Source organism: Phyllobates terribilis, unplaced genomic scaffold (assembly GCF_046119375.1).
Source record: "Phyllobates terribilis strain yellow unplaced genomic scaffold, ASM4611937v1 Scaffold_7__3_contigs__length_470593459, whole genome shotgun sequence".
NCBI classification, from domain to species: domain Eukaryota; kingdom Metazoa; phylum Chordata; class Amphibia; order Anura; family Dendrobatidae; genus Phyllobates; species Phyllobates terribilis.
Genome location: NW_027362767.1, coordinates 185,835,227 through 186,988,659, shown reverse-complemented (window position 1 = coordinate 186,988,659; position 1,153,433 = coordinate 185,835,227). Strand labels below are relative to the sequence as shown.

The following is a 1,153,433-nucleotide window of genomic DNA, read 5'->3' as shown; positions in this document are numbered from 1 at the left end:
AAAAAAACAGAAAAAACTCTGGCCCACTGCCCAAAAGAAAAAAGTAGGCCATCCGGCCAAAAATAACACCACACAAGGAGCCTTTCTTGTTTTGTTTTTTTATAAACTTTTTTTTTTTTTTTTTTTATTCTCCACACCTAGACTAATTTTATCCCACACACCTCACCACAAGGTCCATGAGCGTTTATGGCCTTTTCCCTGCACCGCACCACAAGATCCATGAAAGTTTATAGCCTTTTCTTCTCGCACACTGCACCACAAGGTCCATGAGAGTTTATGGCCTTCATTTGTCTCCCGTAGGACATCCATTTTTCTGCTGTTTTTTTTTTTTTTTTATAGCAAATCCCATCCCACCCCCCCCATGCCCACCACCCAACCTAAAGCTAAACCCACCCAAAAAACACTATTACACACGAATAACAATAACAACAATAAAAACCTTACAATACTAGCAACAATAACAACAAACCAATCCTATTACAGAAATAACACCATAACCTACAACCTTTATCCAGACCCAACTTCAGTGCCTGCAAGCCCTATATCCAAAACTTTGATATTCTTTTCAAAACAAAAAGCTATACGTGAGGATAACAGCCCACCACCAGAAACTGGAGATCAAAAAGGCCCTTGCCCTAACTTACCTATCATCCTGTCCCTCTCTAACAAAGAAAGAAAACAAAAGGTCTGTCCCTAAGGGCCTACCAACCTATCCCTATCTCTCCCTATCCTATCTGCCCCTCACTAACAAACCTAATACTAACTGCCTATCCCTAAAGCTGTCCCTACCCATCTACCTGGCCCTACCAAAACAAACAAAATAATAAAATAAAAAAAATAAATAAAAAAGGCTAGACTCTCCCTATCCCACCTGTACAGAAACTAACTCTCCCTAGGGTACATTAAAAGAGAACCCCCTCCATAGAAGGGAGGCTCTCCCTGCACCCAGACTCTCAAACTCCAAAGAGCGCACTTTTGCCAGGTCACTCAGGATGTTCCTAATCACCTCTTCCCGGGGGAGGGCTTTCTGCTGCGTGGACACTAGACACCGTGTGTTCCAAGTGTAGAACCTAGTGACTAAACTAACTAGAAAAACAGTGCCCCGGTCTCAGCCACCAAGGGACCTGAATGCCCCATAGGCCCACTCCGCATAGGAGAGGCCTGCCAGCCTATGGAAGCACCCACCTCACTGTAGACCCCTGTATTAAAAGGACACCAAAGCAGGAAGTGCTCCATGCTTTCAAGCATGCCACCACACTCCTCGCGGGGACAATCCCGGTCATCAGAGTTCCTGTACTTCAGGTTGTCCCTCACATACAGTCTCCCATGGAAACAGCGCCAAGCCAAGTCCCAAAACTTCAAGGGGGATCAGTTTAGAGTTTAATAACCCGAGCCCCACCTCCAGATCCCAGCTTGGGCAATCTTTGAGCGCCAGAGGCTTCTGAAAGTGGGTCAACAGGACACTATTGTCAAGAAACTTCCTCGACATGGTCCTGATCTCCCACACTCCCAGACCCCACCGGTGGATCACCTTCAAAACAGGGATAGCATAAGCCGGAAGATGTCCATGAGGTGTACAAAGATCCTTCACCTACCCTCCTGTCTCCCATTCCTGGAAGAAAGGCCGAAACTACCCCCTGCAAGAGAATACTCACGGAGGAGCCCTTTCTAAACAGAGGTTAGCGATGTTTGCTTTAAGAAAGGTGTTCACTAAGAACACCACGGGGTTGACCATACCCAACCCCCCTAGTCTAATCGTGTGGTACGTGACCTCCCTCTTGATTAGGTTCAGCCTATTCCCCCATAATAATTGAAAAAACAGGCTGTAGACCCGTGTCCAAAGAGGTTCTGGCAAGATGCAGACACTGCCCAAGTATATTAACAAAGGGAGCAAATACCCCTTGGCCAGGTTAACCCTTTCCCTCAGGGTCAAGGACCAACCCTTCCACTGATCCACTTTCTGGGCGTCGATCTTAAGTCTGTCTTCCCAATTTTGCTTGAGATAGTCCCCCGGGCCGAAACTGATGCCTAAAATTTTTGCTGAGGCCTGAAGCCCTGAAAGGGTGTCCGGGAGATCAAAACTTGGATCTCCCCTTCCCAGCCAGAGACGCTCACACTTATCCTGGTTGATCATGGACCCAGATGCCACAGAGTAGCGCTCGACCTCAGACATGACCCAATCTGCTTCCTCCCTCGAGGATACAAAGAGGGAAACATCATCGGCGTATGCCACTACCCTCAATGTGGCTCCTGACTCCGCCTGGTCCATCCCGACTCCCACCAACGGTCCGTGTTCCATCCTCCTTAAAAGAGGTTCGATCGCGAACACGTATAACAGCGGGCTCAGAGGACTGGTTGGTGAGGGTGATCAGAGGGGAGCCGGTGAGCCCTTCCGTAGGCACCTCAACGGCCGGGGGAGGGGGGGGGGGGGGAGATTTCTCAACCCCCTTTTTGGTACCCGTGCCCCCCTTTTTTTTAGGCTGCTCCATTACCTCCTTACCCAAACTGCCACCTTGAGAGGAAACCTTGGAGACAGCAGACTCCTCCTTCTCCATCCTCCTGATCTCCTCGCACACCGCTTCCTCCCCCAGGGCCTCAGAGACACCAGTCACCGCCACCAGAGGGGTGACAGACATCACCCCAGTTTCCCGAGGTTCTCCCTGCCCCCCGCCCCTGCGGCGCCTCAACTCCTGCCACTGGTGATTGGTGTTCCTAGCCATGTCACTCCTCACTGGCCCCTCAGCTCCTCTCCCGCCCCCACCTTCAGCAGAGGACACACCAGCGTGGGTTGCCTCCCCACGGTTCACCCCCACCTGGCCAGAGGCAGCGTTGGAAAAGGATCAGGGGCAGCAGCTGTACGAGTGACCTAATTCACCACACAGGTGACACCTAATGTCACCATAGGACGCAGGGAGATGACACACCCCGCCACACAAGGCACATTTCTGCACCTTGCAGCCCGCACTGAAGTAGCGGGGATCACCGCACCTGTGGCAGACCTTTGGCTGTCCCTGGTAGAAGATCAGGATCCTATCCCTTCCCCAGGAACGCCGAGGAAGGGATGTGGGTGACCATACCAACTGAACACTTCAGTTTTACCATGAAGGTCCAGCCCCCTGACCAAATGCCAAACTCGTCCCGTTTTTTTTGGGGACCTCCATGACTTCCCCATACCGGGAAAGCCACGTCAAAATGTCAACCCCAGAAAGTGACTCGTTGCTTGTTAGGACTGTCACCTTCTTGATACCATTCTGGCGAGATATCGCCTGCACGGCAAAATCTCGCAAGCCAGGTTCTCCTTTCGCCAGCTCATAGTTCGACCAGAAGAGCTCCAAGCCCTCTGGCTGAACAAAGCTGACGTCGAAAAACGGGGTGCCAAAAGGATGTATCAGGGCAAAGATGTCAGTTGCCCTGAAGTCCATTTTCAGGAGGAGCTCCACCACCCTAGTTCTTGGCAGGCATGCTTCACTGCCCCTCCATCGAAGGCGGATCACATTCCTCCTAGCTACTCCCTGGCCCGGCTGGCGGGAGGGACCATGTGGTTTCCCCCCCCTCTTTTCTCTTGGAAGGCGACCAGGCCATGCCTGTCTATCCAGAAGGATAGATCCACCTCCCTGCCCTCTACATTGATCGACCTCTCTCCTTTCCTCAGGGCCTCCAGGAGACGAAGGTGCAAAACGCCGTCCCCGGAGTCCAGAGACGAGGAAGCCCCCAGAGAACCCCCCCGAAGCCCCAGCCACTACCTCCAAAAAGTTCCGGGTTCTTACGGCTGGGGGGTGAGATGGGCCAGCCCCCTCCCCTACACCACCACCACTACACACTTCCATGCCACCCTCATCCAAGCCACCAGCATCCACTCCACTCACCCCACTCTCCCCACCATTCACCCCATTCATGCTCCCACCACCACTTGCACTCACATTTTTATTAACATTATTATTATTTTTATTAACATTTTTATTACCAGCCACTGGTCGGTCTAGACCTTTACTTGCCCGGAGCGCTGCTGTCCCTTTAAGGGAGATGCCACACTGCTTCAGCAGCACGCCCCTCGCCAGGGAGGCAGCGCCCAGTTTATTAGCTCTGGAGCCAGGAGCAGAGGCAGATGTGCCTCCAGCTTCTGCTCCTCCCTCTGCCACCACCGCAGTATCTTCAGCTGCTGGGGCCCCTGCAGCCACCGACACAGGTAAGCACACAGATGCAGGGGACATCAGCAGCCCGGCTCCATCTTCGCTCCCTGCCACTGAAGCAAGTGGGGACACATCGATAGGGGCCGCCGCTGGCATTTTTTAAACAGTCACGCCCACCGGGGCGGACTGCACAGAGGCCACGTCCTCTGCAGCCGGCAGCGCCAGGGCCCCCCCGACTCTGACCCAGAGCTGGATCTGCACCTGGGGGCACCTGATGCAGCCACACTAGCCGCAGAGGACATTGCCCCATTCTTTGCCTGCGGGCCATCCACCACCGCAGCAACCTACACTGGTCCCACAAAGGCAGTCACGCCCGACCAGGCGGACTGTTCCGAGGCCACACCCCCCCGCCGGCAGCCCCCCAGGACCCCCGGCGCCGACCCAGAACTGGATGAGCGTCCAGGGGCCCCAGAGGCCGCCGCGAACCCGGCTCCCTCCATGTGGGAGCCAGACACACACAGCTGCAGCCGGCCCTAGGATCTGCACATAGGGGGCCACGAACTGGCCGCGGACCCCGCCAGGGGAGCAATCCCAGCCTTAGTAGCAAGTTCCGCTCCCTTGCTTCGCTTAGGTGCCTGTGCCCTCAAAGGTGATCCAGCCTTTTTAGCGGATCTGTGAGTGGGGGACCCAGGCACCGCAGAACTCACCGCTGGAGATGTGGCCCCGGCTGTCTGTGCCCCGCCGGCAGTGCAGGAGGCAGCGGCAGTCACGCACGCCGATCCCTGCATACCAGCGGTCACACTGTTGTTAACACCTGTACCACCCGAGCCGCACTCCATATCGCTACCAGAATCCTGTGCCATTTTTCTGTGCCTGCCACCACCCTCTCTGCTACTGCCAGCAGAGACGAGGCCCTGCACCTGATAGCCAACACTCTCCACGCTCCCTTGCTGCGGACCCACCACAGAGCCCGAGCTGGGGAGGGCAGCCGGTGTCACACCGCGGGACCGGGGGGCCTCAGGAAGGGGGACATACGCAAGTTTTTCAACTGCTGATGTTTTACTTCTCTTGTGAGTCCTTTTTGACCTCTTTCTGGTTGCCTCATCCACGCAGACCTCGTCCCCGAACGTACGCTGGTCAAAACGTACCGTGAACTCGATCTGCTGGATCTGCTTCAGGATGAGGCAGCCCCCCTGACTGCTGCTGCCACCACCCTCCTCCTCGCTCCCGCTACCCTCAGAGGGGCTGGAATCTGGCGGGAGAGCCACTTGCTCGGGGGCTATCCCGCTGTGCGACGCCGGGAGATCTCTTACCAGCCCACCAGGTGGAGAGGGTGCATCCTCCTCCTCCACCTGGACGGGGCTCCCTGACCCCCCAGGAGTCTCACTGGTCATGGCTCTGTATCGGTCACTGTTCTCCAACTTTTCCCGAAAAGGGCCACTACCAGCGAGGATGTCACATCTTCTGGCCTCCAGTGCCTGGATGGACCCCTTCAGCTTCCTAACCACGGCAGAGAGAGCGGCCCTCATGTTAGAGGCCCTGTTGGTTCTAGCCCTCGCTACCGTCAACTCCCCCCAGAGGGTCCTTAGCTGTTTAGAGTCTTCCTCATACTCGCAGAGGTGCGCATGTATGCGGGAGCCATAGCTGACAATAGACTCCTTCGCAACCTTAGTGCCCCAGTCAAGGGGCACGGATGCTGCACCCCTGCTCGTACTCCACCTCCCCCCGGGGAGAGGAGCTGTCGTGGCCATGGCCTCGGGGGTCTTGCGGGTCCTCGCATCAGAGCCATGGCCTGACCTGGTGGTCACCCTAGCCGGATTCGGAGCCCTCCCACCCCCTGCCAGCTTAGACCGGGAGGTGGGAGCCGGAGCCGGAGGCACAGCCCCGGAAGCCAGTACCAGGCTCACCTCGCTGTAGCTGGGAAGGGGTCAGATGAAAAAGTCCTGGAAATGTTTATCCCTCCTTCCCAGCTCCTACAGCAGCACACTCTCCTAGCGCCAACAGGCTCCTCCTCTTCCTGTCTGAAGCTGCAGCAGAAAGAACTGGAACTCTTTTTTATTATAAAAATACAAAACATAAACACGAACATCACAGAGAAACTGAACCACAGCAAAAAAGCAACCCACAAACTCCGAAAGTCCAAAATCTAGCCCCTTTCCCCCCACCCCAGCAAGGTAAGAAACCTTTCCATCATATTGTCAATATGCCCAAAAAAATCAACATCCACACACATTCATGCCCTCACATTCACACCTGAACCCCTTGATATATACTTAAAGGAAAACCAAAATCTGGCCCATTGCCCAAAACAAAAGGGAAAATTAGGCCACCTGGCCAAAACCTACCATTAACACATATATATATTTTTATTTTATTATTTTCCTCCCCACCTATACTAAACCCTTATACCAACACCCAAAGGTCCCATGAAAGTTTGTGGCCTATCACACCCCGCATACCACACCAAGGTCCACGAAAGTTTATGGCCTCTCCTCCACAAGCAGGACGTCCATTTTTCCGACAAACCGCCCTCTCCCCCAGAACCCCCCCACCACACCTAAACTGAACCCCCCACAAGCATCACAGTACACACATATACAAAAAGAAAACAATATGCACAAACTTTACAATAGTAATCCTTACAATAACAAACCTAACAAATGACCAAGAACATGACAAACTTACCATAAACCACAAAACTTATCCAGACCCAAGTTTGGTGCTTGCAAGCCCTATACTCAGGATTCCGATATTACAAAACAAAAAGCTATAAGTGAGGGTAACAGCCCACCACCAGGAACTGGAGACCAAAGAGGCTCTCACCCTAATCTACTGCACATCACCCTGTCCCTCTCTAACAAAGAAAAATAAAAACGGTCCCTACTGCCCTACCAACCTATCCCTAACTTTCCCTATTTGGCCCTCACTACCAAACCTAATACTAACTACCTGTCCCTAGAGACTATCCTTATCTGTCCTTACACATCTATCTGACCCTACCAAAATAAAGACCAAAAAGTCTAAACTCAGCCTATCTCAAGCACCCGGAAACCTAACTCTCCTTAGGGCACATTAAAAGAGAACCCCCTCCATAGGAGGGAGGCCCTCCCTGCACCCAGCCTCTCAAACTCCAAAAACCGCACTTTTGCCAGGTCACCCAGGATGTTCCTAATCACCTCTTCCCGTGCGTTCCAAGTGTAGAACCTAGTCACTAAACTAACTAACTAAACTAAACCAGACCTGAACCCAATCGAGATGGTTTGGGGTGAGCTGGACCACAGAGTGAAGGCAAAAGGGCCAACAAGTGCTAAGCATCTCTGGGAACTCCTTCAAGATTTTTGGAAGACCATTTCCGGTGACTACCTCTTGAAGCTCATCAAGAGAATGCCAAGAGTGTGCAAAGCAGTCATCAAAGCAAAAGGTGGCTACTTTGAAGAACCTAGAATATAAGACATATTTTCAGTTGTTTCACACTTTTTTGTTAAGCATATAATTCCACATGTGGTAATTCATAGTTTTGATGCCTTCAGTGTGAATGTACAATTTTCATAGTCATGAAAATACAGAAAAATCTTTAAATGAGAAGGTGTGTCCAAACTTTTGGTCTGTACTGTATATCCTTTTTTTTTTTTTTTTTTTTTTGTATCCCTCCCTTCAGGGACGCCGCCACGGTTAATACCACACTTACAATTAGATGCACAAGACTGGACTTCTGGGTCCTGGTCACGTGACCGCCCCGTGGCGTGATGACGTCATTGGGCCGCGACTCACAGGAGGCGGTCGGAAGTGCGTGCCCGCACGAGCCTCGCGCCGGGAATTTCCACCCGCCGCCGCTCCAGGTAGGCTCTGCTAAACCGACGGGCCTGCTACCCCAGATCGGGGCGCAGCCTCCCAGATAATTCAGCGAGACAACCTCGGCCAGGTGTCGATGGGGACGGCGTCCCACATAATCTTCAGGCTGATGGTGGGCCTGCCACCCCAGATAGGGGCACAGTCCCCACTGCAGTCCAGGGGCAGACCCCCCCCCCCCCCCTACAGAAAGGGGCGCAAACCTGGCTGAAGCAGATGATGAAAGGGCTGTCACCCCAGATAGGGGCGCAGCCCACTGCTTATCCCAGATAGGAGCACTGCTCGACAGCTGTCGCCATCCAGTTCTTCCACGAGCCTGCTATAGGTTCCCTCCATCAAGGACAGGAAACCAAACTGAGGCGAGAGAGAGGGCCACCCCTTTTAAGCCTGTAGGTGTCCTGTCCTTGGTGGGTGGATCCCCTCTCTCGTGGTGCTGTCCTGGTCGACCGATAAATGATGTATTCTTTGATTTTGACTTACAGAAAATCTGAGGAACTTCCTGTAAGAAGAATGAATTGGCACATGGTAGTACACCTCTTGCAGGTCTATTGTTGCCATCACAAAATCTTACCCAATGAGTGGAATTGTGGACTTTAAAGATTCCATCTTGAACCTTCTGTATTTTACATATTGGTTGAGATGTTTCAGATTGAGAATTATCCTGTAGGCACCAGATGCCTTTTTTAACAAAAATATTCGAGAATAGTGACCTTCTCCTCGTTCTCTGCTAGGAACAGTTGATATTACTCCTGCATTTTGTAAATCCTGAAGACCTGATATTAGGACTTTCTGCAATCTTGAGGCAGTCAAGGTTGTTATCTCTACTTGGTGGGTAAGCACCGAAGTCGATTTTGACTCGTTTCCACTATCTTTCTATCTGTTGATATTAGCCGCCAATGTGGAAGGAAACTTGCAATCCTGCCTCCTACCTTCCTGGCGTCATTGTCTTTCTTGTCTTGAGTTTTGAAAAATATTCTTCCCTCTTCCACCTTTGGGGTAAGACCAGCGACCAGATTTTCCTTTGCCTCTATAATGAAACGATTGATGTTGCGGAGATGGAAGAAATGGTCTCTTCCTAAAGTTCTTTTGAACTTTTGGCTCTGGTAACGATTTTTTCTTGTAAGATGCTTTTTCTAATAGCTCATCCAAGGCCGAACCAAACATATATTCTCCTTTAAACGGGATGGAACAAAGCTTTGATTTTGACACATTATCTCCGCTCCACATTTTCAGCCATAAAGCCCTTCTTGTGGAATTGGATAGTACTGCCGATCTTGCTGCAATTCTAACAGACTCTGCAGAGGCATCCGCTAAAAATCCTGTAGCTTTCTGCAGTAAGGGAAGAGATGCAAGAAGGTCCTTCCTAGGAGAACATTTCCAGAGATGATCCTCTAATTGCTGTAACCAGAGGAACATGGATCGTGCTACACAAGTCAAGGCAATATTTGTCCTCAGGGAAGCTGCAGAGGTTTCCCATGTCTTCCTCAACAGGCTGTTCAACTTCCTCTCCATTGGATCCTTTAGTTGGGAAGAGTCTTAGAATGGAATGGTCGTCTTTTTCACCACCCTTGCAACTTGAACATCTACTTTTGGAATCTCTGACCATTCTTACTGGGGCTGGGTTCGCGCCGGGCTCTGCAGATGCAGGCTTGGAGACAACACCTTCCATAGATACAGACATTTTCTATCCTACCTTATCGGTGTCTTCTAATCTTGGCCTTTTATAGAAGGAACAGAGATCCAGCGCCGACTCCCACCAATCAGGTGGAAGTTTTCCTCCATTTTAGGGAAAAACCGCGGTTTTGATTTCAAATTTCCCGACGCAGCCCCATGCGTTCCACTGTGGAACACCGCCGTAAGTGACGTTGCGGGCCGAACACCACGTATTTCCGGTGCGTCCTGCATACGCGCCGGACGCTGCCATGGTGGACGGAGGATCAACCTACAGGCTGGGGAGCTACAGGAGGCCCCCACTCAGCTTTACCCGAAGGCGCAGGAGAGTGAGGAGGTCCCGCTCTGGAGGGAACAGGAGCTAAAAGGGGAGGAAGGCCAGAGGAGCTCAATTCCTGCAGCCCGGCTCAGGTATGCTAATAGGGCAGTGCTCGCCGGCCACAGCTACCCTAGGAAACCTCTTCATCCCATAGACAGGAAAACACTGGGGATAGTATAGAGGAGGGGCTATTTAACCTCTTGTGCTTCCTGTCCCTAATTAGGATGGGGAGGCAACCTCCAGGCGGTGCTGTCGTGGAGGGGATTGGAGAAAAGCAGGAGTTTTCTATAAATCCCATCTACTTTGCTGGAATTGTAAAAAGCTGCACAGCAAAAACATGCAGAGTCAAAAACTCATTGTGGGAACTTAACCCGATAATAACTATGAAAGACGTCTTTACAGCAGAGCCCCAGTGATATATAAAATAGTGTAACGGCGGGCACGAGGCGCCTTTCCTACATAGGGGTTGTAAAGAAAGCAGTCACAGCGGCTCTGGAGTGAATTACACGATTGCCCACATGACACCACACAATGGGGCACTTGCATGTGGACAAACAGACTAACAATTGTAGGAAATATTTCACTTTATTTTGTGTAATAAATGGATAACTTTAAAAAAAACCAACACAATGTAACAGCTTCACTTGACAATTCTTCCTCTAACAATGCTTAGTACACATTACCATGGCCCCTTTAAATCACTCCAAAGATGTTAAAGGGATCCATTCATGTCCCCCAATGCCATTAACCTGCAGGTATATATGGTTAACCTGCAGGTTAATGGCATTACAAAGCTGCCCGACAGCCTTTCTTAAAGCACGGTTAATAGGAAAAAAATTTACTTTGCTCCTTCCAGAAGCCGCCAGCTTTCAGTCAGTCATCGGTGACAGGGGTGGTGCAGGGAGCAGCTCTATTCACAGCAATGAGAGGGGCGGCTGTAGGCATGCCTCGGCATTTTGATTGACAGCCTGCTCTAGAGTCCATCTGCACAGAGACGTGTCAATCTAAGTGCCGCAATGTGCTTACAGCTGCCCCTCGCATTGCTGTGATCGGTGACTGGAGCTGCTCCCTGCACCGCCGCTATGACTGAAAGCCGGCAGCTTTTATTTTCTCCTTTAGCCGTGTTTTCAGTGCGGCTGCCGTACAGCATTGTAACGCTATTAACTTTCAGATTAACCTTGTATCTGCAGGTTAATAAACTCCCTTTAGTTAAGTTTATTAGTTAAGATGGACTGAATGGGCTTTTTCTGGAGGAGTATTTTTGCAGGTCACTAAAAAGGCAGATAAGTGTTTGATGAGCATCGGGGTAAGCCATTAAAAATGGAACCACAGAAGAGCCAGCTTTATTAAATAACAAACACATCAAATAGTCATATTGAAACCTTCATGCACAAGGCGGCAATTATTAACCAAGTTCATTAAAATCCGCAACACAAATAAAAACGACAGATGATCTTCAGTCTCCCGGTGCAGCCCCCCTTGGGTCTCGTCAGCAGAACGAACACTTCACATTTCTTTTCTTGCATATTAGGTATGGAAATGAGAGAAGAACCCGCAGACTACACCCTGCAAGGGGCACGTAAGGTTACATAAAAAACCATTGCAGAGTGAAGACGCTATAAGGGAACGTGGCTGAACAGGTAAGAGACAGACTCCCCGTTGTGTGTTCGGCGAATGGCTTCTGCCAGTATCATAGAGATATCGATGACCTGTTCATAAAAGCACAGAAAAAAGATGATGGTCGTCAGCCATAGAGACAACTCACGTCGTCATATTACTAAAAACAAGAAACAGAGCATTAAGGAAGAGGAGGACAAGTGACGACACGACCGCCGGGGACTTCTGCTATATAGTGAGGGCCGAAGCACAAAGCTTTTCTGTGCACATAGGGCGCGACCTAGGACCCTAATAATCAATCCCAACATGCACTTGACACTTTCTACATAATGCCTGAGTTTTCGATTCTCTTGGGCTTGTAGATTACTGATATAGGTCCCATTTGTATATATTGTCATTAACAGGGAGGGACAGCCGACGGTGAGCGGGGAGGGACAGCCGACGGTGAGCGGGGAGGGACAGCCGACGGTGAGCGGGGAGGGACAGCCGACGGTGAGCGGGGAGGGACAGCCGACGGTGAGCGGGGAGGGACAGCCGACGGTGAGCGGGGAGGGACAGCCGACAGTGAGCGGGGAGGGACAGCCGACGGTGAGCGGGGAGGGACAGCCGACGGTGAGCGGAGAGGGACAGCCGACGGTGAGCGGGGAGGGACAGCCGACGGTGAGCGGGGAGGGACAGCCGACGGTGAGCGGGGAGGGACAGCCGACGGTGAGCGGGGAGGGACAGCCGACCTCCGCAGCAAGGTAGGGAAATTACAGTTTTTCATTAGGGATAACCTTCTTTCCCTTTGTGAATTGGAGACAGATCTAGTTCTTTCTTTAGGCCTAATTTGTTGATTTTTTTTTTTTTTTTTTTAACACATATGGTAATAATAAAAGGTGTATTTTAATATTATTTAATCTTTGATTTGTACTTGAGTCGGTGAATTAATTTAATTTGTTTCTGGTCTTTCCTATGCAATATACGGTGAGATAATTCTGTGAGAACTGCTAGTAACCAGACAAAAGCTGCTAGTAACCACTACTAACTAATTTCTAGTAACCAGGCCAAGATGTCTGCAAACACTGAATATATGGAATTCAGCCGCATTACTGATCTATACGGTACTTAGAAAATGAAGGTTCATGGCACATCAATCGGCCAATTCAAGAGAGCCCACCAGCCACAACAAGGCAAGCACTATGGCAGGACCCTAATATTTATCATACGTGCATCTCCGGGGTTAAAAGCTACAAATACTCCAGGAGACAATGTGTAATGAGTATTAGGCTTAGGCTGGGGTCACATCGGCATATGGCATTGGATGTGAGAGCGAATGACACTCGGCTCCTGCTCTTCTGGGAGCGTGATCCAAGTGTCAGTGCTCTGTGCTCCTGTGCTCTCACATGAGGGAATCACAGCTCAGGTGCGGAGGAGACGGTGCAATCAGATTCTCGCACCATGCTGCCAAATCAGCATGAGAAAATAATCGCAGATGTGAGCTGCTCCATAGAATAACATTTAGGGCGAGAGCAATCCGATAACATCACAAGTGTGAGCGAGTCCTTAGAGAGTGATCGCCTTGGAACAGCGGATATACCAGAAGAGCGGGTATGGTAAATCTAGCCGTTTAATTTTCTACACGTCTCAGGTTATAAGGTCTCTTCCTCCGGATAACCACAATACACAGTACTGTGGTATATAGTAGAAGTGATCAGGCAATCGCAGGTTTCCTATTGTGGACTAAAAAAAAAATTTCTATAAAAAAAATCTAAAATATCTCTCTCTAGAACTGAAATCTCTCTCTCTAGAACTGAAATCTCTCTCTCTAGAACTGAAATCTCTCTACCTACCTATATACACACATCTATCTCTATATTTACACACACATACACAAACTAGATCTGTCTATATCTCCACCCATCGAATCACGACACTTCTCTTTATTTTCAATTTGGGGAAATTAAAAATATACACAAGGTATCGTCATTTTCACAAAAGACTGATCAAAAATATAGAATTTACCGCTCAGGTTAATTAATTTTATAATTATGATTTTTTTTTATTTTTTTAAAAAGCCAGAAATGTGTTTTGGTTACTACTCCTCTAAAAATGCAATAAAAACTAGATCAAAAAGTCATATAACAAAAAAGATGAAAAAAAACCTGTAATTCAGAACTATAACTAGTCCTGCAAAAAACAAGCAGTACAGATATGTGAACGGAAAAATAAAAAAAGTGCAAACCTGAAAATTAGTGTTGGAGGGAGAAGGTTAGAGAAGAGTTTTCAGCAGGCACCTCATCTTAGGAGGTAGGATTACAGGGGCAGGTGACACCTCTATACACAGCTGATAACACCAGATCCACCCATCACAGGATGCGATGTCACAGCTCACCTGCTCCTCCCCCCGTCACAATGTTTACACACCCTCATTAAATACTTCAATACAAAAGATAAGGTCGGGATCTGACCACTGTCTCTATGGACATGTGTTGTTTCCTGAAACAGCAAGAAGAGTCTAAAAATGCCCCAGTGACCAGAGCGAAAGCTACAAGAGATTATTATTTTTTTTAATATAGAATGTGATCTAAAAAAAAAAATATAAAAAAAAAACCTTCCAAAAAATGTGTAAGAATTACATTGAATGAAAAACTAGATGAAATAGGAGGCCTTTTTATGACGATAGCTTGCCATTTAGGGCAATGTTTTTGTGGAGCACCCAAGTCCGTCTACACCAGAGCCTGGACTTCAACCTTATCAAAAACCTTTGAGGTGATCTTTAATGGAGGTTATGAGCCCGGCGTTTCCTCCATCATGGTCTGCCCTCACAAATGCTCTAGGAGAGGAAAGAGCAAAAAGTCTAACAGACTCCTCCAAAATCGTGTAAGAAACCATCCTAGAAAAAACAGGGAACTGGTTCTACCTGCAGAGGGGGCCGTACACCATATATAATAGGACGTCACGAAAGCTCCTGTAGAAGGCATACTAGAAGGACAAAAGTACTAGGGCAGCTACACAATGATGGCACATCCCAGGGACAGGCCGGACGGGTAGACAATGTGACAACCCATGGAAAGTGAAGGACGTTTCTGGATTGGTAGTTTTCTGTACAATGGAATTTGACATTTTGATCTGAATACCTGGATTTTCGAACAATGCCTGATCTTCTCCTCTTGTGGTATAGTATTCGTCACTACCACAGCTTCAAAACACGCATTATTAATCCGAGATATGGCAGGACCAGAGAAGATCCCGTGAGTCAGGATGGCATACACTTTGACGGCTCCAGCAGATAGAAGTCTACAAGGGAAGAGAACCACAAATGCCAGCGTAAAGAAGCTGGAAACCGGAGCAAAAAAGTCCATTCATACAAGAAATAAAGCAGAGTTGATCACAATGGCAGCTTGTATGTGGAAAGCAGCACATTGGTCATAAAGAGTATACACATGACTATGTAAGTAGAGCACCAGATAGAGCGCCCCCCACAGGCCGCCCCGGAGGACATCATTATCTCCAAACTGAAAGTAAAGATTACTCAAGAAGCACAGGACGGATTTCATCACCAGGTATCATATTAATCAGTGTAACGTCGCCCACCTGACAGTGTGTGGTTACTGAGCACCATCCTGCTGACAGCTGCGCTCTAACCAGTCCCAGCATGTCATCAAGAATCTGAACATGGCTGGAACTGAAGCCAGGTGACAACCTTCATGTTGCCCTTTACAAAATGCTGATTTCCCCTCTTCTTCCCCATTCAGCGCTGCTTTGCTCCATTGCAGAGACATTCACATTTGTTTCTTCTGGAGCGCAGTATGTGACATCTCCACCTGCAGTCTAATGGGGCGTTTCTTCAGTCTTCTCCATAGACATGTGCTCTCACCCAGCCCTCCTAGAGGATGCCAGTCACAACTCGCTGTCTCATCTGGGGGCGGGAGGGTGAAGGCACGCAGCTCCGGAGGAGATTACTGCATGGTCCACCTGGGCATTTCTTCAGAGATTTCACATACTGAGATCCAGAAGACATGTTAATATCTGCAATGGGACGACGCAGAGCAAAATGGAAAAAAGCAGCAGAATCAGAGTATCTCAGGGATTTTTAGAAGGTTTTTTTGAGCAAGTAAACTGATCCTCTATAAAAGGTCAATCCTGACACTTGAGATCGCTGCTTCCAATAGGGGGCATTGGAGCTCTTGTCCTTTTCCTCTCTGAATAGGCTATTTGCATAGTCACATTCCCAGGGGAGCATTACACAGCCTATAGGGGTCTGTGCACACAGGAAGCCTTGGCAGCAGAGCCTTCTGAACAAAAACCCTGTCTCTTGGCAGGAAAAATATGGCAAAAAATACATGCTTTTTAGAAGAGTCTCCTGGGTGAAAAACACTGCATGAGACTTCAGGAATCGCCTTCACTTTGCTGGTACTCTAAAATGCTGTTTTTTTTTCTTCTCACAGAAAAAAATGCAATGTGTGAACAAGACCCAAGTCTCTTTAGTAAACGTGATTCTTTACGAGGAGAAAACGTAGACAAAAAAATATACATAAACTTTAAACTTTTGTGAACCGTTCTGAGAATGAGCGGCTTCCAGCCAGGTCCAGTGACCCTCAGCAGCTGTGATCGCGCCCACCGGGGCCTGACGGATGGACGGCTGCTGATCGGAGCGAATAGTCAGCGTCCCGTCCATCCAGTAGTCTCCCTGGGGGCAATCACAAGCTGGAGTGGTCCGGGATCCCATTACATAACCGCTTTATAAGTGCTTCTTTCTACCATGTGCAGGAGCGTTCACCATTAGGGCACCATGCTGGGGGTGCAGCGGATTCACCACTTCTGATACTAGCGAGGATTCTGGGCTTTGTAGCTTGACATAATTGTGTGTCCCTAATTACAAAGCTATTGCACTCACTTATCTGCGGCATGACAAATGGTCCCGCAGGTGTCAGCCATGTCGTCCACCAGGATGGCCACTTTATCCTTCACGTCTCCCACAAGGACCATGCGGTCCACCTCGTTGGCTTTTTTCCTTTCTTTGTGTATTAAAGCAAAGTCCACATTCAGTCTGTCGGCGATTGACGTGACTCTAATTGGATAAAAGGAAAAAACAGACAGACAGTAATTGACCATCAGCAAATGTCCGCGCACAGACGAGACGGTCAGATTCCTAGAGATTCCTTCATGGAAGTCAGATTTATTACAGATTTTATCAAATTGTGCAGATTTCCCCTAATATGGGGCAAGTAGCATCGGCCCATGGGGCTCGCCTTCCTCTGGACCAGCCTCCTCCAGCAGATCATGTTTTCAGGATTTCCTTGGTGCTGCCCTGGTGATGGGGGAACGTTGCTCTAGATCAGGGGTCCTCAAACTACGGCCCGCGGGCCACATGCGGCCCGCTGAGTACTTTTATCCGGCCCGCCGGGCTGTGGGCGGAGGAGAGCGGTGTCAGCGCCCGCTCTCCCTCCGCTTTCTCAGAGCCCCGGCAGCCCGATACTTACCTCTCCCCGTGCCTCCGCAGATCTGCTGTCTTCCTGGTGCGCGTTCCCTGTGACGTCTCAGGTCAGAGGGTGCGGTGACGTCTTTACACCGCGTCCTCCCCTGAGCCGTCACAGGGAGCGCAGTGCGGGACGACGCTGCCGCGACACTGGAGTCCAGACCTGAGCAGCGGCAGCAGGCAAGGAGGGAGGTGAGTATTGGATTTTTTTTTTTTTTTTTTTTTTTAATGTATGGAGACATGGGACATAATATTAGGGGTGACATCCTGAATGGGGCATTATATGGGGGGGGGGGGGGGGGGAGGGGTGACATCCTGAATGGGGCATTATATGGGGGGGGGGGGGGGGAGGGGTGACATCCTGAATGGGGCATTATATGGGGGGTGGACATCCTGCATGTGGCATTATATGGGGGGGGGGTGACATCCTGAATGGGGCATTATATGGGGGGGGGGGGGGGGGGGGGGGGGGAGGGGTGACATCCTGAATGGGGCATTATATGGGGGGTGGACATCCTGCATGGGGCATTATATGGGGGGGGTGACATGCTGCATGGGGCATTATATGGGGGGGGGGTGACATGCTGCATGGGGCATTATATGGGGGGGGGGGTGACATGCTGCATGGGGCATTATAAAGACAGGGGTGTGATATCCTGCATGGATTATATGGGGGGGGGGGGGGGGGTGACATCCTGAATGGGGCATTATATGGGGGGGGGGGGGGGGGGGAGGGGTGACATCCTGAATGGGGCATTATATGGGGGGTGGACATCCTGCATGGGGCATTATATGGGGGGGGGTGACATGCTGCATGGGGCATTATAAAGACAGGGGTGTGATATCCTGCATGGATTATATGGGGGGGGGGTGACATCCTGAATGGGGCATTATATGGGGGGGGGGGGGGGGGGGGAGGGGTGACATCCTGAATGGGGCATTATATGGGGGGGGGGGAGGGGTGACATCCTGAATGGGGCATTATATGGGGGGTGGACATCCTGCATGGGGCATTATATGGGGGGGACGACATGCTGCATGGGGCATTATAAAGACAGGGGTGTGATATCCTGCATGGGGCATTATATGGGGGGGGGGGGGGTGACATCCTGAATGGGGCATTATATGGGGGGGGACGGGGACATCCTGAATGGGGCATTATATGGGGGGGGGGGACGGACATCCTGCATGGGGCATTATATGGGGGGGGGGGGGGGGGACATCCTGCATGGGGCATTATATGGGGGGGGGGGACATCCTGCATGGGGCATTATATGGGGGGGGGGGGACATCCTCCATGGGGCATTATATGGGGGGGGGGGGGGGGGGGACATCCTCCATGGGGCATTATATGGGGGGGGTGACATGCTCCATGGGGCATTATATGGGGGGGGGTGACATACTCCATTATATGGGGGGGGGGGGTGACATGCTCCATGGGGCATTATATGGGGGGGGGGTGACATGCTCCATGGGGCATTATATGGGGGGGGGTGACATGCTCCATTATATGGGGGGGGGCGACATGCTCCATTATATGGGGGGGGGCGACATGCTCCATGGGGCATTATATGGGGGGGGTGACATGCTCCATGGGGCATTATATGGGGGGGGTGACATGCTCCATGGGGCATTATATGGGGGGGGGGACATCCTGCATGGGGCATTATATGGGGGGGGGGGGGACATCCTCCATGGGGCATTATATGGGGGGGGTGACATCCTCCATGGGGCATTATATGGGGGGGGTGACATGCTCCATGGGGCATTATATGGGGGGGGGGTGACATACTCCATTATATGGGGGGGGGGTGACATGCTCCATGGGGCATTATATGGGGGGGGGGGTGACATGCTCCATTATATGGGGGGGGGCGACATGCTCCATGGGGCATTATATGGGGGGGGTGACATGCTCCATGGGGCATTATATGGGGGGGTGACATGCTCCATGGGGCATTATATGGGGGGGTGACATGCTCCATGGGGCATTATATGGGGGGGTGACATGCTCCATGGGGCATTATATGGGGGGGGTGACATGCTCCATGGGGCATTATATGGGGGGGGTGACATGCTCCATGGGGCATTATATGGGGGGGTGACATGCTCCATGGGGCATTATATGGGGGGGTGACATGCTCCATGGGGCATTATATGGGGGGGTGACATGCTCCATGGGGCATTATATGGGGGGGTGACATGCTCCACGGGGCATTATATGGGGGGGTGACATGCTCCACGGGGCATTATATGGGGGGGGTGACATGCTCCACGGGGCATTATATGGGGGGGGTGACATGCTCCACGGGGCATTATATGGGGGGGGTGACATGCTCCACGGGGCATTATATGGGGGGGGTGACATGTTCCACGGGGCATTATATGGGGGGGGTGACATGCTCCACGGGGCATTATATGGGGGGGTGACATGCTCCACGGGGCATTATATGGGGGGGGTGACATGCTCCATGGGGCATTATATGGGGGGGGTGACATGCTCCATGGGGCATTATATGGGGGGGGGGGGGGTGACATGCTGCATTATATGGGGGGGTGACATGCTGCATGGGGCATTATATGGGGGGGGGGGGTGACATGCTCCATGGGGCATTATATGGGGGGGGGGTGACATGCTCCATGGGGCATTATATGGGGGGGGGGTGACATGCTCCATGGGGCATTATATGGGGGGGGGGTGACATGCTCCATGGGGCATTATATGGGGGGGGGGGTGACATGCTCCATGGGGCATTATATGGGGGGGGGTGACATGCTCCATGGGGCATTATATGGGGGGGGGGGGTGACATGCTGCATGGGGCATTATATGGGGGGAGAAAGGGAAATCCTGCATAGGGCATTATAAGCGGTAAACAGCCTGCCTATTGAGGACCTATGCTGCCTATTGGGGACATTTACCTGCCTATTGGGGACCTATGCTGCCTATTGGGGACATTTACCTGCCTATTGGGGACCTATGCTGCCTATTGGGGATATTTACCTGCCTATTGGGGACATTTACCTGCCTATTGGGGACCTATGCTGCCTATTGGGGACATTTACCTGCCTATTGGGGACATTTACCTGCCTATTGGGGACCTATGCTGCCTATTGGGGACATTTACCTGCCTATTGGGGACCTATGCTGCCTATTGGGTACATTTACCTGCCTATTGAGGACCTATGCTACCTATTGGGGACCTTTACCTGCCTATTGGGGACATTTACCTGCCTATTGGGGACATTTACCTGCCTATTGGGGATATTTACCTGCCTATTGGGGACATTTACCTGCCTATTGGGGACATTTACCTGCCTATTGGGGACCTATGCTGCCTATTGGGGATATTTACCTGCCTATTGGGGACATTTACCTGCCTATTGGGGACCTATGCTGCCTATTTGGGACATTTACCTGCCTATTGGGGACCTATACTGCCTATTGGGGACCTATGCTGCCTATTGGGGACCTATGCTGCCTATTGGGGACATTTACCTGCCTATTGAGGACCTATGCTGCCTATTGGGTACAGTTACCTACCTATTGAAATACCGGTTGATTTAACTTTACTTGTTCTTCATTTTAAATATTGTATTTATTCCTGTATTGTTTTTTTTACTACAAAATAAGATATGTGCAGTGTGTATAGGAATTTGTTCATAGTTTTTTTAAAAAAAACTATATTCCGGCCCTCCAATGGTCTGAGGGACCGTGAACTGGCCCCCTGTTTAAAAAGTTTGAGGACCCCTGCCCTGGATCATCACACTGTGGCTTGATGGACTTACATCTGACACAAACCATTGATAATGGCGCCTCCGGGCCGGCGCCTCACCTCTTGGCACCCCCGGCAGCTGGTTTATCTGACAAACCACTGATAATGGCATCTAGGTGTAGGTACCTAGGACAGGCATCTCACCTCTTGGCACCCGGCAAACCACTGATAATGGCATCTAGGTGTAGGTATCTAGGACAGGCATCTCACCTCTTTGCACCCCCGGCGTCTGGCGATACTATGGTGCAGGTTTTCCATTCTGCTATGTTTTCCCGAATCCATTTCAAGACGGCAGGTTCAGCATATAAATTATCCACAGGAATATCAAAGAAACCCTGAAGAAGAAGCATTTACTTATCAACTAAGAAGGTGAGATCCACATCTATGTGAAACGTACGACCGGTGGAAATGCCACAGATGTTTGGGAGTGGAATCAGCCCGTCTGACCTGCGGCCGTAAAACACTGATCGGCTACGTAAAAACAACATTGTTCAGTAAGAGAATTCAGCATCCACATTTCTGCGTCATCAGTGAAGCATTTCGGGAAGCCGACACCATACAGGTACCAGACTGCGGCCACGTCGTCAGGACTTTACTGTGAACACCGCACCCCACATACCAAATCAGTAGCAGGTGAAGAATTGGTTTTATTTATTTTTTACGCCGTTCCTCGTGTGATATAACTGATTAGATTACTTTATTCTTCGGGTCGGTGCAATTACAGAGATACCAGATTTATATCGGGTTTTTATGACTGACAGCTGTCACACACTAAAAGACGCTTTTTTTTTTGCAAAATCTAGTTTTTGCATCGCCATATTTTGAGAGCTATAATTTTTCCATATTTCGGCCGACAGAGTCATGTGGGGGCTTGTTTTTTGCGGGACGAGTTGACATTTTTATTGGTACCATTTTTGGGTACCTGACATTTTTTGATCGCTTTCTATTCCGTTTTTTGGGAGACAGAATAAACAAAAACCAACAATTCAGGAATTGTTTTTTGAGGTTTTTTTTATGCCGTTCTGCGTGTGGTAAAAGTGATCAGGCAGCTTTATTCTTCGGGTCAGTACATTTACAGAGATACTACACTTACTGTATATTTTTTTATGTTTTGGCGCTTTTACACAATAAAACAATTTTATATAAAAAATATATTTTTTTACATCGCTTTATTCTGAGCGCTATAACTTTTTTATTTTTCGGCTGATGGGAGTTGTATGGCGGCTTTTTTTTTTGAGGAACAAGATGACGTTTTCAGCGGTAACATTTTCATTTCTATTTTGCTTTTTGATTACATTTTTTTCCACTTTTTGTTTGGCAATATGATGAAAAAGCATATTTTTGCTCCGTGTTTTATTTATTTTTATTACAGTGTGCACAGAAGGAGTTAATTAGTGACAGTTTTATAAATCGGGTTGTTTCGGAAGCGGCGATACCAAATATGTGTACTTTTTTGTTTTTGCATAAATATACAGATTTATTGGTTTAATATTTTATTTATTTATTTTTAGTTATTTTGTGATTTTTTTTTTTATTTTATTTTTTTTAACAGTTTGAAAACATTTTTTAGACTTTTTTTTACATTTTTACTTAGGCCTGTATGGGACATTAATTTTTATTTCTCTAATCACTGTTCTCATGCAATGCAATAGACATGTATTGCATTGCATGAGAGCTCTGCTGACAGTTTCACACTGAGCCTAGCAGGACACAGTACATGGCAGACCCGGAGGCGGTCATGTGACCTCCGGCTGCCATGATAACGCCAGGTCCTCTCAGACATCAGGGGGGCAGTCGGAGAGGTAAGTGGACAACCCACTCTCCTCTCACTATATTCTAAATGCCGCGATCGCTATAGATCGTGGCATCTAGAAGATAGAAAAGGGTTAACATCATTGGGACCTGATCTAATCAGGTCCCAAAGATGTCCCCCGTCAGAGCTGTCGCTCTGCACCGCACCCGTAGCGCTTGCAGGACCTTGGGGTCCTGAGCGCTGTGGGACCACAGACCGTTTATAAACGTCGGCGCTGCACAGAGCCCAGCAAGCGCTGACGTTTATGTACAGTGGGCGGTCGGGAAGCGGTTAATGTCGATGATTATGGCTAACAGCCAATGAAAACACCAAGGTTACTTACCGGTAGCCGGTTTTTCCTGAGCCCATGACAGCACACCTTGAGAGAGAGGATCCGCCCCACCAAGGACAGGAAACCGTCTGAAATAAAAGGGCGGTACCTCTCCCTCGCTTCAGTTGTTTACAGAGCATTGAGAGGACCTCCCTAAACAGGTTAGGCACATAACCAACACCACAATATACATATACACACCACCCCAAACAGTGCACACCAGGGTGTGAGAAACATAGAAAAAATAAAGGGGGGAAACTACGGGTGCTGTCATGGGCTCAGGAAAAACCGCCTACCGGTAAGTAACCTTGGTGTTTTCCCCTCCCCCATGACAGCACACCTTGAGAGAATTTTGGAGAATTTATGAGCACCCTAGGGAGGGACCACCGCCTGAAGTACCCTTCTCCCAAAGGTGAGATCAGAAGAGGATAGATCCAACCGATAGTGCTTAAAGAAGGTGGATGGTGTAGACCAAGTAGCAGCCCTACATATCTGCTCGATCGAGACGTCTGCTCTCTCTGCCCAGGAGGTTGCAACGGCTCTGGTGGAATGAGCCCTCACATTGTCCGGGGCTGGAACCCCTGTGGACGTATAGGCTAAGCAAATGGCCTCCCTGAGCCACCTAGAGATGGTACCCTTGGACACCCCGTGACCTTTCCTACACCCTTGAAAGGCCAGGAACAGAGAACCGTCTTTCCTCCACAGACTAGTCATGTGAATGTACTGTAGCAGGGACCTCCTAACATCTAGGCTATGGAACCTGACTTCCCCTGGGTTCTTGGGATTGCTGCAGAATGAGGGTAGCACAATCTCCTGACTACGGTGAAATCTAGATACCACCTTGGGAAGGTATGCTGGATCTGGCCGCAAGGTGACCCTATCCTCAAAGATTTGTGTGTAAGGAGGATTAACCGAAAGGGCCTGCAGATCACCCACCCTACGGGCTGACGTTAAGGCCACTAGGAGGATGGTCTTAAGGGTGAGAATTTTTGGAGAAACCTTGTGTAGAGGTTCAAATGGTTCACTAGTAAGAGCGTTCAAGACTAAGTTCAGGTCCCAAGGAGGAACACCCAAGGATCTAACCGGTCCTGCTCTGGCACAGGACTTGATAAACCTCGAGATCCACCTATTCCCAGCCAGATTACAATTGTAGAGTGCTCCCAAAGCTGAAACTTGAACCTTAAGGGTCCCTGTAGCTAGACCCAGGTCCCGCCCCTTTTGCAGAAATTCCAGGATCCCTCTGATCGGAGGTTTGCTCGATAGCGGGATATCTATAAACTCTAGGAATTTACCCCAAACCCTGCTATAAATCTTAGTTGTAATTGGTTTTCTGCTCCCCAATAAAGTAGAAACTAAGCCTGGTGAAAACCCCTTGCTACTCAATAGCGACCTCTCAAATTCCATGCCGAAAGATGGAACCCCCTGGCCTGGGCATGGAATACTGGTCCCTGCATGAGAAGGTCCGGCCTCTCTGGTAGAATCCAGGGATCTGACACCGACATTAGCCGAAGCAGAGAGAACCAAGGCCTCTTGGGCCAAAAAGGGGCTATCAAAATCACCCTGGCGCCTTCCTCCCGGATCTTCCTCACCACTACTGGAATCATCACTAATGGCGGAAAGGCATAGGCCTTCCTGAACCCCCAAGGAATCTGGAGGGCATCTACGGCATGGGGATTTTCTGCACCTTTCTGTTTGCCCTTGTGGCGAATAGGTCTATGTCTGGCTGCCCCCATAACTGGACAATCTGATGGAAGACCTCCGGGTTCAACCCCCACTCCCCCTGTCTTAGGGTATGGCGGCTTAGAAAATCTGCTTTCACGTTTTCGATCCCCTTTATGTGAAGGGCGCTGAGGGATAGGAGGTTTCGCTCTGCTAGACCAAGGATCCTGTCTGCCACCACCATCAGAGGGTGTGACCTTGTCCCTCCTTGGTGATTCACATAGGCTACTGCTGTCCGGTTGTCGGACCTGACCTGGACATGGTGATTTTGGATGTGAGGGAGGAAGGCCCTGAGGGATCTTTCTACGGCCCAAAGCTCCTTTAAGTTTGAGGATGCTCCCCCCTCGTGGTAAGCCCAGTGACCCTGTATTGCGAGTTCTGCCAGATGACCCCCCCATCCGGAACTGCTTGCGTCGGTCGTAATTACCCGATCTACTGGTCTGGACCATTGAACGCCTGCGGTTAGATTTCCCCTGACTGTCCACCACGAAAGGGAATCTACTACTTGTGGGGAGAGAGAGAGCCTGCCTTCTAAATGCCCGTTGCAGGACCTCTGTGCTGACAGGACCTCCCACTGAAGCAGCCTCATATGCCCCTGGGCCCACATTACTGCTGGGAGACAGGCCGTCATAGAACCCAGGAGGGACATTGCCTCTCTCAGAGACATCTCTGGAGCTTGAATGTCCTTCGAGACTAATGCAATCAACCTGCAGATTTTGTCCTCTGGGAGGAAGCAGGTTTGGCGACGAGAGTCTAGGATTAGACCCAGAAAGGTCTGAGTCCTGGAGGGGATTAGTCTTGATTTTTGGAAATTTACTAACCACCCCAGCTGATGCAACACTTCCGTGACCACTAGGAGCTGACTGGAGCAGTGGGCTTGTTTTCCCTATTATCAAGAAGTCGTCTAAATATGGCACGATCACTACATTCTTGATCCGTAGGAAGGCTGTCACTTCTGCTATTAGTTTCGTAAATATTCTCGGGGCAATGGAGAGGCCAAAGGGTAGGGCAGCAAACTGAAAATGCCTCAGCTTCCCCTGAATAAACAGGGCTACTCTCAGATACTTCTGATACTCCGGATGGATTGGGACGAGATAATATGCGTCCTTCAAGTCTATTACAGCCATAAAGCAGTTGCGATGTAAGAGCTTCACTGCCGAGCTTACTGACTCCATCTTGAAAGTCTGGTTTTCTACTACTTGGTTCAGACTCCTGAGGTTGATGATGGTCCTTAAGGACCCGTTTGTTTTTTTTTATCATGAATAGTGGGGAATAGAACCCCCTCCCTCTCTGTGTTGCTGGTACTTCGAGAAGGACCTGCTTTCCTACTAACTCTAACACTTCCGTTTCCAGGGCTAATTGTTCTTCCTGGACCTTTCGTAGGGGGGTAACCACAAAGGTCCGCCAGGGGGTCTGGCTGAACCGGATCTTCAGGCCCCCACTGATAATTTTCAGAATCCAGGGGTTTGCTGTTATCGCATCCCAAGCTGGAAGAAAGTGGGAAAGCCTTCCACCCACTTCCAGCCTGGCGTCATTGGGAGGATCTCTTCGAACTCGAGGATGGTCCTCCAAACATGTAGCCCGATTCTTTTTTGGACTTGGCTTCCCATTTCTTTTTGTCTCCCGGAGGACGACCCCGGTTAAATTTTCTCCTCCGAAAACTAAATCTTCTTGGTTCCCCCGAAAATCCCGGGAACCCTTTGGTTTTATCGCCTGCTTTTTCCAACAGGTCTAACTTTTGGCCAAACAGGAGTCTACCATCACATGGGTGGGAGCACAGTTTCTGTTTCGAAGGTAGGTCGTCTGGGCAACCTTTGAGCCACAAGGCCCGCCTGGCTGCGTTGGATAGTCCCGCTGCCCTAGCTGACAGTCTGACCGAGTCAGCTGAAGAGTCGGCCAGGAAGGCCGATGCTGTTTGTATTAGAGGTAGCTCTGCAAGTATTGCCTGTCTGGAGACCTTTTTATCTTTAAGCTGGTCTTCCAGCTGTTGGAGCCACACCATCAAGGACCTCGCCACACAGGTGCTAGCCACCGCTGGTTTTAGGCCACCTGCCGCCGCCTCCCACGTGTGGCGCAGGAAGGAGTCAGCTCTTTTATCCAGGGCATCTTTTAGGACGCCAGAGTCCTCCAAGGGCAGGGAAGATCTTTTCGATGACCTTGCCACAGTCCCGTCCACCTTGGGGATCTTATCCCAAGGTTCCGCATCCTTCTCTTCGAAGGGGTACCTTCTTTTGGAGAAGGAGGGTAAAGCCCCTGATCTCTCAGGTCTCCTCCACTCCCGGTCAATGAGGCCCTGAATCTTACTGTTAACCGGAAATGAGCGTCTCTTCTTCTCTCCCAAGCCCGCAAACATGATGTCCTCCCGGGATTTAGATGCTCTCTCTTCCTCCAGACCCATGGTTGATCTTACTGCCCTAACCAGTCTGTCTGTATTCTCAATGGGGAAGCAGGGTCTACCGCCCCCCGATGAGGAAGAGGACGATGAATCCCACTGCTCCTCGGACTGGGAGGAATCAGAGACAGGGGAAACCTTTCTACGGGGCCTTTTCTTCCCTCTAAGGAACCCTTTCAGGGACCCCTGAACTTCTGCATGTACTATGGACTTTAAATCTGCAGCAAAATCCCAGGAATTCTCAGCTATGGTTTTGGTCACACAGCCCTGGCAAAGTGGTTTCTGCCACTCTACTGAGAGAGAAGCTTGGCAAAGGGCACACATTCTATGCTTTTGCTTGGCACTACTCTTCTTAGGCTCCTAAAAAAAGGAAGCACATAAGAGACTTCCCGTTATTAACCAGTGACATTCACGAAGCTCACTCACCCTCGGAGGTCACAAACGGGTACCGTATTCGGAGGCTGTCGCGGAACCGATGATTCCATTCTGGATGGTCCCGAGGCACTCGAAGCCTTACTCCTGCGGCTGCCACTACGATTACTCGAGCGGCTGTCTGTATATGATGCATCCCTCTGCTTTTTCTGTTGCTGAGGTGGGGGGGTAAGCTGCTGCTGCTCCTGGCTATCTGGATCAGCCATGTCTCAGAAGCGCACCACGCTTCCAGGATAGCTCCCCCCCCTTAAATATAGGGCCATCCAGCCTCCTCCGGTCTGTGGGCCCTCCCCCCTTCCTCAGGCCGGAGCTCCGTTGAAAAAAAAAAAAAAATAAATAAAAAAACGGCCTGGGACGCTCCGATGGGCGCCGCCATCTTGGATCGGCGCCGCCTCCTGACGTCACCCAGCGCGCCGCTCCCAGCGTGCCCTGCGCCGTGACGTCAGGCGCGTCACACCCGGAAGCGTTCCACACTGCAGGGGGAGGACGGCGCCGCGGTCTCCGGGAGGACAGAGCCTGCCTCACCGCGTGCGCCCCGCTCGGCGCAGAGACCCCAGGGGAAGCTGCGGACGGCGCTTCTGGGATACTGAACCCGGTGCACAGGCCAGTGCCCGCTCTTCCACACCGGGACAGCCCCAGGTAAGTCTTCTTTCTTCCAGACAGGTTCCCCATCAAGGACAGGAAACCAACTGAAGCGAGGGAGAGGTACCGCCCTTTTATTTCAGACGGTTTCCTGTCCTTGGTGGGGCGGATCCTCTCTCTCAAGGTGTGCTGTCATGGGGGAGGGGAAAACACAAAATTCATTATCTCAGTAAATTAGAATACTTTATAACAGCTCGAAAAATGATTTTAAAATACGAAATGTCCTACTGAAATGTCTGTTCAGTAAATGCCCTCAATACTTGTTCGGGCTCCTTTTGCATCAATTACTGCATCAATGCGGCATGGAGGGATCAGCCTGTGGCATGGAGGGATCAGCCTGTGGCACTGCTGAGGGGTTATGGAAGCCCAGGTGGCTTTGATAGCCGCCTTCAGCTCGTCTGCATTGTTGGCTCTGGGGTCTCATCTTCCTCTTGACAATACCCCATAGATTCTCTATAATAGATTCTCTATGGGGTTAAGGTCAGGCGAGTTTGCTGACAATCAAGCACAGTGATACTGTTGTGTGTAAACCAGGTATTGGTACTTTTGGCCGTGTGGACAGGGGCCAAGTCCTGCTGGAGAACGACATTTCCATCTCCATAAAGCTTGTCGGCAGAGGGAAGCATGAAGAGCTGTAAAATGTCCTGGTAGACGGCTGCGCTGAGTTTGGTCTTGATAAAACACAGTGGACCTCCACCAGCAGATGACATGGCCCCCCAAACCATCACGGATTGTGGAAACTTCACACTAGACCTCCAGCAGCTTGGATTGTGGCCTCTCCACTCTTCCTCCAGACTCTGGGATCTTGTGGAGTGTGTCAATGACTGCCTTCTGGACATCTGTCAAGTCAGCAGTCTTCCCCATGATTATGGAGCCTACTGAAACAGACTAAGGGAACTTTTTAAACGCTTAGGAAGCCTTTGCAGGTGTTTTCTGTTAATTATTTTAATTTACTGAGATAATGACTTTTGTATTTTCATTGGCTGTAAGCCATAATCATCAACATTAACAGAATTAAACACGTGAAATAGATCACTCTGTGTGTAATGACTCTATATAATAGATCCCTCTGCGTGTAATGACTATATAATAGATCCCTCTGCGTGTAATGACTCTATATAATAGATCCCTCTGTGTGTAATGACTCTATATAATAGATCCCTCTGTGTGTAATGACTCTATATAATAGATCCCTCTGTGTGTAATGACTCTATATAATAGATCCCTCTGTGTGTAATGACTCTATATAATAGATCCCTCTGTGTGTAATGACTCTATATAATAGATCCCTCTGTGTGTAATGACTATATAATAGATCCCTCTGTGTGTAATGACTCTATATAATAGATCCCTCTGTGTGTAATGACTCTATATAATAGATCCCTCTGTGTGTAATGACTCTATATAACATAGGAGCTTCACTTTTTGTATTGAAGAACTGAAATAAATTAACTTTTTGACGATATTCTAATTTCGTGAGATGCACCTGTATGTCCTTCGGGTCAGTTTTCTAGTGAATCCATAATGGTCCGGGAACAGGTTCCATCCTGAGCTAGTGTTGGGAATAACTGGAATCCCTTTTGTAAATGTGATAGTTTTGCAGAAGTTTGTGTCCACAGATCGAAAGCATGAACTACCTTTACGATTTCAGAAATTGATGTGCTTAAGAGTTTACAAAGGAAAAACTCTTTCTTTTTAAACCATCTACACGCACACTTAGATTTTTTTTCTTTTACGATTCTGGCTGGTAAATAGTTGGCAGTAATGTTTGGGGCTGGCAGCTCTAAAAAGGTGCCAATGTGGTTAAGAAACAGAAATGCTCCAGAGGTTCACGCTCTAATATTATCAAGAATGATTGGGGCAGAAGAGTCAAGAAGGTGGGGCACAAATTCAGAGTTAAATTCTCAAGAAGCTATTGGGAGGCAAGAGCACGGTGGCTAAAGCCTCATGTAAAGGAGGAATTTAGCAGCGCTCTTTCTCCAACAGTACCTGGTGCCATGGGGGATGCAGAAGGGAGCGTGGCACGCAGAGGGGAGCGTGGCACGCAGAGGGGGCATGCTCAGCTCATCGGATATCTAGGAGCAAGTTGCAGGCAGGAAAGATGGTTAAGCTGCAGGACCCGAGAGTAGGTTAAGTTTGGGCACTCACTGTTTGGGCGAAGTGGACAAGCTAAGCCAATAGCTGGTTACTGTCACACCCAGTGATGTATTGTTTCCTGCTGTGACCATTAGTCTCCTCCTAAGAGTATAGCCTTTGTTGAGGTTGGATAATTGAGGATCGGCGGTCTTGTTTGTCCTACACTGTGGGGGTTGGGATGGTAATCTTGCATAAAGGTCCCGGTTTGTTTTGAAGATGAGGAGGGGTGAACAGCTTTTGGTTCTAAACTGGGCCATGACAATTTGACCACTGAAGTAACCTAGCCGCTCTCGTCCTAGCTCAATGGCCTTTTGTGTTGACCAAAGTTTATTCAATTTTGAAAATACTGTTTGTGATATTTTGGTTTATATCATGAAAAGCAGGATGTTGTCCATGAGTTCCCAACCTAGGAATCAGAAAATCTATTTCTTTGGCCAATGTAAGTACACCTTTGCTCCTTTATCCCAGAATCCTTATTATCCCTTGTGCTCAGTCCTAGCTGATCCCAGTGTTTGGTAACAGTGAGATCATCTTTCTATGAGGTTTGTGTAATCACATAGCGCTCGACAGTGAGATCAGGGTGAGAGTGGACTGTCAGCCATTACATGTCTCACACTGGTAACTCCCCCAGTCATTTACTATAATCTCTGGAAGCGGAGTCTCAGTGAGATCTATATCCGGCCCAGAGATCTTAACAGGCCATTTAGATTATAAGAAAAATATGGATTTCTCTAGAATAAAAAAAAAAATAAATAAATTGGAACACATATCAAGGTATCAAGTTATTCAGCCTCCTATGACCTAACATGACCATATAGAGGGCTCAAGAGGAATGATCCTACTACTAAATGACCCTAAATTGGAAAAAGGGCCTAAAAACAAATGAGTGAAATACCTGGATCTGGGATGCGTGAAGGTCCATGGTGATGATGTGGTCAGCGCCCGCCACAGACAACATATTGGCGACAAGCTTAGCAGAGATTGGGGCTCGTGACTGGAAATAATCAAGGGGCGAGAAGATTAGATGCTTGCACCATGGCGCAGCAGACAAAGCCACGTCACTTACTGAAGATACACGAACTACATGCAGGTATGGCATCACAGCTGTACTTGTGAAGATCTGGCCCTAACACTACAGCATGCAACGGCCTCACCTTATCCTTCTTATCCTGGCGTGCATATGGGAAGCAGGGGATGACGGCGGTGACACGACAGGCGGACGCGATCTTGCAGGCGTTTATCATGATCAGAAGTTCCATTAAGTTGTCATTTATCTCCCCACAGCCGCTCTGGACAATATAGACATCCTCTCCTCGTACGCTCTCTCCAATCTCAACACTGCAAAGAAGTGGATCAATGCATTAGTGCAGAAAGCACCATCTGGTCTTTATTACTTCATGTCGAATAATCACAACATGCCGCCACTGAAAGGCCAGATGGCTAGGGTGCATGGCCACATGGTATCCCGCCAGCCAAGACAACTGCACTGTCATATATCATTGTAAAGTCATTGTGTCCATATGGTAGTCCGCCAGCCATGACAAACTAGAGTCACAAATTGTAAAGTCATTCTGTGCACAATAGTGTCGACAAAGTAGAATATACTGCTGTCTGAAGAACCTACAGGGCACGCAACAGATTAGCTAAAGCTGATAAGGAGTTAAGGCTTGCAAGGGATGTCAAAAGGAATAAGAAAGGATTTTAAGGGTATGTCAAAAGTAAAAGAAAAGTCAAAGATGCTTTAGTAAAGTGATAAGAAATTATACTGAGAAGACCGTACTTTTAAATTTCTATTTTGCTTCTGTAAATGTAACATCAACTGATGTTCTACTATTGAAGGATCCACACTATCTATAGACAGATAGTGAGGGAATACTTAGCCAACATAGTAACATAGGTTGAATAAAGACCTAGGTCCATCAAGTCAAGTCTCCAGATCCAGATGAATTACATCCTAGGGTACTGAAGGAGATAATCTTGGAGAACATGAGAAGTCCCAGAAGACTGGAGAAGAGCAAATGTTGTCCCTATCTTCAAAAAGGGGAAGAAGGTGTATCTAGGGAACTATAGGCCGGTGAGCCTTACTTCTATACCAAGAAAGATCTTTGAACAAATTATTAAAACAAGATGTATGTATGTATGTAAGTACCTGGATAAGAATGAAGTGATTAACCAGAGTCAGCATGGGTTACATGTTACAAGTTACAATTGCCGCATCTAAAAGTACCAAGGCTCCTCTTATCAAGCCATGTACCACTCTTTTTGGGGGGGGGACATATGTGCTATGCACCAGTTGATCTTTAATGGATCTACAGTACAGACCAAAAGTTTGGACACACCTTCTCATTTAAAGATTTTTCACTATTTTCATGACTATGAAAATTGTACATTCACACTGAAGGCATCAAAACTATGAATTATCACATGTGGAATTATATACTTAACAAAAAAGTGTGAAACAACTGAAAATATGTCTTATATTCTAGGTTCTTCAAAGTAGCCACGTTTTGCTTTGATGACTGCTTTGCACACTCTTGATGAGCTTCAAGAGGTAGTCACCGGAAATGGTTTTCACTTCACAGGTTTAATAAGGAAAAGGTGTACAATTTTCATAGTCATGAAAATACAGAAAAATCTTTAAATGAGGTGTGTCCAAACTTTTGGTCTGTACCTCTTCTGAATGTGATGGCAGGTGTAGCGGGAAGGAATTCACAAATCTCAGCGTCCGGTGAGGATATCCCAATACCTTCTGAATATCTCTCTAATCTCGATGGAACGGTCATCAAAATTTCCAATCACCCTCAGAAGAGGGTGCCCATTTTGATCAACCCGTGGTCTTAACAATCCAATCCATTGGATGATGCTGGGTTCTTAAAAGCATCGCTAATAGTGATGAGCAAGCACTAAAATGCTCAATAATCAATCCGAGCAACAAGCCCAATGAAAGTCCATGTTAAACTCAAGCATTTTTCGGTGGCCCTCCCTGGAGGTCTGCAGAGGGCCTAAAAATTGCCCAAATCAATGGGAACAGCATGGGGAAGACCCCTGGAAGCATCTCTGACTCCCAGGTCACTGCTGTCAACAACGTAGTCAGAGGTATTACGCCACTTTTACGGACTCACAATAAAACATACAAAAACAAAACCAAAATGGATTTTCCTGGGAAATATGTTAAGGAACATCCTTTCCAGGGTAATGACTTGTATATAAGGCAAAATAACCAAAAACAAAAATACTCAACACACCTTGGATTATGTTCACATGTAGCGTTTTTGATGTCGTTTTGCACTTTTGCATTGCTTTTAATTGGGGAAAAAAATCATTCACCAGTAAATGTAATTGTAACATTTTACTACCTTATCTGGCCATGTGGTGTGTGAGACCCGAGCAGACACATCCTGTTTCATTTATGTTTCATTCACAAAGCCTATTTTTACAAGGCGTCAGGCCAGCAGTCGTTCCTCACTATTGTTAGAGGGCCATCAGTGGGCTATGCTTTGTTGTTCCGATTATTAAAGGAGTGGGTCTCCTATACTGTTAATGCGCATGCAGTGACTGCAAAGGCTGCCAAAAATTAGGACACACTCCAATACCCCTTTGAAGAGATGTCGAGAAGGGCCTCATTAAAAAAAATTGTCACCATTGTTAAGGAGTGGGTCTCCTATACTGGTTATGCCCATGCACTAGGTGCATGGGCTGAAAAACATTTACCCCTGGGGGGGGGGTATACATGAACATACTGTATAATATACAGAATGCAAGAGATAGGCCGCAAAAAGATTTCCTACAGGCATAAACACCCTTAAAAATGATGTAGGTTTTGCATTATGTCCAACCTGGTGATATTATGGTGGGTGGGGGAGGAAGACAGCAGAAAATAGACAAAATCAGGAAGTGTATACCCATGTCTGGGTGTGAAGAGGTGCATGTGAAAAGACCCCCAAAAGAAACATTGGATTTGACTTTGTTTCGCTGCTATTATCTGGTGGTGTTGAGAAGTCTGGCCCAATTCAGCATTATTCATTTTGATAAGTCAGCCTGTCAGCTTTTTCAGTTGACAGGCGGATGCGCCCATCAGTTATAATTCCACCAGCGGCACTAAAAACCAGCTCTGATAAAACGCTGGCGGCAGGGCAGGCCAGGACCTCCAAGGCATAGAGAGCCAGTTCATGCCATGTGTCCAGCTTGGATACCCAGTAGTTATAAGGCATAGAGTAATCACGGAGGATGTTGGTACGGCCGGCAAGGTAATCCTTCAGCATCTTCCAAAACTTTTCCCTCCTTGTGAGAGTACGCCGCGCATCAGGGCCTGAGAAAACGGTCCCACACCTTTGACAGTGTTCCCCTGCCTCTGCTTCATCCTATTTGTGTCTCCCTCGCCAGTACTCCCTGGTTGTCCAAGGAACTGTGACCTCTGCCGCCACCGCATTCAGATGGGAATTTTTAAAATAATTCTGCAACAAGGGCCTACTGGTACTGCAACATTTTATTAGACCTCTCCGCCATGGGAAGGCGACACAAAGTTCTCCTTGTAGCGTGGGCCTAGAAGTGTGACCAACCAGTAATTACGGTTGTCCAAAATGCGTACAAAGCGAGGGTCACGTGAAAATGCAGTGGAACAATAAACTCAGCGGTGTGTACCAGACTGCCAACAGCCAAGACTTCCCTGTCCTGACCAAGTGGATGGCTGTCCCTGCTCTCATCCTCCTCCTCATTCTCCCTCTCCGCAGGCTATCCACGCTAAACTGACAGTATGAATGTTGCGTGGGTAGTACCTTTTGTAGCCCAGCAAACCAGCTCCTGTTCCTCCTCCTCCTATCACCCACTCCGCGTTGAGATGAGGATGGGTTGTGTGGCATCGCACTGCATAGTTCCTTGCTCCATCTCATCATGCCTCTTTAATTGTGAGCATTGAGCATTTCAGTAGACGGGAGAAGCGCTATGGTGGCGCTAATTATGGCGTCATCGCCGCTCACCATCTTGGTGGAGTCCTCAAAGTTTTGGAGGACGGCACAGATGTCTGACATCCATGCTCATTCATCAGCTCTTATGTGTGGAGCCTGACCAGAATACCGATGGGTGTGTTGAAGCTGGTACTGAACAACTGCCCTCTGCTCCTCACAAGTCCTTCCCAACATATGCAAGGTTGAGTTCCAATGCGTGGTGACATCGCACACCAGTCGGTGAGCTGGAAGCTGCAAACACTGTTGAAGCATGGCGAAGGCGGTGGAAGCTGTATGTGACTTTCTGAAATGGGCAGACATATGGCGTACTTTGACAGCCAGCTCAGTCAAATCCGGGTAGGTTGTGAAAAATCACTTAACCACCAAGTTGAGTACATGGGCCAGGCATGGTATGTTTGCGAGCTTGCCTAGCTTCAGAGAAGCTACCAGGTTCCGGCCATTGTCAAACACGACCATGCCTGGCTGTAGGTTCAGATCTGCCTGGCTGTTACAGCTGTCAACAACTGTTCAGCGGTGTGCGGTTTATCACCTAAGCACATTAGCTTCAGCACAGCCTGTTGCTGCTTGGCTGACTCACTGGTTCCAGCTTCCGACTGATGTGGTCATTTCGGAGATGGAGGCTGAAGAGAAGGTTCAGGAGCTGTAGAATGTGAGGGAGACCCTGGTTGACCCAGGGCTCGCAATCCTTGGCGTCGGGGGGACTTGTTCCGTCCCAGCTTTCACTATATTAATCCAGTGTGCTGTCTGCGAGATGTACCGTCCATGGCCACAAGCACTTGCCAATGTGTCCGTGGTTAGGTGGATCCTTCCAAGTAACTGCACTGTTGAGGGCATGTGTAATGTTCTGTGACACGCGTGTAGCGTCGGCGTCCCTGCCTCCTGCTAGGCAGGGACGCTGTTCCCCTCACCTCTCTGCTCCGTGCCCGGCGGCTTCCTCCCGCTCTGCCTGCAGCGCCCGCTCTCCCCCGGTCACTGTGCTTAGGGCGCGCTCGCTCCCCCTCTCTTAAAGGGGCCACGCGCGTCGCCCTAAGGAGTCCCCGGCCAATGGCCGGAGGATCTCTCCATATATAAGGCACCTCCTCCAAAATGGAGGTGCCCGAGCAATGTTGTTGCACTGTTCACTACTCTGCTTCAGCCCTCAGGTCCCGTTGCCAGTTACCTGCCAGTTTGCTGCCTGATTCCTGCCTGTCATCCGCTTTCCTGCTTGCTAGCCTGAGGTCCGACGGTCTGCCTTCCGACACCTGTCAGTCTGTCTATGGACCAGCTTGCCCGCTCACCTGGGAGCGCTCACCTGCTACCTGCCTGATAGCCTACCTGGAGGCTCCGCCGTCACGTGCTGTGACCACCTGCCAGTCCAGAGACTCTTGCCCGCTCACCTGGGAGCGCTCATCTGCTACCTGCCTGTTAGCCTACCTGGAGGCTCCGCCGTCACATGCTGTGACCACCTGCTTATCCTGAGACTCTCGCCTGCTCACCTGGGAGCACTCATCTGCCATCTGCTTGCTAGCCTACCTGGAGGCTCAGCCGTCACAGGTCGTACCTGCCCGTTTACCCAGAGACTGCCCCGGTCACTTGCCGTGTCCTCCTGCCTGTTTACCCAGAGACTGCCCCGGTCACTTGCCGTGACCTCCAGCCTGTTTACCCAGAGACTGCCCCGGTCACTTGCCGTGACCTCCTGCCCGTTTACCCAGAGACTGCCCCGGTCACTTGCCGTGACCTCCTGCCCGTTTACCCAGAGACTGCCCCGGTCACTTGCTGTGACCTCCTGCCCGTTTACCCAGAGACTGTCCCGGTCACTTGCTGTGACCTCCTGCCCGTTTACCCAGAGACTGTCCCGGTCACTTGCTGTGACCTCCTGCCCGTTTACCCAGAGACTGTCCCGGTCACTTGCTGTGATCTCCTGCCCGTTTACCCAGAGACTGTCCCGGTCACCTGCTGTGACCGCCTGCCTGCCTTCCCTGGTCGCCACCCGCTTCCTTACAAGGACTGCCCCCTTGTATAAGTTGCTCAGAGGTTCCGCCTCCCAGACCGTTACAACGCGCTTGTGTAAGGCTGGCACGACACCGCGAGAAATAGTTGCGGCTGGGGACCGAGTACCGAGGGACGGCCCATGCCATGAGGTTGCGGAAAGATTCCACGAGCCTGAAAGGCAACATTTCAAGTGCAAGCAGTCTAGAAATGTGGCAGTTAACCACCGTGGGTGGTTGGTTGCGTATTTGCGCTTGCATTCAAAGAATTGGGGTAGGGACAACTGAACGCTGCGCTGGAACAGCTGTAACATGGATGTTGTGGCTGATGGTGGTGGTTGCGAGTGTGCAAAGACCGGTGTAGGGCGGGAAGAATCTCCACCTGTGCAATGCAGGGGATTGGCGTGCACGCACAACAGTGGAACAGGCAGTAGTGTCTCCCGCAGGCACTGATTGTGAACCCAGGCGTTCAGCACACCTAGTTGGGTGCTTTGCTGTCATGTGCCTGAGCATGCTGGTGGTGGTAAGGCTGGTATTTTTGCTGACCTTGCTGATGCTGGAATGGCAGATGTTGGAAATGGCCTTTTTGGGGCTATCTGGACAGTCTTTAAAAAAGAGCCAGACTCTGGAACACCTAACAGTTGGACTGGCACCTTTCCTCGTGTTGGTGTTCCGGGCAACAGTTTCCCGCATTGTCTGTAGCCACCCCACTGTTTGTTCCTCCCTTTTGTGGTTCTACGCCTCCCTCGCCCCCTGTGCTGCTGTCGTCACTATGCATGCCATCTTGCCAGGTTAAGTCACTGACTTCATCGTCCACCACGTCTTCCATGTACACACCCTGGGCCTCCTCCTCCTGACTTGCTGGCAATTGTTTCTCATCATCATTATCATCCACCTCTTGCAACAGTAATTGCACTTTCCCACCATTTCCTCAGTGTGACCGTGGCTGCTCAAATATTTGGGCATTGCTACATGCGATCTCCTCTTGCCCCGTTTGAAGCAGGCCGGGTGAGAAATAAATGGAAAAATGAACAGCTCTTCGGAGTGTCCAAGTGTGGGATCAGTTATCTCCAGGCACTCTGCATGGTGGGAGGAAGGAGTAATCAGGGTGAGGAATATGTGGTCCAGACTCACGGCTACTGAGATTGGACCATGTGGAAGACAGGGTGGTGGTGGTGGTGGCAAACTGACTGGAAGAATTATCTGCTATCCAACCAACAATCTTTTCACACTGCTCTGGCTTAAAGAGTGGTCTACCCTACACTACCCTGTCTTCCCACCAGCCCAGGATCAGGTTGGCATAGGTGGGGGCACAAGCGCTCCTCATGGCTGTGCCCCTGAGCTGGAGGAAAAACTTACCATCAAATATAAAAGTAGTTGTGTTTTTTTCCACCAGCTCAGGGGCAAGGCCATGGGGAGCGCTTGTGCCCCCACCTATGCCAACTTTTTCCTGGGCTGGTGGGAAGACAGGGTAGTGTTTGGAGATGAAGAGATGTCATGGTGGAGACCCAAGATATTATTCTGGGGGAGTTACATTGTTGATGTCCTTGTACTGTTAGTGGGGGACTCCATCTTGATTTGTTAAAAAAATGAACATCAATAAGATCTGTCTAAAATTTACATCAGAAATGAATCCTGTGTCCATTAATTTCTTGGATATAAATATTGAAGGATGGGTGTGGTCGCTTGCAAGATCTTTCGAAAGCTGACAGCAACAACTTGCTCAGGTGGGACAGTCATCATTTTTCCTTCAGGAGGGTGATCCCTAAGTGACAATATTTGAGAGAAAGAAGAAACTTTTCTTCCTCACATCTATTCCATACACAATTGAGAAATAGGTTTCTGGAAAGGTGTTATCCCGAAGAGATACTTAGCGATACTTTGAAGAATGCAGCATTATCCAATGGATCGGATTGTTAAGACCACGGGTTGAACAACATGGGCACCCCTTCTGAGGGTGATTGGAAATTTTGATGACTGTTCCATCGGGATTAGAGAGATATTCAGAAAGTATTGGGATATCCTCACCGCGGACGCTGAGATTTGTGAATTCCTTCCCGCTACACCTGCCATCACATTCAGAAGAGGTAGATCCATTAAAGATCAACTGGTACATAGCACATATGTCCCCCCAAAAAGAGTGGTACATGGCTTGATAAGAGGAGCCTTGGTACTTTTAGATGAACAATTGTAACTTTTACAAATTCATCAAGGTAGGGGACCATTTTGGGAGTGCAAAGACTGGCATAACATATAAAATAGACATTTGGCTAATTGTAAAACAGTGGGCGCTGTGTATTTGTTCCAATGTTCTTGTCCATTGAATTACATTGGCAAGACAAAAAGGGAATTTAGAATAGGAGACCACATTGGGGACATTAAACATGCCATCGATGCGCCAATTTCAAGACACCTGAGAGAAAAACATCTGGGCGACCGGAATTCTTTTTTCATTTTGCGTTATAGAGGTAGTGACACCTTCAATTAGGAAAGGTAATTGGGATAGAAAAATGTTACAAAAACAATTGAAATGGATATATCGATTTAACTCCTCTGAACGAGCAGCTGCATTTTGGATGTTACAGCTAGACATCCCTTTGCGTCAAAATGTCCTGATGTGACGGTGCAGCCTGACCTTCTATATTCCCCTAATGGGTATTCTATTCTGGAAGAATATCCCGATTGTGGGGTTTTGTATCTCTTCTTAATACATCTGCTTTGACCACTTTCTCTGCACTTGTGCATTCATGCATAACCTGTATATTTTAATATCTATTTTGATGTCTGTTACTTCTGCTAAGAGCGGTGTAGCAGTGATAACGATCTTTTGTTATGCAGATTAAGCCCCGTGTGCATACTGTGAAGTTGCTGGAACGCAGCGTGACATGCACTAACTTCCGGTCGCACCGACTTCCAGTCACGTGCTTCCGGTTAACTAAGGGTATGTGCAGACTATCCTGAGCCAGCTGCGGCCCTGAGGCTGCGGAGAAGCCGCCTCCGGCTTCAGCTCATTATGCAAATGAGCACATGTCGACTTTCCTATAGAGGTTAGGTCTATGGGGAAAGCCCGCATGCGGAGCCGCAGGAGAAACTGACATGCGGCGACCTGGAAAGATGAGCCGCATGTCAGTTTCCGCGGGTGTGCCGCAGACGCATAGTAGACATGGGATTTGTATCAATCGCATCCACTATGCTGTAACACCTGGCCGCTGCGGATGCAAGTGCGCTGCTTCCAATCCGCAGCGAATACTGATCGTGTGCAAAAAAAAGGAGCATGGACCGCACCTCCAAAAATCATACATGTGATCTAATGCCTCTCGGGAAAAATATATATAACTGAACATGAGGTTCTTAGTTTAACATTCTGATCAGACTGTATGAAGCCCCCTGCCACGTCACAGCAAACCTCGTAGTGGGTCCTAACATTTCCTGCCTGAACGGGAGCGGAGCTGTGCGCCAACCACCACCACGGCGACAATGCACCAGCAGGGCGGGCGGCCTGGTGCCTCACAGCACCCATGCTGCAAGACAGAGTCTGGGAGGAGTGCTGGTCCATGCTCCTTTTTTTTTGCATTGCATATTCTTTCCCCTTTCTTGGACCAGCACTCCTCCCATTTGGCACAGGTGATTTTAATTCGCAGGAGACTGCAGACAGGGTCTAGTCTATTTTTGCTCTCACTTGAGAGCCTGAGGAAGGTGAGCTACAATGTGCCTTTCTTGTGGTGTTGGTGCAGTGTGTCGGCCATTGTTGCTGTGGTTTTGTGCTTGTGGGGCGGCGTGGCCTGGAGTCACGGGGACTCGGTCTTGCAGCATGGGTGCTATACCATTTTTATTTATATTTGTCTTATTGACTGCGTTTTATTCCACTTTTTGTTTAGCAATATGATAATTTATCGTTTATTTTTTTTACCGTATTAACAAAAGGGGTTAACTAGTGGGAAAGTTCTGTAGGTCAGGTCATTCCGGACGCGGCGATACCAAATGTGTGTACCTTTATTGTGCTTTTTTATTTCATAATATTAATTTATGGAGAATATATATATATATATATATATATATATATATATATATATATACACACACACACACACACACACACACATCTAGCTCTTTTTTTTTTTTTTTACATAGTCTCACTATGGGACTTTCACTTTCTGCAGTTTGATCGCAGCTATAAGGGAGGGATCTGGATGACGGGGCAGCGCTTCTCCCTCCATCCCCCAGAGGTGAGGGCGCCCCCTGGGCCGGATGACGGGGCAGCGCTTCTCCCTCCATCCCCCAGAGGTGAGGGCGCCCCCTGGGCCGGATGACGGGGCAGCGCTTCTCCCTCCATCCCCCAGAGGTGAGGGCGCCCCCTGGGCCGGATGACGGGGCAGCGCTTCTCCCTCCATCCCCCAGAGGTGAGGGCGCCCCCTGGGCCGGATGACGGGGCAGCGCTTCTCCCTCCATCCCCCAGAGGTGAGGGCGCCCCCTGGGCCGGATGACGGGGCAGCGCTTCTCCCTCCATCCCCCAGAGGTGAGGGCGCCCCCTGGGCCGGATGACGGGGCAGCGCTTCTCCCTCCATCCCCCAGAGGTGAGGGCGCCCCCTGGGCCGGATGACGGGGCAGCGCTTCTCCCTCCATCCCCCAGAGGTGAGGGCGCCCCCTGGGCCGGATGACGGGGCAGCGCTTCTCCCTCCATCCCCCAGAGGTGAGGGCGCCCCCTGGGCCGGATGACGGGGCAGCGCTTCTCCTTCCATCCCCCAGAGGTGAGGGCGCCCCCTGGGCCGGATGACGGGGCAGCGCTTCTCCCTCCATCCCCCAGAGGTGAGGGCGCCCCCTGGGCCGGATGACGGGGCAGCGCTTCTCCCTCCATCCCCCAGAGGTGAGGGCGCCCCCTGGGCCGGATGACGGGGCAGCGCTTCTCCCTCCATCCCCCAGAGGTGAGGGCGCCCCCTGGGCCGGATGACGGGGCAGCGCTTCTCCCTCCATCCCCCAGAGGTGAGGGCGCCCCCTGGGCCGGATGACGGGGCAGCGCTTCTCCCTCCATCCCCCAGAGGTGAGGGCGCCCCCTGGGCCGGATGACGGGGCAGCGCTTCTCCCTCCATCCCCCAGAGGTGAGGGCGCCCCCTGGGCCGGATGACGGGGCAGCGCCTCTCCCTCCATCCCCCAGAGGTGAGGGCGCCCCCTGTGCCGGATGCCGCTATGTCCGCCCCCCCGTCTCCGTTCGTTCTGGTGATGTGATCCGCACGTGTCAGGCTGGGTCTCCGCTATCCGCAGCGGTGCATGCCGGGACTGGGAGTCTCCTCGGCCGCTTCCACGCTTAGGCGCAGCACAATGAAACTACAAGTCCCATGAAGCCGTGCGCCGCAGCCCATGCTGTGTGCGGTCTCCCGGGCAGCACTGACCGCCGACACCGTGCAGGCCCCGGCAGCGCTCGGCCATCTTACCACGTCTCCTGGTTGCTGAACTTCTTGGTGACCACCCGGCCCAGCTCCAGCCCCAGGCGGTCCGCGATCTTCTGGGACAAGTCCTGGTGGGAGCTCCCGCTGAAGATCTTGATGTTCGGCATGATGTGAGCGCGGCCCCTCGGGGAGATGCGTCACCGCAGCGAGGGGAGGCGGGACCACGGCCTGTTGCTTAACGATAACGACTACCTAGCTCTGTGCCCCGCCCACTCATACAGGCAACCAATCAGAGCCTAGTTCAGACACTCCGCCGTCTAGCGGTGAACGCCCCATTGCCTGGCCGCTGAAGGACGCTGTGTCCGCCATGTTTAGTACTGGCAAGTCATATCCCATATCGGACTGCTTAGGCCGTGGAAGCGACAGATGGACCTTCCGCCTGTGCGGCCTCAGCGGCATCGTGTACGTGTGATGGGACGGACCAGGCGGGCGCTGCACAGCGGACATGTGCTCCTCCACTGCTACGTCACACTGTCTGGTGACTGCACAGCCATCTAGGAGCCGGGGTCACCATGGAGACCATCAGCACAATGCGATGGCTCTGTCCCTCTGTGATGCCCCATGATGTCCCCGTCACTATAGACAGCGGCGTCTCGGGGGTTACATGCCTGCCATGTTACTGCAGGATCCACGCTCATACACCATGTGATCACAGCATGGCAGGAAGGGGTTACACTGGATCTCCTGACAGTGATAGACCAGAAGGTGCAGAGAAGTCACTTCTTCATCATCAGTTGTGTCATCCGTGGCCGATCACACTCACAGGTCACGTCACCAGTTGTGTCATCCGTGGCCGATCGCACTCACAGGTCACGTCACCAGTTGTGTCATCCGTGGCCGATCACACAGGTCACGTCACCAGTTGTCATCCGTGGCCGATCACACTCACAGGTCACGTCACCAGTTGTGTCATCCGTGGCCGATCACACTCACAGGTCACGTCACCAGTTGTGTCATCCGTGGCCGATGACACTCACAGGTCACGTCACCAGTTGTGTCATCCGTGGCCGATCGTACTCACAGGTCACGTCACCAGTTGTGTCATCCGTGGCCGATCGTACTCACAGGTCACGTCACCAGTTGTGTCATCCGTGGCCGATCGTACTCACAGGTCACGTCACCAGTTGTGTCATCCGTGGCCGATCGTACTCACAGGTCACGTCACCAGTTGTGTCATCCGTGGCCGATCGTACTCACAGGTCACGTCACCAGTTGTGTCATCCGTGGCCGATCGTACTCACAGGTCACGTCACCAGTTGTGTCATCCGTGGCCGATCGTACTCACAGGTCACGTCACCAGTTGTGTCATCCGTGGCCGATCGTACTCACAGGTCACGTCACCAGTTGTGTCATCCGTGGCCGATGACACTCACAGGTCACGTCACCAGTTGTGTCATCCGTGGCCGATGACACTCACAGGTCACGTCACCAGTTGTGTCATCCGTGGCCGATGACACTCACAGGTCACGTCACCAGTTGTGTCATCCGTGGCCGATCACACTCACAGGTCACGTCACCAGTTGTGTCATCCGTGGCCGATCGTACTCACAGGTCACGTCACCAGTTGTGTCATCCGTGGCCGATCACACTCACAGGTCACGTCACCAGTTGTGTCATCCGTGGCCGATCGTACTCACAGGTCACGTCACCAGTTGTGTCATCCGTGGCCGATCGTACTCACAGGTCACGTCACCAGTTGTGTCATCCGTGGCCGATCGTACTCACAGGTCACGTCACCAGTTGTGTCATCCATGGCCGATCGTACTCACAGGTCACGTCACCAGTTGTGTCATCCATGGCCGATCGTACTCACAGGTCACGTCACCAGTTGTGTCATCCATGACCGATCATACTGACAGGTCACGTCACCAGTCATGTCATCCATGGCCGATCACACTCACAGGTCACATCACCAGTTATGTCATCCATGACCGATCGTACTCACAGGTCACATCACCGGTTATGTTATCCATGGCCGATCACACTCACAGGTCACGTCACCAGTTATGTCATCCATGGCCGATCACACTCACAGGTCACATCACCAGTTATGTCATCCATGGCTGATCATACTCACAGGTCACATCACCAGTTATGTCAACAGACTATAGCCCTGTAAATTAACTGCCCAGTCATGGCTCTCGTCCAGCCATGTCTCAGATATCCCCACCAGGTCATAATTATTTTTCAACAAAATTAATTCTGATTCCTCTATTTTGTTGGTGAGGCTTCTGGCATTAGTGTACTTGCATTTTATTTATCTCTCTGTACCTCTATTCCTTCTTACTTTATTGACTGTTCTAACCCCACCCCCAATTTCATTATTTTTGCCCAGGTCACTATCTGCACTATCTTCCCCACCTATAAAATGAATACCCCCCCCCAATCCCTAGTTTAAGCACTCCTCCAACCTTCTAGCCATTTCCTCCCCCAGCACAGCTGCACCCTCCCCATTGAGGTGCAGCCCATCCCTAGCGTACAGTCTGTAGCCATCTGAGAAGTCGGCCCAGTTCTCCAGGAACCCAAATCCCTCCTTCCTACACCAGTTCTTGAGCCACTTATTTATCTCCCTAATCTCCCGTTGCATCTCTGGCGTGGCACGTGGTACAGGTAGTATTTCAGAGAATACCACCTTGGAGGTCCTTGCTTTAAGCTTGCAGCCTCATTCCCTGAAATCATCTTTAAGGACCTTCCACCTACCTCTAACTTTGTCATTTGTGCCAGTGTGCACCATGACCCCTGGGTCCTCACCAGCCCTTCCCAGTAATCTGTCAACCCGATCAGCGATGTGTCGGATTCGAGCGCCAGATAGGGCAATCTGTCAGAAAGGCAGGGATCGTCGAACAGTGTGCTGCCTATCTGTTCCCCTAATAATGGAGTCCCCCACTACTAGCACCTGCCTGGCCTGCCCTGCTCTCCTATTTCCCTCTTTACTGGAGCTGACACTCCTCTGACTTTCCGAGGACATGCCTTGCTGCAGCAGTCCTACCCCTGTACCGACACCCCCATCATCTGCCGACTTTGCAAACTTATTGGCGTGTGCCAGATCAGGACTAGTCTCCCTGGCACTCTTCCCTCTACCTCCCTTTTAACTGTCACCCAGCTAGCGGCCTCACTGTCCTGCAGCTTCCTACTACCATCCTCCCCCACATCTACCCCAGTGAGCAGCAGATTCCATATTGTCAATGGATCTCAGTGTTGCCAGCTGCGCATTTAGATTCAGTACCTGGGCTTCCAAACGCACAACGTGCTCACATCTCGCACAGCAGTATGCATCCGCAACTGGCTGTTCAAGGATTGCATACGTGTGGCAAGATGTACACTGGATAGCATTGCCAATAATGGAGCTCATTTCCTAATGGGGATTGCACTAGACAGAAATGTTAAGCAAAAAGAAATGTAAAGAATTAATAAAATACAGACAGTAATTCGGTCCAAATTCCTCCCTTCAAAACTCCCTGAATCCAAAGTCACTGAACAACATGTCACATACTTACTTCCGTTTGCACTTACACTCCGGTCACACTCGCTAAGGAAGAAGATTTAAAGAGGGTTTTTTCCCTTTAGCAGCAATCCAACCTACAGCTCAATGCACTTCCAAAGGACTGGATGCCCAAACAGCAACCCCTTATAAACCCTTATTTATGACCCCTCACCCTTAATTAACCCCTTGTGAGTATAGCTACACCTTAGGATTTAAGTGCAATGTAGTTAACCTTTAAATACACAGGTAGTAAAATAAAGAGACTGTAAAACTGTAGAGAGAAAATTAGTTTTATTGGGCTTTTTAAAACCTAACAGGAAGAAAAGCACTCAGCAGCGATTCACACAGGTATTTTCTGCAGGATTCCCAATTACCTATTTACTGAAAAACAAGTCACACACTTACTTCCGTTTGCACTTACGCTCTGGTCACACTCAGCTCATTCACACTCGCTAAGGAAGAAGATTTAAAGAGGTTTTTTTTCCCCCTTTAGCAGCAATCCACCCTACCGCTCAATGCACTTCCAAAAGGGACAAAGGCGTCCAATTGGCCTATATTTAAAAACTGATTGGTGGTGGCAACTAATCTTCTCTGGGTTATCGTGAATTTGGCAGTAGTTGTACGGGGGTATATACACATATTCCATACGTTGGAATCCGGAGGTGTGTATGCCATACCCTCACTGTTGGCTTTCCAATAACTAATAAGTGAGAACAGCCTGCAGTCCCCTCGGTTGATCGTCGGCCAATCGTGTAATTGTCCGGATGATAGGGGCCAGCAGAGAGCTGTTTGCTCCAAAGATCACAGTGAGCAGTCTCTGTGATTAATCAGGATCGTATAAATCCCTGACAGATAATGTCACAGTGTTGGGGTTGCTGAAGAGCCATGGGCTGACACCAGGTTTCCATACTTTGCAGTAAACTGGGATTTGCTATATCGGGTGACTAAGATAGGGGTAGAGGTATTGGAACAACTAGGGCCCTATAGGTGTAGGGTGTTAGACTTAACCCATTGTCATATCCTGGTGGTCATCTTGATGTAGACAAGAACCAAGGGCGGATCCTTCGAAGGTTCTATTGGTCCGGATGTCACAAACCATTGTAGGTCCTGTCCCACTTTACAGCTAACCATCCCAGTCTCTCACTTCCAGAGGTTCCTAGTGCCATTACCCATTATAGAGGTCCCGTCCAGTTTGACCGCATTGCCATGGATCTAGTCGGACCCTTTTTAAAGTCCGTCCAAGGATACAAATATATCCTGCTGGTCCTGGACTACGCAATACGATACCCGGAGGCGATACCCCTCAAACTCCTCAGCCAGAAGCATAGCCTGAGAACTGGTCCATGTTTTTTCCCCAGACCAGCCTGCCAAAAGAGATCCTGACAGACCAAAGAAGTCGGTTCATGTCCTAAGTGATGAGTGAGTTGCGTAAAGCCCTACAGATTACACAACTCAGGACATAGGTGTATCATCAGCAAACGGACGGCCTGGTGGAGAGGTTTAATAAAACCCGAAGGCCATGCTCAAGAAAGTTGTGGAGAAGGATGGCCGAGACTGGGAATGCCTACTCCCATATCTGCAGTTTTCCATCAGGGAAGTTCAACAGGCCTCTATGGAGTTCTCTCCTTTTGAGCTGTTGTATGGCTGGCACCCTTGGGGTTTCCTGGATGTTGCAAAGGAAGTTACACCCCACCAGAGCATCATCGAGCATTTGGCCCAGATGCAGGAGAGAATTGCAGAGATAATGCCGATTGTGAGAGAAAGCTTCCTCCAGGCACAAGAGACCTAATCAAGGGTCTACAATCGGTTGGATAGGTTGAGACATGTTAGCCCTGGAGATTGAGTCATAGTGATGATTCTCACGATGGACAATAAATTCCTGGCTAAGTGGCAAGGGCCATACAAAGTGGTTGTAAAACTGAGAAAAATTAACTATAAGGTCCACCAGCCAGGGAGAAGAAAAACTATCAGGTCTACCACGTCAACCAGTTTGAGCCATGGCGAGATAGGGAGTCGGTGGAAGCTACGTGCCTGGGGGCCAGTCCCGGAGCCAATGTCGAGGAGCGAAACGGAGATCTGTTTTCAGAGTTGCTGGAATGCACTCAGACCATGGAGCATGAAGTTCTGATGGAACTACAAGCGCGGGTAAACCTTAAGCCATGTCAAATCACAGAAGCCCACAGCGACATGATTTCGAAGGAGGTGAGGAAAATGTTGAGACTGGATGTCATCGAAGAGTCAAAGAATGGCTGGTCCCATTGTCCTTGTGCCAAAGCTAAATGGAGAGTGGCGGTTTTGTAATGATTATCTCAAGCTGAATGAGGGGTCCACGTTTGATGCGTATCTGATGCTCTGGGTCGATGACCTCATTGAGAGGCTATCGTCAGCAAGGTACATCACTACCCTTGACCTAACGAAAGGGTACTGGCGAAATCAAACCGCAAGAGAACAAAGTGGAGGCGATCCAAAATTGGTTGTAACCAAACTCCAAGATACAGGTGAGGGCGTTTCTGGGAATTGTAGACTATGATCGGCGATTCATCTTGAATTTCGCCATGAGAGCTGCACCCCTAACCGACCTCCTTAAGGACACAAAGTCATCGAAGGCCAAGTGGACTTCCGAAGCAGAACTTCAAGGAAGAGTTTGTGGACCCTTCAGAGGTCGGGTTGGGAGCCATGTTATCACAAGAAATAAACGGGGAGGAACATACAATCCTATATCCAAGTAGGAAACACTTCTCCTGTGAAAAGAACTATGCCATCGTGGAAAAAGAATGCTTGGCCATTGAATGGGCGATTGATACTTTGAAGTACTACCTGCTAGGCTGAAATTTCAGGACAGTGTCAGACTATGCACCCCTGAGATGGATGAGGGAGAGGAACGGAAAGAATGCCAGGGTGACTAGGTGGTTTCTGGCGCTCCGGGACTTCAGCTTCCATGCGGAGCATAGGCCAGGAAAACTACACGCTAAAGCAGATGCACTGTCGCAGCTTCCCTGTCTAGTGACTGAAGGTGCCAAATTCCCCGACTTTGGGCAGAGGGGGATATGTAATATGGTCACTGATAATATACTGGAGGGGAGATATGTTTCACTGAGTTTATTAGCTTTAGTGATATCAAACTGGAAGTTTGCTCCAGCATGTTATGTGCGGAGAGGCGTTAACCAAAAAGCTGGTCCTGTCATGGCCTATTAACACCTAAAGAGCTGGGCGGGACAGCTGTTCACCATATCTCCACCCTGTGGTGTGGTCCAGGAAGTAAAAACTCAGTCTCTGGCATCCTTCAGACTTCTGTGTGTTTTGAAGGAGCCCTGACCTCCAGAGCTGTGCTCTTACTAAAAAGAGCATTATTTTCTGAGCGGGCTGACCCCGCCGTTATACGTACTGTAATGAGTGCTATTTGACTGAATATGTCCATTTTGTTTTGACCTGGTTTATGAAGCATGTTTTTAATAAACACGTTAATGATTTAAATGAAAAGCATTTCTATGACCACCTCGTTATGCAGCCGAGTGAGCCAATCTACCACACCCCATAGACCAGGGGTCTCAAACTCGGCTGGGTATAAGGGCCACACTTGGAAAAAAAATTGAATTTGGGGGGCCGCATTCTTTGCAGGACAAAAGTGACATTTTTGATTTTTTTTTATAGGGTCTATGGTGCATGCGGGCCGCGTGTTTGAGACCCCTGCCATAGATTAATACTGACACCATTGCTATCCGTGAGGACTGATTTTTCATTTTTATTATCATACTTTATTCTTTTTCCCTCTAGTTTAGCTGTGTTAGAGCCAAATCAATGGCAGAACAAGGTTTTTACATTTTAATGTTTTTATGTGAAGCACACTTGGCACGCTTAGGACATAGGAGCATACTGTCATAAAGCAGCCGGCTTTTGTTTTATTGGTTCCAGACTACACGTATGATGCGGTGTTGAGGGGTTAATCACATTCTGCTTTATGTAACGTGATGAGACCCTCAGTAGCAGGCAGCGGAGGCTAGATGGGGTTTAGGAGAAACCCCCCAGTAAACCTTCCTGAAAGTCAGCAATAGTATAACTAATACACAACACTTTTTGTATAGAATGCCATTACACTTTACGAATACAAAATACCCAATAGTTCCTCAAAATACCACCAAAATATCATCAAATACAAAGATGGCAGTAAAAAATATTAGAACTTTTTTGGTGATGGACGACAATCAAGGTCCAAGACAACGTGGTCCACATTTGGTGCGTACGATTTCACCCTCTCGATACGGACAATATTTGTGCACCATGTAATCTTATGGATTTCTTGTAAGAACGCCTGGATTTTAACTTCAGTAGACTCGGCCCACTTTCTCCAGAATATTTTCCGTGAGATTTGGTCATCCTGTGCAGTCACGCTTTTATCACCCATCTCATGTCTGCTGAGGAAACAGTCCACATTGTGGTGAATATGTAGTATACCGCCAGTGGTTTTCTTCAGAACTCTACAAGCTAGAGGATATCCTGCTTCAGAGGTCGGGATTAGGCCCAAATTCACACGGTCCGCAACACTGTGCAGCAACAGCTGAAAGAATAGAAAAAAGTGGATTACATAACAAATGTTCAGGCAACAGTCACTGTAGCGAGGTGGGTTGGAAAAAATACATAATCCATCATTTGCTCTAGATGAAGGAAACAGAAACTGAGACACAAAGGGATTGTCATCCTTGACATTGTTCCAGAAAATGAAGTATTTCTCTCAGAAAATTATTGCAATTACACACGTTTTGTTATACATGTTTATTTCCTTTGTGCGTATTGGAATACAAAAATCAGAAAAAAAAAGGCAAAACTGGACATAATTTCACACAAAACGCCAAAAATGGGCTGGACAAAATTGTTTGTTTGAAGGATGTGATGCTCGTTTAAACTCACCTGTGGCAAGTAACAAGTGTGGGCAATAGGAAAATCACACCTGAAAACAGATAAAAATAGGAGAAGTTGACTCAATCTTTGCATTGTATGTCTGTGTGTGCCACACTAAGCATGGAGAACAGAAAGAGAACTGAGGACTTGAGAACCAAAATTGTTCAAAAATATCAATCTCAAGGTTCTCCAGAGATCTTCAAGTTCCTTTGTCCACTGTGCACAACATAAATCATGAAGTTTACTACCATTGCACTGTAGCTAATCTTCCTACACGTGGATGACAGAGAAATTCATGAAAGGTTGCAACACAGGATAGTCCGGATGGTGGATAAGCAGCCCCAATCAAGTTCCAGAGATATACAAGCTGTCCTCAGGGTCAGGGTGCATCAGTGTCAGCACGAACTATCCATCGACAATTGAATGGAATGAAACGCTATGGCAGGAGACCCAGGAGAACCTCACTGCTGACACAGACATAAAAAAGCTAGAATGCAGTTTGCCAAAATGTATGCAAGTAAGCCAACATCCTTGTGGACAGATAAGACCAAGATAAAGCTTTTTGGTAAAGAACATCATTCTACTGTTTAACGAAAATGGAAAGAGGCCTATAAAGAAAAGAACACAGTACCTACAGTCAGATATGGTGGAGGGTCACAGATGTTTGGGGTTCTTTTGCTGCCTCTGGCACTGGGTGCCTTGACTGTGTGCAAAGCATCATGAAATCTGAAGATTAACAAAGGATTTTGGGTGACAATGTAGTGCCCAGTGTCAGAAAGCTGGTTTGCTTCCTTGGGCATGGGTGTTCCAGCAGGACAATGACCCCAAACATACTTCAAGAAGCCCCAGAAATGGATGGAAACAAAGCGCTGGAGAGTCCTGAAGTGGCAGCAATGAGTCCGGATCTAAATCACCTGTGGAGAGATCTTCAAATTGCTTTTGGGTGAAGACACCTTCAAATATGACCTGCCACAGTTTGTAAGAAGAGTGGTCCAAAATTCTAGTTGAGGGGTGTTAGAAGCTTGTTGATGGTTATAGGAAGCGATTGATTGCTGATATTTATTACAAAGGGTGCGTAACCAAATATTAAAGTTGAGGGTGCCAACAATTTTGTTGGGCCCATTTTTGGGGTTGTGTGTCACATGATGTCTAATTTACCTTTTTTTCTCTGTTAATTTTTAGATCACAAAAAAACTAAGGAAATAAACATATGGAATTGCACTTATTTTCAAGGAAAAATACTTCATTTTCTGGAACTATTTCAAGGGTGCCAACACTCAGCCATGACTGTATGGGGCCCACCATTGCCATTTTGAGAATCCCCTAACTAATCTGGCACATAGGAGGCCGATTCATCAAAGATTTGATACCACAAAAGTGGCGTAAAAGCTTTGAAAAGTTGCAAAGTTCTTGTGCAATGTGGATTTGCACTAAATTCTAGAAACTTTTGGAGCCAGTTTGAATCACCTCTGCAAAACTAAGTGAAGCGAAGGCAGGAAAGGGACATGTTCAGATGTCAAATTTATGAAAAGTGCTGCTTTTGTACAGCAGAAATTATATTCCAGTCTCTGAATAGAGTTGCATTTCTGGCGAAGAACATGGAGGTGCAGGACGCTTAAAACAGAAAGAGAATTAATTACATGGCACACGCACATAAGACTCATACTGAACTTAGCGCCTTCTACTCCAGATAGACCCACTTATCGCAATTGTTCGCTATACCAGGGTCGGACTGAGGTGCCTAGGGCCCACAAGGGCAATGGATCTCACAGGGCCCACAGGGGCAATGGATCCCACAGGGCCCACAGGGGCAATGGATCTCACAGGGCCCACAGGGGCAATGGATCTCACAGGGCCCACAGGGGCAATGGATCTCACAGGGCCCGCAGGGGCAATGGATCTCACAGGGCCCGCAGGGGCAATGGATCTCACAGGGCCCGCAGGGGCAATGGATCTCACAGGGCCCACAGGGGCAATGGATCTCACAGGGCCCACAGGGGCAATGGATCTCACAGGGCCCACAGGGGCAATGGATCTCACAGGGCCCACAGGGGCAATGGATCCCACAGGGCCCGCAGGGGCAATGGATCCCACAGGGCCCGCAGGGGCAATGGATCCCACAGGGCCCGCAGGGGCAATGGATCCCACAGGGCCCACCCTACGTAGACATGTTACCGGTTCATACTGCGGCCTCATGCACGAGACACAATACAGTGTGTGAACAGCGTGGGCCACCAAACCAATTTGCCACATTTTTCAGCTTCCATCAGCCACCACAAGTAATGTCCTACAGTCAGGGACCGGCTGACATTTCTATTGTATTTACACCATTTTCTGGGGGGACAGGCCAGGGTCTATTACTCCTGCCTCCTGCATAGTGACGCCCGTCCCGGTAATGTTGCGGAGGCCGGTGACCTCGTTTACAAGAGGGTCTGCGGGGATCCTCATACTACGTTAGAAGCGGGAAAAATGGGAAAAAAATACTGAATTCATAACCTTTTTTTGATACACGTGCATTTACTATATATTATATCAAGGTGCCACGGCCAAGACTGATTGGTATCTGAGGGCAAAGCACCAGCAAGTGACAGCGCAGGCACCGGTCGTGTACCTAAACCATCACTGCTCATAATAGCACTGCAGTATGTGGAGAGCGACTACAACTCCCAGCAAGTGACAGTGCAGGCACCGGGCGTGTACCTAAACCATCACTGCTCATAATAGCACTGCAGTATGTGGAGAGGGACTACAAAACCCAGCAAGTGACAGTGCTGGCACCGGTCGTGTACCTAAACCATCACTGCTCATAATAGCACTGCAGTATGTGGAGAGGGACTACAAAACCCAGCAAGTGACAGTGCTGGCACCGGTCGTGTACCTAAACCATCACTGGCCATAATAGCACTGCAGTATATGGTGAGGGACTACAACTCCCAGCAAGTGACAGCGCAGGCACCGGTCGTGTACCTAAACCATCACTGGCCATAATAGCACTGCAGTGTGTGGTGAGGGACTACAACTCCCAACAAGTGACAGCGCAGGCACCGGTCGTGTACCTAAACCATCACTGCTCAAAATAGCACTGCATTATGTGGAGAGGGACTACAACTCCCAGCAAGTGACAGTGCAGGCACTGATCGTGTACCTAAACCATCACTGGCCATAATAGCACTGCAGTGTGTGGAGAGGGACTACAACTCCAGCAAGTGACAGCGCAGGCACCGGTCGTGTACCTAAACCATCACTGCTCTTAATAGCACTGCAGTGTGTGGAGAGGGACTACAACTCCCAGCAAGTGACAGCGCAGGCACCGATCGTGTACCTAAACCATCACTGCTCATAATAGCACTGCAGTATGTGGAGAGGGACTACAACTCCCAGCAAGTGACAGCGCAGGCACCGGTCGTGTACCTAAACCATCACTGCTCATAATAGCACTGCAGTATGTGGAGAGGGACTATAACTCCCAGCAAGTGACAGCGCAGGCACCGGTCGTGTACCTAAACCATCACTGGCCATAATAGCACTGCAGTATGTTGAGAGGGACTACAACTCCCAGGAAGTGACAGCGCAGGCACCGGTCGTGTACCTAAACCATCACTGGCCATAATAGCACTGCAGTATGTGGAGAGGGACTACAACTCCCAGCAAGTGACAGCACAGGCACCGGTCGTGTACCTAAACCATCACTGCTCATAATAGCACTGCAGTGTGTGGAGAGGGACTACAACTCCCAGCAAGTGACAGCGCAGGCACCGGTCGTGTACCTAAACCATCACTGCTCTTAATAGCACTGCAGTATGTGGAGAGGGACTACAACTCCCAGCAAGTGACAGTGCAGGCACCGATCATGTAATTAAACCATCACTGCTCATAATAGCACTGCAGTGTGTGGAGAGGGACTACAACTCCCAGCAAGTGACAGTGCAGGCACCGGTCGTGTACCTAAACCATCACTGCTCATAATAGCACTGCAGTGTGTGGAGAGGGACTACAACTCCCAGCAAGTGACAGCACAGGCACCGATCATGTACCTAAACCATCACTGGCCATAATAGCACTGCAGTATGTGGAGAGGGACTACAACTCCCAGCAAGTGACAGCGCAGCCACCGGTCGTGTACCTAAACCATCACTGCTCATAATAGCACTGCAGTATGTGGAGAGGGACTACAACTCCCAGCAAGTGACAGCGCAGGCACCGATCATGTAACTAAACCATCACTGCTCATAATAGCACTGCAGTGTGTGGAGAGGGACTACAACTCCCAGGGAGTGACAGCACAGGCACCGGTCGTGTACCTAAACCATCACTGCTCATAATAGCACTGCAGTGTGTGGAGAGGGCCTACAACTCCCAACAAGTGACAGTGCAGGCACCGATCGTGTACCTAAACCATCACTGGCCGTAATAGCACTGCAGTATGTGGAGAGGGACTACAACTTCCAGCAAGGGACAGTGCAGGCAAAAGTCGTGTACCTTAACCATCACTGGCCATAGTAGCACTGCAGTATGTGGAGAGGGACTACAACTCCCAGCAAGGGACAGTGCAGGCAAAAGTCGTGTACCTAAACCATCACTGGCCACAATAGCACTGCAGTATGTGGAGAGCGACTACAACTCCCAGCAAGTGACAGCGCAGGCACCGGTCGTGTACCTAAACCATCACTGCTCATAATAGCACTTTAGTGTGTGGAGAGCGACTACAACTCCCAGCAAGTGACAGCACAGGCACGGGTCGTGTACCTAAACCATCACTGCTCATAATAGCACTGTAGTATGTGGAGAGGGACTACAACTCCCAGCAAGTGACAGCGCAGGCACCGGTCGTGTACCTAAACCATCACTGCTCATAATAGCACTGCATTATGTGGAGAGGGACTACAACTCCCAGCAAGTGACAGTGCAGGCACCGGACGTGTACCTAAACCATCACTGCTCATAATAGCACTGCAGTATGTGGAGAGGGACTACAACTCCCAGCAAGTGACAGTGCAGGCACCGGTCGTGTACCTAAACCATCACTGCTCATAATAGCACTGCAGTGTGTGGAGAGGGACTACAACTCCCAGCAAGTAACAGCGCAGGCACCGGTCGTGTAGCTAAACCATCACTGCAAATAATAGCACTGCAGTGTGTGGAGAGGGACTACAACTCCCAACAAGTGACAGTGCAGGCACCGATCGTGTACCTAAACCATCACTGCTCATAATAGCACTGCAGTATGTGGAGAGGGACTACAACTCCCAGCAAGGGACAGTGCAGGCAAAAGTCGTGTACCTTAACCATCACTGACCATAATAGCACTGCAGTATGTGGAGAGGGACTACAACTCCCAGCAAGTGACAGCGCAGGCACCGGTCGTGTACCTAAACCATCACTGGCCATAATAGCACTGCAGTATGTGGAGAGGGACTACAACTCCCAGCAAGTGACAGCGCAGGCACCCATCGTGTACCTAAACCATCACTGTCCATAATAGCACTGCAGTATGTGTAGAGGGACTACAAAACCCAGCAAATGACAGTGCAGGCACCGGTCGTGTACCTAAACCATCACTGCTCATAATAGCACTGCAGTATGTGGAGAGGGACTACAACTCCCAGCAAGTGACAGTGCAGGCACCGGTTGTGTACCTAAACCATTACTGCTCATAATAGCACTGCAGTGTGTGGAGAGGGACTACAACTCCCAGCAAGTGACAGTGCAGGCACCGGTCGTGTACCTAAACCATCACTGGCCATAATAGCACTGTGGTGTGTGGTGAGGGACTACAACTCCCAGCAATTGACAGCGCAGGCTCCGGTCGTGTACCTAAACCACCACTGACCATAATAGCACTGTAGTATGTGGAGAGGGACTACAACTCCCAGCAAGTGACAGTGCAGGCACCGGTCGTGTACATAAACCATCACTGCTCATAATAACACTGCAGTATGTGGAGAGGGACTACAAAACCCAGCAAGTGACAGTGCAGGCACCGATCATGTACCTAAACCATCACTGCCCATAATAGCACTGCAGTGTGTGGAGAGGGACTACAACTCCCAGCAAGTGACAACGCAGGCACCGATCATGTACCTAAACCATCACTGCTCATAATAGCACTGCAGTGTGTGGAGAGGGACTACAACTCCCAGCAAGTGACAGCGCAGGCACCGGTCGTGTACCTAAACCATCACTGCTCATAATAGCACTGCAGTATGTGGAGAGGGACTACAAATCCCAGCAAGTGACAGCGCAGGCACCGGTCGTGTACCTAAACCATCACTGCTCATAATAGCACTGCAGTATGTGGAGAGGGACTACAACTCCCAGCAAGTGACAGCGCAGGCACCGGTCGTGTACCTAAACCATCACTGGCCATAATAGCACTGCAGTATGTGGAGAGGGACTACAACTCCCAGCAAGTGACAGCGCAGGCACCGGTCGTGTACCTAAACCATCACTGGCCATAATAGCACTGCAGTATGTGGAGAGGGACTATAACTCCCAGCAAGTGACAGAACAGGCACCGGTCGTGTACCTAAACCATCACTGGCCATAATAGCACTGCAGTGTGTGGTGAGGGACTACAACTCCCAGCAAGTGACAGTGAAGGCACCGGTCGTGTACCTAAACCATCACTGCTCATAATAGAACTGCAGTGTGTGGAGAGGGACTACAACTCCCAGCAAGTGACAGTGCAGGCACCGGTCGTGTAACTAAACCATCACTGCTCATAATAGCACTGCAGTGTGTGGAGAGGGACTACAACTCCCAGCAAGTGACAGTGCAGACACCGGTCGTGTACCTAAACCATCACTGCTCATAATAGCACTGCAGTATGTGGTGAGGGACTACAACTCCCAGCAAGTGACAGCGCAGGCACCGGTCGTGTACCTAAACCATCACTGGCCATAATAGCACTGCAGTGTGTGGAGAGGGACTACAACTCCCAGCAAGTGACAGTGCAGGCTCCGGTCGTGTACCTAAACCATCACTGGCCATAATAGCACTGCAGTGAGTGGTGAGGGACTACAACTCCCAGCAAGTGACAGCGCAGGCACCGGTCGTGTACCTAAACCATCACTGCTCATAATAGCACTGCAGTATGTGGAGAGGGACTACAAAACCCAGCAAGTGACCGCACAGGCACCGGTCATGTACATAAACCATCACTGCTCATAATAGCACTGCAGTATGTGGAGAGGGACTACAACTCCCAGCAAGAGACAGTTCAGGCACCGATCGTCTACCTAAACCATCACTGGCCATAATAGAAATGCGGTGTGTGGTGAGGGACTACAACTCCCAGCAAGTGACAGCGCAGGCTCCAGTCGTGTACCTAAACCATCACTGGCCATAATAGCACTGCAATATGTGGAGGGGGACTACAACTCCCAGCAAGTGACAACGCAGGCACCGGTCGTGTACCTAAACCAACACTGCTCATAATAGCACTGCAGTATGTGGAGAGGGACTACAACTCCCAGCAAGTGACAGCGCAGGCACCGGTCGTGTACCTAAACCAACACTGCTCATAATAGCACTGCAGTATGTGGAGAGGGACTACAACTCCCAGCAAGTGACAGCGCAGGCACCGGTCGTGTACCTAAACCATCACTGCTCATAATAGCACTGCACTGTGTGGAGAGGGACTACAACTCCCAGCAAATGACAGCGCAGGCACCGGTCGTGTACCTAAACCATCACTACTCCTAATAGCACTGCAGTGTGTGGAGAGGGACTACAACTCCCAGCAAGTGACAGCGCAGGCACCGGTCGTGTACGTAAACCATCACTGCTCATAATAGCACTGCAGTATGTGGAGAGGGACTACAACTCCCAGCAAGTGACAGTGCAGGCACCGATCATGTAATTAAACCATCACTGCTCATAATAGCACTGCAGTGTGTGGAGAGGGACTACAACTCCCAGCAAGTGACAGTGCAGGCACCGGTCGTGTACCTAAACCATCACTGCTCATAATAGCACTGCAGTGTGTGGAGAGGGACTACAACTCCCAGCAAGTGACAGCACAGGCACCGATCATGTACCTAAACCATCACTGGCCATAATAGCACTGCAATATGTGGAGAGTGACTACAACTCCCAGCAAGTGACAGTGCAGGCTCCGGTCGTGTACCTAAACCATCACTGGCCATAATAGCACTGCAGTGTGTGGAGAGGGACTACAACTCCCAGCAAGTGACAGTGCAGGCTCCGGTCGTGTACCTAAACCATCACTGGCCATAATAGCACTGCAGTATGTGGAGAGGGACTACAACTCCCAGCAAGTGACAGTGCAGCCACCGGTCGTGTACCTAAACCATCACTGCTCATAATAGCACTGCAGTGTGTGGAGAGGGACTACAAAACCCAGCAAGTGACAGCGCATGCACCGGTCGTGTACCTAAACCATCACTGCTCATAATAGCACTGCAGTATGTGGAGAGGGACTACAAAACCCAGCAAGTGACAGCACAGGCACCGGTCATGTACATAAACCATCACTGCTCATAATAGCACTGCAGTATGTGGAGAGGGACTACAACTCCCAGCAAGAGACAGTGCAGGCACCGATCGTCTACCTAAACCATCACTGGCCATAATAGAAATGTGGTGTGTGGTGAGGGACTACAACTCCCAGCAAGTGACAGCGCAGGCTCCAGTCGTGTACCTAAACCATCACTGGCCATAATAGCACTGCAATATGTGGAGGGGGACTACAACTCCCAGCAAGTGACAGTGCAGGCACCGGTTGTGTACCTAAACCATTACTGCTCATAATAGCACTGCAGTGTGTGGAGAGGGACTACAACTCCCAGCAAGTGACAGCGCAGGCTCCGGTGGTGGACCTAAACCATCACTGGCCATAATAGCATTGCAGAATGTGGAGAGGGACTACAACTCCCAGCAAGTGACAGTGCAGGCACCGTTCGTGTACATAAACCATCACTGCTCATAATAGCACTGCAGTATGTGGAGAGGGACTACAAAACCCAGCAAGTGACAGTGCAGGCACCAATCATGTACCTAAACCATCACTGCTCATAATAGCACTGCAGTGTGTGGAGAGGGACTACAACTCCCAGCAAGTGACAGCGCAGGCACCGGTCGTGTACCTAAACCATCACTGCTCCTAATAGCACTGCAGTATGTGGAGAGGGACTACAACTCCCAGCAAGTGACAGCGCAGGCACCGGTCGTGTACCTAAACCATCACTGCTCATAATAGCACTGCAGTATGTGGAGAGGGACTACAACTCCCAGCAAGTGACAGTGCAGGCACCGATCATGTAATTAAACCATCACTGCAGTGTGTGGAGAGGGACTACAACTCCCAGCAAGTGACAGTGCAGGCACCGGTCGTGTACCTAAACCATCACTGCTCATAATAGCACTGCAGTGTGTGGAGAGGGACTACAACTCCCAGCAAGTGACAGCACAGGCACCGATCATGTACCTAAACCATCACTGGCCATAATAGCACTGCAGTATGTGGAGAGGGACTACAACTCCCAGCAAGTGACAGCGCAGCCACCGGTCGTGTACCTAAACCATCACTGCTCATAAAAGCACTGCAGTATGTGGAGAGGGACTACAACTCCCAGCAAGTGACAGCGCAGGCACCGGTCGTGTACCTAAACCATCACTGCTCATAATAGCACTGCAGTACGTGGAGAGGGACTACAACTCCCAGCAAGTGACAGCACAGGCACCGGTCGTGTACCTAAACCATCACTGCTCATAATAGCACTGCAGTGTGTGGAGAGGGACTACAACTCCCAGCAAGGGACAGCGCAGGCACCGATCATCTACCTAAACCATCACTGGCCATAATAGCACTGCAGTGTGTGGAGAGGGACTACAACTCCCAACAAGTGACAGTGCAGGCACCGATCGTGTACCTAAACCATCACTGGCCATAATAGCACTGCAGTATGTGGAGAGGGACTACAACTCCCAGCAAGGGACAGTGCAGGCAAAAGTCGTGTACCTTAACCATCACGGGCCATAATAGCACTGCAGTATGTGGAGAGGGACTACAACTCCCAGCAAGTGACAGCGCAGGCACCGGTCGTGTACCTAAACCATCACTGCTCATTATAGCACCGCAGTATGTGGAGCGGGACTACAACTCCCAGCAAGTGACAGTGCAGGCACCGGTCGTGTACCTAAACCATCACTGCTCATAATAGCACTGCAGTATGTGGAGAGGGACTACAACTCCCAGCAAGTGACAGCGCAGGCACCGATCGTATACCTAAACCATCACTGCTCATAATAGCACTGCAGTATGTGGAGAGGGACTACATCTCCCAGAAAGTGACAGTGCAGGCACCGGTTGTGTACCTAAACCATTACTGCTCATAATAGCACTGCAGTGTGTGGAGAGGGACTACAACTCCCAGCAAGTGACAGTGCAGGCACCGGTCGTGTACCTAAACCATCACTGGCCATAATAGCACTGCAGTATGTGGAGAGGGACTACAACTCCCAGCAAGTGACAGCGCAGGCTCCGGTCGTGTACCTAAACCATCACTGGCCATAATAGCACTGCAGTATGTGGAGAGGGACTACAACTCCCAGCAAGTGACAGTGCAGGTACCGGTCGTGTACATAAACCATCACTGCTCATAATAGCACTGCAGTATGTGGAGAGGGACTACAAAACCCAGCAAGTGACAGTGCAGGCACCGATCATGTACCTAAACCATCACTGCTCATAATAGCACTGCAGTGTGTGGAGAGGGACTACAACTCCCAGCAAGAGACAGTGCAGGCACCGATCATCTACCTAAACCATCACTGGCCATAATAGAAATGCGGTGTGTGGTGAGGGACTACAACTCCCAGCAAGTGACAGCGCAGGCACCGGTCGTGTACCTAAACCACCACTGCTCATAATAGCACTGCAGTATGTGGAGAGGGACTACAACTCCCAGCAAGTGACAGCGCAGGCACCGGTCGTGTACCTAAACCATCACTGCTCATAATAGCACTGCAGTATGTGGAGAGGGACTACAACTCCCAGCAAGTGACAGTGCAGGCACCGATCATGTAATTAAACCATCACTGCTCATAATAGCACTGCAGTGTGTGGAGAGGGACTACAACTCCCAGCAAGTGACAGTGCAGGCACCGGTCGTGTACCTAAACCGTCACTGCTCATAATAGCACTGCAGTGTGTGGAGAGGGACTACAACTTCCAGCAAGTGACAGCACAGGCACCGATCATGTACCTAAACCATCACTGGCCATAATAGCACTGCAGTATGTGGAGAGGGACTACAACTCCCAGCAAGGGACAGTGCAGGCAAAAGTCGTGTACCTTAACCATCACTGGCCATAATAGCACTGCAGTATGTGGAGAGGGACTACAACTCCCAGCAAGTGACAGCGCAGGCACCGGTCGTGTACCTAAACCATCACTGCTCATAATAGCACTGCAGTATGTGGAGAGGGACTACAACTCCCAGCAAGTGACAGCGCAGGCACCGGTCGTGTACCTAAACCATCACTGCTCATAATAGCACTGCAGTGTGTGGAGAGGGACTACAACTCCCAGCAAGTGACAGCACAGGCACCGGTCGTGTACCTAAACCATCACTGCTCATAATAGCACTGCAGTATGTGGAGAGGGACTACAACTCCCAGCAAGTGACAGCGCAGGCACCGGTCGTGTACCTAAACCATCACTGCTCATAATAGCACTGCAGTGTGTGGAGAGGGACTACAACTCCCAGCAAGTGACAACGCAGGCACCGATCATGTACCTAAACCATCACTGCTCATAATAGCACTGCAGTATGTGGAGAGGGACTACAACTCCCAGCAAGTGACAGTGCTGGCACCGGACGTGTACCTAAACCATCACTGCTCATAATAGCACTGCAGTATGTGGAGAGGGACTACAACTCCCAGCAAGTGACAGCGCAGGCACAGGTCGTGTACCTAAACCATCACTGCTCATAATAGCACTGCAGTGTGTGGAGAGGGACTACAACTCCCAGCAAGTGACAGCGCAGGCACCGGTCGTGTAGCTAAACCATCACTGCTCATAATAGCACTGCAGTATGTGGAGAGGGACTACAACTCCCAGCAAGTGACAGTGCAGGCACCGGTCGTGTACCTAAACCATCACTGGCCATAATAGCACTGCAGTATGTAGAGAGGGACTACAACTCCCAGCAAGGGACAGTGCAGGCAAAAGTCGTGTACCTTAACCATCACTGACCATAATAGCACTGCAGTATGTGGAGAGGGACTACAACTCCCAGCAAGTGACAGCGCAGGCACCGGTCGTGTACCTAAACCATCACTGGCCATAATAGCACTGCAGTGTGTGGAGAGGGACTACAACTCCCAGCAAGTGACAGCGCAGGCACCGGTCGTGTAGCTAAACCATCACTGCTCATAATAGCACTGCGGTGTGTGGAGAGGGACTACAACTCCCAGCAAGTGACAGCGCAGGCACCGGTCGTGTACCTAAACCATCACTGGCCATAATAGCACTGCAGTATGTGGAGAGGGACTACAACTCCCAACAAGTGACAGTGCAGGCACCGATCGTGTACCTAAACCATCACTGGCCATAATAGCACTGCAGTATGTGGAGAGGGACTACAACTCCCAGCAAGGGACAGTGCAGGCAAAAGTCGTGTACCTTAACCATCACTGACCATAATAGCACTGCAGTATGTGGAGAGGGACTACAACTCCCAGCAAGTGACAGCGCAGGCACCGGTCGTGTACCTAAACCATCACTGGCCATAATAGAACTGCAGTATGTGGAGAGGGACTACAACTCCCAGCAAGTGACAGCGCAGGCACCGGTCGTGTACCTAAACCATCACTGCTCATAATAGCACTGCAGTATGTGGAGAGGGACTACAACTCCCAGCAAGTGACAGTGCAGGCACCGGTTGTGTACCTAAACCATTACTTCTCATAATAGCACTGCAGTGTGTGGAGAGGGACTACAACTCCCAGCAAGTGACTGTGCAGGCACCGGTCGTGTACCTAAACCATCACTGGCCATAATAGCACTGTGGTGTGTGGTGAGGGACTACAACTCCCAGCAATTGACAGCGCAGGCTCCGGTCGTGTACCTAAACCATCACTGGCCATAATAGCACTGCAGTATGTGGAGAGGGACTACAACTCCCAGCAAGTGACAGTGCAGGCACCGGTCGTGTACATAAACCATCACTGCTCATAATAGCACTGCAGTGTGTGGAGAGGGACTACAACTCCCAGCAAGTGACAGCGCAGGCACCGGTCGTGTACCTAAACCATCACTGCTCATAATAGCACTGCAGTGTGTGGAGAGGGACTACAACTCCCAGCAAGTGACAGCGCAGGCACCGGTCGTGTAGCTAAACCATCACTGCTCATAATAGCACTGCAGTATGTGGAGAGGGACTACAACTCCCAGCAAGTGACAGTGCAGGCACCGGTCGTGTACCTAAACCATCACTGGCCATAATAGCACTGCAGTATGTAGAGAGGGACTACAACTCCCAGCAAGGGACAGTGCAGGCAAAAGTCGTGTACCTTAACCATCACTGACCATAATAGCACTGCAGTATGTGGAGAGGGACTACAACTCCCAGCAAGTGACAGCGCAGGCACCGGTCGTGTACCTAAACCATCACTGGCCATAATAGCACTGCAGTGTGTGGAGAGGGACTACAACTCCCAGCAAGTGACAGCGCAGGCACCGGTCGTGTAGCTAAACCATCACTGCTCATAATAGCACTGCGGTGTGTGGAGAGGGACTACAACTCCCAGCAAGTGACAGCGCAGGCACCGGTCGTGTACCTAAACCATCACTGGCCATAATAGCACTGCAGTATGTGGAGAGGGACTACAACTCCCAACAAGTGACAGTGCAGGCACCGATCGTGTACCTAAACCATCACTGGCCATAATAGCACTGCAGTATGTGGAGAGGGACTACAACTCCCAGCAAGGGACAGTGCAGGCAAAAGTCGTGTACCTTAACCATCACTGACCATAATAGCACTGCAGTATGTGGAGAGGGACTACAACTCCCAGCAAGTGACAGCGCAGGCACCGGTCGTGTACCTAAACCATCACTGGCCATAATAGCACTGCAGTATGTGGAGAGGGACTACAACTCCCAGCAAGTGACAGCGCAGGCACCCATCGTGTACCTAAACCATCACTGGCCATAATAGCACTGCAGTATGTGGAGAGGGACTACAAAACCCAGCAAATGACAGTGCAGGCACCGGTCGTGTACCTAAACCATCACTGCTCATAATAGCACTGCAGTATGTGGAGAGGGACTACAACTCCCAGCAAGTGACAGTGCAGGCACCGGTTGTGTACCTAAACCATTACTTCTCATAATAGCACTGCAGTGTGTGGAGAGGGACTACAACTCCCAGCAAGTGACTGTGCAGGCACCGGTCGTGTACCTAAACCATCACTGGCCATAATAGCACTGTGGTGTGTGGTGAGGGACTACAACTCCCAGCAATTGACAGCGCAGGCTCCGGTCGTGTACCTAAACCATCACTGGCCATAATAGCACTGCAGTATGTGGAGAGGGACTACAACTCCCAGCAAGTGACAGTGCAGGCACCGGTCGTGTACATAAACCATCACTGCTCATAATAGCACTGCAGTATGTGGAGAGGGACTACAAAACCCAGCAAGTGACAGTGCAGGCACCGATCATGTACCTAAACCATCACTGCTCATAATAGCACTGCAGTGTGTGGAGAGGGACTACAACTCCCAGCAAGTGACAGTGCAGGCACCGGTCGTGTACCTAAACCGTCACTGCTCATAATAGCACTGCAGTGTGTGGAGAGGGACTACAACTTCCAGCAAGTGACAGCACAGGCACCGATCATGTACCTAAACCATCACTGGCCATAATAGCACTGCAGTATGTGGAGAGGGACTACAACTCCCAGCAAGGGACAGTGCAGGCACCGGTCGTGTAGCTAAACCATCACTGCTCATAATAGCACTGCAGTATGTGGAGAGGGACTACAACTCCCAGCAAGTGACAGTGCAGGCACCGGTCGTGTACCTAAACCATCACTGGCCATAATAGCACTGCAGTATGTAGAGAGGGACTACAACTCCCAGCAAGGGACAGTGCAGGCAAAAGTCGTGTACCTTAACCATCACTGACCATAATAGCACTGCAGTATGTGGAGAGGGACTACAACTCCCAGCAAGTGACAGCGCAGGCACCGGTCGTGTACCTAAACCATCACTGGCCATAATAGCACTGCAGTGTGTGGAGAGGGACTACAACTCCCAGCAAGTGACAGCGCAGGCACCGGTCGTGTAGCTAAACCATCACTGCTCATAATAGCACTGCGGTGTGTGGAGAGGGACTACAACTCCCAACAAGTGACAGTGCAGGCACCGATCGTGTACCTAAACCATCACTGGCCATAATAGCACTGCAGTATGTGGAGAGGGACTACAACTCCCAGCAAGGGACAGTGCAGGCAAAAGTCGTGTACCTTAACCATCACTGACCATAATAGCACTGCAGTATGTGGAGAGGGACTACAACTCCCAGCAAGTGACAGCGCAGGCACCGGTCGTGTACCTAAACCATCACTGGCCATAATAGCACTGCAGTATGTGGAGAGGGACTACAACTCCCAGCAAGTGACAGCGCAGGCACCCATCGTGTACCTAAACCATCACTGGCCATAATAGCACTGCAGTATGTGGAGAGGGACTACAAAACCCAGCAAATGACAGTGCAGGCACCGGTCGTGTACCTAAACCATCACTGCTCATAATAGCACTGCAGTATGTGGAGAGGGACTACAACTCCCAGCAAGTGACAGTGCAGGCACCGGTTGTGTACCTAAACCATTACTTCTCATAATAGCACTGCAGTGTGTGGAGAGGGACTACAACTCCCAGCAAGTGACAGTGCAGGCACCGGTCGTGTACCTAAACCATCACTGGCCATAATAGCACTGTGGTGTGTGGTGAGGGACTACAGCTCCCAGCAATTGACAGCGCAGGCTCCGGTCGTGTACCTAAACCATCACTGGCCATAATAGCACTGCAGTATGTGGAGAGGGACTACAACTCCCAGCAAGTGACAGTGCAGGCACCAGTCGTGTACATAAACCATCACTGCTCATAATAGCACTGCAGTATGTGGAGAGGGACTACAACTCCCAGCAAGTGACAGTGCAGGCACCGGTTGTGTACCTAAACCATTACTTCTCATAATAGCACTGCAGTGTGTGGAGAGGGACTACAACTCCCAGCAAGTGACAGTGCAGGCACCGGTCGTGTACCTAAACCATCACTGGCCATAATAGCACTGTGGTGTGTGGTGAGGGACTACAGCTCCCAGCAATTGACAGCGCAGGCTCCGGTCGTGTACCTAAACCATCACTGGCCATAATAGCACTGCAGTATGTGGAGAGGGACTACAACTCCCAGCAAGTGACAGTGCAGGCACCAGTCGTGTACATAAACCATCACTGCTCATAATAGCACTGCAGTATGTGGAGAGGGACTACAACTCCCAGCAAGTGACAGTGCAGGCACCAGTCGTGTACATAAACCATCACTGCTCATAATAGCACTGCAGTATGTGGAGAGGGACTACAAAACCCAGCAAGTGACAGTGCAGGCACCGATCATGTACCTAAACCATCACTGCTCATAATAGCACTGCAGTGTGTGGAGAGGGACTACAACTCCCAGCAAGTGACAACGCAGGCACCGATCATGTACCTAAACCATCACTGCTCATAATAGCACTGCAGTGTGTGGAGAGGGACTACAACTCCCAGCAAGTGACAGCGCAGGCACCGGTCGTGTACCTAAACCAACACTGCTCATAATAGCACTGCACTGTTTGGAGAGGGACTACAACTCCCAGCAAGTGACAGCGCAGGCACCGGTCGTGTACCTAAACCATCACTGCTCATAATAGCACTGCAGTATGTGGAGAGGGACTACAACTCCCAGCAAGTGACAGCGCAGGCACCGGTCGTGTACCTAAACCATCACTGGCCATAATAGCACTGCAGTGTGTGGTGAGGGACTACAACTTCCAGGAAGTGACAGCGCAGGCACCGGTCGTGTAACTACACCATCACTGGCCATAATAGCACTGCAGTATGTGGAGAGGGACTACAACTCCCAGCAAGTGACAGTGCAGGCACCGGTCGTGTAACTAAACCATCACTGCTCATAATAGCACTGCAGTATGTGGTGAAAGACTACAACTCCCAGCAAGTGACAGCGCAGGCACCGGTCGTGTACCTAAACCATCACTGGCCATAATAGCACTGCAGTGTGTGGTGAGGGACTACAACTTCCAGGAAGTGACAGCGCAGGCACCGGTCGTGTAACTACACCATCACTGGCCATAATAGCACTGCAGTATGTGGAGAGGGACTACAACTCCCAGCAAGTGACAGTGCAGGCACCGGTCGTGTAACTAAACCATCACTGCTCATAATAGCACTGCAGTATGTGGTGAAAGACTACAACTCCCAGCAAGTGACAGCGCAGGCACCGGTCGTGTACCTAAACCATCACTGGCCATAATAGCACTGCAGTGTGTGGAGAGGGACTACAACTCCCAGCAAGTGACAGTGCAGGCTCCGGTCGTGTACCTAAACCATCACTGGCCATAATAGTACTGCAGTGAGTGGTGAGGGACTACAACTCCCAGCAAGTGACAGCGCAGGCACCGGTCGTGTACCTAAACCATCACTGCTCATAATAGCACTGCAGTGTGTGGAGAGGGACTACAAAACCCAGCAAGTGACAGCGCATGCACCGGTCGTGTACCTAAACCATCACTGCTCCTAATAGCACTGCAGTATGTGGAGAGGGACTACAACTCCCAGCAAGTGACAGCGCAGGCACCGGTCGTGTACCTAAACCATCACTGCTCATAATAGCACTGCAGTATGTGGAGAGGGACTACAACTCCCAGCAAGTGACAGTGCAGGCACCGATCATGTAATTAAACCATCACTGCAGTGTGTGGAGAGGGACTACAACTCCCAGCAAGTGACAGTGCAGGCACCGGTCGTGTACCTAAACCATCACTGCTCATAATAGCACTGCAGTGTGTGGAGAGGGACTACAACTCCCAGCAAGTGACAGCACAGGCACCGATCATGTACCTAAACCATCACTGGCCATAATAGCACTGCAGTATGTGGAGAGGGACTACAACTCCCAGCAAGTGACAGCGCAGCCACCGGTCGTGTACCTAAACCATCACTGCTCATAAAAGCACTGCAGTACGTGGAGAGGGACTACAACTCCCAGCAAGTGACAGCACAGGCACCGGTCGTGTACCTAAACCATCACTGCTCATAATAGCACTGCAGTACGTGGAGAGGGACTACAACTCCCAGCAAGTGACAGCACAGGCACCGGTCGTGTACCTAAACCATCACTGCTCATAATAGCACTGCAGTGTGTGGAGAGGGACTACAACTCCCAGCAAGGGACAGCGCAGGCACCGGTCGTGTACCTAAACCATCACTGGCCATAATAGCACTGCAGTATGTGGAGAGGGACTACAACTCCCAGCAAGTGACAGTGCAGGCACCGGTCGTGTACCTAAACCATCACTGGCCATAATAGCACTGCAGTGTGTGGAGAGGGACTACAACTCCCAGCAAGTGACAGCGCAGGCACCGGTCGTGTACCTAAACCATCACTGGCCATAATAGCACTGCAGTGTGTGGAGAGGGACTACAACTCCTAGCAAGTGACAGCGCAGGCACCGGTCGTGTACCTAAACCATCACTGGCCATAATAGCACTGCAGTATGCGGAGAGGGACTACAACTCCCAGCAACTGACAGCGCAGGCACCGGTCGTGTAGCTAAACCATCACTGCTCATAATAGCACTGCAGTGTGTGGAGAGGGACTACAACTCCCAACAAGTGACAGTGCAGGCACCGATCGTGTACCTAAACCATCACTGGCCATAATAGCACTGCAGTATGTGGAGAGGGACTACAACTCCCAGCAAGGGACAGTGCAGGCAAAAGTCGTGTACCTTAACCATCACGGGCCATAATAGCACTGCAGTATGCGGAGAGGGACTACAACTCCCAGCAAGTGACAGCGCAGGCACCGGTCGTGTAGCTAAACCATCACTGCTCATAATAGCACTGCAGTGTGTGGAGAGGGACTACAACTCCCAACAAGTGACAGTGCAGGCACCGATCGTGTACCTAAACCATCACTGGCCATAATAGCACTGCAGTATGTGGAGAGGGACTACAACTCCCAGCAAGGGACAGTGCAGGCAAAAGTCGTGTACCTTAACCATCACGGGCCATAATAGCACTGCAGTATGTGGAGAGGGACTACAACTCCCAGCAAGTGACAGCGCAGGCACCGGTCGTGTACCTAAACCATCACTGCTCATTATAGCACCGCAGTATGTGGAGCGGGACTACAACTCCCAGCAAGTGACAGTGCAGGCACCGGTCGTGTACCTAAACCATCACTGCTCATAATAGCACTGCAGTATGTGGAGAGGGACTACAAAACCCAGCAAATGACAGTGCAGGCACCGGTCGTGTACCTAAACCATCACTGCTCATAATAGCACTGCAGTATGTGGAGAGGGACTACAACTCCCAGCAAGTGACAGCGCAGGCACCGATCGTATACCTAAACCATCACTGCTCATAATAGCACTGCAGTATGTGGAGAGGGACTACATCTCCCAGAAAGTGACAGTGCAGGCACCGGTTGTGTACCTAAACCATTACTGCTCATAATAGCACTGCAGTGTGTGGAGAGGGACTACAACTCCCAGCAAGTGACAGTGCAGGCACCGGTCGTGTACCTAAACCATCACTGGCCATAATAGCACTGCAGTATGTGGAGAGGGACTACAACTCCCAGCAAGTGACAGCGCAGGCTCCGGTCGTGTACCTAAACCATCACTGGCCATAATAGCACTGCAGTATGTGGAGAGGGACTACAACTCCCAGCAAGTGACAGTGCAGGTACCGGTCGTGTACATAAACCATCACTGCTCATAATAGCACTGCAGTATGTGGAGAGGGACTACAAAACCCAGCAAGTGACAGTGCAGGCACCGATCATGTACCTAAACCATCACTGCTCATAATAGCACTGCAGTGTGTGGAGAGGGACTACAACTCCCAGCAAGAGACAGTGCAGGCACCGATCATCTACCTAAACCATCACTGGCCATAATAGAAATGCGGTGTGTGGTGAGGGACTACAACTCCCAGCAAGTGACAGCGCAGGCACCGGTCGTGTACCTAAACCACCACTGCTCATAATAGCACTGCAGTATGTGGAGAGGGACTACAACTCCCAGCAAGTGACAGCGCAGGCACCGGTCGTGTACCTAAACCATCACTGCTCATAATAGCACTGCAGTATGTGGAGAGGGACTACAACTCCCAGCAAGTGACAGTGCAGGCACCGATCATGTAATTAAACCATCACTGCTCATAATAGCACTGCAGTGTGTGGAGAGGGACTACAACTCCCAGCAAGTGACAGTGCAGGCACCGGTCGTGTACCTAAACCGTCACTGCTCATAATAGCACTGCAGTGTGTGGAGAGGGACTACAACTTCCAGCAAGTGACAGCACAGGCACCGATCATGTACCTAAACCATCACTGGCCATAATAGCACTGCAGTATGTGGAGAGGGACTACAACTCCCAGCAAGGGACAGTGCAGGCAAAAGTCGTGTACCTTAACCATCACTGGCCATAATAGCACTGCAGTATGTGGAGAGGGACTACAACTCCCAGCAAGTGACAGCGCAGGCACCGGTCGTGTACCTAAACCATCACTGCTCATAATAGCACTGCAGTATGTGGAGAGGGACTACAACTCCCAGCAAGTGACAGCGCAGGCACCGGTCGTGTACCTAAACCATCACTGCTCATAATAGCACTGCAGTGTGTGGAGAGGGACTACAACTCCCAGCAAGTGACAGCACAGGCACCGGTCGTGTACCTAAACCATCACTGCTCATAATAGCACTGCAGTATGTGGAGAGGGACTACAACTCCCAGCAAGTGACAGCGCAGGCACCGGTCGTGTACCTAAACCATCACTGCTCATAATAGCACTGCAGTGTGTGGAGAGGGACTACAACTCCCAGCAAGTGACAACGCAGGCACCGATCATGTACCTAAACCATCACTGCTCATAATAGCACTGCAGTATGTGGAGAGGGACTACAACTCCCAGCAAGTGACAGTGCTGGCACCGGACGTGTACCTAAACCATCACTGCTCATAATAGCACTGCAGTATGTGGAGAGGGACTACAACTCCCAGCAAGTGACAGCGCAGGCACCGGTCGTGTACCTAAACCATCACTGCTCATAATAGCACTGCAGTGTGTGGAGAGGGACTACAACTCCCAGCAAGTGACAGCGCAGGCACCGGTCGTGTACCTAAACCATCACTGCTCATAATAGCACTGCAGAATGTGGAGAGGGACTACAACTCCCAGCAAGTGACAGTGCAGGCACCGGTCGTGTACCTAAACCATCACTGGCCATAATAGCACTGCAGTATGTAGAGAGGGACTACAACTCCCAGCAAGGGACAGTGCAGGCAAAAGTCGTGTACCTTAACCATCACTGACCATAATAGCACTGCAGTGTGTGGAGAGGGACTACAACTCCCAGCAAGTGACAGTGCAGGCACCGGTCGTGTAGCTAAACCATCACTGCTCATAATAGCACTGCAGTATGTGGAGAGGGACTACAACTCCCAGCAAGTGACAGTGCAGGCACCGGTCGTGTACCTAAACCATCACTGGCCATAATAGCACTGCAGTATGTAGAGAGGGACTACAACTCCCAGCAAGGGACAGTGCAGGCAAAAGTCGTGTACCTTAACCATCACTGACCATAATAGCACTGCAGTATGTGGAGAGGGACTACAACTCCCAGCAAGTGACAGCGCAGGCACCGGTCGTATACCTAAACCATCACTGGCCATAATAGCACTGCAGTGTGTGGAGAGGGACTACAACTCCCAGCAAGTGACAGCGCAGGCACCGGTCGTGTAGCTAAACCATCACTGCTCATAATAGCACTGCGGTGTGTGGAGAGGGACTACAACTCCCAGCAAGTGACAGCGCAGGCACCGGTCGTGTACCTAAACCATCACTGGCCATAATAGCACTGCAGTATGTGGAGAGGGACTACAACTCCCAACAAGTGACAGTGCAGGCACCGATCGTGTACCTAAACCATCACTGGCCATAATAGCACTGCAGTATGTGGAGAGGGACTACAACTCCCAGCAAGGGACAGTGCAGGCAAAAGTCGTGTACCTAAACCATCACTGGCCATAATAGAACTGCAGTATGTGGAGAGGGACTACAACTCCCAGCAAGTGACAGCGCAGGCACCGGTCGTGTACCTAAACCATCACTGCTCATAATAGCACTGCAGTATGTGGAGAGGGACTACAACTCCCAGCAAGTGACAGTGCAGGCACCGGTTGTGTACCTAAACCATTACTTCTCATAATAGCACTGCAGTGTGTGGAGAGGGACTACAACTCCCAGCAAGTGACTGTGCAGGCACCGGTCGTGTACCTAAACCATCACTGGCCATAATAGCACTGTGGTGTGTGGTGAGGGACTACAACTCCCAGCAATTGACAGCGCAGGCTCCGGTCGTGTACCTAAACCATCACTGGCCATAATAGCACTGCAGTATGTGGAGAGGGACTACAACTCCCAGCAAGTGACAGTGCAGGCACCGGTCGTGTACATAAACCATCACTGCTCATAATAGCACTGCAGTGTGTGGAGAGGGACTACAACTCCCAGCAAGTGACAGCGCAGGCACCGGTCGTGTACCTAAACCATCACTGCTCATAATAGCACTGCAGTGTGTGGAGAGGGACTACAACTCCCAGCAAGTGACAGCGCAGGCACCGGTCGTGTAGCTAAACCATCACTGCTCATAATAGCACTGCAGTATGTGGAGAGGGACTACAACTCCCAGCAAGTGACAGTGCAGGCACCGGTCGTGTACCTAAACCATCACTGGCCATAATAGCACTGCAGTATGTAGAGAGGGACTACAACTCCCAGCAAGGGACAGTGCAGGCAAAAGTCGTGTACCTTAACCATCACTGACCATAATAGCACTGCAGTATGTGGAGAGGGACTACAACTCCCAGCAAGTGACAGCGCAGGCACCGGTCGTGTACCTAAACCATCACTGGCCATAATAGCACTGCAGTGTGTGGAGAGGGACTACAACTCCCAGCAAGTGACAGCGCAGGCACCGGTCGTGTAGCTAAACCATCACTGCTCATAATAGCACTGCGGTGTGTGGAGAGGGACTACAACTCCCAGCAAGTGACAGCGCAGGCACCGGTCGTGTACCTAAACCATCACTGGCCATAATAGCACTGCAGTATGTGGAGAGGGACTACAACTCCCAACAAGTAACAGTGCAGGCACCGATCGTGTACCTAAACCATCACTGGCCATAATAGCACGGCAGTATGTGGAGAGGGACTACAACTCCCAGCAAGGGACAGTGCAGGCAAAAGTCGTGTACCTTAACCATCACTGACCATAATAGCACTGCAGTATGTGGAGAGGGACTACAACTCCCAGCAAGTGACAGCGCAGGCACCGGTCGTGTACCTAAACCATCACTGGCCATAATAGCACTGCAGTATGTGGAGAGGGACTACAACTCCCAGCAAGTGACAGCGCAGGCACCCATCGTGTACCTAAACCATCACTGGCCATAATAGCACTGCAGTATGTGGAGAGGGACTACAAAACCCAGCAAATGACAGTGCAGGCACCGGTCGTGTACCTAAACCATCACTGCTCATAATAGCACTGCAGTATGTGGAGAGGGACTACAACTCCCAGCAAGTGACAGTGCAGGCACCGGTTGTGTACCTAAACCATTACTTCTCATAATAGCACTGCAGTGTGTGGAGAGGGACTACAACTCCCAGCAAGTGACTGTGCAGGCACCGGTCGTGTACCTAAACCATCACTGGCCATAATAGCACTGTGGTGTGTGGTGAGGGACTACAACTCCCAGCAATTGACAGCGCAGGCTCCGGTCGTGTACCTAAACCATCACTGGCCATAATAGCACTGCAGTATGTGGAGAGGGACTACAACTCCCAGCAAGTGACAGTGCAGGCACCGGTCGTGTACATAAACCATCACTGCTCATAATAGCACTGCAGTATGTGGAGAGGGACTACAAAACCCAGCAAGTGACAGTGCAGGCACCGATCATGTACCTAAACCATCACTGCTCATAATAGCACTGCAGTGTGTGGAGAGGGACTACAACTCCCAGCAAGTGACAGTGCAGGCACCGGTCGTGTACCTAAACCGTCACTGCTCATAATAGCACTGCAGTGTGTGGAGAGGGACTACAACTTCCAGCAAGTGACAGCACAGGCACCGATCATGTACCTAAACCATCACTGGCCATAATAGCACTGCAGTATGTGGAGAGGGACTACAACTCCCAGCAAGGGACAGTGCAGGCACCGGTCGTGTACCTAAACCATCACTGCTCATAATAGCACTGCAGTGTGTGGAGAGGGACTACAACTCCCAGCAAGTGACAGCGCAGGCACCGGTCGTGTAGCTAAACCATCACTGCTCATAATAGCACTGCAGTATGTGGAGAGGGACTACAACTCCCAGCAAGTGACAGTGCAGGCACCGGTCGTGTACCTAAACCATCACTGGCCATAATAGCACTGCAGTATGTAGAGAGGGACTACAACTCCCAGCAAGGGACAGTGCAGGCAAAAGTCGTGTACCTTAACCATCACTGACCATAATAGCACTGCAGTATGTGGAGAGGGACTACAACTCCCAGCAAGTGACAGCGCAGGCACCGGTCGTGTACCTAAACCATCACTGGCCATAATAGCACTGCAGTGTGTGGAGAGGGACTACAACTCCCAGCAAGTGACAGCGCAGGCACCGGTCGTGTAGCTAAACCATCACTGCTCATAATAGCACTGCGGTGTGTGGAGAGGGACTACAACTCCCAACAAGTGACAGTGCAGGCACCGATCGTGTACCTAAACCATCACTGGCCATAATAGCACTGCAGTATGTGGAGAGGGACTACAACTCCCAGCAAGGGACAGTGCAGGCAAAAGTCGTGTACCTTAACCATCACTGACCATAATAGCACTGCAGTATGTGGAGAGGGACTACAACTCCCAGCAAGTGACAGCGCAGGCACCGGTCGTGTACCTAAACCATCACTGGCCATAATAGCACTGCAGTATGTGGAGAGGGACTACAACTCCCAGCAAGTGACAGCGCAGGCACCCATCGTCTACCTAAACCATCACTGGCCATAATAGCACTGCAGTATGTGGAGAGGGACTACAAAACCCAGCAAATGACAGTGCAGGCACCGGTCGTGTACCTAAACCATCACTGCTCATAATAGCACTGCAGTATGTGGAGAGGGACTACAACTCCCAGCAAGTGACAGTGCAGGCACCGGTTGTGTACCTAAACCATTACTTCTCATAATAGCACTGCAGTGTGTGGAGAGGGACTACAACTCCCAGCAAGTGACAGTGCAGGCACCGGTCGTGTACCTAAACCATCACTGGCCATAATAGCACTGTGGTGTGTGGTGAGGGACTACAGCTCCCAGCAATTGACAGCGCAGGCTCCGGTCGTGTACCTAAACCATCACTGGCCATAAAAGCACTGCAGTATGTGGAGAGGGACTACAACTCCCAGCAAGTGACAGTGCAGGCACCGGTCGTGTACATAAACCATCACTGCTCATAATAGCACTGCAGTATGTGGAGAGGGACTACAAAACCCAGCAAGTGACAGTGCAGGCACCGATCATGTACCTAAACCATCACTGCTCATAATAGCACTGCAGTGTGTGGAGAGGGACTACAACTCCCAGCAAGTGACAACGCAGGCACCGATCATGTACCTAAACCATCACTGCTCATAATAGCACTGCAGTGTGTGGAGAGGGACTACAACTCCCAGCAAGTGACAGCGCAGGCACCGGTCGTGTACCTAAACCAACACTGCTCATAATAGCACTGCACTGTTTGGAGAGGGACTACAACTCCCAGCAAGTGACAGCGCAGGCACCGGTCGTGTACCTAAACCATCACTGCTCATAATAGCACTGCAGTATGTGGAGAGGGACTACAACTCCCAGCAAGTGACAGCGCAGGCACCGGTCGTGTACCTAAACCATCACTGCTCATAATAGCACTGCAGTATGTGGAGAGGGACTACAACTCCCAGCAAGTGACAGCGCAGGCACCGTTCGTGTACCTAAACCATCACTGGCCATAATAGCACTGCAGTGTGTGGTGAGGGACTACAACTTCCAGGAAGTGACAGCGCAGGCACCGGTCGTGTAACTACACCATCACTGGCCATAATAGCACTGCAGTATGTGGAGAGGGACTACAACTCCCAGCAAGTGACAGTGCAGGCACCGGTCGTGTAACTAAACCATCACTGCTCATAATAGCACTGCAGTATGTGGTGAAGGACTACAACTCCCAGCAAGTGACAGCGCAGGCACCGGTCGTGTACCTAAACCATCACTGGCCATAATAGCACTGCAGTGTGTGGAGAGGGACTACAACTCCCAGCAAGTGACAGTGCAGGCTCCGGTCGTGTACCTAAACCATCACTGGCCATAATAGTACTGCAGTGAGTGGTGAGGGACTACAACTCCCAGCAAGTGACAGCGCAGGCACCGGTCGTGTACCTAAACCATCACTGCTCATAATAGCACTGCAGTGTGTGGAGAGGGACTACAAAACCCAGCAAGTGACAGCGCATGCACCGGTCGTGTACCTAAACCATCACTGCTCATAATAGCACTGCAGTATGTGGAGATGGACTACAACTCCCAGCAAGTGACAGCGCAGGCACCGGTTGTGTACCTAAACCATCACTGGCCATAATAGCACTGCAGTATGTGGAGAGGGACTACAACTCCCAGCAAGTGACAGAACAGGCACCGGTCGTGTACCTAAACCATCACTGGCCATAATAGCACTGCAGTGTGTGGTGAGGGACTACAACTCCCAGCAAGTGACAGTGCAGGCTCCGGTCGTGTACCTAAACCATCACTGGCCATAATAGCACTGCAGTGAGTGGTGAGGGACTACAACTCCCAGCAAGTGACAGGGCAGGCACCGGTCGTGTACCTAAACCATCACTGCTCATAATAGCACTGCAGTATGTGGAGAGGGACTACAACTCCCAGCAAGTGACAGCGCAGGCACCGGTCGTGTACCTAAACCATCACTGCTCATAATAGCACTGCAGTGTGTGGAGAGGGACTACAAAACCCAGCAAGTGACAGCGCATGCACCGGTCGTGTACCTAAACCATCACTGCTCATAATAGCACTGCAGTATGTGGAGATGGACTACAACTCCCAGCAAGTGACAGCGCAGGCACCGGTCGTGTACCTAAACCATCACTGGCCATAATAGCACTGCAGTATGTGGAGAGGGACTACAACTCCCAGGAAGTGACAGCGCAGGCACCGGTCGTGTACCTAAACCATCACTGCTCATAATAGCACTGCAGTACGTGGAGAGGGACTACAACTCCCAGCAAGTGACAGCACAGGCACCGGTCGTGTACCTAAACCATCACTGCTCATAATAGCACTGCAGTGTGTGGAGAGGGACTACAACTCCCAGCAAGGGACAGCGCAGGCACCGGTCGTGTACCTAAACCATCACTGGCCATAATAGCACTGCAGTATGTGGAGAGGGACTACAACTCCCAGCAAGTGACAGTGCAGGCACCAGTCGTGTACCTAAACCATCACTGGCCATAATAGCACTGCAGTGTGTGGAGAGGGACTACAACTCCCAGCAAGTGACAGCGCAGGCACCGGTCGTGTACCTAAACCATCACTGGCCATAATAGCACTGCAATATGTGGAGAGGGACTACAACTCCCAGCAAGTGACAGCGCAGGCACCGGTCGTGTACCTAAACCAACACTGCTCATAATAGCACTGCACTGTGTGGAGAGGGACTACAACTCCCAGCAAGTGACAGCGCAGGCACCGGTCGTGTACCTAAACCATCACTGCTCATAATAGCACTGCAGTATGTGGAGAGGGACTACAAAACCCAGCAAATGACAGTGCAGGCACCGGTCGTGTACCTAAACCATCACTGCTCATAATAGCACTGCAGTATGTGGAGAGGGACTACAACTCCCAGCAAGTGACAGCGCAGGCACCGATCGTGTACCTAAACCATCACTGGCCATAATAGCACTGCAATATGTGGAGAGGGACTACAACTCCCAGCAAGTGACAGCGCAGGCACCGGTCGTGTACCTAAACCATCACTGGCCATAATAGCACTGCAGTATGTGGAGAGGGACTACAACTCCCACCAAGTGACAGCGCAGGCACCCATCGTGTACCTAAACCATCACTGGCCATAATAGCACTGCAGTATGTGGAGAGGGACTACAAAAACCAGCAAATGACAGTGCAGGCACCGATCGTGTACCTAAACCATCACTGCTCATAATAGCACTGAAGTATGTGGAGAGGGACTACAACTCCCAGCAAGTGACAGTGCAGGCACCGGTTGTGTACCTAAACCATTACTGCTCATAATAGCACTGCAGTGTGTGGAGAGGGACTACAACTCCCAGCAAGTGACAGCGCAGGCACCCATCGTGTACCTAAACCATCACTGGCCATAATAGCACTGCAGTATGTGGAAAGGGACTACAAAACCCAGCAAATGACAGTGCAGGCACCGGTTGTGTACCTAAACCATTACTGCTCATAATAGCACTGCACTGTGTGGAGAGGGACTACAACTCCCAGCAAGTGACAGCGCAGGCACCGGTCGTGTACCTAAACCATCACTGCTAATAATAGCACTGCAGTATGTGGAGAGGGACTACAACTCCCAGCAAGTGACAGCGCAGGCACCGGTCGTGTACCTAAACCATCACTGCTCATAATAGCACTGCAGTATGTGGAGAGGGACTACTACTCCCAGCAAGTGACAGCGCAGGCACCCATCGTGTACTTAAACCATCACTGCTCATAATAGCACTGCAGTATGTGGAGAGGGACTACAAAACCCAGCAAATGACAGTGCAGGCACCGGTCGTGTACCTAAACCAACACTGCTCATAATAGCACTGCAGTGTGTGGAGAGGGACTACAACTCCCAGCAAGTGACAGCGCAGGCACCGGTCGTGTACCTAAACCATCACTGCTCATAATAGCACTGCAGTATGTGGAGAGGGACTACAACTCCCAGCAAGTGACAGCGCAGGCACCGGTCGTGTACCTAAACCATCACTGCTCATAATAGCACTGCAGTATGTGGAGAGGGACTACAACTCCCAGCCAGTGACAGCGCAGGCACCGGTCGTGTACCTAAACCATCACTGGCCATAATAGCACTGTAGTGTGTGGTGAGGGACTACAACTCCCAGGAAGTGACAGCGCAGGCACCGGTCGTGTACCTAAACCATCACTGGCCATAATAGCACTGTAGTGTGTGGTGAGGGACTACAACTCCCAGGAAGTGACAGCGCAGGCACCGGTCGTGTACCTAAACCTTCACTGGCCATAATAGCACTGCAGTATGTGGAGAGGGACTACAACTCCCAACAAGTGACAGTGCAGGCACCGATCGTGTACCTAAACCATCACTGGCCATAATAGCACTGCAGTATGTGGAGAGGGACTACAACTCCCAGCAAGGGACAGTGCAGGCAAAAGTCGTGTACCTTAACCATCACTGGCCATAATAGCACTGCAGTATGTGGAGAGGGACTACAAATCCCAGAAAGTGACAGCGCAGGCACCGGTCGTGTACCTAAACCATCAATGCTCATTATAGCACCGCAGTATGTGGAGCGGGACTACAACTCCCAGCAAGTGACAGTGCAGGCACCGGTCGTGTACCTAAACCAACACTGCTCATAATAGCACTGCAGTATGTGGAGAGGGACTACAACTCCCAGCAACTGACAGTGCAGGCACCGGTCGTGTACCTAAACCATCACTGCTTATAATAGCACTGCAGTATGTGGAGAGGGACTACAACTCCCAGCAAGTGACAGCGCAGGCACCGATCGTGTACCTAAACCATCACTGGCCATAATAGCACTGCAATATGTGGAGAGGGACTACAACTCCCAGCAAGTGACAGCGCAGGCACCGGTCGTGTACCTAAACCATCACTGGCCATAATAGCACTGCAGTATGTGGAGAGGGACTACAACTCCCAGCAAGTGACAGCGCAGGCACCCATCGTGTACCTAAACCATCACTGGCCATAATAGCACTGTAGTATGTGGAGAGGGACTACAAAACCCAGCAAATGACAGTGCAGGCACCGGTCGTGTACCTAAACCATCACTGCTCATAATAGCACTGCAGTATGTGGAGAGGGACTACAACTCCCAGCAAGTGACAGTGCAGGCACCGGTCGTGTACCTAAAGCATCACTGGCCATAATAGCACTGCAGTATGTGGAGAGGGACTACAACTCCCAGCAAGTGACAGTGCAGGCACCGGTCGTGTACCTAAACCATCACTGCTCATAATAGCACTGCAGTATGTGGAGAGGGACTACTACTCCCAGCAAGTGACAGCGCAGGCACCCATCGTGTACCTAAACCATCACTGGCCATAATAGCACTGCAGTATGTGGAGAGGAACTACAAAACCCAGCAAATGACAGTGCAGGCACCGGTCGTGTACCTAAACCAACACTGCTCATAATAGCACTGCACTGTGTGGAGAGGGACTACAACTCCCAGCAAGTGACAGCGCAGGCACCGGTCGTGTACCTAAACCATCACTGCTCATAATAGCACTGCAGTATGTGGAGAGGGACTACAACTCCCAGCAAGTGACAGCGCAGGCACCGGTCGTGTACCTAAACCATCACTGCTCATAATAGCACTGCAGTATGTGGAGAGGGACTACAACTCCCAGCAAGTGACAGCGCAGGCACCGGTCGTGTACCTAAACCAACACTGCTCATAATAGCACTGCAGTGTGTGGAGAGGGACTACAACTCCCAGCAAGTGACAGCGCAGGCACCGGTCGTGTACCTAAACCAACACTGCTCATAATAGCACTGCACTGTGTGGAGAGGGACTACAACTCCCAGCAAGTGACAGCGCAGGCACCGGTCGTGTACCTAAACCATCACTGCTCATAATAGCACTGCAGTGTGTGGAGAGGGACTACAACTCCCAGCAAGTGACAGTGCAGGCACCGGTCGTGTAACTAAACCTTCACTGCTCATAATAGCACTGCAGTATGTGGAGAGGGACTACAACTCCCAGCAAGTGACAGTGCAGGCACCGGTCGTGTAACTAAACCTTCACTGCTCATAATAGCACTGCAGTATGTGGAGAGGGACTACAACTCCCAGCAAGGGACAGCGCAGGCACCGGTCGTGTACCTAAACCATCACTGCTCATAATAGCACTGCAGTATGTGGTGAGGGACTACAACCCCCAGCAAGTGACAGCACAGGCACCGGTCGTGTACCTAAACCATCACTGGCCATAATAGCACTGCAGTGAGTGGTGAGGGACTACAACTCCCAGCAAGTGACAGTGCAGGCTCCGGTCGTGTACCTAAACCATCACTGGCCATAATAGCACTGCAGTGAGTGGTGAGGGACTACAACTCCCAGCAAGTGACAGCGCAGGCACCGGTCGTGTACCTAAACCATCACTGCTCATAATAGCACTGCAGTGTGTGGAGAGGGACTACAAAACCCAGCAAGTGACAGCGCAGGCATCGGTCGTGTACCTAAACCATCGCTGCTCATAATAGCACTGCAGTATGTGGAGAGGGACTACAACTCCCAGCAAGTGACAGCACAGGCACCGGTCGTGTACCTAAACCATCACTGCTCATAATAGCACTGCAGTACGTGGAGAGGGACTACAACTCCCAGCAAGTGACAGCACAGGCACCGGTCGTGTACCTAAACCATCACTGCTCATAATAGCACTGCAGTATGTGGAGAGGGACTACAACTCCCAGCAAGTGACAGCACAGGCACCGGTCGTGTACCTAAACCATCATTGGCCATAATAGCACTGCAGTATGTGGAGAGGGACTACAACTCCCAGCAAGTGACAGTGCAGGCACCGGTCGTGTACCTAAACCATCACTGGCCATAATAGCACTACAGTGTGTGGAGAGGGACTACAACTCCCAGCAAGTGACAGCGCAGGCACCGGTCGTGTACCTAAACCATCACTGGCCATAATAGCACTGCAGTGTGTGGAGAGGGACTACAACTCCCAGCAAGTGACAGCGCAGGCACCGGTCGTGTACCTAAACCATCACTGGCCATAATAGCACTGCAGTATGCGGAGAGGGACTACAACTCCCAGCAAGTGACAGCGCAGGCAGCGGTCGTGTAGATAAACCATCACTGCTCATAATAGCACTGCAGTATGTGGAGAGGGACTACAACTCCCAGCAAGTGACAGTGCAGGCACCGATCGTGTACCTAAACCATCACTGGCCATAATAGCACTGCAGTATGTGGAGAGGGACTACAACTCCCAGCAAGGGACAGTGCAGGAAAAAGTCGTGTACCTAAACCATCACTGGCCATAATAGCACTGCAGTATGAGGAGAGGGACTACAACTCCCAGCAAGTGACAGCGCAGGCACCGGTCGTGTACCTAAACCATCACTGCTCATTATGGCACCGCAGTATGTGGAGCGGGACTACAACTCCCAGCAAGTGACAGTGCAGGCACCGGTCGTATACCTAAACATCACTGCTCATAATAGCACTGCAGTATGTGGAGAGGGACTACAACTCACAGCAAGGGACAGTGCAGGAAAAAGTCGTGTACCTTAACCATCACTGGCCATAATAGCACTGCAGTATGTGGAGAGGGACTACAACTCCCAGCAAGGGACAATGCAGGAAAAAGTCGTGTACCTTAACCATCACTGGCCATAATAGCACTGCAGTATGTGGAGAGGGACTACACCTCCCAGCAAGTGACAGCGCAGGCACCGGTCGTGTACCTAAACCATCACTGCTCATTATAGCACCGCAGTATGTGGAGCGGGACTACAACTCCCAGCAAGTGACAGCGCAGGCACAGGTCGTGTACCTAAACCATCACTGGCCATAATAGCACTGCAGTATGTGGAGAGGGACTACAACTCCCAGCAAGTGACAGTGCAGGCACCGGTCGTGTACCTAAACCATCACTGCTCATAATAGCACTGCAGTATGTGGTGAGGGACTACAACTCCCAGCAAGTGACAGCGCAGGCACCGGTCGTGTACCTAAACCATCACTGGCCATAATAGCACTGCAGTGTGTGGAGAGGGACTACAACTCCCAGCAAGTGACAGCGCAGGCACAGGTCGTGTACCTAAACCATCACTGGCCATAATAGCACTGCAGTATGTGGAGAGGGACTACAACTCCCAGCAAGTGACAGCGCAGGCACCGGTCGTGTACCTAAACCATCACTGGTCATAATAGCACTGCAGTATGCGGAGAGGGACTACAACTCCCAGCAAGTGACAGCGCAGGCACCGGTCGTGTAGCTAAACCATCACTGCTCATAATAGCACTGCAGTGTGTGGAGAGGGACTACAACTCCCAACAAGTGACAGTGCACGCACCGATCGTGTACCTAAACCATCACTGGCCATAATAGCACTGCAGTATGTGGAGAGGGACTACAACTCCCAGCAAGGGACAGTGCAGGCAAAAGTCGTGTACCTTAACCATCACTGGCCATAATAGCACTGCAGTATGTGGAGAGGGACTACAACTCCCAGAAAGTGACAGCGCAGGCACCGGTCGTGTACCTAAACCATCACTGCTCATTATAGCACCGCAGTATGTGGAGCGTGACTACAACTCCCAGCAAGTGACAGTGCAGGCACCGGTCGTGTAACTAAACCATCACTGCTCATATTAGCACTGCAGTATGTGTAGAGGGACTACAAGTCCCAGCAAGTGACAGTGCAGGCACCGGTCGTGTAACTAAACCATCACTGCTCATAATAGCACTGCAGTATGTGGTGAGGGACTACAACTCCCAGCAAGTGACAGCACAGGCACCGGTCGTGTACCTAAACCATCACTGGCCATAATAGCACTGCAGTGAGTGGTGAGGGACTACAACTCCCAGCAAGTGACAGTGCAGGCTCCGGTCGTGTACCTAAACCATCACTGGCCATAATAGCACTGCAGTGAGTGGTGAGGGACTACAACTCCCAGCAAGTGACAGCGCAGGCACCGGTCGTGTACCTAAACCATCACTGCTCATAATAGCACTGCAGTACGTGGAGAGGGACTACAACTCCCAGCAAGTGACAGCACAGGCACCGGTCGTGTACCTAAACCATCACTGCTCATAATAGCACTGCAGTGTGTGGAGAGGGACTACAACTCCCAGCAAGGGACAGCGCAGGCACCGGTCGTGTACCTAAACCATCACTGCTCATAATAGCACTGCAGTATGTGGAGAGGGACTACAACTCCCAGCAAGTGACAGCGCAGGCACCGGTCGTGTACCTAAACCAACACTGCTCATAATAGCACTGCACTGTTTGGAGAGGGACTACAACTCCCAGCAAGTGACAGCGCAGGCACCGGTCGTGTACCTAAACCATCACTGCTCATAATAGCACTGCAGTATGTGGAGAGGGACTACAACTCCCAGCAAGTGACAGCGCAGGCACCGGTCGTGTACCTAAACCATCACTGCTCATAATAGCACTGCAGTATGTGGAGAGGGACTACAACTCCCAGCAAGTGACAGCGCAGGCACCGGTCGTGTACCTAAACCATCACTGGCCATAATAGCACTGCAGTGTGTGGTGAGGGACTACAACTTCCAGGAAGTGACAGCGCAGGCACCGGTCGTGTAACTACACCATCACTGGCCATAATAGCACTGCAGTATGTGGAGAGGGACTACAACTCCCAGCAAGTGACAGTGCAGGCACCGGTCGTGTAACTAAACCATCACTGCTCATAATAGCACTGCAGTATGTGGTGAAGGACTACAACTCCCAGCAAGTGACAGCGCAGGCACCGGTCGTGTACCTAAACCATCACTGGCCATAATAGCACTGCAGTGTGTGGAGAGGGACTACAACTCCCAGCAAGTGACAGTGCAGGCTCCGGTCGTGTACCTAAACCATCACTGGCCATAATAGTACTGCAGTGAGTGGTGAGGGACTACAACTCCCAGCAAGTGACAGCGCAGGCACCGGTCGTGTACCTAAACCATCACTGCTCATAATAGCACTGCAGTGTGTGGAGAGGGACTACAAAACCCAGCAAGTGACAGCGCATGCACCGGTCGTGTACCTAAACCATCACTGCTCATAATAGCACTGCAGTATGTGGAGATGGACTACAACTCCCAGCAAGTGACAGCGCAGGCACCGGTTGTGTACCTAAACCATCACTGGCCATAATAGCACTGCAGTATGTGGAGAGGGACTACAACTCCCAGCAAGTGACAGAACAGGCACCGGTCGTGTACCTAAACCATCACTGGCCATAATAGCACTGCAGTGTGTGGTGAGGGACTACAACTCCCAGCAAGTGACAGTGCAGGCTCCGGTCGTGTACCTAAACCATCACTGGCCATAATAGCACTGCAGTGAGTGGTGAGGGACTACAACTCCCAGCAAGTGACAGGGCAGGCACCGGTCGTGTACCTAAACCATCACTGCTCATAATAGCACTGCAGTATGTGGAGAGGGACTACAACTCCCAGCAAGTGACAGCGCAGGCACCGGTCGTGTACCTAAACCATCACTGCTCATAATAGCACTGCAGTGTGTGGAGAGGGACTACAAAACCCAGCAAGTGACAGCGCATGCACCGGTCGTGTACCTAAACCATCACTGCTCATAATAGCACTGCAGTATGTGGAGATGGACTACAACTCCCAGCAAGTGACAGCGCAGGCACCGGTCGTGTACCTAAACCATCACTGGCCATAATAGCACTGCAGTATGTGGAGAGGGACTACAACTCCCAGGAAGTGACAGCGCAGGCACCGGTCGTGTACCTAAACCATCACTGCTCATAATAGCACTGCAGTACGTGGAGAGGGACTACAACTCCCAGCAAGTGACAGCACAGGCACCGGTCGTGTACCTAAACCATCACTGCTCATAATAGCACTGCAGTGTGTGGAGAGGGACTACAACTCCCAGCAAGGGACAGCGCAGGCACCGGTCGTGTACCTAAACCATCACTGGCCATAATAGCACTGCAGTATGTGGAGAGGGACTACAACTCCCAGCAAGTGACAGTGCAGGCACCAGTCGTGTACCTAAACCATCACTGGCCATAATAGCACTGCAGTGTGTGGAGAGGGACTACAACTCCCAGCAAGTGACAGCGCAGGCACCGGTCGTGTACCTAAACCATCACTGGCCATAATAGCACTGCAATATGTGGAGAGGGACTACAACTCCCAGCAAGTGACAGCGCAGGCACCGGTCGTGTACCTAAACCAACACTGCTCATAATAGCACTGCACTGTGTGGAGAGGGACTACAACTCCCAGCAAGTGACAGCGCAGGCACCGGTCGTGTACCTAAACCATCACTGCTCATAATAGCACTGCAGTATGTGGAGAGGGACTACAAAACCCAGCAAATGACAGTGCAGGCACCGGTCGTGTACCTAAACCATCACTGCTCATAATAGCACTGCAGTATGTGGAGAGGGACTACAACTCCCAGCAAGTGACAGCGCAGGCACCGATCGTGTACCTAAACCATCACTGGCCATAATAGCACTGCAATATGTGGAGAGGGACTACAACTCCCAGCAAGTGACAGCGCAGGCACCGGTCGTGTACCTAAACCATCACTGGCCATAATAGCACTGCAGTATGTGGAGAGGGACTACAACTCCCAGCAAGTGACAGCGCAGGCACCCATCGTGTACCTAAACCATCACTGGCCATAATAGCACTGCAGTATGTGGAAAGGGACTACAAAACCCAGCAAATGACAGTGCAGGCACCGGTTGTGTACCTAAACCATTACTGCTCATAATAGCACTGCACTGTGTGGAGAGGGACTACAACTCCCAGCAAGTGACAGCGCAGGCATCGGTCGTGTACCTAAACCATCACTGCTAATAATAGCACTGCAGTATGTGGAGAGGGACTACAACTCCCAGCAAGTGACAGCGCAGGCACCGGTCGTGTACCTAAACCATCACTGCTCATAATAGCACTGCAGTATGTGGAGAGGGACTACTACTCCCAGCAAGTGACAGCGCAGGCACCCATCGTGTACTTAAACCATCACTGCTCATAATAGCACTGCAGTATGTGGAGAGGGACTACAAAACCCAGCAAATGACAGTGCAGGCACCGGTCGTGTACCTAAACCAACACTGCTCATAATAGCACTGCAGTGTGTGGAGAGGGACTACAACTCCCAGCAAGTGACAGCGCAGGCACCGGTCGTGTACCTAAACCATCACTGCTCATAATAGCACTGCAGTATGTGGAGAGGGACTACAACTCCCAGCAAGTGACAGCGCAGGCACCGGTCGTGTACCTAAACCATCACTGCTCATAATAGCACTGCAGTATGTGGAGAGGGACTACAACTCCCAGCCAGTGACAGCGCAGGCACCGGTCGTGTACCTAAACCATCACTGGCCATAATAGCACTGTAGTGTGTGGTGAGGGACTACAACTCCCAGGAAGTGACAGCGCAGGCACCGGTCGTGTACCTAAACCATCACTGGCCATAATAGCACTGTAGTGTGTGGTGAGGGACTACAACTCCCAGGAAGTGACAGCGCAGGCACCGGTCGTGTACCTAAACCTTCACTGGCCATAATAGCACTGCAGTATGTGGAGAGGGACTACAACTCCCAACAAGTGACAGTGCAGGCACCGATCGTGTACCTAAACCATCACTGGCCATAATAGCACTGCAGTATGTGGAGAGGGACTACAACTCCCAGCAAGGGACAGTGCAGGCAAAAGTCGTGTACCTTAACCATCACTGGCCATAATAGCACTGCAGTATGTGGAGAGGGACTACAAATCCCAGAAAGTGACAGCGCAGGCACCGGTCGTGTACCTAAACCATCAATGCTCATTATAGCACCGCAGTATGTGGAGCGGGACTACAACTCCCAGCAAGTGACAGTGCAGGCACCGGTCGTGTACCTAAACCAACACTGCTCATAATAGCACTGCAGTATGTGGAGAGGGACTACAACTCCCAGCAACTGACAGTGCAGGCACCGGTCGTGTACCTAAACCATCACTGCTCATAATAGCACTGCAGTATGTGGAGAGGGACTACAACTCCCAGCAAGTGACAGCGCAGGCACCGATCGTGTACCTAAACCATCACTGGCCATAATAGCACTGCAATATGTGGAGAGGGACTACAACTCCCAGCAAGTGACAGCGCAGGCACCGGTCGTGTACCTAAACCATCACTGGCCATAATAGCACTGCAGTATGTGGAGAGGGACTACAACTCCGAGCAAGTGACAGCGCAGGCACCCATCGTGTACCTAAACCATCACTGGCCATAATAGCACTGCAGTATGTGGAGAGGGACTACAAAACCCAGCAAATGACAGTGCAGGCACCGGTCGTGTACCTAAACCATCACTGCTCATAATAGCACTGCAGTATGTGGAGAGGGACTACAACTCCCAGCAAGTGACAGTGCAGGCACCGGTCGTGTACCTAAAGCATCACTGGCCATAATAGCACTGCAGTATGTGGAGAGGGACTACAACTCCCAGCAAGTGACAGTGCAGGCACCGGTCGTGTACCTAAACCATCACTGCTCATAATAGCACTGCAGTATGTGGAGAGGGACTACTACTCCCAGCAAGTGACAGCGCAGGCACCCATCGTGTACCTAAACCATCACTGGCCATAATAGCACTGCAGTATGTGGAGAGGAACTACAAAACCCAGCAAATGACAGTGCAGGCACCGGTCGTGTACCTAAACCAACACTGCTCATAATAGCACTGCACTGTGTGGAGAGGGACTACAAGTCCCAGCAAGTGACAGCGCAGGCACCGGTCGTGTACCTAAACCATCACTGCTCATAATAGCACTGCAGTATGTGGAGAGGGACTACAACTCCCAGCAAGTGACAGCGCAGGCACCGGTCGTGTACCTAAACCATCACTGCTCATAATAGCACTGCAGTATGTAGAGAGGGACTACAACTCCCAGCAAGTGACAGCGCAGGCACCGGTCGTGTACCTAAACCAACACTGCTCATAATAGCACTGCAGTGTGTGGAGAGGGACTACAACTCCCAGCAAGTGACAGCGCAGGCACCGGTTGTGTACCTAAACCAACACTGCTCATAATAGCACTGCACTGTGTGGAGAGGGACTACAACTCCCAGCAAGTGACAGCGCAGGCACCGGTCGTGTACCTAAACCATCACTGCTCATAATAGCACTGCAGTGTGTGGAGAGGGACTACAACTCCCAGCAAGTGACAGTGCAGGCACCGGTCGTGTAACTAAACCTTCACTGCTCATAATAGCACTGCAGTATGTGGAGAGGGACTACAACTCCCAGCAAGTGACAGTGCAGGCACCGGTCGTGTAACTAAACCTTCACTGCTCATAATAGCACTGCAGTATGTGGAGAGGGACTACAACTCCCAGCAAGGGACAGCGCAGGCACCGGTCGTGTACCTAAACCATCACTGCTCATAATAGCACTGCAGTATGTGGTGAGGGACTACAACCCCCAGCAAGTGACAGCACAGGCACCGGTCGTGTACCTAAACCATCACTGGCCATAATAGCACTGCAGTGTGTGGACAGGGACTACAACTCCCAGTAAGTGACAGCGCAGGCTCCGGTCGTGTACCTAAACCATCACTGGCCATAATAGCACTGCAGTGAGTGGTGAGGGACTACAACTCCCAGCAAGTGACAGTGCAGGCTCCGGTCGTGTACCTAAACCATCACTGGCCATAATAGCACTGCAGTGAGTGGTGAGGGACTACAACTCCCAGCAAGTGACAGCGCAGGCACCGGTCGTGTACCTAAACCATCACTGCTCATAATAGCACTGCAGTGTGTGGAGAGGGACTACAACTCCCAGCAAGTGACAGCGCAGGCACCGGTCGTGTACCTAAACCATCACTGGCCATAATAGCACTGCAGTATGCGGAGAGGGACTACAACTCCCAGCAAGTGACAGCGCAGGCAGCGGTCGTGTAGCTAAACCATCACTGCTCATAATAGCACTGCAGTATGTGGAGAGGGACTACAACTCCCAGCAAGTGACAGTGCAGGCACCGATCGTGTACCTAAACCATCACTGGCCATAATAGCACTGCAGTATGTGGAGAGGGACTACAACTCCCAGCAAGGGACAGTGCAGGAAAAAGTCGTGTACCTAAACCATCACTGGCCATAATAGCACTGCAGTATGTGGAGAGGGACTACAACTCCCAGCAAGTGACAGCGCAGGCACCGGTCGTGTACCTAAACCATCACTGCTCATTATGGCACCGCAGTATGTGGAGCGGGACTACAACTCCCAGCAAGTGACAGTGCAGGCACCGGTCGTATACCTAAACATCTCTGCTCATAATAGCACTGCAGTATGTGGAGAGGGACTACAACTCCCAGCAAGGGACAGTGCAGGAAAAAGTCGTGTACCTTAACCATCACTGGCCATAATAGCACTGCAGTATGTGGAGAGGGACTACAACTCCCAGCAAGGGACAATGCAGGAAAAAGTCGTGTACCTTAACCATCACTGGCCATAATAGCACTGCAGTATGTGGAGAGGGACTACACCTCCCAGCAAGTGACAGCGCAGGCACCGGTCGTGTACCTAAACCATCACTGCTCATTATAGCACCGCAGTATGTGGAGCGGGACTACAACTCCCAGCAAGTGACAGCGCAGGCACAGGTCGTGTACCTAAACCATCACTGGCCATAATAGCACTGCAGTATGTGGAGAGGGACTACAACTCCCAGCAAGTGACAGTGCAGGCACCGGTCGTGTACCTAAACCATCACTGCTCATAATAGCACTGCAGTATGTGGTGAGGGACTACAACTCCCAGCAAGTGACAGCGCAGGCACCGGTCGTGTACCTAAACCATCACTGGCCATAATAGCACTGCAGTGTGTGGAGAGGGACTACAACTCCCAGCAAGTGACAGCGCAGGCACCGGTCGTGTACCTAAACCATCACTGGCCATAATAGCACTGCAGTATGCGGAGAGGGACTACAACTCCCAGCAAGTGACAGCGCAGGCACCGGTCGTGTAGCTAAACCATCACTGCTCATAATAGCACTGCAGTGTGTGGAGAGGGACTACAACTCCCAACAAGTGACAGTGCAGGCACGGATCGTGTACCTAAACCATCACTGGCCATAATAGCACTGCAGTATGTGGAGAGGGACTACAACTCCCAGCAAGGGACAGTGCAGGCAAAAGTCGTGTACCTTAACCATCACTGGCCATAATAGCACTGCAGTATGTGGAGAGGGACTACAACTCCCAGAAAGTGACAGCGCAGGCACCGGTCGTGTACCTAAACCATCACTGCTCATTATAGCACCGCAGTATGTGGAGCGTGACTACAACTCCCAGCAAGTGACAGTGCAGGCACCGGTCGTGTAACTAAACCATCACTGCTCATATTAGCACTGCAGTATGTGTAGAGGGACTACAAGTCCCAGCAAGTGACAGTGCAGGCACCGGTCGTGTAACTAAACCATCACTGCTCATAATAGCACTGCAGTATGTGGTGAGGGACTACAACTCCCAGCAAGTGACAGCACAGGCACCGGTCGTGTACCTAAACCATCACTGGCCATAATAGCACTGCAGTGAGTGGTGAGGGACTACAACTCCCAGCAAGTGACAGTGCAGGCTCCGGTCGTGTACCTAAACCATCACTGGCCATAATAGCACTGCAGTGAGTGGTGAGGGACTACAACTCCCAGCAAGTGACAGCGCAGGCACCGGTCGTGTACCTAAACCATCACTGCTCATAATAGCACTGCAGTACGTGGAGAGGGACTACAACTCCCAGCAAGTGACAGCACAGGCACCGGTCGTGTACCTAAACCATCACTGCTCATAATAGCACTGCAGTGTGTGGAGAGGGACTACAACTCCCAGCAAGGGACAGCGCAGGCACCGGTCGTGTACCTAAACCATCACTGGACATAATAGCACTGCAGTATGTGGAGAGGGACTACAACTCCCAGCAAGTGACAGCGCAGGCACCGGTCGTGTACCTAAACCATCACTGGCCATAATAGCACTGCAGTGTGTGGAGAGGGACTACAACTCCCAGGAAGTGACAGCGCAGGCACCGGTCGTGTACCTAAACCATCACTGGCCATAATAGCACTGCAGTATGTGGAGAGGGACTACAACTCCCAGCAAGTGACAGTGCAGGCACCGGTCGTGTACCTAAATCATCACTGGCCATAATAGCACTGCAGTGTGTGGAGAGGGACTACAACTCCCAGCAAGTGACAGCGCAGGCACCGGTCGTGTACCTAAACCATCACTGGCCATAATAGCACTGCAGTGTGTGGAGAGGGACTACAACTCCCAGGAAGTGACAGCGCAGGCACCGGTCGTGTACCTAAACCATCACTGGCCATAATAGCACTGCAGTATGCGGAGAGGGACTACAACTCCCAGCAAGTGACAGCGCAGGCACCGGTCGTGTAGCTAAACCATCACTGCTCATAATAGCACTGCAGTGTGTGGAGAGGGACTACAACTCCCAACAAGTGACAGTGCAGGCACCGATCGTGTACCTAAACCATCACTGGCCATAATAGCACTGCAGTATGTGGAGAGGGACTACAACTCCCAGCAAGGGACAGTGCAGGCAAAAGTCGTGTACCTAAACCATCACTGCTCATAATAGCACTGCAGTATGTGGAGAGGGACTACAACTCCCAGCAAGTGACAGCGCAGGCACCGGTCGTGTACCTAAACCATCACTGGCCATAATAGCACTGCAGTGTGTGGTGAGGGACTACAACTCCCAGGAAGTGACAGCGCAGGGACCGGTCGTGTACCTAAACCATCACTGGCCATAATAGCACTGCAGTATGTGGAGAGGGACTACAACTCCCAGCAAGTGACAGCGCAGGCACCGGTCGTGTACCTAAACCATCACTGGCCATAATAGCACTGCAGTATGTGGAGAGGGACTACAACTCCCAGCAAGTGACAGAACAGGCACCGGTCGTGTACCTAAACCATCACTGGCCATAATAGCACTGCAGTGTGTGGTGAGGGACTACAACTCCCAGCAAGTGACAGTGAAGGCACCGGTCGTGTACCTAAACCATCACTGCTCATAATAGCACTGCAGTGTGTGGAGAGGGACTACAACTCCCAGCAAGTGACAGCACAGGCACCGGTCGTGTACCTAAACCATCACTGGCCATAATAGCACTGCAGTGTGTGGAGAGGGACTAGAACTCCCAGCAAGTGACAGCGCAGGCTCCGGTCGTGTACATAAACCATCACTGGCCATAATAGCACTGCAGTGAGTGGTGAGGGACTACAACTCCCAGCAAGTGACAGTGCAGGCTCCGGTCGTGTACCTAAACCATCACTGGCCATAATAGCACTGCAGTGTGTGGTGAGGGACTACAACTCCCAGCAAGTGACAGCGCAGGCTCCGGTCGTGTACCTAAACCATCACTGGCCATAATAGCACTGCAGTATGTGGAGAAGGACTACAACTCCCAGCAAGTGACAGTGCAGGCACCGGTCGTGTACATAAACCATCACTGCTCATAATAGCACTGCAGTATGTGGAGAGGGACTACAACTCCCAGCAAGTGACAGCGCAGGCACCGGTCGTGTACATAAACCATCACTGCTCATAATAGCACTGCAGTGTGTGGAGAGGGACTACAACTCCCAGCAAGTGACAGCGCAGGCACCGGTCGTGTACCTAAACCATCACTGGCCATAATAGCACTGCAGTATGTGGAGAGGGACTACAACTCCCAGCAAGTGACAGCGCAGGCACCGGTCGTGTACCTAAACCATCACTGCTCATAATAGCACTGCAGTATGTGGAGAGGGACTACAACTACCAGCAAGTGACAGCGCAGGCACCGGTCGTGTACCTAAACCATCACTGGCCATAATAGCACTGCAGAGTGTGGTGAGGGACTACAACTCCCAGGAAGTGACAGCGCAGGGACCGGTCGTGTAACTAAACCATCACTGGCCATAATAGCACTGCAGTATGTGGAGAGGGACTACAACTCCCAGCAAGTGATAGCGCAGGCACCGGTCGTGTACCTAAACCATCACTGGCCATAATAGCACTGCAGTATGTGGAGAGGGACTACAACTCCCAGCAAGTGACAGAACAGGCACCGGTCGTGTACCTAAACCATCACTGCTCATAATAGCACTGCAGTGTGTGGAGAGGGACTACAACTCCCAGCAAGTGACAGTGCAGGCACCGGTCGTGTAACTAAACCATCACTGCTCATAATAGCACTGCAGTATGTGGAGAGGGACTACAACTCCCAGCAAGTGACAGTGCAGGCACCGGTCGTGTACCTAAACCATCACTGCTCATAATAGCACTGCAGTATGTGGTGAGGGACTACAACTCCCAGCAAGTGACAGCACAGGCACCGGTCGTGTACCTAAACCATCACTGGCCATAATAGCACTGCGGTGTGTGGAGAGGGACTACAACTCCCAGCAAATGACAGCGCACGCTCCGGTCGTGTACCTAAACCATCACTGGCCATAATAGCACTGCAGTGTGTGGAGAGGGACTACAACTCCCAGCAAGTGACAGCGCAGGCTCCGGTCGTGTACCTAAACCATCACTGGCCATAATAGCAATGCAGTGAGTGGTGAGGGACTACAACTCCCAGCAAGTGACAGTGCAGGCTCCGGTCGTGTACCTAAACCATCACTGGCCAAAATAGCACTGCAGTGAGTGGTGAGGGACTACAACTCCCAGCAAGTGACAGCGCAGGCACCGGTCGTGTACCTAAACCATCACTGCTCATAATAGCACTGCAGTACGTGGAGAGGGACTACAACTCCCAGCAAGTGACAGCACAGGCACCGGTCGTGTACCTAAACCATCACTGCTCATAATAGCACTGCAGTGTGTGGAGAGGGACTACAACTCCCAGCAAGTGACAGCGCAGGCACCGGTCGTGTACCTAAACCATCACTGCTCATAATAGCACTGCAGTCCGTGGAGAGGGACTACAACTCCCAGCAAGTGACAGCACAGGCACCGGTCGTGTACCTAAACCATCACTGCTCATAATAGCACTGCAGTGTGTGGAGAGGGACTACAACTCCCAGCAAGGGACAGCGCAGGCACCGGTCGTGTACCTAAACCATCACTGGCCATAATAGCACTGCAGTATGTGGAGAGGGACTACAACTCCCAGCAAGTGACAGTGCAGGCACCGGTCGTGTACCTAAACCATCACTGGCCATAATAGCACTGCAGTGTGTGGAGAGGGACTACAAATCCCAGCAAGTGACAGCGCAGGCACCGGTCGTGTACCTAAACCATCACTGGCCATAATAGCACTGCAGTGTGTGGAGAGGGACTACAACTCCCAGCAAGTGACAGCGCAGGCACCGGTCGTGTACCTAAACCATCACTGGCCATAATAGCACTGCAGTGTGTGGAGAGGGACTACAACTCCCAGCAAGTGACAGCGCAGGCACCGGTCGTGTAGCTAAACCATCACTGCTAATAATAGCAATGCAGTGTGTGGAGAGGGACTACAACTCCCAGCAAGTGACAGCGCAGGCACCGATCGCGTACCTAAACCATCACTGGCCATAATAGCACTGCAGTATGTGGAGAGGGACTACAACTCCCAACAAGTGACAGTGCAGGCACCGATCGCGTACCTAAACCATCACTGGCCATAATAGCACTGCAGTATGTGGAGAGGGACTACAACTCCCAACAAGTGACAGTGCAGGCACCGATCGCGTACCTAAACCATCACTGGCCATAATAGCACTGCAGTATGTGGAGAGGGACTACAACTCCCAGCAAGGGACAGTGCAGGAAAAAGTCGTGTACCTTAACCATCACTGGCCATAATAGCACTGCAGTATGTGGAGAGGGACTACAACTCCCAGCAAGTGACAGCGCAGGCACCGGTCGTGTACCTAAACCATCACTGCTCATTATAGCACCGCAGTATGTGGAGCGGGACTACAACACCCAGCAAGTGACAGTGCAGGCACCGGTCGTGTACCTAAACATCACTGCTCATAATAGCACTGCAGTATGTGGAGAGGGACTACAACTCCCAACAAGGGACAGTGCCGGAAAAAGTCATGTACCTTAACCATCACTGGCCATAATAGCACTGCAGTATGTGGAGAGGGACTACAACTCCCAGCAAGGGACAGTGCAGGAAAAAGTCGTGTACCTTAACCATCACTGGCCATAATAGCACTGCAGTATGTGGAGAGGGACTACAACTCCCAGCAAGTGACAGAGCAGGCACCGGTCGTGTACCTAAACCATCACTGCTCATTATAGCACCGCAGTATGTGGAGCGGGACTACAACTCCCAGCAAGTGACAGCGCAGGCACCGGTCGTGTACCTAAACCATAACTGGCCATAATAGTACTGCAGTATGTGGAGAGGGACTACAAAACCCAGCAAGTGACAGCACAGGCACCGGTCGTGTACCTAAACTATCACTGGCCATAATAGCACTGCAGTGTGTGGAGAGGGACTACAACTCCCAGCAAGTGACAGCGCAGGCACCGGTCGTGTACCTAAACCATCACTGCTCATAATAGCACTGCAGTGTGTGGAGAGGGACTACAAAACCCAGCAAGTGACAGCGCAGGCACCGGTCGTGTACCTAAACCATCACTGGCCATAATAGCACTGCAGTATGTGGAGAGGGACTACAACTCCCAGGAAGTGACAGCGCAGGCACCGGTCGTGTACCTAAACCATCACTGCTCATAATAGCACTGCAGTACGTGGAGAGGAACTACAACTCCCAGCAAGTGACAGCGCAGGCACCGGTCGGGTACCTAAACCATCACTGCTCATAATAGCACTGCAGAATGTGGAGAGGGACTACAACTCCCAGCAAGTGACAGCGCAGGCACCGGTCGTGTACCTAAACCATCACTGCTCATAATAGCACTGCAGAATGTGGAGAGGGACTACAACTCCCAGCAAGTGACAGCGCAGGCACCGGTCGTGTACCTAAACCATCACTGGCCATAATAGCAATGCAGTGAGTGGTGAGGGACTACAACTCCCAGCAAGTGACAGTGCAGGCTCCGGTCGTGTACCTAAACCATCACTGGCCAAAATAGCACTGCAGTGAGTGGTGAGGGACTACAACTCCCAGCAAGTGACAGCGCAGGCACCGGTCGTGTACCTAAACCATCACTGCTCATAATAGCACTGCAGTACGTGGAGAGGGACTACAACTCCCAGCAAGTGACAGCACAGGCACCGGTCGTGTACCTAAACCATCACTGCTCATAATAGCACTGCAGTGTGTGGAGAGGGACTACAACTCCCAGCAAGTGACAGCGCAGGCACCGGTCGTGTACCTAAACCATCACTGCTCATAATAGCACTGCAGTCCGTGGAGAGGGACTACAACTCCCAGCAAGTGACAGCACAGGCACCGGTCGTGTACCTAAACCATCACTGCTCATAATAGCACTGCAGTGTGTGGAGAGGGACTACAACTCCCAGCAAGGGACAGCGCAGGCACCGGTCGTGTACCTAAACCATCACTGGCCATAATAGCACTGCAGTATGTGGAGAGGGACTACAACTCCCAGCAAGTGACAGTGCAGGCACCGGTCGTGTACCTAAACCATCACTGGCCATAATAGCACTGCAGTGTGTGGAGAGGGACTACAAATCCCAGCAAGTGACAGCGCAGGCACCGGTCGTGTACCTAAACCATCACTGGCCATAATAGCACTGCAGTGTGTGGAGAGGGACTACAACTCCCAGCAAGTGACAGCGCAGGCACCGGTCGTGTACCTAAACCATCACTGGCCATAATAGCACTGCAGTGTGTGGAGAGGGACTACAACTCCCAGCAAGTGACAGCGCAGGCACCGGTCGTGTAGCTAAACCATCACTGCTAATAATAGCAATGCAGTGTGTGGAGAGGGACTACAACTCCCAGCAAGTGACAGCGAAGGCACCGATCGCGTACCTAAACCATCACTGGCCATAATAGCACTGCAGTATGTGGAGAGGGACTACAACTCCCAACAAGTGACAGTGCAGGCACCGATCGCGTACCTAAACCATCACTGGCCATAATAGCACTGCAGTATGTGGAGAGGGACTACAACTCCCAACAAGTGACAGTGCAGGCACCGATCGCGTACCTAAACCATCACTGGCCATAATAGCACTGCAGTATGTGGAGAGGGACTACAACTCCCAGCAAGGGACAGTGCAGGAAAAAGTCGTGTACCTTAACCATCACTGGCCATAATAGCACTGCAGTATGTGGAGAGGGACTACAACTCCCAGCAAGTGACAGCGCAGGCACCGGTCGTGTACCTAAACCATCACTGCTCATTATAGCACCGCAGTATGTGGAGCGGGACTACAACACCCAGCAAGTGACAGTGCAGGCACCGGTCGTGTACCTAAACATCACTGCTCATAATAGCACTGCAGTATGTGGAGAGGGACTACAACTCCCAGCAAGGGACAGTGCCGGAAAAAGTCATGTACCTTAACCATCACTGGCCATAATAGCACTGCAGTATGTGGAGAGGGACTACAACTCCCAGCAAGGGACAGTGCAGGAAAAAGTCGTGTACCTTAACCATCACTGGCCATAATAGCACTGCAGTATGTGGAGAGGGACTACAACTCCCAGCAAGTGACAGAGCAGGCACCGGTCGTGTACCTAAACCATCACTGCTCATTATAGCACCGCAGTATGTGGAGCGGGACTACAACTCCCAGCAAGTGACAGCGCAGGCACCGGTCGTGTACCTAAACCATAACTGGCCATAATAGTACTGCAGTATGTGGAGAGGGACTACAACTCCCAGCAAGTGACAGTGCAGGCACCGGTCGTGTACCTAAACTATCACTGGCCATAATAGCACTGCAGTGTGTGGAGAGGGACTACAACTCCCAGCAAGTGACAGCGCAGGCACCGGTCGTGTACCTAAACCATCACTGCTCATAATAGCACTGCAGTGTGTGGAGAGGGACTACAAAACCCAGCAAGTGACAGCGCAGGCACCGGTCGTGTACCTAAACCATCACTGGCCATAATAGCACTGCAGTATGTGGAGAGGGACTACAACTCCCAGGAAGTGACAGCGCAGGCACCGGTCGTGTACCTAAACCATCACTGCTCATAATAGCACTGCAGTACGTGGAGAGGGACTACAACTCCCAGCAAGTGACAGCGCAGGCACCGGTCGGGTACCTAAACCATCACTGCTCATAATAGCACTGCAGAATGTGGAGAGGGACTACAACTCCCAGCAAGTGACAGCGCAGGCACCGGTCGTGTACCTAAACCATCACTGCTCATAATAGCACTGCAGAATGTGGAGAGGGACTACAACTCCCAGCAAGTGACAGCGCAGGCACCGGTCGTGTACCTAAACCATCACTGGCCATAATAGCACTGCAGTATGTGGAGAGGGACTACAACTCCCAGGAAGTGACAGCGCAGGCACCGGTCGTGTACCTAAACCATCACTGCTCATAATAGCACTGCAGTACGTGGAGAGGGACTACAACTCCCAGCAAGTGACAGCACAGGCACCGGTCGTGTACCTAAACCATCACTGCTCATAATAGCACTGCAGTGTGTGGAGAGGGACTACAACTCCCAGCAAGGGACAGCGCAGGCACCGGTCGTGTACCTAAACCATCACTGGCCATAATAGCACTGCAGTATGTGGAGAGGGACTACAACTCCCAGCAAGTGACAGTGCAGGCACCGGTCGTGTACCTAAACCATCACTGGCCATAATAGCACTACAGTGTGTGGAGAGGGACTACAACTCCCAGCAAGTGACAGCGCAGGCACCGTTCGTGTACCTAAACCATCACTGGCCATAATAGCACTGCAGTGTGTGGAGAGGGACTACAACTCCCAGCAAGTGACAGCGCAGGCACCGGTCGTGTACCTAAACCATCACTGGCCATAATAGCACTGCAGTATGCGGAGAGGGACTACAGCTCCCAGCAAGTGACAGCGCAGGCACCGGTCGTGTAGCTAAACCATCACTGCTCATAATAACACTGCAGTATGTGGAGAGGGACTACAACTCCCAGCAAGTGACAGTGCAGGCACCGGTCGTGTACCTAAACCATCACTGGCATAATAGCACTGCGGTGTGTGGTGAGGGACTACAACTCCCAGCAAGTGACAGCGCAGGCTCAGGTCGTGTACCTAAACCATCACTGGCCATAATAGCACTGCAGTATGTGGAGAGGGACTACAACTCCCAGCAAGTGACAGTGCAGGCACCGGTCGTGTACATAAACCATCACTGCTCATAATAGCACTGCAGTATGTGGAGAGGGACTACAAAACCCAGCAAATGACAGTGCAGGCACCGATCATGTACCTAAACCATCACTGCTCATAATAGCACTGCAGTGTGTGGAGAGGGACTACAACTCCCAGCAAGTGACAACGCAGGCACCGATCATGTACCTAAACCATCACTGCTCATAATAGCACTGCAGTGTGTGGAGAGGGACTACAACTCCCAGCAAGTGACAGCGCAGGCACCAGTCGTGTACCTAAACCAACACTGCTCATAATAGCACTGCACTGTGTGGAGAGGGACTACAACTCCCAGCAAGTGACAGCGCAGGCACCGGTCATGTACCTAAACCATCACTGCTCATAATAGCACTGCAGTATGTGGAGAGGGACTACAACTCCCAGCAAGTGACAGCACAGGCACCGGTCGTGTACCTAAACCATCACTGCTCATAATAGCACTGCAGTGTGTGGAGAGGGACTACAACTCCCAGCAAGGGACAGCGCAGGCACCGGTCGTGTACCTAAACCATCACTGGCCATAATAGCACTGCAGTATGTGGAGAGGGACTACAACTCCCAGCAAGTGACAGTGCAGGCACCAGTCGTGTAGCTAAACCATCACTGCTCATAATAGCACTGCAGTGTGTGGAGAGGGACTACAACTCCCAACAAGTGACAGTGCAGGCACCGATCGTGTACCTAAACCATCACTAGCCATAATAGCACTGCAGTATGTGGAGAGGGACTACAACTCCCAGCAAGGGACAGTGCAGGCAAAAGTCGTGTACCTTAACCATCACTGCTCATAATAGCACTGCAGTATGTGGAGAGGGACTACAAAACCCAGCAAATAACACTGCAGGGACCGGTCGTGTACCTAAACCATCACTGCTCATAATAGCACTGCAGTATGTGGAGAGGGACTACAACTCCCAGCAAGTGACAGCGCAGGCACCGATCGTGTACCTAAACCATCACTGGCCATAATAGCACTGCAATCTGTGGAGAGGGACTACAACTCCCAGCAAGTGACAGCGCAGGCACCGGTCGTGTACCTAAACCATCACTGGCCATAATAGCACTGCAGTATGTGGAGAGGGACTACAACTCCCAGCAAGTGACAGCGCAGGCACCCATCGTGTACCTAAACCATCAATGGCCATAATAGCACTGCAGTATGTGGAGAGGGACTACAAAACCCAGCAAATGACAGTGCAGGCACCGGTCGTGTACCTAAACCATCACTGCTCATAATAGCACTGCAGTATGTGGAGAGGGACTACAACTCCCAGCAAGTGACAGTGCAGGCACCGGTTGTGTACCTAAACCATTACTGCTCATAATAGCACTGCAGTGTGTGGAGAGGGACTACAACTCCCAGCAAGTGACAGTGCAGGCACCGGTCGTGTACCTAAACCATCACTGGCCATAATAGCACTGCGGTGTGTGGTGAGGGACTACAACTCCCAGCAAGTGACAGCGCAGGCTCCGGTCGTGTACCTAAACCATCACTGGCCATAATAGCACTGCAGTATGTGAAGAGGGACTACAACTCCCAGCAAGCGACAGTGCAGGCACCGGTCGTGTACATAAACCATCACTGCTCATAATAGCACTGCAGTATGTGGAGAGGGACTACAAAACCCAGCAAATGACAGTGCAGGCACCGATCATGTACCTAAACCATCACTGCTCATAATAGCACTGCAGTATGTGGAGAGGGACTACAACTCCCAGCAAGTGACAGCGCAGGCACCAGTCGTGTACCTAAACCATCACTGCTCATAATAGCACTGCACTGTGTGGAGAGGGACTACAACTCCCAGCAAGTGACAGTGCAGGCACCGGTCGTGTACCTAAACCATCACTGCTCATAATAGCACTGCAGTATGTGGAGAGGGACTACAACTCCCAGCAAGTGACAGTGCAGGCACCGATCGTCTACCTAAACCATCACTGCTCATAATAGCACTGCAGTATGTGGTGAGGGACTACAACTCCCAGCAAGTGACAGCACAGGCACCGCTCGTGTACCTAAACCATCATTGGCCATAATAGCACTGCAGTGTGTGGAGAGGGACTACAACTCCCAGCAAGTGACAGAGCAGGCTCCGGTCGTGTACCTAAACCATCACTGGCCATAATAGCACTGCAGTGAGTGGTGAGGGACTACAACTCCCAGCAAGTGACAGTGCAGGCTCCGGTCGTGTACCTAAACCATCACTGGCCATAATATAACTGCAGTGAGTGGTGAGGGACTACAACTCCCAGCAAGTGACAGGGCAGGCACCGGTCGTGTACCTAAACCATCACTGCTCATAATAGCACTGCAGTACGTGGAGAGGGACTACAACTCCCAGCAAGTGACAGCACAGGCACCGGTCGTGTACCTAAACCATCACTGCTCATAATAGCACTGCAGTATGTGGAGAGGGACTACAACTCCCAGCAAGGGACAGCGCAGGCACCGGTCGTGTACCTAAACCATCACTGGCCATAATAGCACTGCAGTATGTGGAGAGGGACTACAACTCCCAGCAAGTGACAGTGCAGGCACCGGTTGTGTATCTAAACCATCACTGGCCATAATAGCACTGCAGTGTGTGGAGAGAGACTACAACTCCCAGCAAGTGACAGCGCAGGCACCGGTCGTGTACCTAAACCATCAGTGGCCATAATAGCACTGCAGTGTGTGGAGAGGGACTACAACTCCCAGCAAGTGACAGCACAGGCACCGGTCGTGTACCTAAACCATCAGTGGCCATAATAGCACTGCAGTGTGTGGAGAGGGACTACAACTCCCAGCAAGTGACAGCACAGGCACCGGTCGTGTACCTAAACCATCACTGGCCATAATAGCACTGCAGTGTGTGGAGAGGAACTACAACTCCCAGCAAGTGGCAGTGCAAGCACCGGTCGTGTAGCTAAACCATCACTGCTCATAATAGCACTGCAGTGTGTGGAGAGGAACTACAACTCCCAGCAAGTGACAGTGCAGGCACCGGTCGTGTAGCTAAACCATCACTGCTCATAATAGCACTGCAGTATGCGGAGAGGGACTACAACTCCCAGCAATTGACAGCGCAGGCACCGGTCGTGTAGCTAAACCATCACTGCTCATTATAGCACCGCAGTATGTGGAGCGGGACTACAACTCCCAGCAAGTGACAGCACAGGCACCGGTCATGTACCTAAACCATCACTGCTCATAATAGCACTGCAGTGTGTGGAGAGGGACTACAACTCCCAGCAAGTGACAGCGCAGGCACCGGTCATGTACCTAAACCATCACAGCTCATAATAGCACTGCAGTGTGTGGAGAGGGACTACAACTCCCAGCAAGTGACAGCGCAGGCACCGGTCGTGTACCTAAACCATCACTGCTCATAATAGCACTGCAGTATGTGGAGAGGGACTACAAAACCCAGCAAATGACAGTGCAGGCACCGGTCGTGTACCTAAACCATCACTGCTCATAATAGCACTGCAGTATGTGGAGAGGGACTACAAAACCCAGCAAGTGACAGTGCAGGCACCGGTTGTGTACCTAAACCATTACTGCTCATAATAGCACTGCAGTGTGTGGAGAGGGACTACAACTCCCAGCAAGTGACAGTGCAGGCACCGGTCGTGTACCTAAACCATCACTGCTCATAATAGCACTGCAGTGTGTGGAGAGGGACTACAAAACCCAACAAGTGACAGCGCAGGCACCGGTCGTGTACCTAAACCATCACTGGCCATAATAGCACTGCAGTATGCGGAGAGGGACTACAACTCACAGCAAGTGACAGTGCAGGCACCGGTCGTGTACCTAAACCATTACTGCTCATAATAGCACTGCAGTGTGTGGAGAGGGACTACAACTCCCAGCAAGTGACAGTGCAGGCACCGGTCGTGTACCTAAACCATCACTGCTCATAATAGCACTGCAATATGTGGAGAGGGACTACAACTCCCAGCAAGTGACAGCGCAGGCACCGGTCGTGTACTTAAACCATCACTGGCCATAATAGCACTGCAGTATGTGGAGAGGGACTACAACTCCCAGCAAGTGACAGCGCAGGCACCGGTCGTGTACCTAAACCACCACTGCTCATAATAGCACTGCAGTATGTGGAGAGGGACTACAACTCCCAGCAAGTGACAGTGCAGGCACCGGTTGTGTACCTAAACCATTACTGCTCATAATAGCACTGCAGTGTGTGGAGAGGGACTACAACTCCCAGCAAGTGACAGTGCAGGCACCGGTCGTGTACCTAAACCATCACTGCTCATAATAGCACTGCAGTGTGTGGAGAGGGACTACAAAACCCAACAAGTGACAGCGCAGGCACCGGTCGTGTACCTAAACCATCACTGGCCATAATAGCACTGCAGTATGCGGAGAGGGACTACAACTCCCAGCAAGTGACAGTGCAGGCACCGGTCGTGTACCTAAACCATCACTGCTCATAATAGCACTGCAGTGTGTGGAGAGGGACTACAACTCCCAACAAGTGACAGTGCAGGCACCGATCGTGTACCTAAACCATCACTGGCCATAATAGCACTGCAGTATGTGGAGAGGGACTACAACTCCCAGCAAGGGACAGTGCAGGCAAAAGTCGCGTACCTTAACCATCACTGGCCATAATAGCACTGCAGTATGTGGAGAGGGACTACAACTCCCAGCAAGTGACAGTGCAGGCACCGGTCGTGTACCTAAACCATCACTGCTCATTATAGCACAGCAGTATGTGGAGCGGGACTACAACTCCCAGCAAATGACAGTGCAGGCACCGGTCGTGTACCTAAACCATCACTGCTCATAATAGCACTGCAGTATGTGGAGAGGGACTACAACTCCCAGCAAGTGACAGCGCAGGCACCGGTCGTGTACCTAAACCATCACTGCTCATAATAGCACTGCAGTGTGTGGAGAGGGACTACAACTCCCAGCAAGTGACAGCGCAGGCACCGATCGTGTACCTAAACCATCACTGGCCATAATAGCACTGCAATATGTGGAGAGGGACTACAACTCCCAGCAAGTGACAGCGCAGGCACCGGTCGTGTACCTAAACCATCACTGGCCATAATAGCACTGCAGTATGTGGAGAGGGACTACAACTCCCAGCAAGTGACAGCGCAGGCACCCATCGTGTACCTAAACCATCACTGGCCATAATAGCACTGCAGTATGTGGAGAGGGACTACAACTCCCAGCAAGTGACAGCGCAGGCACCGGTCGTGTACCTAAACCATCACTGGCCATAATAGCACTGCAGTGTGTAGTGAGGGACTACAACTCCCAGGAAGTGACAGCGCAGGCACCGGTCGTGTACCTAAACCATCACTGGCCATAATAGCACTGCAGTATGTGGAGAGGGACAACAACTCCCAGCAAGTGACAGCGCAGGCACCGGTCGTGTACCTAAACCAACACTGCTCATAATAGCACTGCACTGTGTGGAGAGGGACTACAACTCCCAGCAAGTGACAGCGCAGGCACCGGTCGTGTACCTAAACCATCACTGCTCATAATAGCACTGCAGTATGTGGAGAGGGACTACAACTCCCAGCAAGTGACAGCGCAGGCACCGGTCGTGTACCTAAACCATCACTGCTCATAATAGCACTGCATTATGTGGAGAGGGACCTACAAAACCCAGCAAATGACAGTGCAGGCACCGGTCGTGTACCTAAACCATCACTGCTCATAATAGCACTGCAGTATGTGGAGAGGGACTACAACTCCCAGCAAGTGACAGTGCAGGCACCGGTTGTGTACCTAAACTATTACTGCTCATAATAGCACTGCAGTGTGTGGAGAGGGACTACAACTCCCAGCAAGTGACAGCGCAGGCACCGGTCGTGTACCTAAACCATCACTGCTCATAATAGCACTGCAGTATGTGGAGAGGGACTACAACTCCCAGCAATTGACAGCGCAGGCACCGGTCGTGTACCTAAACCATCACTGCTCATAATAGCACTGCAGTATGTGGAGAGGGACTACAACTCCCAGCAAGTGACAGCGCAGGCACCGGTCGTGTACCTAAACCATCACTGGCCATAATAGCACTGCAGTGTGTGGTGAGGGACTACAACTCCCAGGAAGTGACAGCGCAGGCACCGGTCGTGTACCTAAACCATCACTGGCCATAATAGCACTGCAGTATGTGGAGAGGGACAACAACTCCCAGCAAGTGACAGCGCAGGCACCGGTCGTGTACCTAAACCAACACTGCTCATAATAGCACTGCACTGTGTGGAGAGGGACTACAACTCCCAGCAAGTGACAGCGCAGGCACCGGTCGTGTACCTAAACCATCACTGCTCATAATAGCACTGCAGTATGTGGAGAGGGACTACAACTCCCAGCAAGTGACAGCGCAGGCACCGGTCGTGTACCTAAACCATCACTGCTCATAATAGCACTGCAGTATGTGGAGAGGGACTACAACTCCCAGCAAGTGACAGCGCAGGCACCGGTCGTGTACCTAAACCACCACTGGCCATAATAGCACTGCAGTGTGTGGTGAGGGACTACAACTCCCAGGAAGTGACAGCGCAGGCACCGGTCGTGTACCTAAACCATCACTGGCCATAATAGCACTGCAGTATGTGGAGAGGGACTACAACTCCCAGCAAGTGACAGCGCAGGCACCGGTCGTGTACCTAAACGATCACTGGCCATAATAGCACTGCAGTATGTGGAGAGGGACTACAACTCCCAGCAAGTGACAGAACAGGCACCGGTCGTGTACCTAAACCATCACTGGCCATAATAGCACTGCAGTGTGTGGTGAGGGACTACAACTCCCAGCAAGTGACAGTGAAGGCACCGGTCGTGTACCTAAACCATCACTGCTCATAATAGCACTGCACTGTGTGGAGAGGGACTACAACTCCCAGCAAGTGACAGTGCAGGCACCGGTCGTGTAACTAAACCATCACTGCTCATAATAGCACTGCAGTATGTGGAGAGGGACTACAACTCCCAGCAAGTGACAGTGCAGGCACCGGTTGTGTACCTAAACCATTACTGCTCATAATAGCACTGCAGTGTGTGGAGAGGGACTACAACTCCCAGCAAGTGACAGTGCAGGCACCGGTCGTGTACCTAAACCATCACTGCTCATAATAGCACTGCAGTATGTGGAGAGGGACTACAAAACCCAGCAAGTGACAGTGCAGGTACCGATCATGTACCTAAACCATCACTGCTCATAATAGCACTGCAGTGTGTGGAGAGGGACAACTCCCAGCAAGTGACAGCGCAGGCACCGGTCGTGTACCTAAACCATCACTGCTTATAATAGCACTGCAGTATGTGGAGAGGGACTACAACTCCCAGCAAGTGACACCGCAGGCACCGGTCGTGTACCTAAACCATCACTGGCCATAATAGCACTGCAGTGTGTGGTGAGGGACTACAACTCCCAGGAAGTGACAGCGCAGGCACCGGTCGTGTACCTAAACCATCACTGGCCATAATAGCACTGCAGTATGTGGAGAGGGACTACAACTCCCAGCAAGTGACAGAGCAGGCACCGGTCGTGTACCTAAACGATCACTGGCCATAATAGCACTGCAGTATGTGGAGAGGGACTACAACTCCCAGCAAGTGACAGAACAGGCACCGGTCGTGTACCTAAACCATCACTGGCCATAATAGTACTGCAGTGTGTGGTGAGGGACTACAACTCCCAGCAAGTGACAGTGAAGGCACCGGTCGTGTACCTAAACCATCACTGCTCATATTAGCACTGCAGTGTGTGGAGAGGGACTACAACTCCCAGCAAGTGACAGTGCAGGCACCGGTCGTGTAACTAAACCATCACTGCTCATAATAGCACTGCAGTATGTGGAGAGGGACTACAACTCCCAGCAAGTGAGAGTGCAGGCACCGGTTGTGTACCTAAACCATTACTGCTCATAATAGCACTGCAGTGTGTGGAGAGGGACTACAACTCCCAGCAAGTGACAGTGCAGGCACCGGTCGTGTACCTAAACCATCACTGCTCATAATAGCACTGCAGTATGTGGAGAGGGACTACAAAACCCAGCAAGTGACAGTGCAGGTACCGATCATGTACCTAAACCATCACTGCTCATAATAGCACTGCAGTGTGTGGAGAGGGACTACAACTCCCAGCAAGTGACAACGCAGGCACCGATCATGTACCTAAACCATCACAGCTCATAATAGCACTGCAGTGTGTGGAGAGGGACTACAACTCCCAGCAAGTGACAGCGCAGGCACCGGTCGTGTACCTAAACCAACACTGCTCATAATAGCACTGCACTGTGTGGAGAGGGACTACAACTCCCAGCAAGTGACAGCGCAGGCACCGGTCGTGTACCTAAACCATCACTGCTCATAATAGCACTGCAGTATGTGGAGAGGGACTACAACTCCCAGCAAGTGACAGCGCAGGCACCGGTCGTGTACCTAAACCATCACTGCTCATAATAGCACTGCAGTATGTGGAGAGGGACTACAACTCCCAGCAAGTGACAGCGCAGGCACCGGTCGTGTACCTAAACCATCTCTGGCCATAATAGCACTGCAGTATGTGGAGAGGGACTACAATTCCCAGCAAGTGACAGCGCAGGCACCGGTCGTGTACCTAATCGATCACTGGCCATAATAGCACTGCAGTATGTGGAGAGGGACTACAACTCCCAGCAAGTGACAGAACAGGCACCGGTCGTGTACCTAAACCATCACTGGCCATAATAGCACTGCAGTGTGTGGTGAGGGACTACAACTCCCAGCAAGTGACAGTGAAGGCACCGGTCGTGTACCTAAACCATCACTGCTCATAATAGCACTGCAGTGTGTGGAGAGGGACTACAACTCCCAGCAAGTGACAGTGCAGGCACCGGTCGTGTAACTAAACCATCACTGCTCATAATAGCACTGCAGTATGTGGAGAGGGACTACAACTCCCAGCAAGTGACAGTGCAGGCACCGGTCGTGTACCTAAACCATCACTGGTCATAATAGCACTGCAGTATGTGGTGAGGGACTACAACTCCCAGCAAGTGACAGCGCAGGCTCCGGTCGTGTACCTAAACCATCACTGGCCATAATAGCACTGCAGTGAGTGGTGAGGGACTACAACTCCCAGCAAGTGACAGCGCAGGCACCGGTCGTGTACCTAAACCATCACTGCTCATAATAGCACTGCAGTGTGTGGAGAGGGACTACAAAACCCAGCAAGTGACAGCGCAGGCACAGGTCGTGTACCTAAACCATCACTGCTCATAATAGCACTGCAGTATGTGGAGAGGGACTACAACTCCCAGGAAGTGACAGCGCAGGCACCGGTCGTGTACCTAAACCATCACTGCTCATAATAGTACTGCAGTATGTGGAGAGGGACTACAACTCCCAGCAAGTGACAGCACAGGCACCGGTCGTGTACCTAAACCATCACTGCTCATAATAGCACTGCAGTGTGTGGAGAGGGACTACAACTCCCAGCAAGGGACAGGGCAGGCACCGGTCGTGTACCTAAACCATCACTGGCCATAATAGCACTGCAGTATGTGGAGAGGGACTACAACTCCCAGCAAGTGACAGTGCAGGCAACGGTCGTGTACCTAAACCATCACTGGCCATAATAGCACTGCAGTGTGTGGAGAGTAACTACAACTCCCAGCAAGTGACAGCGCAGGCACCGGTCGTGTACCTAAACCATCACTGGCCATAATAGCACTGCAGTGTGTGGAGAGGGACTACAACTCCCAGCAAGTGACAGCGCAGGCACCGGTCGTGTACCTAAACCATCACTGGCCATAATAGCACTGCAGTATGCGGAGGGACTACAACTCCCAGCAAGTGACAGCGCAGGCACCGGTCGTGTAGCTAAACCATTACTGCTCATAATAGCACTGCAGTGTGTGGAGAGGGACTACAACTCCCAACAAGTGACAGTGCAGGCACCGATCGTGTACCTAAACCATCACTGGCCATAATAGCACTGCAGTATGTGGAGAGGGACTACAACTCTCAGCAAGTGACAGCGCAGGCACCGGTCGTGTACCTAGACCATCACTGCTCATTATAGCACCGCAGTATGTGGAGCGGGACTACAACTCCCAGCAAGTGACAGTGCAGGCACCGGTCGTGTACCTAAACCATCACTAGCCATAACAGCACTGCAGTATGTGGAGAGGGACTACAAAACCCAGCAAGTGACAATGCAGGCACCGATCATGTACCTAAACCATCACTGCTCATAATAGCACTGCAGTGTGTGCAGAGGGACTACAACTCCCAGCAAGTGACAATGCAGGCACCGATCATGTACCTAAACCATCACTGCAGTGTGTGAAGAGGGACTACAACTCCCAGCAAGTGACAGCGCAGGCACCGGTCGTGTACCTAAACCAACACTGCTCATAATAGCACTGCACTGTGTGGAGAGGGACTACAACTCCCAGCAAGTGACAGCGCAGGCACCGGTGGTGTACCTAAACCATCACTGCTCATAATAGCACTGCAGTATGTGGAGAGGGACTACAACTCCCAGCAAGTGACAGCGCAGGCACCGGTCGTGTACCTAAACCATGACTGGCCATAATAGCACTGCAGTGTGTGGTGAGGGACTACAACTCCCAGGAAGTGACAGCGCAGGCACCGGTCGTGTACCTAAAACATCACTGGCCATAATAGCACTGCAGTATGTGGAGAGAGACTACAACTCCCAGCAAGTGACAGCGCAGGCACCGGTCGTGTACCTAAACCATCACTGGCCATAATAGCACTGCAGTATGTGGAGAGGGACTACAACTCCCAGCAAGTGACAGAACAGGCACCGGTCGTGTACCTAAACCATCATTGGCCATAATAGCACTGCAGTGTGTGGTGAGGGACTACAACTCCCAGCAAGTGACGGTGAAGGCACCGGTTGTGTACCTAAAAAATTACTGCTCATAATAGCACTGCAGTGTGTGGAGAGGGACTACAACTCCCAGCAAGTGACAGCGCAGGCACCGGTCGTGTACCTAAACCATCACTGCTCATAATAGCACTGCAGTATGTGGAGAGGGACTACAACTCCCAGCAATTGACAGCGCAGGCACCGGTCGTGTACCTAAACCATCACTGCTCATAATAGCACTGCAGTATGTGGAGAGGGACTACAACTCCCAGCAAGTGACAGCGCAGGCACCGGTCGTGTACCTAAACCATCACTGGCCATAATAGCACTGCAGTGTGTGGTGAGGGACTACAACTCCCAAGAAGTGACAGCGCAGGCACCGGTCGTGTACCTAAACCATCACTGGCCATAATAGCACTGCAGTATGAGGAGAGGGACTGCAACTCCCAGCAAGTAACAGCGCAGGCACCGGTCGTGTACCTAAACCAACACTGCTCATAATAGCACTGCACTGTGTGGAGAGGGACTACAACTCCCAGCAAGTGACAGCGCAGGCACCGGTCGTGTACCTAAACCATCACTGCTCATAATAGCACTGCAGTATGTGGAGAGGGACTACAACTCCCAGCAAGTGACAGCGCAGGCACCGGTCGTGTACCTAAACCATCACTGCTCATAATAGCACTGCAGTATGTGGAGAGGGACTACAACTCCCAGCAAGTGACAGCGCAGGCACCGGTCGTGTACCTAAACCATCACTGGCCATAATAGCACTGCAGTGTGTGGTGAGGGACTACAACTCCCAGGAAGTGACAGCGCAGGCACCGGTCGTGTACCTAAACGATCACTGGCCATAATAGCACTGCAGTATGTGGAGAGGGACTACAACTCCCAGCAAGTGACAGAACAGGCACCGGTCGTGTACCTAAACCATCACTGGCCATAATAGCACTGCAGTGTGTGGTGAGGGACTACAACTCCCAGCAAATGACAGTGAAGGCACCGGTCGTGTACCTAAACCATCACTGCTCATAATAGCACTGCAGTGTGAGGAGAGGGACTACAACTCCCAGCAAGTGACAGTGCAGGCACCGGTCGTGTAACTAAACCATCACTGCTCATAATAGCACTGCAGTATGTGGAGAGGGACTACAACTCCCAGCAAGTGACAGTGCAGGCACCGGTTGTGTACCTAAACCATCACTGCTCATAATAGCACTGCAGTGTGTGGAGAGGGACTACAACTCCCAGCAAGTGACAACGCAGGCACCGATCATGTACCTAAACCATCACTGCTCATAATAGCACTGCAGTGTGTGGAGAGGGACTACAACTCTCAGCAAGTGACAGCGCAGGCACCGGTCGTGTACCTAAACCAACACTGCTCATAATAGCACTGCACTGTGTGGAGAGGGACTACAACTCCCAGCAAGTGACAGCGCAGGCACCGGTCGTGTACCTAAACCATCACTGCTTATAATAGCACTGCAGTATGTGGAGAGGGACTACAACTCCCAGCAAGTGACAGCGCAGGCACCGGTCGTGTACCTAAACCATCACTGCTCATAAGAGCACTGCAGTATGTGGAGAGGGACTACAACTCCCAGCAAGTGACAGTGCAGGCACCGGTTGTGTACCTAAACCATTACTGCTCATAATAGCACTGCAGTGTGTGGAGAGGGACTACAACTCCCAGCAAGTGACAACGCAGGCACCGATCATGTACCTAAACCATCACTGCTCATAATAGCACTGCAGTGTGTGAAGAGGGACTACAACTCCCAGCAAGTGACAGCGCAGGCACCGGTCGTGTACCTAAACCAACACTGCTCATAATAGCACTGCACTGTGTGGAGAGGGACTACAACTCCCAGGAAGTGACAGCGCAGGCACCGGTCGTGTACCTAAACCATCACTGGCCATAATAGCACTGCAGTATGTGGAGAGGGACTACAACTCCCAGCAAGTGACAGCGCAGGCACCGGTCGTGTAACTAATCGATCACTGGCCATAATAGCACTGCAGTATGTGGAGAGGGACTACAACTCCCAGCAAGTGACAGAACAGGCACCGGTCGTGTACCTAAACCATCACTGGCCATAATAGCACTGCAGTGTGTGGTGAGGGACTACAACTCCCAGCAAGTGACAGTGAAGGCACCGGTCGTGTACCTAAACCATCACTGCTCATAATAGCACTGCAGTGTGTGGAGAGGGACTACAACTCCCAGCAAGTGACAGTGCAGGCACCGGTCGTGTAACTAAACCATCACTGCTCATAATAGCACTGCAGTATGTGGAGAGGGACTACAACTCCCAGCAAGTGACAGTGCAGGCACCGGTCGTGTACCTAAACCATCACTGCTCATAATAGCACTGCAGTATGTGGTGAGGGACTACAACTCCCAGCAAGTGACAGCGCAGGCTCCGGTCGTGTACCTAAACCATCACTGGCCATAATAGCACTGCAGTGAGTGGTGAGGGACTACAACTCTCAGCAAGTGACAGCGCAGGCACCGGTCGTGTACCTAAACCATCACTGCTCATAATAGCACTGCAGTATGTGGAGAGGGACTACAACTCCCAGGAAGTGACAGCGCAGGCACCGGTCGTGTACCTAAACCATCACTGCTCATAATAGCACTGCAGTATGTGGAGAGGGACTACAACTCCCAGCAAGTGACAGAACAGGCACCGGTCGTGTACCTAAACCATCACTGCTCATAATAGCACTGCAGTGTGTGGAGAGGGACTACAACTCCCAGCAAGGGACAGGGCAGGCACCGGTCGTGTACCTAAACCATCACTGGCCATAATAGCACTGCAGTATGTGGAGAGGGACTACAACTCCCAGCAAGTGACAGCGCAGGCACCGGTCGTGTACCTAAACCATCACTGGCCATAATAGCACTGCAGTGTGTGGTGAGGGACTACAACTCCCAAGAAGTGACAGCGCAGGCACCGGTCGTGTACCTAAACCATCACTGGCCATAATAGCACTGCAGTATGTGGAGAGGGACTACAACTCCCAGCAAGTGACAGCGCAGGCACCGGTCGTGTACCTAAATCAACACTGCTCATAATAGCACTGCACTGTGTGGAGAGGGACTACAACTCCCAGCAAGTGACAGCGCAGGCACCGGTCGTGTACCTAAACCATCACTGCTCATAATAGCACTGCAGTATGTGGAGAGGGACTACAACTCCCAGCAAGTGACAGCGCAGGCACCGGTCGTGTACCTAAACCATCACTGCTCATAATAGCACTGCAGTATGTGGAGAGGGACTACAACTCCCAGCAAGTGACAGCGCAGGCACCGGTCGTGTACCTAAACCATCACTGGCCATAATAGCACTGCAGTGTGTGGTGAGGGACTACAACTCCCAGGAAGTGACAGCGCAGGCACCGGTCGTGTACCTAAACCATCACTGGCCATAATAGCACTGCAGTATGTGGAGAGGGACTACAGCTCCCAGCAAGTGACAGAACAGGCACCGGTCGTGTACCTAAACCATCACTGGCCATAATAGCACTGCAGTGTGTGGTGAGGGACTACAACTCCCAGCAAATGACAGTGAAGGCACCGGTCGTGTACCTAAACCATCACTGCTCATAATAGCACTGCAGTGTGAGGAGAGGGACTACAACTCCCAGCAAGTGACAGTGCAGGCACCGGTCGTGTAACTAAACCATCACTGCTCATAATAGCACTGCAGTATGTGGAGAGGGACTACAACTCCCAGCAAGTGACAGTGCAGGCACCGGTTGTGTACCTAAACCATTACTGCTCATAATAGCACTGCAGTGTGTGGAGAGGGACTACAACTCCCAGCAAGTGACAATGCAGGCACCGGTCGTGTACCTAAACCATCACTGCTCATAATAGCACTGCAGTATGTGGAGAGGGACTACAAAACCCAGCAAGTGACAGTGCAGGTACCGATCATGTACCTAAACCATCACTGCTCATAATAGCACTGCAGTATGTGGAGAGGGACTACAACTCCCAGCAAGTGACAGTGCAGGCACCGGTTGTGTACCTAAACCATCACTGCTCATAATAGCACTGCAGTGTGTGGAGAGGGACTACAACTCCCAGCAAGTGACAGCGCAGGCACCGGTCGTGTACCTAAACCAACACTGCTCATAATAGCACTGCACTGTGTGGAGAGGGACTACAACTCCCAGCAAGTGACAGCGCAGGCACCGGTCGTGTACCTAAACCATCACTGCTCATAATAGCACTGCAGTATGTGGAGAGGGACTACAACTCCCAGCAAGTGACAGCGCAGGCACCGGTCGTGTACCTAAACCATCACTGCTCATAAGAGCACTGCAGTATGTGGAGAGGGACTACAAAACCCAGCAAGTGACAGTGCAGGTACCGATCATGTACCTAAACCATTACTGCTCATAATAGCACTGCAGTGTGTGGAGAGGGACTACAACTCCCAGCAAGTGACAACGCAGGCACCGATCATGTACCTAAACCATCACTGCTCATAATAGCACTGCAGTGTGTGGAGAGGGACTACAACTCCCAGCAAGTGACAGCGCAGGCACCGGTCGTGTACCTAAACCAACACTGCTCATAATAGCACTGCACTGTGTGGAGAGGGACTACAACTCCCAGCAAGTGACAGCGCAGGCACCGGTCGTGTACCTAAACCATCACTGCTCATAATAGCACTGCAGTATGTGGAGAGGGACTACAACTCCCAGCAAGTGACAGCGCAGGCACCGGTCGTGTACCTAAACCATCACTGCTCATAAGAGCACTGCAGTATGTGGAGAGGGACTACAACTCCCAGCAAGTGACAGTGCAGGCACCGGTTGTGTACCTAAACCATTACTGCTCATAATAGCACTGCAGTGTGTGGAGAGGGACTACAACTCCCAGCAAGTGACAACGCAGGCACCGATCATGTACCTAAACCATCACTGCTCATAATAGCACTGCAGTGTGTGGAGAGGGACTACAACTCCCAGCAAGTGACAGCGCAGGCACCGGTCGTGTACCTAAACCATCACTGGCCATAATAGCACTGCAGTGTGTGGTGAGGGACTACAACTCCCAGCAAGTGACAGTGAAGGCACCGGTCGTGTACCTAAACCATCACTGCTCATAATAGCACTGCAGTGTGTGGAGAGGGACTACAACTCCCAGCAAGTGACAGTGCAGGCACCGGTCGTGTAACTAAACCATCACTGCTCATAATAGCACTGCAGTATGTGGAGAGGGACTACAACTCCCAGCAAGTGACAGTGCAGGCACCGGTCGTGTACCTAAACCATCAGTGCTCATAATAGCACTGCAGTATGTGGTGAGGGACTACAACTCCCAGCAAGTGACAGCGCAGGCTCCGGTCGTGTACCTAAACCATCACTGGCCATAATAGCACTGCAGTGAGTGGTGAGGGACTACAACTCTCAGCAAGTGACAGCGCAGGCACCGGTCGTGTACCTAAACCATCACTGCTCATAATAGCACTGCAGTATGTGGAGAGGGACTACAACTCCCAGGAAGTGACAGCGCAGGCACCGGTCGTGTACCTAAACCATCACTGCTCATAATAGCACTGCAGTGTGTGGAGAGGGACTACAACTCCCAGCAAGGGACAGGGCAGGCACCGGTCGTGTACCTAAACCATCACTGGCCATAATAGCACTGCAGTATGTGGAGAGGGACTACAACTCCCAGCAAGTGACAGTGCAGGCAACGGTCGTGTACCTAAACCATCACTGGCCATAATAGCACTGCAGTATGCGGACGGACTACAACTCCCAGCAAGTGACAGCGCAGGCACCGGTCGTGTAGCTAAACCATCACTGCTCATAATAGCACTGCAGTGTGTGGAGAGTAACTACAACTCCCAGCAAGTGACAGCGCAGGCACCGGTCGTGTACCTAAACCATCACTGGCCATAATAGCACTGCAGTATGCGGACGGACTACAACTCCCAGCAAGTGACAGCGCAGGCACCGGTCGTGTAGCTAAACCATCACTGCTCATAATAGCACTGCAGTGTGTGGAGAGGGACTACAACTCCCAACAAGTGACAGTGCAGGCACCGATCGTGTACCTAAACCATCACTGGCCATAATAGCACTGCAGTATGTGGAGAGGGACTACAACTCCCAGCAAGTGACAGCGCAGGCACCGGTCGTGTACCTAAACCATCACTGGCCATAATAGCACTGCAGTATGTGGAGAGGGACTACAACTCCCAGCAAGTGACAGCGCAGGCACCGGTCGTGTAGCTAAACCATCACTGCTCATAATAGCACTGCATTGTGTGGAGAGGGACTACAACTCCCAAAAAGTGACAGTGCAGGCACCGATCGTGTACCTAAACCATCACTGCTCATAATAGCACTGCATTGTGTGGAGAGGGACTACAACTCCCAAAAAGTGACAGTGCAGGCACCGGTCGTGTACCTAAACCATCACTGGCTATAATAGCACTGCAGTATGTGGAGAGGGACTACAACTCCCAGCAAGTGACAGCGCAGGCACCGGTCGTGTACCTAAACCATCACTGCTCATTATAGCACCGCAGTATGTGGAGCGGGACTACAACTCCCAGCAAGTGACAGTGCAGGCACCGGTCGTGTACCTAAACCATCACTAGCCATAACAGCACTGCAGTATGTGGAGAGGGACTACAAAACCCAGCAAATGACAGTGCAGGCACCGGTCGTGTACCTAAACCATCACTGCTCATAATAGCACTGCAGTATGTGGAGAGCGACTACAACTCCCAGCAAGTGACAGTGCAGGCACCGGTCGTGTACCTAAACCATTACTGCTCATAATAGCACTGCAGTATGTGGAGAGGGACTACAAAACCCAGCAAGTGACAGTGCAGGCACCGATCATGTACCTAAACCATCACTGCTCATAATAGCACTGCAGTGTGTGGAGAGGGACTACAACTCCCAGTAAGTGACAATGCAGGCACCGATCATGTACCTAAACCATCACTGCAGTGTGTGAAGAGGGACTACAACTCCCAGCAAGTGACAGCGCAGGCACCGGTCGTGTACCTAAACCAACACTGCTCATAATAGCACTGCACTGTGTGGAGAGGGACTACAACTCCCAGCAAGTGACAGCGCAGGCACCGGTGGTGTACCTAAACCATCACTGCTCATAATAGCACTGCAGTATGTGGAGAGGGACTACAACTCCCAGCAAGTGACAGCGCAGGCACCGGTCGTGTACCTAAACCATGACTGGCCATAATAGCACTGCAGTGTGTGGTGAGGGACTACAACTCCCAGGAAGTGACAGCGCAGGCACCGGTCGTGTACCTAAACCATCACTGGCCATAATAGCACTGCAGTATGTGGAGAGAGACTACAACTCCCAGCAAGTGACAGCGCAGGCACCGGTCGTGTACCTAAACCATCACTGGCCATAATAGCACTGCAGTATGTGGAGAGGGACTACAACTCCCAGCAAGTGACAGAACAGGCACCGGTCGTGTACCTAAACCATCATTGGCCATAATAGCACTGCAGTGTGTGGTGAGGGACTACAACTCCCAGCAAGTGACAGTGAAGGCACCGGTTGTGTACCTAAACCATTACTGCTCATAATAGCACTGCAGTGTGTGGAGAGGGACTACAACTCCCAGCAAGTGACAGCGCAGGCACCGGTCGTGTACCTAAAACATCACTGCTCATAATAGCACTGCAGTATGTGGAGAGGGACTACAACTCCCAGCAATTGACAGCGCAGGCACCGGTCGTGTACCTAAACCATCACTGCTCATAATAGCACTGCAGTATGTGGAGAGGGACTACAACTCCCAGCAAGTGACAGCGCAGGCACCGGTCGTGTACCTAAACCATCACTGGCCATAATAGCACTGCAGTGTGTGCTGAGGGACTACAACTCCCAGGAAGTGACAGCGCAGGCACCGGTCGTGTACCTAAACCATCACTGGCCATAATAGCACTGCAGTATGTGGAGAGGGACTACAACTCCCAGCAAGTGACAGCGCAGGCACCGGTCGTGTACCTAAACCAACACTGCTCATAATAGCACTGCACTGTGTGGAGAGGGACTACAACTCCCAGCAAGTGACAGCGCAGGCACCGGTCGTGTACCTAAACCATCACTGCTCATAATAGCACTGCAGTATGTGGAGAGGGACTACAACTCCCAGCAAGTGACAGCGCAGGCACCGGTCGTGTACATAAACCATCACTGCTCATAATAGCACTGCAGTATGTGGAGAGGGACTACAACTCCCAGCAAGTGACAGCGCAGGCACCGGTCGTGTACCTAAACCATCACTGGCCATAATAGCACTGCAGTATGTGGAGAGGGACTACAACTCCCAGCAAGTGACAGTGCAGGCACCGGTCGTGTACCTAAACGATCACTGGCCATAATAGCACTGCAGTATGTGGAGAGGGACTACAACTCCCAGCAAGTGACAGAACAGGCACCGGTCGTGTACCTAAACCATCACTGGCCATAATAGCACTGCAGTGTGTGGTGAGGGACTACAACTCCCAGCAAGTGACAGTGAAGGCACCGGTCGTGTACCTAAACCATCACTGCTCATAATAGCACTGCAGTGTGTGGAGAGGGACTACAACTCCCAGCAAGTGACAGTGCAGGCACCGGTCGTGTAACTAAACCATCACTGCTCATAATAGCACTGCAGTATGTGGAGAGGGACTACAACTCCCAGCAAGTGACAGTGCAGGCACCGGTTGTGTACCTAAACCATTACTGCTCATAATAGCACTGCAGTGTGTGGAGAGGGACTACAACTCCCAGCAAGTGACAGTGCAGGCACCGGTCGTGTACCTAAACCATCACTGCTCATAATAGCACTGCAGTATGTGGAGAGGGACTACAAAACCCAGCAAGTGACAGTGCAGGTACCGATCATGTACCTAAACCATCACTGCTCATAATAGCACTGCAGTGTGTGGAGAGGGACTACAACTCCCAGCAAGTGACAACGCAGGCACCGATCATGTACCTAAACCATCACTGCTCATAAAAGCACTGCAGTGTGTGGAGAGGGACTACAACTCCCAGCAAGTGACAGCGCAGGCACCGGTCGTGTACCTAAACCAACACTGCTCATAATAGCACTGCACTGTGTGGAGAGGGACTACAACTCCCAGCAAGTGACAGCGCAGGCACCGGTCGTGTACCTAAACCATCACTGCTCATAATAGCACTGCAGTATGTGGAGAGGGACTACAACTCCCAGCAAGTGACAGCGCAGGCACCGGTCGTGTACCTAAACCATCACTGCTCATAAGAGCACTGCAGTATGTGGAGAGGGACTACAACTCCCAGCAAGTGACAGCGCAGGCACAGGTCGTGTACCTAAACCATCACTGGCCATAATAGCACTGCAGTGTGTGGTGAGGGACTACAACTCCCAGGAAGTGACAGCGCAGGCACCGGTCGTGTACCTAAACCATCACTGGCCATAATAGCACTGCAGTATGTGGAGAGGGACTACAACTCCCAGCAAGTGACAGCGCAGGCACCGGTCGTGTAACTAATCGATCACTGGCCATAATAGCACTGCAGTATGTGGAGAGGGACTACAACTCCCAGCAAGTGACAGAACAGGCACCGGTCGTGTACCTAAACCATCACTGGCCATAATAGCACTGCAGTGTGTGGTGAGGGACTACAACTCCCAGCAAGTGACAGTGAAGGCACCGGTCGTGTACCTAAACCATCACTGCTCATAATAGCACTGCAGTGTGTGGAGAGGGACTACAACTCCCAGCAAGTGACAGTGCAGGCACCGGTCGTGTAACTAAACCATCACTGCTCATAATAGCACTGCAGTATGTGGAGAGGGACTACAACTCCCAGCAAGTGACAGTGCAGGCACCGGTCGTGTACCTAAACCATCACTGCTCATAATAGCACTGCAGTATGTGGTGAGGGACTACAACTCCCAGCAAGTGACAGCGCAGGCTCCGGTCGTGTACCTAAACCATCACTGGCCATAATAGCACTGCAGTGAGTGGTGAGGGACTACAACTCTCAGCAAGTGACAGCGCAGGCACCGGTCGTGTACCTAAACCATCACTGCTCATAATAGCACTGCAGTGTGTGGAGAGGGACTACAAAACCCAGCAAGTGACAGCGCAGGCACAGGTCGTGTACTTAAACCATCACTGCTCATAATAGCACTGCAGTATGTGGAGAGGGACTACAACTCCCAGGAAGTGACAGCGCAGGCACCGGTCGTGTACCTAAACCATCACTGCTCATAATAGCACTGCAGTGTGTGGAGAGGGACTACAACTCCCAGCAAGGGACAGGGCAGGCACCGGTCGTGTACCTACACCATCACTGGCCATAACAGCACTGCAGTATGTGGAGAGGGACTACAACTCCCAGCAAGTGACAGTGCAGGCAACGGTCGTGTACCTAAACCATCACTGGCCATAATAGCACTGCAGTGTGTGGAGAGTAACTACAACTCCCAGCAAGTGACAGCGCAGGCACCGGTCGTGTACCTAAACCATCACTGGCCATAATAGCACTGCAGTATGCGGACGGACTACAACTCCCAGCAAGTGACAGCGCAGGCACCGGTCGTGTAGCTAAACCATCACTGCTCATAATAGCACGGCAGTGTGTGGAGAGGGACTACAACTCCCAGCAAGTGACAGCGCAGGCACCGGTCGTGTACCTAAACCATCACTGGCCATAATAGCACTGCAGTATGCGGACGGACTACAACTCCCAACAAGTGACAGTGCAGGCACCGATCGTGTACCTAAACCATCACTGGCCATAATACCACTGCAGTATGTGGAGAGGGACTACAACTCCCAGCAAGTGACAGCGCAGGCACCGGTCGTGTACCTAAACCATCACTGGCCATAATAGCACTGCAGTATGTGGAGAGGGACTACAACTCCCAGCAAGTGACAGCGCTGGCACCGGTCGTGTAGCTAAACCATCACTGCTCATAATAGCACTGCATTGTGTGGAGAGGGACTACAACTCCCAACAAGTGACAGTGCAGGCACCGATCGTGTACCTAAACCATCACTGGCCATAATAGCACTGCAGTATGTGGAGAGGGACTACAACTCCCAGCAAGTGACAGCGCAGGCACCGGTCGTGTACCTAAACCATCACTGCTCATTATAGCACCGCAGTATGTTGAGCGGGACTACAACTCCCAGCAAGTGACAGGGAAGGCACCGGTCGTGTACCTAAACCATCACTAGCCATAACAGCACTGCAGTATGTGGAGAGGGACTACAACTCCCAGCAAGTGACAGTGCAGGCACCGGTTGTGTACCTAAACCATTACTGCTCATAATAGCACTGCAGTATGTGGAGAGGGACTACAAAACCCAGCAAGTGACAGTGCAGGCACCGATCATGTACCTAAACCATCACTGCTCATAATAGCACTGCAGTGTGTGGAGAGGGACTACAACTCCCAGCAAGTGACAATGCAGGCACCGATCATGTACCTAAACCATCACTGCAGTGTGTGAAGAGGGACTACAACTCCCAGCAAGTGACAGCGCAGGCACCGGTCGTGTACCTAAACCAACACTGCTCATAATAGCACTGCACTGTGTGGAGAGGGACTACAACTCCCAGCAAGTGACAGCGCAGGCACCGGTGGTGTAACTAAACCATCACTGCTCATAATAGCACTGCAGTATGTGGAGAGGGACTACAACTCCCAGCAAGTGACAGCGCAGGCACCGGTCGTGTACCTAAACCATGACTGGCCATAATAGCACTGCAGTGTGTGGTGAGGGACTACAACTCCCAGGAAGTGACAGCGCAGGTACCGGTCGTGTACCTAAACCATCACTGGCCATAATAGCACTGCAGTATGTGGAGAGAGACTACAACTCCCAGCAAGTGACAGCGCAGGCACCGGTCGTGTACCTAAACCATCACTGGCCATAATAGCACTGCAGTATGTGGAGAGGGACTACAACTCCCAGCAAGTGACAGAACAAGCACCGGTCGTGTACCTAAACCATCATTGGCCATAATAGCACTGCAGTGTGTGGTGAGGGACTACAACTCCCAGCAAGTGACAGTGAAGGCACCGGTTGTGTACCTAAACCATTACTGCTCATAATAGCACTGCAGTGTGTGGAGAGGGACTACAACTCCCAGCAAGTGACAGTGCAGGCACCGGTCGTGTACCTAAACCATCACTGCTCATAATAGCACTGCAGTATGTGGAGAGGGACTACAACTCCCAGCAAGTGACAGCGCAGGCACCGGTCGTGTACCTAAACCATCACTGGCCATAATAGCACTGCAGTGTGTGGTGAGGGACTACAACTCCCAGGAAGTGACAGCGCAGGCACCGGTCGTGTACCTAAACCATCACTGGCCATAATAGCACTGCAGTATGTGGAGAGGGACTACAACTCCCAGCAAGTGACAGCGCAGGCACCGGTCGTGTACCTAAACCATCACTGCTCATAATAGCACTGCAGTATGTGGAGAGGGACTACAACTCCCAGCAAGTGACAGCGCAGGCACCGGTCGTGTACCTAAACCATCACTGCTCATAATAGCACTGCAGTATGTGGAGAGGGACTACAACTCCCAGCAAGTGACAGCGCAGGCACCGGTCGTGTACCTAAACCATCACTGGCCATAATAGCACTGCAGTGTGTGGTGAGGGACTACAACTCCCAGGAAGTGACAGCGCAGGCACCGGTCGTGTACCTAAACCATCACTGGCCATAATAGCACTGCAGTATGTGGAGAGGGACTACAACTCCCAGCAAGTGACAGCGCAGGCACCGGTCGTGTACCTAAACGATCACTGGCCATAATAGCACTGCAGTATGTGGAGAGGGACTACAACTCCCAGCAAGTGACAGAACAGGCACCGGTCGTGTACCTAAACCATCACTGGCCATAATAGCACTGCAGTGTGTGGTGAGGGACTACAACTCCCAGCAAGTGACAGTGAAGGCACCGGTCGTGTACCTAAACCATCACTGCTCATAATAGCACTGCAGTGTGTGGAGAGGGACTACAACTCCCAGCAAGTGACAGTGCAGGCACCGGTCGTGTAACTAAACCATCACTGCTCATAATAGCACTGCAGTATGTGGAGAGGGACTACAACTCCCAGCAAGTGACAGTGCAGGCACCGGTTGTGTACCTAAACCATTACTGCTCATAATAGCACTGCAGTGTGTGGAGAGGGACTACAACTCCCAGCAAGTGACAGTGCAGGCACCGGTCGTGTACCTAAACCATCACTGCTCATAATAGCACTGCTTTATGTGGAGAGGGACTACAAAACCCAGCAAGTGACAGTGCAGGTACCGATCATGTACCTAAACCATCACTGCTCATAATAGCACTGCAGTGTGTGGAGAGGGACTACAACTCCCAGCAAGTGACAACGCAGGCACCGATCATGTACCTAAACCATCACTGCTCATAATAGCACTGCAGTGTGTGGAGAGGGACTACAACTCCCAGCAAGTGACAACGCAGGCACCGATCATGTACCTAAACCATCACTGCTCATAATAGCACTGCACTGTGTGGAGAGGGACTTCAACTCCCAGCAAGTGACAGCGCAGGCACCGGTCGTGTACCTAAACCATCACTGCTCATAATAGCACTGCAGTATGTGGAGAGGGACTACAACTCCCAGCAAGTGACAGCGCAGGCACCGGTCGTGTACCTAAACCATCACTGCTCATAATAGCACTGCAGTATGTGGAGAGGGACTACAACTCCCAGCAAGTGACAGCGCAGGCACCGGTCGTGTACCTAAACCATCACTGCTCATAAGAGCACTGCAGTATGTGGAGAGGGACTACAACTCCCAGCAAGTGACAGCGCAGGCACAGGTCGTGTACCTAAACCATCACTGGCCATAATAGCACTGCAGTGTGTGGTGAGGGACTACAACTCCCAGGAAGTGACAGCGCAGGCACCGGTCGTGTACCTAAACCATCACTGGCCATAATAGCACTGCAGTATGTGGAGAGGGACTACAACTCCCAGCAAGTGACAGCGCAGGCACCGGTCGTGTAACTAATCGATCACTGGCCATAATAGCACTGCAGTATGTGGAGAGGGACTACAACTCCCAGCAAGTGACAGAACAGGCACCGGTCGTGTACCTAAACCAACACTGCTCATAATAGCACTGCAGTGTGTGGAGAGGGACTACAACTCCCAGCAAGTGACAGTGCAGGCACCGGTCGTGTAACTAAACCATCACTGCTCATAATAGCACTGCAGTATGTGGAGAGGGACTACAACTCCCAGCAAGTGACAGTGCAGGCACCGGTCGTGTACCTAAACCATCACTGCTCATAATAGCACTGCAGTATGTGGTGAGGGACTACAACTTCCAGCAAGTGACAGCGCAGGCTCCGGTCGTGTACCTAAACCATCACTGGCCATAATAGCACTGCAGTGAGTGGTGAGGGACTACAACTCTCAGCAAGTGACAGCGCAGGCACCGGTCGTGTACCTAAACCATCACTGCTAATAATAGCACTGCAGTGTGTGGAGAGGGACTACAAAACCCAGCAAGTGACAGCGCAGGCACAGGTCGTGTACTTAAACCATCACTGCTCATAATAGCACTGCAGTATGTGGAGAGGGACTACAACTCCCAGGAAGTGACAGCGCAGGCACCGGTCGTGTACCTAAACCATCACTGCTCATAATAGCACTGCAGTATGTGGAGAGGGACTACAACTCCCAGCAAGTGACAGCACAGGCACCGGTCGTGTACCTAAACCATCACTGCTCATAATAGCACTGCAGTGTGTGGAGAGGGACTACAACTCCCAGCAAGTGACAGCGCAGGCACCGGTCGTGTACCTAAACCATCACTGGCCATAATAGCACTGCAGTATGTGGAGAGGGACTACAACTCCCAGCAAGTGACAGTGCAGGCAACGGTCGTGTACCTAAACCATCACTGGCCATAGTAGCACTGCAGTGTGTGGAGAGTAACTACAACTCCCAGCAAGTGACAGCGCAGGCACCGGTCGTGTACCTAAACCATCACTGGCCATAATAGCACTGCAGTATGCGGACGGACTACAACTCCCAGAAAGTGACAGCGCAGGCACCGGTCGTGTAGCTAAACCATCACTGCTCATAATAGCACTGCAGTGTGTGGAGAGGGACTACAACTCCCAACAAGTGACAGTGCAGGCACCGATCGTGTACCTAAACCATCACTGGCCATAATAGCACTGCAGTATGTGGAGAGGGACTACAACTCCCAGCAAGTGACAGCGCAGGCACCGGTCGTGTACCTAAACCATCACTGGCCATAATAGCACTGCAGTATGTGGAGAGGGACTACAACTCCCAGCAAGTGACAGCGCAGGCACCGGTCGTGTAGCTAAACCATCACTGCTAATAATAGCACTGCAGTGTGTGGAGAGGGACTACAAAACCCAGCAAGTGACAGCGCAGGCACAGGTCGTGTACCTAAACCATCACTGGCCATAATAGCACTGCAGTATGTGGAGAGGGACTACAACTCCCAGCAAGTGACAGTGCAGGCAACGGTCGTGTACCTAAACCATCACTGGCCATAGTAGCACTGCAGTGTGTGGAGAGTAACTACAACTCCCAGCAAGTGACAGCGCAGGCACCGGTCGTGTACCTAAACCATCACTGGCCATAATAGCACTGCAGTATGCGGACGGACTACAACTCCCAGAAAGTGACAGCGCAGGCACCGGTCGTGTAGCTAAACCATCACTGGCCATAATAGCACTGCAGTATGTGGAGAGGGACTACAACTCCCAGCAAGTGACAGCGCAGGCACCGGTCGTGTACCTAAACCATCACTGCTAATAATAGCACTGCAGTGTGTGGAGAGGGACTACAAAACCCAGCAAGTGACAGCGCAGGCACAGGTCGTGTACTTAAACCATCACTGCTCATAATAGCACTGCAGTATGTGGAGAGGGACTACAACTCCCAGGAAGTGACAGCGCAGGCACCGGTCGTGTACCTAAACCATCACTGGCCATAATAGCACTGCAGTATGTGGAGAGGGACTACAACTCCCAGCAAGTGACAGCGCAGGTACCGGTCGTGTACCTAAACCATCACTGCTCATTATAGCACCGCAGTATGTGGAGCGGGACTACAACTCCCAGCAAGTGACAGTGCAGGCACCGGTCGTGTACCTAAACCATCACTAGCCATAACAGCACTGCAGTATGTGGAGAGGGACTACAAAACCCAGCAAATGACAGTGCAGGCACCGGTCGTGTACCTAAACCATCACTGCTCATAATAGCACTGCAGCATGTGGAGAGCGACTACAACTCCCAGCAAGTGACAGTGCAGGCACCGGTTGTGTACCTAAACCATTACTGCTCATAATAGCACTGCAGTGTGTGGAGAGGGACTACAACTCCCAGCAAGTGACAGTGCAGGCACCGGTCGTGTACCTAAACCATCACTGGCCATAATAGCACTGCGGTGTGTGGTGAGGGACTACAACTCCCAGCAAGTGACAGCGCAGGCTCCGGTCGTGTACCTAAACCATCACTGGCCATAATAGCACTGCAGTATGTTGAGAGGGACTACAACTCCTAGCAAGTGACAGTGCAGGCACCGGTCGTGTACATAAACCATCACTGCTCATAATAGCACTGCAGTATGTGGAGAGGGACTACAAAACCCAGCAAGTGACAGTGCAGGCACCGATCATGTACCTAAACCATCACTGCTCATAATAGCACTGCAGTGTGTGGAGAGGGACTACAACTCCCAGCAAGTGACAATGCAGGCACCGATCATGTACCTAAACCATCACTGCAGTGTGTGAAGAGGGACTACAACTCCCAGGAAGTGACAGCGCAGGCACCGGTCGTGTACATAAACCATCACTGCTCATAATAGCACTGCAGTGTGTGGAGAGGGACTACAACTCCCAGCAAGTGACAGCGCAGGCACCAGTCGTTTACCTAAACCATCACTGCTCATAATAGCACTGCAGTGTGTGGAGAGGGACTACAACTCCCAGCAAGTGACAGCGCAGGCACCGGTCGTGTACCTAAACCATCACTGGCCATAATAGCACTGCAGTATGCGGAGAGGGACTACAACTCCCAGCAAGTGACAGTGCAGGCACCGGTCGTGTAGCTAAACCATCACTGCTCATAATAGCACTGCAGTGTGTGGAGAGGGACTACAACTCCCAACAAGTGACAGTGCAGGCACCGATCGTGTACCTAAACCATCACTGGCCATAATAGCACTGCAGTATGTGGAGAGGGACTACAACTCCCAGCAAGGGACAGTGCAGGCAAAAGTCGTGTACCTTAACCATCACTGGCCATAATAGCACTGCAGTATGTGGAGAGGGACTACAACTCCCAGCAAGTGACAGTGCAGGCACCGGTCGTGTACCTAAACCATCATTGCGTCATAATAGCACTGCAGTATGTGGAGAGGGACTACAACTCCCAGCAAGTGACAGCGCAGGCACCGGTCGTGTACCTAAACCATCACTGCTCATTATAGCACCGCAGTATGTGGAGCGGGACTACAACTCCCAGCAAGTGACAGTGCAGGCACCGGTTGTGTACCTAAACCATCACTGCTCATAATAGCATTGCAGTATGTGGAGAGGGACTACAAAACCCAGCAAATGACAGTGCGGGCACCGGTTGTGTACCTAAACCATCACTGGCCATAATAGCACTGCAGTATGTGGAGAGGGACTACAACTCCCAGCAAGTGACAGCGCAGGCACCGGTCGTGTACCTAAACCATCACTGCTCATTATAGCACCGCAGTATGTGGAGAGGGACTACAACTCCCAGCAAGTGACAGCGCAGGCACCGATCGTGTACCTAAACCATCACTGGCCATAATAGCATGGCAATATGTGGAGAGGGACTACAACTCCCAGCAAGTGACAGCGCAGGCACCGGTCGTGTACCTAAACCATCACTGGCCATAATAGCACTGCAGTATGTGGAGAGGGACTACAAAACCCAGCAAATGACAGTGCAGGCACCGGTCGTGTACCTAAACCATCACTGCTCATAATAGCACTGCAGTATGTGGAGAGGGACTACAACTCCCAGCAAGTGACAGTGCAGGCACCGGTTGTGTACCTAAACCATTACTGCTCATAATAGCACTACAGTGTGAGGAGAGGGACTACAACTCCCAGCAAGTGACAGTGCAGGCACCGGTCGTGTACCTAAACCATCACTGGCCATAATAGCACTGCGGTGTGTGGTGAGGGACTACAACTCCCAGCAAGTGACAGCGCAGGCTCCGGTCGTGTACCTAAACCATCACTGGCCATAATAGCACTGCAGTATGTGGAGAGGGACTACAACTCCCAGCAAGTGACAGTGCAGGCACCGTTCGTGTACATAAACCATCACTGCTCATAATAGCACTGCAGTATGTGGAGAGGGACTACAAAACCCAGCAAGTGACAGTGCAGGCACCGATCATGTACCTAAACCATCACTGCTCATAATAGCACTGCAGTGTGTGGAGAGGGACTACAACTCCCAGCAAGTGACAACGCAGGCACCGATCATGTACCTAAACCATCACTGCTCATAATAGCACTGCAGTGTGTGGAGAAGGACTACAACTCCCAGCAAGTGACAGCGCAGGCACCGGTCGTGTACCTAAACCAACACTGCTCATAATAGCACTGCACTGTGTGGAGAGGGACTACAACTCCCAGCAAGTGACAGCGCAGGCACCGGTCGTGTACCTAAACCATCACTGCTCATAATAGCACTGCAGTATGTTTACAGGGACTACAACTCCCAGCAAGTGACAGCGCAGGCACCGGTCGTGTACCTAAACCATCACTGCTCATAATAGCACTGCAGTATGTGGAGAGGGACTACAACTCCCAGCAAGTGACAGCGCAGGCACCGGTCGTGTACCTAAACCATCACTGGCCATAATAGCACTGCAGTGTGTGGTGAGGGACTACAACTCCCAGGAAGTGACAGCGCAGGCACCGGTCGTGTACCTAAACCATCACTGGCCATAATAGCACTGCAGTATGTGGAGAGGGACTACAACTCCCAGCAAGTGACAGCGCAGGCACCGGTCGTGTACCTAAACCATCACTGGCCATAATAGCACTGCAGTATGTGGAGAGGGACTACAACTCCCAACAAGTGACAGAACAGGCACCGGTCGTGTACCTAAACCATCACTGGCCATAATAGCACTGCAGTGTGTGGAGAGGGACTACAACTCCCAGCAAGTGACAGCGCAGGCACCGGTCGTGTACCTAAACCATCACTGCTCATAATAGCACTGCAGTGTGTGGAGAGGGACTACAACTCCCAGCAAGTGACAGTGCAGGCACCGGTCGTGTAACTAAACCATCACTGCTCATAATAGCACTGCAGTATGTGGAGAGGGACTACAACTCCCAGCAAGTGACAGCGCAGGCACCGGTCGTGTACCTAAACCATCACTGCTCATAATAGCACTGCAGTATGTGGAGAGGGACTACAAAACCCAGCAAATGACAGTGCAGGCACCGGTCATGTACCTAAACCATCACTGGCCATAATAGCACTGCAGTATGTGGAGAGGGACTACAACTCCCAGCAAGTGACAGTGCAGGCACCGGTCGTGTACCTAAACCATCACTGCTCATAATAGCACTGCAGTGTGTGGAGAGGGACTACAACTCCCAGCAAGTGACAACGCAGGCACCGATCATGTACCTAAACCATCACTGCTCATAATAGCACTGCAGTGTGTGGAGAAGGACTACAACTCCCAGCAAGTGACAGCGCAGGCATCGGTCGTGTACCTAAACCAACACTGCTCATAATAGCACTGCACTGTGTGGAGAGGGACTACAACTCCCAGCAAGTGACAGCGCAGGCACCGGTCGTGTACCTAAACCATCACTGCTCATAATAGCACTGCAGTATGTTTACAGGGACTACAACTCCCAGCAAGTGACAGCGCAGGCACCGGTCGTGTACCTAAACCATAACTGGCCATAATAGCACTGCAGTGTGTGGTGAGGGACTACAACTCCCAGGAAGTGACAGCGCAGGCACCGGTCGTGTACCTAAACCATCACTGGCCATAATAGCACTGCAGTATGTGGAGAGGGACTACAACTCCCAGCAAGTGACAGCGCAGGCACCGGTCGTGTACCTAAACCATCACTGGCCATAATAGCACTGCAGTATGTGGAGAGGGACTACAACTCCCAACAAGTGACAGAACAGGCACCGGTCGTGTACCTAAACCATCACTGGCCATAATAGCACTGCAGTGTGTGGAGAGGGACTACAACTCCCAGCAAGTGACAGCGCAGGCACCGGTCGTGTACCTAAACCATCACTGCTCATAATAGCACTGCAGTGTGTGGAGAGGGACTACAACTCCCAGCAAGTGACAGCGCAGGCACCGGTCGTGTAACTAAACCATCACTGCTCATAATAGCACTGCAGTATGTGGAGAGGGACTACAACTCCCAGCAAGTGACAGCGCAGGCACCGGTCGTGTACCTAAACCATCACTGCTCATAATAGCACTGCAGTATGTGGAGAGGGACTACAAAACCCAGCAAATGACAGTGCAGGCACCGGTCATGTACCTAAACCATCACTGGCCATAATAGCACTGCAGTATGTGGAGAGGGACTACAACTCCCAGCAAGTGACAGTGCAGGCACCGGTCGTGTACCTAAACCATCACTGCTCATAATAGCACTGCAGTATGTGGAGAGGGACTACAACTTCCTGCAAGTGACAGCACAGGCACCGGTCGTGTACCTAAACCATCACTGGCCATAATAGCACTGCAGTGTGTGGAGAGGGACTACAACTCCCAGCAAGTGACAGCGCAGGCACCGGTCGTGTACCTGAACCATCACTGCTCATATTAGCACTGCAGTATGAGGAGAGGGACTACAACTCCCAGCAAGTGACAGTGCAGGCTCCGGTTGTGTACCTAAACCATCACTGCTCATAATAGCACTGAAGTATGTGGAGAGGGACTACAACTCCCAGCAAGTGACAGTGTAGGCACCGGTCGTGTACCTAAACCATCACTGGCCATAATAGCACTGCAGTATGTGGAGAGGGACTACAACTCCCAGCAAGTGACAGTGCAGGCACCGGTCGTGTACCTAAACCATCACTGGCCATAATAGCACTGCAGTATGTGGAGAGGGACTACAACTCCCAGCAAGTGACAGTGCAGGCACCGGTCGTGTACCTAAACCATCACTGCTCATAATAGCACTGCAGTGTGTGGAGAGGGACTACAACTTCCTGCAAGTGACAGCACAGGCACCGGTCGTGTACCTAAACCATCACTGGCCATAATAGCACTGCAGTGTGTGGAGAGGGACTACAACTCCCAGCAAGTGACAGCGCAGGCACCGGTCGTGTACCTGAACCATCACTGCTCATATTAGCACTGCAGTATGAGGAGAGGGACTACAACTCCCAGCAAGTGACAGTGCAGGCTCCGGTTGTGTACCTAAACCATCACTGCTCATAATAGCACTGAAGTATGTGGAGAGGGACTACAACTCCCAGCAAGTGACAGTGTAGGCACCGGTCGTGTACCTAAACCATCACTGCTCATAATAGCACTGCAGTATGTGGAGAGGGACTACAACTCCCAGCAAGTGACAGCGCAGGCTCCAGTCGTGTACCTAAACCATCACTGGCCATAATAGCACTGCAGTGTGTGGAGAGGGACTACAACTCCCAGCAAGTGACAGCGCAGGCACCGGTCGTGTACCTAAACCATCACTGGCCATAATAGCACTGCAGTATGTGGAGAGGGACTACAACTCCCAGGAAGTGACAGTGCAGGCACCGGTCGTGTACCTAAACCATCACTGGCCATAATAGCACTGCAGTATGTGGAGAGGGACTACAACTCCCAGCAAGTGACAGCGCAGGCACCGGTCGTGTACCTGAACCATCACTGCTCATATTAGCACTGCAGTATGAGGAGAGGGACTACAACTCCCAGCAAGTGACAGTGCAGGCTCCGGTCGTGTACCTAAACCATCACTGCTCATAATAGCACTGAAGTATGTGGAGAGGGACTACAACTCCCAGCAAGTGACAGCACAGGCACCGGTCGTGTACCTAAACCATTACTGCTCATAATAGCACTGCAGTGTGTGGAGAGGGACTACAAATACCATCAATTTTTATTTTACACGCTGCTGTTTTCCAGAGTGAATTACCAGAAAGATCTGCACCAAGATCATGCAGTGCAAATTCCCCCCTCCCCCACATATAGCATACAGTATATAGACAAGTCCTTCTCCCCCACATATAGTATACAGTATATAGACAAGCCCCCCTCCCCCACATATAGTATACAGTACATAGACAAGCCCCTCTCCCCCACATATAGCATACAGTATATAGACAAGTCCTTCTCCCCCACATATAGTATACAGTATATAGACAAGCCCCCCTCCCCCACATATAGCATACAGTATATAGACAAGTCCTTCTCCCCCACATATAGTATACAGTATATAGACAAGCCCCTCTCCCCACATATAGTATACAGTATATAGACAAGCCTCCCTCCCCCACATATAGTATACAGTATATAGACAAGCCCCCCTCCCCCACATATAGTATACAGTATATAGACAAGCCCCCCTCCCCCACATATAGTATACAGATAAGCCCCTCTCCCCCACATATAGTATACAGTATAAAGACAAGCCACCCTGCCCCACATATAGCACACAGTATATAGACAAGCCCCTCTCCCCCACATATAGTATACAGTATATAGACAAGCCCCCCTCCCCCACATATAGTATACAGTATATAGACAAGCCCCTCTCCCCCACATATATTATACAGTATATAGACAAGCCCCTCTCCCCCACATATAGTATACAGTATATAGACAAGTCCTTCTCCCCCACATATAGTATACAGTATATAAACAAGCCCCCCTCCCCCACATATAGTATACAGTATATAAACAAGCCCCTCTCCCCCACATATAGTATACAGTATATAGACAAGCCCCCCTCCCCCACATATAGTATACAGTATATAGACAAGCCCCTCTCCCCCACATATAGCATACAGTATATAGACAAGCCCCTCTCCCCCACATATAGCATACAGTATATAGACAAGCCCCCCTCTCCCACATATAGTATACAGTATATAGACAAGCCCCTCTCCCCCACATATAGTATACAGTATATAGACAAGCCCCCCTCCCCCACATATAGTATACAGTATATAGACAAGCCCCTCTCCCCCACATATAGCATACAGTATATAGACAAGCCCCTCTCCCCCACATATAGTATACAGTATATAGACAAGCCCCCCTCCCCCACATATAGTATACAGTATATAGACAAGCCCCCCTCCCCCACATATAGCATACAGTATATAGACAAGCCCCCCTCCCCCACATATAGCATACAGTATATAGACAAGCCCCTCTCCCCCACATATAGCATACAGTATATAGACAAGCCCCTCTCCCCCACATATAGCATACAGTATATAGACAAGCCCCTCTCCCCCACATATAGCATACAGTATATAGACAAGCCCCTCTCCCCCACATATAGTATACAGTATATAGACAAGCCCCCCTCCCCCACATAAAGCATACAGTATATAGACAAGCCCCTCTCCCCCACATATATCATACAGTATATAGACAAGCCCCTCTCCCCCACATATAGCATACAGTATATAGACAAGCCCCCCTCCCCCACATATAGCATACAGTATATAGACAAGCCCCCCTCCCCCACATATAGCATACAGTATATAGACAAGCCCCTCTCCCCCACATATAGTATACAGTATATAGACAAGCCCCTCTCCCCCACATATAGCTCACAGTATATAGACAAGCCCCTCTCCCCCACATATAGCATACAGTATATAGACAAGCCCCCCTCCCCCACATATAGTATACAGTATATAGACAAGTCCCCCTCCCCCACATATAGTATACAGTACATAGACAAGCTCCCCTCCCCCACATATAGTATACAGTATAAAGACAAGCCCCCCTGCCCCACATATAGTATACAGTATATAAACAAGCCCCTCTCCCCCACATATAGTATACAGTATACAGACAAGCCCCCCTCCCCCACATATAATATACAGTATAAAGACAAGCCCCCCTGCCCCACATATAGTATACAGTATAAAGACAAGCCCCTCTCACCCACATATAGTATACAGTATATAGACAAGCCCCCCTCCCCCACATATAGTATACAGTATATAGACAAGCCCCCCTCCCCCACATATAGTATACAGTATATAGACAAGCCCCCTTCCCCCACATATGGTATACAGTATAAAGACAAGCCCCCCTGCCCCACATATAGCACACAGTATAGAGACAAGCCCCTCTCCCCCACATATAGTATACAGTATAGAGACAAGCCCCCCTCCCCCACATATAGTATACAGTATATAGACAAGTCCCTCTCCCCCACATATAGTATACAGTATATAGACAAGCCCCCCTCCCCCACATATAGTATACAGTATATAAACAAGCCCCTCTTCCCCACATATAGTATACAGTATATAGACAAGCCCCCCTCACCCACATATAGTATACAGTATATAGACAAGCCCCTCTCCCCCACATATAGTATACAGTATATAGACAAGCCCCTCTCCCCCACATATAGCACACAGTATATAGACAAGACCCCCTGCCCCACATATAGCACACAGTATAAAGACAAGCCCCCCTGCCCCACATATAGCATACAGTATATAGATAACCCCTCTCCCCCACATATAGTATACAGTATATAGACAAGCCCCCCTCCCCCACATATAGTATACCGTATAAAGACAAGCCCCCCTCCCCCACATATAGTATACAGTATATAGACAAGCCCCCCTCCCCCACATATAGCATACAGTATATAGACAAGCCCCCCTGCCCCACATATAGCACACAGTATATAGATAAGCCCCTCTCCCCCACATATAGTATACAGTATAAAGACAAGCCCCCCTGCCCCACATATAGTATACAGTATATAGACAAGACCCCCTCCCCCACATATAGTATACCGTATAAAGACAAGCCCCCCTCCCCCACATATAGTATACAGTATATAGATAAGCCCCTCTCCCCCACATATAGTATACAGTATAAAGACAAGCCCCCCTGCCCCACATATAGTATACAGTATATAGACAAGCCCCCCTCCCCCACATATAGTATACCGTATAAAGACAAGCCCCCCTCCCCCACATATAGTATACAGTATATAGACAAGCCCCCCTCCCCCACATATAGCATACAGTATATAGACAAGCCCCCCTGCCCCACATATAGCACACAGTATATAGACAAGCCCCCCTGCCCCACATATAGCATACAGTATATAGACAAGTCCCCCTCCCCCACATATAGTATACAGTATATAGACAAGCCCCCCTCCCCCACATATAGTATACAGTATATAGACAAGCCCCCCTCCCCCACATATAGTATACAGTATAAAGACAAGCCCCCCTGCCCCACATATAGCATACAGTATAAAGACAAGCCCCCCTGCCCCACATATAGCATACAGTATATAGATAAGCCCCTCTCCCCCACATATAGCATACAGTATAAAGACAAGCCCCCCTCCCCCACATATAGTATACAGTATATAGATAAGCCCCTCTCCCCCACATATAGCACACAGTATATAGACAAGCCGCTCTCCCCCACATATAGCACACAGTATATAGACAAGCCCCCCTGCCCCACATATAGTATACAGTATAAAGACAAGCCCCCCTGCCCCACATATAGTATACAGTATATAGACAAGCCCCCCTGCCCCACATATAGCATACAGTATATAGACAAGCCCCTCTCCCCCACATATAGCACACAGTATATAGACAAGCCCCTCTCCCCCACATATAGCATACAGTATATAGGCAAGCCCCTCTCCCCCACATATAGCATACAGTATATAGACAAGCCCCCCTCCCCCACATATAGCATACAGTATATAGACAAGCCCCTCTCCCCCACATATAGCACACAGTATATAGACAAGCCCCCCTCCCCCACATATAGCATACAGTATATAGACAAGCCCCCCTGCCCCACATATAGTATACAGTATAAAGACAAGTCCCCCTGCCCCACATATAGTATACAGTATATAGACAAGCCCCTCTCCCCCACATATAGCACACAGTATATAGACAAGCCCCCCTCCCCCACATATAGTATACAGTATATAGACAAGCCCCCCTCCCCCACATATAGTATACCGTATAAAGACAAGCCCCCCTCCCCCACATATAGTATACAGTATATAGACAAGCCCCCCTCCCCCACGTATAGCATACAGTATATAGACAAGCCCCCCTGCCCCACATATAGCACACAGTATATAGACAAGCCCCCTGCCCCACATATAGCATACAGTATATAGACAAGTCCCCCTCCCCCACATATAGTATACAGTATATAGACAAGCCCCCCTCCCCCACATATAGTATACAGTATATAGACAAGCCCCCCTCCCCCACATATAGTATACAGTATATAGACAAGTCCCCCTCCCCCACATATAGTATACAGTATAAAGACAAGCCCCCCTGCCCCACATATAGCACACAGTATATAGACAAGCCCCTCTCTCCCACATATAGTATACAGTATAGAGACAAGCCCCCCTCCCCCACATATAGTATACAGTATATAGACAAGTCCCTCTCCCCCACATATAGTATACAGTATATAGACAAGCCCCCCTCACCCACATATAGTATACCGTATAAAGAGAAGCCCCCCTCCACCACATATAGTATACAGTATATAGACAAGCCCCCCTGCCCCAAATATAGCATACAGTATATAGATAAGCCCCTCTCCCCCACATATAGCATACAGTATAAAGACAAGCCCCCCTCCCCCACATATAGCATACAGTATATAGACAAGTCCCTCTCCCCCACATATAGTATACAGTATATAGACAAGCCCCCCTCCCCCACATATAGTATACAGTATATAGACAAGCCCCCCTCCCCCACATATAGTATACAGTATATAGACAAGCCCCTCTCCCCCACATATAGCATTGAGTATAAAGACAAGCCCCTCTCTCCCACATATAGCATACAGTATATAGACAAGCCCCCCTCCCCCACATATAGCATACAGTATATAGACAAGCCCCACTCCCCCACATATAGTATACAGTATATAGACAAGCCCCTCTCCCCCACATATAGTATACAGTATATAGACAAGCCCCTCTCCCCCACATATAGCACACAGTATATAGACAAGCCCCTCTCCCCCACATATAGCACACAGTATATAGACAAGCCCCCCTGCCCCACATATAGCATACAGTATATAGACAAGCCCCCCTGCCCCACATATAGCATACAGTATAAAGACAAGCCCCCCTGCCCCACATATAGTATACAGTATATAGACAAGCCCCCCTGCCCCACATATAGCATACAGTATATAGACAAGCCCCTCTCCCCCACATATAGCACACAGTATATAGACAAGCCCCTCTCCCCCACATATAGCATACAGTATATAGACAAGCCCCTCTCCCCCACATATAGCATACAGTATATAGACAAGCCCCTCTCCCCCACATATAGCATACAGTATATAGACAAGCCCCTCTCCCCCACATATAGCATACAGTATATAGACAAGCCCCTCTCCCCCACATATAGCACACAGTATATAGACAAGCCCCTCTCCCCCACATATAGCACACAGTATATAGACAAGCCCCCCTCCCCCACATATAGCATACAGTATATAGACAAGCCCCCCTGCCCCACATATAGTATACAGTATAAAGACAAGTCCCCCTGCCCCACATATAGTATACAGTATATAGACAAGCCCCTCTCCCCCACATATAGTATACAGTATATAGACAAGCCCCCCTGCCCCACATATAGTATACAGTATATAGAAAAGCCCCTCTCCCCCACATATAGTATACAGTATATAGACAAGCCCCCCTGCCCCACATATAGTATACAGTATAAAGACAAGCCCCCCTGCCCCACATATAGTATACAGTATATAGACAAGCCCCCCTGCCCCACATATAGCATACAGTATATAGACAAGCCCCTCTCCCCCACATATAGCATACAGTATATAGATAAGCCCCTCTCCCCCACATATAGCATACAGTATAAAGACAAGACCCCCTCCCCCACATATAGCATACAGTATATAGATAAGACCCTCTCCCCCACATATAGTATACAGTATATAGACAAGCCCCCCTCCCCCACATATAGTATACAGTATATGGACAAGTCCCTCTCCCCCACATATAGTATACAGTATATAGACAAGCCCCTCTCCCCCACATATAGCATACAGTATAAAGACAAGCCCCTCTCCCCCACATATAGTATACAGTATATAGACAAGTCCCCCTCCCCCACATATAGCATACAGTATATAGACAAGCCCCCCTCCCCCACATATAGCATACAGTATAAAGACAAGCCCCCCTGCCCCACATATAGCATACAGTATATAGAGAAGCCCCTCTCCCCCACATATAGCATACAGTATATAGACAAGCCCCCCTCCCCCACATATAGCATACAGTATATAGACAAGCCCCCCTCCCCCACATATAGCATACAGTATATAGACAAGCCCCTCTCCCCCACATATAGTATACAGTATATAGACAAGCCCCCCTGCCCCACATATAGTATACAGTATAAAGACAAGCCCCCCTGCCCCACATATAGCATACAGTATATAGATAAGCCCCTCTCCCCCACATATAGCATACAGTATATAGACAAGCCCCTCTCCCCCACGTATAGTATACCGTATAAAGACAAACCCCCCTCCCCCACGTATAGCATACAGTATATAGATAAGCCCCTCTCCCCCACGTATAGCATACAGTATATAGACAAGCCCCTCTCCCCCACATACAGCATACAGTATATAGACAAGCCCCTCTCCCCCACATATAGCATACAGTATATAGAGAAGCCCCTCTCCCCCACATATAGCATACAATATATAAACAAGCCCCCCTCCCCCACATATAGCATACAGTGTATAGACAAGCCCCCCTCCCCCACATATAGTATACAGTATATAGACAAGCCCCTCTCCCCCACATATAGTATACAGTATATAGACAAGCCCCCCTCCCCCACATATAGTATACAGTATATAGACAAGCCCCTCTCCCCCACATATAGTATACAGTATATAGACAAGCCCCCCTGCCCCACATATAGTATACAGTATAAAGACAAGCCCCCCTGCCCCACATATAGCATACAGTATATAGATAAGCCCCTCTCCCCCACATATAGCATACAGTATATAGACAAGCCCCTCTCCCCCACATATAGTATACCGTATAAAGACAAGCCCCCCTCCCCCACATATAGCATACAGTATATAGACAAGCCCCTCTCCCCCACATATAGCATACAGTATAAAGACAAGCCCCTCTCCCCCACGTATAGCATACAGTATATAGACAAGCCCCTCTCCCCCACATATAGCATACAGTATAAAGACAAGCCCCCCTCCCCCACATATAGCATACAGTATATAGACAAGCCCCCCTCCCCACATATAGTATACAGTATATAGACAAGCCCCTCTCCCCCACATATAGCATACAGTATATAGACAAGCCCCCCTGCCCCACATATAGTATACAGTATAAAGACAAGCCCCCCTGCCCCACATATAGTATACAGTATATAGACAAGCCCCCCTGCCCCACATTTAGTATACAGTATATAGACAAGCCCCCATCCCCCACATATAGTATATAGTATATAGACAAGCCCCCCTCCCCCACATATAGTATACAGTATATAGACAAACCCCCCTCCCCCACATACAGTATACAGTATATAGACAAGCCCCCCTCCCCCACATATAGCATACATTATATAGACAAGCCCCCCTCCGCCACATATAGCATACAGTATATAGACAAGCCCCCCTCCGCCACATATAGTATACAGTATATAGACAAGCCCCCCTGCCCCACATATAGTATACAGTATATAGACAAGCCCCCCTCCCCTACATATAGTATACAGTATAAAGACAAGCCCCTCTCCCCCACAGATAGTATACAGTATATAGACAAGCCCCTCTCCCCCACATATAGCATACAGTATATAGATAAGCTCCTCTCCCCCACATATAGTATACAGTATATGGACAAGCCCCTCCCCCACATATAGCATACAGTATATAGACAAGCCCCCCTCCCCCACATATAGTATACAGTATATAGACAAGCCCCTCTCCCCCACATATAGCACACAGTATATAGACAAGCCCCTCTCCCCCACATATAGCATACAGTATAAAGACAAGCCCCCCTCCCCCACATATAGCATACAGTATATAGACAAGCCCCCCTCCCCCACATATAGCATACAGTATATAGACAAGCCCCCCTCCCCACATATAGCATACAGTATATAGACAAGCCCCTCTCCCCCACATATAGCATACAGTATATAGAAAAGCCCCCCTGCCCCACATATAGTATACATTATAAAGACAAGCCCCCCTGCCCCACATATAGTATACAGTATATAGACAAGCCCCCCTGCCCCACATTTAGTATACAGTATATAGACAAGCCCCCATCCCCCACATATAGTATATAGACAAGCCCCCCTCCCCCACATATAGTATACAGTATATAGACAAACCCCCCTCCCCCACATACAGTATACAGTATATAGACAAGCCCCCCTCCCCCACATATAGCATACAGTATATAGACAAGCCCCCCTCCGCCACATATAGCATACAGTATATAGACAAGCCCCCCTCCGCCACATATAGTATACAGTATATAGACAAGCCCCCCTCCGCCACATATAGTATACAGTATATAGACAAGCCCCCCTCCCCCACATATAGTATACAGTATATAGACAAGCCCCCCTCCCCCACAGATAGTATACAGTATAAAGACAAGCCCCTCTCCCCCACAGATAGTATACAGTATATAGACAAGCCCCTCTCCCCCACATGTAGCATACAGTATATAGATAAGCTCCTCTCCCCCACATATAGTATACAGTATATAGACAAGCCCCTCCCCCACATATAGTATACAGTATATAGACAAGCCCCCCTCCCCCACATATAGTATACAGTATATAGACAAGCCCCTCTCCCCCACATATAGCACACAGTATACAGACAAGCCCCTCTCCCCCACATATAGCACACAGTATACAGACAAGCCCCTCTCCCCCACATATAGCATACAGTATATAGACAAGCCCCTCTCCCCCACATATAGTATACAGTATATAGAGAAGCCCCTCTCCCCCACATATAGCATACAGTAAATAGACAAGCCCCCCTCCCCCACATATAGTATACAGTATAAAGACAAGCCCCTCTCCCCCACATATAGTATACAGTATATAGACAAGCCCCCCTCCCCCACATATAGTATACAGTATAAAGACAAGCCCCTCTCCCCCACATATAGTATACAGTATAAAGACAAGCCCCTCTCCCCCACATATAGTATACAGTATATAGACAAGCCCCCCTCCCCCACATATAGTATACAGTATATAGACAAGCCCCCCTCCCCCACATATAGTATACAGTATATAGACAAGCCCCTCTCCCCCACATACAGCATACAGTATATAGACAAGCCCCTCTCCCCCACATATAGCATACAGTATATAGACAAGCCCCCCTCCCCCACATATAGCATACAGTATATAGACAAGCCCCCCTCCCCCACATATAGTATACAGTATAAAGACAAGCCCCCCTCCCCCACATATAGTATACAGTATATAGACAAGCCCCTCTCCCCCACATATAGTATACAGTATATAGACAAGCCCCCCTCACCCACATATAGCACACAGTATATAGACAAGCCCCCCTCCCCCACATATAGTATACAGTATATAGACAAGCCCCTCTCCCCCACATATAGTATACAGTATATAGACAAGCCCCTCTCCCCCACATATAGTATACAGTATATAGACAAGCCCCCCTCCACCACATATAGCATACAGTATATAGACAAGCCCCTCTCCCCCACATAAAGTATACAGTATATAGACAAGCCCCCCTCACCCACATATAGCACACAGTATATAGACAAGCCCCCCTCCCCCACATATAGTATACAGTATATAGACAAGCCCCTCTCCCCCACATATAGTATACAGTATATAGACAAGCCCCCCTCACCCACATATAGCACACAGTATATAGACAAGCCCCCTCCCCCACATATAGTATACAGTATATAGACAAGCCCCCCTCCACCACATATAGCACACAGTATATAGACAAGCCCCCCTCCCCCACATATAGTATACAGTATATAGACAAGCCCCCCTCACCCACATATAGCACACAGTATATAGACAAGCCCCCCTCCCCCACATATAGTATACAGTATATAGACAAGCCCCCCTCCACCACATATAGCACACAGTATATAGACAAGCCCCCCTCCCCCACATATAGTATACAGTATATAGACAAGCCCCCCTCCACCACATATAGCATACAGTATATAGACAAGCCCCCCTCCCCCACATATAGTATACAGTATAAAGACAAGCCCCCCTCCCCCACATATAGTATACAGTATATAGACAAGCCCCTCTCCCCCACATATAGTATACAGTATATAGACAAGTCCCCCTCACACACATATAGCACACAGTATATAGACAAGCCCCCCTCCCCCACATATAGTATACAGTATATAGACAAGCCCCCCTCACCCACATATAGCACACAGTATATAGACAAGCCCCCCTCCCCCACATATAGTATACAGTATATAGACAAGCCCCCCTCCCCCACATATAGCATACAGTATATAGACAAGCCCCTCTCCCCCACATACAGCATACAGTATATAGACAAGCCCCCCTCCCCCACATATAGCACACAGTATATAGACAAGCCCCTCTCCCCCACATATAGCATACAGTATATAGACAAGCCCCTCTCCCCCACATATAGTATACAGTATATAGACAAGCCCCTCTCCCCCACATACAGGATACAGTATATAGACAAGCCCCTCTCCCCCACATACAGCATACAGTATATAGACAAGCCCCTCTCCCCCACATATAGCATACAGTATATAGACAAGCCCCTCTCCCCCACATATAGCATACAGTATATAGACAAGTCCCCTCTCCCCCACATATAGCATACAGTATATAGACAAGCCCCACTCCCAGACATATAGTATACAGTATATAGACAAGCCCCTCTCCCCCACATATAGTATACAGTATATAGACAAGCCCCCCTCCCCCACATATAGTATACAGTATATAGACAAGCCCCCCTCCCCCGAATATAGTATACAGTATATAGACAAGCCCCCCTCCCCCGCATATAGTATATAGACAAGCCCCTCTCCCCCGCATACAGCATACAGTATATAGACAAGCCCCTCTCCCCCACATATAGCATACAGTATATAGACAAGCCCCCCTCCCCCACATATAGTATACAGTATAAAGACAAGCCCCCCTCCCCCACATATAGTATACAGTATATAGACAAGCCCCTCTCCCCCACATATAGTATACAGTATATAGACAAGCCCACCTCACCCACATATAGCACACAGTATATAGACAAGCCCCCCTTCCCCACATATAGTATACAGTATATAGACAAGCCCCCCTCCACCACATATAGCATACAGTATATAGACAAGCCCCCCTCCCCCACATATAGCATACAGTATATAGACAAGCCCCCCTCCCCCACATATAGTATACAGTATAAAGACAAGCCCCCCTCCCCCACATATAGTATACAGTATATAGACAAGCCCCTCTCCCCCACATATAGTATACAGTATATAGACAAGCCCCCCTCACACACATATAGCACACAGTATATAGACAAGCCCCCCTCCCCCACATACAGCATACAGTATATAGACAAGCCCCCCTCACCCACATATAGCACACAGTATATAGACAAGCCCCCCTCCCCCACATATAGTATACAGTATATAGACAAGCCCCCCTCCCCCACATATAGCATACAGTATATAGACAAGCCCCTCTCCCCCACATACAGCATACAGTATATAGACAAGCCCCCCTCCCCCACATATAGCACACAGTATATAGACAAGCCCCTCTTCCCCACATATAGTATACAGTATATAGACAAGCCCCTCTCCCCCACATATAGTATACAGTATATAGACAAGCCCCTCTCCCCCACATACAGCACACAGTATATAGACAAGCCCCTCTCCCCCACATATAGTATACAGTATATAGACAAGCCCCTCTCCCCCACATATAGTATACAGTATATAGACAAGCCCCTCTCCCCCACATATAGCATACAGTATAAAGACAAGCCCCTCTCCCCCACATATAGCATACAGTATATAGACAAGTCCCCTCTCCCCCACATATAGCATACAGTATATAGACAAGCCCCCCTCCCCCACATATAGTATACAGTATATAGACAAGCCCCCCTCCCCCACATATAGTATACAGTATATAGACAAGCCCCTCTCCCCACATATAGTATACAGTATATAGACAAGCCCCCCTCCCCCACATATAGTATACAGTATATAGACAAGCCCCTCTCCCCCACATATAGTATACAGTATATAGACAAGCCCCTCCCCCACATATAGTATACAGTATATAGACAAGCCCCCCTCCCCCACAGATAGTATACAGTATAAAGACAAGCCCCTCTCCCCCACAGATAGTATACAGTATATAGACAAGCCCCTCTCCCCCACATACAGCATACAGTATATAGACAAGCCCCTCTCCCCCACATGTAGCATACAGTATATAGATAAGCTCCTCTCCCCCACATGTAGTATACAGTATATAGACAAGCCCCTCCCCCACATATAGTATACAGTATATAGACAAGCCCCCCTCCCCCACATATAGTATACAGTATATAGACAAGCCCCTCTCCCCCACATATAGCACACAGTATACAGACAAGCCCCTCTCCCCCACATATAGCACACAGTATACAGACAAGCCCCTCTCCCCCACATATAGCATACAGTATATAGACAAGCCCCTCTCCCCCACATATAGCATACAGTATATAGACAAGCCCCCCTCCCCCACATATAGTATACAGTATAAAGACAAGCCCCTCTCCCCCACATATAGTATACAGTATATAGACAAGCCCCCCTCCCCCACATATAGTATACAGTATAAAGACAAGCCCCTCTCCCCCACATATAGTATACAGTATAAAGACAAGCCCCTCTCCCCCACATATAGTATACAGTATATAGACAAGCCCCTCTCCCCCACATATAGTATACAGTATATAGACAAGCCCCCCTCCCCCACATATAGTATACAGTATATAGACAAGCCCCCCCCCCCACATATAGTATACAGTATATAGACAAGCCCCTCTCCCCCACATACAGCATACAGTATATAGACAAGCCCCTCTCCCCCAGATATAGCATACAGTATATAGACAAGCCCCCCTCCCCCACATATAGTATACAGTATAAAGACAAGCCCCCCTCCCCCACATATAGTATACAGTATATAGACAAGCCCCTCTCCCCCACATATAGTATACAGTATATAGACAAGCCCCCCTCACCCACATATAGCACACAGTATATAGACAAGCCCCCCTCCCCCACATATAGTATACAGTATATAGACAAGCCCCTCTCCCCCACATATAGTATACAGTATATAGACAAGCCCCTCTCCCCCACATATAGTATACAGTATATAGACAAGCCCCCCTCCACCACATATAGCATACAGTATATAGACAAGCCCCTCTCCCCCACATATAGTATACAGTATATAGACAAGCCCCCCTCACCCACATATAGCACACAGTATATAGACAAGCCCCCCTCCCCCACATATAGTATACAGTATATAGACAAGCCCCTCTCCCCCACATATAGTATACAGTATATAGACAAGCCCCCCTCACCCACATATAGCACACAGTATATAGACAAGCCCCCTCCCCCACATATAGTATACAGTATATAGACAAGCCCCCCTCCACCACATATAGCACACAGTATATAGACAAGCCCCCCTCCCCCACATATAGTATACAGTATATAGACAAGCCCCCCTCACCCACATATAGCACACAGTATATAGACAAGCCCCCCTCCCCCACATATAGTATACAGTATATAGACAAGCCCCCCTCCACCACATATAGCACACAGTATATAGACAAGCCCCCCTCCCCCACATATAGTATACAGTATATAGACAAGCCCCCCTCCACCACATATAGCATACAGTATATAGACAAGCCCCCCTCCCCCACATATAGCATACAGTATATAGACAAGCCCCCCTCCCCCACATATAGTATACAGTATAAAGACAAGCCCCCCTCCCCCACATATAGTATACAGTATATAGACAAGCCCCTCTCCCCCACATATAGTATACAGTATATAGACAAGTCCCCCTCACACACATATAGCACACAGTATATAGACAAGCCCCCCTCCCCCACATATAGTATACAGTATATAGACAAGCCCCCCTCACCCACATATAGCACACAGTATATAGACAAGCCCCCCTCCCCCACATATAGTATACAGTATATAGACAAGCCCCCCTCCCCCACATATAGCATACAGTATATAGACAAGCCCCTCTCCCCCACATACAGCATACAGTATATAGACAAGCCCCCCTCCCCCACATATAGCACACAGTATATAGACAAGCCCCTCTCCCCCACATATAGCATACAGTATATAGACAAGCCCCTCTCCCCCACATATAGTATACAGTATATAGACAAGCCCCTCTCCCCCACATACAGGATACAGTATATAGACAAGCCCCTCTCCCCCACATACAGCATACAGTATATAGACAAGCCCCTCTCCCCCACATATAGCATACAGTATATAGACAAGCCCCTCTCCCCCACATATAGCATACAGTATATAGACAAGTCCCCTCTCCCCCACATATAGCATACAGTATATAGACAAGCCCCACTCCCAGACATATAGTATACAGTATATAGACAAGCCCCTCTCCCCCACATATAGTATACAGTATATAGACAAGCCCCCCTCCCCCACATATAGTATACAGTATATAGACAAGCCCCCCTCCCCCGAATATAGTATACAGTATATAGACAAGCCCCCCTCCCCCGCATATAGTATATAGACAAGCCCCTCTCCCCCGCATACAGCATACAGTATATAGACAAGCCCCTCTCCCCCACATATAGCATACAGTATATAGACAAGCCCCCCTCCCCCACATATAGTATACAGTATAAAGACAAGCCCCCCTCCCCCACATATAGTATACAGTATATAGACAAGTCCCTCTCCCCCACATATAGTATACAGTATATAGACAAGCCCACCTCACCCACATATAGCACACAGTATATAGACAAGCCCCCCTTCCCCACATATAGTATACAGTATATAGACAAGCCCCCCTCCACCACATATAGCATACAGTATATAGACAAGCCCCCCTCCCCCACATATAGCATACAGTATATAGACAAGCCCCCCCTCCCCCACATATAGTATACAGTATAAAGACAAGCCCCCCTCCCCCACATATAGTATACAGTATATAGACAAGCCCCTCTCCCCCACATATAGTATACAGTATATAGACAAGCCCCCCTCACACACATATAGCACACAGTATATAGACAAGCCCCCCTCCCCCACATATAGCATACAGTATATAGACAAGCCCCCCTCACCCACATATAGCACACAGTATATAGACAAGCCCCCCTCCCCCACATATAGTATACAGTATATAGACAAGCCCCCCTCCCCCACATATAGCATACAGTATATAGACAAGCCCCTCTCCCCCACATACAGCATACAGTATATAGACAAGCCCCCCTCCCCCACATATAGCACACAGTATATAGACAAGCCCCTCTTCCCCAAATATAGTATACAGTATATAGACAAGCCCCTCTCCCCCACATATAGTATACAGTATATAGACAAGCCCCTCTCCCCCACATACAGCACACAGTATATAGACAAGCCCCTCTCCCCCACATATAGTATACAGTATATAGACAAGCCCCTCTCCCCCACATATAGTATACAGTATATAGACAAGCCCCTCTCCCCCACATATAGCATACAGTATATAGACAAGCCCCTCTCCCCCACATATAGCATACAGTATATAGACAAGTCCCCTCTCCCCCACATATAGCATACAGTATATAGACAAGCCCCCCTCCCCCACATATAGTATACAGTATATAGACAAGCCCCCCTCCCCCACATATAGTATACAGTATATAGACAAGCCCCTCTCCCCACATATAGTATACAGTATATAGACAAGCCCCCCTCCCCCACATATAGTATACAGTATATAGACAAGCCCCTCTCCCCCACATATAGTATACAGTATATAGACAAGCCCCTCTCCCCCACATATAGCATACAGTATATAGACAAGCCCCTCTCCCCCACATATAGCATACAGTATATAGACAAGCCCCTCTCCCCCACATATAGTATACAGTATATAGACAAGCCCCTCTCCCCCACATATAGTATACAGTATATAGACAAGCCCCTCTCCACCACATATAGCATACAGTATATAGACAAGCCTCTCTCCCCCACATATAGCATACAGTATACAGACAAGCCCCTCTCCCCCACATATAGTATACAGTATATAGACAAGCCCCTCTCCCCCACATACAGCATACAGTATATAGACAAGCCCCTCTCCCCCACACACAGCATACGGTATACAGACAAACCCCTCTCCCCCACATATAGTATACAGTATATAGACAAGCCCCTCTCCCCCACATATAGCATACAGTATAAAGACAAGTCCCCTCTCCCCCACATATAGCATACAGTATATAGACAAGCCCCCCTCCCCCACATATAGTATACAGTATATAGACAAGCCCCTCTCCCCCACATATAGTATACAGTATATAGACAAGCCCCTCTCCCCACATATAGTATACAGTATATAGACAAGCCCCCCTCCCCCACATATAGTGTACAGTATATAGACAAGCCCCTCTTCCCCACATATAATATACAGTATATAGACAAGCCCCTCTCCCCCACATATAGTATACAGTATATAGACAAGCCCCTCTCCCCCACATATAGTATACAGTATATAGACAAGCCCACCTCCCCCGCATACAGTATATAGACAAGCCCCCCTCCCCCACATATAGTATACAGTATAAAGACAAGCCCCTCTCCCCCACGTATAGTATACAGTATATAGACAAGCCCCCCTCCCCCACATATAGCATACAGTATATAGACAAGCCCCCCTGCCCCACATATAGCATACAGTATATAGACAAGCCCCCCTCCCCCACATATAGTATACAGTATAAAGACAAGCCCCTCTCCCCCACATATAGTATACAGTATATAGACAAGCCCCTCTCCCCCACATATAGCATACAGTATATAGACAAGCCCCCCTGCCCCACATATAGCATACAGTATATAGACAAGCCCCCCTCCCCCAAATATAGTATACAGTATAAAGACAAGCCCCTCTCCCCCACATATAGTATACAGTATATAGACAAGCCCCTCTCCCCCACATACAGTATACAGTATATAGACAAGCCCCCCTGCCCCACATATAGTATACAGTATATAGTCAAGCCCCTCTCCCCCACATATAGCATACAGTATATAGACAAGCCCCCCTCCCCCACATATAGTATACAGTATAAAGACAAGCCCCTCTCCCCCACATATAGTATACAGTATATAGACAAGCCCCCCTGCCCCACATATAGTATACAGTATATAGACAAGCCCCTCTCCCCCACATATAGTATACAGTATATAGACAAGCCCCCCTGCCCCACATATAGTATACAGTATATAGACAAGTCCCCTCTCCCCCACATATAGCATACAGTATATAGACAAGCCCCCCTCCCCCACATATAGTATAAAGTATATAGACAAGCCCCTCTCCCCCACATATAGTATACAGTATATAGACAAGCCCCCCTCCCCCACATAGTATACAGTATATAGACAAGCACCACTCCCCCACATATAGTATACAGTATATAGACAAGCTCCCCTCCCCCACATATAGTATACAGTATATAGACAAGCCCCTCTCCCCCACATATAGCATACAGTATATAGACAAGCCCCCCTCCCCCACATATAGTATACAGTATATAGACAAGCCCCTCTCCCCCACATATAGTATACAGTATATAGACAAGCTCCCCTCCCCCACATATAGTATACAGTATATAGACAAGCCCCTCTCCCCCACATATAGCATAAAGTATATAGACAAGCCCCCCTCCCCCACATATAGTATACAGTATATAGACAAGCCCCCTTCCCCCACATATAGTATACAGTATAAAGACAAGCCCCTCTCCCCCACATATAGTATACAGTATATAGACAAGCCCCCCTCCCCCACATATAGTATACAGTATAAAGACAAGCCCCCCTGCCCCACATATAGTATACAGTATATAGAGAAGCCCCTCTCCCCCACATATAGCACACAGTATATAGACAAGCCCCCCTCCCCCACATATAGCATACAGTATAAAGACAAGCCCCTCTCCCCCACATATAGTATACAGTATATAGACAAGCCCCCCTGCCCCACATATAGTATACAGTATACAGACAAGCCCCCCTCCCCCACATATAGTATACAGTATACAGACAAGCCCCCCTCCCCCAAATATAGTATACAGTATAAAGACAAGCCCCTCTCCCCCATATAGTATACAGTATATAGACAAGCCCCCCTCCCCCACATATAGTATACAGTATATAGACAAGCCCCCCTCCCCCAAATATAGTATACAGTATAAAGACAAGCCCCTCTCCCCCATATAGTATACAGTATATAGACAAGCCTCCCTCCCCCACATATAGTATACAGTATATAGACAAGCCCCTCTCCCCCACATATAGTATACAGTATAAAGACAAGCCCCTCTCCCCCATATAGTATACAGTATATAGACAAGCCCCCCTCCCCCACATATAGTATACAGTATATAGACAAGCCCCCCTCCCCCAAATATAGTATACAGTATATAGACAAGCCCCTCTCCCCCACATATAGTATATAGACAAGCCCGCCTGCCCAACATATAGTATACAGTATATAGACAAGCCCCTCTCCCCCACATAGAGTATACAGTATATAGACAAGTCCCCCTCCCCCACATATAGTATACAGTATAAAGACAAGCCCCTCTCCCCCACATATAGCATACAGTATATAGACAAGCCCCTCTCCCCCACATATAGCATACAGTATATAGACAAGCCCCTCTCCCCCACATATAGCATACAGTATAAAGAAAAGCCCCTCTCACCCACATATAGCATACAGTATATAGACAAGCCCCTCTCCCCCACATATAGTATACAGTATATAGACAAACCCCCTCCCCCACATATAGCATACAGTATATAGACAAGCCCCCCTCCCCCACATATAGTATACAGTATATAGACAAAACCCCCTCCCCCACATATAGCATACAGTATATAGACAAGCCCCCCTCCCCCACATATAGTATACAGTATATAGACAAGCCCCCCTCCCCACATATAGTATACAGTATATAGACAAGCCCCCCTGCCCCACATATAGTATACAGTATATAGACAAGTCCCTCTCCCCACATATAGTATACAGTATACAGACAAGCCCCCCTCCCCCACATATAGTATACAGTATATAGACAAGCCCCTCTCCCCACATATAGTATACAGTATACAGACAAGCCCCCCTCCCCCACATATAGTATACAGTATATAGACAAGCCCCCCTCCCCCACATATAGTATACAGTATATAGACAAGCCCCCCTCCCCCACATATAGTATACAGTATATAGACAAGCCCCCCTCCCCCACATATAGTATACAGTATATAGACAAGCCCCCCTCCCCCACATATAGTATACAGTATAAGACAAGCCCCCCTGCCCCACATATAGTATACAGTATATAGACAAGCCCCTCTCCCCCACATATAGCATACAGTATATAGACAAGTCCCCCTCCCCCACATATAGTATACAGTATATAGACAAGTCCCCCTCCCCCACATATAGTATACAATATAAAGACAAGCCCCTCTCCCCCACATATAGGATACAGTATATAGACAAGCCCCCCTGCCCCACATATAGTATACAGTATATAGACAAGCCCCTCTCCCCCACATATAGCATACAATATATAGACAAACCCCTCTCCCCCACATATAGCATACAGTATATAGACAAGTCCCCTCTCCCCCACATATAGCATACAGTAAATAGACAAGCCCCCCTGCCCCACATATAGTATACAGTAAATAGACAAGCCCCCCTCCCCCACATATAGCATACAGTAAATAGACAAGCCCCCCTGCCCCACATATAGCATACAGTAAATAGACAAGCCCCCCTCCCCCACATATAGCATACAGTAAATAGACAAGCCCCCCTCCCCCACATATAGCATACAGTAAATAGACAAGCCCCCCTCCCCCACATATAGCATACAGTAAATAGACAAGCCCCCCTGCCCCACATATAGTATACAGTATATAGACAAGCCCCTCTCCCCCACATATAGCATACAATATATAGACAAGCCCCTCTCCCCCACATATAGCATACAGTATATAGACAAGTCCCCTCTCCCCCACATATAGCGTACAGTAAATAGACAAGCCCCCCTCCCCCACATATAGCATACAGTAAATAGACAAGCCCCCCTCCCCCACATATAGTATACAGTATATAGACAAGCCCCTCTCCCCCACATATAGCATACAGTATATAGACAAGTCCCCTCTCCCCCACATATAGCATACAGTATATAGACAAGTCCCCTCTCCCCCACATATAGCATACAGTAAATAGACAAGCCCCCCTCCCCCCACATATAGTATACAGTATATAGACAAGCCCCTCTCCCCCACATATAGTATACAGTATATAGACAAGCCCCTCTCCCCCACATATAGTATACAGTATATAGACAAGCCCCCCTCCCCCACATATAGTATACAGTATATAGACAAGCCCCCCTGCCCCACATAGTATACAGTATATAGACAAGCCCCTCTCCCCCACATATAGTATACAGTATATAGACAAGCCCCTCTCCCCCACATATAGTATACAGTATATAGACAAGCCCCCCTCCCCCACATATAGTATACAGTATATAGACAAGCCCCCCTCCCCCACATATAGTATACAGTATATAGACAAGCCCCCCTGCCCCACATAGTATACAGTATATAGACAAGCCCCTCTCCCCCACATAGTATACAGTATATAGACAAGCCCCTATCCCCCACATATAGTATACAGTATATAGACAAGCCCCTCTCCCCCACATATAGTATACAGTATATAGACAAGCCCCTCTCCCCCACATATAGTATACAGTATATAGACAAGCCCCTCTCCCCCACATATAGTATACAGTATATAGACAAGATCCCCTCCCCCACATATAGTATACAGTATATAGACAAGCCCCCCTCCCCCACATATAGTATACAGTATGTAGACAAGATCCCCTCCCCCACATATAGTATACAGTATATAGACAAGCCCCCCTCCCCCACATATAGTATACAGTATATAGACAAGCCCCCCTGCCCCACATATAGTATACAGTATATAGACAAGCCCCCCTGCCCCACATATAGTATACAGTATATAGACAAGCCCCCCTCCCCCACATATAGTATACAGTATATAGACAAGATCCCCTCCCCCACATATAGCATACAGTATGTAGACAAGATCCCCTCCCCCACATATAGCATACAGTATATAGACAAGCCCCCCTCCCCCACATATAGTATACAGTATATAGACAAGCCCCTCTCCCCCACATATAGTATACAGTATATAGACAAGCCCCTCTCCCCCACATATGGTATACAGTATAAAGACAAGCCCCCCTCCCCCACATATAGTATACAGTATAAAGACAAGCCCCTCTCCCCCACATATGGTATACAGTATAAAGACAAGCCCCTCTCCCCCACATATGGTATACAGTATAAAGACAAGCCCCTCTCCCCCACATATAGTATACACTATCTAGACAAGCTCCTCTCCCCCACATATAGCATATAGCATATAGACAAGCCCCCCTCCCCCACATATAGCATACAGTAAATAGACAAGCCCCCCTGCCCCACATATAGTATACAGTATATAGACAAGCCCCCCTCCCCCACATATAGCATACAGTATATAGACAAGCCCCCCTGCCCCACATATAGTATACAGTATATAGACAAGCCCCCCTCCCCCACATATAACACACAGTATATAGACAATCCCCTCTCCCCCACATATAGTATACAGTATATAGACAAGCCCCCCTCCCCCACATATAGCATACAGTATGTAGACAAGATCCCCTCCCCCACACATAGTATACAGTATATAGACAAGCCTCTCTCCCCCACATATAGTATACAGTATATAGACAAGCCCCTCTCCCCCACATATAGTATACAGTATATAGACAAGCCCCCCTCCCCCACATATAGCATACAGTATATAGACAAGCCCCTCTCCCCCACATATAGTATACAGTATATAGACAAGCCCCCCTCCCCCACATATAGCATACAGTATGTAGACAAGATCCCCTCCCCCACATATAGTATACAGTATATAGACAAGCCCCCCTCCCCCACATATAGTATACAGTATATAGACAAGCCCCTCTCCCCCACATACAGCATACAGTATATAGACAAGCCCCCCTCCCCCACATATAGTATACAGTATATAGACAAGCCCCTCTCCCCAACATATAGTATACAGTATATAGACAAGCCCCTCTCCCCCACATATAGTATACAGTATATAGACAAGCCCCTCTCCCCCACATATAGTATACAGTATATAGACAAGCCCCTCTCCCCCACATACAGCATATAGTATATAGACAAGCCCCCCTCCCCCACATATAGTATACAGTATATAGACGAGCCCCTCTCCCCCACATATAGTATACAGTATATAGACAAGCCCCTCTCCCCCACATATAGTATACAGTATATAGACAAGCCCCTCTCCCCCACATACAGCATACAGTATATAGACAAGTCCCTCTCCCCCACATATAGTATACAGTATATAGACAAGCCCCCCTCCCCCACATATAGTATACAGTATAAAGACAAGCCCCTCTCCCCCACATATAGTATACAGTATATAGACAAGCCCCTCTCCCCCACATATAGTATACAGTATATAGACAAGCCCCCCTCCCCCACATATAGTATACAATATATAGACAAGCCCCTCTCCCCCACATACAGCATACAGTATATAGACAAGCCCCTCTCCCCCACATACAGCATACAGTATATAGACAAGCCCCCCTCCCCCACATATAGTATACAGTATATAGACAAGCCCCCCTCCCACACATATAGTATACAGTATATAGACAAGCCCCTCTCCCCCACATATAGTAAACAGTATATAGACAAGCCCCCCTCCCCCACATATAGTATACAGTATAGAGACAAGCCCCCCTCCCCCACATATAACACACAGTATAGAGACAAGCCCCCCTCCCCCACATATAACACACAGTATATAGACAAGCCCCTCTCCCCCACATATAGTATACAGTATATAGACAAGCCCCCCTCCCCCACATATAGTATACAGTAGACAAGCCCCCCTCCCCCACATATAGTATACAGTATATAGATAAGCCCCTCTCCCCCACATATAGCATACAGTATAAAGACAAGCCCCTCTCCCCCACATATAGTATACAGTATATAGACAAGCCCCTCTCCCCCACATATAGTATACAGTATATAGACAAGCCCCCCTCCCCCACATATAGTATACAGTATATAGACAAGCCCCTCTCCCCCACATATAGCATACAGTATAAAGACAAGCCCCTCTCCCCCACATATAGTATACAGTATATAGATAAGCCCCTCTCCCCCACATATAGCACACAGTATATAGACAAGCCCCTCTCCCCCACATATAGTATACAGTATATAGACAAGTCCCCTCTCCCCCACATATAGCATACAGTATATAGATAAGCCCCCCTCCCCCACATATAGCACACAGTATATAGACAAGCCCCTCTTCCCCACATATAGTAAACAGTATATAGACAAGCCCCCCTCCCCCACATATAGTATACAGTAGACAAGCCCCTCTCCCCCACATATAGTATACAGTATATAGACAAGCCCCTCTCCCCCACATATAGTATACAGTATATAGATAAGCCCCTCTCCCCCACATACAGTATACAGTATATAGACAACTCCCCCTCCCCAACATATAGTATACAGTATATAGACAAGTCCCCCTCCCCCACATATAGCATACAGTATATAGACAAGCCCCCCTCCCCCACATATAGCATACAGTATATAGACAAGCCCCTCTCCCCCACATATAGTATACAGTATATAGATAAGCCCCTCTCCCCCACATATAGCACACAGTATATAGATAAGCCCCTCTCCCCCACATATAGTATACAGTATATAGACAAGCCCCCCTCCCCCACATATAGTATATAGATAAGCCCCTCTCCCCCACATATAGTATACAGTATATAGACAACTCCCCCTCCCCCACATATAGTATACAGTATATAGACAAGTCCCCCTCCCCCACATATAGCATACAGTATATAGACAAGCCCCCCTCCCCCACATATAGAATACAGTATATAGATAAGCCCCTCTCCCCCACATATAGTATACAGTATATAGACAAGCCCCTCTCCACCACATATAGTATACAGTATATAGACAACTCCCCCTCCCCCACATATAGTATACAGTATATAGACAAGCCCCTCTCCCCCACATATAGCATACAGTATATAGACAAGATCCCCTCCCCCACATATAGCACAAAGTATATAGACAAGTCCCCCTCCCCCACATATAGTATACAGTATATAGACAAGCCCCCATCCCCCACATATAGTATACAGTATATAGACAAGTCCCCCTCCCCCACATATAGTATACAGTATTATGACAAGCCCCTCTCCCCAACATATAGCATACAGTATATAGACAAGCCCCTCTCCCCCACATATAGCACACAGTATATAGACAAGCCCCCCTCCCCCACATATAGTATACAGTATATAGACAAGTCCCCCTCCCCCACATATAGCACACAGTATATAGACAAGCCCCCCTCCCCCACATATAGTATACAGTATATAGACAAGCCCCTCTCCCCCACATATAGCACACAGTATATAGACAAGCCCCCCTCCCCCACATATAGTATACAGTATATAGACAAGTCCCCCTCCCCCACATATAGCACACAGTATATAGACAAGCCCCTCTCCCCCACATATAGTATACAGTACATAGACAAGCCCCTCTCCCCCACATATAGTATACAGTATATAGACAAGCCCCCCTCCCCCACATATAGTATACAGTATATAGACAAGCCCCTCTCCCCCACATATAGTATACAGTATATAGACAAGCCCCTCTCCCCCACATATAGCATACAGTATATAGATAAGCTCCTCTCCCCCACATATAGTATACAGTATATAGACAAGCCCCTCCCCCACATATAGCATACAGTATATAGACAAGTCCCCCTCCCCCACATATAGCATACAGTATGTAGACAAGATCCCCTCCCCCACATATAGTATACAGTATATAGACAAGCCCCCCTGCCCCACATATAGTATACAGTATATAGACAAGCCCCCCTCCCCCACATATAGCATACAGTATACAGACAAGCCCCTCTCCCCACATATAGTATACAGTATATAGACAAGCCCCCCTGCCCCACATATAGTATACAGTATATAGACAAGCCCCCCTGCCCCACATATAGTATACAGTATATAGACAAGCCCCCCTGCCCCACATATAGTATACAGTATATAGACAAGCCCCCCTCCCCCACATATAGCATACAGTATATAGACAAGCCCCCTTGCCCCACATATAGTATACAGTATATAGACAAGCCCCCCTCCCCCACATATAGCACACAGTATATAGACAAGCCCCCCTCCCCCACATATAGTATACAGTATATAGAAAAGCCCCCTGCCCCACATATAGCATACCATAGACAAGCCCCCCTCCCCCAAATATAGTATACAGTATATAGACAAGTCCACCTGCCCCACATATAGTATACAGTATATAGACAAGCCCACATGCCCCACATATGGTATACAGTATATAGACAAGCCCCCCTCCCCCACATATAGTATACAGTATATAGACAAGCCCCCTCCCCCACATATAGCATACAGTATATAGACAAGCCCCCCTCCCCCACATATAGCATACAGTATATAGACAAGCCCCTCTCCCCCACATATAGTATACAGTATATAGACAAGCCCCTCTCCCCCACATATAGTATACAGTATATAGACAAGCCCCCCTCCCCCACATATAGCATACAGTATATAGACAAGCCCCCCTCCCCCACATATAGCACACAGTATATAGACAAGCCCCTCTCCCCCACATATAGTATACAGTATATAGACAATCCCCTCTCCCCCACATATAGCATACAGTATATAGACAATCCCCTCTCCCCCACATATAGTATACAGTATATAGACAAGCCCCTCTCCCCCACATATAGCATACAGTATATAGACAAGCCCCTCTCCCCCACATATAGCATACAGTATAAAGACAAGCCCCTCTCCCCCACATATAGTATACAGTATATAGACAAGTCCCCCTCCCCCACATATAGCATACAGTATATAGACAAGCCCCTCTCCCCCACATATAGCATACAGTATATAGACAAGCCCCTCTCCCCCACATATAGTATACAGTATATAGACAAGTCCCCCTCCCCCACATATAGCATACAGTATATAGACAAGCCCCTCTCCCCCACATATAGTATACAGTATATAGACAAGCCCCTCTCCCCCACATATAGTATACAGTATATAGACAAGCCCCCCTGCCCCACATATAGCATACAGTATATAGACAAGCCCCCCTCCCCCACATATAGCATACAGTATATAGACAAGCCCCCCTCCCCCACATATAGCATACAGTATATAGACAAGCCCCCCTGCCCCACATATAGCATACAGTATATAGACAAGCCCCCTCCCCCACATATAGTATACAGTATATAGACAAGCCCCCCTCCCCCACATATAGTATACAGTATGTAGTCAAGATCCCCTCCCCCACATATAGTATACAGTATATAGACAAGCCCCCCTCCCCCACATATAGTATACAGTATATAGACAAGCCCCCCTCCCCCACATATAGCATACAGTATATAGACAAGCCCCCCTCCCCCACATATAGCATACAGTATGTAGACAAGATCCCCTCCCCCACATATAGTATACAGTATATAGACAAGCCCCCCTCCCCCACATATAGTATACAGTATATAGACAAGCCCCCCTCCCCCACATATAGTATACAGTATATAGACAACCCCCCTCCCCCACATATAGCATACAGTATGTAGACAAGATCCCCTCCCCCTCCCACACATGTATACAGTATATAGACAAGCCCCCCTCCCCCACATATAGCATACAGTATATAGACAAGCCCCCCTGCCCCACATATATTATACAGACAAGCCCCCCTGCCCCACATATAGTATACAGTATATAGACAACCCCCCTCCCCCACATATAGCATACAGTATGTAGACAAGATCCCCTCCCCCTCCCACACATGTATACAGTATATAGACAAGCCCCCCTCCCCCACATATAGCATACAGTATATAGACAAGCCCCCCTGCCCCACATATACTATACAGTATATAGACAAGCCCCCCTCCCCCACATATAGCACACAGTATATAGACAAGCCCCCCTCCCCCACATATAGTATACAGTATATAGACAAGCTCCTCTCCCCCACATATAGTATACAGTATATAGACAAGCCCCTCTCCCCCACATATAGTATATAGATAAGCCCCTCTCCCCCACATATAGTATACAGTATATAGACAAGCCCCCCTCCCCCACATATAGTATACAGTATATAGACAAGTTCTCCTCCCCCACATATAGTATACAGTATATAGACAAGTCCCCCTCCCCCACATATAGTATACAGTATATAGACAAGTCCCCCTCCCCCACATATAGCACACAGTATATAGACAAGCCCCTCTCCCCAACATATAGCATACAGTATATAGACAAGCCCCTCTCCCCCACATATAGTATACAGTATTATGACAAGCCCCTCTCCCCAACATATAGCATACAGTATATAGACAAGCCCCTCTCCCCCACATATAGCATACAGTATATAGACAAGCCCCCCTCCCCCACATATAGCATACAGTATATAGACAAGCCCCCCTCCCCCACATATAGCATACAGTATATAGACAAGCCCCCCTCCCCCACATATACTATACAGTATTATGACAAGCCCCTCTACCCAACATATAGCATACAGTATATAGACAAGCCCCTCTCCCCCACATATAGCACACAGTATATAGACAATCACCCCTCCCCCACATATAGTATACAGTATATAGACAAGTCCCCCTCCCCCACATATACTATACAGTATTATGACAAGCCCCTCTCCCCAACATATAGCATACAGTATATAGACAAGCCCCTCTCCCCCACATATAGCACACAGTATATAGACAATCACCCCTCCCCCACATATAGTATACAGTATATAGACAAGTCCCCCTCCCCCACATATAGCACACAGTATATAGACAAGTCCCCCTCCCCCACATATAGTATACAGTATATAGACATGCCCCTCTCCCCCACATATAGTATACAGTATATAGACAAGCCCCTCTCCCCCACATATAGTATACAGTATATAGACAAGCCCCTCTCCCCCACATATAGTATACAGTATATAGACAAGCCCCCCTCCCCCACATATAGTATACAGTATATAGACAAGTCCCCCTCCCCCACATATAGTATACAGTATATAGACAAGCCCCTCTCCCCCACATATAGCATACAGTATATAGACAAGCCCCTCTCCCCCACATATAGTATACAGTATATAGACAAGCCCCTCTCCCCCACATATAGCATACAGTATATAGACAAGCCCCTCTCCCCCACATATAGTATACAGTATATAGACAAGCCCCTCTCCCCCACATATAGCATACAGTATATAGACAAGCCCCTCTCCCCCACATATAGTATACAGCATATAGCCAAGCCCCCCTCCCCTACATATAGTATACAGTATATAGACAAGACCCTCTCCCCCACATATAGCATACAGTATATAGACAAGCCCCTCTCCCCCACATATAGTATACAGTATATAGATAAGCCCCCCTCCCCCACATATAGCATACAGCATATAGCCAAGCCCCCCTCCCCTACATATAGTATACAGTATATAGACAAGCCCCCCTCCCCCACATATAGTATACAGTATATAGACAAGTCCACCTGCCCCACATATAGTATACAGTATATAGACAAGTCCACCTGCCCCACATATAGTATACAGTATATAGACAAGCCCCTCTCCCCCACATGTAGTATACAGTATATAGACAAGCCCCTCTCCCCCACATATAGTATACAGTATATAGACAAGCCCCCCTCCCCCACATATAGTATACAGTATATAGACAAGCCCCTCTCCCCCACATATAGTATACAGTATATAGACAAGCCCCTCTCCCCCACATATAGCACACAGTATATAGACAAGCCCCTCTCCCCCACATATAGTATACAGTATATAGACAAGCCCCTCTCCCCCACATATAGTATACAGCATATAGCCAAGCCCCCCTCCCCTACATATAGTATACAGTATATAGACAAGCCCCCCTCCCCCACATATAGTATACAGTATATAGACAAGCCCCCCTCCCCCACATATAGTATACAGTATATAGACAAGTCCACCTGCCCCACATATAGTATACAGCATATAGCCAAGCCCCCCTCCCCTACATATAGTATACAGTATATAGACAAGCCCCCCTCCCCCACATATAGTATACAGTATATAGACAAGCCCCCTCCCCCACATATAGTATACAGTATATAGACAAGTCCACCTGCCCCACATATAGTATACAGTATATAGACAAGCCCCTCTCCCCCACATGTAGTATACAGTATATAGGCAAGCCCCCCTCCCCAACATATAGTATACAGTATATAGACAAGTCCACCTGCCCCGCATATAGTATATAGACAAGTACCATACACCGCACACTAAACCAAGCAGAGGTTTATGGGCAAAGGCCAAAGAAGAAACCATTGCTGAACAAAAGACATAAAAAGGAATGACTGATCTTTGCCAAAGAGTACCTTGACAAACCACAATCCTTCTGGGAAAAATGTTCTGTGGACAGATACAACAGTTTGTCCACAGACGGCGCAATGAAGCTTATAAGGAAAAGAACACCTTACCAACATTTAAGCATGGTGGAGGATCTAGAATGCTGTGGGGTTGGTTTGCTGTGTCTGGTACTGAAGGCCTTGATTTTTAAAGCAAAAATGTCCTACCCAGTGTACGAAAACTTGGTTAGAGTCGAAGATCATGGGTCTTCCAGCAAGACAATGACCCAAAGCACACATCCAAAAGTACACAGGAATGGTTGAAAAAGAAACAATGGACTGTTTTAAAATGGCCAGCAATGAGTCCTGACCTCAATCCCATTGAAAATCTTTGGGGTGAGCTGAAATCTGCCATTGGGAAAAAGAAACCTGCAAACATTCAAGAGCCTGAACAAACTGCAAAGGAAGATGGGAGAAAACTCCAGCTGAGAAGAGCAAGAAGCTTATAGATGGCTACAAGAAATGTGTGGAGGCTGTCAGCATTGCCAAAGGGTGGACAACCAAGTATTAATTAGGGGGGCAACTAAGTATTAATTAGGGGGCAACCAAGTATTAATTAGGGGGTCAACCAAGTATTAATTAGGGGGGCCTTTATTGCTGCACATGCTGGTTATTCTGTTTCTTCTTTGAAATTGCAACATGGAAGTTGAAAAATAATGTTTTATTGTTGTATTTCTTTGGATCACTAATTAAAAAATCCAGAGGATATAACTTTGGGACATTTCCATTTATTTCTGAAGATATTGTACAGTCCATGAAAAAAATGAAGGGGTGCCAATAATGGTGAGCAGCACTTTATGGGAGGTAAAGCCGTGAATGCAGTTTTTTCAGACTTTTCTTTTGTGGGAGTGTCTCTTCCAGTCATATACACAACTTCTACCCTGCACACAGGGCTGTGGAGTCAGTAAGCCAAACCTCCGTCTCCGATTCCTCAATTTCCATTACGCCGACTCCCTCATACACGGCTCATGTGTAAGTGATAAATTTATTTCAGCACAGATTCATCTCAGCTAAAAGTCCAGACCCTGAGATCAGGAATAGGACAGACATTTATAGGACATTTCATAACTTTCCCAAGTTCTTATGAATAAAATATTCCCCACAAACTGCACTGAACTACTGTACCCAATTTATTATATATTTTAGGAGTCGGAGTCGCTCCATTTTATACCGACTCCACCAAAATGGACACCGGCTCCACAGCCCTCCCTGCACATAAATTTTCTTCCTGTGTTATCTTCCTATTCTAGCACGTTTTCTCAGCCCACCCTGAGATACTTTTTCCTATCTATTCTGTTGGAGATCTGCACCTTAACCCCTCCCTGTTATCTGTTCAGACATTCTCCAGCAGAAAAATTGTAAAACATTTTTTAAAGCGCACCGGTCAGCTCAGTAACCACATACACTGTCAGGTGGGCGCAGTTACACTGATTAATATGATACCTGGTGATGAAATCCGTCCTGTGCTTCTTGTTAATCTTTACTTTCAGTTTGGAGATAATGATGTCCTCCGGGGCGGCCTGTGGGGGGCGCTCTATCTGGTGCTCTGATTACATATTTATCTGTATGCTCTTATGACAGATCACTGATCGGTCACTGACCTGCCTCCTATTTTACCTAACCCTACAACAGTATATGCATTATATAAAATAGGAGGCAGGTCAGTGAACAATCAGTGAGCTGTCATAAGACCATACAGATAAATATGTAATCAGAGCACCAGATAGAGCGCCCCCCACAGGCCACCCCGGAGCACGAGCATATCATTATCTCCAAACTGAAAGTAAAGATTACTCAAGAACCACAGGACGGATTTCATCATCAGGTATCATTTTAATCAGTGTAATGTCGCCCACCTGACAGTGTGTGTGGTTTATTGAGCACAATCCTGCTGACAGGTGCGCTTTAATAAAGACTATTTAGATTGTTATTTAACTTTGCATTTTTAGGAAATTAACAAAAGACATAGTTACTTACCGGTAACGGGATTTCTCGGAACCCATGACGGCACCACGGAGAGAGGGGATCCGCCCACCAAGGACAGGAAACCTACAGATAAAAAGCGCGGCACCTCTCTCCCGCATCAGTCGTTTACAGAGCACAGAGAGGACCGCTAGGTTAGTAACACAAATTTTTACATTTTCCTTAAAAAGGAGCTTGCCAGACACACCCTGTGACTAAACGTAGGTAAGAAATAAATGTGCACACCCCAGTGTGAAGAGAGGGAATGTACGGGTGCCATCATGGGTTCCGAGAAATCGCGTTACCGGTAAGTAACTACGTCTTTCTCTTTCCTCATGACGGCACCACGGAGAGATTTGCAGAGAAGTGCTGTCTAGGGAAGGACCACCGCCTCCAGAACCCTTCTGCCAAAGGTAAGGTCCAAGGAAGAGGTTAGATCCAGCCGATAGTGCTTAAAAAATGTAGAAGGGGAAGACCAGGTTGCAGCTCTACATATCTGCTCGATTGAAGCCCCAATCTTTCTCCGCCCAGGAGGCTGCCACTGCCCTAGTCGTGTGAGCCTTTAAATCCTCTGGCGCGGTTTCCCCGCTTGACGAGTAAGCCAGGGAGATGGCGTCCCTTATCCATCTTGCCAGGGTGCTCTTGGAAGCCTTCCGTCCCTTCCGAGATCCCTGGAAGCACACAAAAAGAGACCTATCCTTCCTACACTCCCGTGTGGCCTCTTAAGTACTGGATGATCATAGAATCATAGAATCATAGAATGGTTGAGTTGGAAGGGACCTCCTGGGTCATCTGGTCCAACCCCCTGCTCAAAGCAGGATTCACTAGATCATCTCAGACAGATATCTGTCCAGCCTCTGTTTGAAGACGTCCATTGAAGGGGAACTCACCACCTCTCGTGGCCGCCTGTTCCACTCATTAATCACCCTAACTGTCAAAAAGTTTTTTCTAATATCTAATCTGTGTCTCCTCCCATTTAGTTTCATCCCATTGCTTCTAGTCTTTCCTTGTGCAAATGAGAATAAAGATGATCCTTCTACAATGTGACAGCCCTTGACATATTTGTAGACAGCTATTAAGTCTCCTCTCAGTCTTCTTTTTTGCAAGCTAAACATTCCCAAATCCTGCAACCGTTCCTCATAGGACATGGTTTGCAGACCAGTCACCATTCTGGTCGCTCTTCTCTGAACTTGCTCCAGTTTGTCTATGTCTTTTTTAAAATGTGGTGCCCAAAACTGTACACAGTATTCCAGATGAGGTCTGACCAAAGAGGAGTAAAGACCGATAATGACTTCACGTGATCTAGACTGTATGCTTCTGTTAATACATCCCAGAATTGTATTTGCCTTTTTTGCTGCTGCATCACACTGTTGACTCATGTTCAGTCTATGATCTATTAGTATACCTAAGTCTTTTTCACATGTACTGTTGCTTAGCTCTATTCCTCCCATTCTGTATATGCTTTTTTCATTTTTATTGCCCAGATGTAGTACTTTGCATTTTTCCCTGTTAAAAACCATTCTGTTGGTTGCTGCCCACTGCTCCAGTTTATTTAGGTCTTTTTGAATCCTCTCTCTCTCTTCTCTAGTATTAGCTATCCCTCCTAGCTTTGTGTCATCAGCAAATTTAATCAGTTTACCCTCAATTCCTTCATCTAAATCATTGATAAAAATGTTGAACAATACAGGTCCCAGGACGGAGCCCTGTGGTACCCCACTTGAGACATTCATCCAGTTGGATGTGAAGCCATTTACAACCACCCTTTGAGTCCGATCACTAAGCCAGTTATGAATCCACCTAACAGTTGCCTGGTCCATTGCATACTTGGTCATTTTTTCAATAAGGATGATGTGAGATACTTTGTCAAATGCTTTGCTGAAGTCAAGATATACTATATCTACAGCATTTCCCTGATCCACCCAGTCAGTGATTCCGTCATAGAAGGAAATTAAGTTAGTCTGACATGACTTGATGCACCTCCTGACATCTAAGGTGTGAAGGGCTTCTTCCCCCTTGTTTTTTGGGTTTGAGCAAAAGGAAGGGAGGGTGACCTCCTGCGACCTGTGGAAAAGTGATCCCACCTTTGGAAGGTATGCTGGGTCAGTCCTAAGTGTCACCCTGTCGTCTAGAATTTATGTAAAGGGCGGCCCCGCTGATAAGGCTTGTATGTCGCTAACCCTACGAGCTGATGTGAGGGCTACTAGAAGGGACGTCTTAAGAGACAGGATTTTAAGGGATGCATCCGCTAGAGGTTCAAAGGGACGCTTGGTCAGGGCTGAAAGAACTAAATTTAAGTGCCAAGGAGGAGCATTCCGGGAGTGGATGGGCCTGGACCTATGAGATGCCCTGATGAATCTGGAGATCCACCTATCCCTGGCCAGGTCGCAGTTATATAGGGCTCCCAGTGCTGCCACCTGAACCTTTAGAGTGCTTGTGGCCAACCCCCGCTCCAACCTCTTTTGAAGGAACTCCAAGATGGCAGTAACGGGGGCCTCCCCTAATACTTTCAAACCCGTGAATGAGAGGAATTTTCCCCAGGTTTTACCGTAGAGTCTGGTGGTTACGGGTTTCCTACTCTGCAGTACGGTGGAGATTAAAATGGGGGAAAAACCTCTATCCCTTAAGAGCGCCATCTCAAACTCCAGGCTGTCAGGTGCAGGTTTGCTACCTGAGGGTGAAGGACTGGTCCCTGACACAGGAGATCCGGAACTTCCGGAAGGACCCAGGGTTCGGTGGTGGACATTATCCTCAGCCAGGAAAACCAAGGCCTCTTTGGCCAGAAGGGGGCGATCAGAATTATGTTTGCCTCATCTTCCCTGATTTTCCTCAGAACCGCCGGGATGAGAGCAATCGGATGAAAGGCATACGCTGGCTGGTGGTTCCATGGGATTGAGAAGGCATCTAGTGCTGCTGGGTTCCCCTTGGGGTCGATTGAACAGAACATGTCCACTTTTTTGTTTTGCCAGTTGGCGAATAGGTCTATGGAGGGGTTCCCCCAAGCCCTCGTGATTTGGTTGAACACTAGCTGATTCAGCTCCCACTCGCCCTGTTTCAGCTGGGTCCAGCTCAGGAAGTCTGCCGTGATATTCTCTGTCCCTTTTATGTGGAGTGCAGATAGGGACTCTAGATTGTTGTCTGCTTCCTGGAGGATGGAACTTGACACTTGTAGAAGACAATGGGACCGAGTGCCCCCCTGGCGATTTAAGTATGCCACCACTACCTTGTTGTCCGAAAAAACTCTTACATGATGCCCCCGTAGAGTGTTTAAGAATTCTAAGAGGGCATATTTTACCGCCAGGAGTTTCCTCATGTTGGAAGATACCCCTTCCGAATCCTTTGACCAGACTCCCTAAGCTACCTGGTCGTTTAGATGAGCCCCCCACCCCTTGGGGCTTGCATCTGTCGTTAGGACCTGTGACACTGATATTGTCCATGGAAGGCCTCTGGCTAAATTGTCCCCCTCCATCCACCATGTCAGGGAAAGCAAGGTTTTTGATGATAAAGTCAGCCGACCTTCTAAGGGCCCTCTTAGTGACCTTTCCGCCCCCAAGATTTCCCATTGTAAGTACCTGGTGTGCAACTGAGCCCAGCGGACCCCCGAGATGCAGGCAGTCATGGAACCTAGGAGGGACATTGCTCCCCGCAGAGTCATATAGGGATGGCTCTTTACATGGGATACTCGAGCCATCATACTCTCGATTCTCCCCGCCAGGAGACGGCATTCCTGATTCCTTGAATCTAATAGGATACCCAAGTACTCTTGCACTTGATCTGGCTCCAACCTGGATTTTTTTAGATTCAGAAGCCAGCCTAAATTCGACAAGGAACCCATGACTCTTGCTAGATGGTCCTTGCAATGGTTGAACAAGTTGCCTATTATAAGCAGATCGTCCAGGTATGGGATTATCAGGATGTTCTGCTCCCTCAGATGGGCCATAACCTCTGCCACTATCTTTGTAAAGACCCTTGTGGCTATCGCTAACCCGAAGGGAAGAGCCGGATATTGGTAGAGTTTGATTATGCCCTTCAGCGGTATCGCTACTCTCAGGAATTTCCGGTAGTCTCTGTGTATGGAGACATGATAATAGGCGTCCTTCAGATCCAGGACAGCCATAAAACAGTCTGGGAACAACAATTTCACTGATGTTTTTATTGATTCCATCTTGAACGATTGTACCTTTAGAAATCTGTTACATTTTTTTAGGTTCACAATAGTCCTGAATGTTCCGTCCGTTTTTTTTCTGAGGAACAGAGGGGAGTAGAATCCTGCGCCTTCTTCCTGAGCTAGGACTTCCTGAAGGACTGCTTTGCCTACTAGGCCTAGAACCTTCTGTTCTAGAGACAGTTGTTCTATCCCGGAAGGCCTCACGGGGGTTATGACGAAATTTGGACGGGGAATGGAGTGGAACTGGAATCTTAGTCCTGATTTTATCAGTTCTAAAATCCAACGACTGTTTGAAATTTTTTCCCAGGCCGGGAGGAAATGGAGAAGCCCCCCCCCACCTGGGGCTGCCTTTCATTGGGCGGGTTTCCTATTGTCACTGGGGGGCCTGTTAAACATAAACCCCTTGGCCTTTTTTTTGTCTCCTGTCCTCCCACCTGTCCTGGTCTTTGGGGGGGTTTTCTCCGCATGAATTTCCTGCTCCGAAAGGATTTCCTGAATGAAGTACCGGAGAAGTACAGGAGAGGACCGGGAAGTGTTTTTTATTATCCCCGGTTTTGTCCAGGATATCGTCCAGGGTAGAGCCGAATAGGGACTCCCCCTCGCAAGGGATGGAGCACAGCCTAGACTTTGTTTGGAGGTCGCCCGGCCAGCATTTGAGCCAGAGGGCAAGTCTAGCTGCGTTAGAAAAACTCCCAGCCCTGGCTGCCAGTCTGACGGAGTCAGCTGAGGTGTCAGCTAGAAAAGCTTCTGCGCCCTTCATTACTGGGATGGAGCCTATTATGTTATCCCTTGATGTTTTACTTTTTAATTGCGTTTCTAGCTGATCCAGCCAGATCATTAAAGATCTGGCGGTGCATGTGGCTGCCACTGTGGGTTTTAGCCCCCCTCCTGCCGCCTCCCAAGCTCCTTTCAGAAAGGAGTCTGCTTTCTTGTCCATTGGGTCTTTCAGCATCCCCATGTCCTCGAATGGCAGGGAAAATTTCTTAGAGGCCTTGGCTATTGCTACATCTATTTTAGGCGCCACCCCCCCTGGGTCCTCGAAGGGGTATTTCCTTTTGGGCGATAACAATCCTTTCCTTTCCGTTTTTTTCCATTCCCTCTTAATCAGAGAGTGTACTTTATCATTAAGAGGGAAGGATCTCCTTTTCTTCTGCTCCAGGCCACTAAACATTATATCCTGGACTGATTTTTTAGGGCGAAGATCTACGAACCCCATAGTGGACCTAACCGCTTTAATCAAGCTATCAGTTCCATCTATAGGGAAACAGCTACGACCCCCATCCCCCGAAGATGACGAAGACGATGAGCAGGATGAATCGGAGACTACCCCCTCCTCGTCTGAACTACTAGATTTTGACACCGGGGATAGGTGGCTGGTTTTCCCTTGTTTCCCCCCCCCCTTCTGCAGGGACTTAAAGGTATCCTCAACCTGAGACTTAATCAGGGATCTGAGTTCTGAAGCGAACTTAGGGGTCTTCTCACAGATTGTCTGTTCGATGCATGAGTTGCACAGTCTTTTTTGCCACGTAGTGGGCAGATCCTCTGCGCAAAGTGCAGGTCCTGTGCTTGGACTTGCCCGTACTCTTCCTTCCCTGAGAAGAAAAGAGAGGGGGGTCCTGGGTTACAAGTGAGCTTTCACGAAGATCACTTACCGACCCGTTGTAAGAGGGAATACCGGATTTGAACAGGAACCTGTCCCAGTAGCTGGGTCTTTCTTCGAGGTTCACACCACGCTGGAGTCCTTGCCGCGTTGTGAAGACCTGCCAGACCGTCTGCTCCCGCTGTCACCTTGGCTGTGTTGGCGTGAAGGGTCACTGGAGGGTCCTTTTGTACGCTTCCCGTGTCTCTGAGGTGATGGTGAGTTTGGGTGCAGGGGCTGCACCTCCTGTAGCTCCTGCTCACTCATACTGAAGAGTGCCAGAGTCTGCCAGGAAGCACTTTCCCTGTGCTTCCCTGGCAATTTAATCTCTATAGGGGTCCGCCCCCCCTCTGGCCTGCCACCTCTGAGCCATGAGGAGCGCCCCCCCCCTGGCTAGGCCACCGCTGTGCACCTCCAGCGTGGGGGACACCCCCCCCCCCCCCACTTCGCGCGCGCCGTCCCTCGGTTTCCCGCGCGCGCGTTCAAACGCCGCTCCCAGAGGGACCCGCGGCACTTCCGGAGCGCGTGCCCAGCTGCGTCAGAGGGGAGCGCCGAACGCGCGCGCGCACGCCCCCGGACACGCTGAATCTCTGTCCCAGGAAGGCGTCTGGCCTTCCCATCTTGCAAGAGTCAAAATTATTTTAATATCAATGACGGTATAAGGGCTTGTGTTTTTTATTTATTTATTTGCGAGACAAATTGTAGTTTCACTTTATTTTTTAGGTCCTGAAGGTGCAATAGCCGCCTGATCACTAGTTTTACACACTACAATATTATGAGGCATGTAGTGTCAGATTAAAGGGTGAAGGTGAAAGCCTTTCTTGGACATTTACCAAGGCGTTTTGTTTTTAAATAATTATGCTGAATATAAATTTTAATATTTTGCTTATGTTGAATAAACCTTGATAGATAGGCAAAGTGAAATCCAGCACTGCCATCCGTTGATAAAAAAAATATGATCTTTTATTAATAATTCATTAAAAAAAAAAACACAGAGAAAAAAAAAAAGTTTGTGAAAAGAGCTTAAAAACTGACGCGTTTCAAGCGGAAAAAAGACGCTTAATGAACAGACGGCCGTGCTGGATTTCTTTTGGCGTACTGGTTTGTGCTGATTGCCAGCTGAATACGGCACTCTCCATTTGACATAGCAAGCAGGGACAAATAGCGCTGGCTGGCTGATAGAATGTGTGTCTTACAAGGGTTTCCCACATTTATCAAATCTCACCATCGACATCATCTGACTGTTGGAGGGGTTGTGGGAAGATGGGGACCCTCTCACATATTTTCTGGGGTTATTCTAAGCTCAATAATCTTTGGACAGAGGTTAGAAACCATATTAAAAACCTCACTAGCTTACGAATTACCCTTAATCCACAATTGGTTCTTCTGCTGCTAGGTATAGATACTTTCCCCAACAATCTAAGGCATATCATTTGTCACATTTTAATAACTACTAAATTGTTGATAGCTTCATGTTGGAAACAAGTTGAAGCTCCAACCATAGCAGATGTAATAGACAGAGTTTCTATCCACAATATCTATGAATACAATATAGCCCTTAGACAGAAGGACTTGAATAAATATAACTTTAAATAGAATATTTGGTCGCAAAACTTTGTGCCAAACTTAATTTCTTGACACTCCATTAACATTGTGAAACTACGATTTCTGAAATCTGATTCAATAACGGTGTATTTATATCATTTTGTTTAATTCACTAACTGAATGTAGTTCTGAAACTTAGGCTATGATACTCTTTGTAAGAATTCGGGATGTTAAAAGTAATGTATTACCCTTTTGGTTAACCAACTTTTATGATTATGTTGTAAGTTCCTTTTATGTTGTCTGTTTTTCCCCTTTCCCCAAATTTATGTTCTTTCCTTGTAAATGTGTGATTAAAACATATTGCATAGATATATCTGTATTATATGATAATTCACATATGTTATAGCTACAATAGCCACTCTGTATAATATAATACATAAAGTATTTACAGTTTTGTTAATTGAAAACTTAATAAAAATATTTTAAAACAAGGGTTTCCCACTATGTTCAGCTATAGCTGTTAGAACAACTAAAGTACCAACAGAAATCCCATGAAAATCCTCAGATGAAGTTGTGCATTATCAAAGTCAAGTCCACCAAATAAATGCCTACAACCACAGGAAGACATAGGAACATTGTACAACATCTGTCTATAATTTTTTATAAAGGTTAAGAAGAATCTTAACTATAAACTTCAGGAGATTTCAATGTGACAAATACAGAAGTGAGGTTCCTTATGTCATCGTGTCACAATGGCGCCATTACAGGTGAGAAGCTGGAGACCCATATCATTAGTGTTTTTATTAGCTTAAGCAACTTTTTATTAGGAGAAATAGGATTTATCTTTTAACAAACATTTTTAACAATATTTACTAGCCCCAAAAGAGGACTGTTATGCACACGCCCGGGCTAAGCGGCGTGTGCGTGTGATTGGTAGTGATTCCACTGGACCGTGCCGGAGAGTGAATGCCTGGAGGGGCGTGACTAAGTATTCACCCGATCCGACCAGGGTCGCACGACGGCATACGACGCCAGTGCACCAAGGAGGAACCGAGCAGAGGGACCAGGTGCTACTCCAGGACAGACCCCGGACACGGCTGTTGACCCACACAGGGGAATACAGGAACTGGCTGGTAGGCTGGCACACAGACTGGAGGGTATAGGCAGGCACGACTGGTATGCAGGCAGGCGGGTATAGGCAAGCACAGCTAGAGTGCAGACAGGGAGGCACTAGCAGGTAGGAACACAGGCGGGATAGGACCCGGTACACACCGGGACTCAGGAACAATACAGGCAGAGGGTTACAGGCAAGCACAGCTAGAGTGCAGACAAGGCTGAGCAGGGAGGACAGGGCTCTGTTCACACGGAACAGACAGGAAGGGAAAGACAGAGCCAGATACTCACACAGTACTTGCAGAGACAACAAGCAGGAGTTAGGTACGAGTTCAGACTCTGCAGAAAAAGGAAGGGAACGGACATAGAGGCAAAACAGGTAAAGGACAGGAGAGAGTTCAGACTGGAACTGAGTGTACGGAGGAGACCGACACTGCAGAGGGATACAGGAGCGGGTCTGGGAATACGGCCCCCAGAGAGGCGGAACGAACAGGCAAGGAGCGTGTTCAGACAGGACAGACCAGACACAGGAGCGGGTCTAGGAAATCGGCCACTAGAAGGCGGAGCGAACAGGCAAGGAGCGTGTTCAGACAGGACAGACCAGACACAGGAGCGGGTCTAGGAAATCGGCCACTAAAAGGCGGAACGAACAGGCAAGGAGCGTGTTCAGACAGGACAGACCAGAGAACACAAAAAGGACACAGTTCAGACACGGGAGCTGATACCGCAAAGCAGGAGACATACAGGACTCAGTTCAGACACGGGAGCTGAAACCGCAAAGCAGGAGACATACAGGACTCAGTTCAGACACGGGAACTGAAACAAAAAGCAGGAGACAAGAGACGGGACCTGGCACCTTCAGAGTGCAAGCACACACTGAAGGAAACACTATGCTCAGGCAGGGATAGAAGGGAGCTGCTGAGCTATATACCAAGTGACAGACAGCAATAGGCTGAGGACGCACAAGGGGTGTGACCCACAGCAGGTACAAAAGGCAGGAAGTGATCGGGCGCCGCCCTTAAGCAGCAGAAACAGACACAAACAGACAGCATGGAGGGAAGCCAGAGAGACATTCTGGACAGGAGATCAAGTGCGCGCTCTTGCACAGTGGGAGATGGACCACCATGCAAGGACGCCGCCAGGTATGTTACAGTACCTCCCCCCTTACGCCCCCTCTTCTTCAGGCCTGCCAGAATCTTCCGCAGGGAATTCGAGGGCCAGTCGTTCACTGGGTTGGAGGGGGACAGAGACTTAAGGGTAATCTCTGCTTCGAGGTACATCTTGTCAAGCTCACAGGAAGAAATAGATGGGTTATCAGGTACATAATGAGGAAAAGTCACTGTCTCTTTGTTATCTGGTGATATCCCGGAGGATTCAGGAAACAACTGGAGGTCCTCCGCCGGGTCAGAAGAGTGCAGAGGCTCAGAGAAAACAACTGCTTCAGAGTACACTAGGTCGGACTCACTGGAGGAAGCAGGCGAGGTATCGGGTACCGAGTATAGGAAAGTCTCTGTCCATTCACCACCAGGTGGCACCCCGAAGGGTTCTGGAGACAGCTGGCGGACCTCCGCCTGGTCAGAGGGGTGTAGAGACTCACGGGTAACCTCTGCTTCAGAGTACACTAGGTCGGACTCACTGGAGGAAGCAGGCGAGGTATCGGGTACCGAGTATAGGAAAGTCTCTGTCCATTCACCACCAGGTGGCACCCCGAAGGGTTCTGGAGACAGCTGGCGGTCCTCCGCCTGGTCAGAGGGGTGTAGAGACTCACGGGTAACCTCTGCTTCAGAGTACACTAGGTCGGACTCACTGGACGAAGCAAGCGAGGTATCAGATCCAGGATATAGGAAAGTCTCTGTCCATTCACCACCAGGTGGCACCCCGAAGGATTCTGAACACAACTGGAGGTCCTCCGCCTGGTCGGAGGGGTGTAGAGACTCAGGAGTAACCTCTGCTTCGGAGTACACTAAGTTGGACTCACTGGACGAAGCGAGCGAGGTATCAGGTACAGAGTATAGGAGAGTCTCTGTCCTTTCGCTACCAGGTAGCACCCCGAAGGATTCTGAACACAACTGGAGGTCCTCCGCCTGGTCGGAGGGGTGTAGAGACTCAGGAGTAACCTCTGCTTCGGAGTACACTAGGTTGGACTCACTGGACGAAGCGAGCGAGGTATCAGGTACAGAGTATAGGAAAGTCTCTGTCCATTCACCACCAGGTGGCACCCCGAAGGATTCTGAACACAACTGGAGGTCCTCCGCCTGGTCGGAGGGGTGTAGAGACTCAGGAGTAACCTCTGCTTCGGAGTACACTAGGTTGGACTCACTGGACGAAGCGAGCGAGGTATCAGGTACAGAGTATAGGAGAGTCTCTGTCCTTTCGCTACCAGGTAGCACCCCGAAGGGTTCAGGAGACAACTGGAGATCCTCCGCCTGGTCGGAGGGGTGTAGAGACTCGGAGGTAACTACCACTTTGGGGTACCCATTGTCAGGCTCACAGGACGAAGCGGACAAAGTATTGTGTACCGGGTGTAGAGAAGTCTCTCTCCATTTGTCATCGAGTGGTATCCCGGAGGGTTCAGGAGGCAACAGGGGATCCTCCGCCAGGTAGTAGAGGTGCACAGACTCTGAGGTAACCACAGCTTTGGAGCATCCTTGGACATGCACACCGGTTAAAGAGAGAGAAGCATCTGATGCCGGGTGCAGGAAGTTCTCCTGTGTGGAGTCTGGATGGGCAGAAGTCTCTTCAGCCAGGAGAACTGGTGCACTACCCACGCACATTACCCATTGGGGTTTCTCCGGGATACAGGGAGATGAAGCTTCAGTAGGGACTTCAAGGTTGGGGTCAGGAGGTCTCAGGGAGGACAGACCCTGGCGTGACGGCTTGCCTCTAAGTCTAGCACGTCTGGACTGCCTCTTGAGGTTGAGAGAAGTATTCCGGAAAGCGTAGTCACCCTGTGAGGATTCTGGGTGGGCAGTAGTCTCATTGGGCTGGAGGACTATTGCGCTACCCACACACATTACCCGTCGGGGCTGCTCCGGGATATTGGGAAGTGAAGCTTCAGCAGGGGCTTCAGAGTTAGGGTCCTCGAAGACCATACGAAAGGCCACCAGGAAGGCCTGCAGGTCAAGGATGACAGGATCCCATGCTTCCCATAGGGGGGTGACCCATTTCAAGGCATCACCCGCTAGGTAGTCAATCATAAAGGCCACTTTAGCCCAATCGGAAGGAAAATAGAGAGGGTAGGCCTTAAAGTGTAGCATGCATTGCTCCACAAATGCACGACACTGTCTTGGATCCCCATAGTAACGTGGCGGATCCGCAGGAACGAGAGCTGATAGATCCATCTGGACGGGTGCGTAATTCGCCTGGAACTCAGCTAAAGGGGGGGAAAAAATTTATTTATTTATTTTAATGCATGTATTCGCTGGAAAAACTTCTCAAAGAGCGAAGGCCGTGGGGCTCAACGGGAACCATGGCCTGAGCATGCTGTTATGCACACGCCCGGGCTAAGCGGCGTGTGCGTGTGATTGGTAGTGATTCCACTGGACCGTGCCGGAGAGTGAATGCCTGGAGGGGCGTGACTAAGTATTCACCCGATCCGACCAGGGTCGCACGACGGCATACGACGCCAGTGCACCAAGGAGGAACCGAGCAGAGGGACCAGGTGCTACTCCAGGACAGACCCCGGACACGGCTGTTGACCCACACAGGGGAATACAGGAACTGGCTGGTAGGCTGGCACACAGACTGGAGGGTATAGGCAGGCACAACTGGTATGCAGGCAGGCGGGTATAGGCAAGCACAGCTAGAGTGCAGACAGGGAGGCACTAGCAGGTAGGAACACAGGCGGGATAGGACCCGGTACACACCGGGACTCAGGAACAATACAGGCAGAGGGTTACAGGCAAGCACAGCTAGAGTGCAGACAAGGCTGAGCAGGGAGGACAGGGCTCTGTTCACACGGAACAGACAGGAAGGGAAAGACAGAGCCAGATACTCACACAGTACTTGCAGAGACAACAAGCAGGAGTTAGGTACGAGTTCAGACTCTGCAGAAAAAGGAAGGGAACGGACATAGAGGCAAAACAGGTAAAGGACAGGAGAGAGTTCAGACTGGAACTGAGTGTACGGAGGAGACCGACACTGCAGAGGGATACAGGAGCGGGTCTGGGAATACGGCCCCCAGAGAGGCGGAACGAACAGGCAAGGAGCGTGTTCAGACAGGACAGACCAGACACAGGAGCGGGTCTAGGAAATCGGCCACTAGAAGGCGGAGCGAACAGGCAAGGAGCGTGTTCAGACAGGACAGACCAGACACAGGAGCGGGTCTAGGAAATCGGCCACTAGAAGGCGGAGCGAACAGGCAAGGAGCGTGTTCAGACAGGACAGACCAGACACAGGAGCGGGTCTAGGAAATCGGCCACTAAAAGGCGGAACGAACAGGCAAGGAGCGTGTTCAGACAGGACAGACCAGAGAACACAAAAAGGACACAGTTCAGACACGGGAGCTGATACCGCAAAGCAGGAGACATACAGGACTCAGTTCAGACACGGGAGCTGAAACCGCAAAGCAGGAGACATACAGGACTCAGTTCAGACACGGGAACTGATACAAAAAGCAGGAGACAAGAGACGGGACCTGGCACCTTCAGAGTGCAAGCACACACTGAAGGAAACACTATGCTCAGGCAGGGATAGAAGGGAGCTGCTGAGCTATATACCAAGTGACAGACAGCAATAGGCTGAGGACGCACAAGGGGTGTGACCCACAGCAGGTACAAAAGGCAGGAAGTGATCGGGCGCCGCCCTTAAGCAGCAGAAACAGACACAAACAGACAGCATGGAGGGAAGCCAGAGAGACATTCTGGACAGGAGATCAAGTGCGCGCTCTTGCACAGTGGGAGATGGACCACCATGCAAGGACGCCGCCAGGTATGTTACAAGGACTTAATCCTGCTATCCTTCGATCGCATAGTTAATACACTGCACTACTTAGTAGTCCAGAGTATTATCTAGCCTGTCATTGTTATACTGACAGGCGCGTAATAGATTGTGTTTCTGGACTCCTGTTTCTGCCCTCTAGCTCTATTAGGCTTTGATCTATGGAATACCGGAGGTTCCCTACAATTGTGCTGCAGGCAGCCAATGTACTGATGGAGGAAGCGATCTGCTTATATCAGTTCCCTTACATGTTGCGGTCACTATTGGCCTCTGCATGTAAGGGGTCAATTGAGCTAGAATGAAGCGCTGACAGTGCTCATTTCCCACTAATGAGCTTCTATTAGCAAGGAGAATGTGGACTGCTGGGCTGAGTACCCCCGGGATCATCATCTGGGGGCGAGGATTCACTGCCTTTTCACGTCCTAATGGAACGTGGCATGTTCATTACGATACGTAAAGGAAGTGTAGGGACATATTGTGGTTGAGAATTTATACCTGAACATACTATAAAAAAATAAAAACTATTCAAGTCCAGAGACTATCGTGTAGTGTTTTGTTTGTTAATTATATAAGGGACAAATTCCATTTTTTTTTAATGTGCTAGAGGTGGAGGATACCTCCAATATAGATATAAGACTTTAATAAATCAAACAATATCAGTATATATTATGCACGTTGAAAGCTTTTTTTTTTTTTAATTAGACTAGATTCATTAGTAGTAATACAAGAATAGCTTTAGTTACCTGTCTGTTGTCACCTTCATGAATTTGGCATTTTTGAGACACCTTGTTGAGTTCCAGGTTTCGCCTTAAAGCTGTTACAGCGTGAGGGTTCCACTCACAGGCGTGAACGAACGCTGCACCGGCGTGAACCAGGAAAGGCAGGGTGAAGTATCCAATGCCTACAATTAGAATTATGGACACATAAGTCACACAGTAATGAAAATACAGGAGCAAAGGCAATGACGACTTGGCGCCCAGGTACATAACACGAGGAAGCGAAGAGCACACCTGCGTAGAGATCCACCACAACCTCTTCTGAACACGCAAGAGCTGCTAGTCTCTGTTTTTCTACAATGTTTCCAGCTGAGAACATGCACTTGGTCAAATCAAAAGTGTACCTGCAGATTAATGTGGAAATCGTGAGGCGAGAAAAACAAAAATGACAACAGAATTTTCACTGTAGAAATACCTACCGAATGCCATTGTCCTTGTGCTCCACCCAACCATTGTCCCCAAGTAGCAACGTGACATTGGGTGATCTCAGACCGTCGCTCAGCACACGGCCTTGTAGTGCCAGGCGTTTAGCTCCAAGAGCGCGTGCTACACGGGACCAAAGCTCATCCCCTACAGAAGGGGAAGCAATACTTACTTTCCGATTCCCAAATGTAAGCTCTATTACTAAACAATAAGAACGTTACTTTGTACCTAATGGCTTCCAAATGGGGTTAGAAAAGCAGTCCTTGCCCAAAACAACCAAGTCTCCGTGTTGCTGCCAAGAGTGAGGAAGATCGCCGTCCAAACCCGGTGTCCAGGTCAGGCCATGGCTCTCCAGCAGGCTGCACAGGTCTGAGCGTAACTTCTGCGCTGGGGGTCTTACTCTGCCTCTCTTGGAGTGGACGGGATTCTGAAACATAGGCAACATGCTGAAGTATTTTTAGGGTTCTCTAGATCAGATAAAAATACATTGCAAGCTATAAGATGATTAATCACGCGTGGCAAGTGTTCTGCGTTCTGCAATTATTTCACATTGATTTTCCCCCAAACTTCTACCAAGTCCTTCATCATACGAGTTGTGTCTTAAATTATATGAGCTGCCGTCTACCACAATCTTTGACTGCCGACATATTATCCCATTAATAAAATGAAGAAATGTGTCTAACATACAAAAAAAAACCCTAACAGGTTGGATCCCCATAAATAATGAAGAGTTGCATGTGTTTTACTTATAAAACTGCCGAGTTATTCAACAAAGTTACTGAAGCATTAAAATCTGTATCGACAACTATTTGGATCATGGGGATACTGCAGACTGTTTTTTTTTTATTGAGAGTGCTTGTTAAAATATGCACTTCATGGCTGAAAGCAATTCAAAATCGTGGTGTGAACACCGCTCTACACTAGAGAGAGATATTGTAGGATTTTTAATGGCTAACAAATGTTTACCCTTTGAATTACTCCAATATTTATGATCTGCTTTCTGCAATACTAATGGGAATGGAACAATATACCATAAGACCAAGCTTTCCCATAACTGTGGTGTAGGCTGAGGGACTTAGCTGGCCCCAAGGACAATAACTTATTCAGTGTTTAATTGCTGGGTTATATGAAGCATAGATGGAACTAAAAAGTGATAATACATTGGAGCTACAGTTATGGGGCCATCAATAACAGAAATTCAATGCAAAAACACTGACTATAAACTGTAAATACCAAAGTTAGAGATGCTGGATAAAAACAAAATAGATAAGAAAGTGTGCTCAATATGCAAATACTGCCTTCAGCCAACTTGGGAGTTTCCTTTCTCTCCTCTATCACACAGTCCAATGAAAACACATTTGTATCAGAGGGGAAAAAGCAAATGCGCACAGAGAAGGTCAGAGCTGCGGCCTGGCTCAGTGCGTTTTCCTGATTCGGGGATTTGTCTCATTTTGACATGCTGAGTACTCCACAGTCCCCACATCCCTTCTTGCTATTGGTGTGCTGGAGAGCAGCAGCAGCGTTGGAGGCAACGTATTTGTCACGATTCCACCACTCACTGTGCCCCGGAGGCAGCCCTATAGGGTCAGGGTTGTGCTGAGCTGTCTGTATTGGGGGTGATAGTCTAGCCGCGAATCAGGACAGGGGCGTCCTGAGCTGTCAGTACTGTGAGTGACAGCTCAGCCGCCCTATAGAATAAGGCTTGTGCTTAGGTGACAGTATTGTGAGTGACGGTCTAGCTGCCAATCAGGGCAGGGTTGTGCTGGGTTTCTTCCAGGTGTCTCCAATTCTGGGTAATTACCTGTCAATTTAGCTGGTTGTCAGTAACTGATTCTTGCCAGTCGTAGCTTTAGCTTAGTGGTGTGTGTGTACCTTGATTTCCAGTGCTGTTTCCGATCTTTTACTGCCCGAGCTTGTCTTTGACCATCTGTTTGCCTAGCCCCTTTGTCTTGATCAGCTACCTTCCTGGAATTCTGACCTCGGACTGTGACCTGACTACGTTTTTGTCTTACCCCTCTGTTTATGACGAGTTCTCTTGATATCTGACCCCGGAGCTTTTGACTACCCAGTCTCATGGCTTGTCCATGAGTATAGACTCACCGTCACAGTTTTGTTTGCTCCAGCTCTCAAGCATTGTTGCAGCTCTCCAGCACTGCTGCTTTATTGTGCTCTGGAGATCCAAAAGCAAGATGGGATTGCGGACTTAACAGGAGAACACTGACAAGGGCGGCAGCTGTGACCGTCTCTGGGGGCATTTGTTTTTTCTCTCCAACTGTGTTTTGATTGGCCAGTGTCGGAGGAAAAAGAGCAAACCCCAATAGAAGCACTGTGGTGTTTGCCCAGTTTATTGGAGGTAAGATTTGCATATCGGGTACGTCCAATGGGAACTTTTCCTGGAGTATTACTTTGTGTAAATGGAGTAAGAAATCTGTTTCCTGGCTGATTAATCATAACTGCACATGCTCGTAACCTGTCTGCATTCTCTCTTACTGACTTATTAATCATAACTGCCCATGCTTGCGACCTGTCTGCATTCTATATTACTGACTTATTAATCATAACTGCACATGCTCGCGACCTGTCTGCATTCTCTCTTACTGACTTAATCATAATTGCACATGCTCGCGACCTGTCTGCATTCTCTCTTACTGACTTAATCATAACTGCCCATGCTTGCGACCTGTCTGCATTCTATATTACTGACTTATTAATCATAACTGCACATGCTTGCGACCTGTCTGCATTCTATATTACTGACTTATTAATCATAACTGCACATGCTCGCGACCTGTCTGCATTCGCTCTTACTGACTTAATCATAATTGCACATGCTCGCGACCTGTCTGCATTCTCTCTTACTGACTTAATCATAACTGCACATGCTCGTGACCTGTCTGCATTCTCTCTTACTGACTTATTAATCATAACTGCACATGCTCGTGACCTGTCTGCATTCTCTCTTACTGACTTATTAATCATAACTGCACATGCTCGCGACATGTCTGCATTCTTTCTTGCTGGCTCATTAATCATAACTGCACATGCTTGCGACCTGTCTGCATTCTCTCTTGCTGATTCATTAATCATAACTGCACATGCTCGCGACCTGTCTGCATTCTCTCTTGGTGGCTCATTAATCATAACTGCACATGCTCGCGACCTGTCTGCATTCTCTCTTGGTGGCTCATTAATCATAACTGCACATGCTCGTGACCTGTCTGCATCTGATGACCCCAGGTGGCCTGCTATAAGCCAGGTCTCACAGGAACAGTCACTGACAGGTCTCCGGCCCCAGGGTTCACAAGTACTGCAGTGGATGAGACAAGTGAAAAAGAAAAAAAAAAGTAAAATAAAATATTTACCCCCCCCCCCCCATCACCCCAAAGCGCACACGAATCATGAAAACCTGCTATGCTTCTGAAAATGCAGTGTTTGTGTTAAAACAATAATAAGTACACATAATTGGTACTGCTGCGTCTGGAAAAAAACTAATTTATAAAACTGTCAAGTTATTCTGTAGGGTGAACACCGTAAAATAAATAATAAAAAACACGCTAAAAATGGCACTTTTTCATCATACTGACTCAGAAAACCTGAATAAAAAGAGAAATCCATATGTAAAAAAGACAATAGTATAAATGAAAACGCTAAACTGTCCCGCAAAAAAAGTTAAAGCTCTCAGAATATGACGATGCAAAAACAAACACAGTATTTTTCGGACTATAAGACGCACATAGGTTTTAGAGGAAAATAGAAAAAAAATGTTTTTTAGCAAAAAATGTGGTCATGATGCACTGTTAAGTGGGAGGGGGTCTGCTGCTGATGTGGCGCCCCTGAGGGTTCGACCGCCACAGGGATGCTGCACTTCTCTAATGGAGTGTGGTGTTCCTCTTCTGAGGTAAGGCCAGTGTGATAGTCGTGACCCAACCATGCATACAACACCACATTTCTCCACCAGAGGGAGTAGTATGCACTAGGTGCTGCTCCCCTGGTTACAGGGAGACTGGGGAACCAAGAGTTAGGGGAACCAGTTAGTGGGTGAGGGTGGAGGACTTACAAGTTAGTTACACTTTAAATTTCATATTTAATAGAAAGCCATCTTTGATCTTGGTCCTTTGTCTAGCCTTTACTAGTCTTTCGGCTGGTCTCTGTGCTGTCAAATACTGTGTGTAATGTGACCTCCCTCCCGGAGCGCAGATCCTGTGTGGGCCTGCACCGGCAAGGGACACAGCCCTCGTACCCTGGCATTGGGACGAGAGGTAGGTCGTAGACCAGGAATGTCTCAACCCGGCCAAGGACCACGATCAAGAAGGCCCGGAGCTTAAGAGTGTGGCTCCACAGCAAATGGATCCCAGGCAGGATGCAGACGGAGCGGTGTACGCCACCTGTCCTCACCATGCTGATATATTCAGAGGTAGTCCGGCTGCAAGAGGGGTACAGGCCCCTGACACCCGACCTTGTTACTCTATGTCCTGGTCGGGAAAGCCCGGTAGGCCCAGAGGATCCCAGCGGGTATCGGATGGAGCGGAGCTGCCACCCGTACCCTTGTCCTGAGAGGAGCTCAGAGGGAGACCCGGCCTATCTACACATACGGACAGGAAAGGATTCGGTCTGTAGTTCAGGAACACTCTGGTGAAGGGTCCCGACTGAATGCTGGACTTACTCGGAGGTTGTCGGACCCCCGTCCCTGGTGACCGCAGGACTCCGCGAGGAGCAGGGAGTCGCCTTCCTTTGCCATCTATGTGAGTAAAGCCTTGGAAGTTCACCCCTATGGCCTCCGGACTGTTTATTCTGCACCACACCGCGAGACGCGGAACCCACACTCCTCTACTACTACCCCCTCCATCCTGTCCCTCTGCCCTGAGGCCTTGCTTCGCCTGTGGGGAGTAGTAAGAACTCTGGCCACCATAACACCATGCCTCAGCGGACTGTAGTGGCGCTGGTGGCCCTTCACCAGGCACCACAGGTGGTGTAGTCGTTAATTAGCCACTCAACCCGGATAAGCCCTCACCATCTCCTTTTTAATGTGACGGCCCTGAGCACGGGTTGAGTCCTGGCCACGGCTACATCCCATCTCTCCATCACAGGACCCGACACCGAGTCCCCCAACACCCAGGGTAGACTAAAGGGGCTTACAGCGGAGAGGAGCGTCACACTGACACTGTTATAAGGGTAATGTTCTCCAATTCTGTTAATATCCCCCATCCTGGTATATATAGCCCCCTTCTTCCTATTACACGTGTCCCTCATCACCATCCTGATATGCATGGCACTCCAATCCCCCATCCTGGTATGCATGGCACCCTCATCCTCATCCTGGTATACATGGCACCCCTCATCCTGGTATGCATGGCAAACCTCATCCAAGTATGCATGGTCCCCCTCATCTCTCTTCTTGGTATGCATGGCACTCGTCATCCCTCATCCTGGTATGTATGGCAAACTTTATTCCTCTTCCTGGTATGTATGGCACCCTTCATCCCTCATCCTGGTATGTATGGCACCCCTTATCCCTCTTCCTGGTATGTATGGCCCTCCTCATCCCTCTTCCTGGTATGCATGGCACCCTTCATCCCTCTTCCTGGTATGCATGGCACCCTTCATCCCTCTTCCTGGTATGCATGGCCCCCCTCATCCCTCTTCCTGGTATGCATGGCCCCCCTCATCCCTCTTCCTGGTATATATGACACCCCTCATCCTGGTATGCATGGCACCCTAATCCCTCATCCTGGTATGCATGGCCCCCCTTCATCCCTCTTCCTGGTATGTATGGCCCCTCTCATCCCTCTTCCTGGTGTATATGGTCCCCCTCATCCCTCTTCCTGGTATGCTTGGCACCCCCTGATCCCCATCACGCTGCACACAAAAAGTAAACAATTATACTCACCTCCTCTGTGCACCAGTGCTGCGTCCTGCTCTGCTGCCAACACTGGTCTCACTGTGTGAGCCGCGTATGAAGTCACTGCCATGCGCCCTCACACTGTAAGATGTTGTGCCGGAATAGTCACTTCTCCCCACGCCAGGACTATGGACGCAGTAACCATTCACTCACCTTAATAGCGTGCACACTGTACCTGCAGAGTGGCCCAGCGGTCTGTGTGCTCGCTATTAAAGAGCATGAATATTCACTACTCCCATGGGAGTGGGTTGTAGTGAATATTCATGCTCTTTAATAGCAGGCACACATGACAGCAAAGCCACAGCAAGAGCTGCACTGTGGGTACAGTGTGCGCACTATTAAGGAAAATCAATATTCACTGCTCTCCACGCCCATGGGTGTGGGGAGCAGTGAACATTCATTTTCTTTAGCAGTGGGCACAGTGTAGGATGCAGCAGTCGGCTACTGCCTCCTGTGCCCCGCTCCTCCGCCGCTGTCGCGCCCCCCACAGCCACAGTATATATGATATATATATATATATATATATATATATATATATATATATATATATATATATATATATATATATATATATATATATATATATATATATATAGATAGAGATATATATATATATATATATATATATATATATGTAGATAGAGATATATATATATATATATATATATATATATATATATATGTAGATAGAGATATATATATATATATATATATATATATATATATATATATATATATATATATTTTTTTTTTTTTTTTTCGGACAATAAGACTCCACTTTCCTCCAAAATTAGAGGGAAAAACTGCATCTTATAGTCCAAAAAATACGGTAGATTTTTGTAATATATTGTTTTCAGTCTGTAAAAATGGCAAGTCATAAAAAAGGGAATTAGACTTACCGGTAATTGGGTAAAGTCCCTCAGGACAGCACCACAGGAGGAGTCATTCCTTGACCTATCTCAGGACAGGATGATAGAGCAGTTAAAAGGCCCCTTCCACCTCCACCCTCCAGTGTTTTTCAAAGGACCACGGATGGATGGATGCAAACGGTCTATACCAAGCCACTAGAACTCATACGCAAGATAAACCCTTAATGGCCCCAGCTCGAGCCATGGCGACTTGATTAACGATCTGCAGGAAGATCGATCTTGTGCTAGCCTAAAGATAAAAATAAGGGAGGGAAAATAAGGGTGCTGTCTTGAGGGACTTCTGGAAACCGAATTACCGGTAGGTATAATTTCCTTTTTCCAGTCCATCCCTCCAGACAGCACCACAGGAGTAGTACCAGAGGAATAGCACCAGGGTGGGCACAGAAGCCGCAACGGACCGAAGTCCTGAGCAAGAACTAGGCTAGATATAGTAACTGACCTGTAAGATCAGAAGAAAATAGACATTTATAGAAATATGCAAAGATAAGTCACTGTAGCAAGTGTCAGATATGTCTATAATGCCAAATATTCTGTATAAATGTGATTAACAAATTATACAGCAGAAAGAGTAGGAGACACCCGTGTTGTACCCCAACATCAATAATGGACCATAGTGCTTGGTAGATAGATTGTGCTTCTAAACACTGCAGCCACAGAATAGACCTTAAGCACCCCTTATTGCACCAACAAAAGTATGGTGATAGCCACTGCCATAACCACCATGAGGGTTGGTGCAGACCAATAACCTTGCCTGTGCTAATAACACTGACTGTTCTTTTACTGGTCCTCCTGGGCTCAGACTACACCTTGGTTTCAGAACAGCTTACCATACCACAATGAGTCCTGTAGGACAGAGGTCCTGGATCCAACCCATCCTTCAGTATGTGGATGACTGGCAGAGCATTGGGATGCTTAAACCTTCGGCACCCAGGAGCCCACATCTATTCTGAATCCTTAAATCTCTAGGTCTCAAGCTAGGGGCTGGACACTATGGAAATATGTAGTGTGGCCGGCAACACCCCCTGTCATTACAATCACTCCTGTGGTGACGATGTTAACCACATGGAGTTTGCACTCTGGAATTGATGAAAGTGGCCTAAATAAATGCCCTTACCATCGGTCGTGTCATATACATATATACAGGAAGAAAAACATGAACTGATTTGTTATATCCATGTCTGGCTCCTAAGCCAGGACCTTGATAAAACTCAGGTTGGAAAAAAACCCTTTCCTACAATATATGGACGCCCTTCGAAACTGCCTCCATATAAGTGCTTAGTGCAGACATACCAGGTCCAAATTGCTTTGTTTTTGGTAACCAGGACAAGCAATCAACTTGTAAAAGGCCTAAAAAAGCGATCCCACTACCATGTGCAAATAAATTAGGGCAAAGTACAAGATCAATTAATCTGTACATCCGGACTGCTATGGAGACAGGACCATTCTCTATAGCCAGAGGAAAGAAAGTTCTCTTCCAGAAGGAGATTCTCTACTGTGAGGGCAGTGGAGCCAGGGGTCCTTAACTGGAAGAGCCCTAACTAGGGGTTCTTTACCGAAAGAGTAGTGAGAGTATGGGACCTTCTACCCTATAAAGCCGTAGTGTTGATTCCTGCCAAAAGTACAAAGAGAGCTTAGATGCCTTCTTTGATGAATATTGTAACAGGTTACAGGACTAGAATATGTTGAAAGGATGTTGATCGAGGAAACTAATCCGATTGCCACATATGGAGTCGGGAAGGATCTTTTCCTTAGGCTGTGCGCGCACGATCAGGGTGAAGCAGAAATTTCCTGGGCGTTTCTGCATCTCCTTGGCAGGAAAAATGGTGCGGAAAAAACACGCGTTTTTGAATGCGTTTTTTAAGCGTTTTTGTACATCAATAAATGCTTTTTGGAGCTAAATAAAGTTATTTCGTAGGACATTGCTTAAACCTTTGGATTACCGTCACAACTGGGGTGAGAATATTGGTTAATTTAAATGATTAATTGGTCAAAATCTGCAGCGGAGACTAGCGTGTCCGCTACAGAAGTTGACATGGGTACGTGGCCGCTGTAGGTTTGACGCTGCATGTTTATACAGCGTCAAACCCGCAGCGTCCAGATGTTACAGCATCGTGGATGGGATCTCTAGAAACACACAGTTTTAAAAAAAAATTTTAGTGTACGCCTTGTCCTCGAATAACATGATCTTCTGAAAAAAAAAAAGTAAAACAAAACCATATTCCTCATCTGTTAGCCGTCACGACACAGTCCACAATTACCGCCAATGATTGTTCCTCGGCAATCCGGGTCATTTCGACTGCAGTGATCACTGATGTCACTGCTGTAGAAGACAGCAATGTATACTGACAAGGAGTGTAAAATCATTCCTGTCAGTATACATGCAGCTGTAGGAGGTCACTGGAGTTCATCAGCTGAAGATCAGCTGATCAACCCCGGTGAGCTCACCACTATGGGAACATTCTTGAGAATGTTCCCACGGTGAGGTCACGTGAGCGATCAGCAGTGTGCCGCCGGCTGCCGGGAGGAGAGCATCGCTGGAACTGAGAACCAGGAGGAAACTGGGGGGGGGCGCCGGAGAGGTGAGTATAAGGTTTTCTCTTTTTTTTTTTACCGCGGGCACGCCGGCTCGGCTGTGGAGACTACTACAAGTAATTTTGCAGCGTTTCCAAAGCGGAAAAACTGCTGCGAAAACGCATGAAAAATGCTTTGTGTGTACATAGCCTTAATGAGGAAATTATCCTCTACCTCAAGGGAATTTTTCCCGGCAGTAGTATGTCATGTTATAGGATGATCTCGATAGACCTATGTCTCCCTTCCACCATAACTATGAAAGAGCGTTCCGACTTTAGCCATTAAGGGCCAAGTCTTAAACTCCTGACTAAACAGTATACTGAATTAAGACTCCTGTTCTGAAACAGAAGCAATACTAGGTCAATCCAAGCATAGTTGCTCCTTTGGCTAAGCCAAGTTACAGCTGGATCTGGGTCCAGACACAAGGACTCTCTAACCGGAGTTGAGGCTAGAGTCAAAGTGCGGAGTGCCAGACCGATTAAAAGCACGAGGCATGAAGTCAGAGGCCCCCGCCCACAGGCATGAGGCCCCAAGTCAGAGGCGCAAAGCTAGGAGATACAAGGCACCAAGCCTGAGGCCCCAAGCTAGAGGCACTATGAAGCCCTATAAAACACAGAAGAGCTATAAAGTGCCCCGAGTTGCTAGGAAGCCCAGAGGCACGGAGGTGCCATGGGGACCTATGAGGCACGGAGGTGCGACACCCGCTCTGGCACCGCCGCTGCCTACCAATACCACGGCATCCAGCCTAGGACCCCGGCTTTCTGCGCCTCCTCGTTTTGGAGGTGACCCCGTCCTATGTCGGGGCTTTGTGAACCAGTTCACACTGCACTTTGAATTTCTGCCACATCAGTTTCCCTCTGACCGGGCCAAGGTGGCGTTCGTCATGTCTCACCTCACCGGGGAAGCATTGGCATGGCTTAACCCTCTGTGGGAGAGAGGGGATTCCCTGGTGTCCGATCTTCCGGCTTTCCTCACTGCCTTCCGGAAGGTCTTCGATGAACCTGGACGAAGGATTTCTACTGCCTCTTCATTGCTCCGTCTCCGCCAAGGGAGTCTCACCGTGGCCGAGTATGCCATACGGTTCCGTACCCTCGCTTCTGAGCTTGCCTGAGACAACGAGGCCCTGGTGTCCACCTTCTGGGAGGGCCTTTCCAGTCGGATTAAGGAAGAGTTAGCCGGCCGGGACATTCCTACCACCCTGGATGACCTGGTGTCACTAGCAACCCGGATTGACATCCGCTTCCTAGAACGTGCTAAGGAGTCTACCCGGGAGAGAAGATTTCCTCGTCTTGCTCCTGTTTTCCAGAAACTGGCTTCCCAATCAGCAACTCCCCGGGCACGCTCGCCCGAACCTATGCAGATCGACCAGACCAAGATAGTCAAGTCTCACCAAGAAACACGCCGAGCCGAGAGGAGCTGCTTCTACTGTGGTAGTAAGGAGCACCTGATCCGTTCCTGCCCGGTGAAGCCGGGAAACTCCAGTTTCTAGGACCGCTCGGAGAGGTCGTCCTGGGCAAGAGTAAATCCTCTCCGTTCTTGACTTTGTCCATCTCTATCTCCTGTGGAGAGAACAGCTTCTTTGAGACCGCCCACCTGGACTCCAGAGACGCTGGGAATCTCATTTCCTAGTCCCTTGTAAAGAAGTATCAGATTCCTACCAAATCTCTGGCTGAACCATTGGCAGTCGCTTCCGTGGATGGAAGACTCCTTCCGTTTACCATCTTGCTCGTCACAGAGCCCGTAACCCTGCAGGTGGGAATGCTGCACTCAGACAGGATCTCCTTCCATGTGATTTCCGGACTCTCTCACCCTCTTTTGCTAGGTCTACCCTGGCTACAGAGACATGAACCCATTCTGAACTGGCAATCCGGTGAGGTGCTCCGTTGGGGGCAGGATTGCCTTAAGACCTGCCTGGTTCCGGTTCGCCCGGCTCGACCTCCATCTACTCCGACTAATTTACCCGGTCTACCGGCACCTTACTGGTCCTATGCTGATGTCTTCGACAAGAAGGAGGAAGAGACACTGCCACCTCATAGGCCATATGACTGCCCTATCGACCTGATACCCAGTGCCACACCACCCCGTGGGCGTATTTACCCGTTGTCGTTGGTCGAAACCCGGGTCATGTCGGAGTACATCGAAGAAAATCTGGCTAGGGGATTCATCCGGAAATCTTCCTCCCCGGCTGGAGCCAGATTTTTTTTTCGTATAAAAGAAAGACGTTTCACTACGCCCATGTATTGATTATAGAGGGCTCAACCAAATCACTATCAAAAACAAATACCCCCTGCCGCTCATCTCTGAGCTGTTCGACCGCCTTAAAGGTGCGAAGATCTTCACCAAGCTCGATGTTCGTGGGGCGTATAACTTGGTCCGGATCAGCCAAGGAGACGAGTGGAAGACGGCATTCAATACCCGGGACGGTCACTATGAATACCGTGTGATGCCCTTCGGCCTCTGTAATGCTCCCGCCGTCTTCCAAGAATTAGTTAACGACATCTTCCATGACCTCTTATATTCTTGCGTGGCGGTGTACCTGGACGACATCTTGGTCTTCTCTCCAGATCTTCCCACACACCAGAGGGATGTTCGTCAGGTCCTGCTTAGGCTCAGGCAGAATCACCTTTATGTAAAATTTGAGAAGTGCCTCTTCGAGCAGATCTCCCTTCCGTTCCTGGGCTATATTATCTCTAAGACTGGTCTACGGATGGACCCCGAGAAGGTCTCTGCAGTCTTAAAGTGGCCCCGTCCGGAGGGGTTGAAGGCGATTCAGCGATTCCCGGGCTTCGCCAACTATTACTGTCTCTTCATTCCACATTTCTCTTCCCAGACTGCTTCCATCTCTGCACTCACCCGAAAGGGAGCAAATCCTAAGGAATGGCCATCCGAAGCGGAGGAGGCCTTCCTTTCCTTAAAACAAGCCTTCTCTTCCGCCCCTGTACTGCACCATCCAGATAGCAACAAACAGTTCTTTCTGGAGGTTGATGCTTCCTCTTCCGGAGCCGGAGCGGTGCTCACCCAGAAATCTCCATCCGGGAGAATGGTAACCTGCGGCTTCTTCGCCAAGCTCATCTCCTCGTCTGAGCGCAACTACTCCATAGGAGACCGAGAACTGCTAGCCATCAAATTGGCGCTGGAGGAGTGGCGTTACCTGCTCGAGGGGACTCTGCACCCAGTGGTCATCTATACTGACCACAAAAACCTGGCTTATCTACAGAATGCCCAAAGACTCAATCCATGTCAGGCCCGGTGGTCTTTGTTCTTCGCCCGCTTCAACTTTACCCTACATTACCACCCGGCGGACAAGAACGTTAAAGCCGACGCCTTGTCCTTCCTGTAGTCCGATCAAGAGGAGGAGCGTATGCATATCATCGATCCCTCCAAAGTGAGGAATGTGGCCCCCTTGGACCTTTCTCGTCTCCCACCCGGTAAGACGTTTGTAGCGGTTCCGGATCGTAAGAAGGTTCTTCAGTGGGGTCATTCATCCAAACTAGCCGGCCATGCTGGCCAGAAGAAGACCTTCCTGCTCATTACCTGGCATTACTGGTGGCCTACCCTGCACTAGGATGTGGTAGACTTCGTCACGGCCTGTTCGTCCTGTGCTCGCAATAAAGTTTCCAGACATCTTCCAGCCGGCCGTCTCCTGCCTTTTCCCGTACCTGCTGCCCAGTGGCAACACATTGCTATGGACTTTATTACTGACCTCCCCATTTCAGCCGGTTGTATGGTCATTTGGGTGGTCGCTGACCGCTTTTCTAAAATGGCCCACTTCATCCCTCTGCCTGGTCTCCCGTCTGCATCTGTGCTGGCTAAGGATTTCATCCACCACATCTTTCGTCTCCATGGCCTACCCCTCCACATTGTGTCTGATCGAGGGGTCCAGGTCACTTCGCGCTTCTGGAGAGCTACGTGTAAACTGCTGGATGTCAACCTGGATTTCTTCTCTGCTTATCATTCGCAGTCCAAAGGCCAAGTGAAACATATCAATCAGATACGTATCAACCAGCTACCTCCGACACTTCGTCAACGCTCACCATACCGATTGGGTGGAGCTCCTACCATGGGCTGAGTTCTCCTACAACAACCAAGAGAGCGAATCTTCTTCCAAGTCCCCGTTCTTTGTGGTCTACGGTCAACATCCCTGGATTCCGTTTCCCGTTTCCGCTGCTGTGAACAACCCTGCCGCGAAGTCTCTAGTCAGCGAATTTTCTACCATTTGGGAGGACACTAGGTCCGAACTTCTTCAATCCTCCGATCGGATGAAGAAACATGCTGATAAGAGACGTCTGGATCCGCCTCAATTCCATCCGGGAGACAAGGTTTGGCTCTCCTCCAAACATGTTCATCTCAAAATACCCTCCTATAAGTTGGGTCCACGGTTCATCATCCAATTTGAAGTCCTCCAGCGAATGAACCCAGTAGCTTACAAGTTAAAACTCCCGGCCACCTTACAGATTCCCAACTCCTTCCACGTATCTCTCCTCAAACCAGTTGTGCTTAATTATTTTTCCGACAATCCAGGTACCTCCCCAGCTCCGGTCTCCGCTGAGGACGTGTATGAGGTAGAGAACATTCTGGCCACGAAGAGGGTAAGAGGAATAACCTTTTTTTCTGGTGGATTGGAAGGGGTTCGGCCCAGGGGAGAGAACATCCACGCCCCGCTTCTCTTTAAAAAATTTCTTTCAGGCTTAAAAAAAGAGGGGGCGTAAAGGGGGGTACTGTAGTATCGGCGTCTCTGCCCCCTGACAGGCAGAGACTCCGTCCCACTTACCGCCGCGCTCCCTGCCCGGCGTCTTCCGGCGCTCCTGCCTCGGTTGCTGCCGGCACGCGCAGCATCCCGGGCACTGTGCTTAGCGTGCGCGCGCTCCCTGCCTCTTAAAGGGGCTGCACGCGCCGTCCTAAAGGAGTCCCCGGCCAATGGCCGGAGGACCCCTCATATAAAAGGCACCTCCTCCAAAATGGAGGTGCCCGTGCAAGGTTGTAGCTTTGTGTGTTATACTCTGCTTCAGCCCTCAGGTCCCGCTGCTAGCCTGTCTACCAGTCCAGCCCGCCAGCCTGACTACAAGTCCAGCCCGCCAGCTTGTCTATGGGCTCTGCATGCCTGCTTACCTGGAAGCACCTGCCCGTTACCTGCCGAGCCTGCCAGCCCGCTTACCTGGAAGCACCTGCCTGTTACCTGCCGTGCCTGTCAGCCCGCTTACCTAGAAGCACCTGCCGTGCCCACCAGCCAGCCTACCTGGAGGCTCCTACTTGTTACCTGCCGTGTCTGCCAGTCCGTCTGCCCAGATCACCCGTCAGCCTGCCTGCCGGGCTCATCTGCTGTACCGGTCAGTCCCTGTGGGAGTCATTTGCTCTCATACAAGGTCGGTCCCAGAGTAGCACCTGGTCCCTCTGCTCGGTCCTTCCCTGGTCACAGAGTCGATTGAGCCACCATACGATCTTGGTTGGTCCAAGTTGAAACCTAGCTACACCCCTCTGGTCCCTCCTTGCACCGCAGCACAGAGGTTCCACCACCTGGATCCGTAACACAAACACCCTGCTGTCAGTATTGGTGATGGCGCCTGTCGTGGACATTACTGTAGCAGACACTCTGCTGTCAGGATTGGTGATGGCGCCTGTCCTGGACATTACTGTAGCAGACACCCTGCTGTCAGGATTGGTGATGGCGTTTGTCGTGGACATTACTGTAGCAGACACCCTGCTGTCAGGATTGGTGATGGCGCCTGTCGTGGACATTACTGTAGCCGACACCTTGATGTCAGGATTGGTGATGGCGCCTGTCGTGGACATTACTGTAGCAGACACCCTGCTGTCAGTATTGGTGATGGCGCCTGTCCTGGACATTACTGTAGCCGACACCCTGCTGTCAGGATTGGTGATGGCGCCTGTCGTGGTCATTACTGTAGCAGACACCCTGCTGTCAGGATTGGTGATGGCGCCTGTCATGGACATTACTGTAGCCGACACCCTGCTGTCAGGATTGGTGATGGCGCCTGTCCTGGACATTACTGTAGCAGACACCCTGCTGTCAGGATTGGTGATGGCGCCTGTCCTGGACATTACTGTAGCAGACACTCTGCTGTCAGGATTGGTGATGGCGCCTGTCCTGGACATTACTGTAGCAGAGACCCTGCTGTCAGGATTGGTGATGGCGCCTGTCCTGGACATTACTTTAGCCGATACCCTGCTGTCAGGATTGGTGATGGCGCCTGTCGTGGACATTACTGTAGCAGACACTCTGCTGTCAGGATTGGTGATGGCGCCTGTCGTGGACATTACTGTAGCAGACACCCTGCTGTCAGGATTGGTGATGGCGCCTGTCGTGGACATTACTGTAGCCGACACCCTGCTGTCAGGATTGGTGATGGCGCCTGTCCTGGACATTACTGTAGCAGACACCCTGCTGTCAAGATTGGTGATGGCGCCTGTCGTGGTCATTACTGTAGCAGACACCCTGCTGTCAGGATTGGTGATGGCGCCTGTCATGGACATTACTGTAGCAGACACCCTGCTGTCAGGATTGGTGATGGCGCCTGTCGTGGACATTACTGTTGCAGACACCCTGCTGTCAGGATTGGTGATGGCGCTGTCGTGGACATTACTGTAGCCGACACCCTGCTGTCAGGATTGGTGATGGCGCCTGTCCTGGACATTACTGTAGCAGACACCCTGCTGTCAGGATTGGTGATGGCGCCTGTCGTGGACATTACTGTAGCCGACACCCTGCTGTCAGGATTGGTGATGGCGCCTGTCGTGGACATAACTGTAGCAGACACCCTGCTGTCAGGATTGGTGATGGCGCCTGTCGTGGACATTACTGTAGCAGACACCCTGCTGTCAGGATTGGTGATGGCGCCTGTCGTGGACATTACTGTAGCAGACACCCTGCTGTCAGGATTGGTGATGGCGCTGTCGTGGACATTACTGTAGCCGACACCCTGCTGTCAGGATTGGTGATGGCGCCTGTCGTGGTCATTACTGTAGCAGACACCCTGCTGTCAGGATTGGTGATGGTGCCTGTCCTGGACATTACTGTAGCAGACACCCTGCTGTCAGGATTGGTGATGGCGCCTGTCGTGGACATTACTGTAGCCGACACCCTGCTGTCAGGATTGGTGATGGTGCCTGTCGTGGACATTACTGTAGCCGACACCCTGCTGTCAGGATTGGTGATGGTGCCTGTCGTGGACATTACTGTAGCAGACACTCTGCTGTCAGGATTGGTGATGGCGCCTGTCGTGGACATTACTGTAGCAGACACCCTGCTGTCAGGATTGGTGATGGCGCCTGTCGTGGACATTACTGTAGCAGACACCCTGCTGTCAGGATTGGTGATGGCGCCTGTCGTGGACATTACTGTAGCAGACACTCTGCTGTCAGGATTGGTGATGGCGCCTGTCCTGGACATTACTGTAGCAGACACCCTGCTGTCAGGATTGGTGATGGCGTTTGTCGTGGACATTACTGTAGCAGACACCCTGCTGTCAGGATTGGTGATGGCGCCTGTCGTGGACATTACTGTAGCCGACACCTTGATGTCAGGATTGGTGATGGCGCCTGTCGTGGACATTACTGTAGCAGACACCCTGCTGTCAGTATTGGTGATGGCGCCTGTCCTGGACATTACTGTAGCCGACACCCTGCTGTCAGGATTGGTGATGGCGCCTGTCGTGGTCATTACTGTAGCAGACACCCTGCTGTCAGGATTGGTGATGGCGCCTGTCATGGACATTACTGTAGCCGACACCCTGCTGTCAGGATTGGTGATGGCGCCTGTCCTGGACATTACTGTAGCAGACACCCTGCTGTCAGGATTGGTGATGGCGCCTGTCCTGGACATTACTTTAGCCGATACCCTGCTGTCAGGATTGGTGATGGCGCCTGTCGTGGACATTACTGTAGCAGAGACCCTGCTGTCAGGATTGGTGATGGCGCCTGTCCTGGACATTACTTTAGCCGATACCCTGCTGTCAGGATTGGTGATGGCGCCTGTCGTGGACATTACTGTAGCAGACACCCTGCTGTCAAGATTGGTGATGGCGCCTGTCGTGGTCATTACTGTAGCAGACACCCTGCTGTCAGGATTGGTGATGGCGCCTGTCGTGGTCATTACTGTAGCAGACACCCTGCTGTCAAGATTGGTGATGGCGCCTGTCGTGGTCATTACTGTAGCAGACACTCTGCTGTCAGGATTGGTGATGGCGCCTGTCGTGGTCATTACTGTAGCAGACACCCTGCTGTCAAGATTGGTGATGGCGCCTGTCGTGGACATTACTGTAGCAGACACCCTGCTGTCAGTATTGGTGATGGCGCCTGTCGTGGTCATTACTGTAGCAGACACCCTGCTGTCAGGATTGGTGATGGCGCCTGTCATGGACATTACTGTAGCAGACACCCTGCTGTCAGGATTGGTGATGGCGCCTGTCGTGGACATTACTGTAGCAGACACCCTGCTGTCAGGATTGGTGATGGCGCTGTCGTGGACATTACTGTAGCCGACACCCTGCTGTCAGGATTGGTGATGGCGCCTGTCCTGGACATTACTGTAGCAGACACCCTGCTGTCAGGATTGGTGATGGCGCCTGTCGTGGACATTACTGTAGCCGACACCCTGCTGTCAGGATTGGTGATGGCGCCTGTCGTGGACATAACTGTAGCAGACACCCTGCTGTCAGGATTGGTGATGGCGCCTGTCGTGGACATTACTGTAGCAGACACCCTGCTGTCAGGATTGGTGATGGCGCCTGTCGTGGACATTACTGTAGCAGACACCCTGCTGTCAGGATTGGTGATGGCGCTGTCGTGGACATTACTGTAGCCGACACCCTGCTGTCAGGATTGGTGATGGCGCCTGTCGTGGTCATTACTGTAGCAGACACCCTGCTGTCAGGATTGGTAATGGTGCCTGTCCTGGACATTACTGTAGCAGACACCCTGCTGTCAGGATTGGTGATGGCGCCTGTCGTGGACATTACTGTAGCCGACACCCTGCTGTCAGGATTGGTGATGGTGCCTGTCGTGGACATTACTGTAGCCGACACCCTGCTGTCAGGATTGGTGATGGCGCCTGTCGTGGACATTACTGTAGCAGACACCCTGCTGTCAGGATTGGTGATGGCGCCTGTCGTGGACATTACTGTAGCAGACACCCTGCTGTCAGGATTGGTGATGGCGCCTGTCGTGGACATTACTGTAGCAGACACCCTGCTGTCAGGATTGGTGATGGCGCCTGTCGTGGACATTACTGTAGCAGACACCCTGCTGTCAGGATTGGTGATGGCGCCTGTCGTGGACATTACTGTAGCAGACACCCTGCTGTCAGGATTGGTGATGGCGCCTGTCGTGGACATTACTGTAGCAGACACCCTGCTGTCAGGATTGGTGATGGCGCCTGTCCTGGACATTACTGTAGCAGACACCCTGCTGTCAGGATTGGTGATGGCGCCTGTCCTGGACATTACTGTAGCCGACACCCTGCTGTCAGGATTGGTGATGGCGCCTGTCGTGGACATTACTGTAGCAGACACCCTGCTGTCATGATTGGTGATGGCGCCTGTCCTGGACATTACTGTAGCAGACACCCTGCTGTCAGGATTGGTGATGGCGCCTGTCCTGGACATTACTGTAGCAGACACCCTGCTGTCAGGATTGGTGATGGCGCCTGTCCTGGACATTACTGTAGCAGACACCCTGCTGTCAGGATTGGTGATGGCGCCTGTCGTGGACATTACTGTAGCAGACACCCTGCTGTCAGGATTGGTGATGGCGCCTGTCGTGGACATTACTGTAGCCGACACCCTGCTGTCAGGATTGGTGATGGCGCCTGTCGTGGACATTACTTTAGCCGATACCCTGCTGTCAGGATTGGTGATGGCGCCTGTCGTGGACATTACTGTAGCAGACACTCTGCTGTCAGGATTGGTGATGGCGCCTGTCGTGGACATTACTGTAGCAGACACCCTGCTGTCAGGATTGGTGATGGCGCCTGTCGTGGACATTACTGTAGCCGACACCCTGCTGTCAGGATTGGTGATGGCGCCTGTCCTGGACATTACTGTAGCAGACACCCTGCTGTCAAGATTGGTGATGGCGCCTGTCGTGGTCATTACTGTAGCAGACACCCTGCTGTCAGGATTGGTGATGGCGCCTGTCATGGACATTACTGTAGCAGACACCCTGCTGTCAGGATTGGTGATGGCGCCTGTCGTGGACATTACTGTTGCAGACACCCTGCTGTCAGGATTGGTGATGGCGCTGTCGTGGACATTACTGTAGCCGACACCCTGCTGTCAGGATTGGTGATGGCGCCTGTCCTGGACATTACTGTAGCAGACACCCTGCTGTCAGGATTGGTGATGGCGCCTGTCGTGGACATTACTGTAGCCGACACCCTGCTGTCAGGATTGGTGATGGCGCCTGTCGTGGACATAACTGTAGCAGACACCCTGCTGTCAGGATTGGTGATGGCGCCTGTCGTGGACATTACTGTAGCAGACACCCTGCTGTCAGGATTGGTGATGGCGCCTGTCGTGGACATTACTGTAGCAGACACCCTGCTGTCAGGATTGGTGATGGCGCTGTCGTGGACATTACTGTAGCCGACACCCTGCTGTCAGGATTGGTGATGGCGCCTGTCGTGGTCATTACTGTAGCAGACACCCTGCTGTCAGGATTGGTGATGGTGCCTGTCCTGGACATTACTGTAGCAGACACCCTGCTGTCAGGATTGGTGATGGCGCCTGTCGTGGACATTACTGTAGCCGACACCCTGCTGTCAGGATTGGTGATGGTGCCTGTCGTGGACATTACTGTAGCCGACACCCTGCTGTCAGGATTGGTGATGGTGCCTGTCGTGGACATTACTGTAGCAGACACTCTGCTGTCAGGATTGGTGATGGCGCCTGTCGTGGACATTACTGTAGCAGACACCCTGCTGTCAGGATTGGTGATGGCGCCTGTCGTGGACATTACTGTAGCAGACACCCTGCTGTCAGGATTGGTGATGGCGCCTGTCGTGGACATTACTGTAGCAGACACTCTGCTGTCAGGATTGGTGATGGCGCCTGTCCTGGACATTACTGTAGCAGACACCCTGCTGTCAGGATTGGTGATGGCGTTTGTCGTGGACATTACTGTAGCAGACACCCTGCTGTCAGGATTGGTGATGGCGCCTGTCGTGGACATTACTGTAGCCGACACCTTGATGTCAGGATTGGTGATGGCGCCTGTCGTGGACATTACTGTAGCAGACACCCTGCTGTCAGTATTGGTGATGGCGCCTGTCCTGGACATTACTGTAGCCGACACCCTGCTGTCAGGATTGGTGATGGCGCCTGTCGTGGTCATTACTGTAGCAGACACCCTGCTGTCAGGATTGGTGATGGCGCCTGTCATGGACATTACTGTAGCCGACACCCTGCTGTCAGGATTGGTGATGGCGCCTGTCCTGGACATTACTGTAGCAGACACCCTGCTGTCAGGATTGGTGATGGCGCCTGTCCTGGACATTACTTTAGCCGATACCCTGCTGTCAGGATTGGTGATGGCGCCTGTCGTGGACATTACTGTAGCAGACACTCTGCTGTCAGGATTGGTGATGGCGCCTGTCCTGGACATTACTGTAGCAGAGACCCTGCTGTCAGGATTGGTGATGGCGCCTGTCGTGGACATTACTGTAGCCGACACCCTGCTGTCAGGATTGGTGATGGCGCCTGTCGTGGACATTACTGTAGCAGACACCCTGCTGTCAAGATTGGTGATGGCGCCTGTCGTGGTCATTACTGTAGCAGACACCCTGCTGTCAGGATTGGTGATGGCGCCTGTCGTGGTCATTACTGTAGCAGACACCCTGCTGTCAAGATTGGTGATGGCGCCTGTCGTGGTCATTACTGTAGCAGACACTCTGCTGTCAGGATTGGTGATGGCGCCTGTCGTGGTCATTACTGTAGCAGACACCCTGCTGTCAAGATTGGTGATGGCGCCTGTCGTGGACATTACTGTAGCAGACACCCTGCTGTCAGTATTGGTGATGGCGCCTGTCGTGGTCATTACTGTAGCAGACACCCTGCTGTCAGGATTGGTGATGGCGCCTGTCATGGACATTACTGTAGCAGACACCCTGCTGTCAGGATTGGTGATGGCGCCTGTCGTGGACATTACTGTAGCAGACACCCTGCTGTCAGGATTGGTGATGGCGCTGTCGTGGACATTACTGTAGCCGACACCCTGCTGTCAGGATTGGTGATGGCGCCTGTCCTGGACATTACTGTAGCAGACACCCTGCTGTCAGGATTGGTGATGGCGCCTGTCGTGGACATTACTGTAGCCGACACCCTGCTGTCAGGATTGGTGATGGCGCCTGTCGTGGACATAACTGTAGCAGACACCCTGCTGTCAGGATTGGTGATGGCGCCTGTCGTGGACATTACTGTAGCAGACACCCTGCTGTCAGGATTGGTGATGGCGCCTGTCGTGGACATTACTGTAGCAGACACCCTGCTGTCAGGATTGGTGATGGCGCTGTCGTGGACATTACTGTAGCCGACACCCTGCTGTCAGGATTGGTGATGGCGCCTGTCGTGGTCATTACTGTAGCAGACACCCTGCTGTCAGGATTGGTGATGGTGCCTGTCCTGGACATTACTGTAGCAGACACCCTGCTGTCAGGATTGGTGATGGCGCCTGTCGTGGACATTACTGTAGCCGACACCCTGCTGTCAGGATTGGTGATGGTGCCTGTCGTGGACATTACTGTAGCCGACACCCTGCTGTCAGGATTGGTGATGGCGCCTGTCGTGGACATTACTGTAGCAGACACCCTGCTGTCAGGATTGGTGATGGCGCCTGTCGTGGACATTACTGTAGCAGACACCCTGCTGTCAGGATTGGTGATGGCGCCTGTCGTGGACATTACTGTAGCAGACACCCTGCTGTCAGGATTGGTGATGGCGCCTGTCGTGGACATTACTGTAGCAGACACCCTGCTGTCAGGATTGGTGATGGCGCCTGTCGTGGACATTACTGTAGCAGACACCCTGCTGTCAGGATTGGTGATGGCGCCTGTCGTGGACATTACTGTAGCAGACACCCTGCTGTCAGGATTGGTGATGGCGCCTGTCCTGGACATTACTGTAGCAGACACCCTGCTGTCAGGATTGGTGATGGCGCCTGTCCTGGACATTACTGTAGCCGACACCCTGCTGTCAGGATTGGTGATGGCGCCTGTCGTGGACATTACTGTAGCAGACACCCTGCTGTCATGATTGGTGATGGCGCCTGTCCTGGACATTACTGTAGCAGACACCCTGCTGTCAGGATTGGTGATGGCGCCTGTCCTGGACATTACTGTAGCAGACACCCTGCTGTCAGGATTGGTGATGGCGCCTGTCCTGGACATTACTGTAGCAGACACCCTGCTGTCAGGATTGGTGATGGCGCTTGTCCTGGACATTACTGTAGCAGACACTCTGCTGTCAGGATTGGTGATGGCGCCTGTCGTGGACATTACTGTAGCAGATACCCTGCTGTCAGGATTGGTGATGGCGCCTGTCCTGGACATTACTGTAGCAGACACCCTGCTGTCAGGATTGGTGATGGCGCCTGTCGTGGACATTACTGTAGCAGACACCCTGCTGTCAGGATTGGTGATGGCGCCTGTCGTGGACATTACTGTAGCAGACACCCTGCTGTCAGGATTGGTGATGGCGCCTGTCCTGGACATTACTGTAGCAGACACTCTGCTGTCAGGATTGGTGATGGCGCCTGTCGTGGACATTACTGTAGCAGATACCCTGCTGTCAGGATTGGTGATGGCGCCTGTCCTGGACATTACTGTAGCAGACACTCTGCTGTCAGGATTGGTGATGGCGCCTGTCGTGGACATTACTGTAGCAGACACCCTGCTGTCAGGATTGGTGATGGCGCCTGTCGTGGACATTACTGTAGCAGACACCCTGCTGTCAGGATTGGTGATGGCGCCTGTCGTGGACATTACTGTAGCAGACACCCTGCTGTCAGGATTGGTGATGGCGCCTGTCGTGGACATTACTGCAGCCGACACCCTGCTGTCAGGATTGGTGATGGCGCCTGTCGTGGACATTACTGTAGCAGACACCCTGCTGTCAGGATTGGTGATGGCGCCTGTCGTGGACATTACTGTAGCAGACACTCTGCTGTCAGGATTGGTGATGGCGCCTGTCGTGGACATTACTGTAGCAGACACCCTGCTGTCAGGATTGGTGATGGCGCCTGTCGTGGACATTACTGTAGCAGACACCCTGCTGTCAGGATTGGTGATGGCGCCTGTCCTGGACATTACTGTAGCAGACACCCTGCTGTCAGGATTGGTGATGGCGCCTGTCCTGGACATTACTGTAGCAGACACCCTGCTGTCAGGATTGGTGATGGCGCCTGTCCTGGACATTACTGTAGCAGACACTCTGCTGTCAGGATTGGTGATGGCGCCTGTCCTGGACATTACTGTAGCAGACACTCTGCTGTCAGGATTGGTGATGGCGCCTGTCGTGGACATTACTGTAGCAGATACCCTGCTGTCAGGATTGGTGATGGCGCCTGTCCTGGACATTACTGTAGCAGACACTCTGCTGTCAGGATTGGTGATGGCGCCTGTCGTGGACATTACTGTAGCAGACACCCTGCTGTCAGGATTGGTGATGGCGCCTGTCGTGGACATTACTGTAGCCGACACCCTGCTGTCAGGATTGGTGATGGCGCCTGTCCTGGACATTACTGTAGCAGACACCCTGCTGTCAGTATTGGTGATGGTGCCTGTCCTGGACATTACTGTAGCAGACACCCTGCTGTCAGGATTGGTGATGGTGCCTGTTCTGGACATTACGGTAGCCGATACCCTGCTGTCAGGATTGGTGATGGCGCCTGTTGTGGACATTACTGTAGCAGACACCCTGCTGTCAGGATTGGTGATGGCGCCTGTCGTGGACATTACTGTAGCAGACACCCTGCTGTCAGGATTGGTGATGGCGCCTGTCGTGGACATTACTGTAGCAGACACCCTGCTGTCAGGATTGGTGATGGCGCCTGTCGTGGACATTACTGTAGCAGACACCCTGCTGTCAGGATTGGTGATGGCGCCTGTCGTGCACATTACTGTAGCAGACACCCTGCTGTCAGGATTGGTGATGGCGCCTGTCGTGGACATTACTGTAGCAGACACCCTGCTGTCAGGATTGGTGATGGCGCCTGTCGTGGACATTACTGTAGCAGACACCCTGCTGTCAGGATTGGTGATGGCGCCTGTCGTGGACATTACTGTAGCAGACACCCTGCTGTCAGGATTGGTGATGGCGCCTGTACTGGATATTACTGTAGCAGACACCCTGCTGTCAGGATTGGTGATGGCGCCTGTCCTGGACATTACTGTAGCAGACACCCTGCTGTCAGGATTGGTGATGGCGCCTGTCCTGGACATTACTGTAGCAGACACCCTGCTGTCAGGATTGGTGATGGCGCCTGTCCTGGACATTACTGTAGCAGACACCCTGCTGTCAGGATTGGTGATGGCGCCTGTACTGGACATTACTGTAGCAGACACCCTGCTGTCAGGATTGGTGATGGCGCCTGTCCTGGACATTACTGTAGCAGACACCCTGCTGTCAGAATTGGTGATGGCGCCTGTGCTGGACATTACTGTAGCAGACACCCTGCTGTCAGGATTGGTGATGGCGCCTGTCGTGGACATTACTGTAGCAGACACCCTGCTGTCAGGATTGGTGATGGCGCCTGTCGTGGACATTACTGTAGCAGACACCCTGCTGTCAGGATTGGTGATGGCGCCTGTCGTGGACATTACTGTAGCAGACACCCTGCTGTCAGGATTGGTGATGGCGCCTGTCATGGACATTACTGTAGCAGACACCCTGCTGTCAGGATTGGTGATGGCGCCTGTCCTGGACATTACTGTAGCAGACACCCTGCTGTCAGGATTGGTGATGGCGCCTGTCCTGGACATTACTGTAGCAGACACCCTGCTGTCAGGATTGGTGATGGTGCCTGTCCTGGACATTACTGTAGCAGACACCCTGCTGTCAGGATTGGTGATGGTGCCTGTCGTGGACATTACTGTAGCAGACACCCTGCTGTCAGGATTGGTGATGGTGCCTGTCGTGGACATTACTGTAGCAGACACCCTGCTGTCAGGATTGGTGATGGCGCCTGTCGTGGACATTACTGTAGCAGACACCCTGCTGTCAGGATTGGTGATGGCGCCTGTCGTGGACATTACTGTAGCAGACACCCTGCTGTCAGGATTGGTGATGGCGCCTGTCCTGGACATTACTGTAGCAGACACCCTGCTGTCAGGATTGGTGATGGCGCCTGTCGTGGACATTACTGTAGCAGACACCCTGCTGTCAGGATTGGTGATGGCGCCTGTCGTGGACATTACTGTAGCAGACACCCTGCTGTCAGGATTGGTGATGGCGCCTGTCGTGGACATTACTGTAGCAGACACCCTGCTGTCAGGATTGGTGATGGCGCCTGTCGTGGACATTACTGTAGCAGACACCCTGCTGTCAGGATTGGTGATGGCGCCTGTCCTGGACATTACTGTAGCAGACACCCTGCTGTCAGGATTGGTGATGGCGCCTGTCGTGGACATTACTGTAGCCGACACCCTGCTGTCAGGATTGGTGATGGCGCCTGTCCTGGACATTACTGTAGCAGACACCCTGCTGTCAGGATTGGTGATGGCGCCTGTCCTGGACATTACTGTAGCAGACACCCTGCTGTCAGGATTGGTGATGGCGCCTGTCGTGGACATTACTGTAGCAGACACCCTGATAGAACACAGACCCATTATAGTCTATGGGGCCATTCACATTTCAGTTTTGTCAGACTCCTACTTGAACAGCAGAGCTGATGGGGTCTGCGAGGACCAGCAGCCCCTGCTCCCTAATGGCGATCCTATGATTGCGGTGTTTGTCAGCTCTTCCTATACTGTATAGACAACACTTATTCCTATATACTGCCATCAGGAAGGCAGAGATGGAAATAAAACTTTCACCCTTTGGAACTCCCCTATTTCATCAGTATCATCCATGTTAAACTAAAGCTATGGTCAGGGATTCCTCAGGCAGAATTGCAGCAGACAACCTCTGTACTGTAAGATCTATGAGACAGGAGGATTCCCACTGAACCAAATGACAAACTCCGCTCTGCACCTGTATAATGCCGACCTTACTGACGCACCAGATCCTGATACAACATGGCCTCATTATACTGAATGACTGGTCTGAGAAGACGGGATACAGGAACAGGGAAAAGGAGCAGAGCGGAGTCAAGCAGCGTCAGCACGCAGGGCGGCATGGCAGAGCACAGCAGAGCGGCATGAGCAGGCAGAGCACAGCAGCATGAGCAGGCAGAGCAGAGCGGCGTGAGCAGGCAGGGCAGCATGGCATGAGCAGGCAGAGCAGAGCGGCGAGAGCAGGCAGAGCAGAGCGGCGTGAGCAGGCAGAGCAGAGCGGCGTGAGCAGGCAGAGCACAGCGGCGTGAGCAGGCAGAGCACAGCGGCGTGAGCAGGCAGAGCACAGCGGCGTGAGCAGGCAGGGCGGCATGGCATGAGCAGGCAGAGCACAGCGGCGTGAGCAGGCAGAGCACAGCGGCGTGAGCAGGCAGAGCACAGCGGCGTGAGCAGGCAGAGCACAGCGGCGTGAGCAGGCAGAGCACAGCGGCGTGAGCAGGCAGAGCACAGCGGCGTGAGCAGGCAGGGCGGCATGGCATGAGCAGGCAGAGCAGAGCGGCGTGAGCAGGCAGAGCAGAGCGGCGTGAGCAGGCAGAGCAGAGCGGCGTGAGCAGGCAGAGCAGAGCGGCGTGAGCAGGCAGGGCGGCATGGCATGAGCAGGCAGAGCAGAGCGGCGTGAGCAGGCAGAGCAGAGCGGCGTGACATTACCGCCCTCCCGATAGCATCGGGCCTCCATCTAGTAAGGACATAAGCCGCATGTTTTTTCTCCACATCTGTACGAGCCTTTCAGAGAGCCAGATAGTAGTTGCTACTGCCCCAGTGTTGTGTGATCGTTGGGAGACACCATATTGCCTATAGTGGTTTCCCTTTTAGCCACAAATTTACAACCTCCTTCCAAGATATTCCTCACATTTTAATCCGTACACAAAATAGGTAAAGTCCTCCTGACAATATCTATTATCTGGTGATAACCTGTGCTATAGTTTGTGGAGAAAATGAAAGTATTTTTTGAGAGTTTAATATTATTTTGCATTGTATCCTGTGTCAAATATTCCTCTCTAGTTTTAATATTCGCTTTCGTTTCAACCCCATTTAGTATTTGAGATGAATACCCCCTCTTTCCGAAGCGAGTGAGTGCGGAGGAGGACTTTTTCAATCCTGATAATCGAGCCCGATTAAGGAAGGCTGCAGATGTTTTCTCCATGGCCAGCAAGGATAATCCTGCAACTCAGAATGATATTAAGGATCCGTTGAAAAATCTGGAGAAACTAATGACACAAACTGAAAATAAGATGGGACTTCATAACACGAGTGTCCCACGGCGATCCGATCACCCGGCAGCACTCTATACAATGACAGCAGCACGATTGCTTCCGGCAGTGTATAGCACTGCACTGCCAGAACAGAGGTCACTGGAGTTCAATCACGCAACACTGCTGGAGTAAGTGAGGTCACCGGAGCTCTCAGCTGATCATCAGATGATTGAACAACAGTGACCTCAGTCCCAGCAGCTCAGCGCTATACACTGACAGGAGTGATAATACTCCTGTCAGTGTATACAGTGTTGTCCTCTACAACAGTGACACCAGTGATTGCTGGAGTAACTGCTGTAGAAGTGACCCGGATCGTCGTGGGACACTCTGGATTATGTCATCATGGCAGACAGGTCAGGGATATGGTTGTTTTTTTTTTTTTTTTTTTTTTTACAAGTGACAATGGCTTCAGCGAATGGGCGTTATGTGAGTATATAGTGTTTTTTATTCCTAAAAATTATTAAAAATGTGTGAAATTTTATTTCACATAAAAGACTTTATTCTGGCCGTGTCTTTCAAAAACTTTACTACGGGGTTAGTAATAGAAGCCTCTCCATTACTAACCTGGGCTTCATGTCAGCTGCCAATACAAGGCTGACATGAACCCCAACTATATTACCCCACTCGCCACCACACCAGGGCAAGTGGGAAGAGCCGATGCTAAGCGACACAGATTTGGCGTATTTTATGGATGCATCATTTCTGGGGCGGCTGAGAGCTGATACTATTAGCCTCAGAGGAGGCCAGGATCCACGGCCCCTTCCCTGGCTATCAATATCAGCCCACAGCTGTCTGCCTAGCCTTTGCTGGTTAAATTTTATAGGAGTCCTTACGTCAATTATTTTCTGGGGGCCCCCTGTAATCTAGACAGTAAGGGATAAGCAAACAGCTGTGAGTTGTTATTAATAGCCATGGAACATCTTTGGCTAATGTCCCCTTCCCTGGCTAGTAATATCAGCCTCCAGCAGTCTGCTATCCCTCTGCTGGTTATGAAAATGACAAAGGGGCCATGCAATTTTTGAAATTTAATTCTTCATTTTCTTTCATTTATAAGAAATCCCACGCCCACTGTGCTAGTTTCTGATGCTGCGTAAACTCACCCGAAGAATGTCAATTTCTGTAGCGGAGACGAAACCTTGCAGAAATTTCTGCAATCAAATACTGAACGTGCACACATACCCTAATTATTACAACCATTTCTGCTTTTTCTATGAGGAGTCTGGCTGTGTATGGCAGCCGCCTCCCTGCTTCTGCACAATCTAGTTGAGATTCTTACACTGTAATGACATTTTAGAACATCATTGCAGAGTCAAATGTGGACCATCTAGGTGGTCTTAAGGGGGGTCTGCAAGTAGTTAATGTTAACTTGTGCACCATTACATTCTGCCAATGCTTTTCAGTTAGTCTCTATAGCCATCAGTTTAAGGGAAACTTATAATGGGGTAAACAAAGAATAGTTTCGATGTAATGAAAAAAAAAAAAACACAATGTTTTTGTTTTCACCGTTTTTTTTTTTTTTTATATTGGAAACTGATACTTACAGTTATTAAAGTTTTAATGCAGGTGCTTCCAGGGGCTACATTGTTCAAGAGATTTTCTTGTACAGATTCACTAAGTTTTTCTTCAAGAACTGGAAGAGCGACCATACCATCAAGAAATTTCTGTGCACAATAACGACCATCTAGAATGTCTGCCTTCTCCAAATACTCTCTGTAATAAAAGAGAGAAATGACTGAGAACTAAGAAAATAACCAATACTAGCAGACAGGGGGAAGCTGGGGGGTGCACCCCAATAGTGGCTACAGGAGAACCTCAGGAGATGAGGTCACTTTCCCGTCTTTTCCATTTTGCTTAGATGGACATGACGACTTCCCCAGCCAGGTCTCGTCTGCAGAGATTATAGCAAACACACCTGACTTCTCACATTTCCTGCACCGTCTCCATCTATTCCCAACCTGCACAAACTCCTCATCCTGCTGTCACCCCAATACTGAGCCGCTGCTGCCATATATGTCCCTCCCTATTACTGCACCTGCTGTGTGGTACAAAACCAGTGCTCCTCTTACTGCCCCACATAATAATGCCCACCACTGTGCCCCCACATAATAATGCCACCACTGTGCCCCCACATAATAATGCCCACCACTGTGCCCCCACATAATAATGCCCACCACTGTGCCCCCACATAATAATGCCCACCACTGTGCCCCCACATAATAATGCCACCACTGTGCCCCCACATAATAATGCCCACCACTGTGCCCCCACATAATAATGCCCACCACTGTGCCCCCACATAATAATGCCCACCACTGTGCCCCCACATAATAATGTCCACCACTGTGCCCCCACATTATAATGTCCACCACTGTGCCCCCACATTATAATGCCCACCACTGTGCCCCCACATTATAATGCCCACCACTGTGCCCCCACATTATAATGCCCACCACTGTGCCCCCACATTATAATGCCCACCACTGTGCCCCCACATTATAATGCCCACCACTGTGCCCCCACATTATAATGCCCACCACTGTGCCCCCACATAATAATACCCACCACTGTGCCCCCACATAATAATGCCCACCACTGTGCCCCCACATAATAATGCCACCACTGTGCCCCCACATAATGCCACCACTGTGCCCCCACATAATAATGCCCACCACTGTGCCCCCACATAATAATGCCCACCACAGTATGACGGGCCCACACTCTCCCCTACACACAGTATGACGGGCCCACACTCTCCCCTACACACAGTATGACGGGCCCACACTCTCCCCTACACACAGTATGACGGGCCCACACTCTCCCCTACACACAGTATGACGGGCCCACACTCTCCCCTACACACAGTATGACGGGCCCACACTCTCCCCTACACACAGTATGACGGGCCCACACTCTCCCCTACACACAGTATGACGGGCCCACACTCTCCCCTACACACAGTATGACGGGCCCACACTCCCCCCTACACACAGTATGATGGGCCCACACTCTCACCTGTACAAAGTATGATGTCACCCTATGAGGCACTCACATGACCTCCACATCTCTACAAGTGTCACACTGAGGCATGTACGTGACCTCCACATCTGGGAGTAAATGGTGCTGCTCTCTGACATCCAACGTCAGTAAATGATGCTGCCCTCTGACACCCGTCAGGATAAGTGTGACGCTAGTGGTCACTGCCTGCATCTGCAACTATCGTAAGGCCAGATAGCAAAATGTATGTAGCCCTTAATATCTGAAATTGTAAAATATGGAACATATGTGACAGGCAGAAGTAGTGCTGTTGCAGAGTGTGACAGGCAGAAGTAGTGCTGTTGCAGAGTGTGACAGGCAGAAGTAGTGCTGTTGCCGAGGTGACAGGCAGAAGTAGTGCTGTTGCAGAGGTGACAGGCAGAAGTAGTGCTGTTGCAGAGTGTGACATGCAGAAGTAGTGCTGTTGCAGAGTGTGACATGCAGAAGTAGTGCTGTTGCAGAGTGTGACATGCAGAAGTAGTGCTGTTGCAGAGTGTGACATGCAGAAGTAGTGCTGTTGCAGAGTGTGACATGCAGAAGTAGTGCTGTTGCAGAGTGTGACATGCAGAAGTAGTGCTGTTGCAGAGTGTGACATGCAGAAGTAGTGCTGTTGCAGAGTGTGACATGCAGAAGTAGTGCTGTTGCAGAGTGTGACATGCAGAAGTAGTGCTGTTGCAGAGTGTGACATGCAGAAGTAGTGCTGTTGCAGAGTGTGACAGGCAGAAGTAGTGCTGTTGCAGAGTGTGACAGGCAGAAGTAGTGCTGTTGCAGAGTGTGACAGGCAGAAGTAGTGCTGTTGCAGAGTGTGACATGCAGAAGTAGTGCTGTTGCAGAGTGTGACATGCAGAAGTAGTGCTGTTGCAGAGTGTGACAGGCAGAAGTAGTGCTGTTACTTTAAAAGCATTCAGCAACTATTAGAAGTAACACAAGCACAGGAGACAGGAAGTGTTGTGCTCCAGAAGAATCCAGTAACTAGAGGGGTTAACACAGTCACAGGAGAAGGGGAGTGTTTTGACAGAGCCCCAGGGGGATTGTGGGGAAGTTGTTTACTGTCGGGCTGGAGCCCAAGAGAAAGGTGGTGTGTGTGTTCTGTATCTCACAGAAGCGCCCCTGCAAGTGAAAAGGATCCAAGTCAGGAGTGAAGCTAAGCACAGGTCAGGTAGAGTTCCTGAACTAGCAGTGCAGAGTATTGTCAGGCAGAAAGATAAGGACTGGAAGTCACAGGGATCATCTCCTTCAGCAAACCTTCTCCCCCTCCTCCATCTCACTGTGCTGTAAAGAATGCGGTGTTCATTAATGTGCCTTTGCATTAGAACTGTGCTGTCCTGTACTACTGGGAAGACTGTGAACTGCTGTGCTGCTAAGGAAACTGTACTGTTTGTCACTGGTGCCTGTTGCTCATAAGACTTAACTTGCACTGGCTGTGCGGCTTCTTATTAAATGCTACTGTTCTACCGTTTATGAGGACTCTTTTCAGGTGTGTCTGGTCAGCAAGTGAAGCAACTAGGTGTCTGTGCCTGAGGGTCAATACACCTGTGTGCCTGAGAGAAGCTGCAGCACATGGTCTATGGTCGCCCTGAGTAACGGTTTCCCCAGGATTCTAAAGAATTCATGTAACCTGTCTCGCCTCTATCTGAACCTAGCGGCGTGCACGTAACATATGTTTTAATTTTTTCATATTTAACTTTGAAAGAAATAAAAATTGTGCAAAAATATAAAGTTGTATTAATTTTCATAAAAAAAAACAAACAAATAATATAGCCAACAAACGACCATCGACAGGCAAATCCACACAGATTGCTGTCACTTAAAACTGCTGGCTGGATTGTGTAAATCTATTTTGTGCTTTCACTACATCTGCTTGTCAGAGGGAAGAGAACGCAGAAAGTGTATAGCTGCCGGTGATCAGCTGCAGCGCTCACGTGGGAGAACAACGCAGGAGGAGAGGAGTCTGCATCCTACAAGCGAACAACTTACTGTACTGACAAGGTCTCAAAACTGGACGAGCCCGGCGACCCCGGACGAGCCACGCGACCCCTGTGACCTTGAACGAGCCCGGCGACCCCAGACGAGCCCCGCGACCCCTGTCACCTCGGACGAGACCGGCGAACACGGACGAGCCCTGCAACCCCGGATGAGACAGGCGAACCCTGACGAGACCAGTGAACCCGGATGAGCCCCGCTACCCCTGACGAGCCCGGCGACCCCGGACGAGCCCCGCAACCCCGGACGAGCCCCGCAACCCCTGTGACCCCGGACGAGCCCCGCGACCCCTGTGAACTCGGACGAGCCCGACGAACCCAGATGAGTCCCGCGACCCCTGTGACCTCGGACGAGCCCGGCGAACCCAGATGAGTCCCGCGACCTCGGACGAGCCCCGCGACCCCAGACGAGCCCCACGACCCCAGACGAGCCCCACAACCCCTGTGACCTCGGACGACACCGGCCAACTCAGACGAGCCCCATAACCCCAGACAAGCCCCGCAACTCCGGACGAGACCAGCGAACCCGGAGGAGACCCGCGACCCCTGACGAGACCGATGAACCCGGATGAGCCCCGCGACCCCTGACGAGACCTGCGACCTCGGACGAGACCGGCGAACCCAGACAAGCCCCGCAACCCCAGACAAGCCCCGCAACCCGGACGAGACCGGTGAACCCTACGACCCCAGACGAGTAATGTCAGGGGTTCACCACTTTGCTATTACTGCACTGAGAGGACGAGTATGGAAGCCGTGCTCCACCGATCGCCCCACATCCAACACCTCAGAATTGATTCTACTTGTTACCTGTATGTTTGTGAAAAAGCAGCTTCTGTAAGAACAACAGGAACCGAAGGCACAGGACTGCCCCCCAACTCCATGAGAAGCCTTCAATCCCAGCGGTGACACCGGGGTCAGAGGAGACCAGAGAGGCTGCGAGGTCAGAGGAGACCAGAGAGGCTGCGAGGTCAGAGGAGACCAGAGAGGCTGCGAGGTCAGAGGAGACCAGAGAGGCTGCGAGGTCAGAGGTGACCAGAGAGGCTGCGAGGTCAGAGGTGACCAGAGAGGCTGCGAGGTCAGAGGAGACCAGAGAGGCTACGAGGTCAGAGGAGACCAGGGAGGCTGCGAGGTCAGAGGAGACCAGAGAGGCTGCGAGGTCAGAGGAGACCAGAGAGGCTGCGAGGTCAGAGGTGACCAGAGAGGCTGCGAGGTCAGAGGAGACCAGGGAGGCTGCGAGGTCAGAGGAGACCAGGGAGGCTGCGAGGTCAGAGGAGACCAGGGAGGCTGCGAGGTCAGAGGTGACCAGGGAGGCTGCAAGGTCAGAGGTGACCAGAGAGGCTGCAAGGTCAGAGGTGACCAGAGAGGCTGAGAGGTCAGAGGAGACCAGAGAGGCTGCGAGGTCAGAGGAGACCAGAGAGGCTGCGAGGTCAGAGGAGACCAGAGAGGCTGCGAGGTCAGAGGAGACCAGAGAGGCTGCGAGGTCAGAGGAGACCAGAGAGGCTGCGAGGTCAGAGGTGACCAGAGAGGCTGCGAGGTCAGAGGAGACCAGAGAGGCTGCGAGGTCAGAGGAGACCAGAGAGGCTGCGAGGTCAGAGGAGACCAGAGAGGCTGCGAGGTCAGAGGAGACCAGAGAGGCTGCGAGGTCAGATGTGACCAGAGAGGCTGCGAGGTCAGAGGAGACCAGAGAGGCTGCGAGGTCAGAGGAGACCAGAGAAGCTGCGAGGTCAGAGGTGACCAGAGAAGCTGCGAGGCCAGAGGTGACCAGAGAAGCTGCGAGGTCAGAGGTGACCAGAGAGGCTGCGAGGTCAGAGGTGACCAGAGAGGCTGCGAGGTCAGAGGTGACCAGAGAAGCTGCGAGGTCAGAGGTGACCAGAGAGGCTGCGAGGTCAGAGGAGACCAGAGAGGCTGCGAGGTCAGAGGTGACCAGAGAGGCTGCGAGGCCAGAGGTGACCAGAGAAGCTGCGAGGTCAGAGGAGACCAGAGAGGCTGCGAGGTCAGAGGTGACCAGAGAGGCTGCGAGGCCAGAGGTGACCAGAGAGGCTGCGAGGTCAGAGGTGACCAGAGAGGCTGCGAGGTCAGATGTCAGCTCTGCAAAGTTCATCTCTATCCTCGTGGTCGGTACATCTCTATAGGGTTAAAGGAGAACAGGCAGCGGTGACTCTCCCCAGCTATGAGGAAAATCCACTGCTCTACATGGAACAAATCATGTGACGGCACACACGAGACTCAGAACGGGAGTAACGCGAGCGACACCGTGCACTGCTGCCGCCCGTGATGATGTCACCGGAAAAGGCGGGGCCTCCTGCACTGCTCCGCTGACTGCAGGAAGCCCAGGAGAGAAGACGGGGCCTGCCGGGGAGAGGAGACGAGAGGGGGGTGACCGGAGAGAGGAGACGAGAGGGGAGAGGAGAGGAGACGGGGGCGGCCGGGGAGAGGAGAGGAGACGGGGGCGACCGGGGAGAGGAGAGGAGACGGGGGCGGCCGGGGAGAGGAGACGAGAGGGGGGCGACCGGGGAGGGGAGACGAGAGGGGGGCGACCGGGGAGAGGAGACGAGAGGGGGGCGGCCGGGGAGAGGAGACGAGAGGGGGGCGGCCGGGGAGAGGAGACGAGAGGGGGGCGACCGGGGAGAGGAGACGAGAGGGGGGCGACCGGGGAGAGGAGAGGAGACGGGGGCGGCCGGGGAGAGGAGACGAGAGGGGGGCGGCCGGGGAGAGGAGAGGAGACGAGAGGGGGGCGACCGGGGAGAGGAGACGAGAGGGGGGCGACCGGGGAGAGGAGAGGAGACGGGGGCGGCCGGGGAGAGGAGAGGAGACGGGGGCGACCGGGGAGAGGAGAGGAGACGAGAGGGGGGCGGCCGGGGAGAGGAGACGAGAGGGGGGCGACCGGGGAGGGGAGGGGAGAGGGGGGCGACCGGGGAGGGGAGACGAGAGGGGGGCGACCGGGGAGAGGAGACGAGAGGGGGGCGGCCGGGGAGAGGAGACGAGAGGGGGGCGGCCGGGGAGAGGAGACGAGAGGGGGGCGGCCGGGGAGAGGAGACGAGAGGGGGGCGGCCGGGGAGAGGAGACGAGAGGGGGGCGACCGGGGAGAGGAGACGAGAGGGGGGCGACCGGGGAGAGGAGAGGAGACGGGGGCGGCCGGGGAGAGGAGACGAGAGGGGGGCGGCCGGGGAGGGGAGAGGAGAGGAGAGGGGGGCGGCCGGGGAGAGGAGACGAGAGTGGGGCGACCGGGGAGAGGAGAGGAGAGGGGGGCGGCCGGGGAGAGGAGACGAGAGTGGGGCGACCGGGGAGAGGAGACGAGAGGGGGGCGGCCGGGGAGAGGAGACGAGAGGGGGGCGGCCGGGGAGAGGAGAGGAGACGGGGGGCGGCCGGGGAGAGGAGACGAGAGGGGGGCGGCCGGGGAAAGGAGACGAGAGGGGGGCGACCGGGGAGAGGAGACGAGAGGGGGGCGACCGGGGAGAGGAGACGAGAGGGGGGCGGCCGGGGAGAGGAGACGAGAGGGGGGCGACCGGGGAGAGGAGACGAGAGGGGGGCGACCGGGGAGAGGAGAGGAGAGGAGACGGGGGCGGCCGGGGAGAGGAGACGAGAGGGGGGCGGCCGGGGAGGGGAGAGGAGAGGAGAGGCGGGCGGCCGGGGAGAGGAGACGAGAGGGGGGCGGCCGGGGAGAGGAGACGAGAGGGGGGCGGCCGGGGAGGGGAGAGGAGAGGAGAGGGGGGCGGCCGGGGAGAGGAGACGAGAGGGGGGCGACCGGGGAGAGGAGATGAGAGGGGGGCGGCCGGGGAGAGGAGACGAGAGGGGGGCGGCCGGGGAGAGGAGACGAGAGGGGGGCGGCCGGGGAAAGGAGACGAGAGGGGGGCGGCCGGGGAAAGGAGACGAGAGGGGGGCGGCCGGGGAAAGGAGACGAGAGGGGGGCGACCGGGGAGAGGAGAGGAGACGGGGGCGGCCGGGGAGACGAGAGGGGGGCGGCCGGGGAGAGGAGACGAGAGGGGGGCGACCGGGGAGAGGAGAGGAGACGGGGGCGGCCGGGGAGAGGAGACGAGAGGGGGGCGACCGGGGAGAGGAGACGGGGGCGGCCGGGGAGAGGAGACGAGAGGGGGGCGACCGGGGAGAGGAGACGGGGGCGGCCGGGGAGAGGAGAGGAGAGGGGGGCGACCGGGGAGAGGAGAGGAGAGGGGGGCGGCCGGGGAGAGGAGAGGAGACGGGGGCGGCCGGGGAGAGGAGACGGGGGCGGCCGGGGAGAGGAGAGGAGACGGGGGCGGCCGGGGAGAGGAGAGGAGACGGGGGCGGCCGGGGAGAGGAGAGGAGTCCGGGGTGGCCGGGGAGAGGAGAGGAAGACGGGGGCAGCCGGGGAGAGGAGAGGAGTCCGGGGTGGCCGGGGAGAGGAGAGAAGACGGGGGCGGCCGGGGAGAGGAGAGGAGGCCGGGGAGAGGAGAGAAGACGGGGCCTGCCGGGGAGAGGAGAGGAGACGGGGGCGGCCGGGGAGAGGAGACGAGAGGGGGGCGGCCGGGGAGAGGAGAGAAGACGGGGGCGGCCGGGGAGAGGAGAGAAGACGGGGGCGGCCGGGGAGAGGAGAGAAGACGGGGGCGGCCGGGGAGAGGAGAGGAGACGGGGGCGGCCGGGGAGAGGAGAGGAGTCCGGGGCGGCCGGGGAGAGGAGAGAAGACGGGGCCTGCCGGGGAGAGGAGAGAAGACGGGGGCGGCCGGGGAGAGGAGAGAAGACGGGGCCTGCCGGGGAGAGGAGAGGAGACGGGGGCGGCCGGGGAGAGGAGAGAAGACGGGGCCTGCCGGGGAGAGGAGAGGAGACGGGGGCGGCCAGGGAGAGGATGTGGGGTGGCCGGGAAGAGAAGATGTGGCCGCCTGAGAGAGGAGACGGGGCTTGTGTGCAGGTGCGGGGTGCATCTCCTGGAGCTGTCCCTGTGAGGACCATTGTGGCCTCCACTCTGGACACCTCAGTGCTGAGGGGGCTGGAGCCGCTGCAGCAAGGTCCTTACAGGGACAGCTCCTCTGTAGCCAGGTCCTCACTGATAGGACAGCTGCTTCCAGCATCCTCAGTCTCCATTCTAGTCGCCTCCTCTGACTTTTTTATGCTTTACCAGGGACTTGCTCAGGTTTTTAATGGAGCAAACATCACAGGACAGACATGATATTTTAAGTTATATATTTTCTATATATATTAGGGCCAAATTTTTTTCATGTTTAATAAAACTTGCATTTTTATTGTCGCTTTATGTAATATAAAAAAATAACACTCAATGTATACAGAAATGTCCTGGGGCACTGGAGAACATTGCTGGCAAAAAAAAAATATATATCTATAATCTAACCGGGGATGTTTGTCTGTCTGAAGCCTCTATAGACTGCGCAAGCGTGACGCGCAGCCTGGCTCCAGACAGAAGAACACATACAGGTAAGAGGAGTGTATGGTTCTGGAGATCACGGCATGCGTAGACACTGAACGCATACCGTCATCTCCGCCGGAGACCAGGACAGGAGTGAGGCATTGGATCGGTGCATAGAGCTATTCGGCGCAATTTTACTGAAGACACATTTGCAGTGTGTCTTCAGCAAAATGGCGCCGGACAGCGCGGTGCACCGGCGCTGCACTCCTCCCCCGGCAGAACAGGACACAGTAGCGCTGGAGCACAGGGAAGGAAGGTGAGTAGAAGTGTTTATTTTTTTTGTATGTGTGTACAGTGTGAAAGGGAAGAGGGGCCACACATACCGGGATTAAGGATGAGGGGTGCCATGCATACCAGGATTGGGGGATGAGTGGGCCATGCATACCAGAATTGGGGGATGAGGGGTGCCATGCATACTAGGATTGGGGGATGAGGGGGCCACGCATACCAGGATTGGGGGATGAGGTGGCCACGCATACCAGGATTGGGGGTGAGGGGTGTCACACCTACCAGGATTGGGGATGAGGGGTACCATACATGCCAGGATGAGGGATGGGGTGCCATACATACCAGGATTGGGATGAGGGGTACTATACATACCAGGATTGGGGTTGAGGGGTGCCACGCATACCAGGATTGGGGGATGAGGGGGCCACTCATACCAGGATTGGGGGTGAGGGGTGCCATGCATGCCAGGATTGGGGGTGAGAGGTGCCATGCATATCAGGTTTGGGGGTGAGGGGTGCCATGCATACCAGGATAGGGATGAGGGGTACCATACATACCAGGATAGGGATGAGGGGGGGTACCATGCATACCAGGATATGGATGAGGGGTACCATACATACCAGGATTGGGGATAAGGGAGCAATGCATACCGGGATTGGTATGAGGGGGTGCTATGCATACCAGGATAGGATGGGGGCAGCACATAACAGGATGAGGTACCATATACCAATAAAAATTCTCGCCACTCGGGCGTAGAACAGGTTCAATACAGTTATATGAAAAAGCTTGGGCACCCCTCTTAAGCTTAATGTTTTATAAAAATTGGTGTCTTTGCAACAGCTATTTCAGTTTGATATATGTAATAACTGTTGGACACAGTAATGTTTCTGCCTTGAAATGAGGTTTATTGTACTAACAGAAAATGTGCTATCCGCATTCAAACAAAATTTGTCAGGTGCATAAGTATGGGCACCCTTATCATTTTCTTGTTTTAAATACTCCTACCTACTTTTTACTGACTTACTAAAGCACTTTTTTTGGTTTTGTAACCTCATTGAGCTTTGAACTTCATAGCCAGGTGTATGCAATCATGAGAAAAGCTACTTAAAGTGGCCACTTGCAAGTTGTTCTCCTGTTTGAATCTCCTATGAAGAGTGGCATCATGGGCTCCTCAAAACAACCGTCAAATGATCTGAAAACAAAGATTATTCAACATAGTTGTTCAGGGGAAGGATACAAATAGCTGTCTCAGAGATTTAACCTGTCAGTTTCCACTGTGAGGAACATAGTAAGGAAATGGAAGAACACAGGGACAGTTCTTGTTAAGGCCAGAAGTGGCAGGCCAAGAAAAACATCAGAAAGGCAGAGAAGAAGAATGGTGAGATCAGTCAAGGACAATCCTCAGACCACCTCCAGAGAGCTGCAGCATCAACTTGCTGCAGATGGTGTCACTGTGCATCGGTCAACTATACAACTCACTTTGCTCAAGGAGAAGCTGTATGGGAGACTGATGCGAAAGAAGCCGTTTCTGCAAGCACGCCACAAACAGAGTCGGCTGAGGTATGCAAAAGCACATTTGGAGAAGCCAATTTCTTTTTGGAAGAAGGTCCTGTGGACTGATTAAACCAAGATTGAGTTGTTTGGTCATACAAAAAGGCTTTATGCATGGCGGCAAAAAAACACAGCATTCCAAGAAAAACACTTGCTACCCACAGTAAAATTTGGTGGAGGTTCCATCATGCTTTGGGGCTGTGTGGCCAATGCCGGCATCGGGAATCTTCTTAAAGTTGAGGGACGCATGGATTCCACTCAGTATCAGTGACAGTTGAAGTTACGCAGGGGATGGATCTTTCAGCAAGACAATGATCCAAAACACCGCTCCAAATCTACTCAGGCATTCATGCAGAGGAACAATTACAATGTTCTGGAATGGCCATCCCAGTCCCCAGACCTGAATATCATTGAACATCTGTGGGATCATTTGAAGAGAGCTGTCCATGCTCGGCAACCATCAAACTTAACTGAACTGGGCCGTGGGGCACGCGGAACCGGGCAATAGGGAGACGCTGGGAGTAGTAGTGGCGGCTCGGTCCCACGGCTCAGGGCGGTCAGACCAATGGTAGTCTGCTACTGTACTTCCCCACGGGAAGAGTGCGGCCCCAGGGCAGTGTAGTGGATGGTGGGAGTGATGGTGGTGAGAGTCCCAGTACCGGTAGTGCCGGAGGAGCGAAAAAGCACACAGACAACGTACTGCAGTCCAGGGTCTTTACTCACGGTTAATATCGAAGTCACTTCTGCAGGGAATGACTGCCCGAACCGTGCTGCGTCCACCAGGCGAGGGGCTCGGTCAACTCCCAGGCAGTTCAGGAGTATGGCTCAGGACCCCCTTCAATCCTTCCTCTGGCCTGCCTCACCAGTGACCCACTTTTGTCCAGCTGCCGCGGACTTGTGCGGTTAAACGTGGGCCCCGTCCTCCGCTGTCCTATATGGTGCCTTCCTAGCAGGTTTGATGAGGTGTCGCACCAATATATGATCACGACGACCGGTCTTTGGCTGAGGGTAGTTTCTCCTCCACCAACTTGGGATCCGGCACCCTTAATCTGCCTGACCCTTCACCCTGTATTCTCGTGGGTTCTTAGGGTCCCTTCCACCTTCTTGTTCCTGAGCCCTTCTGTTTCTCTCTCTCCTCCTTCTTTCCTGTTCCTTCTTCTCCTCCTTCCCTTGGCCTCTTCTCCAAGCCCACTTCTCCTTCTCCTCTCAGGCTCCGGCCTCTTCTCTAGGCCTGCCTCTGAAGCAGCACTCAGCCTGAGCTGCTGCTCCCTGTCACCTCTCCTCACAGACTGAACTTCTCCCAGAACTAAGATGGTGCCCACCTTTTATACCTCCCTCTGACCATGAACCCAGGTGACCAGCAACCAATGGGCTCCTTCCTACGCTCAGGAACCAACCCCTATCTGCCCCTACAGCACTGGGTGTTCCACCCCCCTCCCCACTCCAGGCAGGGACATAGTCGGTCGTGCCTGCACTTCTGTCTAGTGGGAGCACCGTTGAGCTGTCCCTCGGAAATGGGGTGTGTGTGCTGTATGCAGCTAACTGAGCCCTGGTCCATACTCCATCCTTACCCGGGAGTGGAATATCACACCTCTGGCAGAGGTGCAATACCCCTGTAGCGGCCGAACCCTCGGGGCGCTACATATGCACCTGTCAAATTTTGTTTGAATGCAGATTGCACATTTTCTGTTAGTACAATAAACCTCATTTCAAGGCAGAAACATTACTGTGTCCAACAGTTATTACATATATCAAACTGAAATAGCTGTTGCAAAAACACCAATTTTTATAAAACATTAAGCTTAAGATTAATAGGAGTGCCCAAACTTTTTCATATAACTGTATCTAGTGTGTGTGTGTATGTATGTGTGTGTGTATATATATATACATATATACATATACAGAAATGTCCGGGGTCACTGGTGAACACTGCTGTTAATAAATGTGTATATATATATATATATATATATATATATATATTAGTGATGAGCGAGCACTAAAATGCTCGGGTCGAGCAAATTGGAATACTCGTGTGCTCGACTTGAGTAACGAGCCCAATGTAAGTCTATGGGAAACTCCAGCATTTTTCAGGCGGCTCCCCCCGGCGGTCTTTTGAGGGCCTAAAAATTACCCAAATCGATGGGAACAGCGCTCAAATTACATGGAAACAGCATGGGCAAGACCCCTGGAAGCATTTCTGACTCCCAGGTCACTGCAGTCAACAACATTGTCAAAGTATTACACCACTTTTACGGACTCACAATAAAACATACAAAAACAAAATGGATTTTCCTGGGAAATATGTTAAGGAACATCCCTTCCAGGATAATGACTTGTATATAAGGCAAAATAAATAACCAAAACAAAAAATACTCCTCCACACCTTGGGCTATGTTCACACGTCGCATTTCAACCAAGACAAATGCATTCACTGGGAAATGTCATTTTACCATTTTACAACCTTATCTGGCCATGTGGTGTGTGACACATCATCAGAAACATGCATACAGTGCTGAAAAGACATGGAAACAGCATGGGGAAGACCTCTGGAAGCATCTCTGACTCCCAGGTCACTGTCTAAAAGTGTGCCCATCATAAGTCATCCTTGGCGCATGCGAAGATGCTTCCCGCCATGCACCTGTCGTTGCAGACTTGCAACAATCACCGTCCACGTCCTTGTCCCAGCGCAGCGTTCAGTTGTCCCTACCCCATTCCTTGAAATGCAAGCACAAGTATGCAGCCACCCACCCACAGGCTGCAATACTATACTGCCAAATTTTTGACATCTGCTTACACTTGAAATGTGGCCTTTTGGGCTCGTGGAGGCGGAAGGTGTCGACAATCTTATGGTGGCGGCGACCAGGTATCCATACTCGGTCTCCAGCCACCACAATTTGTCCTGGTGTTGTTTCCTCCTTCCACAAGCACGGGTCCTAAAACATTACCCGTGCCCTCCTCAGTGAACTTACTGGGAAGGACCACCTATCCACAAACACATGGTCAAGTGAATGTGGCCAGGGATGGTACGAAGCCAGTCCACATTAAAAATGCAGCCATACAGTGTTCAGGAACCTTCCCACACACTTTTCTTAGCCAGGGCTGCTTCTCAGCAGGGTTGGACGGGCCCACCAGAGAATCCTCGGGTGGACCCTGGCTTCTCCATCAGGAGAGTTCATGATAGGCACACACTTTGCAGCTGCTATGGGGCTCTTTAGAGGGGGAGAAAAGTGAGCCCTCAGAATCAAATCCTCTGGTGGGCCCAATGTTTTTCAGTCTGACACTGCTTCTCAGTGAGAGTTGTATTTCACCACAGCCATACTCTTTAGCTCTGTGAAAGGACTGGCATAGAGGGAAACCGTATCTACTCTGAGTGTCATTTCTGCCAGGAAGTCCTCTAATATAGATTGTTGCAGAAGCAATAGCAGCACTTGTTGGTGGTGCTTCGACACATAAACATCTTTCTTTGCGCCTTTAATTCCATGACTACAGAGTTGGGCAATGGCCTGATCTGCAATGCGATTTGAGAAATAACATGCATAAGCATGTCCAATCCACAATACAAATGCAGCCATAGAGTGTCCGGGAACCTTCCCACACACTTTTCTTAGCCAGGGCTGCTTCTCGGCAGGGTTGGACGGGCCCACCAGAGAACCGGCGACTCTTCCGGTGGACCCTTCAGGAGAGTTCATTGTGCCGAGGTGAGGCCATGATGAGGATAGAGGCCACCATCTGCTTAGTTTTCTGTTACTTGGAATTCAAGCGCAAGGATGCAGCCAGCCAACGACCCACAGGCCGCAAAACTAAACTGCCAGATTTCTGGGCAGCTGCTTGCACTTGAAATGTGGCCTTTTAAGTTCGTGGAGGTGGAAGTTGTCCACAACCTCATGGCGGCGGCCGGGTGTCCATACTTGGTCCCAAGCCGCCTCTATTTCTCCCGGTATTGTCTCCGTCTTCTTCAAGCACGGGTCCCAGAACATTACTGCTGGTACTTTTCTGTGGGAATCTGCTTGCCTCCTACCAGCCTGGAATATTTCCAGTAAACTATGGTATGACGCCATGGTATTAGCACTGCCCCCAGTAGCAGTAGCGAAGCCATCCCCAATTTCCTTCTCAGGAATTTTATTTGGTAGACTGAGTGGCTGCCCAAATACATTTGTTTCTCACAAAGGAGCTGAAGATAGAGTGGCAGTAGGTGCAAGTTTCTCCAGCCTGTTTGATCCAATGTGCTGCCGTTCACCCTCTGATATCTGTGTTTAGCACTGAAGTCTTGCAGCGCTGGGATCCTGGGTTCAAATCCCAGCAAGGACAACATCTGCAAGGATTTTGTATGTTCTCCGGGAACCTTCCCACACACTTTTCTTAGCCAGGACTGCTTCTCGGCAGGGTTGGACGGGCCCACCAGAGAATCCTCTGGTGTGCCCTGGCTTCTACATCAGGAGAGCTCGTGGTAGCGCAAACTTTGCAGCTGCTATTGGGCTCTTGAGCAGGGGAGAAAGGTGAGCCCTCAGAATCCAATCCTCTGGTGGGCCCAATGTTTTTCAGTCTAAAACTGCTTCTCAGTGGGAGTTGTATTTCACCACAGCCATATTCTTTAGCTCCGTGAAAGGACTCGCATAGAGGGAAACCGTATCTACTCCGGCTGTCATTTCTCCGTCACCAGGTTCCGCCCATTGTCACACGACTATGTGTGGCGCCCCTGCGGGTCCAGTTGCCACAGAGGTACTGCATCTCAGCCAGACGTGTGGTACCCCACTCTCAGGTAAGGAGGGAGCACTACCCGGGACCCACACACTCATATCCAACACTACACCACTTCATAAGGGAAGGTACAGATAGCTCCTAAGAGAAAGAACACAGGCCTGGTCCCTGTCAGGAGGGTGGTACTAAGTAGAGGAGGTGGGTGGAGGAAGTAGTTTAGGGGAGCACAGACAGAACAGTATAAAAGAAAGATAGAAACATCTAGAAGGGGCCATTTCTCCTGTTCCAGTCCTTGGAGCAGGAGTATAGTTCAGTTCGGGTCCATTTTTCCTGGCTCCAGTCATTGGAGCAGGAGTTGAGTGAGGAGTAGGGCCCAGTCAGAGAGATCCAAGTTGAGAGTGAGGAGAGAAGACCGGAGCAGTGAGGAGGGCTCCAGAGACAGAAGGGATCCTAGGGGCACGGCGAGTGCAGGATGCCACCCGTGTTCCCGAGTTCACGCTGACCGTGGAGGGATCAAGGCCGCAGGAGGGGACCGGCCCCAGTCTAGTGTAGTACTTTAAGGCTCAGCTAGAAAACCATAGGTTGCGGTATCTTTATGTGCCATAGCCACAGTCCACACATAATCGCTTAAAAGGTGGCCATATAGGACCAAGGGGACAGACTGGACATCGCCAAACAAGGCCCGCGGCCACTGGCTCGGGACACTGTGTGTGAGGCGCAGGGCAGGAGGGCGAGAGCCAATGCAGAGAGAGAGACGACCTGGGAAGGTGCATAAGAAAGGGGTCCCATTCAAATGCACCCAAGTTATCTGAGAGTTGGCTGGATCACTTTCCCGGAGGACACAGGACTACATGGGTGGTTATAATCTGGCGGTTGTAACCTGGAGCAGCTTAACAACTGTGAGTAAAGCCTGAAGACTCACCTCACTGTGTCCTTGACTAATTACTGCATCACCTGCCCTGCACTACACTCTCCCTGCCGACAACATCTACCTCTTCAAATCACCATATACTGCCCTGGAGCTTAGCTCTGCCCGTGGAGAGCTGAACCAACTCTGCTGCGTCACCATCAGCAGTGGCGGCCCCATAAAGCCGCATACCACGGGTGGCGTCACAAACATTATTTCCCAAACTTTATTCCCCTTTTCTTTATTTGACCGCCCGGGACCACGGACCGGGTCACTGCCACCGTGACTACCCAGAAAAGGACCGGCCCAGCTACCGAGTACCCCACGGCCCCAGAGGGCACGTCACATGCCTGGCTGTATGTTCAGCGGTGAGAGCCACAGATCAGGCCACTGTGTTACAGCTTTCAACAACTCTGCAGTGCTGGGCGGTTTGTCAATTAAGCATTAAGAATATTATCTTCAGCACAGCCTGTTGCTGCTTGGCCAAGGCAGTGCTGCAGTGCTTTCAGCTTGTTGTGACTGATATGGTCATTTCGGAGATGGAGGAGGAGGTGCAGGAGCTGAACAATGTGATTACATTGAGGTTACATTGGCGACTCTGTTTTTTATACTAAAGAAAGATCCTACTGTTTTTTTTACGTTATTTTTTTAAGACAAATGCATTCACCGGGAAATGTCATTTTAACATTTTACAACCTTATCTGGCCATGTGGTATGTGACACATCATCAGACACATCCTGTTTCATTTATGATGGAGGGACTCTGAAAGTCACAAAGCCTATTTTTATAGGGCCATCAGGCGGCCCTAGCTATTGTTAGAGAGCCATCAGCCGTCTATGGTTTGTGTTCCCATTATTAACGAGTGGATCTCTTATACTGTTATTGCGTATGCAGTGACTGCAAGGACTGCCAAAAATTTGGACTCAACCCAATACCCCTTTCAAGAGACATAGAGGAGAGACTCAGTAAAAAAATGTTCCCACTATAAAGGAGCGTGTCTCCTATAGTGGTAATGCCCATTCTGTGACTGCAAGGGCTGCCAAAATTTGGGAAAAACCCCACTAACAATTTAAAGACACATAGAGCTGGGCACGGTAATGACATGTTTCCATTACAAAGGAGCGGGTGAGCTATACAGTTATAGTGTATGCAGTGAGTGCAACGGCTGACAAAATTTAGGAAAAAAGCCACTAAGAATTTAAAGACACATAGAGCAGGGCCACAGTAACGAGTACGACATGTTCCCATTAGAAAGGAGAGGGTCTGCTATACAGTTATAGGGTGCGCAGTGAGTCCAACGGCTGACAGAATTTAGGAAAAAACCCACTAACAATTTAAAGATACACAGAGCAGGGCCATAGTAACAAGTACGATATGTTCCCATTAGAAAGGAGAGGGTCTGCTATACAGTTATAGGGTATGCAGTGAGTCCAACGGCTGACAAAATTTAGGAAAAACCCCACTAAGAATTTAAAGACACATAGAGCAGGGCCACAGTAACGACAAATTCCCATTAGAAAGGAGAGGGTCTCCCATACTGTTTGCCTATGAGGTGAAGCAACGGCTGCCAAAAATTTGGAGGAACTCCAATGTCCCTTGGAAGAGACGTAGAGGGCCTCATGAAAAAATGTTCCCATTATTAGGAAGTGGGTCTCCCTTAGTGTTTGCCTATGCAGTGAATGCAAGGGTTGCCAAAAATTGGGAGGCACTCCAATGCCCCTTGGAAGAGACGTAGAGGGCCTCATAAAAAAATGTTCCCATTATTAGGAAGTGGGTCTCCCATAGTGTTAGGAAACAGGGGAAAAAAACAGATATCCAGCGGATCTTCGATAAAATATAGCTTTTATTTGGGACGTATAAAAGCAGCCATGTCACAAGGACAAAACACGGGATACAAATCCACAGAACATAATAGTCCCAACACGTTTCAGCTATATGTTAGCCTTAATCATGGCTGCTTTTATACGTCCCAAATAAAAGCTATATTTTATCGAAGATCCGCTGGATATCCGTTTTTTTCCCCTGTTTCCTATTTCAAGAAATTGCCTGGAACCAAGGCTACTCCGTGGTCGGATCAACCCATACAGAGCCTCCAGCTGCTAACCACCGGGTGAGCTGATTTCTCTCCCCTTCTCCCTTTCCTTTTTTCAAGACTCCCATAGTGTTGGCCTAAGCAGTGAATGCAAGGGTTGCCAAAAGTTGGGAGGCACTTCAATGTCCCTTGGAAGAGATGTGGAGGAGGACTTCATAAAAAAGTTCCCATTAGAAAGGAGCGGGTCTCATACTTGTGATGCCCATGCACTAAGTGTATGGGCTGACAAACATTTACCCCTTGGGGGTATACATGAAGGTACTGTATAAAAAATTTTTTTTACGGGCATCATAAACACCCTTTAAAAAAATGATGTGGGTGTTGCATCATGGACCACGGTCACCCTGGTGATATGGTGGTGGAGGATGAGGAGAAAGAGGAGGACAAGAGCAAATAGCCAAAATCAGGAAGCGTATGCCCATATGTGGGTTTGAAAATGTGCATGGGAATACACCTCCCAACAAAAGACACTGGATTTGAGTTTGTTACGCTTCTATCATTCGGTGGTGTTGAGAAGTCTGGCCCAATCCAGCCCTTGTTCATTTTTATAAGAGTCAGCCTGTCAGCATTTTCAGTTGACAGGCGGATGCGCTTATCAGTTATAATTCCACCAGCGGCACTAAAAACCAGCTCTGATAAAACGCTAGCAGCAGGGCAGGCCAGGACCTCCAAAGCTTAGAGAGCCAGTTCATTCCACGTATCCAGCTTGGATACCCAATAATTATAATCACGGAGGATGTTAGTACGGTCGGCAAAGTACTCCCTCAGCATTTTCCCAAACTATGCACTCCTTGTGAGAGTACCCCGTGCCTCAGGGCCTGTGCGATGGGAGGGGCTGAGAAAATTCTCCCAGAACTTTGACAGTTTTCCCCTGCCTCTGCTGGATTGGAGTTGTGTCTCTCTCCTGTAGTCCATGGTTGTCCAACGAACTATGACCTCTGCTGCCAGAGTTTTCAGATGGGAATTTTTTAATAGTTACGCAACAAGGGCCTCCTGGTACTGCCCCATTTTTGTAGACCTGTCCACCTCAGGAATAAGAGAGAGAAAGTTCCTCTTGTAGCGTGGGTCTAGAAGTGTCACCAACCAGTAATGACTGTCACCCAAAATTTTGAGAACGCGAGGGTCATGGGAAAGGCAGCGTAACATAAACTCAGCCATGCGTGCCAGACTGCTAACAGGCAAGACTTCCATGTCCTCACCAAGAGGACGAGTGACCATGCTCTCCTCCTCCTCTCTGTCCTCAGGCCATCCACGCTGAACAGACGGTATGACAGTTGTGCAGGTAGTACTGTCTATAGCGCATTAAGCTAGCTCCTGTTCCTCCTCCTCCTCCTCTTCCTCATTGTCACCCAATCCACGTTGTGATGAGATGAGGCTGGGCTGTGTGTAATCACCCTGTATGGTTCCTTGCTCCATGTCATCGTGCTCCGCCTGCAATGCATCCTCTTTGATTGTGAGCAGAGAGCGTTTCAGAAGACAGAGAAGCAGGATGGTGACGCTAATTATGGCTTCATCGCCGCTCACTATCTTGGCAGAGTCCTCAAAGTTTTGGAGGATGGTAGATATGCCTGACATCCATGTCCACTCCTGAGGTCTTATGTGTGGAGTCTGAACTGAATACCGACGACCTTGTTGATGCTGGTACTCAACAACTGCCCTCTTCTGCTCACAAATCCTTCGCAACATCTGCAGTGTAGAGTTCCAACGCGTGGGGTCATCACACACCAGTCTGTGAGCTGGAAGCTTCAAACGCTGCTGAAACACGGCAAGGGCGGCAGAAGCTGTAGGTGACTTTCCAAAATGGGCACACAGGCGGCGTACTTTAACAAGCAGATCCGGCAGCTCCGGGTAGGTTTTGAGAAATCTCTGAACCACGAGGTTAAGCACATGGGCAAGGCATGGTATGTGTGTGAGCTCGCCTCGCCTCAGAGCCGCCATCACGTTCCGGACATTGTCACACACGACCTTGCCTGGCTGTAGGTTCAGCGGTATGAGCCACAGATCTGCCTGCTCTTTCAGAGCTGTCCACAACTCTTCAGCATTGTGCAGTTTGTCACCTAAGCATATTAGCTTCAACACAGCCTGTTGCCGCTTGGCCGAGGCAGTGCTGCAGTGCTTCCAGCTTGTGACTGATGTGGTCATTTCAGAGATGGAGGCTGAAGAGGATGATGAGGTACAGGAGCTGTAGACTGTGGGGGGCAACCCTGATTGACCCCGGGCCTGCAATCCTTGGCGTCGGGAGGATGTTTTCCGTCCTAAGGTCTCACTGGGTCCCGGCTTCCACTATGTTAACCCAGTGTGCCGTCAGCGAGATGTACCATCCCTGCCCACAAGCACTTGTCCACGTGTTCGTGGTTAGGTGGACTTTCCCGGTAACTGCGTTGTTGAGAGCACAGCTAATGTTTTGTGACACGTGCTTGTGTAATGCAGGGACAGCACACCGGGAGAAATAGTGGCGGCTGGGGACCGAGTACCGAGGAACGGTCGCCGCCATCAGGTTGCGGAATGCTTCCGTCTCCACGAGCCTAAAAGGCAACATTTCGAGCGCAAGCAGTCGCGAAATGAGGTAATTTAGTAGTGTGGCCTGTGGGGTGTTGCCTTCGTATTTGCACTTGCGTATCAAGGACTGGGGTATGGACAACTGAACGCTGCGTTGTGACAAGGATGTGGACATGCTTCCTGATGCTGCTACTTGAGAGTGTGCAATGACAGGTACAGGGCAGGAGGCATCTTCGCATGCACCATGGACAGGGGATTGGCTTGTATGCACAACAGGGGAAGAAGCAGTGGTGCCACCCGCAGACACTGTTCCTGGACCCTGGAGTTCGGCCCACAAAATCGGGTGTTTTGCTGCCATGTGCCTGATCATGCTGGTGGTGGTCAGGCTGGTCGTTTTTCCATGCCTGCTGATGCTGGCCTGGCAAGTGGTGCAAATGGCCTTTTTGGGGTTATCGGCAGAGTCTTTAAAACACAACCAGACTCGGGAAGACATAACAGTTGTACTGGCAACTTCCTTCGTGTTGGTGTTACGGGGAATGGTTTCCTGCCTTCTGTCTGCGGCCACCAAACTGCTTCTTCCTGCCTGTTGGGGTGTTCTGCCTCCCTCCCCCTGTGTGCTGCTGTCCTCGCTCTGCATGTCCTCCTGCCAGGTTGGTTCAGTTCCTATATCATCCACCACCTCGTCTTCCACTTCCGCACTCTGGTCCTCCTCCTGACTTTCTGGCAATTGTGTCTCATCATTGTCCACCTCTTGTGACACTTTCCCACCGTCGCCTTCGTGTGACCGTGGTTGCTTAAATATTTGGGCATCGCTGCATGCGATCTCCTCTTGCCCCACTTCAAGTGGACCGGGCAAGAGGCCCGAATCTATAAATGGAAAAGTGAACAGCTCTTTGGAGTGTCCAAGTGTGGGATCAGTTGTCTCTGGGTACTCGGCATGGTGGGAGGAAGGATGATCAGGGTGAGGAATATGCGGTCCAGACTCACGGAGTACTGAGACTTGACCGTGTGGAAGACAGGGTGGTGGTGGTGGTGGCTAAGTGACTGGAAGCATTATCTGCTAGCCAACCAGTAACCTTTTCACACTGCTCTGTGTTCAATAGTGGTGTTCTGCGGTCTCCTATTAATTGGGACAGGAAGGTCGAGCGAGAAGATGTGGGTGTTTGTTGTGGCACAATTTCAGCTTGCCCACGGCCTCAGCCTCTGCATGCACCATCATCACCATCACTTCCAGTTCCCCATCCCTTGCCATGTGCCTTGCCCATTTTAAATGGAGGACAATATCTTCCACGCTCACTACAAATGACTGAGTTTGGATCGAACTTATATGAGATCCGTGTGACGGAGAAAACAGAGTTTTAAATACCTGGCCTGTAGGTTACTATTTTGAACAGCAATCTGGTGTCAATTGCTTCACTGACACACTGAAACAAATTTTTAATGGAGGCCAGAAATGGCAGTATTTTCTGAAAACGTATATGTGTCACGGGTGTGTCGCCACGAAGATCGTCACGATTACACAGCCTGACTTCTCGCAGCTGACTTTTTGGTGCTTTGTGTTTTTCGGCAGTGAGGGAGTTAATTCTCTCTCTCTCTGTGCTAGACGAGGTCCAGCCTCGCCCAGCTGCAATCAATGCTGCTGTAGTGAGACTCCTTCAAATGCCTGCTGGTCTGTTAGGGAAGTGTCTGTGAAAGCATTTCATGCAGACTAACAGAGCGGATCGTGGTATTTGGAGTTTCAGAGATAAGTGTATTTGGAGTGTTTTTTCCCTTCCTCGCTTTATCATTTATCTCCTTTCCCGTTGGTGTTCCCTCTGTTGTAGTTGTGTAGTTTTTGTATGCAAGGTGGTTTTGGTTTTTCCCTTGTACTGTCTCGTTCGTCTAAGTACTGTGTGTGGGCATATTATTACTTGTCCCCTTTTGTTGTGATCGGGGTCCTTCTCAGGACTAGATTACTTAGGTGCAGGGATCCTCAGGAGGTAGGGGTTACGCTGGCGGCCTGGACCTCTGTACCTTTAACAATACCTTCAGGTTGAGGGATTAGTCAGGGCCCCAGCTTAGGGTCAGCTTAGGCCCCCTACCTCCAGTACACAGAGACAGCGTGACATTTTCACTGACCACTTAGTTTTTCTCCAGCTACCATGGATCCAGTAGACGGTCTAGCTCGGCAGTTGCAGAGTTTGTCCATGGAGCTGGCGGACGTTAGGTCCAAGGTTTTGTATCCTCAGGAGCAAGCCGGACCAGAACCTAAAGTAGCTCTCCCTGACAGGTTCACTGGGGGGCGGGACAAGTTTTTTGTTTTCCGGGAGGCATGCAAGTTGTACTTTCGGCTGCGGCCTCGGTCATCGGGGAGTGAAGAACAAAGGGTGGGAATTGTCATCTCGCTCCTACAAGGGGACCCACAATCTTGGGCGTTCTCTCTTCCCCCGGGCTCCCCGGCTCTCCAGTCAGTGGATAGGTTTTTCGCTGCTCTGGGACTCGTATATGATGACCCAGATCGGATCTCCCTTGCTGAATCTAAGTTACGTAGGATCCAGCAGGGAGATCGTCCGGCGGAGGAATTCTGTTCGGAGTTCCGTAGGTGGGCCACGGACACCCAGTGGAATGACCCGGCTCTTAGGAGCCAGTTTTGTCAAGGTTTATCCGACAAATTACAGGATGTGTTGGCACAGTATGACTCTCCCGCGTCACTGGAAGCCGCTATGGCCCTTGCTATTCGCGTTGACAGACGGCTTCGGGAGAGGTGCGGGATAACTCTACCCCCTGTGATGACTCCACCTCCTACAAGGTCCCCTCATATGGTGGTTCCCCTGGTCAGTCCAGAGGAGCCTATGCAATTAGGAGGGACATCATTTCGGGGGAGGGGACCGATGGTGCGCCATAAGACAGGACGTGTGTTTCTTCTGCGGGAGAAAGGGACATTTTATTGGGGGGTGTCCATCCCGTCCCTTGCAGAGTGAAGAGTCGTCGGAAAACTGTTGATCCCAGGCTGTGTGGTGGACGGCAATCTGGGAGTAGGTATTTCGTCCCTAGGTTCGTCTCAGTTTCTCGTACCGGCGGAGGTGGTGGTGGGTACGAGAACTGAGAGGATATCTGTTCTTCTGGATAGTGGGGCCGGGGCTAATCTGGTTGATGCTCGGTTTGCCCGGGTTCAAGGTATGCGATTGAGTGAGTTGGCTAAACCCATCCCCATATTCTCGATCGATGCCAGGCCTCTCGGTCAGGGAAGTTTTTTGCAAGCTGTGCATGACGTAAAACTTCAAGTGGGGGCGATACATAAAGAACTGTTGTCTTGCTACGTGTTGGAGGGTCTTCCCACTCCTATAGTGTTGGGCCTTCCTTGGTTAACTAAACATAACCCGGTTATTAATTGGCAAACCAGAGAGATAAGCCAATGGAGTAAATTCTGTAATAAAAACTGCATGAATACGGTCATCGGTGCGGTTACTCCTTGGGTCTTACCTCCATTTCTGGCGGACTTTGAGGATGTATTCTCGGAGAAAGGGTGCCAGGAACTACCTCCTCATCGCGAGTATGACTGTTCTGTAAAACTGCTCCCTGAGGCCAAGTTACCTAAAGCTAGGTTGTATAACCTTTCTGGTCCTGAGAGGCAGGCCATGAAGGATTATATTTCAGAAAGTCTGGCTAAGGGGCATATTAGACCTTCATCTTCACCGGTGGCTGCGGGGTTCTTCTTTGTTAAGAAGAAAGATGGAGGCCTACGCCCTTGCCTGGATTTCCGTGAACTTAATCGGATTACGGTCCGAGATCCGTATCCGCTCCCACTTATTCCCGATCTCTTTAATCAGATCGTGGGCGCCAAATGGTTCTCTAAGTTGGATCTCAGGGGGGCGTACAATCTGATTAGGATGAAGGAGGGGGATGAGTGGAAGACGGCGTTTAACACTCCGGAGGGGCATTATGAGAACCTTGTCATGCCATTCGGTCTGACTAATGCCCCGGCGGTGTTCCAACACTTTGTTAATGACATTTTTCGCCGCCTGGTGGGACAGTTTGTTGTCATATATCTGGATGATATCTTAATTTACTCGCCGGATCTGGTGTCTCATCAGGAGCACGTTAGGCAGGTGTTACAGATCTTGCGGGATAATAAACTGTATGCCAAATGGGAAAAGTGTGTGTTCGCCGTACAGGAACTCCAGTTTTTAGGCTTCCTGGTTTCAGCGTCCGGTTTTCGTATGGACCCTGGGAAAGTGCGGGCAGTTCTTGAGTGGGATCGGCCTGAGAATCTTAAGGCACTACAACGTTTCCTGGGGTTTGCTAATTATTACCGGAAGTTCATTCGTAATTTCTCATCCATGGTTAAGCCTCTCACAGACATGACTAAAAGGGGACGGATTTTTCTAGGTGGTCTGACAAGGCTTGTCAAGCATTCTCCTCCTTGAAAAAATGTTTTGCCTCGGCACCCATACTCATTCAACCTGATGCGTCACAGCCATTCATTGTAGAGGTAGACGCTTCCGAGGTAGGGGTGGGAGCAGTATTGTCACAAGGTTCGTCCCCTGGTAAGTGGCATCCGTGCGCCTTTTTCTCTAAAAAATTGTCGTCCGCTGAGAGGAATTACGATGTCGGCAATAGGGAACTCTTGGCCATTAAGTTAGCTTTTGAGGAGTGGCGCCATTTTTTGGAGGGGGCAGTCCATCCGGTCACCGTCATCACTGATCACAAGAACCTGCTATATCTGGAGTCCGCGAAACGTCTGAATCCCAGACAAGCTAGGTGGTCATTGTTTCTTACCAGGTTTAATTTTGTCGTTACATATCGTCCTGGGTCAAAAAATGTAAAGGCGGATGCCTTATCTCGTAGTTTCCCTGGGGCCGGGAATACGGACGACCCGATTCCTATCCTTCAGGAGGGGGTGGTGGTTTCGGCAGTATGCTCTGAGCTGGAGGAGGAGGTATTGGAGGCTCAGGGGGACGCCCCTGTTGGACCTCCGGGGAGACTGTTTGTTCCAGATCAGTTGCGACAAAAGGTGATCGAGGCACACCATAACTCAGTTTTTGCAGGACACCCGGGGAGTAGAGCAACTGTGGATCTCCTCTCGCGTCGGTTTTGGTGGCCTAACTTACATAAGGAGGTGGTAACTTTTGTCGCGTCCTGTGGGGTTTGTGCGCGCTCTAAGACCTCACATACCCGTCCGTCTGGGGCCCTCTTACCTTTGAAGATCCCGGAGCGTCCTTGGACTCATCTGTCTATGGACTTTATTACGGACCTCCCTCCGTCTTCGGGTAAAACGGTCATACTCGTTGTAGTGGACAGGTTCAGCAAGATGGCACATTTTATCGCTCTTCCGGCTCTCCCTAATGCTAAAACTCTTGCGCAGGTGTTCATTGGGGAGATTGTGAGGCTTCACGGGGTACCCTCCGAGGTGGTGTCTGATCGGGGGTCTCAGTTTGTGTCCAAGTTCTGGAAGGCGTTTTGTGCACGGCGGGGGATGCATTTGTCGTTCTCATCGGCTTTTCATCCTCAGACCAATGGTCAGACGGAACGTATGAACCAGAGCTTGGAGACATATCTCTGGTGTTTTGTGTCGGAGAACCAGGAGGACTGGGCTTCTTTCTTACCTCTGGCAGAGTTTGCTCTTAATAATAGGCGGAGCGAGTCCACTGGTAAGTCCCCGTTTTTTGGGGCATATGGTTTTCACCCCCAGTTTTGTACTTTCAGTAGGGGGGGCTCTTCGGGGGTTCCTGAGGAGGAACGATTTTCCTCATCACTCGCTTCAGTATGGAGAGGGGTGCTGAAGAATCTGAATACTATGGGGAACCGATACAAACGTATGGCTGATAGGAGGAGAGTGTCTGGTCCGGACCTAAGTGTGAACGATCGGGTATGGTTGTCTACCAGGAATATAAAACTTAAGGTTCCCTCCTGGAAACTGGGTCCCAGGTTCATCGGGCCGTACAGAATCAGTTCTATTATTAATCCGGTGGCATTCCGTCTTGACCTCCCCCCTACGTTTAAAATTCACAACGTGTTCCACAGATCGTTGCTTAAGAGGTATGTGGCGCCGGTGGTACCGTCACCTTTACCTCCCCCTCCAGTGGTGGTCAAGGGTAACTTGGAGTTCCAGGTATCGAGGGTCATCGATTCACGCTTTAATCGCCGGTCCCTTCAGTACCTGGTTTATTGGAAAGGGTATGGTCCTGAGGAGAGGATGTGGGTTCCTGCGTCGGATATTAACGCAGACCGATTAGTTCGGGCCTTCCACACAACTCACCCGGATAAACCTGGCCCTGAGGGTCCGGAGGCCCCTCGTAGAAGGGGGGGTACTGTCACGGGTGTGTCGCCACGAAGATCGTCACGATTACACAGCCTGACTTCTCGCAGCTGACTTTTTGGTGCTTTGTGTTTTTCGGCAGTGAGGGAGTTAATTCTCTCTCTCTCTGTGCTAGACGAGGTCCAGCCTCGCCCAGCTGCAATCAATGCTGCTGTAGTGAGACTCCTTCAAATGCCTGCTGGTCTGTTAGGGAAGTGTCGGTGAAAGCATTTCATGCAGACTAACAGAGCGGATCGTGGTATTTGGAGTTTCAGAGATAAGTGTATTTGGAGTGTTTTTTCCCTTCCTCGCTTTATCATTTATCTCCTTTCCCGTTGGTGTTCCCTCTGTTGTAGTTGTGTAGTTTTTGTATGCAAGGTGGTTTTGGTTTTTCCCTTGTACTGTCTCGTTCGTCTAAGTACTGTGTGTGGGCATATTATTACTTGTCCCCTTTTGTTGTGATCGGGGTCCTTCTCAGGACTAGATTACTTAGGTGCAGGGATCCTCAGGAGGTAGGGGTTACGCTGGCGGCCTGGACCTCTGTACCTTTAACAGTACCTTCAGGTTGAGGGATTAGTCAGGGCCCCAGCTTAGGGTCAGCTTAGGCCCCCTACCTCCAGTACACAGAGACAGCGTGACAATATGTGATCCGTGTGACGGAGAAAACACGGTTTTAAATATCGGGATTTCTAGCGCTGTAATATGGAAAGGAGCTGGCTGTATTCTGCAGTGCCAACAAGCAAATGGTGGAAAAACTGTGTTCTCTGGATTGCTTTTTAAGCAAATAATGAGGATTAAGATCCAAAAAAAAATATTCCTGGCCCCTGAGACCTGGGCCTTTGTATTGAAATATCTAACAGCAGCAGAAGGCAGAACTGGAATGGAGCCTCTTGTGCTATATGCACTGCAGTCTGCTATATACCCTGCCTGCCTGCCTATATACACTGCCTGCCTGCCTATATACACTGCCTGCCTATATACACTGCCTGCCTGATATCTATGCAGATGGATTAGTCCTCAGAAGGACTGTTTGTTGAGATGGATATGTGTAATGTACGTTTTTTCTCCCTACACTACCTAATACACAAGCAAATCTCTCCCTGTCACAGTAGCAGCTCTCCCTACACTGTCTGATTCCGGAGTGACTGTGACGAGCATGGCGGCGCCAGGTCTGATATAGACCTGATGACTCTGTGCGTCCAGCCAATCACTATAATGCCACAACCAACATGGCGATGGCATTACAGTTAGTGGCAGGCAATCCCTGCATGTTCATTGACTCTGTAAAGAGTGCCAAACATGCAGAGAGGGGACCCGAGCTCCCGCCGAGCAACCCCGGAAATACTCGGCGAGCTTCGAGCATCTCGAGCAGTGAGATACTCGGTCGAGCGCCGAGCAGTAGCGAGCATGCTCCCTCATCACTAATGCTGATGCATCACACACAAATCGGATTACACAAATATTTACACGCAGGTTGTAATGTAACAAAATAGGTAAAAAGCCAAGTAGGTGAATACTTTTGCAAGCCACTGTATATCTTCTATGCCATTCTGCTGTCGCTAGTGCTGATGGCCCTTGTTCTGCTAGACATACTGTATACTCGCTGTCAATTATGCTATGTACAGTGGTGGCCAAAAGTATTGGCACCCCTGCAATTCTGTCAGATAATACTCAGTTTCTTCCTGAAAATGATTGCAATCACAAATTCTTTGGTATTATTCTCTTCATTTAATTTGTCTTCAATGAAAAAACACAAAAAGAATTGTCCTAAAGCCAAATTGGATATAATTCCACACCAAACCTAAAAAAGGGGGTGGACAAAAGTATTGGCACCCTTTGAAAAATCATGTGATGCTACTCTAATTCGTGTAATTAACAGCACCTGTAACTTACCTGTGGCACCTAACAGATGTTGGCAATAACTAAATCACACTTGCAACCAGTTAACATGGATTAAAGTTGACTCAACCTCTGTCCTGTGTCCTTGTGTGTACCACATTGAGCATGGAGAAAAGAAAGAAGACCAAAGAACTGTCTGAGGACTTGAGAAACCAAATTGTGAGGAAGCATGAGCAATCTCAAGGCTACAAGTCCATCTCCAAAGACCTGAATGTTCCCGTGTCTTCCATGCGCAGTGTCATCAAGAAGTGTAAAGCCCATGGCACTGTGGCTAACCTCCCTAGATGTGGACGGAAAAGAAAAATACACGAGAGATTTCAACGCAAGATTGTGCGGATGGTGGATAAAGAACCTCGACTAACATCCAAACAAGTTCAAGCTGCCCAGCAGTCCGAGGGTACAACAGTGTCAACCCATACTATCCGTCGGCGTCTGAATGAAAAGGGACTGTATGGTAGGATACCCAGGAAGACCCCACTTCTTACCCCGAGACATAAAAAAGCCAGGCTGGAGTTTGCCAAAACTTACCTGAGAAAGCCTAAAACATTTTGGAAGAATGTTCTCTGGTCAGGTGAGAGATGAGACAAAAGTAGAGCTTTTTGGGAAAAAGCATCAACATAGAGTGTACAGGAAAAAAAAGAGGCATTCAAAGAAAAGAACATGGTCCCTACAGTCAAACATGGTGGAGGTTCCCTGATGTTTTGGGGTTGCTTTGCTGCCTCTGGCACTGGACTGCTTGACCGTGTGCATGGCATTATGAAGTCTGAAGACTACCAACAAATTTTGCAGCATAATGTAGGGCCCAGTGTGAGAAAGCTGGGTCTCCCTCAGAGGTCATGGGTCTTCCAGCAGGACAATGACCCAAAACACACTTCCAAAAGCACTATAAAATGGTTTGAGAGAAAGCACTGGAGACTTCTAAGGTGGCCAGCAATGAGTCCACCTGAATCCCATAGAACACCTGTGGAGAGATCTCAAAATGGCAGTTTGGAGAAGGCACCCTTCAAATATCAGGGACCTGGAGCAGTTTGCCAAAGACGAATGGTCTACAATTCCCGCAGAGCATTGTAAGAAACTCATTGATGGTTACCGGAAGCGGTTGTCCGCAGTTATTTTGGCTAAAGGTTGTGCAACCAAGTATTAGGCTGAGGGTGCCAATACTTTTGTCTGGTCCATTTTTGGAGTTTTGTGTGAAATGATCAATGATTTGATTTTTGCTTCATTCTCTTTTGTGTTTTTTCCTTGCAAGTGACTCACCCCCTGGGCCGTGGGGCACTCGGGACCGGGCTTCGGGGCAATGCTGGCATCCAGGCCAGGGTGACACACAAGCAAATTAAATGAAGAGAATAATACCAAAGAATTGGTGATTGCAATCATTTTCAGGAAGAAACTGAGTATTATCTGACAGAATTGCAGCGGTGCCAATACTTTTGGCCACCACTGTGTACTGTTGTTCTGCTGCTTGTTTCCCAGGCTGTCATTGCTGGCTCTACACTGCACTCTGCACTACACTCTCTTTACCTTTCTCGTCATAATTCTCTGGCACATTATCCACATATCTCCTGCTTGCCCATTGTACTTTATAATGCTATTCTGTAGTGCCTAGAAAACATTTCCTTCCTGCACCATCCTATTTTTCTACTGCTGGAAATGTACTCACTTGAGGTCACACAATAATGAGGCAACTCCCAAAATAGGACTAATTTTAGGCATGACTTTTTCCTGCTACTTGAATGAAGGGGATAGTTTTTGGGTGGCTCAATAGCATTCCTCACATGTATTAAATCTGTCAAACAGTTGAAAATCATGTTCACGGAGCAATGAAAACTTAAAGCCTGAGCACGCTATAAATACTCGGTGCTCGGCCGAGTATACTCGGCGAAAGGGTTAACCGAACATACTCGCTCAACACTACTCCTTATATATGTTAATCCTGGTGTTCCAGATTCTTTCAGACACTTATTTTTGACGTTTGTGAGCGCGGTAGTATATACTCCATTTACTACATTTGTTTCAACAATTTGATGAGTCCAAAATGTCAGATACTGCAGTGTGTTGTTAAACAGGGTGTTGGTTACTTCTAGTTGCCATCAATTTTCCCCTAGCCAAATAGGATGAGGTCACATGGACATCAATAAGGCTGTGTTCTCATTCAAGCTCGTACTAAAAGTCCTCTGCGCGTTACATATGTAATTTCCGGGCTATTGGAGACTTGGCAGAATGAAGTGAAGCAGTCACACTCAAGGTTAAAGTGCTTTGCTCATCTCTTCAATAATTAATTGGTGATATTTTATTATAATTTAGGATGTAAGTGCTATGCAGTTAGCACAAAGTATTGCAGACAAGGTGAATCACCATGTAATAGAACAAATATGGATTGGGTCCCAGAACACAGTGAAAAAAAGAAACAAAAAAGAAAAGCAGAGTGTTCTCAAGGTGCCATTACGGGGTTAAAACACTTGAAATGCATGATCTATTTTAGCAATATTTCCAAACACTGAAAAAAAAAATATTTGTAAAAGAGCCCATAATTACATATTTATAAAGGCTGCAAATCACTCTGTAGTCTTCAATAATGTCACTAGAAAAGTCTGTATTTTTATAGACTGATATTACCTTTATTTTAAATATATAATAAGTGTGAAAGGGGATCAATATAGACAGATATGTTACAGAAACTTAGTTTTCGTGCAATATTTAAATATTTTTCTGTAGTGCATAGGGCTGAAATGTATAGAGATGAAAGGATTATTATGTGCAAAATACATGAATAAGAAAGACGTGGATCTTTGTCACGGGTGTGTCAGAGGTGACAGACAGTCGCCCTGCAGTTGGTTGCAGGAGATCGCTACATTTGGCATTACAGACATCTTCTTAGAGGCTGGCTGGCTCTAGGACCCAGCAGCTATCTCCCTCTGGCTAATTAGCTCCCTGGCCTGAGTGTATAAATGCCTGCTGTGTCGGCGATATTCATTACTACTTGTGAGGCTTCATCAAGAATAGTACTTCCTCCTCTCTGGAGCTTGAGGCCATGTGCGCATTTGTCTGGAGACGTCTAAAGCTAAGCAATCTTCCCCTGTTTGTCTACCCTTGTTGTCTATAGAGTTTAGTGGAGATCGACTAGTGCTTATCTCCTCCCATCCCTAGCCTTAGCCATACGCCAGGGAATGTCAGGGCGATGTACGTGTGCGGCGATTGGTGAAGAGCCAATACAGGGACGGTAGTTGAGACAGGGTGACGCTAGACCAGACTAGGAGGTCTCCCCTTCCCCCTTTCCCTAGAGTCTGTGCTCCCTTTTCCCTTTGTGTTGCACTAAGTCTTTCCCACAACTGGCGTGACAATCTTAGTAGTAACTGTATACTTTTAAAGGTAAATATTAATATTTAAATTGGGCAAAACTTCTTGAATGAGAGAGAAAAAAATATTTATATGTTGATGGTTAGGAAGACAAATATATTTCAGTTCTTAATTGGAAATTTTCAATGAGATCAACCCCAAACTCTAATTATGGACTTACATGTCTTTGTAAATCTCTAAACACTTTTATATCTTGTATCTGTTGCTGTATTCCAGAGAAATAAGTGTTTTTATTCATATGCAAATGAGGTGACCTAGATGTTAAAGAGCACTTAGCAAGTGTCTGTCTCCTGATGTTGTTTCTCTGCCCGACACCGGCTTCTTTAGCTTCTTGGAAAAACTCAGGGAACATGGCATCAGTCTTCGGCGGATATGAGCTACTCACAAATGGCACCTTACAAAATCCAGCTGCTGCAGCATCAGAACGAGGATGACCCAGATCGGCGCACTGAATTTGCAGAATTGGCAAAACAAAAATTGGAACAGGACCCTCAGTTTACACAGAACATTATGTTCAGTGATGAGGCAAACTTTTTTGTGAATGGTGAAGTTAACAAACAAAACCACCGCTATTGGTCTGACACTAACCCACAGTGGATAGATCCTCCTAATTGGAACACAAAAATTGATGGAATGGTGTGGTATATGGGGTACAAAGATAGTGGGGCCATTGTTCATCAATGGAAACTTCAATGCCACTGGATATCTGAAATTGCTCCATGATGATGTGTTGCCCTCTTTATACACTGAAGATGGCACGTTCCCTGAGTTCTTCCAACAAGATGGTCACCACCACATTATGGGTGTCAGGTCCGAGCATTCCTACATGAACAGTTTCCTGGGAAGTGGATTGGTCGTCGTGGGCCAGTTGAATGGCCACCAAGGTCTCCCGATCTGACCCCCTTAGATTTTTATCTTTGGGGTCATCTGAAGGCAATTGTCTATGCTGTGAAGATACGAGATGTGCAGCATCTGAAACAACGGATACTGGAAGCCTGTGCTAGCATTTCTTCTGCGGTGTTGCTGTCAGTCTGTCCAGAGTGGGAGAAGAGGGCGGAATTGACAATCCAACACAATGTGCAGCTCTGTGAACACATTTTATAAGTGGTCATAAACTTGTAAAAAACTCATGAAAGAATAAAGTTTTGTTGAAACCAAACACACCATAGTTTTTCTTATGAAATTCTCAATAAGTCTGATGTGTCACATGACCCTCTTCCCATTGCAAAAAATAAAGTTGGATCCAAAATGGCCAACTTCAAAATGGCCGCCACGGTCACCACCCATCTGGAAAAGCTTTCCCCCTCCCATATACTAATGTGCCACAAACAGGAAGTTGATATCACCAACTATTCCCATTTTATTTAGGTGTATCCATATAAATGGCCCACCCTGTAGAAGATACGCTGTCAATTGATTACATGTCAAAGACCAGCAATACCGGTTTAGGGGCGTTGATGTTATTGAGAGATTCCATTTAACTTTATATAATTGATAAAAAATGGAAATAAAATTGTACAGCGAGCGCTGTCAAAAACAGCCCTCTTTTATGTCAGAATAGGAAAAATATACATTAAACACTAGAGTATAATGGCATAGCAGCTGTTAGCATGAAGTTATAGGGGGTATCTGGGACTCAGCAGCCATCTTCTGTCAGTGTGAGGGGTGCAGGGTGGTAGTGGTGGCGAGGAGCTGCTGTTGCTGTGTTTCCTCACCCTGACTGCCCACAAATAAAAAATAATGTCCCGTTTGCCTAGTGGTCTGCGTGTCTTGCACAACACTCACGGTTTTCCTGGAGGTCTCCATCTTCTTCAGTATTCCAGATATTGTAGGCAAACAATCACTTCCAGACTCAGATTCTTTTCCATAAAGATCAACTTTACTTAACTCTTGTAACAGTTCAGTTTTGGTCACAGATACCGTCTTTTGGGACACCACCGTTACAGTCTCAGTTCCCTCTTCGGTCCCTTCCTTGTTCTCCTCATCCATCACATGTAGCTCACCCGGTACCGCAGTTTCCAGGAACACGACCCTACTCTCCACAGGTATATCTCTTTCCGTTCTTACTTCCTTGGGAGTAGTGAGCGCTGGCTCCTTTAGTCCTTCTGCAGGCCATAGGCCCCGGTCGTTTCGGGAAAATTCCTCAGAGTTGTACACTTTCTCATTCCCCATGCTGCCCAACTCTCCTTTCCTCCTCCTGCTGTATGTCCGCTGACCTTCAGTCCCCAGGGCCCTGAACTCTTCCTCCTTCTTTCTAAAACGTAACTCCAGCACAGACTGGAACGTTGCAAACTTCACAATGCTATTACCCTGTCTGAACTAGATCAGGAAGTACTCCCACTATATATCAGTTTTACTACTCCCAAAACCTAAGGCCCCTGTCACTTCAGTACCTCCCTATTGCAAACCTTGTTTTCTAATTCTCAAATTTTACCCTTTCTTTCCCTATATTATTTTGTCACAAACATTAACACACATACAGTCATATGAAAAAGTTTGGGCACCCCTATTAATCTTAAGCTTAATGTTCTATAAAAATTGGTGTTTTTGCAACAGCTATTTCAGTTTGATATATGTAATAACTGTTGGATACAGTAATGTTTCTGCCTTGAAATGAGGTTCATTGTACTAACAGAAAATGTGCAATCTGCATTCAAACAAAATTTGACAGGTGCATAAGTATGGGCACCTCACCAGAAAAGTGACATTAATAGTTAGTAGATCCTCCTTTTGCAAAAATAACAGCCTCTAGTCGCTTCCTGTAGCTTTTAATGAGTTCCTGGATCCTGGATGAAGGTATTTTTGACCATTCCTCTTTACAAAACAATTCCAGTTCAGTTAAGTTTGATGGTCGTCGAGCATGGACAGCCCTCTTCAAATGATCCCACAGATGTTCAATGATATTCAGGTCTGGGGACTGGGATGGCCATTCCAGAACATTTTGGTTGTTCCTCTGCATGAATGCCTGAGTAGATTTGGAGCGGTGTTTTGGATCATTGTCTTGCTGAAAGATCCATCCACTTTGTAACTTCATATTTATCACTGATTCTTGAACACTATTGTCAAGAATCTGCTGATACTGAGTGGAATCCATGCGTCCCTCAACTTTAACAAGATTCCCAGTGCCAGCATTGACCACACAGCCCCAAAGCATGATGGAACCTCCACCAAATTTTACTGTGGGTAGCAAGTGTTTTTCTTGGAATGCTATGTTTTTTTGCCACCATGCATAACGCCTTTTTGTATGACCAAATAACTCAATCTTGATTTCATCAGTCCACAGGACCTTCTTCCAAAAAGAAATTGGCTTCTCCAAATGTGCTTTTGCATACCTCAGCCAACTCTGTTTGTGGCGTGCTTGCAGAAACGGCTTCTTTCGCATCACTCTCCCATACAGCTTCTCCTTGTGCAAAGTGCCTTGTATAGTTGACCGATGCACAGTGACACCATCTGCAGCAAGTTGATGCTGCAGCTCTCTGGAGGTGGTCTGAGGATTGTCCTTGACTGATCTCACCATTCTTCTTCTCTGCCTTTCTGATGTTTTTCTTGGCCTGCCACTTCTGGCCTTAACAAGAACTGTCCCTGTGTTCTTCCATTTCCTTACTATGTTCCTCACAGTGGAAACTGACAGGTTAAATCTCTGAGACAGCTTTTTGTATGCTTCCCCTGAACAACTATGTTGAATAATCTTTGTTTTCAGATCATTTGACAGTTGTTTTGAGGAGCAAATGATGCCACTCTTCAGAGGAGATTCAAACAAGAGAACAACTTGCAAGTGGCCACTTTAAGTAGCTTTTCTCATGATTGCATACACCTGGCTATAAAGTTCAAAGCTCCATGAGGTTACAAAACCAAAAAAAGTGCTTTAGTAAGTCAGTAAAAAGTAGGTAGGAGTATTTAAAACAAGAAAATGATAAGGGTGCCCATACTTATGCACCTTTCAAATTTTGTTTGAATGCAAATTGCACATTTTCTGTTAGTACAATAAACCTCATTTCAAGGCAGAAACATTACTGTGTCCAACAGTTATTACATATATCAAACTGAAATAGCTGTTGCAAAAACACCAATTTTTATAAAACATTAAGCTTAAGATTAATAGGGGTGCCCAAACTTTTTCATATGACTGTATCTCAGTATTTCACAATTATACACATACTATACATTACACATGTAACTGTTTTACCAAGGGACAATGCAGAGCATGTGCAGGCACTCACACACCCTTACATCAGCATGAAGTTATAGGGGATATCCGGGACTCAGCAGCTATCTTCTGTCAGCATGAAGTTATAGGATGTATCCGGGACTCAGCAGCCATCTTCTGTCAGCATGAAGTTATGGGGGTATCCGGGGCTCAGCAGCCATCTTCTGTCAGCATGAAGTTATAGGGGGTATCCAGGACTCAGCAGCTATCTTCTGTCAGCATGAAGTTATAGGGGTATTCGGGACTCAGCAACTATCTTCTGTCAGCATGAAGTTATAGGGGGTATCTGGGACTTAGCAGCTATCTTCTGTCAGCATGAAGTTATGGGGGTATCCGGGAATCAGCAGCCATCTTCTGGCAGCATGAAGTTATAGGGGGTATCCGGGACTCAGCAGCTATTATCTGTTAGCATGAAGTTATGGGGTTATCCGGGACTCAGCAGCTATCTTCTGATAAAATGAAATTATAGGGGGTATCCGGGACTTAGCAGCTATCTTCTGTCAGCAGGAAGTTATGGGGGTATCTGGGACTCAGCAGCTATCTTCTGTTACTATGAATTTATAGGGGTATCCGGGACTCAGCAGCTATCTTCTGTTAGTATGAAGTTATAGGGGTATCCGGGACTCAGCAGCTATTATCTGTTAGCATTAAGTTATGGGGGTATCCGGGACTCAGCAGCTATCTTCTGTTAGTATGAAATTATAGGGGGTATCCGGGACTCAGCAGCTATCTTCTGATAAAATGAAATTATAGGGGGTATCCGGGACTCAGCAGCTATCTTCTGTCAGCAGGAAGTTATGGGGGTATCTGGGACTCAGCAGCTATCTTCTGTTACTATGAATTTATGGGGGTATCCGGGACTCAGCAGCTATCTTCTGTTAGTATGAAGTTATAGGGGTATCCGGGACTCAGCAGCTATCTTCTGTTACTATGAAGTTATGGTGGTATCAGGGACTCAGCAGCTATCTTCTGTTAGTAAGAAGTTATAGGGGTATCAGGGACTCAGCAGCCATCTTCTGTTAGTAAAAAGTTATAGGGGGTTATCAGGGACTCAGCAGCTATCTTCTGTTACTATGAAGTTATGGGGGTATCAGGGACTCAGCAGCTATCTTCTGTTAGTATGAAGTTATAGGGTATCAGGGACTCTGCAGCCATCTTCTGTTAGTATGAAGTTATAGGGGTATCAGGGACTCAGCAGCTGTCTTCTGTTTCTATGAATTTATGGGGGTATCCGGGACTCAGCAGCTATCTTCTGTTACTATGAAGTTATGGGGGTATCAGGGACTCAGCAGCCATCTTCTGTTAGTATGAAGTTATAGGGGTATCAGGGACTCAGCAGACATTTTCTGTTAGTAAGAAGTTATAGGGGGTATCAGGGACTCAGCAGCTATCTTCTGTTACTATGAAGTTATGGGGGTATCAGGGACTCAGCAGCTATCTTCTGTTACTATGAAGTTAGGGGGGTATCAGGGACTCAGCAGCTATCTTCTGTTAGTATGAAGTTATAGGGGTATCAGGGACTCAGCAGCCTTCTTCTGTTAATATGAAGTTATAGGGTTATCAGGGACTCAGCAGCTATCTTCTGTTAGCATGAAGTTATGGGGGTATCAGGGACTCAGCAGCTATCTTCTGTTACTATGAAGTTATGGGGGTATCAGGGACTCAGCAGCTATCTTCTGTTAGTATGAAGTTATAGGGGTATCAGGGACTCAGCAGCCTTCTCCTGTTAATATGAAGTTATAGGGTTATCAGGGACTCAGCAGCTATCTTCTGTTAGCATGAAGTTATAGGTGTATCAGGGGCTCAGCAGCTATCTTCTGTTACTATGAAGTTATGGGGGTATCAGGGACTCAGCAACCATCTTCTGTTAATATGAAGTTATAGGGTTATCAGGGACTCAGCAGCTATCTTCTGTTAATAAGAAGTTATAGGGGGTATCAGGGACTCAGCAGCTATCTTCTGTTAATAAGAAGTTATAGGGGGCATCCAGGACTCAGCAGCTATCTTCTGTCAGCATGAAGCTATAGGGGTATCCGGGACTCAGCAGCTACCTTCTGTCAGCATGAAGCTATAGGGGTATCCGAGACTCAGCAGCTATTTTCTGTCACCATGAAGCTATAGGGGCATCCGGGACTCAGCAGCTATCTTCTGTCAGCATGAAGTTATAGGGGGCATCCAGGACTCAGCAGCTATCATCTGTTAGCATGAAGTTATGGGGGTATCAGGGACTCAGCAGCTATCTTCTGTTAGTATGAAGTTATAGGGGTATATGGGACTCAGCAGCTATCTTCTGTTATTATGAAATTATAGGGGGTATCCGGGACTCAGCAGCTATCATCTGTTAGCATGAAGTTATGGGGGTATCTGGGACTCAGCAGCTACCTTCTGTTAGTATGAAATTATAGGGGGTATCCGGGACTCAGCAGCTATCTTCTGTTAAAATGAAGTTATAGGGTTATTCAGGACTCATCAGCTATCTTCTGTCAGCATGAAGTTATAGGGGGGTATCCGGGACTCAGCAGCTATCTTCTGTCAGCATGAAGTTATAGGGGGTATCTGGGACTCAGCAGCTATCTTCTGTCAGCATGAAGTTATGGGGGTATCCGGGAGATATGGCATGGCAATGATGATGGAGGAAGTGGGGGAAGATATGGCAACGATGATGGAAGAGGTGGGGGGAGATATGGCAATGATGGAGGAGATATGACAATGATGGAGGAGATATGACAATGATGGAGAAGGTGCGGGAGAGCAATGATGGGGATGGGAGAGAGCAAAGATGGAGGAGGTGGGGGAGAGCAATGATGGGGATGGTGGAGAACAATGATGGGGAATTATTTGGACGCTATATGCTATTAATATCTGTTCTGGTCACGGTGTGGTGGTATTTCTCCCTTGAGTGTAGTATTATTTGGTCACTATGTGGTGGTAATATCTGGTATGGTCACGGTATGATGGTATTTCTCCCTTGTGTGTGGTATTATTTGGTCATTATGTGGTGGTAATATCTGGTCTGGTCATGGTGTGGCAGTATTTCTCCCTTGTATGCGGTACTATTGGTGTTGGTATAGTGGATTGTGTTGTGTATGGCGGTCATTTGTTCTCTCTGATATTAATTAGGAGAAGATTCTTTATTTCCATTAGTGATTAAATACTTGGAACAAGAGGCACTTACAGGGGTTCTCCAGGGAAAACAAGTAATCACCTCTCCTCAGGATAAGTGATAAATTATTGATTAGTGGGGGTCTGAATGCTGGGGCCTGCACTGATTGGTAGAATGTGGAGCTTTTATCCCCATTAGACTGGAGCTCATGTGCGACTTGACCACTGATCCATTCATTCCCCCAGTGACTGTTCTTGTTTTTTTCTGGAAGCCCCAAAGAGAATGAATGGAGCTGCGGTCAGACGTCCCAGCTGTCGCTGCATTTTAAAATGGGGATAAGTGTCCTGACAGGGATAAAACTTCCCCATTCTTCCGATAGATGCGTTTTCCAATATATGGATGCAAACGATCAATAAGTTATCGCCTATCCTGTGGATCCCATGGATCGGTGATAACTTGTTTTTAACCAAAGAACCGCTTTAATGCAAATTACCGTAATTGTACATCCCAGTTATGGTGGCGCACAGTAGATGTGCAGGAGCCGCCTGTGATTTACAGTCGACGCTCCACTATAACAAGGATACCGGCTAACAGGTATTTGCATATAGCTGTAGGGTGGGCCCCGAGGATCAATTCCTCCTGTGGGCCCCAAACACCTCAGTCCGATACTGGTTGTGACCAAGGGGCACGGAGAGCTGACACTGAATGGCAGATTGGGGGATATGGAGCCGATTCCAGGGCTCATCGCAGCCATACTGCAGGACAGAAGCCCCCCTGACACTGGTTACAGCAGCGTGCAGCTACAAGGCTCATACTGCCCTGGAAGTTGTCTCCTCACACCGCTAGCTACTTCCGGGCCACAATTTCGTACCTGCACAGTCCTGATAGAAGAAGCCACATTGCCTTGTGTCTACAGGTCACTAGCAGAGGCCCCAGCAATATGGCTGCAGTGTGGTCATGTATAGTGATAGGCTCTGTGCTGGGGAATTGCATATGTGACAATTCCGTAATGTATGAGTATCCTGCCATGTTGTATTTTATGGTCTGCTGGCTACAATCTGCAGGAATGCATTCTGTGCAGTGCACCAGTTACCCATCACCTACTTTTGTCTTGTTGGCAGCAATGTTTCTGATATTTTCTATTTTTCTGCTGTAGAAATGATTATGTTTTGGACGCGCTGAAGACGTTACTACTTTTCTTTTTGTTTCTCTTTCAGGAAAATGCATGAAGACCCTTATTGACCCGTGTTCTGCCGCTCACTCCTTCTTGAAGACATTAAATACAGAAGTGACAACACTAGATACAATGCTCTGTGCGTATCCTCATCAGCCGGGCTCTCAGAAGCCTTATCTGGTATATGGTAAAATGGCTTGATAAAGGGTGTGTAACATCTATAGCAGGGGTGGGGAATATTTGGGCCGTGGGCCATTTAGGTGTATCACTATTAGAGATGAGCGTTGTTCTACTCGAACTGTTCGCCAATCTCAAATTCGAGCTGTTTTGGGCGGTGTTCGAGCCGTTCGGCGAACACGAACAATTTGAGAAAAATTCGGCTGTTCGAGGTTATGTTCGATAACTGTTCGTGCACCAAAATCATAACTGGATTTTTTCTCAGTAATGATGAAAATTAATGTTAATACGCAGTTTGAGTGTACAGCGGGGTGGGGGGAGGGGCAGGGGATGGATCTCTGCAGGAACAATGAAGATCTCCATTTTTTTTTCTCTTTCCCGCATTTGCAGTGGGGAGGTGCAATCTGTCAGCCTATCAGCAGCGCACACACGGAGCGAAGTGCTTTTTTTCACACAAGCAAGGGCATGTGCCATTGGCAGTGTATGTCACATGTCCTTGCCCTATAAGACCAAGCCATTTTCCCCGTCGCCACCATTTTCTCACTGCTGCAGCTGCGTGTTAGACGGCACCGCTGTTGCTGTGTGCGCTATACCTTGTTAATTTCAAGCCAATTTTCGCACAAATATACAGATAGCTTGGGAGTAGGGAATAGTTGTGATTGCAGTCCTTTTAAGGACTAGGTTACAGCATTTCCTACGACTTTTATCAGGCAGGTCTGTGCTCTTAAATAGATAGATTGTGGGAGTAAAGACTAATTGTAATTGGAGTCCTTTTCAGGACTAGGTTACATCAGTTCCTATCAGTTTTTGCCAGGCAGGTCTGTGCCAGTGCTGTGCAAGTTTTTTTCACAGCATTTGGCTGAATCTAGCAAAGCTAATCCTTTTTGGCCTATTGCAGAGTGTGTTAGTCAGTGGAGTAGCCTATCTGTGTTGCAAGATATACCACCTGTGTATAGAATACCAATTTTTTTACTGCACCTAGTGAAGTAAAATCTTTTGGGCATAGCATCATTCTATTAGTCCATCTATACTGACCTCCATCAGGTTGCAAACTGAATATAATTTTTTTCTGCATCTAGCTCTGAAAAAATATTTGGGCTTCTAGCTGTGTGTGGGACTTGGTCTATTAGTCCATCTATACTGACCTCCATCAGGTTGCAAACTGAATATAATTTTTTTCTGCATCTAGCTCTGAAAAAATATTTGGGCTTCTAGCGGTGTGTGGGACTTTCTCTATTAGTCCATCTATACTGACCTCCATCAGGTTGCAAATTAAAAATAATTTTTTTCTTCATTTAGCTCTGAAAAAATATTTGGGCTTCTAGCAGTGTATGGGACTTGTTCTATTAGTCCTTCTATACTGACCTCCAGCAGGTTGCAAATTGAATATAATTTTTTTCTGCATCTAGCTCTGAAAAAATATTTGGGCTTCTAGCGGTGTGTGGGACTTGGTCTATTAGTCCATCTATACTGACCTCCATCAGGTTGCAAATTAAAAATAATTTTTTTCTGCATCTAGCTCTGAAAAAATATTTGGCCTTCTAGCAGTGTGTGGGACTTGGTCTATTAGTCCATCTATACTGACCTCCAGCAGGTTGCAAATTAAAAATAATTTTTTTCTTCATTTAGCTCTGAAAAAATATTTGGGCTTCTAGCAGTGTGTGGGACTTGGTCTATTAGTCCATCTATACTGACCTCCATCAGGTTGCAAATTAAAAATAATTTTTTTCTGCATCTAGCTCTGAAAAAATATTTGGGCTTCTAGCAGTGTGTGGGACTTGGTCTGTTAGTCCATCTATACTGACCTCCATCAGGTTGCAAATTAAAAATAATTTTTTTCTTCATTTAGCTCTGAAAAAATATTTGGGCTTCTAGCAGTGTGTGGGACTTGGTCTATTAGTCCATCTATACTGACCTCCATCAGGTTGCAAATTAAAAATATTTTTTTTCTTCATTTAGCTCTGAAAAAATATTTGGGCTTCTAGCAGTGTGTGGGACTTGTTCTATTAGTCCTTCTATACTGACCTCCAGCAGGTTGCAAATTGAATATAATTTTTTTCTGCATCTAGCTCTGAAAAAATATTTGGGCTTCTAGCAGTGTGTGGGACTTGGTCTATTAGTCCATCTATACTGACCTCCATCAGGTTGCAAATTAAAAATAATTTTTTTCTGCATCTAGCTCTGAAAAAATATTTGGGCTTCTAGCAGTGTGTGGGACTTGGTCTATTAGTCCATCTATACTGACCTCCATCAGGTTGCAAATTAAAAATAATTTTTTTCTTCATTTAGCTCTGAAAAAATATTTGGGCTTCTAGCAGTGTGTGGGACTTGGTCTATTAGTCCATCTATACTGACCTCCATCAGGTTGCAAATTAAAAATATTTTTTTTCTGCATCTAGCTCTGAAAAAATATTTGGGCTTCTAGCAGTGTGTAGGACTTGGTCTGTTAGTCCATCTATACTGACCTCCATCAGGTTGCAAATTAAAAATAATTTTTTTCTTCATTTAGCTCTGAAAAAATATTTGGGCTTCTAGCAGTGTGTGGGACTTGGTCTATTAGTCCATCTATACTGACCTCCATCAGGTTGCAAATTAAAAATAATTTTTTTCTTCATTTAGCTCTGAAAAAATATTTGGGCTTCTAGCAGTGTGTGGGACTTGTTCTATTAGTCCTTCTATACTGACCTCCAGCAGGTTGCAAATTGAATATAATTTTTTTCTGCATCTAGCTCTGAAAAAATATTTGGGCTTCTAGCAGTGTGTGGGACTTGGTCTATTAGTCCATCTATACTGACCTCCATCAGGTTGCAAATTAAAAATAATTTTTTTCTGCATCTAGCTCTGAAAAAATATTTGGGCTTCTAGCAGTGTGTGGGACTTGGTCTATTAGTCCATCTATACTGACCTCCATCAGGTTGCAAATTAAAAATAATTTTTTTCTTCATTTAGCTCTGAAAAAATATTTGGGCTTCTAGCAGTGTGTGGGACTTGGTCTATTAGTCCATCTATACTGACCTCCATCAGGTTGCAAATTAAAAATAATGTTTTTCTTCATTTAGCTCTGAAAAAATATTTGGGCTTCTAGCAGTGTGTGGGACTTGGTCTATTAGTCCATCTATACTGACCTCCATCAGGTTGCAAATTAAAAATAATTTTTTTCTTCATTTAGCTCTGAAAAAATATTTGGGCTTCTAGCAGTGTGTGGGACTTGTTCTATTAGTCCTTCTATACTGACCTCCAGCAGGTTGCAAATTGAATATAATTTTTTTCTGCATCTAGCTCTGAAAAAATATTTGGGCTTCTAGCGGTGTGTGGGACTTGGTCTATTAGTCCATCTATACTGACCTCCATCAGGTTGCAAATTAAAAATAATTTTTTTCTGCATCTAGCTCTGAAAAAATATTTGGGCTTCTAGCAGTGTGTGGGACTTGGTCTATTAGTCCATCTATACTGACCTCCATCAGGTTGCAAATTAAAAATAATTTTTTTCTTCATTTATCTCTGAAAAAATATTTGGGCTTCTAGCAGCGTGTGGGACTTGTTCTATTAGTCCATCTATACTGACCTCCATCAGGTTGCAAATTAAAAATAATTTTTTTCTGCATCTAGCTCTGAAAAAATATTTGGGCTTCTAGCAGTGTGTGGGACTTGGTCTATTAGTCCATCTATACTGACCTCCATCAGGTTGCAAATTAAAAATAATTTTTTTCTGCATCTAGCTCTGAAAAAATATTTGGGCTTCTAGCAGTGTGTGGGACTTGGTCTATTAGTCCATCTATACTGACCTCCATCAGGTTGCAAATTGAATAAAAAAATTTTCTGCATCTAGCTCTGAAAAAATATTTGGGCTTCTAGCGGTGTGTGGGACTTGGTCTATTAGTCCATCTATACTGACCTCCATCAGGTTGCAAATTAAAAATAATTTTTTTCTGCATCTAGCTCTGAAAAAATATTTGGGCTTCTAGCAGTGTGTGGGACTTGGTCTATTAGTCCATCTATACTGACCTCCATCAGGTTGCAAATTAAAAATAATTTTTTTCTTCATTTAGCTCTGAAAAAATATTTGGGCTTCTAGCAGTGTGTGGGACTTGGTCTATTAGTCCATCTATACTGACCTCCATCAGGTTGCAAATTAAAAATAATTTTTTTCTTCATTTAGCTCTGAAAAAATATTTGGGCTTCTAGCAGTGTGTGGGACTTGTTCTATTAGTCCTTCTATACTGACGTCCAGCAGGTTGCAAATTGAATATAATTTTTTTCTGCATCTAGCTCTGAAAAAATATTTGGGCTTCTAGCGGTGTGTGGGACTTGGTCTATTAGTCCATCTATACTGACCTCCATCAGGTTGCAAATTAAAAATAATTTTTTTCTGCATCTAGCTCTGAAAAAATATTTGGGCTTTTAGCAGTGTGTGGGACTTGGTCTATTAGTCCATCTATACTGACCTCCATCAGGTTGCAAATTAAAAATAATTTTTTTCTTCATTTAGCTCTGAAAAAATATTTGGGCTTCTAGCAGTGTGTGGGACTTGGTCTATTAGTCCATCTATACTGACCTCCATCAGGTTGCAAATTAAAAATAATTTTTTTCTTCATTTAGCTCTGAAAAAATATTTGGGCTTCTAGCAGTGTGTGGGACTTGGTCTATTAGTCCATCTATACTGACCTCCATCAGGTTGCAAATTAAAAATAATTTTTTTCTTCATTTAGCTCTGAAAAAATATTTGGGCTTCTAGCAGTGTGTGGGACTTGTTCTATTAGTCCTTCTATACTGACGTCCAGCAGGTTGCAAATTGAATATAATTTTTTTCTGCATCTAGCTCTGAAAAAATATTTGGGCTTCTAGCGGTGTGTGGGACTTGGTCTATTAGTCCATCTATACTGACCTCCATCAGGTTGCAAATTAAAAATAATTTTTTTCTTCATTTAGCTCTGAAAAAATATTTGGGCTTCTAGCAGTGTGTGGGACTTGGTCTATTAGTCCATCTATACTGACCTCCATCAGGTTGCAAATTAAAAATAATTTTTTTCTGCATCTAGCTCTGAAAAAATATTTGGGCTTCTAGCAGTGTGTGGGACTTGGTCTATTAGTCCATCTATACTGACCTCCATCAGGTTGCAAATTAAAAATAATTTTTTTCTTCATTTAGCTCTGAAAAAATATTTGGGCTTCTAGCAGTGTGTGGGACTTGGTCTATTAGTCCATCTATACTGACCTCCATCAGGTTGCAAATTAAAAATAATTTTTTTCTTCATTTAGCTCTGAAAAAATATTTGGGCTTCTAGCAGTGTGTGGGACTTGTTCTATTAGTCCTTCTATACTGACGTCCAGCAGGTTGCAAATTGAATATAATTTTTTTCTGCATCTAGCTCTGAAAAAATATTTGGGCTTCTAGCGGTGTGTGGGACTTGGTCTATTAGTCCATCTATACTGACCTCCATCAGGTTGCAAATTAAAAATAATTTTTTTCTGCATCTAGCTCTGAAAAAATATTTGGGCTTTTAGCAGTGTGTGGGACTTGGTCTATTAGTCCATCTATACTGACCTCCATCAGGTTGCAAATTAAAAATAATTTTTTTCTTCATTTAGCTCTGAAAAAATATTTGGGCTTCTAGCAGTGTGTGGGACTTGGTCTATTAGTCCATCTATACTGACCTCCATCAGGTTGCAAATTAAAAATAATTTTTTTCTGCATCTAGCTCTGAAAAAATATTTGGGCTTTTAGCAGTGTGTGGGACTTGGTCTATTAGTCCATCTATACTGACCTCCATCAGGTTGCAAATTAAAAATAATTTTTTTCTTCATTTAGCTCTGAAAAAATATTTGGGCTTCTAGCAGTGTGTGGGACTTGGTCTATTAGTCCATCTATACTGACCTCCATCAGGTTGCAAATTAAAAATAATTTTTTTCTTCATTTAGCTCTGAAAAAATATTTGGGCTTCTAGCAGTGTGTGGGACTTGTTCTATTAGTCCTTCTATACTGACCTCCAGCAGGTTGCAAATTGAATATAATTTTTTTCTGCATCTAGCTCTGAAAAAATATTTGGGCTTCTAGCGGTGTGTGGGACTTGGTCTATTAGTCCATCTATACTGACCTCCATCAGGTTGCAAATTAAAAATAATTTTTTTCTGCATCTAGCTCTGAAAAAATATTTGGGCTTCTAGCAGTGTGTGGGACTTGTTCTATTAGTCCTTCTATACTGACGTCCAGCAGGTTGCAAATTGAATATAATTTTTTTCTGCATCTAGCTCTGAAAAAATATTTGGGCTTCTAGCGGTGTGTGGGACTTGGTCTATTAGTCCATCTATACTGACCTCCATCAGGTTGCAAATTAAAAATAATTTTTTTCTGCATCTAGCTCTGAAAAAATATTTGGGCTTTTAGCAGTGTGTGGGACTTGGTCTATTAGTCCATCTATACTGACCTCCATCAGGTTGCAAATTAAAAATAATTTTTTTCTTCATTTAGCTCTGAAAAAATATTTGGGCTTCTAGCAGTGTGTGGGACTTGGTCTATTAGTCCATCTATACTGACCTCCATCAGGTTGCAAATTAAAAATAATTTTTTTCTTCATTTAGCTCTGAAAAAATATTTGGGCTTCTAGCAGTGTGTGGGACTTGTTCTATTAGTCCTTCTATACTGACCTCCAGCAGGTTGCAAATTGAATATAATTTTTTTCTGCATCTAGCTCTGAAAAAATATTTGGGCTTCTAGCGGTGTGTGGGACTTGGTCTATTAGTCCATCTATACTGACCTCCATCAGGTTGCAAATTAAAAATAATTTTTTTCTGCATCTAGCTCTGAAAAAATATTTGGGCTTCTAGCAGTGTGTGGGACTTGGTCTATTAGTCCATCTATACTGACCTCCATCAGGTTGCAAATTAAAAATAATTTTTTTCTTCATTTATCTCTGAAAAAATATTTGGGCTTCTAGCAGCGTGTGGGACTTGTTCTATTAGTCCATCTATACTGACCTCCATCAGGTTGCAAATTAAAAATAATTTTTTTCTGCATCTAGCTCTGAAAAAATATTTGGGCTTCTAGCAGTGTGTGGGACTTGGTCTATTAGTCCATCTATACTGACCTCCATCAGGTTGCAAATTAAAAATAATTTTTTTCTGCATCTAGCTCTGAAAAAATATTTGGGCTTCTAGCAGTGTGTGGGACTTGGTCTATTAGTCCATCTATACTGACCTCCATCAGGTTGCAAATTGAATAAAAAAATTTTCTGCATCTAGCTCTGAAAAAATATTTGGGCTTCTAGCGGTGTGTGGGACTTGGTCTATTAGTCCATCTATACTGACCTCCATCAGGTTGCAAATTAAAAATAATTTTTTTCTGCATCTAGCTCTGAAAAAATATTTGGGCTTCTAGCTGTGTGTGGGACTTGGTCTATTAGTCCATCTATACTGACCTCCATCAGGTTGCAAATTAAAAATAATTTTTTTCTTCATTTAGCTCTGAAAAAATATTTGGGCTTCTAGCAGTGTGTGGGACTTGGTCTATTAGTCCATCTATACTGACCTCCATCAGGTTGCAAATTAAAAATAATTTTTTTCTGCATCTAGCTCTGAAAAAATAGTTGGGCTTCTAGCAGTGTGTGGGACTTGGTCTATTAGTCCATCTATACTGACCTCCATCAGGTTGCAAATTAAAAATAATTTTTTTCTTCATTTAGCTCTGAAAAAATATTTGGGCTTCTAGCAGTGTGTGGGACTTGTTCTATTAGTCCTTCTATACTGACGTCCAGCAGGTTGCAAATTGAATATAATTTTTTTCTGCATCTAGCTCTGAAAAAATATTTGGGCTTCTAGCGGTGTGTGGGACTTGGTCTATTAGTCCATCTATACTGACCTCCATCAGGTTGCAAATTAAAAATATTTTTTTTCTGCATCTAACCCAGCCAATAGTTTTGGCCTAATACCACAGTTTGGCCACTCAGCTCTGCTCGGTTACCATCCATTGTTTTTTTGTGCAAACAACTCCAGAGTTGTGAATTAGTTAACCACCAAAATGAGTGGAAAAAGGCCTGCTGCTGGTGGAAAGGGGAATAGGCGTGTTGGGAAGGGGAAAAAAGGTTGTGTCCGTGGGGTAGGTGCAGAAGGAAGACCATCTTCCAGCCAAACTAAAATGTCTACTTCTTTTAGCGGACAATGTGATAAGATCCCTTTCTTACGGCCACGCCAATCGCTACAAATTCCAGATGAGGCACAAAAACAGCAGGTGCTTCAACGGATATCAAGTGCTCCTTTAAGTGGGCTCTCCTCCACATCAACTTCAACATCACAAATACTCCAGTCCTCAAAGGTGTCACCCAAATCGCACTTGCTTCCTCACAGCTCCCAAATCTCCAGCTGCCCGTCTGAGTATGAGGTAGAACAGATGGTTGAGTCTGCAGAGCTGTTTACTCATACTATAGCCTGGGAATCAGAGGTCGACTCCAGCGCTTCTGTGAATCCAGACGAGGAAATGATCTGCACTGATGCCCAGAATCTTTATGAGTCGGATCCAGGACCAGACGCAGAAGGTTCTGACCATAATGTAGACCCTCATTCCCAAACTGTAACTCCTGTTGGTGGAGACAATGAGGAAGACGATGATAAGACTCAAATACCTGATTGGAGCGACAACTTTAGTTTTTTGTCAGGGCAGGAACAGGTTGGCTCTGAGGACGACGGGTGTGATAACGCACAGGGTGATGATGATGAGGTCGGAGATCCCACTTACTGTCAACCCACAGTCAGCCAAGAGATGAGGTCAGCAGAGGAGGTGGAGGAAGATGCTAGTGACGACGAGGTCAGGTTGCGCCTTCCTGGACAGAGACGTAGTACTGGAAGCACGTCAACAACTGCATCCTCAAACACAACTCTGCCTCTCACCACAAGTCGTGGTGGCTCTTCAGGTCGCCGGGATAATCCGCTGACTAGCAGACACTGCTACTAGGCACAAAGTATTTCCTGGGCTAGATGCAGTTAAAAATTTGTAAGTAGATACTCTCGTTGGATGCTGAGAAAGCATTCCATAGAGTCTCCTGGTACGCCATATATGATTCTCTTAAAAAGCTTGGGGTAGGGGTCTAGGGGACCCTTTTATAGCCAAAATCACGGCCCTGTATCGCAATACGTCACCTAGGCTGAAGATAAATGGAACTGTAGCACCCTGAGGGCTCGGTTGCTACAGACGTATTGCACCTCACCCAGAGGTGTGATATCTCACTCTCAGATAAGGATGGAGTGTGGATCAGGACCCGACACCTGCATGCATTACACCACATTGCCGTGGCGCAGGGCGACCAATATGCCCCTGAGATGGGCACGACAGTCCCTGTCCCTGGCTGGAGTGGGGGGAGGGAACACTGAGGAAGGGGAACCCTGCAGTGCAGGAGCAGGGAGGAAGCAGTTCCTGGGTGCATTGAGAAGGGAGTATAAAAGGTGGGCACCATCTTAGTTCAGTGCAGAGAAGTCTGAGCAGAAGTGGCAGGGAGCAGGGGCTCTGCATGAGCTCTGCTCCGGAGGCGGGCCTAGTAACAGAGGCCCAGGCCTGCAAGAGGGAGAAGGAAGGAAGAGGAGCGGAGAAGGCTCCAGGAACGAGGAATGAAGGGATCCCAGGGGTGCGGACGGGCGAGTCGCCACCGCACGCCCGAATCCACCTGCGTGGAGGGGTCAGGCCAAAGGGGGAGACCGGTCCCCGAACTAGTGGAGGCAGGAAACGACCCTCAGCTAGAAACCGGAGGCTCTGACATTTTATGTGGCGCAGCCCCTTGCTCCACCCGCTAGGAAGGCACCACATAGGGTCAGGGAAACTGGCGCCAAGTTTACCAAGAGGAGGCCCGAGGCAGCCGGACAGAAGTGTTGGTAAGAAAGGCCAGACAAAGGACACACAAAGGGGGTCCTGTGAAGCGCTCCAAAGTTATCTGGGAGTTGTCTGAGCCCCTCACCTGGTGAGCACAGTACGACGTGGGCAGCCGTTACCTGCAGACGTGGTCTGGATAATAAGAACTGTGAGTAAAGGCCCTGGACTGCATCACTGACTCCGTGTCGTTACTGCTGCTGCCCTGCACCATCACCCCCATCCTCCGCATACACTGCCCTGAGGTTATACTCCTCCCGTGGGGAGTTATGCTACGCTCTGCTGCACCCACAACACCAGCCTCAGCGGTCTGCCCTGCAGCGGCGGTTCACTCTGACCGCAATCCACGGGTGGCGTAGTCGGACATTTAAACATCAAAACCACATAAATAGTTCCGCCACTGGTTTGACCGCCCTGAGCCACGGAACCGGATCGCCGCCACGAAGACTACAACCACCAGCATCCACCAAAAAGGGTCCGGCTCCGGGTGTCCCAAGGCCCAGGGGGTGCGTCAGAACATTTTCATCACCTTTCACAATCACCAATGGGACAAGGCAGGGATGTCCTCTGTCCCCTCTCTTATACATCCTAGTGACGGAGCACCTGCTCTCATCAATTCGCCATAACCCCAATATTAGGTGGATTGAGGTGGGAGGCACCGAGTACAAGTGCTCTCTATTTGCTGATGATGTCCTAGTATATATCACTCAATCACATATATCCATCCATGCTGTTATGGCTGAAATAGATCACTTTGTTACATGGTAAAATTTTAAAATCAATGCAGCGAAGTCTGAGGCCCTCGATGTCTCCCTCCCCAAATCCATATAGGATTCCATCCAGTCCAACTTTCCCTTTGCCTGGCCCTCACAGGGTATCAAATACTTAGGAATTCCTATTCATAGAGACCTCTCCCATCTATGTTATCTTAATTTTGGGCCCTTTATTGAACAATTCCATACAGACCACGGTTGGCAAGTTAGAACTGTAAGATTCACTACGTGAACCACTGGTGTTTTGTGGAAAAGCACATGTACACTGCGTTCCAAATTATTATGCAAAAAGTGTTTAGGAGTGATAAGGGAAGAATTTGTTTGTTTGTCAGTTAAACTCATTGATGGTGATGTGTGTCAGGGCTCTTTATATCACTGTAAGCAATTGCAGACACCTGTGCTAATTAGTTTGGCAGGTGTGTCCAATGAAAGGCAAGACTACTTAAGAAGGCTGTCTCACATTATTAAGCAGCCTACATTTTCTGCCAAAATGGGAAAGAAAAAGGATGTGTCGGCTGCTGAGAAGCAACAAATTGTGGAGTGTTTAGGTCAAGGCATGACTACAATCAACATTGTGCGATGATCAGGATGAAGTGTCTTGGCAATCAAGAAGTATGTAGCTGATTCACAGTACACACGTGTGCGTGCTGATAAGGGCAAATTGAGGACTCTTTCCTACAGGCAATTACGTCAGGTTAAAAGAGCAGCGGCAAGAAAGCCTTGTCATAGCAGCAGACAAGTTTTTGAAGCTGCTGGTGCCTCCAACGTCCCCCGAACAACAAGATGCAGGGTCCTTCAGAGGTTTGCAGCTGTGCATACGCCATCCTGTCGACCTCCTCTATCCACTTCACACAAGCAGAAACGGCTCCAGTGGGCCAAACAATACATGAAGACTGATTTCAAAACTGTTTTGTTCACGGATGAGTGCCGTGCAGCGCTCGATGGTCCAGATGGATGGAGTGGAGGATGGCTGGTTGATGGACACCCCACGCAAACACGGCTACAGCGCCAACAAGGAGGAAGTGGAGTAATGTTTTGGGCTGGAATCATGGGGAGAGAGATTGTCGGCCCCTTTAGGATCCCTGAAGGCGCTAAAGATGAACTCCATAATGTATGTGGATTTTCTCAAACAGCACTTCCTGCCATGGTTCAAGAAGAAGAACCGTGTATTTCACAGCAAGATCATTTTTCTGCATGATAATGCACCATCTCATGCTGCACATAAAACATCTGCATCTCTGGCTGATATGGGCATAAAAGGGGACAAACTTATGGTGTGACCCCCATGCTCCCCTGACCTCTACCCCATTCAGAACCTTTGGAGCATCATTAAAAGGAGTGTCTATGATGGCGGGAGGCAGTTCACATCTAAGCAACAGCTCTGGGAGGGTATTCTGTCCTCATGCAAAACAATTGAAGCAGAAACCATCCAAAACCTGACAAATTCAATGGACGAGAGAGTTCAGAAGCTCCTTTCGAACAAGGGGTCCTATGTGAAAATGTAACATCACCTACAATAAAGTTTTGAGTTGAAAACTGTTTGATTTCAGTTTCTAACAACCTGCTAATGCTTATAATTTCAAAAATGACCATTTTTTTGGTCTTTATTAAAATGAAAAGGTTGATCGAAAAGTTTGGGGGATCTAAGAGTGTGGCAACCCAGTAGTCATGATTACTTCGAATTCTGACAATATGAGGGTCATGCTGCAGGTAGTGCAGCAAGAAGGCACTTATGTGTCTTGCGCATCTCGGAGCCCCAAAATTATTTTCCGGGCTAGATGCAGCTAAAAATTATTATTAATTTTAAATCTGGTGAAGCTTTAGTATAGATGGCCTAATAGGATCAGTGCTGCACACTGCTACAAAGCCCAAATTATTTTCCAGTCAAGATACAGATAAACATGATTAGTAATTTTAAATCTGGTGGAGCTTATTATAGATGGCCTAATAGAATCAGTGCTGCACACTGCTACAAAGCCCAAATTATTTTCCAGCCAAGATACAGATAAACATGATTAGTAATTTGAAAGCTTAAAACGGTTGGTAGGGTGATTTTAACCAATCATCAAGCTTTTACTCTCCCCAGGATGACACAGGGGTAGAAAAGTCGTTTCGGATCCATGATTTGTTCATCTTTATGAACGTGAGTCTGTCTACATTATCAGTGGAGAGCCGCGTGCGCTTATCTGTCAGCACACCACCAGCAGCGCTGAACACACGTTCAGACAGAACGCTGGCTGCGGGGCATGACAAGATCTCCAAGGCGTAAGTGGCGAGCTCCGGCCATTTATCCAGATTGGAAGCCCAAAAAGAGCAAGGGTCCAGTGACACAGTCGTGGCTTCAATGTTTACTTGGAGATACTCCTGTACCATCGTCTCTAGGCGTTGACTATGTGTCAGACTTCTTGTCTCCTGTGGCCTTGCAAAGGATGGGCTAAAAAAGTGGTGAAATGATTCCGCAAAATTGATGTTACCAGCAGATACTGTGGTTCTGTTACGGTTTGAGTGCTGAACACTTGACGGTCCCACGGTTGGCAAGTTGGAACTGTGAGATTCACTACGTGCACCACTGGTATTTTGTGGAAAAGCACATGTAAGATTCTGCAACAGTCTCTGCTGATACTCCTGCATGCGTGCATCCCTTTCTATGGCAGGAATAATTTCTGCAAATTTACTTTTGTACCGGGGATCTAACAGTGTGGCAACCCAGTAGTCAGGATTATTTCTAATTCTCACAATTCGAGGGTCATGTTGCAGGTAGTGCAGCAAGAAGGCACTCATGTGTGTTGCGCATCCAGGAGCACCAAGTCCCTGTTGTGTTGGTGGCGAGGTAACAATCATGCTTCCTTCCTCTGTCCTCTCCCCCCAACCTCGCACAACAGAAATGTGATCAAGGTCTCCCTCATCTGATGAGTCTTCCATCAGTTCGTCCTCCACTTCTTCCTGGGCTCCTGCACCTTCCTCACTAGTTTGGCTGCTACCATGCGCCCTGGTAAAACCATCTCCCCCACCCTCACATGCCTGCCGCCTTGGTGCTGCCGACCGTCTGGACCTTGCAGATGTTAGCCCTTCCGCATACAACTCCTCCTCCTCTACTTCCTCCACCTCCTCTTGTGCCACCACCTGACTCCGAATTCTGTTTAACATGTGCTCCAGCATGTAAATCACCGGAATAGTCATGCTGATAATGGCATCGTCAGCACTAAACATCTTCGTCGCCATTTCAAAACTGTGCAGAAGGGTGCATAGGTCCCTGATCTGAGACCACTCCTCCAGCGTGATTTGCCCCACCTCTGGATCTCGTTGGCCCAGGATATACGTCAGAACGTATTGCACCAGGGCTTGTCGGTGCTGCCACAGTCGCTGCAACATGTGCAGAGTTGAATTCCACCGGGTAGGCACATCGCATTTTAGCCGGTGAAGTGGCAGGCCCAACGACTTCTGTAGAGATGTAAGTCGCTGAGCTGCGGGATGCGAACGGCGGAAGTGAGCACACAGCGACCGTGCCCTCTGCAGAAGGCCATCTAGTCTGGGATAGTGGGCTAAAAATTGCTGGACAACCAGGTTCAACACGTGAGCCATACAAGGCACGTGTGTGACATTGCCCCGGCGAAGGGCCGCACCCAGGTTTGCAGCATTGTCGCACACGGCCTTCCCTGGTTTCAGGTCCAGTGGAGACAACCATTCATGAAATTGGTTCTCCAGAGCTGACCACAACTCCTCAGCTGTGTGACTCACATTTCCCAGACATTTCAAAGTAAAAACCGCCTGATGACGTTGAGCCCTGCTGCCAGCATAGTAAGGAGGTGTGCAGGATCCCTTCTGCGCAGTTAGAAAGCTTGTGGCATGACCAGACAGGCTTTGGGTGCAGGTGGAAGACCGAGAGGAGGTTGAGGAGGCAGAAGCAGTGGAGGAACTTTGACATAAAGAGGATTGACGCACAACTCGTGGGGACGGCAAGACTTGGACAGCAGCCCCTTGTCCTGCTGTCACCATAGTTACCCAGTGCCCAGTCAGCGACATGTAACGCCCCTGTCCATGCCTACTCGTCCAAGTGTCTGTGGTGAAATGCACCCTGTCACACACAGAGTTTCTCAAAGAAGCGGTGATGTTGTGTGCGACATGCTGGTGGAGCGCAGGCACACCTTTCTTTGAGAAGTAGTGCCGACTGGGCATCTGGTACTGGGGCACTGCGACGGACATAAGGTCTCGAAAATCCTCTGTGTCCACCAGGCGGAAAGGCAGCATTTCTGTAGCCAAGAGCTTGCAGATGGTGAAATTCAACCTCTTAGCTTTCTCATGGCTAGGAGGAAATGGTCTTTTACTTGTCCACATCTGAGGGACCGAGGGCTGGCTATTGTGCTTAGACGGGGTTGATAAGGGTGTCCCCGGCAAACTGCCGGTCTGTGAGGAAGATGCAGGCGGACATGTTAGGTTGCCTTGATCCAAAGGTGGTGCTATCGATGTCGGACAGCGCTCAACACCAGCTGGTGTTACCACCTCCAAAGAAAATGATGACCTGCCAATCACGCTGGCTGTTGCGGGTAAAGAGGTGGCAGGTCTGCGCCCCAAAACAGGTGTGACTGCTGTCCCCCCAGTCACAGAGGATGAAGAGGCCGCGGATGCACAAGATATGGTAGACGGCGGTTGGCCCGGCCGGCTAGGCCGCATTGTAGCACACTGAGCTTCCCACTGCAACTTATGCTTCATGTCCATGTGCCGGTTCATGCATGAAGTACTCAAACTATGTATTTTTTGGCCTCTACTTAGCTTTTGCTGACAAATGTTACAGATAACACGAGTTGGGTCATCTTTATCGATCTGAAAAAATGCCCAGGCTATGCAAGGCTTAGCACCCATGCGACCTGAAGAGCCACCACGACTTGTGGTGAGAGGCAGAGTTGTGTTTGAGGATGCAGTTGTTGACGTGCTTCCAGTACTACGTCTCTGTCCAGGAAGGCGCAACCTGACCTCGTCGTCACTAGCATCTTCCTCCACCTCCTCTGCTGACCTCATCTCTTGGCTGACTGTGGGTTGACAGTAAGTGGGATCTCCAACCTCATCATCATCACCCTGTGTGTTATCACACCCGTCGTCCTCAGAGCCAACCTGTTCCTGCCCTGACAAAAAACTAAAGTTGTCGCTCCAATCAGGTATTTGAGTCTTATCATCGTCTTCCTCATTGTCTCCACCAACAGGAGTTACAGTTTGGGAATGAGGGTCTACATTATGGTCAGAACCTTCTGCGTCTGGTCCTGGATCCGACTCATAAAGATTCTGGGCATCAGTGCAGATCATTTCCTCGTCTGGATTCACAGAAGCGCTGGAGTCGACCTCTGATTCCCAGGCTATAGTATGAGTAAACAGCTCTGCAGACTCAACCATCTGTTCTACCTCATACTCAGACGGGCAGCTGGAGATTTGGGAGCTGTGAGGAAGCAAGTGCGATTTGGGTGACACCTTTGAGGACTGGAGTATTTGTGATGTTGAAGTTGATGTGGAGGAGAGCCCACTTAAAGGAGCACTTGATATCCGTTGAAGCACCTGCTGTTTTTGTGCCTCATCTGGAATTTGTAGCGATTGGCGGGCCGTAAGAAAGGGATCTTATCACATTGTCCGCTAAAAGAAGTAGACATTTTAGTTTGGCTGGAAGATGGTCTTTCTTCTGCAGATGTTACTGTTGCTTTAACACCTACCCCACGGACACAACCTTTTTTCCCCTTCCCAACACGCCTATTCCCCTTTCCACCAGCAGCAGGCCTTTTTCCACTCATTTTGGTGGTTAACTAATTCACAACTCTGGAGTTGTTTGCACAAAAAAACAATGGATGGGAACCGAGCAGAGCTGAGTGGCCAAACTGTGGTATTAGGCCAAAACTATTGGCTGGGTTAGATGCAGAAAAAAATTATATTCAATTTGCAACCTGATGGAGGTCAGTATAGATGGACTAATACAACAAGTCCCACACACAGCTAGAAGCCCAATATTTTTTCAGAGGTAGATGCAGAAAAAAATATATTCAGTTTGCAACCTGATGGAGGTCAGTATAGATGGATTAATAGAACAAGTCCCACACACTGCTAGAAGCCCAAATATTTTTTCAGAGGTACTGTAGATGCAGATAAAAATTATTTTGAATTTGCAACCTGATGGAGGTCAGTATAGATGGACTAATAGAGAAAGTCTGACACACTGCTAGAAGGCCAAATATTTTTTCAGAGCTAGATGCAGAAAAAAATTAGATTCAGTTTGCAACCTGATGGAGGTCAGTATAGATGGACTAATAGAATGATGCTATGCCCAAAAGATTTTACTTCACTAGGTGCAGTAAAAAAATTGGTATTCTATACACAGGTGGTATATCTTGCAACACAGATAGGCTACTCCACTGACTAACACACTCTGCAATATGCCAAAAAGGATTAGCTTTGCTAGATTCAGCCAAATGCTGTGAAAAAAACTTGCACAGCACTGGCACAGACCTGCCTGGCAAAAACTGATAGGAACTGATGTAACCTAGTCCTGAAAAGGACTCCAATTACAATTAGTCTTTACTCCCACAATCTATCTATTTAAGAGCACAGACCTGCCTGATAAAAGTCGTAGGAAATGCTGTAACCTAGTCCTTAAAAGGACTGCAATCACAACTATTCCCTACTCCCAAGCTATCTGTAGATTTGTGCGAAAATTGGCTTGAAATTAACAAGGTATAGCGCACACAGCAACAGCGGTGCCGTCTAACACGCAGCTGCAGCAGTGAGAAAATGGTGGCGACGGGGAAAATGGCTTGGTCTTATAGGGCAAGGACATGTGACATACACTGCCAATCACACATGCCCTTGCTTGTGTGAAAAAAAGCACTTCGCTCCGTGTGTGCGCTGCTGATAGGCTGACAGATTGCACCTCCCCACTGTAAATGCGGGAAAGAGAAAAAAAAATGGAGATCTTCATTGTTCCTGCAGAGATCCATCCCCTGCCCCTCCCCCCGCCCCGCTGTACACTCAAACTGCGGATTAACATTAATTTTCATCTTTACTGAGAAAAAATCCAGTTATGATTTTGGGGCACGAACAGTTATCGAACATAACCTCGAACAGCCGAATATTTCTCAAATTGTTCGTGTTCGCCGAACGGCTCGAACACCGCCCAAAACAGCTCGAATTTGAGATTGGCGAACAGTTCGAGTAGAACAACGCTCATCTCTAATCACTATGTCCCATTTTTAAAGCCACACCCTTTTACACACACCTTTTCCTCAAGCAAATACAAGTAGGGGCGCTCGGAACTGTCTGACTGCGCCCCTACTTGTATATGTTTGAGGAGAAGGTGTGTGTAAATGAGTGTGGCTTTAAAAATGGGTGTGGCTTTAAAAATGGGTGTGGTTTTTCTACACACAAATACAGAACCTGTTGTTAAAAATTTGAATCCCACCCCTGGGCTGGGGTGACACTTGGCTCCTGCTCTGCTCTGAACGTGAGCCAAGTGTCAGTGCTCTGTGCTCTTATCTCGCATGAGAGAATCACAGCTGCCCCATAAGGAAACATTGGGTTGAGTGCAATCCGAATTTTTATCGGATTGCATTTGTCCGATTGCATCGGAAGTGGGAGCGAGACCTTACTTTGAAAATCACTCATTCTTCATATAGTGAACAGGGTCATACTTTCACTTTGGAATCTGCAGATACTCATCAGGTTCTGACAAGCGTTTTGAAAAGACGTCTGATTCTCATAAAAAAAATGACTTTTTTACCCATGTTGCATCAGTATGTATGCTTTTATATATCAACTGCAGTTAAAAACTTTACAAGACCAAAATTAGTTTCCCATTTTAATAATTGTAATGTATCTGTAAAAAATTGTGCACATGTTGGTTTGGAAAATGGATTAGTCTACTGCATGCCGCGGCATGTTACATGCAGACCCTGGGCTCATTGGTAAAACCATTCACGTGACCTACCCCACTGACTTCCATTGGTTTCTGTGCTGCCTGTACTCTTGGCGTTTTGGACATGGATGCCACACGGGTGGCTACAGATTGAGCTGCAGGGTTAGCTGCAGTATGTGGCACTATCCTACCCTTGTCAATCAATGAAATCAATCATCACAATTAGTGAAGTCCAGTTGAATATTCAGAATGCCACATTCACTGTAACATATAAATGTGTAAAATAGCTATAATATTACACATGGTGCTAAACATTAGAGGTTTCAATCAACATTTTCCAGTTATAAGCATAGCTAACAAATAAAGAGAAAGAAAGACACTTGTCTGAAGCACTAAGGTTTGCTACATAGGTTTGCAAGGAGCAGTCTAAAGATCCAGTTACAGGAATCCATGAAGGAATCAGATATTTCTTTGAATGGCTAGTGTTAAAAATGAAACCTGTATGAGTCCGAACAGTTATCCTTCATAATAATAAAGTATACCAGAGAGTTGGGTTCCATTCCAAACCGTCTCTGATAAGAATGATACATTGATATAAAATGTGACGCTACTTCTACAACTTAATTTCATTGTGAAATAATTTACAGACTTTCCCGCAGACATCTCAGCTGTTCTTCCCCCAAACGGATCTTATCTTCCAGCTCTCGTTGCTCCACAATGAGCGCGGAGGTCATCTTGACATAGTGGAGATAGTCCTGAAGCTGCTCATCATTCAGGTACTTGGATATTGTCTCTAAAACAACTTGCTCTCTCCGAGTGACGTGGACCTTGAGTTCTTGGGCATCCTCCAGTTGGTCAGTCAGTTGTTTTTTCTTGTCCAGGAGATTCATCTGTACATGGCAGAAAACATATACTCTTAGATAAAGTACATATCCGTTACTCCTACAGTATATGTTGCTACAAGTTTCCTTTTATTTTGCGCTCCTGGTCAGCGAGACACTGTTTATAATGGAGTTATATATTATGGAGCACCCTGAAGTCAGATCCTGCTAAGTTGTGAACTTGAACTTGACTTATGCCCAAGTTCACAAAATGAGCAGGAACTCAACCTCACCGGGTCTAACACTGGCTCTCTGTCGCTGACCTGGTCTCTGTACCTTGGCTGTAGAGATGATGTCACATCACTGTTACAGCCAATCAGTGGGATTAAAAACAGAAAATATTAACACTTTTATACATCATAGGTGGTGTCCCTGCAGCTATTAACATGTCACCCGCAGCTATTAACATGTTAAATGCCACTGTCAATCACTGAGAGTGGCATTTAACTCGCTTTCACCGGAAGAGTGTCATGAGACCCACCCATCAGTGATCCTGTCACGATTGCGGGAGGTGAATGAGTTGGCATAACAGCCGGGGGTTTGCACAAAACCCCCGTGCTTGTCATTGCAGATCCCCTATGAATGCCGGCACGTGGCTGGCATTCACAGGAGATGATGATTTCTGCTACACATAGCAGGGCTAAAGCACGGATATAATGTACAGACCAAAAGTTTGGACACACCTTCTCATTTAAAGATTTTTCTGTATTTTCATGACTATGAAAATTGTACATTCACACTGAAGGCATCAAAACTATGAATTAACACATGTGGAATTATATACTTAACAAAAAAGTGTGAAACAACTGACAATATGTCTTATATTCTAGGTTCTTCAAAGTAGCCACCTTTTGCTTTGATGACTGCTTTGCACACTCTTGGCATTCTCTTGATGAGCTTCAAGAGGTAGTCACCGGAAATGGTTTTCACTTCACAGGTGTGCCCTGTCAGGTTTAATAAGTGGGATTTCTTGCCTCATAAATCGGATTGGGACCATCAGTTGTGTTGTGCAGAAGTCTGGTGGATACACAGCTGATAGGCCTACTGAATAGACTGTTAGAATTTGTATTATGGCAAGAAAAAAGCAGCTATGGAAGGAAAAACAAGTGGCCATCATTACTTTAAGAAATTAAGGTCAGTCAGTGCGAAAAATTGGGAAAACTTTGAAAGTGTCCCCAAGTGCAGATGCAAAAACCATCAAGCGCTACAAAGAAACTGGCACACATGAGGACCGCCCCAGGAAAGGAAGACCAAGAGTCACCTCTGCTTCTGAGGATAAGTTTATCCGAGTCACCAGCCTCAGAAATCGCAGGTTAACAACAGCTCAGATTAGAGACCGGGTCAATGCCACACAGAGTTCTAGCAGCAGACACATCTCTACAACAACTGTTAAGAGGAGACTTTGTGCAGCAGGCCTTCATGGTAAAATAGCTGCTAGGAAACCACTGCTAAGGACAGGCAATAAGCAGAAGAGACTTGTTTGGGCTAAAGAACACAAGGAATGGACATTAGACCAGTGGAAATCTGTGCTTTGGTCTGATGAGTCCAAATTTGAGATCTTTGGTTCCAACCACCGTGTCTTTGTGCGATGCAGAAAAGGTGAACGGATGGACTCTACATGCCTGGTTCCCACCGTGAAGCATGGAGGAGGAGGTGCGATGGTATGGGGGTGCTTTGATGGTGACACTGTTGGGGATTTATTCAAAATTGAAGGCATACTGAACCAGCATGGCTACCACAGCATCTTGCAGCGGCATGCTATTCCATCCGGTTTGCGTTTAGTTGGGCCATCATTTCTTTTTCAACAGGACAATGACCCCAAACACACCACCAGGCTGTGTAAGGGCTATTTGACCAAGAAGGAGAGTGATGGGGTGCTACGCCAGGTGACCTGGCCTCCACAGTCACCATAGTCATGAAAATACAGAGAAATCTTTAAATCAGAAGGTGTGTCCAAACTTTTGGTCTGTACTGTATATAGCACAGGCGATCGGATGATCGAAGCTTAAAGTCTTTTACGGAGATTATTGAAGCAAGTAAAAAGCAAAAAAAAGGTTTTAAAAAATATTTTAAAAATTAAATAAATACTGTATAACAGTTTAGTGATGGGCGAGCACTAAAATGCTCGGGTACTCGTTGCTCGGGTCGAGCACATTGGAATACTCGGGTCCTCGACCCAAGCAACGAGCCCAATGTAAGTCTATGGGAAACTCGAGCATTTTTCAGGAGGCTCCCCCCGGCGTTCTGCAGAGGGCCTAAAAATTGCCCAAATTGATGGGAACAGTGCTCAAATGACATGGGAACAGCATGCGGAAGACCCCTGGAAGCATTTCTGACTCCCAGGTCACAGCTGTCAACAACGCTGTCAGAGTATTACGCCACTTTTACGGACTCACAATAAAACATACAAAAACAAAACCAAAATGGATTTTCCTGGGAAATATGTTAAGGAACATCCTTTCCAGGGTAATGACTTGTATATAAGGCAAAATAAATATACAAAAACAAAAATGCTCCTCCACACCTTGGACTATGTTGACACGTAGCGTTTTTGATGCGTTTTTGCACTTTTGCATTGCTTTCAACCAAGACAAATGCATTCACTGGGAAATGTAATTTTAACATTTTACAACCTTATCTGGCCATGTGGTGTGTGACACATCATCAGACACATGCATACAGTGCTGAAAAGACATGGGAACAGCATGGGGAAGACCCCTGGAAGCATCTCTGACTCCCAGGTCACTGCCTAAAAGTGTGCCCATCATAAGTGATCCTTGGCGCATAGGAAGATGCCTCCCGCCATGCACCTGTCATTGCAGACTTGCAACAATCACCGTCCACGTCCTTGTCCCAGTGCAGCGTTCAGTTGTCCCTACCCCATTCCTTGGAATGCAAACGCAAGTCTGCAGCCAGCCACTCACCCACCCACAGGTCCCCAGCCGCCTCTATTTGTCCCGGTATCGTCTTCGCCTTCCACAAGCACGGGTCTCACAACATTACCCGTGCCCTCCCCAGTGAACTTACTGCGAAGGACCACCTGACCACAAACACGTAGTCAAGTGAATGTGGCCAGGGACGGTACGGAGCCAGTCCACAGCTTGTTGGTGAGTTGTATTTCACCACAGCCATATTCTTTAGCTTGGTGAAAGGACTTGGGAAACCATATCTACTCCAGCTGTCATTTCTCCCAGGAAGTCCTTTAAAGCTGCTTGCACTTGAAATGTGGCCTTTTAGGCTGGTGGAGGTGGTGTCCATACTCGGTCCCCTGCCGCCACTATTTTTCCCGATATTGTCTCCGCCTTCCACAAGCATGGGTCTCACAACATTACCCGTGCCCTCCCCAGTGCACTTTCTGGGAAGGACTACCTAACCACAAACATGTGGTCAAGTAAATATGGCCAGGGACGGTACGGAGCCAGTCCACAGCTTTTTTTGCTGAGAGTTGTATTTCACCACAGCCATATTCTTTAGCTTGGTGAAAGGACTTGGGAAACCATATCTACTCAAGCTTTCATTTCTCCCAGGAAGACCTCTAAAGCTGCTTGCATGATATCAGTATCTTTATAAAGTATAATCTTCTAATTAAGAAGGCTTACGAAAAGGGGATACTCAATAAAAAAGAAAAGAACTTTTTAGATATTGCGCAATATAGAATACCTTTTTTCTATTTTCTGCCCAAACTGCATAAAGATCCAAAAAATCCTCCTGGATGCCCAATAATATCAGGGATCCAATCCATTACAAGTAATCTATCGCATTATGTAGATTTATTTTTGCAGACATATGTGCTGAGATTAACATCATATCTAAAGGACTCGTCACAATTAATTAAAGAATTAAGGGCTCTACCACCCATGGAGGGATGCATTTTTCTCTCTCTGGATGTAGTGGCCCTCTATAATAATATTTCACATACGTTGGGAATAAAGGTCATCAAAGAGGTTTTAACTGGAGACCCTAATATGCCTATAGACCAAAGAGAATTCATTCTGAGCGCAATAGCGTTCATATTGGAGAACAATGTGTTTTCCTTTCAGGATGGATTATATAAACAGATCAAGGGCTGCGCGATGGGGACGAGATTCGCACCAAGCTATGTTAACCTTTTTATGGGTGCGGTGGAATCCGTCCTCATCGCGCAGCCAGGATCATCCACGAGTGGAGTACTTTTCTATAGGCGCTTTATAGATGATTTATTCATTATTTGGCATGGATCAATGGAGGAGGCATTGAGCTTTGCGGACAAACTAAATCACAATGATTGGGGGTTAAAATTCACGGCCACAGCATCATCCACTTCTCTCCAATTCTTGGATCTATGGGTGCAGTTCGACCACCTGGGGAGAATATTCACATCCACGTTTTTTAAACCAGTAGATGTGAATAGCTACCTCAAATTCAACAGTGGACACCTTCCTGGATGGATCAAAAATGTGCCTTATGGGCAGTATTGGAGAGTCAGGAAAAACTGTACTCTGGATTCTGACTTTAAGGTGGAATCCAAGATTCTCAAAAAGAGATTCTTGGAAAAAGGCTATCCAAAAAAACTTTTAAAAGATGCATATAAAAGAACATGCACCCTATCACAGGACTCGTGCTTGGACAGAAGGGAGAATCCGGATAGGGCTTCTGTAAGGACAGAGGAAAAGACAAAGTGGAGTTTAATTACTACATTTTGCCAATCCAGGTCAGTAGTACGGGAGTTATTACAGAAACATTGGTTTATTTTAAAAGGTGACCCCATTCTCTCCAAAAGCATTCCAGAGAAACCAAATATTATCTTCAGGAAGAATAGAAGTTTAAAAACCTTGCTTGCTCCCAGCAACACGAATAGAAAAAAGAAAAAAATAAGGGATGTGACGACTAATCCTAACACAGGAGGCTGCTTCACATGCAATACACCTAAATGTATGTGTTGTGGCGTTATAACCAATAATGCAAAAACCTTTAACTCTAATACCACTAATGAGGTTTTCCAGATCAAGCAGAGATTAACATGCCAATCCACCTATGTAGTGTACCTGCTGGAATGCCATTGTGGCTTGCAATACATCGGCCGGACAATTCAGACCGCCCATGCCCGATTAAATAAACATAGATCTAATATAAGGGCAGGATATCAATTACATAGGGTCTCCAGACACCGTGCAAACCATCACCACAAAGACCCGAGTAAGATGAAAATAACCATTATTGACCACATTGTGGATAATGGACCAGAACGATTGAGTACACTTATAAAGAAAGAAAGTTTTTGGATATACAAAATGAGTACTTTGTACCCTGAGGGTTTGAACCTTTCGATTGAAAACACATCAAACCATTAAATCTGAGGTTTAATGTTGTCCCTCTCATATCTTTCCCGGGTTGTCATCAGCCGTTTAATGATGGCTTGCGGGGTTACCTGCACAGGATTAAAGGTATGGTATGACGTAGCATAGCAGGAGATTTGCTTGCCCTTTCGGGTTGGTATTTAGTTCATTTTTCCTATTGTCGTCAGTTACTTAGTTTACTGGAAGCATAGGTTCCGATCATGTTAATGGATAGCATTGGGTTTTATGAGCTTTATAATAGTAGTGGGCAATTGTACAAGGTTATTTTCGGCCATTTTATATGAAAGTGTACTGTCTCTTTAAGAAACTTAACTTTTGAATTGGGGGTTGGTAATCGTAGTATAGCATTGTCAGGACACCCTGGTAAGGTTCCCAGGGTGTTTTTAAACACTTATGGGGTTTATAATCGCAGTGGGTAATGGTACAAGGTTATTTTCGGCCATTTTATATGAAAGTGTACTGTCTCTTTAAGAAACTCAACTTTTGAATTGGGGGCTGGAAACTGCAGTATAGCACTGTCAAGACACCCCAAGAAGGTCCCCAGGGTGATTTTAATAATTTTTAATAGTTGGTAATAAATATAAAAAAAAAAATGTTATTTATTTTTTTAAACACAAATAGGAAGTTTTTACTAAGAATTGTGATTTTATGAATCCATGTAGGGATTTTTTAGTGCACAATGCTGTTTCCAGGGGAAATAAGAGGTTAATTGGTTAAGAATGCATTATATGGAGTTTTTCAATGAAAGGGTTAATTGATTACAACACGTGGTCTAAATTATGTAAAATACCACCCCTTTATAAAGCTGTCATTGTAACATTCTCCTTTACCCCACCTGATGAAGACGACTTAGACCGTGGAAACGCGTTGTGGCAGTGGTATTGGAGGAAGAATAAAAGTCGGTTGACATCTATTAAATTGTCCAGTATTCCTTTGGCGCTCCCTGAGACCGCTGCACCATTGTTTACTTGTGATATATCTCCATACGGAGCCAAAGCGGCAGGAGCAGCCTGGTCTATTTGGATATGTGAGGACCTGCGGTTATCCAGCCACCGGGTTAAACTACTGAGGACCTGCGGTGACGTGGTATCTGGTCCGGCAGGATCGTGTGACCACTTGAGGAGCACGGAGTTGCGAGGCAAACACCGACAGGACGGTACTACAAATAGAGGCGACCCGGAGCCTCATTAATCACACGCTTAATCTTGGTTGTGTAGACGTACACAACCATCACAGGTGAGTGCACTGGCACTTTTTAAATTATTTAAATAGCCCTGTGAGTCTACACATGCGCCCTTTCTTTTCTTTTCACATGCACTTGAAATGTGGCCTTTTAGGCTTGTGGAGGCAGAAGCTTTTCACAACCTCATGCCGGCAGCGGCCGGGTGTCCATACTCGGTCCCCGGCAGCCACTATTTCTCCTGATATTGTCTCCGCCTTCTACAAGCGCGGGTACCTGAACATTACTGCTGGTACTTTTCTGTGGGAATCTGCTTGCCTCCTACCAGCCTGGAATATTTCCAGTAAACTATGGTACGACGCCATGGTATTAGCACTGCCCCCAGTACCACTAGCGAAGCCATCCCCAATTTCCTTCTCGGGAATTTTATTTGGTAGACTGAGTGGCTCAAATACATTAGTTTCTCACAAAGGAGCTGAAGATAGAGTGGCAGTAGGTGCAAGTTTTTCCAGCCTGTTAGATATCAGAGGGTGAACGGCAGCACATTGGATCCGTGGTTAGCACTGAAGCCTTGCAGTGCTGGGATCCTGGGTTCAAATCTAAGCAAGGACAACATCTGCAAGGATGTTCTCCCCGTGTTTGCGTGGGTTTCCACTTCAGTAAAAAAAGCAGCCATAGAGTGTCTGGGAACCTTCCCACACACTTTTCTTAGCCAGGACTGCTTCTCGGCAGGGTTGGACGGTCCCACCACAGAATCCTTTGGTGGGCCCTGGCTTCTCCGTCAGGAGAGTTCATGATAGCGCAAACTTTGTAGCTGCTATGTGGCTCTTGAGCGGGGGAGAAAGGTGAGCGCCTAGAATCCAATCCTCTGGTGGGCCCAATGTTTTTCAGTCTAAAACTGCTTCTCAGTGGGAGTTGTATTTCACCACAGCCATACTCTTTAGCTCGGCAGAGTTGGCATAGAGGAAAGCCGTATCTACTCCGGCTGTCATTTCTCCGTCACCAGGTTCCGCCCCCATTGTCACACACGACCATGCCTGGCTGTATGTTCAGCGGTGAGAGCCAGGCTGCTGTGTTACAGCTTTCAACAACTCTGCAGCGCTGGCGGTTTGTCACCTAAGCGTTAAGCATGCTATCTTCATCATAGTCTGTTGCAGCTTGTCCAAGGCAGTGCTGCAGTGCTTTCAGCTTGTGACTGATGTGGTCATTTTGGAGATGGAGGCCGAACTGGAGGAGGAGGAGGTGCAGGAGCTGAACAATGTGATTACATTGCGGTTACATTGGCGAGTCTTTTTTATACTAAAGATCCTACTGTGTTTTTATTTATTTATTTTTTACAGTATTATTTAAGACAAATGCATTCACACGGAAATGTCATTTTAACATTTTACAACCTTATCTGGCCATGTAGTGTGTGACACATCATCAGACATATCCTGTTTCATTTATGATAGAGGGACTCTGAAAGTCACAAAGCCTATTTTTATAGGCCATCAGGCGGCTCTTACTATTCTTAAAGGGCCAGCTGTCAGCCCTCGCTGTTGTTGGAGAGCCATCAGCCGGCTATGCTTTGTTGTTCCCACGAGTGGGTCTCCTATACTGTTATTGCGTATGCAGTGACTGCAAGGGCTGCCAAAAATTTAGACGCAACCCAATACCGCTTTGAAGAGACATAGAGGAGAGTCTCAGTAAAAAAAAAATGTTCCCATTATAAAGGAGTGGGTCTCCTATAGTGGTAATGCCCATGCTGTGACTGCAAGGGCTGACAAAATTTGGAAAAAAAACCACTAACAATTTAAAGACACTTAGAGCTGGGCACAGTAACGAGTATGACATGTTCCCATTAGAAAGGAGAGGGTCTGCTATTCAGTTATAGTGTATGCAGTGAGTGCAACGGCTGGCAAAATTTAGGAAAAACCCTACTAACAATTTAAAGACACATAGAGCAGGGCCACAGTAACGAGTAAGACATGTTCCCATTAGAAAGGACAGGGTCTGCTATACAGTTAAAGGATATGCAGTGAATGCAACGGCTGCCAAAAATTTGGAGGAACTCCAATGCCCCTTGCAAGAGACGTAGAGGTCGGAGGCCCTCCTGCGAAAAATGCTCCCATTATTAGGAAGTGGGTCTCCCATACAGTTTGCCTATGCAGTGAAGCAATGGCTGCCAAAAATTTGGAGGAACTCCAATGTCCCTTGCAAGGTACATATGGTGGTGATACGGTGGTGGAGGATGAGGATGAGGACAAGAGCAAATAGACAAAATCAGGAAGCGTATACCCATGTCTGGGTGTGAAGGCAGAGGTGCATGGGAATAGAGTTAGACCTCCCAAAAAAAAGACACTGTATTTGAGTTTATGTTACGCTGCTATCATTCGGTGGTGTTGAGAAATCTGGCCCAATCCAGCCCTTGTTCATTTTTATAAGAGTCAGCCTGTCAGCATTTTCAGTTGACAGGTGGATGCGCCTATTGGTTATAATTCCACCGGCGGCACTAAAAACTCGCTCTGACAAAACGCTAGCGTCCGGGGAGGTCAGGACCTCCAAGGAGTAGACAGCCAGTTCATACCACATGTCCAGCTTGGATACCCAATAATTATAAGGCACAGAGGAATCACTGAGGATGTTGGTACGGTCGGCAAGGTACTCCCTCACCATCCTCCAAAATGTTTCATTCCTTGAAAGAGTACCCCGCGCATCAGGGCTTGTGCGATGGGAGGGTCTGAGAAAACAGTCCCAGAACTTTGACAGTGTTCTTCTGCCTATGCTGGATTGCATTTGTGTCTCTCGCCTGTACTCCTTGGTTGTCCAACAAACTGTGACCTCTGCTGCCAGCGTTTTCAGATGGGAAATTTTTAATAATTCCGCAACATGGGCCTTCTCGTACTACACCATTTTATTAGGCCTGTCCTGCCCAGGAATAAGAGACAGAAAGTTCTCCTTGTAGCTTGGGTCTAGAAGTGTCACCAACCGATAATGACTGTCACACAAAATTTGGACAACGCGAGGGTCACGGGAAAGGCAGCATAACAAACTCAGCCATGTGTGCCAGACTTCAAAGAGTCAAGACTTCCGTGTCCTCACCAAGAGGACGACTGACCATGCTCTCCACCTCATCCTCCTCCTCCCTGTCCTCAGGCCATCCACACTGAACAGATGGTATGACAGTTGTGCAAGTAGTACCTTCTATAGCACAAGAAACTAGCTCCTGTTCTTCCTCCTCCTCCTCTTCCTCATTGTCACCCAATCCACGTTGGGATGAGATGAGGCTGGGCTGTGTATAATCACCCTGTATGGCTCCTTGCGCCATCTCATCATGCTCCGCCTGTAATGCATTCTCTTTATTTGTGAGCAGAGAGCATTTCAGAAGACAGAGAAGCGGGATGGTGACGCTAATTATGGCGTCATCGTCGCTCACCATCTTGGCGGAGTCCTCAAAGTTTTGGAGGATGGTACATATGTCTGACAACTGACGCACCCCCTAGGACCATGCGGTACTCGCCACCGGGTCGGTCGGTTCCTTGGGATTGTCACGGGGGCGTGACCCGGTCCAGGGCCTTAGGCGGTCAATAAAAAGGACAAGAGCAGTTTGTTTAGGAGAAAAGTTTTGTGACGCCACTCGTGGTATGCGGCTATAGGGAGGCCGCCGCTGCTATTTAGATCCACTGGGGCTGATGGTGACGCAGCTGAGATAGTGCAGTTCTCCACAGGCAGAGCTAGGCCCCAGGGCAGTATATTGGATGGATGTTGGGGTGCAGGACTGAGGGTGCCGATAATGAGCAGACGACACAAGAATGGCGGTTTCCTCTACCTTTACTTGAGGTTTGCTGGAGCAGACCGGGGCACTGATCACAGAAAGTAATGGAGATCCGGGCAGCCTAGAAGCAATTTGGGGATCCACCTCGCCAGGTGGAGTTGTAGGCCTTCCTTCTGTGCTGTCCTCTTTGGCCCTGCTGCCTAAAGCTATGCTGTGGCCCTCTTTCCTGAGCAATCATTAAATCCTCACCCGTATGGCAGGCAGCTCGAGCCCTTTTCAGGTGTCGCTCCTTCGTGGCGGCTCCGGGCTCTAGTATGCTGCTGAGCCACCGGGTGTTTGGTGGGGCCAGGAGACCTGCAGTCTCCTGCCCTCCGGATTTAGCTGCTGGGACTTCAGTACCCAAACAACCACGGACTCCGGTGTCCGGTTTCTGGTGCGTTTCTCTGGGGCGAGCTTGGTCATAGCTCCACTCCCCAGGTTCTCTCTAGTCTTTCTCCTGTCTCCAACTGACTTTTCTCACTCCAACTGACTTTTCTAAACCCCACCTCCAGGCCCCAATTTAAAGGGGAAGCTCCCCTGAAACCGAGTTAGAGCTCCCCCTTCTGGTCTGGAGCCAGGAAAAGTGTTGGATGCTGGTATTACCTGATAAGGGGACCCCTCCTTGCTTCTAGGCATGGAATCACCCCCTGTGAGGGAAGCAATGGCAATGTGGCAACCTGACTCCTTGGGTGCCACACATCCATGTCCACTCCTGAGGTCTTATGTGTGGAATCTGACCTGAATACTGACGGCCTTGTTGATGCTGGTAGTCAACAACTGCCCTCTTCTCACAAATCCTTCCCAACATCTTAAATGTAGAATTCCAATGCGTGGGGACATCGCAGATTAGTCGGTGAGCTGGAAGCGCAAATGCTGCTGAAGCACAGCAAGGGCGACGGAAGCTGTAGCTGACTTTCTAAAATGGGCACACAGGCGGCGTATTTTGACAAGCAGATCCGACTGATCCGAGTATGGTTTGATAAACCAATGATGCTGGCTGCATTTTCTGGTGACAGGCGTGTGTGCCTATCAGTTATGATTGCACCGGCCGAACTAAAAACTCGCTCAGACAATACACTTGCCGCAGGGCATGGCAGCACCTCCGAGTCGTACAAGGAGAGGTCGGGCCAAGTGTGCAGCTTGCACAACAACCAATAGTTAAAGGGCACTGAAGAATCAGGAAGGACGCTGGTATGGTCACTTATGTACTCCACCATCTTGGTCAACTTTTCCCTCCTTGTCATAGTTAGACCCACAGATAGTCCTTGCTGATGTGACGGTTTCATGAAAATGGCCCAGTTGGTGGACATTCCCTCCCACCTGAGTTGCACCTGCTGTGCGTGTCCCTCCCCTGTAATCCTTGTAGGTGAAAAGAGCCGATACCTATGCCAGCAGCGTTGTCTGAGGGTAATCTTTTCAGCAACTCTTCAACAACGGCCCTCTGGCATGCATGCACGGGAAATCGCACTTCTGCCTCCGAAATGAGAGAAGGAAATTTCTCCTTGTACCATGGGTCAAGAAAGGTGCACAGCCAGTATTTAATGGTGGACAAAATGTCTTTCACGTGAGGGTTTTGGGAAAGGCATCTGGACATGAACCGTGCCATGTGTGGCCGACTACAAAGAGTCAAATGTTCAGTGTCCCAACCAGGACGAACACTAACCATCCTCTCCTTCTCACGACGCATCGCCTCCTCCTCCTCTTCAGGCCATCCATGCTGGACAGGCATGAAGCTGGGATTGTGAGTCCCCTCTGTTGCGCAGACCAAAAACTCCTGTTCCTCCTCATCCTCCTCCTGTTCCTTGTCATCACCCAATGTGGCCTGAGAATATTGTAGGAGTGAGAGCTCTCGCAAATGTATGATATAGGGCCACCTGAGGGCCCTTCCCAAACTCAAGTTTCACAGCACCTGCTGGCCCTCTGAAAATGTGAAGCGAGGGCAGCATAATGACACGGCGGTGGATGTGGTGGTGGTGGTGGCAGGCAAAGCCCAAAATTAAAGTGGGCATGTTTTAGCTGGCATTGTAAAGTGCTAGGGAATATGTACTCCACTATCTAGCTAACAATTTTGAATGAGGAAGGGACCTCCCAAATGTTGGAGTGAGAACCCTCACAAATATAAAAGGAAAAACTAAAGCCAAAACTTGACCTGTTTGTTGGGTCAAGCAAAAAAATATTTGGCTTTCCCATTGACTTGCATAGGATTCGTTATTCGGTACGAATACACGGATATTAGAAATTATTCGTGCCGATTTTCCCGAATATTTCACTATTCGCTCATCACTAGTCCATAAACTTTGTCCTCCATACATCTCCGAACTAATATTCCGATATCTTCTCTCGCGTGATCTCTGGTCCTCCCAAGACCTTCTTCTCTCCTCCATACTTATTCATTCCTCGCCCAATCAGCTCCAAGACTTCTCCCGAATATTCCCCAACCTCTGGAATTCTGTGCCCCAACACGCCCGACTAGCCACCACATTCGGATCCTTCAGAGGGAACCTGAAAACCCATCTTTTCAAGAAAGCTTACAACCTGCAATGACTATGCTACCACCTCAACACCATCGGAGCTACTGCAACCCCCCAACCTACTGTCTCTTTCCCCATCATCCTGTAGAATGTAAACCCTCACGGGCAGGGTCCTCCTCCCTCTGTACCAGTCTATCTTTGTTATTTTGTTTACTGTAAGTGATATCTGTATCTGGTATGTAACCCCTTCTCATGCACAATGGAATCAATGGCGCTATATAAATAAATAATAATGTCATCATCACATTTACCGTACGGTGAACAGCATAAAACATAAGAAAAAAGATAAAGACAATTCCTGAATTGCTTTTTATTTGCTCATTCTGCTGCCCAAAAATTGGAATAAAAAGCAAATTAAAAATGTTGTGTACACCATATGGCACTGTAGCACCCCGAGGGCTCGGTCGCTACAGAGGTATTGCATCTCATCCAGATGTGCGATATCTCATTCTCAGGTAAGGATGGAGTGTGGATCAGGACCCCGACACCTGCATGCATTACACCACATTTCCGGGGGGCAGGGCGACCGATATGCTCCAAGTAGAGCACAACGGTCCCTGTCCTTGGCTGGAGTGGGGGGAGGGAACACCGAGGAAGGGGGAACCCTGTAGTGCATAGGAGGGAGAGGGCAGTTCCTGGGTGCACCTAGAGGGAGGTATAAAAGGTGGGCACCATCTTAGATCAGGGTTCAGTTCAGTTCAGACAGAGAAGAAGAGGGAGCAGGAGGTGAGAGCAGAGGCTCTGCATGGGCTCTGCTCCGCAGGCAGGCCTGAGAGTAGGCCGGGGCCTGGAGGAGGAAGAAGGAAGAAAGAGGAGTGGAGGAGGCTCCAGGAACAAGGAACGAAGGGACCCCAGGGGTGCGGACCGGCGAGTCGCCACCGCACGCCCGAATCTACCTGCATAGAAGGGTCAGGCCAAAGGGGGAGACCGGTCCCCGAAACTAGTGGAGGCGGGGAACTACCCTCAGCTAGAAACCGGAGGCTGTGACATTTCACGTGGCGCAGCCCCTCGCTACACCCACTAGGAAGGCACCATATAGGGTCAGGGAAACTGGCGCCAAAGTTTACCAGAGAAGGCCCGAGGCAGCCGCCGGACAGAAGCGAGGTCACTGGTGGGGTATGACAGGCCAGAGAAAGGACACGTAACGGGGGTCCTGTGAAAAGTTCCAAAGTTATCTGGGAGTAGGCTGAGCCCCTCACCTGGTGAACACAGTGCGACGAGGGACGTTATGACCAGCTGTATTAACGTGGATAAAGAACTGTGAGTAAATACTCTGGACTGCATTACAGAGACTCTGTGTCGTTACTGTTGCTCCCGCGCACCATCACCCCCAACATCTCCACTTGCTGCCCTGAGGCTATACTCCTCCCGTGGGGAGTTATACTATTTCCTGCTGCACTCACAACACCAGCCTCAGCGGTCTGCCCTGCAGCGGCGGTTCACTCTGACTGCAATCCACGGGTGGCGTAGTCGGACATTTAATATCCCAAAACCCTATAAATAGACCGCCATTTGGGTTGACCACCCTGAGCCACGGGACCAGGTCCCCACCACACGAGGACTACAGCCCCCAGCATCCGCAACGGGTCCGGTTCCGGGTATCCCCACACACACGCGGCCAAGGGGGCGCGTCAGCACCAATAAAAACGTCATCACATCTCTCAAAAAAACAAACCCCTATTCAGATATATTGTCTGCCTACAGAAAAATGGCAGTCACTAGTATCTCAAAGGAGTTGAAAATGCAACTTGGCTCCCAAAAATGATTCCATGCTTCTGAAGTCAAATGGCTCCCTCTTCTGAGCCCTGCAACTTGCCCAAACCAAGTCATCATCAACATGCATGGCATTCCTGAAAAAGGGGGAGCCCACTTAAGGCTGTGTTCACACGATGCGTATTTCATGCGTTTCCGCGGCGTTTTTGCAGTTGCGGAAACGCCGCGGAAACGCATGAAAAACGCATGGTAGAAGGGAAGCAATGTTCCCCAATGGAAATCCGCATGTGCTGTGCCCATGATGCGGATTTTTCCGCAGCGTTAACGCTGCGGTCAAAAATCCGCAGCATGTCAATTAATTTTGCGGAAACGCGGCGATTTCGCCGCCATTGACTTGCATTAGAACGCGCCAATTCCGCAAGACAGCATTTGTACTTGCGTAATTGGCGCGTTCTAATGTGCGGATGGTACCCGGGTGTGGAGGACAGGAGAGTCTCATCCACACCCAGGTACCATTAAAAAAGCTGTAAAAAAAGAATAAAATAAAAAATAAATGTATTCTTACCTTCTGTCGGCCCGCGCAGCGCTCCCGCTTGGTTCCCGGCACTTGCAGTGAGTTGTAGGACCTGCGGTGACGTCAGAGTCATGTGACGGGTCACGTGACGCTGACGTCGGCAGGTCTTTCAATTCAAAGTTGCCGGCGAGGGAGAACAGATTGAGCAGGACAGCGCGGGCCATCGGAGGTAAGTATATACACTCTCTCGGTTCACACTGTATAAATCCATGCTGTTTGCATGGATTTATATAGTGTGACCTAGTTATCAAGCACTTTCCAGGTGATGCTAACATCGCCTGGAAAGCGCTTGTCAATCTGCATGCGGAAACGCATGTGGATCCGCATGTATTCTGCAGGAAAAACGCATGCACAATCTGCATGTACAATCTGCATGCGTTTTTTCTGCCAGGGAGATGCAGAAATGATGCAGAAATTTTCTGCTTCATTTCTGCATCGTGTGCACATACCCTAAATATGTTTTCTGTGTCTAATCATTCATGACCTTTCCACCTGATACGTGATCACTATAAGATTGGTGTGGTCCAACTCACCCATGGATCAGCTAAAAACTGCTCTGGCAGCGGCCACATAAGAATTCTGCAGTACTCGACAGCAGCCACCAAGCAATGGACGGGGCTACTGTATTCAGCCGATACTTCGCTAAGTTTGGGTCGCAGTCTTCAGCTGATCATGGGAGAGTCAGACCCCCACCAATCTTGTATTGAGACGAGTCATTAATTTTTAGGCTTTGAACAACCCTTTTAGCAATCTATGTGGCACATGTCTCTAGAAGCTTTAGCGTAGCAAGTCTATGTATTGGGCAAAAAAATTAATATTTGCAAGTTTCACTCTGCGACATCCACTGCACTGTAATTTTTGGAAAACAGTTGTGGGATCAAATAGTCAAAACACCCATAGATTATTTCCTTGGATGTAATTTGCATTATGCTGTTTTGAAAGTTTGAGGGATCTGCAAATTGTGCCAAGATATTACTCCAGGAAACTGTACCCCAAAGGCCAAATGGCGCTCCCTTTTCTTCTCTGTCCCTCCGTGTGCCCAAACAGAAATGTATGACCACATATGGGGTACTGCTTGACTTGGGAATAATAGTTTACACAATTACAGGGTACAATTTTTCTTATTAGCTCAGGTAAGAGTGAAACATTCTAAGGCTGTGTGCCCACGTAGCGTTTTTCAAGCGTTTTTGATGCGGAATTTCCGCAGCGGAAACGCTTGTAAAACGCTTGGTAACCCGCACCCCATGGTCCCCAATGGGATTCCGCAAGTTCTATGCACATGCTGCGGATTTTTCCGGAGCGTTTATGCTGCGTTCAAAAATCCGCAGCATGTCAATTAATTTTGCGTTTCCGCAAGCAGAATTGCCTTTGTCCAATGCATAAAAAACGCAAGGCAATTCCGCATGTGGAAAACGCGTGATAAACGCGCGAAAAACGCGCAATAAACGCGTGCGGAATTCCGCATGCGTTTTTCCGGGAGAGGACTTGCAGAAATGAAGCAGAAATTTTCTGCTTCATTTATGCAACGTGGGCACATAGCCTAGATCTACTTATTATTGTAAGTAATGGAATGTTCATTTTCACACAGCCCAATGGTAAAGAAATCTATGAAACACATGTGGGATAAGTCATTGTTACAGCAATATACAACTGATCAATCAATTCTCAGTCAATTCCCAAGCCCCACAGGTCCAGTCCCCCTTATCATGTGATTCTTTGAATTATTCTTCATAGGGCTTGCGCACACGAGCTTATAACACGGCTATGTGATTTTTTATTGGATACCACTCAGCCCAATGTAATACTATGGGGCAGTGCAGATCTGCAATTATTCGACATGATAAAAGAATGGAAGCATGCTGCAAGTAGCTCCGGAGTTCGGGTCACGTGCACGCATACAAGTCTATGGGTGATTGTGAAACATTGGACATTTTTTTTCACGTCATTCCAGAAGTGCTAATATTCTGTCAAAAATATTAATATAAGAAAATAATGTTTTTTAAAAAGCGGTGATACCTTTGCCTCCATGGATGGCATTGGGTCTTCACAGTTCAAGGCGCTCTCCACTCTACTCAGTCGTCCAGACAGGGACAAAAGTAAGCTGACCACCTTGTCCAGGTCCCCAATAAAGATACGAAACTTATCATACTCATTAGGTTTGCAAATGTTTTTTAATAGATTCTTCAGTTCCTGGCCAAGAGTTTCATTTGCGTTAATGTCTTCTTGTAGTCCTTGCTGAGCTTCGTGGAGGACAGAAAGCTTCTTGCTAATGCTTTCTATTAGCTGTAGCTGTTGTTTAAAAAAAAAAAGAAGAAACTAGTAGATAAATGTTATTAAACTACTTTTATGTTGAGATTTTCAAGGTAGAGTTGACATATCTGTCAAAAATGCTACAGGAAAATGCATGTACATTGTTTACATTGATTGCTTATTTTTAAAGACCACATGGTATTTGCACAATTGTGTAGCCATTAACAATATGTAATCTAACAAATTTCCCTATAATCTATCTGTCTGCTGCAAGAACTGCCTGGGATTGCACAGACACAGTACCTTGGTCAAATGTGAACTGCCTGGGATTACACAGACACAGTACCTTGGCCAAATGTGAACTGCCTGGGATTACACAGACACAGTACTTTGGCCAAATGTGAACTGCCTGGGATTACATAGACACAGTACCTTGGCCAAATGTGAACTGCCTGGGATTACACAGACACAGTACCTTGGCCAAAAGTGAACTGCCTGGGATTACACAGACACAGTACCTTTGCCAAGTGCTGCGTCTTACTCTACTCACAAATATATAAAATTGCTGGAATAAAGCATAAAATTTTAAAACTGAGTGAAATATCTTCTCCTAGTTTTGCATGTGATGTTTCAAACATGTTCAAACCATCTTAATTTGAAGTGAATGGCCACTCTTAGATGCATTTTGTAATCTTAATATGAGCAGGTTCAATGTTTTGTGCTGATGTTTTTTTATTTTTTACACAACAAGATCCTTAGTTTCCAGTGATTGTATATATTAGATACATTGATGGAAAGAAACTTTTGCCCACTCTTGGAGTTTCATGGTGTCTACTTACTTACTGGTTGTCTCTGAAGATACTTGAACTCTACAAAATTTTTATACAAAAAACTACAAAATTTAATGAGGGGCACATCTAGGAAAAATGTTATGGTAACATATACTTATTTAAATTTTTGGGTGCTTTTCTGGTTTTGTCCATCCAAACTTTCTCAAGGAACCTTTAAATTAGCAGGCAGGCAACACAAGCAACACATTTCGTCCAGGTGACGTCACTTTGCTGCGCCCCATGGGCGTGTGCTGGTCTGTGACAAGCCTGTGAGCTACTCTGTTTGGCCTTGTTTTTAGCTTTCACACTTAACCATGCAATTATAGAATGATTTTAAGTTGAAGTCATGCTGGAAGAGAAAAGGGCCTTTCACAAACTGTTCCCATTAAAGAAGTCCTTCTCCTCCCATCAAAATTTTTGTGCTCTTAATATATTGCAGTAATCATATTATATATCACTGTGTAATTAAAACTGCCCATTTTTCCCTTCTACCCAGCTAATTCTTCTGTTTTCCATAAGATCTATGACATCACATGATTAAAAATTGATTAGTTGAATCCCCCTAAGCTCTATGTAGAAACAGGAGGTCAATTTTTCCTGTATGAGTTATAAGTCACTGCAAAAGTCCCTGGCAGGGAGGAGGAGGGAGCAGCTGGGTCAGGAGGAGGAGTGAGCAGCTGGGTCAGGAGGAGGAGGGAGCAGCTGGGTCAGGAGGAGGAGGGAGCAGCTGGGTCAGGAGGAGGAGGGAGCAGCTGGGTCAGGAGGAGGTGGGAGCAGCTGGGTCAGGAGGAGGAGGGAGCAGCTGGGTCAGGAGGAGGTGGGAGCAGCTGGGTCAGGAGGAGGAGGGAGCAGCTGGGTCAGGAGGGGGAGGGAGCAGCTGGGTCAGGAGGAGGAGGGAGCAGCTGGATCAGGAGGAGGAGGGAGCAGCTGGGTCAGGAGGAGGAAGGAGCAGCTGGGTCAGGAGGGGGAGGGAGCAGCTGGGTCAGGAGGAGGAGGGAGCAGCTGGGTCAGAAGGAGGAGGGAGCAGCTGGGTCAGGAGGAGGAGGGAGCAGCTGGGTCAGGAGGGGGAGGGAGCAGCTGGGTCAGGAGGAGGTGGGAGCAGCTGGGTCAGGAGGAGGTGGGAGCAGCTGGGTCAGGAGGAGGAGAGAGCAGTTGGGTCAGGAGGAGGAGGGAGCAGCTGGGTCAGGAGGGAGGAGGGGGCAGCTGGGTCAGGAGGAGGAGGGAGCAGTTGGGTCAGGAGGAGGAGGGAGCAGCTGGGTCAGGAGGGAGGAGGGGGCAGCTGGGTCAGGAGGAGGAGGGAGCAGCTGGATCAGGAGGAGGCGGGAGCAGCTGGGTCAGGAGGGAGGAGGGGGGCAGCTGGGTCAGGAGGAGGTGGGAGCAGCTGGGTCAGGAGGAGGAGGGATCAGTTGGGTCAGGAGGAGGAGGGAGCAGCTGGGTCAGGAGGGAGGAGGGGGCAGCTGGGTCAGGAGGAGGAGGGAGCAGCTGGGTCAGGAGGAGGAGGGAGCAGCTGGGTCAGGAGGGAGGAGGGGGCAGCTGGGTCAGGAGGAGGAGGGAGCAGCTGGGTCAGGAGGAGGAGGGAGCAGCTGGGTCAGGAGTTGGATAGGGGAATGATTTCTATAGAGAAAAGAGACTTCCTGTTGCTACACAGAGCGGAGAAAAGAGAAGAATTAGCTAGGAAGAAAGGAAAAATGAGAAAGTGTAAGTACACAGTGCCATATAATACGATGACTGCAATATATTAAGAGGATAAAAACTTTGATAGGAGGAGGAGTGTTTCGTTAAGTTGGAAGCTACAATTGTCCAAAATGTCTATATATGCTGAGGTATTATTTCTCCTCATTGAAAATAAGGTGCCTAAGACAACCCCGAAAAAAAAAAAACATAACATTATCCCTTCTCCACCAAACTTAAAGAGGATATCCGGGACTTTATAAAAAATGAAAAATGCACCTAAGCACTAACAGGCAGGTAATGGCTACTTACCTGCCTGTTGTTCACGGCGCCATTCTTCCCCGGCACAGAGCGGTCACAGACCGCTCCTGCCATGATTCTGAAGCCTCTGCTGATGTCACGACTACAGAGCGGAGGCTCCTTTTCCGCTCGACGGGGCAGGACTTCCGTCATCATTCTGACTGACAGCTGGATCTGCGCTGTCTAACTGAGTGAGTCGGCGGTCAATCAGAATGACGTCAGGAGTCACGACCAGTCACGTCGCAAATGCAGCTGAATTCCAGGCAGGAGTGGGATTTCCAATCCATTTTTTTCTGATTTTTCAAAATGTATGACTTACTGAGAAACAGAGTACAACCTGCACTATCTGCTGGCAAAAGACGTAGTTAAACAGTAACGGGATTTCTCAGAGCCCATGACGGCACCATGGAGAGAGGGGATCCGCCCTTCAAGGACAGGAAACCTACAGATAAAAAGGGCGGCACCTCTCTCCCGCATCAGTTGTTTACAGAGCATGAGAGGACCACCAGGTTAATAACACGAAATTTTACAATTTAAGAACTCGTCAGAGTCACCACGTGACTACAATAAGTAACTAATAAGTGTGCGCACCCACACATGAAGGGAGGGAATGTACGTGCGCCGTCATGGGCTCTGAGAAATCCCATTACCAGTAAGTAACTACGTCTTTCTCCTTCCCCCATGACGGCACCACGGAGAGAATTACAGAGAAGTGACTCATTAGGGGGGACCACAGCTTCCAGAACCCTTCTCCCGAAAGTAAGGTCCGAAGAAGAGGTTAAGTCTAGCCAGTAGTGATTAAAGAAGGTAGAGGGGGAAGACCAGGTTGCCGCTCTACATATCTGCTCTGTCGTAGCACTGGCCTTCTCCGCCCAGGAGACTGCCACCGCTCTTCTTGAGTGGGCCTTCAGTTTCTCCGGGGCAGCTTCTCCACATGAGGAGTACGATAGTGTGATGGCCTCCCTTATCCATCTGGCCAGCGCGCCCTTAGAGGCTTTTTTCCCCTTACGAGGGCCCTGAAAGCAAACAAAGAGAGAACTATCCTGCCTACACTCTTGTGTCGCCTCTAGATATTGGATTAGGCACCTTCTGACATCTAGTGTATGCAAGACCTTCTCTTTCGTGTTCCTAGGGTTAGGGCAGAAAGAAGGAAGGGTGATTTCCTGGGACCTGTGAAATCTTGATGCCACTTTTGGTAGATAGGCAGGATCGGTTCTCAGAGTAACCCTATCCTCCGAGATTTGTGTTAAGGGGGGGCCTGCCGATAGGGCCTGAATATCACTAACCCTACTTGCGGATGTGAGAGCTACCAAGAGTGCTGTTTTTAGGGACAGAATTTTTAGGGATGCTTCTGACGCACCCCCTGTGCCGTGGGAGGTACTCGGCAGTCGGGCCTATGGATGCTGGGGGGGATATCACGGTGGCTGGCCCGGTCCGTGACCCAGGGCGGTCAATAAAAAGGGGGGTTGTCTATTTATAAGGGATTTAGAAAGTTCGTGACGCCACCTGTGGAATGCAGCTAAAGGGAGCCGCCGCTGCGGAGCAGTCCTCTGAAGCTGATGTTACTGCAGCAGGGATGGTGTGGCTCTCCACAGGTAGAGCTAGCTCCAGGGCAGTGTAGATATTGTTGGTTGTGCTGGACGTTGTAGTGCAGGGAGAAAGATGGCGCAGCTGAAATAATGGACGGAGGCAGTGCGGTGCAGTCATCCGAGTATTTACTCACAGTTCTCATGGACGTTCCACTGATACACTGCGCGGGTGCCAGCCTCCCACGTCGCGCTGCGGTCACCAGAACAGGGGTTCAGCTCTTCATCAGGTAGGTTAGGAGCACCTGACGGAACCCCGCTTTATGTTCCTCTCTAGACCGACATCACGCTGGGTCTTCTCCCTCCTGCTCTGCGCTTCCCCACTCACAGTCCCACTCGGGTGCTCTGAAGTCCCTCCTGTCTAACTGGAGTTCCCGGACCTGCTTGACCCTCATGGTGATTAGAATGAGGCTTTGGCAACTGATCTATAAAAGTCAGAAGCCTCCGTTTTTTCCAGCCGAGACCTGGAGTGACACGGCCGGTCCCCTTCTTGCGGCCTGATCCCTCTGTCTTCTGACAGATTTGGGGCGTACGGGTGTGTAGCGCCCCGAGGGTTCGGTTGCTACAGAGGTATTGCCAATTCTGTCGCTCACTCAGCAGCATCTCTCCCTACTCTGCCTGTTTCCGGGGTAGATTGTGATGAACATAGTGTCACCAGGTCTTATATAGACCTGATGACGCTATGCGGCCAGCCAATCACGAATGCTACAACCAACATTTCTATGCCATTACAATGAGGGCAGGAAATCCCCGCATGTTAATTGGCTGTCTAAAGAGTGCCAAACATGTGGGGCGGGGACCTGAGCTCCCGCCCGAGCATTCCGGAAGCACTGGCCGAGCGTCAAGCTACTCGAGCATTGAGATGCTGGGGCAAGTACTGAGCAGTGGTGACCACACTAGCTCATCACTACTGAAGACTCCTGGTTGGGTCTCCATCTCCATATGCTGGGTTGGCTGTAGTGGAAGAGGTGTCGGACTCCATTATACTAGTTCTACGCTACTGAAATTGATGCCACTTCAGTGGTGTCAGCCCCTAATTTAGGGAAATGTGAACACTCCTAGTTGGTTCTCCATCTGCTGGGTTGGCTGTAGTGGAAAAAGTGTCGGTCCCCATTATACCAGTTCTACTCTACTAAAATGGATGTCACTTTGGTGGTGTCAGCCCCTAATTTAGTGACATGTGAACACTCCTGGTTGGGTTTCCATCTGCTGGGTTGGCTGTAAAGGAATAAGTGTCGGTCCCCATTATACTAGTTCTACTCTAGGGAAATTGATGCCATTTTGGTGGTGTCTGCCACTAATCTTTGGAAATATGAACATCCGCTGGGTTGGCTGTAGTGGAAAAGGTGTCGTCCTAATTATACTATTTATACTCTGGTGAAATTGATGCCACTTTGGTGGTGTCAGCCCCTAATTTTTGGTAATGTGGAGACTCCTGGTTGGGACTCCATCTGCTGGGTTGGCTGTAGTGGAAGAAGTGTCGGTCCCTATTATACTAGTTCTACTCTACTGAAATTGATGCCACTGAAATTGATGCCACATTCTCCTCTTTTTTCCTCTATACCCCTTTCCCTTATTTAGTTCTGATGAGTTAAGACCGAAAATGTTTAACCACTGAGTGAATGCAAAAACAAAAACTGAATTTTATTCAATATTGAGTGCCAAGTTACTTCTTCTATATCACGTATGGGTTGGAATGCCCTACTTGTGCACCAAGAAAAGTTATTACAGGAGTGCTGTATACTATCTTCCTGTAGTGGAAGAGGTGTCGTTCCCCATTATACTAGTTTTACTCTATTGAAAACGATACCACTTTGGTGATGTAAGCCCCTAATATAGGGAAATGTGAACACTACTGGTTGGGTCTCCATCTGCAGAGTTGGCTGTAGTGGAAGAAGTGTCGGTCTCCATTATATTATTTCTACTGTGGTGAAATTGATGCCACTTTGGTGATGTCAGCCCCTAATTTTTTGAAATGTGGAGACTCGTGGATGGGGCTCCTTCATGTGTGTTGCCTGTAGCAGTAGGGCTCTGAGACTGGCAGGCCTCCACTTACTTTCAGTCAACTACCCATGTTACTATCCTTAAATTTTTGTACCAATACTATGCTATGAAACAGATTTTTCAGCCATCTGAGTGCGGCTGAGCATAAAAGCAGCTTGTTGCTTTGGGTATCAGGGCTCCCAGCACTGCAGGTCTACACCGATCCCTCACCTCCCATTGAATCCAGTGGGGTTTGGATATGTTCGGCGAATGTTTGACGAATTATTCAACGAATATTGCAAATTTGGCAATCGGAAACCAAATATAATGATGAACGCTTCTCTCATCTCTACTCTTCAGTAACACCACTCACAATAATGAAATATGCCAAAAGGAAGAAATGTCATGAACTGACTTGTTGCAATGGTGGCTCCTATTATAGTTATTAGGTTCTAACTCTGAGCTCTTTAGTGGCCCGTTCTTTCACAAATGTTTATAAAGGCTACAAGGCTGGGATCTCTAAACTGTGGCAACTGAAGTACATGAAAGCCTGAAGTCCTGAATTATGGTTTGTCCCAGCACTCGTTTCCAAGCATATAGTGCATGAAAGGATGCAAATCTAACTGAGATTGGGAACCCAAGACATCCACAGAAGAACCGTGCCCTCAATGTTCTCACCTTCTTAGAAGTCAACTCATTCTCTTCGTCCTCTTCTTCTGTAACGTATCCAGCTTTGTCTTTCATTCTGTTGAGCAGATCAGCCTTTGCAGCAGATAAATTATAGTAAGTAGCACCTGTAGTAGGGCTAACAGTTCCACACAAAGGTGTTAAAGAAATTGGTTGGAATTCTTCATCCCTACAGAAGAGACACAAAAATAATAATAATTTATAAACCTTACGAAAACTACAAATATTCTATCTGTAGCACAAATTTTACCCTAGTTAAGGACTAGTGAAATTGTCAAAATTCAAATTCAGCAGATTTGCTCAAATTTTCCTGAGTCGATGCAAATCAAAAATGCCCCTTTCCAATATGGGAAAAAAACAAACAAAAGGAATCAAAATGATATAAAAATTAGGCCCCATGTGTAACAAAATAATCAAAAAGTAAAATTGCTCTTAAAAAGGTATGTGCGAGAAAAACAAAAATGTGCCATGAAAATGTGATCGTGAATGGGGGCAAGGGGTTGTTGCCTATTCTTGAGCTGATTAAAGGGGAGAAGTAGCTGTGGCACCCCAGGGGTCTGGTTTTCCACAGTAATGTAATGTTATGTCTGAGAGCAGGTGGGAGGTCCTTTGGTCAGGGATCCTGTGCATGCCACACCTCCTGCCCAGTCTTGGGAGGGGAAGAACTTCCCCTGTATAAACCTGGGGCTGAGGCAGGGTGAGTCAGACAAGGAGAGTGGAGAAGAGAAGCAGCATAGGAAACAGCAGAGTTACAAGGAGTCAGGGGCTGGCAGCTACAGAGCTCGCCCTGACTAAGAAGATTCTTTACCGGACCCGGAGTCCGAGGCTGTGGGGACTAACTCCTACCCAGCAGCAGAATCCGTCGGGCAGGGGATTTCAGGTCCTCTGGCCCAGAAGCCCGAAGGCACGGTCACACGCGTGGGACCAGCACCGCCATCGTGGAGCGGAAGCCATTAGAAGGCCCCGAGTCACCGGCCATACGGGTGAGCACCACACGGTACACTCAGGGACGTGGGCTACTTACATCAGCTTCTAGCAAGGTAGCCAGAAGAGTACAGTCAGTTTGGGAGGCCTACAACTACGCCTGGCCAGGGGAGATCCCATCTGCTCAAAGACTGACCAGGCCCCGTTTGCTAGCAAGTACTCCGGGAGGGTCTGTCGTTGTTACCAGTAAAGACCCTGAACTACACCGTACCGTCTCTGAGTGGTTCCTGCTACCCCCATCATCCACGTCGGCTGCCCTGAGGCCATACCCCTCCCGTTGGGGGTTATACTATCACGCTGCACAATCCTACCACCGGCCTCAGCGGTCTGCCCTGCAGCAGCAGCTTCCTGGCTGCACTCAACGGGTGGCGTAGTCATCAACTATTTACTACTAATAGACTGCCGTCTAGTTTGACTCCCTGGGCACGGACCGGGTCACCGCCACGAGATTACAACCCTCCACGGATCCGGCTCCGGGTAAGCTCCCGCGTGCGCACCGCAGCGCGACACAGGCCCAGGGGCGCGTCAACTTTGGCGTAGTCGGCAGGATTTCGTGCCCGCAACCACCGGGTACTGCGTGCCTGAAAAGCAAAGACTGTTCAAACTTACCAGTGGTGAAGGTTTCCCGCCATCCGGCGCCATCTTCTACCTTCTTCCCGCCATCCGCGAAGTTTTCCCGCCATCCGGCGCCATCTTCGACCTTCTTCCCGCCATCCGTGGAGTTTTCCCGCCATTGGACGCCATCTTGAGGACGCCGCGCGGGAAGAAGAGGGGCGTGGACTCCGAAAGCGCGCGAGAACTGAAGCCCCGCCTCACGTCCGGACGTTGCGTAAGGTCCTGGAAGGAGCCCAGCAGACGCCGACGTCACAGGAGCGCGACGGAAGGTCCTCAACCCTGACGATCCACTGCGGAGCCGCGGCCTACGGAAGAGGATCATCGCAAGGTAGGCCACGGTCCACTAGGGGGGAGGAAGATGTCGGATACGGAGGAGAGCTTCACTGCCTCAACCCCCGCCAGCGCTACCGCTGCTGCAGTTATGCCCTTCACCATGCCCTATATCCCGGGAGCAGCTTGGCTACCCCAGTACTCAGGGGAGTCACATACCCTGCATGACTTTAGAGAAAAGCTGGATAGCCTCTTCCAGGTGTACCCCCTCACAGAAGAGCAAAAAGTGAGCATCCTGGTGGCCCAACTAACCGGGGCAGCCAAAAGGGAAGTAAAATCCTGGCCACCTGGGAGGAAGACTGTCGCAGGGATACTAACCCGGCTGAAGGACACCTTTGATACCCGCACCTCAGCCGAGATTAAGCTTAGATTCTACGGGTGCAAGCAGCGAGCGCATGAGAGTATAAGGGACTATGCACTAAACCTACAAGAGGCCCTGAGGGCCATAAAGCAGACCGACCCTGATGGGGTGGGAAACGAGGACAGGCTGTTGACTGAACAATTTATAGAGGGTTTATATTGCAATGCCCACCGAACCCAGTTGCGGGCAATGGCCTTACAGGATCCCCATCTGGACTTTGCACAGTTCAAGGACAGAGCCATCCGGGTGCTCCGAGAACCGGCACCAGGTGGCGTTGTAACCCACAGACGCCCCACTACCACTTACTACCAGGAGGCGGCGCCCTTGTCAGCCGGGCCTGTGGGAGCTGATGCGCAGGCTTTGGACAATGACCCGGCTCCAGACCTACACCATCAGGTCCAAGAGCTAGCTAAGAGCGTTGCTGCGCTAACCCGAACTGTGCAGTCTTTACAGGTTTCCACCCCAGGGAAGATCCAGCTGGCATCCGGACCGGAGGACATCCCGTGGCGTCGACCAAGGAGGACCCCACCGGCCAGAGGAAGACCCAGTGACCGATACAGCGAGGACGGACGACCCATCTGCCGCCGCTGCAATCAACCCGGACATATGGAAAGGTACTGTTCTTTAAACGGGCACAACCTGGGGTAGAGGGCCAACCCCCAGGAAAAAGATCACCAGGCCCATCGAACTGGCGCGACAGATATGTGGGAGGACGTCCAGTCTTGCCTGTGGTACTGGATGGCATTCCCATGAGTGCCCTACTGGATACCGGGTCACAGGTCACCACCATCCCGTACGTGCTCTTCAAGCAGTACTGGAATGACTCGGATATTACCCACTACCCTGACGACGACTTGAGTATCATCGCCAGCAATGGCCAGCCCGTGCCACAGATCGGATTTAAGGAGGTGGCCCTCAAAATCGGTAGAGTCGAACTGGCCGCACAGGGACTGATCATTGTAGATATTGATAAATATGAGAGTCACCCAAAAATAACTCTAGGAACTAACGTAATTGAAAATTGTCTTGCAGAGGTGATTTTCCTTTTACAGCAGGTTGCCAAGAACGCCAGCTCCGGCGAGCAGCGGGTGCTCCAGAAAGAGATCCGGGCACTGATGCAACGGCAACAAGTGGAACTCTCCGGCGGTGAGATTGGTAGCGTAAGAATGTGTGACCCTTTTCCTATTGCCATGCCCCCAAAAAGTGAAATGATGATTTGGTGCCGGGCAGCTATTGGTCTGAGAGGAAGAGATTACCAGGCAATGGTAGAACCAGTTTACTCAGACAGTAGGCCCACCATTTTGACAGCACGGGGGGTGGTCAATGTACGCCATGGGAGGGTGCCCATTCGCATAATAAATATCGGGGAGAGGGAAGTGTACCTGCCCCGGTATGCCACGCTAGCCAAATTATATACCACTAATCAAAATTCTATACAATCTGTGGAACCCTTGCCTCCATCTCACCCGGAGGAAGGTAACGGCTCTAAGAAAGACATGGAGGACTGGTGTCAGCAACTACATTTGGGTACTGATTCCACTCCCTCACATCAGAGACAAGGAGTCTATCGGGTGGTTCAAGAGTATGAGAGAGTGTTTAGTAAACACCCGTTAGACTTCGGGCGAGTCAAGGGGGTAGAACACCGCATCCCCACGGGAGATCATCCTCCCATAAAAGAGAGGTATCGACCCGTACCCCCTGCACATTACCAACACGCCAAGGGGATGCTTAGAGACATGAAGGAGGCTGGGGTAATCCGGGATAGCTGTAGCCCCTGGGCAGCCCCACTAGTTTTAGTCAAAAAGAAAGACAACACCATGAGGATGTGTGTAGATTACCGGAAAATCAACCGTATCACACACAAGGATGCGTACCCCTTACCAAGGATAGAGGAGTCATTGGCTGCTTTAAGATCTGCTAACTTCTTCTCTACCTTGGATCTCACTAGCGGGTACTGGCAGGTTCCTGTAGCAGAGGCGGACCGGGAGAAGACCGCATTCACCACCCCGATGGGACTTAGCGAGTTCACCTGCATGCCGTTCGGACTCTGCAACGCCCCAGGAACCTTCCAACGATTAATGGAGTGCTGTCTGGGCCACAGAAACTTCGAGACGGTCCTGTTGTACCTGGACGATGTCATCGTATACTCCAAAACTTATGAGGACCACCTGAAACACCTGGCGGAGGTGTTCGAAGCTCTGGCGAGTTACGGCCTAAAGGTGAAACCCTCCAAGTGTCACCTCCTGAAACCAAAGGTGCAATACCTGGGACACGTGGTGAGCGCTGACGGAGTGGCTCCCGACCCCGATAAGATCACCGCAATTAAGGGATGGCCAAGCCCCTCCAGCGTAAAAGAAGTGCGGCAGTTCCTAGGGTTGGTAGGCTACTACCGAAGGTTTATTCCCGGTTTCACCAAAAAGGCAGCGCCTATGCAGGACCTCCTGATAGGCCAGTCCCGGAAGGCCAAGAACCAGAAGCCGCCCTTCAAATGGGAAGAGCTAGAAGAAGAGTCCTTCCGCCAGCTGAAGATGGCCCTCACGGGGGATGAAATCTTGGCGTACCCAGACTATAGCCAGCCCTTCATCCTCTACACCGACGCCAGTAACATCGGGCTAGGAGCCGTACTGTCCCAGATTCAGCAGGGGAGAGAACGAGTGATCTCCTATGCCAGCCGAAAACTGCGACCCACCGAAAGGAACCCCGAGAATTACAGCTCATTTAAGCTAGAGTTCCTGGCCGTGGTATGGGCAGTCACCGAGCGCTTTAGGCATTACCTCGCTTCTTTCCGGTTCACCGTATACACGGATAACAACCCATTGATACACCTGGACACGGCAAGACTCGGTGCCCTGGAGCAGAGGTGGATGGCCCGTCTGTCCAACTACGAGTTCACAATCAAATACCGGGCAGGACGCTCCAATACTAACGCGGATGCCCTGTCCAGGATGCCCAACCTGCCGGACGAAGGAGAAGATCCGGAGGGACTGGAAGAAGTTGAACTCCCTGCGTTCCACCGTCATGGGACTATCCAGTATTCCCACCGGGTAAGGGGTAAACAGGCTGCTACGTTGAACCCCTTACCCCACTACAACTGGGCGGAAACGCAAGACAGCGACCCTGCCGTCCGACTGGTGAAGGAGATGCTGACTCGGCCGGAGGCTCGACTTGAACCAGACGCTCCGGAGGAAGCCAAACAACTATGGGCGGAGAAGAGTCGACTATTCCTTTACAAGGGGAAGTTGTGCCGCAGAATGGTCAACTCCCGGACGCATGAACTACTCTGGCAAGTAGTGGTGCCACGAAGAGACGCAGCCATGGTGATGGAGGCATACCACGACGGAGCTGGACACTTCGGGTGGAAAAAGCTGGAGTTCCTGCTGCGCGAGCGGTTCCACTGGGTAGGCATGAGGGGAACCATCGAGAAGTGGTGCAGAGACTGTGGCCCGTGCAATCTGAGAAGGAAGGACCGGGCCAGCCAGAAGACTCCCCTGCAGTCCATCGTCACCCGGCAACCGTTGGAACTGGTAGCCTTGGATCATGTAAAACTGACCCCAAGCAGAAGTGGCTACGTCTACGCGTTAACCATCGTGGATCATTACTCCCGGTTCTTGGTTGTCGTCCCCGTCAAGGACTTAACGGCTCAAACAGCAGCTAGAGCCTTCCAGCAGCACTTCTGCCGTCCACACGGGTACCCGGACCAAGTGCTGACGGACCAGGGACCTGCCTTTGAAGCGGAGGTCTTCCAGGAATTCTGCAATCTGTATGGCTGCCGGAAGATAAGGACGACACCCTACCATCCGCAAACTAATGGACTTTGTGAAAAAATGAACCAGGTGGTAATGGATCTTCTAAAAACATTGCCCCTGGAAGAACGCAGTCTGTGGCCTGAGAAGTTGCCCGATCTGGTGGACCTATACAACCACATCCCGGTAGGTTCCACCAACTGTACCCCGGCTTACCTAATGAGGGCGAGACCTGGTAAGTTACCTGTTGACCTGGAAATGGGAGTCCTGACACCTGAGGACACTTCACCAGAAACAGACTGGGACACAGAGAGGCAGCAGCAGTACCGGAGAGTACAAGAGAGCGTGGAGCGAAGTCTCTGTCAGGCTAGGGAAAGACAAGAGAAGACTTACAACCAGTATGCTCCCGCTGTTCCCCTGGTACCCGGAGAGCAGGTCTTGAAGAGGAAGAGACGGCTCCACAAGTTGGACGACCAGTGGGAGAAGGACCCGTACACCGTACTGCCCTCAAGCCACGAGAACCCGAAGGTCTGTACCATCAGTAAAGACGGAGGGGAAACCACAGCCATTGTATCCCGGGACCACCTGAAGAAGTGTCCCGAACAACTGAGGAACCCTGAAGAGGAACAAGAAGACCATCGACCCGTGGAAGAAAGGGAAGATATGGTTAGTACCGTGCTCGGGGACTTCCCTCAGTCTTGGACTCAAGTCAATGGTGCAGTTGTGGTACCCGTACTCACCTTCCTCCAACCATCATCCCAAGAACCTACGGAGCAACGGGTAGAGCTGGAAGAACGGCCGGTCCAGGAGGCAGAAGACTCCACACAAGCAGAACAGGAGAATCAACCCTCTGCTTATAGTGAGCCTGCCGTACCCCTAGTGAGACAAAGAGCCGGTAGACAGCTGCCCAGTTTACCCTTGACAGCTCCTACACCCTGTAGTTCAGGGCCAGACAGTCAGCTCCGTAGGTCCACTCGGGCCACTAGAGGCCAGTTACCCGCACGCTGGAGAATTTAAAGTGTATAAATTGTTTTATTTATGTTTTTCTGTGTCTTGTTGCTTGTGTATAATTTTGTGTTTCTAGTTATTTTTAGGAATCCTTGGTGGATTTACCGGGAATCCTTGTATATAGTTGGAGCGTAACCCAGGATGGACTAGAGACTGTTAAGGACTCGGGGTAGGACAGACCCCTACCTGGTTACGTCTCCCTGTGTTGGTGAAATGGACACCTTTGCTTTTCTTCAAAGACTGCACCCGGTTGCGGACACGCCGTAACCATCTTATGTGTTTTTCTTATTGTGTTGTTATTGTTATACTTTGTTATGTTTTTCTAAATGTGTTTAGTCCCGGAGTACTAAATTTCACTAGGGGGGAATGTGGCACCCCAGGGGTCTTGTTTTCCACAGTAATGTAATGTTATGTCTGAGAGCAGGTGGGAGGTCCTTTGGTCAGGGATCCTGTGCATGCCACACCTCCTGCCCAGTCTTGGGAGGGGAAGAACTTCCCCTGTATAAACCTGGGGCTGAGGCAGGGTGAGTCAGACAAGGAGAGTGGAGAAGAGAAGCAGCATAGGAAACAGCAGAGTTACAAGGAGTCAGGGGCTGGCAGCTACAGAGCTCGCCCTGACTAAGAAGATTCTTTACCGGACCCGGAGTCCGAGGCTGTGGGGACTAACTCCTACCCAGCAGCAGAATCCGTCGGGCAGGGGATTTCAGGTCCTCTGGCCCAGAAGCCCGAAGGCACGGTCACACGCGTGGGACCAGCACCGCCATCGTGGAGCGGAAGCCATTAGAAGGCCCCGAGTCACCGGCCATACGGGTGAGCACCACACGGTACACTCAGGGACGTGGGCTACTTACATCAGCTTCTAGCAAGGTAGCCAGAAGAGTACAGTCAGTTTGGGAGGCCTACAACTACGCCTGGCCAGGGGAGATCCCATCTGCTCAAAGACTGACCAGGCCCCGTTTGCTAGCAAGTACTCCGGGAGGGTCTGTCGTTGTTACCAGTAAAGACCCTGAACTACACCGTACCGTCTCTGAGTGGTTCCTGCTACCCCCATCATCCACGTCGGCTGCCCTGAGGCCATACCCCTCCCGTTGGGGGTTATACTATCACGCTGCACAATCCTACCACCGGCCTCAGCGGTCTGCCCTGCAGCAGCAGCTTCCTGGCTGCACTCAACGGGTGGCGTAGTCATCAACTATTTACTACTAATAGACTGCCGTCTAGTTTGACTCCCTGGGCACGGACCGGGTCACCGCCACGAGATTACAACCCTCCACGGATCCGGCTCCGGGTAAGCTCCCGCGTGCGCACCGCAGCGCGACACAGGCCCAGGGGCGCGTCATAGCCAATTAGGCTTCACCCACATTTGCGTATAAAATTGGCAAGTGCAATGTGAGAAAAAATTGAAATGCTCTCGCAATAATGTTATTCAATGAGGCAGTGTTCATCTGTGAATTTTACCTAACTTGGAATTGGGGTGAGGAAAAATCGCAGCATGCTGCTTATGGTGGCGTAAAACTGCCGAGACTCACAAATGCAAGTCAAGGGGTGTGAGAAAAAAAAATTGCATGGCCCATGCGTGTTTTGTCCGATTTTTACACCCACATTTCATAGGAAACCTGACATTTCATCAGCTAAGTACAGTAAATTCACAGCGTGAACCATCAGAATAGATAGAAAGATGTCAGTGAGATATATCATTAGTGCAGTGCGTAGTTTACTGTGTGTAGTGTGTAGTTTACTGAACATGTATTTAGCTAATAAATATAAAATTAAATTTAAAAAATTGCATGGGGTCCCCCTTATTTTTAATGCCCAGCTGAGAGAAAGCAGACAGCCAGGGGCTGGTGTTATTATTTTGGAGAAAAGGACAATATCCATGAAGCTTACCAGCCTATTAATACCAGCTTACAGCTGTCTGTGTAGCCTTTACTAGTTATTAGTGATGAGTGAGTGTGCTTGTGGTGCCCAGCTGCGCTTGGTACCATAGATCCTAGAAGGGTGTATTAATGGAATCCTCCACAAGAGGCCCCCATAAACATTCACACATCTTCACCTTCCACCTCAGACCAGCAGAGAGAGCCCGTTAGGGATATAAATAGGGAAGGTGGAGCTAGGCAGTTAGTTAGTCCGAGTTTACTCACAGTTCTGTTCAAGTTCCTCAGGTATACTGTACGGGTGTCAGCCTCCCGCGTCGCACTGCGTCTACCAGACAAGAGGTCCAGCACTTTCTCGAGTATATCAGGCGCGCTTGATGGAACCCTGCTTTCTTTATGTTCCTTACTAGACCGACTTCCCGCGCTGGGTCTTCTCCCTTCTGCCCTGCGCTCCCCACACATAGTCCCAATCGGGTGCTCTGAAGTCCCTCTGGGCAACCTGGGGTTCCCGGACCTACTTGATGCCTTTCACGGTGACTTGGGTGAGACTGTGGCAACTGCATCATGGAAGTGCAGAAGCCTCCGGTTTTCTAGCCGAGACCTGGAGTAACACGGCTGGTCCAGGGACCGGTTCCCTTCTTGCGGCCTGATCCCTCTGACACTTGGCAGATTCAGGAGTACGGGTGCTGTCCTGCACTCACCGTACCCCCTGGGATCCCTTATGTTACCGGAGCCTTTCTCCTCTGCTCTCCTCCTGGGCCTCTCTTACTAGGCCCCACTTATGGAGCAGAGCTCCTGAAGAGACTCTGCTCCCCTTCTCTCCTCACTGACTGTCTGACCTCTGTCCTATCCTGCCATCCTAAGATGGCTTCCCTTTATATATCTACTATTATGGTGCTCCCCTAGTCTAAATCCTCCACCCACACCCACTACTGGTTCCCCCTCTCTTTTGTTCCCCCCACCCCAGTCAGGGACAGGGCTCAGCAGAAACACAGTGCATCTTGCCCTTCCAGCCGGCCTTGAGTAGTGTAGTGTTGAATGCGGGTATTGGGGTCCCAGGCAGCACTCCCTCCTTACCTGAGAGAAGGAGACACCACACCTCTGGGTGAGGCGCAGTACCTCTGTGGCGACTGAACCCTTAGGGGCGCCACAACATGACCAGCCTGTGCTCTCGAGCTTCGTGGAGACGGAGAAACAGCTCTCTCCAGCTCTCATACTCATCTGGAATCTCATTTCTGAAATCTATTTGACAGTGATTTCTCCAGAGTTGATCCGAGTCCTCAATCAGTACATGATTACAATCTTCTATTCAGTACAACTGCTCTGGTGTGCATTTCTCCAAAACTGGCTCAAGCATTTAATTAGGTACACCTCCTACCTCATAGATCGAGTCTATGTTGTTAGCCAGGACTCGAATGCACTGCTTGTAGAGGGACATCATCTTTGGCAAGTAAGGGGATTTAGATCCAGAATACACCTGCATCTTGGAATTTAATCTGCATCCAGTAAATCCGTTACCATCATCCTCCTCTTGAGAGTACAGTGGAGCTTTCCTCTTATGAGGCATGGAGGGAACAGTGTCAATAGATGGAAGAGGTCGATAATTTGGCTGAATAGTTAGCAATGGTATTTCAGGTAGAATAGGGACTTGGTCTATCTTGGACTTTTTCTTTTCCTTTTTTTCAGGCATTTGCCGTTTCGCTTTGCTTTTCTCTGTACGATCAACTTTGCTCTCACTCTGTTTCTTGTTGCTCTTTTCAGGTGGAGAAGTCGATGTAGATGTTGGTTTTACAGTAGGTTTCTTCTTTTTCTTATGGTTCTGGGGCTAGGCATAGCTGAGATAGGACTCAAAAGACATTCTTGGCTGCTCAAATTCATCTCCATCAGGTTCAGTTTCTGGAGGTGGCAGAGAGATCTTAATAGATTTCTTATCTCGTGTTCCTGAGTCATTTGAATGAGTTTTGCTCTTAACTTTTTCTGATTTTTCCTTGGTTACCAGATTTTTTTCAGATACTTTTCCCTTCTCAACAGGATCCAAGCCTATTTTATGTTTGTCAGGTTTTGATTTCTAACTACTATTTGTGATTGGAGGCCCTTGGGATGGTGGCTTTCTGCTTCAACCATGATTCAACCCAGAGGGCTAATTTTTAGAAACCCTATGCACATTGTGCACTGGACAAATCTGAAATGTACAGTGGTCCTACCAAACTAATATTTGTCATTGGAGGCCCTTGTCACAGGTTGTGCCACATTGTGACTGAGATAGGGGATACATATTCAATGGAAATTTACACTCACTGTTGATGACCGACTGATGGCCCTCTGAAAACTTGAACTGAGGGCCACAACTACAACAGTACTTCATCGTACATAATGTTTGACAAGGGAGGCCCTTGTCATGGAATCTCCCTGCACATATGACACAGCCCCCTGGAGTATTTTTGGGAAATACGATGCTGCACATTCTGCACTGGACCAAGTAGTACAGTATCAAGAAGTCTTCTCTTCCTATATAATCGGTGGAATATTGACAATCAAAATCTCTGAGCCATTTGGAGAAGCTTCTCCAACCCATCCTGGAGTGGGGGCACCATATATCCTTTGTCCTTTGACTTGCACAAGTGATATATTTAATATTGCATTTTTGGCCTGTTACATGTAATTTAGGTTAGGCTTGGTAGTTGTTCTTGTGTGTCTGTAAATGTGGCATAACACTGCGACAAACTTATTGCCAGAAACCATATGTGAGTCAGAAGTGCATGCAGGCACATTCTCCAGGCTCTTCCCATTCTGTTTCATCACTTTCCCATCCATTTCAGCCTTTTCCTCAGGCCCCCAGACACCTTTGTAGGGTCCAGCAGAAAATTACTCACATTTCCCATTGACTTAATTTGTACTCACTATTCGAAACGAATACGTGATTATTACAAAGTACTCGTTATGAGTATAGCGATTACGAATATTACGGTACTCGCTCATCACTAATTATAACTGATAAGCGCATCCGCCTGTCAACTGAAAATGCCGACAGGCTGACTCTTATAAAAATGAACAAGGGCTGGATTGGGTCAGACTTCTCAACACCACCGAATGATAGAAGCGTAACATAAACTCAAATCCAGTGTCTTTTTTTTGGGAGGTGTATTCCCATGCACCTCTTTACACCCAGACATGGGTATATGCCTCCTGATTTTGTCTATTTGCTCTTGTCCTCCTCCTTCTCATCCTCCACCACCATATCTCCAGGGTGACCGTGATACAACAGCCGCATCATTTTTTTTAAGGGTGTTTATGATGCCCGTAGGAAATGTTTGTTATACAGTATGTTCATGTATACCCCCAGGGGTAAATGTTTTTCAGCCCATGCACTTAGTGTAGGAGACCTGCTCCTTTATAATGGGAAAACATTTTTTATGAGGCCCTCCTCTATGTCTCTTCCAAGGGGCATTAGAGTGCATCCAATTTTTTGGCAGCCTTTGCATTCAGTGCATAGGTAATAACAGTATAAAAGACCCGCTCCATTATAATGGGAACATTTTGTTACTGAGGCCCACCTCTACGTGTCTTTAAATTGGTATTGGGGTTTTTCCTACCATTAGGCATCCATTGCAGTCACTGCATATGCAATAACTGTATAGCAGAACCGCTCATTTATAATGGGAACATTTTGCTACTGAGGCCACCTCTATGTGTCTTTAAAGGGGTATTGGAGTGCGTCAAATTTTTTGGCAGCCCTGCCACTCACTGCATATGCTAAAACAGTATAGGAGACCCGCTCCTTAATAATAGGAACAATAAAGCATAGCCCGCTGATGGGCCTCTGATAATGTCTCACACACCATATGGCCAGATAAGGTAGTAAAATGTTAAAATGACATTTACAAGTGAAGGTATTTTTCACTGTTGAAAGCAATGCAAAAGTGCAAAAAAGCATCAAAAACACTACTTCTGAACATAGCCCAAGGTGTGGAGGAGCATTTTTGTTTTTGGTTATTTATTTTGCTTTATATACAAGTCATTACCCTGGAAAGGATGTTCCTTAACATTTTTCCCAGGAAAATCCATTTTGGTTTCGTTTTTGTATGTTTTATTGTGAGTCCGTAAAAGTGGCGTAATACTCTGACAACGTTGTTCACAGCAGTGACCTGGGAGTCAGAAATGCTTCCAGGGGTCTTCCCCATGCTGTTCCCATGTCATTTCAGTACTGTTACCATCGATTTGACTAATTTTTAGACCCCCTCCAGACCTCTGGGGGGGGGGGGAGGCGCCGGAAAAATGCTTGAGTTTCCTATAGACTTACATTGGGCTTGTTGCTCGAGTCAAGTACTCGAGCGACTAATACCACCAGTCCTCAGGAGGCATGAGCAAACATTTCAATGTTCAGTTGGGAAAAGTTCGCCAAACAAATTGATATTCGCCGAATTTATTCGAATGTTCGTCGAACATTTCTGAATCCCATAGGAGCCAATGAGGGGACCAAAAAAATGCATAGACAACACCTAGAAACGGGACCAAAAGCTGCCAAAACACATCAAATTAGGTGTAGACACCAGGGAAGTGCCATCAATTGACCCAGAGTACAAGTACTATAATTATTATTGCTCTGACAGCGACATTTATTCAGTTGCGCTTTACATGTCAAAAGGGGTCACAGACTGGTACAACAGGAGAGAGGACCCTGCCTGCGAGGGAGAACTGTCACGGATGTGGTTTGTGGAACCACTGTGCCAGAGACCCCCGAGAGCCTGGAGGGGCGCGACTAAGCGAGCACTGGACTGTTCACTAGCGCGTCTGATGGTGAGGTTAGTCTTGGCTCCTGATGAGCATCAGGTGCCACTCCAGGACAGACCAACAGACGCGCAGCCGCTGGACCCAGTAGGACAGACTAGATGGCTCAGCAGATAGGGTCTGTATCAGGAGTGCAGCAGGCAGAGTCTGTATCAGGAGTGCAGCAGGCAGAGTCTGTATCAGGAGTGCAGCAGGCAGAGTCTGTATCAGGAGTGCAGCAAGCAGAGTCTGTATCAGGAGAGCAGCAGGCAGAGTCTGTATCAGGAGTGCAGCAGGCAGAGTCTGTATCAGGAGTGCAGCAGGCAGAGTCTGTATCAGGAGTGCAGCAGGCACAGTCTGTATCAGGAGTGCAGCAGGCAGAGTCTGTATCAGGAGTGCAGCAGGCAGAGTCTGTATCAGGAGTGCAGCAGGCAGAGTCTGTATCAGGAGTGCAGCAGGCAGAGTCTGTATCAGGAGTGCAGCAGGCACAGTCTGTATCAGGAGTGCAGCAGGCAGAGTCTGTATCAGGAGTGCAGCAGGCAGAGTCTGTATCAGGAGTGCAGCAGGCAGAGTCTGTATCAGGAGTGCAGCAGACAGAGTCTGTATCAGGAGTGCAGCAGGCAGAGTCTGTATCAGGAGTGCAGCAGGCAGAGTCTGTATCAGGAGTGCAGCAGACAGAGTCTGTATCAGGAGTGCAGCAGGCAGAGTCTGAATCAGGAGTGCAGCAGGCAGAGTCAGTATCAGGAGTGCAGCAGGCAGAGTCTGTATCAGAGTGCAGCAGGCAGAGTCTGTATCAGAGTGCAACAGGCAGAGTCTGTATCAGGAGTGCAGCAGGCAGAGTCTGAATCAGGAGAGCAGAAGGCAGAGTCTGTATCAGGAGTGCAGCAGGCAGAGTCTGTATCAGAGTGCAGCAGGCAGAGTCTGTATCAGAGTGCAGCAGGCAGAGTCTGTATCAGGAGTGCAGTAGGCAGAGTCTGTATCAGGAGTGCAGCAGGCAGAGTCTGTGTCAGAGTGCAGCAGGCAGAGTCTGTATCAGAGTGCAGCAGGCAGAGTCTGAATCAGAGTGCATCAGGCAGAGTCTGTATCAGAGTGCATCAGGCAGAGTCTGTATCAGAGTGCATCAGGCAGAGTCTGTATCAGAGTGCAGCAGGCAGAGTCTGTATCAGGAGTGCAGCAGGCAGAGTCTGTATCAGGAGTGCAGCAGGCAGAGTCTATATCAGGAGTGCAGCAGGCAGAGTCTGTATCAGGAGTGCAGCAGGCAGAGTCTATATCAGGAGTGCAGCAGGCAGAGTCTATATCAGGAGTGCAGCAGGCAGAGTCTGTATCAGGAGTGCAGCAGGCAGAGTCTGAATCAGGAGTGCAGCAGGCAGAGTCTGTATCAGGAGTGCAGCAGGCAGAGTCTGTATCAGGAGTGCAGCAGGCAGAGTCTATATCAGGAGTGCAGCAGGCAGAGTCTGTATCAGAGTGCAGCAGGCAGAGTCTATATCAAGAGTGCAGCAGGCAGAGTCTATATCAGGAGTGCAGCAGGCAGAGTCTGTATCAGGAGTGCAGCAGGCAGAGTCTGAATCAGGAGTGCAGCAGGCAGAGTCTGTATCAGAGTGCAGCAGGCAGAGTCTGTATCAGAGTGCAGCAGACAGAGTCTGTATCAGGAGTGCAGCAGGCAGAGTCTGTATCAGGAGTGCAGCAGGCAGAGTCTGTATCAGAGTGCAGCAGACAGAGTCTGTATCAGGAGTGCAGCAGGCAGAGTCTGTATCAGGAGTGCAGCAGGCAGTGTCTGTATCAGGAGTGCAGCAGGCACAGTGTGTATCAGAGTGCAGCAGGCAGAGTCTGTATCAGGAGTGCAGTTGGCAGAGTCTGTATCAGGAGTGCAGAAGGCAGAGTCTATATCAGAGTGCAGCAGGCAGAGTCTGTATCAGAGTGCAGCAGGCAGAGTCTGTATCAGAGTGCAGCAGGCAGAGTCTGTATCAGAGTGCAGCAGGCAGAGTCTGTATCAGGAGTGCAGCAGGCAGAGTCTGTATCAGGAGTGCAGCAGGCAGAGTCTGTATCAGGAGTGCAGCAGGCAGTGTCTGTATCAGGAGTGCAGCAGGCACAGTCGGTATCAGGAGTGCAGCAGGCAGAGTCTGTATCAGGAGTGCAGCAGGCAGTGTCTGTATCAGGAGTGCAGCAGGCAGAGTCTGTATCAGGAGTGCAGCAGGCAGAGTCTGTATCAGAGTGCAGCAGGCTGAGCCTGTATCAGTAGTGCAGCAGGCAGAGTCTGTATCAGGAGTGCAGCAGGCAGAGTCTGTATCAGGAGTGCAGCAGGCAGAGTCTGTATCAGGAGTGCAGCAGGCACAGTCGGTATCAGGAGTGCAGCAGGCAGAGTCTGTATCAGGAGTGCAGCAGGCAGTGTCTGTATCAGGAGTGCAGCAGGCAGAGTCTGTATCAGGAGTGCAGCAGGCAGAGTCTGTATCAGAGTGCAGCAGGCTGAGCCTGTATCAGGAGTGCAGCAGGCAGAGTCTGTATCAGGAGTGCAGCAGGCAGAGTCTGTATCAGAGTGCAGCAGGCTGAGCCTGTATCAGGAGTGCAGCAGGCAGAGTCTGTATCAGGAGTGCAGCAGGCAGAGTCTGTATCAGGAGTGCAGCAGGCAGAGTCTGAATCAGGAGTGCAGCAGGCACAGTCTGTATCAGGAGTGCAGCAGGGACTGGTACCCAACCTTACACAACTTAGACTGCAGAACAGGAAGGTTCCTCTACAGCAAACTCAATAGATGGAGACCCAATCAGGATTCCCCATATTTAAAAAAATTAGTGGCAGACGCCAGCAAAGTGGCATCAATTTCACTACTGTAGAAATAGTGTAAATAAGACCCACACCTCTTCCAGTACAGACAACCCATGAGATGGAGACCTAACCAGGAGTGTTCACACCACCGAAGTGGCACCAATGTCAACAGACTACAAGTAGTTTAACGCAGACCCAAACCTGTCCCGCTACAGCCAACCCAGGAGATGCAGACTCAATTGGAAGTGTTTATTTAAAAAAAATTACAGCCTAAGACCACCATTTCCGTGGCCAACAGATTCGAGATGATGGAGTTCAACCTCTTAGCTTTGTCATGTGTAGGATGAAACAATCTTTTACGTGACCACAACTGCGGGCTCGAGAGCTGGCTAAGGTGCTGAGAGAGGGCGGAGTACGGTGAACCGAAAAAACTGGTGGAGCGTGAGTGAGGTGCAGATGTTATGGTGGATTGAGAAACATGCGGTGTGCTCAGTGAAACAAACACAGCAGGCGTATCCGCTTCCGTTACAGCTGACGGGCTGTCACTCAGCCTGACTGGAGCAGGTAAAGAACTGGAGTTTCTGTGATGGTAGACCTGTGTGACAATACTTGGCACGGTAACAGAGGAGGAGGAAGAAGCAGCGGATGCGTTTGTTGGGGCAGCTGATGGTTGTTGAGGTGTGCTGGTCCGCATTTCAACACGGTAAGATTCCTAGCGTAAAGAATGTTATTTGAGCATGTGAAAGTTCATGCATGTACTAGTCAAATTATTGCAGTTTTTCCCTCTACTGAGTTTGTTATCGCAAAGTTTGCAAATAACGTGAGTTGGCTCATCCTTTGCAGTGACAAAAAAAAGGCCCATGCTAGGCAACCCTTGCTGCCCCTGCGAGCTGCAGACCAATGACCGCTGCTGGCCACAGCCACGGTTGTGGCTAAGGATGCAGTGCTCCTCATACTTGCATCACTCCGTGTCTGCACCGTAGGGCGAAATGTAACCTCCTCGTCTTCTTCCTCTACCTCCTCAGATGAGCTGCTCGGCTACGTGACTCTGGGTTCACACCAAGTAGGATCTTCAACCTCGTCATCATCCAACCAATCCCATTCCTCGCCCTCAGGCTGTGTGACCACTATGCGTTTTTTAAGCGTTTCCGCAGCGGCAATTCCGCCACGGAAATGCTTAAAAAATGCTTTTAGAAGGTCTGCAATGTTCCCCAAAGATAATTGCCGCCATTGACTTGCATTGAATCGCTTAATATCCGTATCACTACATGTGCACATGCGGATATTAAGCGATTCAATGTGCTGATAGTACCCAGGTCTGAGAAGAGAAGACTCTCCTCAAGACCCAGGTACCATAGTACCTGTAATAAAAAAAAGATTTGATTTTTTATTCTAAACATTATACTCACCTTCTGATGGCCCCCGGTCTCCTTAGTGATGCGTCCTGGCTCCCCGGCGGCTCGCGATGGTCTAAAAGCACCTTCCATGACGTAATTTAGTCATGTGACAGGTCACGCGGGGCCTCTGACGTCGGCGGTTGCGTGACCTGTCACATGACTAAATGATGTCATGGAAGGTCCCTTTAGACCACCGCGAGCCACCCAACACACCGGACTCACCAGAGCAGGAGACCAGGGGCTATCAGAAGGTGAGTATAATGTTTATTTTTTGACATTCTTTTACTATTAACTTGGTCACACTATATAAATCTGTGGAACCCCAGGGGTCTGGTTACCACAGTAATAGCAATATTACGTCTGTGAGCAGGTGGGAGGTCTCCTGGTCAGGAATCCTAAGCATGCCACACCTCCTGCCCAGTACTGGGAGGGGAAGAACTTCCCCTATATAAACTGGGGCTGAGGTGGGGTTAAAAAGAACACAGACAGAGACAGAGACACAGTCTGGTCTGGTGTGGATCAGTTACAGGGAAAATAAGAACAGGAGCTCTGTGGGAGCAGTGATAAAAGGAGTCCGGGACTGGAAGCTGTAGAGCTCGTCCGGACTGAAGAGATCTCACCGGACACGGAGTCCGAGGCTGTGGGGACTGTTCCATACCCAGCAGCAGAAACCGACCGGCAGGGGATTTCAGGTCCTCTGGCCAAGAAACCCGAAGGCACGGTCACACGCAAGGGACCAGCACCGCCGTCGTGGAGCGGAGGCTACCAGAAGGCCCCGAGTCACCGGCCATACGGGTGAGCACCACACGGTACACTCAGGGACGTGGGCTACTTTTACCCGCTTCTAGCAAGGTAGCCAAGAAGAGTACAGTTAGTTGGGGAGGCCTACAACTCCGCCTGGCCAGGGGAGATCCTGTCTGCTCACGGACTGACCAGACCCCGACCGCTAGCCAGTACTCCGGGGAGGGTCTATCTTTGTCACCAGTAAAGACCCTGAACTACACCGCACCGTCTCTGAGTGGTTCCTGGTGCCTGCGTGCAATTCTACCATCCCCATCATCCACGTCCGCTGCCCTGAGGCCATACCCCTCCCGTTGGGGGTTATACTACCCACGCTGCACAACTGTACCACCGGCCTCAGCGGTCTGCCCTGCAGCGGCGGTTTCGTAACCGCATTCAACGGGTGGCGTAGTCGAACAATATCACATCTGCCACTAAAAACATCGCCACTTAGTTTGACACCCTGGGCACGGACCGGGTCACCGCCACGAGGACTACCACCCCCAACAGATCCGGCTCCGGGTATTCCCCAAACATGGCCCAGGGGGCGCGTCAACTTTTGGCGTAGTCGGCAGGATTTCGTGCCCGCAACCACCGGGTACTGCGTGCCTGAAAAAGACTGTTAAACTTACCTGTGGTGAAGATTCCCGCCATCCGACGCCATCTTTTGCCTTCTTCCCGCCATCCGTGGAGTTTTCCCGCCATCCGACGCCATCTTTTGCCTTCTTCCCGCCATCCGTGGAGTTTTCCCGCCGTTGGACGCCATCTCGAGGACGCCGCGCGGGAAGAAGAGGGGCGTGGACTCCGAAAGCGCGCGAGAACTGAAGCCCCGCCTCACGTCCGGACGTTGCGTAAGGTCCTGGAAGGAACCCAGCAGATGCCGACGTCACAGGAGCGCGACGGAAGGTCCTCAACCCTGACGATCCACTGCGGAGCCGCGGCCTACGGAAGAGGATCATCGCAAGGTAGGCCACGGTCCACTAGGGGGGAGGAGGATGTCGGATATGGAGGAGAGCTTCACTGCCACAGCCACCGCCAGCACCACCGCTGCTGCGGTCATGCCTTTCACCATGCCCTACATCCCGGGGGCAGCCTGGCTACCCCAGTACTCAGGGGAGTCACATACCCTAAATGACTTCAGAGAAAGGCTGGATAGCCTCTTCCAGGTGTACCCCCTCACAGAAGAGCAAAAAGTGAGCATCCTGGTGGCTCAATTAACGGGGGCAGCCCAAAGGGAGGTAAAGTCCTGGCCACTCGGGAGGAGGAGGACTGTCGCAGAGATACTAGCCCGGCTGAAGGACACCTTTGATACCCGTACCTCAGCCGAGATCAAGCTTAGATTCTACGGGTGCAAGCAGCGAGCACATGAGAATATAAGGGACTATGCGCTAAACCTACAAGAGGCCCTGAGAGCCATTAAGCAGGCCGACCCTGACGGCGTGGGAAACGAAGACAAACTGTTGACTGAACAATTTATAGAGGGTCTACATTGCAATGCCCACCGAACCCAGTTGCGAGCAATGGCCTTACAGAACCCTCATCTGGACTTTGCACAGTTCAAGGACAGAGCCATCCGGGTGCTCCGAGAACCGGCACCAGGTGGCGCTGTGACCCACAAACGCCCTGCTACCATTTACCACCAGGAGACGGCGCCCTTGTCGGCAGGGCCTGTGGGAGCTGATGCGCAGGCTTTAAACAATGACCCGGCTACAGACCTGCACCATCAGGTCCAAGAGCTAACTAAAAGCGTTGCCGCGCTAACCCGAACTGTGCAGTCTTTACAGGTTTCTACTCCAAGGAAGATCCAGCTGGCATCCGGACCGGAGGATATCCCGTGGCGCCGACCAAGGAGGACCCCACCGGCCAGAGGAAGACCCAGCGACCGATACAACGAGGACGGACAACCCATCTGCCGCCGCTGCAATCAACCCGGACATATGGCAAGGTACTGTCCTTTTAAACTGGCACAACCTGGGGTAGAGGGCCAACCACTAGGAATAATATCACCAGGCCCATCGAACTGGCGTGACAAATACGTGGGAGGACGTCCAATCTTACCTGTAGTACTGGATGGCATTCCTATGAGTGCCCTACTTGACACCGGGTCACAGGTCACCACCATCCCATACGTGCTCTTCAAGCAGTACTGGAATGACTCGGATATAACCCGCTACCCAGACGACGACTTGAGTATCATCGCCAGCAATGGTCAGCCCGTGCCACAGATCGGATTTAAAGAGATGACCATTAAAATCGGTAAAGTCGAACTGGCAGCACAGGGACTGATCATTGTGGACATTGACAAGCGCGAGAGTCACCCAAAGATAACTCTAGGAACTAATGTGATTGAAAATTGTCTTGCAGAGGTGATTTTTATTTTACAGCAGGTTGCCAAGAACGCCAGCTCCGGCGAGCAGCGAGTGCTCCAGAAAGAGATCCGGGCACTGATGCGACGGCAACAGGTGGAACTCTCCGGTGGTGAGATTGGTAGCGTGAGGATGTGTGACCCTTTCCCTATTGCCATGCCCCCGAAAAGTGAAATGATGATTTGGTGCCGGGCAGCTATTGGTCTCAGAGGTAGAGACTACCAAGCAATGGTAGAACCCGTCTACTCAGACAGTAGGCCCACCATTTTGACAGCACGGGGGGTGGTTGATGTACGCCATGGGAGGGTGCCCGTTCGCATAATAAATATCGGGAAGAGGGAAGTGTACCTGCCCCGGTATGCTACGCTAGCCAAATTGTATACCATCAACCAAAATTCTGTACAGTCCGTGGAACCCTTGCCTCCATCTCATCCAGAGGAAGGTAACGGCTCTAAGCAACAAATGGAGGACTGGTGTCAGCAACTGCATTTGGGTACTGAATCCACTCCCTCACACTAGAAACAGGGAGTCTATCGGGTGGTTCGAGAGTACGAGAGAGTGTTTAGTAAACACCCGCTAGACTTCGGGCGAGTAAAGGGGGTAGAACACCACATCCCCACGGGAGACCATCCTCCCATAAAGGAGAGATACCGACCCGTACCCCCTGCACACTACCAACACGCCAAGGGGATGCTTAGAGACATGAAGGAGGCTGGGGTAATCAGGGATAGTTGTAGCCCCTGGGCAGCTCCACTAGTCTTGGTTAAAAAGAAAGACAACACTATGAGAATGTGTGTAGATTACCGGAAAATCAACCGTATCACACACAAAGATGCGTACCCCTTACCAAGGATAGAGGAGTCTTTGGCTGCTTTAAAATCTGCTAACTTCTTCTCCACTTTGGATCTCACTAGCGGGTACTGGCAGGTTCCTGTCGCAGAGGCGGACCGGGAGAAGACCGCAATCACTACCCCGATGGGACTTAGCGAGTTTACCTGCATGCCGTTCGGACTCTGCAACGCACCAGGAACCTTCCAACGATTGATGGAATGCTGTCTGGGACACCGGAACTTTGAGACGGTCCTGCTGTACCTGGACGATGTTATAGTTTATTCCAAAACCTACGAGGACCACCTGAAACACCTGGCGGAGGTGTTTGAAGCCCTGGCAAACTACGGTCTGAAGGTGAAACCGGCGAAGTGTCACCTGCTAAAACCAAAAGTGCAGTACCTGGGACACGTGGTGAGTGCTGACGGAGTGGCCCCCGACCCTGATAAGATCACCGCGATTAAGGAATGGCCAAGACCCTCCAGCGTAAAGGAAGTGCGGCAGTTCCTCGGGTTGGTAGGCTACTACCGAAGATTCATTCCCGGTTTCACCAAAAAGGCAGCTCCTATGCAGGACCTCCTGATAGGCCAGTCCAGGAAGGCCAAGAACCAGAAGCCGCCCTTCAGATGGGAGAAGCTGGAAGAAGAGTCCTTCCGCCAGCTGAAGATGGCCCTCACGGGGGATGAAATCCTGGCGTACCCTGATTACAGCCAGCCCTTTATCCTCTACACCGACGCAAGTAACATCGGGCTGGGAGCCGTACTGTCCCAGATCCAGCAGGGGAGAGAACGGGTAATTGCTTACGCCAGCCGAAAACTGCGACCCACCGAAAGAAACCCTGAGAATTACAGCTCATTCAAGCTAGAGTTCCTGGCAGTGGTGTGGGCAGTCACCGAACGCTTTAAGCACTACCTCGCCTCTTCCCGGTTCACCGTGTACACGGATAACAACCCGTTGACACACCTGGACACTGCAAGACTCGGTGCCCTGGAGCAGAGATGGATGGCCCGCCTGTCCAACTATGAGTTCACGATCAAATACCGGGCAGGACGCTCCAATACCAACGCGGATGCCTTGTCCAGAATGCCAAACCTACCGGACGTAGGGGAAGATCCAGGGGAACTGGAAGAAGTTGAACTCCCCGCGTTTCACCGTCATGGGACTACCCAGTATTCCCACCGTGTAAGGGGTAAGCAATCCGCTACGTTCAACCCCTTACCTCATTACAACTGGGCAGAAACGCAAGACAGTGACCCCGCCGTCCGACTGGTGAAGGAGATGCTGACTCAGCCAGATGCCCGCCTTGACCCAGACGCTCCGGAGGAGACCAAGCAACTGTGGGCTGAGAAGGGTCGACTGTTCCTTTACAAGGGGAAGTTGTGCCGCAGAATGGTTAACTCCCGGACGCATGAACTGGTCTGGCAAGTAGTGGTGCCAAGAAGAGACGCGGCTATGGTCCTGGAGGCATACCACGACGGAGCTGGGCACTTCGGATGGAAGAAGCTGGAGTTCCTGCTGCGCGGGCGGTTCCACTGGGTAGGCATGAGAGGAACCATCGAGAGGTGGTGCAGAGACTGTGGCCCATGCAACCTAAGAAGGAAGGACCGTGCCAGCCAGAAGACTCCCCTGCAGTCCATCGTCACCAGGCAGCCGTTGGAACTGGTAGCCTTGGACCATGTAAAACTGACCCCCAGCAGAAGTGGCTACGTCTATGCGTTAACCATCGTGGATCACTACTCCCGGTTCTTGGTTGTAGTCCCCGTCAAGGACTTAACGGCTCAAACAGCAGCTAGAGCCTTCCAGCAGCACTTCTGCCGTCCACACGGATACCCAGAGCAGGTGCTGACGGACCAAGGACCTGCCTTTGAAGCGGAAGTCTTCCAGGAGTTCTGCACCCTGTATGGCTGCCGGAAGATAAGAACAACACCCTATCATCCGCAAACCAATGGACTCTGCGAGAAGATGAACCAGGTGGTGATAGACCTTCTGAAAACATTGCCCCTGGAAGAACGCAGTCTGTGGCCTGAGAAACTGCCTGATCTGGTGGACCTATACAACCACATCCCTGTAGGTTCTACCAACTGTACCCCGGCTTACCTAATGAGAGCAAGACCTGGTAAGCTGCCTGTTGATCTGGATATGGGAGTCCTGACACCCGAGGACACTTCACCAGAAGCAGACTGGGACACAGAGAGGCAGCAGCAGTACCGGAAAGTACAGGAGAGCGTTGAGCGAAGTCTCCGTCAAGCAAGAGAAAGACAGGAGAAGACTTACAACCAGTATGCTCCCGCTGTTCCCCTGGTACCTGGAGAGCAGGTCTTGAAGAGGAAAAGACGGCTCCACAAGTTGGACGACCAGTGGGAAAAGGACCCGTACACCGTACTGCCATCAAGCCATGAAAACCCGAAAGTCTGCACAATCAGTAAGGATGGAGGAGAAACCACAGCCATTGTCTCCCGAGATCACCTGAAGAAGTGTCCCGAGCAACTACGAAACCCTGAAGAAGATCACGAAAACCCTCGACCCGCAGAGGAAAGGGAAGAGATGGTCAGTACTGTACTCGGAGACTTCCCTCGGTCTTGGACACAAGTAAATGGCGCTGTTGTAGTACCCGTCCTCACCTTCCTCCAGCCAGCATCCCAAGTGCCTACGGAAAAACAGGTAGAGCTGGAAGAGCAGCCGGTCCAGGAGGCAGAAGACCCCACACAAGCAGACCAGGAGAATCGACCCTCTGCTTATAGTGAGCCTGCCGTGCCCCTAGTGAGCCAAAGAGTCCGTAGACAGCTGCCCAGCATACCTTTGACAGCTCCTACACCCTGTAGCTCAGGACCAGTTAGTGAGCTCCGTAGGTCCACTAGAGCCACTAGAGGCCAGTTGCCCGTACGTTGGAGGATCTAAAGTGTTTAGACTGTTTTATTAATATTTACCTGTTTACTGTTGCTTGTAAATAATTATGTTTTTCCAGTTATTTTATAGGTATCTTTTGTGGATTTACTAGAACTCTATTGTATATATGTTTGGAGCGTAACCCAGGAATGGACTAAGACTGTTAAAGACTCGGGGCAGGACAGACCCCTACCTGGTTACGGCTGCCTGTTCTTTGGTGAAATGGACACCCTTTTTGTTTCAAAAATTGCACCCGGTTGCGGACACGCCGTGACCACTTTAACATGTTTTTCTTTATTGTATTGTTCCTGTTTATACCCTGTTATGTTTTAAAAAAAAATATGTTTAGTCCCGGAGTACTAAATTTTACTAGGGGGGAATGTGGAACCCCAGGGGTCTGGTTACCACAGTAATAGCAATATTACGTCTGTGAGCAGGTGGGAGGTCTCCTGGTCAGGAATCCTAAGCATGCCACACCTCCTGCCCAGTCCTGGGAGAGGAAGAACTTCCCCTATATAAACTGGGGCTGAGGTGGGGTTAAAAAGAACACAGACAGAGACAGAGACACAGTCTGGTCTGGTGTGGATCAGTTACAGGGAAAATAAGAACAGGAGCTCTGTGGGAGCAGTGATAAAAGGAGTCCGGGACTGGAAGCTGTAGAGCTCGTCCGGACTGAAGAGATCTCACCGGACACGGAGTCCGAGGCTGTGGGGACTGTTCCATACCCAGCAGCAGAAACCGACCGGCAGGGGATTTCAGGTCCTCTGGCCAAGAAACCCGAAGGCACGGTCACACGCAAGGGACCAGCACCGCCGTCGTGGAGCGGAGGCTACCAGAAGGCCCCGAGTCACCGGCCATACGGGTGAGCACCACACGGTACACTCAGGGACGTGGGCTACTTTTACCCGCTTCTAGCAAGGTAGCCAAGAAGAGTACAGTTAGTTGGGGAGGCCTACAACTCCGCCTGGCCAGGGGAGATCCTGTCTGCTCACGGACTGACCAGACCCCGACCGCTAGCCAGTACTCCGGGGAGGGTCTATCTTTGTCACCAGTAAAGACCCTGAACTACACCGCACCGTCTCTGAGTGGTTCCTGGTGCCTGCGTGCAATTCTACCATCCCCATCATCCACGTCCGCTGCCCTGAGGCCATACCCCTCCCGTTGGGGGTTATACTACCCACGCTGCACAACTGTACCACCGGCCTCAGCGGTCTGCCCTGCAGCGGCGGTTTCGTAACCGCATTCAACGGGTGGCGTAGTCGAACAATATCACATCTGCCACTAAAAACATCGCCACTTAGTTTGACACCCTGGGCACGGACCGGGTCACCGCCACGAGGACTACCACCCCCAACAGATCCGGCTCCGGGTATTCCCCAAACATGGCCCAGGGGGCGCGTCAACTTTTGGCGTAGTCGGCAGGATTTCGTGCCCGCAACCACCGGGTACTGCGTGCCTGAAAAAGACTGTTAAACTTACCTGTGGTGAAGATTCCCGCCATCCGACGCCATCTTTTGCCTTCTTCCCGCCATCCGTGGAGTTTTCCCGCCATCCGACGCCATCTTTTGCCTTCTTCCCGCCATCCGTGGAGTTTTCCCGCCGTTGGACGCCATCTCGAGGACGCCGCGCGGGAAGAAGAGGGGCGTGGACTCCGAAAGCGCGCGAGAACTGAAGCCCCGCCTCACGTCCGGACGTTGCGTAAGGTCCTGGAAGGAACCCAGCAGATGCCGACGTCACAGGAGCGCGACGGAAGGTCCTCAACCCTGACGATCCACTGCGGAGCCGCGGCCTACGGAAGAGGATCATCGCAAGGTAGGCCACGGTCCACTAGGGGGGAGGAGGATGTCGGATATGGAGGAGAGCTTCACTGCCACAGCCACCGCCAGCACCACCGCTGCTGCGGTCATGCCTTTCACCATGCCCTACATCCCGGGGGCAGCCTGGCTACCCCAGTACTCAGGGGAGTCACATACCCTAAATGACTTCAGAGAAAGGCTGGATAGCCTCTTCCAGGTGTACCCCCTCACAGAAGAGCAAAAAGTGAGCATCCTGGTGGCTCAATTAACGGGGGCAGCCCAAAGGGAGGTAAAGTCCTGGCCACTCGGGAGGAGGAGGACTGTCGCAGAGATACTAGCCCGGCTGAAGGACACCTTTGATACCCGTACCTCAGCCGAGATCAAGCTTAGATTCTACGGGTGCAAGCAGCGAGCACATGAGAATATAAGGGACTATGCGCTAAACCTACAAGAGGCCCTGAGAGCCATTAAGCAGGCCGACCCTGACGGCGTGGGAAACGAAGACAAACTGTTGACTGAACAATTTATAGAGGGTCTACATTGCAATGCCCACCGAACCCAGTTGCGAGCAATGGCCTTACAGAACCCTCATCTGGACTTTGCACAGTTCAAGGACAGAGCCATCCGGGTGCTCCGAGAACCGGCACCAGGTGGCGCTGTGACCCACAAACGCCCTGCTACCATTTACCACCAGGAGACGGCGCCCTTGTCGGGAGGGCCTGTGGGAGCTGATGCGCAGGCTTTAAACAATGACCCGGCTACAGACCTGCACCATCAGGTCCAAGAGCTAACTAAAAGCGTTGCCGCGCTAACCCGAACTGTGCAGTCTTTACAGGTTTCTACTCCAAGGAAGATCCAGCTGGCATCCGGACCGGAGGATATCCCGTGGCGCCGACCAAGGAGGACCCCACCGGCCAGAGGAAGACCCAGCGACCGATACAACGAGGACGGACAACCCATCTGCCGCCGCTGCAATCAACCCGGACATATGGCAAGGTACTGTCCTTTTAAACTGGCACAACCTGGGGTAGAGGGCCAACCACTAGGAATAAGATCACCAGGCCCATCGAACTGGCGTGACAAATACGTGGGAGGACGTCCAATCTTACCTGTAGTACTGGATGGCATTCCTATGAGTGCCCTACTTGACACCGGGTCACAGGTCACCACCATCCCATACGTGCTCTTCAAGCAGTACTGGAATGACTCGGATATAACCCGCTACCCAGACGACGACTTGAGTATCATCGCCAGCAATGGTCAGCCCGTGCCACAGATCGGATTTAAAGAGATGACCATTAAAATCGGTAAAGTCGAACTGGCAGCACAGGGACTGATCATTGTGGACATTGACAAGCGCGAGAGTCACCCAAAGATAACTCTAGGAACTAATGTGATTGAAAATTGTCTTGCAGAGGTGATTTTTATTTTACAGCAGGTTGCCAAGAACGCCAGCTCCGGCGAGCAGCGAGTGCTCCAGAAAGAGATCCGGGCACTGATGCGACGGCAACAGGTGGAACTCTCCGGTGGTGAGATTGGTAGCGTGAGGATGTGTGACCCTTTCCCTATTGCCATGCCCCCGAAAAGTGAAATGATGATTTGGTGCCGGGCAGCTATTGGTCTCAGAGGTAGAGACTACCAAGCAATGGTAGAACCCGTCTACTCAGACAGTAGGCCCACCATTTTGACAGCACGGGGGGTGGTTGATGTACGCCATGGGAGGGTGCCCGTTCGCATAATAAATATCGGGAAGAGGGAAGTGTACCTGCCCCGGTATGCTACGCTAGCCAAATTGTATACCATCAACCAAAATTCTGTACAGTCCGTGGAACCCTTGCCTCCATCTCATCCAGAGGAAGGTAACGGCTCTAAGCAACAAATGGAGGACTGGTGTCAGCAACTGCATTTGGGTACTGAATCCACTCCCTCACACCAGAAACAGGGAGTCTATCGGGTGGTTCGAGAGTACGAGAGAGTGTTTAGTAAACACCCGCTAGACTTCGGGCGAGTAAAGGGGGTAGAACACCACATCCCCACGGGAGACCATCCTCCCATAAAGGAGAGATACCGACCCGTACCCCCTGCACACTACCAACACGCCAAGGGGATGCTTAGAGACATGAAGGAGGCTGGGGTAATCAGGGATAGTTGTAGCCCCTGGGCAGCTCCACTAGTCTTGGTTAAAAAGAAAGACAACACTATGAGAATGTGTGTAGATTACCGGAAAATCAACCGTATCACACACAAAGATGCGTACCCCTTACCAAGGATAGAGGAGTCTTTGGCTGCTTTAAAATCTGCTAACTTCTTCTCCACTTTGGATCTCACTAGCGGGTACTGGCAGGTTCCTGTCGCAGAGGCGGACCGGGAGAAGACCGCAATCACTACCCCGATGGGACTTAGCGAGTTTACCTGCATGCCGTTCGGACTCTGCAACGCACCAGGAACCTTCCAACGATTGATGGAATGCTGTCTGGGACACCGGAACTTTGAGACGGTCCTGCTGTACCTGGACGATGTTATAGTTTATTCCAAAACCTACGAGGACCACCTGAAACACCTGGCGGAGGTGTTTGAAGCCCTGGCAAACTACGGTCTGAAGGTGAAACCGGCGAAGTGTCACCTGCTAAAACCAAAAGTGCAGTACCTGGGACACGTGGTGAGTGCTGACGGAGTGGCCCCCGACCCTGATAAGATCACCGCGATTAAGGAATGGCCAAGACCCTCCAGCGTAAAGGAAGTGCGGCAGTTCCTCGGGTTGGTAGGCTACTACCGAAGATTCATTCCCGGTTTCACCAAAAAGGCAGCTCCTATGCAGGACCTCCTGATAGGCCAGTCCAGGAAGGCCAAGAACCAGAAGCCGCCCTTCAGATGGGAGAAGCTGGAAGAAGAGTCCTTCCGCCAGCTGAAGATGGCCCTCACGGGGGATGAAATCCTGGCGTACCCTGATTACAGCCAGCCCTTTATCCTCTACACCGACGCAAGTAACATCGGGCTGGGAGCCGTACTGTCCCAGATCCAGCAGGGGAGAGAACGGGTAATTGCTTACGCCAGCCGAAAACTGCGACCCACCGAAAGAAACCCTGAGAATTACAGCTCATTCAAGCTAGAGTTCCTGGCAGTGGTGTGGGCAGTCACCGAACGCTTTAAGCACTACCTCGCCTCTTCCCGGTTCACCGTGTACACGGATAACAACCCGTTGACACACCTGGACACTGCAAGACTCGGTGCCCTGGAGCAGAGATGGATGGCCCGCCTGTCCAACTATGAGTTCACGATCAAATACCGGGCAGGACGCTCCAATACCAACGCGGATGCCTTGTCCAGAATGCCAAACCTACCGGACGTAGGGGAAGATCCAGGGGAACTGGAAGAAGTTGAACTCCCCGCGTTTCACCGTCATGGGACTACCCAGTATTCCCACCGTGTAAGGGGTAAGCAATCCGCTACGTTCAACCCCTTACCTCATTACAACTGGGCAGAAACGCAAGACAGTGACCCCGCCGTCCGACTGGTGAAGGAGATGCTGACTCAGCCAGATGCCCGCCTTGACCCAGACGCTCCGGAGGAGACCAAGCAACTGTGGGCTGAGAAGAGTCGACTGTTCCTTTACAAGGGGAAGTTGTGCCGCAGAATGGTTAACTCCCGGACGCATGAACTGGTCTGGCAAGTAGTGGTGCCAAGAAGAGACGCGGCTATGGTCCTGGAGGCATACCACGACGGAGCTGGGCACTTCGGATGGAAGAAGCTGGAGTTCCTGCTGCGCGGGCGGTTCCACTGGGTAGGCATGAGAGGAACCATCGAGAGGTGGTGCAGAGACTGTGGCCCATGCAACCTAAGAAGGAAGGACCGTGCCAGCCAGAAGACTCCCCTGCAGTCCATCGTCACCAGGCAGCCGTTGGAACTGGTAGCCTTGGACCATGTAAAACTGACCCCCAGCAGAAGTGGCTACGTCTATGCGTTAACCATCGTGGATCACTACTCCCGGTTCTTGGTTGTAGTCCCCGTCAAGGACTTAACGGCTCAAACAGCAGCTAGAGCCTTCCAGCAGCACTTCTGCCGTCCACACGGATACCCAGAGCAGGTGCTGACGGACCAAGGACCTGCCTTTGAAGCGGAAGTCTTCCAGGAGTTCTGCACCCTGTATGGCTGCCGGAAGATAAGAACAACACCCTATCATCCGCAAACCAATGGACTCTGCGAGAAGATGAACCAGGTGGTGATAGACCTTCTGAAAACATTGCCCCTGGAAGAACGCAGTCTGTGGCCTGAGAAACTGCCTGATCTGGTGGACCTATACAACCACATCCCTGTAGGTTCTACCAACTGTACCCCGGCTTACCTAATGAGAGCAAGACCTGGTAAGCTGCCTGTTGATCTGGATATGGGAGTCCTGACACCCGAGGACACTTCACCAGAAGCAGACTGGGACACAGAGAGGCAGCAGCAGTACCGGAAAGTACAGGAGAGCGTTGAGCGAAGTCTCCGTCAAGCAAGAGAAAGACAGGAGAAGACTTACAACCAGTATGCTCCCGCTGTTCCCCTGGTACCTGGAGAGCAGGTCTTGAAGAGGAAAAGACGGCTCCACAAGTTGGACGACCAGTGGGAAAAGGACCCGTACACCGTACTGCCATCAAGCCATGAAAACCCGAAAGTCTGCACAATCAGTAAGGATGGAGGAGAAACCACAGCCATTGTCTCCCGAGATCACCTGAAGAAGTGTCCCGAGCAACTACGAAACCCTGAAGAAGATCACGAAAACCCTCGACCCGCAGAGGAAAGGGAAGAGATGGTCAGTACTGTACTCGGAGACTTCCCTCGGTCTTGGACACAAGTAAATGGCGCTGTTGTAGTACCCGTCCTCACCTTCCTCCAGCCAGCATCCCAAGTGCCTACGGAAAAACAGGTAGAGCTGGAAGAGCAGCCGGTCCAGGAGGCAGAAGACCCCACACAAGCAGACCAGGAGAATCGACCCTCTGCTTATAGTGAGCCTGCCGTGCCCCTAGTGAGCCAAAGAGTCCGTAGACAGCTGCCCAGCATACCTTTGACAGCTCCTACACCCTGTAGCTCAGGACCAGTTAGTGAGCTCCGTAGGTCCACTAGAGCCACTAGAGGCCAGTTGCCCGTACGTTGGAGGATCTAAAGTGTTTAGACTGTTTTATTAATATTTACCTGTTTACTGTTGCTTGTAAATAATTATGTTTTTCCAGTTATTTTATAGGTATCTTTTGTGGATTTACTAGAACTCTATTGTATATATGTTTGGAGCGTAACCCAGGAATGGACTAAGACTGTTAAAGACTCGGGGCAGGACAGACCCCTACCTGGTTACGGCTGCCTGTTCTTTGGTGAAATGGACACCCTTTTTGTTTCAAAAATTGCACCCGGTTGCGGACACGCCGTGACCACTTTAACATGTTTTTCTTTATTGTATTGTTCCTGTTTATACCCTGTTATGTTTTAAAAAAAAATATGTTTAGTCCCGGAGTACTAAATTTTACTAGGGGGGAATGTGGAACCCCAGGGGTCTGGTTACCACAGTAATAGCAATATTACGTCTGTGAGCAGGTGGGAGGTCTCCTGGTCAGGAATCCTAAGCATGCCACACCTCCTGCCCAGTCCTGGGAGAGGAAGAACTTCCCCTATATAAACTGGGGCTGAGGTGGGGTTAAAAAGAACACAGACAGAGACAGAGACACAGTCTGGTCTGGTGTGGATCAGTTACAGGGAAAATAAGAACAGGAGCTCTGTGGGAGCAGTGATAAAAGGAGTCCGGGACTGGAAGCTGTAGAGCTCGTCCGGACTGAAGAGATCTCACCGGACACGGAGTCCGAGGCTGTGGGGACTGTTCCATACCCAGCAGCAGAAACCGACCGGCAGGGGATTTCAGGTCCTCTGGCCAAGAAACCCGAAGGCACGGTCACACGCAAGGGACCAGCACCGCCGTCGTGGAGCGGAGGCTACCAGAAGGCCCCGAGTCACCGGCCATACGGGTGAGCACCACACGGTACACTCAGGGACGTGGGCTACTTTTACCCGCTTCTAGCAAGGTAGCCAAGAAGAGTACAGTTAGTTGGGGAGGCCTACAACTCCGCCTGGCCAGGGGAGATCCTGTCTGCTCACGGACTGACCAGACCCCGACCGCTAGCCAGTACTCCCGGGAGGGTCTATCTTTGTCACCAGTAAAGACCCTGAACTACACCGCACCGTCTCTGAGTGGTTCCTGGTGCCTGCGTGCAATTCTACCATCCCCATCATCCACGTCCGCTGCCCTGAGGCCATACCCCTCCCGTTGGGGGTTATACTACCCATGCTGCACAACTGTACCACCGGCCTCAGCGGTCTGCCCTGCAGCGGCGGTTTCGTAACCGCATTCAACGGGTGGCGTAGTCGAACAATATCACATCTGCCACTAAAAACATCGCCACTTAGTTTGACACCCTGGGCACGGACCGGGTCACCGCCACGAGGACTACCACCCCCAACAGATCCGGCTCCGGGTATTCCCCAAACATGGCCCAGGGGGCGCGTCAAATCCACGCCGGTTGCATGGATTTATATAGTGTAACCAAGTTGTCAAGCACTTTTCCAAGTGATGCTAAAATCGCTTGGAAAAGCGCTTGACAACCCTTGAAATTGCATGTTAAAAACGCTCGACTTACGCTTCTACCTGGCAGAAAAAACGCATGTAAAATCCGCATGCGTTTTTTCTGCCAGGGAGATGCAGAAACGCTCAGGAAAAATCCAGAGCATTTCTGCATCGTTGGCCCATAGCCTCAGAGTTACCCTTCTCCTCTTGTTGCCCTGACAGCACAGTACAGTCGGCATGAGCCTCAGGTATCTGAGTCTCATCGGGATCACCTCCCTCCCCTGCAGTTAACGTCTGATGACGAGGGTTAGGAACCTGTTCGGACCCTACTTCGTCCTGCCCCGAATTCAAGCTAAAAAAATTTTGCCCATCAGTCCAGATGCTTTATTCCTCCCCTTGACTCTGTGACTGTTTGGAGTACACTTCTGATGCCCATGGTATAGAATGGGTGAAGAGTTCTACAGACTCGCCCATCTGTGGTTCGCTACAGTCAGTTGGGCATTAGTGACGTGGGGGAAAGCATGGGTAATTGGGATGCCACCTCTGTACTGCATGTGATGTTGAGGTGGAGGAAGAAGAGGAGAGGGCACTGGAAGCAGAGCTTGCCATCGACTGGAGCACCTGCTCTTTCTGGGACTTATCAACAAGGCGTATCGCTGTGCGGCTGCCAAAAGGAAGGGAGTGCAGTAGGCCGTCCACTAACATAAGTAGTCCGTTGTCTTTGGATGGGACCTGTTTGTGTTGGTTCACTAGTGCTTTCATTAACATTACCACGTACCCCACGTACACCTTGAACACCAAGCCTATTCCCCCTTCCACCGCGCCCTCTCTTTTTCTCACTCATGTTGGTTAGATACAGTAGTAGGAGCACGCAATTAAATAAAGAAAAATATTTTTTTTCCTGTGCAATAGCTCAGCACACACCTGAATTTCAGCGGCACTAAATGACAAGGTAAGATATGGCCTGCCGAATAACATTACTAATTGACAAAAGAAATTTGTTAGTGTGCATGATGCCGATAAAATCTACGAGCTATTCTCCAAACAATTTCAAACTGAGATGTCCCCTGCTGTATTACTTTAGGAACAGAATAATTTTTTTTTATGTGGATGAGGCCTGTATGACAGAATATATGCTCCAAAATATTTCAAACTCAGATCTAGCCGGCTGTATCACTTTACTCAGAGCAAAAAGTATTTTTGGGTTACTCTGCATAAGCTCTGCGTCCAGCTGACTCTGATCGCCGCTGACGTAGTAGCTGGCTTATAGCACTGTATGACTTTTGGCACAGGAAAAAATATTTTTTTTGGACTGGGCGTAGCAAGAGAAGAAATGTATTTTTTTCTCTGAAACCACCTGAAGTTCAACTCCACTAAAATAGTATCTGACACCAAAAAAAACTTTAGTGCCCACAGCTTTCAATATCACAATAGCAACAGAAAAGAAAAACAGATTTTGTGCTCTGCAATAAGAAGCTCTGCAGACTGTGCAGAGCACAATGTCAACCCCACTAAATGGAAAGGTGCACTGCATTTGCTTGATCACATTAGCAAGTGCAAAAAAAGATTCAAGGTATCCTGAGACATGGAGCTCTATACCAGCGGTGCACAGCACTATTGTATGGCATGGGCCCTCTGTTTCTGTCAGAATCTCAGTACTTGCACAAGAACACCAAAAATGTGCTGCACCAGCGGTTGCAGAGGTACACAGGCCAGGAATTATCTACACTATCTGACTAACACACTAGCGACCATCTATCTCATATCTCTCATTACACAGGAGAACACTGAGCTGCGTCTGTCTCCAGCAGTCTTTTCGGTTGAGCACAGCCTTCGTTCTCTATATATGTCTCCAGCAGTGACATGGATATAATGGCGCTGAGGGAACATGGCCACTTTTTATATTGAGAGGATATGTGATTTCTGCAGCCAATTATAGAAGCCCTTATGTCTGGACAATGTAGATGTTTCCTGCGCTATGATTGGCTGGCCGTGCTTTCCTCAGTTAAAGTTACCGCCCACAGGTAAAAAAAAACCAGTGCGCGGCTGATCTGACCTGTTGTAAGCTCTCCACAGCCCCCACACTCAACTGGCACATGTCACCGCTCATCATACACTGATCTGACCTGTTCTAAGCTCTCCACAGCCCCCTCACTCACCTGGCACATGTCACCGCTCATCATACACTGATCTGACCTGTTCTATACTCTCCACAGCCCCCACACTCACCTGGCACATGTCACCGCTCATCATACACTGATCTGACCTGTTGTAAGCTCTCCACAGCCCCCACACTCACCTGGCACATGTCACCGCTCATCATACACTGATCTGACCTGTTGTAAGCTCTCCACAGCCCCCACACTCACCTGGCACATGTCACCGCTCATCATACACTGATCTGACCTGTTGTAAGCTTTCCACAGCCCCCACACTCACCTGGCACATGTCACCGCTCATCATACACTGATCTGACCTGTTGTAAGCTCTCCACAGCCCCCACACTCACCTGGCACATGTCACCGCTCATCATACACTGATCTGACCTGTTGTAAGCTCTCCACAGCCCCCTCACTCACCTGGCACATGTCACCGCTCATCATACACTGATCTGACCTGTTCTAAGCTCTCCACAGCCCCCTCACTCACCTGGCACATGTCACCGCTCATCATACACTGATCTGACCTGTTCTATACTCTCCACAGCCCCCACACTCACCTGGCACATGTCACCGCTCATCATACACTGATCTGACCTGTTCTAAGCTCTCCACAGCCCCAACACTCACCTGGCACATGTCACCGCTCATCATACACTGATCTGACCTGTTCTATACTCTCCACAGCCCCCACACTCACCTGGCACATGTCACCGCTCATCATACACTGATCTGACCTGTTCTATACTCTCCACAGCCCCCACACTCACCTGGCACATGTCACCGCTCATCATACACTGATCTGACCTGTTGTAAGCTCTCCACAGCCCCCTCACTCACCTGGCACATGTCACCGCTCATCATACACTGATCTGACCTGTTCTAAGCTTTCCACAGCCCCCACACTCACCTGGCACATGTCACCGCTCATCATACACTGATCTGACCTGTTCTATACTCTCCACAGCCCCCACACTCACCTGGCACATGTCACCGCTCATCATACACTGATCTGACCTGTTCTATACTCTCCACAGCCCCCACACTCACCTGGCACATGTCACCGCTCATCATACACTGATCTGACCTGTTCTAAGCTTTCCACAGCCCCCACACTCACCTGGCATATGTCACCGCTCATCATACACTGATCTGACCTGTTCTATACTCTCCACAGCCCCCACACTCACCTGGCACATGTCACCGCTCATCATACACTGATCTGACCTGTTCTATACTCTCCACAGCCCCCACACTCACCTGGCACATGTCACCGCTCATCATACACTGATCTGACCTGTTCTAAGCTCTCCACAGCCCCCACACTCACCTGGCACATGTCACCGCTCATCATACACTGATCTGACCTGTTCTATACTCTCCACAGCCCCCACACTCACCTGGCACATGTCACCGCTCATCATACACTGATCTGACCTGTTCTAAGCTCTCCACAGCCCCCACACTCACCTGGCACATGTCACCGCTCATCATACACTGATCTGACCTGTTCTATACTCTCCACAGCCCCCACACTCACCTGGCACATGTCACCGCTCATCATACACTGATCTGACCTGTTCTATACTCTCCACAGCCCCCACACTCACCTGGCACATGTCACCGCTCATCATACACTTGCACTATGCTAACAAAACTGTTCAAAACACCGTGGTTGCCCTGTATTCGCGGGCCCGCACAAATTCGTCAAACTTTTCAGATTTTAAGAAAATATGCTCGCCTTTGCGATTACGAATCCAAATGTGCCATATTTGTGCCGAATTTGAAACTTTCGAACATTTGCCAAACAAATTTTCTCAACACTAGTCCTCAGCTATTAGAAGGACCAATTCTGGAAACTTAGCCTCAGCTCTGCCCTATTTGCCCTGGTGCGTTGATTGCCCTGGTGCGTTGGCAGAGTAATAGGTTTGGGGGATTGATGTGAGCTGTATAATGTCCTCTGACATAAAAGCCCAGGGGTCAGCAATGGAAAGGTATCTGTCAGACACTCCCATTACTAACCCTGTAGTCAAAAGAAAGAAACACATAGAAAAGTCCTTTAATTGTAAAAGCATTCCATGACCCTCTTTTATCCATTTTTTACCCTTAAAAATAAAATAATCCAAAGAGGTCTGCCATAAAACCATCCAACATCTCACGACTATCCCAGACTCTGCTACATCCGGATGCAGTACTGAGTGGTGAAATCAGTAATGTGACCGCTCCGCACGGCCACCAGAACACAATGACAATAGCGTGTGAATCCGGCTACTGTGATGAGCACTGACGTCAGTAAAGTTATCACAATTCACAGTCAATGAACTGTGGTAACTTTACTGACGTGACTACTCGCTGCATGAGAAATAAAGAATATCATCTTTATGACCACCTACAGTAAATTGCCACACTGATTTAAGCAACATTCCTTCAAAGTATTAGTGTATGTTATCTCTGTGATCCACACTTGAAACACCTTCTTCCTCAAGAGCTTTGCTGACATTTGGACACTCAAACACATTAAGAAACCTAGCAAACGGCCACCTTGGGGTCCCTTGGTCCAGGCATAGCAAGCTCTGCCCCACCATGGAAGGGGCTCACAAGTGCGGCTTATGATTTAATAATCTAATCCACAGAGCAAATACTTTTTTTTTTTACTTATTACTCATGAAAATGAACATCAGCAGGCAGAACTCCAGATGACAGAACATCAGCAGGTAGACTATCAGCAGGTAGAACTCCAGCAAGCTGGACACCAGTAGGCAAAACACCAGAAGGCATGTAGGGGGTCAGATCCTGCCAAGAACTCAATTACACAGTGACTTTAAGAGACAATGCTCCCCTCTGATTTGTGTGCACTTGGACTAGTCCCCCCTCCTTCAGCTTGCTGTGTGTTAGTTTGAGCAAGAAGCAGCAAGTGTCTGATCCGGAAGTGGAGACAGAGTGATACTCGTGCCTGTGTCAGAAAGGCAGAACAATAAGGGTGTCTGAACATTGAGAGACTGTTAAACGAATTAGTGGCTTTAAGGGAGAAGATAATGCCCAGTTACCGGAGGATCGACTAGCGGGACCGTGTAAGAAAGAAAGAGTCGCATAACACAGCCGAAGCAGTTTTCCCCTAGCACATGTAACTTGGAGAGAGAAAACAACACCGTGGTACCAGTGACCGCTCATCATTGAAAGTGGGATGAGGCTTGCCCTGATTTAGAAGAAGGAGGAGTGCAACACAGCAAACTCGGCTCCACAACATCGGGACCAAGCAGAAGTTAGCAGACTTTCTCCTCAGCGCTGCAGAACTGTGAGTGTAACACCAGTGTTCAACTGTGTTAGGGTATAGAGCAGGTTTCTCTAGTTAGGGCGCTGTAGCAACGCGGTCCGATTATCGGAAGCCAGGTTGGAATTTAAAAGAGAGTAGTCTGCAGAAATTGTTTATACTCTTTGTATTGTACTTTGTATTGCAATTACTGGAGCACAGCTTGTGTGGCACGTTCCAGCTATCTCTCCTTGTATTTATTATTGCTGTTATCATTACAAGAACAATTAATCTTATTTTCCGGCATAAAATCCTCTGTTTTTCAATAAAGTCAGTGTGTTGTTTCTGCCTCGTCTACTGTACCGTATTTGAGTCCTGGCTGTCGGTCTCGTTCAGTTACTGCTTCAAGTGGCACTGCGAGCAGGGTACGGTCACAGAGATGAAGGTGGCCGACTGCAATGGTAGTAATGCTAATGTGAGTACCGTAGGCAAGGGTGGAACCCCTGAAAGGGCCCTCCGTATGGACACATTGTTTGACAGCCAGACTTTGCCATTGTCCGAGTCAGTGACCACATTGCATAGCTATGCTAAGATTTATAATATCAGCCCAGAGCTACAAATGCAGATCACTTTGGCCGCCAAGGGGGATGAAAACATCTTCCTGCAATTAGAAACCATGTATAACACCTTGAAAGAGATAGTGAAATTTTAGGTGGAGATATACAGTGAAACAGTTAGTGCAGGGCATCACCGGGACAAAGTTCTTCTATCTGCTGCAGTGGGAAGTGGAAAGAGTCTCCCAATATGCCACAGTGGTACAGGAAGTACTAGCAGAGGTACAAAAGAAAGAGGCAGACGGTGTAGGCGGCATGAGATCTGTGGAACGGATACCACAATAGCAATTTATCCTGGGACTCTACAATACGCCCCTGAGGCAAGTCCTGCGTGAGCAAGTTAGAGTGGACCCTGCCTTAAACTTTCGGCAAATATTGGTGGAGGCATTGGCTTAAATCAAAGAAAAAAGCTATATTTCCGAAGTGGTATGGACCCAGACCGTCATGACCCTTGGGGGAGCAAATAATCAAAAGGCTTTGATCAGAGTAGTACAAGATCTGCAAAGCTCCCTGAATATTATGCAAGAGAAGCTGACTCAAATGGAAAAGCAGATGGGAACCGGCTCAGCCCCTAACCCGCCTATCCGGCTCTACAATATCCCTATTGGGCCTTCCCCCAGGCTCCCGAACCTGAGCCTCCCTTTGCAAGTCTTCAAAACCCATACAGTCCTCCACCTACTATTCCTGTATGTGGACCGTTCCACCAAGTTCCACAATATCTCCAACTGGAGAGCCCTTGCACTGAGCTGATCTATGCAGGACCCAGAGTCTTCCAACAATGCCAGCTAGTGAGGTTCTAAGGGTGCAGCCCGCACCGAGGTGAAAAGAGGACAGTCAGGAAGCACAGTGTTGGTGGTGTGGAAGTAAAGGACACTTCTCTAGAGGGTGTCGGAGTGATTTGCAAGGACACACAGAACTGCCATTAAACTTCCGGCACAACTCCGAACATCTGGTGGCAGGGTGTCCCATCCTGCAAGCTGAGTATGAAGGCATCCCAGTGGACTGCTTAGTGCATACCGGATCACAGGTAACAACCATGCCAAGTTGTACTTCAACCATTAATTTCAAGCGATGGTCAAGCCATTGCGGGAGACTCTGACCTGGGTAACAGCAGCTAATCAGCAACCGATCCCCATCACAGGGGTCATGAGGATGAATGTGCGGATAGGTGGACAAGATGTAGGAAGAAAAGACATCCTGATGGTTCCAGAGCCATTCAAAGAAGATGTATCAGTGATAATAGGGATGAATAACCTGAGAGAGTTGGACTAGATTATGTTCACTAAACAGGGGCCGGGCTACTGGAAACAGACCACTCCACACAAACCCACCGAGAAAGCATTCCAACAACTGATCTGCATCTGGGGGACATAGAAGAGCGTCTTGGTATATCTGTGGGACTTATCCGAGTAACAGGAAGGGATTCTCTCACCCTCCCTCCTTGTCAGGAGAACATCCTGCCACTGCCTGTGGAAACCTTCAGCAACTTTTAAGGTATGGAGGTGGTCATCGAATCGGTGGGCCTAGAAGAGGTAGGCCAGAATGCCCTGGTAGCCCATACACTGGCAGTCGTGCATAATGGAAGAGAACACATCAGAGCGGTAAATGTGGACCAGAGAGAAGTCTGCTTAAGGCCAGGAGTGGAGCTGGGTCATGTGTACCTACTTCGAGGCGAAGTGCTGAGTCAGAAAGAAGTGACCCTAACTCCGGTAGGTGTTGTCGTCTGGACCCTGGCAGTCACAGCCGAAACAAAAGAGGCCCTGACCCCAGAATGGAATGGGTGAGCCATCTTTGGCCCAAATAGAATGTGAGGATGTGAAGACTCTTGATCCAAATGGTCTACAAGCAGTTGAAGCAATGCTGCGGGAGAAAAGCCCGCATTTGGCTGCCATGCCCACGACTTTGGCTGCACAGATGTCATCACCCATGAGATACCTACTGGGGACATTTCTCTGATCTGAGAAAGATATCGACAAATACCTCCCAAGCTGTACAGGAGGTGAAGACGTTGAAACAGGTGTTGGACTTGGGAGGGGTGCAGAGTACCCAGAGTCCATGGGCCATTAGTGCTTGTCAAGAAGAAGGACGGAACCATTTGTTTTTGTGTGGACTATGAGTGGTTGAATGAATACACTGTGCGAGACTCATATCCCCTGCCTGGCATCGAGGTGTCCTTGACGGCCCTAGGGAAGGCAAAATACTTCTCCAATCCGGATCTAGCTAGCGTGTACTGGCAGGTACAGGTGGCAGAAAAAGACAAGGCAAAGACAGCGTTCATACTCCCCATGGGACTATTTGAACTTATGAGAATGCCATTCAGACTATCCAATTCACCAGGTATGCTGATAGAGAAGTGCCTGGGTGACCTGAACTTTGAAGCCACTCTGATATACCTGGATGATATCATTGTGTACTTTACTACCTTTCAAGAACACTTAAACAGGCTTGGGTAGGTACTCAAGCGATTGCGGGCCCATGGCCTGAAGGTAAAGCCAAAGAATTGTTATCTTTTCAAGAAGGAGATCTTGAAAAGAACTTCTGGGCCATAAGGTGTCTCAGGAAGGAGTTCTGCCGTCTCAAGACGAAGAAGGTATGGTACAGCAATGGCCAGCGTCCAGAACCCTGTGGGAGTTGAAAACCTTCCCTGTATTGGCCGGGTACTATGGACAGTTCATCAAGGACAATGCGAAAATAGTGAGCCCTGTGAACGAACTGGGGGACAGCTGGAGTACCCAAGAATCAAAGCATACCCTGGGAACAGAAGCAGGAGGAGGTCTTCTAGACCCTGAAAGAAGCCTTGACATCAGCCCCCATTCTGGCTTATGCAGACTTCGATAATCTGTTCTGCTTATACACTGATGGCAGTCTCTATGGACTCTAGGCAGTCTTATCGCAAATGTAAGTTGGGCACGAAAGGGTTACCTATGCCAGTAGGTCCCTATGGGATGCAGAGCGAAACCCCCACAACTGCAGTTCCTTACAGCTGGAACTCCTTGCCCTAGTGTGGGCCATGACAGAGAAGTTTGTGGAATACCTGACAGGGGCAAAGTTCCTTGTATGAACTGAAAACAATCCACTGGCCCATCTGGACACTGTCAAACTGGGAACCCTGGAGCAGCGTTGGGTAGCTCGCCTTGCAAAATATGATTTCTCGATCTGTTACCGTTCCACCATGGAGAAAAATCATACTGAAGTTCTGTCAAGGGTAACCTTTGAAAGTCCAGAAAAGGACCTTGATGAATACCTGGAAGAAGAGAAAACTCAGGACTTCCGCAAATTCACACCCGCACCAGTAGCGGCAAAGTCAAGTGGGAAGGCCTGCACTCTACCCAAGACACTAGGGAGAATTGGGACTAGTACAAGATGAAGATGCATCGTCGCAGCAAATGAAAGGCTGGGTAACCCAGCGAAAGATACCCGACAAGGAAGAAAGGGCTTACTTAGATGCTTAGATAAATTCATGCTGCGCCAGTGGGACAGGTTGGATGTTCAAGGAGCCGTTCTTTACCTCAAATGGCAGCAGCCTGCTGACTTAGAGGCAAGGTGGCAAGTAGTAATCCCCAGAAGCGTGGCACGAGAAATTGCCAAAGAAACTCATGAGTTCGAAGCCCACATCGGACCTAGAAAGACCTATCAGTTGCTGCAGCATTACATAAATTGCCCATGGCTGGAGTCATGGTTGAAGAAGTTTGCCGACAGTGATGAGAGTGAGACCTCACCAAAAGCACGGAACAAAGGGCACCTGTACAGACCATACAGACCACGCAACCACTTGAAGTGTTAATGATAGGTAATTTTTGTGTCTATCAGTATCACACTTATTCCCCAAGGATGCAATTCAGTGTCATGCAACAAGTAATGGACTTATAGTACAGAGAAAATATGTTACAGCAAAGCCACTGGGGATGGAGTTTCACAAAAATTTTGCAACTTTTGGCATTTTAATGGCAGTTTGAAACAGCGCAGAGCTGGGGAGGTACTTGGGTAGGACGGGGTGAGACCATGCTCACCCCTCCAATTCATTAAAAACACATTTGTCTGCCAGTAATGCTAGTCCAGTCTCTGGCAAGGCACACAGACGATACATCAAATGTATTAAGTGGCGTTGGCCTGTTAATGACTTCAGCCCTCTGTACTCCTGCAGTACTGGCATAGTGCAAGAGTGCATTACATCAATCTGAATGAATCAGCCCCACTGAATATTTCCTTTTCTGACACCAATTTGTTTAAAAAATTGATAAAAGTAATATGGAGCTACAGTTTGTAAATCAAGTCTATACACATCACATAATATGATACACAAGAATATAAAACAACTGACCTTTCTGGAATAGAAACTTCAGATTCGATGTCTATTGACCAATCATCTTCTGAATGTCTAAATTCTTCTTTAAAAATGTCCTCCAATGCAGGAAAGTGCTGTCCACCACGGACCCCTGTAGACAATGGTGCTGATGCCATAGACTCCGAGCAGAATAACTCATCGAGATTGTTCCATCCATCGGTTTCTCTGAATTTAGATGTACTGCTAGGAAAAGAAGGAGGCTCTGAGGATCAAAGTATGAAATGACTCCCTCATTGTAAGTCCCGTAGCATTCAATGGGACTAAAGCCTTGCAGTAAATTAATATATATATATATATATATATATATATATATATATATATATATATATATACAGTGGGTAAAATCAGTATTTGATACACTGCCAATTTTTCATGTTTTCTCACCTACAAAGCATGGAGAAATCTGTAATTTTTATCATAGGAACATTTCAACTGTGAGAGACAGAATCTTAAAAGATATCCAGAAAATCACATTGTATGATTTTTACATAATTCATTTGCATTTTACTGCATGAAATAAGTATTTTATACAAAAGAAAAACAGAACTTCATATTTGGTCCAGAAACCTTTGTTTGAAATTACAGAGGTCAGACGTTTCCTGTAGTTCTTCACTAGCGATGAGCAAACTTTTCAATGTTCGGTTGATTCCCAATCGCCGGATTTGCAATGTTCGTCCAACATATCTGAACCCCATTGGATTCAATGGGAGGCAACACCGTACACAACACCTTCAAATGGGCCAAAAAGCTGCCAAAACAGATCACATTAGGGACAGACACCAGGAAAGTGGCATCAATTGACCCACAGTACAAGTAGTATAATTATTATTATTTTTTATTATTATAGTGCCATTTATTCCATGGCGCTTTACATGTAAGAAGGGGTCACCAACTGGTAAAGGAGGAGAGAGGACCCTGCCTGTAAGGGCTCACAAACAATTTACAAGGGATGGATGAGGATACAGTAGGTGAGCGCATAGCTGGTCGTGCAGTGATATGGTGGAGCAAGGGTTATTGCAGGTTGTATGGTTGTTGGAAGAGGTGGGTTTTCAGCTTCCATTTGAAGGTTTCCATGGTAGGCGAGAGTCGGATGTGTTAGGGTAGAGAGTTCCACAGTAGGGGACATGCATGGGACAAATATTGCATACGACTGTGGCAAGAAGAGATAAGAGGGAAGTAGAGAAGGAGAACTTGTGAGGATGGGAGGTTGCGCGCAGGTAAGTACAGGGTTACAAGGTCACAGATGTATTGAGGAGACAGGTTTTGGATGGCTTTGTATGCAAAAGTTAGGGTTTTCAACTGGAGTCTCTTGGCATGGGGAGCTAGCACATGGATTGACATTGGGGAGAAGCCGGGGAATAGTGGGGCTGACAGGTGGATTAATCGGCCATCACTGTTTAGGATAGATTGGAGGGGTGCGAGAGTGGTAGAAGGGAGGCCACAGAGGAGGAAGTTGCAGTAGTTGAGGCGGGAGATGATGAGGGCATGCACTGGTGTTTTTGTAGATTCATAGTTGAGAAATGTGTGGATCCCCGAGTTATTTTGGAGTTGGAGTCGGCAACAAGTGGAAAGGGCTTGCATCTGACATTTGAAGGAGAGATCAGAGTCAAGCTTGCGGGACTGGGGAGAGTGAGCAGCCATTGACTTTGATGGATAGGTCAGTTGAGGGGGATGAATGAGATGGTAGAAAGATGATGAATTCGGTTTTATCCATGTTAAGTTTTACAAATCTAGCAGAGAAGAAAGAGGAAATAGCGGACAGACATTGTGGGATTCTGGTTAGTAACGTGGTGATATCAGGTCCAGAGAGGTAGATCTGTGTGTCATCAGCATAGAGGTGATACTGAAAATTGTGAGACTTTATGAGCAGTCCCTGGCCGAAAGTGTAGATAGAGAAGAGCAGGGGTCCTAGAACTGGACTTTGGGGACACCGACATATAGGGGGCAAGATGAGGAGGTGGTGTGTGAGTGGGAGACCCTGAATGTCCTGTCTGTTATATATGCACAGATTTAAGATACTGCAAGATAAAACAAAGGGCCAAGTCTGTAATGCCAAGAAATCAGAAAGTCTGTAGTAAGAGGGAATGGTCAACTGTGTCAAAGGCAGATTTCAGGTTCAGGAGGAGGAGGACAACCTAGTGTCGCTTGAATTTGGCGGTTAGTAGGTCAGTGGTGACTTTAGTCAGGGCAGTTTCAGTGGAATGGTGCAGTCAGAAACCAGATTGCAAGCGGTCAAAGAGCGAGCAGGAGGAGAGGTGGGAGGTCAGTTCAAAATGGATGTGTTGTTCCAGTATTTTGGAGACATAGGGGAGAAGTGAGATGGAGCAGTAGCTAGACACAGATGATGGGTCAAGGGAGGGCGTTTTGAGGTTGGGTGTGATTGAGGTATGTTTGAATCATGAGGGGAAACCACCAGTTGTTAGTGACAGGTTGAAGAGGTGGGTTAGGCTTGGGATGAAGACTGTGTTAAGGTTTGGAATGAGAAGAGAGATGAGAAGTAGGTTTGTTTTGCTGCAGTGAGCAATTGCACAGCATTTTGACAACTTCTGTTACTGGATGGGCTACTCCACTCCTTTTCTTTGGCAGCCGCACAGCAGTATGCTTTGTAGATGAGGGCCAGAAAAAAACATGTGCTCCCTCCAGTAGATGACAAGCACTGCATCAAGTGGCTTCTGATCCTCTTCCTCCACCATAACATCACACACAGTACAGTCCTCAGATATTGCACCCCAATTACCCTTGCTTTTCCCCTGAATCACAACTCTCCAACCGTCCAACTGACTGTGAGGAACCACATATGGGCAAGTCTGCAGAGCTGTTCACACATTCTGTTCCAAGGCATCAATGGTCTGATCCAAAGATTCAAAGACTCAAGAGGAGGAAAGCATGTGCATCGATGCCAAATTTTTTTTTCAGTTTGATCCATGGCCGGATGAACTAGGTTCCAATCAGAATCCAAACCCTCGTCACCAGACATTAACCCTTGGGGGTGTAGGTGATCTTGATGAGACTCAGAAATTTGAGGCGCATGTAGACTGTACTGTGCTATCAGGGCAGGAAGAGGAGGAGGGTGACTCTCAGTGCGAGGAGTAGGAGAACAGAGAGGTTTCCCGCACAGACACAGAGTTATGCAACCACGACAAGCACTGCATCATCAGCCCCAACTCTGGCAGTGGCCAGCAGCGTTCGTGGGTCTGCAGTTGCCTAGCCTGGGTCTTTTTTGAGATTGCAAAAAATGACAACTCAGGTTATCTGCCAACTTCAGGCCGCCCCATCAACCGCATCTTGTGCTTCGTCCTCCTCCATCACCGTGGCAAGTGTTCTCACACAGGTTTTTGGCCGCAGAACCTCCATTTGTTTACCCGCTACAGTTGGGGTGAATGAGAGCCCGTCATCTGTTACGGAAGTGGACATGCCTGCAGTTTTTGACTGATCTTAGACACAGATGACACCCCATCTTTCTCCATCCACCATAACATCTCCTTCTGCACCCCTCACATAGTCCAGCAGCGTGTCGTGTTCACCCTACTCCACCCTTTTTCAGCACAGCAGCCGGCCCTCAATCCCATAGTTCTGGTCACATAAAAGATTGTTTCCTCCTACACATGCCAAAGCAAAGAGCTTGAACTTCACCATCTCCAATCTGTTGGACAAAGAAATGCTGCCTTTCTGCCTGGTGAATACAGACTGTTTCCGAAAGCTGATGGCTGTCGCAGTCCCCCAGTACCAGTTGCCCAGTTGCCATTACTTCTCTAAGAAAGATGTGCCTGCTCTACACCAGCATGTCGCAGACAATATCACATGTTCCTTGAAAAACTCTAGGTCTGACAGGGTGCATTTCACCACTGACACTTGGACAAGCAAGTATGGCCAGGGGCATTATATCTCGCTGACTGGGCACTGGGTGACTTTGGTGGCTGTGGGGGCAGGCGGGGAATGGGCTGCTCCACAAGCCTTGGAATCCTCAATGCTTGCAGGGTGCTTGGGGATGGAGAATTAAACCACTACCCACTAAAAGATGGAGAACTAAACTACTAGACAACAGGGGTTGGAGAATGAAACAAATACACACCAGAACATGGAGAACCAAACTAATTGACAACAGGGGTTGGAGAACTAAACTACTAAACAGGTAGGGTGGGAGACAAAACAAATACGCATCTGTCATGCTAGGTATGGGAAGAACCCAGCATACGACGATGGGAAAAGGGGGGAAGCCCAGCAACTAGGCAAAGGGGGAGTGGAGACCCCTAAACAGATCTAACAACACCCTGACTCCCCTATCCTCCCTAAATAGGTTCCGCACCTATCGCCGAGCAGGATATCTTATCCATGGCTAACCCTAGAGTTAGGCACTAGGTAGGGAGGGGTGAGCACTAATCAGCCCCACTGCAATTAACGACAAACAAGGGAAACAGACAAGGGGATACACTTAGCTTTGAGAAGACATCAGAGAGATCATGACTACAATTCACAATGGAACTCCAAGAAGAATTTAGCTGACTGCTAGATTTCCAGACCTAAGCAGAGGAATTTACCCTATCACCAGAAATTCGTTGGAGAAACTGAGTGTATTTAAAGACCCAGCAAGGGCGTGTCAAATAGCAGCAGAAGGAGGAGATCACCACTGGGTCCTAGAGAGGGAGGAATGATGAAAGGATCAAGAAGGTGTCTGCAAGGCCAAGCGCAGTGACCTTCTACAGCTGGATCCAGAATGACTGTCTATCAAACCTGACACAGCCGTGACAGCACAAGAACATGGAAAACAGGGGTTGGAGAACTAATCTACTAAACAGCTAGGGTTGGAGAGCTAAACTACTACACACCAAGGGGTGGAGAACTAAACCACTAGACACCAAGGTGTCCCTAGACACCAAGTCTTGGAATCCCAAAGGCTTGTGTCACAGACCTCTGTATCTTACACTTCCTCTAGTGCTTCTGCCTCCTCCACCTCCTCTAGGGCCTCCACCTGCACCCTCAACCTCTGCCTTAATGAAACACATGTTCCAACAGTGCAGAGAGAATCCCCCCACCTTTGTACTGCCTTGGATATTGCATTCATTCAAATCAAGAGTTGTGGACAGCTATCCATGCCGAGTTTGTGCAATGGCTGTCTCCTCTGAATCTGGAGTCAGGGAAGGCCGTGTGTGATGATGATGCGCCCCCTTGGCCGTTGGGTACTTGGTGCCGGGCCGGTCGTCGCTAGGGGTGATGTCACGGTGGCGGTCACCCGGTACCCAGGGCGGTCAGTAAAAAGGGGATATTTACAGGGAATTTATAGTTTTTATAATAAGTTCGTGACGCCACCTGTGGTATGCGGCTAAAGGGAGCCGCCGCTGCGGAGCAGAACCTCTGGAGCCATTGTTAGTGCAGCAGAGTTGGTTCAGCTCTCCACAGGCAGAGCTTAGCTCCAGGGCAGGGAGTGGTGATGTGATAGATGTTGCTGTGCAGTGTAGTGCAGGGGATGGCACAGTTAATAATCAGTCCACAACTTAATGGCGGTTTCCTCTTATCTTTACTTGCGGTGGTGAGGCAGACCGGAGCACGGGTACTAGCTGGTAGTAGAGGTCCGGGCGGCCTGGAAGCAAGTTGGGAATCCACCTCGTCAGGTGAAGTTGTAGGCCTTCTCTTTGCGCTAATCTCTTTGGCCCTGCTGCTTATAGCTGTGCTGCGGCCCTCGTCCCTGAGTAAAACGTCTTTGTGCTCACCCATATGGCAGGCAGCTCGGACCTTCCTGGAGTGTCGCTCCCACGTGGCGGTGCTGGGCTCTATGTGCTGCTGAGCCTCCGGGTGTCTGATGGGGCCAGGAGACCTGCAGTCTCCTGCCCTCCTGTTTCTTCTGCTGGGCCTTCAGTGCCCCACAACCTCGGACTCCGGTGTCTGGTTCTTCTATTCTTCTCTGGGGTGAACTGCCATGCAGCTCCACTCCCCAGGTCTTTCCTCGTCGCTGTCCTGTATGCAACTCCTCTCTGCTCTCCTCACACTAACTAACCCCGCCTCCAGATCCCAGTTGCTAAGGGGAGGAGCTCCCCTTGCTGGTCTGGAGCCAACAAAGTGTTGCATGCTAGCAAAACCTGATTAGGGGACCCCTCCTTGCTTCCAGGCATGGCATCACCCCCTTGTGAGGGAGGCAATGCCACTGTGACAACCGGACTCCTGGGGTGCCACAATGACGGTGCAAACCTTGTGGCAGCCCTACGCTGGGGCAACCTCACAGACGTGCCTTGCATGGCTCGCATCCTCAACTTGATGGTACAGCAATTTCTCCGCCAGTATCCCGACTTGGATGCGCTGCTGCAGAAACCACGGTCTCCGTGTGTTCACTTCCACTGTTCACAACCCGCGGGTCATCGACTTGCGACGCTACAGAAATTTTTCGGCCAACCAGTTAACCGGTTAATATGCAATGTGCCAACATGGTGTAATTCAACTCTGCACATGTTGCAGCGACTGTGGCAGCAGTGACAAACCCTGACGCAGTATCTCATGTCGTATAACCTGAGAAATGCAGTACGGACGTGGTGCAAATCACACTTGCAGAGTGGACACAGATGAAGGACCTCTGCACACTTCTGCACATTTTCGAAATGGCTACTAAGATGGTTAGCGCTGACGATGTCGTCATCAGCATCACTATTCCGGTCATCTACATGCTGGAGCACACTTTGAATAGTCTGCTGGAGGAGGTGGTGGTAGCAAGGGAAGAGGAGGAACAGGATGAAGCAAAGGAGAATACAGAAAGGTTAACAATATCTCTAAGTTCCGGTCTGTCGTCTCTCAGGCGATTGTCATGGGAGGAACAAATGGAGAAGGACGAGGAGGAAAAGGTGATGTATGTGCAACAGTTAGTAGATGAAGAGGATAATGATTCCCTCTCTGTTATCCGTGGTTGCCAGGAGGGGATGGAAGAAGCAAACTTGAGTGTTATCTCGCCACCAACACACTATGGACTTGGACCTCATGAGAGAGACCGACCCATGAGCGACTTCTTGCAGCACTATCTGCAACATGATTGTTGCCCGTGTTGTTAGGATTAGAAATAGTGCTGACTACTGGGTTGCCATGGTGTTTGATCCATGGTACAAAAGTATATTTTGCCAGTTGCTTCCCTCCCTGGAAAGTGACACGCCCATACTGCAGTATCAAAACAGACAATCTTGAGAGTGGTTTTCCCCAAGACAGCAGTGAGGCACACAGTGTGCATTGCAGTGATAGACTTACAACCCCAGGAACATTGATTCGTCAATGCAAAAACATTAGCAGCCTTGCAGAGCTGAGGTTCTGGGTTCCAACGACACCAAGGACAACATCTGCAAGGAATTTGTATGTTCTCCCTGGGTTTGCGAGGGTTTCCTCCGGGTACTCATTTTTCCTCCTACACTCCAAAGACATACTGATAGGAAATTTAGATTGTGAGACCCTATGGGGACAGTGACACTAATGTCTGTAAAGCGCTGTAGAATTATTGGCGCTATATAAGTGAGTAAAATAAATAAATAATTAAAAATTGATGCCACTTTAGTGATAATTATTGGAAATGTTTGGTCTCCTTCATTTGTGTTGCCTGAAGTTGGCGGAGCTCTCAGAACATCAGGCCTACACATGTCACAAATACACCAGTCACTGATCAAAGGTTAAGCTAGAAATACTGCTCCAAGCCCAGTCCAATGCTTAAATGTGGCATGGTTTTAGGAACATGCTATTAGTACAAAGAATTTATATTGTGAAATGTGGACTCCTGGCTGGAGCACAATACCAGCACAAAATAATTAAAAGATAAAATGTGGCCTGCTTTGTGTAGCATTGTAGTAACAGATAAAAATAGATGTATGACTGTGGACGAGCCTTGGATACAGCAGAATCTCAGTGCAAAAGAATTACCGCCTCAGATGTGGCCTACTTTTTATAGCACGGTAGTAACAGAACAATTTTATTTTATAATGTCAACCCCTGTATAGAGAAGAATATCAGCACCAAAGAATTAAAAGATGAAATGTAGCCTGCTGCTACATACAGACACGCACCCACCATTATTATAGCATTAGTTATCATGCAACCCACCATTCCAAATATAAATCGTAATCCACCACTGTGCCCTCAATAACTATAAATAGCCACTTTCGCCATCTAATATATAAATTAGTTAGCACCCATACTCTTTCCGCCAATTCAATCAGTCACACTCCTGCAACCTCAACGCCCCCACTCTGTACTTCATCATTTGCAGTTCCCCCTCACTCCATCATTTGCAGCTCCCCCTCACTCCATCATTTGCAGCTCCCCCCTCACTCCATCATTTGCAGCTCCCCCCTCACTCCATCATTTGCAGCACCCTCGCTCCATTTGCAGCCCCCTTAACTCTATTATTTTAAGTCCCCTCCCCTCACTCCATCACTTGCAGTCCTCTCTCACTCCATCACTTGCAGTCCCCCTCCCCTCACTCGATCACTTGCAGTCCCCCTCCCCTCACTCGATCACTTGCAGCCCCCCTCACTCGATCACTTGCAGCCCACCTCACTCCATCACTTGCAGCCCCCCCCACTCCATCACTTGCAGCCCCCCTCACTCCATCACTTGCAGCCCCCCTCACTCCATCACTTGCAGCCCCCTCTCACTTCATTATTCACAGCCCCCCCTCACTCCATCACTTGCAGCCCCCCTCACTCCATCACTTGCAGCTCCCCTCACTCCATCACTTGCAGCCCCCCCTCACTCCATCACTTGCAGCCCCCCTCACTCCATCACTTGCAGCCCCCTCTCACTTCATTATTCACAGCCCCCCCTCACTCCATGACTTGCAGCCCCCCTCACTCCATCACTTGCAGCTCCCCTCACTCCATCACTTGCAGCCCCCCTCACTCCATCACTTGCAGCCCCCTCTCACTTCATTATTCACAGCCCCCCCTCACTCCATCACTTGCAGCCCCCCTCACTCCATCACTTGCAGCTCCCCTCACTCCATCACTTGCAGCCCCCCTCACTCCATCACTTGCAGCCCCCTCTCACTTCATTATTCACAGCCCCCCCTCACTCCATCACTTGCAGCCCCCCTCACTCCATCACTTGCAGCCCCCCTCACTCCATCACTTGCAGCTCCCCTCACTCCATCACTTGCAGCCCCCCCTCACTCCATCACTTGCAGCCCCCCTCACTCCATCACTTGCAGTCCCCTCTCACTTCATTATTCACAGCCCCCCCTCACTCCATGACTTGCAGTCCCACTCCCCTCACCTATTTAATTAATTTTGGAAAGAAAAATGAAAAAAAAAGTTTGATCATACTTACCATCACCTGCAGGCGCATTTTTGCCTCTGGTGTCCTGGCAATGGCGCTGGGTGCTTTCCCGGAGCTCCGCAGCCACGCAGCTCCTACTCCCTCATACTTGTCCGGACTTCTGGTCAGGAGACGGCGTGTACACAATGACGTCATCACGATTCGCGTACGCACCGTTACATGACCAGAAGTCCTGGAGAAGTTCGTATAAGGGAGGCGAAGCTCAGAGAACGGACCCAGCGCCGATGTGTGCACAGCCTTTGGCGGTGCACGCCCCGGGGCTCAGCACTTTGTTACACCAGGGGGGCCCTCTATACTGTTGCTCACCAAGCCCCATACAGCAGCAAGGGCAGTAATGCCCTGATGGCGGCCCTGCTGACAGTCACTAATTCACTGCTTGTAATCACTGACCCCAGACACCTCCTGTCACTACTGCTGTAATAACTCCAGTCTTTTAGTGGTACCTGACCCCAGCCTTCTTCCAGTGCAGCATTTGTATTGCTGCAGATAATATATATAATCATGTATAGTATATACACATATATAGTACATAGGTGTGTATTATATACCAGTATATTCCACCTTTGTGCTGTGCATGTCGGTATATACTGTATTTGTGTATACATGGGTATATACTGGCTCATTGATAAAGGCAGCTACTGTATGTCACTTTTGCCTTGCGCTAGTCTCAAAAAATCTCTCCACAGTGTCTACAGCCCCCCTAATTTATGTATGGAGTCACTGTACCCAATTTATCAGTATATGTTAGGGTGCAGTCCAACAACTGTATAAATCAATAAATCAGACCGCAGTGTACGGACTGGCCGGCAGTTTTCCTGACCCCAGCATGACAGCTTCATATATTTCTATGCAGCGGTCACGCTCAGGTTGGGAAAGCCACCTGCCGGTCCGATCTTGGTCTGACTGTTAGTGTTGAGCATTCCGATACTGAAATATCGGGTATCGGCCAATATTCGCGGTATCGGAATTCCGATACTTAATTCCGATAGTTTTAGAATATCGTATACCGGAATCGGAAGTTCCCATAATGCAATGAGCCAGTTTCATTTTATTCAGCCAATGAGGATCCTAAGAAGTGTGGGCACATCCTGTTAGGCATGTAGGCATCTTAACTAATGGCATGGCTGTGATTGGCTGCTGAAATGATGTCATGATGCACTATAAAAGCCGCCGCCGCCATTTTGAGCTCACTCTGCTGTAGTGTGTGCTTCAGCCACGTCTGGTTGTAGTGCGCTTAGCGTGCGTCACTGCCTTATACATTGTCCTTTTTTGCTAATTGATCATTTTTCCTGATTTCTCCTATTAGTGTGGTGGTTCCATCCATATTCAGCTACATTGGTTCCAAACACACTATATAGGAGTAGATAGAGGAGCCTTTCTGCAGCATTGTGCCCTGCAGCCCCAGCCAGATTAGTATTAGCCTATTTTTTGTAGCCTCATCTATTGCATTGTAGGTTACCTTCCTGCATTGTAATAGCTACAAAAAGTTTGTGATACTATCGGTATTACATCTTTAGGCACATCCAGTGTCTTTTTGTGACAAAAAAAAACTAAATAAAGTTCACCAAACACTCCACTTTACAGTTGTGTAGGCCACATTAGCTCATATTAAAGTCTAGTCCACACTTTATAAAATTAGTGTTTCTTATACCTGTTAGCAGCTGTTCAGGAATAAGCACACTAAGCCCTTAGTACTTTTCTGCCTATCTTTATCAGTCTACCAAGATGAAGAAGGCAGGGAGTAAGGCATGTGGTCGTAGTCATGGGCGTGGGCGTGGAGTTTCTGCAGGGAGAGGACGTGGGGATTCTGTGCCTGCTGCGGGCACCAGTGACTCAGCATCCCCCAGTTTTACCAGGGAACAGTCCTTTATGTGCAGCTTTGTAGGAGCTAGCCGTACCCCACTGCTGCGGGAGGACCAAATTGAAGCCGTTGTCGGATGGATGGCAGCTAACGCATCGACTTCAATTAGTTCCAGATCCTCTCAGGTCCTGAGAACTGAAGAGCACCCATCTGTCTCTTCACCACCTGCCAAATTGCCCAGGCAGTCAGAGAGCCCTGGACAGGAGCCATCTCTACTTCTGTTCTCTGAATCTCTTGGCTTGGAAAGAGGGGGCCAGCCAAGCAGAATTCGAGAATTTGAAGAAGAGGTAGTATGCAGTGATGCGTAACCGTTTTGTCTCTCTGAATCTGAAGAGGCGGGTGGGCCAGTGCCTATGGTCAGCAGCACACCTCAGTACGCATCTGATGATGGGACTCAGGTGCCACTTTCTGGTGCGTAATGTGCTGTCGAGACTACCCAGGAGAAGCAATTGTTTGAAGAGGGTGGTGTAGATGATGAGGTCCTTGACCCATCATGGCGTGAGGGACAGGAAGGTGGTGGGAGCAGCTCTGAGGAAGAGATTCCCCAAACGGCCCAAAAAGGAGGGAGAGGGAGGGGGCAGACTTGGTTGCCTGTAGCCTCCACTTCGGCACCCATTAGGAGCATGGCTCTTCCAAAATCCAAAGCGGGCGCTCCCAAGACTTGCAGTGCCTGGTCCTTTTTTGACACAGTTGCAGATGACATTTGCTTTGTCAAATGCAAGCTATGTAATCAGAAGGTGAAAAGAGGGAAAAGTGTCAGCAACCTCAATATCACAAATATGTGGAAACATGTGTGGACCAAGCACGTGGTGGAGTTACAAAAACACACTGAAGACCTAGGCCAACCTACAGCGCCACCTACCACCTCTTCAGCTCATGTTGTGGCCTCTTCCTCCAGCTCACACACAGTTGGTTCAGCTTCCTCACAGGATCGCCATGGAAGAACCTCTGGCACTGTTGTACAGAGACACAGTGTAATTCCACCCACAGCACCACTTTCCCTGTCATCCTCACAATCCCAGGCCAGTCTACAGCCATCGTTAGCACAGGCATGGGAGAAAAGGCGCCCATACTCGGCAAACCACCCCCGAGCACAGGCTCTGAATGCTGGCATTGCTAAACTACTGGCCCTTGAAATGCTATCATTCAGGCTGGTGGAGACTGGCACCTTCCGTAACTTTATGGCATTGGCAGTCCCACAATACAACATGCCCAGCCGCTTTTATTTCAGCAGGCAAGCCGTCCCTGCCCTGCAACAGGATGTGGAGGGAAAAATTAAACATGCGCTACAAAACGCCATCAGTAGCAAGGTCCACCTGACCACCGATGCGTGGACCAGTAAGCACGGACAGGGACGATACCTTTCCCTCACTGCCCATTGGGTAAATGTTGTGGAGCTGGGTACAGATCTTGAGAGTGGCGCTGTACATGTTCTGCCAACTCCAAGGATTGCAGGAATCCAGTCTGTACACATTGACTCCTCCTCATACTCCAGTTCCTCTGAATCAGCGCAGCAGGAGCCGTCACGGTCTACCTCCACATCGACCCGTCAACGGTTGGTTACCTGTTATGATGACCGATATGAGCACAGCCGTGGCCAAACGTAAACAGGCCGTATTAAAATTAATTTCTTTGGGGAATCGAAGCCACACAGCGCAGGAGCTCTGGAATGCCATCAAGCAGCAGAGCGACGTGTGGTTTTGCCAGCGAATCTCCAGCCAGGCATTGTAGTGTGTGACAATGGCCGAAATCTGGTGGCAGCTCTGGGCCTAGGCAACCTCACTCACATCCCATGTCTGGCACATGTGCTCAACTTGGTCGTGCAGAGTTTTTTGAGGGGCTATCCGGATCTTGATGCACTGCTTCACAAGGTCCGCATAGAGTGCGCTCACTTGCGGCGTTCCAGCAACGCAGGATCGCGCATTGCAGCTCTGCAGCGCCGATTACGTCTTCCGGAACATCGCATCATATGTGACCTACCCACCAGGTGGAATTCAACGTTACATATGTTGGAGAGGTTGTGTGAGCAGCAGGCAGCAGTAATGGAGTACCAGCTGCAGCAGGCGCAAACAAGTCACAGTGCGCGCCGTTCACACTTCACCACCACTGAGTGGGCCTCTATGAAGGACATTTGCCACGTTTTGCGTGCCTTCGATTATTCCACGCGGATGGCGAGTGCAGATGATACACTAGTCAGCATGACTATCCCCCTTATCTGCCTGCTTGAAAAAACACTGCAAGCACTAAGGGAGGAGGTTTTGGAAGAGGTGGAGGATGAGGAGTCACAAATGCCATCTGCTTCTGTACAGTCTGCGCAATGTGGTTCCTCACAAAGGCCTAGGCAGGGGACACTTTGTGAGGAGGATGAGGAGGAGTCAATGGAGGAGGAAGACATCTGTCCAGAGGAGGGAGGTACACAATGCTCTAGTAGTCAGTATCTAGAGCGAGGGTGGGGTGATGCAGAGCAGGCAGAGATCACGCCTCAAGCAGGGGACAGCGTTTCTTGGCCAGTTGGCAGTCTGCAGCACATGGTTGATTTCATGCCGCAGTGCCTGAGAAATGACTGCCGCATCGCCCACATTCTCAACACGGCTGATTATTGGGTGTCCACCCTCCTAGATCTTCGCTACCGAGACAACTTACAAAGCCTCATAACACTGTTGAACCGGGAGCGTAAAATGCGGGAGTACCAAGACGCACTGGTGCATTCCATCATGTTCTCCATTCCAACCGAGAACAGTGCTGCTAGTGCTTTACAAAGAAGCTCAGTGCGTCGAGGCAGTGGAGGAAGCTCTGCACAAAGAGGGAGCAGAAGCAGCGCCTTAGCACAAGGTTAGACCCGTATGGCCCAAATGTGGCAAAGTTTTGTGTCCCCGCCGCCACAAATATCTACACCATCACAGACGGCTCCAGTCAACAGGAGGCAACGTTTCCGTCAGATGGTGACAGACTACTTGTCTTGCCCTCTCAGTGTACTCCCAGACGGCTCTTCCCCCTTCAAGTTTTGGGTCTCTAAGCTGGATACATGGCCAGAGCTTAGCCAGTATGCATTGGAGGTGCTAGCTTGCCCTGCTGCTAGTGTATTATCGGAATGCGTCTTTAGTGTCGCAGGTGGTGTACTAACAGACCGTCGCATGCGACTATCCTCTGATAACGTTGACCGGCTTAGTTTTCTGAAAATGAACAAGGCCTGGATCTCGCATGAATTTGCCAGTCCTCTTCCAGAATAAATAATTGGTTGGCAACAGTATCCAGGTCTCCTGTTGTGTTCATGTTTCTACCACCTGAACTGTAATCCCTGAGCTCCAACACCGCCAGTTGCTGCTCAGAAGTGCTGTCTGCACAGTCAATGTTTGCTGCCGTGTTATTGGGGTTCAGTAACATCAGCTGATCCCCTGCTGTGTGTCCGGAAAATTTTCCTGCTCTGTCCACATCCACTGTACTACAGATTTAAAACTTGCTCCAATTACACCTCTGGCTCCTCTGTTTTTAGTATTTACCCTGGGCTCCAACACCGCTAGTTGCTGCACAGAAGTGCCGTCTGCAGAGTCAACGCTTGCTCCAGTGTTATTGGGGTTCAGTAACGTCAGCTGATCCCCAGCTGTGTGTCCAGAAAATTCTCCTGCTCTGTCCACATCCACTGTACTACAGATTTAAAACTTGCTCCAATTACACCTCTGGCTCCTCTGCTTTTAGTATTTACCCTGGGCTCCAACACCGCCAGTTGCTGCTCAGAAGTGCCATCTGCACAGTCAACGCTTGCTCCAGTGTTATTGGGGTTCAGTAACGTCAGCTGATCCCCAGCTGTGTGTCCGGCAAATTCTCCTTGTTACAACTCTCCTGTTAGGTTTTTTTTAGTTTGCTGGTCACATGGCCATTTTGCCTATTTAATCCGGCTCCGCCCTCCTGGCTTTGCTGGACTTCATTTGTATTTACTACTGTTGAGCTAGCTTGTTGCTCTGTTGCCGTTCTCTGTTAGTTTTGCTAGGTCTTCTTACCCCTATGCCTTTTTGTTGTGTGTTTGTCTTTGACTGCTACTATTTCTGCTAGGAGGTGTCCAACTTTTCCCAGTCCCTAGATCTTGTAGGGATCCCTTCCTCACATCTATAGGTCTGCGTTCAGACTAGCCGAGGACTTTAGCGGGTCTGATCGCAGGATCAGGTTCCCCGTTACATCGTAGGGATCTAGTTTAGTTCTATTGTAGGGACAGATCTCCTCTCTTTCCTTAGTCTCTGTAGCAGATCATAACAGTAAGTCCAGCCATAAAAAAAAAAAAATTTCTCTAAGGAAAGACCTCCAGTTTTCCATCATGGTCTCGGTGCAAGATTTGGCTCAACGCTTGCAGGGACTCTCTCTGGAGGTGACCAAGCTCCAACAACACGTGAGTAGCTGTTCTGGAGCGCATTTTGTGGAACCTAAGGTACGTCTGCCTGATCTATTTTTTGGCGAACAACAAGATTTTTTTTCTTTTAAAAATGCTTGTCTATTATATTTTCGTTTGAGACCCGGATCCTCTGGTGATGAATCACAGCGCATAGGGATCATAATGTCACTTTTGCGCAAAGATCCTCAGGGATGGGCCTTCTCTCTCCAACCTAGTGATCCGTGCTTTAGATCAGTGGATAGTTTTTTTTCTGCTTTGAGTTTGTTGTACGATGATCCTGATCGTGTCTCATCTGCTGAGTCTGAATTAAGACGTTTGAGGCAGGGATCAGGTAATGTGGAAAAATATTGTTCTCACTTCCGTCGGTGGTCTGCCCAGGTGGGGTGGAACGATTCTGCTTTGAAAAGCTTGTTTCTTGCAGGGCTATGTGAAAGGGTAAAGGATTTACTGATTGCTTATCCCACACCTGGAAACTTGCAGGAGGCAATGCAATTAGCTATACGGGTGGACAGGAGACTGCGTGAAAGGGTTAATGAGAGCAAATCCTCTGCTATGTCAGCTTCGAGTCCTGAGAGGTTCTGTGCTGACAATGGAGAGCCGATGGAAATTGGGGCGATGGCACCCCGCTCTCAGGAAAAAGACCGCCGACTTTCTGAAGGCTTGTGTTTCTATTGCGGAAATTCTGGTCATTTTATTAAGAGCTGTGTGCTTCGTAAGAAGAAAGAAAAAAAAATGGTCAGTCATGCTCGTATTGCCTGTTTAAATTCTAAGGGAGTATTCCTATCTGCCACTACTGCTGCTCAGGATGAATTAATTGAATTTCGGGTATTTGTGGATTGTGGATCTAATGTGATTGATGGGGGATTCTTGGAAAAACTTAGATTAGAACCTAAAACTTTGTCATCCCCTATTGCTGTGGTTTCTGTCGATGGCTCTCCCTTGAAGAGTGTTACTCACAAGGTCTGTGAATTTCCCCTCACTATTAATGGTATTCATCAAGAGAATTTGGATTTGGTGGTATTGGATAATTTGCCTTCTCCAGTAATATTGGGGTTACCCTGGTTAAAATTGCACAATCCTGTACTGGATTGGTCTACCAATGAAATTAAGTCCTGGAGCCCTAAGTGTTATCACAAGTGTTGTAACGGGCGCATTGCTGCTGTGGATAGAGGGGAATTGCCTGTACCTATTCAGGATTTTTGGAGAGTTTTTTCTGAGGAGGAGTCGCAGGTTTTGCCTCCCCATAGAGACTATGATAGTACCATTGAATTTGTCCCTTGCGCGACTCTTCCTAAGAGTCGTTTATTTAATCTTACTATTCCTGAAAGAAAGGCTTTGGAGGAATACATACAGACAAGCTTGGCCGCCGGTCACATTAGGCCTTCCAAGTCTCCTGTGGCTGTTGGATTTTTTTTTGTAAAAAAAAAAGATGGCGGTTTACGTCCTTGTCTGGACTTTCGTGAGATTAATAAAATTACTGTACGCAATCCTTACCCACTGCCATTGATTCCTGATTTATTTAACCAGTTAGTGGGGGCCAAGTGGTTCTCTAAAATTGATCTCCGGGGGGCATACAATTTGTTGCGCATGAAGGAGGGTGATGAATGGAAGACTGCTTTTAACACTTCTGTGGGTCATTTTGAGAATCTGGTTATGCCTTTTGGTCTTACTAATGCTCCTGCATTTTTTCAGAATCTGATTAATGACATCCTTAGACCTTTAATCGGCAAAAATGTGGTTGTGTATTTGGATGACATTTTGATTTATTCGCCGGATCTGGAGTCTCATTGGCGGAGCGTATTTGAGGTATTACAGTTATTAATGGACAATTCGCTTTTTGCTAAGCTAGAGAAATGTGAGTTCGCTGTACAGAGAATTAGTTTTTTGGGCTACATTATCTCCAGTGAAGGTTTTGAGATGGACCCGGTTAAAGTTCAAGCTGTGCAGGAATGGCCTAGGCCTATTGGTTTTAAATCGATACAAAGGTTTTTGGGTTTCGCCAATTATTACAGAAAATTCATAAAAAAAATTTCTATTATTGTCAAACCGCTGATCGATCTCACCAGGAAAGGTGCTAATGCGGTTCAGTGGACTTCTGAGGCCATTGAAGCTTTTGTGTTTCTAAAGGAGAGGTTCACCTCTGCTCCCATCCTTATGCAGCCTGATGTGACTAAGCCGTTTTTGGTTGAGGTTGATGCTTCTTCGGTGGGGGTTGGTGCGGTGTTGTCTCAGGAAAACAAGGATGGAGTACATCCCTGTGCCTTTTTTTTCAAAAAAAATTTCCGAGACTGAACTTAATTACGATATTGGTAATCGGGAATTGCTGGCGATTAAACTCGCATTTGAACACTGGCGTCATCTCTTGGAAGGTGCTGAATTTCCCATTCAGGTTTTCACTGATCATAAAAATCTGATCTATCTTGATGCTGCCAAGCGCTTGAATGCCCGTCAGGCTAGGTGGGCACTTTTTTTCTCGCGGTTTAATTTTTCCGTTACTTACATCCCGGGTACCAAGAATGTTAAAGCGGATGCTTTGTCTCGCAGCTTTTCTCCCATGGTCGGTCTTGAGGAGGAAGAGGAGACCATTTTACAAGAAGGTGTTGTGATTGCTGCTTTGGACTCCGTTTTGGAGGATGAGATTCTTAAAGCACAGGAGAATGCCCCATCTAACACTCCCCATGGGAGGTTGTTTGTGCCTAGGACCTTTAGGAGAGATTTGTTTGTTGAGTGTCATGAGTCTCGGTTGGCAGGTCATCCAGGAATTTCTGAGACCAAGAGACTTGTGGGTCGCAGTTTTTGGTGGCCTGGATGGCAGAAGGAAGTCATTAAGTGGGTGCGCCAATGTACTGTGTGTGCAAGATCCAAGTCTTCGCATGCTCCTGCTGCGGGGTTGCTTTGCCCTCTGGAGGTTCCTAGTGCACCTTGGACACATCTGGCTATGGACTTTTTTACTGACCTTCCTCCCTCTGAAGGTTTCACGGTCATCTGGGTGGTCGTGGACCGTTTTAGCAAGATGTGTCACTTGGTTCCCTTCATCAAACTGCCTTGCGCTAAGACACTCGCCAAGACCTTTGTCAAGGAAATTGTCAGACTACATGGTGTTCCTACTGACATTGTTTCTGATAGGGGACCTCAGTTCGTGGCTCGTTTTTGGCGTGCCTTTTGTGACAGGTTGGGAGTTCATTTGTCGTTTTCATCCGGATATCATCCTGAGTCTAATGGCAAGACAGAAAGGAAGAACCAGGATGTTGAGCAGTTCTTGCGTTGTTTTGTGGCAGACAATCAAGAGGGGTGGTCTGAGTTTCTGCCACTTGCTGAATTTGCTCTTAACAACCATACATCCTCTTCTGCTGGTTGTTCGCCTTTTTTTTGTTGTTCTGGGAGACATCCGTCTTTTGGGTCATTTTCCAAATTGGTTTCGGCTGTGCCCGAGGAGGAGAGTTTTTCCGGTGATTTGGAGAGAGTTTGGACGGATGTGCGTGGTAATCTTCAGGAGGCTAACAAGAAATCTAAGAGGTACTTTGATAGGAAACGGCAAGAGGTTTTGTTTGCTGTTGGTGACATGGTTTGGTTGTCCTCTAAGAATCTGCGATTGAGGATTCCTTCTAAAAAATTGGGTCCCAAGTTCGTAGGGCCCTTTAAGGTACTTCAGATAGTTAACCAATCTGCTGTTATGCTGGAGGTTCCTACGTCCTGGAGGATTAATCTGGTGTTTCATGTTTCTCTGTTGAAAAAAGCTGATGTGTCGGATGGTGACGCCTCTGCCACTGTTCCTCCGGTGGTGGAGGACGGGGAATATGAAATTTCCCGCATCCTAAATTCTAGACGGTATAGAGGGAGTTTGCAGTATCTCGTCGCTTGGAAGGGTTTCGGACCTGAGGATAACTCATGGGTGAGGGCGGATGATGTTTCTGCTCCCAGACTTGTCCGAGCGTTTCACAGGAGGTTTCCTGGTAAGCCTGGGCCTAGGGGATCCGGAGGATCCTCTTAGAAGAGGGGGTACTGTTACAACTCTCCTGTTAGGTTTTTTTTAGTTTGCTGGTCACATGACCATTTTGCCTATTTAATCCGGCTCCGCCCTCCTGGCTTTGCTGGACTTCATTTGTATTTACTACTGTTGAGCTAGCTTGTTGCTCTGTTGCCGTTCTCTGTTAGTTTTGCTAGGTCTTCTTACCCCTATGCCTTTTTGTTGTGTGTTTGTCTTTGACTGCTACTATTTCTGCTAGGAGGTGTCCAACTTTTCCCAGTCCCTAGATCTTGTAGGGATCCCTTCCTCACATCTATAGGTCTGCGTTCAGACTAGCCGAGGACTTTAGCGGGTCTGATCGCAGGATCAGGTTCCCCGTTACATCGTAGGGATCTAGTTTAGTTCTATTGTAGGGACAGATCTCCTCTCTTTCCTTAGTCTCTGTAGCAGATCATAAAACTCCTGCTCTGTCCACATCCACTGTACTACAGATTTAAAACTTGCTCCAATTACACCTCTGGCTCCTCTGCTTTTAGTATTTACCATGGGCTCCAACACCGCTAGTTGCTGCTCAGAAGTGCCGTCTGCACAGTCAACGCTTGCTCCAGTGTTATTGTGTTTAGTAATGTCAGCTGATCCCCAGCTGTTGTCCAGCAAATTCTCCTGCTCTGTCCACATCCACTGTACTACAAATTTAAAACTTGCTCCAATTACACCTCTGGCTCCTCTGCTTTTAGTATTTACCCTGGGCTCCAACAGCAATAATTGCTGCTCAGAAGTGCCGTCTGCACAGTGAACGCTTGCTCCAGTGTCATTGGGGTTCAGTAATGTCAGCTGTTCCCCTGCTGTGTGTACGGCAATTTCTCCTGCTCTGTCCACATTCACACTACTACAGATTTTAAAGTTGCTCCAATTACACCTCTGGCTCCTCTGTTTTCAGTATTATCCCTGAGCTCCAACACCGCCAGTTGGCGCTCAGAAGTGCCGTCTGCACAGTCAACACTTGCTGCCGTGTTATTGGGGTTCAGTAACGTCAGCTGTTCTCCTGCTGTGTGTACGGCAATTTCTCCTGCTCTGTCCACATTCACACTACTACAGATTTTAAACTTGCTCCAATTAGGCCTCTGGCTCCACTTTGTTTTTAGTATTATCCCTGAGCTCCAACACCGCCAGTTGGCGCTCAGAAGTGCCGTCTGCACAGTCAACACTTGCTGCCGTGTTATTGGGGTTCAGTAACTTCAGCTGTTCCCCTGCTGTGTGTACGGCAATTTCTCCTGCTCTGTCCACATTCACACTACTACAGATTTTAAAGTTGCTCCAATTACACCTCTGGCTCCTCTGTTTTCAGTATTATCCCTGAGCTCCAACACCGCCAGTTGGCGCTCAGAAGTGCCGTCTGCACAGTCAATGCTTGCTCCAGTGTTATTGGGGTTCAGTAACGTCAGCTGTTCCCCTGCTGTGTGTACGGCAATTTCTCCTGCTCTGCTCACATTCACACTACTACAGATTTTAAACTTGCTCCAATTAGGCCTCTGGCTCCACTCTGTTTTTAGTATTATCCCTGGGTTCCAGCACAGCCAGCTGTTTCCCAGCAGTGTCTTTGGCAGGGGTACTCCCTCCTGCCCAGCCTGGTTCCAGCACGCCAGCTGTTTCCGGGTAGTATCAACGTCACTTTGCCTCCAATGTGTTGTCCTGTCGTGTTGCGGTCGGGTTAGCCGACTCTATGGTGCCTGCAGTTTAGGTGACTCCTATGTGGGCTGCGGGATCTGGCAATGAAGGCTGGTTCCATAGTGCCAATAAGACAAGCACCCCCTGTAGGACTGTGGGTTTCGGTAACTGCGGCCGGCTCGCGGCCTTGCAACTTTTTTTTTCATGGGTACCTTCTGCTACCCATCCGGGTTCCAGTACTGTCAGCTGGTTCTCGGCAGTGCCTTTGGCTTAGGTGCCTCCTTCTCGGTATCCAAGTTCCACCAACATCTGCTGGCCCTTGGTAGTGCTTTCTGGCACAGGTACCTCCTGCTGAGTAACCGGGTTCCAGTACTGTCAGCTGGTCCTCAGTAGTTCCATTGGCTCTTGTATCTTCTGCTACCCATCCGGGTTCCAGTACCGTCAGCTGGTCCTCGGTAGTTCCATTTGCTCTTGTACCTTCTGCAACCCATCCGGGTTCCAGTACCGTCAGCTGGTTCTTCGCAGTGCCTTTGGCTTAGGTGCCTCCTTCTCGGTATCCAAGTTCCACCAACGTCTGCTGGTCCTTGGTAGTGCTTTCTGGCACAGGTACCTCCTGCTTAGTAACCGGGTTCCAGTACCGTCAGCTGGTCCTCAGTAGTTCCATTGGCTCTTGTACCTTCTGCTACCCATCCGGGTTCCAGTACCATCAGCTGGTTCTCGGCAGTTCCTCAGCCTTCTTGTACCTTCTGCTACATTTCCAAGTTCAAGCTTTTTGAAATGGTTCTTGGTAATCACTCTGGATCTCCCTGACGAGGACCGTGAAGACGAGGACCCTGAAGACCACCCCGAAGAAGACGAGGACCCCGAAGACAACAACCCTGAAGACGACGACCCTGAAGACCACCCCGAAGAAGACGAGGACACCGATGACAAGGACCCTGAAGACCACCCCGAAGAAGACGAGGACACCGAAGACGAGGACCCTGAAGACGAGGACCCTGAAGACCACCCCGAAGAAGACGAGGACACCGAAGACGAGGACCCTGAAGACGAGGACCCTGAAGACCACCCCGAAGAAGACGAGGACCCCGAAGACGATGACCCTGAAGACGACGACCCTGAAGACCACCCCGAAGAAGACCAAGAAGATGACCCTGAATAAGATGACCAAGAGGACAAGAAACAAGAAGACAACCACCAAGATACAGAAGAACAAGAGAAAGAAAACCAAGAAGCAGAAGTACAAGAAGCTGCAGAACAAAAAGCGGAAGAACATTAAGCATAAGACTAAAAATCAGAGCAAAAGATATTATCTAAATTATAAGCAAAAGATGACTAAGCAGTGTATGGGGGTGAGTCCGTTCCTCCTCGTGGTGCTCCTGGAAAAGACCTGCTGCTGCAGGCCAAACTGAACGCGGACAAATCCTGTAGTAAATCTTTTGTGACGGGCAGAACGAAAGGTGTAATGTTCAAACTTTTATAGATAACAACTACAGGAATGCCTGTCACAAGAATATGATGAAGAAGAAGAATATGAAGAAGATGAAGAAGAATAATAGTTGAATAAGAAGAATATGAAGAATGTAAAAAAAAGAATAATACGAAGAAGGTGAAGAAGAAGAAGATGAAGAAGGTGAAGAAGAAGTTGATGAAAAAGATGCTGATGCTGAGGATGATGAAGGAGAAAGTGTGGGAGAAGTAAAAAAGAAGGTGAAGAGCATGGAAGTAGTGAAACATAAATATCTGACAAAATATAAAAAAACTTAACATAGTCAATATTTCCGTAACTCAGAACGTCTTAAAAAATATATTAATTCCTGCTATTCCATTTGATTGGGCTAAACCTCTATGCCTTTATTGTCTCCCCCACCTCCCCCAATACATTCTACATTATTCTTAGTTGTTTTCCTTCATGTAGAATTAACCTACAAGGAAAGAAAGGGTTTATTTTCATTCCGATATTTGTGTCCCATTGACTTGCATTGGTTTCCGGTATCGGAATCGGCGATATCCGATATTTTTTGGGTATCGGTCCGATCCAATCCGATCCGATATTTCCCGATATCGGAAGGTATCGCTCACTACTAGTCAAGAGTAAAAGAGGTGTGGGGGGGGGGAACACCCTATTTGTCAACTATTCATGTTCCTACCTTCTGGTTGGCACCTTCTTGAAACGCAATCCTCATCATCCTTGTCCTCAGCAGGGCGCGGCACCTCCTCAGCAGGGCCAGGCAACTCCTCAGCAGAGCCAGGCACCCCCTCACCAAGCAGGGCCAGGCATCCCCTCACCAAGCATGGCCAGGCACCCCCTCACCAAGCATGGCCAGGCACCCCCTCACCAAGCAGGGCCAGGCACCCCCTCACCAAGCAAGGCCAGGCATCCCCTCACCAAGCAGGGCCAGGCACCCCCTCACCAAGCAGGGCCAGGCATCCCCTCACCAAGCATGGCCAGGCACCCCCTCACCAAGCAGGGCCAGGCACCCCCTCACCAAGCAAGGCCAGGCATCCCCTCACCAAGCAGGGCCAGGCATCCCCTCACCAAGCAGGGCCAGGCACCCCCTCAACTTTTCCCCATACGATGTCCGCTGCTGCAGTGCCGCGGCCTCCTCAACACACAGGAATCCCACTGCTGCCGCCATCTGCTTGTGCCTGCCTGCCTCCGGTCCCAGTCCCAATCCAGCAGATGCACCGTGCATGTGTTGCACACATGCTGCTCTGCTTCAAAAGGAAAGTGAGTGTGCAGCATGCGTGCGTGTCACATAACCGGCGTCATTGTGTCAGGACCATGATGCACCTGGCGGCGGTTTAAAGATATAGCGCATATTTCCGGCCGTCGGGTGCATTTATAGTTTGAACCGTGCCCCTGACAGACTTACTGAGGCCCGGTGAGTAGAAGCAGAGAGAGGGGGTCCTGGCTGGCCAGGGGCATGGGGCCCATGGGCCCAGCAACACAGGCTGGCGGGACCCCCTCTTTTTCCTTCTGTTAACCGGGCCCCATACAGGAGTAAGGGCAGTAATGCCCTGATGGCGGCCCTGGTAAGCACCTAGCATGGAGCTGCACTGTACATCTGCTTGGTATTACTGAACAATTCCTACAAGTGCTATTGGCAAATGGAGAATAAAAGTTGTTCTGCAGCACCCGGCAGTGGCCGCTACACATTGAATGGAGCTGGGCCATGCAGCTTTGTTCCATGTGTTTACATATGGTTTCCACCGCAGAACATAACCGCTGACCAGGGGGCAGCAGAGTGTCGGACTTGCCCAATATATTAATGACCTGTCCTAAAAAATAGGTAATATCAAATGACCAAACAACCTCTTTCAAGGGTTTTATTTAAAATAGTAAGTTATGCTGTCACTCTTGCATATGGGATATCGTACTGGTGGCTGGTGGAGTCCCATGAGGTCTGAGTATGAGTCATAGCCATAGGCGGATTATAATGAGGACGATCTGGGCTACCGTCCGGGGCCCCGAACCTCCGGGTGGCCCGGGGCTCCGGGGTGTCTATGGCCAGATTACAGGGGGGGAGGGGGGGTAAGTATAATGTATATTTTTTATTTTATTCTTTTTTTACAGGTTCTATGGTACCCGGGTCCAGAGGAGAGTCTCCTCTTCTCCAAACCCTGGTACCATCCGCACATTGAAACGCATGGATTCTGCATGTACAGATGCAGTGATGCAGATTCCATGCGTTCCAATGAAAGTCAATGGCGGCGAAAGCGCTGCGCTTCCGCAAAATAATTGGTAGTGCTGTGGATTTTTCCGCAATGATAATCCGCAGCGGAAATTTCCGCAGCATGTGCACAGCACATGCGGATTATCATTGGGGATCATGGCAGACCTTCTACCAAGCGTTTTTAAGAGTTTCTGCAGCGGAATTGCCGCTGTGGAAACGCTTAAAAAACGCATAGTGGGCACACAGCCTAAAAAAAAAATATTATAATTAATATTGTGCCGAATTAATTAACGTGAACTATCACATGATCTATCACAGGGGATCATGTGACATGTCACGTGAGACATCAGGTATGTGTGTGTGTGTGTGTGGGGGAAGGGGGGGCGCGACTTCTAAACTGCCCGGGGTCCTTGCTACTCTTAATTCACCCCTGGTCATAGCACTACTTTTATCAGAATGAAGGTGCATATATTCGGCCTCTGATCCATTCATTCTCTATGGGTTTACTGGAGAAAATAGTCAAGTGCTTTCCTTATTTTCTGCAGTCCAATAGACAATGATTCGTTTCCAAACCAGAGACTTACAGTGGTGGCCAAAAGTATTGGGACCCCTGCAATTCTGTCAGATAATACTCAGTTTCTTCCTGAAAATGATTGCAATCACAAATTCTTTGGTATTATTATCTTCATTTAATTTGTCTTCAATGAAAAAACAAAAAAAGAATTGTCCTAAAGCCAAATTGGATATAATTCCACACCAAACCTAAAAAAGGGGGTGGACAAAAGTATTGGCACCCTATGAAAAATCATGTGATGCTTCTCTAATTGGTGTAATTAACAGCACCTGTAACTTACCTGTGGCACCTAACAGATGTTGGCAATAACTAAATCACACTTGCAGCCAGTTAACATGGATTAAAGTTGACTCAACCTCTGTCCTGTGTCCTTGTGTGACCACATTGAGCATGGAGAAAAGAAAGAAGACCAAAGAACTGTCTGAGGACTTGAGAAACCAAATTGTGAGGAAGCATGAGCAATCTCAAGGCAACAAGTCCATCTCCAAAGACCTGAATGTTCCTGTGTCTTCCGTGCGCAGTGTCATCAAGAAGTTTAAAGCCCCTGGCACTGTGGCTAACCTCCCTAGATGTGGACGGAAAAGAAAAATTGACGAGAGATTTCAACGCAAGATTGTGCGGATGGTGGATAAAGAACCTCGACTAACATCCAAACAAGTTCAAGCTGCCCTGCAGTCCGAGGGTACAACAGTGTCAACCCGTACTATCCGTCGGCGCCTGAATGAAAAGGGACTGTATGGTAGGATACCCAGGAAGACCCCACTTCTTACCCCTAGACATAAAAAAGCCAGGCTGGAGTTTGCCAAAACTTACCTGAGAAAGCCTAAAACGTTTTGGAAGAATGTTCTCTGGTCAGATGAGACAAAAGTAGAGCTTTTTGGCAAAAAGCATCAACATAGAGTGTACAGGAAAAAAAAAGAGGCATTCAAAGAAAAGAACACGGTCCCTACAGTCAAACATGGCGGAGGTTCCCTGATGTTTTGGGGTTGCTTTGCTGCCTCTGGCACTGGACTGCCTGACCGTGTGCATGGCATTATGAAGTCTGAAGACTACCAACAAATTTTGCAGCATAATGTAGGGCCCAGTGTGAGAAAGCTGGGTCTCCCTCAGAGGTCATGGGTCTTCCAGCAGGACAATGACCCAAAACACACTTCCAAAAGCACTATAAAATGGTTTTAGAGAAAGCACTGGAGACTTCTAAGGTGGCCAGCAATGAGTCCAGACCTGAATCCCATAGAACACCTGTGGAGAGATCTCAAAATGGCAGTTTGGAGAAGGCACCCTTCAAATATCAGGGACCTGGAGCAGTTTGCCAAAGAAGAATGGTCTACAATTCCAGCAGAGCATTGTAAGAAACTCATTGATGGTTACCGGAAGCGGTTGTTCACAGTTATTTTGGCTAAAGGTTGTGCAACCAAGTATTAGGCTGAGGGTGCCAATACTTTTTTCTGGCCAATTTTTGGAGTTTTGTGTGAAATGATCAATGATTTGATTTTTGCTTCATTCTCTTTTGTGTTTTTTCCTTGCGAGCAAATTAAATGAAGATAATAAGACCAAAGAATTTGTGATTGCAATCATTTTCAGGAAGAAACTGAGTATTATCTGACAGAATTGCAGGGGTGCCAATACTTTTGGCCACCACTGTAACTGTGTACTGTGCATCAATATACAGTGTCCTATTAAAGCAGTTATCCAGGACCTTTTTTTTTCTCTTTTTAGAGGCTAAGCACTCATCAGCCGTGCACCGATCTATCCTGGTCACAGCCCACTCCTGCCTGTGAATCTCCTGCATTACAAGCTGATCTAATTTTGGGGAAAAATTCATCAAAGCTAGCAAAATCGAAATTCCAAGTCTAGTACTTCTGGTAGTAGAGTAGGTAGAGTTGGTGCAAATTGATATAGAAGATGCACAAGATCCAGGACATTGCTAATCTGTGGTCACTGGACAGGAGCCCGGGGCATCGGTTGTTACCTGACAGCATCTTTTGATTATCCAGCTGGTGTTATGTCATATGTTTGTCACACTGCAATGATGACATCATGCCATGACTGCTAATCAAAAGAGGATGCCATAAGGTAAGAGGTTCTTCAACAAATTACCGATATTGCAGATGGACCAGATCAAGCAAATCAATTCGCATCAACTCACAGGAGAATGTAAAATTCAACAAAATGTTTTTCCATGAAATAAATTATGTAACCACAGGCCAATAACTTGTAGTCTTGTACACACGTGGTCAAAATTGTTGGTACCCCTCGTTTAAATGATAGAAAAACCCACAATGGTCACAGAAATAACTTGAATCTGACAAAAGTAATAATAAATTACAAATCTATGAAAATGAGCAAATGAAAGTCAGACATTGCTTTTCTGCTTCCACGGAATTTAAAAAAAAATGAAACTCATGAAATAGACCTGGACAGAAATGATGGTACCCCTGAAAATAATGTGACAAAGGGACATGTTAAATCAAGTTGTGTCCACTAATCAGCATCACAGGTGTCTACAATCTTGTAATCAGTCAGTGGGCCTGTATATAGGGCTGCAGATACTCACTGTGCCTGTATATAGGACTACAGATACTCACTGTGCTGTATATAGGGCTACAGATACTCACTGTGCTGTATATAGGACTACAGATACTCACTGTGCTGTATATAGAGCTACAGATACTCACTGTGCCTGTATATAGAGCTACAGATACTCACTGTGCCTGTATATAGAGCTACAGATACTCACTGTGCTGTATATAGGGCTGCAGATACTCACTGTGCTGTTTGGTGACATGGTGTGTACCACACACAACATGGACCAGAGGAAGCAAAGGAAAGAGTTGTCTCAGGAGATTAGAAAGAAAATTATAGACAAGCATGTTAAAGGTAAAGGTTATAAGATCATCTCTAAGCAGCTTGATGTTCCTGTGACTACAGTTGCACATATTATTCAGAAATTTAAGATCCATGGGACTCTAGCCAACCTCCCTGGACGTGGCCGCAGGAGGAAAATTGATGACAAATCAAAGAGACGGATAATATGAATGGTAACAAAAGAGCCCAGGAAAACTTTTAAAGAGATTAAAGGTGAACTTCAAGCTCAAGGAACATCAGTGTCAGATCGCACCATCCATCGTTGTTTGATCCAAAGTGGACTTCATGCGAGACGACCAAGGAGAACACCATTGTTGAAAAAAAATCATAAAAAAAGGCAGAATGGAATTTGCCAAACTACATGTTGACAAGCAACAAAGCTTCTGGGAGAATGTACTAGGGACAGAGGAGACAAAAAATGGAAGTTTTTGGCAAGGCACATCAGCTCTATGTTCACAGACGGAAAAATGAAGCATATCATGAAAAGAACACTGTCCCTACTGTGAAACATGGAGGAGGCTCTGTTATGTTCTGGGGCTGCTTTGCTACATTTGGCACAGGGTGTCTTGAATCTGTGCAGGGTACAATGACATCTCAAGACTATCAAGGGATTCTAGAGAGAAATGTGCTGCCCAGTGTCAGAAAGCTTGGTCTCAGTCGCAGGTCATGGGTCTTGCAACAAGATAATGACCCAAAACACAGCTAAAAACACCCAAGAATGGCTAAGAGGAAAACATTAGACTATTCTGAAGTGGCTTCTATGAGCCCTGACCTAAATCCTATTGAGCATCTTTGGAAAGAGCTGAAACATGGAGTCTGGAAAAGGCAACCTTCAAACACAAGACAACTGGAGCAGTTTGCTCATGAGGAGTGGCCAAAATACCTGTGGAGAGGTGCAGAAGTCTCATTGACAGCTACAGGAATCGTGTGATTGCAGTGATTGCCTCAAAAGGTTCAACAAAATATTAAGGAAAGAAGAACCATCATTTCTGTCCAGGCCGATTTCATCAGTTTAATTTTTTTTTTAAATTCTGTGGAAGCAGAAAAGCAATGTCTGACTTTCATTTGTTCATTTTCAAAGATTTTAAATTTATTATTACTTTTGTCAGATTCAAGTAGTTTCTGTGACCATTGTGGGTTTTTCTTTCATAAACGAGGGGGACCAACAATTTTGACAACGTGTGTATGTCTGAAAATGGCTTGTTTTATAAGATTACAATTCTTAATGCTATTGCCAGGCAGTAAACTGTCCAAAATCTTATGGAGGACTATATGCGAGGCCTTTTTCAGACGTTAGTGATTTTTCATATATGCAAAAAAAGGTCATCAGTGTTTTTGATCTGATTTTCAACTGATGATATCCATGCGCTGTCCATGACATGGACCTATAGAATTGAATGAGTGATTTTCATCTGTGATGCCAATAAAAAATGGACATGACTCCATGATTTTGTTCTTATACATGTGAACAACCCCATAGACTATAATGGACTCATTTTCAAAACCACAATTAGAACATGTAGGTGGAATGGATGGAAATAGGACATCTGCATGAGGGCACTCTTTTGATAATATAAAGGTTACAGTAGATTAAAATATGCTGGTTTTGCCTGAGCAGTACCACAATAACTATTATCTTGTAATTGAAATATAACAAAGTAAAAAATAATAGAAAGACTATACAAATATACTTACGCTAAAGCATTCTGGTTCGGAGAAGCAGAGGGTGAAGACTCTTGAGACCTTTGTGAAGCACTGCTTATCTCAGATAGTTCTTTAATATGATTTATCCCATGAAATGGAGAAGGAGACAAATTAGAAGCTACTTTAGGAGATGTCCTGTCAACAGGAAGACTTTGGGAATGTTGTCTAGGAACTGTGCTAAATTCTGACTCAGATCTTTCTTTGCAGTAGAAGAATTCAGACTCTGCAAGTTGATTAGTTGCCTGGTGCTCTTTGTACTTTTCCCAGTTAGGAGGTGGTGGGCGAGGAGGCTTTTGCTTTTTTGATCGAGTAGATGGCTTTCTTTCTTCGAGTTTGGTTGTAGGAAACTCAATCTTGTCACGTAAGGCAAGATATTCAAGGTCAAGATGACTTACGGAGTAAGTTCGATTTCGTGATGGCTCTAAATGCCCAGCCTGAAAAAATACAAAATCTTTAGGCCTGATGAGATTTTCACGGGAAAGGTCATATGTTGATGTCGCCTTGTAACATTCAGACCGTTCATGACTGTTCTCCTTGCAGCATTGTTTTGTTGAGCCAGGGTGTTGAATGCCCGGTGGAAAATTACATAAGTCACTGTAAGATAAATTATGATAATACATATTTTAATGCTTTTTGTTCACATTTTCAATCGAACTTTATACAATATCTTTCCATAGATTTTTAACAGAACAAGTGTATTTCTAATTTCACCAAATTTTTCATTTTAAAGAAGCATTCCTCCTCCAATCAAAATTTTTATCCTCTTATTATAATGCAATCATCATATTATATATGATTACATCATTATTATTAGTGATGGGCGAGCACTAAAATGCTCGGGTACTCGTTGCTCGGGTGCTCGAGCACATTGGAATACTCGGATGCTCGACCCGAGTAACGAGCCCAATGTAAGTCTATGGGAAACTCGAGCATTTTTTAGGCGGCTCCCCCCGGGAGTCTGCAGAGGGCCTAAAAATTGCCCAAATCGATGGGAACAGTGCTCAAATGACATGGGAACAGCGTGGGGAAGACCCCTGGAAGCATCTCTGACTCCCAGGTCGCTGCTTTCAACAATGTTGTCAGAGTATTACGCCACTTTTACGGACTCACAATAAAACATACAAGAACGAAACCAAAATAAATTTTTCTGGGAAATATGTTAAGGAACATCCTTTCCAGGGTAATGACTTGTATATAAGGCAAAATAAATAATCAAGAACAAAAATACTCCTCCACACCATAGGCTATGATCACACGTGGCGTTTTTGATGCGTTTTTGCACTTTTGTATTGCTTTCAACCGTGACAAATGCATTCACCTGGAAATGAAATTTTAACATTTTACAACCTTATCTGGCCATGTGGTGTGTGACATATCATTAGACACATCATGTTTCATTTATGATGGAGGGACTCTGAAAGTCACAAAGCCTATTTTTATAGGGCCATCAGGCGGCCTTTACTATTCTTAAAGGGCCAGCAGTCGGCCCTCACTATTCTTAGAGAGCCATCAGGGGGCTACTCTTTGTTGTTCCCAATACTAATGAGTGGGTCTCCTATACTGTTATTGTGCATGCAGTGAGTGGCAAGGCTGCCCAAAATTTGGACGCACCCCAATACCCCTTTGAAAATTTGGACGCACCCCAATGCCCCTTTGAAGAGACTTGAGGAGGACCTCCTGAAAACACTGTTCTCATTATTAGGAAGGGAATCTTCTATTGTGTTTTCCTATGCAGTGAATGCAAGGGTTGCCAAAAATTTGAAGGCACTCCAATGCCCCTTGAAAGAGACGTGGAGGTCAGAGAGTCTCCTGAAAATAATGTTCCCATTATTAGGAAGTGGGTCTCCCATTGTGTTTGACTATGCAGTGAATGCAAGGGTTGCCAAAAATTTGGAGGCACTCCAATGCCCCTTGGAAGAGACATGGGGATCAGAGGTCCTCCTGAAAACAATGTTCCCATTATTAGGAAGTGGGTCTCCCATTGTGTTTGCCTATGCAGTGAATGCTAGGGTTGCCAAAAATTTGGAGGCACTCTAATGCCCCTTGGAAGAGACATGGGGATCAGAGGTCCTCCTGAAAACAATGTTCCCATTATTAGGAAGTGGGTCTCCCATTGTGTTTGTCTATGCAGTGAATGCAAGGGTTGCCAAAAATTTGGAGGCACTCCAATGCCCCTTGGAAGAGACGTGGAGGTCAGAGGGCCTCCTGAAAACAATGTTCGCATTATTAGGAAGTGGGTCTCCCATTGTGTTTGCCTATGCAGTGAATGCAAGGGTTGGCAAAAATTGGGAGGCACTCCAATGCCCCTTGGAAGAGATGTGGAGGTCAGAGGGCCTCCTGAAAACAATGTTCCCATTATTAGGAAGTGGGTCTCCCATTGTGTTTGCCTATGCAGTGAATGCAAGGGTTGCCAAAAATTTGGAGGCACTCCAATGCTCTTTGGAAGAGACGTGGAGGTCAGAGGGCCTCCTGAAAACAATGTTCACATTATTAGGAAGTGGGTCTCCCATTGTGTTTGCCTATGCAGTGAATGAAAGGGTTGCCAAAAATTGGGAGGCACTCTAATGCCCCTTGGAAAAGACATGGAGGTCAGAGGGCCTCCTGAAAACAATGTTCCCATTATTAGGAAGTGGGTCTCCCATTGTGTTTGCCTATTCAGTGAATGCAAGGATTGCCAAAAATTGGGAGGCACTCCAATGCCCCTTGGAAGAGATGTAGAGGGCCTCATGAAAAAATGTTCCCATTATTAGGAAGTGGGTTTCCCATAGTGTTGGCTTAAGCAGTGAATGCAAGTGTGGCGCCCCTGCGGGTCCATTCGCCACAGAGGTACTGCATCTCACCCAGAGGTGTGGTACCCCACTCTCAGGTAAGGAGGGAGCACTACCCGGGACCCACCCACCTACATCCAACACTACACCACTCCAGACCAGCAGGCGGGGCAAGATCCATTTGTCCACTCCTGAGCCCTGCCCCTGGCTGGAAGGGGGGGAGCCCCCATAATGCCACTGTCTATGCCATACATTCCAGGAGCGGCATGGTTACCACAATATTCAGGGGAGAGGGGGTGGTACGCGCATGATGTGCGGAAGGCGAGCGCGGAGGACATGCCCCTGACTTCTGGTGTCGCTGACCCTGGCCGTCCACAAGCAGCTTCTGCTCCGGCTGCAGCTAAGTACCCTGGAGACAAGGTCACCTTCATCCGTCACCATGGAGAACGTGGGTGGTATGTTCACTTGAAAATTAAGGACTGTAAATAGTTACCCGGGAGGGTATTGATATAATCTGTGTTTAAAAAGTTTTTGTTTATTTGTTTAGCGTACCCAGTTAAGGTACAAGGATGTATAGGTTGTGGACGTTGAGCAGCCAAAAAACTTTATTTGTAAATAGTTAGCACTTCTTAAGGTGCTTCTTGTTGGTTTTATCAAGACCACCGAACAAAAACCCGTTTGGCATGGCCGAAGACGTGGTCCAACAGGTGGATCACCTATGCCCTGCAGCCACGTCCAGGGCCTACGTTGGGAGTTTGTTGTGGACGGGTCCCCCCACTTTGCACCTTCTCCATTGAGATGGACACCCGGTTAGGGATCTCACTGTAGCCTGCTGAAAAATGTTTTATATGTGTGAAGAAAAATGTTATTTAAAGTAGTTTTGTTATGGATCCGGATGGTGGAACCTCTGTGCTGCGGTGCAAGGAGGGACCCAGAGGGGCGTAACTCAGTATCTACTCGGACCGACCTGGGTCGTACGGCGGCTATCGACTCCGTGACCAAGGAGGGACCGAGCAGAGGGACCAGGTGCTACTCTGGGGACTACCTTGTAAGGGAGCAGGTGACTCCCATGGGTCAGATAGCTGGGACTGACCGATACAGCAGATGGGCACAGCAACAGACGGGAGCCTCTAGGTAGGCTGTCAGGTGGTCACAGCAAGTGACAAGAAGGAGACTCCAGGTAGGCTGACAGGTGGTCACGGCAAGTGACGGGCAGGAGCCTCCAGGTAGGCTGACAGGTGGTCACGGCAAGTGACGAGAAGGAGCCTCCAGGTAGGCTAACAGGTGGTCAGGGCAAGTGATGGGCAGGAGCCTCCAGGTAGGCTGACAGGTGGTCACGGCAAGTGACAGGCAGGAGCCTCTAGGTAGGCTGACAGTTGGTCAAGGCAAGTGACAGGCAGGAGCCTCTAGGTAGGCTGTCAGGTGGTCACGACAGGTGATGGGCAGGTAGCAAGCAGGGGCCTCCAGGTAGGCACGGCAGGTAACAGGCAGGTGCTTCCAGGTAAGCAGGCGGGCGAAGCCCATAGACAGACTGGCGGACTGAACGGAAATCAGACTGTCGGGCTGGAGAGTAGTCAGGCTGGCGGACTGGACTGATAGTCAGGCTGGCGGGCAGGACTAGTAGTCAGGCTAGCAGCGGGACCCGAGGCCTGAAGCAGAGGTAAGTACACTGTGCATCAACTATTGCTCGGGCACCTCCATATTGGAGGAGGTGCTTTATATATGGGAGGACCTCCGGCAATTGGCCGGGGACTCCTCAGGGCGGCGCGCGTGGCCCCTTTAAGAGGGAGGGAGTGCACGCCCTAAGCACAGTGCCTGGGAAGCTGCGCGCGCCAGCAGAAGCAGGAAGAGGAGCGCTGGAGGACGCTGGGTGGGGAGCGCGGCTGTGAGAGGGACGGCGTCTCTGCCTGGCAGGGGGCAGAGACGCCGATGCTATTATATAATGATAGTAACTTGAAATGCTCAAGAAAAGTTCCTCCCATAAAGGGAAGAAAAGTTATGATTGTTCTTCTATGAGAATGCATTCCAAAATTTTTTGTATGTCTAAACACCTGTGTTTTTACTCTGTTCCAGCCCGCGGACGTGCTGTGTTTAACGGGGGGGTATGTGGCGCCCCTACGGGTCCAGTCACCACGGAGTTACTGCATCTCACCCAGAGGTGTGGTACCACACTCTCAGGTAAGGGGGGGAGCACTACCCGGGACCCACCCACCTACATCCAGCACTACACCACTCCAGACCAGCAGGCGGGGCAAGATCCATTTGTCCACTGCTGAGCCCTGCCCCTGACTGGAAGGGGGGGGGACCCATGTAGTGGGTGTGGGTGGATGAAGAGGATAAGTGGAGCACAGAGGGTAGGAGTATAAATGAGAGGGTGGAAGGTTCTAGAGGGAGTCTGGTCAGAGTTCAGAGCCGAGTTGGGAGCAGGAGCTCAGTAGGAGCTCTGCTCAGGGGAGTGGAGAGAAGACTTTGGCCTAGTGAGAGAGGCCCAGGAGGAGAGTTGAGAGAGGAGAGAGGAGCAGTGAGGAGGGCTCCAGGAAGACAGAGGGGATCCCAGGGGACGGCGAGTGCAGAGGCCACCCGTGCGTCCAAATTCATGCTGACGTGGAGGGATCAGGCCGCAGAAGGGGATCGGCCCCAAAACTAGTGGAGAACAACCAGGCTCCGCTAGCAAACCAGAGGCTGCAGCATTTTCAAGGTGTTGCAGCCAAAATCCACAATTATATCGCCGAAAAGGTGGCCGCATAGGGTCCAGGGGACTGAGAGTACGTCGCCCGACAAGGCCCGAGGCCGCTGGCTTGGGACACTGATTGTGAGGTGCAGGGCAGGAGGGCGAGAGCCAGCGCAGTGAGACGACCGGAAAAGGTACACAGAACGGGGTCCCTTTTAAGTGCTCCTGAGGTACCTGAGAGATTACTGGATTACTGCTAGCAGGCAAGACTTTCGTGTCCTTACCAAGAGGACGGCTGACCATGCTTTCCTCCTCCTCCTCCTCTCTGTCCTCAGGCCATCCACGCTGAACAGACGGTATGACAGTTGTGCAGGTAGAACCGTCTATAGCACGTGAAATTAGCTCCTGTTCTTCCTCCTCCTCCTCTTCCTCATTGTCACCCAATCCACGTTGGGATGAGATGAGGCTGGGCTGTGTGTAATCACCCTGTATAGTTCCTTGCTCCATCTTATCGTGTTCTGCCTGCAATGCATCCTCTTTGATTGTGAGCAGAGAGCATTTCAGAAGACAGAGAAGCAGGATGGTGACGCTAATTATGGCGTCATCGACGCTCACCATCTTGGTGGAGTCCTCAAAGTTTTGGAGGATGGTACATAACTATGTTACTATATTACTATATGTCTGACATCCATGTCCACTCCTGATGTCTTATGTGTAGAGTCTGAACTGAATACCGACAGCCTTGTTGATGCTGGTACTCAACTGCCCTCTTCTGCTCACAAATCCTTCCCAACATCTGCAGTGTAGCGTTCCAACGTGTGGGGACATCACACACCAACCAGAAGTTGCAAACGCTGCTGAAACACGGCAAGGGCGGCGGAAGCTGTAGGTGACTTTCTAAAATGGGCACACAGACGGCGTACTTTAACAAGCAGATCCGGCAGCTCTGGGTAGGATTTGAGAAACCGCTGAACCACGAGGTTAAGCACATGGGCCAGGCATGGTACGTGTGTGAGCTCGCCTCGCCTCAGAGCCGCCACCAGGCTCCAGCCATTGTCATACAAGACCATGCCTGGCTGTAGGTTCAGCAGTGTGAGCCACAGATCTGCCTGCTCTTTCAGAGCTGTCCACAACTCTTCAGCATTGTGCGGTTTGTCACCTAAGCATATTAGCTTCAGCACAGCCTGTTGCCGCTTGGCCGAGACAGTGCTGCAGTGCTTCCAGCTTGTGACTGATGTGGTCATTTCGGAGATGGCGACTGAAGAGGAGGAGGAGGCTGAGGAGGTTAAGGTGCAGGAGCTGTAGACTGTGGGGGCAACCCTGATTGACCTAGGGCCCGCAATCCATGATGTCGGGAGGATGTGCTCCATCCCAAGGACCAACTGGGTCCCGGTTTCCACTATGTTAACCCAGTGTGCCGTCAGTGAGATGTACCGTCCCTGCCCACAAGCACTTGTCCACGTGTCCGTGGTTAGGTGGACTTTCCCGGTAACTGTGTTGTTGAGGGCACGGCTAATGTTTTGGGACACGTACTTGTGTAATGCTGGAATGGCACACCGGGAGAAATAGTGGTGGCTGGGGACCGAGTACCGAGGTATGGCCACACCACCATCAGGTTGCGGAATGCTTTTGTCTCCATGAGCCTAAAAGGAAACATTTCGAGCTCAAGCAGTCGAGAAATGTGGGAATTTAGCAGTGTGGCCTGTGGGGTGTTGGCTGCGTATTTGCGCTTGCGTTCCAAGGACTGGGGTATGGACAACTGAAGGCTGGTGGTAGCGGCAAAGTGACTGGAAGCATTATCCGCTATCCAACCAACAACCTTTTGACACTGCTCTGGGTTCAATAGTGGTGTGCTGCGGTCCCCTAGAAATTGGGACAGGAAAGTCTAGCGAGAATATGTGGGTCTTTGTTGTGGCACAATTTCACCTTGCCCACGGCCTCGGCCTCTGCATGCACCATCACGTCCAGTTCCCCATCCCTTGCCACGTGCCTTGCCCATTTTAAATGGAGGACAATATCTTCCACTCTCACTACAAATGGCTGAATTTGGAGTGAAGTTATATGTGATCCGTGTGACAGACAAACCACAGTTTTAAATACCTGGCCTGTAGGTAACTATTTTGAACAGCAAACCAGTGTCAAAAACTTCGCTGACACACTGAAACAAATTTTTAATGGAGGCCAGAAATGGCAGAATTTTCTGAACACATATATGTGATCAGTGTGATGGAGAAACTACAGTTTCAAATAGCTGGATTTTTAGCGCTGTAATATGGAAAGGACCTGGCTGTATTCTGCAGTGCCAACAAGCAAATGGCGCAGAAAAACGGTGTTCTCTGGATTGCTTTTTAAGCAAGGAATAAGGAATAAGATCCCAAAAAAATTATTCGTGGCCCCTGAGACCTGAGCCTATGTTTAGAAATGTTAAGGAGCTGAAACTCCTAAACCCTTCATCCAATTTTAATGTGGATACCCTCAAATGAAAGCTGAAAGTCTGAACTTCAACTGCATCTGAATTGTTTTGTTTAAAATTCATTGTGGTAATGTCTAAAATCAAAATTAGAAAAATGTTGTCTCTGTCCAAATATATATGGACCTAACTGTAGGGAAAGACTAGGGTCAAGTGCAGGACATAGGCATAGCATAGGGCTCATAGTTTAGGTTAGTAATGGGAAAGGTGCTGTTGTGGGCACACTAGGTACGGGAAGTGAATTGCATAGGATAGAAACAGTTAATGTGTTAAGGGAACTCACTCCAGTTGGGAGGGTAGAAGTAGATATAACAGAGGAACAGTTCCTGGTTAGTGCAGACAGAATTAGTTATAGAGATAGAGTTTGATGCAGAGTAAGATAGTGTGATCAGAAGAAAAGCAGATTAAGCTAAGGGGCTGGATATCACTGAAAAGGACTGGACTGAAAGAGAAGCAGCATGCGAGTGGTAGATTCTAACTTTAGCAGACCTTCCCTGGATATCCAGGGCCTACGGTCCGAATTAGGTACGGAAGCGGGTACCTTATTCACCTTACATAAGGGGAAGCCAGAAGGGAAACCAGGTCAGAAGAGTGGGCCCAAATGCATGGAATCTGCAGGGGTGGAAAAAGCGTTTCCGGGGCCAGTGGTGCCAGAAAGTGAAGGGAGAGCTCAGAATGAACAAGTGAACATGTACTGTGCTGTATCTTTGATTGACCATCTGAAGATAAGTAAAATTGAGTTATTGAAAAAGGAAACAGAGTCTGTCGTTGCATGTGTGGTCACTGCCGGATCCGGGATCATAGGACAAGAGGGATCTCCAAGCTCAAACGTGAGTGTTATACAGTACACACAAACCAGATAGACAGGACATTATCTTTTATTTGTGGGAATCTATGGTGGGGGAGAAGAGCAGACACGCACCACAACTACCACCCTGTGCCCCTCACACATCTACCTTACCATGACATCAAAACAGTGTCTTTACAAACTTGGCTTGTTCTACACAGTCAGTGATATGGTCAGTATTTTACATCAGTATTTGTAAGGTAAAATCAGTAATGCGACCTACAGTAAAACACAGGAGAGATGCAAATCTGTGCTTTATAGTGTTTCTCTCTGCATATTCCACACTGTATTGGGGCAGTCACATTGCGTAAATTGCATATGAATGTTCTTTACTATATCTTTACTGAAAGAAAATACTCATCCAAATACTGCTATATGAATAGGTCCGTTTATGCTTAATTGTTTTATTGCAGTAAATAACAAGACCAGAAGCTATACAAATAATGGCAGTGCACACTAGTAAGCCTCACGCAAAATGCAATTTCATTAAAGGCGTTGGCAATTTTCTCTCATTAGTGCAGCTTTCCTCACAAACCAACCAGCACTTCTGTCCATATAATTAATGGAGAGACATGTGACCAGACTTATCCATCAGTCTTCTCCAATTGTAAAACAAATCATATGGGAAAGCTGCTTTTCTATTGGAGGAAGCTGATGGCTGGTCTGGTCACAAACTCCACCAACAGCAGCCGTTGGAGGAAGCAGATGGACAGGTCCGGTCACAAACTCCACCAACAGCATCGTTGGAGGAAGCAGATGGACAGGTCTGGTCACAAACTCCACCAACAGCAGCGTTGGAGGAAGCAGATGGACAGGTCTGGTCACATAATCCTCCGCCAGCAGCCATTGGAGGAGGCAGATGGACAGGTCTGGTCACTGCTCTTCCATCAGCAGCCATTGAAGGAGGCAGATGGACAGGTCTGGTCACTGCTCCTCCACCAGCAGCCATTGGAGGAGGCAGATGGACAGGTCTGGTCACTGCTCCTCCACCAGCAGCCATTGGAGGAGGCAGATGGACAGGTCTGGTCACATACTCCTCCACCAGCAGCCACTGGAGGAGGCAGATGGACAGGTCTGGTCACTGCTCCTCCACCAGCAGCCATTGGAGGAGGCAGATGGACAGGTCTGGTCACTGCTCCTCTACCAGCAGGCATTGGAGGAGGCAGATGGACAGGTCTGGTCACTGCTCCTCCTCCACCAGCAGCCATTGGAGGAGGCAGATGGACAGGTCTGGTCACTGCTCTTCCACCAGCAACCATTGGAGGAGGCAGATGGACAGGTCTGGTCACTGCTCTTCCACCAGCAGCCATTGGAGGAGGCAGATGTACAGGTCTGTATTTGGTATGTAACCGCTTCTTATGTACAGCGCCATGGAATCAATGGCGCTATATAAATTAATAATAATAATAATAACTAGTGATGAGCGAGCACTGACATGCTTGGGTACTCGTTGCTCGGGTCAAGCAAATTGGAATGATCGAGTGCTCGGTCCGAGTAACGAGCCCAATGTAAGTCTATGGGAAACTCGAGCATTTTTCAGGAGGCTCCCCCCGGCGGTCTGCAGAGGGCCTAAAAATTGCCCAAATCTATGGGAACAGTGCTCAAATGACGTGGGAACAGCATGGGGAAGACCTCTGGAAGCATTTCTGACTCCCAGGTCGCTGCTTTCAACAATGTTGTCAGAGTATTACGCCACTTTTACGACTCACAATAAAACAGACAAAAATGAAACCTAAATGGATTTTCCTGGGAAATATGTTAAGGAACATCCTTTCCAGGAAAATGACTTGTATATAAGACAAAATAAATAACCAAAAACAAAAATGCTCCTTCACACCTTGGGCTATGTTCACATGTAGCGTTTTTGATGTGTTTTTGCACTTTTGCATTGCTTTCAACCAAGACAAATGTATTCACTGGGAAATGTCATCTAAACATTTTACAACCTTTTCTGGCCATGTGGTGTGTGAGATGGGAACAGCATGGGGAAGACCCCTGGGGCTGCAATCATCTCTGACTCCCAGGTCACTGCCTAAAACTGTGGTAATCTCATCAGACGTGATCCTATATTACTGCGGTAATAATACAGACATTTTTGGCAACGTGACAAATCTTAAACTCCATTTAAAATCGGCAAGGTGTGTGTCAAGGGACGGGAAAGTGGATGTTATGGTGATGGAGATAGTGCACGCAGAGGCCGTGGGCAAGATGAAACTGTGCCTGCTGAGGGAGCACAATAAACACCCACGTCATGTCGAACTACCTTCCTGTCCCAATTTCTAGGGGGCCGCAGAACACAACTATTGAAGCCAGAGCAGTGTGAAAAGGCTGTTGGTTGGATAGCAGATAATGCTTCCAGTCACTTTGCCACCACCACCCTGTGTTCCACATGGTCCAGTCTCAGTAGATGTGAGTCTGGATCACATTATTATTACTTTATCGCCATTTACTCCATGGCACTTTACATGTGAAAAAGGGGTATACATCGCAAAAACAATTACAATAATCTTGAACAAAAATGTGACAGCGACTGTTACAGGAGAGGAGAGGTGAGGACCTTGCCCGCGAGGGCTCAGTCTACAAGGCATGGGTGAGGATACAGTAGGTGAAGATAGAGCTCTTTGTTATGCTCGCGCCCGGACTGACTGGCGTGAGCGTGATTAGTGATCCTACTGTACCATGAACGATGAGTGCCTGGAGGGGCGTAACTAAGTATCAACCCGATCCAACCAAGGTCGCACGGCGGCTCAGTCGACTCCGTGAACCAGGGAGTAATCGGGCAGAGGGACCAGGTGCTACTCCAGGTCAGACTCCGGTCACAGCTGTTGACCCACACCGGGGAATGCAGGAACAGGCAGGTTAGACTGGCATGTAGACAGGTGGGTACTGGCAAACACGGCTGGTATGCAGACAGGTGGATATTGACAGGCACAGCTGGTATGCAGACAGGTTGGCACAGACAGGCACGGTTGACATGCAGAGAAGCGGGTACTGGCAGGTAGAAATGCAGGCAGGATAGGGACCAGTATAGACTGGGATACAGGAACGGAGCCGCAGGTGCGGTAGACAAGCAGAGCGGAGCAAAACCCGCAGATGCGGTGAACAAGCAAAGCAGAGCAAAACCCGCAGATGCGGTAGACAAGCAAAGCAGAGCAAAACCGCAGGTGCGGTAGACAAGCGAAGCAGAGCAAAACCAGCAGATGCAGTGAACAAGCAAAGCAGAGCAAAACCCGCAGATGCGGTGAACAAGCAAAGCAGAGCAAGACCCGCAGATGCGGTAGACAAGCAAAGCAAAGCAAAACCCACAGATGCGGTGAACAAGCAAAGCAGAGCAAAACCGCAGGTGCGGTGAGCAAGCAGAGCAAAGCAAAACCCGCAGATGTGGTAGACAGGACAGGGCTCTGTTCACATGGAACAGACTGGAGAACACAAGAAGATAGCTGGAACACAGGAGTTAGATACAGAGGCAGGGAAACAGAACGAGCAGAACCAGATACACACAAAGTACTTGCAATGAAGTAGCGAGTGGACACAAAACTCACAAACAGAAGTACAGAGAAAACGAGTTGGAGTTAGGTGCAGGTTCAGATACTGCAGGAAAAGGGAAAGGTACAGACATAGAGACAAACAGGTAACGGACTAGGACACTATTCAGATAGGGCCTGAACCAGGAACAAGATACAGGAACAAGCCTGGGAACTCAGCCCCCAGGGTGGCAGAACTGACTAGATACAGGACAGGACCTGGCAACTCAGTTGCAAAGACAAACTGAGTGAATGTGTTGCTGTAGCGCCGGCGTCCCTGCCCTCTGCTAGGCAGGGACGCTGTTCCCCTCACCTCTCTGCTCCGTGCCCGGCGTCCTCCTCCCGCTCTGCTGCAGCGCGCGCTCCTTCCCGGCCACTGTGCTTAGGGCGCGCGCGCTCTCCCTCCCTCTTAAAGGGGCCGCGCGCGCCGTCCTAAGGAGTCCCCGGCCAATGGCCGGAGGTCTTCACCATATATAAGGCACCTCCTCCAAAATGGAGGTGCCCGAGCAATGTTGTTGCACTGTTCACTACTCTGCTTCAGCCCTGAGGTCCCGTTGCCAGTTACCTGCCAGATAGCTGCCAGATTCCTGCCAGCTTGCTGTCTTATTCCTGCCTGATTATCTGCTACCTGCCTGCTAGTCTGAGGTCCGACGGTCTGCCTTACTACTCCTGTCAGTCTGTCTAAGGACCAGCCAGCCCGCTCACCTGGGAGCGCACTTCAGACACCTGCCTGCTTGCCTGAGGTCCGACGGTCTGCCTTCCAACTCCTGTCAGTCTGTCTATGGACCAGCTTGCCTGCTCACCTGGGAGCCCACATCTGCTACCTGCCTGCTAGCCTACCTGGAGGCTCCGCCGTCACGTGCTGTGACCACCTGCCTGTCCAGTGACTCCTGCCCGCTCACCTGGGAGCGCTCATCTGCTGCCTGTCTGCTAGCCTACCTGGAGGCTCTGCCGTCACGTGCTGTGACCACCCGCCTGTCCAGAGACTTCTGCCCGCTCACCTGGGAGCGCTCATCTGCCGCCTGTCTGTTGGTCTTCCTGGAGGCTCCGCCGTCACATGCTGTGACCACCCGTTCATCCAGAGACTCTCGCCTGCTCACCTGGGAGCTCACGTCTATCATCAGCCGCCACAGGTCGTACCAACCCTTTACCCAGAGACTGCCCCGGTCACTTGCCGTGACCATCTGCCCGTTCATCCAGAGACTGCCCCGGTCACTTGCCGTGACCATCTGCCCGTTCATTCAGAGACTGCCCCGGTCACTTGCCGTGACCATCTGCCCGTTCATCCAGAGACTGCCCCGGTCACTTGCCGTGACCATCTGCCCGTTCATCCAGAGACTGCCCCGGTCACTTGCCGTGACCTCCAGCCCGTTCACTCAGAGACTGTCCCGGTCACCTGCTGTGACTTCCTGCCCGTCTTCCCTGGTCGCCACCCGCTCCCTTACAAGGACCGCCCCCTTGTATAGTAGCTCAGAGGTTCCGCCTCCCAGACCCGTTACAGTTTGCTCGGGCCCATGGAACCCGGTGGCACCCAAGCTCCCTCGCTCTCGGACCTGTGTCATGAACTGTCCCGTCAAAGGTCCCAACAGGAGTCCATCCTGGGTCACCTGCGGAATGTCAATACTCGTCTGGACACTCTGACTGCTCCACCAGCAACCTCCGCCAGTGCCATGACTCGCAATCCGGCAGCTCCGCTGCCCACTAATACCATGGTATCCTACCCCGGACCCCGGCTTTCTGCACCTCCTCGCTTCGGAGGCGACTCCGCCCAGGCTCGGGGCTTCATAAATCAGTGCACCCTGCACTTTGAACTATTGTCCCACCAGTTTAACTCCGACCGAGCCAAAATTGCATTCATCATGTCCCATCTCACCGGGGAGGCCCTGGCCTGGCTAAATCCTCTATGGGAGATAGGAGCCCCCTGGTGTCCAACTTGCCTGCTTTTCTCACGGCTTTCCGGAAAGTCTTCGACGAACCCGGACGGAAGACCTCATCCGCATCATCACTGCTACGCCTCCGTCAGGGAAGTCTCACCGTGGGCCAATATGCCATACGGTTCCGTACCCTTGCCTCGGAGCTGACCTGGGATAACGACGCTCTGGTATCCGTCTTCTGGGAGGGTCTGTCCGGCCGTATTAAAGATGAACTTGCCGGTCGGGACATCCCTACCACTCTCGATGACCTAATAACTCTTGCCACCCGGATTGACCTACGGTTCCAGGAGCGTGCCAAAGAGGTCACCCGTGAGAGGAGGTTACCACGTCTAGCTCCTACTTTTCAGAAACCCGTCACTCCCTCCGTCTCTACCCAGGTACACTCTCCTGAGCCTATGCAGGTCGACCAGACCAAGATGGTCAAAACCCGTCAGGACTTACGCCGTGCCGAGGGGAGCGGCTTCTACTGTGGCAGTAAGGAGCACCGGATCCGTACCTGCCCGGAGAGGTCGGGAAACGCCTGTGTCTAGGTTCGCTCAGAGAGGTCGACCTAGACAAGAATAAATCCTCTCCATCTCTGCTGCTGTCAGTCTCAATCGTCTGCGGGGAGAACCGTTATTTCGAACTAGCCCAACTTGACTCTGGAGCAGCCGGGAATCTTATTTCACAGTCCCTGGTAGAGAAATACCGCATCCCCACCAAACCTCTGGCTGTACCCTTGTCTGTTGCTGCCGTGGATGGGGGTCTCTTACCACGCCCCATCCAACTCATCACCGAATCCATTACTCTGCAGGTGGGAATGCTGCATTCTGAGAGCATCTCTTTTCACGTTCTGCCTGGACTCTCTCACGCCCTCTTGCTAGGCCTACCTTGGCTCCAGAGACATGCACCTGTGCTTGACTGGCAGACCGGAGAAGTCCTTCGCTGGGGACAGGACTGCCATAAGACCTGTCTGGTTCCCGTCCATCCCGTCCGTCCTTCTCTTACCCCAGCTAATCTACCTGGACTTCCGATTCCTTTTTGGTCTTATGCTGATGTCTTTAATAAAAAGGAAGCAGAGACACTACCCCCTCATAGACCATACACTGCCCTATCGACCTGTTACCCGGTACTACTCCTCCCCGTGGGCGTATTTATCCATTATCCGCTGCTGAGACCCGGTCGATGTCCGAATATATTGAGGAGAATCTGGCCAGGGGATTCATCCGGAAATCTACCTCCCCGGCGGGAGCAGGCTTCTTTTTCGTCAAAAAGAAGGACGGCTCTCTCCGTCCCTGTATAGACTATAGAGGCCTTAACCAGATCACGGTGAAGAATAAGTACCCCCTTCCGCTCATTCCGGAGTTATTTGATCGTCTGAGGGGGGCTAGAATCTTCACCAAACTGGACCTCCGTGGGGCGTACAACCTGGTCCGTATCCGTCAGGGGGATGAATGGAAGACGGCATTCAACACCCGGGACGGCCACTATGAATATCTGGTAATGCCCTTTGGTCTCTGTAATGCTCCTGCCGTCTTTCAAGAGTTGGTCAATGACATCTTCTGGGACCTTCTCTACTCCTGCGTAGTGGTGTACCTGGACGACATCTTGGTCTTCTCTCCGGATCTCCAGACTCACCGGAGGGACGTTCGTCAGGTTCTGCTCAGGCTCAGGCAGAATCACCTCTTCGCTAAATACGAGAAGTGCCTCTTTGAGCAGACCTCGCTTCCGTTTTTGGGCTACATTATTTCTCAGACCGGCCTACGAATGGATCCAGAGAAACTGTCTGCCATCGAGAAATGGCCTCGACCGGAGGGGTTGAAGGCCATTCAGCGATTCCTGGGCTTCGCTAACTACTACCGCCTCTTCATACCACACTTCTCTTCCCGGACTGCCCCAATTTCCGCGCTCACCCGTAAGGGTACTAATCCCAAAGAGTGGCCGCCCGAAGCAGAGGAGGCCTTTCTTTCCCTAAAACAGGCCTTCTCTTCCGCCCCGGTGCTGCATCGCCCGGACGGCAACAAGCAGTTCTTCCTGGAAGTTGACGCCTCCTCCTCTGGAGCCGGAGCGGTACTTACTCAAAAATCATCTTCCGGGAGAATGGTAACTTGTGGCTTCTTCTCCAAACTCTTCTCCTCTTCTGAGCGCAACTATTCCATAGGAGACCGAGAGTTATTGGCCATCAAGCTGGCGTTGGAGGAGTGGCGCTACCTACTCGAGGGGGCTCTTCACCCGGTAATAATTTACACTGACCACAAGAACTTGGCTTACCTCCAGCATGCCCAGAGACTTAACCCGCGCCAAGCCCGGTGGTCCTTGTTTTTTGCTCGCTTTGATTTTGTTCTTCATTTTCGCCCGGCTGACAAAAACGTCAAAGCAGACGCCTTGTCCCGATCCTTTCTGGTGTCCGATCTCGAGGAAGAACCTAAACATATCATCGATCCCGCCAGAGTAATGCAGGTGGCTCCCGTGAGTCTAAATCGTCTCCCTCCCGGTAAGACGTTTGTTTCAGTACCTGATCGGAAGAAGATCCTACACTGGGGCCATTCGTCTAAACTAGCTGGCCACGCCGGTCAGAAAAAGACCCTCCAGCTTATTGCCCGGCACTACTGGTGGCCTACCCTGCACAAGGACGTAATAGACTTTGTTTCTGCCTGTGTGTCCTGCGCCCGCAACAAAGTCCCGAGACACCTGCCAGCCGGTCGCCTCCTTCCGCTTCCTGTGCCTGCTGCCCCCTGGCAGCATATTGCTATGGACTTCATAACTGATCTCCACGTCTCCGCCGGTTGTACGGTCATTTGGGTGGTCGCTGATCGCTTTTCCAAGATGGCTCACTTTATTCCCCTGCCAGCCCTCCCGTCTGCACCCGAGCTGGCTAAAGACTTTATCCGCCACATCTTCCGTCTTCATGGCCTGCCCCTCCACATCGTGTCGGATCGTGGGGTACAGTTCACCTCACGTTTCTGGAGAGCCACTTGTAAACTGCTAGACGTCACCCTGGACTTCTCTTCTGCTTACCACCCACAGTCCAATGGTCAAGTGGAGCGGATCAATCAGAACCTGACCAGTTACCTCCGGCACTTCGTTAATGCCCATCATTCAGACTGGGTGGATCTCCTACCATGGGCCGAGTTTTCTTATAACAATCACGAGAGCGAATCCTCCTCCAAATCCCCGTTTTTTGTAGTCTTCGGTCAGCATCCTCGGATTCCTTTTCCTGTCTCCACCTCTGTGGACAACCCGGCTGCGGAATATCTCGTTAGCAAATTTTCCTCCATTTGGGAGAGTACCCGATCCGCACTCCTTCAGTCGTCCGAACGGATGAAAAGACATGCTGACAAAAAACGCCTGGATCCTCCACAATTTCGTCCTGGAGATAAAGTCTGGCTCTCATCTAAATATGTCCGACTCAAGATACCTTCTTACAAGTTAGGGCCTCGGTTCATCGGTCCTCTGGAGGTCATCAGTCAGATCAACCCGGTGGCCTATAAATTGAAACTCCCGGCCAACTTACGGATCCCTAACTCCTTCCATGTATCTCTCCTCAAACCTGTGGTACTTAACTCTTTTTCCAAGTCTACAGGTACGCCTCCTGCTCCGGTTTCTGCTGAGGACGAGTTTGAGGTAGAGAACATTCTTGCCACCAAAAGGGTAAGAGGAAAGACCTTTTTTCTAGTAGATTGGAAGGGGTTTGGTCCTGAGGAGAGAACGTGGGAGCCCCGGGAGAACATCCATGCCCCTCTTATCCTAGCTAAATTTCTGTCTGGCCTAAAAAAAGGGGGGGCCTAAAGGGGGGGGTACTGTAGCGCCGGCATCCCTGCCCTCTGCTAGGCAGGGACGCTGTTCCCCTCACCTCTCTGCTCCGTGCCCGGCGTCCTCCTCCCGCTCTGCTGCAGCGCGCGCTCCTTCCCGGCCACTGTGCTTAGGGCGCGCGCGCGCGCTCTCCCTCCCTCTTAAAGGGGCCGCGCGCGCCGTCCTAAGGAGTCCCCGGCCAATGGCCGGAGGACTTCACCATATATAAGGCACCTCCTCCAAAATGGAGGTGCCCGAGCAATGTTGTTGCACTGTTCACTACTCTGCTTCAGCCCTCAGGTCCCGTTGCCAGTTACCTGCCAGATACCTGCCAGATTCCTGCCAGCTTGCTGTCTTATTCCTGCCTGATTATCTGCTACCTGCCTGCTAGTCTGAGGTCCGACGGTCTGCCTTACTACTCCTGTCAGTCTGTCTAAGGACCAGCCAGCCCGCTCACCTGGGAGCGCACTTCAGCCACCTGCCTGCTTGCCTGAGGTCCGACGGTCTGCCTTCCAACTCCTGTCAGTCTGTCTATGGACCAGCTTGCCTGCTCACCTGGGAGCACACATCTGCTACCTGCCTGCTAGCCTACCTGGAGGCTCCGCCGTCACGTGCTGTGACCACCTGCCTGTCCAGTGACTCCTGCCCGCTCACCTGGGAGCGCTCATCTGCTGCCTGTCTGCTAGCCTACCTGGAGGCTCTGCCGTCACGTGCTGTGACCACCCGCCTGTCCAGAGACTTCTGCCCGCTCACCTGGGAGCGCTCATCTGCCGCCTGTCTGTTGGTCTTCCTGGAGGCTCCGCCGTCACATGCTGTGACCACCCGTTCATCCAGAGACTCTCGCCTGCTCACCTGGGAGCTCACGTCTATCATCAGCCGCCACAGGTCGTACCAACCCTTTGCCCAGAGACTGCCCCGGTCACTTGCCGTGACCATCTGCCCGTTCATCCAGAGACTGCCCCGGTCACTTGCCGTGACCATCTGCCCGTTCATTCAGAGACTGCCCCGGTCACTTGCCGTGACCATCTGCCCGTTCATCCAGAGACTGCCCCGGTCACTTGCCGTGACCATCTGCCCGTTCATCCAGAGACTGCCCCGGTCACTTGCCGTGACCTCCAGCCCGTTCACTTAGAGACTGTCCCGGTCACCTGCTGTGACTTCCTGCCCGTCTTCCCTGGTCGCCACCCGCTCCCTTACAAGGACCGCCCCCTTGTATAGTAGCTCAGAGGTTCCGCCTCCCAGACCCGTTACAGTTGCTCAGGCACCTCCTACTGGGTGGAGGGAGTTTAAGTATCCATTGACTCACAGCAATAGACTGGGGACGCATTAGGACTGTGCACACAGTAGCTATAAGAAACAAGCAGAAAGCTGCGCCGATGCCCTAAGCAATCAGACAAGAGAAATGGACACAGCAGGAACTGAAACAAAGAGTGCAGCATGGACTGACAGGTAAGATTGCGGTCTTGCATGGTGGGAGGTGGTGCACCATGCAAGCACGCCGCCAGGAATGTTACACTCCTCTTGCAGCTGTATCGTGGAGTGAGGGTTACTGCAGGTTGTACGCATGTCGCAAGAAGTGGGTCTTCAGCATCCTTTTAAAGGTTTCAACAGTAGGCGAGAGTCAGAAATGGTGGGGTAGAGAGTTCCAGAGAAGGGGGGATGCACGGGAGAAATCTTGTATGCGATTGTGGGAAGAGGAGATAAGAGGGGAGTAGAGAAGGAGATCTTGTGAGGATTGGAGGCTGCATGCAGGTAAGTACCGGGAGACTGGTTCACAGATGTATGGAGGAGACAGGTTGCAGATAGTTTTGCATTTCAAGGTTAGGGTTTTGAACTGGAGTCTCTGGGTAATGGGGAGCCAGTGAAGGGATTGACAGAGAGGAGAGGCCAGGGAATAGCGAGGGGACAGGTGGATTAGTCGGGCAACAAAGTTTAGGATAGATTGGCGGAATGTGAGTGTTAGAAGGGAGGCCACAGAGCAGGAGGTTGCAGTTGTCGAGAAGGGAGATGATGAGCGCATGCACTAGTGTTTTTGTAGATTTGTGGTTGAGGAATGTGCGGATCTGGGAGATTTTTTTTACCTGGAGTTAACATCTTCCTCACCCTGATCCTCATTCCTCCCACCATTCCAAGTGCCCTGAGACAATTGATCCCACACTTGGACACTTAGAAGAGCTGTTTTGTTCATCTTTCCATTTATACATTCTGGCCTCTCGCTCGGTCCACTTGGAAGTGGAAAGAGCTTGGATATGTGGTTTGAAGGAGAGATTAGAGCTATTCACTTTTCCATCGATAAATTTGGGCCTCTCGACCGGCCAGTTTCGAGCAAGGCAACAGAAAATCACATGTAGCGATTTGAAGAGCCATGGTCAGCTGAAGGTGATGGTGGGAAAGTGTAAATACTGTCGCAAAAGGTGGATAATGATGAGACACAATGGACAGAAAGTCAGGAGGAGGACTAGGGTGCGGAAGTGTAAAACGAAGCGGTGGACAATGAAGTCACTAACCCAACCTGGCAAGGGGACATGTAGAGCGAGGACAGAAGCACACAGGGGGAGGGAGGCATAGCACCACAACAGGCAGGAACAAGCAGTGTGGTGGCCACAGACACAAGGCGGGCAACTGCTCCCCGGAACACCAACACAACGAAAGTTGCCAGTACAACTGTTAGGTCTTCTCGAGTCTGGATCTTTTTTAAAGACTGTTTAGATAACCCCAAAAAGGCCATTTGCAACATCTGCCAGGCCAGCATCAGCATGAGCACCAAAACTACGAGCATGACCACCACCAGCATGCTCAGGCACATGACAGCAAAAGCACCTGAAAAGCTGGGCCAAACACCAAGTTCCAGAAACAGTGTCTGCGGGTGACACCACTGCCTCTTCCGCTGTTGTGCATGCATGCTAATCCCCTGTCAATGGTGCATGCGGAGATGCCTCCCGCCCTGCACCTGTCATTGCAGACTTGCAACCATCACCGTCCACATCCTTGTCCCTTTGCCGCGTTCAACTGTCCCTACCACAGTTCTTGGAATGCAAGTGTAAGTATCGCAGCCAGCCACCCACCCAAAGGCCGGAAAACTAAACTGCCACATTTCTGGACTGCTTGCACTTGAAATGTTGCCTTTTAGGCTTGTGGAGGCTGAAGCTTTCCACAACCTCATGGTGGTGTCCATACTCGGTCCCCAGCCACCACTATTTCTCATGGTATCGTCTCCGCCTTCCAAAAGAGCAGGTCCCAGAAAATTACCCGTGCCATCCCCAGTGCACTTACTGGGAAGGACCGTCTAACCACAAACACGATGACAGGTGAATGTGGCCAGGGATGGTACATCTCAAGGACGCATGTCACTGGGTTAATATTGTGCTCGGTCTCCTAGACAACGACCAAATTATTCATGATGGTTGGATCATCCATCTCCTTAGCTTTGTTACTTGTAATGCAAGCGCAAGTATGCAGCCAACCACCCACCCACAGGCTGCAATCCTAAACTGCCACATTTCTGGACTGCTTGCACTTGAAATGTTGGCTTTTAGGCTCGTGGAGGCGGAAGCTTTCCACAACCTCATGGCGGCGGCAGCCGGGTGTCCATACTCGGTCCCCAGACTCCACTATTTCTCCCGGTATGGTCTCCGCCTTCCACAAGTGTGGCACCCCATGGGTCTGGTTGCTACAGTGGCATTGCTTCCCTCAAAAGAGGTAATGCCATACCTGGAAGCAAACAGGAGTTCTTTTAGCCAGGTACACAATACATGCAACACTTCCTGGCTCTAGACCAGCAAGGGGAGGACCCTCCCCTTGGCAACTGGATCTGGAGGCGGGGTTAGTTTAGCTTAGTGCAGAGGAGTTGAGTTTAGGACATCGAAGAGAGAGGAGCTAGGGACTGTAGCTGGAGATAGCTCATCCTAGCTGGACTACACCAAGAACCGGACACCGAAGTCCGAGGCTGTGGGACCCTTCAGGCCCAGCAGCAGATACCGCAAGGCAGGAGATTGCAGGTCTCCTGGCCCCCATCAGACGCCCGGAGGCTCAGTAGCACAGAGGGACTAGTACCGCCACAGAGGAGCGAAGCATCCACAAGGCCCGCGCTACCAGTCATACGGGTGAGCACAGCATGTTACACTCAGGGACGTGGGCTACAACGCAGCTACAAGCAGGGAGGCCAAAGAGTATAGAAAGAACGGCAGGCCTACAACTCCACCTGGCAAGGAGGACTCTATGCTTGCTTCCAGGCTGACCGGACTCTTTTCACTAGCCAGTACTCCAGTCCAGGCCTGTCTAAAGTGTCATCAGTAAAGACCCTGGGACTGCCTCACACTGACTCCGTGTTTATTATTGACTTCCTGCACAATAACCACCATCATCCACACACACTGCCCTAAAGCTACACTCTTCCTGTGGGGAGTTACACCACCCTTGCTGCCAAACCATCAGCTTCAGAGGACTGTTAGCCGCACTCCACAGGTGGCATGGTCGGACATTATAAAACCTATATATACAAATTACCCTTGGATTGACCGCCCTGGGTCACGGACAGGGTCACCACCACAGTGACTACAATCCCCCAGCATCTACAGGCCCGGCATCGGGTACCCCACAGCCCAGGAGCGCATCACAAGCACGAGTCCCAGAACATTACCCGTTCTCTCCCCAGTGCACTTAAGTGGGAAGGACCACCTAACCACAAAAACGTGGACAAGTGAATGTGGCCAGGGACAGTTCATCTCACTGACGCATTCTACTGGGTTAATATTGTGGAAGCCGGAATCCAGTGGGACCCTGGGACGGAACACATCCTCCCGATGCAGAGGATTGCAGGCTCCTCAGAGTTACCCCTACATTCTACAGCTCCTGCACCACCTCCTCTTCAGCCTCCATCTCCATCACTTGATTAATTTTTCCAGGACATATTCCAGATAATTTACTTAAACTTTGTGTGTGGCAATAACAATAAGCAGGACTGTATGCTTAGGCGACAAAAAGCACACCATTGCAGAGTTGTTGAAAGCTGTATCACACAACCTGGTGTCTGCTCTGAAGCTAGACAAGCTCGTACATGTACCATGCCTGGCCCATGTGCTCAACTTAGTGGTTCTACAGTTTCTGAAAATCTACACGAATCTGCCAGATATGCTTGTGAAAGTACGTCGCGCGTGTGCCCATTTCAGAAAGTCAGTTACAGCTTCTGCCACCCTGGCAGGCTTCAGCAGAGTTTGCAGTTTCCAGCTCACCGACTGGTGTGCGATGTGACTACGAGTTGGAAATCAATGTTACAGATGTTTAGAATGATTTTGAGCAGCAGAGAGCAGTTGTTGAGTACCAGCTTAAACACGTCCATTGGCATTCAGGTCAGCCTCCGCACATAAGAGCTGATGAGTAGGCATGGATGTCTGACATCTGTGTCCTCCTCCAAAACTTTGAGGACTCCACCAAGATGATGAGCAGCGATGACGCCATAATTAGCGTCAACGTCCTGCTCCTCTGTCTTTTGAAATGCTCACTGCTCACAATTAAATAGGAGGCATTGCAGGCGGAACAAGGAACTGTACAGGTTGATGCTACCCATCCCAGCCTCACCTCAGCGCAGATTGGGTGATAATGAGAAGGAGGAGGAAGAGAACATAGACAGTAATACTCTTGGTGAGAACAGGAAAGTTTTGGCTGTTGGCAGTCTGGCACACAAGGCCAACTTTATGTTCCCCTGCCTTTACCGTGACCATCGCGTTGAATGCATTTTGGGCATTACAGAAAACTGGCACGGCACGAGAGAATTCTTGGAGACGGAGGTGTGAGGTTCTGATTAAGGAGGATGTCTGTCTTAGATCAGTTGCAGAACGGAGGACATAGGAGGGGTGATACATAGAAATGAGGGAAGAGATATAGGCTGGTGCAGAACTGTGGGCAGCTTGGTGGGTGAGAGAGATGAGTTTGTATTGTATTCTGTAGTGATTGCTTAACCTAACCAGTGCAATGACTGGCACAGGGTACAGGCGTCGGTGAAGCGGCTTGATAGAAATACGACCCTGGTTGCTGTATTCAGAAGGGATTGGAGAGGAGACAGTTTGTTTAGAGGGAGACCGATTAGAAGAGAGTTGTACTAGTGAATAAGAGTGACAGTAAGAGTTTTTGCAGTATCAAAGGTGATAAAAGGTCGACTTCTGGAGAAGTTTTTAAGGTGCAGGTGATATTAGCGAGTGAGTGATTTTCCAAGTTGAATAAAGGAAAGTTGTGTGTCAAATATGACTCCAAGATAGCAGGCGTGCCGAGTGGGAGTTATGGTGGCACCACCTAAAGGAAATTGCCAAGTCAGGTATAGGTAGGTTAGTAGAGGGAGGAAAATGAAGGAGTTCATTTTGAGAGATATTAAAATCAGGCTCTTGTTGAAGAATTATAACAAAAAAAAATCACATCTGACAACGCTGGCGGCAGAGGTCACAGTCAGACAGTTCATTGGACAACCAAGGAGTACAAGCAAGGGAGACACAAACCAGATGCGGCAGAGGCAGGAAAACGCTGTCAAAGGTCTGGGACAGTTTTCTCAGATCCTACCAGTGCCCAGGCCCAGATACAAGGGGTACTCTGACAAAGAGGGAAAAGGTTTGAAAGATGCAAGCTGGACACGTGACATGAACTGTCTTCCTACACCTTGGAGGTCCTGGCCGCTAGCATTTTGTCAGAGATAGTTTTTAGTGCTGTCGGGGGCATTATAACTGATAAAACTGATAGGCGCATCCGCCTGTCAACTGAAAATGCTGACAGGCTGACTCTTAAAAAAGGAACAAGGGCTGAATTGGGCCAGACTTCTCAACACCACCAGATGATAGGATCAAGCATAAACTCAAATCCAGTGGTTATATTTTGGAGAGTTTATTCCCATGCACCCCTTCACACCCAGACATGGGTATACCCTTCAGGAATTGTTCCATTTTATGTTGCCCTCCTCCTTCTCCTCATCCTCCACCACCATATCACCAGGCAGACCGTGATGCAACACCTACATAATTTTTTTAAGGATGTTTCTGATTAGAGACGAGCAAATATTTCAATATTCGTTTTGGATTACAATCGCCGTTTTTGCAATGTTCGCCAATGTAATTGTCGAATATTCACTGAACATTGCCAAACGCCATTGGATTCAATGGGTGCCAAAACCAAACACATACACAACGCCTTCAAATGGGCCCAAAAGCTGCCAAAACACATCAATTTAGGGGCAGTCACCAGGAAAGTGCTATCAATTGACCCAGAGTGCAAGTAGTATAATTATTATTATTCATTATTATAGCACCATTTATTCCATTGCGCTTTACATGTGAAAAGAAGTCACTGACTGGTACAAGAGCAGAGAGGACCCTGCCCGTGAGGGCGCACAGGCTATAAGGGATGGGGGAGTACACAGTAAGTGAGGGTACAGCTGGTCGTGCAGCGGTATGGTGGAACGTGGGTTACTGCAGGTTGTAGGCTTGTCGGAAGAGGTGGGTCTTCAGCTTACTTTTAAAGGTTTCAACAGTAGGTGAGAGTCTGATATGTTGGGGTACACAGTTCAAGAGTAGAAGGGATGCACAGGAAAAATCTTGTATGCGATTGTGGAAAGAGGAGAGAAGACGAGAGTAGAGAAGGAGATCTTGTCAGGATCGGAGGTTGTGTGCTGGTATGTACTGAGAGACTAGGTCACAGATATATGGAGGAGACAGGTTGTGAATGGCTTTACATGTCATGGTTATGGTTTTGAACTGAAGTCTCTGGCCAATGGGGAGCCAGTGAAGGGATCATAGATTGCAATCTTATAGATTGCTGGAGCCAGTCCACATTAAAAAAAGCAGCCATAGAGTGTCCGGGAACCTTCCCACACACTTTTCTTAGCCAGGACTGCTTCTCGGCAGAGTTGGACTTTCCCACCAGAGAATAATCGGGTGGGCCCTGGCTTCTCCATTAGTAGAGTTCATGATAGCGCAAACTTTGCAGCAGCTATGGGTCTCTTGAGCGGGGGAGAAAGGTGAACCCTCAGAATCAAATCCTCTGGTGGGCCCAATGTTTTTCAGTCTGAAACTGCTTCTCAGTGGGTGTTGTATTTCACCACAGCCATATTCTTTAGCTCAGTGAAAGGACTAGCATAGAGGGAAACTGTATCTACTCCGGCTGTCATTTCTCCGTCACCAGGTTCCGCCCTTTGTCACACACGACCATGCCTGGCTGTATGTTCAGCGGTGAGAGCCACAGATCAGGCTGCTGTGTTACAGCTTTTAACAACTCGGCAGCGCTGGGTGGTTTGTCACCTAAGCATTAAGCATGTTATCTTCAGCACAGCCTGTTGCCGCTTGGCCAAGGCAGTGCTGCAGTGCTTTCAGCCTGTGACTGATGTGGACATTTCGGAGATGGAGGCCGAACTGGAGGAGGAGGTGCAGGAGCTGAACAATGTGATTACATTGAGGTACATTGGCGAGTCTGGTTTTTATACTAAAGAAAGTTCCTACTGTGTTTTTATTTATTTTTTACATCTCTTCAAATGTGTATTGGAGTGCGTCCTAATTTTTGGCAGCCCTTGAAATTGTTGCATATGCAATTACAGTATAGGAGACCCACTCCTTAATAATGGGAAGGACAATTCAAATAGATTCTATGTTCTAGAATATTAACTGTCTTATCCAAAATTGTTTTACGGGTGAGGTATCGCAGTATGGATAGCGTATTACACCGACACAGCCAAGTATTATTGCCTTATACTGCATTCTGCTGTTGATGCCCAAAAAAAAATAAAATCTATTCTATTCCCTATCGATAATGCTGTCAGATGCATTTACAATAGGAACAGTTGCTGCTGCTAGGTGGTATCATCACCATCTACACATGAGTGTTCATTCTGGTCAAATAAATGTCTTCCACAGTCCATAACTTTATTTTTTTTAATTTCTTTGGCCTTATAAACAAGTCATTACCCTGGAAAGAATGTTTCTTAACATCTTTTCCACCTTAGCTTGTTTTTTGTATGATTTTTTTTTGTCAGTCCGCAAAAGTGGCGTAATACTCTGACAACATTGTTCACAGATTTGCTATTTGTTAGCGGCCAACTGAGAATAGGTTTGAACCCTTAACTGCAATACTTTAAATAGAGTATAATATTTGACACGCTCACAATAATTGCTGGATTATTAGTCATGTGGGATAACGTCTGATGGCCATGGTTTCAGGCAGTTGCCTAACAGAATGGTATTTGTCAGCAACCAATTGGGGCAGAACGGTGGCTCAGAGGTTAGCGCTGCAAGGCTGCAGTGCTGGGGTCCTGGGTTCAAATCCCACCAAGAACAACATCTGCAAGGAGTTTGTCTGTTCTCCCCATGTTTGCATGGGTTTCCTCTGGGTACTCCAGTTTCCTCCCACACTCCAAAGACATAATGATAGGGAATTTAGATTGTGAGCCCCAATGGGGATAGTGCCCATAATGTCTGTAAAGCACTGTGGAATAAATGGTGCTATATATATGAGTAAAATAAATAAATAAATAAATAAATTAATAAATAGTCAATTGGTTCAACAAAACACAGGTGGCAGTATTCTGCAATCAAGCAAATGGAGCTGTAAAATGGTGTACACTGCCACACTGCTACAATCTATAAATGAAGGACAATATTTTCCACGTTCACTACAAATGGCTGGATTTGAACTGCAGTTATATGTGATACTTCTGACAGAGAACCACGGTTTTAAATAGCAGGCCTGCAATTTACTAATACTATTCTTCACAGACACCTAGTGTGAATAGCTTGACCGACACTGCAACAGAATGGAAAAGGAGGCCAATACTTTCCATATTCAGTTTAAATTTCTGGATTTTTATCGCTGAAATATGGAACAGATATGGCTTTATTCTGCAGTGAGAACAAGCAAATAGAGCAGAAAAATGGTGTACTCTGGATTGCTTTTAAGCAAATAACCAAGATTAAGATGAACATTTTTTTTTCCCTGCCCCCTGATATCTGGGGCTATGTCTACAAATATCAGTAAGAACAGCAGCAGCAGGAACGTTCAATGGACCCGCTTGCACTATATGCACTGCAGTCTGCCACATACACTGCCTGCCTGCCTAACTCCTGCTATCACCACTGAATATAGGCATCTGGATTAGTCCATATATATATAAAAATAAATATATATTGTAAGGCGGCAGTGACCCAAGCAAGTCCAACATAAACAGCTTTTATTTCAGCAACTCTAGGATTGACAGAAAGCCCTCTGCTTCGCAGCCAGGTTAACAGAAGTCCATACACAATGGATGCCAGGGGCAACGGCCGCGCCGGGCCGCTCAGAGCCTGATGGGTGCAGAGCCTTCCCAGGCGTGGGTTCAGCTATACAGAGTCCCGCTGAGCTTTCCTGCTATCCTCCTAGCAGGTTCCAACACAGAACAACACTAATCCTTAGTGCAGGGTTTTTAAAGGACCTGTGGCAAGAGCCACTGGAAAACCCGGGTTGGAGGGAGGAGGCTGCTCCACTGCCTTCCAGTAGCCTCCTCCAAGAAATGAAGGCCATGCCTGGTTTTACATAATCTGCCTTAGCCAGATAGCCTGACCAGGTCAATGCTCACCTTCATTCCTACATTGCAGTCGCAGGTGAGTTTGTGACTGCAATGCACTCCAATGGGTTTAATAGTAGTGTTGAGCCACCCCCGTAGTGTTCGAGTTCGGTTTGGTTCGTCGAACACCCGTGTGTTCGCCGAACTGTTCGTCGAACTGTTCGTCGAACACCTTCGAACACCGTTAAAACCAATGGCAGGCAAACAAAAACACATAGAAACACACAGAAAACACCTTCAAAGGTGTCCAAAAGCTGACAAACTGCTCAGAAGACACAACTAACACATGGAAAAGTGACAAGTACATATAGTCATGCGAAAATAAAAGAGGTGGAGGAGTAAAAGGAGGGGGAGACACAGATATAGGCATGTCATGCCCTTCTAAAATCCAAAAAGTGAGAAGCCAACACGGCCAGTCCGTTCCTGCCCGTGCCACCTCCGTGTCGCCGGGTTTGTGCCAGAGCCGCGGTGAACCCTGACGGCCAGCCCCCCTCTCCCAATACTGGTGCCTGTCCGCTGGTGGGTCGAGCGAGCCCCCCTGTGGTGGAGGCAGCTCTAAGCTTTTTAATTTAAATTGTCTCTCTAATTTGAATGAATACACTTTAAATCCATTTACAAGGATCTATTGGAGGGCAAGTCTCATGCCAGCAGCCGCGTAATTCCAGCTCCAGTAGCGTCCACTAAAGCTGCTGCAGTTAAAAAGCTTTTATAAGGATCGAGCTCGGCTGTCCACCGCAAGGCATCCTGCTGCCAGTCCCAGCCCCTATGCCTTGGGGTGCCTCCTGATGCTCTTCACTGAGTATCCCGTGGTCCCGAAGCATTTCCTTTGAAAAAATTAAGTGTCTAAACTACAGGTGGTGTAGCTTGCTTAACAGCCGGGATAATCCGCTGACTAGCAGACACTGCTACTAGGCACAAAGTATTTCCTGGGATAGATGCAGTTAAAAATTTGTAATTAGATACTCTCGTTGGATGCTGAGAAAGCATTCCATAGAGTCTCCAGGCACGCCATATATTATTCTCTTAAAAAGCTTGGGGTAGGGGTCTAGGGGACCCTTTTATAGCCAAAATCACGGCCCTGTATCGCAATACGTCACCTAGGCTGAAGATAAATGGAACTGTAGCACCCTGAGGGCTCGGTTGCTACAGACGTATTGCACCTCACCCAGAGGTGTGATATCTCACTCTCAGGTAAGGATGGAGTGTGGATCAGGACCCGACACCTGCATGCATTACACCACATTGCCGTGGGGCAGGGCGACCAATATGCCCCTGAGATGGGCACTACAGTCCTTTTCCCTGGCTGGAGTGGGGGAAGGGAACACTGAGGAAGGGGAACCCTGTAGTGCAGGAGCAGGGAGGAAGCAGTTCCTGGGTGCATTGAGAAGGGAGTATAAAAGGTGGGCACCATCTTAGTTCAGTGCAGAGAAGTCTGAGCAGAAGTGACAAGGAGCAGGGGCCCTGCATGAGCTCTGCTCTGGAGGCGGGCCTAGTAACAGAGGCCCAGGCCTGGAAGAGGGAGAAGGAAGGAAGAGGAGCGGAGAAGGCTCCAGGAATGAGGAACGAAGGGATCCCAGGGGTGCGGACGGGCGAGTAGCCACCGCACGCCCGAATCCACCTGCGTTTAGGGGTCAGGCCAAAGGGGGAGACCGGTCCCCGAAACTAGTGGAGGCGGGAAACGACCCTCAGCTAGAAACCGGAGGCTGTGACATTTTATGTGGTGCAGCCCCCCCCTACACCCGCTAGGAAGGCACCACATAGGGTCAGGGAAACTGGCGCCAAGTTTACCAAGAGGAGGCCCGAGGCAGCCGGACAGAAGGGTTGGTAAGAAAGGCCAGACAAAGGACACACAAAGGGGGTCCTGTGAAGCGCTCCAAAGTTATCTGGGAGTTGTCTGAGCCCCTCACCTGGTGAGCACAGTACGACGTCGGCAGCCGTTACCTGCAGAAGTGGCCTGGATAATAAGAACTGTGAGTAAAGGCCCTGGACTGCATCACTGACTCCGTGTCGTTACTGCTGCTGCCCTGCACCATCACCCCTATCCTTCGCATACACTGCCCTGAGGCTATACTCCTCCCGTGGGGAGTTATGCTACGCTCTGCTGCACCCACAACACCAGCCTCAGCGGTCTGCCCTGCAGCGGCGCTTCACTCTGACCGCAATCCACGGGTGGCGTAGTCGGACATTTAAACATCAAAACCACATAAATAGTTCCTCCACTGGTTTGACCGCCCTGAGCCACGGAACCGGGTCGCCGCCACGGAGACTACAACCACCAGCATCCATCAAAAAGGGTCCGGCTCCGGGTGTCTCAAGGCCCAAGGGGCGCGTCAGAACATTTTCATCACCTTTCATAATCACCAATGGGACAAGGCAGGGATGTCCTCTGTCCCCTCTCTTATACATCCTAGTGACGGAGCACCTGCTCTCATCAATTCGCCATAACCCCAATATTAGGTGGATTGAGGTGGGAGGCACCGAGTACAAGTGCTCTCTATTTGCTGATGATGTTCTAGTATATATCACTCACATATATCCATCCCTGCTGTTATGGCTGAAATAGATCACTTTGTTACATGGTCAAATTTTAAAATCAATGCAGCGAAGTCTGAGGCCCTCGATGTCTCCCTCCCCAAATCCATACAGGATTCCATCCAGTCCAACTTTCCCTTTGCCTGGCCCTCACAGGGTATCAAATACTTAGGAATTCCTATTCATAGAGACCTCTCCCGTCTATGTTATCTTAATTTTGGGCCCTTTATTGAACAACTCCATACAGACCACGGTTGGCAAGTTAGAACTGTAAGATTCACTACGTGAACCACTGGTGTTTTGTGGAAAAGCACATGTACACTGCGTTCCAAATTATTATGCAAAAAGTGTTTAGGAGTGATAAGGGAAGAATTTGTTTGTTTGTCAGTTAAACTCATTGATGGTGATGTGTGTCAAGGCTCTTTATATCACTGTAAGCAATTGCAGACACCTGTGCTAATTAGTTTGGCAGGTGTGTCCAATGAAAGGCAAGACTACTTAAGAAGGCTCTCCCACATTATTAAGCAGCCTACATTTTCTGCCAAAATGGGAAAGAAAAAGGATGTGTCGGCTGCTGAGAAGCAACAAATTGTGGAGTGTTTAGGTCAAGGCATGACTACAATCAACATTGTGCGATGATCAGGATGAAGTGTCTTGGCAATCAAGAAGTATGTAGCTGATTCACAGTACACACGTGTGTGTGCTGATAAGGGCAAATTGAGGACTCTTTCCTACAGGCAATTACGTCAGGTTAAAAGAGCAGCGGCAAAAAAGCCTTGTCATAGCAGCAGACAAGTTTTTGAAGCTGCTGGTGCCTCCAACGTCCCCCGAACAACAAGATGCAGGGTCCTTCAGAAGTTTGCAGCTGTGCGTACGCCATCCTGTCGACCTCCTCTATCCACTGCACACAAGCAGAAACGGCTCCATTGGGCCAAACAATACATGAAGACTGACTTCAAAACTGTTTTGTTCAAGGATGAGTGCCGTGCAACGCTCAATGGTCCAGATGGATGGAGTGGAGGATGGCTGGTTGATGGACACCCACACGCAAACACGGCTACAACGCCAACAAGGAGGAGGTGAAGTAATGTTTTGGGCTGGAATCATGGGGAGAGAGATTGTCGGCCCCTTTAGGATCCCTGAAGGGGTAAAGATGAACTCCATAATGTATGTGCAGTTTCTCAAACAGCACTTCCTGCGATGGTTCAAGAAGAAGAACCGTGTATTCCACAGCAACATCATTTTCATGCATGATAATGCACCGTCTCATGCTGCACATAACACATCTGCATCTCTGGCTGATATGGGCATAAAAGGGGACAAACTTATGGTGTGACCCCCATGCTCCCCTGACCTCTACCCCATTCAGAACCTTTGGAGCATCATCAAAAGGAGTGTCTATGATGGCGGGAGGCAGTTCACATCTAAGCAACAGCTCTGGGAGGGTATTCTGTCCTCATGCAAAACAATTGAAGCAGAAACCATCCAAAACCTGACAAATTCAATGGACGAGAGAGTACAGAAGCTCCTTTCGAACAAGGGGTCCTATGTGCAAATGTAACATAACCTAGAATAAAGTTTTGAGTTGAAAACTGTTTGATTTCAGTTTCTAATAACCTGCTAATGCTTATAATTTCAAAAATGACCATTTTTTTGGTCTTTATTAAAATGAAAAGGTTGATCGAAGAGTGTGGGGGATCTAAGAGTGTGGCAACCCAGTAGTCAGGATTACTTCGAATTCTGACAATCTGAGGGTCATGTTGCAGGTAGTGCAGCAAGAAGGCACTTATGTGTCTTGCGCATCTCGGAGCCCCAAAATTATTTTCCGGGCTAGATGCAGCTAAAAATTATTATTAATTTGAAAGCTGGTGGAGCTTAGTATAGATGGCCTAATAGAATCAGTACTGCACACTGCTACAAAGCCCAAATTATTTTCCAGCCAAGATACAGATAAACATGATTAGTAATTTGAAAGCTTAAAACGGTTGGTGAGGTGATTTTAACCAATCATCAAGCTTTTACTCTCCCCAGGATGACACAGGGGTAGAAAAGTCATTTCGGATCCATGATTTGTTCATCTTTATGAACGTGAGTCTGTCTACATTATCAGTGGAGAGCCGCGTGCGCTTATCTGTCAGCACACCACCAGCAGCGCTGAACACACGTTCAGACAGAACGCTGGCTGCGGGGCATGACAAGATCTCCAAGGCGTAAGTGGCGAGCTCCGGCCATTTATCCAGATTGGAAGCCCAAAAAGAGCAAGGGTCCAGTGACACAGTCATGGCTTCAATGTTTACTTGGAGATACTCCTGTACCATCGTCTCTAGGCGTTGACTATTTGTCAGACTTCTTGACTCCTGTGGCCTTGCAAAGGATGGGCTAAAAAAGTGGTGAAATGATTCCGCAAAATTGATGTTACCAGCAGATACTGTGTTTCTGTTACGATTTGAGTGCTGAACACTCGATGGTCCCACGGTTGGCAAGTTGGAACTGTGAGATTCACTACATGCACCACTGGTGTTTTGTGGAAAAGCACATGTAAGATTCTGCAACAGTCTCTGCTGATACTCCTGCATGCGTGCATCCCTTTCTATGGCAGGAATAATTTCTGCAAATTTACTTTTGTACCGGGGATCTAACAGTGTGGCAACCCAGTAGTCAGGATTATTTCTAATTCTCACAATTCGAGGGTCATGTTGCAGGTAGTGCAGCAAGAAGGCACTCATGTGTCTTGCGCATCCAGGAGCACCAAGTCCCTGTTGTGTTGGTGGCGAGGTAACAATCATGCTTCCCTCCTCTGTCCTCTCCCCCCAACCTCGCACAACAGAAATGTGATCAAGGTCTCCCTCATCTGATGAGTCTTCCATCAGTTCGTCCTCCACTTCTTCCTGGGCTCCTGCACCTTCCTCACTAGTTTGGCTGCTACCATGCGCCCTGGTAAAACCATCTCCCCCACCCTCACATGCCTGCCGCCTTGGTGATGCCGACCGTCTGGACCTTGCAGATGTTAGCCCTTCCGCATACAACTCCTCCTCCTCTACTTCCTCCACCTCCTCTTGTGCCACCACCTGACTCCGAATTCTGTTTAACATGTGCTCCAGCATGTAAATCACCGGATTAGTCATGCTGACTCAGTCAGCGTGATTTGCCCCACCTCTGGATCTCGTTGGCCCAGGCTATACGTCAGAACGTATTGCACCAGGGCTTGTCGGTGCTGCCACAGTCGCTGCAACATGTGCAGAGTTGAATTCCACCGGATAGGCACATCGCATTTTAGCCGGTGAAGTGGCAGGCCCAACGACTTCTGTAGAGATGTAAGTCGCTGAGCTGCGGGATGCGAACGGCGGAAGTGAGCACACAGCGACCGTGCCCTCTGCAGAAGGCCATCTAGTCCGGGATAGTGGGCTAAAAATTGCTGGACAACCAGGTTCAACACGTGAGCTATACAAGGCACGTGTGTGACATTGCCCCGGCGAAGGGCCGCACCCAGGTTTGCAGCATTGTCGCACACGGCCTTCCCTGGTTTCAGGTCCAGTGGAGACAACCATTCATGAAATTGGTTCTCCAGAGCTGACCACAACTCCTCAGCTGTGTGACTCACATTTCCCAGACATTTCAAAGTAAAAACCGCCTGATGACGTTGAGCCCTACTGCCAGCATTGTAAGGAGGTGTGCAGGATCCCTTCTGCGCAGTTAGAAAGCTTGTGGCATGACCAGACAGGCTTTGGGTGCAGGTGGAGGACCGAGAGGTGGTTGAGGAGGCAGAAGCAGTGGAGGAACTTTGAGATAAAGATTATTGACGCACAACTGGTGGGGACGGCAAGATTTGGACAGCAGCCCCTTGTCCTGCTGTCACCATAGTTACCCAGTGCCCAGTCAGCGACATGTAACGCCCCTGTCCATGCCTACTTGTCCAAGTGTCTGTGGTGAAATGTACCCTGTCACACACAGAGTTTCTCAAAGAAGCGGTGATGTTGTGTGCGACATGCTGGTGGAGCGCAGGCACACCTTTCTTTGAGAAGTAGTGCCGACTGGGCATCTGGTACTGGGGCACTGCGACGGACATAAGGTCTCGAAAATCCTCTGTGTCCACCAGGCGGAAAGGCAGCATTTCTGTAGCCAAGAGCTTGCAGATGGTGAAATTCAACCTCTTAGCTTTCTCATGGCTAGGAGGAAATGGTCTTTTACTTGTCCACATCTGAGGGACCGAGGGCTGGCTGTTGTGCTTAGACGGGGTTGATAAGGGTGTCCCCGGCAAACTGCCGGTCTGTGAGGAAGATGCAGGCGGACATGTTAGGTTGCCTTGATCCAAAGGTGGTGCTATCAATGTCAGACAGCGCTCAACACCAGTTGGTGTTACCACCTCCAAAGAAAATGATGACCTGCCAATCACGCTGGCTGTTGCAGGTAAAGAGGTGGCAGGTCTGCGTCCCAAAACAGGTGTGACTGCTGTCCCCCCAGTCACAGAGGATGAAGAGGCCGCAGATGCACAAGATGGGGCAGACGGTGGTTGGCCCGGCCGGCTAGGCCGCATTGTAGCACAGTGAGCTTCCCACTGCAACTTATGCTTCATGTCCATGTGACGGTACATGCATGAAGTACTCAAACTATGTATTTTTTGGCCTCTACTTAGCTTTTGTTGACAAATGTTACAGATAACACGAGTTGGGTCATCTTTATCGATCTGAAAAAATGCCCAGGCTATGCAAGGCTTAGCACCCATGCGACCTGAAGAGCCACCACGACTTGTGGTGAGAGGCAGAGTTGTGTTTGAGGATGCAGTTGTTGACGTGCTTCCAGTACTACGTCTCTGTCCAGGAAGGCGCAACCTGTCCTCGTCGTCACTAGCCTCCTCCTCCACCTCCTCTGCTGACCTCATCGACTGGCTGACTGTGGGTTGACAGTAAGTGGGATCTCCAACCTCGTCATCATCACCCTGTGTGTTATCACACCCGTCGTCCTCAGAGCCAACCTGTTTCTGCCCTGACAAAAAACTAAAGTTGTCGCTCCAATCCGGTATTTAAGTCTCATCATCGTCTTCCTCATTGTCTCCACCAACAGGAGTTACAGTTTGGGAATGAGGGTCTACATTATGGTCAGAACCTTCTGCGTCTGGTCCTGGATCCGACTCATAAAGATTCTGGGCATCAGTGCAGATCATTTCCTCGTCTGGATTCACAGAAGCTCTGGAGCCGACCTCTGATTCCCAGGCTATAGTATGAGTAAACAGCTCTGCTGACTCAACCATCTGTTCTACCTCATACTCAGACGGGCAGCTGGAGATTTGGGAGCTGTGAGGAAGCAAGTGCGATTGGGGTGACACCTCTGAGGACTGGAGTATTTGTGATGTTGAAGTTGATGTGGAGGAGAGCCCACTTAAAGGAGCACTTGATATCCGTTGAAGCACCTGCTGTTTTTGTGCCTCATCTGGAATTTGTAGCGATGGGCGTGGCCGTAAGAAAGGGATCTTATCACATTGTCCGCTAAAAGAAGTAGACATTTTAGTTTGGCTGGAAGATGGTCTTTCTTCTGCAGATGTTACTGTTGCTTTAACACCTACCCCACGGACACAACCTTTTTTCCCTTCCCAACACGCCTATTCCCCTTTCCACCAGCAGCAGGCCTTTTTCCACTCATTTTGGTGGTTAACTAAGTCACAACTCTGGAGTTGTTTGCACAAAAAAACAATGGATGGGAACCGAGCAGAGCTGAGTGGCCAAACTGTGGTATTAGGCCAAAACTATTGTCTGGGTTAGATGCAGAAAAAAATTATATTCAATTTGCAACCTGATGGAGGTCAGTATAGATGGACTAATAGAACAAGTCCCACACACTGCTAGAAGGCCAAATATTTTTTCAGAGCTAGATGTGACGCGCCCCCTGGGCCTGTGTTGTGCAGGGGATACCCGGAGCCGGATCGCTGGGGGTTGTAGTCTCCGTGGCGCTGACCCGGTCCGTGCCCAGGGTGGTCAATTCAGTGGCAGCCTTAGTGTAATAACAAATGTCCGACTACGCCACCCATGGATTGCGGTCAGTGGGGACCGCCGCTGCGCTGCAGACCGCTGAGGCTGATGTTGTTTGCGCAGCCGAGTATGGGATAACTCCCCACGGGAGAAGTATTGCCTCAGGGCAGCTAGTGTGGAAGATGGGAGTGATGGTGTGAGCGTCCCAGTACTAATGGTGCTGGTGCGGCCATGAAACTCAGAGACGTGTGGTGCAGTTTCCAATGCTTTACTCACAGTTCTCATCCAGGTCACTTGTACACATGAAGGACCGCCTGAGCCGTGCTGCGTTCACCAGGCAAGGGGCTCGACCAACTCCCAGGCAATTCCACAGCGTGGCACAGGGCTCCCTTCTCTTCCCTTCTCTGGCCGTCCTCACCAGTGACCCACCTTTGTCCAGCTTCCTCGGGCCTTCTCTTGGCGAAACCTATCTCCGGTTTCCCTGACCCTACGTGGTATGCTTTTCTGGTTGATGCAGTGAGGGGTCGCACCAAGATGTGGTCACAACCTCCGGTCCTTGGCTGAGGAATCTGTTGCCTCCACCAATTTGGGTCCCGATACCCTGCTCTGCCAACCCTTCACCCGCAATCTCCTGGGCCTTTGAGGTTCCTTCTGCCTTCGTGTCTCTGGGCCTTTCTCTGTGTTCCAGTTCCTTATTTCCTTTCTTACTTCCATTGCTGTTCCTTCTCCTCTCTCTCTCTCTCAGGCCCCGGCCTCCTGACAAGGCCTGCCCGTGGAGCAGAGCCCATGCAGCAGCTCTACTCCCTGTTACTTCTCTTCAGACTCAACTTCTTCTTCTTTCTCCCTGAGCTAAGATGGTGCCCACCTTATTTACCTCCTTCTAACACCCGAGCCCAGGTGTCTAGCAACCAATGGGCTCCTACCTATGCCCAGAGACCCATCCCTATCTGCTCCTATACCACTGGGTTTTCCTCCGCCTCCCCACTCCAGCCAGGGACAGAAGCTGTCGTGCCTGCACTTCTGTGGGAGCACCGTTGAGCTGTCCCTCGGAAATGGGGTGTGTGTGGTGCATGCAGCCTAACTAGCCCTAGTCCACACTCCATCCTTACCCGGGAGTGGAATATCACACCTCTGGTTTGAGGTGCAATAACCCTGTAGCAGCCGAACCCTCGGGGCGCTACAGATGCAGATAAAAATTATTTTTAATTTGCAACCTGATGGAGGTCAGTATAGATGGACTAATAGAACAAGTCCCACACACTGCTAGAAGCCCAAATATTTTTTCAGCGCTAGATGCAGATAAAAATTATATTGAATTTGCAACCTGGTGGAGGTTAGTATAGATGGACTAATAGAATGATGCTATGCCCAAAAGATTTTACTTCACTAGGTGCAGTAAAAAATTGGTATTCTATACACAGGTGGTATATCTTGCAACACAGATAGGCTACTCCACTGACTAACACACTCTGCAATAGGCCAAAAAGGATTAGCTTTGCTAGATTCAGCCAAATGCTGTGAAAAAAACTTGCACAGCACTGGCACAGACCTGCCTGGCAAAAACTGATAGGAACTGATGTAACCTAGTCCTGAAAAGGACTGCAATTACAATTAGTCTTTACTCCCACAATCTATCTATTTAAGAGCACAGACCTCCCTGATAAAAGTCGTAGGAAATGCTGTAACCTAGTCCTTAAAAGGACTGCAATCACAACTATTCCCTACTCCCAAGCTATCTGTAGATTTGTGCGAAAATTGGCTTGAAATTAACAAGGTATAGCGCACACAGCAACAGCGGTGCCGTCTAACACGCAGCTGCAGCAGTGAGAAAATGGTGGCGACGGGGAAAATGGCTTGGTCTTATAGGGCAAGGACATGTGACATACACTGCCAATGACACATGCCCTTGCTTGTGTGAAAAAAAGCACTTCGCTGCGTGTGTGCGCTGCTGATAGGCTGACAGATTGCACCTCCCCACTGCAAATGCGGGAAAGAGAAAAAAAAATGGAGATCTTCATTGTTCCTGCAGAGATCCATCCCCTGCCCCTCCCCCCGCCCCGCTGTACACTCAAACTGCGTATTAACATTAATTTTCATCATTACTGAGAAAAAATCCAGTTATGATTTTGGTGCACGAACAGTTATCGAACATAACCTCGAACAGCCGAATTTTTCTCAAATTGTTCGTGTTCGCCGAACGGCTCGAACACCGCCCAAAACAGCTCGAATTTGAGATTGGCGAACAGTTCGAGTTGAACACCGCTCATCTCTATTTAATAGGTCTCTGTACATATTCTGGGGATATATAACATCCCTTGTATACGATCCCGGTCACTGCCTCACAATATATATATATATTACACGGCTCAAAAAAATAAAGGGAACACTCAAATAACCCATCCTAGATCAGAATGAATGAAATCTTCTCATTGAATACTTTGTTCTGTACAAAGCTGAATGTGCTGACAACAAAATCACACAAAAATCATCAATAGAAATCAGATTTATTAACCAATGGAGGCCTGGATTTGGAGTCACCCCCAAAATTAAAGTGGAAAAACACACTACAGGCTGATCCAACTTTGATGTAATGTCCTTAAAACCAGTCAAAATGAGGCTCAGTATTGTGTGTGGCCTCCACGTGCCTGTATGACCTCCCTACACCGCCTGGGCATGCTCCTGATGAGGCTGAGTATTGTGTGTGACCTCCATGTGCCTGTATGACCTCCCTACACCGCCTGGGCATGCTCCTGATGAGGCTCAGTATTGTGTGTGGCCTCCATGTGCCTGTATGACCTCCCTACAACGCCTGGGCATGCTCCTGATGAGGCTGAGTATTGTGTGTGGCCTCCACGTGCCTGTATGACCTCCCTACAACGCCTGGGCATGCTCCTGATGAGGCTGAGTATTGTGTGTGGCTTCCACGTGCCTGTATGACCTCCCTACAACGCCTGGGCATGCTCCTGATGAGGCTGAGTATTGTGTGTGGCCTCCACGTGCCTATATGACCTCCTTACAACGCCTGGGCATGCTCCTGATGAGGCTGAGTATTGTGTGTGGCCTCCACGTGCCTGTATCACCTCCCTACAACGCCTGGGCATGCTCCTGATGAGGCTGAGTATTGTGTGTGGCCTCCACGTGCCTGTATGACCTCCCTACAACGCCTGGGCATGCTCCTGATGAGGCTGAGTATTGTGTGTGGTCTCCACATTCCAGTATGACCTCTCTATAACGCCTGGGCATGCTCCTGATGAGGCTCAGTATTGTGTGTGGCCTCCACTTGCCAGTATGACCTCCCTACAACGCTTGGGCATGCTCCTGATGAGGCTGAGTATTGTGTGTGGCCTCCACGTGCCTGTATGACCTCCCTACAACACCTGGGCATGCTCCTGATGAGGCTCAGTATTGTGTGTGGCCTCCACGTGCCTGTATAACCTCCCTACAATGCCTGGGCATGCTCCTGAAGAGATTGCGGATGGTCTCCTGCGGGATCTCCCAGACCTGGACTAAAGCATCCGACAACTCCTGGACAGTCTGTGGTGTAATGTGACGTTGGTGAATGGAGCGAGACATGATGTCCCAGATGTGCTCAATCGGATTCAGGTCTGGGGAACGGGTGGGCCAGTCCATAGCTTCAATGCCTTCATCTTGCAGGAACTGCTGACACACTCCAGCCACATGAGGTCTGGCATTTTCCTGCATTAGGAGGAACCCAGGGCCAACCGCACCAGCATATGGTCTCACAAGGGGTCTGAGGATCTCATCTTGGTACCTAATGGCAGTCAGGCTACCTCTGGCGAGCACATACAGGGCTGTGCGGCCCTCCAAAAAATGCCACCCCACACCATTAACGACCCACTGCCAAACTGGTCATGCTGACTGAGTGTGTGTGAGTGTGTGAGAGTGTGTGTGTGAGTGATTGAGTGTGTGCAGGCAGATATCATTGTGTGGTGTCTGTTTATATGTATTTTTGTGTTTCAAATGTGTTTATGCGTGTATGTATATGTCTGTATATGTTTGTGTTTGTGCGTAACGGAGTGTGGCCTCCCGCTGTCTCTGGGGGGGGCGCCGTGCGGCCTCTCGCTGTGTATAGATGGCGCCGTGTGGCCTCCCACTGTGTATAGATGGCTACATGCGGCCTCCTGCTGTGTATAGATGGCTACGTGTGGTCTCCCGATGTGTATAGATGGCTACATGTGGCCTCCCGCTGTGTATAGGTGGCGCCGTGCGGCCTCCCGCTGTGCATAGATGGCTACGTGCCGCCTCCTGCTGTGTATAGATGGCTACATGCGGCCTCCTGCTGTGTATAGATGGCTACGTGTGGTCTCCCGATGTGTATAGATGGCTACATGTGGCCTCCCGCTGTGTATAGGTGGCGCCGTGCGGCCTCCCGCTGTGCATAGATGGCTACGTGCTGCCTCCTGCTGTGTATAGATGGCTACGTGCGGCCTTAGTCTGTATCTGGTGGGCACCGTGTGGCCTCCTGCTGTGTATACATGGCTACGTGCGGCCTCCTGCTGTGTATAGATGGCTACGTGCGGCCTCCTGCTGTGTATAGATGGCTACGTGCGGTCTCCCGCTGTGTATAGATGGCTACGTGCGGCCTCCTGCTGTGTATAGATGGCTGCGTGCGGCCTCCCGCTGTGTATGGATGGCTACGTGCGGCCTCTCGCTGTGTATAGATGGCGCCATGCGGCATCCCGCTGTGTATACATGGCTACGTGCGGCCTCCTGCTGTGTATAGATGGCTACGTGCGGCCTCCCACTGTGTATAGATGGCTACGTGTGGCCTCCTGCTGTGTAAAGATGGCTACATGCGGCCTCCTGCTGTGTACAGATGGAGCCGTGCGGCCTCCCGCTGTATCTGGGGGGCGCCGTGTGGCCTCCCGCTGTGTATAGATGGCTACGTGTGGCCTCCTGCTGTATATAGATGGCGCCGTGTGGCCTCCAGCTGTGTATAGATGGCTACGTGCGGCTTCCCGCTGTGTATAGAAGACTACGTGTGGCCTCCCGCTGTGTATAGATGGCGCCGTGCAGCATTCTGCTCTGTATAGAGGACTACGTGTGGCCTACCGCTGGTAATAGATGGCGCAGTGAGGCCTCCCGCTGTGTATAGATGGGTACGTGCGGCCTCCTGCTGTGTATAGATGGCGCCCTGTGGCCTCCTGCCATGTATAGATGGGTACGTGCGGCCCCCTGCTGTGTATAAATGGCTACGTGCGGCCTCCCACTGTGTATAGATGGCTACGTGCGGCCTCCTGTTGTGTACAGATGGCTACGTGCGGGCTCCAGCTGTGTATAGATGGCGCCATGCAGCCTCCTGCTGTGTATAGATGGCTACATGCGGCCTCCTGCTGTGTATAGATGGCTACGTGCGGCCTCCTGCTGTGTATAGATGGCGCCGTGTGGCCTCCTGCTGTGTATAGATGGCTACGTGCGGCCTCCTGCCGTGTATAGATGGTGCCGTACGGCCTCCTGCTGTGTATAGATAGCTACGTGCGGCCTCCTGCGGTGTATAGATGGCGCCGTGCGGCATCCTGCTGTGAATGAAAGACTACGTGTGGCCTCCCGCTGTGTATAGATGGTGCCGTGCGGCCTCCTGCTGTGTATAGATGGCTACGTGTGCTCAATATTAAGTCATACAATTAATGAAAGGCTATGTGCCCACGATGCAGAAATGGTCCGGATTTTTTATGAGCGTTTCCGCATCTCCCTGGCAGAAAAAACGCATGCGGATTGTACATGCGGATAGTACATGCGGATTGCACATGCGGATTGTACATGCGGATTATACATGCGGATTGTACATGCGGATTGTACATGCTTTTTTCCTGCCATGGACAAGCGGATGTGAAGCGTTCTTCACATGCATTTTCGCATGCTGGTTGACAAGCGCTTTCTAAGTGATTTTAGCATCACCTGGAAAAGTACTTGACAACTTGGTCACACTATATAAATCCATGCAACCGGCATATATAGTGTGACCGTAAAAGAATGTTAAAAAATAAAAAATAAATATATACTTACCTTCTGATGGTCTGCCGAAGTCAGTGGTCGCGTGACCCGTCACATGACCAAATGACGTCACCACAGGTCCTTTAGTCTACCGCGAGCTGCCGGAAAGCCAGGACGCATCGAATGAAGACACAGGGGGCCATCAGAAGGTAAGTATAATGTATATTTTTTATTTTTTTACAGGTTCTATGGTACCCAGGTCCAGAGGAGAGTTGAAATGCATGGAATCCGCATGTACAGATGCAGTGATGCGGATTCCATGCGTTCCAATGCAAGTCAATGGTGGCGAAAATGCCGCACTTCCGCAAAATAATTGGTAGTGCTGCGTTTTTTTCCGCAATGATAATCCGCAGCGGAAATTTCCGCAGCATGTGCACAGCAGATGCCGATTATCATTGGGGAACATGGCAGACCTTCTACCAAGCGTTTTTTAAGCGTTTCTGCAGCGGAATTGCCTTAAAAAACGCATAGTGGGCACACAGCCTAAAAAAAATTATTATAATTAATATATTAATATTGTGCCAAATTAATTTCACGTGAACTATCACATGATCTATCACAGGGGATGTGATACATCAGGTGTGTGTGTGTGGCGGGGGAGGGGGGCGCGCCTTCTAAACTGCCCGGGGCCCTTGCTACTCTTAATCCACCCCTGATCACGCTGCACATAAAAAAATAAACACTCCTACTCACGTTTCTTCTCTCTCCTCCAGCGCTGCGTCCTGTCTACCCACACTGATCTCGCCATGTGAGCAGCGTATGGCGTCACTGCCATGCACGGCTCACAAAAAGAGATCAGCTGCTGGAAATCACTGCTCCCCATGCCTGGACTGTGTGCATGGGGAGCAGTGACTTCATGCTCCTCAATAGCCGGCACACAGCGTAGCAGCAGCGCGGCTCATGCTGCTGCCGGGCGATCACGTGTGCCCGCTATTAAAGGGCATGAAAACGCCTATGGGCATGGGGAGCAGTGAATATTCATTTTCTTTAGCAGCGGGGACAGTGTAGGCTGCAGCAGGCGGCTGCTACCTTCTGTGCCCCGCTCCTCCACTGCAACCGCTCCCCCCACATCCCACACAGTATATATATATATATATATATATATATATATATATATATATATATATATATATGCCACCCCAACATTCGGACTATAAGACGCACCCCCCATTTTCCTACAAAATTTTGGAGGAAAAAAGTGCGTCTTATAGTCCGAAAAATACGGTACATAAAGATTTTTTTTTCTCAAGAAATTTTTTTTTCCAATAATTTTTTTTCTTTTACATTTTCTTAAATGTTTTTTTTTTTAATTCATATTTTTTCTATTATTCAATATTATTTAACACAAAAAGAACAGATGTGTATATTTATGTTGAAGTGATACTTTTTAGCTTTTTTCTTTCTAGATAATGGGATTTTAATCAGATTGGCATGTTTCTTACAAAAAAAGTTTATCTTTTATTTTATATTAATGTTTATATGTTTTTATGCTTTTTTATATATATGAAAAAAGCTGAGAACAATGCAGGATGAAGCACTCCTCCTCTTCCTCTTATGTAACCCTTCCCTCTCTCACTCTGGCTAAGGGCTATAAAAGAAGGGTCAAATTCATTTTTTCCATACACTTGAAGAAGACAGCATACAGCCGAAACACGTTGTGTATATAGTTTTTATTCGTTTTATATTAGTGTGAATAAAACAATTTTACTTACGAGCAACCTGAAGTTCCTGCACCTGGATCACACTTGGGGCAAAGACAGCGCCATCACCTGGTTCTCCTTTCTGGCATCCTCGTTGTGGGATACTCCTGTCTCAGGGTTCAATCCCACCTCACCAGGTCGGCCACAGTCTTTTGCAAATTCATCTATACTTCAAGCCGGAGTTGTGCCTCTGTTTGCACAACCACATCAGGTGAGAAATTTCCTATAGATACTCACCCTTTCAATTGATAAAATCTTACTACGCTTAGATAGCACCATGTTTTTTCTCCTTTATGAAATCTATTATTATCAATTCATTGGATATCTTTTTGTATCCCTTTCCTGTGTTATACAGTTCAACTACCTTCTCCCGTAGATCCGTTGACAATTCTTTTGCTTTCCCCATGACTCACAATCCAGAAACGTCAGTGGCTGGATGAAAGATGCAAGAATCTGTCTGGATCCCAGAAACTCACTCAGCTTTTATGCACACACACTGATTACCAGCAAACAGGTCACAGGTGAGGATGTTACCTTTAGTAGCCATTCAAACCCATTTGTATCAAATTCTGAGCAAGTTATCAGGCCAAAATTACTAGGGTATGTGAACTTTTGATCAGGGTCATTTGGATGTTTTTAGTTGTCTTTAAGATTAAAAAGAAAAAACACAGTAGTTTGACAATAAATGGCTTCACCTAACTAATAACCATGAGTGGAGAAAACGTTTTTTGTTATAATTCATATTCTCTGAAACAAGGCTAAGAAAGAAAAAATTCTGCCGGGGTATGTAAACTTTTGAGCAGAACTGTAAGGCCTACAAATAAAAGAACACGGTACTTACAGTCAAATATGGTGGAGGTTCAAAGATATTTAGGGGTTGTTTTGCTGCCTCTGGCACAGGGTGGCTTGACTGTGTGCAATACATCATGAAATGTGAAGATTTCCAAAGGATTGTGGGTCACAATGTAGTGACCAGAGTCATAAAGCTGGGTTTGCATTCTAGGTCATGGGTCTTCCAGAAGGACAATGATCCCAAAAATACTTCAAGAAGCACCCAGAAATGGATGGAAACAAAACACTGGAGAATTCTGAATTGGTAATTGCAGCTCCAGTAGTGTTACATCTCCCACCATTACCTCTTACATATAGAAGCTACAAAGAAACTGCAAATGACAAATTAAATCAGTACAGTTTGTTAACTTTGATGAATTTCTGTTAAATTTGAAAAATTTCTGCCAACTTTGATGAATTTCTGTCATCTATGATAAATTTCTGTCAACATTGATTCATTTCTGAGTGCAGATCATTGTAAAAATTATGAATCGGTCAATGAGTGCATGGAAAAAATTAATCAAATTATGCACTGTGGAAGATATGTATGTGACCAGAGTGAGCACTTATTTCCAGCTGATGACACCTAGCACCTGTCCCTATTGTAAATGAAGCTAACAGCGGTATCAATAGGGAATAAAAAAGTTTTTTTGCAGAAACAGCAGCACGGAGTATAAGGCATAATCCCTGGCTGGATCCGTGTAATATGCTATCCATACTGCGATAGCTCATCCATACATGAATCACAGATAACAGTGGTAATATTGTAGAATCTAAAATAGATTTTAACAGGCCCTGAAAGTTTTTTTTGGTACATGGCAGCACCAAACTGTGAACAAACTCAAGCAACTTTCCAACTGTTGAGAAATCTTACCACCTACTCCTATTTAGTAACTCGGAATGTTTGTAAGCGGACACTGTATGACCCCTGCTCACCACTTTTTTTATGTTTTTACTTTAAGACTCTCTCAAAGAAGAAAAAAACAATGAAAAACCACTCAATCATTTTAAAATTATTCATTTAATAAATTTATATAAAAAATATACACATATAAATCAAAAAACATAATTACAGGAAGACCGACTCAGGGATATATAGTAAATACCCAATAGTTCATTTGTTGTGAGACATAGATCAATGTAGGGAGAAATAGCAGATCCAAACTATGTGTTAAGGTGCATAGTGCAAACAAATACATTATAATAGCAGACCAGAAATAAATAAATCAAATAACAGTGGATATATATATATATATATAAATATATATATATATATATATATATATATATATATTAGAGTACTAAAAAATGCACTAAAGGTGCTCAATTAAACACATGGAAGGGAATAACTTCAATATAAATACCATATGGCTAGGCCCCACCACCACATAGTTTGGATCTGCTATTTCTCCCTACATTGATCTATGCCTCACAACAAATTAACTATTGGGTATTTACTATATATCCCTGAGTCTGTCTTCCTGTAATTATGTTTTTTGATTTATATGTGTATATTTTTATATAAATTTATTAAATGAATAATTTTAAAATGATTGAGTGGTTTTTCATTGTTTTTTTTTATTTTTTTTTTTTAGAGAGTCTTACATTGAAGATTGATGAATTACCTGGTGCAATATATTGTGCCATTCTTCTTCGACCACTTCACTACCTAGCTACTTCACTTTCTTTCCGCTGACATCCCCACTATCATCAAGGGTGACTTCAACATCCCCATCTACGCCTCCCTCTCAGCTCTCTCTAAGCTCCTATCCCTCACTTCCTCCTTCGGCCTCGCTCAATGGTCTTCCGCAGCCACTCACAAAGATGGCCACACACTGAACCGCATCTTCACCTGCCTCGGTTCCCTCTCTCTCTATAACCTCTCGAACTCACCTCTCCCTCTTTCTGACCACAACCTACTTACATTCTCTATCCTCTCCTCTCCAGGGCCACAATCCCCACTTCACAAAATTGCACACCCTCGCACACCACCCACACTGACCTACGCTCACTCTCCGAATCCCTTCTCCCTCTTACAGACATTAGTTCCTTACATGATGCAGATGTTGCTGCCACTTTTATATAACACCACAACACCTTCACCTAATTCGGTCGCCCCACTTACACAAACCAAAGCTTGCACAATCAACAGGCAACCCTGGCACACAAAACCTGACTAAGAAATTGAGATGGGCTTCCAGGGTTGCTAAGCAGAGATGGAAAAGGTCCCACTCCAACGAGCACTTCATCACATTCAAACAGTCCCTCACTACTTACAAGTCCACACTCACTGCAGCAAAACAAACATACTTCTCATCTCTCATATCCTACCTGTCTCACAACCCTAAACAGCTATTCATCACTTTCAATTCTCCCCTCCGTCCCCCAGCACCTCCTCCCTCTCCTCTCATCTCAGCCGAAGACTTTGCCTCATTCTTGAAACAGAAGATTGACACCATCAGACAAAGCTTTGTCCTAAAGTTCCCACAGCCCCTCCTCATATCTACTCAACTCTCCTTCTCCAAAACAGCTTCTTCACCATTATGGAAGATTAACTTTCCTCTTTACTCTCCAAATCACACCTCACCACCTGTGATCTTGACCCAATCCCCTTCCACCTCATCCCTAACCTTACCACAGTCTTCATCTCAACCCTAACCTACCTCTTCAACCTGTCACTAACAACTTGTGTCTTACCCTCATGCTTTAAACATGCCTCAATCACATCCATCCTCAAAAAGCCCTCTCTTGACCCATCCTCTCTGACTAGCTATTGCCCCATATCACTTCTCCCATATGCCTGAAAACTACTAGAACAACACATCCATTTTGAGCTGTCCTCCCACCTCTCCTCCTGCTCCCTCTTTGACCGCTTACAATCTGGTTTTCGACCGCTCCATTCCATTGAAACTGCCCTGACTTAAGTCACCAATGACCTACTAACTTCCAAATCCAAGTGGCACTACTCTGTCCTCCTCCTCCTGTACCTGTCATCTGCCTTCGACACAGTGGACCATTCCCTCTTACTACAGACTCTCTCCTCTCTTGGCATCACAGACTTGGGCTCATCTTGGATCTCCTCATACCTAACAGACAGGACATTCAGTGTCTCCCACTTACACACCACCTCCTCATCTCACCTCCTATCTGTCGGTGTCCCCCAAGGTTTAATCCTAGGGCCCCTGCTCTTCTCCATTTACAGCCTGGGACAGCTCATAGAGTCTCACGGCTTTCAGTATCACCTCTATGCTGATGACACACACAGATCTACCTCTCTGGACCTGATATCACCTCCTTACTAAACAGAATCCCACAATGTGTGTCCGCTTATTTCATCCTTCTTCTCTGCTAGATTTTTATCCATCTGCTAGATGGATAAAACCAAATTCATCATCCTTCCACCATCTCACTCAACCTTCCCATCTTACCTATCTATCAAAGTCAATGGCTGTCCACTCTCCCCAGTCCCGCAAGCTCGCTGCCTCGGGATAACCCTGGACTGTAATAATTTCCTTCAAACCACATATTCAAACCCTTTCGTCTTCCAGCCGAGTTCAATTCAAAAATATCTACTGGATCCGGACATTCCTAAACTACACATCCGCAAAAACACTAGTGCTTGCCCTCATCATCTCCCGCCTCGACTGTAGCAACCTCCTGCTCTGTGGTCTCTTGCACCCCTCCAATCTATCCTAAACTCTGCTGCCCGACTAATCCACCTGTCACCCCGCTACTCTCCGGCCTCTCCTCTCTGTTAATTTCTTCACTGGCACTGGCTTCAGAGACTCCAGTTCAAAACCTTAACCATGACATACAAAGCCATCCACAACCTGTCTACTCCATACATTTGTGACCTAGTCTTCTGGTACATATCTGCACGCAACCTCCGATCCTCACAAGATCTCCTTTTCTACTACCCTCTTATCTCCTCTTCCTACAATCGCATACAAGATTTCTCCCGTGCATCCCTCTTACTCTGGAACTCTCTACGCCAAAATATCAGACTCTCGCCTACCGTGGAAACCTTCAAAAGGGACCTGAAGACCCACCTCTTTCAACAATCCTACAACCTGCAGTAACCCTTGCTCCTCCATACCTCTGCACGACCAGCTGTACCCTCACCTACTGTATCCTCACCCATCCCTTGTAGACTCTCGGGCAGGGTCCTCACTCCTCCTGTACCAGTCGCAGTCGCGTTTTTGTTCAAGATTATTGTAATTGTTTTTGCTATGTACACACGTGGGCAAAATTGTTGGTACCCCTCGTTTAATGAAAGAAAAAAACACAATGGTCACAGAAATAACTTGAATCTGACAAAAGTAATAATAAATTAAAAATCTATGAAAATGAATAAATGAAAGTGAGACACTGGTTTTCAACCCTGCTTCCATAGAATTGAAACAAAAAATGAAACTCATGAAACAGGCCTGGACAGAAATGATGGTTCTTCTTAACTTAATATTTTGTTGAACAACCTTTTGAGGCAATCACTGCAATCAAACGATTCCTGTAACTGTCAATGAGACTTCTGCACCTCTCGACAGGTATTTTGGCCACTCCTCATGAGCAAACTGCTCCAGTTGTCTTGTGTTTGAAGGTTGCCTTTTCCAGACGCCATGTTTCAGCTCTTTCCAAAGATGCTCAATAGGATTTAGGTCAGGGCTCATAGAAGCCACTTTAGAATAGTCCAATGTTTTCCTCTTAGCCATTCTTAGGTGTTTTTAGCTGTGTTTTGGGTCATTATCCTGTTGCAAGACCCATGACCTGTGAATGAGACCAAGCTTTCTGACACTGGGCAGCACATTTCTCTCTAGAATCCCTTGATAGTCTTGAAATTTCATTGTACCCTGCACAGATTCAAAACACCCTGTGCCAGATGCAGCAAAGCAGCCCCAGAACATAACAGCCTCCCCCATGTTTCACAGTAGGGACAGTGTTCTTTTCTTGATATGCTTTATTTTTCCGTCTGTGAACATAGAGCTGATGTGCCTCTTCCATTTTTGTCTCATCTGTCCATAGGACATTCTCCCAGAAGCTTTTTGGCTTGTCAACATGTAGTTTGGCAAATTCCAGTCTGGCTTTTTTATGATTTTTTTTCAACAATGGTGTTGCCTTTTTTGCAGTGTGATGCAGCAGCAAAAAAGGCAAATACAATTCTGGGATGTATTAACAGAAGCATACAGTCTAGATCACGTGAAGTCATTATCGGTCTTTACTCCTCTTTGGTCAGACCTCATCTGGAATACTATGTACAGTTTTGGGCACCACATTTTAAAAAAGACATAGACAAACTGGAGCAAGTTCAGAGAAGAGCGACCAGAATGGTGACTGGTCTGCAAACCATGTCCTATGAGGAACGGTTGCAGGATTTGGGAATGTTTAGCTTGCAAAAAAGAAGACTGAGAGGAGACTTAATAGCTGTATACAAATATGTCAAGGGCTGTCACATTGTAGAAGGATCATCTTTATTCTCATTTGCACAAGGAAAGACTAGAAGCAATGGGATGAAACTAAATGGGAGGAGACACAGATTAGATATTAGAAAAAACTTTTTGACAGTTAGGGTGATTAATGAGTGGAACAAGCTGCCATGAGAGGTGGTGAGTTCCCCTTCAATGGACGTCTTCAAACAGAGGCTGGACAGACATCTGTCTGAGATGATTTAGTGAATCCTGCTTTGAGCAGGGGGTTGGAACAGATGACCCTGGAGGTCCCTTCCAACTCTACCATTCCATGATTCTATGATTCTATGATTCTCCTTGGTCGTCTCCCATGAAGGCCACTTTGGATCAAACAACAATGGATGGTGCAATCTGACACTGATGTTTCTTGAGCTTGAAGTTCACCTTTAATCTCTTTAGAAGTTATCCTGGGCTCTTTTGGTACCATTCGTATTATCCGTCTCTTTGATTTGTCATCAATTTTCCTCCTGCGGCCACGTCCAGGGAGGTTTGCTACAGTCCCATGGATCTTAAATTTCTGAATAATATGTGCAACTGTAGTCATAGGAACATCAGTCTGCTTGGAGATGGTCTCATAACCTTTACCTTTAACATGCTTGCCTATAATTTCCTTTCTAATCTCCTGAGTAGTGTTGAGCATTCCGATACTGAAATATCGGGTATCGACCGATATTCGCGGTATAGGAATTCCGATACTTAATTCCTATAGTTTTAGAATATCGTATACCGGAATCGGAAGTTCCCATAATGCAATGAGCCAGTTTCATTTTATTCAGCCAATGAGGATCCTAAGAAGTGTGGGCACATCCTGTTAGGCATGTAGGCATGTTAACTAATGGCATGGCTGTGATTGGCTGCTGAAATCATGTCATGATGCACTATAAAAGCAGCCGCCGCCATTTTGAGCTCACTCTGCTGTGAATTCAGTTAGGGATAGGACGCTGTTGTTCTGAGGGACAGTTTTAGCTACCTATTTGGTCTATTCTGCTTTACCCAAGCTACTTTATAAATTGCTGTGCCTTGCAGTGCTAGTGCACAGTTCTCTGTGCTGTTCACCGCTGTCTGCAAGGTCTGTGTGTGTGAGTGCAGCTCACCCTGTAGTGTGTGCTTCAGCCACGTCTGGTTGTAGTGCGCTTAGCGTGCGTCACTGCCTCATACATTGTCCTTTTTTGCTAATTGATCATTTTTCCTGATTTCTCCTATTAGTGTGGTGGTTCCATCCGTATTCAGCTAAATTGGTTCCAAACACACTATATAGGAGTAGATAGAGAAATTTTTTTGGTCTTGCAGCGCTAGTGCACAGTTCTCTGCTGTTCACGCCTGTCTACAAGGTCTCTGTGTGTGAGTGCAGCTCACCCTGTAGTGTGTGCTTCAACCACGTCTGGTTGTAGTGCGCTCAGCGTGCGTCACTGCCTCATACATTGTCCTTTTTTGCTAATTGATCATTTTTCCTGATTTCTCCTATTAGTGTGGTGGTTCCATCCGTATTCAGCTACATTGGTTCCAAACACACTATATAGGAGTAGATAGAGGAGCCTTTCTGCAGCATTGTGCCCTGCAGCCCAAGCCAGATTAGTATTAGCCTATTTTTTGCAGCCTCATCTATTGCATTGTAGGTTACCTTCCTGCATTGTAATAGCTACAAAAAGTTTGTGATACTATCGTTATTACATCTTTAGGCACATCCAGTGTCTTTTTGTGACAAAAAAAAAAAACTAAATAAAGTTCACCAAACACTCCACTTTACAGTTGTGTAGGCCACATTAGCTCATATTAAAGTCTAGTCCACACTTTATAAAATTTGTGTTTCTTATACCTGTTAGCAGCTGTTCAGGAATAAGCACACTAAGCCCTTAGTACTTTTCTGCCTATCTTTATCAGTCTACCAAGATGAAGAAGGCAGGGAGTAAGGCATGTGGTCGTGGGCGTGGGCGTGGGCGTGGAGTTTCTGCAGGGAGAGGACGTGAGGATTCTGTGCCTGCAGGGAGAGGACGTGGGGATTCTGTGCCTGCTACGGGCACAAGTGACTCAGCATCCCCCAGTTTTACCAGGGAACAGTTCTTTATGCGCAGCTTTGTAGGAGCTAGCCGTACCCCACTGCTGCGGGAGGACCAAATTGAAGCCGTTGTCGGATGGATGGCAGCTAATGCATCGACTTCAATTAGTTCCAGATCCTGTCAGGTCCTGAGCACTGAAGAGCACCCATCTGTCTCTTCACCACCTGCCAAATTGCCCAGGCAGTCAGAGAGCCCTGGACAGGAGCCATCTCTACTTCTGTTCTCTGAATCTCTTGGCTTGGAAAGAGGGGGCCAGCCAAGCAGAATTCGAGAATTGGAAGAAGAGGTAGTATGCAGTGATGCGCAACCGTTTTGTCTCTCTGAATCTGAAGAGGCGGGTGGGCCAGTGCCTATGATCAGCAGCACACCTCAGTATGCATCTGATGATGAGACTCAGGTGCCACTTTCTGGTGCGTACTGTGCTGTCGAGACTACCCAGGAGAAGCAGTTGTTTGAAGAGGGTGGTGTAGATGATGAGGTCCTTGACCCATCATGGCGTGAGGGACAGGAAGGTGGTGGGAGCAGCTCTGAGGAAGAGATTCCCCGAACGGCCCAAAAAGGAGGGAGAGGGAGGGGGCAGACTTGGTTGCCTGTAGCCTCCACTTCGGCACCCATTAGGAGCATGGCCCTTCCAAAATCCAAAGCGGGCGCTCCCAAGACTTGCAGTGCCTGGTCCTTTTTTGACACAGTTGCAGATGACATTTGCTTTGTCAAATGCAAGCTGTGTAATCAGAAGGTGAAAAGAGGGAAAAGTGTCAGCAACCTCAATACCACAAATATGTGGAAACATGTGCGGACCAAGCACGTGGTGGAGTTACAAAAACACACTGAAGACCTAGGCCAACCTACAGCGCCACCTACCACCTCTTCAGCTCGTGTTGTAGCCTCTTCCTCCAGCTCACACAAAGCTGGTTCAGCTTCCTCACAGGATCGCCATGAAAGAATCTCTGGCACTGTTGTACAAAGACACAGTGTAATTCCACCCACAGCACCACTTTCCCTGTCATCCTCACACTCCCAGGCCAGTCTACAGCCATCGTTAGCACAGGCATGGGAGAAAAGGCGCCAATACTCGGCAAACTACCCCCGAGCACAGGCTCTGAATACTGGCATTGCTAAAACTACTGGCCCTTGAAATGCTATCATTCAGGCTGGTGGAGACTGACACATTCCGTAACTTTATGGCATTGGCAGTCCCACAATACAACGTGCCCAGCCGCTTTTATTTCAGCAGGCAAGCCGTCCCTGCCCTGCAACAGCACGTGGAGGGAAAAATTAAACATGCGCTACAAAACGCCGTCAGTAGCAAGGTCCACCTGACCACCGATGCGTGGACCAGTAAGCATGGACAGGGACGATACCTTTCCCTCACTGCCCATTGGATAAATGTTGTGGAGCCGGGTACAGATCTTGAGAGTGGCGCTGTACGTGTTCTGCCAACTCCAAGGATTGCAGGAATCCAGTCTGTACACATTGACTGCTCCTCATACTCCAGTTCCCCTGAATCAGCGCTGCAGGAGCCGTCACGGTCTACCTCCACATCGATCCGTGAACGGTTACCTGTTATGATGACCGATATGAGCACAGCCGTGGCCAAACGTCAACAAGCCGTATTAAAATTAATTTCTTTGGGGAATCGAAGCCACACAGCGCAGGAGCTCTGGAATGCCATCAAGCAGCAGAGCGACGTGTGGTTTGTGCCAGCGAATCTCCAGCCAGGCATGGTAGTGTGTGACAATGGCCGAAATCTGGTGGCAGCTCTGGGCCTAGGCAACCTCACTCACATCCTATGTCTGGCACATGTGCTCAACTTGGTCGTGCAGAGTTTTTTGAGGGACTATCCGGATCTTGATGCACTGCCTCACAAGGTCCGCATAGAGTGCGCTCACTTGCGGCGTTCCAGCAACGCAAGATCACGCATTGCAGCTCTACAGCGCCGATTACGTCTTCCGTAACATCGCATCATATGTGACCTACCCACCAGGTGGAATTCAACGTTACATATGTTGTAGAGGTTGTGTGAGCAGCAGGCAGCAGTAATGGAGTACCAGCTGCAGCAGGCGCAAACAGTCGCAGTGCGTGCCGTTCACACTTCACCACCACTGAGTGGGCCTCTATGAAGGACATTTGCCATGTTTTGCGTGCCTTTGATTATTCCACGCGGATGGCGAGTGCAGATGATGCACTAGTCAGCATGACTATCCCCCTTATCTGCCTGCTTGAAAAAACACTGCAAGCACTAAGGGACAAGGTTTTGGAAGCGGTGGAGGATGACGAGTCACAAATACCATCTGCTTCTGTACAGTCTGTGCAATGTGGTTCCTCACAAAGGCCTAGGCAGGGGACACTTTGTGAGGAGGATGAGGAGGAGTCAATGGAGGTGGAAGACATCTGTCCAGAGGAGGGAGGTACACAATGCTCTAGTAGTCAGTATCTAGAGCGAGGGTGGGGTGATGTAGAGCAGGCAGAGATCACGCCTCAAGCAGCGGACAGCGTTTCTTGGCCAGTTGGCAGTCTGCAGCACATGTTGATTTCATGCTGCAGTGCCTGAGAAACGACCGCCGAATCGCCCACATTCTCAACAGCTGATTTTTGGGTGTCCACCCTCCTAGATCCTCGCTACTGGGACAACTTACAAAGCCTCATAACACCGTTGAACCGGGAGCGTAAAATGCGGGAGTACCAAGACGCACTGGTGCATTCCATCATGTTCTCCATTCCAACCGAGAGCAGTGCTGCTAGTGCTTTACAAAGCAGCTCAGTGCGTCGAGGCAGTGGAGGAAGCTCTGCACAAAGAGGGAGCAGAAGCAGCACCTCAGCACAAGGCAAGACGAGTATGGCCCAAATGTGGCAAAGTTTTGTGTCCCCGCCGCCACAAATGTCTACACCATCACAGACGGCTCCAGTCAGCAGGAGGCAACGTTTCCGTCAGATGGTGACAGACTACATGTCTTGCCCTCTCAGTGTACTCCCAGATGGCTCTTCTCCCTTCAAGTTTTGGGTCTCTAAGCTGGATACATGGCCAGAGCTTAGCCAGTATGCACTGGAGGTGCTAGCTTGCCCTGCTGCTAGTGTATTATCGGAACGCGTATTTAGTGTCGCAGGTGGTGTACTAACAGACCGTCGCATGCGACTATCCTCCGATAACGTTGACCGGCTTACTTTTCTCAAAATGAACAAGGCCTGGATCTCGCATGAATTTGCCAGTCCTCTTCCAGAATAAATAATTGGTTGGCAACAGTATCCAGGTCTCCTGTTGTGTTCATGTTTCCACCACCTGAACTCTTAATCCCTGAGCTCCAACACCGCCAGTTGCTGCTCAGAAGTGCCGTCTGCACAGTCAACGCTTGCGGCCGTGTTATTGGGGTTCAGTAACGTCAGCTGATCCCCAGCTGTGTGTCTGGCAAATTCTCCTGCTCTGTCCACATCCACTGTATTTAAGATTTAAAACTTGCTCCAATTACACCTCTGGCTCCTCTGTTTTTAGTATTTACCCTGGGCTCCAACACCACTAGTTGCTGCTCAGAAGTGCCATCTGCACAGTCAATGCTTACTCCAGTGTTATTGGGGTTCAGTAACGTCAGCTGATCCCCTGCTGTGTGTCCGGAAAATTCTCCTGCTCTGTCCACATCCACTGTACTACAGATTTAAAACTGGCTCCAATTACACCTCTGGCTCCTCTGTTTTTAGTATTTACCCTGTGCTCCAACACCGCTAGTTGCTGCTCAGAAGTGCTGTCTGCACAGTCAACACTTGCTGCCGTGTTATTGGGGTTCAGTAACGTCAGCTGTTCCCCTGCTGTGTGTACGGCAATTTCTCCTGCTCTTTCCACATTCACACTACTACAGATTTTAAACTTGCTCCAATTAGGCCTCTGGCTCCTCTATTTTCAGTATTATCCCTGAGCTCCAACACCGCCAGTTGGCGCTCAGAAGTCCCGTCTGCCCAGTCAACACTTGCTGCCATGTTATTGGGGTTCAGTAACGTCAGCTATTCCCCTGCTGTGTGTACGGCAATTTCTCCTGCTCTGTCCACATTCACACTACTATAGATTTTAAAGTTGCTCCAATTACACCTCTGGCTCCTCTGTTTTCAGTATTATCCCTGAGCTCCAACACCGCCAGTTGGCACTCAGAAGTGCTGTTTGCACAGTCAACACTCACTGCCATGTTATTGGGGTTCAGTAACGTCAGCTGTTCCCCTGCTGTGTGTACGGCAATTTCTCCTGCTCTGTCCACATTCACACTACTATAGATTTTAAAGTTGCTCCAATTACACCTCTGGCTCCTCTGTTTTCAGTATTATCCCTGAGCTCCAACACCTCCAGTTGGCACTCAGAAGTGCTGTTTGCACAGTCAACACTCGCTGCCATGTTATTGGGGTTCAGTAACGTCAGCTGTTCCCCTGCTGTGTGTACGGCAATTTCTCCTGCTCTGTCCACATTCACACTACTACAGATTTTAAACTTGCTCCAATTAGTCCTCTGGCTCCACTCTGTTTTTAGTATTATCCCTGAGCTCCAACACCGCCAGTTGGCGCTCAGAAGTGCCTTCTGCACAGTCAACACTTGCTGCCGTGTTATTGGGGTTCAGTAACATCAGCTGTTCCCCTGCTGAGTCTACGGCAATTTCTCCTGCTCTTTCCACATTCACACTACTACAGATTTTAAACTTGCTCCAATTAGGCCTCTGGCTCCACTCTGTTTTTAGTATTTACCCTGGGTTCCAGCACCGCCAGCTGTTTCCCAGCAGTGTCTTTGGCATGGGTACTCCCTCCTGCCAAGCCTGGTTCCAGCACGTCAGCTGTTTCCAGGTAGTGTCAACGTCACTTTGCCTCCAATACGTTGTCCTGTTCTGTTGTGGTCGGGTTAGCCGACTCTCTGGTGTCAGCAGTTTAGGTGACTCCTATGTGGGCTGCGGGATCTGGCAATGAAGGCTGGTTCCATAGTGTCAATAAAACAAGCACCCCCTGTAGGACTGTGGGTTTCGGTAACTGCGGCCCGCTCGCGGCCTTGCAACTTTTTTTTTCATGGGTACCTTCTGCTACCCATCCGGGTTCCAGTACCGTCAGCTGGTTCTCGGCAGTGCCTTTGGCTTAGGTGCCTCCTTCTCGGTATCCAAGTTCCACCAACGTCTGCTGGTCCTTGGTAGTGCTTTCTGGCACAGGTACCTCCTGCTTAGTAACTGAGTTCCAGTACCGTCAGCTGGTCCTCGGTAGTTCCATTGGCTCTTGTACCTTCTGCTACCCATCCGGGTTCCAGTACCGTCAGCTGGTCCTCGGTAGTTCCATTTGCTCTTGTACCTTCTGCTACCCATCCGGGTTCCAGTACCGTCAGCTGGTCCTCGGTAGTTCCATTTGCTCTTGTACCTTCTGCTACCCATCCGGGTTCCAGTACCACCAGCTGGTTCTCGGCAGTGTCTTTGGCTTAGGTGCCTCCTTCTCGGTATCCAAGTTCCACCAAAGTCTGCTGGTCCTTGGTAGTGCTTTCTGGCACATTTACCTCCTGATTAGTAACTGAGTTCCAGTACCGTCAGCTGGTCCTCGGTAGTTCCATTGGCTCTTGTACCTTCTGCTACCCATCCGGGTTCCAGTACCGTCAGCTGGTTCCCGGCAGTGTCTTTGGCACGGGTACTCCCTCCTGCCCAGCCTGGTTCCAGCACGCCAGCTGTTTCCGGGTAGTGTCAACGTCACTTTGCCTCCAATACGTTGTCCTGTCGTGTTGCGGTCGGGTTAGCCGACTCTATGGTGCCTGCAGTTTAGGTGACTCCTATGTGGGCTGCGGGATCTGGCAATGAAGGCTGGTTCCATAGTGCCAATAAGACAAGCACCCCCTGTAGGACTGTGGGTTTCGGTAACTGCGGCCCGCTCGCGGCCTTGCAACTTTTTTTTTCATGGGTACCTTCTGCTACCCATCCGGGTTCCAGTACCATCAGCCGGTTCTCGGCAGTGCCTTTGGCTTAGGTGCCTCCTTCTCGGTATCCAAGTTCCACCAACGTCTGCTGGTCCTCGGTAGTGCTTTCTGGCACAGGTACCTCCTGCTTAGTAACCGAGTTCCAGTACCGTCAGCTGGTCCTCGGTAGTTCTATTGGCTCTTGTACCTTCTGCTACCCATCCGGGTTCCAGTACCGTCAGCTGGTCCTTGGTAGTTCCATTTGCTCTTGTACCCTCTGCTACCCATCCGGGTTCCAGTACCGTCAGCTGGTTCTCGGCAGTGCCTTTGGCTTAGGTGCCTCCTTCTCAGTATCCAAGTTCCACCAACGTCTGCTGGTCCTTGGTAGTGCTTTCTGGCACAGGTACCTCCTGCTTAGTAACCGGGTTCCAGTACCGTCAGCTGGTGCTCGGTAGTTCCATTGGCTCTTGTACCTTCTGCTACCCATCCGGGTTCCAGTACCATCAGCTGGTTCTCGGCAGTTCCTCAGCCTTCTTGTACCTTCTGCTACATTTCCAAGTTCAAGCTTTTTGAAATGGTGCTTGGTAATCACTCTGGATCTCCCTGACGAGGACCCTGAAGACGATGACCCTGAAGACCACCCCGAAGAAGACGAGGACCCTGAAGACAACGGCACTGAAGACGAGGACCCTGAAGACCACCCCGAAGAAGACGAGGACACCGAAGACGAGGACCCTGAAGACCACCCTGAAGAAGACGAGGACACCGAAGACGAGGACCCTGAAGACGAGGACCCTGAAGACCACCCCGAAGAAGACGAGGACCCTGAAGACGAGGACCCTGAAGACGAGGACCCTGAAGACCACCCCGAAGAAGACGAGGACACTGAAGACGAGGACCCTGAAGACGAGGACCCTGAAGACCACCCCGAAGAAGACGAGGACCCCGAAGACGAGGACCCTGAAGACCACCCCGAAGATGATGACCCTGAAGACGAGGACCCTGAAGACCACCCCAAAGAAGACGAGGACCCCGAAGACGACGACCCTGAAGACGACGACCCTGAAGACCACCCCGAAGAAGACCAAGAAGATGACCCTGAAGAAGATGACCAAGAGGACAAAGAACAAGAAGACAACCACCAAGATACAGAAGAACAAGAGACAGAAAACCAAGAAGCAGAAGTACAAGAAGCTGCAGAACAAAAAGCGGAAGAACATTAAGCATAAGACTAAAAATCAGAGCAAAAGATAACATCTAAATTATAAGCAGAAGATGACTAAGCAGTGTATGGGGGTGAGTCCGTTCCTCCTCGTGGTGCCCCTGGAAAAGACCTGCTGCTGCAGGCCAAACTGAACGCGGACAAATCCTGTTGTAAATCTTTTGTGACGGGCAGAACAAAAGGTGTAATGTTCAAACTTTTATAGATAACAACTACAGGAATGCCTGTCACAAGAATATGAGGAAGAAGAAGAATATGAAGAAGATGAAGAAGAATAATAGTTGAATAAGAAGAATATGAAGAATGTAAAAAAAAGAATAATACGAAGAAGGTGAAGAAGAAGAAGGTGAAGAAGAAGAAGATGAAGAAGGTGAAGAAGAAGTTGATGAAAAAGATGCTGATGCTGAGGATGATGGAGAAAGTGTGGGAGAAGTAAAAAAGAAGGTGACGAGCATGGAAGTAGTGAAACATAAATATCTGACAAAATATAAAAAAACTTAACATAGTCAACATTTCCGTAACTCAGAACGTCTTAAAAAAAATATTAATTCCTGCTATTCCATTTGATTGGGCTAAACCTCTATGCCTTTATTGTCTCCCCCACCTCCCCCAATACATTCTACATTATTCTTAGTTGTTTTCCTTCATGTAGAATTAACCTACAAGGAAAGAAAGGGTTTATTTTCATTCCGATATTTGTGTCCCATTGACTTGCATTGGTTTCCGGTATCGGAATCGGTGATATCCGATACTTTTTGAGTATCGGCCCGATCCAATCCGATCCGATATTTCCTGATATCGGAAGGTATCGCTCAACACTAGTCCTGACCTCAATTCCATTGAAAATCTTTGGATCTTTGGGATGAGCTGAAATCTGCCATTGGGAAAAAGAACCTGCAAACATTGAAGAGCCTGAACAAACTGCAAAGGAAGATGGGAGAAAACTCCAGCTGAGAAGTGCAAGAAGCTTATAGATGGCTACAAGAAACGTGTGGAGGCCGTCAGCAATGCCAAAGAGTGTGCAACCAAGTATTAATTAGAGGGGCAACCAACTATTAATTAGGGGGCAACCAACTATTAATTAGGGGGCAACCAACTATTAATTAGGTGGGCCTTTATTGCTGCACATGCTGGTTATTCTGTTTCTTCTTTGAAATTGCAACATGAAAGTTGAAAAACAATGTTTTATTGTTGTATTACTTTGAATCACTAATTAAAAAATCCTGAGGATATAACTTTGGTACATTTCCATTTATTTCTGAAAATATTGTATAGTCTATGAAGAAAATTAAGGGGTGCCAATAAAGGTGATCAGCACTGTATATATATATGTATATACACTGCTCAAAAAATAAAGGGAACACTTAAACAACAGAATATAACTCCAAGTAAATCAAACTTCTGTGAAATCAAACTGTCCACTTAGGAAGCAACACTGATTGACAATCAATTTCACATGCTGTTGTGCAAATGGAATAGACAATAGATGGAAATTATTGGCAATTATCAAGACACCCTCAATAAAGGAGTGGTTCTGCAGGTGGGGACCACAGACCCCATTTCAGTACCAATGCTTTCTGGCTGATGTTTTGGTCACTTTTGAATGTTGGTTGTGCTTTCACACTCGTGGTAGCATGAGACGGACTCTACAACCCACAGAAGTTGTTCAGGTAGTGCAGCTCATCCAGGATGGCACATCAATGCGAGCTGTGGCAAGAAGGTTTGCTGTGTCTGTCAGCACAGTGTCCAGAGGCTGGAGGCGCTACCAGGAGACAGGCCAGTACACCAGGAGACGTGGCGGGGGCCGTAGGCGGGCAACAAAGCAGCAGCAGGACCGCTACCTCTGCCTTTGTGCAAGGAGGAACAGGAGGAGTACTGCCAGAGCCCTGGAAAATGTCCTCCAGCAGGCCACAAATGTGCATACCTGCACAAACGGTTATAAACCGACTCCATGAGGGTAGTATGAGGGCCCAACGTCCACAGATGGGGGTTGTGCTCACAGCCCAACACCGTGCAGGACGCTTGGCATTTGCCACGGAACACCAGGATTGGCAAAGTCGCCACTGGCGCCCTGTGCTCTTCACAGATGAAAGCAGGTTCACACTGAGCACATGTGACAGATGTGACAGAGTCTGGAGACGCCGTGGAGAGCGATCTGCTGCCTGCAACATCCTTCAGCATGACCGGTTTGGCAGTGGGTCAGTAATGGTGTGGGATGGCATTTCTTTTGAGGGCCGCACAGCCCTCCATGTGCTCGCCAGAGGTAGCCTGACTGCCATTAGGTACCAAGATGAGATCCTCAGACCCCTTGTGAGACCATATGCTGGTGCGGTTGGCCCTGGGTTCCTCCTAATGCAGGACAATGCCAGACCTCATGTGGCTGGAGTGTGTCAGCAGTTCCTGCAAGATGAAGGCATTGAAGCTATGGACTGGCCCGCCCGTTCCCCAGACCTGAATCCAATTGAGCACATCTGGGACATCATGTCTCGCTCCATCCACCAACGTCACGTTGCACCACAGACTGTCCAGGAGTTGGCGGATGCTTTAGTCCAGGTCTGGGAGGAGATTCTACAGGAGACCATCCGCAACCTCATCAGGAGCATGCCCAGGTGTTGTAGGGAGGTCATACAGGCACGTGGAGGCCACACACAATACTCAGCCTCATCAGGAGCATGCCCAGGCGTTGTAGGGAGGTCATACAGGCACGTGGAGGCCACACACAATACTCAGCCTCATCAGGAGCATGCCCAGGCGTTGTAGGGAGGTAATACAGGCACGTGGAGACCACACACAATACTCAGCCTCATCAGGAGCATGCCCAGGCGTTGTAGGGAGGTCATACAGGCACGTGGAGGCCACACACAATACTGAGCCTCATTGTGACTTGTTTTAAGGACATTACATCAAAGTTGGATCAGCCTGTAGTGTGATTTTCCTCTTTAATTTTGGGGGTGACTCCAAATCCAGGCCTCCATTGGTTAATAAATGTGATTTCCATTGATGATTTTTGTGTGATTTTGTTGTCAGCACATTCAACTTTGTACAGAACAAAGTATTCAATGAGAAGATTTCATCCATTCAGATCTAGGATGGGGGATTTCAGTGGTCCCTTTATTTTTTTGAGCAGTGTGTATTCAGCGTCGGACTGGGGTGCCTTGGGTCCACCAGCGAAAATCATTCCTGGGGCCCACTATGTAGCTAAATAGAAATAATAAAAGCTATACAATAATACAATAATGTATTTGTGTATGGTAAAACATGCTAATATTGTGGTGTAAAATAAAAACACAATGGCTCACATTTATCAAAAATGGTGTAATTGGAGCCAAATCTTGTGTATTCACTTGAACTCCACTATTCCACATTTATCAAATTCTGCCCCTAATGATAAATTTGGTGCAAATTATTTAAGCACATCATTTTAAGCAAGGTAGTACACTTCTGAATGTTAAAAAAAGAGCTGGCGTCCAGTGTGTCAAATGTTGCATAGTTACCGTATTTTTCGGACTATAGGACGCACTTTTTTACTCCAAAATTTTGGAGGAAAATGGGGGGTGAGTCTTATAATCCGAATGTTGGGGGGGGTGTATATATATGTGGAGTGTGGGGGGAGCGGTAGCGGTGGAAGAGCGGGGCACAGGAGGCAGCAGCCGCCCCCTGCAGGCTACACTGTTCCCGCTGCTAAAGAAAATGAATATTCACTGCTCCCCACGCCCATGTAGTCTGGGGAGCACTGAATATTCATGCTCCTTAATAGCGGCACACAGTGTAGCCACGCTGCGGCTCCTGCTGCTGCTGTAATCGCCTGTGCCCGTTGTTAAAGGGCATGAATATTCAATGGGTCTGGGGAGGGTGTGAATATTCATGCCCTTTAATAAGCGGGCACACGTGATAGCCAGCAGCAGCAGGAGCCGCAGCGCGGCTACACTGTGTGCCGGCTATGAAGGAGAGTGAAGTCACTGCTCCCCGCGCACACAGTTCCGGCGTGCGGAGCAGTGACTTCCGGCAGCTGATCTCTCCTTGTGAGCCGCGCATGGCAGTGACGTTATGCGTGGCTCACATGGAGAGATCAGTGCGGGCAGACAGGACGTAGCACTGGAGGAGAGAGAAGGAAGGTGAGTAGGAGTGTTTATTTTGTTTTATGTGCAGCATGATGGGGATTAGGGGGACCATGCATACCAGGATAGGGATTAGGGGTGCCATGCATACCAGGATAGGGATTAGGGGTACCATGCATACCAGGATAGGGATTAGGGGTGCCATGCATACCAGGATGGAGATTAGGGGTGCCATGCATACCAGGATAGGGATGAGGGGTGCCATGCATACCAGGACAGGGATGAGGGGTGCCATGCATATCAGGATAGGGATGAGGGGTGCCATGCATACCAGAATGGGGATTGCTGTGCCATGCATATGACGCGCCCCCTGGGCCAGTGTTGTTGGGGATACCCGGAGCCGGATCAGATGGGGGTTGTAGTCTCCGAGTGGCTGTGACCCGGTCCGTGCCCAGGGTGTCAAGCTCAGTGTGTGGCAGTCCTTATGATGTTACTAGATGTTCTTTTGTGTCAACTATGCCACCCGTTGATTTGCGGTCAATACGGCTGCCGCTGCAGCAGAGTCCACTGAGGCTGATGATGTGAGTGCAGCTTTGGTAGTATAACCCCCAACGGGAGGGGTATAGCCTCAGGGGGTCAGCCGTGGAGGATGGTGGTTGTGAAGGTGCAGCAAGGAGACTCAGAGACATAAAATGCAGTTCCAGGGTTTTACTTACTGGTGTTGCTCGGGTCACTGTGTACAGCAGTGACCACCCAAGCCGTGCTGCGTCCACCAGGTCCTGGACTCGGTCAACTCCCAGGCAACTCCGGAGTGTGGTCCTGAGCTCCTTTCTGTCTCTCCCTTCTTCTGGCCGTTCCCACCAGGGATCCACCTAAGTCCGGCTCCCTCGGGCCTCTTGTTGGTCAAGCCTCCTCTGGGCTCCCTGACCCTATTCTTGGTCTGCCTTCCGGGTGGATTTAGTGGGTGATCGTGGCAGATCCTGCCCACGACCTCCGGTTCCTGGCTAAGGTGTGCTGTAGCCTCTGCCAGCTTGGGATCCGGTACCCTGTTGCCGACCCTTCACCCTATTAGCTCTCTTATGGGCTCTTGGGGTCCCCTCTGCGCCTCTGGGTCTCTCTCTCTTCTCCTCTGCTCTGCTTCTCAGGTTACACTCTGTCAACTGACTGACTGACTGACTGACCCTGATCTAAGATGGTTCCCACATTATATACTCCCTCTATGTGTGAGCTCAGGTGACCAGCACCCAATGAGCTCCTAGCTTTACCCAGGCTGCTCCCCCTATCTGCCCCTACACTACTGGGATGTTCCACCCCCCTCCCACTCCAGCCAGGAACAGACACTGTCGTACCTGCACATTTCTCTAGTGGGAGTACCATCGGTCTGTTCCCCGGAAATGGGATGTGTGTAGTGCATGCAGCCTACTAGCTCAGTTCCACACTCCATCCTTACCCGGGAGTGGAATATCACACCTCTGGGTTGAGGTGCAATACCCCTGTAGCAGCCGAATCCTCAGGGTGCTACATTCCCCCCTGGTAAATCACAGCACGTCCTCGGGCTGTAAAATATAAACATCCAAAACATACAAATTTTTTTTCATAACATAAACATATAAAACATATAAACATTATCAGCAGCATAAACTTTTCATATAAATAACATTCTTGTTTCTGGTTCCTCCGGTCACTGTGCAACTTGTGACCGGGTAAAGTGCGACAGTCTCTTTTGGAATAAAACAGTTCCCTATAAAACCGGTAGGGGGCGCTTTAGGAAGCGCAACTATATACAAGGGGATATGGCCGCTCTCAGTCCTCGGCCAGGTATTAGGAACTAGGGACACACGGGCATCAGTTCAATTGGCTGGTCCCAACGGGGACTATATTTTAACTAGAACAGTTCTTATACCCTGACGGGTAACTATGTACAGTCTCTCTCTACCGTACTTCAATGACGGCGTCCTCCTGCTCCTTCTTTAGATTCTTCAGACCCGTCCGGGTCCTCTTGCTCCTCCTCACACCGCAGCTCCTCCTCCGTCAGGCGATGCACATGGAGGGCGTAGGGTCCTTTGGCACACTTGTGCCGGGTGAAGGTGACCTCGTCCCCTACATACAGGTCACGACCTCTGTGTCCCTCCGGCAGATGGCTTTCTATGTCTCTGCGGGTTACAAAGACGTCGCCGGGGGTCTGATGGTCTCTGATAAAGCCCCATCCGTGCTGCATGTTGAATTTTATCACAGTCCCGGTGGAAGGGGGACCATGTGCTGCACGGGGATTCCTCCTGGTCCGGCTCTTCTGCTCCGCGCTCCTTATCTGCGCTTGCTGTTCCCGGACCCGCCTCTCTCTCCGCTCCCTCTCGAAGACCTCGAGCTGCTGCCGGCAGCACTCTGCACGCTCTGCTGCGGCCGCCCGAGTCTCCTGAGTGAACCCCATGAGGTCTTCTCCAGTGGGGTCCCACTCGAACTGTGCCTCCTCCAGCGGGGGCGAGGTCCTCTTTACAGGCTTCGGAGCCGGAATCAGGGGCTCGTCTAGGGGTCTCTCTTTCCGGAGTCGGGGATGGTGAAACTCCGGTGGCCATATAAAGGGCTGCCCATCCGGGCACGTATGCTGGGCAAATAGATTTTCACCCGGGTGCGGCACTCTAGATGTTGAGGGCGCGTTGATGGTAGTGGCGCCCGGGTCGACCAGGCCTTGCGACCAGGCTTGGGGCACGCTAAAGGAAAAGGGCACCGTAAGAACGGCGGCGCCCGTGGTTACTCGGCCCTGCGGCCAGGCCGGTGGCTCCGCGGAGGTAGGGGGCGCTGTTGGTATTGCGGCGCCCGGAGGTACTAGGCCTTGCGACCAGGCCGGTGGTATTTCCTGCTTGGCCACGCTCGAGGTCGAGGCGTGTGACGTCACAGGGGTCGCGGCCGCGGTTTCCGGTTGAGGCCTAGTCGGTGGCGGTGACGATGCAGCGACGGGCACGGCAGGGGGAACTTCGGGCTCTGCGACGGGGAGCTGGGGCAGGCACGCGGTTTCCCGGCTCGGGGTAGAGACGTCCCCTTTACCTGCCTCCATCCGTTCAGCTCCCTTCTCGGCGCCGTCTCCGGCCTTGAGTCCTCCTGCACCATCCTCAGAGGCGGTCTGTCTCCTCGTCTCGGGTGGCGTGCTCCGCTGACGGATTTCGGTCTGCTGGGCCATCTCTCGGCTCCACTCCACCAACGTCTCTCGCTGCACCCGGGCCATCCTCCGTGCGAGGCCCTCCAACGCGGTCTGTGCACACTCCCGGTCTCGGGGGAGCTGTGCTAGGATCTCCAGCAGGCCTTCTGGAGTGGCGACCTGCAACAGGCTCCTGACCACTGGGTCGGTGCTGCCTGACTCTCCCTCCATCTCCGGGTAGGCTCTCTCTGGACTCTCTTCCAGACGTCTTGTCTCCGGGTGCGCTCTCTCCAGACTGCTCCAGGCTGCACCCATCTTCGTTCTCTTGTTCTGTCTCCGCCCACATCGAGGGTGGTCCCGGGGCAACTTTGTGATTGTCAGTTCCAGGGGCAGTTCTCTCACGCTGATAGACACTTCCAGCATCACAGTCTCTGTTGGTGGGCGCGGTTTCCGCTTTTGGCGCCATTCTTCGACCTGGCCCACGATGGGAGGTGGCCTCTTGCCACCCTCTGGCACGCCCATAATGGCGTCCGCTCTTCCAAGGCGGGAAATCTTCGGAAATGGCGGGAATCGTCTCCCAGTGGCGGGAAACTCCATGGATGGCGGGAAAAAGCTGTAAATGGCGGACAACCGGCGGGAAACGACCTGTGATGGGGTCCGTTGGCGGGGACCCTCCGGAACCGGCGGGAGACTTCTTTTTAAGGTAACGGTGTACTTTTCTTCAGGCACGCAGTACCCGGTTGTTGCGGGCACGTTATCCTGCCGACTACGCCAAAGTTGACGCGCCCCCTGGGCCAGTGTTGTTGGGGATACCCGGAGCCGGATCAGATGGGGGTTGTAGTCTCCGAGTGGCTGTGACCCGGTCCGTGCCCAGGGTGTCAAGCTCAGTGTGTGGCAGTCCTTATGATGTTACTAGATGTTCTTTTGTGTCGACTACGCCACCCGTTGATTTGCGGTCAATACGGCCGCCGCTGCAGCAGAGTCCACTGAGGCTGATGATGTGAGTGCAGCTTTGGTAGTATAACCCCCAACGGGAGGGGTATAGCCTCAGGGGGTCAGCCGTGGAGGATGGTGGTTGTGAAGGTGCAGCAAGGAGACTCAGAGACATAAAATGCAGTTCCAGGGTTTTACTTACTGGTGTTGCTCGGGTCACTGTGTACAGCAGTGACCACCCAAGCCGTGCTGCGTCCACCAGGTCCTGGACTCGGTCAACTCCCAGGCAACTCCGGAGTGTGGTCCTGAGCTCCTTTCTGTCTCTCCCTTCTTCTGGCCGTTCCCACCAGGGATCCACCTAAGTCCGGCTCCCTCGGGCCTCTTGTTGGTCAAGCCTCCTCTGGGCTCCCTGACCCTATTCTTGGTCTGCCTTCCGGGTGGATTTAGTGGGTGATCGTGGCAGATCCTGCCCACGACCTCCGGTTCCTGGCTAAGGTGTGCTGTAGCCTCTGCCAGCTTGGGATCCGGTACCCTGTTGCCGACCCTTCACCCTATTAGCTCTCTTATGGGCTCTTGGGGTCCCCTCTGCGCCTCTGGGTCTCTCTCTCTTCTCCTCTGCTCTGCTTCTCAGGTTACACTCTGTCAACTGACTGACTGACTGACTGACCCTGATCTAAGATGGTTCCCACCTTATATACTCCCTCTATGTGTGAGCTCAGGTGACCAGCACCCAATGAGCTCCTAGCTTTACCCAGGCTGCTCCCCCTATCTGCCCCTACACTACTGGGATGTTCCACCCCCCTCCCACTCCAGCCAGGAACAGACACTGTCGTACCTGCACATTTCTCTAGTGGGAGTACCATCGGTCTGTTCCCCGGAAATGGGATGTGTGTAGTGCATGCAGCCTACTAGCTCAGTTCCACACTCCATCCTTACCCGGGAGTGGAATATCACACCTCTGGGTTGAGGTGCAATACCCCTGTAGCAGCCGAATCCTCAGGGTGCTACACATACCAGGAAGGGGATTGCTGTGCCCTGCATACCAGCATGGGAATGAGGGGTTCCATACATACCAGGATGGGGATGAGGGGTGCCATGCATACCAGGATGGGGATGAGGGGTGCCATGCATTCCAGGACAGGGATGAGGGGTGCCATGCATACCAAAATAGGGATGAGGGGTGCCATGCATACCAGGATATGGATGAAGGGTGCCATGCATACCAGCATGGAGGGGTTCCATGCATACCAGGATGGAGGGATGCCAGGCATACCAGGATGGGGATGGGGACCACGTATAAAAGGAAGGGGGGCTTATATACCAGGATGGGGGATATTGTCAGAATTGGGGGACATTACCCATATACCAGTGTCAGCAGAAGACCCCCTCCCCCTTAAAAGTGCATCATGACCACATTTTTTGCATAATTTTTTTTTTATTTTCCTCCTCTAAAACCTAGGTGCGTCTTATGGTCCGGTGCATCTTATAGTCCGAAAAATACATTATATATTTTTTGTACAAGTTGCGACTTTTTATGCATATAAAAAAGATTGCAATATAAATGCATTTGTTCCATGCCTTTTTAAGACAGCCAGTGCCGGGATAAGGGCACTCCTCTCTCCCCATGCAAGTACATAAAATCAATTTAAAACATTAATCCATTGGCACAGATGATTGTATAGTACCAGTATGTCCAGAGCAGGGTCCGCGTGTGTGGAGTTGCCTCAGGAGCGGCGCTCGCTTCATAAGCAACATATGACAACTGTGTTATACACTGGGCATGTGTCTGTATGGTGACCATTCAGCTGGGCGCCCCCATCTTGATACTCCTGTGAAGTCCAGCATTAGGCTGGATTCATATAAGATCATTATTTCCACTATTTACTGCAATACTGGTATATTGAAACATACAAATCAAGCAGCGGCTTAATGATCGAGGTCATAGAGGGTGCAAACGTGACCAGGCCCGTGCTGGAGTGTGGACCGCCGACACCAATTTCACCTGGATGTGCGTCCTCTGATGAACATTCTGCAACACCGGCTCCCTGCACTGCAATACTCGCTGTCAGCCAATCAGAGGCTGGCTGCAGATGTCGGCTGGCCAATGATGGGCTGCATATGGCAGAGATGTCGTGCGCTGTCCTTGCTGGCACTCTGAAGTCAGCTCCCGGATCCTGCGCCTGCTATTGAAGAACGCCGCATGGCATGGGAGCGGAGCAAGGTAAGAATGATCATTTTTTTCTGTTTAAAATGTGCTGGAGAAGAACGGAAGGGGCCCAGGATGTGAAAATTATTACAAAATGGGAACATTATACTAGGGTGAGGGTCATTATATCAGGATGGGTGACATATCAGAATGGGGGACATTATATCAGGAAGGGTGACATTATATCAGGATGGAGGACATTATATCAGGATGGGGGACATTATATCAGGATGAGGGACATTGTGTCAGGATGGGTGACATTATATCAGGATCGGGGACATTATACCAGGATGTCGGATATTATATCAAGATGGAGGACATTATATCAGGATGGGTGACATTATACCAGGATGGGTGACATTATACCAGGATGGGTGACATTATATCAGGATGTCGGATATTATATCAAGATGGAGGACATTATACCAGTGGGGCGGACATTATACCAGTGGGGAGGACATTATACCAGTGGGGAGGACATTATACCAGTGGGGCGGACATTATATCAGATGGCGGACATTATACCAGAAGGGGGACATTATACCAGAAGGGGGACATTGTTATAGCATGGGGCCCATGATGGGGGACATTGTACCATAATGGGGACATTATATCAGTCAGTGGTGGTACAGGGGGGCTTAGTAAATCAGGGGTGATATAGGGGGGGGGTCAGACAGTAATGGGTGATACAAGGGAGTTTAAGTCAGTCAGGGGTGAAACAATAAGTGAGGTAGGAGGGTCCTTACTCATCCCTTACTGATTGAGCCTGCTCACCCTATATCACCAATGAGTAAAGCCTCCCATTGACACTCATTGTTGGTGTTCATCTCAGTTATGGGTGATAATCCTGCTCATCTACATAAATGGAGAGTGATGTAGTAGGGAGCCGTCCTTCTCCCTGTGCTTCTTACTGTCAGCCTGTGACAGCAGGGATGGGAGGAGCACTTTACTAACCACAGCATTGCTCACTAACGGAGCTGTTCTCTCAGCGCGGGGAAGAGACCAAGAACAAAACTAACACTGATTGCATGTGATGCAGCCAATCAGTGTTAGGCTTACCAACAGTTATTGTAAGTGCGGTATCAGAGTGATCAGGATCCAGCAGGAATGATCAGCGTTCTGGTCAGTGTGAGGAGTGAGCGGCTGTCTGCAGCAGAAGAGATTCAGTGACCCGTGCACCGCTCTCCCGGGATGTCTAATGCTGGGAGGAGCGGTGAACAGTAATTGGTAGCACTAACACGTGTGAGCTGCCTTGCTTGCAACATGTCATGTGCTAGTGACACTGAGTACTGCTGACTGCTCCTCCCAGCATTAGACATCCCCGAAGAGCAGAGCATGAGTCCCAGAATCTCTTCTTAGTTAGGTCCAGAAATATTAAGACAATGACACAAGTTTTGCCATTTTATATGTTTATCAAACATATTCCAGATCCTGTTCTATAATCAATAATCTATCTGGGCTTAAAGTGCTTTGAGGAGATTCACACCCTAATTGCAGTAGGGGTTAAGGGTATATGGGATATACCCTCATTAAACCCTCATTAATTCATCATCAATTAAAAGCAGGTAAAAGGTCTGGGGCTGATTCAATGTGTGGCATTTGCAAAGATTGAGTCAACTTCTCCCCTTTTTATCTGGTATCAGGTGTGCTTTTCATATTGCCCACACCTCTTACTTGCCACAAGTACGTTTGAACGAGCATCACATGCTTGAAACAAAATTGTTTACCCACATTTTTATCCGGCCCATTTTTGAGGATAGTGGGACATTATGTCCAATTTGCCTTTTTTCAGTTTTTTTCTGTTGTTCCAATACAAACAAAAGAAATAAACATGTGCATAACAAAACATGTGTAATTACAATAATTTTCTGGGAGAAATACTTAATTTTCTGGAACAATTTCAAGGGTGTCAACACTTTCGGCCATAAAATCATAGAATGTTAGAATTGGAAGGGACCTTCAGGGTCCATGTGTCCAACCCCCTGCTCAATGCAGGATTCACTAAACCATCTCCGACAGATGTCTGTCCAGCCTCTGACTGTACATAAACAAATTGACACAAATTGATACAAATGTAACACCTACATGAATGTTTGTAAAATTCAACATTAAAAATACAGCTGATAAAAAAGACCTTATATAGCAAAGAATACGTAAAAAAAAGTTTGGGCTGTTACGATTATGAATAAATGAATGAATAAATAGTTTAGTCGTTTGCACATGTGCATCACAATATGTGTTATCTGTACATGCTTATTATATAACCATACGTACATGTATGTACCATGTATACCATACATAATGTGTGAATGCCAGAGTAGTGTATTAGTATGTGCACATGTTATATACAGTGAGGAACATAAGTATTTGATACACTGCTGATTTTGCAATGACCCAAAACACACAGCAACTAAGGGCAACTAAGGATCACAAGGTAAGAAGCATTTCAAAGTCCTGGAGTGGCCTAGCCAAAGTGGCGTGCCGCCAATGGCTCGGTGGCGCCAATGGATCGGTGGTGGCAGCGAATAATGATAATTGGGCTATCGTGAAGCTGGCAGTAACCGTACGGGGGTGTATACACATATTCCATGCGTTGGAATCTGGAGGTGTGATGCCATATGCTTTCTGCTCGCTTGCCGATAGTTACGTAGTGAGTAATGGGGATAGTGTGCTTGCGAATCCCTACTCAATGCTGTTAATTCCTGACAGACTGATGGCAGCGGTGGGATATTGTGTGATCTCCCCAGTGTTGTCGGTCCCGTTCCTGACAAGGTATAATAGAAAAGTCACCAATTGTGCATTTATCACCCACTCCTGGTTTTGGCTCCCACTCCTGAGAACGAATACTGACCACACACTGATAGTGGAGCCGTGGCCTTAATGATAAACACAAAAAAAATTACGGTTTTCAGGATTTTTGTGTAGTAATTTATAGAAATGTAAATGATATGAAGGGATTATATATAAAATACTGAGAAATCAGAGTATTCTTTCAGCTTTGAAGCATGCAGACGTCTCACCTCACAGACTGGCTGTTCTTCTTGCAGATGTCCAGATGACGCTGGTTACTCTCCGTCAATGGTGCATCCTGTTTTCAACATTCCATGGTACAATAAAAAAAAAAAAAAAAAGGAAATTCAGCCAAAACAAAGACTTGAAGTCATTTAATAAGCCTTTCCTGACTAAAACCAGAAATGTTCATCCTTCATGAATATTTCACAAAATATGAGTAAGAAAGCAACCGATGAACACTTTATACATCATTTCATCAGATCCATCAATACAGGCACTCTGCCTGCCAGTGTCATGGAGTGGAGTACTCCGCTGTCATAATCTATGCCAACTGGGTGCTAGAAATGATGATAATTTGTCTACAGTTATTAACTGTAATACATTCATCCACAATATATCTGATGACTGGAAAACCAATCTAGGTGGAAATAAAAGTCATTTTCATTTTTATTGTTATGTATTGATAAATAAGGACACCATCAATATGAGATAAGTGGTTCCTGAAAGTTCACACTGTACAAAGCTGGAACAGCACAGCTTCATTAATCGTGCAGCTCAGCTCCTATTAAAGTGAATTAGATGTAAGGTGCAGTATTGGAGACGGGTCATTACACCATGTAAGGAGCTCTGTGCTCCTTCTCCATACACTGATCATCCAGTAGACATTGCTTGAGTGATCAGCTGAGACGTAGCATAGTAGCATAGTCTTCCTTCAACCTTAAAAACTAAGTCCATCTAGTTCAACCCATAGCATAACATCCAGAGGAAGGCAAAAAAAAACCCCATGTGGCAAACACCAAGCTCCACATTGAGGAAAAAATTCCTTCCTGACTCCATACGGCAATCAGACTAGATCCCTGGATCAACGCCCTATCAAGGAATCTAGTATATATAACCTGCAATATTATACTTTTCAGGAAAGGCATCCATGCCCTTCTTAAATGTTAGTAGTAGTGTTGAGACACCCCCGTAGTGTTCGAGTTCGGTTCGGTTCGTCGAACACCCGTATGTTCGACGAACTGTTCGTCAAATTGTTCGACGAACACCTTCGAACACGGTTAAAACCAATGGCAGGCAAACAAAAACACATAGAAACACATAGAAAACACCTTCAAAGGTGTCCAAAAGCTGACAAACTGCTCAGAAGACACAACTAACACATGGAAAAGTGACAAGTACATATAGTCATGCGAAAAGAAAAGAGGTGGAGGAGTAAAAGGAGGTGGAGACACAGATATAGGCATGTCATGCCCTTCTAAAATCCAAAAAGTGAGAAGCCGACACGGCCAGTCCGTTCCTGCCCGTGCCACCTCCGTGTCGCCGGGTTTGTGCCAGAGCCGCGGTGGACCCTGACGGCCAGCCCCCCTCTCCCAATACTGGTGCCTGTCGCTGGTGGGTCGAGCGAGCCCCCCTGTGGTGGAGGCAGCTCTAAGCTTTTTAATTTAAATTGTCTCTCTAATTTGAATGAATACACTTTAAATCCTTTTACAAGGATCTATTCGAGGGCAAGTCTCATGCCAGCAGCCGCGTAATTCCAGCTCCAGTAGCGTTCACTAAAGCTGCTGCAGTTAAAAAGCTTTTATAAGGATCGAGCTTGGCGGTCTACCACAAGGCATCCTACCGCCAGTCCCAGTCCCTGTGCCTTGGGGTGCCTCCCGATGCTCTTCACTGAGTATCCCGGGGGCCCGAAGCATTTCCTTTGAAAAAATTAAGTGTCCAAACTACAGGTGGTGTAGCTTGCTTAACAGCTGGGATAATCCGCTGACTAGCAGACACTGCTACTAGGCACAAAGTATTTCCTGGGCTAGATGCAGTTAAAAATTTGTAATTAGATACTCTCGTTGGATGCTGAGAAAGCATTCTATAGAGTCTTCTGGCAAGCCATATATTATTCTCTTAAAAAGCTTGGGGTAGGGGTCTAGGGGACCCTTTTATAGCCAAAATCACGGCCCTGTATCGCAATACGTCACCTAGGCTGAAGATAAATGGAACTGTAGCACCCCGAGGGCTCGGTTGCTACAGAGGTATTGCACCTCACCCAGAGGTGTGATATCTCACTCTCAGGTAAGGATGGAGTGTGGATCAGGACCCCGACACCTGCATGCATTACAACACATTGCCGTGGGGCAGGGCGACCAATATGCCCCTGAGATGGGCACGACAGTCCCTGTCCCTGGCTGGAGTGGGGGGAGGGAACACCGAGGAAGGGGAACCCTGTAGTGCAGGAGCAGGGAGGAAGCAGTTCCTGGGTGCATTGAGAAGGGAGTATGAAAGGTGGGCACCATCTTAGTTCAGTGCAGAGAAGTCTGAGCAGAAGTGACAGGGAGCAGGGGCTCTGCATGAGCACTGCTCCGGAGGCAGGCCTAGTAACAGAGGCCCAGGCCTGGAAGAGGGAAAAGGAAGGAAGAGGAGTGAAGAAGGCTCCAGGAACGAGGAATGAAGGGATCCCAGGGGTGCGGACGGGCGAGTCGCCACCGCACGCCCGAATCCACCTGCGTGGAGGGGTCAGGCCAAAGGGGGAGACCGGTCCCCGAAACTAGTGGAGGCGGGAAACGACCGTCAGCTAGAAACCGGAGGCTGTGACATTTTATGTGGCGCAGCCCCTCGCTACACCTGCTAGGAAGGCACCACATAGGGTCAGGGAAACTGGCGCCAAGTTTACCAAGAGGAGGCCCGAGGCAGCCGGACAGAAGCGTGGTCACTGGTGGGGTAAGAAAGGCCAGAGAAAGGACACACAAAGGGGGTCCTGTGAAGTGCTCCAAAGTTATCTGAGAGTTGGCCGAGCCCCTCACCTGGTGAGCACAGTACGACGTGTGCAGCCGTTACCTGCAGAAGTGGTCTGGATAATAAGAACTGTGAGTAAAGGCCCTGGACTGCATCACTGACTCTGTGTCGTTACTGCTGCTGCCCTGCACCATCACCCCCATCCTCCGCATACACTGCCCTGAGGCTATACTCCTCCCGTGGGGAGTTATACTACGCTCTGCTGCACCCACAACACCAGCCTCAGCGGTCTGCCCTGCAGCGGCGGTTCACTGTGACCGCAATACACGGGTGGCGTAGTCGGACATTTAAACATCCAAACCACATAAATAGTTCCGCCACTGGTTTGACCGCCCTGAGCCACGGAACCGGGTCGACGCCACGGAGACTACAACCCCCAGCATCCACCGAAAAGGGTCCGGCTCCGGGTGTCCCAAGACCCAGGGGGTGCGTCAGAACATTTTCATCACCTTTCATAATCACCAATGGGACAAGGCAGGGATGTCCTTTGTCCCCTCTCTTATACATCCTAGTGACGGAGCACCTGCTCTCATCAATTCGCCATAACCCCAATATTAGGTGGATTGAGGTGGGAGGCACCGAGTACAAGTGCTCTGCATTTGCTGATGATGTCCTAGTATATATCACTCAATCACATATATCCATCCATGCTGTTATGGCTGAAATAGATCACTTTGTTACATGGTCGAATTTTAAAATCAATGCAGCGAAGTCTGAGGCCCTCGATGTCTCTCTCCCCAAATCCATACAGGATTCCATCCAGTCAAACTTTCCCTTTGCCTGGCCCTCACAGGGTATCAAATACTTAGGAATTCGTATTCATAGAGACCTCTTCCGTCTATGTTATCTTAATTTTGGGTCCTTTATTGAACAACTCCTTACAGACCATGGTTGGCAAGTTAGAACTGTAAGATTCACCACGTGAACCACTAGTGTTTTGTGGAAAAGCACATGTACACTGTGTTCCAAATTATTATGCAAAAAGTGTTTAGGCGTCATAAGGGAAGAATTTTTTTGTTTGTCAGTTAAACTCATTGATGGTGATGTGTGTCAGGGCTCTTTATATCACTGTAAGCAATTGCAGACACCTGTGCTAATTAGTTTGGCAGGTGTGTCCAATGAAAGGCAAGACTACTTAAGAAGGCTGTCCCACATTATTAAGCAGCCTACATTTTCTGCCAAAATGGGAAAGAAAAAGGATGTGTCGGCTGCTGAGAAGCAACAAATTGTGGAGTGTTTAGGTCAAGGCATGACTACAATCAACATTGCCAAGACACTTCATCCTGATCATCGCACAATCAAGAAGTATGTAGCTGATTCACAGTACACACGTGTGCGTGCTGATAAGGGAAAATTGAGGACTCTTTCCTACAGGCAATTACATCAGGTTAAAAGAGTAGCGGCAAAAAAGCCTTGTCATAGCAGCAGACAAGTTTTTGAAGCTGCTGGTGCCTCCAACGTCCCCCCCAACCTCGCACAACAGAAATGTGATCAAGGTCTCCCTCATCTGATGAGTCTTCCATCAGTTCGTCCTCCACTTCTTCCTTTGCTCCTGCACCTTCCTCACTAGTTTGGCTGCTACCATGCGCCCTGGTAAAACCATCTCCCCCACCCTCACATGCCTGCCGCCTTGGTGCTGCCGACCGTCTGGACCTTGCAGATGTTAGCCCTTCCGCATACAACTCCTCCTCCTCTACTTTCTCCACCTTCTCTTGTGCCACCACCTGACTCCGAATTCTGTTTAACATGTGCTCCAGCAAGTAAATCACCGGAATAGTCATGCTGATAATGGCATCATCAGCACTAAACATCTTCGTCGCCATTTCAAAACTGTGCAGAAGGGTGCATAGGTCCCTGATCTGAGACCACTCCTCCAGCGTGATTTGCCCCACCTCTGGATCTCGTTGGCCCAGGCTATACGTCAGAACGTATTGCACCAGGGCTTGTCGGTGCTGCCACAGTTGCTGCAACATGTGCAGAGTTGAATTCCACTGGGTAGGCACATCGCATTTTAGCCGGTGAAGTGGCAGGCCCAACGACTTCTGTAGAGATGTAAGTCGCTGAGCTGCGGGATGCGAACGGCGGAAGTGAGCACACAGCGACTGTGCCCTCTGCAGAAGGCCATCTAGTCCGGGATAGTGGGCTAAAAATTGCTGGACAACCAGGTTCAACACGTGAGCCATACAAGGCACGTGTGTGACATTGCCCCGGCGAAGGGCCGCACCCAGGTTTGCAGCATTGTCGCACACGGCTTCCCTGGTTTCAGGTCCAGTGGAGACAACCATTCATGAAACTGGTTCTCCAGAGCTGACCACAACTCCTCAGCTGTGTGACTCACATTTCCCAGACATTTCAAAGTAAAAACCGCCTGATGACGTTGAGCCCTGCTGCCAGCATAGTAAGAAGGTGTGCAGGATCCCTTCTGCGCAGTTAGAAAGCTTGTGGCATGACCAGACAGGCTTTGGGTGCAGGTGGAAGACCGAGAGGAGGTTGAGGAGGCAGAAGCAGTGGAGGAACTTTGAGATAAAGAGGATTGACGCACAACTCATGGGGACGGCAAGACTTGGACAGCAGCCCCTTGACCTGCTGTCACCATAGTTACCCAGTGCCCAGTCAGCGACATGTAACGCCCCTGTCCATGCCTACTCGTCAAAGTGTCTGTTTTGAAATGCACCCTGTCACACACACAGTTTCTCAAAGAAGCGGTGATGTTGTGTGCGACATGCTGGTGGAGCGCAGGCAAACCTTTCTTTGAGAGGTAGTGCCGACAGGGTATCTGGTACTGGGGCACTGCGACGGACATAAGGTCTCGAAAATCCTCTGTATCCACCAGGTGGAAAGGCAGCATTTCTGTAGCCAAGAGCTTGCAGATGGTGAAATTCAACCTCTTAGCTTTCTTATGGCTAGGAGGAAATGGTCTTTTACTTTTCCACATCTGAGGGACCGAGGGCTGGCTGTTGTGCTTAGACGGGGTTGAGAAGGGTGTCCCCGGCAAACTGCCGGTCTGTGAGGAAAATGTGTCACCCTGGCCTGGATGCCACAAATGTATAATAAAGCTGTGTCTCAGAGCAAGGGGGAGGTTCTGTGGTCAGGGACCATTAGCATGCAGCACCTCCTGTCCCAGGCCAGTTGGGGGAGCAGGCTGCCCCTATAAAAGCTGGAACGGGGGGCAGGGTTAGAGAGTTCTGGACGACCTGTCTGGAGTGAGAGGTGTCCCAGAGAAGGGAGAGTCAGTTCAGCTGAAGCTGAGGAGGTCGTGTGGCAGTAGAGGAGTCACGAGCCAGGGACGGAAGGCGAGGAGAGCCTGTCCTGGCTGAGAGAGAAACTGATTTACCGGACTTGGTGTCCGAGGCTGTTAGGATTCCAAGTTCTACAGCAAATAACCAGTCTGCAAGGGATTGTATGTCCCTTGGCCTAAGAAGCCTGGAGATTCCACCACAGCAGAAAGGACCAGCAAAGCTGCACCAGGCCAAGAATAGAAAGGAACCCAAGTTGCAAACCATACGGGCGAGAAGACACGGTGAGCTCAGGAACGTGGGCTGTTACACTACAAGGAGGGAAATAGCCAGAAAGAGTGCAGAGAATACGGTAGGCCTTCACCCTCACCCTGACCAGGGCCAGATTCCCACTTGTTCTCAGACATCCAGGCCCCCTCCTAGCTGGGACTGTTTTTGGGTCATCTCACCTGTTCTAATAAAGACCCTGAACTGTTTAAGAGGCCTCCGTTTCCTGGCTTTTGCGATCGGAATCATCCCCTCCACCATCCACACTCCTCCCGTGGGGAGTTATACTATTTAGTGCTGCACACCTACATCTGCTCCAGCGGTCTGCAGTGCAGCGGCGGTTAACCCTGACTGCAATCCACGGGTGGCGTAGTCGGACATTTAAAACCCTACAAATAGACTGCCACAACGTTTGGTCTGACCACCCTGAGCCACGGACCGGGTTGCCACTACTACTCCCATTATTGCCCTGTTGTCCGGTTCTGAGTGCCCCACGGCCCAGGGGGCGAGTCAGTTTTGGCGTAGTCGGCAGGATTCTGACCAACACGCCACAAACGGGTACTGCGTGCCTGAAAAGACTGTCTGATTACCTTGAGAGGGAGGTTTCCCGTCACCCAGAGCCGTTTCCCACCATTTTCAGCCGTCTCCTGCCATCTTCAGCAGTTTCCCGCCATCCTCAGCTGCTTTCCCGCCATCCACAGCCGTCTTCCCGCCATCTTCAGCAGTTTTCCCGCCATCGGACGCCATCTGCAGGACGCCGCACGGGAAGAAGAGGGTCGTGGACGTCCAAACCGCGCGAGACCTGAAGCCCCGCCCTATGCACCGACGCTGCGCAAGGTCCTGGAAGGGAGAGAGAGCGACGCTGACGTCACCAGGACGCGACGCAAGGTCCTCGCATGGAGCAGCACCAGCGGAGCCGCGGCCTACAGAAGAGGATTAACGGAAGGTAGGCCACGGTTAACTAGGGGGGGAAGAAGATGACGGACACGGAGGGACCCTCGACCAGCAGTGTGGCTGCAGCAGCGGTGATGCCGTTCTCCATGCCCTACATCCCCGGAGCAGCCTGGCTGCCCCAATACTCAGGGGAAACCCATACATTGACTGATTTTAAAGAAAGACTGCACAGTCTGTTTAAAGTTTATCCCCTGACAGAGGAACAGAAAGTAAGCATTCTGATGGGGCAGCTCACCGATGCAGCACAGCGGGAGGTGAAATCATGGTCAGATGAGGAGAAAAGGACAGTAAAGGACATTCTGACCCGGCTGCGGAGTACCTTTGATACCCGTACCTCAGCAGAAATTAAAATGCGGTTCTATGGCTGTAAGCAGCGAGCCCAGGATAGTATCAGAGACTATGCCTTGAACCTGCAAGAAGCCCTGAGAGCTATCAAACAAGCTGACCCTGGTAGCGTGCAGGACACCGATAAACTGTTGACTGACCAGTTCATAGAAGGTCTGCTGTCCAGCACCCACAGGACCCAGCTGCGCCTCATGGCGATACAAAACCCCCATTTGACTTTTGCGCAGTTCAAGGATAGGGCCATCCGGGTGCTCCGAGAACCCCCACCAAGTGGCACTGTAGCTTCCCGGCGCACTGCCATTACTTACCACCAGGGGGCGACGCCCTACCCTGCAGACCTTCTGGGGGCTGATGCGCAGGTCTCAAGCCCATCCCCGCCTGCAGACCTCCACCATCAGGTCCAGGAACTAACCAGAAGTGTTGGTGCATTGACCAGGACCGTACAATCGTTACAGGTGGACCCGTCAGGACCCATCAAGCTGGCTTCCAGTCCGGAGGATGTCCCATGACATCGACAGAGGAGGATCCCGAGGTTCAGAGGGAGGCCCGCCGACCGCTACACTGAGGATGGACAGCCGATTTGCCGCCGTTGCAGCCAGCCAGGACACCTAGCAAGGTACTGTACTTTAAATGGGCCCGACCTGGGGCAGAGGGCCAACCCCCAGGCATAAGGTCACCAGGCCCATCTAACTGGCGTGATAAGTACGTGGGGGGACGCCCGGTCTTACCCGTAGTGCTGGACGGTATCCCCATGAGTGCACTGCTGGACACCGGGTCTCAAGTGACTACCATCCCCTACGTACTTTTCAAGCGGTACTGGAGTGACGCGGATATAACCCGTTATCCAGACGATGACTTAAGCATTATTGCCAGTAATGGCCAACCCTTGCCGCAGGTGGGGTTCAGAGAGATGACCATCAAGATTGGTAAGGTCGAACTGCCGGCACAGGGAGTGATCATTGTGGACATTGACCGTCGTGAAAGTCACCCTAAAATAACTGTGGGTACTAACGTGATTGAAAACTGTCTTTCAGAAGTAATTATGATTTTGCAGCAGGTGGCGATGAATGCGAGCTCCAGCCAACAGAGGGTCCTCCAGAAAGAGAAAAGAGCCTTGATGAGACGGCAACAGGTAGAACTGTCTGGTGGTGAGATCGGTAGCGTGAGAGTGAGCGACCCGTTCCCCATTGCCATGCCTCCCAAAAGTGAAATGATGATCTGGTGTCGGACTGCAATCGGGTTAAAAGGGAGAGACTACCAAGCCATGGTAGAACCCGTGTACTCAGACAGCAGGCCCACCATTTTGACAGCCAGGGGGGTGGTTGATGTCCACCATGGAAGGGTGCCCGTCAGGATCTTAAACATCAGGGAAAGGGAGGTATACTTGCCCCGGTACGCTATACTAGCCAAATTGTTTGCCGTCCAACACAATGATATCAGTGTCGTGGAACCCATTGCCTCCATCTTCCCCAGTGGAGAGTAATGGCTCACAGAAACACAAGGAGGACTGATGCCAGGAACTCCATGTGGGTGCTGACTCCACTCCCCTGCACCAAAAACAAGGAGACTACTGGGTGGTACAGGAGTACGAGAGAATCTTTAGTAAGCAGCCGCTAGACTTCAGCAGAGTAAGAGGGATAGAACACCACATCCCCACGGGGAGCCACCCACCAATAAAAGAGAGACACAGACCTGTACCCCCTGCACATTATCAGAATGCAAAGGGCATGCTGAGAGAAATGAAAGAAGCTGGGGTCATTAGAGATAGCTGTAGCCCCTGGGCAGCTCCCTTAGTTTTGGTAAAAAAGAAAGACGGTACCATGAGAATGTGCGTGGACTATAGAAAGGTCAATCGTATCACCCATAAAGACGTGTATCCGCTACCTAGGATAGAGGAGTCTTTAGCCGCACTAAAATCAGCTAACTTCTTCTCTACTTTGGATCTTACTAGCGGGTACTGGCAGGTTCCTGTGGCAGAGGCTGACAAAGAGAAGACCACGTTCACCACCCCGATGGGACTGAGCGAATTCAACTGTATGCCATTCGGGCTCTGCAACGCACCTGGGACCTTCCAGAGGCTGATGGAATGCTGTCTAGGGCACCGACACTTCGAGACAGTCCTACTGTACCTGGACGACGTAATTGTCTATTCGAAGACTTACGAGGACCATCTAAAGCACCTGGCCGAGGTGTTCGAAGCCCTGGCAGGCTATGGCCTGAAGGTGAAACCCTCAAAGTGTCACCTGTTGAAACCGAAGGTACAGTACCTAGGGCATGTGGTGAGTGCTGAGGGAGTAGCCCCCGACCCCGACAAAGTTCCGGCCATCAAGAGCTGGCCAAGCCCCTCTAACATCAAAGAAGTGAGGCAATTCCTCGGGTTGGTAGGCTACTGCCGAAGGTTCATCCCCGGGTTCACTAAGATGGCAGCCCCTATGCAGGACCTCCTGATAGGACAGTCTAAGTCCAGAAGCCAGAAGCCACCCTTCAAGTGGGACAAGCCGGAAGAGGAGTCCTTCCGCCAGTTGAAGATGGCCCTCACGGGGGATGAGATCCTGGCCTACCCCGATTATGGCCAGCCTTTTATCCTCCACACAGACGCCAGTAATGTGGGGCTGGGAGTCGTACTGTCACAAAATCAACAGGGCAGAGAAAGGGTGATCGCGTACGCCAGCCGGAAGCTGAGGCCCACTGAAAGAAACCCGGAGAATTACAGCTCCTTCAAGCTAGAATTCTTGGCAGTGGTGTGGGCCGTCACTGAACGGTTTAAGCATTACCTGGCCTCCGCAAAGTTCACTGTGTACACGGACAACAACCCGCTGACACACCTGGACAATGCAAGACTTGGTGCCCTGGAACAGCGGTGGATGGCCCGGCTATCAAATTATGACTTCACAATCAAATACCGGGCAGGCAGAACCAATGCCAATGCAAACGCCCTATCAAGAAGGCCCCACCTACCTGAAGGAGAAGAAGACTCGGAAGAGCTGGAGGAAGTAGAGCTCCCTGCGTTCCACCGGTATGGGGCCACTCAGTACTCTCACCGGGTAAGAGACAATGAATTAACCACCGTCATGTTCAACCCCTTACCCCACCACGGCTGGGCTGAAACGCAAGATATCGACCCTGCAATACGCCTGGTGAAAGAGATGTTAACCCAGGAAGACGCTAGCCCTGGCCCGGACGCTCCAGAGGAAGCCAAGCAGATATGGAAGGAGAAAAGCAGGCTATTCCTCTACGAGGGTAAGCTGTGCAGAAGGCTTGTCAACCACCGGACGCAAAAGCTGACCTGGCAGATAGTGGTCCCAAGGCGAGATGCAGCAATGGCATGACAGAGTGGGACACTTCGGGTGGAAGAAACTGGAGTTCCTACTGAGAGAGCGGTTCTACTGGGTCGGCATGAGAAGGGCCATCGAGAAGTGGAGCAGGGACTGCGGCCCATGTCACCTCAGAAGGAAGGACCGTACCAGCCAGCAGACACCCTTGAGGCCCATCGTCACCAGGCAGCCTCTTGAGCTGGTAGCTCTGGACCATGTGAAGTTGGCTCCAAGCCGGTCCGGCTACGTCTATGCCCTGACAATTGTGGACCATTACTCCCGGTTCCTGGTGGTGGTTCCTGTTAAAGACCTGACAGCCCAAACAGCGGCCAGAGCCTTCCAGCAACACTTCTGCCGTCCACACGGGTATCCGGAACAGGTCTTGACAGATCAAGGTCCGGCGTTTGAGGCTGAAGTATTCCAGGAGTTCTGCAACCTCTATGGCTGTAGGAAGATTCGGACAACGCCTTACCACCCGCAAACCAACGGGCTGTGTGAGAAAATGAATAATATCGTCATTGATCTCCTCAAGATGTTGCCCCTGGAAGAATGCAGCCTGTGGCTGGAGAAGCTGCTAGACCTGATTGACTTGTACAACCACATCCCAGTGAATGCTACAAATTGCACCCTGGCTTACCTGATGCAAGTAAGACCAGGTAAGCTGCCGATCGACCGGGAAATGGGAGTCCTGACACCTGAGGACACCTCCCCAGACGCGGACTGGGATACGGAACGGCGGCTACAGTACAAGAAGGTACAGGAGAGTGTGGAGAGGAGTCTGGCTCAAGCGAGAGAAAAGCAAGAGAGGCTCTTCAACCAACACGCCCCTGCTGGTCCCCTGGAACCTGGTGAGCAGGTCCTGAAGTGGAAGAGAAGGCTTCACAAGCTGGACGACCAGTGGGAGAGAGACCCGTACACAGTACTGCAGTCCGACCACAACAACCCAAAGGTATGTGTGATTACCAAGGATGGATGAGAAACCACTAGCACCGTCTCCAGAGACCACCTAAAACAGTGCCCCGAGCAACTGCAGAGTCCAAGTTAAGATCAAGATGACCTTGAACCCGCAGAGGACAAGGAAGAAATGATCAGCACCGTTCTCGGAGAGTTCCCCCGCACCTGGACTCGGATAAATGACGCGATAGTGGTACCCGTCCTGCACTTCCTTCAACCTACCCAGCAGGAGCCTACAAGAGAGCAGGAAGATCAAGAAGAACAAGCAGCCCCAGAGGCAGAAGAACCCACGCCAGCAACCCAGGAGAGTCAACCCTCTGCTGACAGTGAGCCTGCCAAGCCTGCAGTAAGTGAAAGAACACGCAGACAGCTGCCTGCCCTGCCTGTGAACCCAGCTAGTAGCTGTACCCTAAATGATAGTGGGGAAAGCCAGGTTAGACCACCACCAGACAGTGAGTTAAGGAGGTCAACCCGGAGCACTAGGGGTCAAATGCCAGCTCGCTGGAAGATCTAAATGGATAATGTATATATTTAATGTGTTATGCTGTACCCTGGTTATTAATAATGTTTTTCTAGTTTTTCTAGTTCATGGACTAACAGGTCATGGACACTGAATGGCCGGAACTGTCTTGTAAATAGTTGCACTTGGTGCCTCTTGCGAAGACGGCCACGGAAGAAAAACCTGTCTGGCGTGGCCCCGAGTGGTCCAAAGTAGTTTGTTTCGCCTTGCAGCCACGCCCAGGGCGAACATTTGGGGTTTGCTTTGGACAGGTCCCCACATCGCTCAAAGACTTCGCCTTGTTGGGTGAAATGGACACCCGGTCACGGAAGCGCCGTGGCCTTAAGGACAAAATGCACTTGTAAATATGTTATTGTTTATACCCTGCATTTGTGTTTCTTGTTTAGTCCCAGAGTACTAAATTTTACTAGGGGGGAATGTGTCACCCTAGGTCTGGATGCCACAAACATTAAAGGCTGTGTCTGAGAGCAGGAGGGAGGTTCTCTGGTCAGGGACCATTAGCATGCAGCACCTCCTGTCCCAGGCCAGTAGGGGGAGAAGGCTGCCCCTATAAAAGCTGGTACTGAGGGCAGGGTTAGAGAGACCAGGACCCACTTCTGAAGGATCCAGAAGGGTTCCCAGAGGAGAAGGACAGGTCAGCCGCAGCTGAGGAGTCCGGGAGGCATAGGAGGAGCAGCAAGCCAGGGACAGTGGTGACGAGAGCCGCTCCTGACTGTGAGAGAGAGAACTACATAACCGGACACTGGGATCCGAGGCTGTCAGGGTTGCAAGTCCTGCAGCAGATCACCTACCTGCGAGGGATTTTAGGTCCCTTGGCCTGAGAAGCCTGGAGGCTCCGCCACACAGAGGGACCGGTACAGCACGGAGAAGCAACAGGTACCTAAGGCCCGAGTCGCAATCCATACAGGCATAGTACACGGCCAGCTCAGGGATGTGGGCTATCACACCAATAAAGGGGGAGATAGCAAGGGCAGAGAGAGAACAGTAGGCCTACCCGCTCACCCTGACCAGTGGGGCTCGCCCGAATGTTCTCAGACACCCAGGCCCATTCCTACCCTGTACTCCTGTTGGGTCATTAGTACCACCTACAATAAAGACCCTGGACTGCTTGACGTAGACTTTGGACCTTCATTATTGCGGCCTGCATCATCACCCCCAGCATCCTATTACACTACCCTGAGGCTACACTCTTCCACGGGTGGCGTAGTCGGACATTCAAAACCATACAAATAGATTGCCACAGCACTTGGTCTGACCACTCTGAGCCACGGGATTGGGTTGCCACTACTACCCCCAACATTGCACTGAAGCCCTGTTCCGAGTGCCCCACGGCCCAGGGGGCGAGTCAATTGCACTAGACAGAATGTTAAGTAAAAATAAATGTAAAGAATTAATAAAATACAGACAGTAATTCAGTCCAAATTCCTCCCTTCCAAACTCCCTGAATCCAAAGTCACTGAAAAACAAGTCACACACTTCCGTTTGCACTTACACTCCGGTCACACTCAGCTCGTTCACACTCGCTAAGGAAGAAGATTTAAAGAGTTTTATTTATTTTTCCCCCTTTACCCCTTTAGCAGCAATGCACCCTACAGCTCAAGCACTTCCAAAGGACCAGGGCTGCTGGGTTAGCTCTATCTGATACTGATAATCCAATCATCGACCCCTTTATATATCTCAAACCTAAAAGTAAATCTAACAATAGAGAAAGAGACTCAGCACTAAATATTGCAGTGAGTGAACAAAATGGCAATTCCAAACAATATTTAATAGTGAACATATGCATACACATGCGCAGTGCAAGTGCGACCTTTGAGAGAGCGCTATTTCAAAGCGCCTAAGTTCACACTTGTACTTCGCGGCTACCCTGCTTATATCCATTTACACTATGGCAAGTCCGAATTTAGGGACCGAAATGTTAAATATTGTTTTGGATTGCTATTAAAACTTGTGTTCAATATTGAGGGCCGAGTCTCTTTCAATATACCTATGGTCTGGAACCGAGTCATATATTTCTACAGTACGAATCTCACAATACGTCATTTTTTTGGTGACACATTCGCTTTAAGTTTAAAAAACTGTATATATATGTATAATATAACGGCAGATGCGTGTCTCTGTCCGAAGTCACGATAGACTGCGCATGCGTGACGCGCAGTCTGGCTCCAGACAGAAGACCCGCATCCAGCCATTACAGGTAAGACAGCCACTGCTATGGGGCCCGGGCCCGTGGCCGGAGGGGGCCCGTGAGGGCCCCAAGAAGCGTGGGAACGAGGAGGATAGGTGAGTAGGAGGTGGCGGCGGCAGAGGAGCAGGTTGCGGCAGTGGAGAAGCGGAGCACACTACCACGTGTGCCCGCTGCTAAAGGGACGTGAATATTCCCTCTGAGGCCACTCGCATGGGCGTGGAGAAGAGGGAATATTCATTCTCTTTAGCAGCGGGCACGGAGGAGCGCTGAGCCCCGGCTCCTGCTGTCAGTGGCCGCCGCTAAAGAGAAAGCATATTCACGCTTCTCCACGCCCATAGTCCCGGCGTGGAGAGGAGTGAATGTGCCGGCAGCAGCTCATCTCGGCTTCTGAGAGCGCGTGCTGCTCAGATGCCGACATGAGCTGCAGCAGACAGGACTCAGCGCTGGAGCAGAGGTGAGCAAGGAAGGTGAGTATTAGTGTTTATTGTTTTATGTGTGCAGTGATTGGGGGATTGAGGAGGCCACACATACCAGGATGCATCGACAACATGGAGCGGAGTTTGCTGCTCACCGAGCAGACACTCAATGGGTCAATACTGGGGGTGGAGCATAGAGGGGAAGTGCAGGCTGAACAGGCAGGGAGCTGGATAACAGTTAGGAGGGATAGAGGGAAGAAGTACAGGAAGGCTGGTTCAGAACCGGCATTATTGGAGCACGACAGATCCTCTGACCGCCGGGGGAGTGTATGCTCCAGTAATGAGGGGGAGGGGGGAAGTGTAGGGCAAGCAAGACAGGTTCTGGTAGTGGGTGACTCTATTATTAGGGGGACAGACAGGGCAATCTGTCACAAAGACCGGGATCGCCGAATGGTGTGCTGCCTCCCTGGCGCTCGAGTCCGGCACATCGCGGATCGGGTTGACAGGTTACTGGGTGGGGCTGGCGAAGACCCAGCGGTCATGGTCCACATCGGCACCAATGACAAAGTGAGTGGTAGATGGAGGGTCCTTAAAAATGATTTCAGGGACCTAGGTAGGAAGCTTAGGGCAAGGACCTCCAAGGTAGTTTTCTCAGAAATACTACCAATCCCGCGAGCCACACAGGAGCGCCAACGGGAAGTTAGGGAGGTGAATAAGTGGCTAAAGAGTTGGTGCAAGGCAGAAGGGTTTGGGTTCATGGAGAACTGGGCCGACTTCGCGGTCGGCTACAGGCTCTACCGTAGGGACGGGCTGCACCTCAATGGGGAGGGTGCAGCGGTGCTGGGGAAGAAGATGGCTAATAGGTTGGAGGAGTTTTTAAACTAGAGACGGGGGGGGGAAACCAAGGAAATAGGTGGGATGTGAGGCAAGCAAGGGGGAAGGGGAGAAGTGAATATAATGAGGCTGGAGAGGGGGGTACAGTTAGATCGTTAGAGAAGAATAGGATGCTAAATAACCCCAAAGTTTTATCTTGCATGCTGACCAACGCAAGAAGCCTGACCAATAAGGCGGATGAGCTGCAGGTGCTTATATCGGAGGAGAGGTATGACATGGTAGGTATAACAGAGACTTGGTTAGACGATAGCTACGACTGGGCGGTAAATTTATTAGATTATAGTTTATTTAGAAGGGACCGGAAACAGGGGAAAGGCGGAGGAGTCTGCTTATATGTAAAGTCATGTCTAAAACCCAGACTAAGGGAAGATATAGGAGAGGGAGAAGAGGGGGTCGAGTCCATGTGGGTAGAGATAGAGGGGGCAAAAAATAATAATAAAATATTACTGGGGGTCTGCTATAAGCCACCCAATATAACAGAGGAGAATGAGAATCTGCTATTAGGACAAATAGACAAAGTAGCAAAACATAATGAGGTGATTGTAATGGGGGATTTCAACTACCCGGATATTGACTGGGAAACAGAAACCTGTAGATCTCAGAAAGGAAAAAGGTTCTTGACAAATATTAAGGATAATTATCTCTCCCAACTAGTGCAGGAACCAACGAGAGGGAAGGCCGTGTTGGACTTAATATTGACTAATAGGCCTGATAGAATAACTGAGGTACAGATAGGGGGGCACCTAGGTAATAGTGATCATAATATTATCGACTTCAAAATGCCCTTCAGTAGGGTTATCAATAAGGGAACAACTAAAACATTAAACTTTAGGAGGGCGAAGTTTGATCAGCTGAAAGAAAGCCTTCAACTTATTGACTGGGACAAAGTTCTTAATCAAAGGAATACGAATAGTAAATGGGAAACCTTCAAAAGAATTCTGAATACTCAGTGCGAGAGGTATATACCGTATGGGAATAAAAGGGCCAGAAATAAGAGGAAACCAATATGGTTGAATAAGAACGTAAAAGGGGCGTTAAATAGCAAAAAAGAGGCATTCAAGAGATTAAAACAGGAAAACAGTAAGGAGGCACTAATGTGTTACAAGGAAAAAACGAGAACCTGCAAAAAACAAATAAAAATAGCGAAGGAGGAAACAGAGAGACGTATTGCTAGGGAAAGTAGATCAAATCCCAAACTGTTCTTTACGTATATAAATAGTAAAAGGATTAAATCGAATAATATTGGACCGATAAAAAGTGAGGAAGGCAAAATCATAGAGAAAGATGAGGATAAAGCTAATCTATTAAATAAATTTTTTTCGTCAACTTTCACAAAGGAAAAAGAACTAACAGGCGAAATGAGAAGTGACAAACTTAATCCTCCACTAAGTATGACTAATCTAACCCAAGCTGGGGTACAGAAACGCCTCAGTAACATTAAAATAAACAAATCACCAGGACCTGATGGCATACACCCACGGGTACTAAGGGAACTAAGTAATGTGATAGACAGACCCTTATATCTTATATTTAAGGACTCTGTTGAGACTGGGTCTGTGCCACTTGATTGGCGACAGGCGAATGTAGTGCCAATATTCAAAAAGGGAGCGAAAAGTGACGCCGGAAACTATCGGCCGGTGAGTCTGACGTCCGTTGTGGGAAAAATTTTTGAAAGCTTCATTAAAGAGGCAATCATGGAGCATCTTGATGCTAATAATCTTTTAATCCCGAACCAACATGGATTCATGAGGAATCGCTCCTGCCAAACAAACCTGATTGACTTCTACGAGGAGGTGAGCTCTCGAGTAGATCAGGGGGAACCAGTGGATGTCGTGTATCTCGACTTCTCAAAAGCGTTCGATAGCGTGCCACATAATAGGTTGGTATACAAAATGAGAATGATGGGGCTGGGGGAAAATGTCTGCAAGTGGGTAGCTAACTGGCTAAAGGATAGAAGGCAGAGGGTGGTTATAAATGGAATATACTCAGATTGGGTAAGCGTCACTAGTGGGGTACCACAGGGGTCTGTACTAGGCCCAATGTTATTTAATATCTTTATTAACGACATAGTCAACGGGATAAATAGTAAAATATCAATATTTGCAGATGACACAAAGTTATGTAAAACAATTAATACAAAAGAGGACAGTGCAGACCTACAGAGGGATTTGGATAAGCTGGGTAGGTGGAGCATTAAATGGCAAATGAGGTTTAACGAGGAGAAATGTAAGGTCATACATATGGGAAGGAAAAATGGAAGTCACCAGTACTCACTGAATGGGAAATCATTGGGGAATTCAGAGATGGAGAAGGACTTGGGCATCTTGATTGATAGCAAACTAAATTGGAGTGCCCAAAGTCAGGCGGCTGCTGTAAGGGCAAACAGGGTAATGGGATGTATCAGAAGAGGTATAGCTGCAAAGGAGGAGAACATCGTTCTTCCACTGTACAAAGCTCTGGTCAGACCACACTTGGAATACTGTGCTCAGTTATGGGCCCCAATATATAGAAAGGATAGAAATGAGCTTGAAAAGGTACAAAGGAGGGCAACAAAATTAATAAAGGGAATGGAGGGACTGCAATACCCAGAGAGGTTGGCAAAACTAGAACTATTCAGCCTGGAAAAGAGAAGGTTGAGGGGGGACATAATAAATGTGTACAAATATGTTAGGGGACAGTATAGAGACCTTGGCCGGGATTTGATCAAAAGGAGGGATATTACGGTAACAAGAGGGCATTCACTAAGACTGGAAGAGAAAAGGTTTCAGCACCAGCATAGGAAGGGGTTCTTTACGGTAAGAGCAGTGAGAATATGGAATTCACTGAGTGAGGAGACGGTAATGTCGGATTCACTACACCAGTTCAAGCGGGGACTGGATGCATTTCTAGATACCAGGCAGATTTCAGCATATACTTAAAAATAATATAAAATAGTAGGTTGATACAGGGATTTATTCTGACTGCTGGTTTCAGAGTCGGGAGGGAATTTTTCCTCAGGTGAAGATTGGCTAAATCATTTGGGGTTTTTGCCCTCCTCTGGATCAACTTTAGCAATTACAGAACTAACAGGTCGAACTTGATGGACGCAAGTCTTTATTCGGCTTTACAAACTATGTTACTATGTTACTTGGATTGAGGAGGCCACACATACCAGGAATGGGGGATTGAGGAGGCCACACATACCAGGATACTTGGATTGAGGAGGCTACACATACCAGGGATGGGGGATTGAGGAGGCCACACATACCAGGAATGGGGGATTGAGGAGGCCACACATACCAGGAAAGGGGGATTGAGGAGGCCACACATACCAGGGATTAGGGAATTGAGGAGGCCACACATACCAGGAATGAGGGATTGAGGAAGCCACACATACCAGGGATTAGGGGATTGAGGAGGCCACACATACCAGGGATTAGGGGATTGGGGAGGCCACACATACCAGGGATTAGGGGATTGAGGAGGCCACACATACCAGGGATTAGGGGATTGAGGAGGCCACACATACCAGGGACTAGGGGATTGAGGAGGCCACACATACCAGCGATTAGGGAATTGAGGAGGCCACACATACCAGGGATTAGGGGATTGAGGAGGCCACACATACCAGGGATGGGGGATTGAGGAGGTCACACATACCAGGGATGGGGGATTGAGGAGGCCACACATACCAGGGATTAGGGGATTGAGGGGGCCACACATACCAGGGATGGGGGATTGAGGAGGCCACACATACCAGGGATGGGGGATTGAGGAGGCCACACATACCAGGAATGGGGGATTGAGGAGGCCACACATACCAGGGATTAGGGGATTGAGGAGGCCACACATACCAGGATACTTGGATTGAGGAGGCCACACATACCAGGATACTTGGATTGAGGAGGCCACACATACCAGGAATGGGGGATTGAGGAGGCCACACATACCAGGAATGGGGGATTGAGGAGGCCACACATACCAGGAATGGGGGATTGAGGAGGCCACACATACCAGGAATGGGGGATTGAGGAGGCCACACATACCAGGAATGGGGGATTGAGGAGGCCACACATACCAGGATTGGGGGGTTGAGGCCACCCATACCAGGAATGGGGGATTGAGGAGGCCACACATACCAGGATTTGGGGATTGAGGAGGCCACACATACCAGGGATTAGGGGATTGAGGGGGCCACACATACCAGGGATGGGGGATTGAGGAGGCCACACATACCAGGAATGGGGGATTGAGGAGGCCACACATACCAGGAATGGGGGATGGAGGAGGCCACACATACCAGGATTTGGGGATTGAGGAGGCCACACATACCAGGAATGAGGGATTGAGGAAGCCACACATACCAGGGATTAGGGGATTGAGGGGGCCACACATACCAGGGATGGGGGATTGAGGAGGCCACACATACCAGGATACTTGGATTGAGGAGGCCACACATACCAGGAATGGGGGATTGAGGAGGCCACACATACCAGGAATGGGGGATTGAGGAGGCCACACATACCAGGATTGGGGGGTTGAGGCCACCCATACCAGGAATGGGGGATTGAGGAGGCCACACATACCAGGATTTGGGGATTGAGGAGGCCACACATACCAGGGATTAGGGGATTGAGGGGGCCACACATACCAGGGATGGGGGATTGAGGAGGCCACACATACCAGGGATGGGGGATTGAGGAGGCCACACATACCAGGAATGGGGGATTGAGGAGGCCACACATACCAGGAATGGGGGATGGAGGAGGCCACACATACCAGGATTTGGGGATTGAGGAGGCCACACATACCAGGAATGAGGGATTGAGGAAGCCACACATACCAGGGATTAGGGGATTGAGGGGGCCACACATACCATGGATGGGGGATTGAGGAGGCCACACATACCAGGATACTTGGATTGAGGAGGCCACACATACCAGGAATGGGGGATTGAGGAGGCCACACATACCAGGAATGGGGGATTGAGGAGGCCACACATACCAGGATTGGGGGGTTGAGGCCACCCATACCAGGAATGGGGGATTGAGGAGGCCACACATACCAGGATTTGGGGATTGAGGAGGCCACACATACCAGAAATGGGAGATTGAGGAGGCCACACATACCAGGATTGGGGGGTTGAGGAGGCCACACATACCAGGGATGGGGGATTGAGGAGGCCACACATACCAGGATTTGGGGATTGAGGAGACCACACATACCAGGATTTGGGGATTGAGGAGGCCACACATACCAGGATTGGGGGGTTGAGGAGGCCACACATACCAGGAATGGGGGATTGAGGAGGTCACACATACCAGGAATGGGGGATTGAGGAGGCCACACATACCAGGGATTAGGGGATTGAGGAGGCCACACATACCAGGAATGGGGGTTGAGGAGGCCACACATACCAGGAATGGGGGATTGAGGAGGCCACACATACCAGGAATGGGGGATTGAGGAGGCCACACATACCAGGAATGGGGGATTGAGGAGGCCACACATACCAGGGATTGGGGGGTTGAGGAGGCCACACATACCAGGATTGGGGGATTGAGGAGGCCACACATACCAGGATTGGGGGGTTGAGGAGGTCACACATACCAGGATTGAGGGGTGCCACGCATACCAGGATTTGGGCGGTGAGGGGTGCCACGCATACCAGGATTTGGGGGTGAGGGGTGCCACGCATACCGGGATTGGGGGTGAGTCGTGCCACCCATACCGGGATTGGGAGTGAGGGATAGGGTGCCATGCATACCAGGATGAGGGATACCATACACACCAGGATAGGGATGAGGGGTGCCACGTATACCAGGATTGGGGATGAGGGAAGCCACGCATACCGGGATTGGGGATGAGGGGAGCCACGCATACCGGAAATGGGAATGAGGGGAGCCACGCATACCAGAAATGGGGATGAGGGGAGCCACGCATACCGGAAATGGGGATGAGGGGAGCCACGCATACCGGAAATGGGGATGAGGGGAGCCACGCATACCGGAAATGGGGATGAGGGGAGCCACGCATACCGGAAATGGGGATGAGGGGAGCCACGCATACCGGAAATGGGGATGAGGGGAGCCACGCATACCGGAAATGGGGATGAGGGGAGCCACGCATACCGGAAATGGGAATGAGGGGAGCCACGCATACCAGAAATGGGGATGAGGGGAGCCACGCATACCGGAAATGGGGATGAGGGGAGCCACGCATACCGGAAATGGGGATGAGGGGAGCCACGCATACCGGAAATGGGGATGAGGGGAGCCACGCATACCGGAAATGGGGATGAGGGGAGCCACGCATACCAGAAATGGGGATGAGGGGAGCCACGCATACCGTAAATGGGGATGAGGGGAGCCAGGCATAACGGAAATGGGGATGAGGGGAGCCACGCATACCGGAAATGGGGATGAGGGGAGCCACACATACCGGAAATGGGGATGAGGGGAGCCACGCATACCGGAAATGGGGAAGAGGGGAGCCACACATACCGGAAATGGGGATGAGGGGAGCCATGCATACCGGAAATGGGGATGAGGGGAACCACACATACCAGGGATTGGGGATGAGGGGAGCCACGCATACCGGGGATGAGGGGAGCCATGCATACCAGGGATGAGGGGAGCCACGCATACCGGGATCGGGGATGAGGGGAGCCACGCATACCGGGATCGGGGATGAGGGGAGCCACGCATACCGGAAATGGGGATGAGGGGAGCCACGCATCCCGGAAATGGGGATGAGGGGAGGCACGCATACCGGAAATGGGGATGAGAGGAGCCACGCATAACGGAAATGGGGATGAGGGGAGCCACACATACCGGGATTGGGGATGAGGGGAGCCACGCATACCGGGGATGAGGGGAGCCATGCATACCAGGGATGAGGGGAGCCAAGCATACCGGGATCGGGGATGAGGGGAGCCACGCATACCGGGATCGGGGATGAGGGGAGCCACGCATACCGGGATTGGATGGTGGGGACAGGATGGGGGCAGCACATACCAGCATGGGAGACCATATACCAATAAAAATGCCCGCCACCCGGGCGTAGAATGGGTTCAATAGCTAATACAAGTTATACATTTATTAGAAAATGTGAAGCCAAGCACAGTCTTCACAACTAGTTTTATAGAGGACCTGTCACCGGGTGAAAAGTCACCAGTATTTTCTAACACTTTTATTTATATAGCACCAACATATTCTGCAGCACTTTATAATTGAGATTATTTTATTCTCGCTGCTTTCCTAAGTATTGCATTTTTTGTAAATCCACCATATGGCTCCAGAGATATTGGGCTTTTAATTTAGTGCTGATTTTTATATTTCATAACAAGAGGGCATTTCTCATTGGATTTTCTAGTCTGCCCTAAATTTTTACTCTGTGAGCCCTATTCCTTTGGTAACAACCTTAAAAAGTAGCACTTAGGCTATGTTCACACGCTATGTTGCTTTTTTGCTGCTTTCTATCTGCATCCAAAACCTAATCTTTTGGCAGTAAAAATGCTGCAGACAAAAAGCTGGTTTTGCTGCGTTTATTTTCAGGATCCCAAAGTTCATCTTTGCTTTCACCATACAAGCATGAACAATGCAAGGTGTTAGGCCCCCAATGCAAGACGTATGTGACACCATGAAATGTTTTTTTGAAAAAAGGGCAATTTGATCAAATTATTTAGTGGAAAAAGTTTTTTATGTCTGAAACAATAGTGACTATTCTGAACAAAAAAGTTCATATGAGTTCATTAAAAAATACAGAATTGCAAAAGTAAAAATAGTGGAGGGAGTTGAATTGGTCGAAAATAGTTTTCCTAAGACATTGACAGATCATTGAGGTGGCTGGGCACTGATTACTTTATCACCTTGGCAGGGGCATTTAGTTGGTCAGGTATTATTCAATCTCACATTGGTTGGGTACAGTTTACTTTCACACATTGGTTGGGCATTGAGATGCTCAGGCATAGTGCTCATACCCATCCCCGTTAAAAAAATCAGTCTGATGTTGTTCCTGAAAAGTCAGACGAGTGTCATGCGAGTACAATGTGATTTTTCTCACCCAGTATCCGAATGACATGCGAATGCAATCAGTATGCAATGCGATTTTAACATTAGCTTTTACATAGAGTAATTCTGTATGTCATTTAAAGATAGTTTTCAAATGAAATATTCTTAAAAACATATAGGTAGGTAAAACATGTGAGTGAGATGAATAATCAGTGCTTTGCGTGTGGTTTACTGAACATGTATTTAAGTAATAAATAAATAAAAAAATGATGTGGGTTTCCCTATAAGTTTTATTAACCAGCTGAAGGAAAGCCGACAGCTGGGGCTGATATTAATAGCCTGGGAAGCTCCATGGGTATTACCTTCTTCCCAGGCTATAAACATCAACTCACAGCTGTATACTTAGCCTTTACTGGTTACTAAAATGGGGGACCCCCAAAAAAATGATGTGGGGTCCCCACTTTAATTACTAACCAGCACAGACTATGCAGACAGCTGTGGGTTGATATTAATAGGCTAGGAAGAAGCCATGAATATTGGCCCCCTCACAGACTAAAACCATCAGCTCTAAGCCACCACATAAATGGCACATCCATAAGATACGCCAATTCTGGTGATTAGCCTCAGCTGTTCCCACTTGCCCTGGTGTGGTGACAAGTGGGGTAATAGTATTGGGGTTGATGTTAGCTTTGCATTGGCAGCTGACATGAAGCCCAGGGGTTAGTAATGGAGAGGTGTCTATAAGACGCCCCAATTTCTAACCCCATAGTCAAATTGTAAATAAAAACACCCAGAATAAAGTCCTTTATTTGAAATAATGACACAGACTCCGTTATTGAAATAAGCACCCCCCCCTCTTTTACCCATCTATTATTGAAAAAGGAAAAATAATCAACAACCATATTCCTCACCTGTCCAACGAGAAGATAATCCATTTATCCCGCGATGAGTCTAGCTACGTCTAGATGCCTTGCTGAATGGTTGCATGATGTGGCCATTCAGTATGGCATCCAGCAGAGACACTGAGCTGTGCGTGATAGCGCAGCATCAGTACCTCGTGGTGACAGGAATAAGGTGAGCGGAGTTCATAGCCGATGAACACCATTCACTTCACTGACATCAGCGTAAGCGCCGTGAGAACTTTCTCACTCTCGCACTGAAGTCAGTCAGGTGAACAGAGTTCATTGGTTAACCTTTTTCAAGTCACCACGAGGCACTGATGCTGCACTATTATGCGCAGCTCAGTGTCTTCTGGATGCATAGCTGCTATTATGCGCAGCTCAGTGTCTCCTGGATGCATAGCTGAACGGTTACATCATGTCACCGTTCAGCTATGTATCCAGATTGAGCAGAGATGGATTTACATCATGGGACAAATGGATTATCTTCTCGTCGGACAGGTGAGGAATATGGTGGTTTATAATTTTTCATTTTGCCATAATAAATAAGTAGAAGAGGGGGAGGTTATCTCAATGGAGGAGACTGTCATTATTTCAAATAATGGACTTTATTCTGGGTGTTTTTTATTTTCTATATGACTATGGGGTTATTAATGTGGACGCCTCTTCATTACTAACTCCTGGGCTTGATGTCAACTGCCAATGCAAAGCTGACATCAACCGCAATACTATTACTCCAATTGCCATGGCACCAGAGCAAGTAGGAAAAGTGGAGTCTAAGTGCCAAAATTGGCACATCTTATGGATGCACAATTTCTGGGACGGGTGAGAGCTAATGTTTTTAGTCTGTGAGGGGGCCAATATCCATGGCCCCTTACTAGCTTATTAATATCAGTCCACAGCTGTCTGCCTAGCCTTTGCTAGTTGCTAAAATAGGGGGGATCCCATCTCATTTTTTTGGGAGGTCCCCATTTTAATATCCAGTAAAGGTTAAGTATACAGATGTGAGATTATATTAATAGCCTGGGAAGATCCATGGGTATTACCTCCTTCCCAGCCTATAAACATCAACCCCCAGTTGTCGGCTTTTCCTCAGCTGGTTAATAAAAATTCTGCGGACCCCACACCATTTTTTTTTCCCACCAATCTATTCTATTCCACTGCTTCATGCTGTGAATTTTCTGTATGCGGCTGATGAAATGTTGGGTTTTCTATGAGATGGATGCGTAAAAATTGGATGAGTCAGAGTGCAATCCGATTTTTTATTGGATTGCACTTGTCAGCTTTTCTCGCAGATGAGGAGGAGTCCAAAGTTTACTTTCCATGTATCACTACTTTAATTAAACTGTACTAATAGTATCCAGGCTTATATGAAGACACCAAGACATTTAGATTTAAATTTGGGAAAAATCTTACAAAAAAAAAATGGGTTTCACATCTTGCTGTACCTGCTATTTTTATTAAAAAGCTGCAAAAATTATTGGCAATGTTTTTTGCTGCTTTTCTTGCACTTACTCATTGCTTTCTATGGGTGAAAAATGTTGAAGAAACGTTGAAAGAAGTGACATGCTGCAGTTTTCATAAAAGCACTTTAAGTGGTCACACCCCCTACTGGTAAGTCAGACAAATGCCTCATGCAGCCGTCAGTGTTACACGTACAGATTCTATCCGTATTTTTCATGGCTACAACAGGTAACCATTATAGTCTATGAGGCAGTTCACATATTCGTGTTTTTTTCACGGACTGTGTGCTCGTACAAAAGTCACGGAGATATGCCCATTGTTTTTACAGTACAACATAGGAAAAGTGCTAATACAAATCTATATATATATATAGAACACGGATAGTATCAGTATACAGTCTGTGCGCTGTTTGTGATTAACATTTCAAAGTATAGGAGAAGCTTTGTCATTACAGGGGTTGTCCACTACTATAGATAATGCCCCCAATGTATTTAAATGGTGGAAATAAGATTATCTGTAAGTACCTTGTGCTGTCCTTCTTGCCTGTGAGTGGTGCTATCACTGGCTGCTCACAGTCATCACGTGACCCTCGGCTGCAGCATCTGCTGATGTCAGGTGAAGTTCCGGCTGCAGCCGGAAGTGACTCAGTGCTGCGCCCCCGGTGAGTGATGGGCTGTAGGAGGGGTTTCCCCGCACGTCACAGCTCAGCTGGATGCTGGGATGCTTGGCTGTGACATGCGGGGAAACCCCTCCCATCACTCACCGGGGGCGCAGCACTGAGTCACACCTCACTTGACATGACATCAGTGCCGGGGGTCACGTGCTGCCTGTGAGCGGTCAGCCATAGCGCTCCACCCTATGTGGGGAAGTATCTGTTTGACCTTTAGGTTTTTCCCAATAAAAGTTCATACAATATGTTTTGTATTCATGTAGGGACTAAAGGCCTGAGGGCCAGAACCGCGTAACCGGTGCTTCTTTCCTATGTGATTTTATGTGCACACTGCGTGCTGTTTTTTACTCTTCTACAAATAATTCAACAATAAATCTATGGATTTTATTGCTAGCCCTTCTGCTGGTCAATTTTTTTGGACTTACTCATGTTGGCTTATGGACCGTGCAGTAAAACAGGTGAGCTGAAATATTAACTCTTTCTGCTGATATTTTTCTCAGTTGTCATCCTAGTTGCTTACATTTTTTTTCTTCCATTTTTTTTTCACTGAAGAGGCGCTCGCTTCCAGCCAACACAAAACCCTTGGAACGGCACATTTTTATTCAAGTTTATCCCTAAGCAACCAATGCAATCAATTTACTTTTATTGAGAGAAGCCAAATACATTGAGTCGGCAAGTATCCAAATCGCATGCATGACGTCACGTGACCCCAGGTATCCAAATCGCATGCATGACGTCACGTGACCCCAAGTATCCAAATCACATGCATGACGTCACGTGACCCCAAGTATCCAAATCGCATGCATGACGTCACGTGACCCCAGGTATCCAAATCGCATGCATGACGTCACGTGACCCCAAGTATCCAAATCGCATGCATGACGTCACGTGACCCCAGGTATCCAAATCGCATGCATGACGTCACGTGACCCCAAGTATCCAAATCGCATGCATGACGTCACGTGACTCCAAGTATCCAAATCGCATGCATGACGTCACGTGACCCCAAGTATCCAAATCGCATGCATGACGTCACGTGACCCCAGGTATCCAAATCGCATGCATGACGTCACGTGACCCCAAGTATCCAAATCGCATGCATGACGTCATGTGACCCCAGGTATCCAAATCACATGCATGACGTCACGTGACCCCAGGTATCCAAATCACATGCATGACGTCACGTGACCCCAGGTATCCAAATCGCATGCATGACGTCACGTGACCCCAAGTATCCAAATCGCATGCATGACGTCACGTGACCCCAGGTATCCAAATCGCATGCATGACGTCACGTGACCCCAAGTATCCAAATCGCATGCATGACGTCACGTGACCCCAGGTATCCAAATCGCATGCATGACGTCACGTGACCCCAAGTATCCAAATCGCATGCATGACGTCACGTGACTCCAAGTATCCAAATCGCATGCATGACGTCACGTGACCCCAAGTATCCAAATCGCATGCATGACGTCACGTGACCCCAGGTATCCAAATCGCATGCATGACGTCACGTGACCCCAAGTATCCAAATCGCATGCATGACGTCATGTGACCCCAGGTATCCAAATCACATGCATGACGTCACGTGACCCCAGGTATCCAAATCGCATGCATGACGTCACGTGACCCCAAGTATCCAAATCGCATGCATGACGTCACGTGACCCCAGGTATCCAAATCACATGCATGACGTCACGTGACCCCAAGTATCCAAATCGCATGCATGACGTCACGTGACCCCAGGTATCCAAATCACATGCATGACGTCACGTGACCCCAGGTTTCCAAATCACATGCATGACGTCACGTGACCCCAGGTATCCAAATCGCATGCATGACGTCACGTGACCCCAAGTATCCAAATTGCATGCATAACGTCACGTGACCCCAGGTATCCAAATCGCATGCATGACGTCACGTGACCCCAGGTATCCAAATCGCATGCATGACGTCACGTGACCCCAGGTATCCAAATCACATGCATGACGTCACGTGACCCCAGGTATCCAAATCACATGCATGACGTCACGTGACCCCAGGTATCCAAATCACATGCATGACGTCACGTGACCCCAGGTATCCAAATCACATGCATGACGTCACGTGACCCCAGGTATCCAAATCGCATGCATGACGTCACGTGACCCCAGGTATCCAAATCGCATGCATGACGTCACGTGACCCCAGGTATCCAAATCGCATGCATGACATCACGTGACCCCAAGTATCTAAATCGCATGCATGACATCATGTGACCCCAGGTATCCAAATCGCATGCATGACGTCATGTGACCCCAGGTATCCAAATCGCATGCATGACATCACGTGACCCCAAGTATCTAAATCGCATGCATGACATCATGTGACCCCAGGTATCCAAATCGCATGCATGATGTCATGTGACTGCTATCTTGCATCAGGGAATTGTAATAGCGTGCCACCCACAAGCTGTCACGATGCAGCAGTAACATACAGAGAATGCAGACTTTTGTTCCAAGTCTAGACAACCCCTTTAATGGTATTGCCTGGATATTTTGGCTTGTTGTCCTGCTGCAAAATAAATTTGGAGCCAATCAGATGACTCCTTGATCATCTTGCCATCTGCCTCAACTAGGCCTATAGATCTGAAAATTATGCATGACAGGTAACTCCGTCTGCATCATTGTAGTCAATGGCATCATTCATCACCTGATATCACTGAATGCTGATTTGTGAGGTTCAGATCTTCTCCCCGGCAGAGCCACAGAGCGCATGTACACAGAACAGGCTTTCAGTCACCCGATACAGAAGCAAAATGTTCATCCACTGAGTGAAATAAGTTATAAGCTTCTTAGAGAGCTACTTTAACATTGATGACCTATCCTTAGTAACACGATCGTGATGTCATTGCAGATCCTGTACTATTGGTAAGTATTTTCTTCCGTTTAGGCAGGTAGCTGAAAGCTCACCTGCCCCTGCTGCGCACTTGCATATCGAACACCCCCTTAAAAAAACAACAGTTTTGCTGTTTGGTCGGGCAAAGAGGAAGAGGGTTTAAAAAAACCCGTTTCCTTCACAATCGTGCCACCCCCTCAACCGGCCACCCCAGGTATTCCCCCCCAGCATCACGGGTGTGTCAGCAGTGACAGACAGTCGCCCTGCAGTTGGTTGCAGGAGATCTCTACGGTTGGCATTACAGACACCTTCTTAGAGGCTGTCTCTAGAACCAGGCGCGGACTGATAATCTGCCTCACTGGGCATTTTCCCACTGGGCCTCGGATGTGTGCATGCATAGTGGGCCACAGGGCCCGCTGATCCGACTCATCCGGCCGCCAGCCCGTTTTTCCGGCCACTGGCCCCTAAAATCTGAGGGCACAGCCTGGATTAGGGGCACGCTGCGCGCATGCAGGATTCCCTATGTGAGCCGCTGCATGCATCGCACATAAGAGAAAGCTGACATTGGCACATCAGGACGTTCTGTGATTGAGGAGAGAGCAAGCTCCTCTGTCCCGCCTTTGCAACGTCGGTGGCTGCAGCTGTTGGTGCAGTGCAGCCTAACGATTCAGGAAGCGGAAGCGGAGATCTCTGCTCCTATCTGAGCGCCAGGCCCGGTGACAGCTGTGTGCTGCTGTTTAGCCATTCTGAACAACATGTTTATTTTTAAATATTTAATGATTCTCTAAGCCATCACTGGTGCAAAACTGGCTTGGGGGTGTGTGGCTTACTTGTGGGGCTGGGGGCTTTTTTGTGGGGCTGACCTCTGGGGCTGGGGGCTTACTTGCGGGGCTGGGGGCTTACTTGTGGGGCTGGGGGCTGACTGCTGACTTCGGGGGCTGACTGATGTGTTTGTGGGCCTGTGATACATATTCAACAGTCACAGTGTCTCCTATGTGATGTATATGCTTCTCCTGTGATGTGCGCATCATAATATAGTATAACGCAGGATTAGTGATGAGTGAGCACTAAAATGCTCGGGTGCTCGAAGCTCGGGTCGAGCACATTGGAATACTCGGATGCTCGACCCGAGCAACGAGCCCAATGTAAGTCTATGGGAAACTAGAGCATTTTTCTGGCGGTCCCGCCCTGCTATCTGCAGAAGGTCAAAAATTGCCGAAATCAATGGGAACAGTGCTCAATTAAACGTCAGGCAGGTAGAATAGAATATATAAGCAGACAGGCAGGCAGGGTATATAGGAGGGTGCATGAAAAACATAGCAAGGCACTTGGAACACACTAGTGCCCTCCGATTTTCATGCACCCGTCTCTTTAAAAAAGCCGGCAATTCATTCATTAGCGGCATACACCGGTACTCGACAATTTAGAACAGAAAGAATAGAGCATCACACATAGATTAGATAGATAGAAACATGTCAGTCACATATATAATAAGTACAGTGACAGTGTTGGTTACTGTACTTGTCATTTAGTGTTAAAATAAAGGATTTATTAAAAAAAAAAATAATAGTGTTTTTGTCTTTTTAAAAAAGCCGGCCGGCAATTCATCAGCGGCATACATCGGTACCCGACAATTTAGAACAGAAAGAATAGAGCATCACACATAGATTAGATAGATAGAAACATGTCAGTCACATATATAATAAGTACAGTGACAGTGTTGGTTACTGTACTTGTCATTTAGTGTTAAAATAAAGGATTTATTAAAAAAAAATTGGTGTGGGGTTCCCCATAATATTAGTCTCTAGCGGAGGTTAAGCAGATGGCTGGGGCAGATGTTTGAAGCCTGGGAAGGGGGTAATACCCACAGAGCTTCCCAGGCTACTAATATCAGCCCCCAGCTGAATGCCTAGCCTTTACTAGCTATTAAAATGGGGGACCCAAAAAACAAATGACGTGGGGTCCCCCCTATTTTAATAGCTAGCAAAGGCTAGGCAGACAGCTGGGGGCTGATATTAAGAGCCCAGGAAGGGTGCCATGAATATTGGCCCCCTCCCAGGCTAGAAACACCAGCCGTCAGCCACCCCAGAAATGGCGCATCCATCTGGAACTTAGCCTCGCTCTTCCCACTGCCCTGTAGTGGTGGCAGTGGGGTAATAGGGCAGGGGTTGATGTCAGCTTATAATGCCAGCTGACATCAAGCCCAGGTTAGTAATGGAGAGGCATCTATAAGACACCCCCATTACTAACCCCATAGTGAAAGTTAAAAAAAACCACAAACACCCAGTATAAAGTCCTTTAATTGAAATAAAGACACAATTCTTTAATGTTTAATGTTATTCTACTTACCGTCACGCCCATTCCAGCTGAAGCCAACGATCTCTTACAATAAAAGTAAAATAATTAACCAACCTCATCCTTACCTTTCCATGGTTCCCAGGATGGCTTCAGCTCTGCTACATTGACATGACAGGCTGGACCGCAGCAGAACGCTGCCATCCAGCTTGCCATGCCGCAGACACTGAGAAGCTCCTCAGTGTAGCTCCTCAGTGTCTGGCTGTGACGGCATCCAGATGAGTCGAGTTCATGTCCAATGAACTCAGCTCACCTCATGCACGTCACTGACAGCGTGGGAGAATTCTCCTGCGCATGCGGTGCCGGCAAATGACGTCACCGCTTGAGCAGGAGAATTCTCCCACGCTGGGACGGCATTGAGATGGCAGGCTGGATGGTAGCAGAATGCTGCCATCCAGCATGCCATCCATCAGAGACACTCCCCATCTCCATCCAGGATAAAGAATGCTGTGTATTATTGTGTCCTTGTGAAGGAAAAGCCTGTGGTTTTGTATGCATAGAAGTGTGCTGCTAATCTATGCTGAATTATGTACCATCCTCGGGAGCGTGAACTAAGTCCCGAGGCTCCAGAGTTTGTACCAAGGAGTACAAATGAAGTCCAATTCAGATCTGATGATTGAACACCGGTCACTGGAGAGACCAATCGACACTCAGGAGGAGTGGAATTACCAGACCGTGTAGAACCAGGCGATGCCGGAGAAGTACAAGAATTTACAGAGGCAGTTCCAGGAGCATCTGAGGAAGCACGGGAAATGAGTGTGGCGGAAGAAACTCCTGTGTCCGTGGTATCTGAGGAACAACCGACCAGGAGGATGTCGCCTCGAGAAGTGAGGAGGCCCGTGATGCTGACATATGAGACACTTGGTGAATCGAGTGAAGTGGCAAGGACTATCGACTGGAAACAGGTATCTCTACCTATGGACCAGGTAAACCCATTGTAATGGTATTCACTACTGAGAGGCAGTATGGAAGATGTTGCCTTGTGGAAAGACTTGTTTTTATGCTTTGATTTTCCTTAAAAGACTTTGTAGAAACAAAAAACTGTTAAGGACTAGTGAGAGAAAGAGTTGGTTGAAGACGTACAAAAAGCTCCAGCTGAAGAGACGTTAATTGTGTTAATTGTTTATTTCTTACAGGAGTACTACAGGAAAAAGGTCGTAGAATAGGTTGTTATAAATGTTTATAAATGTTATGCCAATTTGACAATGCCAATTTGTATATAAAGTACTCAACTTTTACCACTGTCTCAGAATTGGTCAGATTGACCAATTAAGACGAATGTCGAGGACGACATTCAAAAAGGAGGGAAGAGTGTGACATGCAGAAGTTGGCTGTTGCTTCCAAAGCATCCAGCAGCTATTAGAAATAACACAAGCACAGGAGACAGGAAGTGTTGTGCTTCAGAGGCATCCAGCAACTAGAGGGATTAACACAGTCACAGGAGACAGGGAGTGTTTTAGCAGAGCCCCAGGAGGATTGTGGGGAACATGTTATTGTAGTCTGGCTGAAGCCGAAGAGAAAGGTATTGTGTTATCTGTATCTGACAGAAGGCAACTAAACAGGATTCAGATCAGGAGAGAAACTAAACACAGGTCAGATAAACTCCCTGACCTAACAGTGCAGAGTATTATTGGGCAGGAAGATAAGGACTGGAAGGAACTGTGTCACAGGGTTTATCTCCTTCATCAAACCCCCAACACCCCCTCCATCTCCATGCAGGATAAAGAATGCTGTGTATTATTGTGTCCTTGTGAAGGAAAAGCCTGTGGTTTTGAATGCATAGAAGTGTGCTGCTAAGAAATCTAATCTATGCTGAATTATGCTACTAAAGAGACTAATACTGTTCCTTGTGAAGAAACTACTGTATTGTTATTGGAGCTGGTTGCTCAAGAAACTCAGACTGTACTGTAATGAAGATTGTTGCTGTAATGTCCCTAAATTGTACTGGCCATGCTTCAGATTAAATTCCACTGTTAAACTGTTGAAAAAGACTCTTGTAAGATGTGTCTGGTCAGAAATTTAATCTATCGTGTGCCTGAGAGAAGCTGCAGCCTATGGCCGCCCTGAGTAATGGTTCCCTAAGGATTCCAACGAATTCATGAAACCCGACTCACCCTATCTGAACCTAGTGGCGTGCGTGTAACATTGGTGGCCCATACGAGGAGTCCAGAGTGGGAATTAGCGTGTAGAGGGAGAAGAGGAAAAGCAACTACCAACAATGGATGTGGAAATACAAATGGACAGAATTAGTGAGCTGCTTCTTCAGTTAACCTGTGAAGAATTGAGAACAGTAGCAGAACGTATAAAGATGTCAGAAGAACAGATTTCCAAAGCACACAACCACAGGCAACTGTTAGCTGCCATTAATGTAAAAATGGATGAGCTGGGAGAGAAAGAAGCTGAAGACGTCATGAGGACGTTCCTCCAGGAGATAACACAGTTTCTAACCAAGTTGAAGTTGGAGGATGGAGGGGCGGCACCAATTATTAAAAGCAGGAATCTCTTTCCACAGACTGAACTACAGGAATTGAAAGAACAATTCAAAGCCCTAACAACAGCCCTGCAGGAATCGACTAAAACAGCTGAATGGGTGACAGACTCAGACAGCACCTTTAACCTGCTTGGGTTAGATAAATCAGGAAGACAGTCCTCTCTAACACCACAAAACACCATAAGGAAAGAATTCAAGATCCTGGGACAGATTGGAGAGTGTGAATAGAGATAAACTGTATTATATGAACTTGTTGCACCAGATCGATGCAGGCTTACATAAAGGCTACCAGACAGATGAGATCATTGAGAAGGTGGTGAAACTGATCAGCCCAGGACTGAACCTCCGAGGTATGCTAGAAATGAAGAGTCAATTAACCTTGCAACAGCTGTAGATGATTTTAAAAGGACACTATAAAGAAGAGAGTACTTCAGAATTGCTCCACCGACTCATTAACCTCTCACAGAAATATAATGAATCACCCCAAAGTTTCTTGTTCAGAGCAATTGAACTAAATGATAGACTGTCGTTTGCATCCAGAGATGTAGAAGCGGAGAAGTTTGATGCTGGACTGGTCCAGAAGAATTTCTTGAGATCATTGGGAACGGGATTAATCAGCAAAGATATCAAGTTGCAGCTGAAACAGTACCTAAAAGATCCTGGCATTCTGGATGAACTCCTAATTGAAAAAATGAATGAGGCAGCTAGTTTGGAGTCAGAGAGTGAACAGACGTTAAAGAAAGGCTCTGCTCCTAAACTCAGCAAAATGAGTCAGCTGAAGTTAGAGACCCCAGGTGGCCAGTCCAAAGATCATCATGGAGACCCTCCAGTGCCACCTCCGAGAGGGAACCTTAAATCACCAACAAAAGAGAGGACCGCCAGCGCTGACTGGGAGGAAGTAATAGGAGAACTGCGAACAGAGTTGATTGAAGTGAAAAAGTTGATTTGTTCCAGGTCAGAACCTGTATCCCTCAGACCCAGGATTGGGTCCAAAAACAGAAGATACCCGGCTTGTGAGAAGTCCCGTGCATCAAATCAGAGTACGGTGTGTGTCCACCGTCTACGATGTGGTGAGGAAGGACATTATGCTAAGGAATGCCAATGGTCACTGTCATTTGGTTAAAAGACAAAAGGTTGCCAGTGCGGGACGACTGGTAACTGCGACACGCAGGAGGCCACAGAAGCAAATCCGAATCTCACCAAACCCCAGAACGGTGCATGAGGTAAAATGACTGCGTCAGTACTATTCCCAAGTGTGTTCCCATCTACAACAGCTGCAAGAGAGACAGGGGCATCATTTACTTAATGCCCAGTGCGAAGATCAAACGATGTACTCCTGGGAGGAGGATTCCTCGGTCAGTAAAAATAGCCTCATCAGTCTAAATCGGTGAAAGGTGCTTTATACAGTGCCAGCTAGATGGACTCCTAGTAAAAGCACTGTGGGACACAGGAGCCCAAGCAAGCCTTTTAAATGAAGAACGGAGAAGGCGCTACCTGCTACATACCTGCCTTCAGTCGCTAAAAGAATTCTTAGGGCCAGTGGAACTACACGGCAAAGCTGTCAACCAAACCAAAATCCCTTTCATAGGCTGGGTGGAAGTGACTTTCCAACTGAGGGCCACGAAGAACAGCAACACCATCGAGCTTTTGGTACCTTTTCTCATGACCAGTGATCAGAATGTGGCAGAGGATCCTATCCTGGGTTATAATGTAATCAGTGAGGTCATCACGAAACACAAGTCAGGGTGGTGGATGCAATTGCCACATCACTTGCCATACCCAACGCCGTGGCGGAAAATGTGATTCATAGAGTAAAGAAAGCACAGAATACAATGGACCTAAACGAAGTCAAGGTAGGCTGGCGACCAACCGTCATCCCTGCAAATCAAATGGTGGGGGTGAGGTGTGGAGTCTGGGTAGAACAGGTAAGAAAAGTCCAGAAAAGACTGTTCGTGCCAAAAGACTCCTCAGAACTTCCAGAAGGCCTAGTTCAAGGTGAAACTGTGCTTACAATTCCTACTGGTGGGTTTGCTCGAGTGACAGTACCCGTGATGAATACTACAAAACATGAAGTTATACTGGAACCAAAGACTGTGTTAGGTCACATTGAAACTGTTAAAACTGTATATCCAGTCAGTGTAAGACCCGCCCAGGGGTCTACCATGAAATCAGCCTCTCCACCAATTAACAGGAGTTGCCCAGGGGAGGAAATTGCACGACCCAACTCAGGGTCCTAGGATCCCCCAGTACCCCTGGAATACTTGTGTGTTGAAGATATAGCAATAGCAAAACAGATGCTGAGAGAAGAGTGTCATGCATTCTCTAAAGATGACTCTGATATAAGCTGTATCCCGTCGTTGTAATTGAAAATCAATTTGAAAGACACGACCCCAGTAACCAGAAGTTACATGTCGGTGCCGAAACCATTACACCGTGAAGTGAAAGAGTATTTACAAGATCTAATCAACAGAGGTTGGGTCCAAAAGTCGAAGTCGTCTTATTCCTCTCCTATTGTCTGTGTTAGGAAGAAGGACGGTACGTTGAGACTCTGTTGTGATTACCAGGAACTAAACCGAAAGTCAGTACCTGATTGACACCCGATACCCAAAGATACAAGATATGCTGGATAGCCTATCAAGAAGTACCTGGTTCTCTGTCCTCGATCAGGGGAAAGCATACCATTAAGGGTTTGTTGAAGAGACCAGTAGACCCTTGACAGCATTCATCACACCGTGGGGGTTATATGAGTGGATCAGCATAACGTTTGGGCTCAGTTCAGCTCCAGTAGAATTCCAGAGGAGCATGGAGACATGTTTAGAAGGATTGAGGGACAATATCTGCCAGCCGTACTTGGATGACAATGTGGTACACAGCAAAACCTTCCGAGAACATGTTGAACACGTGAGGACCGTATTACAGCGGTATCAACAACACGGAGTTAAGTTGACCCCAAAGAAATGTGAACTGTTCAAAAGGCAAGTCCGATTTCTAGGGAAAATTGTGTCCGGAGAAGGATATACCATGGACCCAGCAGAAATCGCTCCGGTACTGGCCTTAAAAGACAAGCGGCCCTCTACTGTCGGGGAGTTGAGGCAGATATAAGGATTCCTCTCCTACTATTGTACTTACGTTCGGAACTTCTCCAGGATTGCGGCCCCACTATACCTCCTCTTGGGGGGGACGACAGAGTCAACAATACCCACGGAGAAAAAGAAGAACGCGGGTAGGACCAAGCTTAAAATAAACAAAGCCGTTTTGTCCCGACAGACCATTCTTTGGACAGCAGACCACCAGGAGGTATAGGAAGAACTAGTAGACTACCTATTAAAACAACCCATCTTGGGATATCCTGATTTCAATTTACCATTTGTTCTTCATTGTGACGCTTCTCAAGTTGGACTGGGAGCTGTCCTGTATCAGCATCAAGATGGAAAATTGAGAGTCATAGGTTACGGTTCTAGAATGTTGACAGATGCCGAGAAGAATTACCATCTACATTCCGGAAAATTGGAGTTCCTTGCATTGAAATGGGCTATCTGTGAACGATTTAGAGATTATCTCTACTACAGCAAGGAGTTTGAGGCATATACTGACAACAACCCTTTGACCTATTTCCTCACTAAACTGAATGCACGGGGTCAGAGATGGGTCGCTAAACTAGCTAACTTCAATTTCAGCATCAAGTACAGGCCAGGAAATGGCAATGCAGATGCTGACGGATTGTTGAGAGAGCCACTGGAGCCTGAGGAGTTCATGCAAGAATGCTCGGAAGAAGTCAGTCTGGAAGCAATTGAGAGCACTACCCAAGCAGTGCAAGCTTATCAAGAAGAAGACGACACACCATTGTGGTGTCCTTTGATGGTGGAAACCACCTTAAAAGCGAGAGAACAAGATCACCCCCATGTCCATTCAACAACTACTAAAAGGAAAAATCCATAGAGCACAATGGGAAGATCAGATAATTGGTAGAATACTGCTTTTTGTGGACCAAAATCGGTTTCCAAGTAAACGGGAGAGAGAAAATGAGTCACCAGCAGTATCTGTTTAAGTTAAAGAATGGACGAAGCTCTACCTCAGTGAAGACCGTAATCCTGTATCATAAAGGAGGACAAAAAGTACTGACGCAGTTGGTACTACCCAGAATATTCCGTAGGTTGGTCTTCAAAGAACTCCATGAAAACATGGGACACCTGGGAGTGAAAAGGACAACCAACTTGATCCGTGAATGTTTCTCCTGGCCGTACATGAAGAGAGATATTGAGAGGTACGTGACCAGGGAGTGTGGGTGTCTGAAAGATAAACGTCCCAACACATCAACCCGGGCACCTATGGGCAACATCCAAACAACGTATGGAGCGATGCTATTACATAACATCATTACAAGGTGATATACTTGGGTGGATTTATCCTAACTCATGTATGTTAATACTATTTAAGAGAATTGGCAATATGAATTGAAACCTTATTGGTAATATATAGGTAACATAGTGATGCTACATATGACTGAGTCAAGTCCTAATACACATATATACTCTTTGATTTAGTTGCTGCGTTATGTATGACTGATACTAGTCCCAATGCACATATGCACTTTACAATTAGTTGCAGTGTGATATATGACTTTGTCTTAATGCACATATACACTTTAAAAGCTGGATGTGGTGTATGAGGGGTCAGCTCTGTGGTAGGCGCTGGTTCACACAGGGTTTGCAGTCCGTAGGTTCAAACAAACTGGTGGTTTATTAAATGTCCATAAACCAGACAGGAAACAAAGAAATCACAGCCTCTTTCAGCTTCCAGAAAGGTATAACAGAACAAAACACAAAGTAACAAGTCCATGTACAGCGCAGCCTCAGCCGTTTAAATGCAGATGCAGACTGAGACAGGTGCAGATGGCTTAAATCAGCCTTCCAAGACCTGGACTGGAGGTAAGTGAGCAGCTGATCCCCCAAAGCTCTTTCAGCTGCTCATAAAACCCAGCCCTTTAATCCGGGCCCATTAACTACCTCTCAGCACTATGTGTGCTGGAACCTGCTTTTCCAGGTTCTACATCACTGAAGCTTGGCACCTCGGGGACACATACCTCCCGTCCACGACCTGTCCAGCTGCAACCATACAGGTGCAATATATGATGGATATAGGTCTTAATGCACGTATACACTTTATAATTTTGTTGTAGTGCTATATATGACTGGTATAAGTCCCTATGCACATTTGCACCTTATAATCTTGCATATTATTCATTCCTTGCCTTTTTCTAGTACAATATATACACCTTATTCTAATGTAGTTACCACATTAACCATGTGTCAAATGTTATGTTAGTCTCTTGGATAAATTTTCAAATGGATTTGAAACCAGGATTATACAGCCTTTAGGAAAAGGATTGAGTGTGCGCCGCCTAAATAGAAGATACCTAACCACCATTATTTATTGAATAAAGTTATCTATGTCCTATTCTATCATGCAGCAAAAAGGGAAACGGTCCCGATTGGGCCGGCTGTGCTGCGGGAATGAAGAGCTGTGGGATTCCAATTCTGTTTTTATTAATACCATGTGTATGTACCCGGATCGGCGCCTTTCTCAAGGTATAAAAGCCAAGTGTGCTGGGTACAATAACTGGAGGCTTTAAATAGGAAAAAATGTCTCAAAGAAGCTGAAGAGGAGGGGGAGGGAGTCCATGAAAAAGTGTTCACACGCAGAGGGCGGAGTGCTTAATAAAGGGGAAAGAAAAACACTGTTCGAAAAAAGTGGAGAAGGAGAAGAGAACAGGGAAGAAAGTTAAAATGTGATTAAGCAGATTGATATATAAATAAGTGTGATAGAAAGATGTGAATGTTAAGAATCGTGAAAGAATGTAAGTGGGAAAAATGACCAGAAAAAGATGGAAAAAATAAAGAAAAAGAAACAATTCAACCTGTAAAGGAGTATAGAAGCAGCAGAGTATAGAGAAAATGTGTCAAGAGGAAATCAATAGAAACATTTAGATAAAACATAAATAGTTAAAAAAAAGCAAGGTGGAAAGTCATGGGAAGTCAAAGAAAGAAGTTTGGATAGATTTGTGAGGTTTCCAGAAAATAAATTGTGTGATGGAGAGAAGATCAAGAAGAACAAAATAAATAGATATGGAGAGAAGTGACCACAGGGGTATAAAGTGGTGCTGGTGATATAGGAACATTAGGCCACGGCCCCACTATCAGTATTCGATCAGTATTTTTTCTCAGGTGTGAGACTCAAAACCAGGTGAGGAACAATCAGAGAAAAGGTATAATAGAAAGAAGTCACCAATTCTGCATTTATCACCCACTCCTGGTTTTGGCTCCCACTCCTGAGAAATAATACTGACCGCATACTGATAGTGGGGCCGTGGCTTAAGCTCTAGTTAGGGGTTAGTGAGGAATCTAGCACTTTAAAAAGTGGTGCGGAATGAAGAACTACAAGTGTTTTTCTTTGAATTAAAAGGAAAAGTGACTAATGAGTGTTTTTTTCTGCAAGAAAATAGTGAGAAACAAAGTTAGAAGGTGTACAAGCAATGGAGTGAAGCCCAAAAAAAACCTGAGTATTTCCAGTCTGAGTTTAAATTGGGGAAATCTAGAATGATCCCCTTAGATCAGACCTGGGCAAACTGCAGTCCACGGGCCACATTTGGCCCTCTGGTTATTCCAGTCTGGCCTGTGGACCGAGACAGTCAAAGGACTGAACCAGTGGCCCACCTGCCGCACCATGCCCTCAACTGCTTGCCATCCATCCGCCGCCCGCTACAAACAGAAAATCTGACCAGCACATCCAAGCTAGTGTGAACAGGTGCTAGTTAACACAACAGTTCTAAGAAAAAACATAGCTGCACTCTGAAATGCTAAGAATGGTGAATCTAGAACATTGGAATTGCATTCCAACTGCGGTAATGCACTTGCAATGCTGTAGATTCTCCATTCTTAGTAATGCACATCCAATGTTCTAGAGCAGTGTTTCCCAAACCCCATCCTCATGGCCCCCCACAAGTCATGTTTTCAGGATCTCCTTAGTATTACACAGGTGACTGAAGTATCATAAAGGCATCAGGAACTCTCTCACCTGTGCAATACTTAGCAGATCCTAAAAACATGACCTGTGGGGGGACATGAGGATGGGGTTTGGGAAACACTGTTCTAGAGTCACCATTCTTAGTAATGCAGTTCCAATGTTCTAGATTCACCATTCTTAGTAATGCGCATCCAATGTTCTAGAGTCACCATTCTCAGTAATGCAGTTCCAATGTTCTAGAGTCACCATTCTCAGTAATGCACATCCAATGTTCTAGGGTCACCATTCTCAGTAATGCACATCCAATGTTCTAGGATCACCATTCTCAGTAATGCACAACCAATGTTCTAGAATCACCATTCTCAGTAATGCAGTTCCAATGTTCTAGAGTCACCATTCTCAGTAATGCACATCCAATATTCTATCGTCACCATTCTCAGTAATGCACATCCAATGTTCTGGAGTCACCATTCTCAGTAATGCAGTTCCAATGTTCGAGTCACCATTCTCAGTAATGCACATCCAATATTCTATGGTCACCATTCTCAGTAATGCACATCCAATATTCTAGGGTCACCATTCTCAGTAATGCACATCCAATGTTCTGGAGTCACCATTCTCAGTAATGCAGTTCCAATGTTCGAGTCACCATTCTCAGTAATGCAGTTCCAATGTTCTAGATTCACAATTCTTAGCATTTCAGAGTGCCGCTATGTTTTTTCTTAGAATTGTTTTAGCTGGTAGCTGTTCACACTAGCTTGGATGTGCTGGTCAGTTTTTCTGTTTGTAACAAACTCCTATGACATGTGCACTCCTACTACCTCAGCCTCAGGTGATTTTAATTGACTGATTCCTTCCTGCCCCAGAAATTGTAGGCTTTTTAGTCCAAGAGAGGTGTATTTACAGGACAGGGACCAGTAATGAGGTATGCCTTGTTGGTGGCTATTGGGCTCATATACATTGGCCAATTCATGTGCTAAGTACCTTCTTTTTACTGTAAATTTTTCAATAGCAATATTGCACTTACATTTTCCCAAAATTCCATATGTACATAATATAGCACTTTCCTATTATATATGGCAGTAATGCAGATCAAATGTTGCAGATTCACCATTTCAGAGTGCAGCTATGTTTTTTCTTTTTTCTTACATCCACCGCCTGCCGTCACCGCTATCTGTATCTTCAGGATGCAGATATCGGTGAATACATTGGTGGAGGATGATGCCGCCGACTCTATCTTCCTGCTACATGCACGCCGCTAGGTTCAAATAGGGCGAAACGGATTTCATGAATTCTTTGGAATCCTGGGGGAACAGTTACTCAGGGCGACCATAGACCATGTGCTGCAGCTTCTCTCAGGCACACGCTAGATTCAATTGCTGACCAGACACATCTGACAAGAGTCTTCATTAACAGTTGAACAATGGAGTTTAATCAAGTACGGCCAGTACAATTTAACTCTTTGAAGCAACAGGCTTCACCACAGTACAGTTTATTAAAGCAAGTACAGTAACGTAAGTCTCTTCAGTAGCATAATTCAGCACAGATTAGATCTCTTACCAGCACGCTTCTATGCATACACAACCACAGGTTTTTCCTTCACAAGGACACAATAGTGAACAGCATTCTTTATCCTGCATGGAGATGAAGGGGGGGAGGGTTTGATGAGGGAGATGATCCCTGTGACATGATTCCTTCCAGTCCTTATCTTTCTGCCCGATAATACTCCGCACTGTTAGCTCAGGGAGTCTATCTGACCTGTTTAAATCTTCCATCCTGACCGGACTTCTGTTCACTTGCCTTCTGTGAGATACAAATAATATACCACTTTTCTCTTCGGCTCCAGCCAGACTGTAAACAACTTTCCCACAATCCCCCTGGGGCTCTGTTAACCTCTCTAGTTGCTGGATGCTTTTGAAGCAACTGCACTACTTCTGCATGTCACATTCCACCAATCAGCGGGTGAGACAGCAGACACTATGACATAATTTTGTCGCGCTGTTGCTGAGACTCAGGAGACAGGAGCAGAACACTGGGGGAACAGGAGCGAGGTGAGTGTGTGCTGATTTTTCCATGTATATGCCATATTTTTATGTATACAGGAGGCTATGTGGGTGCTCACACTGTATATATGGAGGCTATGTGGGACTCACATTCACCAGTAACATCATGGCAGAGGTGAGAAGGCTGAGCCTGACCATGACTGGGCAAGACATATAAGTAAAAGGTTTTCAGTGCTCAGAGACACGGCCGAGGTGTATCGGCTAAGCCCGACCACCACTGAGTAAGACACAAAGTACAAGGTGTTCAGTGCTCAGTGATATGGCCGATGTGAGGAGGTTGAGCCCAACCACCACTGAGAAAGACACAGAAGTACAAGGTGTTCAGTGCCCAAAGACACGGCTCCGGTGAGGAGGCTGAGCCCGACCACCATTGAGCAAGACACAGAAGTATAAGGTGTTCAGTGCTCATTGACAGGGGTGGGGTAAGTGAGGCTGAAACCCAACCACACTGAACAAGATAAAGAAGTTGAAATGTCAAGAATTGATCAAGAAATATCTGAAGACAGATTTTTAAAAGGTTTTATGAACTCATGAGATGAGAGTAACTCTTGAAGGGCCAGAGAGAAGGGCCCAGGACAGGATCAGTAACGGGCACAGACCTCCACTTCAACGCCAGCAAGCTATGAGCTGGTATTATTAAAGATGAGCTAGTTGGAACTTTCCAGGTTGAAAATGGATTCAAAATTAACTCCCAAATCTGCTGCCAGTTTTTCGAAGACACTTTTGTCAAGCAGGGGTAAAGGAATAAGTCTGCATCTTTCAAGAAAACCATGCTTTTTATGCAGGACAATATTTCACCACAGCATCAAAGTCTCCATTGCTCGACTGCCTGGAAAGGCCTTAAAGATTAAATAAAAATGACATGGCCCCTTCCCCACCCAACCTAAACCCTGTTGAGAACTTAAAGACCCTTCTTAAATGGGAGATTTATGGTGAAAGAAAACAGTACACCTGTTACACACTTGTCCTGGGCTCTGCTTCCTTCACCTTAGCCCTCTGCCCTCTGTTGTGCTCCACTTTGGGTTTTGCAGGTTGGCTCAGTGACATCATTTCCATAATCCTCTTTAATGCCCACTAAGACACATACCTGTGTTTTAGGATTAACACTAGAGTCCTGTGTTTGGCGTGCTCCACCATTTGTGCTCCAACTCTCTGACTCTGCATATGGTTCTGCCATCTCAGATCCTTGTTCAGAAATCTCTACATTCATCCTTGCATTGTTCCACTGCATCTGTACTTTTAGTCTTGAGTCTCCTGTGTGTACCAAGTCATTGCTCGCCATTAGTGATGAGTGAACATGTTCGCCACTACACGGTACTCGCCTAAGCATCATGGTGCTCGACAAGCTCAGCGCTCGGCGACTATTTCCGGCTTGTTCCTGTGGGAGCTCGGGTCCCCGCCACGCATGTTTGGCGCATTTTAGAGAGCCAATGAACATGCAGGGATTGCTTGCCACGCACTGTAATGCCGTAGCCATGTTGTTTGTGGCATTACAGTGATTGGCTGGCCGCATAGCGTCATGGGGTCTATTTAAGACCCGGTGGCGCTAGGCTCGTCACAGTCTACCCTGGAAACAGGCAGAGTAGGGAGAGCTGCTGCTGAATTAGGGAGAGATTTGCTTGTTTATTAGTTAGAGTTGGTATTCCACAACATATCTATATATCCATCTAAACTAACAGTCCTTATGAGGACTAATCCAGCTACACATATAGTGGTGATAGCAGGAGTTAGGCAGACAGGCAGGATATGTGGCAGTGTATACAGCACAAGAGGGTCCATTGCACGTTATGTCGGCTGCTGCTGTTGCAGATATTTGTAGACATAGCCCCAGATATCAGGGGCCCGGGCTAATTTTTTTTTATCTCAATCCTGATTAGTTGCTTAAAAAGCAATCCAGAGTATACCATTTTTCTGCTCTATTTGCTTGTTCGCACTGCAGAATACAGCCAGATCTTTTTCATATTGCAGCGATAAAAATCGAGAAATTTGTAGTGAACGTGGAAAATATTGGCCTCCATTTACAGTTTGTGGCAGTGTGTAAGTGAAGCTATTCACACCTACTCACTGTGAAATAGTAAACTACAAGCCCACAATTTAAAACCGTGGTTGTCCGTCAGACGTATCACATATAACTGCGGTCCAAATTCAGCCATTTGTAGTGAAAGTGGAAAATATTGTCCTCCATTTAAAATGGGCAAGGCGCATGGCAAGGGACGGGGAAGGGGACGTGATGGTGATGGTGCATGCAGAGGCCGAGGGCAAACTGAAATTGTGCCACAACAAACACCCACATCTTGTCGCACGACTTTCCTGTCCCAATTACTAGGGGACTGCAGCACACCACTATTGAACCCAGAGCAGTGTCAAAAGGTTATTGGTTGGATAGCAGATAATGCTTCCAGTCACTTTGCCACCACCACCCTATCTTCCACACGGTCAAGACTCAGTAGCCGTGAGTCTGGACCACATATTCCTCACCCTGATCCTCCTTCCTCCCACCATGCAGAGTGCACGAAGACAACTGATCCCAGACTGGGACACTCCGAAGAGCTGTTCACTTTTCCATTTATAGATTCGAGCCTCTCGCCTAGCCAAATTCAAGCGCGGCAAGTGGAGAACGCGTGTAGCAGAAGGTCTTGTTGCGGAATTATTGAAAAAATTCCCATCTGAAAATGCTGGCTGCAGAGATCACAGTTCGTTGGACAACCAAGGAGTACAGGTGAGCGAGACACAAATACCATGCAGCAGAGGCAGGGGAACACTGTCATGGTGTGGGACAGTTTTCTCAGACCCTCCTAAAGCCCAGGCCTTGATGCGCACCAACCGTACCAACGTCCTCCGTGATTCCTCTGTGCCTTATAATTATTGGGTATCCAAACTGGACATGAGACAAGAACTGGTTCTCTATGCATTGGAGGTCCTGGCCTGCATGCCAGAGCCGGTTTTTAGTGAAGTCGGATGCATTATAACTGATAGGCGCACCCAGACAAGAGTTTACGCTTCCTGATTTTCGATATTTTCTCTTGTCCTCCTACTTCTCCTCATCCTCCACCACCATATCACCAGGGTGACCGTGATGCAACACCCACATCATTTTTTTAAGGGTGTTTATGATGCCCGTAGGGAATGTTTGTTATACAGTATTTTACCTAGCCCCGCACTACTAGATGCATTATGTAAAATAGGAGGCAGGTCAGTGAAGGCACAGAGAGCTGTCATAAGAGCATATAGATAAATATGTAAGCAGAGCAACAGATAGAACGCCCCCTACAGGCCTCCCCGAAGCACGAGCATATCATTATCTCAAAACTGAAAGTAAAGATTACACAGGACCCATAGGACGGAGTTCATCAACCATTCAATGTAATGTCGCCCACCTGACAGTGTATGTGGTTTACTGAGCACAATCCTGCTGACAGCTGCGCTTTAAGTCTATTCAAATCTGCCGCATGTCAATTCCTTCAGCGTTTTTCACCTTTTTACATAAATGTGAAAAAATGAATAAAAAATGCATGGAGAAACATGCATATTTTTTTCAGTGTTTTTCCAGTGTTATGGTAAATATTTACACTTTGCTTTATTATTTAGACTATTTATATATCTTTGATAATTTTGTATTTTAATATTCGCTTTATAAGTGTTATTCATAAATAACAGGGTGTTGTCTCTGATATAGAGATGTATTAAAGCCTTCCTTTGTTTCTGAACGTGTAGTAAACTAGATATAGCTAGATCCTAAGGAATGCAGCAGAAGACATAATTTACCACTTTGTTTTTCCCAACTTATCTTCCTTTTTAGATAACGTAATGTAAGCCGCTCTCACTTTCCTTATCTTTGTGGTTTGTAATAAAAACTTGTAAACAGGCATCTGGGACACAGACAGAATTGGTTGTGTGTTCTCTTGTCTCCGATCGATCGACTCCCTGATTTGATCGAAACTGGCAAACGTGTGAAACCTCTTGAGTTTCTCCTAAAACTTTCCATATAGGTTTCTCCATCACCAGCTAATACCCCAATGTTTGCAGCACAAAAACATATGCTGCAAATACTGAACGGGTGCGCATAACCATACGGCTATTTTGGTGAAAAGATAAAAAAGTTATGGGTGAAAAAAAATGAAAGCAATCCTAAAGGGGTTAATTAATCTTTGTGGAAAAACACTTTCTATAGTGATGCTTGATCTGGCCTTATTACTCACATGAGGGATGTATAATTGTCTTTTGCAACCTTATAGGAAATAATTATGTTGACCATAAAAGGCCCCAATTAGAGATATGCGAATTAGGCAAAATTCTGATTAGAGATGAGCGTTGTTCTACTCGAACTGTTCGCCAATCTCAAATTCGAGCTGTTTTGGGCGGTGTTCGAGCCGTTCGGCGAACACGAACAATTTGAGAAAAATTCGGCTGTTCGAGGTTATGTTCGATAACTGTTCGTGCACCAAAATCATAACTGGATTTTTTCTCAGTAATGATGAAAATTAATGTTAATACGCAGTTTGAGTGTACAGCGGGGCGGGGGGAGGGGCAGGGGATGGATCTCTGCAGGAATAATGAAGATCTCCATTTTTTTTTCTCTTTCCCGCATTTGCAGTGGGGAGGTGCAATCTGTCAGCCTATCAGCAGCGCACACACGGAGCGAAGTGCTTTTTTTCACACAAGCAAGGGCATGTGTCATTGGCAGTGTATGTCACATGTCCTTGCCCTATAAGACCAAGCCATTTTCCCCGTCGCCACCATTTTCTCACTGCTGCAGCTGCGTGTTAGACGGCACCGCTGTTGCTGTGTGCGCTATACCTTGTTAATTTCAAGCCAATTTTCGCACAAATCTACAGATAGCTTGGGAGTAGGGAATAGTTGTGATTGCAGTCCTTTTAAGGACTAGGTTACAGCATTTCCTACGACTTTTATCAGGCAGGTCTGTGCTCTTAAATAGATAGGTTGTGGGAGTAAAGACTAATTGTAATTGGAGTCCTTTTCAGGACTAGGTTACATCAGTTCCTATCAGTTTTTGCCAGGCAGGTCTGTGCCAGTGCTGTGCAAGTTTTTTTCACAGCATTTGGCTGAATCTAGCAAAGCTAATCCTTTTTGGCCTATTGCAGAGTGTGTTAGTCAGTGGAGTAGCCTATCTGTGTTGCAAGATATACCACCTGTGTATAGAATACCAATTTTTTTACTGCACCTAGTGAAGTAAAATCTTTTGGGCATAGCATCATTCTATTAGTCCATCTATACTGACCTCCATCAGGTTGCAAATTAAAACTAATTTTTATCTGCATCTACAGTACCTCTGAAAAAATATTTGGGCTTCTACCTGTGTGTGGGACTTGTTGTATTAGTCCATCTATACTGACCTCCATCAGGTTGCAAACTGAATATATTTTTTTCCTGCATCTACCTCTGAAAAAATATTGGGCTTCTAGCTGTGTGTGGGACTTGTTCTATTAGTCCATCTATACTGACCTCCATCAGGTTGCAAACTGAATATAATTTTTTTCTGCATCTAGCTCTGAAAAAATATTTGGCCTTCTAGTAGTGTGTCGGACTTTCTCTATTAGTCCATCTATACTGACCTCCATCAGGTTGCAAATTAAAACTAATTTTTATCTGCATCTACAGTACCTCTGAAAAAATATTTGGGCTTCTAGCTGTGTGTGGGACTTGTTGTATTAGTCCATCTATACTGACCTCCATCAGGTTGCAAACTGAATATAATTTTTTCTGCATCTACCTCTGAAAAAATATTGGGCTTCTAGCTGTGTGTGGGTCTTGTTCTATTAATCCATCTATACTGACCTCCATCAGGTTGCAAACTGAATATAATTTTTTTCTGCATCTAGCTCTGAAAAAATATTTGGCCTTCTAGTAGTGTGTCGGACTTTCTCTATTAGTCCATCTATACTGACCTCCATCAGGTTGCAAATTAAAACTAATTTTTATCTGCATCTACAGTACCTCTGAAAAAATATTTGGGCTTCTAGCTGTGTGTGGGACTTGTTGTATTAGTCCATCTATACTGACCTCCATCAGGTTGCAAACTGAATACATTTTTTTCTGCATCTACCTCTGAAAAAATATTGGGCTTCTAGCTGTGTGTGGGACTTGTTGTATTAGTCCATCTATACTGACCTCCATCAGGTTGCAAACTGAATATATTTTTTTCTGCATCTACCTCTGAAAAAATATTGGGCTTCTAGCTGTGTGTGGGTCTTGTTCTATTAATCCATCTATACTGACCTCCATCAGGTTGCAAACTGAATATAATTTTTTTCTGCATCTACCTCTGAAAAAATATTGGGCTTCTAGCTGTGTGTGGGACTTGTTGTATTAGTCCATCTATACTGACCTCCATCAGGTTGCAAACTGAATATATTTTTTTCTGCATCTACCTCTGAAAAAATATTGGGCTTCTAGCTATGTGTGGGACTTGTTCTATTAATCCATCTATACTGACCTCCATCAGGTTGCAAACTAAATATAATTTTTTTCTGCATCTAGCTCTGAAAAAATATTTGGCCTTCTAGTAGTGTGTCGGACTTTCTCTATTAGTCCATCTATACTGACCTCCATCAGGTTGCAAACTGAATATAATTTTTTTCTGCATCTAGCTCTGAAAAAATATTTGGCCTTCTAGTAGTGTGTCGGACTTTCTCTATTAGTCCATCTATACTGACCTCCATCAGGTTGCAAATTAAAACTAATTTTTATCTGCATCTACAGTACCTCTGAAAAAATATTTGGGCTTCTAGCTGTGTGTGGGACTTGTTGTATTAGTCCATCTATACTGACCTCCATCAGGTTGCAAACTGAATATATTTTTTTCTGCATCTACCTCTGAAAAAATATTGGGCTTCTAGCTGTGTGTGGGACTTGTTGTATTAGTCCATCTATACTGACCTCCATCAGGTTGCAAACTGAATATATTTTTTTCTGCATCTACCTCTGAAAAAATATTGGGCTTCTAGCTGTGTGTGGGACTTGTTGTATTAGTCCATCTATACTGACCTCCATCAGGTTGCAAACTAAATATAATTTTTTTCTGCATCTAGCTCTGAAAAAATATTTGGCCTTCTAGTAGTGTGTCGGACTTTCTCTATTAGTCCATCTATACTGACCTCCATCAGGTTGCAAACTGAATATAATTTTTTTCTGCATCTAGCTCTGAAAAAATATTTGGCCTTCTAGTAGTGTGTCGGACTTTCTCTATTAGTCCATCTATACTGACCTCCATCAGGTTGCAAATTAAAACTAATTTTTATCTGCATCTACAGTACCTCTGAAAAAATATTTGGGCTTCTAGCTGTGTGTGGGACTTGTTGTATTAGTCCATCTATACTGACCTCCATCAGGTTGCAAACTGAATATATTTTTTTCTGCATCTACCTCTGAAAAAATATTGGGCTTCTAGCTGTGTGTGGGACTTGTTGTATTAGTCCATCTATACTGACCTCCATCAGGTTGCAAACTAAATATAATTTTTTTCTGCATCTAGCTCTGAAAAAATATTTGGCCTTCTAGTAGTGTGTCGGACTTTCTCTATTAGTCCATCTATACTGACCTCCATCAGGTTGCAAACTGAATATATTTTTTTCTGCATCTACCTCTGAAAAAATATTTGGCTTTCTAGTAGTGTGTTGGACTTTCTCTATTAGTCCATCTATACTGACCTCCATCAGGTTGCAAATTAAAACTAATTTTTATCTGCATCTACAGTACCTCTGAAAAAATATTGGGCTTCTAGCTGTGTGTGAGTCTTGTTGTATTAGTCCATCTATACTGACCTCCATCAGGTTGCAAACTGAATATATTTTTTTCTGCATCTACCTCTGAAAAAATATTGGGCTTCTAGCTGTGTGTGGGACTTGTTCTATTAATCCATCTATACTGACCTCCATCAGGTTGCAAACTAAATATAATTTTTTTCTGCATCTAGCTCTGAAAAAATATTTGGCCTTCTAGTAGTGTGTTGGACTTTCTCTATTAGTCCATCTATACTGACCTCCATCAGGTTGCAAATTAAAACTAATTTTTATCTGCATCTACAGTACCTCTGAAAAAATATTGGGCTTCTAGCTGTGTGTGGGACTTGTTCTATTAATCCATCTATACAGACCTCCATCAGGTTGCAAACTGAATATATTTTTTTCTGCATCTACCTCTGAAAAAATATTGGGCTTCTAGCTGTGTGTGGGACTTGTTCTATTAATCCATCTATACTGACCTCCATCAGGTTGCAAATTCAATATAATTTTTTCTGCATCTAACCCAGCCAATAGTTTTGGCCTAATACCACAGTTTGGCCACTCAGCTCTGCTCGGTTCCCATCCATTGTTTTTTTGTGCAAACAACTCCAGAGTTGTGAATTAGTTAACCACCAAAATGAGTGGAAAAAGGCCTGCTGCTGGTGGAAAGGGGAATAGGCGTGTTGGGAAGGGGAAAAAAGGTTGTGTCCGTGGGGTAGGTGTTAAAGCAACAGTAACATCTGCAGAAGAAAGACCATCTTCCAGCCAAACTAAAATGTCTACTTCTTTTAGTGATAAGATCCCTTTCTCACGGCCACGCCAATCGCTACAAATTCCAGATGAGGCACAAAAACAGCAGGTGCTTCAACGGATATCAAGTGCTCCTTTAAGTGGGCTCTCCTCCACATCAACTTCAACATCACAAATACTCCAGTCCTCAAAGGTGTCACCCAAATCGCACTTGCTTCCTCACAGCTCCCAAATCTCCAGCTGCCCGTCTGAGTATGAGGTAGAACAGATGGTTGAGTCTGCAGAGCTGTTTACTCATACTATAGCCTAGGAATCAGAGGTCGACTCCAGCGCTTCTGTGAATCCAGACGAGGAAATGATCTGCACTGATGCCCAGAATCTTTATGAGTCGGATCCAGGACCAGACGCAGAAGGTTCTGACCATAATGTAGACCCTCATTCCCAAACTGTAACTCCTGTTGGTGGAGACAATGAGGAAGACGATGATAAGACTCAAATACCTGATTGGAGCGACAACTTTAGTTTTTTGTCAGGGCAGGAACAGGTTGGCTCTGAGGACGACGGGTGTGATAACGCACAGGGTGATGATGATGAGGTCGGAGATCCCACTTACTGTCAACCCACAGTCAGCCAAGAGATGAGGTCAGCAGAGGAGGTGGAGGAAGATGCTAGTGACGACGAGGTCAGGTTGCGCCTTCCTGGACAGAGACGTAGTACTGGAAGCACGTCAACAACTGCATCCTCAAACACAACTCTGCCTCTCACCACAAGTCGTGGTGGCTCTTCAGGTCGCATGGGTGCTAAGCCTTGCATAGCCTGGGCATTTTTTCAGATCGATAAAGATGACCCAACTCGTGTTATCTGTAACATTTGTCAGCAAAAGCTAAGTAGAGGCCAAAAAATACATAGTTTGAGTACTTCATGCATGAACCGGCACATGGACATGAAGCATAAGTTGCAGTGGGAAGCTCAGTGTGCTACAATGCGGCCTAGCCGGCCGGGCCAACCACCGTCTGCCATATCTTGTGCATCCGCGGCCTCTTCATCCTCTGTGACTGGGGGGACAGCAGTCACACCTGTTTTGGGGCGCAGACCTGCCACCTCTTTACCCGCAACAGCCAGCGTGATTGGCAGGTCATCATTTTCTTTGGAGGTGGTAACACCAGCTGGTGTTGAGCGCTGTCCGACATCGATAGCACCACCTTTGGATCAAGGCAACCTAACATGTCCGCCTGCATCTTCCTCACAGACCGGCAGTTTGCCGGGGACACCCTTATCAACCCCGTCTAAGCACAATAGCCAGCCCTCGGTCCCTCAGATGTGGACAAGTAAAAGACCATTTCCTCCTAGCCATGAGAAAGCTAAGAGGTTGAATTTCACCATCTGCAAGCTCTTGGCTACAGAAATGCTGCCTTTCCGCCTGGTGGACACAGAGGATTTTCGAGACCTTATGTCCGTCGCAGTGCCCCAGTACCAGATGCCCAGTCGGCACTACTTCTCAAAGAAAGGTGTGCCTGCGCTCCACCAGCATGTCGCACATAACATCACCGCTTCTTTGAGAAACTCTGTGTGTGACAGGGTGCATTTCACCACAGACACTTGGACGAGTAGGCATGGACAGGGGCGTTACATGTCGCTGACTGGGCACTGGGTAACTATGGTGACAGCAGGACAAGGGGCTGCTGTCCAAGTCTTGCCGTCCCCACGAGTTGTGCGTCAATCCTCTTTATGTCAAAGTTCCTCCACTGCTTCTGCCTCCTCAACCTCCTCTCGGTCTTCCACCTGCACCCAAAGCCTGTCTGGTCATGCCACAAGCTTTCTAACTGCGCAGAAGGGATCCTGCACACCTCCTTACTATGCTGGCAGTAGGGCTCAACGTCATCAGGCGGTTTTTACATTGAAATGTCTGGGAAATGTGAGTCACACAGCTGAGGAGTTGTGGTCAGCTTTGGAGAACCAATTTCATGAATGGTTGTCTCCACTGGACCTGAAACCAGGGAAGGCCGTGTGCGACAATGCTGCAAACCTGGGTGCGGCCCTTCGCCGGGGCAATGTCACACACGTGCCTTGTATGGCTCACGTGTTGAACCTGGTTGTCCAGCAATTTTTAGCCCACTATCCCAGACTAGATGGCCTTCTGCAGAGGGCACGGTCGCTGTGTGCTCACTTCCGCCGTTCGCATCCCGCAGCTCAGCGACTTACATTTCTACAGAAGTCGTTGGGCCTGCCACTTCACCGGCTAAAATGCGATGTGCCTACCCGGTGGAATTCAACTCTGCACATGTTGCAGCGACTGTGGCAGCACCGACAAGCCCTGGTGCAATACGTTCTGACGTATAGCCTGGGCCAACGAGATTCAGAGGTGGGGCAAATCACGCTGGAGGAGTGGTCTCAGATCAGGGACCTATGCACCCTTCTGCACAGTTTTGAAATGGCGACGAAGATGTTTAGTGCTGACGATGCCATTATCAGCATGACTATTCCGGTGATTTACATGCTGGAGCACATGTTAAACAGAATTCGGAGTCAGGTGGTGGCACAAGAGGAGGTGGAGGAAGTAGAGGAGGAGGAGTTGTATGCGGAAGGGCTAACATCTGCAAGGTCCAGACGGTCGGCAGCACCAAGGCGGCAGGCATGTGAGGGTGGGGGAGATGGTTTTACCAGGGCGCATGGTAGCAGCCAAACTAGTGAGGAAGGTGCAGGAGCCCAGGAAGAAGTGGAGGACGAACTGATGGAAGACTCATCAGATGAGGGAGACTTTGATCACATTTCTGTTGTGCGAGGTTGGGGGGAGAGGACAGAGGAAGGAAGCATGATTGTTACCTCGCCACCAACACAACAGGGACTTGGTGCTCCTGGATGCGCAACACACATGAGTGCCTTCTTGCTGCACTACCTGCAACATGACCCTCGAATTGTGAGAATTAGAAATAATCCTGACTACTGGGTTGCCACACTGTTAGATCCCCGGTACAAAAGTAAATTTGCAGAAATTATTCCTGCCATAGAAAGGGATGCACGCATGCAGGAGTATCAGCAGAGACTGTTGCAGAATCTTACATGTGCTTTTCCACAAAATACCAGTGGTGCACGTAGTGAATCTCACAGTTCCAACTTGCCAACCGTGGGACCGTCAAGTGTTCAGCACTCAAACCGTAACAGAACCACAGTATCTGCTGGTAACATCAATTTTGCGGAATCATTTCACCACTTTTTTAGTCCATCCTTTGCAAGGCCACAGGAGACAAGAAGTCTGACACATAGTCAACGCCTAGAGACGATGGTACAGGAGTATCTCCAAGTAAACATTGAAGCCACGACTGTGTCACTGGACCCTTGCTCTTTTTGGGCTTCCAATCTGGATAAATGGCCGGAGCTCGCCACTTACGCCTTGGAGATCTTGTCATGCCCCGCAGCCAGCGTTCTGTCTGAACGTGTGTTCAGCGCTGCTGGTGGTGTGCTGACAGATAAGCGCACGCGGCTCTCCACTGATAATGTAGACAGACTCACGTTCATAAAGATGAACAAATCATGGATCCGAAACGACTTTTCTACCCCTGTGTCATCCTGGGGAGAGTAAAAGCTTGATGATTGGTTAAAATCACCCTACCAACCGTTTTAAGCTTTCAAATTACTAATCATGTTTATCTGTATCTTGACTGGAAAATAATTTGGGCTTTGTAGCAGTGTGCAGCACTGATCCTATTAGGCCATCTATACTAAAGCTTCACCAGATTTAAAATTAAAAATAATTTTTAGCTGCATCTAGCCCGGAAAATAATTTTGGGGCTCCGAGATGCGCAAGGCACATAAGTGCCTTCTTGCTGCACTACCTGCAGCATGACCCTCATATTGTCAGAATTCGAAGTAATCATGACTACTGGGTTGCCACACTCTTAGATCCCCCAAACTTTTCGATCAACCTTTTCATTTTAATAAAGACCAAAAAAATGGTCATTTTTGAAATTATAAGCATTAGCAGGTTGTTAGAAACTGAAATCAAACAGTTTTCAACTCAAAACTTTATTCTAGGTAATGTTACATTTTCACATAGGACCCCTTGTTCGAAAGGAGCTTCTGAACTCTCTCGTCCATTGAATTTGTCAGGTTTTGGATGGTTTCTGCTTCAATTGTTTTGCATGAGGACAGAATACCCTCCCAGAGCTGTTGCTTAGATGTGAACTGCCTCCCGCCATCATAGACACTCCTTTTAATGATGCTCCAAAGGTTCTGAATGGGGTACAGGTCAGGGGAGCATGGGGGTCACACCATAAGTTTGTCCCCTTTTATGCCCATATCAGCCAGAGATGCAGATGTTTTATGTGCAGCATGAGACGGGGCATTATCATGTAGAAAAATGATCTTGCTGTGAAATACACGGTTCTTCTTCTTGAACCATGGCAGGAAGTGCTGTTTGAGAAAATCCACATACATTATGGAGTTCATCTTTAGCGCCTTCAGGGATCCTAAAGGGGACGACAATCTCTCTCCCCATGATTCCAGCCCAAAACATTACTCCACCTCCTCCTTGTTGGCGCTGTAGCCGTGTTTGCGTGGGGTGTCCATCAACCAGCCATCCTCCACTCCATCCATCTGGACCATCGAGCGCTGCACGGCACTCATCCGTGAACAAAACAGTTTTGAAATCAGTCTTCATGTAATGTTTGGCCCACTGGAGCCGTTTCTGCTTGTGTGAAGTGGATAGAGGAGGTCGACAGGATGGCGCATGCACAGCTGCAAACCTCTGAAGGACCCTGCATCTTGTTGTTCGGGGGACGTTGGAGGCACAAGCAGCTTCAAAAACTTGTCTGCTGCTATGACAAGGCTTTTTTGCCGCTGCTCTTTCAACCTGACGTAATTGCCTGTAGGAAAGAGTCCTCAATTTGCCCTTATCAGCACGCACACGTGTGTACTGTGAATCAGCTACATACTTCTTGATTGCCAAGACACTTCATCCTGATCATCGCACAATGTTGATTGTAGTCATGCCTTGACCTAAACACTCCACAATTTGTTGCTTCTCAGCAGCCGACACATCCTTTTTCTTTCCCATTTTGGCAGAAAATGTAGGCTGCTTAATAATGTGAGAGAGCCTTCTTAAGTAGTCTTGCCTTTCATTGGACACACCTGCCAAACTAATTAGCACAGGTGTCTGCAATTGCTTACAGTGATATAAAGAGCCCTGACACACATCACCATCAATGAGTTTAACTGACAAACAAACAAATTCTTCCCTTATCACTCCTAAACACTTTTTGCATAATAATTTGGAACGCAGTGTACATGTGCTTTTCCACAAAACACCAGTGGTTCACGTAGTGAATCTTACAGTTCTAACTTGCCAACCGTGGTCTGTATGGAGTTGTTCAATAAAGGGCCCAAAATTAAGATAACATAGATGGGAGAGGTCTCTATGAATAGGAATTCCTAAGTATTTGATACCCTGTGAGGGCCAGGCAAAGGGAAAGTTGGACTGGATGGAATCCTATATGGATTTGGGGAGGGAGACATCGAGGGCCTCAGACTTCGCTGCATTGATTTTAAAATTTTACCATGTAACAAAGTGATCTATTTCAGCCATAACAGCAGGGATGGATATATGTGATTGAGTGATATATACTAGGACATCATCAGCAAATAGAGAGCACTTGTACTCGGTGCCTCCCACCTCAATCCACCTAATATTGGGGTTATGGCGAATTGATGAGAGCAGGTGCTCCGTCACTAGGATGTATAAGAGAGGGGACAGAGGACATCTCTGCCTTGTCCCATTGGTGATTGTGAAAGGTGATGAAAATGTTCTGACGCACCCCCTGGGCCTTGGGACACCCGGAGCCGGACCCTTTTTGGCGGATGCTGGTGGTTGTAGTCTTCGTGGCGGCGACCCGGTTCCGTGGCTCAGGGCGGTCAAACCAGTGGCGGAACTATTTATGTGGTTTTGATGTTTAAATGTCCGACTACGCCACCCGTGGATTGCGGTCAGAGTGAACCGCCGCTACAGGGCAGACCGCTGAGGCTGGTGTTGTGGGTGCAGCAGAGCGTAGCATAACTCCCCACGGGAGGAGTATAGCCTCAGGGCAGTGTATGCGGAGGATGGGGGTGATGGTGCAGGGCAGCAGCAGTAACGACACGGAGTCAGTGATGCAGTCCAGGGCCGTTACAGTTCTTATTATCCAGACCACGTCTGCAGGTCTGCAGGTAACGGCTGCCCACGTCGTACTGTGCTCACCAGGTGAGGGGCTCAGACAACTCCCAGATAACTTTGGAGCACTTCACAGGACCCCCTTTGTGTGTCCTTTGTCTGGCCTTTCTTACCAACACTTCTGTCCGGCTGCCTCGGGCCTCCTCTTGGTAAACTTGGCGCCAGTTTCCCTGACCCTATGTGGTGCCTTCCTAGCGGGTGTAGCGAGGGGCTGCGCCACATAAAATGTCAGAGCCTCCGGTTTCTAGCTGAGGGTCGTTTCCTGCCTCCACTAGTTCGGGGACCGGTCTCCCCCTTTGGCCTGACCCCTCCACGCAGGTGGATTCGGGCGTGCGGTGGCGACTCGCCCGTCCGCACCCCTGGGATCCCTTCATTCCTCGTTCCTGGAGCCTTCTCCGCTCCTCTTCCTTCCTTCTCCCTCTTCCAGGCCTGGGCCTCTGTTACTAGGCCCGCCTCCGGAGCAGAGCTCATGCCCCTGCTCCCTGCCATTTCTGCTCAGACTTCTCTGCACTGAACTAAGATGGTGCCCACCTTTTATACTCCCTTCTCAATGCACCCAGGAACTGCTTCCTCCCTGCTCCTGCACTACAGGGTTCCCCTTCCTCAGTGTTCCCTCCCCCCACTCCAGCCAGGGACAGGGACTGTCGTGCCCATCTCAGGGGCATATTGGTCGCCCTGCCCCACGGCAATGTGGTGTAATGCATGCAGGTGTCGGGTCCTGATCCACACTCCATCCTTACCTGAGAGTGAGATATCACACCTCTGGGTGAGGTGCAATACGTCTGTAGCAACCGAGCCCTCAGGGTGCTACAGTTCCATTTATCTTCAGCCTAGGTGACGTATTGCGATACAGGGCCGTGATTTTGGCTATAAAAGGGTCCCCTAGACCCCTACCCCAAGCTTTTTAAGAGAATCATATATGGCGTGCCAGGAGACTCTATGGAATGCTTTCTCAGCATCCAACGAGAGTATCTAATTACAAATTTTTAACTGCATCTAGCCCAGGAAATACTTTGTGCCTAGTAGCAGTGTCTGCTAGTCAGCGGATTATCCCGGCTGTTAAGCAAGCTGCACCACCTGTAGTTTAGACACTTAATTTTTTCAAAGGAAATGCTTCGGGACCATGGGATACTTAGTGAAGAGCATCAGGAGGCACCCCAAGGCATAGGGGCTGGGACTGGCAGTAGGATGCCTTGCGGTGGACAGCCGAGCTCGATCCTTATAAAAGCTTTTTAACTGCAGCAGCTTTAGTGGACGCTACTGGAGCTGGAATTACCGCGGCTGCTGGCATGAGACTTGCCCTCCAATAGATCCTTAGATCCTTGTAAATGGATTTAAAGTGTATTCATTCAAATTAGAGAGACAATTTAAATTAAAAAGCTTAGAGCTGCCTCCACCACAGGGGGGCTCGCTCGACCCACCAGCGGACAGGCACCAGTATTGGGAGAGGGGGGCTGGCCGTCAGGGTTCACCGCGGCTCTGGCACAAACCCGGCGACACGGAGGTGGCACGGGCAGGAACGGACTGGCCGTGTCGGCTTCTCACTTTTTGGATTTTAGAAGGGCATGACATGCCTATATCTGTGTCTCCCCCTCCTTTTACTCCTCCACCTCTTTTATTTTCGCATGACTATATGTACTTGTCACTTTTCCATGTGTTAGTTATGTCTAGAGATGAGCGTTGTTCGACTAGAACTGTTCGCCAATCTCAAATTCGAGCTGTTTTGGGCGGTGTTCGAGTTGTTCGACGAACCCGAACGATTTGCAAAAAATTCGGCTGTTCGAGGTTATGTTCGATAACTGTTCGTGCACCAAAAGCGTGTCCTGCATGTCTGGCGCTATTTAGAGCACCAATCATGCAGGGATTGTCTGCCACTCACTGTAATGCCACAGCCATGCCACATATATACGAAGTACAGTGAAAGTGCTGCTTACTGTACTTGTCATTTAGCGTAAATGATTTATCAAAAAAAATAATAGTGTTTTCATGCACCGTCTCTTTAAAAAAGCCGGCCGGCAATTCAGCATCTGTACCCCACAATTTAGAATAGAAGGAATAGAGCATCACACATAGATTAGATAGATAGAAACATGTCAGTCACATATATATGAAGTACAGTGACAGTGTTGCTTACTGTACTTGTCATTTAGTGTAAAGGATTTATTTAAAAAAATATGGAATATTGGCCCCCTCCCAGGCTAGAAACACCAGCCGTCAGCCGCCCCAGAAATGGCGCATTCATAGGATGCGCCAATTCTGGCACTTAGCCTCGCTCTTCCCACTGCCCTGTAGCGGTGGCAGTGGGGTAATAGGGCTGGGGTTGATGTCAGCTTATAATGCCAGCTGACATCAAGCCCAGGTTAGTAATGGAGAGGCGTCTATAAGACACCCCCATTACTAACCCCATAGTCAAAGTTAAAAAAAACACAAACACCCAGAATAAAGTCCTTTAATTGAAATAAAGACACAATTCTTTATTGTTCTAAATTAAACCATACTTACCGTCACGCCCATTCCAGCTGAAGCCAACGATCTCCTGTAATAAAAATAAAATAATAAAGCAACCTCATCCTTACCTTTCCATGGTTCCCACGACAGCTTCAGCTCTGCTACATCGAGATGACAGGCTGGACCACAGCAGAACGCTGCCATCCAGCCTGTCATCCCGCAGACACTGAGAAGAGCAGGCTTGCTTGCGCTCCACATTGTCTCTCTGTGACGGCATAAAGATGAGCCGAGGTCATGTCCAATGAACTCGGCTCACCTCATGCACGTCACTGACAGCGTGGGAGAATTCTCACGCTGAAGCGCTGAGTGCAGGAGAATTTTCCCACGCTGTCAGTGACGTGCATGAGGTGCGCCGAGTTCATTGGACATGAACTCGTCTCATCTTTATGCCGTCACAGCCAGACACTGCTGAGCGCAAGCAAGCCTGCGCTTCTCAGTGTCTGCGGGATGACAGGCTGGATGGCAGCTTTCTGCTGCGGTCCAGCCTGTCATCTCGATGTAGCAGAGCTGAAGCTGTCGTGGGAACCATGGAAAGGTAAGGATGATGTTGCTTTATTATTTTTCTTTTATTGCAGGAGATCGTTGGCTTCAGCTGGAATGGGCGTGACGGTAAGTATGGTTTAATTTAGAACAATAAAGGATTGTGTGTTTATTTCAATTAAAGGACTTTATTCTGGGCGTTTGTGTTTTTTTTTTAACTTTGACTATGGGGTTAGTAATGGGGGTGTCTTATAGACATCTCTCCATTACTAACCTGGGCTTGATGTCAGCTGGCATTATAAGCTGACATCAACCCCAGCCCTATTACCCCCTGCCACCGCTACAGGGCAGCGTGGAAGAGCGAGGCTAAGTGCCAGAATTGGCGCATCCTATGAATGCGCCATTTCTGGGGCGGCTGATGGCTGGTGTTTCTAGCCTGGGAGGGGGCCAATATTCATGGCACCCTTCCTGGGCTATTAATATCAGCCCCCAGCTGTCTGCCTAGCCTTTGCTAGCTATTAAATTAGGGGGGACCCCACGTCATTTTTTGGGGGGGGGGTCCCCCATTTTAATAGCTAGTAAAGGCTATGTATTCAGCTGGGGAAGCTCCGTGGGTATTACCCCCTTCCCAGGCTTCAAACATCTGCCCCAGCTGTCTGCTTAACCTCCGCTAGAGACTAAAATTAAGGGGAACCCCACGCCAATTTTTTTTAATAATAAATCCTTTATTTTAATACTAAATGACAAGTACAGTAACCAACACTATCACTGTACTTCATATATATGTGACTGACATGTTTCTATCTATCTAATCTATGTGTGAAGCTCTATTTTGTCTGTTATAAATTGTCGGGTACAGATGCTGAATTGCCGGCCGGCTTTTTTAAAGAGACGGTGCATGAAAACACTATTATTTTTTTAAATAAATCCTTTACACTAAATGACAAGTACAGTAAGCAACATTGTCACTGTACTTCATATATATGTGACTGACATGTTTCTATCTATCTAATCTATGTGTGAAGCTCTATTCTGTCTGTTATAAATTGTCGGGTACAGATGCTGAATTGCCGGCCGGCTTTTTTAAAGAGACAGTGCATGAAAACACTATTATATTTTTTAATAAATCCTTTACACTAAATGACAAGTACAGTAAGCAACACTGTCACTGTACTTCATATATATGTGACTGACATGTTTCTATCTATCTATCTAATCTATGTGTGAGGCTCTATTCCTTCTTGTCTAAATTGTCGGGTACCGGTGTATGCCGCTGCTGAATTGCCGGCCGGCTTTTTTAAAGAAAGCGTCTTCTGAGCAGTTTGTCAGCTTTTGGACACCTTTGAAGGTGTTTTCTATGTGTTTCTATGTGTTTTTGTTTGCCTGCCATTGGTTTTAACGGTGTTCTAAGGTGTTCGACGAACAGTTCGACGAACAGTTCCTCGAACATCCCGGTGTTCGACGAACCGAACCGAACCCGAACACTACGGGGGTGGCTCAACACTAGTTATGTCTTCTGAGCAGTTTGTCAGCTTTTGGACACCTTTGAAGGTGTTTTCTATGTGTTTCTATGTGTTTTTGTTTGCCTGCCATTGGTTTTAACGGTGTTCGAAGGTGTTCGACGAACAGTTCGACGAACAGTTCGGCGAACACACGGGTGTTCGACGAACCGAACCGAACTCGAACACTACGGGGGTGGCTCAACACTAATTCTGATTTGATTGTTCACATGGATTTTCCCTGGAAATTCGACGTGCAGACATGTTGTTCTTTGTGAATTTAATGAAAAAAAAATAAACAAAAATCATTATAGTCACCTTACCGCTCACCACTCTGGTCCCTCCACTCCTCATCGTCACCTATCAAGTTTTCATCGTATCTTCTTCTCCCTGCTAATTTCCTGAAATCAGAATGGTACTGCACAAGTGCGTGGAAGGTCAACATAGCTTCATGATGTTCATCGTAATCTTGCATTTGTTTGCGCAGAATTGTCCAGAAGTCTCAGCATAGTGTGAGAGGCCCGGGGGAATGTCAGCACAAGCAATGGCAATCAGAAAATTTGATGAAGACTGGACGGGTGATGGTAAGGAGTGGAGGGGTTGGAAAGGTAAGCAGTAAGGTGAGTAAAATATTTTTTTTAGTCTTTGATAGCCCTTTACGGTTAGTCTTTGATGCCCCTGCATGGTGTCCCTTTTACCACCACGGTCTCACTGCGTGGTCCCTGGTGCACTCCATGCTCTCCACCAATCTCCTTCTGCTGTCACTTCCTGGTGTGGTTGCCGCACTGTCCAGGCGGCGTGCCTAGTTTGCACGTGCGCATGCTCCCCTGTTCTTAATATAGATTGAATTTATGGATATATCGATTGAACACCATCACCCCGTTGGGATTAAATGATCACAATAATTATACCCCATTATACGAAGCGGTAAATGGAGGAGTGATTGTTTTGATATGCATGTGTGAGGTGTGTTTTTACGATTGGTCACTTCTGATATATATACTCACCTGGCCAGCACCCAACCACCCTCGGACGAAGCATTTCACTGTGAAACGCGCGTCGGGTGTGGTAGGTCCCCCGGAGCTCCTACTTAGGTGATTATACAGCATTGTTTCCTTTCTTTCATTTGCTTATTTAAATATGTGTTGAACCTAGACTGGATAAACTGCTATGCCTATCATGGAGTGTCACTTTGCCATTTAGCACTTAGCATTGAATATTGTCTCTATGTTGGATCATGTAATAAGTGACTAAGCTATCAGTGAATTTTCTTATAAGCATGAAATTTACTTAACTTTGAACTGCTACCTGCACTTTAAAACTACGCTTGCCCGGTGTTGCCCACCTGTGTTTTTCCAGTGGTGTGTCTCTCTTTTTATGTGCTTTTAATAGTAATGTATTCAATAAAGATTTGATTAACTTTTTTTAAAAAATATTGGTGTATGAAGCATAATTCTCTTTGGTGTACATATAGTTACAGTACTCATATAGGCTCTTTCATACTTGCCAATTACAGTGCAAGCAATCAACAACTGCCCAAATGACAAATCTACCCTGTTTGGGCGCCACAGTATGATAGTGAGTTGCTGGCCATCTAGCTGTCAGCTGAACTGTCGTGTGGTATCTCTGACGACTCTCACGAGCACAGGAATGGTTATCTCAGCTGAGTGTTCCTGTGCTCTATATGAGAGAGCCGCTGGCAGAATAATCGTGTATATCTTCCCGCCAAACACAAGATGCAGGCAAATGAATTCCATCCACCTGATGTCCCCCTACATAATGTGTCAGGGGATGGTCAGAGGCCCCCATACACAATAGATAGTCCACTAATGCCACCGGAAATGGTGGATTTGATCGTTTTTATCTACCAAGTATGGAGACCTTTACATTAGATTTGCATTAATAATTGGAATACTTTAGTTTAATTATTGTAGCATTCCAATTATAGCAACCACAGAAGCAAGGTAATTCCCAAAGTATTTTTCAATGTAATATACTTGCCCCATAGGACTGATAAAACTAAAGACAGATTACAGGAAGGTCTATTACATATGTCAATCTTAGTACTGGATAACTCCAACAGTGATGACTGATTAATATTTATTATATGAAGAAACATTAATTGCATTTTTACTTTCTGAAACCTATTCAACCTCTCAAATCAAATGCCATTTTTCTAGTCATTGTTTTTGGTCAATATTCAGCTCATGGACTGAGAATAACAAACATCTGTATACTTAAACATATCAGCTTTCACAAACCATTAAAAACCCAAACCAAAACATTGTAGATGAATAAGGACAATATGATAGAACTGTGGAAAAAATAGAATTTCTCACCTGTAACATGGGTTTCCTCATATTCATTTGGTCAACATGAAGAAAGCTACTTTCCTCCAATGTGTTGCATGGAGTAGGAAATGAGCAATGAGCACATTTTGCCCATCGATGATGGTGGTGTGATTGGAGGTGATGGCAGTGACAGCTGTGATGGGCTACAAGTATGTTTCTTTTAAGCAATGCAGGACAGCAGTCATTAGAGCAAAACATACATGCCCTAAATCCATATGACAATGAGGGTAGATGGTTAGTACTTTGGGTTTCTTCATTGCAGCACATTGGAGGTTCTATTATATGATTCCTACAAATATTACAAAGAGGTAATCTCCAGTCTTGCTGTCTAAGCGAGGTATTACAGTGTGTATGGTCTACAGAATGCCTCCTTATATCTGGAACTATGGTGGGAGAAAGAGGACGATCAGGTATGCTTGTATTAAAATTTGGTTTATTGTCCACAGTGAATGTTGGTCCTTTGCATACATCTTCAAAAAACTTCCTGCGATCTGCAAATGGCATTAGAATATTTTCATCACATTTTGTTGGTGGAAGGAGTTCTGGCCCAATTTCTTTTTCCGTAAAAAAAATAGTCTGAAGCTTTTGCTCAGGAGACAACGACCATTTGGCACCATTCTTTGGATTATGCGGAGAAAAATGTTTTCCTTCCGAAAAGTGATGCATAGAATTCAGCTGGGCAGCAGAAGACAGATCATTGGACTTTCTTGCTTCAGAAACCTTTTTTTCTTGCCCTAAATCTGCCTGACAGTTTATTTTCCTTCCTGTAACAGGTTGCTCATTGGTAAAGTGCATTAAATCCCACTCTCTATAGGAATCAATAGAGTGACTATTCATATAGCAGGTGTTGTCCTCATGTGTCTGTTTATCAAGAATTTCCATGGGAAGTTGATTATCCCGGGTTTTTTTCAAAGCATTGGTACTAAAAATGTCAGGAGATTTATTTTCTTCAACTGGTATTTTTAGGCTTCCGATGCCATCTTGAGTGTTACACACTTCTGGTTTAAGCTGAAAATCTGTTGTAGAGTAAGAACATTCTTGTTCAATATTCTTTGGATGATTAATTTGATTTTTTTGGGGGAAGAGAGATTTTTGGTGATGAGTATCTGAGGCTTTTGACTTCCAGCATTCATTGTAAGTTTTGTTTTCAGCAGTCAATAAAAATCCTTTGTCTTCAGTTAAATCTTCACTTGTTGATCGTATCTTTTCTTTAATAATATGTTTGTCAGTGTCCATATTTTTATCAATCAATTCACCTTCCATTTTCTCCTTCTTATAATAATCTTTGGAGCTTCTGCACTTTTCAGTATTGGCTCTTTTAATTTCTAAAACAAGAGCTTTGTTTTTAGGTGGTGGTGGTGGTGGAGGAGGAGGAATTATCTCAGGGGGACTTACAAATTCTTCAATTTTATCTTCAGCAGATTCTTCACAAGATAGAAGCACTTTACAATCTTTACTTTTCTGAAGTTGAGCTTTTCGGGTCTGTATCTCGTTTCTTAGGTTTGTAGCAAAACGTTCACTTTTTCTTCGCATTTGTGCTGAACGATGACGAGATGCACCGGGTTTTTTAATTGGACCCACAGTTTCTTCCTGCCCACATGCATCCTGGGTTAATGTATTAGAAATGCTAGTTGATGTCAGCCTATCCACATAATTATTCGACTGTGAACTTGGAAGATCATTTAGCATTGTAACTGATCTTTCTAAGGAGGAACAAATATGTCCAATGTCTGAGGGTTGCTCGGTACTCCGATGCTGTGACATTTCGATGGATCTTTTTTCAATTTCTTCTGTAGTAAAGTGGAAGTCTTCAGAGGATGTTGGTTTCACATCTTTTCTAAAGCTGACTTGCGTACCGGACATATTTGTTTGAGTGCAATGATGATTTAAAGTCTTCCAGTGTTCACAACCTGAATTTTTAACTACCTGTGGACCCTCCTGAAGGTTACTGTAATTAAATATTTCGGTTTCTTTATCATCTTCTAACCATTTTAATTTTGTCTCAGTGGACTGGTTAGTTTTTTCCACATCATTCTTTACAATTGCGTTAAGTTGGTGGGCCTTGCTGGTCTGTGAGCTTAGCATATAATATTGGTCAGATGACAAATTCTCCGTAAGATGTCTCGTGCATGGCACATTTGAGCACTGACAAATGGTATTTTCAGAGCTGTTAAAATGAGCAGCCTCGGATGACCACATTCCAGACATATGAAATAAGTCACATGGATATGAAGTTCTTCTATCACTATTACAAAATTCAGCTTTGTTTTCCCTTAAGCTATCTCTGCGTATAGGTGGCTGGGGTGGTGATTGCCTAGAAATGTCCACTTGTGACTCTACAGCTCCTTGTCCTGTTTGGAGATACTGGCCATCTTCTGGTTTATTTGAACCTAGGAAGCAGTTGATAGGAGATGAGCCATCTATTCTTGATGACATTGTATAATCAGAGATTTTAGAACTTGTAGAGAAGGAACTATATGCAGAATCTCTTTTGTTTTGGTACATGCCTGTGTCAAGACGTGAAATCGTTCCTTCAAAGTAATTCTGTCCAGGTAGATCAAGGCTTTCCATGCTACCTATTGAGCTACTTATGTCTGTGCTGTCGTGTCTTGAGAGCACATTCCACTGCAGAGGTTGTTCACTGAAACAAAAATCAACAATGCTGGATGTTTATTCTTCATTAATTATGTAGACTAATCATGAAGTCTCTAGGGTTACTTTGAAGCACATAAACTCACCTAATTTCATTGCCAGAGTGCCAGGACATACTAAAAGCATCTGATGGATACTGCATGCTCGCAACATCAGGGTGGACCTCGGAGAGCTTGGCAAGGTGCCATGAGTGTGGTCTGGCAACTAGAAGACTCCTCCTAAAGAATAAACAGAATAATTGAATCTTTTATAGTATAAAAACAAACCCAACAAAACCATTAAATGGAAAACAAAATACAAAATATCACATTATAAACTTTCTCTGATTTAGCAGCTACAATAAGTGTTTGTAATCTGTATCTGTAAGTTTGGAAGCAAGAATTGAAAGGGATTTTTGGGACTTTATTATTCTTGTATGGCCCCAAGCACTTATAGATAGGTGTGTAAAGTAGTGAAAGCTGTCAGGGACCCTCTGTGTATACTGTGTCATAATTAGAGATGAGCGTTGTTCGACTAGAACTGTTCGCCAATCTCAGATTCGAGCTGTTTTGGGCGGTGTTCGAGTCGTTCGACGAACATGAACGATTTGCAAAAAATTCGGCTGTTCGAGGTTATGTTCGATAACTGTTCGTGCACCAAAAGCGTAACTGGATTTTTTTCACATCATGCAGGGATTGTCTGACACTCACTGTAATGCCACAGCCATGGTGGTTGTGGCATTACAGTGATTGCCCAAATCAATGGGAACAGTGCTCACAGTGAAACATGAAAAGCCGGCAATTCAGCAGCGGCATACACCTGTACCCGACAATTTAGAACCGAAAGAATAGAGCTTCACACATAGATTAGATAGATAGAAACATGTCAGTCACATATATAATAAATACACTGATAGTGTTGATTACTGTACTTGTCATTTAGTGTTAAAATAAAGGATTTATTAAAAAAAATTGGGGTTCCCCGTAATTTTAGTCTCTAGCGGAGGTTAAGCAGACGGCTGGGGCAGATGTTTGAAGCCTGGGAAGGGGGTAATACCCACGGAGCTTCCCAGGCTACTAATATCAGCCCCCAGCTGAATACCTAGCCTTTACTGGCTATTAAAATGGGGGACCCCCCCAAAAAAAATGACGTGGGGTCCCCCCTATTTTAATAGCTAGCAAAGGCTAGGCACACAGCTGGGGGCTGATATTAATAGCTCAGGAAGGGTGCCATGAATTTTGGCCCCCTCCCAGGCTAGAAACACCAGCCGTCAGCCGCCCCAGAAATGGCGCATCCATAGGAACCGAACCGAACCCGAACACTACAGGGGTGGCTCAACACTAGTCATAATATTTTATTGACCTGTTAGTATACTATTTAGAGGATTCTATGAATCTGTTTAAGCAGGTAAGAAAGAGTTAATAGCTGTCTAGCCTAGATGGTGAGAGGAGTTACAAGGCAGCTAAAAGGAAGTTGGGTCCTGTATCTAGTTAGTGAAAAATTCAATATTGAGGGAGACAGTCAAATGAGCATTTCAGTTTGTGTGTAGAAAAAAAGGCTTGATATGCAGATAGCAAGCCAGCAACTTGAGATGTGGCGGTAAGCCCTACTGTGAAGACCTGGGGTCTTCCGTGGGCATAATACTACTCAAACAACACAGGGTGAGTGTAAAGCAGTGTGGCAATATTATATTGAACCACCTAATGGACAATAAACACATAGAACTGTCCCAGAAAATACCCCAAATCGTGCAAAATTACACAGTCTCACCCTTCCGCTGGCCCGCCGAGGATAGAACAACTACAACTTTGGGACTTCCAGGGCCAACTACCTCAACCAGTGGCCCCTCACTTTTGGTGGGCCCCCACAAAGAGGAGGTAATGGCAAGCTAAGGAAGCTGACAGTCCATCAAGGTACAAGGCCAGGAGACCCAAGGGTCCCACCCTGGCCTCTCTGAGAGTTTCCATGGGGCCAGATGACTGGAGAGTCCCACCTAGCAACCCCAAACAACATATCCATGAGACCAGGTGACCTCATTGTCCCAACCTGGTTTCCCCAAATGTATTTATGGGTTCTCTAATGGTCAATGGAGCAGATCGGTGTCCTTCCAGTCAGGGCCGTGTACCCTTAGGCTGGAATCCTGTAGAATCCAAATCTGTGTCTCTCTGGATCGAGCCAGGCTACCAACCTACTGTTCTGAAGAGTCTGTCTCATTCTCTGATTCTCCTTGATTCTCTTTGCAGCAGGATAGAAAACCCTTTTTATATTTAAATATGTGGCTAAGGTCTAATCTGCAGTTTGTCAACCTGTTTAGGTAGTCTATCAGCTAGCTGGCTTAGTACAATATGTAATTAGCATATTAACAAACATTATTGTTTCCAGACCAAGAGAAGTCAACATTCAGTGTTATAAAATTACTAGTCTGTCCTTCTTGACCTACCAAAGAAACACACAATCAAAAGTCAACCCAAAGATAATAGTGTATTTCTCCTGGCTTAACAAATCTAGATTTCTGGCTGATTCAGATTAGAAGCTGTGTCGTCACATTGCTCCCCCATCTTAATTAGCCAGACACGATAGGATCTCAATCATCCTTCTCCACTTATTGGGGACAGTCCATCAGCATGTCTTTAAGCAAAGACATGAGTTTAAGAGCTATCACCTTCATGAGAACAAAATTTTATATCATCCAGTTTCCGTAGAGCATATTTCATGTTTTCCTAGCGAATAAACGCCACATGTAATTGACGAGAGCTGACTTTTATCCATTGCATCCACACATGCCATCCTCAGCATTATGGGTTCCTAAATTAAATCAGTGGAGTGTCGGTGGCCTGGTATTCAATCCTTTGAAGCTGGCACAGCTCCTGTAGTTGCCAATTCTTGTTGCTGCTGTATATCCTCTCCAGTCCTCTTCCGAAGGCTGGGCTGGTGGAGTTGGACATAGAAGCATTTCAAACCTGCTGTGTATGCCTCACCTATGTTCTGTGGGTTCTGTCAGTTGTGGGGTCCATTGGGCGGTGTGTGCTAACACCAATCCCCTTGCAGCTTCCCTAAATCTGCTGGGCTGAGTAGAATCCCACTGCTGCCAAAAATATGTGAAGACCCAGGATCTTCCGTGGGCATAATACTACTCAGACAACACAGGGTGAGGGTAAAACAGTGTGACAATATTGTATTGAACCACTAAATGGACAATAAACTTATAGAACTGTCCCAGCAAATACCCAAGATGGTGCAAAATTACACAGTCTCCGTTCAACTGGCCCGCCTGGGATAGAACAACTGCAACTTTGGGACTTTCAGAGCCAACTACCTTAAACAGTGTCTCCCTGCTTTTGGCAGGCCCCCACAGAGATAAAGTAGTGGAAAGCTTAGGAAGCTGACAGTCCATCGAGGTACAAGGCCAGAAGACCCGAGGTTCCCAATCCAGCCCCTCCAAGAGTTTCCATGGGGCCCGATGACCGGCTGGTCACAATCTGGCTTCTCCGAGCATCTCCATGGATTCCAGACGACCGGAGGGTCCCACCTGGCAACCCCAAACAACATATCCATGAGACCAGGTGACCTCATTGTCCCAACCTGGTTTCCCCAAATGTATCTATGGGTTCTCTGATGGTCAATGGAGCAAATCGGTATCCTCCAGTCAGGGCCGGGTACCTTTAGGCTGGAATCCTGTAGAATACAAATCTGCGTCTCTCTGGATCGAGCCATGCTACTAAGCTACTGTCCTGAAAAGTCTCTCTCATTCTCTGATTCTCATTGATTCTCTTTGCAGCAGATCAGGGGAAAAGTGAGATGAGTTTAACTTACATTGTTAGAACATCTAATCAATCTGCAGTTTGTCCTCCTGTTTAGCTATTCTATCAGCTAGCTGGATTAGTACAATATGTAATTAGCATATTAACAAACACTATTGTTTCCAGACCAAGAGAAGTCAACATTCAGGATTATACAATTACTAGTCTGTCTTTCTTGACCCACCAAAGAAACACACACAATCAAAAGTCAACACAAAGATAATAGTGTATTTCTCCTAGCTTAACAAATCTAGACGTCTGGCTGATTAAGATTAAAAGTGTTGTCACACCTACAACAGCAGGAAAGTTGGTGCGTCTATGAAGAAAGAGGAATAATAACTGGAAAGTGTTTGAGTTGGCTAGATGGGGGAGCCTTAGTGAAAGAATACTAGACTTGCCAGGCTGGGGAATGTTTGCAAGTAGTTGCAGTGACACATATTGAGACATGCAACTCTTCCATGTCAGAAGTTATAAACAGGTATAAGGAGTCGCAGCGACACAACATGACCCATGCAAACCTTATAAAGGAAAATAGAAGCCCTCATTAAAGATTGCCGTGTTCCTGCAATATTACTAATAAGTTATGTGACTCCACCTAAAACCACTAAGAATGCACTTCTGTATTGTGCAGAAGATGTGGTCCATAAGCTTAATTCCTGCAAACAAATGTAACTATGCACTATTTATTTGTCATAGAAAATATTAAGATTCATAACACACTCTTGTGAGGGGGCATTTACCTCCCCCTCTTGCACAAAATTTCAAGAAGAAAGATCTAACTTATGGGAAGTGAGTATATTACGTATGGCTGAGAAGCGATGAAACAAATTAAGTCTCCCTACAGAGTACAGGTAATTGAGCAGGAACATTTTTTTTTGAGGTCCAGGTAACAAAGGGAAATGTGTTGTAGAAAAAAGGAGGGAGATCACTCACCGGTCAGTAAAACGTTCTCCTTTATTAAATCACATTAAAAACATGGAGCAGGGAGATTGTGGTACACATGATGGACGACGGCCGTCTCGTGCTAGTTTGCGATTTTACGGGTCACTACCCCTGGTTACTATGCTTATGTATGGTTGTCCTGAGGAAGGAGTCGGTGGACTCTGAAACGCGCAGACAATAATTTATCCATACTAATGGTTTGTCGTGACTCCAGAGAGCGCAGAAACAACTTCCTTTCCAAAATCAATAGAATCAGATTGCTGACACCAGCCATGTCATGTTTCATGTCATAAAAGAACTGGGAGCACAGGTGTCACGGGTGTGTCAGATGTGATAGACAGTCGCTCTGGATCTGTCTGTAGAAGGTCACTGCGCTTGGCATTACAGACGCCTTCTTAATATTTCTTACTTTATCACCCAACCTCTTTACTGCTGCTGATTGAAACACCCTTGCTTGAGAGTTAAAAACCCTCTGTTTCCTCCAGGGAATCTCCGGTGATACCTCTATGTACCTTTTTGCAGGCTTGGAGCACTAGCAGTCGGCTAGCTTCTTCTCTGATGCCCTTGGAGGATAGCTGGCGTTAGTCCTCTCATGTCTGCTCAAGCTAAGCTTATCCTCTTTGTTTGTCTACCTTGTTGTCTTTAGTTTGTAGTGGGGCCTGACCAGTGCTCACACTCCCCTCCCTATCTAGGGCCAAGCTCTAGGGATATACAGGGCATATGGTCCTGCTCGGTGATAGGTGTGGAACCTATATAGGGAAGGAAGGGTAGGCAGGGTGATATTAGATCAGCCTAGGGGTCTCTACTCCCGTTTTCCCTAGTATTTGTGCTTCCTCCCCTTTTTTTCATCGTGTTGCAATTGTTCTTTCCCACACCTTGCGTGACAGCAGACCGTCTTTTCATCCCTCCTCTGGCTACATCGATGGTGCTGTCAGCAAGAATTTGGATTTCTGGATCACACAGTGAATTACCTATACGATGGCCTACTTGCTAGAGATGGGGTGCACCTTACCAAGACTGGAAAACACATATTTGGAAGTCGCCTTGCTACACTCATCAGGAGAGCTTTAAACTAGAACAATGTGGGAAGGAAGGGAAGCAAAAGGCCTGAAAAAGCCATACAGCGAACAAATACTATTGAGATCTCTGCTATTAGAAATGGAAAGGAAGAACAAAGACAAAAAAGTCAGAATAATAAAAATATCGGAGAAAAAGAAACCGATTACAAACTAAGATGTTTCTATACAAATGCACAGAGCATGGGCAACAAACAAGGAGAATTGGATCTACTAACGCAGGAAAAGAAATATGATGTCATTGGAATCACTGAAACTTGGTGGGACGATACACATGATTGGAATAAAAGGCTAAAAGGATACAACTTATTTGCAAGAAACAGACTTGATAAACGAGGAGGAGGTGTCGCATTGTATGTTAGAAAAGCGAATATCTGCACAGAGATCCAAGCTTCAGAGACTCCTTTGTTGGGTGAAGAGAGTGGGGCATCAAAATGCGCTGCTCGCCTGTCAGAAAAATATACCAGAGGAGTTCAAGTCGATGTAATGGTGAAATAGACTTTATTAAATAAAGATATTAAATATCTGCAAGCTCGGGAGAAATTGCAGAACAAATTTTTGGGTCCATTTTTTCCTGTTACCCCTGCGAAAATAAAAAAAAAGTTTGGTCTAAAGTAACATTTTTGTGAAAAAAGTTTAATGTTCATTTTTTTCTTCCACATTCTAAAAATTCCTGTGAAGCACCTGAAGGGTTAATAAAGTTCTTGAATGTGGTTTTGAGCACCTTGAGGGGTGCAGTTTTTAGAATGGTGTCACTTTTGGGTATTTTCTGTCATAAAGGCCCCTCAAAGTGTCTTCAAATGTGATGTGGTCCCTAAAAAAATGGTTTTGTAAATTTTGTTGGAAAAATGAGAAATCTTTGGTCAACTATTAACCCTTATAAGCGCCTAACAAAAAAAAAAAATTTGCTTCCAAAATTGTGCTGATGTAAAGTAGACATGTGGGAAATGTTATTTATTAACTATTTTGTGTGACAGATCTCTCTGATTTAAGGGCATAAAAATTCAAATTTTGAAAATTGCAAAATTTTCGACATTTTCGCCAAATTTCTGATTTTTTCACAAATAAACGCAAGTGATATCGAAGAAATTTTACCACTATCATGAAGTACAATATGTCACGAAAAAACAGTCTCAGAATCAGTGGGATCCGTTGAAGCATTCCAGAGTTATTATCTCAAGTGACAGTGGCCAGAATTGTAAAAATTGGCCTGGTAATTAGTGTAAACCACCCTCAGTGCACAGCAGAGCAAAGGACACGGCTGTCAGAGAGAATACATCTGACCCCAGACCATCACTAATCCCTAGTATATTTGCTGCAGCTAGCCACACTGTATGTGCACATGATGCGTACCAGCCTGCGGCCCCGATGCTACGGAATAGCCACCGGCTATCAATATGGAAATGAGCGGTGCCATTTTTTTTTCACCTGTGGACTTTCCTTTGAAGCTGCATAAACATGCAGTGTCAAACCCGCAGCGGCTCCAGATCGTGGGCACATATCCTTAGGCCATGTGCCCACGATCCGGAGCCGTTGCGTGTTATTTAGCATCAAACCCGCAATGGTCCACTATGCGTCTGCGGATCACCTGCGGAAACTTACATGCATCTTTCCAGATTGCAGTATGTCATTTTTTCCGGAGGGTCCGCATGTGGGCTTTCCCCATAGACCTAACCTCTATGAAGAAAGTCTGCATGTGAAAAAAAAAATGGCGCCACTCATTTGCATAAAATGAACGGAAGCCACCGGCAGCTTTTCCGCATCGTGGGCACATACTCTAAGGGTACGTTTCCACATTCAGGATTTGCTGCGGTTTTCATGCTGCATATTTATGCAGTGTCAAACCCGCAACAGACAGATGTTACAGGATAGTGGATGTTATTTCTAGAAATCCCATGTCCACTATGCGTTTTTGTGCACCTGCGGACCACCCGCGGACACGGACATGCGGTGCGTCTTTCAAACCCCCCAGCATGTCAATTTCTTTTGCGCGTCCGCATGTGGACTTTCCTCATAGATTTGCTTAGATGAGGAAGATCTGCATGTGTAAAATGCGTGTCTATTAATTGACATAAGTACAGAAATTCTGCAGCGTAAAACTGAAAGTGGGAACGTACTCTTAAAGAAGTTGTCCACTACTTTGACATTGATGCCCTATCCATAGGATAGGGCATCAATGTATGATTGGCCAGGGTCCCGCACGCGGCACCCCCGCCGATCAGCTGTTATCGGTGCCGGCGGCAGCAAGTGCTTACCTGCGGTGTCAAGTTGTAGTGGCCGCAGCGAGTATAGTATTGAATTGAACAGTAGGCGGATATGCAGTTACAAGCGGCACCAATAACTGCTGATCGGCAGGGGTGTCGCGTGCGGGACCCCGGCCAATCATAGATTCATGCCCTATCCTACGGATAATACAGTGTATTGGATGCATGTTTTGGGGTATTTAAATCTATAGCGCGATAAAAAGGTTTGAGAACACTTTTTTACGCCGTTCATCGTGCCGTATAAGTGAGTAGGTCATCATATAGAATAAGTTGTCATTATGTGACGCCTCTACTCACAAAGCCCTGTTTTACCCTGGGTGATGGGGGACTCGGTGTCGGGCCCTGTGTCGAAGAGATGGGATGCAGCCGTGGCCCGGGCCGGACCCGTGCTCAGGGCCGTCACATTAGAAAGAGATGGTGTGGGCTATTCCGGGTTGAGTGGCTGATTAACGACTACGCCACCTGTGGTGTCTGGTGAAGGGCCACCAGCGCCGTTAGCAGTCCGCTGAGGCCTAGTGTCATGGCGGCTAAAGTTCTCACTGCTCCCCACAGGCGGAGCAAGGCCTCAGGGCAGGCAATGCAGGATGAAGGGGGGTAGCAGTAGCGCGGGGAGTACGGGCACCGCATCGCGTGGTATGGCGTGTAATGAACAGTCCGGAGGCCAAAGGGGTGAACTTCCAAGACTTTACTCACTCAGAGACGTTAGCGGGAAGGCGACTCCCTGCTCCTCGCGGAGTCCTGCGGCCACCAGGGACGGGGGTCCGACTACCTCCGAGAAAGTCCAGTGTTCGGTAGCGACCCTACACCAGAGTGTTCCTGCACTACAGACTTCACCCTTTCCCGTCTGTGCGTGTGTAGATAGGCCGGGTCTCCCTCTGAGCTCCTCTCAGGTGTAGGGCTCGGGTGGCAATTCCTCTCCATCCGACGCCCGGCTGGATCCTCAGGGCCTAACCGGGTTTCTCGTCCTGGACGTAGAGTACAAGGTCAGGTGTCGGGGGCCGGTACCCCTCTTGCAGCCGGAATCCCTCTGAATAGATCAGGTAGGCGAGGACAGGTGGCGTACTCCGCTCCGTCTGCATCCTCCCGGGACCCATTTGCTGTGGAGCCACACTCTAAAGCTCCCGGGCCTTCTCGATCCTGGTCCTTGGCCGGGTTGAGACATTCCTTGTCTGCAACCTACCTCTCGTCCCAAAATCAGGGTACGAGGGCTGTATCCCATGCCGGTGCAGGCCCACACAGGATCTGCGCTCCCGGAGGGAAGTCACATTACACACAGTAATTTTGACAGCACAGTGACAGCCGACAGACTAGCAAAGGCTAGACTAAAGACAGAAAAGGACGGAAAAAGACCAAGATCAAAGATGGCATTCTATTAAATATGAAATTTGAAGTGTCACTAACTAGTTGTTCCTCCAACCACACCCACTAACTGGTTCCTACCACTTTGTGTTCCCCAGTCTCCCTGTAACCAGGGGAGCAGCACCTAGTGCATACTAGCTCCCTCTGGTGGAGAAATGTGGTGTTGGATGCAAAAGGCTAGGTCACAACCATCACACTGGCCTTACCTCAGAGGAGGAACACCACACTCCATTGGAGAAGTGTAGCATTCCTGTGGCGGTCGAACCCTCAGGGGCGCCACAATTAGACTTGAGCGCAAGTGCTCGCTACTTGAGTTAGCATCAGGTACTCTGGTATGCACCATGAATGGCGGGTGCTGGAGCGACATGCTCGAGTCCCCACCCCACATGTTTCACGGTTGTTAGACACCCAAAAAAAACATAAAGGGATCGCTCGTGTATGACAGGCAATCCCTGCAAGTTTTTTTTGGCTTTTTAACAGCTTTGAAACATATGGGGCATACCCGAGCACCCAATGCAAACACAAGTAGTGAGCATTTGCGCTCAACACTGGTTGCCATATTGTCAGAATTTTTTTTTCTTTACTTTTGAAAAAATCCCAACCCCAACACAACCCTAACCCCAACCCTAATACAATTCCAACCCTAGAACAACCCTAACCCTAGCGCAACCCCTAACCCTAATACAACCCTAACCCTAGCGCAACCCCAACCCGAACCCTAACACAACCCTAATGCTAGCACAACCCCGACCCTAGCACAACTCCAACCCTAGCACAACTGACACGCCCCCTGGGCCACCATACTCGGTAGCCGGGCCGGTCGATGCTGGGGGATGTCACGGTGGCAGTGACCCAGTCCGTGACGCATTGCAGTCAATTAAAGGGAAAGTTAAAGGGGAATAAAGTTTTTAGAGATAATGTTTGTGACGCCACCTGTGGTATGCGGCTATATGGTGCTGCCACTGCGGTGCAGATCCTCTGGAGCTGATGGTGATGCAGCAGAATTGATTCAGCTCTCCACAGGTAGAGCTAAGCTCTAGGGCAGTATATATATATAATTGTGGAGGTAGATGTTGCTGGTGCGGTGTAATGCAGGTGATGGGGCAGATAATGACCAGTCCACAGCTTAATGGCGGTTTCCTCTTATCTTTACTTGCGGTTTGTTAAGCAGACCGGGGCACGGGTACTAGCTGGTAGTAGAGGTCCGGACGGCCTGGAAGCAAGTTGGGGATCCACCTCGCCAGGTGGAGTTGTAGTCCTTCCCTCTGCGCTATTCTCCTTGGCCCTTGTGCTTGAAGCTATGCTGCGGCCCTTGTCCCTGAGTAAAACATCTTTTTCCTCACCAGTATGGCAGGCAGCTCGGGCCTTCTTCAAGCGTCGCTCCCTCGTGGCGGCGCTGGGCCCTATGGTGCTGCTGTGCTGCCGGGCGTCTGGTGGGGCCAGGAGACCTGCAGTCTCCTGCCCTCCAGATTCAGCTGCTGGGCCCTCAGTGCCCCACAACCACGGACTCTCGTGTCCAGATCCCTTGCACTTCTGTCTGGGGTGAGCTTGTCTACAGCTCCCTTCCCCAGGTCCTTCCTCGTCACTGTCCTGTCTCCAACTCCTCTCTACTCACTCTTACTAACCCCACCTCTAGATTTCAGTTGTTAAGGGGAGGAGCTCCCCTTGCTAGTCTGGAGCCAGGAAAGTGTTGTATGCTGGTATACCTGATTAGGGGAACCCTCCTTGCTTCCAGGCATGGCATCACCCCTTGTGAGGGAGGCAATGCCACTGTGGTTACTAGAGATGAGTGTTGTTCTACTCGAACTGTTCGCCAATCTCAAATTCGAGCTGTTTTGGGCGGTGTTCGAGCCGTTCGGCGAACACGAACAATTTGAGAAAAATTCGGCTGTTCGAGGTTATGTTCGATAACTGTTCGTGCACCAAAATCATAACTGGATTTTTTCTCAGTAATGATGAAAATTAATGTTAATACGCAGTTTGAGTGTACAGCGGGGTGGGGGGAGGGGCAGGGGATGGATCTCTGCAGGAACAATGAAGATCTCCATTTTTTTTTCTCTTTCCCGCATTTGCAGTGGGGAGGTGCAATCTGTCAGCCTATCAGCAGCGCACACACGGAGCGAAGTGCTTTTTTTCACACAAGCAAGGGCATGTGTCATTGGCAGTGTATGTCACATGTCCTTGCCCTATAAGACCAAGCCATTTTCCCCGTCGCCACCATTTTCTCACTGCTGCAGCTGCGTGTTAGACGGCACCGCTGTTGCTGTGTGCGCTATACCTTGTTAATTTCAAGCCAATTTTCGCACAAATCTACAGATAGCTTGGGAGTAGGGAATAGTTGTGATTGCAGTCCTTTTAAGGACTAGGTTACAGCATTTCCTACGACTTTTATCAGGGAGGTCTGTGCTCTTAAATAGATAGATTGTGGGAGTAAAGACTAATTGTAATTGCAGTCCTTTTCAGGACTAGGTTACATCAGTTCCTATCAGTTTTTGCCAGGCAGGTCTGTGCCAGTGCTGTGCAAGTTTTTTTCACAGCATTTGGCTGAATCTAGCAAAGCTAATCCTTTTTGGCCTATTGCAGAGTGTGTTAGTCAGTGGAGTAGCCTATCTGTGTTGCAAGATATACCACCTGTGTATAGAATACCAATTTTTTTACTGCACCTAGTGAAGTAAAATCTTTTGGGCATAGCATTATTCTATTAGTCCATCTATACTGACCTCCATCAGGTTGCAAACTGAATATATTTTTTTCTGCATCTACCTCTGAAAAAATATTGGGCTTCTAGCTGTGTGTGGGACTTGTTCTATTAATCCATCTATACAGACCTCCATCAGGTTGCAAACTGAATATATTTTTTTCTGCATCTACCTCTGAAAAAATATTGGGCTTCTAGCTGTGTGTGGGACTTGTTCTATTAATCCATCTATACTGACCTCCATCAGGTTGCAAATTCAATATAATTTTTTCTGCATCTAACCCAGCCAATAGTTTTGGCCTAATACCACAGTTTGGCCACTCAGCTCTGCTCGGTTCCCATCCATTGTTTTTTTGTGCAAACAACTCCAGAGTTGTGAATTAGTTAACCACCAAAATGAGTGGAAAAAGGCCTGCTGCTGGTGGAAAGGGGAATAGGCGTGTTGGGAAGGGGAAAAAAGGTTGTGTCCGTGGGGTAGGTGTTAAAGCAACAGTAACATCTGCAGAAGAAAGACCATCTTCCAGCCAAACTAAAATGTCTACTTCTTTTAGTGATAAGATCCCTTTCTTACGGCCACGCCAATCGCTACAAATTCCAGATGAGGCACAAAAACAGCAGGTGCTTCAACGGATATCAAGTGCTCCTTTAAGTGGGCTCTCCTCCACATCAACTTCAACATCACAAATACTCCAGTCCTCAAAGGTGTCACCCCAATCGCACTTGCTTCCTCACAGCTCCCAAATCTCCAGCTGCCCGTCTGAGTATGAGCTAGAACAGATGGTTGAGTCTGCAGATCTGTTTACTCATACTATAGCCTGGGAATCAGAGGTCGACTCCAGCGCTTCTGTGAATCCAGACGAGGAAATGATCTGCACTGATGCCCAGAATCTTTATGAGTCGGATCCAGGACCAGACGCAGAAGGTTCTGACCATAATGTAGACCCTCATTCCCAAACTGTAACTCCTGTTGGTGGAGACAATGAGGAAGACGATGATAAGACTCAAATACCTGATTGGAGCGACAACTTTAGTTTTTTGTCAGGGCAGGAACAGGTTGGCTCTGAGGACGACGGGTGTGATAACGCACAGGGTGATGATGATGAGGTTGGAGATCCCACTTACTGTCAACCCACAGTCAGCCAAGAGATGAGGTCAGCAGAGGAGGTGGAGGAAGATGCTAGTGACGACGAGGTCAGATTGCGCCTTCCTGGACAGAGACGTAGTACTGGAAGCACGTCAACAACTGCATCCTCAAACACAACTCTGCCTCTCACCACAAGTCGTGGTGGCTCTTCAGGTCGCATGGGTGCTAAGCCTTGCATAGCCTGGGCATTTTTTCAGATCGATAAAGATGACCCAACTCGTGTTATCTGTAACATTTGTCAGCAAAAGCTAAGTAGAGGCCAAAAAATACATAGTTTGAGTACTTCATGCATGAACCGGCACATGGACATGAAGCATAAGTTGCAGTGGGAAGCTCAGTGTGCTACAATGCGGCCTAGCCGGCCGGGCCAACCGCCGTCTGCCATATCTTGTGCATCCGCGGCCTCTTCATCCTCTGTGACTGGGGGGACAGCAGTCACACCTGTTTTGGGGAGCAGACCTGCCACCTCTTTACCCGCAACAGCCAGCGTGATTGGCAGGTCATCATTTTCTTTGGAGGTGGTAACACCAGCTGGTGTTGAGCGCTGTCCGACATCGATAGCACCACCTTTGGATCAAGGCAACCTAACATGTCCGCCTGCATCTTCCTCACAGACCGGCAGTTTGCCGGGGACACCCTTATCAACCCCGTCTAAGCACAATAGCCAGCCCTCGGTCCCTCAGATGTGGACAAGTAAAAGACCATTTCCTCCTAGCCATGAGAAAGCTAAGAGGTTGAATTTCACCATCTGCAAGCTCTTGGCTACAGAAATGCTGCCTTTCCGCCTGGTGGACACAGAGGATTTTCGAGACCTTATGTCCGTCGCAGTGCCCCAGTACCAGATGCCCAGTCGGCACTACTTCTCAAAGAAAGGTGTGCCTGCGCTCCACCAGCATGTCGCACACAACATCACCGCTTCTTTGAGAAACTCTGTGTGTGACAGGGTGCATTTCACCACAGACACTTGGACGAGTAGGCATGGACAGGGGCGTTACATGTCGCTGACTGGGCACTGGGTAACTATGGTGACAGCAGGACAAGGGGCTGCTGTCCAAGTCTTGCCGTCCCCACGAGTTGTGCGTCAATCCTCTTTATGTCAAAGTGCCTCCACTGCTTCTGCCTCCTCAACCTCCTCTCGGTCTTCCACCTGCACCCAAAGCCTGTCTGGTCATGCCACAAGCTTTCTAACTGTGCAGAAGGGATCCTGCACACCTCCTTACTATGCTGGCAGTAGGGCTCAACGTCATCAGGCGGTTTTTACATTGAAATGTCTGGGAAATGTGAGTCACACAGCTGAGGAGTTGTGGTCAGCTCTGGAGAACCAATTTCATGAATGGTTGTCTCCACTGGACCTGAAACCAGGGAAGGCCGTGTGCGACAATGCTGCAAACCTGGGTGCGGCCCTTCGCCGGGGCAATGTCACACACGTGCCTTGTATGGCTCACGTGTTGAACCTGGTTGTCCAGCAATTTTTAGCCCACTATCCCAGACTAGATGGCCTTCTGCAGAGGGCACGGTCGCTGTGTGCTCACTTCCGCCGTTCGCATCCCGCAGCTCAGCGACTTACATCTCTACAGAAGTCGTTGGGCCTGCCACTTCACCGGCTACAATGCGATGTGCCTACCCGGTGGAATTCAACTCTGCACATGTTGCAGCGACTGTGGCAGCACCGACAAGCCCTGGTGCAATACGTTCTGACGTATAGCCTGGGCCAACGAGATTCAGAGGTGGGGCAAATCACGCTGGAGGAGTGGTCTCAGATCAGGGACCTATGCACCCTTCTGCACAGTTTTGAAATGGCGACGAAGATGTTTAGTGCTGACGATGCCATTATCAGCATGACTATTCCGGTGATTTACATGCTGGAGCACATGTTAAACAGAATTCGGAGTCAGGTGGTGGCACAAGAGGAGGTGGAGGAAGTAGAGGAGGAGGAGTTGTATGCGGAAGGGCTAACATCTGCAAGGTCCAGACGGTCGGCAGCACCAAGGCGGCAGGCATGTGAGGGTGGGGGAGATGGTTTTACCAGGGCGCATGGTAGCAGCCAAACTAGTGAGGAAGGTGCAGGAGCCCAGGAAGAAGTGGAGGACGAACTGATGGAAGACTCATCAGATGAGGGAGACCTTGATCACATTTCTGTTGTGCGAGGTTGGGGGGAGAGGACAGAGGAAGGAAGCATGATTGTTACCTCGCCACCAACACAACTGGGACTTGGTGCTCCTGGATGCGCAACACACATGAGTGCCTTCTTGCTGTACTACCTGCAACATGACCCTCGAATTGTGAGAATTAGAAATAATCCTGACTACTGGGTTGTCACACTGTTAGATCCCCGGTACAAAAGTAAATTTGCAGAAATTATTCCTGCCATAGAAAGGGATGCACGCATGCAGGAGTATCAGCAGAGACTGTTGCAGAATCTTACATGTGCTTTTCCACAAAATACCAGTGGTGCACGTAGTGAATCTCACAGTTCCAACTTGCCAACCGTGGGACCGTCAAGTGTTCAGCACTCAAACCGTAACAGAACCACAGTATCTGCTGGTAACATCAATTTTGCGGAATCATTTCACCACTTTTTTAGCCCATCCTTTGCAAGGCCACAGGAGACAAGAAGTCTGACACATAGTCAACGCCTAGAGACGATGGTACAGGAGTATCTCCAAGTAAACATTGAAGCCACGACTGTGTCACTGGACCCTTGCTCTTTTTGGGCTTCCAATCTGGATAAATGGCCGGAGCTAGCCACTTACGCCTTGGAGATCTTGTCATGCCCCGCAGCCAGCGTTCTGTCTGAACGTGTGTTCAGCGCTGCTGGTGGTGTGCTGACAGATAAGCGCACGCGGCTCTCCACTGATAATGTAGACAGACTCACGTTCATAAAGATGAACAAATCATGGATCCGAAAAGACTTTTCTACCCCTGTGTCATCCTGGGGAGAGTAAAAGCTTGATGATTGGTTAAAATCACCCTACCAACCGTTTTAAGCTTTCAAATTACTAATCATGTTTATCTGTATCTTGGCTGGAAAATAATTTGGGCTTTGTAGCAGTGTGCAGCACTGATTCTATTAGGCCATCTATAATAAGCTCCACCAGATTTAAAATTACTAATCATGTTTATCTGTATCTTGACTGGAAAATAATTTGGGCTTTGTAGCAGTGTGCAGCACTCATCCTATTAGGCCATCTATACTAAAGCTTCACCAGATTTAAAATTAATAATAATTTTTAGCTGCATCTAGCCCGGAAAATAATTTTGGGGCTCCGAGATGCGCAAGACACATAAGTGCCTTCTTGCTGCACTACCTGCAACATGACCCTCATATTGTCAGAATTCGAAGTAATCATGACTACTGGGTTGCCACTCTCTTAGATCCCCCAAACTTTTCGATCAACCTTTTCATTTTAATAAAGACCAAAAAAATGGTCATTTTTGAAATTATAAGCATTAGCAGGTTGTTAGAAACTGAAATCAAACAGTTTTCAACTCAAAACTTTATTCTAGGTGATGTCACATTTTCACATAGGACCCCTTGTTCGAAAGGAGCTTCTGAACTCTCTCGTCCATTGAATTTGTCAGGTTTTGGATGGTTTCTGCTTCAATTGTTTTGCATGAGGACAGAATACCCTCCCAGAGCTGTTGCTTAGATGTGAACTGCCTCCCGCCATCATAGACACTCCTTTTAATGATGCTCCAAAGGTTCTGAATGGGGTACAGGTCAGGGGAGCATGGGGGTCACACCATAAGTTTGTCCCCTTTTATGCCCATATCAGCCAGAGATGCAGATGTTTTATGTGCAGCATGAGATGGTGCATTATCATGCAGAAAAATGATCTTGCTGTGAAATACACGGTTCTTCTTCTTGAACCATGGCAGGAAGTGCTGTTTGAGAAAATCCACATACATTATGGAGTTCATCTTTAGCGCCTTCAGGGATCCTAAAGGGGCCGACAATCTCTCTCCCCATGATTCCAGCCCAAAACATTACTCCACTTCCTCCTTGTTGGCGCTGTAGCCGTGTTTGCGTGGGGTGTCCATCAACCAGCCATCCTCCACTCCATCCATCTGGACCATCGAGCGCTGCACGGCACTCATCCGTGAACAAAACAGTTTTGAAATCAGTCTTCATGTAATGTTTGGCCCACTGGAGCCGTTTCTGCTTGTGTGAAGTGGATAGAGGAGGTCGACAGGATGGCGTATGCACAGCTGCAAACCTCTGAAGGACCCTGCATCTTGTTGTTCGGGGGACGTTGGAGGCACAAGCAGCTTCAAAAACTTGTCTGCTGCTATGACAAGGCTTTTTTGCCGCTGCTCTTTCAACCTGACGTAATTGCCTGTAGGAAAGAGTCCTCAATTTGCCCTTATCAGCACGCACACGTGTGTACTGTGAATCAGCTACATACTTCTTGATTGCCAAGACACTTCATCCTGATCATCGCACAATGTTGATTGTAGTCATGCCTTGACCTAAACACTCCACAATTTGTTGCTTCTCAGCAGCTGACACATCCTTTTTCTTTCCCATTTTGGCAGAAAATGTAGGCTGCTTAATAATGTGAGACAACCTTCTTAAGTAGTCTTGCCTTTCATTGGACACACCTGCCAAACTAATTAGCACAGGTGTCTGCAATTGCTTACAGTGATATAAAGAGCCCTGACACACATCACCATCAATGAGTTTAACTGACAAACAAACAAATTCTTCCCTTATCACTCCTAAACACTTTTTGCATAATAATTTGGAACGCAGTGTACATGTGCTTTTCCACAAAACACCAGTGGTTCACGTAGTGAATCTTACAGTTCTAACTTGCCAACCGTGGTCTGTATGGAGTTGTTCAATAAAGGGCCCAAAATTAAGATAACATAGATGGGAGAGGTCTCTATGAATAGGAATTCCTAAGTATTTGATACCCTGTGAGGGCCAGGCAAAGGGAAAGTTGGACTGGATGGAATCCTATATGGATTTGGGGAGGGAGACATCGAGGGCCTCAGACTTCGCTGCATTGATTTTAAAATTTGACCATGTAACAAAGTGATCTATTTCAGCCATAACAGCATGGATGGATATATGTGATTGAGTGATATATACTAGGACATCATCAGCAAATAGAGAGCACTTGTACTCGGTGCCTCCCACCTCAATCCACCTAATATTGGGGTTATGGCGAATTGATGAGAGCAGGTGCTCCATCACTAGGATGTATAAGAGAGGGGACAGAGGACATCCCTGCCTTGTCCCATTGGTGATTGTGAAAGGTGATGAAAATGTTCTGATGCACCCCCTGGGCCTTGGGACACCCGGAGCCGGACCCTTTTTGGTGGATGCTGGTGGTTGTAGTCTTCGTGGCGGCGACCCGGTTCCGTGGCTCAGGGTGGTCAAACCAGTGGCGGAACTATTTATGTGGTTTTTATGTTTAAATGTCCGACTACGCCACCCGTGGATTGCGGTCAGAGTGAACCGCCGCTGCAGGGCAGACCGCTGAGGCTGGTGTTGTGGGTGCAGCAGAGAGTAGCATAACTCCCCACGGGAGGAGTATAGCCTCAGGGCAGTGTATGCGGAGGATGGGGGTGATGGTGCAGGGCAGCAGCAGTAACGACATGGAGTCAGTGATGCAGTCCAGGGCCTTTACTCACAGTTCTTATTATCCAGACCACGTCTGCAGGTAACGGCTGCCCACGTCGTACTGTGCTCACCAGGTGAGGGGCTCAGACAACTCCCAGATAACTTTGGAGCGCTTCACAGGACCCCCTTTGTGTGTCCTTTGTCTGGCCTTTCTTACCAACCCTTCTGTCCGGCTGCCTCGGGCCTCCTCTTGGTAAACTTGGCGCCAGTTTCCCTGACCCTATGTGGTGCCTTCCTAGCGGGTGTAGCGAGGGGCTGCGCCACATAAAATGTCACAGCCTCCGGTTTCTAGCTGAGGGTCGTTTCCTGCCTCCACTAGTTTCGGGGACCGGTCTCCCCCTTTGGCCTGACCTCTCCACGCAGGTGGATTCGGGCATGCGGTGGTGACTCGCCCGTCCGCACCCCTGGGATCCCTTCATTCCTCGTTCCTGGAGCCTTCTCCGCTCCTCTTCCTTCCTTCTCCCTCTTCCAGGCCTGGGCCTCTGTTACTAGGCCCGCCTCCGGAGCAGAGCTCATGCAGAGCCCCTGCTCCCTGCCACTTCTGCTCAGACTTCTCTGCACTGAACTAAGATGGTGCCCACCTTTTATACTCCCTTCTCAATGCACCCAGGAACTGCTTCCTCCCTGCTCCTGCACTACAGGGTTCCCCTTCCTCAGTGTTCCCTCCCCCCACTCCAGCCAGGGACAGGGACTGTCGTGCCCATCTCAGAGGCATATTGGTCGCCCTGCCCCACGGCAATGTGGTGTAATGCATGCAGGTGTCGGGTCCTGATCCACACTCCATCCTTACCTGAGAGTGAGATATCACACCTCTGGGTGAGGTGCAATACCTCTGTAGCAACCGAGCCCTCAGGGTGCTACAGTTCCATTCATCTTCAGCCTAGGTGACGTATTGTGATACAGGGCCGTGATTTTGGCTATAAAAGGGTCCCCTAGACCCCTACCCCAAGCTTTTTAAGAGAATCATATATGGCGTGCCAGGAGACTCTATGGAATGCTTTCTCAGCATCCAACGAGAGTATCTAATTACAAATTTTTAACTGCATCTAGCCCAGGAAATACTTTGTGCCTAGTAGCAGTGTCTGCTAGTCAGCGGATTATCCCGGCTGTTAAGCAAGCTACACCACCTGTAGTTTAGACACTTAATTTTTTCAAAGGAAATGCTTCGGGACCATGGGATACTCAGTGAAGAGCATCAGGAGGCACCCCAAGGCATAGGGGCTGGGACTGGCAGTAGGATGCCTTGCGGTGGACAGCCGAGCTCGATCCTTATAAAAGCTTTTTAACTGCAGCAGCTTTAGTGGACGCTACTGGAGCTGGAATTACGCGGCTGCTGGCATGAGACTTGCCCTCCAATAGATCCTTGTAAATTGATTTAAAGTGTATTCATTCAAATTAGAGAGACAATTTAAATTAAAAAGCTTAGAGCTGCCTCCACCACAGGGGGGCTCGCTCGACCCACCAGCGGACAGGCACCAGTATTGGGAGAGGGGGGCTGGCCATCAGGGTTCACCGCGGCTCTGGCACAAACCCGGCGACACGGAGGTGGCACGGGCAGGAGCGGACTGGCCGTGTCGGCTTCTCACTTTTTGGATTTCAGAAGGGCATGACATGCCTATATCTGTGTCTCCCCCTCCTTTTACTCCTCCACCTCTTTTATTTTCGCATGACTATATGTACTTGTCACTTTTCCATGTGTTAGTTATGTCTTCTGAGCAGTTTGTCAGCTTTTGGACACCTTTGAAGGTGTTTTCTATGTGTTTCTATGTGTTTTTGTTTGCCTGCCATTGGTTTTAACGGTGTTCGAAGGTGTTCGACGAACAGTTCGACGAACAGTTCGGCGAACACACGGGTGTTCGACGAACCGAACCGAACTCGAACACTACGGGGGTGGCTCAACACTAGTGGTTACCGGACCCCTACGGTGCCACATTCCCCCTTAGTTAAATTCAGTACTCCCGGACTGAGGACACCTTTTGCAATTAAACAAATTAACAACAATAACAATTCACATTACAAATAATTTACAAAGTCTCAAAAAGGCAAAAATCACAAAAACCCAACAAAAACTGGTAGCAGTCACTGCGGCGCTTAGTCTTTTTCCGGATACCTGGAGATTGGTTGGTGGGAACCGCCTCAACCCACTTCATGTATCGTCCCTGGGCGTGGCTTCAGGGCACTCTGTCGGTGGGCCTGGTTTTCGGCCACGCCTGCGGTTTATTTTCAAGGCCAACAATTAACTTTATTCAACATTGTCCTGACCACACCTAGTCCTGTGGGCCACTTGTCTATAAATTTAATAACTATATACACTTTTATTTTGTTACACTTTAGTCCCTATAACGGGCAGGGAGCTGGCCTAAGGTACTATGGGTTGATCTACGCAGTACTGTTGTTGCCAATGACCTACCCGGGTCTCTAGTGTCTACCACTAGTGTGGTGGGCTCAGTGTGGACTACACTACGGTTAGTCTGAGGTAACACCTGTAGGCTTAGTAGTCTTCTATGACTTCTTTGACTCACCATGGGTATGACAGATTCACCGCTAGCAGAGGGTAGATTCTCCTGATCCGCTGCCGATGAAGCATCTGTTTCTGGGGCCGACTGTTCTCTCTGCAGTTCTAGAGTCTCTGCGGCTTCCGGTTAGGCTACTTGGGGAAAGGTCAGGACAGGTACCACGATTGCTTGGTTCACTTGCGTCCAAGACCGGGGAAATTCTCCAAGGATGGTCTGAACTGTCTCTTCCACCTTTTCTGTGTGCTGGAGGCTGTTTTGGTCTTCCTCTTTGTGTTTCAATCAGGGCATATCTTCAGGTGGTTTCTTGAGACTGCCGCTGAAGTCTCTCCTCCATCTTTACTGATGAGGCATACCTTGGTGTTGTCAAAATTTAAAGGTAAGATTGTGTATGGGGGCCGGCCGGGTCCTGGTGTGCATTTCTCTTGAACCTGTGGCTGGTAAGTTCCATTGCCTTTTTGCTATTTTCTAATTTGATTTTTGAATTTTTCTAAAAATTCTATTTATTATTCTGGCTATGCTGGTTGTTTTTAATGATAGAGTAGGGACTCGTAAAATCGTGAGGACCCTTAACGTTTGGGTTGCGAGCTTACGTATTTTGGCCAAAATATCAACTAATACCTCATATGATATAAATTTTTTTTTTTTTGCACTATTTTTTATCTGCCAGAGCGCGGCCAGGCCCACTAATGGTGACCCTGTGAATGGGGGCATTGCACCTTTGCGATGCACGGAGAAGGTGCCGGGCATCCCGCCTAATCGAATAGGAAGGGCGTTTAATAGGATGCCGGCCAGGCACGGTGCCGCGAGTGTGAATAGCACCCTATTTGCAGGTTTCATCTGGTGCGGTTATATTGCTAGGCAGTCACTCCTCCAGTGTGAGTGGTTGAGAATGATTGCTCATGTCATTCCGCACCTGTGTCATCTCCTTCCTACAAGGGGGGGGGGAGCGGCCGCATCCTGGTGTGCATTTCTCTTGAACCTGTGGCTGGTAAGTTCCATTGCCTTTTTGCTATTTTCTAAGATGGTGTATGGCTCAATCTTCCACTGATCATCTAATTTGTGAACTCGTCTCTTCCTTTTAAGTACTTGTTCTCCAGGTGACAAGGGAAATGCAGGTGCGTGCTGATTATAAGTTCTTTCTTGCCTCTGTCTCGCCTGGGACAAACTTCTCTCTACACATTCTTGCACCTTGCGGTATTGTTGCTGCCACTCCGTATCTCAATCTGCATCTGGTGATGTCGTCTCAGGTGTTAAAACTTCCATGTCTAAGTCAATGGGTAGCTTACCAGGTCTTGCCCTCATCAGGTAGGCAGGTGTACAGTTGGTGGAGTTCACCGGGATGTGGTTATATAGGTCTTTCAAATCCAGTAATCTCTTTGGCAACAGGCTAGGTTCTTCAAGGGTCAACGTCTTCAAAAGGTCTATTACCACCTGGTTCATTTTCTCGCACAACCCGTTGGTCTTGGGATGATACGGCGTCGTCCTTATTTTCCTGCAGCTGTACAAGCTACAGAATTCCTGAAACACTTGTGCTTCAAAGGCTGGGCCTGGGTCGGTAAGCACTCGTTCAGGGTAACCATGCGGGCGACAAAAGTGCTGTTGGAACGCTTTGGCTGCCGTCTTAGCCGTCAGATCCTTCACTGGCACTACTATCAGGAATCGGGAGTACTGGTCTACTATGGTGAGAGTGTAGACATAGCCTGACTTGCTTGGGGCTAGCTTCACGTGGTCCAAGGCTACCAGTTCAAGTGGTTGTTTGGTGATTATGGGCTGCAGGGGAGCCCTCTGGCTATCACGGTCTTTCCGTGTCTGGTTGCATGGACCACATTCTTGACACCATCTCTCGATTGCTTTCCTCATGCCAACCCAGTAGAATCGCTAACGTAGCAGGACTTCCAACTTCTTCCACCCGAAATGTCCTGCTCCATCATGGTACGCCTCTAAGACCATTGGCGCATCCCGCTTCGGGACTACCACCTGCCAGACCAATTCGTGTGTCCGGGAGTTGATGCTTCTTCGACACAGCTTTCCCTCGTAGATGAACAGCTTGCCCTTCTTCTTCCACAAATGTTGGGTATCCTGTGGAGCATCTTGATCAGGGTGCGAGTCAGCTTGTGTCAGCAACTCCTTTACTAGGTGGACAGCCAGATCGCTATCCTGCGTCTCTGCCCATCCATGGTGGGGCAATGGGTTAAATGTGGCCTCTCTGTTGGCGGAGCGCTTGTCCCTCACACAGTGGGAGCACTGGGTCACCCCGTGATGATGGAAAGAAGGTAGCTCAATCTCCTCCAGCTCTTCTCCCCCATCTGGCAAGTTGGGCATCCTGGACAGCGCATCAGCATTAGCGTTTTTATGCCCCGCCCAATACTTGATGGTAAACTCGTAATTGGACAGTCAAGCCATCCATCGTTGTTCTAGGGCACCAAGCTTCACAGTCTCCAGGTGCGTCAGCGGGTTGTTATCCATGAAGACTGTAAATCTGGAGGAGGCGAGGTAGTGTTTGAAGCGCTCTGTTACAGCCCAGACTATGGCTAAAAACTCCAACTTAAAGGAACTATAGTTGTCGGGGTTCCTTTCAGTGGGCCGGAGCTTATCGCTGGCATAGGAAATCACTCTATCTCTGCCCTGCTGTACCTGGGACAGCACCGCTCCCAATCCCATGTTGCTGGCATCTGTATAGAGTATAAAGAGTTGGCCATAGTCGGGGTAGGCCAGGACTTCGTCTCCCGTAAGAGCCACCTTCAGTCGAGTGAAGGATTCTTCTTCTTTTTTACTCCATTGGAACGGAGGATTTGGGTTCTTGGCCTTCTTGGACTGGCCCACTAAGAGGTCCTGCATGGGTGCCGCTATCTTGGGGAAACCCTTGATGAATCTCCTGTAGTAGCCTACCAGCCCGAGGAACTGCCGCACTTCCTTGATAGTGGAGGGTCTTGGCCAGTCCTTGATCACGGTGACTTTTTTTGGGTCTGGTGCTACAGTTTAGGCGCTTACCACATGGCCTAGGTACTGCACCTTGGGCTTCAACAGGTGGCACCTGGACGGCTTTACTTTCAGGCCATAACCAGATAGGGCTTCGAACACGTCGGCCAGGTGCTCCAGGTGGTCTTCGTATGTCTTTGAGTAGACTATTACGTAATCTAGGTACAGCAGAACTGTTTAGAAGTTTTTGTGTCCTAGGCAGCACTCCATTAACCGCTGGAATGTTCCGGGGGCGTTGCAGAGCTCGAATGGCATGCAGTTGAACTCGCAGAGGCCCATTGGTGTCCTAAAAGCGGTCTTCTCTCTGTCCGCCTCTGCCACGGGAACCTGCCAGTACCCACTGGTGAGATCCAAAGTGGAGAAATAGTTAGCGGATCTCAGTGCAGCTAATGATTCCTTAATTCTGGGTAATGGGTAGGTGTCCTTATGTATAATGCGGTTAATCTGCCTATAATAAACACACATCCTCATTGTACCATCTTTCTTTCTAACGAGGACTAATGGAGCAGCCCAGGGGCTTCAACTATCTCTGATCACCCCAGCCTCCTTCATCTCCCGTAACATTCCTTTGGCACATTGATAGTGAGCTGGGGGTACAGGCGGGTACCTCTCTTTAATGGGCGAATGATCTCCTGTGGGGATATGGTGTTGGACCCCTTTTATCTGCCCAAAGTCTAGTGGGTGTTTGCTAAAGACTCACTCATATTCTTGGACCACCCGGTACACCCCCTGCTTTTGGTGCTAAGGGGTGGAGTCAGTGCCTACTTGTAGCTTCTGACACCAATCCTCCATCTGCCCCTTGGGGCCCTTGTCTTCCACCTGTTTGGACGGAGGCAAGGGTTCCACTGCCTTTATTGCGTTGTTGCTGACAGTGAACAGCTTAGCAAGGGTGGCATACCGGGGTAAATGGACCTCTTTCTCCCCACAATTCAGGATGCGTATCGGTACTCTCCCCTTGCGGACATCAACTACCCCCCTGGCCATCAAGATGGTGGGCCTACTATCAGAATACATGGGTTCTACTAGGGCCTAATAATCTTGACCCCGGAGACCTATTGCTGCCCGAAACCATATTATCATTTCACTCCTAGGGGGCATTGCAATGAGGAATGGATCACTCACTCTGACAGTGCCGACTTCTCCACCAGACAGCTCTACCTGTTGTCTCTGCATCAGGGCTCTGATTTCCTTCTGCAGAACTCGGTGCTGACTGGAACTGGCAGTCTCTATGACCTGTTGCAACAAAACAATAATTTCCCCAAGACAATTCTCTATCACATTGGTGCCTATAGTTATCATAGGATGGCTTTCTCGGCGACCAATATCAACAATAATCATTCCTTGTGATAGCAATTCTACTCGGCCAACCTTTATGGCCACCTCTTTATACCCCACCTGAGGCAAGGGCTGACCATTACTGGCATAGATGTTAATATGTTCATCTGGACTGCGGGTAATGTCTGAATCAGTCCACTATCGCTTATAAAGGATATATGGCATCGTTGTCACCTGGGAACCAGTGTCCAGCAATGCGTTCATCGGGATGCCATCAAACACGACAGGTAGGACCGGTTGTCCTCCCACGTACTTGTCTCGCCAGCTTTGTGGGCCTGGTCGTCTTACTCCTGGGGGTTGGCCCTCTGCCCCAGGGGTTGCTCGTTTAAATTGCAGAATCTTGTGAGGTGCCCCGCCCTTTGTCAATGGCGAGAGATGGGTTGTCTGTTCTGGTCGTATTGATCGCTGTTCCTCCCTCTGATCGGTGGAATCCTTCTCTGCCGTCGCCACGGGACGTCATCTGGACTGGAAGCCAGCTGGATCCTTTCCTTTGGAGACACTTGTATGGCCTGCATGGTTTTGGTTAGTGTAGCCACACTTTCGGTCAGCTCCTGAACCTGAATGCGTAGGTCTGCAGACAGGTCATTATCTAGGGTCTGCGCGTCAGTCTCCACAGGTGTTGGGGGAAAGGACGCCACCACTTGGTGGTATGTGACAGCTGGGAGCCAGAGGGGTGCAGTCTTTAAATTGCACAAAGTCCAGATCAGGGTTTGTAAAGTCATAATGCGCAGCTGTGTCCGGTGAGCGTTAGACAGGAGCCCCTCAATAAACTGCTCAGTCAGCAATCTGCCCTCGTCTCGCACACTTTCGGGGTCTACCTGTTTAATGGCCCGCAGCGCCTCCTGCAGGTTTAGGGCATATGACTCGCCCCCTGGGCCGTGGGGCACGCGGATCCGGGCAATAGGGAAACGATGGGGGTAGTAGTGGCAACCCGGTCCCGTGGCTCAGGGTGGTCAGACCAATGGTAGTCTGCTACGTACCGTTGATAATGTCTGACTACGCCACCCGTGGATTGCGGTTATTAGGGACCGCCGCTGCAAAGCAGTCCGCTGGGGCTGATGATGTATGCATCTGGGATGGTGTGACTCCCCACGGGAAGAGTGCAGCCCCAGGGCAGTGTAGTGGATGGTGGGAGTGATGGTGGTGAGAGTCCCAGTACCGGTAGTGCCGGAGGAGCGAAAAAGCACACAGACAACGTACTGCAGTCCAGGGTCTTTACTCACGGTTAATATCCAAGTCACTTCAGCTGGCAATGACTGCCCGAGCCGTGCTGCGTCCACCAGGTGAGGGGCTCGGTCAACTCCCAGACAGCTCTGAAGTATGGCTCAGGACCCTCTTCAATCCTTCCTCTGGCCTGCCTCACCAGTGACCCACTTTTGTCCAGCTGCCTCGAACTTGTGTGGGTAAACGTGGATCCCGTTCCCCGCTGTTCTATATGGTGCCTTCCTAGCAGGTTTAATGAGGTGTCGCACCAATAAGTGATCACGACGTCCGGTCTTTGGCTGAGGGTAGTTTCTCCTCCACCAACTTGGGATCCGGCACCCTTAATCTGCCTGACCCTTCACCCTGTATTCTCGTGGGTTCTTAGGGTCCCTTCCACCTTCTTGTTCCTGAGCCCCTCTGTTCCTCTGTCTCTTCTTCTTCTTTTCTGTTTCTCCTTCTTCTCCTTTCTCATGGAGCTGGGCTGAGAGGAATCCCACCTCCCCTTCACCTCCTCTCTTTCTCCACTCTCCTCCTCGGCCTCTCGCTAGGCCCACTCTGGAGTAGAGCTCCTACAGAGCCTCTACTCCCTGTCTTCTCCTCTCTCTGCACAGACTGAACCACTGTTCTAAGATGGTGCCCATCTTTTATACCTCCCTCTAGCCATGAGCCCAGGTGACCAGCAACTAATGGGCTCCTACCTACGCTCAGGAACCAACCCCTATCTGCTCCTACATCACTGGGTATTCCTCCCCCCTCCCCACTCCAGCCAGGGACATGGTCTGTCGTAACTGCATTTCTGTCTAATGGGAGTACCGTTGAGCTGTCCCTCGGAAATGGGGTGAGTGTGCTGTATGCAGCTAACTGAGCCCTGGTCCATACTCCATCCTTACCTGGGAGTGGAATACCACACCTCCGGCAGAGGTGCAATACCCCTGTAGCGGCCGAACCCTCGGGGCGCTACACATAGTCCCGTACACTGTCCTGCACCCTTTGTTTGCACACGTAGAACTTCATTTTAATCTCTGCTGCTGTGCGGGTGTCAAAGGTATCCTTTAACCTGGCCAGTATTTCCTTAACAGTGCTTTTGTCACAGCCTAGCCAGGACGTCACCTCCCTCTGGGCTGCACCAATTAGCTGGCCTATAAGGATGCTGACTTTTTGCTCCTCAGACAGGGGGTACACTTTGAACAAACTGCGCAGTCTCTCCTCAAAGTCACTCAGGGTGGGAGACTCCCCTGAGTACTGGGGCAACCATGTCGCCCCTGGTATATACAGCATGGATAATGGCATTACAGTGGCGGTGGCCGCACCCGCGGCTGAATCCTCTCACAGATTGGGCATCTTCCTCCCCCCCAGTGAACCTCAGCCAGGTCCTGGGTTTCTGCTGACGTACCAGTATGCTGCTCTGCAGGCGAGAAGGATCGCTTACCCGGCAGTTCCAGATAGGGGCCTCCTGCTTCCCCTCGACTGTCGGCAAATGACGTGATGATACAGTTCAGCAAAGTCTATGCACACAGTACCCGGTTATACCGGGTTTCGAAATACTGTTCGTGACGCCAGGTATGACGCACCCCCTGGGCCGTGGGGTACTCGGTAGCAGGGTCGGTCGATGCTGGGGAATGTCACAGTGGCAGTGACCCGGTCTGTGATCCAGGGCGGTCAATTAAAGGGAAAGTTAAAGGGGAATAAAGTTTTTAGAGATAATGTTCGTGACGCCACCTGTGGTATGCGGCTATATGGGGCCGCCGCTGTGGTGCAAATCCTCTGGAGCTTTTGGTGACGCAGCAGAGTTGGTTCAGCTCTCCACGGGCAGAGCTTAGCTCCAGGGAAGTATATGTATAATTGTGGAGGTAGATGTTGTTGGTGCGGTGTAATGCAGGTGATGGCGCAGATAATGACCAGTCCACAGCTTAATGGCGGTTTCTTCTTATCTTTACTTGCGGTTTGTTAAGCAGACCGGGGCACGGGTACTAGTTTGTAGTAGAGGTCCGGGCGGCCTGGAAGCAAGTTGGGGATCCACCTTGTCAGGTGGAGTTGTAGGCCTTCCCTCTGCGCTATTCTCTTTGGCTCTGCTGCTTGAAGCTATGCTGCGGCCCTCGTCCCTGAGTGAAACGTCTTTTTCCTCACCCGTATGGCAGGCAGCTTGGGCCTTCTTCAAGTGTCGCTCCCTCACGGCGGCGCTGGGCCCTATGGTGCTGCTGTGCCGCCGGGCGTCTGGTGGGGCCAGGAGACCTGCAGTCTCCTGCCCTCCAGATTCTGCTGCTGGGCCCTCAGTGTCCCACAACCACGGACTCCCGTGTCCAGTTCCCTTGCACTTCTCTCTGGGGTGAGCTTGTTCACAGTTCCCTTCCCCAGGTCCTTCCTCGTCTCTGTCCTGTCTCCAACTCCTCTCCACTCAATCTTACTAACCCCACCTCCAGATTCCAGTTTTTAAGGGGAGGAGATCCCCTTCCTGGTCTGGAGCCAGGAAAGTGTTGTATGCTGGTATACCTGATTATGGGACCCCTCCTTGCTTCCAGGCATGGCATCACCCCTTATGAGGGAGGCAATGCCACTGTGGCAACCGGACCCCTAGGGTGCCACATTACCCCAACCCTAGCACAACCCCAACCCTAGCACTTCCCTAACCCTAGAGTTTATTTTTTACATGGTTCATCGTGCGGTATAAGTGATTAGACGACTTCATTCTTTGGGTCGGTGAAATTACAGCGATTCCAGAATTATATCGGGTTTTCATGATTGACAGCTGTCATACACTTAAAAAAGCTTTTTTTCGAAAGACTAGTTTGTACTTCGCCATATTTTGAGAACTATAATTTTTCCATATTTCGACCAACAGAGTCATGGGACAGCTTGTTTTTTTGCGGGACAAGTTGATGTTTTTATTGGTACCATTTTCAGGCACGTGACATTTTTTGATCGCTTTCTATTCTGATTTTTGGGAGGCAGAATAAAAAAAACAAACATTTCTGGAATAGTTTTTTTTGGGGATTTTTTATGCTGTACTGAGTGTAGTAAAATTGACAAGACAGTGTTATTCTTCGGGTCAGTACTAGTGATGAACGAGCATGCTCGCTACTGCTCGGTGCTCGACTGAGCAGCTCACTGCTCGAGATGCTCGGCGCTCACCAAATATTTCCAGGGTTGCTCGGCGGGAGCTCAGGTCTCCTCCCTGCATGTTTGTCGTTCTTTACAGAGCCAATGAACATGCAGGGATTGCCTCCCACTCACTGTAATGCCGTAGTCATGTTGGTTGTGGCATTACAGTGATTGGCTGGCAGCACAGCGTCATCAGGTTTATATCAGACCTGGCACCGCCATGCTCGTCACAGTCTGGATCAGACAGTGTAGGGAGAGGTGCTGCTGAGCTAGGGAGAGATTTACTTGTTTCTAGTTAGTGTAGGTGTACCAAACTATATTAGAGACACATATCCATCTCAACAAACAGTCCTTCTGAGGACTAATCCATCTGCAGAGATATCAGGCAGGCAGTGTATATAGGCAGGCAGGCAGGGTATATAGCAGACTGCAGTGCACATAGCACAAGAGGCTTCATTCCAGTTTTGTCTGCTGCTGCCGTTAGATATTTCTAGAAATAGGCCCAGGTCTCAGGGGCCAGGAATAATTTTTTTTGGAATTAATCCTCATTATTTGCTTATAAAGCAATCCAGAGAGCCAGGTATTTAAAACTATGGTTTGTCCATCACACGGATCACATAAATTCGCTCCAAATTCAGCCATTTGTAGTGAGCGTGGAAGATACTGTCCTCCATTTAAAATGGGCAAGACACATGGCAAGGGACGGGGAACTGGACGTGATGGTGATGGTGCATGCAGAGGTCGACGCCGTGGGCAAGCTGAAATTGTGCCACAACAATCCACATCTTCTCACTCGACCTTCCTGTCTCAATTAATAGGTGACCGCAGAACACCACTATTGAACACAGAGCAGTGTGAAAAGGTTATTGGTTGGATAGCAGATAATGCTTCCAGTCACTTAGCCACCACCACCACCTTGTCTTCCACACGGTCAAGTATCAGTAGCTGTGAGTCAGGACCGCATATTCCTCACCCTGAACCTCCTTCCTCCCACCATGCCGAGTGCCCAGAGACAACTGATCCCACACTTGGACACTCCGAAGAGTTGTTCACTTTCCCATTTATAGATTCAGGTCTCTCTCCCGGTCCACTTGAAGCGGCTCAAGAGGAGATCGCATGTAGCGATGCCCAAATATTTAAGCAACCATGGTCACACGAAGGCGACGGTGGGAAAGTGTCTCAAGAGGTGGACGATGATGAGACACAATTGCCAGAAAGTCAGGAGGAGGACCAGAGTGCGAAAGTGGAAGACGAGGTGGTGGATGATATAGCAACTGACCCAACCTAGCAGGAGGACATGCAGAGCGAGGAGAGCAGCACACAGGGGAAGGGAGGCAGAGCACCCCAACAGGCAGGAAGAAGCAGAGTGTTGGCCACAGAAAGAAGGCAGGCACCCGTTCCCCGTAACACCAACACAAAGGAAGTTGCCAGTACAACTGTTAGGTCTTCCCGAGTCTGGTTGTTTTTTAAAGACTCTGCCGATAACCCCAAAAAAGCCATTTGCACCACCTGCCAGGCCAGCATCAGCAGGGGTGGCAAAACAACCAGCCTGACCACCACCAGCATGATCAAGCACATGGCAGCAAAGCACCAGACTTTGTGGGCCGAACCCCAGGGTCCAGGAACAGTGTCTGCAGGTGGCACCACTGCTTCTTCTGCTGTTGTGCATGAAAGCCAATCCCCTGTCTATGGTGCATGCGAAGATGTCCTAGTGCAGCGTTCAGTTGTCCATACCTCAGTCCTTGGAAAGCAAGCGCAAATACGCAGCCAATGCCCCACAGGCCACACTACTAAATTCCCACATTTCGTGACTGCTTGCACTAGAAATGTTGCCTTTTAGGCTCGTGGAGACGGAAGCATTCCGTAACCTGATGGCGGCGGCAGTTCCTCGGTACTCGGTCCTCAGCCGCCACTATTCCTCCCGGTGTGCTATCCCCGCATTACACAAGCAAGTGTCCCAAAACATTAGCTGTGCCCTCAACGCAGTTACTGGGAAAATCCACCTAACCACAGACACGTGGACAAGTGCTTGTGGGCAGTGACTCTACATCTCGCTGATGGCACACTGTGTTAACATAGTGGAAGCCGGGATCCAGTCGGACCTTGGGACGGAACACGTCCTCCTGATGCCAAGGATCGCAGCCCCTAGGTCAATCAGGGTTGCCCCCACAGTCTACAGCTCCTGCACCTCATCCTCCTCCTCCTCTTTAGCCTCGATCTCTGAAATGACCACGTCAGTCACAAGCTGGAAGCACTGCAGCACTGCCTCGGCCAAGCAGCAACAGACTGTGTTGAAGCTAATATGCTTAGGTGACAAACCGCACAATGCTGAAGAGTTGTGGACAGCTCTGAAAGAGCAGGCAGATCTGTGGCTGACACCGCTGAGCCTACAGCCAGGCATGGTAGTGTGTGACAATGGCCGGAACCTAGTGGCGGCTCTGAGGCAAGGCGAGCTCACACACGTGCCATACCTGGCCCATGTGCTTAACCTCATGGTTCAGCGATTTCTCAAATCCTACCCGGAGCTGCCGGATCTGCTTGTCAAAGTATGCCGCCTGTGTGCCCATTTTAGAAAGTTACCTACAGCTTCCGCCGCCGCTGCCGTGCTTCAGCAGCGTTTGCAGCTTCCGGCTCACAGACTGGTGTGTGATGTCCCCACGCACTGGAACTCTACACTGCAGATGTTGGGAAGGATTTTTGAGCATAAGAGGGCAATTGAGTACCAGCAACAACAAGGCCGTCGGTATTCAGTTCAGACTCCACACACAAGATCTCAGGAATGGATACGGATGTCAGACACATGTACCATCCTCCAAAACTTTGAGGATTCCACCAAGATTGTGAGCGGCGATGACACCATAATTAGCGTTACCATCCCGCTTCTCTGTCTTCTGAAACGCTCTCGGCACACAATCAGAGAGGATGCATTTCAGGCTGAGCACGATGAGATGGAGCAAGGGACCATACAGGGTGATTACACACAGCCCAGCTTCATCTCATCCCAATGTGGATTGGGAGACAATGAGGAAGAGGAGAAGGAGGAAGAACAGAAGGTAGTTTCATGCGCTATAGACGGTACTACCTGCACAACTGTCATACCATCTGTTCAGCGTGGATGGCCTGAGTACAGAGAAAAGGAGGAGGAGGAGAGCATGGTCAGTCATCCTCTTGGTGAGGACACAGAAGTCTTGCCTGTTAGTAGTCTGGCACGCATGGCTGAGTTTATGTTACGCTGCCTTTCCCATGACCCTTGCGTTCTCAAAATTTTGGGTGACAATCATTACGGGTTGCTGACACTTCTAGACCCACGCTACAAGGAGAACTTTATATCTCTTATTCCTGAGGCGGACAGGTCTACAAAAATGGGGCAGTACCAGAAGGCCCTTGTTGTGGAACTATTAAAAAAATTCCCATCTGAAAACGCTGGCGGCAGAGGTCGTAGTTCGTTGGACAACCAAGGACTACAGGCGAGAGAGACACAACTCCCATCCAGCAGAGGCAGGAGAACACTGTCAAAGTTCTGGGAGAATTTTCTCAGCCCCTCTCATCGCACAAGCCCTGAGGCGCGGGGTACTCTCACAAGGAATGCAAAGTTTGGGAAGATGCTGAGGGAGTACCTTGCCGACCGTACCAACATCCTCCGTGATTCCTCTGTGCCTTATAATTATTGGGTATGCAAGGTGGATACGTGGAATGAACTGGCTCTCTATGCCTTGAAGGTCCTGGCCTGCCCTGCCGCTAGCGTTTTATCAAAGCGGGTTTTTAGTGCCACTGGTGGAATTATAACTGATAAGCGCATCCGCCTGTCAACTGAAAATGCTGACTCTTATAAAAATGAACAAGGGCTGGATTGGGCCAGACTTCTCAACACCACCGAATGATAGAAGCGTAACAAACAAACTCAAATCCAGTGTATTTTTTTGGCAGGTGTATTCCCATGCACCTTTTCACACCCACACATGGGTATACGCTTCCTGATTTTGGCTATTTGCTCTTGTCCTCCTCCTTCTCTTCATCCTTATCCACCATATCACCATGGTGACTGTGGTCCGTAAGGCAACACCCACCTAATTTTTTTAAAGGGTGTTTATGATGCTCGTAAAAAAAATGTTTATACAGTATGTTCATGTATACCCCCCAGTGGTAAATATTTGTCAGCCCATACACTTAGTGCATGGGCATTACAAGTATAGGAGACCCGTTCCTTTCTAATGGGAACATTTTTTTATTAGGCCCTCTAAGACTCTTCCAAGGGGCATTGGAGTGCCTCCCAATTTTGGCAGCCCTTGCATTCACTGCATAGGCCAACGCTAGGGGAGACCCTCTCCTTTCTAATGGGAATTTGTCATTACTGTGGCCCTGCTCTGTGTGTCTTTAAATTGTTAGTGGGGTTTTTCCTAAATTTGGTCAGCCGTTGGACTCACTGCATACCCCATAACTGTATAACCTACAAAAGACAAAAGACAAAAATATTGGTGGGACGGCTTGTATACTTTTTTTGATCAAAAATAGTTCACTAAGTACCCTATATTTATTATGCAACTTTGCTTTACATTTATATATAATGGTGGTAGGGTATGAGATATATTTTTGTCTTTTGTCTTTTGTAGGTTTTGCTTCTTTTTGCTAGTGTGAACATGCTCCTATTTCTTGCATGTCTACCATCTTAGACCTCAGTTCACATTGCTTGGTTTTTTGTCTCGTTTGCATTCTGTGCAATTTAAGGGTGTGGCATCCCCTTTGTTGAGCTGACTGGTATATATGTAGCTTACCAGGGGCCTGGGTGGTCTGGAGTTGGGACCCGGTCCTATTTGTCTACCCTTTTATATGCATTACTTCAACTTTGATATACAGTAAGGTTTTCAATATAGGCAGTATAGGTACCGTCCCAATTTAGGGTCACCTTGCCGCTGGTGGGACGGCTTGTATACTTTTTTTGATCAAAAATAGTTCACTAAGTACCCTATATTTATTATGCAACTTTGCTTTACATTTATATATAATGATGGTAGGGTATGAGATATATTTTTGTCTTTTGTCTTTTGTAGGTTTTGCTTCTTTTTGCTAGTGTGAACATGCTCCTATTTCTTGCATGTCTACCATCTTAGACCTCAGTTCACATTGCTTGGTTTTTTCCCATAACTGTATAGCAGATCTCTCCTTTCTAATGGAAACATGTCGTACTCGTTACTGTGGTCCAGCTCTATGTGTCTTTAAATTGTTAGTGGGGTTTTTCCTAAATTTGGTCAGCCGTTGGACTCACTGCATACCCTATAACTGTATAGCAGATCTCTCCTTTCTAATGGGAACATGTCGTACTAGCTAATGTGGCCCTGCTCTATGTGTCTTTAAATTCTTAGTAGGGTTTTTCCCAAATTTTGGCAGCCCTTGCAGTCACAGCATGGGCATTACCACTTTAGGAGACCCGTTCCTTTATAATGGGAACATTTTGTTTACTGAGACCCTTCTCTACGTCTCTTCAAAGGGGTATTAGGTTGCGTCCGAATTTTTGGCAGCCCTTGCAGTCACTGCATACGCAATAACAGTATAGGAGACCCACTCGTGGGAATAACAAAGCATAGCCGGCTGATGGCTCTCTAACAATAGCGAGGGCCGCCTGATGGCCCTATAAAAATAGGCTTTGTGACTTTCAGAGTCCCTCCATCATAAATGAAACAGGATGTGTCTAATGTTGTGTCACACACCACATTGCCAGATAAAGCTGTAAAATATTAAAATTACATTTCCCGGTGAATGCATTTGTCTTAAAAAATAACATAAAAAAAAACAGTAGGATCTTTCTTTAGTATAAAAACCAGAGTCGCCAATGTAACCTCAATGTAATCACATTGTTCAGCTCCTGCACCTCCTCCTCCATCTCCGAAATGACCACATCAGTCAAAAGCTGAAAGCACTTCAGCACTGCCTTGGCCAAGCGGCAACATTCTGTGCTGAAGGTAACATGCTTAATGCTTAGGTGACAAACCACCCAGCGCTGCAGAGTTGTTTAAAGCTGTAACACAGCAGCCTGATCTGTGGCTCTCACCGCTGAACATAAAGCCAGGCATGGTCGTGTGTGACAATGGGCGGAACCTGGTGACGGAGAAATGACAGCCGGAGTAGATATGGTTTCCCTCTATGCCAGTCCTTTCACCAAGCTAAAGAATATGGCTGTGGTGAAATACAACTCCAACTGAGAAGCTGTTTCAGATTGAAAAACATTGGGCCCACCAGAGGATTTGATTCTGAGGGCCCACCTTTCTCCCCCACTCAAGAGCCCCATAACAGCTGCAAAGTTAGCGCTATCATGAACTCTTCTGATGTAGAAGCCAGGGCACACCAGAGGATTCTCTGGTGGGACTGTCCAACCCTGCTGAGAAGCAGTCCTGGCTAAAAAAAAAGTGTGTGGGAAGGTTCCCGGACACTCTATGGCTGCTTTATTACTGAGGTGGAAACCCACACAAACACGGGGAGAACATACAAAATCCTTGCAGATGTTGTCCTTGCTGGGACTTGAACCCAGGATCCCAGCGCTGCAAGGCTTCAGTGTTAACCACTGATCCCATGTGCTGCCGTTCATCCTCTGATATCTAACACGCTGGAGAAACTTGCACCTACTGCCACTCTATCTTCAGCTCCTTTGTGAGAAACTAATGTATTTGGGCAGCCACTCAGTCTAGAAAATAAAATTCCTGAGAAGGAAATTGGGGATGGCTTCGCTACTGGTACTGGGGGCAGTGCTAATACCATGGCGTCGTACCATAGTTTACTGGAAATATTCCAGGCTAGTAGGAGGCAAGCAGATTCCCTACAGTAATATTCAGGGACCCGCGCTTGTAGAAGGCGGAGACAACACAATAGTGGCGGCTGGGAACCAAGTATGGACACCCGGTCGCCGCCGGCATGAGGTTGTGAAAAGCTGCTGCCTCCATGAGCCTAAAAGGCCACATTTCAAGTTCAACGCTGCCGAGAAGCATCCCTGGCTAAGAAAAGTATGGGGGAAGGTTCCCGGACACTCTATGGCTGCTTTTTTAATGTGGATCGGCCATGTTTATGCATGTTATTTCTCAAACCGCATTGCAGATCAGGCCATTGCCCAACTCTGTAGTCATGAAATTAAATGCACAAATAAAGATGTTTGTGTGTCAAAGCACCACCAACAAGTGCGAGCTGATGTTGGACGGGCTGCCATTGCTTCTGCAACAAGCTACATTAGAGGACTTACTGGGAGAAATGACACCCAGAGTAGATACGGTTTCCCTCTATGCCAGTTCTTTCACCGAGCTAAAGAATATGGCTGTGGTGAAATACAACTCAGCAAAAAAAGCTGTGGACTGGCTCCGTACCATCCCTGGCCACATTCACTTGACCACGTGTTTGTGGGTAGGCGGTCCTTCCCAGTAAGTTCACTGGGGAGGGCATGGGTAATGTTGTGGGACCCGTGCTTGTGGAAGGCGGAGACGACAACGGGACAAATAGTGGCGACTGGGGACAGAGTATGGATACCTGGTCACCGTAGCCATAATATTGTGGACAGATTCCGCCTCCACGAGCCTAAAAAGGCAGGGCCGGCCTCAGCACCCGGGCAAGTGCCGGGGCCCTGAGCAGGCGGGGGGCCACCTCGCGGTCAGGCACCCCACCGTGCTATTGGCGGAGGGAGAGGTGCCAGCGCCCGCCCTTCTCCCCGGCTTGTTCAGGGCCCGGCAGCCGGATACTTACCTCTCCCCGTGCCTCCGCAGATCCGCTGTCTTCCTGCTGTGCGCTCCCTGTGAGGTCTCAGGTTCCACCGCGCTCTCCCCTGAGCCATCACAGGCAGTGCAGAGTCAGAAGATGCCGGTGACGCTTGAGCCCGGACCTGAGCAGAGGCAGCAGGTGAAGAGGAGTGAGGTGAGTATTTTATTATTTTTTTTTTTTAATGTATAGAGGCATGGGACATTATATGGGGGAGTGACATCCTGCATGGGGCATTATATGGGGGGTGACATCCTGCATGGGGCATTATAAGAGGGAACAGCCTGCATAGGGCATTATTTGGGGGTAGCAGCCTGCATGGAGTATTTTATGGGGGCCAGTATCCTGTACGGAGCGTTTATGGGGGCCAGTATCCTGTACGGAGCGTTTTATGGGGGCCAGTATTCCATATGGAGCGTTATATGAGGGCCAGTATTCTGTATGGAGCGTTTTATGGGGGCCAGTATTCTGTATGGAGCATTTTATGGGGGCCAGTATTCTGTATGGAGTATTTAATGGGGGTCAGTATACTGTGTGGAGCGATTCGCCGGTTTCTGAGCTATTGTGGAATTTACAATAGATATCACTCATGTAATGTAAGAAGTGAAATCTTTGCATTGTATTACACCTCTATTTCTCTGCGGTATCTGTGCATCATGAATCGTGGTATGTGTTAAAGGGGCTCACTGAGACACTTTCGCCCGCGGCCCAGAAAAACCCGGAGCCAAGCCTGTTAAAAGGCCACATTTCAAGAACAAACAGCTGTCAAAACTTTGGCAATATAGTATTGCAGCCTGTGGGTGGGTGGGTGGCTGGCTGCATACTTGTGCTTGCATTCCAAGGAATGGGGTTGGGACAACTGAACACTGCACTGGGACAAGGACATGGACGGTGATTATTGCAAGTCTGCACCGACAGGTGCATGGCGAGAGGTATCTTCACATGCGCGAAGGATCACTTATGATGGGCACACTTTTAGACAGTGACCTGGGAGTCAGAAATGCTTCCAGAGGTCTCCCCCATGCTTTTCCCATGTCTTTTCAGCACTGTATGCATGTGTCTGATGATGTGTCACACACCACATGGCCAAATAAGGTTGTAAAATGTTAAAATGACATTTCCCAGTGAATTCATTTATCTTGGTTGAAAGCAATGCAAAAGTGCAAAAACGCACCAAAAACGCTACGTGTGAACATAGCCCAAGGTGTGGAGGAGTATTTTTGGTTTTGGTTATTTATTTTGCCTTATATACAAGTCATTACCCTGGAAAAGATGTTCCTTAACATATTTCCCAGGAAAATCCATTTTGTTTTTGTATGTTTTATTGTGAATCAGTAAAAGTGGCATAATACTCGGACAAAGTTGTTCACAGCAGTGACCTGGGAGTCAGAAATGCTTCCAGGGGTCTTCCCCATGCTGTTCCCATCGATTTGGGCAATTTTTAGGCCCTCCGCAGACCGCCGGGGGGAGCTGCCTGAAAAATGCTCAAGTTTCCCATAGACTTACATTGGGCTCGTTGCTCGGGTCGAGCACCCGAGTATTCCAATGTGCTCGACCCAAGCATCGAGCACCCGAGCATTTTAGTACTCGACCATCACTAGTCAGTATGTTTACAATGGTACCACATTTATATCGTTTTCTTTTATTTTGCCGTTTTTACACAATAAAAACTATTTTAGGAAAAAAATATTTTTTTTTGCATTGCTTTATTCTGAGAGCTCTAACTTTTATTTCTCAGCTTCTGGAGCTGCATCGCGGCTTGTTTTTTGTGGGACGAGATGACGTTTTTATCTGTACCATTTTAATTTACATTCACCTTTTTGAACGCGTTTTATTCCATTTTTTGTTTGGCGGTATGATGATAAAGCATCGCTTTTTGCTTAGTTTTTTATTTATTTTTTTACCGTGTTCACTAAAGGATTGGGACGGTTTTATAGGTCAGGTCGTTATGGACGCGACGATACCAAATATGTGTACTTTGACTGTTTTTTTTTTCATCATAAAATGTATTTATGGGTACAGTATATTTTTATTTTTTTGGATTATTTTTTTTTTTTTTAATATTATTACGATATTTTTTTTTACATTTTTTCTCACTTTGACACTTTTTTTTTTTAGTTTTACAATTTGTCCCACTATGGGACTTTAATTTTTTTGCAGGCTGATCGCTTGCACAGCATAAAGATGAAGCATCATCCCCTATGCTCTGCAGGCTGTCATCCCCTGCACACACAAGTTAGGTGGCTTGTGCACTGAACACAATCTAGCTAACGTGCTGACACCTGGTGACCTCAGGGCCGCCATCAGGGCATTACTGCTCTTACTGGTGTATGGGGCCTGGTGAGCAGAGGAGGTCCTGTTCTTCTGCTCACCGGGCCCCAGCGGCAGTGTTCACCGGGCCCCCTACCGGTTCACCCACTATGAACGTGCGTCCTCGGATGCAGGTTCACTTTAAATATATTGCCGTGCGGGAAGCTTCCCCCACGGCAATAGTTAACAGGCCTGCGGCTGATGTCAGTGTGCACGTCGCTAGCGTATGATGTCACTGTCATGCGACAGCGATTGTGCTTCTGGTGATGGAAGAGCCTGGCACTGCTAGAGTGCGGCAAGGTAAGGAGAAGCTGTTTTTAATTTTTTTTTTAAAGCCACCCTATGGGGGGCAGAATGGGAGACATGGGGCAGAATGAGAGCCATGGGGGCAGAATGAAAGTCATGGGAGTAGCCTGAACATGAGTCAACAGTGTGATGCAGCAGCAAAAAAGGCAAACACAATTCTGGGTTGCATTAACAGAAGCATACAGTCTAGATCACATGAAGTAAATTTCGCTCTCTACTCCTCTTTGGTCAGACCTCATTTGAAATAAGGTGTTCAGTTCTGGGCACCACATCTTAAAAAAGACATGAAGAAACTGGAGCAAGTTGAGAGAAGAGCGACCAAAATAGTGACTGGTCTACAAACAATGTCCTATGAGGAACGGTTAGAGGATTTGGGAATGTTTAGCTTGCAAAAGAGAAGACTGAGAGGAGACTTAATTGCGGTCTACAAATATCTCAAGGGCTGTGTGAAGACATGGTGTTCAGTGGGCGTAATTCTACTCAGACAACACAGGTTGAGGGTAAAACAGTGTGGCAATACTTTACTGAACCACAAAACAGGCAATAAACACACACAACAGTCCCAGCTAATACCCAAGATGCTACAACATTACAGTCTCACCCTTCCGCTGGCCCGCCTGGGATTGGACAGCTGCGACTTTGGGACTTCCAGGGCCAACTACCTCAACCAGTGTCCCCCCACTTTTGGCAGGCCCCCACCGAGAGGAGGTAGCGGCAAGCTTAGGAAGCTAGCAGTTCATCGAGTTACAATGCCAGGAAACTCGAGGGTCCCACCCTGGCCTCTCAGAGTTTTCATGGGGCCAGATGACCGGCAAGTCCCAATCTGGCTTCTTCGAATGTCTCCATGTGTTCCATGTGACCGGAGGGTCCCACCTGGCAACCCCAAACAACATATCCATGGGGCCAGGCTACTTCATCATCCCAACCTGGTCTCCCCAAATATATACATAGGCACTCTGATGGTCAATTTAACAGGTCCGTATATTTCCAGTCAGGGCCATATACCCTGAGGCTGGAATCATGTAGAATCCAAATCTGTGTCTCTTTGGGTAAAGCCATACTACTAAACTGATGGTGTGACAAAAGTCTGATCCTTATTTCTCCCTGTAAAGTCTCTTTCAATTCTCTGTTTCAAATCTCTTAGCCACATATGTAAATATAAAAAAAGGGTTTTTCTATCCTGCTGCTAAGGTCATCAGTCATAGGTCAGGTGTAAAGGTGCGGGGCTCACTCAGGTCTCCTTGTTTGATCTAATCAATTTACATAGTTGGTATAGCAGGGGGCTCTTATAAATAAACTAGCTAGGTTAGTATAAGGTGCAATTAGAATATTAACAAACATCATTGTTCACAGACCCAAGAGAAGACAATAACCACTGAATATTCATGCTCCTTAATTGCGGTACACAGTGTAGCCGCGCTGCGGCTGCAGCTGCTGCCGGAATCGCCTATGCCTGCTGTTAAAGGGCATGAATATTCAACCTCTCCTCCACGCCCATGGGCATGGGGAGGGGGTTAATATTCATGCCCTTTAATGAGTGGGCACAGGAGATAGCCGGCGGCAGCAGCAGCCGCAGCTCGGCTCCGCTGTGTGCCGGCTATGAAGGAGAGTGAAGTCACTGCTCCCCGCGCACACAGTCCCGGCGTGGGGAGCAGTGACTTCCGGCAGCTGATCTCTCCTTGTGAGCCGCGTATGGCAGTGATGTCATGCGTGGCTCACATGGAGAGATCAGTGCAGGCAGACCGGACGCAGCGCTGGAGGAGAGAAGAGAGGTGAGTAGCAGTGTTTATTTTTTTTTAATGTGCAGCCTGATGGGGATTAGGGGGACCATGCATACTAGGACAGGGATTAGGGGTGTCATGCATACCAGGACAGGGATTAGGGGTGCCATGCATACCAGGACAGGGATGAGGGGTGCCATGCATACCAGGACAGGGATTAAGGGTGCCATGCATACCAGGATAGGGATTACGGGTGCCTGCATACCAGGACAGGGATGAGGGGTGCCATGCATACCAGGACAGGGATTAGGGGTGCCATGAATACCAGGATAGGGATTAGGGGTGCCATGCATACCAGGAAAGGAATTAGGGGTGCCATGCATACCAGGATAGGGATTAGGGGTGCCATGCATACCAGGACAGGGATGAGGGGTGCCATGCATACCAGGACAGGGATGATGGGTGCCATGCATACCAGGATTGGGTATGAGGGGTGCCATGCATACCAGGATAAGGATGAGGGAGCCATACATATCAGGATAGGTATGAGGGGTGCCATGCATACCAGGATGGAGGGATGCCAGGCATACCGGGATGGGGACCACATATAAAAGGAAGGGAGGAGGCATATATACCAGGATGGGGGATATTGTCAGAATTGGGGGACATTACCCCTCTACGAGTGTCAGTGACGCGCCCCCTGGGCCAGTGTTGTTGGGGATACCCGGAGCCGGATCAGATGGGGGTTGTAGTCTCCGAGTGGCTGTGACCCGGTCCGTGCCCAGGGTGTCAAGCTCAGTGTGTGGCAGTCCTTATGATGTTTCTAGATGTTCTTTTGTGTCGACTACGCCACCCGTTGAATTGCGGTCAATACGGCCGCCGCTGCAGCAGGGTCCGCTGAGGCTGGTGATGTATGTGCAGCTCAGGTAGTATAACCCCCAACGGGAGGGGTATAGCCTCAGGGGGTCAGTTGCAGAGGATGGGGGTTGTGGTGGTGCAGCGGGGATGGAAATGAGACTCAGAGTCGGGCTGTGCAGTTCAGGGTTTGTTTACTTACTGCAGTTGTTCTGGTCACTCCGGCCTTAAGTGACCACCCGAGCCGTGCTGCGTCCACCAGGTCCTGGACTCGGCCAACCCCCAGGTGATTCTGGAGCGTGGTCCTGAGCTCCCTTTCTGTCCTGTCCTCTTCTCTGGCCTTCCCCACCAGGGATCCACCTATGTCCGGCTCCCTCGGGCCTCTTGGTGGTAAACCCTTGTCTCTGGGTTCCCTGACCCTATGCTTGGTCTGCCTTCCGGGTGGATTTAGTGGGTGATCGTGGCAGATCGATCCTGCCCACGACCTCCGGTTCCTGGCTAAGGTGTGCTGTAGCCTCTGCCAGCTTGGGATCCGGTACCCTGTTGCCAACTCTTCACCCTCTGGTCTAATTTGGGCTCTTGGAGTTCCTTCTTTCTCCCCCTCTGGGTCTTTCTTTCTCCTCTCTCTCTCTGGGCCTTGGAGCTGCTCTTCTCCTCTGCTCTCTTCCTCTGCTTTGCTCTGACAAAAGACTGACAGACTGACCCTGATCTAAGATGGTGCCCACCTTATATACTCCCTCTATGTGTGAGCTCAGGTGACCAGCACCCAATGAGCTCCTAGCATTACCCAGACTGCTCCCCCTATCTGCCCCTACACTACTGGGATGTTCCACCCCCCTCCCACTCCAGCCAGGAACAGACACTGTCGTACCTGCACATTTCTCTAGTGGGAGTACCATCGGTCTGTTCCCCGGAAATGGGATGTGTGTAGTGCATGCAGCTAACTGAGCTCAGTTCCACACTCCATCCTTACCCGGGAGTGGAATATCACACCTCTGGCTTGAGGCGCAATACCCCTGTAGCAGCCGAGTCCTCAGGGTGCTACATTCCCCCCTGGTAAATCACAGCACGTCCTCGGGCTGTAAGATATAAACATTCAAAACATACAATTTTTTTCATAAACATAAACATATAAAACATATAAAACATCATCAGCAGCAATAAACTTTTCATATAAACATTCTAGTTTCTGGTTCCTCCGGTCACGGTGCAACTTGTGACCGGGTAAAGTGCGACAGTCTCTCTTGGAATAAAACAGTTTCCTATAAAACCGATAGGGGGCGCTTTAGGAAGCGCAACTATATACAAGGGGATATGGCCGCTCTCAGTCCTCGGCCAGGTATTAGGGAGGATTGACCGTTCTCAGTCCTCGGTCAGTGGGAATAGGGACACACGGGGTTAACAGTTCACTCTTGTCCCAACGGGGACATATTTTAAGCAGCAACAGTTCTTGGTACCCCGACGGGCAACTTTATACAGTCTCTCTCTACCGTACTTCAACGACGGCGTCCTCCTGCTCCTTCTTTAGATTCTTCAGACCCGTCCGGGTCCTCTTGCTCCTCCTCACACCGCAGCTCCTCCTCCGTCAGGCGATGCACATGGAGGGCGTAGGGTCCTTTGGCACACTTGTGCCGGGTGAAGGTGACCTCGTCCCCTACATACAGGTCACGACCTCTGTGTCCCTCCGGCAGATGGCTTTCTACGTCTCTGCGGGTTACAAAGACGTCGCCGGGGGTCTGATGGTCTCTGATAAAGCCCCATCCGTGCTGCATGTTGAATTTTATCACAGTCCCGGTGGAAGGGGGACCATGAGCTGCACGGGGATTCCTCCTGGTCCGGCTCTTCTGCTCCGCGCTCCTTATCTGCGCTTGCTGTTCCCGGACCCGCCTCTCTCTCCGCTCCCTCTCGAAGACCTCGAGCTGCTGCCGGCAGCACTCTGCACGCTCCGCTGCGGCCGCCCGAGTCTCCTGAGTGAACCCCATGAGGTCCTCTCCGGTGGGGTCCCACTCGAACTGTGCCTCCTCCAGCGGGGGCGAGGTCCTCTTTACAGGCTTCGGAGCCGGAATCAGGGGCTCGTCTAGGGGTCTCTCTTTCCGGAGTCGGGGATGGTGAAACTCCGGTGGCCATATAAAGGGCTGCCCATCCGGGCACGTATGCTGGGCAAATAGATTTTCACCCAGGTGCGGCACTCTAGATGTTGAGGGCGCGTTGATGGTAGTGGCGCCCGGGTCGACCAGGCCTTGCGACCAGGCTTGGGGCACCCTAAAGGCAAAGGGCACCGTAAGAACGGCGGCGCCCGTGGTTACTCGGCCCTGCGGCCAGGCCGGTGGCTCCGCGGAGGTAGGGGGCGCTGTTGGTATTGCGGCGCCCGGGGGTACTAGGCCTTGCGACCAGGCCGGTGGTATTTCCTGCTTGGCCACGCTCGAGGTCGAGGCGTGTGACGTCACAGGGGTCGCGGCCGCGGTTTCCGGTTGAGGCCTAGTCTGCGGCGGTGACGTTGCAGCGACGGGCACGGCAGGGGGTACTTCGGGCTCTGCGACGGGGAGCTGGGGCAGGCACGCGGTTTCCCGGCTCGGGGTAGTGACGTCCCCTTTACCTGCCTCCATTCGTTCGGCTCCCTTCTCGGCGCCGTCTCCGGCCTTCAGTCCTCCTGCGCCATCCTCAGAGGCGGTCTGTCTCCTCGTCTCGGGTGGCGTGCTCCGCTGACGAGTCTCGGTCTGCTGGGCCATCTCTCGGCTCCACTCCGCCAACGTCTCTCGTTGCACCCGGGCCAACCTCTGTGCGAGGCCCTCCAGCGCAGTCTGTGCACACTCCCGATCTCGGGGGAGCTGTGTTAGGATCTCCAGCAGGCCTTCTGGAGTGGCGACCTGCAACAGGCTCCTGACCACTGGGTCGGTGCTGCCTGGAGTGGCGGCCCGCATCAGGCTCCTGACCACTGGGTCGGTGCTGCCTGGCTCTCCCTCCATCTCCGGGTGTGCTTTCTCTGGACTCTCTTCCAGACGTCTTGTCTCCGGGTGCGCTCTCTCCAGACTGCTCCAGGCGACACCCATCTTTGTTCTCTTCTTCTGTCTCCGCCCACATCGAGGGTGGTCCCGGGGCAACTTTGTGATTGTCAGTTCCAGGGGCAGTTCTCTCACGCTGATGGACATCTCCAGCATCACAGTCTCTGTTGGTGGGGGCGGTTTCCGCTTTTGGCGCCATTCTTCGACCTGGCCCACGATGGGAGGTGGCCTATTGCCACCCTCTGGCACGCCCATAATGGCGTCCGCTCTTCCAAGGCGGGAAATCTTTGGAAATGGCGGGAAAAAGCTGCAAATGGCGGACAACCGGCGGGAAACGACCTGTGATGGGGCCCGATGGCGGGGACCCTCCGGAACCGGCAGGAGACTTCTTTTTGAGGTAACGGTGTACTTTTCTTCAGGCACGCAGTACCCGGTTGTTGCGGGCACGAGATCCTGCCGACTACGCCAAAGTTGACGCGCCCCCTGGGCCAGTGTTGTTGGGGATACCCGGAGCCGGATCAGATGGGGGTTGTAGTCTCCGAGTGGCTGTGACCCGGTCCGTGCCCAGGGTGTCAAGCTCAGTGTGTGGCAGTCCTTATGATGTTTCTAGATGTTCTTCTGTGTCGACTACGCCACCCGTTGAATTGCGGTCAATACGGCCGCCGCTGCAGCAGGGTCCGCTGAGGCTGGTGATGTATGTGCAGCTCAGGTAGTATAACCCCCAACGGGAGGGGTATAGCCTCAGGGGGTCAGTTGCAGAGGATGCGGGTTGTGGTGGTGCAGCGGGGATGGAAATGAGACTCAGAGTCGGGCTGTGCAGTTCAGGGTTTGTTTACTTACTGCAGTTGTTCTGGTCACTCCGGCCTTAAGTGACCACCCGAGCCGTGCTGCGTCCACCAGGTCCTGGACTCGGCCAACCCCCAGGTGATTCTGGAGCGTGGTCCTGAGCTCCCTTTCTGTCCTGTCCTCTTCTCTGGCCTTCCCCACCAGGGATCCACCTATGTCCGGCTCCCTCGGGCCTCTTGGTGGTAAACCCTTGTCTCTGGGTTCCCTGACCCTATGCTTGGTCTGCCTTCCGGGTGGATTTAGTGGGTGATCGTGGCAGATCGATCCTGCCCACGACCTCCGGTTCCTGGCTAAGGTGTGCTGTAGCCTCTGCCAGCTTGGGATCCGGTACCCTGTTGCCAACTCTTCACCCTCTGGTCTAATTTGGGCTCTTGGAGTTCCTTCTTTCTCCCCCTCTGGGTCTTTCTTTCTCCTCTCTCTCTCTGGGCCTTGGAGCTGCTCTTCTCCTCTGCTCTCTTCCTCTGCTTTGCTCTGACAAAAGACTGACAGACTGACCCTGATCTAAGATGGTGCCCACCTTATATACTCCCTCTATGTGTGAGCTCAGGTGACCAGCACCCAATGAGCTCCTAGCATTACCCAGACTGCTCCCCCTATCTGCCCCTACACTACTGGGATGTTCCACCCCCCTCCCACTCCAGCCAGGAACAGACACTGTCGTACCTGCACATTTCTCTAGTGGGAGTACCATCGGTCTGTTCCCCGGAAATGGGATGTGTGTAGTGCATGCAGCTAACTGAGCTCAGTTCCACACTCCATCCTTACCCGGGAGTGGAATATCACACCTCTGGCTTGAGGCGCAATACCCCTGTAGCAGCCGAATCCTCAGGGTGCTACATCAGCAGAAGACCCCCTCCCCCTTAAAAGTGCATCATGGCCACATTTTTTGCTTAAGTTTTTATTTTTTTTGTTTCCTCCTCTAAAACCTAGGTGCGTCTTATAGTCCGAAAAATACGGTAATCTAGACGTCTGGCTAATTAAGATTATAAACTGTATCATCACAGGCTGTCATACTGTAGGGGGATCAGCTTTATTCTCATTTGAAAGACTGGAAGCAATGGGATGAAACTGAATGGGAGAAGATACAGATTAGATATTAGAAAAAACTTTTTGACAGTGAGGGTGATTAAAGGACATCTGTCACCCCCTGGGAGATATCAGACGTCTACTATGGGCATACAGGTTATAGAAAAGTCAATCTATACATAGTAGAGGTTTGATTGCAATGAAAAGTGTTTTTATAAACACTGTTTTGCACCACAGGCTTGGTGTCCCCCGGAAGCCAAGAAATCTCTGCCTAACTGTTTATTATTCCCTGAAATCCCCGCCTATATGCTTAGTTACCATATTCCCCCCTCCCCTGCATGTCACAGGGCCCTGTGATGTGCACTGTGCTCCCTGACGTCCCGGGTATGCGCAAAGCGCTGCTCACACAGAGTTCACATAGAGCGCGCTTTGCTTCCTCTTGGCCCCGTCTCTCCGTGCACTGCACCGCAGGGTTCTATTACGCAGGCGCCGGGGGGTCACTGTCACTTCCTGGCGCCTGCGCAAGACGGGCCGGAGGAAGCAAAGTGCCCTCTGTGTGCGGAACTTTGCGCATGCCCGGGAAGTCAGGGAGCACAGTGCACATCACAGGGCCCTGTGACATGCAGGGGAGGGGGGGATATGGCAACTAAACATATTGGTGGGGATTTTGGGGAATAATAAACAGGCGGGGATTTCTTGGCGTCCGGGGGATGCCAAGTCTGTGCCAAAACGGAGTTTATAAAAACACTTTTCTCTGCAATCAAACCTCTACTATGGGCCATACAGGTATGTATAGATTTACTTTTATATAACCTGTATGCCCATAGTAGAGGTCAGATATCTCCGAAGGGAAGGACAGATTCCCTTAATCGAGTGGAACAGGCTGCCATGAGAGATGGCGAGTTCTCCTTCAATGGAAATCTTCAAGCACAGGCTGGACAGACATCTGTCTGAGATGATTTAGTGAATCCTGCATTGAGCAGGGGCTTGGACCAGATGAGCCCGGAGGTCCCCTCCAACTCTACCATTCTATGATTCTATGTTTCCTATATATGGAAAGGTAAAATTCAGATAAAAAATATGACATCGATATCGAATGTCTGTAAACTTTAGAGGCGAAAATATCTCATAAACTGTGAATTTCATAAAATCCTGAAGGGCTGAGAACATCCCACAACCCGTCCCACGTGAGGTCATCAAAGGGATGTGTGTAAGTTTAACTTAGGTGCTGATAGAAAGACAAGGAGAATTATGATGTATGTTCCTGCAGAGAGATTCATACCAGTTTATACATGATTCCTGTCTACTGGAAGTTTTCAATAGAGATGAGCAAATATGTTTGAAAAACGATCGCCAATTTCAAGTTCGGCACGAATACAGCACATTCGTATTTGTGATCGGAAACATTAGCATTTTTTCTTAAAATTGGCAAAAATCTGTAAAATTCAGTAAAAGTATGGGAAATGATTGCATTGCCACTAAAGTATTTTTAGGACTTTGGCTAGGATAGTGGTGGTGTATGATGAGTGGGGGGGGGGCATGGGGAGAGCTCAGAGGAGTGGCGTGCTTGTAATATTTTTTCTTTTTTCCTAACTTTGTGTGAAAATAGCGGCTAGCCAATCAGGGGGCAGGAACCATACACAATGTCAGATTTTTTTTTCTTGTGCCAGTAATAAGGTCCACCCAAAGACAGCAGGGCACATTTTCACAGAAGTCTGTTGTGCACTGCTTCTATTCTATTTATGCATATGTATACCTTTAAAAACAAAAAATTTCTGTGACTAACGTGATTCAGCACGCCATATCTCACCTTCTCATTTTGTGGCAGTGAAATTCAGCTGTATGCAGAGTAAACACAAATATTTTTTTCTGTTCCTAAAGTGATACAGAATGCCATATCCCACCTTGTCATTTTGCTGCTGTGAAATTCAGCTTTATGCAGAGCTCATGCAGAGTAAAAAAAAACTTTTTTTCTGTGACTAACGTAATACAGCAGACTAGATCAGAGTTTGAAATTTGTTGGAGCATATATTTTATGTTATACAGGCCTCATCCACAGTAAAAACAATACTTTCTTCTGTTACTAAAATGATACAGTAGGAGAGATCTCAGTTTGAAATTGTTTGGAGCATATCCCCTATGTTATACAGGCCTCATCCACGCTAAAAAATACTTTTTTCTGTTACTAACGTGTTACAGAAAGCCTTATCTCACCTTGAAATTCAGCTGTGTGCAGTTTCTAATGTAATGTAGCATGCCATATCTCAGTTTGTCATTTTGTGGCGGTGAAATTCAGCTGTATGCAGAGCTTATGCATAGTAAACAAAAGTATATTTTTTGTGACTAAAGTGATGCAGCATGGGGGATCTTAGTTTGAAATTGTTTGGAGCATATATTCTATGTTATACAGGCCTCATCCACAGTAGAAAAAAATATTTCTTCTGTTAGTAACGTCATACAGCAGGCCAGATTCAAATTTTTGGGTGCTGATATTGTTCTCCACACAGGGGTACATATGATTAAATCAAAATTGTTTTTCTTCCTACCGTGGTATATAAAGCATGCTATATTTCATCTTTTAGTTCTTTGGTGCAGATGTTGTTTTCACAGGGGTGCACATTAGTGATGAGCGAGCACTTAATGTGCTCTTAGTGGTTCAGCAGTTTCTCAAAATCTACCCAGATTTGCCAGAGCTGCTTGTGTGTCACCCCAGGCCTGGAAGCCACAAATAATAAAGGCTGTGTCTGAGAGCAGGAGGGAGGTTCCCTGGTTAGGGACAAGTAGCATACAGCACCTCCTGTCCCAGGCCAGTAGGGGGAGCTGGCAGCCCCTATAAAAGCTGGAACTGGGGGCAGGGTTAGAGAGAACTGGACGACCTAGCTCAGGAGTGAGACTAGTCCCAGAGAAGGAGGGACAGTTCAGCTGTAGCTGAGGAGGTCGTGAGGCAGTGGAGAAGCCACGAGCCAGGGACGTACGGCGCGGAGAGCCTGTCCTGGCAGATAGAGAACCATCTAACCGGACATTGGGGTCCGAGGCTGTAAAGACTCTAAGTCCAGCAGCAGAGAACCAATCCGCGAGGGATTTCATGTCCTTTGGCCTAGAAAGCCCGGAGGCTCCGCCACAACAGAAGGGACCAGCAAAGCCAAGAGAGGCCAGAGGTAAAAGGAGCCCAAGTTGCAAGCCATACGGGTGAGAATACACAGCACGCTCAGGGACGTGTGCTATTTTACCACTAAAGGGGGAAATAGTCAGAAAGAGCTTAGAGAGCACGGTAGGCCTACACCCTCACCCTGACCAGAGGGGCTTCCCGAGTGTTCTCAGACATCCAGGCCCCCTTCTAGCCGGTACTGCTGTTGGGTCAATACCATCTGTTATAATAAAGACCCTGAACTCTTTAAGCGGACTCTGTATTCTGACCGTCACGGACGGAACTATCACCCCCAACATCCACCTACATTGCCCTGGGGCTACACTCCTCCCGTGGGGAGTTATCCTACCTCTGTGCTGCACACCAAAACCAGCCCCAGCGGCTTGCCCTGCAGTGGCGGTTATCCCTGACCGCAATCCACGGGTGGCGTTGTCGGACATTTAAAGCACTGATTGATAGACCGCCATTTGGTCTGACCACCCTGAGCCACGGGACCAGGCTGCCACCACTACTACCCCCAGCATCGTACAGAGGCCCGGTCTCGAGTGCCCCGCGGCCCAGGGGGCGAGTCAGCTTTGGCATAGTCGGCAGGATTGTGACCAACCCGCCACAAACGGGTATTGCGTGCCTGAAAAAGACTTTATATGTACCTGAAGTGAAGTTTCCCGCCATTCGGGGCCATTTCCCGCCATCCGGAGCCGTTTCCCGCCATCGGGCGCTATCTTCGGGACGCCGCGCGGGAAGAAGAGGGGCGTGGATGTCAAAACCGCGTGAGACCTGAAGCCCCGCCCTACGCTGAGACGCTGCGCAAGGTCCTGGAAGGAGAGAGAGCGACGCTGACGTCACCAGGACGCGACGCAAGGTCTTCGCCCAGAGCATCGCGAGCGGAGCCGCAGCCTACAGAAGAGGATCGCCGGAGGGTAGGCCACGGTTAACTAGGGGGGAGGAAGATGTCGGACGCGGAGGGACCCTCTACCACCAACGTAGCTGCTGCAGCTGTCACGCCATTTTCCATGCCCTATATCCCCGGAGCGGTCTGGCTGCCACAGTATGCCGGCGAGACGCATACCTTGAGCGACTTTAAAGAAAGGCTGTATAGCTTGTTCAAAGTTTATCCCCTTACAGAAGAACAGAAAGTAAGCATACTGACAGGGCAGCTAACTGGTGCGGCCCAGCGGGAGGTAAAATCATGGCCTGCTGAGGAGAAACGGACTGTAAAGGACATTTTGGCCCGGCTGCGGGGTACCTTTGACACCCGCACCTCAGCTGAAATTAAAATGCGGTTCTACGGATGTAAGCAGCGGACACAGGACAGCATCAGAGATTATGCCCTAAATTTACAGGAAGACTTGGGAGCAATTAAGCAAGCTGACCCTGGCAGCGTGCAGGATACAGATAAACTATTGACTGACCAGTTCATAGAAGGTCTACTATCCAGCGCCCATAGAACCCAGCTGCGCCTCATGGCCCTACAGAACCCCGATTTGACTTTTGCACAGTTCAAAGATAGGGCCATCCGGGTGCTCCGAGAACCCGTGTAGCGACCCGAGGGTTCGGCCGCTACAGGGGTATTGCACCTCTGCCAGAGGTGTGATATTCCACTCCCGGGTAAGGATGGAGTATGGACCAGGGCTCAGTTAGCTGCATGCATCACACACACCCCATTTCCGAGGGACAGCTCAACGGTGCTCCCATTAGACAGTAATGCAGGCACGACAGACCATGTCCCTGGCTGGAGTGGGGAGGGGGGAGGAATACCCAGTGATGTAGGAGCAGAAGGGGACGGTTTCTGTAGCATAGGTAGGAGCTCATTGGTTGCTGGTCACCTGAGCTCACACACTAGGGGGACGTATATAAGGTGGGCACCATCTTAGTTCTGGGTCAGTTCAGTGAGAGAAGGAGTTCAGCCAGAGAGGGCTGACAGGGAGCTGTGGCTCAGTTTGGGCCCAGCTCCACGAGGCAGGCCTAGGGTGAAGGCCGGAGCCAGAAGAAAGGAACAGAAACAGAAAGGAACAGAAACAGAAAGGAACAGAAACAGAAAAGAATAGAAAAGGAAGAGAAGTACCCAAAGTGTAGAAGGGCTCAGAAACAAGAAGGCAGAAGGGACCCTAAGGACCTAGGAAAATACGGGTGACGGGTCAGGCAAGACAAGGGTACCGGATCCCAAATTGGTGGAGGAGAAACTACCCTCAGCCAAGAACCGGAGGTCGTGATCATCACTTGGTGCGACGCCCTGCTAAACCTTGCTAGGAAGGCACCATATAGGATAGCGGGAAACGGGGCCCACGTTTACCCGCATAGATCCGCGGCAGCTGGACAAAAGCTTGGTCACTGGTGGGGCACGAGCCAGAGGAAGGATAGAAGGGAGTCCTGTGCCATGCTCCTGAACTGCCTGGTGGTTGACCGAGCCCCTTTCCTGGTGGACGCAGCACGGCTCGGGCAGTCTCTACTGGTGCCAAGGTGGCTTGGAGTATACGAACTGTGAGTAAAAGACCCTGGACTGCAACACGTTGTCTTTGTGCTTTTTCACTTCGCCAGCACTAACGGTACCGGGACGCCCTGCATTACAATCCCCACCATCCACGCTCACTGCCCTGGGGCAGCACTCTTCCCGTGGGGAGTTACACTACCTCAGCTGCACACACCATCAGCCTCAGTGGACTGCATTGCAGCGGCGGTTCGTAATAGCCGCAATCCACGGGTGGGGTAGTCGGAAATTACTTAAAACTTATAAAAGACTGCCACTGGTCGGACCACCCTGAGCCACGGGACCGCGTCGCCACTACTACTCCCAGCATTGCCCTGAAGCCCGGTTCCGGGTGCCCCACGGCCCAGGGGGCAAGTCACCCGCACCAGGTGGCGCTGTAGCTTCCCGGCGCCCTGCCATCACTTACCACCAGGGGGCGGCGCCCTACTCCACAGACCTTGTGGGGGCTGATGCGCAGGCCCTAAACCCATCCCCGCCTGCAAACCTGCACCAGCAGGTCCAAGAACTAACAAAGAGTGTTACTGCATTGACCAGGACCGTACGGTCGTTACAGATGGACCCGTCGGGACCAGTCAAGCTGGCTTCCAGTCCGGAGGATGTCCCATGGCGTCGACAGGAGGATCCCGTCGTTTAGAGGGAGGCCCACCGACCGTTACTCTGAGGATGGACAGCCGATTTGCCGCCATGGCAACCAGCCGGGACACATAGCCAGGTACTGTACTTTAAACGGGTCCGACCTGGGGCAGAGGGCCAACCCCCAGGCATAAGGTCATCAGGCCCGTCTAATTGGCGCGATAAGTACGTGGAGGGACGCCCGGTTTTACCCGTAGTGCTAGACGGTATCCCCCTGAGTGCACTGCTGGATGTAACGGGTCTGGGAGGTGGAACCTCTGAGCAACTATACAAGGGGGCAGTCCTTGTAAGGAAGCGGGTGGCTCCCAGGGAAGACGGGCAGGTACTCACGGCAAGTGACAGGGACAGTCTCTGGGTAGAAGGGCAGGTAGTCACGGCAAGTAACAGGGACAGTCTCTGGGTAGAAGGGCAGGTAGTCACGGCAAGTGACAGGGACAGTCTCTGGGTAGAAGGGCAGCAGACAGGTGGCTGGTGAACGCTCCCAGGTGAGCGGGCAAGAGTCTCTGGACAGGCAGGTGGTCACGGAAAGTGACGGCAGAGCCTCCAGGTAGGCTAGCAGGCAGGTAACAGGTGAGCGCTCCCAGGTGAGCGGGCAAGAGTCTCTGGACAGGCAGGTGGTCACGGCAAGTGACGACAGAGCCTCCAGGTAGGCTAGCAGGCAGGTAACAGGTGAGCGCTCCCAGGTGAGCGGGCAAGAGTCTCTGGACAGGCAGGTGGTCACGGCAAGTGACGGCAGAGCCTCCAGGTAGGCTAGCAGACAGGTAGCAGGTGAGCGCTCCCAGGTGAGCGGGCAGGCTGGTCCATAGACAGACTGACAGGTGTCGGAAGGCAGACCGTCGGACCGCAGGCTTGCAAGCAGGTAAGCGGATATCAGGCAGGTATCTAGCAGGAAACTGGCAGGTGACTGGCAGGTAACAGGCAGGAATCTGGCAGGTAACAAGCAGGAATCTGGCAGGTGACTGGCAGGTAACTGGTAACGGGACCTGAGGGCTGAAGCAGAGTGAAGGCTTTGCAACAACATTGCTCGGGCACCTCCATTTTGGAGGAGGTGCCTTATATATGGAGAGGTCCTCCGGCCATTGGCCGGGGACTCCTTAGGACGGCGCGCGCTGCCCCTTTAAGAGAGGGGGAGCGCGCGCGCCCTAAGCACAGAGGCCGGGAAGCAGCGCGCGCTGCCAGCAGAGCGGGAGCAAGCCGCCGGGCACGGAGCGGAGAGGTGAGGGGAACGGCGTCCCTGCCTAGCAGGGGGCAGGGACGCCGACGCTACACTGGACACCGGGTCTCAAGTGACTACCATCCCCTACGTACTTTTCAAGCAGTACTGGAGTGACACTGATATAACTCGTTATCCAGACATCATCGCCAGCAATGGCCAACCCGTGCCGCAGGTGGGGTTCAGAGAGATGACCATTAAGATTGGTAAAGTCGAACTGCCGGCACAGGGAGTGATCATTGTGGACATTGATCGTCGAGAAAGTCACCCTAAAATAACCTTGGGTACTAACATGATTGAAAATTGTCTTTCAGAAGTAATTGTAATTTTGCAGCAGGTGGCGATGAATGCTAGCTTCAGCCAACAGAGGGTCCTCCAGAAAGAGCCCTGATGAGACGGCAACAGGTAGAACTGTCTGGTGGTGAGATCGGTAGCGTGAGGATGAGCGACCCGTTCCCCATTGCCATGCCTCCCAAAAGTGAAATGATGATCTGGTGTCGGACTGCAATCGGGTTAAGAGGGAGAGACTACCAAGCCATGGTAGAATCCGTGTACTCAGACAGCAGGCCCACCATTTTGACAGCTCGAGGGGTGGTTGATGTCCGCCATGGAAGGGTGCCCGTCCGGATTTTTTTTTTTTTTTTTTTTGTCTTGTTTGCATTCTGTGCAATTTAAGGGTGTGGCATCCCCTTTGTTGAGCTGACTGGTATATATGTAGCTTACCACGGGCCTGGGTGGTCTGGAGTTGGGACCCGGTCCTATTTGTCTACCCTTTTATATGCATTGCTTCAACTTTGATATACAGTAAGGTTTTTAATATAGGCAGTATAGGTACCGTCCCAATTTAGGGTCACCTTGCCGCTGGTGGGACGGCTTGTATACTTTTTTTGATCAAAAATAGTTCACTAAGTACCCTATATTTATTATGCAACTTTGCTTTACATTTATATATAATGATGGTAGGGTATGAGATATATTTTTGTCTTTTGTCTTTTGTAGGTTTTGTTTCTTTTTTGCTAGTGTGAACATGCTCCTATTTCTTGCATGTCTACCATCTTAGACCTCAGTTCACATTGCCTGTTTTTTTGTCTTGTTTGCATTCTGTGCAATTTAAGGGTGTGGCATCCCCTTTGTTGAGCTGACTGGTATATATGTAGCTTACCACGGGCCTGGGTGGTCTGGAGTTGGGACCCGGTCCTATTTGTCTACCCTTTTATATGCATTGCTTCAACTTTGATATACAGTAAGGTTTTTAATATAGGCAGTATAGGTACCGTCCCAATTTAGGGTCACCTTGCCGCTGGTGGGACGGCTTGTATACTTTTTTTGATCAAAAATAGTTCACTAAGTACCCTATATTTATTATGCAACTTTGCTTTACATTTATATATAATGATGGTAGGGTATGAGATATATTTTTGTCTTTTGTCTTTTGTAGGTTTTGTTTCTTTTTTGCTAGTGTGAACATGCTCCTATTTCTTGCATGTCTACCATCTTAGACCTCAGTTCACATTGCCTGTTTTTTTGTCTTGTTTGCATTCTGTGCAATTTAAGGGTGTGGCATCCCCTTTGTTGAGCTGACTGGTATATATGTAGCTTACCACGGGCCTGGGTGGTCTGGAGTTGGGACCCGGTCCTATTTGTCTACCCTTTTATATGCATTGCTTCAACTTTGATATACAGTAAGGTTTTTAATATAGGCAGTATAGGTACCGTCCCAATTTAGGGTCACCTTGCCGCTGGTGGGACGGCTTGTATACTTTTTTTGATCAAAAATAGTTCACTAAGTACCCTATATTTATTATGCAACTTTGCTTTACATTTATATATAATGATGGTAGGGTATGAGATATATTTTTGTCTTTTGTCTTTTGTAGGTTTTGTTTCTTTTTTGCTAGTGTGAACATGCTCCTATTTCTTGCATGTCTACCATCTTAGACCTCAGTTCACATTGCCTGTTTTTTTGTCTTGTTTGCATTCTGTGCAATTTAAGGGTGTGGCATCCCCTTTGTTGAGCTGACTGGTATATATGTAGCTTACCACGGGCCTGGGTGGTCTGGAGTTGGGACCGGGTCCTATTTGTCTACCCTTTTATATGCATTGCTTCAACTTTGATATACAGTAAGGTTTTTAATATAGGCAGTATAGGTACCGTCCCAATTTAGGGTCACCTTGCCGCTGGTGGGACGGCTTGTATACTTTTTTTGATCAAAAATAGTTCACTAAGTACCCTATATTTATTATGCAACTTTGCTTTACATTTATATATAATGATGGTAGGGTATGAGATATATTTTTGTCTTTTGTCTTTTGTAGGTTTTGTTTCTTTTTTGCTAGTGTGAACATGCTCCTATTTCTTGCATGTCTACCATCTTAGACCTCAGTTCACATTGCCTGTTTTTTCGGATTTTAAACATGGGGGAAAGGGAAGTACACTTTCCTCGGTACCGTACACTAGCCAAATTGTATACTGTTGAACACAATGCTGTCAGGGCCGTGGAACCCTTGCCTCCATCTTCCCAGGCGGAGGGTAATGGCTCCCAGAAACACAAGGAGGACTAGTGCCAGAAACTCAACGTGGGTGCTGACTCCACTCCCCTGCATCAAAAACAAGGAGTCTATCGGGTGGTGCGCGAATATGAAAGAGTTTTTAGCAAGCACCCGTTAGACTTCGGCCAAGTGAAGGGGGTAGAACACCACATCCCCACGGGGAACCACCCACCGATAAAGGAGAGACACAGACCGGTACCCCCTGCACATTATCAGAACGCAAAGGGCATGCTAAGAGAGATGAAAGAGGCGGGAGTGATCAGGGACAGCTGTAGCCCCTGGGCAGCCCCTTTGGTTCTGGTAAAAAAGAAAGATGGTACCATGAGAATGTGCGTGGACTATAGAAAAATTAATCGTATCACCCACAAAGACGCGTACCCGTTACCTAGAATAGAGGAGTCTTTAGCAGCCCTAAAATCAGCTAATTTCTTCTCTACTTTGGACCTTACTAGCGGGTACTGGCAGGTTCCTGTGGCAGAGGCTGACAAGAAGACCGCCTCCACCACCCCGATGGGATTACGTGAATTCAACTGTATGGCCTTCGGGCTCTGCAACGCACTTGGGACCTTCCAGAGGCTGATGGAATGCTGCCTAGGGCACCGAAACTTTGAGACGGTCCTACTTTACTTGGACGACGTAATTGTATATTCGAAGACCTACGAGGACCATCTAAAACACCTGGCAGAGGTGTTTGAAGCCCTGGCAGGCTATGGCCTGAAAGTGAAACCCTCAAAGTGTCATCTGTTGAAACCAAAGGTACAGTACCTGGGGCACGTGGTGAGTGCTGAGGGAGTAGCCCCCGACCCCGACAAGGTTACAGCCATCAAGAGCTGGCCAAGCCCCTCTAACATCAAAGAAGTGAGGCAATTCCTCGGGTTGGTAGGCTACTACCGAAGGTTCATCCCCGGGTTCACTAAGATGGCAGCTCCAATGCAGGACCTCCTGATAGGTCAGTCTAAATCCAGAAGTCACAAGCCACCCTTCAAGTGGGATAGGTTGGAAGAGGATTCCTTCCGCCAGCTGAAAATGGCCCTCACTGGGGATGAAATTCTGGCCTACCCTGATTATGGCCAGCCTTTTATCCTCCACACTGACGCCAGTAATGTGGGGCTAGGAGCCGTACTGTCCCAAAATCAACAGGGCAGGGAACGAGTGATCGCATATGCCAGCCGGAAGCTGAGGCCAACCGAAAGAAACCAGGAGAATTACAGCTCCTTCAAGCTAGAGTTCTTGGCAGTGGTGTGGGCCGTAACAGAACGGTTAAACATTACCTGGCCTCTGCAAAATTCACGGTGTATACGGACAACAACCCGTTGAAACATCTGGACAATGCTAGACTTGGTGCCCTAGAGCAGCGGTGGATGGCTCGGCTGTCAAATTATGACTTCACGATCAAATACCGAGCGGGCCGAACCAATGCCAATGCAGACGCCCTATCCAGGATGCCTCACCTACCCGAAGGAGAAGAAGACTCAGAAGAGCTGGAGGAAGTAGAGCTCCCTGCGTTCCACCGGTATGGGGCCACTCAGTATTCTTACCGAGTAAGAGACAAATACCTAACCACCGTCATGTTCAACCCCTTACCCCACCACGGCTGGGCTGAAACGCAAGATAGTGACCATGCAATTCGCCTGGTGAAAGACATGTTAACCCAGGCAGATGCTAGCCCTGGCCCGGACGCTCCAGAGGAAGCCAAGCAGTTATGGATGGAGAAAAGCAGGCTATTCCTCTACGAAGGTAAGCTGTGCAGAAGGCTTGTCATCCACCAGACGCACGAGCTGACTTGGCAAGTAGTGGTCCCAAGACGAGATGCGGCAATGGTCCTGGAGGCCTACCATGACAGAGCAGGACACTTCGGGTGGAAGAAACTGGAGTTCCTACTGAGAGAGCGGTTCTTCTGGGTCGGTATGAGAGGGGCCATAGAGAAGTGGTGCAGGGACTGCGGCCCATGTAACCTCAGAAGGAAGGACCATACCAGCCAGAAGACACCCTTGAGGCCCATCATCACCAGGCAGCCTCTTGAGCTGGTAGCTCTGGATCATGTGAAATTGGCTCCAAGCCGGTCGGGCTACGTCTGTGCCCTGACAATAGTGGATCACTATTCTCGGTTCCTGGTGGTGGTTCCTGTTAAAGACTTGACAGCCCAGACAGCGGCCAGAGCCTTCCAACAACACTTCTGCCGTCCACACGGGTATCCGGAACAGGTCTTGACAGATCAAGGTTCAGCGTTCGAGGCAGAAATCTTCCAGGAGTTCTGCAACCTCTACGGCTGTAAGAAGATTCAGACAACGCCTTACCACCCGCAAACCAACGGGCTGTGTGAGAAAATGAATAATATCGTCATTGATCTCCTCAAGACGTTGCCCCTGGAAGAACGCAACCTGTGGCCGGAGAAGCTGCCAGACCTGATAGACTTATACAACCATATTCGGGTGAATGCTACAAATTGCACCTGGGCTTACTTGATGCGAGCAAGACCAGGTAAGCTGCCTGTAGACCTGGAGATGGGAGTCCTGACACCCGAGGACACCTCCCCAGACGCAGACTGGGATACTAAACGGCGTCTGGCTCTTGAGTCTGGCTCAAGCGAGAGAAAAGCAAGAGAGGCTCTTCAACCAACACGCCCCTGCTGGTCCCCTGGAACCTGGTGAGCAGGTCCTGAAGCGGAAGAGAAGGCTTCACAAGCTAGATGACCAGTGGGAGAGCGACCCGTACACAGTACTGCAGTCCGACCACAACAACCCGAAGGTATGCGTAATTACCGAGGATGGAGGAGAAACCACTAGCACCGTCTCCAGAGACCACCTAAAAAGGTGCCCCGAGCAACTACAGAGTGCAGGAGAAGATCAAGATGACCTTGAACCCGCAGAGGACAAGGAAGAAATGATCAGCACCGTTCTCGGAGAGTTTCCCCGGTCCTGGACTCGGATAAACGATGCAATAGTGGTACCCGTCCTACACTTCCTTCAACCTACCCAGCAGGAGCCTACAGGAGAGCAGGAAGAATCAGAAGAACAAGCAGCCCCAGAGGCAGAAGAACCCATACCAGCAGCCCAGGAGAGTCAACCCTCTGCTGACAGTGAGCCTGCCATTGCTGCGGTGAGCCAAAGGACCCGCAGACAGCTGCCTGCACTGCCTGTAAACCCAGCTAGTAGCTGTACCCTAAATGCTAGAGGGGAAAGCCAGGTTACACAACCACCAGACAGTGGGTTACGCAGGTCAACCCGGAGCACTAGGGGGCAGGTACACGCTCGCTGGAAAATATAGGGTGTGTAAAGAACTGTAAATAACCCTTATAAATAGTTGTCAAATGTTCAAACAGTTAATTGCATGACCAGTAATTATGTTTTTTCAGTTTCTTTCAGTTGACTATGTGGACTAACAGGTTATGAACTTTGAGTAACCGGGACTTTCTTGTAAAATATGTTCGGAGCTTAACCAAAGGAATGAATAAAGACTGTCAAGGACTCGGGGCAAGGACAGATCCCCACCTGGTTAAGGCTCCCCTTGTGTTGGTGAAATGGACACCCGGTCACAGACCACACTGTGACCCTAAGAACTCAATAAGTGATGTTGTTTGCTATTTCCTTCCCTGTAGTGTTTTCATGGTCATGCCTAAATACCCTGTTTGTTCTTGGCCAAAAAGGCTTAGTCCCAGAGTACTAAACTTTTACTAGGGGGGAATGTGTCACCCCAGGCCTGGATGCCACAAATAATAAAGGCAGTGTCTGAGAGCAGGAGGGAGGTTCCCTGGTTAGGGACAATTAGCATACAGCACCTCCTGTCCCAGGCCAGTAGGGGGAGCTGGCTGCCCCTATAAAAGCTGGAACTGGGGGCAGGGTTAGAGAGAACTGGACGACCTAGCTCAGGAGTGAGACTAGTCCTCAGCTGTAGCTGAGGAGGTCGTGAGGCAGTGGAGAAGCCACGAGCCAGGGACGTACGGCACGGAGAGCCTGTCCTGGCAGATAGAGAACCATCTAACCGGACATTGGGGTCCGAGGCTGTAAAGACTCTAAGTCCAGCAGCAGAGAACCAATCCGCGAGGGATTTCATGTCCTTTGGCCTAGAAAGCCCGGAGGCTCCGCCACAACAGAAGGGACCAGCAAAGCCAAGAGAGGCCAGAGGTAAAAGGAGCCCAAGTTGCAAGCCATACAGGTGAGAATACACGGCACGTTCAGGGACGTGTGCTATTTTGCCACTAAAGGGGGAAATAGTCAGAAAGAGCTTAGAGAGCACGGTAGGCCTACACCCTCACCCTGACCAGAGGGGCTTCCCGAGTGTTCTCAGACATCCAGGCCCCCTTCTAGCCGGTACTGCTGTTGGGTCATTACCATCTGTTATAATAAAGACCCTGAACTGTTTAAGCGGACTCTGTATTCTGACCGTCACGGTCAGAATAATCACCCCCAACATCCACCTACATTGCCCTGGGGCTACACTCCTCCCGTGGGGAGTTGTCCTACCTCTGTGCTGCACACCAACACCAGCCCCAGTGGCTTGCCCTGCAGTGGCGGTTATCCCTGACCGCAATCCACGGGTGGCGTAGTCGGACATTTAATGCACTGATTGATAGACCGCCATTTGGTCTGACCACCCTGAGCCACGGAACCGGGCTGCCACCACTATTACCCCCAGCATCGTACAGAGGCCCTGTCTCGAGTGCCCCGCGGCCCAGGGGGCGAGTCACTTGTAAAAGTACGCCGTGTGTGTGCCCATTTCAGAAACTCAGCTACAGTTTCCGCCACCCTGGCAGTACTTCAGCAGCGTTTGCAGCTTCCAGCTCACCGACTGGTGTACGATGTCACCACATGTTGGAAATCAACGTTGCAGATGCTGGAAAGGATTTGTGATCAGCAGAGGTCAGTTGTTGAGTACCAGCTTCAACACGCCCATTGGAATTCAGGTCAGCCTCCACAAATCAGAGCTGATGGGTGGGCATGGATGTCTGACATCTGTACCATCCCCTAAATCTTTGAAGACTCAACCAAGATGGTGAGTGGCGATGACGCCATAATTAGCGTCACCATCCCGCTTCTCTGTCTACTGAAACACTCGCTACTCACAATTAAAAAGAGGAGGCATTGCAGGCAGAGCAAGGAACTATACAGCCCAGTCTCATCTCATCTCAACGCGGATTGGGTGATAATGAGGAGGATAAGGAGGAGAACATGGACAGTCATCCTATTGGTGAGGTCAGGGAAGTGTTGGCTGTCTTGGAAGTCTTGATTCCCCTCTTTCGTTTTGTAGTTAAGCCGTATGAGTTTAATTTAATGATGTCCTGCAGTGGCCTAAACCGTGGCTTTGCTTATACACATTGTTTCTCAAAACGCATTGCAGATCAGGCCATTGCCCAATTCTGTAGTCATGAACTTCAAGGCCTAAAGATCTTTGTGTGTCAAAGCACCAAGAAGTGTGAGCTGATATTGTATGGGGTGCCATTGCTTATGGAAGAAGCTGTATTAGAGGACTTCCTGGGAGAAATGACAGCCGGAGTAGATATGGTTTACTGTTTCCCTCTATGCCAGTCCTTTCACCGACCTAAAGAATATGGCTTATGGCTGTGGTGAAATAAAACTCTTACCGAGAAACAGCCCTGGTTAAGAAAAGTCTGTATGAAGATTCTCAAAACTCTATGGCTCCTTTTTTATGCTATGTTGCCAGGATATAACTCATTTCAAAGAAGAGTCACTGATATTGCTTACCTTTCTGGCAGAAAATGGCTGCAAAGCCTCCAAAAACAAATTGCAATTGTGTAAGGCTACTGTGACTTTCCTTGGTCACTGTATCTCTTCTGGTAGCAAACATCTCACTCCAGAGAGGATATCAGCTATCTGCAACTGTTCACTGCTGAGCCCTGCTTGCCTTTGTTGGTTTGGTTGGATATTGCTGACCATGGATTAAGGATTGTTCTGAGACTATGCAGCCTCTGTATGTCTGCCTGCAAGCTGACAACTTCCAATTAACTCCAGAGGCTGAGGAGGCTTTCCATACACTGAACAGACATTGACTACAGCCCCTGCTCTAGGCTTTCCTGACTACACACTGCCATTCACATTGTTTTGTCATGAGCAAAGGGGATTTGCCTCAGGGGTACTCACACAAAGAATGGTGGTCGCATGCGCCCAATTGAAAACTACTCTGTCAACCTTGATAACATTGCTAGAGCCCTACCTACCCTTCTTTAGGGCTGTAGCAGCAGCCCCTGAGCTTGGGGTCAAAACAGAAGATCTAGTCCTTCAGCAACCGCTTACAGTTCAAGTTCCGCATGCTGTTGCTGAATTACTACATACCACAAGACTCAGACACCTCTCCCAAGCCAGGATTACTAAATATGAACTTACTTTGTTGAGTCCACACATTACCATTCAGCGATGTACTTTGTTGGATTTGTGTGGATTTCCAAGAGGAGGGACGGGTGGACTTAGTAAGTTTAGAGCATGACTGTCATGAATTAATGGCTGCAGAGACAAAGGGATTATCAAATGTTACTCAAACACCATTAACTAATCCTGATGCTGAGTATTTTGTAGATGGTTCCAGATGATGGAATGAAGCGCAAAGACACTTTGTCACCGGGTATGCCGTGGTCCAGGCAGATGGTAAAGTACTTGTACAAAAAACCCTCCCACCCTGTGAATCTGAAATCTGAGGGTTTCTGACGTCCTCAGGTAAACCAATAAAAAACTCGGAAGCTGTGAAGAAATAGCTTGAAGCTCTGGAACTGCCAGCAAAGGTAGCGGTTGTGAAGGTAACAGCACATGCAAAAGATGGCAACCCCCTGGCTGTGGGGAATGCCCATGCAGAACAAGCAGCAGGCCTACCGCTACTCACTTTGTCTCTACCAAAAACGCCAGATTTTGCTCTCCTACAGGAATTACAGGCTCAAAGTATGCCACAAGACAAAAAGCTATGGATGGAGGCGGGGGCCAAGGTGGAAAGAGAGCTTTTGCAGGTAGAGGGCAGGACTTGTTTGCTGAGAAGTCTTTATTCAATGATGGCCAAGTTGACACATGGCCCTACACGTGCAGCAAAAGGAGCAATGAGCTCCTTGGTCCTTAAACATTGGTTTGCCCCTGCAATTCAGACCCTCTTTGCAAGATATGTGCAGGGTTGTCTTACATGTGCAAAACATAACCCTGGCGGGGTTGTTAAAACTCCTAAGAAACACACTCCTAAACCTTTGTACCCATTTCAGAGATTGTAAGTGGACTACATACAGCTACCTAAGGTAGTCACATATGAGTATGTCCTTGTAGCTATCGATGTGTTCTCAAACTGTCCGGAAGCCTGGCCAGTAACCTCAGCTACAGCAAAAAACACTGTTAAAAAAATACTATCAGAAGTAGTTTGCAGATATGGGATCCCAGAGGTAATAGAGAGTGACAGAGGTACCCATTTTACGGGAGAAATAATGGGACATATACTGCAGACTCCAGGGGTCACGCAAGCTTTGCACACTCCATATCATCCACAGAGTAGTGGCAAAGTAGAAAGACTTAATGGGACCATTAAGTTAAAGCTTCAGAAATTTTTGGATGGACAGAAGTCTATGAATTGGGTGGAAGCTCTGCCAGTAGTGCTGTATGCTATCCGTACTACTCCTACAAGGCAAGAGAAGCTCAGCACTTTCGAAATTTTGTTTGGCTCAGTGCCAAGAACGGGGTTGTATTTCCCCCATCAACTACAGGCAGACTATTCCACCCTGACTTCCTACCTTGTAGAATTGCATGAACATTTGTCTAAAGTGCATTGACGTGTTATCTCTTCAATACTTGACCCGAATTCTCTAGAAGGTTCTCATTCCCTTGTACCAGGAGATTGGGTAGTCCTGAAAAAAAGCACATCAGGAAGACCCTTGAACCTAGGTTTGACGGACCCTATCAAGTCCAGCTAACCACGCCTACTGCTGTGGAACTGGAAGGAAAGCCAGTGTGGATTCATGCCAGCCATTGCAAGAAGGTCCTGAACACACAGCAAAATGAGGAGGAAAGTGGCACACCTGAACTCACTCCTAAGGGAGAACCTTAATATATTTGTTTATGTTACAACATGCAATGTAAGAACTTGTGTGTTGTGTTGTCTAGTCCTTGGTGGCTCAAGTGTAAAAGAACAGACAAAAATAGGGGAACAGGACAACACTATTTGACAATTACACCAACAAACTGCCAGGCTATTAAACATTCAATAGAGTAATAATTCGCTTGTGTTACGGATCCGGGTGGTGGAACCTTTGTGCTGCGGAACAAGGAGGGACCAGAGGGGGGTAACTAGGTATCAACTCGGACTGACCAAGGTCACACGGTAGCTCAATCGACTCCGTGAACCAGGGATAGTCCGAGCAGAGGGACCAGGTGCTACTCTGGGCCTGTCCTTGTATGAGAGCAGGTGACTCCCACGGGTAACTGGCAGGAGCCTCCAGGTAGGCTGGCTGATAGGCACGGCAGGTAACTGGTACATTCTCCGGGTAGGCAGGCAAGCCAGACCCATAGACAGACTGGCGGGTTTGGATCGTAGGCAGACCGTCGGGCCGGGAGCACGGCGGTAAGGGGGACGGCGTCTCTGCCTGTCAGGGGGCAGAGACGCCGATACTACAATGTGCACTCTGTCAGAAGTGGAGGTGCTGAGTTGAGTGCCCCTTAACTGTAGAGGATTAATTCATTGCGCACTCAGATGTCGTGAATGCAGAATACATTTATTGATAAACAGACAAATATTCAAACCAAGTTGCAGGGCGACAGTAGTAAGACCTTCGGCCACAATTTCGGCCTTAATCATTTAGTCGCTTACTAGAAACTGGTGTCAGAGCCAAATTTGTAACATCATATTCATAATACCAAACATGTTACAGAGAAGCATGACGAAGAGGTGGGGGGCAGGGGAAGACGGGAAGGGGGTTAAGGAAAGGAGAAGGGCCAGGGTTTCACATATACAGTTCCTATGCACAATATATACACAAAGTAGGAGTACTGCGTTGAGGCATAGTATACATTCCTAAGGCACGGTATAATACACATGTCATTGGTGTAAGGCAGCGCTAGTCATCATACTGGGGGATACTCGCTGCCTCGGGTAAATTAAGCACACGTGCAATGTCCTTCCGGTATTTTCTCAATACAGTAGTTTATTATATTATCATAAACCGCATATCACACAGTCCTTCTTAGTTTATCACCGGCATGTTTACACACTGTAAGGCAGCGCTAGTCATCATACTGGGGTTACTCGCTTTGCTGCGTCAATCAATGCACACGTGCAATGTCTTTACGTTTTTCTCACAAAGCTGCAGTTTATTACTTCATAAGCCACAGTTCACCGGGTCCAACTCCGTGGCACGCCGACACACATATCTACAATATTCAGGAGCCAAGTGGCACACCGGCCCACTTGCTCCAGGTTACAGCCTACGGCAAGGTAATAAAGTAGCAATGTTCATATCACAATGTCCATATAGCACAGGGTATTACCTTTGCCGGGTTTAGCTGTCTCAGTCCATTACGCTTGCCACCACTGTGGCTTTAAGGCTTTCCCAGGTGGGGGTCTCTAGCCGTCGTCCCCTCAAAGGCCACTGACATCCACACAGGATCCAGGCTCTGGCTTTCAGGACTCTTACTCAAGCCGGCTCTCCCTCAAAGGCCACTGACATCCACACAGGATCCAGGTGCGACCTTCCAGGTACCAGGCTTCACTCCAAAGCCGCTGCCTTCCAAGGCCACTAGCATCCGCACAGGATCCAGTCTTTGCCTTTCAGGCTGCCAGGCTTCACTCGGCCTCACTAGGCCTCTCACAAACAGTGTCCCACACACACGGAGCACAGGCCTCACGCCTCACACCGAACACACCTGTCTCAAATCACCAGGGTTTATATATCCTGTGCACAGACACCCATATACTGACAGGACCTTGCTGATGTCACAGTCATGTGACCAGTCAGTTAAAGGGGAAGGTGCATGGTCAGGTAAAACACATCGTGGACCTTTTACAGTAATGCTAGCAAGCTGCTGCATTACAACACACTTAACATCCAGGAGTCTCTCAAGTAGCAGACAGGCCCAATTGGCCCAGGACACAGCCTTCAGCAAGGTAATACTATAGCAATGTCTATATAAGTGTCCATATAACAAAGTGTATTACCTTTGCCGGGTTTAGTTGCTGCAGTCCATTTAATCCGCCACCACTGTGGCTTTGCAGCTTCCCAGGTGGGGGTCTCTAGCCGTCATTCCCTCAAAGGCCACTGACATCCACACAGGATCCAGGCTTTGCCTTTCTGGACTCTTCACCAAGCCTCTGCCTACCAAAGCCACTAGCATCCACACATGATCCAGTCTCGACCTTTCAGGTTGCCAGGCTTCACTCGGCCTCTCTAGGCCTCACACAGTCGGTGTCCCACACACACGGGAACAGGCCTTACGCCTCTCTCACAGAACACACCTGTCTCCCATCAAGCAGGGTTTATATATGCATCCCGTGCACACACCCACACACACACACTGACAGGACCTTGCTGATGTCACAGTCATGTGATCAGACAGACATTCTGTGCGCGCAGGACCTGTGCTATGTCACAGTCATGTGACCAGTCACCTGAGGGGGAAGGTACATGGTCAGGTAAAACACATCCTGGACCATTACCGTAATGCCAGCAAGTCGCTGCATTACATTGGATAGATATTATTGGATGGGTAATTGATGGAGCAACTCAAAACCTTAGAAACAGGTTACGTTTCTATTCTGCGCTATATCCTATAGCTTGGTCCCCTGGCCATGCGCCACCTCCAGTCTCTCTGACAACCACCATACACAATGGGAGCAGTAGCGCCATGCCTGTAATCGCAGGCAATGCCCAGCCATCCAATCACGCAATGCGAGGCCGGTGGAACGTCACTTCCGGTGACACGCCCCCTACCAGTGACGCATTTCCGATTCGGCGTTCCCCGCCAGTATGTAAAGCGCAGTCCTCTCACTATGCCATCCACCACAGCCAAAGCAAGGCGCAGGAGCGCCGCTATACCCCTCCACACCACCATTGATTGGCACAACCTCTCCTGGGAACAATACCCTGACGGTACAGGGACTTCATATGACTGCATGGTAAGATATTGACCAGCCAGCATAAGATGGGCTACACATGAGATTTAGTGTTGAGCGAGCACTAAAATGCTCGGGTGCTCGAAGCTCAGGCCGAGCTCGCCGTGATACTCGGGTGCTCGACCCGAGCAACGAGCCCAATGTTAGTCTATGGGAGACCCAAGCATTTTTGCGGCAGCACCCCCGGCAGTCTGTAGAAAGCCTAAAAAGTGCCCAAAACGATAGTGACAGTGCTCAAAAGACATGAGGACAGCATTGGCATCGCCCCAGGAAGCATTTCTGACCCCCAGGTCACTGCTGTCAACAATGTGGTCAGAGGTATTAAACCAGTTTTACGGGCTCACAATAAAACGTTCAAAAACGAAACTGAAACGGTTTTCCTGTGAAATATGTTAAGGAACTTCCTTTCCAGGGTAAAGACTTGTGTATAAGGTAAAATAAATAACCAAAAACAAAAATACTCCTCCACACCTTGGGCTATGTTCGCAAGTAGCATTTTTTATGCGTTTTTGCACTTTTGTATTGCTTTCAACCGTGACAAGTGCATTCACCGGGAAATGTCATTTTAACATTTTACAATCTTATCTGGCCATGTGCTGTGCGAAACATGCATACAGTGCTGAAAAGACATGGGAACAGCATGGGGAAGACCCCTGGAAGCATCTCTGACACCCAGGTCACTGCCTAAAAGTGTGCCCATCAGAAGTGATCCTTGCCGCATCAGAAGATGCAGACTTGCAACTATCCCCGTACAAGTCCTTGTCCCAGGGCAGTGTTCAATTGTACCTCCCTCATTACTTGCAATGCAAGCGCAAGTATGCAGCCTGCCACCCACCCACCCCCAGGCTGCAATACCATACTGCTTCCTTGCTTGCACTTGAAATTGGGCCTTTTAGGCATGTGGAGGCGGAATCTGGCCACCACATCATGGCTGCGTCGGCGGCCTGGTATCCATACTCAGTCTCCAGCCGCCTGGCGGCCGGGTGTCCATGCTCGGTCCCCAGCCGCCAGGGGTGGCCGGGTGTCCATACTCGGTCCCCAGCCTCCCCGCGGCCGGGTGTCCATACACGGTCCCCAGCCGTCTGGGGGCGGCCGGGTGTCCATAAACGGTCCCCAGCCGCCCCTATTTCTCCTGTCAACTTCCCCCCACACACTTTTCTTAGCCCAGCCTGCTTTAGGGCAGCCCACCAGAGAACCAGACTCCTCCAGTGGGCCCTGACTTCTCCATCAGGGGAGTTGAGAGTGCCAAGGTGAGGAGCATGATGATGATAGAAGTTAGCATCAGCTTTGTTTTCTTGGAATGCAAGCGTAAGTGTACAGCCTGCCACCCACCAACCCCCAGGCTGCAATACCATACTGCTAGCTTGCTTGCACTTCAAATTGGGCCTTTTAGGCATGTGGAGGCGGAATCTGGCCACCATGTCATGGCTGCGTCGGCGGCCTGGTATCCATACTCAGTCCCCAGCCGCCCGGCGGCCGGGTGTCCACGCTCGGTCCCCAGCCGCCTGGGGGCGGCCGGGTGTCCATAAATGGTCCCCATTCGCCCCTATTTGAAGGACAGCCTAACCACAAACACGTGGACAAGTGAATGTGGCCAGGGATGGTCCATCTCACGCCTTCACACTGGGTTAATATTGTGGAAGCCGGGACACAGTTGGACACTGGGATGCAACACGTCCTCCAGACATAGAGGATTGCGGGTCCTGGGTCAATCAGGCTTCAACACAAAGTTCAAAAGGTAGACAGCAGCTGTGGTCAGCCTCCTACACAACGAGTAAATTATTCATGATGATGAGGCCATCCATCTCCTTAGATTTCTGTTCCTTGGAATGCAAACACATGTATGTAGTAGCGGCTAGGCCTGAGGTGGTCAGCGTTTTGGCACATATCCTACCTCCTCCGAGGATCACTGGATGTTTTCCTGCTACTATCCCAGTTCTATGACTCCCGTTAAAACAAAGCTTCAGGTGATGAATGATGGATGAGGTGGTGGCAAAGGAGAAAGAGCAGGAGGAACAGGGACCATTCACATCAATATCAGGCCAGTCAACCACACATGTCCTCTAGGATATGTTTCTGTACCAAAATGAGCGGTTCGGCTACACAGTTGTAGGGCATACAGTGAGTGCAATGCCTACCAAAAATTTCGAGGCACTCCAATGCCCCTTGGAAGTGACATGGAGGTCAGAGGGCCTTAACTAAACCATTTTTCCATTTATAGCAACTGGGTCTCCTGTGCACTGCTGGCCTAAGCAGTGAATGGAAGGCTTTCCAAAAATTACGAGGAACTGCAATGGCCCTTGAAACAGACGTGGATTACAGCATACTAAAAAACTTCTACCCATTATTGGGGAGTGGGTCTCCCTTAGTGTTCGCCTATGCATTGAAAAGCAAAAGCTGACTAAAATTAGGAGGAAATGTAATGCCCGTTGGAAGAGTCATGGAGGTTAGAGTTAATTAAAAACAACATTTCAATGCTCCTTGGAAGAGCTGTGGAGTTCAGAATAGTTTAACAAGACGGTTTTAACGCCCCTTGGAAGAGACGTGGAGGTCACAGTAGCTTAACAAGACTGTTTTAATGCCCCTTGGAAGAGACGTGGAGGTCGCAGTAGCTTAACAAGACGGTTTTAATGCCCCTTGGAAGAGACATGGAGGTCGCAGTAGCTTAACAAGACGGTTTTAATGGCCCTTGGAAGAGACGTGGAGGTTGCAGTAGCTTAACAAGATGGTTTTAATGCCCCTTGGAAGAGACGTGGAGGTCGCAGTAGCATAATAAGACGGTTTAAATGCCCCTTGGAAGAGACGTGGAGGTTGCAGTAGCTTAACAAGATGGTTTTAATGCCCCTGGGAAAAGTGGTGGAGGTCGCAGTAGCTTAACAAGACGGTTTTAATGTCCCTTGGAGGAGTGGTAGAGGTCGCAGTAGCTTAAAAAGACGGTTTTAATGCTCCTTGGAAAAGTGGTGGAGGTCGCAGTAGCTGAACAAGATGGTTTTAATGCCCCTTGGAAGAGACGTGGAGGTCGCAGTAGCTTAACAAGATGGTTTTAATGCCCCTTGGAAGAGACGTGGAGGTTGCAGTAGCTTAACAAGACGGTTTTAATGCCCCTGGGAAAAGTGGTGGAGGTCACAGTAGCTTAACAAGACGATTTTAATGCTCCTTGGAAGAGACGTGGTGAAGGTCGCAGTAGCTTAAAAAGACGGTTTAAATGCCCCTTGGAAGAGACGTGGAGGTCGCAGTAGCTTAAAAAGACGGTTTTAATGCCCCTTGGAAGAGACGTGGAGGTCGCAGTAGCTTAAAAAGATGGTTTTAATGCCCCTTGGAAGAGACGTGGAGGTCACAGTGGAATAAAAAGACAATATCAATGCCCCTGGGAAAAGTGGTGGAGGTCGCAGTAGCTTAACAAGATGGTTTTAATGCCCCTTGGAAGAATGGTGGAGGTCGCAGTAGCTTAACAAGACGGTTTTAATGCCCCTTGGAAGAGCCATGCAGTACAGCATCTTAAAAACATTATTCTCATTATTGGGGAGTGGGTCTCCCATAGTCTTTGCCTATGTCTTCCAAGCAAAAGCTGCCAAAAATTAGGATGCTGGCAACATGGACCAAGGTCACCCTGGTGGTATAGTGGTGGTGGAGGCTGAGGATAAGGAGAAGAGCAAAATACAGCCGAAATGAAGAAGCGTAAACCCATGTGTGGGTGTGAAGCGGTGCATGGGAATACACCTCCCGAAATAACACAGTGGATTTGACTTTATGTTACTCTGCTGTCATTTGGTGGTGATGAGAAGTCTGGCCCAATCCAGCCCTTGTTCATTTTGATAAGGGTCAGATCAGCACTGTCAGTTGACAGGCGAGTGCGCTTATCAGTAATAATTCCCCCAGCGGCACTAAAAACACGTTCCGATAACACGCTAGCAGCAGGGCAGGCCAGGACCTCCAAGGAGTACAGAGCGAGTTCATTCCAAGTGTCCAGTTTGGATACCCAATAATTAAAAGGCACAGAGGAATCACAGAGGACGCTGGTACGGTCGGCAAGGTAATCCCTCTCCATCTTTTGAAACTTTCCACTCCTTGTGAGAGTACCCCGCGCCTCAGGGCCTGTAAGCTGGGCGGGTCTCAGAAAACTGTCCCAGAATGTTGACAGTGTTCCCCTGCCTCTGCTGGATTGGAGTTGGGTGTCTCTCGCCTGTACGTCTTGGTTGGTCAACGAACTGTGACCTCTGCCGCTAGCGTGTTCAGATGGGAATTTTTTTAACAGTTCTGCAGCAAGGGCCTTTGGTACTGCCCCATTTTTGTAGACCTCTCCACCTCAGGAATAAGAGAGTGAAAGTTCTCCTTGTAGCGGGGGTCTAAAAGTGTCACCAACCAGTAATGACTGTCACCCAACATTTTTACAACGCGAGGGTCACGGTTAAGGCAGCGTAACATAAAGTCAGCCATGCGTGCCAGACTGGTAACGGGCAAGACTTCCGTGTCAACACCAAGATGACCACTGACCATGCTCTCCTCCTCCTCCTCCTCTCCCCTGTCCTCAGGCCACCCACGCTGAACTGACGGTATGACAGTTGTACAGGTACTACCGTCTACAGCGCATGATACCAGCTCCTGTTCTTCCTCCTCCTCCTCTCCCTCATTGTCCCCCAATGCACGTTGGGATGAGATGAGGCTGGGCTGTGTGTAATTGCCCGCTATGGCTTCTTGATCCATCTCATCATACTCTGGCTGCAATGCCTCCTCTTTAATTCTCTGCAGAGAACGTTGCAAAAGACAGACAAGTGGGATGCTGACGCTAATGATGGCGTCATCGCCACTCACCATCTTGGTGGACTCCTCAAAGTTTGTCAGGATGGTACATATGTCAGACATCCAGGTCCACTCCTGAGGTCTTATGTGTGGAGTCTGATCTGAATATCGATGGCCTTGTTGCAGCTGGTACTCCACAACTGCTCTCTTCTGCTCACAAATCCTTTGCAACATGTGGAGGGTAGAGTTCCAACGTGTGGGGACATCACACACCAGTCGGTGTGCTGGAAGCTGCAAATGCTGCTGCAACACAGCAAGGGCGGCGGAAGCTGTAGCTGACTTGCGAAAATGAGCTGACAGGCGGCGTACTTTGACGAGCAGATCTGGCAACTCGGGGTACGATTTAAGAAACCGCTGAACTACGAGGTTAAGCACATGAGCCAGGCATGGTACGTGTGTGATCTTGCCTCGCCTCAGAGCCGCCACCAGGTTACGGCCATTGTCACACACGACCATGCCTGGATGTAGGTTCACCGGTCTCAGCCACAGATCTGCTTGCTCTTTCACAGCTGTCCACAACTCACAAGCAGTGTTATCACCTCAGCTTATGAGTTTCAGCACAGCCTGTTGCCGCTTGGCTGAGGCAGTACTGCAGCGCTTCCAGCTTGAAACTGATGTGGTTATATCTGAGATGGAGGCTGAACATGAGGAGGAGGATGAGGTGCAGGAGCTGTACACTGTGGGGGCAACTCTGAATGACATAGGGCCCGCAATCCTCGGCGTGGGGAGGATGTGTTCCGTCCCAAGGTCCGACTGGGTCCCGGCTTCCACTATGTTTACCCAGTGTGCCGTCAGGGAGATGTACCGTCCCTGGCCACAAGCACTTGTCCACGTGTCCGCTGTCAGGTGGACTCTCCCAGTAACTGCGTTGTTGAGGGCACAGCAGATGTTTTGGGACACGTGCTTGTATAGTGCGGGGATGGCACACCGGTCAAAATAGTGTCGGCTGGGGACCAAGTACCGAGGGACAGCCAATGCCATAAGGTTGCGGAAGGATTCCGTCTCCACCAGCCTAAAAGGCAGCATTTCCAATGCAAGCAGTCGTGAAATGTGCGAATTTAGGACTGTGGCCTGTGGGGCGTTAGCTGCGAATTTGCGCTTTCGTTCAAAGGTCTGGGATATGGACAATTGAACGCTGCGGTGGGACGTGGATGTGGATGCTGTTTCTTGAGAAACTGCCATAACAAGTGAAGACTGAGAGGAGAGGGCATCTTTGCATGCAGTATGGACAGGGGATTGCCTTGCACACACAACAGGGGGTTCTATTACACACACAACAGCGGAAGAAGCAGTGGTGACACCCGCTGACACTGGTCGTGGACCCTGTGGTTCGCCACAAAGTTGGGTGCTTTGCTGCCATGTGCCTGATCATGCTGGTGGTGGTCAGGCTGGTAGTTTTGTCACCCCTGCTGATGCTGGCATGGCAGGTGGTACAAATGGCCTTTTGGGGGTTATCAGCAGAGTCTTTATAAAAATTCCAGACTCTGGAAGACCTACCGGTTGTACTGGCAACTTCCCTCGTGTTGGTGTTACGGGGAACTGTTGCCCGCCTTCTGGGTGCGGCCACCACACTGCTTCTTCCTGCCTGTTGGAGTACTCTGCCTCCCCCTGTGTGCTGCTGGCCTCGCTCTGCGTGTCCTCCTGCCACGTTGGGTCAGTTACTAGATCATCCACCACCTCCTCCTCTTCCACTTGCGCACCACGATCCTCCTCCTCACTTCGTGGCAATTGTGTCTCGTCATCGTCCACCTCTTGTGACAAATTGCCAGCGTCGACTTCCTCTGGCCGTGGCTGTTCAAATATTTGGGCATCGCTACATGGGATCTCCTCTTCCACCACTTCAAGCGGAGCAGGCGAGGGGCACAAATATGGAAATAGACCAGTGAACAGCTCTTCAGAGTGTCCAAGTGTGGGATCAGTTGCTGTCTAACGACACTCGGCATGGTGGGAGGAAGGAGCATCAGGGTGAGGAGGAGTATGCGGTCGAGACTCACGGCTACTAAAACTTGACCGTGTGGAAGACAGACCGGAGGTGGTGGTGCCCAGGTAACTGGAAGTATTATCTGTTATCAAATTAATAACCTGTTCACACTGATCAGTTCGCAATACTGGTGTTGTAGTGTGGTTCCCTAGTAATTCGGTCAAGAAGTGGGAGCGAGAAGATGTGGCTTTTGGTTGTGGCACATTTTCACCTTAGCCACGGCACCATCCTCTACACGCACCATCACAAGAACATCCAGTTCCACGTCCCTTGCCACGCGCCTTGCCCATTGTAAATGAAGTAAAATAGCTGACACTCACACTATCAATGGAAAAAGGGTAACAAAAAGGAGATTAGAACCGTGGAAGAGGAAAACCACAGTTCTATTTCTCTGGGCTACACCAGAATCTTTTAATCTTTTAAACAGATATATTTGTGACTGAACAGACAGGGAGACACTATTTATTTATTTTTTTTACGTAAAACAGGCAAAAAGCTGGATAATACAGAGATTTGAACCGTGGAACTGCAAAACCACAGTTATATTTTTCTGGCCTACACCAGAATCTTTCAAACAGATATATTTGTGTCTGAACAATCAGGGAGACACTATTACAGTTTTTTTTTTACGGCAAAAAATGCCAAAAACAGGATAATACAGAGATTTGACCTGTGGAACTGCAAAACCACAGTTATATTTTTCTGGCCTACACCAGAATCTTTCAAACAGATATATTTGTGTCTGAACAGTCAGGGAGACACTATTACAGTTTTTTTTTTACGGCAAAAAATGCCAAAAACAGGATAATACAGAGATTTGAACCGTGGAACTGCAAAACCACAGTTATATTCTTCTGGCCTACACCAGAATCTTTCAAACAGATATATTGGTGTCTGACCAGTCAGGGAGACACTATTACAGTTTTTTTTTACGGCAAAAAATGCCAAAAACAGGATAATACAGAGATTTCACCCGTGGAACTGCAAAACCACAGTTATATTTTTCTGGCCTACACCAGACTCTTTTAAACAGATATATTGGTGTCTGAACAGTCACAGACACACTCAATTATTATTTTTTTTTTTTTTTGGGGGGGGGGGGGTATACCAAAAGGTTAATAAGATGCTTATTTGGACAGTCTGACTGAGGAAAAAAAATAAAAAATTTTCCTGGGCCCTGAGACCGGAGGATAAGTCTAGCAATTTGACCAACAGGAGCACACAGGACTGTAATACAGTGTTTGCTGGTATAACCACTGCGTCTCCTATACAGCCTGCCTGCCTGATATCTTGGATGGATATTAGTCCTGAGAAGGACTGTTTGTTTGATTTGGCGGGCTTTAGAGACCCTACACTAACTATTTCGGAGTATAAATCTCTCCCTAGCTCAGCAGCGCTGTCCCTACACTGTCTGATCCGGAGAGACTGTGTCCAAGATGGCGGCGCCCGGTTTTAAATACTCGAGGTGACGCTGTGCGGCCAGCCAATCACTGTAATGCCCACAAACAACATGGCTGTGGCATTACAGTGACTGGCTGGCAATCCCTGTATGTTCATTGGCTCTGTAAAGAGCGCCAAACGTGCAGGGCGGAGACCCGAGCTCCCGCCCGAGTAACCCGGAAATGCTCGGTGCTCGTCGAACATCCCGAGTAGTGAGATGCTCGGGCGAGTACCGAGCAGTGTCGAGCATGCTCGCTCAACACTAATGACATTATGAATGTACAGCTATTTCTAACTTTCCATAATATATATTTTGTAGATCCACGTGGCCTTATAACACTATCGGACCTGGTTGAGGTAACCATCCTAGACAGTAAAATCATCTTACTGGCACATCATGGGTAATATATCTAAACTTTATCATCTTGATATTGCAGCCCTCCTCTTTCCCGGACTTTAGTACTATTCAGACTCTTAACAGTCTCAAACCACATAAACAAGTAAGAATAAAACCCTTTTATCTATTATATACTGTTTATGGTACTTCTACCGTACTTTGTTTATAAATGTGTATCTATTGTACATAGGAACTGCATATGCGAAACCCTGGCCCTTCTCCTTTCCTTAACCCCCTTCCCGTCTTCCCCTGCCCCCCACCTCTTTGTCATGCTTCGTCTGTAACATGTTTGGTATTATGAATATGATGTTACAAATTTGGCTCTGACACCAGTTTCTAGTAAGTGACTAAATGATTAAGGCCGAAATTGTGGCCGAAAGGTCTTACTACTGTCGCCCTGCAACTTGGTTTGAATATTTGTCTGTTTATCAATAAATGTATTCTGCATTCACGACATCTGAGTGCGCGATGAATTAATCCTCTACAGGCAATTAAACATGACCGATTGCTGGATCTGCTCACATGTCCCTAAAAATCACAAAGGGATTCCTTTGATAGGGATCCCAATGTCAATAAGTGACCTAAACCTCACTGATTATAGTTATACCATGAAATTAGACACGAGCAAAATGCTATTTCAGATGAGGGAACCTTTTTGGAGATAGCTGGTATTTCAACATGTTTGGGACTAATGTTCACTCGACCCTCAGACCATGGCAATTCTTACGCTCCGTTTCCCCCGGTGCTCCCGGGAGTGGCGGACTGTGAGAATGCTACTATATCCTTCAATATGGAACAGGAGGTAAATGCCTGTGGACCATGTGATAAGGTAAATGGGAATTGTAACCAAAGATGTTGGTGTCCAACAATGAAAGCCAGATGTGCTCCAAACTGTGCTTGCCCTAGCCAGAGTGATTCTGAATTGGAGTGTGAAACTGAAATATACACTAACATGCGATGGTTACAACATGGAGGCATAGTTCCTAGAACATTAAAGCGAAGAATATATTACTTATGTGAAAATAGAGCCTACTCCTGGGTTCCTATGGGAGGATGGGGTAATTGTACTACCGGAAGAGTCGTACCAGCTGTCCGGGAACGTTATGTCATTATTCCTGAGGACATTGTTAGGGAAAAATCTGAAAAGACCCTATATTTAGAGAAAAGAGAATTATTCACAACTTCGGATAAAGCTTGGATGTGGTTTCCCGCCTGGACAGGATGGCGAATTTCCTTAGCTAACAAACTAAATGAATACTCCAACAATATGGATGGGATCATCAATGAAACAACTAGTTCTATTCATGAACTAAATAGCGAAGTCGCACAGATAAGAAAGGTGGCATTACAAAATCGAATGGCCCTTGACTATCTGCTAGCTGTAAAAGGTGGAACCTGTGCCATAGTTGGAGAAGAATGCTGTAGTTGGATAGAATATGCACATGACCCCATAGAGGCTCATATACAGAAGGTAAAAGAACTACAGAGACAAGCTAGAGAGCTAACAAAGGATGAATGGAACCCTTTTTCTTGGATGGAATCCATAGGTATATGGCTGAATCATATATTCTCCAGCCTAATGAAACCTTTGGTGGCCATCAAGCATTGCTTCTGGGCTTCTTAATAATTTGGACATTAATAAAATGTTGTACCACTCGACTAAGTAAAGCATAATATCCTGTGTGTGTGTGTGTGTTATACATTAAGTACTAATGTGTGGTTTCTTTAAGATATAGAGAAAAGTTGAAATCATCCTTCAGGTCTCACCACTTGGAGCTGGATTGGGGGATGGAGGTGCCGCAGAATGCTCCAGTCTGATAGCATGGAATCAGGCTGAATGAAGACCAATCTCCCTCGTGTCATTAGGATGCGGGATAGCACCCATAGAGCTCTTCTAAAATGAAACAAGAGGAGGGAATGTGAAGGGAAAGATTCCATTCTTATATTAATTGTGTGATGTGTTTGAATTATATAAGACTTTGTGCCCTGGATTAAGAAGAATTTCTGCTTCGACATACAGATATCCAAGATGGCGATTGAGAGCTTCATATAACTCTGAGGAAAACAACGATGACTGCATAAAGTGAACTAGAGATGATAATGGCTGCCTGCCAAAATAGTCTTATGTGTGATGCTGATAAGTAATAGATGTGATGAATCTATGCATAACTGAGTGTAACCAATTGAGTAAGACTAAATGGATGAATTAGCCAATTAAGTGTCTTTGTAAAGGGGCCCCAATTCTGGAAACCCCTGTATAAAACCTAGAAAAATACATGCTTGACCCACCCACAGTGGGGGACTCTCGCTGAGCATCACCAGGTTGTGTTTTTTTCTCCCTTTTTCCTACACATCTTCAGAGTAAATCTCTAGTTAATAAATTACAGAGTAGAGTAACTCAGTAATTTATTTAAAAAAAAAAAAAGAGAAACACCCATTTTTAATTATTGCAAATTGGACCTAATCCATACCTAGAGTATATCTTGAGCAGAGGAATAGTAAATAAATTAGACCTAGAAGAAGACCTATACAGTTGAAACTCGTAGTCTGTTCCTAGACAGCTGTGTCCTCCCTACTGCCATAAAGTGCCCACTGTATGTACATACCTGGTCCGAAAAGGAATGATGTTCTTTTAAGGATTGTTGTAGAATAAAAAGATTTTAAGAAAAATGCCAAAATAAGGGTTCCTTCCCTGGACTTTATTTGTTTTGGTTCCAAGCGATTGCTCAAACTCGGCATGGATAGCTGTCCACAACTCTTGATCTGTATGAATGCGATACAGTACGGAGGTGGGGGGGATTGTCTATGAGACCAACCAACGCTGCTGTCTACCTTGTGAATATTGTGTTGAAGCTTGCAAGGATTAAGAGGTTACATTTGCGAGTCTGGTTTTTATACTAAAGATCCTGCTGTGTTTTTATAGTTTTAAGTGAGCACACAGACCGTTCTTTCTGCAGGAGCGCATCCAGGCTGGGATAGTGGTGGAGAAATTGCTGTTTTATCAGGTTGAGGATGCGAGCCATTTAAGGCACGTGTGTGAGGTTGCGCTGGCGTAGGGCCGCCACCAGGTTTGCACCATTATCGCACATGGCCTTCCCTTGTTCCAGGTTCAGTGGAAACAGCCATTGCTCAAACTCGGCATGGATAGCTGTCCATAACTCTTGATCAGTTTGACTGCGATATTCAAGCATATTAATTGAAACTCTGCCTGATTACAGTGAGCCCTGGCTGCGCAGTACAGAGGTGGGGGGGATTCTCTCTGCACTGTTGGAACATGTGTCTCATTAAGATAGAGGTTGAGGGCGCAGGTGGACGCCCTAGAGGAGGTGGAGGAGGCAGAAGCACTGGAGGAAGTGTTGGATACAGAAGTTTGTCCCGCAAACCTTGGGGATTCCCAGACTTGCTGTCTAGTGACACCTTGGTGTCTAGTGGTTTAGTTCTCCATCCCCTGGTGTGTAGTAGTTTAGTTCTCCAACCCTAGCTGTTTAGTAAGTTAGTTTTTCAATCCCTGTGGTCTATTAGTTTGGTTCTTCATGTTCTGGGTGTATACTTGTTTCATTCTCCAACCCCTGTTGTCTAGTAGTTTAGTTCTCCATCTTCTGGTGGATAGTGGTTTAGTTATCCATCCCCAAGTGCACTGCAAGCATTGAGGATTCCAAGACTTGTGGAGCTACCCCCACAGCCACCAGAGTCACCCAGTTCCCAGTCAGCGAGATATAACACCCCTGGCCATGCTTGCTTGTCCAGGAGTCAGTAGTGAAATGCACCCTGTCGTACCTAGATTTTTTCAAGGAATGGGTAATGTTGTCTGCAACATGCTGGTATAGCGTGGGAACAGCTTTCTTAGAGAAGTAATGGTGACATGACAGCTGGTACTGGGGAACTGCAACGGCCATCAGCTTTCTGAAACCATCTGCATCCACCAGGGGAAAGTCAGCATTTCTGTGGCCAACAGATTGGAGATGGTGATGTGTCACCCTACCTGGATGCCACAAGTGTAATTAAAGCTGTGTCTGAGAGCAAGGGGGATGTTCTCTGGTTAGGGGAACATTAGCATGCAATGCCTCCTGTCTCAGGCCAGTAGGGGGAGCAGGCTGCCCCTATAAAAGCTGGTACTGAGGGCAGGGTTAGGGAGAACTGGATTGCCTGTCTCAGCTCTGAGACGTGTCCCAGAGTGGAGCAGGGACAGAAAGTTGATTGCACCTAAGAGGAAGTGTGGCAGTAGGAGAGAGCCACCAGCCAGAGACAAGAGGCAAAGAGAGCCTGTCTTGGCAGAGAAAAGACTTCATTTTACCAGACTTTGGTGTCTGAGGCTGGAAGGATTCCACATCCCCCAGCAGAGAACCAGTCCGCAAGGGACTGTACATTCCTTGGCCTAAGAAGCCTGGAGGCCCTGCCACAACCGAAGGGACCAGTAAAGCCGTACAAGGCTGGGAGCAGAAAGGAACCCACGTCGCAGGCCATACAGGCGAGAGTACACGGAAAGCTCTGGAACGTGGGCTGTTACCCTATCAGGAGGAGATAGCCAGAAGGAGCGCAGAAAGCACGGTAGGCCTACACCCTCACCCTGGCCAGGGCCAATTTCCCCGTTGCTCTCAGACATCCAGGTCCCCTCCTAGCTGGGACTGTTTGTGGGTCAGTTTACCTGTTTAGTAAAGACCCTGGACTGCAACTTGTTGTCTGTGTGCTCCTTGCTCCTCCAGCACTGTCATCACTGGGACTCTCACTACCATCACTCCCACCATCCACTATACTGCCCTGGGGCCGCACTCTTCCCGTGGGGAGTCACACTACCATAGCTGCACACCTCATCAGCCCCAGCGGTCTGCATGCAGCGGCGGTTCCTAATAACCGCAATCCACGGGTGGCGTAGGCGGACATAGACATCAGTACATAACGGACTACCACTGGCCTGACCACCCTGAGCCACGGAACCGGGTTGCCACTACTACCCCCATCGTCCCCTATTGCCCGGATCCAAGTGCCCCACGGCCCAGGGGGCAAGTCAGCTTTGGCGTAGTCGGCAGGATTTCGTGCCCGCAACCACCGGGTACTGCGTGCCTGAAAAAGACTTTTGTAACTTACCTGTGGTGAAGTTTCCCGCCGTCCGGAGTCTTTTCCCGCCATCCGGAGCCGATTCCCGCCATCAGACGCCATCTTGGACCGTTTCCCGCCGTCTTCTGCCGTCTTCCCGCCATCCGCAGCTGTTTCCCGCCATCGGACGCCATCTTCAGGACGCCGCGCGGGAAGAAGAGGGGCGTGGACGTCAAAACTGCGCGAGATCCGAAGCTCCGCCCCACGCACCGACGCTGCGCAAGGTCCTGGAAGGGAGAGAGAGCGACGCTGACGTCATCAGGACGCGACGCCAGGTCCTCGTCCATAGCAGCAGCAGCGGAGCCGCGGCCTACAGAAGAGGATCGTCGGAAGGTAGGCCACGCTTAACTAGGGGGGAGGAAGATGTCGGACACAGAGGCGCCCACTACCATCAACGCAGCTGCAGCAGCGGTGATGCCCTTTTCCCTGCCCTACATCCCTGGAGCGGCCTGGCTGCCCAAATACTCAGGGGAGCCCCATGCCCTAACTGACTTCAAGGAAAGGCTATACAGTTTGTTCCACGTTTATTCCCTGACAGAGGAACAGAAGGTCAGCATTTTAACAGGGCAGTTAACTGGCGCAGCCCAAAGGGAGGTGAAGTCATGGCCCATTGAGGAGAAAGGGACTGTGAAGGGTATTCTGGCCCGGCTGCGGGGTACCTTTGATACACGTACCTCCGCTGAGATTAAAATGAGGTTCTATGGATGTAGGCAGCGGGCACAGGACAGCATCAGAGACTATGCCCTAAATCTGCAGGAAGCCTTGAGGGCTATTCAACAAACTGACCCTGGCAGTGTGCAGGAAACGGATAAACTGCTAACAGAACAATTCATAGAGGGTCTGCTGTCTAGCGCCCACAGGGCCCAACTGCGCCTCATGTTCTTTCAGAACCCCGACCTGACCTTTGCCCAATTTAAGGACAGGGCCATAAGGGTGCTCCGTGAATCTGCAACCAGTGGCGCTATAAACCCCCGGCGCCCTGCTATCACTTACCACCAGGAGGCGGCGCCCTCCTCTATGGACTCCGTGGAGGCTGATGCACAGGCCCTGAACCAAGCCCCGTCAAAAGGCAGGCACCACCAAGTCCAGGAGCTGACCAGGAGCGTCGCGGCGTTGACCAGGACCGTCCAGGCGTTGCAAGTGGACCCGTCAAGACCCATCGAGCTGGCTTCAAGTCCGGAGGATGTCCCGTGGCGTCGACAGAGGAGGATCCCGTCGTTACGAGGGAGGCCCACAGACCACTACGCAGAGGATGGACAGCCCATTTGCCGTCAATGCAACCAGCCCGGACACATTTCCAGGTACTGTAATTTAAACGGGTCCAACCTGGGGCAGAGGGCCGACCCCCAGGCATAAGATCACCAGGCCCTTATAATTGGCGCGATAAGTACTTTGGGGGGCGCCCGGTTTTACCCGTGGTGCTGGACGGTATCCCCATGAGCGCCTTGCTGGATACTGGGTCGCAAGTAACCACAATCCCTTATGTACTTTTTAAGCAGTATTGGACTGATGCTGATATCACACGATATCCAGACAGTAACTTGAGCATCATCGCCAGTAATGGCTTACCCGTGCCGCAGATGGGGTTCAAGGAGATGACCATTAAAATTGGTAAAGTTGAACTGCCGGCACAGGGAGTGATTATTGTGGACATTGACCATCATGAAAGTCACCCTAAAATAACTGTGGGTACTAACATAATTGAAAATTGTCTTTCAGAGGTAATTGTAATTCTACAACAGGTGGCGGTGAATGCTAGTTCCAGCCAAAAGAGAGTCCTCAACAAGGAGATAAAAGCCCTGATGAGACGGCAGCAGGTAGAACTGTCTGGTGGTGAGATCGGTAGCGTAAGACTCAGTGATCCATTCCCCATTTCCATGCCTCCCAAAAGTGAAATGATGATCTGGTGTCGGACTGCAATCGGGTTGAGAGGTAGAGACTACCAAGCCATGGTAGAACCCGTGTACTCAGACAGCAGGCCCACCATTTTGACAGCCCGGGGGGTGGTTGATGTCCGTCATGGGAGGGTGCCCGTCCGCATCCTCAACATTGGGGAGAGGGAAGTACACTTACCCAGGTACGCTACACTCGCCAAACTGTTTGTTGTCGAACACCAAGCTATCAGGGCCGTGGAACCCTTGCCTCCATCTCCACCGGCGGAGGGTAATGGCTCCCAGAAACAAAAGGAGGACTGGTGCCAGAAACTCCACGTGGGTGCTGACTCCACTCCCCTGCACCAAAAACAAGGAGTCTACCGGGTGGTACAGGAGTACGAGAGAGTCTTTAGTAAGCACCCGCTAGACTTCGGCAGAGTAAAAGGGATAGAACACCACATCCCCACAGGGAGCCACCCACCAATAAAAGAGAGGCACAGACCTGTACCCCCTGCACATTATCAGAACGCCAAGGGTATGCTAAGGGAGATGAAAGAAGCTGGGGTCATTAGAGACAGCTGTAGCCCCTGGGCAGCCCCCTTGGTTCTGGTCAAAAAGAAAGACGGCACCATGAGAATGTGCGTGGACTATAGACAAATCAACCGTATCACCCACAAAGACACATATCCGCTGCCTAGAATAGAAGAGTCTTTAGCCGCACTAAAATCTGCTAACTTCTTTTCTACTTTGGACCTTACTAGCGGGTACTGGCAGGTTCCTGTGGCAGAGGCTGACAAGGAGAAGACCGCCTTCACCACCCCGATGGGACTGAGCGAATTCAACTGTATGCCATTCGGGCTCTGCAACGCACCAGGGACCTTCCAGCGGCTGATGGAATGCTGTCTAGGGCACCGAAACTTCGAGACGGTCCTCCTTTACCTGGACGACGTGATCGTCTATTCGAAGACCTACGAGGACCATCTCAAGCACCTGGCCGAGGTGTTCGAAGCCCTGGCAGGCTATGGCCTGAAGGTAAAACCATCGAAGTGTCACCTGCTGAAACCAAAGGTCCAGTACCTAGGGCACGTGGTAAGCGCGGAAGGAGTGGCCCCCGACCCTGACAAGGTCACGGCAATCAAGAGCTGGCCAAGCCCCTCGAACATCAAAGAGGTGAGACAGTTTCTCGGGTTGGTAGGCTACTACCGAAGGTTCATCCCCGGGTTCACTAAGATGGCAGCTCCTATGCAGGACCTCCTGATCGGACAGTCTAAGTCCAGGAGTCAAAAGCCACCCTTCAAGTGGGATAAACCGGAAGAGGAGTCCTTCCGCCAGCTAAAGATGGCCCTCACGGGGGATGAGATCCTGGCCTACCCTGATTACGGCCAGCCTTTCATTCTCCACACAGATGCCAGTAATGTGGGACTGGGAGCCGTACTGTCCCAAAACCAACAGGGCAGAGAACGGGTGATCGCATACGCCAGTCGGAAGCTGAGGCCCACCGAGAGGAACCCGGAGAATTACAGCTCCTTCAAGCTAGAATTCTTGGCGGTGGTGTGGGCCGTGACAGAACGCTTCAAGCATTACCTGGCCTCCGCAAAGTTCACCTTGTACACGGACAACAACCCGTTGACACACCTGGACAATGCAAGACTGGGTGCCCTGGAACAGCGGTGGATGGCCCGTCTCTCCAACTATGACTTCGTGATCAAGTACCGGGCAGGCAAAATCAACGCCAACGCGGACGCCCTATCGAGGATGCCTCACTTACCTGAAGGTGACGAAGACCCAGAAGAGCTGGAAGAGGTAGAACTCCCCGCGTTTCACCGGTATGGAGCCGCTCAACACTCTCACCGCGTGAAGGAGGAGGATCTAACAACTGTGATGATGAATCCCCTACCTCACCACAGCTGGGCCGAAACCCAAGATAGTGACCCTGCTGTCCGCCTGGTGAAAGATCTGCTGACCCGGGAAGACGCCCGCCTAGATCCAGATGCCCCAGAGGAAGCCAAGCAGCTATGGAAGGAGAAGAGCAAGCTGTTCCTCTACGAAGGCAAGTTGTGCAGAAGGATTGTCAACCACCGGACGCACGAGCTGACCTGGCAAGTCGTGGTCCCAAGGCGAGATGCAGCTATGGTCCTGGGAGCTTACCATAACAGAGCGGGACACTTCGGTTGGAAGAAACTGGAGTTCCTACTAAGAGGAAGGTTCTTTTGGGTCGGCATGAGAGGAGCAGTAGAAAAGTGGTGCAGAGACTGTGGCCCTTGTCACCTGAGGAGGAAGGACCGCACCAGCCAGAAGACACCCTTGAGGCCCATCGTCACCACGCAGCCTCTTGAGCTGGTAGCTCTGGACCACGTCAAATTGGCTCCAAGCTGGTCCGGATACATCTACGCCCTGACAATCGTGGACCACTATTCCCGTTTTCTAGTGGTGGTCCCGGTAAAGGACTTGACAGCCCAAACAGCGGCCCGAGCCTTCCAGCAATACTTCTGCCGTCCACACGGGTATCCGGAACAGGTCCTGACAGACCAGGGTCCAGCGTTTGAAGCTGAAATCTTCCAGGAGTTCTGCAACCTCTATGGCTGTAAGAAGATTCGGACAACGTCTTACCACCCCCAAACCAACGGGATGTGTGAGAAGATGAACAATATAGTCATTGATCTCCTGAAGACGTTGCCCCTGGAGGAACGCAGCCTGTGGCCAGAAAAACTGCCGGACCTGGTAGACATGTACAACAATATCCCAGTGAACGCTACAAACTGCACCCCGGCTTACCTGATGCGAGCCAGACCGGGTAAGCTGCCCGTAGACCTGGAGATGGGAGTCCTAATACCTGAGGACACCTCCCCGGATGCGGACTGGGATACGGAAAGGCAACTGCAGTACAAGAAGGTACAGGAGAGTGTGGAGAAGAGCCTGGCCCAGGTGAGAGAGAAGCAAGAAAGACTCTTCAATCAACACGCCCCTGCTAGTCCCCTAGAACCTGGTGAGCAAGTCCTAAAGCGAAAAAGAAGGCTACATAAGTTGGACGACCAGTGGGAAAGGGAACCCTACACCGTACTGCAGTCTGACCACGACAACCCAAAGGTGTGCGTAATCACCAAGGACCTCAAAAGGTGCCCCGAGCAACTCCGTAGTGCAGAAGAGGATCAGAGTGACCTTGAACCCGCAGAGGACAAGGAAGAAATGATCAGCACCGTTCTCGGAGAGTTCCCTCAGTCCTGGACTCGCATAAATGATGCTATAGTGGTACCCGTCCTGCATTTCCTGCAACCGGCACAGCAACAACCAACACCAGAGCCGGAAGGTGAAGAGGAGCAAGCGGTTCCAGAGGCAGAAGAGCCTGTTCCAGCAGCCCAGGAGAGTCAACCCTCTGCTGACAGTGAGCCTGCCATGCCTGTGGTAAGCCAAAGAACCCGCAGACAGCTGCCTGCCCTACCTGTACATTCAGCTGGTAGCTGTACCCCTAACGCTAGTGGGGAAAGCCAGGTTGGTCCACCACCAGACAGTGGGTTAAGGAGGTCAACCAGGAGCACAAAGGGGCAGATACCCGCTCGCTGGAGAATATAGAATGTACTAAGATTGTAAATAACCCTGTTGCCAAATGTTGAATTGTTTGCCAAGTTACTTGCTTGTTTGGTAATTTTGTGTTTCAGTTTCTTGCAGCTACCGTAAGGACTCACAGGTTATGGACTTTTTATAACCGGGACCTTGTATGGACTGCGTTCGGAGCCTAACCAAGGAATGAACTAAGACTGTAAAGGACTTGGGGTAGGACAGACCCCCACCTGGTTAAGGCTCCCCGTTGTGTTGGTGATATGGACACCTGGTCACAGACCACACTGTGACCTAAAGAACTCAATTTGTGCGTCGTCTGTCTATTAATGTTTTATTGTTATGCATATTGTCTTTGTTTATTGTTTAGTCCCGGAGTACTAAATTTCACTAGGGGGGAATGTGTCACCCTACCTGGATGCCACAAGTGTAATTAAAGCTGTGTCTGAGAGCAAGGGGGAGGTTCTCTGGTTAGGGGAACATTAGCATGCAATGCCTCCTGTCTCAGGCCAGTAGGGGGAGCAGGCTGCCCCTATAAAAGCTGGTACTGAGGGCAGGGTTAGGGAGAACTGGATTGCCTGTCTCAGCTCTGAGACGTGTCCCAGAGTGGAGCAGGGACAGAAAGTTGATTGCACCTAAGAGGAAGTGTGGCAGTAGGAGAGAGCCACCAGCCAGAGACAAGAGGCGAAGAGAGCCTGTCTTGGCAGAGAAAAGACTTCATTTTACCAGACTTTGGTGTCCGAGGCTGGAAGGATTCCACATCCCCCAGCAGAGAACCAGTCCGCAAGGGACTGTACATTCCTTGGCCTAAGAAGCCTGGAGGCCCTGCCACAACCGAAGGGACCAGTAAAGCCGTACAAGGCTGGGAGCAGAAAGGAACCCACGTCGCAGGCCATACAGGCGAGAGTACACGGAAAGCTCTGGAACGTGGGCTGTTACCCTATCAGGAGGAGGTAGCCAGAAGGAGCGCAGAAAGCACGGTAGGCCTACACCCTCACCCTGGCCAGGGCCAATTTCCCCGTTGCTCTCAGACATCCAGGTCCCCTCCTAGCTGGGACTGTTTATGGGTCAGTTTACCTGTTTAGTAAAGACCCTGGACTGCAACCTGTTGTCTGTGTGCTCCTTGCTCCTCCAGCACTGTCATCACTGGGACTCTCACTACCATCACTCCCACCATCCACTATACTGCCCTGGGGCCGCACTCTTCCCGTGGGGAGTCACACTACCATAGCTGCACACCTCATCAGCCCCAGCGGTCTGCATGCAGCGGCGGTTCCTAATAACCGCAATCCACGGGTGGCGTAGTCGGACATAAACATCAGTACATAACGGACTACCACTGGCCTGACCACCCTGAGCCACGGAACCGGGTTGCCACTACTACCCCCATCGTCCCCTATTGCCTGGATCCGAGTGCCCCACGGCCCAGGGGGCGAGTCAGTGAAGTTCAAGCTCTTCACTTTGGCATGTATCCGAGGAAACAATCTTTTACGTGATCACAACTGTGGGATTGGGGGCTGGCTGTGGTGCTGAGAAAGGGTGGAGTAGGGTGAACACGACAAGCTGCTGGACTGTGAGAGAGGTGCAGACGGAGATGTTACAGTGAATTGAGAAAGATGAGGGGTGCTCGGTGTCTGAGATCATTCAAAACACCATGCATGCCCACTTCCGTAACAGCTGATGGGCTCTCACTCCCACCGACTTTAGCGGGTAAACAAGTGGAGCTTCTGCGGCCAGAGATCTGTGTGAGAACACTTGCCACGGTGATGGAGGAGGAAGAAGCAGAAGATGCGGTTGATGGGGAGGCCAGTGGTTGGCAAACACAGAGAAATTCCCAGATTAACGCATGTTGATCGCGCATGTGCCAGTTCATGCATGTAGTAGTCAAATTATTGCATTGTCATTTTTAACAAAGTTGGCAGATAACGTGAGCTGTGTCATTTTTTGAGGCCTCAACAAAGACCCAGCCTAGGCAACTAAAGACCCCCGAACGCTGCTGGCCACTGCCAGAGTTGGGGCTGAGGATGCAGTGCTTGTCATGGTTTCATAACTCTGTGTCTGTGCAGGAAGCCTCTATGTAATCTCCTCGTCTTTCTCCTCCTCCACCTCCTCTGCTGAGATGCTCAGCTGCATGCCTCTGAGTTCACACCAAGTGGGATCTACAATCTCATCGTCATCCTCTCTGTTCTCTCACTCCTTCCTCTGAGAGTCAGTCCTTTTCTGGCCATGACACCACAGTACATTCTGTGTGCGCCTCAAGTATCTGAGTCTCATCAGGATCACCTCCATCGCCATGGGTTTAACGTCAGGTGACGAGGGATTGGATTCTGCTTGGACCCTACTTCATTCGGCCCCGGAAAGATGATGAATTTGGTTTTATCCATGTTAAGCTTTACAAATCTAGCAGAGAAGAAAGATGAAATAGCGGAGACACATTGTGGAATTTTGGTTAGTAACGTGGTGATATCAGGTCCAGAGAGGTAGATCTGTGTGTCATCAGCATAGAGGTGATACTGAAAGCCGTAAAACTCTTTAGCCATTCCAGTCTGAAGGAGTAGTAGGTGTAGAAAACAGCTGTTTTCAGAGTAAAAAAATATATTTTTTATGTTGCTAGCCAGAGTCCAAAAAATATTTTTTTCTTTCGCAATCATGATACCCTCTGCTACAACCCCTGGCAAAAATTATGGAATCACCGAGCTCGGAGGATGTTCATTCAGTTGTTTAATGTTGTTGAAAAAAAGCAGATCACAGACATGGCACAAAACTAAAGTCATTTCAAATGGCAACTTTAATGCTTTAAGAAACACTAAAAGAAATCAAGATTAAAATGTGGTACTCAGTAAGGGTAATTATTTTCAGACCAAGCAGAGGGAAAAAAATTATGGAATCATGAAAAACAAACACACAAAAGAACACTCCAATACATCACTAGTATTTTGTTGCACTACCTCTGGCTTTAATAACAGCTTGCAGTCTCTGAGGCATGGACTTAATGAGTGACAAACTCTTCATCAATCTAGCTCCAACTTTCTCTGATTGCTGTTGCCAGATCAGCTTTGCAGGTTGAAGCCTTGTCATGGACCATTTTCTTCATCTTCCACCAAAGATTTTCAATTGGATTGAGATCCAGACTATTTTCAGGCCATGACAATGACCTTATGTGTCTTCTTTCAAGGAATGTTTTCACAGTTTTTGCTCTATGGCAGGATGCATTATCATCTTGAAAAATGATGTCATCATCCCCAAACATCCTTTCAATTGATGGGATAAGAAAACTGTCCAAAATATCAATGTAAACTTGGGCATTTATTGAAGATGTAATGACAGCCATTTCCCCAGTGCCTTTACCTGACATGCAGCCCCATATCATCAATGACTGGAAATTTGCATGTTCTCTTCATGCAGTCATCTTTATAAATCTCATTGGAACGGCACCAAACAAAAGTTCCAGCATCATCATCTTGCCCAATGCAGATTCGCGATTCATCACTGAATATGACTTTCATCCAGTCATCCACAGTCCACGATTGCTTTTCCTTAGCCCATAGTAACCTTGTTTTTTTCTGTTTAGGTGTTCATGATGGCTTATGTTTAGCTTTTCTGTATGTAAATCCCATTTCCTTTAGGCGGTTTCTTACAGTTCAGTCACAGACAATGACTCTAGTTTCCTTCTATTCGTTCCTCATTTGTTTTGTTGTGCATTTCCTGTTTTGGAGACATATTGCTTTAAGTTTCTGGTCTTGACGCTTTGATGTCTTCCTTGGTCTACCAGTATGTTTGCCTTTAACAACCTTCCCATGTAGTTTGTATTTGGTCTAGATTTTAGACACAGCTGACTGTGAACAACCAACGTCTTTTGCAACATTGCATGATGATTTACCTTCTTTTAAGAGTTTGATAATCCTCTCCTTTGTTTCAACTGACATCTCTCGTGTTGGAGCCATGATTCATGTCAGTCCACTTGGTGCAACAGCTCTCCAAGGTGCGATCACTCCTTTTTGGATGAAAACTAACGAGCAGATCTAATTTGATGCAGGTGTTAGTTTTGGTAATGAAAATTTACAGGGTGATTCCATAATTTTTTCCTCAGAATTGAGTGATTCCATATTTTTTTCCCTCTGCTTGGTCTGAAAAAAATTACCCTTACTGAGTACCACATTTTTAATCTTGATTTCTTTTAGTGTTTCTTAAAGCCCTAAAGTTGCCATTTGAAATGACTTTAGTTTTGTGCCATGTCTGTGATCTGCTTTTTTTCAACAACATTAAACAACTGAATGAACATCCTCCGAGCCCGGTGATTCCATAATTTTTGCCAGGGGTTGTATAAGCCATCCAGTACTTTAGTGGCGTTGAACTTCAGCTGTTTTCAGAATAAAAAATATTTTTTTTCTGTTGCTAGCCAGAGTCCAAAAAATATTTTTTTCTGTGACAAACGTTATAGAGTCTGCCATAAACCACCTCGTCCTTTTGCGGTGGTGAAATTCAGCTGTATGCAGAGCTTATGCAGAGTAAGAAAATCTATTTTTTGCAGTGACTAACGTGATACATCGGGTTAGATCAGAATTTGAAATATCTTGGAGCATGTATTCTATGTTATACAGGCCTCACCCACAGTAAAAAAAATACTTTCTTCTGTTCCTAACGTTATACAGCAGGGGACAGCTCAGTTTAACATAGTTTGGAGAATATCTCGTATGTTATACAGGCTGTTATGATCTGCAACATGTACTAAGGAAAGATAGGGGAAAGCTGTCCCTACTGTAAGACTAAGCTGAATCCCTACAATGTAGCGGGCTGCCTGTTCCTAGTGAACAGACCCGCCTTAGTCCTCAGCTAGTCTGAACGAAGACCTATAGAATTAAGGGAGGGGTCCCTAAAAGAACTAAGGACTGGAACAAAAATGGGACACCTCCTAAACAGAAGTTGCTGCATAACACAAAAAGACAAACTGACAAAAAGTACTAGAGGTCCCAGAGGACCAAGCGAACTTGACAGAGAAGGGCACAGAAGCACCAGGCTAGAGAGACAGTAAAACACTGAAGTCCAGCACAGCCAGAAGGGAGGAGCTGGAATATAAAGGCAGATGGTCACATGAACGCAAACACAAGATAAAAAAAACAAACAGGTGGGTTCTAACAGTACCCCCTCTTTTATGAGGATCCTCCGGATCCTCCAGGGCCAGGCCTACCCGGACACCTCCTGTGGAAAGCTTTAACAAGCCTAGGAGCAGAGACATCATCCATCCTTACCCAGGAGTTGTCTTCGGGACCGAAACCCTTCCAGGAGACAAGATACTGTAATCTCCCTCTATGCCATTCAAGATACGAGAAATTTCATATTCGCCGTCTTCCACCACAGGAGGAACTGTGACAGTGGAGTCCCTATCAGATACGTCAGCCTTTTTCAACAAGGAAACATGAAACACAGGATTAATCTTCCAGGAAGTAGGAACATCCAACCTAACAGCAAACGGGTTAACAACCTGAAGCACTTTAAATGGACCCACAAACTTAGGACCCAGTTTTTTAGAGGGAATCCTCAACCCCAGGTTCTTCGAGGACAACCAAACCATGTCAACCACAGTAAACAAAACCTCTTTACGTTTCCTGTCAAAATACTTCTTGTTAGCCTCTTGAAGGTTACAATGTACATTAGTCCAAACTCTCTCAAAATCACCGGAAAAATTCTCCTCCTCCGGCACCTCCGACCCCAATTTGGAGAACGAACCAAAAAACGGATGTCTCCCAGTACAACAAGAATAGAACACCCAGCAGAGGAGGATGTATGATTGTTAAGAGCAAATTCTGCGAGAGGCAGAAATTCACACCACACCTCTTGATTGTCCACCACAAAACAACGCAAAAACTGTTCAACATCCTGGTTCTTTCTTTCAGTCTGTCCATTCGACTCAGGATGATAACCAGACGAAAATGACAAATGGACTCCCAACCTGTCGCAAAAAGCACGCCAAAAGCGAGCCACCACCTGAGGTCCTCTATCAGAAACAATATCCGTGGGAACGCCATGGAGCTTGACAATCTCCTTAATAAACGCCTTAGCGAGTGTCTTGGCGCAGGGCAACTTAATGAATGGAACCAAATGACACATCTTACTAAAACGGTCCACGACCACCCAGATGACAGTAAAACCCTCGGACACCGGAAGATCAGTAATAAAATCCATAGTGAGATGCGTCCAAGGGGCACTTGGAACCTCCAGAGGGCAAAGCAACCCCGCAGCAGGAGTATGTGAAGCCTTTGACCTAGCACACACAGTACATTGACGCACCCACTTGATGACTTCCTTCTGCCATCCAGGCCACCAAAAACTGCGACTGATAAGTCTCTTAGTCTCCGAAACTCCTGGATGACCTACCAACAGAGACTCATGACACTCCACAAACAAACCTCTCCTAAAGGCTCTAGGCACGAACAACCTCCCATGGGGAGTGTTAGATGGAGCATCATCTTGAGCATTAAGAATCTCATTCTCCAAAACGGAGTCCAAAGCCGCCACCACAACTCCTTTCTGTAAAATGCTCTCCTCCTCCTTGGCACCGACTGTAGGAGAGAAGCTGCGAGATAAACCATCGGCTTTAACATTCTTAGTACCAGGGATATAGGTAACAGAAAAATGAAAGAGAGAAAAAAATGTGCCCACCTAGCTTGACGGGCATTCAAGCGCTTGGCAGCATCCATATAGATCAAATTCTTATGATCTGTGAAAACCTGAATAGGAAATCTAGCGTCTTCAAACGCAAGTTTAATAGCCAGCAACTCCCGATTTCCAACATCATAATTCAGTTTGGTTTCCGAAATTTTTTTCGAAAAGAAGGGACAAGGATGTACTCCACCCTTGTTCTCCTGAGACAAAACTGCTCTGACCCCCACCGATGAAGCATCGACCTTGACCAAAAAAGGCTTGGTCTCATCAGGCTGCATAAGGATAGGGGCAGAACTGAACCTCTCTTTGAGATACTCAAACGCTTCAATGGCCTCAGTAGTCCACTGGGCCGTATTCGCACCTTTCCTGGTGAGATCGGTTAGAGGTTTAACAATTACAGAAAAATTCTTAATGAATTTCCTGTAATAATTGGCAAAACCCAAAAATCTCTGTATAGATTTCAAACCAATAGGCCTAGCCCATTCCTGCACAGCCTGAACCTTCACCGGGTCCATCTCAAAGCCCTCGCTGGAGACAATGTAGCCCAAAAAACTAATTTTCTGCACAACAAACTCACATTTCTCCAGCTTAGCAAAGAGTGAATTATCACTCAATAACTGCAAAACTTCACGTACACTCTGCCAATGGGACTCTAGATCTGCTGAATAAATCAAAATGTCATCCAAATACACAACCACATTCTTACCAATCAAAGGTCTCAGGATTTCATTAATAAGGTTCTGAAAAAATGCAGGTGCATTGGTAAGATTCTCAAAATGACCTACCAGAGTGTTAAAAGCAGTTTTCCATTCATCACCCTCCTTGACATGTAAGAAATTGTATGCCCCCCGGAGATCAATTTTGGAGAACCACTTGGTTCCCACTAACTGGTTAAACAAGTCAGGAATTAACGGCAATGGGTAGGAATTGCGTACTGTAATCTTATTAATTTCACGAAAATCCAGACATGGACGTAAACCGCCGTTCTTTTTTTTTAACAAAGAAGAATCCAACTGTCACAGGCGACTTAGAAGGTCTAATGTGACCAGCAGCCAGGCTAGTCTGTATGTACTCTTCCAATGCCTTTCTTTCAGGGATAGTCAGATTAAACAAGCGACTTTTGGGAAGAGTAGCACCCGGAACAAACTCAATGGCGCAATCATAATCCCTATGAGGAGGTAAAACTTGCGACTCCTCCTCCGAAAAAACCCTCCAAAAATCTTGAATAGGTACAGGTAATTCCCCTTTTTCCACAGCCGCAATGCGACCATTACAACATTTATCATAGCACTTCGGACTCCAAGACTTAATCACATTAGTAGACCAGTCCAGTAAAGGATTGTGCAGTCTTAACCAAGGCAATCATAGAACAACAGGAGAGGGCAAATTATGGAAAACAACCAAGTCCAAAATTTCTTGGTGAACTCCATTGATAGTGAGGGGAAATGCAGCAGTCTTGTGAGTAATACATTTCAAAGGAGTGTTATCAATTGCAATCACAGAAATAGGTGATGACAAAGGTTTGGATTTTAATTTAAGGTTTTCCAAAAACCCTTTATCAATCACATTAAGTGTTGAACCACAATCCACAAATACCTGAAATTCAATCAAATCTCCCTGCAGAGTAGTACTCCCAGAAAGAAATACTCCTGTAGAGCGTAAACAAGCTATACGGGTGTAACTGACCTTTTTTTTTTCTTTACTTAAACGACGCTCACAATACTTAATCAAATGGTCAGCTTTACCACAATAAAGACACAATCCCTCGGCGAATCTCCGGTCTCTTTCTTGAGAGCGGAGTGACATCGCCCCAACCTCCATCGATTCCCCGCCATCAGAGCAGATTTTCTTGGGACTAGGACCTGACATTACAGGAGTCTTTACCTCATTGAGCCTGCACCTCAGCCTCCTGTCCACACGAACAGCTAACTGCATAGCTTCCTGCAGAGTCTCAGGTGCAGGGAATGCAATTAGCAAATCCTTAACCTTTTCACTCAGACCAGCAAGAAATAAACATCTCAATGTCGGATCATTCCACTTAACTTCTGAAGCCCATCTCCTGAAGTGTGTGCAATAATTTTCAACATCACCTGACCCCTGATTCAAACGTCTAAGTTCAGATTCAGCAGATGAGATTCGATCAGGATCATCATATAATAGCCCCATAGCAGAAAAAAATTCTTCAACAGACCTTAAACACGGATCATTAGGCTGGAGAGAAAAGGCCCACCCCTGTGGTTCATTGCGCAAAAGTGACATAATAAAACCAATGCGCTGTGATTCATTCCCAGAGGACCTTGGTCTCAAACGAAAATATAACAAACAAGCATTTTTAAAGGAAAAAAAATCTTGCTGTTTACCATAAAAAACATCAGGCTGTCCTACCTTGGGTTCGACAAAATGCACTCCGGAACAGCTACTCACGTGTTGCTGAAGTTCGGCCACCTCCAGAGACAATCCCTGCAGGCGTTGAGCCAAATCATGGACGGAAACCATACTGATCCCCGAATTTCTTTCCTTTTAGTTTTTTAGACTAGACTTACTGTTATGATCTGCAACATGTACTAAGGAAAGAAAGGGGAAAGCTGTCCCTACTGTAAGACTAAGCTGAATCCCTACGATGTAGCGGGCTGCCTGTTCCTAGTGAACAGACCCGCCTTAGTCCTCGGCTAGTCTGAACGAAGAACTATAGAATTAAGGGAAGGGTCCCTAAAAGAACTAAGGACTGGCACAAAAATGGGACACCTCCTAAACAGAAGTTGTTGCAGAACACAAAAAGACAAACTGACAAAAAGTACTAGAGGTCCCAGAGGACCAAGCGAACTTGACAGAGAAAGGCACAGAAGCACCTGGCTAGAGAGACAAGCAAAAAACATTGAAGTCCAGCAAAGCCAGAATGGCGGAGCTGGAATATAAAGGCAGATAGTCACGTGACCGCAAACACAAGATAGAAAAAACTAACAGGAGGGTTCTAACACAGGCCTCATCCACACTAAAAAAATACTTTCTGTCACGGTTCCACCCCTCACTGTGTCTGGGATGCAGTTACTGATAGCTCAGCCGTCCAATATTGTACAGGGGCATGCTGTAGCTGTCAGTACTGTGATTGACAGCTCAACCATCCAATCTGGTACAGGGGCGTGCAATAGCTGTCAGTGTGGTGATTGACAGCTTGGCTGTCCAACCTGAGACTGGGAGGCACTGGCTATCTTCAGGTGTTCATTATTCCTGTTGAATGCCTGGCTACTTAACTGAGCTGTTTCCCCCAGATCTCTGCCAGACGTACATTCAGCTAGTGTGTGGTTTGTTCTCTGTGCCTTGAGTTCTGTGTATTGATCTTCTGTTACCTGACCTTGGACCTTGTTCTGACCATCCGTCTGTTTAACCCCTTCTGCTCTGATCTGCTTTCCTCTTGGTATTCTGATCTACGGAACATTACCTGACTACACCTTTGCCTCTTCCCTCTGTTTATGACGTACCCTCCTGGCTTTTATCCCGTCTCACTGTCTGACTGTGAAAAGTGACTCAGCGTCACACTTTCTTCTGTTGCTAACGTCATTCATTAGGGGACATCTAATGGTGCCAAGCGAGGGTGGATCTGTGCGATCAAGGGGGTTTGATGATACCAGACAAACTGTTAGTGGAGGTGCAAGAGGCGATGAACAAATGGAGGAGGAAGAGGTGATGGGGGCGAGCAACAGTCAGGATATGAAGAGGATAATCATCCCCTCTCTGTTCGTGTTTGGCGGGAGGGGATGGAGGAAACAAGCATCAGAGTTACCCAGCCACCAACACAGCATGGGCTTGAACCTCATCGAAGAGCCCGACATATGAGTGCCTTCTTGCTGCACTACCTGCAACATGATCATCGTATTGTTATGATTCGACATAGTACTGACTACTGGGTTGCCACTCTGTTAGATCCACATTATAAGAGTAAATTTTGCCAGATACTTCGTAGTCTCCCTGTACTTACCTGTGTGCAACCTCCCATCTTTACAAGATCTCCTTCTCTACTTACCTCTTATCTCTTCTTGCCCCAATAGCATACAAGATTTGTCCCGTACTTCTCCCCTACTGTGGAACTCTCTGCCCCAACACATCAGACTCTCGCCTACCATGGAAACCTTCAAAAGGAAGCTGAAGACCCACCTCTTCCGACAAGCGTACAATCTGCAGTAACCCTTGCTCCTCCATACCACTGCACCACCAGCTCTATCCTCACCTACTGTAACCTCACCCATCCCTTGTAGACTGTGAGCCCTCGCGGGCAGGGTCCTCTCTCCTCTTGTACCAGTCAGTGACCCCTTTTCACATGTAAAGCGCCATGGAATAAATATCGCTGTAATAATAAGTAATAATAATTATACTACTTGTACTCTGGGTCAATTGATGCCACTTTCTTGGTGTCTGCCCCTAATTTTATGTGTTTTGGCAGCTTTTGGGCCCGTTTTAAGGTGCAGTATAGGAGTTTAGTGTATGTTTGGGATTCTGAGCATGCCGAAGATACTTGGATAACACCCGAGCATGCTCGGATAACACGTTATCTGAGCATTTTGCTCATCACTAGTTGTAATGTAACAAAATAGGTAAAAAGCCAAGGGGGCGAATACTTTCACAAGCCACTGTAGTTGAGATTTGACTTATTCCATTTGAAAGAATTATCATAATATTCAAAGGAAATAGTGAGCGTCACTTATGGAAATCCAAAAAACACAGATTCATGAGAGGAAAATGAGAGAATTTTTTCCAGCCACTTAACGGAAGAATGAGGTGAGCTCCTGTTTAGCCAGACAAAAAGTGATGCTGAAGATGTGACCTATAAAAAGGAGGGACCCTCGCAGACAGAGGGGCTGTGTAGACTAACTCCCCCCAACATTCCTAAAGCTCTCAGGAAAAGGAAAGGAAGCAAAGGAGAAGAAGATAAGCTCTAGGACAGACAATACCAACAGCAAAGCTTCTGCTACTTATACTTACAAAACACACAAAACAAATCTTAAAACTACCGTAATCCCTTAATAAAAATGTTTCAATCTAATTAAAGGGGTTGTTTAGGTTAATATTGTGTCTGTTCAGTTGATGTTTGTAGGTGAGCACAGTGTGGAATGAAAAAACATACTGCATTGTACTAACCTTCCCTGGATCCACCATTAAGTCTCTACCAGTGTCCAGCATTGATTGTGGCTCTGGCGTCACGTCAATCGCGTGGTAGCCCAGTATGAGCTCCTTGGCTCTGTCAGTGTAGACAGTGCGCCCTACTCAGATTTAGCAAGCTCACTGATAGGCTGCTGAGCTGTCACTAGCACACACCGAATACCAGACCCCTGGAGCAGTGGTGCAGACTCGGCAATGGACCCAGGGAAGATGAGCACAGTGCGGACTGCATTCAGGGACAAACAACTGAAACAGGACAATGTCTTTCAGCTTGTTCTCCTTTCCCATAAACATTGACTTTACAGGCTGGCTTTTATTGGATCCTCTCTTCCACCCAGAATAGGAAATCACTAGCACTTATTCAGTTGATCCATTAAATAGTGATGAGGAAGCATGCTCGCTCCTGCTCTGCATATATTATTAATCCTGGTGATAGCAAGAGTTAGGCAGGCAGAGTTTGTGGAAAGTGTATAAGCAGAATTGGGTCCATTGCACGTTCTGTCTGCTGCTGCTGTTACAGATATCCATAGGCCTAGATAGCAGGGCAATTTTTTTTTGCTCTCAATCATGATTATTTGCTTAAGGCCATGGCCCCACTATCAGTATTTGGTCAGCATTCTGTCCAGTAATTTTTCTCAGGAGTGGGAGCCAAAACCAGGAGTGGGTGATAAATGCAGAATTGGTGACTTGTTTCTATTCTACCTTTTCTCTGATTGTTCCTCATTTGGTTTTGGTTCCCACTCCTGACAAAAAAATACTGACCGAATACTGATCGTGGGGCCGTGGCCTAAAAAGCATTGCAGATCAGGCCATTTCTCAACTATAGTACACCATTTTACTGCTCCATTTGCTTGTTAACAGAATACAGCCACATTTTTTTGATTTTATTCGCATTGCTGTATTGTGGAAGCAGAGAAACTTGTCCATCGTCAGATGTGATTCGATATCATAATAATAGGCCACTGCCTAAAACTGTGTTCATCAGAAGTGATCCGATATTATTGCGGTAATAATCATCACATTTTTTGGAGCATGCCAAATATTACATTCCCGTTAAAGTCTGCCAGTTGTGTGTTGCTAAACCTATTCACACTTAGTCGCTGACCAATACCATATCTCTAACGCCACTGCCTAAAACCATGGTCATCAGACGGGATCAGATATTACTGAGCTAATCCAGAATATTTTGGGAGTGTGCCAGATATTACACTCCATTTAAAGTCTGCCAGTTGTGTGCTGTTCAAACCTATTCACACTTGGTCACTGACAAATAGCATATCTGTGAACAATGTTGTCAGAGTATTACGCCATTTTTATGGACTGACAATAAAACATACAAAAACAAAGCTAAAATTGATTTTCCTGGGAGAAATGTTAACATTCTTTGCAGGGTCATAACTTGTATGTAAGGTCAAAAAAAAAGAAAAAAGGTATGGACTGTGGAAGAGATTTGTGACCAAAATGAACACTCATCTCGAGCTGATACCACCTAGCAGCATCTGTCCCTATTGTAAATGTATCCAACAGCGGTATCAATAGGGAATAGAATAGATTTGTATTTTTTTTCAGCAGCACACAGTATAACGCAATAATACCTGGCTGAATTGGTGCAATATGCTATCCATAGCTCACCCGTAAATGAATTTCAGATAAGACAGTTAATATTCTAGAACATAGAATCTATTTGAATTGTCCTTCCCATTATTAAGGAGTGGGTCTCCTATACTGTGATTGCATATGCAGCAATTTTAAGTGCTACCAAAAATTAGGACGCACTCCAATGCACATTTGAAGAGATGTAAAAAAAAATTAAAAAAACCTAACAAGACAGCAGGATCTTTAGTATAAAAACGAGACTCGCCAATGTAACCTCTTAATCCTGGCAGCGTCAACAAAATGTTCACAAGGTAGACAGTAGTGATGGTTGGTCTCCTAGACAATGAGCAAAGTCCTTCATGATGATGGAGGCCACCATCTCCTTAGCTTGCTGGTACTTTTCTGTGAGAATGAGCTTGTCTCCAACCAGCCAGGAATATCCAGTGAATGGCACGACATGGTTTGGTATTAGTACCCAGTACCAGGTGAGAAGCCATCCACAATTTCCATATCTCATGAATTATATTTGGTAGAATGGCTGCTCAGACATTAGTTTCTCACAAAGGAGCTGAAGACACTGAATGGCAGTAGGTGCAAGTTTCTCCCGCATGACCTGTTTGTTAGATATGAGAGGGAGAACAGAATTGGGCTTTGCCACAGTGCCAGATTGCATCTTAAGTATTATGGATTGCTGGAGCCAGTCCACAGTAAAAAAGCAGCCATAGTGTCCGAGAATCACACAGACCGTTCTTAGCCAGGGCTGCTTCTCGGTGAGAGTTGTATTTCACCACAGCCATATTCTTTAGGTCGGTGAAAGAACTGGCATAGAAAGAAACCGTATCTACTCCGGCTGTCATTTCTCCCAGGAAGTCCTCTAATGCAGCTTGCTCTATAAGCAATGGCAGCCCGTCCAACATCAGCTCACACTTGCTTCGACACACAAAGATCTTTACGCCTTGAATTTCATGACTACAGACTTGGGCAATGGCCTGATCTGCAATGCGTTTTGAGAAATAACGAGTATAAGCAAAGTCACAGTTTAGGCCACTAAAGGTCTTCATTAAGCAAAACTCATACAGCTTTCCCACAGACTGAAAGAGGGGTATCAATGCATCTTCATATATCTCTTGAGAAATATTGCCAATAAAAATATCAGAAACATGTGGAGGAGCTTCTCCAAACCAACCTGGAGGAGGGCCACCATATTTCCTTGGTCCATTCTCTTGCACCAGTGATACATTAGAGCTCCTCATCCACTCGATGAGTCCATCTTTATTTTCCCTGCTCAGAGTTGAGCAATATCTGAGGCTGGCAGGCTCAACTGGCTGTTCCCTTTTGCTCCATGGCTCCTCTCCTGCAGTGTCTGTGTCTCTTTGGATAGAGCCATGCTACCAAACTGATGGTCTGCAGAGAGTCTGATCTTTGCTTCTCCTTGTAAAGTCTCTTTCAATTCTGTCTCTAATCTGCTACAGAGGCACATGTTCTTTAAATAGTTCAATTGTCCTTTGAAATACACATCCACAGGTCAAGGATTAGTAACATACATAGTAACAGTATTTAAGGTTGAAGGAAGACTTAGTCCATCAAGGAATCTAGTATCTATAACCTGTAATATTATACTTTTCAAGAAAGGCATCCAGGCCCTTCTTAAATGTTAGTAGTGAATCCCTCATTACACCATCATGCGGCAGAGAGCTCCATAGTCTCACTGCTCTTACAGTAAAGAATCCGCGTCTGTGATTATGATTAAACCTTCTTTCCTCCAGACGTAGAAGATGCCCCTTGTCCCCGTCTCAGGCCTCGGAGTAAAAAGATCAGTAGAAAGGTCTTTGTACTGTCCCCTCATATACTTGTACATAGTAATAAGATCACCCCTAAGCCTTCATTTTTCCACAGTAAATAACCCCAAGTGTAATAACCTGTCTTGGTATTGCAGACCCCCCAGTCCTCTAATAACCTGTCTTGGTATTGCAGACCCCCCAGTCCTCTAATAACCTGTCTTGGTATTGCAGACCCCCCAGTCCTCTAATAACCTGTCTTGGTATTGCAGACCCCCCAGTCCTCTAATAACCTGTCTTGGTATTGCAGACCCCCCAGTCCTCTAATAACCTGTCTTGGTATTGCAGACCCCCCAGTCTTCTAATAACCTTGGTCGCTCTTCTCTGCACCCGCTCTAGTTCAGCTATGTCTTTCTTATACACCGGAGACCAGAACTGTACACAGTATTCTAAGTGTGGTCGCACTAGTGACTTGTATAGAGGTAAAATTATCTTCTCCTCATAAGCATCTATGCCTCTTTTAATGCATCCCATTATTTTATTTACCTTTGCAGCAGCTGCCTGACATTGGCCACCAAACGTAAGCTTGTCATCCACGAATACACCCAGGTCTTTTTCAGTGACAGTTTTGCCCAGTGTTTTACAATTAAGCATATAATTATACATTTTATTTCCTCTGCCCAAGTGCATTACCTTACATTTATCCCCATTAAAGCTCATTTGCCATTTATCAGCCCAAGCTTCTGGTTTACATAGATCCTCCTGTAATATAAAATTGTCCTCCTCTGTATTGATTACCCTGTAGAGTTTAGTGTCATCTCCAAATATTGAAATACTACTTTGTATGCCCCCTACAAGGTCATTAATAAACACAGTACAGACCAAAAGTTTGGACACACCTTCTCATTTAAAGATTTTTCTGTATTTTCAAACCTATGAAAATTGTACATTCAGACTGAAGGCATCAAAACTATGAATTACCACATGTGGAATTATATACTTAACAAAAAAGTATGAAACAACTGAAAATATGTCTTATATTCTAGGTTCTTCAAAGTAGCCACCTTTTGCTTTGATGACTGCTTTACACACTCTTGGCATTCTCTTGATGAGCTTCAAGAGGTAGTCACCGGAAATGGTCTTCCAACAATCTTGAAGGAGTTCCCAGAGATGCTTAGCACTTGTTGGCCCTTTTGCCTTCACTCTGCGGTCCAGCTCACCCCAAACCATCTCGATTGGGTTCAGGTCTGGTGACTGTGGAGGCCAGGTCATCTGGCGTAGCACCCCATCACTCTTCTTCTTGGTCAAATAGCCCTTACACAGCCTGGAGGTGTGTTTGGGGTCATTGTCCTATTGAAAAATAAATGATGGTCCAACTAAACACAAACCGGATGGAATAGCATGCCGCTGCAAGATGCTGTGGTAGCCATGCTGGTTCAGTATGCCTTCAATTTTGAATAAATCCCTAACAGTGTCACCAGCAAAGCACCCCCACACCATCACACCTCCTCCTCCATGCTTCACGGTGGGAACCAGGCATGTAGAGTCCATCTGTTCACCTTTTGCTGCGTCGCACAAAGACACGGTGGTTGGAACCAAAGATCTCAAATTTGGACTTATCAGACCAAAGCACAGATTTCCACTGGTCTAATGTCCATTCCTTGTGTTCTTTAGCCCAAACAAGTCTCTTCTGCTTGTTGCCTGTCCTTAGCAGTGGTTTCCTAGCAGATATTTTACCATGAAGGCCTGCTGCACAAAGTCTCCTCTTAACAGTTGTTGTAGAGATGTGTCTGCTGCTAGAACTCTGTGTGGCATTGATCTGGTCTCTAATCTGAGCTGCTGTTAACCTGCGATTTCTGAGGCTGGTGACTCGGATAAACTTATCCTCAGAAGCAGAGGTGACTCTTGGTCTTCCTTTCCTGGGGCGGTCCTCATGTGAGCCAGTTTCTTTGTAGCGCTTGATGGTTTTTGCAACTGCACTTGGGGACACTTTCAAAGTTTTCCCAATTTTTCGCATGGACTGACCATCATTTCTTAAAGTAATGATGGCCACTCGTTTTTCTTTACTTAGAATTTGTATTATGGCAAGAAAAAGGCAGCTAACAGTCTATTCAGTAGGACTATCAGCTGTGTATCCACCAGACTTCTGCACAACACAACTGATGGTCGCAACCCCATTTATAAGGCAAGAAATCCCACTTATTAAACCTGACAGGGCACACCTGTGAAGTGAAGACCATTTCCTGTGACTACCTCTTGAAGCTCAGCAAGAGAATGCCAAGAGTGTGCAAAGCAGTCATCAAAGCAAAAGGTGGCTACTTTGAAGAACCTAGAATATAAGACATATTTTCAGTTGTTTCACACTTTTGTGTTAAGTATATAATTCCACATGTGTTAATTCATAGTTTTGATGCCTTCAGTGTGAATGTACAATTTTCATAGTCATGAAAATACAGAAAAATCTTTAAATGAGAAGGTGTGTCCAAACTTTTGGTCTGTACTGTATATTAAAAAAAGAAGCGGGCCCAATATTGATGTTAGAACCCTTCTGTTTATTTTTCCATCTTGTGTTTTGCGGTCACGTGACCATCTGCCTTTATATTCCAGCTCCGCCCTTTTGGCTTTGCTGGACTTCAGTTTTGTTTGACTGTTTGCTAGCCAGGTGCTTCGGTGCCTTTCTCTGTCTGTTCGCTTGGTCCTTCTGGGACCTCTAGTACCTTTTTGTCAGTTTATCCTTTTGTGTTCTGCTGTACTGTACTTCTCTGTTTAGGAGGTGTCCCAATTTTGTTCCAGTCCTTAGTTCTTTTAGGGACCCCTCCCCTTATGCTATAGGTCTTCGTTCAGACTAGCCGAGGACTAAGGCTGGTCTGTTCGCAAGGAACAGGCAGCCCGCTACATCATAGGGATTCAGCTTAGTCTTACTGTAGGGACAGCTTTCCCCTTTCTTTCCTTAGTACATGTTGCAGATCATAACAACTGACCCCTGTGGTGCCCCACTGTTAATTATGACCCAGTCTGAGTGTTTTCCATTAATAACCACCCTTTCTTTCCTATCACTGAGCCAGTTCTTAACTCATTTACATAAAATGAGAACAATGGGAAAAGGGAAAATATATGTATCAACCTTTTATGTGGAACCGTATCAAATGCTTTTGAAAAGTCCATATACACAACATCCACTGCATTTCCTTGGTCCAGTCCAGAACTTGCCTCCTCATAAAAGCTGATCAGATTAGTCTGACAGGAACGGTCCCTCGTAAACCCATGTTGATATTGGGTCATGAGGTTATTCTTCTTCAGATACTCTAGTATAGCATCTCTTAAGAGACCCTCCAGGGTTTTACCCACAGTAGAGGTTAAGCTTACCGGCCTATGATTTCCAAGTTCGGTTTTTGTCCCCTTTTTGAATATTGGCACCGCATTTGCTATACGCCAGTCCTGGGGTACAGACCCTCTTATTATGGAATCTTTAAAGATTAAAAATAACGGTCTGTCTATGATGTTACTTAATTCCTGCAGTACTCGCAGGTGTATCCCATCCGGGCCCAGGGATTTGTCAACTTTGTGATTTTTAGACGCCGCCGTACTTCCTGCTGGGTTAAGCAAGTGACATTTAATGGAGAATTTTTGTTATCACTGATCATGTTTTCGGTCATGTGATTTTCTTGTGTAAATACTGTTGAGAAAAAATCACTTAACATATTGGCTTTTTCCTCATCCTCATCCACCATTTCACCCATACTATTTTTAAGGGGGCCAACCCTATCATTTTTTAGTTTCTTACTATTTATGTAGTTAAAGAATATTTTGGGATTATTTTTACTTTCTCTGGTAATTAGTCTCTTTGTCTCAATCTTTGCTGCCTTGATTTTGTTTTTACAGAATTTACAGAATTTATTTAATTTTCTGTATTTATTTAATGCCTCATCACTACCTACTTGCTTTAGTTCTCTAAATGCTTTCTTTTTGTCACTTACTGCGCCCCTTACAGCTCTATTTAGCCATAGTGGGTTCCTCCTAATTCTAGCATGTTTATTCCCAAAGGGTATATATTGTACACAGGTCCTATTCAGGATGCTAATAATTGTCTCCCATTTGCTTTGTGTAGTTTTATTTCCTCTCAGTTGTCAAAAACCTATTACCTTTGCTGGAACTACAGGTTTCTGTTCCCCAATGTATTTCAGGGTAGTTGAAGTCCCCCATAATAATGACTTCTCCTTGAGTCGCTGCTTCATCTATTTGCTTTATGAGGATATTCTCCGCTGCTTCCATTATTTTTGGAGACTTATAACAAACCCCTATCAGTAATTTATTATTTTTTCCCCCTCCCCTTCTATCCACCCACAGGGATGGGTTTTACGGTTTTGTATGGTCATTTCTGAACAGACTATAGCCCTGTAAATGAACTGCCCAGTCATGGCTCTTGTTCAGCCATGTCTCAGATATCCCCACCATGTCATAATTATTTTCCAACAAAATTAATTCTACTTCCTCCATTTTGTTGGTGAGGCTTCTGGCATTTTATTTATCTCTCTGTACCTCTATTCATTCTTACTATATTGACTGTTCTAACCCCACCCCCAATTTCTTCATTTGTGCCCATGCCACTATCTGCACAATCTTCCCCACCTATAAAATAAATACTCTCCCCCCAATCCCTAGTTTAAACACTCCTCCAACTTTCTAGACATTTTCTCCCCCAGCACAGCTGCACCCTCCCCTAGCGTAGAACCTGTAGCCAACTGAGAAGTTGGCCCAGTTCTCCAGGAACCCAAACCCCTCCTCCCTACACCAATTCCTGAGCCACTTATTTCTCTCCCTAATCTCCCATTGCCTCTCTGGCGTGGCACGTGGTACAGGTAGTATTTCAGAGAATACTACCTTGGAGGTCCTTGCTTTAAGCTTGCAGCCTAATTCCCTGAAATCATCTTTAAGGACCTTCCACCTACCTTTAACTTTGTCATTTGTGCCAATGTGCACCATGACTGCTGGATCCTCACCAGCCCCTCCCAGTAATCTGTCAACCCGATCAGCGATGTGCCGGACTTGAGCGCCAGGTAGGCTGCACACTGTTCGACGATCCCTGTCTTTGTGACTGATTGCCCTATCTTTTCCCCTAATAAATGAGTCTCCCACTACCAGCACCTGCCTGGCCTACCCTGCTCTCCTATTTCCCCCCTTACTGGAGTTGACACTTCTCCGGCTTTCAGAGGACATGCCTTGCTGCAGCAGTGCTACTCCTGTACTGACACCCCCCATATCTGCCAACTTTGCAAACGTATTTGGGTGTGCCAGATCAGGACTAGCCTCCCTGGCACTCTTCCCTCTACTCCCTCTTCTAACTGCCACACTGTTCGGCAGCTCCATACTACCACCCTCCCCCACATCTACCTCAGTGAGCAGCAGACTCCTTTCCATATTGTCAATGGATCTCAGTGTTGCCAGCTGCTCATTTAGATCTAGTACCTGGGCTTCCAAACGCACAATGTGCTCACATCTCACACAGCAGTATGCATCGACAACCAAGGTGTTCAAGGATTGCATACATGTGGCAAGATGTACACAGGATAGCATTGTCAATAATGGAGCTCATTTCCTAATGGCGATTGCACTATACAGGAATGTTAAGTAAAATGAAATGTAAAGAATTAATAAAATACAGAAAGCAATTCAGTCCAAATTCCTCCCTTCCAAACTCCCTGAATCCAAAGTCACTGAATCACAAGTCACACACTTCTGTTTGCACTTACACTCCGGTCACACTCAGCTGGCTCACACTCGCCAAGGAAGAAGATTTAAAGAGTTTTTTTTTCTTTAGCAGCAATCCAACCTACAGCTCAATGCACTTCCAAAGGAAGGGAGAGTAATTCAGGAGGATGAGGAGAACGCGGACAGTCATCTTCTTGGTGGCACCCATGCTTAAATAAGGCGGGGATGGCACATCAGGAGAAATAGTGGCGGCTGGGGACAGAGTACCAAGAGACAGCCGTCGTAATGAGGTTTGTGGAAAGCTTCCGCCTCCACGAGCCTAAAAGGCAGAATTTCTAGTGCAAGCAGTCGAGAAATGTAGCAGTTTAGTATTGTGGCTTGTGGGTGGCTGCGTATTTGCGCTTGCGTTCCAAGGACTGGGATAGGGATAACTGAACGCTGAGCTGAGACAAGAACAAGGTTGCTGACTATGATGGTTGCAAGTGTTCAACGACAGGTGCAGGTGGGAAGGCATCTTCACTTGCATCATGGAAAGAGGCTTGGCGTGCATGTACATCAGGGGAAGAGGCAGTGGTGTCACCCGCAGACACTGTTTCTGGACCCTGGCGTTGGGCCACACTAGTTGGGTACTTTGCTGTCATGTGCCTGGACATGGTGGTGGGGTCAGGCTTGTAGTTTTGCTGCCCCTGCTGATGCTGAAATGGCAGATATTGCAAATGCATGGCAGATATTGCAAATGGCCTTTTTGGGCTTAACTGGACAGTCTTTAAATAGAGCCAGACTCGAGAAGACCTACAAGATGGACTAGCAACTTCCCTGGTATTGGTGTTTTAGGGAACAGTTGCCTGCCTTGTGTCTGTGGCCACCCCATTGCTTCTTCCTGCCTCTTGTGGTGCTATGCCTCCCTCCCTCTCTGCACTGCTGTCCTCGCAATGCATGTCACCTTACCAGGTTTGGTCAGTGACTTCATCGTCCACTACCTTGTTTTCCACTTCCGCACCCTGGTCCTCCTCTTGACATTCTGTCCATTGTGTCTCATCATCATCCACCTTTTGTGACAGTAATTGTACTTTCCCACTGTCACCTTCGTGTGACCATGGCTGCTGAAATATTTGGTCATCGCTACATGTGATCTCCTGTTGCCCCGGTTGAAGCGGACGGAGCCAGAGGCCAGAATCTATAGATGGAGAGATGAACAATACAGCTCCTTGGAGTGTCCAAGTGTGGGATCAGTTGTCTCAGGGCACTCAGGATGGTGGAAGGAAGGAGGATCAGGGTGAGGAATATGCCGACTCCAAATAAAAAAAAAAATCTCCCGGATCCGCACATTCCTCAAACAAGAATCTGCAAAAACAATTGTGCATGCCCTCATCTCCCACCTTGACTACTGCAACCTCCTGCTCTGTGGCCTCCCTTCTAACACTCTCGCACCCCTTCAATCTATCCTAAACTCTGCTGCCTGACTAATCCACCTGTCCCCCCGCTATTCCCTGGCCTCTCCTCAATCTCTTCACTGACTCCCCATTGACTCCAGTTAAAACCTTAACCTTGGCATGCAAAACCATCTACAACCTGTCTCCTCCATACATCTGTGACCCTCCCGGTACTTACCTGCATGCAACCTCCGATCCTCACAAGATCTCCTTCTCTACTCCCCTCTTATCTCCTCTTCCCACAATCGGGTACAAGATTTCTACTGTGCATCCTCACTACTCTGGAACTCCTCTACCCCAACATATCAGACTCTCGCCGACCATGGAAACCTTCAAAAGGAACCTGAAGACCTACCTCTTCCGACAAGCCTACAACCTGCAGTAACTCTCGCTCCCCCATACCGCTGCACGACCAGCTCTATCCTCACCTACTGTATCCTCACCCATCCCCTGTAGACTGTGAGCTCTCGTGGGCAGGGTGCTCGCTCCACCATACGCCAGCATGACCAGCTCTATCCTCACCTACTGTATCCTCACCCATCCCCTGTAGACTGTGAGCTCTCGTGGGTAAGGTGCTCGCTCCCCCATACCGCTGCATGACCAGCTCTATCCTCACCTACTGTATCCTCACCCATCCCCTGTAGACTGTGAGCTCTCGTGGGCAGGGTGCTCGCTCCCCCATACCGCTGCACGACCGCTCTACCCTCACCTACTGTATAATCACCCATCCCTTGTAGATTGTGAGCCCTCGTGGGTAGGGTCCTCTCTCCTCCTGTACCAGTCGCTGTTACGTTTTTGTTCAAGATTATTATAATTGTTTTTGCTATGTTATACCCCTTTTTCATATACAAAGCGCCGTGGAATAAATGGCGCTATATTATTATTATTATTAATAATGTGGTCTAGACTCATGGTGGTGGTGGTGGTTGCAAACTGACTGGAAGCATTATATATTTATCTGCTATATTTATGGAAAAAAATAAACAAAGAAATACACATATTTGGTATTGCCACATCCTGAACAACCAGACCTATAAAACTGTCACACTATTTAACCCCTTCAGTGAACTCAATTTTTTTTGCCAAATTTTTTATTTTTTTTTAAACTATGCTTTTTCATGTTACTGCCCAAAAAAGGTGTAATAAAATGCAATCAATCAAATCTAAAAAATGGTATTACTGAAGACATCTTGTCCCACAAAAAATAAACCACTGTAACAGCGTCGTCAGCGGAGAAATAAAAAAGTTATAGCTGTCAGAATAAAGCAATGTAAAATCAATTCTTTTTTCAATAACAAAAAATGATATAAATGTATCTACTGATCCGAAGAAAAAAAGCCGTCGTCACTTTATCAACTGCTGATGCATCACACACAAACCGCATTACAAAAAAATATATATACACACAAGTTGTATTGTAACAAAATAGGTAAAAAGCCCAGGGGGCGAATACTGTCGCAAGTCATTGGTAGTTGTTTTATCCCAGCGACACACATGAAATTTATCGATCTGACATGAGTAGAATAATATTAATAAAAAATCATTATAAAATCTAAGTCAGAACTGATAGAGGAATTAATAGAAGGAAACCAGCAAAACATCTGCTTGTCTTGAAATGCCAATCAAAGGTTAAAAAAAAAGAATCAAGTCAAAGGTAGTAACAGAAATCACAGAACTGAAAAGGTGATAGCAGCAGGAATCCACAGAATATTAGCATGTTTCTTACCTGGCACATACGAATAAGGGTCCAAAGAGAGATTTGACTTATTCCATTTGAAAGAATTATCATAATATTCAAAGGCAATAATGAGCGTCACTTATAGAAATCCAAAATACACAGAATCATGAGAGGATTTTTCCAGCCACTTAACGGTTTAGCCAGACAAAAAGTGATGCTGAAGATGTGACCTATAAAAAGGAGGGACCCTCGCAGACAGAGGGGCTGTGCAGACTAACTCCCCCCAACATTCCTAAACCGCTCAGGAAAAGGAAAGGAAGCAAAGGAGAAGAAGATAAGCTCTAGGACAGACAATACCAACAGCAAAGCTTCTGCTACTTATACTTACAAAACATGATGGAAACATTGAATATAATCTTTTCATAAAAATGTCTGGCTACCTACAAGCATTAAGCCTGTTCTGTATTCCCATAAGCTTCAGTTTTCGAGGCTGCATTCCATTGGCGCCCCCTCTTTTACCCAGTATAGGAAATCACTTGCAATTATTCAGGCTAGCAGGAAGCTAGTCGCTCCAACAAATAATAAAGTGTTTATTTATACAGGGGACTGGAAGAGGAAAGAATCCATGAAACAATGCAACGCGCTACCACACCTAGACGACTCCGGAAGCTGAAACGAGACGGCATGCTACAAGCAATGTATGCTTAATACCCTTCACAAATACCAATTATAACGTCACCAGAAACAACCCCATGCAAATTTAACATATAATTCTCAAGTAGCTCAATTTCATTTAACCCCTTTACCCCCGAGGGTGGTTTGCACGTTAATGACCGGGACAATTTTTACAATTCTGACCACTGTCACTTTATGAGGTAATTACTCTGGAACGCTTCAACGGATCCCCCTGATTCTGAGATTGTTTTTTCATGACATATTGTACTTCATGTTTGTGGTAAAATTCCTTTGATAACACTTGCGATTATTTGTGTAAAAATGGAAATTTGGCGAAAAATTTTGCAATTTTCAAAATTTTAATTTTTGTGCCCTTAAATCAGAGAGATGTGTCACACAAAATAGTTAATAAATAACATTTCCCACATGTCTACTTTACATCAGCACAATTTTGGAACAAGTTCTTTTTTTTAGTAGGGAGCTATAAGGGTTAAAAGTTGACCAGCGATTTCTCATTTTTCCAACCAAATTTACACCATTTTTTTAGGGACCACATCACATTTGAAGTCACTTTGAGGGGTCTTTATGACAGAAAATACCCAAAAGTGACACCATTCTAAAAACTGCACCCCTCAAGGTGCTCAAAACCACATTCAAGAACTTTATTAACCCTTCAGGTGCTTCACAGGAATTTTTGGAATGGGGAAGAAAAGAATGAACATTTAACTTTTTACACAAAAATGTTACTTTAGATCCAAATTTTTTTATTTTTGCAGGGGAAACAGGAAAAATTGACCCAAAATTTGTTGTGAAATTTCCCCTGAGGACACAGATACCCCATATGTGGGAGCAAACCACTGCTTGGGCGCACGGCAGGGCTCGGAAGGGAAGCAGCGCTATTTGACTTTTTGAATGTAAAATTTGCTTGAATAATTAGCGGATGCCATGTTGCATTTGGAGAGCCCCTGATGTGCCTAAACAGTGGAAACCCCCCACAAGTGACACCATTTTGGAAACTAAACCCCTCAGGGAACTTATCTAGTTATATGGTGAGCACCTTGAACCCCCAGGTGCTTCATAGAAGTTTAGAACATGAAGCCGTGAAAATAACAAAATATAACTTTTTCCACACAAATAATCTTTTAGCCTCAAATTTTTTAGTTTTACAAGGGTAAGAGGAGAAAATGGAACCTAAAAACTGTTGTGCAATTTCTCCTGAGTACGCCAATACCCCATATATGGGAAAAATACACCGTTTGGGCGCCCGTCAGGGTTCAGAAGGGAAGGAGCACTGTGTGATTTTTTGAACGCAAAAATGGCTGGAATCAAGAGCGGATGCCATGTCGCATTTCGGGAGCCCCTGATGTGCCTAAATAGTGGAAACAACCCACAATTGACTCCATTTTGGAAACTAGACCCCTCAAGGATTTTATCAAGGGGTATAGTGAACATTTTGAACCCAGAGGTATGACAGAATTTGATAACATTAGGTCATCATATTGAATAAGATTCATTAGTCTCTCTTGAGCGTAAGTGCTCACTACTTGAGTTTGCATCGGGTACTCGGGTATGCACCAAGTATCGTGGGTGCTGGAGTGACATGCTCGAGTCCCTGCCCGCATGTTTCACGGTTATTAGACACCCAAAAAAAACCACACGGGGATCACTCGTGCATGGCAGGCGATCCCAGCAACGCTTTTTTGGCCGTGAAGCATATGGGGCAGAGACTCGAGCATGTCGCTCGAACACCCACAATACTCAGTGCATACACGAGCACCCGATGCAAACTCAAGTAGCGAGCACTTGCGCTCAACACTGGTCGCTATATCGTCATCATTTTTTTTTTCTTTACTTTTGAAAAAATCCCTACCCCAACCCTAACCCTAGCACAACTCTAATACAACCCTAACCCTAAAGTTTATTTTTTACGCTGTTCCTTGTGCGGTATAAGTGATTAGACGACTTTATTCTTCGGGTCGGTGCAATTACAGCGATGCCAGATTCATATCAGGTTTTTATGATTGACAGCTGTCACACACTAAAAGGCACTTTTTTTGCAAAGACTAGTTTTTGCATCATCATATTTGAGAGCTATAAATTTTCCATATTTTGCCCAGCAGTCATGTGACTGCTTATTTTTTGCGGGACAAGTTGACGTTTTTATTGGTACCATTTTCAGGCCCGTGACATTTTTTTTTATCTCTTTCTATTCCAATTTTTGGGAGACAGAATAAACAAAACCCAGCACTTCCGGAATTGTTTTTATGTTTGTTTTTTTTATGCCGTTCTGCGTGTGGTAAAATTGATAAGGCAGCTTTATTCTTCGGGTCAGTACGTTTACAGCGGTACCGCATTTATATATTTTTTTTATGTTTTGGCGCTTTTACACAATAAAAACTATTTTCTAGAAAAAATAATTTTTTTGCATCGCTTTATTCTGAGAGCTATAACTTTTTTATTTTTTTGGATGATGGAGCTGTATGGCGGCTTGTTTTTTGCAGGATGAGATGACGTTTTCAGCGGTACCATTTTTATTTACATTCGTCTTTTTGACCGCATGTTATTTCATTTTTTGTTTGGTGGTATGATGATAAAGAATTGTTTTTTGCTTCATTTTTTATTTATTTTTTTACTGTGTTCACTAAAGGGATTAACTAGTGGGACAGTTTTATAGGTCAGGTCATTCCAGATGCGGCAATACCAAATATGTGTACTTTTATTGGTTTATTTTTTTTTCATAATAAATAAATATTATGGGTTCAATATATTTTTGTTTTTGGGGGATTATTTTTTTTTAATTTGTGTTAAATATTTTCACTTTTTTTTTTTCACTTTTCTACTTTTTTTCTTTACTCTTACATTATGTCCCACTATGGGACTTTTTGCAGCCTGATCGGCTGCATGGCATAGAGAGCAGCAGCAGCTCCCTATGCCATGCAGCATGTCAGTGCTGCACACAGGGAGACATTACTTTGGTCATGCACTGCACATGACCAAAGTAACGTTCTGCCTCCTGGTGACCCGGATGTTGTCATGACGATATTGGGTTGTCATGACGACATCGGGTCGTCATGGCAACATCCGGGAAGCCGTGGCAGACATCGCTGGAGGCCGGCAGGAGAGGTGAGTATAGCGATCACCTCCCCTTGCCCCCGCAATGCTGCAATCGAGTTCGATCGCAGGATTGCGGGGGTTAATGTGGCGGGAGCGGTGCGGGACCGCTCCCTGCACATAGCACCGGGTGTCAGCTGTGACAATCAGCTGACACCCGGCGGCGATCGCCTTGCAATGCTTGTGTGCGGGCGTGATCGCAACGCTCGTAATAGTACATAGCTGGTCCATAAGTCCCAGGGCACAGCTACGTACTATTACTGACGTCATCAGAAAGGGGTTAAAGGTCTTGGCAAACTCAAGGTGAGAGAAAATTAGCTATAATAAATAGAGATGAGTGAATCAATTCAATGCAAAATGATTTTGAGTCAAATTTTGTGAAATTCACAGGTCTCTGCAAATTTGAACAATCTGCAAAATATTTTTTTGGTATCTCGATACCTTCCACCATTTCACACATTGCCCATGATTGCATCAGGCAGAGAGAACTCTCATAACATCAGGCGTGGCCACAACGGCTTCTGCATAATGGCTTGCAGGCAAGACATCACATTATCACATTCTCCATCTGTCACGGAACGACAAGGGGATGTCTGGCGGATGGCACAACACACGGATGCAATAGGATAATAGAGGGTGAAGGTGGACCCTAGCGGTAGGGAGTGAGGGAAGGGACACCTCCTGACACCATCCTAGGTCGGTCCCTAAGCTCCCCTATCATCCCTAGACGGATCCTTCCCCCCCGTGCACGTTCACATGTCTAAGTCCTCGCTGGCCCTGGACTTAACCTGGCTACTACGCAGGCCAGCGAAACACTAGTCTGACCACTATAATAGGACAACACAAGGAAGGTAAGACAAATAATGGGAAAATAACAACATAAAATACACTTAGCTTTTCCACAGGAAACTTCAGCGCTGCAATAGCAACAAACACCACAGCTTCTCCAGAGACTGGCTCCTTCAAACAATAGAATGAACTATAACCAGTGGTCAGCTGATGGATCATGTGGCTATTTAAAGGGAGGTGGGAGTGGCACCAACTAACATCAGCTGACCGCTAACAAAAGGCAGCCAGCAAGAGACTAAGGCCACAGCCCCACTATCAGTATTGGGTCAGTATTCGGTCAGTATTTTTCTCAGAAGTGGGAGCCAATCTGACTGTATGCTGCTAACAAGCAAATGGAGCAGTAAAATACTGTACTATAGTTGGGCAATGGCCTGATCTGCAATGCTTTTTAGGCCATGGACCCACTATCAGTATTTGGTCAGTATTCGGTCAGTATTTTTTCTTAAATTACAGAATACCAGAGCTGCCTCGAATCCCCAAATTATTTGTGACACCCTCTTAATTGGCTGCTACAGTAATTGATACTATCAGACACTATAAAAAGCTAAGGCAGGAAATGTAGCAGCCTGTTTAAGTTTTTAAGTTGTTACAGGCTTTAAAGAGGACTTCAGATTGCATTGTTCAGCATTAGACATATAGGGAGGGAAAGTGCTAAAACATTGGACAACTACTCCATCCAGAGTGTGGTGTACAACTTCAGCACTGAAGATAGAACATGGAAGTAGTAGTCTGTGAATAATACATAGAGTCACTTGATAGAGGAAGAGAGAGATAGGAGACGGGAATATTACACCCATAGCGGCAGACTATGTGGCCACTATAAGGCTTGCCAGCTGGGGCCTAGGGCCGGTCAGCTTCTCTCCACTACCCCTGTTGCACCACTAATTCCAATCTTATTGATATCTGCATCTTTAGGATGCAGATAACATTGAATAAAATGATTGAGCATTGGCTCCCTGTTCCATCATTGGCTATTAGCCCCGTGTTCCATCATTTGGGTCTGTATATCTAATCCCTGATGTCTCAGCTAAGTGGGTGCGATGATGTGATTGTGACACCAGTATTCACACAGCACAGACATGTTCAGCAGAGGACAGGGTTTGGTATTTTTTTTTACTTTGTTAATTAAATTAATATACTGTGTTGCATCTTACTGTGTGGGTAGCAATGGCGACCTCATAAATTGTGTGAGTAGTTGTGGGGGCCTCATACATAGTATGGCCAGCTGTGGGGGCAACATACATGGTGTTGGTCACTATGCACTTCATCATACATGGTATGGGCAGTAGTGGGTATTTTATACATGGTGTTGGTGGCTGTGAGGACTTTAGATATGGTGTGGGTGGCTGTGGAGTCCTCATATATAGTGTGGATGGCTGTGGGGGTTTTATACATGATGTAAATGGTAGTAAAGGCCTCATAATATGTGTGGTTGGCTGTGGGGGTCTCATACATGGTGTTGATGGCTATAAAATTCATCATACATAGTGTGGGCAACTGTGGGGGTCTCACACATGATGTGGGTGGTTGTGGGAGCCTTTATAAATGATGTAGGCAGCTGTGAGGACCTAAAAATCATGTGGTTGGCTGTTCGAACTTCATACATGGCGTGGGGGTCTCATACATAGCGTGGGAGGCTGTGGGTGTCTCATTCATGGTGTGGACGGCTGTGGGGGCTTTATATATGGGGTGAGCAGCTTTGGGTGCTCATACATTGTTTTTGGTGACTGTGAGGGCCTCATACATGGTGTGGTTGATTGTGCTGACCTCATCCATGGTGTGGGTGGCTGTGGGGCTTCATACAAGTGCATGCAAGACACCCCAGGAATTTCACAGAACTGAAAGAATTTTCCAAGAAAGAATGGATGAAAATCTTTCAAACAATAGCGGAAAAACTCTTGTCTGGCTACAAAAAGCATTTCCAAGCTGTGATACTTGCAAAAGGGGGGGTTCTACTAGGTAATAACCTTTCAGGGTGCCTAAACTTTAGCATTGGCCCATTGGTGTTGTTAATAGTGTGGCTAAATGGTGTTAGCTGTGGGAGCCTCATACATTGTGTGGATGGCTGCTGTGGGGGTTTCATACATAGTATTGGCGGCTGTTGGTGCCTCATACATTAGTAAATAATAAGACATAGCTTTTAATAGACAATATCAAAATGATAATTCACATACAATAATAATTCCCACAATAGACAGGCGTAAAAACATAAATGCCTAATCCACAGTGATGAAAACAGGCATGACAAATGCCATAACATATTACTATACCTAAACAGAAACACTAACAATGGTCAGCCAACCATGCCAAGTTTATATATTAAAGAAAGATCCAAAGTTTGCTGTCTAGTACACCATTAGTGACTTAGAAGGGAAGAGGGTATTGATAAATCAATGGAACCATCCCACCCAAAGCTGGGACAAGGTATTTTGGTGCCCTAGGCAGATAAAGGTATATCGCCATTTACAGATCATTTACACAATACCAGGGAGAAAAAGTGATATTCATCTGTGATATCCTATATTTTGAATGTTAAACCCAAGAACAGTAACGGAAACTAATATTACTTAACTATACTGGGGGCCATTGAGTTTCAACTAAGGTGTGCAGCATTTGGCGGATACCCCAATGGAAGTTAAACAGACCCCATTATAAAGGGATACTTATGATGGTTTTTATATCCACCATGCAACAAGTACAGTTTGCAACAAAGCAGATGGTAGTTCTGGTGCCATATTATTGTATGGATAGTGGTTCTAATGACATATTCATGTACTAATGGTGGTGCTGGTCTCAAACCAGGGATTGAAGCTTGAAGAGGACAATTTGCATATTCCAGGTGCCTTCTGGGAAAAGTGAAGAGTCTCCTTCAACTAGAAGATCGTTGGGTACAGCCGGGACCAGCTGCTTGGAAAGCATCGCCAAACCAGGGATTGAAGCTTGAAGAGGACAATTTGCATATTCCAGGTGCCTTCTGGGAAAAGCGAAGAGTCTCCTTCAGCTAGAAGATCGTTGGGTACAGCCGGGACCAGCTGCTTGGAAAACATCGCCAAACCAGGGATTGAAGCTTGAAGAGGACAATTTGCATATTCCAGGTCAGGTTCCTTCTGGGAAAAGCGAAGAGTCTCCTTCAGCTAGAAGATCGTTGGATACAGCCGGGACCAGCTGCTTGGAAAGCATCGCCAAACCAGGGATTGAAGCTTGAAGAGGACAATTTGCATATTCCAGGTGCCTTCTGGGAAAAGCGAAGAGTCTCCTTCAGCTAGAAGATCGTTGGGTACAGCCGGGACCAGCTGCTTGGAAAGCATCGCCACACCAGGGATTGGTTTGGCGATGCGAATTTGTTTAATTTGTTTATCCTAGGGTATTACAAGAAAGAAGACAGACATCAAGTCAACAGGGACAAGGAGCAGCATGGCAGATGTGACAACCTATATGGTGAGCTGCAACATGTGCTTCATGTTCACAGATCGACCAGAAGCTGAAACCAACTTCACCTGCCAGAAGTGTAGACTACTGGCTCTTTTAGAAGAAAAGGTGCGGGGACTGGAAGAAAGAATTGCGACATTAAAACTCATCAAGGAAAATGAAGACTTCCTGGACAGAACAGAAGCGTCACTACTGGTCACGGAAAGTGAAGGAAGCGTCAGAGAACCTCCAGAGGCAGACAAGTGGAGGCAAGTGACCAAAAGAAGCAAGAAGACCATGGAGACACCACCAACCACACAACTGAGAAACAGATTCCAAGGACTTGCGGAGGACGAAGATGGCACACCTAAGGATGAGGAACTACCAGCAAGCAAAAAAGAAAAGAGCACCCAGAAACACCCAGAAGCGACAAGAAAAAGGACAGCCAAGAAGGGAAGAAGAGTGGTGGTGGTGGGAGACTCACTACTGAGAAGAACAGAAGCAGCTATCTGCAGACCGGACATAACCGCAAGAGAAGTATGCTGCCTCCCAGGGGCGAAGATCAAGGATGTTACTGATAGGATACCGAAGCTCATCAGTTCCAAGGATGTCCACCCATTTCTTCTGATACATGTTGGCACCAATGACACGGCAAAGAAGGACCTACCGACAATCTGCAAGGACTTTGAAGCATTGGGGAAGAAAGTAAAAGAACTGGATGCGCAGGTAGTTTTTTCTTCTATCCTTCCAGTAGACGGGCATGGCGTCAGGAGATGGAACAGGATCCTTGATGTGAACAACTGGCTGAGACGATGGTGCAGACAACAAGGATTTGGATTCCTGGACCACGGTGTGAATTACCTCTATGACGGACTCCTTGCCAGAGACGGACTACACCTCAACAAACCCGGGAAACACACATTCGCCAGGAGACTCGCAACACTCATCAGGAGGGCGTTAAACTAGAAGAAGAGGGGATGGGAAGAAAAACGCCGGACACGAACATGCAACCAGAGAACATACTAATGAAAGATATGAAGTGCGACAAAGAAGGTCCAAGACAAGATACTTGGAAGGGAGGTAAGAAAATTTCTAATACAATCCACAGGGAGAAGATTGGAACAAAACAAAATCGTGTAAACTGCGTGCTAGCAAATGCCAGGAGCCTGACAAACAAGATGGATGAACTGGAAGCAGAAATATCTACAGGTAACTATGACATAGTGGGAATAACCGAGACATGGTTAGATGAAAGCTATGACTGGGCAGTTAACTTACAGGGTTACAGTCTGTTTAGAAGGGATCGAAGAAGTCGGAAAGGGGCTGGAGTCTGTCTATATGTAAAGACGTGTCTAAAGCCTACAATACGGGAGGATGTATGGGAGGGAAATGAGGAGGTCGAGTCCTTATGGGTGGAGATACATGGGGCAAAAAGCAATAATAAAATTATCATAGGAGTCTGTTATAAACCACCAAATATAGCAGAAGCCACGGAAAGTCTATTAATGAGACAAATAGACGAAGTAGCAAAAAATAACGAGGTGATTATTATGGGGGACTTCAACTACCCCGATATAGACTGGGAAACCGAAAGCTGTAGATCTCAGAAAGGAAACAGGTTTCTGTCAATTATCAAAGACAATTATTTGTCACAACTTGTGCAGGAGCCAACTAGAGGGATGGCCCTTTTAGACTTAATATTAACTAACAGGCCAGACAGAATAAGTGAGGTGCAGGTCGGGGGGCACCTGGGAAATAGTGACCACAACATTATACAATTCCACATGTGCTTCAGTAGGTGCCCAGCAAGGGAGTCACAAAAACACTGAACTTCAGCTAAGAGATGCCCTTCACCTTATAGACTGGGATAGTATCTTCAGTAATAGGAGCACGGATAGAAAATGGGAAATTTTCAAAACAGTCCTACATAGTCACTGTAGAAGGTACATACCTTATGGGAATAAAAGGGCTAGGAATAGGAGGAAGCCAATGTGGCTAAATAAAGAAGTCAAGAGGGCAATGAAAAACAAAAAAAGGGCTTTCGGTAAACTTAAACAAGAAGGCAGTGAGGAAGGGCTAATATCTTATAGGGAAAAAAACAAAATCTGTAAGAAACAAATAAGAATAGCAAAAGAGGAGACAGAGAGACTAATTGCCAAGGAAAGTAAAACGAATCCCAAACTGTTCTTTAACTATATAAACAGTAAAAGGATTAAAACTGATGGAGTTGGCCCATTGAAAAATAACCTGGGTAAAATCATAGAGGGCGATGAGGGTAAAGCAAACCTACTCAATAGCTTCTTCTCCACTGTTTTCACAAAAGAAAACAATTTATCGGAGGAAATGCAGAGTGATAAAGTAAACCCTCCGCTAAATATCACCCACCTAACCCAGGAGGAAGTTCAGAAACGCCTAAATAATATCAAAATAGACAAGTCACCAGGCCCAGATGGCATACACCCCCGGGTACTAAAAGAATTAAGTAATGTGATAGACAGGCCGCTGTATCTTATATTCAAGCACTCTTTATGGACAGGGACTGTCCCACTAGACTGGCGCCAAGCAAATGTGGTACCAATATTCAAAAAGGGGTCTAAAAGTGACCCTGGGAACTATAGACCAGTCAGCTTAACGTCTGTTGTGGGTAAATTGTTTGAAGGATTTCTTAGAGATGCTATTGTAGAATATCTTAATGATAATAACTGTCTAACTCCATATCAACATGGATTCATGAGGGATCGCTCCTGCCAAACAAACCTGATGGCCTTCTACGAGGAGGTGCGCTCACAGCTGGACCGGGGAGAGTCAGTGGATGTTGTATACCTTGACTTCTCCAAAGCGTTTGATACCGTGCCACACAAAAGGTTGGTATATAAAATGAGAATGCTTGGTCTGGGGGATAATGTGTGCAAGTGGGTAAATAGCTGGCTGAGTGATAGAAAGCAGAGGGTGGTTATCAATGGAGCAAGCTCAGGGTGTGTCAGGGTTACTAGCGGGGGGCCTCAAGGGTCTGTCTTGGGTCCTATATTATTTAATATATTTATTAATGATCTAGTGGAAGGGTTGCATAGTAAAATAGCAATATTTGCAGATGATACTAAACTTTGTAAAGTAGTTAATACAGATGAGGATAGGGCACAGCTACAGGAGGATTTAGATAAATTGGGGAGTTGGGCCAAAAAATGGCAAATGGGGTTCAATGCCGATAAATGTAAGGTCATGCACATGGGAAAGAAAAACAGCAGTCACCCATACATATTAAATGGGAAACCGTTGGGGAAATCTGACATGGAGAAGGACCTGGGCGTCTTGGTTAATAGCAAATTAAATTGGAGTGCCCAGTGTCAGGCAGCAGCTGCGAAGGCAAATAGAGTCATGGCATGCATCAGAAGAGGAATAGGGGCATATGATGAGAACATTGTTCTTCCTCTGTATAAAGCGCTGGTAAGGCCGCACTTAGAATATTGTGCACAGTTCTGGGCTCCGGTGCTCAGGAAAGACATATTGGAGCTAGAGAGGGTACAAAGGAGGGCGACTAAGGTAATAAAGGGAATGGAGGGACTAGAATACCCAGAGAGGTTGTCAAAATTAGGCCTATTTACGTTGGAAAAGAGAAGGCTTAGGGGAGACCTCATAAACATGTATAAATACATCAGGGGGCAGTACATAGATCTCTCCCATGACCTGTTTATACCAAGGATGGTGACAAAGACGAGGGGGCACACTATGCGTCTGGAGGAAAGGAGGTTCCTGCACCAGCATAGAAGGGGATTCTTTACGGTCAGAGCCGTGAGACTCTGGAACTCTCTGGGAGAGGAAGTGGTGATGTCCAACTCACTTAATGAGTTCAAGAGAGGCCTGGACGCCTTTCTTGAGAACAATAAAATTACATCTTATGCTTAGTTAATTAATCCAGGGATTTAATCTGACTGCCAGATTGGTGTTGGGAAGTGAATTTTTCCTCAATGATGTAAATTGGCCTATACCGTTTTTTTTTGCCTTCCCCTGGATCAACGCTGCGGAATAGCTGCAGTGCACAAGAAATAGGCTGAACTGGATGGACGCTTGTCTTTTTTCGGCCTTATAAACTATGTAACTATGTAACTATATTCCTGTACTGATGGTGGATGTGGTGACATCTTCATGTAGTGATGTTTTTTCTGTTACTGTATTCATGTACTATTGATGGTTCTGGTGATGTATTCACGTAGTGATGAGGGTTCTAGTGTCATATTCATCACCAGAACCATCATCAGTACATGAATGCAAAGTCAAAATCATTATCAGCAGATGAATACATCATTAGTGCCATCAACAGTACATAAAAACAGCACCAGAACCATCATCAATAAAATAATAGGTCACTAGACCCACCGTTAGCACATGAATACATTGCCAGAACCATCATCAGTAGATAAATGCATCACCAGAACCAATATCAGTACATTAATGCATCACCAGAACCTCCATCAGTGCACAAATTCATCACAAGAACCACTGTCAGTAAATAAATATAACAACAGTACCACCATCAGTACATGAATATATCACCAGAATCGCCATCAGTACATGAATCGATCACCAAGCTTATAGCAGCAATCAATTGTAATGTCAAGGCATGCCCATATACATTTGTATCTCATGAACCTACAAATTTCAGTATGTCCTTAAGAATAGTAAGGAGATGCTGGGAGTTGTTATCTGTCATTATCAGACTGCGGAACATTCAGGAACCACAGTACTGATGAGACATAGCCAGTATCAACAAATAAACATTTCTGTACATCCAGGTACCTTACAGATGACATTTTCTCTGACTCAGTAATTTCTTTCTCTTCGTCTCCATCTTGTCCAGATGCCATGGTGACTTTTCACATCCACAGCTCTTCGGTAGACATCCCGGTCTTCTGCATCACATCCCGACATGGTGCCTTTAAAAATAAGAGTGTTATTAAGATGCCCTCTACATAAAAATATCTGTCAGTATTATGACTTAAACAAGCCTCCTCCTATGGTATATGGCCTCCACATTGCTACAACTGCCTCACTGTCTTCCTTAATAAGGTATAACCACTCCACTGTCTGCCATTATCAGCTATAACTGCCACACCGTCTGCCCCTATGAACCATGGCCAAAACCATGGCTATCCCCTTTCCACTGTTTTCCCTTGCACTCTCTATAGCTCCACAATGTCCTCCACCATACTAAGTGCTCTACATACTGTGCCCTCATTTCATGCTGCCCCCTCTCTATATTCATGTTTTGTCCTTTTTTCACACTATGTCCTCATCCTGCCCTCCACATTGTCCTCTCCAAACTGTACTCCCCCCCTCATACTTTCCTCCTACACTGTATGATGGTCACCACAGCTGCCCATACAGTATAATATTCACAACAGCCCCCAATATACACTATGATGTCCATCACAGTCCCCCATACAGTATAATGTCCACCACAGCCCCTCATCATATAGTATGATGGCCCTCCAGTCACTGATAAAGTATAATGGCCCCACAGCCCCTTATATACAGTATAATGTCCAACACATCATCCCACACACTATGATATCCACCACAGCCCCCCAATATACAGTATAATGTCAAACACAGCCCTCTATACAGTATGGTTACCCTCTTGTAATTTCCTGTAAGAAGGTCACTGGTAAAATACTGGAGGGAGGATATGTGTCACTGAGGATATTAGCTTCAGTGATATGAACCTGGAAAAATGCTTCAGCACACTATGTATTGAAAGTGCTTAATTGGCCATATTAAGGGCTGTTTTTGTTTTGAACAGCTGAAGAGTGGGTGGGAGGCTGTTCACCATATCTCCACCCCCAGGTTGTGGTTCAGAAGGTAAATGTGGAGTCTTTGGACTCATTCAGTGCTCTGTGTGTCTGGAAACGAGAGCACCAGAACTGTGCTTGTGTTAAAGAGAACTGAACCTTGATTTGTTCCCCTGAGCGGGTAGATCCCTGCAGCCACACAGACTGTACTGTATGCTATTTTTGTTTTTCCGGTTATGCTAGAAGGGCCGTGTCTGTTTTCCTAATTTTGGATTGGTTTATGCAGCACGTTTTTAATAAACCAGTTGAAAAGTATTCCTGTCACTACCTGATTAAGAAGTCGAGTGAGTCGATCTACCACAGTCCCCATAGCTATCCCCCTATTGTAATGTCCACATAGCCAGCCCCTTATGTCTCCATAGCTAGCCCCTCTTGTAATGTCCCCATAGTTATTCCCTTTGAACCTCTTAGCCAACCTCTCTTGTAATGCCCCCATAACAAGCCCCTCTTGTAATGTCCTCATAGCTAGCTCCTTATGTCCCCATAGCCAGTCTTTTTTGTAATGTCCCATAGACAACCCCTTATGTTACCATAGCCAGCCTCTCTAGTAAATGTCCCCTTAGACAGCTGCTTATGTGCAAATAGCAAGCCCCCTTTTGTAATTTTCCCATAGCCAGCCCTTCTTGCAATATCCCCATAGTCAGCCCCTTATGTCTACATAGCCAGTCCCTTATGCCCCAAAGCCAGCTCCTTGTTTCCACGTAACCAGCTCCATCTTGTAATGTCCCCATAGCCAGCCCCTCTTGTAATATCCACATAGCCAGCTCCTTATGTCCACATAGCCAGTCTCTCTTGTAATGTCCCCATAGCCAGCCCCTTATGTTACCATAGCCAGTCTCTCTAGTGTATGTCCCCATAGCCAGTTGCTTATATGCAAATAGCAAGCCACCTTTTGTAATGTCCCCATAGCTAGCCCTTCTTGCAATATCCCCATAGTCAGCCCCTTATGTCCACATAGCAAGTCCATTATGCCCATAGTCAGCTCCTTGTTTCCATGTAACCAGCTCCCTCTTGTAATATCCCCATAGCCAGCTTCTTATGTCCACATAGCCAGCCCCCTCTTGTAATGTCTCCATAGCCAGAACCTATTGGAATTTCCCCACAGCCCCTTTTATGTTCCAATGTCCCAATAGCCAGCCCCTCTTGAAATGTCCCCCCACATACCCTAGGTATAATAGCCTCCATTGTATTAAATGGAAAATGGAATAAAAATTAAAAAAAAGCTTATACTCACCTAATCCAAGTTCCCTGTCCAGTGCAGCTCAGTCTCCTCTTCTATCTGGCGCAGCAGTGGGTGCTCGACGGCGTGATAATGTCATTGCATTGCAACATCCACCGTCCTCTGCGCCGGAGTTCCCAGCAGAGCAGGAAGCTGACGACAGCTTCTGTGCTCTTGTGCCCAGTGGCACAGGCATCAATTGTATTCGTGTCTTACATATGCAAATGCAATTGAGTGTGAGGAACGAGCGGCGACCGAGGCGCTGGCAGAGAGAAAGAGGGGAGCGTTGTCAGTGACTGACACTGCTCCCCTGTGTTCCCAGCACACACTAGATGGTACCACCCAACCCAACAGCAGCGCATCACCGGTGACGTTTTAAGATGTGGGCCCAAGTGACCGCCCACTACACATCCCATTGGTTTCTGCACATGATTAAGTCAATAATTGGGTGCTCATATCGCCCTGCATAGGCGTGTCCCAAGTTACAATATCAACGCCCACTATTTATCTTAATGTCATTTATACACAAACTAAAGGAGCAAAAGAAGCCCGATTTTGTAATCAAGTAAATAAAAAAAAACTTGTTTATTATAAAATTATAATCTTTACTCAAAAAATGTATATAATATGATATATATTATTGTCTAATATTCCCCAAGACAAATCCCTAATGGGAAGTGACAAAAAGAAGGGACAGGGTGGAACCTAGATGCACATGAACAGTTTTTAAATCATACTGTGCATAAAGGATAGAATGTTTAAAGTGCTGAGTGCATAATATAGCGAGGCGCTAAACTGGAAAAAAACCCTGTTAAGTCCTCCTACCCAATGCTGTATAATTGCTCACATGTTACGCCGCTGCCCCGACGTGCTATCCTTTATGCACAGTACCGGCTATGATTTAAGCCGCACACTATGAATGTTCCTGTGCATCTAGGTCGAGGCACAGAGGTAGGTAACGTTTTCCAGTACCTTCTGCCCTGTCCCATCTTTTTGTCACTCCCCATTAGGGATTTGCCTTGGGGAATATTAGACAATAAGGTTCATACTAAAAGAAGGAACACAGTACTCTTTTACGATACTGCTCACACCATCGCATTTTTTGTGTTGTCGCCCACCTGTTCATTCTATGTATTATTTTTTTGCTATACGTTCTACTATTAAAACCTGTTTTTATATACATTTTTTGAATAAAGATTATAATTTTATAATAAACAGGGTTTTTTTTTATTTACTTGATTATAAAATCGGGCTTCTTATGCACCTTTAGTTTTTGTGTATAAATGTATTTGGGAGTGCCCTCTCCTTAGGACCTTTGTCCTTTTTTAAGTCCATGATATTGGCTATGTATGGATCATCTATAGATACTGTAATCTGGTATAAATACAGGCGCATTTCCCCTCGCTCACGTAAAATTACATGGCTACAAAGAGAAAAAGGGTATAAATAATCAACCAGATCTACATCTGGTCATGTAATATACACCAATAATAAATAAAGGATGACCTTAGTGTCAATGTGTATATAGTCATATGTACTGCTACAAAAAGGCTCATAACATCAGATTTTTTTTTTGTGCCATTACTGAGGTCCACACAGACAGCAGGGCCCATGTCATAAAACTCTGTTGTGCACTGCTTCTATTGTGCGCCATGCACGAGTATCCCTTAAAAAATCTATTTTTTCACTTGCTAATATGATACAGTAAGCCACAGTAGCCCACCTTGTCATTTTGTGGAGTTGAAATTCAGCTGGATGTAGAGCTCTTGAGTGTAGAGTACAAAAATCTATTTTTTTCATTTGCTAATGTGATACTGCAAGCTATAGCATCCCACCTTGTCATTTTCTGGGGGTGAAATTCAGCTGTATGCACAGTAAAAAAAATCTATTTTTTTCCGTTGCTAACCGGAGTAAAAAAAATGTTTTTTTCTGTGAGTAACGTGACACTACACGCCATAAGCCACCTAGGCTTTTTGTGGCGGTGAAATTACGCTGTATGCAGATGTAAAAAATCTACAATTTACATCTTTTTTTCTGTGAGTAACGTGATGTTGCACACCATAAGCCACCTTGTCATTTTGTGGAACAGAAATTCAGCTGTATTCAGAGTAAAAAATATATTTTTTCTGTTGCTAACCAGAATAAAAATATTTTTTTTTTCTGTGGCAAACATGATACAGTACGTCATATGTCACCATGTCATTTTGTGGCTTTGAAATTAAATTCAGTTGTTTTCAGAGTAAAATAATCTATTCTTTCTGTTGCTAACCAGAGTAAAAAAAAGTATTTTTTTCCGTGACAAACGTGATACATTCTGCCATAAGCCACCTAGTCCTTTTGTGGCTTTGAAATTCAGCTGTTTTCACAGTAAAAAAAAATTTCTGTGACAAACGTGATACAGTATGCCATAAGCCACCTATTCCTTTTATGGCGGTGAAATTAAGCTGTGTGTAGACTGAGTAAACAAATCTATTTTTTTCTGTTGTAGACAAGAGTAAGAAAATATATATATTTTTCTGTGACAAGCGTGATACAGTACATCATATATCACCTTGTCATTTTGTGGCAGTGAAATTCAGCTCATGCAAAGTAAAAAAAATCATTTTTTTTCTGTGACCAACGTGATACAGCAGGCTAGACCTGAGTTTGAAATATCGTGGAGCATATCTTCTATGTTATACAGGCCTCGTCCACAGTAAGAAAATACTTTCTTCTGTTACTAACGTGATACAGCAAGCTATATCTCACATTGTACTTTAGTGCCGCTGAAATTCAGCTGTGTGCAGAGCTGTTGCAAAGTAGAGATGAGCAAACGTTTCAATATTCAGTTCGAATTACGTTAGTCGAATTTGCAATATTCGCCGATTTATTCATTGAATATTCGCAGAACATTACCGAATTCCATAGGATTCAATGGGAGGCAAAAACAAATGCATTCACAACACCTAAAATGGGCACAAAAGCTGCCAAAACACATCAAATTAGGGGCAGACACCAGGAAAGTGCCATCTATTATTATTATTAATTAATATAGCACCATTAATTCCATGGTGCTTTACATGTTTAAAAGGGGTATACATAGCAAACAGGTAAAATAATTTGAACAAAAACGAGTCACCGACTGGTACAAAAGGAGAGAGGACCCTCCAAGCGAGGGCTCACAATCTACAAGGGATGGGTGAGGATACAGTATGTGAGGGTAGAGGTCGTTGTGCCGCGGTATGGTTGAGCGAGGGTTACTGCAGGTTGTATGCTTGTTGGAAGAGGTGGGTCTTCAGGTTCCTTTTGAAGGTTTCCATGGTAGGCAAGAGTCTGATGTGTTGTGGTGGAGCGTTCCAGGGGTGATGGACGAGAGTAATCTTGTATGCGATTGTGGGAAGAGGAGATAAGAGGGGAGTAAAGAAGGAGATCAGAGGTTGCATGCAGGTAAGTACCGGGAGCTTAGGCCACAGATGTATGGAGGAGACAGGTGGTGGATGGCTTTGAATGTCAAGGTTAAGGTCCTGAACTTGAGTCTATGGGCAATGGGTAGCCAGTGCAGATATTGACAGAGGGGAGAGGCTGGGGAATATCGGGGGGGGGCAGGTGGATCGGGCAGCAGAGTTTAGGATAGATTGCAGGGGTACGAGAGTGTTAGAAGGGAGGCCACAGAGCAGGAGGTTACAGTAGCCGAGGCGAGAGATGATGAGGGCGGGCACTAGGGTTTTTGTAGATTCATGGTTGAGGAATGTGCGGATCTGGGAAATATTTTTTGAGTTGGAGTTGACAGGAAGTGGAAAGGACTTGGACATGAGGTTTGAAGGAGAGATCAGAGTCAAGGATTACTCCAAGGCAGCAAGCTTTCAGGACTGGGGAGAGAGGACAGCCATTGACTTTGATAGATATGTCATATTGGGGGATGGTGGAAACATGATGAATTTGGTTTTATCCATATTAAGTTTTAGGAACTTAGCAGAGAAGAAAGATGAAATAGCGGACAGACATTTTGGAATTCTGGTTAGTAAGGAGGTGACATCAGGTCCAGAAAGGTAGATCTGTGTGCCATCAGTATATAGGTGATACTGAAAACCGTGAGACTTTGAGCTGTCCCAGGCCGAAGGTGTAGTTGGCGAAGAGCAGGGGTCCTAGAACTGAGCCTTGGGGTACACCGACAAATAGGGAGCGAGATGAGGAGGTGGTGTGAGTGGGAGACGCTAAATGTCCGGTCTGTTAGGTATGAGAAGATCCAAGATAGGGCCAAGTATCTGATGACGAGAGATGAGAGTCTTGAGTAAGAGGGAATGGTCCACTGTGTCGAAAGCAGATGACAGGTCCAGAAGGACAGAGTAGTGCCGCTTGGATTTGGCAGTTAGTAGGTCGTTGGTGACTTTATAGTCAGGGCAGTTTCAGTGGAATAGTGAGGCTGGAAGCCAGATTGTAAATGGTCAAAGATTGAGCAGGAGGAGAGGTGGAAGGACAGTTCAAGATGGACGTGTTCCAGTAGTTTTGAGGCAAAGGGGAGAAGTGATATGCGGCGATAGCTAGACGGAGAGGATCGGTCAAAGCGGGGCTTTTTGAGGATGAGCATGATCGACGCATGTTTGAAGCATGAAGGGAAGACACCAGTTGTTAGTGACAGGCTGAAGATGTTGGTTAGGGTAGGGATGAAGACTACGGTAAGGTTTGGGATGAGGTGGGACAGTATTGGGTCAAGTTCACAGGTGATGATATGTGACTTGGATGTGAAGAATCCACACCTCGCCTCCCGCGCTGACGTCAAAATTACGTCAGACGGATCGCGTGATATGGATCTGCCCTTTTGTAACGTCAGGTGTGGGAAAGACCCAGTACAACACAGAGGGAAGAGGGAAAGGGAGCCCAGACACTAGAAAATGGGGGAATGATCCCACCCTCAGTTTTACATTATGTACAATCTAAGTAAATGCTTTCTGTGCAAGTGGAGCCGAGTCGATGGCAAAAATGGAAATAGGTTTATCTAAAGTACGGCAAGCAAGACCATGAGTTTCACGAACTGAGCATCCACCATGCTGACCCCGGCTCCACTATCAACAAAAACAGAAATTTTTTCGGTTTTGCTCTCTAGCACCACCGCTACTGTCAGGACAAAGTGGGAACTGCAGTTTGGCCACAAATGCACCCCTTGTTTATCCAACTCCAGACTACCAAGAGTTAATCAAGTCTCCTTTTGTTTAGGAATTGAAGGACAGGTCCCAACAAAATGTCCCTTTTTCCCATAAAAAAAAATACGCCTTTTTTCTAGCGAATCTCTGGAGAGATGTATGATGCAGAGACACCCCCTCTCTGCATGAGTTCCTCCACCTCCCACAGTACTGATTCACCCCCAGACCGCTCCCCTGGCAGAGGTACACAACCCCGACAAGAAGGCCCCGGAGAAGGTGGTCTCACCCGTCTATCCCGAAGGCATCTATCAAAACGTATGGCCAAAGACATGGCAGCCTCCAAGGACTGAGGGGTTTCATATACTGCCAAGGCATCTTTCAACCTTTCAGTAAGCCCCTCACAAAATTGACTTCTAAGGGCTGAGTTATTCCATTTGGAATCCGTTGCCCATCTACGGAATTCTGAACTGTACGTTTCCACTGACCAATTCCCCTGCTGAAGGCGATGTAGCCTAGACTCAGCCAAGGTGACTCGGTCAGGGTCATCATAGATGAGAGCCAGAGCCCCGAAAAACCTATCCATAGACTGGAGACAAACCGAGTCCTGCGGTAACGAAAACACCAATGACTGAGGATCTCCCTGCAATAGAGAGATCACAATACCAACAAGTTGGTCTTCATTACCGGGAGAGGACGAAGTTTAAAGTACAATTTGCATGCCTTCTACAAAATACAAAAAGCTTGTCCCTACCTCCTGAAAACCTGTCTGGGAGGGCAACCTTGGATTCAGGCTGGACAGGCTTACCTGCAGAGACCCCCACATAGGTGACCTGTAACTACTGATGCTGCTGCTGAACCTCACAGCGGAGGTCATTTACCTCCAGAGACAGACGGCGGAACTGCTCTGTGAGCTCTTCAATTGAACCCATACCAAGGGAGAAAGGAAAAAAAAGGTGCACACCTAAAAACACAGAGGGAAAAAAAAATGTCAGTTTTTTTCTTTTCCTTTTGAAAATGTGCTGGGCCGGTGATATTATTACGCCAGGTGTGGGAAGACCCAGTGCAACACAGAGGGAAATGGTGGGAATGGAGACCTCCAAGTCTGATCTAGAGTCATCCTGTCTCAACTACCATCTCTATATTGGCTCTACACCAATCGCCGCAAGCGTGTCTCGCCCTGACTTTCCCTGGCGTATGGCTAAGGCTAGATGAGATGAGTACTAGCTGATCTCCACTAGACTCTATAGACAACAAGGGTACACAAACAGGGGGGAATTGCTTAGCTTTAGACGACCCCACACAGATGCGCATATGGTCTCAAGCTCCAGAGAGGACGAAGTACTGCTCTTGCTAAAGCCTCACAAGTAGCAATGAATATCGCCAGAACCTCCCTCTCATACACACCAGGTATTTATACATCCAGGCCAGGGAGCTAATTAACAAGAGGGAGGTAGCTGCTGGGTCCTAGAGACAGCCAGCCTCTAAGAAGATGTCTGAATTGCCAAATGTAGAGATCTCCTGCAACCAACTGCAGGGCGACTGTCACCTCTGACACACCCGTGACACCTTTGCCCCTTGGGGACACGTAAGGTCAGATTGGTATGGCTCTACACAAACACCTCCTGTCTGCACAGGTACAGGAAGGTATCGGGAGTTAGAGGTGGCCCACTCAGTCACTGACGTAGCACCACACTCGCTCACACTCCTGACAGGCTGAGAGGTCCCTCTCACTGACCGATGGCTTGGTATGCTGTCAGGGAAATATTGAGAAATATTGAACATATTCTTTATTTCTTTCCCTGAAGCCCCACTCACCCCTCCCTTATCCACCACTTGTCAGTACAAGAGCTGTCTCCATGTAAATCTCAGCACAAAACCCCAATTAGCACACTCATGAGTAAGGCCTTGTACACAAATGCTGGCAAGATAGGTGCCATCAGCCTACTTAAAATGCGAATAGATTTCCCCTGGAAAAGGCAGGGGATGAATAGAAGCAGGATTGCAATAATTCACGTGTAACTGTTGAAGCTTGCATCCCGAGCTTCAAAAGGAAATCTATTGTCAAGCCGGCATCGATACGGAATATGGAATATTCTAAGTTCCATAATTCCGATAATGATGGGACCTTTATTTTTAGTGGCTGAGACAGCCAAGGAGGGATATGCTTATTTTTCCTAGCTGTTAAACCCTCCGAGGAGCTATAACCCAAAAGCACCAGAATAACGGGTCGCAAACACGCGATGCGTGGTCTCTAAATGAAGGTAAAATCATAACGGAAAAAATGTCATCGCTTGCAAGCTTCTGCGATCAATGAGTGATAAGTTATCGCAGAAGTTAATGTTTTTAATAAAAATATGAAGGGTGGAGCCGAGCCCACATGATGTCATCACAGGGGTGTGTGGGCAGATCTCCCCCTTCGGCATAAAAGATCTGACGGAAGATTGATCCATACTCACTGCTGGGAGAATATGTATCAAAAGCAAGGGGTCACGTTCCGCTGAACGGTCATAAAGAGAGCTCCCCTCCAGCTATATTGAATCGTCGGATTACCAGCGCTGCGACAGTCCTCTGAGGGAGGTGTTTGGTCAGCATTGTTAGGACAGCTCCCCACAGGTAGAGCGGGCCTCAGGGCAGTGTAGGGGTAGATGGTGGATGCTGGTGAGAGACGGCAAGACGGTCGCGGAGGAAAGACGGACACACACACGGGGGTAAGCTTCAGTACCTTTACTGGTGATGATGCAGGCACAGTCCAGGGTACTCCGGACGAAAGGTGCACTTTTGCACTCTCCCCAGTGAGCGGGTATAGGGCCTCCTGATCCGTGGCTTTACTCGCTAAGCTTCTTACCTGCCTGGAGCTAGGCCTGGCTTGATTACTGTCTCTCTCTTGCACCTGATGACCTGGTGGTAGGGCCTTCTCTTGGAGATCACTCTCCCTGGACACTGGGGCCTCCGTGACTCCTAGCCCTGGTACTGTAGTCAGCGTTTGGTAAACCTGGGACCTGTAGTCCTCCAGGGGTTCCGGTGGTCCCTACTGGGTATAAGGCGACCCCGTAGGCGCGGACCCGGTGTCCGGTATATATCTCAGGGTGAGCCTGGCATGCTCCTCTGCCCCCTTTTGCTACATCTTCCTTCTCCTCTCACCTTCGGCCACACTCAGGGCCCTCACTAGGCTTTCACTCGTGCTGTAGGCCTTGGCTTGCCTAAGCACAGCAGCCAGCGTGCTGCCTCTTCACTGGTCTAAGTGCCAGCACACTCTCTCTCTCTGACTCTAGAGAGTCACTGAGCTGCCTCGCTCCACCCTCCCTATATATATCCCTAACGGGCTCCCTCTGCTGGTCTGAGGTGGTAGGGTGGAGGTGTTTGTATGTAGTGAGGGTCTCTTGTGGAGAAGTCCATCCATGCACCCTTCTGGGTTCTGTGGCACCAATGCGCAGCAGGGCGCCACATGAGACTATGAGCTTTCCCAGGCCGAAGGTGTAGATGAAGTTGAGCAGGAGTCCTAGAACTGAACCTTGGGTGACACCGATGCATAGGGGGTGAGATTAGGAGATGGTGTGTGAGTGAGAGACACTGAATGTCCTGTCGGATATCTATGAAAAGATCCATGATAGGGCCAAGTCTGTAATGCTGAGAGATGAAAGTCTGTAGTAAGAGGGAATGGTCTACTGTGTCGAAGGCAGATGACAGGTTTAGGAGGAGGAAAGCGTAGTGTTGCTTGGATTTAGCAGTTAGTTGGTGACTTTAGTCAGGGCAGTTTCAGTGGAATGGTGAGGTCGAAAGCCAGATTGTAAGCGGTCAAAGAGGGAGCAGGAGGAGAGGTGGGAGGACAGTTCGAAATGGACATGTTGATCCAGTAATTTGGAGGCATAGGGGAGAAATGAGATGCAGCGATAGCTAGACATAGGATGGGTCAAGCGAGGGCTTTTTGAGGATGGGTGTGATTGAGGTATGTATGAATCATGAGGGGAAGACACCAGTTGTTAGTAGTAGTGATGAGCGAGTATGTTTTGTTAACCCTTTCGCAGAGTATACTCGGTCGAGCACCGAGTATTTATAGCGTGCTCGGTGATATGTTTGAATCACTCCCGTGTGCATGATTTGCAATGGTTTGACAGATTTAATACATGTGAGGAATGTGCAAGAAGCAGACATTCCTCACATGTATCAAAGCTGTCAAAAAGTCGCAAAACATGTACACGGGAGTGATTCAAACATATCACCGAGCACGCTATAAATACTCGGTGCTCGGCCGAGCACGCTATAAATACTCGGTGCTCAGCCGAGCATACTTGGCAAAAGGGTTAACAAAACATACCCGCTCATCGCTAGTTGTTAGTGATAGGTTGAAGAGGAGTGTTAGGCTTGGGATGAAGATGGTAAGGTTTGGAATGAGGTGGGATGGTAATGGGATGTGATTTGGAGAGTAAAGATGATGTTACTAGTAGTGATGAGCGAGTAAGTTTTGTTAACCCTTTCGCAGAGTATACTCGGGCCGAGCACCGAGCAGTTACAGCTGCTCGGTGTTATGTTTGAATCACTCCCGTGTGCATGATTTGCGACTGTTTAACAGCTTTTATACATGTAAGGAATGTCAATTTCTTACACATTCCTCACATGTAATAAAGCTGTCAAACAGTCGCAAATCATGGGAGCTATTCAAACATAACACCGAGCAGCTGTAACTACTTGGTGCTCGGCCCGAACATACTTGGCGAAAGGGTTAACAAAACATACTCGCTCATCACTAGTTACTAGTGATGAGCGAGCATGCTCGCTACTGCTCGGTGCTTGCCTGAGCATCTCACTGCTCGAGATGCTCGGCGCTCGCCGAGTATTTCCGGGGTCGCTTGGTGGGAGCTCGGGTCCCCTCCATGCATGTTTGGCGCTCTTTAGAGCGCCAATCAACATGCACGGATTGCCTGCCACTCACTGTAATGCCGTAGCCATGTTGGTTGTGGCATTACAGTGATTGGCTGGCCGCACAGCGTCATCAGGTCTATATCAGACCTGGCGCCGCCATGCTCGTCATAGTCACTCCGGAATCAGGCAGAGTAGGGAGAGGTGCTGCTGCGTCAGGGAAAGATTTGCTTGTGTATTAGGTAGTGTAGCGAGAAAAAACGTACATTACACATATCCATCTTAACAAACAGTCCTTTTGAGGACTAACCAATCCACATTTCAAGTGAAAGCAGCTTTAGAGGACTTCCTGTGAGAAATGACAGCTGGGTAGATATGGTTTCCCAAGTCCTTTCACCAAGCTAAAGAATATGGCTGTGGTGAAATACATCTCAGCAAAAAAAGCTGTAGACTGGCTCCGTACCGTCCCTGGCCACATTCACCTGTCCAAGTGTTTGTGGTTAGGCGGTCCTTCCAAGTAAGTGCACTGGGGAGGGCACGGGTAAGGTTGTGGGACCCGTGCTTGTGGAAGGTAGAGACGACACAGGGAGAAACAGTGGCGGCTGGGGACCGAGTATGGACACCTGGCCACTGCCGGCATGAGGTTATGAAAAGCTTCCGCCTCCACGAGTCTAAAAGGCCACATTTCAAGTGCAAGCAGCTGTCAAAAATTTGGCAGTATAGTATTGCAGCCTGTGTTTGGCTGGCTGCATACTTGCACTTGCATTCCAAGGAATGGAGTAGGGCCAACTGAACGCTGCACTGGGACAAGGACGTGGACGGTGATTGTTGGAAGTCTGCAATGACAGGTGCATGGCGGGAGGCATCTTCGCATGCGCCAAGGATCACTTATGATGGGCACACTTTTAGACAGTGACCTGGGAGTCAGAGATGCTTCCAGAGGTCTTCCCCATGCTGTTCCCATGTCTTTTCAGCACAAAATGCATGTGTCTGATGATGTGTCACACACCACATGGCCAGATAAGGTTGTAAAATGTTAAAATGACATTTCCTGGTGAATGCATTTGTCTTGGTTGAAAGCAATGCAAAAGTGCAAAAATGAATCAAAAACGCTACGTGTGAACATAGCCCAAGGTGTGGAGGAGTATTTTTGTTTTTGGTTATTTATTTTGCCTTATATACAAGTCATTACCCTGGAAAGGATGTTCCTCAATATATTTCCCAGGAAAATCCATTTTGGTTTTGTTTTTGTATGTTTTATTGTGAGTCCGTAAAAGTGGCGCAATACTCTGACAACATTGTTGACAGCAGTGATCTGGGAGTAAGAGATGCTGTTCCCATGTCATTTGAGCACTGTTCCCATCGATTTGGGCAATTTTTAGGCCCTCTGCAGACCGCCGGGGGGAGCCGCCTGAAAAATGCTCGAGTTTCCCATAGACTTACATTGGGCTCGTTGCTCGGGTTGAGCACCCGAGTATTCCAATTTGCTTGACCCGAGCAACGAGTACCTGAGCATTTTAGTTCTCGCTCATCACTAGATGTTACTTGATGGCGGAGAAGCTGGTTTTGGAGGAGAGTTGAGTAGTTATGAGGAGGGGCTGTTGGGACTTTAAGGAAAAGCTTTGCCCTACGTTGTCAATGTTCTGCTCGAAGAATGAGGCTAAGTCTTCAGCTGAGATGAGAGGAGAGGGAGGGGGAGCTGGTGGACAGAGGAGAGACTTGAAAGTACTGAATAGCTGTTTAGGATTGTGAGACATGTATTATGATAAAATGATGAGAAATAGGTTTGTTTTGCTGTATTGAGCAGCATTTTGAAAACTTCTGTTACTGGACTCCACTCCCTTTCTTTGGCAGTAGCATAGTTGTATGCCTTGTAGATGAGGCCCAGGAAAAACATGTGCTCCAGTAGATGACAAGCGCTGCATCAAGTGGCCTCTGCTCCTCTTCCTCCACCTTAACATCACACACAGTACAGTCCTCAGAGGTGGCACCCCAATTACCCTTGTTTTCACCCGTGTCAGAACTCTCCAACCGCCCAACTGACTGAGGGGAAGCACAGATGGGCGAGTCTGCAGAGCTGTTCACATATTCTATTGGGGGAGCATCAGAGGTCTGATCCAAAGTTTCACAGACTCAAGAGGGGGAAAGCATGTGTAGCGATGGACAAAATTTTTTTCAGTTGATCTGGGCACGGACAAAGTATCCAAACCCTCGTCACCAGACGTTAACCCCTAGGGGTGGGCATGGATGGGTTTGAGAAGGAAATAAATACACACCAGAACATGGAGAACTAAACTAATATACAACAGGGGTGGGAAAACTAAATTGCTAAACAGCTAGGGTTGGAGAACTAAACTACTACACACCAGAGGATGGAGAGCTAAACTACTAGACACCAGAGGTTGGAGATCCAAACTAATAGACAACAGGGGTTGGAGAACTAAACTACTAAACAGCTAACGTTGGAGAATGAAACAAATACACAATGAGAGACATGGAGATACATACACACATACACAAATACACAAAGAGACATGGAGAATTGGAGATACATATGACGCGCCCCCTGGGCCAGTGCTGTAGGGGATACCCGGAGCCGGATCTCGATGGGGGTAGTAGTCCTTGTGGCGGTGACCCGGTCCGTGCCCAGGGTGTCAAACTAAGTGGCAGTCTATGGCAGTAGATGTTACTTTGATTGTCGACTACGCCACCCGTTGAGTGCGGCTTTGAAGCCGCCGCTGCAAAGCAGTCCGCTGAGGCCGGTGGTGTATGTGCAGCAGTGATGATATAACCCCCAACGGGAGGGGTATGGCCTCAGGGCAGCAGGTGTGGATGATGGGGGTTGTTGTGGTGTAGAAAGGAGACTCTGAGACGGGAGGTGCAGTTCAGGGTTTTTACTTACTGATGTTCTTTTGGTCACTCTGGCCTTGAGTGACCACCCGAGCCGTGCTGCATCCACCAGGTCCTGGACTCGGCCAACCCCCAGGCAATTCTGGAGCGTGGTCCTGAGCTCCTTTCTGACTTTCCCTTTCTACTGGCCGTTCCCACCAGGGATCCACTTATGTCCGGCTCCCTCGGGTCTCTTGTTGGTTGCACCTTTTCTGGGTTCCCTGACCCTATGCTTGGTGTGCCTTTCTAGTGGATTTGGTGAGGGTCGTGGCAGATCCTGACCACGACCTCCGGTTCCTGGCTAAGGTGTGCTTTGGCCTCTGCCAGCTTGGGTTCCGGTACCCTGGTCCGCCAACCCTTCACCCTTCTGTCTGTATTCTGGGGTCTTGGGGTTCTTTCTTCTTTCCTCTCTGGGTCCTTCTGACTCCTCTCTCTCTCTCTCAGCAGGCCTTGCTCTGGAGCTGGGCCCAGCCGGAGCCACAGCTCCCTGTCAGCCCTTCTGGCTGAGCTCCTCTGCTCTTCTCCTCTGCCTGAACTGAACCCTGATCTAAGATGGTGCCCACCTTATATACTCCCTCTATGTGTGAGCTCAGGTGACCAGCACCCAATGAGCTCCTATCTTTACCCAGACTACTCCCCCTATCTGGCCCTACACTACTGGGATGTTCCACCCCCCTCCCACTCCAGCCAGGGACAGACGCTGTCGTACCTGCACATAAACTGGTGGGAGTACCGTTGATCTGTCCCCCGGAAATGGGATGTATGTAGTGCATGCAGCCTACTAGCTCAGTTCCACACTCCATCCTTACCCGGGAGTGGAATACCACACCTCTGGCTTGAGGTGTAATACCCCTGTAGCAGCCGAGTCCTCAGGGTGCTACATTCCCCCCTGGTAAATCATAGCACGTCCTCGGGCTGTAAAAGAATAAAAACATCCAAAAACATACAATTTTTTTTTCAAAACATCATAAACATATAAAACACTATATATATATCAGCAGCATAATACTCTTCATATAAAACTTTTCATTATAAACATTCTTGTTCCTCCGGCCACGGTGCAACTTGTGACCGGGTAAAGTGCAACAGCCTCTTGTAGTAAAAACAACAGTTTCCTATAAAACCGGTAGGGGGCGCATTAGAAAGCGCAACTATATACAAGGGAAGGTATGGCCGCTCTCAGTCCTCGGCCAGTGGGATTAGGGATGGCTGCTCACAGTCCTCAGCCTGTGGGGAGATGGGACACACTGGAACAGTTCACTGGTCCCAACGGGGACTATAATGGTAACAGTTATTGTACCTTCACGGGTAACTATTTACAGTGCTCCTACTGTACATCAGTAGCGACGTCCTCCAGCTCCTTCCTCCGTGTATTCTTCAGACCCGTCCGGGTCCTCTTGCTCCTCCTGACACCTCAGCTCTTTCTCTGTCAGTCGGTGCACATGAAGGGCATAGGGTCCTTTGGCACATTGGTGCCGGGTGAAGGTGACCTCATCACCCAGGTAAAGATCACGACCTCTGTGTCCCTCCGGTAGGTGGGACTCGACATCTCTTCTGGTCACGAAGACGTCGCCGGGGGTGTGATGATCTCGAATGAAGCCCCAACCGTGCTGCAACTGGAATTTAATTACAGTCCCGGTGGCACGGGGACCGTGGGCTGCACGGGGGTTCCGCCTGGTCCGGCTCTTCTGTTCTGCACTTTTTATTTGCAGCCGCTGCTCGCGGACCCGCCTCTCTCTTCTTCTTCGGTCAAAGGCTTCCAACTGCTGGCGGCAGCACTCTGCACGCTCCGCTGCAGCCGCCCGGGTTTCTTGAGTGAACCCGATGAGGTCTCCTCCTGCGGGGTCCCACTCAAACTGCGCCTCCTCTAACGAGAGCGGGGTCATCTTGACGGGCGCCGGAGCCGGGATCAGGGGCTCATCCAGAGGTCTTTCTTTCCGGAGTCGGGGATGGTGGAACTCCGGTGGCCACACAAAGGGCTGCCCATCCGGGCATGTGTGCTGGGCAAATAGGTCTTCCCCCAGGTGTGGCACTGTGGACGTTGAGGGCGCTGTTTTGGTGGCGGCGCCCGGGTTCACCAGGCCTTGCGACCAGGCTTGGGGTACCCTGAATGTAAAGGGCACCGTGAAGACGGCGGCGCCCGGGGTTACTTGGCCCAGCGACCAGGCCGGTGGCTCAGTGGAGGTAGAGGGCGCTGTTGGTACTGCGGCGCCCGGGGGTACTCGGCCTTGCGACCAGGCCGGTGGCGTCTCCTGCTTGGCCGCGCTCAGGGTTGAGGCGCGTGACGTCACAGGGGGCGTGGTCGCGGCTCCTGCCTGGGGCCTAGTCTGGAGCGGTAGCGGTGCGGCAACGGGTACGATCAGTGGGACTTCGGGCTCTGCGACGGGGAGCGGGGGTAGGCTTACGGTGGCTGGGCTTGGGGTAGTGACGTCCCCTTTACTTGCCTCCGTCTCTTCAGCTCCCTCTGCGGCGTCGTCTCCGGCCTCCGTCCCTTCTGCATCCTCTTCAGGGGCAGGCGTGCTCCTCGTTGCAGGTGGTGTGCTCCGCTGGCGGGTTCCAGCCTGCTGGGCCATCTCTCTGCTCCATGCGGCCAGTACGTCCCGCTGCACTCGGGCCATCCTCTGAGCCAAGCCCTCCAGTGCGGTCCGTGCATGCTCCCGATTTCTGGGGAGCTGCGCCAGGATCTCCACCAGGCCTTCTGGGGTTGTCGCTTGCCACAGGCTCCTGACCACTGGGTCGGTGCTGCCTGCCTCTCCCTCCATCTCCGGGTACAGCTCCTCCAGACTCCTCCAGGCTGCTCCCATCTTCTCTCTTTTGTTCTGTCTCTGCCCACATTGAGGGCGGTCCTGGGGCAACTTGGTGATTGTCAGTTCCAGGGGCAGACCCCTCACGCTGATGGACATCTCTAACATCACAGTCTCTGCTGGTGGGGGCGGTTTCCGCTTTTGGCGCCATTCCTTGACCTGGCCCACGATGGGAGGTGGCCTCTTGCCACCCTACGACACGCCCATAATGGCGTCCGCTCTGCCAGGGCGGGAAATCTTCTGAAATGGCGGGAAAAGACTGCAGATGACGGGCAAATGGCGGGAACCGATCCGAGATGGCGTCCGATGGCGGGGACCCTCCGGAATCGGCGGGAGACTTCTTTTTGAGGTAAATGTGAACTTTTCTTCAGGCACGCAGTACCCGGTGGTTGCGGGCACGTGATCCTGCCGACTACGCCAAAAGTTGACGCGCCCCCTGGGCCAGTGCTGTAGGGGATACCCGGAGCCGGATCTCGATGGGGGTAGTAGTCCTTGTGGCGGTGACCCGGTCCGTGCCCAGGGTGTCAAACTAAGTGGCAGTCTATGGCAGTAGATGTTACTTTGATTGTCGACTACGCCACCCGTTGAGTGCGGCTTTGAAGCCGCCGCTGCAAAGCAGTCCGCTGAGGCCGGTGGTGTATGTGCAGCAGTGATGATATAACCCCCAACGGGAGGGGTATGGCCTCAGGGCAGCAGGTGTGGATGATGGGGGTTGTTGTGGTGTAGAAAGGAGACTCTGAGACGGGAGGTGCAGTTCAGGGTTTTTACTTACTGATGTTCTTTTGGTCACTCTGGCCTTGAGTGACCACCCGAGCCGTGCTGCATCCACCAGGTCCTGGACTCGGCCAACCCCCAGGCAATTCTGGAGCGTGGTCCTGAGCTCCTTTCTGACTTTCCCTTTCTACTGGCCGTTCCCACCAGGGATCCACTTATGTCCGGCTCCCTCGGGTCTCTTGTTGGTTGCACCTTTTCTGGGTTCCCTGACCCTATGCTTGGTGTGCCTTTCTAGTGGATTTGGTGAGGGTCGTGGCAGATCCTGACCACGACCTCCGGTTCCTGGCTAAGGTGTGCTTTGGCCTCTGCCAGCTTGGGTTCCGGTACCCTGGTCCGCCAACCCTTCACCCTTCTGTCTGTATTCTGGGGTCTTGGGGTTCTTTCTTCTTTCCTCTCTGGGTCCTTCTGACTCCTCTCTCTCTCTCTCAGCAGGCCTTGCTCTGGAGCTGGGCCCAGCCGGAGCCACAGCTCCCTGTCAGCCCTTCTGGCTGAGCTCCTCTGCTCTTCTACTCTGCCTGAACTGAACCCTGATCTAAGATGGTGCCCAACTTATATACTCTTCTATGTGTGAGCTCAGGTGACCAGCACCCAATGAGCTCCTATCTTTACCCAGACTACTCCCCCTATCTGCCCCTACACTACTGGGATGTTCCACCCCCCTCCCACTCCAGCCAGGGACAGACGCTGTCGTACCTGCACATAAACTGGTGGGAGTACCGTTGATCTGTCCCCCGGAAATGGGATGTATGTAGTGCATGCAGCCTACTAGCTCAGTTCCACACTCCATCCTTACCCGGGAGTGGAATACCACACCTCTGGCTTGAGGTGTAATACCCCTGTAGCAGCCGAGTCCTCAGGGTGCTACACATACACACATACACATACACACAGATGGAGAACTAAACTACTACACACCAGGGGATGGAGAACTAAACCACTAGACACCAAGGTGTCACTAAACAGCAAGTGTTGGAATCCCTAATGCTTTGCGGGACAAACCTCTGTATCTAACACTTCCTCCAGTGCTTCTGCCTCCTCCACCTCCTCTATGGCCTCCACCTGCACCCTCAACCTCTGCATTAATGAGACACAGGTTTCAAAAGTGCAAAGAGAATCCCCCCCACCTCGGTACTGCGCAGCCAAGGCTCACCTCAATCAGGCAGTGTTAAAATTAAAGTGTCTTGGAGATCGCAGTCATACAGCTGAAGAGTTGTGGACAGCTTTCCAGACCGAGTTTGAGCAATGGCTGTCTCCACTGAACCTGGAGCAAGGAAAGGCCATGTGAGATAACAATGTAAACCTGGTGGCGGCCCTATGCCGGGGCAACCTGACACACGTGCCTTGCATGGCTCGCATCCTCAACCTGATGGTACAGCAATTACTCTGATGGTAGAGCAATTACCTGATGGTACAGCAATCTCCGACACTATCTCGGCCTGGATGTGCTGCTGCAGAATCCACGGTCACGGTCTTTGTGTGCTCACTTAAAACTATAAAAATGAGCAGGATCTTTAGTATAAAAAACAAACTACTAGACAACGAGCAAACTCATTCATGATGTTAGAGGCCACCATCTTCTTAGCTTGATGGTATAATTCTGTGGCAATGAGCTTGTCTCCAACCAGCCAAGAATATCAGGGAATGGCACGCCACAGTTTGGTATTTGCACCCAGTACCAGGAGCAAAGCCATACACAATTTCCGTACCTCAGGAATTTTATTTGGAAGACTGGCTGATCAAACATTAGTTTCTCACAAAGGAGCTGAAGACACTTAGTGGCAGTAGGTGCAAGTTTCTCCAGCATGACCTGTTTTTTATTGTTAGATATCAGAGGGAGAACATAAATGGGCTTTGCCAAGGTGCCATATTGCATCTTAAGTCATATTGACCCTGCACTTGCGGCCTTACATTTCACAGGATGGTGGGGAAGGAGACAGTAGGATTTGAATGTGGTGGCTAATCGGACGTGTTGAGGCACAGAATTCCAGAGGATGGGGGATATTTGATAGAAGTCTTGGAGGCGATTGGGTGAGGAACAAATAAATGTGGAGGAGAGAAGGATATTTTGGGAGGACCGAAGATTATGTAAGGGAATATATCGGGAGATTAGTTCAGAGATGTACGGAAAAGAAAAAAAAAGGTTATTGTCACGCTGTCTCTGTATACTGGAGGTAGGGGGCCTAAGCTGACCCTAAGCTGGGGCCCTGACTAATCCCTCAACCTGGAGGTACTGTTAAAGGTACAGAGGTCCAGGCCGCCAGCGTAACCCCTACCTCCTGAGGATCCCTGCACCTAAGTAATCTAGTCCTGAGAAGGACCCCGATCACAACAAAAGGGGACAAGTAATAATATGCCCACACACAGTACTTAGACGAACGAGACAGTACAAGGGAAAAACCAAAACCACCTTGCATACAAAAACTACACAACTACAACAGAGGGAACACCAACGGGAAAGGAGATAAATGATAAAGCGAGGAAGGGAAAAAACACTCCAAATACACTTATCTCTGAAACTCCAAATACCACGATCCGCTCTGTTAGTCTGCATGAAATGCTTTCACCGACACTTCCCTAACAGACCAGCAGGCATTTGAAGGAGTCTCACTACAGCAGCATTGATTGCAGCTGGGCGAGGCTGGACCTCGTCTAGCACAGAGAGAGAGAGAATTAACTCCCTCACTGACGAAAAACACAAAGCACCAAAAAGTCAGCTGCGAGAAGTCAGGCTGTGTAATCGTGACGATCTTCGTGGCGACACACCCGTGACAGTTATTGATGGCTTTGTAGGTCAGTGTTAGTAGTTTGAACTGGATACACTGGGCCATTGGGAGGAAGTGAAAGCATCTTATAGATTGCAATCTTATAGATTGCTGGAGACAGTCTACAGTAAAAAAAAAGGAGCCATAGAGCATCCGGGAACCTTCACAAAGACTTTTCTTAGCCAGGGCTGCTTCTCGGCAGGGTTGGATGGGCCCACCAGAGAACCGGAGACTTGTCCGATGGGCCTTGGCTCCTCTTTCAGGAGAGTTCAGAGTGCAAACATTGCAGCTGCTATGGGGCTTTTCAGCGGAGGAGAAAGGTGGTCCCTCAGAATGAAAACCTCTGGTGGCCCAATGTTCTTCAGTCTTACACTGCTTCTCGGTGACAGTTGTATTTCACCACTGCTATATTCTGTAGCTCAGTGAAAGGACGGGTATAGAGGTAAACCGTATTTACTCAGCTGTCATTTCTCCCAGGAAAGTCCTCTAATGCAGCTTCTACCATAAGCAATGACAGCCCATCTAACATCAGCTCACACTTCTTGGTGGTGCTTCGACACACAAAGATCTTTCTTTGCGCCTTGAATTTCATGACTACAGAGTTGGGCAATGTCCTGATCTGCATTGCATTTTGAGAAATAACTTGCATAAGCAAAGCCACAGTTTAGGCCACTCAAGGTCATCATTAAGCGAAACTCATACAGCTTTCCCACAGACTGAAATAGGGGTATCAAGACTTCCAAGACAGCCAAGACTTCCCTGTCTTCACCAAGAGAGAGACTGTCCATATTCTCTTCCTCATCCGCCTCATTATCACTCAATCCGCGTTGAGATGAGATGAGGCTGGGCTGTATAGTTCCTTGCTCCGCCTGCAATGCTTCCTCTTCAACTGTGAGCAGCGAGCATTCCAGTGGACAGAGAAACGGGATGGTGACGCTAATTATGGCGTCATCGCCGTTCACCATCTTGGTGGAGTCCTCAAAGTTTTTGAGGATGGCACAGATGGCAGACATCCACTGCCACTCAACACTCATTTTGTGCAGAGGTTGACCTAAATTCCAACGGGCATGTTAAAGATGGTACTCAACAACTGCCCTCTGCTGCACACAAATCCTTCTCAACATCTGCAACATTGATTTCCAACATGTGGTGACATCACACAACAGTCAGTGAGCTGGAAGCTGCAAACGCTGCTGAAGCATCGCTAGGGTGGCAGAAGCAGTAGCTGACTTTGTGAAATGGGAAAACATGCATTGTACTTTCACAAGCAGCTATGGCAGATCTGGGTAGGTTTTGAGAAACCGCTAAACCACTAAGTTGAGCACATTTAGTGCTCTCTCATTACTAATGTGTACTCCTGTATGGAGAGCAATATCAGCACTAAATAATTAAAAGTTTAAATATAGCCGGCTTTATATACCCCGGTACTAAGAAAACCAATTTCGATTATATTTTGTGTACCCCTATGACAACAATTTCTGCACCAAATAATTAATTTCACTATAGTAGAACTAGTATAATGGAGACCGACAACTCTTCCACTACAGCCAACCCAGCAGATGGAGACCCAACCAGGAATATTCACATTTAAAAAAATTAGGGCCTGAAACCACTATTGCCGTGGCCAAAAAATTGGAGATGGTGGCGTTCAATCTCTTAGCTTTGTCATGTGTAGGGGGAAACAATCTTTTACGTGACCACAATTATGGGACCAAGGGCTGGCTGCATCGCTAAGAGAAGGTGGAGTACGGTGAAACGGACAAACCACTGGACCATGAGTGAGGTGCAGGCGGAGATGTTACGGTGGATTGAGAAACATGTGGTGTCCTCGGTGAAACAAATACAGCAGGCATGTCCACTTCGGTAACAGCTGAAGGGCTCTCACTCAGCCTGACTGGAGTGGGTAAAATAACAGAAGTCAGAGACCTGCGTGACAATACTTGGCAAGGTAACAGAGGAGGAGGAAGAAGCAGCAGATGCGATTGATGGGGCGGCTGATGGTTTTTGAGGTAAGCTGGTCCGCATTTTATCACAGTGAGATTGCCAGTGTAAAGCATGTTGATTGTGCATGTGAAGGTTCATGCATGTAGTAGTCAAATTATTGCACTTTTTCCCTTTACTGAGTTTTTTCTTGCATAGTTTGCAGATAACGTGAAATGGCTCATCCTTTGCCGTCTCAAAAAAGGCCCACGCTAGGCAACCCTTGCCGTCCCTGCGAGCTGCAGACCGGCGACCGCTGCTGGCCACAGTCACAGTGGTGGCTAAGGATGCAGTGCTCTTCGCTTCTGAATCACTCCATGTGTGTGCCGTAGGATGCAACGTAACCTCCTTGTCTTCCTCCTCCTCCACCTCCTCAGAGGCGACTCAGCTGCATGCCTCTCGGTTCTTTCCAAGTGGGATCCAAAACCTTAACATCATCCAATGTGTTATCTGATTCCTCGCCCTGACAGTCAACCTCCTCTTCTTGCCCTGACAGCACAGTACAGTCTGCATAACCCTCAGGTATCTGATTTTCTTCAAGATCATCTCCCCCCACCCAGGCGTTAATTCTGGGGATGGGGTCAGGAAGCTGCTCGGCCCAACTTTTTTTCCCCCCTGTATGGAGAACAATATTTGCCCCAAAGAATTTTAAGCTCAGATGTAGTCTACTTTCTATATCAATTTTGAGTTTATCATGTATGTGTACACCTGTGTGGAGAACAATATCTGCACCAAAAAATTAAAAGATGAAATATAGCCTGTTTTATATTCCACGGTAGAAAGAAAACCAACTTCTATATTACTATGTGTGCCTCTGTGAGAACAATATCTACACCAAATAACTAATTTCAATAGAGTATAACTATTATAATGGGGACCGACACCTATTCCACTTCAGCCAACTCAGTAGATAGAGACCCAATTAGGATTCTCCACATTTCTAAATATTAGGGCCTAAAACCACCAAAGTGGCATCAATTTCATCAGAGCAGAAATAGTCTAATGGAGACCGAAACCTCTTCCATTACAGCCAACCCAGTAGATGGAGACCCAATCAGGATTCTCCACATTTCCAAAAATTAGTGGCAGACACCACTAAAGTGGCATCAATTTCAGAACATTAGAAATTGTAGAACTAAGTACGACACGTCTTCCACTACAACCAACCAAATAGATGGAGACCCAATCAGGATTCTCCACATTTAAAAAAATAAGTGCCAGACACCACCAAAGTTGTATCATGTCACGGTTGTGTCAGAAGTGACAGACAGTCGCCCTACAGTTGGTTGCAGGAGATCTCTTTGTTTGGTTTTACAGACACCTTCTTAGAAGCTGTCTCTCTAACACCCAGCGGCTACCTTCCTCTGGCAAATTAACACTCTGACATGGGTGTATAAATACCTGCTGTTTGCTGAGGGAAGTGCCGGCGATATTCACAAGACCCCTTATGACAGCTCAGAGCAAGTGCTTTACTTCTTCCTCTCTGGTGCTATGAGGACTGGTGTTCATCTCTCTGAAGTCAGCTAAAAGCTAAGCTATCTTCCCTTGTTTGTTCCCCCTTTGTTGTCCTTAGTTGTCATTGGGGATCGACTAGCGCTCATCCCCTTCCTTCCCTAGCCAGGGCCAAATGCCAGGGAAAGATAGGGAGAGGTTCATGTGCGGCGATTGATGAAGAACCAATATAGGGACGTTAATGGAGACAGGGTGATATTAGATCAGCCTAGGAGGTCTCCACTCCCCTCTTTCCCTAGAGTCTGGTCTCCCTTTCCCTCTTCCTTTTGTGTTGCATTAAGTCTTTCCCACACCTTGCATGACACCTCAATTTCAGTACTGTAGAAATTGTAAAATTAGGAACGACAACTCTTCCACTACATCCAACCCAGAACATGGAGACCCAATCAGGATTCTGCACATTTACAAAAATTAGTGGCAGACACCAGCAAAGTGGCATAAATTTCAGTACAGTAGAAATTGTAGAATTAGGAATGACACCTCTTCCAATACAGCCAACTCAGCAGATGGAGACACAATCAGGACTGTTCACATTTAAAAAATGTAGGGCCTAATACCACCATTTCCGTGGCCAACAGATTGGAGATGGTGGAGTTGAACCCCTTAGCTTTGTCATGTGTAGGAGGAAACAATCTTTTATGTGACTACAACTGCGGGACTGAGGGCTGGAGCAGGTATACAACCAAAGGTTCAGAGGTCGGAGACCTGTGTGACAAAACCTGGCATGGTAACAGAAGATGAGGAAGAACCAGGAGATGCGTTTGATGGGGCGGCTGATGGTTGTTTATTGAAAACCAATTTTGAGTTTATCATGTTTGTTTACCCTATGTGGAGAACAATATCTGTAATCAAAAAATTAATTTCACTACAGTATAACTATTATAATGGAGACCAAACCTCTTCCACTACAGCCAACCCAGCAAATGGAGACCCAACCAGGAGTGTTCATATTAAAATAATTAGGACCTGACACCACTGAAGTGGCATCAATTTCAGTTGATTAGAAGTAGTATAATGAGGACAGACATCTCTTCCACTACAGCCAAACCAGTAGATGGAGGCCCAATCAGGATTCTCCACATTTACAAACATTAGTGGCAGACACCAGCGAAGTGGCATGAATTTCACTACAGTAGAAATAGTAGAATTAGGAACTACACCTGTTCCACTACAGCCAACCCAGCAGATGGAGACTCAATCTGGAGTTCACCATCCTCTCCAGTCGATCACCATGTGTCAGACTTGTACTCTGTTGTGCTGGTGCAGAAGCTGGTCTAAAAAATGTGAGAAAGGATTCACAGAAATTGCTTCTGCCACTTTCACTACTGCTGCTTCCTAATATTTTAGCGTTGACTAATTGACGTGCCGGAGGCTGGAAGTGTAGAGCTGCCATGCACTGTATGCCTCACTGCTGTCTTGGGGAAAACCTATCTTAACGTTGTGTAAAAGCGTGTTTCTATACTCCAGCATTCGCAGTTCCCTTTCCAGGGTGGGAAGCATCTGGCAAAATTTACTCTTATAAAGTGGATGTAACACAGTGGCAACCCAGTAGTCAACACTATTTCGAATCATAACTATACGGGCTCATCCATGAGGTTCAAGCCCATGCTGGGTTGGTGGCTGGGTAACTCTGATGCTTTTTTCCTCCGTCCTCTCCCACCAAACACAAACAGAGAGGGGATGATTATCCTCTTCATCTTCTGACTGTTGCACGCCCATCACCTCTTCCCCTTCCATTTGTTCCTCGCCTCTTGCACCTTCACTAACAGTTTTTCTGGAATAACTACCCCCCCTCGATCGCAGTGAACCACCCTCCCTTGGCATCCTGAGATATCTCTTGTGTATGACGTTAGTAACAGAAGAAAGTATTATTTTAGTGTGGATGAGGCCTGTATAGCATACGAGATATGTTACGAACAATTTCAAACTGAGATGTCCCCTGCTATATAATATTAGGAATTGAAGACAGTATTTTTTGACTGTGGATGAGGCCTGTATAACATAGAATATATGCTCCAAGATATTTCAAACTCAGATCTAGCCTGCTGTATCAAGTTAGTCACAGCAAAAAATATATTTTTTTACTCTGCATTACCTCTGCATACAGCTGAATTTCACCGCCACTAAAGGACTAGGTGGCTTTTAGCAGAGTGTATCACGTTTGCGACAGATAAAAATATTTTTTGTAGTCTGGCTAGAAACAGAAAAAATATATTTTTTTTACTGTGTATACAGTTGAATTTCACCCACAAAAAAATTACAAAGTGGGCTACTATAACTTGCGCTATCACATTAGCAAATGAAAAAAAAAGAGTTTTGTGCTCTGCATTCAGGAGCTCTGTAGAGTCTACATACAGCTGAATTTTAACCCCACTAAATGAACAGGTGGGCTACTAGGGCTTGCTTGCTTGCTGCATCACATTAGCAAGTGAAAAAGTAGATTGAAGGGATACTGGTGCATAGAGCACAATACAAGCATACAAGTAGTGCACAACACAGTTCTATGCCATGGGCCCTGCTATTTTTGTCTGAACCTGAGTAATTGCACAAGAAAAAAAAATGCGCAGCAAGGTTAATTTCACAGGCCCACAGCAGAGCACTTATCTAAACAATCTGACTTCAAAACAACCGCCTATCTATATAGCTAACATCTCTCATTAAACAGGAGCACACTCAGCAGCAGTGTCTATCACGAGTTACATGCATAAAATGGAGCTGAGGGAACATGGCCGCTCTTTATATAGGGAGGACATGTGATTTCAGCAGCCAATGGCAGGAGCCCTTGTGTCTGGGCAACGTGGATGCTTCCTGCACTTTGATTTGCTAGCCGCACTTTCCTGACTTAAAAGTACAGGAAAAAAAAAAGATTACAAGCGCATGTCTTCTCTGACCTTTTCTGAGCTTTCACCAGCCCCTCAACTCATCAAACATGTCCCCCTGCTCTATGCTAGCCAAACTGTAAAAAACACTGTAGTTGCCCTTCTATCATTTTCCAGCACTTATTCTCTGAACGTTACAGATTTTCCCAATTTTAAGCAAAAATGCTCGCCTTTCCGATCACAAATCCAAATGTGCCACATTCGTGTTGAATTTAACTTTGGAGATGTGATTTCGAACATATTCGCTCCTCTCTATGGCAAAGCAAATAAAACTATATTTTTCAGTTGCTAACGTGATACAGCAAGCCACATTTCACCTTTTCATTTAGTGCCATTAAAATTCAGATGTATGCAGAACTGATGGGGAGTACATAATCTAATTTTTTTTTGCTATTAGTGTTCTGCTACCACACTATCTGAGCAACATGAGTGGGGAAAAGAGAGGTGGTGGAAGGGGGAATAGGCTTGGTGTTCAAGGTATACGTGGGGTAGCTGGTAATGTTAGTGAAAGCACTAGAGAACCAACACTGTCACGCCCGATCCAAAGACAACTGACAACTTCTGTTAGTGGACAGGCTACTCCACTCCCTTTTTTTGGCAGAAGCACAGAGATATGCCTTGTTGATAAGGGCCAGAAAGAGCAGGTGCTCCAGTGGATGGGAAGAGCTGCTTCAAGTTGTCTCTCCTCGTCTTCCTCCATCTCAACATCACACACAGTAAAGTCCACAGAGGTGAACCTCGTTTACCCTTGCTCCCCCCGCGTCACACCTGTCCAACTGCCCAACTGATTGTAGGGAACCATGGATGGGTGAGTCTGCAGAACTGTTCACACATTTTATGCCATGGGCATCAGAAGTGCACTCTAAACATTCAGAGTCAAGAGGAGGAAAGCATCTGTCATGATGTCCAAAATTTTTTGGGGTTGGATTTGGGGCAGGACGAAGTAGGGTGCGAGCAGGTTCCTTACCCTCATCACCAGAAGTTAACCACCAGGGGGGAGGTGATCCTGATGAGACTCAGTTACCTGAGGCTCATGCGGACTGTACTGTGCTGTCAGGGCAAGAAGAGGAGAAGGGTAACTCTCAGGGCGAGGAATGGGATAACACATTGGATGATGATGAGGTTGTAGATCCCACTTGGTGTGAACCCAGAGTCACGTTGCTGAGTAGCTAATCTGAGGAGGTTACATTTCACCTTACGGTGCAGACACAGAGTGATGCCAGTGTAATGCAGGTGCCGGAATGCAACGCACAGAGACACAAGGCGAGAACAGTCAGAGATGTTTGTAAACAGTTTTATACAACAGGTATACTGAAACAAGGGATTAGCAACAAGGGTAATGAACAGTGGTTTGAAATATCAGAAAAATATGAAATTTCTCAAAGTAAGGCGCAGTCTCTTAAAATAAGGCGCAGTCTCTTAAAGTAAGGTGATGCCCTCAAGCATGAGAGACACCACACAAGTTCTTTAACCGTGAATTTGGCCCTAGCGGGGGTCACCGGTTATTCCCGCTAGGCCGTGAGTCTCTTTCCGGATGAATTCAATTAAATCACGTTGTGCTACTTTAGCCCCAACTTTTCCCCTCCCAACCTGAGTACTTAAACCCAATTGTCCCTGGTACCGTGGGTGAGCAGTGGAAGTGACGGCCCTGCTCACGTATGCAGCTCCTCTCTGCTTTTCCGTTGGAGGCAGTCTCTCGAGCCTTGGATAGGGGGGTCCAGGCCTCGTCTGTCGGCGGGCGACGTCGGGTTCCGCGAACTCACTCAGCACAGCGATCAGGTTCCTAGTCTCCTCAGCAGGCACAGCACTCGGGTCACAACTGTGAGGGATCCGGAGCTCTTTTACCGGTGCCCGGCTGGAGCACCTCTCAGGCCTCTGGATTTGGCCTGTCACGCGGGGTTTCTCAGGACGCAGGGAGCACGTCTGCTCCTCTCTGCTGCTTGGCGCCAAAGACCCCTCAGGCTTGGCGCGCTGGCCTCTTATCTCTCTGAACTCCTTCCTGGAAGTCACCTGATCGGGTCCAGCGTCTGAATCTGCCCTCCCTGCAACTTCCCTTGTATATTTTGGTTCCGCTTGACTGTCTCTGGCCAGTAGATGGCAGTCTCGCTCCATCCTTGAAACGTCATGTTGAAGTTCTTTTACAAGCTTTCTTGCTCGTTCTACACCAGCACGAGGAGCACTGCATCGTTAACCACAAATGTGGCTGTGGCTTCAGCTTGCAGGGGCGGCAAAGGTTGCCTAGGCTGGGCCTTTTTTGACTCTGCAAAGGATGACCCAACTTACGTCATCTGCACACTTTGCAAGAAAAAACTCAGTAGAGGGAAAGTGCAATAATTTGACTACTAAATGAATGAACCTTCACATGCGCAATCAACATGTATTACACTGGCAATCTCACTGAGAAAAAAATGCAGACCAGCTGCTCCATCAACCGCATCTGCTGCTTCTTCCTCCTCCTCTGTTACTGTGAGAGCCCGTCAGCTGTAATGGAAGCCGACATGCCTGCTGTGTTTGTTTTAGAGAGCAAACCACATGTTTCTCAGTCCACCGTAACATCTCCGCCTGTACCTCACTCACGGTCCAGGAGTTTGACCGGATCACCGTGCTCCGCTCTCTCTGCACTGCAGACAGCCCTCAGTCCCACAGTTGTGGTCACAGAAAAGATTGTTACATCAGTTGCCCAGTCGCCATTACTTCTTTAAGAAAGCTGTGCCTGCGCTACACAAGCATGTCGTTGACAACATCACCTGTTCCTTGACTAAATCTGTGTCTGCCAGGGTGCATTTCACCACAGACATCTGGACAAGTAAGGGCATTACATCTCACGGACTGGGCATTGGGTGACTCTGGTGGCTGTGGGGGAAGGTGGGGAAGGGGCCACTCCACAGGTCTTGGAATCCCCAAGGCTTGCAGAACAAACCTCTGTATTTCACACTTCCTCCACTGCTTCTGCCTTCTCCACCTCCTCTAGGTCCTGCACTTGCGCACTCAACCGCTGCCTTAATGAGACACGCATTCCAACAGTGCAGAGCAAATCCACCCTACCTCTATACAGCGCAGCCAGGGTTCACCGCAATCAGGCAGTCTTCAAATGAATATGGTTTGGAGATCGCATACAGCTGAAGAGTTGTGGACAGATCTCCAGTCTGAGTTTGTGCAATGGCAGTCTCAGCTAAACCTGGAGCCAAGCAAGGTCGATAACGGTGCATACCTGGTGGCGGCCCCACGCCAAGGCGAGTTCACACGTGTGCCTTGTATGGCTCACGTCCTCAACCTGGTGGAGCAGCGCCACTATCCTGGCCTGGATGAGCTACTTCAGAAAGCACCGAAGCTGTATGCTCACTTCCTCCTTTTCCACCGCTCAGGTCATCGACTTGCATCACTACAGAGGTCTTTGTCCATGCCAGTTAACAGGTTGATATGCGATGTGCCAACATTGTGGAATTCCACTTTGCACATGTTGCAGCAACTGTGGCAGCAATATGCAGTATGGCATGTTGCATAGCCTGGACCAACGCAGTATGGACGTGGGGGGTCAGGGACGCCACTGAGACAACGGGGAGATCACACAATATCTCACCTCTGCCGTCACTCTGTCAGGATTTCATCAGGATTGAGGAGGAATTTGTGAGCACGCTGTAATGCACACGCCCGGACTGACTGATAGGACCCAGTACAAACTGGAACTCAGGAACAGAACCGCAGATGCGGTGGACAAACACAGCAGAGTGAGGCCGCCCAGAGCGGTGAGCAAGAGCAGGGCAAGATGAGACCGCCTAGAGAGGTGAGCGAGAGTAGAGCAGGACGAGGCTGCCTGGAGCGGTGAGCAAGAGTGCAGCAGGACGAGACTGCCGGAGCAAAGGGTCAGAGCAGAGCGAGACTGCCGGAGCAGCGAGCAAAGGGCCAGAGCAGAGCGAGACTGCCGGAGCAGCGAGCAAAGGGTCAGAGCAGAGCGAGACTGCCGGAGCAGCGAGCAAAGGGTCAGAGCAGAGCGAGACTGCCGGAGCAGCGAGCAAAGGGTCAGAGCAGAGCGAGACTGCCGGAGCAGTGAGCAAAGCAGAGCGAGACTGCCGGAGCGGTGAGCAAGGCAGAGCAGGGCTAGAACTGCCGGAGCGGTGAGCAAGGCAGAGCAGGGCTAGAACCGCCGGAGCGGTGAGCAAGGCAGAGCAGGGCTAGAACCGCCAGAGCGGTGAGCAAGGCACAGCAGGGCTAGAACCGCCGGAGCGGTGAGCAAGGCAGAGCAGGGCTAGAACCGCCGGAGTGGTGAGCAAGGCAGAGCAGGGCTAGAACCGCCGGAGCGGTGAGCAAGGCAGAGCAGGCAAGAACCGCCAGAGCGGTGAGCAAGGCAGGGCAGAGGGGACAGGGCTCTGTTCACACAGAACAGACAGGAAGGGAAAGGCAGAACCAAATACACACAAGATACTTGCAATGAAGTAGCAAGTGGACTCTAAACTCACAAACGGAAGTACAGCGACAACGAGTAGGAGTTAGGAGCAGGTTCAGACTCTGCAGAAAAAGGGAAGGTACGGACATAAATAAAAACAGGAAACAGGTTAGGAGACAGTTCAGACAGGAAGTGTAACAGCAACAAAATACAGGAACGAGCCAAGGTAAAGCCAAGTGCTGGTTCAGACAATGCAGGAGAAAGGGAAGGTACGGACAGAGAGAAACAGGAAGCAGGTTAGGAGACAGTTCCGGCAGGAACTGTACTGCAACAAATACAGGAGCGAGTCTGGGTATGCGGCCCCCAGAGGGCGGGACGAACAGGCTAGGAGCGTGTTCAGACAAGCCTGGAAATACAGCCTCCAGGAAAGGCAGAAAGACAGCTGGCTAGAGAGCACAGACAGGACTCAGTTCAGACACGGGAACTGATACCGCAAGGCAGGAAACATAGACAGGACGTGGCACATCAGTGACTAGAAGCCAACTGACAGAACAAGATGCTCAGGCATGGATTCCAAGGAGGAGCTGGTTTAAATACCAGGTGACAGACAGCAATAGGCTGAGGACGCATTAGGGGTGTGTCTGCAGCAGCTACAAGAAACAGGAAGTTCGGTGGGAGACACCCTAAGCAGCCAGAGCAGAGCAAAGCAGAGATTATGGAAAGGAGCCAGAGAGGCAGTCTGGACTGGAAATCAAGCACGCGCTCTTGCACAGTGGGAGATGGACCACTATGCAAGGATGCCGCCAGGCATGTTACACATACAATCCCGACGACTTAATACGTAGCTATCGGCAAGCGAACAGAAAGCGTATGGCGTCACACCTCGAGATTCCAAAACATGGAATGTGTGTTCAGTTACTGCCAGCTAGCCCAATTAATATTATTTGCTGCCACCACTGAGCTGTAATACAGGCCTGGCCGGATGCCTGCTTTCTGGTAGCGTATATGGCTTCGGGGAAGGGAACGATTACAGGACAAAAGAAACAGAACTATTAAATTTTATATTTAGTCCAAAAGGGAGGCAGTGTTCTGAAAAATATACAAGGATTTTACAAAGGACATTTACAGTACAGAGTATACAGTTACAGAAATAAAACAGGATTAAAGAAGAAACTTACTATAAGATCACTGAGACGATTCAGTATTGCTGGAGGAGGTGCTCCCTGATTTGATTTAAACGTTATCGAACGTGATCCGTTGCTTATAGTATCTATAGTATCTATGCCCCCCTGGCAATGAATATGGATCAACCTTCAGTTGGATCTTTTATGCTGAAGGAAGAGACTGGCCCACACTGGCATCATGTGTGCTCGGCTCCACCCTTCATGTTTTTTATTAAAAATGCTAACTTCTGTGATAACTCATCTCTGGTTGCTCGCAGAAGCTTGCAAGCGATGCCATATTTTTTTATTATGAATTTACTTTACCGTAGAGACTACACATAGCATAGCTGCGATCCGTTATTTTGGTACTTTTGCTCCACAGCTCCCCGGAGGGGCTCACAACTATGGAAAAATAAGCATATTGTTCCTTGGCTGACCCTGCCACTAAAAATATAGGTCCCGTTATTATCGTACGTATGAAACTTTAGTTATTCCATATTTTGTATCGGTGCCGAAAATCCTACAGTTTACAGCTGGGGAATTGTTCTTGTGAGTGTGTTTGAACTTAATGGCTGCGTCCTCCTCAGCTACATGTAAATTGTCGCAGGTCTGTGTCAGAGGAAAACACACTCGCATGCTGTATGGGTTTGTAGCACCTCTCTTTGTGCCAGCATCTGTCCAAGCCACTCCTGCTGTGAGTGATAATTTGCATACAGACAGATGGTATATTGTCAGCTCCTGACAAATACTATAGGAGAGGAGGGAGGAGGAGTCTGGGAGAGAGACTTCCTAATATCTTTTTAATATCTATGACAGGGAAGAAGAAAAGATTTTCATTTCTTCTAAGACCCTCTTTGAGGTGGCATAGGGGCTGATTTAAAGATCGCCCCTTAAGCCTACCTCCTTAGTATGTCCTTGACGGGACAGCCCGTCGGCATTGCCATGTTCACTACCCTTCTTGCGCTGAATCGTAAAGTCGTACTGCTGTAGAGCCAGGCTCCACTGCAGTAGTTTACCATTATCACCGGACACCCGATGCAGGCAGCTGAGGGGGTTGTGGTCAGTCACTATGATGAAGTTGCGCCCGTATAGATAGGACTGCAGCTTCCGCAGGGCCCACACTATAGCGAGGCATTCCTTCTCCACAGTGGCGTATGCCACTTCCCGGGGTAAGAACTTGTGGCTGAGCAACATCACCGGCTGCTGTTCCCCCGGCCCGTTTACCTGGCTGAGCACAGCACTCAGGCCAAAAGCACTGGCGTCCGTTTGGACTACAAACTGTCGGGCGGAGTCCGGGGCCTGCAGAACTGGAGAACTTCCCAGGGCAGCTTTCAGTGCCGTGAAGGACCGCCCACGGTCAGCTGTCCAGTCGACTATTAGCGGTAGCTTCTTTTTCGTGAGGTCCGTCAGAGGCTTAGCAAGGGCATTATAGTTGGGAACAAACTTCCTATTGTACTCTGCCATACCCAAGAAGGACATCACCTGTCTCTTGGTTTTGCGGGAAGGCCAGGAGATGATAGCATCAACCTTCCCGGGCTCTGGCTTCAGGGTTCCGCCACCCACTCAGTGTCCGAAGTACTGCACCTCCGTCATGCCTACCTGACACTTTGCAGGCTTTATAGTCAACCCAGCTCCCTGGACCAGCCTGAGCACCTGCTCCAGTTGTGCCAGGTGTTCCTCCCAGGTGGGACTGAAGACGGCAATGTCATCCAGGTAAGCAACCGTGAACCCCTCCAGTCCCTCGAGAAGCTGGTTGACTAATCGCTGGAAAGTGATCGATCCATTCCTCATGCAAAGGGCATGATGAGGGATTCATACTGCCCGAACGGCGTAATGAAGGTGGACATCTCCTGGGCCTCCTGGGACATAGGAATCTGCCAGTATCCTCGACTCAAATCCATAATTGTCAAGTACCGGGCCTCAGCTAAGCGATCCAGTAGCTCGATGCATGGCATTGGGTACGCATTGGGGGCTGTGATGGCATTTAGCATCTTGTAGTACACGCAGAACCGAGTGGTCCGGTCCTTTCTCGGGACCAGAACTATAGGTGAGGCCCAAGCACTTTTTAACCTTTGGATCACCCCCAGGCACAACATCTCAATGATCTCATCTATCTCTGCTTTCATGTCTTTCTGTACCTCTAGAGAGACACAGTAATCGGATTGACGGACTGGGGGGTGACTCCCTGTGTCCACCTGGTGGACAGCTAGCTGCGTCCTCCCTGGTACTCCCGTGAAGAGGGCCAGGTAAGGCCGGAACACCTCCCGCATCTGGGACTTGTGGATAGCTGCGGGTTTAATTCCGCATCCTCAATTGATCCTGTGTCCTGAGCGGCGGCCAGCAAGTCCACGAGGACTTCTGTCACGCCTTCTTCGGGGACGCTACACAAAGGAAGGGCACAGGCCTCCCTGTCATGATGAGCTTTCATCATGTTGACGTGGAATACCTTCTGCCTCTTCCTGTCATGTTCAATGGTGACCACGTAGTTCACGTCACTGAGGCGCTGGCATATGGCGTATGGGCCTTCCCAGGCCGGCTGAAGGTTGTTCTGGGTCATTGGGACTAGGACCACAGTTTCTGACCCACTTCGTACACCCGCTCCCGGGTGTTCCGGTCGTAACACAGCTTTTGACTGGCCTGGGCCTGCACCATATTCACATGCACCAGCTGCGTCATTGCCTGCATTTTGTCACGGAGCCGCATGACATACTCTATGACGGACACTTCGGGTGAGTTCAGTTCCCCTTCCCATGATTTTCTTACCAGACCAAGAGGCCCCCGGACTCGTCTGCCATACAGAAGCTCAAAGGGGGGAGAACCCCATTGAGGCCTGTGGTACCTCTCTGTAAGCAAAGAGCAGGTACCGCTCCCAATCGCGCCCATGGGACTCAACCAGCATCTTAAGCATCTTCTTAAGGGTACCATTGAATAGTTTACACAAACCAATGGTATGTGGGTGATACAAACTTTATACCAGGTGCTGCACCTGCATTTTCTTAGAGAGAGCTTTCATTAAACAAGACATGAACTGAGTCCCCTGGTCTGTAAGCATCTCCCTGGGAAATCCTACTCTTGAAGAATTGGCCAGCATGGCATCTGCCACCTTATTGACCCTAATAGAGGACAGCGCTACTGCCTCCGGGTACCGGGTGGCATAGTCTACCACAGTAAAGATGAACTGTTTTCCAGAGCTGCTGGGGATGGCCAGAAGGCCAATGATGTCTACAGAAATCCTCTGGAATGGCTCCTCTATCCCTAGCAAAGGGATCCAAGGAGCCCCGACTTCCCCACTCTTTGACACGTGATACAGGAGCGGCAGTAGTTTGCAACATTAGCCCCCATTTGGGGCCAATAGAAGTGGTGCGACAGCCGAGCCTTGGTTTTGCGGACTCCCAAGTGTCCAGCTACTGGAATCTCATGGGCAACCCGCAACAACACCTCCCTAAACTGGTAGGGTACGACCAGCTTTCTTTCCCTCATTCACTACTGTTTGGGGATACAGGGGACCGTTTCCCGGTACAACCTCCCGATCCCAGGATACCCTCTCCTTATCGGATTCGGAGACGGGCTTCTGCGAAAGGTCCCTTAATGCCTCTAGACTGGCATCTATGCGCAGAGCCGCCTGGAACTCCTGCCTGGAAGTAGCCAGAAGCGACGTTAAAGCCCCAACCTCACTGAAACTGTCTGGGACTGGCTCGGGGTCCACAGCCAGTTCTGTTGTCCCACCAGGGGATGAGGGTCTAGTAGGCAGTGCATCGCGTGCATTCTGGGTACTCATACTCCGAGTGACAGCGGCTATGTAGGCCATCTCCCCGTGTCACGGGTGTGTCAGAGGTGACAGACAGTTGCTCTGCAGTTGGTGGCAGGAGATCTCTACTTTTGGCATTGCAGACAGCTTCTTAGATAAGAGGCTCTCTTTAGGACTGAGCGGCTCCTCTCTGTTGCTAATTAGCTCTCTAGCCTGGGTGTATGTACAGTATACCTGGTGTGTCAGAGGGAGTCGCCAGCTATATTCATTTCTACTTGTGTGACTTAGCAGGAGCAGTACTTTATGTCCTCTCTGGAGCTTTAGGCCGTGTCCATATTTGGACTCTTCTAAAAGCTAAGAAATTTCACCCTGTTTTGTCTTCCCTTGTTGTATTTAGTGTTGAGAGAAGGTAGATTAGATCTCATCTCCTACCATCCCTAGCCGTAGCCTTACGCCAGGGAAAGTAGGGTGAGGCACGTGTGCGGCGATTGCTGAAGAGGCAATATAGGGACATAGTTGAGACAGGGTGACGCTAGACCAGACTAGGTCTCCACTTCCCCCTTTCCCTAGTGTCTGGGCTCCCTCTCCCTTTTCCCTCTGTGTTGCACTAACACCTGCCATGACATTATAGCCGTCCGAGTACATTTTGAAAAAAAACCAAACTGACATTTTGTGTTTTTTTTTCCTTTGTGTGTTTTTGGTCGTGCACCTTTTTTTTCCTTTCTCCCTTTGGTATGGGTTCAGTTGCAGAACTTGCAGAGAGGCAGCACAGGCTGTCTCTGGAGGTGAATGACCTCCGTTGTCAGGTAGAGCAGCAGCATCAGTGGCTACAGGTCGCCAATATGGGGGTCTCTGCAGGTAGACCTGTCCAGCCTGAACCCAAGGTTGCCCTCCCAGGCAGGTTTTCAGGAGGTAGGGACAAGTTTTTTGGATTTAAGGAGTCATGCAAATTGTATTTCAAACTTCGTTCCTATTCCTCCGATAATGAGGGGCAATGGATTGGTATTATGATCTCTCTATTGCAGGGCGATCCTCAGTCATGGGTGTTTTCATTATCGCAGGACTCGGTTTGTCTCCAGTCTGTGAAGGGATTTTTCGGAGCTCTGGCCCTCATCTATGATGACCCTGACCGAGTTGCCTTGGCTGAGTCTAGGCTACGTCACCTTCAGCTGGGGTTCGGTCAGTGGAAACGTACAGTTTGGAATTCCGTAGATGGGCAACAGATTCCAAATGGAATGACTCAGCCCATAGAAGTCAATTTTGTGAGGGGATACTGAAAGGTTGAAAGATGCCTTGGCAGTATATGAACCCCCTCAGTCCTTGGAGGCTGCCATGTCTTTGGCTATAAGTCTTGATAGATGCCTTCGAGATAGACGGGTGCGACCAACTTCTCCGGGGCCTTCTTGTCGGGGTTGTGTACCTTTGCCAAGGGAGCGGTCTGGGGGTGAACCAGTACAGGGGGAGGTTGAGGAACCTATGCAGTTAGGGGGTGTCTCTACATCATACATCTCCCTTGACATTCGCTAGAAAAAAGGTGTATGTTTTTTTTTGTGGGAAAAAGGGACACTTTGTTGGGACCTGTCCTTCAATTCTTAAACAAAAAGAGACTCTATTAACTCTCGGTAGTCTGGAGTTGGATAAAAAAGGGGTGCATTTGTGGCCAAACTGCAGTTTCCGCTTTGTCCTGACTGCAGAGGTGGTGCTAGAGAGCAAAATCGAAAAAAATTCTGTGTTTGTTGACAGTGGAGCCGGGGTCAGCATGATTGATGCTGAGTTTGTGGAAACTCATGGTCGTGCTTGCTGTGCTTTAGCTGAACCTATTCCCATCTTTGCCTTTGCCACTTGCACAGAAAGCATTTACTCAGATTGTACATAATGTGAATCCCTACTCCGATTGTTTTAGGTATCCCCTGGCTTGTTAAACATAATCCATTGGTGGATTGGCAAGCCGGGGAGATTATTGAATGAATACTGCCATGAGAACTGTCTGAATGTTTCATTAGCTGCTGTCTCTGCGGAGATACTGCCTGCTTTTCTGTATGGTTTTGAGGATGTTTTTTCTGAGAAGGGGTGTCAGGATTTGCCTCCTCATCGTGCTTATGGCTGTCCTATTAACCTGACCTCAGGAGCTAAACTACCCAAGTCCAGACTGTATAATCTTTCTGGCCCTGAGTCATGAAGGATTTCAGTGTGGAAAGTCTGGAGAAGGGACATATCAGACCCTCATCTTCGCCCGTGGCAGAAGGGTTCTTCTTTGTGAAGAAAAAAGATGGCGGTCTATGACCCTGTTTAGATTTCCGGGAATTAAATCAAATTACTATCCGTGATCCATACCCTCTTCCTCTGATTCCTGATTTGTTCAGCCAGGTTGTGGGAGCTAAGGTATTCTCCAAGTTGGATTTAAGGGGAGCCTATAATCTGGTTAGAATCAGAGAAGTGGATGAATGGAAAACAGTGTTCAATACCCCGGAAGGTCATATCGAGAGTCTGGTTATGCCTTTTGGCTTGACCAAAGCATCTGCGGTATTCCAGCATTTCATAAATGATATTTTTCATCATTTGGTGGGGAGGTTTGTGGTGGTCTATCTGGACGATGTTTTGGTTTATTCACCTGATTTCGAGACACATCGGGGGCATGTTAAGCAGGTGCTCCAGATATTAAGGGATAACAAACTCTATGCCAAACTAGAGAAATGTGTTTTCACTGTTCAGGAGGTGCAGTTTTTGAGGTACTTGTTGTCATCTTCAGGTTTTCGGATGGATCCGTGCAGTCCTTGACTGGGAACGTCCCAAGAACCTGAAGGCTCTAAAACGTTTTCTGGGCTTTACTAATTTTTACAGGATATTCATCCAAAATTACTCGGTGGTAGTGAAACCCCTTACTGACATGACTAAGAAGGGGTCTGGTTTTTCCAACTGGTCGGAGGCTTCCCTCCAGGCTTTTTCTTCCTTAAAGAATCATTTTGCCACTGCACCTATTCTCAGTCATCCCGATGTTTCTCAACCCTTTATTGTGGAGGTCGATGCTTCGGATGTAGGGGTTGGGGCTGTGTTGTCGCACGGTTCATCCCCTGGTAAATGGCGTCCATGCGCCTTCTTTTCTAAAAAATTGTCTCCGGCTGAGAGAAATTATGACATGGGTAATAGGGAACTGTCCATCCTATTACTGTTATTACTGATCATAAGAACCTGTTATATCTCCAGTTAGCTAAACGTCTCAACCCTAGGCAAGGCAGATGGTCCCTGTTTTTTACTAGATTCAATTTTGTTGTCACTTTTCCTCCTGTGATCAAAAACGTCAAGGCTGATGCTTTGTCCTGGAGCTTCCCTGGTGGTGGTGACCATGAGAACCCTGCCCCGGTGTTACAGAAAGGGGTAGTTATTTTGGCTCTTTTTCCTGAACTGGAGGGTGAGGTGCTGGACGCTCAGGGGGATGCTCCTGCCTCCTGCCCTTCAGGAAAGTTATTTGTACCAACTGATCTGTGCCGTAAAGTAATTAAGGAACATCATAACTCTGTGCTTGCTGGGCATCCAGGTGGTAATACAACCACGGACCTCCTCTCACGTCGTTTTTGGTGGCCGAGGTTGCATTAGGATGTATTGAACACGTAGCTGCTTGTAGTATTTGCGCGCGTTCTAAGGTTTCGCACACCCGTCCGTCTGGTACTCTTCTTCCGCTACCTATCCCTAGCAGGCCATGGACACACTTGTCCATGTATTTTATTACTGACCTACCAGTGTCTGTAGGCAAAACGGTGGTTTTGGTAGTAGTAGATAGGTTCAGTAAAATGGTTCACTTCGTCGCTTTACCTGCACTTCCCAATGCTAAGACACTTGCTCAGTTGTTCATAAATGAGATTCTGAAGCTTCACGGGGTTCCCTCCGATGTGGTGTCTGATCGGGGACCCAGATTGTTTCCAAGTTCTGGAAGGCATTCTGTTCTCGACTGGGGGTGCAGCTGTCCTTTTTCCTCTGAATTCCACTCTCAGTCGAATGGTCAGACCGAGCAGGTCAATCTGAACTTGGAGACATACCTCAGGTGTTTCGTCTCCGAAAATCAGGAGGATTGGGTATTCTACTTACTGCTGGCAGAATTTGCCATCAATAATCATCGTCAAGAAGCCACTGGCAGGTCACCATTTTTCGGTGCATACAGATATCATCCACAGTTTGGTACTTTCAGTGCGGCAGGAGCTTCAGGAGTTCCTGAAGACGAACAGTTTGCTTCGTCGCTCTCCTCGGTGTGGCAGGGTGTTCTGTGTAGTTTGAAGACCATGGGTGACAGGTATAAACATATATGGCTGACAGAAAACGCTTGCCAGGTCCGGACCTGAATGTGAATGACTTTGTGTGGTTGTCTACCAAGAATATAAGATTGAAAGTTCCTTCTTGGAAGCTGGGACCTAGGTTTATTGGTCCCTACAAAATTACCACCGTCATTAACCCAGCAGCATTTCGTCTTGAACTTCCTCGAGCCCTTAAGGTTCACAATGTGTTCCACAGGTTCTTACTCAAAAGGTACGTAGGACCTCTTGAGCCCTCACCTCTACCACCGCCCCCAGTAATGGTTAATCGTAATTCGGAGTTTGAGATTTCGAGGATAGTAGATTCTCGTCTCCAACGTCGTTCTCTGCAATACTTGGTGCACTGGAAAGGCTATGGTCCGGAGGAGAGGACGTGGGTTTCAGCATCAGAGGTGAACGCTCCCAGATTGGTTCGCTCTTATCACACCTCTTTTCCTAAGAAACCCGGTCCTGAGAGTCCGGAGGCCACTTGTAAAGGGGGGGTACTGTCATGGGTGTGTCAGAGGTGACAGTTGCCCTGCTGTGTTTTGCAGGAGATCTCCACGTTTGGCAATGCAGACAGCTGCCTAGATAGGAGGCTGTGTTTAGGACCCAGCGACTACCTCCCTTTAGTCTGGGTGTATATATACCTGGTGTGTCTAGGTGGGCATCGCCAGTTATACTCATTTCTACTTGGAACTTGGCTGAAACAGCATCACATCCTCTTTGGAGTCTTGAGGCCGTGTGACCTGTTGGAGTTCTTCTAAAGCCAAGTTATTATTTCCCTGTGCTGTCTTACCATTTTGTCTTTAAAGTGCTAGCGGAGGTTGACCAGTGCTCATCTCCTTCCTCCCCAGCTTTAGCCTTATGCCAGGGATAGTAGGGCGACAGCTGCGGAGGCTGTATAGGGACGTTAGGGGGAGACAGGGTGACACTAGTCAAGATTAGGAGGTTACCTCTTCCTCCTTGACCTAGTGTCTCCCCTCTGAGTTGCACTCACACCTGGTGTGACTCTGTGTTGCACTCACAACTGGAGTGACACTTGCCCACTGGTCCGCACGCAGCTGGTACTGCCTGCAGGCTTTTTCAAACCCTTGCAGAAATATGTCCAAGTCCCCGTCCTTTTCCATTACAGGAAAATGCTCCTGACGGTGTTTAAAGCTTATGGCATTTTTAGACTCACGGATCTGCAGGGTGGATGGCTCCTTCTGAATCCGGGCTAGCTCCAGCTGGTACTGTCGCTGCTTTCAGTCTGCTTGGGCCTGTCGCTCCTCTTAGTCAGCTTGGGCCTGTCACTCCTCTTGGTCAGCTTGTGCCTGTTGCTCCTCTCGGTCAGCTTGGGCCTGTCGCTCCTCTCGGTCAGCTTGGGCCCGTTGCTCCTGGAATTTCAGGATCAGCTGCAGTCATCCGTCATGGTCATCTGCAGCGAGCTGCTCCAAGGCCATCTGCAGGTGGGGGTCCACACTACCCTGGCTGCGGGTCTGGCTGGCAATCACAGGTGGGACCCCTGCAGCAGCATCATCCAGGTCTTGGATGGCCCTGCTGTCTGACTGGTTCTGTGGCACCTTGCAACAGTTCAGCAATCATTTGGGCCTTGGTTTTGCCGTGGGGTGAATCTGCCTCAGCAGTAAGTACTTTAGAAAACTGATTCAAATATTAAATTAAAGAGAGAGACATTTAGGATGAAATTCAAATTTGATTTCGGACCACCCCTTTTACCCCTTCACGCCATGGCCATTTTCCATTTGCATTTTTTCCACCCCTTTTTTCAAGAGCCATAACTTTTTTATTTTTCCGTCCTTATAGCTGTATGAAGGCTTGTTTTTTGCGGGACGAGTTGTTCTTTTGAAGGGCACCATTTATTTTATCATATAGTGTACTGGAAAATGGGAAAAAAAATCCAAGTGTGGTGAAATTGCCAAAAAAATGCAGTTCCACAATTGCTTTGAGCTTTTTATTTACCATGTTTACTATATGGTAAAACTGACCTGGCAATATAATTTTCCAGGTCAGTACAAGTACGCAGATGCCAAACATTTATAGTTTATTTTTTAACTGGTAAAAAAAAAAATCCGAAACTTGTATGAAATTTTTTTTGGCCGTTTTCCAAGACCCATAGCATTTACATTTTTTGGGATTTGGTGCTGGGTGAGGGCATATTTTTTGTGCCTTTTGCTGAAATTTTTATTGATACTATTTTGGGGTACATATGATGTTTTTGTTATGCACACGCCCGGGCTAAGCGGCGTGTGCGTGTGATTGGTAGTGATTCCACTGGACCGTGCCGGAGAGTGAATGCCTGGAGGGGCGTGACTAAGTATTCACCCGATCCGACCAGGGTCGCACGACGGCATACGACGCCAGTGCACCAAGGAGGAACCGAGCAGAGGGACCAGGTGCTACTCCAGGACAGACCCCGGACACGGCTGTTGACCCACACAGGGGAATACAGGAACAGGCTGGTAGGCTGGCACACAGACTGGAGGGTATAGGCAGGCACGACTGGTATGCAGGCAGGCGGGTATGCAGGCAGGGGGGTAAAGGCAAGCACAGCTAGAGTGCAGACAGGGAGGAACTAGCAGGTAGGAACACAGGCGGGATAGGACCCAGTACACACCGGGACTCAGGAACAATACAGGCAGAGGGTTACAGGCAAGCACAGCTAGAGTGCAGACAAGGCTGAGCAGGGAGGACAGGGCTCTGTTCACACGGAACAGACAGGAAGGGAAAGACAGAGCCAGATACTCACACAGTACTTGCAGAGACAACAAGCAGGAGTTAGGTACGAGTTCAGACTCTGCAGAAAAAGGAAGGGAACGGACATAGAGGCAAAACAGGTAAAGGACAGGAGAGAGTTCAGACTGGAACTGAGTGTACGGAGGAGACCGACACTGCAGAGGGATACAGGAGCGGGTCTGGGAATACGGCCCCCAGAGAGGCGGAACGAACAGGCAAGGAGCGTGTTCAGACAGGACAGACCAGACACAGGAGCGGGTCTAGGAAATCGGCCACTAGAAGGCGGAACGAACAGGCAAGGAGCGTGTTCAGACAGGACAGACCAGACACAGGAGCGGGTCTAGGAAATCGGCCACTAAAAGGCGGAACGAACAGGCAAGGAGCGTGTTCAGACAGGACAGACCAGACACAGGAGCGGGTCTAGGAAATCGGCCACTAAAAGGCGGAACGAACAGGCAAGGAGCGTGTTCAGACAGGACAGACCAGACACAGGAGCGGGTCTAGGAAATCGGCCACTAGAAGGCGAGAGGAACAGGCTAGGAGCGAGTACAGACAGGTCAGACAAGATACAGGAACGGGTCTAGGTAATCGGCCCCTAGAAGGCAGGAGGAACAGGCTAGGAGCGTGTTCAGACAGGACAGACAAGAGAACACAGAAAGGACTCAGTTCAGACACGGGAGCTGATACCGCAAAGCAGGAGACATACAGGACTCAGTTCAGACACGGGAACTGATACAAAAAGCAGGAGACAAGAGACGGGACCTGGCACCTTCAGAGTGCAAGCACACACTGAAGGAAACACTATGCTCAGGCCGGGATAGAAGGGAGCTGCTGAGCTATATACCAAGTGACAGACAGCAATAGGCTGAGGACGCACAAGGGGTGTGACCCACAGCAGGTACAAAAGGCAGGAAGTGATCGGGCGCCGCCCTTAAGCAGCAGAAACAGACACAAACAGACAGCATGGAGGGAAGCCAGAGAGACATTCTGGACAGGAGATCAAGTGCGCCCTCTTGCACAGTGGGAGATGGACCACCATGCAAGGACGCCGCCAGGTATGTTACAGTACCTCCCCCCTTACGCCCCCTCTTCTTCAGGCCTGCCAGAATCTTCCGCAGGGAATTCGAGGGCCAGTCGTTCACTGGGTTGGAGGGGGACAGAGACTTAAGGGTAATCTCTGCTTCGAGGTACATCTTGTCAAGCTCACAGGAAGAAATAGACGGGTTATCACGTACATAATGAGGAAAAGTCACTGTCTCTTTGTTATCTGGTGGTATCCCGGAGGATTCAGGAAACAACTGGAGGTCCTCCGCCGGGTCAGAAGAGTGCAGAGGCTCAGAGAAAACAACTGCTTCAGAGTACACTAGGTCGGACTCACTGGAGGAAGCAGGCGAGGTATCGGGTACCGAGTATAGGAAAGTCTCTGTCCATTCACCACCAGGTGGCACCCCGAAGGGTTCTGGAGACAGCTGGCGGTCCTCCGCCTGGTCAGAGGGGTGTAGAGACTCACGGGTAACCTCTGCTTCAGAGTACACTAGGTCGGACTCACTGGAGGAAGCAGGCGAGGTATCGGGTACCGAGTATAGGAAAGTCTCTGTCCATTCACCACCAGGTGGCACCCCGAAGGGTTCTGGAGACAGCTGGCGGTCCTCCGCCTGGTCAGAGGGGTGTAGAGACTCACGGGTAACCTCTGCTTCAGAGTACACTAAGTTGGACTCACTGGACGAAGCGAGCGAGGTATCAGGTACAGAGTATAGGAGAGTCTCTGTCCTTTCGCTACCAGGTAGCACCCCGAAGGGTTCAGGAGACAACTGGAGATCCTCCGCCTGGTCGGAGGGGTGTAGAGACTCGGAGGTAACTACCACTTTGGGGTACCCATTGTCAGGCTCACAGGACGAAGCGGACAAAGTATTGAGTACCGGGTGTAGAGAAGTCTCTCTCCATTTGTCATCGAGTGGTATCCCGGAGGGTTCAGGAGGCAACAGGGGATCCTCCGCCAGGTAGTAGAGGTGCACAGACTCTGAGGTAACCACAGCTTTGGAGCATCCTTGGACATGCACACCGGTTAAAGAGAAAGAAGCATCTGATGCCGGGTGCAGGAAGTTCTCCTGTGTGGAGTCTGGATGGGCAGAAGCCTCTTCGGCCAGGAGAACTGGTGCACTACCCACGCACATTACCCATTGGGGTTTCTCCGGGATACAGGGAGATGAAGCTTCAGTAGGGACTTCAAGGTTGGGGTCAGGAGGTCTCAGGGAGGACAGACCCTGGCGTGACGGCTTGCCTCTAAGTCTAGCACGTCTGGACTGCCTCTTGAGGTTGAGAGAAGTATTCCGGAAAGCGTAGTCACCCTGTGAGGATTCTGGGTGGGCAGTAGTCTCATTGGGCTGGAGGACTATTGCGCTACCCACACACATTACCCATTGGGGCTGCTCCGGGATATTGGGAAGTGAAGCTTCAGCAGGAGCCTCCGGGTTAGGATCATCGAAGACCACTAGAAAGGCCACCAGGAAGGCCATTAGGTCCCGGAGGATCGGATCCTGTGTTTCATATAGGGGGTTGATCCATTCCAAGGCATCACCCGCCAGGTAAGACATCATAAAGGCCACTTTAGCCCAATCGGAAGGAAAATAAAGAGGGTAGGCCTTAAAGTGTAACATGCATTGCTCCACAAATGCACGACACTGTCTTGGATCCCCATAGTAACGTGGCGGATCCGCAGGAACGAGAGCTGATAGATCCATCTGGACGGTGCGTAATTCGCCTGGAACTCAGCTAAGGGAAAAAAAAATTTATTTATTTATTTTAATGCATGTATTCGCTGGAAAAACTTCTCAGAGAGCGAAGGCCGTGGGGCTCAACGGGAACCATGGCCTGAGCATGCTGTTATGCACACGCCCGGGCTAAGCGGCGTGTGCGTGTGATTGGTAGTGATTCCACTGGACCGTGCCGGAGAGTGAATGCCTGGAGGGGCGTGACTAAGTATTCACCCGATCCGACCAGGGTCGCACGACGGCATACGACGCCAGTGCACCAAGGAGGAACCGAGCAGAGGGACCAGGTGCTACTCCAGGACAGACCCCGGACACGGCTGTTGACCCACACAGGGGAATACAGGAACAGGCTGGTAGGCTGGCACACAGACTGGAGGGTATAGGCAGGCACGACTGGTATGCAGGCAGGCGGGTATGCAGGCAGGGGGGTAAAGGCAAGCACAGCTAGAGTGCAGACAGGGAGGAACTAGCAGGTAGGAACACAGGCGGGATAGGACCCAGTACACACCGGGACTCAGGAACAATACAGGCAGAGGGTTACAGGCAAGCACAGCTAGAGTGCAGACAAGGCTGAGCAGGGAGGACAGGGCTCTGTTCACACGGAACAGACAGGAAGGGAAAGACAGAGCCAGATACTCACACAGTACTTGCAGAGACAACAAGCAGGAGTTAGGTACGAGTTCAGACTCTGCAGAAAAAGGAAGGGAACGGACATAGAGGCAAAACAGGTAAAGGACAGGAGAGAGTTCAGACTGGAACTGAGTGTACGGAGGAGACCGACACTGCAGAGGGATACAGGAGCGGGTCTGGGAATACGGCCCCCAGAGAGGCGGAACGAACAGGCAAGGAGCGTGTTCAGACAGGACAGACCAGACACAGGAGCGGGTCTAGGAAATCGGCCACTAGAAGGCGGAACGAACAGGCAAGGAGCGTGTTCAGACAGGACAGACCAGACACAGGAGCGGGTCTAGGAAATCGGCCACTAAAAGGCGGAACGAACAGGCAAGGAGCGTGTTCAGACAGGACAGACCAGACACAGGAGCGGGTCTAGGAAATCGGCCACTAAAAGGCGGAACGAACAGGCAAGGAGCGTGTTCAGACAGGACAGACCAGACACAGGAGCGGGTCTAGGAAATCGGCCACTAGAAGGCGAGAGGAACAGGCTAGGAGCGAGTACAGACAGGTCAGACAAGATACAGGAACGGGTCTAGGTAATCGGCCCCTAGAAGGCAGGAGGAACAGGCTAGGAGCGTGTTCAGACAGGACAGACAAGAGAACACAGAAAGGACTCAGTTCAGACACGGGAGCTGATACCGCAAAGCAGGAGACATACAGGACTCAGTTCAGACACGGGAACTGATACAAAAAGCAGGAGACAAGAGACGGGACCTGGCACCTTCAGAGTGCAAGCACACACTGAAGGAAACACTATGCTCAGGCCGGGATAGAAGGGAGCTGCTGAGCTATATACCAAGTGACAGACAGCAATAGGCTGAGGACGCACAAGGGGTGTGACCCACAGCAGGTACAAAAGGCAGGAAGTGATCGGGCGCCGCCCTTAAGCAGCAGAAACAGACACAAACAGACAGCATGGAGGGAAGCCAGAGAGACATTCTGGACAGGAGATCAAGTGCGCCCTCTTGCACAGTGGGAGATGGACCACCATGCAAGGACGCCGCCAGGTATGTTACAGTTTTGATCGCTTCTAATTGCATCTGATTGCATTGTAGTGTCAGCCCAAAAAATTTAATTCTGGTGTTTAGATTTATTCTCGTTACGCCAATTACCAATTGGGTTAATTTACTTTATATTTTGATAGATCGGACATTTCTGAACGCAGCAATACCAAATATGTATATTTTTTAAATTGTTTTATTTTTAATGGGCAAAAAGGGGGTATTAAGCCACTTTTACGGGCTCACAATAAAACGTTCAAAAACTAAACTGAAACTTTTTTCCTGTGAAATATGTTAAGGAATTTCTTTTCCAGGGTAAAGACTTGTGTATAAGGTAAAATAAATAAACAAAAACAAAAAATACTCCTCCACACCTTGGGCTATGTTCACAAGTAGCATTTTTTATGCGTTTTTGCACTTTTGTATTGCTTTCAACTGTGACAAATGCATTAACCGGGAAATGTCATTTTAACATTTTACAACCTTATCTGGCCATGTGCTGTGTGACACATGCATAAAGTGCTGAAAAGACATGGGAACAGCATGGGGAAGACCCCTGAAAGCATCTCTGACACCCACGTCACTGTCTAAAAGTGTGCCCATCATAAGTCATCCTTGCCGCATCAGAAGATGCAGACTTGCAACTATCCCCGTGCAAGTTCTAGTCCCAGGGCAGTGTTCAATTGTACCTCCCCCATTCCTTGTAATACAAGCGCAAGTATGCAGCCTGCCACCCACCCACCCCCAGGCTGCAATACTATACTGCTTGCTTGCTTGCACTTGAAATTGGGCCTTTTAGGCATGTGGAGGCGGAATCTGGCCTCCACGTCATGGCTGTGTTGGCGGCCTGGAATCCATACTCAGTCCATGGGTGTCCATGATCGGTCCCCAGCCGCCCCGCGGCCGGGTGTCCACACACCGTTCCCAGCCGCCTGGGGGCAGCCGGGTGTCCATAAACGGTCCCCAGCCGCCCCTATTTCTCCTTGGAACATCCCCCCACACACTTTTCTTAGCCCGGCCTGCTTTAGGGCAGCATTGGACGAGCCCACCAGAGAACCAGACTCCTCCGGTGGGCCCTGGCTTCTCCATCAGGGGAGTTGAGAGTGCCAAGGTGAGGAGCATGATGATGATGATAATGACAGAAGTTAGCATCTGCTTTGTTTTCTTTTAATGCAAGTGTAAGTGTGCAGCCTGCCACCCACCCACCCCCAGACTGCAATGCCATACTGCTAGCTTGCACTTGAAATGGGGCCTTTTAGTTTGGAGGAGGCCGAAGCTGGCCACTACCTCATGGCTGCTTCGGCAGCGAGGTATCCATACTTAGTCCCCAGCCGCCCCTATTTGTCCTGGTGTGCCTTATACATAAGATTAAGCGCGTATACCAAAACATTACCTGTGCCCTCCCCTGTGCATTTAGTGGGAAGGAGAGCCTATTCTGCTGTAGTGTCTGCATGCCAAACCCCTGTTCATGGTACATGCGAAGATGCCTCCCACCCTGCACCTGTCGTTGCAGACTTGCAACTATCCCCGTTCAAGTCCTTGTCCCAGGGCAGTGTTCAATTGTACCTCTCCCATTCCTTGCAATGCAAGCGCAAGTATGCAGCCTGCCACCCACCCACCCCCAGGCTGCAATACCATACTGCTTGCTTGCACTTTAAATTGGGCCTTTTAGGCATGTGGAGGCAGAATCTGGCCACCATGCCATGGCTGCATCGACGGCCTGGTATCCATACTCAGTCCCCAGCCACCCGGTGGCCGGATGTCCCCGCTTGCTCCCCAGCCTCCAGGGGGCGGCCGGGTGTCCATATTCGGTCCTCAGCCACCCCTATTTGTCCCGGTAACCTTTCCCACACTTTTCTTAGCCTTGCCTGCTTTAGGGCAGCATTGGCCGAGCCCACCAGACAACCAGACTCCTCCGGTGGGCTCTGGCTTCCCCATCAGGGGAGTTGAGAGTGCCAAGGTGAGGAGCATGATGAGGATGATAGAAGTTAGCATCTGCTTTGTTTTGTTGGAATGCAAGCGCATGTATGTAGTAGCGGCTAGGCCTGAGGTGGTCAGCGTTTTGGCGCATATCCTACCTCCTCCGAGGATTGCTGGATGTTTTCCTGCTACTATCCAAGTTCTATGACTCCCGTTAAAACAAAGCTTCAGGTGATAAATGATGGATGAGGTAGTGGCAAAGGAGAAAGAGCAGGAGGAACAGGGACCATTCACATCAATATCAGGCTAGTCAACCAGATATGTCTTGTAGGATATGTTTCTGTAACAAAAGGAGCGGTTCGGCTACACAGTTATAGGGCATACAGTGAGTGCAATGCCTACCAAAAATTTCGAGGCACTCCAATGCCCCTTGGAAATGACATGGAGGTCAGAGGGCCTTAACTAAGCCTTTTTTTCCATTTATAGCAACTGGGACTCCTGTGCACGGTTGGCCTAAGCAGTGAATGGAAGGCTTTCCAAAAATTATGAGGAACTGCAATGCCCCTTACAAGAACCATGCTGTACAGCATATTACAAACATAAGTCCCACTATTGGGGAGTGGGTCTCCCATAGGATTTGCTTATGCCTTCCAAGCAAAAGCTTCCGAAAATTAGGACGGAGCAACTTGCAATGCCCCTTACAAGAGCCATGCAGTACAGCATATTACAAACATAAGTCCCATTATTGGGGAGAGGGTCTCCCACAGGATTTGCTTATGCCTTCCAAGCAAAAGCTTCCAAAAATTAGGACGGAGCAACTTGCAATGCCCCTTACAAGAGCCATGCAGTACAGCATATTACAAACATAAGTCCCATTATTGGGGAGTGGGTCTCCCATAGGATTTGCTTGTGCCTTCCAAGTAAAAGCTTCCAAAAATTAGGACGGAGCAACTTGCAATGCCCCTTACAAGAACCATGCTGTACAGCATATTACAAACATAAGTCCCATTATTGGGGAGTGGGTCTCCCATAGGATTTGCTTATGCCTTCCAAACAAAAGCTTCCGAAAATTAGGACGGAGCAACTTGCAATGCCCCTTACAAGAGCCATGCAGTACAGCATATTACAAACATAAGTCCCATTATTGGGGAGTGGGTCTCCCATAGGATTTGTTTATGCCTTCCAAGCAAAATCTTCCAAAAATTAGGACGGAGGAACTTGCAATGCTGGCACCCTGGTGGTATAGTGGTGGTAGAGGCTGAGGATAAGGAGAAGAACATAAAACAGCTGAAATGAGGAAGCGTATACCCATGTGTGGGTGTGAAGAGGTGCATGTGAATACACATCCCGAAATAACACAGTGGATTTGACTTTATGTTACTCTGCTGTCATTTGGTGGTGATGAGAAGTCTGGCCCAATCCAGCCCTTGTTCATTTTGATAAGGGTCAGCTTGTCAGCATTGTCAGTTCACAGGCGAGTGCGCTTATCAGTTATAATTCCCCCAGCGGCACTAAAAACACGCTCCGATAAAACGCTAGCGGCAGGGCAGGCCAGGACCTCCAAGGAGTACAGAGCGAGTTCATTCCAAGTGTGCAGCTTGGATACCCAATAATTAAAAGGCACAGAGGAATCACGGAGGACACTGGTACGGTCGGCAAGGTACTCCCTCACCATCTTTTGAAACTATCCACTCCTTGTGAGAGAACCCCACGCCTCAGGGCCTGTAAGCTGCGCGGGTGTCAGAAATCTGTCCCAGAACGTTGACAGTGGGCAACGAACTGTGACCTCTGCCGCTAGCGTGTTCAGATGGGAATTTTTTTAAGAGTTCTGCAGCAAGGGCCTTCTGGTACTGCCCCATTTTTGTAGACCTCTCCACCTCAGGAATAAGAGAGTGAAAGTTCTCCTTGTAGTGGGGGTCTAAAAGTGTCACCAACCAGTAATGACTGTCACCCAACATTTTGACAACACGAGGGTCACGGTTAAGGCAGCGTAACATAAAGTCAGCCATGCGTGCCAGACTGGTAACGGGCAAGATTTCCGTGTCCTCACCAAGATGACGACTGACCATGCTCTCCTCCTCCTCCTCCTCCTCCCCCCTGTCCTCAGGCCACCCACGCTGAACCGACGGTATGGCACTTGTACAGGTACTACCGTCTACAGCGCATGATAGCTGCTCCTGTTCTTCCTCCTCCTCCTCCTCCTCTCCCTCATTGTCGCCCAATGCACGTTGGGATGAGATGAGGCTAGGCTGTGTGTAATCGCCCACTATGGCTTCTTGATCCATCTCATCATACTCTGGCTGCAATGCTTCCTCTTTAATTCTCTGCAGAGAGCGTTGCAAAAGACAGACAAGTGGGATGCTGACACTAATGATGGCGTCATCGCCACTCACCATCTTGGTGGCCTCCTCAAAGTTTGTCAGGATGGTACATATGTCAGACATCCAGGTCCACTCCTGAGGTCTTATGTGTGGAGTCTGACCTGAATATCGACGGCCTTGTTGCATCTGGTACTCCACAACTGCTCTCTTCTGCTCACAAATCCTTTGCAACATGTGGAGGGTAGAGTTCCAATGTGTGGGGACATCACACACCAGTCGGTGTGCCGGAAGCTGCAAACGCTGCTGCAACACATCAAGGGTGGCGGAAGCTGTAGCCGACTTGTGAAAATGAGCTGACAGGCGGCGTACTTTGACGAGCAGATCTGGCAACTCGGGGTACGATTTAAGAAACCGCTGAACCACGAGGTTAAGCACATGAGCCAGGCATGGAACGTGTGTGATCTCACCTCGCCTCAGAGCTGCCACCAGGTTACGGCCATTGTCACACACGACCATGCCGGGATGTAGGTTCAGCGGTCTCAGCCACAGATCTACCTGCTCTTTCACAGCTGTCCACAACTCACAAGCAGTGTGAGGTTTATCACCTAAGCTTATAAGTTTCAGCACAGCCTGTTGCCGCTTGGCGGAGGCAATACTGCAGTGCTTCCAGCTTGTAACTGATGTGGTGATATCTGAGATGGAGGCTGAACATGAGGAGGAGGAGGAGGAGGAGGATGATACGCAGGAGCTATACACTGTGGGGGCAACTATGACTGACATAGGGTCCGCAATCCTCGGTGTGGGGAGGACGTGTTCCGTCCCAAGGTCCGACTGGGTCCCGGCTTCCACTATGTTTACCCAGTGTGTCGTCAGAGAGATGTACCGTCCCTGGCCACAAGCACTTGTCCACGTGTCCGTTGTCAGGTGGACTCTCCCAGTAACTGCGTTGTTGAGGGCATGGCAGATGCTTTGGGACACGTGCTTGTGTAGTGCGGGGATGGCACACCGGGCAAAATAGTGTCGGCTGGGGACCGAGTACCGAGGGACGGCCACCGCCATAAGATTGCGGAAGGATTCCGTCTCCACCAGCCTAAAAGGCAGCATTTCCAACGCAAGCAGTCGTGAAATGTGCAAATTTAGGATTGTGGGCTGTGGGGCGTTAGCTGCGAATTACCGCTTTCGTTCAAAGGTCTGGGATATGGACAATTGAACGCTGCGGTGGGACGTGGACGTGGACGTTGATGCTGTTTCTTGAGAAAGTGCCATAACAAGTGAAGACTTAGAGGAGGGGGCATCTTTACATGCAGTATGGACAGGGGATTGCCTTGCACACACAACAGGGGGTTCTATTGCACGCACAACAGTGGAAGAAGCAGTGGTGACACCCGCTGACACTGGTCGTGGACCCTAGGTTTCGCCCCACAAAGTCGGGTGCTTTGCTGCCATGTGCTTGATCATGCTGTTGGTGGTCAGGCTGGTAGTTTTGTCACCCCTGCTGATGCTGGCATGGCAGGTGGAACATATGGCCTTTTTGGGGTTATCAGCAGAGTCTTTAAAAAAATTCCAGACTCTGGAAGACCTACCGCTTGTACTGGCAACGTCCCTCGTGTTGGTGTTACGGGGAATGGTTGCTCGCCTTCTGTCTGCGGCCACCACACTGCTTCTTCCTGCCTGTTGGGGTACTCTGCCTCCCTCCCCCTGTGTGCTGCTGGCCTCACTCTGCATGTCCTCCTGCCACGTTGGGTCAGTTACTAGATCATCCACCACCTCCTCCTCTTCCACTTGTGCACCACGATGCTCCTCCTCACTTCCTGGCAATTGTGTCTCGTAATCGTCCACCTCTTGTGACAAATTGCCAGCCTCGACTTCCTGTGGCCGTGGCTGTTCAAATATTTGGGCATCGCTACATGGGATCTCCTCTTCCACCACTTCAAGCGTATCAGGCGAGGGGCACAAATATGGAAATGGACCAGTGAACAGCTCTTCAGAGTGTCCAAGTGTGGGATCAATTGCTGTCTGACGACACTCGGCATGGTGGGAGGAAGGAGCATCAGGGTGAGGAGGAGTATGCAGTCGAGACTCACGGCTACTAAGAGTTGACCGTGTGGAAGACAGACCGGAGGTGGTGGTGCCCAGGTAACTGGAAGTATTATCTGCTATCCAATTAATAACCTGTTCACACTGATTAGTTCTCAATACTGGTGTTGTTCTGTGCTTCCCTAGTAATTCGGTCAAGAAGTGGGAGCGAGAAGATGTGGCTGTTGGTTGTGGCACATTTTCACCTTGGCCACAGCCCCGTCCTCTGCACGAACCATCACCAGAACGTCCACTTCCACGTCCCTTGCCACGCGCCTTGCCCATTGTAAAGGAAGTAAAATAGCTTACACTTGCACTATCAATGGAAAAAGGGTAATAGAAAGTAGATTAGAACCGTGGAAGAGGAAAACCACAGTTCTATTTCTCTGGCCTACACCCGACTCTTTTAAACAATCTTAACAATCAGGGAGAAACTATTACTGTTTTTCTTTACGTAAAAAATACCAAAACCTGAATAATAGAGATTTTTTACCGTGGGATGGCAAAACCACAGTTATTGTTTACTGGGGTATACCAGACTTTTTTAAATAGATATAATTGCGGCTGAACAGTGAGTGACACACTCAAACTGTGTTTTTTTAGATACCAAAGGCCCAAAACTGTTTAGTACAGAGATTTGACCCGTGGAACTGCAAAACCACACTGGGATTTGTCAGGCCTCCACCAGGCTATTTTCAACAGATATATTTTTGTGTCACAACAGTCATGAGACACTACTGTTTTTCTTTACGGAAAATATACCAAAACCTGAATAATAGATATTTTTTACCGTGGGATGGCAAAACCACAGTTATTGTTTATTGGGGTATACCAGACTTTTTTAAATAGATATAATTGCGGCTGAACAGTGAGCAACACACTCAAACTGTGTTTTTTTAGATACCAAAGGCCCAAAACTGGATAGTACATAGATTTGACCCGTGGAACTGCAAAACCACACTGGGATTTGTCGGGCCTACACCAGACTATTTTCAACAGATATATTTTTGTGTCACAACAGTCAGGAGACACTACTGTTTTTCTTTACGGAAAATATACCAAAACCTGAATAATAGAGATTTTTTACCGTGGGATGGCAAAACCACAGTTATTGTTTACTGGGGTATACCAGACTTTTTTAAATAGATATAATTGCGGCTGAACAGTGAGCGACACACTCAAACTGGTATTTTTTTAGATACAAATGGCCCAAAAGTGGATAATACAGAGGTTTGAACTGTGGAAGTGCAAAACAACACTTCTGTTTCTCTAGCCTACACCTGACTATTTTCAACAGATATATTTGTGTCTGAAAAATCAGAGACACGCTTTTTTTTGGGGGGGGGGGGGACACCAAAAGGTTAATAAGACGGGTATTTGTACAGTGTGAAGGAGGAAAAAAAAAAGAGGATTTAGATGAAAAAAAAAGGATTTTTCCTGTCCCCTGAGACCTGGAGCTAAGTCCAGCAATTTCAGCAACAGGAGCAGCACACAGGACTGTAATGCAGCGTTTGCTGGTATAACCACTGCGTCTCCTACACAGCCTGCCTGCCTGATATCTGGGATGGATATGTAGCACCCTGAGGATTCGGCTGCTACAGGGGTATTGCACCTCAACCCAGAGGTGTGGTATTCCACTCCCGGGTAAGGATGGAGTGTGGAACTGAGCTAGTAGGCTGCATGCACTACACACATCCCATTTCCGGGGGACAGACCGACGGTACTCCCACTTAATAAATGTGCAGGTACGACCGAGTCTGTCCTTGGCTGGAGTGGGAGGGGGGGTGGAACATCCCAGTAGTGTAGGGGCAGATAGGGGGAGCAGCCTGGGTAAAGCTAGGAGCTCATTGGGTGCTGGTCACCTGAGCTCACACATAGAGGGAGTATATAAGGTGGGCACCATCTTAGATCAGGGTCAGTCAGTCAGTCAGTTGTCAGTCAGCCAGTCAGACAGTCTGTCTGAGAGCCTGAGAAGCAGAGCAGAGGAGAAGGAAGAGGGACCCAGAGGCGCAGGAAGAGGGGACCCCAAGAGCCCATAAGAGAGCTAATAGGGTGAAGGGTCGGCAACAGGGTACCGGATCCCAAGCTGGTGGAGGCTACAGCACTAATCCTCAGCCAGAGACCGGAGGTCGTGGGCAGGATCTGCCACGACCACCCACTAAATCCACCCGGAAGGCAGACCAAGAATAGGGTCAGGGAACCCAGAGACAAGGGTTCACCAACAAGAGGCCCGAGGGAGCCGGACTTAGGTGGATCCCTGGTGGGAACGGCCAGAAGAAGGGAGAGTCAGAAAGGAGCTCAGGACCACACTCCGGAGTTGCCTGGGAGTTGACCGAGTCCAGGACCTGGTGGACGCAGCACGGCTCGGGTGGTCACTGCTGTACACAGTGACCCGAGCAACACCAGTAAGTAAAACCCTGGAACTGCATTTTATGCCTCTGAGTCTCTTTGCTGCACCTTCACAACCACCATCCTCCACGGCTGACCCCCTGAGGCTATACCCCTCCCGTTGGGGGTTATACTACCCAAAGCTGCACACACACCACCAGCCTCAGCGGACCCTGCTGCAGCGGCGGCCGTAGTGACCGCAAATCAACGGGTGGCGTAGTCGACATAAAAGAACATCTAGTAACATCTATAAGGACTGCCACACACTGAGTTTGACACCCTGGGCACGGACCGGGTCACAGCCACTCGGAGACTACAACCCCCATCTGATCCGGCTCCGGGTATCCCTAACAGCACTGGCCCAGGGGGTGCGTCAACTTTGGCGTAGTCGGCAGGATAACGTGCCCGCAACAACCGGGTACTGCGTGCCTGAAGAAAAGTTCACCGTTACCTCAAAAAGAAGTCTCCCGCCGGTTCCGGAGGGTCCCCGCCAACGGACCCCATCACAGGTCGTTTCCCGCCGGTTGTCCGCCATTTGCAGCTTTTTCCCGCCATCCATGGAGTTTCCCGCCACTGGGAGACGATTCCCGCCATTTCCAAAGATTTCCCGCCTTGGAAGAGCGGACGCCATTATGGGCGTGCCAGAGGGTGGCAAGAGGCCACCTCCCATCGTGGGCCAGGTCGAAGAATGGCGCCAAAAGCGGAAACCGCGCCCACCAACAGAGACTGTGATGCTGGAAGTGTCCATCAGCGTAAGAGAACTGCCCCTGGAACTGACAATCACTAAGTTGCCCCGGGACCACCCTCAATGTGGGCGGAGACAGAACAAGAGAACAAAGATGGGTGTCGCCTGGAGCAGTCTGGAGAGAGCGCACCCGGAGACAAGAAGTCTGGAGGAGAGTCCAGAGAGAACACACCCGGAGATGGAGGGAGAGGCAGGCAGCACCGACCCAGTGGTCAGGAGCCTGTTGCAGGTCGCCACTCCAGAAGGCCTGCTGGAGATCCTGGCGCAGCTCCCCGGAGATCGGGAGCGTGCACAGACCGCGCTGGAGGGCCTAGCACGGAGGATGGCCCGGGTGCAGCAGGAAACACTGGCGGAGTGGACTCGAGAGATGGCCCAGCAAGCCGGAGCCCGCCAGCGAAGCATGCCACCCGCAGCGGGGAGCAAGTCCACCTCTGAGGACGGCGAAGGAGGGACGACGGCCGGAGACGGCGCCGCGGAGGGAGCCGAAGAGATGAAGGCAGGTAATGGGGACGACAGCATCCCGTGCCCAGAAGCCGTAAACCTGCCCCAGCTCCCCGTCGCAGAGCCCGAAGCCCCACTCACCGTTCCCGTAGCCGCTGCGTCATCGCTCCAAGCTAGGCCTCAAGCGGCCGGAGCCGCGGCCACGCCCCCTGCTATGTCATGTGCCTCAATCCAGAGCGCGGCCAAGCAGGAGAAGCCACCGGCCTGGTCGCAAGGCCGAGTGCCCCCGGGCGCCGCAGTATCAACAGCGCCCTCCACCTCTGCCGAGCCGCCGGCCTGGTCGAAAGGCCAGGAACACCCGGGCGCCGCCGTCTTCACGGTGCCCTTCACATTCAGGGTGCCCCAAGCCTGGTCGCAAGGCCTGGTAAACCTGGGCGCCGCTACCACCACAGCGCCCTCAACCTCTAGAGCGCCGCACCTGGGTGAAGACCTGTTCGCCCAGCATACGTGCCCGGATGGGCAGCCCTTTGTGTGGCCTCCAGAGTTCGTCAATCCCCGACTCCGGAGGGAACGGCCTCTGGATGAGCCCCTGATACCGCCTCCGGCGCCTGTCAAGATGACCCCGCTCCCGCTGGAAGAAGCGCAGTTCGAGTGGGACCCCACCGGAGGAGACCTCATGGGGTTCACTCAGGAAACAAGGGCAGCCGCAGCTGAGCGTGCGGAGTGCTGCCGCCAGCAGTTGGAAGTCTTTGACAGGGAAAGGAGAGAGAGGCGGGTCCGTGAGCAGCGGCTGCAAATACAGAGCGCTGAACAGAAGAGCCGGACCCGGAGGAACCCCCGTGCAGCTCATGGTCCCCGCACCATCGGGACTGTGATTAAGTTCAACCTGCAGCATGGGTGGGGCTTCATTAGAGACCATCATACCCCCGGCGACGTCTTTGTGACCCGCAGAGACGTAGAAAGCCATCTGCCGGAGGGACACAGAGGTCGTGACCTGTATCTAGGGGACGAGGTCACCTTCACCCGGCACAAGTGTGCCAAAGGACCCTACGCCCTCCATGTGCATCGCCTGACGGAGGAGGAGCTGCGGTGTGAGGAGGAGCAAGAGGACCCGGACGGGTCTGAAACAGAAACTGAATCCAAAGAAAGAGCAGGAGGACGCCGTCGTTGAGTACGGTAGAGAAGAGACTGTATATAGTTGCCCGTAGGGGTACCAAAAAACTGTTGCTGCTTAAAATATGTTCCCCGTTGGGACAAAAGAGTGAACTGTACCCGTGTGTCCCCATCCCTTAACAGGCTGAGGACTGTGAACAGCCGTCCTTAATCCCACTGGTCGAGGACTGAGAGCGGCCATATCCCATTTGTATATAGTTGCGCTTCCTAAGGCGCCCTCTACCGGTTTTATAGGAAACTGTTTTCTTCCAAGAGAGACTGTCGCACTTTACCCGGTCACAAGTTGCACAGTGACCGGAGGAACCAGAAGCAAGAATGTTATTTATGAAAAGTTTTATATGAAAAGTTTATTACTGATGATAATATATATGATGTTTTATATGTTTATGTTTTGAAAAAAAAAAAAAATTTTGTATGTTTTTGGATGTTTATTCTTTTACAGCCCGAGGACGTGCTGTGATTTACCAGGGGGGAATGTAGCACCCTGAGGATTCGGCTGCTACAGGGGTATTGCACCTCAACCCAGAGGTGTGGTATTCCACTCCCGGGTAAGGATGGAGTGTGGAACTGAGCTAGTAGGCTGCATGCACTACACACATCCCATTTCCGGGGGACAGACCGACGGTACTCCCACTTAATAAATGTGCAGGTACGACCGAGTCTGTCCTTGGCTGGAGTGGGAGGGGGGGTGGAACATCCCAGTAGTGTAGGGGCAGATAGGGGGAGCAGCCTGGGTAAAGCTAGGAGCTCATTGGGTGCTGGTCACCTGAGCTCACACATAGAGGGAGTATATAAGGTGGGCACCATCTTAGATCAGGGTCAGTCAGTCAGTCAGTTGTCAGTCAGCCAGTCAGACAGTCTGTCTGAGAGCCTGAGAAGCAGAGCAGAGGAGAAGGAAGAGGGACCCAGAGGCGCAGGAAGAGGGGACCCCAAGAGCCCATAAGAGAGCTAATAGGGTGAAGGGTCGGCAACAGGGTACCGGATCCCAAGCTGGTGGAGGCTACAGCACTAATCCTCAGCCAGAGACCGGAGGTCGTGGGCAGGATCTGCCACGACCACCCACTAAATCCACCCGGAAGGCAGACCAAGAATAGGGTCAGGGAACCCAGAGACAAGGGTTCACCAACAAGAGGCCCGAGGGAGCCGGACTTAGGTGGATCCCTGGTGGGAACGGCCAGAAGAAGGGAGAGTCAGAAAGGAGCTCAGGACCACACTCCGGAGTTGCCTGGGAGTTGACCGAGTCCAGGACCTGGTGGACGCAGCACGGCTCGGGTGGTCACTGCTGTACACAGTGACCCGAGCAACACCAGTAAGTAAAACCCTGGAACTGCATTTTATGCCTCTGAGTCTCTTTGCTGCACCTTCACAACCACCATCCTCCACGGCTGACCCCCTGAGGCTATACCCCTCCCGTTGGGGGTTATACTACCCAAAGCTGCACACACACCACCAGCCTCAGCGGACCCTGCTGCAGCGGCGGCCGTAGTGACCGCAAATCAACGGGTGGCGTAGTCGACATAAAAGAACATCTAGTAACATCTATAAGGACTGCCACACACTGAGTTTGACACCCTGGGCACGGACCGGGTCACAGCCACTCGGAGACTACAACCCCCATCTGATCCGGCTCCGGGTATCCCTAACAGCACTGGCCCAGGGGGTGCGTCAGATATTAGTCCTGAGAAGTACTGTTTGTTTGATCTGGCAGCCTTTACAGACCCTACACTAACTATTTAGCAGTTTATATCTCTCCCTAAATCAGCAGCGCTGTCCCTACACTGTCTGATCCGGAGCGACTGTGTCCAAGATGGCGGCGCCCGGTTTTAAATACTCGAGGTGACGCTGTGCGGCCAGCCAATCACTGTAATGCCCACAACCAACATGGCTGCGACATTACAGTGACTGGCTGGCAATCCCTGCATGTTCATTGGCTCTGTAAAGAGCGCCAAACATGCAGGGCGGAGACCTGAGCTCCCGCCCGAGTAACTCGGAAATGCTCGGTGCTCGCCTAACATCCCGAGTAGCGTGATGCTCGGGCGAGTACCGAGCAGTGTCGAGCATGTTCGCTCAGCACTAGTATTGTGCAAATTTTGTAGGTTATTTCCTATCCATCACTTAGGGGATAGCTTCTCAATTGTTGGGACTCCACCAATCCCAAGGTTGGTGCTGTGAAGGGTCCCATCCAAATGGAGCTGAGGTCAAGCATGCGCATCTCAACTCTATTCATTCTCAGTTTTAAAAACAATTTCTTTGTGTCTTGATTAGAGATGAGCGTTGTTCGACTCGAACTGTTCACCAGTCTCAAATTCGAGCTGTTTTGGGCGGTGTTCGAGCCGTTCGGCGAACACAAACGATTTGAAAAAAATTCGGCTGTTCGGGGTTATGTTCGATAACTGTTCGTGCACCAAAATCATAACTGGATTTTTTCTCAGTAATGCTGAAAATTAATGTTAATACGCAGTTTGAGTGCACAGTGGGGCGGGGGGAGGGGCAGGGGATGGATCTCTGCAGGAACAATGAAGATCTCCATTTTTTTTTCTCTTTCCCGCATTTACAGTGGGGAGGTGCAATCTGTCAGCCTATCAGCAGCGCACACACAGAGCGAAGTGCTTTTTTTCACACAAGCAAGGGCATGTGTGATTGGCAGTGTATGTCACATGTCCTTGCCCTATAAGACCAAGCCATTTTCCCCATCTCCACCATTTTCTCACTGCTGCAGCTGCATGTTAGACGGCACCGCTGTTGCTGTGTGCGCTATACTTTCAGTGTTAATTTCAAGCCAATTTTCGCACAAATCTACAGATAGCTTGGGAGTAGGGAATAGTTGTGATTACAGTCCTTTTGAGGACTAGGTTACATCAGTTCCTATCAGTTTTTGCCAGGCAGGTCTGTGCCAGTGCTGTGCAAGTTTTTTTCACAGCATTTGGCTAAATCTAGCTAAGCAAATCCTTTTTGGCTTCTTGCAGTGTGTGTTAGTCAGTGGAGTAGCCTATCTGTGTTGCAAACTATACCACCTGTGTATAGAATACAAATTTTTTTACTGCACCTAGCCAAGTAAAACCTTTTCGGCATAGCATCATTCTATTAGACCATCTATACTGACCTCCATCAGGTTGCAAATTCAAAATAATTTTTATCTGCATCTAGCTCTGAAAAATTATTTGGGCTTGCGCTTGTAGCAGTGTGTGGGACTTGTTCTATTAGTCCATCTACAGTTATATGAAAAAGTTTGAGCACCCCTATTAATCTTAAGCTTAATGTTTTATAAAAATTGGTGTTTTTGCAACAGCTATTTCAGTTTGATATATGTAATAACTGTTGGACACAGTAATGTTTCTGCCTTGAAATGAGGTTTATTGTACTAACAGAAAATGTGCAATCTGCATTCAAACAAAATTTGACAGGTGCATAAGTATGGGCACCTCACCAGAAAAGTGACATTAATATTTAGTAGATCCTCCTTTTGCAAAAATAACAGCCTCTAGTTGCTTCCTGTAGCTTTTAATGATTTCCTGGATCCTGGATGAAGGTATTTTTGACCATTCCTTTTTACAAAACAATTCCAGTTCAGTTAAGTTTGATGGTCGCCGAGCATGGACAGCCCTCTTCAAATGATCCCACAGATGTTCAATGATATTCAGGTCTGGGGACTGGGATGGCCATTCCAGAACATTGTAATTATTCCTCTGCATGAATGCCTGAGTAGATTTGGAGTGGTGTTTTGGATCATTGTCTTGCTGAAAGATCCATCCCCTGCGTAACTTCAACTTTGTCACTGATTCTTGAACATTATTGTCAAGAATCTGCTGCTACTGAGTGGAATCCATGCGTCCCTCAACTTTAACAAGATTCCCGGTGCCGGCATTGGCCACACAGCCCCAAAGCATGATGGAACCTCCACCAAATTTTACTGTGGGTAGCAAGTGTTTTTCTTGGAATGCTGTGTTGTTTTGCCGCCATGTATAACGCCTTTTTGTATGACCAAACAACTCAATTTTGGTTTCATCAGTCCACAGGACCTTCTTCCAAAAATAAATTGGCTTCTCCAAATGTGCTTTTGCATACCTCAGCCGACTCTGTTTGTGGCGTGCTTACAGAAACGGCTTCTTTCGCATCACTCTCCCATACAGCTTCTCCTTGTGCAAAGTGCGTTGTATAGTTGACCGATGCACAGTGACACCATCTGCAGCAAGTTGATGCTGCAGCTCTCTGGAGGTGGTCTGAGGATTGTCCTTGACTGATATCACCATTCTTCTTCTCTGCCTTTCTGATGTTTTTCTTGGCCTGCCACTTCTGGCCTTAACAAGAACTGTCCCTGTGTTCTTCCATTTCCTTACTATGTTCCTCACAGTGGAAACTGACAGGTTAAATCTCTGAGACAGCTTTTTGTATCCTTCCCCTGAACAACTATGTTGAATAATCTTTGTTTTCAGATCATTTGACAGTTGTTTTGAGGAGCCCATGATGCCACTCTTCAGAGGAGATTCAAACAGGAGAACAACTTGCAAGTGGCCACTTTAAGCAGCTTTTCTCATGATTGCATACACCTGGCTATGAAGTTCAAAGCTCAATGAAGTTACAAAACCAAAAAAAGTTCTTTAGTAAGTCAGTAAAAAGTAGGTAGGAGTATTTAAAACAAGAAAATGATAAGGGTGAACATACTTATACACCTGTCAAATTTTGTTTGAATGCAGACTGCACATTTTCTGTTAGTACAATAAACCTCATTTCAAGGCAGAAACATTACTGTGTCCAACAGTTATTACATATATCAAACTGAAATAGCTGTTGCAAAAACACCAATTTTTATAAAACATTAAGCTTAAGATTAATAGGAGTGCCCAAACTTTTTCATACAACTGTATACTAACCTTCACCAGGTTGCAAATTCAAAATAATTTTTATCTGCATCTAGCTCTGAAAAAATATTTAGGCTTGGGCTTGTAGCAGTGTGTGGGACTTGTTCTATTAGTCCATCTATACTAACCTCCACCAGGTTGCAAATTCAAAAGAATTTTTATCTGCATCTAGCTCTGAAAAAATATTTGGGCTTGGGCTTGTAGCAGTGTGTGGGACTTGTTCTATTAGTCCATCTATACTAACCTCCACCAGGTTGCAAATTCAAAATAATTTTTATCTGCATCTAGCTCTGAAAAAATATTTAGGCTTGGGCTTGTAGCAGTGTGTGGGACTTGTTCTATTAGTCCATCTATACTAACCTCCACCAGGTTGCAAATTCAAAAGAATTTTTATCTGCATCTAGCTCTGAAAAAATATTTGGGCTTGGGCTTGTAGCAGTGTGTGGGACTTGTTCTATTAGTCCATCTATACTAACTTCCACCAGGTTGCAAATTCAAAATAATTTTTATCTGCATCTAGCTCTGAAAAAATATTTAGGCTTGGGCTTGTAGCAGTGTGTGGGACTTGTTGTATTAGTCCATCTATACTAACCTCCACCAGGTTGCAAATTCAAAATAATTTTTATCTGCATCTAGCTCTGAAAAAATATTTGGGCTTGGGCTTGTAGCAGTGTCAGGCAAAATGTATTTTTGGTCCCAGTTTTAAAAATGAAAGCTGTCTTAAATTTCCACCCCTGTCCATTTGTAAGACATAGAACTGCAGTGCTGGCCCCACCCTAAGAATTTTTATTAGTGTCATAAACCCTCAGCGCAAAGCAGAGTCTAGTTTGAACTGGTCTCTCCCTCCAATTCTATTGTTTAGCTGGACAAAAGTTTAATGTCAATTTTGGGAGTAAATCATTATTATGTACCAGTTTCGTTCTTCTTGTCCTATGACGAGCAAACACGTTCCTCATCCGCTAATTCACGTTACCTAATGGGTACCCGATCCACCTGTTAAGCGATCGGTGGTGGCAGTATACCAGTATTTATGTGATACTGTGGCTTGAGGGTGGCTGGTCGGAGGTATATATACATTCCTGGAAGGAACTGGTGGTATATATATGTCCTGTCACATCACGTGCCACAATAGTCAACATAAATTAGAGCAGCTGCACCCGTGCTTCTCCTCGGTCAATACCATGTTTGACCAGCAGGATAAGGGGGCGCCAGAGAGCTGCAAGGTCTGACCCAAACGTGGGTGTTGTTTTCGTGACAAATTGGTGGCAAGCGGTGGGATCATAGGACATTAGTGATCGGGTTTGAGCAATCATTCCTCTCACTAAAAACTTGCACGGTTCTTACCTGGACCCTGCACAAAAGTTTTGAAGATCGAACTCAGTGTTTATTCGATCTGAGACAGTACTGTATGTGTAGCAGTTACCCCTACCCTTCTTCGTTTTTTCTTTTCTATTTTTATTTTGGTGATCATGGTCATAGTTGGGGAGTCCTGGTACCGCCAGCAGAAAAAGGACACTCTTATTGGAATATGTATTTCCAGAGGCATTGACCCCCACGGCAAAAACAGAAAACAAATGATTGCTGAACTGTTACAAGGTGCTGCATAGCCCGTCCGACAGCAGAGCCCAGATGATGGGGCGGCCAGCCAAGGCCCAGATGGCGCTGCTGCAGGGGTCCCACCTGTGATTGCCAGCCATACCTGCAACCAGGGTAGTGTGGACCCCCACCTGCAGATGGCCTTGGAGGAGCTCACCGCAGACGATCGTGATGGACGACTGCAGCTGATCCTGAGATTCCAGGAGTGAGCAGAGCAATAGGCCCAAGCTGACCGAGAGGCTGCTGAGCGACAAGCCCAAGCTGACCGAGAGGCTGCTGAGCGACAAGCCCAAGCTGACCGAGAGGCTGCTGAGCGACAAGCTGACCGACAACACCAGCTGGAGCTAGCCCGGATTCAGAAGGAGTCGCCCTCTATGCAGACCCGTGAGTCCAACAGTGACAGCTGCTTTAAACCTCGTCCTGAGCACTTCCCTGTGATGGAAAAGGATGGGGACTTGGACACATTTCTGCAAGGCTTTGAAAAGGCCTGCAGGCCGTATCAGCTGCCAACAGACGAGTGGGCAAAATATTTAACCCCAGGACTCCGAGGAAAATCTTTGGAGGTGTTTGCTTCCCTCAATCGAGAGCAAGATGGAGACTATGAGGCCGTCAAGCAGGCCCTGATAAAAAAGTACCAGCTGACTCCTGAGGTTTACCGGAAAAAGTGCAGAGCCCTCCAACGGGGACCACATGTCACCTACAGCGATGTGGTAGACGGGCTCCGAACCAACTTTGAGCAGTGGATCCAAGGACTGTCAGCGACCACCTTTGAGCAGTTAAAGGATCTGATGGTGAAAGACCAGTTCCTGCATCTGTGTCCAACTGAGGTACGGCAGTTCGTGATGGATCGGGAGCCACCAGATGCCAATAAAGCAGCGCAGATCGCAGACACTTACGAGGCCAACCGGAGACCAGAGGTGTGGAAGCCGGTCGTCGCCAGCTGGAAAGGGGGTAAGCCATCAACCACCATCCCTGCCCCTGCCAGCCGACCTTCTGGAGGCCTTTTTCCCGTTACCAATGCCCGGCCTGCATCTGATGCCCGCAGGTGTTATTTCTGCAACCAGACTGGTCATCTCAGCGCCACTTGCCCAGAGAAGCAGAGGAAGAACCCCCATCCAAGGCCCCAGGGCCTAAGGCATCAGTTCTTTTGGTGGGTGGGCCAGTTGGGAGGGCCTGTGAAAACTTGCAGTCTGTCAGGGTGGGGGACACTCTCACTGTAGGCCTCAAGGACACTGGGGCCGAACGAACCCTCATCCGACCCGAACTGGTGTCCACTGAAGAGCTTATTCCGGGAAAGACCCTGACTGTCACCGGGATTGGGGGCGTCCGATGCCCCTTGCCCATGGCCCGGGTTTTTATTGATTGGGGTGCGGGGAGTGGGGTGAAGGAAGTGGGAATATCTGCAAACCTACCTGCAAATGTTTTGTTGGGAACTGATTTGGGGAGGATGTTTGCTTATTATGCCCCTGACACCCCTCCCCGATCTGATACGGTTGGTAAGGTTAATGCTAATAATGGGAATGTCAATGCTTTACATGATGATGATGATGATGATGATGTATTGGAAGGTGCAGGAGAACTCAGTCATGTCACTCTGCGGGGTGATGTTGCTGAGGATACCCTAGCAGGAGCAAAGGTCAGTGCCAAGGGTAATGGGGAGAGGCACGAGGACCATGAAGCAGGTGGTGCTGTGCCAGTGACCAGTGTCACAACAGAAGGTGACCTGGCTGATAGTCGCTGTCCCATACGTAGCACTGTGCCTGAGGTAATGGAGGATGATGGAGAAGTAGTTCTCATGGCCTCGCAGGCTAATGAGACGGTGTTATTCCCCGGGGAGACGGCCTATATAGCCGCTGTTACCCGCAGTCAGAGTGCCCAGAACGCAATTAACGCCCTGCCTTCTGGACCCTCCTCGGACAGAGGAATAGCTGAATCAGGTATGGACCCAGAGCGGGTCCCAGAGGGTCCCAGTGAGGACGTGGCCTTAACCTCACTTCTGGCTTCCTCCAGCCAGGAGTTTCAGGCAGCTCTGCACTCAGATGCTAGCCTGGAGACGTTAAGGAGCCTCGCTGAGAAACCCACCTCCGAGTTGGATAAGGAGAGGGTATTCTGGGACCAAGGGAGGTTGTACCGGGAGACAGTTCCCTGTACACCCCAACAGGAGTGGCTGAGGGAAAGACAGCTGGTCGTCCCCTACCAATTCAGGGATGAGTTGTTGCGCATTGCCCATGAAATTCCACTCGCTGGACACTTGGGGGTCAGCAAAACCAAGGCCCGGCTGTCTCGTCACTTTTATTGGCCCAAAATGAGGACAGATGTGGTGAACTACTGTCGCTCCTGTACCACGTGTCAAAGAGTAGGAAAGTCAGGGCCGGCTCCCAAAGCCCCCCTGATCTCTTTGCCAGTGATAGAGGAGCCTTTCCAGAGGATTGCTGTGGACATTGTGGGACCACTGGCCATACCCAGCAGCTCTGGAAAACGTTTCATCCTTACCGTGGTAGACTATGCTACCCGGTATCCGGAGGCGGTAGCTCTGTCCTCAATTAGGACGGATAAGGTGGCGGACTCCCTCTTGGCCATCTTTTCGCGAGTAGGATTTCCCAGGGAGATGCTTACCGACCAGGGGACCCAGTTCATGTCACGCTTAATGGAGGCCCTATGTAAGAAAATGCAGGTGCAGCATTTGATATCGAGTGCGTATCACCCACAGACCAATGGTTTGTGTGAGCGATTCAACGGTACCCTCAAACAGATGTTAAAAATGCTGGTTGAAACCCAGGGTCGCGACTGGGAGCGTTACCTCCCACACCTGCTATTTGCTTACAGAGAGGTTCCACAGGCCTCGACAGGGTTCTCCCCCTTTGAGCTCCTGTATGGCAGGCGTGTCCGAGGACCCCTTGGGTTGATAAGGGAATTCTGGGAAGAAGAGCCGAGCTCCCCAGGAGTGTCCATCGTGGAGTATGTCATGCGCTTCCATGACAAGATTCAGACCTTGACGCAGTTGGTGCATGACAACATGGCGCAAGCCCAGGCTGACCAGAAGCATTGGTACGACCAGAACGCCCGAGAACGGACCTACCAGGTGGGTCAGAAGGTGTGGGTGCTGGTCCCCGTACCAAAGGACAAGCTTCAGGCGGCCTGGGAAGGCCCGTACGTCATTCACCAAGAGCTCAACCCGGTCACCTACGTGATCACACTTGACCACGAGCGGGGTAGGCGGAAAGCGTTTCACGTTAATATGATGAAGGCTCATCAAGAACGTGGAACCTGCGTCCTACCGTTCTGCAACCTGATCGAGGATGGGGAGGATGACCCCCTCTTGGACATGCTCGCCCAAGCGAAGGCCAGCGGGTCCCTAGAGGATGTAGAGATAAGCGACTTGCTATCCGCAGACCAGAGGTCTCAGCTGCGAGCAGTGCTGAAACCCTTCCAAGCAGTGTTCACCAACATGCCTGGCAGGACTGAGGCGGCGGTCCATGAAGTGGACACCGGGAATCATGCCCCACTCCGGCGGACAGCCTATCGAATCTCCGACGAGGTGCAGCATGTCATGCGCCAGGAGGTCGAGGAGATGCTGAAGCTGGGGGTAATTAAGCAGTCCAAGAGCGCGTGGGCCTGGTGCCAAAGAAGGACCAGACCACCCGGTTCTGTGTGGACTACAGGGGGCTCAACGCTATCACAGCCTCTGATGCACAACCAATGCCACGCATTGAGGAGCTGCTGGAGTGGTTAGCCACTGCGAGCTATCTCTCCATTATGGATTTGAGTCGGGGATATTGGCAGATTCCATTGAGCCCCGGGGCCCAGGAGAAGTCCGCCTTTATCACCCCCTTCGGATTGTATGAATCCACGGTCATGCCTTTCGGCATGAAAAATGCCCCTGCCACTTTCCAGCGAATGGTCAACCTCCTGCTCCAGGGACTGGAGAGGTACGCAGTGGCGTACCTGGATGACATTGCCATCTTCAGTCCCACCTGGGAGGATCACCTCGAGCATCTGCAGCAGGTGCTCGGGCGCATTCACCAGGCGGGCTTGACCATCAAGCCGGGAAAGTGCCAGATGGGCATGAACGAGGTCCACTACCTGGGGCACCGGGTAGGTGGGGGTACTCTGAAGCCAGAGCCTGGAAAGGTGGACGCTATCGTGTCCTGGCCCACCCCCAGGACAAAGAAGCAGGTGCAGTCCTTCTTGGGCACCGCAGGGTACTATAGGCGCTTTGTACAAAACTATAGTAGCCTTGCGAAGCCCTTGACAGATCTCACCAGGAGGAGCCTACCCCATTAAGTCAAGTAGACAGATGAATAAGGTGAAAGAACTTATTGTTCTTTCACCTGTGGGAGGAATTTAATTAGAATCACTACCCTGGTTTTCCAAGCTGCGCTGCCCTAACCCCTCCGGAACGCTGCCGGGGGTGTTGGTGAAGCTGGGCGTCCATCTCGGCGTTACATGCAACTAACCTGACCATGTGATCCACCACCGAGAGATCAGGATCTGTGAACGCCGCTGGAAATAGATGACAGCCACCAACAGAGCGGAGCTTGTGGAGCTTTACACTGGGGTTGTGCAGAGGTGCACAACTTCATAAGGTTAGTAGCCATCCTCACACCCCTCTAACAATTGCAATACTGAGTCACCCATTGCGCCTTGTTCTCTCCTCTCTTTACATATTGAGTCTGCTATTGCTGGGGGCTTAGCCTCAAGACCAGGAGCTGCAAATTGGGCGACTCAGATTATTCAACACATCGAGAGACGGAAAAATCTTGCAGAATCGTCAACAGATAAGAACTGTGTTTAAGACTTTAAAATCTAAATTGCTGGATCATTATGGACTTTTATGTGACCAATAGAGAGAAATTTAGATTATCTCTGATCATTACAGCCCTTAGTAAAGACTCTAAAGATGGCGACAGATGCATATATACTAATCCAACTATGCTGAATGATACAGATCAAAAAAGGTTACGTGGACTGTTTTTGAACTTAGAAAATAATAGCAAAATAGAAATAACTAATCACGTAGACACGATGTTTTTAGAACATTACATTAAGGATAACATAATACCCAAGGGATTGAGAATGAATCTCAACTCATCCTTTCCTCAGGATATTGTTTTTACTGAAAGATGGGACAGGTGTATTTCTGATTGCTCAACAACACTGATCAGATTGTTGATTGATAAAAGGAATACTCTGGCTATGCATGCTTTAGAAACAATAGCTAAAATTAAAGGGGATTTGGAGTTCTTTTCTTCATCTGCGGAATATTTTGCCACAGATAATGAGGTAAAACTAAGACTGGCTAAGTTTGAAAATGATTTAATAAATAAAAAAGCCAAAAAATATGAAAGAGATATAAAAGACTCTAAAAAAGAAAAAATCCAATCACCACTTCAAATTTCACCTGTTCCCATCATCTCTATGCAGAGAACAACTAGGGATAATCCATCATCCCCTATTCTAAGCAATGATCCTGATAACCATACAAAACAAGTGAATAGTTTTCAAAAACAGTTTTTTATGAATAAAAAACAACAAGCAATATATGAGACTCATAAAAAGAAGTTATCCATTAACAATAATTACAAGAAAAATACTGCATTTAATTCTAATTTGGAAAAAAATAATGACCTTATAATAGAGGGAATGTGTATGGAAATTACTCCTCCCTCCATACTGATTACTGATCCACCTATTTTATCCACACAAGCAGCAGATGTAGAATTTATTGCTAATCCGTCTACTATTTCCACACAAGTAGCAGATATTGATGAACTGAACTTCACATTACATATTAACACACAGGAGATATCCCATAGTGGATCTAATATCTCAGAGCTTTCTAGTGCAATACAGATTCCTATTGCTGGGGAGTCATCTGGTCAGATCCCGATAGCGGATACACTGAATATTTTAAATCAAGGGAGACCCTCTGATAAAACAAATGGTATAAACCACATAAAACCCCCTATAAACAGAATGACATCCTTGGAATTATCTCCGATTTTGAATGAAAATAGTATCTTGATAAATCCTCAAACACAGAATGCAGTTGCATCTCAAACTAATAAAACGAAAATTACACATTTTTTTCACGTGGTCCCCGGACGTTGTCCAAAACGAAAAAGAAATTTAGGGGATGTAGAGGGAGTGGAAAAACCCGAGGCCTCAATAACAAAAATAGTCCAAATGCCGAAATTGAGACACAATCCAAATATAAAGAAAATGAAATCTTGCCAATGAACCAGAATACAAATTCCCTGCAGATAGAAACCCCTATCGGTTGTGGGGGCATTTTTAATATTTCTAGCTATGTGCTATCTGAAGCTGAACGATCCTTGTTAGGTCGAGGATTATCTTTCTGTCCAGCTGTCCCATTTAATAATTTCACTTTGTTCTGTGATTTAAATGAATTTATAAGGAAATTGACACTAAAAAGACATTTTCTATTGGAAGATAAGAGAAAATCACATCCTATTAGTTCATGCTCAACAGTATCCCCCTCCATTCAAGAATCTAATATACCAGGCCCCCCATTACTGGACCCTTTCACTCATGTAAATGTGAAGGGGAAAAATAATTTTTATCCATTACATCACAAAGGTTCACACCTTGAAACTTTCCAACAATTAATTTTGAGGGACCTTAGGACATTCCCCCCAATTTCTAAAAAAGTGAATAACTTGAGCTACCAGGAGAAACGTGCATTAAAAACCCTTCAGGATAATAAAGAAATAATTATAAAGAGAGCAGATAAGGGAGGGGGGACTGTGATAATGAACAGAGGCTGGTACATCAAGGAGGGCCTCAGAATCTTAGACGACTCAAACTACTACGTGAAATTAGAAGCAGACCCATCTGTAACCATTTTTTTGGAGTACAAAGGACTTGTAGCAGGGGCCTCTACAGCTGGCTTCCTCAATAAAAAAGAAAAATCCTTTTTAGACATTAAAAAATTCAAAGTCCCTTATTTTTATTTTTTACCCAAAATTCATAAAGATAAATTTAATCCCCCTGGACGTCCTATTATTTCTGGTATTAATTCTATCACATCCAACTTATCCCACTATATTGATCTTTTTTTACAGAAGTACGTTTTATCCCTAGATTCTCATTTAAAGGATTCCACACATTTAATTAGACTATTGAGAGAATTACCCCCTCTTCCAGGCTGTCTTCTTATTACACTCGATATAAGCTCTCTTTATTCCAATATCACACATGTATTGGGTTTACAGGCAATTAAAAAATTCCTAGATGAGGACCCTAACTTACAAGATCCTCAAAAAAACTTTTTATTGAGGGGTATAACTTTCATTCTTGAGAACAATGTATTTTCTTTTGAGGGGGTGATGTATCGGCAGCTGAGGGGCTGCGCGATGGGGACGAGGTTTGCCCCCAGTTATGCAAATCTATATATAGGGGCATTCGAGTCTATCCACATCGCGCAATCCCTCGGCGCCGATAAATCCATCGTTATGTACCGCCGCTTTATAGACGATTTGTTTATTATATGGAGGGGAAATACTGTGGAGGCTGCCAAATTTATTGATGAATTAAACTCTAACGACTGGGGTCTTTCCTTTACCTCTACCATATCTGAGAGTAATATTCAATATCTTGACCTTCAGATAAATATAGACAATTCGGGTAAAATATCCACATCTACCCACTTTAAGGAAGTGGATGTAAATAGCTATCTTGAATTTGACAGTGGCCATCTACCCAGCTGGATTAGAAATATTCCATACGGTCAATATTGGCGTGTCAGAAAAAATTGTACACATGATTCGGATTTTTTTCTGGAATCTAAGGTTTTACAAAAACGTTTTAGAGCTAAGGGATACCCCCGGAAATTATTAGAGGATGCTTTCTCCAAAACTAGATCCTTATCACAGAACTTGTGTATCAACAAATCCAAGAATACCAGCCAAGAGCCAAACAACGATTTCAGTTTAAATCTGATTACTACTTATGGTAAACCTACGCAAGTGTTATCCAGTTTATTAAAAAAAATACTGGTTCATTTTAAGTAATGATCCAATATTAACTGGTCATTTACCGGAATTTCCTCATGTCATATATCGGAGGAGTAAAAATCTAGGAAACTATATAGCCCCTAGCAATACAACAATTGGTAGAAGACCGAACCATTCAGTTCCTATTAGCAATAATGGATGTTATAAATGTAATGTCCCTAAATGCTTATGCTGTCAATCCATTGATAACGGAGCCAAAACATTTGTCTCTGCGGTCACTGGAGAGATATATCCCATTCGCTTTAGACTTACATGTCAGTCCTCATATGTGATCTATCTGCTCCAGTGCACCTGCGGCCTGCAATACATTGGCCGCACTATCCAGGAAATGCACTCCAGATTAAATAAACATCGCCAAAATATTAGAAACGGCTTTCCCCTACATAGTGTTTCTAATCATTTCTTAAAAGAACATCAAAAAAATCCTAATAACCTAAAACTAACTATCATTGATCATATAGTTGATACACACCCTGATAGACTAAATCGTCTCATTACACGTGAAAATTATTGGATTTTCAAAATGGGAACCTTTGTCTCCTGAAGGTTTGAACCTTAATATAGAGAAGACAACTTTTTAAATAATTGTTTTCATATTTTAGCAAATTTATTATATATATCTTTTATATGGAGGAGGAGGGGGGAGGAGAGAGAGAAGGAGGGAAGAGGGGAAAGGAGAGAGGGAGGGGAGGAGGGAGGAGAGAGAGAGAAGGGAGAAAAAATTTAAAGAAAAATTTTTTATTTTTTTATTATTATTATTTTTTTTTTTTATTTTTTTTTTTTTTTGGGGGGGATTTTTTTTTTTTTTTTTTTTTTTTCTCTTTCCTTTCTTCGTCTACTTTTCCTAATTATAATGATAGAAACTGATTGTAATTTTATACTTTATATTTATGCATTGTTTTATGTTGTATGTAAAAATTATTATTATTTTTTTATATAATCTAAAATATAGGGTGGTAGATGACAATATATCCTATGAAGTATTAAGATTATAGGATTCACAAGTTGTTGTTTTTTTACAGCGAATCCTTTTTATAAGAACCCTATATGCTTCATTAGGCATTATTTTATAACAATCCTTTTTACTCTATTGAGCATATATGAACTCAAGGGGTTAATATAGAGGTATTACTCTGTATCTGGCCCTGCCCCTTTTAAGTAATTGTATACCTAGTCAAATGTATATAAGGATCAATTGTTTGTTGCTTGTCACACCTGATGAAGGTGGCTGTGTCCACCGAAACGCGTTGTGTGTATATTAATAAATCAGTCCTTTTAATATTTTTGCCCTGTTATTGGCGCTCTGGTACCGCTATTCATATCCATTTATTGTCCCTTTCCCCCTGTTGGGGTGCGGTAGAGCTGCCTTTAACTTATTGTTCTTTCACCTGTGGGAGGAATTTAATTAGAATCACTACCCTGGTTTTCCAAGCTGCGCTGCCCTAACCCCTCCGGAACGCTGCCGGGGGTGTTGGTGAAGCTGGGCGTCCATCTCGGCGTTACATGCAACTAACCTGACCACGTGATCCACCACCGAGAGATCAGGATCTGTGAACGCCGCTGGAAATAGATGACAGCCACCAACAGAGCGGAGCTTGTGGAGCTTTACACTGGGGTTGTGCAGAGGTGCACAACTTCATAAGGTTAGTAGCCATCCTCACACCCCTCTAACAATTGCAATACTGAGTCACCCATTGCGCCTTGTTCTCTCCTCTCTTTACAGATGAATGCGAGGTGGCCTTCTGGGCTTTGAAGACTGCCCTGAGCAGCTCTCCTGTACTAAAGGCGGTCGACGGCACACGACCACTCTTAGTACAGACCGACGCCAGTGAATTTGGCCTCGGTGCTGTACTCAGCCAGGTAGACTCGGGGAACCAAGAACACCCCGTGTTGTACCTAAGCCGGAAACTGCTGCCGAGGGAAGTGGCCTATTCCACCATAGAGGAGTGCCTGGCCATTGTATGGGCCCTCAACCGCTTACAGCCTTACTTGTACGGGTGCCCCTTCACTGTCGTGATTGACTACAACCCCCTGAGTTGGCTGCACACCATGTCAGGTGCCAACGGAAGGTTGTTACGCAAGAGCCTCCCCCTCCAGCAGTACGACTTTACCGTTCAACACCGCAAAGGCAGCGAGCATGGCAAGGCCGATGGGTTGTCCCGGCGAGGGGAGCCTCCAGACATACGCTTGGAGGAGTACCAGAAGGTCCTACCTCCATAGCGCAGTCTAAAAGGGGGAGGTGTCAGGCAAAATGTATTTTTGGTCACAGTTTTAAAAAATGAAAGCTGTCTTAAATTTCCACCCCTGTCCATTTGTAAGACATAGAACTGCAGTGCTGGCCCCCACCCTAAGAATTTTTATTAGCGTCATAAACCCTCAGCGCAGAGCAGCGTCTAGTTTGAACTGGTCTCTCCCTCCAATTCTATTGTTTAGCTGGACAAACGTTTAATGTCAATTTTAATAACGCACAGGACTGTCACAAACACAGGGACCACATTTTTGGAATGCTCACATTTTTCCCATTATAATAGCATATCTTGCATAACTGAGAAACGACCGGGAACTGGGATAATGGATTCTGAGCTTCTGAGTGTCATAGCGATTTCATATTTGATATCAATCTTCATGAATAGTGGTGACGGTCAAGCTGGGTGGGCTCGCAAAGCCGAGCCCCCTTGTGATGTGAACAAAATGGGTGTTTCCTAATCATTTGGCCCATTAGTAAAAACCAGATCGGCCATTTTCCAAGTCATTCTTCTCAGGGACGTCAGACGCACGCACACCACGTTGCGTGGAAGAATCACCTCTAATTCCCGGGGAGCCCCCCCCCCCCACAGAATCTGAGACCATCACCTTGTGAAGCAGGTTTTGCTATTACTTATCCCTTTTATTTTAATAACTGTTTATGCATGTTTGTAAATTGTCTCCTTTATAATATCTTGTATATATTTTGTAAACACTGCCCCCCTTTTGGGACTAAATCATTATTATGTACCAGTTTCGTTCTTCTTGTCCTATGTCGAGCAAACACGTTCCTCACCCGCTAATTCACGTTACCTAACGGGTACCCGATCCACCTGTTAAGCGATCGGTGGTGGCAGTATACCAGTATTCATTTATGTGATATTGTGGTTTAAGGGTGGCTGGTCGGAGGTATATATACGTTCCTGGAAGGAACTGGTGGTATATATACGTCCTGTCACATCACGTGCCGCAATAGTCGGCATAAATTAGAGCAGCTGCACCCGTGCTTCTCCTCGGTCAATACCGTGTTTGACAAGCAGGATAAGGGGGCGCCAGAGAGCTGCAAGGTCTGACCCAAACGTGGGTGTTGTTTTCGTGACAAGCAATATGTGGGACTTGTTCTATTAGTCCATCTATACTAACCTCCACCAGGTTGCAAATTCAAAATAATTTTTATCTGCATCTAGCTCTGAAAAAATATTTGGGCTTGGGCTTGTATCAGTGTGTGGGACTTTTTCTATTAGTCCATCTATACTAACCTCCACCAGGTTGCAAATTCAAAATAATTTTTATCTGCATCAAGCTCTGAAAAAATATTTGGGCTTGGGCTTGTATCAGTGTGTGGGACTTGTTCTATTAGTCCATCTATACTAACCTCCACCAGGTTGCAAATTCAATATAATTTTTATCTGCATCTAGCTCTGAAAAAATATTTGGGCTTGGGCTTGTAGCAGTGTGTGGGACTTGTTCTATTAGTCCATCTATACTAACCTCCACCAGGTTGCAAATTCAAAATAATTTTTATCTGCATCTAGCTCTGAAAAAATATTTGGGCTTGGGTTTGTAGCAGTGTGTGGGACTTGTTCTATTAGTCCATCTATACTAACCTCCACCAGGTTGCAAATTCAAAATAATTTTTATCTGCATCTAGCTCTGAAAAAATATTTGGGCTTGGGTTTGTAGCAGTGTGTGGGACTTGTTCTATTAGTCCATCTATACTAACCTCCACCAGGTTGCAAATTGAAAATAATTTTTATCTGCATCTAGCTCTGAAAAAATATTTGGGCTTGGGCTTGTAGCAGTGTGTGGGACTTGTTCTATTAGTCCATCTATACTAACCTTCACCAGGTTGCAAATTCAATATAATTTTTATCTGCATCTAGCTCTGAAAAAATATTTGGGCTTGTAGCAGTGTGTGGCACTTGTTCTATTAGTCCATCTATACCAGGGGTCTCAAACTCGGCTGGGTATATGGGCCGCACATGGAAAAAATTTGAATTTGGGGGGCCGCATTCTTTGTTCAATGTGACATTTTTAGTGATACCATTTTTTTTGTATACACCTTTTGAACATTTTTGCCGTGTTTATTTTTTTATGGCTTGGGTCGTTATGGATGTGGCGATAATAAACGTGCACTTTTTTGTGTTTACTTTAGTTTACATATAAAACAGCATTTTTAGTGCCCAATATTTTTTAATGCTTTATTTTATTTTTTATTTTTTTTACAATTTTATTTCCCCCAATTGGCCACATACAGTAATATTGTCTTACAATTAGCATCATATAGTAATAATGGAAAACATCTTGTAGTAATGTTCCCCATCCAAGTCCCCATCCTGTGGCAACGTTCCCCATCCTGGCGCCCATCTTGTACTAATGTGCCTCATCCAGGTCCCCATCCTGTGGCTATGTGCCCCATCCAGGTCCCCATCCTGTGGCAATGTTCCCCATCCAGGTCCCCATCTTGTGGCTCTGGTCCCCATCTTGTGGCTCTGTGCCCCATCCAGGTCCCCATCTTGTGGCTCTGTGCCCCATCCAGGTCCCCATCCTGTGGCAACGTTCCCCATCCTGGCGCCCATCTTGTACTAATGTGCCTCATCCAGGTCCCCATCCTGTGGCTATGTGCCCCATCCAGGTCCACATCTTGTGGCTCTGTGCCCCATCCAGGTCCCCTCTTGTGGCTATGTGCCCCATCCAGGTCCCCATCCTGTGGCTATGTGCCCCATCCAGGTCCCCTCTTGTGGCTATGTGCCCCATCCAGGTCCCCTCTTGTGGCTATGTGCCCCATCCAGGTCCCCTCTTGTGGCTATGTGCCCCATCCAGGTCCCCTCTTGTGGCTATGTGCACCATCCAGGTCCCCATCTTGTGGCTATGTGCCCCATCCAGGTCCCCTCTTGTGGCTATGTGCCCCCTGTGCTGTTCTTCACACACATAAAATAGAAAAAAAAAAAGATGATTCTCACCTGTCCTCCATTCCCTCGGCGTCCTTCCTGGAGATGTGGCCCGCAGGCACCACAGAGTCCGACCCCTTGACGATCCCGACCTGGTCCAGGAGGAGCCGCCGACAGCAGCGCTGCATTGCCGCACAGAGACAGTCTCCCAGCACAGCATTTCCAATGTCAGCCGCCGGCCAATCAGAGGCCAGCAGCTGACATCTGCATATGGCAATGACGTCATACTCGCTGCGCCGACACGCAGATATCAGCTGCTGGCCTCTGATTGGCCGGCGGCTGACATTGGAAATGCAGTGCTGGGAAACAGTCTCTGTGTGGCAATGCAGCGCTGCTGTCGGCGGCTCCTCCTGGACCAGCTCGGGATCGTCAAGGGGTCTGTGCCTGCGGGCCGCATAAAGCAGCCTCAGGGGCCGCATGCGGCCCGCGGGCCGCATGTTTGAGACCCCTGATCTATACTAACCTCCACCAGGTTGCAAATTCAAAATAATTTTATCTGCATCTAGCTCTGAAAAATATTTGGGCTTGGGCTTGTAGCAGTGTGTGGGACTTGTTCTATTAGTCCATCTATACTAACCTCCACCAGGTTGCAAATTCAAAATAATTTTTATCTGCATCTAACCAAGCCAATACTTTTGGGCTAATACCACAGTTTGGCCACTCAGCTCAGCTCGGTTCCCATCCATTGTTTTTTGTGCAAACAACTCCAGAGTTGTCAATTAGTTAACCACCAAAATGAGTGGAAAAAGGCCTGCTGCTGGTGGAAAGGGGAATAGACGTGTTGGGAAGGGAAAAAAAGGTTGTGTCCGTGGGGTAGGTGTTAAAGCAACAGTAACATCTGCAGAAGAAAGACCATCTTCCAGCCAAACTAAGATGTCTACTTCTTTTAGCGGACAATGTGATAAGATCCCTTTCTCACGGCCACGCTATTCGTTACAAATTCCAGATGAGGCACAAAAACAGCAGGTGCTTCAACGGATATCAAGTGCTCCTTTAAGTGGGCTCTCCTCCACCTCAACTTCAACATCACAAATAATCCAGTCCTCAGAGGTGTCACCCCAATCGCACTTGCTTTCTCACAGCTCCCAAGTCTCCAGCTGCCTGTCTGAGTATGGGGTAGAACAGATGGTTGAGTCTGCAGAGCTGTTTACTCATACTATAGCCTGGGAATCAGAGGTCGGCTCCAGAGCTTCTGTGAATCCAGACGAGGAAATGATCTGCACTGATGCCCAGAATCTTTATGAGTCGGATCCAGGACCAGACGCAGAAGGTTATGACCATAATGTGGACCCTCGTTCCCAAACTGTAACTCCTGTTGGTGGAGACAATGAGGAAGACGATGATGAGACTCAAATACCTGATTGGAGAGACAACTTGAGTTGTTTGTCAGGGCAGGAAGAGGTTGGCTCTGAGGACGACGGGTGTGATAACACACAGGGTGATGATGATGAGGTTGGAGATCCCACTTACTGTCAACCCACAGTCAGCCAGTCGATGAGGTCAGCAGAGGAGGTGGAGGAGGATGTTAGTGACGACGAGGTCAGGTTGCGCCTTGCTGGACAGAGAAGTAGTACTGGAAGCACGTCAACAACTGCATCCTCAAACACAACTCTGCCTCTGACCACAAGTCGTGGTGGCTCTTCAGGTCGCATGGGTGCTAAGCCTTGCATAGCCTGGGCATTTTTTCAGATCGATAAGGATGACCCAACTCGTGTTATCTGTAACATTTGTCAGCAAAAGCTAAGTAGAGGCCAAAAAATACATAGCTTGAGTACTTCATGCATGAACCGGCACATGGATATGAAGCATAGGTTGCAGTGGGAAGCTCACTGTGCTACAATGCGGCCTAGCCAACCACCGTCTGCCACACCTCGTGCATCCGCGACCTCTTCATCCTCTGTAACTGGGGGGACAGCAGTCACACCTGTTTTGGGACGCAGACTTGCCACCTCTTTACCCGCAACAGCCAGCGTGATTGGCAGGTCATAATTTTCTTTGGAGGTGGAAACACCAGCTGGTGTTCAGCGCTGTCCGACATCGATAGCACCACCTTTGGATCAAGGCAACCTAACAAGTCCGCCTGCATCTTCCTCACAGACCGGCAGTTTGCCGGGGACACCCTTCTCAACCCCGTCTAAGCACAACAGCCAGCCCTCGGTCCCTCAGATGTGGACAAGTAAAAGACCATTTCCTCCTAGCCATGAGAAAGCTAAGAGGTTGAATTTCACCATCTGCAAGCTCTTGGCTACAGAAATGCTGCCTTTCCGCCTGGTGGACACAGAGGATTTTCGAGACCTTATGTCCGTCGCAGTGCCACAGTACCAGATGCCAGTCGGCACAACTTCTCAAAGAAAGGTGTGCCTGCGCTCCACCAGCATGTCACACACAACATCACCGCTTCTTTGAGAAACTCTGTGTGTGACAGGGTGCATTTCACCAGACACTTGGATGAGTAGGCATGGACAGGGGCGTTACATGTCGCTGACTGGGCACTGGGTAACTATGGTGACAGCAGGACAAGGGGCTGCTGTCCAAGTCTTGCCGTCCCCACGAGTTGTGCGTCAATCCTCTTTATCTCGAAGTTCCTCCATTGCTTCGGCCTCCTCAACCTCCTCTCGGTCCTCCACCTGCACCCAAAGCCTGTCTGGTCATGCCACAAGCTTTCTAACTGCGCAGAAGGGATCCTGCACACCTCCTTACTATGCTCGCAGCAGGGCTCAACGTCATCAGGCGGTTTTTACTTTGAAATGTCTGGGAAATGTGAGTCACACAGCTGAGGAGCTGTGGTCAGCTCTGAAGAACCAGATTCATGAATGGTTGTCTCCACTGGACCTGAGATCAGGGAAGGCCGTGTGTGACAATGCTGCAAACTTGGGTGCGGCCCTTCGCCGGGGCAATGTCACACACGTGCCTTGTATGGCTCACGTGTTGAACCTGGTTGTCCAGCAATTTTTAGCCCACTATCCCGGACTAGCTGGCCTTCTGCAGAGGGCACAGTCGCTGTGTGCTCACTTCCGCCGTTCGCATCCCGCAGCTCAGCGACTTACATCTCTACAGATGTCGTTGGGCCTGCCACTTCACCGGCTAAAATGCGATGTGCCTACCCGGTGGAATTCAACTCTGCACATGTTGCAGCGACTGTGGCAGCACCGACAAGCCCTGGTGCAATACGTTCTGACGTATAGCCTGGGCCAACGAGATCCAGAGGTGGGGCAAATCACGCTGGAGGAGTGGTCTCAGATCAGGGACCTATGCTCTCTTCTGCACAGTTTTGAAATGGCGAAGAAGGTGTTTAGTGCTGACGATGCCATTATCAGCATGACTATTCCGGTGATTTACATGCTGGAGCACATATTAAACAGAATTCGGAGTCAGGTGGTGGCACAAGAGGAGGTGGAGGAAGTAGAGGAGGAGGAGTTGTATGCGGAAGGACTAACATCTGCAAGGTCCAGACGGTCGGCAGCACCAAGGCGGCAGGCATGTGAGGGTGGGGGAGATGGTTTTACCAGGGCGCATGGTAGCAGCCAAACTAGTGAGGAAGGTGCAGGAGCCCAGGAGGAAGTGGAGGACGAACTGATGGAAGACTCATCAGATGAGGGAGACCTTGATCACATTTCTGTTGTGCGAGGTTGGGGGGAGAGGGCAGAGGAAGGAAGCATGATTGTTCCCTCGCCACCAACACAACAGGGACTTGGTGCTCCTGGATGCGCAAGACACATGAGTGCCTTCTTGCTGCACTACCTGCAACATGACCCTCGAATTGTGAGAATTAGAAATAATACTGACTACTGGGTTGCCACACTGTTAGATCCCCGGTACAAAAGTAAATTTGCAGAAATTATTCCTGTCATAGAAAGAGATGCACGCATGCAGGAGTATCAGCAGAGACTGTTGCAGAATCTTACATGTGCTTTTCCACAAAACACTAGTGGTGCACGTAGTGAATCTCACAGTTCCAACTTGCCAACCGTGGGACCGTCGAGTGTTCAGCACTCAAAACGTAACAGAAACACAGTATCTGCTGGTAACATCAATTTTGCGGAATCATTTCACCACTTTTTTAGCCCATCCTTTGCAAGGCCACAGGAGACAAGAAGTCTGACACATAGTCAACGCCTAGAGACGATGGTACAGGAGTATCTCCAAATAAACATTGAAGCCATGACTGTGTCACTGGACCCTTGCTCTTTTTGGGCTTCCAATCTGGATAAATGGCCGGAGCTCGCCACTTACGCCTTGGAGATCTTGTCATGCCCCGCAGCCAGCGTTCTGTCTGAACGTGTGTTCAGCGCTGCTGGTGGTGTGCTGACAGATAAGCACACGCGGCTCTCCACTGATAATGTAGACAGACTCACGTTCATAAAGATGAACAAATCATGGATCCGAAATGACTTTTCTACCCCTGTGTCATCCTGGGGAGAGTAAAAGCTTGATGATTTGTTAAAATCACCTCACTAACCGTTTTAAGCTTTCAAATTACTAATCATGTTTATCTGTATCTTGGCTGGAAAATAATTTGGGCCTTGTAGCAGTGTGCAGTACTGATTCTATTAGGCCATCTATACCAAACTCCATCAGATTTAAAATTACTAATCATGTTTATCTGTATCTTGGCTGGAAAATAATTTGGGCCTTGTAGCAGTGTGCAGTACTGATTCTATTAGGCCATCTATACTAAACTCCACCAGATTTAAAATTACTAATCATGTTTATCTGTATCTTGGCTGGAAAATAATTTGGGCCTTGTAGCAGTTTGCAGTATTGATTCTATTAGGCCATCTATACTAAACTCCACCAGATTTAAAATTACTAATCATGTTTATCTGTATCTTGGCTGGAAAATAATTTGGGCCTTGTAGCAGTTTGCAGTACTGATTCTATTAGGCCATCTATACTAAGCTTCATCAGCTTTCAAATTAATAATAATATTTAGCTGCATCTAGCCCGGAAAATAATTTTGGGGCTCATAGATGCGCAAGACACATGAGTGCCTTCTTGATGCACTACCTGCAACATGACCTTCAGATTGTCAGAATTCGAAATAATCCTGACTACTGGGTTGCCACACTCTTAGATCCCCCACACTCTTCGATCAACCTTTTCATTTTAATAAAGAACAAAAAAATGGTCATTTTTGAAATTATAAGCATTAGCAGGTTATTAGAAACTGAAATCAAACAGTTTTCAACTCAAAACTTTATTCTAGGTGATGTTACATTTTCACATAGGACCCCTTGTTCGAAAGGAGCTTCTGAACTCTCTCGTCCATTGAATTTGTCAGGTTTTGGGTGGTTTCTGCTTCAATTGTTTTGCATGAGGACAGAATACCCTCCCAGAGCTGTTGCTTAGATGTGAACTGCCTCCCGCCATCATAGACACTCCTTTTGATGATGCTCCAGAGGTTGTCAATGGGGTTGAGGTCAGGGGAGCATGGGGGTCACACCATAAGTTTGTCCCCTTTTATGCCCATATCAGCCAGAGATGCAGATGTGTTATGTACAGCATGAGACGGTGCATTATCATGCATGAAAATGATCTTGCTGCGGAATACACGGTTCTTCTTCTTGAACCATGGCAGGAAGTGCTGTTTGAGAAACTCCACATACATTATGGAGTTCATCTTTACCCCTTCAGGGATCCTAAAGGGGCCGACAATCTCTCTCCCCATGATTCCAGCCCAAAACATTACTCCACCTCCTCCTTGTTGGCGCCGTAGCCGTGTTTGCATGGGGTGTCCATCAACCAGCCATCCTCCACTCCATCCATCTGGACCATCGAGCGTTGCACGGCACTCATTGGTGAACAAAACAGTTTTGAAGTCAGTCTTCATGTATTGTTTGTCCCACTGGAGCAGTTTCTGCTTGTGTGCAGTGGATAGAGGAGGTCGACAGGATGCCTTACGCACAGCTGCAAACCTCTGAAGGACTCTGCATCTTGTTGTTCGGGGGACGTTGGAGGCACCAGCAGCTTCAAAAACTTGTCTGCTGCTATGACAAGGCTTTTTTGCCGCTGCTCTTTTAACCTGATGTAATTGCCTGTAGGAAAGAGTCCTCAATTTTCCCTTATCAGCACGCACACGTGTGTACTGTGAATCAGCTACATACTTCTTGATTGTGCGATGATCAGGATGAAGTGTCTTGGCAATGTTGATTGTAGTCATGCCTTGACCTAAACACTCCACAATTTGTTGCTTCTCAGCAGCCGACACATCCTTTTTCTTTCCCATTTTGGCAGAAAATGTAGGCTGCTTAATAATGTGGGGCAGCCTTCTTAAGTAGTCTTGCCTTTCATTGGACACACCTGCCAAACTAATTAGTAAAGGTGTCTGCAATTGCTTACAGTGATATAAAGAGCCCTGACACTCATCACCATCAATGAGTTTAACTGACAAACAAACAAATTCTTCCCTTATCACTCCTAAACACTTTTTGCATAATAATTTGTAACACAGTGTACATGTGCTTTTCCACAAAACACCAGTGGTTCACGTAGTGAATCTTACAGTTCTAACTTGCCAACCGTGGTCTGTATGGAGTTGTTCAATAAAGGGCCCAAAATTAAGATAACATAGACGGGAGAGGTCTCTATGAATAGGAATTCCTAAGTATTTGATACCCTGTGAGGGCCAGGCAAAGGGAAAGTTGGACTGGATGGAATCCTGTATGGATTTGGGGAGGGAGACATCGAGGGCCTCAGACTTCACTGCATTGATTTTAAAATTTGACCATGTAACAAAGTGATCTATTTCAGCCATAACAGCAGGGATGGATATATGTGATTGAGTGATATATACTAGGACATCATCAGCAAATAGAGAGCACTTGTACTCGGTGCCTCCCACCTCAATCCACCTAATATTGGGGTTATGGCGAATTGATGAGAGCAGGTGCTCCGTCACTAGGATGTATAAGAGAGGGGACAGAGGACATCCCTGCCTTGTCCCATTGGTGATTATGAAAAGTGATGAAAATGTTCCATTTATCTTCAGCGTAGGTGACGTATTGCGATACAGGGCCGTGATTTTGGCTATAAAAGGGTCCCCTAGACCCCTACCCCAAGCTTTTTAAGAGAATAATATATGGCGTGCCAGGAGACTCTATGGAATGCTTTCTCAGCATCCAACGAGAGTATCTAATTACAAATTTTTAACTGCATCTAGCCCAGGAAATACTTTGTGCCTAGTAGCAGTGTCTGCTAGTCAGCGGATTATCCCAGCTGTTAAGCAAGCTACACCACCTGTAGTTTGGACACTTAATTTTTTCAAAGGAAATGCTTCGGGCCCCCGGGACACTCAGTGAAGAGCATCGGGGAGGCACCCCAAGGCATAGGGGCTGGGACTGGCAGTAGGATGCCTTGCGGTGGACCGCCAAGCTCGATCCTTATAAAAGCTTTTTAACTGCAGCAGCTTTAGTGGACGCTACTGGAGCTGGAATTACGCGGCTGCTGGCATGAGACTTGCCCTCCAATAGATCCTTGTAAAAGGATTTAAAGTGTATTCATTCAAATTAGAGAGACAATTTAAATGAAAAAGCTTAGAGCTGCCTACACCGCAGGGGGGCTCGCTCGACCCACCAGCGGACAGGCACCAGTATTGGGAGAGGGGGGCTGACCGTCAGGGTCCACCGCGGCTCTGGCACAAACCCGGCGACACGGAGGTCGCACGGGCAGGAACGGACTGGCCGTGTCTGCTTCTCACTTTTTGGATTTTAGAAGGGCATGACATGCCTATATCTGTGTCTCCCCCTCCTTTTACTCCTCCACCTCTTTTCTTTTCGCATGACTATATATTCTTGTCACTTTTCCATGTGTTAGTCGTGTCCTCTGAGCAGTTTGTCAGCTTTTGGACACCTTTGAAGGTGTTTTCTATGTGTTTCTATGTGTTTTTGTTTGCCTGCCATTGGTTTTAACGGTGTTCGAAGGTGTTCGACGAACAGTTCGGCGAACATACGGGTGTTCGACGAACTGAACCGAACTCGAACACTACGGGGGTGGCTCAACACTAGTCTTGATAAGTGACCAAGTAGAACAAAAATGTTTTTGCACCGTGCTTTGTAAAAGGGCTCGCTCACACAGGCGTATAACACAACTGAGTGCAGTGTTTTATTGGATAGCACTCGGCCAATATTATACTAAGGGGCAGTGCCGATCTGCGATTATTTTATCATGCTGATATGGTATGAGAAAACAATCACAGCATGCTGCGAGTGCATCCGATAATCAAATCACAGGCCTATGGGTGCGTGTGAAACACCAGACTGCACTTGGATGTCATCCCAGTGCAGTCCGATATACGCCGAGACAGGCAATGGAGGAGATGGAGAAATTACTTTCGCCATCATCTTCTCCACACGTTTTCTACGTTTCTCTCATGTGACGGAATCAGACCATAGTAAGATGACACTCAGCTCATACTCTCACAGAGTTGTCAATTGCATAATCGGCCCCAATTCTCTCTTACAAGAGAACATATGCTTGTGTGACCCCGGCCTAAGGCCACGTTCAGTATTTGGTCAGTATTTTACATCAGTGTTTGTAAGTCAATACCAGGAGTGCAACATCACCACTTTTGTATTTATGTAGTAAGCTTAGTTCTCTTCCCATAGCCATGTATTGAGCTCGTTTTTTCTCGCGGAACTATGCAGGTAGCTTAGTTTTGCTCCCATATCTATTTAGTAAGCTTGGTTGTTGTTTTACACAGCAGCCTGAGGTAAGTAGGTTAAAGAAGGGCAGCCGCAACTTGTGCTTGCCCCCAGGCTAAAATTTGCCAGCCCCTGCAAGTGAGGGTGCATTACTGTGATCGAGGGGGGTTGGTGATACCAGACAAACTGTTACTGAAGGTGGAAGAGGCGAGGAACAAATGGAGGAGGAAGAGGTGACGGGCGAGCAACAGTCAGAAGATGAAGAGGATAATCATCCCCTCGTTCATGGTTGGTGGGAGGGGATGGAGGAAACAAGAATCAGAATTACCCAGCCACTAACACACCGTGGGTTGGACCTCATGGAAGAGCCCAACTTATGAGTGCCTTCTTGCTGCACTATCTGCAACATGATCCCCGTATAGTTAACACCATATAACCATGCTATAAAGATACACGCCATCATATGAACAATGCAATATTCAAACAGGGAAAAAGAGTTAAACATGCCATGTACAGGCACCCCACCAACGCACGTTTTGCCCTGTGGCTTTTTCAAGAAGTATAGAAGGAAAAAAGAAAACTGGGTCTATTTTATCTGCCAGTGCTACCAATAATGAGATGGATTATTAATGGCATTTTTACTAATGGATGTAAGAATAGGTCATATTGGAAAGTGATGTAATGTGGTGTAAAGATGATTTCATTGGTGAACAGTTGACATACTGATAACTTCCATGAGGGAATGGCACCAATGAGGCCTATGCATTCCAGTGTGGAACGCACTCGCACCTCATGCCAACCGGAACCAGAAATGACACTAGGGGGGTGTGTGCAACCTGGAAGGATGCTCCCTGTGATGTTCCAGAGTGGAACACACACCCGGAAGGCGTCAAGCCGGAGAGGAAGTGACGCGCCAGGCATGCGTGCTCAAGGGAAAGCAGGCTCTGTGGTATACTGGCTATGCATTCCACAGTGGAACGCTTCCAAGATCGTAACGGACATGATGTGTGTGGTGTTACTAGGGTGCTTGAGAGTAAGCGAATGAATAAAAGATGGTGTGAAAGTGACAAGTGTATAAGAAAAGGGACCATGTGCAAAATACTCCAGTATAAACCCTAAGCAACCAGCTGTGTGCTGTTATTAATAGCCAGGAAACATCTTTGGCTAATGGTCCCTTCTCTGGCTAGTAATATCACATGGTGATCCGCATGGACTGACAAAACAAGTGTGGCATTAGAACACAGCACACCTAGGCTAAAAAATAGCAGCTCTCAGCTGCCCCAGAAATGATATAAATGGGAATTAGGGTTTATGGGATTAGGGTTTATGGAATTTGGTGTCGCTGACACCAACCCATTTGTTTAGTGATAAAGAGGTGTCAACCAGACACCCTCATTACTAAACCTGTAAGTAAAGAGTTAAATAAACACACACAGAGAATAAAACACTTTATTTGAAAGACAACAGACACATTTTTTAACCATTTAAATAAACCAATATACTCACCCCAGGTCCAACAGTAATCCAAGGGTTAAAGCTATGTCCCACGTTCCTTTTTTAAATATCTTCATTTAGCTTCAAAAAGCATTCATTGCTGTACAAAAATGCATCAAAAAACACATGCAAAAATGCACCAAATCACAGCAAAAACACAAGTTTTTTTTGCTGCCAAGAGGTCCAGAAACCTTGCAGAAATTTCTGTAATCAAATACTGAACGTGCGCACAAGCCATAAAGAATGGCAAAAACATGTAATTGAAATGTAACAGCATTTCCAGCTTTCCTATATCTATAAATCTCCCCTATCACCTGCATCTTGGTATTATTTTCTTTTACTTCACTTTGAATAAAAAAAGGCAATTAGAAGTGTTCAAAGCATTGTATCTATCCTAAACTGATATCAATAAAAAATATCAGACCGCCCTACAAAAAAACCCTCTAACAAATCAACCAACGGAAACATAAAAAAGTTACACATCTCGAAAAAATGTGAGTGTACAATTCAGAAGATTGTGTGCAATAACATCACAGGTAAGAGTGAAATTGCACCAACTACCACAATATACAGGTGCATCTCAGTAAATTAGAATATCATCAAAAAGTTAAATTATTTCAGTTCTTCAATGCAAAAAGTGAAACTCCTATATTATATAGAGTCATTACACACAGAGGGATCTATTATATAGAGTCATTACACACAGAGGGATCTATTATAGAGTCATTACACACAGAGGGATCTATTACATAGAGTCATTACACACAGAGGGATCTATTATATAGTCATTACACACAGAGGGATCTATTATATATAGTCATTACACACAGAGGGATCTATTATATAGAGTCATTACACACAGAGGGATCTATTATATATAGTCATTACACACAGAGGGATCTATTATAAAGAGTCATTACACACAGAGTGATCTATTATATAGAGTCATTACACACAGAGTGATCTATTATATAGAGTCATTACACGCAGAGGAATCTATTATATAAAGTCATTACACACAGAGGGATCTATTATATAGAGTCATTACACACAGAGGGATCTATTATATAGAGTCATTACACACAGAGGGATCTATTATATAGAGTCATTACACACAGAGGGATCTATTATAGAGTCATTACACACAGAGGAATCTATTATATAGAGTCATTACACACAGAGGGATCTATTATATAGAGTCATTACACACAGAGGGATCTATTATATAGAGTCATTACACACAGAGGGATCTATTATATAGAGTCATTACTCACAGAGGGATCTATTATATATAGTCATTACACACAGAGGGATCTATTATAAAGAGTCATTACACACAGAGTGATCTATTATATAGAGTCATTACACACAGAGTGATCTATTATATAGAGTCATTACACGCAGAGGAATCTATTATATAAAGTCATTACACACAGAGGGATCTATTATATAGAGTCATTACACACAGAGGGATCTATTATATAATGTCATTACACACAGAGTGATCTATTATATAGAGTCATTACACGCAGAGGGATCTATTATATAGAGTCATTACACACAGAAGGATCTATTATATAGAGTCATTACACACAGAGTGATCTATTATATAGAGTCATTACACACAGAGTGATCTATTATATAGAGTCATTACACACAGAGGGATCTATTATATAGAGTCATTACACACAGAGCGATCTATTATATAGAGTCATTACACACAGAAGAATCTATTATATAGAGTCATTACACACAGAGGGATCTATTATAGAGTCATTACACACAGCGTGATCTGTTATATAGAGTCATTACACACAGAGGGATGTATTATATAGAGTCATTACACACAGAGTGATCTATTATATAGAGTCATTACACACAGAGGGATCTATTATATAGAGTCATTACACACAGAGGGATCTATTATATAGAGTCATTACACACAGCGGGATCTATTATATAGAGTCATTACACACAGAGTGATCTATTATATAGAGGCATTACACACAGAGGGATCTATTATATAGAGTCATTACACACAGAGCGATCTATTATATAGAGTCATAACACACAGAGGGATCTATTATATAGTCATTACACACAGAGGGATCTATTATATAGAGTCATTACACGCAGAGGGATCTATTATATAGAGTCATTACACACAGAGGGATCTATTATATAGAGTCATTACACACAGAGGGATCTATTATATAGAGTCATTACACACAGAGGGATCTATTATATAGAGTCATTACACACAGAGGGATCTATTATATAGAGTCATTGCACGCAGAAGGATCTATTATATAGAGTCATTACACACAGAGGGATCTATTATATAGAGTCATTACACACAGAGGGATCTATTATATAGAGTCATTACACACAGAGGGATCTATTATATAGAGTCATTACATACAGAGGGATCTATTATATAGAGTTATTACACGCAGAAGGATCTATTATATAGAGTCATTACACACAGAGGGATCTATTATATAGAGTCATTACACACAGAGGGATTTATTATATAGAGTCATTACACACAGAGGGATCTATTAAATAGAGTCATTACACACAGAGGGATCTATTATATAGAGTCATTACACACAGAGGGATCTATTATATAGAGTCATTACACACAGAAGGATCTATTATATAGAGTCATTACACACAGAGGGATCTATTATATAGAGTCATTACACACAGAAGGATCTATTATATAGAGTCATTACACACAGAGGGATCTATTATATAGAGTCATTACACACAGAGGGATCTATTATATAGAGTCATTACACACAGAAGGATCTATTATATAGAGTCATTACACACAGAGGGATCTATTATATAGAGTCATTACACACAGAGGGATTTATTATATAGAGTCATTACACACAGAGGGATCTATTATATAGAGTCATTACACACAGAGGGATCTATTATATAGAGTCATTACTCACAGAGGGATCTATTATATATAGTCATTACACACAGAGGGATCTATTATAAAGAGTCATTACACACAGAGTGATCTATTATATAGAGTCATTACACACAGAGTGATCTATTATATAGAGTCATTACACGCAGAGGAATCTATTATATAAAGTCATTACACACAGAGGGATCTATTATATAGAGTCATTACACACAGAGGGATCTATTATATAATGTCATTACACACAGAGTGATCTATTATATAGAGTCATTACACGCAGAGGGATCTATTATATAGAGTCATTACACACAGAAGGATCTATTATATAGAGTCATTACACACAGAGGGATCTATTATATAGAGTCATTACACACAGAGTGATCTATTATATAGAGTCATTACACACAGAGGGATCTATTATATAGAGTCATTACACACAGAGCGATCTATTATATAGAGTCATTACACAGAAGAATCTATTATATAGAGTCATTACACACAGAGGGATCTATTATAGAGTCATTACACACAGCGTGATCTATTATATAGAGTCATTACACACAGAGGGATGTATTTTATAGAGTCATTACACACAGAGTGATCTATTATATAGAGTCATTACACACAGAGGGATCTATTATATAGAGTCATTACACACAGAGTGATCTATTATATAGAGTCATTACACACAGAGGGATCTATTATATAGAGTCATTACACACAGAGTGATCTATTATATAGAGGCATTACACACAGAGGGATCTATTATATAGAGTCATTACACACAGAGCGATCTATTATATAGAGTCATAACACACAGAGGGATCTATTATATAGTCATTACACACAGAGGGATCTATTATATAGAGTCATTACACGCAGAGGGATCTATTATATAGAGTCATTACACACAGAGGGATCTATTATATAGAGTCATTACACACAGAGGGATCTATTATATAGAGTCATTACACACAGAGGGATCTATTATATAGAGTCATTACACACAGAGTGATCTATTATATAGAGTCATTGCACGCAGAAGGATCTATTATATAGAGTCATTACACACAGAGGGATCTATTATATAGAGTCATTACACACAGAGGGATCTATTATATAGAGTCATTACACACAGAGGGATCTATTATATAGAGTCATTACACACAGAGGGATCTATTATATAGAGTCATTACATACAGAGGGATCTATTATATAGAGTCATTACACACAGAGGGATCTATTATATAGAGTCATTACACACAGAAGGATCTATTATATAGAGTCATTACACACAGAGGGATCTATTATATAGAGTCATTACACACAGAAGGATCTATTATATAGAGTCATTACACACAGAGGGATCTATTATATAGAGTCATTACACACAGAGGGATCTATTATATAGAGTCATTACACACAGAAGGATCTATTATATAGAGTCATTACACACAGAGGGATCTATTATATAGAGTCATTACACACAGAGGGATTTATTATATAGAGTCATTACACACAGAGGGATCTATTATATAGAGTCATTACACACAGAGGGATCTATTTCACGTGTTTATTTCTGTTAATGTTGATGATTATGGCTTACAGCCAATGAAAACACAAAAGTCAATATCTTAGTGCTGGAATTGAAGGACAGAGGTGCAGCATACATTGTACCCCATGATATGCTGTAGGGACAGACACAGGAGAGTCTCAAAACAGTGTGTCAAAAAGTAAAAACCACAGGATTTGGTATCAATGTCATGTGGAATGATGGGTGGATCTAGTACATTCCATTGTTCGGCAAATATATAGCATCCTCCACTGAAAAGAGTGAGCTAACTACACACTGTGAATAGGACCAGTAACAAATAAGCAGTTCTATATATAAAATATCCCATAGTTCATTATATTATAAACGTTACTCAACGTCAGTCTGGAGACTGTAGTGCGGCAGTGCTCACACTGTGCGGTAATGACCCAGTAAAGTTAAACTTGAATGTCTTTATTTTCCAAAAACTCACAAAGTAAAGGTAACGGTATCCTCCGGATCACAGCCGGGTCGTAACACCGTCAATCTCCAAACTCATTAGCGTAGGCGACCGCACTGACCTGTCACGCTGACGTGCACCAGGAATTTTGCTTTCCTTGGCCCCATGTTTGCTTCACACAGCTTGCAGACAAAACACTGACACACCCAAACCTTTGCTGCAAGTTTTTAAATGGTTTCTGTGGCCATGAGCCACTTGTAAGACCTGGCTGGAGGGAGTGAACCGCCCCACTACCATCCTGTAGTTCACTCCCAAAATAAAAGCCCATGTCGGGTTTTCTTAAATCCAACTTAGCTAAATAGCTTGACCAAGTTCAAACTTTACTTTTATTTTGCACTGCAACCACAGCTGTTTCTGTGATAGCAATGCACTCCAGCAGGTTCAATATGACTATGCGCATGCTGGGAGATACATACCGTCCCTTGCATATGATCCCTCTTACTGCCTCACAAGAAATAGAAAAAGATGGTAGCACAAACTGGATCCTATATCACTAATAAGTATCATTGAGCCAATCAGCCCATGAGCAAAAGATAAATAATATACACATAGGTCCAATGTCATGATATACTTCGCCAGATATGATAGGAATAAAAAGTATATACATATAGGAAAAGTACATGAGAATAAAGAAGGAAATAATTATGGATCAAGGATAGCTCCAGTATGAACACATAGCCAATAATATGCTAACATAAACAAATCAACACAAAAGTGGAAAGTAACACCTAAAGATTATGAGCGTCCATACACAAAATGGGGTAACAGAAAATGAGTGTAAATATTGGTTTAGTAGAGAAAGTCTAAATTAAACAAAACCTGTGACGGTAAATCACTAATTAAAGCCCTTAGGGTTGATGCAATTAACCCAAAATCTCTGTTTTCTTTCACATAGGATGAGCTCCCTATCCAAGTCTCCGTTTTCTTATTGAGGGTGCCATCGCTTCCATCACTAGAGGGAAATGGATCTAGTCATTATGATTGTAGCACAGCATGTTTTTTGGCCCTCCATGTCTGATACACATGTCTAAACATGGGAGTATCTCTGCCATACCGAAAGTACACAAGATGGAAAGCAATATGTACTCTTAACTGTCTTTTGGGATTAACAAGACATCTTATGGGACATGTGCACGTGCAGAGATATACCACCCTATTATTATATAGGGTCATACCGATCCCAGCATTTATTCTTGATTCATTGATATATTGTCAGAACCTACAAGATCCGAAGGTTCCAGTCACTCTGCGATCTAACAAGAGGTCTCTGAGGATTTCTAAGGTTTTGGACTTACTTATCATCTAAAAACACGACTCTTCTGAAAGATATGGTTGATGACAATCAGCATCCACCAAAATAATCCTCAATGTTTTCTTACAATCATCATATTGCAGTGTATCTTTGTCAATGTAGACTGATCCCATTAGGAGTGAAAAATGGCAGACCTTCACCATAAAATCAGTTTTTAGGGAGCCAATGGGGGTGAGCCCCTTCCCTCCATCTTATTGGCTTCATGCAGTGGTTGCCAATGATTGCTCATTTTGCAGTGGATAGCCTTATAAGATTGCCTTTATGCATTGTTTAATAGTCGGCTACCATTCAGTCTGCTGCTAAGGTTTTCAAGTTTATTGAAGCGCACAACATTCTGTTAAATTCATTTAAAACATTTATTATTACATACAGTACATTAAAAAATGGTATTTACCTCCTAACAATCATTTTGAGGATCCTGTATGATCCCTTGATCAAGATTAAAGCTTCTTGTCGGGAACCGTGCAAAGGTGTTCCATTAATATTTACCAATTCATCACCTACTTCGATCTTTTCGCACTTTGCTGCCTTTCCTTCATTTTCAAGCTGTCAAAATAAGAATGAAAACGATTATATAATTTAGTTGTAATTAATATTTATTGCATTGTCAGTAAATTTCCTTTTTCTGTGGTAAACTATATAATGCAGGACTGAGCAAAATAATTGTTTTCCAAATAGCTTTGTTACATACCTGTCCCAGATCCGTGCCTTGGTTCCCTCTCTCCACTTTGCAAAGAACCCGGCGTGATCCCATGTGGACATCAGCCCAGGCCTATATAAGGCTCACTGAGACACACCCTTGTTTCTTGGTATTGCATTAAGGCTTCTGTGTTGTTAAACCTTGGTTTTCTACACACTTTTCCTGCACTCCACCATTTTCATTCTACACACCTTTTCCTGCACTCAGGCCATTATCCGCCTGCCTGCAGTTTTCTGAACTCCGCCTGCTTGTCTCCGGTCTCCTGACATTCTCTGCCTGTGATTTCCTGCACTTTACCTGACTGCAGTCTCCTGATGTCCTCCGCCTGCTTGTGGTTTCCTGCACTCTGCCTGCATGTCTGCGATCTCCTGATGTCCTCCACCTGCTTGCGGTTTCCTGCACTCCACCTGCTTGCGGTCTCTTGACAGCATCGGCCTGCAATTTCATGCCCTTCGCTTGCCTGTGGTCTCCTGACGTCCTCCACATGTCTGTAGTTTCCTGTACTCTGCGTGCCTGTCTGTGTTCAATTGACATCTTCCATCTGCCTGTGGTTCCCTGCACTCCGCCTGCCTGTCTATGGTATCTACCTGCCTTTCTGTATTCTCCTAACATGCTCTGCCTGACTGCGGTTTCCCGCACTCAGCTTACCTGCCTGCAGTCTCCTGTTTATCTGCTGTTCATGTCTTGTGTGACCTGCCTATCTGCTGTGCTGATGCCTGTGGCCCAAGTGCCCACCCGGACCCTGGGTTTGGAGGATCCACCACACCTGATGAGTCTAACAAGCTTGACAAGCCACTTCTTATAATAAACTGCAGCGGCCTGGCACTATTTATGTTGACACAAATGAGACGTTTAGACTTGGCAATGTGTCACGAGTGTGTCAGGTGTAACAGACAGTTGCTCTGGATCTGGCTATAGAAGGACACTGTATTTGGCATTGCAGATGCCTTCTTAATCCTTTTTCCTTTTGGACCCAGTGGCAACCTCCATTCCTGCTCGGATTGACACACTCTGGTCTGGGTGTTTATAAACTCTCAGTTTGCTTCAGGGAGTCGCCGGTTATATTTCCATTTTCCCTTGTGCAGGATTGGAGCAATAGCAGTCAGCTAGCTCCTTCTCTATTGCCCCTGGAGGATGTTCTCTCTCTGGTGTCTGCTCAAGCAAGTTTTCAGTAGCTGTGAGTCTTGAAAGCATATTCCTTATCCTGATCCTCCTGCCTTCCACCATGCCGAGTGCTCAGAGACAACTGATCCCACACTTGAACCCCACGAAGAGCTGTTCACTTTTCCATTTATAGATTCTGACCTCTCACCCGGCAAGCTTCAAATGGGGCAAGAGTAGATGCCCAAGTATTTGAGCAGCCACAGTCACACAAAGGCAATGGAGGGAAAGTGCAATTACTGTCACAAGAGGTGGATGATGAGACACAATTGCCAGAAAGTCAGGGGTGGACCAGTGTGCGGAAGTGGAAAACGAGGTGGTGGCCAATGAAGTCACTGACCCAAACTGGCAAGGGGACATGCCGAGCGAAGACAGCAGCACACAGGGGGAGGGATGTATAGCACCACAACAGGCAGGAACAAGCAGTGTGGTAGCCACAGACACAAGGGGGGCAACCGTCCCCCAGAACACCAACACGACGGAAGTTGCTAGTACAACTGTTAGGTCTTCCCGAGTCTGGTTGTTTTTTAGAAACTCTGCAGATAACCCAAAAAAGGCCATTTGCACCATCTGCCTGGCCAGCATCAGCATGGGTAGCAAAACTAGCAGCCTGACCACTACCAGCATGCACAGGCACATGACAGCAAAGCACCCGGACTAGGTGGGCCGAAAGCCAGAGTCCAGAAACAATGTCTGCGGGTGACACCACTCCTTGTTCCGCTGTTGTGTGTGCATGCCAATCCCCTGTCCATGGCACATGTGAACATGCCTCCCACTGCAGCACCTGTCATTGCACACTCGCAACTACCACCATCAGCAACCACGTCCACATCCTTGTCCCAGCATCGCATTCAGTTGTCCCTACCCCAGTACTTGGAATGCAAGACCAAATACGCAGCTAATGCCCCACAGGCCACACTACTAAACTCACACAGTTCACGAATGCTTGCGCTCAAAATGTTGCCTTTTAGGCTCATGGAGACGGTAGATTTCCACAACCTGATGGCGGCTGCTGTCCCTCGGTACTCGGTTAGCAGTTGCCTCTATTTCTCCCGGTGAGCCGTCCCCGCATTACACAAGCACGTGTCCCAGAACATTAGCCGTGCCCTCAACAATGCAGTTACTGGGAAGGTCCTCCTAACCATGGACACATGGACAAGTGCTTGTGGGCAGGGACGGTACATCTCGCTAATGGAACACTGGGTTAATATAGTGGAAGCCAGGATACAGTCGGACCTCCCGATGATGAGGATTATGGGCCCTGGGTCAATCAGGGTTGCCTTCACAACTCCTGTACCTCCTCCTCTTCAGCTTCACTCTCCGAAATGACCACATCAGTCGGAAGCAATGCAGCACTGCCTCGGCCAAGCGGCAACAGGCTGTGCTGAAGCTAATATGCTTAGGAGACCAACCGCACACCGCTGAAGAGTTGTTGACAGATCTAAAAGAGCAGGCAGATCTGTGGCTGTCACCGCTGAACCTACAGCCCAGCATGGTCATGTGTGACAATGACCAGAACCTGGTGGCGACTCAGAAGAGAGGCGAGCTCACCCACGTACCACTCCTGGCCCATGTGCTCAGCCTAGTGGTTCAGCGGTTTCTCAAAACCTACCTGGATCTGCTAGTCAAAGTACACCGTGTGTGTGCCCATTTTAGAAAGTCAGATACAGCTTTCATTACCCTTGATGTGCTTCAGCAACGTTTGCAGCTTCCAGCTTACCGACTGGTGTGCGAACTCCCCACGTGTTGGAAATCAACACTGCATATGTTAGGAAAGATTTGTGAGCAGCACAGGGCAGTTGTTGAGTACCAGCTTCAAAATGCCCGTCAGTATTCAGATCAGATCAGATCAGCCTCCGCACATAAGAGCTTAGGAGTGGGCATGGATGTCATACATCTGTTCACCAAAACTCTGAGAACTTCACCAAGATGGTGAGTGGCGATGACGCTATAATTAGCGTCACCATCCCGCTTCGCTGTCTTCTGAAACGATTGCTGCTCACAATTAAAGAGGAGGCATTTCAGGTGGAGCATGATGAGATGGAGCAAGGGACCATACAGGGTGATTCCCCACAGCCCAGCCTCATCTCATCCCAACGTGGATTGGGTGACAATGAGGAAGAGAAGGAGGAAGAACAGGAGCTAGTTTCCTGCGCTATAGATGGTACTACTCACACAACTGTCATACCATCTGTTCAGCGTAGATAGCCTGAGGAGAGGGAGGGGGAGGAGGATGAGGAGGAGAGCATGGTCAGTCGTCCTCTTGGTGAGGACACAGAAATCTTGCCTGTTAGCAGTCGGGCACACATGGCTGAGTTTGTTACGCTGCCTTTCCCATGACCCTCGAGTTGTCCAAATTTTGGGTGACAGTCATTACTGGTTGGTGACACTTCTAGACCCATGCAACATGGAGAACTGTCTATCTCTCATTCCCATGGCGGACAGGTCTAGTAAAATGGTACAGTACCAGAAGGACCTTGTTGTGGAATTATTAAAAAAATTCCCTTCTGAAAACGCTACCAACAGATGTCACAGTTAATTGGACATCCAAGGAGTACAGGCAAGAGAGACACAAATACAATCTAGCAGAGGCAGGGGAACACTGTCAAAGGTCTGGGAGAGTTATCTCAGACTCTCCTACTGCACAGGCTCTGATGCACGGGGTGCTCTTACAAGGTGGGATAATTTTACAAAGATGCTGAAGGAGTACCCGCCTTGTACCAACGTCCTCCATGATAGTGATCGGACTCAAAGAGTGGTCATAAATGGCTTCACATCCAGTTGGATGAATGTCTCAAGTGGGGTACCACAGGGCTCTGTCCTGGGACCTGTATTGTTCAACATCTTTATCAATGATTTAGATGAAGGAATTGAGGGTAAACTGATTAAATTTGCTTCTGACACAAAGCTAGGAGGGATAGCTAATACTAGAGAAGAGAGAGAGAGGATTCAAAAAGACCTAAATAAACTGGAGCAGTGGGCAGTAACTAACAGAATAGTTTTTAACAGGGAAAAATGCAAAGTACTACATCTTGGCAATAAAAATGAAAAAAGCATATACAGAATGGAAGGAATAGAGCTAAGCAACAGTACATGTGAAAAAGACTTAGGTATAGTAATAGATCATAGACTGAACATGAGTCAACAGTGTGATGCAGCAGCAAAAAAGGCAAATACAATTCTGGGATGTATTAACAGAAGCATACAGTCTAGATCACGTGAAGTCATTATCGGACTTTACTCCTCTTTGGTCAGACCTCATCTGGAATACTTTGTCCAGTTTTGGGCACCACATTTTAAAAAAGACATCGACAAACTGGAGCAAGTTCAGAGAAGAGCGACCAGAATGGTGACAGGTCTGCAAACCATGTTCTATGAGGAACGGTTACAGGATTTGGGAATGTTTAGCTTGCAAAAAAGAAGACTGAAAGGATACTTAATAGCTGTCTACAAATATCTCAAGGGCTGTCACATTGTAGAAGGGTCATCTTTATTCTCATTTGCACAAGGAAAGACTAGAAGCAATGGGATGAAACAGAATGTGAGGAGACACAGATTAGATATTAGAAATAACTTTTTGACAGTTAGGGTGATTAATGAGTGGAACAGGCGGCCACGAGAGGTGGTGAGTTCCCCTTCAATGGACGTCTTCAAACAGAGGCTGGACAGATATCTGTCTGAGATGATTTAGTGAATCCTGCTTTGAGCAGGGGGTTGGACCAGATGACCCCGGAGATCCCCTCCAACTCTACAATTCTATGATTCCTCTGTGCCTTATAATTTTTGGGTATCCAAGCTGGACACGTGGCATGAACTGGCTCTCTACACCTTGGAGATTCTGGCCTGCCCTGCCGCCAACATTTAGTCAGAGCGGGTTTTTAGTGTCGCTGGTGGAATTATAACTGATAAGCGCATCCGCCTGTCAACTGAAAATGCTGACAGTCTGACTCTTATAAAAATGAACAAGGGCTGGATTGGGCCAGACTTCAAAACCACTGAATGATAGCAGTGTAATATAAAATAAAATACAGTATTTTTTTTTTTGGGAGGTCTATTCCCATGCACCTCTTCACATCCACACATAGGTATACGCTTCTTGATTTTGTCTATTTTCTGTTGTCCTCCTCCTTCTCCTCATCCTCCACCACCATATCACCAGGGTGACCATGATGCAACACCCACATAATTTTTTTTAAAAGTGTTTATGATCCCATAGGAAATGTTTGTTATACAGTATGTTCATGTATACCCCCCAGGGGTAAATGTTTTTCAGCCCATGGACTTAGTGCATGGGCATTACAAGTAAAGCAGACCCGCTCCTTTATAATGGGAACATTTTTTTAATGAGGCCCTCCGCTGTCTCTTCCAAGGGACATTGGAGTGCATCCAAATTTTTTGCAGGCCTTGCTCGCAAATGCTCGCGTTTCCGTAGACTTACATTGGGCTCGTTGCTCGGGTTGAGTACCCGAATATTCCCATAGTGCTCGCTCATCACTATTATTGAAAGCTTTAGTGAACCAACACCATCACGTTTTATCCAAAGACAACTGACAACTTCTATTACTGGACTGGCAGCCGCACAGCGGTATGCCTTGTAGAGAAGGGCCAAAAGAGCATGTGCTCCAGTGGATGGCAAGAGCTGATTCAAGTGGCCTCTCCTCCTCTCCCGCCACCTCAACATCACACATAGTACAGTCCTCAGAGGTAGCACCCCAATTACCCTTCTTTTCCCCCATGTCACAACTCTGCAACCACCCAACTGACTGCAGGGAACCACAAATGGGAGAGTCTGCAGAGCTGTTTACACATTCTATGCCATGGACAGAGGTCTGCTCCAAAGATTCACAGACTCAAGAGGAGGCTAGCATCTGCACCAATGCCCAAAATTTTTTATGTTGGATCTGGGGCAGGATGAAGTAGGGTCTGAACAGAATCCTGACCCTCGTCACCAGATGTTAACCACCATGGGGAGAGTTGATACTGATGAGACTCAGATATCTGAGGTGCACGGAGACTGTACTGTGCTGTTACGGCAGGAAGAGGAGGAGTGTGGGACTTTCTGAGTGAGGAATGGGGGGGGGACAGAGATAATGATGATGAGGTTGTAGATTCCATTTGGTGTGTACCCAGAAGCATGCAGCTGAGTAGCTCATCTGAGGACGTGAAGGATGACGAGGTGGTTACGTTGCGGCCTACAGCACGGACATGGAGTGATGCAACCACGACGAGCACTGCATCCATAGCCACAAGTGTAGCTGTTGCCAGCAATGGTCATGAGTCTGCAGCTCGCAGGGGCAGCAAGGCTTGCCTAGCCTGGCCAGGGTGCATTTCACCACAGACACCAGGACGAGTAAGCATTACCAGGAGGGTTACATCTCTCTGACTGACTCTGGTGGCTGTGGGGGCAGGCGGGAAAGGGGCTGCTCCACAAGTCTTGGAATCCACAAGGCTTGCGGGACAAACCTCTGTATCTAACACTTACTCCACTGCTTCTGCCTCCTCCACCTCCTCTAGGGCTTCCACCTGCACTCTCAACCTCTGCCTTAATGAGACACTCATTTCAACAGTGCAGAGCGAATCCCCACAACCTCTGCACAGCCAGGGCTCACTGCAGTCAGACAGTGTTAAAATTAATAAGCCTTGGAGATCACCGTCATACAGCTGAAGAGTGGTGGAGAGCTATCTAGGCCGAGTTTGAGCAATGGCTGTCTCAGCTAAACCTCGAGCCAGGGAAGGACATGTGCGATAATGATGTGAATCTGGTAGCAGACCTATGCCGAGGCAAGCACACACATGTACTTTGCATGGCTCACGTCCTCAACCTGGTGGTACAGCGATTTCTCCGCCACTATCCCAACATGGATGTGCTGCTGCAGAAGGCACTGGAGATGTGTGCTCACTTCTGCCATTCGCACCCCTCAGGTCCTCGACTTTCAACGATACAGAAGTCTTTGTCCATGGCAATTAATTGGTTGATATGTGATGTGCCGACATGGTGGAATTCCACTCTGCACATGTTACAGCGACTGTGTCAGCAGCAATAAGCCCTGACATGCATCTCATGTCGTAAGGCCTGGGCCAACGCAATATGGACGTGGTGCAAATAACATTTGTGGAGTGGGTACAGATTAAGGACCTCTGCACCCTTCTGCACAGTTTTGAAATGGCTACTAAGATGGTGGTTAGCGGTGATGATTCCGTCATCAGCATCACCATTCCGACTATCTACATGCTGGATCACAGTTTGAAAAGTCTGCGGGAGGAGGTGGTGGTCCCAGAGGAAGATGAGGAAGCAGAGGAGGATGCGGGAGAAATAACAATGTCTCTAAGTTCCAGACTGTTGTCACACAGGCGGGTTCCAAGGGAGAGTGGATTACAGTGATCAAGGGTGGCTGGTGATACCAGACAATCTGTTAGTGAAAGTGTAGGAGCCAAGGAACAAATAGAGGAGGAAGAAGTGATGGGCGAGCAACAGTCAGGAGATGAAGAGGATAATCATCCCCTCTCTATTGGTGGGAGGGGACGGAGGAAACAAGCATCAGTGTTACCCAGCCACCAACACACCATGGGCTTGGACCTCATGGAAGAGCCAGACATATGAGTGCCTTCTTGCTGCAACATACTCCCCATATAGTTAGGATTCAAAATAGTGCTGACTTCTGGGTTGCCACTCTGTTAGATCCACGTTGTAAGAGTAAATTTTGCCAGACGCTTTGCCAGCATAGGGAAAGCCGATGGCTGGGTGCTGATATTCATATTCTGGGAATGGACCAATAGCTCTAAAGTTTCCCATGCTTATAATATCTGCTGACAGCTGTTTGCTTAGCATTTAATGGTCAATATAGGGGAGACCCCCAAAAGATAACTGTAGAGTCCCCCCTATATTCACTAACCAGCAAAGGCTATACAGACCACTGTGGGCTGATATTAATTGCCAAGGAAGGGGCCATTAGGCCAACATGTTCCATGGCTGTTAATAACAGCGCACAGCTGTTTGAGTAGCGTTTACTGGCTAGTTTACAGGGGGACTACAGAAAAAAATAGACGTAGGGTTCACTAATAAATTCTAACCAGCAAAGGCAAAACAGACAGCTGTGGACTTATATTAATAGCCATAAAAGGGAATATGGACACTAGCTTCCTCTGAGGCTAATAACATCAGTCCTCAGCGGCCCCAGAAATGTTGCATCAATAAGATGCGCCAAATCTGGAACTTAGCCCCCACACTTCCCACTTGGTGGCAAGTGGGGTAATAGGGTTGGGATTCATGTCAGCCTTGTATTGGCAGCTGACATGAAGCCCAGGGATTAGTAATTAGTGTTGAGCGAATTTGTTTGGATAATGTTTGAAGGATCCAAATTCGGCACGAATATGGCACATTCGGATTCGTGATCGCAAAAGCGAGCAAATTTTCTTAAAATCTGAAAAGTTTGACGAATTTGCGCGGGACCGCAAATACAGGGCAACCATGGCGTTTTGAACAGTTTTGTTAGCATAGTGCAAGTGTATGATGAGCAGTGACATGTGCCAGGTGAGTGAGGGGGCTGTGGAGAGCTTAGAACAGGTCAGATCAGTGTATGATGAGCGGTGACATGTGCCAGGTGAGTGTGGGGGCTGTGGAGAGCTTACAACAGGTCAGATCAGTGTATGATGAGCGGTGACATTTGCCAGGTGAGTGTGGGGGCTGTGGAGAGCTTACAACAGGTCAGATCAGTGTATGATGAGCGGTGACATGTGCCAGGTGAGTGTGGGGGCTGTGGAGAGCTTACAACAGGTCAGATCAGTGTATGATGAGCGGTGACATGTGCCAGGTGAGTGAGGGGGCTGTGGAGAGCTTACAACAGGTCAGATCAGTGTATGATGAGCGGTGACATGTGCCAGGTGAGTGTGGGGGCTGTGGAGAGCTTAGAACAGGTCAGATCAGTGTATGATGAGCGGTGACATGTGCCAGGTGAGTGTGGGGGCTGTGGAGAGCTTAGAACAGGTCAGATCAGTGTATGATGAGCGGTGACATGTGCCAGGTGAGTGTGGGGGCTGTGGAGAGCTTAGAACAGGTCAGATCAGTGTATGATGAGCGGTGACATGTGCCAGGTGAGTGTGGGGGCTGTGGAGAGCTTAGAACAGGTCAGATCAGTGTATGATGAGCGGTGACATGTGCCAGGTGAGTGTGGGGGCTGTGGAGAGCTTACAACAGGTCAGATCAGCCGCGCACTGGTTTTTTTTTACCTGTGGGCGGTAACTTTAACTGAGGAAAGCACGGCCAGCCAATCATAGCGCAGGAAACATCTACATTGTCCAGACATAAGGGCTTCTATAATTGGCTGCAGAAATCACATGTCCTCTCAATATAAAAAGTGGCCATGTTCCCTCAGCGCCATTATATCCATGTCACTGCTGGAGACATATATAGAGAACGAAGGCTGTGCTCAACCGAAAAGACTGCTGGAGACAGACGCAGCTCAGTGTTCTCCTGTGTAATGAGAGATATTAGATAGATGGTCGCTAGTGTGTTAGTCAGATAGTGTAGATAATTCCTGGCCTGTGTACCTCTGCAACCGCTGGTGCAGCACATTTTTGGTGTTCTTGTGCAAGTACTGAGATTCTGACAGAAACAGAGGGCCCATGCCATACAATAGTGCTGTGCACCGCTGGTATAGAGCTCCATGTCTCAGGATACCTTGAATCTTTTTTTGTACTTGCTAATGTGATCAAGCAAATGCAGTGCACCTTTCCATTTAGTGGGGTTGACATTGTGCTCTGCACGGTCTGCAGAGCTTCTTATTGCAGAGCACAAAATCTGTTTTTCTTTTCTGTTGCTATTGTGATATTGAAAGCTGTGGGCACTAAAGTTTTTTTTGGTGTCAGATACTATTTTAGTGGAGTTGAACTTCAGGTGGTTTCAGAGAAAAAAATACATTTCTTCTCTTGCTACGCCCAGTCCAAAAAATATTTTTTCCTGTGTCAAAAGTCATACAGTGCTATAAGCCAGCTACTACGTCAGCGGCGGTCAGAGTCAGCTGGACGCAGAGCTTATGCAGAGTAACCCAGAAATACTGTTTGCTCTGAGTAAAGTGATACAGCCGGCTAGATCTGAGTATGAAATATTTTGGAGCATATATTCTATGTCATACAGGCCTCATCCACATAAAAAAAAAAAAAAATCTTCTGTTCCTGAAGTAATACAGCAGGGGACATCTCAGTTTGAAATTGTTTGGAGAATATCTTGTAGGTTTTATCAGCCTCATGCACACTAACAAATTTCTTTTGTCAATTAGTAACGTTATTCGGCAGGCCATATCTTACCTTGTCATTTAGTGTCTCTGAAATTCAGGTGTGTGCTGAGCTATTGCACAGGAAAAAAATGTTAATGTAATGAAATGACTAGTGAACCAACACAAAACAGGAACTATCCAAAGACAACTGACAACTTATAGTGGTGGTCAAAAGTATTGGCACCCCTGAAATTCTGTCAGATAATACACAGTTTCTTCCTGAAAATGATTGCAATCACAAATTCTTTGGTATTATTCTCTTCATTTAATTTGTCTTCAATGAAAAAACACAAAAAGAATTGTCCTAAAGCCAAATTGGATACAATTCCACCCCAAATCTAAAAAAGGGGGTGGACAAAAGTATTGGCACCGTTTGAAAAATCATGTGATGCTTCTCTAATTGGTGTAATTAACAGCACCTGTAACTTACCTGTGGCACCTAACAGGTGTTGGCAATAACTAAATCACACTTGCAACCAGTTAACATGGATTAAAGTTGACTCAACCTCTGTCCTGTGTCCTTGTGTGTACCACATTGAGCATGGAGAAAAGAAAGAAGACCAAAGAACTGTCTGAGGACTTGAGAAACCAAATTGTGAGGAAGCATGAGCAATCTCAAGGCTACAAGTCCATCTCCAAAGACCTGACTACTCCTGTGTCTTCCGTGCGCAGTGTCATCAAGAAGTGTAAAGCCCATGGCACTGTGGCTAACCTCCCTAGATGTGGACGGAAAAGAAAAATTGACGAGAGATTTCAACGTAAGATTGTGCGGATGGTGGATAAAGAACCTTGACTAACATCCAAACAAGTTCAAGCTGCCCTGCAGTCCGAGGGTACAAAAGTGTCAACCCATACTATCCGTCGGCGTCTGAATGAAAAGGGACTGTATGGTAGGATACCCAGGAAGACCTCACTTCTTACCCCGAGACATAAAAAAGCCAGGCTGGAGTTTGCCAAAACTTACCTGAGAAAGCCTAAAATGTTTTGGAAGAATGTTCTATGGTCAGATGAGACAAAAGTAGAGCTTTTTGGGAAAAAGCATCAGCATAGAGTGTACAGGAAAAAAAAGAGGCATTCAAAGAAAAGAACAGGGTCCCTACAGTCAAACATGGCGGAGGTTCCCTGATGTTTTGGGGTTGCTTTGCAGCCTCTGGCACTGGACTGCTTGACCGTGTGCATGGCATTATGAAGTCTGAAGACTACCAACAAATTTTTCAGCATAATGTAGGGCCCAGTGTGAGAAAGCTACGGAGCGAATATACACAACCTCCGCACTGCGCAGTCAGGGGTCACCGTAATCAGGCAGTCTTCAAATTAATATGCCTTGGAGATCGCAGTCATACAGGTGAAGAGTTGTGGGCAGCTATCCAGGCTCAGTTTGAGCAATGGCTGTCTCCGCTGAACCTAGAGCCAGGGAAGGCCATGTACGATAATGGTACGAACCTGTTAGCGGCCCTAGGTCGAGGCAAGCTCGCACACACGTCTTGCATGGCTCACATCCTAAACCTGGTGGTACAGCGATTTCTCCGCCACTATCCTGGCCTGGATGAGCTGATTCACAAAGTATGGAAGCCGTGTGCTCGCTTTCACTGTTTGCACCCCTCATGTCATCGATTTGCATTGATACAGAGGTCTTTGTCCGTGCCAGTTAACAGGTTGATCTACGATGTGCCGACGCGGTGGAATTCCACTCAACACATGTTGCAGCGACTGTGCCAGCAGCAAGGAGCTCTGACGCAGTATGTCATGATGTATAGCTTGGGGCAGCGCAGTACGGACTTGGGACATATTACGTTTGCAGAGTGGGAACAGATTAAGGATTTCTGCACCCTTCTGCACGGTTTTGAAATGGCTACAAAACTGGTTAGCGCTGACTATGCCATCATCAGCATCACTATTCCGGTCATATACATGCTGGAGCAAACTTTGAATAACCTGCCGCAGGAGGTGGTGGCCCCAGAAGAGGAGGAGGAAGCGGAAGGGATACCAATGTCTCAAATTTCCAGACTGTCGTCACACAGGCGGATGCCTAGTGATGGTGGATTACAGTGATCGAGGGGATTTGGTGATACCAGGCAAACTGTTAGTGAAGGTGCAAGAGCAGAGGAACTAATGGAGGAAGTAGAGGTGATGGGTGAGCAGCTGTCAGAGGATGAAGAGGATAATCATCTGACGCGCCCCTGGGCCTGTGTCGCGCTGCGTTGCGCACGCGGGAGCTTACCCGGAGCCGGATCTCTTGAGGGTTGTAGTCTCGTGGCGGTGATCCGGTCCGTGCCCAGGGAGTCCGACTAAGTGGCGCTGTATTAGCGGTAGATGTTGGACGACTACGCCACCCGTTGAGTACAGCTAAGGAGCTGCTGCTGCAGGGCAGACCGCTGAGGCCGGTGGTAGGATTGTGCAGCGTGATAGTATAACCCCCAACGGGAGGGGTATGGCCTCAGGGCAGCCGACGTGGATGATGGGGGTAGCAGGAACCACTCGGAGACGGTACGGTGTAGTTCAGGGTCTTTACTGGTGACAACGATAGACCCTCCCGGAGTACTGGCTAGCGATTGGGGCCTGGTCAGTCCTTGAGCAGATGGGATCTCCCCTGGCCAGGCGGAGTTGTAGGCCTCCCAAACTAACGATACTCTTCTGGCTATCTTGCTAGAGGCGGGTATAAGTAGCCCACGTCCCTGAGTGTACCGTGTGGTGCTCACCCGTATGGCCGGTGACTCGGGGCCTTCTAGTAGCTTCCGCTCCACGACGGCGGTGCTGGTCCCACGCGTGTGACCGTGCCTTCGGGTTTCTGGGCCAGAGGACCTGCAATCCCCTGCCGGTCGGTTTCTGCTGCTGGATAGGAGTTAGTCCCCACAGCCTCGGACTCCGGGTCCGGTGATAACTTCTCAGTCAGGGCGAGCTCTGCAGCTGCCAGCCCCTGACTCCTTGTAGCACTGCTCCCACAGAGCTCCTGATGTTCTTTTCCTATATCTGCTTCTCTGTCTCTACTTCTTCTCTACTCCCTAAGCCTGCCTCAGCCCCAGGTTTATATAGGGGAAGTTCTTCCCCTCCCAGGACTGGGCAGGAGGTGTGGCATGCGTAGGATTCCTGACCAAGAGACCTCCCACCTGCTCTCAGACATAACATTGCTGTTACTGTGGAAACCAGACCCCTGGGGTGCCACATTCCCCCCTAGTGAAATTTAGTACTCCGGGACTAAACATATTTTTAAACATAACAAGGTATAAACAATAATAGTACAATAAGAAAAACATATAAAGATGGTCACGGCGTGTCCGCAACCGGGTGCAGTTTTTGAAGAAAAGCAAGGTGTCCATTTCACCAAAACAGGGAGACGTAACCAGATAGGGGTCTGTCCTGCCCCGAGTCCTTAACAGTCTTTAGTCCATTCCTAGGTTACGCTCCAACCATGTACAAGGATTCCCGGTAAATCCACCAAGGACTCCTATAAATAACTAGAAACACATAATTATACACAAGCAACAAGAAAAACAGGTAACCACAAATAAAACAATTTATACACTTCAAATCCTCCAACGTGCGGGTAACTGGCCTCTAGTGGCCCTAGTGGACCTACGGAGCTGACTGTCTAGCCCTGAACTACAGGGTGTAGGAGCTGTCAAGGGTAAACTGGGCAGCTGTCTACCGGCTCTTTGGCTCACTAGGGGTACGGCAGGCTCACTATAAGCAGAGGGTTGATCCTCCTGTTCTGCTTGTGTGGAGTCTTCTGCCTCCTGGACCGGCTGCTCTTCCAGCTCTACCTGTTGCTCCATAGGCACTTGGGATGCTGGTTGGAGGAACGTGAGGACGGGTACCACAACTGCACCATTGACTTGAGTCCAGGACCGAGGGAAGTCTCCGAGCACAGTACTAACCATATCTTCCCTTTCCTCTACGGGTCGATGGTCTTCTTGTTCCTCTTCAGGGTTCCGTAGCTGTTCAGGACACTTCTTCAGGTGATCCCGGGATACAATGGCTATGGTCTCCCCTCCGTCTTTACTGATGGTACAGACTTTCGGGTTCTCGTGGCTTGAGGGCAGTACGGTGTACGGGTCCTTCTCCCACTGGTCGTCCAACTTGTGGAGCCGTCTTTTCCTCTTCAAGACCTGCTCTCCGGGTACCAGGGGAACAGCGGGAGCATACTGGTTGTAAGTTTTCTCTTGTCTTTCCCTAGCCTCGGGTGTCAGGACTCCCATTTCCAGGTCAACAGGTAACTTACCAGGTCTCGCCCTCATTAGGTAAGCCGGGGTACAGTTGGTGGAACCTACCGGGATGTGGTTGTATAGGTCCACCAGATCGGGCAGCTTCTCAGGCCACAGACTGCGTTCTTCCAGGGGCAACGTTTTCAGGAGATCCATTACCACCTGGTTCATTTTCTCACAAAGTCCATTAGTTTGCGGATGATAGGGTGTCGTCCTTATCTTCCGGCAGCCATACAGATTGCAGAATTCCTGGAAGACCTCCGCTTCAAAGGCAGGTCCCTGGTCCGTCAGCACTTGGTCCGGGTACCCGTGTGGACGGCAGAAGTGCTGCTGGAAGGCTCTAGCTGCTGTTTGAGCCGTTAAGTCCTTAACGGGGACGACAACCAAGAACCGGGAGTAATGATCCACAATGGTTAACGCGTAGACGTAGCCACTTCTGCTTGGGGTCAGTTTTACATGATCCAAGGCTACCAGTTCCAACGGCTGCCGGGTGACGATGGACTGCAGGGGAGTCTTCTGGCTGGCACGGTCCTTCCTTCTTAGGTTGCACGGGCCACAGTCTCTGCACCACCTCTCGATGGTTCCCCTCATGCCTACCCAGTGGAACCGCCCACGCAGCAGGAACTCCAGCTTCTTCCATCCGAAGTGTCCAGCCCCGTCGTGGTATGCTTCCATCACCATGGCTGCGTCTCTCCGTGGCACCACTACTTGCCAGATTAGTTCATGCGTCCGGGAGTTAACCATTCTGCGGCACAACTTCCCCTTGTAAAGGAACAGTCGACTCTTCTCAGCCCACAGTTGCTTGGCTTCCTCCGGAGCGTCTGGGTCAAGGCGAGCCTCTGGCCGAGTCAGCATCTCCTTCACCAGCCGGACGGCAGGGTCACTGTCTTGCGTTTCCTCCCAGTTGTAGTGAGGCAAGGGGTTAAACGTAGCGGCTTGCTTACTCCTTACCCGATGGGAATACTGGATAGTCCCATGACGGTGGAACGCGGGGAGTTCGACTTCTTCCAGTCCCTCTGGATCTTCTCCTACGTCCGGTAGGTTTGGCATCCTGGACAGGGCGTCCGCGTTGGTATTGGAGCATCCTGCCCGGTATTTGATTGTGAACTCGTAGTTGGACAGACGGGCCATCCATCTCTGCTCTAGGGCACCGAGTCTTGCCGTGTCCAGGTGTGTCAACGGGTTGTTATCCGTGTACACGGTGAACCGGGAAGAAGCGAGGTAGTGCTTAAAGCGTTCGGTGACTGCCCACACCACTGCCAGGAACTCTAGCTTAAATGAGCTGTAATTCTCAGGGTTTCTCTCGGTGGGTCGCAGTTTTCGGCTGGCGTAAGCGATTACTCGTTCTTTCCCCTGCTGGATCTGGGACAGCACGGCTCCTAGCCCGATGTTACTTGCGTCGGTGTAGAGGATAAAGGGCTGGCTGTAATCAGGGTACGCCAGGATTTCATCCCCCGTGAGGGCCATCTTCAGCTGGCGGAAGGACTCTTCTTCTAACTTCTCCCATCTGAAGGGTGGCTTCTGGTTCTTGGCCTTCCGGGACTGGCCTATCAGGAGGTCCTGCATAGGAGCTGCCTTTTTGGTGAAACCGGGGATGAATCTGCGGTAATAGCCTACCAACCCGAGGAACTGCCGCACTTCCTTTACACTGGAGGGACTTGGCCATTCCTTAATTGCGGTGATTTTATCAGGGTCGGGAGCCACTCCATCAGCGCTCACCACGTGTCCCAGGTACTGCACCTTTGGTTTCAGGAGGTGACACTTGGAGGGTTTCACCTTTAGGCCGTAGCTTGCCAGAGCTTCGAACACTTCCGCCAGGTGTTTCAGGTGGTCCTCATACGTCTTGGAATATACGATGACATCGTCCAGGTACAACAGGACCGTCTCGAAGTTTCTGTGGCCCAGACAGCACTCCATTAATCGTTGGAAGGTTCCTGGTGCATTGCAGAGTCCGAACGGCATGCAGGTAAACTCGCTAAGTCCCATCGGGGTGGTGAATGCGGTCTTCTCCCGGTCCGCCTCTGCTACAGGAACCTGCCAGTACCCACTAGTGAGATCCAAGGTAGAGAAGAAGTTATCAGATCTTAAAGCAGCCAAAGACTCCTCTATCCTTGGTAAGGGGTACGCATCCTTGTGTGTGATACGGTTGATTTTCCGGTAATCTACACACATCCTCATGGTGTTGTCTTTCTTTTTGACTAAGACTAGTGGAGCTGCCCAGGGGCTACAGCTATCCCTGATCACCCCAGCCTCCTTCATGTCTCTAAGCATCCCCTTGGCGTGTTGGTAGTGTGCAGGGGGTACGGGTCGATACCTCTCTTTTATGGGAGGATGGTCTCCCGTGGGGATGTGGTGTTCTACCCCCTTGACTCGCCCGAAGTCTAACGGGTGTTTACTAAACACTCTCTCGTACTCTTGAACCACCCGATAGACTCCCTGTTTCTGGTGTGAGGGAGTGGAGTCAGTACCCAAATGTAGTTGCTGACACCAGTCCTCCATTGTTTTCTGAGAGCCGTTACCTTCCTCCGGGGAAGATGGAGGCAAGGGTTCTACGGACTGTATGGAATCTTGATTGATGGTATACAATTTGGCTAGCGTGGCATACCGGGGCAGGTACACTTCCCTCTTCCCGATATTTATTATGCGAACGGGCACCCTCCCATGGCGTACATTGACCACCCCCCGTGCTGTCAAAATGGTGGGCCTACTGTCTGAGTAAACTGGTTCTACCATTGCCTGGTAATCTCTACCTCTCAGACCAATAGCTGCCCGGCACCAAATCATCATTTCACTTTTCGGGGGCATGGCAATAGGGAAAGGGTCACACATTCGCACGCTACCAATCTCACCACCGGAGAGTTCTAGCTGTTGCCGTCGCATCAGTGCCCGGATCTCTTTCTGGAGCACTCGCTGCTGGCCGGAGCTGGCGTTCTTGGCAACCTGCTGTAAAAGGAAAATCACCTCTGCAAGACAATTTTCAATTACATTAGTTCCTAGAGTTATCTTTGGGTGACTCTCGTGTTTGTCAATGTCTACAATGATCAGTCCCTGTGCTGCCAGTTCGACTCTACCGATTTTGATGGTCACCTCTTTAAATCCAATCTGTGGCACGGGCTGACCATTGCTGGCGATGATACTCAAGTCGTCGTCAGGGTAGCGGGTGATATCCGAGTCATTCCAGTACTGCTTGAAGAGCACGTACGGGATGGTGGTGACCTGTGACCCGGTGTCCAGTAGGGCACTCATAGGAATGCTATCCAGTACCACGGGTAAGATTGGACGTCCTCCCACATATTTGTCGCGCCAGTTCGATGGGCCTGGTGATCTTTTTCCTGGGGGTTGGCCCTCTACCCCAGGTTGTGCCAGTTTAAAGGACAGTACCTTGCCATATGTCCGGGTTGATTGCAGCGGCGGCAGATGGGTCGTCCGTCCTCGTTGTATCGGTCGCTGGGTCTTCCTCTGGCCGGTGGGGTCCTCCTTGGTCGACGCCACGGGATGTCCTCCGGTCCGGATGCCAGCTGGATCTTCCCTGGAGTGGAAACCTGTAAAGACTGCACAGTTCGGGTTAGCGCAGCAACGCTTTTAGCTAGCTCTTGGACCTGATGGTGCAGGTCTGGAGCCGGGTCATTGTTCAAAGCCTGCGCATCAGCTCCCACAGGCCCTGCCGACAAGGGCGCCGCCTCCTGGTGGTAAGTGGTAGTGGGGCGTCTGGGGGTCACAACGCCACCTGGTGCCGGTTCTCGAAGCACCCGGATGGCTCTGTCCTTGAACTGTGCAAATCCCAGATGAGGGTCCTGTAAGGCCATTGCCCGCAACTGGGTTCGGTGGGCATTGCAATATAAACCCTCTATAAATTGTTCAGTCAACAGCCTGTCCTTGTCTCCCACGCCGTCAGGGTCGGTCTGCTTAATGGCTCTCAGGGCCTCTTGTAGGTTCAGGGCATAGTCCCTTATACTCTCATGTGCCCGCTGTTTGCACCCGTAGAATCTAAGCTTGATCTCGGCTGAGGTGCGGGTATCAAAGGTGTCCCTCAGCCGGGTTAGTATCCCTGCGACAGTCCTCGCCCCAGGTGGCCAGGACTTTACCTCCCTTTGGGCTGCCCCGGTTAATTGGGCCACCAGGATGCTCACTTTTTGCTCCTCTGTGAGGGGGTACACCTGGAAGAGGCTATCCAGCTTTTCTCTAAAGTCATGCAGGGTATGTGACTCCCCTGAGTACTGGGGTAGCCAGGCTGCCCCCGGGATATAGGGCATGGTGAAAGGCATGACCGCAACAGCGGTGGCGCTGGCGGGGGTTGAAGCGGTGAAGCTCTCCTCCGTATCCGGCATCCTTCTCCCCCCTAGTGGACCGTGGCCTACCTTGCGATGATCCTCTTCCGTAGGCCGCGGCTCCGCAGTGGATCGTCAGGGTTGAGGACCTTCCGTCGCGCTCCTGTGACGTCGGCGTCTGCTGGGCTCCTTCCAGGACCTTACGCAACGTCCGGACGTGAGGCGGGGCTTCAGTTCTCGCGCGCTTTCGGAGTCCACGCCCCTCTTCTTCCCGCGCGGCGTCTTCAAGATGGCGTCCAACGGCGGGAAAACTCCACGGATGGCGGGAAGAAGGCAGAAGATGGCGCCGGATGGCGGGAAAACTTCGCGGATGGCGGGAAGAAGACAGAAGATGGCGCCGGATGCCGGGAATCTTCACCACTGGTAAGTTTGAACAGTCTTTTTCAGGCACGCAGTACCCGGTGGTTGCGGGCACGAGATCCTGCCGACTACGCCAAAAGTTGACGCGCCCCTGGGCCTGTGTCGCGCTGCGTTGCGCACGCGGGAGCTTACCCGGAGCCGGATCTCTTGAGGGTTGTAGTCTCGTGGCGGTGATCCGGTCCGTGCCCAGGGAGTCAGACTAAGTGGCGCTGTATTAGCGGTAGATGTTGGACGACTACGCCACCCGTTGAGTACAGCTAAGGAGCTGCTGCTGCAGGGCAGACCGCTGAGGCCGGTGGTAGGATTGTGCAGCGTGATAGTATAACCCCCAACGGGAGGGGTATGGCCTCAGGGCAGCCGACGTGGATGATGGGGGTAGCAGGAACCACTCGGAGACGGTACGGTGTAGTTCAGGGTCTTTACTGGTGACAACGATAGACCCTCCCGGAGTACTGGCTAGCGATTGGGGCCTGGTCAGTCCTTGAGCAGATGGGATCTCCCCTGGCCAGGCGGAGTTGTAGGCCTCCCAAACTAACGATACTCTTCTGGCTACCTTGCTAGAGGCGGGTATAAGTAGCCCACGTCCCTGAGTGTACCGTGTGGTGCTCACCCGTATGGCCGGTGACTCGGGGCCTTCTAGTAGCTTCCGCTCCACGACGGCGGTGCTGGTCCCACGCGTGTGACCGTGCCTTCGGGTTTCTGGGCCAGAGGACCTGCAATCCCCTGCCGGTCGGTTTCTGCTGCTGGATAGGAGTTAGTCCCCACAGCCTCGGACTCCGGGTCCGGTGATAACTTCTCAGTCAGGGCGAGCTCTGCAGCTGCCAGCCCCTGACTCCTTGTAGCACTGCTCCCACAGAGCTCCTGATGTTCTTTTCCTATATCTGCTTCTCTGTCTCTACTTCTTCTCTACTCCCTAACCCTGCCTCAGCCCCAGGTTTATATAGGGGAAGTTCTTCCCCTCCCAGGACTGGGCAGGAGGTGTGGCATGCATAGGATTCCTGACCAAGAGACCTCCCACCTGCTCTCAGACATAACATTGCTGTTACTGTGGAAACCAGACCCCTGGGGTGCCACACATCCCCTCTCACTTGAACGTGGTTGGCAGGAGGGGACGGAGGAAATAAGCATCAGTGTTACGCAGTTCACAATACAGCCTGGCTTTCGACCTCCTGGAAGAGCCTGACATATGAGTGCCTTCTCGATGCACTATTTGCAACATGATCCCCGTATAGTTAGGATTCGAAATAATGCTGGACTACTGGCTTGCCACTCTGTTAGATCCACGTTATAAGAGTCAATTTTGCCAGATGTTTCCCGCACTGGAAAGGGACCCGCTTATGTTGGAGTATCAAAACAAGCTTTTAAGCAACCTTAATTAAGGTTTTCCCCAAGATAACAGTGAGGCACACAGTGTGCATCGCAGCTGTAGTCTTTCAACCTCCCGCACATCAGTTCGTCAACGCCAAAACATTAGCAGCAGCAGCGTCAGTGGCAGAAGAAATTTCTGGGAGACCTTTCACACATTTTTTGCACCAGCTTGTGAACCAGCACAACAGAGTACAAGTCTGACACGTGGTGAATGACTGGAGAGGATGGTGCAGGAGTATCTTGAGTTCAATAGCAATACCATTAGGGAGGGTTTGGACCGTTTTACATTTTGGTTTTCAAAAATGGATGAATGGCCTTAGCTTGCCTCTCACGTCTTGGAGGCTTTATCATGCCCCGGCAGCCAGCGTTCTCTCTGAATATGTCTTCAGTGCTGCTGGTAAAGTCTTGATGGATAAGCGCACCCGGCTGTCCCCTGAAAGCGTAGACCGCCTAACTTTCATCAAGATAAACAAGTCATGGATCTACAAGGACTTTTGCACCCCAATTGCAGACTGTACAAAGTCAGCGATGTTGTAGTTTTGAGTGTGCTGCATTGATTTCTTGAAATTGCAGTCTGTGATGGCTTCTGTGCCTGCTCTTGCTACTGCTGCAGGTTTTAGGCCCTAATTTTGGGAAAATTGGAGATTTCTGATTGTGTCTCCATCCATTGGGTTGGCTGGAGTGGGACAGGTTTGGGTCTGCATTAAACTACCTGTATTCTGATGACATTGATGACACTTTGGTGGTGTTAGGCCCTCATTTAGGGCAATGTGAACAATCCTGGTTAGGTCTCCATCTCCTGGGTCTTATTTACACTATTTCTACTGTAGTGAAATTGATTAGACATTGCTAGTGTTTGCCACAAATTTTTTGAAATGTGGAGAATCATGATTGGGTCTCCATCTAATGGGTTGGCTGTAGAGGACCTGGTTTTGGCCTCCTTTGCAATACTTATACCCTAGTTAAATTGATGCCACTTCGGTGGTGTTAGGCCCTCATTTAGGGCAATGTGTACACTGCTGGTTAAGTCTCCATCTCTTGGGTTGTCTGTACTGGAAGAGATGTGGGTCTAATTTACACTATTTCTACTGTAGTGAAATTGATTACAATTTGCTGGCGTCTGCCACTAATTTTTGGAAATGTGGGGAATCCTGAATGGGTCTCCATTAGTGATGAGCGAGTGTATTCGTTACTATTCGCTATTCGTACAAATACTACGGTATTCGTGTTAATCATTATTCTGCGAGTATTTGTGTACTTGTAGCACCCTGAGGATTCGGCTGCTACAGGGGTATTGCACCTCAACCCAGAGGTGTGATATTCCACTCCCGGGTAAGGAAGGAGTGTGGAACTGAGCTCGGTAGGCTGCATGCACTACACACATCCCATTTCCGAGGAGCAGACCGACGGTACTCCCACTTAGAAATGTGCAGGTACGACCGAGTCTGTTCCTGGCTGGAGTGGGAGGGGGGGTGGTACATCCCAAGTAGTGTAGGGGCAGATAGGGGGAGCAGCCTGGGTAAAGATAGGAGCTCATTGGGTGCTGGTCACCTGAGCTCACACATAGAGGGTGTATATAAGGTGGGCACCAACTAAGAACAGGGTCAGTTGCAGAGAGAAAGTCAGCGAGCGGAGGAGAAGAGAGACCCAGAGTGAGAGAGGAGAGAAGAGAGACCCAGAGGGGGAAACAGAAGAAAAGGACTCCAAGAACCCAAATTAAATCCCCGGGTGAAGAGTCGGCACAGGGTACCGGAACCCAAGCTGGTGGGGGGCAAAAACACACCCCAGCCAGAGACCGGAGACCGTGGGCAGCGTTTGCCACGGTCACCCACCACATCCACCACGAAGGCATACCACGTGGAGGGTCAGGGAACCCGAGGCCAAGGGTCTCCCAACAGAAGGCCCGAGGGAGCTGGACCTGGGTGGATCAATAGTGGGGACGGCCAGAGAAAGGACAGAAGGAGAGCTCAGGGTCACGCTCCGGACTTATTTGGGGGTTGGCTGGATCCAGAACCTGGTGGACGCAGCACGGCTCGGGAGGTCACTCGAAGCTGGAGTGACCAGAACATCAGCAGTGAGTAAACATCCTAAACTGCATAACCCGACTCTGTCTCTGATTGCCGTCTACACTGCATCACCACAACTCCCATCCTCTGCACCTGATCCCCCTGAGGCTAGACCCCTCCCGTTGGGGGTTATCCTATCAAGCTGCACCAACACCACCAGCCTCAGCGGACCCTGCTGCAGCGGCGGCCACAGTGACCGCAACACAACGGGTGGCGTAGTCGACATTAAGAACTTGATAACATCTGTAGGACTGCCACATACAACTGAGTTTGACACCCTGGGCACGGACCGGGTCACAGCCACTCGGAAGACTACAACTCCCATCTGATCCGGCTCCGGATATTCCCCCTAAAGAATATGGCCCAGGGGGCGCGTCAACTTTGGCGTAGTCGGCAGGATTACGTGCCCGCAACACCCGGGTACTGCGTGCCTGAAGGAAAGTGCAAGTTTACCTCAAGAAGAAGTCTCCTGCCGGTTCCGGAGGGTCCCCGCCATCGGACCCCATCACCAGTCGATTCCCGCCGGTTGTCCGCCATTAACAACTTTTTCCCGCCATCTGCAGAGTTTCCCGCCACTGGGAAGCGATTCCCGCCAATTCCAAAGGTTTCCCGCCTTGCCAGAGCGGACGCCATTATGGGCGTGCCAGAGGGTGGTGAGAGGCCGCCTCCCATCGTGGGCCAGGACCGAAAATGGCGCCAAAAGTGGAAACCGCCCCCACCAACAGAGACTGTGATGCTAGAGGTGTCTGTCAGCGTGAAAGAACAGCCCCTGGAGCTGACAGTCACCAAGTGGCCCCGGGACCGCCCTCGAAGTGGGAGGAGACGAAAGAAAAGAACGAAGATGGGTGCCGCCTGGAGCAGTCTGGAGCGAGCGCACCCGGAGGCAAGAAGCCTGGAGAAGAGTAGCAGAGAAGCTCACCCGGAGATGGCGAGAGAGCAGAGCAGCACCGGCCCGCTGGCCAGGAGCCTGCTGGAAGAAGAGCAGAGCAGCACCGACCCGTTGGTCAGGAGCCTGCTGGAAACCACGACCCCACTAGGCCTAGTGGAGGTCCTTGCACAGCTCCCCCGAGACCGGGAGTGTGCACAGACTGCCCTGGAGGGCCTCGCACGGAGGATGGCCCGGGTACAGCGAGAGACATTGGCGGAGTGGAGCCGAGAGATGGCCCAGCAAACCAAGACCCGGAGCACGCCAGCCAAGATGAGGAGACAGACTGCCTCTGAGGATGGCGCGGGAGGACCCAAGGCCGGAGACGGCGCCGAGAAGGGAGCCGAACGCATGGAGGCAGGTAAAGGGGACGTCTATACCCCAAACCGGGACACCGCTTACCTGCCCCAGCTCCCCGTCGCAGAGCCCGAAAGTCCCCCTGCTGTGCCCGAAAACGCCATGTCACCGACGCAGACTAGGCCCCAACCGGAAGCCGCCGCCGCGACCCCTGTGACGCCATGCGCACCGACCCCGAGCGTGGCAAAACAGGAAGTAACACCAGCCTGGTCGCAGGGCCTAGAATTCCCGGGCGTCGCATCACCAACAGCGCCCCCTACCTCCGCGGAGCCTCCGGCCTGGCCGCAAGGCCAGGTAGCCCAGGGCGCCGCCGTCCTAACGGTGCCCTTCACCTTCCAGGTGCCCCAGGCCTGGCCGCAAGGCCTGGGCAACCCGGGCGCCACCACCACCGCGCCCGCACCCGTAAAACCAAGGGTGCCGCGTCTGGGAGAGGACTTGTTTGCCCAGCACACGTGGCCGGACGGGCAGCCTTTAATCTGGCCCCAGAAATATTATGAACTGGAGCACCAGAGGAGAGTTGGGGCCATGTGTGCACCCCTGATTCCGGCTCCGAAGCCCGTGATAAGGATCTCGCCCCCGCTTGAAGAGACCCAATTTGAGTGGGACCCCACCGGAGAAGACCTAATGGGGTTCACTCAAGAAACCAGGGCAGCTGCAGCGGAGCGTGCTGAGTGCTGCCGACAGCAGCTCGAGGAGTTTGCGAGGGAGCGGAGAGAGAGGCGGGTCCGGGAACAACAGGCCCAAATAAGGAGCGCCGAGCAGAAGAGCCGAACCAGGAGGGACCCCCGTGCAGCGCACAGTCCCCGCACCACCGGGACTGTAATTAAGTTCAACATGCAGCATGGGTGGGGCTTCATCAGAGACCACAACACCCCCGGCGACGTCTTTGTCACGCGCAGAGATGTGGAGTCCCATCTGCCGGAGGGGCACAGAGGTCGTGACCTTTATATCGGGGACGAGGTCACCTTTACCCGGCACAAGTGTGCCAAAGGACCTTACGCCCTCCATGTGCATCGCCTGACAGAGGAGGAGCTGCGATGTGAGGAGGAAGAGCAAGAGGATCCGGACGGGTCTGAAGCTGAGATCCCCAAAGAAGGAGCAGGAGGAAGACGTTGTTGAGTACAGCGGAGCAGGTGCTGTAAATAGTTACCCGATCGGGGTACAAAGAAACTGTTATTGCTAATATAGTCCCCGTTGGGACCAGCTGAGTGAACTGTTCACCCGTTTACCCTTAATCCCACAGGCTGAGGACTGTGAGCAGCCATTCCCTTTCCCTCCTTAACTGGCCGAGGACTGAGAGCGGCCATATATTTGTATATAGTTGCGCGTCCTAAAGCGCCCCCTACCGGTTTTATAGGAAAACCATTTTTCTAGAAAGACTGTCGCACTTTACCCGGTCACACGTTGCACAGTGACCGGAGGAGGAGCCAGAGGCGACGAGAAAGTTTTATATATATATAATGTTTTATATGTTTTATATGTTTATGAAAAAAAAAAAAATTTGTATGTTTGGATGTTTTTGTCTTACAGCCCGAGGACGTGCTGTGATTTACCAGGGGGGAATGTAGCACCCTGAGGATTCGGCTGCTACAGGGGTATTGCACCTCAACCCAGAGGTGTGATATTCCACTCCCGGGTAAGGAAGGAGTGTGGAACTGAGCTCGGTAGGCTGCATGCACTACACACATCCCATTTCCGAGGAGCAGACCGACGGTACTCCCACTTAGAAATGTGCAGGTACGACCGAGTCTGTTCCTGGCTGGAGTGGGAGGGGGGGTGGTACATCCCAAGTAGTGTAGGGGCAGATAGGGGGAGCAGCCTGGGTAAAGATAGGAGCTCATTGGGTGCTGGTCACCTGAGCTCACACATAGAGGGTGTATATAAGGTGGGCACCAACTAAGAACAGGGTCAGTTGCAGAGAGAAAGTCAGCGAGCGGAGGAGAAGAGAGACCCAGAGTGAGAGAGGAGAGAAGAGAGACCCAGAGGGGGAAACAGAAGAAAAGGACTCCAAGAACCCAAATTAAATCCCCGGGTGAAGAGTCGGCACAGGGTACCGGAACCCAAGCTGGTGGGGGGCAAAAACACACCCCAGCCAGAGACCGGAGACCGTGGGCAGCGTTTGCCACGGTCACCCACCACATCCACCACGAAGGCATACCACGTGGAGGGTCAGGGAACCCGAGGCCAAGGGTCTCCCAACAGAAGGCCCAAGGGAGCTGGACCTGGGTGGATCAATAGTGGGGACGGCCAGAGAAAGGACAGAAGGAGAGCTCAGGGTCACGCTCCGGACTTATTTGGGGGTTGGCTGGATCCAGAACCTGGTGGACGCAGCACGGCTCGGGAGGTCACTCGAAGCTGGAGTGACCAGAACATCAGCAGTGAGTAAACATCCTAAACTGCATAACCCGACTCTGTCTCTGATTGCCGTCTACACTGCATCACCACAACTCCCATCCTCTGCACCTGATCCCCCTGAGGCTAGACCCCTCCCGTTGGGGGTTATCCTATCAAGCTGCACCAACACCACCAGCCTCAGCGGACCTTGCTGCAGCGGCGGCCACAGTGACCGCAACACAACGGGTGGCGTAGTCGACATTAAGAACTTGATAACATCTGTAGGACTGCCACATACAACTGAGTTTGACACCCTGGGCACGGACCGGGTCACAGCCACTCGGAAGACTACAACTCCCATCTGATCCGGCTCCGGATATTCCCCCTAAAGAATATGGCCCAGGGGGCGCGTCATACTCACCTCGCTATATTCGGATGTCCCGCCCTGTAGTTTTGGTGCCTCGTTTGCAGCCACTAAACATGCTGGGCTTCTTAACCAATCACCGTAATGCCGCAGACATCTTGGTTGTGGCATTACTGTGATTGGCTGGCAGCCCAGCGTCATAGGGTTAATTTAAGCCCTGCCACCGCCATTTTGTGCAGATTGTGTCTGGAGCCTGTGTCCTATAAGCAGAGGGAGAGATTGCTGAGCTGCTGGGAGAGTGTTTAGGCCTCTTGATCGAAAAAAAAAGCCCTTGTAAGGGCTACCTGCATTGTATACTAGTTCTGTGTTTAAAGGAGCTGCTCACTTGCTCCACTAAAAAAAAACACCAAAAAATAGCTCTTATCAGATCTGAAGACTCACAACAAAGTCAGAGTACAGGGGAGAGCTTGTGTATTAGCTAGGGAGAGGATAAAGTGTTCTTCAAGTGTCCATCTTAAAACAGCTCTTGTCAGAGGTAAAACAATATTTTTCCTGCACACACAGAATTAGCATTGTGTGCTGCCTTTTTTACCACTGGTCTATTTTCCCTGCTGTTTTAGGGGTAAGAGCCTGACTTCTGTCCATATTACTGTACGTAAAAAATCTTTGATTGCCCTGCACAAAGCAGTAGTCCAAACATTTCCTACTGCCTGCTACAAACAAGCACCAGGTCATTTTAAGCACTATTTTGGAAGCCACCATCCCAAGTGCCTCCAATCACAAATAGTAGTTAGGCTGGAGTAGGAATACTGTCCTGGTTTGTCCACTGCACAATCTGCATAGGGTTTGTAAGAATTAGTCCAATGGGCTGAGTCATGGATGACGCAGGAAGCCACCATCCCAAGGGCCTCCAATAACAAATGGTAGTTAGGCTGGAGTAGGAACACTGTCTTGGTTTGTCCACTGCACAATCTGCATAGGCTTTGTAAAAATTAGCCCTATGGGTTGAGTCATGGATGACGCAGGAAGCCACCATCCCAAGGGCCTCCAATCACAAATGGTAGTTAGTGTAGCGCCGGCGTCCCTGCCCTCTGCTAGGCAGGGACGCTGTTCCCCTCACCTCTCTGCTCCTAGCCCGGCGTCCTCCTCCCGCTCTGCTGGCAGCGCGCGCTCCTTCCCGGCCACTGTGCTTAGGGCGCGCACGCGCGCGCTCCCTCCCTCTTAAAGGGGCCGCGCGCGCCGTCCTAAGGAGTCCCCGGCCAATGGCCGGAGGACTTCACCATATATAAGGCACCTCCTCCAAAATGGAGGTGCCCGAGCAATGTTGTTGCACTGTTCACTACTCTGCTTCAGCCCTCAGGTCCCGTTGCCAGTTACCTGCCAGATACCTGCCAGATTCCTGCCAGCTTGCTGTCTTATTCCTGCCTGATATTCTGCTACCTGCCTGCTAGCCTGAGGTCCGACGGTCTGCCTTACAACTCCTGTCAGTCTGTCTAAGGACCAGCTTGCCCGCTCACCTGGGAGCGCACATCAGCTACCTGCCTGCTTGCCTGAGGTCCGACGGTCTGCCTTCCAACTCCTGTCAGTCTGTCTATGGACCAGCTTGCCCGCTCACCTGGGAGCGCACATCTGCTACCTGCCTGCTAGCCTACCTGGAGGCTCCGCCGTCACGTGCTGTGACCACCTGCCTGTCCAGTGAGTCCTGCCCGCTCACCTGGGAGCGCTCATCTGCTGCCTGTCTCCTAGCCTACCTGGAGGCTCTGCCGTCACGTGCTGTGACCACCCGCCTGTCCAGAGACTTCTGCCCGCTCACCTGGGAGCGCTCATCTGCCGCCTGTCTGTTGGTCTTCCTGGAGGCTCCGCCGTCACATGCCGTGACCACCCGTTTATCCAGAGACTCTCGCCTGCTCACCTGGGAGCTCACGTCTACCATCAGCCGCCACAGGTCGTACCAACCCTTTACCCAGAGACTGCCCCGGTCACTTGCCGTGACCATCTGCCCGTTCATCCAGAGACTGCCCCGGTCACTTGCCGTGACCATCTGCCCGTTCATCCAGAGACTGCCCCGGTCACTTGCCGTGACCATCTGCCCGTTCATCCAGAGACTGCCCCGGTCACTTGCCGTGACCATCTGCCCGTTCATCCAGAGACTGTCCCGGTCACCTGCTGTGACTGCCTGCCTGGTCGCCACCCGCTCCCTTACAAGGACCGCCCCCTTGTATAGTAGCTCAGAGGTTCCGCCTCCCAGACCCGTTACAGTTAGGCTGGAGTAGGAACACTGTCTTGGTTTGTCCACTGCACAATCTGCATAGGGTTTCTAAAAATTAGCCCTATGGGCTGAGTCATGGTTGACGTAGGAAGGAAACGGGCTCTTATGGGAAGGGGGTGACGTTAACAGAAGAACTGAAAACACGCTCTGACACCACACTAGCAGCCGGGCAGGCCAGAACCTCTAAGGCATATAAGGAGAGGTCAGGCCAAGTGTTCAGCTTAGACACCCAATAATTGAAGGGAACTGAAGTGTAAGAAAGGACGCACGTATGGTCACTTAAGTACCCCTTGACCATGTTCTGCAACTTATCCCTCCTTGGCATTGTTACAGGCACAGATAGCCTTTACTGTTGTGCTGGTGTATTGAAAATTGCCCAATTTGTGCACATTTCCCCCCCACCTCTGTTGGAGCTGGTGTTCTTGTCTCTCCCCATTATCCCTTGGTGTTGAAAAGAGCCGATACCTCTGCCACCAGCATAGTCTGAGGGTGAAGTGTTCAGCAACTGATCTACAACGGCCCTCTTGAACAATTCAATTGTAAAACTCTTTGTTGACTCCAAAAGGAGAGATCAAAATTTCTCCTTGTACAGTGGATCGAGAAAGGTGGCCAACCAGTATAGGTCGCTCTTGTCACTTGCACCTTAAAAACATCTCCAGCATCTGACCTTTTCTCACCTTTGAAACTGCTAAAACTCTTACTCTTGGTCTTATTCACGCTCGTCTGGACTAACTCTCTTCTGATAGGTGTCCCTCTTAACAAACTTTCTTCACTTCAATCCATCCTGAATGCGGCAGCCAGGGTCGTATTTCTGTCCAGCCGCTTCACCGATGCTTCCATCTTGTGCCAGTCATTACACTGGTTGCCCATTCGCTACAGGGTAAAATATAAACTCATCGCTCTCACCCACAAAGCTCTCCACAGTTCTGCACCACCTTATATCTCCTCTCTCATCTCTGTCTTTCGCCCTACATGTGCCCTCCGTTCTACAAATGACCTAAGACTAACATCCCCCATAATCCGAACCTCGCACCTCCGTCTCCAAGACTTCTCTCGTGCTGCGCCAGTTCCCTGGAATGCTCTACCCCAGATAATCCGACTGATGCCTAGCCCCGATGTCTTCAAGCGCGCTTTAAAAACCCATCACTTTAAACAAGACTACCACCTCAAATATCCAGTAAACTAACTTTCCCCTGTTCCCTCCTTCTAAATATTATTCTAAATCTGCACCTTACTATTCATCTATCTCCACACCCTCCATGCACATGATAACTGCACTCAATACTTGATTATTGCACTTAAACATATGGGCTGATGACCGGATTATGCAGCTTCATATGAAAATCCCTATTTATTATAATTGCCAGACCTGAAATATCAAGCCCTTTTAATCTATTGTGTCCACCCATTTCCTTGTAGAATGTAAGCTTGCGAGCAGGGACCTCACTCCTAATGTAACTGTTTAAACTGAATTTATTGTATGTACATGTCTCCGCTTAATTGTAAAGTGCTGCAGAATATGTTGGCACTATATAATTAAAAATATTATTATCATTACTGTTGGATAAAATGTGTATCACGTGAGGGTCTTGCCACAGACACTTACACATGAACGGTGGCATGTGGGCCAAGCTGCAAAAAGGCAAATGTTCTGTGTCCCCAACAGTAGAAACAGTACCCATCCTCTCCTCACGCTGACTCTCCTCCTCCTCCACCTCCTCCTCTCCAACCCATCCAGGCTGGACAGACATGAAGCTTAGGATGGATGTCTCCTCCCTAGCATTAAGACTTCCCTCATAGCACAGAAAAACAATTCCTCTCCTTCCTCATCTTCCTCCTCATCACCTAATGTTGCCTCAGAATATTGGCTGGGCTGGGTAGTATCACCTATTGGGAAATCTGGCTCCATACCAACATGCTGGGCACTCAAAGCTTCCTCTTTGAGATTATGCAGTGATTGTTTCAAGAAACACAGCAGTGGGATGGTTACACTGCTAATAGCCTGATCACCACTCACAAGGTTGGTGCAGTACTCAAATTTCTCAAGAACCTCACAAATATCAGCGATCCACACCCACTCGACAGTTGTTACGTGTGGTGGCTGTGTGGCACCCCAGGGGTCTGGTTTTCCACAGTAATGTAATGTCATGTCTGAGAGCAGGTGGGAGGTCCTTTGGTCAGGGATCCTGTGCATGCCACACCTCCTGCCCAGTCTTGGGAGGGGAAGAACTTCCCCTGTATAAACCCTGGGCTGAGGCAGGGTTAGTCAGTCAAGGAGAGTAGAGACAAGAAACAGCAGAAGCAATACTACTACGAGTCAGGGACTGGCAGCTGCAGAGCTCGCCCTGACTGAGAAGCTTTCTTACCGGACCCGGCGTCCGAGGCTGTGGGGACTAACTCTTACCCAGCAGCAGAAGCCGACCGGCAGGGGATTTCAGGTCCTCAGGCCCAGAAACCCGAAGGCACGGTCACACGCGTGGGACCAGCACCGCCATCGTGGAGCGGAAGCCATTAGAAGGCCCCGAGTCACCGGCCATACGGGTGAGCACCACACGGTACACTCAGGGACGTGGGCTACTTATATCCGCTTCTAGCAAGGTAGCCAGAAGAGTACAGTCAGTTTGGGAGGCCTACAACTCCGCCTGGCCAGGGGAGATCCCATCTGCTCAAGGACTGACCAGGCCCCGTTCACTAGCAAGTACTCCGGGAGGGTCTATCGTTGTTACCAGTAAAGACCCTGAATTACACCGCACCGTCTCTGAGTGGTTCCTGCTACCCCCATCATCCACATCTGCTGCCCTGAGGCCATACCCCTCCCGTTGGGGGTTATACCATCTACGCTGCACCATCCATCCACCGGCCTCAGCGGACTGTCCTGCAGCGGCAGCTCCATAGCTGCATTCAACGGGTGGCGTAGTCGTCCTACATCTACCGCTGTTACATCGCCGCTCAGTTTGACTCCCTGGGCACGGACCGGGTCACCGCCACGAGACTACAACCCTCAAGAGATCCGGCTCCGGGTAAGCTCCCGCGTGCGCAACGCAGCGCGACACAGGCCCAGGGGCGCGTCAATTTTTGGCGTAGTCGGCAGGATCTCGTGCCCGCAACCACCGGGTACTGCGTGCCTGAAAAAGAGACTTTTAAAACTTACCATCCGTGAAGTTTTCCCGCCATCGGTGAAGATTCCCGCCATCCGGCGCCATTTTCAGCCTTCTTCCCGCCATCTGTGAAGATTCCCGCCATCTTCAGCCTTCTTCCCGCCATCCGTGGAGTTTTCCCGCCGTTGGACGCCATCTTGAGGACGCCGCGCGGGAAGAAGAGGGGCGTGGACTCCGAAAGCGCGCGAGAACTGAAGCCCCGCCTCACGTCCGGACGTTGCGTAAGGTCCTGGAAGGAGCCCAGCAGACGCCGACGTCACAGGAGCGCGACGGAAGGTCCTCAACCCTGACGATCCACTGCGGAGCCGCGGCCTACGGAACAGGATCATCGCAAGGTAGGCCACGGTCCACTAGGGGGGAGGAAGATGTCGGATACGGAGGAGAGCTTCACTGCTTCAACCCCCGCCAGCGCTACCGCTGCTGCAGTTATGCCCTTCACCATGCCCTATATCCCGGGAGCAGCTTGGCTACCCCAGTACTCAGGGGAGTCACATACCCTGCATGACTTTAGAGAAAAGCTGGATAGCCTCTTCCAGGTGTACCCCCTCACAGAAGAGCAAAAAGTGAGCATCCTGGTGGCCCAACTAACCGGGGCAGCCAAAAGGGAAGTAAAATCCTGGCCACCTGGGAGGAAGACTGTCGCAGGGATACTAACCCGGCTGAAGGACACCTTTGATACCCGCACCTCAGCCGAGATTAAGCTTAGATTCTACGGGTGCAAGCAGCGAGCGCATGAGAGTATAAGGGACTATGCACTAAACCTACAAGAGGCCCTGAGGGCCATTAAGCAGACCGACCCTGATGGAGTGGGAAACGAGGACAGGCTGTTGACCGAACAGTTTATAGAGGGACTGTATTGTAATACCCACCGAACCCAGTTGCGGGCAATGGCCTTACAGGATCCCCATCTGGGCTTTGCACAGTTCAAGGACAGAGCCATCCGGGTGCTCCGAGAACCGGCACCGGGTGGCGTTGTGACCCACAGGCGCCCAGCTAGCACTTACCACCAGGAGGCGGCGCCCTTGTCGGCAGGGCCTGTGGGAGCTGATGCGCAGGCTTTGGACAATGACCCGGCTCCAGACCTACACCATCAGGTCCAAGAGCTAGCTAAGAGCGTTGCTGCGCTAACCCGAACTGTGCAGTCTTTACAGGTTTCCACCCCAGGGAAGATCCAGCTGGCATCCGGACCGGAGGACATCCCGTGGCGTCGACCAAGGAGGACCCCACCGGCCAGAGGAAGACCCAGTGACCGATACAGCGAGGACGGACGACCCATCTGCCGCCGCTGCAATCAACCTGGACATATGGCAAGGTACTGTTCTTTAAACGGGCACAACCTGGGGTAGAGGGCCAACCCCCAGGAAAAAGATCACCAGGCCCATCGAACTGGCGCGACAGATATGTGGGAGGACGTCCAGTCTTGCCTGTGGTACTGGATGGCATTCCCATGAGTGCCCTACTGGACACCGGGTCACAGGTCACCACCATCCCGTACGTGCTCTTCAAGCAGTACTGGAATGACTCGGATATTACCCGCTACCCTGACGACGACTTGAGTATCATCGCCAGCAATGGCCAGCCCGTGCCACAGATCGGATTTAAAGAGGTGACCATCAAAATCGGTAGAGTCGAACTGGCAGCACAGGGACTGATCATTGTAGATATTGACAAGCATGAGAGTCACCCAAAAATAACTCTAGGAACTAATGTAATTGAAAATTGTCTTGCAGAGGGAGGTGATTTTCCTTTTACAGCAGGTTGCCAAGAACGCCAGCTCCGGCGAGCAGCGGGTGCTCCAGAAAGAGATCCGGGCACTGATGCGACGGCAACAGGTGGAACTCTCCGGCGGTGAGATTGGTAGCGTAAGAATGTGTGACCATTTTCCTATTGCCATGCCCCCAAAAAGTGAAATGATGATTTGGTGCCGGGCAGCTATTGGTCTGAGAGGTAGAGATTACCAGGCAATGGTAGAACCAGTTTACTCGGACAGTAGGCCCACCATTTTGACAGCACGGGGGGTGGTTGATGTACGCCATGGGAGGGTGCCCGTTCGCATAATAAATATCGGGGAGAGGGAAGTGTACCTGCCCCGGTATGCCACGCTAGCCAAATTATATACCATTAACCAAAATTCTATACAATCTGTGGAACCCTTGCCTCCATCTCACCCGGAGGAAGGTAACGGCTCTAAGAAAAACATGGAAGACTGGTGTCAGCAGCTACATCTGGGTACTGACTCCACTCCCGCACACCAGAAACAAGGAGTCTATCGGGTGGTTCAGGAGTACGAGAGAGTGTTCAGTAAACACCCGTTAGACTTCGGGCGAGTCAAGGGGGTAGAACACCACATCCCCACGGGAGACCATCCTCCTATAAAAGAGAGGTATCGACCCGTACCCCCTGCCCACTACCAACACGCCAAGGGGATGCTTAGAGACATGAAGGAGGCTGGGGTGATCAGGGATAGCTGTAGCCCCTGGGCAGCTCCACTAGTCTTAGTCCGAAAGAAAGACAACACCATGAGGATGTGTGTAGATTACCGGAAAATCAATCGTATCACACACAAGGATGCGTACCCCTTACCAAGGATAGAGGAGTCATTGGCTGCTTTAAGATCTGCTAACTTCTTCTCTACCTTGGATCTCACTAGCGGGTACTGGCAGGTTCCTGTAGCAGAGGCGGACCGGGAGAAGACCGCATTCACCACCCCGATGGGACTTAGCGAGTTCACCTGCATGCCGTTCGGACTCTGCAACGCACCGGGAACCTTCCAACGACTAATGGAGTGTTGTCTGGGCCACAGAAACTTCGAGACGGTCCTGTTGTACCTGGACGATGTCATCGTATATTCCAAGACGTATGAGGACCACCTGAAACACCTGGCGGAAGTGTTCGAAGCTCTGGCAAGTTACGGCCTAAAGGTGAAACCCTCCAAGTGTCACCTCCTGAAACCAAAGGTGCAGTACCTGGGACACGTGGTGAGCGCTGACGGAGTGGCTCCCGACCCTGATAAGATCACCGCAATTAAGGAATGGCCAAGCCCCTCCAGCGTAAAAGAAGTGCGGCAGTTCCTCGGGTTGGTAGGCTACTACCGAAGGTTTATTCCCGGTTTCACCAAAAAGGCAGCACCTATGCAGGACCTCCTGATAGGCCAGTCCCGGAAGGCCAAGAACCAGAAGCCGCCCTTCAAATGGGAGGAGCTGGAAGAAGAGTCCTTCCGCCAGCTGAAGATGGCCCTCACGGGGGACGAAATCCTGGCGTACCCGGATTATAGCCAGCCCTTTATCCTCTACACCGACGCCAGTAACATCGGGCTAGGAGCCGTACTGTCCCAGATCCAGCAGGGGAAGGAACGAGTAATCGCCTACGCCAGCCGAAAACTGCGACCCACCGAAAGGAACCCCGAGAATTACAGCTCATTTAAGTTAGAGTTCCTGGCCGTAGTATGGGCAGTCACCGAGCGCTTTAAGCATTACCTCGCTTCTTCCCGGTTCACCGTGTACACGGATAACAACCCGTTGACACACCTGGACACGGCAAGACTCGGTGCCCTGGAGCAGAGGTGGATGGCCCGTCTGTCCAACTACGAGTTCACAATCAAATACCGGGCAGGACGCTCCAATACCAACGCGGACGCCCTGTCCAGGATGCCCAACCTGCCGGACGGAGGAGAAGATCCGGAGGGACTGGAAGAAGTTGAACTCCCTGCGTTCCACCGTCATGGGACTATCCAGTATTCCCACCGGGTAAGGAGTAAGCAGGCTGCTACGTTGAACCCCTTACCCCACTACAACTGGGCGGAAACGCAAGACAGCGACCCTGCCGTCCGACTGGTGAAGGAGATGCTGACTCGGCCGGAGGCTCGCCTTGAACCAGACGCTCCGGAGGAAGCCAAACAACTATGGGCAGAGAAGAGTCGACTGTTCCTTTACAAAGGGAAGTTGTGCCGCAGAATGGTTAACTCCCGGACGCATGAATTACTCTGGCAAGTAGTGGTGCCACGAAGAGACGCAGCCATGGTGATGGAGGCATACCACGACGGAGCTGGACACTTCGGGTGGAAGAAGCTGGAGTTCCTGCTGCGCGAGCGGTTCCACTGGGTAGGCATCAGGGGAACCATCGAGAAGTGGTGCAGAGACTGTGGCCCGTGCAACCTGAGAAGGAAGGACCGTGCCAGCCAGAAGACTCCCCTGCAGTTCATCGTCACCCGGCAACCGTTGGAACTGGTAGCCTTGGATCATGTAAAACTGACCCCAAGCAGAAGTGGCTACGTCTACGCGTTAACCATCGTGGATCATTACTCCCGGTTTCTGGTTGTCGTCCCCGTCAAGGACTTAACGGCTCAAACAGCAGCTAGAGCCTTCCAGCAGCACTTTTGCCGTCCACACGGGTACCCGGACCAAGTGCTGACGGACCAGGGACCTGCCTTTGAAGCGGAGGTCTTCCAGGAATTCTGCAATCTGTATGGCTGCCGGAAGATAAGGACGACACCCTACCATCCGCAAACTAATGGACTTTGTGAGAAAATGAACCAGGTGGTAATGGATCTTCTAAAAACGTTGCCCCTGGAAGAACGCAGTCTGTGGCCTGAGAAGTTGCCCGATCTGGTGGACCTATACAACCACATCCCGGTAGGTTCCACCAACTGTACCCCGGCTTACCTAATGAGGGCAAGACCTGGTAAGTTACCTGTTGACCTGGAAATGGGAGTCCTGACACCCGAGGACACTTCACCAGAAACAGACTGGGACACAGAGAGGCAGCAGCAGTACCGGAGAGTACAGGAGAGCGTGGAGCGAAGTCTCTGTCAGGCTAGGGAAAGACAAGAGAAAACTTACAACCAGTATGCTCCCGCTGTTCCCCTGGTACCCGGAGAGCAGGTCTTGAAGAGGAAGAGACGGCTCCACAAGTTGGATGACCAGTGGGAGAAGGACCCGTACACCGTACTGCCCTCAAGCCATGAGAACCCGAAGGTTTGTACCATCAGTAAAGACGGAGGGGAAACCACAGCCATTGTATCCCGGGACCACCTGAAGAAGTGTCCCGAACAACTGAGGAACCCTGAAGAGGAACAAGAAGACCATCGACCCGTAGAGGAAAGGGAAGATATGGTTAGTACTGTGCTCGGGGACTTCCCTCGGTCTTGGACTCAAGTCAATGGTGCAGTTGTGGTACCCGTACTCACCTTCCTCCAACCAGCATCCCAAGCACCTACGGAGCAACAGGTAGAGCTGGAAGAACAGCCGGTCCAGGAGGCAGAAGACTCCACACAAGCAGAACAGGAGGATCAACCCTCTGCTTATAGTGAGCCTGCCGTACCCCTAGTGAGACAAAGAGCCGGTAGACAGCTGCCCAGTTTACCCTTGACAGCTCCTACACCCTGTAGTTCAGGGCTAGACAGTCAGCTCCGTAGGTCCACTAGGGCCACTAGAGGCCAGTTACCCGCACGCTGGAGGATTTGAAGTGTATAAATTGTTTTATTTATGTTTATCTGTGTATTGTTGCTTGTGTATAATTTTGTGTTTCCAGTTATTTTTAGGAATCCTTGGTGGATTTACTGGGAATCCTTGTACATAGTTGGAGCGTAACCCAGGATGGACTAGAGACTGTTAAGGACTCGGGGTAGGACAGACCCCTACCTGGTTACGTCTCCCTGTTTTGGTGAAATGGACACCTTGCTTTCTTCAAAGACTGCACCCGGTTACGGACACGCCGTGACCAGCTTTATGTGTTTCCTTATTGTAATGTTATTGTTTATACTTTGTTATGTTACAAAAATATGTTTAGTCCCGGAGTACTAAATTTCACTAGGGGGGAATGTGGCACCCCAGGGGTCTGGTTTTCCACAGTAATGTAATGTTATGTCTGAGAGCAGGTGGGAGGTCCTTTGGTCAGGGATCCTGTGCATGCCACACCTCCTGCCCAGTCTTGGGAGGGGAAGAACTTCCCCTGTATAAACCCTGGGCTGAGGCAGGGTTAGTCAGTCAAGGAGAGTAGAGACAAGAAACAGCAGAAGCAATACTACTACGAGTCAGGGGCTGGCAGCTGCAGAGCTCGACCTGACTGAGAAGCTTTCTTACCGGACCCGGCGTCCGAGGCTGTGGGGACTAACTCTTACCCAGCAGCAGAAGCCGACCGGCAGGGGATTTCAGGTCCTCAGGCCCAGAAACCCGAAGGCACGGTCACACGCGTGGGACCAGCACCGCCATCGTGGAGCGGAAGCCATTAGAAGGCCCCGAGTCACCGGCCATACGGGTGAGCACCACACGGTACACTCAGGGACGTGGGCTACTTATATCCGCTTCTAGCAAGGTAGCCAGAAGAGTACAGTCAGTTTGGGAGGCCTACAACTCCGCCTGGCCAGGGGAGATCCCATCTGCTCAAGGACTGACCAGGCCCCGTTCACTAGCAAGTACTCCGGGAGGGTCTATCGTTGTTACCAGTAAAGACCCTGAATTACACCGCACCGTCTCTGAGTGGTTCCTGCTACCCCCATCATCCACATCTGCTGCCCTGAGGCCATACCCCTCCCATTGGGGGTTATACCATCTACGCTGCACCATCCATCCACCGGCCTCAGCGGACTATCCTGCAGCGGCAGCTCCATAGCTGCATTCAACGGGTGGCGTAGTCGTCCTACATCTACCGCTGTTACATCGCCGCTCAGTTTGACTCCCTGGGCACGGACCGGGTCACCGCCACGAGACTACAACCCTCAAGAGATCCGGCTCCGGGTAAGCTCCCGCGTGCGCAACGCAGCGCGACACAGGCCCAGGGGCGCGTCAGCTGACTTTCAGTCTGACCGGCACACTGAAGCTGGTATTCAGCTACTGCCCTCTGCTATTCACTAATCCTCGCCAACATATGATAGGTTGAGTTTCACTGTGCAGGCAGGTTGCAAATGAGTCGGTGACTTGGCAACTTCAAGCGCTTTTGCAACTCTGTAAAAGCAGCAAAAGCAGTAGAGGAATGGTGCAAATGGGCGCTAATATGGCGCACCTTCTCAAGTAGGTACGGCAAGTCATGGAAAGTTTTCAGAAATTTCTAAACAACTAGGTTCAGCACGTGAGCCATGCATGGTACGTGTACCAGCTTGCCGACCTTTAAAGCCGCCACCAGGTTACGCACATTATCGCAGATGACCAGACCGGGTTGGAGGTGCAGCGGGGAGAGCCACTGATCGGTCTGTTGTTTTAAAGCTTGCCACAGCTCTGCTGCAGTGTGTTCTTTCTGACATAAACAGATCAGCTTCAGCAGAGCATCTTGCCACTTTGCCGATGCGCTGCTGCACAGGTCCCAGCTTGGCAGTGATGGGAGGGTAATTCAGCAGAGGATGAGGAGCAGGAGAAGGGGAGAGAGGAAGTGGAATATGAATAGGTGGAAACCCTGACAGAAGTTGGGCCCGCTATTCTTAGCGTGGGTGGGATGTGTGATGTTCCAGTTTGCGCCTTTGTTCCACCCTCCACCAGGTTCCCCCAGTATGCCCAGACAGAAATGTATCATCCCTGTACTCAACAAATTGTCCAGGTGTCTGTTAGGTGGACCTTCCGTGTTATGGCGTTGGTGAGAGCACGGTTCAGATTGTTTAACACGTGCTTGTGTAACGCAGGGATGGCACACCGGGCAAAATAGTGGCAGCTGGGAACACTGTATCGTGGGGCAGCCACAGCCTAGAGATCACAGAAGCCTAAACGGCAACATCTCCACAGCTAGCAATTTGGCAATGTGCGAGTCCAGTATTTGTGCCTGTGGGTGCGTGGCTGGGTATTTACGCTTTCTTTCCAAGCTCTCAGGCACGGACAATTGGACGCTTTGCTGGCACAAGGAAGTGCATGTGGTTGATGTTTGTTGTGTGTGAGCAACCACAGCTTGTGGGCAGGAGGTATGAGCGCCTGCTTCTTGAACAACAGATTCTGAAGGACATGGCATAAGTCTCTACCGAACCCAAAAGCACTACAGATACTGGCTGGTGATGAGCTCATGCAGCCTTTATCTATCCCTCATCCCCTCAAGATGGCTGGACCATCATTGTAAATAAGCCCCTGTACTTTGTGTCACCCCCACATCATTGTAGGTTGTAAGCTCTCACGAGCAGGGTCATCATTATTTTTGCTATAATTATTGAATTATCTTTAGCTATGTTACTTATGACTGTTGAATATGAACCTCTAAATTGTAAAGCGCTGCGGAATAGGTTGGCACTATATAAATAAAGAGTATTATTATTATTATTATTGGTTTGACCTGCAGACACAGATTTGGTACCCTGGTGTTCCGCCCACCTACTGGGGTGCTTGGCTGCCATGTGGTTTCTCATACTGGTGGTGCTCAGGTTGACTTTGACCTGGCCTCTGCTCAACTTGGTATGGCAGATGCTACATACAACAATGTTTTTCTCTGAAGGACATTCAGAAAAAAAAATTCCACACAGCAGCTGAACGCCCCCTAGCCCTGACTTGGCGCACAGTGGGGGTGCTCTTGGGAACAGTTGACCCAGTTCTCACTCTGGGCAAACCACGACCCCTTTGTGCCTGGGTTGGTGCTACATATTCATCTTCCTCTGTGTTGCTGTCATGGCTATGCGTGCCAACGGTCCAGGTCGGATCAGTGGACTCATCATCGATCACCTCATTTTCTATCTCATCCTCCTTCTCAGTTGACATTGTAGGCTGACCTGATGGCAACTGTGTCTCATCATCATCAGCCTCCACCTCTGGAGACAGTAAATGACGTTCCTCCAAGTGGCTTTCTTCTGGCCGTATGTCCTCAAATACTTGAGCATCAACACACGCCACCTCCTCTTGTCCCTCTTCAATGCTGCACGGTGATGGGCCAGAGCCAACCAAAGGATACGTACCAAACAGATCCTCGGAGTGGCCATGCTTGTGGTCATATGTCTCCTGTGACTAATAATTGTGGGAGTAAGGAGAACCCGCTTCAGGATTGGAAGGGCCAGCCTTCTGTGTATCCACAGTAGACTGTGTGGTCTTGGAAGATTTGTTGCTGCTTGACAAATGCGTAGAAGCCTTGTCTGCTATCCAAAACAGAATCTGCTCTCACTCTTCTGGCTTCCACACACGTTTATGCTCCAGACCGGGAACTTTTTCCAGGAACATAGTAGATGCATCAAGCTTCTTCTGACCTGACACAGACTGAGTGCCTTCTCGCGCACCATTGACAACACCACGTCTATGTCCCTTAACAACAGGCTTTTTTGGCATTTTGGGTTTTGTTGACAGAATTTCAGATGTAGATGGCACAAGCCAAGCTAGCTGGCACAGGCACAACCAAAATAGAGAGGCAACCATGACAGAGCCCATAGGGCTAATTTTTACAAATCCTATGCACATTGTGCAGTGGACAAACCAGGACAGTATTCCTACTCCATCCTAACTACTATTTGTGATTGGAGGGCCTTGGGATGGTGGTTTCCTGCGTCAACCATGACTCAACCCATAGGGCTAATTTTCACAAACCCTATGCACATTGTGCAGTGGACAAATCTGAAATGTACAGTAGTCCTACCAAACTGATATTTGTTATTGGAGGCCCTTGTTACAGGTTGTGTCACATTGTGACTGAGATAGGGGATACATATTCAATAGGAATTTACACTGACTGTTGATGACCGACTGATGGCCCTCTGAATACTTGAATTGAGGGCCACAACTACTACAGTACTCCATTGTAGATAATGTTTGTCAAGGGAAGCCCTTGTCATGGAATATTCCTGCACCTATGACACAGCCCCCAGCCCCAGGAGTAATTTTTGGAAATACGATGCACATTCTGCACTGGACCAAGTAGTACAGTATCAAGAAGTCTTCTCTTCCAATATAATCGGTCGAATATTGACATTCAAAATCTTTAAGTCATTTGGAGAAGCTTCTCCAACCTATCCTGATGAGGGGGCACCATATATCCTTTGTCCATTGACTTGCACAAGTGATATATTTGAGCTCATCATCCAGTTGACTAGTGCAGCTTTATTTTTCCGGTTCACAGAGTTCAGCCAAACCTGAGGATCGCAGGCTGCACTCACTGCTACCTTCTAGTACTCCATGTCTCTTGGCCTTTTTCTCTGTAGTCTCTGCCCTTAAATTAGTTAAATAATAGTGAGGGCCCTGCAATATGAATAAGAGAGGGCAGTCTCAAAAGTACACAAGAGGTGTAGCGCCCTGAGGGTTCGGCCGTTACAGGGGTATTGCACCTCTGCCAGAGGTGTGATATTCCACTCCCGGGTAAGGATGGAGTGTGGACCGGGACTCAGTTAGCTGCATGCATCACACTCACCCCATTTCCGGGGGACAGCTCAACGGTGCTCCCATTAGTACAGTAATGCAGGCACGACAGATCATGTCCCTGGCTGGAGTGGGGGAGGGGGGAGGAAAACCCAGTGATGTAGGAGCAGGAGGGGACAGTTTCTGGGCATAGGTAGGAGCCCATTGGTTGCAAGTCACCTGGGCTCATACCAGAGAGGGAGGTATATAAGATGGGCACCATCTTAGTTCTGGGAGAAGTTCAGTCAGGAGGAGTGAGCGAAGGAATTCAGCCAGGGAGGGCTGACAGGGAGCTGTGGCTCAGCCTGGGCCCAGCTCCACGAGGCAGGCCTAGGGTGAAGGCCGGAGCCAGCAGAAAGGAACAAAAACAGAAAGGAACAGAAAGGAAAGTAAGAAGGAACAGAACACCAAGAGAGGCCCAGGGACACGAAGGCAGAAGGAACCCTAAGGACCCAGGAGATTGCGGGTGACGGGTTGTCAGAACAGGGTACCGGATCCCAAGTTGGTGGAGGTGACTAATCCTTAACCAAGAACCGGTGGTCATGATCATTTACTGGTGCGACCCCTCACTACACCTACTAGGAAGGCACACCACATAGGGTCAGGGAAGTGGGCACCCAGCCTCCCAGGAGAAGACCCGAGGCCGCTGGACAGAAGTAGTGTCACTGGTGGGGCACGGCTGATGAAAGGATAGAAGGGAGTCCTGTGCCACACTCTGGAATTACCTGGGGGTTGACCGAGCCCCCTGCCTGGTGGATGCAGCACGGCTCAGGCGGTCCTACCTGTGCACAAGTGACGTGGATGAGAACTGTGAGTAAAGAACCTGAACTGAAACACCTTGTCTCTGTGCTTTCTCACCACATACAGCACTACAAGTACTGGGACGCCCCGCACCACAACCACCATCATCGCTCCACATTGCCCTGAGGCTAAACTCTTCCCGTGGGGACTTATCCCATCCTTTGCTGCGCACACCACACCAGCCTCAGCGGACTGCCTCGCAGCGGCGGTACATCCTGACTGCAATCAACGGGTGGCGTAGTCGGACATTAAACCATAAAAACCCCTATAAAAGGCTGCCACTGGTTTGACCACCCTGAGCCACGGGACCGGGTCACCGCCACGGAGACTACAACCCCCAGAGACCCAGCTCCGGGTAGCCCACATACGTGCACACACGGCCCAGGGGGTGCGTCAGAGGCACCTCCAAAATTTTTGGAGGATGGCACTTCAAAATGCATGTTACAGGGCCATACGAGGGCTCTCGCAAAACTCAGCTTTCCTTCTTACTGCAGGCCCTCTGAACATTTGAATTTAGGGCCGCAGTATTATATGGTGGTGGAGGAGGAGGAGGGTCAAGCCCAGCGCTACAATGGGCACATTGTAAACTGCTATGGAATATTTATTCCACTATTTGAGTGTCAATGATGGAGGGACCGCCCAAATGTCTAAGTAACAGCTGTCCCTCAAAAACTCATGTTACAGAGCCACCTGAGGCCTCTCAGGTCAAAGATCAACATCTACTGGTACGTTCTAGCTGTGCTTGTAAAGTGCTGGGAAATAGCGAACTAAAAATGGTGTATGATAGCGGGACCTACAAAATGTATAAGTCAGGGCCCTCCCAATTGTAAAAAGCGAAAAAAGCCACAACAGTATGTGTGAACAAAGGCTGAAAGGGATATTTTTTTGGTTTCTCTGGTTTATTTAGCCTTATATACAAGTGATCATGCAGCAACAACTGTTTCTTAACCTTTTTTGCCCGTTAAATGCAATTTAGATAAGGTTTAGTAGTTGTTCTTGTGTGTCTGTAAAAGTGGCTTAACACTGCCACAAACTTATTGCCAGAAACCATATGTGAGTCAGAAGTGCATGCAGGCCCATTCTCCAGGCTTTTCACATTCTGTTTCATCACTTTCCCATCCATTTCAGCCTTTTCCTCAGGCCCCCAGACACCTTTGTAGGGTCCAGCAGAAAATTACTCGCATTTCCCATTGACTTACATTGTACTCACTATTCGGAATGAATACGCGATTATTACAAAGTACTTATTACGAGTATAGCGATTACCAATATTATGGTACTCGCTCATCACTAGTCTCCATCCATTGGGTTGACTGTAGTGGAAGAGGTTTTGGTCTCCATGCATTTCTATAGTTATACTGTAGTGAAATTGAGCATTTGGTGAAGATATTGTTCTCCCCAAACGGGTACAGAAACATGATGAACTCTAAATTGATTTTCAATAAACAACCATCATGCTGCTTCTTCCTCCTCCTCGTTACCGGGCCAAGTTGTGTCACGCAGGTTTCCAACAGAACCAGCTGTATACCCGCTGCAGTTAGGGTGACAGCCCCTCAGCAGTAAGTGAAGCGGACATGTCTGCTGTGTGTGTTTCTCTGAGCACACAACATGTTTCTCAATCCACCGACACATCTCCGCCTGCACCTCACTCACGGTCTACAGGTTTGTCCGTTTCACCGTACTCTGCCCTCTCTCAGCACCTTAGCCAGCTCTCGAGCCCGCAGTTGTGATCATGTAAAAGATTGTTTCATCCTACACATGAAAAAGCTAAGAGGTTGAACTCCATCATCTCGAATCTGTTGGCCACGGAAATGGTGGTCTTAGGCTGTAATTTTTTTTAAATAAACACTTCCAATTGAGTCTGCATCTCCTGGGTTGGCTGTAGCGGGACAGGTTTGGGTCTGCGTTAAACTACTTGTAGTCTGTTGACATTGGTGCCACTTCGGTGGTGTTAGGCTCTCATTTAGGGCAATGTGAGCACTCCTGGTTAGGTCTCCATCTCATGGGTTGGCTGTACTGGAAGAGGTGTGGGTCTTATTTACACTATTTCTACAGTAGTGAAATTGATGCCACTTTGCTGGCGTCTGCCACTAATTTTTTTAAATGTGGGGAATCCTGATTGGGTCTCCATCTATTGAGTTTGCTGTAGAGGAACCTTCCTGTTCTGCAGTCTAAGTTGTGTAAGGTTGGGTACCAGTCCCTGCTGCACTCCTGATACAGACTCTGCCTGCTGCACTCCTGATACAGACTCTGCCTGCTGCACTCCTGATACAGACTGTGCCTGCTGCACTCTGATACAGACTCTGCCTGCTGCACTCCTGATACAGACTCTGCCTGCTGCACTCCTGATACAGACTCTGCCTGCTGCACTCCTGATACAGACTCTGCCTGCTGCACTCCTGATACAGACTCTGCCTGCTGCACTCTGATACAGACTCTGCCTGCTGCACTCCTGATACAGACTCTGCCTGCTGCACTCCTGATACAGACTCTGCCTGCTGCACTCTGATACAGACTGTGCCTGCTGCACTCCCGATACAGACTCTGCCTGCTGCACTCCTGATACAGACTCTGCCTGCTGCACTCCCGATACAGAGTCTGCCCGCTGCACTCCTGATACAGACTCTGCCTGCTGCACTCTGATACAGACTCTGCCTGCTGCACTCTGATACAGACTCTGCCTGCTGCACTCCTGATACAGACTCTGCCTGCTGCACTCCTGATACAGACTCTGCCTGCTGCACTCCTGATACAGACTCTGCCTGCTGCACTCCTGATTCAGACTCTGCCTGCTGCACTCCTGATACAGACTCTGCCTGCTGCACTCCTGATACAGAGTCTGCCCGCTGCACTCCTGATACAGACTCTGTCCGCTGCACTCCTGATACAGACTCTGCCTGCTGCACTCCTGATACAGACTCTGCCTGCTGCACTCTGATACAGACTCTGCCTGCTGCACTCTGATACAGAGTCTGCCCGCTGCACTCCTGATACAGACTCTGCCTGCTGCACTCTGATACAGAGTCTGCCCGCTGCACTCCTGATACAGACTCTGTCCGCTGCACTCCTGATACAGACTCTGCCTGCTGCACTCCTGATACAGACTCTGCCTGCTGCACTCTGATACAGACTCTGCCTGCTGCACTCTGATACAGAGTCTGCCCGCTGCACTCCTGATGCAGACTCTGTCTGCTGCACTCCTGATACAGACTCTGCCTGCTGCACTCCTGATACAGACTCTGCCTGCTGCACTCTGATACAGACTCTGCCTGCTGCACTCCTGATACAGACTCTGCCTGCTGCACTCTGATACAGACTCTGCCTGCTGCACTCCTGATACAGACTCTGCCTGCTGCACTTCTGATACAGACACTGCCTGCTGCACTCCTGATACAGACTCTGCCTGCTGCACTTCTGATACAGACACTGCCTGCTGCACTCCTGATGCAGACTCTGTCTGCTGCACTCCTGATACAGACTCTGCCTGCTGCACTCTGATACAGACTCTGCCTGCTGCACTCCTGATACAGACTCTGCCTGCTGCACTCTGATACAGACTCTGCCTGCTGCACTCTGATACAGACTCTGCCTGCTGCACTCCTGATACAGACTCTGCCTGCTGCACTCCTGATACAGACTCTGCCTGCTGCACTCTGATACAGACTCTGCCTGCTGCACTCCTGATACAGACTCTGCCTGCTGCACTCTGATACAGACTCTGCCTGCTGCACTCCTGATACAGACTCTGCCTGCTGCACTTCTGATACAGACACTGCCTGCTGCACTCCTGATACAGACTCTGCCTGCTGCACTTCTGATACAGACTCTGCCTGCTGCACTTCTGATACAGACACTGCCTGCTGCACTCCTGATGCAGACTCTGCCTGCTGCACTTCTGATACAGACACTGCCTGCTGCACTCCTGATACAGACTCTGCCTGCTGCACTTCTGATACAGACTCTGCCTGCTGCACTTCTGATACAGACACTGCCTGCTGCACTCCTGATGCAGACTCTGTCTGCTGCACTCCTGATACAGACTCTGCCTGCTGCACTCCTGATACAGACTCTGCCTGCTGCACTTCTGATACAGACACTGCCTGCTGCACTCCTGATACAGACTCTGCCTGCTGCACTCCTGATACAGACTCTGCCTGCTGCACTCCTGATACAGACTCTGCCTGCTGCACTTCTGATACAGACACTGCCTGCTGCACTCCTGATGCAGACTCTGTCTGCTGCACTCCTGATACAGACTCTGCCTGCTGCACTCGTGATACAGACTCTGCCTGCTGCACTCCTGATACAGACACTGCCTGCTGCACTCTGATACAGACTCTGCCTGCTGCACTCTGATACAGACTCTGCGTGCTGCACTCCTGATACAGACTCTGCCTGCTGCACTTCTGATACAGACTCTGCCTGCTGCACTTCTGATACAGACTCTGCCTGCTGCACTCCTGATACAGACTCTGCCTGCTGCACTCCTGATACAGACTCTGCCTGCTGCACTCTGATACAGACCCTATCTGCTGCACTCTGATACAGACCCTATCTGCTGCATTCTGATACAGACCCTATCTGCTGCACCATCTAGTCTGTCCTACTGGGTCCAGCGGCTGCGTGTCCGTTGGTCTGTCCTGGAGTGGCACCTGGCTTTCATCGGGAGCCAAGACTAACCTCACCATCAGAGGCTCTAGTGAACAGTCCGGTGCTCGCTTAGTCGCGCCCCTCCAGGCTCTCCGGGGTCCGTGGCAAAGTGGTTCCTCAAACCACGTCCGTGACAGTTCTCCCTCGCAGGCAGGGTCCTCTCTCCTGTTGTACCAGTCTGTGACCCCTTTTGACATGTAAAGCGCAACTGAATAAATATCGCTGTCATAGTAATAATATTTATAGTACTTGTACTCTGGGTCAATTGATGGCACTTCCCTGGTGTCTACACCTAATTTGATGTGTTTTGGCAGCTTTTGGTCCCATTTCTAGTTGTTGTCTATGCATTTTTTTTGGTCCCCCCATTGACTCCTATGGGATTCGGAAATGTTCGACGAACATTCGGCGAGTAAATTTGGCGAATATCAATTTGTTCGGAGAACTTTTCCGAACCAAACATTGAAATGTTCGCTCATGCCTATTAGTAATGGAGAGGCATCTATAAAACACCCCTATCACTAACTCTACAGTAAAAGTTTGTAAATGAAGACACAGCCTGAAAAAAACAACTTTATTTTAAATAAAAGTCAACACGGTTTTACATATTTATTAAAAAAAAAAGTTATACTCACTTAATACCTCATCCTCAAAGCCATTGTTACCTGTAAAAGAGAAAAAAATAATAAAGCACCATAATACTCACCTGTCCATTGTGAAGATATTCCATACAGTCCCTCGAAGATCCGGATTACTTGTAGAGCAGTCACTGATCTCACGGCTCTACCCAACAGTCGGCTACACACTGACACAGGCAGTGTGTAGCACTGAGCTGCCGTGAGAAAGTTCACAGGAGTTCATCAGCTGATTAACCCCGATGACTTCACTTATGAAGAGAACTTGCGTGAGAACTTTCTGGTACCCGAACCTAACTTTTTTTTAGATGTTCGGTCGAACCCGCTGGACCCGAACATCCAGGGATTCGCTCATCACTAGTGGTGAATGGTGCATACATACATGTAGCACAGCTGGGTCGGTGTCTGGTACACACATACCCCACACACTCAGCCCTGCGCTCTCTTTATAATATAAACACAGTTGAAACCAGAAGTTTCCATACACTATATAAAAAGACACATCTTCATGTTTTTCTCAATATCTGACATGAAATCAGAATAAACCTTTCCCGTTTTAGGACAATTAGGATTACCATCATTTTTAATATTTACCAAATGCCAAAATAATGAGAGAGAGAGAATGTTTTAAGGCATTTTTATTAATTACTACAAAGGCAAAAGTTTACATCCATTTCATTAGCATTTGGTACCATTGCCCTTAAACTGAATAACTAGGGTCACACATTTGGGATCTCCTTCCACAAGCTTCTCACAATAGTTGGTCAGAATTTGGGCCGATTCCTCCTGACGAAACTGGTATAACTGGTCCAGGTTTGTAGGTCGCTTTGCTTGCACCTGCCTTTTCAGTTTTGCCCATAAATTTTCAATAGGTTTGAGATCAGGGCTTTGTGATGGCCACTTCAAAACATTGACTTTGTTACCCTTAAGCCACTTTGTTACCATTTTGGCAGTATGCTTCGGGCCATTGTCCATTTGGAAGACCTATTTCAGCCCACGCTTTAACTTCCTGGCTGATGTCTTGAGATGTTGCTTCAGTATTGCCACATAATCTTCTTTTCTCATGATGCCATCTATTTTGTGAAGGGAACCAGTCCCTAATGCAGCAAAAGAACCCCACAACATGATGCTGCCACCCCCGTGTTTCACAGTTGAGATGTTGTTCTTAGGCTTCCAAGCTTCTCCCTTTTTCCTCCAAACGTAACATCTCCAAAAATTAAGGTCTTTGTTCCTGTGTGCATTTGCTTTCATTAATCTGGCTTTTTTCTGTTTCTTTTGGAGTAATGGCTTCTTCCTGGTAGAGTGGCCTTTCAGCCCATGCTGATACAGTACTTGTTTCACTGTAGATATTGACACAATCTTACCAGCTTCCTCCATCTTCACAAGGTCTTTTGCCCTTGGGTTGATAAGCATGTCGGACCAAAGCACGTTCATCTCTGGGACACAGAACCTGTCTCCTTCCTGAGCGGTATGATGGCTGGACATTCCCATCTTGTTTGTACTTGCGTATAATTGTTTGCACAGATGAATGAGGCACCTTCAGGTATCTTGAAATTATACTGTTACGGATCCGGGTGGTGGAACCTCTGTGCTTTGATGCAAGGAGGGACCAGAGGGGCATAGGTAAGTGCCTACTCGGACCAACCCAGGTCACACGGCTGCTTAGTCAACTCTGTGAACCAAGGAGGGACCGGGCAGGTGAACCAGGTGCCACTCTGGGACCGACCTTGTGTGAGAGCAGGTGACTCCCACGGGTCAGACGACAGGGGCTGACCGGCACAGTGGGTGAGCATGGCAAGTAGGCTGGTGGGTGATCCGGGTAGACAAGCAGGCGGGTTTGGCGGATAGCCAGACAGGTACTCCGGGTAAACGAGCAGGTGGGTATGGCAGATAACTGGAAGGTGCTCCGGGTTGGCAGGCTGGTGAGCACGGCAGGTAACTGGCAGGTGCTCCGAGTAGGCAGGCAGGCAGAGCAGGTAATCTGGCTGGTGCTCCGGGTAGGCAGGCTGGTGGGCAGGACTGTTAGACAGACTGGTGGGCAAGGAGCCTGAGGGCTGAGGAGAGTGTTAGCACACAAGCAACAACCTTGTACAGGCACCTCCATTTTGGAGGAGGTGCTTAATATAGGGGCAGTCCTCCGGCCATTGGCCGGGGACTCTTTAGGACAGCACGTGCGGCCCCTTTAAGGGGGAGGGAGCGCGCGCATGCTCCCTAAGCACAGTGCCCGGGAAGCTGCGCGCAGTGCGAGCCTTAGCAGCAGGAGAACAGGAAGATGCCGGATCGGGACCACGGCATTGAGGGGAACGGCGTCTCTGCCCGGCAGGAGGCAGAGACGCCGATGCTACATACCCAAGAATGAGCTAGACGTGTAAGTCCACAATTCTCTTCCTGATATCTTGGCTGTTTTCTTTAGACTTTACCATGTTGCTACACAAAGAAGCAGTGTGTTTCAGGTGTGAATTAAAATACATTCGCAGGTGTGTTTCTAATTAACTCAGATGTTGCCAAAGAAAAACTTATCAGAAGCTTCCTGTTATGTCCCATGATTTGTGAATTTTACAGACTGCATTACACTTCTTTCACTTTTCATTTATTGATGTTTTGCTGCTTCGCAGTAATGTTTGCCTTCCTTATAAGATTTGTCCTGTCTCCATCTGATGTGGCTTTGATTTATGTAACCTCTGATAGGAACTCATCTGCTTTTAGCCTGTATCTAAAGTCTTTTTACCTGTTGCTGTATGCACTTCAACAGGTATTCTGCTGCAAGAAAATACATTATCTTCTGAATCTTCAACAACATGCTTTCTGCAGTCGAGTTAAACTATCTGGGGACATCACTACTTGTGAGTATGGTTTAAAAAGAGACAGTAGAAATGGTGTCTCACCGCGCTCTATGCTTGTGTGACACCCCAGGGGTCTGGTTGCCACAGTGATAGAGATATTACGTCTGAGAGCAGGTGGGAGGTCTCTTGGTCAGGAATCCTATGCATGCCACACCTCCTGCCCAGTCCTGGGAGGGGAAGAACTTCCCCTGTATAAACCTGGGGCTGAGGCAGGGTTAGAGAGTTGAGAGGGAGAGTTCAGCCAGGAGGGCTGACAGGGAGCTGTGGCTCCGGCTGGGCCCAGCTCCTGGGCCATGCCAGAAGTAGAGAAGAGAAGCAGCATAGGAAGAAACAACAGGAGCTCTGTGGGAGCAGTGTTACAAAGAGTCAGGGGCTGGCAGCTGCAGAGCTCGCCCTGACTGAGAAGATTTCTTACCGGACCCGGAGTCCGAGGCTGTGGGGACTAACTCCTACCCAGCAGCAGAATCCGTCAGGCAGGGGATTTCAGGTCCTCTGGCCAAGAAACCCGAAGGCACGGTCACACGCATGGGACCAGCACCGCCGTTGTGGAGCGGAAGCTACTAGAAGGCCCCGAGTCACCGGCCATACGGGTGAGCACCACACGGTACACTCAGGGACGTGGGCTACTTATACTCGCTTCTAGCAAGGTAGCCAGAAGAGTATCGTTAGTTTGGGAGGCCTACAACTCCGCCTGGCCAGGGGAGATCCCATCTGCTCAAGGACTGACCAGGCCCCAACCGCTAGCCAGTACTCCGGGAGGGTCTATCTTTGTCACCAGTAAAGACCCTGAACTACACCGCATCGTCTCTGAGTGGTTCCTGCTACCCCCATCATCCACGTCGGCTGCCCTGAGGCCATACCCCTCCCGTTGGGGGTTATACCATCCACGCTGCACCATCCTTCCACCGGCCTCAGCGGTCTGCCCTGCAGCGGCAGCTCCATAGCTGCATTCAACGGGTGGCGTAGTCGTCCATCATCTACCGCTGATACAGCGCCACTTAGTCTGACTCCCTGGGCACGGACCGGATCACCGCCACGAGACTACAACCCTCAAGAGATCCGGCTCCGGGTAAGCTCCCGCGTGCGCAACGCAGTGCGACACAGGCCCAGGGGCGCGTCAACTTTTGGCGTAGTCGGCAGGATCTCGTGCCCGCAACCACCGGGTACTGCGTGCCTGAAAAAGACTGTGAAAACTTACCCGTGGTGAAGATTCCCGCCATCCGGCGCCATCTTCCGCTTTCTTCCCGCCATCGGTGGAGTTTTCCCGCCATCCGGCGCCATCTTCGGCCTTCTTCCCGCCATCCGTGGAGTTTTCCCGCCATTGGACGCCATCTTGAGGACGCCGCGCGGGAAGAAGAGGGGCGTGGACTCCGAAAACGCGCGAGAACTGAAGCCCCGCCTCACGTCCGGACGTTGCGTAAGGTCCTGGAAGGAGCCCAGCAGACACCGACGTCACAGGAGCGCGACGGAAGGTCCTCAACCCTGACGATCCACTGCGGAGCCGCGGCCTACGGAAGAGGATCATCGCAAGGTAGGCCACGGTCCACTAGGGGGGAGAAGGATGTCGGATACGGAGGAGAGCTTCACCGCTCCAACCCCCGCCAGCGCCACCGCTGTTGCGGTCATGCTTTTCACCATGCCCTATATCCCGGGGGCAGCCTGGCTACCCCAGTACTCAGGGGAGTCACATACTCTGCATGACTTTAGAGAAAAGCTGGATAGCCTCTTCCAGGTGTACCCCCTCACAGAGGAGCAAAAAGTGAGCATCCTGGTGGCCCAATTAACCGGGGCAGCCCAAAGGGAGGTAAAGTCCTGGCCACCTGGGAGGAGGACTGTCGCAGAGATACTAACCCAGCTAACCGAGGAGGAGCTGCAGTACTACCAATACGAGGAAAGCCAAGAGGACCCGGACGGGTCTGAGGACTACCCTCAGGAGGGAGCACAAAGAGGACATAGCTACTGAAGGGAAGTAGCGTGAATAAAGAGCTGTAAATAGTTACCCGTAAGGGTACAAGGACTGCTGCTAATCAAAATATGGTCCCCGTTGGGATTAGTGAATTGTTCCCCATGTGCCCCTATCTTAAACCAGGCTGAGGACTGTGAGCAGCCATTCCTTATCCCCACTGACCGAGGACTGAGAGCGGTCGTTCTTTCCCTCTACCTGGCCGAGGACTGAGAGCGGCCATATCCTGTAAATAATTATGTGTTTCTAGTAATTTATAGGAGTCTTTGGTGGATTTACCGGGAATCCTGTGTACATAGTTGGAGCGTAACCCAGGACGGACTAAAGACTGTTAAGGACTCGGGGCAGGACAGACCCCTACCTGGTTACGTCTCCCTGTTTTGGTGAAATGGACACCTTGCTTTTCTTCAAAACTGCACCCGGTTGCGGACACGCCGTAACCATCTTTATGTGTTTTTCTTATTGTATTATTATTGTTTATACCTTGTTATGTTTTTCTAAAAATATGTTTAGTCCCGGAGTACTAAATTTCACTAGGGGGGAATGTGACACCCCAGGGGTCTGGTTGCCACAGTGATAGAGATATTACGTCTGAGAGCAGGTGGGAGGTCTCTTGGTCAGGAATCCTATGCATGCCACACCTCCTGCCCAGTCCTGGGAGGGGAAGAACTTCCCCTGTATAAACCTGGGGCTGAGGCAGGGTTAGAGAGTTGAGAGGGAGAGTTCAGCCAGGAGGGCTGACAGGGAGCTGTGGCTCCGGCTGGGCCCAGCTCCTGGGCCATGCCAGAAGTAGAGAAGAGAAGCAGCATAGGAAGAAACAACAGGAGCTCTGTGGGAGCAGTGTTACAAAGAGTCAGGGGCTGGCAGCTGCAGAGCTCGCCCTGACTGAGAAGATTTCTTACCGGACCCGGAGTCCGAGGCTGTGGGGACTAACTCCTACCCAGCAGCAGAATCCGTCAGGCAGGGGATTTCAGGTCCTCTGGCCAAGAAACCCGAAGGCACGGTCACACGCATGGGACCAGCACCGCCGTCGTGGAGCGGAAGCTACTAGAAGGCCCCGAGTCACCGGCCATACGGGTGAGCACCACACGGTACACTCAGGGACGTGGGCTACTTATACTCGCTTCTAGCAAGGTAGCCAGAAGAGTATCGTTAGTTTGGGAGGCCTACAACTCCGCCTGGCCAGGGGAGATCCCATCTGCTCAAGGACTGACCAGGCCCCAACCGCTAGCCAGTACTCCGGGAGGGTCTATCTTTGTCACCAGTAAAGACCCTGAACTACACCGCATCGTCTCTGAGTGGTTCCTGCTACCCCCATCATCCACGTCGGCTGCCCTGAGGCCATACCCCTCCCGTTGGGGGTTATACCATCCACGCTGCACCATCCTTCCACCGGCCTCAGCGGTCTGCCCTGCAGCGGCAGCTCCATAGCTGCATTCAACGGGTGGCGTAGTCGTCCATCATCTACCGCTGATACAGCGCCACTTAGTCTGACTCCCTGGGCACGGACCGGATCACCGCCACGAGACTACAACCCTCAAGAGATCCGGCTCCGGGTAAGCTCCCGCGTGCGCAACGCAGCGCGACACAGGCCCAGGGGCGCGTCACTTGCAGTAAAGTCATGGAATCAGAATACTTCCAAACACATGACATCATCATATGGGCAGTCCATAATTGTTTGAAAAGTCAGTAAAGTGGTACCACGGCACTCTTATGTATGGTGCACAAGTAGGACCCCATCCCTTGTAAACTGTAGAAAAAGACTTGGCACTCGTAGTGAATCATAGAATATTTTGAATATATTTATTTATAGTGCTGCAATTCAACAAGTGAAGACGTTTCGGTCAAGAGACCTTCATCAGTACAACAGATTGCACAAGATAAACCATATACACTAACGCTGTGGATAAGCAGTGAGCACTGAAATGGCGGGTGCTGTTCCACCCTCTCTCCCCAAATTTTGTCACGGCATTGGGGTTACTCATTCAGGTATCTGAATGGACAGGAAGTTGGGGTTAACAGACTTTTGGCCAAGCTTGTGGTGATTGGTAAAAGTTTGGTTTTGCTATGTTACTCTGGATATCTTCATGATCTGATTATTAATCAATGTAAAGGCAGCAGCCAATTGCTATCCACTAAGTCAATATGTCAAAATTGCATTATTTATGCGCTGTATAGATATTAGGGGAAGTTATATTGTGTAATGCCATAAATTCTTATATAGACTTTACCTGCCTGCCTGTCATATCTGGTACATGGAGGTTCCTGGCCCAGACCATCACATGGGGCAGCGGCAGCTGATGACTTCCATCTCTGGCTTTGAAACAGGGTTGTGCTGGTATTTACACATTCCTCCAAAGCGAGCGCACTACCATATGCCCTTTCTGTCATCCCTCACCATCTCCACTGTAAGTGACACACTCACCTCTGTGCTCTCTCTATAATATAATATAAATATAACAAATACAAACAGGTTTTCCAGGGTTGGCAGGGGATGTGTGCGGGTGCACCCTACTTGAACTTCTAGTTACATAAATGCTAACAATGCTCGTTATGAAGGCGAGTAGGCAAAGAGCCTATGTGTGGGTGGGGCGGGGGGGGCAGGTGGGACATTAACCCCCAAATCAGCTGACATGAGGGCACCATTAGGTCTCCTGATGTGGTAGTTTGAGGTGTCTCCTAGGTGGCTGCATTTTGCTGCCTTCTGGATTAGGATTCCTTTGACAGCTGTCTCAGAGAAGTTGTAAATCACTGACTCCTTGAATTCAATTGTACTCATATCTTTCATTCACAAGCGAGTACAATTGAAGCCTTGATTGCCAGCATTTCCAGGTCAGGGTGCATCAGCTGCTCACGCTGCTGGTGTCAGTCTCCTGCGCCACAGAGGTGATGAACCTTAGTATGGTAAGCGCTCCAATGGAACTGAAGAAACTGAAGTTGTTATTTCCATGGGGAAGATTGTGAGGGGACAGTATGGGGTGAGGAGAAGTGTTGAAAAATACTGTGATGACACAGCATTTAATCTTAATTGTCTAAATTCAGTAGGTCAGGAGAAAAACACTAGTATCTTTATGTTGAATTTTGAGTTTTGTTTGGTTGGTCAAGAAGGACAGACTGTTATTTGCATAAGACTGAATGTTGACTCTTGAATTGATATTTACTGCAACTTATTGACTGTTATCTCTGGAGGACAGCGACTCAAGGTCATGGAACAATGATGTTTGCTAAGATGCTGATTACATATTGAACCAGGCCAGCTAGTTTATTGATCTACAGAGCAGTGGAAGAGAATCTATGCAAACTAATTAAATGCTCAAACAATGAGACATGAGTCTATGCCACCTTCCTCCCCTGCCCTGTGAATGAAGACCTTTACAAAATCACAGCCAAGAGAGAATCTTAGATGCAGAGAAACTCTTCAGAACAGAAGCTAGTACACATAGGTCCATACAGAGTGACACAGATTTGGATTCTACCGGATGCCAGCCAAGGGACCATGGCCCTGGCTGGAGGAATACAGATCTGCTCTATTGACTGTCCAACCTGGTTTTCCCCAAATGTATACATGGGTTCTGTGATAATCAGGTCACTTGGTCCCATGGAGATGTTTGGGGTAGCCAGGTTGGGACCCACTGGTCATGAGGTTCCATGGATATGTTAAGAGAAGCCAGGTTGGGACTCTTGGGTCTCCTGGCCATGTACCTCAATGGACTGTTAGCTTCCTAAGCTTGCCGCTACCTTCTCTCTGTGGGTGTTTGCCAAGCGGGATGCCACTGGTTTAGGTACTTGGCCCTAGAAGTCGCAGCTGCTTTATTGCCGACAGGCCAGCAGAAGGGTGAGATTGTATAATTTAGCATCATCTTGTGTATTTGCTGGGACTGTTTTATATGTTTTTTGTCAGTTTGGTGGTTCAATAAAGTATCGCCACACAGCTTTACCCTCACCCGCCACCCGGTGTTGTCTGAGTAGTATTACGCCCATGGGAGACCCCCATGTCTCCACAGATACAGTGTGGGGAAGTGGAAATGTGTGAGGAGACAGTATGGGGGAAGGCGGGGATGTGTGACGAGACAGTGTAGGAAGAGAGGAGGTAAAATGTGTTAGGAGACGTATGAGGAGGGTTGGAGGAATATGTGACAGGATAGTAGAATGGAGAAATGTGTGAAGGCTCAGTAGAGTGGGAAGCATGAGTGGACAGTGTGGGGGAGAAATGTCTGAGGGCATAGTGTGTGTAGAAAAAAAGTGTGTGGGGGCACAATACAGAGACTGGGTAGTGTGGTGGTGGCGTATAGAGAGGGGACAGCATGACAGTGTGAAAGTACAGCATGGAGGGGACAGTGGACAGTGTGAAAGAGGGAGTGTGAGAAGGTTGGCACAATATGGGGACTGAGCAGCATATGGAGGACAGAGTGTGAGGGTACATTGTGAAGAGGTGTCCTAATATGGAAATTAGAATGCAATGTGTTCAAAATGTTTTTATTGGAAGTTTTTTCAAATATTATGGGGGAAGGGGTACAAAAAAGAAAAGGAGAAGTCATTAGGAAAGGCATGGGGAAACGAGGGACATATAGGAAAAAAGGAGGAAAGAAGGATACTTCTTAAGCAGACAATATAAGGATCAATAAATGCATTATATTCCTTTCATATAATAGCTGTTAATAAAATATTCAAATGCAGTATTGTAACATGAACATGACGAACATTTTTGTTAGGACTCAGTTAAACATAAATTAGGCATACATTTTTTAGACCAAGGAAGCCATCTTAAATTGTATCTTCAGAAATCCTGGTGTCTTAGTGCAAAATTGTATTCATATACATTGTGTGCTGAAACTCTTTGGATTATTTCAGTAATAGTTGGGGTTTGTGTTTGTTTCCATTTTGTAGCAAACAATGTTTGGTAACTAACAAAATATGACATATTATGTGTCTATACTTATTTGGAAAAGATTCAAGATTAGTGTTGAGCGAACATGCTCGACACTGCTCGGTACTCGCCCGAGCATCTCACTACTCGGGATGTTCGGCGAGCACCGAGCATTTCCGGGTTACTCGGGCGGGAGCTCGGGTCTCGGCCCTGCACGTTTGGCGCTCTTTACAGAGCCAATGAACATGCAGGGATTGCCAGCCAGTCACTGTAATGCCGCAGCCATGTTGGTTGTGGGCATTACAGTGATTGGCTGGCCGCACACCGTCACCTCGAGTATTTAAAACCGGGCGCCGCCATCTTGGACACAGTCGCTCCGGATCAGACAGTGTAGGGACAGCGCTGCTGATTTAGGGAGAGATTTATACTGCGAAATAGTTAGTGTAGGGTCTGTAAAGGCTGCCAGATCAAACTAACAGTCCTTCTGAGGACTAATATCCATCCCAGATATCAGGCAGGCAGGCTGTATAGGAGACGCAGTGGTTATATCAGCAAACGCTGCATTACAGCCCTGTGTGCTCCTGTTGCTGAAATTTCTGGACTTAGCTCCAGGTCTCAGGGACCAGGAAAAAAACTTTTTTTTTTTTTATCTAAATCCTCTTTTTTTTTTCCTCCTTCACAATGTACAAATACCCGTCTTATTAACATTTTGGTGTCCCCCCCCCCCCCAAAAAAAAAGTGTGTCTCTGACAGTCCAGACAAATAAATCTGTTTAAAAGAGTCTGGTGTAGGCCAGAGAAATAGAAGTGTGGTTTTGCAGTTCCACGGTTCAAACCTCTGTATTATGCACTTTTGGGCCATTTGTATCTAAAAAAAAACAGTTTGAGTATGTCGCTCACTGTTCAGCCGCAAATATATATATATTTTAAAAAGTCTGGTATACACCAGTAAATTATAACTGTGGTTTTGCTGTTCCACGGTAAAAAATCTCTATTATCCTGCTTTTGGCATTTTTTGCCGTAAAAAAAAACAGTAATAGTGTCTCCTGATTGTTCAGACACCAATATATCTGTTTAAAAGAGTCTGGTGTAGGCCAGAGAAACAGAAGTGTGGTTTTGCAGTTCCACGGTTCAAACCTCTGTATTATCCACTTTTGGGCCATTTTTACCTAAAAAAAACAGTTTGAGTATGTCGCTCACTGTTCCGCCACAAATATATATATTTAAAAAAGTCTGGTATACACCAGTAAATTATAACTGTGGTTTTGCCGTTCCACGGTAAAAAAATCTCTATTATCCTGCTTTTGGCATTTTTTGCCGTAAAAAAAACAGCAATAGTTTCTCCCTGATTGTTTAGATTGTTTAAAAGAGTCGGGTGTAGGCCAGAGAAATAGAACTGTGGTTTTCCCCTTCCACGGTTCTAATCTACTTTATTACCCTTTTTTCCGTTGATAGTGCGAGTGTAAGCTATTTTACTTCCTTTACAATGGGCAAGGCGCGTGGCAAGGGACGTGGAACTGGACGTTCTGGTGATGGTGCGTGCAGAGGACAGGGCCGTGGCCAAGGTGAAAATGTACCACAACCAACAGCCACATCTTCTCACTCCCAGTTCTTGACCGAATTACTAGGGAAGCACAGAACAACACCAGTATTGCGACCTGATCAGTGAAAACAGGTTATTAATTGGATAGCAGATAATACTTCCAGCTACCTGGCCACCTCCAGCTCCGGTCTGTCTTCCACACGGTCAAATGTTAGTAGCCGTGAGTCTCAACCGCATACTCCTCCTCACCCTGATGCTCCTTCCTCCCACCATGCCGAGTGTCGTCAGACAGCAACTGATCCCACACTTGGACACTCTGAAGAGCTGTTCACTGGTCCAGTTCCAGATTTGCGCCCCTCGCCTGCTCCGCTTGAAGTGGTGGAAGAGGAGATCCCATGTAGCGATGCCCAAATATTTGAACAGTCACGGGCACAGGAAGTCGACGCTGGCAATTTGTCACAAGAGGTGGACAATGACGAGACACAATTGCCAGGAAGTGAGGAGGAGGATCGTGGTGCGCAAGTGGAAGAGGAGGAGGTGGTGGATGATCTAGTAACTGACCCAACGTGGCAGTAGGACATGCAGAGCGAGGCCAGCAGCACACAGGGTGAGGGAGGCAGAGAACCCCAACAGGCAGGAAGAAGCAGTGTGGTGGCCGCAGACAGAAGGCAGGCAACCGTTCCCCGAAAAACAAACACGAGGGACGTTGCCAGTACAACCTGTAGGTCTTCCAGAATCTGGAATTTTTTTAAATACTCTGCTGATAACCCCAAAAAGGCCATTGGTACCACCTGCCATGCCAGCATCAGCAGGGGTGACAAAACTACCAGCCTGACCACCACCAGCATGATCAGGCATATGGCAGCAAAGCACCCGACTTTGTGGGGCGAAACCAAGGGTCCATGACCAGTGTCAGCGGGTGTCACCACTGCTTCTTCCGCTGTTGTGTGTGTAAGAGAACCCCCTGTTGTGCGTGCAAGGCAATCCCCTGTCCATACTGCATGCAAAGATGCCCCCTCCTCTCAGTCTTCACTTGTTATGGCAGTTTCTCAAGAAACAGCATCAACGTCCACATCCACGTCCTACCGCAGCGTTCAATTATCCATATCCCAGACCTTTGAATGAAAGCGCAAATTCGCAGGCAACGCCCCACAGGTCACAGTCCTAAATTCGCACATTTCACGACTGCTTGAGTTGGAAATGCTGCATTTTAGGCTGGTGGAGATGGAATCCTTCCGCAACCTTATGGCGGTGGCGGTCCCTCGGTACTCGGTCCCCAGCCGACATTATTTTGCCCGGTGTGCCATCCCCGCACTACACAAGCACGTGTCCCAAAACATCTGCCGTGCCCTCAACAATGCAGTTGCTGGGAGAGTCCACATGACAACGGACACGTGGACAAGTGCTTGTGGCCAGGGATGGTACATCTCCCTGACGGCACACTGGGTAAACATAATTGAAGCCGGGACCCAGTCGGACCTTGGGACGGAATATATCCTCCCCACACCAAGGATTGGGGGCCCTATTTCAGTCAGAGTTGCCCCCACAGTGTACAGCTCCTACGCATCATCCTCCTCCTCCTCCTCCTCATGTTCAGCCTCTATCTCAGATATCACCACATCAGTTACAAGCTGGAAGCACTGCAGTACTGCCTCCGCCAAGCGGCAACAGGCTGTGCTGAAACTCATAAGCTTAGGTGATAAACCTCACACTGCTTGTGAGTTGTGGACAGCTGTGAAAGAGCAGGCAGATCTGTGGCTGAGACCGCTGAACCTACATCCAGGCATAGTCGTGTGTGACAATGGCCGTAACCTGGTGGCGACTCTGAGGCGAGGCGAGATCACACACGTACCATGCCTGGCTCATGTGCTTAACCTCATGGTTCAGCGGTTTCTTAAATCGTACCCCGAGTTACCAGATCTTTCCGTGAAAGTACGCCGCCTGTCAGCTCATTTTCGCTACAGCTTCCGCCGCCCTTGCTGTGTTGCAGCAGCGTTTGCAGCTTCCATCATACCGACTGGTGTGTGATGTCCCCACATGTTGGAACTCTACCCTCCACATGTTGCAAAGGATTTGTGAGCAGAAGAGAGCAGTTGTGGAGTACCAGCTGCAACAAGGCCGTCGATATTCAGGTGAGACTCCACACCTAAGACCTCAGGAGTGGACCTGGATGTCTGACATATGTACCATCTTGACAAACTTTGTGGAGTTCACCAAGATGGTGAGTGGCGATGACTCACTGTCTTTTGCAACGCTCTCTGCAGAGAATTAAAGAGGAGGCATTGCAGCCAGAGTATGATGAGATGGATCAAGAAGCCATAGCAGTCGATTACACACAGCCCAGCCTTATCTCATCCCAACGTGCATTGGGGGACAATGAGGGAGAGGAGGAGGAGGAGGAAGAACAGGAGCTGGTATCATGTGCTGTAGACGGTAGTACCTGTATAACTGTCATACCGTCGGTTCAGCGTGGGTGGCCTGAGGACAAGGGGGAGGAGGAGGAGGAGGAGGAGGAGGAGAGCATGGTCAGTCGTCATCTTGGTGAGGACACGGAAGTCTTGCCCGTTACCAGTCTGGCACGCATGGCTGACTTTATGTTACGTTGCCTTAACCGTGACCCTCGCATTGTCAAAATGTTAGGTGACAGTCATTACTGGTTGGTGACACTTTTAGACCCCCGCTACAAGGAGAACTTTCACTCTCTTATTCCTGAGGTGCAGAGGTCTACAAAAATGGGGCAGTACCAGAAGGCCCTTGCTGCAGAACTCTTAAAAAAATTCCCATCTGAACACGCTAGCGGCAGAGGTCAGAGTTCGTTGCCCAACCAAGGCGTACATGCGAGAGAGACGCAACTCGAATCCAGCAGAGCCAGGGGAACACTGTCAACGTTTTGCGACAGTTTTCTCAGACCCTCCCTTCGGACAGACCCTGAGGCGCGGGGTACTCTCACAAGGAGTGGAAAGTTTCAAAAGATGGTGAGGGAGTACCTTGTTGACCGTACCAATGTCCTCCGTGATACCTCTGTGCCTTTTAATTATTGGGTATCCAAGCTGGACACTTGGAATGAACTCACTCTGTACGCCTTGGAGGTCCTGGCCTGCCCTGCCGCTAGCGTGTTATCGGAGCGTGTTTTTAGTGCTGTTGGGGGAATTATAACTGATAAGCACACTTGCCTGTCAACTGACAATGCTGACAAGCTGACCCTTATCATAATGAACAAGGGCTGGATTGGGCCAGACTTCTCATCACCACCAAATGACAGCAGAGTAATATAAAATCAAATCCACTGTGTTATTTAGGGAGGTGTATTCACATGCACCGCTTCACACCAACACATGGGTATACGCTTCCTCATTTCAGCTGTTTTATGTTCTTCTCCTTATCCTCAGCCTCCACCACCACTATACCACCAGGGTGACCGTGGTCCGTGTTGCCATTATTGAAAGTTCCTTCGTCCTTATTTTTGTCAGCTTTTGCTTGGAAGGCATAAGCAAAGACTGTGGGAGACCCACTCCCCAATAATGGGAATAATATTTTTAAGATGCTGTACTGTATGGCTCTTGTAAGGGGCATTAAAACCGTCTTGTTAAGCTACTGTGACCTCCACCACTTTTACAAGGGGCATTAAAACCATCTTGTTAAGCTTCTGCGACCTCCACCTCTCTTCTGAGGGGCATTAAAACCATCTTGTTAAGCTACTGCGACCTCCACGTCTCTTCCGAGGGGCATTAAAACCGTCTTGTTAAGCCACTGCGACCTCCACCATTCTTCCAATGGGCATTAAAACCGTCTTGTTAAGCTACTGCGAACTCCACGTCTCTTCCGAGGGGCATTAAAAGCATCTTGTTAAGCTACTGGGACCTCCACGTCTCTTCCAAGGGGCATTAAAACCGTCTTGTTAAGCTACTGCAACCTCCACCACTTTTTCAAGGGGCATTAAAACCGTCTTGTTAAGCTACTGCGACCTCCACGTCTCTTCCGAGGGGCATTAAAAGCGTCTTGTTAAGCTACTGGGACCTCCACGTCTCTTCCAAGGGGCATTAAAAGCGTCTTGTTAAGCTACTGCGACCTCCACCACTTTTCCAAGGGGCATTAAAACCGTCTTGTTAAGCTACTGCGACCTCCACGTCTCTTCCGAGGGGCATTAAAAGCATCTTGTTAAGCTACTGGGACCTCCACGTCTCTTCCAAGGGGCATTAAAACCGTCTTGTTAAGCTACTGCGACCTCCACGTCTCTTCCGAGGGGCATTAAAACCATCTTGTTAAGCTACTGCGACCTCCACCACTTTTTCAATGGGCATTAAAACCGTCTTGTTAAGCTACTGCGACCTCCACGTCTCTTCCGAGGGGCATTGAAATGAATAATGGGAATAATGTTTGTAATATGCTATACTTCATGGCTCTTGTAAGGGGCATTGCAAGTTCCTCCGTCCTAATTTTTGACAGCTTTTGCTTGGAAGGCATAAGCAAAGACTATGGGAGACCCACTCCCCAATAATGGGAATAATGTTTGTAATATGCTGTACTGCATGGCTCTTGTAAGGGGCATTGCAAGTTCCTCCGTTCTCATTTTTGGCAGCTTTTGCTTGGAAGGCATAAGCAAAGACTATGGGAGACCCACTCCCCAATAATGGGAATAATGTTTGTAATATGCTGTATTGCATGGCTCTTGTAAGGGGCATTGCAAGTTCCTCCGTCCTAATTTTTGGCAGCTTTTGCTTGGAAGGCATAAGCAAAGACTATGGGAGACCCACTCCCCAATAATGGGAATAATGTTTTTAAGATGCTGTACTGTATGGCTCTTGTAAGGGGCATTAAAACCGTCTTGGTAAGCTACTGCGACCTCCACCACTTTTCCAAGGGGCATTCAAACCGTCTTGTTAAACTACTGTGACCTCCACCACTTTTCCAAGGGGCATTAAAACCGTCTTGTTAAGCTACTGCGACCTCAACGTCTCTTCCGAGGGGCATTTAAACTGTCTTGTTAAGCTACTGTGACCTCCACCACTTTTCCAAGGGGCATTGAAATGTTTTTAATTACCTCTAACCTCCACGACTCTTCCAACGGGCATTACATTTCCTCCTAATTTTAGTCAGCTTTAGCTTTTCAATGCAAAGGCGAAAACTAAGGGAGACCCACTCCCCAATAATGGGTAGAAGGTTTTTAGTACGCTGTAATCCACGTCTGTTTCAAGGGGCATTGCAGTTCCTCATAATTTTTGGAAAGCCTTCCATTCACTGCTTAGGCTAACAGTGTACAGTAGACCCAGTTGCTATAAATGGAAAAAACGGTTTAGTTAAGGCCCTCTGACCTCCATGTCACTTCCAAGGGGCATTGGAGTGCCTTGAAATTTTTGGTAGGCATTGCACTCACTGTATGCCCTATAACTGTGTAGCCGAACCGCTCCTTTTGTTACAGAAACATATCCTACAAGACATATCTGGTTGACTAGCCTGATATTGATGTGAATGGTCCCTGTTCCTCCTGCTCTTTCTCCTTTGCCACTACCTCATCCATCATTTATCACCTGAAGCTTTGTTTTAACGGGAGTCATAGAACTTGGATAGTAGCAGGAAAACATCCAGCAATCCTCGGAGGAGGTAGGATATGCGCCAAAACGCTGACCACCTCAGGCCTAGCCGCTACTACATACATGCGCTTGCATTCCAAGAAAACAAAGCAGATGCTAACTTCTATCATCATCATCATGCTCCTCACCTTGGCACTCTCAACTCCCCTGATGGAGAAGCCAGAGCCCACCGGAGGAGTCTGGTTCTCTTGTGGGCTCGTCCAAGCTGCCCTAAAGCAGGTCAGGCTAAGAAAAATGTGTGGGAAGGTGACAGGAGAAATAGGGGCGGCTGGGGACCATTTATGGACACCCGGCCGCCCCCAGGCGGCTGGGGACCGTGTGTGGACACCCGGCCGCGGGGCGGCTGTGGACCGAGCGTGGACACCCGGCAGCCGGGCGGCTGGGGACTGAGTATGGATACCTCGCTGCCGAAGCAGCCATGAGGTAGTGGCCAGCTTCGGCCTCCTCCAAACTAAAAGGCCCCATTTCAAGTGCAAGCTAGCAGTATGGCATTGCAGCTTGGGGGTGGGTGGGTGGCAGGCTGCACACTTACGCTTGCATTAAAAGAAAACAAAGCAGATGCTAACTTCTCTCATCATCATGCTCCTCACCTTGGCACTCTCAACTGCCCTGATGGAGAAGTCAGGGCCCACCGGAGGAGTCTGGTTCTCTGTTGGGCTCGTCCAAAGCTCCCCTAAAGCAGACCAGGCTAAGAAAAGTGTGGGGGAAGGTGACAGGAGAAATAGGGACGGCTGGGGATCGTTTATGGACACCCGGCCGCAGGGCGGCTGGGGACCGAGTATGGACACCCGACCGCCCCCTGGCGGCTGGGGACCGAGCGTGGACACCCGGCCGCCGGGCGGCTGAAGACTGAGTATGGATACCTCGCTGCCGAAGCAGCCATGAGGTAGTGGCCAGCTTCGGCCTCCTCCAAACTAAAAGGCCCCATTTCAAGTGCAAGCAAGCTAGCAGTATGGTATTGCAGCCTGGGGGTGGGTGGGTGGCAGGCTGCATACTTGCACTTGCATTGCAAGGAATGGGGGAGGTACAATTGAACACTGCCCTGGGACAAGGACTTGTACGGGGATAGTTGCAAGTCTGCATCTTCTGATGCGGCAAGGATCACTTCTGATGGGCACACTTTTAGGCAGTGACCTGGGAGTCAGAGATGCTTCCAGGGGTCTTCCCCATGCTGTTCCCATGTCTTTTCAGCACTTTATGCATGTGTCACACAGCACATGGCCAGATAAGGTTGTAAAATGTTAAAATTACATTTCCCGGTGAATGCATTTGTCACGGCTGAAAGCAATACAAAAGTGCAAAAACGCATAAAAAATGCTACTTGTAAACATAGCCCAAGGTGTGGAGGAGTATTTTTGTTTTTGGTTATTTATTTTACCTTATACACAAGTATTTACCCTGGAAAGGAAATTCCTTAACATATTTCACAGGAAAACCGTTTCAGTTTCATTTTTGAACGTTTTATTGTGAGCCCGTAAAAGTGGCTTAATACTTCTGACAACGTTGTTGACAGCAGTGACCTGGGGGTCAGAAATGCTTCCAGGAGCGATCCCCATGCTGCCCCCATGTCTTTTGAGCACTGTCACTATCGTTTTGGGCACTTTTTAGGCTTTCTACAGACTGCCGGAGGTGCCGCCGCAAAAATGCTCGGGTCTCCCATAGACTAACATTGGGCTCATTGCTCGGGTCGAGCACCTGAGTATCACAGTGAGCTCGGCCCGAGATTCGAGCACCCGAGCATTTTAGTGCTCATTCAACACTATTCAAGATCTATGGAAAAGAGGACAAGTTGCGAGGAAAGAGTAACATTAAGCTTAGAAATGTTTATCAGATTTTGAAATTCCTGCCATAGCGGATTTAATTTAGGGCAACTCCAAAAAATATGGTTTATGCTTCCTTCCTATCTCTCCACATTCTCTCCAGCATAATGGGGAATGATTTTGAAAAGTTCTATTTAGTTTTTGGGGGATAAAATATCATCTGGAAATTATCTTGAACTGTGTTTCCTGAAGAGAGGTGTAATGCACACGCCCGGGCTGAGCGGCGTGTGCGTGTGATTCCACTGGACCGTGCCGGAGAGTGAATGCCTGGAGGGGCGTAACTAGGTATTCACCCGATCCAACCAGGGTCGCACAACGGCATACGACGCCAGTGCACCAAGGAGGAACCGAGCAGAGGGACCAGGTGCTACTCCAGGACAGACCCCGGACACGGCTGTTGACCCACACAGGGGAATACAGGAACAGACTGGTTAGGCTGGCACACAGATTGGTGGGTATAGGCAGGCACGACTGGTATGCAGGCAGGCGGGTATGCAGGCAGGGGGGTACAGGCAAGCATGGCTAGAGTGCAGACAGGGAGGCACTAGCAGGTAGGAACACAGGCGGGATAGGACCCAGTACACACTGGGACTCAGGAACAGAACCACAGATGTGGCGGACAAACACAGCAGAGTGAGGCCACCCAGAGAGGTGAGCGAGAGCAGGGCAGGACGAGACCGCCTGGAGCGGTGAGCAAGAGTAGAGCAGGACGAGGCCGCCTGGAGCGGTGAGCAAGAGTAGAGCAGGACGAGGCCGCCTGGAGCGGTGAGCAAGAGTAGAGCAGGACGAGGCCGCCTGGAGCGGTGAGAAAGAGAAGAGCAGGACAAGGCCGCCTGGAGCGGTGAGCAAGGAGTCAGAGCAGAGAGAGACTGCCGGAGCAGTGAGCAAGGAGTTAGAGCAGAGCGAGACTGCCGGAGCAGTGAGCAACGAGTCAGAGCAGAGCGAGACTGCTGGATCAGTGAGCAAAGGCAGAGCAGGCTAGAACCGCCGGAGCGGTGAGCAAAGGCAGAGCAGGCTAGAACCGCCGGAGCGGTGAGCAAAGGCAGAGCAGGCTAGAACCGCCGGAGCGGTGAGCAAAGGCAGAGCAGGCTAGAACCGCCGGAGCGTTGAGCAAAGGCAGAGCAGGCTAGAACCGCCGGAGCGGTGAGCAAAGGCAGAGCAGGCTAGAACCGCCGGAGCGGTGAGCAAAGGCAGAGCAGGCTAGAACCGCCGGAGCGGTGAGCAAAGGCAGAGCAGGCTAGAACCGCCGGAGCGGTGAGCAAAGGCAGAACCAGATACCCACAGGGTACTTGCAGTGAAGTAGCGAGTGGACCACAAACTCACAAACGGGAGTACAGTGACAACGAGCAGGAGTTAGGTACGAGTTCAGACTCTGCAGAAAAAGGAAAGGTATGGACATAGAGAAACACGGGAAACAGGCTAGAAGAGTATACAGACAAGAACAGACACAGTAGCAAGATACAGGAGCGGGTCTAGGTAGCAGCCCCTAGAAGGCGGGAGGAACAGGCTAGGAGCGTGTTCAGCAGGACAGGCAAGATACAGGAGCGGGTCTAGGTAATCGGCCCCTAGAAGGCGGGAGGAACAGGCTAGGAGCGTGTTCAGACAGGACAGACTACAGTCATGGCCAAAAGTTTTGAGAATGACACCAAAATTATATTTTCACATGATCTGCTGTCCTCTGGTTTTTATTAGTGTTTGTCTGATGTTTATATCACATACAGAAATATAATTGCAATCATATTATGAGTACCAATAGGTTATATTGACAGTTAGAATGAGTTAATGCAGCAAGTCAATATTTGCAGTGTTGCCCCTTCTTTTTCAAGGCCTCTGTAATTCTCCCTGGCATGCTCTCAATCAACTTTTGGACCAAATCCTGACTGATAGAAGTCCATTCTTGCATAATCAATGCTTGCATTTTGCCAGAATTTGTTGGTTTTTGTTTGTCCGCCCGTCTCTTGATGATTGACCACAAGTTCTCAATGGGATTAAGATCTGGGGAGTTTCCAGGCCATGGACCCAAAATCTCTATGTTTTGTTCCATGAACCATTTAGTTATCACCTTTGCTTTATGGCAAGGTGCTCCATCATGCTGGAAAAGGCATTGTTGGGCGTCAAACTGCTCTTGGACGGTTGGGAGAAGTTGCTCTTGGAGGACATTCTGGTACCATTCTTTATTCATGGCTGTGTTTTTAGGCAAGACTGTGAGTGAGCCGATTCCCTTGGCTGAGAAGCAACCCCACACATGAATGGTTTCAGGATGCTTTACAGTTGGCATGAGACAAGACTGGTGGTAGCGCTCACCTCTTCTTCTCTGAATAAGCTGTTTTCCAGATGTCCCAAACAATCGAAAAGGGGATTCATCAGAGAAAATGACTTTGCCCCAGTCCTCAGCAGTCCACTCCCTGTACCTTTTGCAGAATATCAGTCGGTCCCTGATGTTTTTTCTGGAGAGAAGAGGCTTCTTTGCTGCCCTCCTTGAAACCAGCCCTTGCTCAAAGAGTCTCCGCCTCACAGTGCGTGCAGAAGCACTCACACCAGCATGCTGCCATTCCTGAGCAAGCTCGGCACTGCTGGTAGTCCGATCCCGCAGCTGAAACAGTTTTAAGATACGGTCCTGGCGCTTGCTGGTCTTTCTTGGGCGCCCTGGAGCCTTTTCGACAACAATGGAAGCTCTCTCCTTGAAGTTCTTGATGATGCGATAGATTGTTGACTGAGGTGCAATCTTTGTAGCTGCGATACTCTTCCCTGTTAGGCCATTTTTGTGCAGTGCAATGATGGCTGCACGTGTTTCTTTAGAGATAACCATGGTTAACTGAAGAGAAACAATGATACCAAGAACCAGACTCCTTTTAAAGTGTCCAGTGATGTCATTCTTACTTAATCATGACTGATTGATCGCCAGCCCTGTCCTCATCAACACCCACACCTGTGTTAATGGATCAATCACTAAAACGATGTTAGCTGCTCCTTTTAAGGCAGGCCTGCAATGATGTTGAAATAAGTTTTGAGGGTTAAAGTTCATTTTCTGGGCAAATATTGACTTTGCAAGTACAGTAATTGCTGTTAAGCTGATCACTCTGACATTCAGGAGTATATGCAAATTGCCATTACAAAAAATGAAGCAGTAAACTTTGGAAAAATTACTATTTGTCTCATTCTCAATACTTTTGGCCATGACTGTAGATACAGGAGCGGGTCTAGGAATGCAGCCCTTAGAGGGCGAGAGGAACAGGCTAGGAGCGTGTTCAGACAGGCCTGGAAATACAGCCTCCAGGATAGGCAGACAAGAGAACACAGAAGGGACCTGGCACATTCAGAGTGCAAGAGCACACTAAATGAAACACAATGCTCAGGCAGGGATTGATTGGAGCAGCTGGGTTAAATACCAGGTGACAGACAGCAATAGGCTGAGGACGCACAAGGGGTGTGCCTGCAGCAGGAACAAAAAGCAGGAAGTGATCGGGCGCCGCCCTTAAGCAGCAGAAACAGACACAAACAGATAGCATGGAGGGAAGCCAGAGAGACATTCTGGACTGGAGATCAAGTGCGCTCTCTTGCACAGTGAGAGATGGACCACTATGCAAGGACGCCGCCAGGTATGTTACAGTACCCCCCCCTTACGCCCCCTCTTCTCCAGGCCTGACAGAATCTTCCGCAGGGAATTCGAGGGCCAATCCTTCACTTCAAGGAGATCACTTCCACTGTTCACAGGAAAAACTGGTCTCATCTGGTTAGCTAGGATGCTACCTCCTATCCAGCCATCCTCAGCAACAGACGAAACGGGTGGAGTACCAGGAACAGCACACAAGGAAGTCTCTCTCCACATATTTTCAAGTGGCACCCCAGAGGGTACAGGAGACAACTGGAAGTCCTCCACCGGGTTGGAGGGGAGCAGAGACTTGGGGGTAAACTCTGCTTCGAGGTACATCTTGTCAAACTCACAGGAAGAAATAGACGGGTTATCAGGTACAGGGTGAGAAAAAGTCACCGTCTCTTTGTTATCTGGTGGTACCCCGGAGGATTCAGGAAACAACTGGAGGTCCTCCGCCGGGTCAGAAGAGTGCAGAGGCTCAGGGAAAACATCTGCTTCAGAGTACACTAGGTCGGACACACTGGACGAAGCAGGCGAGGTATCGAGTGCCGAGTATTGGAAAGTCTCTGTCCATTCACCACCAGGTGGCACCCCGAAGGGTTCTGGAGACAACTGGAGGTCCTCCGCCTGGTCGGAGGGGTGTAGAGACTCATGAATAACCTCTGCTTCGGAGTACACTAGGTTAGACTCACTAGGCGAAGCGAGCGAGGTATCAGATCCAGGATATAGGAAAGTCTCTGTCCATTCACCACCAGGTGGCACCCCGAAGGGTTCTGGAGACAATTGGAGGTCCTCCGCCTGGTCGGAGGGGTGTAGAGACACGGGAGTAACCTCTGCTTCGGAGTACACTAGGTCGGACTCACTGGACGAAGCGAGCAAGGTATCAAATACAGAGTATAGGAGAGTCTCTGTCCTTTCGCTACCAGGTAGCACCCCGAAGGACTCAGGAGACAACTGGAGGTCCTCCGCCAGGTCGGAGGGGTGAAGAGACTCATGGGTAACCTCTGCTTCGGAGTACACTAGGTCGGACTCACTGGATGAAGCAGCCGAGGTATCAGGTACCGAGTATAGGAAAGTCTCTGTCCATTCGCTACCAGGTAGCACCCCGAAGGGTTCAGGAGACAGCTGGAGATCCTCCGCCTGATCGGAGGGGTGTAGAGACTCGGGGGTAACCTCTGCTTCGGAGAACACTAGGTCGGACTCACTGGACGAAGCGGGCGAGGTATCAGGTGCAGAGTATAGGGAAGTCTCTCTCCAATTGTCATCAAGTGGTATCCCGGGGGATTCAGGAGGCAACAGGGGGTCCTCCGGTGTGGATTCTGGGTGGGCAGCAGTCTCTTCGGGCAGGAGAACTGGTGCACTACCCACGCACATTACCCGTTGGGGCTTCTCCGGGATACAGGGAGATGAAGCTTCAGTAGGGACTTCAAGGTTGGGGTCAGGAGGTCTCAGGGAGGACAGACCCTGGCGTGACGGCTTGCCTCTACGTCTAGCACGTCTGGACTGCCTCTTGAGGTTGGGAGAAGTATTCCGGAGAGCGTAGTCACCCTGTGAGGATTCTGGGTGGGCAGTAGTCTCATTGGGCTGGAGGACTATTGCGCTACCCACACACATTACCCATCGGGGCTGCTCCGGGATATTGGGAAGTGAAGCTTCAGCAGGAGCCTCCGGGTTAGGATCATCGAAGACCATTAGAAAGGCCACCAGGAAGGCCATTATGTCCAGGACGATAGGATCCTGTGCGTCCCATAGGGGGGTGATCCAATTCAAGGCATCACCTGCTAGGTAAGACATCATGAATCCCACCTTAGCCCGATCTGTGGGAAAACATAGAGGGTAGAACTTGAAATGTAGCATGCATTGCTCCACAAATGCACGACTCTGTCTTAGATCCCCATAGTAACGTGGCGGATCCGCAGGAACGAGAGCTGATAGATCCATCTGGACGGGTGCGTAATTCGCCTGGAACTCAGCTAAGGGAAAAAAAAAATATTTATTTATTTTTAATGCATGTATTCACTGGAAAATGTCTCAGAGAGTGAAGGCCGTGGGGCTCAACGGGAACCATGGCCTGAGCATGCTGTAATGCACACGCCCGGGCTGAGCGGCGTGTGCGTGTGATTCCACTGGACCGTGCCGGAGAGTGAATGCCTGGAGGGGCGTAACTAGGTATTCACCCGATCCGACCAGGGTCGCACGACGGCATACGACGCCAGTGCACCAAGGAGGAACCGAGCAGAGGGACCAGGTGCTACTCCAGGACAGACCCCGGACACGGCTGTTGACCCACACAGGGGAATACAGGAATAGACTGGTTATGCTGGCACACAGACTGGTGGGTATAGGCAGGCACGACTGGTATGCAGGCAGGCGGATATGCAGGCAGGGGGGTACAGGCAAGCACGGCTAGAGTGCAGACAGGGAGGCACTAGCAGGTAGGAACACAGGCGGGATAGGACCCAGTACACACTGGGACTCAGGAACAGAACCACAGATGTGGCGGACAAATACAGCAGAGTGAGGCCGCCCAGAGAGGTGAGCGAGAGCAGGGCAGGACGAGACCGCCTGGAGCGGTGAGCAAGAGTAGAGCAGGACGAGGCCGCCTGGAGCGGTGAACAAGAGTAGAGCAGGACGAGGCCGCCTGGAGCGGTGAGCAAGAGTAGAGCAGGACATGGCCGCCTGGAGCGGTGAGCAAGAGTAGAGCAGGACAAGGCCGCCTGGAGCGGTGAGCAAGGAGTCAGAGCAGAGCGAGACTGCCGGAGCAGTGAGCAAGGAGTCAGAGCAGAGCGAGACTGCCGGAGCAGTGAGCAAGGAGTCAGAGCAGAGCGAGACTGCCGGAGCAGTGAGCAAGGAGTCAGAGCAGAACGAGACTGCCGGAGCAGTGAGCAAGGAGTCAGAGCAGAGCGAGACTGCCGGAGCAGTGAGCAAAGGAGTCAGAGCAGAGCGAGACTGCCGGAGCAGTGAGCAAAGGAGTCAGAGCAGAGCGAGACTGCTGGAGCAGTGAGCAAAGGCAGAGCATGCTAGAACCGCCGGAGCGGTGAGCAAAGGCAGAGCAGGCTAGAACCGCCGGAACGGTGAGCAAAGGCAGAGCAGGCTAGAACCGCCGGAGCGGTGAGCAAAGGCAGAGCAGGCTAGAACCGCCGGAGCCGTGAGCAAAGGCAGAGCAGGCTAGAACCGCCGGAGCGGTGAGCAAAGGCAGAGCAGGCTAGAACCACCGGAGCGGTGAGCAAAGGCAGAGCAGGCTAGAACTGCCGGAGCGGTGAGCAATGGCAGAGCAGGCTAGAACCGCCGGAGCGGTGAGCAAAGGCAGAACCAGATACCCACAGGGTACTTGCAGTGAAGTAGCGAGTGGACCACAAACTCACAAATGGGAGTACAGTGACAACGAGCAGGAGTTAGGTACGAGTTCAGACTCTGCAGAGAAAGGAAAGGTACGGACATAGAGAAACACGGGAAACAGACTAGAGAAGTATACAGACAAGAACAGACACAGTAGCAAGATACAGGAGCGGGTCTAGGTAGCAGCCCCTAGAAGGCAGGAGGAACAGGCTAGGAGCGTGTTCAGACAGGACAGGCAAGATACAGGAGCGGGTCTAGGTAATCGGCCCCTAGAAAGCGGGAGGAACAGGCTAGGAGCGTGTTCAGACAGGACAGACTAGATACAGGAGCGGGTCTAGGAATGCAGCCCCTAGAGGGCGAGAGGAACAGGCTAGGAGCGTGTTCAGACAGGCCTGGAAATACAGCCTCCAGGATAGGCAGACAAGAGAACACAGAAGGGACCTGGCACATTCAGAGTGCAAGAGCACACTAAATGAAACACAATGCTCAGGCAGGGATTGATTGGAGCAGCTGGGTTAAATACCAGGTGACAGACAGCAATAGGCTGAGGACGCACAAGGGGTGTGCCTGCAGAAGGTACAAAAAGCAGGAAGAGATCGGGCGCCGCCCTTAAGCAGCAGAAACAGACACAAACAGACAGCATGGAGGGAAGCCAGAGAGACATTCTGGACTGGAGATCAAGTGCGCGCTCTTGCACAGTGGGAGATGGACCACTATGCAAGGACGCCGCCAGGTATGTTACAAGAGGCACATGTTGAGTTGGAGTAAGTTGTATTTAAAGCTTTTTGCCACTGAGCAGTAGTAAAATTTTGTTGAAGATCATTTTCCCAATTAATTATATTTGACTTTTTGCTAAAGAATTGATCCTCATTAAGTTTTTGACATATATTAGTTCTCCAAAAGGATTCTGTTGTTGGATTATTTAATAGTTCTATGATATCAGAAGGTATTTCAAGCCTCAGTTCCTTTTTATTCGTAAGATAATGATTGATTTTTATCCAATTACCATATTCTTTAAGATGTAAAGTATACTTTTTAGTGATATCTTGAAAAGGGATCCATTCATGTACTGATGGTAGTTCTGGTGATGTTTTTCTGTATTGATAGAGGTTCTGGTGATGTGTTCATGTACTGATGGTAATTCTCATTTGATCTTTCTATACCAATGATCCTGTTGTCTTCCATGTGCCTTCTGGCCCAGCTCTCCTCTCCTACTTTAACCCCTTTACCCCCGAGGGTGGTTTGCACGTTAATGATGAGACAATTTTTACAAATCTGACCACCGTCACTTTATGAGGTAATACCTCTGGAACGCTTCAACGGATCCCGCTGATTCTGAGACGTGTTTTTTCGTGACATATTGTACTTCATGATAGTGGTAAAATTTCTTTGATATCACTTGCGTTTATGTGTAAAAATGGAAATTTGGTGAAAATTTTGAAAATGTCACAATTTTCAAAATTTTAATTTTTATGCCCTTAAATCAGAGAGATATATCACACAAAATAGTTAATAAATAACATTTCCCAAATGTCTACTTTTATTAGGGAGCTAATAAGGGTTAAAAGTTGACCAGCGATTTCTCATTTTTACAACAAAACCATTTTTGTAGGGACCACATCACATTTGAAGTGACTTTGAGGAGCCTTTATGACAGAAAATACCCAAAAGTGACACCATTCTAAAAACTGCACCCCTCAAGGTGCTCAAAACCACATTCAAGAAGTTTATTAACCCATCAGGTGCTTCACAGGAATTTTGGGAAAGGGGAAGAAAAAAAATGAACATTTAACTTTTTTCACAAAAATGTTACTTTAGACCCAATTTTTTTTTACTTTCACAGGGGTAACAGGAAAAAATGGACCCCAAAATTTGTTGTGCAATTTCCCCTGAGCATGCAGATACCCCACATGTGGGGGAAAAAACACTGTTTGGGCGCACAGCAGGGCTCAGAAGGGAAGGAGCGCCATTTGACTTTTTGAATGTAAACTTTGCTTGAATAATTAGCGGACGCCATGTTGCGTTTAGAGAGCCCCTGATGTACCTAAACAGTAGAAACCCCCCACAAGTGACACCATTTTGGAAATAAAACCCCTCAGGGAACTTATCTAGATGTATGGTGAGTACCTTGAACCCCCAGGTGCTTCACAGAAGTTTAGAACATGGAGCTGTGAAAATAAAATTTTCTAATTTTTCCCACAAAAGTTTTTCAGCTCCCAGTTTTGCATTTTCATAAGGGTAAAAGGAGAAATTGCACTATGCAACTTGTTGTGCAATCTGTCCTGAGTAAGCCGATACCCCATATGTGGGGGAAAACCACTGCTTGAGCACACGGCAGGGTTCGCAAGGGAAGGAGCGCAATTTGACTTTTTGAATGTAAAATTTGCCTCAATAATTAGCGGATCTGCCCCTGATGTGCCTAAACAGTGGAAAACCCCCACCAGTGACACCATTTTGGAAACTAGACTCTCAGGGAACTTATCTAGATGTGTGGTGAGCACCCTTAACCCCCAGGTGCTTCACAGAAGTTCATAACATGGAGCCATGAAAATAAAAAAATCTAACTTTTTCCACAAAAATGATCTTTTTGCCCCAATTTTTTTTCATTTTCACAAGGGTAAGAGGAGAAAATGGAACCTAAAACCTGTTGTGCAATTTCTCCTGAGTACGCCAATACCCCATATATGGGGAGAATACAGTGTTTGGGCGCACGCTAGGGTTCAGAACGGAAGGAGCACTGTGTGACTTTTTGAACGCAAAATTTGCTGGAATCAAGAGCGGACGGCCATGTCGCATTTCGGGAGCCCCTGATGTGTCTAAATAGTGGAAACCCCCCCCAAAATTGACTCCATTTTGGAAACTAGAACCCTCAAGGATTTTATCAAGGGGTATAGTGAACATTTTGAACCCAGAGGTCCGACAGAATTTGATAACATTAGGTCATCATATTGAATAAGTTGTCATTAGTCTTGAGCGCAAGTGCTCTCTACTTGAGTTTGCATCAGGTACATGGGTATGCACCATGTATCGCGGGTGCTCAAGTGAAATGCTCGAGTCCCTGCCCGCATGTGTCACGGTTATTAGACACCCCAAAAAAAACATGCAGGGATTGCTCGTGCCTGGCAGGAGATGCCAGCAACGTTTTTTTTTGGCCGCGAAGCATATGGGGCAGAGACTTGAGCATGTCACTCGAACACCCACTATACTCAGTGCATACACGAGCACCCGATGCAAACTCAAGTAGCGAGCACTTGCACTCAACACTAGTCGCCATATCGTCATTTTTTTTTTCTTTAACTTTTGAAAAAATCCCAACCCTAACCTTAACCCTAATACAACCCCAACCCTAACCCCAACCCTAATACAACTCCAACCCTAACTCTAGCCCAACCGTAACCCCAACCCTAATACAACCCCAACCCTATCCCTAGCCCAACCCTAACCCCAACCCTAATACTAGCACAACCCTAACCCTAGAGTTAATTTTTTACACCTTTCCTCGTGCGGTAAAAGTGATTAGACGACTTTATTCTTCGGGTCGGTGCAATTACAGCAATACCAGATCCATATCGGGTTTTTATCATTGACAGCTGTCACACACTAAAAGACGCTTTTTTTTTGCAAAGACTAATCTTTGCATCGCCATATTTTGAATCTTGAGAGCTATAATTTTTCCATATTTTGGCCGACAGTCATGTGACGGCTTGTTTATTGCGGGACAAGTTGACTTTTTTATTGCTACCATTTTCGGGCACGTGACATTTTTTGATCGTTTTCTATTCTGATTTTTGGGAGGCAGAATAAACAAAAAACAGCAATTTCATAATTGTTTTTATGGGTTTTTTTTATGCCGCTCCACGTGTGGTAAAATTGATAAGGCCGCTTTATTCTTCGGGTAAATACTTTTACAGCGGTACCGCATGGATATAGTTTTTTTATGTTTTGGCGCTTTTACACAATAAAAACTATTTTCTAGAAAAAAGATTTTTTTTGTATCGCTTTATTCTGAGAGCTATAACTTTTTTATTTTTCGGATGATGGAGCTGTATGGCAGCTTGTCTTTTGCGGGACAAGATGACGTTTTCAGTGGTACTATTTTTATTTACATTTGTCTTTTTTATAGCGTGTTATTCCATTTTTTGTTTGGCGGTATGATGATAAAGAATTGTTTTTTTGCTTCGTTTTTTATTTTTATTTTTTACCGTGTTCACTAAAGGGGTTAACTATATATATATATGCCAAATATGTGTACTTTTATTGGTTTATTTTATTTTTTTTTCATAATAAATAAACATTATGGGTTCAATATATTTTTATTTTTTGGGGATTATTTTTTTCATTTTTTTTTTATATTTTTTTCATCTTTTTATTGTTTTTTTTCACGTTCCTACTTTTTTTTTTTTTTTTTTTTACTCTTACACTATGTGCCACTATGGGACTTTTACTTTTTGCAGCCTGATCGGCTGCATGGCATAGAGAGCAGCAGGGAGACATTACTTTGGTCATGTACTGCGCATGACCAAAGTAACGTCCTTCCTCCTGGTGGCCCGGATGTTGTCATGACGACATTGGGTCATCATCATCGCAACATCCGGGAAGCCGCTGCAGACATCGCTGGACGCCTGCAGGAGAGGTGAGTATAGCGATCACCTACCCCCGCAATGCTGTGATCGACTTCTATCGCAGCATTGCGGGGGTTAATGCGCAGGGAGTGGTGCGGGACCACTCCCTGGACATAGCACCGGGTGTCAGGTGTGACAATCAGCTGACACCCGGCGGCAATCGCCCCCACCGCTTGTGTGCAGGTGCGATTGCCGCATGCGTAATAGTACGTAGCTGGTCCATAAGGCCCCGGGCACAGCTACGTACTATTACTGACCTCGCCGGAAAGGGGTTAAAGAGTGTCTGTTATGTAACACTTTTCTCAACACAACATGATCTCATGGGTAGAAGTCTGCTCTCATGAGACCGTGCTGTGATAGGCTGCTCTGTGACTCTGATCTGAATAAATATTCAGCATCACAGAGCGATCTAAAGGGACCCCCACATAGAAAGTTATAGGAACCACCATATTGGTGGAGGTGGCAAAATATGCTATTAAAAAGGAACCTGTTATGTAGAAACCTGCAGATATGGGGTTAATCTGCAGATTAATTGGGTTCACAAGTTATGCACTGCTGAGCCGGCTGTCAGTCAGTGTCGGGGGCCAGGTTTTAGTCGCCTCTATATTCTAAGCAGTGACCGAAGCCACGCCGACCACGCGTTCATGACTGAAAGCCAGAGGCTTATGGGAGAAATAAAGTTAATGTCCTCCCAGCAACGGTGCTTGAAATGCTAATAAGTTGAAAATTAACCTGATATCTACAGGTTAAAGGGAATCTATCAGCAGGTTTTTGCTACCTCATCTGAGAGCAGCTTCATGTAGGAAAAGAGACCCTGATTCCAGCAATGTGTCCCTTAGTTTACTGGGTGCAGCAGTTGTGACACAATCATAGTTTGTAGATGTATCATGTAGCAGATCTGAGAAAGCTAGCCCCATCCGTACCACATCTGACCCCACCTACACCACCGCCAACCTCCACACACCAGGTTCTCTATGTATATAGTCTATTGACAGTGAGCAGCTTATCATAGAATGGGGCGTTGTCGGGCTAACAGGTGCATGAGACCTAATCTGGCAGTGATGACATTCTGGTGATAGCACCTTCATTGTAAGTAAACAACAGAAGATAGCCCAATAAGTGATACATCCCTGAATTCAGTTTTTAAACCTGTACATCATCCAACACTCACTCATCCACTGAGCTATCGCAATAGGCAGACAATGAGCTAATCATACCCCAAAGCTAGTTCATAGATCCACATCACCCGTTTTGATAGGCCAGCGAGACACCTGCACTGGGTCACAAACTAGCAAACAGGTCACTCAGCTTTTTAGAGTACCTGATAGGTATCTTCTCGTACTCTGGCATACAAAGCATAACACAATCAAGTTATTCTCACCCTCGTTAGGTTTGTGGGTACATGTATAGAAGCAGGGAACAAATGTATTCAATTTTAGATGTAATATACAAAAAGATGTTCAGTGCTTAAAAAGGTTAAAAAAGATGGAATAATATAAATACATCGAGAAAAAATAGTTTAAAAAATGGATAAAATACAGTTAAGAGGAGAACGCCATGGGATACATGGACAAATCTGCAATACTTGTTGCTTCTCCTGTGGACTGATAATTAAATTCCTTAGATGAGATGTTATATACTGTAGGGTCTCACCAGTCCTGAGGTAAGAGAGGGACAGCTGATCTGATTAGATTCAATTCTAATCCCGTTTTAGCCCTCGTTTCTGCTCTGGGTTCATATTTTCCTTCAAACCTCCTTTAGAAACAATATAGCCATCATCTTACAGAACATCCTTCAAACATTCTATACAGACAGCACATGAATATGATATATCCATAATTCAGGGAAATATTGCGTTCCTTTGGAAGTGCATTGAGCTGTAGGTTGGATTGCTGCTAAAAGGGAAAAAAAAAATTCTTTAAATCTTCTTCCTTAGCGAGTGTGAGCGAGCTGAGTGTGACCGGAGCTGAAGTGCAAACGGAAGTGTGTGACTTGTTTTCCAGTGACTTTGGATTCAGGGAGTTTGGAAGATAGGAATTTGGACTGAATTGCTTTCTGTATTTTATTAACTATTTACATTTCTTTTTGCTTAACATTTCTGTCTAGTGCAATCCCCATTAGGAAATGAGCTCCATTATTGACAATGCTATCCAGTGTACATCTTGCCACATGTATGCAAACCTTGAACAGCCGGTTGTGGGTGCATACTGCTGCGCGAGATGTGTGCACCTTGTGTGTTTGGAAGCCCAGGTACTGGATCTAAATGAGCAGCTGGCAACACTGAGATCCATAGACAATATGGAAAGGAGTCTGCTGCTCACTGAGCAGCAGCTAACTGGGGTAGATGTGGGGGAGGGTGGTAGTATGGAGCTTCAGGACAGTGAGGTCGCTAGCTGGGTGACAGTTAGAAGAGGGAGTAGAGGGAAGAGTGCCAGGGAGGCTATTCCTGATCTGACAATAAGTTTGCAAAGTTGGCAGATGAGGGGGGTGTCGGTACAGAGGTAGCACTGCTGCAGCAAGGCATGACCTCTGAAAGCCGGAGGAGTGTCAGCTCTAGTAAGGGGGGAAATAGGAGAGCAGGGCAGGCCAGACAGGTGCTGGTAGTGGGGGACTCAATTATTAGGGGAACAGATAGGGCAATCTGTCACAAAGACAGGGATCGGGAACAGATAGGGCAATCTGTCACAAAGACAGGGATCGTCGAACAGTGTGCTGCCTACCTGGCGCTCGAGTCCAGCACATCACTGATCGGGTTGACAGATTACTGGGAGGGGCTGGTGAGGACCCAGCGGTCATGGTGCACATTGGCACAAATGACAAAGTTAGAGGTAGGTGGAAGGTCCTTAAAGATGATTTCAGGAAATTAGGCTGCAAGCTTAAAGCAAGGACCTCCAAGGTGGTAGTCTCTGAAATACTACCTGCACCACGTGCCACGCCAGAGAGGCAATGGGAGACTAGGGAGATAAATAAGTAGCTCAGGAACTGGTGTAGGAAAGAGGGGGTTGGGTTCCTGGAGAACTGGACCGACTTCTCAGTTGGCTACTGATTCTACGCTAGGGATGGGCTGCACCTCAATGGGGAGGGTGCAGCTGTGCTGGGGGAGAAAATGGCTAGAACGTTGGAGGAGTGTTTAAACTAGAAATTGGGAGGGGAGGGTATTCATTTTATAGGTGGGGAAGATAGTGCAGATAGTGACCTGGGCACAAATAAAGAAATTGGGGGTGGGGTTAGAAGAGTCAATAAAGTAAGAAGGAATAGAGGTACAGAGAGATACATAAAATGCATGTACACTAATGCCAGAAGCCTCACCAACAAAATGGAGGAATTAGAATTGTTTTCCAACAAAATTAATTATGACATGGTGGGGATATATGAGACATGGCTGGACGAGAGCCATGACTGGACAGTTAATTTACAGGGCTATAGTCTGTTCAGAAATGACCGTACAAACAAGCGAGGGGGGTGTGTGTTTATATGTAAAATCATCCTTAAAACCCATCTTGCGGGAGGATATATGTGAATCTAATGAAAATGTAGAGTCCCTGTGGGTGGAGATAAGGGGGGGGGGGAATAATAAATTACTGATAGGGGATTGTTATAAGTCTCCAAAAATAATGGAAGCAGCGGAGAATATCTTCATAAAGCAAATAGATGAAGCAGCGACTCAAGGAGAAGTCATTATTATGGGGGACTTCAAATACCCTGTAATACATTGGGGAACAGAAACCTGTAGCTCAAGCAACGGTTTTGACAACTTTGAGAGACAATTACCTTTCACAACTGGTTCAGGACCCAACAATAAGGGGGGCACTGCTAGACCTAATATTAACCAACAGGCCAGACCAAATATCAAATATACGAGTTGGGGGTCACTTGGGTAATAGTGATCACAAAATAATAAGCTTTCATTTATCCTTTAATAAGATGTGTAGTAGAGGGGTTACAAGGACACTAAACTTCAGGAAGGCAAATTTCCAAAGGTTGAGAGATGATCTTAGTGCAATAAACTGGGACGATATCCTGAGACATAAAACTACACAAAGCAAATGGGAGACATTTATTAGCATCCTGAATAGGACCTGTGCACAATATATACCCTATGGGAATAAACATGCTAGAAATAGGAGGAAACCACTATGGCTAAATAGAGCTGTAAGGGGCGCAATAAGTGACAAAAAGAAAGCATTTAGAGAACTAAAGCAAGTAGGTAGTGATGAGGCATTAAATAAATATAGAAAATTACATAAATTCTGTAAAAAACAAATCAAGGCAGCAAAGATTGAGGCAGAGAGAATCATTGCCAGAGAAATTAAAAATAATCCCAAAATATTCTTTAAACTACATAAATAGTAAAAAACTAAAAAAAATGATAGTGTTGGCCCCCTTAAAAATAGTCTGGGTGAAATGGTGGATGAGGATGAGGAAAAAGCCAATATGCTAAATGATTTTTTTTCAACCGTATTTACACAAGAAAATTGCATGACAGAAAACATGATTAGTGATAACAAAATTCTCCATTAAATGTCACTTGCTTAACCCAGCAGAAATACGGCGGCGTCTAAAAATCACTAAAGTTGACAAATCCCCGGGCCCGGATGGGATACACCCGTGAGTACTGCAGGAATTAAGTAACGTCATAGATAGACCATTATTTTTAATCTTTAAAGATTCCATAATAACAGGGTCTGTACCCCAGGACTGGCGTATAGCAAATGTGGTGCCAATATTCAAAAAGGGGCCAAAAACCGAACTTGGAAATTCTAGGCCGGTAAGCTTAACCTCTACTGTGGGTAAAACCCTGGAGGGTTTCCTAAGAGATGCTATACTAGAGTATCTGAAGAAGAAGACCCTCATGACCCAATATCAACATGGGTTTACGAGGGACCGTTCCTGTTTGTAAATGTTTTTCCCAGCAATATGCGCTCCTGAAGGATGATGATGGAACTTGATATTCGGATTCAAAGATAATTTTTATTTCAAACTAAAATACAACCGGTTTCGACGTCTTTGAGCCTTCCTCAGGTATAACATCATGCATATAAACAGATCTATCTACACACATTTTATAGCAGATATCCCTGCTTGTCATTTTGGGTGGGGACTGAAAGATCTGTTTTTCAGACACACCCAGATACTCAGATATGCAGCATTTTGCACTCTGAGGAATCTAACAAAACTCATATAACAAATGGCTTTTATACAGTTTTTTTTCCTTTCAAAAAATTTTGCACACAGAAAGTATTTCCTTTTCTAAAAACACTCTAAATATAATTTTACTATATATACAAAATGTATTTTAAAATGTTATTAAACATACTAAAAGTGTGATTTCATACAAAAATGTGAAATCCTACAAACATATACATTATGAAAAAAATTAAGACCCCTTCTTTCTTCCTTTTCAAATAAAATTTTTCAATATTTCATTCATATATGTAAAAAAATAAATAAAAAAAATAATAATAAAAAAAAAATATATATATATATATATATATATATACCTGTCAATATTTATTTTACATGTAATACACCCTTTATAATATTTAATCCATCTGGGTATAATGTACCCAGACGGAAGATCCAATATGATTCTTTCCGGTTTAACTTTTGTACCATATTAGTACAATTCTCAGGTATTTGCTCCAACGGGGTCACGAAAATATTGAATATTTTATTATGCTTCAAACATAAGTGCCGAGATAAGCTCTGTTTTAAAAACTCATTTTTGGTATTGTGCCTGTGGCCATTCATACGGGATCGTAGGGACTGGATGGTCCGACCCATGTATTGCAGGCCACAGGCACAGGTGATGACATATATCACAAAATCACTATCACACATTAATTTTTGTGTGATTGCTATAGTTTCACCCGTACTGTACGATGTAATGTACTGAGTCATATGATTGATGATTTTGCAGGTACAACATTTTCGGGAATCACATCAATGGACCCCCAGTTTGAAAGCATCCGTTTTATTTATCCTAGTCTTTTCTTTTTCCTTTATACATTCCCGTTCCCCATCTTTGGTCATTCTGAGATTACTAGGGGCAATTATACCCTTCACTGTTTGGCCCCTTCGAAAGGTAATATTGGGCCTATCTAGTAAAAGTTTTTTCAAAAATATATACTTTTTCAACAAGTACCAATATTTATTAAAAAAAAATTTTATCTCCGTATTACTACGATTAAAAGCAGTAATAAAGTTATACTGCCACCCATCTTTTTTTCTTTCCTTATTCTTATTAATTATCTGCTCAGGTTTTTCTCCTCCTTCCTTCGTTATCCCCTTCTCCACGTCCTTATTTTTGTTATTCTCTCTAGATAAGCGCTCCTGCTGAGGTCTCTCTAGATTAGTTCTGTATGCTGCCATAATTAATCGTTTGGGATATTTCTGTAAACCTATCGATCAGGATTTTTGATTGTTCCACATAATCTTCCTTATCTGTATTATTTCTCCTAATTCTACGGAATTGGCTATAAGGAATGTTTTGCTTCCATTTTTGATTGGTGTGCGCTCCGATAATCAAGGAAGCCATTAGTATCAGTTTTCTTAAAGTACGTTTTAGTGCTGATTTTTTTATTTTTATGGGATATTTCTAAATTGAGGAAATGTATTTTTTCTTTATTGACCTGTGCAGAAAACGTAATGCCCCAGTCATTCCTATTTAATGTCGAAATGAATTCTTGAGCTTCAACTTCAGTACCTTTCCAAAAATACACTAAATCATCAATATAGCGATGATAATATAATATATTCTTGCAGTAGGGGTGCTGACACAAGGGCGATGAGGACTCGAAGCACCCCATGAAAGGATTTGCAAAACTTGGGGCTGCCCGAGATCCCATCGCTATGCCAAGCCGCTGTATATACAATTGCCCCTGGAAGGTAAAAAGGTTATGTTCCAATATGAATTTTAGACCCATTATTAAAAATTGTCTCTGATTTTCAGGCATATCTACTATCCTAATCAAATAATGTGAAAATAAATTGATTCCCAATATGTGTTCAGTACCGGAGTAGAGGGCATGTACGTCTAAGATTATGAACATGTAATCTTCATCCCATACAAAATTTTCACATTCTTTTATTAATGGACTGGAGTCTAGGAGAAAAGAAGATAACTTTCTAACTAGATCCTGTAGGTGCAGAAGTCGAAACGGGTTATATTTTAGTTTGAAATAAAAATTATCTTTGAATCCAAATATCAAGTTCCATCATCATCCTTCAGGAGCGCAGATTGCTGGGAAAAACATTTACAAAGTGGTATCGCCCATGAAAGCTCTGTCCACTGCTCTCATCAGCTCCCAGATTTCTGCAGCAAACTGAATGGAAAGAGGAATGGAGTGATCCACTGATTGGATTTACATGCAGAAGCTAAAGACACCAAATAGGTGAGTGGATTTATACTGAGTATATACCCTTGGAATCTAACTACTACACTTAGAAGCTTGCTCTTCCTATTTTCTCTCCCTACAATCCCCTCGAGGGACCGCTCCTGTCAGACTAATCTGATCAGCTTTTATGAGGAGGCAAGTTCCAGACTGGACCAAGGAAATGCAGTGGATGTTGTGTATATGGACTTTTCAAAAGCTTTTGATACGGTTTCACACAAAAGGTTGATACATAAAATGAGAACAATGGGGACAGGGGAAAATATATGTATGTGGGTTAAGAACTGGCTCAGTGATAGGAAACAAAGGGTGGTTATTAATGGAAAACACTCAGACTGGGTTTCAGTTAACAGTGGGGTACCACAGGGGTCAGTATTGGGCCCCCTTCTTTTTAACATATTTATAAATGACCTTGTAGGGGGCATACAGAGTAATATTTCAATATTTGCAGATGACACTAAACTCTGCAGGGTAATCAATACAGAGGAGGACAATTTTATATTACAGGAGGATCTATGTAAACTAGAAGCTTGGGCTGATAAATGGCAAATGAGCTTTAATGGGGATAAATGTAAGGTAATGCACTTGGGCAGAGGAAATAAAATGTATAATTATATGCTTAATTGTAAAACACTGGGCAAAACTGTCACTGAAAAAGACCTGGGTGTATTGGTGGACGACAAGCTCACGTTTAGTGGCCAGTGTCAGGCAGCTGCTGCAAAGGCAAATAAAATAATGGGATGCATTAAAAGAGGCATACAGTCATGGCCAAAAGTTTTGAGAATGACACCAAAATTATATTTTCACATGATCTGCTGTCCTCTGGTTTTTATTAGTGTTTGTCTGATGTTTATATCACATACAGAAATATAATTGCAATCATATTATGAGTACCAATAGGTTATATTGACAGTTAGAATGAGTTAATGCAGCAAGTCAATATTTGCAGTGTTGCCCCTTCTTTTTCAAGGCCTCTGTAATTCTCCCTGGCATGCTCTCAATCAACTTTTGGACCAAATCCTGACTGATAGAAGTCCATTCTTGCATAATCAATGCTTGCATTTTGCCAGAATTTGTTGGTTTTTGTTTGTCCGCCCGTCTCTTGATGATTGACCACAAGTTCTCAATGGGATTAAGATCTGGGGAGTTTCCAGGCCATGGACCCAAAATCTCTATGTTTTGTTCCATGAACCATTTAGTTATCACCTTTGCTTTATGGCAAGGTGCTCCATCATGCTGGAAAAGGCATTGTTGGGCGTCAAACTGCTCTTGGACGGTTGGGAGAAGTTGCTCTTGGAGGACATTCTGGTACTATTCTTTATTCATGGCTGTGTTTTTAGGCAAGACTGTGAGTGAGCCGATTCCCTTGGCTGAGAAGCAACCCCACACATGAATGGTTTCAGGATGCTTTACAGTTGGCATGAGACAAGACTGGTGGTAGCGCTCACCTCTTCTTCTCTGAATAAGCTGTTTTCCAGATGTCCCAAACAATCGAAAAGGGGATTCATCAGAGAAAATGACTTTGCCCCAGTCCTCAGCAGTCCACTCCCTGTACCTTTTGCAGAATATCAGTCGGTCCCTGATGTTTTTTCTGGAGAGAAGAGGCTTCTTTGCTGCCCTCCTTGAAACCAGCCCTTGCTCAAAGAGTCTCCGCCTCACAGTGCGTGCAGAAGCACTCACACCAGCATGCTGCCATTCCTGAGCAAGCTCGGCACTGCTGGTAGTCCGATCCCGCAGCTGAAACAGTTTTAAGATACGGTCCTGGCGCTTGCTGGTCTTTCTTGGGCGCCCTGGAGCCTTTTCGACAACAATGGAAGCTCTCTCCTTGAAGTTCTTGATGATGCGATAGATTGTTGACTGAGGTGCAATCTTTGTAGCTGCGATACTCTTCCCTGTTAGGCCATTTTTGTGCAGTGCAATGATGGCTGCACGTGTTTCTTTAGAGATAACCATGGTTAACTGAAGAGAAACAATGATACCAAGAACCAGACTCCTTTTAAAGTGTCCAGTGATGTCATTCTTACTTAATCATGACTGATTGATCGCCAGCCCTGTCCTCATCAACACCCACACCTGTGTTAATGGATCAATCACTAAAACGATGTTAGCTGCTCCTTTTAAGGCAGGCCTGCAATGATGTTGAAATAAGTTTTGAGGGTTAAAGTTCATTTTCTGGGCAAATATTGACTTTGCAAGTACAGTAATTGCTGTTAAGCTGATCACTCTGACATTCAGGAGTATATGCAAATTGCCATTACAAAAAATGAAGCAGTAAACTTTGGAAAAATTACTATTTGTCTCATTCTCAATACTTTTGGCCATGACTGTAGATGCTGATGAGGAGAAGATAATTTTCCCTCTATACAAGTCACTAGTGCGGCCACACTTAGAATACTGTGTACAGTTCTGGTCTCCGGTGTATAAGAAAGACATAGCTGAACTAGAGCGGGTGCAGAGAAGAGCGACCAAGGTTATTACAGGACTGGGGGGTCTGCAATACCAAGACAGGTTATTAGAGGACTGGGGGGTCTGCAATACCAAGACAGGTTATTAGAGGACTGGGGGGTCTGCAATACCAAGACAGGTTATTAGAGGACTGGGGGTCTGCAATACCAAGACAGGTTATTAGAGGACTGGGGGGTCTGCAATACCAAGACAGGTTATTAGAGGACTGGGGGGTCTGCAATACCAAGACAGGTTATTACACTTGGGGTTATTTATTGTGGAAAAACGAAGGCTTAGGGGGGATCTTATTACTATGTACAAGTATATGAGGGGACAGTACAAAGACCTTTCTACTGATCTTTTTACTCCGAGGCCTGAGACGGGGACAAGGGGGCATCTTCTACGTCTGGAGGAAAGAAGGTTTAATCATAATCACAGACGCGGATTCTTTACTGTAAGAGCAGTGAGACTATGGAGCTCTCTGCCGCATGATGTTGTAATGAGGGATTCACTACTAACATTTAAGAAGGGCCTGGATGCCTTTCTGGAAAAGTATAATATTACAGGTTATAAATACTAGATTCCTTGATAGGGCGTTGATCCAGGGAACTAGTCTGATTGTCGTATGGAGTCGGGAAGGAGTTTTTTTCCCCAATGTGGAGCTTAGTGTTTGCCACATGGTTTTTTTTGCCTTCCTCTGGATCAACATGTTAGGCTATGGGCTGAACTAGATGGACTTAGTCTTCCTTCAACCTTCAAAACTATGTTACTATGTTACTATGTGGGGTGCCAGCTACTAATACTTTTGCCCCCAGATTTGAATATAACATATCTGATATGTTATTTTATTGACATGAAGAATAGTGTATAGTATAAACTGACGTTTCGGTCTATGTGACCTTCCTCAAAATATACACTAAAATAACAAGATAAACATGTTCGCATTAGCAAAACAAGTATATACAACAAAATTAGTATACAAAAACACAAAAAAAATCTGCCACCACATAAACCAGTGTACAGTACAGATATACAATCATGGGATCGAAAATACATAGCGAAAACGTAGTGTCACAGCTATGCAGACCTGTATATGGGTAATCTAGAACACAGAATAGATACCTATAGAGTAATCATGTTACTAACACATGTGTAAGAAATAAGGAATCCGGCTGATCAAGAAACCAGATAGCCGCCTGTCAAAGAAGAAAAATACATATGAGCGGCACTGTGTCATTATTCAAACATCCCAAAGCTCTTGATCAGAACGAAGAGATCGATTGTAAGTCTAACATAGTCCAGATTACACATAATGAACTAAAAGATTACGTGGGAAAACCAAAAAGGTACTTGCATCCAAACAGTATATACTGTAGATTGCTATAATGCCAGTCCCTGTGAATATATCAAGTGAGTTATTATTAATCAATAACAGATATATTCATGGCGATGTGAACCCAAGCCATCCACAGTAAAACCAGTACGGGAGGTGATCGCTCATACCTTAGTGGGCAATCATAATCCTGGCAGGAAAAAAATATGTCTGTACTGTTCAGGTGAGCTATCAAAGCGTTATCTCATTCTTACCCCTCAGTTCCCGGGCTTCAAATGGCGTGTCTGCAGTATCGGCGGACTGCGACCAGTGTTGCTCTTTCAGCTGGAGTCAAGGTGCCCAGGCCAAGCCATGGGGAGTTAAGTAGTGTCTGATTAAACACCTGAACAAGGAATGTATAAGCGGGGCCCAATTGCAAAACTAGACAACCAACAGAAGATTAGACCCCTAAAATATAACTTTTATTCGAATATGCTAAAAAGGACTCAGTAGTCACCATAACAACAAACACAAAAACAAGACAAAATGCCAGGGAACAGGGATAAGTCACACATCAGTCAGGAAGGATTACGGGCTCTATCTGTCCCTATTTTGTCCCTAAATTCTCTCCCTTCCTGACAGCGGAGGTTGGCACCCTAATTTTTGCTCCGTGGCGCCCCCGCTCAACGTCGGTGTCCCTAATATCCCTGGTAAATCTCTATCTTTATATTTAAAAAACCACAATCGTGACTAAAAGATAGAGAAAAGTGAACGTACAGATTAAGAAGCCGACAATTCATCATAGATATGCATTTAAGGAGACCCAAGTCTATATATTGCGACAATAATAATAGCCCTGGGAATTTTTTAGAAGGTAAAATTTGTCTCAAGATAGCTGGTTTATTACATTCATACATAAACCAGCATATACTAAATAACCAAAGCTAATAAAGCAGGTTCTGTTATATATGAGACTAATCCCCAGAAGTAATGCCCACAGACCGGTATCACATGTGCGTCCTGCTCTATGTCGTTCTAAATTGTCAGAGCCAGAATGTGATAGAGACTGTAACACATACAAGCAAAACAAATGACCAATTCTAAATGCATTATAACAATCTCAATATCATTTAGTAAGGAATAGCATTTATCATTGGTAATGCATTATGTCACATCTCATAGATATCAAAGAAATAACACAAATCATTAGTGATTCCTAATATCCTATGTCAGAAAATACAGAGACTTAGCACTTATCATAGATAGTCCCTTATATCATGTCCCAATATGAGGGATCATCAATGATAAGTGTTGCTCCCCGTCTATTTATATGATATCAGACTGTCTTTGCATTCCTTACTAAATGATATTGAGATTGTTGGTTGTCTAGGAGTTAAGTAGTGGCAGTCGTGTTTCACTTCCTGTCTCGCCGAGACCCGGAAGTGACGCCGTATTCATCAGACTAGGCTTGGGGGCAGAGCGCTCGGGTCACGTGATCAAAATACTCCGGTCACTTGACATGGGGGCATTACCTAACGTGGTGGTATAATTAGTAGGTTGCCGTGGAGATGCCAGGCATTGGATGCATTAGAAGGAGCATAGAGGTCAGACGTCAGGGGGACACTAATCCTCATCAAGGGGTAAAGTAAAAAGCGTTGCGTGTGCATATGTGCCCCATAGTGCAGTATTAACTCATTTGGAGCAAGGATGTGTCCCAAGGGGGACATAGATAAGGAGACTCATATTTAACATGGAAAACAAAGAAAAATAGCAAATAGTGTAAACAATAGACATACAGCAAATGAAAAATAAGAAATAGACAACAAAGGAAACAAACTAACAAACAAAAGCAAAATAATAAAAATAAATGAAAAAAAATATATATATATATATATATATATATATATATATATACATACACATATTGTGGCAAAATGACTCACTCGGCTGCTTTCTGAAGTAGACTCAGGAACGTTTTTGTCTGCAGGTTTATTTAAAACGGCATAAAGCACTGCAGGTTCAGCAAAATAAACACAGCCTTGCTGGCATAACAACAATACAAAAGATAAACGATAGCACAGTCCATATGTGTGCGGAATTTGCCCGCTTAAATTGCAGCACACTTCAGCTCCTTTTGAGATGCAGTTCCACAGTCTGGAGACTTCCCTCTCCAAACTCACAACAGAAAAAAGAAAACAGTGACTGAGCATTTAACTTGCCCAGCCATACCCTTGAGGTGGAGATGTGGTGAATGACCTCCCACCCTTTTCATTCACAAAAAAACACTCCCTTTTAAAATGGTGGTTTAACCCTCAACACATAACATGCTGGAAGAAATTTGTAGGTTTAGTTGACTAAAGCTAGTAGCCGCAGTGAAACATATCTCCCCTCACATATATCACCAGTGACTCTGTCACATACTGTATTCCCCCCCCCCCCAGGCTTTGGGCATCTTCAGACACCAGACAGGGAATTCTATAGAGGGCGTCCGCGTTACCGTGTAATCTCCCGTGTCTATGCTCCACGTATAAATTAAAGTCCTGGAGACCTAAGAACCACCTAATCACCCGGGCATTCTTACCCTTATTTTCCTTCAACCATCTCAAAGCAGTGTGGTCTGACACTAGTTGAATCTTCCGGCCTAGTATGTAATATCTTAGCGTATCTACGACCAATTTTGTGGCTAAGCACTCTTTTTCTACTATAGCGTAGTTTTTCTCACAGGATGAGAGCTTCCGGCTCAGATACAGGATGGGATGCTCTTCACCATTTATCTCTTGGGACAGCACAGCTCCTAGGCCAGCTTCTGAAGCATCTGTCTTGACCATGAATTTTTTATTAAAGTCTGGTGGGACCAAGACTGGCTATTTACACAGTGCCAGCTTCAGCTCTTGGAACGCCGTCTCCGTTTCAACCGTCCATTTTGCCATTGTTGATTTGGTGCCTTTGAGAAGATCCTAAGTGGCGTGGCCATCATGGCAACATTTGGGATAAACCGCCGGTAATATACCACAATCCCAAGAAACACTCTCACCTGCTTCTTGGAGAGCGGTTGCAGCCAGGTCTGGATTGCTTCGACTTTATTGACTTGTAGCTTAATTTTGCCTCTCCCGATGACGTAGCCTAAGTACTTGGCCTCCTCCTTTCCAATGGCACATTTTTTGGGATTTATAGAAATTCCCACCTTACTCAGAGCATCCAGAATCGCCTGTACCTTTGGCAGATGACTAGCCCAGTCTGGGCTAAAGACGACAATGTCATCAAGGTAGGCTGCGGCATATTCTTATGTGTGCCGAGGATCCGATCCATGGCCCTCTGGAATATGGTTGGGGCCCCCTGCAGTCCGAATGGCATTCGAGTGTATTGGAAACACCCATCAGGTGTTGAGAAAGCTGTCTTCTCCTTGGCCCTCTGGGACATGGGGATCTGCCAGTAGCCCTTTGTCAGGTCAAGGAGGGAGTCCTAAATGAAAACAGTTTTAAGATGGTATTGCACCCCAATGAGGCTTCACTCTATGTTCCCCTTCTCTACTCAACTCTGTTGGCGCAATTGTGGCCAAAAAGGTTATTTAATCCACACGTTATGGAGCTGTCCAGTAATCACTTCCACCTGGTCGTTTACTTTTCACCTGATCTCTTCTCTACTCCACCAAACAATAAAACCATCTCCTCCTTTAGCATTACTTTTGTTAGATATACAGTACAGACCAAAAGTTTGGACACACCTTCTTATTTAAAGATTTTTCTGTATTTTCATGACTATGAAAATTGTACATTCACACTGAAGGCATCAAAACTATGAATTAACACATGTGGAATTATATACTTAACAAAAAAAAGTGTGAAACAATTGAAAATATGTCTTATATTCTAGGTTTTTCAAAGTAGCCACCTTTTGCTTTGATGACTGCTTTGCACACTCTTGGCGAGCTTCAAGAGGTAGTCACCGGAAATGGTTTTCTCTTCACAGGTGTGCCATGTCGGGTTTAATAAGTGTGATTTCTTGCCTTATAAATGGGGCTGGGACCATCAGTTGTGTTGTTCAGAAGTCTGGTGGATACACAGATGATAGTCCTACTGAATAGACTGTTAGAATTTGTATTATGGCAAGAAAAAAGCAGCTAAGTAAAGAAAAACGAGTGGCCATCATTACTTTAAGAAATGAAGGTCAGTCAGTGCGAAAAATTGGGAAAACTTTGAAAGTGTCCCCAAGTGCAGTTGCAAAAACCATCAAGCGCTACAAAGAAACTGGCTCACATGAGGACCGCCCCAGGAAAGGAAGACCAAGAGTCACCTCTGCTTCTGAGGATAAGTTTATCCGAGTCACCAGCCTCAGAAATCGCAGGTTAACAGCAGCTTAGATTAGAGATCAAGTCAAAGCCACACAGAGTTCTAGCTGTTAGAACCCTCCTGTTAGTTTTTTTCTATTTTGTGGTCATGTGACCTGCTGCCTATTTATTCCAGCTCCGCCCTTCTGGCTTTGCTGGACTTCAATGTTACTTTGACTCTTAATCTAGCCAGGTGCTTTGTATCTATCTCTATAGTTTGCTTGGTCCTTGGACCTCTAAGTATTTTTGTCTGTTTGTCTTTTTGCTCTGCTACAACTTCTGCTAGGAGGTGTCCAATTTTGTCCCAGTCCTTAGTACTTTTAGGGACCCCTCCCTTATATCTATAGGTCTGCGTTCAGACTAGCTGAGGTCGAAGGCGGGTCTGTTCACAAGGAACAGGTTGCCCACTGCATCGTAGGGAATCCGCTTAGTCCTAATGTAGGGACAGTTTTCCTATCTTTCCTTAGTTCTTGTAGCAGATCATAACAGTAAGTCCAGCCCAAAATCAAAAAAAAAAATCCTAAGGAAAGAGATCCGGAGATCAGCATGGTGTCTGTTCAGGAATTGGCTCAACGCCTGCAGGGTTTGTCTCTTGAGGTGGCCGAGCTCCAGCAACACGTGAGTAGCTGTCCTGGAGCGCATTTTGTTGAACCGAAGGTAGGACTGCATGATTTTTTTTAAGGTAAACAACAAGATTTTTTTTCCTTTAAAAATGCTTGTTTATTATATTTTCGTTTGGGTTTATCATGTCACTTTTGCGCAAGGAACCACAGGGGTGGGCTTTTTCTCTCCAACCTAATGATCCGTGTTTTAGATCAGTGGAAGATTTTTTTTCTGCTATGGGGTTGCTGTATGACGATCCTGATCGAGTCTCTTCTGCTGAGACACAACTGAGACGTTTAAAGCAGGGGTCAGGGGATGTTGAAAATTATTGTACACACTTCAGAAGGTGGTCTTCTGAAGTGAGATGGAATGATTCGGCGTTAAAATGTTTGCTTCTTGCTGGTCTAGGTGAAAGGGTTAAGGATCTGCTGATTGCTATCCCTGCACCTGGAAACTTGCAAGAAGCCATGCAATTAGCTATACGGGTGGACAGGAGACTGCGTGCCAGGGTTAATGAGGAGAAAACTCCTGCTATGGCAGCTCCTAGTCATCAGAGGGTCTGCTCGGATGACGGAGAACCGATGGAGATTGGGGCGATGCCACTCCGCTCCAAGGAAAAAGACCGCAGGTTTTCCAAGGGATTGTGTTTTTACTGTGGTAAATCTGACCATTTTGTTAAGAACTGTGAGCTTCTGCTAAACAAAGAAAAAAAAAGGTCAGTTATGCCCGTATTGCTTGACACTAAGGGAGTATTTCTTTCAGGGAGTAACTCAATGCAGGAGGAGTTGATTGAATTTCAGGTATTTGTGGATTGTGGTTCTACACTGAATGTGATTGATAAGGAGTTTTTGGAAAAACTTAAATTGGAACCAAAACCCTTGTCATCTCCTATTTCTGTGGTTGCTGTTGATAACACTCCTTTGAAATGTGTTACTCACAAGGTTGCTGCATTTCCCTTCACTATCAATGGCATTCACCAAGAGAATTTGGATTTAGTGGTATTAAATAATTTACCTTCTCCAGTAGTGTTAGGTTCGCCTTGGTCAAAACTGCACAATCCTTTACTGGACTGGTCTACTAATGAGATTAAATCTTGGAGTCCTAAGTGTTATGATAAATGTTGTAACGGTCGCATTGCTGCTGTGGAAAGAGGGGAATTACCTGTACCTATTCAGGATTTTTGGAAGTTTTTTTCAGAGGAGGAGTCACAAATTCTACCTCCTCATAGGGACTATGATTGCACCATTGAGTTTGTTCCTGGAGCTACTCTTCCCAAGAGTCGCTTATTTAATCTTACTATCCCTGAAAGAAAAGCCTTGGAGGAATACATACAGACTAGCTTGGCCGCCGGTCACATTAGACCTTCTAAGTCACCTGTGGCTGTTGGATTTTTTTTTTGTAAAAAAAAAAGACGGCGGTTTACGTCCATGTCTGGACTTTTGAGAAATTAATAAAATTACCGTACGCAATTCCTACCCACTGCCGTTGATTCCTGACTTGTTTAACCAGTTAGTGGGGGCCAAGTGGTTCTCTAAAAATGATCTCCGGGGGGCATACAATTTGTTGCGAATGAAGGAGGGTGATGAATGGAAGACTGCTTTTAACACTCCGGTGGGTCATTTTGAGAATCTGGTGATGCCTTTTGGTCTTACCAATGCACCAGCGTTTTTTCAGAACCTTATTAATGACATCCTAAGACCTTTGATTGGTAAGAATGTGGTTGTATATTTGGATGACATTCTGATTTATTCACCAGATCTGGAGTCCCATTGGCAGAGCGTACGTGAGGTATTGTAGTTATTAAGTGACAATTCACTGTTTGCTAAGCTGGAGAAATGCGAGTTCGCTGTGCAGAAAATTAGTTTTTTGGGCTACATTGTCTCCAGCGAGGGCTTTGAGATGGACCCGGTGGAGGTACAGGCTGTGCAGGAATGGCCTAGGCCTATTGGTTTGAAATCTATACAGAGATTTTTGGGTTTTGCCAATTATTACAGGAAATTCATTAAGAATTTTTCTGTAATTGTTAAGCCTCTAACCGATCTCACCAGGAAAGGTGCGAATACGGCCCAGTGGACTACTGAGGCCATTGAAGCGTTTGAGTATCTCAAAGAGAGGTTCAGTTCTGCCCCTATCCTTATGCAGCCTGATGAGACCAAGCCTTTTTTGGTCGAGGTTGATGCTTCTTCGGTGGGGGTCGGTGCGGTTTTGTCTCAGGAGAAAAGGGATGGAGTATATCCTTGTGCCTTGTTTTCGAAAAAAATTTCAGAAACCGAATTGAATTATGATGTTGGAAATCGGGAGTTGCTGGCTATTAAACTTGTGTTTGAACATTGGCATCATTTTTTGGAAGGTGCTAGATTTCCTATTCAGGTTTTCACAGATCATAAGAATTTGATCTATCTGGATGCTGCCAAACGCTTGAATGCCCGTCAAGCTAGGTGGGCACTTTTTTTTTCTCGGTTTCATTTTTCTGTTACCTATATCCCTGGTACTAAGAATGTTAAAGCCGATGCTTTATCTCACAGATTCTCTCCTACGGTCGGTGCCGAGGAGGAGGAGAGCATTTTACAGAAAGGAGTTGTGGTGGCGGCATTGGACTCCATTTTGGAGAATGGGATTCTGAATGCTCAAGATGATGCTCTATCTAACACTCCCCATGGGAGGTTGTTCGTGCCTAGAGCCTTTAGGAAAGATTTGTTTGTGGAGTGTCATGAGTCTCGGTTGGCAGGTCATACAGGAATTTCGGAGACTAAGAGACTTATCAGTCGCAGTCTTTGGTGGCCTGGATGGCAGAAGGAAGTCATCAAGTGGGTGCGTCAGTGTACTGTGTGTGCTAGGGCAAAGGCTTCACATACTCCTGCTGCGGGGTTGCTTTGCCCTCTTGAAGTTCCTAGTGCGCCTTGGACGCATCTCACAATGAATTTTATTACTGATCTGCCCATGTCCGAGGGTTTTACTGTCATCTGAGTGGTCGTGGATCGTTTTAGAAAAATGTGTCATTTGGTTCCATTCATTAAAGTTGCCCTGCGCCAAGACACTCGCTAAGGCATTTGTTAAGGAGATTGTCAAGCTTCATGGCATTCCCACGGATATTGTTTCTGATAGAGGACCTCAGTTTGTGGCTCGCTTTTGGTGTGCTTTTTGTGACAGGTTGGGAGTCCATTTGTCATTTTTGTCTGGGTATCATCCTGAGTCTAATGGAAAGACTGAAAGAAAGAACCAGAATGTAGAACAGTTTTTGCGATGTTTTGTGGCGGACAATCAAGAGGGGTGGTCTGAGTTTCTGCCTCTCGCAGAATTTGCTCTTAACAATCATACATCCTCCTCTGCTGGGTGTTCTCCTTTTTTTGTTGTACTGGGAGACATCCGTCTTTTGGTTCGTTCTCCAAATTGGGGTCGGCGGTGCCGGAGGAGGAGAATTTTTCCGGTGATTTGGAGAGAGTTTGGACTAATGTACGTTGCAACCTTCAAGAGGCTAACATGATGTCCAAGAAGTATTTTGACAGGAAACGTAAAGAGGTTTTGTTTACTGTAGGTGAAATTGTTTGGTTGTCCTCAAGGAACCTGTGGTTGAGGATTCCCTCTAAAAAACTGGGTCCGAAGTTTGTGGGTCCATTTAAAGTGCTTGAGGTTGTTAACCCGTCTGCTGTTAGGTTGGATGTTCCTACTTCCTGGAAGATTAATCCTGTGTTTCATGTTTCCTTGTTGAAAAAGGCTGACGTATCTAATAGGGACACCACTGTCACAGTTCCTCCTGTGGTGGAAGACGGTGAATATGAAATTTCACGTATCTTGAATTCTAAATGGCATAGAGGGAGATTACAGTATCTCGTCTCCTCGAAGGGTTTCAGTCCCGAAGATAACTCCTGGGTAAGGGCGGATGATGTCTCTGGTCCTAGGCTTGTTAGAGCTTTCCACAAGAGGTTTTCGGATAGGCCTGGGCCTGGAGGATCCGGAGGATCCTTTTAAAAGAGGGGATACTGTTAGAACCCTCATGTTCGTTTTTTCCATCTTGCGTTTTGCGGTCACATGACCATCTGCCTTTATATTCCAGTTCCGCCTTTTTGGCTGTCCTGGACTTCAGTTTTGTTTGACTGTTTTGCTAGCCAAGTGCCTTTCTCTGTCAGTTTGCTTGGTCTTTCTGGGACCTCTAGTACCTTTTTGTCAGTTTATCTTTTGTGTTCTGCAACAACTTTCTCGGTTCAGGAGGAGGTGTCCCTTTTTGTTCAAGTCCTTAGTTCTTTTAGGGATTCCTTCCTTTTATTCTATAGGTCTTCGTTCAGACTAGCCTAGGACTAAGGCGGGTCCGTTCAAATAGGAACAAGCAGCCCACTACATCGTAGGGATTCAGCTTAGTCTTATTGTAGGGAAAGCTTTCCCCTTCTTTCCTTAGTACTTGTTGCAGATCATAACAGGTGCAATGCTTTGGAAAATAGAAAATAGCATAACAATGGAGAAAAAAGAAAAGCTGCACTCACCGTACCTTTAAAAGAAATAGAAGAGAAAACAAATTCAGTCAGCTCACCCACTTTATTGTCCAAAGCTCGGATTCAGCTGTGCAGCAGGGCTCCAAACAAAACACAGGAAGGGTTCCAGCTTCAGATAAAATGGTCAATTTTTATTCACAAAAATCCTTGAAAAATACATATAACCACTGTCACCAACCTCTCCCAGAAGGCATATTAACCACACACGCGTTTCGGACTGCTGTCCTTAATCGGTGCATGTTACACAGAATGGAGACACTGACTTTATATACCTAATACAGGTTGATCACATGGGGTGTAAACTCCAATCACACAAACCGTATTAAAAACAATGAAAACAGACCTAACAAAAAACATATAATAATAGCACAGAAAAGTGTATATGATTGCACCTAGAATACCATATACTATTATCTCCAATAATAATGATAAATTAAATCATGGCGGATGATTAAAATAAACATCGACCATGACTCCATATTTAACAGGTGCCGCCGGCTCTCACCTTCAGGGGCCAGAGGTGCATCCTACAAACGTTTTATTTTATACGTCTTGTTTGTAACATGTGAATGAGGCTGTATTACTGATATGTGTACACGTCTTACCAATGTGTCCGCATCTGAAAAAAAAACAATACTATGCAGCCAAGTTTCTCTGTTATTTGTAGTACTCTTGCTCATATATAGACTCGGGGATAGGTCACCCAATCAATAATCCTTGAAAATCCTAAGCTTTGGGTCCTGATACAACGATGGTATATATTTTTCAATGATTTTTGTAACTTGTGAAAACTGTGGACTGCTCCTGATAGAAGACGGCCCAAGGGAGACGGCTCTGGAATTTGTCAACTACATTAATAACAATCCCATGAACCTTAAATTTACCTACAATGTGAACAAAGAAAGAATTCATTTTTTGGACATTACATTAGAGTTCACTCCTTTGGGGGTTTCAATTTCTCCATTCAGAAAAAACTTGGCCACAAATTCAATATTACCAGCTACATCGTGTCATAATAGACAAACTATTAAGAGAATTCCTGTAGGAGAACTCATCAGAACTAGTAATAATTCACAATTCATAAAAGAAGCAGCTCAAACTGCTGACTGGTTAAAACAAAGGAAATATCCGCATTGGATGCTTAAAAGAGCGAACCACATATAACCAATATGGACATGATACAAGAGAACACAGATGTAGCATCACACCAATCATATGTCATTACATTTGTGTCAAGTTACAGTCCACAATTGTCACAGGTTACACAAATCATTAAAAAAGATATACCATTGTTGTATCAAGACCCCAAACTTAGAAAAATCCTTAAAAATCCTATCAGATTTGTAATAAATGTGCCCTTCATTGGGCGACTTCTATCCCCGAGTCTATATATGAGCAAGAGTACTACTGATAACAGAGAAACCTGGCGGCATACTATGTTTTTTTAGGTGTGGACACAACATTTGTATGACGTGTACACATATCAGTGATCCAACCTCATTCACGTCTTCGGTTACAAACAAGACGTATAAAATAAAACATTTTATAAACTGCAATAATACAAATGTAATCTATCTGATCACCTGCACTGCATGCCATCTTCAGTACATAGGATGCCCCTCTGGACCCCTGAAGGTGAGAGCCAGACGGCACCTGTCGGATGCTGAAAATAATTTTTTTATTAAAAGCTCTGCAGCGTCTCGGCACTTTATAGAACGTCATTCGGGCGATGCAAAAACTATTTCCATTATAGGAATTGAAAAAGTGACTAGACCATTTAGAGGGTGTGATCTGTCTAGAAAAGTATTAACGACGGAGTCATGGTGGATGTTTATTTTAAAAACTTGGTATCCAGGACTAGTGTTGAGCGAATTTGTTCAGCAAATGTTCGAAAGTTACAAATTCGGCACAGATATGGCACATTCGGATTCGTGATCGCAAAGGCAAGCAAATTTTCTTAAAATGGGAAAAGTTTGCCGAATTTGTGCGGGCCCGCGAATACAGGGCAACCACGGTGTTTTGAACAGTTTTCTTAGCATAGTGCAAGTGTATGATGAGCGGTGACATGTGCCAGGTGAGTGTGGGGGCTGTGGAGAGCTTAGAACAGGTCAGATCAGTGTATGATGAGCGGTGACATGTGCCAGGTGAGTGTGGGGGCTGTGGAGAGCTTAGAACAGGTCAGATCAGTGTATGATGAGCGGTGACATGTGCCAGGTGAGTGTGGGGGCTGTGGAGAGTATAGAACAGGTCAGATCAGTGTATGATGAGCGGTGACATGTGCCAGGTGAGTGTGGGGGCTGTGGAGAGCTTAGAACAGGTCAGATCAGTGTATGATGAGCGGTGACATGTGCCAGGTGAGTGTGGGGGCTGTGGAGAGCTTAGAACAGGTCAGATCAGTGTATGATGAGCGGTGACATGTGCCAGGTGACTGTGGGGGCTGTGGAGAGCTTAGAACAGGTCAGATCAGTGTATGATGAGCGGTGACATGTGCCAGGTGAGTGTGGGGGCTGTGGAGAGCTTAGAACAGGTCAGATCAGTGTATGATGAGCGGTGACATGTGCCAGGTGAGTGTGGGGGCTGTGGAAAGCTTAGAACAGGTCAGATCAGTGTATGATGAGCGGTGACATGTGCCAGGTGAGTGTGGGGGCTGTGGAGAGCTTACAACAGGTCAGATCAGTGTATGATGAGCGGTGACATGTGCCAGGTGAGTGTGGGGGCTGTGGAGAGTATAGAACAGGTCAGATCAGTGTATGATGAGCGGTGACATGTGCCAGGTGAGTGTGGGGGCTGTGGAGAGCTTACAACAGGTCAGATCAGTGTATGATGAGCGGTGACATGTGCCAGGTGAGTGTGGGGGCTGTGGAGAGTATAGAACAGGTCAGATCAGTGTATGATGAGCGGTGACATGTGCCAGGTGAGTGTGGGGGCTGTGGAGAGTATAGAACAGGTCAGATCAGTGTATGATGAGCGGTGACATGTGCCAGGTGAGTGTGGGGGCTGTGGAGAGCTTAGAACAGGTCAGATCAGTGTATGATGAGCGGTGACATGTGCCAGGTGAGTGTGGGGGCTGTGGAGAGTATAGAACAGGTCAGATCAGTGTATGATGAGCGGTGACATGTGCCAGGTGAGTGTGGGGGCTGTGGAGAGTATAGAACAGGTCAGATCAGTGTATGATGAGCGGTGACATGTGCCAGGTGAGTGTGGGGGCTGTGGAGAGTATAGAACAGGTCAGATCAGTGTATGATGAGCGGTGACATGTGCCAGGTGAGTGTGGGGGCTGTGGAGAGCTTAGAACAGGTCAGATCAGTGTATGATGAGCGGTGACATGTGCCAGGTGAGTGTGGGGGCTGTGGAGAGCTTAGAACAGGTCAGATCAGTGTATGATGAGCGGTGACATGTGCCAGGTGAGTGTGGGGGCTGTGGAGAGCTTACAACAGGTCAGATCAGTGTATGATGAGCGGTGACATGTGCCAGGTGAGTGTGGGGGCTGTGGAGAGTATAGAACAGGTCAGATCAGTGTATGATGAGCGGTGACATGTGCCAGGTGAGTGTGGGGGCTGTGGAGAGCTTACAACAGGTCAGATCAGTGTATGATGAGCGGTGACATGTGCCAGGTGAGTGTGGGGGCTGTGGAGAGTATAGAACAGGTCAGATCAGTGTATGATGAGCGGTGACATGTGCCAGGTGAGTGTGGGGGCTGTGGAGAGTATAGAACAGGTCAGATCAGTGTATGATGAGCGGTGACATGTGCCAGGTGAGTGTGGGGGCTGTGGAGAGCTTAGAACAGGTCAGATCAGTGTATGATGAGCGGTGACATGTGCCAGGTGAGTGTGGGGGCTGTGGAGAGTATAGAACAGGTCAGATCAGTGTATGATGAGCGGTGACATGTGCCAGGTGAGTGTGGGGGCTGTGGAGAGTATAGAACAGGTCAGATCAGTGTATGATGAGCGGTGACATGTGCCAGGTGAGTGTGGGGGCTGTGGAGAGCTTAGAACAGGTCAGATCAGTGTATGATGAGCGGTGACATGTGCCAGGTGAGTGTGGGGGCTGTGGAGAGTATAGAACAGGTCAGATCAGCGGAGCACTGTTTTTCGTTTTTTTTCCCTGTGGACGGTAACTTTAACTGATGAAAGCGCGGCCAGCCAATCATAGCGCAGGAAACATCTACACTATCCAGACATAAGGGATTCTACAATTGGCTGCAGAAATCACATGTCCTCTCAATATAAAAAGTGGCCATGTTCCCTCAGCGCCATTATATCCAGGTCACTGAAGAAGATAGACGCAGCTCAGTGTTCTCCTGTGTAATGAGAGATATTAGATAGATGGTCGCTAGTGTGGTTGTCAGATAGTGTAGATAATTCCTGGCCTGTGTACCTCTGCAACCGCTGGTGCAGCACATTTTTGGTGTTCTTGTGCAAGTACTGAGATTCTGACAGAAACAGAGGGCCCATGCCATACAATAGTGCTGTGCACCGCTGGTATAGAGCTCCATGTCTCAGGATACCTTGAATCTTTTTTTGCACTTGCTAATGTGATCAAGCGCAGTGCACCTTTCCATTTAGTGGGGTTGACATTGTGCTCTGCACGGTCTGCAGAGCTTCTTACTGCAGAGCACAACATCTGTTATTCTTCTCTGTTGCTATTGTGATATTGAAAGCTGTGGGCACTAAAGTTTTTTTTGGTGTCAGATACTATTTTAGTGGAGTTGAACTTCAGGTGGTTTCAGAGAAAAAAAAATACATTTCTTCTCTTGCTACGCCCAGTCCAAAAAAAATATTTTTTCCAGTGTCAAAAGTCATACAGTGCTATAAGCCAGCTACTACGTCAGCGGCGATCAGAGTCAGCTGGACGCAGAGCTTATGCAGAGTAACCCAAAAATTATTTTTGCTCTAAGTAAAGCGATACAGCTGGCTAGATCTAAGTTTGAAATATTTTGGAGCATATATTCTATGTCATACAGGCCTCATCCACATTAAAAAAAAAAATTATTCTGTTCCTAAAGTAATACAGCAGGGGACATCTCAGTTTGAAATTGTTTGGAGAATATCTCGTAGGTTTTATCGGCATCATGCACACTAACAAATTTCTTTTGTCTATTAGTAACGTTATACGGCAGGCCATATCTTACCTTGCCATTTAATGTAGCTAAAATTCAGGTATGTGCTGAGCTATTGCACAGGAAAAAAAAACATTTTTCTTTAGTTAATTGCGTGCTCCTACTACTGTATCTGACCTACATGAGTGAGAAAAAGAGAGGGCGCGGTGGAAGGGGGAATAGGCTTGGTGTTCAAGGTGTACGTGGGGTACTTGGTAATGTTAGTGAAAGCACTAGTGAACCAACACAAACAGGTCCCATCCAAAGACAACTAACAACTTATGTTAGTGGACAGCCTACTGCACTCCCTTCCTTTTGGCAGCCGCACAGCGATACGCCTTGTTGATAAGTCCCAGAAAGAGCAGGTGCTCCAGTGGATGGCAAGCTCTGCTTCCAGTGCCCTCTCCTCTTCTTCCTCCACCTCAACATCACACGCAGTACAGTCCACAGAGGTGGCACCCCAATTACCCATGCTTCCCCCCGCGTCACAACTGGCCAACTGCCCCACTGACTGTAGCGAACCACAGATGGGTGAGTCTGTAGAACTCTTCACCCATTCTACACCATGGGCATCAGAAGTGTACTCCAAACAGTCACAGAGTCAAGGGGAGGAAAGTATCTGCACCGATGCCCAAATTTTTTTTAGATTGGATTCAGGGCAGGACGAAGTAGGGTTCGAGCAGGTTCCTGACCCTCGTCACTAGACGTTAACCGCAGAGGAGGTGATCCCGATGAGACTCAGATACTGAGACTGAGCCTCATGCAGACTGTACTGTGCTGTCAGGGCAAGAAGAGGAGAGGGGTCACTCTGAGGACGAGGAATGGGATAACACATAGGATGATGACCAGGTTGAAGATCCTACTTGGTGTGAACCCAGAGTCACGCAGCCGAGTAGCTCATCTGAGGAGGTGGAGGAGGAAGACGAGGAGGTTACATTTCGCCCTACGGTGCAGAAACTGAATGATGCAAGTATGAGGAGCACTGCATCCTTAGCCACAACCATGGCTGTGGCCAGCAGCGGTCACAGGTCTGCAGCTCGCAGGGGCAGCAAGGGTTGCCTCGCATGGGCTTTTTTTGTCACTGCAAAGAATGAGCCAACTCACGTTATCTGCTAACTTTGTGATAAAATACTCATGCTCAAATAACATTCTTTACACAGGAAATCTTACCGCGCTGAAATGCGGACCAGCGCACCCCAACAACCATCAGCTGCCCCATTAAACACATCCACTGCTTCTTGCTCCTCCTTTGTTACCGTGCCAAGTATTGTCACGCAGGTCTACCATCACAGAAACTCCGGTTCTTTACCTGCTCCAGTCAGGCTGAGTGACAGCCCATCAGCTGTAATGGAAGCGGACACGCCTGCTGTGTTTGTTTCACTGAGCACACTGCATGTTTCTCAATCCAGCGTAACATGTGCACCTTACTCACGCTCCACCAGTTTTTCCGGTTAGCCATGCCCTCTCTCAGCACCTTTGCCAGCCCTCGGTCCCGCAGTTGTGGTCACGTAAAAGATTGTTCTGCTGCATCAGGAGTTGTTTTGTCTCCTGCTGCTGTTCCTGATGCTGCTGCTGCAGGTGCTGCTGGCTCTGCTGCTGCTGCTCTCAGTGCTGTAGCTGCTCCCGGCGCTGCTGCATGTTCTGCTGGCTCTGCAGGTGCTAGGTGCTATTGGTGCTGCTGTTGTTGGCTTTGGACCAAATGCTTGATTAGCCCCTCCATGCTGCTGGACATCTCCTGCTGGCTGATGGCTTTTACCCAGGACATCCACCGTTCTCTGTGGCAGGTACACGTGTTCCTGGACTCTTGCACACACTCTCGCACCATCTATGACAAGACGACTCATTTGGCTGCTTTCAGAAGTAGACTCAGGAACATTTTTGTCTGCAGGTATATTTAAAACAGCATAAAGCACCGCAGGTTCAGCAAAATAAACACAGCCTTGCTGACGTAATGGCAAAACAAAAGATAAAAACGATAGCACAGTCTATATGTGTGCGGATTCGCCCACTCAAGTTGCAGCACACTTCAGCTCCTCCTTCTCCACTCAAAACAGAGAAGAAAAAAGCAGTGACTGAGCATTTAACTTGCCCAGCCACACCCTTGAGGTGGAGATAGGGAGAATGACCTCCCACCCTTCTCAATTTCATTCACAAAAAAACACTCCCTTTTAAAATGGTGGTTTAACCCCCAACACGTAACATGCTGGAATAAATTTGTAGGTTTAGTTCACTGAAGCTAGCAGCTGCAGTGAAACATATCTCCCCTCGCATATATTACCAGTGACTCTGTCACAATATATATAAAAAAATATTAAAAAATATAAAAAATATATATTAAAAAATAAAATAGTAAGTAAAAAAAAAAAATAAAGAATCAAACAAAAATGGAATAGTGAAAGTTAAAAAATAAAGGAAACAAAAAATAAAAATGAAAATGGGAATGTACAAAATGTGTCCAGACTACAGAATACTTACATGAGATCAAGAACCAAGAGCACCCTTGGAAATTTGTGATCATGAGTGTTAAACAGTATAGAGAGGCCGACAGAATAAATAAAACAGAGGATGTGTGTAATCCGAGGTATGGAAGTGAGTCAAGACATCCCATCCCGATTTATATCTGTGGTAACAGGAAAAAGTCAAATATTAATCATCAGTTTACTACAAAACAGGTTTGCCTATGAAACAACAGTCACCTCTATGCAAAAACAATCAACTCAAAGTCCCTATTCAGACCCCTGGATTCTGAGGTTTGTAGGTGATGAATCCAATAGGCTTCACTTTGCTTCAATTGTGTGACCCTATTGCCCCCCCCCCCCCCGTCTGCCAAATGGTACTTGTTCGATTACTTGGTATCTCATTTGTGAGATGTTATGACTCATTTGTGAGCCTATGTCAGCCCGTTATAATTTGTTTTTTAAATTGGATGGTCACCGAAAGCATGGCATAAATGGATATTGAAACTCCCTTGTTTGAGGAGAGCTCTTGGTAACAATAGACCAATTTTTCCTTATTGCCTTATGGATTCTATATGCATAGGGGTGATATGTATGGACAAAAGCTATTCTTTGGCCTGAATTGGTCCGTGGTCATAGTTGATATAATCTACCTTGCTGCAGAACCTTCTCAGGATAACCCCTTGCTCTGAATTTAGTGGCCATTTCATCCAGTCGCTCATTTTTAACTGTGTCACTGGAGACCATTCTATTGACCCTCAGAAATTGTGAGATAGGTATTGATCTCTTGGTCACTCGGGGGTGGCAGCTAGAAAAATGCAAGAGATCATTCCTGTTGGTTGTTTTAATGGAGAGATCAGTCGTAAGGAGACCTCCTTACCCAAAAATGACTGTGGTGTATAGGAAATTAATCCCAGTGTTGTAGCTCAAACCTCAGTTCAGACCAGATCCCATTCATATGTTGTTTCAAGGAAAGCAAGGAGTCCAACGGGCCCACCCACACGCAAAAGATATCATCGATGTAGCTGTGGCGCCCCTGAGGGTTCGACCGCCACAGGGATGCTGCACTTCTTTAATGGAGTGTAGTGTTCCTCCTCTGAGGTAAGGCCAGTGTGATAGTCGGGACCCAACCTTTTGCATCCAACACCACATTTCTCCACCAGAGGGGGCTAGTATGCACTAGGTGCTGCTCCCCTGGTTACAGGGAGACTGGGGAACCAAGAGTTAGGGGAACCAGTTAGTGGGTGAGGGTGGAGGACTTACAAGTTAGTTGCACTTTAAATTTCATATTTAAGACAAAGCCAACTTTGATCTTGGTCCTTTAGTCTTTTTTAGTTCTTTTGGCTGTTCTCTGTGCTTCAAATACTGTGTGTAATGTGACCTCCCTCCCGGAACGCAGATCCTGTGTGGGCCTGCGCCGGCAAGGGACACAGCCCTCGTACCCTGGCCTTGGGACGAGAGGCAGGTTGTAGACACGGAATGTTTCAACCCGGCCAAGGACCACAATCAAGAAGGCCCGGAGATTAAGAGTGTGGCTCCACAGCAAATGGATCCCAGGCAGGATGCAGACAGAGCGGTGTACGCCACCTGTCCTCGCCATGCTGATATATTCAGAGGGACTCCGGCTGCAAAAGGGGTAAAGGCCCCCGACACCCAACCTTGCTAGTCCATGTCCTGGTCGGGAAAGCCCGGTAGGCCCTGAGGATCCCACCCGGTATCGGACAGAGCAGAGCTGCCACCCGTACCCTTGTTCTGAGAGGAGTTCAGAGGGAGTCCTGGCCTATTTGCACACACACGGACAGGAAAGGATTCAGGCTATAGTTCAGGAACACTCTGGTGTAGGGTCCCGACTGAATGCTGGATTTACTCGGAGGTCGTCGGACCCCCCGTCCCTGGTGACCGCAGGACTCCGCGGGGAGCAGGGAGTCGCCTTCCTTTGCCATCTATGTGAGTAAAGCCTTGGAAGTTCACCCCTATGGCCTCTGGACTGTTTATTCTGCGCTACACCGCAAGACGCGGCGCCCGTCTTCCTCTACTACTACCCCCTCCATCCTGTCCCTCTGCCCTGAGGCCATGCTCCGCCTGTGGGGAGTAGTAATAACTCTGGCTGCCATAACCACCATGCCTCAGCGGACTGCAGCGGCGCTGGTGGCCCTTCACCAGGCACCACAGGTGGCGTAGTCGTTAACCAACCACTCAACCCGGATAAGCCCACACCATCTCCTTTTAATGTGACGGCCCTGAGCACGGGTCGGGTCCAGGCCACGGCTGCATCCCATCTCTCCATTACAGGACCCAACTCCGAGTCCCCCAACCCCCAGGGTAGACTAAAGGGGCTTACACTGGAGAGGACGTCACAACCTGGCGTAGTCGGCAGGATCTCGTGCCCGCAGCAACGGAGAAGAGTGCCCATTGCTACCGAGTACTGCACACCTTTCTAAACAGACTGTCACCTTTTCACCTAAAATGGCGCGCGCCCAAGAAGAACGGACGCCATCAGGTGAGGAAGGGACAGCGTCTCAGCACCTCCCATCGTAGGCCTGGCTCCCCAATGGCGCTAAGAGAGCAGACTGCCCCTTCCATTAGAGACTGTCCACGGGGTAGTATCCATCACCCCGGAGGGGACGTCCGAGGGAGTGCCAGTGGATCTGCAGCCTTAGAGCCGCCCCAAGAAAAAAGAGCTGGAGACGAAGAGGTGCAGCCATTTTTGAGTTCCAGCATTGTCACCACTAACAGCGACTATGGATGCCGGTGGAGACAGAGCCAGATTCCACCCACACCTGGGAGCCCCTGCGGTCCCCAGCTACGGACTGGGCAACCTGGCCAGGGAGTTCATGGAGGCGGCTGCGCGGCAGCAGGAGGAGCAGCGGCGGAGGAGTGAGGCCCTTACCCAAGGAGCGGCGGCCCAAGAAGAAGAGCCCCTGGAGGGCGCCTGCGGCCTAGGACCGGGTGAGTCTAAAGCCCTTACCCCGGCCGCGGAGCAAACCGAGCCCCTCCTGGACCTGTGGTCCGAGTGCCAGCTCCCAGGCGCGGTATCCTGGGAGGAAGCCTTCTCTGCAGAGCTCCAAACCGCCACCATGTGCGGAGACCTCCGTGGTCTTTCACCTCCCGTCCCAGAGGAACCCGGATCTGCATGGGGACCCACGGGCCCCAACCCGGAATGGTCCGCATACTCGGGCCTGCTGCAGCAACCCCTAACGCCGCTTACGGCACCCACAGTTACCTGCCCGGTGGCAGAAGAGTGGGCCTGGGACAACCATGGGGGCAACCTAATGGGCTTCCCCAGGGAGACCTGAGCTGAAGCTCAGAGGAGGAACGAATACTGCCTCCAACAAATTCAGAAGCTGAGTCGGGAGCAGCAGGAACGGGAGCTCCGCTGCGAGCAGCTTCAAGTTCGGGCCAAAGCTGCAAAGTTCAAAACCCGCCAGAGGGAGGCGTCCAACCCAAGCCCCCGTGAAGAAGGGCAGGTGGTCCGCTTCCACCGTGAGGCAGGATGGGGCTTCATAAGAAGTCCCGGGCTGGAGCGAGACGTCTTCTTTAACCGTCGTGACGTTGAGCCCCAGCTCAAAAAGGGACACCCTGGCCGGAGCCTCGCCGTGGGCGACGTGGTCACGTACACCCGCCACAATGGAGTGCGAGGCTGGTACACCCTGGATATCCATAAAGTGTCCAGAAGCAAGGCCCCCGTGCACTCATCTGTGGAGGACCGGCTAACCTCTGTCGGGAGGAATGAACCCTTTCCCCGGCGGGAACACATGGACTGAGCAGCCCCCGGCTGATGTTACAGTTAAGTTGAATTGGTTGTTTTGCTCCATTATGTTTATTCCGGTTTTCTAGAGACATGTGTCCCTGTGGACTTGCAGCAGACAGACTCCTTCTATTGTAAATAGTTTGCATCTTTTTAGGTGCTTCATATTGGTTTTATGTAAAACCGTGCCTTTTCTTCTACCTCAAGACCTCAGAAGAAAAACCTGTCAGGGTGGCTCTGTGGGAGGTCCAACTCAGGATCTTCATGCCCTGCAGCCACCCCAGGGCCCAAGTTGAGGGTTTAGGACAGGTCCCTCGCACTTCTGAACTGACTCTGCGTCTTTGCACCTTAACCTGTCTGTTTGCACAAAATGTCTCTGGAAAAATGCTAGCACTTTTATAATTTTATACTTTTGTACTTTTATAATGTACGTATACCCTGTTATGCAATGTTTCAGAAAATGTGCCTTCCATAAAGGGAAGATAGTTTATGTTATTATTAAAAAGAAAATTTCCTGGGTGTTACTACTTTTGCAGCCCGCGGACGTGCTGTGTTTTACCAGGGGGGAATGTGGCGCCCCTGAGGGTTCGACTGCCACAGGGATGCTGCACTTCTTTAATGGAGTGTAGTGTTCCTCCTCTGAGGTAAGGCCAGTGTGATAGTCGGGACCCAACCTTTTGCATCCAACACCACATTTCTCCACCAGAGGGGGCTAGTATGCACTAGGTGCTGCTCCCCTGGTTACAGGGAGACTGGGGAACCAAGAGTTAGGGGAACCAGTTAGTGGGTGAGGGTGGAGGACTTTCAAGTTAGTTACACTTTAAATTTCATATTTAAGACAAAGCCATCTTTGATCTTGGTCCTTTAGTCTTTTTTAGTTCTTTTGGCTATTCGCTGTGCTGTCAAATACTGTGTGTAATGTGACCTCCCTCCCGGAACGCAGATCCTGTGTGGGCCTGCAATGGCAAGGGACACAGCCCTCGTACCCTGGCCTTGGGACGAGAGGTAGGTTGTAGACACGGAATGTCTCAACCCGGCCAAGGACCACGATCAAGAAGGCCCGGAGATTAAGAGTGTGGCTCCACAGCAAATGGATCCCAGGCAGGATGCAGACAGAGCGGTGTACACCACCTGTCCTCGCCATGCTGATATATTCAGAGGGACTCCGGATGCAAAAGGGGTACCGGCCCCCGACACCCGACCTTGCTACTCCGTGTCCTGGTCGGGAAAGCCCGGTAGGCCCTGAGGATCCCACCGGGTATCGGACGGAGCAGAGCTGCCACCCGTACCCTTGTTCTGAGAGGAGTTCAGAGGGGGACCCGGCCTATTTGCACACACACGGACAGGAAAGGATTCGGTCTGTAGTTCAGGAACACTCTGGTGTAGGGTCCCGACTGAATGCTGGATTTACTCGGAGGTTGTCGGACCCCCGTCCCTGGTGACCGCAGGACTCCGCGGGGAGCAGACAGTCGCCTTCCTTTGCCATCTATGTGAGTAAAGCCTTGGAAGTTCACCCCTATGGCCTCCGGACTGTTTATTCGGCGCTACACCGCAAGACGCGGCGCCCGTCTTCCTCTACTACTACCCCCTCCATCCTGTCCCTCTGCCCTGAGGCCATGCTCCGCCTGTGGGGAGTAGTAATAACTCTGGCCGCCATAAACACCATGCCTCAGCGGACTGCAGCGGCGCTGGTGGCCCTTCACCAGGCACCACAGGTGGCGTAGTTGTTAACCAACCACTCAACCCGGATAAGCCCACACCATCTCCTTTTAATGTGACGGCCCTGAGCACGGGTCGGGTCCGGGCCACGGCTGCATCCCATCTCTCCATTACAGGACCCAACTCCGAGTACCCCAACCCCTAGGGTAGACTAAAGGGGCTTACACCGGAAAGGACGTCACATAGCGATGCCCCAGCCTGCAGTGTGCAGTGAGGAGGGGATGAGAATAGATGAACTGTTCCTCAAACGCAGCCATGTAACAATTAGCGTAGGGTGGGGCCACAATGGACTCCAGTGCTGTGCCCTGTATGTGTAAGTAATAAGAATCCTGGAATAGAAGGAAATTCTCCTTCAGTACCAGGTTCATAAGATCCATGCAAAAGTTGAGGACACCATTTGTGGTCCTTGATTGACTTAAAAGTTCATGCAGTGCTCTCATGCCTTTGTCGTGTGTAATCGATATGTAAAAAGTCACGACGTCCCAAGTGGTAAATGTCCCAAGGCCCTAATCTCATCTAGGAAGGTGACTGTTTCAAAGAGTAATGATGTAGTCTTTTTTTTTTAACTAGAGTGGTAAGGATTCTTTCTAGAAGAATGGCCAATGGCGATAAGACAGAATTAGTTGAGACCATGATAGGTCTCCTTAGGGGTTTAGCAAGGCATTTGTGTATCTTAGGCAATAAATAAAAAATCTGGACTATGTTAGACTTACAATCGATCTCTTCGTTCTGATCAAGACCTTTAAAATGTTTTAATAATGACACAGTGCAGCTCATATGCATTTTTCTTCCTTGACAGGCGGCTATCTGGTTTCTTGATCAGGCGGATTCCTAATTTCTTACACGTGTGTTACTAACGTGATTAATCTATAGGTAACTATTCTGTGTTCTATATTACCCATATACAGGTCTGCATAGCTGTTAGAGTCCATGCCCACGTTTTTGCTGCAGAATTTTTGCAGCGTAAACGCTTGGGAAACGTTTGGTAAGCCTTCTCCCATGGTCCCCTATGTAATTCCGCAATTGCAATGCCCATGCTGAGGAATTTTCCGCAGCGTTTTTGATGTGCAGGAAATTCCGCAGCATGCCCATTATTTGTGCGTTTACGCATGCGGAATTGCCATCTACAATGCATTGGAAAAACGCAAGACAATTCCGCATGTGCAAAACGTGCGAAAAACGCATGTCAAATTCCGCATGCGTTTTTTCGGGCAAGAAAATGCAGAAATTTTCCGCTTCATTTCAGCATCATGGGCACATAGCCTTACACTACGTTTTCGCTATGTATTTTCATTTTCTCATTTTCGTTTTTATTTATTTTTGTTTTATTTTTTTATTTTAATTTTTTCTATTCCATTTTTGTTTGATTCTTTATTTTTTACTTACTATTTTATTTTTTTATATTTTTTTTATATATATTGTGACAGTCACTGTCAGAATACTGGAGGGGAGATATGTTTCACTGAGGCTGTCAGCTTCAGTGATGTGAAACATGGAAGTCTTCTCCTGCATAGTAGGTGCAGAAAGGGTTAATCAGCCATTTAAAAGGGCGTGTTTTATAGGTGAATGATCAGAGTGCAGATGGTAGGTCATTCCCCATATCTCTGCCCCAGCTTGTGGTCTGGCCTTTAAATAACCAGCCTTTTCACTCAGGTGTGGTTCAGAATCTGGAGGGCAGCTCCAGAGACAGAAACTTGTGTTAGTTTGTGCTTATCTGAACCATGTGTTTTTTTTGCTAAATCCTGAGTGACCAGACCCTGGCCAGTGCAAGGACTTTTTCTGGACATTTTCTTATTTTGTTTTGCCGTTATGGCTAGAAGGTTGGAGGAGTGTTTAAACTAGGGATTGGGGGGAGGGTATTGATTTTATAGGTGGGGAAGAAAGTGCAGAGAGTGACCTGGGCACAAATAAAGAAATTGGGGGTGGGGTTAGAAGAGTCAATATAGTAAGAAGGAATAGAGGTACAGAGTGATACATAAAATGCATGTACACTAATGCCAGAAGCCTCACCAACAAAATGGAGGAATCAGAATTAATTTTGTCGTAAAATAATTATGACCTGGGGGCATATCTGAGACGTGGCTGGACGAGAGCCATGACTGGGCAGTTAATTTACAGGGCTATAGTCTGTTCAGAAATGACCGTACAAACAAGCGAGGGGGGGGTGTTTATATGTAAAATCATCCTTAAAACCCATCTTGCGTGAGAATATATGTGAATCTAATGGAAATGTAGAGTCCCTGCGGGTGGAGATAAAGGGAGGGGGAAAAAATAATAAATTACTGATAGGGGTTTGTTATAAGTCTCCAAAAATAATGGAAGCAGCGGAGAACATCCTCATAAAGCAAATAGATGAAGCAGCGACTCAAGGAGAAGTCATTATTATGGGGGACTTCAACTACCCTGAAATACATTGGGGAACAGAAACCTGGAGTTCAAGCAAAGGTAATAGGTTTTTTGACAACTATGAGAGACAATTACCTTTCACAACTGGTTCAGGACCCAACAAGAAGGGGGGCACTGCTAGACCTAATATTAACCAACAGGCCAGACTGCATATCAAATATACGAGTTGGGGGTCACTTGGGTAATGGTGATCACAAAATAATAAGCTTTCATGCATCCTTTAATAAAATGTGTAGTAGAGGGGTTACAAGGACACTAAACTTCAGGAAGGAAAATTTCCAACGGTTGAGAGATGATCTTAGTGCAATAAACTGGGACGATATCCTGAGACATAAAACTACACAAAGCAAATGGGAGACATTTATTAGCATCCTGAATAGGAGCTGTGCACAATATATACCCTATGGGAATAAACATGCTAGAAATAGGAGGAAACCACTATGGCTAAATAGAGCTGTAAGGGGCGCAATAAGTGACAAAAAAAAGCATTTAGAGAACTAAAGCAAGTAGGTAGTGATGAGGCATTAAATAAATACAGAAAATTAAATAAATTCTGTAAAACCAAATCAAGGCAGCAAAGATTGAGATAGAGAGAATCATTGCCAGAGAAAGTAAAATAATCCCAAAATATTCTTTAACTACGTTAATAGTAAAAAACTAAAAAATGATAGTGTTGGCCCCTTTAAAAATAGTCTGCGTAAAATGGTGGATGAGGAAAAAGCCCATATGCTAAATGTTTTTTTTTCAACAGTATTTACACAAGAAAATCGCATGACAGAAAACATGATCAGTGATAACAAAAATTCTCCATTAAATGTCACTTGCTTGATGTCACTTGCTTAACCCAGCAGGAAGTAGGGTGGCATCTAAAAATCACTAAAGTTGAAAAATCCCCGGGCCCGGATGGGATACACCCGCGAGTACTGCTGGAATTAAGTAAAGTCATAGATCATTATTTTTAATCTTTAAAGATTCCATAATAACAGGGTCTGTACCCCAGGACTGGCGTATAGCAAATGTGGTGCCAATATTCAAAAAGGGGACATAAACCGAACTTGGAAATTCTAGGCCAGTAAGCTTAACCTCTACTGTGGGTAAAATCCTGGAGGGTTTCCTAAGAGATGCTATACTAGAGTATCTGAAGAAGAAGACCCTCATGACCCAATATCAACATGGGTTTACGAGGGACCGTTCCTGTCAAACTAATCTGGTCAGCTTTTATGAAGAGGTAAGTTCCGGACTGGACCAAGGAAATGAAATGGATGTTGTGTATATTGACTTTTCATAAGTGTTTTGATACGGTTCCACACAAAAGGTTGATACATAAAATGAGAACTGGCTCAGTGATAGGAAACAATGGGTGGTTATTAATGAAACACACTCAGACTGGGTCTCAGTTAACAGTGGGGTACCACAGGGGTCAGTATTGGGCCCGCTTCTTTTTAACATATTTATTAATGACCTTGTAGGGGGCATACAGAGTAGTATTTCAATATTTGCAGATGACACTAAACTCGGCAGGGTAATCAATATAGAGGAAGACAATTTTATATTACAGGAGGATCTATGTCAACTAGAAGCTTGGGCTGATAAATGGCAAATGAGCTTTAATGGGGATAAATGTAAGGTAATGCACTTGGGCAGAGGAAATAAAATGTATAATTATAAGCTTAATTGTAAAACACTGGAAAAACTGTCACTGAAAAAGACCTGGGTGTATTGGTGGACGACAAGCTCACGTTTGGTGGACAGTGTCAGGCAGCTGCTGCAAAGGCAAATAAAATAATGGGATGCATTAAAAGAGGCATAGATACTCATGAGGAGAACATAACTTTACCTCTATACAAGTCACTAGTGCGACCACACTTAGAATACTGTGTACAGTTCTGGTCTCTGGTGTATAAGAAAGACATAGCTGAACTAGAGCGGGTGCAGAGAAGAGCAACCAAGGTTATTAGAGGACTGGGGGTCTGCAATACCAAGACAGGTTATTACAGTTGGGGTTATTTAGTTTGGAAAAACAAAGGCTTAGGGGTGATCATATTTCTATGTACAAGTATATGAGGGGACAGTACAAAGACCTTTCTACTGATCTTTTTACCCTGAGGTCTGAGACGGGGACAAGGGGGCATCTTCTACGTCTGGAGGAAAGAAGGTTTAATCATAATCACAGACGCGGATTCTTTACTGTAAGAGCAGTGAGACTATGGAGCTCTCTGCCGCATGATGTGTAATGAGTGATTCACTACTAACATTTAAGAAGGGCCTGGATGCCTTTCTTGAAAAGTATAATATTACAGGTTATAAATACTAGATTCCTTGATAGGGCGTTGATCCAGGGAACTAGTCTGATTGTCGTAAGGAGTCGGGAAGTAATTTTTTTCCCCAATGTGGAGCTTAGTGTTTGCCACATGTTTTTTTTTGCCTTACTCTGGATGAACATGTTAGGCTATGGGCTGAACTAGATGAACTTAGTCTTCCTTTAACCTTAAAAACTATTTTACTATGTTATTATGTTATAAAAAACTGGAGGAAATCGAGTATACGGCGTAATTGGAAAAAACTTTATTAAATATTGAAAAGTCACATTAAAAAGTGTAAATTACAAATATATGTAAGTTGAGGGACATATCAAAAGGTGAAGAGTAGAAAAAGCGGCCAAAGTCACGCTGCATCGAAGGAGAACATACAGAGTAGTAGTACGAGGTAATCCAGGAAAAAATCCTAAAGTAAATCATCAATGGAAATGTTCTCCCAAGGTGCAGGTATGACCAGGCTTACATAGATAATGGTACACTAAAATTGGGAGCAGGGAGTCCATTACTCCAAAGATCAGAGAGAATCTGGATACAAGAAATACACATACAGTCAGCCCAAAGACATAAAGCATTAGGAAGCATCCAGCATATGCAATCACTATATATAAGGATAACTCACCAATATAAGTACCAGGCAAGGAGGACAGGAGGGTAAACTGGCAAGGGTTCTACACCTGTCTTTTCCTGCCTTGCCAGTTTACCCTCCTGTCCTCCTTGCCTGGTACTTATATTGGTGAGTTATCCTTATATTTGCCTTCCACGCTGCCTGTTCCCTATGATGGCTGCCCTTGCACATTCTCCGGTGCATAACTCAAAGGGTGTTATGTGTGAAGTGGTGCTACAAAACTGGTGTGCCCCAGGGTTCCTGAATACAGCTGCAAAGTATGTTCAAGAATGTCTAGTTTGTGCAAAACGTAACCCTGGTAGGCCTATTTGAGTCCCATGGAAATGCGCACCAAAACTAGATTACCCATTTCAGAAACTGCAGATGGACTACATATAGCTATCTAAGGTGGGTAATTATGAAAATCCCCTGGTATGCATTGACCTTTTCTTTGGGTGGCCAGAAGCTTAGGCGGTGACCAAAGCAAACACAAAAACTACTGATAAAAAACTGATCAGTGAGGTGGTTTGTAGATATGGGGTGCCCAAAACTATAGAAAGTGACAGAGGAACCGACTTTACTGGGGAACTAATGAAACAAATCATGGTCACTCTTGGGACAGAACAGGCTTTCCATGTTCCCTATCATCCACAAAGTAGTGGGAAGGTGGAAAGTCTCAATGGTACCTTGAAACTAAAAATCCAAAAGTGCATGGAAGAAACACACTTGTCCTGGGTAGATTGTTTGCCCATAGCATTGTTTTCAGTGAGGACCTCCCCTAGGGGGAAAGAGAAGCTGTCCCCATATGAAATACTGTTTGGTAGTGTCCCTAAGACTGGGTTGTATTTCCCACAGCAGCTGCAGCCTCCTATGGTTTTCTCACTGAATATGTTCTGGAGTTGCATAAACATTTGACTTTTACTCATAATCGTGTTCTTTCCTCTATTCCAGACCCCAATTGCCTCAGCGGCACTCACATTTTGGTACCAGGAGACTGGGTCGTGGTAAAGAGACATATGAGGAGACCACTGGAGCCCAGATACAGTGAACCATTCCAAGTGCTGTTAACCACTGCCACTTCGGTCAAGCTTCAAGGGAAGGACACTTGGATCCACGCCAGCCATTGTAAAAAGGTTTTGAACCCCAGCAGCAGCAAAGATGATGACCCTGTTTGTTTGGACTATGGTGATAGCAACCATACCCCTTGCCCTAACTCTCCATGAAGTAGTTAAAGAGAACTGGGATAACAAACTGATAAAGCATCACCAAGTCTTACTCCAAGACATGAACTCTAATGACCGTCCTAAGAACTGTTGGATATGCACCCATAGTCCAATATCCTCCAATAATATGCCTTATTTAGCCATTCCAGTGACTTTGAAAGAAAGGTTTTACTTAAGTAACCACACTTCCTATTAGACTAAGAACAAAAAAAAAAGAAGGCTGTAGGTCTAACTGTAGCTGCTTGGGTGACTGAGCCATGGTTGTTGTTTAACAGGAGTGCCTTGGGCGACCAGTCGTGTCGACCTCTCCTGTTATCCGAACTTTACCTCTTGTAGCTGTATTCAGATAAAATCCAGAGGGTTTCCTTTCTTTACAGCTGACTATTCTGAGTGTAATGAATCTGCTACCACTATTACGCAGTGTATAGCGGTTGATGGCACTCTCAATCCTAAGCTTCATTGTGTAAATGTCACCGTGCAAAATCTAATATCAGGTTTTACATGAAATGACACTCCGTATCAGGGAAAAATTATGGAAAAAGTAAGCACCTTGTTATCTAAATTGATTGCTAGTCTGTTCAACAACACTGTTGTTGGAGCACCAGAGAGTTTATATATTTTATGTGGACATCAGGCTTACAAGTGGTTACCCAACAATTTCACAGGAGTTTACACACTGGCCTTTCTGACACCTTCTACTTTTATAGTACCACACACAAGAGCAGATATTAAAGCAATCCCTCTACACACACTGTACAGACGAGCTGCAGACGACAAGCCCAGACCAAATGGTATACCGCATCTTGTAGAAATGGGGGTGGCTAACAAGTTTTTCAGTGTCTTATTCATTTACCCATTCATAATGCAAATGTGGGATAAGTTGGTAGAAGCGACTGATTATCTAGATGACCAGATCTTCCAGATTCTTGACGTTCTCAATACATCGAATATTGTACAGAAACAACTAATTGCCGTTAGTAACCAACACACCATAGTGCTAGATTACTTGACAGCTAGAGAGGGCGGGATGTGTCAGATAATAGGTCCTTCCTGTTGCCACTACATAGACCCTGCAGGAAATTTCCAGGTAAAGACAAAGATAGAGATAGTTAGAGAAATGAGGGATACGTGGCTCCAAGAACATCATGTCAACAAAGATTCCTGGTGGAGCGACACTTTCTCATTTCTTAATCCTGTCAATTGGTTCAAGGGTATAGGTGGATGGCTAATGGGCATCCTACAAGGTACATGGTTAATATTTTATATCTGGCTTCATTATTATTTAGAAACAATTATAAGCTTTTCTATGTCTGTAGTCTTTGATTAAAACTTGCATCATTGAATGTCTGACTAAGATACTGGTTTCCTGTGAGTTCCCTGACAAGAAGGTTTTACGTTGGGCCACGGGAAGTGTGTTATCACTGATAGTCTATTTTGGTTTCCTCTTCAGTTGCATGTAACGGTTGTAGTTCCGCTTTCTCTAGCTAATAAATATGGTGAGTCTTAGCCATTTCACAAGACTCCACCTGCTGACAATTGCATGTCGCATGTATTTTGTCTCCCTCCCTTCATCGATGAATTATTTTAATTTGAATCTTACTGGCAATGTGAAGACCCTTTGCTGTCTTTTCAAAAGCTCTCCCTAAAGAAGGGTTTCCACATCATCCGTGTCTACCTCCATGTGCAGCTGAGTGAGCCGATCTACCATAGGTGGTGAATGCAGGCAGTGTTCTCAGTGAACACGTGTGACTGCTACAAGAGAAACTGCATGCCCTCGGTGAAGGCAGCAGTGAGCTAGGAGGCGTAGTCAGACAGCATGGAGGAACTGATTAAGCACCTTGAGAAAGCTCAACCGCAGCAACAGCAAACCCAACAGCAGCAACAGCTGGCCCAACAGCAGCAACAACTGGCACATCAGGAGATGAGTAAGTTGCTAATGCAACAGATCGAACAACAGCAGCAACAAGACCAATACCGAATACAGCTGCAACAGTTTGAGTTGCTCACAGAGGCGATTTGTGGGAGGCTGGCAGCCCCCCCTCCCCCAAGTCCAGGTGATGACGACACATACGTCCGTAAGTGGTACGATGAGCGATGCAAAAAATTACTCTGGGAGATTATGTGAAAGCCTTTTTGACTGTGTTTGAAAGGGTAGCAGAGCGGGAGAAGCTGCTGGAGTGGGCGGAGGTGTTAGCCCCCTATTTGACTGGCGAGCCCCAGCAGGCTTATTACAACAGCTGGCAAAAACTATGGAATCACCGGGCTCGGAGGATGTTCATTCAGTTGTTTAATGTTGTTGAAAAAAAGCAGATCACAGACATGGCACAAAACTAAAGTCATTTCAAATGGCAACTTTAGGGATTTAAGAAACACTAAAAGAAATCAAGATTAAAAATGTGGTACTCAGTAAGGGTAATTTTTTTCAGACCAAGCAGAGGGAAAAAATTATGGAATCACTCAATTCTGAGGAAAATATTATGGTATCGCCCTGTAAATTTTCATTTCCAAAACTAACACCTGCGTCAAATTAGATCTGCTCGTTAGTCTGCATTTAAAAAGGAGTAATCACACCTTGGAGTGATGTTGCATCAAGTGGACTGACATGAATCAAGGCTCCAACACGAGAGATGCCAATTGAAACAAAGGAGAGGATTATCAAAGAAGGTAAATCATCATGCAATGTTGCAAAAGATGTTGGTTGTTCACAGTCAGCTGTGTCTAAAATCTGGACCAAATACAAACAACATGGGAAGGTTGTTAACGGCAAACATACTGGTAGACCAAGGAAGACATCAAAGCGTCAAGACCGGAAACTTAAAGCAATATGTCTCCATAATAGGAAATGCACAACAAAACAAATGAGGAACGAATGGGAGGAAACTGGAGTCAATGTCTGTGACCGAACTGTAAGAAACCGCCTAAAGGAAATGGGATTTACATACAGAAAAGCTAAACATAAGCCATCATTAACACCTAAACAGAAAAAAACAAGGTTACAATGGGCTGAGGAAAAGCAATCGTGGACTGTGGATGACTGGATGAAAGTCATATTCAGTGATGAATCGCCAATCTGCATTGGGCAAGATGATGATGCTGAAACTTTTGTTTGGTGCCGTTCCAATGAGATTTATAAAAATGACTGCATGAAGAGAACATGCAAATTTCCACAGTCATTGATGATATGGGGCTGCATGTCAGGTAAAGGCACTGGGGAGATGGCTGTCATTACATCTTCAATAAATGCCCAAGTTTACATTGATATTTTGGACAGTTTTCTTATCCCATCAATTGAAAGGATGTTTGGAGATGATGACATCATTTTTCAAGATGATAATGCATCCTGCCATAGAGCAAAAACAGTGAAAACATTCCTTGAAAGAAGACACATAAGGTCAATGTTATGGCCTGAAAATAGTCCGGATCTCAATCCAATTGAAAATCTTTGTTGGAAGTTGAAGAAAATGGTCCATGACAAGGCTCCAACCTGCAAAGCTGATCTGGCAACAGCAATCAGGGAAAGTTGGAGCCAGATTGATGAAGAGTACTGTTTGTCACTCATTAAGTCCATGTCTCAGAGACTGCAAGCTGTTATTAAAGCCAGAGGTGGTGCAACAAAATACTAGTGATGTATTGGAGTGTTCTTTTGCGTGTTTGTTTTTCATGATTCCATAATTTTTTCCCTTTGCTTGGTCTGAAAAAATGTACCCTTACTGAGTACCACATTTTTAATCTTGATTTATTTTAGTGTTTCTTAAAGCCTTAAAGTTGCCATTTGAAATGACTTTAGTTTTGTGCCATGTCTGTGATCTGCTTTTTTTCAACAACATTAAACAACTGAATGAACATCCTCCAAGCCCGGTGATTCCATAATTTTTGCCAGGGGTTGTATGACCTGGCCCTGCAGGATGCCCAGGAATAGGGATGAGTGAATGTTTCAATATTTGGTTCAGATTACGATCTGCAATATACGCATATACAACACCTTCAAATGGGCCAAAAAGCTGCAGAAACACATCAAAATAGGGGTAGACACCAGTAAAGTGCCATCAATTGACCCACAGTACAAGTACTATAATTATTATTATTATTGCAGCGACATTTATTCAATGGCGCTTTACATGTGAAAAGGGGTCACCGACTGGTACAAGACGAGAGAGGACACAGCCCGCGAGGGCGCACAAACAATCTACAAGTAGGTCAGGGTACAGCTAGTCGTGCAGCGGTATGCTTGAGCGAGGGTTATCGCAGATTGTACGTGTCAGACAGTGACAGACAGTCGCCCTGCAGTTGGTTGCAGGAGATCTCTGCGTTTGGCATTACAGACATCTTTTTAGATGACAGCCTGTCTTTAGGACCCAGCGGCTACCTCCCTCTAGCTAATTAGCTCTCTGGCATGGGTGTATAAATACCTGGTGTGTCTGAAAAGGAGGTGCCGGCTATATTCATTTCTACTTGTGAAGGCTTAGCAAGAGCAGTACTTCATCCTCTCTGGAGCTTGAGGCCGAGTTTATATTTGTCTGGAGTCGTCTAAAGCTAAGCAATCTCACCTGTTTGTCTACCCTTGTTGTCTATAGAGTTTAGTGGAGATCGACTAGTGCTCATCTCCTCCCATCCCTAGCCTTAGCCATAGGCCAAGGAAAGACAGGACAAAGCATGCATGCGGCGATTGCTGAAGAGGCAATATAGGGACGGCAGTTGAGCCAGGGTGACATTAGACCAGACTAGGAGGTCTCCCTCCTTTCCCTAGAGTCTGGGCTCCCTTTCCCTCTTCCCTCTGTGTTGCACTAAGTCTTTCCCACACCTGGCGTGACAGTACGCCTGTCAGAAGAAGTGGGTCTTCAGCTTCCTTTTTAAGGTTTACACGGTAGGCGACAGTCTGATGTGTTGGCCTACTGCGTTACACAGTAGGTGAGATGCACAGGACAAATCTGCTGCGAGCCTAAATCATGTTACATTTCCAGGAGCTCACAACTGAGCAGATTAACCTCTGCACCGATTAATATGAAGGCAAAAGGCTTCTAATGACTGCAGGAGTGGGAGTAATCAGCCACTGAAGTCTTCTGGCTCCTCTCTGTCATGGTAAACCCGTGACACCCTACAAGCTTCAACACAATGTTCACAAGGTAGACAGCAGCGGTAGTCGGTCTCCTAGACAACTACCTAACTCCTTTATGATGAAAGAGGCCACCATCTCCTTAGCTTGCTGCTAGTAGTTTTCTGTGGTAAACAGCCTGGAATATTTCCAGTGAATTATGGCACAACATCATGGTATTAGTAGTGCACCCAGTACCAGAAGCAAAGCCATCCACAATTTCCTTCTCAGGAATTTTATTTGGTAGACTAAATGGCTGCCCAAACATTAGTTTCTCACAAAAGAGCTGAAGACACTAAGTGGCAGTAGGTGCAAGTTTCTCTAGCATGTTAGATATCACAGCCGGGAGAACAAAGAGAGCAGCACGGTGGCTCAGTGGTTAGCACTGCAGCCTTGCAGCGCTGGAGTCCTGGGTTCATATCCCACAAAGGACAACATCTGCCAGTAGTTTGTATGTTCTCCCCGTGTTTGCGGGGGTTTCCCCCAAGTTCTCCAGTTTCCTCCTCAGTAAAAAAGCAGCCATACAGGAGTGTTCACAGTTCAAAAAATGAGGGCCTGACACCACCATTTCCGTGGCCAATAGATTGGAGATAGTGGAGTTCAACCTCTTAACATTGTCATGTGTAAAAAGAAACAATCTTTTACGTGACCACAATCATGGGACCGAGGCTGGCTGCTGAGCTGAGAGAGGGCAGAGTACGGTGAAACGGAGAAACTGGTGGACCGTAAGTAAGGTGTAGGTGGAAATGTTATGATGGATTGATGAAGTTGTGGTTTGCTCATTTTCTGAGATAGGTCAAAAACAGCAGGCATGTCCGCTTCCATTACAGCTGACAGGCTCTCACTCAGCCTGACTTGAGCGGGTAAAGAACCAGAGGTTCTGCGGTGGGAGAAGGAGAAGCGGATGCGGTTGATGGGGCAGCTGATGGTTATTGAGGTCTGCATTTTATTGAGATAAATTTCCAGAGTAACGCATGTTGATTGCGCATGTCAAGGTTGATGCGTGTAGTAGTCAAATTATTGCACTTTTTCCATCTACTGAGTTTTTTCTTGCAAAGTTGCATCATTCCATGTGTGCGCTGTTTGTCGCAATGTAACCTCCTCATCTTCCTCCACCTCCTCACGTGAGCTACTCAGAAGCATGCCTCTGGGTTCACATCAAGTGGGATCCACAAGCTCAACAGCATCCAATGTGTTATCCCATTCCTCGTCCTGACAGTCACCCTCCTCCTCTTCTTGCCCTGACAGCACAGTATAGTCCACGTGACCCTCACATCTCTTCAGGATCACCTCCCCCTACCCAGAGGTTAATGTCTGGGAACAATGGTCAGGAAGCTGCTTGGACTCAACTTTTTTTCCCCCCGTGTGGAGAACAATATTTGCCCCAAAGAATATTAAACTCCGATGCAGTCTGCTTTGTATACCAATTTTGAGTTTATCATGTCTGTGTACCCTTGTGTGGAGAACAATATCTGCACCAAAGAATTAAAAGATGAAATATAGCCTGTTTTATATTCCACGGTAGAAAGAAAACCAATTTCTATTTTATCATGTGTAACCATGTGAGCACAAGATCTACACCAAAGAGTAAATTTCAATAGAGTATAACTATTATAATGGGGACCAACACCTCTTCCACTACAGTCAACCCAATAGATGTAGGCCCAATCAGGATTATCCACATTTCCAAAAATTAGTGGTAGACACCACCAAAGTGGCATCAATTTCAGTACAGTAGAAATTGTAGAATTAGGAACAATACCTCATCCACTACAGGCAACCTAATAGATGGACAACCAATCAGGATTATCCACATTTCAAAAAATTATGGCCTAAAACTACCAAAGTGGCATCAATTTCACCAAAATAGAAGTAGTTTAATGGAGACCGAAACCTCTTCCACTACAGCCAAGCCAGCAGATGGAGAGACCCAATCAGGATTCTCCACATTTCCAAAAATTAGTGGCAGACATCAGCAAAGTGGCATCAATTTCACTGCAGTAGAAATAATGTAATTAGGACTGACACCTCTTCTAGAACAGCCAACCCAGGAGATGGAGACCTAACCAGGAGTGTTCACTTTTCCCTAAATTAGGGCTTAACACTACCGAAGTGGCATCAATTTCACTAGAGTATAAGTAGTATAATGGGGACTGACACCTCTTCCACTACGGCCAACGCAGCAGATGGAGATACAATCAGGAAGCTACGGATCCGGGTGGTGGAACCTCTGTGCTGCGTTGCAAGGAGGGAACAGAGGGGCGTGACTAAGTATCTATTCAGCCCGACCAAGGTCGCACGGCGGCTCAGTAGACTCCGTAAACCAGGGAGGGACCGAGCAGAGGGACCAGGTGCCACTCTGGGACCGACCTTATATGAGAGCAGGTGACTCCCACGGGTCAGAAGGCAGGAACTGACCAGTACAGCGGAAGAGCACGGCAGGCAGGCTGACGGGTGGTCCAGGTATATAGGCAGGCTGATTCGGCTGATAGCCAGACAGGTGCTCCGGGTAGGCAAGCTGGCGGGCATGGCAGGTAACAGGCAGGTGCTTCCAGGTAAGCAGGCGGGCAGAGCCCATAGACAGACTGGCGAACTGGACTGTAGGCAGACTGTCGGGCTGGAAAGTAGGCAGACTGGCAGATTGGACTGAAGAACAGACTGGCGGACAGGACTGACTTGCAGAGGACCTGAGGGCTGAAGCAAAGTAAGTATAACAGAGCAACAACCTTGCACGGGCACCTCCATATTGGAGGAGGTGCTTTTTATAGAGAAAGTCCTCCGGCCATTGGTCGGGGACTTTTTAGGATGGCGCGCGCGGCCCCTTTAAGAGGGAGGGAGCGCGCGCCCTAAGCACAGTGCCAGGGAAGCTGCGTGCACCAGCAACAGAAGCAGGGAGGCCAGAAGACGCCAGAGCAGGACCGCGGCGGTAGGGGGGGCGGCGTCTCTGCCTAGCAGGGGGCAGAGATGCCGATGCTACAGTACCCCCCCTTTACGCCCCTCTTTTCTAGGCCAGCAAGAAATTATTTAAGAAGAGGGGCATGGATGTTCTCCCTGGGTTCCCAAGCCCTCTCCTCCGGGCCAAACCCCTTCCAATGCACCAGAAAAAAGGTTTTTCCTCTTACCCTTTTGGTGGCCAAAATGTTCTCTACCTCATAGACGTCCTCAGCGGAGACTGGAGCTGGAGTGGTACCTGGATCATCAGAAAAAGAATTAAGAACAACTGGTTTGAGGAGAGAAACATGGAAGGAGTTGGGAATCCATAAGGTGGCCGGGAGTTTTAGCTTGTAAGCCACAGGATTGATTTGCTTGAGAACCTCAAACGGGCCGATGAACCGCGGGCCCAACTTTTACGATTGTATTTTGAGCCGAACATTTTTGAAGGAGAGCCAGACCCTGTCTCCCTGACGGAATAGAGGCGGATCCAGACGTCTCTTATCGGAATGTTTCTTCATCCATTCAGAGGACTGAAGAAGTGTGAATCTAGTATTTTCCCAAATAGTTGAAAATTCGCTGACCAGAGACTCCATTGCAGGATTGTTCACAGAAGCGGAGACGGGAAATGGAATCCGGGGGTGTTGACCGTAGACAACAAAGAACGGGGATTTGGAATTAGACTCATTCTCATGGTTGTTATAGGAGAACTCGGCCCAGGGCAGGAGCTCAACCCAATCGTTATGGTGAGCATTGACGAAATGCCGGAGAAAGCTGGTAAGGACCTGGTTGATACGTTCCACTTGACCATTGGACTGGGGATGATAAGCAGAGGAGAAATCCAAGGTGACATCCAGCAGCTTACACGTAGCTCTCCAGAAGGGCGAAGTGAACTGAAACCCGCGATCAGACACAATGTGAGGGAGAAGGCCGTGGAGATGAAATATGTGATGGATGAAGTCCTTAGCCAGCACAGATGCGGGCGGGAAACCAGGCAGAGGGATGAAGTGGGCCATTTTAGAAAAACGGTCAGTGACCACCCATATGACAGTACAACCGGCAGAAACAGGGAGATCCGTAATAAAGTCCATAGCTATGTGTTGCCACGGGGGTAGAGGCAGGAGATGGCCAGCGGGAAGATGCTTGGGAACTTTGTTACTGTCACAGGAGGAACAAGCCGTGACGAAATCCGCAACATCCTTGCGTAGAGAGGGCTACCAGTAATGCCGGGCAATGAGCAGGAACGTCTTCCTCTGGCCTGCATGGCCCGCTAGTTTGGACGAATGACCCCAGAGAAGAACCTTCTTACGATCCGGAACAGCTACAAAAGTCTTACCGGGTGGAAGACGAGACAGGTCAAACGGGGCCACAGGCATTACTCTGGAGGGGTCGATGATATGCAGAAGCTCCTCCTCTTGGTCGGAGGACAGGAATGAGCGGGAGAGAGCCTTACAGCAGGTAGTGCCACTCCTCCAGTGCCAATTTGATGGCAAGCACGGGTCCCACAACATTACCCGTGCCCTCCTCACTTACTGGGAAGGACCGCCTAACCACAAACATGTGGACAGGTGAATGTGGCCAGGGACAGTACGGAGCCAGAGCACAGCTTTTTTTTTGCTGAGAGTTGTATTTAGCTCGGTGAAAGGACTGGCATAGAGGGAAACCGTATCTACTCCGGCTGTCATTTCTCCGTCACCAGGTTCCGCCCATTGTCACACACGACCATGCCTGGCTGTATGTTCAGCGATGAGAGCCACAGATCAGGCTGCTGTGTTACAGCTTTCAACAACTCTGCAGCGCTGGGCGGTTTGTCACCTAAGCGTTAAGCATGTTATCTTCAGCACAGCCTGTTGCCGCCTGGCCAAGGCAATGCTGCAGTGCTGTCAGCTTGTGACTGATGTGGTCATTTCGGAGATGGAGGAGGAGGTGAAGGAGCTGAACAATGTGATTACATTGAGCTTAAATTGGCAACGCTGTTTTTTATACTAAAGAAAGATCCTAATGTGTTTTTTTTTTTACGTTATTTTTTAAGACAAATGCATTCACTGGGAAATGTCATTTTAACATTTTACAATCTTATCTGGCAATGTGGTGTGTGACACATCATCAGACACAACCTGTTTCATTTATTATGGAGGGAAAGTCATAAAGCCTATTTTTATAGGGCCATCAGACAACCCTAACTATTCTTAAAAGGCCAGCAGTCGGCCCTCGCTATTGTTAGAGAGATATCAGCCGGCTATGCTTTGTTGTTCCCATTATTAACAAGTGGGTCTCCTATATTGTTATTGCGTATGCAGTGAGTCCAACGGCTGACCAATTTTGGGAAAAACCCCACTAAGAATTTAAAGACACATAGAGCAGGGCCACAGTAACGACAAATTCACATAAGAAAGCAGAGTGTCTCCCATAGTGTTGGCCTATGCAGTGAATGCAAGGGCTGCCAAAAATTGGGAGGCACTCCATAGCCCCTTGGAAGAGACGTGGAGGAGGGCCTCATAAAAAAATGTTCCCATTAGAAAGGAGCGGGTCTCCTATACTTGTAATGCCCATGCGCTAAGTGTATGGGCTGACAAACATTTACCACTGGGGGGTACACATGAACATACTGCATAAAAACATTTTTTTTACGGGCATCATAAACACCCTTTAAAAAAATTATGTGGGTGTTGCATCACGGACCACGGTCACCCTGGTGATATGGTGGTGGAGGATGAGGATGAGAATGAGGATAAGGAGGAGGACCAGAGCAAATACCCCAAATCAGGAAGCGTATACCCATGTGTGGGTGTGAAGAAGTGCATGGGAATACACCTCCCAAGAAAAGACACTGGATTTGAGTTTATGTTTCGCTGCTATCATTCGGTGGTGTTGAGAAGTCTGGCCCAATCCAGCCCTTGTTCATTTTTATAAGAGTCAGCCTGTCAGCATTTTCAGTTGACAGGCGGATGCGCTTATCAGTTATAATTCCACCAGCGGCACTAAAAACTCGCTCTGATAAAACGCTGGCGGCAGGGCAGGTCAGGATCTCCAAGGTGTAGAGAGCCAGTTCATTCCACGTGTCCTTCTTGGATACCCAATAATTAAAAGGCACAGAGGAATAATGGAGGACGTTGGTACGGTCGGCAAGTTACTCTCAGCATCTTCCCAAACTTTGCACTCCTTGTGAGAGTACCTCGCAGCTCAGGGCCTGTGCGATGGGAGGTGCTGAGAAAACTCTCCCAGAACTTTGACAGTGTTCTCCTGCATCTGCTGGATTGTATCTGTGTCTCTCTCACCTGTACTCCTTGGTTGTCCAACGAACTGTGACCTCTGCTGCCAGCGTTTTCAGGTGGGAATTTTTTTAATAGTTCCGCAACAAGGGCCTTCTGGTACAGTCTCATTTTTGCACACCTCTCAGCCTCCGGAATAAGAGATATAAAGTTCTCCTTGTAGCTTGGGTCTAGAAGTGTCACCAACCAGTAATGAGTGTTCCCCAAAATTTTGAGAACGTGAGGGTCATGGGAAAGGCAGCGTAACAAACTCAGCCATGCGTGGCAGACTGCTAACAGGCAAGGCTTCCGTGTCCTCACCAAGAGGATGACTGAGTGAACCAGACAGAAAAAAATACCCAATAAAATTTAGCTTTTAATAATCATTAAAAGTGTACTTTATACATAAAAACATCATATGGGGGAGGGATAGTAGGGGTAACAGAATATACAGTCAGGCTTATCCTATATTGCCCTTAAGGGATGGAATACCCTACCTGATAGCGGAGTGTTTGCACCCTAACGATTCGGATTGGTGTTCGCGCTCAACGGAGGCTGTCGCTAACCTATCCCTATATCTTCCTAGACAAACATACAGATAACATCATGTGTATTGACCAATGTCAGACACAATCATGTCATAATTGACATGCTGAACATCACACAACAATTATAAATCCCCACCAACTGTGAGGAGCTGCAGGGTGGTCACAGGGGGGTGAAAGGGTGGTGACAGCCAGGTCACAGGCCAGTCACCACCCGATCACCTCTCGGTCAGGCACTCTGATTGGTGAAATCAATGTCATCGTCGATCGCTCCAATCAGAGCCGGTTGGGGCCTGTGCACGCATCACTGGGAGTCATGGAGCGGTGACAGGCAGGTCACAAGCCGGTCACCGCCCCGTGACTGCCCAGCCACCTCGCGGTCGCGCTCTGGTGCGATCAATGAAATTGGTGATCCCACCAATCAGACAGGGTCGGGGGGGAGAGAGCTGGCATTGCTAGGCAACAGCCTAGGAACGGTGCTCTTAGGAGCACCGATCCTAGGCTGTATATCACTGTTTCAGGCAATCTGATTGGCTTTTCAATTTTGAACAGTCAATCACAGCGATAGTGGTTGCAGGGGGGCGACGATATTCCCCACGATGACAACGCCATCTACCTTAAGGTAAGATGGCGCCAGAAATGTAATGCGATTACCGCGACCGAAGTCGCGGTGCCGCATTAAAGATCGCGCGTACTAACACGTATTTGTTCCAATAGGCCAGGGCGCAGATACGTATAAGCACGTATAATGTCAGAAAGGGGATAAGGAAGAAAAAGCCTGGAGGGAGGCATTTGACCATTTGGAAAAATCAGACCCCGTCTTAGTCATGTCAGTAAGGGGTTTCACAATTACAGAGTAATTTTTGATCAATTTCCGGTAAAAATTAGTAAAGCCCAGAAAACGTTGTAGAGCCTTCAGGTTCTCGGAACGGTCCCAATCAAGGACTGCACGGATTTTCTCCGGATTCATCTGAAACCCTAAGGTGACAACAAGTACCCCAAAAATTGCACCTCCTGAACAGCGAAAACACATTTTTCCAGTTTGGCATAAAGTTTGTTATCCCTTAATATCTGGAGCACCTGCTTAACATGCCCCCGATGTGTCTCAAAATCAGGGGAGTAAATCAAAATATTGTTGTTCAGATAGACCACCACAAACCTCCCCACTAAATGATGGAAAATATAATTTATGAAATGCTGGAATACCGCAGGTGCATTGGTCAAACCAAAAGGCATAACCAGACTCTCAAAATGTCCTTCCGGGCTATTGAACGCTGTTTTCCATGATTCTAACTAGATTGTAGGCTCCTCTTAAATCCAACTTGGAGAATACCTTAGCTCCTATAACTTGGCTGAATAAATCTGGAATCAGAGGAAGAGGGTATGGATCACGGATGGTAATTTGATTTAATTCCCGGAAATCTAAACAGGGACGTAGACCACCATCTGTTTTCTTCACAAAGAAGAACCCTACCGCCACGGGCGAAGATGAGGGTCTGATATGTCCCTTCTCCAGACTTTCCGCAATGAAATCCTTCATGGCTTGTCTCTCAGGGTCAGAAAGATTATACAGTCTGGACTTCGATAATTTAGCTTCGGGGGCCAGGTTAATAGGATAGTCATAAGCACGATGAGAAGGCAAATCCTGACACCCCCTCTCAGATAAAACGTCCTCAAAAACAGACTGAAAAGCAGGTAATATTTCCGTAGAGACAGTAGCAAGGGAAATATCTAAACAGTTCTCATGGCAGTAATCTCCCCATTCAATAATCTTCCCGGTTTGCCAATCCACCAACGGATTATATTTAACAAACCAAAGAATTCCCAAAACAATAGGTGTGGGAAGATTGTCAAGGATATAGCAAGGGATTATTTCGCAATGAACTGACCTCACCCTCAGTTTTACATTAGAATCATAGAATGGTAGAGTTGGAAGGGACCTCCTGGGTCATCTGGTCCAACCCCCTGCTCAAAGCAGGATTCACTAGATCATCTCAGACAGATGTCTGTCCAGCCTCTGTTTGAAGACGTCCATTGAAGGGGAACTCACCACCTCTCGTGGCAGCCTGTTCCACTCATTGATCACCCTAACTGTCAAAAAGTTTTTTCTAATATGTAATCTATGTCTCCTCCCATTTAGTTTCATCCCATTGCTTCTAGTCTTTCCTTGTGCAAATGAGAATAAAGATGATCCTTCTACAATGTGACAGCCCTTGACATATTTGTAGACAGCTATTAAGTCTCCTCTCAGTCTTCTTTTTTGCAAGCTAAACATTCCCAAATCCTGCAACCGTTCCTCATAGGACATGGTTTGCAGACCAGTCACCATTCTGGTCACTCTTCTCTGAACTTGCTCCAGTTTGTCTATGTCTTTTTTAAAATGTGGTGCCCAAAACTGTACACAGTATTCCAGATGAGGTCTGACCAAAGAGGAGTAAAGACCGATAATGACTTCACGTGATCTAGACTGTATGCTTCTGTTAATACATCCCAGAATTGTATTTGCCTTTTTTGCTGCTGCATCACACTGTTGACTCATGTTCAGTCTATGATCTATTAGTATACCTAAGTCTTTTTCACATGTACTGTTGCTTAGCTCTATTCCTCCCATTCTGTATATGCTTTTTTCATTTTTATTGCCCAGATGTAGTACTTTGCATTTTTCCCTGTTAAAAACCATTCTGTTGGTTGCTGCCCACTGCTCCAGTTTATTTAGGTCTTTTTGAATCCTCTCTCTCTCTTCTCTAGTATTAGCTATCCCTCCTATCTTTGTGTCATCAGCAAATTTAATCAGTTTACCCTCAATTCCTTCATCTAAATCATTGATAAAGATGTTGAACAATACAGGTCCCAGGACGGAGCCCTGTGGTACCCCACTTGAGACATTCATCCAGCTGAATCCAGCATTTACTCAGATTATGTACAATCTGAGTAAATGCTTTCTGTGCATGTGGCGCTGAGTCGATGGCGAAGATGGAAATAGGTTTAGCTAAAATACAGCAAGCAAGACCATGAGTTTTCACAAACTCAGCATCAACCATGCTGACTCCGGTTCCACTGTCAAACACAGGATTTTTCTCAGTTTTGCTCTCTAGCAGCACCTCTGTTGTCAGGACAAACTGGGAACTGCAGGTTGGCAACAAATGCACCCCTTGTTTATCCAACTCCAGACAACCAAGAGTTAATTGAGTATTCTTTTGTTTATGAACTGAAGGACAGGTCCCAACAAAATGTCCCTTTTCCCCACAAAAAAACCCAAACATACGCCTTTTTTTCTTGCAAATCTCTGGGGGAACATATGATGCAGAGACACCCCCCAACTGCATGGTTTCCTTCACCTCCCCCAGGACTTGTTCACCCCCAGACCGCTCCCCTGGCAGAGGTACACAACCCCATTAAGAAAAGGTCCAGGAGAAGGTGTTCTCACCTTTCTATCCCGAAGGAGTCTATCAAGACGTATGGCCAATGACATGGCAGTCTCGAAGGACTGAGGGGTTTCATATACTGCCATGGCATCTTTCAACCTTTCAGTAAGACCCTCATAAAATTGACTTCTAAGGGCTGAGTCATTCCATTTGGAATCCGTTGCCCATATACAGAATTAAGAACTGTACATCTTCACTGACCGATTCTCCTGCTGAAGGCGATGTAGCCTAGACTCAGCCAAGGTGACTCGGTCAGGGTCATCATAGATGAGGGCCAAAGCACCGAAAAACCCCTCCACAGACTGGAGACAAACCGAGTCCTGCAGTAAAGAAAACATCCACGACTGAGGATCGCCCTGCAATAGAGAGATCACAATTCCAACCCATTGCTCCTCATTTCTGGAGGAGTAGGGACAAAGTTTAAAATACAGTTTGCAGGCTTTTGTGAATATAAAAGACTTGCGCCTACCTCCTGAAAACCTGTCCGGGAGGGCAATCTTGGGCACAAGCTGGATAGACCTACCTGCAGAGACCCCCACATTGGCGACCTGTAGCTGCTGACCATGCTGCTGAACCTCACAGCGGAGGTCATTCACCTCCAGAGACAGACTGTGCAGCCGCTCTGTGAGCTCTGCAACTGAACCCATACCAAGGAGAAAGAAAAAAAAAAACACACAAAAAAAAGTGACAGTTTTTTTTTTTTTTTTTGCTTTTCAAAATGTGCTCGGCCAGCGATAATGTTACGCAAGGTGTGGGAAAGACTAGTGCAACACAAAGGGAAGATGGAAAGGGAGCCCAGACACAAGGGAAAGGGGAAGTGGAGACCCCCTAGACTGATCTAGTATCATCCTGTCTCCACTAGCATCCCTATATTGGTTCTTCACCAATGGCAGCATGCGAATCTCGCCATGTCTTTCCCTGGTGTTAGGCCCTGTTAAGGAAGGGAGAGGGATGAGCGCTAATCGATCCCCAGTGACCACTAAAGACAACAAGGGGGAACAAACAAGAAAAGATAGGTTAGCATTAGTTGAATTCAGAGAGATGAACACCTGTCGTCATAGCACTAGACAGGAAGAAGTAATGCACTTGCTCCAAGCCTTCACAAGGGGTAATGTGACTATCGCCGGCACCTCCCTCTGGCAGACAGCAGGTATTTATACACCCAGGCCAGGGTGTTAATTAGCCAGAGGAAGGTAGCCGCTGGGTCCTAGAGAGACAATCTCTAAGAACGTGTCTGTAATGCCAAACGGAGAGATTTCCTGCAACCAACTGCAGTGTGACTGTCTGTAACTTCTGACACACCCGTGACACTATTTTGTATGATGTTTTGAACTTTTGACTTTCAGGCTCCACATCTCACCATCCATTATTGCGTCTAACTTGAGGCTGCCATCATTTTTTAGACCATCATCTTGGCTATCTCATACAGCCTCGCAGTACTGGGGCCATATGTTTAAATCCCACCAAGGACAACATCTGCAAGGAGTTTGTATGTTCTCCCAGTGTTTGTGTGCGTTTCCTCCGGTTACCTCCCACAATTTTAGGATTACTATTTCCTATAGGTGGCACTAGAGTTCTCGTCCTCTTCCTGAAGAGACAATTTGCATATTTCCCAGAGGAGCATTGCGGCTTAAAAGTCTCCTCACCTTGGCATGTCAGGCTTGACATGTCACTCTCCGCAAGTAGAAACGTTACCCCTTGGATCCCGAAGTTACAACAACAAGCATCATACAAACATTATATAAACCCCTCACTCCTCCAAAACAGAACAAAAGGTTTCCCAAGAGCATTGTTTTCTTGGCACTTACTAATATAACCTGATGTAACTTGAATGTAGTTATAAAGAAATATTACAGACAAAAGTTTTAAGAAAGTTGATATTATAGTTCTCTCACAAAATATGCCCCATTCATTGACATTGGGCCCAATTCATTATTGCATTTCTGCTTGTTTGTTGGATAGTTTCTGGGGTTTTTGTCTATTATTCATTTGCACCTAATTTCTCCATTAATTTGTGCCTTTTTATAGTTGCTTAATCTTTAGTACTTCAGATTCCTTGGTGCATATTTTGTGTCATTTAAGAAAATGTGTGTCTTTTTACTCTAAAAAGTAAAAAAAAAAAAACACAGGTCAAAGACCAAAAATGAGAATCATTATTTATTTTGAACATCATCTGTCATTTTGAATAACTTGGAGCAAAAATATTTAAATACAGTAAGATAAAAAAGAAAACTGAAAACGTAAAACAATGAATCGGACAATTGTTTTTTTTCTACTCAATGAAAAATTAGTCATGGACAATGGGATTTTAGGCTTGATTTATCCTAGTTTTCTTTTGCTGTTTTACTGGCGTAAAAACACCTTGAAATGTTGCAGAAATTCTCGATCAGCTCCGTCAACTTTTAGAAATGTGGGCAGAACCAAATGCACCATTCTAATTCATTTCTGACAGAGTAGCACGGCAGTTAAAAGATGAACATCACTTCAGAAATCAGGCACATTTTGCTGCAGCGCATTCTGTTTATATTCCAGAAAAAAATTCAAATAAACATTTTCCGATTGGCGCCTTCTTATTGGACAGAACAGAGTATCTGGCTGTTGAGTACAAAAGAAAGGCAGCTGTTTAAAACTATTTTTTTTTATAAAATGTCACTTCTAATACCAAAGTATTCAATGCTAAAAACCCATATAAAATTTAGTATCGATTGGACTTTTTAAAAATAATTTAGTATTTAGAGAAAAGAACTGGTTAAAGATCCGATGCACCGCACAACAAAGAGAAAGACATTTGTGATTTGATCTCTGCTTTTTTCGTTCCATACCTTTGATATGATCAGGGGACCTCCATGCTCCAGACCCCCTAGAAGGGTGAATCCCCAAGGTGCTCCTCCTTGTAACTGCACATGGACGTACTGCAAAGGTTGTAGAATCCCATCGACAATTTCAGGATCCATATAGATCTTGCTACCAATCAGTCCTAGTTACATTTATCCTGAAAAACTTAAACTCTCCCCTGAATCCAAGCTGTTGAGGATAATGACAAAGGTTCCTTGATAATCCAAACAATGCAGAGACAACATTCCACCACAAAAAGTATACACACAAGGAAATAAGGAACAGAGGGGGGTTGGGGCAGGACTTCACTGCCAGAGGCTACAGCTATGAAACAAGGGTGGAGTTTACAGGCGACTGAGACTGCAAACTGTGGAAAACATTAAAACCAGATTTATGTGAAATTTACCTAATGTTTTTCATCAGTTTTGCGTAGTTGACTCTTTTTCTTCTCTTAATCATCCTTTTGAAATAAATATGTTTTATCACAGTATTAGGGCAGCTGGGACCCACACATGCCTATCGGAGCTCACTTACTAAACTTTTTTTTTTTTTTTTTTTAAACACCAGAACAGTTATGTTTTATTATTACATGTGGTAAGAAGTTGCTTATCATTTGGAGTGCCCAACAGAAAATGACATTGGCACACTGCCCAACTTTTACAGAACAGAAAGAGACACAAACTACAGTTGTGCTCAAAAGTTTACATACCTCGGCAGAATTTTTCCTTTCTTGGCCTTATTTCAGAGAATATGAATCGGAACAAAAAAACTTTTTCTCCACTCATGGTTATTGGCTGGGTGAAGTCATTTATTGTCAAACTACTGTGTTTTCTCTTTTTAAATCTTAATGACAACCAAAAACATCCAAATGACCCTGATCAAAAGTTCACATATCCCAGTTCTTAATACCGTGTATTGCCCCCTCTAACATGACAGCTTGAAGTCTTTTGTGGTAGTTGTGGATGAGGTTCTTTATTTTCTCAGATGATAAAGCTGCCCATTCTTCTTGGCAAAAAGCCTCCAGTTCCTGTAAATTCCTGAGCTGTCTAGCATGAACTGCGCGCTTGAGATCTCCCCAGAGTGGCTCAATGATATTGCGGTCAGGAGACTGAGATGGCCACTCCAGAACCTTCACTTTGTTCTGCTGTAGCCAATGACAGGTCGACTTGCCCTTGCGTTTTGGATCGTTGTCATGTTGGCACGTCCAAGTACGTCCCATGCGCAGCTTCTGGGCTGATGAGTGCAAATTTGCCTCCAGTATTTGCTGATAACGTGCTGCATTCATCTTTCCTTCAACTTTTACCAAGTTTCTTGTGCCTTTGTGGCTCACACATCCCCAAAACATCAGCGATCCACCTCCGTACTTTACTGTAGGAATGGTGTTCCTTTCATCTTAGGCCTTGCTGACCTCTCTCCAAATGTAACGTTTATGGTTGTGGCTAAAAAGTAAAATTTTGGTTTCATCACTCCAAATTACATTGTTCCAGAAGTTTTGAGGCTTGTGTCTGTGCTGTTTGGCGTATTGTAGGCGAGATACTTTGTGGCATTTGCGCAGTAATGGCTTTCTTCTGGCGACTCGACCATGCAGCCTATTTTTCTTCAAGTGCCTCCTTATTCGGCATCAGCCACATCGCCAGTTTTCAGAAAGTCCTGAATTTCAACTGATGTTTGTGGGTTTTTCTTTGCATCCTGAACAATTTTCCTGGCAGTTGTGGCTGAAATTTTTGTTGGTCTACCTGACCGTGGTTTGGTTTTTACAGAGCCCCTGATTTTCCATTTGTTAATCACAGTTTGAACACTGCTGACTGGCTTTATCAATTCCTTGGATATTTTTTTTATATCCCTTTCCTGTGTTATACAGTTCAACTAGCAGTGTAGATCCGTTGACAATTCTTTTGCTTTCCCCAAGGCTCACAATCCATAAACATCAGTGGCTGGATGAAAGATGTAAAAGTCTGTCTGGATCCCAGAAACCCACTCAGCTTTTATGCACACACACTGATTGCAAGCAAACATGTCACAGGTGAGGATGTTACCTTTAGTAGCCATTCAAAACCATTTGTGTCAAATTCTGAGCATGTTATCAGGCCAAAATTGCCAGGGTATGTGAACTTTTGATCAGGGTCATTTGGATGGTTTTTGATTGTCATTAAGATTTAAAAAGAGAAAACACAGTATTTTGACAATAAATGGCTTCACCCAACGAATAACCATGAGTTGAGAAAAAGTTTTTTTGTTATCATTCATATTCTCTGAAACAAGGCCAAGAAAGGAAAAATTCTGCCGGGGTATGTAAACTTTTGAGCGCAACTGTATGTGGCAAACGTGTAGTATGCTGCAGGAAAATTTTACTTCTACTCTATCAACACCCATTTACCATTTCTTTCTTCCATGGCAAGAAGAGTTGTCAGAGGGGAAGTGGCAGTGAGGGATATGCAGGAGACGCCCGAAGCTGCAGGGTGTAGATCAGAGTTGGACTGGCCCACCAGAGAACCGGAGAATCCTCGGGTGGGCCCTGGCTTCTCCTTCAGGAGAGTTCATAGTGCAAACCTTGCAGCTACTATGGGGCTCTTGAGCGGGAGAAAAAGGTGAGCACTCAGAATCAAATCCTCTGGTGGGCCTAGTGTTCTTCAGTCTGACACTGTTGTAGACCCAAATCCAGCATCGTCTGCTGTATCCAGAACAGTGGGGACTAGATATGAGCAGATCAATTTACAGGTTTCTGGTCCAGCATCCAGGTAATTGGTATCGGGTGGCTAACAGGAGGCCGCAAATCTCTTACCTTCCAGCATCCCCAGTGCGGCTTTTGATTATCCGGGGCTGACGTGACATTATCTGTGCATCCTGCTCATCTCTAGTTGGGACCTGTGAATTATTGTTCCTTCATTCACAGTCGGAACTTTCTCATTTTTATGCAGCTTCACTGTAGGACATCTGGTTTCTGGTGTCTGTAAGGCTGTATTCACATGGAGCATAAACACTATGTTTGTATTTTCTGCAGAATCCGCACCAAACCACAAAATAACAATCTTCTCTGGTTATGGCATTTTTGCTGCATTTTTAGGCCTTTTCCTCCTTATGTGATGTGTTTTTGGTGCAGATGTGAAGCCATGTTTCTAATGTGTACAGAAAAGCTTTGATTCTGCACATACAGTTAGGTCCATATATATTTGGACAGAGACAACATTTTTCTAATTTTGGTTCTAGACATTACCACAATGAATTTTAAACAAAACAATTCAGATGCAGTTGAAGTTCAGACTTTCAGCTTTCATTTGAGGGTATCCACATTAAAATTGGATGAAGGGTTTAGGAGTTTCAGCTCCTTAACATGTGCCACCCTGTTTTTAAAGGGACTAAAAGTAATTGGACAGTTGACTCTAAGGCTATTTCATGGACCGGTGTGGGCAATCCCTTCATTATGTCATTCTCAATTAACCAGATAAAAGTCCTGGAGTTGATTTGAGGTGTAGTGCTTGCATTTGGAAGGTTTTGCTGTGAAGTAAATGACGCGCCCCTGGGCCTGTGTCGCGCTGCGCTGCGCATGCGGGAGCTTACCCGGAGCCGGATCTGTGGAGGGTTGTAGTCTCGTGGCGGTGACCCGGTCCGTGCCCAGGGAGTCAAACTAGACGGCAGTCCATTAGTAGTAAATGGTTGATGACTACGCCACCCGTTGAGTGCAGCCAGGGGGCTGCTGCTGCAGGGCAGACCGCTGAGGCCGATGGTGGGATTGTGCAGCGTGATAGTATAACCCCCAACGGGAGGGGTATGGCCTCAGGGCAGCCGACGTGGATGATGGGGGTAGCAGGAACCACTCAGAGACGGTACGGTGTAGTTCAGGGTCTTTACTGGTAACAACAAAAGACCCTCCCGGAGTACTTGCTAGCGGATGGGGCCTGGTCAGTCCTTGAGCAGATGGGATCTCCCCTGGCCAGGCGGAGTTGTAGGCCTCCCAAACTGACTGTACTCTTCTGGCTACCTTGCTAGGAGCTGATGTAAGTAGCCCACGTCCCTGAGTGTACCGTGTGGTGCTCACCCGTATGGCCGGTGACTCGGGGCCTTCTAATGGCTTCCGCTCCACGATGGCGGTGCTGGTCCCACGCGTGTGACCGTGCCTTCGGGCTTCTGGGCCAGAGGACCTGAAATCCCCTGCCTGACGGATTCTGCTGCTGGGCAGGAATTAGTCCCCACAGCCTCGGACTCCGGGTCCGGTAAAAAGTCTTCTTAGTCAGGGCGAACTCTGCAGCTGCCAGCCCCTGACTCCTTGTAACTGCTGTTTCTTCCTATGCTGTCTCTACTTCTTCTCTTCTTCTACTCACTCACCCTGCCTCAGCCCCAGGTTTATATAGGGGAAGTTCTTCCCCTCCCAAGACTGGGCAGGAGGTGTGGCATGCACAGGATCCCTGACTAAAGGACCTCCCACCTGCTCTCAGACATAACATTACGTTACTGTGGCAACCAGACCCCTGGGGTGTCACATTCCCCCCTAGTGAAATTTAGTACTCCGGGACTAAACACATTTAGAAAACATAACAAGGCAAAACATTAATAATACAATAAGAAAACACATAAAGATGGTTACGGCGTGTCCGCAACCGGGTGCAGTCTCTGAAGAAAGCAAGGTGTCCATTTCACCAACACAGGGAGACGTAACCAGGTAGGGGTCTGTTCTACCCCGAGTCCTTGACAGTCTTTAGTCCATCCTGGGTTACGCTCCAACTATATACAAGGATTCCCGGTAAATCCACCAAGGATTCCTAAAAACAACTAGAAATACAAAATTACACACAAGCAACTATAGACAGGTAAACATTATAAAATAGCTTAAACATTTAGATCCTCCAACGTGCGGGTAACTGGCCTCTAGTGGCCCTAGTGGACCTACGGAGCTGACTGTCTGGCCCTGAACTACAGGGTGTAGGAGCTGTCAAGGGTAAACTGGGCAGCTGTCTACCGGCTCTTTGTCTCACTAGGGGTACGGCAGGCTCACTATAAGCAGAGGGTTGATTCTCCTGTTCTACTTGTGTGGAGTCTTCTGCCTCCTGGACCGGCTGTTCTTCCAGCTCTACCCGTTGCTCCGTAGGTTCTTGGGATGATGGTTGGAGGAAGGTGAGTACGGGTACCACAACTGCACCATTGACTTGAGTCCAAGACCGAGGGAAGTCCCCGAGCACGGTACTAACCATATCTTCCCTTTCTCCCACGGGTCGATGGTCTTCTTGTTCCTCTTCAGGGTTCCTCAGTTGTTCGGGACACTTCTTCAGGTGGTCCCGGGATACAATGGCTGTGGTTTCCCCTCCGTCTTTACTGATGGTACAGACCTTCGGGTTCTCGTGGCTTGAGGGCAGTACGGTGTACGGGTCCTTCTCCCACTGGTCATCCAACTTGTGGAGCCGTCTTTTCCTCTTCAAGACCTGCTCTCCGGGTACCAGGGGAACAGCGGGAGCATACTGGTTGTAAGTCTTCTCTTGTCTTTCCCTAGCCTGACAGAGACTTCGCTCCACGCTCTCCTGTACTCTCCGGTACTGCTGCTGCCTCTCTGTGTCCCAGTCTGTTTCTGGTGAAGTGTCCTCAGGTGTCAGGACTCCCATTTCCAGGTCAACAGGTAACTTACCAGGTCTCGCCCTCATTAGGTAAGCCGGGGTACAGTTGGTGGAACCTACCGGGATGTGGTTGTATAGGTCCACCAGATCGGGCAACTTCTCAGGCCACAGACTGCGTTCTTCCAGGGGCAATGTTTTTAGAAGATCCATTACCACCTGGTTCATTTTTTTCACAAAGTCCATTAGTTTGCGGATGGTAGGGTGTCGTCCTTATCTTCCGGCAGCCATACAGATTGCAGAATTCCTGGAAGACCTCCGCTTCAAAGGCAGGTCCCTGGTCCGTCAGCACTTGGTCCGGGTACCCGTGTGGACGGCAGAAGTGCTGCTGGAAGGCCCTAGCTGCTGTTTGAGCCGTTAAGTCCTTGACGGGGACGACAACCAAGAACCGGGAGTAATGATCCACGATGGTTAACGCGTAGACGTAGCCACTTCTGCTTGGGGTCAGTTTTACATGATCCAAGGCTACCAGTTCCAACGGTTGCCGGGTGACGATGGACTGCAGGGGAGTCTTCTGGCTGGCCCGGTCCTTCCTTCTCAGATTGCACGGGCCACAGTCTCTGCACCACTTCTCGATGGTTCCCCTCATGCCTACCCAGTGGAACCGCTCGCGCAGCAGGAACTCCAGCTTTTTCCACCCGAAGTGTCCAGCTCCGTCGTGGTATGCCTCCATCACCATGGCTGCGTCTCTTCGGGGCACCACTACTTGCCAGAGTAGTTCATGCGTCCGGGAGTTGACCATTCTGCGGCACAACTTCCCCTTGTAAAGGAATAGTCGACTCTTCTCCGCCCATAGTTGTTTGGCTTCCTCCGGAGCGTCTGGTTCAAGGCGAGCCTCCGGCCGAGTCAGCATCTCCTTCACCAGTCGGACGGCAGGGTCGCTGTCTTGCGTTTCCGCCCAGTTGTAGTGGGGTAAGGGGTTCAACGTAGCAGCCTGCTTACCCCTTACCCGGTGGGAATACTGGATAGTCCCATGACGGTGGAACGCAGGGAGTTCAACTTCTTCCAGTCCCTCCGGATCTTCTCCTTCGTCCGGCAGGTTGGGCATCCTGGACAGGGCGTCCGCGTTAGTATTGGAGCGTCCTGCCCGGTATTTGATTGTGAACTCGTAGTTGGACAGACGGGCCATCCACCTCTGCTCCAGGGCACCGAGTCTTGCCGTGTCCAGGTGTGTCAACGGGTTGTTATCCGTGTATACGGTGAACCGGGAAGAAGCGAGGTAATGCCTAAAGCGCTCGGTGACTGCCCATACCACGGCCAGGAACTCTAGCTTAAATGAGCTGTAATTTTCGGGGTTCCTTTCGGTGGGTCGCAGTTTTCGGCTGGCATAGGAGATTACTCGTTCTCTCCCCTGCTGAATCTGGGACAGTACGGCTCCTAGCCCGATGTTACTGGCGTCGGTGTAGAGGATGAAGGGCTGGCTATAGTCCGGGTACGCCAAGATTTCATCCCCCGTGAGGGCCATCTTCAGCTGGCGGAAGGACTCTTCTTCTAGCTTTTCCCATTTGAAGGGCGGCTTCTGGTTCTTGGCCTTCCGGGACTGGCCTATCAGGAGGTCCTGCATAGGTGCTGCCTTTTTGGTGAAACCGGGAATAAACCTTCGGTAGTAGCCTACCAACCCTAGGAACTGCCGCACTTCTTTTACGCTGGAGGGGCTTGGCCATCCCTTAATTGCGGTGATCTTATCGGGGTCGGGAGCCACTCCGTCAGCGCTCACCACGTGTCCCAGGTATTGCACCTTTGGTTTCAGGAGGTGACACTTGGAGGGTTTCACCTTTAGGCCGTAACTCGCCAGAGCTTCGAACACCTCCGCCAGGTGTTTCAGGTGGTCCTCATAAGTTTTGGAGTATACGATGACATCGTCCAGGTACAACAGGACCGTCTCGAAGTTTCTGTGGCCCAGACAGCACTCCATTAATCGTTGGAAGGTTCCTGGGGCGTTGCAGAGTCCGAACGGCATGCAGGTGAACTCGCTAAGTCCCATCGGGGTGGTGAATGCGGTCTTCTCCCGGTCCGCCTCTGCTACAGGAACCTGCCAGTACCCGCTAGTGAGATCCAAGGTAGAGAAGAAGTTAGCAGATCTTAAAGCAGCCAATGACTCCTCTATCCTTGGTAAGGGGTACGCATCCTTGTGTGTGATACGGTTGATTTTCCGGTAATCTACACACATCCTCATGGTGTTGTCTTTCTTTTTGACTAAAACTAGTGGGGCTGCCCAGGGGCTACAGCTATCCCGGATTACCCCAGCCTCCTTCATGTCTCTAAGCATCCCCTTGGCGTGTTGGTAATGTGCAGGGGGTACGGGTCGATACCTCTCTTTTATGGGAGGATGATCTCCCGTGGGGATGCGGTGTTCTACCCCCTTGACTCGCCCGAAGTCTAACGGGTGTTTACTAAACACTCTCTCATACTCTTGAACCACCCGATAGACTCCTTGTTTCTGATGTGAGGGAGTGGAGTCAGTACCCAGATGTAGTTGCTGACACCAGTCCTCCATGTCTTTCTTAGAGCCGTTACCTTCCTCCGGGTGAGATGGAGGCAAGGGTTCCACAGATTGTATAGAATTTTGATTAGTGGTATATAATTTGGCTAGCGTGGCATACCGGGGCAGGTACACTTCCCTCTCCCCGATATTTATTATGCGAACGGGCACCCTCCCATGGCGTACATTGACCACCCCCCGTGCTGTCAAAATGGTGGGCCTACTGTCTGAGTAAACTGGTTCTACCATTGCCTGGTAATCTCTACCTCTCAGACCAATAGCTGCCCGGCACCAAATCATCATTTCACTTTTTGGGGGCATGGCAATAGGAAAAGGGTCACACATTCTTACGCTACCAATCTCACCACCGGAGAGTTCCACTTGTTGCCGTTGCATCAGTGCCCGGATCTCTTTCTGGAGCACCCGCTGCTCGCCGGAGCTGGCGTTCTTGGCAACCTGCTGTAAAAGGAAAATCACCTCTGCAAGACAATTTTCAATTACGTTAGTTCCTAGAGTTATTTTTGGGTGACTCTCATGTTTATCAATATCTACAATGATCAGTCCCTGTGCGGCCAGTTCGACTCTACCGATTTTGAGGGTCACCTCTTTAAATCCGATCTGTGGCACGGGCTGGCCATTGCTGGCGATGATACTCAAGTCGTCGTCAGGGTAGCGGGTAATATCCGAGTCATTCCAGTACTGCTTGAAGAGCACGTACGGGATGGTGGTGACCTGTGACCCGGTATCCAGTAGGGCACTCATGGGAATGCCATCCAGTACCACAGGCAAGACTGGACGTCCTCCCACATATCTGTCGCGCCAGTTCGATGGGCCTGGTGATCTTTTTCCTGGGGGTTGGCCCTCTACCCCAGGTTGTGCCCGTTTAAAGAACAGTACCTTTCCATATGTCCGGGTTGATTGCAGCGGCGGCAGATGGGTCGTCCGTCCTCGCTGTATCGGTCACTGGGTCTTCCTCTGGCCGGTGGGGTCCTCCTTGGTCGACGCCACGGGATGTCCTCCGGTCCGGATGCCAGCTGGATCTTCCCTGGGGTGGAAACCTGTAAAGACTGCACAGTTCGGGTTAGCGCAGCAACGCTCTTAACTAGCTCTTGGACCTGATGGTGTAGGTCTGGAGCCGGGTCATTGTCCAAAGCCTGCGCATGAGCTCCCACAGGCCCTGTCGACAAGGGCGCCGCCTCCTGGTGGTAAGTGATAGCTGGGCGCCTGTGGGTCACAACGCCACCCGGTGCTGGTTCTCGGAGCACCCGGATAGCTCTATCCTTGAACTGTGCAAAGTCCAGATGGGGATCCTGTAAGGCCATTGCCCGCAACTGGGTTCGGTGGGCATTGCAATATAAACCCTCTATAAATTGTTCAGTCAACAGCCTGTCCTCGTTTCCCACCCCATCAGGGTCGGTCTGCTTTATGGCCCTCAGGGCCTCTTGTAGGTTTAGTGCATAGTCCCTTATACTCTCATGCGCTCGCTGCTTGCACCCGTAGAATCTAAGCTTGATCTCGGCTGAGGTGCGGGTATCGAAGGTGTCCCTCAGCCGGGTTAGTATCTCTGCGACAGTCCTCCTCCCAGGTGGCCAAGATTTTACTTCTCTTTTGGCTGCTCCGGTTAGTTGGGCCACCAGGATGCTCACTTTTTGCTCTTCTGTGAGGGGGTACACCTGGAAGAGGCTATCCAGCTTTTCTCTAAAGTCATGCAGGGTATGTGACTCCCCTGAGTACTGGGGTAGCCAAGCTGCTCCCGGTATATAGGGCATGGTGAAGGGCATAACTGCAGCAGCGGTAGCGCTGGCGGGGGTTGAGGCAGTGAAGCTCTCCTCCGTATCCGACATCTTCCTCCCCCCTAGTGGACCGTGGCCTACCTTGCGATGATCCTCTTCCGTAGACCGCGGCTCCGCAGTGGATCGTCAGGGTTGAGGACCTTCCGTCGCGCTCCTGTGACGTCGGCGTCTGCTGGGCTCCTTCCAGGACCTTACGCAACGTCCGGACGTGAGGCGGGGCTTCAGTTCTCGCGTGCTTTCGGAGTCCATGCCCCTCTTCTTCCCGCGCGGCGTCCTCAAGATGGCGTCCAATGGCGGGAAAACTCCACGGATGGCGGGAAGAAGGTCAAAGATGGCGCCGGATGGCGGGAAAACTTCGCGGATGGCGGGAAGAAGGTAGAAGATGGCGCCGGATGGCGGGAAACCTCCACGGATAGCGGGAATCTTCACCACTGGTAAGTTTGAACAGTCTTTGCTTTTCAGGCACGCAGTACCCGGTGGTTGCGGGCACGAAATCCTGCCGACTACGCCAAAGTTGACGCGCCCCTGGGCCTGTGTCGCGCTGCGCTGCGCATGCGGGAGCTTACCCGGAGCCGGATCTGTGGAGGGTTGTAGTCTCGTGGCGGTGACCAGGTCCGTGCCCAGGGAGTCAAACTAGACGGCAGTCCATTAGTAGTAAATGGTTGATGACTACGCCACCCGTTGAGTGCAGCCAGGGGGCTGCTGCTGCAGGGCAGACCGCTGAGGCCGATGGTGGGATTGTGCAGCATGATAGTATAACCCCCAACGGGAGGGGTATGGCCTCAGGGCAGCCGACGTGGATGATGGGGGTAGCAGGAACCACTCAGAGACGGTACGGTGTAGTTCAGGGTCTTTACTGGTAACAACAAAAGACCCTCCCGGAGTACTTGCTAGCGGATGGGGCCTGGTCAGTCCTTGAGCAGATGGGATCTCCCCTGGCCAGGCGGAGTTGTAGGCCTCCCAAACTGACTGTACTCTTCTGGCTACCTTGCTAGGAGCTGATGTAAGTAGCCCACGTCCCTGAGTGTACCGTGTGGTGCTCACCCGTATGGCCGGTGACTCGGGGCCTTCTAATGGCTTCCGCTCCACGATGGCGGTGCTGGTCCCACGCGTGTGACCGTGCCTTCGGGCTTCTGGGCCAGAGGACCTGAAATCCCCTGCCTGACGGATTCTGCTGCTGGGCAGGAATTAGTCCCCACAGCCTCGGACTCCGGGTCCGGTAAAAAGTCTTCTTAGTCAGGGCGAACTCTGCAGCTGCCAGCCCCTGACTCCTTGTAACTGCTGTTTCTTCCTATGCTGTCTCTACTTCTTCTCTTCTTCTACTCACTCACCCTGCCTCAGCCCCAGGTTTATATAGGGGAAGTTCTTCCCCTCCCAAGACTGGGCAGGAGGTGTGGCATGCACAGGATCCCTGACTAAAGGACCTCCCACCTGCTCTCAGACATAACATTACGTTACTGTGGCAACCAGACCCCTGGGGTGTCACATAAACATGCGGTCAAAGGAGCTCTCCATGCAGGTGAATCAAGCCATCCTTAAGCTGCAAAAACATAAAAAAAACATCCGAGAAATTGCTACAATATTAGGAGTGGCAAAATCTACAGTTTGGTACATCCTGAGAAAGAAAGAAAGCACTGGTGAACTCATCAATGCAAAAAGACCTGGGCGCCCACGGAAGACAACAGTGGTGGATGATCGCAGAATAATCTCCATGGTGAAGAGAAACCCCTTCACAACAGCCAACCAAGTGAACAACACTCTCCAGGAGGGGGCGTATCAATATCCAAATCTACCATAAAGAGAAGACTGCATGAAAGTAACTACAGAGGGTTCACTGCACGGTGCAAGCCACTCATAAGCATCAAGAAGAAAAAGGCTGAAAAACATCTAAAAAAGCCAGCACCGTTCTGGAAGAACATTCTTTGGACAGATGAAACCAAGATCAACCTCTACCAGAATGGTGGAAAGAGAAAAGTATGGCGAAGGCGTGGTACAGCTCATGATCCAAAGCATACCACATCATCTGTAAAACCATGGCGGAGGCAGTGTGATGGCTTGGGCATGCATGGCTGCCAGTGGCACTGGGTCACTGGTGTTTATTGATGATGTGACACCGGACAGAAGCAGCCGAATGAATTCTGATGTATTCAGAGCCATATTGTGTGCTCAGATCCAGCCAAATGCAGCGAAACTGATTGGTCGTCGTTTCATACTACAGATGGACAATGACTCAAAACATAAAGCTAAAGCAACCCAGGAGTTTATTAAAGCAAAGAAGTGGAATATTCTTGAATGGCCAAGTCAGTCACCTGATCTCAACTAAACTTCAGACAGAAAGGCCCACAAACAAACAGCAACTGAAAACCACCGCAGTGAAGGCCTGGCAGAGCATAAAAAAGGAGGAAACACAGCGTCTGGTGATGTCCATGAGTTCAAGACTTCAGGCAGTCATTGCCAACAAAGGGTTTTCAACCAAGTACTAGAAATGAACATTTTATTTACAATTATTTAATCTGTCCAATTATTTTTGGTCCCTTTAAAAACAGGGTGGCACATGTTAAGGAGCTGAAACTCCTAAACCCTTCATCCAATTTCAATGTGGATACCCTCAAATGAAAGCTGAAAGTCTGAACTTCAACTGCATCTGAATTGTTTTGTTTAAAATTCATTGCATTAAAATTCATTTGCCTAGAACCAAAATTAGAAAAATGTTGTCTCTGTCCAAATATATATGGACCTAACTCTATAAAAGTAACTGCAGTTTTTATCTACATTTTTTATTGACTACACATGAAGCCTCCAGAGGAAAAAAGCACCAAACCCGTACAGTTAAGCTGCATATTTAGAGGACAGTGACCGCAAGGGCTGCTAAAACTTTAGAGGCACTCCAATGCCCCTTGCAAGAGACGTAGAGGTCAGAGAGCCTCCTAAAAACAATGTTCCCATTATTAGAAAGTGGATCTCCCATAGTGTTTGCCTATGCAGTGAATGCAAAAGCTGCCAAAAATTTGGAGGAACTCCAATGCCCCTTGCAAGACACGTAGAGGAGGTGATATGGTAGATATGGTGGTGAATGATATGGTGATGGAGAATGAGGAAAAGGAGGAGGACAAGAGCAAATAGACAAAATCAGGAAGAGTATACCCATGCGTGGGTGTGAAAAGGTGCATGGGAATAGACCTCCCAAAAAAGACACTGTTTTTGAGTTTAGGTAATGCTGCTATCATTCGGTGGTGTTGAGAAGTCTGGCCCAATCCAGCCCTTGTTCATTTTTATAAGAGTCAGACTGTCAGCATTTTCAGTTGACAGGTGGATGCGCCTATTGGTTATAATTAGTGATGAGTGAGCATGCTCGCTACTGCTCAGTGCTCGCCCAAGCATCTCACTGCTCGAGATGCTCAGTGCTCGCCGAATATTTCAGGGGTTGCTCGGTGGGAGCTCGGGTCCCCTCTCTGCATGTTTGGATCTCTTTACAGTGCCAATGAACATGCAGGGATTGCCTGCCACTCACTGTAATGCCGTAGCCATGTTGGTTGTGGCATTATAGTGATTGACTGGCTGCACAGCGTCATCAGGTCTATATCAGACCTGGCACTGCCATGCTCGTCACAGTCACTCTGGAATCAGACAGTGTAGGGAGAGGTGCTGGTGAGCTAGGGAGAGATTTACTTGTTTCTAGTTAGTGTAGGTGTTCCAAACTATATTAGAGACACATATCCATCTCAACAAACAGTCCTTCTGAGGACTAATCCATCTGCAGAGATATCAGGCAGGCAGAGTGTATAGGCAGGCAGGCAGGGTATATAGAAGACTGCAGTGCTGCTGTTAGATATTTCTAGAAATAGGCCCAGGTCTCAAGGGCCAGGAACAATTATTTTTTGGATCTTAGTCCTCATTATTTTCTTAAAAAGCAATCCAGAGAACACAGATTTTCTGCGCCACTTGCTTGTTGGCACTGCAGAATACAGCCAGGTCCTTTCCATATTACAGTGCTAAAAATCCAGCTATTTAAAACTGTGGTTTCTCCGTCACACGGATCGCATATACATTTTCAGAAAATACTACCATTTCTGACCTCCATTAAAAATTTATTTCAGTGTCTCAGTGAAGCAATTGACACCAGTTTGCTGTTCAAAATAGTTACCTACAGGCCAGGTATTTAAAACTCTGTTTTCTCCGTCACACGGATCAGATATAAGTTCTCTCCAAATTCAGTCATTTGTAGTGAGCGTGGAAGATATTGTCCTCCATTTAAAATGGGTACGGCACGCGGCAAGGGACGGGGAACTGGATGTGATGGTGATGATGGTGCATGCAGAGACGGAGGACAAGGCCGTGGGCAAGCTGAAATTGTGCCACAACAATCCACATCTTCTCGCTCGACCTTCCTGTCTCAATTAATAGGGGACCGCAGAACACCACTATTGAACACAGAGCAGTGTGAAAAGGTTATTGGTTGGAAAGCAGATAATGCTTCCAGTCACTTAGCCACCACCACCACCACCACCCTGTCTTCCACATGGTCAAGTCTCAGTAGCTGTGAGTCTGGACCGCATATTCCTCACCCTGATCCTTCTTCCTCCCACCATGCCGAGTGCCCAGAGACGACTGATCCCACACTTGGACACTGTGAAGAGCTGTTCACTTTTCCATTTATAGATTCGGGCCTCTCGCCTGGTCCACTTGAAGCAGGGCAAGAGAAGATCGCATGTAGCGATACCCAAATATTTGAGCAGCCATGGTCACACTAAGGCGACGGTGGGAAAGTGTCACAAGAGGTGGACGATAATGAGACACAATTGCCAGAAAGTCAGGAGGAGGATCAGAGTGAGGAAGTGGAAAATGAGGTGGTGGATGATTTAGTAACTGGCCCTACCTGGCAGGAGGACATGCAGAGCGAGGACAGCAGCACACAGGGGGAGGGAGACAGAGCACCCCAACAGGCAGGAAGAAGCAGTGTGGTGGCCGGAGAAAGAAGGCAGGCAACCGTTCCCCGTAACACCAACACGAAGGAAGTTGTGAGTACAACTGTTAGGTTTTCCCGAGTCTGGTTGTTTTTTAAAGACTCTGCCGATAACCCCAAAAAGGCCATTTGCACCACCTGCCAGGCCAGCATCAGCAGGGGTGGCAAAAAAACCAGCCTGACCTCCACCAGCATGATAAGGCACATGGTAGCAAAGCACCCGACTTTGTGGGCCGAACCCTAGGGTCCAGGAACAGTGTCTGCGGGTGGCACCACTGCTTTTTCCGCTGTTGTGCATGCAAGCCAATCCCCTGTCCATGGTGCATGCGAAGATGCCTCCTGCCTTGCACCTGTCATTGCATACTCTCAAGTAGCACCATCAGCAAGCATGTCCACGTCCTTGTCCCAGCGCAGCGTTCAATTGTCCATACCCCAGTCCTTGGAACGCAAGCACAAATACGCAGCCAACGCCCCACAGGCCACACTACTAAATTTCCACATTTCGCGACTGCTTGCGCTCGAAATGTTGCCTTTTAGGCTTGTGGAGGCGGAAGCATTCTGCAAACTGATGGCGGCGACCGTCCCTCGGTACTTGGTCCCAAGCCGCCACTATTTCTCCCGGTGTGCCATCCCCGCATTACACTAACACGTGTCCCAAAAGATTTGCTGTGCCCTCAAGAACGCAGTTACCGGGAAAGTCCACCTAACTACGGTCACGTAGACAAGTGCTTGTGGGCAGGAACGGTACTGTAACAGCGTGTCCCTCCCCCGGCCTGTGTTCCTGGACTGCAATGTAATTAGGCCTGGGTCAACATCTAGTGGGGGATTCTGTCTTTGTTCTTTTCAGCATAGGACTTATCCAAAATAAGCCTGTAGCTTCTGGAAACTTCTCACGGTAGACACATGTTCAAAATAGGTGTGACCCCTCCCCCATCGATGGGCTGATCCCAGGACACAGAACTATAGACACATGGTTTTGGCCAGTTAGCTGTGTGCTGTCGTGAAAAGGGCTAGGATCTTATGCTGAGGCGAGATCCTGCTGCCCGTGTGTGGATGGTTAGAAGCTGCCACGTGGGATTGTGTTGTGTCTCTCATCTGTTGGATCCATCGAACTCATCCCAGGATTATTTCTACCTTTTCCCTGGCGTCGGATTGTCGAGTGGCGCCCCCGGAACTATTCCCTTTTGGCGTGGATTCATTGTGGACTCTAAGGAACAATCTTAATATTTGATGTTCTATTTTCCCTGCCTCAATAAATCTCATTGGATTGATCATCGGCCTGGTGTCCCTTCCTGCTGTGTCGCACATCCCGTCACATGTACATCTCGCTGACAGCACACTGGGTTAACATAGTCCAAGCTGAGACCCAGTCAGACCTTGGGAAGGAACACGTCCTCCCGATGCCAAGGATTGCAGGCACTAGGTCGATCAGGGTTGCCCCCACAGTCTACAGCTCCTGCACCTCATCCTCCTCAGCCTCCTCCTCCTCTTCAGCCTCCATCTCCGAAATGACCATATCAGTCACAAGCTGGAAGCACTGCAGCACTGCCGCAGCCAAGCGGCAAGAGGCTGTGCTGAAGCTAATATGCTTAGGTGACAAACCGCACAATGCTGAAGCGTTGTTTACAGCTCTGAAAGAGCAGGCAGATCTGTGGCTCACACCACTGAACCTATAGCCAGGCATGGTCGTGTGTGACAATGGCGGGAACCTGGTGGCAGCTCTGAGGCAAGGCGAGCTCACACACCTACCATGCCTGGCCCATGTGCTTAACCTTGTGGTTTAGCAGTTTCTCAAATCCTACCCGGAGCTGCCAGATCTGCTTGTTAAAGTACACCGCCTGTGTACCCATTTTAGAAAGTCACTTACAGCTTCCGCCGCCCTTGCCGTGCTTCAGCAGCGTTTGCAGCTTCCGGCTCACAAACTGGTGTTTGATGTCCCCACGCATTGGAACTCTACACTGCAGATGTTGGAAAGGACTTGTGAACAGAAGAGGACAGTTGTTAGGTACCAGCATCAACAAGGCCGTCGGTATACAGTTTAGACTCCACACATAAGTGTGGACATGGATGTCAGACATCTATACCACCCTCCAAAACTTTGAGGACTCCACCAAGATGGTGAGTGGCGATGACGCCATAATTAGCATCACCATCTCGCTTCTCTGTCTTCTGAAACGCTCTCTGCTCACAATCAAAGAGGATGCATAGTAGGCAGAGCACGATGAGATGGAGCAAGGAACCATACAGGGTGATTACACACAGCCCAGCCTCATCTCATCCCAACATGGATTGGGTGACAATGAGGAAGAGGAGGAGGATGAGGAAGAACAGGAGCTAGTTTCATGTGCTATAGACGGTACTACCTGTACAGCTGTCATACTGTTTGTTAGCTGGATGGCCAGAGGACAGAGAGGAGGTGGAGAAGAGCAAGGTCGGTCATCCTCTTGGTGAGGACACGGAAGTCCTGCCTGTTAGCAGTCAGGCATGCATGGCTGAGTTTATGTTACGCTGCATTTCCCATGACCCTCGCGTTCTCAAAATTTTGGGTGACAGTAACTACTGGTTGGTGACACTTCTAGACCCACACTACAAGGCGAACTTTATATCTCTTATTCCTGAGGCGGACAGGTGTACAAAAATGGGGCTCTACCAGAAGGCCCTTGTTGCGGAACTATTAAAAAAATTCCCATCTGAAAACACTGGCGGCAGAGGGCACAGTTCGTTGGACAACCAAGGAGTATAGGTGAGAGAGACATAACTTCAATCCAGCAGAGGTAGGGGAACCATGTCAAAGTTCTGGGAGAATTTTATCAGCCCCTCCCATCGCACAGTCCCTGAGGCGCGGGGTACTCTTACAAGGAGTGCAAAGTTTGGGAAGAAGCTAAGGGAGTACCATTGCCGACCGTACCAACGTCCTCCATGATTCCTCTGTGCCTTTTAATTATTGGGTATCCAAGCTGGACACGTGAAATGAACTGTCTCTCTACGCCTTCAAGGTCCTGGGCTGCCCTGCCGCTAGTTTTTTATCAGAACGGGTTTTTAGTGCCGCTGGTGGAATTAAAACTCATAAGCGCATCCGCCTGTCAACTGAAAATGCTGACAGACACAACGATTGACCACCAGAATCATATACATGTTTGATTAGATGAATCAGGACAAAATAACACTGTTAAACGTCGATCAAAAGGCAAATCAAAAAGAAGAAAAAACGTATAACGAACAATATCTGAAAATATCATACATTTTATTAATGTAAATCATTAAAAACATACAAATTTCCAATAACAACAAATATATTAGTAGTGAGCCAAGAAAGGCACCACAGATAGATATCCACATGAGGATGGAGCTTATAAATAGCGGTTCAGACAGTCAAGGGGGGTATAACAAAATGCCCACTCAAAAAGTTAATAGACACTTCATATGTCTGGACCACAAATAGGTGTTAAAGTGCACAGTGCATTGTTTGATTTCAAAGAAACCCATCCCACACCTAGATACATATAAATATGCTGCCACTACTCACATGTATTAGTCAGTCTATGGTGCCGCCGCCCCTATGCACGTTTCGGCCCTGTGCCTTCTTCCTGGGGTGTGACATCATTAAAATCGGTATCCCTTAAGTATTTCATACTGCCCAATAACAAAACCCCATGTAGTATCGGCGTCTCTGCCCCCTGCCAGGCAGAGACGCAGTCCCACTCACCGCCACGCTCCCTACCTGGCGTCCTCCAGCGCGCCTGCCTCTCTTGCTGCCGGCACGCGCAGCTCCCCGGGCACTGCGCTTAGGGCGCGCGCGCGCTCCCTCCCTCTTAAAGGGGCCACGCGCGCCATCCTAAGGAGTCCCCGGCCAATGGCCGGAGGACCTCTCATTTAAAAGGCACCTCCTCCAAAATGGAGGTGCCCATGCAAGGTTGTAGCTTTGTGTGTTAATCTTTGCTTCAGCCCTCAGGTCCCTTTGCCTGCCTGACTACCAGCCCAGTCTGCCAGTCTACTTCTGACTATCCGTCCAGCCCGACAGTCTGCTTACAGCTCCGTCTGCCAGTCTGTCTATGGGCTTGGCCAGTCCGCTAATCCGGAGCCTTCACCTGCTACCTGTCTCCGCCAGCCAAGGACACTCTCCAACCCGACAGCCTGCCTACTTGGAGGACCTGCCTGACAGCCTACCTAGAGGCTCCTGCCTGTCACTTGCCATGACCACCTGACAGCCTTCCTAGAGGCTCCTGCCTGTCACTTGTCATGACCACCTGACAGCCTACCTAGAGGCTCCTGCCTGTCACTTGCCGTGACCACCTGATAGCCTACCTAGAGGCTCCTGCCCGTCATTTGCCGTGCCTGCCTGACAGCCTACCTAGAGGCTCCTGCCTGTTACCTGCCGTGCCTACCTGTCAGCCTACCTGGAGGTCCCTGCCTGTTCCAACCGTATCTGCCAGTCTGTCTGTCCGGACTACCTGTCAGCCTGCTTGCCATGCTCATCTGCCGTACCGGTCAGTCCTAGCCATCTGACCCGTGGGAGTCACCTGCTTTCTTACAAAGTCATCCCCAGAGTAGCACCTGGTCCCTCTGCTCGGTCCCTCCCTCGGAGTCGATTGAGCAGCCGTATGACCTTGGTCGGTCCGAGTTGATACCTAGTTACGCCCCTCTGGGACCCTCCTTGCACCGCAGCACAGAGGTTCCACCACCCAGATCCGTAACAGTTTGCACGGGCCCTGCAACCTGGTGGCCCCCAGACCCCCGCGGTCTCCGACCTGCACCAGGAGGTCTTACGTCAGAGAGTTCAACAGGAGACTGTCCTTTCTGCGGTCTGTTAACTCTCGCCTAGGCGCATTGTCCGCCCCGTCCGTGTCCGCCTCTGGCCAAGCGGCGCCTGCTCACGCGACACCGCAACCCAGTCCTATTATGGCATCCGGCTTTGGACCCCGGATCTCGGCACCCCCACGTTTTGCTGGCGACCCAGCTTTAGCTCAGGGTTTCATAAACCAGTGCTCCCTGCACTTTGAACTCCTGGTACACAATTCATCTCCGACCGGGCCAAGGTGGCATTCATTATGTCTCATCTCACTGGAGAAGCACTGGCATGGCTAAACCCCCTCATGGGATAGAGGGGATCCCCTGGTGTCCGATCTATCGTCTTTCCTCGCTGCTTTCCGGAAAGTCTTCGATGAACCTGGACGAAAATCCTCTACTGCCTCCTCTCTGCTACGTCTCCACCAAGGGAGTCTCACCGTGGGCCAATATGCCATACAGTTCCGTACCCTCGCTTCTGAGCTTGCCTGGAACAACGAGGCCCAGGTATCCCTTCTGGGAGGGTCTTTCCGGTCGTGACATTTCTACCACCCTGGAAGACCTGGTGTCACTTGCTACCCGGATTGACATCCGATTCCTGGAACGAGCTAAGGAGGCTATCGGGGAGAGAGGACTCCCTCGCCTCGCTCCTGTTTTCCCGAGACCTGCCTCCCAACCAGCAATTCCCCGGGCACGCTCGCCTGAACCTTTGCAGATTGACCAAACCAAGATGGTCAAGTCTCGTCAGGAGACACGCCGAGCCAAAGGGAGCTGCTTCTACTGTGGCAGTAAGGAGCATCTGATCCATTCCTGCCCGGAGAGGTTGGGAAACTCCAGTGTCTAGGACCTCTCTGAGAGGTTGTCCTAGACAAAAGTAAATCCTCTCCTTCCTTGACTCTATCTGTTTCTGTTTGCAGTGGTGGGATCCGCTTCTTTGAGACTGCTCACCTAGATTCCGGAGCCGCTGGGAACCTCATTTCTCAGGCCATTGTGGAACAGTATCAGATTCCCACCAAACGTCTGGCCGAACCTTTGTCAGTCGCTTCCGTGGATGGAAGACTCCTTCCGATGACCATCTTGCTCGCTACAGAGCCTGTAACTCTTCAGGTGGGAATGCTGCAGTCGGAGAGAATCTCCTTCCATGTGTTACCCGGACTCTCTCACTCCCTATTACTAGGCCTGCCCTGGCTACAGAAACATGAACCCGTCCTGAATTGGCGATCTGGTGAGGTGCTCCGTTGGGGGCAGGATTGCTATGGGACCTGCCTGGCCCCGGTTCACCCGGCTCGACCTCCGTCTACTCCGGCTAATTTACCTGGTCTTCCGGCACCTTACTGGGCTTATGCAGATGTCTTTGACAAGAAAGAAGCAGAGACACTGCCACCTCACAGGCCATATAATTGCCCTATCGATCTGGTACCCGGTACCACTCCACCTCGTGGGGGTATTTACCCGTTGTCGTCGGCCGAGACCCGGGCCATGTCGGAGTACATCGAATAAAATCTGGCTAGGGGATTCATCCGGAAATCTACTTCCCCGGCTGGAGCCGGATTTTTCTTCGGCAAAAAAAAAGACGGTTCACTACGTCCCTGTATCGATTATAAAGGTCTCAACCAAATTACCATCAAAAACATATACCTCCTGCCGCTCATCTCTGAGTTGTTCGACCGCCTTAAGGGCCCCAAGATCTTCACCAAGCTAGATCTACGTGGGGCGTATAACATGGTCCGGATCCGCCAAGGGGACGAGTGGAAGATGGCATTCAATACCCGGGATGGTCAATATGAATACCGTGTGATGCCCTTCGGTCTCTGCAATGCTCCCGCCGTCTTCCAAGAATTGGTTAACGACATCTTCCATGACCTCTTATATTCTTGCGTGGTGGTGTACCTGGACGATATCTTGGTCTTCTCTCCGGATCTTTCCTCACATCAGAGGGATGTTCGTCAGGTTCTGCTTAGTCTCAGGCAGAATCAACTGTACGCAAAATTTGAGAAGTGCCTCTTCGAGCAGTCCTCTCTTCACTTCCTGGGCTATATTATCTCTAAGACAGGTCTACAGATGGACCCCGAGAAGGTATTTGCCGTCTTAAAGTGGCCCCGTCTGGAGGGGTTGAAGGCGATTCAGCGATTCCTGGGCTTCGCCAACTATTACCGTCTCTTCATCCCACATTTCTCTTCCCGGACTGCTCCCATCTCTGCACCCACCCGTAAGGGAGCAAATCCTAAGGAATGGTCGTCTGAAGCGGAGGAGGCCTTCCTCTCCTTAAAACAAGCCTTCTCTTCTGCCCTTGGGATGCACCGTCCGGATAGCAACAAACAGTTCTTTCTGGAGGTTGATGCTTCCGCTTCCGGAGCCGGAGCGGTGCTCACCCAGAAATCTCCATCCGGGAGAATGGTAACCTGCGGCTTCTTCTCCAAGCTCTTCTCCTCGTCTGAGAGCAACTACTCCATAGGAGACCGAGAACTGCTAGCCATCAAATTGGCGCTGGAGGAGTGGCGTTACCTGCTTGACGGGACTCTGCACCCGGTGGTCATCTATACTGACCACAAAAACTTGGCTTATCTTCAGAACGCCCAAAGAGTCAACCCGCGTCAGGCCCGGTGGTCTTTGTTCTTTGCCAGCTTTAACTTTACCCTACATTATCGCCCGGCGGACAAGCTGACGCCTTGTCCCGATCCTTTCTGTCTTCTGACCAAGAGGAGGAGCCTATGCATATCATCGATCCCTGCAAAGTGATGAATGTGGCCCCCTTGGATCTGTCTCATCTCCCACCCGGTAAGACGTTTGTAGCGGTTCCGGATCGTAAGAAGGTTCTTCACTGGGGTCATTCATCCAAATTAACCGGCCATGCTGGCCAGAAGAAGACCTTCCAGCTCATTACCTGGCATTACTGGTGGCCTACTCTGCGCCAAGATGTGGTAGACTTCGTCACGGCCTGTTCGTCCTGTGCCCACAACAAGGTTCCCAGACATCTTCCTGCCGGCCGTCTCCTGCCTCTTCCCGTACCTGCTGCCCCGTGGCAACACATTGCTATGGACTTTATTACGGATCTCCCTGTTTCTGCCAGTTGTACGGTCATTTGGGTGGTCGCTGACCGCTTTTCTAAAATGGCTCACTTTATCCCTCTGCCTGGTCTCCCGTCTGCATCTGTGCTGGCTAAGGGCTTCATCCATCACATCTTTCGTCTCCACGGCCTACCCCTCCACATTGTGTCTGATCGAGGGGTCCAGTTCACTTCGCACCTCTGTAAAGCTACGTGTAAGCTGCTGGATGTCACCCTGGATTTCTCCTCCGCTTATCATCCACAGTCCAATGGTCAAGTAGAGCGTATCAACCAGATCCGTACCAGCTACCTCCGGCACTTTGTCAAAGCTCACCATACCGATTGGGTGGAGCTCCTACCATGGGCCGAGTTCTCCTACAACAACCATGAGAGCGAATCTTCTTCCAAGTCCCCGTTCTTTGTGGTCTACGGTCAACATCCCCGGATTCCGTTTCCAGTCTCCGCTTCGGTGGACAACCCAGCCGCGGAGTCTCTGGTCAGCGAATTTTCCACTATTTTGGAGGACACTAGATCTACACTTCTTCAATCCTCCGAGCGGATGAAGAAGCATGCTGATAAGAGACGTCTGGATCCACCTCAGTTCCGTCCGGGAGACAAGGTTTGGCTCTCCTCCAAGCATGTTCATCTCAAAATACCCTCCTATAAGTTGGGTCCACGGTTCATCGGTCCGTTTGAAGTTGTCAAGCAAATCAACCCAGTAGCCTACAAGTTGAAACTCCCAGCAACCTTACGGATTCCCAACTCCTTCCACGTATCTCTCCTCAAACCAGTTGTGCTTAATTCTTTTTCCAACAATCCAGATACCTCCCCAGCTCCAGTCTCTGCTGAAGACGTCTTTGAGGTAGAGAACATTTTGGCCTCAAGAGGATAAGAGGAAAAACCTTTTTTCTGGTGGATTGGAAGGGGTTCGGCCCACAGGAGAGAACTTGGGAACCTAGGTAGAACATCCACGCCCCGCTTCTCCTTAAAAAAAGCGGGGGGTACTGTAGTATCGGCGTCTCTGCCCCCTGCCAGGCAGAGACGTTGTCCCACTCACCGCCACGCTCCCTGCCCGGCATCCTCCGGCGCACCTGCTTCTCTTGCTGCCGGCACGCACAGCTCCCCGGGCACTGTGCTTAGGGCGCGCGAGCGCGCTCCCTTCCTCTTAAAGGGGCCGCGCGCACCGTCCTAAGGAGTCCTCGGCCAATGGCCAGAGGACCTCTCATTTAAAAGGCACTTCTTCCAAAATGGAGGTGCCTATGCAAGGTTGTAGCTTTGTGTGTTAATCTCTGCTTCAGCCCTCAGGTGACGGTCCCTTTGCCTGCCTGACTACCAGCCCAGTCTGCCAGTCTACTTCTGACTATCCGTCCAGCCCGACAGTCTGCTTACAGCTCCGTCTGCCAGTCTGTCTATGGGCTTGGCCAGTCTGCTAATCTGGAGCCTTCACCTGCTACCTGTCACCGCTAGCCAAGGACACTCTCCAGCCCGACAGTCTGCCTACTTGGAGAACCTGCCTGACAGCCTACCTAGAGGCTCCTGCCTGTCACTTGCCGTGACCACCTGACAGCCTTCCTAGAGGCTCCTGCCTGTCACTTGCCGTGACCACCTGACAGCCTACCTAGAGGCTCCTGTCTGTCACTTGCCGTGACCACCTGACAGCCTACCTAGAGGAACCTGCCTGTCACTTGTCGTGACCACTTGATAGCCTACCAAGAGGCTCCTGCCCGTCATTTGCCATGCCTGCCTGACAGCCTACTTAGAGGCTCCTGCCTGTTACCTGCCCTACCTACCTATCGGCCTACCTGGAGGCCCCTGCCTGTTCCAGACATATCTGCCAGTCCGTCTGTCCGGACCACCCGTCAGCTTGCTTGCCGTGCTCATCTGCTGTACCGGTCAGTCCTAGCCATCTGACCCGTGGAAGTCACCTGCTCTCTTACAAGGTCGTCCCCAGAGTAGCACCTGGTCCCTCTCCTCGGTCCCTCCCTGGTCACGGTGTCGATAGCCGCCGTATGACCTTTGTCGGTCCGAGTTGATACCTAGTTACGCCCCTCTGGGTCCCTCCTTGCACCGCAGCACAGAGGTTCCACCACCCGGATCCATAACACCCCATACAAAGACCATCCCACAAATATTCTCCAACGCTGCCAGTGATAGGTGCGGGACACATACACCTAAATCCCAACACTCATATCCGGGTACGTCCAGTCCGAACATGATACCACCCACTAGATCACATGGGCGAAGTCCCGCCCATTAGATCACATGAGCGGGAGTCCCACAACGTCACAGATCTGCCCACCAGAGAGTACATCATCAGTGCCATAGACATGCGGAATGATGCAGCAACCCACCTACACACCGCACATGTCCAAGGAAACCCAGTGACGCCAAACAGACGCATCGCTGTCAAACACACAGGAGAATGCCAAACATCTCACAGGTACAGCTATTATTTCTTATTGCAGCAAAAACTGGACGTATTATCCCTATAGTTGACAAGGACGGAAGTTCATAGACAAGAACGGGACTGATCAGCGGGATGACCATAAGCAGTAACCAAACAAAATGTGCACAATAAATATAATAAGACACTATGTACACTATGAGAATCCTTAGTACATTAAAAAATAGATCAAATACAAAAAAACACCACTCAAGAGAAAAATAAAAGGGAAGAAGAAGAAAGAAAAAGAAAAGAAGGAAAAAACATTATACTAGGGACCTGAAAATAAACAATCATGGAACAGCCCTAATCAAAAAAATGATAAAGAACACAAATTCTACAGAATTGCACCGGCATGAGGGTACTCTAATAATATATTAGTTAGGAAGAACCCCCAAGTACTAAGTAAACGTATATTTTAATAACCCAAACTTTGGGTGTAATATTACTGCAAACACTCCCATCCATAGAGGCAAGGTACCTTTGCCCGAACGGAGAGAAGTGTAAGGGTATAGAGTAGTTAACCCCAATGATCACTATAAAGAGATTAAATCCCCATACCGGTGCATTATTCTGTAGATAACAATCATTTCCAAAATAAAACCCATAGAAAGTACAGACCCCAAAAACCACACAATTTTGAAAACTCTACATTTCCATATAATAGAAGTCAATATTATTAAATTTTAATCATAAGTAGATCTCTTCATTGCTTGCTTCTTTGGTATCCTTAAACCATAATGCATCATTGACCAACTCCTTTCTTCCCAAAAGTATCCCCATCACCCACAGATGGCTAAAGGTCATCCACACATGGCCTTCGATAGAGGCCAGAGAGAACAACAGCAATCAAGGACAGATACGCATATGATGCGCCCCCTGGGCCGTGGGGTAGTCGGTACCCGGGCCGGTTGTTGCTAGGAGAGATGTCACAGTGGCGGTGACCCATTCCGTGACCCAGGGCGGTCAATAAAAGGAGATTTATAGTTTTTATGTTTCATGACGCCACCTGTGGTATGCGGCTATATGGAGCTGCCGCTGCGGTGCAGATCCTCTGGAGCTCTTGGTAATGCAGCAGAGTTGGTTCAGCTCTCCACAGGTAGAGCTAAGCTCCAGGGCGGTGCTGTGATGTTTAATGATGAGGTAGATGCTGTTGTGCAGTGTAGTGCAGGGCTGGTGATGGCGCAGCAATAATTCACAGAGACAGTGGGGTGCAGTCTTCAAGGTTTACTCACGATTATCACGTTGCTCCTGGTTACAACGGCCAAATTATCACCACCTGCGTCGTTCTGTGTTCACCAAGGAAGGGGTTCAGCAATCCCTCGGGTAATTCAAGAGCACTTAACGGGACCCCGTTCTATGTGCCTTTCTCGGTCATCTTCCTGCACTGGCTCTCACCCTCCTGCCCTTCGCCTCAAAACCAGTTTCCCAGGCCGGTAACCTCAGATCTTGGCGGGCAACCTGGAGTTCCCTGGATCCTGTGCGGCTACCTTTTTGGCGATTAATTGCTGCTGTGGCAACTACACCCTGAAAATGTAGAAGCCTCTGGTTTCTAGCTGAATATTGTAATTCCCACTTGTTAGGGGCCGGTCCCCTTTGCGGCCAGATCCTTCCATGTTCTGGTAGATTCGGCCATACGGGTGGCCTCCAGCACTTCCCGTACTCCTAGGATCCCCTCGTTCTTTCTGGAGCCTTCCTCCCTGCTCCTCTCTTCTCTTCAGTCTCACCTCCTGGGCCTCTCTCACTCAGGCCTGCTCCTCCCGAGCAGAGCTCCTGCTCCTCTCACTGTCCTCCTCTGACTGTTCCGGTCTCAACTGTCTGCTTCTAGATTGTTCCATCCCTTCTTATACTACTCCTGAAGTGCTCCCCTGTACTTATTCCTCCACCCACACCCACTACATGGTTCCGCCCTCCAGCTAGGGACCAGGGACTGTGCTCTCCCTTAGGAGCAATCTCGCCCTGCCCTCTGAAATGGAGTGTAATTTATGTAAGTGGTTGGGTCCCGGGCAGTACTCCATCCTTACCTGAGAGTGAGATACCACACCTCTGGGTGAGATGCAGTACCTCTGTGGCGACAATATCTCGCACATGTTCTCTTGCTCTAGTCTTAAGTATCCTAGTTGTAAGTCCTATATAAATCAAAGAGCATGGACATGTAGCGTGGTAAATAACATTGCGTGTTGTGCAGGTGATAGAGTGCAGGATTGTAAATTCCTTACCACTAGATGAAAGAAAATTTTTCGTATTTTCAATATTTGGGCAAAAGACACATGAACCACATGAGGTGCAACCCCAAGTTTTTATTTTATCAGCCGGTCTAATTTCACTGATTTTGGACTGGTTATTGGGTGTAAGATAACTCCTAACCAATTGATCCTGAAGGTTGGGAGACCGACGTGCGGTGACAGAAGGATATGCAGGTAGATATTGTCTGAGCGTCTGGTCAGCTAGCAAAACAGGCCAATGTTTCTTCAACACTTCATACATTCTGTGCCATTGCGAAAGATATTGTGTCACCATTCTAACACAGTTCTCACTCTTTTGTTGCCTGCTAGAGTAAATTAATTGTTGGCAATTGGTGTTTCTCGCTTGATTATATGCGTATTTAATACTTCTTTTACTGTACCCACGATCTAAAAATCTATGTTTCATTTCCTCTTCTCTCATTTCAAAATCACTATCTATAGAACAGATGTGTCTGTAGTATGGCGTTAACTGCTGTTTCCTTCCGAAACATGTCGGACTGGAGATAGCCAAGTTCATCCCTCTTGATGAGCACATTCAAAAATTCTATTTTCTCATAATCAAACTTATACGTTAACTTAATATTCAATTCATTAGAGTTTAGTTTCTGAAAGAAACCATGCAATTCCTCTGAGGTACCCCGCCAGATCAGAAATATGTCATCAATGTACCGGGCCCAAAAAAATGACCCGGTCCATTGATGAACACTGATCCGGCGGGAATAGGTCCCTCTCCCACAGCCCTAGGAACAGATTGGCATAGGAAGGCGCGCAGGCCGCCCCCATGGCTGTTCCCAGGACCCATTAAAACAAATAACATTTTTGGTAAGAATAAATTCCAATAATTAGAGGATGAAATCTCTTTCATCCAATGTGAACTGGGTCATCGAAAGAAACCGATGAACCGCTCTCAGTCCATCATCATGACGTATACTAGTATAGAGAGACTCCACATCACATGTGACAAGAAGCATGTCTTCGTCAATGTGTGTGGAGTTGATTTTCTGAAGAAAATCGGATGTGTCACGCAAAAAGGATGGAATGGTTTCAACTAGTAGCTTAAGGAAGGTATCTACATACTTGCTAATATTCTCTGTTAGGCCACCAATCCCCGCAATGATTGGTCTACCCGGAGGTGTTTTCATATTTTTGTGAACCTTCGGTAATAGATACAAAGTCGGGACTGATGGTTCTTTAATCAGCATTATTTCATATACTGTTTTAGTAATGATACCTTTTTCAATCCCAGTTAACAGGATTTTATTGAGCTGTTCTCTATAGGAGGATAAAGGGTTGAACGTCAATCTCTTAAAACATTGTTAGTCCTTAAGCATCTTATATGCCTCGTTCTCATACATTGATCGAGGCCATACCACAATGTTCCCACCCTTGTCAGCAGGCTTAAATATTACATCATTTAGTGACTTCAAATGTTTTAAACATGCATGTTCTGGTCCACCATGAATGGTGGTAGGTATATGCTCTAGATCTTTGGATACTAGCTGAACAAAAATGTCAATATTCGGGCATGCTGACACGGGTGGAAACATCTTGGACTTAGGGCGAATAGATGCTGGAACCTTACCTAATGATGCTTGGTTGTGTTCAACTGCCAATTCCTCCAAAATGCTGAATGCCTGTTGCTCTTCAAACATGGGAAAGTTTCTCTGGACGTCCGCATTATGGAACCATTTCTTAAAAACCAAGCTCCGAGCGAAGATATGTAGATCTGTTAAGACTGTGATTTGATTAAATTTCATGCTAGGTGAAAAGGTCAAACCCTTAAGATAGTAAATTCAATTCAATTTGAGAGAATACATGATTAGACAGGTTAATTACCTTCGGAGTTTTGTTACCATCATTCTGGGGTTGTTTATTGCTGGCTAGTTTCTGATCCCAATTACCTTTAACATTCTTCCCATATCTCATTTTGACTGAATATCCAGAGAAATGGGAAACATCTGATGGCTCTCCCATCGACGAAGACGATGAGATAGATGATAATCCGTTTCCATCTATATACTTGACCAAGCTGGTAATCCATATTATCTCGACAAAGTTTTTTTGCATGTATCTCTTTAATTTGTGTTTCCCATTCACCAGAACATTTTTCCATAGCTAAATTCAGATCAGTTACCCCTTCACTGGTGGAGTTTGCTTTAAATTTGGAGTAAAGTTCCTCAAGCTCAGTTTCCAGATCGTTAATGACTGTGGTGTTTTTTTGTATTTGATCTATTTTTTAATGTACTAAGGATTCTCATAGTGTACAACTGTCTTATTATATTTATTGTGCACATTTTGTTTGGTTACTGCTTATGGTCATCCCGCTGATCAGTCCCGTTCTGGTCTATGAACTTCCGTCCATGTCAACTATAGGGATAATACGTCCAGTTTTTGTTGCCATAAGAAATAATAGCTGTACCTGTGAGATGTTTGGCATTCTCCTGTGTGTTTGACAGCGATGCATCTTTTTGGCGTCACTGGGTTTCCTTGGACATGCGCGGTGTGTAGGTGGGTTGCTGCATCATTACGCATGTCTATGGCACTGATGATGGTACTCTCTGGTGGGCAGATCTGTGACGTTGTGGGACTCCTGCTCATGGGATCTAATGGGCGGGACTTCGCCCATGTGATCTAGTGGGTGGTATCGTGTTCGGACTGGACATACCCGGATGTGAGTGTTGGGATTTAGGTGTACGTGTCCCGCACCTATCACTGGGAGCGTTGGAGAATATTTGTGGGATGGTCTTTGTATGGGGTTTTATTATTGGGCAGTATGCAATACTTAAGGGATACCGATTTTAATGATGTCACACCCCCGGAAGAAGGCACAGCGCCGAAACGTGCGTAGGGACGGTGGCACCATAGACTGACTAACATATGTGAGTAGTGACAGCATATTTATATGTATCTAGGTGTGGGATGGGTTTCTTTGAAATCATATAATGCACTGTGCACTTTAACACCTATTTGTGGTCCAGATATGTGAAGTGTCTATTAATAACTTTTTGAGTGGGCATTTTGTTATACCCCTCCTGACTGTCTGTACCGCTATTTATAAGCTTCCTCCTCATGTGGATATCTATCTGTGGTGCCTTTCTTGGCTCACTACTAATATATTTGTTGCCATTGGAATTTTGTATGTTTTTAATGATTTACATTAATAAAATTTATGATATTTTCAGATATTGTTCGTTATACGTTTTTTCTTCTTTTTGATTTGAAAATGCAGACAGGCTGACTCTTATAAAAATGAACAAGGGCTGGATTGGGCCAGACTTCTTAACACCACCAAATGATAGCAGCGTAACATAAACTCCAATCCAGTGTCTTCTTGGGAGGTGTATTCCCATGCACCTTTTCACACCCACGCATGGGTATACGCTTCCTGATTTTGGCTATTTGCTCTTGTCCTCCTCCTCCTCAACCTCCACCACCATATCACCAGGGTGACCGTGGTACATGATGCAACACCCACATAATTTTTTAAAGGGTGTTTGTTTATGATGCCCGTAAAAAAATTTTTATACAGTATGTTCATGTATACCCCCCAGGGATAAATGTTTGTCAGCCGATACATTTAGTGCATGGGCATTACAAGTATAGGAGGCCCGCTCCTTTCTAATTGGAACATTTTTTTATGAGGCTCTCCTCCCCGTCTCTTCCAAGGGGCATTGGAGTACCTCACAATTTTCGGCAGCCCTTGCATTCACTGCATAGGCCAACACTATGGGAGACCCTCTTCCTAAAAATGGGAATATTTTTTTATGAGGCCCTCCTCTAAGTCTCTTCCAAGGGGCATTGGAGTGCCTCCAAATTTTTGGCAACCCTTGCATTCACTGCATAGGCAAACACAATGGGAAACCCACTTCCTAATAATGGGAACATTGTTTTTAGGAGGTCCTCTGACCTCCACGTCTCTTCCAAGGGAAATTGGAGTGCCTCCAAATTTTTGGCAACCCTTGCATTCACTGCATAGGCAAACACAATGGGAGACCTACTTCCTAATAATAGGAATATTGTTTTCAGGAGGCCCTCCTCTAAGTCTCTTCAAAGGGGTATTGGGGTGCATCCAAATTTTAGGCAGCCCTGGCACTCACTGCATACGCAATGACAGTATAGGAGACCCACTCTTTAGTAATGGGAACAATAAAACATAGCCGGCTGATGGCTCTCTAAGAATAGTGAGGGCCGACTGCTGGCCCTTTAAGAATAGTAAAGGCCGCCTGATGGCCCTATAAAAATATGCTTTGTGACTCTCAGGGTCCCTCCTTCATAAATGAAACACGATGTGTCTAATGATATCTCACACACCACATGGCCAGATAAGGATGTAAAATGTTAAAATGCCATTTCCTGGTGAATGCATTTGTCACGGTTGAAAGCAATGCAAAAGTGAAAAAAAGCTACTTGTGAACATAGCCCAAGGTGTGGAGGAGCATTTTAGTTTTTGGTTATTTATTTTGCTTTATATACAAGTCATTATGACGCGCCCCCTGGGCCATGTTCAAGGGGATACCCAGAGCCAGATCTGTATGGGGGTAGTAGTCCTTGTGGCGGTGACCCGGTCCGTGCCCAGGGTGTCAAACTAAGTGGCAGTCTATGGCAGTAGATGTTGTTAAGTGTCGACTACACCACCCGTTGAGTGCGGCTTTGAAGCCGCCGCTGCAGAGCAGTCCGCTGATGCCGGTGGTATATGTGCAGCAGTGATGGTATAACCCCCAACGGGAGGGGTATGGCCTCAGGGCAGCAGGTGTGGATGATGGGGGTTGTGATGGTGCAGTAAGAAGACTCAGAGTCGGGAGATGCAGTTCAGGGTTTTTACTTACTGGTGTTCTTTTAGTCACTCTGGCCTTGAGTGACCACCCGAGCCGTGCTGCGTCCACCAGGTCCTGGACTCGGCCAACCCCCAGGCAATTCCGGAGCGTGGTCCTGAGCTCCTTTCTGACTCTCCCTTCTTCTGGCTGTTCCCACCAGGGATCCACTTTTGGCCGGCTCCCTCGGGTCTCTTGGTGGTCAAGCCTCCTCTGGGCTCCCTGACCCTATACTTGGTATGCCTTTCTAGTGGATTTGGTGAGGGTCGTGGCAGATCCTGACCACGACCTCCGGTTCCTGGCTAAGGTTTGTTTTGGCCTCTGCCAGCTTGGGATCCGGTACCCTTGTCCGCCAACCCTTCACCCTTCTGTCCTTATTCTGGGATCTTGGAGTTCTCTTCTTGTTTCCTCTCTGGGTCCTTCTTACTCCTCTCTGCTGGCTCTGTTCTGGAGCTGGGCCCAGCCGGAGCCACAGCTCCCTGTCAGCCCTCCTGGCTGAGCTCCTCTGCTCTGCTTCTCCTCAGGCTGAACTCACCCTGATCTAAGATGGTGCCCACCTTATATACTCCCTCTATGTGTGAGCCCAGGTGACCAGCACCCAATGAGCTCCTAGCTTTACCCAGACTGCTCCCCCTATCTGCCCCTACACTACTGGGATGTTCCACCCCCCTCCCACTCCAGCCAGGGACAGACGCTGTCGTACCTGCACATATACTGGTGGGAGTACCGTAGTTCTGTCCCCCGGAAATGGGATGTATGTAGTGCATGCAGCCTACTAGCTCAGTTCCACACTCCATCCTTACCCGGGAGTGGAATACCACACCTCTGGGTTGAGGTGCAATACCCCTGTAGCAGCCGAATCCTCAGGGTGCTACATTCCCCCCTGGTAAATCACAGCACGTCCTCAGGCTGTAAAAGAATAAAAACATCCACAAACATACAAATTTTCTTTCAAAAACATCATAAACATATAAAACACTATATATATCATCAGCATAAAACTTTTCATATAAAACTTTTCATAGTAAACATTCTTGTTCCTCCGGCCACGGTGCAACTTGTGACCGGGTAAAGTGCAACAGTCTCTTCTGGAAAAAAACACAGTTTCCTATAAAACCAGTAGGGGGCGCCTTAAAAAGCGCAACTATATACAAGGGGAGGTATGGCCGCTCTCAGTCCTCGACCAGTGGGATTTAGGAAAGAATGACCGCTCTCAGTCCTCGGTCAGTGGGAAGAAGGAACATACGGGTAACTATGCACAGTTCTTTTTACCGTACTCTAGTAGCGGCGTCCTCCTAATACTTCCTCCGTGTACCCTTCAGACCCGTCCGGGTCCTCTTGCTCCTCCTGACACCTCAGCTCTTTCTCTGTCAGGCGATGTACATGAAGGGCATAGGGTCCTTTGGCACATTGGTGCCGGGTAAAGGTGACCTCATCACCCAGATAAAGGTCACGACCTCTGTGTCCCTCCGGTAGGTGGGACTCGACATCTCTTCTGGTCACGAAGACGTCCAACTGCTGGCGGCAGCACTCCGCACGCTCAGCTGCGGCCGCCCGGGTCTCCTGAGTGAACCTGATGAGGTCTCCTCCTGCGGGGTCCCACTCGAACTGCGCCTCCTCCAACGAGAGTGGGGTGATCTTGGCGGGCGCCGGAGCCGGGATCAGGGGTTCGCACAGGGGTCTTTCTTTCCGGAGTCGGGGATGGTGGTACTCCGGTGGCCACACAAAGGGCTGCCCATCCGGGCAAGTGTGCTGGGCAAATAGGTCTTCACCCAGGTGTGGCGCTGTGGAAGTTGAGGGCGCGGTGGTGGTAGCGGCGCCCGGGTTCACCAGGCCTTGCGACCAGGCCTGGGGCACCCTGAAGGTGAAGGGCACCGTGAAGACGGCGGTGCCCGGGTGTTCCTGACTTTGCGACCAGGCCGGTGGCTCGGCAGAGGTAGAGGGCGCTGTTGGTACTGCGGCGCCCGGGGGCACTCGGCCTTGCGACCAGGCCGGTGGCGTCTCATGCTTGGCCGCGCTCAGGATTGAGGCGCGTGACGTCACAAGAGGCGTGGCCGCGGCTCCTGCTTGAGGCCTAGTCTGGAGCGGTAGCGGAGCGGCAACGGGCACGATCGGTGGGATTTCGGGCTCTGCGACGGGGAGCGGGGGTAGGCTTACGGTGGCCGGGCTTGGGGTAGTGATGTCCCCTTTACTTGCCTCCGTATCTTCAGCTCCCTCTGTGGCGTCGTCTCCGGCCTCAGTCCCTTCTGCATCCTCTTCAGGGGCAGGCGTGCTCCTCGTTGCGGGTGGTGTGCTTCGCTGGCGGGCTCCAGCCTGCTGGGCCATCTCTCTGCTCCATGCGGCCAGTATGTCTCGCTGCACTCGGGCCATCCTCTGAGCCAAGCCCTCCAGTGCGGTCCGTGCATGCTCCCGATCTCTGGGGAGCTGCGCCAGGATCTCCACCAGGCCTTCTGGGGTTGTCGCTTGCAACAGGCTCCTGACCACTGGGTCGGTGCTGCCTGACTCTCCCTCCATCTCCGGGTACGGCTCCTCCAGACTCCTCCAAGCTGCTCCCATCTTCACTCTTTTGTTCACGGTCTGCCCACACTGAGGGTGGTCCCGGGGCAACTTGGTGATTGTCAGTCCCAGGGGCAGTCCCCTCACGCTGATGGACATCTCAAGCATCACAGTCTCTGCTGGTGGGGGCGGTCTTCGTTTTTGGCGCCATTCTTGGTCCTGGCCCACGATGGGAGGTGGCCTCTTGCCACCCTCTGGCACGCCCATAATGGCGTCCGCTCTGCCAGGGCGGGAAATCTTTTCTGATGGCGGGAATCGTCTCCCAGTGGCGGGAAACTCTGCAGATGGCGGGAAAAGACTGCAGATGACGGGCAAATGGCGGGAACCGATCCGAGATGGCGTCCGATGGCGGGGACCCTCCGGAATCGGCGGGAGACTTCTTTTTGAGGTAAATGCGAACTTTTCTTCAGGCACGCAGTACCCGGTGGTTGCGGGCACGTTATCCTGCCGACTACGCCAAAATTGACGCGCCCCCTGGGCCATGTTCAAGGGGATACCCGGAGCCGGATCTGTATGGGGGTAGTAGTCCTTGTGGCGGTGACCCGGTCCGTGCCCAGGGTGTCAAACTAAGTGGCAGTCTATGGCAGTAGATGTTGTTAAGTGTCGACTACGCCACCCGTTGAGTGCGGCTTTGAAGCCGCCGCTGCAGGGCAGTCCGCTGAGGCCGGTGGTATATGTGCAGCAGTGATGGTATAACCCCCAATGGGAGGGGTATGGCCTCAGGGCAGCAGGTGTGGATGATGGGGGTTGTGATGGTGCAGTAAGAAGACTCAGAGTCGGGAGATGCAGTTCAGGGTTTTTACTTACTGGTGTCCTTTTAGTCACTCTGGCCTTGAGTGACCACCCGAGCCGTGCTGCGTCCACCAGGTACTGGACTCGGCCAACCCCCAGGCAATTCCGGAGCGTGGTCCTGAGCTCCTTTCTGACTCTCCCTTCTTCTGGCCGTTCCCACCAGGGATCCACTTTTGGCCGGCTCCCTCGGGTCTCTTGGTGGTCAAGCCTCCTCTGGGCTCCCTGACCTTATACTTGGTATGCCTTTCTAGTGGATTTGGTGAGGGTCGTGGCAGATCCTGACCACGACCTCCGGTTCCTGGCTAAGGTTTGTTTTGGCCTCTGCCAGCTTGGGATCCGGTACCCTTGTCCGCCAACCCTTCACCCTTCTGTCCTTATTCTGGGATCTTGGGGTTCTCTTCTTGTTTCCTCTCTGGGTCCTTCTTACTCCTCTCTGCTGGCTCTGTTCTGGAGCTGGGCCCAGCCGGAGCCACAGCTCCCTGTCAGCCCTCCTGGCTGAGCTCCTCTGCTCTGCTTCTCCTCAGGCTGAACTCACCCTGATCTAAGATGGTGCCCACCTTATATACTCCCTCTATGTGTGAGCCCAGGTGACCAGCACCCAATGAGCTCCTAGCTTTACCCAGACTGCTCCCCCTATCTGCCCCTACACTACTGGGATGTTCCACCCCCCTCCCACTCCAGCCAGGGACAGACGCTGTCGTACCTGCACATATACTGGTGGGAGTACCGTAGTTCTGTCCCCCGGAAATGGGATGTATGTAGTGCATGCAGCCTACTAGCTCAGTTCCACACTCCATCCTTACCCGGGAGTGGAATACCACACCTCTGGGTTGAGGTGCAATACCCCTGTAGCAGCCGAATCCTCAGGGTGCTACAATTACCCTGGAAAGGATGTTCCTTAACATATTTCCCAGGAAATTTCATTTTGGTTTTGTTTTGGTATGTTTTATTGTGAGTCCATAAAAGTGGCGTAATACTCTGACAATGTTGTTGACAGAAGTGACCTGGGAGTCAGAAATGCTTCCAGGGGTCTTCCCCATGCTGTTCCCATGTCATTTGAGCACTGTTCCCATCGATTTGGGCAATTTTTAGGCCCTCTGCAGACCGCTAGGGGGAGCCGCCTGAGAAATGCTCGAGTTTCCCATAGACTTATGTAGCACCCTGAGGACTCGGCTGCTACAGGGTTATTGCACCTCAACCCAGAGGTGTGGTATTCCACTCCCGGGTAAGGATGGAGTGTGGAACTGAGCTAGTAGGCTGCATGCACTACATACATCCCATTTCTGGGGGACAGAACAACGGTACTCCCACCAGTATATGTGCAGGTACGACAGCGTCTGTCCCTGGCTGGAGTGGGAGGGGGGTGGAACATCCCAGTAGTGTAGGGGCAGATAGGGGGAGTAGTCTGGGTAAATGTAGGAGCTCATTGGGTGCTGGTCACCTGAGCTCACACATAGAGGGAGTATATAAGGTGGGCACCATCTTAGGACAGGGTCAGTCAGTCAGTCAGTGAGTCAGCAGTAACTCCAGGAGAGGAGAAGGAAGAGGGACCCAGAGGCGCAGGACGAGAGGGGACCCCAAGAGCCCATATGAGAACTGATAAGGGTGAAGGGTCGGCAAAAGGGTACCGGATCCCAAGCTGGCGGAGGCCAAAGCAAACCTTAGCCAGGAACCGGAGGTCGTGGGCAGGATCTGCCACGACCCTCACCAAATCCACCAGAATGGCACACCGAGCATAGGGTCAGGGAAGCCAGAGAAGGTTCAACCACCAAGAGACCCGAGGGAGCCGGACACAGGTGGATCCCTGGTGGGAACGGCCAGAGAGGGAGAAGAAGGGAGCTCAGGACCATACTCAGGAATTGCCCGGGAGTTGACCGAGTCCCGCACCTGGTGGACGCAGCACGGCTCCGGTGGTCACTGCTGTACAGAGTGACCCGAGCAACACCAGTGAGTAAAAACCCTGAAACTGCATTTCATGCCTCTGAGTCTCCTTGCTGCACCTTCACAACCACCATCCTCCACGTCTGACCCCCTGAGGCTATACCCCTCCCGTTGGGGGTTATACTACCACAGCTGCACACACACCACCAGCCTCAGCGGACCATTCTGCAGCGGCGGCCTTTTGACCGCAAATCAACGGGTGGCGTAGTCGACACTAAGAACATCTGCAAGGACTGCCGCACACTGAGTTTGACACCCTGGGCACGGACCGGGTCACAGCCACAAGGAGACTACAACCCCCATCTGATCCGGCTCCGGGAATCCCTAACAACATGGCCCAGGGGGCGCGTCAACTTTGGCATAGTCGGCAGGATTTCGTGCCCGCAACCACCGGGTACTGCGTGCCTGAAGAAAAGTTCGCATTTACCTCAAAAAGAAGTCTCCCGCCGATTCCGGAGGGTCCCCGCCATCGGACGCCATCTCGGATCGGTTCCCGCCATTTGCCCGTCATCTGCAGTCTTTTCCCGCCATCTGCAGAGTTTCCCGCCACTGGGAGACGATTCCCGCCATCAGAAAAGATTTCCCGCCCTGGCAGAGCGGACGCCATTATGGGCGTGCCAGAGGGTGGCAAGAGGCCACCTCCCATCGTGGGCCGGGACCAAGAATGGCGCCAAAAACGAAGACCGCCCCCACCAGCAGAGACTGTGATGCTTGAGATGTCCATCAGCGTGAGGGGACTGCCCCTGGGACTGACAATCACCAAGTTGCCCCGGGACCACCCTCAGTGTGGGCGGACCAAGAACAAAAGAGTGAAGATGGGAGCAGCTTGGAGGAGTCTGGAGGAGCCGTACCCGGAGATGGAGGGAGAGTCAGGCAGCACCGACCCAGTGGTCAGGAGCCTGTTGCAAGCGACAACCCCAGAAGGCCTGGTGGAGATCCTGGCGCAGCTCCCCAGAGATCGGGAGCATGCACGGACCGCACTGGAGGGCTTGGCTCAGAGGATGGCCCGAGTGCAGCGAGACGTACTGGCCGCATGGAGCAGAGAGATGGCCCAGCAGGCTGGAGCCCGCCAGCGAAGCACACCACCCGCAACGAGGAGCACGCCTGCCCCTGAAGAGGATGCAGAAGGGACGGAGGCCGGAGACGACGCCACAGAGGGAGCTGAAGATACGGAGGCAAGTAAAGGGGACGTCACTACCCCAAGCCCGGCCACCGTAAGCCTACCCCCGCTCCCCGTCGCAGAGCCCGAAATCCCACCGATCGTGCCCGTTGCCGCTCCGCTACCGCTCCAGACTAGGCCTCAAGCAGGAGCCGCGGCCACGCCTCTTGTGACGTCACGCGCCTCAATCCTGAGCGCGGCCAAGCAGGAGACGCCACCGGCCTGGTCGCAAGGCCGAGTGCCCCCGGGCGCCGCAGTACCAACAGCGCCCTCTACCTCTGCCGAGCCACCGGCCTGGTCGCAAAGTCAGGAACACCCGGGCGCCGCCGTCTTCACGGTGCCCTTTACGTTCAGGGTACCCCAAGCCTGGTCGCAAGGCCTGGTAAACCTGGGCGCCGCTACCACCACCGCGCCCTCAATGTCCACAGCGCCACACCTGGGTGAAGACCTATTTGCCCAGCACACTTGCCCGGATGGGCAGCCCTTTGTGTGGCCACCGGAGTACCACCATCCCCGACTCCGGAAAGAAAGACCCCTGTGCGAACCCCTGATCCCGGCTCCGGCGCCCGCCAAGATCACCCCACTCTCGTTGGAGGAGGCGCAGTTCGAGTGGGACCCCGCAGGAGGAGACCTCATCGGGTTCACTCAGGAGACCCGGGCGGCCGCAGCTGAGCGTGTGGAGTGCTGCCGCCAGCAGTTGGACGTCTTTGACCGAGAACGAAGAGAGAGGCGGGTCCGCGAGCAGCGGCTGCAAATAAAAAGTGCAGAACAAAAGAGCCGGACCCGAAGGAACCCCCGTGCAGCCCACGGTCCCCGTGCCACCGGGACTGTAATTAAATTCCAGTTGCAGCACGGTTGGGGCTTCATCAGAGACCATCACACCCCCGGCGACGTCTTTGTGACCAGAAGAGATGTCGAGTCCCACCTACCGGAGGGACACAGAGGTCGTGACCTTTACCTGGGTGATGAGGTCACCTTTACCCGGCACCAATGTGCCAAAGGACCCTATGCCCTTCATGTACATCGCCTGACAGAGAAAGAGCTGAGGTGTCAGGAGGAGCAAGAGGACCTGGACGGGTCTGAAGGGTACACGGAGGAAGTATTAGGAGGACGCCGCTACTAGAGTACGGTAAAAAGAACTGTGCATAGTTACCCGTATGTTCCTTCTTCCCACTGACCGAGGACTGAGAGCGGTCATTCTTTCCTTAATCCCACTGGTCGAGGACTGAGAGCGGCCATACTTCCCCTTTTGTACATAGTTGCGCTTTCTAAGGCGCCCCCTACCGGTTTTATAGGAAACTGTTGTTTTTTTCTACAAGAGACTGTTGCACTTTACCCGGTCACAAGTTGCACCATGGCTGGAGGAACAAGAAGGTTTATATGAAGAGTTTATTGCTGCTGATAATGTTTATATGTTCTATATGTTTATGTTATGAAAAAAAAAAAAATTGTATGTTTTTGGATGTTTTTATTCTTTTACAGCCCGAGGACGTGCTGTGATTTACCAGGGGGGAATGTAGCACCCTGAGGACTCGGCTGCTACAGGGGTATTGCACCTCAACCCAGAGGTGTGGTATTCCACTCCCGGGTAAGGATGGAGTGTGGAACTGAGCTAGTAGGCTGCATGCACTACATACATCCCATTTCCGGGGGACAGAACAACGGTACTCCCACCAGTATATGTGCAGGTACGACAGCGTCTGTCCCTGGCTGGAGTGGGAGGGGGGTGGAACATCCCAGTAGTGTAGGGGCAGATAGGGGGAGTAGTCTGGGTAAATGTAGGAGCTCATTGGGTGCTGGTCACCTGAGCTCACACATAGAGGGAGTATATAAGGTGGGCACCATCTTAGGACAGGGTCAGTCAGTCAGTCAGTGAGTCAGCAGTAACTCCAGGAGAGGAGAAGGAAGAGGGACCCAGAGGCGCAGGACGAGAGGGGACCCCAAGAGCCCGTATGAGAACTGATAAGGGTGAAGGGTCGGCAAAAGGGTACCGGATCCCAAGCTGGCGGAGGCCAAAGCAAACCTTAGCCAGGAACCGGAGGTCGTGGGCAGGATCTGCCACGACCCTCACCAAATCCACCAGAATGGCACACCGAGCATAGGGTCAGGGAAGCCAGAGAAGGTTCAACCACCAAGAGACCCGAGGGAGCCGGACACAGGTGGATCCCTGGTGGGAACGGCCAGAGAGGGAGAAGAAGGGAGCTCAGGACCATACTCAGGAATTGCCCGGGAGTTGACCGAGTCCCGCACCTGGTGGACGCAGCACGGCTCGGGTGGTCACTGCTGTACAGAGTGACCCGAGCAACACCAGTGAGTAAAAACCCTGAAACTGCATTTCATGCCTCTGAGTCTCCTTGCTGCACCTTCACAACCACCATCCTCCACGTCTGACCCCCTGAGGCTATACCCCTCCCGTTGGGGGTTATACTACCACAGCTGCACACACACCACCAGCCTCAGCGGACCATTCTGCAGCGGCGGCCTTTTGACCGCAAATCAACGGGTGGCGTAGTCGACACTAAGAACATCTGCAAGGACTGCCGCACACTGAGTTTGACACCCTGGGCACGGACCGGGTCACAGCCACTCGGAGACTACAACCCCCATCTGATCCGGCTCCGGGAATCCCTAACAACATGGCCCAGGGGGCGCGTCACTTACATTGGGCTTGTTGCACGGGTCGAGCACCCGAGTATTCCAATGTGCTTGACCCGAGTATCGAGCACCCGAGCATTTTAGTGCTCGCTCATCACTACTCAGAAGGACTGTTAGTTGAGATGGATGTGTGTAATGTACGGTTTTTCTCCCTACACTAACTAAAAAACAACCAAACCTCTCCCTCGCTCAGCAGCATCTCTCCCTACACTGTCTGATCCAAAGTGACTGTGACGAGCATGGCGGCGCCAGGTCTGATATAGACCTGATGACGCTGTGCGGCCAGCCAATCACTGTAATGCCACAACCAACATGGCTGCGGCATTACAGTTTGTGGCAGACAATCCCTGCATGTTGATTAGCCCTCTAAAGAGTGCCAAACATGCAGGGAGGGGACCCGAGCATCTCAGAAGTACTCGACGAGCTCCGAGCATCTTGAGTACTGAGATGCTCGGGCGAGTACCGAGTACTTGCGAATATGCTCGCTCATCACTAACTGCATGCCATACATCAGGTGAACTATCATGAAGTGATAAATGCAGATAGCGCCCTAAGGAACTAGTTTATAGTGGTAGCGAGGACAGAGTCTATCAAAACTCAACTGAGAATATTGTCCCTACAAAACCCAGGCACTCATTCTTAGATTTCAAGGAGATGGCCATTAGAGTCCTGGGAATGGAAGCAGATTCCAGTCAAGTTTGCAGTAGCCCATGTAATCAGCTTAAGAACCAGACAAGTGCTTTCCCTAAACCTGAAATAGTGCCACCAACTGGCCTCAAAGAAGCTGTTACCAATTGTGTTCAACTTCAAACCCATGATGCTGCAGATGACGTGCATGAACAAGTATTAGAACTCACCAAGAGACCGACTTTGGTGTGTGAGGAACTAAAAGATTTAAAGCAACAGCAGTATTGGCAACCTGAAGACTCCTGATTCCGCAGAGACAGATAGCGCTATGGCTCCAGAGAAAGTAACTATGACAACCCAGGTAGACAGCCTACGGATCAGTTTGACACTCAAGCATATCTGCAGGAAGTGCCAGAGAAGTGTCCACATTGAACGGGAGTGCCAACAATTAAAACTGGAATGCTCGGAGTGGGAGGACCAACCCTAGGGAGAGAACCTAAGTCCAGACTATCCAAAATGGGCCCCCAGATACATTGGCAGGTGTCCAGTAATCACCATTGAAATTAACGGAATTCCTTTCTCAGCTTTGCTCGACACTGGCTCACAAGTCCCCACTATTCAAGCCTCCTACTATGAACGCTACTGTCATCTTGACCAGTTATTGCACCTTCCAGAAGCCTCCATAAATGTTATTGTCAGCAATGGACAAGCTGTTCCCCAGAAAGGTTATTGGGAACCCACAATAAAAATCGGCCAAGAGGAGCTTCCAAGACAGGGCCTAATTGTTGTCCTGGGTATGAACATTTTGCAAAACTGCCTGCAAGAGATGCTGGATGCCTTGAATTATGAACTGACTCTGGCCCTACCCACAGAAACAGAGGTGATCCAGAGGACCATCCACCTACTGCATGGACATCAAAAGTTTGCTGGTCCACATGGAACCATCAGTATGGCCCGTGTGGTGAGTAGTGATGAGCGAATTTGTTTGACATCCGAACTTACAACTTAAATTTAACACGAATATGGCACATTCGGATTCGTGATCGGAAATGTGAGCAAAATTTCTTAATATCGGGAAAAATCGGCAACGTTCGGAGAATAAATGCGGGAATATGATTGCTGGGCAACTACAGCGGATTTAACAGTTTAGCTAGTATAGAGCTTGTGTATGATGAGCAGAAGGACGTGGTACATGAGATGGGGGGGCTGATGATAGCTCAGAACAGATCAGAGGCGAGCTTGTAATTTCTTTCTTCCTGTAGGCGGTAACTTTAAGTCAGGAAAGTGCGGCTAGCCAATGAGAGCGCAGGAAGCATCCACAGTGTCCAGACACAAGGGCTTCTGCAATTGGCTGCTGAAATCACATTTCCTCTCAATATAAAAAGCGGCCATGTTCCCTCTGCGCCATTTTATCCATGTCTCTGCTGGAGACAGGCGCTGCTCAGTGTGCGCCTGTGTACTGAGAGATATTAGCTAGATAGATGGGCGCTTTTTTGGAAGTCAGATAGTGTAGATAATTCCTGTGCTGTGTACCTGTTAAATCGACAGCATTTTTTTTTCTGAGATTCTGACAGAAAGAGCAGGGCCCATGCCCTAGAACAGTGTTGTGCACCGGTTGTATTGTGCTCCATGCAGGAGTATACCTTCAATATATTTTTGCACTTGCTAATGTGATAAAGCAAGCAAGCCCTTGTAGGCCATTTTTTTGATTTTGTGGGGTTGAAATTCAGAAATCTGCAAAGCTTGTCAATGCAGAGCTTGTGAGTGCAGAGCACAAAAACCTTTTCTTTTCATTAGCTAATATGATAGTGCTGTGTTAGTCCAGTTTGTAATTTTTTTGTTGGGTGAACTTCAGCTTTATGCACAGTAAAGCAAATATTTTCTTTTCTGTTTCTAGCCACAGTCCACCAAAGATTTTTTGTATGGCAAACGTGAATAGTCTGCTAAAATCCACCTACTATTTTAATGGCAGTGAACCTCAGCTGTTTTCAAAGTAAAAAAAAATAGATTTTTTGTCTTGTTAGACAAAGTCCACAAACGATTTTTTTTGTGCGGCAAACATCATACACTCTGCTATAAGCCACCTAGTCCTTTTAGTAGCAGTGAAATTCAGCTGTATGCAGAGCTTGTGCAGACTCAAAAAATCTATTTTTCACTGTTGCCAACGTTATACAGCTGGCTAGATCTCAGTTTGAAATAGTTTGGAGAAAATCTCCTGTGTTATACAGGCCTCATCCACAATAAAAAAATACTTTGTTCGCATTAACGCGATCAGAGCGCTGTGCAATTATGCTGATAGGTGTCAGCATGATGCCACAGCTGTCAAAGTGACCTGGTTTCCCACGCTGTCACTTGCGTGACAGCATAGAAGGCACAGGCTCTGATGGCGGTAATTGCATTACTGCGGTCAGAGCGCTGTGACATCATGCTGACAGGTGTCAGCATGATGCCACAGCTGTCACAGGTGACCCAGCGGTAAATAGCTTACCACGGGTCATAGGCGCCGGCTGATGGTACTACTACCACCATCAGCCGGCGCCTCCTGTCATAGCAAACAGCGAGCGCAAGCACTGTTGGATGGGAGCAGTAGTCTCCCATCCACTGGCATCTGTGCTCTACTGTCTGTAAAAAAATAAATGTTAAAATTAATTTAAAAAAATTAAAATAAAAATAAAACACACTATACTCACCTACACCTTGTCCCCAATGTTCTCCGCAACTGCAAAAAATAAAAAGTAAAAAAACACCATATACTCACCTTACAGCTAATCCCCGAAGCCCACGATCACCTGTAATAAAAGTAAAGGTAAATATGGTTTAATTTAGAACATTAAAGGAATACTGTGTTTATTTCAATTAAAATATTTTAGGCATTATAAGCTGACATCAACCCCAGCCCTATTACCCCACTGCCACCGCTACAGGGCAGTGGGAAGAGCGAGGCTGTAACATACCTGGCGGCGTCCTTGCATAGTGGTCCATCTCCCACTGTGCAGGAGCGCGCACTTGATCTCCTGTCCAGAATGTCTCTCTGGCTTCCCTCCATGCTGTCTTGTTTGTGTCTGTGTCTGTTTCTGCTGCTTAAGGGCGGCGCCCGATCACTTCCTGCCTTTTGTACCTGCTGTGGGTCACGCCCCTTGTGCGTCCTCAGCCTATCGCTGTCTGTCTCTTGGTATATAGCTCAGCAGCTCCCTTCTATCCCTGCCTGAGCATATGTGTTTCTTTCAGTGTGCGCTTGCACTCTGAAGTTGCCAGGTCCCGTTCCTGTTTCCCTGTCCGCCCTTCCTGGAGGCTGTATTTCCAGGCCTGTCTGAACTGTGTCCTGTATGTCTCCTGCCTTGCGGTGTCAGCTCCCGTGTCTGAACTGTGTCCTGTATGTTTCCTGCCTTGCGGTGTCAGCTCCCGTGTCTGAACTGTGTCCTGTATGTCTCCTGCCTTGCGGTGTCAGCTCCCGTGTCTGAACTGTGTCCTGTATGTCTCCTGCTTTACGGTATTAGTTCCCGTGTCTGAACTAAGTCCTGTATTTCTCCTGCTTTACGGTATTAGTTCCCGTTTCTGAACTAAGTCCTGTTTGTCTCCTGCTTTACGGTATTAGTTCCCGTGTCTGAACTAAGTCCTGTATGTCTCCTGCTTTACGGTATTAGTTCCCGTGTCTGAACTAAGTCCTGTATTTCTCCTGCCTTGCGGTGTCAGCTCCCGTGTCTGAACTGTGTCCTGTATGTCTCCTGCTTTGCGGTATTAGTTCCCGTGTCTGAACTAAGTCCTGTATTTCTCCTGCCTTGCGATGTCAGCTCCCGTGTCTGAACTGTGTCCTGTATGTCTCCTGCTTTGCGGTATTAGTTCCCGTGTCTGAACTGAGTCCTTTCTGTGTTCTCTTGTCTGTCCTGTCTGAACACGCTCCTTGCCTGTTCGTCCCGCCTCTCTGGGGGCAGTATTCCCAGACCCGCTCCTGTATCCCGCTGCAGTGTCGGTCTCCTCCGTACACTCAGTTCCAGTCTGAACTCTCTCCTATCCTTTACCTGTTTTGTCCTGAGTCCCAGTGTGTACTGGGCCCTATCCTGCCTGTATTGTTCCTGAATCCCGGTGTGTACTGGGTCCTATCCCGCCTGTGTTCCTACTTGCTAGTGCCTCCCTGTCTGCACTCTAGCTGTGCTTACCTTTACCCCCCGGCCTGCATACCCGCCTGCCTGCATACCCGCCTGCCTGCATACCCGCCTGCCTGCATACCAGTCTGTGTGCCAGTCTACCAGTCTGTTCCTGTATTCCCCTGTGTGGGTCAACAGCCGTGTCCGGGGTCTGTCCTGGAGTAGCACCTGGTCCCTCTGCTCGGTTCCTCCTTGGTGCACTGGCGTCGTATGCCGTCGTGCGACCCTGGTCGGATCGGGTGAATACTTAGTCACGCCCCTCCAGGCATACACTCTCCGGCACGGTCCAGTGGAATCACTATCAATCACCCGCACACGCCGCTTAGCCCGGGCGTGTGCATAACAGCATGCTCAGGCCATGGTTCCCGTTGAGCCCCACGGCCTTCGCTCTCTGAGAAGTTTCCAGCGAAGACTTGCATTAAAATAAATAAATAAATTTTTTTTCCCTTAGCTGAGTTCCAGGCGAATTACGCACCGTCCAGATGGATCTTTCAGCTCTCGTTCCTGCGGATCCGCCACGTTACTATGGGGATCCAAGACAGTGTCGTGCATTTGTGGAGCAATGCATGCTACACTTTAAGGCCTACCCTCTTTATTTTCCTTCCGATTGGGCTAAAGTGGCCTTTATTATGTCTTACCTGGCGGGGGATGCCTTGGAATGGATCAACCCCCTATATGAGACACAGGATCCGATCCTCCGGGACCTAATGGCCTTCCTGGTGGCCTTTCTAATGGTCTTCGATGATCCTAACCCGGAGGCTCCTGCTGAAGCTTCACTTCCCAATATCCCGGAGCAGCCCCAATGGGTAATGTGTGTGGGTAGCGTAATAGTTCTCCAGCCCAATGAGACTACTGCCCACCCAGAATCCTCACAGGGTGACTACGCTTTCCGGAATACTTCTCCCAACCTCAAGAGGCAGTCCAGACGTGCTAGACTTAGAGGCAAGCAGTCACGCCTGGGTCTGTCCTCCCTGAGACCTCCTGAACCCTTCGGGGTGCTACCTGGTAACGAAAGGACAGAGACTCTCCTATACTCTGTACCTGATACCTCGCTCGCTTCGTCCAGTGAGTCCAACCTGGTGTACTCCGAAGCAGAGGTTACTCCCGAGTCTCTACACCCCTCCGACCAGGCGGAGGACCTCCAGTTGTGTTTAGAACCCTTCGGGGTGCCACCTGGTGGTGAATGGACAGAGACTTTCCTATACTCGGTACCCGATACCTCGCCTGCTTCCTCCAGTGAGTCCGACCTAGTGTTCTCCGAAGCAGAAGTTACTCCCGAGTCTCTACACCCCTCCGACCAGGCGGAGGACCTCCAGTTGTGTTTAGAACCCTTCGGGGTGCCACCTGGTGGTGAATGGACAGAGACTTTCCTATTTCCTGTACCTGATACCTCGCCTGCTTCCTCCAGTGAGTCCGACCTAGTGTTCTCCGAAGCAGAAGTTACTCCCGAGTCTCTACACCCCTCCGACCAGGCGGAGGACCTCCAGTTGTGTTTAGAACCCTTCGGGGTGCCACCTGGTGGTGAATGGACAGAGACTTTCCTATTTCCTGTACCTGATACCTCGCCTGCTTCCTCCAGTGAGTCCGACCTAGTGTTCTCCGAAGCAGAAGTTACTCCCGAGTCTCTACACCCCTCCGACCAGGCGGAGGACCTCCAGTTGTGTTTAGAACCCTTCGGGGTGCCACCTGGTGGTGAATGGACAGAGACTTTCCTATTTCCTGTACCTGATACCTCGCCTGCTTCCTCCAGTGAGTCCGACCTAGTGTACTCTGAAGCAGATGTTTTCTCTGAGCCTCAGTACTCTTCTGACCCGGCGGAGGACCTCCAGTTGTTTCCTGAATCCTCCGGGGTACCACCAGATAACAAAGAGACAGTGACTTTTCCTCATTATGTACCTGATAACCCGTCTATTTCTTCCTGTGAGCTTGACAAGATGTACCTCGAAGCAGAGATTACCCTCAAGTCTCTGTCCCCCTCCAACCCAGTGAACGACTGGTCCTCGAATTCCCTGCGGAAGATTCTGGCAGGCCTGAAGAAGAGGGGGCGTAAGGGGGGAGGTACTGTAACATACCTGGCGGCGTCCTTGCATAGTGGTCCATCTCCCACTGTGCAGGAGCGCGCACTTGATCTCCTGTCCAGAATGTCTCTCTGGCTTCCCTCCATGCTGTCTTGTTTGTGTCTGTGTCTGTTTCTGCTGCTTAAGGGCGGCGCCCGATCACTTCCTGCCTTTTGTACCTGCTGTGGGTCACGCCCCTTGTGCGTCCTCAGCCTATCGCTGTCTGTCTCTTGGTATATAGCTCAGCAGCTCCCTTCTATCCCTGCCTGAGCATATGTGTTTCTTTCAGTGTGCGCTTGCACTCTGAAGTTGCCAGGTCCCGTTCCTGTTTCCCTGTCCGCCCTTCCTGGAGGCTGTATTTCCAGGCCTGTCTGAACTGTGTCCTGTATGTCTCCTGCCTTGCGGTGTCAGCTCCCGTGTCTGAACTGTGTCCTGTATGTTTCCTGCCTTGCGGTGTCAGCTCCCGTGTCTGAACTGTGTCCTGTATGTCTCCTGCCTTGCGGTGTCAGCTCCCGTGTCTGAACTGTGTCCTGTATGTCTCCTGCTTTACGGTATTAGTTCCCGTGTCTGAACTAAGTCCTGTATTTCTCCTGCTTTACGGTATTAGTTCCCGTTTCTGAACTAAGTCCTGTTTGTCTCCTGCTTTACGGTATTAGTTCCCGTGTCTGAACTAAGTCCTGTATGTCTCCTGCTTTACGGTATTAGTTCCCGTGTCTGAACTAAGTCCTGTATTTCTCCTGCCTTGCGGTGTCAGCTCCCGTGTCTGAACTGTGTCCTGTATGTCTCCTGCTTTGCGGTATTAGTTCCCGTGTCTGAACTAAGTCCTGTATTTCTCCTGCCTTGCGATGTCAGCTCCCGTGTCTGAACTGTGTCCTGTATGTCTCCTGCTTTGCGGTATTAGTTCCCGTGTCTGAACTGAGTCCTTTCTGTGTTCTCTTGTCTGTCCTGTCTGAACACGCTCCTTGCCTGTTCGTCCCGCCTCTCTGGGGGCAGTATTCCCAGACCCGCTCCTGTATCCCGCTGCAGTGTCGGTCTCCTCCGTACACTCAGTTCCAGTCTGAACTCTCTCCTATCCTTTACCTGTTTTGTCCTGAGTCCCAGTGTGTACTGGGCCCTATCCTGCCTGTATTGTTCCTGAATCCCGGTGTGTACTGGGTCCTATCCCGCCTGTGTTCCTACTTGCTAGTGCCTCCCTGTCTGCACTCTAGCTGTGCTTACCTTTACCCCCCGGCCTGCATACCCGCCTGCCTGCATACCCGCCTGCCTGCATACCCGCCTGCCTGCATACCAGTCTGTGTGCCAGTCTACCAGTCTGTTCCTGTATTCCCCTGTGTGGGTCAACAGCCGTGTCCGGGGTCTGTCCTGGAGTAGCACCTGGTCCCTCTGCTCGGTTCCTCCTTGGTGCACTGGCGTCGTATGCCGTCGTGCGACCCTGGTCGGATCGGGTGAATACTTAGTCACGCCCCTCCAGGCATACACTCTCCGGCACGGTCCAGTGGAATCACTATCAATCACCCGCACACGCCGCTTAGCCCGGGCGTGTGCATAACAGAGGCTAAGTGCCAGAATTAGCACATCTTATAGATGGGTCATTTCTGGGGTGGCTGAGGGCTTCTGTTTCTAGCCTCAGAGGGACCCAATATTCATGGCCCCTTCCTAGGCTATTAATATCAGCCCCTAGCTGTCTGCATAGCCTTTACTGGCTGTTAAAATAGGGGGACCCCATGTCATTTTTTGGGGGGGTCCCTTTTAATAGCCAGTAAAGGTGAAGTATACAGCTGGGGGTTGATATTAGTAGCCTGGGAAGCTCCATGGGTATTACCCCCTTCCCAGGCTAAAAACATCTGCCCCAGTTGTCCGTTTTCCCTCTGCTGGTTAATAAAATTATGGGGGACCCCACGCCATTTTTTTTTCAGGAATTTACTAATTTATTAATAAATTATATGAACAGTAAGGTACACACGCTAAGTACGGATTATATATATCACATATTTATATCTATCTGTATATCAATCTATTATCTATTTATCTATCTATCCATATATCTATTATCCATCTATCTATCTAGCTGTTCATATATCTATCCATACATCTATTATCTATCTATCTGTCTATCTATCCATATACAGTACAGACCAAAAGTTTGGACACACGTTCTCATTTAAAGATTTTTCTGCATTTTCCTGACTATGAAAATTGTACATTCACACTGAAGGCATCAAAACTATGAATTACCACATGTGGAATTATATACTTAACAAAAAAGTGTGAAACAACTGAAAATATGTCTTATATTCTAGGTTCTTCAAAGTAGCCACCTATTGCTTTGATGACTGCTTTGCACACTCTTGGCATTCTCTTGATGAGCTTCAAGAGGTAGTCACCGGAAATAGTCTTCCAACAATCTTGAAGGAGTTCCCAGAGATTCTTAGCACTTGTTGGCCCTTTTGCCTTCACTCTACAGTCCAGCTCACCCCAAACCATCTCGATTGGGTTCAGGTCTGGTGACTTTGGAAGCCAGGTCATCTGGCGTAGCACCCCATCACTCTCCTGCTTGGTCAAATAGCCCTTACACAGCCTGGAGGTGTGTTTGGCGTCATTGTCCTGTTGAAAAATAAATGATGGTCCAACGCAAACCGGATGGAATAGCATGCTGCTGCAAGATGCTGTGGTAGCCATGCTGGTTCAGTATGCCTTCAATTTTGAATAAATACCCAACAGTGTCACCAGCAAAGCACCCCCACACCATCACTCCTCCTCCTCCATGCTTCACGGTGGGAACCTGGCATGTAGAGTCCATCCGTTCACCTTTCCTGCGTCACACAAAGACACAGTGGTTGGAACCAAAGATCTCAAATTTTGACCCATCCGACCAAAGCACAGATTTCCACTGGTCTAATGTCCATTCCTTGTGTTCTTTAGCCCAAACAAGTTTCTTCTGCTTGTTGCCTGTCCTTAGCAGTGGTTTCCTAGCAGCTATTTTACCAGAAAGGCCTGCTACACAAAGTCTCCTCTTAACAGTTGTTGTAGAGATGTGTCTGCTGCTAGAACTCTGTGTGGCATTGACCTGGTCTATAATCTGAGCTGCTGTTAACCTGCGATTTCTGAGGCTGGTGACTCGGATAAACTTAGCCTCAGAAGCAGAAGTGACTCTTGGTCTTCCTTTCCTGGGGCGGTCCTCATGTGAGCCAGTTTCTTTGTAGCGCTTGTTGGTTTTTGCAACTGCACTTGGGGACACTTTCAAAGTTTGCCCAATTTTTCAGACTGACTGACCTTCATTTCTTAAATTAATGATCCCCACTCGTTTTTCTTTACTTAGCTGCTTTTTTCTTGCCATAATACAAATTCTAACACTCTATTCAGTAGGACTATCAGCTGTGTATCCACCAGACTTCTGCACAACACAACTGATGGTCCCAACCCCATTTATAAGGCAAGAAATCCCACTTATTAAACCTGACAGGGCACAGCTGTGAAGTGAAAACCATTTCCGGAGACTACCTCTTGAAGCTCATCAAGAGAATGCCAAGAGTGTGCAAAGCAGTCATCAAAGCAAAAGGTGGCTACTTTGAAGAACCTAGAATATAACACATATTTTCAGTTGTTTCGCACTTTTTTGTTAAGTATATAATTCCACATGTGGTAATTCATAGTTTTGATGCCTTCAGTGTGAATGTACAATTTTCATAGTCATGAAAATACAGAAAAATCTTTAAATAAGGTGTGTCCAAACTTTTGGTCTGTACTGTATATCTATCTATCTATTATCTATCTATCCATATATCTATTATCTATCTAAATATCTATCCATATATCTATCTATCCATATATCTATTATCTATCAATATATCTATCCATATATCAATTTATCAATTCATTTATGTATCCATATATATATATATTTATATATATATATATATATATATATATATATATATATATATGACTCGCCCCCTGGGCCATGGGGTACCCGGAACCGGGCTTCAGTGCGATGATGGGGGTAGTAGTGGCAACCCGATCCCGTGGCTCAGGGTGGTCAGACCAAATACTGTGGCAGTCTATTTGTAGAGTTATGAATGTCCGACTACGCCACCCGTGGATTGCGGTCAGGGATGACCACTGCTGCAAGGCAGACCGCTGAGGCTGATGTTGGTGTGCAGCACAGGGGTAGGATAACTCCCCAAAGAGTGTAGCCTCAGGGCAGCGTATGTGAATGCTGGGGGTGATAGTGCAGGCCACAATAATAAGAGTTCAGAATCCGCTTCAAACAGTCCAGGGTCTTTATTGTAGGTGTTACTAATGACCCAACAGGAGTACCGGTTAGGAATGGGCCTGGGTGTCTGAGAGCATTCGGGCGAGCCCCACTGGTCAGGGTGAGTGGGTAGGCCTACCGTTCTCTCTCTGCCCTTGCTGACTTTCTCCCCTTTTCGTGGTGTAATAACCCACGTCCCTGAGCTGGCCGTGTACTTCTAGCCTGTATGGCTTGCGACTCGGGCCTTAGGTACCTTTTGCTTCTCCGTGCTGTAGTGGTCCCTCTGTGTGGCGGAACCTCCAGGCTTCTTAGGCCAAGGGAACTGAAATCCCTCGCGGGTTGGTTCTCTGCTGCTGGGCTTGCAACCCTGACAGCCTCGGACCCCAATGTCCGGTAGTGTAGATCTCTCAGCCAGGACCGGCTCTCGTAGCCTCTGTCCCTGGCTCGCAGCTTCTCCTCTACCTCACAGACTCCTTGGCTACAGCTGAACTGTCCCTCCTTCTCTGGGACTAGTCTCAGTCCTGAGCTAGGTCATCCAGTTCTCCCTAACCCTGCCCCAGTTCCAGCTTTTATAGGGGCAGCCAGCTTCCCCTACTGGCCTGGGACAGGAGGTGCTGTATGCTAATTGTCCCTGACCAGGGAACCTCCCTCCTGCTCTCAGACGCAGCCTTTAATATTTGTGGCACCCAGGCCTGGGGTGACACATTCCCCCTAGTAAAATTTAGTACTCCGGGACTAACAGGAAACACAAATACAGGGTATAAACAATAACATATTTACAAGTGCATTTTGTCCTTAAGGTCACGGCGCTTCCGTGACCAGGTGTCCATATCACCCAACAAGGCGAAGTTTTCCACAGTGTGGGTACCTGTCTCCATAAACCCCAAGTTCCTGGCCTTGGGTGTGGCAACAAGGCTGGGCTACCTACTTTGGGCCACAAGGGGGCCACGCCAGACAGGTTTTTCTTCCGTGGCCATCTTCGCAAGAGGGCACCAGGTGCAACTATCTACTATCTACATGGTAGTTCCGGTTATTCACCGTCCATAACCTGTCAGTCCATTGTATCTAGGAAAACTGGAAAACAGTATTAATAACCAGGGTACAAACATAAAACATTAAATATATACACTGTGCATTTAGATCTTCCAGCAAGCTGGTATTTGACCCCTAGTGATCCGGGTTGACCTCCGTAACCCACTATCTGGTGGTGGTCTAACCTGGCTTTCCCCACTAGTATTAAGGGTACAGCTACTATCTGGGTTTACAGGCAGGGCAGGCAGCTGTCTGCGGGTTCTTTGGCTTACCGCAGGCATGGCAGGCTCACTGTCAGCAGAGGGTTGACTCTCTTGGGCTGCTGGCATGGGTTCTTCTTGTTCTTCCTGCTCTCCTGTAGGCTCCTGCTGGGTAGGCTGAGGGAAGTGTAGGAAGGGTACCACTCTGGCATCGTTTATCCGAGTCCAGGACCAGGGGAACTCTCCAAGAACTGTGCTGATCATTTCTTCCTTGTCCTCTGCGGGTTCAAGGTCATCTTGATTTTCTGTAGTTGCTCGGGGCACCGTTTTAGGTGGTCTCTGGAGACGGTGCTAGTGGTTTCTCCTCCATCCTTGGTAATCACAAATACCTTTGGGTTGTTGTGGTTGGACGGCAGTACTGTGTACGGGTCTCTCTCCCACTGGTCGTCCAGCTTGTGAAGCCTTCTCTTCCGCTTCAGGACCTGCTCTCCAGGTTCCAGGGGCCAGCGGGGGCGTGTTGGTTGAAGAGCCTCTCCTGCTTTTCTCTCGCTTGAGCCAGACTCCTCTCCACACTCTCCTGTACCTTCTTGTACTGTAGCCGCCGTTCCGTATCCCAGTCCGCGTCTGGGGAGGTGTCCTTGGGTGTCAGGACTCCCATCTCCAGGTCTATCGGCAGCTTACCTGGTCTTGCCCGCATCAGGTAAGCCGGGGTGCAATTCGTAGCATTCACCGGGATATGGTTGTAGAAGTCAATCACGTCTGGCAGCTTCTCCGGCCACAGGCTGCGTTCTTCCAGGGGCAACGTCTTGAGGAGATCAATGACGATATTGTTCATTTTCTCACACAGCCCGTTGGTTTGCGGGTGGTAAGGCGTTGTCCGAATCTTCCTACAGCCATAGAGGTTGCAGAACTCCTGGAATACTTCCGCCTCAAACGCTGGACCTTGATCTGTCAAGACCTGTTCTGGATACCCGAGTGGACGGCAGAAGTGTTGTTGGAAGGCTCTGGCCGCCGTTTGGGTGGTCAAGTCTTTAACAGGAACCACCACCAGGAACCGGGAGTAATGGTCCACAATCATGAGGACATAGATGTAGCCGGACCGGCTTGGAGCCAACTTCACATGGTCCAGAGCTACCAACTCAAGAGGCTGCCTGGTGACGATGGGCCTCAAGGGTGTCTTCTGGCTGGTACAGTCCTTCCTTCTGAGGTGGCATGGGCCGCAGTCCCTGCTCCACTTCTCTATTGCCCCTCTCATACCGACCCAGTAGAACCGCTCTCTCAGGAGGAACTCCAGTTTCTTCCACCCGAAATGTCCTGCTCTGTCATGGTAGGCCTCCAGGACCATTGCAGCAGCTCGCCTTGGGACCACTACCTGCCAGGTCAGCTCGTGCGTCCGGTGGTTGACAAGCCTTCTGCACAGCTTATCCTCGTAGAGGAATAGCCTGCTTTTCTCCTTCCATAACTGCTGGACTTTCTCTGGAGCGTCCGGGCCAGGGCTTGCATCTGCCTGGGTTAACAGGTCTTTCACCAGGCGAACTGCAGGGTCACTATCTTGCGTTTCAGCCCAGCCGTGGTGGGGTAAGGGGTTGAACATGACGGTGGTTAGGTCTTTGTCTTTTACCCGGTGACAACACTGAGTGGCCCCATACCGGTGGAACGCAGGGAGCTCTACTTCCTCCAGCTCTTCTGAGTCTTCCTCTCCTTCGGGTAGGTGGGGCATTCTTGATAGGGCGTCTGCATTGGCGTTGGTTCTGCCTGCCCGGTATTTGATTGTGAAGTCATAGTTCGATAGCCGGGCCATCCACCGCTGTTCCAGGGCACCAAGTCTTGCATTGTCCAGGTGTGTCAACGGGTTGTTGTCCGTGTACACAGTGAACTTTGCGGAGGCCAGGTAATGCTTAAACCATTCTGTGATGGCCCACACCACTGCCAAGAATTCTAGCTTGAAGGAGCTGTAATTCTCAGGGTTTCTTTCAGTGGGCCTCAGCTTCCAGCTGGCGTACGTGATCACCCTTTTTCTGCCCTGTTGATTCTGTGACAGTACGGCTCCCAGCCCCACATTGCTGGTGTCTGTGTGGAGGATGAAAGGCTGATCATAATCGGGGTAGGCCAGGATCTCATCCCCCATGAGGGCCATCTTCAAATGGCGGAAGGACTCCTCTTCCAGCTTGTCCCACTTGAAGGGTGGCTTCTGATCTTGGATTGCCCTATCAGGAGATCCTGCATGGGAGCCACCATCTCCCGGGGATGAACCTTCGGTAGTAGCCTACCAACCCGAGAAACTGCCTCACTTCTTTGATGTTTGAGGGGCTTGGCCAGCTCTTGATTACTGTGACATTGTCGGGGTCGGGGGCTACTCCCTCTGCACTCACCACGTGTCCTAGGTACTGTACCTTTGGCTTTAACAGATGGCACTTGGAGGGTTCCACTTTCATGCCATAGCCTGCCAGGGCTTCGAACACCTCTGCCAGGTGTTTTAGATGGTCCTCGTAGGTCTTCGAATAGACGATCACGTCGTCCAGGTAAAGTAGGACCGTCTCGAAGTTTCGGTGCCCTAGACAGCATTCCATCAGCCTCTGGAAGGTCCCGGGTGCGTTGCAGAGCCCGAATGGCATACAGTTGAATTCGCTCAATCCCATCGGGGTGGTGAAGGTGGTCTTCTCCTTGTCAGCCTCTGCCACAGGAACCTTCCAGTACCCGCTAGTAAGGTCCAAAGTAGAGAAGAAATTAGCTGATTTTAGTGCGGCTAAAGACTCCTCTATCCTAGGTAACGGGTACGCCTCTTTATGGGTGATACGACTGACCTTTCTATAGTCCACACACATTCTCATGGTACCATCTTTCTTTTTTACCAAAACTAAGGGAGCTGCCCAGGGGCTACAGCTATCTCTAATGACCCCAGCTTCTTTCATTTCTCTTAGCATGCCCTTTGCATTCTGATAATGTGCAGGAGGTAAAGGTCTGTGTCTCTCTTTTATTGGTGGGTGGCTCCCCGTGGAGATGTGGTGTTCTACCCCTTTCATTCTGCCGAAGTCTAGCGGGTGCCTACTAAAGATTCTCTCGTACTCCTGAACCACCCGGTAGACTGCTTGTTTTTGGTGCGAGGGAGTGGAGTCAGCACCCACGTGGAGTTTCTGGCACCAGTCCTCTTTGTGTTTCGGGGAGCCATTATCCTCCACCGGTGGAGATAGAGGCAAGGGTTCCACGACCCTGAGAGCATTGTGTTCGACAGCAAACAATTTGGCTAATGTAGCGTACCAGGGCAAGTGTACTTCCCTTTCCCCGATGTTTAAGATCCGGACGGGCACCCTTCCATGGCGGACATCAACCACCCCCCGGGCTGTCAAAATGGTGGGCCTGCTGTCTGAGTACACGGGTTCTACCATGGCTTGGTAGTCTCTCCTTCTTAACCCGATTGCAGTCTGACGCCAGATCATCATTTCACAATTGGGAGGCATGGCAATGGGGAACGGGTCGCTTATCCTCACGCTACCGATCTCACCACCAGACAGTTCTACCTGTTGCCGTCTCATCAGGGCTCTTATCTCTTTCTGGAGGACCCTCTGTTGGCTGGAACTCGCATTCATCGCCACCTGCTGCAAAATCACAATTACTTCTGGAAGACAGTTTTCAAACACATTAGTACCCAAGGTTATGTTAGGGTGACTTTCATGACGGTCAATGTCCACTATGATCACTCCCTGTGGTTCAACCTTACCAATCTTGATGGTCATCTCTCTGAACCCCACCTGCGGCACGGGTTGGCCATTGCTGGCGATGATGCTTAAGTCATCGTCTGGATAGCGTGTTATGTCAGCGTCACTTCAGTTCCGCTTGAAAAGTACGTAGGGGATGGTAGTCACTTGAGACCCGGTGTCCAGCAGTGCACTCATGGGGATACCGTCCAGCACTACGGGTAAGACCGGGCGTCCCCCCACGTACTTATCGCGCCAATTAGATGGGCCTGATGTCCTTATGCCTGGGGGTTGGCCCTCTGCCCCAGGTCGGACCCATTTAAAGTACAGTACCTGGCTATGTGTCCTGGCTGGCTGCAAATCGGCTGTCCATCCTCGGTGTAACGGTCGGTGGGCCTCCCTCTGAACGACGGGATCCTCCTCTGTCGACCCCACGGGACATCCTCCGGACTGGAAGCCAGCTTGATTGGTCCTGACGGTTCTATCTGCAACCACTGTACGGACCTGGTCAATGCAGCCACACTCTTTGTTAATTCTTGGACCTGATGGTGCAGGTTTGCAGGCTGGGATGGATTTAGGGCCTGTGCATCAGCCCCCACAAGGTCTGCGGGGTAGGGCGCCGCCCCCTGTGGTAAGTGATGGCAGGGCGCCGGGAAGCTACAGCGCCACCTGGTGCGGGTTCTCGGAGCACCCGGATGGCCCTATCTTTGAACTGCGCAAAAGTCAAGTCGGGGTTCTGTAGGGCCATGAGGCGCAGCTGGGTTCTGTGGGCGCTGGACAGCAGACCTTCTATGAACTGGTCAGTCAACAGTTTATCGGTGTCCTGCACGCTGCCAGGGTCAGCTAGCTTGATTGCTCTCAGGGTTTCTTGCAGGTTCAAGGCATAGTCTCTGATACTATCTTGGGCTCGCTGCTTACAGCCATAGAACCGCATTTTGATTTCTGCTGAGGTACGGGTGTCAAAGGTGTCCCGAAGACGGGTCAGAACCCCCTTTACAGTCCTTTTCTCCTCAGCTGTCCAAGACTTTACCTCCCGTTCGGCCGCACCAGTTAACTGCCCTATTAGTATGCTTACTTTCTGTTCTTCTGTCAGGGGATAAACCTTGAACAGGCTATACAGCCTTTCTTTAAAGTCGCCCAAGGTATGTGACTCGCCGGCATACTGGGGCAGCCAGGCCGCTCCGCGTATATAGGGCATGGAAAACGGCATCACAGCTGCAGCGGCTACACTGGTGGTAGAGGGTCCCTCCGCGTCCGACATCTTCCTTCCTCCTAGTTAACCGTGGCCTACCTTCCGACGATCCTCTTCTGTAGGCCGCAGCTCCGCTCGCAATGCTCTGGGTGAGGACCTTGCGTCGCGGGGTGATGACGTCAGCGTCGCTCTCTCTCCTTCCAGGACCTTGCTCAGCATCTCAGCGTAGGGCGGAGCTTCAGGTCTCGCGCGTTTTCGACGTCCACGCCCCTCTTCTTCCCGCGCGGCGTCCCGAAGATGGCGTCCAATGGCAGGAAAACTGCTGAAGATGGCGGGAAAATTACTGAAGATGGCGGGAAACGGCTCAGAACGGGGGGAAATCTCTTGTTAAGGTTCGTATACAGTCTTTTCAGGCGCGCAATACCCGTTTGTGGCGGGTTGGTCACAATCCTGCCGACTACGTCAAAGCTGACTCGCCCCCTGGGCCGTGGGGCACCCGGAACCGGGCTTCAGTGCGATGATGGGAGTAGTAGTGGCAACCCGATCCCGTGGCTCAGGGTGGTCAGACCAAATACTGTGGCAGTCTATTTGTAGAGTTATGAATATCCGACTACGCCACCCGTGGATTGCGGTCAGGGATGACCGCCGCTGCGAGGCAGACCGCTGAGGCTGGTGTAGGTGTGCAGCACAGGGATAGGATAACTCCCCACGGGAAGAGTGTAGCCTCAGGGCAGCATATGTGAATGCTGGGGGTGATAGTGCAGGCCGCAATAATAAGAGTTCAGAATCCGCTTCAAACAGTCCAGGGTCTTTATTGTAGGTATTACTAATGACCCAACAGGAGTACCGGGTAGGAATGGGCCTGGGTGTCTGAGAGCATTCGGGCGAGCCCCACTAGTCAGGGTGAGAGGGTAGGCCTACCGTTCTCTCTCTGCCCTTGCTGACTATCCCCCTTTTCGTGGTGTAATAGCCCACGTCCCTGAGCTGGCCGTGTACTTCGCCTGTATGGCTTGCGACTCGGGCGTTAGGTACCTTTTGCTTCTCGGTGCTGAACCGGTCCCTCTGTGTGGCGGAACCTCCAGGCTTCTTAGGCCAAGGGACCTGAAATCCCTCTTGGGTTGGTTCTCTGCTGCTGGGCTTACAACCCTGACAGCCTCGGACCCCAATGTCCGGTGGTGTGATTCTCTCGGCCAGGACCGGCTCTCGTTGCCTCTGTCCCTGGCTCGCAGCTTCTCCTCTGCCTCACGGACTCCTTGGCTACAGCTGAACTGTCCCTCCTTCTCTGGGACTAGTCTCAGTCCTGAGCTAGGTCGTCCAGTTCTCCCTAACACTGCCCCAGTTCCAGCTTTTATAGGGGCAGCCAGCTCCCCCTACTGGCCTGAGACAGGAGGTGCTGTATGCTAATGGTCCCTGACCAGGGAACCTCCCTCCTGCTCTCAGACACAGCCTTTAATATTTGTGGCACCCAGGTCTGGGATGACACATATATATATTATCTATCTAAATATCTATCCATATATCTAACTATCTATCTATCTATCCATATTTCTATTAATCTATTTATCTATCTATCCATATATCTATTTATTATCTGTTGACCTAATTATCTAAGATAAATAATATATGGATATATATTGATATATAAATAGATATTAGATCGATATATAGATGGTTAGATAGATAAATAGATATATGGATATATATGGATAGATAGATAATAGTTAGATATATGGATATATAGATATATTGATAGATAATAGATATATGGATAGATAGATAGATAGATAGATATATGGATAGATAGATAATAGATATATGGATAGATTGATAGATAATAGATGTATGGATAGATATATAGATAGATAATAGATAGATAGATAGATAGATAGATAGATAGATAGATAGATAGATAGATAATAGATATATGGATAGGTATATGGATAGTTATATGGATAGCTAGATATATAGATAATGGATAGATGATAGATACAGTGGATGCGGAAAGTATTCAGGCCCCTTTAAATTTTTCACTCTTTGTTTCATTGCAGCCATTTGGTAAATTCTAAAAGGTTCATTTTTTTTCTCATTAAAGTCCACTCTGCACCCCATCTTGACTGAAAAAAAACTGAAATTTAGAAATTTTTGCAAAGGGTATTCAGCCCCTTTGCTCAGTATTGAGTAGAAGCCCCCTTTTGAGCTAGTACAGCCATGAGTCTTCTTGGGAATGATGCAACAAGTTTTTCACACCTGGATTTGGGGGTCCTCGGACATTCTTCCTTGCAGATCCTCTCCAGTTCCGTCAGGTTGGATGGTGAACGTTGGTGGACAGCTATTTTCAGGTCTCTCCAGAGATGCTCAATTGGGTTTAGGTCAGGGCTCTGGCTGGGCCAGTCAAGAATGGTCACAGAGTTGTTCTGAAGCCACTCCTTTGTTATTTTAGCTGTGTGCTTAGGGTCATTGTCTTGTTGGAAGGTGAACCTTTGGCCAAGTCTGAGGTCCAGAGCACTCTGGAAGAGGTTTTCATCCAGGATATCTCTGTACTTGGCCGCATTCATGTTTCCTTCAATTGCAACCAGTCATCCTGTCCCTGCAACTGAAAAACACCCCCATAGCATGATGCTGCCACCACCATGTTTCACTGTTGGGATTGTATTGGGCAGCTGATAAGCAGTGCCTGGTTTTCTCCACACATACGGCTTAGAATTATCACCAAAAAGTTCTATCTTCATCTCATCAGAACAGAGAATCTTAAGTCTCATAGTCTGGGAGTCCTTCATGTATTTTTGAGCAAACTCTGTGCTGGCTTTCATATGTCTTGCACTGAGAGGCTTCCTTCGGGCCACTCTGCCATAAAGGCCGGACTGGTGGAGGGCTGCAGTGATAGTTGAACTTTCTCCCATCTTACTACTGCATCTCTGGAGCTCAGCCACAGTGATCTTGGGGTTCTTCTTTACCTCTCTCACCAAGGCTCTTCTCCCATGATTTCTAAGTTTGGCTAGATGGCCAGGTCTAGGAAGACTACTGGTGATCTCAAACTCCTTCAATTTAAGGATTATGAAGGCCACTGTGCTCTTAGGAACCTTGAGCAATGCAGAAATTCTTTTATAACTTTGGCCAGATCTGTGCCTTACCACAATTCTGCCTCTGAGCTCCTTCGGCAGTTCCTTTGAGCTTATGATTCTCATTTGGTCTGACATGCACTGTGAGCTGTGAGGTCTTATATAGACAGGTGTGTGCTTTTCCAAATCAAGTCCTATCAGTTTAATTAAACACAGCTGGACTCCAATGAAGGAGTAGAACCATCTCAAGGAGGATCACAAGGAAATGGACAGCATGTGACTTAAATATGAGTGTCTGAGCAAAGGGTCTGAATACTTATGACCATGTGATAGTTCAGTTTTTCTTTTTTAATAAATTTGCAAAAATGTCTACATTTCTGTTTTTTTCAGTCAAGATGGGGTGCAGGGTGTACATTAATGAGAAAAAAATTAACTTTTTAGAATTTACCAAATGGCTGCAATGAAACAAAGAGTGAAACATTTAACGGGGTTTGAATACTTTCCATACCCACTGTAGATATACAGTGTGACAAAGTCACTGGTAGTGTGTCAGAAGGGAGGTATGTGTTGCTAAGACTCTTAAACTCAGTGATGTAAAAACATGCAAGTTTCTCCTGCACATTCAGTGCAGAGAGAGTTAATAGGTTTCCATTTACAAGGGAATGTTTTTAGTGAATAACGAAAGTGATGGGTGGGATGTTATCCACCCTACCTCTCAATCAGGGGAATGTCTGGGCTTTGATTAGCCAGCCCAGACACTCAGGTGTGTTCAGTACCTGGGGAAACTTTGTTCCAGGAAGGAGCTAGCATGAGGTGTGCTGAAGCTGTGTGTGGCTAACTTGTGAGTGGCCAGACCTTGGCCGAGATATGGACTGTGCTGCAAGTTTTGTATTTTGTTTTGTCTCTTTAGCTGAATGGGCTGTGTTTTCTTCATGGACTTCTTTATGCCTGCTGAATAAACTAACCCCAAAATTTAAAGAGACAGTGTCCTGTGCTTTACCTCCGCATACAGCCGAGCTTGTCGTTATACCACAAGTGGTGTTAGAATTGCGAGCAAAACTCCCAGCGAACATGTGTGACTGTCACAGGAAGGTCTGCATGTCCTGGATGAAGTTGGCTGTGAGCCAGCAAGTGACTCCGGACAAAATGGAGGACCTCCTTAAGCATCTATTACAAGCACAGCAGGCGCAACAAGCGCAACACCAGCAGATGCTACAGCAACAGCAGATGGCGCAACAGGAGACCACCAAACTGCTTATGCAGCAGCTCCAGCTCCAGCAGTAGGCCCAACAGGACCAGTGCCGACAACAGCAGCAGCAGATCGATATGCTTGCAGAGGTGATCCGTGGCTCGGCAACAGCTCAGACGATAAGGTCAGTGGACGACTTTGTGGTCCGAAAGGCGGTAAGGGGAGCGCTGCAGAAAATGACTCTGGGTGGAGGCTTTTCTAACGGTATTCGATAGGGTCTCCGAGAGGGAGAGGCTTCCGCCAGAGCAATGGGCAGAGGTGTTGGCGCCATACCTGACGGGGGAACCCCAGAAGGCGTATTATGACTTGGCCTTACAGGACGCCAAGGAGTATGCCAAGTTAAAGACTGAAATTTTGGGTAACAATGACGACCCCGGCGCAGATCATAGAGCGAGTCGTGATGGATTGGTTCATGCACTCCTTACCGAGGTCAGTACAGGGCCCATGGCGATCCCCGAAATGCTGATGAACTGGTCGGACTGGTTGAGAGGTACCAGGGGGTCGAGAGTTCTGTGGGAAAACAGCCCAGTCAATACTGGGGGTCCCCCAAAAGGGGGTGGTGCATCCAAGATCCAAAGAAGCGGGGAAGGTGGTGCCCAAGGTCACCACCTGTCAGCTAACAGCCCCCGTGTCCCATTTCCGGAGCCCCCTTGTCCCACTACCTATCATAGAGGTCCCATTTGATCGGATCGCCAAGGACCTTGTCAGGCCCCTGGTGGTAAAGTCTGCCCGGGGCCACAAATACATTCTGGTTGTGTTGGACTATGCGATGCGATATCTGGAAGCTGTGCCATTAAGAAATTCCTCTGCCAGAAGTATCGCCAGAGAGCTGGTGCATATTTTCTTCCGGACAGGTCTGCCTAAGGAGATCCTGACGGACCAGCAAACTCCGTTTATGTCAAAGGTTGCTAATAAATTTATGTAAGGCCCTCCAAATTACCCAACTCCGATAGTCTGTGTACCACCCGCAGACACATGGACTGGTAGAACATTTCATCAAGACCTTAAAGTCGATGTTAAGGAAAGTTGTGGAGAAGGATGGGCAAGACTGGGATTGTCTGCTGCTGTACCTACTGTTCTCCATTAGTTAAGTTCCCCAGAGCTCCACAGGGTTCTTGCCGTTTGAACTGCTGTACGGACGACACCCTCGGGGACTTCTGGACATAGAAAAGGAGACCTTGCAAGCAGAGGTTACGCTCCACCAGAGTGTCATCGAGCATGTGGCCCAAATGCAGGACCGGATCAAAAGGGTAATGCCCATCATGAAGGAGAGCCTTCTACAGGCACAAGAAGCCCATGCCAGGGTCTACAATCGGGCTGCAAGGCTGAGACAATTCAGCCCTGGAGATCGGGAGTTGGTGTTGGTACCCACGGTCGAGAGTAAGTTCCTGGCTAAGTGGCAAGGACTGTACAAAGTGGTTGAGAAACTGAGTGAAGTTAACTACAAGGTCCACCAGCCGAGTAGAAGGAAGCCGTACCAGATCTACCACAACAACCTTCTGAAGCTGTGGCGAGACAGGGAACCGGTGGAAGCTCCGTCTCTAGGGGCAAATCCTGAAGTCAGGGTCGAGGACGTTACTGTGGCAGAGACACTGTCACCGGCCCAGAAACAACAGTACCGAGAACTCTTGCAGAGAAACCAAGATCTGTTCTCAGAATTGCCTGGCTGTACGCAAGTTGTGGAACATAAAATCCTGACGGAACCGCATGGGTGAACCAAAGGTTGTATCGAATTCCCGAAGCCAGCCGCGAGGTGATCTCCAAGGAGGTGAGGAGAATGTTGAGCCTAGGCGTTATTGAGAAATCTAAGAGTGGCTAGTCAAGTCCAATTGTTCTTGTGCCTAAGCCAGACAGAGAGTGGCAGTTCTGTAACGATTACAGGAAGCTAAACGACGTGTGCAAGTTTGATGCCTACCTGATGCCCCGGGTCGATGAGCTTATTGAGAGGCTGGGACCTGCCAGGTACATCAGTACTCTGGACCTAACAAAAGGGTAATGGCAGATTTGCCTGGCCCCAGGGGCCAAGGAGAAAACGTCCTTCTCTACACCTGACGGGTGTTTTCATTACGCTAGGATGCCGTTCGGATTACAGGGAGCTCCAGCTACCTTCCAGAGGGACTTGGACCGGATTCTGGGCTCACATTAAAAAAACGCTGCCACTTACTTGGACGACATCGTGATTTTCAGCCCAGATTGGGGAACCCATCTGCAGAAGGTCCAGGCTGTACTGGATGCATTGAGAAATGCTGGGTTTACCATAAACCCAAGAAAATGCGCCATAGGAAAAGAAGAGGCGAAATACTTGGGCTACGTGGTTGAAACGGGCGAAATAAAACCGCAAATGAACAAGGTGGAAGTCATCCAGAATTGCCCGTAACCGGCCTCTAAGAAACAGGTACGGGCCTTTCTGGGTATCGTGGGATAATATCGGCGGTTTATCCAGAATTTCACATCAATATCGGCACCCTTAACTGACCTACTTCGAGGTACGAAGACGATGATGGCAAAGTGGTCCTCTAAGACAGAGATAGCGTTCCAGGAGCTGAAACGCGCTCTATGTAACCAGCCGGTCCCGATAGCACCTGACTTCCCTAAAGAGTTTGTGCTCCAGACAGACACCTCAGACGTCGGCATAGGAGCCGTTTTATCACAGGAGGTAAATTGGGAGGAACATCCCATTCTGTACCTGAGCAGAAAACTCTCGGCCTACGAAAAGAACTATACAATTGTGGAAAAGGAGTGCATGGCTGTCAAGTGGGCAGTTGATACCCTTAGCTACTACTATTAGGCCGCAAATTCAGACTGGTATTAGACCATGCCCCTCTGAGGTGGATGAACGGATGGGGGAAAAAGCCCGGGTGACCAGGTGGTTCCTTGCCCTCCAGGACTTTAGTTTTTTGGTAGACCACAGGCCTGGAAAACTGCATGCAAATGCCGATACACTGTCCAGACTTCCCTGTCTAGTCAGTGAAGGTGCCAAAATCCCCGGCTTTGGGCAGTTGGGGGAATATGTTACAAAGCCACTGGTAGTGTGTCAGAAGGGAGGTATGTGTCACTAAGACTCTTAAACTCAGTGATGTAAAAACATGCAAGTTTCTCCTGCACATTCAGTGCAGAGAGAGTTAATAGGTTTCCATTTACAAGGGAATGTTTTTAGTGAATAACGAAAGTGATGGGTGGGATGTTATCCACCCTACCTCTCAATCAGGGGAATGTCTGGGCTTTGATTAGCCAGCCCAGACACTCAGGTGTGTTCAGTACCTGGGGAAACTTTGTTCCAGGAAGGAGCTAGCATGAGGTGTGCTGAAGCTGTGTGTGGCTAACTTGTGAGTGGCCAGACCTTGGCCGAGATACGGACTGTGCTGCAAGTTTTGTATTTTGTTTTGTCTCTTTAGCCAAATAAGCTGTGTTTTCTTTATGGACTACCGGGTAGTTTATGCCTGCTGAATAAACTAACCCCAAAATTTAAAGAGACAGTATCCCGTGTTTTACCTCCGTGTACAGCCGAGCTTGTCGCTATACCACAACATATAAACATGTGATATATATATTATCAATGCTTTGTGTGTGTACCTTACTGTTCATCTCTTTTAGTAATAAATGATTAAATTTCTGTAAAAAAATGGTGTGAGGTCCCATGTAATTTTATTAACCGGCAGAGGGAAAGCGGACTACTGGGGCAGATGTTTTTAGCCTGGGAAGGGGGTAATACCCATGGAGATTTTCAGGCTACTAATATCGAACCCCAGCTGTATACTTAACCTTTACTGGCTATTAAAATGGGGGACCCCAAAAAAACGATGTGGGGTCCCCCTATTTTAACTGCTAGCAAAAGCTATGCAGACATCTGGGGGCTGATATTAATAGCCTAGGAAGGAACCATGAATATTGGCCCCCTCCGAGGCTAGAAACAGGAGCCTTCAGCCGCCCCAGAAATGGCGCATCCACACGATGCGCCAATTCTGGCACTTAGCCTCGCTCTGCCCACTGCGGTGGCAGTGGGGTTATAGGGTTTTGGTTTATGTCAGCTTATAATGCCAGCAAACATTAAGCCCAGGTTAGTAATGGAGGGGCGTCTATAAGATGCCCCCATTACTAACCCCATAGTGAAAGTGAAATGTAAAATAAAACACCCACACCCAGAATAAAATACTTTATTTGAAATAAAGACAGTATTCCTTTATTATTCTAAATTAATCCATACTTACCATCACACCCATTCCAGTTGAAGCCCTTGATCACCTGTAATAAAAATAAAATAATAAACCAACCTCATCCTCACCTTTCCTATGCCCAAATAATGAGTGTCCCACGAAGATTCCATGAACAGAGCAACCACACTGTATGTGACCGCTCTGTTCATTTGCCAGCAATACACTGACTCAGTGTATAGCCGGCAAATCAGGTCACCGCATGCGCAGTGAGTATTTTCCCACGCATGCAATGAGTTCAACTGAGTTCAATTCATTGGCAAGCGTGGGAAAACACTCATTGTGCATGCGCAGCCTCATTTGCCGGCTATACACTGTCAGTGTATTGCCTGCGAATGAACAGAGCGGTCACATACAGCGTGGCCGCTCTGTTCATGGAATCTTCATGGGACACTCGTTATTTGGATGTCGGAAAGGTTGGTTTATTATTTTACTTTTATTACCTTTCATTACAGGAGATTAAAGGCTTTGGGGATTAGCTGTAAGGTGAGTATATGGTGTTTTCTTATTTTTTGAAGGTGCGGAGAACATCGGGGACAAGGTGTAGGTGAGTATAGTGTGTTTTATTTTTATTTTAATATTTTTTGCATGATGTCACAGCACTCTGACCGCGGTAATGCGCCGATCAAAGCTTGTGTTTCCTGCACGCAAGTGACAGCGCTGGAAACACCCCAACAGTAACACTGACTTCCAGAGGAAGTCCGTGTTCAGGGTCGGGGACCGAACAGTAGATGTTCGGTACGGATGCCGAACTTTACTGTTCGGGTTCGCCCAACACTACCTACAAACTATTGTGAGTTCTGGCTCATACAGACCAGTTAGACGCTTCTAAACAACTCATTACCTGTAGTGATGGCGAGCACTAAAATGCTCGAGTGCTCGATGCTCGGGTCAGGAAAATTGGATTGCTCGGGTGCTCGACCCGAGCAACGAGCCCAATGTAAGTCTATGGGAAACTCGAGCATTTTTCAGGTGGCTCCCCCCGGCGGTCTGCAGAGGGCCTAAAAATTACCCAAATCGATGGGAACAGTGCTCAAATGACATGGGAACAGCATGGGGAAGACGCAGTATTACGCCACATTTGCGAACTCACAATAGAACATACAAAAACAAAACCAAAATGGATTTTCCTGGGAAATTTGTTAAGGAACATCCTTTCCATGGTAATGACTTGTGTATAAGGCAAAATAAATAACCAAAAACAAAAATACTCCTCCACATCTTGGGCTATGTTCACACGTAGCGTTTTTGATTTGTTTTTGCACTTTTGCATTGCTTTCAACAGTGACAAATGCATTCACCGGGAAATGTTATTTTAACATTTTACAATCTTATCTGGCCATGTGGTGTGTGAGACATGATCAGACACATCCTGTTTCATTTATGAAGGAGGGACTCTGAGAGTCCCATTGCCTATTTTTATAGGGCCATCAGGCGGCCTTTTCTAGTCTTAAAGGGCCAGCAGTCGGCCCTCGCTATTCTTAGAGAGCCATCAGCCGGCTATGATTTGCTGTTCCCATTACTAAAGAGTGGCTCTCCTATACTGTTATTACTGTTACTGTATACTGTTATTGCGTATGCAGTGAATAGCAGGTCTGCCCAAAATTTGGACGCACCCCAATACCCCTTTGAAAATTTGGATGCCCCCCAATACCCCTTTGAAGAGACTTATGTAACATCCCTGGCGGCATGCTGGCATGGCTTACCACCTCCCACCGTGCAAGACCGCCATCTAACCTATCAGTCCAGGCTGCACACTTTGCTCCAGTACATGCTGTGTGCATGTCTCTTGTCTGATTGCTTAGGGCGGCGGCGTGGTTACTGCCTGATTCTTATAGTTACTGTATGCACACTCCTAATGCGTCCCCAGCCTATTGTTGTGAGTCACTGGATACTTAAACCCCCTCCACCCAGTAGGAGGTGCCTAAGCAACACTTTCTTTTAGTGTGTTCTGTGCAACTGTGTTGCCAAGTCCTGTTCTGTATCTTGTCTGTTTCCGCCACCCTGGGGACTGAGTACCCAGGCCTATTACCTGTATCTGTGACTTCTAGTCTGTTCCGCCACCCTGGGGGCTGTATACCCAGGCCCGTTGCCTGTATCTGTGACTTCTAGTCTGTTTCCGCCACCCTGGGGGCTGAGTTCCCAGGCTCATTTCTGTATCTTGTTCCTGGTTCAGTTCCTGTCTGAACAGTGTCCTAGCCCATTACTTGTTTGTCTCTATGTTCATATCTTTCCTTTTCCACAGTGTCTGAACCTGCACCTAACTCCAACTCATCTCTATACTTCTGTTTGTGAGTTTAGTGTCCACTCGCTACTTCATTGTAAGTACCTTGTGTGTATCTGCTCTGCTTGTCTACCGCACATGCGGGTTTTGCTCTGCTCTGCTTGTCTACCGCACCTGCAGGTTTTTCTCTGCTCTGCCTGTCTACCGCACCTGCGGGTTTTGCTCTGCTCTGCTTGTCTACCGCACCTGCGGGTTTTGCTCTGCTCTGCTTGTCTACCGCACCTGCGGGTTTTGCTCTGCTCTGCTTGTCTACCGCACCTGCGGGTTTTGCTCTGCTCTGCTTGTCTACTGCACCAGCGGGTTTTGCTCTGCTCTGCTTGTCTTCCGCACCTGCGGGTTTTGCTCTGCTTGTCTTCTGCACCTGCGGGTTTTGCTCTGCGCTGCTTGTCTACCGCACCTGTAGGTTTTGCTCTGCTCGTCTACCGCACCTGCGGGTTTTGCTTTGCTCTGCTTGTCTACCGCACCTGCGGGTTTTGCTTTGCTCTGCTCGTCTACCGCACCTGCGTGTTTTGCTCTGCTTTGCTTGTCTGCCGCACTTGCGGCTATGTTCCTGTATCCCAATCTGTACTGGTCCCTATCCTGCCTGCGTTCCTACCTACCAGTACCCACCTGTCTGTATACCAGCCGTGCCTGCCAGTATCCACCGGTCTGCATTCCAGCCGTGCCTGCCAGTACCCACTTGTCTGCATACCAGCTGTGCCTGCCAGTACCCACCTGTCAGTATGCCAGCCTAACCTGCCTGTTCCTGCATTCCCCGGTGTGGGTCAACAGCTGTGACCGGGGTCTGGCACCTGGTCCCTCTGCTCGGTTCCTCCCTGGTTCACGGAGTCGATTGAGCCACCGTGTGACCTTGGTCAGACCGAGTTGATACTTAGTCACACCCCTCCAGGCACTCCTTGATTCATGGTCTAGTGGGATCACTAACCACGCTCACACCAGTCAGTCCGGGTGTGTGCGTAACAACTTAGAGGAGGGCCTCTTGAAAACAATGTTCCCATTATTAGGAAGTGGGTCTCCCATACTGTTTTTCTATGCAGTGAATGCAAGGGCTGCCAAAAATTTGGACCTAACTCAATGACCCTTGGAAGAGCCATAGAGGAGGGCCTCCTGAAAAAAAATGTTATCATTATTAGGAAGTGGGTCTCTCATTGTGTTTGCCTATGCAGTGAATGCAAGGGTTGCCAAAAATTTGGAGGCACTCCAATGCCCCTTGGAAGAGACGTGGAGGTCAGAGGACCTCCTGAAAACAATGTTCCCATTATTAGGAAGTGGGTCTCCCATTGTGTTGGCCTATGCAGTGAATGCAAGGGTTGCCAAAAATGTGGAGGCACTCCAATGCACCTTGGAAAAGACATGGAGGAGGGCCTCATAAAAAAATGTTCCCATTAGAAAGGAGCGGGTTTCCTATACTTGTAATGCTCATGTACTAAGTGTATGGGCTGACAAACATTTACTCCTGGGGGGGTATACTGTCTAAAAAAATTTTTTTACGGCCATCATAAACACCCTTTAAAAAAATTATGTGGGTGTTGCATCACGGACCACGGTAACCCTGGTGATATGGTGATGGTGGATGGGAATGAGGAGAAGGAAGAGGACAAGAGCAAATAGCTAAAATCAGCTAGCGTATACCCATGTGTGGGTGTGAAAAGGTGCATGGGAATACACCTCCCAAAAAAAGACACTGTATTTGAGTTTATATTACGCTGCTATCATTCGGTGGTGTTGAGAAGTCTGGCCCAATCCAGCCCTTGTTCATTTTTATAAGAGTCAGCTTGTCAGCATTTTCAGGTGACAGGCGGATGCGCTTATCAGTTATAATTCCACCAGCGGCACTAAAAACCCGCTGTGATAAAATGCTAGTGGCAGGGCAGGCCAGGACCTCCAAGGCGTAGAGAGACAGTTCATTCCACGTGTTCAGCTTGGATACCCAATAATTATAAGGCACAGAGGAATCACGGAGGACATTGATACACTCGGCAAGGTATTCCCTCAGCATCTTCCCAAACTTTGCACTCCTTGTGAGAGTACCTCACAAGGCCCACGCCTCAGGGCCTGTGTGATCGGAGGGGCTGAGAAAACTCTCCCAGAAGTTTGACAGTGTTCCCCTGCCTCTGCTGGATTGGAGTTGTGTCTCTCTCGCCTGTACTCCTTGGTTGTCCAAAGAACTGTGACCTCTGCCGCCAGAGTTTTCAGATGGGAATTTTTTTAATAGTTCCGCAAAAAGGGTCTTCTGATACTGCCCCATTTTTGTAGACCTGTCCGCTTCAGGAATAAGAGATATAAAGTTCTCCTTGTAGCGTGGGTCTCGAAGTGTCACCAACCAGTAAAGACTGTCACCCACAATTTGGAGATCGCAAGGGTCACGGGAAAGGAAGCGTAACATAAACTCAGCCATGCGTGCCAGACTGCTAACAGGCAAGACTTCCGTGTCCTCACCAAGAGGATGACTGACCATGCTCTCCTCCTCCTCCCTGTCCTCAGGCCATACACGCTGAACAGACGGTATGACAGTTGTGCAGGTAGTACCGTCTATAGAGCATGAAACTAGCTCCTGTTATTCCTTCTCCTCTTCCTCTTCGTCACCCAATCCACTTTGGGATGAGATAAGGCTGGGCTGTGTGTAATCACCCTGTATGGTTCCTTGCTCCATCTCATCGTGCTCAGCCAGCAATGCATCCTCTTTGATTGTGAGCAGAGAGCGTTTCAGAAGACAGAGAAGCGGGATGGTGATGCTAATTATGGCGTCATTGTTGCTCACCATCTTGGTGGAGTCCTCAAAGTTTTGGAGGATGGTACATAACTATGTTACTATATTACTATATGTCTAACATCCATGTCCACTCCTGAGGTCTTATGTGTAGAGTCTGAATTGAATACCGATGGCCTTGTTGATGCTGGTAGTCAACAACTGCCCTCTTCTGAACACAAATCCTTCCCAAGATGTGCAGTGTAGAGTTCCAACGCGTGGTGACTTCACACACCAGTCGGTGAGCTGGAAGCTGCAAAAGCTGCTGAAGCACAGCAAGGGCGGCGGAAGCTGTTGCTGACTTTCTAACATGGGCACAAAGGCAGCATACTTTGACAAGCAGATCCGGCAGCTCAGGTAGGTTTTGAGAAACCACTGAACCACGAGGTTAAGCACATGGGCCAGACATGGTACATGTGTGAATACATAGAACCTACACTATGGGTGTATATCAGTCTCATAGTCCCATAAGGGAAAAAGGGGGGTTGTTATACCTCCCTACATCTATCAACCTATAAAGAATCGGAGTAATCAACCCCAAAGAAACATAGTATACTATAGATAAAGTTAAAACTATATAAATGTTATTATAATTTCATTAAAAGTAGAACAAACAATAAAATAATCAATTGGTATAATGTGAAGATATATGAAAATCGAAGATGAACACAGCCCATAAGGTATGCCACATTAATCCTGAAGACATTAAAACCAATATGACAAACCAATGTTTTGGTGCTTTTTATATATAATGTTATCCTCAACAACTAGAGATATAGTTACCCCATAATACATGTGTACACTAAGGGGAGATGTGGTACATATAAAGGTAATTGTACCCCATAAGTAAATCTCTCATCTAAGTTGTTTAGAGAGGATAGAGCTTACCCATGGCAGCAAGTAGTAAAGTGTCCGTCTGCGATTATCGCCCCGATGCATGTTTCGCGTGGTGGGCTTCCTCGGGGGGCAGTGTGGGTTGTATGCATCCTATATCCTTTTATGTCCCATCTGAGGTGTAATTTGAGCATTGTCCGCCGATATTGGCGCACGCGCAATGAATCCCCAGCCGCAGGCACATCACTTCTGGCAATCGCGATGACAGCGCAGGTCAAGGAAAAGTTTCCATCGTATGGATGCCTTTAATGACGGCAGCAGTATGGAGACTCAGCGCACGTGCGCACACCACTGTGGCCATTTTGATTGTGGGAATAACTGAGGGCAGCCCCAAAGAATCTCATAACCTACTCCAGCACTGTTGCTATGAGAGGAGCGTGAGTATAAAAAGGGGGGGTGCTGGCATGGGGGAAAAATCATACATTTTTGTGGACATAATACATCATAAATAACATTTAGATGATCCAAAACAGTTATATGTCCATAACATGGTTCCCAAATAAAGGACAAAATCCACCATCCATTAATATTCTGTTCTTCCCAGAGGTCGCATAGGAAAATATATGCAATATCTAACGAATCCCAACAGTGAGTGAAGAACAGGGACATCAGGAATAGTACAATATCCAACTAATTATTTTATTGTTTATTCTACTTTTAATGAAATTATAATAAAATGTATACCTTTTTAACTTTATCTAGAGTATACTATGTTTTTTTGGGGTTGATTATTCCGATTCTTTATAGGTTGATACATGTATGAGCTTGCCTCGCCTCAGAGCCGCCACCAGGTTCTGGCCATTGTCACACACCACCATGCCTGGCTGTAGGTTCAGTGGTGACAGCCACAGATCTGCATCCTCTTTCAGAGCTGTCCACAACTCTTCAGCATTGTGCGGTTTGTCACCTAAGCATATTAGCTTCAGCACAGCCTGTTGCCACTTGGCTGAGGCAGTGTTGCAGTGCTTCCAGCTTGTAACTTTTGTGGTCATTTCGGAGATGGAGGCTGAAGAGGAGGAGGAGGCTGAGGAGGATGAGGTGCAGGAGCTGTAGGCTGTGGGGGCAACCTTGATAGACCTAGGACCCGCAATCCTCGATGTGTTTCGTCCCAAGGTCCGACTGGGTCCCAGCTTCCACTATGTTATCCCAGTATGCCGTCTGTGAGATGTACCATCCCTGCCCACAAGCACTTGTCCACATGTTCGTGGTTAGGTGGACTTTCCCAGTAACTGCATTGTTGAGGGCATGGCTAATGTTGTGGGACACGTGCTTGTGTAATGTGGGGACGGCACACTGGGAGAAATAGTCGCGGCTGGGGACCGAGTAACGAGGGACGGCCGCTGCCATCAAGTTGCGGAAAGCTTTGGTCTCCATGAGCCTAAAAGGCAACATTTTGAGTGCAAGCAGTCGCGAAATTTGGGAATTCAGTAGTGTGGCCTGTGAGGAGTTGGCTGCTTATTTGCACTTGCGTTCCAAGGGCTGGGGTATGGACAACTGAACGCTGTGCTGGGACAAGGACGTGCTTGCTGATGGTGCTAGTTGAGAGTGTGCAACGACAGGTGCAGGGCAGGAGGCATCTTTGCACGAAATGCACGCTCTCTCTGCAACAAGCTCCATTTTGTCCACGACCTCTTTACCTCTCGTCATCTCTCCTTCCTGGGCATCACAGAGACATGGCTAACACCCTCTGACACTGCCTCCCCTGCTGCGCTGTGAAATGGTGGCCTCCACTTCACCCACACTCCTCGCCCTAGAAACAGACATGTTGGAGGAGTGAGTCTTCTCCTCTCTAACAACTGCACCTTTTACCCTACTCCTCCTTTTCCCTCCCTTATTCTCCCTTCTTTTGAAGTCCACTCCGTCCGTATTTACTCTTCCTCCAACCTCTAAGTGGCTGTCATATACCGACCCCCGGGCCCGATCACTGCCTTTATTGACCAATTCTCCACCTGGCTTCTTTACTTTCTCTCTGCTGACATTCCCACAATCATCATGGGCGATTTCAACATCCCCACTGACACTCGCCAGTCAGCAGTATCCAAACTCTTGTCGCTTACTTCATCCTTTGGACTTACTCAGTGGTCCTCCTCAGCCACCCACACAGACGGACACACACTAGAGCTGATCTTCACCCGACTCTGCTCCCTATCTAACCTCACAACCTCCACCGTACCCCTATCTGACCACCATCTACTCACATTCTCATCCCTGTCCTCCCCACCTGTGACCCATGTCCGGCAACTAGCACACCCCTGCAGAAACCTTGCACATCTAGACACACACAATCTCTGACTCTGTTCTACCATTGACATCCATATCCTCACTCCATGACACAGACAGTGCCACCGCTTTCTACAGTGCCACTCTCGCATCAGCTATTGACTCAGTCACCCCTTTTGTGCATGGCAGAGCGCGACAAGTCAACAGGCAACCCTGGCACAACAACCTCACTAAACAGCTTCGATAAGCGTCCAGGGTAGCGGAGCGGCGTTGGAAGAAAACACATACTCAAGATGACTTCATTGCATTCAAACAAGCAACACTCGCATTCAAATCAGCCCTCACCTCTGCTAAACAGGTCTACTTCACAACCCTCATACCCTCCCTATCCTACAACCCCAAACAGCTATTCAACACTTTTAACTCTCTCCTCCGCCCTCCTCTGCCCCCTCCGACCTCCCTCATCTCTGCTGAGGAGTTTGCCACACACTTCAAAAACAAGATTGACCAAACACGGCAAGTCTTTACTGTCCGACCACCACAACCCCTTTGTTTTCCACAGCATTTCCCTACTCCAATAACCTCCCTTCCCAACATCACGGAACGAGACCTTACTCGTCTCCTCTCCAAATCACACCTCACCACATGTGCACTCGACCCCATCCAATCCCACCTAATTATATGTCATCCGTGTGATGGACAAACCACAGTTTTAAATAGCTGGCCTGTAGGTAACTATTTTTTAACAGCAAACTGGTGTCAATAACTTCGCTGACACACTGCAACAAAATTTCAATGGAGGTCAGAAATGGCAGTATTTTCAGAGCAATTATATGTGATCCGTGTGATGGACAAACCACAGTTTTTATTAAAGGCGCCGGAGTCAGCACGTGCGCATACCGCACTATCCTGCGCTATTTTTTAAAGACACTGTCTGCGTATTCGCATATACAGTGTTTTCAATAATATGACGCCGTAGTGTCGTATGCACGCGTGCTGGCTCCGGCGCCTCACTGCGCAGGCGCCACCCATCCCGGCTTCGAGCAGAAGGACGTGTCCGGCATATATAAGATGTACTGAGAATACAGGGGGGTGTACTCATTTACACTGAGTGCTGTATATATAACATACTGAGAATACAACAGGGTGTACTCGCTTACACTGATCGCTGTATGTATAACGTACTGAGACTATAGGGGGTGTACTCACTGAGTGCTGTATATATATAATGTACTGATAATACAGGAGGTGTACTCACGCTGAGGGCTATAGAAGTAACATACTGAAAATACAAGGGGGTGTACTCACTTAACACTGAGTGCTGAATACAGTGGGTACAGAAAGTATTCAGGCCCCTTTAAATTTTTCACTCTTTGTTTTATTGCAGCCATTTGGTAAATTCTAAAAAGTTCTTTTTTTTCTCATTAAAGTACACTCTGCACCCCATCTTGACTGAAAAAAAACAGAAATGTAGAAATTTTTGCAAATTTATTAAAAAAGAAAAACTGAAATATCACATGGTCATAAGTATTCAGACCCCTTGCTCAGACACTCATATTTAAGTCACATGCTGTCCATTTCCTTGTGATCCTCCTTGAGATGGTTCTATATCCTTCATTGGAGTCCAGCTGTGTTTAATTAAACTGATAGGACTTGATGTGGAAAGGCACACACCTGTCTATTTAAGACCTGACAGCTCACAGTGCATGTCAGACCAAATGAGAATCATGAGCTCAAAAGGAACGGCCCAAGGAGCTCAGAGACAGAATTCTGGCAAGACACAGATCTGACCAGAAGTCTTCCTAGACCTGGCCATCCAGCCAAACTGAGCAATCATGGGAGAAGAGCCTTGGTGAGAGAGGTAGAGAAGAACCTCAAGATCACTGTGGCTGAGCTCCAGAGATGCAGTAGGGAGATGGGAGAAAGTTCCACAAAGTCAACTATCACTGCAGCCCTCCACCAGTCGGGCCTTTATAGCAGAGTGGCCCGAAGGAAGCCTCTCCTCAGTGCAAGACATATGAAAACCCGCATAGAGTTTGTTGAAAAACACATGAAGGACTCCCAGACTGAGAAATAAGATTCTCTGGTCTTATGAGACGAAGATAGAACTTTTTGGTGATAATTCTAAGCGGTATGTGTGGAGAAAACCAGGCACTGTTCATCACCTGCCCAATACAATCCCAACAGTGAAACACGGTGGTGGCAGCATCATGCTATGGAGGTGTTTTTCAGCTGCCGGGACAGGACGACTGGTTGCAATTGAAGGAAACATGAATGCGTCCAAGTACAGAGATATCCTGGATGAAAACCTCTTCCAGAGTGCTCTGGACCTCAGACTTGGCCGAAGGTTCACCTTCCAACAAGACAATGACCCTAAGCACACAGCTAAAATAACAAAGGAGTGGCCTCTGAACAACTCTGTGAACATTTTTGACTGGCCCAGCCAGAGCCCTGACCTAAACCCAATTGAGCATCTCTGGAGAGACCTGAAAATGGCTGTCCACCAACGTTCACCATCCAACCTGACGGAACTGGGGAGAATCTGCAAGGAAGAATGGCAGAGGATCCCCAAATCCAGGTGTGAAAAACTTGTTGCATCATTCCCAAGAAGACTCATGGCTGTACTAGCTCAAAAGGGGGCTTCTACTCAATACTGAGCTAAGGGTCTGAATACTTATGACCATGTGATATTTCAGTTTTTCTTTTTTAAGAAATTTGCAAAAATTTCTACATTTCTGTTTTTTTCAGTCAAGATGGGGTGCAGAGTGTACATTAATGAGAAAAAAAAATGAACTTTTTAGAAATTACCAAATGGCTACAATGAAACAAAGAGTGAAAAATGTAAAGGGGTCTGAATACTTTCCGTACCCGCTGTATATACTTAACATACTGATAATATAGGACGTGTACTCATGCTGAGTGCTGTAGATGTAACGTACTGAGAATACAGGGGGTGTACTCATTTACGCTAAGGATGTAGATGTAACGTACTGAGAATACAGGGGTGTACTCACTTACACTGAGTGCTGTATATATATAAAGTACTGATAATACAGGGGTGTACTCACGCTGAGCTCTGTCTATATAACGTACTGAGAATACAGGGGGTGTACTCACTTATGCTGAGTGCTGTATACAGTTGTGCTCAAAAGTTTACATACCCCAGCAGAATTTTTGCTTTCTTGGCCTTATTTCAGAGAATATGAATGAAAACAAAAAAAAACTTTTTTCTCCGCTCATGGTTATCGGTTGGGTGAAGCCATTTATTGTCAAACTACTGTGTTTTCTCTTTTTAAATCTTAATGACAACCAAAAACATCCAAATGATCCTGACCAAAACAAGTTCACATACCCCAGTTCTTAATACCGCGTATTGCCCCCTCTAAAATCAATGACAGCTGGAAGTCTTTTGTGGTAGTTGTGGATGAGGTTCTTTATTTTCTCAGATGGTAAAGCTGCCAATTCTTCTTGGCAAAAAGTCTCCAGTTCCTGTAAATTCCTGGGCTGTCTAGCATGAACTGCGCGCTTGAGATCTCCCCAGAGTGGCTCAATGATATTGAGGTCAAGAGACTGAGATGGCCACTCCAGAACCTTCACTTTGTTCTGCTGTAGCCAATGACAGGTCGACTTGGCGTGTTTTGGATTGTTGTCATGTTACATAGTTACATAGTTTATAAGGCCGAAAAAAGACAAGCGTCCATCCAGTTCAGCCTATTTCTTGTGCACTGCAGCTATTCCGCTATTCCTATACCATGCGGTATAGGCCAATTTACATCATTGAGGAAAAATTCACCTCCCGACTCCAATCTGGCAGTCAGATTAAATCCCTGGATTAATTAACTAAGCATAAGATGTAATTTTATTGTTCTCAAGAAAGGCGTCCAGGCCTCTCTTGAACTCATTGAGTGAGTTGGACATCACCACTTCCTCTCCCAGAGAGTTCCAGAGTCTCACGGCTCTGACCGTAAAGAATCCCCTTCTATGCTGGTGCAGGAACCTCCTTTCCTCCAGACGCATAGTGTGCCCCCTCGTCTTTGTCACCATCCTTGGTATAAACAGGTCATGGGAGAGATCTCTGTATTTGTACATGTTTATGAGGTCTCCCCTAAGCCTTCTCTTTTCCAACGTAAATAGGCCTAATTTTGACAACCTCTCTGGGTATTCTAGTCCCTCCCATTCAAGTATGTTCCATGCGCAGCTTCCGGGCTGATGAGTGCAAATTTGGGGCAGCACGGTGGCTCAGTGGTTAGCACTGCAGCCTTACATTGCTGGAGTCCTTGGTTCAAATCCCACCAAGGACAACATCTGCAAGCAGTTTGTATGTTCTCCCTGTGTTTGCGTGGGTTTCATCCGGGTTCTCCAGTTTCCTCTCACACTCCAAAGACATACTGATAGGGAATGTAGATTGTGAGCCCCAATGGGGACAGTGCCCATAATGTCTGTAAATTGTCTGAATTGTAAAGTGTTGCGGAATATGTTGGCGCTATATAAATTAAAAGATTATTATTATAAAAAAGATTATTAAATTTGCCTCCAGCATTTGCTGATAACGTGCTGCATTCAACTTTCCTTCAACTTTACCAAGTTGACTGTGCATTTGTAGCTCATACAACCCCAAAATATCAGCAATCCACCTCCGTGCTTTACAGTAAACCTTGTTGACCTCTCTCCAAATGTAACGTTTATGGTTGTGGCCAAAAAGTTAAATTTTGGTCTCATCACTCCAAAGTAACTTGTTCCAGAAGTTTTGAGGCTTGTCTCTGTGCTGTTTGGCATATTGTAGGCGAGATACTTTGTGGCATTTGCGCAGTAATGGCTTTCTTCCAGAGACTCGACCATGCTGCCCATTTGTCTTCAAGTGCCTCCTTATTGTGCATCTTGAAACAGCCACACCGCTAGTTTTCAGAGAGTCCTGAATTTCAGCTGATGTTATTTGTGGGTTTTTCTTTGCATCCTGAAAATTTTCCTGGCAGTTGTGGCCGAAAGTCTTGTTGGTTTACCTGCCCGTGGTTTGGTTTTTACAGAGCCTCTGATTTTCCATTTGTTAATCACCGTTTGAACGCTGCTGACTGGCATTATCAGTTCCTTGGATATCTTTTTGTATCCCTTTCCTGTGTTATACAGTTCAACTACCTTTTCCCGTAGATCTGTTGATAATTCTTTTGCTTTACCCATGCCTCACAATCCAGAAACGTCAGTGGCTGGATGAAAGATGCAAGAGTCTGTCCGGATCCCAGAAACTCACTCACATTTTATGCACACACACTGATTACAAGCAAACAGGTCACAGGTGAGGATGTTACCTTTAGGCTTAGTGCCCACGATGCAGAAATGAAGCATAAATTTTCTGGTGCATTTCTGCATGTCCTTGGCAGAAAAAACGCATGCGGATTTTACACGTGTGTTTGAAGCGTTTTTGACGCCTTTTAAGCTTTTTTACTTGCGGATTTGTCATGCGTTTTTCCAATGCATTGTATAAGCAAATCCGCATATGGAAACGCACAAGAAATGGTCATGATGCGTTTTTTTCCGCACCTAAATTCCAAGCAGAAAAAATCCTGACGGCGTGCAAAGAACTTGCAGAATGTCATAGGAAGTCATGGGATAAGGTGTGCAATGGTATGCAATGCGGTTCTGGAGCGTTTCTGTGGTGCAAATCCACACCAAAAACGCATTGTGGGCACACAGCCTTAGTAGCCATTCAAACCCATTTGTCTCAAATTCTGTTCATGTTATCAGGCCAAAATCACCAGGGTATGTGAACTTTTGATCAGGGTCATTTGGATGTTTTTGGTTGATATTAAGATTTAAAAAGAGAAAAACACAGTAATTTGACAATAAATTGCTTCACCCAACCAATAACCATGAGTGGAGAAAAAGATTTTTTGTTATCATTCATATTCTCTGAAACAAGGCCAAGAAAGAAAAAAATCTGCCGGGGTATGTAAACTTTTGAGCACAATTGTATACACCGTGTTCCAAATTATTATGCAAATAATATTTTCTCAGATTTTCCCAAATTACCTATATGAATTGCAGTCATTGTAATTTTCCAGTCAAATAACTATTAGAGTACAATTGAAAGGTTTTTGTACAAACTGCCTATGATAACAGGAGATTTAAAAAAAAAATAAAAAACTCAAACTGCACTCAAAATGCATGTTCCAAATTATTATGCACAGCAGAGTTTTCAACCTTTTCATTTTAATAAAGAACAAAAAATGGTCATTTCTGAAATTATAAGCATTAGCAGGTTATTACAAACTGAAATCAAACCGTTTTCAACTCAAAACTTTATTCTAGGTGATGTTACATTTTCACATAGGACCGCTTGTTCGAAAGGAGCTTCTGAACTCTCTCGTCCATTGAATTTGTCAGGTTTTGGATAGTTTCTGCTTCAGTTGTTTTGCATGAGGACAGAATACCCTCCCAGAGCTGTTGCTTAGATGTGAACTGCCTCCCGCCATCATAGACACTCCTTTTGATGATTCTCCAGAGGTTCTCAATGGGGTTGAAGTCAGGGGAGCATGGGTGCCACACCATAAGTTTGTCCCCTTTTATGCCCATAGCAACCAGAGATGCAGATGTGTTATGTGCAGCATGAGACGGGGCATTATCATGCATGAAAACGATCTTGCTGCGGAATACACGGTTCTTCTTCTTAAACCATGGAAGGAAGTGCTGTTTAAGAAACTCAACATACATTATGAAGTTCATCTTAACCCCTTCAGGGATCCTAAAAGGGCCGACAATCTCTCTCTCCATGATTCCAGCCCAAAACATTACTCCACCTCCTCCTTGTTAGCACCGTAGCCGTGTTTGCGTGGGGTGTCCATCAACCAGCCATCCTCCACTCCATCCATCTGAACCATCGAGATCATTTCATGCATGATAATGCCACGTCTAATGCTGCACATAACACATCTGCATCTCTGGCTGCAAGCGGTCCTATGTGCAAATGTAACATCACCTAGAATAAAGTTTTGAGTTGAAAACTGTTTGATTTCAGTTTCTATTAACCGGCTAATGCTTATAATTTCAAAAATGACCATTTTTTTGTTCTTTATTAAAATGAAAATGTTGAAAACTCTGCTGTGCATAATAATTTGGAACATGCATTTTGAGTGCAGTTTGAGTGTTTTATTTTTAAAAAAATATCCTGTTATCATAGGCAGTTTGTGCAAAAACCTTTCAATTGTACTCTAATAGTTATTTGACTGGAAAATGACAATGACTGCAATTCATATAGGTAATTTGGGAAAATCTGAGAAAATATTATTTCCATAATAATTTGGAGCACAGTGTATATAAATAGTGTTGAGCCACCCCCGTAGTGTTCGAGTTCGGTTCGGTTCGTCGAACACCCGTGTGTTCGCCGAACTGTTCGTCGAACACCTTCGAACACCGTTAAAACCAATGGCAGGCAAACAAAAACACATAGAAACACATAGAAAACACCTTCAAAGGTGTCCAAAAGCTGACAAACTGCTCAGAAGACACAACTAACACATGGAAAAGTGACAAGTACATATAGTCATGCGAAAATAAAAGAGGTGGAGGAGTAAAAGGAGGGGGAGACACAGATATAGGCATGTCATGCCCTTCTAAAATCCAAAAAGTGAGAAGCCGACACGGCCAGTCCGCTCCTGCCCGTGCCACCTCCGTGTCGCCGGGTTTGTGCCAGAGCCGCGGTGAACCCTGATGGCCAGCCCCCCTCTCCCAATACTGATGCCTGTCCGCTGGTGGGTCGAGCGAGCCCCCCTGTGGTGGAGGCAGCTCTAAGCTTTTTAATTTAAATTGTCTCTCTAATTTGAATGAATACACTTTAAATCCATTTACAAGGATCTATTGGAGGGCAAGTCTCATGCCAGCAGCCGCGTAATTCCAGCTCCAGTAGCGTCCACTAAAGCTGCTGCAGTTAAAAAGCTTTTATAAGGATCGAGCTCGGCTGTCCACCGCAAGGCATCCTACTGCCAGTCCCAGCCCCTATGCCTTGGGGTGCCTCCTGATGCTCTTCACTGAGTATCCCATGGTCCCGAAGCATTTCCTTTGAAAAAATTAAGTGTCTAAACTACAGGTGGTGTAGCTTGCTTAACAGCCAGGATAATCCGCTGACTAGCAGACACTGCTACTAGGCACAAAGTATTTCCTGGGCTAGATGCAGTTAAAAATTTGTAATTAGATACTCTCGTTGGATGCTGAGAAAGCATTCCATAGAGTCTCCTGGCACGCCATATATGATTCTCTTAAAAAGCTTGGGGTAGGGGTCTAGGGGACCCTTTTATAGCCAAAATCACGGCCCTGTATCGCAATACGTCACCTAGGCTGAAGATAAATGGAACTGTAGCACCCTGAGGGCTCGGTTGCTACAGACGTATTGCACCTCACCCAGAGGTGTGATATCTCACTCTCAGGTAAGGATGGAGTGTGGATCAGGACCCGACACCTGCATGCATTACACCACATTGCCGTGGGGCAGGGCGACCAATATGCCCCTGAGATGGGCACGACAGTCCCTGTCCCTGGCTGGAGTGGGGGGAGGGAACACTGAGGAAGGGGAACCCTGTAGTGCAGGAGCAGGGAGGAAGCAGTTCCTGGGTGCATTGAGAAGGGAGTATAAAAGGTGGGCACCATCTTAGTTCAGTGCAGAGAAGTCTGAGCAGAAGTGGCAGGGAGCAGGGGCTCTGCATGAGCTCTGCTCTGGAGGCGGGCCTAGTAACAGAGGCCCAGGCCTGGAAGAGGGAGAAGGAAGGAAGAGGAGCGGAGAAGGCTCCAGGAACGAGGAATGAAGGGATCCCAGGGGTGCGGACGGGCGAGTCGCCACCGCACGCCCGAATCCACCTGCGTGGAGGGGTCAGGCCAAAGGGGGAGACCGGTCCCCGAACTAGTGGAGGCAGGAAACGACCCTCAGCTAGAAACCGGAGGCTCTGACATTTTATGTGGCGCAGCCCCTCGCTACACCCGCTAGGAAGGCACCACATAGGGTCAGGGAAACTGGCGCCAAGTTTACCAAGAGGAGGCCCGAGGCAGCCGGACAGAAGTGTTGGTAAGAAAGGCCAGACAAAGGACACACAAAGGGGGTCCTGTGAAGTGCTCCAAAGTTATCTGGGAGTTGTCTGAGCCCCTCACCTGGTGAGCACAGTACGACGTGGGCAGCCGTTACCTGCAGACGTGGTCTGGATAATAAGAACTGTGAGTAAAGGCCCTGGACTGCATCACTGACTCCGTGTCGTTACTGCTGCTGCCCTGCACCATCACCCCCATCCTCCGCATACACTGCCCTGAGGCTATACTCCTCCCGTGGGGAGTTATGCTACGCTCTGCTGCACCCACAACACCAGCCTCAGCGGTCTGCCCTGTAGCGGCGGTTCACTCTGACCGCAATCCACGGGTGGCGTAGTCGGACATTTAAACATCAAAACCACATAATTAGTTACGCCACTGGTTTGACCGCCCTGAGCCACGGAACCGGGTCGCCGCCACGAAGACTACAACCACCAGCATCCACCAAAAAGGGTCCGGCTCCGGGTGTCCCAAGGCCCAGGGGGTGCGTCAGAACATTTTCATCACCTTTCACAATCACCAATGGGACAAGGCAGGGATGTCCTCTGTCCCCTCTCTTATACATCCTAGTGACGGAGCACCTGCTCTCATCAATTCGCCATAACCCCAATATTAGGTGGATTGAGGTGGGAGGCACCGAGTACAAGTGCTCTCTATTTGCTGATGATGTCCTAGTATATATCACTCAATCACATATATCCATCCCTGCTGTTATGGCTGAAATAGATCACTTTGTTACATGGTCAAATTTTAAAATCAATGCAGCGAAGTCTGAGGCCCTCGATGTCTCCCTCCCCAAATCCATATAGGATTCCATCCAGTCCAACTTTCCCTTTGCCTGTCCCTCACAGGGTATCAAATACTTAGGAATTCCTATTCATAGAGACCTCTCCCATCTATGTTATCTTAATTTTGGGCCCTTTATTGAACAACTCCATACAGACTGTTATGCACACGCCCGGGCTGAGCGGCGTGTGCGTGTGATTGTAGTGATTCCACTGGACCATGAACCGGAGAGTGCCTGGAGGGGCGTGACTAAGTATCTGGCCGATCCGACCAAGATGGCACGACGGCATACGACGCCAGTGCACCAGGGAGAAACCGGGCAGAGGGACCAGGTGCTACTCCAGGTCAAACTCCGGACACGGGGGTTGACCCACACAGGGATTACTGGATCAGGCTGGTTAGGCTGGCGCACAGACTGGAGGGTATAGGCAGGCACGACTGGTATGCAGGCAGGCGGGTAAAGGCAAGCGCAGCTAAAGTGCAGACAGGGAGGCACTAGCAGGTAGGAACACAGGCGGGATAGGACCCAGTACACACTGGGACTCAGGAACAATACAGGTAGAGGGGTACAGGCAAGCACAGCTAGAGTGCAGACAGGGAGGCACTAGCAGGTAGGAACACAGGCGGGATAGGACCCAGTACACACTGGGACTCAGGAACAGGCAGGTTAGGCTGGCACAGACTGGTGGATATAAGCAAACACGGCAGGTATGCAGATGGGTGGATACAGGCGAGTATGCAGGCAGGGAGGTACTGGCCGAAAGGACGGGCTGGAGCACAGAAAGGTTAAGACCCAGTACAGACTGGGTCACAGAACCGCAGATGCGGTAGACAACCACAGCAGAGAGGGAACGCCCGAAGCGGTGGGCAAGAATAGAGCAGGACAGGGCTGCAGGAACAGCGAGCACAAGCAGGGCAGGACAGGACTGCCGGAGCAGCGGGCAGAAGCAGGGCAGGACAGGACTGCCGGAGCAGCGGGCAGAAGCAGGGCAGGACAGGACTGCCGGAGCAGCGGGCAGAAGCAGGGCAGGACAGGACTGCCGGAGCAGCGGGCAGAAGCAGGGCAGGACAGGACTGCCGGAGCAGCGGGCAGAAGCAGGGCAGGACAGGACTGCCGGAGCAGCGGGCAGAAGCAGGGCAGGACAGGACTGCCGGAGCAGCGGGCAGAAGCAGGGCAGGACAGGACTGCCGGAGCAGCGGGCAGAAGCAGGGCAGGACAGGACTGCCGGAGCAGTGAGCAAGGAGTCAGAGCAGGCTAGAACCGCCGGAGCAGTGAGCAAGGAGTCAGAGCAGGCTAGAACCGCCGGAGCGGTAAGCAAAGGAGTCAGAGCAGACTAGAACCGCCGGAGCGGTGAGCAAAGGAGTCAGAGCAGACTAGAACCGCCGGAGCGGTGAGCAAAGGAGTCAGAGCAGGCTAGAACCGCCGGAGCGGTGAGCAAAGGAGTCAGAGCAGGCTAGAACCGCCGGAGCGGTGAGCAAAGGAGACAGAGCAGGCTAGGCTGAGTAGGGGGGACAGGGCTCTGTTCACACGGAACAGACAGGAAGGGAAAGGCAGAGCCAGATACCCACAGGGTACTTGCAGTGAAGTAGCGAGTGGACCACAAACTCACAAACGGGAGTACAGAGACAACAAGCAGGAGTTAGGTACGAGTTCAGACTCTGCAGAAAAAGGAAGGGAACGGACATAGAGGCAAAACAGGTAAAGGATAGGAGAGAGTTCAGACTGGAACTGAGTGTACGGAGGAGACCGACACTGCAGCAGGATACAGGAGCGGGTCTGGGAATACGGCCCCCAGAGAGGCAGGACGAACAGGCAAGGAGCGTGTTCAGACAGGACAGACAAGATACAGGAGCGGGTCTAGGTAATCAGCCCCTAGAAGGCGAGAGGAACAGGCTAGGAGCGTGTTCAGACAGGTCAGACAAGATACAGGAACAGGTCTAGGTAATCGGCCCCTAGAAGGCAGGAGGAACAGGCTAGGAGCGTGTTCAGACAGGCCTGGAAATACAGCCTCCAGGAAAGGCAGACAAGAGAACACAGAACGGGACCTGGCACCTTCAGAGTGCAAGCACACACTGAAAGAAACACTATGCTCAGGCAGGGATAGATGGGCGCAGCTGAGCTATATACCAGGTGACAGACAGCAATAGGCTGAGGACGCACAAGAGGTGTGACCCACAGCAGGTACAAAAAGCAGGAAGTGATCGGGCGCCGCCCTTAAGCAGCAGAAACAGACACAAACAGACAGCATGGAGGGAAGCCAGAGAGACATTCTGGACTGGAGATCAAGTGCGCGCTCTTGCACAGTGGGAGATGGACCACTATGCAAGGACGCCGCCAGGTATGTTACACAGACCACGGTTGGCAAGTTAGAACTGTAAGATTCACTGTGTGAACCGCTGGTGTTTTGTGGAAAAGCACATGTACACCGCGTTCCAAATTATTATGCAAAAAGTGTTTAGGAGTGATAAGGGAAGAATTTGTTTGTTTGTCAGTTAAACTCATTGATGGTGATGTGTGTCAGGGCTCTTTATATCACTGTAAGCAATTGCAGACACCTGTGCTAATTAGTTTGGCAGGTGTGTCCAATGAAAGGCAAGACCACTTAAGAAGGCTCTCTCACATTATTAAGCAGCCTACATTTTCTGCCAAAATGGGAAAGAAAAAGGATGTGTCGGCTGCTGAGAAGCAACAAATTGTGGAGTGTTTAGGTCAAGGCATGACTACAATCAACATTGTGCGATGATCAGGATGAAGTGTCTTGGCAATCAAGAAGTATGTAGCTGATTCACAGTACACACGTGTGCGTGCTGATAAGGGCAAATTGAGGACTCTTTCCTACAGGCAATTACGTCAGGTTGAAAGAGCAGCGGCAAAAAAGCCTTGTCATAGCAGCAGACAAGTTTTTGAAGCTGCTTGTGCCTCCAACGTCCCCCGAACAACAAGATGCAGGGTCCTTCAGAGGTTTGCAGCTGTGCATATGCCATCCTGTCGACCTCCTCTATCCACTTCACACAAGCAGAAACGGCTCCAGTGGGCCAAACATTACATGAAGACTGATTTCAAAACAGTTTTGTTCACGGATAAGTGCCGTGCAGCGCTCGATGGTCCAGATGGATGGAGTGGAGGATGGCTGGTTGATGGACACCCCACGCAAACACGGCTACAGCGCCAACAAGGAGGAGGTGGAGTAATGTTTTGGGCTGGAATCATGGGGAGAGAGATTGTCGGCCCCTTTAGGATCCCTGAAGGCGCTAAAGATGAACTCCATAATGTATGTGGATTTTCTCAAACAGCACTTCCTGCCATGGTTCAAGAAGAAGAACCGTGTATTTCACAGCAAGATCATTTTTCTGCATGATAATGCACCATCTCATGCTGCACATAAAACATCTGCATCTCTGGCTGATATGGGCATAAAAGGGGACAAACTTATGGTGTGACCCCCATGCTCCCCTGACCTCTACCCCATTCAGAACCTTTGGAGCATCATTAAAAGGAGTGTCTATGATGGCGGGAGGCAGTTCACATCTAAGCAACAGCTCTGGGAGGGTATTCTGTCCTCATGCAAAACAATTGAAGCAGAAACCATCCAAAACCTGACAAATTCAATGGACGAGAGAGTTCAGAAGCTCCTTTCGAACAAGGGGTCCTATGTGAAAATGTAACATCACCTAGAATAAAGTTTTGAGTTGAAAACTGTTTGATTTCAGTTTCTAACAACCTGCTAATGCTTATAATTTCAAAAATGACCATTTTTTTGGTCTTTATTAAAATGAAAAGGTTGATCGAAAAGTTTGGGGGATCTAAGAGTGTGGCAACCCAGTAGTCATGATTACTTCGAATTCTGACAATATGAGGGTCATGCTGCAGGTAGTGCAGCAAGAAGGCACTTATGTGTCTTGCGCATCTCGGAGCCCCAAAATTATTTTCCGGGCTAGATGCAGCTAAAAATTATTTTTAATTTTAAATCTGGTGAAGCTTTAGTATAGATGGCCTAATAGGATCAGTGCTGCACACTGCTACAAAGCCCAAATTATTTTCCAGTCAAGATACAGATAAACATGATTAGTAATTTGAAAGCTTAAAAGGTTTGGTAGGGTGATTTTAACCAATCATCAAGCTTTTACTCTCCCCAGGATGACACAGGGGTAGAAAAGTCGTTTCGGATCCATGATTTGTTCATCTTTATGAACGTGAGTCTGTCTACATTATCAGTGGAGAGCCGCGTGCGCTTATCTGTCAGCACACCACCAGCAGCGCTGAACACACGTTCAGACAGAACGCTGGCTGCGGGGCATGACAAGATCTCCAAGGCGTAAGTGGCTAGCTCCGGCCATTTATCCAGATTGGAAGCCCAAAAAGAGCAAGGGTCCAGTGACACAGTCGTGGCTTCAATATTTACTTGGAGATACTCCTGTACCATCGTCTCTAGGCGTTGACTATGTGTCAGACTTCTTGTCTCCTGTGGCCTTGCAAAGGATGGGCTAAAAAAGTGGTGAAATGATTCCGCAAAATTGATGTTACCAGCAGATACTGTGGTTCTGTTACGGTTTGAGTGCTGAACACTTGACGGTCCCACGGTTGGCAAGTTGGAACTGTGAGATTCACTACGTGCACCACTGGTATTTTGTGGAAAAGCACATGTAAGATTCTGCAACAGTCTCTGCTGATACTCCTGCATGCGTGCATCCCTTTCTATGGCAGGAATAATTTCTGCAAATTTACTTTTGTACCGGGGATCTAACAGTGTGGCAACCCAGTAGTCAGGATTATTTCTAATTCTCACAATTCGAGGGTCATGTTGCAGGTAGTGCAGCAAGAAGGCACTCATGTGTGTTGCGCATCCAGGAGCACCAAGTCCCTGTTGTGTTGGTGGCGAGGTAACAATCATGCTTCCTTCCTCTGTCCTCTCCCCCCAACCTCGCACAACAGAAATGTGATCAAGGTCTCCCTCATCTGATGAGTCTTCCATCAGTTCGTCCTCCACTTCTTCCTGGGCTCCTGCACCTTCCTCACTAGTTTGGCTGCTACCATGCGCCCTGGTAAAACCATCTCCCCCACCCTCACATGCCTGCCGCCTTGGTGCTGCCGACCGTCTGGACCTTTCAGATGTTAGCCCTTCCGCATACAACTCCTCCTCCTCTACTTCCTCCACCTCCTCTTGTGCCACCACCTGACTCCGAATTCTGTTTAACATGTGCTCCAGCATGTAAATCACCGGAATAGTCATGCTGATAATGGCATCGTCAGCACTAAACATCTTCGTCGCCATTTCAAAACTGTGCAGAAGGGTGCATAGGTCCCTGATCTGAGACCACTCCTCCAGCGTGATTTGCCCCACCTCTGAATCTCGTTGGCCCAGGCTATACGTCAGAACGTATTGCACCAGGGCTTGTCGGTGGTGCCACAGTCGCTGCAACATGTGCAGAGTTGAATTCCACCGGGTAGGCACATCGCATTTTAGCCGGTGAAGTGGCAGGCCCAACGACTTCTGTAGAGATGTAAGTCGCTGAGCTGCGGGATGCGAACGGCGGAAGTGAGCACACAGCGACCGTGCCCTCTGCAGAAGGCCATCTAGTCTGGGATAGTGGGCTAAAAATTGCTGGACAACCAGGTTCAACACGTGAGCCATACAAGGCACGTGTGTGACATTGCCCCGGCGAAGGGCCGCACCCAGGTTTGCAGCATTGTCGCACACGGCCTTCCCTGGTTTCAGGTCCAGTGGAGACAACCATTCATGAAATTGGTTCTCCAGAGCTGACCACAACTCCTCAGCTGTGTGACTCACATTTCCCAGACATTTCAATGTAAAAACCGCCTGATGACGTTGAGCCCTACTGCCAGCATAGTAAGGAGGTGTGCAGGATCCCTTCTGCGCAGTTAGAAAGCTTGTGGCATGACCAGACAGGCTTTGGGTGCAGGTGGAAGACCGAGAGGAGGTTGAGGAGGCAGAAGCAGTGGAGTAACTTTGACATAAAGAGGATTGACGCACAACTCGTGGGGACGGCAAGACTTGGACAGCAGCCCCTTGTCCTGCTGTCACCATAGTTACCCAGTGCCCAGTCAGCGACATGTAACGCCCCTGTCCATGCCTACTCGTCCAAGTGTCTGTGGTGAAATGCACCCTGTCACACACAGAGTTTCTCAAAGAAGCGGTGATGTTGTGTGCGACATGCTGGTGGAGCGCAGGCACACCTTTCTTTGAGAAGTAGTGCCGACTGGGCATCTGGTACTGGGGCACTGTGACGGACATAAGGTCTCGAAAATCCTCTGTGTCCACCAGGCGGAAAGGCAGCATTTCTGTAGCCAAGAGCTTGCAGATGGTGAAATTCAACCTCTTAGCTTTCTCATGGCTAGGAGGAAATGGTCTTTTACTTGTCCACATCTGAGGGACCGAGGGCTGGCTATTGTGCTTAGACGGGGTTGATAAGGGTGTCCCCGGCAAACTGCCGGTCTGTGAGGAAGATGCAGGCGGACATGTTAGGTTGCCTTGATCCAAAGGTGGTGCTATCGATGTCGGACAGCGCTCAACACCAGCTGGTGTTACCACCTCCAAAGAAAATGATGACCTGCCAATCACGCTGGCTGTTGCGGGTAAAGAGGTGGCAGGTCTGCGCCCCAAAACAGGTGTGACTGCTGTCCCCCCAGTCACAGAGGATGAAGAGGCCGCGGATGCACAAGATATGGCAGACGGTGGTTGGCCCGGCCGGCTAGGCCGCATTGTAGCACACTGAGCTTCCCACTGCAACTTATGCTTCATGTCCATGTGCCGGTTCATGCATGAAGTACTCAAACTATGTATTTTTTGGCCTCTACTTAGCTTTTGCTGACAAATGTTACAGATAACACGAGTTGGGTCATCTTTATCGATCTGAAAAAATGCCCAGGCTATGCAAGGCTTAGCACCTATGCGACCTGAAGAGCCACCACGACTTGTGGTGAGAGGCAGAGTTGTGTTTGAGGATGCAGTTGTTGACGTGCTTCCAGTACTACGTCTCTGTCCAGGAAGGCGCAACCTGACCTCGTCGTCACTAGCATCCTCCTCCACCTCCTCTGCTGACCTCATCTCTTGGCTGACTGTGGGTTGACAGTAAGTGGGATCTCCGACCTCATCATCATCACCCTGTGCGTTATCACACCCGTCGTCCTCAGAGCCAACCTGTTCCTGCCCTGACAAAAAACTAAAGTTGTCGCTCCAATCAGGTATTTGAGTCTTATCATCGTCTTCCTCATTGTCTCCACCAACAAGAGTTACAGTTTGGGAATGAGGGTCTACATTATGGTCAGAACCTTCTGCGTCTGGTCCTGGATCCGACTCATAAAGATTCTGGGCATCAGTGCAGATCATTTCCTCGTCTGGATTCACAGAAGCGCTGGAGTCGACCTCTGATTCCCAGGCTATAGTATGAGTAAACAGCTCTGCAGACTCAACCATCTATTCTACCTCATACTCAGACGGGCAGCTGGAGATTTGGGAGCTGTGAGGAAGCAAGTGCGATTGGGGTGACACCTTTGAGGACTGGAGTATTTGTGATGTTGAAGTTGATGTGGAGGAGAGCCCACTTAAAGGAGCACTTGATATCCGTTGAAGCACCTGCTGTTTTTGTGCCTCATCTGAAATTTGTAGCGATTGGCGTGGCCGTAAGAAAGGGATCTTATCACATTGTCCGCTAAAAGAAGTAGACATTTTAGTTTGGCTGGAAGATGGTCTTTCTTCTGCAGATGTTACTGTTGCTTTAACACCTACCCCACGGACACAACCTTTTTTCCCCTTCCCAACGCGCCTATTCCCCTTTCCACCAGCAGCAGGCCTTTTTCCACTCATTTTGGTGGTTAACTAATTCACAACTCTGGAGTTGTTTGCACAAAAAAACAATGGATGGTAACTGAGCAGAGCTGAGTGGCCAAACTGTGGTATTAGGCCAAAACTATTGGCTGGGTTAGATGCAGAAAAAAATTATTTTGAATTTGCAACCTGATGGAGGTCAGTATAGATGGATTAATAGAACAAGACCCACACACAGCTAGAAGCCCAATATTTTTTCAGAGGTAGATGCAGAAAAAACTATATTCAGTTTGCAACCTGATGGAGGTCAGTATAGATGGACTAATAGAACAAGTCCCACACACTGCTAGAAGCCCAAATATTTTTTCAGAGGTAGATGCAGAAAAAAATATATTCAGTTTGCAACCTGATGGAGGTCAGTATAGATGGACTAATAGAACAAGTCCCACACATTGCTAGAAGCCCAAATATTTTTTCAGAGGTACTGTAGATGCAGATAAAAATTAGTTTTAATTTGCAACCTGATGGAGGTCAGTATAGATGGACTAATAGAATGATGCTATGCCCAAAAGATTTTACTTCACTAGGTGCAGTAAAAAAATTGGTATTCTATACACAGGTGTTATATCTTGCAACACAGATAGGCTACTCCACTGACTAACACACTCTGCAATAGGCCAAAAAGGATTAGCTTTGCTAGATTCAGCCAAATGCTGTGAAAAAAACTTGCACAGCACTGGCACAGACCTGCCTGGCAAAAACTGATAGGAACTGATGTAACCTAGTCCTGAAAAGGACTGCAATTACAATTAGTCTTTACTCCCACAATCTATCTATTTAAGAGCACAGACCTGCCTGATAAAAGTCGTAGGAAATGCTGTAACCTAGTCCTTAAAAGGACTGCAATCACAACTATTCCCTACTCCCAAGCTATCTGTATATTTGTGCGAAAATTGGCTTGAAATTAACAAGGTATAGCACACACAGCAACAGCGGTGCCGTCTAACACGCAGCTGCAGCAGTGAGAAAATGGTGGCGACGGGGAAAATGGCTTGGTCTTATAGGGCAAGGACATGTGACATACACTGCCAATGACACATGCCCTTGCTTGTGTGAAAAAAAGCACTTCGCTCCGTGTGTGCGCTGCTGATAGGCTGACAGATTGCACCTCCCCACTGCAAATGCGGGAAAGAGAAAAAAAAATGGAGATCTTCATTGTTCCTGCAGAGATCCATCCCCTGCCCCTCCCCCCGCCCCGCTGTACACTCAAACTGCGTATTAACATTAATTTTCATCATTACTGAGAAAAAATCCAGTTATGATTTTGGTGCACGAACAGTTATCGAACATAACCTCGAACAGCCGAATTTTTCTCAAATTGTTTGTGTTCGCCGAACGGCTCGAACACCGCCCAAAACAGCTCGAATTTGAGATTGGCGAACAGTTCGAGTAGAACAACGCTCATCTCTATATATAAAGTACTGATAATACAGGGGGTGTACTCACTGAGTGCTGTATACAGTATATATAATGCAATGAGAACACAGGGGGGTGTACTCAAGCTGAGCGCTGTACATGTAACGTACTGAGAATACAGGAGGGTGTACTTACTTACGCTGAGCGCTGTAGATGTAACGTACTGAGAATACAGGGGGGTATACTCACTTACACTGAGCGCTGTATGTAAAACGTACTGAGAATATAGGGTGTGTACTCATGCTGAGCGCTGTAGGTGTAGCGCACTGAGAATACGGGGGTGTACTCACTTAGGCTGAGCGCTGTATGGATAATGTACTGAGAATGCAGGGGGTTAACTCAGTTACGCTGAGCGCAGTATATATAACATACCTAGAATACAAGGGGGTGTTCTCACGCTGAGCACTGTATGTATAACATACTGAGAATACAGGGGGGTGTACTCAGTTACGCTGAGCGCTGTATGTATAACATATTGAGAATACAGGGGTGTACTCACGCTGAGCGCTGTATATGTAATGTACTGAGAATACAGAGGGGTGTACTAACTTACGCTGAGGGTTGTATGTATAACGTACTGAGAATACAAGGGGGTGTACTCACTTACACTGAGCACTGTATGTTTAAAGTATTCAGAATACAGGGCGTGTACTCACTTACGCTGAGCACTGTATATACAACCCCTGGCAAAAATTATGGAATCACCGGGCTCGGTGGATGTCCATTCACTTGTTTAATGTTGTTGAAAAAAAGCAGATCACAGACATGGCACAAAACTAAAGTAATTTCAAATGGCAACTTTATGGCTTTAAGAAACACTAAAAGAAATCAAGATTAAAAATGTGGTACTCAGTAAGGGTAATTTTTTTCAGAGGAAGCAGAGGGAAAAAATTATGGAATCACTCAATTCTGAGGAAAAAAATATGGAATCATGAAAAACATACACTCAAAATAACACTCCAATACATCACTAGTATTATGTTGCACCACCTCTGGCTTTAATAACAGCTTGCAGTCTCTGAGGCATGGACTTAATGAGTGACAAACAGTACTCTTCATCAATCAGGCTCCAACTTTCCCTGATTGCTGTTGCCAGATCAGCTTTGCAGGTTGGAGCCTTGTCATGGACCATTTTCTTCAACTTCCACCAAAGATTTTGAATTGGATTGAGATCCGCACTATTTGCAGGCCATGACATTGACCTTATGTGTCTTCTTTCAAGGAATGTTTTCACAGTTTTTGTTCTATGGCAGGATGCATTATCATCTTGAAAAATGATGTCATCATCCCCAAACATCCTTTCAATTGATGGGATAAGAAAACTGTCCAAAATATCAATGTAAACTTGGGCATTTATTGAAGATGTAATGACAGCCATCGCCCCAGTGCCTTTACCTGACATGCAGTTCTCTTCATGCAGTCATCTCTATAAATCTCATTGGAACGGCACCAAACAAAAGTTCCAGCATCATCACCTTGCCCAATGCAGATTCGCGATTCATCACTGAATATGACTTTCATCCAGTCATCCACAGTCCACGATTGCTTTTCCTTAGCCCATTGTAATGTTGTTTTTTTCTGTTTAGGTGTTAATGATGGCTTATGTTTAGCTTTTCTGTATGTAAATCCCATTTCCTTTAGGCGGTTTTGTTACAGTTCGGTCACAGACATTGACTCCAGTTTCCTCTGATTCGTTCCTCATTTGTTTTGTTGTGCATTTCCTGTTTTGGAGACATATTGCTTTAAGTTTCCGGTCTTGACGCTTTGATGTCTTCCTTGGTCTACCAGTATGTTTGCCTTTAACAACCTTCTCATGTTGTTTGTATTTGGTCCAGATTTTAGACACAGCTGACTGTTAACAACCAACATCTTTTGCAACATTGCTTGATGATTTATCTTCTTTTAAGAGTTTGATAATCCTCTCCTTTGTTTCAATTGACATCTCTCAAGTTGGAGCCATGATTCATGTCAGTCCACTTGGTGCAACAGTTCTCCAAGGTGTGATCACTCCTTTTTAGATGCAGACTAACGAGCAGATCTAATTTGATGCAGGTGTTAGTTTTGGAAATGAAAATTTACAGGGTGATTCCATAATTTTTTCCTCAGAATTGAGTGATTCCATAATTTTTTCCCTCTGCTTGGTCTGAAAAAAATTACCCTTACTGAGTACCACATTTTTAATCTTGATTTCTTTTAGTGTTTCTTAAAGCCCTAAAGTTGCCATTTGAAATGACTTTAGTTTTGTGCCATGTCTGTGATCTGCTTTTTATCAACAACATTAAACAACTGAATGAACATCCTCAGAGCCTGGTGAGTAGAGATGAGCGTTGTTCTACTCGAACTGTTCGCCAATCTCAAATTCGAGCTGTTTTGGGCGGTGTTCGAGCCGTTCGGCGAACACGAACAATTTGAGAAAAATTCGGCTGTTCGAGGTTATGTTCGATAACTGTTCGTGCACCAAAATCATAACTGGATTTTTTCTCAGTAATGATGAAAATTAATGTTAATACGCAGTTTGAGTGTACAGCGGGGTGGGGGGAGGGGCAGGGGATGGATCTCTGCAGGAACAATGAAGATCTCCATTTTTTTTTCTCTTTCCCGCATTTACAGTGGGGAGGTGCAATCTGTCAGCCTATCAGCAGCGCACACACGGAGCGAAGTGCTTTTTTTCACACAAGCAAGGGCATGTGTCATTGGCAGTGTATGTCACATGTCCTTGCCCTATAAGACCAAGCCATTTTCCCCGTCGCCACCATTTTCTCACTGCTGCAGCTGCGTGTTAGACGGCACCGCTGTTGCTGTGTGTGCTATACCTTGTTAATTTCAAGCCAATTTTCGCACAAATATACAGATAGCTTGGGAGTAGGGAATAGTTGTGATTGCAGTCCTTTTAAGGACTAGGTTACAGCATTTCCTACGACTTTTATCAGGCAGGTCTGTGCTCTTAAATAGATAGGTTGTGGGAGTAAAGACTAATTGTAATTGGAGTCCTTTTCAGGACTTGGTTACATGAGTTCCTATCAGTTTTTGCCAGGCAGGTCTGTGCCAGTGCTGTGCAAGTTTTTTTCACAGCATTTGGCTGAATCTAGCAAAGCTAATCCTTTTTGGCCTATTGCAGAGTGTGTTAGTCAGTGGAGTAGCCTATCTGTGTTGCAAGATATACCACCTGTGTATAGAATACCATTTTTTTTACTGCACCTAGTGAAGTAAAATCTTTTGGGCATAGCATCATTCTATTAGTCCATCTATACTGACCTCCATCAGGTTGCAAATTAAAACTAATTTTTATCTGCATCTACAGTACCTCTGAAAAAATATTTGGGCTTCTAGCAGTGTGTGGGACTTGTTCTATTAGTCCATCTATACTGACCTCCATCAGGTTGCAAACTGAATATATTTTTTTCTGCATCTACCTCTGAAAAAATATTTGGCCTTCTAGTAGTGTGTCGGACTTTCTCTATTAGTCCATCTATACTGACCTCCATCAGGTTGCAAACTGAATATAATTTTTTTCTGCATCTAGCTCTGAAAAAATATTTGGCCTTCTAGTAGTGTGTCGGACTTTCTCTATTAGTCCATCTATACTGACCTCCATCAGGTTGCAAATTAAAAATAATTTTTATCTGCATCTACAGTACCTCTGAAAAAATATTTGGGCTTCTAGCAGTGTGTGGGACTTGTTCTATTAGTCCATCTATACTGACCTCCATCAGGTTGCAAACTGAATATAGTTTTTTCTGCATCTACCTCTGAAAAAATATTGGGCTTCTAGCTGTGTGTGGGTCTTGTTCTATTAATCCATCTATACTGACCTCCATCAGGTTGCAAACTGAATATATTTTTTTCTGCATCTACCTCTGAAAAAATATTTGGCCTTCTAGTAGTGTGTCGGACTTTCTCTATTAGTCCATCTATACTGACCTCCATCAGGTTGCAAACTGAATATATTTTTTTCTGCATCTACCTCTGAAAAAATATTGGGCTTCTAGCTGTGTGTGGGTCTTGTTCTATTAATCCATCTATACTGACCTCCATCAGGTTGCAAACTGAATATATTTTTTTCTGCATCTACCTCTGAAAAAATATTTGGCCTTCTAGTAGTGTGTCGGACTTTCTCTATTAGTCCATCTATACTGACCTCCATCAGGTTGCAAATTAAAACTAATTTTTATCTGCATCTACAGTACCTCTGAAAAAATATTTGGGCTTCTAGCAGTGTGTGGGAATTGTTCTATTAGTCCATCTATACTGACCTCCATCAGGTTGCAAACTGAATATATTTTTTTCTGCATCTACCTCTGAAAAAATATTTGGGCTTCTAGCTGTGTGTGGGACTTTCTCTATTAGTCCATCTATACTGACCTCCATCAGGTTGCAAACTGAATATAATTTTTTTCTGCATCTAGCTCTGAAAAAATATTTGGCCTTCTAGTAGTGTGTCGGACTTTCTCTATTAGTCCATCTATACTGACCTCCATAAGGTTGCAAATTAAAAATAATTTTTATCTGCATCTACAGTACCTCTGAAAAAATATTTGGGCTTCTAGCAGTGTGTGGGACTTGTTCTATTAGTCCATCTATACTGACCTCCATCAGGTTGCAAACTGAATATAGTTTTTTCTGCATCTACCTCTGAAAAAATATTGGGCTTCTAGCTGTGTGTGGGTCTTGTTCTATTAATCCATCTATACTGACCTCCATCAGGTTGCAAACTGAATATATTTTTTTCTGCATCTACCTCTGAAAAAATATTGGGCTTCTAGCTGTGTGTGGGTCTTGTTCTATTAATCCATCTATACTGACCTCCATCAGGTTGCAAAGTGAATATATTTTTTTCTGCATCTACCTCTGAAAAAATATTTGGCCTTCTAGTAGTGTGTCGGACTTTCTCTATTAGTCCATCTATACTGACCTCCATCAGGTTGCAAATTAAAACTAATTTTTATCTGCATCTACAGTACCTCTGAAAAAATATTTGGGCTTCTAGCAGTGTGTGGGACTTGTTCTATTAGTCCATCTATACTGACCTCCATCAGGTTGCAAACTGAATATATTTTTTTCTGCATCTACCTCTGAAAAAATATTTGGCCTTCTAGTAGTGTGTCGGACTTTCTCTATTAGTCCATCTATACTGACCTCCATCAGGTTGCAAATTAAAACTAATTTTTATCTGCATCTACAGTACCTCTGAAAAAATATTTGGGCTTCTAGCTGTGTGTGGGACTTGTTGTATTAGTCCATCTATACTGACCTCCATCAGGTTGCAAACTGAATATAATTTTTTTCTGCATCTAGCTCTGAAAAAATATTTGGCCTTCTAGTAGTGTGTCGGACTTTCTCTATTAGTCCATCTATACTGACCTCCATCAGGTTGCAAATTAAAACTAATTTTTATCTGCATCTACAGTACCTCTGAAAAAATATTTGGGCTTCTAGCAGTGTGTGGGACTTGTTCTATTAGTCCATCTATACTGACCTCCATCAGGTTGCAAACTGAATATAGTTTTTTCTGCATCTACCTCTGAAAAAATATTTGGCCTTCTAGTAGTGTGTCGGACTTTCTCTATTAGTCCATCTATACTGACCTCCATCAGGTTGCAAACTGAATATATTTTTTTCTGCATCTACCTCTGAAAAAATATTGGGCTTCTAGCTGTGTGTGGGACTTGTTCTATTAATCCATCTATACTGACCTCCATCAGGTTGCAAACTGAATATATTTTTTTCTGCATCTACCTCTGAAAAAATATTTGGCCTTCTAGTAGTGTGTCGGACTTTCTCTATTAGTCCATCTATACTGACCTCCATCAGGTTGCAAATTAAAACTAATTTTTATCTGCATCTACAGTACCTCTGAAAAAATATTTGGGCTTCTAGCAGTGTGTGGGAATTGTTCTATTAGTCCATCTATACTGACCTCCATCAGGTTGCAAACTGAATATATTTTTTTCTGCATCTACCTCTGAAAAAATATTTGGCCTTCTAGTAGTGTGTCGGACTTTCTCTATTAGTCCATCTATACTGACCTCCATCAGGTTGCAAACTGAATATAATTTTTTCTGCATCTAGCTCTGAAAAAATATTTGGCCTTCTAGTAGTGTGTCGGACTTTCTCTATTAGTCCATCTATACTGACCTCCATCAGGTTGCAAATTAAAAATAATTTTTATCTGCATCTACAGTACCTCTGAAAAAATATTTGGGCTTCTAGCAGTGTGTGGGACTTGTTCTATTAGTCCATCTATACTGACCTCCATCAGGTTGCAAACTGAATATAGTTTTTTCTGCATCTACCTCTGAAAAAATATTGGGCTTCTAGCTGTGTGTGGGTCTTGTTCTATTAATCCATCTATACTGACCTCCATCAGGTTGCAAACTGAATATATTTTTTTCTGCATCTACCTCTGAAAAAATATTGGGCTTCTAGCTGTGTGTGGGACTTGTTGTATTAGTCCATCTATACTGACCTCCATCAGGTTGCAAATTCAAAATAATTTTTTTCTGCATCTAACCCAGCCAATAGTTTTGGCCTAATACCACAGTTTGGCCACTCAGCTCTGCTCGGTTATCATCCATTGTTTTTTTGTGCAAACAACTCCAGAGTTGTGAATTAGTTAACCACCAAAATGAGTGGAAAAAGGCCTGCTGCTGGTGGAAAGGGGAATAGGCGTGTTGGGAAGGGGAAAAAAGGTTGTGTCCGTGGGGTAGGTGTTAAAGCAACAGTAACATCTGCAGAAGAAAGACCATCTTCCAGCCAAACTAAAATGTCTACTTCTTTTAGCGGACAATGCGATAAGATCCCTTTCTTACGGCCACGCCAATCGCTACAAATTCCAGATGAGGCACAAAAACAGCAGGTGCTTCAACGGATATCAAGTGCTCCTTTAAGTGGGCTCTCCTCCACATCAACTTCAACATCACAAATACTCCAGTCCTCAAAGGTGTCACCCAAATCGCACTTGCTTCCTCACAGCTCCCAAATCTCCAGCTGCCCGTCTGAGTATGAGGTAGAACAGATGGTTGAGTCTGCAGAGCTGTTTACTCATACTATAGCCTGGGAATCAGAGGTCGACTCCAGCGCTTCTGTGAATCCAGACGAGGAAATGATCTGCACTGATGCCCAGAATCTTTATGAGTCGGATCCAGGACCAGACGCAGAAGGTTCTGACCATAATGTAGACCCTCATTCCCAAACTGTAACTCCTGTTGGTGGAGACAATGAGGAAGACGATGATAAGACTCAAATACCTGATTGGAGCGACAACTTTAGTTTTTTGTCAGGGCAGGAACAGGTTGGCTCTGAGGACGACGGGTGTGATAACGCACAGGGTGATGATGATGAGGTCGGAGATCCCACTTACTGTCAACCCACAGTCAGCCAAGAGATGAGGTCAGCAGAGGAGGTGGAGGAAGATGCTAGTGACGACGAGGTCAGGTTGCGCCTTCCTGGACAGAGACGTAGTACTGGAAGCACGTCAACAACTGCATCCTCAAACACAACTCTGCCTCTCACCACAAGTCGTGGTGGCTCTTCAGGTCGCATGGGTGCTAAGCCTTGCATAGCCTGGGCATTTTTTCAGATCGATAAAGATGACCCAACTCGTGTTATCTGTAACATTTGTCAGCAAAAGCTAAGTAGAGGCCAAAAAATACATAGTTTGAGTACTTCATGCATGAACCGGCACATGGACATGAAGCATAAGTTGCAGTGGGAAGCTCAGTGTGCTACAATGCGGCCTAGCCGGCCGGGCCAACCACTGTCTGCCATATCTTGTGCATCCGCGGCCTCTTCATCCTCTGTGACTGGGGGGACAGCAGTCACACCTGTTTTGGGGCGCAGACCTGCCACCTCTTTACCCGCAACAGCCAGCGTGATTGGCAGGTCATCATTTTCTTTGGAGGTGGTAACACCAGCTGGTGTTGAGCGCTGTCCGACATCGATAGCACCACCTTTGGATCAAGGCAACTTAACATGTCCGCCTGCATCTTCCTCACAGACCGGCAGTTTGCCGGGGACACCCTTATCAACCCCGTCTAAGCACAATAGCCAGCCCTCGGTCCCTCAGATGTGGACAAGTAAAAGACCATTTCCTCCTAGCCATGAGAAAGCTAAGAGGTTGAATTTCACCATCTGCAAGCTCTTGGCTACAGAAATGCTGCCTTTCCGCCTGGTGGACACAGAGGATTTTCGAGACCTTATGTCCGTCGCAGTGCCCCAGTACCAGATGCCCAGTCGGCACTACTTCTCAAAGAAAGGTGTGCCTGCGCTCCACCAGCATGTCGCACACAACATCACCGCTTCTTTGAGAAACTCTGTGTGTGACAGGGTGCATTTCACCACAGACACTTGGACGAGTAGGCATGGACAGGGGCGTTACATGTCGCTGACTGGGCACTGGGTAACTATGGTGACAGCAGGACAAGGGGCTGCTGTCCAAGTCTTGCCGTCCCCACGAGTTGTGCGTCAATCCTCTTTATGTCAATGTTCCTCCACTGCTTCTGCCTCCTCAACCACCTCTCGGTCTTCCACCTGCACCCAAAGCCTGTCTGGTCATGCCACAAGCTTTCTAACTGCGCAGAAGGGATCCTGCACACCTCCTTACTATGCTGGCAGTAGGGCTCAACGTCATCAGGCGGTTTTTACATTGAAATGTCTGGGAAATGTGAGTCACACAGCTGAGGAGTTGTGGTCAGCTCTGGAGAACCAATTTCATGAATGGTTGTCTCCACTGGACCTGAAACCAGGGAAGGCCGTGTGCGACAATGCTGCAAACCTGGATGCGGCCCTTTGCCGGGGCAATGTCACACACGTGCCTTGTATGGCTCACGTGTTGAACCTGGTTGTCCAGCAATTTTTAGCCCACTATCCCAGACTAGATGGCCTTCTGCAGAGGGCACGGTCGCTGTGTGCTCACTTCCGCCGTTCGCATCCCGCAGCTCAGCGACTTACATCTCTACAGAAGTCGTTGGGCCTGCCACTTCACCGGCTAAAATGCGATGTGCCTACCCGGTGGAATTCAACTCTGCACATGTTGCAGCGACTGTGGCAGCACCGACAAGCCCTGGTGCAATACGTTCTGACGTATAGCCTGGGCCAACGAGATTCAGAGGTGGGGCAAATCACGCTGGAGGAGTGGTCTCAGATCAGGGACCTATGCACCCTTCTGCACAGTTTTGAAATGGCGACGAAGATGTTTAGTGCTGACGATGCCATTATCAGCATGACTATTCCGGTGATTTACATGCTGGAGCACATGTTAAACAGAATTCGGAGTCAGGTGGTGGCACAAGAGGAGGTGGAGGAAGTAGAGGAGGAGGAGTTGTATGCGGAAGGGCTAACATCTGAAAGGTCCAGACGGTCGGCAGCACCAAGGCGGCAGGCATGTGAGGGTGGGGGAGATGGTTTTACCAGGGCGCATGGTAGCAGCCAAACTAGTGAGGAAGGTGCAGGAGCCCAGGAAGAAGTGGAGGACGAACTGATGGAAGACTCATCAGATGAGGGAGACCTTGATCACATTTCTGTTGTGCGAGGTTGGGGGGAGAGGACAGAGGAAGGAAGCATGATTGTTACCTCGCCACCAACACAACAGGGACTTGGTGCTCCTGGATGCGCAACACACATGAGTGCCTTCTTGCTGCACTACCTGCAACATGACCCTCGAATTGTGAGAATTAGAAATAATCCTGACTACTGGGTTGCCACACTGTTAGATCCCCGGTACAAAAGTAAATTTGCAGAAATTATTCCTGCCATAGAAAGGGATGCACGCATGCAGGAGTATCAGCAGAGACTGTTGCAGAATCTTACATGTGCTTTTCCACAAAATACCAGTGGTGCACGTAGTGAATCTCACAGTTCCAACTTGCCAACCGTGGGACCGTCAAGTGTTCAGCACTCAAACCGTAACAGAACCACAGTATCTGCTGGTAACATCAATTTTGCGGAATCATTTCACCACTTTTTTAGCCCATCCTTTGCAAGGCCACAGGAGACAAGAAGTCTGACACATAGTCAACGCCTAGAGACGATGGTACAGGAGTATCTCCAAGTAAACATTGAAGCCACGACTGTGTCACTGGACCCTTGCTCTTTTTGGGCTTCCAATCTGGATAAATGGCCGGAGCTAGCCACTTACGCCTTGGAGATCTTGTCATGCCCCGCAGCCAGCGTTCTGTCTGAACGTGTGTTCAGCGCTGCTGGTGGTGTGCTGACAGATAAGCGCACGCGGCTCTCCACTGATAATGTAGACAGACTCACGTTCATAAAGATGAACAAATCATGGATCCGAAATGACTTTTCTACCCCTGTGTCATCCTGGGGAGAGTAAAAGCTTGATGATTGGTTAAAATCACCCTACCAACCGTTTTAAGCTTTCAAATTACTAATCATGTTTATCTGTATCTTGGCTGGAAAATAATTTGGGCTTTGTAGCAGTGTGCAGCACTGATTCTATTAGGCCATCTATAATAAGCTCCACCAGATTTAAAATTACTAATCATGTTTATCTTTATCTTGGCTGGAAAATAATTTGGGCTTTGTAGCAGTGTGCAGCACTGATCCTATTAGGCCATCTATACTAAAGCTTCACCAGATTTAAAATTAAAAATAATTTTTAGCTGCATCTAGCCCGGAAAATAATTTTGGGGCTCCGAGATGCGCAAGACACATAAGTGCCTTCTTGCTGCACTACCTGCAGCATGACCCTCATATTGTCAGAATTCGAAGTAATCATGACTACTGGGTTGCCACACTCTTAGATCCCCCAAACTTTTCGATCAACCTTTTCATTTTAATAAAGACCAAAAAAATGGTCATTTTTGAAATTATAAGCATTAGCAGGTTGTTAGAAACTGAAATCAAACAGTTTTCAACTCAAAACTTTATTCTAGGTGATGTTACATTTTCACATAGGACCCCTTGTTCGAAAGGAGCTTCTGAACTCTCTCGTCCATTGAATTTGTCAGGTTTTGGATGGTTTCTGCTTCAATTGTTTTGCATGAGGACAGAATACCCTCCCAGAGCTGTTGCTTAGATGTGAACTGCCTCCCGCCATCATAGACACTCCTTTTAATGATGCTCCAAAGGTTCTGAATGGGGTAGAGGTCAGGGGAGCATGGGGGTCACACCATAAGTTTGTCCCCTTTTATGCCCATATCAGCCAGAGATGCAGATGTTTTATGTGCAGCATGAGATGGTGCATTATCATGCAGAAAAATGATCTTGCTGTGAAATACACGGTTCTTCTTCTTGAACCATGGCAGGAAGTGCTGTTTGAGAAAATCCACATACATTATGGAGTTCATCTTTAGCGCCTTCAGGGATCCTAAAGGGGCCGACAATCTCTCTCCCCATGATTCCAGCCCAAAACATTACTCCACCTCCTCCTTGTTGGCGCTGTAGCCGTGTTTGCGTGGGGTGTCCATCAACCAGCCATCCTCCACTCCATCCATCTGGACCATCGAGCGCTGCACGGCACTCATCCGTGAACAAAACTGTTTTGAAATCAGTCTTCATGTAATGTTTGGCCCACTGGGGCCGTTTCTGCTTGTGTGAAGTGGATAGAGGAGGTCGACAGGATGGCATATGCACAGCTGCAAACCTCTGAAGGACCCTGCATCTTGTTGTTCGGGGGACGTTGGAGGCACAAGCAGCTTCAAAAACTTGTCTGCTGCTATGACAAGGCTTTTTTGCCGCTGCTCTTTCAACCTGACGTAATTGCCTGTAGGAAAGAGTCCTCAATTTGCCCTTATCAGCACGCACACGTGTGTACTGTGAATCAGCTACATACTTCTTGATTGCCAAGACACTTCATCCTGATCATCGCACAATGTTGATTGTAGTCATGCCTTGACCTAAACACTCCACAATTTGTTGCTTCTCAGCAGCCGACACATCCTTTTTCTTTCCCATTTTGGCAGAAAATGTAGGCTGCTTAATAATGTGAGAGAGCCTTCTTAAGTAGTCTTGCCTATCATTGGACACACCTGCCAAACTAATTAGCACAGGTGTCTGCAATTGCTTACAGTGATATAAAGAGCCCTGACACACATCACCATCAATGAGTTTAACTGACAAACTAACAAATTCTTCCCTTATCACTCCTAAACACTTTTTGCATAATAATTTGGAACGCGGTGTACATGTGCTTTTCCACAAAACACCAGCGGTTCACGTAGTGAATCTTACAGTTCTAACTTGCCAACCGTGGTCTGTATGGAGTTGTTCAATAAAGGGCCCAAAATTAAGATAACATAGATGGGAGAGGTCTCTATGAATAGGAATTCCTAAGTATTTGATACCCTGTGAGGGCCAGGCAAAGGGAAAGTTGGACTGGATGGAATCCAATATGGATTTGGGGAGGGAGACATCGAGGGCCTCAGACTTCGCTGCATTGATTTTAAAATTTGACCATGTAACAAAGTGATCTATTTCAGCCATAACAGCAGGGATGGATATATGTGATTGAGTGATATATACTAGGACATCATCAGCAAATAGAGAGCACTTGTACTCGGTGCCTCCCACCTCAATCCACCTAATATTGGGGTTATGGCGAATTGATGAGAGCAGGTGCTCCGTCACTAGGATGTATAAGAGAGGGGACAGAGGACATCCCTGCCTTGTCCCATTGGTGATTGTGAAAGGTGATGAAAATGTTCTGACGCACCCCCTGGGCCTTGGGACACCCGGAGCCGGACCCTTTTTGGTGGATGCTGGTGGTTGTAGTCTTCGTGGCGGCGACCCGGTTCCGTGGCTCAGGGCGGTCAAACCAGTGGCGGAACTATTTATGTGGTTTTGATGTTTAAATGTCCGACTACGCCACCCGTGGATTGCGGTCAGAGTGAACCGCCGCTACAGGGCAGACCGCTGAGGCTGGTGTTGTGGGTGCAGCAGAGTGTAGCATAACTCCCCACGGGAGGAGTATAGCCTCAGGGCAGTGTATGCGGAGGATGGGGGTGATGGTGCAGGGCAGCAGCAGTAACGACACGGAGTCAGTGATGCAGTCCAGGGCCTTTACTCACAGTTCTTATTATCCAGACCACGTCTGCAGGTAACGGCTGCCCACGTCGTACTGTGCTCACCAGGTGAGGGGCTCAGACAACTCCCAGATAACTTTGGAGCGCTTCACAGGACCCCCTTTGTGTGTCCTTTGTCTGGCCTTTCTTACCAACACTTCTGTCCGGCTGCCTCGGGCCTCCTCTTGGTAAACTTGGCGCCAGTTTCCCTGACCCTATGTGGTGCCTTCCTAGCGGGTGGAGCAAGGGGCTGCGCCACATAAAATGTCAGAGCCTCCGGTTTCTAGCTGAGGGTCGTTTCCTGCCTCCACTAGTTCGGGGACCGGTCTCCCCCTTTGGCCTGACCCCTCCACGCAGGTGGATTCGGGCGTGCGGTGGCGACTCGCCCGTCCGCACCCCTGGGATCCCTTCATTCCTCGTTCCTGGAGCCTTCTCCGCTCCTCTTCCTTCCTTCTCCCTCTTCCAGGCCTGGGCCTCTGTTACTAGGCCCGCCTCCGGAGCAGAGCTCATGCAGAGCCCCTGCTCCCTGCCACTTCTGCTCAGACTTCTCTGCACTGAACTAAGATGGTGCCCACCTTTTATACTCCCTTCTCAATGCACCCAGGAACTGCTTCCTCCCTGCTCCTGCACTACAGGGTTCCCCTTCCTCAGTGTTCCCTCCCCCCACTCCAGCCAGGGACAGGGACTGTCGTGCCCATCTCAGGGGCATATTGGTCGCCCTGCCCCACGGCAATGTGGTGTAATGCATGCAGGTGTCGGGTCCTGATCCACACTCCATCCTTACCTGAGAGTGAGATATCACACCTCTGGGTGAGGTGCAATACGTCTGTAGCAACCGAGCCCTTAGGGTGCTACAGTTCCATTTATCTTCAGCCTAGGTGACGTATTGCGATACAGGGCCGTGATTTTGGCTATAAAAGGGTCCCCTAGACCCCTACCCCAAGCTTTTTAAGAGAATCATATATGGCGTGCCAGGAGACTCTATGGAATGCTTTCTCAGCATCCAACGAGAGTATCTAATTACAAATTTTTAACTGCATCTAGCCCAGGAAATACTTTGTGCCTAGTAGCAGTGTCTGCTAGTCAGCGGATTATCCCGGCTGTTAAGCAAGCTACACCACCTGTAGTTTAGACACTTAATTTTTTCAAAGGAAATGCTTCGGGACCATGGGATACTCAGTGAAGAGCATCAGGAGGCACCCCAAGGCATAGGGGCTGGGACTGGCAGTAGGATGCCTTGCGGTGGACAGCCGAGCTCGATCCTTATAAAAGCTTTTTAACTGCAGCAGCTTTAGTGGACGCTACTGGAGCTGGAATTACGCGGCTGCTGGCATGAGACTTGCCCTCCAATAGATCCTTGTAAATGGATTTAAAGTGTATTCATTCAAATTAGAGAGACAATTTAAATTAAAAAGCTTAGAGCTGCCTCCACCACAGGGGGGCTCGCTCGACCCACCAGCGGACAGGCACCAGTATTGGGAGAGGGGGGCTGGCCGTCAGGGTTCACCGCGGCTCTGGCACAAACCCGGCGACACGGAGGTGGCACGGGCAGGAGCGGACTGGCCGTGTCGGCTTCTCACTTTTTGGATTTTAGAAGGGCATGACATGCCTATATCTGTGTCTCCCCCTCCTTTTACTCCTCCACCTCTTTTATTTTCGCATGACTATATGTACTTGTCACTTTTCCATGTGTTAGTTGTGTCTTCTGAGCAGTTTGTCAGCTTTTGGACACCTTTGAAGGTGTTTTCTATGTGTTTCTATGTGTTTTTGTTTGCCTGCCATTGGTTTTAACGGTGTTCGAAGGTGTTCGACGAACAGTTCGACGAACAGTTCGGCGAACACACGGGTGTTCGACGAACCGAACCGAACTCGAACACTACGGGGGTGGCTCAACACTACTGGTGAGTCCATAATTTTGCCAGGGGTTGTATAATGTACTGGGAATACAGAGGGGTGTACTGATTTACGCTGAGTGCTATATATATATATAACGTACTGAGAATACTGGGGGATGTACTCACTTACGCTGAGCGCTGTATATATAACATACTGAGAATACAGGGGGTGTACTCACTTACACTGAGCGCTGTATGTAGTGTACTAATAATATGGGTGTGTACTCACAAATGTGTCTTTCTCTCTCATCCTGGACATAATGTTGTTATTGCTCCACACTGAGCTCAGTTTATAGAGGCTGACAGATGGATACATTCCTGGTTATAATATATATATAGAAAAATTAAGAGACCACTGCAAAATTTTCATTTTTCGATTTTTCTGTTTATAGGTTGTAGGGATTTGTACTCAGTGAGCCGCGTTGGAGGAAGGCACAGGTTCACACAGTGATGCAGTCCGCGGGTTCAAATATTTAGTGTCCATACACCAGTGAGGAAACAAAAGTAACAGCCTTTTCCTGGCACAAATAGGAATAACAGAACAAAGCTCAAAATAACAAGTCCATGCAGCACGGCCTCAGCCATTTAAACAAAGTGTTTTTCCCTGCCTCCTGCAGAGTCTAAGAAGCACATGCAAGGTCTGCTCACCTTGCCCAACACACACAGACAGACTGAGACAGGTGCAGCTGTCTTAAATCAGCCTTCCAAGACCTGGACTGGAGGTAAGTGAGCAGCTGTCCCCCCCCCAGCTCTTTCAGCTGCTTGTAAAATCCGGCCCTGTAATCTGGGCCCATTAAATTCCTCTCAGCACTATGTGTGCTGGAGCCTGCTTCTCCAGGTCCTACATCACCGAAGCTTGGCACTTCGGGGACACATACCTCCTATCCACGACCTGTCCGGCAGCCACCTTACATATCCCCCCCTCTGCCCAATGCCGGGGGGCTTGGCACCTTCTGTCACCATACAATAAACCCTAGACAAGGCATCAGCATTCCCATGTTGCTTCCCAGGCCTATGCTCTACCCGGCAACTAAAATCTTGTAGAGCCAGGAACCACCTAGTCACTCTGGCATTGTTCCCCTTCTTTTCTCGCATCCACCTCAGTGGGACATGGTCTGACACTAACCTGAACCTTCTACCTAACAGGTAATACCTCAGAGTGTCTAACGCCCACTTAATGGCCAAACATTCTTTTTCTACAATGGAGTAGTTCTTCTCACACGTGGAGAGCTTCCGACTGAGGTATATAACAGGGTGTTCTTCTCCGTTAATCTCCTGGGACAAGACTGCTCCCAGCCCGACATCCGATGCATCCGTCTGGACCACAAACTCCTAGGAGAAGTTGGGCGCCACCAAGACTGGCTGTTTACAGAGGACCAATTTCAATTCCTGAAAGGCCGCTTCTGGACCACTTGGCCATAGCCGAGTTCGTCCCTTTCAGAAGATCCGTCAGTGGGGCTGCTATCAGGGCAAAGTTAGGGACAAATCTTCGATAGCAGCCCACAATGCCTAGAAACGCCCTGACCTGCTTCTTCGAGAGGGGCTTTGGCCAGTTCAAGATCGCCTCGACTTTATTTATTTGTGGTTTTATTTCCCCTCTACCAACCATGTACCCTAGGTACTTGGCTTCCTCCATCCCCATGGCACATTTATTCGGGTTGATAGTAAAGCCCACCTTCCTTAGGGCATCAAGTATGGCTTGAACTTTTTCCATATGACTTTCCAAGTCCTGGGTGAATATGTCATGTAGGTAGGCCGCTGCATACTTTTTGTTGGGTACTAAGATCCGGTCCATGGCTCTCTGGAAGGTGGCCAGACCTCCCTGCAACCCAAACGGCATCCTGACATATTGATAACATCCGTCTGGCGTGGAGAAGGCTGTCTTCTCCTTGGTCTCTTTGGACAGGGGAATTTGCCAATATCCTTTGGTGAGGTCCAGAGTGGTGATGTACCGAGCGGGTCCTAGCCTTTCGATAAGCTTATCTACCCTAGGCATTGGGTAGGCGTCGAACTTCGAGACCTCGTTCAGCTTCCTATAGTCGTTGCAAGACCCCCATTCCCCATCTGGTTTTGGCACTAAGACTATAGGACTGGACCATCCACTTTTGGACTCTTCAATGATTCCCAGGTTAAGCATCCGCCTCACTTCTTTTGAGATCACCTCTCTGCGGGCCTTGGCGATCCGGTATGGTTTTAGATTGACATGAACATGAGGCTCTGTGAGAACCTCATGCTCTGTGACCTGAGTGAGTCCTGGCAACTCCGAAAACAGGTCTTTATTTCGCTGTAGCAACTCTTTGCACTGTTGCTTTTTGGCACTTGACCACTTTCACATCGGCCTCAGCCACTAAACAGGGAGCTTCCATGGGCACTCTATCTTGCCATGGCTTAATCAAGTTAACATAGTAAATTTGGTAGGGCTTCCTCTTCCCCGGTTGGTGGATTTTATAGTTGACTTCCCCCACTTTCTCTACCACCTCATGGGGGCCCTGCCACTTGGTCATGAACTTGCTCTCCACTGTGAGCACTAGCACAAGCACTCGATCTCCTGGGTTGAACAATCTCACCCTGGCCGACCTATTATACACCCTGGACTGTGCCTCTTGTGCCCTCACAATGGGCATCATGTGGGCAATCCTCTCTCTTGCATCTGGGTAACGTGCTCCACCACGCTCCTATTGGGAGTGGTCTCAGCTTCCCAGGACTCTTTCGTCACATCCAGGAGTCCTCGAGGGTGTCGTCCATAGAGTAGTTCAAACAGGGAGAAACCTGTGGAAGCTTGGGGAACTTCCCTGATGGCGAACAACAGATAGGGAAGGAGACAGTCCCAGTCTTGGCCATCCTTTTCCACTGCTTTCCTCAACATTGCTTTCAAGGTTTTGTTAAACCTCTCGACCAGTCCGTCCATCTGAGGATGGTACACGGAGGTTCTCAGTTGTGCAATCTGCAATGTCTTGCACAATTCCCTCATGACTTTCAACATAAATGGAGTTCCTTGGTCTGTTAGCGTTCTTGAAAACATGTGGACTAACTCCCGGGCAATACACCTGGCGGAAGAGTTTCGTAGTGGTACGGCCTCCAGATACCGTGTAGCATAATCTAATACCACCAGGATATACTGATGCCCTCGGGTGGACTTGACCAGAGACCCCATTAGATCCATTGCTATGCGTTCGAATGGAACCTCGATGACGGGTAGGGGCACTAGGGGACTGCGGAAGTGGGCCACTGGGGAGGTTATCTGACATGTGGGGCAGGAACGACAATAACTCTTTATTTCTCTATAGCAACCTGGCCAGTAGAATCTCTGGAGGGTTAGGGTTAAGGACAAGACTCCGTTCCTGAGTCTTGTCTGCACCCAGGTGACCACTCAACACGTGAGAATGAGTCATGTCTAACACCCTGCGTCTATAGGGCCCTGGCACCAGCAACTGTTCTATTACCTCACCCCTTGGTTTGGTTACTCTGTACAGCAAATCCCCATTCACAGCAAAATGAGGGAACCGAGTGTCAGCCCCCGGTTCCTGAGGCACCCCATTTAACACAGTAACATTTTCAAAGGCCCCTTTCAGAGTTAAATCCCTGAGTAGGGCAGTTCCAAAGTTTCCCTCCCACACCTCCAGCTCAGGAGTTAGAACCCTCCTGTTAGTTTTTGCTATCTCATGTTTTGCGGTCACGTGACCAGCTGCCTATATATTCCAGCTCCGCCCTTCTGGCTTTGCTGGACTTCAGTGTTGTTTTGACTGTCTCTCTAGCCAGGTGCTTCGGTGCCTATCTCTGTCAGTTCTTGGTCCTCTGGGACCGTTAGTACTTTTTGTCAGTTTGTCCTTTTTGCTCTGCAACAACTTCTGTTTAGGAGGTGTCCCATTTTTGTCCCAGTCCTTAGTTCTTTTAGGGACCCCTCCCTTAATTCTATAGGTCTCCGTTCAGACTAGCCGAGGATGAAGGCGGGTCTGTTCACAAGGAACAGGCAGCCCGCTACATGGTAGGGATTCAGCTTAGTCTTACTGTAGGGACAGCTTTCCTTAGTTTTGTTGCAGATCATAACATCAGGGATATTGGCCTCAGGGGATGTTGCCTCATCCTCATCGTCCACAAACACACACATGGGAAACTCATCTACCATGTTCTGCGGGTAAGTTTCCTTAGGGGCGATCTGGCTGTCGTCCGAGCAACCAGGTGTCCCCGCTTTCCCCCACATTTCCCAGAATAATGTAAAGTATGGTCCAATTATTATGGAATGCAATAGGTCCTTAACGACCGCCACTTCATGAGATGTGGTGCCACAGTCCTTATTTACATCCACCTGAGCCACAGGATAGTTCTTAGCGTCCCCATGGATACACCGGACACCCGCCACCTTCCCAGGAGCCAGTTGATGAGGGAGTGTGGCCCTTATCAGGGTCACCAAACTTCCTGAGTCCAATAGTCCAGAGATTTGTACCCCGTTTACTGACACTGAGCATGCCTGAGGGCACTCGCCATGTTGAGGAACTGCGCTGCAGGTGGGGTAGGCAAAATAGGAGCAACTCCGGCCCATGTTGCAGTCCATTGGCTCAGAGTTTATGGGACACCGGGCGGTAATATGGCCAAGGGTATGACATCTCCAACACACTATATTATGGGGTGGGACCTTGGGCAGCAACTCAGACCCCTCCTGAACTCTAGGACGCCCCCCAGGTGTGGCTCTAGCTCCCTTCTTTTGGGTGTCCGCCGCCTTTTGGGAACCCCATTATTGAGAGGCTACGACCCCTTGTTTTCCCAACGGACTCTCAACCGCTTGGTATCTTTCCACCAACCCCACCAAGTCATCGACATTATGGGGACCTCCCTTGGCAAACCAGGATTTCACCGACTTCAGGAGAGAGTGTATAAACCTGTCTATAACGACCTTCTCCACCATCTGTGCTGGGGAGGAAGATTCAGGTTGCAACCACTTTTGGACCAGGTGTAGGAGATCGAACATCTGGGACCGGGGAAGTTTGTCACTGCAATAGACCCAGTGGTGCACCTGTTGCGCCCTGACAGTCAGAGTCACTCCCAAGCGTGCCAAAATCTCAGTTTTCACCTTAGCGTACTCTTTCGCGTCCTGCAAGGCCAAGTCATAATAGGCCTTCTGCGGCTTGCCTGTCAAATATGGTGCCAGTACCTCCACCCACTGCTCTGAAGGCAATTTATCCCGCTCTGCCACCCTGTCAAAGACCGTCAGGAACGCCTCAACGTCATCACCCGGGGTCATCTTTTGTAATCCTCTTCTTACCGTCTTCCTGACGTATGAGTCATCACCTGGATCTGAGGATGTGTTGGTCGTCCTGCCATGGATCTGCTCTGCCAAGATTTCCATTTGTCTTTGCTGCTGTTGGATCTGTTGCATCAGAAGTTTATTAGTTTCCCGCTGCTGCTGTAGCTGCTCCCAATGCTGCTGCTGCATGCTCTGCTGGGTGCTCTGTTGGCTCTGCAGGTACTGCAGCTGGAACTGCGTCTGCTGTTGCTGAAGTTTTCTGCGCTTGTTGAGCCTGCTGTGCCTGCAACAGATGTTTAACCCCTTAACAACATTTGACGTACTAATACGCGTCTGTGCCCTGGGACTTAAGAGCCAGACACGTATTGGTACGTCATGGCGATCGCGCGCGCACACAGACTGTGCGGGCGCGATCGCCGCCGGGTGTCAGCTGATTGTCACAGCTGACACCCGATACTATGAGCAGGGAGCGGTCCTGCACCGCTCCCAGCACATTAACCCCCGCGATGCTGCGATCTAAGTCGATCGAAGTCGATCGCAGCATTACGGGGGCAAGGGTAGGTGATCGCAGATACTCACCTCCTCTTCCGGCTTCCAGCGCTGTCTGCAAAGGCTTCCCGGGTGTTGCCATGACGACCCGATGTCATCATGACAACATCCGGGTCACCAGACAGCAGGAAGATTGTTTGGACATGCGCAGTGCATCTCCAAACAATCTTCTCCCTGTCCAGCTCTGACAGCCTGCATGGCACAGGGATGGTGCTGCATTCCTGTGCCATGCAGGCGATCAGAGAAAAAAAAGTGAAAGTCCCAGAGTGGGACAAAGTAATAAAGTATATAAACTTTCAGAAAGTGAAAAAAAAAAAAAAAAAATTTGCAAAGATATAAAAATAAAAAAATAATCCACCAAAAATAAAAATATAATGTACCCATCAATAAATATTATTATAAAAAAAACCAAAAAAAACAATAAAAGTACACATATTTGGTATCGCCGCGTCCGGAACAACCTGACCTATAAAACTGTCCCACTAGTTAACCCCTTCAGTGAACACGGTAAAAAAAAAAAAACAAACAAAAAAAACGAAGCAAAAAACAATGCTTTATCACCATACCGCCAAACAAAAAATGGAATAACGCGCGATCAAAAAGACAACTATAAATAAAAATGATGAAAACGTCATCTCGTCCCGCAAAAAACAAGCTGCCATACAGCTCCATCAGCCGCAAAATAAAAAAGTTAGAGCTCTCAGAATAAAGCTATGCTAAAAAATATTTTTTTCTATAAAATTGCTTTTATTATGTTTATTATGTAAAAGTGCAAAACATAGAAAAACGATATAAATGTGGTACCGCTGTAAACGTACTGACCCGAAGAATAAAGCTGCCTTATCAATTTTACCACACGCGGAACAGAATAAAAAAAAAAAATACAATTCCTGAATAGTTGGTTTTTGTTTATTCTGCCTCCCAAAAATCGGAATAGAAAGCGATCAAAAAATGTCACGTGCCTGAAAATGGCACCAATAACGTCAACTCATCCCGCAAAAAACGAGCCGTCACATGACTGTCTGCCAAAATCTGGGAAAATTATAGCTCTCAAAATATGGCGATGCAAAAACTAGATTTTACAAAAAATGCGTCTTTTAGTGTGTGACAGCTGTCAGTCATAAAAACCCCATATGAGTCTGGTATTGCTGTAATCACACCGACCTGAAGAATAAAGTCGCCTAATCACTTATACCGCACGAGGAACGGCATCAAAAATAAACTCTTGGGTTAGGATTGGGCTAGGGTTAGGGCTGGGTTTGGGGTTAGGGTTGTGCTAGGGTTAGGGTTGTGCTAGGGTTAGGGCTGGGGTTGGGGTTAGGGTTGGGGTTGGGGTTGTGATGGGGTTGGGATTTTTTTCAAAATGTTCTGGTATGCATTGAGTATCCTGGGTATTTGAGTGACATGCTCGAGTCTCTGCCCCATATGCTTCGCGGCCAAAAAAACTTTACGGGGATTGCCTGCCATGCACGAGCGATCCCCGCATGTTTTTTTTTGGGTGTCTAATTACCGTGAAACATGCGGAGCAGGGACTCGAGCATGTCACTCGAGCACACGCTGTAAATGGTGCATACCTGAGTACCCGATACAAACTCAAGTAGCGAGCACTTGCGCTCAAGACTAATGACAACTTATTCAATATGATGACCTAATGTAAACAAATTCTGTGTCGTACCTCTGGGTTCAAAATGTGCTAGGTGCTTCACAAATTGATTCGTAAAAATGAAAAAAAAAAAACACTTTTTCATTTTACGAATCAATTTGTGAAGCACCTGGGGGTTCCAAGTGCTCACTATGCATCTAGATAGGTGCCTTGTGGGGTCTAGTTTCCAAAATGGGGTCACTTGTGGGGGAGCTCCAATGTTTGGGCACACAGGGGCTCTCCAAACACAACATGGCGTCCGCTAATTATTCAAGCAAATTTTGCAATCAAAAAGTCAAATGGTGCTCCTTCCCTTCCGAGCCCTGCCGTGCACCCAAACAGTGTTTTCCCCCCACATATTGGGTATCTGCGTGCCCAGGGGAAATTGCACAACAAATTTTGGGGTCCAATTTTTCTTGTTACCCCTGTGAAAATAAAAAAAATTGGGTCTAAAGTAACATTTTTGTGAAAAAAGTTAAATGTTCATTTTTTTCTTCCAATTTCCAAAAATTCCTGTGAAGCACCTGAAGGGTTAATAAAGTTCTTGAATGTGGTTTGAGCACCTTGAGGGGTGCAGTTTTTAGAATGGTGTCACTTTTTGGTATTTTCTGTCATAAAGACCTCTCAAAGTGACTTCAAATGTGATGTGGTCCCTAAAAAAATGGTTTTGTAAATTTTGTTGGAAAAATGAGAAATCGCTGGTCAACTTTTAACCCTTATAGCTCCCTAACAAAAAAAAATTTTGGTTCCAAAATTGTGCTGATGTAAAGTAGACATGTGGGAAATGTTATTTATTAACTCTTTTGTGTGACATATCTCTCTGATTTAAGAGCATAAAAATTCAAATTTTGAAAATTGCTAAATTTTCAACATTTTTGCCAAATTTCCATTTTTTTCACAATTAAACGCAAGTGATATCGAAGAAATTTTACCACAATCATGAAGTACAATATGTCACGACAAAACAATCTCAGAATCAGGGGGATCCGTTGAAGCGTTCCAGAGTAATTACCTCATAAAGTGATAGTGGTCAGAATTGTAAAAATTGGTCTGGTCATTAACGTGCAAACCACCCTCGGGGCTTAAGCAGGCCCTCCATTTTGTCCGGCGACACTTGCTGGCTTATGGCCGACTTCACTCAGGACATATACGTCTTCTTGTAGCAGTCACACTGCCGCTTGGGATCTGTGCCCTGGCTTCTAGCACCAATTGTAGGGATTTGTACTCACTGAGCCACGTTGGAGGTAGGCACAGGTTCACACAGGGATGCAGTCCGTGGGTTCAAACAAACTGGTGGTTTATTTAGTGTCCATACACCAGTGAGGAAACAAAAGTAACAGCCTTTTCCTGACACAAAAAGGAATAACAGAACAAAGCTCAAAATAACAAGTCCATGTGTGACACCCCAGGGGTCTGGTTGCCACAGTAATAGAGATATTATGTCTGAGAGCAAGTGGGAGGTTTCTCTGGTCAGGAGCCCTAAACATGCAACACGGCCCCCCCAGACCTGGGAGGGGAGGAATCTGCCCTTATAAACTGGGTCTGGGGCGGGATTAAGTCAGTCAGAGCCTGGAGGACAGTTACAGACACAGGGAAAGTTACAACCGGAGCTCTGTAGGAGCAGGAGTGAGTGCCAGAGGCTGGAGGCTAGAAAGCTCGCCTTGGCTGAAGACACTAACCCGGACACGGAGTCCGAGGCTGTGGGGACATCCAGGTCCAGCAGCAGAATCCAACCGGCAGGGGATTCCATGTCCTCTGGCCTTAGAAACCCGAAGGCACGGTCACAAGCAAGGGACCAGCACCGCCATCGTGAAGCGAAGGCTGACGGAAGGCCCCAAGTCACCGGCCATATGGGTGAGCACCACACGGTATACTCAGGGACGTGGGCTACTTCTACCCGCATAGAGCAAGGTAGCCAGGAAAGAGTGCAGATAGTCGGGGAGGCCTACAACTCCACCTGGCCAGGGGGAGATCCTGCTTGCTCACAGACTGACCAGGCCCCTACTGCTAACCAGTACTCCCGGGAGGGTCTGCTTTATATCATCAGTAAAGACCCTGAACTGCACCACACGTCTCTGTGATTCCTTGCTGCACCAGCACCATTACTACTGGGACGCTCACACCATCACTCCCATCATCCACATTAGCTGCCCTGAGGCAATACTCCTCCCATGGGGAGTTATCCCATACTCGGCTGCGCAAACAACATCAGCCTCAGCGGTCGGCAACGCAGCGGCGGTCCCCACTGACCGCAATCCACGGGTGGCGTAGTTGGACATTTGCTATACATTAAGACTGCCACTGGTTTGACCGCCCTGGGCACGGACCGGGTCACCGCCACGGAGAACTACAACCCCCAGCATCCCAGCGATCCGGCTCCGGGTATCCCCCTGCACAACACAGGCCCAGGGGGCGCGTCACATGCAGCACGGCCTCAGCAGTTTAAACAAAGTGCTTTTCCCTGCCTCCTGCAGAGTCTAAGAAGCACATGCAAGGTCTGCTCACCTTGCCCAACACACACAGATAGACTGAGACAGGCGCCGCAGTCTTAAATCAGCCTTCCAAGACCTGGACTGGAGGTAAGTGAGCAGCTGTTCCTCCCAGCTCTTTCAGCTGCTTGTAAAACCCGGCCCTGTAATCCGGGCACATTAAATTATTCTCAGCACTATGTGTGCTGGAGCATGCTTCTCCGGGTCCTACATCACCGAAGCTTGGCACTTTGGGGACACATACAAGGTATATATTTGAGTAAAATGTACATTGTTGTTTTATTCTATAAACTTCTGACAACTTGTCTCCAAAATTCAAAGCTAAAAATTTTATATTTATTTGCAGCAAATGAGAAATTGTCAAAATAATAAAAAAGAAACAGTGCTTTCAGACCTCAAATAATGCAAAGAAAACAAGTTCTTATTCATTTAGAAACAACAATACTCATGTTTTAACTCAGGAAGAGTTTAGAAATCAATATTTGATGGAATAACCATGATTTTTAATCACAGCTTTCATGCATCTTGGCATGCTTTCTACCAGTCTTTCATACTGCTCTTGGGTGACCTTATGTCACTCAAAAATGTAAGCAGTTCTTCTTTGTTTGATGGCTTGTGACCATCCATCTTCCTCTTGATTACATTCCAGAGGTTTTCAATGGGATTCAGGTCTGAAGATTGGGCGGCCATGGCAGGGTCTTGATGTGGGGCTGCTTCATCCACACATTGATTGACCTAGCTGTGTGGCATGGGGCATTGTCCTGCTGGAAAAAAAACAGTCCTCAGAGTTGGGGAACATTGCCTGAGCAGAAGGAAGCAAGTGTTTTTCAAGCATAACCTTGTATGCGGCTTGATTCATACGTCCTTCGCAAAAACTAACCTGCCCAATTGCAGCCTTGCTGAAGAATCCCCAGATCACCGATCCTCCACCAAATTTCACAGTGGGTGCAAGACACTGTGGCTTGTATGCCTCTCCGGGTCTCCATCTAACCATTAGACAACCAGGTGTTGGGCAAAGCTGAAAATTAGATTCATCAGAGATTACCTTACTCCATTCCTCTATGGTCCAATCCTTATGGTCTTTGGCAAACTTCAGCCTGGCTCTCCTTTACTTCTCATTGATGAAAGGCTTTTTCCTAGCTTTACATGACTTGAGGCCTGCCTCTAGGAGCCTGTTCTTGCACTTCACCCCAGCTGCCATTCCTTTTGTGGGTTACTTGATGTCATCCTGCTGTTGCTGAGTGACATTCGAATAAGATGACGGTCATCCCGGTCAGTGGAGAGTCGCTTTCGCCCTCTGCCGGTCTGTAGCTTTGTTGTCCCCAATGTCTGCTGCTTGACCCGTTTGTAATGGACTGCCGTCTTCTAAATTTTAAGGATGGAGGCAACATGATGCTCACTGTATCCCTCTACTAGTAAAGCCAGAATTGAACACTTCTTTTCCTCACTCAAGACTTTTCTTTTCAACTTCTTTGGCATGGTTAAAAGTTATTTTTTCACTCAAATTACTTTTGGGCTATTCCTAGCACTTGTTTTGCCATCCAGCTTGTCCTATTGCAAGAGGATTGTGAAGACCACAGCAGTGTTTTTTTAAACTTTCCCTCGTTACATAAGATTTGGTTCAGGTGATCACCTAATCAGAAGCACATTAAGTAGAATGAGGAGTGCTTTGGTTGGAATTCAACTGACACTGGAATGGAAGTCAGACATGTAGAGATGGTGATTTTTAGAAAACTGTGCAGTGGTCTCTTAATTTTTGCCAGAGCTATATATAGTGGTAGATCTGCTCACTCCGATGTACATGGAGGTAGATGCAGAACACTGTCTCTTTAAATTTTCATTTGGTTTATTAAACGGCATAAAACAATGCAAAGTTCATAAAAATAAACACAACCCATCTGGCATAACAGCAAAACAAAATAAGAAAATGTTCAGCAAAGTCCTTGCACCGGCCGAGGTCCGGCCCCCGGCCACTCAAGATTAGCAAAAACTCACGGTTCAAATTAGCACACAAACCACGAGCTACTCTCTCTGGAGCTGCCGCCAGATACTGAACAACACCTGAGAGAACAGGCTGGCTATTTAAAGACCCCAGATCACACCCTGGGATGAAGAGATGTTGATTGACCTCCTGCCCGCACTCTGGTCATTCACAGTCAAATATGCCCTTTTAAATATGGCTGCTTAACCCTCTCTGCATCTGTCACGCAGGAGACTTCCATGTTTCACATCACTGAGGCTGTACATTCTGCCAGGAATGTACCGTCAGTGTACCGCCAGGCTCCGGGTGTCCAGGACGCCGGGAGACATCGGGAGGACACCGGACAGGTGAGCATAGAGTGTTTTTTTTATTTTAATATAGACTTTTGCTTTTTTATTTACACACCACGCACACGCCGGCTTAGCTGAGAAGACTACTTCTTCCCTGCTCTCGCTGTTGTCAACGGGAGTGGGGGTCGAATGATGGGAGAAGTCTTTTCCAACCGGCCCGGGTACCATTCTATGTGCGTACGCCTCGTACACACGCGGCTCAGCTCCGTACACCTCGCACACACGCGGCCCCGCTCCGTACACCTAATACACACGCGGCTCAGCTCCGTACACCTCGTACACACGTGGCATCGCTCCGTACACCTCATACACACGCGGCTCAGCTCCGTACACCTCGTACACACATGGCTTCGCTCCGTAAGCCTCGTACACACACGGATCAGCTCCGTACACCTCGTACACACGCGGCTCAGCTCCCTATGCCTCATACACACGCAGCCCACTCCGTACACCTCGTACACACGCGGCTCTGCTCCGTACGCCTCGTACACACACGGCTCTGCTCCATACACCTCGTACACACGTGGCTTCGCTCCGTACACCTCGTACACACGCGGCTCAGCTCCCTATGCCTCATACACACGCGGCCCTGCTCCGTACACCTCTTACACACGTGGCTTCGCTCCGTACACCTCGTACACACGCGGCCCCGCTCCGTACACCTCGTACACACGCGGCTCAGCTCCGTACACCTCGTACACACGCGGCTCTGCTCCGTACGCCTCGTACACACGTGGCTTCGCTCCGTACACCTCGTACACACGCGGCTCAGCTCCCTATGCCTCATACACACGCGGCCCTGCTCCGTACACCTCTTACACACGTGGCTTCGCTCCGTACACCTCGTACACACGCGGCTCAGCTCCGTATACGCGCGGCTCTGATCCGTACACCTCGTACACACTGCTCTACTCCGTACGCCTCATACACACACGGCTCTGCTCCGTATACACGCGGCTCTGCTCCGTACACCTCGTACACGCGCGGTTCCGCTCCGTACGCCTCGTACACGCGCGGCTCCGCTCCGTACGCCTCGTGCACGCGCGGCTCGGCTCCGCACGCCTCGTGCACGCGCGGCTCGGCTCCGCACGCCTCGTGCACGCGCGGCTCGGCTCCGCACGCCTCGTGCACGCGCGGCTCGGCTCCGCACGCCTCGTGCACGCGCGGCTCGGCTCGGCTCCGCACGCCTCGTGCACGCGCGGCTCGGCTCCGCACGCCTCGTGCACGCGCGGCTCGGCTCCGCACGCCTCGTACACGCGCGGCTCTGCTACATCCACACTGTAAACCCCTCCTGACCCCACACATAAACTTCAGCTCATACACCTCGTACACACGCGGCTCAGCTCCGTACACACGCGGCCCCGCTCCGTACACCTCGTACACACGCGGCTCTGCTCCGTACGCCTCGTACACACACGGCTCTGCTCCATACACCTCGTACACACGTGGCTTCGCTCCGTACACCTCGTACACACGCGGCTCAGCTCCCTATGCCTCATACACACGCGGCCCTGCTCCGTACACCTCTTACACACGTGGCTTCGCTCCGTACACCTCGTACACACGCGGCTCAGCTCCGTATACGCGCGGCTCTGATCCGTACACCTCGTACACACTGCTCTACTCCGTACGCCTCATACACACACGGCTCTGCTCCGTATACACGCGGCTCTGCTCCGTACACCTCGTACACGCGCGGCTCCGCTCCGTACGCCTCGTACACGCGCGGCTCCGCTCCGTACGCCTCGTGCACGCGCGGCTCCGCTCCGCACGCCTCGTGCACGCGCGGCTCCGCTCCGCACGCCTCGTGCACGCGCGGCTCCGCTCCGCACGCCTCGTGCACGCGCGGCTCCGCTCCGCACGCCTCGTGCACGCGCGGCTCCGCTCCGCACGCCTCGTGCACGCGCGGCTCGGCTCCGCACGCCTCGTACACGCGCGGCTCGGCTCCGCACGCCTCGTACACACGCGGCTCCGCTCCGTACACCTCGTACACACGCGGCTCTGCTACATCCACACTGTAAACCCCTCCTGACCCCACACATAAACTTCAGCTCATCCAGCACCATGACAACCAGCACAGCAGAGTCCTGCATCCACTGAGGCCCCTGATCATGTGACCCCTGACTCCTCCCCCTGTGACCTCATCACAGCTCCTGTGCGCACAGAGCAGCCATTTATGTGATGGCGGCTCTGCAGGTGGAGGTATGTGGAAACCCCCATTACTGGGCGCAGGGGGCATTAACCCCTTCAGCACGGGGACTCTTTTGGGGTCTTGTGTTAACCCCTTTATAAGAATCATAAGGTTTTTGTTCTGTTTCCTGTAATAGATACAAACGACCCAACTATGGAGACAGGAAGGGAGGAAACGTATTGTTCTCATAGTACAGGACCCCCACAGTGTAATGCCCCCATTATGCCTCTTATGTATACTGTATGAGGCCCCCACACAGTGTAATGCCCCCATTATGCCTCTTATGTATCTCGTATGATGCCCCCATTTTGCCTCTTATGTATCATGTATGAGGCCCCCCACAGTGTAATGCCCCCATTATGCCCCTTATGTATCATGTATGAGGCCCCCAACAGTGTAATGCCCCCATTATGCCCCTTATGTATCATGTATGAGGCCCCCCACAGTGTAATGCCGCCATTATGCCCCTTATGTATCATGTATGAGGCCCCCACACAGTGTAATGCCCCTTATGTATCATGTATGAGGCCCCCACACAGTGTAATGCCCCCATTATGCCTCTTATGTATCATGTATGATGCCCCCACACAGTGTAATGCCCCCATTATGCCCCTTATGTATCATGTATGAGGCCCCCACACAGTGTAATGCCCCCATTATGCCCCTTATGTATCATGTATGAGGCCCCCACACAGTGTAATGCCCCCATTATGCCTCTTATGTATCATGTATGATGCCCCCACACAGTGTAATGCCCCCATTATGCCCCTTATGTATCATGTATGAGGCCCCCACACAGTGTAATGCCCCCATTATGCCTCTTATGTATCATGTATGAGGCCCCCACAGTGTAATGCCCCCATTATGCCCCTTATGTATCATGTATGAGGCCCCCACAGTGTAATGCCCCCATTATGCCCCTTATGTATCATGTATGAGGCCCCGACACAGTGTAATGCCCCCATTATGCCTCTTATGTATCATGTATGAGGCCCCCACACAGTGTAATGCCCCCATTATGCCCCTTATGTATCATGTATGAGGCCCCCACACAGTGTAATGCCCCCATTATGCCCCTTATGTATCATGTATGAGGCCCCCACACAGTGTAATGCCCCCATTATGCCCCTTATGTATCATGTATGAGGCCCCCACACAGTGTAATGCCCCCATTATGCCTCTTATGTATCATGTATGAGGCCCCCACACAGTGTAATGCCCCCATTATGCCCCTTATGTATCATGTATGAGGCCCCCACACAGTGTAATGCCCCCATTATGCCCCTTATGTATCATGTATGAGGCCCCCACACAGTGTAATGCCCCCATTATGCCCCTTATGCCGGATGTATGATGCCCCCACAGTGAAATGCCCCCATTATGCCCCTTATGTATCATGTATGATGCCCCCCACACAGTGTAATGCCCCCATTATGCCCCTTATGTATCATGTATGAGGCCCCCACACAGTGTAATGCCCCCATTATGCCCCTTATGTATCATATATGAGGCCCCACACAGTGTAATGCCCCCATTATGCCCCTTATGTATCATGTATGAGGCCCCCACACAGTGTAATGCCCCCATTATGCCCCTTATGTATCATGTATGAGGCCCCCACACAGTGTAATGCCCCCATTATGCCCCTTATGTATCATGTATGAGGCCCCCACACAGTGTAATGCCCCCATTATGCCTCTTATGTATCATGTATGAGGCCCCCACACAGTGTAATGCCCCCATTATGCCCCTTATGTATCATGTATGAGGCCCCCACACAGTGTAATGCCCCCATTATGCCTCTTATGTATCATGTATGAGGCCCCCACACAGTGTAATGCCCCTTATGTATCATGTATGAGGCCCCCACACAGTGTAATGCCCCCATTATGCCCCTTATGTATCATGTATGAGGCCCCCACACAGTGTAATGCCCCCATTATGCCTCTTATGTATCATGTATGAGGCCCCCACACAGTGTAATGCCCCCATTATGCCCCTTATGTATCATGTATGAGGCCCCCACACAGTGTAATGCCCCCATTATGCCCCTTATGTATCATGTATGAGGCCCCCACACAGTGTAATGCCCCCATTATGCCCCTTATGCCGGATGTATGATGCCCCCACAGTGAAATGCCCCCATTATGCCCCTTATGTATCATGTATGATGCCCCCCACACAGTGTAATGCCCCCATTATGCCCCTTATGTATCATGTATGAGGCCCCCACACAGTGTAATGCCCCCATTATGCCCCTTATGTATCATATATGAGGCCCCACACAGTGTAATGCCCCCATTATGCCCCTTATGTATCATGTATGAGGCCCCCCACAGTGTAATGCCCCCATTATGCCTCTTATGTATCATGTATGATGCCCCCACACAGTGTAATGCCCCCATTATGCCTCTTATGTATCATGTATGATGCCCCCCACACAGTGTAATGCCCCCATTATGCCCCTTATGCAGGATGTATGAGGTCCCCCACAGTGTAATGCCCCCATTATGCCTCTTATGTATCATGTATGATGCCCCCACACAGTGTAATGCCCCCATTATGCCTCTTATGTATCATGTATGAGGCCCCCACACAGTGTAATGCCCCCATTATGCCTCTTATGTATCATGTATGAGGCCCCCACAGTGTAATGCCCCCATTATGCCCCTTATGTATCATGTATGAGGCCCCCACACAGTGTAATGCCCCCATTATGCCCCTTATGTATCATGTATGAGGCCCCCACACAGTGTAATGCCCCCATTATGCCTCTTATGTATCATGTATGAGGCCCCCACACAGTGTAATGCCCCCATTATGCCCCTTATGTATCATGTATGAGGCCCCCATTATGCCCCTTATGTATCATGTATGAGGCCCCCACACAGTGTAATGCCCCTTATGCCGGATGTATGATGCCCCCACAGTGAAATGCCCCCATTATGCCCCTTATGTATCATGTATGATGCCCCCCACACAGTGTAATGCCCCCATTATGCCCCTTATGTATCATGTATGAGGCCCCCACACAGTGTAATGCCCCCATTATGCCCCTTATGCAGGATGTATGAGGCCCCCCACAGTGTAATGCCCCCATTATGCCTCTTATGTATCATGTATGAGGCCCCCCACAGTGTAATGCCCCCATTATGCCCCTTATGCAGGATGTATGAGGCCCCCCACAATGTAATGCCCCCATTATGCCTCTTATGTATCATGTATGAGGCCCCCACACAGTGTAATGCCCCCATTATGCCTCTTATGCAGGATGTATGATGCCCCCACACAGTGTAATGCCCCCACACAGTGTAATGCCCCCATTATGCCCCTTATGTATCATATATGAGGCCCCACACAGTGTAATGCCCCCATTATGCCCCTTATGTATCATGTATGAGGCCCCCCACAGTGTAATGCCCCCATTATGCCTCTTATGTATCATGTATGATGCCCCCACACAGTGTAATGCCCCCATTATGCCTCTTATGTATCATGTATGATGCCCCCCACACAGTGTAATGCCCCCATTATGCCCCTTATGCAGGATGTATGAGGTCCCCCACAGTGTAATGCCCCCATTATGCCTCTTATGTATCATGTATGATGCCCCCACACAGTGTAATGCCCCCATTATGCCTCTTATGTATCATGTATGAGGCCCCCACACAGTGTAATGCCCCCATTATGCCTCTTATGTATCATGTATGAGGCCCCCACAGTGTAATGCCCCCATTATGCCCCTTATGTATCATGTATGAGGCCCCCACACAGTGTAATGCCCCCATTATGCCCCTTATGTATCATGTATGAGGCCCCCACACAGTGTAATGCCCCCATTATGCCTCTTATGTATCATGTATGAGGCCCCCACACAGTGTAATGCCCCCATTATGCCCCTTATGTATCATGTATGAGGCCCCCATTATGCCCCTTATGTATCATGTATGAGGCCCCCACACAGTGTAATGCCCCCATTATGCCCCTTATGTATCATGTATGAGGCCCCCACACAGTGTAATGCCCCCATTATGCCCCTTATGCCGGATGTATGATGCCCCCACAGTGAAATGCCCCCATTATGCCCCTTATGTATCATGTATGATGCCCCCCACACAGTGTAATGCCCCCATTATGCCCCTTATGTATCATGTATGAGGCCCCCACACAGTGTAATGCCCCCATTATGCCCCTTATGCAGGATGTATGAGGCCCCCCACAGTGTAATGCCCCCATTATGCCTCTTATGTATCATGTATGAGGCCCCCCACAGTGTAATGCCCCCATTATGCCCCTTATGCAGGATGTATGAGGCCCCCCACAATGTAATGCCCCCATTATGCCTCTTGTGTATCATGTATGAGGCCCCCACACAGTGTAATGCCCCCATTATGCCCCTTATGTATCATATGAGTCCCCCACACAGTGTAATGCCACCATTATGCCTCTTATGTATCACGTATGATGCCCCCCACACAGTGTAATGCCCCCATTATGCCTCTTATGTATCATGTATGAGGCCCCCCACAGTGTAATGCCCCCATTATGCCCCTTATGTATCATGTATGAGGCCCCCCACAGTGTAATGCCCCCATTATGCCTCTTATGTATCATGTATGATGCCCCCACACAGTGTAATGCCCCCATTATGCCCCTTATGTATCATGTATGATGCCCCCCACACAGTGTAATGCCCCCATTATGCCTCTTATGTATCATGTATGAGGCCCCCCACAGTGTAATGCCCCCATTATGCCCCTTATGTATCATGTATGAGGCCCCCCACAGTGTAATGCCCCCATTATGCCTCTTATGTATCATGTATGATGCCCCCACACAGTGTAATGCCCCCATTATGCCTCTTTTGTATCATGTATGAGGCCCCCACAGTGTAATGCCCCCATTATGCCCCTTATGTATCATGTATGAGGCCCCCACACAGTGTAATGCCCCCATTATGCCCCTTATGTATCATGTATGAGGCCCCCACACAGTGTAATGCCCCCATTATGCCCCTTATGTATCATGTATGAGGCCCCCACACAGTGTAATGCCCCCCATTATGCCCCTTATGTATCATGTATGATGCCCCCACACAGTGTAATGCCCCCATTATGCCCCTTATGTATCATGTATGATGCCCCCCACACAGTGTAATGCCCCCATTATGCCCCTTATGTATCATGTATGAGGCCCCCACACAGTGTAATGCCCCCATTATGCCCCTTATGTATCATGTATGATGCCCCCACACAGTGTAATGCCCCCATTATGCCCCTTATGTATCATGTATGATGCCCCCCACGCAGTGTAATGCCCCCATTATGCCTCTTATGTATCATGTATGAGGCCCCCACACAGTGTAATGCCCCCATTATGCCTCTTATGCAGGATGTATGATGCCCCCACACAGTGTAATGCCCCCATTATGCCCCTTATGTATCATATATGAGGCCCCACACAGTGTAATGCCCCCATTATGCCCCTTATGTATCATGTATGAGGCCCCCCACAGTGTAATGCCCCCATTATGCCTCTTATGTATCATGTATGATGCCCCCACACAGTGTAATGCCCCCATTATGCCTCTTATGTATCATGTATGATGCCCCCCACACAGTGTAATGCCCCCATTATGCCCCTTATGCAGAATGTATGAGGTCCCCCACAGTGTAATGCCCCCATTATGCCTCTTATGTATCATGTATGATGCCCCCACACAGTGTAATGCCCCCATTATGCCTCTTATGTATCATGTATGAGGCCCCCACACAGTGTAATGCTCCATTATGCCTCTTATGTATCATGTATGATGCCCCCACACAGTGTAATGCCCCCATTATGCCCCTTATACAGTATGTATGATGACCCCCACACAGTGTAATGCCCCCATTATGCCCCTTATGTATCATTTATGAGGCCCCCACACAGTGTAATGCCCCCATTATGCCCCTTATGTATCATGTATGATGCCCCCACACAGTGTAATGCCCCCATTATGCCTCTTATGTATCATGTGTGAGGCCCCCACACAGTGTAATGCCCCTTATGTATCATGTATGATGCCCCCCACACAGTGTAATGCCCCCATTATGCCTCTTATGTATCATGTGTGAGGCCCCCCACACAGTGTAATGCCCCCATTATGCCCCTTATGTATCATGTATGATGCCCCCCACACAGTGTAATGCCCCCATTATGCCTCTTATGTATCATGTATGAGGCCCCCACACAGTATAATGCCCCCATTATGCCCCTTATGCAGGATGTATGATGCGCCCACACAGTGTAATGCCCCCATTATGCCCCTTATGCAGGATGTATGATGCGCCCACACAGTGTAATGCCCCCATTATGCCCCTTATGCAGGATGTATGATGCCCCCACACAGTGTAATGCCCCTTATGTATCATGTATGAGGCCCCCACGCAGTGTAATGCCCCCATTATGCCCCTTATGTATCATGTATGAGGCCCCCACACAGTGTAATGCCCCCATTATGCCTCTTATGTATCATGTATGAGGCCCCCACACAGTGTAATGCCCCCATTATGCCTCTTATGTATCATGTATGAGGCCCCCCACAGTGTAATGCCCCCATTATGCCCCTTATGTATCATGTATGAGGCCCCCACACAGTGTAATGCCCCCATTATGCCTCTTATGTATCATGTATGAGGCCCCCCACAGTGTAATGCCCTCATTATGCCTCTTATGTATCATGTATGAGGCCCCCACACAGTGTAATGCCCCCATTATGCCTCTTATGTATCATGTATGAGGCCCCCCACAGTGTAATGCCCCCATTATGCCCCTTATGTATCATGTATGAGGCCCCCACACAGTGTAATGCCCCCATTATGCCCCTTATGTATCATGTATTAGGCCCCCACACAGTGTAATGCCCCCATTATGCCTCTTATGTATCATGTATGAGGCCCCCCACAGTGTAATGCCCCCATTATGCCCCTTATGTATCATGTATGATGCCCCCACACAGTGTAATGCCCCCATTATGCCTCTTATGTATCATGTATGAGGCCCCCCACAGTGTAATGCCCCCATTATGCCCCTTATGTATCATGTATGAGGCCCCCACACAGTGTAATGCCGCCATTATGCCCCTTATGTATCATGTATGAGGCCCTCACACAGTGTAATGCCCCCATTATGCCTCTTATGTATCATGTATGAAGCCCCCACACAGTGTAATGCCCCCATTATGCCTCTATGTATCATGTATGAGGCCCCCACAGTGTAATGCCCCCATTATGCCCCTTATGTATCATGTATGAGGCCCCCACACAGTGTAATGCCCCCATTATGCCTCTTATGTATCATGTATGAGGCCCCCACACAGTGTAATGCCCCCATTATGCCTCTTATGTATCATGTATGAGGCCCCCACACAGTGTAATGCCCCCATTATGCCCCTTATGTATCATGTATGAGGCCCCCACACAGTGTAATGCCCCCATTATGCCCCTTATGTATCATGTATGAGGCCCCCACACAGTGTAATGCCCCCATTATGCCTCTTATGTATCATGTATGAGGCCCCCACACAGTGTAAAGCCCCCATTATGCCTCTTATGTATCATGTATGAGGCCCCCACACATTGTAATGCCCCCATTATGCCTCTTATGTATCATGTATGAGGCCCCCACACAGTGTAATGCCCCCATTATGCCCCTTATGTATCATGTATGAGGCCCCCACACAGTGTAATGCCCCCATTATGCCTCTTATGTATCATGTATGAGGCCCCCACACAGTGTAATGCCCCCATTATGCCTCTTATGTATCATGTATGAGGCCCCCACACAGTGTAATGCCCCCATTATGCCTCTTATGTATCATGTATGAGGCCCCCACACATTGTAATGCCCCCATTATGCCTCTTATGTATCATGTATGAGGCCCCCACACAGTGTAATGCCCCCATTATGCCTCTTATGTATCATGTATGATGCCCCCACACAGTGTAATGCCCCCATTATGCCTCTTATGTATCATGTATGAGGCCCCCACACAGTGTAATGCCCCCATTATGCCTCTTATGTATCACGTATGAGGCCCCCACACAGTGTAATGCCCCCATTATGCCTCTTATGTATCATGTATGAGGCCCCCCACAGTGTAATGCCTCTTATGTATCATGTATGAGGCCCCCCACAGTGTAATGCCCCCATTATGCCTCTTATGTATCATGTATGAGGCCCCCCCACAGTGTAATGCCTCTTATGTATCATGTATGAGGCCCCCCACAGTGTAATGCCCCCATTATGCCTCTTATGTATCACGTATGAGGCTCCCACGCAGTGTAATGCCCCCATTATGCCCCTTATGTATCATGTATGAGGCCCCCACACAGTGTAATGCCCCCATTATGCCTCTTATGTATCATGTATGAGGCCCCCACACAGTGTAATGCCCCTATTATGCCTCTTATGTATCACGTATGAGGCTCCCACACAGTGTAATGCCCCCATTATGCCCCTTATGTATCATGTATGAGGCCCCCACACAGTGTAATGCCCCCATTATGCCTCTTATGTATCATGTATGAGGCCCCCCACAGTGTAATGCCCCCATTATGCCTCTTATGTATCATGTATGATGCCCCCATACAGTGTAATGCCCCCATTATGCCTCTTATGTATCATGTATGATGCCCCCATACAGTGTAATGCCCCCATTATGCCTCTTATGCAGGGGTCGACAAAGTTGTTCAGAATCTAGGAGCCAGCCAAAAAATTTAGGAGCTAGAATTTTTTTTGTTGACAAACTGTACATATAGACCCCCTCACACACGGCGTCTCCCCGGGGAGCACGGCCTTTGTATGTACTTACACAGGTAGCGGGAGATGAGAACGGGCCCCCGGCCACAGCGATCCTTCCCCCCCAGGGCCGGCTCCAGGTTTTTCTGGGCCCCGGGCGAAAGAGTCTCAGTGGGCCCTTTTAACACATACACGATTCATGATGCACAGATACGGCGGAGAAATAAGTATATATATATATATATATATATATATATATATATATATATTTATTACACATGGCCCAGCCTGCCCCCTCATCCTTCACATACGCAGACATATGCGCGTGCGCACACACACGGTACGCAGACATATGCGCGTGCGCACACACACGGTACGCAGACATATGCGCGCGCGCACACACACGGTACGCAGACATATGCGCGCGCGCGCACACACACGGTACGCAGACATACAGTACAGACCAAAAGTTTGGACACACCTTCTCATTTAAAGATTTTTCTGTATTTTCATGACTATGAAAATTATACATTCACACTGAAGGCATCAAAACTATGAATTAACACATGTGGAATTATATACTTAACAAAAAAGTGTGAAACAACTGAAAATGTCTTATATTCTAGGTTCTTCAAAGTAGCCATCTTTTGCTTTGATGACTGCTTTGCACACTCTTGGCATTCTCTTGATGAGCTTCAAGAGGTAGTCACCGGAAATGGTTTTCACTTCACAGGTGTGCCCTGTCAGGTTTAATAAGTGGGATTTCTTGCCTTATAAATGGGGTTGGGACCATCAGTTGTGTTGTGCAGAAGTCTGGTGGATACACAGCTGATAGTCCTACTGAATAGACTGTTAGAATTTGTATTATGGCAAGAAAAAAGCAGCTAAGAAAAACGAGTGGCCATCGTTATGCTAAGAAATGAAGGTCAGTCTGTCCGAAAAATTGGGACAACTTTGAAAGTGTCCCCAAGTGCGGTTGCAAAAACCATCAAGCGCTACAAAGAAACTGGCTTACATGAGGACCGCCCCAGGAAAGGAAGACCAAGAGTCACCTCTGCTTCTGAGGATAAGTTTATCCGAGTCACCAGCCTCAGAAATCACAGGTTAACAGCAGCTCAGATTAGAGACCAGGTCAATGCCACACAGAGTTCTAGCAGCAGACACATCTCTACAACAACTGTTAAGAGGAGACTTTGTGCAGCAGGCCTTCATGGTAAAATAGCTGCTATGAAACCACTGTTAAGGACAGGCAACAAGCAGAAGAGACTTGTTTGGGCTAAAGAACCCAAGGAATGGACATTAGACCAGTGGAAATCTGTGCTTTGGTCTGATGAGTCCAAATTTGAGATCTTTGGTTCCAACCACCGTGTCTTTGTGCGATGCAGAAAAGGTGAACGGATGGACTCTACATGCCTGGTTCCCACCGTGAAGCATGGAGGAGGAGGTGTGATGGAGTGGGGGTGCTTTGCTGGTGACACTGTTGGGGATTTATTCAAAATTGAAGGCATACTGAACCAGCATGGCTACCACAGCATCTTGCAGCGGCATGCTATTCCATCCGGTTTGCGTTTAGTTGGACCATCATTCATTTTTCAACAGGACAATGACCGCAAACACACCTCCAGCCTGTGTAAGGGCTATTTGACCAAGAAGGAGAGTGATGGGGTGCTACGCCAGATGACCTGGCCTCCACAGTCACCAGACCTGAACCCAATCGAGATAGTTTGGGGTGAGCTGGACCGCAGAGTGAAGGCAAAAGGGTCAACAAGTGCTAAGCATCTCTGGGAACTCCTTCAAGATTGTTGGAAGACCATTTCCGGTAACTACCTCTTGAAGCTCATCAAGAGAATGCCAAGAGTCTGCAAAGCAGTCATCAAAGCACAAGGTGGCTACTTTGAAGAACCTAGAATATAAGACATATTTTCAGTTGTTTCACACTTTTTTGTTAAGTATATAATTCCACATGTGTTAATTCATAGTTTTGATACCTTCAGTGTGAATGTACAATTTTCATAGTCATGAAAATAAAGAAAAATCTTTAAATGAGAAGGTGTGTCCAAACTTTTGGTCTGTACTGTATGCGCGCGCGCACACACACGGTACGCAGACATATGCGCGCGCACACACACGGTACGCAGACATATGCGCGCGCACACACACGGTACGCAGACATATGCGCGCGCACACACACACGGTACGCAGACATATGCGCGCGCGCGCACACACACGGTACGCAGACATATGCGCGCGCGCGCACACACACGGTACGCAGACATATGCGCGCGCGCGCACACACGGTACGCAGACATATGCGCGCGCGCGCACACACACGGTACGCAGACATATGCGCGCGCACACACACGGTACGCAGACATATGCGCGCGCACACACGGTACGCAGACATATGCGCGCGTGCGCACACACGGTACGCAGACATATGCGCGCGCGCGCGCACACGGTACGCAGACATATGCGCGCGCGCACACACACGGTACGCAGACATATGCGCGCGCGCACACACACGGTACGCAGACATATGCGCGCGCGCGCACACACACGGTACACAGACATATGCGCGCGCGCACACGGTACGCAGACATATGCGCGCGCACACACGGTACGCAGACATATGCGCGCGCACACACACGGTACGCAGACATATGCGCGCGCGCGCACACACACGGTACGCAGACATATGCGCGCGCGCGCGCACACACGGTACGCAGACATATGCGCGCGCGCGCGCACACACGGTACGCAGACATATGCGCGCGCACACACGGTACGCAGACATATGCGCGCGCGCGCACACGGTACGCAGACATATGCGCGCGCACACGGTACGCAGACATATGCGCGCGCGCGCACACGGTACGCAGACATATGCGCGCGCGCGCACACGGTACGCAGACATATGCGCGCGCGCGCACACGGTACGCAGACATATGCGCGCGCGCGCACACGGTACGCAGACATATGCGCGCGCGCGCACACGGTACGCAGACATATGCGCGCGCGCGCGCACACGGTACGCAGACATATGCGCGCGCGCGCACACGGTACGCAGACATATGCGCGCGCGCGCACACGGTACGCAGACATATGCGCGCGCGCGCACACGGTACGCAGACATATGCGCGCGCGCACACGGTACGCAGACATATGCGCGCGCGCGCGCAGACATATGCGCGCGCGCGCGCACACACACGGTACGCAGACATATGCGCGCGCGCACACACACGGTACGCAGACATATGCGCGCGCGCGCGCACACACACGGTACGCAGACATATGCGCGCGCGCGCGCACACACACGGTACGCAGACATATGCGCGCGCGCGCACACACACGGTACGCAGACATATGCGCGCGCGCGCACACACACGGTACGCAGACATATGCGCGCGCGCGCACACACACGGTACGCAGACATATGCGCGCGCGCACACGGTACGCAGACATATGCGCGCGCACACACACGGTACGCAGACATATGCGCGCGCGCACACACACGGTACGCAGACATATGCGCGCGCGCGCACACACACACACGGTACGCAGACATATGCGCGCGCGCGCACACACACACACGGTACGCAGACATATGCGCGCGCGCGCACACACACGGTACGCAGACATATGCGCGCGCGCACACACACGGTACGCAGACATATGCGCGCGCGCACACACACGGTACGCAGACATATGCGCGCGCGCGCACACACACACGGTACGCAGACATATGCGCGCGCGCGCACACACACGGTACGCAGACATATGCGCGCGCGCACACACACGGTACGCAGACATATGCGCGCGCGCACACACACGGTACGCAGACATATGCGCGCGCGCACACACACGGTACGCAGACATATGCGCGCGCGCACACACACGGTACGCAGACATATGCGCGCGCGCACACACACGGTACGCAGACATATGCGCGCGCGCGCGCGCACACACGGTACGCAGACATATGCGCGCGCGCGCGCACACACACGGTACGCAGACATATGTACACATACAGACATACACATGGATAAAACAGACAAATATATATATACACAGTCATATACACTGACATTCACATACATGCACTCACACAGACCCATTACTAATATTTTTAATATGGGGATTGGGGAAGCCTCACTCACCTGTCCCCGGTCCAGTGTCCTGTCCAGCAGCTCCTCGGGTATGGGGCAGTGCAGGGCCCCCGGCGTGTCACAGACTTCATGGCCCTGGAACATCAGAGGGACCCACTTGCAGTCGGGTCCGGGCACCTCCCGCCCATCTGTGCAGGACCTCCGCTCCGACGGTGTTTGATTGCCGGCACTTCCCCCAGACATGGCCGCGCGCTGTGCGGCTGTGTCTGCTAGTAATGACGCGGCAGGAGCGACACACAAGCACAATTAAAGGTGCAGTGCCGTCGACCCTGCCGTGTCATTACTAGCAGACACAGCCGGACAGCGCGCGGCCATGTCTGGGGGAAGTGCCGGCAATCAAGCAGCGCCTGCGTCCCTGAACAGGTGCCGAGGAAGCGGCCAGGGCCCCGACAGTGAGTGGGCGGGTGGGTGTGTGGGCCCGGCCCCGACAGTGGGTGGGTGGGCGGGTGGGTGTGTGGGCCCGGCCCCGACAGTGTGTGGGCCCGGCCCCGACAGTGAGTGGGCGGGTGGGTGTGTGGGCCCGGCCCCCGACAGTGAGTGGGCGGCTGGGCCCCTCTGATTTTCCAGGGCCCCGGCACTTGCCCGGGTACGCCGGGTGCTGACGCCGGCCCTGCTTCCCCGTAACCCAACTCTCCCTGTCCAGTCCCGGAGCATAAGGGGGGCGGAGCAAAGTGGAGAAGGCGGCCTGAGTGATACTGTCCCTGCTTCCTCCGATTGGATGACTCCGTGCAGGAGGTGGGATTGGATTGAGAGTATTTTTTTTTTCTTCTCAACTCCTCAAGCACCAGGCAACATTTTCTAGGCGCCACTGGCGACCAGGCGCCTGGGTTTGTCGAGCCCTGCTCTTATGTATCATGTATGAGGCCCCCACACAGTATAATGCCCCCATTATGCCTCTTATGTATCATGTATGAGGCCCCCACACAGTGTAATACCCCCATTATGCCTCTTATGTATCATGCCCCCACAGTGTAATGCCCCCATTATGCCTCTTATGTATCATGTATGAAGCCCCCACACAATGTAATGCCCCCATTATGCCTCTTATGTATCATGTATGAGGCCCCCACACAGTGTAATGCCCCCATTATGCCCCTTATGTATCATGTATGAGGCCCCCACACAGTGTAATGCCCCCATTATGCCCCTTATGTATCATGTGAGGCCCCACACAGTGTAATGCCCCCATTATGCCCCTTATGTATCATGTATGAGGCCCCCACAGTGTAATGCCCCCATTATGCCCCTTATGTATCATGTATGATGCCCCCCACAGTGTAATGCCCCCATTATGCCTCTTATGTATCATGTATGAGGCCCCCACACAGTGTAATGCCCCCATTATGCCCCTTATGTATCATGTATGAGGCCCCCACACAGTGTAATGCCCCCATTATGCCTCTTATGTATCATGTATGAGGCCCCCACGCAGTGTAATGCCCCCATTATGCTTCTTATGTATCATGTATGAGGCCCCCACACAGTGTAATGCCCCCATTATGCCTCTTATGTATCATGTATGAGGCCCCCACACAGTGTAATGCCCCCATTATGCCTCTTATGTATCATGTATGATGCCCCCCACAGTGTAATGCCCCCATTATGCATCTTATGTATCATGTATGAGGCCCCCACACAGTGTAATGCCCCCATTATGCCTCTTATGTATCATGTATGAGGCCCCCACACAGTGTAATGCCCCCATTATGCCTCTTATGTATCATGTATGATGCCCCCCACAGTGTAATGCCCCCATTATGCCTCTTATGTATCATGTATGAGGCCCCCACACAGTGTAATGCCCCCATTATGCCTCTTATGTATCATGTATGAGGCCCCCCACAGTGTAATGCCCCCATTATGCTTCTTATGTATCATGTATGAGGCCCCCACACAGTGTAATACCCCCATTATGCCTCTTATGTATCATGTATGATGCCCCCCCACAGTGTAATGCCCCCATTATGCCTCTTATGTATCATGTATGAGGCCCCCACACAGTGTAATGCCCCCATTATGCCTCTTATGTATCATGTATGAGGCCCCCACACAGTGTAATGCCCCCATTGTGCCTCTTATGTATCATGTATGAGGCCCCCCACAGTGTAATGCCCCATTATGCATCTTATATATCATGTATGAGGCCCCCACACAGTATAATGCCCCCATTATGCCTCTTATGTATCATGTATGAGGCCCCCACACAGTGTAATGCCCCCATTATGCCCCTTATGTATCATGTATGAGGCCCCCACACAGTGTAATGCCCCCATTATGCCTCTTATGTATCATGTATGAGGCCCCCACACAGTGTAATGCCCCCATTATGCCTCTTATGTATCATGTATGAGGCCCCCACACAGTGTAATGCCCCCATTATGCCCCTTATGTATCATGTATGATGCCCCCACACAGTGTAATGCCCCCATTATGCCTCTTATGTATCATGTATGAGGCCCCCCACAGTGTAATGCCCCCATTATGCCTCTTATGTATCATGTATGAGGCCCCCACACAGTGTAATGCCCCCATTATACCCCTTATGTATCATGTATGAGCCCCCCACACAGTGTAATGCCCCCATTATGCCTCTTATGTATCATGTATGAGGCCCCCCACAGTGTAATGCCCCATTATGCATCTTATGTATCATGAATGAGGCCCCCACACAGTGTAATGCCCCCATTATGCCCCTTATGCAGGATGTATGATGCCCCCACACAGTGTAATGCCCCCATTATGCCTCTTATGTATCATGTATGAAGCCCCCACACAATGTAATGCCCCCATTATGCCCCTTATGTATCATGTATGATGCCCCCACAGTGTAATGCCCCCTTTATTCTTCTTATGTATCATGTATGAGGCCCCCACACAGTGTAATGCCCCCATTATGCCCCTTATGTATCATGTATGAGGCCCCCAACAGTGTAATGCCCCCATTATGCCTCTTATGTATCATTTATGATGCCCCCACACAGTGTAATGCCCCCATTATGCCTCTTATGTATCATGTATGAGGCCCCCACACAGTGTAATGCCCCCATTATGCCCCTTATGTATCATGTATGAGGCCCCCACACAGTGTAATTCCCCATTATGCCTCTTATGTATCATGTATGAGGCCCCCACACAGTGTAATGCCCCCATTATGCCCCTTGTGTATCATGTATGAGGCCCCCACACAGTGTAATGCCCCCATTATGCCTCTTATGTATCATTTATGATGCCCCCACACAGTGTAATGCCCCCATTATGCCTCTTATGTATCATGTATGAAGCCCCCACACAGTGTAATGCCCCCATTATGCCTCTTATGTATCATGTATGAAGCCCCCACACAGTGTAATGCCCCCATTATGCCTCTTATGTATCATGTATGAGGCCCCCCACACAGTGTAATGCCCCCATTATGCCCCTTGTGTATCATGTATGAGGCCCCCACACAGTGTAATGCCCCCATTATGCCTCTTATGTATCATGTATGAAGCCCCCACACAGTGTAATGCCCCCATTATGCCTCTTATGTATCATGTATGAAGCCCCCACACAGTGTAATGCCCCCATTATGCCTCTTATGTATCATGTATGAAGCCCCCACACAGTGTAATGCCCCCATTATGCCTCTTATGTATCATGAATGAGGCCCCCACACAGTGTAATGCCCCCATTATGCCCCTTATGCAGGATGTATGATGCCCCCACACAGTGTAATGCCCCCATTATGCCTCTTATGTATCATGTATGAAGCCCCCACACAATGTAATGCCCCCATTATGCCCCTTATGTATCATGTATGATGCCCCCACAGTGTAATGCCCCCTTTATTCTTCTTATGTATCATGTATGAGGCCCCCACACAGTGTAATGCCCCCATTATGCCCCTTATGTATCATGTATGAGGCCCCCAACAGTGTAATGCCCCCATTATGCCTCTTATGTATCATTTATGATGCCCCCACACAGTGTAATGCCCCCATTATGCTTCTTATGTATCATGTATGAGGCCCCCACACAGTGTAATGCCCCCATTATGCCTCTTATGTATCATGTATGAGGCCGCCACACAGTGTAATGCCCCCATTATGCCTCTTATGTATCATGTATGAGGCCCCCACACAGTGTAATGCCCCCATTATGCCCCTTGTGTATCATGTATGAGGCCCCCACACAGTGTAATGCCCCCATTATGCCTCTTATGTATCATGTATGAAGCCCCCACACAGTGTAATGCCCCCATTATGCCTCTTATGTATCATGTATGAGGCCCCCACACAGTGTAATGCCCCCATTATGCCTCTTATGTATCATGTATGATGCCCCCACACAGTGTAATGCCCCCATTATGCCTCTTATGTATCATGTATGAGGCCCCCCACAGTGTAATGCCCCCATTATGCCTCTTATGTATCATGTATGATGCCCACACACAGTGTAATACCCCCATTATGCCTCTTATGTATCATGTATGAGGCCCCCACACAGTGTAATGCCCCCATTATGCCTCTTATGTATCATGAATGAGGCTCCCACACAGTGTAATGCCCCCATTATGCCCCTTATGTATCATGTATGAGGCCCCCCACAGTGTAATGCCCCCATTATGCCTCTTATGTATCATGTATGATGCCCACACACAGTGTAATACCCCCATTATGCCTCTTATGTATCATGTATGAGGCCCCCACACAGTGTAATGCCCCCATTATGCCTCTTATGTATCATGTATGAGGCCCCCACACAGTGTAATGCCCCCATTATGCCTCTTATGTATCATGTATGAGGCCCCCACGCAGTGTAATGCCCCCATTATGCTTCTTATGTATCATGTATGAGGCCCCCACACAGTGTAATGCCCCCATTATGCCTCTTATGTATCATGTATGAGGCCCCCACACAGTGTAATGCCCCCATTATGCCTCTTATGTATCATGTATGATGCCCCCACACAGTGTAATGCCCCCATTATGCCTCTTATGTATCATGTATGAGGCCCCCCACAGTGTAATGCCCCCATTATGCCTCTTATGTATCATGTATGAGGCCCCCCACAGTGTAATGCCCCCATTATGCCTCTTATGTATCATGTATGAGGCCCCCCACAGTGTAATGCCCCCATTATGCCTCTTATGTATCATGTATGATGCCCCCACACAGTGTAATACCCCCATTATGCCTCTTATGTATCATGTATGAGGCCCCCCACAGTGTAATGCCCCCATTATGCTTCTTATGTATCATGTATGAGGCCCCCACACAGTGTAATGCCCCCATTATGCCTCTTATGTATCATGTATGAGGCCCCCACAGTGTAATGCCCCCATTATGCATCTTATTTATCATGTATGAGGCCCCCACACAGCGTAATGCCCCCATTATGCCTCTTATGTATCATGTATGAGGCCCCCACACAGCGTAATGCCCCCATTATGCCCCTTATGTATCATGTATGAGGCCCTCACACAGTATAATGCCCCCATTATGCCTCTTATGTATCATGTATGAGGCCCCCACACAGTGTAATGCCCCCATTATGCCTCTTATGTATCATGTATGAGGCCCCCACACAGTGTAATGCCCCCATTATGCCTCTTATGTATCATGTATGAGGCCCCCACACCGTGTAATGCCCCCATTGTGCCTCTTATGTATCATGTATGAGGCCCCCCACAGTGTAATGCCCCCATTATGCCCCTTATGTATCATGTATGAGGCCCCCACAGTGTAATGCCCCCATTATGCCTCTTATGTATCATGTATGAGGCCCCCACAGTGTAATGCCCCCATTTTGCCTCTATGTATCATGTATGAAGCCCCCCACAGTGTAATGCCCCCATTATGCCTCTTATGTATCATGTATGAAGCCCCCACACAGTGTAATGCCCCCATTATGCCTATATGTATCATGTATGAGGCCCCCACACAGTGTAATGCCCCCATTATGCCTCTTATGTATCATGTATGAAGCCCCCACACAGTGTAATGCCCCCATTATGCCTCTATGTATCATGTATGAGGCCCCCCACAGTGTAATGCCCCCATTATGCCCCTTATGTATCATGTATGAGGCCCCCACACAGTGTAATGCCCCCATTATGCCTCTTATGTATCATGTATGAGGCCCCCACACAGTGTAATGCCCCCATTATGCCTCTTATGTTTCATGTATGAAGCCCCCACACAGTGTAATGCCCCCATTATGCCTCTATGTATCATGTATGAGGCCCCCCCCAGTGTAATGCCCCCATTATGCCCCTTATGTATCATGTATGAGGCCCCCACACAGTGTAATGCCCCCATTATGCCTCTTATGTATCATGTATGATGCCCCCACACAGTGTAATGCCCCCATTATGCCTCTTATGTATCATGTATGAGGCCCCCACAGTGTAATGCCCCCATTATGCCTCTTATGTATCACGTATGATGCCCCCACACAGTGTAATGCCCCCATTATGCCTCTTATGTATCATGTATGAGGCCCCCACACAGTGTAATGCCCCCATTATGCCTCTTATGTATCATGTATGAAGCCCCCACACAGTGTAATGCCCCCATTATGCCTCTTATGTATCATGTATGAAGCCCCCACACAGTGTAATGCCCCCATTATGCCTCTTATGTATCATGTATGAGGCCCCCACACAGTGTAATGCCCCCATTATGCCTCTTATGTATCATGTATGAGGCCCCCACACAGTGTAATGCCCCCATTATGCCTCTTATGTATCATGTATGAGGCCCCCACACAGTGTAATGCCCCCATTATGCCCCTTATGTATCATGTATGAGGCCCCCACAGTGTAATGCCCCCATTATGCCCCTTATGTATCATGTATGAGGCCCCCACAGTGTAATGCCCCCATTATGCCCCTTATGTATCATGTATGAGGCCCCCACAGTGTAATGCCCCATTATGCCTCTTATGTATCATGTATGAGGCCCCCCACACAGTGTAATTCCCCCATTATGCCTCTTATGTATCATGTATGATGCCCCCACACAGTTTAATGCCCCCATTATGCCTCTTATGTATCATGTATGAGGCCCCCACACAGTGTAATGCCCCCATTATGCCCCTTATGTATCATGTATGAGGCCCCCACACAGTGTAATGCCCCATTATGCCTCTTATGTATCATGTATGAGGCCCCCACACAGTGTAATGCCCCCATTATGCCCCTTATGTATCATGTATGATGCCCTCACCGTGTAATGCCCCCATTATGCCTCTTATGTATCATGTATGAGGCCCCCACACAGTGTAATGCCCCCATTATGCCTCTTATGTATCATGTATGAGGCCCCCACACAGTGTAATGCCCCCATTATGCCTCTTATGTATCATGTATGAGGCCCCCACACAGTGTAATGCCCCCATTATGCCTCTTATGTATCATGTATGAGGCCCCCCACAATGTAATGCCCCCATTATGCCTCTTATGTATCATGTATGAGGCCCCCACAGTGTAATGCCCCCATTATGCCTCTTATGTATCATGTATGAGGCCCCCACACAGTGTAATGCCCCCATTATGCCTCTTATCTATCATGTATGAGGCCCCCACACAGCGTAATGCCCCCATTATGCCTCTTATGTATCATGTATGAGGCCCCCACACAGTGTAATGCCCCCATTATGCCTCTTATGTATCATGAATGAGGCCCTCACACAGTGTAATGCCCCCATTATGCCTCTTGTGTATCATGTATGAGGCCCCCACACAGCGTAATGCCCCCATTATGCCTCTTATGTATCACGTATGAGGCCCCCACACAGTGTAATGCCCCCATTATGCCTCTTATGTATCACGTATGAGGCCCCCACACAGCGTAATGCCCCCATTATGCCTCTTATGTATCACGTATGATGCCCCCACACAGTGTAAAACCCCCATTATGCCTCTTATGTATCATGTATTAGGCCCCCCACAGTGTAATGCCCCATTATGCCTCTTATGTATCATGTATGAGGCCCCCCACAGTGTAATGCCCCCATTATGCTTCTTATGTATCATGTATGAGGCCCTCACACAGTGTAATACCCCCATTATGCCTCTTATGTATCATGTATGAGGCCCCCCACAATGTAATGCCCCCATTATGCCTCTTATGTATCATGTATGAGGCCCTCACACAGTGTAATGCCCCCATTATGCCCCTTATGTATCATGTATGAGGCCCCCCACAATGTAATGCCCCCATTATGCCTCTTATGTATCATGTATGAGGCCCTCACACAGTGTAATGCCCCCATTATGCCTCTTATGTATCATGTATGAGGCCCCGCACAGTGTAATGCCCCCATTATGCCTCTTATGTATCATGTATGAGGCCCCCCACAATGTAATGCCCCCATTATGCCTCTTATGTATCATGTATGAGGCCCTCACACAGTGTAATACCCCCATTATGCCCCTTATGTATCATGTATGATGCCCCCACACAGTGTAATGCCCCCATTATGCCTCTTATGTATCATGTATGAGGCCCCGCACAGTGTAATGCCCCCATTATGCCTCTTATGTATCATGTATGAGGCCCCCCACAATGTAATGCCCCCATTATGCCTCTTATGTATCATGTATGAGGCCCTCACACAGTGTAATACCCCCATTATGCCCCTTATGTATCATGTATGAGGCCCCCACAGTGTAATACCCCCATTATGCCTCTTATGTAACATGTATGAGGCCCCCCACAGTGTAATGCCCCCATTATGCCTCTTATGTATCATGTATGAGGCCCCCCACAGTGTAATGCCCCCATTATGCCTCTTATGTATCATGTATGAGGCCCCCCACAGTGTAATGCCCCCATTATGCCTCTTATGTATCATGTATGAGGCCCCCCACAGTGTAATGCCCCCATTATGCCTCTTATGTATCATGTATGATGCCCCCACACAGTGTAATACCCCCATTATGCCTCTTATGTATCATGTATGAGGCCCCCCACAGTGTAATGCCCCCATTATGCTTCTTATGTATCATGTATGAGGCCCCCACACAGTGTAATGCCCCCATTATGCCTCTTATGTATCACGTATGATGCCCCCACACAGTGTAATGCCCCCATTATGCCTCTTATGTATCATGTATGAGGCCCCCACACAGTGTAATGCCCCCATTATGCCTCTTATGTATCATGTATGAGGCCCCCACACAGTGTAATGCCCCCATTATGCCTCTTATGTATCATGTATGAAGCCCCCACACAGTGTAATGCCCCCATTATGCCTCTTATGTATCATGTATGAGGCCTCCACACAGTGTAATGCCCCCATTATGCCCCTTATGTATCATGTATGAGGCCCCCACACAGTGTAATGCCCCCATTATGCCTCTTATGTATCATGTATGAAGCCCCCACACAGTGTAATGCCCCCATTATGCCTCTTATGTATCATGTATGAGGCCCCCACACAGCGTAATGCCCCCATTATGCCCCTTATGTATCATGTATGAGGCCCCCACACAGTGTAATGCCACCATTATGCCTCTTATGTATCATGTATGAGGCCCCCACACAGTGTAATGCCCCCATTATGCCCCTTATGTATCATGTATGAGGCCCCCACACAGCGTAATGCCCCCATTATGCCCCTTATGTATCATGTATGATGCCCCCACACAGTGTAATGCCACCATTATGCCTCTTATGTATCATGTATGAGGCCCCCACACAGTGTAATGCCACCATTATGCCTCTTATGTATCATGTATGAGGCCCCCACACAGTGTAATGCCCCCATTATGCCCCTTATGTATCATGTATGAGGCCCCCACAGTGTAATGCCCCCATTATGCCTCTTATGTATCATGTATGAGGCCCCCACACAGCGTAATGCCCCCATTATGCCCCTTATGTATCATGTATGAGGCCCCCACAGTGTAATGCCCCATTATGCCTCTTATGTATCATGTATGAGGCCCCCACACAGTGTAATGCCCCCATTATGCCCCTTATGTATCATGTATGATGCCCCCCACACAGTGTAATGCCCCCATTATGCCCCTTATGTATCATGTATGATGCCCCCCACACAGTGTAATTCCCCCATTATGCCTCTTATGTATCATGTATGAGGCCCCCACACAGTGTAATGCCCCCATTATGCCTCTTATGTATCATGTATGAGGCCCCCTCACAGTGTAATGCCCCCAATATGCCTCTTATGTATCATGTATGAGGCCCCCCACAGTGTAATGCCCCCATTATGCCTCTTATGTATCATGTATGAGGCCCCCCACAGTGTAATGCCCCCATTATGCCTCTTATGTATCACGTATGATGCCCCCACACAGTGTAATGCCCCCATTATGCCTCTTATGTATCATGTATGAGGCCCCCACACAGTGTAATGCCCCCAATATGCCTCTTATGTTTCACGTGTAATGCCCCCATTATGCCTCTTATGTATCATGTATGAGGCCCCCCACAGTGTAATGCCACCATTATGCCTCTTATGTATCATGTATGAGGCCCCCCACAGTGTAATGCCCCCATTATGCCTCTTATGTATCACGTATGATGCCCCCACACAGTGTAATGCCCCCATTATGCCTCTTATGTATCATGTATGAGGCCCCCACACAGTGTAATGCCCCCAATATGCCTCTTATGTTTCACGTGTAATGCCCCCATTATGCCTCTTATGTATCATGTATGAGGCCCCCCACAGTGTAATGCCCCCATTATGCCTCTTATGTATCATGTATGAGGCCCCCCACAGTGTAATGCCCCCATTATGCCTCTTATGTATCATGTATGAGGCCCCCACACAGTGTAATGCCCCCATTATGCCTCTTATGTATCATGTATGAGGCCCCCACACAGTGTAATGCCCCCATTATGCCCCTTATGTATCATGTATGAGGCCCCCCACAGTGTAATGCCCCCATTATGCCCCTTATGTATCATGTATGAGGCCCCCACACAGTGTAATGCCCCCATTATGCCTCTTATGTATCATGTATGAGGCCCCCACACAGTGTAATGCCCCCATTATGCCTCTTATGTATCATGTATGAGGCCCCCCACAGTGTAATGCCCCCATTATGCCCCTTATGTATCATTTATGAGGCCCCCACACAGTGTAATGCCCCCATTATGCCTCTTATGTATCATGTATGAGGCCCCCACACAGTGTAATGCCCCCATTATGCCTCTTATGTATCATGTATGAGGCCCCCACACAGTGTAATGCCCCCATTATGCCTCTTATGTATCATGTATGAGGCCCCCACAGTGTAATGCCCCCATTATGCCTCTTATGTATCATGTATGAGGCCCCCCACAGTGTAATGCCCCCATTATGCCCCTTATGTATCATGTATGAGGCCCCCACACATTGTAATGCCCCCATTATGCCCCTTATGCAGGATGTATGATGCGCCCACACAGTGTAATGCCCCCATTATGCCCCTTATGCAGGATGTATGATGCCCCCACACAGTGTAATGCCCCTTATGTATCATGTATGAGGCCCCCACACTGTGTAATGCCCCCATTATGCCTCTTATGTATCATGTATGAGGCCCCCACACAGTGTAATGCCCCCATTATGCCTCTTATGTATCTCGTATGATGCCCCCATTTTGTCTCTTATGTATCATGTATGAGGCCCCCCACAGTGTAATGCCCCCATTATGCCTCTTATGTATCATGTATGAGGCCCCCCACAGTGTAATGCCCCCATTATGCCCATTATGTATCATTTATGAGGCCCCCACACAGTGTAATGCCCCCATTATGCCCCTTATGTATCATGTATGAGGCCCCCCACAGTGTAATGCCCCCATTATGCCTCTTATGTATCATGTATGATGCCCCCCACAGTGTAATGCCTCTTATGTATCATGTATGATGTCCCCCACAGTGTAATGCCCCCATTATGCCCCTTATGTATCATGTATGAGACCCCCACACAGTGTAATGCCCCCATTATGCCCCTTATGTATCATGTATGAGGCCCCCACACAGTGTAATGCCCCCATTATGCCTCTTATGTATCATGTATGAGGCCCCCACACAGTGTAATGCCCCCATTATGCCTCTTATGTATCATGTATGAGGCCCCCACACAGTGTAATGCCCCCATTATGCCTCTTATGTATCATGTATGAGGCCCCCACACAGTGTAATGCCCCCATTATGCCTCTTATGTATCATGTATGAGGCCCTCACACAGTGTAATGCCCCCATTATGCCTCTTATGTATCATGTATGAGGCCCCCACACAGTGTAATGCCCCCATTATGCCCCTTATGTATCATGTATGATGCCCCCACACAGTGTAATGCCCCCATTATGCCTCTTATGTATCATGTATGATGTCCCCCACAGTGTAATGCCCCCATTATGCCCCTTATGCAGGATGTATGATGCGCCCACACAGTGTAATGCCCCCATTATGCCCCTTATGCAGGATGTATGATGCCCCCACACAGTGTAATGCCCCCATTATGCCCCTTATGTATCATGTATGAGACCCCACACAGTGTAATGCCCCCATTATGCCTCTTATGTATCATGTATGATGCCCCCACACAGTGTAATGCCCCCATTATGCCTCTTATGTATCATGTATGAGGCCCCCCACAATGTAATGCCCCCATTATGCCTCTTATGTATCATGTATGAGGCCCCCACAGTGTAATGCCCCCATTATGCCTCTTATGTATCATGTATGAGGCCCCCCACAGTGTAATGCCCCCATTATGCCTCTTATGTATCATGTATGAGGCCCCCCACAATGTAATGCCCCCATTATGCCTCTTATGTATCATGTATGATGCCCCCACACAGTGTAATGCCCCCATTATGCCTCTTATGTAACATGTATGAGGCCCCCCACAGTGTAATGCCCCCATTATGCCTCTTATGTATCATGTATGAGGCCCCCCACAGTGTAATGCCCCCATTATGCCTCTTATGTATCATGTATGAGGCCCCCACAGTGTAATGCCCCCATTATGCCTCTTATGTATCATGTATGAGGCCCCCACACAGCGTAATGCCCCCATTATGCCCCTTATGTATCATGTATGAGGCCCCCACAGTGTAATGCCCCATTATGCCTCTTATGTATCATGTATGAGGCCCCCACACAGTGTAATGCCCCCATTATGCCCCTTATGTATCATGTATGATGCCCCCCACACAGTGTAATGCCCCCATTATGCCCCTTATGTATCATGTATGATGCCCCCCACACAGTGTAATTCCCCCATTATGCCTCTTATGTATCATGTATGAGGCCCCCACGCAGTGTAATGCCCCCTTTATGCTTCTTATGTATCATGTATGAGGCCCCCCACAATGTAATGCCCCCATTATGCCCCTTATGTATCATGTATGAGGCCCCCACACAGTGTAATGCCCCATTATGCCTCTTATGTATCATGTATGAGGCCCCCACACAGTGTAATGCCCCCATTATGCCCCTTATGTATCATGTATGATGCCCTCACAGTGTAATGCCCCCATTATGCCTCTTATGTATCATGTATGAGGCCCCCACACAGCGTAATGCCCCCATTATGCCTCTTATGTATCATGTATGAGGCTCCCACACAGTGTAATGCCCCCATTATGCCTCTTATGTATCATGTATGAGGCCCCCACACAGTGTAATGCCCCCATTATGCCCCTTATGTATCATGTATGAGGCCCCCACACAGTGTAATGCCCCCATTATGCCCCTTATGTATCATGTATGAGGCCCCCCACAGTGTAATGCCCCATTATGCCTCTTATGTATCATGTATGAGGCCCCCACACAGTGTAATGCCCCCATTATGCCCCTTATGTATCATGTATGATGCCCTCACAGTGTAATGCCCCCATTATGCCCCTTATGTATCATGTATGAGGCCCCCCACAGTGTAATGCCCCATTATGCCTCTTATGTATCATGTATGAGGCCCCCACACAGTGTAATACCCCCATTATGCCCCTTATGTATCATGTATGAGGCCCCCACAGTGTAATGCCCCCATTATGCCTCTTATGTATCATGTATGATGCCCCCACACAGTGTAATGCCCCCATTATGCCTCTTATGTAACATGTATGAGGCCCCCCACAGTGTAATGCCCCCATTATGCCTCTTATGTATCATGTATGAGGCCCCCCACAGTGTAATGCCCCCATTATGCCTCTTATGTATCATGTATGAGGCCCCCCACAGTGTAATGCCCCCATTATGCCTCTTATGTATCATGTATGAGGCCCCCCACAGTGTAATGCCCCCATTATGCCTCTTATGTATCATGTATGATGCCCCCACACAGTGTAATACCCCCATTATGCCTCTTATGTATCATGTATGAGGCCCCCCACAGTGTAATGCCCCCATTATGCTTCTTATGTATCATGTATGAGGCCCCCACACAGTGTAATGCCCCCATTATGCCTCTTATGTATCACGTATGATGCCCCCACACAGTGTAATGCCCCCATTATGCCTCTTATGTATCATGTATGAGGCCCCCACACAGTGTAATGCCCCCATTATGCCTCTTATGTATCATGTATGAGGCCCCCACACAGTGTAATGCCCCCATTATGCCTCTTATGTATCATGTATGAAGCCCCCACACAGTGTAATGCCCCCATTATGCCTCTTATGTATCATGTATGAGGCCTCCACACAGTGTAATGCCCCCATTATGCCCCTTATGTATCATGTATGAGGCCCCCACACAGTGTAATGCCCCCATTATGCCTCTTATGTATCATGTATGAAGCCCCCACACAGTGTAATGCCCCCATTATGCCTCTTATGTATCATGTATGAGGCCCCCACACAGCGTAATGCCCCCATTATGCCCCTTATGTATCATGTATGAGGCCCCCACACAGTGTAATGCCACCATTATGCCTCTTATGTATCATGTATGAGGCCCCCACACAGTGTAATGCCCCCATTATGCCTCTTATGTATCATGTATGAGGCCCCCACACAGTGTAATGCCCCCATTATGCCTCTTATGTATCATGTATGAGGCCCCCACACAGTGTAATGCCCCCATTATGCCTCTTATGTATCATGTATGAGGCCCCCACACAGCGTAATGCCCCCATTATGCCTCTTATGTATCATGTATGAGGCCCCCCACAGTGTAATTCCCCCATTATGCCCCTTATGTATCATATATGAGGCCCCCACACAGTGTAATGCCACCATTATGCCTCTTATGTATCATGTATGAGGCCCCCACACAGTGTAATGCCCCCATTATGCCTCTTATGTATCATGTATGAGGCCCCCCACAGTGTAATTCCCCCATTATGCCCCTTATGTATCATGTATGAGGCCCCCACACAGTGTAATGCCACCATTATGCCTCTTATGTATCATGTATGAGGCCCCCACACAGTGTAATGCCACCATTATGCCTCTTATGTATCATGTATGAGGCCCCCACACAGTGTAATGCCCCCATTATGCCCCTTATGTATCATGTATGAGGCCCCCACAGTGTAATGCCCCCATTATGCCTCTTATGTATCATGTATGAGGCCCCCACACAGCGTAATGCCCCCATTATGCCCCTTATGTATCATGTATGAGGCCCCCACAGTGTAATGCCCCATTATGCCTCTTATGTATCATGTATGAGGCCCCCACACAGTGTAATGCCCCCATTATGCCCCTTATGTATCATGTATGATGCCCCCCACACAGTGTAATGCCCCCATTATGCCCCTTATGTATCATGTATGATGCCCCCCACACAGTGTAATTCCCCCATTATGCCTCTTATGTATCATGTATGAGGCCCCCACGCAGTGTAATGCCCCCTTTATGCTTCTTATGTATCATGTATGAGGCCCCCCACAATGTAATGCCCCCATTATGCCCCTTATGTATCATGTATGAGGCCCCCACACAGTGTAATGCCCCATTATGCCTCTTATGTATCATGTATGAGGCCCCCACACAGTGTAATGCCCCCATTATGCCCCTTATGTATCATGTATGATGCCCTCACAGTGTAATGCCCCCATTATGCCTCTTATGTATCATGTATGAGGCCCCCACACAGCGTAATGCCCCCATTATGCCTCTTATGTATCATGTATGAGGCTCCCACACAGTGTAATGCCCCCATTATGCCTCTTATGTATCATGTATGAGGCCCCCACACAGTGTAATGCCCCCATTATGCCCCTTATGTATCATGTATGAGGCCCCCACACAGTGTAATGCCCCCATTATGCCCCTTATGTATCATGTATGAGGCCCCCCACAGTGTAATGCCCCATTATGCCTCTTATGTATCATGTATGAGGCCCCCACACAGTGTAATGCCCCCATTATGCCCCTTATGTATCATGTATGATGCCCTCACAGTGTAATGCCCCCATTATGCCTCTTATGTATCATGTATGAGGCCCCCACACAGTGTAATGCCCCCATTATGCCCCTTATGTATCATGTATGATGCCCTCACAGTGTAATGCCCCATTATGCCTCTTATGTATCATGTATGAGGCCCCCACACAGTGTAATGCCCCCATTATGCCCCTTATGTATCATGTATGATGCCCTCACAGCGTAATGCCCCCATTATGCCTCTTATGTATCATGTATGAGGCTCCCACACAGTGTAATGACCCCATTATGCCTCTTATGTATCATGTATGAGGCCCCCACACAGTGTAATGCCCCCATTATGCCCCTTATGTATCATGTATGAGGCCCCCACACAGTGTAATGCCCCCATTATGCCCCTTATGTATCATGTATGAGGCCCCCACACAGTGTAATGCCCCCATTATGCCTCTTATGTATCACGTATGAGGCCCTCACACAGTGTAATGCCCCATTATGCCTCTTATGTATCATGTATGAGGCCCCCACACAGTGTAATGCCCCCATTATGCCCCTTATGTATCATGTATGAGGCCCCCCACACAGTGTAATGCCCCCATTATGCCTCTTATGTATCATGTATGAGGCCCCCCACAATGTAATGCCCCCATTATGCCTCTTATGTATCATGTATGAGGCCCTCACACAGTGTAATGCCCCCATTATGCCCCTTATGTATCATGTATGAGGCCCCCCACAATGTAATGCCCCCATTATGCCTCTTATGTATCATGTATGAGGCCCTCACACAGTGTAATACCCCCATTATGCCTCTTATGTATCATGTATGAGGCCCCCCACAGTGTAATGCCCCCATTATGCCTCTTATGTATCATGTATGAGGCCCCCCACAATGTAATGCCCCCATTATGCCTCTTATGTATCATGTATGAGGCCCTCACACAGTGTAATACCCCCATTATGCCCCTTATGTATCATGTATGAGGCCCCCACAGTGTAATGCCCCCATTATGCCTCTTATGTATCATGTATGAGGCCCTCACACAGTTTAATGCCCCCATTATGCCTCTTATGTATCATGTATGAGGCCCCCATACAGTGTAATGCCCCCATTATGCCTCTTATGTATCATGTATGATGCCCCCATTATGCCTCTTATGTATCATGTATGAGGCCCCCCACAATGTAATGCCCCCATTATGCCTCTTATGTATCATGTATGAGGCCCTCACACAGTGTAATGCCCCCATTATGCCTCTTATGTATCATGTATGATGCCCCCATTATGCCTCTTATGTATCATGTATGAGGCCCCCCACAATGTAATGCCCCCATTATGCCTCTTATGTATCATGTATGAGGCCCCCACACAGTGTAATGCCCCCATTATGCCTCTTATGTATCATGTATGAGGCCCCCACACAGTGTAATGCCCACATTATGCCCCTTATGTATCATGTATGAGGCCCCCACACAGTGTAATGCCCTCATTATGCCTCTTATGTATCATGTATGAGGCCCCCACACAGTGTAATGCCCCCATTATGCCTCTTATGTATCATGTATGAGGCCCCCACACAGTGTAATGCCCCCATTATGCCTCTTATGTATCATGTAGGAGGCCCCCCACAGTGTAATGCCCCCATTATGCCCCTTATGCAGGATGTATGATGCCCCCACACTGTGTAATGCCCCCATTATGCCCATTATGTATCATGTATGAGGCCCCCACACAGTGTAATGCCCCCATTATGCCTCTTATGTATCATGTATGAGGCCCCCACACAGTGTAATGCCCCCATTATGCCCCTTATGTATCATGTATGATGCCCCCACACAGTGTAATGCCCCCATTATGCCTCTTATGTATCATGTATGATGTCCCCCACAGTGTAATGCCCCCATTATGCCCCTTATGCAGGATGTATGATGCGCCCACACAGTGTAATGCCCCCATTATGCCCCTTATGCAGGATGTATGATGCCCCCACACAGTGTAATGCCCCCATTATGCCTCTTATGTATCATGTATGAGGCCCCCCACAGTGTAATGCCCCCATTATGCCCCTTATGTATCATATATGAGGCCCCCACACAGTGTAATGCCCCCATTATGCCTCTTATGTATCATGTATGATGCCCCCCACAGTGTAATGCCTCTTATGTATCATGTATGATGCCCCCCACAGTGTAATGCCCCCATTATGCCCCTTATGTATCATGTATGAGGCCCCCACACAGTGTAATGCCCCCATTATGCCTCTTATGTATCATGTATGAGGCCCCCCACAGTGTAATGCCCCCATTATGCCCCTTATGTATCATGTATGAGGCCCCCACACAGTGTAATGCCCCCATTATGCCCCTTATGTATCATGTATGAGGCCCCCACACAGTGTAATGCCCCCATTATGCCCCTTATGTATCATGTATGAGGCCCCCACACAGTGTAATGCCCCCATTATGCCCCTTATGTATCATGTATGAGGCCCCCACACAGTGTAATGCCCCCATTATGCCTCTTATGTATCATGTATGAGGCCCCCACACAGTGTAATGCCCCCATTATGTCTCTTATGTATCATGTATGAGGCCCCCACACAGTGTAATGCCCCCATTATGCCTCTTATGTATCATGTATGAGGCCCCCCACAGTGTAATGCCCCCATTATGCCCCTTATGTATCGTGTATGAGGCCCCCACACAGTGTAATGCCCCCATTATGCCTCTTATGTATCATGTATGAGGCCCCCCACAGTGTAATGCCCCCATTATGCCTCTTATGTATCATGTATGAGGCCCCCACACAGTGTAATGCCCCCATTATGCCCCTTATGCAGGATGTATGATGCCCCCACACAGTGTAATGCCCCCATTATGCCTCTTATGTATCATGTATGTTGCCCCCCACAGTGTAATGCCTCTTATGTATCATGTATGATGCCCCCCACAGTGTAATGCCCCCATTATGCCTCTTATGTATCACGTATGATGCCCCCATTATGCCTCTTATGTATCATGTAGGAGGCCCCCCACAGTGTAATGCCCCCATTATGCCTCTTATGTATCATTTAGGAGGCCCCCCACAGTGTAATGCCCCCATTATGCCTCTTATGTATCATGTATGAGGCCCCCCACAGTGTAATGCCCCCATTATGCCCCTTATGTATCGTGTATGAGGCCCCCACACAGTGTAATGCCCCCATTATGCCTCTTATGTATCATGTATGAGGCCCCTCACAGTGTAATGCCCCCATTATGCCTCTTATGTATCATGTATGAGGCCCCCACACAGTGTAATGCCCCCATTATGCCCCTTATGCAGGATGTATGATGCCCCCACACAGTGTAATGCCCCCATTATGCCTCTTATGTATCATGTATGTTGCCCCCCACAGTGTAATGCCTCTTATGTATCATGTATGATGCCCCCCACAGTGTAATGCCCACATTATGCCTCTTATGTATCACGTATGATGCCCCCATTATGCCTCTTATGTATCATGTATGAGGCCCCCCACAGTGTAATGCCCCCATTATGCCCCTTATGTATCATGTATGAGGCCCCCACGCAGTGTAATGCCCCCATTATGCCTCTTATGTATCATGTATGAGGCCCCCACACAGTGTAATGCCCCCATTATGCCTCTTATGTATCATGTATGAGGCCCCCACACAGTGTAATGCCCCCATTATGCCTCTTATGTATCATGTATGAGGCCCCCCACAGTGTAATGCCCCCATTATGCCCCTTATGTATCATGTATGAGGCCCCCCACAGTGTAATTCCTCCATTATGCCCCTTATGTATCATGTATGAGGCCCCCACGCAGTGTAATGCCCCCATTATGCCTCTTATGTATCATGTATGAGGCCCCCACACAGTGTAATGCCCCCATTATGCCTCTTATGTATCATGTATGAGGCCCCCACACAGTGTAATGCCCCCATTATGCCTCTTATGTATCATGTATGAGGCCCCCACACAGTGTAATGCCCCCATTATGCCTCTTATGTATCATGTATGAGGCCCCCACACAGTGTAATGCCCCCATTATGCCCCTTATGTATCATGTATGAGGCCCCCCACAGTGTAATGCCCCCATTATGCCCCTTATGTATCATTTATGAGGCCCCCACACAGTGTAATGCCCCTATGAGGCCCCCACACAGTGTAATGCCCCCATTATGCCTCTTATGTATCATGTATGAGGCCCCCACACAGTGTAATGCCCCCATTATGCCTCTTATGTATCATGTATGAGGCCCCACACAGTGTAATGCCCCCATTATGCCTCTTATGTATCATGTATGAGGCCCCCACACAGTGTAATGCCCCCATTATGCCCCTTATGTATCATGTATGAGGCCCCACACAGTGTAATGCCCCCATTATGCCTCTTATGTATCATGTATGAGGCCCCCACACAGTGTAATGCCCCCATTATGCCTCTTATGTATCATGTATGATGCCCCCCACAGTGTAATGCCCCCATTATGCCCCTTATGTATCATGTATGAGGCCCCCACACAGTGTAATGCCCCCATTATGCCTCTTATGTATCATGTATGAGGCCCCCACACAGTGTAATGCCCCCATTATGCCTCTTATGTATCATGTATGAGGCCCCCACACAGTGTAATGCCCCCATTATGCTTCTTATGTATCATGTATGAGGCCCCCACACAGTGTAATGCCCCCATTATGCTTCTTATGTATCATGTATGAGGCCCCCACACAGTGTAATGCCCCCATTATGCCTCTTATGTATCATGTATGAGGCCCCCCACAGTGTAATGCCCCCATTATGCCCCTTATGTATCATGTATGAGGCCCCCACACAGTGTAATGCCCCCATTATGCCCCTTATGTATCATGTATGAGGCCCCCACACAGTGTAATGCCCCCATTATGCCCCTTATGTATCATGTATGAGGCCCCCCACAGTGTAATGCCCCCATTATGCCCCTTATGTATCATGTATGAGGCCCCCACACAGTGTAATGCCCCCATTATGCCTCTTATGTATCATGTATGAGGCCCCCACACAGTGTAATGCCCCCATTATGCCTCTTATGTATCATGTATGAGGCCCCCACACAGTGTAATGCCCCCATTATGCCTCTTATGTATCATGTATGAGGCCCCCCACAGTGTAATGCCACCATTATGCCCCTTATGTATCATGTATGAGGCCCCCACACAATGTAATGCCCCCATTATGCCCCTTATGTATCATGTATGAGGCCCCCACACAGTGTAATGCCCCTTATGTATCATGTAGGATGCCCCCATACAGTGTAATGCCCCATTATGCCTCTTAAGTATCATGTATGAGGCCCCCCACAGTGTAATGCCCCCATTATGCCCCTTATGTATCATGTATGAGGCCCCACACAGTGTAATGCCCCCATTATGCCCCTTATGTATCATGTATGAGGCCCCACACAGTGTAATGCCCCCATTATGCCTCTTATGTATCATGTATGAGGCCCCCACACAGTGTAATGCCCCCATTATGCCCCTTATGTGTCATGTATGAGGCCCCCACACAGTGTAATGCCCCCATTATGCCTCTTATGTATCATGTATGATGCCCCCCACAGTGTAATGCCCCCATTATGCCCCTTGTGTCATGTATGAGGCCCCCACACAGTGTAATGCCCCCATTATGCCTCTTATGTATCATGTATGATGCCCCCACACAGTGTAATGCCCCCATTATGCTTCTTATGTATCATGTATGAGGCCCCCACACAGTGTAATGCCCCCATTATGCTTCTTATGTATCATGTATGAGGCCCCCACACAGTGTAATGCCCCCATTATGCCTCTTATGTATCATGTATGAGGCCCCCCACAGTGTAATGCCCCCATTATGCCCCTTATGTATCATGTATGAGGCCCCCACACAGTGTAATGCCCCCATTATGCCCCTTATGTATCATGTATGAGGCCCCCACACAGTGTAATGCCCCCATTATGCCCCTTATGTATCATGTATGAGGCCCCCCACAGTGTAATGCCCCCATTATGCCCCTTATGTATCATGTATGAGGCCCCCACACAGTGTAATGCCCCCATTATGCCTCTTATGTATCATGTATGAGGCCCCCACACAGTGTAATGCCCCCATTATGCCTCTTATGTATCATGTATGAGGCCCCCACACAGTGTAATGCCCCCATTATGCCTCTTATGTATCATGTATGAGGCCCCCACACAGTGTAATGCCCCCATTATGCCTCTTATGTATCATGTATGAGGCCCCCCACAGTGTAATGCCGCCATTATGCCCCTTATGTATCATGTATGAGGCCCCCACACAATGTAATGCCCCCATTATGCCCCTTATGTATCATGTATGAGGCCCCCATACAGTGTAATGCCCCATTATGCCTCTTAAGTATCATGTATGAGGCCCCCCACAGTGTAATGCCCCCATTATGCCCCTTATGTATCATGTATGAGGCCCCACACAGTGTAATGCCCCCATTATGCCCCTTATGTATCATGTATGAGGCCCCCACACAGTGTAATGCCCCCATTATGCCTCTTATGTATCATGTATGAGGCCCCCCACAGTGTAATGCCCCCATTATGCCCCTTATGTATCATGTATGAGGCCCCCACACAGTGTAATGCCCCCATTATGCCTCTTATGTATCATGTATGATGCCCCCACACAGTGTAATGCCCCCATTATGCCCCTTATGTATCATGTATGAGGCCCCCCACAGTGTAATGCCCCCATTATGCCTCTTATGTATCATGTATGAGGCCCCCCACAGTGTAATGCCCCCATTATGCCTCTTATGTATCATGTATGATGCCCCCACACAGTGTAATGCCCCCATTATGCCCCTTATGTATCATGTATGAGGCCCCCCACAGTGTAATGCCCCCATTATGCCTCTTATGTATCATGTATGATGCCCCCACACAGTGTAATGCCCCCATTATGCCTCTTATGTATCATGTATGAGGCCCCCCACAGTGTAATGCCCCCATTATGCCTCTTATGTATCATGTATGAGGCCCCCCACAGTGTAATGCCCCCATTATGCCCCTTATGTATCATGTATGAGGCCCCCACGCAGTGTAATGCCCCCATTATGCCCCTTATGTATCATGTATGAGGCCCCCCACAGTGTAATGCCCCCATTATGCCTCTTATGTATCACGTATGATGCCCCCACACTGTGTAATGCCCCCATTATGCCCCTTATGTATCATGTATGAGGCTCCCACGCAGTGTAATGCCCCCATTATGCTTCTTATGTATCATGTATGAGGCCCCCACACAGTGTAATGCCCCCATTATGCCCCTTATGTATCATGTATGAGGCTCCCACGCAGTGTAATGCCCCCATTATGCTTCTTATGTATCATGTATGAGGCCCCCACACAGTGTAATGCCCCCATTATGCTTCTTATGTATCATGTATGAGGCCCCCACACAGTGTAATGCCCCCATTATGCCTCTTATGTATCACGTATGATGCCCCCCACACAGTGTAATGCCCCCATTATGCCCCTTATGTATCATGTATGAGGCCCCCCACAGTGTAATGCCCCCATTATGCTTCTTATGTATCATGTATGATGCCCCCACACTGTGTAATGCCCCCATTATGCCTCTTATGTATCATGTATGAGGCCCCCACACAGTGTAATGCCCCCATTATGCCCCTTATGTATCATGTATGAGGCCCCCCACAGTGTAATGCCCCCATTATGCCCCTTATGTATCATGTATGAGGCTCCCACGCAGTGTAATGCCCCCATTATGCTTCTTATGTATCATGTATGATGCCCCCACACTGTGTAATGCCCCCATTATGCTTCTTATGTATCATGTATGAGGCCCCCACACAGTGTAATGCCCCCATTATGCCTCTTATGTATCATGTATGAGGCCCCCACACAGTGTAATGCCCCCATTATGCCCCTTATGTATCATGTATGAGGCTCCCACGCAGTGTAATGCCCCCATTATGCCTCTTATGTATCATGTATGATGCCCCCACACAGTGTAATGCCCCCATTATGCCCCTTATGTATCATGTATGAGGCCCCCCACAGTGTAATGCCGCCATTATGCCCCTTATGTATCATGTCTGAGGCCCCCACACAGTGTAATGCCCCAATATGCCCCTTATGTATCATGTATGAGGCCCCCACACAGTGTAATGCCCCAATATGCCCCTTATGTATCATGTATGAGGCTCCCACGCAGTGTAATGCCCCCATTATGCTTCTTATGTATCATGTATGAGGCCCCCACACAGTGTAATGCCCCCATTATGCCTCTTATGTATCATGTATGATGCCCCCACACAGTGTAATGCCCCCATTATGCCCCTTATGTATCATGTATGAGGCCCCCCACAGTGTAATGCCCCCATTATGCCTCTTATGTATCATGTATGATGCCCCCACACAGTGTAATGCCCCCATTATGCCTCTTATGTATCATGTATGAGGCCCCCCACAGTGTAATGCCCCCATTATGCCTCTTATGTATCATGTATGAGGCCCCCCACAGTGTAATGCCCCCATTATGCCCCTTATGTATCATGTATGAGGCCCCCACGCAGTGTAATGCCCCCATTATGCCCCTTATGTATCATGTATGAGGCCCCCCACAGTGTAATGCCCCCATTATGCCTCTTATGTATCATGTATGAGGCCCCCACACAGTGTAATGCCCCTTATGTATCATGTATGAGGCTCCCACGCAGTGTAATGCCCCCATTATGCTTCTTATGTATCATGTATGAGGCCCCCACACAGTGTAATGCCCCCATTATGCCTCTTATGTATCATGTATGAGGCCCCCACACAGTGTAATGCCCCCATTATGCCTCTTATGTATCATGTATGAGGCCCCCCACAGTGTAATGCCACCATTATGCCCCTTATGTATCATGTATGAGGCCCCCACACAATGTAATGCCCCCATTATGCCCCTTATGTATCATGTATGAGGCCCCCACACAGTGTAATGCCCCTTATGTATCATGTAGGATGCCCCCATACAGTGTAATGCCCCATTATGCCTCTTATGTATCATGTATGAGGCCCCCACACAGTGTAATGCCCCCATTATGCCCCTTATGTATCATGTATGAGGCCCCCCACAGTGTAATGCCCCCATTATGCCCCTTATGTGTCATGTATGAGGCCCCCACACAGTGTAATGCCCCCATTATGCCTCTTATGTATCATGTATGATGCCCCCCACAGTGTAATGCCCCCATTATGCCCCTTATGTGTCATGTATGAGGCCCCCACACAGTGTAATGCCCCCATTATGCCTCTTATGTATCATGTATGATGCCCCCACACAGTGTAATGCCCCCATTATGCTTCTTATGTATCATGTATGAGGCCCCCACACAGTGTAATGCCCCCATTATGCTTCTTATGTATCATGTATGAGGCCCCCACACAGTGTAATGCCCCCATTATGCCTCTTATGTATCATGTATGAGGCCCCCCACAGTGTAATGCCCCCATTATGCCCCTTATGTATCATGTATGAGGCCCCCACACAGTGTAATGCCCCCATTATGCCCCTTATGTATCATGTATGAGGCCCCCACACAGTGTAATGCCCCCATTATGCCCCTTATGTATCATGTATGAGGCCCCCCACAGTGTAATGCCCCCATTATGCCCCTTATGTATCATGTATGAGGCCCCCACACAGTGTAATGCCCCCATTATGCCTCTTATGTATCATGTATGAGGCCCCCACACAGTGTAATGCCCCCATTATGCCTCTTATGTATCATGTATGAGGCCCCCACACAGTGTAATGCCCCCATTATGCCTCTTATGTATCATGTATGAGGCCCCCACACAGTGTAATGCCCCCATTATGCCTCTTATGTATCATGTATGAGGCCCCCCACAGTGTAATGCCGCCATTATGCCCCTTATGTATCATGTATGAGGCCCCCACACAATGTAATGCCCCCATTATGCCCCTTATGTATCATGTATGAGGCCCCCACACAGTGTAATGCCCCTTATGTATCATGTAGGATGCCCCCATACAGTGTAATGCCCCATTATGCCTCTTAAGTATCATGTATGAGGCCCCCCACAGTGTAATGCCCCCATTATGCCCCTTATGTATCATGTATGAGGCCCCACACAGTGTAATGCCCCCATTATGCCCCTTATGTATCATGTATGAGGCCCCCACACAGTGTAATGCCCCCATTATGCCTCTTATGTATCATGTATGAGGCCCCCACACAGTGTAATGCCCCCATTATGCCTCTTATGTATCATGTATGAGGCCCCCACACAGTGTAATGCCCCCTTTATGCCTCTTATGTATCATGTATGAGGCCCCCCACAGTGTAATGCCGCCATTATGCCCCTTATGTATCATGTATGAGGCCCCCACACAATGTAATGCCCCCATTATGCCCCTTATGTATCATGTATGAGGCCCCCACACAGTGTAATGCCCCTTATGTATCATGTATGAGGCTCCCACGCAGTGTAATGCCCCCATTATGCTTCTTATGTATCATGTATGAGGCCCCCACACAGTGTAATGCCCCCATTATGCCTCTTATGTATCATGTATGAGGCCCCCCACAGTGTAATGCCCCCATTATGCCCCTTATGTATCATGTATGATGCCCTCACACAGTGTAATGCCCCCATTATGCCTCTTATGTATCATGTATGAGGCCCCCACGCAGTGTAATGCCCCCATTATGCCCCTTATGTATCATGTATGAGGCCCCCACACAGTGTAATGCCCCCATTATGCCCCTTATGTATCATGTATGAGGCCCCCACACAGTGTAATGCCCCCATTATGCCCCTTATGTATCATGTATGATGCCCCCACACAGTGTAATGTCCCCATTATGCCTCTTATGTATCATGTATGAGGCCCCCACGCAGTGTAATGCCCCCATTATGCCCCTTATGTATCATGTATGAGGCCCCCCACAGTGTAATGCCCCCATTATGCCTCTTATGTATCATGTATGAGGCCCCCCAGTGTAATGCCCCCATTATGCCTCTTATGTATCATGTATGAGGCCCCCACACAGTGTAATGCCCCCATTATGCCCCTTATGTATCATGTATGAGGCCCCACACAGTGTAATGCCCCCATTATGCCCCTTATGTATCATGTATGAGGCCCCCACGCAGTGTAATGCCCCCATTATGCCCCTTATGTATCATGTATGAGGCCCCCCCACAGTGTAATGCCCCCATTATGCCTCTTATGTAGGATGTATGATGCCCCCACACAGTGTAATGCCCCCATTATGCCTCTTATGTATCATGTATGAGGCCCCCCACAGTGTAATGCCCCCATTATGCCCCTTATGTAGGATGTATGATGCCCCCATTATGCCTCTTATGTATCATGTATGAGGCCCCCACACAGTGTAATGCCCCCATTATGCCTCTTATGTATCATGTATGAGGCCCCCACACAGTGTAATGCCCCCATTATGCCCCTTATGCAGGATGTATGATGCCCCCACACTGTGTAATGCCCCCATTATGCCCCTTATGTATCATGTATGAGTTTCCCACGCAGTGTAATGCCCCCATTATGCCTCTTATGTATCATGTATGAGGCCCCCACACAGTGTAATGCCCCCATTATGCCTCTTATGTATCATGTATGAGGCCCCCACACAGTGTAATGCCCCATTATGCCCCTTATGTATCATGTATGAGGCCCCCACACAGTGTAATGCCCCCATTATGCCTCTTATGTATCATGTATGAGGCCCCCACACAGTGTAATGCCCCCATTATGCCTCTTATGTATCATGTATGAGGCCCCCCACACAGTGTAATGCCCCCATTATGCCTCTTATGTATCATGTATGAGGCCCCCACACAGTGTAATGCCCCCATTATGCCCCTTATGTATCATGTATGAGGCCCCCCACATGTAATGCCCCCATTATGCCCCTTATGTATGATTTATGAGGCCCCCACACAGTGTAATGCCCCTATGAGGCCCCCACACAGTGTAATGCCCCCATTATGCCCCTTATGTATCATATATGAGGCCCTCACAGTGTAATGCCCCCATTATGCCCCTTATGTATCATGTATGAGGCCCTCACACAGTGTAATGCCCCCATTGTGCCTCTTATGTATCATGTATGAGGCCCCCACACAGTGTAATGCCCCCATTATGCCCCTTATGCAGGATGTATGAGGCCCCCACACAGTGTAATGCCCCCATTATGCCCCTTATGTATCATGTATGAGGCCCCACACAGTGTAATGCCCCCATTATGCCCCTTATGTATCATGTATGAGGCCCCCATTATGCCTCTTATGTATCATGTATGATGCCCCCCACACAGTGTAATGCCCCCATTATGCCTCTATGTATCATGTATGATGCCCCCCACAGTGTAATGCCCCCATTATTCCCCTTATGTATCATGTATGAGGCCCCCACACAGTGTAATGCCCCCATTATGCCCCTTATGTATCATGTATGAGGCCCCCACACAGTGTAATGCCCCCATTATGCCCCTTATGTATCATGTATGAGGCCCCCACACAGTGTAATGCCCCCATTATGCCCCTTATGTATCATGTATGAGGCCCCCACACAGTGTAATGCCCCCATTATGCCTCTTATGTATCATGTATGAGGCCCCCACACAGTGTAATGCCGCCATTATGCCCCTTATGTATCATTTGAGGCCCCCACACAGTGTAATGCCCCCATTATGCCTCTTATGTATCATGTATGAGGCCCCCACACAGTGTAATGCCCCCATTATGCCCCTTGTGTATCATTTATGAGGCCCCCACACAGTGTAATGCCCCCATTATGCCTCTTATGTATCACGTATGATGCCCCCATTATGCCTCTTATGTATCATGTATGAGGCCCCCACACAGTGTAATGCCCCCATTATGCCTCTTATGTATCATGTATGAGGCCCCCACACAGTGTAATACCCCCATTATGCCTCTTATGTATCATGTATGAGGCCCCCACACAGTGTAATGCCCCCATTATGCCTCTTATGTATCATGTATGAGGCCCCCCACAGTGTAATGCCCCCATTATGCCTCTTATGTATCATGTATGAGGCCCCCACACAGTGTAATGCCCCCATTATGCCTCTTATGTATCACGTATGATGCCCCCACACAGTGTAATGCCCCCATTATGCCTCTTATGTATCACGTATGATGCCCCCACACAGTGTAATGCCCCCATTATGCCTCTTATGTATCATGTATGAGGCCCCCACACAGTGTAATGCCCCCATTATGCCTCTTATGTATCACGTATGATGCCCCCACACAGTGTAATGCCCCCATTATGCCTCTTATGTATCATGTATGAGGCCCCCACACAGTGTAATGCCCCCATTATGCCTCTTATGTATCATGTATGAGGCCCCCACACAGTGTAATGCCCCCATTATGCCTCTTATGTATCATGTATGAGGCCCCCACACAGTGTAATGCCCCCATTATGCCTCTTATGTATCATGTATGAGGCCCCCACACAGTGTATTGCCCCCATTATGCCCCTTATGTATCATGTATGAGGCCCCCACACAGTGTAATGCCCCCATTATGATTCTTATGTATCACGTATGATGCCCCCATTATGCCCCTTATGTATCATGTATGAGGCCCCCACACAGTGTAATGCCCCCATTATGCCTCTTATGTATCATGTATGAGGCCCCCCACAGTGTAATGCCCCCATTATGCCTCTTATGTATCATGTATGAGGCCCCCACACAGTGTAATGCCCCCATTATGACTCTTATGTATCACGTATGATGCCCCCATTATGCCTCTTATGTATCATGTATGAGGCCCCCACACAGTGTAATGCCCCCATTATGCCTCTTATGTATCACGTATGATGCCCCCATTATGCCCCTTATGTATCATGTATGAGGCCCCCACACAGTGTAATGCCCCCATTATGCCTCTTATGTATCATGTATGAGGCCCCACACAGTGTAATGCCCCCATTATGCCTCTTATGTATCATGTATGAGGCCCCCACACAGTGTAATGCCCCCATTATGCCTCTTATGTATCATGTATGAGGCCCCCAACAGTGTAATGCCCCCATTATGCCTCTTATGTATCATGTATGAGGCCCCCACACAGTGTAATGCCCCCATTATGCCTCTTATGTATCACGTATGAGGCCCCCACACAGTGTAATGCCCCATTATGCCTCTTATGTATCACGTATGATGCCCCCACACAGTGTAATGCCCCCATTATGCCTCTTATGTATCATGTATGAGGCCCCCACACAGTGTAATGCCCCCATTATGCCCCTTATGTATCATGTATGAGGCCCCCACACAGTGTAATGCCCCCATTATGACTCTTATGTATCACGTATGATGCCCCCATTATGCCCCTTATGTATCATGTATGAGGCCCCCACACAGTGTAATGCCCCCATTATGCCTCTTATGTATCACGTATGATGCCCCCATTATGCCTCTTATGTATCATGTATGATGCCCCACACAGTGTAATGCCCCCATTATGCCTCTTATGTATCATGTATGAGGCCCCCACACAGTGTAATGCCCCCATTATGCATCTTATGTATCATGTATTAGGCCCCCACACAGTGTAATGCCCCCATTATGCCCCTTATGTATCATGTATGAGGCCCCCACACAGTGTAATGCCCCCATTATGCCTCTTATGTATCACGTATGATGCCCCCATTATGCCCCTTATGTATCATGTATGAGGCCCCCACACAGTGTAATGCCCCCATTATGCCTCTTATGTATCATGTATGAGGCCCCCCACAGTGTAATGCCCCCATTATGCCTCTTATGTATCATGTATGAGGCCCCCACACAGTGTAATGCCCCCATTATGCCTCTTATGTATCATGTATGAGGCCCCCACACAGTGTAATGCCCCCATTATGCCTCTTATGTATCATGTATGAGGCCCCCAACAGTGTAATGCCCCCATTATGCCTCTTATGTATCATGTATGAGGCCCCCACACAGTGTAATGCCCCCATTATGCCTCTTATGTATCACGTATGAGGCCCCCACACAGTGTAATGCCCCATTATGCCTCTTATGTATCACGTATGATGCCCCCACACAGTGTAATGCCCCCATTATGCCTCTTATGTATCATGTATGAGGCCCCCACACAGTGTAATGCCCCCATTATGACTCTTATGTATCACGTATGATGCCCCCATTATGCCCCTTATGTATCATGTATGAGGCCCCCACACAGTGTAATGCCCCCATTATGCCTCTTATGTATCACGTATGATGCCCCCATTATGCCTCTTATGTATCATGTATGATGCCCCCATTATGCCCCTTATGTATCATGTATGATGCCCCCACACAGTGTAATGCCCCCATTATGCCTCTTATGTATCATGTATGATGCCCCCACACAGTGTAATGCCCCCATTATGCCTCTTATGTATCATGTATGAGGCCCCCACACAGTGTAATGCCCCCATTATGCCCCTTATGTATCATGTATGAGGCCCCCACACAGTGTAATGCCCCCATTATGCCTCTTATGTATCATGTATGAGGCCCCCCACAGTGTAATGCCCCCATTATGCATCTTATGTATCATGTATTAGGCCCCCACACAGTGTAATGCCCCCATTATGCCCCTTATGTATCATGTATGAGGCCCCCACACAGTTTAATGCCCCCATTATGCCTCTTATGTATCATGTATGAAGCCCCCACACAGTGTAATGCCCCCATTATGCCTCTTATGTATCATGTATGAGGCCCCCACAGTGTAATGCCCCCATTATGCCTCTTATGTATCATGTATGATGCCCCCACGCAGTGTAATGCCCCCTTTATGCTTCTAATGTATCATGTATGAGGCCCCCACACAGTGTAATGCCCCCTTTATGCTTCTAATGTATCACGTATGATGCCCCCCACACAGTGTAATGCCCCCATTATGCCTCTTATGTATCATGTATGAGGCCCCCCACAGTGTAATGCCCCCATTATGCCTCTTATGTATCATGTATGAGGCCCCCACACAGTGTAATGCCCCCATTATGCCTCTTATGTATCATGTATGAGGCCCCCACACAGTGTAATGCCCCTTATGTATCATGTATGAGGCTCCCACGCAGTGTAATGCCCCCATTATGCTTCTTATGTATCATGTATGAGGCCCCCACACAGTGTAATGCCCCCATTATGCCTCTTATGTGTCATGTATGAGGCCCCCCACAGTGTAATGCCCCCATTATGCCCCTTATGTATCATGTATGATGCCCTCACACAGTGTAATGCCCCCATTATGCCTCTTATGTATCATGTATGAGGCCCCCACGCAGTGTAATGCCCCCATTATGCCCCTTATGTATCATGTATGAGGCCCCCACACAGTGTAATGCCCCCATTATGCCCCTTATGTATCATGTATGAGGCCCCCACACAGTGTAATGCCCCCATTATGCCCCTTATGTATCATGTATGATGCCCCCACACAGTGTAATGTCCCCATTATGCCTCTTATGTATCATGTATGAGGCCCCCACGCAGTGTAATGCCCCCATTATGCCCCTTATGTATCATGTATGAGGCCCCCCACAGTGTAATGCCCCCATTATGCCTCTTATGTATCATGTATGAGGCCCCCCAGTGTAATGCCCCCATTATGCCTCTTATGTATCATGTATGAGGCCCCCACACAGTGTAATGCCCCCATTATGCCCCTTATGTATCATGTATGAGGCCCCACACAGTGTAATGCCCCCATTATGCCCCTTATGTATCATGTATGAGGCCCCCACGCAGTGTAATGCCCCCATTATGCCCCTTATGTATCATGTATGAGGCCCCCCCACAGTGTAATGCCCCCATTATGCCTCTTATGTAGGATGTATGATGCCCCCACACAGTGTAATGCCCCCATTATGCCTCTTATGTATCATGTATGAGGCCCCCCACAGTGTAATGCCCCCATTATGCCCCTTATGTAGGATGTATGATGCCCCCATTATGCCTCTTATGTATCATGTATGAGGCCCCCACACAGTGTAATGCCCCCATTATGCCTCTTATGTATCATGTATGAGGCCCCCACACAGTGTAATGCCCCCATTATGCCCCTTATGCAGGATGTATGATGCCCCCACACTGTGTAATGCCCCCATTATGCCCCTTATGTATCATGTATGAGGCTCCCACGCAGTGTAATGCCCCCATTATGCCTCTTATGTATCATGTATGAGGCCCCCACACAGTGTAATGCCCCCATTATGCCTCTTATGTATCATGTATGAGGCCCCCACACAGTGTAATGCCCCATTATGCCCCTTATGTATCATGTATGAGGCCCCCACACAGTGTAATGCCCCCATTATGCCTCTTATGTATCATGTATGAGGCCCCCACACAGTGTAATGCCCCCATTATGCCTCTTATGTATCATGTATGAGGCCCCCCACACAGTGTAATGCCCCCATTATGCCTCTTATGTATCATGTATGAGGCCCCCACACAGTGTAATGCCCCCATTATGCCCCTTATGTATCATGTATGAGGCCCCCCACATGTAATGCCCCCATTATGCCCCTTATGTATGATTTATGAGGCCCCCACACAGTGTAATGCCCCTATGAGGCCCCCACACAGTGTAATGCCCCCATTATGCCCCTTATGTATCATATATGAGGCCCTCACAGTGTAATGCCCCCATTATGCCCCTTATGTATCATGTATGAGGCCCTCACACAGTGTAATGCCCCCATTGTGCCTCTTATGTATCATGTATGAGGCCCCCACACAGTGTAATGCCCCCATTATGCCCCTTATGCAGGATGTATGAGGCCCCCACACAGTGTAATGCCCCCATTATGCCCCTTATGTATCATGTATGAGGCCCCACACAGTGTAATGCCCCCATTATACCCCTTATGTATCATGTATGAGGCCCCCATTATGCCTCTTATGTATCATGTATGATGCCCCCCACACAGTGTAATGCCCCCATTATGCCTCTATGTATCATGTATGATGCCCCCCACAGTGTAATGCCCCCATTATTCCCCTTATGTATCATGTATGAGGCCCCCACACAGTGTAATGCCCCCATTATGCCCCTTATGTATCATGTATGAGGCCCCCACACAGTGTAATGCCCCCATTATGCCCCTTATGTATCATGTATGAGGCCCCCACACAGTGTAATGCCCCCATTATGCCCCTTATGTATCATGTATGAGGCCCCCACACAGTGTAATGCCCCCATTATGCCTCTTATGTATCATGTATGAGGCCCCCACACAGTGTAATGCCGCCATTATGCCCCTTATGTATCATTTGAGGCCCCCACACAGTGTAATGCCCCCATTATGCCTCTTATGTATCATGTATGAGGCCCCCACACAGTGTAATGCCCCCATTATGCCCCTTGTGTATCATTTATGAGGCCCCCACACAGTGTAATGCCCCCATTATGCCTCTTATGTATCACGTATGATGCCCCCATTATGCCTCTTATGTATCATGTATGAGGCCCCCACACAGTGTAATGCCCCCATTATGCCTCTTATGTATCATGTATGAGGCCCCCACACAGTGTAATACCCCCATTATGCCTCTTATGTATCATGTATGAGGCCCCCACACAGTGTAATGCCCCCATTATGCCTCTTATGTATCATGTATGAGGCCCCCCACAGTGTAATGCCCCCATTATGCCTCTTATGTATCATGTATGAGGCCCCCACACAGTGTAATGCCCCCATTATGCCTCTTATGTATCACGTATGATGCCCCCACACAGTGTAATGCCCCCATTATGCCTCTTATGTATCACGTATGATGCCCCCACACAGTGTAATGCCCCCATTATGCCTCTTATGTATCATGTATGAGGCCCCCACACAGTGTAATGCCCCCATTATGCCTCTTATGTATCACGTATGATGCCCCCACACAGTGTAATGCCCCCATTATGCCTCTTATGTATCATGTATGAGGCCCCCACACAGTGTAATGCCCCCATTATGCCTCTTATGTATCATGTATGAGGCCCCCACACAGTGTAATGCCCCCATTATGCCTCTTATGTATCATGTATGAGGCCCCCACACAGTGTAATGCCCCCATTATGCCTCTTATGTATCATGTATGAGGCCCCCACACAGTGTATTGCCCCCATTATGCCCCTTATGTATCATGTATGAGGCCCCCACACAGTGTAATGCCCCCATTATGATTCTTATGTATCACGTATGATGCCCCCATTATGCCCCTTATGTATCATGTATGAGGCCCCCACACAGTGTAATGCCCCCATTATGCCTCTTATGTATCATGTATGAGGCCCCCCACAGTGTAATGCCCCCATTATGCCTCTTATGTATCATGTATGAGGCCCCCACACAGTGTAATGCCCCCATTATGACTCTTATGTATCACGTATGATGCCCCCACACAGTGTAATGCCCCCATTATGCCTCTTATGTATCATGTATGAGGCCCCCACACAGTGTAATGCCCCCATTATGCCTCTTATGTATCACGTATGATGCCCCCATTATGCCCCTTATGTATCATGTATGAGGCCCCCACACAGTGTAATGCCCCCATTATGCCTCTTATGTATCATGTATGAGGCCCCACACAGTGTAATGCCCCCATTATGCCTCTTATGTATCATGTATGAGGCCCCCACACAGTGTAATGCCCCCATTATGCCTCTTATGTATCATGTATGAGGCCCCCACACAGTGTAATGCCCCCATTATGCCTCTTATGTATCATGTATGAGGCCCCCAACAGTGTAATGCCCCCATTATGCCTCTTATGTATCATGTATGAGGCCCCCACACAGTGTAATGCCCCCATTATGCCTCTTATGTATCACGTATGAGGCCCCCACACAGTGTAATGCCCCATTATGCCTCTTATGTATCACGTATGATGCCCCCACACAGTGTAATGCCCCCATTATGCCTCTTATGTATCATGTATGAGGCCCCCACACAGTGTAATGCCCCCATTATGCCCCTTATGTATCATGTATGAGGCCCCCACACAGTGTAATGCCCCCATTATGCCTCTTATGTATCACGTATGATGCCCCCATTATGCCCCTTATGTATCATGTATGAGGCCCCCACACAGTGTAATGCCCCCATTATGCCTCTTATGTATCACGTATGATGCCCCCATTATGCCTCTTATGTATCATGTATGATGCCCCACACAGTGTAATGCCCCCATTATGCCTCTTATGTATCATGTATGAGGCCCCCACACAGTGTAATGCCCCCATTATGCATCTTATGTATCATGTATTAGGCCCCCACACAGTGTAATGCCCCCATTATGCCCCTTATGTATCATGTATGAGGCCCCCACACAGTGTAATGCCCCCATTATGCCTCTTATGTATCACGTATGATGCCCCCATTATGCCCCTTATGTATCATGTATGAGGCCCCCACACAGTGTAATGCCCCCATTATGCCTCTTATGTATCATGTATGAGGCCCCCCACAGTGTAATGCCCCCATTATGCCTCTTATGTATCATGTATGAGGCCCCCACACAGTGTAATGCCCCCATTATGCCTCTTATGTATCATGTATGAGGCCCCCACACAGTGTAATGCCCCCATTATGCCTCTTATGTATCATGTATGAGGCCCCCAACAGTGTAATGCCCCCATTATGCCTCTTATGTATCATGTATGAGGCCCCCACACAGTGTAATGCCCCCATTATGCCTCTTATGTATCACGTATGAGGCCCCCACACAGTGTAATGCCCCATTATGCCTCTTATGTATCACGTATGATGCCCCCACACAGTGTAATGCCCCCATTATGACTCTTATGTATCACGTATGATGCCCCCATTATGCCCCTTATGTATCATGTATGAGGCCCCCACACAGTGTAATGCCCCCATTATGCCTCTTATGTATCACGTATGATGCCCCCATTATGCCTCTTATGTATCATGTATGATGCCCCCATTATGCCCCTTATGTATCATGTATGATGCCCCCACACAGTGTAATGCCCCCATTATGCCTCTTATGTATCATGTATGATGCCCCCACACAGTGTAATGCCCCCATTATGCCTCTTATGTATCATGTATGAGGCCCCCACACAGTGTAATGCCCCCATTATGCCCCTTATGTATCATGTATGAGGCCCCCACACAGTGTAATGCCCCCATTATGCCTCTTATGTATCATGTATGAGGCCCCCCACAGTGTAATGCCCCCATTATGCATCTTATGTATCATGTATTAGGCCCCCACACAGTGTAATGCCCCCATTATGCCCCTTATCTATCATGTATGAGGCCCCCACACAGTTTAATGCCCCCATTATGCCTCTTATGTATCATGTATGAAGCCCCCACACAGTGTAATGCCCCCATTATGCCTCTTATGTATCATGTATGAGGCCCCCACAGTGTAATGCCCCCATTATGCCTCTTATGTATCATGTATGATGCCCCCACGCAGTGTAATGCCCCCTTTATGCTTCTAATGTATCATGTATGAGGCCCCCACACAGTGTAATGCCCCCTTTATGCTTCTAATGTATCACGTATGATGCCCCCCACACAGTGTAATGCCCCCATTATGCCTCTTATGTATCATGTATGAGGCCCCCCACAGTGTAATGCCCCCATTATGCCTCTTATGTATCATGTATGAGGCCCCCACACAGTGTAATGCCCCCATTATGCCTCTTATGTATCATGTATGAGGCCCCCACACAGTGTAATGCCCCCATTATGCCTCTATGTATCATGTATGAGGCCCCCACAGTGTAATGCCCCCAATATGCCTCTTATGTATCATGTATGAGGCCCCCACACAGTGTAATGTCCCCATTATGCCCCTTATGTATCATGTATGAGGCCCCCCACAGTGTAATGCCCCCATTATGCCTCTTATGTATCATGTATGAGGCCCCCACACAGTGTAATGCCCCCATTATGCCCCTTATGTATCATGTATGAGGCCCCCACACAGTGTAATGCCCCCATTATGCCCCTTATGTATCATGTATGAGGCCCCCACACAGTGTAATGCCCCCATTATGCCCCTTATGTATCATGTATGAGGCCCCCCACAGTGTAATGCCGCCATTATGCCCCTTATGTATCATGTATGAGGCCCCCCACAGTGTAATGCCCCCATTATTCATCTTATGTATCATGTATGAGGCCCCCACACAGTGTAATGCCCCCATTATTCATCTTATGTATCATGTATGAGGCCCCCACACAGTGTAATGCCCCCATTATGCCCCTTATGTATCATGTATGAGGTCCCCACACAGTGTAATGCCCCCATTATGCCCCTTATGTATCATGTATGAGGTCCCCACACAGTGTAATGCCCCCATTATGCCTCTTATGTATCATGTATGAGGCCCCCACACAGTGTAATGCCCCCATTATGCCTCTTATGTATCATGTATGAGGCCCCCACACAGTGTAATGCCCCCATTATGCCTCTTATGTATCATGTATGAGGTCCCCCACAGTGTAATGCCCCCATTATGCCTCTTATGTATCATGTATGATGCCCCCACACAGTGTAATGCCCCCATTATGCCCCTTATGTATCATGTATGAGGCCCCCACACAGTGTAATGCCCCCATTATGCCTCTTATGTATCATGTATGAGGCCCCCACACAGTGTAATGCCCCCATTATGCCCCTTATGTATCATGTATGAGGCCCCCACACAGTGTAATGCCCCATTATGCCTCTTATGTATCATGTATGAGGCCCCCACACAGTGTAATGCCCCCATTATGCCCCTTATGTATCATGTATGAGGTCCCCCACAGTGTAATGCCCCATTATGCCTCTTATGTATCACGTATGAGGCCCCCACACAGTGTAATGCCCCCATTATGCCTCTTATGTATCATGTATGATGCCCCCACACAGTGTAATGCCCCCATTATGCCTCTTATGTATCATGTATGAGGCCCCCACACAGTGTAATGCCCCCATTATGCCCCTTATGTATCATGTATGAGGTCCCCCACAGTGTAATGCCCCATTATGCCTCTTATGTATCATGTATGATGCCCCCACGCAGTGTAATGCCCCCATTATGCCTCTTATGTATCATGTATGAGGCCCCCACACAGTGTAATGCCCCCATTATGCCTCTTATGTATCATGTATGAGGCCCCCACACAATGTAATGCCCCCATTATGCCCCTTATGTATCATGTATGAGGCCCCCACACAGTGTAATGCCCCATTATGCCTCTTATGTATCATGTATGAGGCCCCCACACAGTGTAATGCCCCCATTATGCCCCTTATGTATCATGTATGAGGTCCCCCACAGTGTAATGCCCCATTATGCCTCTTATGTATCACGTATGATGCCCCCCACACAGTGTAATGCCCCCATTATGCCTCTTATGTATCATGTATGAGGCCCCCACACAGTGTAATGCCCCCATTATGCCTCTTATGTATCATGTATGAGGCCCCCACACAGTGTAATGCCCCCATTATGCCCCTTATGTATCATGTATGAGGCCCCCACACAGTGTAATGCCCCCATTATGCCTCTTATGTATCATGTATGAGGCCCCCACACAGTGTAATGCCCCCATTATGCCTCTTATGTATCATGTATGAGGCCCCCACACAGTGTAATGCCCCCATTATGCCTCTTATGTATCATGTATGAGGTCCCCCACAGTGTAATGCCCCCATTATGCCTCTTATGTATCATGTATGATGCCCCCACACAGTGTAATGCCCCCATTATGCCTCTTATGTATCATGTATGAGGCCCCCACACAGTGTAATGCCCCCATTATGCCCCTTATGTATCATGTATGAGGTCCCCCACAGTGTAATGCCCCATTATGCCTCTTATGTATCATGTATGATGCCCCCACGCAGTGTAATGCCCCCATTATGCCTCTTATGTATCATGTATGAGGCCCCCACACAGTGTAATGCCCCCATTATGCCCCTTATGTATCATGTATGAGGCCCCCACACAGTGTAATGCCCCATTATGCCTCTTATGTATCATGTATGAGGCCCCCACACAGTGTAATGCCCCCATTATGCCCCTTATGTATCATGTATGAGGTCCCCCACAGTGTAATGCCCCATTATGCCTCTTATGTATCACGTATGATGCCCCCCACACAGTGTAATGCCCCCATTATGCCTCTTATGTATCATGTATGATGCCCCCACACAGTGTAATGCCCCCATTATGCCTCTTATGTATCATGTATGAGGCCCCCACAGTGTAATGCCCCATTATGCCTCTTATGTATCACGTATGATGCCCCCCACACAGTGTAATGCCCCCATTATGCCTCTTATGTATCACGTATGATGCCCCCACACAGTGTAATGCCCCCATTATGCTTCTTATGTATCATGTATGAGGCCCCCACACAGTGTAATGCCCCCATTATGCCTCTTATGTATCATGTATGAGGCCCCCACGCAGTGTAATGCCCCATTATGCCTCTATGTATCATGTATGAGGCCCCCACAGTGTAATGCCCCCATTATGCCTCTTATGTATCATGTATGAGGCCCCCCACACAGTGTAATGCCCCCATTATGCCTCTTATGTATCATGTATGAGGCCCCCACACAGTGTAATGCCCCCATTATGCCCCTTATGTATCATGTATGAGCCCCCACACAGTGTAATGCCCCCATTATGCCCCTTATGTATCATGTATGAGGCCCCCACACAGTGTAATGCCCCCATTATGCCCCTTATGTATCATGTATGAGACCCCACACAGTGTAATGCCCCCATTATGCCTCTTATGTATCATGTATGATGCCCCCACACAGTGTAATGCCCCCATTATGCCTCTTATGTATCATGTATGAGCCCCCACACAGTGTAATGCCCCCATTATGCCTCTTATGTATCATGTATGAGGCCCTCACACTGTGTAATGCCCCCATTATGCCCCTTATGTATCATGTATGAGACCCCACACAGTGTAATGCCCCCATTATGCCTCTTATGTATCATGTATGATGCCCCCACACAGTGTAATGCCCCCATTATGCCTCTTATGTATCATGTATGATGCCCCCACACAGTGTAATGCCCCCATTATGCCTCTTATGTATCATGTATGAGGCCCCCACACAGTGTAATGCCCCCATTATGCCCCTTATGCAGGATGTATGATGCCCCCACGCAGTGTAATGCCCCCATTATGCCTCTTATGTATCATGTATGAGGCCCTCACACAGTGTAATGCCCCCATTATGCCCCTTATGCAGGATGTATGATGCCCCCACACAGTGTAATGCCCCCATTATGCCTCTTATCTATCATGTATGAGGCCCTCACACAGTGTAATGCCCCCATTATGCCCCTTATGCAGGATGTATGATGCCCCCACGCAGTGTAATACCCCCATTATGCCTCTTATCTATCATGTATGAGGCCCTCACACAGTGTAATGCCCCCATTATGCCTCTTATGTATCATGTATGATGCCCCCACACAGTGTAATGCCCCCATTATGCCTCTTATGTATCATGTATGATGCCCCCACACAGTGTAATGCCCCCATTATGCCTCTTATGTATCATGTATGAGGCCCCCACGCAGTGTAATGCCCCATTATGCCTCTATGTATCATGTATGAGGCCCCCACAGTGTAATGCCCCCATTATGCCTCTTATGTATCATGTATGAGGCCCCCCACACAGTGTAATGCCCCCATTATGCCCCTTATGTATCATGTATGAGCCCCCACACAGTGTAATGCCCCCATTATGCCCCTTATGTATCATGTATGAGGCCCCCACACAGTGTAATGCCCCCATTATGCCCCTTATGTATCATGTATGAGACCCCACACAGTGTAATGCCCCCATTATGCCTCTTATGTATCATGTATGATGCCCCCACACAGTGTAATGCCCCCATTATGCCTCTTATGTATCATGTATGAGCCCCCACACAGTGTAATGCCCCCATTATGCCTCTTATGTATCATGTATGAGGCCCCCACACAGTGTAATGCCCCCATTATGCCTCTTATGTATCATGTATGAGGCCCTCACACTGTGTAATGCCCCCATTATGCCCCTTATGTATCATGTATGAGACCCCACACAGTGTAATGCCCCCATTATGCCTCTTATGTATCATGTATGATGCCCCCACACAGTGTAATGCCCCCATTATGCCTCTTATGTATCATGTATGATGCCCCCACACAGTGTAATGCCCCCATTATGCCTCTTATGTATCATGTATGAGGCCCCCACACAGTGTAATGCCCCCATTATGCCTCTTATGTATCATGTATGATGCCCCCCACACAGTGTAATGCCCCCATTATGCCCCTTATGCAGGATGTATGATGCCCCCACGCAGTGTAATGCCCCCATTATGCCTCTTATGTATCATGTATGAGGCCCTCACACAGTGTAATGCCCCCATTATGCCCCTTATGCAGGATGTATGATGCCCCCACACAGTGTAATGCCCCCATTATGCCTCTTATCTATCATGTATGAGGCCCTCACACAGTGTAATGCCCCCATTATGCCCCTTATGCAGGATGTATGATGCCCCCACGCAGTGTAATACCCCCATTATGCCTCTTATCTATCATGTATGAGGCCCTCACACAGTGTAATGCCCCCATTATGCCTCTTATGTATCATGTATGATGCCCCCCACACAGTGTAATGCCCCCATTATGCCCCTTATGCAGGATGTATGATGCCCCCACACAGTGTAATGCCCCCATTATGCCTCTTATGTATCATGTATGAGGCCCTCACACAGTGTAATGCCCCCATTATGCCCCTTATGTATCATGTATGAGGCCCCCCACACAGTGTGATGCCCCCATTATGCCTCTTATGTATCATGTATGATGCCCCCACACAGTGTAATGACCCCATTATGCCTCTTATGTATCATGTATGAGGCCCCCCACAGTGTAATGCCCCCATTATGCCCCTTATGTATCATGTATGAGGCCCCCCACAGTGTAATGCCCCCATTATGCCTCTTATGTATCATGTATGAGGCCCCCACACAGTGTAATGCCCCCATTATGCCCCTTATGTATCATGTATGAGGCCCCCCACAGTGTAATGCCCCCATTATGCCTCTTATGTATCATGTATGAGGCCCCCACACAGTGTAATGCCCCCATTATGCCCCTTATGTATCATGTATGAGGCCCCCACACAGTGTAATGCCGCCATTATGCCCCTTATGTATCATGTATGAGGCCCTCCACAGTGTAATGCCCCCATTATGCCCCTTATGTATCATGTATGAGGCCCCCCACAGTGTAATGCCCCCATTATGCCCCTTATGTATCATGTATGAGGCCCCCACACAGTGTAATGCCCCCATTATGCCTCTTATGTATCATGTATGAGGCCCCCCACAGTGTAATGCCCCCATTATGCCTCTTATGTATCATGTATGATGCCCCCACACAGTGTAATGCCCCCATTATGCCCCTTATACAGTATGTATGATGACCCCCACACAGTGTAATGCCCCCATTATGCCCCTTATGTATCATGTATGAGGCCCCCATACAGTGTAATGCCCCCATTATGCCCCTTATACAGTATGTATGATGACCCCCACACAGTGTAATGCCCCCATTATGCCCCTTATGTATCATGTATGAGGCCCCCACACAGTTTAATGCCCCCATTATGCCCCTTATGTATCATGTATGAGGCCCCCACATAGTGTAATGCCGCCATTATGCCCCTTATGTATCATGTATGAGGCCCCCCACAGTGTAATGCCGCCATTATGCCCCTTATGTATCATGTATGAGGCCCCCCACAGTGTAATGCCCCCATTATGCCTCTTATCATGTATGAGGCCCCCACACAGTGTAATGCCGCCATTATGCCCCTTATGTATCATGTATGAGGCCCCCCACAGTGTAATGCCGCCATTATGCCCCTTATGTATCATGTATGAGGCCCTCCACAGTGTAATGCCCCCATTATGCCCCTTATGTATCATGTATGAGGCCCCCACACAGTGTAATGCCCCCATTATGCCTCTTATGTATCATGTATGAGGCCCCCACACAGTGTAATGCCCCCATTATGCCTCTTATGTATCATGTATGAGGCCCCCCACAGTGTAATGCCGCCATTATGCCCCTTATGTATCATGTATGATGCCCCCCACAGTGTAATGCCCCCTTTATGCCCCTGTAATCAGGTGACCAGATACAATACACAGACAAACACAAAGCCTCTACTCTTTTGGAGAAGAGAAAGAGGGACATACCATGCTGCTCGCTATGCGTGCTTCAGCAAATTTTGGCTACGCCCCTGGTCACACCCCAATCCACACCAAGTTACCATTTCTTTCTCCCTCGGTTCAGTCGTAGCCGCCAGAACTTTCTCATCTTTATCTACCTTCACTATATTACATCTGGCTTTTTTGTGTCTGTAAGGCCGTGTTCACACTTTGCAGAAATACTGTGTTCTTTGTTTTCAGCAGGATCTGTACTAAACTACACAATAATTATCTTCTCCCCCTTATTTGAAACCTTTCTGGTGCAGATGTGAAGCCGCATTTTTAATGTACTTTTTATAGTATGGAAAAGCTTTGACTTTGCACAAAATAAAGTATCTGCTTTTTTTTAGGCTCCACTTAGAAGCGTCTGGAGGAAAAAAAGCACCAAAACCGCACAGATCAGCAGCGTCCTTGGGCGCACAGCAGGTGCCTTTTTTTATTAAAGTTGTTTTATTAAGGATTTTTTACATAAATTGGGTAAAGAAAAAGGAGGAAGACATATTATAAATATACAGTAATATAGAAAAAGGGGGGGACATTATAAATACACAGTAATATAGAAAAAAGGGGGATACATAAATACACAGTAATATAGAAAAAAGGGGGATACATAAATACACCGTAATATAGAAAAAGGGGGGAGACATTATAAATACACAGTAATATAGAAAAAGGGGAGACATATTATAAATACACAGTAATATAGAAAAAGGGGGAGACATATTATAAATATACAGTAATATAGAAAAAGGGGGGGACATTATAAATACACAGTAATATAGAAAAAAGGGGGATACATAAATACACCGTAATATAGAAAAAGGGGGGAGACATTATAAATACACAGTAATATAGAAAAAGGGGAGACATATTATAAATACACAGTAATATAGAAAAAGGGGGAGACATATTATAAATACACAGTAATATAGAAAAAAGGGGGATACATAAATACACAGTAATATAGAAAAAAGGGGGATACATAAATACACCGTAATATAGAAAAAGGGGGGAGACATTATAAATACACAGTAATATAGAAAAAGGGGAGACATATTATAAATACACAGTAATATAGAAAAAGGGGGAGACATATTATAAATATACAGTAATATAGAAAAAGGGGGGGACATTATAAATACACAGTAATATAGAAAAAAGGGGGATACATAAATACACCGTAATATAGAAAAAGGGGGGAGACATTATAAATACACAGTAATATAGAAAAAGGGGAGACATATTATAAATACACAGTAATATAGAAAAAGGGGGAGACATATTATAAATACACAGTAATATAGAAAAAGGGGGAGACATATTATAAATACACAGTAATATAGAAAAAGGGGGAGACATATTATAAATACACAGTAATATAGAAGAAGGGGGGACATATTATAAATACACAGTAATATAGAAAAAGGGGGGGCATATTATAAATACACAGTAATATAGAAAAAGGGGGGAGACATAAATACACAGTAATATAGAAAAAGGGGGGAGACATAAATACACAGTAATATAGAAAAAGGGGGAGACATTATAAATACACAGTAATATAGAAAAAAGGGGGATACATAAATACACCGTAATATAGAAAAAGGGGGGAGACATTATAAATACACAGTAATATAGAAAAAGGGGAGACATATTATAAATACACAGTAATATAGAAAAAGGGGGAGACATATTATAAATACACAGTAATATAGAAAAAGGGGGAGACATATTATAAATACACAGTAATATAGAAAAAGGGGGAGACATATTATAAATACACAGTAATATAGAAAAAGGGGGAGACATATTATAAATACACAGTAATATAGAAAAAGGGGGAGACATATTATAAATACACAGTAATATAGAAGAAGGGGGGACATATTATAAATACACAGTAATATAGAAAAAGGGGGGAGACATAAATACACAGTAATATAGAAAAAGGGGGGAGACATAAATACACAGTAATATAGAAAAAGGGGGAGACATTATAAATACACAGTAATATAGAAAAAAGGGGATACATAAATACACAGTAATATAGAAAAAGGGGGGATATGTTATGAATACTCCTTAATATAGAAGCGGGAAGAAATATAAATACACAGTAATATAGAAGAAGGGGGAGACATATTATAAATACACTGTCATATAGAAAAAGGGGGAGACATATAAATAGACAGTAGTATAGAAAAAGGTGGAGATATAAATACACAGTAATATAGAAAAAAGTGAGCTATACATACACAGTAATATAGAAAAAGGGGGAGGCATATTATAATACACAGTAATATAGAAAAAGGGGGCATATATCATAAACTAGCTATTGAGCCTGTTCTACACCCGGGTGGCGATCATTTTTATTGGTATATGGTCTCCCATGCTGGTATGTGCTGCCCCCATTCTGGTATTTGTGCTCCCCAATCCTGTTCCTCCATCCTGTTATGTGCTGCTCTCATCAATATCCTGGTATGCATGGCACCCCTCACCCCCAATCCTGGTATGCATGGCACCCCTCACCCCCAATCCTGGTATGCATGGCACCCCTCACCCCCACTCCTCGTATGCATGGCATCCCTCATCCCCAATCCTGGTATGCTAAGCTCCCTCATACCCAATCCTGGTATGCATGGTACCCCATCCCTCATCCCTATCCTGGTATGTATAGTACCCCTCATCCCCAATCCTGGTTTGCATGGCACCCCTCATCCCCAATCCTGGTTTGCATGGCACCCCAGGGTATCCACATTAAAATTGGATGAAGGGTTTAGGCGTTTCAGCTCCTTAATATGTGCCACCCTGTTTTTAAAGGGACCAAAAGTAATTGGACAGATTAAATAATTGTAAATAAAATGTTCATTTCTAGTACTTGGTTAAAAACCCTTTGTTGGCAATGACTGCCTGAAGTCTTGAACTCATGGACATCACCAGACGCTGTGTCTCCTCCTTTTTGATGCTCTGCCAGGCCTTCACTATGGTGGTCTTCAGTTGCTGTTTGTTTGTGGGCCTTTCTGTCTGAAGTTTAGTCTTTAACAAGTGAAATGCATGCTCAATTGGGTTGAGATCAGGTGACTGACTTGGCCATTCAAGAATATTCCACTTCTTTGCTTTAATAAACTCCTGGGTTGCTTTGGCTTTATGTTTTGGGTCATTGGTCGTCGTTTCATACTACAGATGGACAATCAGTTTGGCTGCATTTGGCTGGATCTGAGCACACAGTATGTAGTTACTTTCATGCAGTCTTCTCTTTATGGTAGATTTGGATATTGATACGCCTACCTCCTGGAGAGTGGTGGTCACTTGGTTGGCTGTTGTGAAGGGGTTTCTCTTCACCATGGAGATTATTCTGCGATCATCCACCACTGTTGTCTTCCGTGGGCGCCCAGGTCTTTTTGCATTGATGAGTTCACCAGTGCTTTCTTTCTTTCTCAGGATGTAGCAAACTGTAGATTTTCCCACTCCTAATATTGTAGCAATTTCTCGGATGGGTTTTTTCTGTTTTTGGAGCTTAAGGATGGCTTGTTTCACCTGCATGGAGAGCTCCTTTGACCGCACGTTTACTTCACAGCAAAACCTTCCAAATGCAAGCACCACACCTCAAATCAACTCCAGGCCTTTTATCTGCTTAATTGAGAATGACATAACGAATGGATTGCCCACACCTGTCCATGAAATAGCCTTGGAGTCAATTGTCCAATTACTTTTGGTCCCTTTTAAAACAGGGTGGCACATGTTAAGGAGCTGAAACTCCTAAACCCTTCATCCAATTTTAATGTGGATACCCTCAAATGAAAGCTGAAAGTCTGAACTTCAACTGCATCTGAATTGTTTTGTTTAAAATTCATTGTGGTAATGTCTAGAACCAAAATTAAAAAAATGTTCTCTCTGTCCAAATATATATGGACCTAACTGTATATATATGATACCCCTCATCCTGGTATGCATGGCACCCCATCCCTCATTCTGGTATGCATGGTACCCCGCATTCCTATTCTGGTATGTATCGCGGTACCCCTCATCCTGGTATACATGGCACCCCTCATCCCAGTTCTGGTATGCATGGCACCCCCCATCCCCCAAATCTGGTATGTATGGCCTCCCCATCCCCCAATCCTGGTATTCATGGCACCCCATCCCTCATCCTGGTATGCATGGCACCCCACATCCCTATTCTGGTATGTATGGTGGTGCCCCTCATCCTGGTATATATGGCACCCCTCATCCCATTTCTGGTATGTATGGCCTCCTGATCCCCCAATCCTGATATGCATGGCACCCAACCCCTCATTGTGGTATGCATGGCTCCCTCATGCCCAATCCTGGTATGTATGGCCCCCTCATCCCTACCCTGGTATGAATGGCACTCCTCATCCCCAATCCTGGTATGCATGGCAACACATAATCCTATTCTGGTATGCATGGTACCCCTCATCCCTATTCTGTTATGCGTGGTACCCCTCATTCTGGTATGCATGGCACCCGATCCATCATCCTGGTTTGCATGGTACCCCGCATTCCTATCCTGGTATGCATGGTACTCCTCATCCCCAATGCTGGTAAGCATGGCACCCTACATCCCCAATGTTGGTATGCATGGCACCCCTCACCTCCCAATCCTGGTATGCGTGGCACCCCTCGTCCCCCAATCCTGGTGTGCGTGGTACCCCCTCGCCCCCCAATCCTGGTGTGTGTGGTACCCCCTCGCCCCCCAATCCTGGTGTGTGTGGTACCCCCTCGCCCCCCAATCCTGGTGTGCTTGGTACCCCCTCGCCCCCCAATCCTGGTGTGCTTGGTACCCCCTCGCCCCCCAATCCTGGTGTGCTTGGTACCCCCTCGCCCCCCAATCCTGGTGTGCTTGGTACCCCCTCGCCCCCCAATCCTGGTGTGCGTGGTACCCCTTCGCCCCCCAATCCTGGTGTGTGTGGTCCCTCTCATCCCTTTCACACTGCACACATACAAAAAAAAAAACACTTCTACTCCCCTTTCTTCCCTGTGCTCCAGCGCTGCTGCGTCCTGTTCTGCCGGAGTCCGGGGGAGGAGTGTGTCTTCAGTAAAATGGCGTGGCGTACAAATGTGTCTTCAGTAAAATGGCGCCAGATAGCCCTATGCGCATGTGCCGATTCCGACGCCTTCACTCCGCCCCCGGTCTCCGGGCAGAAGAGAGGTGCTGCGGCAATGCTCCTCCTGGTCAGGTAAGTATGTAAGTACTGCGTCGGAGATTGTGGTATGCGTTCAGTGCCTACACACACTGTGATCTCTGGCACCATACACTCCTCTTACCTGTAACGGCTCCATGCCTGCTTCTGTCTGGAGCCAGACTGCGCGTCGTGCATGAGCAGTCTATAGAGGCTTCAGACAGAGGGACACTTGTAGCGTTAAATTATAGATACACAGTAATGTAGAAGCAAACAACAAAATAACAGCAACATTTAAAGGGATGAAAGATATAGGCAAAATAATGGGTAGAAAGGGGGAAGGAAAAATGGTTTGTTAAGGAAAATGGGGAAAAAAAATTAAAGGGAAAATGAGAGAGACGGTATGTACAGGATAGTCAAGGGAAAGGGGTTATGATACACATATAAGACACCTTCTATATAAAACATTTAAGAGGTAGGAGGGGAAGAAAAGGAATGGGAAAGGCAAGGAAAGAAAAGGGAAAGGAAGGACACCTGTAAAAACAGGTGGAGAGACATGAATATAGATAAATACTAACTTCTAAATAATGTAAAATACTGTTTGTTGAATTCTAATAGCTGCTGCAGTTCTCATGAAATCACATCCATTTTGCTTGGACAGTGGAATTTTTTGGCAAAAAAAAAGCAGCAGAAAGCATGTGAACAAGGTCTAAACTTTGAAGCAAAGTGGATGTGATTCCATGAACTCTCCGCCCTTTGTGGTCTGAAGACGCTGCTGAGGCTTCTTCTGAAAAAAACGCATGAAGAAAAAAATTTTAAGTGCTAAATCAAAGCTTTTCTGTATCATTAAAAAAGCGTTAAAAACTCTGGTTTATATCTGCCCTGAAATCGCATCAAATAAGAGGAAAACACATAAAAGAAACACAGCAAACGCGCCATGATCAGAGAAGATTGTTATTGCGTTTTGTGGTACTAACGCCTGCTGAAAAAAGCAGCAGAAAGAAGGCAGCATTTACGCTACGAATGAACATGGCTTCAGCATTACAGTTTTATTACATTTTTTATGGGTTTAATAGAGAAAAAATATCAAGTACGCCGTTTTTTTTTACGTCATTTACCGATCCCCATAAATAATCCGATCGCCGTGATGTGCAGGTCATTACAATTACAGGAACACCAAATATGTCTCTGTTATTTGCTGATTTGTGATTTTATTTTTTAGAAAATGCATTAAAACGGACTATTTTTTTCATTATTAAGTGTTTTTCATTATTATTTTTTAGCAATTTTATAGGCTGAAATATTTTTTTATTCTCCCTGTAAAATAAAAATACATACGGTACATTGTACACAGCAGTGTATTTCTATCAGTGCAATAAGACAATAGTCAACTCCTGTAGTATACAGGGTAGATCAAGTACACCGAATTCTCCTAGTGATATCAGAGCTTGTAGCTTAGCAGCTTAAGTGTCTGTGTCAACAACGTTTTAAGGTTGTGGGTTCAAGACCAGGGACTCACAGAAAAAAAATACATTTTTGTAATTGCTCATTGGTTTTACTACTTTTATAGGACCAAAACAATCATTTTCCTCACCTCATTATACAGGCACCATAAAAATACATTGTTATACACAATGTATTTATATGTAATTGTATGAGCAGCTTCTGGATTTATTGCCTGCAATGTAGAGTCAAAATAACCAAATTCTCCTATGTGCATCAATGAGAGCTGTGGTTAGAGCTACAGCCTCTAGTCACTGAGATCCCAGGTGATGTGAGATCGAGTCCCAATGAGATGCGATCATAGGAGAAAAAATAAGTAATTTAATTTATACAGTGAGCAGCCCCGTCCCTGAGGAGGAGCTACGGAGGTGAGTATGGAAGCAGAGAGAACAGCTGTGCCGTGATGGGACAGTCCCGCAGAATACAGGATGGTTGGGAGTTGCGCATGCACACTAGCGGATGGACATTATCGGACCTGTAACGCATGAGTAGTACCTCAGGCCCAGTACATTATTGTAGACAGACTCCATTCTATATATCCTATGACAATTCACCACTAGAAATAATAATGGGTCTTCTAGTCTGGGGAGTGGTTTTGGATGAAGTGGGATATTTAAGCATGGACACCTACCTATTGGGCACACAATTCATGATGTTCAGCGTAATCATCCCTGTATCAAGCCTCCAGATGAAGCTGTTGGGGAATTATTTGAAACCTTCTGTGATGAGTACCATACCCTTTCCTTTATGTATACCTTGAGACATAACTGGTCCTATTTAATGTATCAGTGTATTTTTTTATATATATCAGGGTTAACTAGGGCTTCTGATGGACAACCACTGGTGAGCTGGGGCGCCATTGTCGTTCCTTATGGTGCAAACCTCCACGGCTAGGCAGTATCAGCTTTGTTTAGGTGCAGGACAGGGTACGGTGGTCACTGTATCAATTATTTAGCAGCAGCGTTGTTTACATCAGTTATATACTTCCACAACAAGCCATTCAGCTTGTAAATTTGCTATTTTAAGTGTATATGTGCGAGGACTTGGCCACTTACTAAATACTTTTCCAGCACGGAGCACCCATTTTCATCGATTTTATTTTTGTGTTTTGTTAGTGATTTGTTTGCTCACTCAGTTCAACCTCAGGTATCTATTCCATTCAGTGACCTTATCTCAGGGGCCTTTGGCCATTGTTCTTTCAGCCAATGGACCAATGGATGTAGATGGAAAGAGTGGACACAGTGGAGCCGTCACCACAGGAGGTCTTACATGCAGTCTCAGGTGATGACTTCCACCTGAGAAAATATCTCCACTAAGACACAATTAGCTGGGGGAGGGAGGGGTGAGCTCTTCTGCCTATTCAGGGGGCTGAGCCCAGTGAAGGAGAAGAGAGACATGATTTTAGTCAAAGAATTGTGTGGCAGAACATTGAAGCAAGAAGATGTAGACTGTTGACTTGGAAGGATGGATGGATAAACACGTTACCGTTATGGATTATGTTGTTTGGATTTAAACTTTCTTAAAAGGACTGCGGCAACTGGATACATGTGTGCTCATCGTTTTATCTGAGGAACGTGGACTGTGGCTACAGAGTATACCGGCTGGAGATACGAACTCTGTGGTCCACCAAAAATTGGGAGACAGTGAGTATGGCCTTATACAAAGGCAGTGGAACTACTGAACCCAGATTGGGAACTTGAGGACTGAGTGAACTGTATTTTGGCCATTTACCTCAAATTGCTTTATTACCATGGCTGTGATTAATAAAATACTGTTGCATCGTTAACCTGCCTAGGTGATTACTTACAACCCACAACCTCAGATCTTTACAATATGCATTGTTAGTCCAGTTTTTAATGCATATACAGTACAGACCAAAAGTTTGGACACACCTTCTCATTTAAAGATTTTTCTGTATTTTCATGACTATGAAAATTGTACATTCACACTGAAGGCATCAAAACTATGAATTAACACATGTGGAATTATATACTTAACAAAAAAAGTGTCCAATTAACTAAGTGTCCTACTAGGTCCTTGGCAATCCTCTCAAAGGGGATTTCTATCGCAGGTAGTGGGATTAAAGGACTATGGAAGTGGGAAGAGGGGGCAATTATCTGGCAGGTGGGGCAGGATCTACAATAGTTTACAATCTCCCGGTAACACCCTGGCCAATAAAACCTCCTCAATATCATCTCTTGAGGTTCTCGTCCCCCAGGTGTCCTCTCTGGAGCTTGAGGCCGTGTGCACATTTGGAGTTCATCTAAAGCTAAGCCATTTTCCCCTGTTTTGTCTGCCCTTGTTGTCTTTACAGTTTTAGAGGAGGTTGACTAGTGCTCATCTCCTTCCATCCCTAGCCGTAACCTTACGCCAAGGAAAGTAGGGCGAGGCACGCGATCGCTGATAGCTGAGGAGGATATATAGAAACGTTAGTTGAGACAGGGTGACGCTAGACCAGACTAGGTGGTCTCCATTTCCCCCTTTCCCTAGTGTCTGGGCTCCATCTCCCTTTTCCCTCTGTGTTGCACTTACACTTGGCGTGACATTATAACCGGCTGAGCACGTTTAGGAAAAAAAAAAAATACAGACATTTTGTTTGTTTTTTTTTCTTTGTGTGTTTTTGGTTGTGCATCTTTTTTTTTTTCCCTTTCTCCCTTCGTATGGGTTCAGTTGCAGAGCTCGCAGAGCAGTTCCGCTGTCTGTCTCTGGAGGTGAATGACCTCCGCTGTGAGGTTCAACAGCAGCATCAGCGGCTACAGGCCGCCAATGTAGGGGTCTCTGCAGGTAGGCTTGTCCAGCCTGAACCCAAGGTTGGCCTCCCGGGCAGGATTCAGGAGGTAGGGAAAGTTTTTTTCATATTTAAGGAGGCATGCAAATTGTATTTCAAACTTCATCCCTACTCCTCCAGTATTGAGGAGCAACGGGTTGGAATTGTGATCTCTATTGCAGGGCGATCCTCAGTCATGGGCGTTTTCATTACCGCAGGACTCGGTTTGTCTCTAATCTGTGGAGGTTTTTTTTGGAGCTCTGGTCCTAATCTATGATGACCCTGACCGAGTCTCCTTGGCTGAGTCTAAGCTACGTCGCTTTCAGCAGGGGATTCGGTCAGTGGAAATGTACAGTTCGGAATTCCGTAGCTGGGCAATGGATTCCAAATGGACTCAGCCCTTAGAAGTCAATTTTGTGAGGGACTTACTGAAAGGTTGAAAGATGCCTTGGCTGTATATGATACCCCTCAGTCCTTGGAGGCTGCCATGTCTTAGGCCATACGTCTGTATAGGTTCCTTCGGGATAGACTGGTTCGACCACCTTCTCCGCCTTCTGGTCGGGATTGTGTACCTTTGCCAGGGGAGCGGTCTGGGGGTGAGCCAGTACTGGGGGAGGTGAAGGAACCCATGCAGTTAGGGGGTGTCTCTAAATCATACATCTCCCCGGAGATACGCAAGAAAAAAGGCGTATGTTTTTTTTTTTGTGGGAAAAAGGGACACTTTGTTGGGACCTGTTCTTCAATTCCTAAACAAAAGGAGACTCTATTAACTCTCAATAGTCTGGAGTTGAATAAACAAGGGGTGCATTTGTGGCCAAACTGCAGTTCCCGCTTTGTCCTGACAGCAGAGGTGGTGCTAGAGAGCAAAGCCAAAAAAAAAATTTCTATGTTTGTTGACAGTGGAGGTGGGGGTCAGCATATTTGATGCTGAGTTTGTCAAAACTCATTGTCTTGCTTGCTGTGCTTTAGCTGAGCCTATTCCCATCTTTACCATAATATAACATAATGTTAAACTGAGGGTGGGGTTAGTTCATTTTCCAGAACATAGCAAGGGATGATTTCACAATCTTCCTAACTCCAATTGTTTTGGTTATACCTTGGCTTGTTAAGCATAATTCGTTGGAGGATTGGCAAACCAGGGAGATTATTGAATGGGGAGATAACTGCCATGAGAACTGTCTGGATGTTTCCATTGCTGAGGTCTCTGCGGAAATATTACTTGCTTTTTTGTCTGGTTTTGAGGACGTTTTTTTCTGAGAAGATCCGTGCAGTCCTTGACTGGGAACGTCCCGAGAACCTGAAGACCCTACAACGCTTTACTAATTTTTACAGGAAATTCATCCAAAATGACTCTGTTATTGTGAAACCCCATACTGATATGACTAAGAAAGGTTCTGACTTTTCCAAATGGTCAGATGCTTCCCTTCAGGGTTTTTCTTCCTTAGGGTATGTGCCCACGATGCAGATTTTAAGCAGAAATTTCCTGAGCGTTTTTGTCTTTCCCTGGCAGAAAAAACGCATGCGGATTTACATGCGTTTTTGACGCGTTTTTTGAAGCATTTTTTTAAGCATCCTATGAATGATTTTTGGAGCTAAATAAAGTTGGTGGGGCACTGCTTCAACCCTTGGATTACCAAAAAGCTGGGGTGAGTATATTGGTTCATTTAAATGAATAAAGAATGGGTCTGTTGTATTTCAAATAAAATGTTTACACTTTTTCTGTGTGGTTTCTTTACTTTGTTTGATCATGAAAAGGTCTGATTGACACCTTGTCATAACCAAACAAAAGAGCTGAGTGTCAGCTGATCCCATTCACCCAATCTTCATTAGCATTTCTATTCATGTAATTTATGCGACTACTGGGAGATGTTTTTTTTAGCCAGGGAATGTGCCATTAGGCAAACATTTCTCTGACCATAATTAACATCCCAGATCAGCACTCAGCAGCGCTTTGGACACAACGTATTTATGTTGCATCCAAAACGCAGTATTTTAATACGGCACTTTTGTTGTCGGTACATGTGAATCCACCGTGTATAATGACAGTTCAATCCGTCAAAATCTGCAGCGGAGACTAGCGGGTCCACTACATAAATTGACATGTTGCGGGTGAGTTTGGGTACGTGGCCACGATCAGGAGCCGCTGCAGGTTAGACGCTGCGTGTTTATACAGCGTCAAACCCTCAGTGTCCAGATGTTACGTTATAGTTGAGGAGATCTCTAGAAATCCCACGTCCACTACGCGTGCATCAGAGGCTGCGAATCACCCATGGACACTGACATGCATTGCGTCTTTCAGGACCGCAGCATGTCAATTTCTCTTGTGGAGTCGCTAGTGTCCGCAACATAAATTTGCCCACTAGAATGTATTGAATGCGGTAAATCCGCATGGTTCAGTGAACAGATGTGGATTTACCTGCGTTCAATAGAATTGAAAAAATTTGCATCCAAAGCGGTGCTACGTCTGAATTATGGGCGCTGAGGCTAAAATGTAAAAAAAATATGGCGTGGGCTCCCGTGTCATTTTTATAACCAGCAGATTTAAAGTCAACTGCTGAGGGCTTATATTAGTAGCCGCGGAAGGGGCCATTAGCCACCAATGTTCTATATCTATTAATATCAACCCGCAGCTGTTTGTTTAGCCTTTACTGGCTAGATTACAGGGGGATCCCAGAAAAAAAATTGACGTGGGGTCCCCCTATAAAATCTAGCCAGCAAAGGCTAAACTAGACGGCTGATATTAATAGCCATGGAAGGGGCCATGAATACTAGCCCCCTCCGCGGCTAATACTATCACCACTCAGCGATCCCAGAAATGGCACATCCATAAGATGCGCCAAAACTGGCGCTTAGCCTCTCTCTTCCACGCTGCCCTGTAGCAGTGGCAGGGGGTAATGGGGTTCAAGTCAGCCTTGTTTTGGCGGCTAACGTGAAGCCCAGGTTAGTAATGTAGGGCGTCTATAAGACGCCCCCATTACTAACCGCGAGGTAAAGTGAACGGCACTTTTTAACAAAAAGACACGACCAGAATAAATTATTTTAATGAAATAAAACACACAGCTCTACAACTTCTTTTATTACTCGCCTCCACGAAGCCCTCCATCTCCTGCAAAAAAACTAACAACCGTATCCCTCACCTGTCCGCCGTCAACAACGTAATCCATCAGCGGCGAATGTCCCATGACGATCCGGATCATTTCTACAGCTGTGACATCAGCAGTCACTGATGTCACAGCTGTAGAATACAGCACTGTATACTGACAGAGGTGTAAAATCACCCCTATCAGTATACAGTGCTGCAGGGGGGTCACTGAGGTTCATCAGCTGAAGATCAGCTGATGAGCCCCGGTAAGCTAGAGAGCGTGGGAAAATTCTTGTCACGTGACCATCAGCTGATTGCTGAGGCACTGATCACCTGATGGTCACGTGACTATCAGTTGATCTGTGACGTCACCGCAGTTCCTGTAAGCACACTCGCGCCCCTCAGTGTACGCTGGACTCTAACGGGACAGCATCACCCAGGAGGACCCTGGGGGGGCGCCAGAGAGGGGAGTATGAAGATTTTTTTTTTATACTTTTTAATTCTTTTTTTAACTAGTGCTGGCACGTGGGCTGGCAGAAGCAGCTGCTTCTCCCATCCATGCTGCTCTCACTGTTATCAGCCAGAGCAGCGGTCGGATAAGAGGAGTAGCAGTCTCCTCTCCCGACCTGGGTGCCATCCGCGCATTGAAATCCGCATTTAGATATTATACATGCAAGTTTGCTGCGGTTCAATGCAAGTCAATGGGCACGATTTCGCTGCGAAATCACGCCTATGTTGGTAGTGCTGCAGATATTTCCGCAATGATAATCCGCAATGGAAATTTCTGCAGCATGTGCTCAGCACATGTGGATTATCATTGGGATACATGCCAGACCTCTTAGCAAGCGATTTTAATTTAACTCAGAGAGGTCGGCCTCCTCGGTCACCGTCTCGTCCTTGTTGCCGGCAAGGACACACAATGGGAACTCATCCCCTTCAGATTTGATGGTGGTATTTCCCTAGGGACCTGGCTTTTGCCCACAGGAATCTGTGCAGTTCCCTTCCCCCATAAGTCCCAGAACAGAGAAAAATTTCGCCCCGATATGATATGATGATGTATCAGTTACTTGACCACCCCGACCTCGTGGAATTGGGCACCACAGTCTGTTCCCACTGTCACTCTGGCCACAGGGTAGTCCTTGGCGTCCCCATGTACACAGCGAACTATTAGCGACTTGTCTCTCCAGACTCGCCAACAACAGAAAAAAAAAACAGGATTGAGCATTTAAACTTGCACAGACACACCCTTAGGGGAGGTATGGTGAATGACGTCCCTCCCGTCTCGGTGTCATTCACCCCAAACCATTCCATTCCCAATGGTGAGTTAAACCCCCAACATACAACATGCTGGAGAATAGTTGTAAGTTCAGTTCCCTTAGGCAGGTAGCTGTAGCGAAACATACCTCCCCTCACATATAACACCAGTGACTCTGTCACAATACATAATATATACACATTTGAATCCAGAAGTTTCCATCCACTATATATAAAGACACATCTGCATGTTTTTCTTAATATCTGACATGAAATCAGAATAAACCTTTCTCGTTTTAGGTCAATTAGGATTACCATGATTTTTAATATTTGCCAAATGTCAGAATAATGAGAGAGAGAGAATGGTTTAAGGCATTTTTATTACTTACTGCAAAGTCATAAGTTTACATACATTTCATTAGTATTTGGTACCTTTGTAGAATGTGAACATAAATCCTCTAAAACTAAATTTTGTTAAGAAATATTAAAAACACCAAATTCCCTTTTGCGATAGAAAGGGTCTCATTGCAGTCACAATAATGCGACCGAAAAAAGACAATGATACAAGAAAAAAACAACGTCACTGCGGGATTTGGATAAGCCCAATTAGGCACCAAAGATATATAATACACTTAACTCGCCCTAGTAAAAGGCTGATCAATTCCTGCCTAGCATGGGGGTTGGCACCCTATGACAACGATTTTGGCGCCCCCGTTCCTCGGCGGCTGTCCCTATCTTACCCTGTTTCGCCCTATGATGGTGAGCTATACACAGAGGAAAGGTGACTGCCTATTCTAATACATTATAGTTACTGCACTGAGATAACACACAGGTATATTGATCCATACATAATGTTATTAGAACTTATCTCATAGATCTGGGTATTGCCTCAACGCATTCCCCCGTCCCATCGGTTCATCAGGAGGCCAGGTAAAAAGTGTCCAGAAAGCGAGCAGTGATGTGCATTTCAGCGATGCATAATAGATTGTGGCAGGCTATGGTCCTTCACCATATGGTTCTATTTAAATGTGTACACAGATTGGATACTTATCATAAACATACGCCCACTTATTCCGGACTGCTATCCCCACCTTATGGTCTTCTGTCCCTCCGGACTCCATTACGCATGTCAGTCCCGCAAACACTAGAGGCTGGGCTGGAAGATAGAGTGCGCATGTGCTATTGCCTCACATCCGGACCGGAAGTAGCAGTTGCGTTCCAGCGTGGAACGCAGTACTTCCGGTCAGACCGCGCGCACAAGCTCCCAGCACATATTAACTATCTCAATCGCACGCGCTAATTGCATAACCCTGCGGTGGTCTATAATACACTTGCGGTGATTGCCCAAATAGCAGGCACATAGTAGTCAGTTTCTGAAAGCATGATTGTTCAGATTATCATATCAAAAAGTTTTTTACTGGCTATTTATGGCTGCTAATCACGATGCCAGGGGCTAACATGAAGCACTGGAATGCAGATACCAGCACACCATATCAGTCAAGATGGTTCGGTCAGTGGGAAATATTTGTCCCATGTATAGAGAGAAGGTGTAAAAACAAATCATTAGGGACAGCTAATTAGGTATCAATCCATAAAGGATATAAAAAATAGATGTAAGATATATAACTATTCCACAATAGGAATTACTCAATGCTGAGGACCTAGAGAAAGACAATTTATAGAAATAGGCCCATATTGAGGCAGAGGTCAAAGAAACCACCAGACTTAAGGGGCAAGGACATGGAGTATGGGAAGTATGTCCAGTGGGAGACACGGTGAGGGGATACTTCACAGAAAGCATACATATCAGAGCTGTTCATTTAGTCCTTTCGGGGATACTGACTGTAATCTAAATATCCTCTCGGTTTCTTTTCTCAGAATGCTTCTGTCCAGATTTCCACCTCTAATCTTAGGTCTAATCAACTCGATCATATTAAATGATATTTCTTTCAGTCGTCCCCCATGGACTTCATTCATATGACGTGCAATCGATGTGTCACATTTGTTTCTAATGTCTCCCAAGTGCTCACCCACTCGTGTCCGCATCTCCCTTCGGGTCTTCCCTACATAATCCTTGGGGCAAGTACAGGTCGCCTTGTAGACCACCCCTTTTGATTTACAATTACCAAAATCCCTGATTGAAAAGTTTTTGTTCGTAGACGAACTTGAGAAGGTTTTACAGCCTGCCATCCAATCACATTTACTGCACTTTCCACACCTGAAGTAACCACAAGATTTTCTCTCCAGCCAGGTCCCTGGTCTTGGAGGTCGTTGATATAATCTATGGACCAGGCGGTCACCTATTGATCTGCCCCTCCTATATGTAACACTTGGAGAAGGAGGGATACGACCCTTTAAATTTGGGTCTGCCAGGAGAATCCCCTAATGTTTCCTTAGTATACGTGAGACTCTTTCAGATTGATTGTCAAAAGTACCTATTATCCTCAACACCTCCTTCCCTTGTTTCCCATCATTAGTACTGACCAACAGGGACCATCTATCCCTACTTAATGCCTCTGAGTAAGATTTTTTTTAGGACCTGGCATGGGTAACCTCTTTCACGGAACCTATGATATAAATCATTGGCCTGCTCCCTGAAGACTCCAGTTTTGGTACAGTTCCTTCTAAGGCGCAGGAACTGACCCTTTGGAATACCCCATTTAAGAGCCTCAGGGTGATGGCTATCCCAGTCAAGAAAACTATTTGTAGCAGTAGGTTAAGTTCATGTGGTGATGGAGCCATCCTTCTCCTTGTTTACTCTCACTTCTAGGAAGGTGATACTGTTGTTTTGACATTCAGATGTAAATCTTAGTCCGATATTGTTTATATTGATGGTTTCCATAAATCTTTTAAATTCAGTCTCTGGGCCAGACCAAAACACCAAGATGTAATCCATGTATCTGGCCCAGAGGCCGATATGCGAATGCCACCACCTGTCCTCACCTCCAAAGATGATCGTTTCCTCCCACCAGCCCAGGAGCAAATTGGCATACGTGGGGGCACAGGGGCTCCCCATTGCCGTGCCCCTGAGCTGGTGGAAGTGCTTGCCATCAAAACGGAAGTAGTTGTGAGTAAGGGTAAACTGTAGTAATTCCTTGAACATCTATGTTCTGATGCTCAAAAGAGTTAATTTCTTTAACATGTTACAAAGTAACAAAATGTGTCTTATGTTTTTTTCTTTTTACAAGAATCGTTGGTGCAAATTTTCTTTTGAAACATTTTAATATCTTCTTTTTTTCCGGAGATTTTTCTTGTAATATAGGAAAGCCTAAGGCCAGAAATAAACCCCATAAAACACTGTACATGGAGACTTTGGTATCAAAGAACAGGAGTCTTGGTGTTCTTGCCAACAAGCTTTTATAAATGCCTCAAACTTCTGTGTGTGAATCAGACCTGAGATCTATTGTGATAGAAGATTGCAGTCAGGGGAAAACGGGAAAGCGATAGACGGCCGGTGGAGATGTAGTCAGTGACAGACTCTGGCCAAATGTGTTTCTAGAGCCGTAGTAGAAGATGAAGATGCCGTCCTCATCATGAAGTAGTTATTTCTCATGTCACGTGTAATGAATATCTCCTGAATTATTGCTAATGCCGATTCCAGTGTCGGTAAATGAGACGAGAATTAGCGTTATGGACGATGAGTCTATGAGAAACGTATTCAGCTGCCGACTCCGAGGAAGAAATTTCTTGTTGTCTGTGACCTAAAATATATAGGTTTTATTACTAAATGCAAAGAAGAAAACTAAATACTGTAAAATAATCAATCTCCTCATAAGTTACCCTTATTACCTCCAGTAATTGTATTATTACACAGGATTTTTAAGATGTTACATTGGCTCATCTTCTCATATTTTAGGTCTCTACAATATCAGATCCACTCAGTGGTGTTCGTCGGTATACGAGAATTTTTGTGATTTTTTTTTTTTCCCATCAAGGATGGATGTGGACAGAGACAATATGGCGGAGAGAATATTACATCTCACCCTAGAGATCCTCTTCCGTCTTACTGGAGAGGTGAGAGATTCTGATGACGTCACATTACATCATTCTTATCTATGGGAATAACAGACGGACAGAACTGGAGAGGTGAGGACTCTGGAAATGTCTGGAGTGAGATTTATTAATGTGTCTCTCCATAACCAGGATTACACAGTAGTGAAGAAGACCTCTAGTGAGCGCTGTCAGGACCCTGCGTCTGAGGGATGGGGAAGACCACTGAGCCCAATCATGGGACCTCCACCTCACCCCCTGATACATGAGGACATCAATCACCAGGAGATCCTAGAACTCACCTACAAGATGATTGAGCTGCTGACTGGAGAGGTGACACTGTTGGGAATGCTGGGACATTATACAGTAACGCTATGAAGGGATTGGGGGATGACGGTATCATTGTACGTGTCAGGTTCCTATAAGGTGTCAGAACGTCACAGTCTATTTCTCCACGGAGGAGTGGGAGTATTTAAAAAGACACAAAGATCTGCACAAGGACGTCATGATGGAGGGTCCCCAGGCCGTCACCTCACCAGGTAATAAACAGGACTAAATACACACGACCTATAATTAATTATCTGTATGTAAAGAATGGATTCAGTCCCTGTATGTGTTTCCTCCAGCTCTATCCAGTAAGAGGACACCAGAGAGATGTCTCCGTCCTCTTCTTCCACAGGACTGTAAACAAGAAGACTCCAATGTTCCTCAGGATCATCAGGTAGATGGAGAGAAGGTGTCGTGAGATCTCCCCTATGATGTGTAGACGGCTGTGAAGATATTGTGCTCAGTCTTGTTTTATCCACCAGTATTGTATGTTTTATACTTATGCAATGAGAATGGTGGAGATGGCAGGATTAGAGCTGATCATAGATGGGACTTCTCCATCTGTCTGTGACTTTTATTTCAGGGTGAAGATCTGACCCATATTAATACTACAGAGACATATGTGAGAGGTGATGAGCGGTGTAAGGAGGAGATTCCTACATATGACTACCCAGGTGAGTAGTGACCACTAAATGCAGAGAAGTCTCAGATTCTTCTCAGTCACCGGCTGTGGCTGCTTTATGGGTCGTGTACTCCGGCCGTATCACAATCGTCTGATCACCATTTTACTGCTATAGCATAACTTTCTTCACTAGTTACTCATTTTTTTTACTGATAAAGACTGTTCAATTTGATCATTTCAGTAGATTGTCTATATTCATAGTGCCCAAAATACTCTGATTTAACCCCTTCCTACAGCCAGTTTTTTCTTTCTAATTAGGCCCCATTCTTCTAATCTAACATGTCACTTTATGTGGTGATAACTTTGTAATTCTTCACAAAGTAAAAATAGGAAACAAATGGACCTTACAAATTATTTTCCAACTTTTCTTGAAACCGACAATACCCTGTACATGGTTGTACACTACTGTCTGGGCACATGGCAGGTTAAGAAGGGAAGGAGCACAATTTAGCTGTTTGAATGAAGATTTTGCTGGAATAGTTTGCAGACACAATGTATTGTAGGCACTGTTCATGGTACCCTAGCAGCTCAAAAGATTACCACCACGAACAGATTTGGCACTATCTCTACTCCATTTTCTAGATCCCAGGGTTTGCCTTGCTCATCACCCTTTAAAGGGAATCTGTCACCCTTGGCACTTTTCTGACCACTAATATGGGCATACCGGTGATAGAAATGTGAATCTGTACTTACCTGTATGCCTCATATTAAAGGTTTTGTTAGTGTGAAATTGCTTTTTATTTCTTCTGGCTTACAATGTGTCCCGGGGACGGGAAGAAATCCTGCCTACTGTTTTAATTAAAATATTTCTCTCCTCCCCTGCACGTCACAGTGCCTTGGGGTAATTAGCCATTGCAGATCCTAGAGAAGTTGGGACACACCATTTGCATAAGCCCTAATGTGACCAAACTGCAGAAAACCAGAGCAATAGAAATCCCCATAAAGTGACTCCAATTGGAAATTATAACCCTCAGTGAAATAATATATAGGAGTAGAGACTATTTTGATTCCACAGGCACTTTCCAGAAATTAGCACACAGTGGATGTTGGAGAGTGAAAATTGCAAATATACCATTTTATTACCCAACACATAGTGCCAACATTGTGCTTCACGAGACTCACACCGTAAATTAAGTGGGTTCTTCTCACTATAGTAATGCCAAATACATGGATGCTAAATGTGGTTTGGGCGCACTGCAAGGCTCAGAAGCGAGGGGGAGATTTGACTTTGGGAGAGCGGATATTGCTGGATTGGTTTATGGAAGCCATGTTGCTTTTCAAGAGCCTTTGAGACCCTAATAATGTGGAACCCTTTTTTTCCACTGACAGATGATGGACCTGAGTGGAGACTTGTTTTTTTGTGAAATCAGTAGAAGTTTTTATTAGTATTATTTCACCTACATAACATTGTTTGGTGGCTTTTTATTCCATATTTGGGAGGGTGAATGAACAAACAGTTGAAGACCACTCTCCACTGGTTCATCCTATGAGGTTTTCTATTAGACTGTGAACTGTTATTGTCTTGGTGAATAATGACAGCTAACATAGGGCTAAAATAAAAAAATAAAAAATCACAGAAAAAGATACAGCCTTACCAACACCAAATCTTATAACAAATGCACTAGCAGGATGCAGCAGACCCCCATGATAAAGGTGGGGGCTGCACAGGTGCAAAATACTGATGGAGCAACCACTCACAAACCTACCAATTCATGGAGGGGGTGGTTGCCTAGTATTATAGATGCACAGAGATGAAGCTTGCATAGGATGCCAGTCACACAGGTAGATGTGATGCAGTGTCTGGCTTACGGCCTATTGATGACACCCATACTATTAGATCCGGAGGGCTGTCCAGCACTATGCAAGTGCACCCCACATGGACATACACCCCAGTACACCCAACCAACACTAAAACGCTAGTGCATTTGCTATCTGATTTGGTGTTGGTAAGGCTGATTTTTCTGTGATGTTTTCTTGGTATATAATGATACTTTTACATAAAGTGCATTTTTTATGGAACATTTAATTAGAAATGTTCAACCATATAAATTTTAAGGATATGTTATTCATAAATAATAATTTGATTTATTCTTAGCAGATGACTGTACCAGGAGATCAGAGCGACAGCTGACATCTCCAATTTTTAAATCAGATGATCTTGAGATCCCACAGCATACCATTGAAGTGAATGCCATTACTCCAGATATACCATCATTCCTCCACAGCAAAGATCTCTCATCTGATCATTTGAAACAGGTCCTGTTTTCTGATTCATTACCCACTATTAAGGAAAATCAAAGTCACAAAATAATCATTAAAAAACAAATTGCTCTAAAAGCAAAGAAGCCATTTTCGCGTTCAGAATATGGAAATCGTTTTTCCCTCGAAAAATCTTTTCTTAAACATCAAAGCATTCACACAGCAGAGAACAGATTTTTTTGTTTCAAGTGTGGGAAATGTTTTAACCTGAAATCAAGTCTTGTTAATCACCAGAGAAGTCACACAGGGGAGAAGTCATTTTCTTGTTCAGAATGTGGAAAATGTTTTACAGAGAAATCAAGCTTTATCAGACATCAGAGAACTCACACAGGGGAGAAGCCTTTTTCATGCTCAGAATGTGGGAAATGTTTTAAACAGAAAGTGCATCTTGATAACCACCAGAGAACCCACACAGGAGAGAAGCCATTTTCCTGTTCAGAATGTGGAAAATGTTTTAGCCAGAATTCAGCTTTCCTTAATCACCATAGAACTCACACAGGGGAGAAGCCTTTTTCCTGTTCAGAATGTGGGAAATGTTTTAACCAGAAATCAGATTTGGTTAATCACAAGAGAACTCATACAGGGGAGAAGCCTTTTTCCTGTTCTGAATGTGGAAAAAGTTTTAGCCAGAAGTCAGATTTAGTTAAGCACCAGAGAACTCACACAGGGGAGAAGCCTTTTTCCTGTTCAGAATGTGGGAAATGTTTTAACCAAAAATCAGATTTGGTTAATCACCAGAGAACTCACACGGGGGTGAAGCCTTTTTCCTGTTCAGAATGTGGAAAATGTTTTAGCCGGAAATCAACTTTGGTTAATCACCAGAGAACTCACACAGGGGAGAAGCCTTTTTCCTGTTCAGAATGTGGAAAATGTTTTATCCTGAAATCAGATTTGGTTAATCACCAGAGAACTCACACAGGGGAGAAGCCTTTTTCCTGTTCAGAATGTGGAAAATGTTTTAACCAGAAATCAGCTTTGATTAAGCACCGGAGAACTCACACAGGGGAGAAGCCTTTTTCCTGTTTAGAATGTGGAAAATATTTTAGCCAGAAATCAGATTTGGTTTATCACCAGAGAACTCACACAGGGGAGAAGCCTTTTTCCTGTTCTAAATGTGGAAAATGTTTTGTGAAGAAATCATCTCTTCTTAGTCACCAAAGTACTCACACAGACGAGAAGCCATTTTCATGTCTTTAATGTGGAAAATTTCTTACACGGAAATCAATTCTTAATAAACGTCAGAGAAGTCACATGGGAGAAGCCTTTTTAATTTTTAACCGAAAATTGTATCTTCTTAGAAGGAGTTGTCCTAGTAGTGGACAGCCCCTTTCATTCCTCATGTTTGGCCTTGCTAAAATAAAAACACTCATATGCACCTCCTGTTCTCGCGCCGTTCCATTGGTATCAGAACTTGCGTTCCCGGGGCTTACATAAGGTTGTTACATCACACAATCCTGCTTCCAATCAACGCCAGCTTCACTGTGTCTGCCTTCGGACTTATTGAACAAGAACTGGAAGGACATGGCCTGGACATAGCACCGAGAGGATGCACACACTGAGATCTCTCTTCAGACCGTGTTCCTGGGGGAATTATAAGCAATTTACAGCCTCCAACATGACGTCCGCTATGGGAAAGAAAGACTAGATCTGAGGTTAATCTGAGGTCATGCACCTCCGTCAGCATGTCTAGTATGCAGTGTTTCTTATCAAAAGTTTTATCTTCCTGCTTTGGAGCCATTACTGCCTCATCATCTCAGCTTGGAAAAAGAAGCAGTCTTAACCTCCATGATGCCAGTCAGCTCAAGTCTGTTAGTCCTGCACCAACTTCTCTCTTAATGTTGGCCTCACATGAAAACAGCTCCACAAATCTCCATGTACTCTCACCGAACCCCTCCTACTGAGCAGTGCTTGCTTCACAGGGAAATTTACTCCTCCAACCAAAGGGGCTTCTGATATGGGGAACGCCATAATTGATTTGTATTCCATATTGCGTCAATCCTACTAAACAAGAGATACATACAAAACTGAAATACGTCTCCTCACTTCTAGCCTTTCACAGCTTACTGGCAATATATAGAGATTAGAGGATAATGTTGTTATAGAAGGGTTAATGTTTTTCCTCCTTGCTCTAAATTTCTGTACATACTCTAGATTCCTGAGCTTTCTCTATCTCATACTTTGCTTAAAGTTACTCAGTCTCGCAAACTCCGCTCAAGGATCTTATGCTTCTCATATCTGCATATGTAGCATTCTGTTAACTCATGCTGAAATCATGTTATGGAACAGGATGAATAAAGTCATCATGACTTGGACAAAGGAAGGGGCTACAGAGGCTGCATTGAGTTGCATTGCTTGTAAATGGTATAAAAATGATTACTCTTTGTGTGAATAAACAGAAACTGATGTGCTCATGACCTGTGTGGCAGTCATTTCTCCAAGCGCTTTTAATATTGTAGGGCCTAATCTCTTAATTCGGCCTCACTGGTGATCCGGCATATCTGACTATTGGGTCAAAATCAAAACAGCTACATCAGTTTTTGGCACCCAACGAGGGGCCGTGGTAGCCAGCCTATTCGGAAGCCGTATGTGGGAGTCTCCGGAGAGATGGAAACTTCAAATTCCAGCTACAGCACAGTAAGAAGCCTTTATTCTTATGCTTTGTCTTTGTGCTTTCAATCTCTTGGAACTCTTGCAATATCTCTGAATGATGGCTGCAAAAACCACGGGTCCAAGAACCGACATTACCAGTGAGTTTTCATGTATGAGAGTTGAATAACTGAGTAATAAGTATTATAAGATATATGAGAGTTGAATAATAGAGTGATAAGATAAGTATTATATGTATCACCTGTATTATTATTAATCTGTCTAATTGGTTGCGCAGTACAGAGAGCTGCAGAGTTGAGGCAGTCTCTGTGTGATTCTTTTATTATTGCTTTGGTTATCTTGGATTGGTAGTACATTGTTTAAGGCTGTGTTTGTTTATGTAAGTGGCTTTGGGTGCATCAGTGAACACTACTGTTCTCATAAGTGTGTACTTATTCCTAGGTGCAATAGGCAGGCGGTGAGGTTTGTGTGAATTTTTGTATACATGTTATGAGAACATCTGAATGACATCAGTAACTGAGTATAAGGGACAAACAAATAAGTCCCAGATTGAGATAAGAAGTTCCGTTAGGCGTGATCCCCTGTAACGTCTCGAGGGATATTCAACTCACTTTGAGTTGAAACAGGCGAAGTGATTGTGTCAAACAGGCGAAGTGTGAAAAAAAAATCGCCATGAAGAAGATCCCTGAATGAGTACGCATGAAAGAATGGTTATGTGTCACTTTTGTGATGTTATTCTGAGTATAATATGTTAGGCTGAGTCCTACAGGAGTGTCATGTGGAATTCTTGGAGTTTCTGTGTTATGGTGAACAAATAAACCTATCTCATAAATGGAATGACATTTGGAATGGTTCCTGTATATTATGTATGATCAATCTGTTCAATTTATCCTAGAGAGTCATTGAGCTGAGAGAGTCATTGGATTTATTAGCCTAACTATGAGAATGAAGGTTTTGAAGACTATATATGAATTATTCCTTTTTAACAAAAGTAATAAGCTTGTTAAGAAACGGTCATATTTGCTGCATTCCTCAAATACTAGTCTTGTCTCATCTCCGTGTGTGCTGTGTACTGACGAGAGGGGCTACTCTGTACTCTGCTCCTGTGTATGAGAGATCCGGGGTGACTCTGCTCCAGATGTGTAGCGGTGTGCGGGCCGGTCAGTCTCTGAGAAATGTTTGTGTGTGTTTTTAAAGAGGCAGTACTGTACCGCCCGCTGAGAGAAAGATTGCAAGTTGAATGCTGAAAGTAAATACTGTGCCTATTTTAGGAAGATTTAAAAGTGATTATTTGGTCATCAGTGTGTGATTGTACCTGCTTCCATTTGTGTGCTGTGTGGCTGCTGTACAGCTGGTTAAGAATCAACAGAGGCAGGTAGCCAGCTGCACAGCTGATCTAGTAGGGGAGAGGCTGGGCCTTCCTACTTTAGTAAGTGGGTAAGAGGCCGCTTGAGCCTTCCCACTGTCCATGGAGCTGGTCTGGTAGGTGAGAGGCCTATCACATCTGAGCCTTCCTATTACAGTCAGCTGGTCTAACAGGTCAGAGAGCTATGAGAGCCTTCCCTCTACACCTTGCCAACTCAATCTGACTTACTATAGTGTGGCCCGTAGATAAGGTTCAGGCACACAGAGAGGGCATTTGCAGAAAGTTAGCTGTGTGTAGAATAAGTTGAAGCCATGGGCCACTTGTTCTGGGTGCAGTCAGGGCCCCTAATGAGATCCAAAACAGCTGTACAGATAGAAAAAGAGTGTGGGACCAACACTGAAAAAGGCAGACATGCCAGACTGTGTATGTTTGGATATGCAAAAGAGGCACAGTTTCAAGGACAGGAATAAATGGCGTCAATTGGCTGAGGAAACACATCAGTATGGCTGTAAAGAGACTACAGTAGGGTGTAAGGTGTATTCTGAAGGTTTTGATGGACAAAAATCTAAGACTATGATTGTTACAGCTCCACTGTTGTGTGAGCAGAGCTCCAGACAAGATGGATGGACTTGTAAATATTGTGGTCAGCAAAACCCAGACTGGAGGGATACTTATGTGACATGTGCTACCACCCGACCTAAGCGAGGTACACTGAATCCTGTTCAAACAAAATCAAATGTAGTGACAGAAGACGCTGACAGTGACCCTGAGAGGGAGGAAGGTGTAGACCCCCATGTCACCTCCACCACCAGACAACAATCCATATCAGGACCGAGAAGGGTGACTAGAGTAAGACAGACAGGAGTATTATCCCCGAACACCTCTGACCAGTTAGCTATGCTGAAAAGATAGGAGAGGGGCGCAAATAGTGCCGTTACCCAGTACAATTAAAATAAATTTATAGCAATGACTCTCACCTTATTAGGTTGTGAGGATGCACAACTCATATGTACGCCAAAAAGGATTCAGTGTCCGAAGATTAGATTAAATCCATTTATTATAAGCTAGATCAAACGCGTTTCACGGATGTCCCGTCCGCTTCATCAGTGAATAGCTATAGCTAATCAGTGAGCTATGCTGAAATAATTGCCTGACCCTAAGAATCAAACTTTCCCATTTTTCAGACAAATATAGAGAATACAATGGACGAATAAATGCACTTGGACAGACCTAGAGTTTGGTGACTGGAAAAGCAGGTGACGTACTAGGAAACATAATTATGACTTATACAGACGTGACAAAGGATCAAACATGGAGCATGAGTGATGAATCTGTACGGTCTGGGGAGATGTACTGTGAAACTCTGAGAGAATGTTACAGTGTAACCCAATCACTGCAGTCTGTAATCCTGACTGACGTGACACCGCAAAAAGGAGAAAGTATAGAGACATACTTTGGGCGGTTACACCTGAAGTGGGCAGACATGGGGTACAGTGCTAGGAATACTCTTGATTTAAAATACTGATAAGTGCATTCATTGACAATATGAACAAAGGCTTACGTAAGACAGCCAGACCCGACTGGAGAAATATGGAGCCAAAATATCTCTTACAAGTTGCTAGAGGAGTTGAACAGGCAAGGACCAAGCGACCAGTCATGTATGCTAAGGCTGGGTGCCCACGTAGCGTTTTTCAAGTGTTTATGCTGCGGAATTTCCGCAGCGTAAACGCTTGTGAAACGCAAGGTAATCCGCCCCCCATGGTCCCCAAGGGGATTCCGCATGTTCTATGCACATGCTGCGGATTTTTCCGCAGCGTTTATGCTGCGTACAAAAATCCGCAGCATGTCATTTAATTTTGCGGAAGCGCAGCGGAACTCCCGCCATTGACTTGCATTGAGACGCATAGAAACCGCGACTACATTTGTACAAGCGGCTTCTATGCGTCTCTATGTGCGGATGGTACCCAGTTCTGGAGGAGAGGAGACTCTCATCCAGACCTGGGTACCATTCTACCTGTAAAAAAAGAATAAAATAACAAAGTTTATACTCACCTTTCCAAAGGCTTCTCTGAATGCCGGCATCGCTTGAGGACCTGCGGTGACGTCACAGTCATGTGACCGCAGGCCCTTCACCGCTCTGTCTCGCCTTATGCCGGCAGCCAGGAACCAGCGCTGCAGCCACGCCGGGGCCTCGGGGGTGAGTATAGCTTTATTTGTTTTAATTTTTACGGTTCACACTGTATAAATCCATGCGGGTTGCATGGATTTATACAGTGTGACCTAGTTGTCAAGCACTTTCCAAGTGATGCTATCGCCTGGAAAGCGCTTGTCAATCTGCATGCGGAAACGCATGTGGATCCGCATGTATTCTGCAGGAAAAACGCATGTACAATCTGCATGCATTTTTTCTGCCAGGGAGATGCAGAAATGCTGCAGAAATTTTCTGCTTCATTTCTGCATCGTGGGCACATAGCCTAAAGCACAAGGGAAACAGTAGAGACACAGCAGGGGACCAAAAGACCTGACAAGAGTGCAGTGCTGGAATTGTGGGGAAGACGGACATTACGCCAACCATTGTAAAAAAAAAAAAAAAAGACTTGGAACCATTGTAAAAACTCTAGGAAGGAGACAGAGCATACTGAGTAACCTTCCACCTCCTCTGCCTTCTGCCTTCCTGTTTAAAAATCAGTGGATCTAACCAAGAAGTATAAAAGAATATGTTCTGGCAGGGGGCACTGGTATAAAAATCCTCCACCTGTAACACCCCCTTGTATCCCATTTAAAAAAAAAAAAAGGAGGTTTCCATGACACTTACAGAATGGTACATCATTTGAGATCAGTTAATGATGTACAGAAAGTGTGACCTTGATTGTTTCTAACACACACACACACATTACTGGCACAGATCCCAGTGACCTCTAAATGTTTCACAGTAATTGACTTGACAGATGCATTTTTTTCTCTGTGCTGGTTACCGCACGGACTACTGGACAAACCTGATGTTGACAATTTTTCTCTGTGCTCCTTTACCCTGATGGTCAGTACCTTTTCGCCTTCACACATGAAGGGAAACAGTACTGCAGGACAGTCCTTCCACAAGGAGGAATGAATTCCCCTACCATTTATTCAACAGCAATGGCAGGGATCCTGGAGCAGTGGCAACCGCCTCATCCACTGATCGTGCTATTATCGTACTTGGATGACCCTTTGCTCTGTTGCTCAGACCAGACGTTCTGCAAGGAAACCACAGTTTCCTTGCTATGCTTCTTAGCAGAAAAAGGTTGCAAAGTCTCACATGACAAATTACAATTCTGCAAAGAAAAGGTGACATTTTTAGGCCACAGTATTGCGGAAGGTACAAAGCACCTGACTAAGAGAAAAGAGGTACTTCAAAATCTCTCTTTAACCGGGTTGCACAGACAGTTGCGTACCTTTTTAGGCTTGGTGTCCTATTGTAGACCTTGGATAAGGTCTGCTTCCCAACTGATGCAACCACTCTATGACTGTTTATCATCAGACCCCTTTAATCTCATTCAGGAAGTTATTGATTCATTTCATTTTCTCAAACTGCTCATTGTGTCAGCCCCTCCCTTAGGCATCCCAAATTATGATCAGCCATTTTCTTGTTTTGCACTGAACAAGGAGGTCATGCGACAACAGTGCTGATACAACAGCATGGTGACAGATAAAGACCAATAGCTTACTACTCAGCACAATTAGACCGAGTGATCAGAGTGTGTGTCCATGCTGCACATGACATCCATTACAGGTTCAGCCAAAACACCTATCTATGGACAGACTGCTCAGACTTGAACGTGCTCTTCTAATTCCTGAGAAAGTCACCCTCAAAAGATGTACTGTTCTGAATCCAGCTACCGTTCTCCCTGTGGATTCCGAAAAGGGGGAATTAGTGAGCGTATTAGCAAGTAAGGAAGAGTACGTGACCTGAAACACGAACATGACTGCATAGAACTAATGAGTTGAGTCAGTGGTTTTTCACATGTTCATGTTAAACCTCTTCCTAATGCAGATTTTTAGTTTTTTTGTCGATGGCTCCAGAAACCACAAGGATGGGCAACAGAAGGGCGGACGAGGCTGCTAAAGTAGCAGCAAGATGACCTAGAGAGCAGAGGACAGTAGCGGGGAGTCAGCGAATTCCAGCCACGGCCAGTCTGGACGTACTGAAATCTCTCCAGCATCAGGCTACCCCCTCAGAGAAGGAACACTGGGGAAAAATGGGAGCTGTGCTAAACTCGAATGGAGTATGGGAGACTAGGGATAGATTGTGCTTACCAAGGACCCTCTACCTTGTGACGGCGCAAGCAACACATAGCCCCACTCACGTCTCAAAAGGTCATGTGTACCATGGTAAATGCCTTCTGGATCGCTTCTGGTTTCAGTTACGCAGCCACAAAACACGTGCAGTCCTGCCCCTTCTGCGCACAGCACAGCCCAGGTAAAACAGTAAAGGTTCCTAAGAAAGCGACACCAAGGCCTTGCTACCTGGGTCAGAGACTGCAGATTGACTACATACAACTACCCAAGGTAGGAGTGTATGAATATGTCCTGGTTTGTGTAGATCTCTTCTTAGGTTGGCCAGGAGCTTATCCAGTAAAATCTGTGAATGCTAAAATGACTGCAGACAAACTGATGAAAGAACTGATCGACAGGGGTACACACATCACTGAATAAATAAGGAAGGAGGTTGTGCAGGCTCTAGGAATAAAACAAGCATTTCACACCCCATATAGGCCACAAAGCAGTAGGACAGCGGAGAGGTTCAATGGAACACTTAAACTAAAGCTATGGCAGACACAGGAAAGAACTGGGTAGAGTTCTTGCCTCTTGCACTTTTTCCAGTCAGACACACTTCAAATAGAAAGACAAGTTTGTCTCCTTTTGAAGTCCTGTTTGGAAGTGCCCCAAACACAGGGTTTGTACTTCCTGCAGGTACTGCAAATGCAACACGGGAATCTGACAGCCTATGTCCAAGCCTTACAGAAAAAGAAACTTGATGTGGTGCATAAACTTGTGTTTTCATCCATTCCATATCCTAATACAAGTGCAGACGTGGTTTACTTGAATCCAGGTGATTGGATCATCATATCCAGACACGTGAGAAGGAGCCTAGATCCACAATTTGATGGCCCATTCCAAGTCCTGCTAACCATATCCACCTCAGTGAAGCTTGAGGAAAGGCCCACCACAGAATGACTGTCCTCATTATCACCCTGCTGGGAGTAGAAGGATTATTGCACCCTACAGAGACTTTGGATAAACCCTTAAAAATGGACTGGGACAACAACATTATTCGACATCCTGCTTTTCTTATGAAAGACATAAAAGGAAACAATCCCAAAGACTGTTGACTGTTTTATTAGCACACACAGCCCAATATCTGCAAGGACTATACTGTACTTAGCCTTACATCTGGAACCACGGGAGGTATTAACACCACACTGCATACACTATGAGAACTGGACTCCATTTAAATTTTGGAGAAAGGGATGTGTTCCGTGACATACAGTTAGGTCCATATATATTTGGACAGAGACAACCTTTTTCTAATTTTGGTTCTAGACATTACCACAATGAATTTTAAACAAAACAATTCAGATGCAGTTGAAGTTCAGACTTTCAGCTTTCATTTGAGGGTATCCACATTAAAATTGGATGAAGGGTTTAGGAGTTTCAGCTCCTTAACATGTGCCACCCTGTTTTTAAAGGGACTAAAAGTAATTGGACACTTGACTCTAAGGCTATTTCATGGACAGGTGTGGGCAATCCCTTCGTTATGTCATTCTCAATTAACCAGATAAAAGTCCTGGAGTTGATTTGAGGTGTAGTGCTTGCATTTGGAAGGTTTTGCTGTGAAGTAAACATGCGGTCAAAGGAGCTCTCCATGCAGGTGAATCAAGCCATCCTTAAGCTGCAAAAACATAAAAAAAACATCCGAGAAATTGCTACAATATTAGGAGTGGCAAAATCTACAGTTTGGTACATCCTGAGAAAGAAAGAAAGCACTGGTGAACTCATCAATGCAAAAAGACCTGGGAGCCCACGGAAGACAACAGTGGTGGATGATCGCAGAATAATCTCCATGGTGAAGAGAAACCCCTTCACAACAGCCAACCAAATGAGCAACACTCTCCAGGAGGTAGGCGTATCAATATCCAAATCTACCATAAAGAGAAGACTGCATGAAAGTAACTACAGAGGGTTCACTGCACGGTGCAAGCCACTCATAAGCATCAAGAAGAAAAAGGCTAGACTGGACTTTGCTAAAAAAACATCTAAAAAAGCCAGCACAGTTCTGGAAGAACATTCTTTGGACAGATGAAACCAAGATCAACCTCTACCAGAATGATGGAAAGAGAAAAGTATGGCGAAGGCGTGGTACAGCTCATGATCCAAAGCATACCAGATCATCTGTAAAGCACGGTGGAGGCAGTGTGATGGCTTGGGCATGCATGGCTGCCAGTGGCACTGGGTCACTGGTGTTTATTGATGATGTGACACAGGACAAAAGCAGCCGAATGAATTCTGATGTATTCAGAGCCATACTGTGTGCTCAGATTCCGCCAAATGCAGCCAAACTGATTGGTCATCGTTTCCTACTACAGATGGACAATGACCCAAAACATAAAGCCAAAGCAACCCAGGAGTTTATTAAAGCAACGAAGTGGAATATTCTTGAATGGCCAAGTCAGTCACCTGATCTCAACCCAATTGAGCATGCATTTCACTTGTAAGGCTGTGTGCCCACGTAGCATTTTTCAAGCGTTTTTGATGCGGAATTTCCGCAGCGTAAACGCTTGAAAAACGCTTGGTAACACGCACCCCATGGTCCCCAATGGGATTCCGCAAGTTCTATGCACATGCTGCGGATTTTTCCGCAGCGTTTATGCTGCGTTCAAAAATCCGCAGCATGTCATTTAATTTTGCGTTTCCGCAAGCAGAATTGCCTTTGTTCAATGCATAAAAAACGCAAGGCAATTCCGCATGTGGAAAACGCGTGATAAACGCGCAAAAAACGCGCGATAAACGCGTGCGGAATTCCGCATGCGTTTTTCCGGGAGAGGACTTGCATTTATGCAGCAGAAATTTTCTGCTTCATAAATGCAACGTGGGCACATAGCCTTAAAGACTAAACTTCAGACAGAAAGGCCCACAAACAAACAGCAACTGAAAACCAGTTAAGGCCTGGCAGAGCATAAAAAAGGAGGAAACACAGCATCTGGTGATGTCCATGAGTTCAAGACTTCAGGCAGTCATTGCCAACAAAGGGTTTTCAACCAAGTACTAGAAGAGAACATTTTATTTACAATTATTTAATCTGTCCAATTACTTTTAGTCCCTTTAAAAACAGGGTGGCACATGTTAAGGAGCTGAAACTCCTAAACCTTTCATCAAATTTTTATGTGGATACCCTCAAATGAAAGCTGAAAGTCTGAACTTCAACTGCATCTGAATTGTTTTGTTTAAAATATATTGTGGTAATGTCTAGAACCAAAATTCGAAAAATGTTGTCTCTGTCCAAATATATATGGACCTAACTGTATCTGCTTCATGGACTAGTCGGATGAGTCACTAATCCCTGGTTTTAGTTAAATATATACGCACGATCTAACCCAGGGTAATGAGACAGTATACCAAAATGGTGTTAAAGGCTATAAAACATCATTTATTGGTAAAATGGCAAGGAAGGAAAGAGGTAAATGTACATTTGGTATAGACGGAAAACAAATGACTGATACTTGGTATGCCGACAAAGCCAAATTGGGGCCTTTGAATTTATACCAATGTATATTGACCCCTTCCATGTTTGTGTTCTTTAAGAAGGAGCATTCTTGGTTTGTGGCAGATGTTGGACCTACTGCATCTTGTTCACAAGTGGTTGCAACCAGAGACTTCCACTCTGGCCCAAATGGTCGAGCAGGTGGTGATTGATAGATTCATGCACTCCCTTCCCAAGTCGGTGCAGACCCATGGGTTACCCAGGGCGATCCCCAGAACTCAGATGACTTCATCGGCCTGATAGAGAGGTATCAGGTGGTTGATAAATGCCTTGGAAACCAGATATAGTCTCTGTACTGGGATACCCAAAATGGGACGGGTTCATTATGGAAGGGGTTTAAAGCCACAACTGGAGGGCGTCCCACTTCCACTGAAGGTGCTGCAAGGACTGTTGTTAAGGATATAGTCTGTTGGCGGTGTCACAACCCTGGACATGTAGCCGCCCGGTGTCACATGTCCCCTGAGCCCATGGACTGCAGCCTCGGCCGATGGTGTTCCTATTATGCTTATCCAGTCTGCACTGTGGACTGTCGACCCAGCGAGGGGCCGCAGGCGTGTGCCGTGTCCATTAATGGGGTAAAGGTGCTTGGACTGTTAGACTCTGGGAGTCTGGTGACCTTAATCAGAGCTATCCTTCCCCACCAGTTGGTCCCTTCCAAAACTTTGGACATTCGGTGCATACATGGGGACACCAAGGACTACCCTGTGTCCACAATAACAGTGGGAACAGACTGTGGTGCCTAGTCCCATGAGGTCGGGTTGGTTAAGGACCTAATACATCCCATACGTCATACTGGACCATGATTTTTCTTTGTTTAGGGACTTGTGGGGAAAGGAAACCGGACTAAGTAGCGTGGGCAAAAGCCAGGGCCCTGGAGAAGAACCTCTGACGAAGTCCCAAGTGGATGAGTTCCCACTGTGCGTCCTTGCCAGCAATGAGGCCGACCTCCCTGAGTTAGATGTTCCCGCAGAGAACTTTGGGACTGCTTAAGTTCGGGACCTGACCTTAAAGGGGGCATTTGACCAGGTAACTGTATTTAACGGGGTTGCCCAACAGCCGGGGGCCGACACCAGGTTCCCCTACTTTGCAGTTCTGGGGGAGTTGTTATATCGCGTGGCCAGGCTAAGAGGCGGTGAGATAGTGGAACAGCTGCTAGTCCGGGGCCATACAGATGGAGGGTACTAGATATGGCCCATTGACATGTTCTGGGGGGACACCTAGGGGTCGAGAAAACTCAGGAGAGGATCTTTAGAAGGTTTTATTGGCCAGGGTGTTACCGAGAAATTCTGAATTATTGTAGGTCCTGCTCCACCTGCCAAATAACCGCTCCCTCTTCCCACTTCCATAGTTCATTAGTTCCACTACCGGTGATAGAGGTCCCCTTTGAGAGGATTGCTATGGACCTAGTAGGGCCCTTAGTCAAATCAACCCGAGGCCACCAATACATTCTGGTAATCCTGGACTATGCGACCCAGTATCCTGAAGTGGTACCGCTAAGGAACTTGTCAAGCAAATGTATAGCCAGGTAACTTGTCCATATATTCACCAGGACCCGTCTGCCAAAGGAAATCCTAATGGATCAAGGGATCCAGTTCATGAACAAGGTAATGAGGGAGCTGTGCAAGGGTCCTCCAGATTACCCAGCTGCGAACCTCTGTTTACCATACACCGACAGACAGCCTAGTAGAGCATTTCAGTAAGACCCTGAAAGCGATGCTGAAGAAAGTTGTAGAGAAGGATAGATGCGACTGGGACTACCTGCCGCCATTCCTGCTCTTCTTGGTAATGGAAGTTCCACAAGCCTCTACTGGCTTCTCTCCGTTTGTGCTTCTGTATAGGCGACATCCGCGAGGGCTCCTGGATATTGCAAACGAAACCTGGGAAGCCAAGGTTACGCCATGCCGGATCATCACTGAACATGTCGCCCAGATGCAGGAAAGAATAGCGAAAGTGATGCCGATCATGAAGGCGCATCTCTAGGCGCAGGAAGCCCAGGCAAGGGTCTATAACTGATCGGCGAGGCTGAGGCAGTTCCAGCCCAGGGACCGTGTTTTAGTGCTAATCCCCACAGTCGAGAGCAAGTTCCTGGCCAAATGGCAAGGTATGTATGAGGTGATGGAGAAAGTCAGTAAAGTCAATTATAAAGTCCACCAGCCTGGCTGAAGAAAGCCACACCAAATGTACCATGTGAACTTTCTCAAGCCGTGGCGGGACCCAGGAACCTGTGGAAACTCCTTGTCTGGGAGCAGCTCCCAAAGGCCTGGTAGAAGAAGTCACTATAGCAGAGACTCTATTGCTGGCCCAGAAGCAACAGTGTCAAGAATTGCTATAGCAGAATCGTGACCTGTTCTCGAAGTTGTCGGGGCATACTCAGGTGGTTGAGCTTGATGTGCTTACAGAGCCACATGTAAAAGTAAATCTGAAACCGTACCTGATTCCTGAAGCACTCCGGGAGGTGATCTCGACCGAGGTAAAGAGTATGTTAGATCTCAGTGTGATAGAGGAGTCAAAGAGTGGGTGGTCAAGCCCAATTGTCCTCATGCCAAAACTCAACGGAGAGTGGAGGTTTTGCAACAACTACCACCAGCTGAACAAGGTGTCCAAGTGTGACGCATACCCCATGCCCTGCGTCAACGAGCTCATAGAGAGGCTGGGACCAGCAAGGTATATCACCACCCTAGACCTGATGAAGGGCTATTGGCAGATCGCCATATCCCAGACGGCCAAGGAGAAGACACAGCTTTCTCGACACCTGATGCATGCTTTCAATACACTCGGATGCCGTTCGGGCTACAAAGGGCCCCAGCCACCTTCCAGAGGGTCCCAGCCCCACATAAGAAGTATGCCGCAGCCTACGTTGACAACATTATAGTCTTTAACCCAGATTGGGCTAGTCATCTACCTAAACTACAGGCCATTCTGGAGGCTCTGAGGAAGGCGGGATTTACTATAAATCCAAGAAAATGTGCCGTTGGAAAAGAGGAGGCCAAGTACTTGGGCTATGTCGTTGGGAGAGACAAAATAAAGCCGCAAGTCAAGAAAGTGAAGTCAATGCAGACCTGGTCGCAACCTCTCTCCATGAAGCAGGTGAGAGCATTCCTGGGAATGGTAGGATATTACCGATGGTTTATCTCAAATTTTGCCATGATGGCCGTGCCACTGATGGATTTCCTGAAAGGCACCAGATCAACCATGGTGAAATGGATGGAGAAAACAGAGACCGTGTTTCAACGCTTGAAGAAAGCACTGTGTAAGCAGCTTGTCCTGGTCACAAAAGACTTTAAGAAAGGAATTTGTGGTCAAGACGGATGCTGCAGAGGTTGGTCTAGGAGCCATACTCTCTCAAGAGATAAATGGGGAAGAGCATCCCATTCTCTATCTGAGCCGGAAGCTTTCATCCTGCGAGAAGAACTACGCAATAGTAGAGAGAGAGTGTTTAGCCATAAAGTGGGCCTTAGATACACAAACATATTACATACTAGGCCATAAGTTTAAAGTAGTGTCAGACCATGCCCCTTTGAGATGGTTGAGGGAGAAGAGAGGTAAAAATGCCAGGGTAAATAGATGGTTCCTAGGTCTCCAAGATTTTAACTTTCACGTGGAACAAAGGCCCGGGAACTTAAACGAGAACGCGGATGACCTCTTTAGAATTCGTTGCCTGGTATCGAAAGGTGCCCAAACCTCCGGTTTTGGGCAGAGGGGAGGAATATGTGACAGAGTCACAGATGTGATAAACAAGAGGAGGTATGTGTCACCCAGGTTGCTCTCAAATGTGAAATGAAACCTGCTAAATTTCTGCCAGCATGTTATATGCTGGGGGTTAACTCTCTTAAAGGGTGTGGTTTTATGGGAATTGCAAAGAGGGTGGGAGGCCATTCTCCTACCTCCCCTCAGGGTGTGGCTGAGCAGGGTTAAATGCTTAGGTTTTTTTTCTCTGTAATGTGTGGTGTGGAGAGTGAAGTCTCCAGGCTATGTTGGGCTGAAGCCGGAGAGCAACACCGAAGGACTGATGTTGCTAAGACTGTGCTACCTCGAGCGGGTTAAGCCTCGCTAGCTAAAGGACTCTGTTAAACTTTATTTTTTCTTTCTCTGTTAACCCCGAGAGGGCCTGTTTATTTTTATGGGACGCTGCTGGAGTTTATGCCACATAATAAAGCCGCAGAAAGTTTACCCGAACACCCGAACCGTGTGTCCTGGGTCTGCCTCTGTAAGATATATATATATATATATATATATATATATATATATATATATATATATATATATATATATATATATATATATATATATATATATATATAGACACACACAGTACAGACCAAAAGTTTGGACACACCTTCTCATTTAAAGATTTTTCTGTATTTTCATGACTATGAAAATTGTACATTCACACTGAAGGCATCAAAACTATGAATTATCACATGTGGAATTATATACTTAACAAAAAGTGTGAAACAACTGAAAATATGTCTTATGTTCTAGGTTCTTCAAAGTAGCCACCTTTTGCTTTGATGACTGCTTTGCACACTCTTGGCATTCTCTTGATGAGCTTCAAGAGGTAGTCACCGGAAATTATTCCTTAAATCACCCATCTCGCCCATAGCTTTATCCACCAGAGCTGTTCGGCACTTTTTATTATAATGTTATTATTGTTCTTCAAAGACTGTGGTCTATTTGTTGCAGTGTGGATGTGGTTTGCAATATGTGGGCCGAACCATACAAAGAATGCAGACCCGCCTCAATAAACATCGCTCTATTATTAAGAATGGGTATGTGCAGCATAGTGTTTCCAAGCACTTTCTGACTGCCCACCAGAGAGATCCCAGTAGCTTGAAACTCACGATTTACAGATCTTTGGCTGTAATGATGGTTTGGGGAATCCTATGAGGATGGACAATGTGTCCATGCTCCCCATAGGGTCAGTAATACCGGAGTCACAGGGCACTATTGCTGCATGTCATGTCAGTGATAAAGGTAAAATCACTGCCTCTGATATCAATAATTCCATGGTTATGCTTAACAACACACTTGAAGTTATACATAACACAATGGAACCCATCATTATGTCATGTACGAGTAGTTCCATTACCTCCCTCCCCAACATGATACCTTTGATAAATCAGGGTGCTGGGTTGGCATCAGGTCACGAACGTTCATTTAATAATATGTGCACTGTAGATGCTTCCTCATGTCTCACAATTCATCTGACCTCGCAAGATTTTAATAGGCTAATAGGACCAGACATGAGTCAGGAATTATTTGAATCAGGAGATAGTAATATTAATTTGGTCGAACCCATTGTGGATACCACATGCACCATGGACTCGCCAGCATTAGAGGTAAAAAATTCTGCCTTGTTTCTAACTGTGTCCATGTTAGATATGGCTAACATAGCAATGAGATCCACACCATTGCTTGGCCCTTTTAAGCCACCAATAACAATGAAAGATTCAAAAATTACTCATTTTTTTCAAGTGGCACCAGGGCGCCACCCAAAAAGAAAAAGAGGACACGTGGATGTAGAGGAGGTAGAGGGATCTCCAGTAATAGCCATTACGTCGGAATCCCTAATCACCAAGAAAACAAAGGTATAGGTGAGGTAGCATCCAGCTCACAAATTTTGGAGACTAGTGATTTAAGATCCTGTGGTATATTTAATCTTTCAAGTCACAAGCTTACAGAAGGTGAAACTTCCTTATTGGCTAAAGGATTATCATTTTGTCCAGATGCTGAATTAAATAGTTTTGATCTTTTCTTAGATCTGAACGAATTCTTCCGTAAATTGACTATTAAGCGACATTTTTTGATAGAGGAACGTGGCAAGAAATTGCCAGCTCCCAATGCTTCCACAGGTTTTTCCAATTCACCTGATGAGGTAACCATCCCTACTGATCAATATAAGCATATGGCGGTCAGGGGAGGCTCTAATAAGTTTTACCCGATGCACCACAAGGGTGCACATATAGAATCTTTCCAACAATTGGTCCTCAGAGATCTACGCTCGGTTGAGCGGCGTAGGAAACCAGACAATTTGATGAAAAGTGAAAGGGAAGCAATGCAGTCTTTGAAGAACAATAATAACATTATAATAAAAAGTGCTGATAAAGGAGGAGGAGTCGTGATTATGGACAGATCCTGGTACTTGTGTGAGGGTCTTAGGATACTTTGTTAATTATAATTATTTGATTAAGGAAGGTTATGAAAAGGGCATTTTGAATAAGAATGAAAAGAGGTTTTTAGATATCTCAAGTTACCGGACTCCCATTTTTTATTTTTTACCTAAATTACACAAGGATCCCTGTAACCCGCCTGGGCGCCCCATCATATCCGGGATAAATTCCATTACGTCCAATCTATCACACTTCATCGACTTGTTTCTTCAGAAATATGTATGTGAATTGGGGTTCTATCTTAAAGACTCCTCAACTTTGATTGCCACAGTTAGAAGTTTGCCGTCTGTGAGAAACTGTATTCTTATTACAGCAGACGTTGCAGCTCTTTACAGTAATATCTCCCATGAACTAAGTATAGAAGCGGTGCGTCATTACTTAATGGAAGATGGTAGTATCCCCCTTTTTCAAAAAGAGTTTATTTTGAAATCAATAGAATTCATATTAAATAATAATGTGTTCTCATTCGAAGATAATTTTTACAAGCAAATAAAGGGCTGTGCAATGGGGACGAGGGTAGCTCCCAGCTACGCAAATATCTTCATGGGACGCTTTGAATCTTCGTTCATCACGTCTTCTTCTCTACCCCAAGGCCATATACGATTATATCGTCGTTACATCGATGATCTGTTCTTTATCTGGGAAGGGACGGAAAAAGCAGCCCAGGATTTCTTTGAAATTTTGGATAATAACCCATGGGGTCTTAAGTTCACTGTATCCATGTCAAGTGACTCCATACAGTTTCTTGACTTAGTTTGGAAATTGGATGATTTGGGGAAAGTTTTCACATCCACCCATTTCAAAACCGTGGATGTGAATAGCCACCTCAGATTTGACAGTGGCCATCTTCCAAGATGGATTAAGAACATTCCGTATGGCCAGTATTGGTGTATACGGAAAAATTGTACGCAGGATGAAGATTTTGAAAAGGAGGCTGATGTTCTTGAAAAAAGATTCTTGAGGAAGGGGTATCCTAAGAAATTGATTAGGGATGAACATAAAAGAATTAAGCCGCTCAGTCAGGAATCATGTCTGGCTCGAAATTCTGGCCCTAACTGTGAGCATGTGAATACAGGATATAAAGATTGGAGTTTAGTAACTACTTTCAATAAATCTAGAGTGTACATACAGGAACTATTAAGTCGTTATTGGTGCGTCCTGTTGGGGGATCCGCTTTTGTCCAAGCATTTGCCATGTAAACCCAGGATTGTTTATAGGAAGAATCGGAATTTACGGTCCTTTGTTTTGCCCAGTAACACGACATTGAAATTTACAGCTTCAGTACGGAGATATGGGAGGCAAAGGCAAGAAGAAGTAGGTTGTTTTGCTTGCAGATCTCCGGGCTGTTTATGCTGTAGTACCATTAATCATGGGGCAGTATCCTTCTGCTCGCAAACCACTGGTGAACAATTCCCCATCACCTGTAAAGTGGACTGTCATTCTGACTATGTGGTCTACCTGTTGCAGTGTGGATGTGGTTTGCAATATGTGGGCCGAACCATACAAAGAATGCAGGCCCACCTTAATAAACATCGCTCTAATATTAGGAATGGGTATGTGCAACATAGTGTTTCCAAGCACTTTCTGACTGCCCACCAGAGAGATCCCAGTAGCTTGAAACTCACGATTTTAGAACAGGTCCCTGATAATGTAACAAATCGGCTTAATTACCTTATGAAGAAAGAGAATTTTTGGATTTTTAACCCCTTAACAACATCTGACGTACTAATACGCGTCTGTGCCCTGGGACTTAAGAGCCAGACCCGTATTAGTATGTCATGGCGATCGCGCGCGCACACAGGCTGTGCGGGCGCGATCGCCGTCGGGTGTCAGCTGATTGTCACAGCTGACACCCGGTACTATGTGCAGGGAGTGGTCCTGCACCGCTCCCAGCACATTAACCCCCGCTATGCTGCGATCGAAGTCGATCGAAATCGATCGCGGCATTGCTGGGGCAAGGGGAGGTGATCGGCGATACTCACCTCCTCTTCCGGCTTCCAGCGCAGTCTGCAAAGGCTTCCCGGGTGTTGCCATGACAACCCGATGTCGTCATGACAACATCCGGGTCACCAGAGAGCAGGAAGATTGCTTGGACATGCGCAGTGCATCTCCAAGCAATCTTCACATTGTGCACCGCTGACAGCCTACATGGCATAGGGATGGTGCTGCATTCCAGTGCCATGCAGGCGATCAGAAAAAAAAAGTGAAAGTCCCAGTAATAAAGTAATAAAGTGTATAAACTGTGTGAAAGTGGAAAAAAAAAAAAAAAAATTTGCAAAAATATTAAAAAAAATAAAAAAAATAATCCACCAAAAATAAAAATATAATGTACCCATCAATAAATATTATTATAAAAAAAAACAAAACAAAACAATAAAAGTACACATATTTGGTATCGCCGCGTCCGGAACCACCTGACCTATAAAACTGTCCCACTAGTTAACCCCTTCAGTGAACACGGTAAAAAAAAAAAAAAAACGAAGCAAAAAACAATGCTTATCTAGATTCATAGTGAGCACTTGGAACCCCAGGTGCTTCACAAATTGATTCATAAAAATGAAAAAGTGTTGTTTTTTTTCACTTTTTCATTTTTACGAATCAATTTGTGAAGCACCTGGGGGTTCCAAGTGCTCACTATGCATCTAGAAAGGTGCCTTGGGGGGTCTAGTTTCCAAAATGGGGTCACTTGTGGGGGAGCTCCAAAGTTTGGGCACAGAGGGGCTCTCCAAACGCAATGTGGTGTCCGCTAACAATTTGAGCCGATTTTCCATTCAATTTGTTAGCGGATATCATGTTGCATTTGGAGAGTCCCTGTGTGCCCAAACATTGGAGCTCCCCCACAAGTGACCCCATTTTGGAAACTAGACCCCCAAGGCACCTATCTAGATGCATAGTGAGCACTTGGAACCCCAGGTGCTTCACAAATTGATTCATAAAAATGAAAAAAAAATTTTTTTTTCACTTTTTCATTTTTACGAATCAATTTGTGAAGCACCTGGGGGTTCCAAGTGCTCACTATGCATCTAGAAAATCGGCTCAAATTGTTAGCGGACACCACATTGCGTTTGGAGAGCCCCTCTGTGCCCAAACTTTGGAGCTCCCCCACAAGTGACCCCATTTTGGAAACTAGACCCCCCAAGGCACCTTTCTAGATGCATAGTGAGCACTTGGAACCCCAAGGTGCTTCACAAATTGATTCGTAAAAATGAAAAAGTGAAAGAAAAAAAACAATTTTTCATTTTTATGAATCAATTTGTGAAGCACCTGGGGTTCCAAGTGCTCACTATGCATCTAGATATGTGCCTTGGGGGGTCTAGTTTCCAAAATGGGGTCACTTGTGGGGGAGCTCCAAAGTTTGGGCACACATGGGCTCTCCAAACACAACATGGAGTCCGCTAATTATTCAAGCAAATTTTACAATCAAAAAGTCAAATGGCGCTCCTTCCCTTCCGAGCCCTGCCGTGCGCCCAAACAGTGTTTTTTCCCCAAATATTGGGTATCTGCGTGCCCAGGGGAAATTGCACAACAAATTTTGGGGTCCATTTTTTCTTGTTACCCCTGTGAAAATAAAAAAATTGGGTCTAAAGTAACATTTTTGTGAAAAAAGTTAAATGTTCATTTTTTTCTTCCACATTCAAAAAATTCCTGTGAAGCACCTGAAGGGTTAATAAAGTTCTTGAATGTGGTTTTGAGCACCTTGAGGAGTGCAGTTTTTAGAATGGTGTCACTTTTGCGTATTTTCTGTCATAAAAACCTCTCAAAGTGACTTCAAATGTGATGTGGTCCCTAAAAAAATGGTTTTGTAAATTTTGTTGGAAAAATGAGAAATCGCTGGTCAACTTTTAACCCTTATAGCTCCCTAACAAAAACAAATTTTGGTTCCAAAATTGTGCTGATGTAAAGTAGACATGTGGGAAATGTTATTTATTAACTCTTTTGGGTGACATATCACTCTGATTTTAGGGCTTAAAAATTCAAATTTTGAAAATTGCAAAATTTTCAAAATTTTCGCCAAATTTCCATTTTTTTCACAAATAAACGCAAGTGATATCGAAGAAATTTTTCCACAATCATGAAGTACAATATGTCACGAAAAAACAGTCTCAGAATCAGGGGGATCCGTTGAAGCGTTCCAGAGTAATTACCTCATAAAGTGACAGTGGTCAGAATTGTAAAAATTGGCCTGGTCATTAACGTGCAAACCACCTGCGGGGCTTAAGGGGTTAAATTGGGTACATTATATCCAGAAGGTTTGTATTTAGCGATTGATAATGTGTGCAGATGAATTAATATTAATATATATATTTTCTTGGGATAAAAACTGGTTGAGGTGTATACTTAGGATATGCCACCAATTTTTATGTAATATGCTTATTTACCCTCATTTATATATGCATTTTTACATGCATGTATTTTTAAAGCATTGCCGTTAATGTCTGCATCTTGTATCTTCATAGTAAGTTTATAATGTGTAGTTATTGACCCGTAATGCTTTTTTAAGTTCTCTTTGTTATTAAATTGTAATTGTCTTTTTGAATGGTGATTAAGGGGTTAATTATCAAATTTTTCCCTTGGTTCCTCCCATTGAATTCCTTTGCTTTATGTATAAAAGTGCCTGTTTCAGCCATTTTCCCATAACTCCACCTGATGAAGGCAGCAGATCGCTGCAGAAACGCGTTGTGGGCATTAGAACTTCAATAAAGAGGTTTGCTTTATCCTTATCCAGCGCCTTATCCAGTTCATAGCGCCCCACTGACCTCCTCAATTTGCACACTGTTCACTTTTCCCTTGGGAGTTGTGGCTCGGGGCTGCGGAGATCTAGATACACTTTCAGCTGCAGGACCTGTAGGACCTGCGATGATGTCATCACCCACGTGATCCCACCCGGAACCACGTGATCGGAAGCTCCGTCTGATAACCCAGATGAGACGCTGAAGTCATCGTGGCAGTGCTGTCAGCACCAGCAGCTGTTCAACCTGGGTTGTGCGATCTGCACAACCCACCCAGGTGAGCAGACCGCTGTATCTGCACGCATATTTCATTTCCATACAGGTTCACACAAGCACTGCGCTTTTCCACCCCACCCCCTTTTTTGTCTTCCATGTTCACTAGGAACAGGCTGCCCGCTACATCGTAGGGATTCAGTTTAGTCTTACTGTAGGGACAGCTTTCCCCTATCTTTCCTTAGTACTTGTTGCAGATCATAACAATAAGACTCTTCCAAAATCAGACATTTCTTCCACTTACATTCTGTTGCAGTGTATCGGTCAAGCTATTCACACTAGGAGTCAGTGAAGAATACAGTAGTATTAGTAAATTACAGGCCTGCTATTTAAAACCGCGATTCTCTGTCAGACATATCACCTATAAGATTGTTTCAAAATCAGACATTTTCTCAATTTTCATTTTTTTGCAGTGTGTCGATCAAGCTATTCATATTAGGTGTCTGTGAAGAAGAATAGTATTGCTAAATTTCAGGCCTGCTATTTAAAACTATGAGTCTCTGTCAGACATATCATCTACAAGACTATTCCAAAATCAGCCATTTCTCCCATTTTCATCTGAACTAAAACAGATCTCGGCTCACCCTCTTGGAGCCTTCTTTAGCATGCTAAAAGGAGCAGGAAAAAGCAAAAAATTCAGAATCCGACTTTTCCAAGCAGAGAAATGACTGTTCCACCGATAAGACATTATTCATTGATTTTAGCCATTGGGAACAAATTTGTGGCCTTAGGATGGGGAATTTTTCCAATTCCTGGTCGAAGGTCCGGGCAGTGTTATACTGTGAAACCTTCACTATTTATTTAATCTTTTTGTCACTGTGTGTCCACTTATTCACGTGTGTCCACGTCTTACTAGGATTTTGTCAGATGTGGTTCCCTAACTGGTTCCTCTCTTTGGCAGGTCTAGGGGGGGGGAGTGTGTGGCCATCAGGTTCTGCTCCCCCTTAAACCCCTCTGGCTCTCCTCTTTAGGGAGGAGAGCATTGTTGGTTTCCCTCTTCTGGGAGGGAAGCACAGTCTTTGACTCCCAGTGCCTTGCTCGGGTGAGAACTCGGGCAGGTGCTGGGGGTAAGACTGGGTCGCCTCTGGCTTCGGCTGGAGGTGGCTATTTGTCCCTGTTCCTCGCTGTGGCCTTCTGGCTCGGAGGGATGGCGAATGGTTTGGGGGATCCTTCTCCTGTTGGAGAGGATTTCATGTTGACCAGCATCCTAGTGCACTTTTTTTGTGGCACTTGTCACTTTTTTGAGCGCACTCAGGTTTAGTACACGTATTCGGGTTTTCGATAAATACAATTCTGTTCTCATTTAGAATATGTGCGTTGCTTTTACCAATATTTTGCATTGTAATGTTATCTATCCCTTCCATTCTGAGATAAGCTGCAATAATACATTTGTTCTTTGCTACATCGTTGCACACACACCACATACCTAGCCAGTGGCCTTGTTATCAGCTGCTACCATTTTAACTCAACTGTCCCATCAGTTGGGTGTTGCTGAGTACCACACATTTAAAAAAAAATTGAGGGCCGCTACGATTTCTCTAGTGAAATGCTGGCTCCCTCTGGTGGAGCACTGACTTCTTTAATTTTCTATCTGTGGATGTAAAAAAGATATAAAAAAGTTTGGTCTGAGATGTTGTTTTAAAGTGCTACTGTAGCACCCTGAGGATTCGGCTGCTACAGGAGTATTGCACCTCAACCCAGAGGTGTGATATTCCACTCCCGGGTAAGGATGGAGTGTGGAACTGAGCTCAGATAGACTGCATGCACTACACACATCCCATTTCCGAGGAACAGGCCGACGGTACTCCCACTTAGAAATGTGCAGGTACGACCGAGTCTGTTCCTGGCTGGAGTGGGAGGGGGGTGGTACATCCCATGTAGTGTAGGGGCAGATAGGGGGAGCAGCCTGGGTAAAGTTAGGAGCTCATTGGGTGCTGGTCACCTGAGCTCACACATAGAGGGATATATAAGGTGGGCACCAACTAGGATCAGGGTCAGATGCAGAGAACAAGTCAGACGCAGAGAGTCAGGAGCAGAGGAGAGAAGAAAGATCAAGACCCAGAGTGAGAGAGGAGAAAAGAGAAAGACCCAGAGCACAGAAGAGAAGGGACCCAAGAACCCAAATCAGAGCACCGGGTGAGGAGTCAGCATCAGGGTACCGGAACCCAAGCTGGTGGGGGCAAAAACAATCCCCAGCCAGAGACCGGAGACCGTGGGCAGTGTCTGTCACGGTCACCCACCACATTCACCCCGAAGGCACACCACATGAAGGGTCAGGGAACCCAGGGCCAAGGGTGTCCCAACAGAAGGCCCGAGGGAGCTGGACCTAGGTGAATCACTGGTGGGGACGGCTGAAGAAAGGACAGAGGGAGAGCTCAGGGCCACGCTCCGGACTTGTTTGGGGGTTGGCTGGATCCAGGACCTGGTGGACGCAGCACGGCTCGGGTGGTCACTAGCAGCTGGAGTGACCAGTACAACATCTGCAGTAAGTAAACACCCTTAACTGCACAACCCGAGTCTGTCTTCATTGCCGGCTGCACCGCACCACCACAACCCCCATCCTCTGCGCCTGTCCCCTCTGAGGCTATACCCCTCCCGTTGGGGGTGATCCCACCAAGCTGCGCATCCACCATCAGCCTCAGCGGACCCTGCTGCAGCGGCGGCCACAGTGACCGCATCACAACGGGTGGCGTAGTCGACATTAAGAACTTATAACATCTGTAGGACTGCCACATAACACTGAGCTTGACGCCCTGGGCACGGGACCGGGTCACAGCCGCTCGGAGACTACAACCCCCCATCTGATCCGGTGCCGGGTATTCCCCTCAAAAAGGAATATGTCCCAGGGGGCGCGTCAACTTTGGCGTAGTCGGCAGGATTACGTGCCCGCAACACCCGGGTACTGCGTGCCTGAAGAAAAGTGCAAGTTTACCTCAGAAAGAAGTCTCCCGCCGGTTCCGGAGGGTCCACGCCATCGGACTCCATCACCAGTCGTTTCCCGCCGATTGTCCGCCATTTCCAACTTGTTCCCGCCATCTGCAGAGTTTCCCGCCACTGGGCGACGCTTCCCGCCAAAACCGCAGATTTCCCGCCTTGGAAGAGCAGCGGACGCCATTATGGGCGTGCCAAAGGAGGGCAAGAGGCCACCTCCCATCGTGGGCCGGGACAGAAAATGGCGCCAAAAGTGGAAACCGCCCCCACCAACAGAGACTGTGATGCTGGAGGTGTCTGTCAGCGTGAAAGAACTACCCCTGGAGCTGACAGTCACCGAGTTGCCCCGGGACCGCCCTCTAAGTGGGAGGAGACGAAAGAGAAGAGAAAAGATGGGTGTCGCTTGGAGCAGTCTGGAGCGAGCGCACCCGGAGGCAAGAGGTCTAACGAGGAGTAGCGGAGGAGCTCACCCGGAGATGGAGAGAAAGCAGAACAGCACCGGCCCGCTGGCCAGGAGTCTGCTAGAGACCGAGGAAGGAGGGCAGAGCAGCACCGGCCCGCTGGCCAGGAGCCTGCCGGAAGCAGAGCAGAGCAGCACCGACCCGATGGTCAGGAGCCTGCTAGAGTCCACAACCCCGCTAGGTCTAGCGGAGATCTTAGCGCAGCTCCCCCGAGACCGGGAGTGTGCACAAACTGCCCTGGAGGGCCTCGCACGGAGGATGGCCCGGGTACAGCGTGAGATACTGGCGGAGTGGAGCCGGGAGATGGCCCAGCAAGCTGAAACCAAGACCCGGAGCACGCCAGCCGAGATGAGGAAGGAGACCGCCTCTGAGGATGGCGCGGGAGGACCCAAGGCCGGAGACGGCGCCGAGGAGGGAGCCGAATGCATGGAGGCAGGTAAAGGGGACGCCTATACCCCAAGCCGTGACACCGCTCACCTGCCCCAGCTCCCCGTCGCAGAGCCCGAAAGTCCCCCTGCTGTGCCCGTAGCCGCCACGTCACCGCTATGGACTAGGCCCCGACCGGAAGCCGCCGCAGCGACCCCTGTGACGTCACGCGCCTCGACCCGGAGCGTGACAAAGCAGGAGATACCACCAGCCTGGTCGCAAGGCCTAGTACCCCCGGGCGCCGCATCACCAACAGCGCCCCCTACCTCCGCGGAGCCTCCGGCCTGGTCGCAAGGCCAGGTAGCCCAGGGCGCCGCCGTATTAACGGTGCCCTTCACCTTCCAGGTGCCCCAGGCCTGGCCGCAAGGCCTGGGCAACCCGGGCGCCACCACCACCGCGCCCGCGCCCGCAATACCAAGGGTGCCACACCTGGGGAAGGACTTGTTCAGCCAGCTCACATGGCCGGACGGGCGGCCCTTCATCTGGCCCGAAGGATACCATGAGCTGGAACGGCAGCAGAGGCTAAGACCCCTGGATGAACCCCTGATTCCGGCTCCGAAGCCCGTGGCACGGATCTCGCCCCCGCTAGCGGAAGCGCAGTTTGAGTGGGACCCCACCGGAGAAGATCTAATGGGGTTCACTCAGGAAACCAGGGCAGCTGCAGCAGAGCGCGCTGAGTGTTGCCGACAGCAGCTCGAAGAGTTTGCGAGGGAGCGGAGAGAGAGGCGGGTCCGGGAACAGCAGGCCCAAGTACGGAGTGCCGAGCAGAAGAGCCGGACCAGGAGGGACCCCCGTGCAGCGCACAGTCCCCGTACCACCGGGACTGTAATAAAGTTCAACCAGCAGCACGGGTGGGGCTTCATTCGAGACAACAACACCCCCGGCGACGTCTTTGTCACGCGCAGAGACGTGGAGTCCCATCTGCCGGAGGGGCACAGAGGTCGTGACCTCTACATCGGAGATGAGGTCACCTTTACCCGGCACAAGTGTGCCAAAGGACCTTACGCCCTCCACGTACACCGCCTGACGGAGGAGGAGTTGCGGTGCGAGGAGGAGGAGCAAGAGGACCCGGACGGGTCTGAAGTTCAAAGAGCAGGAGGAAGACGCCGTTGAGTGCGGCAGAGCAGGAGCTGTAAATAAGTTACCCAAAGGGGGTATAAAGAAACTGAAACTGTTGCTGCTAAAATAGTCCCCGTTGGGACCAGTGAACTGTTACCCGTTAACCCCTTCATCCTACAGGCTGAGGACTGTGAGCAGCCATTCCCTTCCCTCTACCTGGCCGAGGACTGAGAGCGGCCAACTTCCCCTGTATATAGTTGCGCTTCCTGAAGCGCCCCCTACCGGTTTTATAGAAAACCAGATTTTCTAAGAGACTGTCGCACTTTTCCCGGACGCACGGTGCACGGTGTCCGGAGGAGGAGCCAGAGACAAGAGAAGTCTACGAGAATGTTTATATAAAAAAGTTTTATATATATAATGTTTTATATGTTTTATATGTTTATATGAAAAATTTTGTATGTTTTGGTGTTATTTATGTCTTTACAGCCCGAGGACGTGCTGTGATTTACCAGGGGGGAATGTAGCACCCTGAGGATTCGGCTGCTACAGGAGTATTGCACCTCAACCCAGAGGTGTGATATTCCACTCCCGGGTAAGGATGGAGTGTGGAACTGAGCTCAGATAGACTGCATGCACTACACACATCCCATTTCCGAGGAACAGGCCGACGGTACTCCCACTTAGAAATGTGCAGGTACGACCGAGTCTGTTCCTGGCTGGAGTGGGAGGGGGGTGGTACATCCCATGTAGTGTAGGGGCAGATAGGGGGAGCAGCCTGGGTAAAGTTAGGAGCTCATTGGGTGCTGGTCACCTGAGCTCACACATAGAGGGATATATAAGGTGGGCACCAACTAGGATCAGGGTCAGATGCAGAGAACAAGTCAGACGCAGAGAGTCAGGAGCAGAGGAGAGAAGAAAGATCAAGACCCAGAGTGAGAGAGGAGAAAAGAGAAAGACCCAGAGCACAGAAGAGAAGGGACCCAAGAACCCAAATCAGAGCACCGGGTGAGGAGTCAGCATCAGGGTACCGGAACCCAAGCTGGTGGGGGCAAAAACAATCCCCAGCCAGAGACTGGAGACCGTGGGCAGTGTCTGTCACGGTCACCCACCACATTCACCCCGAAGGCACACCACATGAAGGGTCAGGGAACCCAGGGCCAAGGGTGTCCCAACAGAAGGCCCGAGGGAGCTGGACCTAGGTGAATCACTGGTGGGGACGGCTGAAGAAAGGACAGAGGGAGAGCTCAGGGCCACGCTCCGGACTTGTTTGGGGGTTGGCTGGATCCAGGACCTGGTGGACGCAGCACGGCTCGGGTGGTCACTAGCAGCTGGAGTGACCAGTACAACATCTGCAGTAAGTAAACACCCTTAACTGCACAACCCGAGTCTGTCTTCATTGCCGGCTGCACCGCACCACCACAACCCCCATCCTCTGCGCCTGTCCCCTCTGAGGCTATACCCCTCCCGTTGGGGGTGATCCCACCAAGCTGCGCATCCACCATCAGCCTCAGCGGACCCTGCTGCAGCGGCGGCCACAGTGACCGCATCACAACGGGTGGCGTAGTCGACATTAAGAACTTATAACATCTGTAGGACTGCCACATAACACTGAGCTTGACGCCCTGGGCACGGGACCGGGTCACAGCCGCTCGGAGACTACAACCCCCCATCTGATCCGGTGCCGGGTATTCCCCTCAAAAAGGAATATGTCCCAGGGGGCGCGTCACTACCTATGTCTGTCAATCAGAGCGTCCTATTGTTTTTCACCCAGGCAGATAGATTGCTTGCAATAGATGTAATGAGTGAATGGAACAATGGAATAATGCAAGAGAATGGGACAATGGTACAATGGAATAATTCAAGAATGGAAGAATGGAATAAGCATTGCATGTGTCATAATGGGCTCCTGGCCTTTATCTGGCTGTGCTGCTGCAGTCAGCTTCGGTCTGCAGGGAGCCTGCAGACTAGGAAGAAGGTGGACCACTGCTTCACCTGGGCAAGCTGAAGATATGGATGAACTCTTTATGTATCTAATGACCAAGTTCTCCAAAAAATATGACGTAGTGATCATGGGAGATTTCAAATATACAGACATTTGTTGGGAATCTCTCTCAAGTAAAGCTAACAGGTCAAGCAAATTCTTATGCTCTCTTGCTGACAACTTTATCTTCCAAAAGGTAGGGGAGAAAACATGGGGATCTGCTACTTTGGATCTAATCCTTATAAACAGGGAGGAAATGGTTGAGGAGGTAAAGGTGGCTGGGACCCTAGGAGGCAGCGATCATGCCATTATAGAATTTTGGATAACTAGAGGAGGAAGACATGTGAAGACTCAAACTTCAAGGTTAGATTTCAGAAAGGCAGATTTTAATAGACTCAGAAAGAGAATAGGAGGGATCCAATGGCTGGATGTCCTTAAGGACAAAAATGTCCAGGAAGGATGGGAAATTTTTAAAAATGAAATTCTCAAAGCACAATCGTTAACAATCCCGAAAAGTAGGAAGAATGGGAAGCATTTAAGGAAACCAGGATGGATGAACACAGAACTTAAACACATGCTAAAAAAAAGAAATGTTTATCCAATGGAAAGAGGGAGGCATATCAAGGGAAGATTATAATGCAGTCTGCAGAACCTGTAGGGCATGTATCAGGTTAGCTAAAGCTAACAATGAATTAAGGCTTGCAAGAGATGTCAAAAGCTATAAAAAAAAGATTTTGGGGGTATGTCAAAAGTAAAAGAAAAGTCAAAGATGCTATAGGATTTTTACAGGATGAAAATGGTGAAATGGTAAGAAAGGATGTTGAGAAGGCCGAACTTTTTAATTCCTATTTTGCATCTGTTTTCTCTCAGAAAGAAAATGTAACATCAACTGATCTTCACTGTCCTATTAAAGGAATAGAAGAATCCAGGTTATCTGTAAACAGAAAGATTGTGAGGGAATATTTAGCTAACATAAATGAGTTCAAATCTCCAGGTCCAGATGAATAACACCCCAGAGTACTGAAGGAGATCGTAGAAGAAATTTTAGAACCACTCTCCATATTCTTTGAAAATTCTTGGCGAACAGGAGAAGTCCCAGAAGACTGGAGAAGAGCAAATGTTGTTCCTATCTTCAAAAAGGGGAAGAAAGTGGACCCAGGGAACTATAGGCCGGTGAGTCTGACTTCTATACCAGGAAAGATCTTTGAACAAATTATTAAACAACATGTATGTAAGTACCTGGATAAGAATAAAGTGATTAACCAGAGTCAGCATGGTTTTGTGACTAACAAGTTATGTCAGACTAACTTCATTTCCTTCTATGACAGAATCACTGACTGGGTGGATCTGGGAAATGCTGTAGATATAGTATATATTAACTTCAGCAAAGCATTTGACAAAGTATCTCACACCATCCTTATTGAAAAAATGACCAAGTATGCAATGGACAAGGCAACTGTTAAATGGATTCATAACTGGTTTAATGATCGGACTCAAAGAGTGGTCGTAAATGGCTTCACATCTAGTTGGATGAATGTCTTAAGTGGGGTACCACAGGGCTCTGTCCTGGGTCCTGTATTGTTCAACATCTTTATCAATGATTTAGATGAAGGAATTGAGGGTAAACTGATTAAATTTGCTGATGACACAAAGCTAGGAGGGATAGCTAATACTAGAGAAAAGAGAGAGAGGCTTCAAAAAGACCTAAATAAACTGGAGCAGTGGGCAGCAACTAACAGAATGGTTTTTAACAGGGAAAAATGCAAAGTCCTACATCTGGGCAATAAAAATTAAAAAAGCATATACAGCATAAGAGGAATAGAGCTAAGCAACAGTACATGTGAAAAAGACTTTGGTATACTAATAGATCATAGACTGAACATGAGTCAACAGTGTGATGCAGCAGCAAAAAAGGCAAATACAATTCTGGGATGTATTAACAGAAGCATACAGTCTAGATCACGTGAAGTCATTATCACACTTTACTCCTCTTTGGTCAGACCTCATCTGGAATACTGTGTACAGTTTTGGGCACCACATTTTAAAAAAGACATCGACAAACTGGAGCAAGTTCAAAGAAGAACAACCAGAATGGTGACCGGTCTGCAAACCATGTCCTATGAGGAATGGTTACAGGATTTGGGAATGTTTAGCTTGCAAAAAAGAAGACTGAGAGGAGACTTAATAGCTGTCTACAAATATCTCAAGGGCTGTCACATTGTAGAAGGATCATCTTTATTCTCATTTGCACAAGGAAAGACTAGAAGCAATGGGATGAAACTGAATGGGAGGAGACACAGATTAGATATTAGAAAAAATTTTTTGACAGTTAGGGTGATCAATCAGTGGAACAGGCTGCCACGAGAGGTGGTGAGTTCCCCTTCAATGGATGTCTTCAAACAGAGGCTGGACAGATATCTGTCTGGGATGATTTAGTGAATCCTGCTTTGAGCAGGGGGTTGGACCAAATGACCCAGGAGGTCCCCTCCAGCTCTACCATTCTATGATTCTATGATTCTCGGCCTTTTGGCTAACATCAAGTGTAGTATCTGTTCTCATTCAGTATATGTGCATTGCTTTTACCAATATATTGTATTGTAATGTTATCTATCTATCTATCTATCTATCTATCTATCTATCTATCTATCTATCTATCTATCTATCTATCTATCTATCCCTTCCTTCCTGAGATGAGCTGCAATAATGCATTTGTCCTTTGCTACACCGTTGTACACACCACATACCTAGCCAGTGGCCTTGTTATCAGCTGCTACCGTTTTATCTCAACTGTCCCATCAGTTGGGTGTTGCTGAATACCACGCCTTTAAAAAAAATTTGGGGGCCGCTATGATTTCTTTAGTGAAATGCTGGCTCCCTCTGGTGGAGCACTGACTTCTTTAATTTTCTATCTGTGGATGAAAAAAAAGATATAAAAAAGTTTGGGCTGAGATGTTGTTTTAAAGTGCTACCTAAGTCTGTCAATCAGAGCATCCTATTGTTTTTCACCCAGGCAGGTAGATTGCTTGCAATAGATGTAATGAGTGAATGGAACAATGGAATAATGCAAGAGAATGGGACAATGGTACAATGGAATAATTCAAGAATGGAAGAATGGAATAAGCATTGCATGTGTCATAATGGGCTCCTGGCCTTTATCTGGCTGTGCTGCTGCAGTCAGCTTCGGTCTGCAGGGAGCCTGCAGACTAGGAAGAAGGTGGACCACTGCTTGTTTGTTCACTAATTAGTTATCCTCTCCCCAACACCTGGTCTTGAGGGGAGTGGAACAGCAGGGGGGGAGGGGAGAATGTGTGAAAATAGGCAGACTTATGCAGAATAAAATCATGACCGTGGGCTTCAGCTGCAACAAGCAGTAAAGTTGTGGGTTTTAAGGTGTCTATTGATGAACAACATGTCTTCCTAAGGGGAGTCTTTGTCCCTATCCCTACAATGGGTGCCTTCTTGAGGTCAGGGTGCAGCCATAGGCTGAAACCACTTCAGGTTATCGCTTCTTGGCCTTTTGGCTAAGATCAAGTGTAGTATCTTTCGAAAAGGCGGCTTTGGCCGTCGGCCGCCCTAGTAGATTGATACATTATGCACACTGGGGTTTAGGCGCTTGTTAGTATGCCAGGTGGCTAATATAGTCATCTGGTGGAAAGCATGATTGGAGGATTGATGACCTTCGGGTGCCTTAACTCACTGGGAACTGGGAACCCCACTTGAGTTTCTGGCACAATTGCACAAGCACTTCAAATTTTCTTTCGTTGCACACACCCTTATTCCGGGCCTCCTGGCCTTAGGATGGGTAATTTTTCGATTCCCGGGCAGTATTATGCTGTGAAATCTTCACTATTTATTTAATCTTTTGTCACTGTGTGTCCACTTATTCACGTGTGTCACGTCCTACTAGGGTTTTGTCGGGATGCTGTTCCCTAACTGGTTCCTCTCTTGGCAGGCCTAGGGGGGGAGTGTGTGGCCATCAGGTTCCGCTCCCCCCTGAACCCCACTGGCTCTCTTCTTTCGGGAGGAGAGCATTGTTGGCTTCCCTCTTCCTGAAGGGAAGCACAGTCTTTGGCTCCCAGTGCCTTGCTCGGGTGAGAACTCGGGCAGGTGCTGGGGGTAAGATTGGGTCGGCTCTGGCTTTGGCTGGAGGTGGCTATTTGTCCCTGTTCCTGTGGCCTTCTGGCTCAGAGGGACGGGGAATGGTTTGGGGGACCCTTCTCCTGTTGGAGAGGGTTTCATGTTGACCAGCATCCTAGTGCACTTTTTTTGTGGCACTTGTCACTTTTTGGAGCGCACTCGGGTTTACTACACGTATTCGGGCTTTTGAAAAAATCTGTTTTTATAAGAATACAAGAGTTACGATCTACACTTGATGAGTGCGATCAAACTCAGAAGGAGAAGAGCTTCGGAGCCCAGCTGACATCGGAGAAGGAAGGCGGAGATCGATTGGAGGAAGAAGCTCTACAGAATACAGAAGAAGACAAAGACTCTGAGAAGAATCGGGCTGTCCTGAGGAATCTTCGAGGAAGAAAATCAGCGAGACAAAGACCTTTCGGGGAATTTGTCCAGAAATCAACGGGAAAAGAATCTGTATAGCTCCACCCCTTCCGAGAAGAGTTCCAAATCCATCTCCAAGAATCCACTGCAGGAGGAAAGCCATGGCAAGCTCCGGGAAGAAGGCCGAAAGGAAGAGCCTGGAGCAGGGGACCGCCAGGAAGGCCCAGCCAGTAGCTGCTTCTGCCCCCAAGGACTCTGCCCCTGCGACCAGCCAGCAGAACCCCAGAAGCCCTGCCAGGAAGCTTCAGCCCTGGAGCCCTGGATGAGGCAGACGGTGGCCTTGAAGCTCAAGGAAGTGGGTTGGAGGGTGCCAGACATGTCCTCGGACATGTTCTGCCAGAAGATGCTGCTGGATTGAGACTTCTCCTGGTCGGATATCTTCAGCATCCAGACCTTCTTGACGGGGATCTTCTTCGTCACCTTTGCCATGGTGAACACCTGCAGGAGGTTTTGGGAAATGGTATGTGCAAAAGGACCCGATAACTCTTTTTCTGCCTTCACAGGTAGCTGCCCTATCCAGAGGGACAAGAGGAGGATCATGGTCTCCATGCGCAACCCACACACCCCAGGCAACGACATATGCACCTTCCTGAGACACTTCTGTTTGGTTGTGAAGGAACCCTCTCACATCCTGAATGAACTCGGCTTCTGGACAGGTAAGTGGTCAGTGACCGTTAGAATCCTCAGGGACCCAACTTACTCGGACGGACTTCAGCACCTGCCCCCAACATTCTCCCTCTGCAATTCCTATGGACTCATCTATTACCTGGACATGCCGCGGAACAGCAGGAGATGCGGCAGGAACGGTCATGAGATGAAGGACTGCAGGAGGACGCCTGCAGGATTTGTCGAGTGACGGGACACAGCTCAAAGGATTGCCCAAAGAAGACGTTCTGCAACGTGTGTGGGCTGGCGGCTCAGCTCTGCAAGGATTGCCCCAAGTGAGAGAGATCCTGGGCATCGGTGGTTGCGGCGACCCCAGTTCTGGAGGACAAGGCCCCGGCGACCAGGCCTGTGAAGACCAAGGATGCGACGACCAAGGCCCCAGCGGCTAAAGCCGAGACGACCAAGGCCAAAGCAGGAAAGGAGTCGGCAGCCATAGCTCCAGCGGTGGTCCCAGCAGCCCTGAAGCCGAAGGAGAAGAAGAGTAAGCCAAAGGAGGGTAAGAGTTCTGCCGCCCCTATCCTGATCCCTTCCCCCGCCATCCCCGTCCAACCCTCCCCCACCCCGGCCACCCCTGCTGAGGATTCTACCTCCTCCTCCTACTCCTACTCCCCAGCAGGTGTCCTTTCCCCTGTTCCGGCAGCCACTCTCCCTCCCCAGACCATGGTAGCCATGGAATTAACCTTTCCTTCACCCACTGCTATCTATACCAAGGAGGATTTTCCCTATCTTGTCTCCGCAGCTCCAAACCCGGGGAAAGAGGAAGGTGGAGGCCAGCCCCGCTGCTGAAACCTCCAAAAAGAAGCTTCTCGGATACGCAGGCGAAGAGATGGACACCCTTCCTGAGTTTGAGGAGATGGAGCACATGGTCGAGACCCTGGTGGCCAAGCCAGAAGAGGAGGAACTGGTGGTCACTGAGATCGAGGCCACATTGCTCAATCAGGTGGAGGAAGAGGGTCTGCTGGAGATCCCGTCACCAGCAGTCAACACTGATGAGGGACCACCCAACTGGAGTGGTAACTAAAGTGTATCGCCTGCGCCAACTTTTTCCTTTTTCCCTACATGATGGCTAATATGAACTTTATCTACATTACTGTTAGGAGCATCAGGGACAAGTCCAGACGTCAGACTGTTTATGCTTTTCTTACTGCTCAGTTGTATGATGTTTATATGTTGCAGGAATGTTCCCTTCTCTCCTCTAGGTCCTTCAAACATCTGTCAAAGAGTTGGTCTATTCTCATCAGATCTATATCCACAGGTGTACACCACCAAAATAGTCATGTTAAGTAGGGGAAAGGGGAAGTAAGAGAAGTGTGGATATATAGAAATATTTAAAATTCATAAACTTTATTAATTTATTAAAATCCTTTACGTACAAAATTTCTCATGCATCTATAGATGCATATAAGGTAACCATCTATTGGAGTATAAAGACGGTACCCACTAATAAATCTGGCTAGATGTAGTGTAGGACAAATTTGGGACACCTCAGTCCAGTCCCTCTAATATAGGACCGAGGTTATGTGTGCATGATATCCCCATATATTGGAATAGCCTCGATGTTAATATCAGGTGGAGCAGTTATACAAATCCAATTGAAGATTGGAAAAATTAGTTGCTATCATGGCAAAATATTTTATCCCACTGTCATGTATGAATCTGCCTTGGGGCACGACTGTTCACCACCTGATTAACATGTATACATGAGCTGACATTTGTCTAGAGGTTGGTGATATTATGGCACTGATAGATATCAACTATCATCACTCACTCTCTGCCCAATCCCGCAGTTGTCCATAATGAAATGCACTGTGTGTGTATTTATACTTGTTATAATTTAGCCGGCACCATTTGAAATCATTAGCAGGAGGAAAGCCTCACTGCCAAGCCATCATATCTCTTATAGCATCGAGGAGCAGTCCGCTAAGCCGAACGACTCCTCACATGTCAGGTCCTAATGATCGCACTAATGTTCAGCATGCCTGGCTGAACAGCTGATTGCTGGGGTGAGGAGCAGTCTGGTGTCCCCTGTCTCACTCCCCGTACATGTGCTCAGCGTGCCCAGCTCAAACAGCTGATTGTTGCAGTGAGGAGCAGTCCGCTATCTCCTGGCTCTCTCACCGCACAGGTGCTTAGGGTGCCCAGCTCGAACAGCTGATCACTGCAGTTAGGGCACTTAGAGTCTCTGCTGTCCGCTGCAGCTTTGAATATTAATGCGGCTCCCCCTATTTCAGAGTGCCGCATTCATGCTAATGATTTCAAATGGTGCCGGCTAAATTATAACAAGTATAAATACACACACAGTGCATTTCATTATGGACAACTGCGGGATTGGGCAGAGAGTGAGTGATGATAGTTGATATCTATCAGTGCCATAATATCACCAACCTCTAGACAAATGTCAGCTCATGTATACATGTTAATCAGGTGGTGAACAGTCGTGCCCCAAGGCAGATTCATACATGACAGTGGGATAAAATATTTTGCCATGATAGCAACTAATTTTTCCAATCTTCAATTGGATTTGTATAACTGCTCCACCTGATATTAACATCGAGGCTATTCCAATATATGGGGATATCATGCACACATAACCTCGGTCCTATATTAGAGGGACTGGACTGAGGTGTCCCAAATTTGTCCTACACTACATCTAGCCAGATTTTTTAGTGGGTACCATCTTTATACTCCAATAGATGGTTACCTTATATGCATCTATAGATGCATGAGAAATTTTGTATGTAAAGGATTTTAATAAATTAATAAAGTTTATGAATTTTAAATATTTCTATATATCCACACTTCTCCTACTTCCCCTTTCCACAACTTAACCTTCAAACATCTGGCCAGGGAGTGGTCCCACGGTCCGTCCTACTGGTCCTGTGGGGGTGACTGCAAGTCTGCAGGGATTGCAATTCTGATCAGGCGGGGCGCATTCACGTTCAGGAGCTCGTCTGAGGCAGGGCTCTTGTCGTAGACGGCAACTGTGCGGGGAAACCAGTCTGGTTCATCAACGTGTATGAGTCCCCACTGAAGAATGAGCGTTTGGAGCTTTTCCAGACCCTGCAGCTTCAGTTTGCCACCTCCAGGACCTTAGTGATGGCCGTGGATTTCAACTGCCCCATTGACGTGGACTTTTGTAGTTCCAGCACATCTGCCAAGTTGCACGTCCAAGTTGCTCATCGAGATGGTAACCGAGGCCTCTCTTCAAGACCTGGTGGGCTCCATGGGGAGAGGCTCCATGAACTATTCGTGGAGCCAACCCGATGTCTTGCTCCGCTCCAGGATTGACTTTGTGTTCACCTCTCGGGCAGTCAGGCAGAGTAGGCCCTCGATGGTCCCCTGTTTCTTCTCCGACCACAGAGCCATTCACTTACAAGGTGTCCTCGGTGACGGTTTTCCGTCCGGCCCTGGCTCCTGGAAACGGAATTACACTCTGCTGGCTCAGGCTGAAGTCGTGGAGGAGCTGAGAGCAGCCTACGCAATGTGGCGGTCCTACAAGCTTCCAAACAGTCTCTGATTGGAGGGAGTATGTTAAACTTGAGTTTTGCTGTTTCTTTCAGGCCAAGGGTCGACAACAGGCATGTGAGAAGAGGAGGGACTTCAGAGGGCTGCAGCGCAAACTGCAGTCGCTGCAGGACATCCTTTACTGTGCCTGGGATGTGAGGGAGGAGCTGGAGGAGACCAAGAAGAGCCTAAAAAGGCACTTTGAGGAGGAGTCCAAGTGAATGCAGTGACTGCAAAGGCTGCCAAAAATTCGGACGCAACCCAATACCCCTTTGAAGAGACATAGAGGAAGGTCTCAGTAAAAAAAATGTTCACATTATAAAGGAGTGGGTCTACTATAGTGGTAATGTCCATGTTGTGACTGCAAGGGCTGCCAAAATTTAGGAAAAACCCCACTAAGAATTTAAAGACACACAGAGCAGGGCTACAGTAACAAGGTACGACATGTTCCCATTAGAAAGGAGAGGGTCTGCTATACAGTTATAGGGTATGCAGTGAGTCCAATGGCTTACCAATTTTAGGAAAAACCCCACTAAGAATTTAAAGACAAGACGCATAGAGCAGGGCCACAGTAACAAGTACGACATGTTCCCATTAGAAAGGAGAGGGTCTCGCATAGTGTTGGCCTATGCAGTGAATGCAAGGGCTGCCAAAAATTGGAAGGCACTCCAATGCCCCTTGGAAGAGACTTAGAGGGTCTCATAATAAAATGTTCCCATTAGAAAGGAGCAGGTCTCTTATACTTGTAATGCCCATGCAATAAGTGTATGGGCTGACAAACATTTACCCCTGGGGGTATACATGAACATACTGTATAAATTTTTTTTATGGACATCATAAACACCCTTTAAAAGAATGATGTGGGTCTTGCATCACGGACTACGGTCACCCTGGTGATATGGTGGTGGAGGATGAGGAGAAGGAGAAGAAAAAGAGCAAATAGCCCAAATCAGCAAGCGTATACCCATGTGTGGGAGTGAAGAGGTGCATGGGAATACACCTCCCAAAAAAAGACACTGAATTTGAGTTTATGTTACGCTTCTATCATTCGGTGGTGTTGAGAAGTCTGGCCCAATCCAGTCCTTGTTCATTTTCATAAGAGTCAGCCTGTCAGCATTTTCAGTTGACAGGCAGATGCGGTTATCAGTTATAATTCCACCAGCAGCAGTAAAAACCCGCTCTGATAAAACTCTAGCGTCAGGGCAGCCCAGGACCTCCAAGGCGTAGAGAGCCAGTTCATTCCACGTATCCAGCTTTGATACCCAATAATTAAAAGGCACAGAGGAATCACGGAGGACGTTGGTACGGTCGTCAAGGTACTCTCTCAGCATCTTCCCAAACTTTGCACTCCTTGTGAGAGTACCCCGCACCTCAGGGCCTGTGCGATGGGAGGTTCTGAGAAAACTGTCACAGAACTATGACAGTGTTCCCCTGCCTTTGCTGGATTGCATTTGTGTCTCTCTCGCCTGTAATCCTTGGTTGTCCAATGAACTGTGACCTCTGCCGCCAGCGTTTTCAGGTGGGAATGTTTTTAATAGTTCCGCAACAAGGGCTTTCTGGTACTGCCCCATTTTTGTAGACCTGTCCGCCTCACGAATAAGAGATATAAAGTTCCTCTTGTAGCGTGGGTCTAGAAGTGTCACCAACCAGTAATGACTGACACCCAAAACTTTGAGAACGCAAGGGTCATGGGAAAGGCAGCATAACATAAACTCAGCCATGCGTGCCAGACTGCAAACAGGCAAGACTTCCGTGTCCTCGCCAAGAGGATGACTGATCATGCTCTCTTCCTCCTCCTCCTCCTTTCTGTCCTCTGGCCATCCACGCTGAACAGATGGTATGACAGTTGTGCAGATAGTACCATCTATAACGCATGAAACTAGCTCCTGTTCTTCCTCCTCCTTCTCCTCTTCCTCATTATCACCCAATCCACGTTGGGATGAGATGAGGCTGGGCTGTGTGTATGGTTCCTTGCTCCATCTCGTCGTGCTCCGCCTGCAATGCATCCTCTTTGATTGTGAGCAGAGAGCATTTCAGAAGATAGAGGAGCGGGATGGTGACGCTAATTATGGCGTCATCGCCGCTCACCATCTTGGTGGAGTCCTCAAAGTTTTGGAGGATGGTACATATGTCTGACATCCATGTCCACTCCTGAAGTCTTATGTGTGGAGTCTGAACTGAATACAGACTGCCTTGTTGATGCTGGTACTCAACAACTGCCCTCTTCTGCTCACAAATCCTTCCCAACATCTGCAGTGTAGAGTTCCAATGCATGGGGACATCACAAACCAGTCTGTGAGCCAGAAGCTGCAAACGCTGCTGATACACGGCAAGGGTGGCGGAAGCTGTAGGTGACTTTCTAAAATGGGCACACAGGCAGCGTACTTTAACAAACAGATCTGGCAGCTCCGGGTAGGATTTGAGAAACAGCTGAACCACGAGGTTAAGCACATGGGCCAGGCATGGCCTCGACTCAGAGCCGCCACCAGGTTCCGGCCATTGTCACACACGACCATGTCTGACTGTAGGTTCAGCAGTGTGAGCCACAGATCTGCCTGCTCTTTCAGAGCTGTCCACAACTCTTCAGCATTGTGTGGCTTGTCACCTAAGCATATTAGCTTCAGCACAGCCTGTTGCCGCTTGGCCGAGGCAGTGCTGAAGTGATTCCAGCTTGTGACTGATGTAGTCATTTCGGAGATAGAGGCTGAAGAGGAGAAGGAGGATACGGTGCAGGAGCTGTAGACTGTGGGGGCAACCCTGATTGACCTAGGGCCCGCAATCCTTGGCGTCGGGAGGACGTGTTCCGTCCCAAGGTCTGACTGGGTCCCAGCTTCCCGTATGTTAACCCAGTGTGCCGTCAGCGAGATGTACCATCCCTGCCCACAAGCACTTGTCTACGTTTCCGTGGTTAGGTGGACTTTCCCGGTAACTGCGTTGTTGAGGGCACAGCTAATGTTTAGGGACACGTGCTTGTGTAATGCACACCGGGAAAAATAGTGGCGGCTGGGGACTGAGTACCGAGGGTCGGCCACCATCAGGTTGCAGAATGCTTCCGTCTCCACGAGCCTAAAAGGCAACATTTCGAGCACAAGCAGTCGTGAAATGTGGGAATTTAGTACTGTGGCCTGTGGGGCATTGGCTGCGCATTTGCGCTTGTGTTCCAAGGATTGGGGTATGGACAACTGAACGCTGCGCTGGGAAAAGGACGTGGACGTGCTTCCTGATGCTGCTACTTGAGAGTGTGCAACAGCAGGTGCAGGGCAGGAGGCATCTTCGCATGCACCATGGACAGGGGATTGGCTTGCATGCACAACAGCGGAAGAAGCAATGGTGCCACCCACAGACACTGTTCCTGCACCCTGGGGTTCAGCCCACAAAGTCGGGTGCTTTGCTGCCATGTGCTTTATCATACTGGTGGTGGTCAGGCTGGTCGTTTTGCTACCCTGCTGATGCTGGCCTGGCAGGTGTTGCAAATGGCCTTTTTGGGATTATCGACAGAGTCTTTAAAAAACAACCAGACTCGGGAAGACCTAACAGTTGTAATGGCCACTTCCTTCGTGTTGGTGTTACGGGGAATGGTTTCCTGCCTTCTTTCTGTGGCCACCACACTGCTTCTTCCTGCCTGTTGGGGTGCTCTGCCTCCCTCCCCCTGTGTGCTGCTCTCCTCACTCTGCATGTCCTCCTGCCAGGTTGGGTCAGTTACTATATCATCCACCACCTCATCTTCCACTTCCGTACTCTGATCCTCCTCCTGACTTTTAGCAATTGTGTCTCATTATTATCCACCTCTTGTGACACTTTCCCACCATTGCTTTCGTATGACCGTGGCTGCTCAAATATTTGGGCATTGCTATATGCGATTTCCTTTTGCCCTGGTTCAAGTGGACTGGGCGAGAGGCCCGAATCTATAAATGGAAAAGTGAACAGCTCTTCAGAGTGTCCAAGTGTGGGATCAGTTGTCTCTGGGCACTCGGCATGGTGGGAGGAAGGAGGTTCAGGGTGAGGAATATGCGGTCCAGACTCACAGCTACTGAGACTTAACCGTGTGGAAGACAAGGTGGTGGTGGTGGTGGTGGCTAAGTGACTGGAAGCATTATCTGCTATCCAACCAATAACCTTTTCACACTGCCCTGTGTTCAATAGTGGTGTGCTGCGGTTCCATATTAATTGGGACAGGAAGGTCGAGCGAGAAGATGTGGGTGTTTGTTGTGGCACAATTTCAGCTTGCCCACGGCCTTGGCCTCTGCATGCACCATCATCACCATCACGTCCAGTTCCCCGTCCCTTGCCACGTGCCTTGCCCATTTTAAATGGAAGACAATATCTTCCACCCTCACAACAAATGACTAAATTTGGAGCGAACTTATATGTGATACGTGTGACGGAGAAAACACAGTTTTAAATACCTGGCCTGTAGGTAACTATTTTGAACAGCAAACTGGTGTCAATTGCTTCACTGACAGACTGAAATTTTTTCAACGGAGGCCAGAAATGGTAGAATTTTCAGCGCAATTATATGTGATCCATGTGACGGACAAACCACAATTTTAAATAGCTGGATTTCTAGCGCTGTAATATGGAAAGGACCTGGCTGTATTCTGCAGTGTCAACAAGCAAATGGCTCAGAAAAACGGTGTTCTCTGGATTGCTTTTTAAGCAAATAATGAGGATTAAGATCCAAAAAAAAATTATTCCTGGCCCCTGAGACCTGGGCCTATTTCTAGAAATATATATCAGCACCAGCAGACAGAACTGGAATGGAGCCTCTTGTCCTATGTGTACTGCAGTCTGCTATATACCCTGCCTGCCTACCTATATATACTGCCTGCCTGATATCTCTGCAGATGGATTAGTCCTCAGAAGGACTGTTTGTTGAGATGGATATGTGTCTCTAATATAGTTTGGTACACCTACACTAACTAGAAACAAGCAAATCTCTCCCTAGCTCAGCAGCAGCTCTCCCTGCACTGTCTGCTTCCGGAGTGACTGTGCCGAGCATGGCGGTGTCATGTCTGATATAGACCTGATGACGCTGTGCGGCCAGTCAATCACTATAATGCCACAACCAACATGACTATGGCATTACAGTGACTGGCTGGCAATCCCTGCATGTTCATTGACTCTGTAAAGAGCGCCAAACATGCAGAGAGGGGACCCGAGCTCCGCCGAGCAACCCCGGAAATACTCAGCGAGCACCGAGCACCCCTACTAAGGGGAAATGGATGGTATGGAAACTTAAAGCACATTTTGGAAGCTTGCATTACGATGTTATGGAAATTTAAAGTATGGTTTCTGGGAAAATGTGTATTGTGTACCAAAATTATGTTGTATTTTGTTTTTTATATATGAGGTTTTGGTATCGAGATGATGAATATCAGCTGCCTATAGTATGTTTTATGTTATTAAGCATTTATTTCTGATGAAACCTTATCTGTTCTCATTTAGTATATGTGCATTGCTTTTACCAATATATTGTATTGTAATGTTATCTATCTATCTGTCTGTCTATCTGTCTGTCTGTCTGTCTGTCTATCTATCTATCTATCCCTTCCTTCCTGAGATAAGCTGCAATAATGCATTTGTCCTTTGCAACACCGTTGCACACACACCATATACCTAGCCAGTGGCCTTGTTATCAGCTGCTACCGTTTTATTTCTTTAGTGAAATGCTGGCTCCCTCTGGTGGAGCACTGACTTCTTTAATTTTCTATCTGTGGATGAAAAAAATATATAAAAAAGTTTGGTCTGAGATGTTGTTTTAAAGTGCTACCTATGTCTGTCAATCAGAGCATCCTATTGGTTTTCACCCAGGCAGGTAGATTGCTTGCAATAGATGTAATGAGTGAATGGAACAATGGAATAATGCAAGAGAATGGGACAATGGAAGAATGGAATAATTTAAGAATAGAAGAATGGAACAAGCACTGCAACGTGTCATAATGGGCTTCTGGCCTTTATCTGGCTGTGGTGCTGCAGTCAGCTTCGGTCTGCAGGGAGCCTGCAGACTAGGAAGAAGGTGGACCGCCGCTTGTTTGTTCACTAATTAGTTATCCTCTCCCCATCTTGAGGCGCATGGGACAGCAGGGGGGAGAGGAGAATGTGTGAATATAGGCAGACTTATACAGATAAAAACAGCATGCGTGGGTTGCAGCTGCAACAAGCAGTAAGTTTGTGGGTTTTAAGGTGTCTATTGATGATCAACATGTCTTCCTAAGGGGAGTCTTTGTCCCTATCCCTACAATGGGTGCCTTCTTGAGGCCAGGGTGCAGCCATAGGCCGAAACCGATTTAGGTTATCGCTTCTCAGCCTTTTGCCTAAGATCAAGTGTAGTATCTGTTCTCATTTAGTATATGTGCATTGCATTTACCAATATATTGTATTGTAATGGAATCTATCTATCTATCTATCTATCTATCTATCTATCTATCTATCTATCTATCTATCTATCTATCTATCTATCTATCTATCTATCCCTTCCTTCCTGAGATGAGCTGCAATAATGCATTTGTCCTTTGCTACACCGTTGTACACACCACATACCTAGCCAGTGGCCTTGTTATCAGCTGCTACCGTTTTATCTCACCTGTCCCATAAGTTGGGTGTTGCTGAGTACCACACATTTAAAAAATTTTTTGGAGCCGCTATGATTTCTTTAGTGAAATGCTGGCTCCCTCTGGTGGAGCACTGACTTCTTTAATTTTCTGTCTGTGGATGAAAAAAAAGATATAAAAGTTTGGTCTGAGATGTTGTTTTAAAGTGCTACCTAAGTCTGTCAATCAGAGCATCTCTACTGCATTATCTGTATTCAGAGTTATCCGTGTGTTACCTGTGGTGTTACATAGGACTGCAGGTGACATCTACATTATGTGTATTCAGAGTTATCAGTGTTAGCTGTGGTGTTACATAGGACTGCAGGTGACATCTACATTATCTGTATTCAGAGTTATCACTGTGTTATCTGTGGTGTTACATAGGACTGCAGGTGACATCTACATTATGTGTATTCAGAGTTATCAGTGCTAGCTGTGGTGTTACATAGGACTGCAGGTGACATCTACATTATCTGTATTCAGAGTTATCACTGTGTTATCTGTGGTGTTACATAGGACTGCAGGTGACATCTACTACATTATCTGTACTCAGAGAGTTATCACTGTGTTATCTGTGGTGTTACATAGGACTGCAGGTGACATCTACTGCATTATCTGTACTCAGAGAGTTATCACTGTGTTATCTGTGGTGTTACATAGGACTGCTGGTGACATCTACTACATTATCTGTACTCAGAGAGTTATCACTGTGTTATCTGTGGTGTTACATAGGACTGCAGGTGACATCTAAATTATCTGTATTCAGAGTTATCAAAGTGTTAGTTGTGGTGTTACATAGGACTGCAGGTGACATCTACTACATTATCTGTACTCAGAGAGTTATCACTGTGTTATCTGTGGTGTTACATAGGACTGCAGGTGACATCTACTGCATTATCTGTACTCAGAGAGTTATCACTGTGTTATCTGTGGTGTTACATAGGACTGCAGGTGACATCTAAATTATCTGTATTCAGAGTTATCAAAGTGTTAGTTGTGGTGTTACATAGGACTGCAGGTGACTTCTACATTATCTGTATTCAGAGTTATCACTGTTATCTGTGGTGTTACATAGGACTGCAGGTAACATCTACATTATCTGTATTCAGACCTATCAGTGTTAGTTGTGGTATTACATAGGACTGCAGGTGACTTCTACATTATCTGTATTCAGAGTTATCACTGTTATCTGTGGTGTTACATAGGACTGCAGGTAACATCTACATTATCTGTATTCAGAGCTATCAGTGTTAGTTGTGGTGTTACATAGGACTGCAAGTAACATCTAAATGATCTGTATTCAGAGTTATCAAACTGTTAGTTGTGGTGTTACATAGGACTGCAGGTGACATCTACATTATCTGTATTCAGAGATATCAGTGTGTTAGCTGTGGTGTTACATGGGACTGCACGTGACATCTACTACATTATCTGTACTCAGAGAGTTATCACTGTGTTATCTGTGGTGTTACATAGGACTGCAGGTGACATCTACATTATCTGTATTCAGCGCTATCAGTGTGCTAGTTGTGGTGTTACATAGGACTGCTGATGACATCTACATTATCTATATTCAGAAATATCAGTGTGCTAGCTGTGGTGTTACATGGGACTGCTGGTGACATCTACATTATCTGTATTCAGAGTTATCAAAGTGTTAATTGTGGTGTTACATAGGACTGCAGGTGACAAATACATTATCTGTATTCAAAATTATCAGTGTGCTAGCTGTGGTGTTACATAGGACTGCAGGTAACATCTACATTATCTGTATTCAGAGTTATTAAAGTGTTAATTGTGGTGTTACATAGGACTGCAGGTAACATCTACATTATCTGCATTCAGAGTTATTAAAGTGTTAATTGTGGTGTTACATAGGACTGCAGGTGACAAATACATTATCTGTATTCAAAATTATCAGTGTGCTAGCTGTGGTGTTACATAGGACTGCAGGTGACATCTACATTTTCTATATTTAGAGTTATTAGTAGTGTTGAGCGAGCATTTCCAGGTTACTCGGGCGGGAGCTCGGGTCTCGGCCCTGCACGTTTGGCGCTCTTTACAGAGCCAATGAACATGCAGGGATTGCCAGCCAGTCACTGTAATGCCGCAGCCATGTTGTTTGTGGGCATTACAGTGATTGGCTGGCCACACAGCGTCACCTCGAGTATTTAAAACCGGGCGCCGCCATCTTGGACACAGTCGCTCTGGATCAGACAGTGTAGGGACAGCGCTGCTGAGCTAGGGAGAGATTTATACTGCGAAATAGTTAGTGTAGGGTCTGTAAAGGCTGCCAAATCAAACTAACAGTCCTTCTCAGGACTAATATCCATCCAAGATATCAAGCAGGCAGGCTGTATAGGAGACGCAGTGGTTATACCAGCAAACGCTGCATTACAGTCTTGTGTGCTGCTCTTGTTGCTGAAATGGCTGGACTTAGCTCCAGGTCTCAGGGACCAGGAAAAATCCTTTTCTTTCATCTAAATCCTCTTTTTTTTTTCCTCCTTCACACTGTACAAATACCCGTCTTATTAACCTGTGTGTCTCTGATTTTTCAGACACAAATATATCTGTTGAAAATAGTCTGGTGTAGGCCCGAGAAATACAAGTGTGGTTTTGCAGTTCCACGGGTCAAATCTCTGTATTATCCTGCTTTTTTGCATTTTTGCTGTAAAGAAAAACAGTAGTGTCTCCTGATTGTTCAGACACAAATATATCTGTTGAAAATAGTCTGGTGTAGGCCCGAGAAATACAAGTGTGGTTTTGCAGTTCCACGGGTCAAATCTCTGTATTATCCACTTTTGGGCCACTTTTACCTAAAAAAAAAACAGTTTGAGTGTGTCGCTCACTGTTCAGCCGCAAATATATCTATTTAAAATTGTCTGGTATACACCAGTAAACAATAACTGTGGTTTTGCCATTCCACGATAAAAAATCTCTATTTTTCAGCTTTTCGTATTTTTTCCGTAAAGAAAAACAGTAATAGTTTCTCCCTGATTGTTCAGATTGTTTAAAAGAGTCGGGTGTAGGCCAGAGAAATAGAACTGTGGTTTTCCTCTTCCACGGTTCTAATCTACTTTATTACCCTTTTTCCATTGATAGTGCGAGTGTAAGCTATTTTACTTCCTTTACAATGGGCAAGGCGCGTGGCAAGGGACGTGGAAGTGGACGTTCTGGTGATGGTGCGTGCAGAGGACGGGGCCATGGCCAAGGTGAAAATGTGCCACAACCAACAGCCACATCTTCTTGCTCCCACTTCTTGACCGAATTACTAGGGAAGCACAGAACAACACCAGTATTGCGAACTGATCAGTGTGAACAGGTTATTAATTGGATAGCAGATAATACTTCCAATTACCTGGGCACCACCACCTCCGGTCTGTCTTCCACACGGTCAACTCTTCGTAGCCGTGAGTCTCAACCGCATACTCTTCCTCACCCTGATGCTCCTTCCTCCCACCATGCCGAGTGTCGTCAGACAGCAACTGATCCCACACTTGGACACTCTGAAGAGCTGTTCACTGGTCCATTTCCATATTTGTGCCCCTCGCCTGCTCCGCTTGAAGTGGTGCAAGAGGAGAACCCATGTAGCGATGCCCAAATATTTAAACAGCCACGGCCACAGGAAGGCGACGCTGGCAATTTGTCACAAGAGGTGGACGATGACGAGACACAATTACCAGGAAGTGAGGAGGAGGATCTTGGTGCGCAAGTGGAAGAGGAGGAGGTGGTGGATGATCTAGTAACTGATCCAACGTGGCAGGAGGACATGCAGAGCGAGGCCAGGAGCACACAGGGTGAGGGAGGCAGAGTACCCCAACAGGCAGGAAGAAGCAGTGTGGTGGCCGCACACAGAAGGCGGGCAACAGTTCCCCGTAACACCAACACGAGGGACATTGCCAGTACAACCTGTAGGTCTTCCAGAGTCTGGAATTTTTTTAAAGACTCTGCTGATAACCCCAAAAAGGCCATTTGTACCACCTGCCATGCCAGCATCAGCAGGGGTGACAAAACTACCAGCCTGACCACCACCAGCATGATCAGGCACATGTCAGCAAAGCACCCGACTTTGTGGGGCGAACGCCAGGGTCCACGACCAGTGTCAGCAGGTGTCACCACTGCTTCTTCCGCTGTTGTGCGTGCAATAGAACCCCCTGTTGTGCGTGCAAGGCAATCCCCTGTCCATACTGCATGCAAAGATGCCCCCTCCTCTCAGTCTTCACTTGTTATGGCAGTTTCTCAAGAACCAGCATCAACGTTCACGTCCCACCGCAGCGTTCAATTGTCCATATCCCAGACCTTTGAACGAAAGCAGAAATTCGCAGCTAACGCCCCACAGGCCACAGTCCTAAATTTGCACATTTCACGACTGCTTGCGTTGGAAATGCTGCCTTTTAGGCTGGTGGAGACGGAATCCTTCCGCAACCTTATGGCGGTGGCCGTCCCTCGGTACTCGGTCCCCTGCCAACACTACTTTGCCCGGTGTGCCATCCCCGCACTATTCAAGCACGTGTCCCAAAACATCTGCCGTGCCCTCAACAACTCAGTTACTGGGAGAGTCCACCTGACAATGGACAAGTGCTTGTGGCCAGGGACGGTACATCTCCCTGACGGCACACTGGGTAAACATAGTGGAAGCCGGGACCCAGTCGGACCTTGGGACGGAACACATCCTCCCCACACCGAGGATTGCGGGCCCTATGTCAGTCAGAGTTGCCCCCACATCATCCTCCTCCTCCTCCTCATGTTCAGCCTTCATCTCAGATATCAACACATCAGTTACAAGCTGGAAGCACTGCAGTACTGCTTCCGCCAAGCGGCAACAGGGTGTGCTGAAACTCATAAGCTTAGGTGAGAAACCTCACACTGCTTGTGAGTTGTGGACAGCTGTGAAAGAGCAGGCAGATCTGTGGCTGAGACCGCTGAACTTACATCCAGGCATGGTCGTGTGTGACAATGGCCGTAACCTGGTGGCGGCTCTGAGGCGAGGCGAGATCATACAGGTACCATGCCTGGCTCATGTGCTTAACCTCGTGGTTCAGCGGTTTCTTAAATCGTACCCCGAGTTGCCAGATCTGCTTGTCAAAGTACGCCGCCTGTCAGCTCATTTTCGCAAGTCGGCTACAGCTTCCACCACCCTTGCTGTGTTGCAGCAGCGTTTGCAGCTTCCGTCACACCGACTGGTGTGTGATGTCCCCACACGTTGGAACTCTACCCTCTACATGTTGCAAAGGATTTGTGAGCAGAAGAGAGCAGTTGTGGAGTACCAGCTGCAACAAGGCCGTCGATATTCAGGTCAGACTCCACACATAAGACCTCAGTAGTGGACCTGGATGTCTGACATATGTACCATCTTGACAAACTTTGAGGAGTCCACCAAGATGGTGAGTGGCGATGACGCCATCATTAGCATCAGCATTCTACTTGTCTATCTTTTGCAACGCTCTCTGCAGAGAATTAAAGAGGAGGCATTGCAGCCAGAGTATGATTAGATGGAACAAGAAGCGGTCGATTACACACAGTTCAGCCTCATCTCATCCCAACGTGCATTGGGGGACAATGAGGGAGAGGAGGAGGAGGAGGAAGAACAGGAGCTTGTATCATGCGCTGTAGACTTTAGTACCTGTACAACTGTCATACCGTCGGTTCAGTGTGGGTGGCCTGAGGACAGGGGGGAGGAGGAGGAGAGCATGGTCAGTCGTCATCTTGGTGAGGACATGGAAGTCTTGCCCGTTACCAGTCTGTCACGCATGGCTGATTATGTTACGCTGCCTTAACCATGACCCTCACGTTGTCAAAATGTTGGGTGAGAGTCATTACTGGTAGGTGACACTTTTAGACCTCCTCTACAAGGAGAACTTTCACTCTCTTATTCATGAGGTGGAGAGGTCTACAAAAATGGGGCAGTACCAGAAGGCCCTTGCTGCAGAACTGTTAAAAAAATTCCCCTCTGAACACGCTAGCGGCAGAGGTCACAGTTCGTTGCCCAACCAAGGCGTACATGCGAGAGAGACGCAACTCCAATCCAGCAGAGGCAGGAGAACACTGTCAACGTTCTGGGACAGTTTTCTCAGACCCTCCCTTCGGACAGACCCTGAGGAGCGGGGTACTCTCACAAGGAGTGGAAAGTTTCAAAAGATGGTGAGGGAGTACCTTGCCGACCGTACCAGCGTCCTCCGTGATTCCTCTGTGTCTTTTAATTATTGGGTATCCAAGCTGGACACTTGGAATGAACTTCCTCTTTACGCTTTGGAGGTCCTGGCCTGCCCTGCCGCTAGCGTGTTATCGGAGCGTGTTTTTAGTGCCGCTGGGGGAATTATAACTGATAAGTGCACTCGCCTGTCAACTGACAATGCTGACAAGCTGACCCTTATCAAAATGAACAAGAGCTGGATTGGGCCAGACTTCTCATCACCACCAAATGATAGCAGAGTAACATAAAGTCAAATCCATTGTGTTATTTCGGGAGGTGTATTCACATGCACCGCTTCACACCCACACATGGGTATACGCTTCCTCATTTCGGCTGTTTTATGTTCTTCTCCTTATTATTGAAAGTTCCTCCGTCCTTATTTTTGTCAGCTTTTGCTTGGAAGGCATAAGCAAAGACTGTGCGAGACTCACTCCCCAATAATGGGAATAATATTTTTAAGATGCTGTACTGTATGGCTCTTGTAAGGGGCATTAAAACGGTCTTGTTAAGCTACTGCGACCTCCACCACTTTTCCAAGGGGCATTAAAACCATCTTGTTAAGCTACTGTGACCTCCACCTCTTTTCCAAGGGGCATTAAAACCGTCTTGTTAAGCTAGACTGCCACCCTCCGTTACACTTCCCTCTTTTGAGGTGCACTGTGTATGCATCTATTCCCCCTCTAACCTCCAACTGGCCATCATTTACCGACCCCCAGGGCTAGCCACCACTTTCTTAGACCACTTTACCACCTGGCTGCTTCACTTCCTTTCCGCTGACATCCCCATTATCATAATGGGCGACTTTAACATCCCCATTGACACTTCCCACTCGTCTATCTCTAAGTTCCTATCCCTCACTTCCTCCTTTGGCCTTTCTCAATGGTCTTCTGCAGCTACTCATAAAAATGGCCACACACTGGACCTCATCTTCACCCGCCTCTGTTCCCTATCTTACCTCTCTAACTCACCTCTCCCTCTCTCTGACCATAACCTCCTCACATTCTCTACCCTCTCCTCTCCAGGTGCACAATCCCCACTCCTCAAACTTACGCTCGCAGAAACCTCAAACACCTTGACCTACACTCACTCTCTGAATCCCTCCTCCCTCTTACAGACATAAATTCCTTACACAATGCAGACGTTGCTGCCGCTTCATATAACACCACAATAGCTGCAGCTCTCGACTCGATCGCCCCTCTCACACATACCAAATCTCGCACAATCAACAGGCAACCCTGGCACATCAAACTTACTAAAGAACTGCGACGGGCCTCCAGGGTCGCGGAGCCGAGATGGAAAAGGTCTCACTCCATCGAGCACTTCATCGCATTCAAACAATTACTCTCTATTTTCAAGTCCGCACTCACTACAGCAAACTAAACCTACTTCTCATCTCTCATATCCTCCCTGTCTCACAACCCTAAACAGCTATTTAACACTTTAAATTCTCTCCTCCATCCCCCAGTGCCTCCTCCCTCTTCTCTCATCTCAGCCGAAGACTTTGCCTCATTCTTCAAGCAGAAGATTGACACCATCAGACAAAGCTTTTGCCTAAAGTCCGCACAACCCCTCCTCATATCTACTCAACCTTCCTCCTCCAAACCCCACTTTTCCACCATTACAGAAGGTCAAGTCTCCTCTTTACTCTCCAAATCACACCTCACCACCTGCGAACTTGACCCAATCCCATCCCACCTCATCCCTAACCTTACCACAGTCTTTATCCCAACCCTAATCCACGTCTTCAACCTGTCACTAACAACCGGTGTCTTCCCCTCATGTTTCAAACATGCCACAATCACACCCATCCTGAAAAAGCCCTCCCTTGACCCATCCTCTCTGACTAGCTACCGCCCCATATCACTTCTCCCCTTCGCCTCAAAACTACTAGAACAACATGTCCACCTTGAACTGTCCTCCCACCTCTCCTGTTCCCTCTTCGACCGCCTACAATCTGGCTTCCAAACGCATCACTCGACTGAAAATGCCCTGACCAAAGTCACCAACGACCTACTAACCGGCAAATCCAAGCGACACTACTCCATCCTCCTCCTTCTGGACCTGTCACCTGCCTTCGACACAGTGGACCATTCCCTCTTACTACAGATTCTCTCATCTCTTGGCATCACGGAATTGGCCCTATCTTGGATCTCCTCATACTTAACAGACAGGACATTCAGCGTCTCCCACTCACGCACCACCTCCTCATCTCGCCCCCTATCTGTTGGTGTCCCCCAAGGTTCAGTTCTAGGACCTCTGCTCTTCTCCATCTACACCTTTGGCCTGAGACAGCTCATAGAGTCTCACGGCTTTCAGTATCACCTCTATGCTGATGACACACAGATCTACCTCTCTGGACCCGATATCTCCTCCGTACTAACCAAAATCGCACAACGTCTGTCCGCTATCTCATCCTTCTACTCTGCCAGATTTCTAAAACTTAACATGAATAAAACAGAGTTAATCATCTTTCCACCCTCTCATTCATATCCCCCATCTGACCTATCTATCAACGTCAATGGCTGCCCACTCTTCCCAGTCCCACAAGCTCGCTGCGTTGGGGTAACCCTGGACTCTGATCTCTTCTTCACCACATATCCAAGCCCTTTCCACTTCCTGCCGACTCCAACTCAAAAATATCTCCCGGATCCATGCATTCCTCAGCAAAGACTCTGCAAAAACACTAGTGCATGCCCTCATCATCTCCCGCCTTGACTACTGCAACCTCCTGCTCTGTGGCCTCCCTTCCAACACTCTTGCGCCCCTCCAATCTATCCTAAACTCTGCTGCTCGACTAATCCACCTGTCCCCCCGCTATTCCCCGGCCTCTCCCCTCTGTCAATTCCTTCACTGGCTCCCCATTACCCAGAGACTCCAGTTCAAAACCCTAACCATGGCATACAAAGCCATCCACAACCGGTCTCCTCCATACATCTGTGATCTAGTCTCCCGGTACTTACCTGCACGCAACCTCCGATCCTCATAAGATCTCCTTCTCTACTCGCCTTTTATCTTCTCTTCCCACAATCGCATACAAGATTTCTCCCGTGCATCCCCCCTACTCTGGAACTCTCTACCCCAACACATCAGACTCTCGCCTACTATGGAAGCCTTCAAAAGAAACCTGAAGACCCACCTCTTCCTACAAGCCTACAACCTGCACTAACCACCGCTCCACCACATTACTGCATGACCTCCTCTACCCTCACCTACTGTATCCTCACCCATCCCTTGTAGACTGTAACCCCTTGCGGGCAGAGTCCTCTCTCCTCCTGTACCAGTCGTTGACTCGTTTTGTTAAGATTATGTAATTGTTTTTGCTATGTATACCCCTATCACATGTAAAGCGCCATGGAATAAATGGCGCTATAATAATAAATAATAATTTTTGGTGCAGATGTGAAGCCCCCCTTTTTAATATTACAGTAAAGCTTTGATTCTGCACTTAGAAATGCAACAGTGTTTTTTTCCGTGCATTATTTTCAGGTTCCACATAGAAGATATAGAGAAAAAAGCACCAAAACCACAGAGTTCAGCAGGGTTTTTAGATGCACCGAGAGCGAAGATTTCATGGAATCACATCCACTTTGCTTAGACATATAGACCGTGTTCACATGTAGCGTAAATGCTGCATATTTTCTGCTGTTTTTTTTGCATTGATATTATGCTGTGTTTAACTGTCCAAGCAAAGTGGATGTGATTTCATGAGAACTGCGCCCCCTGTGGTCTAAAGACGCTGCTGAGCAGTACAGTTTGGTGATTTTTTTTCTCTCTTGTCTTCTATATGGAGCCTAAAAAAACACATGTAAAAAACTCCAGATACTTTATTAAGTGCAGAATCTGTACTATAAAAAAAACACATTAAAAACACAGCTTCACATCTGCACCAGAAACGCATCAAATAAGGGGGAAGAGATTGTTATTGTGGGGTTTGGTGCGTGACTCGCCCCCAGGGCCGTGGGGTACTCGGCAGCCGGGCCTTATGGCTGCTTTTGGGGGAGATCACGGTGGCTGGCCCGGTCCATGACCCAGGGCGGTCAGTGCAAAAAGGGGGATATTTATAGGGGATTTGTCGTGACACCACCTGTGGTGTCTGGTGAGGGTCACCAGCGCTGCTACAGTCCTCTGAGGCAGATGTTAGGGCAGCTTGAGATGGAACGGCTCCCCACAGGTGGAGCGGGCCTCAGGGCAGTGTAGATAAATGGAGGTGCGCTGGGCGTTGTAGTGCAGGGAGGGAAATGGCGCAGGCGAAAGAAAGGGACGGAGGCAGCTCAGTGCAGTCATCCAAGATTTACTCACAGTTCTTAGACAGTCCACAGGTGCACTGTACTGGTGCAAGCCTCCCGCGTCGCACTGCGTTCACCGGGCAGGGGTTCAGTCCTTCCTCAGGCAGCTCGGGTGTACCTGGCAGGACCCCACTTTCTTATGTGCCTCTCTAGACCGACTTCACGCTGGATCTTACTCCTTCCTGCCCTGCGCTTCCCACTGTGAATTCTGTTCGGGTGCTGCGAGGCCCCCCCCTGTCCATCGGAGTTGCACAGACCTGCTTGACCTTACTTGGATTGAAGTGGGGGGTTTTGGCTTCTGGCTATAGAAGTGAGAAGCCTCCGGTTTTTCCAGCCGAGGCCTGAAGCTGCACCACTGAGCCAGGGGCCGGTCCCCTTCTTGCGGCCTAGATCCTCCTGACACTTGGCAGGTTCGGGGTGTACGGGTGCAGCCTGCACTCGCCGTATTCCCCTAGGATCCCTTCTGCAGAATGGAGCTTACTTCCTGCTCCCCTCCTGGGCCTCTGTCCTAGGCCCTTGTAGTGGAGCAGAGCTCCTACTGAGCCTCTGCTCCCAGACTTCCTCTGAACTGTCCCTACTCCAACCACCAACTACCTTTAAGATGTCTACCTTTTATATATCTACTGTATGAGTGCTCCCCTAAACTACTTCCTCCACCCACACCCACTACTGGTTCCCCCCACCCCAGCCAGGGTCAGGGCTCAGCAGAAAACTACATTGCGTCTTGCCCCTCCTGCTTGCCTGGGGTAGTGTAGTGTTGGATGTAGGTGTTGGGGTCCCGTGCAGCACTCCCTCCTTACCTGAGAGAAGGGAGACACCACACCTCAGGGTGAGGTGCAGTACCTCTGTGGCGACCAAACCCACAGGGGCGCCATATGCGGATCCTGCAGAAAACAAAAAACACAGTATTTCTGCACGGACTTACACACACCAAAAAGCTGGATATCATATAGTGAAGCTACATAAAGATGAGAAAGTTCTGGCGGCTCCGACTGTGAATGAAGGAACAAAAAATAATCCACAACTAGAGATGAGCAGGATGCACAGATGACGTCACTCCGGCCCGGGTGATCAAAAGCCGCCGGGGACACCGGATGGTAAGAGATTCACCGCCTCTTGTCCAGCCGCCAGGGAGCACTGACCAGAGACCATCCGTGAATCCATCCGCTCATCTCTAGTCCCAACCATCCTGGATACAGCGGACAGTCCTGGATTTGGGTCTAAGCCCTGCAGTCTTGAGCGTCTGAATATCCTTCACTGCCAGCGCCCCTCTGACAACTCCTCCTGCCAGGGAATAAAGATATGGTAAATGGGCATGAATTGGGGTGTGGCCAAGGGCGCAGCCAAAAATTGTGATGCCGCTGTCCCTCTTGCTGTTGTTCAAATGTTGGATGATATGGTGCAGTATCTCCATTTTCTTAAAGGCGAATGACCGGAAGTACACAAATCGCACAAGACTGCCCAATTGTACAAAGAATATCGGGAATCGGGAGCAGACGACCCCTTTAATCCACACGGTACTCAGGGTCGGTCTGTGCTGGCGGGTTACCGGGAATTTTCCCGGTGGGCCCCGCCCCCTGCTGCAGAGGAGAGGGGGGAGAAGAGAGCAAAAAAAAAATCCTGCAGTTTTAAGGGGCACGAGCCCTTTAAAAGCGCAGGCACAGTGTATGCAGCGACGCGCGCACGCGGCGTTCATTACCTGAACCACCGCGGCGCACGTCCCTGTGAAGCAGCTGAAGCTGAGCGTCTCCCTTCGCCGGCTGGCGTATGACGTCATCGTCATGCGCCTGCTGTGAAGGAGGCGCGCAACTCAGGAGAAGGAGGACACCGCACGGGAGCGCAGGAAGGTAAGAGTTGTTTGTGTGTGTGTGTGTGTGTGTGTGTGTGTAATGGTCTGGGCCCCTGGCTGGACACACAAGGGGGGGCCCAGCTGGACACACAAGGGGAAGCCCAGCTGGACACACAAGGGGGGCCCAGCTGGACAGATACACAAGGGGGTAGCCTGGCTGGACACACAAGGGGTTAGCCGACTGGACACACAGGGGGGGAACCCTGGCTGGACACACAAGGGGGAACTCTGGCTGGACACACAAGGGGGTAGCCTGGCTGGACACACAAGAGGGAGCCAACTGGACACAAAAGGGGGGGTCCTGTTTGGACACACAAGGGGGGCCCAGCTGGACAGATACACAAGGGGGTAGCCTGGCTGGACACACAAGGGGTTAGCCGACTGGACACACAGGGGGGGAACCCTGGCTGGACACACAAGGGGGAACTCTGGCTGGACACACAAGGGGGTAGCCTGGCTGGACACAAAAGGGGGGGTCCTGTTTGGACACACAAGGGGGGAACCCCGGATGGACACACGAGGGGGAACCCTGGCTGGACAGACGAGGGGGGGCCAAGCTGGACACACGAGGGGGGGCCAAGCTGGACACACGAGGGAGGGCCAAGCTGGACACACGAGGGGGGAGCCCTGACTGGACACACAGGGGGGGAACCCTGGCTGGACACACAAGGGGGAACCCTGGCTGGACACACAAGGGGGTAGCCTGGCTGGACACACAAGGGGGAGCCAGCTGGACACAAAAGGGGGGTCCTGTTTGGACACACAAGGGGGGAACCCCGGATGGACACACGAGGGGGAATCCTGGCTGGACACACGAGGGGGGGTCAAGCTGGACACGAGGGGGGGCCAAGCTGGACACACGAGGGAGGGCCAAGCTGGACACACGAGGGGGGAGCCCTGGCTGGATACACGAGGGGGGAGCCCTGGCTGGATACACAAGGGGGGCCCTGGCTGGATACACAAGGGGGAACCCTGGCTGGACACACAAGAGGGGGCCCGGATGGACACACAAGAGGGGGCCTTGGCTGGACACACAAGTGGGGGCCCTGGCTGGACACACGAGGGGGGACCCTGGCTATACTCAGGCAAAGGGGGGTGGGCAGGATGGGTATATGGGGGGCAGGCCGGACACATGGAGGCCAGGATGGATATATGGGGGGGGCAGGCTTGACACATGGAGGTCAGGATGGATATATGGGGGGGCATGCTGGACACATGGAGGCCAGGACGGATATATGGGGGGGCAGGCTGGACACATGGAGACCAGGATGGATATATGGAGGAGCAGGCCGACTGGACACAAAAGGGGGGGTCCTGGCTGGACACACAGGGGGGGAATCCTGGCTGGACACACAAGGGGGAACCATGGCTGGACACACAAGGGGGTAGCCTGGCTGGACACACAAGGGGGAGCCAACTGCACACAAAAGGGGGGGTCCTGTTTGGACACACAAGGGAGGAACCCTGGCTGGACACACGAGGGGGAACCCTGGCTGGACACATGATGGGGAACCCTGGATGGACACACGAGGGGGAACCCTGGCTGGACACACGAGGGGGGCCAAGCTGGACACACAAGGGGGGCCCAGCTGGACAGACACACAAGGGGGTAGCCTGGCTGGACACACAAGGGGTTAGCTGACTGGACACAAAAGGGGGGGTCCTGACTGGACACACAGGGGGGAACCCTGGCTGGACACACAAGGGGGAACCCTGGCTGGACACACAAGGGGGTAGCCTGGCTGGACACACAAGGGGGAGCCAACTGGATACAAAAGGGGGGGTCCTGTTTGGAAACACAAGGGGGGAACCCCGGCTGGACACACGAGGGAGAACCCTGGCTGGACACACGAGGGGGGGTCAAGCTGGACACACGAGGGGGGGCCAAGTTGGACACACGAGGAAGGGCCAAGCTGGACACACGAGGGGGGAGCCCTGGCTGGATACACGAGGGGGGAGCCCTGGCTGGATACACAAGGGGGGCCCTGGCTGGACACACAAGGGGGAACCCTGGCTGGACACGCAAGAGGGGGCCTGGATGGACACACAACGGGGGGCCTTGGCTGGACACACAAGGGGGGGCCCTAGCTGGACACACGAGGGGGGACCCTGGCTATACCCAGGCAAAGGGGGGTGGGCAGGATGGGTATATGGGGGCCAGGCCGGACACATGGAGGCCAGGATGGATATATGGGGGGGGCAGGCTTGACACATGGAGGTCAGGATGGATATATGGGGGGGCATGCTGGACACATGGAGGCCAGGACGGATATATGGGGGGGCAGGCTGGACACATGGAGACCAGGATGGATATATGGAGGGGCAGGCCGACTGGACACAAAAGGGGGGGTCCTGGCTGGACACACAGGGGGAACCCTGGCTGGACACACAAGGGGGAACCATGGCTGGACACACAAGGGGGTAGCCTGGCTGGACACACAAGGGGGAGCCAACTGCACACAAAAGGGGGGGTCCTGTTTGGACACACAAGGGAGGAACCCTGGCTGGACACACAAGGGGGAACCCTGGCTGGACACATGATGGGGAACCCTGGATGGACACACGAGGGGGAACCCTGGCTGGACACACGAGGGGGAACCCTGGCTGGACACACGAGGGGGGCCAAGCTGGACACACAAGGGGGGCCCAGCTGGACAGACACACAAGGGGGTAGCCTGGCTGGACACACAAGGGGTTAGCCGACTGGACACAAAAGGGGGGTCCTGACTGGACACACAGGGGGGGAACCCTGGCTGGACACACAAGGGGGAACCCTGGCTGGACACACAAGGGGGTAGCCTGGCTGGACACACAAGGGGGAGCCAACTGGATACAAAAGGGGGGGTCCTGTTTGGAAACACAAGGGGGGAACCCCGGCTGGACACACGAGGGAGAACCCTGGCTGGACACATGAGGGGAGGCCAAGCTGGACACACGAGGAAGGGCCAAGCTGGACACACGAGGGGGGAGCCCTGGCTGGATACACGAGGGGGGAGCCCTGGCTGGATACACAAGGGGGGCCCTGGCTGGACACACAAGGAGGAACCCTGGCTGGACACACAAGAGGGGACCCGAATGGACACACAACGGGGGGCCTTGGCTGAACACACAAGGGGGGGCCCTGGATGGACACACGAGGGGGGACCCTGGCTATACCCAGGCAAAGGGGGGTGGGCAGGATGGGTATATGGGGGCCAGGCCGGACACATGGAGGCCAGGATGGATATATGGGGGGGGCAGGCTGGACACATGGAGGTCAGGATAGATATATGGGGGGGCATGCTGGACACATGGAGGCCAGGACGGATATATGGGGGGGCAGGCTGGACACATGGAGACCAGGATGGATATATGGAGGGGCAGGCCGACTGGACACAAAAGGGGGGGTCCTGGCTGGACACACAGGGGGGAACCATGGCTGGACACACAAGGGGGTAGCCTGGCTGGACACACAAGGGGGAGCCAACTGCACACAAAAGGGGGGGTCCTGTTTGGACACACAAGGGGGGAACCCTGGCTAGACACACGAGGGGGAACCCTGGCTGGACACACGATGGGGAACCCTGGCTGGACACACGAGGGGGGGCCAAGCTGGACACACGAGGGGGGAGCCCTGGCTGGATACACAAAGGGGGCCCTGGCTGGACACACAAGGGGGAAACCTGGCTGGACACACAAGAGGGGGTCCGGATGGACACACAAGGGGGGGCCCTGGCTGGACACACGAGGGGGGACCCTGGCTGGACCCAGGCAAAGTGGGGTGGGCAGGATGGGTATATGGGGGGCAGACTGGACACATGGAGGCCAGGATGGATATATGGGGGGGCAGGCTGGACACATGGAGGTCAGGATGGATATATGGGGGGGCACGCTGGACACATGCAGGCCAGGACGGATATATGGGGGGCAGGCTGGACACATGGAGGTCAGGATGGATATATGGAGGGGCAGGCTGGACTCATGGAGGCCAGGATGGATATATGGGGGGGCAGACAGGACTCATGGAGGCCAGGATGGATATATGGGGGGCAGGCTGGACATATGGAGGACAGGATGGATATATGGAGGGGGCAGGCTGGACACATGGAGGCCAGGATGGATATATGGGGGGGCAGGCTGGACACATGGAGGCCAGGATGGATATATGGGGGGCAGGCTGGACTCATGGAGGCCAGGATGGATATATGGGGGGGCAGGCTGGACTCATGGAGGCCAGGATGGATATGTAGGGGGAGCAGGCTGGACACATGGAGGCCAGGATGGATATGTGGGGGGAGCAGACTGGACACATGGAATCCAGGATGGATATATGGGGGGGGCAGGATGGATATATAGTTATATAGGGGGGTGTCAGGATGGATATATGCAGGGGGGGCAGGATGGATATATGGGGGGGAGGCTGGACACATGGAGTCCAAAATGGATATATGGGGGGGGCAGGCTGGAAACATGGAGGCAAGGATGGATATGTTGGGGGGGCAGGCTGGCCACATGGGGGGCTAGGATGTTTATATGGGAGGGGGCAGGCTCGATACACGTGTGCTAGGATAAATATATGGAGGGGTCACACTGGACAAATGGGGGCCAGAAGGGATATATGCAGGAGGGTGTCAGGATGGATACATGGAGTCCAGGATGGATATATGGGGGGGCAGGCTGGAAACATGGAGGCAAGGATGGATATGTGGGGGGGGGCAGGCTGGCCACATGGGGGGCTAGGATGGATATATGGGGGGGGCAGGCTCGATACATGTGGGCTAGGATAAATATATGGAGAGGCCACACTGGACATATGGGGGCCAGAAGGGACATATGTGGGTGCCTGGCTGGACAAGGGACTTAATTACTGTTTGGGGGCCAGATTGAGGAACATACTTTATTAGTTTATGGTGGTCAGTGGGGAACATTATTACTTTAGATTCCAATTATTATTACATTATTACTTCAGTAATATAATTTACTTTTTAGGAAACTGTTTTCCATGGGATGGGACGAAAGAGGGGTCCTGTTACTGTGCTGGATGGCACTATGTTGCTTTTTTACTTCAACTGGTGTAGTGTAGAAGTCGGGGGAAGGGGAGTGGGAATATTCTCTAGAAGAGATAAGTTATTGATAACTGTGTGTTATTTTCTGCAGAGATGATTCCTGGCTGGAAGGAGTGATGGCCGTCTGTACCTGATGAAGAAAAGCGAAGATGAAGGATACCCCTAGAGACGTCACTGGTGAGTCAGTGTATTACATGTACACTTACACTACACATGTGGTCAAAATTGTTGGTAGCCCTCGTTTCATGAAAGAAAAACCCACAATGGTCACAGAAATAACTTGAATCTGATAAATTACAAATTTTTGAAAATGAACAAATGAAAGTCAGACATTGCTTTTCTGCTTCCACAGAATTTAAAAAAAAATTAACCTAATGAAATTGGCCTGGACAGAAATGATGGTTCTTCTTAACTTAATATTTTGTTGAACCTTTTGAGGCAATCACTGCAATCAAAGGATTCCTGTAACTGTTAATGAGACTTCTGCGCCTCTCGACAGGTATTTTGGCCGACTCCTCATGAGTAAACTGCTCCAGCTGTCTCGTGTTTGAAGGTTGCCTTTTCCAGACTGCATGTTTCAGCTCTTTCCAAAGCTGCTCAATAGGATTTAGGTCAGGACTCATAGAAGCCACTTCAGAATAGTCCAATGTTTTCCTCTTAGCCATTCTTGGGTCATTATCCTGTTGCAAGACCCATGACCTGCGACTGAGACCAAGCTTTCTGACACTGGGCAGCACATTTCTCACTAGAATCCCTTGATAGTCTTGAGATTTCATTGTACCCTGCACAGATTCAAGACACCTTGTGCAAGATGCAGCAGAGCAGCCCCAGAACATAACAGCCTCCCCCATGTTTCACAGTAGGGACAGTGTTCTTTTCTTGATATGCTTCATTTTTCCATATGTGAAAATAGAACTGATGTGCCTTGCCAAAAACTTCCATTTTTGTCTCATCTGTCCATAGTACATTCTCCCAGAAGCTTTGTTGCTTGTCAATATGTAGTTTGGCAAATTCCAGTCTGGCTTTTTTATTATTTTTTTTTTTCAACAATGGTGTTCTCCTTGTTCGTCTCCCATGGAGTCCACTTTGGATCAAACAACGATTGATAGTATGATCTGACACTGATGTTCCTTGAGCTTGAAGTTCACCTTTAATCTCTTTAGAAGTTTTCCTGGACTCTTCTGTTACCATTCATATTATCCGTCTCTTTGATTTGTCATCAATTTTCCTCCTCCGGCCACGTCCAGGGAGGTTGGCTACAGTCCCATGGATTTTAAGTTTCTGAATAATATGTGACACTGTAGTCAAAGGAACATAAAGCTGCTTGGAGATGGTCTTATAACCTTTACCTTTAACATGCTTGCCTATAATTGTCTTTCTAATCTCCTGAGACAACTCTTTCCTTTGCTTCCTCTGGTCCATGTTAAGTGTGGTACACACCATGTCACCAGACAGCACAGTGAGTATCTGTAGCCCTATATACAGCACAGTGAGTATCTGTAGTCCTATATACAGCACAGTGAGTATCTGTAGTCCTATATACAGGCCATTGACTGATTACAAGATTGTAGACACCTGTGATGATAATTAGTGGACACAACTTGATTTAACATGTCCCTTTTGTCACATTATTTTCAGGGGTCCCATCATTTCTTTCCAGGCCTTTTTCATGAGTTTAATTGTTTTTAATTCTGTGGAAGCAGAAAAGCAATGTCTGACTTTCATTTCTTCATTTTCATAGATTTTTAATTTATTATTACTTTTGTCAGATTCAAGTTATTTCTGTGACCATTGTGGGTTTTTCTTTCATTAAACGAGGGGTACCAACAATTCTGACCACGTGTGTATATAGTATATACAGAGCTCCTGTGTATGTCACTGGTGATCACTGTATTACGTATACACTATATACAGAGCTTCTGTGTATAATGTCACTGGTGACCAGTGTATTACCTGTACACTGACACTATATACAGAGCTGCTGTTTATAATGACACTGGTGATCACTGTGTTACCTGTACACTGGAACTATATACAGAGCTCCTGTGTATAATATCACTGGTGATCACTGTATTACCTGTACAATGACACTATATACAGAGCTCCTGTGTATAATGTCACTGGTGATCACTGTGTTACCTGTACACTGACACTATATACAGAGCTCCTGTGTATAATGTCGCTGATGGTAATAACAGTGTTGTTAGTATTGTGGTTTGTATTCATGATCAGTATTGTAGTATTTGGTCACTTTGGGGTGGTAATATGTGGTCTGGTCATGCTGTGGCCGTATTTGTTCCTTGTATGTGGTATTATTCGGTCACTATGTGGTGGTAATATGTAATCTGGTCATGGTGTGGCGATATTTGTCCCTTTTGTATGTGGTATTATTGGTGTTGATATAGTGAACTGTGTTGTGTATGGCGGTCATTTTGTTCTTGCTGATATTAACTAGGAAAATATTTTTTTCCATTAGGCCACAGCCCCACCATTAGTATTTGGTTAGTATTTTTTATCAGGAGTCGCTGCCAAAACAAGTAGTGGGTGATAAATGCAGAATTGGTGACTTGTTTCTATTATCCTTTTTCTCTGATTGTTCCTCACCTGGTTTTGGCTCCCACTCCTGAAAAAAAATACTGACCGGATACTGACCAAATACTGATAGTGGGGCCGTGGCTTTAGAGATTAAATACTTGGACCAGAGCGTCAGAGATGCACTTACAGGGGTTCTCTGGTGAAAACAAATATTCACTAGTGTTGAGCGAACATGCTCGACACTGCTCGGTACTCGCCCGAGCATCACGCTACTCGAGATGTTCGGCGAGCACCGAGCATTTCCGGGTTACTCGGGCGGGAGCTCGGGTCTCCGCCCTGCATGTTTAGCGCTCTTTACAGAGCCAATGAACATGCAGGGATTGCCAGACAGTCACTGTAATGCCGCAGCCATGTTGTTTGTGGGCATTACAGTGATTGGCTGGCCGCACAGCGTCACCTCGAGTATTTAAAACCGGGCGCCGCCATCTTGGACACAGTCGCTCCGGATCAGACAGTGTAGGGACAGCGCTGCTGATTTAGGGAGAGATATATCCTGCAAAATAGTTAGTGTAGGGTCTGTAAAGGCTGCCAGATCAAACAAACAGTCCTTCTCAGGACTAATATCCATCCCAGTTATATCAGGCAGGCAGGAAGGCAGGCTGTATAGGAGACGCAGTGGTTATACCAGCAAACCCTGCATTACAGTCCTGTGTGCTGCTCCTGTTGCTGAAATTGCTGGACTTAGCTCCAGGTCCCGGGGGCCAGGAAAAATCCTTTTTTTTTTAAATCTAAATCCTCTTTTTTTTTTCCTCCTTCACAATGTACAAATACCCATCTTATTAACCTTTTGGTGTCCCCCCCCCCCCCAAAAAATAAAGTGTGCCTCTGATTTTTCAGACACAAATATATCTGTTGAAAATAGTCTAGTGTAGGCCCGAGAAATAGAAGTGTGGTTTTGCAGTTCTATGGGCCATTTGTATCTAAAAAAAACAGTTTGAGTGTGTCGCTCACTGTTCAGCCGCAAATATATATATATTTTAAAAAGCCTGGTATACACCAGTAAATTATTACTGTGGTTTTGATGTTCCACGGTAAAACATCTCTATTATCCTGTTTTTGGCATTTTTTGCTGTATAAAAATAATAATAGTGTCTCCCTGATTTTTCAGACACAAATATATCTGTTGAAAATAGTCTGGTGTAGGCCAGAGAGACAGAAGTGTGCTTTTGCTGTTCCACGGAAAAAAATCTCTATTATCCTGCTTTTTGCATTTTTTGCTGTAAAAAAAAAAAAACAGTGTCTCCCTGGTTTTTCAGACACAAATATATCTGTTGAAAATAGTCTGGTGTAGGCCCGAGAAATACAAGTGTGGTTTTGCAGTTCCACGGTACAAACCTCTGTATTATCCACTTTTGGGCCATTTGTATCTAAAAAAAACAGTTTGAGTGTGTCGCTCACTGTTCAGCCGCAAATATATATATATATTTTAAAAAGCCTGGTATACACCAGTAAATTATTACTGTGGTTTTGATGTTCCACGGTAAAACATCTCTATTATCCTGTTTTTGCATTTTTTGCTGTATAAAAATAATAATAGTGTCTCCCTGATTTTTCAGACACAAATATATCTGTTGAAAATAGTCTGGTGTAGGCCCGAGAAATACAAGTGTGATTTTGCAGTTCCACGGTACAAACCTCTGTATTATCCACTTTTGGGCCATTTGTATCTAAAAAAAACTGTTTGAGTGTGTCGCTCACTGTTCAGCCGCAAATATATATATATTTTAAAAAGCCTGGTATACACCAGTAAATTATAACTGTGGTTTTGCTGTTCCATGGTAAAAAATCTCAATTATTCAGGTTTTGGTAGTTTTTTCCGTAAAGAAAAACAGTAGTGTCTCCTGACTGTTACTGTTGTGACACAAAAATATATTTGTTGAAAATAGTCTTGTGTAGGCCCGACATCCCAGTGTGGTTTTGCAGTTCCACGGGTCAAATCGCTGTACTATCCAGTTTTGGGCCTTTGGTATCTAAAAAAAAAGCAGTTTGAGTGTGTCGCTCACTGTTCAGCCGCAAATATCTCTATTTAAAAAAGTGTGGTATACCCCAGTAAACAGTAACTGTGGTTTTCCTCTTCCACGGTTCTAATCTACTCTTTATTACCCTTTTTCCATTGATAGTGCAAGTGTAAGCTATTTTACTTCATTTACAATGGGCAAGGCGCGTGGCAAGGGACGTGGAAGTGGACGTTCTGGTGATGGTTCGTGCAGAGGACGGGGCCGTGGCCAAGGTGAAAATGTGCCACAACCAACAGCCACATCTTCTCACTCCCACTTCTTGACCGAATTACTAGAGAAGCACAGAACAACACCAGTATTGAGAACTGATCAGTGTGAACAGGTTATTAATTGGATAGCAGACAATACTTCCAGTTACCTGGGCACCACCACCTCCGGTCTGTCTTCCACACGGTCAACTCTTAGTAGCCGTGAGTCTCGACCGCATACTCCTCCTCACCCTGATGCTCCTTCCTCCCACCATGCCGAGTGTCGTCAGACAGCAAGTGATCCCACACTTGGACACTCTGAAGAGCTGTTCACTGGTCCATTTCCATATTTGGGCCCCTCGCCTGATACGCTTGAAGTGGTGGAAGAGGAGATCCCATGTTGCGATGCCCAAATATTTGAACAGCCACGGCCACAGGAAGTCGACGTTGGCAATCTGTCACAAGAGGTGGACGATGACGAGACACAATTGCCAGGAAGTGAGGAGGAGGATCGTGGTGCGCAAGTGGAAGAGGAGGAGGTGGTGGATGATCTAGTAACTGACCCAACGTGGAAGGAGGACATGCAGAGTGAGGCCAGGAGCACACAGGGGGAGGGAGGCAGAGTACCCCAACAGGCAGGAAGAAGCAGTGTGGTGGCCGCAGACAGAAGGCAGGCAACCGTTCCCCGTAACACCAACAAGAGGGACGTTGCCAGTACAAGCGGTAGGTCTTCCAGAGTCAGGAATTTTTTTAAAGACTGCTGATAACCCCAAAAAGGCCATATATTCCACCTGCCATGCCAGCATCAGCAGGGGTGACAAAACTACCAGCCTGACCACCACCAGCATGATCAGGCACATGGCAGCAAAGCACCCGACTTTGTGGGGCGAAACCCAGGGTCCACGACCAGTGTCAGCGGGTGTCACCACTGCTTCTTCCACTGTTGTGCGTGCAATAGAACCCCCTGTTGTGTGTGCAAGGCAATCCCCTGTCCATACTGCATGTAAAGATGCCCCCTCCTCTCAGTCTTAACTTGTTATGGCAGTTTCTCAAGAAACAGCATCAACGTCCACGTTCATGTCCCACCGCAGCGTTCAATTGTCCATATCCCAGACCTTTGAACGAAAGCGGAAATTCGCAGCTAACGCCCCACAGGCCACAGTCCTAAATTCGCACATTTCACGACTGCTTGAATTGGAAATGCTGCCTTTTAGGCTGGTGGAGACGGAATCCTTCCGCAATCTTATGGCGGTGGCCGTCCCTCGGTACTCGGTCCCCAGCCGACACTATTTTGCCCGGTGTGCCATCCCCACACTACACAAGCACGTGTCCCAAAGCATCTGCCGTGCCCTCAACAACGCAGTTACTGGGAGAGTCCACCTGACAACGGACACGTGGACAAGTGCTTGTGGCCAGGGACGGTACATCTCTCTGACGGCACACTGGGTAAACATAGTGGAAGCCGGGACCTAGTCGGACCTTGGGACGGAACACATCCTCCCCACACCGAGGATTGCGGGCCCTATGTCAGTCAGAGTTGCCCCCACAGTGTACAGCTCCTGCGCATCCTCCTCCTCCTCCTCCTCCTCCTCATGTTCAGCCTCCATCTCAGATATCACCACATCAGTTACAAGCTGGAAGCACTGCAGTACTGCCTCCGCCAAGCGGCAACAGGCTGTGCTAAAACTCATAAGCTTAGGTGATAAACCTCACATTGCTTGTGAGTTGTGGACAGCTGTGAAAGAGCAGGCAGATCTGTGGCTGAGACCGCTGAACCTACATCCCGGCATGGTCGTGTGTGACAATGGCCGTAACCTGGTGGCGGCTCTGAGGCGAGGTGAGATCACACACGTACCATGCCTGGCTCATGTGCTTAACCTCGTGGTTCAGCGGTTTCTTAAATCGTACCCCGAGTTGCCAGATCTGCTCGTGAAAGTATGCCGCCTGTCAGCTCATTTTCGCAAGTCGGCTACAGCTTCCCCCGCCCTTGCTGTGTTGCAGCAGCGTTTGCAGCTTCCGGCACACCGACTGGTGTGTGATGTCCCCACACGTTGGAACTCTACCCTCCACATGTTGCCAAGGATTTGTGAGCAGAAGAGAGCAGTTGTGGAGTACCAGCTGCAACAAGGCCGTCAATATTCTGGTCAGACTCCACACATAAGACCTCAGGAGTGTACCTGGATGTCTGACATATGTACCATCCTGACAAACTTTGAGGAGGCCACCAAGATGGTGAGTGGCGATGACGCCATCATTAGTGTCAGCATCCCACTTGTCTGTCTTTTGCAACGCTCTCTGCAGAGAATTAAAGAGGAGGCATTGCAGCCAGAGTATGATGAGATGGATCAAGAAGCCGTAGCGGGCGATTACACACAGCCCAGCCTCATCTCATCCCAATGTGCATTGGGGGACAATGAGGGAGAGGAGGAGGAGGAGGAGGAAGAACAGGAGCTGCTATCATGCGTTGTAGACGGTAGTACCTGTACAAGTGTCATACCGTCGGTTCAGCGTGGGTGGCCTGAGGACAGGGGGGAGGAGAAAGAGGAGGAGGAGAGCATGGTCAGTCGTCATCTTGGTGAGGACACGGAAATCTTGCCCGTTACCAGTCTGGCACGCATGGCTGACTTTATGTTACGCTGCCTTAACCGTGACCCTCGCGTTGTCAAAATGTTGGGTGACAGTCATTACTGGTTGGTGACACTTGTAGACCCCCGCTACAAGGAGAACTTTCACTCTCTTATTCCTGAGGTGGAGAGGTCTACAAAAATGGGGCAATACCAGAAGGCCCTTGATGCAGAACTCTTAAAAAAATTCCCATCTGAACACGCTAGCGGCAGAGGTCACAGTTCGTTGCCCAACCAAGGCGTACAGGCGAGAGAGATGCAACTCCAATCCAGCAGAGGCAGGGGAACACTGTCAACGTTCTGGGACAGTTTTCTGACACCCGCCCAGCTTACAGGCCCTGAGGCGCGGGGTACTCTCACAAGGAGTGGAAAGTTTGAAAAGATGGTGAGGGAGTACCTTGCCGATCGTACCAGCGTCCTCCGTGATTCCTCTGTGCCTTTTAATTTTTGGGTATCCAAGCTGGACACTTGGAATGAACTCGCTCTGTACGCCTTGGAGGTCCTGGCCTGCCCTGCCGCTAGCGTGTTATTGGAGCGTGTTTTTAGTGCCGCTGGGGGAATTATAACTGATAAGCGCACTCGCCTGTCAACTGACAATGCTGACAAGCTGACCCTTATCAAAATGAACAAGGGCTGGATTGGGCCAGACTTCTCATCACCACCAAATGACTGCAGAGTAACATATAGTCAAATCCACTGTGTTATTTCGGGAGGTGTATTCACATGCACCGCTTCACACCCACACATGGGTATATGCTTCCTCGTTTCGGCTGTTTAATCATCTTCTCCTTATCCTCAGCCTCCACCACCACTATACCACCAGGGTGCTAGCATTGCCGGTTCCTCCGTCCTAATTTTTGGCAGCTTTTGCTGGGAAAGCATAAGCAAATACCATGGGACACCCACTCCCCAATAATGGGACTTATGTTTGTAATATGCTGTACTGCATGGCTCTTGTAAGGGGCATTGCAAGTTGCTCCATCCTTATTTTTGGCAGCTTTTGCTGGGAAAGCATAAGCAAATACTATGGGAGACCCACTCCCCAATAATGGGACTTATGTTTGTAATATGCTGTACTGCATGTGACGCGCCCCCTGGGCCGTGTGTACACGTGTGTGGGATACCCGGTGCCGGGTCTCTGGGGTCTGTAGTCTCCGTGGCGGTGACCCGGTTCCGTGGCTCAGGCTGGTCAAACCAGTGGCAATCTTTCTTAGGTTTTGAGGTTAATTGTCCGACTGCGCCACCCGTGGATTGCGGTCAGGGAGTACCACCGCTGCGAGGCAGACCGCTGAGGCTGGTGTTGTGTGCGCAGCATAAAATGGGATAACTCCCCTCGGGAGGAGTATAGCCTCAGGGCAGTGAGTGTGGATGATGGGGGTGATGGTGCACGAGTGCAGCAGGAATGACTCAGAGTCTTTACAGTGCAGTTCAAGGTCTTTACTGATGATTATAAGGTAGACCCTCCCGGGAGTACTGGCTAGCATAAGAGGCCTGGTCAGTCTGTGAGCAAGCAGGAGTTCCCCTGGCCAGGTGGAATTGTAGGCCTCCCCGTCTGTCTGCACTCTTCCTGGCTACCTTGCTGTAAGCGGGTAGAAGTATCCCACGTCCCTGAGTGTACCGTGTAGTGCTCACCCGTATGGCTGGTGACTTGGGGCCTTCTGTTAGCCTCCGCTCCACGACGGCGGTGCTGGTCCCTTGCTTGTGACTGAGCCTCCGGGCTTCTATGGCCAGAGGACCTGAAATCCCCTGCCGGCTGGTTTCTGCTGCTGGATATATAAGTCCTCACAGCTTCGGACTCCTGTGTCCGGTTCCTATTGTCTTCTGCCAGGGCGAGCTCTGCTCAGCTTCCAGCCCCTTGTCTTTAGCTCCTAGCTCCTACAGAGCTCCTTGCTGTTACTTTCCCTTGCTCTCACTCTGACTCTGACTGTTCTCTGTTCTCTGACTCACTCAACCCCACCCCAGATCCAGTTTATAAGGGCAGAATTCTCCCCTCCCAGGACTGGGGCAGGAGGATGTTGCATGTTTAAGGGATTCTGACCAGGAAACCTCCCACTTGCTCTCCGACGTAATCTCTATTACTGTGGTGACCAGACCCCTGGGGTGCCACACATGGCTCTTGTAAGGGGCATTGCAGTACCTCATAATTTTTGGAAAGCCTTCCATTCACTGCTTAGGCCAACAGTGCACAGGAGACCCAGTTGCTATAAATGGAAAAAAAGGTTTAGTTAACGCCCTCTGACCTCCACGTCATTTCCAAGGGGCATTGGAGTGCCTCGAAATTTTTGGTAGGCATTGCACTCACTGTATGCCCTATAACTGTGTAGCCGAACCGCTCCTTTTGTTACAGAAACATATCCTACAAGACATATCTGGTTGACTGGCCTGATATTGATGTGAATGGTCCCTGTTCCTCCTGCTCTTTCTCCTTTGCCACCACCTCATCCATCATTTATCACCTGAAGCTTTGTTTTAACGGGAGTCATAGAACTTGGATAGTAGCAGGAAAACATCCAGCAATCCTCGGAGGAGGTAGGATATGCGCCAAAACGCTGACCACCTCAGGCCTAGCCGCTACTACATACATGCGCTTGCATTACAACAAAACAAAGCAGATGCTAACTTCTATCATCCTCATCATGCTCCTCACCTTGGCACTCTCAACTCCCCTGATGGAGAAGCCAGGGCCCACCGGAGGAGTCTGATAGTCCGGTGGGCTTGGCCAATGCTGCCCTAAAGCAGGCCAGGCTAAGAAAAGTGTGGGAATGTTTACCGGGACAAATAGGGGTGGCTGGGGACCGAGTGTGGACACCCGGCCGCCCCCTGGAGGCTGGGGAGCAAGCGGGGACACCCGGCCACCAGGCGGCTGGGACTGAGTATGGATACCAGGCCGCCGACACAGCCATGGCGTGGTGGCCAGATTCCGCCTCCACATGCCTAAAAGGCCCAATTTAAAGTGCAAGCAAGCAAGCAGTATGGTATTGCAGCCTGGGGGTGGGTGGGTGGCAGGCTGCATACTTGCGCTTGCATTGCAAGGAATGGGAGAGGTACAATTGAACACTGCCCTGGGACAAGGACTTGAATGGGGATAGTTGCAAGTCTGCAACGACAGGTGCAAGGTGGGAGGCATCTTCGCATGTACCATGAACAGGGGTTTGGCATGCACACACTACAGCGGAATAGGCTCTCCTTCCCACTAAATGCACTGGGGAGGGCACAGGTAATGTTTTGGTATACGCGCTTAATCTTATGTATAAGGCACACCAGGACAAATAGGGGCGGCTGAGGACTGAGTATGGATACCTCACTGCCGAAGCAGCCATGAGGTAGTGGCCAGCTTCGGCCTCCTCTAAACTAAAAGGCCCCATTTCAAGTGCAAGCTAGCAGTATGGAATTGCAGTCTGGGGGTGGGTGGGTGGCAGGCTGCACACTTACACTTGCATTAAAAGAAAACATAGCAGATGCTAACTTCTGTCATCATCATCATGCTCCTCACCTTGGCACTCTCAACTCCACCGATGGAGAAGTCAGGGCCCACCGGAGGAGTCTGGTTCTCTGGTGGGCTCGTCTAATGCTGCCTAAAGCAGGCCGGGCTAAGAAAAGTGTGTGGGGGGATGTTCCAAGGAGAAATGGGGGCGGCTGGGGACCGTTTATGGACACCCGACTGCCCCCAGGCGGCTGGGGACCGTGTGGACACTCGGCCGCGGGGCAGCTGGGGACTGAGTATGGATTCCAGGCCGCCAACACAGCCATGACGTGGTGGCCAGATTCCGCCTCCACATGCCTAAAAGGCCCAATTTCAAGTTCAAGCAAGCAAGCAGTATGGTATTGCAGCCTGGGGGTGGGTGGATGGCAGGCTGCATACTTGCGCTTGTATTGCAAGGAATGGGGGAGGTACAATTGAACACTGCCCTGGGACTAGAACTTGCATGGGGATAGTTGCAAGTCTGCATCTTCTGATGCGGCAAGGATCACTTATGATGGGCACACTTTTAGACAGTGACCTGGGAGTCAGAGATGCTTCCAGGGGTCTTCCCCATGCTGTTCCCTTGTCTTTTCAGCACTTTATGCATGTGTCACACAGCACATGGCCAGATAAGGTTGTAAAATGTTAAAATGACATTTCCCAGTGAATGCATTTGTCATAGTTGAAAGCAATACAAAAGTGCAAAAACGCATAAAAAATGCTACTTGTGAACATAGCCGAAGGTGTGGAGGAGTATTTTTGTTTTTTGTCATTTATTTTAACTTATACACAAGTCTTTTCCCTGGAAAGGATGTTCCTTAACATATTTCACAGGAAAAAAGTTTCACTTTCGTTTTATTGTGAGCCTGTAAAAGTGGCTTAATACCTCTGACCACGTTGTTGACAGCAGTGACCTGGGGGTCAGAAATGCTTCCTGGGGCAATCCCCATGCTGCCCCCATGTCATTTGAGCACTGTCACTATCGTTTTGGGCACTTGTTAGGCTTTTAAAAGACTGCCGGGGGTGCCACCGCAAAAATGCTTGCGTCTCCCATAGACTAACATTGGGCTCGTTGCTCGGGTCGAGCACCCGAGTATCACGGCGAGCTCAGCCCGAGCTTCGAGCACCCGAGCATTTTAGAGCTCGCTCAACACTAGTAATCTCCTCTCCACAGGATCAGTGATAATATTGATTGGTGGGGGTCTGACTGCTGGGACACAATCGGCAGAATGTGGAGCTTTTCTCCCCATTAGACTGGAGCTCATGTGAGATGCGACCACTGATCCATTCATTCCCTCAGTGGCTGTGAGCGCTGCTCTTTTTTGGAAGTCCCCAAGAGAATGAATGGAGCTGCGGTCAGACGTCCCAGCTGTCGCTGCATTTTAAAATGGGGATAAGTGTCCTGTCAGGGATAAAACTTCCCCATTCTTCCGATAGATGCGTTTTCCAATATATGGATGCAAACGATCAATAAGTTTTCACCGATCCTGTAGAGCCCATGGATTGGTGATAACTTGTTTTAACCAAAGAACCGCTTTAATGCAAATTACCGTAATGGTACATCCCAGTTAGTGTCGCCCAGTAGATGTGCAGGAGCCGCCAGTCACTGCTCCACTATAACAGGGAGAGCGGATAACAGATATTTGCATATTGCTGGAGGTGGCCCCTAGAGTCAGTTCTCCCTGTGGGCCCCAGACACCCCAGTCCGGCCCTGACTGTACGTATCCTATGGAGCAGGCGTTCTGGTCAGAAATGCATAGAATCTGCCTTTGCTCTTCAGCGGAGGAGGTGGCACTGATCACTGACCGCACTAAACACAAGCCCTTCATTGCTTTGCCTGGAACCTCTAAGCCGCTCTCATGCTATTTCTTAACTCCCTCTCTGTTCCCAAGGTAAAAAAATGGAGAAATGTCCCAGATGCTGGCACAGGCCACTCAGCTCGCACCCATTCCAGAAACATGGCGTCATGAGAAGCAGCAAGTAATGGCAAGGATGCGGAAGTGCCGCCACTCCGAGACATGCCAGGCTTTCCTTCATACATTTCTATCTGTGGCCCCATGTGAATGTGATGCCCACAGACAAGCAGAAAAATGTCTGAAAAAGAAAGCCAAGCCTATTCCATGTGCGTCTTATTAACCATGTCACTGCCTATCAGCTGACGCGTTGAATTAGGAGAAGTGTCCAGAAGGCAACGGAGAGCGAGGAATGGCTGCCTTACCTTTCACTATTCTGTTAAATGGCAAAGATTCGTTTTACCCTAAGAGTATAATTATTGTATAATAATAATGTAATAACAATAATAATACATAATAATAAGCAACATTAATATAATAATACTATTAATACTAAAGCAACATCAATATATTAATATAGTAGCATTAATTTAACAATAAAAAATAACATTAATATAATAATGCTATTAATAATAAAGTAACCTCAATATATTAATATAATAATAGCATTAATTTAACAATAAAAAATAACATTAATATAATAATACTATTAATAATAAAGTAACATCAATATATTAATATAGTAGCATTAATTTAATAATAAAAAATAACATTAATATAATAATACTATTAATAATAAAGTAACATCAATATATTAATATAGTAGCATTAATTTAATAATAAAAAATAACATTAATATAACAATGTAATAATACTTGTAATAAAGTTATGTTAAATAACATTACTATAATGATATTAATATACTATTAACTTAATAAGATGAATATAATAATAATAATAATATGCAGCCACATTTTAGTGACGAATCTATTTAACTTTATTAAAGTAGATACAACCGTGGAAAAGGAATAAAAACACGTGAAACAAAATAAGGTTATGTCCATATCCTTAAAGCATAAATGATAGACCCTGAACACGTCATTATCTTCGGCAGCGTCTTCTGCTCATTACTTTACACCTAGAACATGATGGCAAATACCGGACAGAACTTCTTGTTTTTCACCCCAGAACCTGATTAGACGATGCAACGTTTTATCCTTCCCCTCGGAACAAGATAAGCGAACGGTGGTGAACGGTAAAGAGAAATGTGATGGGGGTTATATAAAATAGCAGTAAAGTAATAATAAACCCGCAGACAGAAAATCTCGTTGCATGGACTAATTCTGCAGGTCATTAAGGTGGTGAATGTCAGGCTGCCAATCACAACTAATCAGAGTACATTTGGTCTTTTAGAAATGCAACAGTTTTGGATTCATGGCAACTGTTGAGTTGCAGTCTCTGAAATGTGCAGATCTTAAAGGGAATCTGTCACCGGGTCTTTTCCACCTTATCTGAGAGCAGCATAATGTAGAGACAGAGACACTGATTCCAGTGATCTGTCACTTCTTAGGCTGATTACTGTAATTTTGATAAAATCACAGTTTTATCAGCAGGAAATTATGACTATAGGACTAGTAAACCTGCTGCCTGTAGCCCTACATATTCATGAGCCCTGAATAACCCCACCCCCACAACTGATTGGCAGTTTTCTCTATACACAATGTATACAGAAAGCAGCCAATCAGTGGTGGGGGTGGGGTTATACAGAGCTCGGCATTCAGAGAACTGCTGGAGTGAGAACAATGACTTCATTAAAATCATAGCAAGGAGCCCAATAATCCCAATAAGTGACACATCACTGGAATCAGGTCTCTGGCCCTATGTCATGCAGCTCTCTGGGGTGACAGATTCTCTGTAAAGGGGATCTGTCAGGTTTTTGCTACCTAATAGTGATGAGCGAACGTGCTCGGATAAGGTGTTATCTGAGAATCTTGTAGTGCTCGAGTCCCTGACAGCCTCAACACATGTGGGGATTCCCTTACAAACCCGCGATGTGCTGAGGCCGTCTACCAGATGCAAAATATTCAGCCGCAGGGACACGAACTTATTATTCAAGCACTCCGAGGATACTCAGATAACATCGTTATCCGAGCACATTCGCTCATCACTGCTACCTAAGCTGAACAGCAGTATAATCTAGTGACAGAGACCCTGATTCCTGTGATGTGTCACTTATTGGGCTGCTAGTTGTAATTTTTTTTTATAAATTCACTGTTTTATAAAAAAAAGAAGTGAAATCCGCCCCTTTTGGATAGGTGATAACCGTCAAATTTGAGAATTCCCCTTTAAGTAATATTGAGAAGATGACTTTTCTCATCCTGTCACGGTGTACACAGCAAAGCTGACCGGTGAGCAGGGGCGGACATACCGCCGGTGAGCTATAGAAGTAGGAAATGCTGCTAAATTGCAAGTGCTTTACTGTCTACAGTGAAAATTGCATTCTTTTTATATCTGTATAGTAACATAAAAAACAACCATTTACAATGACATCCTGATGTAATTTGTCTGGGCGATACTTCCCCTTTAAGCAATGCTCTGAATATTACAGTCTCATCACATCTCTGCCACTTTTGAATATATTTGCAGTGTCCATAACACTGTGCTGCAGCACTAATCCCACGGCACAGTTTTGTCATGCTGTCCATGCCTGATGGCCCGATATCACTTACTCTTGGCTCACAGCGTGACCACAAACTTGTGCTAATATTTCCTAACACTGCTAAGATGAGCAATGCCAGGACTCGTCTGCATGCACATGTGTCTGGATGACTAGAATAGCGTTCACAGGGATTTGGATAAAAGGGGTCATAAAAGAGTAAAATTGCAAAATGCATGGGAAAGCTAACAACTCTGCAATTCACCCCTAAAATCCTCTATGTTGAAAAGAACGCAGGGATTTTTAATGTCATAGGTTAGGAGTAGTGTTGAGCGAGTATGTTCTGTTAACCCTTTCGGCGAGTATGCTCGGGCGAGCTCCGAGTAGTTACAGCTGCTCGGTGATACGGTTGAAACGCTCCCGTGTGCATGATTTGTGACTGTTTGACAGCTTTATTACATGTGAGTCTATTTCTTACACATTCCTCCCATGTAATAAAGCTGTCAAACAGTTGCAAATCATGCACACGGGAGCAATTCAACCTCATCACCGAGCAGCTGTAAATACTCGGAGCTCGGCCGAGCATACTCGGAACAGAACATACTCGCTCAACACTAGTTAGGAGTCAACCTGCAGGCGCGGCCTGGTCAGTTGCCTGGGTAAGCAGCACATGGTGAGAGCAGTGTCTATGCTTTGCAGCCCACTTGCACAGATTTCTGGATTCCACCAGCTTTCAGCTTCTCGTGCTGCGGAGGCAAAGCTGTATCGTCTTGCAGCCTGGTAGAGAGCGCAGTTTGGACTAGAGGTGCGACCACGCCGCTGGTCTGAACTGCCGATCTCCAGGAGTATGCAGGAAGCCAGGAGCTGAGAGCTGTGTGCTCCTGAGGCTTCATATCGAGATTAAGGACTCGTCTCTTGTTTGGCTCCTTAGTAGCCAAACTGCCTCCTAAGATGGACTTCTGATATTTTAACCTGCCATCATTGCTTATGGAGGAGTGGTGCAGTCTCTGTAAACGAGGAGTCTGGTGGAACACAACTTCATTTATTTTTTGCCACTTTCAAAATTTCTGCCCCAGAATCGGACAGAAAAAGCCTCCTAGTGAAATCCCAGGCACACCGGGCTACGGAGGAGAACCCTATGGAAGGCGTCAACCACCACAGACCTGTAATGACACTTACATGGCTCACACGTCTCTGGCTCCAATAACAGACATTCCAAATTACAGACAACCCCTTGAAAGATGACCTCTTAACCCTCCTGATCTGATAATTTTGTAAGTACTTGTATTATTGATGAAATAACTTATCTGTAGCATTTTTCTTAAATGTTATGTTGTGTCGTTCTTAGTTATCTCTGCTAGAAATGTAAAGGGAAGGTGTCATCATCTTGTGGTTTAGGCATCCTGACTCCGAGACCATCGTCTGCTTGTTTTATATCAACACTGTGACGTTTTAGAGAAAAACATAGTTGAAAGCGCGGCTGGTGATGAGGAGACTAGTCCAGAAGGCAGGTCCTGTTGGCTTCTCTGCTAGAAACCTGTCTGCTTAGCTAAGTGTCGGGGAGAAGCCAGCAGGACCTGCCTCTTGGACTAGTCCTCTCGTCTCCAGCCTATAATTATGATTTTCTCTGAGATGCTACCTTTCATTTATTGCTACATTTCATTATAAATCCATAGGGCAACAATAACCTACAACTTAAACATACATGTGCATCTCACTAAATTAGAATATCATCAAAAAGTTTATTTATTTCAGTTCTTCAATACAAAATGTGAAACTCTTACATTATATAGAGTCATTACACACAGAGGGATCTATTATATAGAGTCATTACACACAGAGGGATCTATTATATAGAGTCATTACACACAGAGGGATCTATTATATAGAGTGATTACACACAGAGGGATCTATTATATAGAGTCATTACACACAGTGGGATCTATTATATAGAGTCATTACACACAGAGGGATCTATTATATAGAGTCATTACACACAGAGGGATCTATTATATAGAGCCATTACACACAGAGGGATCTATTATATAGAGTCATTACACACAGAGTGATCTATTATATAGAGTCATTACACACAGAGGGATCTATTATATAGAGTCATTACACACAGAGGGATCTATTATATAGAGTCATTACACACAGAGGGATCTATTATACAGAGTCATTACACACAGAGGGATCTATTATATAGAGTCATTACACACAGAGGGATCTATTATATAGAGTCATTACACGCAGAGGGATCTATTATATAGAGTCATTACACACAGAGGGATCTATTATATAGAGTCATTACACACAGAGGGATCTATTATATAGAGTCATTACACACAGGGATCTATTATATAGAGTCATTACACACAGAGGGATCTATTATATAGAGTCATTACACACAGAGGGATCTATTATATAGAGTCATTACACACAGAGGGATCTATTATATAGAGTCATTACAAATAGAGGGATCTATTATATAGAGTCATTACACACAGAGAGATCTATTATATAGAGTCATTACACACAGAGGGATCTATTATATAGAGTCATTACACACAGAGAGATCTATTATATAGAGTCATTACACACAGAGGGATCTATTATATAGAGTCATTACACACAGAGCTATCTATTATATAGAGTCATTACACACAGAGGGATCTATTATATAGAGTCATTACACACAGAGAGATCTATTATATAGAGTCATTACACACAGAGGGATCTATTATATAGAGTCATTACACACAGAGGGATCTATTATATAGAGTCATTACACACAGAGGGATCTATTATATAGAGTCATTACACACAGAGGGACCTATTATATAGAGTCATTACACACAGAGGGATCTATTATATAGAGTCATTACAAATAGAGGGATCTATTATATAGAGTCATTACACACAGAGAGATCTATTATATAGAGTCATTACACACAGAGGGATCTATTATATAGAGTCATTACACACAGAGGGATCTATTATATAGAGCCATTACACACAGAGGGATCTATTATATAGAGTCATTACACACAGAGGGATCTATTATATAGAGTCATTACACACAGAGAGATCTATTATATAGAGTCATTACACACAGAGGGATCTATTTCAAGTGTTTATTTCCATTAATGTTGATAATTATGGCTTACAGCCAATGAAAACACAAAAGTCATTATCTCAGTAAATTAGAATAATTAACAAAAAATAACTGCAAATTCTTCCTAAGCGTTTAAAAAGGTCCCTTAGTCTGTTTCAGTAGGCTCCACAATCATGGGGAAAACTGCTGACTTGTTGTCCAGACGGCAGTCACTGACACACTCCACAAGGAGGATGAGCCACAAAAGGTCATTGCTAAAGAAGCTGGCTGTTCACAGAGTGCGGTATCCAAGCATATTAATGGAAAGTTGAGTGAAAGGAAAAAGTGTGGTAGGAAAAGGTGCACAAGAAACCGGGATAACCGCAGCCTTGAAAGGATTGTTAAGAAAAGGCCATTCAAAAATTTGGGGGAGATTCACAAGGAGTGGACTGCTGCTGGAGTCATTGCTTCAAGAGCCACCACACACAGACGTATCCAGGACATGGGCTACAAGTGTCGCATTCCTTGTGTCACTCATGACCAATAGACAACGCCAGAAGCGTCTTACCTTGGCCAAGGAGAAGAAGACCTGGACTGTTCTCAGTGGTCCAAGGTGTTGTTTCCAGATGAAAGTAAATTTTGCATTTCATTTGGATCAAGGTCCCAGAGTCTGGAGGGAGAGTGGAGAGGCCACAATCCAAGCTGCTGGAGGTCTAGTGTGAAGTCTCCACCATCAGTGATGGTTTGGGGGCCATGTCATCTGCTGGTGGAGGTCCACTGTGTTTTATCAAGACCAAAGTCAGCGCAGCCGTCTACCAGGACATTTTACAGCACTTCATGCTTCCCTCTGCCGACAAGCTTTATGGAGATGGAAATGTCATTCTCCACACGGCCAAAAGTACCAATACCTGGTTTACACACAACAGGATCACTGTGCTTGATTGGCAGCAAACTGGCCTGACCTTAACCCCATAGAGGATCTATTATAGAGAATCTATG

At 48.4% G+C, this 1,153,433-nt stretch overlaps 4 protein-coding genes, 3 long non-coding RNA genes and 5 pseudogenes across 19 annotated transcripts; 7 read left to right on the top strand and 5 right to left on the bottom strand.

Moving 5' to 3' along the window:
- Positions 1-10,535: 10,535 nt before the first annotated feature.
- LOC141154126 (ribose-phosphate pyrophosphokinase 1) lies at positions 10,536-42,883 on the bottom strand. Its single transcript, XM_073639600.1, has 7 exons — positions 42,627-42,883; positions 31,421-31,604; positions 31,162-31,260; positions 21,033-21,157; positions 16,466-16,639; positions 14,706-14,865; positions 10,536-11,678 (listed from the first exon to the last, which is right to left on the bottom strand). The coding sequence occupies exons 1-7, from the start codon at positions 42,746-42,748 to the stop codon at positions 11,586-11,588; spliced, it is 957 nt and encodes a 318-aa protein (XP_073495701.1). The 5' UTR covers positions 42,749-42,883; the 3' UTR covers positions 10,536-11,585.
- A 3,551-nt stretch (positions 42,884-46,434) lies between these two features.
- TRMT12 (tRNA methyltransferase 12 homolog) lies at positions 46,435-215,641 on the bottom strand. Its single transcript, XM_073639599.1, has 7 exons — positions 215,397-215,641; positions 211,116-211,284; positions 181,873-182,071; positions 181,641-181,791; positions 181,456-181,565; positions 181,189-181,346; positions 46,435-50,680 (listed from the first exon to the last, which is right to left on the bottom strand). Exons 1-7 carry the CDS (start codon positions 215,468-215,470, stop codon positions 50,300-50,302), a joined length of 1,242 nt encoding a protein of 413 aa, XP_073495700.1. The 5' UTR covers positions 215,471-215,641; the 3' UTR covers positions 46,435-50,299.
- A 54,946-nt stretch (positions 215,642-270,587) lies between these two features.
- SHROOM4 (shroom family member 4) lies at positions 270,588-869,571 on the bottom strand. Of its 4 annotated transcripts, none has more exons than XM_073639594.1 (10): positions 869,228-869,571; positions 732,007-732,158; positions 510,974-511,105; positions 508,224-510,897; positions 443,004-443,071; positions 369,421-370,023; positions 339,409-339,615; positions 295,972-296,149; positions 288,690-288,962; positions 270,588-271,552 (listed from the first exon to the last, which is right to left on the bottom strand). In XM_073639594.1, exons 1-10 carry the CDS (start codon positions 869,357-869,359, stop codon positions 271,304-271,306), a joined length of 4,668 nt encoding a protein of 1,555 aa, XP_073495695.1. In that variant the 5' UTR covers positions 869,360-869,571; the 3' UTR covers positions 270,588-271,303. The 4 variants fall into 4 exon arrangements, with proteins under 4 accessions (XP_073495695.1, XP_073495697.1, XP_073495698.1 ...); XM_073639596.1 differs by having other exon boundaries at positions 339,409-339,612; XM_073639597.1 differs by having other exon boundaries at positions 339,409-339,612; positions 508,224-510,876.
- Positions 331,469-332,821, bottom strand: LOC141154123 (uncharacterized). Of its 3 annotated transcripts, XR_012247406.1 has the most exons (5): positions 332,591-332,821; positions 332,381-332,520; positions 332,171-332,310; positions 331,751-332,100; positions 331,469-331,610 (listed from the first exon to the last, which is right to left on the bottom strand). It is a non-coding gene; the product is annotated as an uncharacterized lncRNA (long non-coding RNA). The 3 variants fall into 3 exon arrangements; XR_012247404.1 differs by having other exon boundaries at positions 332,381-332,821; XR_012247405.1 differs by having other exon boundaries at positions 331,751-332,030; positions 332,381-332,821.
- Positions 612,683-614,749, bottom strand: LOC141153355 (dead end protein homolog 1-like; annotated as a pseudogene).
- LOC141154122 (uncharacterized) lies at positions 833,378-835,659 on the top strand. 7 transcript variants are annotated; one of them, XR_012247397.1, is made up of 3 exons: positions 833,378-834,153; positions 834,294-835,553; positions 835,624-835,659. It is a non-coding gene; the product is annotated as an uncharacterized lncRNA (long non-coding RNA). The 7 variants fall into 7 exon arrangements; XR_012247400.1 differs by having other exon boundaries at positions 834,294-834,363; positions 834,434-835,653; XR_012247398.1 differs by having other exon boundaries at positions 834,294-834,573; positions 834,644-835,653.
- Positions 869,572-992,765: 123,194 nt separating the features above from the next.
- LOC141154120 (uncharacterized) lies at positions 992,766-1,073,922 on the top strand. Of its 2 annotated transcripts, none has more exons than XM_073639593.1 (8): positions 992,766-992,856; positions 1,050,854-1,050,929; positions 1,068,107-1,068,264; positions 1,068,394-1,068,573; positions 1,068,656-1,068,779; positions 1,068,867-1,068,961; positions 1,069,151-1,069,241; positions 1,071,348-1,073,922. In XM_073639593.1, the coding sequence occupies exons 1-8, from the start codon at positions 992,836-992,838 to the stop codon at positions 1,072,703-1,072,705; spliced, it is 2,103 nt and encodes a 700-aa protein (XP_073495694.1). In that variant the 5' UTR covers positions 992,766-992,835; the 3' UTR covers positions 1,072,706-1,073,922. The 2 variants fall into 2 exon arrangements, with proteins under 2 accessions (XP_073495694.1, XP_073495693.1); XM_073639592.1 differs by having other exon boundaries at positions 1,071,345-1,073,922.
- Positions 1,073,923-1,094,325: 20,403 nt separating this feature from the next.
- LOC141153056 (uncharacterized) lies at positions 1,094,326-1,110,211 on the top strand. The gene is made up of 3 exons (XR_012247227.1): positions 1,094,326-1,094,456; positions 1,102,305-1,102,483; positions 1,110,094-1,110,211. It is a non-coding gene; the product is annotated as an uncharacterized lncRNA (long non-coding RNA).
- LOC141155661 (U2 spliceosomal RNA) lies at positions 1,103,821-1,103,926 on the top strand (annotated as a pseudogene).
- LOC141155662 (U2 spliceosomal RNA) lies at positions 1,104,812-1,104,903 on the top strand (annotated as a pseudogene).
- Positions 1,105,109-1,107,554, top strand: LOC141153354 (uncharacterized; annotated as a pseudogene).
- A 6,120-nt stretch (positions 1,110,212-1,116,331) lies between the features above and the next one.
- On the top strand, positions 1,116,332-1,116,432 carry LOC141155660 (U2 spliceosomal RNA; annotated as a pseudogene).
- The last annotated feature ends 37,001 nt before the right edge of the window (positions 1,116,433-1,153,433 follow it).

Coding starts and splice junctions, on each gene's coding strand:
- TRMT12 (XM_073639599.1), bottom strand. CDS start 215,470: ATGGAGTTGGGGGGCAGTCCTGTGCCTTCGGTTCCTGTTGTTCTTACA. Junction 182,072..211,115: donor GCATTAAAACTTTAATAACT/GTAAGTATCAGT, acceptor CCTATGTTTCAG/AATCCCGTCCACTCCAAGAG. Junction 181,347..181,455: donor TGTGGTGGATCTCTACGCAG/GTGTGCTCTTCG, acceptor TTCTAATTGTAG/GCATTGGATACTTCACCCTG.
- SHROOM4 (XM_073639594.1), bottom strand. CDS start 869,359: ATGGATCCTGAAATTGTCGATGGGATTCTACAACCTTTGCAGTACGTC. Junction 510,898..510,973: donor CACTCTGGCAATGAAATTAG/GTGAGTTTATGT, acceptor ATAAACATCCAG/CATTGTTGATTTTTGTTTCA. Junction 443,072..508,223: donor TGAGGAAACCCATGTTACAG/GTGAGAAATTCT, acceptor TGTTGAAAACAG/GATGCACCATTGACGGAGAG.
- LOC141154126 (XM_073639600.1), bottom strand. CDS start 42,748: ATGCCGAACATCAAGATCTTCAGCGGGAGCTCCCACCAGGACTTGTCC. Junction 16,640..21,032: donor GACGCCGGGGGTGCAAAGAG/GTGAGATGCCTG, acceptor TTATCCAATTAG/AGTCACGTCAATCGCCGACA. Junction 14,866..16,465: donor ATTTGTCATGCCGCAGATAA/GTGAGTGCAATA, acceptor CTTCCCTTGTAG/ACTTCTATCTGCTGGAGCCG.
- LOC141154120 (XM_073639592.1), top strand. CDS start 992,836: ATGGCGGCTCTGCAGGTGGAG. Junction 1,068,265..1,068,393: donor TCTTCCGTCTTACTGGAGAG/GTGAGAGATTCT, acceptor CTCCATAACCAG/GATTACACAGTAGTGAAGAA. Junction 1,068,962..1,069,150: donor ATGTTCCTCAGGATCATCAG/GTAGATGGAGAG, acceptor CTTTTATTTCAG/GGTGAAGATCTGACCCATAT.